Raw genomic sequence first — 1,153,433 nt, forward strand, 5'->3', positions numbered from 1 at the left:
CCCAAAGAAAGGAGGTGTTGACACATGTGAAAATTACCGAACTATCAGTTTAATAAGTCACAGCTGCAAAATATTAACACGAATTCTTTACAAACGAATGGAAAAACTTGTAGAAACCGACCTCGGGGAAGATCAGTTTGGATTCCGTAGAAATGTTGGAACACGTGAGGCAGTACTGACCCTACGACTTATCTTAGATTAAGTAAAGGCAAACCTACATTTCTAGCATTTGTAGACTTAGAGAAAGCTTTTGACAATGTTGACTGGAGTAATCTCTTTCAAATTCTCAAGGTGGTAGGGGTAAAATACAGGGAGCGAAAGGCTATTTACAATTTGTACAGAAACCAGATGGCAGTTATAAGAGTCAAGGGGCATGAAAGGGAAGCAGTGGTTGGGAAGGGAGTGAGACAGTGTTGTAGCCTATCCCCGATGTTATTCAATCTGTATATTGAGCAAGTAGTAAAGGAAACAAAAGAAAAATTCGGAGTAGGTAATCAATGGAGAAGAAATAAAAAGTTTAAGGTTCGCCGATGACATTGTAATTCTGTCAGAGACAGCAAAGGACTTGGAAGAGCAGTTGAACGGAGTGGACAGTGTCTTGAGACGAGGATATAAGATGATCAACAACAAAAGCAAAACGAGGATAATGGAATGTAGTCGAATTAAGTAGGGTGATGCTGAAGGAATTAGCTTAGGAAATGAGACACTTGAAGTAGTAAAGGAGTTTTGCTATTTGGGGAGCAAAATAACTGATGATAGTCGAAGTAGGGAGGATGCAAAACGTAGATTGGCAATGGCAAGGAAAGCGTTTCTGAAGAAGAGAAATTTGATAACATCGAGTATAGATTTAAGTGTCAGGGAGCCGTTTCTGAAAGTATTTGTATGGAGTGTAGCCATGTATGGAAGTGAAACATGGACGATAAATAGTTTGGACAAATGTGGTGCTACAGAAGAATGCTGAAGATTAGATGGGTAGATCACGTAACTAATAAGGAGGTACTGAATAGAATTGGGGAGGAGTTTGTGGCACAAGTTAACTAGAAGAAGGGATCGGTTGGCAAGACATGTTCTGAGGCATCAAGGGATTACCAATTTGGTACTGGAGGGCAGCGTGGAGTGTAGAAGTCGTAGAGGGAGACGAAGAGATGAATACACTAAGCAGTTTCAGAAGGATGTAGGTTGCAGTAGGTACTGGGAGATGAAGCTTGCACAGGATAGAGTAGCATGGAGAGCTGCATCAAACCAGTCCCAGGACTGAAGACCACAACAACAACAAAGTAAATGACTGTTTTGGATCGAAGGTGGAATCAAGTAAAGCATCGAATCTTTGCTTATCTTACTAGAAAAACCTTAGTCGGCCCCAGCGTGTTAAACTCTGTTATGCACAGTTATAACGAGTAATTGACACTGGTAGTGTCTACGAGTGAACTTTGGAGGTACTGTTAAGCGTCTGTAGTAAGGGAAAAATTGACTGTGGAGCTTTCCATTCGGACGCATATGAATCGTGTTAATTGTAGTTCACCCCTTATCGTGTTTTACGGTTCTATTTGTCGTGGCGAAATTGCTGATAGTGTTTTCATAATTTAGCTTGTTACGTCATTTTGTGGTTTGGTGTGGCCGTCCTAAGAGTTTCAAGTGCCAAATATTTTCTTACTGCCTTTGCTGAAGTTGCCTTGTCTCTTTACTGCCCCACCGTACTGCTGTTTGGTGTGGTGCGGTTTCGTCGAAGTGTATAATACCAGAATGCAATTTGTGTAAGTTGGTTGCGCCGTATTAACGTTTTGTACATCGTAGAAGATCTTTCCCGTGCCGCACGTGATCCTGCAGGAAAGCAAGGTGCACAACAGCGCATGAGCACGACGAAATCAAAAGAAATGTATTGTATATTTTTTTAACGGACTTGAAAGTAAAAGATTACATATATGTTTAATTATAACATATATGCTTAATATTATTTGTCATAATTCGTTGGGTGTAGTATGAATCACATATAGAGAAGTTAGTGGTGTAAAGTGTTTAAAAGGAAGGAAAGTATTTTGTGACACGGTGCGCATCGTAGAGGCTAAGGGGTTTGAGTGTACGTTGATAGTAATCAGATTTTATTGCGTGTAAGTTGTTTTAATTATAAATGTTGTGATCAATATTTTATTGTCTTTAGAGATCACAGGTGATAACTACAAAAATTTTGTAAATTGCAGTTTTTTCAAAGGAAATGCCTTTTTTGCATGCTGGACATGGAAATTTTGTTATTGCCATGTGGCGTTAGAATCTTTTATTGAACTTGCATTACGCAATTTGTATTTTTTTTTCTTTTGCCTAAAAAGGGAATTTGAGTTATAAGCGTTGTAAATCGATTCTGAGAGCTGTTCTTTGATCTGTTAAAATAATACTTCAGGAACTTTCGTTAACAAACCATACTGAGGATCTTGTTGTTCATGATTACAAATGAACACTTACTATTTTAAAATCAAGGTAATAAAGTCGTAAAATTTTAAAGGTAAGAAAGGATTCTAGTAGAGAAACGGTGCCTGCTCATATTCCCCACAAGTTTCACGTATTCAAAGCATTGGTCTTCTGGCGTTGTCTGATGTTTTCCGCGGTACCCATAGCAGCTAACGCCTGCAGAGCCAGGTCACAATCTACTAGACGAATACCACTCAGGTTTCCGTAAACCTAGCAGCACAACTTCTGCTTCAGTAAACGTAACAGACAACCTGAAGCTTATCGTGGATGTGTGTGTGTGTGTGTGTGTGTGTGTGTGTGTGTGTGTGTGTGTGTGTGTGTTAGGTACAAGAGTTCAGTCAAATTTTAACTTATATCTGGGTACGCTATAACATCCTATGAGCTGATCCTTCACTGTACATTACTATAGTGTTCCATTACAGTGATTGCACAATGTGGTGGCGATTGCATGTTGGTAGGTGGATTTGCAGGTAGAATTGTTGGACTCTGTCATTTCTTGGTGGCGATGATAGATACTAATTCCAGAATAGTTCCAGCTCTATCCATCCATCCATCCATCTAAGCGTCAGGAAAAGCCTCTCTCGGAACCAGCACAATACACAACTTTTACATGAGCAGTTGATAGTTTGATAGCTCGTCCCCGACTGACTCTTAATCCACCTCTTCTACCTATGCCAACCACAATTTGCGCGCCCTACTAAGTTCCGTTCCGGAGGTGAACCACACTACCTTTTACATACAAAATAACTAAGAACCCTAAGTGAAGGTCAGCAGTTTACATGACAGCAAACAATCATTTTAAACAAAACATATCATTTGCACATATTGGTAGTTCTACACAAATTTTTTTTAAATAAAATTATTCAGTTTTAAAGACAAGCAAAGAATTATGTGAGAAAGACAAAACATATCATTTGCTCATATTGTGCATATATTTGAGATTACAGTTCATTACAATATCGAATTAATGGTACACTAATTACAGAAGTTCAACGATGGGATGTTGAACAAAATGGAAAGCTAAATGAATCAACAAAGAGTAAGTAGTGTGTAAGCTATGGTGTTACAACTTCCGAAATCACGAGTGAAACCACCTCCTGGTCTGAGCGATTTCCGTCTTCTCTTGGTGTAGCTGTGGTTGTTTTGTCGCGTTTCCACTTCACAATCACATCACCAACACTCGATTTGGGCAGTTGTAAGAGGTTTGAAGTATCCCTGATGTATTTGCTACTCAGGTGACATCCGGTGATCAGTCCACGTTGAAGTCACTAATGTCTCCGGAACGACCCAGTCAACTGTTACCGCTGTTCCACTGACAACAAAATTCTCTCCGCCTGTTTTTATAATGGCGGGTCCGCCTTTGGTGACATGTAGAGATCAATTCCGCATTACGCAGCGGTGGCCGTATGATCTACCGAGCGAGGTAGCGCAGTGGCTAGCACTCTGGACTCCCAATCGGGTGGACGACGGTTCAATCCCGCGTCCGGCCACCCTGATTTAGCTTTTCCCTGATTTCCCTAGATCGATTCATGCGAAGGCCGGCATGGTTCCTTCGAAAGGGCACGGCCGACTTCCTTCCCCGTCATTCCCTAATCCGATGAGACCGATGACCTCGCTGTTTGGTCTCCTCCCAAAAACAACCCAGCCCGGATGATTTTGGCCAGACAGCAAAGGACTTGGAAGAGCAGTAGAGCAGAATGGACAATGTCTTGAAAGGGGGATAGAAGATCAACATCAACAAAAGGCAAACGAGGATAATGGAATCGAATGGTGAGGGAATTAGATTAGGAAACGAGACAAAGTGGTAGATTAGTTTTGATATTTAGGCAGCAAAGTAACTGATGATGGTCGAAGTATGTGGGATATAAAATGAAGATTGGAGATGGCAAGAAAAGCGTTTCTGAAGAAGACAAATGTGATATCATCGAGTATAGATTTCAGTTTCAGGAAGTCTTTTCTGAAAGTATTTGTATGAAGTGTAGCCATGTATGGAAGTGAAACATGGGCGATGAATAGGTTACACAAGAAAAGAATAGAAGATTAGAAATGCGGTGCTACAGAAGAATGCTGAAGACGGGCAGTTCACTTAACTGATGAGGAGGTACTGAATGGAATTCGGAAGAAAAATTTGTGGCACAACCTGACTTAGTTAAAAGGATAGATTCTAGGACATCAAGGGAGCACCAATTTAGTGTTAGTGGGAATCGTGGAGGGTAAAAATCGTAGAGGGAGACCAAGAGATGAATACACTAAGCAGATTCAGAAGGATGTAGGTTGCTGTAGTTACTCGGAAATGATCAGGCTTGCACAGGATAGAGTAGAATTGAGAGCTGCCTCAAACCAGTCTTTGGACTGAAGACCACGACAAGGAAGTGCACTCGTTCCAAAAAAATACGTTTTTCTTTCATTCTATTTGTAATCAACATACCTTGTAAGCCATTGCTGTGTTTAGCGACGTCTAATGTGACAGCGAAAGTTCGATTTTCGGTAACTTTCCTGTCTCGTGTGTGTGTGTGTGTGTGTGTGTGTGTGTGTGTGTGTGTGTGTGTCATTGAGTTGAGGAGGAAACCTCCATTCCTTATTCCGTCCTCCTGTCCGTCTCTCCCTCCCCTCCCCCTCCCCCCCCCCCTCTCTCTCTCTCTCTCTCTCTCTCTCTCTCTCTCTCTCTCTCACACACACACACACACACACTCTCTCTCTCTATGTTCTCTCTTCAAAATGTTTTCCCTCGTTACGCGCCTTAGATATATGCCTCGTTCCCTGAAATAAGGAGACAGTAATTCTGCACGTACGTGTTTCTCGCCGTTCTGCCTCCGTAGACGTGTTGTTCACTCGTTACCAACAGAACCGCAGACACGTACCTCTGGCGCGATATAGCTACAGGACGTTTCTTCCCTGCCACACTGCATAGCACACTATAAAAGCGTTACAGGGACGCATATAGAGTCTCCAGCATCCGTGTTAACGCCGAAGTCCAGGACGCAATTCTTTTTTATCGCTAGCCTATCTGCAGATGTCTCTGAATAAAATCATACTTATTGTGAAACACTCGCAGGCTTCGTGCTCGGCAAAATTTGTTGAGAAACATCCCTATGTTCGCTATGAGCTGCGTTGAAAATATTGTATTGCCAGACGAGTATTCGGGCGAGTCCACAGTCAGTGGCGGATGCACAGTGAACGCCTGTATCAAATAACGTGTGTGTCAAGTGTGAGGCGTGTGTAAATGGTTCACATGGCTCTCAGCACTATGGGACTTAACATCTACGGTCATCAGTCCCCTAGAACTTAGAACTAGTTAAACCTAACTAACCTAAGGACATCACAAACATCCATGCCCGAGGCAGGATTCGAACCTGCGACCGTAGCGGTCTTGCGGTTCCAGACTGCAGCGCCTTTAACCGCACGGCCACTTCGGCCGGCGAACTTAGAACTACTTAAACCTAACTAACCTAAGGACATCACACACATCCATGTCCGAGGCAGGATTCGAACCTGCGACCGTAGCAGTCGCGCGGCTCCGGACTGAGCGCCTAGAACCGCTAGACCACCGCGGCCGGCGCGTGTGTAAATGTTATGACTGTCACACCCTAAACGAGCTTATGTCTTGGTACTAATGAACATTGCTGCCACGGTGTGTGTGTGTGTGTGTGTGTGTGTGTGTGTGTGTGTGTGTGTGTGTGTGTGTGTGTGTGTGTGTGTGTTATCCATGAAAATTTAATTTAACAGCTCTTTCGAAAACCCCAGCATCTGTTAAATCTGCTAACGAAAGAGCATTAAAAGGAGAAAGTGTTGCATTGTAGAGATTTTCTCCTTAAGCAAGCCCTGTAGTGTATGTTTTATGTAATTTCATACACTATTTTTAAATGAATTTCATTTTCTGTGTGCTGCACCTTTTTGCTCAAAATAGAAAAAAATACTCCAGGAAAGTAAGGTTTGTCCGAATGAGAAAGCGTATTTCAAGGCTTAATACGGTCTTGCACCTACACTACTGACCATTAAAATTGCCACACCACGAAGGTGACGTGCTACAGACGCGAAAGTTAACCGACAGGAAGAAGATGCTGTGATATGCAAATGATTAGCTTTTCAGAGCATTCAGACAAGGTTGGCGCCGGTGGCGACACCTACAACGTGCTGACATGAGGAAAGTTTCCAACCGATTTCTCATACACAAACAGCGGTTAACCGGCGTTGCCTGATGAAACGTTGTTGTGATGCCTCGTGTAAGGAGGAGAAATGTGTACCATCACGTTTCCGACTTTGATAAAGGTCGGATTATAGCCTATCGCGGTTGCGGTTTATCGTATCGCGACATTGCTGCTCGCGTTGGTCGAGATCCAATGACTGTTGGCAGAATATGGAATCTGTGCGTTCAGGAGGGTAATACGGAACGCCGTGCTGGATCCCAACGGCCTCGTATCACTAGTAGTCGAGATGACAGGCTGTAAGTAGGCCGTTTATGTTTTCTTACTGGCAACGTTACGTAGCGCTCTGTATGAAAATCACTGGCTGTGCTGTGTGCAGTCTGTGGCTAGTTTGCATTGTTGTCTGCCATTGTAGTGTTGGGCAGCTGGATGTGAACAGCGCGTAGCGTTGCGCAGTTGGAGGTGAGCCGCCAGCAGTGGTGGATGTGGGGAGAGAAATGGCGGAGTTTTGAAATTTGTAAGACTGGATGTCGTGAACTGCTATGTATATTATGATTTTTCAACACTATTAAGGTAAATACATTGTTTGTTCACTATTAAAATCTTTCATTTGCTAACTATGCCTATCAGTAGTTTGTGCCTTCCGTAGTTTGAATCTTTTATTTAGCTGGTAAAGTGGCGCTCGCTGTCTTGCGGTAGTTCGAGTAACCAAGATTTTTGTGAGGTAAGTGATTTGTGAAACGTATAGGTTAATGTTAGTCAGGGCCATTCTTTTGTAGGGATTTTTGAAAGTCAGATTGCGTTGCGCTAACAATAATGTGTGTCATTTTAGTGTTGATCAGAATAGGTAAAGAGCGAAATGCGAAATGTCTGAGTACAGTCAGTTCTGCTCAGCTGTTTGAAAAGCAAATAATGTAAGAGGTTTATCAGCACCGTAATTCATAACTTTTTCTAAGGGGACGTTTCATATGTCGACCCTTAGCCGAGGATACCTCACTGGAATCTTCCGATTTTTTTCATTGTAGTTTCTGTAATTAGTGTAGCTTTTGTTTATTGCTAGCGCGTAATTGTAGAGAGAATTTCCTTTGTAATTGTAGTTTTTCATTGTTGTACAGTAAAACAGTTGTGGCATGCATGTAGATTTGCACCAAGTATTTCGCAGCTGCGCTTGCAATTAATAAGATATTATTTTCAGTGCTGTGTTAATGTGTTTTCTTATTTTGCTCTTCAAATTGTGCTTTTCTGTGTTATCGTGTGAAATATTGTGTCAATAATGGCGTGTGAAAAACGTAACACTAGGCTCCAAAGTAAACAGATATAATAGTGACGATGAGCGTAGCTTATCAGCACCACTGTGTAATGAATTAACAGACATTCAAAGTAGTAATTTGGTAATTCTGCATAGGGAAATGGAGCGGGCGGCAAATAATGGCGTAGACAGTGAAACAATTAGTGAACAGGGAAGCATTATCGATCGATCGGTCGGCAATAGCTCGCCTCAGGAATCCGAAATGACAGGACACAATCTCGCAAATACTGTAGATTCAGGTTTTGGGTCCACACCGTTTTCTCAAATAAGTCAAGACACATTTTCTGCTTGTTAAAATGTGAATGTTGCCGGTGCAAATTCACTGCCGAAAAGCACTGAGGAACATGTTCCAGACACCAGTGCACTGTTATTACAATTAATACAACAAATGGGACAAACACAGCAAAAGCTTCAAAAGTTAGACACAATGGAAGAAAATCTTCGAGAGTTAGACACCACACGTGAACAAACACGTGAAGGTTTAACTGCTGAATTACTTAAAATCGAATCGAAATGTCAAAAAGTCTGTAATGACGTAAAAACACAAATTTGTGAGCATTTCCAACCTATTTTTTCGCGGCATGAAAATACATTACAGAATCACGAAGCAGCCATAAAAGAACTGCAAACTATTGCTCATGAAAATCATAAGACCTTGCAAGCTAAAATTGACTCAGTTGCATCTACCGATTCGGTTACGCAACTTGCAAAAACTCAGGAAAACTTAAAGGACACAGTAGATACTCTGAATATTGGTTCAGAAAGACACATGGAGGAAATTAGTTCATTATCAGAGAAAGTAGTTGAACTTTCGGATCAGCTAAATAATTTATCTACGAAGGTAGATGATAATCTGAATGACACAAAACCGGTAGTTTTAATGACACAGAAGAGTGCGAACAAATTAGGAAATTCAAACAAAATCAGAATCAAATTAATACGCAACACCAAAGAGAAATCCGGGAAGTACAAGATCAGCTGACACAGGTAATACAAGAATTACGTATTTCAGAGGACACTCGCGCCACAATACGGGAAGAGAGACATAGAAATACGGAACAGCCACAAAAATAATAACACAGCGCATTTCGGAAATTATGAAAGAAATTGGGAAGGTGCACCGAATTTGGAAATGGAACCGCCGAAACGACGTAACAATGACCGATACGCGACTCGCCGACATGATGATTTTGACTATAAGCTGTTCATTACTACACGTAAATTTAAAACATTTAAAAATTCTGGCAACGACATTCATCCACAAGCGTGGCTCCATCAATTCTCTCATTGTTTTCCGCCCAACTGGTCATTAGAGCACAGATTAGAATTTATGTGTGGCTACTTAGAGAATGAACCAGCTGAAAGAATGCGATCGGTCATTCACGATTGTCACAGTGAAGGAGAATTTTATCATGCCTTCCTCTCAGCATATTGGTCTCAAGCTACACAAGACCGAGTAAAACATAGCATCATAATGATGAAACATTTCGAACAATCTGAATTTTCCAGTCTTGTGAAATATTTTGAAGACATGTTGCACAAGAATCAGTACCTGTCAAACCCATACAGCCCCTCAGAACTCATCCGCATTTGCTTAATCAAACTACCTGAATATTTACGACATATTATTTTGGCAGGACGTTGCAAAACGACACTGAAGTTTTTCAGGGACTCTTACAAGAATTAGAAATTGACACTGACAATAGCGGAACGCGAAAACAGGAACACAACAATTACAGGTCACATCCGTCACAATTCCGCGACGAAAGAAATAATAACTGGACACGACAAGGCTATTCTTACAACACAAATCGTGACCGAAACAGACACCACCCGCACATTTAGCGCTACAGGACACGCATTTGAGTGATTAATTTTGTACTTGAACCATTTATTTTTCAAGATTTTTGAATTACAAAGAAAGTTTTCCGTGATACATTTCATTCCATTGCTGTAATCTGTGACACCTGAGGGTATAATTGCATTAATCCTCAGGGGGGTACACGCCTACTTTGTGTATCATGTGTTTGGCAAGCACAAGGAGCACTAGCTAATACGGTATTTGCTTGTACAACTTTACACATCGGTACCATATTCCTCTAACACGGAATTACACAGCTATCTGATTATTTAACAGAGAAACAAACATTTTTTTTACTACGTCAGTGACAGATGTTTACGCAATTACACAGTTGGATAACTTCACACTTATGAAATTGTATTTCGTCTGTACTTTGTGAACTGTTCATATTTTTTCGGAACCATTGTGGTACTGTGAGAGCTTTGAATGATATATTTGGTATGGGATCATGATTTTTAAAGTACATTTGAGGTAGATGACACTATTGAAATGAGCAGAGAATTCTTTTTAGGTTTTGACATTATTGCAGAAAGCTACGACGTTTTTGAGATTTGACTGAGGTGTTATGATGTTATTTTTACGACGACGATGTGTATTATGCTGTTGAGGTATAAGCTGATGTTATATGAGGAATTTGATTATGCTACTTATTTATTAAGATGAAATATTGAAGAAGTGTCGACGAATATGTATATGTGTAATAAGGTAAGGAATAATGAGTAGTGGTTAGGGACTCTGACTTGTGAAAAAGGATGTTGGAAACCAAAAATCGTACTTTAAGAGTTATGAAATGTGTGTAAATGCGTGAATGTATCACAATGCAGGCGAAAATTTTTTGCACACTGTTATATTCATAGGATTTTGTTTCTACATATTTGCAACGCAAATTCTCGACCTGTGGAATTTTTTATATGAGACTGTCACTGTAAGGCAAACTGGTGTCGTAAATATTTCAGTAAGAAAGTTAAGTGACCACCTTCACGTAATGAGTCGTGGGCACCCAGCTGTGTGACAGTCGCCTGGAAAAAAGCCATTAGTGTGTGCCTTTCAGAGGCACAGGTGGAGAAAAAAAGGGGGCCATTATCCTCGCTATTGACATTCCTTTGTAGAAAGCATCGCAAATACGACACGCTCAAGCTTGAAAACATATGATTACACTGTGGACTTCTTAATTTATGATATTTACTAAAATGCCTAATGAAATGATGAGAAACATTTTACATCTATTGTCTTTCTAGTTGAGAGAATTTTTTTGCCTTTGGAGACGCCATTTGCCTAGTGAATGACGTTTCATATGTTGCTTTATATATATATATTTGCTCATTTTGTTTAATATCAAGTTTCTAGCTGCACTGCAGCATTGGTTATTATAAAATTTAATAGATATACTAATAACACTATTTTCTGTCTACAGACCCAGTAAAGAATACGTTTATAATATACTTTCTTAGAAAAGAGAGCACAAATAGACATTTCCCTTCACAGGAATTGCATAAATTTTTTTAATGACTTGGTAATTTTCTTGCAGAGTAAGTTTTTGTGATGCATCACTCTAGTCTTAAGATGTGACATAGGTATTAAACATCGCCATTTTTATTGTAATATTTTTTCTGCTTGAGCTATGTCATGTTTAAATATAAGTTATTGCATTTGCTGCTGTTGTTTGCCAGACATAGTGCTACTAAATTACTCTGTTAAGCCAGTTTTACTACTGATTTATTTTTCTTGTTTGCTGCTCATTGCCTTATATTAGTTGTAATATTGCTGCTTGCTTTGCGAATTTGCATTTTTTTGTCATTGCTGTTTGTGTTAATTGTTTTGTGCTGCTGCATTGCCTCGTCCCTTAGTTTAGCATCTGAGCTCAGTAGATTTAAGTTAGCTTAAGATGGGGTAGGCCATATAAGAGAACAAGTTGTGATGAATTGGAAGAAATGCATTGAGAAGCTATAAGAAAATGGTTTGGCCAAAAAAGTATTTTGAAAGATGATATGAACCAAAAGAGTAGGGTTTAGGGACAACAGGTTTAGGTAGGATTTTCTTGGAAATAAATGATGAGGTAAGATAATGGAAAATAAATAATGAGGTAAGGAATGTGTGAACATATAAATACAGAAAGCATGCTTGGATAGAATGTTTTTGGTGGAAACAAATGTTGAAATAAGAGGAAAGACATATGAAATGAAGTTTTGGGGTGGACTGCAGTACCAAATGTCACACTGAAAACAAACCCCGTCCTGTATTTTTGTGTTATCCCACTATGTGTTTGTGTTCCCTTATGTATTTGTGTTTTTCCTGTCTTCATGTGTTTAGCTGATGTTATGTTGTAGAATTTTTCTAATACTATGTTATTTACTTTGTAAAGATGTTTAAACATTATTTGTTCTGTTTAGTTTTAATGGTCATGTGTGAAGTTGATGTTTCGAAAGTTATTCTGATCTTTTATGTATGTACTCTTGTCATAATTCCTGTAACACTGATGTATGTTATTTCGATTCTTTTGTAAAGCCAGTACTACAAATGTTATCTGTATTGTTATGTTCTTTAATGATGTATTTTGTACCTTTGTAATTTTATTCTTATGTTATAAAATTGTAATTGACACCAGTTCATCATATTATTAACTTGTAAGTTCCATTTCACTGCACATGTTTCTGTTGGTCATAGTATATGGACAATATGTGAGAAGTAGGGACTGTTAGTGTTTGCACGTGTGTTAATAATCAGCAAGGGACTGGATAACAGCATTTCTGGTTCTAAGGACAATTCCAAAAACTTTGTGAGTGCACAAGTGGTGGTTATGGACTTGCTATATTGTCCGCAAGACTCTTCGATGGTGATTGTGCACCTGCACAGTCGCAGCAGATGGCTGCTGGCCATCTCTACAAGGATAACAGTGGGTCTACACCTTTGATGATCCATCAATACCATTATTTCTACAACACCATACTCTCTACCAAGACTATAGTGGGTCTGCTCTGTGATGACCTACCTACCAATATCCTTCAAAACGTCGAATGACTCTGCTGTGGGTTTGCTCTGTTGTGGCCCATTACCTGTCTGCATGTCGAGAGTCACCACTGTCTTTCCGTTGGAAGAACAACACTACTTCTTCAAGACTGCATGGAAATCCACTACTTTCATGTGCACTTTCTTTTACTGCTCAGCCTTTGAGAAAAACACTGCAATTTTACTGTGATGAATGATCAGGACTGTCTTTATGGACTGTGAGAAAATTTTAGCTTTTGACCAACATTGTATCAATAAGTGTGTGCATTTTATATCTTTGTTATTGTAATTATGAAAAATTTTATCAAATCATTATTGGCCACTGCCCAAAACAATCTGTAAATTTTTTTGTGGGGAGCATGGGGGCTATGTAAGTAGGCTGTTTATGTTTTCTTATTGGCAACGTTACGTAGCGCTCTGTATCAAAATCACTGGCTGTGCTGTGTGCAGTCTGTGGCTAGTTTGCATTGTTGTCTGCCATTGTAGTGTTGGGCAGCTGGATGTGATTATTCAACACTATTAAGGTAAATACATTGTTTGTTCTCTATTAAAATCTTTCATTTGCTAGCTATGCCTCTCAGTAGTTAGTGCCTTCCGCAGTTTGAATCTTTTATTTAGCTGGCAGTAGTGGCGCTCGCTGTCTTGCAGTAGTTCGAGTAACCAAGATTTTTGTGAGGTAAGTGATTTGTGAAACGTATAGGTTAATGCTAGTCAGGGCCATTCTTTTGTAGGGATTTTTGAAATTCAGGTTGTGTTGCCATAAAAATATTGTGTCATTTTAGTGTTGATCAGAATAGATAAAGAGCGAAATGCGAAATGTCTGAGTACAGTCAGTTCTGCTCAGCTGTTTGAAAAGCAAATAATGTAAGAGGTTTATCAGCACAGTAATTCATAAATTTTTCTAAGGGGACGTTTCAAGGCATCTTATCCACATGGCTGTAACGGATCGTGCAGCCACGTCTCGATCCCTAAGTCAACAGATGGGGACGTTTGCAAGACAACAACCATCTGCACGAACAGTTCGACGTCGTTTGCAGCAGCATGGACTATCAGCTCGGAGACCGTGGCTGCGGTTACCCTTGACGCTGCATCACAGATAGGTGCGCCTGCGATGGTGTACCAAATGACGAACCTGGGTGCACGAATGGCAAAATGTAATTTTTTCAGATGGATCCAGGTTCTGTTTACAGCATGATGATGGTCGCATCCGTATTTGGCGACATCGCGGTGAACGCACATTAGAAGCGCGAATTCGTCATCGCCCTACTGACGTATCACCCGGCGTGATGGTATGGGGTGCCATTGGTTACACGTCTCGGTCACCTCTTGTTCGCATTGACGGCACTTTGAACAGTGGAAGTTACATTTCAGATGTGTTACGACCCATGGCTCTATCGTCCATTCAGTCCCTGCGAAACCCTACATTTCAGCAGGATAATGCACGACCGCATGTTGCAGGTGCTGTATGGGCCTTTCTGGATTCAGAAAATGTTCGACTGCTGCCATGGCCAGCACATTCTCCAGATCTCTCACCAATTGAAAACGTCTGTTCAATGGTAGCCGAGCAACTGGCTCGTCACAATACGCCAGTCACTACTCTTGATGAACTGTGGTATCGTGTTGAAGCTGCATGGGCAGCTGTACCTGTACACGCCATCCAAGCTCTGTCTCAATGCCCAGGCTTATCCAGGCCGTTATTACGGCCAGAGGTGTTGTTCTGGCTACTGATTTCTCAGCATCTGTGAACCCAAATTGCGTGAAAATGTAATCACATGTCAGTTCTAGTATAATATATTTGTCCAATGAATACCCGTTTATCATCTGCATTTCTTCTTGGTGTAGCAATTTTAATGTCCAGTAGTGTATATTGAGCACTTAAATCTGTGAGGCTAAAAATGGTTGCAAATGCTGCGCAAAACACAACCTCGTGTCAGCCAGCAACTAATAGCGCAGAAGATGCCGGGAATTGTTTATCGCGGTATCTAGTGCGAAATCCTTCATGTGATTCTAAAATCTGTTACTAGATTGGAACACCGACCGAGAAAGATCATGTATTCTAAGTACACTATCCTCCATGTGTAACACTCTCCCCTACACTCCTCATTGACTGGAGTAGAAGTATCTTCAGTGATGAGTCCCGTTTCGAATTCAGCCACTATAACAACCGAAGTCTGAAACGCCGCGCACAGCCATGGGATGGCTGTCGCTCGCCATTCCAGACAACCAGCAGTGATGGTTTTGGATACCGCTTCTTTCCATTCCAGGACACCTTTGGTTGTCAATCGCGGTACTCTTGGAGCACAGCAGTACGTCGACGGTATTCTACGCCATGTTTTGATGCCCTTCAAGATAACCTATCCTGGGCTTACATTTCAGCAAGATAATGCCCGCCCGAACAAGGCGAGAGTTAATACTATTTGTCTTCGTGCTTGCCAGAAAGGTAGTCGATCTCTTCCCAGTTACCAACGTTTGAATCATGATGGGTAGAGCCCTCGAAATAGTTCGGAATTTTGTCAATCTAACGTGAAAACTGGACGGAATCTGGCAGTATATCCCCAAGGAGGACATCCTGCAACTCTACGTCAGTGCGAAGCCGAATATGCTTGCATAAGTGCCAGAGGTGGACCAACGCGTAACTGACTTGCTCAATTAGTGTAGCTCTTTCTCTTGAATAATGCATCCAAATTTTCTGAAATTGTAATCACTTTTTTATTACTTCGTACATCACATCTACGTATTTCCGCCCTATTGGGTAATTCCTTCGTGGTGTGTCTTTTTATCGTTGCGTGCGCACTACATAAATAACATATGACACATCGACTAATTTGTCGTAATTAAACTGACAGATAACGTCGCAAGTTGATCGAGTTCCGAGAGGCAGTTGTAGACATAATGAAGTCACGACGCTAGAAAATTTTAGGGAAATGCATGCAGGATGACCTGTAGGAAATCTACGTCAGGTTCACCGACTGGTAGCTGGCTGTAAATATGAATGAAACGTCCCCCCAAGTGAAGGCAGTGAAACGCAACGGTTATTATTTTTGAAATGGTTGTGCGGGCTTTTCCGTGGAACGGAACGACGCTGTTTGATAGCACCCCTGGGTGTTCGGGCTTCGACGCCAATCCTACCAGGACGCGTATTTCGCCACATGGCTTTCAAATTCCCGTCACGTTTCAGGCCCCACGTGACAATCGTAATATTTTACGCCACGACACACCCCTGGCTATGTTTGCACCCTGCGGGGGCACTTTACTCAACCTGCAGCCTGACGCTTAAAGCTTTGTTTTTATTTTTCGTTAGAACGAGATGTTTACAGATAGTTTGGTGACAGACGATAAAATTATGTCCAAGTATCCAACGTGTGTTGTACTGCATTGAAGTATACTACTTTAATTAAATGGTGCCACCCAAGGTTCCACTTTAGGTCCGTTATTTTTTACCTGTGTTAATGATATTTCATCAGTAAATTTAACAAATACTAAGTTTTAGAAAGAGCTGTTTTAATGGAGTTTCCATGGACATCAATGAAAGACTTCTTGCCAACTTACTGTAATTCGAAAAATCCTCACTGTATCTGTTTGTCCTCGTATTTCTGGGATATGTTGGGTACAAATGCCTTGCAGATTAAAAAATCTGCAAGGCATTTGCACCCAACATATCCCAGAAATACGAGGACAAACAGATGGAAGATTTTGAAAGTCCTAAATTAACGGTATTAAAACTTGAAAATAAATTCAGTTGGTGAGAACGTACTGCAGAACTGCTGAAGTGTCTGAACAAACCTTCGTTTGCAATGCGAGCGTTGTCATGCTTTTACTGGGTGAAAGCGTGATATATATATTGCTGATTTTTATTCCTTGAAATCATATGGTGTCACGTTCTGTGGTAAGTCAAGAAACCAAGATAAAATTTTACTGTACCACATAAGTATAATATGAATTTTACGTGGTGGGCCGTCTAGTAAAAGCCTGTTCAAAGAACTGGGTATACTTACTACTGCTACGACATATGTGTATACCTTAATCAAATGTTAAGCCTCTTTCAAACCCTGTAGCTCAATTCACAGGAACAATAACGCACCCATAATAATATCTTCATAAAGAAAAATGTCTCCCACTCTCGTTGTAGAAGGTGTCTACTGCTCAGGAAGACAAAATTTCAATAGCTTGCCAGCAACAATACAAAGATAAACTACTAATTAACTATTGTTGAAGAGAAGCCTGAAGGGATTATTGTTTGGTAACTCCTCCACTCATGAATTTTGTAGCAGAACCGATTCGTGTACATTATTGTTACCATGCCTGGCAGAGAGAACGACAGAAGCTGAAGTAATGAATTAAAATTTGTGCAGACGCCGGGACTTGAACCTGAGTCTCCCACTTATTAGCCAGATCATCTAACCACTACACCATCCTGGCACTGTGATTCATACTCCAACGCCCTCCATAACATATTTAGGAAAGGGAAAATGGGCTGATGGCGTGAGCTGGCAGTGAAGTTGTGGTTAGCAGGCCTGCCTGATAAGCAGGAGCCCCAGGTTCAAGTCACAGCTCTGGCACAAATTTTAATTCATTACTTCAGCTTCTACAGGGTGTTACAAAAAGGTACTGCCAAACTTTGAGGAAACATTCCTCACACACAAAGAAAGAAAATATGTTATGTGGACATGTGTCCGGAAACGCTTACTTTCCATGTTAGAGCTCATTTTGTTACTTATCTTCAAATCACATTAATCATGGAATGGAATCACACAGCAACAGAACGTACCAGCGTGACTTCAAACACTTTGTTACAGGAAATGTTCAAAATGTCCTCCGTTAGCGAGGATACATGCATCCACCCTCCGTTGCATGGAATCCCTGATGTGCTGATGCAGCCCTGGAGAATGCCGTCCACAATATGAGCACGAAGAGTCTCTACATTTGGTACCGGGGTTGTGTAGACAAGAGCTTACAAATGCCCCCATAAATGAAAGTCAAGAGGGTTGAGGTCAGGAGAGCGTGGAGGCCATGGAATTGGTCCGCCTCTATCAATCCATCATCACCGAATCTGTTGTTGAGAAGCGTACGAACACTTCGAGTGAAATGTGCAAGAGCTCCATCGTGCATGAACCACATGTTGTGTCGTACTTGTAAAGGCACATGTTCTAGCAGCACAGCTAGAGTATCCAGTATGAAATCACGATAACGTGCTCCATTGAGCGTAGGTGGAAGAACATGGGGCCCAATCGAGACATCACCAACAATGCCTGCCCAAACGTTCACAGAAAATCTGTGTTGATGACGTGATTGCACAATTGCGTGCGGATTCTCGTCAGCCCACACATGTTGATTGTGAAAATTTACAATTTGATCACGTTGGAATGAAGCCTCATCCGTAAAGAGAACATTTGCACTGAAATGAGGATTGACACATTGTTGGATGAACCATTCGCAGAAGTGTACCCGTGGAGGCCAATCAGCTGCTGATAGTGCCTGCACACGCTCTACACGGTACGGAAACAACTGGTTCTCCCGTAGCACTCTCAATACAGTGACGTGGTCAACGTTACCTTGTACAGCAGCAACTTCTCTGACGCTGACATTAGGGTTATCGTCAATTGCACGAAGGATTGCCTCGTCCATTGCAGGTGTCCTCGTCGTTCTAGGTCTTCCCCAGTCATAGGCTGGAATGTTCCGTGCTCCCTAAGACGCCGATCAATTGCTTCGGCCGTCTTCCTGTCGGGACACCTTCGTTCTAGAAATCTGTCTCGCTACAAACGTACCGCGTCACGGCTATTGCCTCGTGCTAATCCATACATCAAATGGGCATCTGCCAACTCCGCATTTGTAAACATTGCACTGACTGCAAAACCACGTTCGTGATGAACACTAACCTGTTGATGCTACGTACTGATATGCTTGATGCTAGTACTGTAGAGCATTGAGTCGCATGTCAACACAAGCACCGAAGTCAACATTACCTTCCTTCAATTGGGCCAACTGGCGGTGAATCGAGGAAGTACAGTACGTACCGACGAAACTAAAATGAGCTCTAACATGGAAATTAAGCGTTTCAGGACACATGTCCACATAACATCTTTTCTTTATTTGTGTGTGAGGAATGTTTCCTGAAAGTTTGGCCGTACCTTTTTGTAACACCCTGTATATAAAATGCTGATAATTTTATTGCGAATGCGATGGTATAGGGTTACTCTACGAAAAGAAGGCAAATTTTAAGGTTGCTGCAATTTTATCCTTACACGAGATCAAGCGAAACAAGCGCTGTGTCGTTTGAGAGATACAGAGGCGAGCGAGTGCGCCGGGACTTACCCCAGTTCACTGCCAGTAGCGCCACGTCACTTTGACGCGTCTGCGCGTAGCGCCTAAGTATTGTACCACAATTAAGTATAAAATTAAAAGTCAAAATTTCCGTTTAAAACTTTGTCAACATATATTTTATTGTAATAACGTTTTAAATATCAAGTCTTAATGTAATTGAACTAATAGTTTCCGTAAAAAATCAGTTTAAAAAAATAAGTGGCGCTAAATAATAAAGCTCGAAAGCCAGAACTTGGTCAGAGTGTACCTATGGAGGTCAGAAATAAATGAGGCAAGTTTCGAAGTAAAAGAATGAAAATTACAACCGGAATCCACGTTTTTAAGAAAAATGGAAGGCGCCAAAAATTGGACTTAGAAACGTCAAAATTTGTTTTATGCTTCAGCTCACCCTAAGAATAATAACTAAGAGACCACAGTAAGCTACCTCTTATAGTTTTTGAGGTAATTGAATGAAAACCATAGTTGTAACTAAAATATACCCATTAGTAGTCGATCAAGTACCTGCAATTTTAGTTATAGAAAATTTTGGTTACAGCACATGATAAATCCTACTAAGTAATAGAGCTATACCAAATTTTAGAACCATAATAGCAATAACAACAAAAGTAAGTTTTTGTAAAGGTATATTTCAGAGGTAACGATCTAACGTTAGTACCACTTTAAACATTCTAGAAGGCGAAGTTTTTATTCAAGCAACCTCAATGTTTTTGGTTCAAAAGGGTTCAAATGGCTCTGAGCACTATGGGACTCAACTGCTGAGGTCATTAGTCCCCTAGAACTTAGAACTAGTTAAACCTAACTAACCTAAGGACATCACAAACATCCATGCCCGAGGCAGGATTCGAACCTGCGACCGTAGCGGTCTTGCGGTTCCAGACTGCAGCGCCTTTAACCGCACGGCCACTTCGGCCGGCCCCTCAATGTTTTTCTGTGCTGTCAAACAATTTACCTAAATACATGTAAAAAATATGTCCCTGCGCTACTGCAGGGACATATCCCTTGCACGCTCCCCGTGAGAGCACAGGTTGCCCGAACTCTTACAGGAATCGTCCGTCACCTTAGTGTGCGCGAGTAATGAGTGGATGGGCAAATATCTATTAGGTACATTACGCATGTAGATTGTTGACAGTTGGGAATGTGTGTCTCACGGGGAGCGTGCAAGGTATAAGTCCCTGCAGTCGCGCTACTCATCTGTGTCCTCGGTGGCTCAGATGGATAGAGCGTCTGCCATGTAATCAGGAGATCCTGGGTTGGAGTCCCGGTCGGGGCACACATTTTCAGCTATCCCCATCGAGGTATAACAACACCACCTGTCGGCAGCTGAGGGTTTCAATTAATTATCATTTATTCTAGAGAAGCTGCACGGTCATCAATGGTATCTGTTCTTTCGAGAACAGTTACTATCTTCATATGTAAATATGTAAGACGAAAAAGATATGGAAGCACGTATAAAATATTGTTACTGAGAAAAGGCATTCGTCAAATATGGCTAAAATACCCAGTAATTGAACAACATAGAAGATGGTATAAAGCTACCAAGAATAAACCTAAATCGATCAAACATGAAGGATCTTTAAAAGTAGATTTCAAAAACATTAGCTTATGGGAGGGGCGGGCAGGCTGGTAAGATATCACTCGGCCTCTACGGAGCATATTAAATCTAGTGGCCACCTGTTACCTACGCTCTGGAACTTTATGAGTTCACACGGTGCTCCAAAAGGGAGCAGACTTAACCTTCTGGAAGAGATTGAAATCGTTAAGCACTTGTGTACTAGGAAGGATGTCTTAATGACCATATTGCTAATGAAAATCTTTTTGCGACTCTACGACTGGTCTTCGTAATTACATAATTCTCTATAGTATACTTGGAGTTTGTAATTTGTTTTGCTTGATCCTGAAAGTCCTTGTTAATAACAGCAGAGCCTTATGGCAATTCTTAGCTTATAAACTATTGTTAAAGTCCATCTATTTTTGACAATCATAATTGCTGCTTCTGCTTCAGTCACTTTACTTAATTTTGCTAATACGCTCTCTCCCTTGTGCGCCCACTAGCTTGTGCCCCGGTGCATAATACTTCATTACAAAGGTATCTTTTTAGTTTATAAGGCTCTTTCTAGGTTTCTTTTATGGTTTTACGCTAAAAAAATTCTCGTGATATAATTGCATTATATTTTATGAATATTTTGGGTTTGCAGTTTCGTCTCATTTTGCACCTAAGGTTCCTGCTCATGACAGCAGTTTTTATATGCCAGTTTTAGGTTATATGAGCTAATTGTGTTTTAGGCTATACGCTCTTGACAGTTATTAGCCCTCCTTTAGTTTTAGGCATCCTGCTTTTTTTTTTGTTGACAGGATTTCCTGCTCATGTACCGTCTAATTGGTATTCTGCATAGTTTTAATTAGGTATGTTTCTCCTTGGATGTAATACTGTGTAATTATTTTTACTCTATCTTCTTATTGTATGTCAGCTTCGCGACTCTATTGTATCACGTACCTCTGCCGCATTTGATTCTCTGGTTTCTAATTCTTTTCTATTTAATTGCTATGACTGAAGACTCACATCGCACAACGTAAATCGATGGTTACACTTTTTAGACATTCTTTTGTAGGTTTGTTCTCAGTGTTTTTATTCCATCTTCTACGGTGTTTTTCACTTTCGGTTACCGGGTATTTCAGGCGTATTTGAGGAATGCTTTTTGTCAGAAATTGCAATATTTTATACGTACTTTGCTATCCTTACTGTCTTATATATCTACAGTTTTGGTTTCGATTTTGACTGTAACACCACACCCAGTTATTTACTATGTTCATTTTCTACTGTACTTCCAAACGACCTGATAATGCCCTACCCAGATGAAACAATCGTTTTCCAACCAATAATGAACGATGTATCACCTAGCACTGTGTTTTAATATTAATCATGCTATAAGGTTGCTGTACCACCGCCCCATAATGAACTGGAATTTTTTTAGATAAAAGCTGTTTACAAGATAATGGCGCCTTATCAAAAAGTAAGCCTTCATGTTTTCTTGCTTATCACAAGCAACATAGTCGAAAAATAAAACCGAAAACGGTTGAACTTTATCGGGTGACATTACATCTTCCTTATTCGAAAATATAGAACGTCTAATATCATTCTACTTTCCAAACACTTGTCCTAGAAATTTATAAACACACTGCTGAAGCTATTTGGAATATGAATTCTTAAATCTGAGACCACTTTCATGAAGAAGGTTTATAATCACGTACGTTCCTCCACAGTTGGAAGGGCCAGATACAATCCATCTAATCGTATCTGGAAATAGATCGCACTATGTGCGATTTTGTGTGACTGCCATTTTCGACAGTAACAGGACTGAGGGGAAGTTGAAGTGCACGCTCCTTCCGTGTAGCAACTTGTAGATAAAAGCATAGCACGAATTCTAGTACATCAGTCGTGGGGTAGAATTCGAGCGATGAAGGACAAGAAGAAGCAGAAGCAAAACAGACCCCTCCTTAATTGTGTTATTAACGACTTGCTTATAGAACGTCATATAGCTATCTCGCTACCCATACTATGGGGGACGAACAAAGTCGATGGAACGACTAAATAGACGTGATATTAGATGCAGTTTGCAAAGATCATGATATCGCAATGTACCCAAACAGTTTGTTAGATGGACATCGAACTGACCAATTACGGCTGAAAAATCGTGGAATACAGAGTAAAGACGCTTAGTTCAGTGAAAAATTAGCGGCCTTAGCAGTGAGTGCTGCAATGAAATCTAAAGTTAAAGTGGATATGGGTATGAAAAAAGTGGTGGAGAAGAAGAAGAAGAAGAATGCATAGAATGGAATGAACAGAATAATCAAAACAATTCAGACCAGTCTACAGTTTATGAAGCCAGGCAGTAATTTCACAGCAGTCGCAAAAATCCCTCATAAAACTACTTCACAAGTTGCTCCAAAAGAAAAACCACTTGACGGAGGCCATATAATACCAGTCCGCAAAACAGGTGGAAAATTACGTATCACTCCGATATTTAATTCAGTAGCTGCACTTGGAAGATTAGCGGGAGGTACGGCAAGTGTGGTGGTTGTAAATGATGCGAAAGCTGCTCTCAAACAATTAACTGAGATTATGTAGAATAATTTTATACTGCTGCAGTTACTTTTTACTAATATTTTATTAGCACAATGCATTTCGGCAGCATGCTGCCATCATCAACATTCTCCATATTGCCAATACATGTTCACTAAAGTTATATATTACTGTGTTTCAAATTGTAAGTAGTTAAGCTTAGATTTTTTAACTCTCTGGAAAGATGTTACCAGTCTTTGAAATTGTAAGTAGTTTATCTTAGATTTTAAAACTCTTTGGAAAGATGTAGAGTTTTGTGAAAATGCTAAGTTGTGATTTACCTGTTACTGTGCTGTGTGTGCCAGAAAATGAAATCGCCAACAGAAATATAAGTAAACGTATTAATATATTACCTAATCATGCAATTCACATAATGTACACACTGTAACAGATTGATCCTTCCACACAGATTGATTTTTCGATTCTTAACCCCACTGGCACACACAGCTAATGTACATAACCTATCGGCTGATGTACAAGTAACTGTATAATGCACCTGATGATGACATCGTGCTGCCGAAATGCATTGTGCTAGTAAAATATTAGTAAAAAGTTACTGCAGCAGTATAAATTATTCCACATAATCTTATAATACAGTCGCAGGCAAAAAATTATTTCAAAGGTCCAGTGGAATATTTACAAGTTTTCTCCCGGAGTAATTCACGCCATGCCTACGTGACACATGTCGCTTGCAGTTCTGTCCAGTTAAAGCTGCTGACAGGAGACGCCATGAGCCCTCTGCTGAAACAGCTAGCGAATACACGCCATTGGTTTTAGCCAATAGCGTGCACGGGATACAGATCACGTGCGCGGACGCCGGAGTGTTCCGCGGGGCCCAACACAGTCGCCCTGCTCTCTTGTAATCCAGACTTCGAGCAGAGCAGACGTCCTTTTGGAAGGCAGAGCCTCTGGCTGTGCGTTTCACGACCGGCCACCAACGTAAGTTAACACGAACCGCTTCCCCTTTCGTTGTACATTTTAATTAACTGTTCGACCTCATAGACTGGCCTACACCTGCTAACTTCTTACTCTAGGCGCGCCCTTTGTGCTCCTTATATTGAAATATATCCTCTTTATTGTACTCAATTCCCTGTTTTGTCATTTAACGGCAGCCCTGGATGCCCACTACCAAATCCTGACCCTGCACACTGCCGCCACGAGGCATATTTAACAGCCTCCTTCCCCTTCCCTGCCATTTTATACATTAACACTGGTGTCATAAGTTTCTCTCCCCATCCCCAACCCACGTACTCTTTTACATTATGTGTCAGAAATGGGATGTAACAATTATATGTCCCCTTCCCGGCACATACTCTTTTAAAATCCCTTACTCAGTTTATATGAACATCAACAAAAGCAAAACGAGGATAATGGAATGTAGTCGAATTAAGTAGGGTGATGCTGAAGGAATTAGATTAGGAAATGAGACACTTAAAGTAGTAAAGGAGTTTTGCTGTTTTGAGAGCAAAATAACTGATGATGGTCGAAGTAGAGAGGATATAAAATGTAGACTGGCAATGGGAAGGAAAGCGTTTCCGAAGAAGAGAAATTTGTTAACATCGACCATAGATTTAAGTGTCAGGAAGTCGTTTCTGAAAGTATTTAGCCGTGTATGGGAGTGAAACATGGACGATAACTAGTTTGGATGAGAAGAGAAGCTTTCGAAATGTGGTGCTACAGAAGAATGCTGAAGATTAAATGGGTAGATCACATAATTAATGAGGAGGTATTCAATAGGATTGGGAAGGAGTTTGTGGCATAACTTGACAAGAAGAAGGGATCAGTTGGTAGGACATGTTCTGAGGCATCAAGGGATCACCAATTCAGTATTGGAGGGCAGCGTGGAGGGTAAAAATCGTAGAGGGAGACCAAGAGATGAATAAACCAAGCAGATTCAGAAGGATGTAGGTTGCAGTAAGTACTGGGAGATGAAGAAGCTTGCACAGGATAGAGTAGCATGGAGAGCTGCATCAAACCAGTTTCAGGACTGAAGACCACAACAACAACTCAATTTATTTACCTACAATATCATACTGAACATTACATCGTGAAACAATAACTTCTAGTTTTATAGTCAAATAGGCGATGTGGAAATTCTGGACAGAGTTACTTTAAAACATGGAACTTACGAACTCCATGACGTTATTTCCAACTTGTTGAAGGAGAGACAATCATACAACGACAAGGGAGAGCACGAAGATGACACAGAGATAAAGGAACAAAGTCAAACTTAAGATAAGTTACAATAAAACAGATAGTGCGGGATAAAGAGTAACGCGTATGTTGATTTAGAGGTGGATAATAGTACAGGCTCAGCCACAGGAGAGAGAGAGAGAGAGAGAGAGAGAGAGAGAGAGAGAGAGAGAGAGAGAGATCAACATTCAGGAAATATTCAGAACGGTAACATTCTATGCTTTGAGTAATTTTCTGGAGGTCCATTCCACAATGCTGCTCCTGCACATACGTGATATCAGTTCTGGCTTGCGGTACCACTTGGATATACCACTGTGGAAGCACCAAGGCCACCTTTTTACATGACAATCGTGGTAACATATGTTTCAGAATTAACTGTATCAATTAGAGATCAAGACGGAAATCTTGTGATTTTAGCAATGTAGAAATAACTGGTCGATTACACATAATGAAACCTAAAAGGCACCGTATTCAGACATATTAAATTTGAAGAGAAAAATATGAATACGAAGAAGAAGAAGAAGAAGAAGAAGAAGAAGAAGTGAAAAATGTGCTGACTCCTCACAATCGGCAAATACTATGATCACTAGGGTGCACATTGCTATAAATACTGACGATTCTCTGTGAACTCTCATTCGGCATGAAGGCGGATGGAGGAGGAGAAACACACACTGAATGTGAGACAATTGTCGTTGAGAACTGTATTGCTCGCTTCGAATATCCTAAGTATCAACCGTTTGGTCAACCAGTTTGCGTTCACAACGATTCCATATCAACTGTGGTACAAAATGAAAACACCTACTTCAACGCGAGAGTTGTCTGTATGTTGACGAGAGACTTCTCGGCGAAAAAGGTGTGCTGAAAGCTACTGACACTGATTTAAAAAAAATTGTGCAGTTCAGTTGTTTTCTGGAATTCAGTATCGTTTGAATCAACAAATTATTAATTTTACACCAATCCTATTGCAGAATGCTTGTTGGGAGACGAAAAATGAACTAAAAGGATGTTTTGGTTTCGACATCCCGCTCAGCACGGTAGAGGGTTCGCGGGAGATCACACGCGAGTCAATTTAAACGCTCGTCATGAACTTGTACTGATTTCATCATTGGTATTTAATTGCAAGTGTTACGCCAGAAACTGGTACATGAAGCGTGGAAAGTTGAAGTCAGTAGAGCTCTTGAAAGACTAAGATACATAATTTTAAATTTTCAGGCAAACAAGAAGTTGATTACAGGTGATTGCAGCCTATTCTATGCAATAGACGTAGCAGAGCTGAATGTATACTTGAATTCGTCTAGATATCCTTAAGCGAACTATACAGTTAACTTTAGCTCAAAAAGTACCGCCCAGGTTTGTGAAATGTATTGCAATTTCCAGTCGCTGTATTATGGAGCCGGCCGGAGTGGCAGAGCGGTTCTAGGCCCTACAGTCTGGAACCGCGCGACCGCTACGGTCGCAGGTTCGAGTACTGCCTCGGGCATGGATGTGTGTGTTGTCCTTAGGTTTAAGTAGTTCTAAGTTCTAGGGGACTGATGAACTCCGAAGTAAAGTCCCATAGTGCTCAGAGCCATTTGAACCATTTTGTATTATGGAAAGGGTTATACAAAGTTCCACGAACTTCCCATATACCTCATCGATTGTTCTCAGCAAGGAGAAGGAGCACTGTAATGTGTCACTGGAATGAGAACTGAAATGCAAACAAAACGTCGTTCTAAAAAATATGGTAGCATACAGCCTGGTTATTCACGACTTAGTTATAGAAATGACGCTTCAACTTATTGGGTAATAAAGGATAGCCATCTGTCAGAGATTTAAAGACGTATACATGAAAGGAATCTCACAATCAGAAGTGACGTGATGATTATGCATCCTGTCAGACATGTTACTGAAGGTAAGGATGGAAATGAGACTTCTCTCGTGCTTAGGATTATTATTTTGCTAGCATTAGATTGCTCATTACTATGTTTTTTTCTGCACAAAGGAATTACAGACGTTGGCTGCAAGCAGCATTGATTTAAATGAATGGGGAAAGTTGAAAATTTTTGCTGGACGTAGATTCGAATCCAGGTCTCCTGCTCATTAGGCAGATGCGCTGATCACTACACCTTCTGGACACAGTGGTTGGTTAGTTGGTTTAAAGGCGGGAGAAGAGACGAAGCTACAAGCTAAAAGTGGGAAGTCCAGCAAGAGGTGGAAGACTGTCATTTGGGAGCCACAGCGACACTCAGGTGGGTCCTCGCGACGGAGGAGGTAACCGTGCGTTAGCCACGTACGGCCAATGCGGAGCCGGCAGAGGACAACTGATTCCCTGCGAGAGGCTTGCACGGAAGACTTCCACACATTCATATAGTCTCCTTAATAACACGCAGTTTGTTGTGCATGCTGTTATGCCATTCCGCCTCCCAAAGCCGGAAAACCCTGCGGTGTAAGACAGAACGCAGGTCAACTTCGGAGAATGCCTGTCTCCAGAAGCGGTTTCTGCAGTTTCTGCGTCGTTGCCGGGGATTCCGACGTGTCCTGGGGTCCACACAAACACCACGGAGCGGCGGGACTGTTCCAGGGCATAGATGGACTCCTGAATGGACCCTACCAGAGGGCGGCGAGGGTAGCACTGGTCGATAGCTTGTAGGCTGCTCAAGCAGTCAGTACACAGGAGAAATGACTCGCCAGGGCAGGAGCGGATGCGCTCAAGAGCACGAGCTATGGCCGCCAGCTCTGCAGTGAAAACACTGCAGCCAACGGGCAAGTAGTGTTGCTCAACATGTCCTCCATGAACATAAGCGAAGCCTACGTGACCATCAGCCATTGAGCCGTCGGTGTAAACCACTTCAGAGCTCCGGAACACGTCAAGAATCGAGAGGAAGTGACAGCGGAGAGCACGGGGTTAACGGAGTCCTTAGGGTCATGCAAAAGGTCCAGACGAAGCTGCGGCCGAGACGTACACCATGGAGGTGTACGTGAACGGACCGCAAGTAGAGGTGGTAAAGGGAAGGACTCCAGTTTGGAGAGAAGGGACCGCACGCGAACCGTAATCGTTAGTCCCGATCTGGGCCGCCGATGCGGGAGATGAACTGACGCGGGAGGGAAAAGGAGACGTAATTCGGATGATCAGGGGAACTACGAATGTGACCTCAGAAGTTAAGTCCCAGCCTCCACCAGTTCGCTGGTCACCGGACTCGTCCTAAAAGCTCCTGTCGCTAATCGAACCCCACAGTGGGGCACAGGGTCGAGTAAATGCAATGCTGAAGGCGCTGCCAAACCATAAATCACACTCCCAGAGTCAATTGGGGATTGGGCAAGGGCTCTGTAGAGCTGCAGCAGCGTGGAGCGATCTGCACCCCAACTGGTGTTGCTCAGGCAACAGGGGGCATTGAGGTGCTGCCAGCACTTCTGCTTAAGCTAATGAAGATGAGGGAGCCAAGTCAATCGGGTGTCGAAAACCAGTCCTAGGAATCTATAGGTCTCCACTACACTGAGTGGATCGTCATTAAGGTAAAGTGTGGGTTCCGGATGAACGGTATGACGCCGACAGAAGTACATGAGACACGACTTTGCGGCTGGAAGCCGTGGGCTAGAGCCCACGACTGCGCCTTGTGGATGGCTCCCTGGAAGCGCTGCTCACAAGGGAACCTCCCCATCGCACCCCCCTCAGATTTAGTTATAAGTTGGCACAGGGATAGGCCTTGAAAAACTGAACACAGATCAGTCGAGAAAACAGGAAGAAGTTGTGTGGAACTATAAAAAAATATAAGCAAAATATACAAACTGAGTAGGCCATGCGCAAGGTAAGCAACATCTAGGAGAATGTCAGCTTGCGAGCGCCATGGTCCCGTTGTTAGCTTGAGCAACTGCAGAACGAGAGGTCTTTGGTTCAAATCTTCCCTCGAGTGAAAAGTTTAATTTTTTATTTTCAGACAAAAGTTCAGGCACTCACACATAATCAACTTCGCTCTCCAAAATTGCAGGACATGTTTAGATTTGCTTGGACATATGCAGGATTTGACGGTCTACACACGGACACATTTGAAAACGTAAAAAACATATGTTTTGACAGAGCACAGGGAAAACTGTGCGACTGTGGAACTGTTGCATTCATTTGTTGCAGTTTATGTGACAAACTCTTATGTTTTCATCACTTTTTTGGGAGTGATTATCACATCCACAAGAAAACCTAAATCGGGCAAGGTAGAAGAATCTTTTTACCCATTCGCCAAGTGTGCAAGCTAGGTGGGTCGACAACATATTCCTGTCATGTGACGCACATGCCGTCACCAGTGTCGTATAGAATATATCAGACGTGTTTTCCTGTGGAGGAATCGGTTGACCCATGACCTTGCGATCAAATGTTTTCGGTTCCTATTGGAGAGGCACGCCCTTTCGTCTACTAATCGCACGGTTTTGCAGTGCGGTCGCAAAACACAGACACTAAACTTATTACAGTGAACAGAGACGTCAATGAATGAACGGACAGATCGTAACTTTGAGAAAATAAAGAAATAAAATTTTCACCCGAGGGGGGGACTTGAACCAAGAACCTTTCGTTCCGCATTTGCTCACTCTAACCACGGGACCACGGCGCTCCGCATCTCACAGTGTCCTTGATGTTGCCTATCTTGCACATGGACTACTCAGTTTGTATATTTTGCTTATTTTTTCATAGTTTCACACAACTTCTTCCTGTTTTCTCATTTGATCTGTGTTCAGTTTTTCAAGGCCTATCCACTGCGTCAATTTATAACTAAATCTGAGGGGGGTGCGATGGGGAGGTTCCCTTGTCAGTAACAACAGTACCGGAGCAGCAGTACGAAATGCAGAAGTCGTCTGCATACTGATAAGGTGAGGCGGAGGGCCCGACAGCTGCTGCTAGGCCGTTAATGGCCACTCAAAATAGAGAGACACTCAATACAGAGCCCTGCGGGACTCCATTCTCCTGGATATGGACGGCACTATGGGAGTCACCAACTTGGACACAAAGTACGGAGCGACAGGAAGTTTTGGATAAAAATCGGGAGTGGTCCCCGGAGACCTCACTCATACAATGTGGCAAGGATGGACACAGTGGTGATCGCAGTTGCACGGGCTACCCTAGCACGCCTCCCGTCGAACCCAGATTCTCAACTTAGCCACGCACTACTAATGTAGTATTCCTTCCCCATTATTCGAGGCATTTCGCCGATTACCGTAAGAGTTGGAGCCTGGTGCGCATTTGCACTGAAGAGAACACTGCTCGTCTCACCATACACGCGGTGTCTGTCCTTCCGGATACATCGGGATGAAGAGACACCACGAAGACTCCACCCCACCCCAGAACCTTATACGACGTGCTCTTCGATTGCCAACGGCTCTGTACCAAAGACAATCGATTTTTCTGATGAAACTTGCATTTCCAATGTTGGGTGGTGCTCGAAGTAGCGTTGTTGCTTCTGGTGGTTTCATTCTACAGCGGACAATGACCTGCTTAGCCGGATATAACTTCTGCGAAATGGCTGATGAAAAATCACCACCTGCAAATATGGGCTGGGATGCTTTTTTGACTTTTGGAGACGGCGCTGAATGGTATACGCTGTTATTCTACCTGAGTCATGAGTCTTCGTGACGGGTTTGGAGAAAGAGAGGTGGATTAAAGAATGTTACCAAAATGTGACGTGCGTAATATTGAGGATAAGGGATACCCCTCACTTCCTGCGACGTAGTTGGAAAATGTGTGTTGACAAATACGAGCCAGTGACTGGAGAGTTAAATGTGAGATGGTTGAAACAGTGGTGGCGTGATTGTTACTTGCGAGATTTTCCAGATGACTAATGAGCGGAATGGGCTTTGTTGTTAAAAAAATGGCTCTGAGCACTATCGGACTTAACATCTGAGGTCATCAGTCCCCTAGAACTTAGAACTACTTAAACCTAACTAACCTAAGGACATCACACACATCCATGCCCGAGGCAGGATTCGAACCTGCGACCGTAGCGGTCGCGCGGTTCCAGACTGAAGCGCCTAGAACCGCTTGGCCACACCACACCGACCGGCGCTTTGTTGTTAAAAGATGGAAGAAATGCAATGAGTTTTTGTGTTACAATTTATAACTTGAAGTCAATGTATCTTCTCGTTGAGCAAACAAATGTAACCTTTTTAATAATAAAATGGGATGTATAGAGGTTTTATCTGTTTTCGTTTTTTCCCCTTCTGTAATGCAAATGTAAAGCAACATTTTATTATTGGTACATCATTCCTAAGGGTGTTGCTGACTTCAATGTGAACATCAAACCTGGAATAGCTGAAGAACTTCATCGCCCAGCACACAGTTCATCGAGGATAGTGGTTATCACTGGCACTGAGGTTGTAGTTCCGTTTAGAAAAATATACAGGAAAAGTAACAGCGTTCCCCAACATTTAAAAACAGATTTAGGTAAGGAATTTTACAGCACTCATTTCAAGAAGGTAATGGGGGTACATAAAATAAATCACTCTTGATCGTTTCCAACTTGAAAGCTTGAGTTGTGGACTCAGTGCCACTTTTGAAGGAAAGATGGTTCAACATTTCACTGTTCAGAGTTCTTGCAAATGAACTGATATAGTGCAAGAACAAGGCAATGAGTATAATCACACAAAATAGAGAAAAACTAATATGAAACCTGATGACATGGTAACAGCTGTCTGTCTATGTAAAAAGATCAATTTGAGAAAGCCGCAAGGGAATAATTCAAAGTCGGTAATTTTTTACAATTAGTAAACATAGCTCGATTTTTCGAGAGAGGCTTCATGCCAATCTGGACTACTGAGATATACAAAACTCGAGCAGTTCAGGAGATGAACCAAAGACTGTATTTGCAAGGAGATTATGTGTTGCAACTGTAACAGGAGGACTCCACAGCAGGTAACTACAAAAGGCCAAATACACCATTCCACCTTGTAGCGCTACGGTTCGGTTCAGTAGGCGTGCTAATCGGCTACCCAGAATTGGCACGAGGTGTTTGCGAAGCTGTGCGGCCCCATGGTTGAGAGCCCATCGTTGCTGAGCATGGCGCAGTAGCCACTGCAAACAAGCCAGATGCAAGGGCGCCAGCAAAGGGCCAGATGTGGGTAAATCCCGGTATGGGGAATTTCGATGCTTAAAATCACAGACAGTGCTCCAAGAAATGGTGGAACGTCACACAATCTTAAAGGTGGCTAAGTTACAGCTCTTTGAATTAAACTCCGCCCGAACAGGCTGAAAGACCCAACGGTACCGACCGGCCGCCGTGTCATCCTTAGTACACAGGCGTCACTGGATGCCGATGTGGAAGGGCATGTGGTCAGCACACCGCTCTCCCGGCCGTATGTCAGTTTACGAGACCGGAGCCGCTACATCTCAATCAATTAGCTCCTCAGTTTGCTGACTGCACCCCACTTGCCAACAGCTCTCGGCAGACCTGATCGTCACCCATCCAAGTGCTAGCCCAGCCCGACAGCGCTTAACTTCGGTGATCTGACGGCTTCCACAATAAATCACAGTTTTAAATTAAAGCAAATCTGAATACATCTGCCATATCAGAAAAATACGGTGCATACAATGCCACAACGATATTTCCAATGTCTCTAAAACCACAGTAGTTAATATTTCACAGAGAATAAATATTTTCACAATGAAACTTCGAATTAACAACTTTTAGACGCTTCATGCACTTTCAACATGCAGTATATCGATGATGGCATTGCACTGTAGCGATCACCTCTGAAAGATGCGTATCTGACTTATAGAATCTTTTACATTTTTTCATTATGGAATTGTTTGTCAGAATGTTGTATCCTCCGCAATTACACAGCAAATGAATACAAGACGAATACCTCATTCTGTCATATTTGTGTATTTATTTAATGAGCAGTTTATTATTTTGCCAGTGCATTTATTTAAATGTTAATTACAATTGATAATACAGAATGATGGTAATTTCAATAGTGGTTAATCACATGCGTTATCTTTGTAAAACAGTGCCAAGAAGATCTAAATATCTATTTAAACAATATTTAAAAGGCAATCTGTTGTCATTTATCGTGAAGAACACTATCTTATTCATTTACGGACAAAACTATATTCACATTTACTGTGAATGATCTGAGTGCGACTGAATGTTCATAAAATTTCTTAATTTAAATATTGTTGTAATATATTAATTTAGTACTGGAAGTGCTCATGTTGAGTCAAATGATGTGCGTGGAATGTAATACGATGTATTTTTGGTGAGGAAGACCTTCAGCCGATGGAACAGCACACAGTAGCAGAAAACTACAGGGAATCATTTGGAAACTGGGACTTTTCGAGTGAAGAGCTCAAGGGAGCGATTCTGTGCACTTTCACGTTTCTGCTTGAAGAAGACAGATCTGCCTGTGGTAACGAGTGGTATTTTATCGTGGAGGTGATTCACTCGTGAATGGATACCACCAAACTTTAACTTCTGTAGAGACTTTATATTTCGAGAGGTCTGAATGTGCTTCACAGTAGGGCTCTTTTCTGCTTCTATTATGGAACTGAGGATGGACAGAGTACGAGTTACCATGTTTTACATCACGTGTGTTAATTCGCATATCATTATCTTGAACTCAAAGCTGTTTTGAGCAGGTGAATATTTCGTGTATTATGAGCACAAAATGGACTTCGTTTTCAAGTATCTTTGATGACTATTTAGTTTGACGATTTTGCTACTATTCTCATAACGCTCTCAACGTAACTTTACTGTGTTTGATACAGGTACTGAATTTGATAAACGTCTATGTTTTAACTAAAAGTCGTAGAACCACTTCCCGTTTATTCAGGATGTCATTCCTTGAATAAACATTGAGCTGTGCTGCGGCTCGCGTTGGTGCTGTTTGTAGGTTTCCGTCCTCTGTTGGAGGCCAGACCGTAACGTTTATTTGAAATGGTTGCGGTTGTCTTCTTCTCCTGTTGACTGGCGCCACTTGGTTTCGCAAGCGTTGCCTGTCCGCTATTGGCAGCAGCGGCGGTTATCGATATGTAGTAACTGTGGCCCTATCTTTGGGACGACGTCGTCGTTCTTCCAGGTCGAGTTAATGCGCAGTTCGGTTGGAGAATCAGGAGGCGCCAGGTCTGCACAGTGGGAGAACACGCCGGGACTGCTGGCGGCACACATGGACTGCCGGATCAAAGGCCCTGTGGTCACTAGGGTGCACGACGTCGTCGTAAACCGGATCCTGCAAGCTTTGAGTGCATTTTGATTCAAGTAGAGAAACCTCCATCACTGTGAGATCTTGCGATTCTCCAGTGACTTGGGTTCGTGTTGCTGCTCGTAGTGTTGCCGAGAGGAAGAGCAGCGAGTGGAGTGTTTGGGGAAGGCGTATCTGATTAGATTTCCTGGACTTCTAATTACTATTTATTGCGTTCAGTTTGTTACAACCAGCGGTATTTTTCCTGCCTCGTGGCCGCTAACGCCCCATTTACCTGCCCTGTAGGTTAGTCTACAGGGTGATCAAAAAGTCAGTATAAATTTGAAAACTTAGTAAACCACGGAATAATGTAGATAGAGAAGTAAAAATTGACACACATGCTTGGAATGACATGGGGTTTTATTAGAACAAAAAAAAAAAAGGTTCACAAAATGTCCGACGGATGGCGCTGGACAGCAAAACTGCTACCGTGACGGGTGAGACGTACGCCGATATGTTACAGGATCGCATCATCCCCAGCCTGGCTGATAAACACCTGCTGGAACGTACGATGTTTATGCAGGATGGCGCTCCACGCCATGTTGATAGACGCGTGAACGATCTCTTGCGCGCGTCGTTTGGTGATGATCGTGTGCTCAGCTGCCACTTTCGTCATGCTTGCCCCTCCCAGGTCCCCAGACCTCAGTCCGTGCGATTATTGGCTTTGGGGTTACCTGAAGTCGCAAGTGTATCGTGATCGACCGACATCTCTAGGGATGCTGGAAGACAACATCCGACGCCAATGCCTCACCATAACTCCGGACATGCTTTACAGTGCTGTTCACAACATTATTCCTCGACTACAGCTATTGTTGAGGAATGATGGTGGACATATTGAGCATTTCCCGTAAAGAACATCATCTTTGCTTTGTCTTACTTTGTTATGCTAATTATTGCTATTCTGATCAGATGAAGCGCCATCTGTCGGACTTTTTTTTGAACTTTTGTATTTTTTTTTGGTTCTAATAAAACCCCTTGTCATCTCAAGCATGTGTGTCAATTTGTACCTCTCTATCTACATTATTCCGTGATTTATTCAGTTTTCAAATTTATACTGACTTTTTGATCACCTGGTATGTAACGGCAGTGTACGGTTGCTCGCCTTGCCGCTGCTGTCTGGTGAGGCGTTTAGTTTTGACAGCTTTCTTAATTCTAGTAGGTTGGTTGGCGATTACTCTGGTGGTAGTGATTCCTTTCTCGTTCCAGGCGCTCTAAGCACAGTATTCTGCGGATGTGGTCCAGACCGCTGGTTCTGGCTTTGGCGTATTTTTACATCTTTGAATTTGGTTTATTGCACGTCAGGTAGCCTCAGCAAGATTATCATTAGTCATTCATTAGAGTGACACTAGTCTGAGTTACCATCTTGAGAAGTGAATGCAACTCTTGCCTGGTTATCTCATCGCTCGCGAAAGTGCTTCTTTTGCCGTACCTACTTAGAGGTCGATCCCTGGAGCACCGTCTGTGTCTGGCCCCTGTGTTTTATTATTGCATTTGCCGTTTTATTGTATGTTTCTAAATTTTTTTATATAATCGCCATTCTTGGCGTTACAGCAGGTTTAAATGATTGTACTACAGTTTACCATCATTTTGTCTCAACTGTTTGGTGCTCAGTTGCTTGTCCTTTTAAATTAACCTTTGCTGTTGTATTTGCTGTTTTACTGTATGGTTTTCTAAATTTTATTTATATAATTGCCATTCTTGGCGTTACAGAAGGTTTAAATGATTGTGCTACGAAGTATACCATGATTTGTCTCACCCGTTTGGTGATCAGTTGCCTGTCTTTTTAAGTTAACCTTTGCTATTGCATTGCTGTTTTACAGTGTGTTTGTTAAACTTTTTTATAATTGCCGTTCTTGACGTTAAAGGCCTTCAGCCGTGACTGTGGTTACTTGCCTTAAAATTCTAATTGGGATCACATTGGCTTGTTTTTAAAACATTATTTGCTGTGTCTGTATTTTATGCTCATTTGGTAAATTGTAATGCACTGAAAGCACTATTAATTGCACAGTTGTTTATTCTTTCATTAATAACGTGTGATATCTTTATTTATTGCTGAGTCTGGAATACCGTTTTAAAATAAATGTGTGTAAGTGCAAAAGGGAACCAATAGTAACTAATTACGGCCCCATCCACAATCGTAACCGAATCCTGCCTTCCTTGACTACCAGGTTTCAAACATTATTCAACATAATTCTCTGTCGTCTACAGCAATTACAGACATTAGAACAGAAACCTTGTTATTATATTATTTTGTATTTTATTAACTCGCAATTGCGGCCAGTGCTAAAACTATCTTACTGCACCATCATAGCTTCAGGTCATTATGTGCAGCGAATTAGCTGTGGAGCATTAAAGCAGACATGCGCGGCTCGACCCTACGACTACATCGAGCTGGTGGTCTTTTTAAACTGAGCCGTGGACAGCTCAAGTACCTAAAATACGAGTATCCGCAGCTGAAGACAACTGGTTTCCTCGGATGCAACTACCCTAGCAGTAACAGTTAGGTACCGTCGCATCCTACCTAGTTGAGGTTCAAATGACTCTGAGCACTATGGGACTTAACTTCTGAGGTCATCAGTCCCCTAGAACTTAGAACTACTTGAACCTAACTAACCTAAGGACATCACACATATCCGTGCCCGAGGCAGGATTCGAACCTGCGACCGTAGCGGTCGCGCAGTTCCAGACTGTAGCGCCTAGAACCGCTCGGCCACCCCCGGCCAGCTCTAGTTGAGGAAGTCATACAAAGAAAACGGAACTAAACTGTCGTAAAATGTCTGGGTTCTGATAAAAGACGCAATTTGTAGATTACTTTGCAACAGAGGGTGTACAAGCGTGTTTAACATGTAACGTGTCTTTTAACGCTACTTGTGTGAAGCACCGCACGTCAGAGGTTTAGAGCACATTACAGAATACGTTGAAGTGCGCGTGGTACTGCAGCTCAGGCAAGAGAGCATTGTTGGTAGTAGTAGTCTGCGTGAGTCAGATATCCCCGGCACGTACGGGGACCGCGGCTGTGAGCCAAGCCTGCTATGCGTCCCTAGCGACATCCAGGAGGTAACGTTTCTCTCGCGTGCGCGGTGCGGCGTCGGATTTCAAAAGCGACGCGCTTGCCGAGTGTGTCTGTTTGTCTAAATCTGGCCATATTGCTCACATGACTACAAATGTCTTACTGTGCATAAGCAGGTAACTGTATCACCAGCGTGGCTCAGAGAGCGAGAGCACACACACACACACACACACACACACACACACACACACACACACACACAGAGAGAGAGAGAGAGAGAGAGAGAGAGAGAGAGAGAGAGAGAGAGAATGTGTGCGTGCGCGCTCGCGCGCTAAATACGACAGATTTACAGAATTAACATGATGAAGCTTACGTAATTTTATTTCATCCGAAAGAGCTGCTGTGGCAGAATTAAAACATAAAGGAAAGACAAAAAAAAGGACACTCCACTGGCTGCAAAAAATATTTAGCCGTCTGTACTACACTGGCGGAAAACGTCGCAGCACTAAAAAGTAATTAATGTAATGAAATTTCCGGAATGCATTTCTGTTGGTGATTAAACAGTGCAAGATCACAGGTTAATGTAGGAGCGAGATAAGCCATTGCGAATATGGAAGGCCAGTGCACTAATAACTGGGTATGCAACGTGTTGTAAAGGTACGGAATGTCAGTTCGTTGGATGCAGTTCCATCTACACTACTGGCCCTTCAAATTGCTACACCAAGAAGAAATGCAGATGATAAACGGGTATTCATTGGACAAATATACTAGAACTGATATGTGATTACATTTTCACGCAATTTAGGTGCATAGATCCTGAGAAATCAGTACCCAGACCAACCACCTCTGGCCGTAGTAACGGTACTGATACGCCTGAGCATGGAGTCAAACAGAGCTTGGATGGCGTGTACAGGTACAGCTGCCCATGCAGCTTCAACACGATACCACTGGCGTATTGTGACGAGCCAGTTTCTCGGCCACCACTGACCATATGTTTTCATTTGGTGAGAGATCTGGATAATGTGCTGGCCAGGGCAGCAATCGAACATTTCCTGTATCCAGAAACGCCCGTACAAGACCTGCAACATGCGGTCGTGCATTATCCTGCTGAAATGTAGGGTTTCGCAGGGATCGAATAAAGGGTAGAGCCACGGGTCGTAACACATCTGAAACGTAACGTCTGCTGTTCAGAGTGCCATCAATGCGAACAAGAGGTGACCGAGACGTGTAACCAATGGCACCCTATACCATCACGCCGGTTGATACACCAGTATGGCGATGACGAATACACGCTTCCAATGTGCGTTCAGCGCGATGTCGCCAAACACGGATGCGATCATCATGATGCTGTAAAAAGAACCTGGATTCATGCGAAAAAATGACGTTTTGCCATTCGTGCACCCAGGTTCGTCGTTGAGTACACCATCGCAGGCGCTCCTTTCTGTTATGCAGCGCCAAGGTAAACTGCAGCTATGGTCTCCGAGCTGATAGTCCATGCTGCTGCAAACGTCGTCGAACTGTTCGTACAGATGGTTATTGTCTTGCAAACGTCCCCATCTGTTCACTCGGGGATCGAGACATGGCTGCACGATCCGTTACAGCCATGCGGATAAGATGCCTGTCATCTCGACTGCTAGTGATACGAAGCCGTTGGGATCCATCACGTCGTTCCGTATTACCGTCCTGAACCCACCGATTCCATATTCAGCTAACAGTCATTGGATCGCGATACGATAAACCGCAATCGCGATAGGCTACAATCCAACCTTTATCAAAGTCGGAAACGTGATGGTACGCATTTCTCCTCCTTACACGAGGCATCACAGCAACGTTTCACCAGGCAACGCCGCTCAACTGCTGTTTGTGTATGAGAAATCGGTTGGAAACTTTCCTCATGTCAGCACGTTGTAGGTGTCGCCACCGGCGCCAATCTTGTGTGAATACTCTGGAAAGCTAATCATTTGCATATCACAGCATCTTCGTCCTGTCGGTTAAATTTCGCGTCTGTAGCACGTCATCTTCGTGGTGTAGCAATTTTAATGGCCAGTACTGTATGTTGCACTTGGTCGGTCAATAAATGGATGATTAATACTGTTTGTGGATGACGCTGGAGTTGTCGTCCGATGCTTTCGCATATCTGTTCTATTGGAGACTGATTTGGTGATCGAGCAGACCAAGGCAACATGTTGACACTGTGTAGAGCATGTTGGGTTACAACAGTGGCTTGTGGGCGATAGTTTTCCTGTTGAAAAACACCCCCTGGATTGTTGTTCATGAATTACAGCACAACAGATAGTATCACCGAGCTGGCGTGCAGATTTGCAGTCAGGGTGCGTGGGATAACCACGAGAGCTCCTGTTGTCATCGATATCGCACTCCAGACCATAACTCCAGGTGTAGGTTCAGTGTCTAGCATGCTGACAGGTTGGTGGCACGCCGTCAACTGGCCCCCTCCTAACCACCATACGGCCAGCGCTGGCACCGAGGCAGAACCAGCTTACATCAGAAAACACAACAAACCTCCACCCTGCCGTGCAATGAGCATTCGCTTGACACCACTGAAGTCGCAAATGGCGTTGTTTTGGGGTCAGTGTGTAACCTCCCCGTCACTTATCGACCTTAATGACAGTGAAAAATTAAACCGCGTGTACCTAATGGAAATTTGGGAAAAGCAATCGTCACCGAAGTTAATCTGTCGGTAAAGAGGGAGGAAAGGGTTACATCTAAATGAAAGGAAAAATGCAAATGAAACTGGTGGAAATTAATTTTGAAAAGGGGTAAAGTTAATAAAGAAAATAAATGTGCGGCCATTACGTTAACAATTAACTAGCGATAATTAGATATTTGAGATTTGGGGGAAATTACGGTCGCCAGTCCTAAGGACAGTTACTATAGTAACTGAAAAATAAAGGTAATTACACATATAATTAGCACTAGAAGCGTGGCAACTGAAGGTTGACACGTGTAGTGTGAAAACTGAAAGTTTGTCAGAAGTAATAAATTTCGCTGCACTCTGACTTAATTCAGCAAAAGACTTAATAAAACCCGAAAACTGAAAGTTAATTTAGTGACTGAAATTAATAGTGAGCTTTCTTTCTGAAGCACATCGAAATTCAGTAAAATACGGTTAGTCTTGGACTACCTCAACAATCATTTCAAAAGCTACTTGAATCTACGCAATTTAGAAATAAGAGATTTAACTTCGAACTTGAATTAAATGATTCTGAACAATTAACAATAGTAAAATTTAGTACGTACCAAGCTGAGCTGCAGTCACAGGTAAGCTAAAATACGGTAACAAAACTCGCACTCTTAATTTGTGCTTGCGTAATCTAAATATTGTAGCCAGCTATGAATACCTTAACTGAACTTTGAAATTAAAGCAGTGAAATCGAATGATGCTATTTTAATGCTGGCATTTGAATTTCAACGACACTCTGGTTCATTTCGGAAAAGGAAGGGACCCTGCTTGGCAATGCAATTGGGACAATGAGCAACAAAGGTTCATGCAAAGTTGCTGTAATTTTTGGATGCAACAATTTTAAAAGCTGAGGTCTGCCATACAGTTCTAAAACTTTACGTGCTTCCAGTCTTCCTTGTTGGTTGGTTGAAGGTTTGAAGTCGTCGATCGAGGAGCTGGCGACAGTCACTCATTGTCGGCCGTCGCTGTTGCAGAAGCTGGATGTTGGCGCGCCTTCTTCTCGACACGGTCACCAGGCGGAACGGGCTCTTGATGTGTGCCAGCTACTGCTTCCCGTCCGCGACACCGTGCTAGAAACTATTATAGCCAGTCGAGCGCAATTACATGCTGCCAAACCCCGAACGCGCGGCAACTCGCGGGAGCGTCACACAACACACCTGCTCCACTCACTACTCCAGCCAGACTCACTCTGCTCTGCCCGCGCTCCACGCGGCAGAGTTAACACTACCAAAGACCCTAAACACTTTGCTTCTCCACACGACCTATCGATGTAATCGTTCGATAGCATAGTTTTCCCTAGGCCAGACCCAGCGTATAAATACAAATAATATTCACAAAACAAACCAACATAAATGCATATATATATATATATATATATATATATATATATATATATATATACATACTCCTGGAAATGGAAAAAAGAACACATTGACACCGGTGTGTCAGACCCACCATACTTGCTCCGGACACTGCGAGAGGGCTGTACAAGCAATGATCACACGCACGGCACAGCGGACACACCAGGAACCGCGGTGTTGGCCGTCGAATGGCGCTAGCTGCGCAGCATTTGTGCACCGCCGTCGTCAGTGTCAGCCAGTTTGCCGTGGCATACGGAGCTCCATCGCAGTCTTTAACACTGGTAGCATGCCGCGACAGCGTGGACGTGAACCGTATGTGCAGTTGACGGACTTTGAGCGAGGGCGTATAGTGGGCATGCGGGAGGCCGGGTGGACGTACCGCCGAATTGCTCAACACGTGGGGCGTGAGGTCTCCACTGTACATCGATGTTGTCGCCAGTGGTCGGCGGAAGGTGCACGTGCCCGTCGACCTGGGACCGGACCGCAGCGACGCACGGATGCACGCCAAGACCGTAGGATCCTACGCAGTGCCGTAGGGGACCGCACCGCCACTTCCCAGCAAATTAGGGACACTGTTGCTCCTGGGGTATCGGCGAGGACCATTCGCAACCGCCTCCATGAAGCTGGGCTACGGTCCCGCACACCGTTAGGCCTTCTTCCGCTCACGCCCCAACATCGTGCAGCCCGCCTCCAGTGGTGTCGCGACAGGCGTGAATGGAGGGACGAATGGAGACGTGTCGTCTTCAGCGATGAGAGTCGCTTCTGCCTTGGTGCCAATGATGGTCGTATGCGTGTTTGGCGCCGTGCAGGTGAGCGCCACAATCAGGACTGCATACGACCGAGGCACACAGGGCCAACACCCGGCATCATGGTGTGGGGAGCGATCTCCTACACTGGCCGTACACCACTGGTGATCGTCGAGGGGACACTGAATAGTGCACGGTACATCCAAACCGTCATCGAACCCATCGTTCTACCATTCCTAGACCGGCAAGGGAACTTGCTGTTCCAACAGGACAATGCACGTCCGCATGTATCCCGTGCCACCCAACGTGCTCTAGAAGGTGTAAGTCAACTACCCTGGCCAGCAAGATCTCCGGATCTGTCCCCCATTGAGCATGTTTGGGACTGGATGAAACGTCGTCTCACGCGGTCTGCACGTCCAGCACGAACGCTGGTCCAACTGAGGCGCCAGGTGGAAATGGCATGGCAAGCCGTTCCACAGGACTACATCCAGCATCTCTACGATCGTCTCCATGGGAGAATAGCAGCCTGCATTGCTGCGAAAGGTGGATATACACTGTACTAGTGCCGACATTGTGCATGCTCTGTTGCCTGTGTCTATGTGCCTGTGGTTCTGTCAGTGTGATCATGTGATGTATCTGACCCCAGGAATGTGTCAATAAAGTTTCCCCTTCCTGGGACAATGAATTCACGGTGTTCTTATTTCAATTTCCAGGAGTGTATAAAAACAGTAAAACAATTACAGTATACAAAGACAACGAGACGTCATATATTCAGGTAACAAAATATGGAAAAAATATTATAGTACAATAGATGGAAATAGGAGGATATGCATTTCCGGCGTTACACGTGGAATGCACGCTACATTTGGTCTGGCTCGGAGCTGTCCTTGAAGCAACCGATTTGTAACCGTTGTATCGCTGTAGTGCAACTGCTGCTCAAATTGCAACTGCAGATGCAGTATGGTGCGCCAGAGCCTCACGCCGAACACGATGGTCTTCCCTTCTGGTAATGCCACGTGGCCATCTGGAGCACGGTCTTCTCGCGACCGTACGTTCTCTCGTGACCACCGCTGCTAGCAGTCATTTACAGTGGCTACATTCCTGCCAAGTCTTTCTGCAATATCACGGAAGGAACATCCAGCTTCCAATAGCCCTATTACTTGACCTTGCTCAAACTCGGTGAAGTGTAGATAATGGCGTCTTTGTAGCCTTAAAGGCATTTTTACATCAACTCACCAGGTCCAATCTCAAGGTCGTTACAACGTATATTTGAAGCAAACCCGGCGTTCTCCAGCGTTTTCTCCAGTCGAGTTCGGGATTGGGAAGGAAATTGAGGGATCCCAGGCGACACCCCCGGGATAACAAGGCCACCCAGCAGTGTTAGTGACGTCACACTAAGCGGCCCATAGCCGACGCAGCAGTCCACGGACGCCTCCGTACAGACGCGCCTGATGCCAACGATCTTCTGTTCGTCATACAGAAAGGAGCGAACTATAATTCGAACCAAAGACCAAATTATATATATTCTTGTAAACAGCATAAAGGTTCATAACGAAATACCGATTACATATACGGGCAGGAATAGGTTCTAGAACTCCTCTGAAAAGTGTTTATCTGCAGTACCAGAATGAACATCAAACTGTCAGGTTTTCTAAATAGAATAGCACATTGTTAGTAACAGACAGCAATAATGAGACTTGCAGTTGGCGATTTCTACGTGGAAAAGCTGTAGAGAGATTGAAAATGGTAAGTAAAGAGAGCCTCAGCCTTTTGCTCACATTCTTACATGTAATGCACTTGGTTCTTTTTCATTTCCTTACCTTTCATAACATTTTTAATATTGTTTCAAGAAGTGTATCTTCAATAGCAGCGTGAACTTCAGCTTGTCAGGCTTTTCTTAAAGGAAAGAGCAGTCCCTTAGTATCACAGTGCAAGACAGAATCTTGTGTTCAGTGATGTCTATGTTAAAAGGGGAATATTTGATATCTATCTTTTGTTTCCATTCTTTATTACTGCGGATACACTTGTAAAAATTCTTGAAAAGAGCTGTCACCATGAACATATGAGTAAATTCACAATAGTCATGTGTTTTATGAGATAAAGCGAACTCTTGTTACCTTATTGTAAACGAAAGTTGTGAGGGTTTTGCTATGTATGACAGTGTTTAAGATAATTTACTTTCAGTGTAATAGCTTGAAAATGTTGAGTCCTGCTGTCAGTTGGCATTTGTCACCACCTGTAGGCGAGTTTTAAAGCTAAATAGTGTTCTGACAATTATAAAATAGTGGCAAAGTTCCTGAATCGATTAAACTTATTCCTGCCCGTATATGTAATTGGTATTTCGTTATGAACCTTTATGCTGTTTACAAGAATATATATAATTTGGTCTTTGGTTCGAATTATAGTTCGCTCCTTTCTTTCTGTATGACGGACAGAAGATCGTTGGCATCAGACGCGTCTGTACGGAGGTGTCCGTGGACTGCTGCGTCGGCTATGGGCCGCTTAGTGTGACGTCACTAACACTGCTGGGCGGCCTTGTTATACCGGGGGTGTCGCCCTAGGATCGTCTCATTTAGGTTGAACAGTGAGGTATCAGAAGGATGTATATTATACAGTGAGGTAACAAAACTCTTGCGGCAGCGGTACCAACATATACAGATGGCAACAGTATCGCCTACATAAGGTATAAAAGGGCAGTCCATTGGCGGAGGAGTTGTTTGTACTAATGTGATTCATATGAGCAGTATTCTGTCGTAGTTGTGACCGCACGACAGGAATTAAGGGACTTTGAACGTGGAATGGTAGTTGGAGAGAGATGCATGCACCATTCCAGTTTGGAGATCATTAGGGAATTCGATATTCAGAGATTCTCATTGTCAAGAGTGTGCTGATAGGTTGGTTTGGGGTACAAAGGGACCAAACTACAGGGTCATCAGTACCTTCGAAAGGCTCAAGGTACAGAAACATCCAACTTCACACCTAATAAGAAAACGAATGGAACGAACAAAAAACGGGGAAAACACACCACAAGGAAAAGTGGAAGAAGGCACTAAAACCATAGAGCATATGGTCTGGGCTGGCTGATCACAGTAATAAAAGGGGATAAACCAGCAACCCTGCAACACATTAAAATGTCCGCCCCAAAAAAGACAAGGCGAGATACACAGATGTAGGGCAAAGACGACCGCCAACACAAACAAATGCAAAGAAAGTGAGGCGGAGTTAAAATGGAGGGAGGGTTGAGACCACAGAGAGAAGGCTAAATGCCCACCCTTAGATAGTACGATAAAACCCTCCCTCACGAATGAAAGGTACAACTAAATCTGCTGTTGAGGCATTGTCGCCCAACACCGAAGCTTGGGTGCTGGGAAGGTTAAAAGTCCGCCGCAGAGCGGCTAAAAGTGGGCAGGCCAGCAAGAGGTGGACGACCGTAATATGTGAGCCACAGCAACACCGAGTTGGGTCCTCGCGATGGAGGAGGTAGCCGTGAGTTAGCCACGTATGGCCAATGCGGAGCCGGCAGAGAAGCACAGAGTCCCTACGAGAGGCCCGCATGGTGGTCTTCCACACATTCGTAGTCTCCTTAAGGGCACGCAGTTTGTTGTGCGTACTGAATTAACGGGGGAATGGGAGTTCGAGCTAGACGCTTGGGACATTCCATTTCGGACATCGTCAGGGAATTCAATATTCTGATATCCACCGTATGAAGAGAATATCTATCACCACGGTCAACGCGATGCGTCGGCCTTCCGGTAACGACCGGCAGCAGCGGCCTTTACGTAGAGTTGTCAGTGCTAACAAACAGGTAACAACGAGCGAAATAACCACAGAAATCAATGTGGGACGTATGACGAACGTATCCGTTAGGGCTATGGCGGCAGGCGACCGACGCGAATGCCATTGCTAACAGCCAACATCGCCTGCAGCGCCTCTCCTGTGCTCGTCACCGTATCGGTTAGGGTCTAGACGACTGAAAAACTGTGCCTGGTCATATGAGTCCAGATCTCAGTTGGTAAGAGGTAGTGGTAGGATTCGATTGTGGTGCAAGCCCCATGAAGCCAGGCACCCAGGTTGTCAACAGGGCACTGTGCAAGCTGGTGGTGGCTCCAAAATGTTGTTGGTTGTGTTTGCCTGGAATGGACTGGATCCTCTGGTCCAACTGAACCGATTATTGATTGGAAATGGTTACAGTCGGATACTTTGAGACCATTTTCTGCCATTCATGGACTTTACATTCCCAAACAACGACGCAGTTTTTATGGATGAAAATACCCCATTCACAGGACCACAACTGCTCACGTTTCGTTTCAAGAACATTCTTGACAATTCGAGGGAATGATCTGGCCACCTAGACCACCCGATGTGAGTCCCATCGAGCACTTTATAGGACATACTACAGTTGAGGTCTTGCTCAAAATAATGCACCGGCAACACTTCCGCCATTGTAGAGGCAGCACGGCTCTATATTTCTGCTGGGGACTTCAAACGACCTGTTGAGTCCAAGCCACGTGTAGCTGCTGCACTACGCCGGGCAAAAGGAGGTCCGACATATTAGGAGGTACCCCACCACTTTAGTCACCTCAGTATATATGAAATGACAACGGACTTAAGAACGGCTGTAGAATACGTACGCCCTAAACATTGAAAGTAATGCTACTTAATATTACCTCATTCTATTTACAAGTTAAAAATGTGAATAAAGCATCTACCTGTTTTGTAAATACCTCAAAACCTCCAGATGGAGCCCTGTACATTGTGATTACGTTTGTGAAATTTCTATGAGATTTCTAGTTTTACAATAAAAACTTCGAAAAGCTAACCACAGCAAAATTTGGAGATGGCAATGTTTTTATATTTTTATTCGTTCTTGATAAAAGTGACAAATCCTTCTTCAACATCATTTTTCATACTAGTTTATACACCATGAATAACTGTATATTCTAACGCAAAGTCCTTACTCCAAACGGTCACACGCAACCGAAAATAAAAATTCTTCGTTTGCAGTTCGGGTCGTGCCGTAGTTTTTTTAATAAAATAGTCGGGATCAAACCGTAAGTGTTCAGTAATGCTGTTTAATTGTCAATATCTTAATACAATGTCTGCACAGAGTAGGACAATTGTTACGCAATAGAGAAATCAAGTTTGGACTGTCGTTACATCCTAGCTAGCCCAGCTACGTAGTCGCTTCGTGCCGATTTTTCATTTCCTTTTCAGTGTTGCTGTATTTCTTTCATTCTCTTGGTGTTGGACTTTTCAGTCTTCTCGGGTTCCCATAGATGGGAGATTTCCTCAGAGTTGTCTTTCCTATAATTCCGAACAGATTTACTAATTATATGAGACATCTTTCATTGTTCTATAGTTTTCAGTGTAATACCGATTGTCACTCACGTACGCTCTGTCGAATCATAAGAGCCCCATAGGCCGTCAATCATAGTGCAATATTGTTGATGTTCCTTCAAGATATGGGATGGCGGTTATCGGTGAAAATTCCGCTTTTCGGTTATGCCGGTTTTTTTTAATATCCATTTAACATAGCAGTTAAAACTGCTCGTAGTAACCGGCTTCTGAAGCAACCAATTTTCGGTTTTTTATTGCCATTATTCTGAGCAATAAACGTAGACATCGAAAAAAGATTGAAAAATTCTAAGATTCCATCAGACATTTTGCATTATAAGTTCAAATATACGTAAAATCAAAATATGAAATAAAATAAACAAACAAAAGAAAACTTAGTTCATACAACATTCGCTCCTTTTCTCGAAAAGTAATGAGGTGTTGAACACTTCATAATGTTCACCAGTATTGTCCTACTGATCCTAATTTTTTAAATCTCTGCTCAGAAATGTTGTAATCAAGAATCACACCACTATCTGAACATTACGAGCAATGAGGGCTGTAAAGTGAAAACTGAGGTTTAAGAACTGTATTTTTCCTGTTAACTTGTCCATTTCCAAGGGCTACACGGAGATACAAGCATATTAGGTTGACACCGACAGCAGACTAGCACTTTTTATTGTAAACTATGAATGAATTGTTAAGTTTTTACTTATTATTGTTGCCCTCTATTTTAACTCCATATTCGGATTCTGCACCAAAAAATACAAACAGGTTACTCAAATCAACGTTTCCCATATGTGGTAAATGGCGCTGTAATCGACAGATATCAAGTGTGCCCAATTTTGCAATTAAGAACAGATGTACTTAATTTTACATTTTATTTACGGTGTAAATGTAAACCTTTGTGTTCTAACGGTTTATGTTCACACGTTACTTGAGTGCTAGAAATGTGATTACATAGTACAAATAATATAGTTACACACTGACATATTTGGCAGGTAAGGTATTTGTATGGTAACGTAGTTTTCTGTTCCCTATGGGGTTGATTGTGGTGAGTCCCTAAACCACTGGAGCACTTGACCTCGATAGCCGCCCTCGAATGACGCCATCAGGGTGGCTGATTTCTGTGTGATTCCATTCAACAGCCGTAATCCTCGCCCTGGCCGCTACGTGGCTAGTGGCGGAATACAAACGCAAAATTTCCCTGATGAAACAGTGTGAAGCGCACCTGTCATGGATTCTCACCTAAATCAAACACCCCAGTGGTGAGAGGCAGGGGGATTCACCAGTCTCAAGCACCCCAATATAAACAAAACTATTACATCTACGTCGTCCTTCCTGGATCGTGTTAAATGTAGTTTCTAATCAGACATTAAAATGGCTACCCGTACTGCATTGTTCAATCAACTTTCGAGTAAATTTGAAATGTAAACATCAGTCGCCGCACACAACTTACATATACATCGCAAATGAAACGTTGAATCAAATGTGTCGGTTTTAAATTGCATAAACAGGAACACTTGATATGTATCGATTACAACGCCATCTACCATGAGTCTCAAAGAATGGTTTTTTAGCTCAGCATCCGGATATGCAATAAAATGAGAGGTTTCCATTTGGAAATATAACACTGACACCATGAAGGTGCCCAATTGTAGAACAGATGGATGTCTATTTACTAAATCAACTTTTCATCTAGACCTGCGACGATTTCGGGATATTTAGATGTTAAAACAAATAATCCCTATGCTTTTAATAACTTTCCATTAATTACAGTTTTTGAGATATCTTCCTTCGTCGCTGTGGGATACCGTTTCCTGTACTTTGCGAGTAAAGCCTTGTATCAATTATTGTAAGTTCCTGTCGTAATGATCTGCCTACAAGTCTCACAATGTCGGCATTGATTAGTAGACCTCAGTGCACGAAATGTGCCCAGAGATTGTAGCACGTGAGACACTGTAAAGCATACTGTCAATACTGCCTCAAAAAACCACAATATTTCCGGGCAGCACAGTATATTGCAATAGTTTTTGATGCTCTAAATATTATTGTCCAACCTCTCAATCTCTCCCCTTCGTAATAAATATTATTGTGCATCAGGAAATATTGCGAAATATTATTTACCATCTACGAGTCACTTTATATGGAAAAAAACCACGTACAGACGTGATCTATATATTGTCAGCTCAACCATTGTTGTTCATTATTAGTCATGTAGTTATTAGCTGCTTTATTTTGCATGTCTGAAGAAACATACTTCACACTATCCAGAGCTGTGTTAAATACAGGTTGTTTATAAAGTAGTTACACAAAAGAAACCTTTAACTGTGAAGAGACTAAACAGCACTGAAAGAGATGTATCCTTAAATTTTATTCCCACCTAACCCGAAGTTCCCGCTAGGTGGCATTGACGAATGAGTTACTACAACAATCATGAATTCATGTAATGCTGCAGATTGTGTGCACCGGTTTTTTATGGTTTCCTGAGTCCAAATCCGCTGCGACAGTTCAGAGACAGTTTACTGTGGGAACCAAAGGTGTCTGGCACTGAACACGAATTGATTAATAAAATAATCTTCAGTTTGGAGTTCCAAATATTTCTACACAAAATTCAACTCGTTTTTCTTTGTCACTTTCTTGTAGAGATTGCAACAATTCCAATTTGTAGGGTTTGAAGGACAGGCGTTTCAGTGGTACTTCCCGCACTGTAACACTAGGAATATTCAATTATCGGTGGACACATCTCGTTGACTTACCCCTGACTAAGAATGTAAAACTGCCAAACTTGTTCAATTGCTACGTCTGACTGCCAGCCTACTCTGACCCATCATCCTATGTCATAAACATCCAGTTTTGGTGAAACTATTGTACCAATTAATAACAGCGTCTTAGAGGTGGTGGCTTCTGTTACTTAGTCCTGAATTGTCTCTGAACTGTAGTAACAGATTTGGATTCACAAAACCATAAATATCGCTATGGAAACTATGAGACTATAGTGGTACAACTAAGAGTTGTGGCACAAAGAGCATTTTCGAGTGAAATTTCCAGATTGCAAATCATGAAACAAATTTTGCAGTTTTCCCAACCAAAAAGTCGTTTGCCTATATCGAGATAACCGAATTCTTATTTACTCGTTTAAGAATTTTCAGAACTGATGATTTTTATTCTTTATAAATAAGAACCATCAAACCAAAAATCTCAAATATACAGTCGTACTCAAAAGTATCTGAACGACCTGAATTGCATTTCGCCTGATTCGCATGCAACCGACATAACGCAGCTGTCTAGCAGGTCCTCTAATCGCTCCTGGGTACAGTCGTTTGACTATTGAAAATGGTCCCAACAAGTCACCACTAGAAAACACTGCTGTGTATCGAAATAACTCAAGATGTAAAGTCATACCACGATACTACAAATATCAGGGAACACCTTATCACAGATAAGACTGTCCTTAAGGCTTGTAAGCTCACATTTATTACAATAAATGACATACCTGAAATGTTACCACTCTCATTATTACGTCAGATAGGTAATGCACGTAGTAAGTTCGTCGTATTCATGATTTCCTCTTCGAAGTAACATACCGTACTTATTATTTAACACAAAATGAGATTAAAAATTTGTTATTCACGAGCAACTAGTTGAGGATATGTATGAACTTCAAATGACACGACGAACCGTCTCGCTCTGCATATGGATTCAAACCCAGGTTATGCAGACTAAGCAAAGATTTCGTGACTGACGGAAGCTAACAGTCATTCCTGATTAGGCATACAGAGAGTGATATACCTCGATTTTAGATAGTATCAGTTAGCAAATACCAACTTTAAATTACTTAACGCAAGCATTTTTAATGGACGCGAATTCCTACCCAGCACCTATTGCCCCTGTTAACGCACTACTAGAGATGTTAAATATTGCTTCTTAACAAGTAACTTACTTGAATTGCCGTGAGGTAAAGCTTTGTGTTGGACAGGGATTCAAACCAAGAACCTAATCGGATAGATATCGACGCACAATCAAGTGTGACATTTTGGATTTTTTCGGCAGTAGCTAGATGTCTTAACTGAAACGACGAGACGAAACTTTTTCCTTGCCAGGACTCCAACCTGGCACCTATCGCTGTTATATTCTAGAGATAACGAACGTTAAATATGGGTTTATTGCACCAGCAGCGACATGTGAGCATGTTCGAACTAGAAATAATATGACGATGAGTTCAGTGCTGACTAGGAATAGAGCTCCACACATATCGTTGTTGACTACACACACTGACGTCAGATGCCGAATTTTTCTGCAACTTGGAATAACATCTAGAACTTACAGTGATCTCGTAAATAGTTCTGTGTCTCACTGGGAGTCAAAAATCATTGACAGAAGTTGGAATCCAACCCAGACCACAGATATACATACATATCATCAGTCCAACAGAGCATCAAACCCTCTTCTCTGTGCCTCATTTTTCTATCGTAACGCCGTTGCGCCACACTGGTTGAGAATTCTGACACACAGGCTCCCTGTAGTAATTTGCAGCATGTTCAGTAAATTCATTTACTTGGTTCACCGAATCACCATGAACTAGCTGCCTCGGCTACCCAGTGCATACATTCGACTTTATTTTGTAATCACCGAAATAAAATCACATAACTGCCACCTACACAGAACGGACAACAGTGTAAGATGCAGAAATTGAAATAGGAAGTGTTTCTTTTCACTTGAGCTACTCTATTGCGCTACCTCTTTGTTGAAAACGTCGTGCAGTGCAAATGTGGTATTTCATAAATAGTGTTTTGTATTCTTAGAAACCCAAAATTTGCTTGTCAGCGGCGGGAAGAGGAGTTACCTGTTGTGCAGCATTGTAAGTTTTTCATCATTGCACTATGAGCCGAAAGCATTTTCTTGCGATTTACTTATCGATGTTTTATCTGACTGCTTGTAGCTCTTTCACAGAAGGGATAAAAACGGTACAGTCAGTGAGACTGGAACTGCGAACCATAACAGACGCTTTTTCACAGGTCAGCACGTTACCACACAGCTGGCGAAGAAGTACGTGTCTTAGCCTCCTCTTACAAGATCAACAGTGCCTAGAACTCGTAAACCGCTATTTAAAGGACAAGATTAGTTGCGATTCCACGTGCAACGACTTTACTGGGCTGAAAACCGTAAATTTACAATCTTTTTTGACATCTCAAGCGATAATAACTCAGATTATTCAATGGAAATGACAGGTAAAATCAAGTGAACTTTGAGGCTTAATTCCGTGCACACCAGGAAGTAACTCGTCGATCACAGAGTTGCCAAACATACCCTGCCTTGTTCCCAAATCTCAGTTACAGTACCAGCAGGAAGAAGACGAACCGATGTGACTGTGCAGCGGTCTGGGAAGTGACCACAGCTGGCGTCTCCAAGTCGCGGCTGCTACGGCCTGGAATACGTAATGCGTCTGAATCGCATTTCTGTAACTAGGTTTAGGGACTGACTGCAAACTAAGCATCATAAATCAGTAACTCTCATAGTTGTTTTTATATTTCTTTCGTAAGTGTACTCAAAACTAAGAAACTCATTCACAGACGTTTTCGTACCTCGCCGATAGTCGAGCACAACAAACAAACAAATAAAAAAAAGTGTGTGTGTGTGTGTGTGTGTGTGTGTGTGTGTGCGTGTGTGTGTGTGTGAGAGAGAGAGAGAGAGAGAGAGAGAGAGAGAGAGAGAGAGAGAGAGAGAGAGTAAAAAACTGTTGTAAAGAAATTGAATCATGGTATGTAAAGAAATTTTTCATTAAAATGACACGTTCCACATCATTACGAAATATCGTATTCATGATCTATGAAACAAGAATTGATCTCATGTAATCTAATCTAATCATATCATATTGATGACTAGCCATGAAGAGTCAGGAATTACCGAAACTTTTGCCAATACCAGTAACCAAATCTAAACTTGAAAATAAAAGACGACAATTTTTGTAATAAACTGGGACTCCTATCAAGACCCTTTCGTCCCTGTTAACTAACCACGAAAGATGTCTGATATACCTCCATTCTGAAGTAACAAAGTGTGCATGCATTTAAAGATGAAGTGCCTGATGTGAAGTTCTGTAACGGAGTACGAACCCAACACGTTATCGGATTGTTAACTAAGTAAAATCAAATGTTACGTATCGGTTTTTCTTACCAGCTGCTAGGTGTTTGAATCTAAAATAAGGATACAAACTTTTGTGCCTAGCGACAATGGAACTGCACACCTACCGTGCATCCACGAATATAGTTAAATATCAGTTGCTTACTCACCAGCGGTAAGATGTGCGCGTGTTTGACCAGAAATAACGACACCTATTGCGATTGTTGGCAACACATGAAGACACATTAAAAATGCACGTTAATTTTCACTAGCAGGACGGTGTGCACGTGATAGGGCTTGAAATGAAATTATGATTATTTTTGTATTGCATCAGGACTCGGACCCACATAATTACCTTTGGAGGAGACCTAGAGAAGGAACGAAATGATTGAACTATACTGTTCCGAGAGATTCAGATCCTCGAAAGAGGAGATACGAATTCGAATCACAGTCCAGCACCAAATTTTTCAACGTCTCTAGTTCAATCAAGTACAAGTAAAATAAGAGCCCTGTTCCTTTAAATTGCTATCGATTCATGAAATAAAATAAAATTTTCTAGTGTAAGTAAGTTTACTGGCGACTGTATTTCTGTTTACCATGACTTCCGCTATGTCATTTCCCAACGTAAACCGGCTCTGCCCAGTTGGTAATGAAGAAACGTGATGTTTCATGCGGATTCTGGATTATAACGTCTTTGTCTTGAGGTTACCAGAGGTAAAGTAAATCTGTTTGAGCCTCTTAAAAGTAAATGCCTGAACCCACGCATTGCACCTGTGACAGTTCGTTCCACCAGACCATTTTGGCCACATTTCCCAGCCCCAGGAGTGTGCTGTAACGGATGATGTGCTTAGCTTTCAAAATTAGTCACGGTGGAAAAATCGCGAGTCTATTAAATGGTTAAGTAGAAGCAAGCTTCTGACGCGGAGATTATGCTATTCTCATGTCAGCAGGATGTAAAGACTCTTCTAGGCATCATAGGCTCAATGTGAAGTCATTTTGAAATTTTCACAAATTCAGCAAATTTCTTAGTTCGAGAAAAATCCACTGGGAAGCGTGAAGTTGCCGGATAATTCGATTATTACCGTCATTATTACTATCATTTTCTTCATACCGCTGATGGAAGATCTGTTGATGCCTTTTGGTCACTATAGAAGTAGTTTCCCAAGAACAGGTTCTTTCCCTGTCTACGAAATTCTTTTCATGTTAATATCAAACATCAGCAGTTACTCATACATTACATTAAAACTAAAGTAATTGATGGAGACGTTACTTGATAACAGAAACGCGCTGCCTTTCTTCAGTTACTTGCGCCTAGAAATGGCTATCGAGTACTGCCAAACCAAAAGGCAAGAGTTCTTACTGCCTGCCGATATACATCGCTGTCAGTTCTTCCATATGATTTGGTCGACGTGACCTGTTTCAAGTTGTGTATGACAGAGAATGTTTTAGAAAATCAATTGTTTTCATTTGCAATAAACAGAAAGATTTTCATTCTAAGCTATCCAAGTACCAAATTTTCGATATTAGTTCAAATTTAATATTCGCTTCTACAATGGGGGGAAGTATTTCACAGTTGCAAAACTCGCATCCGACTCACTGACCTTACACTTAGTCGCTGACCATAAATTCCAGCTCAGAGTGACACCAGATTGAGTAACCTAATGTAGTGGTTCATAGTGTGGGTTCCTGGTATCATGTCCTAGTTCATGAACCACGGTCAACGTATGAGTGGCCAAGTAAGTGGTCCTGACAGTCGGTATACCAGTTACTTTGGAATAAGGCTGGACACCTCGGACATATTCCGAGTTGTGGCCACTTTTGTGCTCAGACGGCAAAGACTACCAAATCCACGGGTTAGTCCCTCAACCGTTAGGGGTAAAACTAAAGTGGACCCGGGGCAAGTAAGGCTAGCAACCTGCTTCCCTGGTACTGTAAGTATGATGCTGGCAACAATCAGAGCAAAATGCCTCGGACCTTTGGAGGTGACGGAGTCCCACTTCTAAATGACAAACCAGGGACTCCTAAGATACGACTCGGCAAACGAATGGTAACGAGATGGGGAGCTATTAATATCAATGGGGGCTACTGTGGGAAGAAGGTAGAGCTGGCAGAGGCTGCAAATAAGATGGGGCTGGACGTTTTAGCTGTTAGTGACATTCGGGTAAGGGGTGAGAAGAAGAGGAAGTGGGAGAATACAACGTCTACCTATCAGGAGTCAAAGCAGGAATAGCACAATGGGGTGTAGGGCTTTTCATCAGGAAAGAAATGGAACCCAGCGTAGTTGCAATAAGGTATGTAAACGAACGACTGATGTGGATAGATTTGACAGTGTCTAGCAAGAAAATTAGGATTGTGTCAGTATATTCTCATTGTGAAGGGACAGATCAAGATAAGATGGATAGTTTTTATGACGCACTCAGTGGTATAGTTGTTAGGGTAAAGGACAAGGACAGTGTTCTGCTCATGGGTGATTTTAATGCCAGGATTGGAAATCGAACAGAGGGGTATGAAAAGGTTATGGGTAAATTTGGAGAGGATATGGAGGCCAACAGTAACGGGAAACAACTCTTGGATTTCTGTGCCAGTATGGGCTTAGTAATCACAAACTCCTTTTTTAAACATAAGAACATTCACCGGTATACTTGGGAAGGCAGGGGAACCAGATCTATCATTGACTATATGATAACAGATCAGGAATTCAGGAAGGCTCTGAGGGACACACGTGTATTCAGGGGATTCTTTGATGACACTGATCACTATTTAATCTGCAGCGAAATTGGTATTGTGAGGCCGAAAGTGCAGGAGGTCAGGTCCATGTGTAGGAGGATAAGAGTGGAGAAACTTCAGGATAAGGAAATCAGACAAGTACATAACAGTGATCTCAGAAAGGTACCAGTTAGTTGAATGTAGTCAACTGCAGTCACTCGAAAAGGAATGGAGAAGGTGTAGGGACACAGTACTAGAAGTGGGCAAAGAATGTCTTGGAACAGTAGTGTGTAAAGGTAGGATGAAGCAAACAGCTTGGTGGAATGATACAGTCAAGGCATCCTGTAAAAGGAAAAAGAAGGCATATCAAAAATGGCTTCATACTAGAACTCAGGTAGACAGAGAAAGTTATGTTGAAGAAAGAAACAAAGCCAAACAGATAATTGCAGCATCCAAGAAGAAATCTTGGGAAGACTTTGGAAACAGGTTGGAGACTTTGGGTGAAGCTGCTGGAAAACCATTCTGGAGTGTAATTAGCAGTCTTCGAAAGGGAGGTAAGAAGGAAATGACAAGTATTTTGGACAGGTCAGAAAAACTGCTGGTGAATCCTGTTGATGCCTTGGGCAGATGGAATATTTTGAAGAGTTGCTCAATGTAGGTGAAAATACGAGCAGTAATGTTTCAGATTTCGATGTACAATGGGACAGGAATGATGATGGAAATAAGATCACATTTGAGGAAGTGAAGAAAATGGTCAATAGATTGCAGTGCAATAAAGCGGCTGAGGTGGATGAAATTAAGTCGGAACTCATCAAATACAGTGGAATGTCAGGTCTTAAATGGCTACACAGGATAATTGAAATGGCCTGGGAGTCGGGACAGGTTCCATCAGACTGGAAGAAAGCAGTATTCACACCAATCTTTAAACATGGAAACAGAAATGATTGTAACAACTACAGAGGTATCTCTTATCAGCGTTGTGGGTAAAATCTTCTCAGGTATTTTTGAAAGGAAAGTGCTAGTATTAGTTGAGGACAAATTGGATGAAAATCAGTGTGGGTTTAGGCCTCTTAGAGGTTGTCAGGACCAGATCTTTAGCTTACGGCAAATAATGGAGAAGTGTAACGAGTGGAAAAGGGAATTGTATCTATGCTTTATAGAACTAGTTAAGGTATATGACCGGGTTCCTAGGAGGAAGTTATTGTCTGTTCTACGTGATTATGGAATAGGAGGCAAACATTTACAAGCAATTAAAGGTCTTTACATAGATAGTCAGGCAGCAGTTAGAGTTCACGGTAAATTGAGTCCATGGTTCAGAGTAGTTTCAGGGGTAAGATAAGGCTGCAACCTGTCTCCACTGTTGTTCATATTATTTATGGATCATATGTTGAAAACAATAGACTGGCTGGATGAGATTAAGATAGGTGAACACAAAATAAGCAGTCTCACATATGCGGATGACTTAGTTGTGATGGCAGATTCTATTGAAAGTTTGCAAAATAATATTTCAGAGCTAGATCAGAAATGTAAGGACTATGGTATCAAGATTAGCATCCCCAAAACAAAAGTTTTGTCAGTGGGAAAGAGATATAAACGGATTGAGTGCCAAATAGGAGGAACAAAGTTAGAACAGGTGGACGGTTTCAAGTACTTAGGATGCATATTCTCACAGGATGGCAACATAGTGAAAGAACTGGAAACGAGGTGTAGCAAAGCTAATGCAGTGAGCGCTCAGCTACGATCTACTCTCTTCTGCAGGAAGGAAGTCAGTACCAAGACTAAGTTATCTGTGCACCGTTCAATCTTTCGACCAACTTTGTTGTATGGGAGCGAAAGCTGGGTGGATTCAGGTTACCTTATCAATAAGGTTTAGGTTACGGATATGAAAGTAGCTAGGATGATTGCAGGTACTAGTAGACGGGAACAATGGCAGGAGGGTCTGCACAATGAGGAAATCAAAGAAAAACTGCGAATGAACTCTATAGATGTAGCAGTCAGGGCGAACAGCCTTAGATGGTGGGGTCATGTTACACGCATGGGAGAAGCAAGGTTACCCAAGAGACTCATGGGTTCAGCAGTAGAGGGTAGGAGGAGTCGGGGTAGACCAAGGAGAAGGTACCTAGATTCGGTTAAGAATGATTTTGAAGTAATAGGCTTAACATCAGAAGAGGCACCATTGTTAGCACTGAATAGGGGATCATGGAGGAATTTTATAAGGGGGACCATGCCCCAGACTGAACGCTGAAAGGCATAATCAGTCTTAAATGATGATGATGATGATGATGTAGCGAAGACTGTTTGCCAGTGCTCTTTCTCACCGGAAAATACGCAGTTCATTTGGCTCCATGAGTACACTGTAACAGTAATTTCTGTGTGTATGCAATGCATACGCATTTTAGAATTTAGTGGTGCTCTGTCTTCCACTTCTGTATACAATATGGTTGACCTAAACGGGCCCTTTATCGTTACAGGCCCTGGGCAGCGCTAAATCATACTGACATCAGTAGGCGGCCTGGGTGGCCGCGGGGTTCTAGGCGCTAGAGTCTGGAACCCCGCGACCGCTGCGGTCGCAGGTTCGAATCCTGCCTCGGGCATGGACGTGGGTGATATCTTTAGGTTAGTTAGGTTTAAGTAGTTCTAAGTTTTAGGGGACTGATGACAACAGAATTTAAGTCCCATAGTGCTCAGAGCCTTTTTTTGACAACAGTAATGTTCTTATACTGACAACCTGATTGTTCGCTTTACCTGATTTTGTAATCATTTAAATAAAACAACATGATCTTCTAGTGGGAGACATTTCGTCCCCCTTTTCCGTCTGTGAAATTTGTCAGTAAGCTATTTGCCTTCCAACCAGCGACACGCGGCTGAGTACGACCGTAAACGATTCACGAACCACGATTTGGAGCCGTTAAGACGATTTATTTAAACATCACAAGACTGCACATAGATGCAATCGATTTCCAGGTGCAAAGTGTTTGTTATCTTACTTTTGCGACAGGTGGGCATAAGTGATTTCCAAAAACTTTTATCGTACTGAAATAATATTCTGTCAAAAAGTATCAAGGTAAGTGTTTTATTCGTATATATTTTGTAGGAAACTGTAATCGTGATGGAAGATTATACACCTCAATGTTTGACACAACTGGTAGGAGAAAACGCTGCGTATTAACCAAACCCCGCGCCTCCTCTCCATGTCGTCCTATGACACAAGCACGGGAATCTCCTCGCATACCGCTACAGAGCTGTTCCTAGCACACCTGAGAATTGACAACATCGTCACAAACATTAGACAACACTGTGACAGTGCAATCACTTCCGCCTATGGTACTTAACTGACTCGCTAAATTCACTTGATATTGTTTCCATTTGAATGACTCGTGCTATATAATCCTCATGTAAACTAAGACACTGCAGCAGAAAATTCATTTTTTTGGCTACAGAAATGCTATTCTTCACATAAGTGACAACTTTTATTATCTTTCACGATGCGTTATGAGGCTGAGCGACCAATACCATGATGAGTGGTGTACAGGTAGCAGTGTGTCTGTAACCCGGTGGTACCGCCCGTATCTCGTGTCAGAACGGCTCAATCAGTCTTCAGTTCTAACTGTGGTAGGGGCCATCGTGTGCGAGCTTTTTTTTTATGGTGCTGCGAATTTCCAGAAAAAATTCTGTTTCGAAATCGGTAGGAAACCTTTAGACATCAAATCCTCTTGGTAGCTCTACTCAGTAAGTAGCGTTAATGGTCATAGATCTTGGCTTTCTGACTGCCAAGCTGCTTCGCAACACCAGCGTCTCTGAAGAAATTCGAATCGACCATCAGCGATACGAATTTCAATATTGTTCTTCACTTAAGACTCACATGCCAGGGTGATAAGTATGAAGGAAATGAACCTCTTGATTACTATAGGGCCTCTATGCTAAATTTCCACAGCAGCAATTAGGAACTCCCTGCAGACATTTGATAACAGCGGCTCTATCAACTTACTTTTTATCTGGGTAGGTGGCTTCAAATTTGGGCAATTTTGTCGCCTTAAATCAAATTGAATATTTTAAATATCACTTGTGAACAGCGTTCACTTCTCCATTAATTAATGTATGGACCTCAAAACAAGCAATTTGCCTGAGTAGCTATAGAGCAGGTTCTGATAGGTATTGACACAATCTTTTGCATCCGTTTACCATAGAAAATCAAAGAAAGAAACCAAACACATTACATTGCATTTACTCTCTGTGCCTTGACTAACATATATGAATTCATGACAATAATAAATTATTTGAAGAATCTCCTGTGCAAGGAAAAAGAACAGAATGTGACGCTTTAATTATAGTGCACTGGATCAGAAACAATGAAATTAATTCTGTGCCACATTGATGTATTGCATTCTAGTATAATAAAATAATCATCAAATAAAAACGGTTTTGTGCCTCCTTTGCTATCAAGTGTGAAACACAAATCGTAGACAGATTTTATGGGTCACTACTTAACAACATTAAAGCATTTTATATGGTCGAGAGTGCGGAGTGGAGCGGATGATGTCGGCAGAAGGCGAGACAATGCAATGCTTCAGCCCCCGCCGGTAGGCAGCAAAAAAAAAAATGGTTCAAATGGCTCTGAGCACAATGGGACTCAACTGCTGAGGTCATTAGTCCCCTAGAACTTAGAACTAGTTAAACGTAACTAACCTAAGGACATCACACACATCCATGCCCGAGGCAGGATTCGAACCTGCGACCGTAGCGGTCTCGCGGCACCAGACTGCAGCGCCAGAACCGCGCGGGGTAGGCAGCAAACGGGTCCCAGAGAACTCAGACGCATGCGGTGTTCAGAGGCAGATGGTCGGCAAAGAAATCTTTCGCTAAAACATTGCTGAACCAAACTATTATTACCAGTGTGACAGAAAGCGAAATATATTGTAGATTCGCTTGAATTACACTCATAGCTTCAGCACCGAGAGGAATGTGGCGATAAAAATTTTGTCGATGTGTGCTTTCGGTCGCCAGAAGTCATATTAGCTAGTCTCGCGTTTTACCTCAAGACTACGGTCTTAGTCAAGAACAATGTACTAAGACTGCACTCAAGACTTCCTCTGGGAAGTGCCGCAGTCTACAATGTTGCCAGATCGAGCATATTGCCGGACATAGAATTCTGAGAGGAGCACGACCCTATTGTCCACCTTATGTGAACGACTCAGCGGTCAATTTTTTGCTCTAAGACTGTATCTACAACACTTATTGCACGCTGAAGACCCAGAAGAATTAAAAAAAAAAAGTAATTCATGAGAGCAACGTTAACTATAGCGTTCGAAGTATTCATAGTATTGTATACGTGTGTGTCAACGCCATTCAACGACCACTCAAGGAACACAAGGATACAAAGTTTAGCTTCAATATTATAAATTCGCGGATGTCTGCAGATGAACTCAGACTTAGGTTGATAATCGTTTTGAATATTTTGCAGTACTGTACCCATTGGTGTTAAACTCGTTTTCAAACAATGATTCCCACAGCTACAGGAAGACTACTTGTGATACCTCTTAGACAAAATACTTATTCAGTGCTATCAGACGAAAAGATCGACCTGAAACAAACTGTGGGAAGTTTGTTTTACAATCTTCGTACCTGGATAATGAGCTTTTTCGTATTTGAGATGTCTGTGAACGTTGCTGATTGAGACGATTTAAGACGAAACTAAATTCCTACAGCAACGACAATGTTTGAAGAAATCGTCTTAACGGCACTACATCGTGGTTTGTGAATCGTTTACCGGCTGTACTCAACCGTGTGACGCTGGTTGGAAGGCAAATAGCTTACTGACAAATTTCACAGAAGGGAAAGGGGGACGAAAGGTCTCCCACTGGAAGGTCATGTTTTATTTAAATGATTACAAAATCAGGTAAAACGAACAGTTCGGTTGTCAGTATAAGCACATTACTGTTGTCAGTACGATGTAGCACTGCCCAGGGCCTGTAACGATAAAGGGCACGTTTAGGTCAACCATATTGTATACAGAAGTGGAAGAGAGAGAGCACCACTAAATTCTAAAATGCGTATGCATTGCATGCACACAGAAATTACTGTTACAGTGTACTTATGGAGCCAAACGAGTGAAACGCGCATTTTCCGGTGAGAGAGCGCTGGCAAACAGTCTTCGCTTCATTAGGTTACTTAAACTGGCGTCACTTTGACCTAGAATTTATGGCCATACACAACTTGAAACAGGTCACGTCGACCAAATCATATGGAAGAACTGACAGCGATGTATATCGGCAGGCAGTAAGAACTCTTGCCTTTTGGTTTGGCAGTACTCGATAGCCATTTCTAGGCGCAAGTAACTGAAGAAAGGCAGCGCGTTTCTGTTATCAAGTAACGTCTCCATCAATTACTTTAGTTTTAATGTAATGTATGAGTAACTGCTGATGTTTGATATTAACATGAAAAGAATTTCGTAGACAGGGAAAGAACCTGTTCTTGGGAAACTACTTCTATAGTTACCAAAAGGCATCAACAGATCTTCCATCAGCGGTATGAAGAAAATGATAGTAATAATGACGGTAATAATCGAATTATCCGGCAACTTCACGCTTCCCAGTGGATTTTTCTCGAACTAAGAAATTTGCTGAATTTGTGAAAATTTCAAAATGACTTCACATTGAGCCTATGATGCCTAGAAGAGTCTTTACATCCTACTGACATGAGAATAGCATAATCTCCGCGTCAGAAGCTTGCTTCTACTTAACCATTTAATAGACTCGCGATTTTTCCACCGTGACTAATTTTGAAAGCTAAGCACATCATCCGTTACAGCACACTCCTGGGGCTGGGAAATGTGGCCAAAATGGTCTGGTGGAACGAACTGTCACAGGTGCAATGCGTGGGTTCAGGCATTTACTTTTAAGAGGCTCAAACAGATTTACTTTACCTCTGGTAACCTCAAGACAAAGACGTTATAATCCAGAATCCGCATGAAACATCACGTTTCTTCATTACCAACTGGGCAGAGCCGGTTTACGTTGGGAAATGACATAGCGGAAGTCATGGTAAACAGAAATACAGTCGCCAGTAAACTTACTTACACTAGAAAATTTTATTTTATTTCATGAATCGATAGCAATTTAAAGGAACAGGGCTCTTATTTTACTTGTACTTGATTGAACTAGAGACGTTGAAAAATTTGGTGCTGGACTGTGATTCGAATTCGTATCTCCTCTTTCGAGGATCTGAATCTCTCGGAACAGTATAGTTCAATCATTTCGTTCCTTCTCTAGGTCTCCTCCAAAGGTAATTATGTGGGTCCGAGTCCTGATGCAATACAAAAATAATCATAATTTCATTTCAAGCCCTATCACGTGCACACCGTCCTGCTAGTGAAAATTAACGTGCATTTTTAATGTGTCTTCATGTGTTGCCAACAATCGCAATAGGTGTCGTTATTTCTGGTCAAACACGCGCACATCTTACCGCTGGTGAGTAAGCAACTGATATTTAACTATATTCGTGGATGCACGGTAGGTGTGCAGTTCCATTGTCGCTAGGCACAAAAGTTTGTATCCTTATTTTAGATTCAAACACCTAGCAGCTGGTAAGAAAAACCGATACGTAACATTTGATTTTACTTAGTTAACAATCCGATAACGTGTTGGGTTCGTACTCCGTTACAGAACTTCACATCAGGCACTTCATCTTTAAATGCATGCACACTTTGTTACTTCAGAATGGAGGTATATCAGACATCTTTCGTGGTTAGTTAACAGGGACGAAAGGGTCTTGATAGGAGTCCCAGTTTATTACAAAAATTGTCGTCTTTTATTTTCAAGTTTAGATTTGGTTACTGGTATTGGCAAAAGTTTCGGTAATTCCTGACTCTTCATGGCTAGTCATCAATATGATATGATTAGATTAGATTACATGAGATCAATTCTTGTTTCATAGATCATGAATACGATATTTCGTAATGATGTGGAACGTGTCATTTTAATGAAAAATTTCTTTACATACCATGATTCAATTTCTTTACAACAGTTTTTTACTCTCTCTCTCTCTCTCTCTCTCTCTCTCTCTCTCACACACACACACGCACACACACACACACACACACACACACACACTTTTTTTTATTTGTTTGTTTGTTGTGCTCGACTATCGGCGAGGTACGAAAACGTCTGTGAATGAGTTTCTTAGTTTTGAGTACACTTACGAAAGAAATATAAAAACAACTATGAGAGTTACTGATTTATGATGCTTAGTTTGCAGTCAGTCCCTAAACCTAGTTACAGAAATGCGATTCAGACGCATTACGTATTCCAGGCCGTAGCAGCCGCGACTTGGAGACGCCAGCTGTGGTCACTTCCCAGACCGCTGCACAGTCACATCGGTTCGTCTTCTTCCTGCTGGTACTGTAACTGAGATTTGGGAACAAGGCAGGGTATGTTTGGCAACTCTGTGATCGACGAGTTACTTCCTGGTGTGCACGGAATTAAGCCTCAAAGTTCACTTGATTTTACCTGTCATTTCCATTGAATAATCTGAGTTATTATCGCTTGAGATGTCAAAAAAGATTGTAAATTTACGGTTTTCAGCCCAGTAAAGTCGTTGCACGTGGAATCGCAACTAATCTTGTCCTTTAAATAGCGGTTTACGAGTTCTAGGCACTGTTGATCTTGTAAGAGGAGGCTAAGTCACGTACTTCTTCGCCAGCTGTGTGGTAACGTGCTGACCTGTGAAAAAGCGTCTGTTATGGTTCGCAGTTCCAGTCTCACTGACTGTACCGTTTTTATCCCTTCTGTGAAAGAGCTACAAGCAGTCAGATAAAACATCGATAAGTAAATCGCAAGAAAATGCTTTCGGCTCATAGTGCAATGATGAAAAACTTACAATGCTGCACAACAGGTAACTCCTCTTCCCGCCGCTGACAAGCAAATTTTGGGTTTCTAAGAATACAAAACACTATTTATGAAATACCACATTTGCACTGCACGACGTTTTCAACAAAGAGGTAGCGCAATAGAGTAGCTCAAGTGAAAAGAAACACTTCCTATTTCAATTTCTGCATCTTACACTGTTGTCCGTTCTGTGTAGGTGGCAGTTATGTGATTTTATTTCGGTGATTACAAAATAAAGTCGAATGTATGCACTGGGTAGCCGAGGCAGCTAGTTCATGGTGATTCGGTGAACCAAGTAAATGAATTTACTGAACATGCTGCAAATTACTACAGGGAGCCTGTGTGTCAGAATTCTCAACCAGTGTGGCGCAACGGCGTTACGATAGAAAAATGAGGCACAGAGAAGAGGGTTTGGTGCTCTGTTGGACTGATGATATGTATGTATGTCTGTGGTCTGGGTTGGATTCCAACTTCTGTCAATGATTTTTGACTCCCAGTGAGACACAGAACTATTTACGAGATCACTGTAAGTTCTAGATGTTATTCCAAGTTGCAGAAAAATTCGGCATCTGACGTCAGTGTGTGTAGTCAACAACGATATGTGTGGAGCTCTATTCCTAGTCAGCACTGAACTCTTCGTCATATTATTTCTAGTTCGAACATGCTCACATGTCGCTGCTGGTGCAATAAACCCATATTTAACGTTCGTTATCTCTAGAATATAACAGCGATAGGTGCCGGGTTGGAGTGCTGGCAAGGAAAAACATTAATGTTTCGTCTCGTCGTTTCAGTTAAAACATCTAGCTACTGCCGAAAAAATCCAAAATGTCACACTTGATTGTGTGTCGATATCTATCCGATTAGGTTCTGGGTTCGAATCCCTGTTCAACAGAAAGCTTTACCTCACGGCAATTCAAGTAAGTTACTTGTTAAGAAGCAATATTTAACATCTCTAGTAGTGCGTTAACAGGGGCAATAGGTGCTGGGTAGGAATTCGCGTCCATTAAAAATGCTTGCGTTAAGTAATTTAAAGTTGGTATTTGCTAACTGATACTATCTAAAATCGAGGTATATCACTCTCTGTATGCCTAATCAGGAATGACTGTTAGCTTCCGTCAGTCACGAAATCTTTGCTTAGTCTGCATAACCTGGGTTTGAATCCATATGCAGAGCGAGACGGTTCGTCGTGTCATTTGAAGTTCATACATATCCTCAACTAGTTGCTCGTGAATAAATTAAATTTTTAATCTCTTTTTGTGTTAAATAATAAGTACGGTATGTTACTTCGAAGAGGAAATCATGAATACGACGAACTTACTACGTGCATTACCTATCTGACGTAATAATGAGAGTGGTAACATTTCAGGTATGTCATTTATTGTAATAAATGTGAGCTTACAAGCCTTAAGGACAGTCTTATCTGTGATAAGGTGTTCCCTGATATTTGTAGTATCGTGGTATGACTTTACATCTTGAGTTATTTCGATACACAGCAGTGTTTTATAGTGGTGACTTGTTGGGACCATTTTCAATAGTCAAATGACTGTACCCAGGAGCGATTAGAGGACCTGCTAGACAGCTGTGTTATGTCGTTTGCATGCGAATCAGGCGAAATGCAATTCAGGTCGTTCGGATACTTTTGAGCACGACTGTACATTATAACACTAAAAATTTTAAATAAGACATAAAAAATCATGTTTCACTATATATAAAGACAATAGAAGGAAAATGATAAAGAGTATTTAAAGACATAGAAAATTTTTGTAAAGGTAATTTTGGATTGAGTTATAAGGATTTAGAAAATTATTGTAAAGAAAATGGCTATTCATATTTAACTAGGGAATCTGATGGAATATATTATTTTAATAGGAAAAAAATGAATAAATAAGATGATAAGAGAGAACTAAAATATGAAACTTTGATCAATAACTGCACCAGAAAATTTTAAAAATTATTCAAGACTAAAGAAACTAAATTTAATTGATCTTATTGCAAATCCTGTAGGCAATATTAAAAACAATAACAATAACAAAGTGAATAAAAATCTTTAAAAGAAAATCATCAAATCTGTAAATCAAAAAAATAAAAAATTATTCTGAACTTAGAAACAGTCATATAATTGATCTTATCAAAAGAACTGAAGATAAAATTAATAATAACGATTTGAGTAAATGATCTTTAAGAGATCTTTGTAAAATCTGTAAAACAAATAATTTAAAAATTATACTAGTCTTAATTAATGATTAATCATGCTTAGCTATATATCTGAGAAATATTAACTATTATGATAATGAGTACTGTTTTCAAAAACTTCTAGTAGAAAATTTCAAGACATTAAAAATTATCAGAAAAATTTAACATATTTTAATTTTGGAGATGAAGATGTTTCAAATTTTATACAAGAAATTAATATTAAAATAATCAAGTTTTACTAAGAACAACAAATTCAGAAGATTATCAAAACTCAATGACTAAACTATTAAATGAAATGGAAGGAACGTGAAGGGAAAAAACCTGGTTCATCTTTATTTTATATAGATATTTTAAAATTATATGTTAATGAACACAATCCAATTTTTGGTTCTTATATCGATTTACCAAAAGTAATTTAACGTATTAAAGCTGTAGTTAATGTCTAAAACAAGATGAAAATGTTTTTTATTCAATAAAATCAGCATTACTTCCAGTAGAATGTGATGCAGAAAGTGTTCATAAATATAGCATTACTGTATTGGAAATGGATGAAGTTTTTAAAAAAGAAAAAATTAAGATTCCTGTCATGTAAGGGATATTCCGAACTATGGAATGAAATCAAATATTTCAGTTAATAATTATGAATATGAAAGTAATGAAGAAGAAAGTATTATTGTTTATCCATACAAACATTTAAAACATATTGAACTTTTAATTCAAAATTGTAATAATTCACATTATTGATGTGATAAAGTTTCTTTCTAGATTAATTAGTTCACAAACAAGCAAACAAAATGGAAAAATTTATCTATGTGATTAGACATTCATGAAAACGATTGTAAACAACAATGTGAAAATAGATACACCTTTTAAAGCTGAAAAATTGAAACTAAAAATTATAATAATTCATTGCGTGTTCCTTTTGTAATTTATGTAGATTTAGAATGTTTGTTAAAAGATATTCACACTTGCCTACCAAATCCGGAAAAAATATTTTATTAACAAATATACAAAACATTTACCAATTTCATTCAGTTCTCTGCAATGGAATTTATAAATATCCTGTTACACAGGTAAAACTGCAGGAAAAAAATTGTTAAAATATTAAAACGTGTGATTTTGCTAGAATTTATTAATGAAATTGTCCAATGAAAATGACTAAAGAAGATGTAATCAATTATAAAAATGCATAATCTTGTCATATTTATGAAAACGAATTTACTTTTGGTGAAAAGAAAATAAGAAATAACTGCCATTTATCAGGAAAATATCATGGAGTTATGTATAACAATTTCAATCTTAATTATTAAAATCCTATAGTCATTGTAGTTTATATTCACAAACTATGATGAACATTTGTTTATTAAAGAATTAGCAATTGATAATAAAGATATTGTAGCAATTCCAAATAATGAACAAAAATATATTTCTTTTAGTAACCATGTTGAAAATGGATTGAATTTAAGATTTTTAGATACAGTTAAATTGATGATTTCAAGTGTTGAAAAATTAACTTCTAATCTCACAAAAGAACAATTTCGATAAATAGTAAAATATTTTGAAGGCGATCGATTAGATTCAATAATTAAAAAAGGAGTTTAACCACATGAATATTTGGATTCTGAAGAAATATTTTAAGAAACTAAATTACCCAAAAAAGGATTTTTTATTCAAGATTGAATAAAGATGATATTTCGGATGATTGTTATGAAAGAGCAATAACAGTTTGTGAAAAATTCAATATTAAAAATTTAGATGAATATACAAAATTATATAATAAATAGGTCGTTTCAATTTTAGTATATTTTTTGAAACTTTTAGATATGTGGTATAAATATTATAACTTGATACTTCTTGGTGTTTTACAGTTCTAGGATTATCTTCGGATTCAATTTTAAAACGGTCGAAAATTGAATTATATTTATTACATGATTACGATATGATTTTATTCTGTGAGAAATGAATCTGAGGTGGAATTTCTGAAACTATTAAAACATATTCTAAATCAAATAAATATACAAAACATCATTTACACGTGAATTGCATACAGTTGAATATAATAAAATTGTTTTAAGCTCTGATGATAAATGTGTTGTATTACAAAATGGAATTAATATTTTACCATATGGTTATTATAAATCCAAATAAAATATATGATATTAAAAATGTTTTCTTAAATGAATTATATAGTTGCACAAAAGAATAAATAAAAAGTAAAATTATTAGTTTAATTTTTTTGACATTATAAGTTTTGATGTCTTTGTAAATGAAATTTACAAACCTTTCGCAAAACCATTATCTGTTTGATAATCTCTATCTTTTTTATATTTTAAAGCTAATTTCTTATGTTTTGACTTATCACAGTTATGAAAATATTGACTTCCTTTCCAAATTTTTCACAAATAAATGTTTTAACCTGCAAATTTTGAAGAAATAGTCTTTGTCTCTTTCTTTTACAATATTTACAGCCTGATTTTGAAGGCAAATTATCTCTTAATTTCCTTCTGAATTTCTTTTTTATTGTAGACTGGATAAATCATTTTATTTTCGCTTTCCATTTATAAGAAAAAAATTTAATGGAATTAAAAAATAAAAAATATATTAATTTTTTTCTATATAATTGAAATTGCTTTTAGATCTAAAAAATAATACTTATTTATAATAAAGAAAATGTTTCCATAATTGTGGGAAAATAATATTCCATGGTTTGAAGCAAAAGCTGATGCTAAACTATTATTATTATTATTATTATTATTATTATTATTATTATTACAATGTGTGATTATGCCCTGTTGCACCATGCAGAGGTTCTTGATCCTTTTCCCCCACACACATTTTTTCTGCATGGGCTCTTTTCTTTTCTTGTGCTTATCTTGTTCCTACTTTCTTCAAAGCTTCGTTCTCTGTCTAAACTTCATAGCTATCAACTTTCTTTTTAAATACCTTTCTGTCCAAAATATCTGAATAATTTATCTGAACCTTTTGTATGTCCTTTTTGACCTCTTGTATCCATTGTATAGTTTTAAGTCCTATGTATTTAAGAATTTTGTGCATAAGTCTTGTATTGGGAAACCGCAAGATGTGCCTTTTTCTGATGTCTGCTGTAAGGTTGAACAATTTCTGAACTATTCGGAGAGATTGTAGTGATATGGCTCTATTCTGTTTTCCTTGGCCCTAGTATCTTTCTGATTATTTTACATTACAGTTCATCCTTTAACAAGTTTTCTACATCACCTTCCACGTGAACTGTCAGGGTTTGACTGGTATACAGGACTTCAAGTTTTAATACTGTACTATAGTTCCTAATTTTAGTGTTTTTGGACAAACGTCAATAGGCACACACTAGTTTTTTAAGGGGGATGTTTTGTGCTATTTTCTCTTGCCCTGTAGATTCGAAGACTTCGCCTAAATATTTGAAATATGGAACTCTATCGATTTGGCCATATTTTGTGGTCTAGTTTTGGGTGTCAGTTTTTTTGGTTATGAGCTCACATTTTAGAAAAGATATTTGCAGATTAACTTTCTTTGCACATTCTTTAAGGATTTCAACATGTTCTGTTGCTGTTATCTCGTCATCCACTAGGACAGCTAAGTTGTCATCAAAAGCTAAACATGAAATTCTTGCCATCCTTGACTTGTCTGATCTTTATAGATTTCCAGCAGTTTTTATTGTTCAATTCCTTTCCCATTCATCGTGACCTTGTCTAGCACAAGACTGAATAGGAGACAGACCATCACATTGTCAGACACCAGTTTTCATCAGGAAGGACTTGCATACTTCACCATTGGAGGTATCTTTCAATGTATCTTTGATGAGTTTAAATGTTTTTGAATCTAACCCTTGTTCTTCAAGAATATCAAAATGATCTTGTTGGCCAACCGAGTCATATGCCTTTTGAAAGCAACAAATGTACAAATTATTGGGCCTTTTCTAACTGCTTTGTATTGCAACATTTTCTTTAGATTAAAAATTTGTTCTGTGCAGGATCTATAATGGCGAAAGCCACCTTGGTATTGACCAATTTTGCTGTTGTGCTCTTTGAAGAAGACAGGTTGATAAAACTTTGTACACAATCTGAAGAAGGGATATGCCTGGACACATCAGCCACCTAATGGCGGAGGGTACTTTCGGTACCACTATCAAATCACTCCAACCCTGTTCCACTCTGGAATAGTGCGTGGGTAATCCTCTGTATTGGCCTAATTTCTCGACTTTTCTCCTCGTGGTCAGTACCCAAGATGACTGGGGGGAGGGGAGTAACATGTTGCCTGACTCCACCTGAAAAGTGCTGTCCTGAAATTTCAATAGTACGTCTCTCTTTGATGTACAACGTCTCTCTTGTAACATTTGCCAGTGGAGTTTGTTTAGCATCTGAGTAACGCTCTCGCCAGCTAACGATCCCCTGACGAAATGCGCTGCTCTTCCTTAGATCTTCTCTATCTCCTCCACGAGTCCTACCTGATATGGATCCTAGATAGATGATCAATACTCAAGAATTGGGCCAACAAGCGCCTTATGAGCCGCCACTTTTGTGGATGAGTAAAATTTCCTTAACAATCTTCTGATGAATCTAGGTCTGGTGTCTGCTTTTCCCACTATCTGTTTTATGTCATACCACTTAAGGTCGTTCTTCATAGTTACGCCTAGATATTTTATGGCAGAAACAATCTCCAGCTGTTTGTCATTAATAGTGTAGCTGTACAGTAGTGGCTTTCTTTTCCTATGTATGTTACATTTACTTATGTCCTGGGTCAGCAGCCAGAATCTGCACCATTTATCAGATCTCTGCAGGTCATTCTGCAACTTCTTATTAACTTCTGGCTACTGTGGTATAAACAACTGTATTATCTGCAAATACCCTTAAAGAGCATTTGACACTTTGTACTAGATCATATATATATATATATATATATATATATATATATATATATATATATAAACAGCAATGGTCCTATCACTCTTCCCTGTGATACTGCAGATATTACCTTTACATCTATCTATTTAGTTCTGTTAAGAGTGATGTGTTGAGTTCTAGGAAGTCTTGCATTCAAAGATTCTCTCCCTTTTTGTGTATCTTCAATGATATGCGTTAATTCTAAATATGGTCCTAGAGTTTTCAGTAGCTAAGCAAATATCACATGTTCACCAAGTGTAATATTGTTTTTTAACTTTTGAACTTTTATAATACAAGAGAACAGATAAAGCATTCAGACATTTTGATTATGATGATACTAATACATTAGAAAAGTTACAGAACTCCAATTTGGAGGTTTCGAAAGGAAATGAAAAATCAACTACTTTTATCAATCAAGGAGGTCTTCATTATTTAACTTTAAAATCTAAAAAGAGAAGCAGCTAAACAGTTTAAACAATGGGTTACCATGATTTTTTACCATCAATTCGAAAACATGGAGAATATACGAGGGCGGTTCAGAAAGTAACCTCCGATTGGTCACAGAGCGGGTTGTGGGGGGAGTAGCGACGCCATCTGTGCGTTCACGCACTCAACAGGTCAGTCGGCATCAAGCTGTGGTCGAGTGAACGTCGTACCTGCGCTAGTTTATTTTTTGTGGCAGTTTGAAATGTGTGCTGCAATAGAAAACCTCGCCAAATGTGAAGTGCATGCTGTCATAAGGTTTTTAACAGCCAAAGGATATTCTGCAGCAGCTATTCATCGTGAGCTTTGTGCCGTGTACGGACCGAGAGTTATGAGTGAAGGAGTTGTCCGTGAATGGGTACGTTTATTTAAAAGTGGACGAGAAAAGGTTCATGATGAAGACAGGAGTGGTAGACCATCATTGGTGACTGACGAACTCGTTCAGACAGTTGATGCAAAAGTTCGTGAAAATCGACGTTTCTCAATGTCGGAGTTGTCTACTGGTTTTCCACAGATTTCTAAGACTCTTGTACGAGATAGTGACAGCAAGATTGGGTTACCGTAAGTTCTGTGCACGATGGGTGCCCAAAATTCTTACCGACCACCACAAAACTCAAAGAATGGCCTCTGCATTAGACTTTCTGTCACGTTATGAGGACGAAGGAGAACCATTGTTAAACAGAATCGTGACCGGTGACGAAACCTGGATTAAGTACGTGAACCCTGAGACAAAAGAACAATCAAAGATGTGGGCACATTCAAATTCGCCTACCAAACCGAGAAAAGCCTCGCATGATTTTTCTGCCAGAAAACTGATGGCAACGGTGTTTTGGGATGCCAAAGGGGTGTTGTTGGTTGAATTCATGGAACGTGGTACGACCATTAATTAAGACGTGTACTGTGAAACAATAAAAAAGTTACGACGGGCTATACAGAACAAACGCCGTGGTATGCTGACTTCCGGTATCGTTTTTTTGCACGATAACGCCCGTCCTCGCTCTGCTCGCAGAACAACGGCCCTTCTTGAGTCCTTCAAGTGGGACGTTATCAACCATACACCTTACAGCCCAGACCTGGCGCCAAGTGATTATCACCTCTTCATGCATTTGAAGAAATGGCTCGGGTCACAGCGGTTTGATGACGACGAAGAGCTCAAAGATGCGGTCACAGGCTGGCTCCAGGCACAAGCGGGTGATTTTTATGCAGAAGGAATTTCAAAGCTTTTGAAGAGATACGATAAGTGCCTCAATCGCTATGGAGACTATGTAGAAAAATAGTGCAAAGATGTAGTTGTAAGATGTATATATTAAAATATTTTTATTTGACTTGGTGTATTTTTTTAAATCAACCGGAGGTTATTTTCTGAACGGCCCTCGTATGATTAAGAAAGAAATACACAAAATTTGTAACGAACAAATAACTTACTTAAAAATTTAAATAAAATCAAAGATGAAATCTAGAAGAATTCAGGTAAGTAACTCATGATGCAATTGAAATAACAGATGAAAGAAATGAAGAAATAAATTCATCATTACATTTTGTTCCCCAATTAAGTGGTGAAAATTTACGAGCAACTTCTGTTATTTTAAGATTACATGATTTTAATTATAAATGTTTTCGACTGCAATTAAAAATGCAAAAAATGAAACATATTAAAAAACATCTAAATTGCAAAGAATTTATAGGAATTAATGATGTATGAATCTCAACACCATTAAATTTCATACCACATTGGTAAGTATATTTACACGCACTTAATAAGTAAAACTAACTAAATCCATCACTTGATTCTATCAACTCCAATTTAAAATCTTCAAATGGTTTTGACTTCTTTAATGAAACAGTAAACATAATGAATATTATATAGAATGTTAAACATGTTTAAAGTTTCAATAACTAACTCCATCTATACATAAAAGATTTTAGTAACTTTTTAAAAACTTACATTACTCTTATTTACCCAACTATTGTGTGAATTATCAGAACCTAACCATTTAACAGACTTTATTACATTTGTTTTTAAAACTTTATCATCAAGGTACACATTTCGAAAATTCGTTTTCAATAGTCCTTGTTCATAAAAACTTCCTTTTATTTGTTTGCCGTTTAAAGATTTCAATTTATATGTGATTCGATTAAAATGAATAAATCTTCAACTTCAAAAATTTTTGGTGGCCTATTTTCTGTATATCCTTTTTGAAAATGTCCTTTTTTAACCACTTATTCTAACTTTATCACCAATTTTATATTTAGATTCAGGATCTAGCAAATTTGTTGCATGAACAGTTTTCAATAAGATTTTTGCAGTTTCCTTATTTACATGTTTTGGAGCCATTTTTATCGTTGATCATTTTCTGTTATATTCATCAAATTGTTTTGAAACTAAGTAAACACATTTAAAATTTCCTTGAACAGCACATTTCTCCCACATTTTTCAATGTTCTATTAAATCATTCAACAACACTTGCTTTTAATTCACTGAAGTTGAATAGTGATTAATGTTAAATATTTCATTAATTCTTGAAATTCTTTTTTGTAAAGTACTTCGCTATTTTTTTGTTTTCTTGACTCAAATATTTTTTCAAGACAGTTAACTATTTTTTAAAAAATGTTTTATCTTTAACTGGAACTGCCCAAGCAAATTTTGAAAAAAAAAATCAACACCAGTTCATAAATATTTATATCCTTTATTTATTTTCGAAATTCCTTTGTATTATGTATATCATTAATAACTTCTTCATGTTATTCAGATGTTCGCCTACAAGCTTTTTTACCAAATTATGGTTCATAGTTTTACAATTTTGAACAAAGACCTTCAATTATTTCTTTTCCATTTTTAGTTGTTTGTCTATGAGGAAGTGTTTCAGGAAACTTTTTGCACATCAGACAGTAAATGTGGTTCTTCATTTACAAAGAAGAAAATATATTACATTCTTTATCGAAATAATTATCTTTGCATAAACTGGAACAGTTTTAAAAGAATCATTTAATCTTACAGTTAGAAAATTTGATTTGTGAAGTATTTTTATTCCTGGAACTTCAGGTTTTATTTCGACAATTTTGTCTTCAACACTCATCCAAGTATCAAAATCATATAATATTAAAACTCTGATTGTATTCTGACCAACAACAACAAATATTTAAGCATAAAATTATACGCATTGAAATTGTGCATTTTTTGTTCTCCTCTTGTCATAAAAGTAAATTCAATTGTTTATCTATCGTATTTTATAATTACGTTTTTGTAACTAATTTAAGTATGGAGTTAAGCCTATTCCTGAAGAAAACCCTTAGCTACCTTTTTGTAAAGTAACCACTTAATTGTTGTTGATTAATAAAATCTGACAAAACTTCCTCAATATCTTTCTTGTAATAATAATTTTTGAAACACTTACCACATTTCCACATTATTGTTAAGTTTCTAAAAGTCGTTTTTCAAAATATGTTTCACTGACTGCATTAAAATCATGAAGTGGATCAAAATATATTAAGTATTCTTCTACCTTTAAAATCAATATAATATACAGCTGCTTTAAAAAGGCTATTTAATTCTCTCCAAAACTGTTTAATTACATTAAATATTTTTTAGTCTATACCTGATTGAATATTTTTTATTTTTGTAATTAATTCATCATTTTTTAGATGTAATGATTGTAAAACTTTTATTTTTCCTAAATAATTATTGAGTTTATTTCCAAAAATATCCATTTATTAAATTTAAAATAACAGTCAAATTATAATTCATGCATAATAGTTTCAAAAAAATACAAATGCCAACAAATTACTGATTCAAAATTTTATATTCTTTCGATATTTTAGTATAAATTATTTTTTCCCAAACAGTTAACTGCTTGTTTAGTTATATTTCCTCCATATGAATCAAAAACAAATTTTATTTTTATAATAACCAATCCAATGAGTTACAACATGACCAGAAGCATCTATATTTACTATTCCACATTCTTAATTTTTTGGTTCAATAGGTAATTCATAAATCAAGAAAGAGGCCACAAAAATGATAAATTTTTAATTGTTTTACTAATTATTTTAAGCCAAAATTAAATAAAGGCTTATTACTTTTTAATTTTTTGAACGATTGTTTCTCCTTTTCTTTTCCATTTCCAAATCATGCTTATTTTGTTCTTCTAATTCTTTATCATCTATTTTATTTATAACTACATTTGCAATTACTGCAGTTCCATCAGCATGTGAACCATTTGTTGCTGAATAAGGAAATACAGTTAATAATAATGATAAAAATCCTACTTCATGTTTTGTTTCTTTTTGTTTGTTAAATATTGAACAGTATTTTGCATAATGGGAATAGTTAATGAAACAGCTAAATTTCCACCAGTTCTTTCCTTTCTTTTTTGAACATCTATTGAAACTGGTCCAAGGATATTTAATTGCTCAATACTGTCAGTTTAACTTAATTTCCTTTAGTTTTGCCACTTGGTAGCGAAGTATAAGCAATCGAAAAGTAATTCATTTAGAGAGATTAAAAATAATAATGAATTTTCATGAACCCCATCCCCTTTTATCAACTGCTAAACCCAGTCCTAATTTTCGTTCTTCATAAATAATTCGTCTAACTGTAGTTGCAGAAAATTTTTCTCCTAATGGAGCATCACTTGCATGCATTTTTAATTTTGCAACTAATTTAAGTTTATCAGTTTCATGTCTTTTTTCTAATTCTTTATTATCTCTATAAGATTATGTCACATTCTTTACGTGCTTCATGTAGTCCATTAATTCCTTGATCACCTCTGTTCCTAAATATCTGTAGTTATTTGTTTTCTGGTTACAAGTTTCATTAATCCATCTGTCACTTCATATTCTTTTTCGTCAGTCTTAAATTTATCACCCTTGAATTCTATTGGTAATTTACCAATATATTTAAAAATGCCAACACATCTCAATCCAAAAACGGTATCCTCACTAAGACTGATAAATTCTAACAGTATTTCTTTTATATTTATTTTTAACAAGTTTTTCTTTTAATATTCTTTCTTCTCCATGTATGTATGTATATAGGTATGTAGTATGTATATATGTATTTATTTATTGAATTGAGGACCTAGAAACGATGGAGAGGCTTTGTCCCCTCTATAGCTCCCAATGGTACAGAACCCCACAACAGGCTACAGCAGTCCACTCACCCTACCACCCCCCACAGTGAACCCAAGGTACGAGGGCTATTCCGAAAGTAAGGTCCGATAGGTCGCGAAATGGAAACCACGGTAAAAATCAAAAATGTTTTATTTGCAACAGTTAGATACACCTTGCAGCTACTTATCTCCATAGTCGCCGACCCGACTTAGACGTGTATCGTAGCGTTGTACCAACTTTCCCATACCCTCGCTATAGAAGGCAGCCGCCAGTGCTCTCCGCCAATTCTCTACGCTGGCCTACGGCTCGTTGTCTTGTGCCGAAATGTTGTCTTCATAACCAGCGGTTCATGTGACCAGAGCTGAAACTCAGAGGGAGACAATTACGGGCTGTATTGTGGGTACTCTCACATTTCCATTTGAAAACGATGCAGGAGCATCTTCATTGCCCCTGCAGAATGCGGCTGAGAATTGTCTTGAAGACGAAACAGCACGACAGTTATGTAATGTTAGCTGCATAGCTTCAGGGGAAATTTCTCACCAGGCCCCCGTACTTGGCGGCAGACACTATTTTCTAGACATCTTTACGCACTCACTGCGAGCTCAGAAATGAGAAGAGCGACGTGATGCTAACTGGGGTTATACTAGAGACACTACCCAACACATCTGTGCAAAGCTTTATCGGATTTTCATAGTCGTTTCCATTTCGTGACCGATCGGACCTTACTTTCGGAATAGCCCTCGTAATTGTGCAGTTTGGCTCCCAGTGGACCCCTACCAGTCGGATTCGTGCTGGGCACTGGCATGCCTTCCTGTTCAGAAAGCAGTGCAAAAGACTGTATGGCTAGCTGGGTGGGCTTTCTTCTATATACCTACTCAATAAAGCTTGTATTTCTATCTCATTTAAAGAGTAGTCACACTATGGACTTCGTATATCGTTAAATTCTTTTAAATAATGTTGATTATAAGGATTCATTTGTTTTTCAGCATCTTATTTTCTTCAACTGCTTTTAAAACTTTTTCTCCTAATCCTTCAATTCTTTGGTTAGCTTTTTCTGTTGTGTCAATAACTGGTTGGTCTTTCTTACATTTTTCATATGCTGTGACTGATTGCTTTTCCCTTTCTTAAACTCTTCTTGGCACTGCTCTTTTACTTTTTTATTTCGTTGGCATTTTCAACAATTCTGGATAGTACTTTGCAAATACTTATTAAGATTAAAAAATATGATAGTGTCTAAAAATATTTAAGAAATTAAAATTGTGTAACTTATTGTTTTGGTATTTTTTAATATGTTTGACTTAATTAAAAAATTTATTCCTTTATGTCTTCCTTCAGTAAAATATTTGCTAACTATTCTTTATTTTCAAGAATGAAAAGATCAAAATCTACAACTGAATTATCTTCACATTCTTCTAATGGAATAATTTCATCATCACGTTCGATAAAAGTAAAAATTTTGTAGAAATTTTTTATTCACTTTTTTCACATCTTTATACAGATTCTTGATATTTTGAGTGAACTAAACTTTTTTCCAATTTAACCATGTGTCGCTAAAATGAAATTATCAATTAATGTTGTTTTTCAACAATCACTCAGACCTAGAATAGAATTTGGTAGAGGTTTACCATGTCACGTTCTGAAAAACGATAAACTGTTCCAATAAGAAAAACTTATAAAAACGTTTCACTAGTTGGTTTTTATTGAGCTTTTTAACTTCAAGTATTTCATCAAAAAATAATAAACTTGACTGTGATGGAGAAAGAATAAAAATTCCTATTGGTGGATACAGTTTCAAAAAGTGAAAAAGTTTATTCATTAGAAAAATCCAAATATGCATATTACGGAAGATATAATTTTAAATAGATTCTTTATCACAAGTGATAAATTATACATAGATACAATATTGCAAGTTTTCTAGGATTTAACAATCAAATTATTGAACCTAATAAAACAGGTGTTGCTAAAGAAGTTCCTAAAATTATTCCATTTAAATCAATTAATGTAAATTTTAATTTGACAGACAATGTTTGTTAAACATAATGATGATTTTCATTGAAAAACAAATATTATTGCTTCATTTAAACCTAATTCTGAATTTGATGGACCAATAGTTTATGAACCAAATCATCCTATAAAAATTCCAATTTATGATCACTTTCAAAAATTTAGAAATAACAAACTGATGAAACTGATAATTTGAGTGACTTATGTAACAGCTGTTTTAGAAAAGAATTAATGAATTTTTCCTTAGTAAATCATGAACCAAATTGAACGTTATCAATTTTACTGATTTCCTGTCAATGAGTAAACAAAAAATAAGTTAAATCTCCCTAACAAGAAACTAAAATTAATATTGTTGATGGTTGGATTCATCCTAATTTTTCACAACTTTATATGACTTTTGATGTTATTCACACAGATGGAACTGACATTTCTGGAAATCTAATATTAATCTAATTGATAATTATCTTTTTAAATTATTTGATGTTATTACAATTAAAAAGGAAAAAAATATTGTATCTAGAACCCCATATCCTTTTCTCTCTTCTTCAACTCTTACTCATTTAACTTCTTCCCTTTCAAATAAATATGAAAGAACATTCTTAACAATGGAAAAATTAAAAGGAAACAAAATGAAATTGTTTATCCATTGGAATTATTTGGTAGATTTTTTAAAGATTGCAAACCAACTATGTTTAAAGAGGATTTAACTGTAATTTTTATTTGGTGTGTGAGAAAAGATGAAGATTCTATTCTTTGTTGGGCAACAGAAGCTGATAATTCTACACTTCCACAAGAAGATAAAATTGTTGTAAAAAGTATGGAAATTCCTGTTCCTGTTGTTAAATATGAACCAAAATATTCATTTGAATTAGAACAAGAAACACTTAGAAATTGAAAAATTTCGATTTCTTTCTTCGAACTTCAAACAATTGAATTTGCTGGTTTACAGGGAAAAAGATATTTTGAACTAGATGTTACTAATTATTATAATTCTACAGAATTTTGTATGATGGACTTTATTTTTATTGTTTTCCAAGCTAATACAAGAAATAATCAATTACTTGCTCCTTCTTTGTTCGATCACGTTAAATTACACAATCTCAATGTTAAAAATAGAAGAAATGGAGTTTTCTCCACGAGTACTATGCGATCTTGATGCAGCAAATAGTTTCTTAAAAGTTTGTGATTGTTTTAGAGGTTTCCAAGGAATAACTAAATTAAGTAATGATGTAAATGTAAAGTCTACTCAATTTTATTCAAAATTATACTATTTATGTAAGTAATATGTCTAGAAGAATGAATGTTTTAACTAGTCAAAAAACAACAAGGAAATTATAGGCATTCTTTAATGAAAATGTTCCAAAACATACAATTGCTTACGTTGTTATGTATAATAAGAAGAATTTAACTTTTGATTCACAACAGAAAATTCTTACTAAAAAATTTTAATTAAGTAGATGAATGAAAAATTATAAAAAGGTAAATATCTTTTGACTTAATGTCTTCATTTCCATTTGAAATATTTTCAGGAAACTAGAGAGGATAAAAACTGAAAACTTCAGTTTTTGTGAAAGATTAAAACATTCTCTGCACATTTATTAAAGTTTCCATGAATGGTAGCACTGAGAAGTTGTTAACTGAACTTACAACTACAGAGATGGTTGTTCAGAAGTGTTCACTGAATTATCAGAACTTAAAAAACAAATCATAGATCATAAAGTTTAAAAATTAAATTTGGAGAAAAGGTTTTATTGCTTTTAGATGAAAATATAAAAATTATTCTTCCAGATCGATATAATAAATTCTTTGCAAATGACAATGAACTAGATAAAAATGGTAGGATTACAATTTATTGTGGTACAAAAAATAAAAGATGCTCAACCTGGAATTTTTTGTTATTCTTTTAATTAAATTAAAATTTTCTTTACTGTAATTTTCTAAGTTTTTAAATAGTTACATTTTGTCATTTTTGTTTTCGTTCCATTTATGTAGAATTTAGGTTTTTTTGGTATGAAAAAATGAGAATTTTTGGTTGAGGGAACTACGAAATTAGATTCTTGGTTTGCAACCTGGAAATTTTACTCAGAAAATGCTCGTTGCGCCATAAAACAATTGTACTACTGGCTGTGTACCCATGATTCCATGACGACTGTTGGAATAAACTCACATGTGTCACCTATGGAGAACATCATGAACAGCATTAGGTGGGAATAAAACTGTAACATATACTGCACTGAGCGCTGTGTCAAACATTTCTGTAAGTTATTTGACGTTTCCACAATTGAAGGTTACTTTTGTGTAACTAATTTATAAACACCCTCTGGTAAGAAAATTATTTGCAGATCGCGATTTCACTTGAGTTCAATTGTACAGTATCTGGCAGACCATTCTGTGAGATGTGGTGGAGCTGTTGATGTGGAGGAGGTATCGATTGATAGCTGTATATGTGCCATAATCAGTGTCTTGGCTACGTGAGCATCATTCATTTATTGTGGAGGAGTATGTTCATAATGGTAATACTGTGATTACTATTCAGAGAGTGTTTCGCATTCGGTTCGAACTTGGCTGACATAATTCTGTTCCTGATGGAAAGACTATTCGAGTAGGAGTATAAATTTTGGTAAACATTTTTGGAATACAGTGATCAATAGATTATTATATTTTGACTAAAGTTCAGTCTTGATCACACCATTTATGTTTCAATGACGTAGGTAACCGGTTTCGGTTATTTTTACATAACCATCATCAGACCCATGGCTCCCTTAGGATGGTAGGCAGAGCTCTCCTCAGCTGCTACGAAGTCAACTGATCTTCGTAGCAGCTGAGGAGAGCTCCGCCTACCATCCTAAGGGAGCCATGGGTCTGATGATGGTTATGTAAAAATAACCGAAACCGGTTACCTACGTCTCTGAAACATAAATGGTGTGATCAAGACTGAACTTTAGTCAAAATATAGGAGTATACATTTTTTTTGGACATTGTTGCGTAACTGAGACGGTTAAATGAAATTTCTACTGTCATGTGATAGGCGCTTAGGTTGAACTACTTTGTTAGGGGGTGGGGGTGGGGGTGGGGGGGGGGGGGTGGGGGACATGAATAGGGAAAAGTCTGGTTGCAAACAATATGGAGCCGCACCTCACACTTCTCGGCTTTATGTAGAAGAAAGAACTGTGCTCTCAATGTCGTCTCTCTTTGCGAGGAGACATCGTCTTTATCTCTAAGGTCACCCGATTTATCACTTTGTGAATGTTTTCTTTGGGGACACTTAATGGCTCAAGCGTAAAAAGATCTTCACACAACCCTACAAGTATGTAGAGAGGCAATTACTCAAAGTGGCTGCCAGTCAACCGGAAACGACACAATTAACGACAACTTCCGCGAAAGGCTTCGTCAATGTGTCAACAAATTGAGAACGCCACTTACCGGACAACATAATTTGTAAACCCAACTAACGTAAAATGTCATAGTATTTGTTTGTAACTATCTGAAATATGGGAGGTCTTTTTCGTGACTCTGTACTAGGTATAGATATAATCCACTAGTGAGACACGAAAATTTAAGCCGGACCGAAATTCCATCGTTCTGGATTCATAGTACTTATTAGAGATTCTAATCTGACGGTATTTTGTCACACAAGGTAGTTCGACATACGATCACACAGACGTTTTCGCGTTAAGAAAAAGAAACTCTGCCGAGTCTCGCTTAAACTCTAAACAAATAAGTCGCAACCATATTGCCACGCGTCATCAGATTGCTTCGGAATTCAAAGCGATCAGCGATAGTTCGCCACGATCTGCGATTTTCTCCACACACGTGTCATCTGCTGAAAGGTCGTGCGACCTGGCGACGGACTACCAGTGGTTTAAACTCTGACTATGAGCGTTATCTATGTTCAAGTAGCTAAACTTGCAGATTAAACAACGTGCCCACGGCACGAACCGGTACAAACTACACACATGGCATCACCTGACACTACTGGTCCCGTAAGTGAAACCGAGATCGACGACTCCCTCAACCCCGAAGCGTAACAAAACAACGCTCCCCAAACGTGAGACATCACTGCTACGTCAGCGCTCAAAAGTCGATGTGCGGTATCGAAGTCTCAGACTGAGCCACCATTTTAACTCATAAACCTATCAAATACGGCACTAGCTTCTCGAAGCTGTAGTACAACATGTCGTCTGTCCAGTTTTATTTTAGCCAATTACGGGCACTGCACACGTACCAAGCTGCCGAAAAATGTTAGTGTGTAAGCATTTTCGTCGCCCGACCGACGACCACTTTTCTTGTCACGATGCCGTGCTGGTAGGACCACACCACAGCCCTCCCCCCCTCCCCAAGACCACATCACTCCGTCCAACAAACTGTCGCGTGTAGGGCTGTCTCCCCAACTCCGAACAGAAAAAAATGAGTGTGAAATCTTATAGGATTTAACTGCTAAGGTCATCAGTCCCTAAGCTTACACACTACTTAACCTAAATTATCCTAAGGACAAACACCCATGCCCGAGGGAGGACTCGAACCTCCGCCGGGACCAGCCACACAGTCCATGACTGCAGCGCCTTAGCCCGCTCGGCTGATCATGCGTGGCTCCGAACAGAAGTTCTTGTTCTGTAATTACATGCGATCTTAAATACTATTCTAATGTACATGACGGGATGCGAGGCGAACGAAACTTTTCTGGAGAAATTTAAAGACTGCAGACGTGTACGTGACTCGTCGCGCGATGAGTAGAGCAGTAGAGATCTACATATACATGGTTACTCTGCAATTCACACTTAAGTGCCTGGCAGAGGGCTCATCGAACCAGTTTCATACTACTTCTCTTCCATTCCACTCTCGAATGGCGCATGGGAAAAAGGAACACCTAAATCTTTCCGTTCGAGCTCTGATTTCTCGTATTTTATTATGATGATCATTCCTCCCTACGTAGGTGGGTGTCAACAACATATTTTCGCATTCACAAGAGAAAGTTGGTGATTGAAATTTCGTACATAGATCTCGCCGCAAAGAAAACCACCTTTGTTTCAGTGACTGCCACCCCAACTCGCGTATCATATCAGTGACACTCTCACCCCTATTGCGCGATAACACGAAACGAGCTGCCCTTCTTTGCACTCTCTCGATGTCCTCCGTCCATCCTACCTGGTGAGGATCCCACGCCACGCAGCAATATTCCAGCAGAGGACGGACAAGTGTAATGTAGGCTGTCTCTTTAGGGGCTTTGTCGCATCTTCTAAGTGTTCCGCCAATAAAGCGCAGTTTGTTTCGCCTTCTGCACATTATCATCCATGTGGTCTTTCCAATTTAAGAAAGATGCAACAAACGAACCACTTGTTTCATATTTTTAACGAATCCATAACGGTTTCGTGTTGCATATAGAATAAAAGTTCATCGGCCTTCTTATTTCTGTTTTAGAATGTATTTTCGATACTTTTCGGAAATGAAATCTAAAAACCGAAACAACATTCCATGGACGTTAATTCTTAAAAGTCGAATACTTTCTACCCTAACAAATAAAGAATGACAGAAATTTCATAACGCCAATTTATTTTTAATATAATACCGTGCACACTAGTACGAGTGCACTTGCAGGCACGCTCAGATAACTTCTGCAAACCATTCAAATAAACGGTCTTCGATTTCGAGTCCAACCAAGCGTTCACAGCTTCAACCACTGTATCACAATTGTCAAATCGTTGGTCTTTTTTTTAGGTTTTGGAAAAGAAAGAGGTCTTCTGGAGCCAAATTGGAGAATATGGCGGATGACATAACAATTGGAACCCGCGGTCACGTAGAGTTTCCAGTGTTGAGAGAGCTTTGTGCGCCGGTGCGTTGTCCTGATGCAAAAGAACTCTGCGCGCCAATTTTCTGCGCCTTTTTTTCTTTCTCTCTTCTCTCAAACGGCGCAAGAGGCTGCAATAGTATGATGCATTTATAGTTACGCCATTTTGCAAGTAATCCCTCATAATTACCCTTTCCGCATCCCAGAAGACCGATGCCATCACCTTACTGGTTGATTTTTGCACCAGGAATTTTTTTTGGGTCATGGGGGATGAAAGGCGTTTCCATTGTTGTGATTGTTTTGTCTCAGGATCAAAGTGGTGAACCCACGTTTCGGTCTTTGTCACATACCTTGCTAGAAATCCGTCTCCATCCACTTAAAATTGGCGGACGATTTCTTCACAACACTGCACAAGCGCCCGTCTCTGAAGTGCGTTCTTTCGGATTCGCCGACATGAAACTTTCCACATTCTCAAAATATCCACAATGTCATCAGCATGCCCATGGGAAATTCCAAATGTGGTTTTAATGTGCTGCAACGTTGTTCGACGATCCTGCAAAATCGTATCGTGAATTGCAGTCACTGTTTCGTCAGTGGGAACCGTGACAGGCCTTCCGCTTCTTGGCCCATCTTCCACGTTTGAAATCGGACACCGTTTTTCACTGTTGCATAAGACGGAGCACCGTCCTTAAGTGTATTCGTCACGTCCTCCGCAATTTCCTTGGGCGCCATTCCCTTCAAATGATATTCCATCACGGCACGGTTCTCCATTCTCTCAATGTTCGCCATTCTGCTTACACTGCGGTATACAACGCATCCTAGCGGCAAAACTAACGAAACTGGAGCTACGAAATTATATTTGCATATATTACGGTAACTATCTAGGAAATTTTCGACTACCCCTCGTAGTTTCTTCACCATTGTAAGTATTACACCTCAGCCCATATCCAAGCCCTCTGCCATGAAGAGCAAAATGAGAGAAATTTTTAACAGTTGTAACAGCTGCCAAATGCTTAATTTCTTCTGTAATTTTCTTCAATTTGAAATGACTTTCTTAAACTTACAGGTCATCTTTTATGCTACATCCAAAAATAAATTAATAACGTTTTCCCGAACGACTTTAATTTTCTTTATTTTGATTAGCCATGTTGTATTTCCTCAGTCAACTATAAATCACTTAGCGGATTTCAAGAACCATTTTAGTTAGGAATTGTGGGGATATAACAGCCTCTTAACTTCCACCAGGACTACAAATCGTCTCGCAGCTTACTTCCTCTCTCACGACTGTATATTTTTTTCGTTAAGAATGGTACGATGATGATCAGCAGCTTTGAAAAAGCATGATTCGCCCATGTTTAAATAATTAGGAAAATCCTCGGCTCCCAGCTGCGTAAGTAACAGAACGTGGGTGAATCTCTCTACTTGCATTGGCCACTTCTTTTCCCACAGCTCTCTCTCAGCCATTTTTGCCTCGTTAACTTGAACCCCCCCCCCCCTCCGATGATCCATGGACCTTGCCGTTGGTGGGGAGGCTTGAGTGCCTCAACGATTCAGATAGCCGTACCGTAGGTGCAACCACAACGGAGGGGTATCTGTTGAGAAGCCAGACAAACGTGTGGTTCCTGAAGAGGGGCAACAGCCTTTTCAGTAGCTGCAGGGGCAACAGTCTGGACGATTGACTGATCTGGCCTTGTAACACTAACCAAAATGGCCTTGCTGTTCTGGTACTTCGAGCGGCTTAAAGCAAGGGGAAACTACAGCCGTAATTTTTCCCGAGGGCATGCAGCTTTACTGTATGATTAAATGATGATGCCGTCCTCTTGGGTAAAATATTCCGGAGGTAAAATAGTCCCCTATTCGGATCTCCGGGAGGGGACTACTCAAGAGGACATCGTTATCGGGAGAAAGAATACTGGCGTTCTACGGATCGGAGCGTGGAATGTCAGATCCCTTAAACGGGCAGGTAGGTTAGAAAATTTAAAAAGGGAAATGGATAGGTTAAAGTTAGCTATAGCGGGCATTAGTGAAGTTCGGTGGCAGGAGGAACAAGACTTCTGGTCAGGTGACTACAGGGTTATAAACACAAAATCAAATAGGAGTAATGCAGGAGTAGGTTTAATAATGAATAAAAAAAATAAGAGTACGAGTAAGCTACTACAAATAGCATAGTGAATGCATTATTGTGGCCAAGATAGACACGATGCCCATGTCTACTACAGTAGTACAAGTTTCTGACAACTAACTCTGCAGATGACGAAGAAATTGATGAAATGTATGAGGAGATAAAAGAAATTATTCAGGTAGTGAAGGGAGACGAAAATTTAATAGTCATGGGTGACTGGATTTCGGTAGTAGGAAAAGGGAGAGAAGGAAACGTAGTAGGTGAAAATGGATTGGGGCTAAGAAATGAAACAGGAAGCCACCTGATAGAATTTTGCACAGAGCACAACTTAATCATAGCCAACACTTGATTCAAGAATCATAAAAGAAGGTTGTATACATGGAAGAAGCCTAGAGATACTGACAGGTATCAGATGGATTATATAATGGTAAGACAAAGGTTTAGGAACCAGGTTTTAAATTGTAAGACATTTCCAGGGGCAGATGTGGACTCTGACCACAATCCATTGGTTATAAACTGTAGATTAAAACTGAAGAAACTGCAAAAAGGTGGCAATTTAAGGAGATGGGACCTGGATAAACTGAAAGAACCAGAGGTTGTACAGAGTTTCAGGGAGAGCATAAGGGAACAATTGACAGCAATTGGGGAAAGAAACACAGTAGAAGAAGAATGGGTAGCTTTGAGGGATGAAATAGTGAAGGCAGCAGAGGATCAAATAGGTAAAAAGAGGAGGGCTAGTAGAAATCCTTGGGTAACAGAAGAAATATTGAATTGATGAAAGGAGAAAATATAAAAATGCAGTAAATGAAGCAGGCAAAAAGGAATACAAACGTCTCAAAAATGATATCGACAGGAAGTGCAAAATGGCTAAACAGGGATGGCTAGAGGACAAATTTAAGGATGTAGAGGCTTATCTCAGTAGGGGTAAGATAGATACTGCCTACAGGAAATTAAAGAGACCTTTGGAGAAAAGAGAACCACTTGCATGAACATCAAGAGTTCAGATGGAAACCCAGTTCTAAGCAAAGAAGGGAAAGCAGAAAGGTGGAAGGAGTATATAGAGGGTCTATACAAGGGCGATGTACTTGAGGACAATAATATGGAAATGGAAGAGGATGTAGATGAAGATGAAATGGAGATACGATACTGCGTGAAGAGTTTGACAGAGCACTGAAAGACCTGAGTCGAAACAAGGCCCCCGGAGTAGACAACATTCCATTAGAACTACTGACAGCCTTGAGAGAGCCAGTCCTGACAAAACTCTACCATCTGGTGAGCAAGATGTATGAGACAGGCGAAATTGCCTCAGACTTCAAGGAGAATATAATAGTTCCAATCCCGAAGAAAGCAGGTGTTGACAGATGTGAAAATTACCGAACTATCAGTTTAATAAGTCACAGCTGCAAAATACTAACACGAATTATTTACAGACGAATGGAAAAATTGGTAGAAGCCGACCTCGGGGAAGATCAGTTTGGATTCCGTAGAAATTTTGGCACACGTGAGGCAATACTGACCCTACGACTTATCTTAGAAGAAAGATTAAGGAAAGGCAAACCTACGTTTCTAGCATTTGTAGACTTAGAAAAAGCTTTTGACAATGTTGATTGGAATACTGTCTTTCAAATTCTGAAGGTGGCAGGGGAAAAACACAGGGAGCGAAAGGCTATTTACAATTTGTACAGAAAGCAGATGGCAGTCATAAGAGTCGAGGGGTATGAAAGGGAAGCAGTGGTTGGGAAGGGAGTAAGACAGGGTTGTAGCCTCTCCCCGATGTTATTCAATCTGTATATTGAGCAGGCAATAAAGGAAACAAAAGAAATGTTCGGAGTAGGTATTAAAATCCATGGAGAAGAAATAAAAACTTTGCGGTTCGCCGATGACATTGTAATTGTATCAGAGACAGCAAAGGATTTGGAAGAGCGTTTGAAGGGAATGGACAGTGTCTTGAAAGGAGGGTATAAGATGAACATCAACAAAAGCAAAACGAGGATAAAGGAATGTAGCCGAATTAAGTCGGGTAATGCTGTGGGAATTAGATTAGGAAATGGGACACTTAAAGTAGTAAAGGAGTTTTGCTATTTGGGGAGCAAAATAACTGACGATGGTCGAAGTAGACAGGATATAAAAAGTAGAATGGCAATGGCAAGGAAAGCGTGTCTGAAGAAGAAAAATTTGTTAACATCGAGTACAGGAAGTCGTTTCTGAAAGTATATGTATGGAGTGTAGCCATGTATGGAAGTGAAACGTGGACGATAAATAGTTTAGACAAGAAGAGAATAGAAGCTTTCGAAATGTGGTGCTACAGAAGAATGCTGAAGATTAGATGGGTAGATCACATAACTAATGAGGTATTGAATAGAATTGGGGAGGAGTTTGTGGCACAACTTGACTAGAAGAAGGGATCGGTTGCTAGGATATGTTCTGAGACATCGAGGGATCACCAATTTAGTATTGGAGGGCAGCGTGGAGGGTAAAAATCGTAGAGGGAGACCAAGAGATGAATACACTGAGCAGATTCAGAAGGATGTAGGCTGCGGCAGGTACTGGGAGATGAAGCTTGCACAGGACAGGGTAGCATGGAGAGCTGTATCAAACCAGTCTCAGGACTGAAGACCACAACAACAACAACAACAACAACAACAACAACAACAACAACAACAACCTTGAAAACAGCCAAGGCAAACCGCTGCATTTGTTTCTGTGCAATACCAAGCGGGTTTTCGTAGAACATAAACACAGTGAATCTGAGATACACAAATCACAAGAACAGGGAGTCTCAGAGTAGTCTGTCGATTAAGTGTGTAAGCTAACACGAAACTGGTCGGCCGACAAACGCGTGCGGAGGTAGGAGGACATGGGTCGTCACCCATTACAGATTATGAATTCAACTTGCCGCACGAATAGAGTGGTGGCTTGCTTTTTTTTTTTAAAAAAAAAAAAAAACATTCCTTGGTTTCTCCAACTCACTACTGAACGCTACCTTTTAGCGAAAGATATACGGGCTACGCTATATATCAGCCTCACCACGAACTTCCTTCCAGAATATAGCACAAATAATATTAAATTCGTAATAGTTACCGCCAGGAACGCTTGTTTTACGTCACTTGGTCTATGGTGCGACTGGCTTGATAGAAGCAAACTGAATATACGCTCTATTAAAGACATGTAACGCTGAAGTCTTATTTGACTGAAGAAAGGATTTTCACTTTGTTGTACTAACGATAAATTCTCAAGTATATATGAAATAACGTTCTCACATGGATCAGAGCATGCTGAATACTGAAGGCTCCACAATTAAGAATAATAGTTGGAGTCCATTCAAGGTCACGCTGCAGACATTTATTTAAAGAACTCGGGATATTCACAGTTTCGCAGTACGTATATTCATTTATGAAATGTTATTAATAACTCATCAAGATTCAAAAATAATAGCGAAGTGCATAGATACAACACTAGAAGAAACGATGATCTTCAGTATTTTGGGTTAAATTTGACTTAAACACCATTAAAAGGCTGACATAGCCGACTAGCATTTAAAAACAAATTAACAATTTCTGAACAACTCCTCCTGCCCAATAGATGAATTTTTTGATGTAAAGTAACAACTGCTAAAAAAATAAAACTTCTGCAATGAAAACTTATGACACGTTCCGCATAATTACGAAACGCCGTATTCATGAGCTATGGAGCAAGTATGAATGTAATGTATGCTTATAAGCTTACATGCTCCAGTAAGGTGTAACTAGAATTGCGACATATTTTAAAGCAGATACGAGCTGTATCTATAGCGTGATGACACAAATAGAACTGTGCACACAAAGTATATCCCAAGAACAAAATACGGAAGTAGTTAACATCTGGACTATATTATTACTGATACCTTTATTATCCACATTCGACGCATCCACTTATTAAAAAAAAAAAGCTTTCTCTGCAATAGGTGACTTCTGAAAATGGGCCGTAGCAATAAACAGAAAGCAGCTTTGGTGTAGACAGTTAAAAGTGCCTTTCTTCACTGTTTCAGAGCTGCAAGACGCGACTTACTGAAAACTTTTATATTTTATTTCATGGCTTTCCGAATTTCCACACCCACAAGAATCACCTGATTTTCTGGATCTATGGAACGAAAACTTAATCTAAACATGCTACGAAACTCCGCTATTTCGATGCAACGGTGCATTAAGGATCTCTCGGAGAAACGTCGATTTTAGGACATGGAGATAAAATCGTTATGAAAGTTCATAAGATACACGCCATTACAAGAAATGTCCGCCCCTGGTAGATGAGTGGTCAGCGCGACGGAATGTCATACCTAACGGCCCGGGTTCGATTCCCGGCTGGGTCGGAGATTTTCTCCGCTCAGGGACTGGCTGTTGTGTTGTCCTTATTTCATCCCCATCGACACGCAAGTCGCCGACGTGGCGTCAACTCGCAAGACTTGCACCAGGCGAACGGTCTACCCGACGGGAGGCCCTAGCCACACGGCATTTCCATTATAAAAATACCCTTATGCAGCACTTCTAATGTCATTTGGACGTATCAAGAACAATAACGAATACGATTTTATACTTCTGTGTCATCCATACCCACTTGACAGTGTGGTGGTGTGAGTGGGAAGGGGTGGTGTGTTGGAGGGAACGGGGGCAAACGGAGCTCAGGAGATGAGGCAGAGATTCGAACCCACGACATCCACTTTTCGATACACCTGCTCCCTTCACGATTAAAAAGGCTGAATATTGTGTTATTTCTAGTACTTCCATATAAAAAGCCAATAAGTTCCTCCTGCCTTGCAACGTTGCTCGTAATTAACCCTCACGCATTTCGTTACTATTTAAAAACGAACTTTAGCTACTGTTCTGAAATGTGAAATACGGCCCCTTCCCTGGTTACAAAATGTCTTTACATACAGGATCTAAAACAGTGTGTCATCATTTTTGTGTAAACTGGATAGGTAATTCCGAACTGTTCTTTTATTTGGACCCACTGTATTGCAGCTTGAAATAAAAAGAGGACTTCTTTTATCAAATGGAAAATTTAATTTCTAGATGTATTGTGATATATGACTATCTGTGGGTTACTTAACGATATATTTTAATTTGTATTTAAATGAGGCTGCAAACTGGCCGTTTACAGATGAGGTTACGAAACAGGAAACAATATATTTCGTTCAATAACACAAAGGTGAATACTTTTGCACTAAGTAAAACACAAGATCTAAACAAAAATCCTGTGGCATGGTAGGAACCCGCCTCAAAGGAATTCTACAGCTTACTATCGTAGTTTGGTAGCTATCAGCCGTTTAATAGCACTATGTAAAGGATCGTGTAATTTGGAAGTATCTTTACCGGAAGGATTCATCACTGAGACTGGCAGACAAGGTACCTACCTCTCATTAATGGTTTTGGGCGAGAACGTCATTAATTGCGGCTTCAATCCAACTACAATCCTGAAATTATCAGATCACAGGGAGAAAAATAGGGGGTTTCACTGAAAATACGGAATACTGAAGGTATTAAAAAAATAGTCATGACATTCGTTGGTTTCGCCAGTAGAAGTTAAATACTGAACCCCTTGCATTTTTCTCATCTTATGTATTATTTACGTCATATTCTTCAAAACACCCGTCGATGACATCCATTACGTAATATAAGTTTCTTGAATTAACTGGCCGTTTTAGTTTTTGTCTTGATAAGTGGGTTAAATGTGAATGAGTTAAATATGGTGCGAACTTCGGCAGTTATAGAGCAACCTGTGGCCACAGTCTTTATTTCGCATTCACGTTCACTGGTTTTGCCAACTCTCAGCGAATAGGTCACCGTTCGTCCTAACCTAGGCGTCGGGCTACGCTGCAGGTCTTATCTCAACCAAGACTTCAAGGGGGTCCACTATTACACTCCAACCGGCTTCGCCAATAAACTATCATCCGCTAACCTAACCTAGACCCGAGGCTACGTTGCACATCGCTCTGTCACAAGACAAAGTGACGTAGTTGGTCAATGCAAGACGTCAATGTTACGAACTTCACTATACCTTCCCTGAACACTTTCTGAGCTAAAGTCATTTTGTTGAAGAGTGAATTATTGGAATTACAAACATTATTCCTGCTGAAATCAAACGAATTATCTACGACAAATTTCACAACAGAAGGCAACTACAATGTTTTTAAAATTCCCAACGCAAAGAGTTGTCTACAGAACTGCAGTGGCTATACAAGACAATTTGTATATGCTTGACATCGTATCACGGCTGGGAAGATCTGAGTTGTTTTATATTCTGAAATATCAGGCACTCCGAGAGCGCTTATAAATCTACTGATTACCGTTTTCGACAGGCCTGTGCTGTCATCATCCGATCTTTTAACACATGAACAGAAGTTTGTGATCTTTACAATATTGCAACTCACTTACTCATGATGCGTCATTTTACGATAAAAGGTAGCACGGAACATAGCCACGTCAAACATAAAACGGCGCCATTTTGGTGTTACGCGAACGAGTGCGCTAGGGCATGAGCACAATATGATGTATGTTTCATAAATGCTGTATTTTGTTTGACATGCTGATGTTCCTTGCTACCTTTCATCGTAAAACGACGCAACATCACTATGTGACTTGCAAATTTGTAACGATCGTGAACTTGGGCTCATGTGTTACAAGACCCGATGATAACTTAATATCTGAGGTCATCAGTCCCCTAGACTTAGAACTACTTAAACCTAACTAAACTAAGGACATTACACACATCCATGCCCGAGGCAGGATTCGAACCTGCGACCGTAGCAGCAGTGCGTGTCGAAACCGGTAATCTCTAACAAGATTTATAAGCTATCTTCTACTGCCTGATATTTCACAAAAATAAAATACAGTTTGCTTCTCTTTGAGTAAACTGAACAAAATATCGATGTGAGAACATCCAAAAATATTCTCTTTTAAGAAAAGTTGTATTTCTTTTTGAATGTGATGTCAATCTTCATATCAATATATATAGAGAAATTTCGCTGTTTTCCACATTTTATTGTAGAAACAACTGCAATTTTGTGAGAAACAGTATTACATTCAAAGAACGGTATTATTTCCGTCGCGTCAGAAAAACGAGACTGCAACGACTAGTTTTTCATAATGGCTGCTAGGTTATACACAATGTAGACACAACGTACTAGCGGAGGATAACTGCAGACGGTACTCACCTACTGCCTCGCCGCCCCCATTACATTCTCAGCGTCAGACCTCGTCCTGCGCACACCTCAGCAACGACCACTTGCGCGGCTCCACACATACTGACGCTGCCGGCACACAAAGCATTTCCGCCGTTGCCAACTTTACACTGTTTGGTGACAACAAGACCATCGCAACATTCTCACTGAGAAGTGCGACAACGCAACAAGTTGTGGTACCACTGTTCGCTGTTTGTTTGTTTACGGCTAAGTGTTACCGGAAAATGTGCTCAGAACACAACATATGTAGGCGGCCATGAATTTGTTACCTAGGTATCTAAGCAAACTGTGTCACTCGGAAGAATTTCAGATAAAAATGAAATGCTGAACTCTAAATTTAAATGTTTGCTATTGGTTACGATGTATGTGGAAGAGAGTACGTTTCATTATGTCTTCAATTAAATTTTAAAAAAATGTTTCAAATGGCTTTAAGCAATATGGGACTTAATATCTGAGGTCGTCAGTCCCCTAGACTTAGAACTACTTAAACATAACCAACCTAAGGACATGACACACAGCCATGCCCGAGGTAGGATTCGAACCTGCGACCGTAGCAGCAGCGCGGTTGCAGACTGAGGCGCCTAGAACCGATCGGCCACAGAAACCGGCCCTCAATTAAAATACCTAACAGTTCTATGCCACGATACTATCATCATATCAACATCCTTACATATCCTTTGTGTATGTTTATTTGAGTTATTTATTTCCTTGCATTTTGATGAAAAATCCTACACCACTGTGAGAAATGCCATGCGAGGTAGCCGCGCGGTCTGAGCCACCTTGTCACGGGCCGTGCGGCTCCCCCCGTCGGAGGTTCGAATCCTCCCTCGGGCATGGGTATGTGTGTCGTCCTTAGCGTAAGTTAGTTTAAGTTAGATTAAATAGTATGTAAGCTAAGGGACCGATTATCTCATGCAGTTTGGCCCCATAAGACCTTACCACAAAGTTCCATTGTGAGAAAATCCCTGAAGGAATTAATGAATGAAGTTCAGTGCCAGCTACGTTTAGGTTCAGTCTTCCACTCTGAAACAAAGTGTGTGCGGTTTCGAAATTCTGTACGAGATTGAAACTGTACGCCGCACCGGGTCCTTTAAAAAAATAACAAAAAGAACCCTCTACGAGGGCACGAGCAACAGTAATAATTGCAGATTGGCTTCTAAGCTTCCAGGGGCAACATAAATGTGATTTTCAGTGTTTTACATAATTACTGACAGAATTTAAAAATTTACAATGCAGTCGTAATCTACTCAGTAAAAAAATATAATCTTACGTTAAAGATTTAAAGATTTAACACAGTAAGACAAGTGTTGCAGTTATTAGGCTGGTGCGTAAGTTCATAAAGTTTTTGTTTTGAATGTTGATATTCCGGATGCTGTGGGTTTATTTATCGACTGCGATTTTTTATTTGTAGTTCAGTATTACAATTTGAGTTTACATCTTGTCATTTGGAGATAGTCTGTGCTACTGTAAACGCTACAAAATATAGTGCCACCAAGTGGAGAAATAGGAAAATTCCGACATATTCTTCTGCTTGATTTCAGTACGTGGGTGTCAACAGCGGTGGCGGCTAGAAACATTTGCGCCGTGTACGGGGATGATGTCACGGGACAGAACACGGCAAGGAGATGGTTGTCTCGTTTCAGGGGACATCGTTTTGACATTGGTGACTCTCCACGTTCAGAAGACCTCCGGGGTTTGATGAAGATCGTTTAAACGGACTAATTCACGATGATCCATTTCGGTGTACCCGAGGACTGGCAAATGTGATGATCTGTGGTCACCATCGTGCGACATTTGCCTGCGTGACATTTGACGTTGAAGGATTAGTTCATCGTGAATTGGTGTCACAGGGACAAGCTATTAATCGATGGTGCTATGGGGAAGTGTTGCAACGCGTGCCAGGAAATGCGTGAAGGCAACGGCCTGATATGTGGCTAGAACATCACGGCTCCTGCATCAAGATAACGCACCCGCATATTCATCCCAATTGGTGGGTGACTATTGCACAAAAAGTAAACTCACTGTGCTGCCTCATCGTCCGTACTCTCGGGACCTGGTCCCTGCGGTCTTTTTTTTTTTATCTCTCGCTGAAAGGACGAAGATTTGCAACAGTAGACGTGATTAAAAAAAATTCGCTGAGGCGAAGACTGCTTTCGGAAGTGGAAACGTCGGTGGGAGCGGTGAACCAATTGCGGAGGACAGTATTCCGAAGGAGACCGTGTCCAAAAAATAAAAGGTAAGCGTAGAAAAATTTTGCGGACAAAGTTCCGGAATTATTTTGAACAGACCTCGTATGCCCGGCCTCCATCCTTATTATTTACAACGGATTCAGTATCTTTGAGAAGAAGATGAGAGTAGACCACTGAAATATTGTCGTTAGCTAACTGCATATTGCCCGTTTCCTAATGAAACCACTTTCACTCGTGACGCTATCAACAACGCTCGTAGTTCGACGGAAACCCGCGTGCCTTTGTAGAAACATATTTTCGAGATCGCTGTAATGTATACTACTGGCCATTAAAATTGCTACACCAAGAAGAAATGCAGATGATAAACGGGTATTCATTGGACAAATATATTATACTAGAACTGACATGTGATTACATTATCACTCAATTTGGGTGCATAGGTCCTGAGAAATCAGTACCCAGAACAACCACCTCTGGCCGTAGTAACGGCCTTGATACGTCTGGGCATAGAGTCAAACAGAGCTTGGATGGCGTGTAAACGTACAGCAGCCCATGCAGCTTCAACACGATACCACAGTTCATCAACAGTAGTGACTGGCGTATTGTGACGGGCCAGTTGCTCGGCCACCATTGACCAGACGTTTTCAATTGGTGAGAGATCTGGAGAATGTGCTGGCCAGGGGAGCAGTCGAACATTTTCTGTATCCAGAAAGGCCCGTGCAGGACCTGCAACATGCGGTCGTGCATTATCCTGCTGAAATGTAGTGTTTCGCAGGGATGGAATGAAGGGTAGAGCCACGGGTCGTAACACATCTGAAATGTAACGTCCACTGTTCAAAGTGCCATCAATGCGAACAAGAGGTGACCGAGATGTGTAACCAATGGCACCCCATACCATCACGCCGGGTGATACGCCAGTATGGCGGTGACGAATACACGCTTCCAATGTGCGTTCACTGTGATGTCGCCAAACACAGATGCGACCATCATGATGCTGTAAACAGAACCTGAATTCATCCGAAAAAATGACGTTTTGCCATTCGTGCACCCAGGTTCGTCGTTGAGTACACCATCGCAGGCGCTCCTGTCTGTGATCGTCAAGGGTAACCGCAACCATGGTCTCCGAGCTGACAGTCCATGCTGCTGCAAACGTCGTCGAATTGTTCGTTCATATGGTTGTTCTCTTGCAAACGTCCCCATCTGTTGACTCAGGGATCGAGACGTGGCTGCACGATCCGTTACAGCCATGCGGATAAGATGCCTGTCATCTCGACTGCTAGAGGCTGTTGTTATCCAGCACGTCGTTCCGTATTACCCTCCTGAACCCACCGATTCCATATTCTGCCAACAGTCATTGGATCTCTACCAAAGCGAGCAGCAATGTCGCGATACGATAAACCGCAATCGCGATAGGCTACAATCTGACCTTTATCAAAGTAGGAAACGTGATTGTACGCATTTCTCCTCCTTACACGAAGCATCACAACAACGTTTCACCAGGCAACGCCGGTCAACTGCTGTTTGTGTATGAGAAATCGGTTGGAAAGCCGACCGTGGTGGCCGTGCGGTTCTAGGCGCTACAGTCTGGAACCCCGCGACCACTACGGTGGCAGGTTCGAATCCTGCCTCGGGCATGGATGTGTGTGATGTCCTTAGGTTAGTTAGGTTTAAGTAGTTCTAAGTTCTAGGGGACTGATGACCTAAGATGTTAAGTCCCATAGTTCTCAGAGCCATTTGAACCATTTTTCGGTTGGAAATTTTCCTCTTCTCAGCACGTTGTAGGTGTCGCCACCGGCGTCAACCTTGTGTGAATGCCCAGAAAAACTAATCATTTGCATATCACAGCATCTTCTTCCCGTCGGTTAAATTTCACGTCTGTAGCACGTCATGTTCGTGGTGTAGCAATTTTAATGGCCAGTAGTGTCAATTTGATATGTGGTACGACAGGCAATCAGTTGACTGGGCCTGCTGGTTACTGCATCGCCTCATAGGACACCATTATCTAGACTTGATTGAAATCGAGCTCCCAGCATTTTTGGAAGAGGTTCCTTTGGCTGCGTGGACAGTTATGTTCTTCCATCATGACGGGATTCCTGTATATTCTAGTCATCATGTCACACATCATCTACACCAAACATTCCCGAGAGAATGGATCTGCAGAAATGGTCACGTTTCTTGGTCACTACTGTTCCCAGACCTCGCTACATTAGGTTTTGGCTGTGGGCATGATTGGAAAACGAGAGGGGCGAGCTGATCAGATTACGGGTAGCAGTGCCTTTATAAAAGAACGCCCAGAGGACTGAGAAGAGCTAGACGTAGTGTTGTCAAGCGAATTCTATACAGTGTTGAAGTCGGAGGTGTCATCTGGGAAAATCAACATTGAACTTAATCATTTACCTTTGCTTCAAACCTTGTGTCTGTATATGTTTTGGTTTCATTCTAACAGCCGTACCTCTATGGCAGTGGTAGCTGGTGATCATGTGCTACAGCGCACTGTAAATATCGCTCAAAAATTACGCCATTTCGCTTCGAAGGTGAGCTGGAAATCTCACTAAAATTACGCCATTTCTCTTCCTGTGCCTGGTGGTATACAAATAAAACGGACGAAAACGTGTATTTAGCGCTCTCTCCACAACTGTCTAAAGCTAAAATGATGGCCAGCGGCGCTACGATCAACTCGGAGAAAGGACGCAGACGTCTGGTTCCCAATGCACATGCTCTGATGAGATGTCATCCCTGTCGGCTCACAGAACCAGGTCAGTATTTTTTTTTTTGAAAGTGCGCGTAAAGTGTTGAACAAGCAACGTAGCGAATTCTGTAGATGGTCTTTTAAAGGGACTCTTCCCAGTAGGTCTCTGGAGGATAACGTGAGAGTTGAAGAGCTAGGCAGACCTACTTCAAATTTAAATCTAATAAAAGGAATGCGTGGGACAGTTCTCACCGATTTGGCTCAGAATGTGTGAGCAGAAGCAGGTAGATGCCCCTTTCAAGTTTCCCAAAATTTTTCTCCTGAGTGGGTAGCAGGAAAAGTAGAACTCTCTCTAAAGTTTAACGAGTGCTTTCAGTAACACTGGTCAAATTTGTGGTGTGGTGCAGTGGTCTATTGCTCCGTCTGGTAATTCGTCAGCTTGGGTTCGATTCTCGCCACTTCTGCGTGTTTTTCCTTCGTTCTGTTTTATTCCTCACACTGTTTAACTTTTAATTACAGAATTTAAATGTATTTAAACATTTGAATTTATATGTTGTTGTTGTGGTCTTCAGTCCAGAGACTAATCTGATGCAGCTCTCCATGCTACTCTATCCTGTGCTTCTTCATCTCCCAGTACCTAGTGAACCTACATCCTTCTGAATCTGCTTAGTGTATTCATCTCTTGGTCTCCCTCTACCATTTTTGCCCTCCACGATGCCCTCCAATACTAAATTGCTGATACCTTAATGCCTCAGAACATGTCCTATCAACCGATCCCTTCTTCTAGTCAAGTTGTGCCACAAACTCCTCCCCAATACTTTTCAGTACCTCCTCATCAGTTATGTGGTCTACCCATCTAATCTTCAGAATTCTTCTGTAGCAATACATTTCGAAAGCTTCTATTCTCTTCTTGTCTAAACTATTTATCGTCCGTGTTTCATTTCCATACATGGCTACACTCCACACAAATACTTTCAGAAACGACTTCCTGACATTTAAATCTATACTCGATGTTAACAAATTTCTCTTCTTCAGAAATGATTTCCTTGCCATTGCCAGTCTACATTTTATATCCTCTCTACTTCGACCATCAGCAGTTATTTTTCTCCCCAAATAGCAAAATTAATTTACTGACTCCCTGAGCATCACCCGATTTAACTCGACTACATTCCATTATCCTCGTTTTGCTTTTGTTGATGTTCATCTAATATCCCCCTTCCAAGTCACTGTCCACTGCTCTTCCAGGTCCTTTGCTGTCTCTGACAGAATTACAATGTAATCGGCAAACCACAAAGTTTTTACTTCTTCTCCATGGATTTTAATTCATACTCCGAATTTTTCTTTTGTTTCCTTTACTGCTTGCTCAATATACAGATTGAATAACATCGGGGATAGGCTACAACCCTGTCTCACTCCCTTCCCAACCACTGCTTCCCTTTGTTGCCCGTCCATTTTTATAACTGCCATCTGGTTTCTGTACAAATTGTAAATAGCATTTCGCTCCCTGTGTTTTACCCTTGCCACCTTCACAATTTATGTATGTAAAATTAATATGATCAGTTTAATTACGAATTCTACCCTTCTAACTCAAAAGGTTCTAGGTGATGGTAACAGAACGAGTATATGTAGAAATTTAACATGAATGTGTATGAATAAATGTTTGCTCTGCAGATGTGATGTTTGCAATGCACTTTTTTGCTTCCCAAGTTCGTTATTCGTAACTGTGATACACGAGTACAGGGGGAGTGAAAGGTCGAAAACATTTTACTGCATAAATAAAAAAAAAACATAGCGGGAATCATAAAGATATAAACAATATACTAGATCTTTCTGAATTAGTTAGGTAAAGCTATTATCGCAACAATGTTAACTCGCGCCAATCATGAATACGTAATGAAACTCATTGTGTTAATTTTTGTAATATTGTAGCACATTGATAAAATTTTGCAAGAGCCGCAACTATTCTGTAACCAATAAAATGGACACGTGCTATACGTAATGGCTTATTCGACTTAGTCTAAACTACCATCTCTTAAAATTTTAGTATCTCTCTAGAAACTACGTGTATTTTTTCTTCCTCCATATGCGAATAAACACCATATAAAGTAGGTAACACATCGGTACGAAACACTCTTCTCCGTGCACTGTGAAGTGAATTTCGAAGTACTTTGTACAGATATAGATTGTAATGAGGAAAACACGGTGCAGACTTGTCACATGCCACACACGTGAAATGTTTACCCGCTCTACGTACGGCAACAGAGAAGCGAATACCCAGATTTAATTTGCACCGGCCGATCTTTCGCAGGACACGGAAACATACTTCAGTAATCTAGAACTGAAACGGACCGAACCTACAGCTCCACACTTTCGAACGACGCGAAGGGGCTATTTCCGGAATTTTTCTGTTGTGGAACGCGCGAAAATTCGCTGATTTCCTTCGTAGCTTTTAGCGGGGTTCCCGTTCTCTTTTTTGCGTTTTAATCTGCCGGAGAGTTTCATTTCAAAGCGCAGCCCGAAGAAGGGTAGAACATTTAATTCTGTAAACACACTTTAGGCGGGCTGTTAAACCTTTCGCGGTGTAAGCTTCCTTAAATATAGCGAGCTAACGCGATGGAAAGAAGAGAAGACATATTGTGACTCAAGTTTCTCGACAGGCGATTGACGAGTCTGGCACATTCCTACCATACTAATTTTTAAGTATCGTTAGTCTAAACATAATTTTCAAATTTCGAAAACAAGTACGACGCGAAATTTGTGTATAATACCGAACCGTCTCAAGAAGGATGTAATGATTCAAATACCGATGAAAACGGGTGTTGATAAGGGTGAAATTTACCGAAGTATCAATTTAATGAGTCACGGCTGCAAAATACTAACACGAATTCTTTACAGACGAATGGAAAAACTGACGGAAGTCGACTCGGGGAAGATCAGTTCGGATTCGTAGAAATGTTGGAACACGTGAGGCAATACTGGCCCTACGCCGTATTTTAGAAGATAGAAAAAGGAAAGGCAAACTTTCGTTTCTAGCATTTGTAGCCTGAGAGAAAATTTTTGACAACGTTGACTGGAATACTCTCTTTCAAATTCTGTAGGTGGCAGGGGTAAAGTACAGGGAGCGAAAAGCCATTTACAATTTGCATAGAAACCAGATGGCAGTTATAAGAGTCGATGGACATGAAACTGGAAGCAGTGGTTAGGAAGGAGGTGAGACAGGGTTGTAGCGTGTCCCAGGTGTTATTCGATCTGTATATTGAGCAAGCAGTGAAAATCAGTAGAAAAGTTTGGAATAGGAATCAGAATCCATGAAGAAGAAATAAATACTTTGAGGTTTGCTGATAACACTGTAATTCTGTCAGAGACAGCAAAGGACCTGGAAGAGCAGTTGAACAGAATGGATAGTGCGCAGTGGCAGCGAAAAGAAGGAAATCAGCGGGAAGATGCTCCTTCGCTAAGAACAAAAAAGGTGAATACGCTCCTGTTTAAAAAAAGACTGACTGCAAAGTGGCATCCCGGCTGCCTCGTTCTGCCTTCTTCAGCACCTTTACAATTTTTCCCAACAAATTTGGCATGCGGACATATTCGCGCTTTTTTATGCTGAGAGAGAAGGGGGCATGACAGTTGACAGAGACGGAAAAGTAATAAATACAGGAAGATAGTGGACTAGTGGTTATGATGTAGAAGGAGAGGAGGCAACGGCAGTGGGAGAGAAAGAGAGGTAACGATGGCAGTGGCACATAGCTGACAGTGACAGAACAATGGTAGGAATAGAGTGTGGGTGGGAGAAGAATAAAGAGAAGAAGAAAATTGAAGTGGGTGAGAGCCATTCATAATGGCATACAGAGGCCGTACAACGACAACGAGTAAGATAGCGATAGTAAGAGTGAGAAGAGACAGCAGCAGTGGGGAGGAAAGAATGACATAGTAGCAGTAAAAGAGAGGAAGTGAGAGACAGTGACAGAGAGAGGAGACTGTAGTAGTGGGGCAGAACGAAGGAGGTTGTGGCTATGAGATATTGACAATAAGAGAGAGACAAAGAAGTGACAATGAGTTGCGCAGAATGAGTGATTGAGAATGGACAAGTGTGAGTGGACGGGTATGAGCGACTGAGAGGGATGGACTAGTGGGTGTATGCGAGTTACAGTTAGGGAAGCCTGTTGGAGTGACATATGAGTTACACGTTGAAAAAAGTGTTCACGTGCCAAAATTCTGTGGGAAAACTGATGATGAGATGTGGGTCTATGTTTATGCTGTTGAGACCAAGGCTGAATCTTCAAAATGTGTTAGGGAAGGTTCTTCAAGACTAGAAAAGCTGGTCAGGTCATGTCAAATGTCAAAGCCATGGTGGTAGATTTCTTTGACTTTGAAGGATTAGTTCATCATGAATTCGTGCCGCAGGGACAAACCGCTAATCGATGGTACTATCGGGACGTGTTGCGACGCCTGTGAGAAAATGTGAGAAGGAAACGGCGAGAAATGTGGCTCGACAATTCATGGCTCTTGCATCACGATAACGCAGCCGCACATTCGTCCCTGTGGGTTCGTGACTGTTGCACATAAGACGAAATCACTGTGCAGCCTCATCCTCCATACTCTCCAGACCTGGCCCCTGCGGACTTTTTTTTTATTTTCAAAGCCGAAAACCCAGTTGAAAGGCCGAAGATTTGCAAAGATAGACGAGATAAAAGAAAATTCGCCGAGGGCGCTTCGCGCGATGCAGCGAGTCCTACCAAGACTTCTCTCGGTAGTGAAGTCGGCCTTGGGAGCGATGTGGAGGAGAGTAGTTCGAAGGCAACCATGCACAATAAGTAAAAGGTAAGCGTAGAAAAATTCTGTGGACAATGTTCCGCAATTTTTTAAACAGACCTTGTAATAAAAAGGCGATGTAGCCTTACACACGAGAATGACGGTAAATTTTTGAACACCAGGTTCTCCTGATTCTTGGTGCAGGACAAGAATATAAAATATGAAACATTCAGTCATGCGAACAGCATTAGATTAAAACGGTCCAGCTCTTGACCTACGAGAGAGTGCGAGGATAGGAAACCTAGAGAACTTTGTTGATTGGCAAGAAAGGTAACGGAAGCCGGAGCAGAGAACTTCAGACAATTAGTCCGATATCATCTTAAATAGCGCCCGGTCTATAAGCGCAACATAACAACGATCGCTGCAGAATGACAACTTGGAGATGAATTTAACTACAGTAAAACCCCTTTTTAACGATTCTCATAGGACCAAAAAATTTGTTCCTTAAAAGAGGGTTTTCCTTAAATAAGGGTTTAGGTCAAAATGTACTAAATAAGTGTTCCAGAATCAAATTTGGAACCTAGGCTATTTTGGCCATATTAATACTCCATAATCAAAAACTCACCTTGTGCTGCATACAAAAATACAATGAACATGAAAATGTTTCTTGGCAAATTTAAAACTACTCGATATATTTATAATACTTTTTTTAAGTCCAAGCTCCTCAGAAATCTTATAAAAATATCTGTCGTCATCCAGGCATTTTTGTTCAACTCATATTTGTACGGAAGTGTCTTTATGTTCTTAAAACACCTAAGAGTTTTAAATTGACCAATAATTAAAGGTGGCAACTTTTCCTTTCCGTCATTGTTCAGGCACAATAATGCTGTCATTCTCTCTTTACTTTTTTGTCCCCCATGACATTTTTCACCCTTAATTGATAGTGTTTTAGATGGAAGGAGGTCATAAAATACACGTCTCATCGGCATTAAAAATATGTTTGTAATCATACCCTTGAATCAGACGTGGCAAAGTATAACTTTTCCATTGCTCCACACTTTCATTGTCCACAGACGCACTTTCTCCACTTAAATTTTCGGTTGAGAGATTGTGACGTTTTTTAAAATGATCTAGCCAGCCGTTAGATGCACTGAAGTTCTCATATCCCATCCTCAGCGCAATTTCTCGCACCTTCTCAGGCAACACATTCCCACCTATGAGAATATTTGCGGCTCTTATTCCCTGAAACCAGTCTAAAACAGCAGTTTCTACAGCTTTGAAAGACGACTCGCGAATATTCTTCCTTTTTGATGAACATGAACCGTCTGCTTCCAAATTTAATAAAGCCTACTTACTTTTCATTATTCCGCACAAAGATGATGGCGTCAAATCGTACTTCTTTGCAACGTCGCATAATTTCATACAGGTATTGCGATTCTCTTCAGAATCCCGAGTGATTGTTAGCTTCTGCTGTATGGTCAGGTTTCTTTGTTTGCTGGCCGTATTTCACGTACAAAAACACTTTTGTAAGTAGACTACAGCACTACAGTATACACTTAATGCTTGCACCTTATAGCGTCAGACATGACAGCTGGAGTGCGCTAGTGCGGAAGAATTGTGTTTTCAAGTGATCAGTTTAACATTCACCAAATTTTTACGGCGGAGACAGTGGCAGTTTTGGAAGCACTTAAGTTTGTCTCTAGCACTTCCTTCCCCAAGATATTGATAGTATCTGACTCGCAAAGCGTTCTTAAAAACATTCAGTACAGTCGATGGAACAAAACAACCAACAGTTATATCTTGGATGTGATATCTGAATATGTTCGCAGCACACGCACGGGCCGGACGATCCATTTGTTGTGGGTACCTTCCCACTCTGGTATCCTCTATAATGATGAAGTTGGTGCATTAGCCAAACAAGCGGCAACCTTAGGCACCGTCCTGGATATGCACCTTCCTTGCAGGAAATGTGGAACGTTTCTCAACAGACAAAAGGCGGTTATTACGCAGTGCTACAACCTCGCATTCCTTCACAGCCGTGGTCCATGAGGACACATCTAGACCGATCCACGATTTCTACCATCATAAGACTCCGCTTCAATCATGCCTCTTTCAAAAATGGTTCAAATGGCTCTGAGCACTATGGGACTCAACTGCCGTGGTCATGAGTCCCCTAGAACTTAGAACTACTTAAACCTAACTAACCTAAGGACAGCACACAACACCCAGCCATCACGAGGCAGAGAAAATCCCTCATGCCTCTTTCCCACTACATCTACATCGGATCAACGTTTACAGTTCACCAGCATATGAGTGTGATCCTGAGTCGGAAGCTGATGTCAACCACATCTTATTTATGCGCCCCAAATTTGACCGTGAACGGTTGGTCTTTCTGAAGACATTGTTGAGTATGGGCTACCATCTTCCTCAATCAGCTTCTTCTCTTTTGTGTACTAAAGACGTTCGTCTATATAAAGTGATAGTTAACTTCATCAAGAGTACTGGTCACAATCCGTAGGTTTTAATGGTGTACGTAAATTATAAATGTGTCTTGCTGATGAAGATATTTCAGAATTGGTGTGAACTCTAAGCCAAGACACTTTTCATTATTTTCCAATTCAATTCAATTCAATTTTTAAAACATTATGTACAAAACTGTAACAGTTAAGCTTTTTACTCTCGCAAATATGCATTTCTGTATTTGTTTATTCAATTATGTGTACATTGTCACCATGGGTTGCCGATGGCTAAATTGAGTACACACTCAAAGGCCAAATAAACAAAACAAGAGAAATAAAAACATTCACCAATCTCGATAACTTCACAACTCACGATACGAGACCAATATCCGAACGCTAACGCGGACATCGATTTTAAGAACGCAAATGATCAAAGCCTAACGTTACGATTTAATGTCCGAAAACAAGAAGTGCAGCTGCAGACCGTATTTTAATTTGCGAATTGTAAAACACTTATTCCTTAAAAGCGGGATTTAAAAGAAAGCGCTATTCGTTAAAACCGAATTTCAGGAACACTGTTTTTATTGCGTTATCGACGGGACCAACGAAAGAATTCCTTAAAAGCGGGATTTTATTAAAAGCAGGTCCGTCAACACGGGGTTTTACTGTATCGGCAACCTTGCGAGCAAACTATACACAGTGCACACTCACTGACGCTAAGATGGCGGCTGGTCGCAGACTGACGACCGCAGCTGCATACCCCCATTCAACTCGATCGGATAGCCGCAAGTGCCGCTGTTATGGCGTCTCTCGACACTTTTGTGGCCGAGCAGCCATCGACATGATACGCCTGTGCCGGCAGGAAGAGGGCCGTGTAGCGCTGCGCTTACTGTTAGCTCCCTTCTGCAGGGGTCAGAAGTCGCGGCCCAGGGGTTGGGAGTGCTGAAGAACGGCAACTTCGGCTAAAACTTAGGGCACTTTCGTGTCCCTCCGTGGCAAGTAGCCGTGGCCTGAATTTTGAACTGAAGACTGGCCAGCCTCTGCTAGTATACGCCATCTTGCGACATTGTAGAATCGATAAAATCAGGACCCATAAACAGTGGCGGCTGCTGTGTAGGAACGCTATAGCATGTGTAAACCCTAACTTATGATACCTTGCGGATTTATTGGTTATTTTTATTTGAATGCTGTTAAACGTAATGTAGATGCGGTAATCTGAAATTCACGGCATTAAATCTACCACACTGTGCTACATATTGCTCCTGTAGGCTCGGTGAAATTTGGCATCAGGGTCCCGAGCACACCTTCATTTGTGCCCATTTTAAGGAGCTTTTGCGCATGCGCAACTGGCATGACGTAATGGCCTTATGGGCCAAATGCATACGGATTTGATAATGTGGACGGTTCGCGGTGTGCACTGGTAGCCCTTCCACTCAGCTACGGCCGCGCGGGATTAGCCGAGCGGTCAAGGCGCTGCAGTCATAGACTGTGCGGCTGGTCCCGGCGGAGGTTCGAGTCCTCCCTCGGGCATGTGTGTGTGTGTGTTTGTCCTTAGGATAATTTAGGTTAAGTTGTGTGTAAGCTTAGGGACTGATGACCTTAGCAGAAGTCCCATAAGATTTCACACACATTTGAACATTTGAACTCAGCTACCAGTTTACGTCAGTGCCACCAGGTGGCAGCACACTGCAACAGACTTTTACCTACGTTTGCTCGGCATAAATCACGCTAGGTGGTAGCACACTCCACAGATACGCCAATTCACTCACTTTATAATAAACGTAGATGGAATATCAGTATGTGTTATACTGATAGAAAAACGTATTTGTGGGGTTTTGAGTGACTACAAGCGAACATTTATCAACGAAGTGTGTAATAAGCACTTGTTCTGTGGGTGCAACGTAAAAATGCCTGATTTTCAAAAATGCTTCAAATGGCTCTAAGTACTATGGGACTTAACATCTGAGGTGATTAGTCACTTAAACCTAACTGACCTAAGGACATCACAACCATACATGCCCGAGGCAGGATTCGAATCTGCGACCGTTGCAGCAGCGTAGTTCCGGACTGAAGCGCCTAGAAACGATCGGCCATAACCGCCGGCCCCTGATTTTCAGCCCGGAAGTTAAATCGTTAACTAATACATGAATTAGGGATCTTGAATATTTATGCATAAAAATGAAAGAGCATGAACAGCTTACACAAAAATGCGAAACGGAGAGTAGTAAAAGCTTAAACATTATCCCGTTCTTGGCATGAAATGTACGTAATTATGTACAAAACAACAAAATTCCACAAAAACAATTCTTCATTTTTTTTCAGACAAGTTCTTCACATTATTATTATTATTATTATTATTATTATTATTATTATTGCTGACCGGCTAAAGTTGTATAAATATGTTGATAATCATAACTGTTACATAACAGATGCTATTAATTTCGCACTCCATATTTATTTGAATTTAAAAATTTGTGAACACTTACAACGTATACCTACAAGCCGCCACTGCCCATGAAATTCGTCCACCCCAAGAGCCCGTAGTCTGCTGGTTAGACAAGCCGAGGGTGATCTCAAATCGTCGGCGAAAATTAGTCTGATAGCGAATAATTAAAGATTTATTATGACGACTTTCGAGGTAACAATTTCAAATGGTTCGAATGGCTCTGAGCACTATGGGACTAAACATCTGAGGTCATCAGTCCCCTAAAACTTAGAACTACTTAAACCTAACTAACCTAAGGACATCACACACATCCATGCCCGAGGCAGGATTCGAACCTGCGACCGAAGCGGTCGCGCTGTTCCAGACTGAAGCGCCTAGAACCGCTCGGTCACAGTGGCCGGCGGCAACAATTCAGTCAACTCGTGATGCATATGAAACGAAAGGTGATTTTCTTAATAACCCGCATCGTATATGGTAGGCATTGGTTTACTTTACTTCGCGCACTCCCCCTTTGTCACTGAGCAGCAGCAGCAGAGACTTGTGGCATGCATTGTGGCCTGTCCACGGAAAGTGTGCACTGTACATGAAGTTCATCTTATAACCTCTTTTCAAGACACTGTTGTTTCCATTCAAATGCCCTTTAAAATCCTTTGCCATCTACGTCAGATTTACATCGCCATCGACTGACCTCGTTTATTTATCCTGCCGTAACTTTAATTCTCTTTCCAAATTTTTGTTTGGTTACCTTCACTGCTTGCTGAAAGTACAGACTGAATAGGGCTGGAGAGATGCTACAGCCCTGTGTCACTCCTTTCTCCGCCACTGCTTCCCATTCACGTCCTTCAACTCTTATACCTGCAGTCTCGTTGCTGTACAACCTGTTTATAACCTTTCACCCCCCGTATTTTATCTATACTACCGTCAGAATTTCAAAGAGTGTATGCCAGTCAACATTGTCAATAACGAGCTTTTAGAAATAGGAAATACGTAAATCGACATCTAAAAAAAATGGAAATTTTAATTTATTTGTATGTTAATGTAGAAGCTATTTATAATTAACTATCAATCTCAGAAATCTGTTCATGCCCATAAAAGCGGTGACATTTTGGCAACTTTATGACGTCAACAGAGCCAAAGTGAATAGTTTTGCAAATTGCTACTGTGTTAACTACAAAAGTTCCATGCTGTTTGAAATTTGTTACCTTCATAAGTATATTCAAATACGCGTATGTGTGAGATATGTGCATTTTAAGTTAATATGGATGTTGGAAATACCTTTTACTCAATGTATTGCAGTCTAATAGTTGTAGAAATAAGAGAATTCGTGTCGCCATGTCTGTACGGTACGTTTAAGCTACGCTAATATAGATTTGTTTCAATGCTATTAACAACCTGTTATAAAGATGACATATGTGTATTAACTCCTGTAAATGCGGCAATTATAATTTAAATTAGTAATTTTACAATGTCTTTTCAAATGGTTCAAATGGCTCTGAGCACTATGGTACTTAACATCTGAGGTCATCAGTCCCCAAGAACTTAGAACTACGTAAACCTAACTAACCAAAGGACAGCACACACATCCATGCCCGAGGCAGGATTCGAACCTGCGACCGTAGCAGTCGCGCGGTCCCAAACTGAATCGCCTAGAACCGCTCGGCCACACTGGCCGGCCTATGTCTTTTCAAAATTATTTCAATAAGCAGGTATGTTTTTTTGGGCATGTATATGTGAAATCCCGAAAGAGTGGTGGGTATTATGCCACAGATTAGTGATTTAGCGTTTTTTCTTTTGTATTATATTAGGCTTCGTGAGGTAGCTTCAGCAAAGCGCATATCGACAGGGCTTTGACTCGCTCAACAAGAAATGATATGTATTGCTGTTTAAACTTAAAATGTACCAGACCATATGAAACTTAGCAGGCTTGGTGGATTATAAAATGTACTAAACAAACCCAGCTGACTATCTCAGGAAATGGTAGAACGCTAATTTTAATTTCAAAATCTATACGTGGACGTTTTAAACATGGCTGCTTGATTCAGTTACTTAAATGCAAAGGTTCCGCTTTCTCTATTTACTAGGGCGGGCAGAATACCAACGGCCAAGTCACGTTTGTGAAACGCCGCGAGCGCGACAAACGCCATTATTTCACCACCTCGTCGAAAAGGCGCTCAAGGACAGCCATGCAAACCCGCTCTCGTAGGTACACACTGTAATTATCCAAATCGTAATTATGTTGATGTGGCCTGAGAAGAACAGCGGTTGGTTAGCCACGAATGAAAATAATAAAATTTTCACCGAGAATAACTACCACTGCAGTGTTCTTCTCCTGCACGTCAGTGTAGAAGTTGGCTCAGAATCAGCTAAGTGAAAAATCCGTGCAAAACGCACGTTTATTTAAATATAAAATCCGATTTCGGACTTTTGCTTTGTGTGAGATGGCGAGTAGAGGTATTGTGTGTCGTTTTTAAGTTCTCGATTCGCTTATTTTACTGATCGTGTCGCTTCTGCATAATTTTCCATTGATTCTATAAATACCCGTTCGTATTGTTATTGTGAAATTTCGAATATTCACCAGCGTCGCTGTTATCGTCAACTACAGGCTTAAACATAATTGTGTTGTTTTAAAATTTTTGAAAAAATGGTTCAAATGGCTCTGAGCACTATGGGACTTAACTACTGAGGTCATCAGTCCCCTAGAACTTAGAACTACTTAAACCTAACTAACCTAAGGACATCATACACATCCATGCCCGAGGCAGCATTCGAACCTGCGACCGTAGCGGTCACACGGTTCCAAACTGACGCGCTTAGAACCGCACGGCCACACTGGCCGGCAAAATTTTTGAGAACAGTGGACCTATCCTCAGTCGTTCTCTAATTTTATTGTACAATTCCTTGAGAAAAAGGTTATTTTTTTTTGAATTTTCGGGCCCTTACAAAACTATATTTTCGTATGTTTCGGGTACGATTGTATTGATCGCGTTGTTTATTTCGAAGCAGATCACATGTGGTTCACAGTTCAGCCAAAGTTTATTGTATATCGACGCAAATAAATGTGTGTTTTTGCGAATTGCATCCATCGTAAATAACTATGCATTCGGGTTTGCAAACAACTATAATTAATCTCAAAACGTTTTGGGAAACTAGCAATTTTTACTAACAGTTTTTGTGTTGCCTGAATAGAAATCTCGTTTTATGTATTTGATTGAACTCTTACAGGGAATTGGCAAATTTTTAGCTCAACAGATTAAAAGATCCAGAATGGGATTTTCAATCTGCAGCGTAGTGTGCGCTCGGATCGAGACTCGAACTCGGTACCTTTGCCTTTCGCAGGCAAGTGCTCTACCAACTGAGCTACTCAAGCACGACTCACGCCCCCTCCTCACAGCTTTACGTCTGCCAGTACCCCGTCTCCTACCTTCCAAACTTTACAGAAGTTCTCCTGCGAACCTTGCAGAACTAGCACTCCTGAAATAAAGGATATTGCGGAGACATGGCTTAGCCACAGCCTGGGGGATGTTTCCAGAATGAGATTTTCACTCTGCAGCGGAGTGTGTGCTGATATGAAACTTCCTGGCAGATTAAAACTGTGTGACGGACCGCGACTCGAACTCTGGACCTTTACCTTTCGAGGGCAAGTGCTCTACCAACTGAGCTACCCAAGCACGACTCACGCCCCGTCCTCAAAGCCTTACTTCTGCCTGTATCTCGTCTCCTTGATCTCTTGGAGATCAATACACTAAGCAGATTCAGAAGGATGTAGGTTGCAGTAGGTACTGGGAGATGAAGAAGCTTGCACAGGATAGAGTAGCATGGAGAGCTGCATCAAACCAGTCTCAGGACTGAAGACCACAACAACAACAACAACAACTCGTCTCCTACCTACCAAACTTATAGAAGCTCTCCTGCGAACCATGCAGAACTAGCGCTCCTGAAAGAATGGGTATTGCAGAGACATGGCAGCCACAGCCGGGGGGATGTTTCCAGAATGAGATTTTCACTCTGCAGCGGAGTGTGCGCTGATATGAAACTTCCTGGTAGATTAAAACTGTGTGCAGGTCCGAGACTAGAACTCGTGACCTTTGCCTTTCGTGGGCAAGTGCTCTACCAACTCAGCTACCCAAGCACGACTCACGACCCCTCCTCACAGCTTTACTTCTGCCAGTATCTCGTCTCCTACCTTCCAAACTTTACAGAAGCTCTCCTGTGAACCTTGCAGGACAGTGTTAACCTGCCAGAAAGTTTCAGATTAAAAGATAAACAGCGGGCCTATTTAGAGTTTTTTTTCACTAGATTGTAATACATTGCACCAGCCAAAATGCAACACCATTATGAATGCTGTTCTCGGACATGGGATGAGTTGGTTGACGTTGATAAGGAGCTGGAAATCGCCCTGTCTTCTGTCAAACGCTTGTCAGGTGCTGCGAATCGCCGTCCGTGGTGGCCGAGCTATTCTAGGCGCTACAGTCTGGAACAGCGCGACCGATACGGTCGCAGGTTCGAATCCTGCGTCGTGCATGGATGTGTGTGATGTCCTTAGGTTAGTTAGGCTTGGCTCTGAGCACTATGGGACTTAACATCTGTGGTCATCAGTCCCCTAGAACTTAGAACTACTTAAACCTAACTAACCTAAGGACATCACAGGATTCGAACCTGCGACCGCAGCGGTCACGCGGTTCCAGACTGAAGCGCCTAGAACCGCACGGCCACACCAGGTTAGTTAGGTTTAAGTAGTTCTATGTTCTAGAGGACTGATGACCTCAGAAGTTAAGTCCCATAGAGCCATTTGAACGTTTTTTTTTTCTGTGAATTGGTGTGTTGGAAGAGCTTCCGAGAGTCATGTACCTGTGATACCTGTACTAGAGGTACCTCAAGTATATCCTTCCCTGTGGATCCTGACTCCTCCGCAGGAAGTACAGGATCTGTCATTACTTGACCACCTGACTGCGAGTGGGGTGTGAATGGTAGGTCTGAGGGTCCTCCACAGGGTGGATGGGGAACAGGAGCTACTCCACGTCTTGTACCAATCCATCTGACCAACATGTTTGAGGTTCTCTCTATCACCGAAACTAAAACTTAGCTAGTGGAACACACTTCACCTGTTTTGGGGAAACCTGCTTTGTCCAGTATCAAGAGGAGGCAAACGCAAAAAGGGTAGGTGTCTATTAATAGTCGGCAGTTCAAAAGTACAGGGCAGCAAGGGGCAGGAAAGAACACCAGGTGCCCTCAGTGTGTATGCCTGGGGGGCCTCATTCAACATGTTGGTTAGCAGATTGTGGCACATGTTGGAACAAATGATGCCTGCCATCTGGCTCCGAGGTCATACTTGGGCCATTCCAGCGACTGGCAGAGAAGGTTGAGAAGATCTGCCTTGCGCATGGAGTTTCAACGAAGCTCACGATTTGCAGCATTGTACCCAGAACTGATCGTGGCCCTTTGGTTTGAGTGAATCGGAAGGATTGAACTGAGGACTTCAAAGATTCTGTAAGAAGCTAGGCTCTGACTTCCAGGACTTGCGCCGTAGGGCTGAGAAATGCAGGGTCCCCCTAAATGGATCATGTCTCCACTACACATCAGAGGCTGGTACTCAGGTAGCTGTCTGTGTGTGCGGCATAGAGAAAGGTTTTTCTTTTTTTTTTAGATTAGGTGACTCTCCAGGTGATAGCCCAGATAATGATAGATATAGAAAACACAGACATATTAGTGTTTGCCTATCCTAATAGTAAACTACCGAAGCATTCACAACGAAGTGCGACAGTTTGAAGCGCTCATGAAAAGCAGAGACGCTCACATAGTACTAGATACGGAAAGCTGGTTGAAATCTGAAAGGACAGGCAAATGGCAAATAGAAATGGCGTATTTCACAGCAGACAAAAAACTCAAGTCCACGGAGACAGAAATTGAAGTTGCAGGTGAGATTTTTTGGGAAAGGCTCAGTACCAGGGGTGGGCATAAAATGATATCTGATTCCTTCTATCGCCCACGAGACTCATCTGATGTAACAGAAAACGTGAAAGAGAACCTCTGTTCATTTGTATGTAAGTTACGGAATTGTACTATAATCATCACTGGAGACTTAAATCATCCAACAATTAATTGGGAAACTTAGTTAATTCTGCGAAACTTTACTAAATACCTTGTCTAAAAACTACCTAGACTAGATAGCAGGGAAATTCACTCATGATGGAAACATATTAGATCTAATGGCAACCAATATACACTCCTGGAAATGGAAAAAAGAACACTTTGACACCGGTGTGTCAGACCCACCATACTTGCTCCGGACACTGCGAGAGGGCTGTACAAGCAATGATCACACGCACGGCACAGCGGACACACCAGGAACCGCGGTGTTGGCCGTCGAATGGCGCTAGCTGCGCAGCATTTGTGCACCGCCGCCGTCAGTGTCAGCCAGTTTGCCGTCGCATACGGAGCTCCATCGCAGTCTTTAACACTGGTAGCATGCCGCGACAGCGTGGACGTGAACCGTATGTGCAGTTGACGGACTGAGCGAGGGCGTATAGTGGGCATGCGGGAGGCCAGGTGGACGTACCGCCGAATTGCTCAACACGTGGGGCGTGAGGTCTCCACAGTACATCGATGTTGTCGCCAGTGGTCGGCGGAAGGTGCACGTGGCCGTCGACCTGGGACCGGACCGCAGCGACGCACGGATGCACGCCAAGACCGTAGGATCCTACGCAGTGCCGTAGGGGACCGCACCGCCACTTCCCAGCAAATTAGGGACACTGTTGCTCCTGGGGTATCGGCAAGGACCATTCGCAACCGTCTCCATGAAGCTGGGCTACGGTCCCGCACACCGTTAGGCCGTCTTCCGCTCACGCCCCAACATCGTGCAGCCCGCCTCCAGTGGTGTCGCGACAGGCGTGAATGGAGGGACGAATGGAGACGTGTCGTCTTCAGCGATGAGAGTAGCTTCTGCCTTGGTGCCAATGATGGTCGTATGCGTGTTTGGCGCCGTGCAGGTGAGCGCCACAATCAGGACTGCATACGACCGAGGCACACAGGGCCAACACCCGGCATCATGGTGTGGGGAGCGATCTCCTACACTGGCTGTACACCACTGGTGATCGTCGAGGGGACACTGAATAGTGCACGGTACATCCAAACCGTCATCGAACCCATCGTTCTACCATTCCTAGACCGGCAAGGGAACTTGCGGTTCCAACAGGACAATGCACGTCCGCATGTATCGCGTGCCACCCAACGTGCTCTAGAAGGTGTAAGTCAACTACCCTGGCCAGCAAGATCTCCGGATCTGTCCCCCATTGAGCATGTTTGGGACTGGATGAAGCGTCGTCTCACGCGGTCTGCACGTCCAGCACGAACGCTGGTCCAACTGAGGCGCCAGGTGGATATGGCATGGCAAGCCGTTCCACAGGACTACATCCAGCATCTCTACGATCGTCTCCATGGGAGAATAGCAGCCTGCATTGCTGCGAAAGGTGGATATACACTGTACTAGTGCCGACATTGTGCATGCTCTGTTGCCTGTGTCTATGTGCCTGTGGTTCTGTCAGTGTGATCATGTGATGTATCTGACCCCAGGAATGTGTCAATAAAGTTTCCCCTTCCTGGGACAATGAATTCACGGTGTTCTTATTTCAATTTCCAGGAGTGTACACTACTGGCCATTAAAATTGCTACACCACGAAGATGTGCTACAGACGCGAATTTTCACCGACAGGAAGAAGATGCTCTGATATGCAAATGATTAGCTTTTCAGAGCATTCACACAAGGTTGGCGCCGGTGGCGACGCCTACAACGTGCTGACATGAGGAAAGTTTCCAACCGATTTCTCATACACAAACAGCAGTTGACGGGCGTTGCCTGGTGAAACGTTGTTGTGATGCCTTGTCAAAGGAGAAGAAATGCGTACCATCACGTTTGCGACTTTGATAATGGTCGGATTGTAGACTACCGCGATTGCGGTTTATCGTATCGCGACACAGCTGCTCGTGTTGGTCGAGATCCAATGACTGTTAGCAGAATACGGAATCGGTGGGTTCAGGAGGGTAATACGGAACGACGTGCTGGATCCCAACGGCCTCGTATCACTAGCAGTCGAGATGACAGGCATCTTATCCGCATGGCTGTAACGGATCGTGCAGCCACGTCTCGATCCCTGAGTCAACAGATGGGGACGTTTGCAAGACATCAACCACCTGCACGAACAGTTCGATGACGTTTGCAGCAGCATGGACTATCAGCTCGGAGACCGTGGCTGCGGTTACTCTTGACGCTGCATCACAGACAGGAGCGCCTGCGATGGTGTACTCAACGACGAATGCGGGTGCACGAATGGCAAAACGTCTTTTTTCGTATGAATCCAGGTTCTGTTTACAGCATCATGATGGTCGCATCCGTGTTTGACGACATCGCGGTGAATGCACATTGGAAGCGTGTATTCGTCATCGCCATACTGGCGTATTACCCGGCGTGATGGTATGGGGTGCCATTGGTTACACGTCTCGGTCACCTCTTGTTCGCATTGACGGCAGTTTGAACAGTGGACGTTACATTTCAGATGTGTTACGACCCGAGGGTCCACCCTTCATTCGATCCCTGCGAAACCCTACATTTCAGCAGGATAATGCACGACCGCATGTTGCAGGTCCTGTACGGGCCTTTCTGGATACAGAAAATGTTCGACTGCTGCCCTGGCCAGCACATTCTCCAGATCTCTCACCAATTGAAAAGTCTGGTAAATGGTGGCCGAGCAACTGGCTCGTCACAATACGCCAGTCACTACTATTGATGAGAATTTTAAAGGTCTGTTTTAGACAAAGTGTAGATAACTTTTGACTCTCTCTCATATTTTATAGAATATTTTAATACACCTTTCGAGGCGTCACGAAAACAAAGCTTTTCAACTACCAACTGCACGTGGGGTTCTCAGAGAGAAAGCCAGGCTTGTCGTCCTACGCTAAGACCATTGTGCGACAAGTGGTTCATTACCAGAAGGGAGTAGGGGAAGTTGGGGTAAGACGGCCAGGGCGAGAAAAGCTTCCACTGCATATTGTTTGACCTGAACAGTGCCACAGCCTCCCGAGAAGTTGCCAAAAATACAGACCATTATTGTTGTCACTGAATTGGACAGAGGAAGTTTGTTTCGTTATTTTTTTGGTAAAACTTTTCTGATTTTCAGCTGTCTGATTCAGGGTAAGTCATTTATATTACCATTTTTAGCTCATTTAAACATATACTAATGCGAGAGGTATACAGGGGGGGGGGGGGGCGGATGCATATGCCCGCATGGCACAATTCTACAGGTCGACGTCGGAGACGACGTATTGCTGCATCAATAACCTCCCCATCATTCACTGAGGCTTTTTGCGGATGATGCTGTGGTATATCGAGAGGTTGTAACAATGGAAAATTGTACTGAAATGCAGGATGATCTGCAACGGCGCATAGTGCAGGGAATGGCAATTGAATCTCAGTGTAGACAAGTGTAATGTGCTGCGAATACATAGAAAGAAAGATCCTTTATCATTTAGCTACAATATAGCAGGTCAGCAACTGGAGCAGTTAATTCCATACATTATCTGGGAGTAGGCATTATGAGTGATTTAAAATGGAATGATCATATGAAGTTGATCGTCGGTAAAGCAGATGGCAGACAGAGATTCATTGGAAGATTCATAAGGAAATGCAATCCGAAAACAAAGGAAATAGGTTACAGTACACTTGTTCGCCCACTGCTTGAATACTGCTCAGCAGTGTGGGATCCATACCAGATAGGGTTGATAGAAGAGATAGAGAAGATCCAACGGAGAGCAGCGCGCTTCGTTACAGGATCATTTAGTAATCGCGAAAGTGTTACGCAGATGATAGATGAACTTCAGTGGAAGACTCTGCAGGAGAGACGCTCAGTAGCTCGGTATGGACTTTTGTTGAAGTTTCGAGAACATACCTTCGCCGAGGAGTCAAGCAGTATATTGCTCCCTCCTACGTATATCTCGCGAAGAGACCATGAGGATAAATCAGAGAGATTAGAGCCCACACAGAGGCATACCGACAATCTTTCTTTCCACGAACAATACGAGACTGGAATAGAAGGGAGAAGCGATACAGGTACTCAAGGTACCCTCTGCCACACACCGTCAGGTGGCTTGCGGAGTATGGATATAGATGTAGATGTAGATCCAAGTACTGCTTCTCCCGGGGTGCATCCTTCATTGGCCCAAACAGATGCACGTCCAGTGGTGCGGGATTTGGGCCGTAAGGTGGATGAGAAAGAGCAGTGCAATGAAGTTTTGTGAGCTGCTCTTGGATGCGCAGGCTTGTGTAAGCCTTTTTGTTGTCACAGAGAAGGAGAAGTTCGTTTGCATTTTTGTGGCGACGAACACGCTGAAGTAATTTCTTCAGTTTCCTGAGGGTAGCACAATATATGTCCCAACTGATTGTTGCACCACGAGAGAGAACATCAAACAGACCAACCCCTTCAGAGTCCCAGAAAACCGTCGCCTTGACCTTACCTGCTGAGTGTGCGACTTTGAATTTTTTTTTTGATTGACTTTTTATTTGAGATTCGAAGTGATGAACCCATGTTTCATCGCCTGTGACGATGATCTACTAAAAGTAGCCCAGTAACGAACAAGCAGTTACTCACAGTTGGTTCTTCGTTACACTCTACGGCATTCTGCTAGGCGCCGAGGAATCCAGGGGCGGGCACTCACCTTTGAGTATCCCAACTGGTGGACGAGTGTGTCAGCACTACGAACGGAGACGTCTAGTGAGCAGCGAGATGTTTGTCATCCGTCGATCACATCGATTGAGAGTGTCCGCACGCTGCGACATTGCAGGTATCTCAGCAGTTTGCGGTCGGCCGTCACACTGGAGATCCGACACGTTTGCGCGACCTTGTTGTGATGATGACAACAGACGCCACGCCCGACGACTCACCGTGCTTTTGTTCACTGACAGATCTTCGTAGACATCCTGCTAGCGCCTGTGAATATCTGCCATGCTCTGGATCTCCGCCAAAAGTAACTCAATGGGAGCTCGTTGCTTGAAACGCACCTCCGTTACGGACACCATTTTGAAAGCAACGTATAGCACCACGACCGATCGAAACTCCATGAAACTGTAGGGACTGAAACGGGAAATTTCCGCGACGTCCCACAATAAATTCTGCATTTTTTCAACTGAAACTGGCCGAGAAAAAAATGTGATGCATTACGTATTGAACGTCCCTCGTACTGTTTCTGCAACGTATCTGTTTTAACAGTATCTTTTAGTTTGTAATAATTGTAGTTCCTTGTTGTTTCTTTCATAGTATGATCTGTGAACCATTAATGCCGACATGGCATCCTATGGGGCAAAGTGATCACAGTACTTAACGGGGAATGTGGCCAAGGTGGCTGCTTATGCCAAAAGCTTATTTTTTAATCTGCTTACCCTAATAAGAATAAGTTACTTCCATATAGCACTCATAATACTGCATATTGGCTTCTGACTCCTTTAACATGCAAAGGTATCATCCATTAGTCTATCCCTTGGTGACGATTAGGAAGTAGTTAATCTGTATTATTTAAAACCATCTCTGTTCTTTTAATATAGTACAGGCCATTAAAATTGTTGCACCAAGAAGAAATGCAGATGATAAACGGGTATTCATTGGACAAATATATTATACTAGAACTGACATGTGATTACATTTTCACGCAATTTGGGTCCATAGATCCTGAGAAATCATTACCCAGAACAACCATCTATAACCGTAATAACGGCCTTGATACGCCTGGGCATTGCGTCAAACAGAGCTTGGATGGCGTGTACAGGTACAGCTACCCATGCAGCTTCAACAGGATACCACAGTTCATCAAGAGTAGTGACTGTCGTATTGTGACGAGCCAGTTGCTCGGCCACCATTGACCAGACGTTTTCAATTTGTGCGAGATCTGGAGAATGTGCTGGCCAGGGCAGCAGTCGAAAATTTTCTATATGCAGAAAGGCCCGTACAGGACCTACAACACGCGGTCGTGCATTATCCTGCTGAAATGTAGAGTTTCGCAGGGATCGAATGAAGGATAGAGCCACGGGTCGTAACACATCTGAAACGTAACGTCCACTGTTCAAACTGCCGTCAATGCGAACAAGAGGTGACCGAGACATGTTACAAATGGCACCCCATACCATCACGCCAGGTGATACGCCAGAATGGCGATGACGAGTACACGCTTCCAATGTACGTTCACCGCGATGCCGCCAAACACGGATGCGACCATCATGACGCTGTAAACAGAACCTGGATTCATCAGAAGAAATGACGTTTTTCCATTCGTGCACCCAGGTTCGTCGCTGAGTACACCATCGCAGGCGCTCCTGTCTGTGATGCAGCGTCAAGGGTAACCGCAGCCATGGTCTCCGAGCTGATAGTCCATGCTGCTGCAAACGTCGTCGAACTGTTCGTGCAGATGGTTTTTGTCTTTCAAACGTCCCCATCTGTTGACTCATGGATCGAGACGTGGCTGCACGATCCGTTATAGCCATGCGGATAAGACGCCTGTCATCTCGACTGGTAGTGATACGAGGCCGTTGGGATCCAGCACGTCGTTCCGTATTACCCTCCTGAACCTACCGATTCCGTATTCTGCTAACAGTCATTGGATGTCGACCAACACGTACAGCAATGTCGCGATACGATAAACCGCAATCACGATAGGCTACAATTCGACCTTTATCAAACGTGATGGTACGCATTTCTCCTCCTTTCACGAGGCATCACAACAACGTTTCACCAGGCAACGGCGGTCAACTGCTGTTTGTGTATGAGAAATCGGTTGGAAACTTTCCTCATGTCAGGACGCTGTAGGTGTCGCCACCGGCGCCAACCTTGTGTGAATGCTCCGAATAGTTAATCGGTTGCATATCACAGCATCTTCTTCCTGTCGGTTAAATTTCGCGTCTGTAGCACGTCATCTTCGTGGCGTAGCAATTTTAATGGCCAGTAGTGTACAAATATCCTCTCAGTATTGTTTCAGATGCTAGAGCTTCATTATACCCAGAAAATAGTCCGGAAATCAGAACAAACATGGGATCCTCTCACAATGGAAAATACGATTGAGGCGGTAATGAATGATAAGATGTCCTCTTCTACAACAGCAAGACAACTTTATTTCTGACGTAGTACGCTCACAAGAAGAGGTCTTCGAAGAAACAGAGATGCAGTAAATGCTAAAAAAGTAATCGTACGCTTATGGAGTGTGTAAAGGAAATACCCGGACTCAAAATCCTTGTTTAAATTTTTGAAATGCGAAAGTGTTTTTATGCGTTTACAGAGAACGATGTATAATAATCAATATTCATGCTGGCAGATCAGAACGAAATACCTCATTGTTTTACCAAAGCGTCGGAGATGTCAGACAAGGACAGCATCCAAGTCTTAGGAAGTCTACCTCAATAGCTAGAGGATAAGATTTGAGCAAGTTCAACGAAGATAAGACATCCATGAGACAGTGCAGGAAAAACAGTTTCATCCTGCTGATCATATCTATAATCTCTACGAAGCCGCTGACACTTCAGGCCCAGAATAGCAAAGAGAATGCGCTTAAAGGAAGGCGCCAAGCAGTAGGTTACTTCAGCCTAAGAGGGTTGCTGCCACTTTTAGAGTATGTACGAACGACGTTCAGCAAGTAATAAAGCGCTCTTTTTTTCCTCGGTCAATTTCGGTAGAAAAAAGTATGGAATTTGATGTGGGACATCATGGAATATTCCCATATTAGTCAGTATAGTTTCAAGAAGTTCCGATAGGTAGCGACGCTATATGTAGCCATCAAAATAGCGTCTGTAACGGAGGTGCGATCCATGCAGAGAACTGTCATCGAGGTTTTTTTTTTTTTTTCCGGGGAAACCAGAGCTTTGCAGAATTCATAGGCGCTTGCAGAGTGTTGGAACATGCGGACACTATCATTGGACGTGGTCGACGGTTTACAATCAAACAGTTCGCTACACAGCTGTACGTCTCTGCTCATACTGCCGGCACTTGTCCACCAGTTGGGGTATTCAAGTCTTTGTGAACACAGGGATTGCGGCTATCGCGAATCTCTCGCTCAGAGCAACGTCGCAAGCGACTGGAAGAAAACACAGGAAACTCCCATATATAAGAAGGGTAAAAGCACCGCCCCGCAATATTACAGACCAATATCCCTAACATCAGAATGAAATTTTCACTCTACAGTGGAGTGTACGCTGGTTTTGAAACTTCCTGGCAGATTAAAACTGTGTGCCGGACCGAGACTCGAACTCGGGACCTTTGCCTTTCGCGGGCAAGTGCTCTACCAACTGAGCAACCCAAGCACGACTCACGATCCCTCCTCACAATTTTGCTTCTGCCAGTACCTCGTCTCCTACCTTGCAAACTTCACAGAAGTGCTCCTGCGAAACTTGCAGGACTAGCACTACTGGAAGAAAGGATATTGCGGAGACATGGCTTAGCCACAGCCTTGGGGATGTTTCCATAATTCTGGACATATCCCATCCAATTACCCACTAAGGAACTGGTGTCCAGCACACGTTGAACAAACCTCCCCTCGATGAGGAAAACTGCAACAATGAGCTACAGATAATCAAACAAATAACTGTCGAAAATAGATACAAAACAAGCGTGATAGACCAGCTAAACCACAAAACTAAAACAAAATTGAAAAACACGGCCACAGGTAACAGCAAAGAGATCAGCACCAACACACAAGCATAGACAGACAGAACATAAACGTACAGAACAAAAACATCCACAACACATCTGGAAAAGGAACAACCACAGCTACAAAGAATGGCTGACACTAACCTACAAGAACAAAACAACTCACAGGGTAGGTAACATACTCAAGAAACAAGGAATGAAAATAACCACCGAACAGATAACTCCATCAGAAGAAATGGAGGACAACTCACATTAACACAGACGAGCACAACACATCTGCAATCCGTCAACTCACATATCTAGACTGTAACTCATTTTACATTAGACAGAAAGGTGGAAATTTCAGTACTAGATACAATGAACCCACAAGGACAATTAACAGCAGTCCTTCTATATTCGCTTACCACTTCATGGACGTCAAAACACTGAACGGCAGCCATAAACATTGACTTTAAAATTCTTAAACGCAGCAACAGCCCTCCAAAGAAAATACCATATACAAAAAACCATCGTGGAAGTAAAAGATGTAATGAATGAATACCTAGTGTGTCATGTGTGTCATTCTCAGCACCAAAATAAACACACACACACACACACACACACAAACAGGCACAGCCCCGAAAGCCTAATATCACTTCAAAATTCGAAATACTCACCCAGAAGACATAGAACATGATGGCAGAACAAGCCAATATCAGACAAACAGTCAAAGAGTCTGTTCCGCTCAACCTCCGTGTGGAAAAGTAAGTACAGTCAGTTTACACACATGACCCCTCCCCCCCCCCCCCCCCCCCCAAATTACAAATCTTATTCACTATCAAATGTCTCCAACACATTTTAGAAATATAGTACTTTACGCTAAGAAACGATAGTCAAAGCACAAAATCATTGAATCTTCGTTGAGAACGTTATATAAAGGTACTATTACAGTAATACAACATGAGGAAAAAGGAAAAAGCAATAATTCGATTTTAGGCCTAATATTTGGCAAATTGCCTAACATTGAATAAAACTGATTAATTGCAGATGACATACTGGAGCGTAATAATTATAGCTGTGCTGCTAACATCAGATAGCCACATGAAGATCAATCTGCAATACTAAGGTGTATAGTTTTCTTGTTAACTCTTTTGTTAGACACTTTTATTTATTTAAATACCATAACCTTAAAAACTTTTGTATTATCATGCAAAATTCTTTACTTGTTATTTGACACAGTATAAATGAACCCACTTTAGATGGAGAAACTTCTCTAGTACATGGTCTGGTGTTAAAAGAAGAAAAATTGTGTTTTCTCAAAGCAGAACGACGTTTCCATATTATTTAAAATAGTGTCCTATTGTCTTCTTGTTTGAACTTTCTGTAGTTTCTTTTTATGCTCAACTCGTTCCTTCTTGAAAGATTACAACTGTGTGTATGAACAGAGAAGCAGAACCTGCAACTTTACGATTCTCGTGTGCTTTAAGTAGACTTAATATTTGTAAAACTGCTTTTTGTATCCTTTCTTGTCATGGTTGTGTTGACTGGTTCATGTGTGTCATTCTGAGACAAATTAGGAGTGAGGAAATTACGAAGGGAAGGATTCCTGTGATGCAGCTAAAATGAAAGTCTTGGACAATTCATGGTACACAGCTTCTACATGTATTTTGCAATTCATTGCATTTCTTACATTGTTATTAAGCTACTTACTAGCAAAGCAGATTTAAGCAGCAATCAAGAGGATCAAAAAAGCAAGTGGAATGCAGAGTGTGACGTGACACATAGAGAAGAAATCTGGTCAGACACGAATTACAGAAAGTGATGAATTTTTTCTGGGATGTTTATTTAACAGACTTTTTTTTACACAGCTACAGCAAATACAATGACAGCTTCGTATTCAGAAGGAGCATTAATAGTAAGTTATGTATTTTACATTGAAGTGTGATGATTCTCTAAGGGAAACGGGTCCACCGTGGTTGGATCGGAGCGTATTTCACAGACGCTGTTGTTGAGCGTCTTGAAAGAGAAGTTCTGGTTTTAAAATACTATCCGCACATTGGTTTCTGGTGGGACGCAAAACAAACGGAGAGATTTCTACAGCAGTTACGTTGGATGTGGGTCAGAGAGTAGCTATGGTCGTTAGCGGTGGTATTCAGGGCCTTCAGTTCTCCACTGGACTCTCTGGAGCGCCCAGCTGGTTCTGAAACAGACGAGACAGATTGTTCAGTAGGGGCAGCCCATAGAAAAACAAAAGAAACAGACGATTCATACGTTTTTAGAAACAAAGTAGGATAGAAAGCATGAGGTTTACATTGAGATTACTAGTGATGTGTAAGACTCAAATTGACAAAAGTGGTATAGGTAATCCATTTTGGCCCACTCTACATCTACAGTGTGTAGTCTGCATCTAAATCTGTATTTGCATCCACAATCTGACATGTATTTCTGTATTTATATCTACAATTTGAAATCTACATCTGCAGTCTGTAACTCATAATATGAAACCTACATACGCAATATAAAACCTACATCTATATCTACTACGTTACACCCATTTCTATATCTGTATCAACAATCTGAAATCTACAACATGAATTTCACATACACAATATGAAATCTACACCTATATCTAAAATCTATTTAATAGCGTGTTACCGACGAATTTAGTGCAGTGTGTCAAAACTATATGAGCTGGCGCCTGCCGATAGGCCACCCCTTCGGCAGCAAACGTGACTTTGTACGATGACAGACCATAAGCGGAACGTCTCAGAATGCTGTTTGTTATTCAGTGATCGAGACTCATTGCCACAACCGCCAGCAGCTAGCTGCTGCATAGAAAGGCCTCGTCTCCTAATATTGCGATGCTCTGTTGTCTCACTGGATGACGGTTTTGGACATGGGTTTCCATCTACAGTACATTATCCTGAAATCATCTAAAATCTCCAATTCGGTTTGCAGGAGAAAAATAAACTGTGGATGGAACCTCATGGCCGCAACTGTCATCCGCTGGGGCAACAGAGCATCTCATTCACAGGGACAAGGGCTGTCTACGCAGCAACTAGCTCCATCTTCTCCACTGGAGATCATGGCAATCAGTCGCGATCACTGAATAACGAACAACATTGTGAAACGTTCCATCTGTAGTCCATCACCAAACAATGTTACGTTTGCTGCCGAAGGGGTAGCCAAGTGAAACCTGTCTGAAGCACAGTTGCAGGATGTTTCCAGACACGGGTTCCCATTCTCAGTGTGTTCCTCAAGACGCCTTCTACAGCCCCACAAAGTTTGTCGATATCTTATAAAATGAAATGACACAATTTCAGAGATCTTATACAGATATGATTTTGTGTATATAGACTGAAGCGCCTAATGCAAAATTGTACCAACTCAGGGAATCCAACCAGGGTCTGCCACTTAATATGCAGGGCCACTAAGCTAAGAGGAATTTGCAGCAGGCTTGGGCACCAATTGGAATTTGGAACGAGGGAAGAAGCGTGCCAGGGTAATCCGTCCAGTTGTGTGAACCACTGTGCCAAGGTGGTTTAATGGCTAAAGCGTCTGCCTAGTAAGCGGAGTACCTGGGTTCGATTCCTGGCCTTGTTACAAATTCTCATTCGCCGCTACATTATACGAGGGCCGTTCAGAAAGTAACCTCCGGTTGATTTAAAAAAATACACCAAGTTAAATAAAAATATTTTAATATATACATCTTACAACTACATCTTTGCACTATTTTTCTACATAGTCTCCATAGCGATTGAGGCACTTATCGTATCTCTTCACAAGCTTTGAAATTCCTTCTGCATAAAAATCACCCGCTTGTGCCTGGAGCCAGCCTGTGACCGCATCTTTGAGCTCTTCGTCGTCATCAAACCACTGTGACCCGAGCCATTTCTTCAAATGCATGAAGAGGTGATAATCACTTGGCGCCAGGTCTGGGCTGTAAGGTGGATGGTTGATAACGTCCCACTTGAAGGACTCAAGAAGGGCCGTTGTTCTGCGAGCAGAGTGAGGACGGGCGTTATCGTGCAAAAAAACGATACCGGAAGTCAGCATACCACGGCGTTTGTTCTGTATAGCCCGTCGTAACTTTTTTATTGTTTCACAGTACACGTCTTGATTAATGGTCGTACCACGTTCCATGAATTCAACCAACAACACCCCTTTGGCATCCCAAAACACCGTTGCCATCAGTTTTCTGGCAGAAAAATCTTGCGAGGCTTTTCTTGGTTTGGTAGGCGAATTTGAATGTGCCCACATCTTTGATTGTTCTTTTGTCTCAGGGGTCACGTACTTAATCCAGGTTTCGTCACCAGTCACGATTCTGTTTAACAATGGTTCTCCTTCGTCTTCATAACGTGACAGAAAGTCTAATGCAGAGGCCATTCTTTGAGTTTTGTGGTGGTCGGTAAGAATTTTGGGCACCCATCGTGCACAGAACTTACGGTAACCCAATCTTGCTGTCACTATCTCGTACAAGAGAGTCTTAGAAATCTGTGGAAAACCAGTAGACAACTCCGACATTGAGAAACGTCGATTTTCACGAACTTTTCCATCAACTGTCTGAACGAGTTCGTCAGTCACCAATGATGGTCTACCACTCCTCTCTTCATCATGAACGTTTTCTCGTCCACTTTTAAATAAACGTACCCATTCACGGACAACTCCTTCACTCATAACTCTTGGTCCGTACACGGCACAAAGCTCACGATGAATAGCTGCTGCAGAATATCCTTTGGCTGTAAAAAAACCTTATGACAACACGCACTTCACATTTGGCGGGGTTTTCTATTGCAGCACACATTTCAAACTGCCACAAAAACTAAACTAGCGCAGGTACGACGTTCACTCGACCACGGCTTGATACCGACTGACCTCTTGAGTGCGTGAACGCACAGATGGCGTCGCTACTCCCCCCACAACCCGCACTGTGACCAATCGGAGGTTACTTTCTGAACCGCCCTCGTATATTTGTCGGGTTCGTTTTGTAACACCCTGTATATCTGTATCTACACTCTGAAATCTACAATCTTAAAATCTACATTTTGAGTCTTAAACTGGAATGTGAAATCTACATCTGCAATATAAAATCAACAACTACTATATAAAATCTACAACTACTATATAAAATCTACAACTACTATATAAAATCTACATCTACTATATAAAATCTACATCTACAATATGAACTCTACACATGCAGTAGGAAATCTACATCTACATCCACCCCTTTACTCCTAATGTTACAGTATGGTATGAAGCAGACAGTATGCAGTGCACCTACATTATTTTTCTCTTACAGTTCTGTGGTGTAAGGGGACACCATGTTATAATACCTTTCCACATAAGCCACTCTTTGATGCTTTGCCAATGGCGTTATTACAAGAAATTTACTTTTCTCCTATTGGCTACAACAGTAACAATAAAGAATATAAAAAATACATGTAGCTACCAATAACGAGCCGACAAAACCACTGGGAGTGTAATGGGTGAATTACTTTTGACAATAGATATAAATGACCTAGTCGATGTCGGAAGCTCCTTAAAGCTGTTATCGGGAGCTGGTGTTGTACATAGGGAAATTAAGAGGCTAGAAAAATGTAGTGAAATGCAGCAAAACCTGTAGCGTATCGACGCTTGGTGCAGGGATCAACAACTAACCCTGAAGTAATGTGACGTAGTGCAAATCAGTCGGCGGAAAGATACTATATTGTACGATTACAGAGATGCAGGTAACAGTCAAATCGATTAAATATGTGAGAGCGAAACACCAAGATAAAAAGAATCGTAGGAAAGGCAGGCGTGAGATTACGAATCATTCGGAGAATCATCTGAAAGTGCAGTCCGCCTGCGATGGTCGTATCTTACGAGAAACTCGTTCGATCAATAAATGAATATTGCTCTTCTGTATTCGACCCGCACATATAGGACCTATAGAAGAAATAGAGAAGAGCCAAAGAAGAGCGACACGTTTTGTTACAGGTTGATTTAGTAAGCAAGAAAGCGTGACGCAGGGGCTCAGCCAATCGCAGTGGCAGCCGCTGCAAGAGCCGCGTTGTGAATCCTGCTAGGATTTACAGTTAAAATTGCTAGAGCATAATGTTCCTGAAAGACTCAGCAATATATTCCTTCTTCCTTCGTATATCTCGAGAAAAGACCATGGAGGTACAATTAGAGAGATTCGAGCCCATATGGAGACTTACCTACGATCATTCTCCCACGAACCATTCGCAACTGAAACACGTAAAGGGTGAAGTGATAATGGTACATAAACTACCCTCCACAACACTCTATTAGCTGGCTTGCGCAGTATACAACAAGATGCAGATAACGGCCATAATGCGCTGAAATTTGTTCTGTAATCCTATTATTTGCTTCTTTCCCTCTCCTACCAAACATATGTCAATTGCTCGGCGAGTAACCGTATATTCTGGCACATTTGCGCATAAAAATTCAATGTCTCTGGTGGTTAAATTTGGTTTTTTTATGTAGTTTATTATTCCTATTGTTCTCAGACCTACTATTATTCCGCGCATGTTGTATTTTACACTGAAGAGCCAAAGAAACTGCCTAATATCGTGCAGAGCCCTCGCGAGCACGCAGAAGTGCCGCAACACGACGTGACATGGACCTGCCTAATGTCTGAGTAGTGCTGGAGGGAATTGACACCATGTTCAATAATGATCATATATGGGGAGTTGGGTGGCCAGCGTAAGTGTTTAAACACTGAAGAGTGATAATGGAGCCACTCTGTAGCAATTCTGGAGGTATGGAGTGTCACATTGTTCTGCTGGAATTTCCCAAGTCCGTCGGAAAGCACAATGGACATGAATGGATGCATGTAATCGGACAGGATGCCTACCCACGTGTCGCCTGTCAAGAGTCGTTTCTAGACGTATCAGGCATCACATATCACTCCAACTGCACACGCCGCACACCATTACAGAGCCTCCACCAGCTTGAACAGTCACCTGCTGACATGCAGGGCTCATGGATTCATGAGGTTGTATCCATACCCGTACACGTCTATCCCCTCGATACAATTTGAAACGAGACTCGTCCGACCAGGCAACATGCTCCATTCATCAACAGTCCAATGTCGGTGATAAAAGGTCCAGGCGAGGCGTAAAGCTTTGTGTCGTGCAGTCAAGGGTACATGAGTGGGTCTTCGACTCCGAAAGCCCATATCGATGATGTTTCTTTGAATGGTTCGTCCGCTGATACTTGTTGATGGCCCAGCATTGAAATCTGCAGCGATTTTCGGAAGGGTTACATTTCTGTCACCTTGAACGATTCTCTTGAGTCGTCGTTGGTTCCACTCTTACAGGATCTTTTTCTGAGCGCAGCGATATCGGAGATTTGATGTTTTGCCGGATTCATGATATTCATTGTACATTCGTGAAATGGTCGTAAGGAAAAATTTCCGCTTCATCGCTACCTCGGAGATGCTGAGTCCTAACGCTCGTGCGCCGACTGTAACACCACGTACAAAGTCACTTAAATCTTTATAACCTGCCACTGTAGCAGCAGTAACCGATCTAACTACTGAGGCACTGCCGACCGCAGCGCCTGTTTACATATCTTTGTATCTGAATACGCATGCCTGTACCAGTTTCTTTGGCGCTTCAGTGTAGGGGTAGTGGATTTGCCAAAGTATAGCTTGTCTCCGAATTTCGTCACGTTGGTACACTGTTAGATGGACTGACCCGAGGTTCAGACGCTCTTGTGGACCTCTTGATGGTATGGCGAGAAAAATTCATAAAATTAGTTGTACCGCCGTTAATAATGTTCACGAAGTGTCGTCTATGGTCAGTTTATTCAGGGGAGTGTCAGAAGACAATTTTACTGTCGTAATTTTGATGGCGTAGAGCAAGGCAAAATTGGGGATGTGATTATTGAGACTGAGTGTGGGCCATCGGCTCTGCACTCTATTTTGTGAATAACTGAGGGTGAAATTTGTCTATTTCAGAGAATTCGTGAAGCTGTTGCATTTTAACTATACTTTTTTGTGGGATAAAGCTGAATCTTGTGCAAGTTTCTTTGTAATGTGGCCGCGAGCATATGTTCGCGCCAATTGACGAGTAGAAATTGCAGTCTTTGCGGTTGTTTAATAAAGTTAAATGTTTGCTAAAGTAAATGAAAGTGGGGACAGAGTATTTTTAATCAGTAATTTTATGAAGTTTTGGGCTTTTTGTTTGTGACTACAGTGGTCGCCTCGTGTGCGTGTGAAATATGTATTAACTCAACGAAAGGAATCGGAATCTGTTAAATTGTTTTAATGTTTTCTAAAAGTGATTCTGAGAATTTTGAGACACCTGTTGTGAGAATTTTATTCCTTTGAATGTGAGATCTTTCCATGTGTGTAGGAACAGTTCATGTGGCACCAAAATCGTGATTAATTCAGATGTTGCTCGACCTCTTGCTGTTTGTTGTAACGATTTTCATGGCCCTCAGCTCTGTTTTACGTAATAATTTGGTAATTCTTGGTGAGATGTCTTTGTGAGTGCTAATGGACTCCATGTGTTCCAGCCACTGAGAGTTACTTCCCCAAAGCTGTCAGCTAGTTTGTTTCAGTCCCTTGGTATGAAGTAATGGCTAGTAGTTCAGTAAAGTATTTCATATTTCAAAGCGCGTTAGATTTTATTTGTTGAGTCAATCCAGACCATCTTTCTTTGCGAGAACAATATCAGATACGGTGACCCATCCTGATAGTATAAAGCATACTCAGGAATCTCTGTTTCGCTCTGTTTTCCGACGGCGTAAGCTGGCACTGTTAGTGCAAATACCAAACCCCCCCCCCTCCTATAGTGTTTATGTGTTCGTGTCAATATTACATTGCGTGCTGCTACGCTGAACAGTTCTGAAGTTAATCCATGCCCATATCCCGTAGTGTGATCGTAGTTTTCTTTTGTACGTAGGGTTCAAATAAAGAAAAAATCTTAACTGTTTTCATTATTTGAAATGTGACTCCAACACCGAGAGTCAATACTATTCTAGCTGTTTTTACTGTCCAGCAATCTATGTTACACAACCGCATAGTGAAAGCTGTTTCTAGAATAATAAAAGCAAATAATTGCAAGGAATCACCTTTTAATATGTATGTAACGAAATTACCACTAGCTATCCTCATTCAATGCAAGTTCTGTTCACCCTCACTTAAAAGAGTAATTTGAAGGAGAACGTAAGAGACTGTAGGAGGAATAGTGTATTAAGGGAACAAAAGTCAGTTGTAGCTTACTTACGGTCATGGAAGACCACCGCCCTCTTTACTGAACGAGTTCGTTCGAGGTATAGTTAGCGTTATCCGTTCCTTTTTTAAACTGATTAGAGTTTGTGCTTCCATGTAGAACCAGTAAACACGTAATTAGAGTCGACTCGTCCTTATGAAATAAAATCGCTGTACCAAGAACCCCAACGTACAGTAAGAGTTGGAGATTTGCGTAGTAAATACCAGAGAGTAGTGGAAGGTGTAAGTACAAGTTGCAGAGACGTGAATACAGAGAAAATTACCTCAGAACAGGAGAGTAGCTGCATATCATATACCATAGTTTCATTAAACAAAATACCATACCCAGTTCTTGGAAAAAACCACAGGTCACACCCGTCTACAAGAAGATAGTAGAAGTAATCAACAAAACTCCCGTCCAGTATCCTTGACATCGACTTGATGTAGAATCTTAGAACATACTCTCAGCTCAAACATAATGAGGTGTCTTGGACAGCACAATCTCCTCATTACCAGCCACCACGGATCCCGAAAACTTCGATCATGTAAAACGTATCTCGCATTTTATTCACATGACATACTGAAAGATTTGGATCAAGGCAGTCAGATAGAAGCAGTATTTCTTGTTTGCAAAAAACACACCTACGTCTATTGCCTAAAATACGATCACGTGGGGTACGAAGCGAAATTTGTGACTGGATTGAAGACTTTTCCATAGGGAGGTCGCAGCATGTTGTCTTGGATGTAGAGTCATCACTAGATGTACATGTAACTTCGGATGTGTCCCAGAGAAGTATGTTGGAACCCTTGCTGTTCGTGCTGTATATTAACGACCTTGTAGGCAATATCTAATTCCGAAGACGGCAAGAGCTGACAAGTGCGAGAATTATCGCACAATCAGCTTAACAGCTCATGCATCGAAGCTGCTTACAAGGATAATATACAGAAGAATGGAAAAGAAAATTGAGAATGCGCTATGTAACGATCAGTTTGGCTTTAGGAAAAGTAAAGTGACGAGAGAGACAATTCTGACATTACGGCTAATAATGGAAGCAAGGCTAAAGAAAAATCAAGACACTTTCATAGGATTTGTCGACCTGGAGAAAGCGTTCGACAATATAAAATGGTGCAAGCTGTTCGAGATTCTGAAAAAAGTAGGGGTAAGCTATAGGGAGAGACGGGTCATATACAATATGTACAACAACCAAGAGGGAATAATAAGAGTGGACGATCAAGAACGAAGTGCTCGTATTAAGAAGGGTGTAAGACAAGGCTGTAGCCTTTCGCCCCTACTCTTCAATCTGTACATCGAGGAAGCAATGATGGAAATAAAAGAAAGGTTCAGGAGTGGAATTAAAATACAAGGTGAAAGGATATCAATAATACGATTCGCTGATGACATTGCTATCCTGAGTGAAAGTGAAGAAGAATTAAATGATCTACTGAACGGAATGAACAGTCTAATGAGTACACAGTAAATAGGAGAAAGACGAAGGTAATGAGAAGTAGTAGAAATGAGAACAGCGAGAAACTTAACATCAGGATTGATGGTCACGAAGTCAATGAAGTTAAGGAATTCTGCTGCCTAGGCAGTAAAATAACCAATGACGGACGGAGCAAGGAGGACAGCAAAAGCAGACTCGCTATGGCAAAAAAGGCATTTCTGGCCAAGAGAAGTCTACTAATATCAAATACCGGCCTTAATTTGAGGAAGAAATTTCTGAGGATGTACGTCTGGAGTACAGCATTGTATGGTAGTGAAACATGGACTGTGGGAAAACCGGAACAGAAGAGAATCGAAGCATTTGAGATGTGGTGCTATAGACGAATATTGAAAATTAGGTGGACTGATAAGGTAAGGAATGAGGAGGTTCTACGCAGAATCGGAGAGGAAAGGAATATGTGGAAAACACTGATAAGGAGAAGGGACAGGATGATAGGACATCTGCTAAGACATGAGGGAATGGCTTCCATGGTACTAGAGGGAGCTGTAGAGGGCAAAAACTGTAGAGGAAGGCAGAGATTGGAATACGTCAAGCAAATAATTGAGGACGTAGGTTGCAAGTGCTACTCTGAGATGAAGAGGTTAGCACAGGAAAGGAATTCGTGGCGGGCCGCATGAAACCAGTCAGTAGACTGATGACCAAAAAGAAAAAAAAGAAAAAAAAGTCAATATTAATAGCAACATCATGCTCTTTCCAGATGATTCATATATCTATAATGAAGCACTGTCTGAAAGAAGCTGCATAAATGTCAGATCTTGAACAGATTTCCAAGTGGTGCAAGGATTGGTAAGTTGTTCGAAATGTTCAGAAATGGAAAACTGTGCACTTCACAAGAAGGAAATACTTATTATCCTGTTACTATAATATCAATGAGTCACTGTTGGGATCAGGAAATTCATACAAGTATCTGAGTGTAGCAGTTTGTAGGGATATGAAATGGAATGAACACATACGCTCAGTCATGGGTAAAGCAGGTGGAAGATTTCGGTTTATTGATGGAATAGTGGGGGCTCAGTCTGCAAAGGAGATTCCTTACAAAACACCCATCCTAGAATATTACTCGTGTGTGTGACCCATAGAGGATGTTGAACGTATACAGAGGTCAGCTCGAATGGTCACACATTTGTTTAATCCGTCGGAGAGTGTCACGAAGATACTGAAGGAATTGAACTGGAAGACTCTATGCCGAGGAAGTATATTAACGAAGTTTCAAGGACCGGCTTTAAGTGATGACTCTAAGAATTGACTACAATCCTCTGTGTATTGCTCACATAGGGGTCGTACGTACTGTATGCAAGAGGCATTCAATCATTCTTCTCGCGCTCCGTACGTGAATGGAACGGGAAGAAACCTTAATAACTTGTAAAGTGGGACATACCCTCTGTCATGCACCTCACGGAGGTTTGCAGGATATAGATGTAGATGTAGACACCACTGTCGGTAACCTTGCATTACTTGATTAATTATTACTGGTACAGTAAAATTATTTGTGACTACTTCATATTTAGTTTAAGTCCCAGACCTTAACCCATTTGACCGCTGAAGCCAGATCCTCATTCATCTCGGTTAAGGCAGTATAGATACCGTCAGGCCCGTTTTTTAAGTCGGTCGTCGCCATAGATATATTCCTGGGAAGACAGAACCGACGGGATATTATATTTAAGGAGAACAATAGTGAGTCCAAGACTGACCCCTGTGGCACTTTCACATATTACTCTTCTGAAAAACTTTTCACTCGTACAGACAAGACGTTGATGTCTATTTCTCAAGTAAGTGTGAAATTTCGGTGTGATCTGCGTGACGGGTAGTTGTGTGGTGTGCTGCAAGCACAGAGAGCGAGAGTTTGCGTGTGTCTGGTGTGCAGCAGGTACTTACGGAGAGCAGAGGATCAGAGCGACGTCCGAAGCGTAGGCGGAGGGATGGAGAGCGCGCAGCCACGGCCAGCGAGTCCTGTCCAGACCCTGCGGCGGCGGAGGGTGCCTGCAACACCACGAGGGCACACACTGGAATTATATAGACCTAGGGTTAGGCGATGTATCTGTAAGAATTTTCGCTGCACCTCCGGTCTCAACACAACAGCACACTGTAGTGTCACAAAATTGCTGTCACTAACATTCATATGCCTACTGCTGGCGCAGTCGCATGTAATGTCCAATTCAACTGGTTTGAATCATACTTAAATATGGTGCAAAAAGTGCTGAATAACTGAAACAATGTCGGAAGGGTAGAAAATTTTATTGACTAGGAGAAATCACAAAGGTAGTCCCTCAGGGTTCAACTTCTGGTCCACTCCTATTCCTTATATATGTGAATAAATTCCACTTAACATTCATCCAGTAAAACTAGTACATAGTGCACTACCGTTATAATAAACTCCATTAGAGAGGAAGTAGCACAAGAAATAATAAATGAAATTTTCCAACGAATTATTAAATGGTTCTCATAAAATGATCTCACCAAAAAACCCAATGTATTCAGTTATGCACAACAGTCATACCAGCAATTGATGTAGCACACGAGCACGAGTCAGTAAACAGAGTAAAATACTTCAGATTTTTGTGTGTACATGTTGATAAAAAATTGAACTGGAAGAAGCATATTACTGAGCTTCTCAAACATTTAGTTCAGATACTTGTGTTCTTCGTGCAATTGCTAGTCTTGGAAACAAACGAATGAACCTCCTGACATATTTTGCATATTTACACTCCAAAATGTATTACGGTATAATTTTATGGGGTTGCTCACCACTTATAAAGAAAGTACTGATTGCACAAAAGCGGGCAGTAGGACTAATATGTGGTGTTCACCTCCACATGTCATGTGGGTACGTCTGCAAGGAGCTAGGCATTTTAACTGCTCCATCATGATACATATATTCGTTAATGACATTCGGCACAGTTTGAGTAGAAGAGAAGTGTCCATTATTGAAACACTAGAGGGGAAAGTCACCTTTATTACGATTACTAAAGCTGTCATCCTTGCTCCATCCGTCATGGGTTATTTTTCTGCCTAGGTAGCAGAAATACTTAAATTCGTCTACTTCGTAATCCCCGATTGTGAAGGTAAGTTTCTCGCTGTTCTAATTTCTGTTACTTCTCGTTTCTGTCGTCTTTCTTCGATTTGCTCTTAATACATATTCTGTACTCAGTAGACTGTTCATTCCATTCAACAAATCTTTTATGTCCTCATTACTTTCACTGAAAATAGCAATGTCATCAGGAAATCTTATAACTGATTTCGTTTAACTTTGAACTTAAATCCCTCCCTTGAACCTTTTTATTTATTTCCGTCATTGCGTCTTCGACGAACAGACCGAACAGTGGTGGCGAACGACTACATTCCTGTCTTACACCGCTTGTAATCCGCGCACTTCGTTCTTGGTCGTCCACTGTTATTGTTCCCCCTTGTCTCTTATACATATTGTATATTACCTGTCTTTCCATCGTTTCTCTCAGAATTTCGAACATCTTGCTTCATTTGACATTGTAGAACGGGTTTTCTGGATTGACAAATCCTATGAACGTGTCTTGATTTTTCTTCAGTCTTGTTTCCATTATTAACCGCAATGTCATAACTGCCTCTCTAATGGCTATATCTTTCCTTAAGCCAAACTAACCGTTATCTGCCACATCCTCAAGTTTCTTTTCCATTCTTTTGTATATTATTCTTATCAGAAACTTGGATGCATGAGCTGTGAAGCTGATAGTGCGATAATTCTCAGTCTTTCCGGATCTTGCATCTTGGGAATGGTATGGATCATGTTCCCCGAAAATGAGATGGAATATCGCCAGACTCGCACATTCTACGCACCAACTGCAGTAGTCGTTTTGTTGCCACATCTTCCACTGATCTTAGAATTTCCGATGGAATCTTATCTATTATTCCTTCTGGCTTATTTGATAGTAAGTCTTTCAACGCTCCCTTAAATTCTGATTCTAATACTGAATCACCTATCTCTTCCCTGTCGACTTCTATTTCTTCTTCTATCAAGTCGTCAGACAAGAAATACCCCTCACAAAGGCTTTCAGCGTATCTACATCTACATCCACACTCCGCAAGACACCTGACGGTGGCTTTCTCTTTTGCATTTAACAGTAGAATTCCCATTGCACTCTTAATGTTACTGTTCTTGCCTTTATTTTCAAGGAAGGTTGTTTTGACTATTCTATATGCTCAGTCACTCCTTGTGACAAACATTTCTTTTTCGATATCTGCACATTTTTCATGCAACCATTTCACCTTAACTTTCCTGCACTCCCTATTTATTCCATTCCTAAGCAACTCGCGTTTCTGTATTCCTGAATTTTTCTGAATCTATTTTGTGTACAATGGACGATCACTGCCATGTGTTATTAATTTATTCGCTATAAATATCTCAATCGCCTCCGATACTACTGTTTTCAATTTCAACCACATCTGCTCTACATAGATTGTTTGTTGGGAAGGAAGACAACTGTCTGTGTCTTAGGAGCACGAAACGAACTCGTGTTGATGTCTCGGCTACAAAAATTTCTTGACCTGAAGTCATTGGAAGCCACGTGAGACACTACACGGCCCCAGCTCCCCACCATAGACCACGGAAACAGCGTGAGCTGTCTGTCTGGTGATGTCTGGTGTTGTTCTCATCCAGGAACACACAAAGGACTTGTCAAATCTGTGGCATGTACAGAGGATGCTGTATTACCTTCCAAAATCAGATCCCCAGATATGGAGGTCGCCACAATATTTTGGACCACCCTGTTTACGAGAGGGGGTAACTACACTACTGGCCATTAAAATTGCTACGCCAAAAAGAAATGCAGATGATAAACGGATATTCATTGGACAAATATATTGTACTAGAACTGACATGTGATTACATTTTCACGCAATTTGGGTGCATAGATCCCGAGAGATCAGTTCTCAAAATAACCACCTCTGGCCGTAATAACAGCCTTAGTACGCCTGGGCATCGAGTCAAACAGAGTTTGGATGGGTGTACAGGTACAGCTGCCCATGCAGCTTCAACACGATACCACAGTTCATCAAGAGCAGTGACTGGCGTATTGTGATGAGCCAGTTGCTCGGCCACCATTGACCACAGGTTTTCAGTTGGTGAGAGATCTGGAGAATGTGCTGGCCAGGGCAGCAGTCGAACATTTTCTGTATCCAGAAAGGCCCGTACTGGACCTGCAACATGCGGTCGTGCATTATCCTGCTGAAATGTAGGGTTTCGCAGGGATGGAATGAAGGGTAGAGCCACGGGTCGTAACACATCTGAAATGTAACGTCCACTGTTCAAAGTGCCGTCAATGCGAACAAGAGGTGACCGAGATGTGTAACCAATGGCACCCCATACCATCACGCCGGGTGATACGCCAGTATGGCGATGACGAATACACGCTTCCAATGTGCGTTCACCACAATGTCGCCAAACACGGGTGCGACCATCATGATGCTATAAACAGAACCTGGATTCATCCGAAAAAAATGTCGTTTTGACATTCGTGCCCCCAGGTTCGTCTTTGAGTACACCATCGCAGGCGCTCCTGTCTGTGATGCAGCGTCAAGGGTAACCGCGGCCATAGTCTCCGAGCTGATAGTCCATGCTGCTGCAAACGTCGTCGAACTGTTCGTGCAGATGGTTGTTGTCTTGCAAACGTCCCCATCTGTTGACTCGGGGATCGAGACGTGACTACACGATCCGTTACAGCCATGCGGATAAGATGCCTGTCATCTCGACTGCTAGTGATACGAGGCCGTTGGGATCCAGCACGGCGTTCCGTATTACCCTCCTGAAGCCACCGATTACATATTCTGCTAACAGTCATTGGATCTCGACCAACGCGAACAGCAATGTCGCGATACGATAAACCGCAATCGCGATAGGCTACAATCCGTCCTTTATCAACGTTTCACCAGGCAACGCCGGTCAGCTGCTGTTTGTGTATGAGAAATCGGTTGGAAACTTTCCTCATGTCATCACGTTGTAGGTGTCGTCACCGGCACCAACCTTGTGTGAATGCTCTGAAAAGCTAATCACTTGCATATCACGGCATCTTCTTCCTGTCGGTTAAATTTCGCGTCTGTAGCACGTCATCTTCGTGGTGTAGCAATTTTAATGGCCAGTAGTGTAATTACGCCCTTAACAAGTAAGGCAAATTTCTCGAAAACCTTGGTCGGAACCCAGGTGATTAGCCCGTGCTCTTACTGTATCCGCTGCTTTCTGCTGCTCCATGCTGCGGGTAGGACCGCATTAAACTGTGGCCCATTTTCGCCCATGTTTTTCGCAGACTACGTGGAAGGTTTTACGGTGTGGAAGCGCCCGTCACCTGCTGGTGGGGAATGTATTCGTGGCACTTTTCTCCGAGTCTGCCCACTGCGATGAGTGATGGCCGGTCGTGCTGCCTCGCTAATTAGCTGTCCCTCTCCTTTGACGCACGCACAAACACTACTCCTACACATCGAAGTTGCGGAAGTTAATTTTGTCTTGCCACAAACGTTGCCGTTTGTCACTGCTATCTACAAAGAGAAAAGCACGTCCGACTGCCCCCGAGCTACGTTCTTCTCTTTATTGGCATCTGCTTATTGCCACACAGCCATCCATCATATTTACAGAGTACCATTATTAATGCCTATTCTACTATTGTCATCCAGATGCTTTATTCTTGAAGTTTCATTAAGGATGTGGTTTGAGGGATGCGGATTATTAGTCTACAGTCCCCGAGTGCTTTGGTGGTGACCCCACCTTCGGCCTAAGGACGTACCATCGTAGCTACAAGGTCACTTAAAAGTCTCTTACCTCCTTTTCCTTAGGCGTGTGACACTCTACGTCAGGCCTCTCCGCTATTTACGAGTAGAAAGAAACTGTACACGTGACAGTAGGATTAGCGCTCCGACGGATCATAACAAAGTTATGTATACACACTGAAGAGGCAAAGAAACTCTTAAACCTGCCTAATACCGTCTAGCGAACAAGCAGAAGTGCCACAACACGACGTGGCATGGACTCAGCTAATGTCTGAAGTAGTGCTGGAGGGAGTTGACACAATGAATCCTGCAGTGCTGTCCATAAATCCGTAAGAGTACGAGGGGGTCGAGATCTCTTCTGAACAGCACGTTGCAAGGCATCCCAGATACGCTCAATAATGTTCATGTCTGGGGTGTTTGGTGGCCAGCGGAAGTGTTGAACCTCAGAAGAGTGTTCCTGGTGCCACTCTGTAACAATTCTCGACGTTTGGGGAGTCGCATTGTCCTGCTGGAATTACCCAAGTCCTTCGGAATGCGCACTGGACATGAATGGATGCAAGTGATCTGGCAGGATGCTTACATATGTGTCAACTGTCAGAGTCGTATATAGACGTATCCGGGGTTCCATATCAGTCCAACTGCACACACCCCACACCATAACAGAGCCTCCACCCGCTTGAACAGTCCGCTGCTGACATGCAGAGTGCAAGGATTCATGAGGTTGTGTCTCTACCCCTACAAATCCGTCCGCTGGTTACAATTTGAAAAGAGAATCGTCCGACCAGACAACAAGTTTCCATATTTTAACTAAAGTTCAGTCTTGATCACAACACTTATGACTCAATAGCATAGGTGACCGGTTTCGGTTATATTTATATAACCATCTTCAGACCTGTGAATTAATTTTAGAAAATACTAGAGACCAATCTTAAAATAAAATGAAAAGTGTCTAATGAAGTTCATGCTCAGCACTCATAACCATCAGTTGACTTCGTAGCAACTGAGGAGAGCTCCGCCTACCATCCTCCAAGGAAGCCATGGGTATAATAAGTTTTATTTTATCTTGTTAAAATTTTGTCGTCATTAAACACTTCTCATGTTATTTTAAGATTGGTCTCTAGTATTTTCTAAAATTAATTCACAGGTCTGAAGATGGTTATATAAATACAACCGAAACCGGTCACCTATGTTATTGAGACATAAGTGTTGTGATCAAGACTGAACTTTAGTTAAAACATAATACTCTATTGATCACTGTTTCTAAAAATGATTACCAAAAAACAAGTTGCCAGTCATCAACAGTCCAATGTCGGTGTTGACGGACCCAGGGGAGGGGTAAATCTTTGTGTCGTGCAGTCATCAAGGGAACACGAGTGGGGTTTCGCTCCGAAAGCCCATATCGACGATGTTTCATTGAATGATTCACACGCTGACACTTGTTGATGTCCCATCAATGAAATCTGCTGCAATTTGCGGAAGTGTTGCACTTCTGTCACGCTGAACGATTCTCTTCAGTCGTTGTTGATCCCGTTGTTGCAGGATATTTTTCTGGCCGCAGCGAAGTCGGAGATTTCATGTTTAATGGATTCCTGATATTCAAGGTACAGTAGCGAAATGGTCGTACGGGACAATCACCACCTCATCGCTACATCGGAGATGCTGTGTCCCATCGCTCGTGCGCCGACTACAACACAACGTTCAAACTCACTTAAATATTGATAACCTGCCACTGTAGCGCCAGTAGCCGATCTAACAACTGCGCCAGACACTTGTTGTCTTATATAGGCGTTGCCGCCCACAGCGCCTTATTCTGCCTGTTTATATATCTCTATATTTTAATATGCATGTCTATACCTGTTTCTTTGGCACTTCAGCGTAGACAACAATAATTTCATGTGGCTGAGTGGCTTGGTGCAAGTCATTACTGGACGCCACTTCGGCGACTTTCGTGTCTCTAACCTACCCCAATTATCCAACTGGAGAAAGAGGACATACAGTTTAATGTCGAATCCAAACCAAGTGTCGTTTCTGGCGACTCCTCACAGCGCTTTGAGGTGAAAGGTGGGTTAAAACGCAGTGTGATATGTCCGTGGTCCGACCGAGGTTCGATCACAAGACCTCTCGGCTTGCAGCTTTACCGCTAGTCCACTGGACCCGACATGCTTATGCAGGGTGTTTGAAACTTCCCTTCAGTGACTTCTAGGACCTGTAGAGGGGAGTGAGTGCATAATATTTCGAACAGGAAGCCACGTCCCAGAACGTACTGTTTCCGTGCTACAGTTGTTTGAAGGCATGTCTGCTAGGTAGGTATGCGCCAGGGTGTCATTGTGTGTGTGTGTAGGGGGGGGGGGGGGGGGAGGGTACCTGATGTGTCGGCAGAAGTGCCAACACCGTGTTGTTTGAGGAAGCCGAAATGCACGCTATAAACTCACGCAGGCTGGCGTGAGGTATGCTTCATTAGATACATAGCAAAGGATAAATGGCGCCTTGCTAGTTCGTAGCAATTGACTAAGCTGAAGGCTATGCTAACTATCGTCTCGGCTAATAGCGTAATTCTCAGTGAACCTTTCCTAGCAACGTCGGCTGTACAACTGGGGCGAGTGCTAGTAAGTCTCTCTAGACCTGCCGTGTGGCGGCGCTCGGTCTGCAATTACTGACAGTGGCGACACGCGAGTCCGACGTATACTAATGGACCGCGGGCGATTTAAAAGCTACCACCTAGCAAGTGTGGTGTCTGGCGGTGACACCACAGTACCTACGTAGGATCCGCTGATGTCACGTGACGTCCTTTTTCTCTGACCCGGTTAGAGCCTCATTCACGCGTCTGTGAGTGTTAATAACATGGTTGAGTACACGTTTTCAGAGTACGCCGACACGATCCTTGTGCATGGCGAAACTCACAGTAATGAGAGATCTGCTCCTTGCCTTTATCAAGGTCGTTTTACACTCCATCGCATACAATTTTCGCCACAATTACGCAACTGCGTCAAGAAAGGGTGCCTTCACCCTGTGTAGGCGTGACTGTGGTGCTCATACCCGAAATGGAAGGCTTCGTACTGCATCACCTTGAAGAGAGCCCGTCAACGAGTACACGAGCGATTTTTTTGGCTCTGAATGACTGTAACTGTAAAACAAGTGAAGTACTGGGCCACGCCTAATCACTTACTTGTACACGTGGTCGTGTTACCAACATGTTTTCAAATGGTTGTAGCACGCAACGGTATGTTTCCGGACATGGCTTCCAATTCAAAATATTATCTGCTCACTCCCCTCTTCAAGTCCTAGAAGTCTGTAACGGGAAAATCCGAACATCATGTATGTAGTTCCTACATAGTGATTTTCCAAGTATAAAAGAAGTCAGGTATATGGCCTTGTCTTTCCAATATATTAACTTAGAAGCTTAAATTATTTACACCACCAAGGGACTGCAGACATTAGTGCAATGGTTCCCATCATGGATGTGAAACACAATATCAGAAAAGAGTATGGGATGACCCAGCATTCATACCCAGCAATTTCTCGCTAAATAGTGGATGTGTTGTTGTTGTGGTTTTCAGTCCTGAGACTGGTTGGATGCAGCTCTCCATGCTACTCTATCCTGTGCAAGCTGCTTCATCTCCCAGTACGTACTGAGCCTACATCCTTCTGAATCTGCTTAGTGTATTCATCTCTTGGTCTCCCTCTACGATTTTTACCCTCCACGCTGCCCTTCTGTACTAAATTAGTGATCCCTTGACGCCTCAGAACATGTCCTACCAAACGATCCCTTCTTATAGTCAAGTTGTGCCACAAACTCCTCTTCTCCGTAATTCTAATCAATACCTCCTCATTAGTTATGTGATCTACCCATCTAATCTTCAGCATTCTTCTGTAGCACCACATTTCGAAAGCTTCTATTCTTTTTTAGTCCAGACTATTTATCGTCCATGTTTCACTTCCATACATGGCTACACTCCTTACAAATACTTTCATAAACGACTTCCTAACACTTAAATCTATACTCGATGTTAACAAATTTCTCTTCTTCAGAAACGCTTTCCTTGCCATTGCCAGTCTACATTGTATATCCACTCTACTTCGACCATCATCAGTTATTTTGCTCCCCAAATAGTGGATATCTGTTAGTACATAGCATAAAACAGCAGAGAACACTACCGTGATATGCTCCTGTCATACCTCCAGAAGACAAGAACTAAAATAAGAACTTCCTAATAACAAAGTATCTGGCAGGTAAAATACTACCAAACTGCACTCACCATGTGTACCAGTATTTGCTGAGCTAACAGGTTCCCATATACCGAAAAAGTGAAGAAGAACTGCCCGTAGATGGTCATCTGCAGATTGTGGTTGGTTGTTTGATTTGGGGGAAGGGACCAGACATCGAGGTCATCGGCTGCACCGGATTAGGGAAGGATGGGGAGGAAGTTGGCCGTGCCCTTACGGAGGGACCATCCCGGTATTTGCATGAAGCGAGTTAGGGAAGTCACGGAAAACCTGAAGCAGGATGTCTGGACGCGGGTTTGATCCGTCGTCCTCCTGAAAGAGAGTCGTTGAAACAATACGCTGCAGGATTTGCGTTTAGTGTCACGACTTGACGATGGGTGCCGCTACTGGAACGGCGACATGATTATGTAAAATTAAGCAGCAGTAAGTGACTTAATGCAGAATCGGTTTTATTTTCAACATGTTGTATCCCTGTTGTGGCTACCCTGACTACAAAATTCACTGCATAATAGAGATTGTTGACTACCATACTGGAGATTCCTGCTTCTACAATCATGCTCATAAATTAAGGACAATGCTGATACATGGTGAAACAACGCTCTGGTGGGCGGTTTGGGGGGTTTAAATCACCTCGGGGTATGACCATGCGGTACATTTGACCTGAGGTCGTCGCACGGTGGCGCTGGCAGCAGTCCACATACGCAGAGGTGTGTTGGTGCGTGTCAGAGTACTGTGCAGCGAGTAAGTGTGCAGACGTTTTCAGACGTGCTAATGGTGAGAGTGTGCTGAAAATGGCTCAAAGAACACATATTGATGATGTTATGAAAGGTAGAATACTAGGGCGACTGGAGGCTGGTCGAACACAGCAGATCGTAGCACTGGCCCTCTGTAAGCCACAAAGTGTGATCTCAAGATTATGAGAACGATTCCCGCAGACAGGAAACATGTCCAGGCGCTACAGTATGGGACGTCCAAAGTGTACAACACCACACGACGACCGATATCTCACCATCAGTGCCCGCAGACGGCCATGGAGTACTGCATGTGGCCTTGCTTGGGACCTCACCGCAGCCACTGGAACAGTTGAGATTTTCACTCTGCAGCGGAGTGTGCGCTGATATGAAACTTTCTGGCAGATTAAAACTGTGTGCCGGACCGAGACTCGAACTCGGGACCTTTCTTTTTCGCGGGAAAGAGCACTTGCCCGCGAAAGGCAAAGGTCCCGAGTTCGAGTCTCGGTCCGGCACACAGTTTTAATCTGCCAGGAAGTTTCACAGGAACAGTTGTCTCCAGACGCACAGTCTAAAGACGACTGAACAGACATGGTTTATTCGCCCGGAGGCCTGCAAGGTGTATTCCACTGACCCCTGGTCACAGAAGAGCTCGTAAACCCTGGTGTCAAGAACACAGTACGTGTCATTGGAACTATGGTCCCAGGTTACGTTCATGGACGAGTCCAGGTATAATCTCAACACTGATTCTCACCGGGTTTTCATCTGGCGTGAACCAGGAAACAGATAACAATCCCTTAATATCCTTGAAAGGGATCTGTATGGAGGTCGTGGTTTGATGATGTGGGGTGGGATTATGATTGGTGCACATACACCCCTGCAAAAATGGTTCAAATGGCTCTGAGCACTATGGGACTCAACTGCTGAGGTCATTAGTCCCCTAGAACTTAGAACTAGTTAAACCTAACTAACCTAAGGACATCACAAACATCCATGCCCGAGGCAGTCTTCGAACCTGCGACCGTAGCGGTCTTGCGGTTCCAGACTGCAGCGCCTTTAACCGCACGGCCACTTCGGCCGGCACACCCCTGCATGTCTTTGACAGAGGAACTGTAACAGGTCGGGTGTACCGGGACGTCATTTTGCACCAGTATGTCCGCCTTTTCAGGATTGCAATGGGTCCCACCTTCCTCCTCCACCGAGCTGCCATCGCGGAGGAGTACCTTGACACAGAAGATATCAGGCGAATGAAGTGGCCTGCCTGTTCTCCAGACCTAAACCCCCTAAACCCCATCTCTGTCGACGTATCGCTGCACGTCTTCAAACCCCTAGGACACTAGCCGGCCGAAGTGGCCGTGCGGTTAAAGGGGCTGCAGTCTGGATCCGCGAGACCGCTACGGTCGCAGGTTCGAATCCTGCCTCGGGCATGGATGTTTGTGATGTCCTTAGGTTAGTTAGGTTTAACTAGTTCTAAGTTCTAGGGGACTAATGACCTCAGCAGTTGAGTCCCATAGTGCTCAGAGCCATTTGAATCCTAGGACACTTCAGGAACTCCGACAGGCACTGGTGCGAGAATGGGAGGCTATACCCCAGCAGCTGCTCGACCACCTGATCCAGAGTATGCCAAACCGTTATGCGGCCTGCGTATGTGTGAATGGTGATCATATCCCATATTGATGTCGGGGTACATGCGCGGGAATCAGTGGCGTTTTCTAGCACATGTGTACCGCGATGGTTTTCTCAACTTATCACCAGTACCGTGGACTTAAAGGTCTATGTCGTGTGTGTTCCCTATGTGCCCATGCTATTAGCACCGGTTATGTGTAGTGCCACGTTATGTGTCACCACATTCTGCAATTATCCTTAATTTATGAGCGTGAGTGTAGATATAGTGTCGATTAAAACGACTAGAGCGTGTGCCGGTACTCACCCCGAAGAGAGGGTCGGATCGGCGTCCGAAGCGCAGTCGCAGGGAGGGCGACCGGTTGGACTTGCGCACCAGCTGGTGGTCGTCGGCAGCGGCGGCGAGACGGGCGCCCTCCGCCTCGCGCTGCAGAAGAAGCTCGTACAGGTCGCGCACGTCTGCAACACATGTGGAAGCACGCATGCACATGTCAGTACTCATTTCACCTCCTCAGCTCTTATGTAGCACATACTCTACATGCAGCATCTGTACCATACAGTAAAGTACGCTGAGGTAACAAAAGAGCGCGGGACAGCGATATGCACATATACACATGGCGGCAGTATATACGCTACTGGCCAATAAAATTACTACACCACGAAGATAATGTGCTACAGACGCGAAAATTAACCAACAGGAAGAAGATGCTGTGATATGCAAATTATTAGCTTTTCAGAGCATTCACACAAGGTTGGCGCCGGTGGTGACACCTACAACGTCCTGACATGAGGAAAGTTTCCAACCGATTTCTCATACACAAACAGCAGTAGACAGGCGTTGCCTGGTGAAACGTTATTGTGATGCCTCGTGTAAGGAGGAGAAATGCGTACCATCACGTTTCCGACTTTGATAAAGGTCGGATTGTAGCCTATCGCGATTGCGGTTTATCGTATCGCCACATTGCTGCTCGCGTTGGTCAAGATCCAAATACTGTTGGCAGAATATGGAATCGGGGGATTCAGGAGGGTAACACGGAACGCCGTGCTGGATCCCAACGGCCTAGTATCACTAGCAGTCGAGATAACAGGCATCTTATCCGCATGGCTGTAACTGATCGTGCAGCCACGTCTCGATCTCTCAATCAACAGGTGGGGACGCTTGCAAGACAACCATCTGCACGAACAGTTCGACGACGTTTGCAGCAGCATGGACTATCAGCTCGGAGACCGTGGCTGCGGTTACCCTTGACGCTACATCACAGACAGGAGCGCCTGCGATAGCGTACTCGACGGCGAAGCAGGGTGCACGAATGGCAAAACGTCATTTTTTCGGATGAATCCAGGTTCTGTTTACAGCATCATGATGGTCGCATCCGTGTTTGGCGACATCGCGGTGAACGCACATTGGAAGCGTGTTTTCGTCATCGCCATACTGGCGTATCACCCGACGTGATGGTATGGGGTGCCATTGGTTACACGTCTGGGTCACCTCTTGTTCGCATTGACGGCTCTTTGAACAGTGGACGTTACATTTCAGATGTGTTACGACCCGTGGCTCTACCCATCATTCGATCCCTGCGAAACCCTATATTTCAGCCGGATAATGCACGACCGCATGTTGCAGGTGCTGTACCGGCCTTTTTGGATACAGAAAATGTTCGACTGCTGGCCTGGTAAGTACATTCTCCAGATCTCTCTCCAACTGAAAACGTCTGGTGAATGGTGGCCGAGCAACTGGTTCATCACAATACGCCAGTCACTACTCTTGATGAACTGTGGTATCGTGTTGAAGCCGCGTGGGCAGCTGTACCTGCACACGCCATCCAAGCTCTGTTTGACTGAATCCCCAGGCGTATCAAGGCCGTTATTACGACCAGAGGTGGTTGTTCTGGGTACTGATTTCTCAGGATCTATGTACCCAAATTACGTGAAAATGTAATGACATGTCAGTTCTAGCATAATATATTTGTCCAATGAATACCCGTTTATCATCTGCATTTCTTCTTGGTGTAGCAATTTTAATGGCCAGTAGTGTAGAATTGTCAGTGCTAAGAGACAAGCAACATTGCGTGATATAGCCGCAGAAATCGATGTGTTACGAACGACTAACGTATCCATTAGGGCAGTGCCGCGAAACCTGTTGTAAATGGGCTACGGCAGCAGATAGTAAACTACAGTGAGGTACCAAAGAGCCTGAGATAGCGGCATGCGCATATACAAATGGCGACAGTATCACGAACACAAGGTGTAAATGAGCACTGCATTGACGAAGCTGTCCTTTGTACTCAGGTGATTCATGTGGAAAGGTGGCCACAAGATGCGAGTTAAAAGACTGAACGCGGGATGATAGTCGGACCTGGAAGCGTGGGGCATTCCATTTCGGAAATAGTTTCGGAATTCAGCATTCCGAGAACCACAGTACAAGACTGTGCCGGGAATACCAAATCTGAGGCATTACCTCTCACCATGGACAACACAGCAGCCGACGGGTTTCGTTGACGACCGAAAGTAGCAGCGTTTGGTTGCAGTTGTCAGTGCTAACAGACAAGCAAAACTGCGTGATATAACCGCAGAAGTAGATGTGATGTGTACGACGAACCTATCCATTGGGGCAGTGCTGCGAAATTTGGTGTTAATCGACCACGGCAGCAGACAACCGACACGAGCGCCTCTGTTAACAGCACGACATCGCCTGCAGCGCCTCACCTGGGCTTGTGACTATATCGGGTGGACCCTAGACGACTGGAAACCAGTGGCCTTGTCAGATCAGCCAAATTTCAATTCGTAAGAGGTAGGGTTCGAGTGCGGCTCATACCCCACGTATGCGAGGACCCAAGTTGTCAAGAAGGCACTGTGCGAGTCGGTAGTGTGTCCATAGTGGTGTTGACTGTGTTTACACGGAATGGACTGGGTGGGTTCTCTGGTTCAACTCAACTGGAAGTGGTTATGTTTGGCTACTTGGAGACCATTTGCAGCCTTCCATGGACTTCATGTTCCCAAACATGTCATCAGGTCACAGTTGTTCGCGACTGAATTTAAGAACGTTCTGGACAATTCTTGCGAATAATTTGCCCATGCAGATCGCCCGACATGAATCTCACTGAACATTTATGGGACATAATCAAGACGTCGATTCGTGGACAAAATCCTGCACCGGCAACACTTTCGCAATTATGGACGGCTATAGAGGCAGCATGGCTTAATATTTCTGCGGGGGGGGGGGGGGGACTTGCAAAGATTTGCTGAGTCCATGCTACGTCGATTTGCTGCACTTCCTCTTATTCTTCTTCTTCTTTTTCTTCAGCGCTTGTTCCGCGTGTCTGCAGGGTGCGCTGCATGGGTTCGTTGTCTCCATTTCGCTCTATCAGGTGCAGCATGTGGGTGGATGTTCACGCATTTAAGGTCTTTATGAATCGTATCAGCCCAATGTTGCTTAGATCGTCGTTTGGGTCTCTACTGCCGATGACTTCAAGTGTGTAACCCGCCTTGGCAATAGAGTCATCACCGGCCCGTAAAACATGCCCAAACCATGGAAGACGACTCTCAAGCATCTTGTCTTGGATCGGTGCAACACCAAACTGTTTCGTAACTCTGTCATTAGAAAGGTGATCCAAATTATTCAGACCTGCTGTCTGCCTTAGAACCTTCGTTTCCATTACACTTAGGCGGCGTTCTGTCTCGACTGTAGTCGGCCAGCACTCACAATCATACAAGGCGACTGATCGGATGACAGTGCCATGTATTTTTGATTTTCAATTATGTTTCATCCTGTGGTCGCAAATAACTCCGGTTGTTGTTCGCCACTTCATTCAGGCTGCCTGAGTTCCGGTGTTGACCTCTTCGGTGAGTCGGTGATAGTGGAACAAAGGTACTTAAACTTCATTACACGAATCAGATCTTCACCATTAATCGTGACGGGTCTCATTTAATGTCTGTTTGATGTCATGTACTCGGTTTTCTTCAAATTAAGGCGCAAAACCATGTTGCGCCAACCAGTCACTCCATTCTTGAGTTAGGCTCTGTAGATCAAGCTTGTTTTCTGCTGCGAGCATTACATCGTCAGCATAAAGTAGAGTCCATGGTGATGGTCAGTGCAGGTCAGCTGTCATGGTGATGATGATGATGATGTTTGGTTTGTGGGGCGCTCAACTGCACAGTTATCAGCGCTCATACAGATTCCCAACCTTTGCTCAGTATAACATCGCTACTTTCATGAATGATGATGAAATGATGAGGACAACACGAAAACCTAGTCATCTCGAGGAAGGTGAAAATCCGTGACCCCGCTGGGAATCGAACCCGGGACCCCGTGCTTGGGAAGCGAGAACGCGACCGTGAGACCAGGAGCTGCGGATATCTGTCACGGAATCCATTACGAGGATGAACAGAAGTGGTGATAATGCAGAACCTTGAAGGGCGCAGACTGTGATGGGGAAGTCCTTGGATAGTCCTGCGGTTGTACGGACACAACTTCTTGGCTGTGCATAAAGTAACTGCACCCCATTAGTAGGCTACTGTGGCACATCATGACGTCGAAGTGCTAGCCAGATGAGACTGTGTGGCACCCGATCAAAGGCCTTTTCGAATTCCAGGAATGCTAGATGCAGCGGCTTGGCTTTCTCATGATGTTTCTCGATTAGTAGTCCTGCAGCATGAGTCGCATCAGTTGTGCCGCAGTTCTTCACAGATCCAGCTTGGTTTCTGGAAATCTGTGTGATCTCACGGATCCTTTGGTCCACAACACGGTCAAAGATTTTCATGTTGCGGCAGAGACGTCGCACTGGACGGTAGTTTGTGCACTCAGCAGGATTTCCCTACATCTTAAAGATAGGCACGGTGATGCTCTGCTGCCAATCAGCTGGCGTTTATCCCTCTTGTCGAAGAGTTCATTTAACCATTCGGCTGCCTTCCAATGATGGGAACACCATAACTCTGCTGGAAGGTCATATGGACTGGTGGCTTTCCCAGGCTTCATTTTCCTCAAAGCAGTCTTGACCTCTTCGACTGCAATTTCTCTTACGGACCCTTCAACAGCAAGGCCGACGGGTATTGGTGGATAGGGGAACTATTCTGTTGAGATTTTCTTGAAGTAGCTGCGCCATCGTTCTCTGGCCTTCTTCCAGTCATAGAGGACTCCGACACCATACTAAGAGGTATTCCATGATTTTTTCACCTCAGAGTATATTCTGTGTGCAATATTTATTTTTTTGTCTCTGGCGATTAACTAAAGTTGCTGTCCCTAATTGTAACGTAAAGTCTCAAATGATCTTTCACAAAGAAATTCTGTTAATGGCAAAAAAGTTAGCGTCCAGTCATTCGCGGACGAGACAACTGAAATTGAGGGTAGTAAAGCAAAAGCAGAAATGCTAAACTTCGTTTTTAAATGTTCCATTATAGCGGAATACCCAGGTGCAGTACCCAAATTTAAGTCTCGTACCAATGGAAAGATGAATGAAATAGATATTTAAGTCAGTAGCGTTGAAAAAGAGCTGTCGTTGTTAAAATTGAACAAAATCACAGTATCCGACGGAGTCCCTATTAGATTCTATACTGGCGAGAAGAGCACTGCCGTGTCGGAACCCAGTTTCTCAGCAACTTCGCCGAGTGGAAGAGGAGTCAAAATAAGCGAACACGTGACTCGGCTTATAGTAGTTGCTCGACAATTTCTGAGAAAACAGTGGTCAAAGTTTTCGAGGTATTTTTGAGGTACTGTATTTGCCTTTTAGCGCGCAATGTTTTCAAATCAAATGGTGACACAATGGTTAGCGTAGCGGCTTATTAATTCTGCGACCCGTGTTCGAGATCCGAATGCAGTTTTTATTTATTTTATTTTTATTATTTCTGTTTATCTAGCCATGTCTGTACAAGGTTACTACACGAATATTTCTAATCGAATTACGGAATACGATGGCTTTATATTAATCGTAAAATTACATCTGTATTTCACAATAAATTCCATACATTTATTGTATCATATATGTGTGTATGGCATGTTGAGGTTTTCCAGTTTTTTTAACTCTAATATTCTGTTATTTCATTCTCAAATTAATTGTTATATTAATTCTTATATTTTATTCACATGTTTATTCATCAGGAAGATTTTCTGCATTCCCTTGGATGATACCAAACATAGAAACATTCTAAACACAAATATTCCGAACACCACGTACGTCGTGCGAAGGCACGTTTGCCACAGTGACGTTTTTTCGGATGAATCACTCGGGATAGAAACGCCGGTAACATTGGTGAACATTTAGCGCGCTGGCAATAAATGCCTAATGCATCACTTTTCCGGAGACTGATGTCTGCAGTTCATTACGTATCAATATGCACTATAGGAATTTCACCGAAAACAGTTGAAAATCATTTCCTAATTCATCTGATATACAATTAGTAAACGAATAAGGATAACGTTATATCAACATACACTGCAAAACATTCGTGTAGAAATCTTCTCTGGACATGTTATATAAATGAAAATAAAAATAAAAGTAATAATCGGGTTTCGAACGCGGGGCTCAAAATTAAGAAGTTCCGACGCTTACCACTGTGCCATCATTTCGTCTGAGGACACCGCGCGATAAAAGGCACATAAAATACCTCGAAACTAGCTCGAAAATTGATAACGTCATTTTTTTTAGAAACGGTCGAGTATCTACGCATAAGCCGAAACACTTCTTCGCTCACTTTGACCTATCTTACACTGGGCGAAGTTCCTGGGAAATCGGGTTCCAACACGGCCGTATTTTCCTCGTGCAGGAGAGCTTCTGTAAAGTTTGGAAAGTAGGAGACGAGGTACTGGCAGAAGTAAAGCTGTGAGCACCGGGCGTGAATCGTGCTTCGGTAGCTCAGTTGGTAGAGCACTTGCCCGCGAAAGGCAAAGGTCCCGAGTTCGAGTCTCGGTCGGGCACACAGTTTTAATCTACCAGGGAGTTTCATATCAGATGGTAGACTTTTGTCATGACTGGCTCTCCCAAGGCCGTCAGTAGTTCTAATGGAATGTTGTCTACTCCTGGGGCTTTGTTTCGACTCAGGTCTTCCAGTGCTCTGTCGAACTCTTCACGCAGTATGATATCTCCCATTTCATCTTCATCTACATCCTCTTCCATTTCCATAATATTGTCCTCAAGTACCTCGCCCTTGTATAGACCCTCTATATACTAATTCCACCTTTCTGCTTTCCCTTCTTTGCTTAGAACTGGGTTTCCATCTGAGCTCTTGATATTCATACAAGTGGCTCACTTTTCTTCAAAGGTCTCTTCAATTTTCCTGTAGGCATGTAGGCAGTATCTATCTTACCCCTAGTGAGATAAGCCTCTACATCCTTACATTTGTCCTCTAGCCATCCCAGCTTAGCCATTTTGCACTTCCTGTCAACCTCATTTTTGAGACGTTTGTATTCCTTTTTGCCTGCTTCATTTACTGCATTTTTATATTTTCTCCTTTCATCAATTAAATTCAATATTTCTTCTGTTACCCAAGGATTTCTACTAGCCCTCGTCTTTTTACCTACTTGTTCCTCTGCTGTCTTCACTACTTCATCTCTCAAAGCTACCCATTCTTCTTCTACTGCTTTCCCCCATTCCTGTCAATTGTTCCCTTATGCTCTCCCTGAAACTCTGTACAACGTCTGGTGCTTTCAGTTTATCCAGGTCCCATCTCCTTAAATTGCCACCTTTTTGCAGTTTCTTCAGTTTTAATCTACAGTTTATAACCAATGGATTGTGGTCAGAGTCCACATCTGCCCCTGGAAATGTATTACAATTTAAAACCTGGTTCCTAAACCTTTGTCTTACCATTATATAATCCATCTGATACCTTTCAGTATCTCTAGGCTTCTTCCATGTATACAACCTTCTTTTATGATTCTTGAACCAAGTGTTGGCCATGATTAAGTTGTGCTCTGTGCAAAATTCTACCAGGTGGCTTCCTGTTTCATTTCTTAGCCCCAATCCATTTTCACCTACTACGTTTCCTTCTCTCCCTTTTCCTACTACCGAATTCCAGTCACCCATGACTATTAAATTTTCGTCTCCCTTCACTTTCTGAATAATTTCTTTTATTTTATCATACATTTCTTCAAGTTCTTCATCATCTGCAGAGCTAGTTGGCATATAAACTTGTACTACTGTAGTAGCCGTGGGCTTCGAGTCTATCTTTGCTACAATAAGGCGTTCACTATACTGTTTGTAGTGGTTTACCCCCACTCCTACTTTTTTATTCATTATTAAACCGACTCCTGCATCATCCCTATTTGATTTTGTATTTATAAGCCTGTATTCGCCTGACCAAAAGTCTTGTTCCTCCTGCCACCGAACTTCACTAATTGCTACTATATCTAACTTTAACCTATCCATTTCCCTTTTTAAGTTTTCTAACCTACCTGCTCGATTAAGGGATCTGACATTCCACGCTCCAATCCGTAGAACGCCAGTTTTCTTTCTCCTGATAACGACGTCCTCCTGAGTAGTCCCCGCCCGGAGATCCGAATGGGGGACTATTTTACCTCCGGAATATTTTACCCAAGAGGACGCCATCATCATTTAACCATACAGTAAAGCTGCATGCCCTCGGAAAAAATTACGGCTGTAGTTCCCCCTTGCTTTCAGCCTTTATTCGCCTTTATTCTGAACGCTCATCATACTCGCCATGGGCTCTAAAACACACACACACACACACACACACACACACACACATACATACACACACATACACACACACACACACATATATGTGTGTGTGTGTGTGTGTGTGTGTGTGTGTGTGTGTGTGTGTGTGTGTGTGTGTGTGTGTGTGGTAGAGCCCGTGGCGAGTGTGATGAGCGTTCAGAATAAAGGAGTTGCAGACAATTCAGTGCCTCATCAGTTACTCGATTTTAGCACCTATCTTCAGCATCCACCTGGGGCACCACGTTTCAAAAGCTTGTGTTCTCGCCTAAACTGCCTACGTTACACTTCTGTACAAGGCTACACTCCACACAAACACCTTGAGAAAATGCTTCCTAATACTTCAATTTATATTCGATCTTAACAGATCTCTCTTTTTCAGAAAATATTTTCTTATTATTGGTAGTGTGTATTTTACATGCTCTCTATTTCAGCCGTAAACAAGTACTTTGCTGCCCAACTAGCAAAATTCATCAACCACTTTTAGGGTCTCATTTCTCAATCTAATTTCCTCGGCATCACCTGATTGAATTCCCTTTCCAAATTTGTGGTTGGTGTACTTAACTTCTCGCTAAATCTGCGTAGACAGAAAGGCTAACAGCCTATGTTAGTTCCTTGTGAACCTATTGCTTATCTGTCATGTTCTCCCACTATTATAAGTGCACTACTGCTCTCTGATCAACTCTTCACAGAAAATCTGTAATAATCCTGTATTTAAACTTATTATTTGACGTTTCTCCGGATGTGCATGGGCTTTATGAGCTAGTGAATGAAGTGTTGTATGTGTGTGTGTGTGTGTGTGTGTATGGGAGGGTGTGTGTGTGCGTGTGTGTGTGTGTGTGTGTGTGTGTGTGCGTGCGTGCGTGCGTGCGTGTGTGTGTGTGTGTGTGTGTGTGTGTGTGTGTGTGTGAGCGAGAATATCAAACCAGCGTAGCGAGTAGACACAGCTTAATTAACCACCGGTCACCTCTATTGTGACCGTGCGCCGTCGCTGGATGTGCACACTCTGCCTGGCAACAACAGGGTTCACGGTTCGATCCTCTGCCCGGCCCCCATTCTGAAACGGATGAGCCGTCGCTGTCCCACTCAGTACGGCTATACGCAGTGGGAATATTGAACTTAACGATACTGCTCGTACGCTGTTGCTCATTATGCCATCAACATGACGAAAATAAACACTCACCGAAATCCAAAACGTATAAATTACGCGGTAGTAACTCTCATGACACGACATTCGTTGGTTTCACCAATTCATAACAGAACTGTCATCTACCAACGTAACCTGGACTTCCGGGTACGCTTGAGGTTAGCCTGTTACCACAACCAACATCTCAGGACGTTAGTTACGCCTTATTAGGGCAAGCCGAATTTTTATTGAATGCTGCACTACACTTCAATCGGACGCAGATACATGTAAAAACGAATTCATGCTGAACATTCATCCAAATGTTTATTTCAAAACTCTTAAAGCTTTTTAAATTAAATAAACTTTATCGAAATTCTACATCCTTGTTCTTCGTGTCTACACACACTACTGGCCATTAAAATTGCTACACCAAGAAGAAATGCAGATGATAAACGGGTATTCATTGGACAAATATATTATACTAGAACTGACATGTGATTACATTTTCACGCAATTTGGGTTCATAGATCCTGAGAAATCAGTACCCAGAACAACCACCTCTTGGCGCAATAACGGCCTTGATACGCCTGGGCATTGAGTGAAACAGAGCTTCGATGGCGTGTACAGGTACAGCTGCCCATGCAGCTTCAACACGATACCACAGTTCATCAAGAGTAGTGACTGGCGTATTAGGACGAGCCAGCTGCACGGCCACTATTGACCAGACGTTCTCAATTGGTGAGAGATCTGGAGAATGTGCTGGCCAGGGAAGCAGTCGAACATTTTCAGTATCCAGAAACGCCCGTACAGGACCTGCAACATGCGGTCGTGCATTATCCAGCTGAAATGTAGGGTTTCGCATGGATCGAATGAAGGGTAGAACTACGGATCGTAACACATGTGAAATGTAATGTCCACTGTTCAAAGTGCCGTCAGTGCGAACAAGAAGTGACCGAGACGTGTAACCAATGGCACCCCATTACATCACGCCGGGTGATACGCCAGTGTGGCTATGACGAATACACGCTTCCAGTGTGCGTTCACCGCGATGTCGCCAAATGTCGCCAAACACAGATGCGACCATCATGATGCTGTAAACAGAACCTGGATTCATCCGAAAAAATGACGTTTCACCGTTAGTGCACCCAGGTTCGTCTTTCAGTACACCATCGCAGGCGCTCCTGTCTGTGATGCAGCGTCAAGCGTCCCCACCAGTTGACTGAGAGATCGAGACGTGGCTGCACGATCAGTTGCAGCCATGCGGATAAGATACCTGTCATCTCGACTGCTAGTGATTCGAGGCCGTTGGGATCCAGCACGGCGTTCCGTATTACCCTCCTGAATCCCCCGATTCCATATTCTGCCAACAGTCATTGGATCTCGACCAACGCGGGCAGCAATGTCGCGATACGATAAACCGCAATCGCGATAGGCTACAATCCGACCTTTATCAAAGTCGGAAACGAGATGGTACGCATTTCTCCTCCTTACACGAGGCATCACAATAACGTTTCACCAGGCAACGCCGGTCAACTGCTGTTTGTATATGAGTAATCGGTTGGAAACTTTCTTCATGTCAGCACGTTGTAGGTGTCGCCACCGGCGCCAACCTTGTGTGAATGCTCTGAAAAGCTAATCATTTGCATATCACAGCATCTTCTTCCTGTCGGTTAAATTCCGCGTCTGTAGCACGTCATCTTCGTGGTGTAGCAGTTTTAATGGCCAGTATTGTGTTTGCAGCCCTCTGACGCTCCGGGTCTCCGAATTGTAGCGTCTAACACGGCAGTGCGTAAATTAACTATGTTGGTGTGTGAGAAGCAGCATGCTGTAATCGAGTTTCGAATTCGTAGAGTTTGTCCACACATGGAGTACCCTCTCCGTCAACGGGACAAAGCCAGGCCACACAGGAGCGCTGCGACATATGGAACAATCCGGCGCTTTGCGTTCACTGCCATCGATCAACTTCCATACTGTCTCGACGTGGTCCCATTCGAATTTCGTCTGTTACCAAAACTTAAAGAAGGTCTCCGAGGATTTCACTTCGATAGTGATGAGGCATTGCAAGTGGAGGTGAGGTTGTGGTCCCGTCTACAGTGTGAAACATTCTACAGTGACGGTTTCAGCAAACTGGTCTCCCCTTGGGAGAAACGTGTTCGTCACCAGGGAGAGTGTTGCGAAATAAATATTTACACATGAAGAATAAATATGTAGAATGTTGATAACGTCTGTTTTGTTTAAAAAGCTTTAAGAGTTGTCACATAAAATATTTCGAGTCACTACTATTCAGTGCGCCCTCGTGTTTGTCACCGTAGTCAACAAGTGTAAGTAAGCAGCTGTCGGGACATTCTACCGATCGTTCGATTCCTGCTCCTTGGAGCCATTCGAGAACCACTGTGTAAGCTTCCTCATCGTTGAAAAATCTCTGTTCCAACACATAGACCGAGCGAGGTGGCGCAGTGGTTAGCACACTGGACTCGCATTCGGGAGGACGACGGTTCAATCCCGTCTCCAGTCATCCTGATTTAGGTTTTCCGTGATTTCCCTAAATCGTTTCAGGCAAATGCCGGGATGGTTCCTTTGAAAGGGCACGGCCGATTTCCTTCCCCATCCTTCCCTAACCCGAGCTTGCGCTCCGTCTCTAATGACCTCGTTGTCGACGGGACGTTAAACAACACTAACCTAACCCTAACAACCAACACATATGTTCCTTCAGCTTGCCGATGGGATTGAAATGGCGCGGGGCAAGATCTGAACTTCCCGGTCAGCATCAGTCACGTCTGTGCAGCCTTGGTCGGATTGTTGACACCGTTTCGCTACGGCTGGACGCAACATTGCATTTGGTCTATATACGGCCAGAATTTCAGGGTGAATCTGTGTACAACTTACAGGTCTTCCCCACAAGAGTCTTATCGTCCCACGTACACTCTAACATAAAAAGAACTACGCACCACGAAGGAATTACTCGAATGGGACGCAAATCAGTGTGATGTACATGTAGAGACAAACAACTGATTACTATTTCAGACAAATTGGGTGGTTGATTGAAGACAAAGAGCTTCAGAAATGGAGCAACGCAATAACGTGGTGGTCCAGATCTCAACCTTATGCAAGCAGCTATTCGGTTTGGCATTGCTTGATAAGATCTGTTGGATTTTCCCCAGAGGCATTTCGTGCCATAGTCTGTCCAATTGGCGTGTTACATGGTGAAACGTCTCTGTGAAGTCGTTTCATAAGACGCTTGTCGAATTCGGTACAACCTATTCATTTTACTACCTGATTTTAGCTCAATTCATGAACTCTTCCAGAAAGACTGAGCACTCAAATAAGGCCTATTGATTGTTATATGTGTGTTTTAATGTGGGTTTCGGTTTTGTTTTGTGGGAAACACTGAGTTGGTCATCGTCTGCTGGGAGCAGATGATGTTGCTTCTCGTTCAAAGGAGAGCACAGGATGACCAACTTAGGTTTCCAATAACTGAACAGAGAGGTTTACCCATCTTAGTCGAGGGCTGTGTTGAAGACTGTTTTTGTGTGTGAGGTTGGTGACGGAGGGCTACCCCTCCGGTAGCTTTCGCTGCACGGGGAGCTAGGTAATCTCGTGAGAGAAAGGGGCACTCTTCGGTAAACGCTTGGTGTGTACGGATCGTAGCTCTTAAGGGGGGTTTCAGGTGATAGGAATCAAGTTGAGTTAGGACTTCGTTATGTTTAACCGGTGAAATACTTAAGAACTTGAGCTTACCTGAAGCGTGTGAAGCATGTTATTTTCTTATGATTTTAATCTTATATTTGTGGAAATTGCTTTTGTCTTTGTGTGTCGATTTTGTGCCACTTGTTTGGTAATCAATGCCCCTTCTGGTCCACCACGGCACCGCAATAGGCTTTATTTTAACAGTTTGCTTGTTTAATGAGCTACAATTTCTGCAAGAATATCTGTTCTTTCGTTGCTTTCTACAAAGCAGCACAACAGTTTGAGCCAGAATGCGCCACGTGCTCTAGTTCGGCCGTTTTTAAGCAGCAGACGTAGCTAATATGTTAAATAATTATCGCACAACCTCGTGTCTTGGTTAATCCTCTGTCCAGAACAGAGCATGCGTAGAATCGTAATGCAAATCTCACTTACATATTTTTATGGTATTGATGCAAAGGAGATGATAGTATAATTGTCTCCCAACCCCGTCTTCTGTATTTCTTCTTGCTGTAGTTAAATTGTGCTATGTTTCATTCTCACGTAATTCTTACTTAAATATTTCGAGTCAGGCATCAGATATGTGTAGTTAGGATGTGCAACCAAATATTTAGTTACAACAAATAATCTACGTGAAAGATAAATTTTTTGGTGTCGATCTTACCCCCTTACTCTGATTTCCATTCCTGAATTAATCAAGTTGCTTCATGCACGACGTGGAGTGCTATTTATCTGGCTGCTTATCGAAATTTGCGTACTTGTAATTAAATTATTAAAGTAATTAAACTAATAATTTTCCAGCTCGGTTTTTTCTAAATGGGTAGGAAGGGCTTGGGCTGGTGGCGACCCTGAATTTCTGAATTTTTATCATTATTTGTGTGAGAGAAGCAGCTAGAAATGCGAGATAACGTAAATGGCTCGATGAGAAACGTCGTAAACATAGTAATACGTTACAATGGTCAAAGTGCAGACATCCTCCGGAAGGATATGGTGCAAAATTCTCTCCAATTGGAGTGTCACTTCGTCAAAGTAGCGGACTGTTTGGAGGGCCCTGCCATAATGCTCCAAACGTTCTCAATAGGGGAGAGGTCCAGCGACGCTGGTGGCCAAGGTAGGGTTTGGTAAACACGAATACAAGCAGTGGGAACTCTCGCTGTGTGCGGGCAGGCATTTTTTTCCCGGAAATGAAAGCCAAGGGTGGTTTGCCATGAAGGGCAATAAAATGGGGCGCAGAATATCGTCGACGTACCGTAGGGGTGCCACCGATGACAACCAAAAGGGTACTGATATGGAAAGAAATGGCATCCGAGACCATCAGTCCTGGCTGTCGGGCATTGCTTGATAAGATCTGTTGGATATTCTCCAGAGGGATTTAATGCCAAAGTATCCAATTGGAGTGTTACATCGTCAAAGTGCAGATATCCTCCAGAAGCATATGGTGCAAAATTCTGTCCAATTGGCGTGTTACTTTCGGCCCTGCCATAATGCTCCAAACGTTTTCAATACGGGAGAGATCCAGCGACGCTGGTGGCCAAGGTAGGCGTTGGTCGGGTTGGTATCGCACCGCTGTCCAGGGCATTTCCAGACATGTCTTCGCTGCTCATTGGGCCTTAGTTTGAAGCGGAAGTCAAGACTAGTCATTGGGACGTGTTTGGTGATACCCAGGCAGCGGTAGGATATCGACCTGAGTCTGGTCCACTATACAACCAAGAGTGACTAACTGAGGCGCCATTTCCTTTCATAGCAGGACCCTTTCGGTTGTCATCCGCGGTACCGTTACGGCACAGCGGTACGTCGGCCATATTCTATGCCCCGTTTTGTTGCGCTAATGACAAGCCATCCTCAGGTTACATTTCAGCAAGATAATGCCAGACCATACACAGTGAGTTTCTACGGTTTGTCTTCGTACTTGCCAAACCCTACCTTGGCCAGCAACGTCGCTGGATCTCTCCCCACTTGAGAATAGTTGGAGCATTGTGGGTGGGGCCCTCCAACCAGCTCGAGATTTTGACGATCTACTGCGCCAACTGGACAGAATTTGGCACGATACTGCTTTGCTGGACATCCAACAACTCTTATCAATCAATGCCAAGCCGAATTACTGTTTGGATAAGGGTCAGAGGTGGACCAACACGCTGTTGTCTTGCTCAATTTGTCAAGCTCTTTCCCCGAAAGGATCATCCATTCTTTCTGGAACTGTAATCATTTGTTTGTCTCTGCAACTGCACATGCTCTCCGTGTCTTAGAGTGTACTTGACCTATTATGTTGGACCTTTAACGTAAGACTTTAGCTTTCAATGTTTAGATTAATGTGCACTCCGTCTTCAGGCCGCAAGTGGCCCATCAGGACCAATACGACCACCGTGCCATCCTAAGATGAGGATGCGGATAGGAGGGGCGTGGGGTCAGCACACCGCTCTCCCGGCCGTTATGACCGGAGCCGCGCTATTCGCTCGAGGAGCTCCTCAATTGTCATCACGAGGCTGAGTGCACCCTGAAAAATGGCTACAGCGCATGGCGGCCCGGATGGTGACCCATCCAAGTGCCAGCCACACCTGATAGGGTTTACCTTCGGTGATCTGACGGGAACCGGTGTATCCACTACGGCAAGGCCGTAGATTAAAGCAGGATTTAAATTTTTAAATCCTTCAATAATTATGAAATATTGAAAATAAAAATTCTGTTGCCCACTGAAGTCCTTATATAGGCAACGGGCAACTGGAAAGCTGCGACAATTTCAGACGGTTAGGTATGTGGGCGGGTAGGCAGCAACGTGGACAATCCAGTTACAGTACCAAACACTTCGCCATACAAACCAGCCACTGTTGACTGGCATCAATTCCTCAACCAAACAGTACTGGTTGTATTGCAGAACGTTACACTTGCAGAATGACAGCGCCACGTAGTTTGTGCGTAACGGGGCGGTTAATGAGCAGTGGATCTGACGTCGCTTCTATACAGCACAATGTTCAGATCCACTCGAATGTGGCCTGATGTAATGGTCAAAACGCGGTCGTTGATTTCTACATCTACATCCACGTGATTACACTGCAATTCACAACTAAGTGTGTGACAGAGGGTTCACGGAACCACGTTCAAGCTCCTTCTCTACTGTTCCACTCTCGAACAGCGCGCGGGAGAAACGAACACCTCTATCTTTCCGTACGAGTTCTGATTTCTCTTATTTTATTACGATGGTCAATTCTGCCTATGTGAGCAGGAGCCAACAACATATTTTCACACTAAGGAGAAAGCTGATGACTTACCACTAAGGAAAACGCCTTTGTCTTCATGATTTCCACACCAATTCGCTTATGATACAGGTGAAAATCTCTGGCATGTTTCGCGATAATACAAAACAAGTCTCTCTTCTTTCAACTTTTTCGATGTCCTCCGTCAATCCTAAACGGTGTATAGCCCACACAGCATAGCAAAATACTCTTGAAGAGGGCGGCCAAGCATAGTGTAAGCAGTCTCTTTGGCTGATCCGTTACATTTTCCAAGTGTTCTGCCAATTGCAGTCTTTGGCTTTCTTTCCCCTAAACACTATCCGTATGATCGTTCCAGTTTAAGTTATACGTAATTGTAATCTGTAAGTATTTAGTTGAATGTACAGTCCTCAGATTCCTGTGATTTATCGTGTAACTGAAATTTAGCGGATTGTTGAATGTGGCAGAATCGGAAAGGAATATGTGGAAAACACTGATAAGGAGAAGGGACAAAAAAAATGGCTCTGAGCACTATGGGACTCAACTGCTGAGGTTATTAGTCCCTTAGAACTTAGAACTAGTTAAACCTAACTAACCTAAGGACATCACAAACATCCATGCCCGAGGCAGGATTCGAACCTGCGACCGTAGCGGTCTTGCGGTTCCAGACTGCAGCGCCTTTAACCGCACGGCCACTTCGGCCGGCGGAGAAGGGACAGGATAATAGGACATCTGTTAAGACATGAGGGCATGACATCCATGGTACTAGAGGGAGGTGTAGAGGGCAAAAACTGTAGAAGAAGACAGGGATTGAAACACATCCAGCAAATAACTGAGGACGTAGGTTGCAAGTGCTATTTTGAAATGAAGAGGTTGACACAGGAGAGGAATTCGTGGTGCGCCGAGTCAAACCAGTCACAAGACTGAGGACCCCCCCCCCCCCCCCTCACCCCAAAAGTGGTAGAACGACGGGTACAGCGCACATTTTTTATTATTTAAATAACCAGTTTTTGAACCTTACAGATATATTGATGTATTGTATAATTCTTTTTGCAACTGATTTTGATCATCTGATGACTTTACAGGACGGTAAATTACAACGTCGTCTGCAAGAAATTTAAGACGCCTGCTCAGATTTTCTCCTTAATAGTTTATGTAGATCGGGAACTGCAGAGGGCCTTGGGAAACACTCCCTTGGGAAACGCCAGATATCACTTGTGTTTCACTCGATGACTTTGCATCAGTTACCACGAACTGAGATCTCTCTGACAGGATCTCACGAATTAAGTCAGACAATTGAGACGACACTCCATAGCCACGCAATTTGATTAGAAGTCACATGTGCGGAACGGTGTCAAAAACCTTCTGGAAATGTAAAAATATGGAAACAATTTGACATCCCCTGTCCATATCATTCATTACTTCGAGAGAATAAAGAGCTAATTGTGTTTCACAAGAACGACTTTTCTGAATTCGTGTTGGATACTTGTCAAAAAATCGTTAGAGGTAATTTATGACCTTCGAACACAGTACACGTTCCAAAATACTACTGGAGATCGACGTTCGTGGTGGCCTTGCTCATTGCACTCATTTCTCGCGGCAGACAATGTTACCGAGTCCCGTAAGAGTTCGGGCAATGCGTGTGCACCCAGCACAGAAGAAGAAGGTCAATGGCCTCTTAGCCTTAACTATATGAAAATGGTATCTATATACACTCCTGGAAATGGAAAAAAGAACACATTGACACCGGTGTGTCAGACCCACCATACTTGCTCCGGACACTGCGAGAGGGCTGTACAAGCAATGATCACACGCACGGCACAGCGGACACACCAGGAACCGCGGTGTTGGCCGTCGAATGGCGCTAGCTGCGCAGCATTTGTGCACCGCCGCCGTCACTGTCAGCCAGTTTGCCGTGGCATACGGAGCTCCATCGCAGTCTTTAACACTGGTAGCATGCCGCGACAGCGTGGACGTGAACCGTATGTGCAGTTGACGGACTTTGAGCGAGGGCGTATAGTGGGCATGCGGGAGGCCGGGTGGACGTACCGCCGAATTGCTCAACACGTGGGGCGTGAGGTCTCAACAGTACATCGATGTTGTCGCCAGTGGTCGGCGGAAGGTGCACGTGCCCGTTGACCTGGGACCGGACCGCAGCGACGCACGGATGCACGCCAAGACCGTAGGATCCTACGCAGTGCCGTAGGGGACCGCACCGCCACTTCCCAGCAAATTAGGGACACTGTTGCTCCTGGGGTATCGGCGAGGACCATTCTCAACCGTCTCCATGAAGCTGGGCTACGGTCCCGCATACCGTTAGGCCGTCTTCCGCTCACGCCCCAACATCGTGCAGCCCGCCTCCAGTGGTGTCGCGACAGGCGTGAATGGAGGGACGAATGGAGACGTGTCGTCTTCAGCGATGAGAGTCGCTTCTGCCTTGGTGCCAATGATGGTCGTATGCGTGTTTGGCGCCGTGCAGGTGAGCGCCACAATCAGAACTGCATACGACCGAGGCATACAGGGCCAACACCCGGCATCATGGTGTGGGGAGCGATCTCCTACACTGGCCGTACACCACTGGTGATCGTCGAGGGGACACTGAATAGTGCACGGTACATCCAAACCGTCATCGAACCCATCGTTCTACCATTCCTAGACCGGCAAGGGAACTTGCTGTTCCTACAGGACAATGCACGTCCGCATGTATCCCGTGCCACCCAACGTGCTCTAGAAGGTGTAAGTCAACTACCCTGGCCAGCAAGATCTCCGGATCTGTCCCCCATTGAGCATGTTTGGGACTGGATGAAGCGTCGTCTCACGCGGTCTGCACGTCCAGCACGATCGCTGGTCCAACTGAGGCGCCAGGTGGAAATGGCATGGCAAGCCGTTCCACAGGACTACATCCAGCATCTCTACGATCGTCTCCATGGGAGAATAGCAGCCTGCATTGCTGCGAAAGGTGGATATACACTGTACTAGTGCCGACATTGTGCATGCTCTGTTGCCTGTGTCTATGTGCCTGTGGTTCTGTCAGTGTGATCATGTGATGTATCTGACCCCAGGAATGTGTCAATAAAGTTTCCCCTTCCTGGGACAATGAATTCACGGTGTTCTTATTTCAATTTCCAGGAGTGTATGATGGTAGTATCTGTTCCCGAAAGAACAGTTACCGTGGATGACCATGCAGCTTTACTAGAAATGAAATGATAATTAAATGGACACCCTAGCTGCAAACAGGCGTTGATGTACTTCATTGGGGACATGTTGAAAATGTGTGCCCCGACCGGGACTCGATCCCGGGTTCGAGTCCCGGTCGGGGCACACATTTTCAACATGTCCCCAATGAAGTACATCAACGCCTGTTTGCAGCTAGGGTGTCCATTTAAAATGGTATCTGTTCTTTCGGACATACCATCTTCATATCGTAGTTTATAGTTTTCTGGGTGGTTTTTGGTAAGACGGACACAGACTTCTCACAATTAACGTCTAGAAACGCAAGTTTACGACGGAGGCTTACCGTTAATCCCTTTTAATAAGGAGACGAAGCACGCCACGAGCTAAGTCGTTGTAAACAAGGGTTAGTCTGCGATCGGACTGCACCGGGTGCGGTCGGAAGCAAAGCCTGACTGCGAGGCAACAGGCGACCGCTTACAAGTTCCGTCATTTGGCGGCGGCAGGCAGTTAAGGGAGGAGTGCCAGTCTGTCGCGGGCGCAAAGCCGTCAGTGTGATCCGATTTGAGGCGAGGGCTCCGAACAGTGCAACCAAACTCGAGAAGATGTTAACTCCGAGTCTACAAGGACGTCATTAGTGCCAGGTAAGCCGGTTAAATTCATTGTAAAATACGCAATAGCTGCCGAACAAATTCAGAGACAATAAATCTACATCTACATCTTCATACATAGTCCAGTAGCCACCGTACGGTGCATGGTGGAGGGTACTCTGTACTAATACTAGTCACCTGCTTTCCTATTCCACTCGCAAATAGAGCGAGGGAAAAACGTCTGCATGCCTCCATATGAGCCCTAATTTCTCGTATCTTTGTCGTCCTTAGGCGAAATATACGTTGGCGACAGCTGAATTGTTCAAATGCCGATCCCATAAATTTTCTCAATGGTGTTCCTCGAAAAGGACGTCGCCTTCCCTCCAGGGATTCCTTTTGGAGTTCCAGAAGCATCTCCGTAATACCTGCGTGTTGTACGAAGCTACTGGTACCAAACCTAGCAGCTCGCGTCTGAATTGCTTCGATATCTCCTTTAATTCGACCTCCTGAGGATCGCACACACTCTAGCAGTACTCGAGAAGGGTTCGTACCAGCGTCCTATAAGCAGTCTCCTTCACACTTTCCTAAAACTCCGTCCAGTAAACCAAAGTCGACCATTCGCCATCTCTACTACAATTCTCACAAGATCGTTCCATGTCATATCGCTTTGCAACGTTACGTCCGCATATTTAATCGACGTGACTGTGTGACTATGTCTAAGTAACAAACTATTAATACTGTAGTCGAACATTACCGGATTGTTTTTCCTACTCATTTCCATTTCTCTACAGTTAGAGCTGGCTGGCGTCAGATTTGATTTTATTCAATTCTTTTGTGTTGGTTTTGTTGCGCCTTCTTACCTCTTGGATAATTCGATTTTTCTCTCGAATTTTTTTTTATATAACCATTTATACAGAGAATTGAGTAACTACAGATCTGGTACTGGTATACAAATCACACATACACAATACACATTAGAAATTACATTAATTCGAAATGAACTTCATGGCACAGTCTGTGCATTCACGCAGTCAACACAGTCCATATACCACAAAAACTTACTCTGGATCTTTGAGTCTGACTTAAAACTGCATATCCGCTTCTTGCAGAAACTGGGCAACTGCGACGTAGTCCGTCATGGTCAGATGTGAAAACAGGTCCGTCATTGATGTAGCTTGAGGAATTCATGGCCTTAAGAAATTTGCGGCGTCGTCTGTCATATCTTGAGTATCCTACATTGAAGCGCCAAAAAACCTGGTATAGGGATGTGTGTTCAAATACAGAGATACGTAAACAGGCAGAACACGGCGCTACGGTCCGCAACGCCTATATAGACAACAAGTGTCTGGTGCAGCTGTGAAATCCGTTAGTGCTGCTACAATGGCAGGCTATCAAGATTTAAGTGAGTTTGAACGTGGTGTTATAGACGGCGCACGAGCGATTGGACACAGCATCTCCGAGGTAGCGACAAAGTGGGGAGTTTTCCGAACGACCATTTCACGACTATGCGTGAATATTAGGAATATGGCAAAACATGAGTCTCTGACATCGTTGCGGTCGGAAAAAGATCCTGCTAGGACAGGACCAACGACGACCGAAGAGAATCACTCAACGTGACAGAAGCGCAACCCTTCCGCAAATTGTTGCAGATTTCAATGCTGGGTCCGCAGCTCGTGGTCGTGCGGTAGCGTTCTCGCTTCCCACGCCCGGGTTCCCGGGTTCGATTCCCGGCGGGGTCAGGGATTTTCTCTGCCTCGTGATGACTGGGTGTTGTGTGATGTCCTTAGGTTAGGTTTAAGTAGTTCTAAGTTCTAGGGGACTGATGACCATAGATGTTAAGTCCCATAGTGCTCAGAGCCATTTGAACCATTTCAATGCTGGGCCATCAATAAGTGCCAGCGTTCGAAACATCATCGATATCGCCTTTCGGATCCGGGACCACTCGTGTACCCTTGAAGCACAACACAAAGCCTTATGCCTCGCCTGGGCCAGTCAACTGTTGATGACCGGAAACATGTTACGTGGTCGGACGGGCCTCGCCGGCCGTGGTGGCTGAGTTGTTCTTGGCGCTTCAGTTCGGAACCGGGCGACTGTCACGGTCGCAGGTTCGAATCCTGCCTCGGGCATGGATGTGTGTGATGTCGTTAGGTTAGTTAGGTTTCAGTAGTTCCAAGTTCTAGGGGACTGATGACCTCAGATGTCCCGTAGTGCTAAGAGCCATTTGAACCATTTGGACTAGCCTCATTTCAAATTCTATCGATGGATGGACGTGTACGGATATGGAGACATGAATCCATGGGCCATGCATGTCAGCTGGGGACTATTCAAGCTGGCGGAGGCTGTGTACGGGTGTGGGGCGTGTGCAGCTGGAGTGATATGGGAACCCTGATACGTATGGATACGACTCTGGCAGGTGACACGTACGTAAGCATCCTGTCAGATCGCATCCATTTATGTCCATTGTGGGCGGGTCCCCCCGTCGGAGGTTCGAGTCCTCCGTCGGGCATGGGTGTGTGTATTGTCCTTAGCGTAAGTTAGTTTAAGTTAGATTAAGTAGTGCATAAGCTTTGGGACCGATGACCTCAGCAGTTTGGCCCCATAAGACCTTATCACAAATTTCCAATTTTTCCATTGTGCATTTCTATGGTTCAAACGGTTCAAATGGCTCTAAGCACTATGGGACTTAACATCTGAGGTCACGAGTAACCTAGACTTAGAACTACTGAAACCTAACTAACCTAAGTACGTCACACATATCCATGCCCGAGGCAGGATTCGAACCTGCGACCGTAGCAGCAGCGCGGTTCCGGACTGAAGTGCCTATAACCACTCTGCCACAGCGGCGGGCCCATTTCGATGGACTTGGGCAATTCCATCAGGACAATGCGACACCCCAGACGTCCAGAATTGCTACAGACTAGTTCCAGGAACATTCTCAGTTTAAACGTTTCAGCTGGCCACCAAACTCACATGTACATTATTTACCATATATGGAATGCATTGCAACGCGCTGTTCAGAAAAGATCTCCACCCCCTCATTCCTTTCGGATTTATGGACAGTCGTGCAGGATTCATGGTGTCAGTTCCCTGCAGCACTACTTCAGACATTAGTCAAGACCATACCGGCATCGTTGGCCGGGAGGCCTCATCTGGGAAAGTTCGTCCGCTAAGTGCAAGTCTTATTTCAGTCGACGCTATGTCGGGCGACATGTGCGCCGATGACGACGATGAAATGATTACGAGAACAACACCACACCCAGTCCCCGAGCGGAGAAAATCTGCAACCCGGCCAGGAACCGAATCCGGGCCCGCTTGCATGGTAGGCAGACATTAGGCAGGTATACCAGTTTCTCTCGATTTTCAGTTTAGTATCCTGAAGAGCACATCAGGAGACTCATTTGCAACTCTGTGGGGCAGATTGTTCTGGAGTCCGCAGTGAACAGATGGCATTCAGCACACCATTGTGGGGAATCTTGTCAATTATTCCTGCTCTGGTATCCTGTCGCCGCGGTGTTAATTCTAGCTGATCCAGAGAGCTAAGCTACGTGCCGGTGGTTTCCTTCAACCGAATCCTCCAGAAAGCCCTGAGAAGTTTTGTATTACTTGTACTGTTCCATCTGAAAGCCGAGTTACGTTTATTCTCAGGTCAACATCTGAACAATGCTGTGAACTCAAGTTGGTCGCCTTGTGTTAACATTCACATCAATAGCTACTGCACGTAACAAATGAATAAGTGCCTCCCTTATGCTTTGGTTACGTTGCTTGCTTATGGTAACAAATCTGTGGAGTGTTTAACGTCCCCTCAACAACAAGGTCATTAGAGACGGAGCACATACTCGAATTAGGGAAGGATGGGAAAGCGGCCGTCCCCTTTCACAGGAATCATCCCAGCATTTGCCTGAAGCTATTTAGGAAGATCACGAAACCCTAAATAAGGATGGCCGAACGCGAGTCCAGTGTGCTAACCACTGCGCCACCTCGCTTGGTAAACAAAAGTATGTTTCAGGTATTGCTACCCAAATGTTCTTCTTTGATAACGCACTGTAATGGCCACCTCGATGACTGATATTGCCTTAAAAACCCAGAAACCAGCTATATGACAGTGGGGCTTGTACCTGTACGGTATTATTTGTAGGTAGGCTCTTAACTTCAGTCACGTGGGTTTCAATTTTTCGTGTTTTAAGCTAGTTAGGGTTTTAATTTGCCGTGCTGTAAGGTGGGTGGTTGATGATGATGCTTTCAAGAGGCAGGAAGGACCACTTGGATAACTGACCTAGAAGAGAATGTGAGAATGAAAATTGTTCAGTATACGCTCTGACGTAGACATTTTTGACAGTCAAATATAATGGGTCTGTACACTCTTCTGTGTTCTATTAACAGTTATAACCAGTATCCTACGACCCCGGTCCGTTTTAAGAACTGCTAATTTTTCACGCATCTCATTGTTTATGATGCCACATTCTCTGAATTGTGTGTCGTATAATGCTGTAATTCTGCAAGTACATTCAGTGGTATATGTGGGTACTGTCTGCAAAATGTGCTGCGAATACTTTTAAGAGTAAAGAAGTTGTAAATTAAGGCGTCATGTGTAACACTGCAGTTTTACTGCAAATAATAAAGTTTAGAAAAGGTTTGAAATTATGTGTGAAGTTCGCTGGAAGTCGCTAAGTGCTCTCAGTCTCACATACTGCATGAATATAGTCTGTGTAATTTGCGTCCCGTGGGTTGCGCTGCTGCGATACGTATACACAGTCCCCTAACATTAATACCCGTGTCAAATCAGTTGCTACTGATTATCCGTCTTGAGCTTACTACAATTTAACTAAAGAGAATTACACCAGTCATTCCACCAGGAAGGAGGTACCAGGCTCGTGTTGCCTGTAGTTCAACCATGCCTAGACAGTCAATACTGCGGATCGATCGCGTCCGCATTACTACTTCGTGCCGGGAAGGGCTCTCAACAAGGGAAGTGTCCAGGCGTCTCGTAGAGAACCAAAGCGATGTTGTCCGATATGGAGGAGATACAGAGAGACAGGAACTGTCGATGACTTGCCTCGCTCCGGCCGCCCAAGGGCTACTACTGCAGTGGATGACCGCTACCTACGGACCATGGCTAGGAAGAAGCCTGATAGCAACGCCATTGCGTTGCATAATGATTTTCGTGCGGCCACAGGACGCCATGTTACGACTCAAACTGCGCGCGATAGGCTGCATGATGCGCAACTTCACTCTTGACGTTGATGGTGAGGTCCATCTTTGCAACAAAGACAACATGCAGCACGGTACAGATGAGCCCAACAACATGCCGAATGGACCACTCAGGATTGGCATCACGTTCTCTTCACCGATGAGTGTCGCATATGCCTTCAGCCAGACAATCGTCGGAGACGTATTGGAGTCAACCCGGTTAGGCTGAACGCCTTCGACACACTAACCAGCGAGTACAGCAAGGTGGAGGTTCCCTGCTGTTTTGGGGTGGCATTATGTGGGGCCGAAGTACGCCGCTGGTGGTCATGGAAGGCACCGTAACGGCTGTACGATATGTAAATGCCATCCTCCGACCGATAGTACAACCATATGGGCAGCATATTAGCGAGGCATTCGTCTTCATGGACGACAATTCGCATCCCCATCGTTCACATATTGTGAATGACTTCCTTCAGGATAACGACGTCGCTCGACTAGAGTGGCCAGCGTATTCTTCAGACATGAACGCTGTCGAAGATGCTTGGGATAGATTGGAAAGGGCTGTTTATGGACGACCTGACCCACCAACCACTATGAGCGATCTTCGCCAAATCGCCTTTGAGAAGTGGGACAATCTGAACTAACCGTGCCTCGTTGAACTTGTGGATAGTATACAACGACGAATACAGGCATGCATCAATGCAAGAGGACGTGTTACTGGGTATTAGAGGTACCGGTGTGTATAGCCATCCACCTGGACCACCACCTCTGAAGTTCTCTCTGTATGGTGGTACAACATGCAATGTGTGGTTTTCATGAGCAATAGAAAAGGGCCTAAACATAGTTTATGTTGATCTCTATTCCAAGTTTCTGTACAGGTTCCGAAACTATCGGAAAAGAGATGATGCAAACCTTTTTTATATGTGTGTTTTACCAGTGCAGAATTTTGTGCATGAACTGACCTCTTGATTATGTCTCATAAATGTTGGCTGGATGACCAGATTTTTCGCTCAACTTGTCCAGAATGTTGTTCAAACCAGGCGCCAACAGTTGTGGCCTGGTGACATGGAGCTCCATCGTTGTTTGCTGCACATGGTCTCCAGTCAATATTTTGAAGATGGCTGCACTGCAGCACCGGTTAGAGAACAGCAGTTATAAAAGACAGCCAACCAGTTGCAATAAATGGTGGTTTTCAGTCGGCATGTAGCTGCTAACATGGTCTGTTATTTTAAGTGATTGGTTTTACTGTTATGACAAAGATCGTTGCCGATACATGTCATGTGGAGACAGGTTTTATGAGTGAATTGACAATGTGAAATTTGTCCTTCTGAAGAAGACAGGTTTAAATCCGTCGAAACCATGGTAAAGATTATTTGAAAACCACCATTTATTGCAACCGGTTGGCTGTCTTTTACACTTGCATTTCAACTCAGTTTCTACTCAGGTAATTACATTTTGAAGATAAGTTTTTTAGATATTAATACTATTCAGTGCGCTCAATTCGGCCGCTAAAGCAGAGTGAACCTGTCATTATTAGTATATATATAGGTGTGGTTAGGCGCTATCTCTGAAGAGAGGGTAGTGGAATTTAGTGGAATTTTATATTGCGAAGCGACCTGCGTAAGATAACATTCGGCCATAAGATTACGTAAGCTGCTATTCCATAGGTTCCCTGTAAATAGATTGCGACATGACCCAACATGAGATTAAACATCTTTAAGCACATAGGGCAGTTAGTGTTCAGATGGGTTCAAATGTTAACAAGCTTGGCAACTTTTCATACTATTCTATGTTACATTTTTAAAATTGACGAGCTACAGTTCGTAACGAAGATGTGTTTACTTTACTCATGTACAGTTCTTAATAAGCATGGTATGATTTCTTATATCTTACTTTTCCCTATGCATCTGTTACTATTGTTTCTTAATCTGGTCTAGTGCTGTCATTTTTAACAAAAGGTACTGTTCGTTTTCTCCATCAGCTCAGGATTGCACTCTGTAACTTTGTTGCTATAGCCCAAAGGGCTGACGATCAGGCGATAGTTGACCGACCGCCGTGTCATCCTCACCAACAGTGTATTGAAACCTGGATCATTAGTGTGCAGGGTATGTTTTCATTATTTCTATTCGTCTTTTTTCTGCAATGTCTTACAATTGTTTATTGCTCACTTTCACCTGGAGGTATTTTTCACTTATGTACATGGTGCCGAGAGCCATGGCATTCTAGCCTACGGTGTCCATAGATAGAGGGCTTATCACGAGTGCTATGTTAACACTTCTAACAAACACTACTTTGAAATAATGTATGTTCTTGAAGTCTGTTAAATTCATTAGCACCTAAGGAAATTTTCGGTTTGAGATTACTTGTACAAATACGTAGATTATTGTTTGGCAAACGAAACTAGTAATCAACTGTAAAGCAAGATTTTTTTGTGATCAAGACAACTAAAAGATTTTAATAAGATTTTTTATAAAAGTTTTACAGATGCAGACTAATGGTGAAATGGTGCTTGGGTGAATAACATATCTCAGAACCTATGCTATATGCTCAGACATTCGTTAGCAGTCTTTAGTGTGGTACAGTGCTGAACGCTTTCGGGAATACAGGCGTACAGGAAACCTGTTTGATGGCCTTCATCCATCCTTCGTAGGATATCGTGTATGGAAAAGGAGAGCTATTTTTGGCAAGAGTGATACTTCACAAATCCTTGCTGATTTATCTCTCTAGAAAATTCGGTAGTCGTTATTTGCCGTGACAGTTTCCTTGACCAAAAACGAGTTATCAGTGAAGCTGTCTCAGAGTTCTTGAGTTTGTAAAGAGGTGAATGGATCGGCTCCTTACAGTTTCTTTAAAGGAAGCGATGCTGACGTCTCTAAGGACAAGTGGTGTGCTTCAATAGAAATTCGATGGTCCGTGCCTAAGTATCAGCCCTTAGATAGCTCGACGCTTCCTCGAAAGGACACAGCAGCATTAACGGGGACTTTGGGTGCCCATAACGACGATGACATCGACGCAGCCCTGTTCAGGCCGGACCGTGAATGGGCCAGGGGTCTGTGTACCAGTAGGTGTTGGCAGCCCTGCGTCACTCTAATAATGTAAAAGCGTGTCACAGCACTGGTCGGGGGTTCCCCCAACTCTGCAAGATTAATTACCCGCTGGAGACAGTAGTGGAGTAAGAGGGGGGAGGCTGAGGGGGGAGAGGGAGGGAGGACATGCCTGCTGAATGTTATCACTGTCCCCTGCCTCCCCCCTCCATCCCCGCAGCTCGTCCTCCCTGACAACTCCTCCACGTGTATGCAAAGGACACTGCGGAAGTTGGCTGCCCTGCGTGCGACACGACGACGCGGTGGAAGCGCAAGTTGTTTGTTATCTGAGGTCGCAAGCTATGTCGGTAGATGCCGTATGCCTCGCTTCAAAAGCTATACTCTGTGGACTGAGCTAAAAAGAACACGGTACAGTTTCATGGAATAAAGAACAATGAACAACTGACACGCTGCAGGTCAATAAAATCTCATCTGCAGCACTGACAAACCTGAGCATCACTGGACATTGTTCTAGGACAGGGTTGGAATCGAAGTTCGTAGCGTTTTTCCAGATAATCAGCACAACAGAAACTTTAGTGAACAAAAATATGTTCTCCTTCACCATTTACAACAGTCTGATAATGCTGGGATAACTTTTCGATTCTGCGACTGTAGAAATCACGTAGTTTTGAGGCGAAGAACTCGTTGACCCATGTTCGGACCGCATTTTTCATCCGGAAAGGAAGTTCCTTGAAGGTTGTTAGAGAACGGAAACGGTGAAAATCTAAGGGGGTAATATCAGGTGAATAAGGTGACTTCCCAACCCAACTTCTTTTTAGTGTTTCTGGTCAGTCTGGCACAATGGTTCCCAGCCTGGAGGTAATTACCCACCGAGGGGTGCCTCGATTCTGTTTCAGTAACAAAAATAAATTATTTTCAAAAATCATTACTATTATCACAATATTTTGGAACTATAACACTGATTATATAATTTATCAATAATTGATTTTCCTGAATTAGTAGCATTAATACGGTGGAGCTTACATGTTTCTCATATAGTACACCCACTATACATATACGTCGTGCTTTGTCCCGTACTTCGCTGGTGATATAACTGAGGTGTATACCTAACAAATGCTAAATGTCTCAAGGAAATGTCTTCTTTGAGTTTTAGGTAGAACCTGCAGTACTCCAGAAACTGCTCCATTACTCACTTCGAAACAAATGAACGAATCAATTGACATCACGACGCAGCAGTAACTACATAAAGGCTATTATAGTGATGTACACAGCTATTATTATTGTAAATGTTACTATTAATGGGAGGGTCAGACGCAAAGCATTAACAGTCCTCAGCTCGTGGTCTTGCGGTCGCGTTCTCTCTTCCGGAGCACGGGGTCCCGGGTTCGATTCCAGGCGGGGTCAAAGATTTTCACCTGCCTCGAGATGACTGGGTGTTTGTGTTATCCTCATCATTTCATCATCATTCATGACAGCGGCGAGACTGGACTGAGCAAAGGTCTGGAATTTGTACGGGCGCTGATAACCGTGCAGCTGAGCGCCCCACAAATCAAAACATCATCATCAAAGCAGTAAAAGCCTGAAATTTTCCAATTTCTGCCAGTTCAGAAGTGAGGAGTGCAGCAGTCAAGTGATTTACGAACAGTAAGTATAGTGCACACATTTTAATTCGGATGATTTTAAATGAGGCTGCAGTGTGCAGGTCAAGCAAGTGCCGCAACGGAGAGGAGTAGTGCAGGGGAAGAATGCCTTGTAACAACTGTCTACCCTCACTGTGGATAGTTAGCTCTCTTTTCTGAGAAGGAGTTGTGGGTAGCACTTGCGACACACCACGAATTCCTTCGTAATTTATTCTAAGAACCCTCCACACACACACACACACACACACACACACACACACACACACACACACACACACACACACACACACACACAAACGGGCATGGATGTGTGCGATGTCCTTAGGTTAGTTAGGTTTAAGTAGTTCTAAGTTCTAGGGGACTTATGACCTCAGAAGTTAAGTCCCATAGTGCTCAGAGTCATTTGAACCATTTTTTGAACACACACACATACACACGCACACACACAAATATCATTCACGTTTTAAAGTTAAGAGTGTTACAAGAAAAGTCTTTCATTCTACAGTTTAGTTAGATGCTAAAGTTGATGATAATGTGGGAGAGGAAGGGCGGAGGGCAACAGACGGCATGGGGGAGGGAGGGTGGGGCTAATAGCTAATGTCTGATAGCTGATTGCACTCAGGGATAATGGTCTAAGAAAGTTTGGGAACCATTGGTCTAGCTGAATACGGGCAGGCATTATCGTGGAACAGGTTCACTCCAAAAAGTCTTCCTGGTCGACATCCTCGGACAGTGTCTGCAAGATGTCTCAGTTGTTGACAATAAATGTCAGCGCTGATGGATACACCTCGGGGAAGCAATTCGTAGTACGCCATGCAATCGCTCTTCTACCAGATGCATGAAGTAATGTTTTGCGGATGCGTGCGGATGTTTGCACTGTGGGTTGCTGTTCTGCTTGGGCACAACCATTCTTTTCTTAGCCTTATGTTAGCATAAAGACACCAGTAGCGATACAGGGTAAGAATGGTCGATATTGCTCATGAGCCAACTGATGACGAGCAAGCAGAGATGCACGTACGACGACCCGATGGTTTTTTATTTTATTTTGGTTTAGAGCATGCCGTATACAACAGATTTTTGAACCTTCCCCATCGCATGCAAATGTCGCACGATGATTGATTGATCACAGTTCATGACATTGTCAGTTCTCGAGTACACTGAAGAGAATCGTTGTGGGTTAACGCGTGTAAACGACCTTCATCAAATCCTGAAGGTCTTCCTGAAAGTGGAGAGTCACTAATGTCAAGGATATCCTCCTTAAAATCCATTTTGTTACCATTCTCTGCCCGGTGGCGTTATCCCCAAGCACGGCACAAATGTTTGTGGCTGCCTCTCTGCTGCCGCCACCCCCTATTGAACTCAAACAGAAGAATAAGTCGGAAATGTTCTTGTTTCTCCATTTGGCGTCCAGAGATCCATTCACTGCCTCGAAATGATAAAATGACAGTATGTAAATTCAAATAGCAACACTGCATTGTACATGTCCGAAAGAACTGATACCCTCTTCATATAGTTAAGGCTATCCGGCCATTGACCTTCTTGTTCTGTGTGCATGCACACGTATTGCCCGAAGTCTTACGGAACTCGGTAAGATTGTCTGCCGCAAGTTCAAATGGATCAAATGGCCCTGAGCACTTTGGGACTTAATTTCTGAGGTCATCAGTTCCCTAGAGCTTAGAACTACTTAAACCTAACTAATCTAAGGACATCACACACATCCATGCCAGATGCAGAATTCGAACCTGCGACCGTAGCGGTCGCGCGGTTCCAGACTGTAGCGCCTAGAACCGCTCGGCCACTCCGGCCGGCTTTGCTGCGAGTAATGAGTGTAATGGGCAGGGGCACTACGAATGTAGTGGTGTGGACATTATGCTGGGAATGTGGGTCTCACAGGGAGCGTGCAACGGATAAGCCCCTGCAGTCGCACTATCCTCTGTGCCCTCAGTGGCTCAGATGGAGAGTGTCTGCCATGTAAGCAGGAGATCCCGAGTTCAAGTACCGGTCGGGTCACACATTTTCATCTGTCCCCATTGGTGTATATCAACGCCTGCCGACAACGTAGGGTGTTGATTTAATTATCATTTCATTCTAGTGCGCTGCGTGGTCGCTGATGGTGACTGTACTCTCGGACATGTCTAGAAGCTTTGGAAATGTGGTGCTACAGAAGAATGCTGAAGATCACACAGGTAGATCACATAACTAATGAGGAGGTATTGAATACAATTAGGAAGAAGAGAAATTTGTGGCACAACTTGACTAGGAGAAGGGATCGGTTGGTAGGACATGTTCTGAGGCATCAAGGGATCACCAATTTAGTGTTGGAGGGCAGCGCGGAGGGTAAAAAGCGTAGAGGGAGACCAAGAGATGAATACACTAATCAGATTCAGAAGGATGTAGGTTGCAGTAGGTACTGGGAGATGAAGAAGCTTGCACAGCATAGAGTAGCATGGAGAGCTGCATCAAACCAGTCTTTGGACTGAAGACCACAACAACAACAACTTCAAATATCTTATTTATGAGACATTACTGAAAATTTAACGCAAAAATTCTCAAAACACCTAACTTGTCCCTCAGCCTTGTTTACAGCTGAAGTCTTCACATGAGGCGATACCATGTGTGATACACTACTGCCCGTTAAAATTGCTACACCACGAAGATGACGTGCTACAGACGCGAAATTTAACCGACAGGAAGAAGATGCTGTGGTATGCAAATGATTAGCTTCTCGGAGCATTCACTCAAGGTTGACGCCGGTGGCGACACCTACAACGTGATGACATGAGGAAAGTTTCCAACCGATTTCTCATACACAAACAGCAGTGGACAGGCGTTGCCTGGTGAAACGTTGTTGTGATGCCTCGTGTAAGGAGGAGGAATGCGTACCATCTCGTTTCCGACTTTGATAAAGGTCGGATTGTAGCCTATCGCGATGGTGGTTTATAGTATCGCAACATTGCTGCTCGCGTTGGTCGAGATCCAATGACTGTCAGCAGAATATGGAATCGGTGGGTTCAGGAGGGTAATACGGAACGCCGTGCTGGGTCCGAACGGCCTCGTATCACTAGCAGTCGAGATCATTTTATCCGCTCGGCTGTAACGGATCGTGCAGCCACGTCTCGGTCCCTGAGTCAACAGATGGGGACGTTTCCAAGACAACAACCATCTGTACAAACAGTTCGACGACGTTTGCAGCAGCATGGAATATCAGCTCGGAGACCATGGCTGCGGTTACCCTTGACGCTGCATCACAGACAGGAGCGGCTGCGATGGTGTACTCAACGACGAACCTGGGTGCACGAATGGCAAAACGTCATTTTTTCGGATGAATCCAGGTTCTGTTTACAGCATCATGATGGTCACATCCGTGTTTGGCGACATCGCGGTGAATGCACATTGGAAGCGTGTATTCGGCATCGCCATACTGGCGTATCACCCGACGTGATGGTACGGGGTGTCATTGGTTACACGTCTCGGTCACCTCTTGTTCGCATTGATGGCACTTTGAACAGTGGACGTTACATTTCAGATGTGTTACCACATTCCATCCCTGCGAAACCCTACATTTCAACAGAATAATGCACGACCGTATGTTGCAGGTCCTGTACGGGCGTTTCTGGATAGAGAAAATGTTCGACTGCTGCCTTGGCCAGCACAGTCTCCAGATCTCTCACCAACTGAAAACGTCTGGTCAATGGTGGCCGAGCAAGTGGCTCGTCACAATTCGCCAGTCACTACTCTTGATGAACTGTGGTATCGTGTTGAAGCTGCATGGGCAGCTGTACCTGTACACACCATCCAAGCTCTGTTTGACTCAATGCCCAGGCGTAACAAGGCCGCTATTACGGCCAGAGGTGGTTGTTCCTGGTACTGATTTCTCAGGGTCTATGCACCCAAATTGCGTGAAAATGTAATCACATGTCAGTTCTAGTATAATATATTTGTCCAATGAATACCCGTTTATCATCTGCATTTCTTCTTGGTGTAGCAATTTTAATGGCCAGTAGTGTAGTATGCTGGCTGATAATCGACTATCACGTAGCTGGACTAGACGTGGGGGACATATCTCTCACAAAACATTTCAGCTGAACTTAATAACTGTAACTCTGGACTCTGTGTGTGTGTGTGTGTGTGTGTGTGTGTGTGTGTGCGAGCGCTCGCACTACGGATGCGTGTCGTGCATTTGGAGGTCGCCGCTGACAGTCTAGGTCTGGAGGGCCTGCAGGTCCTCAGCTCTGCTGCGTGCGTGCCGAAGTGGGGTGGGGTGAGGCGCGGTAAGAAGGCGCCCTGACACGTCATCAGCGCCACAATGGCGGCCCATCGGCTGTCCCTCCTATAATTACTGGAGCGCGTCTGTCTGCAGCTGTCAGGGGGAGCAGACGAGCTGTCCGTGTATGTGTGTGTGTGTGTGTGTGTGTGTGTGTGTGAGGCTACCGCACACACGAGAGCAGGCTGCGCGGAACAGTAGCTGAGGAAAGGACATGCACGCTCAAAGGAATTCACTTTCTCACATGGTAACCAATTCCTGAAAACTCACTGCCAAGAGGAATGAAGTAGATTGCAGGGCTTGGGCGAAATACATGATTATAGTGTTGGAAATGCTTGTACACTGGTGTGAAAAACTTAAGGACGAAAGTAACTTTCGTATCATGTGTCACTGCCAAGTCGCTTGTAAGTAGGCTGTTTAGGTTTTTATGTTGCTAACGCCACGTAGCACTCTGTATGAAAATCACTGACTGTGCTGTGTGCAGTCAGTGGCTGGTTTGCATTGTTGGAATATTCGCTATTGTAGTGTTGGGCAGTTGTATGTGAACAGCGCGTAGCGTTGCGCAGTTGGAGGTGAGCCGCCAGCAGTGGTGGATGTGGGGAAAGAGATGGCAGAATTTTGAGAGCGGACGATCTGGACGTGTGTCCATCAGAAAGAGTTAATTTGTAACACTGTATATCATGAACTGACGACTTTGAATATTATTAAGGTAAATATATTGTTTGTTCTCTATCAAAATCTTTCATTTGCTAACTATGCCTATCAATAGTTAGTGCCTTCAGTAGTTAGAATCTTTTATTTAGCTGGCAGTATTGGCGCTCGCTGTATTGCAGTAGTTCGAGTAATGAAGATTTTTCTGAGGTAAGTGATTCATGAAAGGTATAGGTTATTGTTAGTCAGGGCCATTCTTTTGTAGGGATTGTTGGAAGTCAGATTGCGTTGCGCTAAAAATATTGTGTGTCAGTTTAGTGATAATCAAAATAAGTAAAGAGAGAAATATCTGAGTACGTTCACTTCTGCTCAGCTGTTTGAAAGTCAGCTGATAAACTGAAATGTGCTGATAAACCTCTTACGTTATTTGATTTTCAAACAGCTGAGCAGAACTGAACGTACTCAGATATTTCTCTCTTTACCCATTCTGATCAACACTAAACTGACACACAATATTTTTAGCGCAACGCAATCTGAGTTTCAATAATCCCTACAAAAGAATGGCCCTGACTAACAATAACCTACACCTTTCATGGATCACTCACCTCACAAATATCTTCGTTACTCGAACTACTGCAATATAGCGAGCGCCAAAACTGCCATCTAAATAAAAGATTCTAACTACTGAAGGCACTCACTACTGATAGGCATAGTTAGCAGATGAAAGATTTTGATAGAGAACTAACAATGTATTTACCTTAATAGTGTTCAAAAGTCATAATGTATATATCAGTTCATGACATCCAGTCTTACAAATTTCCGTTTTCTGACGGACACACGTCCAGATCAGAATGTGATTTTCACTCTGCAGCGGAGTGTGCGCTGATATGAAACTTCCTGGCAGATTAAAACAGTTTTAATCTGCCAGGAAGTTTCATATCAGCGCACACTCCGCTGCAGAGTGAAAATCTCATTCTGGAAACATCCCCCAGGCTGTGGCTAAGCCATGTCTCCGCAATATCCTTTCTTTCAGGAGTGCTAGTTCTGCATGGTTCGCAGGAGAGCTTCTGTAAAGTTTGGAAGGTAGGAGACGAGATACTGGCAGAAGTAGAGCTGTGAGGGCCGGGCGTGAGTCGTGCTTCGGTAGCTCAGTTGGTAGAGCACTTGTCCGCGAAAGGCAAAGGTCCCGAGTTCGAGTCTCGGTCGGCGCACACAGTTTTAATCTGCCAGGAAGTTTCACACGTCCAGATCGTCCGCTCTCAAAACTCTGCATCTCTCTCCCCACATCCACCACTGCTGGCGGCTCACCTCCAACTGCGCAACGCTACGCGCTGTTCACATCCAACTTCCCAACACTACAATAGCGAAAATTCCAACAATGCAAACCAGCCACAGACTGCAGACAGCAAAGTCAGTGATTTTCATACAGAGCGCTACGTGGCGTTACCAACATAAAAACCTGAACAGCCTACTTACACTCTGAAACAGACCATAGATTGAAAGAAGTACTACAGTGCAGTACAGTACAGTACAGTGCAGAAGGCAACTGGAAGAAATACGCAGTGAGACGAACAGAAATGACACTTTTATTAAAAGGCAATCTAATCCAATGTACCACTATGTGATGTAACTAGGCCCACTCTTTATGAAGAAGATCTTTTTAGAAATATCGAAACCAAGGTCAAGAGCTAGTAAACCTTTGTTTCGCAACTGGTTGGCTGGTTTTTCAACCTCTTCAGATTTATACAGTTGCTGATTCGCAACCATGTAAGTTTTTCACACTAATGCGTCCACTCTTCGCCATTATGACGGCTCCAACACTACTGGAGACACTTTCGATGAGGTATCTGAATGTGTGTTGAGAAATGGCAGCTTCCTCAAGAGCTGTGGCGGAGAAGGTAGCGCTGTTGGATGACGGGGTCTGAAACGATGTTTGCATTCTACTCCTCCCAGAGGTGTTCCACTGGGTTTAGGTTGAGACCGTGGGAGCATCAGTCCATTTGAGGAGTGCTCTTGTCAACGAACCATTGCCTCACAGATGCTGCTCTTATGACAGGGTGCATTGTCGTGCTGAAACAAGCGTTACCTCCAAACTGGTCCTCTCCTGTACGCAGTACACAAAATCTTCATATCGCTCCCCATTTAGCGTTTTCTTAAGTGCAATAAGGAAACCACACACTAATCAAGAAAAACACCGCCTTACCGTAACACCAAATCCTCTGCACTCACTGCTGGTTTTACATACGATGGCAGGGAATATTTTCCAGGCATTCCCACAAACCCAAACGCTTCCATCGGATTGCCACAAGATATCGCGTGATTTATCGCTCCGAATCACTCTCTTCCAGACATCCGGCGTCCAGTGATCCGTGGACAGTAATGTTGTGAGCGAATACCGACGGTGGGCAAGGAGGTCGCAGGTAGGCGGGTGATCAGGGAGCGCTGTCTGGAGTCAGGGAGGGGAGAGCCGGCGCTTTTGTGCTCCCAGATTGGCGCTGCCTGCGCCCAGCTCCGTGCAAACAATGGCACCGCCTGGGGCCGCGGCTGGCCGCTGCCTGCTCCGCTACAACTCCACCCTAACTGCCGCACTACACACTCCGACTGCGCGCTCCGCCGCCCCTGCACGATTTCCGCCTCTGCTCGCGTCAATCTCTTAACTTCACTTTTATCTGTGCTCTTTCGGCTAACATGCTAATACACTCGCTACTTCAGTGCCAGTATCGTGTTTGCTGGTTTACAAACCGCAAACAGTGGTTTGCAGACTCTCGAGCAAGGTATATAATAGTGACATCTTGGGTTGTCGGGTGTTCTGCCGGATATCAGCGTCGTACTTGCACGATATTTCGGTCACGCAGCTCGTAACCTTCATCAGGTGCGACCTGAGACTGCTCCTCGAGTGGACCTGGTCCAGTATTTATGCCTATGGCCTTCCCCCTCCACCAACGGCTGCAGGCGCTTCCTCTGTGGTCCGCGCCCATTCCCTGCGACCTGCTGGAGCGTTGCTGCTCCGTTTTCCGTCCGCTGCGGTTCTAGGTGATCCCTCTGCGGTCCGCGCCCACCAACCCCGCTCCTGGGGGTTTCATCTACGGTCTGGGATACCAAGCGTTCCCCCTGCGGTCCGCGCCCGCTCACCACGACCTGCTGGAGCGTTGCCGCTCCGTTTTTCGTCCACTGCGGCTCTGGATGTTCCCTCTGCGGTCCGGACGAAAAACGGAGCGGCAACGCTCCAACAGGTCGTGGTGAGCGGGCGCGGACCGCAGGGGGAACGCTTGGTATCCCAGACCGTAGATGAAACCTTCAGGAGCGGGGTTGGTGGGCGCGGACCGCAGAGGGATCACCTAGAACCGCAGCGGACGGAAAACGGAGCAGCAACGCTCCAGCAGGTCGCAGGGAATGGGCGCGGACCACAGAGGAAGCGCCTGCAGCCGTTGGTGGAGGGGGAAGGCCATAGGCATAAATACTGGACCAGGTCCACTCGAGGAGCAGTCTCAGGTCGCACCTGATGAAGGTTACGAGCTACGTGACCGAAATATCGTGCAAGTACGACGCTGATATCCGGCAGAACACCCGACAACCCAAGATGTCATTAGATCGCCGGGAAAGCCTGAAGAGTTACATATATAATAGTGGTTGGTTGATTTGGGGGAGGAGATCGAACAGCGAGGTCATAGGTCCCATACCTATTAGTGCCATCACTCTCCAAGAAAGACAGGCTGCTAATTGAAGCGAGTACTTCCAGTTCGTTTTGAGAGTATGCACTCTGAAACAATTTTTATCTACACTAACAGAAAAAAGAATTGAAGCATCAAGAGGGAGTTGTGTGATACGAATGAAAGTTGGTAGGGGTGTTTTTGTATCTGAAAGACTATGTCTATTCAAATTTCGCGCCAGTCGCATAAGAGTGGTGCTACTTCCATCTGTATGAGGTTGCAAATCTGGTTTGCTTTAAATACATTCTTTGACGTTCGTGAGCGTTAGCTACCTTTGAGATGTCCGCCTCCGTAGCGTAGCAGTAGCGTTACCACCTACCACACTGGGGGCCCGGGTTCGCTTCCTGGCAGGGGACTGGGTGTTGTGTGTCCTTCATCACCAATATCATCATCATTGACTCGTAAGTCGCCGATGTGGCGTCAACTAAAGAGGACTCGCGACACGGCGGCCGAACTCCCCTGCATGGGGCCTCCCGGCCAACAATGCCATACGATCATCTCAATTCTTTGAGATTGGACGTGGTGAGTTGATGTTAGTCAAGAATGTCTTTAAGGCAACAAAGATGCCAATATCAACAGCTCACTAAGTTTGAACAAAGTCGTGTAATGGGGCCACGAGAAGCTGGATGCTCCTAGATGCCGACATCAACAGCTCACTAAGTTTGAACAAAGTCGTGTAATGGGGCCACGAGAGGCTGGATGTTCCTAGATGCCGATATCAACAGCTCACTAAGTTTGAACAAAGTCGTGTAATGGGGCCACGAGAAGCTGGATGTTCCTACTGCGATACTGTAGAAGGACTTGGTTGGAATGTAGTCACTGTGCGTGATTGCTGGCAGCGGTAATCAAGAGAATGTACGGTCGCAAGAGGACTGGACACCGGACGGCCACGTGGTACTACCGACGGAGATAACAATGGTGTCTGGCGTACGACTCTTAATACGCTACGTAAGCTAATATGATTGTAATATCGCGGCTTCGAGTACCAGTGATGATGCGCTGCCGTAATTTGATACGACAACGCTCTTTGCTCTGACGACAACGCTCTTTGCTGAAAAAAAAAGAGGAGCATCTACGTTTTCTTGTAATCGTTGGAGATAAAAATTGCCGATTGGGCATTGTGCCTTTTTGAGGTCAGATAAGTTTGCATATAGAAGTAATGTGAAGTGCAAAGGTCAACATGTAATCGCAATTATCAAGCGTAAAAACTGAATTTGGAAAAAAAAAGAAGTAAATATCTTTACTAACATTTATTCGATGTTGGATCCTCGGGCCTTCATAAAAACTGTTACTGTGTTTAGCAACACAGTGTATTGTGATTTCTTCGCGAATTGACGATACTGGGCGAATCTGCTACTATCACGGTCCGAACGACGCGCAATATTTCGCCGTCAGCTTGTATGTTCAAGACTTTCCCTAAGCGACCAGTTTGTTAGTCAAAAGATATCATACGGCCACTGTTGTCCAACCTTATCATTCTGAAAGTGCTTCCAGAAAAGAAAATCTTACTGCGACTGCAATGGGAAATGGCGTCTTCATCGTGAGTTGTAGCAGTTTTCTCCGACTTTGCCTGGCGTTCTCTGAGAACCGGAGGAGCAGAAACCTTCGACCGCCAACTCATCCTGTACCTAACCCGTTCTCTCCTTACAGCAGCCACGAAGAAAAAACACATTCATTTACAGTCAAATTTTTTCACAGATTGTTTATATTAGATTGGTAAAAATTTTATAATGTATGCATCTAGGCAGAAAGCTCAAAAGAGAGTTTTTTGATGCAGTACCTGTCTCAACTGTGTCAAAGACAAAAGTCAAAGAGCAAGTGAATTAATTAATAATTTTTGGTTTTAAGTAGCAGTTTCATTTCACTCTGTCGCATCACATTGCATCTACAACGGCAATCTGAGCAGTAGTTGGCATTACAGAGACACAACGTACTGTTAAAATGACGAATGTATTTAACAGTATTGACAACAACATACGAATGTGTCAGCTTACATTACGTTGACATGGCTTAAAGCCATAATATCACTTGATAATGGCCTAAGGCAGAAATTGCAATAGTGTAATAAAAACTTATAACAGTCACTGGCGTGAAGATGATGTCTTTCAAAAAAAATTTATGTCTGTGAATCCCAGCTACAACAAGTTTATGTACTTATTTATTTTTGTATTAGCGTGTATTTGAACTTCCGAGCTTCCTGTGTAACCGTAGCAAGCACGAGTGTTCAATTGAAAAATGTGAAAGCTCGGACAGTGGAAAATTCCGCTCTTTGACCGGTGCTACCCTGTATCTTAAACGGTCTGCTTAGTTTCAAAAATACCTCCCACAATCCGCGCACGCGTTGAAAAGTCTGCACTGGCGCAACAGTGCTTGCTCGAAGTATTTCTAAAGTTCGTGAAACTGAAAGCTTCCGCGCCCCTAAGTAACTACCCTGCGCGATAAATCCGGACGCCCACTTCTCGGTTTGATATGGTGTTCCAGAAACAGCTGGAGGAGAGACTGTCAGGGAGAAGTTAAACAGATAGGTGTGTGTGTGTGTGGGGGGGGGGGGGGGGGGTGAGTGTGTGGGTGTGTGGGTGGGTAAGAGTGTCAGCGATAGGCAACACGCGATCTTGTGACGAACGGTGGAGTATCAGCGTGTCTACGGGGAGTCTCAGCAAGCAACTATTTCTGTCACAGCGTCGGGAATTTTTCTACCTCTATCTGTGCCCCACACCTAAACTATTCCGACATTACGACGGCAGCCTCACTGGTCAGATTCGCAGCAAGAATAAGAAAGGGTGGCGCATCGAGGGAGCAAGTACAGTGCCCGAAATAGAAAGTATTACGTCAAGAACGCTACCCAGTTGGTAACCTAGTATTTACATATCTGTGGGATATGTTGATTTAAGTTTCATCGAGATGCAAGCTTATTTTCTATACTCCACTACACAAAAGGAGCCATTCCTTGACCTGAACAACGGCGCGATTTCGTGCTGGCTATTGGAGATGTCTAAAGCAACCCGCACACGATCAAACAATCTGTCAAACTTCATTAGGTTTGTCATATATCTGGCTGCGCGCGGCGCTGGTCTACATGTTTGTCAAACATAGAGCGAATTCCACATGTTTGAGAGATATTTTAATCGACGACACAATTGACAAGACGGTGGATGTTGTTCGTGTCGATGTCTCGCTGCGCATGTCCAGTGAAAAAGTGTTTTATTAAAATTTATCTCACTGCATATTGAGTTTCCCCAACTATGTAAACTACGAAACTACGGTCAAGGACGAAAAAAAAAAAAATAGCATTGGCAGTTACCGAAATGGGAGAGGCGTTGCGTCTTTCCCAGACACATATTTCACAAGAAGAGGTTATGAAGACACGCACGACATACAGCTGAGAGCGCAATAAAATAAAATAAACAGTCAAGTGCGTAAAGGACTCACACTATGAAGGTTCCGTACAAACTTCGTTACGTATATAGATAGTAATAATAATAACAACCGGGGAAAAGCAGCCTACAGTTCAGCGCGCAAACCGAACCACTTGTCCCTTTTGAAGACTTCTCACATCGTTGAGAAGTGAAGGCTGGGTTAAGACGAAGACTGAAATATCCTAGGTCGACCCGAGATTCGATCCCGCGACCTCACACTTTTCAGCTTTGTCGCCAGGCGAGCAGGCCCGACGTGTTTGTACATAGCTCACCAATACGTTTAGATGAGTGAATCTGTGAGCGTCAAAGTATGTGACATATATCGTCCTATCTTTTGACTCTATTTACTTACAAACTTAAATATTTTCTAGCGCCAAGGAAACGCACCCTTACTACCTGACATAAATTTCAGCTTGGCTCCGAAACCTGTTCCTGAGCAAAGGGTTGTAAACAATCACATATATATATATAGATAGACAGACAGATAGATAGATAGATAGATAGATAGATAGATAGATAGATAGAGGCATGTACAGAGAGAAAGTGACCTTATAAACGCTAAAAGTCGAAGCTGCCTGTTGGACCACGGAGGATGTATCTCTTCCCACATTGTGGTATTTTAATGAACTGTCATTAGAGGACCAACTAGAGCAAAACTAATTATCGGATTCTTTTCAATGTGAGGAAAGTAACTCCTTTATTGAAAGTCTGACTGTCTATTCACAGAGAGTTATTGTAATCATCTGTTCATGAGTGTAATGTTTCCTTTAGCACATATTCACGAGTATATTTCTTTTTCAAACAGTTCCTGAATCAGCGTCCCATTTTATTTTACATTCTACATCTACATTTACATCTACATCATCATCTACACTCATGCTCATAAATTAAGGATAATGCTGATACCTGGTGAAACAACGCTCTGGTGGGCGGTTTGTGGGTTTAAATCACCTCGGGGTATGACTATGCGGTGCATTTGACCTGAGGTCGTCGCACTGTGGCGCTGGCAGCAGTTCATATACGCAGACGTGTGTTGGAGCATGTCAAAGTACGGTGCAGCGAGTAAGTATGCAGACGTTTTGAGACGTGCTAATGGTGACTGTGTGTTGAAAATGGCTCGAAGAACACATATTGATGACGTTATGAGGGGCAGAATACTAGGGCGACTGGAGGCTGGTCAAACACAGCATGTCGTAGCACGGGCGCTCTGTGTACCACAAAGCGTGATCTCAAGATTATGGCAACAGTTTTCTCCTGACACACAGTCTACAGACATGGTTTATTCGCCCGGAGACCTACAAGGTGCATTCCACTGACCCCTGGTCACAGGAGAGCCCGTAAAGCCTGGTGTCAAGAACACAGTACATGGTTACTGGAACAGTGGTCCCAGGTTATGTTCACGGACGAATCCAGGTATAGTCTCAACAGTGATTCTCGCCGGGTTTTCATCTGGCGTGAACTAGGAACCAGATACGAACCCATTATTGTCCTTGAAAGGGACCTTTATGGATGTCGTGGTTTGATGGTGTGTGGTAGGATTATGATTGGTGCACGTACACGCTTGCATGTCTTTGACAGAGTAACTGCAACAGGTCAGGTGTATCGGGACGTCATTTAGCACCAGTATGTCCGCCTTTTCAGGGATGCGGTGGGTCCCACCTTCCTCCTAATGGATGGTAACGCACGGCCCCACCTAGCTGCCATCGTGGAAGAGTACCTTGAAACAGAAGATATCAGGCGAATGGAGTGGCCTGCCTGTTCTCCAAAGCTAAACCCCATCGAGCACGTCTGGGATGCTCTCGATCGACGTATCGCTGCACGTCTTCAAACCCCTACGACACTTCAGGAGCTCCGACAGGCACTGGGGCAAGAATGGGAGGCTATACCCCAGCAGCTGCTTGACCACCTGATCCACAGTATGCCAACTTGTTGTGCGGCTTGTGTACGTGTGCACGGTGATCATATTCCATACTGATGTCGGGATACATGCGCAGGTAATAGTGGCGTTTTGTAGCACATGTGTTTCGCGACGGTTTTCTCAACTTATCACCAATACCGTGGACTTACAGTTCGGTGTCGCGTGGGTTCCCTATGTGCCTATGCTATTAGCGCCAGTTTTGTGTAGTGCCACGTTGTGTAGCACCACATTCTGAAATTATCCTTAATGTATGAGCATCTACATACATACTTGGTATACGACAGTACGGTATCATGTTCTAATACTAAGTATTTCTTTTTCTTTTCCGTTCGCAAATAAAGCGAGGGAAAAACGCCTGTCTGTAGACCTCCATGTGAGCCCTAATTTCTCGTATCTTATATTCGTGGACCTTATGCGCAACATACGTTGGTGGCAGTAGAATCGTTCGGTTGTCAGCTTCAAATGCTGGTTCCCTAAATTTTCTCAACAGCGTTTCTCGAAAAGAATGTCGCCTTCCCTCTAGGGGTTCCCATTTGAGTTCCCGAAGCATCTTCGTCATAGCTGCGTCTTGTTCAAACCTACAGATAACAAATCTTTCAGCATCCTCTTAATTACTTCGACGTCTCCCTTTAATCCGACTGGTACGTATCCCAGACACTCGAGCAGTACTCAAGACTGCGTCGAATTCCTTGAGCCATATTTCCCTAAAATTTTTCCAATCAAAAGAAATCGACTATTCGACTTCCGTACTACTGTTTTTAAGTGCTCGTTCCATTTCAGACCGCTATGCATCGTCACACTTGGATATTTAATCGAAGCGATATGTCAAGCAGCACACTTCTAATTCTGTATTCGAACATTACTGGTTTGTTTCGCTGACGCAAGTACATTCTTCCACATTTGGCGCAAGTTGTCGTTCATCACAGGAACTAGAAATTTTGTCTAAGTCACTTTTTACCCTCCTACAGCCACTCAACATCACCACCTTCCCGTGCGGAACAGCGCCATCAGCGGATAACTGCAGACTGCTGCCCACCCTGTCCGGCACATCGTTTGTATGTAGAGAAAGTAACACAGCGGTCTCTAACAATGTTTTTTAAAGTTTTTTCATAATGCGGGGCCACATTCATAACATATTTCTTTAAAGTCAGTACCGCCATTAGACTGTTGTTTATTTACAGTGTTACATTTACACTTTCGGCTTCAAAGTGCCATTACCAAGTGTTTTAAGTGCTATAAATTGCCTAAGATGGCATACTGTCGTATTAAACTACTCTATTAGACACGTTGTCTAAGAGTAGGTATTTCTGGCAGAGCCTACTGCTTTCAAGCAATTTAAAGACTCTGGTCTCTGTTCAACTCTCGTGGTCGAAGACACCAACTGGTTTCTATTACTAAAAATGCCTTCGAGCCACCCACATATCTGCACTTACGCAATCCGTTCGCTCGTACCCTACTTACGATTCCGCAGTGGGGCACCATGTCAAATACTTTACGGATGTCAAGAAATACGGAAGCTATCTGTTTGCCCTCCGTTCATGGTTTGTAGGATACCGTGTCAGAAAAGGGCGAGTTGACTTTTGTATGAGCGATTCTTTCCAAAACCATGTTGACCTGTGGACAGGAGCTTTTCCGTCTCAACGAAATTTATTGTATTCGAACTCAGAATATACTCGAGAATTCTGCAGCAAACGGTTGTTAAGGATGTTGGTCTTTAATTTTGTGAGTCCGTTCTTCTTATATACAGGAATCAACACAGCCTTAAGCCGGTCGCTTGGTACTGCGGCGGGCGAGACATTAGCGATAAATGCCAGTTAAGCAAGGGGCGAGTGCCGCAGGGTACACACTGGGCAACCGAATTGGGATTTCATCTGGCCTTGACGACTTATCTTCAATTGCCTCAACTGATTCTCAACGTCAGGGATTTCTATGTTCAAATGGTTCTGAGCACTATGGGACTTAACATCTGTGGTCATCAGTCCCGTAGAACTTAGAACTACTTAAACCTAACTAACCTAAGGACATCACAAACATCCATGCTCGAGGCAGGATTCGAACCTGTGACCGTAGCGGTCACGCGGTTCCAGACTTAAGCGCCTAGAGCCGCACGGCCACACCGGCCGGCAGGGATTCCTATGTCCATCATGTGTGAGTCTGTGCGATGGTCAAAGGATGGTGTGTTTCTACGATTCCACTGCGCGAACGATTTTTCAATATTGGAATTTGAAACTTCAGCTTTCCTTTTGCTGCGTTCCAGTGCCACACCAGACTGGTCAACGATTTACTGGATGGAAACCTTCGACCCAGTTAGAGATTTTACGTAGGACTAGAACTTTGTCAGATTCTCTGCAAAATCTTTTGCTGTGATACACCACATGTAGCCCAATGCAAGATAAAGTGGCACGTGAGCTGACAGCTTTTAAGTAAGGGGTACTCGTATGAATAGAGAACATCCCAAGGAACCTCCGTGAAAGTCCAACTACCTCCAAACATCTAAAGAGTCAACGATGGTAAAAAAGTTTAATTTACTTTCAGAAAGAAAAGGCGTTGGTATCGTCCCAGGCTGAAACAACCATATTACGAGTATCTTGGTACATCCATATTTAAATGATTGTGGGACATCAGCTGGTATAATTTGTATTAAAAATGAAACTCCTCCAGCTGTACTTAAGATTTCATAGTTATTTGGCTAGTAGTTTCAACGTTGTGTCAACGCCATCTTCAGGCCCATACACTTTGATGATATCAATTGTGTGTGGCTGAGTGCTAGAAGTCCGCGGTGAGACCAATACGTGCTCCACATGGATGGCGGGCAGTGTGTGTTACTGCCCGCCATCCACGTGGAGCACGTACTGGTCTCACCGCGGACTTCTAGCACTCAGCCACACGCAGCTGATATCATCAAAGTGTACGGACCTGAAGATGGCGTTGACACAACGTCGAAACTAGTAGACAAATAAATATGAAATGTTAAGTAAAGCCGGAGGAGTTTCATTTTTAACAAAAATAGTACGAGTAGTACGTGATGCACCTTCTACGTGGAGGGGGGAGGGGGGAGGGGGGGCAGACGCTGGCTCTGGCATCCATTCGATCGTACAGACGGCGAATACTATCCTGGCATACGTTATGCCACGCCTGCTAGACTTGCACGTTATTGGTTGACGAGTTTCGCGAGTCACTTCTTGTCCGATCATATCTCACACGTGCTCGACGGGAGACAAGGCCGGAGATCGTGCTGGTCAGGGAAGTTTCTATAGCGTCTTGCAGGGGGACGACAAGTTTCATGGGCAGTGTGTGAGTGTTATCCTGTTGGAACAACACATCACCTTTCTGTTGCACGAACGGAAAAAAAGCGGGTCTAACGACATTCTGCACGTACCGAGTGCTGGGTAGCGTCCCCTCCAGAAACGCCAAAGGTGAACCATAGTCGTAGCTTATCGCACCCCAGATCATTAGGTCTGGTGTGGGGCCAATGGGAATGCACTACGAGAGAGCGCTCAACAGGTCTACGTTACGTGCAGGTAGAATGTGCTTTCATCGCTGAAGACCACGGCGCGCCGTTCCATCTTCCAAGTGACCCTCTGACGGCACCAGTCGAGCCGTCCAAGTCGAAGCGGTGGCGTGAATGGAAGACGGGCTGGAGGCGTGCGTGCCCGTAGCCCCACTGCTAATAAGCGGTTCGTGTTGACAGACCTGGTCTCCTAAGCCCTCTTATCCATGCTGTGGTAGCTGTCCGATCTGTCACTCCTTTTACAATACGTCGACCCTGGCGGGCGTCTGTGCTTTTTGGACGTCCAGAACCTCTTCTGCGGGTGTGAGAGTGTTCACGTGACCAATGACACCAGCACCGTTGCGCAACCAAACCGACGCGTCCAACTTGTGTGGCAATTCTCCGAAAGGACCATCCCGCCACTTGGAAGGCCACAGTTTGACCCCTTTCAAACCCACTGAAGGGAGCACGAGTTCCTCTCTACGGCTTGACTGCCTGCTTGCTTCGCACGTGTGCACCACACTGTGCCTTCTGGCTGTGATCATTCCTTATTGAATGGTAGACACAGATACCGCTCTGACAGCTATGCCACTACGCTGTCTCTTTGAGGACGACGATGAAACCACTATCAGTACCTCCACTATCCCCAGGTGGCATATGGCTATCATGGGATCAAAATAGGCGTCGCTTTCCAGGTGCACTAATTGTCTTTCCGTCAGTGTATGGAGCATAAGCTCGGTTTGTCTATGGTGTAGGTAACGTAAAAAAGGGAGTCGATCCCCCGATCTTCTGATTCTCGTTGTATATTCTGTACGTTGCGCCAACCACCAACTACACGCATGCTCATAGGATAATGCTGATACATGGTGAAACAACGCTCTGGTGGGCGGTTTGTGGGTTTAAATCACCTCGGGGTATGACCTTGCGGTGCATTTGACCTGCGGTCGTCGAACGGTGGCGCTGGCAGCATTCCACATACGGTGTGTTGGTACATGTCAGAGTACGGTGCAGCGATTAAGTGTGCAGACGTTTTCTGACGTGCTAATGGTGACTGTATGTTGAAAATGGCTAAAAGAACTCATATTGATGACGTTATGAGGGGTAGATTACTAGGACGACTGGAGGCTGGTCAAACACAGCAGGTCATAGCACGGGCCCTCTGCGTGACACAAAGTGTGATCTCAAAATTACGGCAACTATTCCAGCAGACAGGAAACGTGTCTAGGCGCTACAGTACAGGACGTCCACAGAGTAAAACACCACAAGAAGACCGATATCTCACCATCAGTGCCCGGAGACGGCCACGGAGTACTGCAGGTAGCCTTACTCGGGACCTTACCACAGTCACTGGAACACAGTCTACAGACGACTCAACAGACATGGTTTATTCGCTGGAGACCTGCAAGGTCCATTCCAGTGACTCCTGGTCACAGGAGAGCCCGTAAAGCCCGGTGTCAAGAACACAATACATGGTCATTAGAACAGTGGTCCCAGGTTATGTTCACGGACGAGTCCAGGTATAGTCTGAACAGAGATTCTCGCCGGGGTTTCATCTGACATGAACCAGGAACCAGATAACAACCCCTTAATGTCCTTGAAAGGGACCTTTAAGGAGGTCGTGGTTTGATGGTGTGGGGTGGGATTATGATTGGTGCACGTACGCCCCTGCGTGTCTTTGACAGAGGAACTGTAACAGGTCAGGTGCATCGGGACGTCATTTTGCACCAGTATGTCCGCCTTTTCAGGGGTTCAGTGGGTCCCACCTTCCTCCTGATGGATGATAATGCACGGCCCCACCGAGCTGCCATCGTGGAGGAGTACCTTGAAACAGAAGGTATCAGGCGAATGGAGTGGCCTGCCTGTTCTCCAGACCTAAATCCAACACCGAGCAAGTCTGGGATGCCCTCGGTCGACGTATCGCTGCACGTCTTCACATCCTTAACACACTTCAAGAGCTCCGACAGGCACTGGTGCAAGAATGGGAGGCTATACCCCAGCAGCTGCTCGACCACCTGACCCGGAGTATGCCAACCCGTTGTGCGGCATGTGTACGCGTGCATGGTGATCGTATCCCATATTGATGTCAGAGTACATGCGCAAGAAACAGTGGTGTTTTATAGCACATGTGTTTCGGGACGGTTTTCTCAACTTATCACCAATACCGTGGACTTACAGATGTGTGTCGTGTGTGTTCCCTATGTGACTATGCTGTTAGCGCCAGTTTTGTGTAGTTCCACGTTGTGTAGCACCACATTCTGCAACTATCCTTAATTTATGAGCATGAGTTTAGATTCTGTACGTTGCGCCAACCGCAACTAGATACTGCGCTAACGTGAATGGCTCATGCCGCGTCCGATCTGCACTAATAATGTTATTTTGTTCCAAACGCTTGACCATCCGGAGTGCCCACTTGTATCACCAGCCCTGGATGTAAATTTGTACGAAGTCGGTGACGACGATTGGGCAACCTCGCTAGTAATGTGGACAGGTGACAGACACACGCATCCCGGCAGCTGGCCTCAAGCGCAGGCAGCGTCAACGAACGAGCGTTCTGCTCCCACTGAGCAATAAGCGGGAGACAAAGGCGGCAGCCGTGACGTCACGGGTCGCCATAAGAGACCAGCAGAGACCAGTTGCGGGGGCGAGTTAGCCGATATGGTCGCCGTCGGGACGTGCCGCGGCGCCAGATGAGGGAATCCGCAGCGGCGAGGTGGCGGGAATTAGCTGGCTGCTCCAGATACTGGAGCGGAGGTTGGGGCCACACCGAGAATTCGCCCCTCGGAATAGGTGGGCAGTCTTAACAGCAGGGCTGGCTCGCGCGCCTGCAAGTTGCTGAGCAGCTGTACAGTAACGCACGCGCGAGGCAGGATTCGAAACTCTACACATAACGCTACCGGCGAAAGCCGCCGCCGTCTAGGCCGAGCCGAACCAGAGGCGCTATTATTACGCACTCCGACCACCGGTTTGATACAGTTGTCCAAGTTCTTCCATCACGCGAATGTCCTTTCATCTCTACACAGCTACGGCAGGCAACAACCCTTTGAACCTGCTTAAAGCCTTAAATATACGATTTTTTATGAAATTAATTTTGGAGTCTTTACACTGAGGTGATGTCAAACGAAAATAGCATAATTCCAATGAACCACATTCTGGTAGCTTTAGCCGCCAATATAACTTCCAACACATCGTACAAAAAATTATGTGCCTCTGAGAGATCTTTAATGCATTGCTTCAATTAAACTACATGTTTTCATAGCATCTAAGTGTTGTGTACATAGTTCTGCGTAGTCAGCGCGTACACAACATTCCCACTAGAGCGCGCCCCGCTAAGCACAACAGCGCAGGCGCAGCGCTCGTCCGTCTCCGCACTACGAGATGGCGCTGCCTTAGAGACGGACCAAATTCTGCTTCCGCTGATCCGCGTATTAATATGTAACGCAGCCAATGAGATTGCTACTAACGTAGAACCTTTTCTCCTCGCGGATCACACTCGCGCAGTGATACCTGAATGTGTGAGGTATTATAACGAGTGTACAGACCTCCGATTAGTCAGTCTGCATTAGTCTGTAGTCAGGTTTCAGTCTGCACCTAATAAGATTATCATATTCCTCTACATAGCCATGAAGATAAATGAATAGACACTTTGTCAAGTATCAGAGATATATGTGAGAATAAGATTAACGAACCAATACCAAAGGAACTTCAGATTGTCAACTGTAAATAGCATCCAGAACCAAGTTAAGTAATTTTTATGCTTGTTCAAAATGGCTCTGAGCACTATGGGACTTAACATCTGTGGTCATCAGTCCCCTGGAACTTAGAACTACTTACACCTAACTAACCTAAGGACATCACACACATCCATGCCCGAGGCAGGATTCGAACCTGCGACCGCAGCAGTCCCGCGGTTCCGGACTGCGCGCCTTTTATGCTTGTTATTATTTTAATAAATGTGTGTGAAAATTAATCAAGTTCTGTTTCAAGTTGGTCACCGTCAATCTGCTACTCTAAGCGTGCAAGTGGCATTTCTATCATCTGACCTAACGGCACACGCCACGATAAGACCACGAGACATATTGCTGACACTCGGCTACTTCGTTAGAGCGACAAGTCAAATAATTTGATGGTGTGTGTACCGAAGGTCTTACAGTACACACACCACACTAAGATTGCACACCGTCCTGTCAAAAAGTTCCGAGACTGGTCTTGTTCCCGGCATAGAAGCGACGTCAGTGCAGTAATTACAGCGGCAGCAGGAGCTAAGAGACGTGCGTTCGACGAGTCACATGTGAGCGGGCACTGTTAAGTAGTGGACGTGCGACAGTAGTGTCTCAACGTTGAGCCGCAACGCACTGGAGCAATGAACTGAACGTCTGTAAATGAAGTGTTCGAGACATTCGCGAGGATGTTCAGAAGAAGAGAAAAGTATGTGCAAAATTTATCCTCCACGACTTGACTCCGGAACAAAAACGACGACTCATCGACGACTGCCGCGACTTGTATGAAATTAAAAAATGCGACAATTCTTTTGTGGAAAAAATCATTCCGGGTGACGAGTGTTATCAATACGAACCTACAATGAAACGACAAAGCATACAATGGGTCTCTGGTGATTCTCTAAGGCCGAAGAAGCTGCAAATGTGTGGCATGATTTGAACAACATCCCAAAAGAACGATTTTTGTGACAGTTGCATCTGGTTGTTTGAACGTTCTGTGCGTTGTACTGAAGTGTGGGAGACTAAGTACAAAATCTGGAGTGTTAAAACGACCGTCTTAAATTTTCTCTATTTTTTTATTAATCTAGTCTCGAAAGCTCTTGGACTCATGGCCCATGTGAGAACCAATAAAAACGGCACTTTGCATTGCACAAATACGTATGTAAATTACTATGATCACGTTAAACTATTACCTCTGTTCCGAGTTAAAAGAATTCGAATCTTTATTCATAATTGGCGGGAAAAGAATTTTTTGGTGATAAAATCAACAAGCTGATGAGTCACATGAGGGGATTTGAATGTGTACCAGAACTTCAGACATGTAGTCATTGAAGCAATAAAAGAAATGCAAAGTAACTTCACTGAATTTTTCGAGGTGATAAAAAATTATGACCACCTGGCATTCTTCCAAAGAAACATTTTTTATAGTAGACTGGCTATGAGCAATGGCTGTGCTCGTATATCAGTCGTTTTGTTATGATGAGTATTGTTAAGTACGATATTGTATGTGCAATAATGTTAGCTTCCCTCACATGTCTGCCTGCTTGGGAAAGCATACTCTGTGATGTGTGCCCTGCCTCTCCCCCCCCCCCCCCCTCAAAAGCGGTCCCAACGCATGATGCATCAGCAGGCACCAACTCGCTTCTCACAAGGGAACCTCCCCATCGCACCCCCCTCAGATTTAGTTATAAGTTAGCACAGGGATAGGCCATGAAAAACTGAACACAGGTCAATCGAGAAAACAGGAAGAAGTTGTGTGGAACTATGAAAAAAATAAGCAAAATATTCAAACTGAGTAGTCCATGCGCAAGGTAAGCAACATCAAGGAGGGTATCGGCTTACGAGCGCCGTGGTCCCGTGGTTAGCGTGAGCACGAGTGAAAAGTTTAATTAAAGTTCAGGCACTCACACATAATCAACTTCGCTCTCCAAAATTCTAGGACATGTTCAGATTTGCTTGGACACATGCAGGATTTGACCGTCTACACACGGAAACATTTTAAAACGTAAAAAACATATGTTTTGACAGAGCATAGGGAAAACGGTGCGACTGTGAAACTGTTGCATTCATTTGTTGCGGTTTATGTGATAAACTCTTATGTTTTCATCACTTTTTTGGGAGTGATTATCACATCCACAAGAAAACCTAAATCGGGCAAGGTAGAAGAATGTTTTTACCCATTCGCCAAGTGTGACGCACATGCCGTCACCAGTGTCGTATAGAATATTTCAGACGTGTTTTCCTGTGGAGGAATCGGTTGACCTATGAATTTGCGATCAAATATTTTCGGTTCCTATTGGAGAGGCACGTCCTTTCGTCTACTAATCGCACGGTTTTGCGGTACGGTCGCAAAACACAGACACTAAATTTATTACAGTGAACAGAGACGTCAATGAATGAACGGTCAGATCGTATCTTTGCGAAAATAAGGTAAGTAAACTTTTTACTCGAGGGAAGACTCGAACCAAGGCCCTCTCGTTCCACAGTTGCTCACTCTAACCACGGGACCACGGCGCTCCTCAGCTTACATTGTCCTCGATGTTGCATATCTTACACTAGGACTACTCAGTTTGTATATTTTGCTTATTTTTTCATAGTTCTACACAACTTCCTCCTGTTTTCTCGATTGATCTGTGTTCAGTTTTTCAAGGCCTATCCACTGTGTCAATTTATAACTAAATCTGAGGGGGGTGCGATGGGGAGGTTCCCTTGTCAGTAGTGCACCCAGAGGAGCAAGGGCAAGAATACGCACCTATGCTTTGTGCTACTGAAGTAGCTATACAGTATACACCGTGTACATTGTGCAACAAATAGTGTGGAAGTATGGAGTGAACACACTGAAAATTGTATAAGCTTTTTAGTCGTTACTTTGAATAGCACATATAAACCAATAACAACCTTTTGACATGTGTGACAAAGATCAAAAGTCAAAGAGTAAACAGATTTCTTCAAAAGTCCATATTTTTACGTAATTCATGTAATATCTTCAAATCAATAAGTATCTTGTAATACACACTTTCTAAAGTAGCGTATGTTCTTGCTCAGGGTTCATGCTATTTCCATAGCAAATCTTATCGAAATCGTTTCGGCTAGTTAGTCGTGAAAACTTAACAGACAGAGTTACTTTCGCATTTATAGTAGCAGTGTGGATAAAATTTTCAATTATGATGTCTTTCTTTCGGATTATCCGAGCTAGATGAAATGAAACCTACACGGTGCCTCAAAATATACTCAAGTTAACTGCGAAAACACCACGAAAATTTGTCTAGTAGTTTTGGTGAAGCGTGATGAAACACACAAATAGACGACAGATTTAATGTTGGTATTGAAGATATTTTTAATTCAAGCAGAAATGATCATTCCATTTGACTACTTTTAAATCTCAAGTGTTTTACTTATTTTGTAAATATTGGAACGTCGAAACTAGGACTTCATCCACATGTGTAGAATCTGAGTTGTGCTTCGCGTGATTGTGTTTTTGGTATCCACCTTGTGTATCTCCAGAATGTGTTTCCGTTGCAGACGAGTCATTGTGAAGATTTCTGCTGAGTTACGTAGTATCTGCAGTCGAGTGCAAAGGCTGAAGTGTTCCGTGGCGAGGTGTGAAAGGGGAGGTGGGGGAGGAAATGAGAGGCATGCACGTGCATACTGATGGCAGGCGCTGAGAGCGCTGACGAGTCGGCAACAACCGCGGACTGGCGTGACTCACGCCTCGTTACGCCAGAGAGTGGCTGAAGATGTGCTGTACGTGACGAAACGCTTGTTTACACGGGATCCGCGAGTTGGCGTAATTTAATGCCAGTGCGACCTGATACAATCCCAGAAAGCTTCTGAGAAGTAGTGTACGATGAATCCCAAGGTACTACAATAGCACTAATATTATTTAGATTTTATGCTCTTGCATTTGCCCTAGTTTCAGTTAAAATTGTTGGTTACAAGGTACGCCTGTTATGAAAAACACTGTTTTTTTTCATGTGACCTCTAGCCCACAAGCACCAAGTAAAGTAGAAACAGATTTTAAAATATTAATATCCAACTACATCCTGTATCATAAACTAGCAACAGAAGAAAACGTCCACAGACAGAAGGCAATAGTAGGAGGAAAACAGGTTATAAATGAATACAAACACTATACAAAACATAATATTTAAAACCTTAACCAGGAAACGCAATTGTGGGGATCGTTTTCGGTACCACTGAAATTGTAGCCCCTGCCATTTTCTCTGTTGGTCATTCTATTACTGCTGGTTCCACATATCATTTTGGCAGGTGGTAACCAACCTGTATAGAAACTAGAAGGTTTGTAGAGTCCTCTGCTTTCTCGACGCACAGTTGTAAAGTTTGGGTGGTGCCATTATACCCCACAAAATCGTAAGTATTTCTGTTTCTTGTATGGTCAAAATTTACTTATCAATTAAATATCATTTTATTTTTAAGGACAGTTAGTGTTTCTATTAATTTTCAGCGTTACTATGACTTCGAGCTCTCATTCACATATATCAGTGCGTGAAATAAATCTTCTGGACTTTGCCAGGAAAATGTTACAAGTAGATGAAGGTAGTAATGCAAACGACCTTGAAGATGAAAATGACCCTTCTTACAGTAACGAACATGACACTGTTCCCCATGTCAGTGAGAAAATGGTCAATCAGTATTGTATCTGTGCAGTCGTCCAGTTTGGCAAACATGTCATTGAGTAGTACATAAAGAGTGTGAGAGAACTTTGATAACTAATGAACATTTGTGAAAAATTGTGTATCAGTTGATAAGTCTAATTTTTCACGCCCTAAATGTTCTTCTCGCGGCAATATATTACTGTTTCACGTTACTTCTAATACGTAAAAGTAGTTCGAGTTTTTACGTTTCATTTCACGTCACTGTTATTCAGGGTTAGGTAAACTTACTTCTGTTTTGTAATTTATTTAGAATTATTTGTGATAAACTGATATTCTATATGCTAATAGAGTATATTCAAATACAAAATATAAGAATAAATATTGGAAATGAAAGCAAATTACTTTCATTTGATAATACGAAGCGGTATCCGTTTGGACTTCACAACACCATTTGTGATACAAAGCAGTCACAACTCCGTTCGAGGATTAGAGAAACTTAAAATAAGAGGCATCACAAACAGAAAAAGCGCGCGCGCGCACACGCACACACACACACACACACACACACACACACACACACACACACACACACACACACACACAAATAGAGAGAGAGAGAGAGAGAGATCGAAAGTAAATAAAAATCCAAATTAGGAACCAAATGCACTTGAGAACAAGTGAACGTCTACTGGGATGGTACACACTATAACAGCGTTTACACTGTGCTTTGGCGAAATGAAAAGCGTTTGTTAGGAAGAAAATTCTGTAAAATATGTGTAGTGTTTGTGTGTGATTCTATCAACAGAACGCAAAAGCAAAATGATCTGGCAGAAGAGAGAGGAGCGCTGATAATGGTGTGCACAGTGAAGTTGAACACCACGTCATGATATAGTTATAAAGATCATCAAACATTGTAAGAAATCGGTATAGATAAATGGCAAAAAATAACATAGCAAAAGATACATCATGTGAAAAACAAACTCTCAAACTTTTTTTATGTGATGCCGGGAAGCTTGATATATCGCCAACAGGGTTGTTGCTGAAAATGATATAACCTATCTCGACAAGCTGAACAGCGGCTCGTGCCTCAACTTGAAACTCGTATCAAGGATTCGATCTGCCAACAAGGCGACACTCCTCCACATTTGCATAATTGCGTATGAGGTTTTCGACACGCGACGCCGCCACGTCATCGGGATCACTGACCTGGCATTATTCACGTAACCACCACCGTCGCTGGAATTGTAGTCTTACTATTTTTTCTTTTAGGTTACATCAAGGAAGAGTTTTTGTTCCACTTGCGCCGCAGTACCTCGAAGACTTGCGTCATCGCTTCGCTGCAGCTGTCCTTACCACTGTCTCCATTACGGGCAGAATTGGACTACCAATTACATATGCGATGAGCAACGAAAGGTGGATGCATAGAACATTTATAAACATTGTATAAAAACCTTAGACGGTTTGCCATTTTTGAAATGTTTCGTGGATGTTGTGTAGGGGTTGGAGGAACATATGCAAACACCACAAGAAGTGCATGCTTGAATATAAAGATGCTAGCGAAGTGAGGCGTGGTAAAAAATTTGCTGTTTTGAAGAGCGTGCCGCAGCGCGTTGTATGAAGCAGTCGCCCTCCGTTTCTGGCGGCGGCGCCGCTGTGGCAATCGCAGCTTTGGTGTCTCCCTCTGGTGGGAAAGCGGAAAGGTTGCCCGTTCACGTGCATTTAAGGGGCTATATGGGCTCTGTAGAGGGGTGGGTGAGTCGAGGCGAGTCTAGTCAGTTGGTCAGCCGGCTCAGTGTGGGGCAGTCAGTGTCTGTCTGTCGTCGGAGTGCTAGTATGTCTGTCGTTTGGATCAAACTTTAAGGCCAGAAAATGAGAGTCTGGCCACTCCGCCAGTAACAGAACTGAGCTAGTGGCCGCCCGGTCGGGGCTGAGTTCCTGCATCTGAGTCTGCGCGTTAGGCCGCCAGTCTGCTGGAGTTGCTCGGGCAACGGTCATTGACGGTTGGATCGGTCGGTTGGTCGGTCGCGCACTGGGACACGAGATGACTTGTCCGCCTTGAGCGTCGGCGCATGTGAGGTCACCACGTGAATCCAATGGGCAGCGCCATATAGAAAGGGGTAGAGGCGTCGCGGTTTACAAGAGAGCAACAGGAGCCGAACCACGACATCGGGCTGGCCGGGGCGAGATGCGACGCCGTGAGACGGAAGATCGGCGCGCCTTCCTGCGTCCGTTGAAGCGGCTGGCAGCGGACGGTTCGGGAGAGCGTTTTAGGCGTGCTGCGCCAGGTCTTCGCCAGACATCGCAGCTTATCAAAAGTTAAGTGATTCGTGGTATGTTGTTTCATTTTCTTGTTAAATTCTACTTGTTTTCTTGGTGAGGTCACCAGCCGCTCTGTTTTGGGGTCCTCCCACCATTCTTCTCCGTTTGCCCACCCGCGGGAAGGTGGTTATTGTGAATTGGGTGGTCCGTTTCTTTTCCCTTGTGGAATTGGGGAGGTTTAGAGCAATCTGCGGTTCGGGTTGTTTAGTAAACCCCCCTCCGCCCCTGTCAATCTGCCATACGTTATTAGCTGCCTCTGTCATGTTTGTCGGATTCGGTGTTAACGAATTTATAGAATTAAGGTAAGGCCCGAATTCCTGAAATATGTTTTTATCTTGTCTATCATCTTACGAGGGGGTATATGTGTAATGTAGAGCATGTTGTACCCTTTATGTAAGTCTGAATTTCATGGGTTTTATTTAAATAGTCATTTTTATAAAGTTGCCACCCTTCCACCGTAAAGCCCTTTTAAAAACAAATTGCACTTTTGGTGGAAAATATGTTCTTAGTGTGAGTGTTTGTACCATTTCCATCCCTCTTACGGGGTGCATCGTTAATGTGTTTGTGTGAGTTGTTAAAAATTTTTAGTTTAAAGTAATCTGGTGAGTTGCAGATTTGCACCAGTGTAGTTTTTCAGAGGTCGTTATGAGCGGTCGTGACTACGGTCGTGTTTAAAGGGAGGGGAAGCTTCTCAGCCTGAAGGCTTATACTGTAACAGAAAAAAAAAAATTATTCTGCCTCTGAATAATTGTAACTTGATATTTAGAGGGTGCTTTTCTGCTTACAAATTTTAAATCTGTTTTTGAAAAGGCTTTTATGAATAAAATTCACATTTGTCAAATTGTAACTTGACATTTCGTGGGTGCTTTTCTGCTTATAAATTTTAAATCTGTTTTTGAAAAGGCTTTTATGAATAAAATTTCCATTGGTTGAAATTTAATTTGTTTGCACCAGTTACTCCTTGACAACTACTTCCACGCTCACATAGTGTGTTAATGTTCTTGATGAATCGCTAGTCAATAAATTAAATTCTTTAAGAAAAGATTTTGAAAGTAAATTTTCACGGATCACGAAGCAAGCAGGTTGCGCTCTTGTGTACCACCACAAGCGGCACCTGTGCAGCGACCTCAATACGGTGTAAGTGTCAGTAGTGGTCAGAACTGTGTTCTGTGTAGTACTGAGTGCGTTACGTTGGAGCTGAGTGATTCGTAATCAAGGTAGCCGAAGGGTAAGGTGTTTCAAGAGACACCGTATCGAAGATCTATACTGTGTACAGGTAAAGCGAGAAAACATCATCGGCTAAGTCACATCGCGTACGAAAGCGTGAGTTGGGTGGTCGTCACGTACGATCATTTAAGAGAATTGTGGCGAAAAAAATAAGATGACGAAATCTACAAATGTCAATGCTGAAACGGAAACCCTATCAGCACTAAAACAAAACGAAAGGAGCTCCGTAAACAGAGAAGTGATGGACGAGCTGAAATTCCAGAAACTATTCAATCGGCACTGACATGAATTGCGCAACTACGTTGAGCAGCGCAGATGGAAGAGCTCTTGCAGAGCACGCATTGCCATTTGTGGTGATCTCACACCCTATTAAGAGCCCGCATCTCGTGGTCGTGCGGTAGCGTTCTCGCTTCCCACGCCCGGGTTCCCGGGTTCGATTCCCGGCGGGGTCAGGGATTTTCTCTGCCTCGTGATGGCTGGGTGTTGTGTGATGTCCTTAGGTTAGTTAGGTTTAAGTAGTGCTCAGTTCTAGGGGACTGATGACCATAGATGTTAAGTCCCATAGTGCTCAGAGCCATTTGAACCCTATTAAGAAGCAAGTGTCGCCTTTGGTAATGTCCGTAATAAATTATGGTGGCTTCAGTGTAATTGTTGTCTGTGAATAAAAGTGTTATTTCTGTTCCACTCCTTTTTTTCAGTTTTCTTCTATGTCTGGTCTAAATTTAGTCAAGCTATGTTAACTGGCAGTGGTACATCATGTGAAAGCTACTTTCAAGCTTAAGTCTTTCGCACCAATGAATATCCCGCCATCGCTTCTCGATAGCGCAGCGCGTCGTTCTGAATTACCCTTATATAAAGTTTTATACGAAATTAGCACAGGACAACACCCCATACCTGTGTCTTCATCCTGACAGACACCTACATACACTACTGGCCATTAAAATTCCTACACCAAGAAGAAATGCAGATGGTAAACAGGTATTCATTGGACAAATATATTATACTAGAACTGACATTACATTTACAAGCAATTTGGGTGCATAGATGCTGAGAAATCAGTACCCAGAACAACGTCCGCAGCTCGTGGTCGTGCGGTAGCGTTCTCGCTTCCCACGCCCAGGTTCCCGGGTTCGATTCCCAGCGGGGTCAGGGACTTTCTCTGCCTCGTGATGACTGGGTGTTGTGTGATGTCCTTAGGTTAGTTAGGTTTAAGTAGTTCTAAGTTCTAGGGGACTGATGACCAGAGATGTTAAGTCTCACAGTGCTCAGAGCCATTTGAACCCAGAGCAACCACCTCTGGCAGTAATAACGGCGTTGATACGCCTCGTCATTGAGTTAAACACAGCTTGGATGGCGTGTACAGGTACAGCTGCCCATGCAGCTCCAACACGATACCACGGTTCATAAAGAGTAGTGACTGGCGTATTATGACCAGCCAGTTGCTCGGCCACCATTGAGCAGACGTTTTCAGTTGGTGCGAGATCTGGAGAATGTGCTGGCCAGTGCAGCAGTCGAACATTTTCTGTATCCAGAAACTCCCGTACAGGACCTGCAACATGCGGTCGTGCATTATCCTGATGAAATGTAGGGTTTCGCAGGGATCGAATGAAGGGTAGAGCCACGGGTCGTAACACATCTGAAATGTAACGTCCACTGTTCAAAGTGCCGTCAATGCGAACAAGAGGTAACCGAGACATGAAACCAATGGCACCCCATACCATCACGCTGGGTGATACGCCAGTATGGCGATGACGAATACACGCTTCCAATGTGCGTTCACCGCGATGTCGCCAAACACGGATGCGACCATCATGATGCTGTAAACAGAACGTGGATTCATCCGAAAAAAAGACGTTTCGCCGTTCGTGCACCCAGGTTCGTCGTCAAGTACACCATTGCAAGCACTCCTGTCTGTGATGAAGCGTCAAGGGTAACAGCAGCCACGGTCTCCGAGCTGATAGTCCATGGTGCTGCAAACGTCGTCGAACTGTTAGTGCAGATAGTCGTTGTCTTGCAAACGTCCCCATCTGTTGACTCAGGGATCGAAATGTGGCTGCACGATCCGTTACAGTCATGCGGATAAGATACCTGTCATCTCGACTGCTAGTGATACGAGGCCTTTGGGATCCAGCACGGTGTTCCGTATTACCCTCCTGAACCCACCGATTCCATATTCTGCTAACAGTCATTGGATCTCGACCAACGCGAGCAGCAACGTCGCGATACGAAAAACCGCAATCGCGATAGGCTACGATCCGACCTTTATCAAAGTCGGAAACGTGATGGAACGCATTTCTACTCCTTACAAGAGGCATCACAACAACGTTTCACCAGGCATCGCCGGTCAACTGCTGTTTGTGTATGAGAAATCGGTTGGAAACATTCCTGAAGTCAGCATGTTGTAGGTGTCGCCTCCGGTGCTAACCTTGTGTGAATGCTCTGAAAAGCTAATCATTTGCATATCACAGCATCTTCTTCCTGTCGGTTAAATTTCGCGTCTGTAGCACGTCATTTCGTGGTGTAGCAATTTTAATGGTCAGTAGTTTACTTCGTTCTCCTGTCCTTATTCTCTTATTTAGAAGAAAAAGATTAAAGTACTAACTGTTGTCATAGGTGAACTGTTACATAACAACAGGCGCTACTTTGAATTGGAACGCAACAGTACTGGTCGCGCGACCAAGTTAGTTCTCACTACAGCTGTGTAACTAGCTCGCCTCGCCGAGTAACACGCGGCATCCTCATGTCAGATCCAGCGCGAGTGAGCAAATGAAGGACTTCGCATGTGGAAATCGACCCTAGGTATTGTGTATCAGGCACAAGGACTGTTGTGACTATGAGAGACAGTACCGACGGAGTTGAGAGGCCGCCCGGCCGGAACAGGTGACCACGTGTGCTCTGCACGTGTTGCCCTTGAATTGGTGATGAAGGCGGCTGTTTGCGCGCGTGTAATGTGTTTGCACGTCTCCTCTACCAAGTGGCGCCGGCCCGCCCTTCCCGGACACGATCCCGCACTCTGCACTGTGTAGGGTGTAGGCTGCAGGGTCTGACTCACGCGGCCTCTATTGCCGCTGCAGGCCGCGTGGTGCGCCTGGCGAGTTACCGTGCAGGCAAATATTGCGACAGTGCAGTGAGGCGGGTTGCAGCTTGGCTCCGTGTCAGGGAACGGTCCACTTGCGACTGCTATCTACGCAGCTGAGTCAAAACATTGTGGGCACTGCGCGTCGCGAAATCGAATGACGCTTAGTAACTGCGCATGCGCGTGGTGCAGTAAGGAAAGTAGGAGAATGTGGGACAAACTGCCCTAGTCGAGAATAGTGACCACTGTAAATTTTTCGCCCTGAACGTGAAACGTCCCCTTAGAAAAATTTATGAATTACAGTGCTGATAAACCCCTTACGTTATTTGATTTTCAAACAACTGAGAAAAACTGAACGTGCTTAGACATCTCTCTCTTTACTTATTCTGATCACCAGTAAACTGAAACACAATATTTTTAGCTCAACACAATCTGACTTTCAATAATCCCTACAAAAGAAAAAAAATTTGTAAAATGTTTTGTGGGGAGCATGGAGGCTATGTAAGTAGGCTGTTTAGGTTTTTATGTTGGTAACGACATGTAGCGCTCTATATGAAAATCACTGACTTTGCTGTGTGCAGTCTGTGGCTGGTTTGCATTGTTGGAATTTGCTATTGTAGTGTTGGGCGGTTGGCTGTTAACAGTGCGTAGCATTGCGCAGTTGGAGGTGAGCCGCCAGCAGTGGTGGATGTGGGGAGAGAGATGGCGCAGTTTTGAGAGCGGATGATCTGGACGTGTGTCCATCAGAGACAGTAAATTTGTAAGACTGGATGTCATGAACTGATACATATATTATGACTTTTGAACACTATTAAGGTAAATACATTGTTTGTTCTCTATCAAAATATTTCAAAAATGGCTCTGAGCACAATGGGACTTGACATCTCAGGTCGTCAGTCCCCTAGAACTTTAAAAAAAAAATACTCTTTATTTGACAATACATTATGATACATTTCAACCCACTACCTTGTACAATTAGTGGGTCCTAGTTGATACAGTTGAGTGTTAGTACTACAGCTTACTCTTTATTGGTTTTCTATTGCTCTCACTATGGACACTACTATTTGTCTTCCTATGTTATTTTATTCTACTTATGCTAAGCTACTTCTACCTGCAGCGTTACAAATGTGCCAGCAGAATATAAACCTACGTTGTTGGCCCTGTTCACCAAGCTAATCCTGGTGAACGTGCCCCTGGCACCGGGCTGGCCGAAGTTGTAGATCGCTGCAGCACTATTACTAATGTTTTATCCTAACTTATCCTACATCCAGCCTATCTTAACCTAGTGTCAAAATCGGTGAGTGTCTCAGATCGGTAATTGGGCGCATCCCTCCCCCCTAATCCCAGGCGTGGCGGATTCCAGTCGTGAAGCGACTGGCCAAGTCCACGCCTCGGCGGAACAGGTTAGGTGCGCGGAGTCAATTTGGGTGTAGTGAGATCTTAATTATTGTTCCTCAGATATTCCCTTATCACTTTGAGTGAGATCTCATTGGCCAACTAGAACTTAGAACTACTTAAACCTAGCCAACTTAAGGACATCACACACATCCATGCCCGAGGCAGGATTCGAACCTGCGACCGTAGCGGTCTCGCGGTTACAGATTGAAGCGCCCAGACCCGCTCGTCCACCAGCGGCCGGCTCAAAATATTTCATTTACTAACTATGCCTATCAGTAGCTAGTGCCTTCGGTAGTTAGAATCTTTTATTTAGCTGGCAGTATTGGCGCTCGCTGTATTGCAGTAGTTCGAGTAACGAAGATTTTTGTGAGGTAAGTGATTCATGAAAGGTATAGGTTATTGTTAGTCAGGTCAATTCTTTTGTAGGGATTATTGAAAGTCAGACTGCGTTGCGCTAAAAATATTGTGTGTCAGTTTACTGGTGATCAGAATAAGTAAAGAGAGAGATGTCTGAGTACGTTCAGTTTTGCTCAGCTGTTTGAAAATCAAATAACGTAATGGTTTTATCAGCGCTGTAATTCATAATTTTTTCTAAGGCGACGTTTCAACCGGTTCTGCGGCGTGCCGAGAAATGATCAAATACACAGCATCACTGTCGCCAGTGAGGCTGACAGAAGAAATCTCTTCCGTTATTTTTTAGTGAAAGGTTTTCTGATTTTCAACCGTCTGATGTAAAATAAATCATCATTTATATTATTCTTACAAGGGAAACTCCCCCCCCCCCCCCGCAACCGCCCCCAGATTTAGTGGTATGATGACACAGTGGATAGTACGTCAAAAACTGAATACAGATCAGGCAGGAAAACTGGAAAAAGGTGCACTGAACTGTGAAAAAAGCAAGATGTGCAACATCGAGCGATTCTGAATAGCCACCGTATCGTGGTTATGTGATGGCTGTGTTTGCCTATGAAGGGGGAGATCCGTGTTCAAATCTCCATCGTGACTTTTTTCCCACAAAATTATGGAATTTCCGCCCGGTTACTGAAGTGATTGTTCGTTATATTCAAATCTCTGGCTGTGTCGTGGTGTAACGTCCGGTTTCAACAACGAGGAGCAAGGAAGGGACCTCCAGACGTCCATACCTCTTGTTCGTTCTACACAAGTACCACATGCCATGCGCACCGTATTGTAAGTTTTGACTCTTTAATTCGTTTGTTGTAACATAGTTCACACTGGTTTATTTGTTGATTTCATTTCTGTGAGAGGTCTATGGGCTTCGCGTCTGCTCTCACTATTCATCACATTTACTTATGACGGTAATATATTCTTACCAGATGACTCATTTCCTCTAACGGATGTACAGTATGACAATAGGCAAGACTGCAGAAGGAGAACAGACACGTCAGTGACCGGAACGGAAGTTCATAATTAAAAAAAAAAAAAAGACGGTACGAAGGAAGTTTGTATACATAGATCCTCCTTCAGAGTCTAACACCGTGAGTACACAACCACAATGCAGCTGTTCTTGCTATTCGCTCAATGTTGCCCATCTTGAGCTTGGACTGTTCACTGTTTCTATTTTGCTTCTTTTTTCACAGTTCAGTACACCTCCTTCCTGTTTTCATGCCTGATCTATGTCTAGTTTTTGACGCGGTATTCACTGGACCGTCTTACCACTACATCTGAGGTGGGTGCGATGGGGAGTTCTCTTCGTTAGTAGTTGGGGGAACTGGCATTGTCCGAACATGTATTTCTCCCTGTCTCCTATTAGTCCATCTCCTCTTTGTGCCTCTCTCTGTCTGTCACCTCTCCCTCCTTTCTGTGTTCATCTCCTCCTTTCCCGTCTCTATGTCTCTATCTTCTCCTTGCCCGCTCTTCCCTGTCATTCACCCCCACTCCAACAGGAGGCTGAAGATTCTTCACCCATAGTATTCCTTCCAGATTTTAAGAATATATATACCAAACTGGGAGAAGCTTTCTACCCGTGGCTTCACCCATCTATGGGTAAAACACACACACACACACACACACACACATATATATATATATATATATATATATATATATATATATATATATATACTCCTGGAAATTGAAATAAGAACACCGTGAATTCATTGTCCCAGGAAGGGGAAACTTTATTGACACATTCCTGGGGTCAGATACATCACATGATCACACTGACAGAACCACAGCCACATAGACACAGGCAACAGAGTATGCACAATGTCGGCACTAGTACAGTGTATATCCACCTTTCGCAGCAATGCAGGCTGCTATTCTCCCACGGAGACGATCGTAGAGATGCTGGATGTAGTCCTGTGGAACGGCTTGCCATGCCATTTCCACCTGGCGCCTCAGTTGGACCAGCGTTCGTGCTGGACGTGCAGACCGCGTGAGACGACGCTTCATCCAGTCCCAAACATGCTCAATGGGGGACAGATCCGGAGATCTTGCTGGCCAGGGTAGTTGACTTACACCTTCTAGAGTACGTTGGGCGGCACGGGATACATGCGGACGTGCATTGTCCTTTTGGAACAGCATGTTCCCTTGCCGGTCTAGGAATGGTAGAACGATGGGTACGGTGACGGTTTGGATGTACCGTGCACTATTCAGTGTCCCCTCGACGATCACCAGTGGTGTACGGCCAGTGTAGGAGATCGCTCCCCACACCATGATGCCGGGTGTTGGCCCTGTGTGCCTCGGTCGTATGCAGTCCTGATTGTGGCGCTCACCTGCACGGCGCCAAACACGCATACGACCATCATTGGCACCAAGGCAGAAGCGACTCTCATCGCTGAAGAGGACACGTCTCCATTCGTCCCTCCATTCACGCCTGTCGCGACACCACTGGAGGCGGGCTGCACGATGTTGGGGCGTGAGCGGAAGACGGCCTAACGATGTGCGGGACCGTAGCCCAGCTTCATGGAGACGGTTGCGAATGGTCCTCGCCGATACCCCAGGAGCAACAGTGTCCCTAATTTGCTGGGAAGTGGCGGTGCGGTCCCCTACGGCACTGCGTAGGATCCTACGGTCTTGGCGTGCATCCGTGCGTCGCTGCGGTCCGGTCCCAGGTCGACGGGCACGTGCACCTTCCGCCGACCACTGGCGACAACATCGATGTACTGTGGAGACCTCACGCCCCACGTGTTGAGCAATTCGGCGGTACGTCCACCCGGCCTCCCGCATGCCCACTATGCGCCCTCGCTCAAAGTCCGTCAACTGCACATACGGTTCACGTCCACGCTGTCGCGGCATGCTACCAGTGTTAAAGACTGCGATGGAGCTCCGTATGCCACGGCAAACTGGCTGACAGTGACGGCGGCGGTGCACAAATGCTGCGCAGCTAGCGCCATTCGACGGCCAACACCGCGGTTCCTGGTGTGTCCGCTGTGCCGTGCGTGTGATCATTGCTTGTACAGCCCTCTCGCAGTGTCCGGAGCAAGTATGGTGGGTCTGACACACCGGTGTCAATGTGTTCTTTTTTCCATTTCCAGGAGTATATATATATATATATATATATATATATATATATATATATATATATACTGCTGGCCACCGTAAATGCAACAGCCTGAAGGAAGCATCCGAATCAAGTGAAATTTACACCATGGGTTTGCAGCGATGAGATATGGAACTGATTAGAATTTCAGCGAAGACGCACATCACGCGCGCCTGTGGCGCCACCTCATAGCGCCATTTAAGGCTTGGCGATTTCGACGAGTGTACGTTCGGCACGTGTGTTTACCTTGTGGTTGTTTCACAAGACGATCAGTTATGCCTCGTAGACAACAGCGAACGTCTTTTGATCAAGTATCCGAGTTCGACAGAGGAAGGATAGTGGCTTACCGAGATTGTGGATTATCATACAGAGAAATCGCTAGTCGTGTTGGACGAAACCAAACAACTGTAATGCAGATATGTGACCGTTGGATGCAGGAGGGTACGACGGACCGACGTGGTCGATTGCATTCACCTCGGTGCACCACTGCACGTGCTGATAGGCAAATTGTGCGCATGGCAGTGACGGATCGCTCAGTGACAACCCGAACCAGAGCACAGCACATTGCGTCTGTAACGCATCATCCAGTGTCTGCGCGTACCATTCGACGCCGTTTACAGCAGAGTGGTCTGTCCGCAAGACATCCATTGCTTCGTCTACCATTGACGCAGAACCACAGACGTCTCCGTCGCCAAAGGTGTGATGAAAGACGGATGTGGACGGCAGAATGGAATGAGGTTGTCTTTACTGACGAGGCACGCTTCTGTCTGCAGCACCACGATGGTCGGATTCGAGTGTGGAGACACCGTGGAGAGAGGATGCTGGACAGCTGCATTATGCACCGCCACACTGGTCTTGTACCGGGTATTATGGTATGGGGCGGTATTGGATATTACTCTCGCACGCCTCTAGTACGCATTGCCGGTACTTTAAATAGCCGGAGCTACATATCCGAGGTGCTGGAGCCGGTTGTCCTTCCTTACCTTCAGGGCTCGGCCACAGCCATATTTCAACAGGATAATGCGCGACCACACGTGGCACGCATTGTCCAAAGGTTCTTCGTTAATAACCAGATTGAATTGCTTCCCTGGCCGGCTCGCTCTCCGGATCTTTCGCCGATAGAAAACATGTGGTCCATGGCTGCTCAACGAGTGACCCAGATTACATCCCCAGCTGCCACACCAGATGATCTTTGGCAACGTGTGGAAGCTGCTTGGGCTGCTGTACCCCAGGAACACATCCAACGTCTCTTTGACTCAATGCCGAGACGTGTGGCGGCGGTGATCTCCAACAATGGCGGCTACTCTGGCTACTGATTCTGGCAGAAACCACATGTCACAGACGTCTGTAAACGTAATCATTTGACACTTGGTCAACATGTTATCTACAAAATAAATTTTGTTGTGCTACCTCTTGTCTTTCTTGGTGTTGCATTTACGGTGGCCAGCAGTGTATATGGGCGAAGCCACAGGTAGAAAGCTTCTCCCAAACACTTTTATCGATTTCAACCCATTTTGTTACACATATTACTTATTATCTGGAAGGAACACTATGGGTGAAGAATATATACGAAGTCGGCATTCCAAAACATCCCAGATGTGTTCTATAGGATTCAGGTCAGGACTCTGTGCAGGCCAGTTCATTACCGGGATGTTATTGTCGTGTAACCACTCCGCTACAAGCCGAGCATTATGAACAGGTGCTCGATCGTGTTGAAAGATGCAATCGCCATCCTCAAATTGCTCTTCAACAATGGGAAGCAAGAAGATACTTAAAACAGTCTGTACTGTGATAGCGACACGCAGAACAACAAAGAGTGACAGCACCCTCCATGAAAAACACGACCACGCCATAAAACCACCGCCTCCGAATTTTACTGTTGGCACTACACACGCTGGCAGACGACGTTCACCGGGCATTCGCCAACCCCAGATCCTGAGATCGAATCGCCACATTGTGTACCGTGATTCGTCACTCCACAGAAAGTTTTTCCACTGTTCAATCGTCCAACGTTTACGCCCCTTACACCAAGCGAGGCGCCGTTTGATATTTGCCGTCATGATGTGTGGCTTATGAGCAGCCGCTCGACTATGAAATCCAGGTTTTCTCACCTGCCGCCTAACTGTCATAGTACCTGCAGTGGATTCTGAAGCAGTCTGGAATTACTGTGTGATGATCTGGATAGATGTCTGCCTATTAAACATTACGACCCTCTTCAACTGTCGTCGGTCTCTGTCAGTCAACAGACGATGTCGGCCTGTACGCTTTTGTGCTGTACATGTACCTCCAGGTTTCTACTTCACTATCACATCGGAAACAGTGGACCTAGGGATGTTTACGAGTGTGCAAATCTAGCGTACAGACGTATGACACAAGTGACACCCAATCACTTCACCACGTTCGAAGTCCGTGAGTTCCGCAGAGAGCCCCATTCTGCTCTCTCACGATGTCTGATGACTACTGAGGTCGATGATATGGAGTACCTGGCAGTAGGTAGCAGCACAATACATCTAATATGAAAAACGTATGTTTTTGGGGTATCCGTATACTTTTGATCACATAGTGTAAGTGCAATTCTTTCCACCAAAGATCTTCCCTATTTCCGGAAGCGATTAGTTAGTTCTGTCTGCCTAATTACCTCCCTCAGCACACACTATGTAAGAAAATAATACTTTGGCTAACCATTTATTATTATTATTAGCAGCAGCAATAGTAGTAGTAGTTCTGGAAAATTTTGAAATTAATTCTTTGTTTCCCCCTCTGATTCTGACGATGGTTTCATCCTATCATACTTGGATTGTCACTTGCCGTCCGGGCTCGTCTTTTGACAGATTTTTTACGGGTCATGCAGAGGTCAGATCAGATGTCCATGTTCCGTTTTAGCCAACGTTTTACCGAGGAGTAACATGTTTTTATGCGGAGTTGCACCTTGGAAGTCGTGGCACATGAAGTATTAGTTTTACACTTAAGATCCAAAGAAGTTGGTACATCTGTCTAAGCCGCCCGGAGTGGCCGAGCGGTTCTAGGCGCTACAGTCTGGAAGCGTGCGAACGCTACGGTCGCAGGTTCGAATCCTGCCTCGGGCATGGATGTGTGTGATGTCCTTAGGTTAGTTAGGTTAAAGTAGTTCTGTTCTAGGGGACTGATGACCTCAGATGTTAAGTCCCATAGTGCTCAGAGCCGTTGGAATTTGCGCACCTTCAGAGAGCACGTAGACGTGCCACTAAGCGACGTGCAATGGGCTCGACTGATGTCTGAAGTAATGCTGGAGGGAATTGACACCATGAATCCTGCAGGGGTGTCCATAAATCCGTAAGAGTACGAGGGGGTGGAGTTGTCTTTTGAACAGCAAGTTGTAAGCGCATCCCAGATATGCTCAATAATGTTCATGTCTGGAGAGTTTAGTGGGCAGCGGAAGTGTTTAAACTCAGAAGATTGTTCCTGGGGCCACTCTGTAGCAACTGTGGACGTGTGGGGTCTCGCATTATCCTGCTGGAATTGCCCGTCGGAATGCCCAATGGACATAAGTGGATACAAGTGCTCCGACAGGATGCTTTCGTACGTGTTACCTGTCAAAGTCATATCTAGACGTATCAGGGGTGCCATATCACTCCAACTGCACACGCTCCACGCCATTACAGAGACTCCATCAGCTGTAACAGTTCCCTGCTGACATGCGGGGTCAATAGATTCATGAAGTTGTCTACATACCGGTACTTGCCCATCCGCTAGAAACAATTTCATACCCGTACACGTCCGTTCGCTCGATACAATCGGAAACGAGACTCGTCCGACCAGGCAACATATTTCCAGTTATCAACAGTCAAATGTCGGTGTCGACGCGCCCAGGAGAAGCGTAAAGCTTTGTGTTGTGCAGCCATCAAGGGCACACAAGTGGGCTTTCGGCTCCGAAAGCCCATATCGGCGATGTTTCGTTGAATGGTTCGCACGCTGCCACTTGTTGATGGCCCAGCAATGAAATCTGCAGCAATTTGCGGAAGGGTTGCACTTCTGTCACGTTGGACCATTCTCTTCAGTCGTCGTTGATCCCGTTCTTACAGGATCTTTCTCCGGCCGCAGCTATGTCGGAGATCTGATGTACCGGGTTCCTGATATTCACTGTAGACTCGTGAAATGGTCGTACGGGAAAATGCCGACTTCATCGCTGCCTCGGAGACGATGTGTCCCATTGCACGTGCGCCGAGTATAACACGACGTTGAAACTCACTTAAATCTTGATAACCTGCCATCGTAGCAGCAGTAACTGATCTAATAACTGCGCCAGACACTTGTTGTCTTTTACAGGCGTTCCCGACCACAGTGCTGTATTCTGCCCGTCTACATAACTCTGTATTTGAATACGGATGCCTATACCAGTTTCTTTGGCGCTTCAGTGTGTATGACCTGAGGATATTTCTCCAGGGTATGTAACCGGTCGTCATGTAGTGTATGCACAATAAACTGCTGTCGCGGATTTGGACTGACACTCGCTTTAATATTTACTATTTTAGCATCTCTGACTTTAGATTGTTTGATTGTTCTACACATGTACTACCGGTAGTACCATTGCTACATTTGCTTTTCGTTCTTGCGCGGGACTGGCCGGGCGGTCTAAGGCGCTGCAGTCATGGACTGTGCGGCTGGTCCCGGCGGAGGTTCGAGTCCTCCCTCGGGCATGGGTGTGTGTGTTTGTCCTTAGGATAATTTAGGTTAAGTAGTGTGTAAGCTTAAGGACTGATGACCTTAGAAGTTAAGTCCCATAAGTTTTCACACACATTTGAACATTTGAACTTTTCGTTCTTAGTCAGTACTGTTATTTCATTCGGCCTTAAACATAATCAGATCTTATTTTAAATCATCTATCCATCTCTATTGCTCACTCGTTATTACTAATTATAACACTATTAATATTATCACTTTTTACGTAAACTATGATATAAAAACTCTTGTATAACTCTGCTCCCATGTGGGATCAAATAAATTGAGTAAGTACTAGGTTTTACGTCACAAACTTCAGTTTTGAATTGTCCTACACTTTTTTTGCGGTTGAAACCACGAAACACGAAGCACCATCAGATTTATCCCTGAAGACGTCTCTCGCGTATGGGGACGAAACAGCCACCACTTCTCAACCCGTAAGTTGTTTCTTGAAATAAACACTGGTCGCGGGAGAGTGCTTTGCGTTATTTTCCGTCGTTCATTTTTGCCACCTAACGATATCCGAAACTCTCGGTGACCTTGTAGAGGCGGAGATTCAAGAGGGGCGACGCGCAAGCAAAGATCCCTCTGCAGCGGCCACGTGTGCGTGTGCTCGTGTGCGTAAGTGCGTAACGCGCTGCGTGTGCGTGTGCCCGTCCGTGCGTGCTCTTCATGCGTGGTCTCGCTTCCACTCACGCACTCACGCACCGGCAGGCCGGAGTCTGGGGTCGGCGTTCCCCACTGATCCACAGAGTCCGTCCCCAGGCGGCGATCGAAGCCGCCAGACCGACGTCGTTTTCTGCTGCCGCGAGGCGCCAACAAAAGCTGCTCCGGCAGGCTTAAAGAGATTGGTTTCACTCATTTTTAATGAAAACGTTTCACAAATATCGGTAGGGAGAGGAAAAAATTGTTTTGCTTTCTGCTAATTTTGTAGACATTTTTGCCTACTTCAGTGTAATTTTTCTCAAAATCGGTGTTATTTTGTCAATTTCAGTGTTATTTTCCTGCCAAAATCAGAGTTACTTTTCCCTAATTTCGGTTAAATTTCTAGGCAATTTCAGTGTTACTTTTTGTCAGCTTTGTTGTTATTTTTTACCAGTTTTTAAAATAATTGAAAATCCACGATCGCTTCAATCGTTTATTAGATGACCGGTTTTAGCACTCTGAAGGTGCCACTATCAGATCTGTGAAGGTATAACATAACAGGTTTGAGGGAGGGCTTATAATTATTACAGAACCATATACCTGAAACGTGGATTAACATTTATGAAACCATATGGACATCATGGCATTTGAGGCAGACCATCTGATAAAATCAGCTTAATTGCATGTGCCTATGCAGGGTTTCGTAGTTGCTTCGTAAGTTGCTCATAACGAATGTATTGATGGTGAGAGACTTTATAGCAAGTGAATATGTTCTTTTTTAGCGCTTACAATACGTAAGACCATAGTGCCTAGACAGGTAAAGCCCAGCATACAGGTTTTTATGGCTCGTCACATAGTACCTAAGTCGTGTTATGAACAGCTTTCTGTGTGCATATTCCTGACGTTCTTCTATGAATAAAGGTAAATTATAATATGTAGTTTTATAAGCCGCTAATGGATAATATCTGTGCCTCAGATGCTTTTACTTTGTAATTGAAGTACTTTATAGTAATTGTAGTACGTACAGGAAATGTATGTGCAAATGTGGGCTTTGCATGGGTATGCGACAAGCAGTTATAGTAAAGTTGTGTTTTGGTAGTAATGAGTGGTTATACCGTGGGACTGTGTATGCGCTGCTTGGACAGCGCTATCTGGTGGCCGGTTGTGAACCGCTAGAATCACAGCAGGCAAGCCTGAGCGGAATATGGCAGTGATGATGCCGACCGGTGTTAGGCGAGCAGTGGTAGTTTCATCTGGTGGCTTCAGTTATATTTTATGGAAGGAACGACCATGAGAGCCGTTTATTATTATTTTTTATTGGTTGTGACAATGATTTTATCAGATGGTCTGCCTCAAATGCCATGATGTCCATATGGTTTTATAAATGTTAATCCACGTTTCAGGTATATGGTTCTGTAATAATTGTATATAGTTAACTCACCTAAGCCCACCCTCAAACCTGTTATGTTATACCTCCACAGATCTGATGATGGCACCTTGAGAGTGCTGAAACCGGTCATCTAACAAACGATTGAAGCGATCGTGGCTTTTCAATTATTTTAAAAGCAGAGTGGTCACCCCACGACACACCATATGTTCACAGCAAAATTTTACCAGTTTGTCTATTTTCTGCCAGTTTTCCAGGTGTCTTCTGCCAATTTTGGTATTATTTTATGCCAATATTGGTGTTACTATCGGTCAAATTTCGGTATAATATTTGTCATCTTTCGAAATTAAAACATTCTCGAAACCTTGGAATCCCCGGGACCGACATCTTGCCAGTATCAACATCGGTAACAGGCCGAAATCGTTCATATCCTCTGTTCCCGAAATAGATGGAATGTCTACCACAATTTGGTTGCAATAATTACACGTCTGTTGTTTGAAACTGATAAACGATATTTTATCGAAAATATTTTCCGTTGCTATTTACACTTTTCTCCCACCTCTCTGCCAGGCTATGAGTGCCCCCCACACACACACACACACACACACACACACACACACACACACACACACACACACACAAAAACAGGTCTTCTTTTGAAGCGAAGCAGTCAGCGAGCAATTTTCGTACGAAATGAGGCGTTATTCAGCGAGAGCGTGTCCCAGTGATGCAAATAGATGATAATCGGACGGAGCCAAGTACGAGGTGCATTCAAGTTCTAAGGCCTCCGATTTTTTTTCTCCGGACTGGAAAGAGATAGAAACATGCGCATTGTTTTAAAATGAGGCCGCGTTCATTGTCAATACGTCCCAGAGATGGTAGCACCGTACGGCAGATGGAATTTTACTGCCAGCGGCGAGAATGAGAACTGTTTTAAATACTTAACATGGCGACGTTTTCCTTACTTGAACAGCGTGCAATCATTCGTTTTCTGAATTTGCGTGGTGTGAAACCAATTGAAATTCATCGACAGTTGAGGGAGACATGTGGTGATGGAGTTATGGATGTGTGAAAGTGCGTTCGTGGGTGCGACAGTTTAATGAAGGCAGAACATCGTGTGACAACAAACCGAAACAACCTCGGGCTTGCACAAGCCGGTCTGACGACATGATCGAGAAAGTGGAGATAATTGTTTTGGGGGATCGCCGAATGACTGTTGAACAGATCGCCTCCAGAGTTGGCATTTCTGTGGGTTCTGTGCACACAATCCTGCATGACGACCTGAAAATGCGAAAAGTGTCATCCAGGTGGGTGCCACGAATGCTGACGGACGACCACATGGCGGTAACAGGTGCATCCTACGAAAATGTTTTGAAGAACAAATTCCTTCCTGCACTGCAACAAAAACGTCCAGGAAGGGCTGCGCGTGTGCTGTTTCACCAAGACAACGCACCCACACATCGAGTTAACGTTACACAACAGTTTCTTCGTGATAACAACTTTGAAGTGATTCCTCATGCTCCCCACTCACCTGACCTGGCTCCTAGTGACTTTTGGCTTTTTCCAACAATGAAATACACTCTCCGTGGCCGCACATTCACCAGCCATGCTGCTATTGCCTCAGCGATTTTCCAGTGGTCAAAACAGACTCCTAAAGAAGCCTTCGCCGCTGCCATGGAATCATGGCGTCAGCGTTGTGAAAAATGTGTACGTCTGCAGGGCGATTACGTCGAGAAGTAACGCCAGTTTCATCGATTTCGGGTGAGTAGTTAATTAGAAAAAAAATCGGAGGCCTTAGAACTTGAATGCACCTCGTATGGAGAATAAGCCACATGCGCTAGTATTTCCCAACCGAACGCCTCGATCGCTTCCCTGACTCTTTTGGCTCTGTGTGATGGGGAGTTATCAGGGAGCAATATGACTTTGCGTTGCCTTTTTACATATTCCGGTCGTTTTACACGTGACGCTCGGTTTAAATCGATCATTTGCTGTTGGCAGCGATCAGTGTTAACTGTTTCACCAGGTTTTAGCAGCTCATAATAGAGGACGCCCGTACCCGCCAGGGTAGCCGAAAGCGCTAACGCGCTGCTTCCTGGACTCGGGTAGGCGCGGCGGCACCGGATGGAATCCGCCCGGCGCATTAACGACGAGGACCGGCGTGCCGGCCAGCCTGGATGTGGTTCTTAGGCGGTTTTCCACATCCCACTAGGTGAATACTGTGCTGGTCCCCACGTTCCGCCTCTGTGTGATGGGGAGTTATCAGGGAGCAATATGACTTTGCGTTGCCTTTTTCCATATTCCGGTCGTTTTACACGTGACGCTCGGTTTAAATCGATCATTTGCTGTTGGCAGCGATCAGTGTTAACTGTTTCACCAGGTTTTAGCAGCTCATAATAGAGGACGCCCGTACCCGCCAGGGTAGCCGAAAGCGCTAACGCGCTGCTTCCTGGACTCGGGTAGGCGTGGCGGCACCGGATGGAACCCGCCCGGCGCATTAACGACGAGGACCGGCGTGCCGGCCAGCCTGGATGTGGTTCTTAGGCGGTTTTCCACATCCCACTAGGTGAATACTGTGCTGGTCCCCACGTTCCGCCTCTGTGTGATGGGGAGTTATCAGGGAGCAATATGACTTTGCGTTGCCTTTTTCCATATTCCGGTCGTTTTACACGTGACGCTCGGTTTAAATCGATCATTTGCTGTTGGCAGCGATCAGTGTTAACTGTTTCACCAGGTTTTAGCAGCTCATAATAGAGGACGCCCGTACCCGCCAGGGTAGCCGAAAGCGCTAACGCGCTGCTTCCTGGACTCGGGTAGGCGTGGCGGCCCCGGATCGAATCCTCCCGGCGCATTAACGACGAGGACCGGCGTGCCGGCCAGCCTGGATGTGGTTCTTAGGCGGTTTTCCACATCCCACTAGGTGAATACTGGGCTGGTCCCCACGTTCCGCCTCTGTGTGATGGGGAGTTATCAGGGAGCAATATGACTTTGCGTTGCCTTTTTCCATATTCCGGTCGTTTTACACGTGACGCTCGGTTTAAATCGATCATTTGCTGTTGGCAGCGATCAGTGTTAACTGTTTCACAAGGTTTTAGCAGCTCATAATAGAGGACGCCCGTACCCGCCAGGGTAGCCGAAAGCGCTAACGCGCTGCTTCCTGGACTCGGGTAGGCGCGGCGGCACCGGATGGAATCCGCCCGGCGCATTAACGACGAGGACCGGCGTGCCGGCCAGCCTGGATGTGGTTCTTAGGCGGTTTTCCACATCCCACTAGGTGAATACTGTGCTGGTCCCCACGTTCCGCCTCTGTGTGATGGGGAGTTATCAGGGAGCAATATGACTTTGCGTTGCCTTTTTCCATATTCCGGTCGTTTTACACGTGACGCTCGGTTTAAATCGATCATTTGCTGTTGGCAGCGATCAGTGTTAACTGTTTCACCAGGTTTTAGCAGCTCATAATAGAGGACGCCCGTACCCGCCAGGGTAGCCGAAAGCGCTAACGCGCTGCTTCCTGGACTCGGGTAGGCGCGGCGGCACCGGATGGAATCCGCCCGGCGCATTAACGACGAGGACCGGCGTGCCGGCCAGCCTGGATGTGGTTCTTAGGCGGTTTTCCACATCCCACTAGGTGAATACTGTGCTGGTCCCCACGTTCCGCCTCTGTGTGATGGGGAGTTATCAGGGAGCAATATGACTTTGCGTTGCCTTTTTCCATATTCCGGTCGTTTTACACGTGACGCTCGGTTTAAATCGATCATTTGCTGTTGGCAGCGATCAGTGTTAACTGTTTCACCAGGTTTTAGCAGCTCATAATAGAGGACGCCCTTACCCGCCGGGGTAGCCGAGAGCGCTAATGCGCTGCTTCCTGGACTCGGGTAGGCGCGGCGGTCCCGGATCGAATCCGCCCGGTGGATTAACGACGAGGGCCGGCGTGCCGGCCAGCCTGGATGTGGTTTTTAGGCGGTTTTCCACATCCCACTAGGCTGGTCCACATTTTCCGCTTCAGTTACACGCGTCGCAAACATCTGAAACACGGTCGCACTATTTCACGATTAACACTAGATGCAGACAGCTGGGGTACACTGAGTACATCCCTGGGGGCACGGAGTGGCGGCAGGAAGGGTATCCGGCCACCTCTAAAACTAACCTTGCCAAATCCGTTCTAACCACACTGACCCTGCGATCGCTGCAGGACAATGGCGTAAGCGAAAGAAACGAAACGAACGAATAGGTGACGCCCTTCTGATGCCACCAAACACAGAGCTTTGTCTTCGTTCCAAAGCGATTTGGTCTTGCTGTGGATGCCGTTGCTTTGCCTGGATTCATGCATGATTTACGTCGCATAGGATCCATTTTTCCTCACCTGCCGCTATTCGATGGAGAAACGAGTTCCTTTTGTATCTGGCGAGCAGCATTTCACAAGTGGTCTTTCGATTTGCTTGCTGTCGTTCATTCAGTTCATGCGGAAACCATTTTCTCACTTTCAGCACCTTTCCCATAGCTTTCAAACCGAAGCGAAACGGCTCTCTTCGTCACACTCAATTGTTCCGCGAGTCCCTGTTGAGTTTGAGTACCATCTTCATCCAACAAGGCCTGCAATTCGTTGTCTTCGAACTTTTTCGGTGGTTTCCCGAGCTCGTCGTTTCTCACGTCAAAATCACCACTTCCGAATTTTTTGAACCACTCGAAACACTGTGTTTTCCCAAGAGCATGTTCGCCGAAAGCTTCAATAAGCATTCGATGCGTTTCTGCAGCAGTTTTCTTCAAATGATAACAGAAAACCAACGCCGCCCGCAAATCGTAGTTCGTAGGCACAAAACTCGACATGTTCAGGGCTCTGAAACAGATTCCGATGCGCGGAACTTGGGTTACTGTGCGTTGGCACGCGTCTTTAGCCGTTACAGGAAGCAGATGGCGCTGCAGACGCGGTCTCACAGGCCCTACACTGACAGCTAGCACCATCTATAGGGAAATTCCGGTTTCATACTTCTACACCTAGTATATATAAAATTAAGTTTGCATTGAACCCTCAGTGTGCTACTTGCACCTGGGCCAACTTCTTTAATGACAAAGACAATATCGACTCTTCTTCTTCCTCTCAGGCTCTTCCCATCATTCGTCAGTGCATGTGGAGCACCTGTTGATCTCACCGCGGACTTCTAGACTGAGCCACACACAATTGATTTCATCAAAGTGTACGGGCCTGAAGATGGCGTTGACGCAACGCCGAAACTAGTAGGGAAGTAAATAAAAAATCTTAAGTACAGCTGGAGGAATTTCATTTTTAATAAAAATTCACCAGTCTGTCCACAGTGGCAGATAAATTCTTCGCAATATAGTAGGTGCAGTCGTGAAGTTTTAATTATATCGCGAATAAAATTAAATTTACGTAATTAATTTGGTTTATTTGGAGGTATGACTAACCCAGTTCACCCACGTCAGTTACATGTTGCCTATCCAGCACCTTCATACAATTAGTGCGGGAATTTAAATTTAAAAATTTAAAAAGTTGTCATAATTTATTAATTAAGGGGTATAATCTTTCGTTGAAGATTTAATCAAATAAGTGAAGAATGTAAGTTAGAAACAGAGTTTCTACCTCGGCTATTGCTTACGCGTACTTACAGTTCGCGTGTAACAACGAAAGCAAGTACTACATACAATGACTCACAATGTGACAATAGTTTCGTGAATGACTATTACTGCATCCAGTAAACATTCTGTTTCTAAATTTGACGCTTCGAGTTTATGTACTCGTTATGAGGTCTGTTATATCCGCTGTTAAATAATCGGATAATAGCCCGCATCTCGTGGTCGTGCGGTAGCGTTCTCGCTTCCCACGCCCGGGTTCCCGGGTTCGATTCCCGGCGGGGTCAGGGATTTTCTCTGCCTCGTGATGGCTGGGTGTTGTGTGCTGTCCTTAGGTTAGTTAGGTTTCAGTAGTTCTAAGTTCTAGGGGACTTATGACCACAGCAGTTGAGTCCCATAGTGCTCAGAGCCTAATCGGATAATATTACATGTTGGCACCAACAGCACTTGCAAACGGCGTGTTGAGTTCGGAATTCCGCGATAGTGTGAGTTTCAGTAAAATGAATAGCTGTAAGCAACAGCCGAACTGCAAAGTTTACATTGTTAAGCGGAAACTGAGGAAACGAACAGACCTTTGCATTGGGAGCAAAGAATGGAGGGCGCTTCGTGTTGGTATGGTTTGGTGGGCGTTTCGCTTAATTGGGCCACGGAGACAAGGCAAACAGGGTGCAATCAATTTTCGTTTCGTTTTCGCGGTGGGTGTTTTCCGCGGGTAGCGTCCAGGTGGAGATAGGCGGCATCGGAGGCGCGAGTAATTAGACGGCCGTTTACCGGGTTTCCGGCGGCGGTGGGTGGCGGAGGGTGGTGGGCGCCGGGAGTAATTACCTGCTCCCCATCCGTCTTCCTCGCCCGGCGTGGCCCTGACACAAATATGGCGCCCGATGCTACTACGCTCAGCTGTCCACAGCGGCTGTATCCGGCGCTTAGCGTACGCGTCTCTGAACACAGATCAATCGACAAAACAGGAAGAAGTTGTGTGGAACTATGAAAAAAATAAGCAAAATATACAAACTGAGTAGTCCATGCGCAAGATAGGCAACATCAAGGATAGTGTGAGCTCGGGAGGGCCGTGGTCCCGTGGTTAGCGTGAGCAGCTGCGGAACGAGAGGTCCTTGGTTCAAGTCTTCCCTAGAGTGAAAAGTTTAATTTTTTATTTTCAGACAATTATTATCTGTCCGTCCTTCCGTCCGATGCGAGGTAACTGCGCCGTAGTATGGGGACGCTACACCTAAACAAACATCGAAACACACGACGTCAGTCGACTACAGCGCACGGAAGAGAGTATTCCTGCTAACGAGGCTCCCTGGCTGGCAGTTGACTGTTCGCTACTTTGGACGAGAGTGCATTAAATACGTGAGATGTATTCCGTGGGCAATATGAATCCAGCAAATATAGCTCGCATGGTTTTGCGGTGCGGCCGCAAAACACAAACTTATTACACTGAACAGAGACGTCAATGAACGAACGGACAGATCATAACTTTGCGAAAATAAAGAAAGTAAGCTTTTCACTCGAGGTAAGACTTGAACCAAGGACCTCTCGTTCCGCAGCTGCTCACGCTAACCACGGGACCACGGCGCTCCTGAGCTCACACTATCCTTGATGATGCCTATCTTGCCTGTGGACTACTCAGTTTGTATATTTTGCTTATTTTTTTCATAGTTCCACACAACTTCTTCCTGTTTTCTCGATTGATCTGTGTTCAGTTTTTCAAGGCCTATCCACTGTGCCAACTTATAACTAAATCTGAGGGGGGTGCGAGGGGGAGGTTCCCTTGTAAGTAAAGCCCATATACAATAAAGTCACCCTGAAGAGCCAAAGAAACTGGTACACCTGCCTAATATCGTGAGAAGTGCCACAGAACGACGTGGCACAGATCCGGGTAATGTCTGAAGTAGTATTGGAGAAAACTGACACCATTAATCCTGCAGGGCTGTTCCTAAAACCGAAAGAAAAAAAAAGGTTCAAATGGCTTTAAGCACTATTAGACTTAACATCTGCGGTCATCAGTCCCCTAGAACTACTTAAACCTAACTAACCTAAGGACATCACACACATCCATGCCCGAGGCCACTGGAGCCATTCTATAACAATTCTGGGCCTGTGGGGTGTCGCATTGCCATCTGGAATCGCCGAAGTCCGTCGGATCACCTGTATCCATTGTCCAATGGATGCAGGTGATCAGACAGGATACTTACGTACATGTCACCTGTCAGATGATGATGATGAGTTGGGTTGAGGGGGCGCTCGACATCACGGTCATCAGAGCCCTGACGAAAAGTCAACATGGAATCTCATAGGTGGGGACGAAGGCAGTTTATGACGTACTAAAGTCTGCCGCCCTTCCCCACCAGTTTAGGCATGAGGCCTGATAGTTCACAAAATTTCACCACTCTGTTACCACCGGTATCGGTATCTGTGAGGACGGTGAGCAGAGACCGAGGGCTGCCCTAAAATAAGTATACAGGACACACGTAGCCACAATATGCTGAACTGAAAGCGGCACGCCACAAACTTCACTCAAAGGTGGATCCTTCCCCCGGAGGAAGAAGACATGTGTTAAAGGGCAATGCCCAATGCGCAATCTGGTAAGCAAAACAACCTTCCAGCGGCGAGGCTGACACGAAGACCACCACGCTTTTGTGGTCGGTTTGGGCGACCGCAGTTTGTTGTTCGACACCTGCAACCATTCAGTCTCCCACTGACGCATGATACATCTGTTAGAAAATGAGATAATGGCGTGCAGTGGGATGGGACACTGATGGACAACACCATCCCAACATGCAGCTTTATCAGCCATGTCGTTAGCCTGTATCCCAACGTGGCCAGGTACCCAGCAAAAGATCACCTCCTCGCCACGGCGTTGGAGCCGCTGTAAGCAGTCATGGATGAGCTGAATCAGCGGGTCTACCGGATACATTTGGTGAACCGCTTGCAGGGCGCTAAGAGAGTCGGAACAGACAAGAGCACTCGTACAGTGATGTCTGTGAACCCTCTCCAGTGCCATTAGGATGCCATATAACTCCGCATCATAATTTGTAAACTCATCTGGAAGACGCACTTTAAAAACCGAGAGCATTCCACTGCTGGGATCCATCTGTATAAATAACGATAAAACTACGGTACATACTTGAAACAGACGATAACAAAGTTGTAAGAAACATATCTGGAGAACAATTTTTCGGGTACAGCGTCAAGCTTAAAATCACTTTGGGCCTCCGCAGACACCAAGATGGCAGTGCGTTCCCTCCCTGGGTCTGTATTTTCATGCCCGAGAGGTTCAGATCCTTGAGGCAGTCCGTAGCACGTATACCAAATGGCTGGGTCGCTTGGGGCCGATTCCTGAACAGTCGTTCAAAGGCGGGTTGGATCAGTGAACTAAATGACTGGGGTGACGCTGAGATTTTTCAGCGCCTGTCGAGCCAAAAGGATACGTCGCCGAATCCAGAGTCGTGGTTCACCAGCCTCCGCACACAGACTCTGAACTGGGCTGGTCCGAAAGGCTCCAGTCGATATCCGAATACCCGCATGGAGGACACCTGTCAGAATCGTATATAGACGTATAAGGGGTCCCACATCATTCCAACTGCACATGCTCCACTCTGTTACAGTCTCCACTAGCTTGAACAGTCCCCTGTTGACCTGCAGGGTCGATGGATTTTTTAGGTTATCTCCATACCCGTACACGTCCATCCGCTCGATACAATTTGAAACGAGACTCGTCCGACCAGGCAACATATTTCCAGTCACCCACAATATCGCTGTTGACGGGCCTAGGGGAGGCGTAAAGTTTTGTGTCGTGCAGTCATCAAGAGTACACGAGTGGGCCTTCGGCACCGAATGTCCGTATCAAAATGGTTCAAATGGCTCTGAGCACTATGGGACTCAACTGCTGAGGTCATAAGTCCCCTAGAACTTAGAACTACTTAAACCTAACTAACCTAAGGACAACACACACATCCATGCCCGAGGCAGGATTCGAACCTGCGACCGTAGCGGTCGCGCGGTTCCAGACTGTAGCGCCAGAACCGCTCGGCCACCAGCGGTCGGCTGAATGTCCGTATCGATGATGTCTCGTTGAATGATTCGCACGCTGACACCCGTTGACGGCCCAGCGTTGACATCTGCAGCAATTTGCGGAAGGGTTGCACTTCTGTCACTGTGAACGATTCTCTTCAATCGTCGATCCTGTCGTTGCAGGATCTTTTTCCAGCGACAGCGATGTCGGAGATTCGATGTTTTACCGGATTCCTGATATTAAAGGTGCACCAGTTGAGCCGTGCGTGGCTCGTGTTCTCGCCATCATGTATTTTACACCATGTGTTTAATGTACTTCCACCTCACTACGTTAATTTAAATTACTACTGTCGCTGAGTTGCTGCTTTGCTTGACCGTGAGCGGCGCTAGCAGGGCATATCGATATATCCCCTCTCGTAGTATCTTTGCTAGACTGCTATTACTTCCCGGTCGTTGTCTGTCGTAAGGGAGTTGGGGTCGCGAGTTCGGGCTGTCAGTCAGTTGGAACGTGTCTGGAGCGCAGTCCGGACCTGCCAGTCGGGGAGTTGCAATCCAGCACTAGTGCAGTCGGGTTGGAGCTGTGAGGTCTTCGTCGATATGGCTCGCCCGACCATTGCCGCCAGGCATCTCTTGAGCCGGGCCACGGTCTTGGTGGATTGTTGGTCGGTCGTCCTACCGGACGACGCGTTTTGGCTCGCCGATCGTTCGTGAGTCGGCTGTATGTGTGTGCGTCGACTCCCGATATGTCTTCATGGTGCTTAGTTACTGTTGGATATCGTTCAGGTCTTTGTGCAGTGTTTGTCAGGTTGTGTGTGTTGTTGACGCTATTTCCACTGACGACTATTTTAGAAGTTGTCAGCATTCTGCGGCTAGTCGGTCGGTGGGTGCGGACCAGGGACGATATCTCTGTGCGGCGCAGTCGATGACCGCTACCTACGGATTATGGCTCGGAGAAACCCTGACAGCAATGCCACCATATTTCGTGCAGCCACAGGACGTGGTGTTACGACTCAAACTATGCGCAACAGGCTGCATCATGCGCAACTTCACACCCGACGTCCATGACGAGATCCATCTTTGCAACCACGACATCATGCATCGTGGTACAGATGGGCCCAACAACATGCCGAATGGACCGCTCCGGATTGGCATCGCGTTCTCTTCACCGCTGAGTTGTTGCATATGCCTTCAACCAGACAGTCGTCGGACACATGTCTGGAGGCAACCCGGTCAAGTTGAACGCCTTAGGCAGACTGGCCAACGAGCGCAGCCAGGTGGAGGCTCACTGCTGTTATGGTATGGAATTATGTGGGGCCGATGCACGCCGCTGGTGGTCATGCAAAGCGCCGTAACGGCTGTACGATACGTGAATGCCATCCTCCGACCGATAGTGCAACCGTGTCGACAGCATATTGGCGAGGTATTCGTCTTCATGGACGACAATTCGCGGCCCCGTAGTGCATACCTTGTGAGTGACTTCCTTCAGGACAGCGACATCGCTCGACTAGAGTGGCCAGACATGGACCCTATCGAATATGGCTGGGATAGATTTGAAAAGGGCTGTTCGTGGACGACGTGACCCACCAACGACACTGAGGGATCTACGCCGAATCGCCGTTGAGGAGCGGGACAATCTGGAGCAACAGTGCCTTGATGAACTTGTGGACCAATGCAGGCAAGCTTCAATGCAAGAAGACAGTGCTACTGGGTATTAGAGGTACAGCAATCTGGACCAACACCTCTGAACGTCTCGCTATATCGTGATACAACATGCAATGTGTGGTTTTTATGACCAATAAAAAGGGCGAAAATGGTTTATATTTTAACCTCTATTCCAATTTTCTATACACGTTCTGGAACTCTCGGAACCGATGTGATGCAAAACTTTTTCTGATGTGTGTACAAGGAGGACCCGCAGAATTAGATCTATATCCCTAACTTCTGTTTGCTGCAGAATCCTTTAATATATTCTCCGTTGGAACATAATGAAGTTTGTTGAGACTGAGGAGCTTATGTCTACGAATCAGCATGGCTTTAGAAAACATCATTCTTGCGAAACTCGGCGTACCCTTTTCTCACATGAAAGCTTTGAAACGGTGCCCTACTGGAGGCTGTTAACCAAGGTACGACCATCTGGAATAAGTTCACAGATATGTGAGTGGCTCAAAGACTTCTTAAGTAATAGAAGCCAGTATGTTACCCTCGATTGTGAGTGTTCATCAGAGACAATGGTATCGTCAGGAGTGCCCCAGGGAAGTGTGATAGGACGGCTGTTGTTCTCTACACATATAAATGATTTGGCGGACGGGGTGCGCAGCAATTTGTGGTTACTTGCTGGTGATGCTGCGGTCTACGGCAAGGTGTCGAAGTCGAGTGACTGTAGGAAGATGCAAGACGACTTCGACTAAATTTCCAATTGGTGTGATGAATGGCAGCTAGACCTAACTGTGGAAAAATGTAAGTTAGTGTGGATGAGTAGAAATATCGAACCTGCAATGTTTGGATACACTATTGCTAGTGTCCTGTTTGACACAGTGAAGTCGTTTAAATACCTGGGCGTACCGTTGCAAAGCGATATGAGGTGGAAGGAGCATGTGAGCACTGTGGTAGGGAAGGCGAGTAGTGGACTTAGATTTATTGGGAGAATTTTAAGAAACCACATACAGGACGCTGGTGTGTAAACTGTAATGCCACTTCCTCGGACGAGAAATAAAAATCACAAAATAGCTCCCAGTACCCCAAAGATTTCCCCCCAAGTCCCAAATTCCCAGAAATGTGAATAAGTGAACGAAGTTCCATTTATCACTATTATTAGGACAATAACAAGTAATTAAATCAGGAATCTAAGACTTGACAATTTCGCAATCTACGAAAGAAAGATTAAATTTCAGTAAAATTAAAATCAAAATAAATGGCAAAATTAGCATAAATTAACATTCGCAAAGTAGAACCAATGATCCCAAAGAATACTCCGTGTGAGTACTCTTTGGGAATCGTGAGTAATGACTAAGTATAATTCAATGCATTGTCACTACATTACGAGAGTTAGCCGAAGCAGGTCATCTATTTGAATGCTCGTACATGTAGGCGCGCTTAGATTGTTTTTGAGATTGAATAATTGCGATCTATTGTTGTTGTTGTTGCTGTGGTCTTCAGTCCTGAGACTGGTTTGATGCAGCTCTCCATGCTTTTCTATCCTGTGCAAGCTTCTTCATCTCCCAGTACCTACTGCAGCCTACATCCTTCTGAATCTGCTTTGTGTATTCATCTCTTGGTCTCCCTCTACGATTTTTACCCTCCACGCTGCCCTCCAATACTAAATTGGTGATCCCTTGATGCCTTAGAACATGTCCTACCAACCCATCCCTTCTTCTGGTGAAGTTGTGCCACAAACTCCTCTTCTCCCCAATCCTATTCAGTACCTCCTCATTAGTTATGTGATCTACCCATCTAATCTTCAGCATTCTTCTGTAGCACCACATTTCGAAAGCTTCTATTCTCTTCTTGTCCAAACTATTTACCGTCCATGTTTCACTTCCATACAGGGCTACACTCCATACATATACTTTCAGAAACGACTTCCTGACACTTAAATCTATACTCGACGTTAACAAATTTCTCTTGTTCAGAAACGTTTTCCTTGCCATTGCCAGTCTACATTTTATAACCTCTCTACTTCGACCATCGTCAGTTATTTTACTCCCTAAATAGCAAAACTCCTTCACTACTTTAAGTGTCTCATTTCCTAATTTAATTCCCTCAGCATCACCCGATTTAATTTGACTACATTCCATTATCCTCGTTTTGCTTTTGTTGATGTTCATCTTATACCCTCCTTTCAAGACACTGTCCATTCCGTTCTACTGCTCTTCCAAGTCCTTTGCTGCCTCTGACAGAATTACAATGTCATCAGCGAACCTCAAAGTTTTATTTCTTCTCCATGAATTTTAATACCTACTCCGAATTTTTCTTTTGATTCCTTTACTGCTTGCTCAATATACAGATTGAATAACATCGGGGAGAGGCTACAACCCTGTCTCACTCCCTTCCCAACCACTGCTTCCCTTTCATGCCCCTCGACTCTTATAACTGCCATCTGGTTTCTGTACAAATTGTAAATAGCCTTTCGCTCCCTGTATTTTACCCCTGCCACCTTCAGAATTTGAAAGAGAGTATTCCAATCAACATTGTCACAAGCTTTCTCTAAGTCTACAAATGCTAGAAACGTAGGTTTGCCTTTCCTCAATCTATTTTCTAAGATAAGTCGTAGGGTCAGTATTGCCTCACGTGTTCCAACATTTCTACGGAATCCAAACTGTTCTTCCCCGAGGTCGGCTTCTATCAGTTTTTCCATTCGTCTGTAAAGAATTCACGTAAGTATTTTGCAACTGTGACTTATTAAACTGATAGTTCGGTAATTTTCACATCTGTCAACACCTGCTTTTTTTGGGATTGGAAATATTATATTTTTCTTGAAGTCTGAGGGTATTTCACCTGTCTCATACGTGAGTAATGACTAAGTATAATTCAATGCATTGTCAATACGTTACGAGAGTTAGCCGAAGCAGGACATATATTTGCATGCTCGTACATGTTGGCGCGCTTAGATTGTATTTCAGATTGAATAACTGCGATCTATTATGACGCAGTAATACGATCTTCTGACTACAAATATCACGGCATTAGAATTCGAACGGAGGACTTTTACCTACTAGAATAAAGTGAACTTTTAACTAGATAATTGAACTAAACATTATTTAGACAGTGATTTAGGCAACGAACACTGATAGACAATTTTTATTCATAATAGCCAGTGGTTTATGGAACTTCAGTGATAGGTCCGAAGCATATAATTTAAATCCCCCCAACACCTGGGAAAGTTTTCTTCTCAAGGCTCGGTTAGGAAGTGACTGATATGGTGCAATAAAACACCCTCTCGTGCCAAGTCGTGCATTTGTGATTTAAAATTCTATCAAATTGTTGACATGAAACTCCCGGGTAATAATCACGCGCAGCGATAATATTTGACTGTAGCGCTCGGCGCTTGTGTAGAATCTTTGACTCAAATAACAAGCCCACTGTTACGATTTCTTAGATACTTGAAATTATGACCAGCTTGTAGGGAATTTGTTGTGGATGTGACTGTATTGGTTTTATCATTAATATTTCATCATTAATCAGTTAAACATCGCTTACGAACGATTAATTACGATTCTTGGTGAAGTAAATATCTCACGCACGTCGACATTTCGGTTTAGCACTGTTAATTTGGGTAACGTCGTCTTCTTAACTTGATAACGATCTCAACACTCTACCGACTGTCGCCGAGTTTTAGCCGAGGCCAAGTACAAATCAAACCAAATCATCAAGAAGGAGAGGCGTTATAAAACGACGGAACGTGTCGTTTTTTTTTAGTAACAATTATTTGTCAGCACAACCTACTATGCAACACAAGTTTTCAGACTGTTTCTGACTACCCTGAATGATGTCACGTCAAGTTGTAGCGTGTCAAGTATCAGCTAAGCCCAGATCTTGGAACTTCGCAAAAACTGTTGGAAAATCATGATACTAGGTGTGTGGCACGGAACCCCTGATCTCCTGGGCCGATCACAACCCCCTCCACCTGCGCCTACGGCGTCTCTGGCTGTGCACAGGTGGTGGGACGCATCTCCCTGCGCTATTCCATCAGTCGCAATCCACAGGGGACCCAGCGCGCCGAGGGAGAAGGGAATTGCGAGATGTGTATCCGACATCTCGCAATTATTTCCCCTGTGGTTTCGCGTGTCGCCTTACTGCGTCTGTACATGGGTGTGTGTGTGTGTGTGTGTGTGTGGCTTGCAGAATTTCATTAACGCAACGGCGCCGCCAATCATGCAAATATTAACACTCTGCGTTTTACTCCGGGAGCTTCCATTACGATGATTATGATGCTCTGCGCTCGCATATTCTGGGCGTTTACTGGACATAAGCTCGTTCACTCGCCCGTGACGAGTCGTGACCGCTCTGATATCTGAAAGTCAATTTGTCGGTGGACGCTCCAATTATCCGCAGCTAGTATTAACATGCGTACATACGTAAATATATCTTCACACTCCATAAGCCGGGATACGGAAGATTACGCGAGGTACTTCGCACCAAATTCTCTGTGAGCCCTGCGGTTCTGGTGGTTAGCATCGATGGCCGCCGGCATGTACGTCCGGCATTCGATTCCCGGTAACGGCCGCTAGTCGTTTCTGTGTTGCAAAGGTCAGTAGCGGAGTATAACCAGCACCGTGGGTCACCCCACTGCTGAATCTACACCCACACACATCACACGAGCCTCGCTGCGGGGTATGGTGAGGGTACTTCGTTCTGTTGGCAGAAATCTGTTATTCTACTAGAAAAACCCGTACAACCGATTTTTTAAAGAATCGAACTCCCATATGCACGTCATACCTCTCGAACTACGCGCGGTGTCTTTAGTGATACATACGGAAACTGTCTGCAAAATATGTTGAGCATAGAGATGGTAGTAAGGAAGTAAAAAAAGTAAAAAGTAAAACGTCATGCCTGACGGTGCAGTTTTACTGTACGAACAGTGAAAACGTTTTCGTTTCATCGTTTTGTGGAGGATATCAGTGAGAAACAGTTTCTTGAAGATATAAAATTATATATTAGGTTTGTCGGACGTCACTAGCGTTCTCATTCTCAAATACTACATGAATAAAGTTTGGGTATTCATGGGGGCATATTCCATCTACGCAACTAAACGAAAGGCGTTTCGCTTCTTTTATTTGTGAAGCATCTTCAGTGGCCTGTAATACATGTTTCTTTTCATACATGCAATGAATATGTTATGTAGTAGCTATAATATGTTACTATGTTACATTTTGTCACGTTTTTCTCTTGCTTTCAGATTAGAATCAGCTTTTATAGCACAAATTTCGTGAGATGAAATTATCGTTCGCTGTTACTTACGGCTTCTGTTAGCCTAACCCCAGAACCACAGATATGGGCAAACAGCACTGTGTAACGGAACATATTAAAGGCTTTACTTTACCGAAGTATGCGATACCCTCCAAATTCAACCAGTTTAACGAGTATTTATGATTATAGAAAAGTTATTGTGTATGTTAACAATGATTGCACAACATGTCTCCATAAACAGTCAACCCATTAAATTATACTGAATAACTGACCCACACAAAAGTTAATATCACTTGATCACTGATACAGCAAATGTCATCATGTGAAAACACTAAGTTCATCGTAAATAATTAATATGAAGTACGAAAAATAGTGGCCAACTTAGGTATTTTGGATCTCCTTAAATAAAAATCACCCAGTGAAATCTATTTGTTCACTAGGAGCGTTTTCACTCAGTATTCACGTAATCAATCCTATTTTAGACGAAAACCAATGTAATTCTTAATAATTCATGCTACTTACTTATTTATGCAAATTAGAGAAGTCAATTGACAAACTTCTAAAAAACGGCCTTTTTGTAACAAATAATTATTCTGTCAAATCAACAAATCTGTCTGTCATTTTAATAACATGTTAAATTATGTCACTCGATGCAAATTAATAACTTTTCTGCACAAATTATGATTACAGATGTACATGTGACTTATAAACTATATCTCTTTTTAGTAGTTCTTTGACAATGTTATAAATACAAGCAGCAAGAAGGGTTGGAGAGACAGTCGGAACGTCACTTTGGTAAAGTGTGTTTGTGTGTTATTGTTTGAGGTGGATAAACAATGCAAAGAACATGTAAAGGATGTACTACTTTGTGTTGTGTCATGGTCTTTGGTGGACAGTGGAATTAAGATGGCTACCAGAGTAATAAATATTTGATGTTTACATATTTGTTGGTTTCGCTCGTTCTTTATCATCAAAAGCACATAAAAAACACGGGACCTCATGTTTTTCCCCTAGACAACCAGATTGAGAGCCAGCATCAGCATCGAGACACAGCAGCGATCCAGCAAGCAGCAGCGATTACTACAATGCATTTTAATGGCGCCAACCTAACATCAAGTGCTAACAAGCTCCGTAAATTGGAGTGAAATAGTGCTATTATAGCAATTTGCAATATCTACGACTAGGCGACCATTACAACTGGAAATAGTAAGTGACAGCGAACGATAATTTACCCTCACGAAATTTTTGCTGCAAAAGTTAATTATAATCTGAAAGCAAGAGAAAAACATGACAAAATATAACATGGTAACGTATTGTTACAACAACATAAGACATTTATTATACAAGGGCCAAAGAAACTGGTACACTTGCCTGATATTGTGTAGGGTCCCCGCGATCATGCAGAAGTGTCGCAGCACGACGTGCCATGGACTCGAATAATGTCTGAAGTAGTACTGGAGGGAACTGACGCCATGAATTCTGCAGGGCTGTCCATAAATCCGTAAGAGTGCGAGGGGGTGGAGATCTCTCCTGAACAGCACGCTGCATGGCATCCCAGATAATCTCAATAATGTTCATGTTTGGGGAGTTTGGTGGCCAGCGGAAGTGTTCAAACTCAGAAGAGTGTTCCTGGAGCCACTCTGTACCAATTCTGAACGTGTGAGGTGTCGCACTGTCCTGCTGGAATTGCCGAAGTCCATCGGAATGCCCAATGGACATGAATTGATGCAGGTGATCAGACAGTATGTTTAAGTACGTGTTACCTATCAGAGTCTTATCTTGACCTATCAGGGGTCCCATATCACTCCAACTGCATACGCCCCACACCATTACAGAACCTAGACCAACTTGAACAGTCCCCTGCTGACATGCAGAGTCCATGGATTCATGAGGTTGTCTCCATACCCGTACACGTCCATCCTCTCGATAGAATTTCAAACGAGACTCGTCGACCAGGCAACATGTTTCCAGTCATGAACACTCCAATGTCGTTGTTGATGGGCCCAGGTGAGGCGTAAAACGTTGTGTCGTGCAGTCATGAAGGGTACACGAGTGGGCCTTCGGCTCCGAAAGCCCTTATCTACGATGCCTACATCTACATCTACGTGGTTAATCTGCTATTTAGTTTTTAAAATCTACTCTAGATTTCTTAATAACTAAACCTTAACATCTAATTTTTTAAATAATTTTTGTAGGCTGTTGAGTTATTTAGGGTATTTCTCCATTTTCATTCACAATCGTGTCGGGATCAGTTTCATCACCGGATTACATGTCGGAATTAGTACTGTTTTCCACCCTGTGGATTCCTTCCTGTCTTTGCACATAGGCTCGTTGTCTGGCTCGAACATTCTGTAGGTCGATTTGGATATATAGTCAGTGAATATGTTTAACATGGTCCATTGGTCTTCGTCTCTGACAACTTGTTGACAGCTATGGAGGTAGCATTGCTCAGTATCTCTGCAGGGGACTTCCAACAAGTTCTTGAGTCCATGAACGTGGAGCTGCTGCACTAATCGGGGCATAAGGAGGCCCGACAAGGTATCAGGCGGTATCCCATGACTTTTGGTACCTCAGTGTACGGTGCTAGGAAGAAGCAATACTTTAATTCTGATGCGCTGTGTACTTACAAAGCAAAGCAGTAGAAGAGGTTTTCTATTTGAACAGGAAAATAACATAGGATGGTCGAAATAGAGTGGTTGTAAAGTACAGACTACAAAAATGAAACCATTTCTGAAAAAGAGAAGTGTTAGGAAGTCCTTTTTGAAGATCTTTCTCTGGAGTATAGAATTGCGTGGAAGTCGATATTGGACAATAGACCGATCAGAGAAGAAGAGAATAGAAACCATTGGTAAGCGATGCTACAGGAGAATTTGGGAAGATTGAGTAAATAACGAGGAAATACTATATGGAATGAAGGAGGAAAAATTTAATTAACATTTTGACTAAAAGCCGGGTTAGTAATCATTTTGGTAATCAATGAATAGAAACTTTGGTAATAAACGGAAGCGTGGACGTAAAATATGGAGACGGAGACCGAGGCTAGAACACAGCAAGCAGATTCAAATGCATGCAGGTTGCAGTATCAATCTGGAGTCGAAGGACCGACAAGCGTGGAGAGGTGCATCAAGCCAGTCATTAGAATGAAGACCACACCATCTACACAGCGCATGTAAGCTTCGAGCTGTGTGCCACGCTGAATTGTCCTGCTGGTGGATGCCACAGTGTCGAGGAGGAACGAACTGGATGCAGGAGTGGACGTGGTCCCCAAGGATCGATGTGTACTTGTGTTGATCCAGTGTACCTTCCAGAAGGACGAGTTCATCGCCGGAGTCGCCACGAACACATTCCATTTTGATGTTTCTAGGTCATAATAATTTTGTAAAGGAAAGGGACATCGTTCTAAAGATTTGTAAAAGGAAATTCGTATTTATTGGTGAAACATAAGTGCGACTTATATAACTAACACAGTAGAATCATTCAAGTTGCCAGAACGCTCTTGATATGAAGTTTTACGACGCTCTTTTGTCTCACTATCACTTGTTCGAGATGATTCGTTCTCCTTGTCCTAACGAACGTTTGAACGGGCAAAACTCTTGATTTGTATTTTAAGTGGAGCTGAATGTTACACAAGTACAAAAGAAGAACGTGTCGCTTCAAGTATACGAATCTTGGTGTGATAATGAATTACTGCGAATAACAATCCGAAACAGTTTTCAAATCAAGAAGATTTAACAACGAAAATGTCCGATTCACCTGCACCACGACTACATCAGAACAGCTGCTGAAAATTGTGTGACGACGTAGGGCACACAGGGAAATCACAAGAGAACACAAGGTAAAAGGCTAAACTTCATTACATTTACCGATACTTGAACACGTAAGTGCGTTAAGAAGTGGTTACAGATCTTCTCAACTTTGGCGACTTACCAAAACATCTTCATAATATTTCGTAAAATATGAACATCATTATCATAAGTGATTAATACTGTGATCGTTACACAAAGTATTTTATTAATATATTATACCCGAAACCGTACCGCTTCCAACGATTCTTGCAGGGTGTCTGCTTTCAGACCAGTTGTTGTATTCTGGCTTACGTCGCAGATAAAGGGCAGTCAACATGGGTGCAAGACCAAGGCGGCCGCTGCGGAGGCCCATAAGCAGGAACGTTCGCTGGACGGTAATTGAGGAGACACTGCTGATAGCCCATTGGTTCATTTGAGCGGTTAGGGGACCCGTGGTCTAGGGGTAGCGTCTTTGATTCTTCGGTCCCGGGTTCGATCCCCGCCACTGCCTAAATTTTGATAAATAATCAGCATTGGCGGCCGAAGACTTCCGGCATAAGAAGTCAGCCTCATTCTGCCAACGGCCTTGTCAAAGAGGGCGGAGGAGCGGATAGAGGTTCAGGGCACTCTCTTGTCCTAGGGGTGGGAAATTGCCCCTAAAGACGGAAGAATCAGCAATGATCAACGACATGAGGATGCAGAAGGCAATGGAAACCACTGCATTAAACACACGTAATGTGTATCCACAGGACATGTGGCCTGTAATTGAAGAAGTGTCATGATGATCTCTCCATTGGCAACAGATTCCGGAATAGTCCCCCATTTGGATCTCCGGGACTGCTAAGGGGGAGGTTACCATGAGAAAAAGATTGAATAATCAACGAAAGGATAACGTTCTACGAGTCGGGGCGTGGAATGTCAGAAGCTTGAACGTGGTAGGGAAACTAGAAAATCTGAAAACGGAAATGCAAAGGCTCAATCTAGTTATAGTAGGGGTCAGTGAAGTGAAGTGGAAGGAAGACAAGGATTTCTGGTCAGATGAGTATCGGGTAATATCAACAGCAGCAGAAATTGGATAACAGGTGTAGGATTCGTTATGAATAGGAAGGTAGGGCAGAGGGTGTGTTACTGTGAACAGTTCAGTGACCGGGTTGTTCTAATCAGAATCGACAGCAGACCAACACCGACAACGATAGTTCAGATATACATGCCGACGTCGCAAGCTGAAGATGAACAGATAGAGAAAGTGTATGAGGATATTGAAAGGGTAATGCAGTACGTAAAGGGGGACGAAAATCTAATAGTCATGGGCGACTGGAATGCAGTTGTAAGGGAAGGAGTAGAAGAAAAGGTTACAGGAGAATATGGGCTTGCGACAAGGAATGAAAGAGGAGAAAGACTAATTGAGTTCTGTAACAAGTTTCAGCTAGTAATAGCGAATACCCTGTTCAAGAATCATAAGAGGAGGAGGTATACTTGGAAAAGGCCGGGAGATACGGGAAGATTTCAATTAGATTACATCATGGTCAGACAGAGATTCCGAAATCAGAAACATGTTCCGGGAAAATCAGGAATACAGAAATACAAGTCGCTGAGGAATGAAATAAATAGGAAGTGCAGGGAAGCTAAGACGAAATGGCTGCAGGAAAAATGTGAAGACATCGAAAAAGATATGATTGTCGGAAGGACAGACTCAGCATACAGGAAAGTTAAAACAACCTTTGGTGACATTAAAAGCAATGGTGGTAACATTAAGAGTGCAACGGGAATTCCACTGTTAAATGCAGAGGAGAGAGCAGATAGGTGGAAAGAATACATTGAAAGCCTCTATGAGGGTGAAGATTTGTTTGATGTGATAGAAGAAGAAACAGGAGTCGATTTATAAGAGATAGGGGATCCAGTATTAGAATCGTAATTTAAAAGAGCTTTGGAGGACTTACGGTCAAATAAGGCAGAAGGGATAGATAACATTCAATCAGAATTTCTAAAATCATTGGGGGAAGTGGCAACAAAACGACTATTCACGATGGTGTGTAGAATATATGAGTCTGGCGACATACCATCTGACTTTCGGAAAAGCATCATCCACACAATTCCGAAGACGGCAAGAGCTGACAAGTGCGAGAATTATCGCACAATCAGCTTAACAGTTCATGCATCGAAGCTGCTTACAAGAATAATATACAGAAGAATGGAAAAGAAAATTGAGAATGCGCTAGGTGACGATCAGTTTGGCTTTAGGAAAAGTAAAGGGACGAGAGAGGCAATTCTGACGTTACGGCTAATAATGGAAGCAAGGCTAAAGAAAAATCAAGACACTTTAATAGGATTTGTCGACCTGGAAAAACCGTTCGACAATATAAAATGGTGCAAGCTGTTCGAGATTCTGAAAAAAGTAGGGCTAAGCTATAGGGAGAGTCGGGTCATATACAATATGTACAACAACCAAGAGGGAATAATAAGAGTGGACGATCAAGAGCGAAGTGCTCGTATTAAGAAGGGTGTAAGACAAGGCTGTAGCCTTTCGCCCCTACTCTTCAATCTGTACATCGAGGAAGCATAGATGGAAATAAAAGAAAGGTTCAGGAGTGGAATTAAAATACAAGGTGAAAGGATATCAATGATACGATTCGCTGCTGACATTGCCATCATGAGTGAAAGTGAAGAAGAATTAAATGATCTGCTGAACGGAATGAACAGTCTAATGAGTACACAGTATGGTTTGAGAGTAAATCGGAGAAAGACGAAGGTAATGAGAAGTAGTAGAAATGAGAACAGCGAGAAACTTAACATCAGGATTGATGGTCACGAAGTCAATGAAGGAATTCTGCTACCTAGGCAGTAAAATAACCAATGACGGACGGAGCATGGAGGACATCAAAAGCAGACTCGCTATGGCAAAAAAGGCATTTCTGGCCAAGAGAAGTCTACTAATATCAAATACCGGCCTTAATTTGAGGAAGAAATTTCTGAGGATGTATGTCTGGAGTACATCATTGTATGGTAGTGAAACATGGACTGTGGGAAAACCGGAACAGAAGAGAATCGAAGCATTTGAGATGTGGTGCTATAGACGAATGTTGAAAATTAGGTGGACTGATAAGGTAAGGAATGAGGAGGTTCTACGCAGAATCGGAGAGGAAAGGAATACGTGGAAAACACTGATAAGGAGAAGGGACAGGATGATAGGACATCTGCTAAGACATGAGGGAATGACTTCCATGGTAGTAGAGGGAGCTGTAGAGTGTAGAGGGCAAAAACTGTAGAGGAAGACAGAGATTGGAATATGTCAAGCAAATAATCGAGGACGTAGGTTGCAAGTGCTACTCTGAGATGGTTAGCACAGGAAAGGAATTCGTGGCGGGCCCACGCATCAAACCAGTCAGTAGACTGATGACAAAAAAAAAAAAAAAAAAAAAAAAATACCGTTGGTCAACAGTCGCACGACTACTGGCCAGTACACATATCCGTAACTGTCGTTCCCCCCTGCCATCCATATGGACCGTTGTGCACCATAGACGCCTCGTCGCCATTTTGCCATGGCGGCACGCGATGAGTAAACAAACTCAGCCGCTTCGCAAATACAATACACTACTGGCCATTAAAATTGCTACACCACGAAGATGATGTGTTACAGACGCAAAATTTAAACGACAGGGATAAGATGCTGTGATACGCAAATGATTAGCTTTTCAGAGCATTCACACAAGGTTGGCGCCGGTGGCAACACCTGCAACGTGCTGACATGAGGAAAATTTCCAACCGATTTCTCATACACAAACAGCAGTTGACCGGCGTTGCCTGGTGAAACGTTGTTGTGATGCCTCGTGTAAGGAGGAGAAATGCGTTCCATCACGTTTCCGACTTTGATAAAGGTTGGATTGTACCCTGTCGCGATTGTGGTTTATCGTATCGCGTCATCGCTGCTCGCGTTGGTCGAGATCCAATGACTGTTAGCAGAATATGGAATCGGTGGGTTCAGGAGGGTAATACGGAACGCCGTGCTGGATCCCAACGGCCTCGTATCACTAGCAGTCGAGATGACAGGGATCTTATCCGCATGACTGTAACGGATCGTGCAGCCACGTCTCGATCCCTGAGTCCACAGATGGGGACGTTTGCAAGACAACAACCATCTGCACGAACAGTTCGACGACGTTTGCAGCAGCATGGACTATCAGCTCGGAGACCGTGGCTGCGGTTACCCTTGACGCTGCATCACAGACAGGAGCGCATGCGATGGTGTACTCGACGACAAACATGGGTGCACGAATGGCAAAACGTCATTTTTTCAGATGAATCCAGGTTCTGTTTACAGCATCATTATGGTCGCATCCGTGTTTGGCGACATCGCGGTGAACGCACATTGGAAGCGTGTATTGGTCATCGCCTTACTGGCGTATCACCCGGCGTGATGGTATGGGGTGCCATTGGTTACACGGCTCGATCATCTTTTGTTCGCATTGACGGCACTTTGAACAGTGGACGTTACATTTCAAATGTGTTACGACCCGTGCCTCTACCCTTCATCCGATCCCCGCGAAACCCTATATTTCTGCAGGATAATGCACGACCGCATGTTGCAGGTCCTGTACGGGCCTTTCTGGATACAGAAAATGTTCGACTGCTGCCCTCGCCAGCACATTCTCCAGATCTCTCACCAACTAAATACGTCTGGTCAATGATGGCCGTGCAACTGGCTCGTCACAATACGCCAGTCACTACTCTTGATGAACTGTGGTATCGTGTTGAAGCTGCAAGGGCAGCTGTAACTGTAGATGCCATCCAAGCTCTGTTTGACTCAATGCCCAGGCGTATCAAGGCCGTTATTACAGTCAGAGGTGGTTGTTCTGGGTACTGATTTCTCAGGATCTATGCACACAAATTGCTTGAAAATGTAATCACATGTCAGTTCTGGTATAATATACACTCCTGGAAATGGAAAAAAGAACACATTGACACCGGTGTGTCAGACCCACCATACTTGCTCCGGACACTGCGAGAGGGCTGTACAAGCAATGATCACACGCACGGCACAGCGGACACACCAGGAACCGCGGTGTTGGCCGTCGAATGGCGCTAGCTGCGCAGCATTTGTGCACCGCCGCCGTCAGTGTCAGCCAGTTTGCCGTGGCATACGGAGCTCCATCGCAGTCTTTAACACTGGTAGCATGCCGCGACAGCGTGGATGTGAACCGTATGTGCAGTTGACGGACTTTGAGCGAGGGCGTATAGTGGGCATGCGGGAGGCCGGGTGGACGTACCGCCGAATTGCTCAACACGTGGGGCGTGAGGTCTCCACAGTACATCGATGTTGTCGCCAGTGGTCGGCGGAAGGTGCACGTGCCCGTCGACCTGGGACCGGACCGCAGCGACGCACGGATGCACGCCAAGACCGTAGGATCCTACGCAGTGCCGTAGGGGACCGCACCGCCACTTCCCAGCAAATTATGGACACTGTTGCTCCTGGGGTATCGGCGAGGACCATTCGCAACCGTCTCCATGAAGCTGGGCTACGGTCCCGCACACCGTTAGGCCGTCTTCCGCTCACGCCCCAACATCGTGCAGCCCGCCTCCAGTGGTGTCGCGACAGGCGTGAATGTAGGGACGAATGATGGAGACGTGTCGTCTTCAGCGATGAGAGTCGCTTCTGCCTTGGTGCCAATGATGGTCGTATGCGTGTTTGGCGCCGTGCAGTTGAGCGCCACAATCAGGACTGCATACGACCGAGGCACACAGGGCCAACACCCGGCATCATGGTGTGGGGAGCGATCTCCTACACTGGCCGTACACCACTGGTGATCGTCGAGGGGACACTGAATAGTGAACGGTACATCCAAACCGTCATCGAACCCATCGTTCTACCATTCCTAGACCGGCAAGGGAACTTGCTGTTCCAACAGGACAATGCACGTCCGCATGTATCCCGTGCCACCCAACGTGCTCTAGAAGGTGTAAGTCAACTACCCTGGCCAGCAAGATCTCCGGATCTGTCCCCCATTGAGCATGTTTGGGACTGGATGAAGCGTCGTCTCACGGGGTCTGCACGTCCAGCACGAACGCTGGTCCAACTGAGGCGCCAGGTGGAAATGGCATGGCAAGCCGTTCCACAGGACTACATCCAGCATCTCTACGATCGTCTCCATGGGAGAATAGCAGCCTGCATTGCTGCGAAAGGTGGATATACACTGTACTAGTGCCGACATTGTGCATGCTCTGTTGCCTGTGTCTATGTGCCTGTGGTTCTGTCAGTGTGATCATGTGATGTATCTGACCCCAGGAATGTGTCAATAAAGTTTCCCCTTCCTGGGACAATGAATTCACGGTGTTCTTATTTCAATTTCCGGGAGTGTATTTGTCCAATGAATGCCCGTTTATCGTCTGCATTTCTTCTTGGTGTAACAATTTTAATGGCCAGCAGCGTACTTCTAAACTTGGCCCGAAAACCAAAGACCATGTACTTTTGGAGGGCAAATAAATAGCTCCGTTTTCGCTTTACGACAAAGGCAGCAGTGCTTTTTCGTGTGCCCTCGCACCTCGACACGATATGGATACCCTTCACTGCTGGTGCTGCTATCTGCCGTCTTTGAGTGGTTATCGCAAGTTAACGTCGAACATAAGAAATGGTCGCATTAAAGTGACTGGACCATGTATTATATTTCCCTAATGACCAGTCCTTTTTTCCAAATAATTTGTGAAACTTTGAAACTCACAGCGCTGGCCGTCTTGTAGTTGACCTATAGCTAAGCGACTGCCTGCGGCCACATCTTCCTGTTTTCATTAACGCCTTTCTCCCAGACGGCAGCGCGGCCAGCGGATATGACGCGATAGATGGACAGCGTTTGTCGCAGTCCCCAGAGAGCCATACATCACATCCGGGTATCGCACTAACCGACAGTCTAAACACGCCCGTGCGGTCCATCTGCGGCAAGTATTTAATGAATACTAATGGCTGCATTACAATTCAGAACGCGACCGTCGTGTTCAGCTATGATGCCTATCAGTTGTTCCCGGGTATGTCAGTATGACATACGGACTGTGCGTGGTGTTGTTTACTCGTGCGTTGCCCAATATCCCACCACGTAGTGGATCATAAGCCGAACGAATCGAAAATGAGCGAAAGGAGAGAAATGCGAGAAGCGTTAAATGAACGCCAAAGTACACTTCTGCCAAATAGTCCGACTAAAAATCTTAAGAAGATTTTATACAAAGTCAGTAGCGGACTGAAATAATTTATTGAGTCGCTCAGTGACCAGACTGGCATCAAAATGGAATATGACAGAGAGATGCCAAAATATTCAATTCCGTCTTCCGAAAAAGTTTCTGCGTGGAAGATCCTTTCAATCATAGCACGGAAGCCGAATTGGCAGGTGCTGGGACACCTAATCTCTGAATAGAGTCGTTTAAAAAGACACATCGTCTATGTTCTTCCGAGTGTTATTGGACTATTGTGTAAAAAGTTGAAGTAAATGGGTTATGAACTTTACAAGATTTTTAATAAAACGGTAACCATTTTTTAAATATATATATAATATAATTAGGGGGTGTACCGCAAATAGGGATGACTATTAAAGTGCTATACAACGTACAAAATTTGTTGAAAATGTATTTTTTTTACAAACAAATTATATAATTTCTCCCATTTATGTATGAAAAATTATACTCAAGGGCGAAAGAAACTAGTAAAACTGGTATAGATATGCGTATTCAAATATACAGATACATAAAGAGGCAGAACACGGCGCTGCGGTCGGCAACGCCTATATAAGTCAACAGGTGTTTGGCGCAATTGTTAGATCGGTTACTGCTGCTACAATGGCAGATTATCAAGATTTAAATGAGTTTGAACGTTGTGTTATAGTCGGCGCACGAGTGATGGGGCACAGCCGGCCGGGGTGGCCGAGCGGTTCTAGGCGCTACAGTCTGGAACCGCGCGACCGCTACGGCCGCAGGTTCGAATCCTGCCTCGGGCATGGATGTGTGTGATGTCCTTGTGTTAGTTATGTTTAAGTAGTTCTAAGTTCTAGGGGACTGATGACCTTAGAAGTTCAGTCCCATAGTGCTCAGAGCCATTTTTGATGGGACACAGCATCTCTGAGTTAACGATGACGTTCGGATTTTCACGAGTGTATAGTGAATATCAGGAACCTGGTAAAACATCAAATCTCCGACATCGTTGCGGCCGGAAAAAGATCCAGCAAGAACGGGACCAATGACGATTGGAGAGTACTGTTCAACGTGACAGAAGTGCCACACTTCCCAAAATTGCTGGAGATTTTAATACTGGGCCATCAGCAAGTGTAAGTGTGCGAACCAATCAACGAAACGTCATCGATATGGGCTTTCGGAGCCGAAGGCCCACTCGTGTACCCTTGACGACTGCGCGACACAAAGCTTTACGCCTCGCCTGGGCCCGTCAACACCGACAGTGACCCGTTGATGACTGGAAACATGGTGCCTGATCGGACGGGCGGATGGTCATGTACGAGTATGGAGACAACCTCATGAACGCATGGACCCTGCACGTGAGCAGGGAACTGTTCAAGTTGGTGGAGGCTGTGTAATGGTGTGGGGCGTGTGCAGTTGGAGTGATATGGGACCCCTGATACATGTAGATACGACTCTGACAGGTGACACGTACGTAAGCATCCTGTCGGATCACCTGCATCCATTGTGCATTCCGACGGACTTGGGTAATTCCAGCAGTACTTTGCGACACCCCACACGTCCAGAATTGCTACGGAGTGGCTCCGGGAACACTCTTCGGAGTTTAAAAACTTCCGAAGGCCATCGAACCTTCCAGACACGAACACTATTGAACATATCTGGGATGCCTTGCAACGTGCTTGTCAGAAGATATTCCCCCGCCGCTTCGTACTCTTCTCTTGCGGATTTACGAACAGCCCTGCAGGATTCATGGTGTCAATTCCGTACAGCACTAATTCAGATATTAATCGAGTCCATGGCAGGTCGCGCTGCGGCATTTCTGCGTGCTCGCGGGGGTTTTACACCATATAAGGCAGGTGCACCAGTTCCTTTGGTTCTTCAGTGTACACTTATGGCTAACTGGTTTATGATTAGAATACTACTACAAAATCTGAATCTACAATAATAGTAAACAAGACTCATGGTCACAGAGTGGGGGAAGAGTAGTGAACAGAGAGGAGTGAGGAAATGTACTCTGAAAGCGGAAAGGAGGAGATGGACGGAGAGAGAGGGAAGGAGAAAATGAAGAGAGGGAGGGGGGGAGCAGAAGATGGTAATGGAGAGGGGCAAGGAGGTTATGGACAGAGAGAGGGGGGAGTGTCAGGAAAAAATGTGGAGAGGAGGTACTGATTTTGTCAGTTCTCCCCCATCGATCTGTACTCACGTCTCAAAAAATTTGCTCCATTTGTTCCACCACTTGGTAAAGTTACCCGGTCTATGGGTCAAAACTCGGAGCAAACCCTCCCCAAGTATGTGTGTGGACACCAGAAAATGATGGTTGAAGAGAAAGGCAGCAGACTGCAGCAGAGGCAGTGGCAAAAGGAGAGAAGAAGACTGGGACAAAGTCAATCGCAGTGGGACAAAAAGACGGAGAATTTGGCAGAGAGGAGCATATAATGGTAAGTAAGAGCGAGAGAAAGGAATGAAACGGTATAAGAGGAGGAGTAAGACAGGAGGAAGTGCAAATGGGAGAAAAAGGCGATAGAGCAAGAGACATGTATACAGACAGTGGCAGTGAGAGGGAAATGTTGAGTATGAAGGTTTACCGACAAAGAGAGACTGGATAGAATAATTTGGAATTTTCTGTGTTAAAAGAGTGCGAATATGTTTGCACGCCAAAATTTTTGGTGAGGATTGCAGTCGGTGGTTCCTCACTTTTGTCAGAATCGTGCTCTCCGACAGTACTTCCTCGCTTGTTTATGTTTACTTCGTTACCAACTTGGTAAAGTAGAAAAAAATAATCAACCTCGAAGTAACGACGCAGTGGTTCTTTAGAACTCAGAGTAAACAAACAACTCCGCCAGTTTCTGAGCTCCAATCGTTTTAGAAATAATAAATGAAAATTTTTAAAATAATTGTCTCATCTCGATTGCGTCACCCAGTGGACCTACAAAAAGAGTTACATTCTACTCTCGCATCCTGCTCCACAAAGCACCGATAAGTTTTGCGAGTTTCGTCGAGTAACAACGTGTATACGATCTGCGGATGTCGTAAAACCACGACAATACGCAACCCCGTCCTACATAATTGTTTCGGCGTTGGCGCGATAAAACTAGGCTTGTCCGTGGAGCTTTTCCCTGCAACAGTCGGTGTTAAAATCCGTGAAACGAGCTTCATTTAACAGCTACTAAACATTCCTTCCACGACCGCCACGTTTTATCGGTTACCGAATGCACTGCTGAGCGTTGCAGCACGCTTTCAATGAAGATTTCCCCACCGCGTTATGTTAAAGATAAGTATTATCGAAAAAAACGGTAGCATGTGAATTACTAGTTCGTTACCTTTTTCCTCACAACATTTCACGATGTATTGTCCGGATGTGAAACGAGCGTATTTAGTGGCTGTTAAGAGAATCATTTTTTTAATACATGACTTTATTCCCTGTATGGTGTAAAGAGGGCCAATCAAGCAATTTCCGGTCCAGATTGTGTACCGCCTCCGATATATGTGCAGTCAACTGCGAGGTTTTCAGCGAACTGTATGCCAGATGCTAATCAAATGGCTCCATGTTTGGCAATCACATTCTACCACCCGCACGACGAAAGTGCCGTACCTGAAAACTCGAAAATTGCGCAGATCATAAGAAAAGGCAAAAAAAGAAAAAAATGGGCCGCGTTATAGACCCATATCATCCACATCCATTTACAGTAGGATTTTGGAACATATACTACGTTTGACCATTATGAAATATATGGAAGAACACGGCCTTTCGACACACAGCACGGATTCAGAAAATATCGCTCTTGTGAAACGCAACTGACCCCTTATTCACGCGAAGTAAAGGCGGCTATCAACAGGGCATGTCAAACTGATTCCATATTTCAAATTTCCAAATGGCTTTTGACAGTGTTCCTCACAATAGACTTCTAATTAAATTGTGACTGTGGAGCTGTGCGACTGGATTTGTGATTTCCTGTGAGAGAAGTCACAGATCGTAGAAACTGACGGAAAGTCACCGAGTGAAACAGAAATGATTTCTGGTGTTCCCCAAGGAGGTGTTACAGGCCCTTCGCTGTTCCTAATCTATATAAACGATTCATGGGACAATCATATCAGCCTTCTTAGATTGTTTGGGGACGATACCGTCTAGTAAAGTTATCAGAAGATAAAAACGAACTGCAAAAGGGGGACAAAATATCTGCTGGCACGGAAGCACTTGGTCGTGATCAATAAGAAGTGTGAACTCCTCCATATGGGTATTAAAAAATCCCTTAAATGTCGGTCACGTGATACATCACACGACTTGAAGGGTTATCGATTCAACTAAAAATTGTGAACAACGAGAATTGGAAACATTACAGAGAAAATGTTGTGCGGAAGCAAATGAAAGACTGTGGTTTACTGGCAGAGCAATTAGAAGATGCGGCAGATGTACTAGAGAGACTGCCTACACCATGTTTGTCCCTCCTCTACTCGAGTACTGCTGCGCGGAATGGAGTCCTTACCAGATAGGTCTAGCGGAGGATATCGATTGATGATGACGATGTTTGGTTTGTGGGGCCCTCAACTGCGCTGTTATCAGCGCCCGTACAAATTCCCAATCTGTACACAGTCCAGTCTTCGCCGCTTTCATGAATGATGATGAAATGATGAGGACAACACGAACACCCAGTCATTCCGAGGCAGGCGAAAATCCCTGACCTGCCAGGAATCGAACACGGGACCCCGGGCTCGGGAAGCGAGAGTGCAACCGCGAGAACACGAGCAGCGGACCGGAGGATATAGAAAACGTTCAAAGAAGTACCAGATAGGACTAGCGGAGGACATCGAAAAAGTTCAAAGAACGGCTGCCCATTTCGTATTATTGCGAAATAGAGGTGTGTCACGGATATTATAAGCGATTTGGAGAGGTATTCCTGGAAACAAAGGCGTTTTTTCCTTCGGCGAGTTTTCACCAGAAATATTTTGTTAACTTCCACCTACATCTGGAGAAATGCCACAGTAATAACAGAAGAGAAATCACAGCCCGCACGGAAACATTTAGATGTTCACTTCTCCCTCGCACTATTCGACAGTGGAAAGGTCCGGAAATAGTCTGAAAGTATTTCTATTAAACCTTCTGCCAAACACTGAACACCAGAGGAGGTATATACATGTAGAATACGGTATTTATTCCTCTTTTTTTGAGGATTGAATAACACTTAGGCGTTTTTTGTTCTACTGACTTTTATTTGTATGAACAAGTTTTTGGCTTATTACGCCATCTTCAGATAAGTACTGGCTATTGTTTACAAGGAGCTTTTGTTCTTACGAACCAAACATTCTGGACTAAGATACACCGCACTTACTTTAGTTGTGGTATTTCTTTGGAATTGTGAAACGGGTCTTTTCACTTTTTGTTCTCTAAAATTATTCTTTAACATAATAAATCACCTTTTATCGTTTGTCAGTACCATGTGTGACAACAATTAGAATTATTTAGAATACACATTATTACAAAATTACAATTTTTTGGTATTTGTTGTGAACAGTTGCATCGGATACTAATTGTTGGTTGTACTACAGCGATGTTTTCTTTGGGGGTTACATTTTGTTATTAGAAAAATTATGCATTAATAAATACCAAATATTACATTGTTAGAGTTGTGTTACAGTTAGGAATGTAAAGACATAAGGGATCTTACATTATATTCGGGTGTGAATTTGTTTACTATTGGGACACTTTGTCGTTAGTAGCAGGTTTGCTGTATTGTGTAAAGTTTAAGAATGGTGATGTGCTCAGTTGGAATTGGTCATTTAGGACCAGCTGGGGATTTAGGGCTAAATGTTTGTTAATTTCAAGTGCTTCTAGTTGGCTGAGTTTTCTGCCTTTGTTGGCTATATGTGGCACTTCCGTGTGTGTTAGATATTTGTGTCCTTCTTTGAGAATATGTTCAGCAAAGATGGAGTCTGATTTATTTAATCTCCAGCTGCGTTCATGTTCAGTCAGCCTTGTTGATATGGCCCAATGTACCAATGACCAATGTACAGTTTATTGCAGTCAGTGCAGGTTATTTCGTAGACCCCACTGTTGCTTAGTTTATCTGTTTTGTCCTTGCTGTTGAATAGTAGATTAGCTATAGTGCCTCTTACAGAAAATGATGTTTTGTACTTTTGGGATTTCAGTGTTTTGGCTAGTTTGTATGATAGCTTACCTAGATGTGGAATAGTACAACAGTTGGTTTTTTTCTGATGTTTGTATTACTTCACAGCGAATGTGAATTATAATTTATTATATCAAGTTGAGTTTCTTTTCTACTTCTTCCAATATTCCCCTGCCCTTCTCGTGCATATTTTGGTGATGAAGGGTCTTGAAACATACTGCCGGAAAAAAGACAATATCATTTTATTGGCAACTGAGGTGAGTGTTAGTTCGTCGTCGTAGGAGTATATGATAACAACTTCGGACTAACTGAAATAGACATGTAACAGTAAAGGCTGCCCGGACAGTCATATCAGTACATAGTCCACTGCCCCACCCCTCTCCCTCTGCAGGCAACGCAGACTATTAACCACGCAAAAGCGCTCATAAAGATGCAGAATGGCATCCTGCGATAGACTTTTCCAAGCGTCTTGCACCCTATGGCGCAATTCAAGAACGGTTCTCGCAGGTTCTGGGCAATGCGTGAGTTCCCACTCCGTCACGTCTGACGCGTGTTCAATTGGCGAGAGATCTGGTGACCGTACTGGCTGGGTAGTTGTTGTACAACACGAAGAACAACCGTATGTGGACGTGTTGTCCTACTGAAAAGGCGCACAAAATTCATATCGAAGAAACTGAAGTAGCACGAGTATAACAGCCTGTACAATATGATTGAATTTTCTCATTTTGAGAAGAGAGATGCAGCAATCTGTTTGCTCGCTTAAGGAACTCTAACGCCAATATCGAATGAACATTTATTCATTTAAAACAACCGGTTTCGACAGACATTGCTATCATCTTCAGCTCTTCAAAAATCTTTTTCATATGAAACGTGTTCATTTTAGGTTGGACCTCACTCCAAGTTGTCATCTCGTTAAAAAGCAGCCCATTATAAAAGGTTTGTCATAGCTGAAATATTTTAAAACATAAAATACCCTCTGCAAATGGCCATTTCCACATTCTAAGGCCAAGATTGCATAAATATTACTTTATTTAAAACAACTGGTTTACTTTGCTGTCATCTTCACGTATTAAAAATTTTTTGATACGAAACGTGTTCATTTTAAGGTGGGCATATTCGGAATATGTAAACAGATGTGCCACCGTGTAATTGTGTATTGTGTTTTTCTGACGTAACAATCATCTGTGAGCGGTATATATATATATATATATATATATATATATATATATATATACTGAAGCGCCGGCCGGCCGAAGTGGCCGTGCGGTTAAAGGCGCTGCAGTCTGGAACCGCAAGACCGCTACGGTCGCAGGTTCGAATCCTGCCTCGGGCATGGATGTTTGTGATGTCCTTAGGTTAGTTAGGTTTAACTAGTTCTAAGTTCTAGGGGACTAATGACCTCAGCAGTTGAGTCCCATAGTGCTCAGAGCCATTTGAACCATTTGAACTGAAGCGCCAAAAGAAACTGGTATGGCCATGCGAACTCAAATATACAGATACTTAAAGAGGCAGAACACGACGCTGCGATCGGCAACGCCTATATAAGGCAACAGGTGTCTGGCGCAGTTGTTAGATAGGTTACTGCTGCTAAAATGGCAGGTTATCAAGATTTAAGTGAGTTCGAACGTGGTGTTACAATCGGCGTACGAGCGATGGGAGATAGCATCTCCGAGGTAGCGATGAAGTGGACATTTTCCAATACTACCATTTCATGTGTGCACTATGAATATCAGGAATCCGGTAAAACATCGAATGTCCGTCATCGCTGCGGCGGTAAAAAGCTCCTGCAAGAACGGGATCAACGACAACCGAAGAAAACGTTCAACGTGACAGAAATGCAACAGTTCCGCAAATTGTTGCAGATTTCAATGCTGGGGCGTCAACAAGTGTCAGCGTGAGAACCATTCAGCGAAACATCATCGAAGCCGAATGCCCACTCGCATACCATTGATGACTGCACCACACAAAGCCTTACGTCTCGTTTGGACCCGTCAACACCGACATTTGGCTGTTGATGACTGAAGACATGTTGCCTGGTTGCACGAGTCTCGTTTCAAAGCGTATACAGCGGATAACTGTGTACAGGTTTGGAGACAACCTCTTGAATCCATGGACCCTGCACGTCAGCAGAGTACTGTGCAAAGTGGTGGAGGCTGTGTAATGGTGTGGGCTGTGTGGAGTCGTGGTCATGATACGTCTGCATACGACTCTGACGGGTGACACGTACGTAAGCATCCTGTCTGATCACCTTCATCCATTCATGTCCATTGAACATTCCGACCGACTTGGGCAATTCCAGCAGGACAATGCGGCACCCCACACGTCCATAATTGTTACAGAGTGGCACCAGGAACACTCTTCCGAGTTTAAACACTTCCGCTGGCCACCAAACTCCCCAGACATGAACGTTATAGCGCATACCTGGGATGCCTTGTAACGTGCTGTTCAGAAGAGATCTCGACCCGCTCGGATTGTTACGGATTTATGCAGGAGTCATGGTGTCAGTTCCCTCCAGTACCATTTCGACATTAGTTCATGCCACGTCGTGTTGCGGCACATCTGCGTGCTAGCGGAGGCCCTATACGATACTGGGCAGATATCCAGTTTCTTTGGCTCTTCAGTGTATACACCACTTGCAGATGATGTCAGAAAGTCACATTACGCAATAGCCCATCTGTTACGAATGTGTCCAACTGAAAATGAACGCATTTCATAACTTATTTATTAAGACCTGAGGATGATTGCAAAGTATGACGAAACTGTTTGTTTTAAATAGAAAAATATTCATGCAAACTTGGCTTTAGAATGTTTTAAGCAAGCCTGTACTATGTAGCGGGCACTGGTTGCTTTAACCTGCATAAAGACCAAACGCGATTGAGAGTTGTAACTCACACCATAAGACCTGGTTGGGACCTATGTGTTTTGGGCGAAAGCACTCTGGGGGAGATCACCTGGTCTACGCTATCCACGAGTACGTCCACCATTCGTGTACAGATAGAACCGAATCCCATCACTGAGTATAACAGAGTGCCATTCCATGGTAGACGTGGCTGGCGGCGGCGTGGTGTCAGTCGTAATCTGACCAGAGGCAGAAGTGATCTTTCACCAACTGCTAAATGGTCGCGTATACAAACAGTGATCCAATACTGTCAAATAATTTTTATTCCAGTCTTTGATCACAATATCAGTTCTTTAGACGATGACCGGTTTCAGTCCGTAATGACCATCCTCAGATATTTTTTACACGGCATCCTAAAGTGATAAGGCCACAATGGCACAATCAACATCGTCATCGTTTGTGACAATGCTGTGCTGATTATATTTATATGGTTAGACGATGGCACTATGGCCCTATCACTTTAGGACACGGTGTAAAAAAGATCTGAGTATGGTTATTACGGACTGAAACCGGTCATCGTCTAAAGAATTGATATTGTGATCAAAGACTGAAATAAAAAACATTTGACAAGTGATCTTAGTCCTGCTGCGAGGAGTCCGTTCCCAGTGGTCCCTGATGTGATGACCCAGCAGATCCAATACAAGCCCAGATTTCGTCTGTAGATGTTGTGCGGTCGACCGGTACTGCTTGCACAATGCGTCGATCTTGACGTGCCTCTGTACTACTTGCAAGTCCAGAACCTGGTCTATGGGCGTGGGGATGTTCCACAGACCACTCTTGAAAGCAGCGACACATTGTACTCAACTCTACGGCATTGGCCCCTTAGCTACCCTGCATTATCGTGAATCTCTCGCCCCCACCAGAGTTCCGAGCGACTGGGAGAAATCGCAGGTGACTCCACTATATAAGAAGGGTTACAGAATGAACCCGAAAATTACAGCAGTATCCCTTAGGTCTGCTGCCGAATCCTTGACCATATCCACAGTCCAAACGTAACAGACTTTCTTGACACTGAGAAGCTTACGTCCACGAATTAGCATGGTTTTAGAAAGCATCGCTCTTGCGGAACCCAGCCTGCCCTTCCCTCACGTGATGTACTGCGAACTATGGATGAAGGCAACAAGCACAGGCCATATTTCTAGATTTTCGGAAAACATTTGACACGGTGCACCTTTCATGGTTCAAATGGCTCTGAGCACTATGGGACAACTTCTGAGGTCATTAGTCCCCTAGAACTTAGAACTAATTAAACCTAACTAAAGGACATCACACACATCCATGCCCGAGGCAGGATTCGAACCTGTGACCATAGCGGTCTCGCGGTTCCAGACTGCAGCGCCTAGAACCGCACGGCCACTTCAGCCGGCCACGGTGCACCATCGGAAGCTGTTAACGAAGGTATGAACCTCGGGAATAAGTTCACGGATATGTGAATGGCTCGAAGACTTCATAATTAAAAGAACCAACTATGTTGTCCTCTACTGCGAGTGTTGATCAGAGACAAGGGTACCGTCAGGAAGTATGATACGACCGCTGCTGTTCTCTGTATATGATTTGTCGGACAAGGTGGGTAGCAGTCTGCGGTTGTCTGCTGGTGATGCTGTGGTGTGCGGTAAGGTGTCGAAGTTGATTAACTGTAGGGAGATACAAGACGACTTCCGCAACATTTCCAACTGGTGTGATGAATGGCAGTTAGCCTTAAATGTAGAAAAATGTAAGTTCGTGCGGATGACTTGGAAGAACAGACCTGTAATGTTCGGCTGCAGTGTTACTAATGTCCTGCTTGACACAGTCAAGTCATTTAAATATCTGTGCGTAACGTTGCAAAACGATATGAGGTGGAACGAGCGTGTGAGAACTCTGACTGGCAAACGAATGATCGACGTCGGTTTATTGGGAGAATTTTAGGAAAGACTGGTTCACCTGTAAAATAGACCGCATACAGGACGCTGGGGCGACCTATTGTTGAATACTGCACGAGTGTTTTGGATCCGTACCAGGTCTGATTGAAGGAAGGTATCGAAGAAATTCAAGGCGGCCTGCTACATTCGTTATTGGTAGGTTATAACAACACGTAATTGTTACGGATAGCCGGCCGCGGTGGTCTAGCGGTTCTGGCGCTGCAGTCCGGAACCGCGGGACTGCTACGGTCGCAGGTTCGAATCCTGCCTCGGGCATGGGTGTGTGTGATGTCCTTAGGTTAGTTAGGTTTAAGTAGTTCTAAGTTCTAGGGGACTTATGACCTAAGATGTTGAGTCCCACAGTGCTCAGAGCCATTTGAACCATTTTTTTTGTTACGGATATATTTCGGGAATCCCTGGCGGAAGGTAACGTTCTTTTCGAGAAACGCTATTCAGAAAATATAGAGAACCAGCATTTGAAGCTGACTGCGGAACGATTCTATTGCCGCTAACATAAAATGCCCGTAACGACCACGAAGATAAGATACGGGGAATTAGGACCTATACGAAGGCACACACCGCCGTTTTCCCTTCGCTCTGTTTGCGAGTGGAACAGGAACGTAAATGAAAAGTAGCGCTACAGGGTACCCTCCGCCACGCACCGACGGTGGCTTGTGATCTACCTAGATGTAGATGCAGAATATGTGCAGTAATCCCTCGATGCGTAAATGCAGTCTCTCGCAGGCCGACAATGCCACACCGTTCAGGTGGCTGACGTTGTTCCAACAGGGGCGGCCGGGGTGGCCGAACGGTTCTAGGCGATTCAGTCCGGAACCGCGCGACTGCTACGGTCGCAGGATCGAATTCTGCCTCGGGCATGGATGTGTGTGCTGTCCATAGGTTAGTTAGGTTTAAGTAGCTCTAAGTCTAGGGGACTGATGACCTCAGATGTTAAGTCCCATAGTGCTCAGAGCCATTTGAACTTTTTTTTTGTTCCAACAGGAGTACGTTGCCGTCGGTGGGGCTCGGTTGCACCCGAGACTGATAGTTGCATCTACTGTTCACTTCTAAACTCAGTACAGTTACAGCCTACAGATTCAACACAGAGGGGGTACGAATAGACCTCCTAAGCTCCATCTGATCGCCAGTGACAATGGCAAATGAATCACTAACACTACACCTAAGATGGAAAACTGGTCCTGAGGAAAGAAGAGAAAGGTCGAAGATGGAAGGAGTATACAGGGCTTATATACAAGGAAGATGAAGTTCAACACATGTAGAAGTGGAAGACGGCGTAGATGAAGACGAGATGGAAAATACCATACTGCGAGAAGAATTTGACAGAGCTCTGGAAGAGCTACGTCGAAACAAGGCTTCAGCAGCAGACGACTTTCCATCAGACTACTGATACCCTTGGAAGAGCCAGCCATGTCAAACTACTCCTCTTGCCAGTCAAGATTTATGAGACAGGTGAAACACCCTCACACATCAAGAAGAATGTAGTAACTCAAATTCGAAAGATAGGACCCGCTGACAGTTGTGAATGTTACCGACCTATAAGTTTAATAAGTCATGTCTGCAACATACTAACACAAATTCCTCACAGAAGAACGGCAAAACCTGTAGAAGTCGACCTCGGGGAAGATCACTTTGGATGCTGGAAAAACGTAGGAATACGCGAGGCAATACTGACCCTATGACTTAGCTTAGAAGGCTAAGGAAAGCGAAACCTAGGTTTGTAGCATTTGTAGACATTGAGAAAGTTCTGTCAATGTTGACTGGAACCCTCTCTTTGAAATTCTGAAGGTAGGAGGAGTAAAATACACGGAGCGAAAGCGTATTTACATTCTGTACGGAAACCAGTCGATAGTTGTAAGAGTCAAGGGGCATTAAAAGGAAGCAGTGGTTGAGAAGGGGGTGAGACAAGTGTTGTAGTCTATCCTCGATGTTATTCAGTCTGTATACTCAGCAAGCAGTAAAGGAAACCAATGACATATTTGGAGAGGCGATTAAGGTTCAGGGAGAAGGAATAAACACTTAGAGGTTTGGCCATGACACTCTAATTTTGTCGGAGACAGCAAAGAACTTGGAAGAGCAGTTGAATGGAAAGGAGGATATAAGATGAACATCAACAAAAGAAAAACGAGGATAATGAAATCTAGTCGAATTAAATCAGGTGATGCTAAGGGAATCAGATTAGGAAACGAGACGCTTAAAGTAGTAGAAGAGTTTTGGTTTTGTGGCAGCAAAATAACTGATGATGACCGAAGCAGATACAATGCAGACTGACAATGACAGGAAAAGCGTTTCTGAACAAAAGAAATTTGTTAACATCTAATATAGATTTAAGTATCAGGAATTTTACGCTGAAAATATTTGTATGGACTTTAGCCATATGTGCAAGTGAAACATGGACAAACAGGGTTTAGACAAGAGCAAAATAGAAACGTTTGAAATGCGGCGCTACAGAAGAATGCTGAATATTTGATGAGTGGATCACATAAATAATGAAGAGGCACTGAACAGAACTGTCGAGAAATGAAATTTCTGGCAAAACCCGACTAGAAGAAGGGATAGGTTGATGCGACACATTCTGAACATCAAGGGAGGGAATTCTGAGGAGTAAAAATCGTAGGAGACCAAGAGATGAGTACAGTAATCAGATTGAGAAGGATGCAGGTCGTTCTAGTTATTCAGAGATGAAGAGGCTAGCACAGGACAGAGTAGCACCGAGAACTGCACCAAACCAGTCTTCAACTGAAGACCTCAACGACATCCATACTACAAACTCTCCGCATGAACGTGTTATATCCTGGTACCACTAAACACTGAGCTTGACGTGTTGCATATTTTCCGGCAGTGTATATAGCTCCGGGACAAATACGGACGCACTTTCACGGTGGTGGACACACTGATGCATTTGGGCAGAAATTCAATGCGGTGCTGGCATTGGAAGCATTTCGATGTTTCGCGCAACACGGGCGCGCGTTATCGCATTACCGTGGCAGCCATCAGTTAGGATTGTTCATTCGTGGGCTCCCGGCTGGAAAACCGTGTTTTACAGTTAAAACATATTCCGCCCACTGCAGCATCGGAAAAAAAAAATTTCGAATGAATGAGGAATTCAATGTTTGCATATTTGTTTGCGAATTTTCACCTGCTATACGGATATTACGTCACCGGGTGACGCGCGCACAAAGGAATTTAGCGCTCATTTTGGTTTTTGTTGTTTGCCGGTGCAGAAGAATGCGGTTTGGTGGCGGCGGCGGACGAGTTGCATCTGTGTCGAGGTAGGAGCGGAGCGTGCTGGAGTCTGCTGCAATATGGCCGTCAGCGTCACTGCATGTGTGCGTGGTTAAGCGAACGCGTAACGGCTGTAGAGGAGAGGAAATCCCCAAGAGAAGAGGACCGAAGCGCATAAGATGTGCTGGCAAAGGTGGATGCTGGCAGCTAAGCGGGAACGACAGCGTCGGAGTTCGAATGTACATACATTGAAGAATTATTCCCCAAAATATTATGCGCGATCTCCAAACAGTAACGGTTCTGTGAGCGTTGTAAGTCGAGCGTGCACGGCGTGCCTCGGCTTTAGAGAACGGTTGCCAGAAGTTATTATCGACGCCATCACCCCAATTTACACCGATTTGAATGAAGCTGATTTGTTGGAGCGTTGTTTGGGCCGTTTTACTCAAAATGTGAACGAAAGTTTCGACAGTCTCAGTTGGAGACACGCTCCAAAAATGTCATCCAGACGAAACGAAATTGTCAACATTGCTTCCAATTTGGCCGTATGCCTATTCAGTGTAGGCCATAATGCATGAACGCAGGTGGCAAATGCCCTTCAAATCAATATCAGCTATGAAATGCGTCGATTCAGTGAAGATCCGCCAGCGACGAAATGGGATTTGAGGACGAAAACGAGGGCTTATCAGGTCAAAGTAGCAGAAAGCGGCCATCCACTAGCTTGGGCGACAGTTAGTATGAACCAGGCCTCGATGATATCCCGTATGTTTCAAGCTTTGTCCCTTTTTTTCATATAATAAATGCTTGTCAAACTTTAAACGCGTTTTTCTCAAAACCATTTTTTTCGGCACGGTTGTCGTCGCCCACGCCACAATTTTCATCCGATTTTAATTATTTTTGGTCTCTCTTGAAGCAAACTGAATTCCCTTCAGTTCATCGTAGGCGATTTTTTTATGTCGATATTTAGTATTTTTTCGGCCAAAAAGAGGAGTCCGGAAAATTACCTTCTGTTGAAATATTTATAATGCAGCCATTTTTTGCAAGTCCTTACGATGAACTACAATTACGTCTGTAAGGATCCCCGTCATATGTTAATTTCATGTTTCAGATAATCAGAACCGGAGTTACAACGACAACCGTCGGTCTACCTCCTTTCAGAGCTGCCTCGGGAAAATCCCAGTAACGCAGTGAAGATATTAATACTTTTCAATAAAATAATACCAATTAAATCTTCAGTGTATGCTTCATTCATTACTGAAAACCTCATTTAACTACTATATTACAGTACGGAGAAAAAAACCTCAATTTGAGCAATATTTTCGTCCGTCATCCTTTCGTTCCCTCGCAAGTGCACTGATTAGAGAATAACTGGTAAGAAACTACGGAAAATCGGCAAAGAAAGAAATATATGCAAAACAGAATTCAGAAATCGAATGATGGTTGGCGTTATTGACTGGGAGACCCCATCGGAAGCTGTTCCTTCTTCTCCTGGAAGTCTTTCTGTTTGATACCACTTTGACGACTTTGTCGATAATGATGAGATGAAATGCTTAGGACAATAAGACCCAGTTCCTGATCGAAGAAAATCTTCGGGCCGGCCGGGAATCAAACCCGAGACATAGGAATCTATAGGCAGCGATGCTAACAACTTTTTTTTTCCTTCTTCATTTTGATCGTTATTATTTTTCCGTCATCTGGTCTGGGCAGACGTTACACGATACCTGTTCAAGCTGATCGTTAAAGACTTAGCCTTTTTTATTACAGAGGTCAGCCAGCCCTCTGACTGAACACGTTGAACTACCATGCCAGCATAGAGATGCGGACAGTATTTAGAAGAAATAAGTGGAAGAAGTATTGTCTATAAGCAGCAGTCAGATGAAAACGGAACACTCACCACAACGGGAGCATGGAATGGTTGCATTCGCAAGTGATCACGAGATGCATTAAGCAATTCATCACATCTGTTAGATGTCCATCGTGAGGTCGTCTGGTACATCTCGTTGCAATGTGTTTGACGATGTGATGTACGCTGCCACAGACACATTGAGAAGGTGAACCCTTTCCCAATCGGTGGGCGCTTCCTGCACAGATGCCATGGCCTGTTTTCTAAGAACTTCGCTGTTACTTCATGCCAGCTGATCTTGTACCATATGCTCAGGGCAACATTATTCAACGTTTCTGAGCACTTTTTGCTTGTGATGAAATTCACTGCTTGCAGCGATTTTGCCAATGTATGACAGGTGGCCGAATGGATTCTAATCGGCTCATTCTAAATCCAGGCGTAAGAGATTGGACGAGGGGTTGAGGTATTTTAATTAATTCTTCAGACTCCTTGAGAAGGGCAGTCTGCCTTCGAAGGTCTGCTGTTGCAATGTGGTAACCAGTGACGAGGGGCAGATATGATGCAACCTGTTGTCGCCCTCATTGCTGCATATAGTGAACATGGATTTCTTACACATGTGAACCGCAGATGCGAACTATTTAGCCACATTGGAACACAGTATTCGGCAGTGGGGTGGGCAAGTCCTAAGGAAGAACATCATATTCATGTAAGTTTTCCACCGTATGAGGCACCACTCACCTTCTCAAGGACGTCATCGCGTGATATTACACTACTGGCCATTAAAATTGCTACACCACGGAGATGACGTGCTACAGACGCGAAATTTAACCGACAGGAAGAAGATGCTGTGATATGCAAATGATTAGCTTTTCAGAGCATTTACACAAGGTTGGCGCCGGTGGCGACACCTGCAACGTGCTGACATGAGGTAAGTTTCCAACCGATTGCTCATACACAAACAGCAGTTGACCGGCGTTGCCTGGTGAAATGTTGTGATGCCTCGTGTCAGGAGGAGAAATGCGTACCATCACGTTTCTGACTTCGATAAAGGTCGGATTGTAGTCTATGGCGATTGCTATTTATCGTATCGCGACATTGCTGTCGCGTTGGTCGAGATCCAATGACTGCTAGCAGAATATGGAATAGGTGGGTTCAGGAGGGTAATACGGAACGCCGTGCTGGATCCCAACGGCCTAGCAGTCGAGATGACAGGCATCTTATCCGCATGGCCGTAACGGATCGTGCAGCCATGTCTCGATCCCTGAGTCAAGACATGGGGACGTTTACAAGACAACAACCATCTGCACGAACAGTTCGACAACGTTTGCAGCAGCATGGTCTATCAGCTCGGAGACCATGGCTGCGGTTACCCCTGACGCTGCATCACAGACTGGAGCGCCTGCGATAGTGTACTCAACGACGAACTTTTGTGCACAGATGGCAAAACCTCATTTTTTCGGATGAATCCAGGTTCTGTTTGTAGCATCATGATGGTCGCATCCGTGTTTGGCGACATCGCGGTGAACTCACATTGGAAGCGTGTATTCGTCATCGCCATACTGGCGTATCACCCGGCGTGATGTTATGGGGTGCCACTGATTACACGTCTCGGTCACCTCTCGTTCGCATTGACGGCACTTTGAACAGTGGACGTTGCATTTTAGATGTGTTACGACCCGTGTCTCTACCCTTCATTCGATCCCTGCGAAACCCTAGATTTCAGCAGGATAATGCACGACCCCATGTTGCAGGTCCTGTACAGACCTTTGTGGATACAGGAAATGTTCGACCGTTGCCCTGGCCAGCACATTCTCCAGATCTCTCACCAATTGAAAACGTCTGGTCAATGGTGGCCGATTAACTGGCTCGTCACAATACGCCAGTCACTACTCTTGATGAACTGTGGTAACGTGTTGAAGCTGCATGGGCGGCTGTACCTGTACACGCCACCCAATCTCTGTTGTGGTTGTTCTGGGTACTGATTTCTCAGGATCTATGCACCCAAATTGCGTGAAAACGTAATTACATGTCAGTTCTAGTATAGTATCTTTGTCCAGTGAGTACCCTTTATCATCTACATTTCTTCTTGGTGTAGCAATTTTAATGGCCAGTAGTGTAGCTTTCTCGCGGTGTTTTCTATATTTCTCGGAGGACAAGATTCTGTACTGGTAGATACTAGGGGCATTCAGTAAGTAATTCACCACATGTTCTTTGTGAAAAAAGGTTTTTTATTCACGATTCCAATACACCATATTATTCCCTACTCTTTTGGCTACAAAAGCCTGGTTTTGTGACGTACTCTCCTTTCAATGCGACGCCTTACCCCACCTGACTGGAGGACCTGAATGCCCGCAGGGTACCACTCTGCTGGTCGAAGTCGCAGCGAACGTCTTGTTGCGTCAATAACCTCTCCACCATCCACGTACTGCTTCCTGCGGAGTGCATCCCTCACTGGGCCAAAGAGACGGAAATCGGAAGGTATGAGAACTCGGCTGTAGGGTGGATGAGGAAGAACAGCCCAATCAAATGTCGCAGGATCCTGTGGTGTGCGCAGAGTTGTGTGAAGCTTTGAGTTGTTGTTGAGAAGGGAAAGTTCGTTTGCATTTTTATGGTGACGAATACGCTGAACTGGTTCTTTCAGTTTCCCGAGGGCCGGCCGGCACGCAGCAGATCGGATAAGTTTGTGCGACCTTGTTGTGATGACGTCAGATGCCTCTCCAGACGATTCACCGAGCTTTTTTTCACTACCAGACCTCCGTAGGCATTCTGCAGTAACCTACGAATATCTGCGATTCTCTGGTTCAAATGGCTCTGAGCACTATGGGACTTAACATCTGAGGTAACCAGTCCCCTAGAACTTAGAACTACTTAAACCTAACTAACCTAAGGACATCACACATATCCATGCCCGAGGCAGGATTCGAACCTGCGACCGTAGCGGTCGCGCGGTTCCAGACTCAAGCGCCTAGAACCGCTCGGCCACACTGGCCGGCTGCGATTCTATGGTTTTCCGTCAAAAAACTCAGTCACAGTCCTCTGAGCAGAACGCACCTCCTCTACAGACGCTGTTCTGAAGGGTACGTATAGCGCCCCCACTTGTCGGAACTTCAAACTATAGACGCTGAAGTGGGAATAATCCACGATGCCCCAAAACAAGTTACGCATCTTTCAACTGACATTAGCCGAGAAAAAAAATTCCTTGCATTACTCGCCGGCCGTTGTGTCCGAGCGGTTCTAGGCGCTTCAGTACGGAACCGCGCTGTTGCTACGGTCGCAGGTTCGAATTCTGCCTTGGACACAGATGTGTGTGATGTCCTTAGGCTAGTTAGGTTTAAGTAGTTCTAAGTCTAGGAGACGTTCATGAAATTCACCAAAACTGTCCATTTACGATTTATTTTGTATTTGTTAGCACAACTCATGGACAATAAGTTCCCAAAGTCTCAATGTTGAAATCTCATCCGAAGTGCCTGAAAATTAATTAAAAGTGTGACGCGGCCTCCCTGCCACGCCCGCGTGTTGAAGCACCACTTCAATACCAGCTCACTGAACTACGATTCTGTGTATTACTTTCAGCCAAATGATTGCAGGATACATCTAGAAGGCCGTGATACATACTCTTTGGTTTTATACATCACCTTTGCCCGATCCTACACTTCTCAAAAAGTGTGTTCACGGCAAAACGCAAAATCCAAATGAGTCTCTAAATTCGCTCATATAGAAACGATGCCCTAAAAACACATTTGCACCTGCTACCGTTGTGAGAATTGCAACTTATGATCCAGTTATTATATTTAATGGTGGGAACGTCGGAAGGATGAAGGTATTAGAAAGAATGGGCTTCAAGATAGGAAACTTTACTCAAGATATGCTGAGAAAAATAGATTTCCAGCGCGTCTCTGCAGCTGAAAAGTCAGTTGAAGACCCGCTAAAGGAAAGAAGACAGACAGCAAGAAACCAGAAGAGAAGCCTTGAAGGGAAAGACGACCCAGAGTACAAGTGTGGTGCCTTCTGATGAAGTGATATAAAGAAAAAAATTAGGTTTAACTTTAAATTGCGTTTCCTGAAAAGTTTGTTTTTTAAAGTTTATGGACCTTTTCCTCAAATTCTATGAATGCTAGAATTATGAACTTTTTTACACATACTTCAGTAAAACTATTACACTTTGTCTAAAGAGCAATTTCGAAATCCTGACTGAAACCTGAGATATGGGGGCAAAGTGCTTGGAATTTTGCATTAATTTAAAATTGTACTTGTGGAATTACAATTAAAGAATTATGAAAATTCTCCTATTTGATCTATTCCAAAAACCTAATGAGAGAAGCTTACAATATATAAAGAGATGAAACAGAGAAATTTTTCCAGAAATCTCTTGAATGCTTCCAGAAAAAACGGAATGTACATTACTTTTTGAAAATAAAACATCAAATTTCATTAAAAAAGTTGAATGTATATAATCAAAGATTTTATATGTAAATGTGTTACTTTCAAGTAAAGCGTGGTACAAAATTTCACTGCCATATCTCCAAAACTGTGGATTTGTTGCATTTTTGAAATAGTGTGTTTTTTCATCAACGTCCTCCCTTAAGTCCCATATTCCTTAGAGCCATTTGAACCATTTTTGAACCTTGCACCATTCGCCGAAGCTCCAAAGATATATAAGCAGGCAGAATAAGGCGCTGCCCCCGGCCATGCCTGTGTAAGACTACAAGTGTCCGGCGCTGTTGTTCAACCGGTTACTGCAGCTACGATGGCAGGTTACCAAGATTTAAGTGTCTCACCGTGATGCTATAGTTGGCGCAAGAGCCATCTCCGAGGTAGCAATGAAGAGGGGTTTTTCCCGTCGACCATTTCGCGAGTGTACCGTGAATATCAGGAATCCGGTAAAACATCAAATCTCCGACATTGTTGCGGCCGGAGAAAGAACCTGCAGGAACGGGACCAACGACGAATGAGGTAAAAATCGTTCAACGTGTGAGAACTGCAACCCTTCCGCAAATTGCTGCAGATTTCAATGCTGGGCCATCAACAGGTGTCAGTGTGCAAACCATTCAATGAAACATCATCGATATGGGCTTTCGGAGCAGAAGGCCCACTTGTGTACCCTCGATGACTGCACCACACAAAGCTTTACGCCTCAGCTACGGCCGTCAACACCGAAGTGCACTGTTGATGACTGGAAACATGTTGCCTGCTCGGACGAGTATCGTTTCAAATTGTATCGAGCAGATGGACGTGAACGGGTATGAAGACAAGCTCATGAATCCATGGAACTTACATGTCAGAAGGGGACTTTTCAAGTTGGTCGAGTCTCTGTAATAACGTGAGGCGTGTGCAGTTGGAGTGTTATGGGAACCCCTGATACGTCTAGGATACGACTCTGACAGGTGACACGTACGTAGGCATCCTGTCTGAGCACTTGCATCCACTCATGTCCACTGCGCATTCCGACGGACTTGAGAAATTCCAGCAGGACAATGCGACGCACGACACGTCCATTAATTGTTACAGAGTGTCTTCAGGAACACTGTTCTGAGTTTAAACACTCCCGTTGGCCACCAAACTCCCCAGACATGAACATTATTGAGCGTATCTGGAATGGCTTGCTAAGTGCTGTTCAGAAGAGATCTGCACCCCCTCGTACTCTTAAGGATTTATGGATAGCCCTTCTGGATGCATGCTGTCAGTTCCTTCCAGCACTACTTCAGACATTAGTCGATTCCATGCCATATCTTATTGTGGCACTTCTACGTGCTCGCGGGGGCGCTACACGATATTATGTAGGTGTACCAATTTCTTTGGCTCTTCAGTGTGAATTGAACGCTCCTCGTATTTAGCCTTGGTAATCCAGGGTTTACCTTACCTTACGACTTATCTTAGAAGAAAGATTAAGAAAAGGCAAACCTACGTTTCTAGCATTTGTAGACTTAGAGAAAGCTTTTGACAACGTTAACTGGAATACTATCTTTCAAATTCTGAAGGTGGCAGGGGTAAAATACAAGGAGCGAAAGGCTATTTACAATTTGTACAGAAACCAGATGGCAGTTATAAGAATCGAGGGGCATGAAAGGGAAGCAGTGGTTGGGAAAGGAGTGAGACAGGGTTGTAGCCTCTCCCCGATGTTATTCAATCTGTATATTGAGCAAGCAGTAAAGGAAACAAAAGAAAAATTCGGAGTAGGTATTAGAATTCATGGAGAAGAAGTAAAAACTTTGAGGTTCGCGGATGACATTGTAATTCTGTCAGAGACAGCAAAGGACTTGGAAGAGCAGTTGAACGGAATGGATAGTGTCTTGAAAGGAGGATATAATATGAACATCAACATAAGCAAAACGAGGATAATGGAATGTAGTCAAATTAAATCGGGTGATGCTGAGGGGATTAGATTAGGAAATGTGACACTTAAAGTAGTAAAGAAGTTTTGCTATTTAGGGAGTAAAATAACTGATGATGGTCGAAGTAGAGGGGATATAAAATGTAGACTGGCAAGGAAATCGTTTCTGAAGAAGAGAAATTTGTTAACATCGAGTATAGATTTAAGTGTCAGGAAGTCGTTTCTGAAAGTATTTGTATGGAGTGTAGCCATGTATGGAAGTGAAACATGGACGATAACCAGTTTGGACAAGAAGAGAATAGAAGCTTTCGAAATGTGGTGCTACAGAAGAATGCTGAAGATAAGGTGGGTAGATCACGTAACTAATGAGGAGGTATTGAATACGATTGGGGAGAAGAGAAGTTTGTGGCACAACTTGACTAGAAGAAGGGATCGGTTGGTAGGACATGTTTTGAGGCATCAAGGGATCACAAATTTAGCATTGGAGGGCAGCGTGGAGGGTAAAAATCGTAGAGGGAGACCAAGAGATGAATACACTAAGCAGATTCAGAAGGATGTAGGTTGCAGTAGGTACTGGGAGATGAAGAAGCTTGCACAGGATAGAGTAGCATGGAGAGTTGCATCAAACCAGTCTCAGCACTGAAGACCACAACAACAACAACAACAATCCAGGGTTAGACCATTAACTGTGACAAGTACCTTTGTATTTGTCATTCTATTGTTAAGATTAAAGCGACTAACTTCGGTATTTGTTGCATCCGGTGTTGATGTCCACATTTTGACGTATTCATGTATTGTATTTTGATATGCACAGAGTGTCTGTCGCTTCACTAACTTCACGAGTTGTCTGTTGAGCGGCCGAAGCCAGATCGTACGCGTGAATGAACTTCCTCGACTCTGTTTCAGGGAGATCAGATGTATGTACGTAGTACAGACCAAGTGTCACGTCGGTGTTCTATGCACATAAATTAATGAAATCCTTCGAGCATCGATAGCTGCACACTACAGAGACGTGCGAGGTGATAGAAGGAGTGAAAAATTAGCCACACTTCTGTCAAGCTTCATGCACGTGTTGTGTGCGCCTGGCGACCAGTCTGCTGTGTACGACACAGAAGAGACAGCTTTCACATATGAAACTGTATGGTATCGAAGCGAAGGGACGTGTTTGCACGTGTGACGAAGAGGCTTCCAGTACACAAACTTCACAGTACTTAACAATCGGTCCACTGGATATCAATATTCCACATATCCAAACCGCTGCTTGATGAGAAATCTCACGGTCCGTTAAAACCGTCGTTTCCGATAGCCGACACGTCATCAGGAAAATTGCGAATCAGTTGCTGATTGACACTGGTAGCTCATGTGTGATATCGACCATTACTCGCCGTGCTGCTCCACCACTCTGACCGCCAAGAGTTTTAGAAAGACACAAGTCTGTCATTTCTGTGTTGTAATTCACACGCTATAGGGATACAATAGCAACATACGATGTTTTTCCATAATCCGCCGTGAACACTAACATTTAACAATTATTACGATAATATATTCTTAAGACTATTTTCGTGTTTACAGGTAATACCTCATAAAACAATTCGTTAGCTATTACGGAGGAATGCAAAGGTACATACAGGGTGCATCATAATTAATGGTGTAAACGAATACTGTGGAAAGTATACGATACTAGACGCAAAGAAGTCTGAGTAATCATGGGCTGAAACGCATACCTTAAGAGCTATCTCTGCTACATCATCTTCGAATCTGTGAAACATATATCGTCTACTGAACAAGTGCTCATACCTCTTAAGATACGCGCTTTAGAACCTATATTCACTAGACAATGTTTTCTTCTTTTAGTCCTTCATAAATAAGGAGAATAAATAGCTTGCAGTGGATTTGTTTAACAGTATCAGAGATAAAGAAGTGCTCATATCTCTGAAGGTATGTGTTACAGCCCATATTTATTGAGACTTTTTCCTCTTTTAGTATTGTGTATTTCCAGTTGTACGCCTTTATGCCATTAATTATTATTTGGGTGCAAACACCCCACTCTGTCCATCCCCTCCTATCGTCTCTGTCCATCTCCTGTTCTTTTTCTCTGCCCAATTCCTACTCGCTATATCTCTCTCCATTTCAAATTATTCTTCTCTCAGTTCATCTACTCTTCGCATCTTTGTCCATCTCTTCCTCTCCCCTTTCTTTGATAATTTCCCCCTATCCGTCTAAATGACCATCTGCTCCTCCCCTGTATCATTGTCCATCGCTTCCTCCCCCCATTCTCTCTTTACGCTACCACCCCAAATCAATAAGAGATTGCTGCTTCTTACCTCCCCACCCCCCACCCCCCTTCACCCCACAGTATATCTTTCCAGATAGCAAGTAATATGTGTACCACGTTTCGATCAAATCAATCCAGAGGTTCAGAAGGAGTTTCTATCCACGGTTTTATGTACAATATGTGATCAGAAATATCCGGACACCTGGCTGAAAATTACTTACAAGTTCGAGGCGCCCTCCATTGGTAATGCTGGAATTCAGTATGGTGTTGGCCCACTCTTAGCCTTGATGATAGTTTCCACTCTCGCAGGCATACATTCAGTCAGGAGCTGGAAGGTTTCTTGGGGAATGGCAGCCCATTCTTCACCGAGCTCTGCACTGAGGAGAGGTATCGATGTCGGTCGGTGAGGTCTGGCACGAAGTCGGCGTTCGAAAACATCCCTAAGGTGTTCTATAGGATTCAGGTCAGGACTCTGTGCAGGCTAGTCCATTACAAAGATGTTACTATCGCGTAACCACTCCGCCACAGGCCGCGCATTACGAAAAGGTGCTCGATAGTGTTGAAAGATGCAATCGCCATCCTCGAATTGCTCTTCAACAGTGGGAAGCAAGAAGGTGCTTAAAACATCAATGTAAGCCTGTGCTGTGATAGTGCCACGCCCCTTCCATGATAAGCACGACCACACCATAACACCACCGCCTCCGAATTTCACTGTTGGCACTACACACGCTGGCAGACGACGTTCACCGGGAATTCGCCATACCCATACCCTGCCATCGGATCACCACATTGTGTACTGTGATTCGTCACTCCACACAACGTTTTTCCACTGTTCAATCGTCAAATGTTTACACTCCTTACACCAAGCGAGGCGTCGTTTGGCATTTAACCGGCGTGATGTGTGCCTTATGAGCAGCCGCTCGACCGTAGAATCCAAGTTGTCTCACCTCCCGCCTAACTGTCATAGTACTTGCACTGGATCCCGATGCAGTTTGGAATTCCTGGGTGATGGTCTGGATAGATGTTGCCTATTAAACTTTACGACCCTCTTCAACTGTCGGCGATCTCTGTCAGTCAACAGACGAGGTCGGCCTGTACGGTTTTGTGCTGTACGTGTCTCTTCACGTTTCCACTTCACTATCACATCGGAAACAGTGTACCTAGGTATGTTTGGGAGCGTGAAAACCTTGCGTAGAGACGTATGACACAAGTGACACCCAATCATCTGACCAAATTCGAAGTCCGTGAGTTCTGCGAAGCGCCCCATTCTGTTCTCTCGCGATGTCTAATGACTACCGAGGTCGCTGATATGGAGTACTCGCAGTAGGTGGCAGCACAATGCACATAATATGAAAAACGTATGTTTTTGGGGTGTCCAGATACTTTTGATCCCCTAGTGTATATTTCAGATATATTTCACAGACATTTGTACATATATTTCACCAATATGTCTAATGGATTTCGCCCTGTAGTTTCGTTTTCATGGAGCTCAGCCATTATGACGTCATATTCCAGGAATTACATGTTGTACAATGATATAATTTTGTACACACATTCAGCGGTATATGTGGGCAATGTCTGCAAAATGTGTTGTTGGTAGTGTTAGCAGGAACGGAATGATAAATTTAAACGTCATGCGTGATGCGGCAGATTTACTGTCGCATGAACAGCGAAAATGTAATTGCGATACACTTTCCTGCTTTCATCGTTTTTTGGGGATTGTCAGCGAGAGAAAATGTTTTGTAAAGTTTTCAAGTTACACGTAAAGCTTGTTGCAAGGCGCTGACTGCTCTCATTCTGAAATACTGGGTGACTGAAGTCCAGGTGTTCTCATGTCACCCCTGTGATAGTTATGTCGTTTTCTCCCACAGCGATTCTTTCCATGCGGTAAGTAGTAGTAAGTGATACATGTGTCAAGTTTGGTTCAAATCTGCCCCGTGGTTTAGGAGGAGCTATGGAACATCAGACATACATAAACCGACGAAAAAAAATCGCAACACGAAAAAATAATTAATGTAGAGTGATGAAATTATGGGAATGAATTTGTCTAGGTAACACATACAAGTGATTCACATTGCAAGGTTAATGTGATCATGAGATGAGCCATTCTAAATGTAAAATTCATATCGTTTCCGTATTTCTGGATTTCCAGAAGGCTTTTGACACTGTACCACACAAGTTGCTCGTAGGGAAATTGCATGTTTATGGAATATCGTCTCAGTTATGTGACTGGTTTGTGATTTCCTGTCAGATGGGTCACAGTTCGTAGTAACTGAAGCAAAGTCATCGAGTAAAACAGAAGTGAATTCTGGCGTTCCCCAATGTAGTGTTATAGGCACTTTGCTGTTCCTCATCTATATAAACGATTTGGGAGACAATCTGAGCAGCCGTCTTCGGTTTTTTGCAGTTGACGCTGTCGTCTATCGACTAATAAAGTCATCAGAAGATCAAAACACACTGCAGAACGATTTAGAAAAAATGTCTGTATGGTGCGAAAATTGGAAATTGTCCCTCAATAACAAAAAATGTTAGGAGTTATACGATAAACCAATCAAATCTAAAGGCCGTAAATTCGACTAAATACTTAGGAATTACAATTACGAAAGGCTGAAAATGGAAAGAACACATAGAAAATGTTGTGGGGAAGGCGAACCAAAGACTGTGTTTTGTTGGCAGAACACTTAGAAAATGTAACAGACCTACTAAGGAAACTATCTGCACTACGCTTGTCCATCCTCTTTTAGAATACTGCTACGCTGTGTGGGATACTTACCAGATAGGACTGACGGAGTACATCGAAAAAGTTCAAAGAAGGGCAGCACGTTTCGTATCATCGCGAAATATGGGTGAGAGTGTCACAGAAATGATACAGGAATTGCGCTGGACATCATTAAAAGAAAGCCGTTTTTCGTTGCGACGGAATCTTCTCACGAAATTCCAGTCACCACCTTTCTCCTCCAAATGCGAAAATATTTTGTTGACACCGACCTACATAGGGAGGAACGATCACTACGATAAAATAAGGGAAATCAGAGCTCGTACGGAAAGATAAAGGTGTTCATTCTTTTTCGCGCGCTGTACGAGATTGGAATAATGGAGAGTTGTGAAGGTGGTTCGATGAACCCTCTGCCTGGCACTTAAATGTGATTTGCAGAGTATCGATGTAGATGTAGATGCTGGTTCATTAATAAACTGTGTGACCGTCAGACTGCAAGCATGTGAATGGGCAGGCATTGTGTAGTACAGGTGACCGATATCAATTTGTGGGATGCAGTTCCATGCCTGTTTCACTTGGTCGGTTAATACAAGGACGGTTAATGCTGGCTGTCGATGACGCAAGAGTTATATATACTAAGATGATATCTGTTCTTTCGGACATGTCCGAAAGAAAAGATACCATCGGTGACCATGCAGCTCGTTAAAATGAAATTACAATGAAATGAACGCCCTTAGCTACTTACAGGCGTTGACATACGTCAACGGGGACAGATGAAAATGTGTGCCCCGACCGGGACTCGAACCCGGGATCTCCTGCATACATGGAAAGAGTTGTGTCCGATTAAGACTGGAGACTTATCTGCTGATCGCGCAGGCCAAGGTAGCATATCGACGCTCTTTAGACCATGTTGGGTTACATTAGTGGTATTCAGGCGAGCGTTATTCTATTGGAAAACGCTCCCAGAAATGGCAGCATAACAAGTCTATACACCAGACTGACGTACAGTTCTGAAGTCAGGATGCGTGGGATAACCACGAGAGTACTGCTGGTCTCATACGAAGTCGCACCCCAGACTGCTGGTGTGTGTCCAAAGTGTCTAGAGTGCAGACAGGTTGGTTGCAGGGCCTCAACTGGCCTACTCCTATCCAACACATCGCCGTCATTCGTACCGAGGTAGAAGCAGTTTTCATCAGAAAACGCAACAGACCTCCATCCTCTCCTGCAATGATGTTTCGCTTACCAGCACTGAAGTCGCAAATGGCAGTGTTTTGGGGCCAATGGAATGCACGCTACACGACGTTTGGCTCGAAGCTGTCCTTCAAGCAACCGATTTGAAACAGTTAGCTGTGTCAGTGTGGAGTCAACTATTGCTCACTCTGCTGCTGCAGGTGCAGTACGATGACAATACGCTGTATGCTCTGCACAGTGGTCTTCCGTTTCGGTAGTGTCACGTGGCCGACCGGAGCCCGGACTTCTCTCGATTGTTCCATTCATTCCCGTGACCGTTGCTGCCAGAAATCATGTACAGTGGGTACATTCCTGCCAGTTCTTTCTGCAGTATCGCATAAGGCACATGTAGCTTCTTCTAGCGCTATTACACTACCTCGTGAAAGCTCAGTGAGGTGCTGAAAATGGCGTCTTGATCACCTTAAAGACATTCTTGACTGACATCACCGTGTCCAGTCTCAAACGTCTGCGACCGTTACAGCGTTTATTTAAAGCAATCCTCATTTGCATCCTCATTGTGGCGCTGAATATTGCATTGTAATTCGGAATAACACAGACATTGCAATATCGTATTTATCCGCCGACACGGGACAAGCGACTTTCAACTAAAATGTTTCCCCAGTAGTGGAATACATAAGGAGCACAACTTTGCTTCCGCCGTTTGACGATAGGTGGCGACAACGGTAAGTAGCAGTCGAAAGAAACAGATTGCAGACGTCAGGCAGTTAGCTTGGACCTCAGTCAACATAACCTCAATCAAACATTAGTTGATTTGTGTCTGCATCATAAAGTTCTTCTTGATTGAAAATGTCAGTTTACGAACCTAATTATTGTCATTTGCGGGAGGTGTTAATGTTTTATTTCAATATGAAGGAAACAGCGGCTGAGTCTCATCGAATGCTCTCAAGTACGTATGGGGTTACGCTATCAGTGAAATAACGTGTCGTGAGTGGTTTCAACTCTACAAGAACGGTGATTTTATAATCGTAGACCGGCATAGTGGGGGAAGAGAGAATGTTTTCGAAGATGCAGAATTGGAGACACTTCTGAATGAAGACTCGCGTCAAACTCAAGAAGAATTGACACGATTAGTGGGACTGACACAGCAAGCCATTTCAAAGCGTCTCTATGGGCATGATTCAGAAAAAAGGAACTTGGGTCCCGTGTGAGCTGAAACCAAGCGACATTGAACGGTGTTTGTGTGTTTGTGAATAGTTGCTTAAGAGGCAAAAACGGAATTGATTTCTGCATCGCATTGTGACCGGGGACGAAAAATTGGTGCATTACGATTATCCTAAACGCAAAAAATCATGGGGCTATCCCGGCCATGCTTCCACGTCGACGGCCAAAGCGAATATTCACGGCTCCAAGATCATGCTCTGCCATTTGGTGGGACCAGCTCGGCGTCGTGTACTATGAGCTGTTAAAACCAAGTGAAACAATCAAAGGTGCTCGTTATCGAATGCAATTAATGCGTTTGAGCAAAGCATTAAAAGACAAACGGCCGAAATACAGCGAGAGGCACGATGAAGTGATTTTGCAACACGACAACGCTCGACCCTACCTTGCGAAAGAGGTAAAATCGTACTTGGAAACGTTAAAATAGGAAGTCCTACCCCACCCTCCGTATTCTTCAGACATTGCTCCCTCTGACTATCACCTCTTTACATCAATGGCGCATGGCCTGGCTGACCAACACTTCCGATCACATGAGGAAGTCACAAATTGGATCGATTCGTGGAGCGCTTCAAAACATATTTTTTTCGACGCGGGATTCGAACACTGCCAGAAAGATGGGTGAAAGTAGTGGCCAGCGATCGAAAGTACTTTGATTGATACATGTCCATCAAATTTGTTTCATTAAAGCTTGAAATCTTGGGGAAAAAACGGTGGAAGCAAAGTTGTACACCTTGTACGTAATGGATGTAGAGTACAGGATGTTGACACCTCCTTGACGACAAATAGAAGTTGAGGTCTGGCCGTGAGTCGTGCTGGGGTAGCCAAATGGCAAAGCGACCGCTTGCGATAAGCGGGAAAATCCGGGTTCGAGTCTCGGTCTGGTACAAATTTTCATGGTCTTCATTCCAGTATTTATTCACAATTGCGAATATGGACAATCATTATCTGTATACTGGAATGATGATTGTCCATATTCGCAATTGTGAATAAATTTCATGTACGACAGTCAAAGGTCCGGTGATGTACTACAAGCATACATGCCAATGATCTCGCATTTGAACAGATCTTGTGAATATGTCTGATGTAATTAGCATGGTTAACTACCTTCGGTGTAAATCGTTCCTAGTATCGGAAATTGCCACCAGGGACCATAGGTACCATAACTAAATATGTTTGTTTTGATGTTCTCTAGCTCTGGTATTAATACGAAAGAATAGTTTCGGAACGCCCTGTGTATCTACAGCAACAACATATTGTTTTTAAAATAGTAAATTCCAGCCAGGACTGTATTATTAAAAATTCTTCAGTGGGTGCTCAATACTGTTTACCTGGAAACTGAGAGCACTTAACATGGCTTAGCATCGACTTACTTCTCTTTACATGCTGGGTGAACTAACGAAACGAGCGAGGTGGCGCAGTGGTTAGACTCTGGACTCGCATTCGGGAGGACGACGGTTCAATCCCGCGTCCGGCCATCCTGATTTAGGTTTTCCGTGATTTCCCTAAATCGCTCCAGGCAAATGCCGGGATGGTTCCTTTGAAAGGGCACGGCCGACTTCCTTCCCCGTCCTTCCCTAATCCGATGAGACCGATGACCTCGCTGTCTGGTCTCCTTCCCCGAAACAACCAACCAACTAACGAAACATTGCTACGAAACCCCGCTTTGTTTCAGTTTTTGATTCTTACATTTGCATTAACAATTTCTGCAATAATAAAGTACAACACTCTCATAAATTAATCGTTATTCAGAACAATATAAAATTAACTTTGGCAACTACTTCACTGCAGCGCGTAAACGATGTTAAGGATGTTTGTTAACATTTCTATCATCATCCTGCGCTGTAAACACATGTAAACCATGGTAAGGTACCCAACATAACACTGTTTACTTGATTAAATGAGTATTCAGATTCAATTATGTAGTAACAACTTTTGAAGCGAATTTGCATTCAGGAACATATGCTGGATTTTTATCTGAGTCGTAGTTACTCACATCACCCTCAGATTCGTACAAGCCGTCCCTGAAGAGCATTTTTCTGGTGTGATCCCAGCACGCATTACTACTACTGGCTGCCACGTTTGTAACACTTGTGATTGCAAGCGCGCTCCGGCCGCGGTGGCCTAGCGGTTCTAGACGGCCGGCCGCGGTGGTCTAGCGGTTCTAGGCGCTCAGTCAGGAACCGCGCGACTGCTACGGTCGCAGGTTCGAATCCTGCCTCGGGCATGGATGTGTGTGATGTCCTTAGGTTAGTTAGGTTTGAGTAGTTCTAAGTTCTAGGGGACTTATGACCACAGATGTTGAGTCCCATAGTGCTCAGAGCCATTTGAACCATTGGTTCTAGACGCTGCAGTCATGAACCGCGCGACTGCTACGGTCTCAGGTTCAAATCCTGCCTCGGGAATGGATGTGTGTGATGTCCTTAGGTTAGTTAGGTTTAAGTAGTTGTAAGTTCTAGGGGACTGATGAACTCAGATGTTAAGTCCCATAGTGCTCAGAGCCATTTGAACCATTTGCAAACAGGCTCACATCCTGAAAAAACTGCCGTTAGCGAGAATCTTTTTTGTTTGCAATAACTGTTTTTCATAGTCTTTCCCTTACCATTGTTCATAGCCGAGGTCATCATATTTACGAAAAATAAAAAAAAACGGCTGTTTACTGTTTTCCGTATGTACAGTGAAAGACATTGTATTTTGGTGAAGGCAGGTTTTTAAAAGCTGAAGAGATGATTATTGGGAATTACTATTAGGAACATCAGAATATAGCAATCGTTAGACTGAAATGGTCAAGTAGTTACAACTGCAATGAGTTTGTGATGTAAGTGGGTGTGGCTTGAAGGCAGACAAACTGTTCGTCAAAGGACTACAGAAGTTCCTTTCTGGATCCTCAGAGAAGAGAGAAAACGTAGACCTCGCGACCTATTCGAAGCTAGCCATTCGGAAATGTGTTACTTCCAAACTCCTTACTAATTTCGATGTACGCGATCCTAATTTTCGTCTCGATTTCGTTCTTTACTACTGAAAAGCGGTAGAGTACTAGGAATGCAATGACTTGTATTTGTGTTTTAGTATAATACTGAATATTTTGTGGGTACGTTTCGTGGTAATTAAGCTCCTACAGTTTCCGTACAATTGTGCTTTGTTCAGCTTTAAATATATGGATGTTTATTTCGTGTAGTTATAACTTTATACTATTCTTTGGTTTCTTAATGTTCCGCCCTTTGGTAAAGATACTTCATGTTGCCAGCTAAACAGTTTCCTTTGCTGTCCCAGTAAGCCGCCGTGAATAGGCAGCATTATTACAGATTCTTTTTCAACTGGTTCAAAGACTACGATAAATTTCGTCTCCTCCTTGGCTTTCAGCCAGCGTTCAAGAAATGCGGCGGACGTATCGCTCTAAGTTTTATAAAATTTTATTCAGTCTATAAGACGTTAAAGGACTCCGGCCCATTTTTGACTCTTCCATCATATCGCACGCCTTTATAATATGCGCGTATTCGTACTTTAAGGGCTTCCTCTCCTTTAGGAGCAGACTGGACGTTGTGTACTTATAATGTTAAATTTGTCAATATTAGGTACATTCATCTCGTGAACGGTTCATGATAATGTTATAAAATTTTAATCACTGGTGGAGGAAGAGTCTCTCTCCATTGACCTATTTTTGTAGATAAGTCGCTTGCATAATTTATTTTTCAGAGAATTTTTTGCAAATTATAGAATTTTTTCCACATATTTAAGCTTTATTAAGTCATAATTTCTACGATATTGAACTGAACTGAACTTCTTTTAAAAATTCATCATTGATGTTCATCCCAGTTTCCATAAGTTGTGCAAGTTTCACTGTTCTATGATGGTAAGTTCCTGAAAAAAATGTACCTAACCGTTAAAAAAATAAAATCTCAGGAATCCGGCTTTAAAGATGAACATAGTTTGTTACTGACCTTAGAACATCCCGGCACCATATCCTGGGTGATCTGCATTTTCTTCATTCTCTTTGGCTCTCTTAGTATTCTTTGAGTGCATTCTTGCCTTCCTAGCAATCATAGTCACTTCATAATCTGCTTTCTTCACACGGACAGCATCCAATTTGGAACATGCCATCGCCATATTTTCTCCAGGTTGTATACATAACTTATGAAGTAGCACATAACTCTCCCCACATTGCCATCATTAAATGAAAGAACTGCATCATAAACACCCAAATTCAATATGTCTTTACCTACAAATACTGTTTTAGGACTTCCAGACAATATGACACTGTTAAATGATTCATTGTGTTCTGGAAGGATAGGGAACAAGTGAATGTAGCGCACGAACAGGGCAGCCAACTGTGAACTCGAAATATTTTCACAAATCAGCAAATTAGGTTTCTGAAGTTCAAGAAGTTGGCAGAAGGCAAAATGGGGGCGTGACAACATATGTTGCCCTTAACGTAAATGAATATTTAAACCTTTAATAGCTAAAATTCCCTTAGAAAACATATTTCTCTAGTAAAATACACTCCAAGGAATGTTTATGAGCAACAGATTTTTTAAATATATTTTGCCCCCTACTAAGTAAGGTACAATTTCCACTGAAGTTGCTCGTGCAATACCATATTGTCAATTATTCCGTTGTCCTCTAAGCGGTTGTAGTTTTGCACTTCCTTCATGTGGATCATCCTTCAGCTTCTTTGAACTGCTGAAAATGAACTATCTAACGCGTTGCAAAACTTGGTCAAGTTGGGATTAACCACCAAAGAGAGAAATTTCTATTGGCACAGTGTTATAATACATCAACGAGACGTACGCAATACGAATACTTGAAAGCTCCAAAACCAAAGTACACCGCTCATCAAAGTGAGACTTCATTAACGCTATAGCACAAGACGCAGCGTGATATTATTGTCTTCAGTCCGAAGACTGGTTCAATGCAGCTCTCCACGCTGCACTATCCTGTGCAAGCCTCTTCATCTTTGCGTAATGGCTGTAACCTTAGCCATTTGAAACTGCTTACTGCATTCAGGCCTGGGTGCCTTCTACTATATATACACCCCACACTCTCTCTCTTGATGCCGCATGAGGTGTTCCGTCAGATACTATAAAATTATTTTCTTCCAAATTCAATTCAGTACTTCTTCATTAATTACCTGATATACTCACCAAATCTTCACCACCATTATGCAGCACTATATTTCGTACCATCCCATTCTCTTATTACTTGGACAACTTGGCCCCCACCTTCCGCTTCCATATAACGCTATACATTAGATAAGTATTTTTAGAAAAGACTTCGTAGCATTTAAATACACGGAGTTCGACAAAAATATGGAAACGCCACGTGAAATGCATGACTGAACACAAATGCAGATGCTAGCCTGCAGGTTGCGCTGTTGTATCTGACCACGAACACGACGTGTGCAATGTCGTCAGTCGTAGTCAAAACAGTGTTCCGCGTAAATATGACTGCTTTGTATCGGAGCGATGTGAATTAGAACGTACGCAGGTTGCTGCTTCTCGTGCGATAGGTGTCTCCATGACCAAGGTATCCGAAGCTTTTGGTGCTTCAAGAGGAATCGTATAGAGATTTGTACCGCATACAGGGAAAGTTGGAACACGTGAGGCAATACTGACCCTACGACTTATCTTAGAAGCTAGTTTAAGAAAAGACAAACCTACGTTTCTAGCATTTGTAGACTTAGAGAAAGCATTTGACAATGTTGACTGGAATTCTCTCTTTCAAATTCTGAAGGTGGCAGGGGTAAAACACAGGGAGCGAAAGGCTATTTACAATTTGTACAGAAACCTGAAGGCAGGTATAAGAGTCGAGGGGCATGAAAGGGAAGCAGTGGTTGGGAAGGGAGTGAGACAGGGTTGCTGCCTGTCCCCGATGATATTCAATCTATATATAGAGCAAGCAGTAAAGGAAACAAGAGAAAAATTCGGAGTAGGAATTAAAATACATGGGGAAGAAATAAAAACTTTGAGGTTCGCCGATGACATTGTAATTCTGTCAGAGACAGCAAAGGACCTGGAAAAGCAGCTGAACGGAATGGACAGTGTCTTGAAAGGAGGATGTAAGATGAACATCAACAAAAGCAAAACGAGGACAATGGAATGTAGTCAAATTAAATCGGGTGATGCTGCCGGAATTAGATTAGGATATGAGACGCTTAAAGTAGTAAATGAGTTTTGCTATTTGGGGAGCGAAATAACTGATGATGGTCGAAGTAGAGAGGATATAAAATGTAGACTGGCAATGGCAAGGAAAGCGTTTCTGAAGTAGGAAAAATTTGTTAACATCGAGTATTGATTTAAGTGTCAGGAAGTCGTTTCTGAGAGAATTTGTATGCAGTGTAGCCATGTATGGAAATGAAACGTGGACGATAAACAGTTTAGACAAGAAGAGAATATATGCTTTCGAAATGTGGTACTACAGAAGAATGCTGAAGGTTAGATGGGTAGATCACATAACTAATGAGGAGTTATTGAAAAGAATTGGAGAGAAGAGAAATTTGTGGCACAACTTGACTAGAAGAAGGGATCAGTTGGTAGGACACATTCTGAGGCATCAAAGGATCACAAATTTAGTATTGGAGGGCAGCGTGGAGGGTAAAAATCGTAGAGGGAGACCAAGAGATGAATACACTAAGCAGATTCAGAAGGGTGTAGGTTGCAGTAGGTACTGGGAGAAGCTTGCACAGGATAGAGTAGCATGGAGAGCTGCATCAAACCATGTTTCGTGTATTTCCATCTTCTCCTTCCTCTGTAAATATTCTACTCTTCCATCTCAAACTATCCACAGCTCTTCTCATAGCCCCTAAAATACAGTTCAATATAGCAGGCCAGTACTACTCCCGAAACACTCCTATCTTGCAGGGCAGGCTACACATTAGGGGCTGAAAATCATTTATTTGCTCCTGACAAACAGACTACCAACCAAAGCATGTGGATGAAGAAGGCCAATACTATATCAACGCAACGCACCTCACATGCAGGGTAGGCCACATGTTGTGCCAGGGAAAGTACTTTTGTTGCTCCTGAATGGTAGTGTGCCCTGCAGAGCAGGCTGATTTGGCATACCAGTACTGTTACCATACAACGTCCCTGTTGTGCAAGGTAGCCTATACGCCAGGGACTGGAAAAAATGTTTTTGCCTGTATCTCCACTTCTATTGAATCTAGGAGGCTATAAACCCTGCAGAGCTGAAACTCATGACACCTGCAGTTGTTGTGCCACATCTGGATTGCATCGATATAAGGCTTAGGCAGGAGGTTCAGAACTATACATGTACACTTATACACTCTGCTTGATATATGAAACAGATTTATCAAGGCTAGGGGTGATATTACATGGTAATAGGGAGATTCATCATGGGAGGGAATGACTGTTTGACTGGTGTGCTTTGTAATTTAGTACCTGTCGTCGTGAGTTCACCTGTGTCTAGGTGCTGAGCTGCCATCAGTGGGCGGGGCAGCAGCTGACAAGGTGGGTGTTCGGAGAGATCTGGGGGCTTCTTCTACTGACGCGGCTTGTGATGCTGGCAGCCAGGGCGGGCAAGTTTCTTTAATCAATGGCTGCGTGGCCTGGCCAGTGGCTCATCTGCCTGCGGCGTTGGTATTCCGTTGGCAGCCCCGCAGACTTTAATTACCTCCACAGGGCAGGAGCAGCCACCAAGGAGCGGCGGCGCCGTCTTTGAGGCTGAAATCTGCTGGCGGCGACCAGCTGCTTCTCTGTGAGTTACAGGGGGCCACTGCACTAGATAACACGCCCTGTAGTTCACAGCACGGCTAGTGGCCTCAAATTACACATCAGCTACCTGTTACCAGGGCAAAGTTGGAACCCACACTGGCGGACATGTGCTGGAAGTATGCCCCTGAATTTAAGTGAAAACTCTTGAAGCTTTTTAAATGAGACAGACTTCGTGTCCCCATATTTATTTCTCAGCATAGTCACACTGGCGATGACGACAATTATCCACCGATGGACAAATTTGGTGACGACGATGATGATTTTGTTCGTGTTGCGCACAACAAAAATGGCTCTGAGCACTATGCGACTCAACTGCTGAGGTCATCAGTCGCCTAGAACTTAGAACTAATTAAACCTAACTAACCTAAGGACATCACACACATCCATGCCCGAGGCAGGATTCGAACCTGCGACCGTAGCGGTCACGCGGTTCCAGACTGAAGCGCCTTTAACCGCACGGCCACACCGGCCGACTGTTGCGCACAACTGCGCGATTAATAGCGCCTGTACAAATTCCAAATCTTGTTCACTGCACAGTCTCACCGCTTCCCTAAATGATGATGAAATGGTGAGGACAACACAGACATCCAGTCCACAGGTGGAGAAAATCCTCGATCCAGCCGTGAATCGCATCTGGGACTCCGTGATCCAGAGGCAGCATTGCTAACTACTAGACCACCAGCTGCAGACCTGAGACCGATTTGTTGATGGTGTCACTGTAGGATGTTTGACCTTTTTGACAGAGCCACAAATTCACCTCTGCTTGCACCGGTTCATCTCTGTCAAAGGGAAGCCCTCTAAGGATTTATTTGAGTTTTTGAAACCGATGAAAATCGGGTGGGGCCAAGTCGGAACTGCGTAAAGGATGATCCAAAGTGTTGGACCGACGCAGGTGTTGCATCACTAGTGTGTGTGGTCTGGTGTTGTCATGCTGAAGGACAGGGTGCTACATCTGTGGACGGGCTGTTCGAGTTCGTGCTTTCAGTTCTCTGATGGTCAGTTACTCACTCACCGACGTAGTTACGTTACACACTGCCATGTTACACGCTACAATTCAGAACCCTCTACCGGCCGAGTGTTGAAAGTTGCGTCAGTGAAGCGCAAAAGTCGACCAAGTGACATGTAATACCTCAACAAATATTGAGAACAGAACAAAAAAAAAATCCGAGTCATTACTTCCCAGCACGCTCTAAAACGAGTTCAGACGCCCAGTTCTAGTTTCATGCTGCAGACCTGAGACCTTCCAGGAGCAACAAAAATTCTATTTGAGGTATTTCATATTAATATAGACTGAATATAGAAATTTAAAAAGGTATAGACTAATGTTAAAGTTTTAACACTGTGCGACAGGTATTACAGTTATCAACTTTTTATATACCTTGTGATAACGGCCTACTCACCCAGACTCTGTTCCTCTAGTTCTAGTACATGATAGTGAAAGCACTTTGCGACTACCAAAAAGGTGTACACGTAATTTAAAATCTCAACGGAAAGTTTTTTCGCTGACAACCCCCACCCCCGTATCATGATAAGAAGAAAATTTACCAATTGGTGTATTTTAGCCAACTCGTGCAGTAGAACTGCCATATTAGGCAGCCTGTTTTAATTTATTGCTTCTTTAGTAGTAACTCTATTCGCAACACGGAATATATACATACCTCTGAATACACTTCAAAATTAAATAATTGTATGAGATAGAGTTCAGGTGATTTGATGGTGTACATATCTGTATATATTTCGGAATCTGCAAAAAGTAAAAAACAAAAAAGACATAATTTCAAAGACTTCACTGGTCTCATACAGATATGACTAAGTACCTGCCTAGTAAGAGAGAGACCCGAGTCGGATTTCCGGTCCTGGTACAAATTTTCAATTACTGCTTCAGTCTATATACAAAATCGTATCTGTATGAGATCAGTTAAGTCTCTGAAATTATGTCATTTCATTTATATAAGTTCCTGCACCTAGGTTTCAGACTGGATTCACCATGTACGTTCGATGCTGAGGTGCTATTCCAGAACATGGAGAGTGTCGGCAAACCTGTTCTTGAGTAATGGGGACTTTAAAATAGACTGGGGCGGCAGTGAGAATGTCGATCGAGCAGGGAAGCATGCCAAGCTAGTCCGTGCAGTTGTGTGAACAACTGTGCGAAGGTGGCATGTGCATAGTAAGCGAAGACCCAGGTTCGATTCCGGGCTTGGTACAAATTTGCACCCGGCGGTTGTCTACATAGACATACAAAAAAATTTTACCTACTATGAACATATTGAGCATCGAATATTTGCACGTCAGTAACATATTTATCAGGTTACCTTCCACTAGGAAAATGGTTGCACTCAGGGACTGTTATGTAATTTATAAATGATAGACCACAGGAATCAGTCGTCCGTTTTTTTTTTTCTGGTTTTATTACGCAAATCCAGATTTTGGCTAGTGCCTAGCCATTATCAATGCACTATTTTCTTAAACTCGATGCATGTTAGTTCCCTGATTGCTGCGCTCTATCATTTGTAAAGTAAGATATTAGTCCGTAGCTGAGTGTGCAGCGTAGAAGTCTTTCAGATATCTGTAGCAACTACAATTCATTTTTACTTCTTTCAAATTATGTGTTTATAAAGAAACAGACATGTTAATTACCAAGTACAGAATCATAATACTAGAAACAATGCAGCTCATAGCCAAAAACAATGGATGCAATGGATGTAACACCCACATAATACAAACAATCAAGCACAAAACAGAAAAAAGTACAGAAAAATGTAAATAAAAGGAGGACACAAACGCCACACAGGAATACCTCTGATACGACCAGCGAATAGAAATTGTACTGTTTAACATGGAAACTCAAATCGACACACAGAACAGCAAATCCACTGAAGAAACGGGGGTCAAACGTACCTTACAGAAAAGTAAAGACACTCAGTTACATTTTACAGATACCAATAGAAAGACCAAACGAATACCAAGGATCTCGTATATACCAATTAGACTGTGAAGACTGCAGTTGTGTGTATTTCGGAATGAGAGGCATAAATTTAAAAACTAGATACAAAGAACGCATGTGAACCTGGAAATATGAAGAGAGCTACTCTACCTTTGCTGAACACCTAGTAGAGCATGGACATGAAGCATCTAACATGGAACAAGAATGAAAACTGTTAGGATGGACGATCACAATAGAAAACTCAATTCACATACAAAGAGCCTTTGCAACGAATAAGGAAGTAATAAATGACCAAAGCAACAAAATAAAGATTAATTGATTATGCTAGCTACTAAAACAACAACAGACAGATGCACGATGCACGTACGAGCACGCACACACTCTTTCCTTCGCGTCTGGCGCTGCAAAAAGCCGTTATTCAGGCTTCCGACAGGTGGTCACATTAATGTGACTAGACAGAGTATAAGAGTGTCGTAATTATACAGGGTGTTTCAAAAAGAATATACACATTACAGAGTATTATTTTGTCCAAACTATCGACCGCTGCGCCTCGGCTCGGCTATTGGAGAAACGAATACATAATCTAGTTTATATTAATGGCCGCTAGAAGTCATTTCTGTTTTGCTTGGTAACCTTCATATGTTTAAAATGGCTACTCTGCATCAGAAATCATTTTGTGTTCTCGAGTTTGCGAAGTGCAGTCGAGTGATTACAGTGCAAAGACGTTTGAGGTTGAGGTACCAAATTGGTCCTACGAATGGGTGGAACATTTGCAGATGGTATCGACAGTTTCTAGATACAGGATATGTATGTAAAGGAAAAAGTCCTGGCCGCCCTCGTGTTCCTGGAGAAAATGTTGCACGAATTCAAACTGCTTTCCAACGTAGTTCTTCCGGGAGTTACGTCCGCCTACAACAACAGTTTGGAGTGTTTTGAGATGTCGGTTGTTTATGAAGCCTTACAGGTTACAGCTTACAAGCCCTGCGACCTGATGACAAACGCAAACGTGTGGCATTTTGTAACGAGATTCTTGATGCTATTGAGAATGATAACACTTTCGCACAACGCATCGTGTTTAGTGACGAAGCGACTTTCCGTGTTAGTGGTCAGGTAAACAAGTACAATGTTCGAACTTGGAGCCTATAGAACCCACATGCAGCCATTGAACATGCACGAGATTCGCCCACAGTTATTGTGTTTTGAGCGATATCCCGATCATCTGTTTACGGCCCATTGTTCATTGATGGGAACGCGGTTAACGGTCACCAGTATCTCGCTATGTTACAAAACTAATTGTTTCCGAGGCTGCACGAAGGCAACTTCATTTTTCAACAAGACGGGGCACCCCCTCACTGGAGTCGCCAAGTGCGTAGCCCGCATCTCGTCGTCGTGCGGTAGCGTTCTCGCTTCCCACGCCCGGGTTCCCGGGTTCGATTCCCGGCGGGGTCAGGGATTTTCTCTGCCTCGTGATGGCTGGGTGTTGTGTGATGTCCTTAGGTTAGTTAGGTTTAAGTAGTTCTAAGTTCTAGGGGACTGATGACCATAGATGTTAAGTCCCATAGTGCTCAGAGCCATTTGAACCATTTGAACCATTTAGCCAAGTGCGTGAATATCTGAATGGACCTCTACCGAACCGTTGGATTGGTTGTCAAGGAGCTGGCTGGTCTCAGCTGGGCTCGACGGCCGCCGGATTTGACACCCTCTCGCTTCTTCCTGTGGGGTTTCGTTAAAGACAACGTTTATGTACCACCACTCCGACAGAACGTGGAAGAGTTGAAGAACCAGATCCGTACTGCCATAACATCAGTGACGAAGGACATGCTTGCCCGAGGATGGGAGGAATTTGAGTATCGATGCGATATTGTTTGGTCGCTGACGGAGGACATATTGAACATCTGTAATCTGAACTTGAGAGGTTCGTAAATGTGTGTGTAAAGTTTCATGTTTGTATGTCTTAAAGTATATTCTTTTTGAAACACCCTGTATTTTAGTACAGGCAGCAGGAGAGCGAGAAGTAATGAAGGGAATGGGGGACGAGGTGGGAGGGAGGGGGAGGGGAGAGAAAGAGAGACAGAGAGAGAGAGAGAGAGAGAGAGACAGAGAGAGAGAGAGAGAGAGAGAATGTAAACTGCTGGGTTTCAAGGGTGCTGTTTCTCTAGGATCCAATGTAGCTTGGCCGAGTAGCTGCGTGGTGTGTTAAAATAACTGACTGAAAAATTGCGGTGAGTGGAAATGTGATCTTCCGGCATGCGTCACCTGGCACGGACGGGCATGTCCTTGCATTTCTTTTTTAAATATTTTATTTCCACATTTCTCGGAGAGTTTCTGAGCAGGTATGCGTCTGTATATGCGGAAGAAAATTTCCTCGTGCTATCCGAGGAGCGTTCCAGCGCACTGGCGCGTAATGCGTCACCAGTTGCTCTTTTTCTTTTTTCGCTCGCTTCGCGGTGTCACCGGGAACTTTGGCTGGGCAGCTGGCGGCGTGTATGCATAAAAAGGTGGCCCTGTTTTGCGGATCAGTTGCACCTGCCACCGACCGCGGAATGTCTGTGAAAGCTTACCCGGCTAATCGCAAATATTGATTACGCTTAAATATTCCGGAGTAATGTAGGGACACACGAGGCCAGAAAAATATACGGGGCGGACATTATTAAAACCGGGAAACTGCAGGGACGGATTCCTGACTGGAAATGGAGGGAAAAAAGGTCCTACAAACATGTATCGGGAAATCCATCGTTCCCTCTACAGGAAGGATTTTGTCGAAGATTTCTACACCAGACCATCACAATTATGTGATTTCTGTCATCAGTTTTCTTTACCGACGAACCATTCTGCCGCTTTCAGTATGCTGCGTCAATCGCACAGAGTGAAACACAACAGTAAGGAGTGTGGACATTTGCCACGCCGGACATTTGCCACGATTTTACCTGCTCTGAGGGGTTGGGTCCCTTGTCTCCCCCTCCTCCTCCTCCTCCTCATCGCTTACTGAGCTTTTCCGCTGGTTTACTTAACACAGAGCCAGAATCTCTTTGGATTTTCCGCCACATTTCTAGGGAGAGTTTCGTTGTGGAAACTATTAAATGCATCTCGCATTGAAATCGTCACCAAATTTCGAGCCTCAGTAAAACGTCGCCAATATGGGAGATTTTGCGTTCGTCTAAATAATACTTGCCTTTTTCGGTGCTCCTGCAGCAACTTTCTGTCGTGTTTTGTGTACCATGGGAGATCAGTTCCGTCTCTTATTAATTTATTTGGTATGAATCTCTCGTGTGCTGTTGATACTATTTCTTTCAACTTAAGCCACCTATGGTCTTCACTTACATAGTCTGGGAGGATTGGAGACTGTCTCTTAGAAATACGTCAACCGAATTTTTGGTTGCTTTTATAAATAGATATATTTCGCGTTTAGTTTTGGTGAAGTTCTTTGTTACGGAAGTGAGCCTCGGTATGACTGTGCGTTCACTAATCCCTGTATCCGTCGTGATGCTCAGGATTATTTGCGGCTAAGAGGTCAAGTGTGTTTTCGTAACCATTTACAATTTGAATGGCCTCGTGAACTAATTGTTCAAAATAATCTTTAAAAAAAGCATTTAGAACAATTACGGTAGTTGTTTTCTATCTACAATAGGATCTGAAAATGCATTTTTCTCAACATTCGGAAGGTAGATTGAAGTCACTGCCAACTATAATTGTATGAGTAGGCTATATATTTGTGATGAGACTCAAGTTTTCTTTGAACTGTTCAGCAACTGTTTCATCTCAGACCGGAGGTCGGTAAAAGGAGCCAGTTATTAATTTATTCCGGCTGTCGAATATAACCTATGCCCATACTAAGTCACAGTAACTATCTGCTTCAATGTCGCTTGTGAGCTGAAACACACATTACATTATTTTTCCTTAAATTGTGCTTCTTGTTTCTGTTGTAGTGCAGATCATTACAATTACGGCTTTTCCCTCCAAAACCTGTGACCCTGTAAATACCAGAGCTAAAAAATGAAGAACAACAACGTACGTTACAAACATAGCGTTCTGTATTACTTCATTTCCTTATTTCTAACATTTTAAAAATGTACGTCGACTTTAGATGAAATATCAATCATAGATGTTCTTATATCTATTTAGTGAACGTATTTTCAGTCATGTTTTAAACATTGTCCCCCTACACATTACTAGCTAATGTTTTACCGCAAGGGATATCGCATTTTAGAGAGTAAATTAATATGGAGTATGTCGTTCTTCTTTTCAGACATTCACATACCCATTTTTTCTTTCCTTATTGTCTTTTGGGCATGCAGTTGTAGTAATTAAAGTAGGTACAAATGCAGTGATCAAAAAGAAATGATTAGCGTACATTCGCATTCTCGTTACATCATTCCTTTCTTGTTGCTCCCATGGCGATGGACTGTTTCTATCGCCATCAGTAAGCGTGAAAGGAAGGTACCGTACAGACAGAGGGATCTATATTTATATTTGGCAGAACTAATTACATACTGACATAATCGTCGGTATTGCTTTCGTTACCCAAAAGTTACAAATATTTCGATTTCGGAAAAGAAGCTCTGTATTTGTCCAAGATGTCGAAGAAGAAGTCCCTAACGTACTGGATGTATCGAGTAACATGTGGAGTCGGCGGTTTGAAAGCGGACAGAAGAAGTACGAGGAAGAGCGCCCCTTACCTGAGGGATCGCTACCTAGCGAAGGGACAAGTGTGGTAAACGTCCGGTGTGGCAAATGTCCGGCATTCCAACAGTAACACACGGCACGTGATTAGAGGAACTTAATTCGTCAGCGCCACCTACCGTGGCAACGTTGCGTTTCCAGGACCCGTGTTCATAAGACCTTTTTTTCCTCCGTTTCCACTCGGGAATGTGTCCATGGATTTGCCCGTTTTATTAATGTTCACCCCGTATATACAGGGTGATGGTATGATGATGTTATAAACTTCCTATTTGAGCACAGAGAAGCTGTTCGTCTTCGCTACTGTGAAAACGTCTCTCACTGAACAGTGCCCGTAGCTTTTAAGGGATGCTGGTTGGATCCCACATTTACTGGATATTTTTTATATCGAAATAATCGGCATCAAGCTGCCTAAAAGAAATTTTATTTCCTTAACCAATTTCAGGCAACGGACTTGCCGCAGTGGATATACCGGTTCCCGTGAGATCACCGAAGTTAAGCGCAGTCGGGTGTGGCCGGCACTTGGATGGGTGACCATCCAGCCGCCATGCGCTGTTGCCATTTTTCGGGGTGCACTCAGCCTCGGGATGCCAAATGAGGAGCTACTCGACCGAATAGTAGCGGCTCCGGTCAAAGAAAACCATCATAACGAACGGGAGAGCGGTGTGCTGACCACATGCCCCTCCTATCCACATCCTCAACAGAGGATGACACGGCGGTCGGATGGTCCCGATGGGCCACTTGTGGCCTGAAGACGGACTGCTTTTAAGCAATTTGAGCCACTTAGAAGGTATAGCAATCGCATTATTTGGTAGTGTCAACAATAAGATAAACAATGTGATAGTTATAACCTTCTGAAGAAGGACACAAAGTGCCTGTGAAAGCTATATACACAGGGTAAAATTTTGTAAGAAAATTTTATATTGAACCAGAGACGGTCAAATGTAGTATCGATTGCGCAGTAGCATCGCTTCTCGACAGCAATCGCTGATTCACGGTCTTGTGGCTAATGTGTTAGAGTAACTTTAGATAGAGATGTATGGAGGACTCTCAAGTGTAGAGACGTGTTGTATCTGATGTGTGCTGGATATATACTTACTCGCTACTGGCAGTAATGATTTTTATTTGCAAGATACCATACTGGAAATAATTAAGGTAAGGACAGTTGTTTTGTTACGAGCGCAATGCGCGTTTTCATAAGTTACGATTGAGACAATGTTTAGCACTCGCACCCAATGATTTTGTAAAGCTAATTGTTAATGTATAATAAGTTTATTGTGTGTTAATTTTGAGCGTTATTAATTTTCAATGAGTTAAAATACAAGCTTTAAACTTAGTGCTGTATTGTTACTTATTACAAGTCAATACGAGTTCCCAGCTCCATGTCATTTTTGATTAACTATTTTGCTCAAGAAGTTATTGTCTCAGCCGTAGCCGATTTAATTAAAATGTATGCTGAGCAACAGCCTTGCACAATAGCTGTATGCTAACTATACAACTTAAAGTACTAACAGCGAGCCATGTGAAGAGCGCTACCACTGCGCAGATAAAGGTAAAAAATTTTATTATTTCGGGGATAGCATTCATTTAGCACAGGGACTATTATTTTAAAACTAATCGAGTTTTGTTTTATTACCAGGTCCAATTTCAAATCAGTCCTGTTGCATCAGGTTCAGTTTTTGTGTTACGTAAATTCATGCAGTTTTGGTTTGGTTTAAAGTTATTGACAGTTTACATTCTCGCAGCCCAGAAAAGTTCAGTACAGGACAAAGCGCGTAAGCGACGAGATAAAAGTGGACGTTCGCGTGCCATTCCCATTCTAAAAGGCTACTGCCAGTTGCGTTACCACAGACATACATGCTTCACGTGAAACCGGTTAACGAAATAAAATTTCTTTTATTCAACGTGGTTGCTCATTATTTCGATGCTTACTACAGCTTCTGAAGATGGATAAAATAACTGGACATATTTTTCCTTGTTTTCGTCTATACTACCGCCTCTGAAAGGTGCCCGATTTTCGCTTTCAACTTTCGACTTGGTCGTTACACACTATCTCCTCTGTCATCTCTAAAGGTTTATAATATCATTGCGGATGTATATATGAAGATGGTATCTGTTCTTTCGGTGAGCCTTATATAAATATATATTCTTTCTGACATGTCGGAAAGAACTGATCTTCATTAAGGCTAACCGGCCATTGATCTTCTTCTTCTGTGCGGATGCAGAAAGAGGGCCCGAGCTGTTACGGAAATCGGCAAAAATCCGCGAGTAATCAGTATAATCGGCAGGGGCACTATGAATATAGTGCGGGACAGAAAGTTCAGAATGTGGGTCTCATGGGAGGCGTGCCAGAGATAAATCCCTGCAGTCGCACTATCCTCTGTGTCTTCGGTGGCTCAGATGGATAGAGCGTCTGCCACGTAAACAGGAGATCCCGGTTTCGAGTCCCAGTCGGGGCACACATTTTCGAATGTCCACGTTGACTTATATCAACGCCTGTATGCTGCTAGGGGTATTCATTTTATTATAATATCATTGCAGAGTCAACCTGGAAATCTACCAGGCGTCTCTCCTAGTAGACGTCGGCGCATTTTCTCTTGTATTTCGCACATGTTTGCAATTTCGTTTTTGCGTTGTGTAGCTAGTGTCAGCCCAAGGAAATTCTGCCCATCACATGTTTCAGGCGTCAGTTTGTTTCCCACTTCAAGGAAAACGATTTTCAAATCGGAAGGTTATGTGCCCGTTCAACTGAACGCTATCGCGTTGGTCTAGTGCGATGTTCGTTTTACCGATATACGAGGGCAGTTCAATAAGTAATGCAACACATTTTTTTTCTCGGCCAATTTTGGTTGAAAAAACCGGAAATTTCTTGTGGAATATTTTCAAACATTCCCGCTTCGTCTCGTATAGTTTCATTGACTTCCGACAGGTGGCAGCGCTGTACGGAGCTGTTAAAATGGCGTCTGTAACGGATGTGCGTTGCAAACAACGGGCAGTGATCGAGTTTCTTTTGGCGGAAAACCAGGGCATCTCAGATATTCATAGGCGCTTGCAGAATGTCTACGGTGATCTGGCAGTGGACAAAAGCACGGTGAGTCGTTGGGCAAAGCGTGTGTCATCATCGCCGCAAGGTCAAGCAAGACTGTCTGATCTCCCGCGTGCGGGCCGGCCGTGCACAGCTGTGACTCCTGCAATGGCGGAGCGTGCGAACACACTCGTTCGAGATGATCGACGGATCACCATCAAACAACTCAGTGCTCAACTTGACATCTCTGTTGGTAGTGCTGTCACAATTGTTCGCCAGTTGGGATATTCAAAGGTTTGTTCCCGCTGGGTCCCTCGTTGTCTAACCGAACACCATAAAGAGCAAAGGAGAACCATCTGTGCGGAATCTCTTGCTCGTCATGTGGCTGAGGGTGACAATTTCTTGTCAAAGATTGTTACAGGCGATGAAACATGGGTTCATCACTTCGAACCTGAAACAAAACGGCAATCAATGGAGTGGCGCCATACGCACTCCCCTACCAAGAAAAACTTTAAAGCCATACCCTCAGCCGGTAAAGTCATGGTTACAGTCTTCTGGGACGCTGAAGGGGTTATTCTGTTCGATGTCCTTCCCCATGGTCAAACGATCAACTCTGAAGTGTATTGTGGTACTCTTCAGAAATTGAAGAAACGACTTCAGCGTGTTCGTAGGCACAAAAATCTGAACGAACTTCTCCTTCTTCATGACAACGCAAGACCTCACACAAGTCTTCGCACCCGAGAGGAGCTCACAAAACTTCAGTGGACTGTTCATCCTCATGCACCCTACAGCCCCGATCTCGCACCGTCGGATTTCCATATGTTTGGCCCAATGAAGGACGCAATCCGTGGGAGGCACTACGCGGATGATGAAGAAGTTATTGATGCAGTACGACGTTGGCTCCGACATCGACCAGTGGAATGGTATCGTGCAGGCATACAGGCACTCATTTCAAGGTGGCGTAAGGCCGTAGCATTGAATGGAGATTATTTTGAAAAATAGTGTTGTGTAGCTAAAAGATTAGGGAATAACCTGGTGTATTTCAATGCTGAATAAAACAACCCCTGTTTCAGAAAAAAAATGTGTTGCATTACTTATTGAACTGCCCTCGTATGTTAACAGGAACAGCAGAACACGAGGAGCGGCCAGGTACTCCAGCAGCTACTGATCAGCGCGCTGCTACATGGCGGTAGCAGAGAACGCAGATCAGGGAGGGGCTATCGTTGCTGGAGTAGTCGCTGTTCTTCGTGTTTCACTGTCCTTGTTAATACATACTGGTAAAGCGAATATCGCACTAGACTGATTTGGGGCCATTCTATTGAATGGACACCGCAGATTTCACTTTAAAAACCACCGATGCTTTCCATCGACGTTGGGCGTCGCATGAAATCATGAGGAGCAGCATTAGTTTGGGCTGACTCCAGATGCACCTTGCAAAAACGAAATTCACGCACGCACACACACACACACACACACACACACACACATACACATAAACACGCACACGCACGCACATTTTATATACAGGGTGTTTCACTAAATGAGTTTGTCTCTGTAAGTCCCGAAGTAATAGGCGACGGAAAAATGTATTGCGGTAGGTCAGCATAAGAAATGTTACACTGTCTGCGGAGTTATTGACATAGTTTATTGTGTTATTAGCCAAAGTTACAGCAAAAAGCTACAATTTTTAAAATGGAACAGTAGTCGTTTCTATCATGCACTGGTGTCAGTAACAGCAGCTGTGTATACATCAATTTAAATTACATTCCTATCTCTTTTAGTTTGACAGCTACAACCCTTCAAAGTTTCAGGGGCAGAAACCGCACACGCTGCGCATAACGCAGTGCGCCTTCTGAATGTGGTGCGGCCGAGTTGGAACGTCGCCAATGTCACGGAGTGAGGAGCTTCCTCGAAGCGCTGTTATAGACTGCCGACTGTCGCCGCACACGGACGAATACCCGACAGTTCGAGCCACACAAACAAACGGGGCTCAATATATCACATTTACTGACATCGGATGAAGACGGCATACACGAACGACGAGTACGTTGACATGTTGCTGATGCTCGGCGAGTGCCGACACGGTGCCACTGAAGCAGCCATGGCGTACGCCCTGAGATATCCTAGGCGAAGAGCTCCGGCAGCCATTTCGTTCTTACGTGCCGAACACCGACTTCGGGAAACAAGCAGCTTGGTAATGCGCCGCAGTAACAGACGAAGAACTGCAAGAAGTGAGAAGACGGAAGTGTTTGTTTTAGCTGCAGTACACCACGATCGTCTTGTCACCTTACGAGCCGTTGCTGCAGTCGCCGGTGTCGTCTCACATGTGTGTGGCGTATAGTAGACTGACACAGGTTTCACCCGTACCGCCTGTCACCGACCCAGGAGCTGCATGGGAGCTGTTAGCAGCCGTGCACGCCTGTTGTTCAGAATTGCTGTGCCAATGGCTCCGACTTCTGCAGCTGTTACCGACCGCCAGGAGCGCGGCGGATCACAGAGGCTTACACGACCCTCTTGGAAGAACACACATCACGAGGGAATGTTGCTACGGTCCGTACTATCGTCCCCGTACAGGCCACGCATGTTCCTGTAAATTTCACTCGGTTTATGTCCTTTTGCCAGCAAATGTCGAACTACACTTCGCTGTTCTTCACGAGCTGACGACATACGCCCCAGTTTGCGTTGTAGTTCAGACAAAGCTTCAGATTATTTTAACTGAATCATTTTAAGTGAATCAACTGTGGGTTCTTGGTGAAAATTTGTAAATTAACTAAACAAACACTGTTTTTCTGCCTTCTTTCAACATTTTTGTTATAGTTACTGCAGAGTCTAGTTTACGGGTGGTAAGCATATTACTTATACCAAAGAAGATAAAGCAAAAATAAACATGTCAACTTCTTAATGTGTCGATCCTTGGGTTAACTAGAAGTTATTTCAAGGACCTTTTTTTTAAAAAAAATTGCACAATTCCGCAATTACACTAACACGACTAAACATAATAAGGAATAAAGTTACGCATGAGCGAGTTAGAAATTCTAGAAGTTAAAAAAAAAATTCAGATGTGTATATCCGCACACCTATTATTAAATGAGCAAACCCAATTAATTATTCACCTCTTTTACATGATATTGGAACTGCTAGATAGAAGTAAAACTTTGGACCTCAATCCATGAATAGATAAAAAGTTTTAGGCTGATGCATAACTTTATTTCTTGGTATGTTCAGTCATCTCAGTCTAACTGATGAATTGCATAATTCCATATGTACACTACTGGCCATTAAAATTGCTACGTCACGGAGATGACGTGCTACAGACGCGAAATTTAACCGACAGGAAGAAGATGCTGTGATATGCAAATGATTAGCTTTTCAGAGCATTCACACAAGGTTGGCGCCGGTGGCGACACCTACAACGTGCTGACATGAGGAAAGTTTCCAACCGATTTCTCATACACAAACAGCAGTTGAGAGGCGTTGCCTGGTGAAACGTTGTTGTGATGCCTCGTGTAAGGAGGAGAAATGCGTACCATCACGTTTCCGACTTTGATAAAGGTCGGATTGTATCCTATCGCGATTGCGGTTTATCGTATCGCGACATTGCTGGTCGCGTTGGTCGAGATACAATGACTGTTAGCAGAATATGGAATCGTTAGTTTCAGGAGGGTTATACGGAACGGCGTCCTGGATCCCAACAGCCTCGCAGTGAACGCACATTGGAAGTGTGTATTCGTCATCGCCATACTGGCGTATCACCCGGCGTGATGGTATGGGGTGCCATTGGTTACACGTCTCGGTCACCTCTTGTTCGCATTGACGGCACTTTGAACAGTGGACGTTACATTTCAGATGTGTTACGACCCGTGTCTCTACCCTTTATTCGATCTCTGCGAAACCCTACATTTCAGCACGATAATGCACGCCCGCATTTTGCAGGTCCTGTACGGGCCTTTCTGGATACAGAAAATGTTCGACTTCTGCCCTGGCCAGCACATTCTCCAGATCTCTCACCAATTGCAAACGTCTGGTCAATGGCGGCCGATTAACTGGCTCGTCACAATACGCCAGTCACTACTCTTCATGAACTGTGGTATCGCATTGAAGCTGTACGGGCAGCTGTACCTGTACACGCCATCCAAGCTCTCTTTGACTCAATGCCGAGGCGTATTAGGGCCGATATTACGGCCAGAGGTGGTTGTTCTGGGTGCTGATTTCTCAGGATCTATGCATCCAAATTGCGTGAAAATGTAATCACATGTCAGTTCTAGTATAATATATTTGTCCAATGAATACCCGTTTATCATCTGCATTTCTTCTTGGTGTAGCAATTTTAATGGCCAGTAGTGTAATTTGACAAAAACAGTTAATAAATAAAAAAAATGAAATGTCGTTGAAAAAATTGTACTTAAAGCCAAGGGTCGATATATTAAGGAATTTGTATTTGCACAATAATCATGTTTATCTTTGCTTTGTTAGATCTGGAATCAGTAATGTACTTGAAAAAGGTCACATTTCGCTAGAGCTATACATGAAAACAAAATACACTATTTAGCGAACATCAAACCGTATCGTCGTGAAATTTTAACATTCCAGCTGCAATACCATGGTATAGATAAATTATTTTGCCTTATTGTCCGATTCTCCCTCGTGTAATAAAAAACGAGCAGCCCGCGAAACAATTTTGTGATGGGATGAGTCATTATAGCACCGATATTCCATTCCTGTGGTCCCGGTATTCGCGCACAGCTGCCATTGCGGGGCGCCCGAATGCACGCAGGTAGGGCGGGGGAAGAGACTTCTCTGGTACTCACTGTCATAGTCTGGGTAGCTGGGAGCAGAGGCTGTCAAAGCGGCCACCAGGAGCAGCACCAGCGCCACCTTGCACACAGCGGACGTCGATGCCATCGCGATGAGTGTCTGCAACATAAACACGGCGGAGCGAGGTTAGCCAAAGTGCAATGTGAGCTGGAATCGCAACTTTTAAGGAGTTTTTATTTATTTTCTATTGTTTTACGGTTCCGTACCTCAATCGGTAACAACGGAACCACTATGGGATCACATTGTTGTCTGTCCGTCCGTCCGTCTGCCCGACTACTAAAGGAGGAACGGGTATACGTGTCAAGTTGAAATTTGTGTCACGTACTGAGATCTGTCAGAGACGGCAAAGGACTTGGAAGAGCAGTTGAACGGAATGGACAGTGTCTTGAAAGGAGGATATAAGATGAACATCAACAAAAGCAAAACGAGAGTAATGGAATGTAGTCGAATTAAGTCAGGTGATGCTGAGAGAATTAGATTAGGAAATGAGACACTTAAAGTAGTAAAGGAGTTTTGCTATTTGGGGAGCAAAATAACTGATGATGGTCGAAGTAGAGAGGATATAAAATATAGACTGGCAATGGCAAGGAAAGCGTTTCTGAAGAAGAGAAATTTGTTAACATCGAGTACAGATTTAAGTGCCAGGAAGTCGTTTCTGAAAGTATTCGTATGGAGTGTAGCCATGTATGGAAGTGAAACATGGACGATAAATAGTTTGGACAAGAAGAGAATAGAAGCTTTAGAAATGTGGTGCTACAGAAGAATGCTGAAGATTAGATGGGTAGATCACATAACTAATGAGGAAGTAATGGTTCAAATGGCTGTGAGCACTATGGGACTCAACTGCTGTGGTCATAAGTCCCCTAGAACTTAGAACTACTTAAACCTAACTAACCTAAGGACAGCACACAACACCCAGCCATCACGAGGCAGAGAAAATCCCTGACCCCGCCGGGAATCGAACCCGGGAACCCGGGCGTGGGAAGCGAGAACGCTACCGCACGACCACGAGATGCGGGCAATGAGGAAGTAATGAATAGGATTGTGGAGAAGAGAAGTTTTTGACTAGAAGACGGGCTCGGTTGGTAGGACATGTTCTGAGGCATCAAGGGATCACCAATTTATTATTGGAGGGCAGCGTGGAGGGTAAAAATCGTAGAGGGAGACCAAGAGATGAATACACTAAGCAGATTCAGAAGGATGTAGGTTGCAGTAGGTACTGGGAGATGAAGAAGCTTGCACAGGATAGAGTAGCACGGAGAGCTGCATCAAACCAGTCTCAGGACTGAAGACCACAACAACAATAACTGAGATCTATCCTTCCTTGGCGGTGTAAAACACTGAAGCTTCTAACTCAATGCTGTCAGAAGATAAAGCCATTCATGTCACACATTTTGATACAAACCACTGAGCTAAACCTACAGGGAATAGAACCATGAATGTCGCAAGAATGAAGGCTTCACAGTACGGCGAAAATCGGAATACTGTAAATTTTGTATCATATCACACGAAAAAAATATTTTGTATCTGACTGTGTGCCAGTCTGTCTGTTAAGACACTTTTTTCTCAGGAACGGTTGTATGTAGCAAGTTGAATTTATGTCACATACTAATGCCTAGATCACTTGGCGGTGTAATAAACATTAACTTCTAAGTCAGTGCAGTCAAAAGGTACGGCCGTCTAGGTCACGTATCTTGATACTCGCGAACTCACTCATCAAAACCTATAGGGCACTTCCCATTGATCTATAATGATGAAATTTTGCAAGAAGTAAGTGAAGGAAAGGAATCCGAAAATTGTTAATTTGTAATTATATCACATGAAAAAAAAATTTCTTTTGTCATTTGTTACCTGGCGTCAAAGTTGAAATTAAAACAAGCAGTAATTCTGCATTCAGGGTGACCGGGTCGTAATGGTAGAAAAAAAAAAAAAAAGTCAGACAAGGAGTGACTTTAGTGCTCATATGAGGCGTTCCGGAATTGATCCACACAGGAGCGATTCACATACAACTTGACACGCCATGTCTGCGTCCTGGATATCTTGTGATGGATAAATTGCGAAACGCGACACGTGTGCAATAAAGTGATTCCTTGCCTGATGTTTGACTTTTACTATTAGGACCAAGTCGATGTGACTGTGGAACTACTGATTATTGTCACAGTGGCATCTGCCTCCTGTGAGACTTTATGTCACATTTGTATTACTGAAATGAAAAAAAAAAGTATTCACGGAAATCTTGGAATCCCTGTATCCGATATCTTGCCAGCATCAATGTGGATAACAGGCAAAACTTCCCGGAGTGGACGAAACGGCTGTATATATATATATATATATATATATATATATATATATATATATATAATTAAGTTTGTACGGAACCCTCAGTCCTCAGTGTGCAAGTCCTAATCTTATCTGGCCAGTTTTTACTTTTATTTTTTATGATTCCATACAGCTCTCCACGGAAGCTGCCCAGTACAAGCCGCTCCAGCTTTGCATAATTACCGGCACAAATTGATAAGTCTTGAAAGTGGTGCAAAGACTGTCGACTTAATTTACATGTTCGGAAATGTAAAATTTTTCCCGTCACAAAACATACAAGCGTCATACCCTGTAATGACAATATTAACCGTTTAGCTGCATCCCGTTCAAATGTGTGTGAATTCCTAAGGGACCAAACTGCTGAGGTCATCGGTCCCTAGTCTTACACACTACTTAATCTAACTTATGCTAAGAACAACACACACACACACACACACACACGCCCGAGGGAGGACTCTAACCTCTGGCGGGAGGGGCTGCGCAGTTCGTGACATGGTTTCATTCCGTGCTGAGGGCAGCTTTTGTTACGGCTGTACAGCTCGCCAAATGCTGGTGCCTATGCTGACAGAAGGTGTTCCGGCCACTATGAAAAAATAATTATCATCCGATTGTTCGGAAAGTAATGGGTGAAAAAATTGATTTTTGCACATCTTGAAGTCTGTCATCTTCACTCATAAAAGTACCCGAATTTCTTTTTGCTACCTGTCATGCTAAACGTTAAGTTAAACATTGCACGTAATTTCAAAGAATTCGCTGATACTAAACGCATTGAGTAAACTTTTCATGCGGTTGATTTTAGCTCGTACGTTGCTGTGAATGAAATGAAAATAAGATATCCAATTTTATTTAAAACTGAGAGCAGAATGGAATCGCATTTTGTTCTCGAGTTACTGCGTTTTATATCCGACGGAAGATCGCGCGCGACGCCGAAATTCAACTCCTTGCTCATATGGTCATAACGATCGTCATATCTCTAAAACAGTTCAAGATACCGAAACGAGATTTTTTGCAAATGTTAGCACACAGAGAGGCTCATATGTTTTATGATAAATACTCGAAACTTTTTTATTCGGCGAGATCTGGAAGTAACTCGTCTGCAGTAGTTAGAGGTTGGCGGTTCAGGACGTATTCAGACGTCCATAGCACTGCAGGAAAACACGAGCGCCAGGCCTATACGCGTTCACAGCATCTGGCGAACAGTGTAGCAGGACTTGTGTACAGCAGCAAAAGGGTTAGTAATTCACAACTGGAATCAGTCAACACATACAAATACATGTACATAGCAATTTGTAAGGATCTGAAATGCAACAATCACATAGGCTCAGTCGTCCGTAAGCATGGGGACAGACTTTGGGTCATTAATAGCATACTGGGAAAATTCAGCCAATCTACAAAGGAGAGTGCCTGCCAAACTCTCATGTGTCACATCTTAGAAAATCCGTAAAATGGGTACGACTGTACCAAATGCGACTAGCGTGTGATATCGAATTTGTACAAAGAAGGCAGGAGAAATGTTTAGAGGTTTGTGTGACTCACCAGGGAGCTTCATGGAGATTCTGAAGAATATGAATGACGGAATTGATCGGAATAGACGCCTTTTTACATACTTTTAATAACCAGTAAGACACTATCTCATCAAAAGTATTCTGGGCTCTTATTACTGGATATTAGTCCGCCCGGCTAGCCGTGCGGTCAAACGCGCAGCTTCCCGAGCGGGAAGGCGTGCCGGTCCCGGGCACGAATCCGCCCGGTGGATTATTGTCAAGGTCCGGTATGTTGGCCAGTCTGTGGATGGTTCTTAAGGCTGTGTTCTATCTGCCTCGGCGAACGCGGGCTGGTTCCCCTTATTCCGCCTCAGTTACACTATGTCAGCAATTGCTACGCAAACACTGTGTCCACGTACGTGTACACCATAATTAGTCTACCACGCAAACGTGAAGGGTTACACTCGTCTGGTATGAGACGTTCCCGGAGGGCCGGAGGGGGGGGGGGGGGGGGTCCTGGGGGCCGAACCGCAGAATAACCCTGGGTTCGGTGTGGGGCAGCGGTGGGGTGGGTGGACTGCTGTGGCCTGTTGTGGAGCTGTGGACCACTGGAGGCTACGGCGGGACGAAGCTTCTCCGTCGTTTCTAGGTCTCCGGTTTAATACAGAATACACGCACTGGACATTAATACGGGGTGTGGGCAGCCTTTGCCTTTATGACTGCTTGAAGTCTACTGAAGACGCTTTCAATAGAGTGTCCTAATGTCTGTGGAGGAATGGTAGCCCGTTATTCCTCAAGAGCCAAAAAACCGAAGAACGTAGCGATGTTGGATTCTAGGACCCGGCGCGTAATTGACGTTCTAACTCATATCAAAGGTGTTCCATTGGGTTCAAATCCGGATTCTGCGCTGGCCTGCCCATTTCAGGAATGTCATTGTCCTCGACCCATTGCAGCACAGATTGCTGCTTGATGACAGGGTGTATTGTCGTGCTCATGCAAGTATCCGTCGTCTCTGTTCTGTTCCTCTATTATAATCAGTGCGGATAAAATTTGTCCGTATCCTTCCGTATTTAGCGTTTTCGTAAGTGCAATAAGGAGCCCACACCCTAACCACGACAAAACGCCTACATAGCTTGAAGTGTTTCAGGTTGGTTTGGGCTGCGTGGTAGTTTGTTATACTTCGCCTCATGCACCAAACGCTTAAACAAGTTGTCACCTGAATACTCCTTTTATACGTAATGCACACTGCTTACTGAGTACTGGGTCACCCGTTAAGTATTATTAACCAGGCTCCAGCCCGTCTACGCTCTGAACCCGTTTGCCTCCTTCCTCCGACTTGGCTCAGACTTCGCCTCCTTACACGCTGCAGATAAAGCTGCTGAAAATTAACTTCTCGTTTTCATTCACTCCACCTTCAAAATTACAAGTCAACATATGACAAATGACGTACATAACAGATCTGATATTCAACCTGATAATTAACAGTTGCAATAAATTCATTATCTTTCACATTTCGCGTTCTTCGATTTCATGGAGCTCTTTCTTCCTCACCGCCCGCTCCGTGGAACTCCTGTCTCCACTTCAGCAGGTAGGGTCGTCTGACTGCTACCCACTTCCTTACAGTCACTGGATCGTTAGCTTGGTGTCAGCAACTACGATTTAAAACACTTCCCAACACTGGGGTGCCCCCCCACCTATCGACTACTCTCAGTCACAAACACACTTCTTCTGAAATCAGATATTGGATTCTAAGGCGTATCCAGTGGCAGATATAGACATATGTAGACTGAGATCCCATTTTAGGAATGATGAAAAGCATGCTGAAGACGAGAAGAAGAAACAGTGTGGATGGAAGTGGGGTAATGAAAGTAAGATTTTAAAGCACTGACGAATGATTTGACGTTTTTGAAATTCGTTAAGGGTGTGGATACTGCAGTGAAGGTTATCAGACTAGGCAGTTCAGGTCAAGAGGAGTAGACATCTCTAAAAAGGGCAATTATAGTTTTTGAGCAGAAAATCATATTTACAGGGAAGTTAACAGCGGAGAGATCCTGGGCAACAGAAGTAGTATTATAACTGATTGATGAAAGACAGAAGTTAAAAAAGATTGCAGGTATACTGCAATGTAAATCACTTAGGAATGAAATAAATAGGAAGTGCGGAGCAACCAAGCCGAAATGACTCCATGAAAAACGTAAAGAAGTCAAAAAAGGGATGACTGTCGGAAGGAATGACCCAACATATAGAAAAAATCAAAACAGCGATTGATGAAATTAAAAGCAGAGCCGACCGCTGTGACCGAGCGGTTCTAGGTGCTTCAGACTGGGACCGCGCTTCTGCTACGGTCGCAGGTTCGAATCCTGCCTCGGGCATAGATGTGTCTGATGTCCTTAGTTAGGTTTAAGTAGTTCTAAGTCTAGGGGACTGATGACATCAGATGTTAAGTCCCATAGTGCTTAGACCCATTTGAAACATTTTTTTAAAAGCAGGTAACATTAAAAGTGGAATGGGAGTTCCACTATTGAAAGTATAGGAGAGAGCAGGCAGTGGAACGAATACATTCAAGACCTGTATGTGAGGGACGAGTTGTACAAACGACGTGATACATGAAAAAATTGGAGTCGATATGGAACAGAGGGGAGTTTCAGTATTGGAGTCGGAATTTAGACATGCTTTCAATGGCTAAAATCCAGATAAAACAGAAGGGCTAGGAAACACTCAATCGAAATTTCTAAAATCATTGGTGGAAGTGGGAACGAAACGACTATTCATGTTGGTGTGAAGAATTTTGGACTGACGACACACCACCAGACTTCCGGGAAAACGCCTTCCACACAGTATCGTAGATAGCAGGTGCGGACAATTGCGAAAATTATCGCACAATCAGGTTAATAGCACAAGCATCCAAGTTGCTGACAAGAATAATGTGGTGTCACCGCCAGACACCACACTTGCTATGTGGTAGCTTTAAATCGGCCGCGGTCCATTAGTACATGTCGGACCCGCTTGTCGCCACTGTCAGTGATCGCAGACCGAGCGCCACCACACGGCAGGTCTCGAGAGATGGACTAGCACTCGCCCCAGTTGTACGGACGACTTAGCTAGCGATGCACACTGACGAAGCCTCGCTCATTTGCAGAGCAGATAGTTAGAATAGCCTTCAGCTAAGTCAATGGCTACGACCTAGCAAGGCGCCATAGCAATTGATAGTTATCGTATGAAGCATGTCTCATCAAGAACGATGTATACAAATGATGGATTAAAGTTAAGTATTCCAGAAGCTACGTACTTTTCTTTATAGCATTCATTACGTATCCTGTTTCAGACCTCACGCCATCCTGCGTGAGCTTATAGCGTGCATATCGGTCTCCTCAAACCACACTGTGTCGACACATCAAATAATATACAGAAGAGCGAAAAAAATTGATCGTTTGTCAGGTGACAATCAACTTGGCTTTAGGAAAGGTAAAGGCACCACCAAGGCAGGCCTGACGTTGCGTTTGATAATCTAAGCAAGACTGAAAAAAAATTAAGACATCTTTACAGGATTTGTAAACCTACAAAAAGTACTCGACAAAGTAGAATGGCGCAAGGTGTTCGAAATTATGAGAAAAATAGGAGTAAGCTACAGGGACATACGGGCTACCTTAGAAGGAAGGTACGTCACGGTGGAAGACGAAAGGAGGGCATAAAAAGCAGAGAAGCACACGCAAAAAGAGAAACCCACTGGTCTCAAACAGAGGTCTTAATTTGAGGAAAAGAATTCTAATAATGTACGTTTGGAGGACAGTGTTGTATGGTAGTTAATCATGACATGAGAGAAAATGGTTCAAATGGCTCTAAGCACTATGGGACTTAACATCTGAGGTCATCAGTCCCCTAGACTTAGAACTACTTAAACCTAACTAACCTAAGGAGATCACACACATCCATAGCCGAGGCAGGATTCGAACCTGCGACCGTAGCAGCTGCGCGGTTCCGGACTGAAGCGCCTAGAACATCTCGGCCACAGAGGCCGACACCTGTAGGAAAGCCGGAACAGAAGAGAATCGAAGCGTTTGAGGTGTGATGCTACAGATGGATGTTGAAAATTACGTGGTCTGATGAGATAATGAATGAAGAGGTTCTCCGCAGAATCGACGAAGAAAGGGATGTATGGAAAACTCTGACAAAAAGAGGGGACAGTATGACAGGACACGTGTTAAGGCATCAGGAAATGGCTTTACGGTAATAGAGGGAGCTAGAGGTAGACAGAGACTGGAATACATCAAGCAAGTGATTAAGGGCGTAGGATGCAAGTGGTACTTTGAGACGAAGAGGTTAGCACAAGAGAGGAATTCGTGGGGGGCCGCTTCCAACCAGTCAGAAGACCCAGAGAACAAGTTGGGTAAAAAGTGGAATGTAAACTCGCGATTAGCTCGCTATTCCGCATCAGGGTAAAGAATGAAATGTGCTAAAGACGACAACATCACAACATCAACAACAACGAAAACAAAAGTTAATGGTACAATTCTGGAGGCACATTATGTAATACAGTGTCTGCAAGATGTGTTAGGAATAGTTTTAGCAGTAGAAAAGTAATTCAGTTTCACTCGTAAAGGCATGCTTATTAAAATACAGAGATATTTAAACAGGCTGTGTAAGACAACAAGTGCCTGACGCAGTTGTTAGATCGGTTACTACTGCTACAATGGCAGGATAGCAAGATTTGAATGAGTTTAACGTGGTGTTATAGTTAGCGCACGAGCGATAGGACACAGCATCTCGGAAGTAGCGATGAAGTGGGGATTTTCCCATACCGTGAATATCAGGAATCCGGTAAAACATCAAATCTCCGACATCGATGCGACCGGAAAAAGATCCTGCAAGAACGGAACCAACGCCGACCTAAGAGAATCGTTGATCGTGATAGAAGTGCAACCCTTCCACAAATTCCTGCAGATTTCAATGCTGGGCCATCAATAACGGTCAGTGTGCGAACCATTCAACGAAACTTCATCGATACGGGCTTTGGGAGCCGAAGGCCCACTCGTGTACTCTTGACGACTGCCTGATGACTGCCCTGATGACTCGCTTGTGCCCGTGAGCGCAGAGATTGGACTGTTGATGACTGGAAACATGTTGCCTGGTCGGACGATTCTCGGTTCAAATTGTATCGAGCGGATGGACGTATACGGGTATGTAGATAACTTCATGAACCCATGGACCCTGTATGTCAGCAGGGGACTGTTGAAGCTGGTGGAAGCTCTGTAATAGTGTGGGGTGTGTGCAGTTGGAGTGATACGTCTAGATACGACTCTGACAGGTGACATGTACGTAAGCATCTTGTCTGATCACCCGTACCCATTCATGTCCACTGTGCATTCCGAAGGACTTGTACAATTCCAGCAGGACAATGCGACACCCCACACGTCTATAATAGCTCACGAGTGGCCCCAGGCACACTCTTCTTAGTTTAAACACTTCCTCTGGCCACGAAACTCCCCAGACATGAACATTAATGAGGGTATCTGGGATGCCTTGCAACGTGCTGTTCAGAAGAGCTCTCCAATCCCTCGTACGGATTGCAGGACTCATGATGTCACTTCCCTTCAGCACTACTTCAGACATTAGTCGAGCCCATGCCACGTCGTGTTGCGGCACTTCTGCGTACTCGTTGGGGCCCTGCACGATATTAGGTAGGTGTACCAGTTGCTTTGGCTCTTCAGTGGGTAAACGAAAATGTAGTAAAGTTGTTTCCGTTGTGGCTGAGCGCCAGAGAGAAATAGTTCCATAAATGTTTGAAATTATTTGTAAAGTCTAGGTGCTCTCATCCTCAAATGCTGGACGAATATATTCTGGATAATTTGCGCGCTACGAGTTACGCTGCCTCTAGGGAAGGACACAGTTTCTAATTAAGATACCTGACGTATTGTACTTAAGATTGTACCTCTCAATGAGTGGGTTATGACAGCATATTCAATTTTTTAATTCGTTCAGAAAGTAAACCTGGATCACATATCGAAAATCGGAGTTTTGTTCCCCTTGGAAGCTGTTAGGTAGGCCGATTGCAGCTGAGATTGTGTTTCGGGTTATCCGTGTACTAATACAGACACTCGTTAGGTATGCTACCGAGAGAAGGCAGCGAAATGCAGGACAATCATCACGAAACGCTTCTATACTTTATAAAGTGCGTCTCCCGTTAACTAACGGAAATCGGAAACTTCTATGCAAATACATAGTCATCCGCTAGCGACCCACTACCTGTGATGTTACTGCTGCCTCATTTGCTGATCAGTCGACATGGAGGACTTTGCCAGGCGGCCAGAACGCCAGCGAATGCGATTACAAAACCAGAAAGTACAGTACAGTCGGTGGTGCTCCCAGTCGTAACATTACTGCGTGCGGTTAGCGTTTCCACGTTCAGTTGTCCGTGTGTAAGCCCCAGTGTCGACATACATTCATGATCGAACACAACAGCCATCTGGATAGGGGTGTAAGCAATCAATATGGACGCCGACGAATGCAAAGTGCGCATAAGCGTATTACCCTCTCGCGTCCTACATTTTCCTCGACTGAAGAGACATTGGCACGATGTCAGTTCACTAGTTGCATCTGTGAAGCAGTTTATAATGACAGGCAGTACCATATTTTGTGGTTTTATTTAAATACAGATGAATTCGATCTTCGTTTGTACCTTATTGCTACATATTTAATGTCACCACAACATTATGTAACCAGTAAGGGTAAAAATTCTCTGTAACTTAGTGATTAGCTTTTACTTTTATCGTATACCTACATATTACCACATTTTAGGTGTTAAATCATAGATCCTTCGGAAGAAGACGTTTTTAAAGACTTCGTAACCTAGGCCTAGGCTATTTCAATAACCCTTGTGCTACTACACCTGATTTGGCTGTTTTTCATCTTTTCCTCACTAAGAATGGCTTTATTTCTAAGTTATTCATTTATGTACGAAAGTGGCCTTCAACCAGTATTACTGCTTACATGTGTGTTGAGCTTGAACTCATGTCGTGGTTGGTCCTGTTATTAAATGCGTGTGTCCCATTTAAGTAGGTGCGGTTGGGTATGGAAATTGGTTAGGGACAGACAGCTGATAGTCCCTAGTTGGAGAGTCTTCGCCCTTGTTTTGATGTTAGCAGCGATTATCAGGCATTATGAATACCTGTGACGTTCGCGGTCGTGAATCGTTTTTATGACTGTTTCGACTGAGCGGTGAAATAAACATGAAAAATACACAATCAAAACCCTATTAGCATGCAATGCATTTCCAGCCACTAAAACGAATCTCGGTATTTCGAAAATAGGTCTAACTAAAACTGTGGTCCAGCAAAGCAAATGGAAGTCAATTTTCATGTTAAATGTTTGTAGTTGAAGTACCAATACTTTTTAGCTGACAACTTATTCTTTAGATAATGTCAAGATTGTGCTGGTATCAGGATAATCTTTACATAATTCCAAGATGGTGTAGGTATAAGAATAAAGAACTCAATATATTTGTAATTCATTAGATAAGATTACTGTCAAAGGTACATGTAACTTTTTTATTAGTAGGGGTTCCGAACATTTTCGTTCATTATCAAACCATTATCTACATTGAAAGCTACAATTTTATTAACAAAACATGAAATAGTTAAGTTTCATATTTTGTGCAAAGATTACGGTAGTGGCAAACATTTTTTATGATGACATACCAGTAATTAAAAAAAGCAATGCGACAGTGTCTGACGCATTTATCAGTACTTTATCTATGTATTTAGTTCCAGCATTATGATCTCCAGAGAGACAAGCGTATGAACACATAACGAATACTGATGGCGCTTGTCAATTTTTTCCGCTGAAACAACTAAAGACGACTATGGAATTTTGAATGTAGCAAGACAACTGTAACACTGTCAAATACCTATTGCTAATTAATATTATATAGAAACAAATGTATTATCTATAGTCAAACATTAAAAATGGAGGTATATCATAAAAGATTTATTGAGCTACTGCAATCCGTGGACACAAGTTGTTTGCAAATTTTCTATATCATGATTTGTTAATAAAACTGTACCTACTAATGCAGGTAGTGGTTTGAGAATGAACGAAAATGTTCGATGCTAATGATGAATAGAATATTATATGAAACTCTGACGAAAACCTTAATAAATTACTAACTTATTTTTTTACTGTAGCCGCAGAAGCAATAACATTTCTAGAGATAAGGGGATTATAAAAAACTGCCACGTTCCTGCAGGAAGTGGTACTGGTGAATACTAGACGAAAGGTTCCTGTAATGATGTTGAGATATGCGGCAATCCGTCCTCCCGTTCGCATCTTTCTGTTACGTAGACGTAGCCACTATCGACAATACTTCACTCCTGTATCATTCATCTTGACACGTTCTTCAGCATTTTTCGCAGTGAATTGGGGCCTCTTTCAAACAATAGTGGCTCAGTTTGGATTGCATAACATAAATTGCTCTCGCGCTTCTGTGACGCAATGCCTTTAAATTTCTCCACAACCATAAATCCAACGGATTCAGATCTGATGAATAGGGAGTCATTGACACTCGACCGATTCGGCCAATCCTTCGCTAGTTTAACATTGCGTTAAGCTACTGCCGCACTATCCATAGAAAATGGTATGGTACCCCGTCGCACATAAACCACAGTCGCTGTCATTGTACAAGAGTATCGTTCTCCAGGTGCACTGGTTATTCACCGATAAGAAATCGGCGATACACAGCACCTGTTAATTGGTTTTGTAAAGTGAATGGCCGTAGGAGCCTGTCGGTAACAATTCTGCCAATACAATGACGATGAAGCGATCCTGATGTCTCACATCCATGACTGCTGCAGAATTTGCATTTACCTACAAGGGCTTATTGTAATAATTTACTATGCCATATCTTGTGAGCCCTGCCAGATCTGTCAATAGTACACATCACTCCTGACTGTTAATAGGGACCATACTGAAGCCAGTAGCGGTTTCCGGACATATAATAATATGAACTTTTCTTCCACTTTCAACACGCTTAGAACTAACCAATTAGAAATTACAGTTCATTCTACGTGCCCATTGACACCACTTCCATACTCACGTAAAACTTAAATATAGATCATTAAAAAAACCCTACATCATCGACTTCATCCAACCAAATTTCTCAATCCTCGCAATGACACAGACACACACACACACACACACACACACACACACACACACACACACACACACACACACCACAACAACAACAACAACAACAACAACAACGACAAACAAACGAGAAAGTGAGGTCCATACAATAGCCACGCCGGCCGGTGTGGCCAAGCGGTTCTAGGCGCTTCTGTCTGGAATCGCACGACTGCTATGGTCGCAGGTTTGAATCCTGCCATCGGCCATGGATGTGTGTGAAGTCCTTAGGTTAGTTAGGTTTAAGTAGTTCTAAGTTCTAGGGGACTGATGACCTCAGATATTAAGTCCCATAGTGCTCAGAGCCATTTGAACCATTTGAACAACATCCACAATACACCTAAAGAGACGATAGGAAAGCGCGCCACGACAGTTGGCAATACTAAAGTTAGTAAACACACAGACTTCCTAGAAACACACTGTTAAAAACGTGGAGTACGTATGTGCACACAGATTTTAAGAACAGAATTCCGGAACCGTGCGACTACTACGGTCGCAGGTTCGAATCCTGCCTCGGGCATGGATGTGTGTGATGTCCTTAGCTTGGTTAGGTTTAAGTAGTTCTAAGTTCTAGGGGACTGATGACCACAACAGTTGAGTCCCATAGTGCTCAGAGCCATTTGAACTGTGGTGTCACCGCCAGACACCACACTTGCTAGGTGGTAGCTTAAATCGGCCGCGGTCCATTAGTACATGTCGGACCCGCGTGTCGCCACTGTCAGGATCGCAGACCGAGCGCCACCACAAGGCAGGTCTAGAGAGATGTACGAGCACTCGCCCCAGTTGTACGACGACATTGCTAGCGACTACACTGATCGAAGCCTTTCTCTCATTTGCCGAGAGACAGTTAGAATAGCCTTCAGCTAAGTTAATGGCTACGACCTAGCAAGGCGCCATTTGTACCATTGCATGTATCTCAAGATAGTCTCACTTGTATCATCAAGAATGCTGTATACCAAAGGACGATATAAAAGTTAAGTGTTCTAGTAGCTACGTTCTTTTCTTTATCACATTCATTACGAATCCTGTTCCAGACTTAACGCCAGACGGCGTGAGTTGACGCGTGCCCTTTCGGCTACTTCACTGTGGACTGGCTGCCTTAACAGTCCACTACATGAACCATTTTTAAGAACAGATTTTCGGATACCAGAAATGTTTTACGCTAGCATACACGTCTTTTAAAATTCTGCCAAGTACTGATGTCAAAGACATGGACCTATACTATGTGCGCCTGTTCGACGACCTTCCTTGGAAATGATCTACGCAATTTTTCAATCTCTATGAACTCTTCGCTTCTCCAACGACCCACGGAAGACTGCTAATGGAATAGGATCAAGTTCTTTCGCATACTCCAGCTGGAATCGTACAGGCATCCTACAAGCCCAGTCAGCTTTCCTTCGTTGACACGTTATACTTCATATATTCCTTGGCCATCAATACTTATTTCTATATGAATAATTTTTATTTACATGCAACTGCTGAAAACAGGAATCCTGTACGATCTTCCTCAGTAAAACGAGGTAGAAAAAAGGAAATAAGTATTTCGGCCTTTTCTTTGTTATCCTCCGTTCCCATTCTATTACGGCCACAGTGTGTGTGGACAGATGGTCTAACAATATGAAACAACTACAACCTATTCCATCGAAGCAAATTTGCGAAAAAGAGCAACGAATTCGTAAGAGGCACAAAAAAATTTAACACTTAGAGTAACTTGTACCCTCAGAGAATGCAACCTCGTTTGCATGTGAAATTCACGAATACACAAGAATATGTCTGGTAAAATGGAGGATATCATTAATAGGACTATCAATGTATACACTAAGGAAAGAAGGACTCACTGTGAAGAAATTAGCAGAATAGGACGGAAATCGGTAGATGTGATGTATATGTACAGACAAACAAATGACTACAGTTGGAAAAGTCGGATGATTTATTCAAGAGAAACAGCTACACAAATTGAGCAAGTCAACAACGTGTTGGTCCACCGCTGGCCCTTATGCAAACAGTTACTTGGCTTGGCCTTGATTGACAGAATTGTTGGGTGTTATCCAGAGGGATATCGTGCCAAATTCTGCCCAACTGGCGTGTTACGTCGTCGAAATACCGAGCTGGTTTGAGGGCGCTGTCTATAATGCTCCAGACTTTTTCAATTCGAGAGAGATCCGACGGCCTTAGTGGCCAAGGTAGTGTTTGGCAGGCACGGAGACAAGCAGGTGAAATTTTCGCCGTGTGAGGGGCGGGCATTATCTTGTTGAAATGCAGGTGCAGGATGGTTTGGCACGGAGGATACCAAAACAGTGCGTAGAATATCGTCGACTTAGCGCTGTCTTGTAATGGCGTCGCAGAGGACAAAAAAAAAAAAATGGCAGTCCAGATCATCACTCCTGGTTTTCGGGCTGTATGGCGTGTAACAGGTTTCTATCCTACCACCGTCCACTGTCCACTGTCCACGACATCTCTAGACACGTCTTCGGCCTAGAATCTCATGTGATGGAGTTGCGTTGTCTTTAGTGACGAGTCCCGCTTCGAATCGAGTCCAGACGACCAGTGAAGACGTGTCTGGAGACGTCCTGGACAGCAGTGGGATACCAAACTGAGTGTCAGCCACAATACGGCCTGACATCAAGGAGTGATGGTCCATGGTGCCATTTATTTTCATAGCAGGACTCCCTTGGTTGTTATTCGCAGCAACCTTACAGCACAATGGTGCGTCGCTGATATTCTACAGCCATTCTTGTTGCTTTATATGGCAAGTCAGCCAGGGTTTACATTTCAGCAAAATAACGCACTCTCGTACAAGGCTAGCTTTTCTGCTGGTTGTCTTCGTGCTTACCAAACCCTACCCAGGTCAGCAAGGTCGCGGGATCTCTCCCCAGTTCAGAACGTTTGGAGCATTGTGGACAAAATCCTCCAACCAGCTCTGTATTTTGACGATCTAACGCTGGAAATGGACATAATTTGGCACAATGTCACACGAGAGGACATCAGGCAACTCTGTAGATCAATGCCAAGCCGCGTAACTCGTTGCATAAGAGCCAGAGGTGGACCAACCCCTTGATGACTTGCTCAATTTGTAAAGTCCTTCTTCTTCAATAAACCATGCATTTTTTTCTGAAATTATAATCATTTGTTTATATGTACCTGTAAATCACATCTACCTACTCCCCTTCTATTCGGATAATTCCTGAGATGCTTCGTTTTTTTCTGTGTCAGAGCGTATTTTATACCAAGACAGAGGTCAACTCGCCCTCGTTACTGGCAACAGACGAGGACGCTCCGCAGGGGATATGGGCAGGTTGGGAGCAGTGAGGCTGACTTCCTGGAAGCGAGAGGTCCGGCTGCTCCAGCTCCAGGCGGTGATTGGTTTGCGCCGCGGAGCGGCGGAAGCTGCTGGAGGCGAGATTAGTGGCGCGGACGCCCCACAAAGAGCCCCTGTTTGCGGTCGCAGGGCCCGGGGCCGCAATAACGCGCCGACACAGCCACACCCTGCCCTTCAATCGCCTGTTAGGGGCGCATTCCACACACGACGACACCCCTCACCACGAGGGAAAACGTTGATCCGGGGGTGAGCCGCGGCGTACCCTTCAACAGATGCCGCCCCGCAATACGGCCCAACTCGGTGCAACACTCACACCTGTGTTCTGCCTGACTGAGATGCTGATCTGCGGCCTACGAAAGTATCCCCCACCCCCGTAGACAGTCTACGTCATCACTTGGTTATTTTGAGTAATTATTCTAATTGGCGCTAGCAAAAAAATGACTCCATCTCAGTAAACGAGACATCATTTCAGAAGTTGTAAAATGACTCTCTTTTAATAATAATATCAATATTTATACAGGCTGTTACAAAAAGGTACGGCCAAACTTTCAGGAAACATTCCTCACACACAAAGAAAGAAAATATGTTATGTGGACATGTGTCCGGAAACGCTTACTTTCCATGGTAGAGCTCATTTTATTACTTCTCTTCAAATCACATTAATCATGGAATGGAAACACACAGTAACAGAACGTACCAGCGTGACTTCAAACACTTTGTTACAGGAAATGTTCAAAATGTCCTCCGTTAGCGAGGGTACATGCATCCACCCTCCGCCGCATGGAATCCCTGATGCTCTGATGCCGCCCTGGAGAATAGCGAATTGTATCACAGCCGTCCACAATACGAGCACGAAGAGTCTCTACATCTGGTACCCGGGTTGCGTAGACAAGAGCTTTCAAATGCCCCCATAGATGAAAGTCAAGAGGGTTGAGGTCAGGAGAGCGTGGAGGCCATGGAACTGGTCCGCCTCTACTAATCCACCGGTCACCGAATCTGTTGTTGAGAAGTGTCCGAACACTTCGACTGAAATGTGCAGGAGCTCCATCGTGCATGAACAACATGTTGTGTCGTACTTGTAAAGGCACATGTTCTAACAGCACTGGTAGAGTATCTCGTATGAAACCATGATAACGTGCTCCATTGAGTGTAGGCGGAAGAACATGGGGCCCAAACAAGATGCTACGTACTGATGTGCTTGATGCTAATACTGTAGAGCAATCAGTAGCATGGCAACACAAGCACCGAAGTCAACATTACCTTTCTTCAATTGGGCCAACTGGCGGTGAATCGAGGAAGTACAGTACATACCGACGAAACTAAAATGAACATGGAAATTAAGCGTTTCCGGACACATGTCCACATAACATCTTTTCTTTCTTTGTGTGTGAGGAATGTTTCCTGAAAGTTTGGCCGTACCTTTTTGTAACACCCTGTGTATGTGTTTGGAGAGAGAGAGATTGATTTTTTGATTGAGATTTTTACTTTAAGTCGTAACTGGTACCTGAGTTTTGATTGCTGCCTCCTTGATTGATCTGCTTCTGCACCTGTTGTTGACGTATTGCAATTTGTAGGAAGTTATTGTTCTTTAATGTTTAAAATACGACTCTGTTAGTTACTGGGCCGTATTGCGGATAGCTTTCAGCCCAAGTTTTCGTAGCTTTTCACACCTAAGGGACCACTGTTGTACGTAAATAAGGTCAAACAGCTATCAGCTTGTCGTGAGAAAAGGAGATTGCTTGACACTCAAACTTCCTTCAAACTACACGTCCTACTACATCAAGATTGGTCAGTGGAGTTCAGCACCATACTATTGTACAAGAACATAATCCAATTACTGTAATTAAGAAATTATGAGAGGTCGTTACGTATTCAATGAAAGCTATAGAGAATGCATTTCTTTTCCTATATTTTAGTGAACTTCGTACACTTACAATTCTGTCGATTGATAGACGGCGACGACAATGAAGTTCACCTCCTTTTTTCGAAAATAAGATATTTCTATTCTTCACTTCCAGAAAATTTGAATACATAAATGTTTGGAAACTCTTACACACACTCCACTCGGTTTTATCACTAAAATATCAATTTTCATTAAATGTAACAATTTGTTCTGAGCGACGGCCTATCAACACGTCCTCTTTCCACAAGATACAGATTAACAGTCTTTTTTTGAATAAAATCAATTGTATTTTTTTTAGAGTCCATACTCAAAGATTCTCTAATACTATCATTGCGGCGATTGCACGCTAAAGAGTTTCTTGCTGTCCAGCTGCGCTTCACTTCACTTCCAAGTACTTTTTGAATAACATTTACATGTTCGGTATTTGCACACATTACTGAGCTTCTCAGAATAAAATCAGGCACAAATTAGTTAAAGAAAAGAAGCAGTGAGGCACACATAACATTACAAAGTTCCTCGCGTGTCAGTTTTAGGTCCATTTCTCCTAACATTGTACATCTCACACGGTACGTGTTACTCCTTGCAAGGTTTACGTACTAAAGGCTGGAACGTTTTTAATTTTGAATTTAAGACTTGAGCATGTTGACTATAGCCTTCTCGCATTGTAACTTTACGGTTTTTAAAATTTTTATTCTGATGAAAACATCCCTAGAGGTGTAGAAATTTAGGTCAGTGTATTAAACAATTATTTCCAACCGGCTGGCTGTATTATTTCTCCGTTGAAACTTATGTACGGTTGCTGAAAGACAGCCATGTTAAAAACTGTATAACTGATGTACTTGGTATTAGAGAAGACATAAGATTTACGGCAAAATTAAGGACCGAAGATTGCAGTTTATCGCTGACGCAATAATTTCTGAAGGACCATCACGCTTCGGGAAGGAATGTCCGAGGAATGATAACAGATCCGTAATACGACAAATTATTTGAAAAGTCAGGAGCTTGGCTTAGATATTCATTTAGCATTTACTAATTTCAAGAAAATCTTTTATAAGGTAAAGAGACCCCTTTTTCGGAAAATATTAGAAATGGAACGTTTTACTAAACACGCTATTAATAGTGAGTTTACACGTAAACACGAAGATATATGTAAATTTAGGTTCTAAAATGTCGGATGAAACTTTAATAAAGCTCTGTGCTAGACAAGACTGTAGTCTGCCATCCACTTTCTTTAATTTATATATTGATGTTCTAGCAGCGGATATGCAGTTCACAAGGTATGTAAGGGGCTGTAACATCATGAATAAAATGACGGATGAAACAATAATATTAGATTTAAAATGTCTTTTCACTTAATGGTAAGATAGAATAGCGTAGAATGAAGTGGAAGGATCACATTGATAGGGTGATTGAAAGTGGACTGCCAAAAAAAGAATAATGAATCATCTTTTTCTTAATACCTTCGTTTCTTATTCTATCTTCTAGTTACACCCTTTAACTGTACTACGGAATTTCATTTCTAACGTCATTATTCGATTTTTGTCGTCCTTGTTTGCTACCCAAGCCTCATATACATAAAGTAGTACCGGAACTGCTAATTTTTTGTAGAGTTTGTTGGTTTTGTTTAATTGTCTTCTTGTTCAGTTATTTTATATATCTTATAATTGTGCTGCTGTATTCTTTATATCTTTATCATATTCAAAGAAAATGTCGCAGCCCTTGCTCCACGATTTTGTTTCCAGTTACTATTTTTGAGTACACCAGTTGTTCCCTCGGAATGCTATTACTTTTGCATCTTCTGTAGATACTTTGAAACTATAATTTTTGCCTATTTTCATTTCGTTTAAGAATATTTCTTTATAATTCTTCTTCTGATGTGATTATTATAGTCTCGTCATCAACAGACATTATTGTTACGTATTTCTTTTTTTATTTCTTTGTCGTTTTTGTTTCCTCATTCTATTTTTTTTATCGCTTTATTACCTCCTTTTTTTAAAGCTTGAGTACACATCAACCATTGACCATATTTCTCATATTCTTGCTTACTCCCAGGTTAAATGTAGCAAATGTAAAAATTATCGTTTGAGGAGAATTCCTCCGAATTTGAATAGCTCCCTATTAATGCCATCTATACCAGCTGTCTTCCTGTTCTTCATTGTTTTTAAAGCTGCTTCATATTCTGCTAGTGTCAGCACATCCAGCTCTTTCCCATCTTCATGCATTTCTTCTTGCTCCATTAACTTTTAATCATACCACTACCTTTTACAATGTTCTTGCCATTGTCTTTCATGGATTACGTTAATGTTTGATGTATATTTTTCTTCTCTGTTTAAATGTTTGATTGCTTTATAGGCAAATGCTTGTGGTCCATGAATGCCATTTTCAAGATTACGTATATTCCAACTTGTTTTGTGTGTTATTTTACTATATTGTTTAGAAACCGCTCTTTTTTTATCATATTCTGCCCTTGATTCTCGTGTAAATATTCTAGATATGCTCACATTCTGCTCTCATTGAACCATTCATTCCATTTAACAAGGCCTGCAATCCTTCCTTTTTTATAACAATATCAGCACTGTGGATCAATATTCTTTCACCTCGAATTTTAATCAAGTCTTGAACCTTCTATTCATTTTCCTCACGGATTCTGCGATGTCTAGATTGAACAGTAGGAGTGAAAGACTCTATGGCAGTCTTATACCGCCTCCATTCCAAGAATTTCTTTCTCGCTCTTCCATAGTATTAGAGTGATATCTGTTGGGAGTGACGAACTTCTGTTCAGCGTCCTTCCTTTACGTGGAAAAACAGTCTTAACAAACTAATCCATACACATATGTATGTATGTGTTTTCCACATCTCTTCCTAAAACACTGGGCCAATTTCAACCAAACTTGTTACACATATTACTCAATAACTGGAAAGAAAGGCTGTGGGGTAAGAACGAGCAACTTCCTATTGGGATTGGGGGGGGGGGGTAACAACAAATGGCTCTGAGCACTATGGGACTCAACATCTTAGGTCATAAGTCCCCTAGAACTTAGAACTACTTAAACCTAACTAACCTAAGGACATCACACACACCCATGCCCGAGGCAGGATTCGAACCTGCGACCGTAGCAGTCCCGCGGTTCCGGACTGCAGCGCCAGAACCGCTAGACCACCGCGGCCGGCGGTAACAACACTGGAGAAAGGTTGGAGGTGGAAGATATGGACAGAGAGTGGGAAAGGGTGGTGATGAATAGAGAGAGGAAAGAGGAAAGAAGGACATGCAGTGAGAGAGAAGGGAGGACGTGATGAACTGAGAGAGATAGGAGATGCACAGAGAGATGTGGAGGATGAAATAGACAGAGAAAAGAAAGAGATAATCGAGAGGGGAGGAGGAGATCAAATGAGAAGGGCAGGAGGAAATGGTCACAGGGAGAGAAAGAGAGAGAGAGAGAGAGAGAGAGAGAGAGAGAGAGAGAGAGAGAGAGAGAGGCAGAGGGAAGAGAGGGAAAGAGAATGAGGGTGAAGAGATGGTTAGAGATGCAGGGGGAGGAGAAGAATAGAAGGGGAACAGGAGAAAGAAAGGGTCAGAAAGAGACTGAGGGGAAAGAAGGAGTTGGACATAGAGGGGGAAGGAAGAGATGAACTGAGGGGCAAGGTGTGTGGACAGAGACAGGGAGAAGTAATTGGTCAGAGAAAGGGAAGATGAGTTGGATAGAAAGAGGAAGGAGTAGGTGGTAGACAGAGATAGGAAAAACGAGATGGATAGAAAGAGGAGGGAGTAGGGAATTGACAGAGAAAGGAAAGACGAGATGGACAGAGAGAGGAGGGAATGGGTGATGGACAAAGAGGAGGAGATATAGATGGTGAGGGGCAGATGGACAAAGAGAGTGGGGACGGGCAAATATACAGAGAGAGGGAAGATGCAGGTAGACAGAGAGGGGGGTAGCAGGAGGAGACAGACAGATAGTAGGTCATGGAGGAGATGGATGTTAGGGGGGGGGGGGAACACAAAGTGAGGACCAGAGAGGGGGCGAAAAGCGGAGATGGACTGATAGAACTGGAATAAATACATTCCCAGGCACGATGGATAGCTAGTATAGCAAATATAATCGTCTCACAAAAGACAAAAGCTTATAGTTACGTCACGGATCGGAAATGAGAATGATACGTGTGAGCTACAATTCTGAAGCGAGCAGGGCACGGTTTCCGACGATTATGATGAGAAGTGGCGCTGCAAACGAGATTTAGGGAGGAGAAAAGATGCGAACCGAACCGTAAACAGCACATGGCCGTAAAGAGCTACAACGGAACGCCAGAAGCAAAGGACAATGCGCGGGTGAGTTGTCGTGCTGAAAATTCAGCCCGCGGGCGAGAGATGTGACGCCGCCACAGTTAATTTCAATTCCGGAGCCCGCGCGAAGTGCGTAGCTCAATTACCGGCCGGGATAAACGACCCTGTGTGTGTGAGTGTATGTTTAGCTGCGGTTAAAACGCACGGTGACTTGTTTCTGCAAAATACGTCGCCTATAAAATGGGAATAACTTCATTCCAGGCACACCGCCGGCGAAAGTGTAAAACCTCTACTATACAGCTGCCTCTGTTTTGTTACCGTCTGCAAGTCACTGCGGTCTGCAATGATATCGCTCGTCTACACGCTGCGCAGGTATGTTTTTTTTTTTCTATACAGTTCCATGTAACATGTGCCATTGATACAGCCTGAGCAATTCTGTCGAAGCCACCTGCCGCGCAATTCTCATTTGCAGAATTGCATACTTCAGCTATGATGTCATCCACGTTTTACAGCCTGCGCTGAAATGAAATGGTTTGCTCCCATAAACTGAACAGAGGCACATCCACGCCAATATGTGCGTGCGTGTGTGTGTGTGTGTGTGTGTGTGTGTGTGTGTGTGTATCTGTCGATGGGGCGCAACTGTAGCTTCAACGTTGAGGCTCGTAGGATAGGAAAGCAAAATGTGTTATTCGTGTCCGGCGAGCAAATGCGAAAATTGGGCCGCTAACAAGAGAACGTGTTTGCCTGGACGTGGCAGAGATGGAAAACTCGTCGCCCGCGTGGCTTCCACGCGTCGGGTCCTGACAAAACAGGACCATTCAGTTCTGACAATGAAAATATCGTGGTACACCATTTGCAGGTTTCGACTAAACTACATAAAATACTTCAATGGCAGAACACCATACAGTACACTGCAACGCCCTACATGTTTTTCGTAAGTCAGTATAACTGGGAAAGAATATACATATCTGTTTGAAGGACAGAAGAAATTGACCATGAGCGAGTAGAGCTCGCGCACTGAAGGGTTCCATGATAGCTTAATTAGGTAAAGTTAATCCATCCCGGGAATCGAGAATCTCAACGATTTTTGTCTGTTTTCTGTATAGATACTGGCAAGATATCGGGCCCAGGAATTCCAAGGCGCCGGCCGTAGTGGCCGAGCGGTTCTAGGCGCTTCAGGCTGGAACCGCGCGACCGCTACGGTCGCAGGTTCGAATCCAGCCTCGGGCATGGATGTGTGTGATGTCATTAGGTTAGTTAGGTTTAAGTAGTTCTAAGTTCTAGGGGACTGATGACCTCAGAAGTAAAGTCCCATAGTGCTCAGAGCCAATTCCAAGACCACGTCAAAACCTCTGCAGTAGTTCCTCAGACTGGGCCGGACATAACAAAAAGACGCGAGCAGGGGATTTAAATTTATATACGTAGATATAGAAGATTTAGTGAAATATTTCTTATTTAATTGTTAAGAAAACATGACTACAACTTAAATATTATGTTTGCATGCATTAATGTTCGTCTATTATGCTTCTGACACGATGAATGCAGTGTACTAACGGCAAAAAGATATTTTTATGTGATATAATTACACTCTAACAATTTGCAGACTTTTTTTGCTTTATTTGTACTGTGATTCCTTGCTTCTTGCTGAATTTCATAATTCTACGCCAACGGGAAGTGCGCTATGGATTTTGATGAGTGAGTTTTCGAGTATCAAAATACGTGATCTAAATAGCCGAATCTCTTGACTGCATCGACTTAGAAGCTTAAATTTTTTTACAAGGCCAGGTGGCCATAAATTTGTGACGTAAATTTTAATTTTATGCGCTAGCATGTTCAAGAGATAAAGGGTTCTTAACAGTCGGACAGACAGAAGGACAAAGATCAAAGCGATCGTGTAACGGTCCCTTTTTTTATAGATTAAGGTGGCTCGGAACTCTGAAAATAATGATTTTGAATCAAACGATAATCGACAAATTGAAGGTTCAGACGAAAGGGAATGAGCGTAGGGAATCAGATGAATGAACCCTGCTTTTCTAGTGGAGGTGGTTTGTTGTTGCCTTGCTCCAACTTGTTACGAACAGGACTGTTGACATTTTTAAAAATATCGGGAATCCGATATACCAATATTTAAAGATATCGTTATCGGCTCCCGATATATTGAAAAAAGGATCGATATGTCGGCAGAAAAATATAACTGCCTATAAAAATATCGGCTGCACTTTGTAAATATACTGCCGGTTTTAGATTTCTCTATTTAAGAACCGATTTATTATTAGATATTCTGTAAATGAGTTGGTCATCTGCAAATTGTAACGAGTATATTGTTCTATCATTTATTGGTATTCCCATAGCGTGACATTTTTTCTTCCAATTCTGTAAAGTTACTTCTGTATATATTTTATACAATGTAGGTGAGATGCTACATCCTTGACGTAATCCTTTTGTGACTTGGAATCCATGTGATAGATATTTACCAATTTTTATTTTTGAAATAGAATTTTTATATAAATTTTGAATTGCTTTAATTATTCTTGGATTTATTCCTATTGATATTAAAGCTTTCCATAAACTGGATAAAGGCACACTATCATAGGCTTTTTCTATATCTATGAATACTAAATGTATAGTTTGTGACCGAACCATTTTTTTTCAATAATTTGTTGTAGGCAAAAGATATGATCAATTGTTGATCTTCCAGCTCTAAAACCTGCTTGTTCTTCAGCCTCCTTTTCTTTGTATTCTTGTTCTAACAAATATTTAATAATTCTTCCATATAATCTACTGGAGGTATTGGTCACTGTTATTCCCCAATAATTTTTACACTCATCTTTCGCTCCTTTTTTATGTATCACTGAAATATATCCTACTTTCAAATCATTTGGGACATCTTCCCCATTTAAACATTTTTCGAAAAGGTTTCTTAACAATTCCATTAATTTCTTTGTTCCTAATTTTAATAATTCTGCAGGAATACCTCCAATGCCTGTAGCCCTTCCATTCTTTAAAGATTTTATTGCAGTTTTTACTGTCTCTATTTCGAAACGGATGTAATTCTCTGCTTGTAGATCTATCATTTCATTATATTCAGGGTTTCCCAAGTATTCTTCCCTGTTTTCTGTTAATAAACTTTTAACATATTTTTCCCAAGACTCATGAGTAATATATTTAATATGTGTTGTTTCTTTGGAATTCCTTCTTAAATTTTTTATAGTTTTCCATGCTTCTGTGTTTCTTTTACCACCAATATAGGATTCAATTTTTTGACATGACTGTTCCCAAACTTTGTTTTTTTGCTTCTGCAACCTTTTTCCGGATTTTCGCTTGTTGTGCATTAAGCTCTATTTTATCTTGAAGATTTCTGGTATTTAACCATTTTAAATATTTTTCTTTCTTTAATTTCACTTCCTTTTTAATTTCTTCATTCCAGTAGTATAATGGATGGTTTGTACGTGTTTCTTCTGTTTCTCCTAAAGCTTCCTTGGCAGCTTCATGTAGTTTATTTACAATATAATGATATTGATCTTCTGTAGTATCAAACTCTGTTTCTACCAGTTTTTCATCTAATCTCTTTTTATATAAAAATATTGTGCTTTCATTCTCAAAACTATTCAAATTATATTTAGGAATTTTGATTTCTGTTTGTATATTTTCTATAGGACAATTTCGATTTTCTTCAGTGCTTTTTCCTCTGAAGGGGAATAAAAATTTGGAATTTACCAAATAATGATCGCTAAGAGTTACCCCTCTATATACTCTTATGTCATGTATTTTTATCCTCGTTTGCTGTTTAATTATAATATAGTCTGTTATTGATTTTTGATTCAATGTATTTTTATGCCATGTGTATTTATGTATTTCTTTATGTTGATAAAAGCCATTTAATATTTTCAATGAATTTTGTTCACAGATATCAATAAGTCTATTACCATTATCATTTATAACATTTTCTCCAAATGCTCCTATAATTTTATTTCCAATTTTACTTCCAGTTCTACTGTTAAAATCCCCTGCAATAATAATCTCCCTGGTTTTCCCGATATCCTCTATGATTCCATTTAAATTATTATAGAAATCATCCTTTTTACAAATTGGTTCATCTTCGCTTATTCCATATACTCCTATAATAGTAATTTTGTATCCATGAATATCAATATTAATTTTAATCAGATTTTCATCAAGACTATGAGGACATAGAGTATATGACCAGAAAATTGATTCAAGAATATAAAAAATCAGGTCAAAATGTAAACATGAATAAAACAAAGTACATGGTAATTGGTGGAGTGAATGGAGACTTAATATTAGAAGAAGGGATGGGAACAATAACAGCTACTGAGGAATATAAATATTTAGGTGTGAAAATTACAAATGATGGGAAACAGGACAAAGAAATTAGATCAACAATAAATTCTGGAAAGACGACAATCTCTTTATTGAATGGAATTCTCTGGGACAAACACATAACAACTGATAACAAAATAAGGATTTTTAAAACAATAGTCAGGAGCATTATTACATATGGTTCAGAAGTGTGGACAACAAAATGGCAACTGAAATCAAAATTATTAGCCACAGAAATGGATTTCTGGAGACGTTCAGCAAGAATATCAAGACGAGAAAGAATAAGAAATAAAGTAATCAGAGACAAGATAAAAATTCAAAAAAAATTCAGTTATTGATTTCATCGAGCACAAACAACTTAAATGGTATGGACACATCAGACGAATGGAACAGGAAAGGCTACCAAAATTCATAAACGACTGGGTACCAATTGGAAGAAGAAAAAGGGGACGACCACCTGATACATGGATACAGGGAGTTCAGTCAGCAATGAGGAAGAACAACATTCCTGAAGATATATGGACGAATAGAGAAGAGTGGAGAACAATAATTAGTGACTTACTGTAATCTAGAATAGGCGCTGGAAAAATGTACTTACATTGTAAATCCAGAATAATAAAAAATTCTGTAAATGAACAAGCTAGTAGTCTGCCTATCCAACTCAGAGGAGGAATTGAGAGGAGATCGATGCACGTTCACTTTTTCGCGGTAGCCACTTTGGTAACAATGGTACCTGCATGTAAGTGACACAATCAATAGTGTCTGATGGGTCCATCGTTCTGTTTCGTCGCATATCGGTTTTTTCCTGAACACTTCATGTCGATTTTCCTGTTTTCTCATCGCTGCAAACGCCTGTGACTTGGCAGTTGTAGTGTCAAAATTGCGTGCTGAAGCTAAACGTTGCAGTCCCCGCTGGTAGCTTCGCTCGCCGATTACGTCAGCGTTTCCCCCTCACACGTCTCCGCCCAACGCAAAGACGTCATTTAGCTCTTTGTTCTCCACTTTCAGGAAGTTTTTGAAGCATGCCGATGTGGAGAAATAGCACACTAGTTACGTTAGAGATTGTTTTGTAACGCAGCTGATGTGCTGTTACTTCACAGCGGAAACCTTGTTATACATTCACACCGCCACCCCTCCACTCCGAACCCTCAGTGCAATTGGATTTTTTATTTTTTATTTTTTGCCACCTGCACTTGCTTCACACAGTCAAAGAAAAAGATTACACCTGATGTCCTATTACAATTTCAAATGAACAGCTTCAAATATTTTCCGAAAATTGTGAATAAAATATAATACAAGGTGTGACAATAAAGTAATGAGACTGATTTTCTTTGTAATATGTGGCAACCCTGCAGGTTTGTGTAGGCACGATATCTTTGACCTTGGTCTATAAGCTGCTTCTGGTCCAAGCAGTACATCGATGCAACTGCTCAGTCGTGAGTTGTGCTGTAATAAGTTAACACATGTTTGTAACTCTCGACACGGAAATGAAACTGCATAATATTGCGCAACGGTATGCCATTTCTTTTTGCATTACATTGAGTGCAAACGCGAAGACAACTTACGGTAAGGTTCAGAAGGGTTTTGGAGAGGAGGCTATGTCAAGTGCTCAAGTTTTTCGTTGGCATAAAATGTTAAGTGAAGGCAGAACGAATGTTGAAGATGAAGACCGCAGTGGACGACCATCAAGCTCACAGACGGATGTCAACTAGGCCAGGGTGCGTGAAATCGTACGATCTGATCGAAGATTACCCGTGAAAATGATTGCTGTAGAACTGAATATCAATCGAGAAACGGTTGGTGTCTATGCCAACATTGCTGATAATTGGATTCTGCATCATGATAATGCACCATCCCATTCTGCTCTGTCAGCACAGCAATTTTTAACCTCAAAACAAATTTCAGTACTACCACAGCCATCTTATTCACCAGATATCGCTCCGTGCGACTTTTTTATATTTCCAAGAGTCAAAACGGCGGTGAAGGGACGCCACTTTCAAACAACACAAGATGTCGAAAAAGCTGTGACGAGAGTCTTTGAGGATATCACAGAATATGAGTTCCAGAAATGTTACCATCAATGGCAGAAGCGCTGGAAAAAGTGTGTGCAATCAGAAGGGAACTACTTTGAAGGAGACGACACTAAACTTAATTAAAACGGTAAGCAACATTTTTTTCACATCAGTCTCATTACTTTATCGTCGCACCTCGTATAAAAACGTATCAGTACTCCATATTGCCGTTTTGATATCGATATATCGGGGGAAAACATATCGCCGACGTATATTGAAATTTTATGGAAAAATTTCGATATATCGATATTTCCTCAAGTCTCCTTGTTGCGAAGTGTCAATTGTGAACCTGTGTCATGTGGATGACTGTGATGAGTGCTTCTACAGCGCAGTATTGGGTTTGTGTTGTTGTGGATGAAGGGAAGGAAGGGAAGGGAGAGACTTGCAACTCGGCTGCTGGCACAGTGCATACTACTCAAGAGGGGCTGTTGGGCTTAACAAACCCACCCCGCAGACGAATCACATCATTGTTGCATGCCCGCTCTTCATGAGACTCTGTGGAGAGGCTAGGAAGTGAATCCAGGGCACAGGCGCAAAGACTGGCGATGGGAGATTTACGCCAGCACCTCTCCATTTCTTGCCGGCCAAATACTGGCAGTGGAAATATCGTCCGACACCTGCAGTCGAACCGGCCTACCGCCGAGTCGAGCACCACTACAAAGGGGGGCCTTAGCGACCTCGGAAACGGAGACAGGTAAACTGAAGACTGTCTACCTCTAAATACGAATGTTTCGATTGAAGAATATTGAAAAATTATCCAGTAAGTTTCAAACGGTAAGCAAGTGCACAAAATACTGATCAATGTGCTCTGATTTCGTTAATTTAATGGTAAGGAAAGAATTATGATCGATACCGTTCACAATATTTTCTACAGGGCAAATGAAGATTCCATCGACAATCTTTCAGAGGTGGTAGTGTGTACAAAACACAGAAAAAATGTCCAGTAAACATGGACTCTAAAGTGCATGCTTTAAGAGTTATGAGCACTTGGTCAGTAGAAGAGATGTATTTCATACTAGCAAGGACCAACAAGTGTTCATAGCTGTACATACACGTCGACACTCCGCAAGCCACCATACAGAGCGTGGCGGAGTGTACCCCGTACCACAAGCAGTCATTTCCCTTCCTGTTCGACTCACAGACAGACCGAGGGGAAAGCGACTGTCCATAAGCCTCTGTATGAGCCGCAATTTCTCGAACCTTATCTTCGTTGTCCTTACGCGCAATGTATGTTGGGGGCAATAGGACCGTTCGTCAGTCCGCTAAAAATGCAGGTTCTCCAAATTGCCTCGACAGTGTTTGTCGAATAGAACGTCGCCTACCATCCAGGGATTCGCATATGAGCTCCCGTAGCACCTCCGTAACACTTGTGTGTTGTTCGAACCTACCAATAACAAATTTAGCAGCGCGCCTCTGAATTGCTTCGATGTCTTCCTCGTCCGATTTTGTACGGATCCCAAACGCACGAGCAGTACTCAAGGAAAGTCGCAACAGCCTCCTATAGGCGGTCTCCTTTACAGATGAGCCACTCTTTTCTAAAATTCTTCCAATAAACAGAAAAAGACCATTTGCCTTCCCTACCACAGTTCGCACATGCTCGATCCATTTGCTATCGCTCTGCAGTGTTACGTGCAGATATTTCAACGACTTGGCTGTGTCAAACAAGACACTAATAATACTGTAAGCGAACACTGGAGACTTGTTCTTCCTACTCATCGGCATTAACTTACATTATTCCACATTACTTAGAGCTCAACTACAAGTTCTGTCTAAGTCATAGTGTATCTTCCTACAGTCGCTCAACGACAGTACCTTACCGTACACCACAGCGTCATCGGCAAACAACCGCAGACTGCTGTCCGCCAAATCATTTATGTATACGCAGAACTACAGAGGTGTCATCACATTTCCCTGGGGCACTCCTGACGATACCCCTGTCTCTGACGAACATTAGCCGTCGAGGACAACACACTGGGGTCTATTATTTAAGAAACTTCGAGCCACTCACATAACTGTGAACTTATTCCATATGCTCTTGGCTTCGCTAACTGCCTACAATGGCGCACCGTGTCATACTTTCCCGAAATCTGGAAGTATGGGTCTGCCTCTTGCCCTTCGTCCATAGTTCGCAGTGAGAAAAGGGCAGGCTGAGTTTCGCATGAGCGATGCTCGCTGAAACCATGCTGATTCGTGGACGTAAGCTTCTCAATCTCAAGAAAATTCATTACATTCCAAGTGAGAATACGTTCAAGCATTCTGCAGCAAATAGAAGTTATGGATATTGTATATGACGGTAGTATCTGTTCCCGAAAGAACAGTTATGTTCAAAATGTATGCCCCGACCGGGACTCAAACCCGGGATCTCCTGCTTACATGGCAGACGCTCTATCCATCTGAGCCACCGAGGACGCAGAGGATAGTGCGTCTGCAGGAGATCCCGGGTTCGAGTGCCGGTCGGGGCACACATTTTCAACATGTCCCCAATGAAGTACATCAACGCCTGTTTGCAGCTAGCGTGTCCATTTAATTATCATTTCATTTCTAGCAAAGCTGCATGGTCATCCACGGTAACTGTTCTTTCGGGAACAGATACTACCGTCATATATAGTTAAAAAATATGGCTTCCCGGCCATTGACCATCTTGTGCGAACGCACATGCTATGTCCGAACTCGTACGGGATTTGGTAGATTAATCTGCCACGAGTAATTAGTATGATGGGCAAACATCTATTAGACGCACTACGAATGTAGTGGTGTGGACATGTTGAGAATGTGGATCTCACGGGGAGCGTGCAAGGGATAAGTCCCTGCAGACGCACTATCCTCTGTGCCCGCGGTGGCTCAGATGGATAGAGCGTCTGCCATGTAAGCAGGAGATCCCGGGTTTGAGTCCCGGTCGGGGCACACATTTTCAACATGTCCCCAATGAAGTACATCAACGCCTGTTTGCAGCTAGCGTGTCCATTTAATTATCATTTCATTTCTAGCAAAGCTGCATGGTCATCCACGGTAACTGTTCTTTCGGGAACAGATACTACCGTCATATATAGTTAAAAAATATGGCTTCCCGGCCATTGACCATCTTGTGCGAACGCACATGCTATGCCCGAACTCGTACGGGACTTGGTAGATTAATCTGCCACGAGTAATGAGTATGATGGGCAAACATCTATTAGGCGCATTACGAATGTAGTGGTGTGGACATGTTGGGAATGTGGATCTCACGGGGAGCGTGCAAGGGATAAGTCCCTGCAGACGCACTATCCTCTGTGCCCGCGGTGGCTCAGATGGGTAGAGCGTCTGCCATGTAAGCAGGAGATCCCGGGTTCGAGTCCCGGTCGGGACACACATTTTCAACATGTTCCCAATGAAGTACATCAACGCCTGTTTGCAGCTAGGGTGTCCATTTAATTATCATTATGGATATTGGTCTGTGATTTTGTAGATCCGTTCTTTTACTCTTCTTATATACTGGAGTTACCTGCACTTTTTTCCAGTCACTTGAGACTTTGTGCTGGGCGACACATTCACGATCAATGCGGGCTAGGTAAGGGGACAGTGCCGTAGCGTAAAAGCTACGGTGGCCTGGTGGTTTATTCGTTTCCAAACCTTTCACTTGTTTCTCTATGCTAGGGATGCTTATTACTATGTCTTCCGTATGGGAGTCTGTCCGATAATCAAAGCTCTTATGGTATGATCTTAGCACCTCAAAATATGTAATACTTCTTTTAAAAATCTCTCGAATATTTTGTGACGTTTTTAGCTGCTTCAGCCGGTATAGCAGACCGACCAGACACAGGGCATAGCGTAGAGCCTTAATCTAAGAATTTTCTACGTCCATGTTACAATATGGACCACAAGTGATTGGAACGTGGAAGAGGGAAAAATGAATCCCCTCAGGAGCTGTGTCTGCCGACCAAACACCAACGTCCAAGCCTTCATCTGCCGAGACTGAAAAATTAAAAATAAAAAAAATGTTTGGTTAAATCAGTTCATTAAATTTCTGCTTTGATTTGACGCATGAATGCAAATGAAATATTCCCAGTAGCGTAATTACATCTTCGTCTGGATGCTGATCCAAAATTATATATTTCTGCAATTTTTTCCGCGTTAATAATTATTTCGTATGCAAATGATATCGACATGTATCTGCGAGAGCCATTAATCAGATGCCCGCTACAGAATAATTACACCTCCACTGCAGACAACTTCTGTTGGATGACGCAACATTTTTGATGCAAAATGTCCTCGCGTTCCGGAAGTTCACCGCACAAGAAATAGTGACTCCTAGAGAAATCGCTACGAGCGTCATTTTGTACCGTGTAATTCCGCCCGTCGAGTTGATAACCGCCTCTATTCGGTTAGCAAGCCGGCCTATGTGGCCGAGCGGTTCTAGGCGCTTCTGTCCGGAACCGCTCTGCTGCTACGGTCGCAGGTTCATATCCTGCCTCGGGCATGGATGTGTGTGATGTCCTTATGTTAGTTAGGTTTAAGTAGTTCTAAGTTCTAGGGGACTGATGACCTCAGATGTTAAGTCCCATAGTGCTTAGAGCCATTTGAACCATTTTTTATTTTATTTTTTTTTATTTTTTTATTTTTTTATTTTTTTTTTTTTGGTTAGCAAGTTAGCCCACGAGTCTGTGCAGGTACGTCGTATCCACGTCAACGCATTCGCTGAGTATCTGCTTGCACAAATCCACCAAATTTAGGGGATGCTGAAGTCGGCGTTTTACTCGCTGTTCCGACGTATACCCGAGATTTTCTATGGCGCTCAGGTCAGACGTAATAAGGGTGGAGGAGTGTTCAGAAAGCATTTCACATATTATTCCAGCACGATGAACTTTGGTGTCGTTTTTATGTGCCTGTGTGAGCAACGGCGACTTGCGAGGTTACCGATTCCAAATGTTCACTGCATGCAGTTCGCGTTGTAATGATCTCTCGCTGACAGGTTCGGATGGGCCTTCACTCACTGGCTGCGTCAATTTCTGGCCGGCTTGAAAGCGATTTCCTTTCACAAGCCTCGACCGCAATGCTGCCGTCGTGTTTCGTGGCCGGCCGTGTTACGCCACTGCTTGTACACACCTTGAATAGTCGGCCGGCGAACGCCAATAAATCCAGCAACATTACACACCGTATGGCGACGGACACGGTCAAATATGATTGCCTCTTTGCTGCCACCCTATAACATTTTTACTTGACGATCCTACAGCAGACAAATAATTTTCGAAATATATTGCTGAACTACGAATTATTTTAGCATCTGCCGTATTAAATATGACTTAACTATGACATGTTTTTTTTTTCACGAATTTTTTTTTATTCCATAAAACAGCAACAAAAATTGTAAGTAGGCTGTTTAGGTTTTTTATATTGGTAACGCCACGTAGCGCTCTGTATGAAAATCACTGGCTGTGCTGTGTGCAGTCTGTGGCTGGTTGGCATTGTTGTAATATTCGCCATTGTAGTGTTGTAGCCTCTCCCCGATGTTATTCAATCTGTATATTGAGCAAGCAGTAAAGGAAACGAAAGAAAAATTCGGAGTAGGTATTAAAATTCATGGAGAAGAAGTAAAAACTTTGAGGTTCGCCGATGACATTGTAATTCTGTCAGAGACAGCAAAGGACTTGGAAGAGCAGTTGAACGGAATGGACAGTGTCTTGAAAGGAGGATATAAGATGAACATCAACAAAAGCAAAACGAGGATAATGGAATGTAGTCAAATTAAATCGGGTGATGCTGAGGGGATTAGATTAGGAAATGAGACACTTAAAGTAGTAAAGGAGTTTTGCTATTTAGGGAGTAAAATAACTGATGATGGTCGAAGTAGAGAGGATATAAAATGTAGACTGGCAATGGCAAGGAAATCTTTTCTGAAGAAGAGAAATTTGTTAATATCGAGTATAGATTTAAGTGTCAGGAAGTCGTTTCTGAAAGTATTTGTATGGAGTGTAGCCATGTATGGAAGTGAAACATGGACGATAACCAGTTTGGACAAGAAGAGAATAGAAGCTTTCGAAATGTGGTGCTACAGAAGAATGCTGAAGATAAGGTGGGTAGATCACGTAACTAATGAGGAGGTATTGATTAGGATTGGGGAGAAGAGAAGTTTGTGGCACAACTTGACTAGAAGAAGGGATCGGTTGGTAGGACATGTTTTGAGGCATCAAGGGATCACAAATTTAGCATTGGAGGGCAGCGTGGAGGGTAAAAATCGTAGAGGGAGACCAAGAGATCAATACACTAAGCAGATTCAGAAGGATGTAAGTTGCAGTAGGTACTGGGAGATGAAGAAGCTTGCACAGGATAGAGTAGCGTGGAGAGCTGCATCAAACCAGTCTCAGGACTGAGGACCACAACAACAACAACAAGTGTTGGGCAGTTGGCTGTTAACAGCGCGTAGCGTTGCGCAGTTGGAGGTGAGCCGCCAGCAGTGGTGGATGTGGGGAGAGAGATGGCGGAGTTTTGAGAGTGGATGATCTGGACGTGTGTCCATCAGAGACAGTAAATTTGCAAGACTGGAGGTCATGAACTGATATATATATATATATATATATATATATATATATATATATATATATATATATATATATATAATTACTTTTGAACATTATTAAGGTAAATACAGTGTTTGTTCTCTATCAAAATCTTTCATTTGCTAACTATACCTATCAGTAGTTAGTGCCTTAAGTAGTTAGAATCTTTTATTCAGGTGGCAGTATTGGCGCACGCTGTATTGCAGTAGTTTGAGTAACGAGATTTTTGTGAGGTAAGTGAGTCATGCAAGGTATAGGTTATTGTTAGTCAGGGCCATTCTTTTGTAGGGATTTTTGAAAGTCAGATTGCGTTGCGCTAAAAACATTGTGTGACAGTTTAGTGTTGATCAAAATAGGTAAAGAGAGAAATGTCTGAGTACGTTCAGTTCTGCTCACCTGTTTGAAAATCAAATAATTAAGAGGTTTATCAGCACAGTCATTCACAAATTTTTCTAAGGGAACGTTTCAAAATGGCTAGCTTACAATGAACTGACATAAATAAGGTGACAGATAATTGCAGTCATAAATAACAGCATTCAAAGAATGAGGTATGATATTCAGTCTTTAGCATTAGCACACATTTAGGACCTTCACTGTCACCTGCAACTGGTGGCAGTTCAGCATGCACATTTTCTTCTTCTGCAGCCGGTTCCTCATCATCATTTCCCAGACCCAAATTAATCATTCAGTGTGTTCCTTTCAGGGTAAATTACGTGGACAGAAGAGCAGTCCCGAACAGCGACATCGCAAAGCCCTTCACTGCCTTGTTATTTCGGTCACTTCCAGCCTTCTAAACACATCTTTATTGCATTCAAGATCTTCCTTTATAACAGACACCAGATGTTTGCCGTCATATTCTTGTATCTGCTGTACTACTGATTTATTTTTCATGTGTGACTTGCAGGTGAGGTTAGGTTTGGGAACGTGACACAAGCCATCCCCTCTCCACGAGGAATCCAGTTCCTAACCTATACCCACTCTGTTGAAGACAATTCGGAACATGGTACCATATTTCTTATTGTGATCCTGATACTTAAGTGTTTTCTCGAATTCATTTTCCGTATACATCTTGTATTCAATGCGTTCATCGCTCCCAATATTGTTAAAAATATATTTGCCCACTAACCAAATCACTGCGTTATTTTTTGCCTGAGGGTAGTAACTTTCTTCTGGTCTGAAGACAGCGTGGAGGCAGCGTGTTCGGATAGCCTAAGTGGTAAGACGATAGCGTGCAGTAGGCGGGAAATCCGGGTTGGACTCCCAGTCCAGCACAATATTTCACATGTCACCTACGGATAGTATGACTACACCCAATACAGCTGATTCTAAAAAAATGGTTCAAATGGCTCTGAGCACTATGGGTCTCAACTGCTGAGGTCATTAGTCCCCTAGAACTTAGAACTAGTTAAACCTAACTAACCTAAGGACATCACAAACATCCATGCCCGAGGCAGGATTCGAACCTGCGACCGTAGCGGTCTTGCGGTTCCAGACTGCAGCGCCTTTAACCGCACGGCCACTTCGGCCGGCCCAGCTGATTCTAAAACAATTCGCAACTCAGCGAATGAATTTTTCAAAATGAATCCTTACTTTTACCGATGTTTACGTACAATGTCCACTTAATACATAAGTGTCTCACTTCCTTACACTCGCGGAGAGGCAGTGCGCGTGTGGTTCAACATGTGACTCTACCTATGCGCCTTCTGTAAAGGCTTAGCGATTCATCTGCGCGTGCGCACGGCGGTGGCCAGTTTCTCACCCAGTGAGAGTAGTACAAGATAGATGTTGGTGGGAAAGTGTTGTATAGTACTTTGATGTGCCGTACAAAGTGAGTAGCGTTAGAAAAAATGTAGTCGTTTGCCAAAATATATTTCGCTTTTAATATAGCGTTACTTCATACTATAGTCCTTTAGCGACTATTTTCTACGTGATACGTCCGCCCATTTCTTGCAAACGCCTACCACACGAGGCATTGTTGTGTTTGACTTCACTGCAACACACGAGCATTAAAAGTGTTTTTTATGCTATTACGAGAAACAATAGTTCCTATAATTAAGAAGCAGTGAAGATCGACTGCGATTTCCTAAGCCCTTATATCGTTGTCACGAAATCAAAGGAAGTAAAGCTCATTTGGGGGGGGGGGGGTACCGAGGAGGGCTGCTACTGTTTAGTCATTAAATGCAGCAGAGTACGCCTGTCCTGATTTGGTATAATCAAACAAATGGCAAACAGGTGGACATATCCTGATCATCCAAGAACATTATGACCATTGCCATCGCGACGTTGATGCCGCCTGGTTGCGTTGCGGGCACATGACGCGGTAGCAAATGTATGTAAGCATAGCAGTTGCGGACGAGGGCTCCCCCTAGCGAATATATGGGCTCCAAATGGGGAAACCCAATAAGATAAGCGACTTAAGCTCTGCATAATACACTACCGGCCATTAAAATTGCTACACCACGAAGATGGCGTGCTACAGATGCGAAATTTAACCGACAGGAAGAAGATGCTGTGATATGCAAATGGTTAGAATATCAGAGCATTCACAGAAGGTTGGCGCCGGTGGCGACACCTACAACGTGCTGAGATAAGGAAGGTTTCCAACCGATTTCTCATACACAAACAGCAGTTGACCGGCGTTACCTGGTGAAACGTTGTTGTGATGCCTCGTTTAAGGAGGAGAAATGCGTACCATCACGTTTCCGACTTTGATAAAGGTCGGATTGTAGCCTATCGCGATTGCAGTTTATTGTATCGCGACATGCTGCTCACGTTGGTCGAGATCCAATGACTGTTAGCACAATATGGAATCGGTGGGTTCAGGAGGGTAATACGGAACGCCGTGCTGGATCCCAACAGCCTCGTATCACTAGCAGTCGAGATGACAGGTATCTTATCCGCATGGCTGTAACGGATCGTGCAGCCACGTCTCGATCCCTGAGTCAACAGATGGGGACGTTTGCAAGACAACAACCATCTGTACGAACAGTTCGACGACGTTAGCAGCAGCATGTACTATCAGCTCGGAGGCCATGGCTGCGGTTACCCTTGACGCTGCACCACAGACAGCAGCGGCTGCGATGGTGTACTCAACGACGAACCTGGGAGCACTAATGGCAAAACGTTATGTTCTCGGATGAATCCAGGTTTTGTTTACAGTATCATGATGGTCGCATCCGTGTCTGGCGACATAGCGGTGAACGCACATTGGAAGCGTGCATTCGTCATCGCCATACTGGCGTATCACCCGGCGTGATGGTATGGGGTGCCATTGGTTACACGTGTCGGTCACCTCTTGTTCGCAATGACGGCACTTTGAACAGTGGACGTTACATTTCAGATGTGTTACGACCCGTGGCTCTGCCCTTCATTCGATCCCTGCGAAACCCTACATTTCAGCAGAATAATGCACGACAGCATGTTGGAGGTCCTGTACGGGCCTTTCTGGATACAGAAAATGTTCGACTTCTGCCCTGGCCAGTACATTCTCCAGATCTCTCACCAACTGGAAACGTCTGTTCAATGGTGGCCGAGCAACTGGCTCGTCACAATACGCCAGTCACTACTCTTGATGAACTGTGGTATCGTGTTGAAGCTGAATGGGCAACTATATCTGTACACGCCATCTAAGGTCTGTTTGACTCAATGCCCAGGCGTATCAAGGCCGTTATTACGGCCAGAGGTGGTTGTTCTGGGTACTGATTTCTTAGGATCTATGCACCCAAATTGCGTGTGACATGTAATCACATGTCAGTTCTAGTATAATATATTTGTCCAATGAATACCCGTTTATCATCTACAATTCTTCTTGGTGTAGCAATTTTAATGGCCAGTAATGTATATGCCTCCCGACAGAATGACACCTGGGTGACCAAGACGATCACGTTCGACAGCGCTCCTGGCTGCATATGTGGCTCCCACATCTCGCCATACGAGGGTGCGCCCAGCACTGTCCAACATCATCGTTCTGGTGGTGCATGTGTTATGGTGTTGGGAGGCGTAATGTTGCTCGGGCGTACTGATCTCCAAATCTTTGTTCACGGAACACTCACCAGATAACGTTATTGTGACGAGGTATTCCCTTCTCATGAGTGTCCCCTCAGTAGTGCATCCAACCTTGACATCACACACATACATGCCCGAGGCAGGATTCGAACCTGCGACCGTAGCAACGGCGCGGTTCCGGACTGAAGCGCCTAGAACCGCTTGGCCACAACGGCCAGCAACACATTCCGAGATTTTATTACGCATACAGTACAAATGCGTTCTCCCATATTCGATGTTCCTCAAGTTTTTTTCGACCGAGTAGAGAACGAAGGATGAACAGATATTAGGCGATTGCCGAGTGTGTCGTTGGGCAGGAGCCTAAGCGGACAGCGCAAATTGCTGAGAGTGAAACGAGGAAGAACAACATTCATTCTGGAAACATTCATATTCTTGCTCGTCGCGAAGTCGGTAACAATTCCTGCGGTTGTCGATATTGTGTGTGACGCCAAATTGATGTCACTTTTGGAGAAAGTCTCGTGAGATGAGAGTAACCCACCTAATCATGACACAAAGGAAAAATACGTGGTGTGCAGGGAATTGAACTCGGATCCTCAGACACAATGACGACTCAGCTACTGACATAAACAGGCGGAAAGACCATTTGACGTTCTGTTAGCCGATTGGTGCTCAATCACCAGGGCAGCCAGAACTGTTAAATGTGTAGTGTGCCTTTGCCGCGATCTAATGTGGACCGACCACACGGGAGTAAGTGCAGAAATTGCAGATACCCAGCTGCGCAGAATACCGGCAAACCCGCAACCGTAAATCAGCAACCTCGTGACTGGGCCATTCGTCAGAGCAGCGCTAATACCGTGGCGAATGGTGCCAGGCTGTATGGCCGATTATGCTGCACTCATCAATCAGTCCGATTCTCCGATACGCGAGGAGCCAGCTGCCCTGCTTTTAACATTCTGCGCTATTGGTACAAGTTGTCTGCCAGTCGCTCGAATACTGTCTACTGGCTAAATGTAATCTGAGGTGGCTAATTTCTAAACTGACGGCAGCCTGATACTAGTATATCTACATCCGTATTCCGCCTTGCAGTGTGTGGTGGAGGGTACCTGAGCGTCCACTATCATTTTCCATCTACTCTGCTGCATTCCGGAATTGTGCATGGGGTGAAAGACTGTCGATAAGATTCCGTATGAGCTACAGTTTGGATTCCGTAGAAATATTGGAATACGTGAGGCAATACTGACCCTACGACTTATCTTAGAAAATAGATTAAGGAAAGGCAAACCTACGTTTCTAGCATTTGTGGACTTAGAGAAAGCTTTTGACAATATTGACTGGAATACTCTCTTTCGAATTCTGAAGGTGGCACGGGTCAAATACAGGGAGCGGAAGGCTATTTACAATTAGTACAGAAACCAGATGGCAGTTATAAGAGTCGAGGGACATGAAAAGGAAGCAGTGGTTGGGAAGGGAGTGAGACGGGGTTGTAGCCTATCCCCGATGTTATTCAATTTGTATATTGAGCAAGCAGTAAACAAAGGAAAAATAGCAGGAATTAAAATCCATGGAGAAGGAATAAAAACTTTGAGGTTCGCCGATCACATTGTAATTCTGTCAGAGACAGCAAAGGACTTGGAAGAGCAGTTGAACGGAATGGACAGTGCCTTGAAAGCAGGATACAAGATAAACATCAACAAAAGCAAAACGAGGATAATGGAATGTAGTCGAATTCAGTCGGGTGATGCTGAGGGAATTAGATTAGGAAATGAGACACTTAACGAGTTCTGCTATTTGGGGAGCAAAATAACTGATGATGGTCGAAGTAGAGAGGATATAAAATGTAGACTGGCAATGGCAAGGAAAGCGTTTCTGAAGAAGAGAAATTTGTTAGTATCGAGTGTAGATTTAAGTGTCAGGAAGTCGTTTCTGAAACTATTTGTATGGAGTTTAGCCATGTATGGAAGTGAAACATGGACGATAAATAGTTTGGACAAGAAGAGAATAGAAGCTTTCGAAATGTGGTGCTACAGAAGAATGCTGAAGATTACATGGGTAGATCACGTAACTAATGAGGAGGTATTGAATTAATTTGGAGAGAAGAGAAATTTGTGGCACAACTTGACTAGAAGAAGGGATCGGTCGGTAGGGCATATTCTGAGGCATCAACGGATTACCAATTTAGTATTGGAGGGGAGCGTGGAGGGTATAAACCATAGAGGGAGACCAAGAGATGGATACACTAAACAGATTCAGAAGGATGTAGGTTGCAGTAAGTACTGGGAGACGAAGAAGCTTGCACAGGACAGAGTAGCATGGAGAGCTGCATCAAACCAGTCTGTGGACTGAAGACAACAACAACAACAATGAGCTACAGTTAATTCTTCGTATAGTGGTGTAGGAGGAAGTACACATTTGTGCAAAATTTGAGGACCAAAGTATATTTCACATGATCTGGAATATCTAGATGGACCGTACACCATACATAGAAAGAACTGATGAGGTGTAGTACAGAAGGCAGTTGAAAGAAATACGCAGCGAGACAGAAGTGGCATTTTTTTTTAAAGGCAATAATTTCAATACCATCATCGCGATTTATGATGGTCTCCTGAACATTACAAGAGATGAGACATTGTTCTTAAGAGGCTATGTGATGACCACGGGCAGCAGTGCGTGGTCTCGAACGTGCTCCCGTCCTGGCAGCAAGGTAGGTAAGGACTTGCTGTAAGGAGTCGTATTCCTCGCAAACATCTAATGTGCCTACAGTATACACAGTAAGATATAATCCTGTCCAACTTTTGTTTTATTCATATAGAGGCTGCCTGTAAAATGAATGACATCACTGGTAAACAAACAACCTACTTTACATATTGTTTGCTTTCTTGCTCCGACAAACTTACAACCTATATTCTAATCTGCTTTTGATGGTTCAATCGTGCACTTCTCAGTCGCTTACTCGGTCACGCAGAACTCTGGTGGGCGGCTCACAGAAAGGGGGGGGGGGGGGGGGGGTGAATTCACTACGCCCCTTGCGCCAACAACGGCTGACCTCCGCACATCGAGAAGCTCACATGCAGTGGTGTCGGGAATATTAGGTTTTCAATCTCACTGACTGGACTAGCATTATCTTCGGTGTGAGTCCCGCTTCGAATTGAGCCCCCTTGATCAACAAAGACCTTGCGCAGCAAGGCCGCTGGATCTCTCCCCTATTGAGAACTTTTGGAGCATTATGGGCTGGGTCCTCCAACCAGATCTGAATTCTGTCGATCTAACGGGCCAGCTGGATGGAATTTGGCACGTTATTTCTCAGGAGGAATCCAACAACTCCATCAGTCACTGCCAAAAATAAGCGCCCGAGGTGGACCAATGCGCTGCTGACTTCGATTCGCGAAGCTCTTTCTCTCGAATAAATCATAAAGTTTTTTCTGAAATAACAATAATTTGTTTGACTTTACACTACGTCACATATACCGAATTCTGTCCCATTCGGATAATTACTTCTTTTTTCTGTATTACAGTGTACATAACTAATTTTTGAACTGCAGTGATTGTAGCAACCTGTTCATCAGTAAGGCAGTCTCCTCAAGTTTGCACGACTCATGCACGATTTAATGATGATGATGTTTGGTTTGTGGGGCGCTCAGCTGCGTGGTTATCAGCGCCCGTACAAAGTCCCAATTTTTACACAGTCCAATCTAGCCACTTTCACGAATGATGATGAAATGATGAGGACAACACAAACACTCAATCTCTGGGCAGAGAAAATTCCCAACCCGGCCTAGAATTCATCTAAATACTTAGGGATTACAACTACAAATAACCTAAATTGGAACGGTCACATAGATAATATTGAGGGTAGACCAAACCAAAGACTGCGATTCATTGGCAGAACACTTAGAAGGTGCAACAGGTCTACCAAAGAGACTGCTTACACTACGCTTGTCTGCCATATTCTGGAGTATTGCTGTGCGGTGTGGGATCTGTTGTGTTGGCAGAAGAGCCAACTCCATGTTACTAGAGGAGGCCGAAATGCACGCGTTTTAGCTCACGCAGGCTGGCGTGAGGAGGGAACGACTATACTGACGTGAGGTCTGGATCATGAGAAGGAATTAGAATTTAGAAAGCGGACGTAATTAGTTTGATACTTTAATCCATTCATGATGAACGTCGCTCTTGACGGTACATGATTCACAATATTATCAGTTCAGAATACATTCTTGAAGAATATGGCGCCTTGCTAGGTCGTAGCAATTGACGTAGCTGAAGGCTATGCTGAACTGTCGTCTCTGTAAATGACAGCGTACGTAGTCAGTGAACCATCGCTAGCAAAGTCGGCTGTACAACTGGGGCGAGTGCTAGAGAGTCTCTCAAGACTAGACGTGCCGTGTGGCGGCGCTCGGTCGGCAAACACTGATAGTGGCGACACGCGGGTCCGACGTATACCAACGGACCGCGGCCGATTTAAAGGCTACCACGTAGCAGGTGTGGTGTCTGGCGGTGACACCACAGGATCCGCATCAGGTGGGACTGACGGATGACATGGAAAAAGTACAAAGAAGGGCAGCTTGTTTTGTATTATCGCGAAATAGGGGAGATAGCGTCACACACATGATACGTGAATTGGAGTTGCAATCATTAAAACAATGCGTTTTTCGTTACGACGGGATCTTCTCATGAAATTTCAGTCACCAGTTCTCTCCTCCGATTGCGAAAACATTCTGTTGGCAACCACCTACATAGGGAGAAATGATTATCGCAATGAAATAAGAGAAAAATTTAAGTGCTCGTTTTTCCCGCGTGCCGTTCGAGAGTGGAACGGTAGAGAGACAGCATGAAGGTGGTTCATTGAACCCTCTGCTAGGCACTTTATTGTGAATAGCAGAGTAATCACGTAGATGTAGAATCGAACCCAGGACCCCGTGATTCAGAGACAGCAACGCTGGTGACTAGACCACGAGCTCAGGACATGCGCGACTTAATGCCGCACCTTACCTGAATGTATCAGTTACAGAAACAACCAGTTCAACTGTCAGTAGAGTAATTATGTGATGCTGAAGTGCTGATAGCTGGACGGGTTATTACTGTAACCGACACATTCAAGTCTGAGAATGAGCCATGTCGAGTTGAAAGCGGTCATTTAAAATGACAATGCAGTAAATTTGAATAACAAATCTGCTTCCAAGTACATTTCTCAGCGGAAACTCACACGTAATACGACTTCGCGGAGTAAACCGGCGGTGTTGCGTGTGTCCTTAGGCGGGGAAGAATCCAGCCGAAGCAGGCAGGGCAGCCCCCTATCCCCTTCCCCCCATTCCATCCTCCCCCCTTCCAACCGCACCCCTACCATCCCACCATCCCCCTCCCCGTAACTGTTTACAGGACAATGGCAGCGCAACTCGTTTCCACGAGCGCGCCGCAACTTGGAAACGTCGTTTGCGAACGCAGAGGGGGAAGCAAACTATGCTCGCAGCTTTTCGCCCTCGCCTTTCAAATACGGATCTCGCTTTCAGCATATCGATAAGGCGCGTTATAAGAAAGGCCATTTCGCCGAGTTTCTTTTGTTTCGGCGCCCAGAATCGCAAAGTGCAAACCCCTAGCTCCACCCACCTCTCTCGTATTACCACAGACCGTTTCTTAGGGTTGGTGAGGGAAGACTAAGACCCACTAATGCTGCTGGCAACCGGCTACCACCTGCAAGCGGTATCGATCAAAGGCGGGTATTGGCTGAGTAACGGCGTGCGGTTTCCACTGGTCCAACAGCATTGATAATGGAGACAGCCGAAGAAGCTACCTTTTTTTTTTTATTTGATTCAGCATTGTTCATTCTTCCTACTGGTTTGATGCAGCAGGCCACGAATACTCCTTCTGTGCCAACCTCTTCATGTCGGAGTACCACTTGCAACTTACGCCCTTAATTACACTACTGGCCATTAAAATTGCTACACCACGAAGATGACGTGCTACAGACGCGAAATTTAGCCGACAGGAAGAAGATGCTGTGGTATGCAAATGATTAGCTTTTCAGAGCATTCACACAAGGTTGGCGCCGGTGACGACACCTACAACGTGCTGACACGAGGAAAGTTTCCAACCGATTTCTCATACACAAACACCAGTTGACCGGCGTTGCCTGGTGAAACGTTGTTGTGATGCCTCGTGTAAGGAGGAGAAATGCGTACCATCACGTATCCGACTTTATAAAGGTCAGATTGTAGCCTATCGCGATTGCGGTTTATCGTATCGCGACATTGCAGCTCGCGTTGGTCGAGATCCAATAACTGTTAGCAGAATATGGAATCGGTGGGTTCAGGACGGTAATATGGAACGCCGTGCTGGATCCCAATGGCCTCGTATCACTAGCAGTCGAGGTGAGAGGCATCTTATCCACAGCATCTTATCGTGCAGCCACGTCTCGATCCCTGACTCAACAGATGGGGACGTTTGCAAGACAACAACCATCTGCACGAACAGTTCGACGACGTTTGCAGCAGCCTGGACTCTCAGCTCGGAGACCGTGGCTGCGGTTACCCTTGACGCTGCATCACAGACAGGAGCGCCTGCGATGGTGTACTCAACGACGAACCTGGGTGCACGAATGGCAAAACGTCATTTTTTTCGGATGCATCCAGGTACTGTTTACAGCATCATGATGGTCGCATCCGTGTTTGGCGACATCGCGGTGAACGCACATTGGAAGCGTGTATTCGTCAGCCGGCCGGAGTGGCCGAGCGGTTCTAGGCGCTACAGTCTGGAACCGCGCGACCGCTACGGTCACAGGTTCGAATCCTGCTTCGGGCATGGATGTGTGTGATGTCCTTAGGTTAGTTAGGTTTAAGTAGTTCTAAGTTCTAGCGGACTGATGACCTTAGAAGTTAAGTCCCATAGTGCTCAGAGCTATTTGAACCATTTTTTGTATTCGTCATTGCCATACTGGCGTATCCACCATTACGCCCCAGAAAGACGGAGGGGTGCTGACATTAGCGTACACTCCAGTGCGCTCGCAAGTGGAGCGCTACCGCGCGCTACACCTCTGTAAGCCAATTTCCTGAATAACATGAGAACGAGCTGCTATTTGTTTTACGGTGCTACCATAACACACTATCACTGTGTCAGTGTTTCATTACAGCATAAAGTGTATGGGTTCTCGTTTGTTCTACGAAAATCACTGGCCGCCTTATGTCATGTGAAGCAAAACCCCATAAAAATAATTATGTCTGTGTGAATGAGAGCTGGCTCCGACTTTCAGTATTGTTACTACATTTACATGTACACGGTTACTCTGCAATTCACACTTAAGTGCCTGGCAGAGGGCTCATCGAACCATTCTCATCCTGTTACACTACCATTCCACTCTCGAATGGCGCGTGGGACAAAGGGTAAAACCGCCTTTGTTTCAGTGACTGCCACCCCAACTCGCGTATCATACCAGTGACTCTCACCTTTATTGCGCGATAACACTAAACGAGCTGCCCTTCTTTGCCATTTTTTGATGTCCTCCGTCAATCCTACCTGGTAAGGATCCCACACCGCGCATCAATATTCCAGCAGAGGACGAACAAGTGTAATGTAGGCTGTATCTTTAGTGGGTTTGTCGCATCTTCTAAGTGTACTGCCAACAAAGCGCAGTCTTTGTTTCGCCTTCCCCACAATATTATCTATGTGGTCTTTCCAATTTAAATTGCTCGTAATTGTAATTCCTAGGTATTTAGTCGAATTCACAGCCCTTAGATGTGTGCGATTTATCGTATGCCCAAAATTTATCGGATTTATTTCACTAACCATATGGATGACCTCGCACTTTTCTTTGTTTAGTGCCAATTGCCACTTTTCCCACCATACAGAAATTCTCTCTAGATCATTTTGTAATTGGAATTGACCGTCTGATGATTTTACTAGACGGTAAATTACAGCATCATCTGCAAACAATCTAAAGGGGCTGCTCAGATTATCACCTAGATCATATATGTAAATCAGGAACAGTAGAGGGCCTATGGCACTACCTCGCGGAACGCCAGATATCACTTCTGTTCTTCTCGATGATTTGCCGTCTATCACTACGAACTGTGACCTCTCTGAGAGGAAATCACGAATCCACACAACTGAGACGATACTCCATATGGACGCGTCTGGCATAATTTCCGCGAAGGAAACGAATGAGAATGACGTCACAAGCCATCAGAATAAATAGATCTCAGCTGAAGGTGTAGCGAGCAGACATATCGTCAGCTGTAGATGTGCAAATTGTAGAGACGGTGCTGTAATGTACATGTCGAATGCGAAGGTGCCAACTCTGACGCGGCGTGATAGTTGAGTGCATGTCACTTGTTTGTTCGTTTTTTACTCAGTACTAAAACCAAACATTATTCAAACTTTATGTTTGCTATCTATAAAGTTACGATTACATCAAAAAAGGAATATGTGATACTGACTACCACAAAGCAAATACGAGGTGGTTAAGATTAAAGTGCATCTCCCAGAGGTCCTGTATGGTGGGCTGCAGTTATCGTATGGCAGAGAAATATGACAGGTATTCTAATGCATTAATGTCTAACGGAGTTACATGGGCAAAAAAAAAAAATTAAATTTTAGCCACTAGGAGCAAATATGGCGCTTTGAATGCACGAAAGACGTACACAAATGTTTCTCTGTGTAATAAAATAGGACCTTGACGTGGGCAGAAAAGGTAAAAAAAAGGGATAACTTTATTACAATACGCCGCTTACACAGTCCGTTCAGTGTGAGCACCAGAGACTTCGACAGGATGCTGCATTCGTAAAACGTCGTGATCAACAGTTGCTCCCAGCAGTTCCTGTGGAATCCGAGCAACGTGTTCCAGTATACTGATCTTCGGATCAGGTAGAGAGCGAACGTGTCCCTGGTTAACGCGTGCTTTTGGATATCCGCAGAGCCGATGGATTCTATGTAGATAGATCAGGTGATATTGAAGGCCAAGCACTTGAAGATAGCACGTTCGTGGAAGGGTGCATCAAACACATCTTTCACTCGGCAAACGACACGAGTTGTTGCTCCATCTTGCATGAAAACAGTGATTTATACACAGTTGCGCTCGTCCAAAGCAGGAATCACGTGCTGTACAAGGTCGTCTCGATATCATACAGAGGTATTCTCCTCAAAGAAGAACGGACTGAGAACAAAGGTGCTTGTGAATCCACACCACGCAGTCACATACGGCGATTCTCAGTGGCTCTTCGTGCACAACTCGCGGTTTAACAGTACTCCAAATTTGCAGTTCTGTGTATTCATTGCACCCTGTGGTATAAAATGTGCTTCGTCACTCCATAGAATATTGCCCGGCCACATGTCATCAATTTCGATCCGAACCAGAAACTGAAGAGCAAATTCAGAATGTTGCTTCGGATCATAAGTTTCAGTTGCTTCACCTTCTGGATCTTGCACGGGTACCAGAGTAAAATAGACAGCAAAACTTTCCGTACTGTTGACCCTGGGGTGGACAATTCTCATGACACTGCGCGAGCACTAGAATTACCCGGGACACGTGATGCGTGGCCTGTTACAGCGACAGAAACTCCTTCAATAATTTCCACCGGGGGATAGGTGCCACACCATGCTCACACATGGTTTCAGATTCCATTATCATCATCTTTAAACCATTTAGTGACATCTGGCCTCTCCTCGGACCTGCCAGCCGGCAATACTCTCTCAGTGCTTCACTGTAACTGCTGCCGTTCACATAAAACAGTTCACTAACAGCGCACGGTCTCTCTGCTCGATAGCCATATTGTTCGCTCACATTACGGCTTACCAAGTGACAGCAAGGATCCAGAATGAAATTTTCACCCTGCAGCGGAGTATGTGCTAATGTGAAACTTTCTGGCAGATTAAAACTGTGTGCCGGACCGAGACTCGAACTCGGGACCTTTGGCTTTCGCGGGCAAGTGCCCTACCGACTGAGCTAACCAAACACGACTCACGACCCCTCCTCACAGCTTCAGGTGCTGGCAGTATTGAAGCTGTGAGGAGAGGTCGTGAGTCGTGCTTGGGTAGCTCAGTCGGTAGAGCACTTGCCCGCGAAAGCCAAAGGTCCCGAGTTCGAGTCTCGGTCCGGCACACAGTTTTAATCTGCCAGAAAGTTTTGTTACAGCATGTATGTCATACCGACACGCAAACAGCTCACAGTGCCAGATTTTCACCTGGTGGCTGATCCGTGGCGACCGGCGCTAGGGTGTTCGACTTGCATCGCTGATGTCGATATTCGTCTGTCCTGCTATCTTTGACTGCTCCCCCCGGCGGGTTTTCCGGGTGGACGTGTGTCGGGAGAGTCTCCGGTCGGCGTTAAACGAGCCAACCTGTGTTGAAAAGAAGCCCGCGTCCCTAACCGTGGTGCATGGACCTCGCCGTGCTCGCCGCCCTTGTCTTTTGGCGCGCACCGGATGTACGGTGCCGATCACTGGGCGCCTTGACGTGCAAAATTGTGGTGGGTTCGTCGTCTCACGCTGAACAGCTTCCCAGCTCGTAACGTACTAGCTCCAAGTTAAGTATGAGTTTTATTCTGTGTTCAAGATTGTTGAAACTTATTGTGACGTGGGTAGCTACTGAAGATGATTCTGAACTTGGTTCCACAGTGGCTATTTTAAGGAGGCTGATGTTCCTCACTCCGTTTTTGATCATCCGTGGAGTGTGTGTTTTAAGTGGTTTTCATGCAAATTTTGACTTGTTTTAGGACATATCGACCGCTTTGGAACTGGTTGCAGTTGTGTACGTGCCCGGCAGCCTTAGAGTTAATGGTTTAGTCATTTGTCACGGCAGCATTTGGCATGTTTATTTAATGTTGAAAGTGCCTTGACGCAACTGGAAGTAGAAATGGTTCAAATGACTCTGAGCACTATGGGACTTAACTTCTGAGGTCATCAGTCCCATAGAACTTAGAACTACTTAAACCCAACTAACCTAAGGACATCACACACTCCCATGCCCGAGGCAGGATTCGAATCTGCGACCGTAGCGGTCACGCGGTTCCAGACTGCAGCGCCTAGAACGGCTCGGCCACCCCGGCCGGCAACTGGAAGTGATCTCTACGTTTCCTGCTGATTTAGTGGGACACGGGTAATGTTAGAGTATTGCTCCTTAAGAATTTGGGGGCGTGCTTATTATACATTCCAGTGTGGCTGTGATTTGACCTTGTTTTCATTGCAATCTATTTGTGCTGCAGGCCATTTGTTAAGACTGCTCGTTCCCTAGCGTCGATGCGGTTATGGATTCTTGTCAGGATGGCTCTTTGTGGGGCCGGTCGGATTGTGAATAAATATATACCGCCTGCTAGTGAGCCTGTGCACAAGCCGTGGGGAGTGAACTCTCGTATTGCCTGCCGGCCGTAGCGTTATTGCTTCCAAACACTGCTGTGGGCCTTAACGCTGTTCTCTAAAGTTAAGTGCAATTTGGAAAGCATTCTGAGTCATTATGTCCGTTAATTGAGACCACCCTGTTAATATTGGCGTTTCAGTAAGTCATTTTATTGGTTGAGTTACTGCTAGCCCTTCTTATTTAACACTTACGTAAATCATTTGTGTATCTTTAATGAACGTGCAACTTCTTATTATTCTTGTGTGCAAGTTTTGCAACCTTAGTTGGCGCACTTTGTATTTTTAGTGTAAGCATGTTTCACTGTGGACCTTTACGTGGGTAGCTCAGTTTTATTAAGCTCTAAGATCTCTTTGTTCTTTAGGAAGTTGCGGTATTATGTGGCTGTGTAACTTTGGTTGGAAGAGTATAGTGTTATTAGTCTCTTGAGACATGGTTAAACAAGAACGATTGTTTGTGATTGATTATTCACCGTGCCTACTATCAATGATTTTGGTTGCTGGCGCAAAATAATATGATTTTTATTCGCGTTTATGTAATTCAATCAAAGTGAAGATTTGTATATTGCACCAGTAAGAGGGCAAATGTCCGAATTGAAGTTTATAATAAAGTCTGTTTTGAGTCAAATTAAGACTGTAAAACAATCACAAGCTTGTCCATCACCAGTGATCCCAGGCTTCCTAATTCCTTTAATAACTGTGGTGAGATTGAAATTTTGATTTTCTAAAGAATTCTGTAGTACCACGGTTCAGTGGCCACAAATGGAACTAATATATATTTTTTTTTACTGTGTAAATCGGTTTCGCATTAGTGCAGTAGCATATCTACCAAATTTCACTGTCATACGGTAATTGACCTAGCTGAGTAGCTGCACTTCAATCATAACCTCCTGATAGACCCACATGGTTTGTGGATTTCCTATTCTACATTAGCAGTTGTGGCTCGTATTAATGGCATCTGAAATGGAGACAACCTTCATAGACCTTAACAGGAAGGCGAACTTTAATGACGAAATGTCAACACTGGGGATGGGAAACAAGTAATGGCAAAGGCGATTGCCGGCGAAAGCAATGAATCTGTGTTCGAATCTTAGTCTGCAAAAAAGTTTTCACGATACGCCCAGGTTATTTATTTACTTTTAGTTGTTTACACATCTATTTCCGGAGGACTAATCTAAGGAGCCAGTCTCAGTGCATATGGAACGTGTCAGTACATGAAATTAACATCGGAAAAGTAAATAACACATAAATAAAGTTTACTGGACTCCTATGCAGGCAATCTGGTGGCCAAGCTGAGTATACATCAACGTAAACGACAATCGTATAACACAGAAATTTGCATAATTTTTTCCCCAGGCACTCCCCTACGGGATAGACGGAGTGAGCAATGTGGGAATTCTTCAATAACTGTTAACATTTTTTGATTCTTGTAGTAGCTTACTGTCAGCGGATGCAGAACAACGTTGTACGCCTTCCTGAAGATGAGTCAAAGAGGTACGGTGCAAACGCAGATCGAATTTCTTCCTAGTATTAACTGAGTGAAAGTTGCTAAAAACATACGATATTAAAGGAATTGTACATTCAAAGGATAACGTCAGAATTCCCATATCACTCGAACTGCTCGTTAATGAGCGAAAGACATTCTTTACAGGACGGAAAGAGTTGACCTAGAATATGCTGCCATATGTCAGAAGCGAATGACAATAAGCAAACTTGACCAGCTGTCGTGTTGGGCTATCAGTTACTGTAGATATTTTTCTAATGGTAAATGTAGCTACATTTAAGTTTTGAAGAAGGTCCTGAAAACGGACTTTCGAGGACAGCTTACCATCTATCTGAACACCCAGGAAATTTTCCTCTTCAGACACATTAATCACTACCTTAGCGACCGATGCTTCGCTCGCATAGACTATTTGGTCTGCACGGTTTCTTCTGTTTTTCTTCAATCAAATTTTTACGTTATTAACAAATTACAACACAAACTAAACTTTTCGAGCTAGTTAAGGGCACAGAAACACGATCATCTCCGAATGCACTTCTGACCAAAAGGCGACAGTAGCACCTGCAGTCGGAATTATTTGTCAATCCTGTCTTTTGACTTTTTGTGGTGAAATTTCTGTAGAAACTTTCATCCCATGACACATATTTCCTTAGACCTAACCGAGAGACAACGTAACGAAATATTTCTTATAAAATTTCATCGTTATTTCACCCCCTTCGGGATTAAATTTACGAAAACAGCGAAACACGTATTTCTTCTAACGTAGAAGAGAAATACCTTTTGTTTTTAGCTTTAAAAATGGTATAGCGGTTCTTTAATAAAAATTTCATTTAAGAAATAGCCTATTTTACTCTCTTAGTGGTTCAATTTGCAAAAATCCTGAAACATGGATTTCTTTCATTTCTGACGAAGAAACCAAATACCAATTTTTCATAGATTTAGCCATAAATGTTTTGATAACGAAATATTGTCAAAAAAATATTTCACTCTTTATTCACCCTCTTAGGGTTCGGATTTCCATAAACAGTGAAACACGTATTTTTTTCATTCCAACCGAGAAGCCAATTACACATTTACAGAGATTTAGCTTAAAAATGCTTTCATGATGAAATATTTCCATAAAAACTTTCATCCCCTATTCCATCCCCATAGTGACTGATTTTCCAAAAATGCTGAAACTCTCATTTCTTTGATTCCGCCTGACAAACCCGAAAGCACTTTTAGTTGTTCCAGCTTCAAAATTACCTTAATAGCGAAATATTAAAAAAAAATTTCATCCCTTATTTCGCCCCCTTAGTGGTGGAATTTTGTAAAATCCCTTCTTAAATGGCGCCTACAGCATAAGATCAACATCGTGGTCAAATTTAAAGTTTCTATCCTTAGCGATTTGGACTGGGAAATGATGAGTTGGTAAGTCAGGACATTGCCTTTTATACAATACACTCCTGGAAATTGAAATAAGAACACCGTGAATTCATTGTCCCAGGAAGGGGAAACTTTATTGACACATTCCTGGGGTCAGATACATCACATGATCACACTGGCAGAACCACAGGCACATAGACACAGGCAACAGAGCATGCACAATGTCGGCACTAGTACAGTGTATATCCACCTTTCGCAGCAATGCAGGCTGCTATTCTCCCATGGAGACGATCGTAGAGATGCTGGATGTAGTCCTGTGGAACGGCTTGCCATGCCATTTCCACCTGGCGCCTCAGTTGGACCAGCGTTCGTGCTGAACGTGCAGACCGCGTGAGACGACGCTTCATCCAGTCCCAAACATGCTCAATGGGGGACAGATCCGGAGGTCTTGCTGGCCAGGGTAGTTGACTTACACCTTCTAGAGCACGTTGGGTGGCACGGGATACATGCGGACGTGCATTGTCCTGTTGGAACAGCAAGTTCCCTTGCCGGTCTAGGAATGGTAGAACGATGGGTTCGATGACGGTTTGGATGTACCGTGCACTATTCAGTGTCCCCTCGACGATCACCAGTGGTGTACGGCCAGTGTAGGAGATCGCTCCCCACACCATGATGCCGGGTGTTGGCCCTGTGTGCCTCGGTCGTATGCAGTCCTGATTGTGGCGCTCACCTGCACGGCGCCAAACACGCATACGACCATCATTGGCACCAAGGCAGAAGCGACTCTCATCGCTGAAGACGACACGTCTCCATTCGTCCCTCCATTCACGCCTGTCGCGACACCACTGGAGGCGGGCTGCACGATGTTGGGGCGTGAGCGGAAGACGGCCTAACGGTGTGCGGGACCGTAGCCCAGCTTCATGGAGACGGTTGCGAATGGTCCTCGCCGATACCCCAGGAGCAACAGTGTCCCTAATTTGCTGGGAAGTGGCGGTGCGGTCCCCTACGGCACTGCGTAGGATCCTACGGTCTTGGCGTGCATCCGTGCGTCGCTGCGGTCCGGTCCCAGGTCGACGGGCACGTGCACCTTCCGCCGACCACTGGCGACAACATCGATGTACTGTGGAGACCTCACGCCCCACGTGTTGAGCAATTCGGCGGTACGTCCACCCGGCCTCCCGCATGCCCACTATACGCCCTCGCTCAAAGTCCGTCAACTGCACATACGGTTCACGTCCACGCTGTCGCGGCATGCTACCAGTGTTAAAGACTGCGATGGAGCTCCGTATGCCACGGCAAACTGGCTGACACTGACGGCGGCGGTGCACAAATGCTGCGCAGCTAGCGCCATTGCCCGCATCTCGTGGTCGTGCGGTAGCGTTCTCGGTTCCCACGCCCGGGTTCCCGGGTTCGATTCCCGGCGGGGTCAGGGATTTTCTCTGCCTCGTGATGGCTGGGTGTTGTGTGCTGTCCTTAGGTTGGTTAGGTTTAAGTAGTTCTAAGTTCTAGCGGACTTATGACCACAGCAGTTGAGTCCCATAGTGCTCAGAGCCAGCTAGCGCCATTCGACGGCCAACACCGCGGGTCCTGGTGTGTCCGCTGTGCCGTGCGTGTGATCATTGCTTGTACAGCCCTCTCGCAGTGTCCGGAGCAAGTATGGTGGGTCTGACACACCGGTGTCAATGTGTTCTTTTTTCCATTTCCAGGAGTGTAAAATGAAAATGTCAGTTTCAGCTGTATCGTGTGTTACGAACTGTAAACACGGGTCTTACTGTGTTTTAGTATGTTTATTTTCTACAACCCATGAACTCATGTCTTGAAGTGCAGTATTTGATACGTTGTCTATGTTGCAACATCCTTCACTACGTCATGAGCAGACATAAATGTCTTAGAATCTCCTGTCACATTAGAATGCGTAGCAATGTAGAAATGGCATGATTGTGAGGCATTATTGGTCGTGAGACGCCATCTGGGGTTATTCGACCGCCTACAGCAAATCATTTTGTTTGACACCACTTCGGCTACTTGCGCGTCGATTATGATGAAAAAATGATGAGGACAACACAACAGCCAGTCTCTGAGTGGATGAAATATCCGACCCGGCTGGTACTCATACCCATGACAACCTACACCCGCCACGCATCGGTCCTCGCTGGTTGCACCGCCCAGTAGGTTTCGCTGGTGCCTGGTACTCAGGAAACACCTGCTCACTTAGACGGCAGGGAAAACCTCTCCACGCTCCGTGCAGAAAGAGAATACAGCGGCGAGCAGTGCACATAACCCCCTCCCCCTCTTCCACTCTTCCTCCTCCACTGAAAGCTCCCCCACCCCCAGTAACCGTCGTATTTTTTCTTTTTCTTTTTTGTGTTGGCGGCTGCCCGCAACAGGCTCGGCCGTGCTGTTTTTTCAGAATAAACACCCGCCCTCCTCCACCGCCCTCCCGCGACGCCCACGCGCGAGCCGAAGCGGCCGCACCGCTGCTGCTGCTGACACTCATTAACGCCGGCGACCCGCTCCTGAAGATGGCCATCACGATGCGCCCGAAACGCCAGCACGCGACGCGGAAAGGCGTCGAGTTGTGCTGCCTCTTGTACGGGGAGAAAAGCGGCTTTCATTCCAGGGTGTACCTGTCGGTATTATGAGAGACAGAATCGCTGGCAGTCATCGCTAAGCACCAGCGTAGGCAGTAGAGAACGTGCACAGCTGTAGTGCGGATTTCCGCTGCCACGTGGGTTGCTTCGCAAGTGTGATTGTAGTAGCTCGGATTAACGACAGTCACTTTCCTACCTCCATAACTGGTGCCAGATTCTCAGTACCATTGATGAAGAGATCACGACTGCTGCCACAACCCAATTTCCCAGGAACTTCGCTCAGCGGAAGAGGGGTCAAAATAAGCGAACCTGTGTCTCGGCTCAAATGGTTCAAATGGCTCTGAGCACTATGGGACTCAACTGCTGAGGTCATTAGTCCCCTAGAACTTAGAACTAGTTAAACCTAAGGACATCACACACATCCATGCCCGAGGCAGGATTCGAACCTGCGACCGTAGCGGTCTCGCGGTTCCAGACTGCAGCGCCAGAACCGCGCGGCCACTTCGGCCGGCCGTGTCTCGGCTCATCCGTAGGTACTCGACCGTTTCTGAAAAAAAGACTGTAAAGTTTTCTGTGTAACTTAGATGCCCTTTAGCGCGCAATTAGCTAAGCCCAACTGGTAGCATAATGACTAGCGTCGCGAGCTTTCAGTTTTGCGTCGTATTTTCGAAACCCGGTTACTGCTTTTTAATATAATCTAATTTTTTACATTTATTTAACCATGTCCATAGAAGGTTACTACACTAATGTTCTTTATCGAGTTATGGGGAATGAGGACGTTATCTTAATAGTAAAACTACAAGTCGATTTCAGAATGTGTGTGTAAGTAGGCTGTTCAGGATTTTATGTCGGTAAGGCCATGTAGTGCTGTGTATGAAAATCGCTGACTGCGCTGTGTGCAGTCTGTGGCTGGTTGGACTCATTATTGGAATATTTGCTTGTGTAGTGTTGGGCAATTGGATGTGAACAGCACGTAGCGTTGGGCAGTTGGAGGTGAGCCGCCAAAAGCAGTGGATATGGGGGAAAGATGCCAGAGTTTTGAGAATGGGCGATCTGTCAGAAAAAGGAAAATTGTAAAACTGGATGTCATGAACTGATTATATATAATGACTTTTGAACACTATTGTTTGTTGTCTATCAAAATCTTTCATTTGCTAACTGTATGCCTATCAATAGTTAGTACCTTCAGGAGCTAGAATCTATTATTTAGCTGGCAGTATTGGCGCTCGCTGTTTCGCAGTAGTTCGAGTAACAAAGATTTTTGTGAGGTAAGTGATTTATGAAAGATATAGGTCATTGTTAGTCAGAGCCATTCGTTTGTAGGGGTTTTTGAAAGTCAGATTGCGTTGCGCTAAAAATATAGTGTGTCAGTTTAGTGATGATCAGAATAAGTAAAGAGAAAACAGTTTGAGTACGTTGAGTTTTGATCAGCTGTTTGAATATCAAATAACGTAGAAGTTTACGAGCATAGTCATTCATAATTTTTCAAAGGGGACGTATCAAGTATCATACATTTATCATACAGTATAAGTTTATTGATATTTTCAGTGGTTACAATCTTTTTAATTTTAATACCCTTATACTTTATTCTTCTATCAGTTATTGACTCTATACTACAAGAATTTCACCAAGAATGATTTAAAATAATTTTTCCACTCATTAATTGTTTCTTTTTCTTTTTTTAAATGTATTATCTAGACATATAAATTGCAAGCGAATAAGGACAACGTTATTTCAGTATACAATGGGAAACATTAGTATTGTTATCTACAGACACAAGTGAAAAAAATTAATTAATAATCTGGGCAAAAAAGTATGAAACCGTGGCGCTAGCCACCGTTTCAGGACTTTCGTTTCACTATTTGCTCCCTACAGTACCTAGAAAACGTTGACCGTCATTTTCTGAGAAACAATTGAGTAGCCGCGGATAAGCAGCGAGACGTGTTCGCTTATTTTGACCTCACTTCCACTGAGCGATGTTTCTGGGAACTTGGGTTATTGCACTTGCCCTGTTCTCCTCGTGAGCTGTTAATAAGGAGAATAGTTAAAAAAAAACGTTTTGTAGATGTCGTCATTGTTGTTATGGATGTGGTCTTCAGTCTGAAGCCTGGTTTTCGAAATGTGGAGCTACGGAAGAATGCTGCTGATTGGATGTGGAGGTACTGAACAAAACTGGGGAGAAAAGAAATCTGTGGCACAACTTGACCAAAAGAAGGGGTCGATTGATAAAATTCGTAGAGAGAGACCGAGATATGAATACAGTAAACAGATTCAAAAGGATCTAGGCTGCAGTAGTAATTCGTTGGTGAAAAGGTTTGTACAGGATAGAGTAGCATGGGGAGCTGGATTGAACCACGGGCAGAAGACGGCAACAGCAATAAACAACAACCCTTACACTTTTCCTCCCAACCAGGTCTTCCTCATCTCAGAATATTCTTAGTTGATGCAGTCACCTTAAATTTTCCTTTCCCAGGGCTCACTATACCAGGAAACGTGTTTCTGTACACTTACGAATTCTTTTCATGTTTGCCACTATCATTATTGTTGTTATTATTATTAACACTATTATCACTATTAGTGGTAGCAGCTGCAGTAGTAGAGTTACTACCAGTATTAACTTCATTAATTCACCGTTAATGTTTTTTACTCACATTGCCACTTCAGACATTCAGATTCTTTTAATATTATTAAGAGACCAGATAAGGATAAATAAATAAATAAATAAATAAATAAAGAGTAAACTAGAAGTCACATGTTGCTGCTTTTCTTGCCCAGTAAAACTCTACAGTTCCTCAGTTAAGGATCTGTTTCGTCCAGTCAGTGAGTGTCAGTTGCAGGTTGGCTATCTGACGGCTTCTACGGGCAACAAAAATTTGAATTTCAGTATTTCAAATACTTATTGACGAAATTTAAAATTTTAAAATGTACTCATTAAGAGGTATAATCTGAAGTTAAAGGCTTAAGACAGTAAATATAGTATTACAATTATAGTCTGTGTATATGTCTTGAGGAAGCATAACTCATGGCGTGAAAATTATCCAGACTATATTCCTCTAGTATTTTGGAAAAAGGGCATCTAGCGATTCAAAAAACTTCACACATAATTTCAAACCTTAAAGAAGTTTTTTATCAGTTACTACATTTTCGCCTATCATCATGTTCAACTTCGTCATCAGGCATGACTTTTATTACTTCTTTACTACTAACTCTATTAACACAATATCTTGCAAACAGTTTCACATATATTTCACAATGTACCATACAAAAGTATGTCATTGTACGGCATACAGTTGAGGAGATATGACGTCATAAACATTGAGCTGTGTAAAACAAATACCTTTCTTAAAACGGAGCGGAAATCACCCAGACTATACTCATCCAGGGTTTCAAACGAGAGCACTTGGCGACCTGTGATAAACTTTTAGGGTCCATTCTCCTGAATCAGTCTATAACATAAGCGAGTTTTACGATTTTCTACGGAAAAACTAACTAATGAAGCAGCCGACATAAACAGTTTTGCGCATCTTTTATTCATTCTTGGACAACGTTTTATTATTTTTTATGAAGTTCAGTCGTTATTAAGCCCCCATCAGAGTAGTTAAAGTGTGTCTATGACATAAGTCCCCCATATGAAAATTTTATCCTGAATCAAAAAATAAATAATTTCCTCAATCTATAGGATACTGCGTGTGTCCTAATTACAGTTCTTTGAAATACACTGTATCTCAAGCTGAGGAATGGACTCAAGGCACCCTTTCTGAAATTTGGCTGAATAACTATTTGGGTGTATTTGCAAGCAGTAATTCTTTATTTTAATTTATTCATTAGTTATTGCAAAAAACGTGACCAAAAGCACATGACAAAATTACTTTTTTGTTTCAGACACCTATCATTTTACTACTCTTTCAAATTTCAAAAAATTGTACTATATCTTCGTGTGCAATACCCTATGGATCAAGGAAATTGTTTGTTCTTTGATTTCAAACGAGACTGCAGGAATTTTCTCTGCCACAGACACCCCTTAATTTGGAGAGAGGCATTTTAACTGGTCAGATAGGGAGCCTAATGACAACTCAGTTTCTGAGAAAATAAGAAAATGTCGTCCAAAAATGAATAAAATAATGTGCAAAACAATTTACTTTGATTATTTCATTAGTTTTTCCAAAAAAAAAATTGTAAAATTTGCTTATTTTATAGGCTGAGAGAGGGAATCAACCCTTCAACATAATCTCAAATCTTTTCTAAACTATCGGTGAATAATCCGAAACTAATAAAGCCAACATAATTAGGGTTTTCCTATCCGATCAAAAACGCTTCACATGCTCAACGTCAAATATTGAACACACAAAATCATTTGTAAAGGGATCAGACCTCTGATACATGGGGGTCCGATTATTTTAACAATATTGGCAGTGGAAGTTAGCGACATTAGAGTAATACATTGGGAGAAACTGAGGGACCACAGCAATTTATTTTTGTCTGATGTACACAGTTTAGTGAAACTGAAAGTATAAAACTCATGCGTAGTGTAATGATTGCATGTATCACGATTGATAGTACATTTCCAAAGACAGATATAATACTGAGACGTAATATGAAATACTGGAAATTGCGCGGGATTAATCCCTGTAGCTGTGACGTGTTGGAGCGGTTCTCTCTTCTCCAGCTATCTGTCTTCCACCCTGCCAGCTGCAAAATTATCCGACAAGGCCAACGCGCGACGACGTCACGTCTCGTTTCGGCCACGGAGCCCGTCCTCAGAGCGGCGACAGCAGGTTTTCCCCGGCAGCAGTGTTGCCACCTGTCAGTGGCAGTGTGCGCGCCTATCAGCTTGCAGACAGCTGAGTGCCACAGTGGCAGCTGTGCCAATCGCGGTCGCTCCCGCTACTGCAGCTGCGCCATTTTAATTTAGAAGCAGAAGCAGAGGCAGAGGCAGGGCCGAGAGGTTTCGCTGACTCGCTGTCATCCGCAGGCAGGAACAACGCGCGTCATAACCGGGGCTTCTTTTAGACCACCTCAGGGTGTTCGCAATCGGGTGGAGGGTCGTTGTGTACTAAATAATAGCCACAGTCGATTTGTCAAACCCAGATGTTGTGGCGCATATTAAAACAGAAGCAAAACTGTCAGTCTTTTACAGAGTAAGACGCCTAATATCTTCACCTCAAATTACTCTGGCCTGTTTAAGACATTTTGTGACGAAGCAGGTTGACGTCCACCATCATGATGAGTATGCACTCCTATTTCATGTATTAAGGTCTACATAAAATTCTTGCTAATTTTATTTTCAAAATTCCAACGCTGATGTTCCTACATTAAGCACACAGTATGCACATTATTGCAAATGTCGTGTAGGGGTAGCGTTTTTGATTAGTAATCAAACCGGCCTAGATCGTGTGTTCTAACCCAAGTACCAATTATGTTTTGAATAAAAATCGACAGTGGCTGGGGACTTTCGTCACAAGTAGCTACCCTCATACTGCCAACGATCTAGTCAAAGAGGGAGGAGGAGAGGACAGAGGTTCACTGCCTTAATTTGAGGAAGAAATTCCTGAGAATGTACGTTTGGAGCACAGTATTGTGTGGTAGTGAAATATGTGGACTTTGGAAAAACTGGAGTGGAAGAGAATTGAAGCATTTGAGATGTGGTGCTACAGACGAATGACGAAAATTAAGTGGACTGATAAGGTAAGGAGTGAGGAGGTTATACACAGAATCAGAGAGGAAAGGGATATATAGAGAACACTGACAAGAAAACAGGAGGAAAGGACACCTGTTAAGAGATCAGGGAACAACTTCCATGGTACCGGAGGCAGCTGCTGAGGGTAAAAACTGTAGAGGAAGAAATAGATTGGAAGACATCCAACAAATAACTAAGGACGTAGGTTGAAAGTGCTACTTTGAGATGAAGCGGTTGGCACAGGAGAGGAATTCGTGACTAAAAAAAAAAGAAAAAAGAAAAGCATACTATCAAAATGGTAGAAAAAAATCGCCTCCTAAAACTTTATTATTCAGGTCATTCAGTTTGTTGTCCTGGTTGCAATGAGCTAATTAGTTTCGTCAGAAACGATGGCAATCAAAAATTGTCCTAATTATAAAATTTCGTACATCTAGCCATAGGGAAAACCGTAATGAGCTACTAAGTAAATTCGGAAGGAAAGACTACTTCAAAATTGAAGAGTTATTTCGTTTCATTTCAGTAAAGTATTTACATTACCTCAAACTTAATTAGTTTGAAAGCTATTGTTAGTTAAATATTTCACCTGGAACGTACTGACTGTGCCAATTTCCGGCAGTTCGACCGCCCGATTTTTTAAAATTTACTGATACCCTTCTTAATGAACAAGAGTTCCTAAATAAAGACTGCCAAGTTTTCAACAACTAAATTTTAACGTACAAGATGTACCCAATGGCTGTAAACCTGGGATTTCCAACTGAGAAAGCATAATTTAGTACTGCTTATTTTAGTAAATGTTTCTTATGAGAATATACAACGAAAACGTAATGACAGACTCAATCGCCAATAAAACGTGAGGTTTCTGCCCTACAGAATTTATAAACTATTACAGATGAAAGTAGCTGAAGAATATTCTGGAGCTAGTCTGTGTAAGTCCAACTCTCGCAACATATTCAGTCAGTCTGCGCTCTCTCTCTCATTGTGTTTAGTGCCAGTCTGTTCTCATTCTGTTCATTCTGCTCTTTGTCTTCGTGTGGCATAGCTTGAGGTTAGCTACTGTGCGTTTTAGACCAGCCTGGGGAACTGTTTGAGTTGTCTCTCCTTTCGTATAATTCAAGCAGAGAAAACATTTTTATAATTAAGAGCCACAGACATCATAAAGAGTGTTTTGGGTCACTTGAACAATATTTGTGATTAGTTACTGTTCTGTGACATTTCCTACTTGGTGGCGTGCGAAACAGCTTTTTATCACTCGATCTGTACTGGTGTTCTTTTATTCTCTGACGAGATAGGAACAATTAAACTCTACACATGTCCGTACTAACTACCTGTTTGTCAACATCAGAGACAGAGACGTGGTCATCACCGGCAAATCTTAAATGCATGATTGAAGATTGGTAAATTTCTAATTCTGAACTGAAAAGAAGAGTCTGGCTCTTCATTTTAAGGATAGATCCTACAATTTCACTTTCAGGTTGTGACCCAGCGAAACTAGGCACCTGCCAAGGCTTATTCCATAACAGCTAGGACTAGTTTAGGTGACAATTTGTAATCTGTTTTCGGTCAGAACACTGACCAGGGGATCTAGACACGAAACAGCAACGAATGCTCGGAACTACAAAAGGGAGACTGAAAGTCCTGTGCTCCCAACGTTAAATTATCAGATTTGCTGACCTATTATCTAAGATGCTAACTTCCAATTTTCCATAATTAATGAATGTATCTTTGTTGCTGTACTGAACTAGAATTATTGCAAAAAATATAATCTGTGGCCTGTTGTAATTTTTTTCTCAAAAACTTAATTTTCCTGGCATAATTTTGTGAATAAGTGGACGGAAAACTACGTGCAGAACATTTTTATTATTCTACTTCCACAGGTGTTGAATCTTATTCTTTTCATGCTATGAAAATTTCATGTTCTTACCTTGAGTATTTTTTGAGACAATGAGTGCGTTATAGCAAAAGAAAGTAGTTCTGAGGCATTTAGGTTCAAAGTTTTTTTTGTGATTACGAACTTCTATACAGACTTAGTTGTGACTCTTTGATGCACTAGAATTGTCTTGGCCCATACTGTGTGTCTTCTTTAGTGTCACAACCGCCAAATACTTGCTTCCTCCATTTCTTTCTTGCATCTATTGTCATTGGCCGAGCAGCATCCGGTTCTTGAAGTCCTCTATCTGCATTCTGCCCTAATTTCATATCTAACTTCACCGGGCGGGGTGGCGCAGTGGTTAGCACACTGGACTCACATTCGGGATGACGACGTTTCAAACACGCTTCCGGCCATCCTGATTTAGGTTTTCCGTGATTTCCCTAAACCACTTCAGGCAAATACCGGGATGTTTCCTTTGAAAGGGCACTGCTCACTTCCTTCGCCATCCTTGTCTACTCCGATGCGACTGATGACCATCCTGTTTGGTCCCCTACCCCAAATCAACTAATCATCCCCAACTTCTCCTAAATATTCATTCTCATAGTCCCAACTGTTAAAAGTTATTACAGCATTAGACACTGCTAACTTTAGAATCATGAGGCCAACAAAAACATTTTTAGGCGCACCACAGAACGTTACTGAAGGAAACAATTACATTCTGGGCCTTTTCATGCAAATATTTCTTTAGGAGCTCCGGATTTTCCAAACGTTTAGTGCAAGTTTGATTGAGAAAGATAATGTTTATGAGTAAATGCATTTACCGTAGTTTACCAGAAAATTCAACTTGTCTATTCTACCAACAAGCACTTGAGAAGCATTGTTCCGCTTATTTAAAATTACTTCGCTGTTTGCACACCTATCTTCTAGAATTTCAGACTCTAAATCTGGACTGATGCATCTGTTGGCCACAAATTTGCGTTTCCTTTATGCTTAATCAATGTCTAAAAAATGATATATGTACGTTACAGAAATCGCTGACTAGCACAATACTAAAAAAAAAAAAAAAAAAAACAAAAAAAAACAAAACAAAAACTAGTGACAGAAACAAATGACTGATTGGTTTATTCGTAATTGCAATTTCTGAGACGTCACAGTGACTTGTTTAGAGCTATTCACTGCCTTCTGGGCTGTAAGGTTCCCAAGATATGACTGTTAAACTCTAGCAGTGTATACAAGGATGTGAAAGTTGTGACGCAAGTCTAATTTGTAAACGTTATTTGAAGGTCTTCAGATTTTCATGTATGATATACCAAGATGTGCAGGAGGGTCTAAAGTACGTTATGAAACAGAAAACAGAAAATATAAAGTTTCGTGGTGTTTGACGTACAGCTCCCCACTAGAACCCAGTTACAGACATCAACAGTTTTTTAATTTATTTTTTAATGGATCTATGATATTTATTGCCTACAGAATAGCACATCTCGACGAGACAATTTCAGTGATTTGGTTGAAATGGCTCTGAGCACTATGGGACTTAACTTCTGGGATCATCAGTCCCCTAGAACTTAGAACTACTTAAACCTAACTAACCCAAGGACATCACACACATCCATGCCAGAGGCAGGATTCGAACTTGCGACCGTAGCGGTCGCGCGGTTCCAGACTGAAGCGCCTAGAACCGTTTGGCCACTCCGGCCGGCCAGTGATTTGGATATTCTGTAGATCTAGCAAGAAATCACAGAGTAAAAATACATTTAATATAGCGATTTTCGTGCTGTTGTTGCAGCTGTTGAATGACCCACCATCCAAAAGATGGCTCGCTGCCGACGCAGTAGGTACGTGAGGTGTATGCTACTCTTGGCGTAATCCCTGTCGTCGAGACGAGAAGTACGTCGTCACTTCTGCATTGCCCTTCCCAGGAGCTAATTCTCAAAATACACAAAACACGGAGACTGCAGTGAAACCGGATTGTTTCTATGCGATTGAAACACTCATATTAAACATAAAAAGAAGCAAGCCAATTTTATCCGTAATGAATGCTGTTGAACTCCATGACAGTTCCTTTATAGGTTGTAGAATGAGATCCGTCACCAGTTACAGCTGAAGGCGATTTATTTAAGACGTAACCGGTTTCGGGATTCCTCAGGTGGTTATAGATTCATTTTCACTTTTCCCCACTCCGTTTTGTAGTTCAGTATGCAAAGAAAGGGCGGATTTCGTGATGATGACTAAATAGACACAATTTAATGTGTGAAAATCGAAAATGTGTTTGTAAAATATGGGGCAGATGTACAGACACGATTTGGATACTGCGGCTGTGTGCAAGTACACTAGTACTTTCAACACACATCATTTAGCCACTTCCAGTTCTTTCCACTTATGTCTATTTAGTCAACGTCACATAATTTGCCTTTATTTAAACCATGAACTACAATAGTGAATGAGGAAACGTGAAAATTGAATGTATAATCACCGGAAGATGAGCACAAGCCCTAAACTAATCGTTTCTTACACCATGGGAGCAAAAGAACTTGCTGTCGCTCTTCCACAATAGCTCATCATCATCATCATCATCATCATTAGTCTACGCACTAGAAAGAGAGACACTGACGAAATACGGAAATAAATCAGTAAAGTTTTGGGACCAAATTACGCTGAAGAAGGAACGTACAAATGTGCAAATAAATAATAACTGAGCAATTAAAGAGACTGAAAAGTATTATTCAGATATGAAATCAAAGTTGGCTAAAATTATATAGGCATATTAAAAGGTTGAAAGCAACCAAATGAGATAAGCGGGTTGTGAAATTTCTACAAACGTTGCAGTAAAACTAAAACTGAAAGTAGAAGAGGACCTGAAGGGAGTAGGAATTGACATACCAGCGATGGAGAAAATAATGTTTAAGAAGAAAATTCACAAGGGAATAGCTGACCTGGCGGAAAAATTCAAGCTGACCGGAATAGTTTGCTCTAACGCGGGGAAAAGATCCCGTTCTGAGATGATAATAGTAATGTGACCACAAAGAAAAGCTAAACAAAAACTATGAAAATGCCCTGTGTTATAGACATCGTTGGTCCAGTAGGACTAAATCATGAATAATAGTAAAGGGCGATTCATCTAACCTGTTCACCCCAGAAACATCCGGAACTGGCTCAATCCTGGAGATGGTCTGTTAGATCTAAATCGGTCATCTAAACTACTGTAATATAAAGACAAGTCGTTGTTTAAAGTTGTTAGCAAAAATCTCGAAAAGCACTTAACAGATTTATTTCAAACTTTTACACGATACTTTAATGAACATTCGGAAGGACAAAGGTACACTACTGGCCATTAAAATTGCTACACCAAGAAGAAATGCAGATGATAAACGGGTATTCATTGGACAAATATATTATTCTAGAACTAACATGTGATTACATTTTCACGCAATTTAGGTGCATAGATCCTAAGAAATCAGTACCCAGAACAACCACCTCTGGCCGTAATAACGGCCTTGATACGCCTGGGCATTGAGTCAAACAGAGCATGGATGGCGTGTACAGGTACAGCCGCCCATGCAGCTTCAACACGATACCACAGTTCATCAAGAGTAGTGACTGGCGTAATGCGACGAGCCAGTTGCTCGGCCACCATTGACCAGACGTTTTCAACTGGTGAGAGATCTGGAGAATGTGCTGGCCAGGGCAGCAGTCGAACATTTACTGTATCCAGAAAGGCTCGCACAGGACCTGCAACATGCGGTCTTGCATTATCCTGCTGAAATGTAGGGTTTCACAGGGACCGAATGAAGGGTAGAGCCACGGGTCTAACACATATGAAATGTAGCGTCCACTCTTCAAAGTCCCCTCAATGCGAACAAGAGACGTGTAACCAGTGGCACCCCATAACATGACGCCGGGTGATACGCCAGTATGGCTATGACGAATACACGCGTCCAATGTGCGTTCACCGCGATGACGCCAAACACGGATGCGACCATCATGATGCTGTAAACAGAACCTGGATTCATCCGAAAAAATGATGTTTTACAATTCGTGCACCCAGGTTCGTCGTTGAGTACACCAGCGCAGGCGCTCATGTCTGTGATGCAGCGTCAAGGGCAACCGCAGCCATGGTCTCCGAGCTGATAGTCCATGCTGCTCCAAACGTCGTCGAACTGTTCGTGCAGATGGTTGTTGTCTAGCAAACGTCCCCATCTGCTGACTCAGGGATCGAGACGTGGCTGCTCGATCCGTTACAGCCATGCGGATAAGATGCCTGTCATCTCGACTGCTAGTGATACGAGACCGTTGGGATCCAGCATCGCGTTCCGTATTATCCTCCCGAACCCACCGATTTCATATTCTGCTAACAGTCATTGTATCTCGACAAACGCGAGCAGCAATGTCGCGATACGATAAACCGCAATCGCGATAGGCTACAATCCGACCTTTATCAAAGTCGGAAATGTGATGGTACACATTTCTCCTCCTTACACGAGGCATCACGACAACGTTTCACCAGGCAACGCCGATCAACTGCTGTTTGTGTATGAGAAATCGGTTGTAAACTTTCCTCATGTCAGCACGTTTCAGGTGTCGTCACCAACGCCAACCTTGTGTGAATGCTCTGAAAAGCTAATCATTTGCCTATCACAGCATCATCTTCCTGTCGGTTAAATTCGCGTCTGTAGCACGTTATCTTCGTGGTGTAGCAATTTTAATGGCCAGTAGTGTATATGTTTTTAAATATATACAAATACGTAAATATTTGTGTAATGTACGAGGAGCGTTCAATAAGTAATGCAACACGTCTCTTTATCGACCATTTTCGGTTGAAAATATGCGGAATTTATTGTTGGACATAGTGGAATATTCACGCTTCAGCCTCTGGAGTTTTATGAAGTACTGATATGTGTCGGCGCTATAGGTAGTCATCAAAATGGCGTCTGTAGCGGATGTGTGTTCCAAGCAGAGAGCTGTCATATTCATAGGCGCTTGCAGAATGTCTACAGAGGCGTGTCTGTGGACAAAAGCACGGTGAGTCGTTGGGTATCCAAGAGGAGCTCAAGAAACTTCATTGGACTGTTCTTCCTCATCCAGCCTACAGGTGGGATCTCGCATCTTCGTTTGGCCTATTGACGGATGCACTCCGCGGACAGCAGTGTATGGATGACTGGGAGGTTATTGACGCAGCGTGACCTTGACTCCGACATCGACCAGCACAGTCGTACCCGCAGGGATACTGGCCCTCCCAATAAGGTAGCTTAAGACTGTCGCATTGAACAAAAAATATGTTGAAAAATAGGGTTCTGTAGCCAAACGAATGGGGTATAATATGGTGTATTGGAAATCTGAACAATACAAACCTGTTTTCACAAAAAAATAACGCCTCTCGTATATAAAGGTATAAGGTTGTTACCAAATATCGCGAAAAGTTCGTCACCGATTTACTTCAAAATTTTACACGATTCTCTGCTGAAGATTCGGACGGGCGTAGACTATATACTTTTACAATGTATGTAGTGTTTAGAAAAGGGAAGTATAGTAAGCAAAAATGTTTAAAAATTGTTGACTGATTTACTTCAAGTTTTACACCATACTCTAACAAAGATTTAAACCTACATAGGGCGTATATGTTTGTAAACGACAATGTACAGGATTTCTGTTAAAACAGGCTACGAGAAAGAAAATGCTGTGCCGTGAAAATCTGCCGTTTTGATTTCTTTCTCAAAGGCTATGATAGAATGGCATGTAAATCATCAGAATACTACTATGGAATCTGAACCATATGAAACGTTATAAATCTGCCCATTGTCACAAGCTACCAGGAGGGGATGGGCAGAGAGAAAAAAAAGGAGGGAGGAGCAGAGTAAGATGTATAACCAATTCCCACAAATATTAAGCAATTACGAAGCATTGCCGAGAAATCTGAAATTTGGAGACGGTGTTCATCTTATACTGTAGGCGTCGTTTAAGAAGCTATTTTTCTCCGTTACACTCTTACGGGGGTGAAATACGGGATGAAAGCCTTTTTGAAAATATGTTGCTATTAAGACTATTTTGAAGATAGACCTACGAAACTGGTATTTAGTTTCTCGGTCAGAAATAAAGAAATACGTGTTTCTGAGTTTTGGAAATTCAACCACTAAGGGAGTAAAACAATGAGTTAATTTTTTTTTTTGAAAATAGATCATGGTTAAAGAACAATTACAGCAATTTTTAAACCTATATCTCTGGAAAATGGTGTTTGACTTCTAGGTTAGAAATTAAACAAATACGTGTTTCAGTGTTTTTTTTAAATTCTACCCCCTAAAGTGAAATATGGAATGAAAAGTTTTATGAAATTATTGGATTATAAATGCATTTTCAAAGGTAAATCTATAAGAATTTGTATTTGGCTTAACAGTTCGAAACAAAGAATTCATGTCCTGGGGTTTTTGAAATTAAAAAAAAATGAAAAATTGTAAGAAAGTATTTCGGTGTTATACAAAAAAATATTAAAGCTAAATTAGCACTTCATTTCTCCGTCAGATAAAAACAAATTTGTGTTAGAGAATGACAATTTCTATCGAAATATGACGCAGGAACGCATTATAACAAAAATCTTTGACTTCAGCTAGCAGAATCGCTTTTTGGTGAGAACTACATTCGGTAAAGACCATGCCTCAGTGACCATAATCGGCGAGAAATTTTGGAAGGTCTTGAAGTTTGTGAGCAACATAAAACTTCGATAAAAGAAGAATAAAGTCTGTGCAGTATGTATATTAACGGTATATTAACATATCTTAATAATCAAGTAAATGATCTGTTAGATAAAAAAGGACGTTCGTGGATATGCAAATAACATCAGCTAGTCCTTGGGGTTCTTTACCGCCAAGCGACGAACGACCCTGTCGCCTGTTCGTCAGAGCACCAAACAAGCAGTCGTGTGTTGCGGGGAAGTCTGCCCGTGTTCTGTAGGCGCTACTAATTGTGCGCCGCACGGCGCAACAGGGGGCGCCGCACGACACGGAAAACCTTTCCGAGGCGGCGTTTTTTGCGGCGGATGCCGCGCGTAAAAGGCCGACAGCGGAACGCTCTCGCGGCCGTGCGCGCGCAATACTAAGCTCCTGCTTCCTCTCGTACCTGCGGCTCCCCGGAATCCAGTAATTTTTTAATAACGGGGATGACACACGTGGTTACGAAGCCAAAGGAAATACTGCTCCTGGAAGGTAATAACAGAGTCCGAGAAAAGGTCGATTTCTGTTTATGCTGAAACCAAAACCAGGTAGAAGCGGAGCACATATTTTGTACAGATAATTGTGCTGATGGGACAATGCGTTTCCTCTGCATCCTAGGCTTGTTTGTGAAACTGGACACTCACATGCCTCTGTTTTCGTATTTGGTAACTGCAACGATCCTGAAGTCGACGATACGAAAAACTGTGACTTAGATTCCTGTCTTTATTGTGTTGTGTTGACGTACTTAATTTAGAAAGCATCCATCCACTGGGCTTCCAGTAGGGCAACGACGTTTCGGGGTCTGAATGAAGCCTATCTTCTTTAAATTCGTCTACATACATTATCACTACGTGACGCAGATAGTAAGGAAATCAAAGAGAGACAGAGCGGGGGTGTATAGATATGGATAGGGTATAAAGAAACAGGATTCGTGTGTATGAGAGATAGATAGATAGAGAGAGAGAGAGAGAGAGAGAGAGAGAGAGAGAGATAGAGAGAGAGAGGCTGGGGAGAGAGAGAGGGGGGGGGAGACAGAAGGAGAACGAGGGGGAGAGAAAGGGAGAGGTAGGAAGGGAGAGGTAGGTGGAAGTTTAGGAGGGAGAGGGAAGGAGACTAGCAGGAAAGAGAATTTTGGAATAACTGTTGAACATCTGAAAAGCACTTTTTGTTTATTTCCAAACATAATACTAGAGACATGAAGAATGTAGTTTTCACAAAACTGGAACTGTAGTGTGTATTTGGCTCTAATAAGAAATTTTTGAGCGCATTTGGTACGGGTAACATTATGCGGCACCATATTTCATTGCCATCGCTGGCTTTCCTCTATGATTTTCTTTGTAGTCTGCCTTCTTTCATTGCAACTCAATGCACACCTGCAGGCCTATCGAATTCGAAGTAAAACTCGTATTTCCTAATGGTTGCCTCGTTGCTTACATTGAGTAAGCAGCAAAAGAAGACAAGGAGAAATCTGAGAAAGGAATTTAAGCTCAGGGAGAAGATGATGCTGAAATTCTCTCGCAGACGGCAAAGGACTTGGAAGACCTTTCTGGGTGTACCATAAAATACTTTCGACAGACATTTCGGCTGCATCGCAGCGGTATTCCTGTGAGATATTATATGTTAACTAATTTCTCTTTTTCGGAAAATCTTTTCTTGCTATTGTAAGGGCTGCACTTTGACCCTCTCTACTTCGACTATCGTCAGTTATTTTGTTATCCAAATAGTGAAGCTTGTGTACAACTTTTTGATGTCTCATTTGCTAATGTAGTTAGCTCATCATCGCCTGATTTAATTCGACCAAATACCATCAGCGTTGTTTCATTTTTTTTATGTTCACGCTGTCGATTCTTTTCAACTCCTTTCCCATGTCATTCGCTGACACGTCAGAATTATAGTGACATCAGTAACTCTCAAAGGTTTTACTTCTTCTCGGTGAACTTGAATTACCTTTCCAAATTTCTTCTTCACAGATCGTTCAGTGAGTTTGCTTTATTCATTTGTTGTTCCTTTCTCAGTTCCCTGCCTCGGTTCGTGAAAAGCAGACGCTTATAGGATCACTTTGATGTCCGTTTGTCAGTCTGTTAAGACCCCTTTTCCTCAGGAATAGGTATAGGTATCAGGATGAAATTTATGTCACATACTAAGTTATGAACACTTGACAGTGTAACAAATGTAAGCTTCTATGTCAATGCAGTCGAAAGATGTGGCCACGTATGTCACATATTTTGATATTCACAAACTGATTGAGCGAAACCTATAAACGAACTATTTAAATCAGAGGCGGCCAAGTTTTCTGACCTCGGGCCAAGCCTGGGAACGAGTGCCAAAGAGCTCAGCCTCGCTTCGCGTTTCCCTCACCATCACATCATGCGGCCTGTACGTGAGTAGGCAGGAGGGGGGAAGACTGTTAACGGTCCACATTCAAATGGCAATGCAGTCGCACTGCATATGATTTGGATTCATATATCTCAATAATAGGTCACAAACAAAAGACACTTTCAGTATTATTTAATTGTTTTTGGCGGGCTGAAGACATACGCCGGCCGGGCTGGCCGAGCGGCTCTAGGCGCTTCAGTCCTGAACCGCGCGGCCGCTACGGTCGCAGGTTCGAATCCTGCCTCGGGCATGAATGTGTGTGATGTCCTTAGGTTAGTTAGGTTTAAGTAGTTCTAAGTTCTAGGGGACTGATTACCTCAGACGTTAAGTCCCATAGTGCTCAGAGCCATTTGAACCATTTCTTGAAGACGTAATATAATTCTTATCTGCTGCAAACTGCCGGCATAAAGACAATTGCAGGCGTTTTCATGGAGTTTCGCAATCAAGTTGCCACATTATCACGACTTTCTTAGTTTCATAATCGAAAAAAGGTCTTTCACACATATATGGTGACTGAAATATTGTAACACATTTGCAACCTCATTATGGAGACTTGGAAACACTAGCTGTGAAGGCAATGTAGATGTCCTGGCCAGATTTAAGATACAAGGATCTGTCATTAAAATAGGAATTACCTTGTAGGGTAATCAGCTACATCTGCATGTGCTTTCACTGAAACGGCAAATGGCCTCGAAAACAGTTAGTAAACGGGTGTAAGACTGACAGTGTCCTCAAAACGCTTAGGAAAATATTCTTGTAATTCTTTCAAGGCCACAATGAAGTAATGAAACTTTGCGTTTTCTTTAATGGCAGTGAGCATAGAGAACTGGGGTGTTTTTGTCAGAATGTGTCTCTTCTACAATGCGAATTTCTTTTTAAATGCATGCTCATCGAATCACAAAGAATTTATCTTCCAACTGTGGATAGTGTGCAGTCAAGTCCACTTAAAATGCGAAGTCTACTCTCCAGTCCAAATGTTCTGTTTTGCGTTCTTGCACTCCGTTTTCTTTCATAAATTCAACAGTGGCGAGTTTTAAATCGTAAAATCGTTCCAGTCCTGTCCCTTTACTGCATTTGCAGTAATTTATGAAGTCTCCATACTGTACATGGAGTAACATAAAATGAAGTAACTTGTGCGACTTCAGAAATTTTACTATCCATACCACGAATTTCTTCACGTGACCAGGCCTGCAAATGTAGTACAAAGTGCTTTCTGACGTACAGGACAATGAATCACGTCTGTCGATCCTTGTAATTTTTTGCTTTTTCATTGTTAGTTAAATCTTTAAATTCTTTCTGCATGGTATTGTAGCGTCGTTTCTTAGCAAACATGCAGTACCTGTCACTTACGCACACTGAGAAGTCTAATCCCTCTCTTCTCTCATTCCTCCCCATTTCAAAAGATTGCAGCGACAGATCGATAGACTGCCTATTTTTGTGCATATAGCCAATTGACCTGTGAACGTCCTTCATACCGCAGAAAAATAGTGAAGGTTAATCAGGGCTGACAGCGCGATTCTGCCGAAATAAAGAAAACTCTGTCGACCGAAGGATTGCCGCACCGCAATGCTAAATGAAATGTCGCTCTTTTCCGGATACTTCCGAGAAGGACCGAGCAAAACCGAGTGGCAGGACGTGCCTTGGCTCGGTTGTTGTGTCAATGTCAAGGGAAGTACATCAAGTTTTGTCCCACGTAGTTCGATAGTGCCTAATCGCACCGTACGGAGTGCTAGCGAAAGTTGCGTTAAAGATGGCTGCCTTCACTGGGCCTCAACGTGCCAGTTGTGTGTTTTGGTTTGAAGAACCGAAGTCAGCGACAACAGTTCAGCGTAATTTCCGTACCAAGTTGGTCTACGCTAAAGATTCTCCTAGTACGCCTACGGTTTATGAGTGGCATAAATGTTTTGTCGGAGATGAAGAAGCTTGCACAGGATAGAGTAGCATGGAGAGCTGCATCAAACCAGTCTCTGGACTGCAGACCACAACAATAACAAATGTTTTGTAGAAATAGGGTGCTCAGTAAGACATGCAAAATCGTCAGGTTGTCCAAGCATATCTGGCGACGTCGTTGAACGAGTGAGACAACGTTTTGTCAACAGCCCTACGAGATCGACCTGGCTTGCATCTCGCGAACTGCAAATCCCTCATACGACTATTTGGAGAAACCGTTTGCATTAGAAACCATACAGGTTGATGATCCTACAAGCAATAAAAGACACTGATAAAATTGCTCACAATAACTTCTGAGCGGATATGTTAAATCGATTACATGAGGATGGACATTTTTTGGACAAAATCATCTTTTCTGACGAGGCGACCTTTCACTTGAGTGGCCAGATTAACACACATAGCTGTAGGATTTGAGGCAGTGAAAATCCACATCAAATATCGCAACATGTTCGTGATAGCCCTAAACTGAACGTTTTTATTAAAAATGAAACTCCTCCAGATGTACTTAAGATTTTATATTTATTTGGCTACTAGTTTCGATGTTCCGTCAACGCCATCTTCAGGCCCGTACACTTTGATGAAATCAATTGTGTGTCGCTGAGTACTAGAAGTCCGCGGTGGGCCCAATACGTGCTCCACATGGATGGCGGGCAGTAACTAGTTGGCGTTGACGCAACATCGAAACTAGTAGCCAAAGAAATATCAAATCTTAAGTAAAGCTGGAGGAGTTTCATTTTTAATAAAAATCATACCAGCTGTGTGCCACCATTATCCAGTTTGGATATGGATGTACGAAGATTAAACTGAACTTTGTTTGTGCATTGAGCAAGAACAAAGTGTACGGTCCCTTTTTTTCCGTGAGAGAACCATCAGCGGGTTAGTGTACCTGGATATGGTACAATTTTTGATACGACAGATGGATGAGGATGTCTAAGAATGAAATGATTACTTCCTGCAAGATAGTGCACTACCCTGCTATCTGGCTGACTCAGGGATTTTCTAAGCGACCGCTTTCCAGGTTAATGGATTGGTCGTGATGCGCCAATTCCCCAGACCTGACACCATTTTTTATGGGGATTCATCAAAGATATCCTGTTTGTACTTCCCGTGGCAGCTTCTCTACCTGAACTTTGGGCAAGAATTTACGCCGCCACTGAGCAAGTTACACCTGCTATGCTACAGCGAATTTGGGATATGAAGAGGATAACCAACGGAAGCCACATATAACATTTTTAGTTTAAGCTAAAAATGTCTGATATGTTTCCCTACAAAATAACACTATGCCAAGCTCTATATCTTCTTTCAATAAATTCATATGAATTTTTAAAGTTGTAAAGTCTTTTTTGAAATACCGTTTACATGTCGGGCCTGGTGGTTAGCACACTGGACTCGCATTCGGGAGGACGACGGTTCAATCCCGTCTCCGGCCATCCTGATTTAGGTTTTCCGTGATTTCCCTAAATCGCTTCAGGCAAATGCCGGGATGGTTCCTTTGAAAGGGCACGGCCGATTTCCTTCCCCATCCTTCCCTCACCTGAGCTTGCGCTCCGTCTCTAATGACCTCGTTGTCGACGGGACGTTAAACACTAATCTCCTCCTCCTCCTGGTGGTCCAGCGGTAAACCGAGACGTTACTGTTTCGAATCTGGCTCAGACAACGGATTGTTCAGTCTTCGTTTTAACATAGCTTTCACTTCCATGAGAAGAATCGACAGAAAGAAGGCACAGTCCAGACTGTACATTGAACTATAGTTTCCTTTCCCAAGTTGGATAAGTAGGGTAGGTTAGGGAGACGTAAAACGCCGAAGTGGCGTCCAATAGAAAGACTTGTATCAGGCCACTGAGCCGCACCAAATTATTATCAGTTTGTTCGGAACCCTTATAGAGGGACTCTTGGGAGTGCGGCAATCGGCCTTCTGACTAGTTTGATGTGGCCTGCCACACATTCCTCTCTTGCACCAACCCCTTCATCTCAGAGAAGCACTTGGACCACACGTTCTCACTTATTGGCTGGGTATATTCCATTGACTGTCTTCCTCTGCTGTTTTTACCTTCTGCAGCTCGCTCTGGTACTCTACAAGCAATTCCCTCATGTCTTAACAAATATCATCCTTTCCCCTTTTTTTGGCAGTGTTTTACGTATGTCTCTTTTCCTCGACGATTCTGCAGAGAACTTCATCATTCGTTACCTTGTCAGTCCATGTAATTTTTCAACACTTATCATCTGTAGCATTACATTTCAAATGCTTCGATACTCTTCTGTTCCGATTTTCCCTCAGTCCATATTTCACTACTTACAATACTGTGGCTCAAACCAACATTCTCAGAAATTTCTTCCTCAAATTAAAGCCTAAGTTTAACAGTAATAGACTTCTCGTAGCCAGAAATGCCGTTTTCCCCTGTTTTAGTGTGCTTTCGTTGTTCTCCTTGCTCCGTCCGCTACTGATTATTTTGCTGCGTACATAACAGAATTTCTTAACTTCCTCTACTTCGTGGTATCCGATTTTGATGTTCATTTTCTCGCTATTCTCATCTGTGCTACTTCTAAACACTTTCACCTTTCTTCAGTCTAGCTTCAATCCATATTGTGTACTCTCATTAAACTCTTCGTTCCATTCAACCGATCCTGTAATTTTTCTTCACTTTCACTGTGGATAATGTCATCGACGAATCTTATCATTGATATTCTTTCATCCTGAATTTTAGTACCACTCCTGAACATAAATTTTGTTTACATCATTGCTTCTTATATATCAGATTCAACAGCAGATTAAAAAGAGTACAACCATTACAGCCCTTTATAGTCGGAGAACTTCGTTATTTATCGTTTCTTTTTATACCTCTGTACCTACATGACTACTCTGTAATTCAACCTAAAGTGCCTGGCAGAGGGTTCTTCGAACCACCTTCAGACCATTTTTCTATCGTTCCATCCATTAACAGCGCGTTGGAAAAATGAATATTTAAATCATTCTGTACGAGATCTCATTTATTTTGTTATTATGATCATTCTTCCTATGTAGGCTGGCACTCAGAGGAGAACATTCGTGACTGAAATTTCTTGAAAATCAAAATCGCCTGTGTTTTAATGATTACCATATCCGTGACACACTCTCTCTATTTCGCGATAACCTAAAACGAGCTGCCCTTCTTTGATAGTTTTCGATGTTATCTGTCGATCCTATTTGGTACGGATCCCATACCGCACAGTAGTATTCTAGCAGAGAACGAACAAGCGTGTTGTAAGCAGTCTCTTTAGCAGACCTGTTACATTTTCTGAGTTCCACAAATAAAGTGTAATGTTTGGTTTGCTTTCCCCACAAAATTATCTATGTGATCCTTCCAGTTTGAACTGTTCGTAATTACAATTCCTAGATATTTAGTCGATTTGACATCGTTTAAATTTGTGTGCCTTATCGTGTGACCGAAATTTAACGGATCCCTTTTCTTGCTCATGTGGATGATTTCACAGTTTTCATTATTTACCGTCAAATTGCCACTTTTGCACTGTACAGATATCATGTGTAATTCATTTTGTCATTGGTTTTGATCTTCTGATGACTTTAATGGACGGTAAATAACATTGTCATCTGTAAACAATCTAAGACGACTGCTCAGATTGTCTCCTGTATCGTTTATGTAGATTAGGAAGAGCAAAGGGTCTACAACACTTACTTGTGGAACGCCGGATATCACTTCTGTTTTGCTTGATGATTTTCCGTCGATTACTACGTACTGTGACCTACCCTAAAGGAAATCACAAATTTACTGTTCCTTCTTTGTTCACGTACACGTTATAAATTAACCACCTGGGCTATTAGCTTACAAGTTTATGATACCTTCGACCATCTTCCTCCATCTGACATTGTCGAACGCTTTACCGCTGTTACTCGTTGCTATGCGATAGCAGAAAGGCTGTTTTAGAAGTGCGGGGTGCGGAAATGGCTGTGCGGGTGTAGGAAATTGACATTTTCTGGTGCAATAAGAGACGGCGAACTATCAGCGGCGCCGAGTTCTGCGAACTTTCCGTGTTGGGAGGGCGGATCCTGGAATTATTACTGTACTTCCGCTAGCTGCTGCACGCAAATCTACTGAAACACACGCAGGTGGCGGGGCGTGCAGTCAAGGCAGCGACCCATGTACACATGTCACCTCTCAGCACGTACCAGTTTTGTGACTCACTACTCGTGTAGGTAAAGAGTACTACATTACCACGTTTCTTCAGTGAAAATTGGAATAGTGAAGCAGCTTAAATCGGTTAATAAAGGCAAGTATTCCGGTCCAGACTGTATGCCAATCAGATTCCATTCAGAGTGCGCTGATCCAAAAGGAGTCGTACTTGGCAATATGCAACCGCTCTCTACATGAAAGATGAGTACTTTAAGACTGGAAAGTTGCGCAGGCCACACCAGTACCTGAGAAAGGAGATGGGAGTAACCCACTATTATAAACCCATATCGCTAGCGCCACTTTGCAGTAGGATTTTGACACACATACTGCGTCGAACATTACGAATTACCTCGAGGAAAGCGATTTATTTACACACAATCAGCACGGATTCAGAAAATACCGTTATTGAGAAACACAATTAGTCCTTTATCCCCACGAAGTAATGAGAGATATCGATAGGGTAGTCAAATCGATTCCATATTTTTAGATCTCCGGGAAGCTTCTGACACTGTTCTTCACAAGCGATTCTAATCAAATTACCTGCCTATGGATTATCGTCATACTTGTGCGACTGGATTCGTGATTTCCTGTCAGAAAGGTCACAGTTCGTAGTAATCGATGGAAAGCCATCGAGTAAAACACAAGTGACATCTGGCGTTCGCCAAGGAAGTGTTAGAGGCCTTCTGGTGTTTCTAAGTTGCACAAATGACATTGGAGACAGTCTGAGCAGCCGTTTTAGTTTGCAGATGATGCTGTCATTTACCGTCTAGTAAAGTAATCAGATCAAAACCAATGTCTAAATTGGTACTAAAGGTAGCAATTGACTCTAAGCAAAGAAAAGTGTGAGGTCATCCACATGAACACTAAAAGAAATACTGTACGTTACGTTTCGGTCACACAATAAACCATATGAATTTAAAGGCCGTCGATTCAACCTAGGAATTACAATTACGAACAACTTAAATTCGAACGATCACCTAGATAAAGTTATGGAGAAGAGAAACCAATGACTGCGTTTTATTCGTAGAACATCTAGAAGATGCAACAGGTCTACTAAAGAGACTGCCGACTCTAGTTCGTCCTCTGCTAGAGTGTTGCTGTGCAGAATTGGAGAAATACCAAAGAAGGGCCACACCTATATTATCACGAAATAGGGAGAGACAGTGTCACAGTTATGATACGCAAGCTGGGGTGGCAATTAGCAAAACAAAAGCGTTTTTCGTTTCTGCGAGATCTTTCCACGAAATTTAAATCTCCTACGTTCTCTTCCAAATGTTAAAATATTTGGCTGAGGTCAACCAAAAGTGACAAATGACCGTCATAATAAAATAAGAGAAATCAGAGCTCGGACGGAAAGATTTAAGTGTTCGTTTTTCCCGCATGCTGTCCGAGATTGGTAAGGTAGAGAAATAAAAGACTGAATGCAGTTCGATGAACACTGTGCCTGAGACTTAAGTGGGAATTGCAGACCAGTCATGTAGATGTAGGAGTAGACGGGAAGCTGGACGTAAAAAAGCATATTCACGACGTACTATGAAAATACGTGACTCTTGATCTATAATACCTGTCACGTGGTGGTTTTATGTCAACACCACATATAATTCAGTAAAGCAGTTGAGGGTCATTCTTAAATAGCTACGTGGTTCCAGAAGACTACTGTAGGGAAAATTGGAAGACTTACAGAAGATAGATACGTATTTGTGGATAGAGCAGCTCTGTAAGTTTTTGACTGCCATTACAGGTGCTCATATGATCAACTTTTGTGATGCGAAAACGTCGACACGATAAGTAGGATAGGAACACAGCAATCAAACTCTCGCCATAGAAGCCCCAGCACGTCATGATCGATATCAGCAAACGCATTAACTATCGTCATTTTCGACAATGCTAGACGTATGTTCATATGGCGAGAGATGGGAACACGTAATGCAGACAGTTTTTTTACGTCATTAGTCTTCTGATTGATTTGATGCGGGTCGCCACGAATTCCGCTTCCGTGCCAACCTCTTCATCTCAAGGTAGCTCTCCCAACCTACGACCTTAACTATTTGCTGTATGTATTCCAATCTCTGACTTCCTCTACAGTTTTTATCCTCTACAGCACCCTTTATCACCGTGGATGTTATTACCTCATGTTTTAACACATGTCCTATCATCTTGTCCCTTCTTCCTGTCAGTGTTTTCCCTATATTCCTTACCTAACCGTTTCTTTGGAGAACTTTCTCATTTCTTACCTTATCAGTCCACCTAATTTTTAACATTCTTCTGTAGTACCACATCTCAAATGCTTCGATTCTAAAGAATGTTCACACGAGTGTGAATTTCTAAATGACCAAACTGCTGAGGTCATAGGTCCTTAGACTTACACAATACTTAAACTAACTATGCTAAGAACAACACACACACCCATGCCCGAGGGAGGAGTCGAACCTCCGGTGGGAGGGGCCGCGCAATCCGTGAGATGGTGCCTCAAACCAAGCGGGCACTCTGCGCGGCGCTTTGATTGTCTTCTGCTCCGATTTTCCCACAGTCCATGTCTAACTACCATACAATGCTGTGCTCCAAACATACAGTCTTAGAAAGTTCTTCCTCTGCCTAGGTAGCAGAATTCGTTAACTTCATCTGCTTCGTGACCACCAATACTGATGCTTGGTTTCTCGATCTTCCCATTTCTACTACTTCTCATTACTCTCGTCTTGCTTCGAGTTACTCTCAATCCATATTCTCTACACATTAGATTGTTCATTCCATTCAGCAGATCATGTAATTCTTCTTCATTTTCACTCAGGATAGCAATGTCATCAGCCAATAGTATCACTAATATCCTTTCATCTTGAAATTCAATTCCACTCTTGAAACTTTCTTTTATTTCCATCATTGCTTTTTCGATGTATAGGTTGAAGAGTAGAGGCGAAATACTACATCCCTGAATTACACCGTTTTTAGTCCAAGCATTTTGTTCATGGTCTTCCACTCTTATTTTTCCTCTTGTTTCTTTTGCGTGTTGTCTCTCCCTACAACTTATCCCTATTTTTCTCAGAATTTCGACCATCTTGCACCATTTGACATTTCCGAACGCTTTTTCCAGGTCGACAAATCCTATGAACGTGTGTTGCTTCCATTATCAGCCGCAACGTCGGAATTGCCTCTCTGGTGCCTTTACCTTTCGTAAAGCCAAACTCATCGTCGTCTAACACATCATCAGTTTTCTTTTCCGTTCTTCTGCGTATTATGTTATCAACAACTTGGGTGCATGAGTTATTAAGCTGATTGTGCGAAAATGCATTTATCGCCTATTACAATCTTCGGAACTGTATGGATGCTCTTTTTCCGAAAGTCTGATGGTATTTCGCCAGACTCGTACATTCTACACAGCAACGTGAGTAATCGTTTTGTTGCCATTTCCTCCAATGGGTTTAGAAATTCCAATGGAATGTTATCAATCCCTACTGCCTTATTCGATTTTAAGTCTTCCAAAGCTCTTTTAAATTCTGGTTCTTATAATGTATCCCCTATCACTTCTGTATTGACTACTGTTCCTTCTTCTACCACATCGTCAGACAAGTCTTCACCCCATAGAGGCCTTCAATGTACTCTTTCCTCCTATCCGCTCTCTCTACTTTGCATTTAACAGTGGAATTCCCATTGCACTTTTAATGTTAACAGTTTTGCATTTAAATTCACCGACGGTTGTATTACCACTTGTATATGCTGAGCCAGTCCTTCCGATAGTCATTTGTTTTTCGATTTCTTCACATTTTTTATTAAGCCGTTTCGCCTTAGCTTCACCGCACTTCATATTTACGGTATTTCATTGCTAAGTGGCTTGTATTTCTGAATTTCCCTGATAATTTTTGTACTTCCTTATTTCGTCAATCGACTGATTTATTTCTTCTGTTACTTATAGTCTCTTTGCAGTTACCTTTCTTGTATCTCTAGTTTTCTTGCCATTGTTTGTGAATGTCCTTTTTAGAGATGTCCACTCCTCGACAACTGATCTGTGCACTGAGTTGTTCCTTATCGCAGTATCTACAGTTTCGGAGAAATTCAAGCGGCTCTCTTCATTCTTTGGTATTTCTGTATCCCACTTCTTAGAGTACTGATTCTTCCTGACTAATGTCTTAAACTTCAGTCTACTCTTCATCACTACTACATGGTGATCTGAGCCTATACTTGCTCCTGGGTACGCCTTTAATTTCGGTATCTCTGTCTGACCATGACGAAATCTAATTGAAATTTCCCGTATCTCCCGGCCTTTTCCAAGCACACCTTCTCCTCTTGTGATTCTTGAACAGAGTGTCCGCTATTAGAAAACGAAATTTTTTTGTAGAACTGAATTAGTCTTTCTCCCGTAACCGTTTCTTCTACTCCTTTCCCTACAATCGCTTTTCAATCCCCCATGACTCTTAGAGTTTCATCTCTCTTCAAGTTCTGAATTACTAGTTCAATATCCTCATATACATTCTCTATCACTTCATCTTCGGCTGGCGACGTCGGTATGTATACCTGAATTATATTTGTCAGTGCTAGTTTGCTGTCGATTCTGATGAGAACACCCAGTAACGTTGTCAAACTTGATCTTTCCGGTGGTCTGTGTGTTATGGTGTGGGACGGAATCAAGTTGCAAAGGCACACTGATCTCCAGAGGTTTGAACACGGTACATTCACCGGACATCGTTACTGTGACGCCTTACTCCTTTTTGAGGGGTGCATTCGGTCCTGATTTCATTTTTGTGGATGACAATCCGCGACCACATCGAACAGCGTAAACGGAAGAGCTCTAGCTACGGAGGATACGCGACAAATGGACTAATCTGCCAATTACCCTGTCTTAAATACCGTCTAACACGTTTGAGATGCGGTGGGGAGGCATTGCAGGACCTCTATTTGAACCATCGACCATCCAGCTGTTGAAACTTCCTCGCAGATTAAAACTGTGTGCCGGGCCGAGACTCGAACTCGGGACCTTTGCCTTTCGCGGACAAGTGCTCTACCATCTGAGCCACCCAAGCACGACTCACGCCCCGTCCTCACAGTTTTACTTCCGCCAGTACCTCCTCTCCTACCTTCCAAACTTCACAGAAGCTCTCCTGCGAACATTGCAGAACTAACACTCCTGGAGAGCTTCTGTGAAGTTTGGAAGGTTGGAGACGAGGTACTGGCGGAAGTAAAGCTGTGAGGACGGGGCGTGAGTCGTGCTTGGGTAGCTCAGATGGTAGAGTACTTGCCCGCGAAAGGCAAAGGTCCCAAGTTCGAGTCTCGGTCCGGCACACAGTTTTAATCTGCCAGGAAGTTTCATATCAGCGCACACTCCGCTGCAGAGTGAAAATCTCATTCTGCATCCAGCTATTGTTAATCGCGCTGGTGGAAGATTAGAACGTCCCGCCAAAACAACTCCACACAACCTTTTGGCCAGCATGGAAGTACATTGCAGAGCATGCATCGTCATCCGTGGTGATCAGACACCCTATTAAGCACAATGTCCCGCATTTTGTAATGTTGAGGGGACCATTATAAATCACTGTGACTTCAGCGTAATTATTGCCTGAATAACAGTGTCATTTCTGCACGTCTCATTTCGCATTTCTTTCAATTACCTTCTATACTAAACTCCGGCAGTTCTTTCTACATATGGCCCATCTATCATCGGGCTATGTTGCTTGCGTGTGACACGTCATACGAAAGTTATTTTACTCCTTAAGTTTTGCATACCATTGTGTAACACATTAAAATACGTTTGTACATTAACAGTTATAGCCCGTAAGCCACATTGTGGTGTATGAAGGACGGTACTTTGTGCACCACTTTCCCCTTTTCCTGATCGACTCACGAATAATGACCCGCCGGCCGGAGTGGCCGTGCGGTTCTAGGCGCTACAGTCTGGAGCCGAGCGACCGCTACGGTCGCAGGTTCGAATCCTGCCTCGGGCATGGATGTGTGTGATGTCCTTAGGTTAGGTTTAATTAGTTCTAAGTTCTAGGCGACTGATGACCTCAGAAGTTAAGTCGCATAGTGCTCAGAGCCAATAATGACCCAGGAGGAGAAACTTCGTTGGTAAGTTTCCGTGTGATTTTAAATCTAGTTTTACCTTCAACGTTTGTATTCATGTCTTCCTCAGTTGCGTGTAATATTACGGTATACTGATAATTTTTATTTATGCACATAGGCATGACATGCAGGAATTTTAAACACGATACAAAGAACATATCAGGTGTTGGAAGTACGAAACAAACCATTCCACATTTTCAGAACATTTAAAACACCATAACCACCATCCTATAAACATCGAACAAGAAATGAAAATAATGAGCTTAAGCAACAATGACAAACATCTTATACAAAAGCAAGAAAACTTCCACATTCAGAAAGCCATCGCTGAAAACAACATGTGATAAATGAACAAACACATATCAGCACAGGCTCGCTACTGCACTTAATAAAAGAGATAAAAGATAAAAAAAAGAAAAAAAGAAAGAAACCAATCGTTCCTCTCATGCAAACAGAATAAAAACTCTTCCCCCTTCGCCTTCTGGACACACACACACACACACACACACACACACACACACACACACACAAATGCATACACGAACATATTACAGATACAATAATTACACTCGAAAGTTTGGCAATAACATTCGATCTTTGGCAATAGCATCTGACAGTCGGCAATAGGATCCAAAACATTGCATCGAAACAAGTGTTCAGTTCATATTGCCGTGAAATGTGGGAAAAAAACAGCAAATTGGCATTTATATGAAGAAGAACAACACCAAAAATGTAATAGGAGCGTAATATGTAGGAAATCGTCCACGCAACCTGTAAGTATAGTTCAAAACATTACTACTTAATAGGAAATACCAACCACCAGAACTGTTTATAACCTATAGGTACAGTGACCAAGATGTAAATTAAATATTAATCATACGTACATATTCCAGGCCAAAGATGATGCTTTGCAGAAAATAAGGCGAAACGTTGCAGAAAATAAAGGCGAAACGCGTATGGCACCAAAATTGTGTTTTATGCAGTTGCTGTCAGATGGTCCATAAGTAAAAATTATCAATATATCGTAAACTAGTTTTACCTTCACGGTCTTTTCGCAAAATTTACGTAGGAGGGTGTAAAAATTGTTCAAATGGCTGTAAGCACTATGGGACTTAACATCTGAGGTAATCAGTCCCCGAGACTTAGAACTACTTAAACCTAACTAACTGCCCGAGGCAGGATTCGAACCTGCGAGCGAAGCAGCATCGCGGTTTCCGACAAGCGCTTAGAACCGCTCGGCCACAGCGGCCGGCGGAGGGTGTAATGTATTGGTTGATTCTCTTAGGAAGATACTGAAGAAATTAACTCAATTGGGAAGGAATGAGAGGTCTGTAGCTGTTTTAGACGTGGGACTTCGATTCTTTAAAGAATAAGGGGTTGAGGGTTAATTGGAAGGAATCTAATACGAAACAGCTTATGATGTGAAGTGGTTTCTAAATAAACTCCATCGATCTCATTTTGAACTGTGATGGTTTGAAACTACTAATCCATAGGATAGAATAGAGCCTTCGATATAACCCATACACTCTAAACTCTAAAATAAAAATCACGAAAACGTTAAAAAATACAAAACAGAAGAACCAGAAAAACAAGATACAGTGTCTGATATGAAAGACGCAAATAGAATTGGCAGTAACTTGCTATAAGTGATATTAAAAGGATCATTTGCGCTACATACCTTAACTGTGAAGCCGAGTACCGATACAGAAAACCAACAACCGATACCAGGACAGATAGCCAAAAACTGCGGTGTTGAAAAGAGCACCTGATAACATTTAGTGAACGATATCTGATATACGGATTATACTTTTTGTGGTGTCACCGCCAGACACCACACTTGCTAGGTGGTAGCCTTTAAATCGGCCGCGGTCCGTTAGAATACGTCGGATCCGCGTGTCGCCACTGTCAGTGATCGCAGACCGAGCGCCGCCACACGGCAGGTCTAGAGAGACTTCCTAGCACTCGCCCCAGTTGTACAGCCGACTTTGCTAGCGATGGCTCACTGAAAAAATACGTTCTCATTTGCCGAGATGATAGCATAGCCTTCAGCTACGTCATTTGCTACGACCTAGCAAGGCGCCATTGTCAGTTGCTATTGATATTGTAAAGAACGTACAGACAAGAGCTACGTTCAACATTGATGGATTAAAGTTAAGTATTCCACCAAGTACCACCTTTTTTCTGAAGTCTGAATTCCTTGTCCTGTTCCAGACCTCACGCCAGCCTGCGTGAGCTTAAACGCGTGCCTTTCGGCTTCCTCCAAACTCCGTGGGTTGGCTCCTGCCAATCCACAACACTTTTCATGTTCCCAGCCACGGCACCGCAGAGATGACGTCCACTGAGAAAGTAGCCCAATTATTTTGCCGCGAGGATTAACTTCACGGTTCGCATGGCAACAGTTCCGCCGCATTCAGACAGATTGTTGGGGTCAGCCAGCCGAGAACAACCGACTGTCGCGTCCAGAGATAACGCACGGCGGTCTTCCGGCAGAGATATTACTAACAGTGCTGCGTTAGAATCCATCACGGCCGCCGCGGGCGGATTAGCATACTGCGACAGCGAAACCCTCTCTACAGAGAGGCCCGATTCCGGTTCCTAGCGTGCGACATCTGATACAGGCCACGTCTTTGTGAAGAGTGGATGCATGGAAAGAGCTTAGCGACGCAGAAAGTGACTTACTAAACAGTATGGGGAGTTCAAACTCAGAGTGTGTTTAAAGCGGTCCCTAGACTGTTAATAATTCCACGCAATATATCATATTCTGCAATATTATTGACTGTCTATGGATAAGATTGAAGTCTGTGCAATATATTGTACAATATGTTGACTGATCTTCTGAAATTAGATTTTATTATGTAAACTGCTTGGACTGTCTAGTCTCTGGGTATTATACAGTATACAAATGTATAAAGAAGAAACGTCGTCCTGGAAAGTTCTTCCCCAATTTACGTCAAACTTTTACAGGATACTCTAACAAACACTCGGAAGGACATAGTCTATATACCTGTATTTGCACCTGACAACAGACTCAGTTGGCGCGTTTTCAGTGAAATGGCTAGCGGCGGGAACTTGCGGTTCTCCGAGCACACGGAGATGGTGACGTCATAGTAGCAGCTGGTCAGGTTGAGCCTTTAACGTCGATACACGGAAATTGGTTTTTTATTCCTTTATTCGTGATTTAATAAATTCAATTGGTTCGTAAAATATTATTTCGCGCTATTCTTCACCTGTGTTGTGGTAACGATAACCGTAATAACTGGGACCAACATTTATCTTGGACTTAGTTATTAAATTACGACTTTAATAAAAGTGTAGTGTTACTGAAAATCTCAAGGCTTTTCTTTACTATTATTTTCAAAACAGCAGCGGCTCACAGGTTACTTGGAAACAATTCGTTTGTCTTCGTTCTCTAACGCGAAATATTGACATTAGCGCTGTCAATTTCGAAAAGACGATTGGACACTGAAAAAAGGAAAGTGATTGCAGTTACTACTGTAATTAATGTCGGAAAAATAATATTCCCGAACTTGGCCACTGAAATTAAGTCCTATGCCAAGCGAAAAGGTTCGGCATTGAATTGTACCACATTTTATAATATTATGAACTTTTCTCTTTTTATTAAAATGGAAAGATAATGTTAAAGAAAATAATCAGGATATAGTTAACTCTGTCACTTTAATTATTGCAAGTACTGACTTACACGATAATACACGACAGCTCACATGAATTAGCAATCTCGACGGCAAAGGAAAATCAGTTGAGAGACCATCTAATAGGGAGGCAATACTGCAATGGCCGATTTCGCTCGTGTCTCGTCTGCATGTAATTACACCACACAAGAGGCTCTTCTTCGTCTTTGTTTTCATAGTGACATAGTATAATGTTTATTATGCCCGCTGCTCTTGTACAGACGACAAACACTTCACACATTAATTACACTACTGGCCATTAAAATTGCTACACCACGAAGATGACTTGCTACAGACGCGAAATTTAAGCGACAGGAAGAAGATGCTGTGATATGCAAATGATTAGCTTTTCAGAGCATTCACACAAGGTTGGCGCCGGTGGCGACACCTACAACGTGCTGACATGAGGAAAGTTTCCAACCGATTTCTCATACACAGAGAGCAGTTGACCGGCGTTGCCTGATGAAACGTTGTTGTGATGCTTCGGTTAAGGAGGAGAAATGCGTACCATCACGTTTCCGACTTTGATAAAGGTCTGATTGTATACTATCGCGATTGCGGTTTATCGTATCGCGACATTGCTGCTCGCGTAGGTCGAGATCCAATGACTGTTAGCAGAATATCTGGGTTCAGGGTTCAGGAGGGTAATATGGAACGTCGTGCTGGATCTCAACGGCCTCGTATCACTAGCAGTTGAGATGACAGGGATCTTATCCGCATGGCTGTAACGGATCGTGCAGCCAAGTCTCGATCGCTGAGTCAACAGATGGGGACATTTGCAAGACGACAACCATATGCACGAACAGTTCGACGACGTTTGCAGCAGCGTGGACTATCAGCTCGGAGACCATGGCTGCGGTTACCCTTGACGCTGCATCACAGACAGGAGCGGCTGCGATGGTGTACTCAACGACGAACCTGGGTGCACGAATGGCAAAACGTCATTTTTTCGGATGAATCCAGGTTCTGTTTACAGCATCATGATGGTCGCATCCGTGTTTGGCGACATCGCGGTGAACGCACATTGGAAGTGTGTATTCGTCACCGCCACACTGGCGTATCACCCGGCGTGATAGTATGGGACACCATCCGTTACACGTCTCGTTCACCTCTTGTTCGCATTGACGGCACTTTGAACAGTGGACGTGACAGTTCATATGTGTTACGACCCGTGGCTCTACCCTTCATTCGATCCCTGCGAAACCCTACATTTCAACAGGATATTGCCGACCGCATGTTGCAGCTCCTGTACGGGCATTTCTGGATACAGAAAATGTTCGACTGCTGCCCTGGCCAGCACATTCTCCAGATCTCTCACCAATTGAGAACGTCTGGTCAATGGTGGCCGAGCAACTGGCTCGCCACAATACGCCAGTCATTACTCTTGATGAACTGTGGTATCGTGTTGAAGCTGCATGGGCAGCTGTACCTGTATACGCCATCCAAGCTCTGTTTGACTCAATGCGCAGGCGTATCAAGGCCGTTATTACGGCAGAAGTGATTGGTCTGGGTACTGATTTTTGAGGATCTATGCACCCAAATTGCTTGAAAATGTAATCACATGTCAGTTCTAGTATAATATATTTGTCCAATGAATACCCGTTTATCATCTGCATTTCTTCTTGGTGTAGCAATTTTAATGGCCAGTGGTGTACTAGCGTGATTGCTTGGCAGAGAGCCGCCTCACTGCGGGATAACCGCGAGGGAGCGCGTAGAATTACTGCTGGATGAGTGCCAAGCCCGCGGAAAGCATTCAAGCTGTAGAAACGGAGACGCGACCGCGTGCAGGCAAGAAGGGAACAGCTTCCAGCAGATGAGTCCGTCCGCCCCTGCTGGTCGCCGGACGGTGCTCAGATACTGGTTGAGAGGGGTGGGCTGCTGGTGAGGAGGAAGCTTTGTAGAGGGGCAGACGGGGATGAGGGACGCGTTGCGCCGCCGGGTAGTCTTCTGTGTCTGCTTCTCATATCATTCACATCGATCTGCTGTAGGCTTCTGCATCTTACGCTGTGTTCGAACGTTGTGAAGTACCACGGTAGAAAAGATTTATTTTGTGACAAGCACGGATTCAGAAAATATCGTTATCTTTTGTCAACACGAAGTAATCAGTTCTGCCGGCCACGTTGGCCGAGCGGTTCTAGGCGCTTCTGTCCGGAACAGCGCGACTGCTACGGTCGCAGTTTCGAATCCTGCATCGGGCATGGCTGTGTGTGATGGCCTTAGGTTAGTTAGGTTTAAGTAGTTCTAGTTCTAGGGGACTGATGACCTCAGATGTTACGTCCCATAGTCCTCAGAGCCATTTGAGCCATTTTTAATCATATTGTAACAAATAAGCCCTCGGTCACAAATATTAAGTCAAAATTGACCTGGTTTCGTCTTCAGAATTCTGAAGACGACGCTCATAGTAGCGTGGAAACCAGGTCAATTTTGACTTAATATTTGTGACCGAGGGCTTATTTGTTACAATATAATTCTGACACGGTCACTGAACCTTAGCAGCTATGTTCAAAGTCTTACATTTTTAATCAGTTCTCTTTACAGGAGACTAGCTGCAAAAGCGGGCTTTGCCCGGGATGTTTAGAATCTGCCACACAAAGTGAATAGCCCTGTTGCTTTGTGCATACTCATAGCGAATGCAAGCTACAATCGCTTTATATCGAAAGGGTTGTTGGAACCACTGGGTGTCATCGGAAACCGACGAATGGAGACGTCTGCCCGCGATCTACTGACTTTTGTTGACACTACACTGAAGAGCCCAAGAGACTGGTACACCTACCTAATATCGTGTAGAGCTGCCCCGAGCACACAGAATTGCCGCAACACGACGTGCCATGGGCTCTACTAATGTATGAATTAGTGCTGGAGGGAACTCACAACATGAATCGTACAGGGGTGTCCATAAATCCGGAAGAGTACAAAGGGGTGGAGAGCTCTTCTGAACAGCATGTTCTAAGAGGTCCCAGATATGCTGAATAATGTTCACATCTGGAGAGTTTGGAGGCCACCGGAACTGCTTAAACTCAGAAAAGTGTTCATGGAGTCACTTTGTAGCAATTCTGGACGTGTAGCGTGTCACGTCATGCTGCTGGAATTGCCCAAGTCCGTCGGAATGCACAATGGACGTAAAAGGATGCGTTCAACGGTTCTCTTCAGTACTCGTTGGTCCAATTATTGCCGGATCTTTTTCCGGCCGCAGCGATGTCGGAGATTTGTTGTTTTACCTGATTCCTGATGGTTCAAATGGCTCTAAGGACTATGGGACTTAACACCTGAAGTCATCAGTCCCCTAGAACTTAGAACTACTTAAACCTAACAAATCTAAGGACATCACACACATCCATGTCCGAGGCAGGATTCGAACCGGCGACCGTAGCGGTCACGCGTTTCCAGACTGTAGCGCCTAGAACCGGTCGGCCACTGCGGCCGGCCCTTGATTCCTGATATCCACGGTACACTCGTGAAATGGTCGTACGGAAAAATCCCCACTTCATCGCTACCTCGGGGATGCTGTGTCCCATCGCTCGTGCCCCAACTATAACACCACGTTCAAATTCACTTGAATCTTGATAAGCTGCCACTGTAGCAGCAGTAACGGATCTTACAATTGCGCCATACACTTAATTTATATAGGCGCCATCTCTGAGATCGTTCATGTTGTTGTTGTTGTTGTTGTTGTGGTCTTCAGTCCTGAGACTGGTTTGATGCAGCTCTCCATGCTACTCTATCCTGTGCAAGCTTCTTCATCTCCCAGTACCTACTGCAACCTACATCCTTCTGAATCTGCTTAGCGTATTGATCTCTTGGTCTCCCTCTACGCTTTTTACCCTCCACGCTGCCCTCCAATGCTAAATTTGTGATCCCTTGATGCCTCAAAACATGTACTACCAACCGATCCCTTCTTCTAGTCAAGTTGTGCCACAAACTTCTCTTCTCCCCAATCCTATTCAATACCTCCTCATTAGTTACGTGATCTACCCACCTTATCCTCAGCATTCTTCTGTAGCACCACATTTCGAAAGCTTCTATTCTCTTCTTGTCCAAACTGGTTATCGTCCATGTTTCACTTCCATACATGGCTACACTCCATACAAATACTTCAGAAACGACTTCCTGACACTTAAATCTATACTCGATGTTAACAAATTTCTCTTCTTCAGAAACGATTTCCTTGCCATGGCCAGTCTACATTTTATATGCTCTCTACTTCGACCATCATGAGTTATTTTACTCCCTAAATAGCAAAACTCCTTTACTACTTTAAGTGTCTCATTTCCTAATCTAAACCCCTCAGCATCACCCGATTTAATTTGACTACATTCCATTATCCTCGTTTTGCTTTTGTTGATGTTTATCTTATATCCTCCTTTCAAGACACTGTCCATTGCGTTCAACTGCTCTTCCAAGTCCTTTGCTGTCTCTGACAGAATTACAATGTCATCGGCGAACCTCAAAGTTTTTACTTCTTCTTCTTCGTTCATATAGATTAAAAATACCAGACGGCGTATAAAACTTCGCTTTCACTAGGTGACCTTCCGTCCCTTGCTACGAACTGTGCACGACTCAGACAATAGCCTGTTGACTCGCAATTTAATTGGAAGTCGCTTGTGAGGACCGATGCCAAAAGCCTTTGTAAAGATAGAAATATGAAATCAACTTGTGATCTCTCTCTCTCTCTCTCTCTCTCTCTCTCTCTCTCTCTCTCTATCTGCCGGCCGGTGTGGCCGAGCGGTTCTAGGCGCTACAGCCTGGAACCGTGCGACCGCTCCGGTCGCAGGTTCGAATCCTGCCTCGGGCATGGATGTGTGTGATGTCCTTAGGTTAGTTAGGTTTAAGTAGTTCTAAGTTCTAGGGGACTGATGACCTCAGAAGTTAAGTCCCATAGCGCTTAGAGCCATTTGAACCATTTGAACACACACACTCTCTCTCTCTCTATCTCGCTCTCCCTCTCTCTGTCTCTCCCTCTCGTTTCCGTTTGTTTGTATATTTTTATAATTCATACAAATCTACAGTTTTATTCCGATCTTGGCGAAATTTTGACCACTTCACCTTTAAGATCAGAGTAAGATCTGCGTACTATTTCGTAACCTTACTCTAAAGAAGCGCCAAAGAAACTGGTATAGGCATGCGTATTCAATTTCAGAGATATGTAAACAAGCAGAATATGGCGCTGCGGTTAGGGGTTTATCCAAGTTTACAATGAACTTCTACGGCTGTGCCTGCCCATATCATAAAGTTGTGTGTTCTCTAAATCACTTTTGGTACTCATGGTGGCTGGTATAGTATTTTCAAAATTGCTTTCATACGGGCAGCTGCGATGCAAGCAGTGGGGCGAGGCTCATTAGAAAGGCAGTGCACGACGTATCCAGCCGACTCCAAGAAACCTGCTGCGTTGCTTTAGTAGCTTCGGCCACCCACAGTTGACACGCCTCGACCTCCACCTGAACCTCCAATACACCTCTCTCCACTTGCACTATGCTTTTCTTTTATCTTGCGCAATTGTATTCTTCTCCTGTTTTTTATTTTTCCTTTGTAGTAATGGGGTGGTTAATGGGGTACGGTCCTCAGACATTCCACTGACGTATCTTACTTATGGTTCTTGTATGACCTCTTACCTCTTATCTTATGCTGACTAAGATTCTGTTTGCCATAGTACGTCATCCCCCGTACCATTCGCCCCAATGCTCCGCTGCTTACTATTGGTTCACGACACCCCTTTTCATGAGGTTTGATTATGTGACCATATAACCAATAGTAAGCGGCAGAGTACTTGGTCGAATAGTACAGGGATGACGCAATATGGGAAACAGTGCCTGAGTTAACGTAATAAATATCGGTGAAAGGCCGTACAGGAACCATAAATAAGATACTCAGTGGAGCATATGAGTACCGAAACCTATTAACCACTCCATTTCCACAAAGGTGAAGTATACAGTAGAAGAATACAGTTGAGCAAGATTAAAAATCACGAATCAAGACGTTACTCGATCTACTGCGCCTACATGTACATCTATGTACAAATTGAAAGTAGATGAAGGAATAACTGTATTAAAAACCTTACAAGATTATGAACTTTATTTAGGACGTTTACCAAAAGCTGTAACATCCGAGAACAAACATTAGATGATAGGTGACCACATTTACAAAGACGAACCTAGGAACCAGAGGAACAGATTAATAAACTGTGTAGTAAAACTTGGCCAACGGCCTTGTCGCAGTGGTAACACCAGTTCCCGTCAGATCACCGACGTTAAGCACTGTCGGGCTGGGCTAGCACTTGGATGGGTGACGATTCGGTCTGAAGAGGGCTGTTGGCAGGCGGGGTGCATTCAGTGCTTGTGAGGAAATCTGAGGAGCTACTTGATTGAGAAATAGTGGCTCCGATGTCGTAATCTGACATACGGCCTGGAGAGCGGTTTGCTGACCACATGACCTTCTATATTCGTGTCCAGTGATGCCTTCGGTCTTAGGATGACACGGCGGCAGGTCGATACCGTTGGGCCTTCTTGGCCTGTTCGGGCGGAGTTGTTGTTGTTGTTGTGGTCTTCAGTCCTGAGACTGGTTTGATGCAGCTCTCCATGCTACTCTATCCTGTGCAAGCTTCTTTATCTCCCAGTACCTACTGCAGCCTACATCCTTCTGAATCTGCTTAGTGTATTCATCTCTTGGTCTCCCTCTACGATTTTTACCCTTCACGCTGCCCTCCAATACTAAATTGGTGATCCCTTGATGCCTCAGAACATGTACTACCAACCGATCCCTTCTTCTAGTCAAGTTGTGCCACAAACTCCTCTTCTCGCCAATTCTATTCAGTACCTCCTCATTAGTTATGTGATCTACCCATCCAATCTTCAGCATTCATCTGTAGCACCACATTTCGAAAGCTTCTATTCTCTTCTTGTCCGAACTATTTATCGTCCACGTTTCACTTTCATACATGGCTACACTCCATACAAGTACTTTCAGAAACGACTTCCTGACACTTAAATCTATACTCGATGTTAACAAATTTCTCTTCTTCAGAAACGCGTTCCTTGCCATTGTCAGTCTACATTTTATATCCTCTCTACTTCGACCATCATCAGTTATTTTGCTCCCCAAATACCAAACTCCTTTACTACTTTAAGTGTCTCATTTCCTAATCTAATTCCCTCAGCATCACCCGACTTAATACGACTACATTGCATTGTCCTCGTTTTGCTTTTGTTGATGTTCATCTTATATCCTCCTTTCAAGACACTGTCCATTGCGTTCAACTGCTCTTCCAAGTCCTTTGCTGTCTCTGACAGAATTACAATGTCATCGGCGAAACTCAAAGTTATTATTTCTTCTCCATGGATTTTAATACTTACTCCGAACTTTTCTTTTGTTTCCTTTACTGCTTGCTCAATATACAGATTGAATAACATCGGGGAGAGGCTACAACCCTGTCTCACTCCCTTCCCAACCACTGCTTCCCTTTCATGTCCCTCGACTCTTATAACTGCCATCTGGTTTCTGTACAAATTGTAAATAGCTTTTCGCTCCCTGTATTTTACACCTGCCACCTTCTGAATTTGAAAGAGAGTATTCCAGTCAACATTGTCAAAAGCTTTCTCTAAGTCTACAAATGCTAGAAACGTAGGTTTGCCTTTTCTTAATCTAGATTCTAAAATAAGTCGTAGGGTCAGTATTGCCTCACGTGTTCCCATATTTCTACGGAATCCAAACTGATCTTCCCCGAGATCGGCTTCTACCAGTTTTTCCATTCGTCTGTAAAGAATTAGCTTTAGTATTTTGCAGCTGTGACTTATTACACTGATAGTTCGGTAATTTTCACATCTGTCAACGCCTGCTATCTTTGGGATTGGAATTATTATATTCTTCTTGAAGTCTGAGGGTATTTCGCCTGTCACATACATTTTGCTCACCAGATGGTAGAGTTTTGTCAGGACTGGCTCTCCTAAGGCTGTCAGTAGTTCTAATGGAATGTTGTCTACTCCCGGGGCCTTGTCTCGACTTAGGTCTTTCAGTGCTCTATCAAACTCTTCACGCAGTATCATATATCCCATTTCATCTTCATCTACATCCTCTTCCATTTCTATAACACTGTCCTCAAGTACATCGCCCTTGTATAGACCCTCTATATACTCCGTCCACCTTTCTGCTTTCCCTTCTTTGCTTAGAACTGGGTTTCCATCTGAGCTCTTGATATTCATACAAGTGGTTCTCTTTTCTCCAAAAGTCTCTTTAATTTTCCTGTAGGCAGTATCTATCTTACCCCTAGTGAGATATGCCTCTACATCCTTACATTTGTCCTCTAGCCATGCCTGCTTAGCCATTTTGCACTTCCTGTCGATCCCATTTTTGAGACGTTTGTATTCCTTTTTGCCTGATTCATTTAGTGCATTTTTATATTTTCTCCTTTCGTCAATTAAATTCAGTATTTCTTCTGTCACCCAAGGATTTCTACTAGCCCTCGTCTTTTTACCTATTTGATCCTCTGCTGCCTTCACTACTTCATCCCTCAAAGCTACCCATTCTTCCTCTACTGTATTTCCTTCCCCCATTCTTGTCAATTGTTCCCTTATACTCTCCCTGAAACTGTGTACAACCTCTGGCGGAGTATAGATTTTGGTATAACTTGAATGTGCAAATAGACCAATGCACGAATCTTACATACCCTGTAGTTGATTTTCGCTGGCACTGAAAACGGTCAGCTATAGACTGAACTGGCGGGGACTTCCATACGACCAGCGGCGCCATTGTACAATGGAGGACCACAAAACGCGATAGGCGCGGCGGTACTTTGAACTCCGAAGGCTGGTTATTGGTTTACACTTCTCAGACGCACGCTCCACTTATCTGATGTGTTTGGATAGTGCCTCATCCCCTGCACTATTGTTTTAAAATGAAGTTAGATTATGTGGCGACGAACACTGGAGGTGTCTCCGATTCCTTAGCCATTGGCACTACTGTGTGTCTTTTTCTTTTTTTTTTTCAAGATAAATTTCAGGTATCAGTTGCAAATGCATTTTATAACCTCTACCGGTTTGGGCAAATTAATATGTCATCTACAGAAGCCTACATAAAATATGAGGGATGGGCTAATTTTTTCAAATATATTATGTACAACTTCTTTATATGCGTTGTTTGTATTTTTTATATATGATTTTATGTGTTCCTTGCTGCTAGCAGAACAGATACACAGATTTGATTCAGTGATTGTCAAACAGTGTTTAAAATAATCACATGCAATACTTAAATTTCTGAACATGCCATGGCATTATCCTCCTATGAAGAAGATATTACTGTCTCCTAAACTAAGTAAGTTTCTGTAATATACTTTGTATACTTCACATAAATGTACAGTCAGGATCTAAAGATTTATAACATCCCTAATTTTGTAGACTTCTGAAGACGACAAATTAATTTGTAGCAACAAGTAAACATAATAAAATCTACTTGCAACTGCTGATTGAAATTTATCCTGAAAAGATAATACTACAGTTGTTGAAAACTACAGCTGCGAATAAAATAGTAAGTAGCATTGTTTAGGTTTCACTTTTATTGGCTGTCCTTAATCAATTTTTTGATATGTAGATTACAACGATGAATTCCTTCCTGTGTAGAACACCATGAATATGCTGCTTTCACGCAGTGAAACCGGTCGTTAACAAATCATCACTTAACAGCTGTTTGCGCGTTACTGAAGTTCAATTTACTATGATTTAGAGAAGTTGGCATATACTATTCTTTCTTTTGTGACATTTTTTCTCGTCAAAGTTTCTTCAGAAGTATCTCGTCTAACTATTCTCACTTGTAAATTCGGGCAGTACTTGGAAAATAATGAAGACGGAAAGCCGTTATATCAGTTGGCGGTGATGGCCGGAATACCGTGATACAGTCTCCGCTGATTCTTGCGATCAGTATGGACTTCAGACGCGCCTCTATCATCACAGGTGGTTACGTCCTCTTGCCTGAGGAAGCAGGCGATCCGATTACAGCGGATGCCAGGCACCACGACGCAGGAGACACCTGCTGCGGTGCGGGGAAGTCCCGTACCAGAGATTACTACCATCTGGGAATCACCATTTTCCATAGTCGGTGGCGCCTCGGCGGGGGCACGACGAGCAGCACAGGAAACACGTTATTTAGTTGGTTAGTTAGTCACGCGTTCCAGAGATTATATACACGTAATGTGTGTCTCACTCTGCCCCCTCGAAAGTTGATGCAGCGTACCTGCCAAGGAGTGCGTATAAAGGGACGTGTGCAAGAGTGCACATCTTCGCATCATGCTACTGAACTAGCTGTTCATTATACAACGTGTACATCATACAATAAATAGTGTGGAAGTACGGATTAAACACATTCTAGATTATAGAAGTGTTGTATTAAACTTTGAATCGTGTCACATAGCATATATCAACCAATAAAAGGATTTTCACAAATACGGTAAAGATCAAAAATATTTTTCCGTAATTTCCGTAAAATTCATCAATGTGTTGTGTAGTGTAGACTTTCTACAGTAGCGTATTTTTTTCTTCGGGGTTCAAGCTATCTCCATAGCAAATTTAATCGAAATCGGTTCAGCAAGTTAGTCGCAAAAACGTAACGAACAGAGTTACTTTCACACTTATAAGATTGGTACGGATAACTCTTTCAGTTCCGATATCTTATATTTCCACGATCCGATTTTGGTGGAATATTGCCTATATAGTGCCCCAACTTCACTCAAGTTATCTGCGAAAACCCTATTACAATTTGTCCAGTAGTTTTGGAGTAGCCTGTTCAAATAAAGAAACGGGCAAACACGAGAGGTTTACAAATTTGTTATCAGTATAAACAGATAAAAGTTATGATGGACAATGTGTCATCTGAACGAACACAGAGCGCACAAAAAATTTTTAAAAAATTATTTACGTGCATTCCTGCTGGTCATTTACAGGTATTTTCCTCTATTAATGACAAATTATTTTTGATCAAGAATTGCCCGTGTTATGAAGGAGTTGTTAACAAAAAACATCTTCCATCTACATTTGAAAACACTTCTGATATCTTTCGATAATTTTATTTCCGTTGGTAGATTGTCAAGGAGTTTCACAGTTGCTTATTTCGCCTCTTTCTATGTCAAAGTTAGTTTTACTAGAGGGCAATGCGGATAATTTTTACGTCTTGTGTTGGGCCATTGATTATCACTATCAAACTCGCATGGATTATCGAAGAAAAGAATTTCATAAGTGAATGCAGTGTACTGCGAGGCGGTGGTTATTATTCCCAGCTACTTAAAGAGGCATCTGCATGATTTACGTGTGTGAATCCTGCTGCATCGGGGCCTACGCCTACTCGTCCAGCAACCCACATTACAGCAGAGTTACGTGGGCAGCCTGCTTCAAGGGCTGCACGCTGGATGCGTACGAATTTGTTCAATTACGAGCTCACTTTGGAACCGCCGCAACAGCGATGCAAGGCTTCGTGTTAGTATTTCTTCGAGTGGAGTTGTAGGAATACTAGACATTGTCTTCATTTGTGATACACCAAAGCTGGCTATGTTTTCATCATACTGAAACCTTATACTTGGGAATTCATTCGGTACTTGATCGTTTTTAGCGTAGTATTTTGTGTGATTTCTAGTTAGTAACATTTTTCAATAATGTCTGATTTCATGCTAGAGGCCTTCTGCCTTCGGATTTATTTTAATTCCTTCTTACCATCGGCTGTGCTGAATTCTCAGACTTGGCATATTCCTATGTTTGTCTTTAACTCCAATTCGCGAGACTTAGAAAACTTTCCATCGTTAACTTTGACTCTAGCTAGTGCCTTCACGTCTTTATTTCTGCTCTGAGGGTGCCAAGAACTTCAATTCAGAACTCTTTGCTTTCTGCATTACCTGACCTTCATCCTGAAGTTCTGTTGTGTGGTCATACCAGATGAGTTTATTTTGTTCATGCCTGCTTTAAGACCTGTTTCCAAGAAAAAAGTTTGTGTTCTCTTAATTCAAATAATCGTGCTGTCAATTGTATACGTCAGCCTTTACTTGTAACCGCCTGCACGGGATGCTCCAAATCCCATACAAAATTCCAGTTTGTGCAGTGGATTCTTTTTGCTTAAGTGAACAGTTATCCCATTTATACTACCCTGCAAGACATCAGTGAATCAAAATATGAAGAATATATTTAATTTCTAATAACATCCCCAATGGCATTCTTAAGAAACTTCCTGGCAGTTTAAAACTGTGTACCGAACCGGCACACAGTTTTAATCTGCCAAGAAGTTTCACATCAGCGCACACTCCGCTGCAGAGTGAAAATTTCATTCTGGAATTATTCTTAAGGCTGAAGTAGTCGAACCTGTTTTGTGAGGTAAGCTGCGCGGTTTTTACAGTTTAAGTTTTCAATCGATATGCACACCTAAGAACTGATTTTTCCAACCTGATTATTGTTTGTTGTTTGTGTCCTAGGTTAATAAGAAGTTGGATTTCTTGACAATACGAAACTAGAAGAGATTTTCGAAGTGTAAAGGTAGATCATATCTGCAAAAGCAATGAGTAACTTTCATGAAAACAGATTCTCTGCTGGGTTTTACAGGAGTACCGGCATCACTTGCAAAAATAGCTAATTGTTGCTCCTCGTTCAAATAAAATGGTACATCGTTAACATGGACCAAGAACAGTGATGGGCCAATGATCTAATCCTGCGGAACTCCCACTGTAGTTTCTCCCCATGCAGACAATGTGGCGTCCCTCTTAGTAATACAACAGTGTAGGGTATCTTTCTGTTTCATAAATAAAAACGGAACAAGGTATGTACTCAACAACGCATTCCATAGAAACATAACTTCTATAATGGAATATTGTCACTAGCACAATCAAATGCCTCCAAGTTACAGAAAAACCCAAGTGATGATATTTTAGCACTTAAAGAGTTTATTATTTGCTCAGTAAATGTGTAAGTAGCTTGTTACTTGTGAACAACGTTCACTTGCAGCGCAACTTCCTGAATGCGAATGTCGAATTTCGGGAAGGTGTTTATGCAGCCGTGTTTACGTGTTAAGGCCTGAATCAACTGATCAACTGTTTTACACGAATAGTCTCTGGAAATCAACTGTTCAGATTTCCGATTTAGCCATCACGCTGGCTGTTTCTCTTCATTCGAATACAGATTGACAACTCCCTCCTCAGTCTATTGTTTCTTCTTCTCCTTCGCCATTCGGATTAGCCGAAAATAATGTGGAATATGACACCCGACGCAAATTCAAAAACGCCAGGGCGTTTACATGGGAACGAAAGCAGATTGTGAGCCGCGTTTGAAAAATCGATAGTGGAGTATTTAGGTGACAAACCAGGAGCGACACTAAGAAAGCGTTTCACAGAAGATGGATTTGGAAGACCGATGTTGACTTAAATAGGAGCAGCAGGAATGTTCACTGGGTTGTTAGAATCATAGGAGAATGTCACGGAGATGCTTAAGAAACCGATGAAACGTTTGAAGAACTCGTTTAAGTCTACTTACAAGGGAACGTCCCCATCGCACCCCCCTCAGATTTAGTTATAAGTTGGCACAGTGGATAGGCCTTGAAAAACTGAACACATATGAATCGAGAAAACAGGAAGAAGTTGTGTGAAACTATGAAAAAAAAGCAAAATATACAAACTGAGTAGTCCATGTGTAAGATAAGCAACATATAGGATACAGTGAGCAAAGGAGCGCCGTGGTCCCGTGGTTAGCGTGAGTAGCTGCGGATCGAGGGGTCCTTGGTTCAAGTTTTCCCTCGAGTGAAAATTTTACTTTCTTTATTTTCGCAAAGTTATGATCTGTCCGTTCGTTCATTGACGTATCTGTTCACTGTAATAAGTTTAGTGTCTGTGTTTTGCGACCGTACCGCAAAACCGTGCGATTAGTAGACGAAAGGACGTGCCTCTCCAATGGGAACCGAAAACATTTGATCGCAAGGTCATAGGTCAACCGATTCCTCACATGAAAACACGTCTGATATATTCTATACGCCACTGGTGACGGCATGTGCGTCACATGACAGGAATATGTTGTCGACCCACCTAATTTGTACACTTGGCGAATGGGTAAAAGGATTCTTCTACCTAGCCCGATTTAGGTTTTCTTGTGGATGTGATAATCACTCCCAAAAAAGTGATAAAAACATAAGAGTTTGTCACGTAAACTGAAAATAAAAAATTAAAATTTTCACTCGAGGAAAGGCTTGAATCCACGACCTCTCGTCCCGCAGCTGCTCACGCTAACCACGGGACCACGGCGCTCCTTTGCTTACGCTTTCCTAGATGTTGTCTATATTGTTCATGGACTACTTAGTTTGAATATTTTGCTTTTTTGTCATAGTTCCACACAACTTCTTCCTGTTTTCTCGATTGATCTGTGTTTAGTTTTTCAAGGCCTGTCCACTGTGCCAACTTATAACTAAATCTGAGGGGGGTGCGATGGGGATGTTCCCTTGTTAGTAAATTTCAAGAACCAGCTTTAAGTGATGAATCTTGGAACATACTGCAACCACCTGCCTATCGCTCCCCGAGCTCCATACGTGAATAGAACGAGGAGAAACAATGACATACAGTGCAATGGGAATATTCGTCTGCCACTGCACTGTAGTTTGCAGAGTGTAGATGTATGCGTAGACTAGCTCCGTGGCCGCCGTTTCGCTCGCGTAGACCGTATGGTGCGCACAGACCTTTTTTTGTTTTTCATTTTTTATGTATTTGTTAAATTTTAAATAACTGCCATTTTTCGCGTTAAAGACCTTCAGCCGTGATTGTGGTTAGGTGCCTTAAAAGTCTGATTGCGAACTCATTGGCTTGTTTTCAAAAAAATTTATTAGAATAAATGTGTGAAATTGCAAGAAAACCAATAGTAATTGATTCGGGCCCCGTCCACAATCGTAACCCAATGCTGCCTTCCTTAACTACCAGGTTTCAGTGCCAGCTTTGCATAATTAAAGTGTTCCATCGTGTTTAATTTCATATAGCGAGCTAAACAAAAAAAGAGACTAATCGGATAAGAGGTTCTGTGATTAAAAGCACCATTATTAGACCTAATACTGTACTCGCTCATCTCAAACGGAGTTTCCTGTACATAAAATGGCGTTGAAACGTAGTAACTATTTCGTCAACAGTAATTGATACTTTGGGTACTAATTACAATAACAATAATTTTATATACATATATCAGGACTACTGAATAATTGATGTGTTAAAGAATCGTCTCTCTTTCTACGCAGTTTTGACAGCGCCGATTTGTCGTGGTTATTATAAAATAGTTTTCTTTGATTTACTTCAGAATTTGTAACACCTAAGCTAGTGACGCTAATTAAGGCTCTAGAAGTATTATCTTCTCCGAATGGTCTTCTGACCAAAAGGTGATTCTGCTTTCACAATGAAATATTTTCATAAAACTTTTCATCCCCTATTTCACCCCCATAGGGGCTGCATTCCAAATGCACTGAACCATTTATTTTTTTATTTCTAATCGAGAAGACAATGTAGCCATGTATGGAAGTGAAACATGGACGATAACTAGTATGGACAAGAAGAGAATAGAAGGTGTCGAATTGTGGTGCTACAGAAGAATGCTGAAGATAAGGTGGGTAGATCACGTAACTAATGAGGAGGTATTGAATAGGATTGGGGAGAAGAGAAGTTTGTGGCACAACTTGACTAGAAGAAGGGATCGGTTGGTAGGACATGTTTTGAGGCATCAAGGGATCACAAATTTAGCATTGGAGGGCAGCGTGGAAGGTAAAAATCGTAGAGGGAGACCAAGAGATGAAAAGATTCAGAAGGATGTAGGTTGCAGTAGGTACTGGGAGATGAAGAAGCTTGCACAGGATAGAGTAGCATGGAGAGCTGCATCAAACCAGTCTCAGGACTGAAGACCACAACAACAACAACAGGGGCTGCATTCCAAATGCACTGAACCATTTATTTTTTTATTTCTAACCGAGAAGACAATACCAATTTTCATAAATGTAGCTTTAAAATGCTTTAGCAGTTCTTTGATAATGATTTATTTTCAGAAAAACGTTTCACTCAATATTTCACCCCATTAGAGACTGAATTTCCGGTAATGCTGAAAGATTTTTTTTTACATCCCATCAACTAAGCAATTACCAATTTTCGCAGATCTAGCTTCAAAATTGCCTTAGTAAAGATATATGTTCCAAAAAGCCTTTCATCCCCTATTTCACTCCTTTAGGGAGTAGTAATTTCGAAAAAAATCCTTCTTAAGCGATGCCTGCAGTGTAACATCAGCACCCTCTCCAAATTTCAAGTTTTTGTTCCTACCCGTTTGGGCTGCGCGATGATGTGTCGGTGAATCAGTGAAGACATTTCCTTTTATACACTTAGGTGACAAAAGTCTGGAATAACGATGTGCATATGTGTAAATAGCAGTAGTGTCACGCACACAAAGTACAGGGCTATTACAAATGATTGAAACGATTTCATAAATTCACTGTAGCTCCATTCATTGACATATGCTCACGACACACTACAGATACGTAGAAAAACTCAAAGTTTTGTTCGGCTGAAGCCGCACTTCAGGTTCCTGCCGCCAGAGCGCTCGAGAGCGCAGTGAGACAAAATGGCGACAGAAGCCGAGAAAGCGTATGTCGTGCTTGAAATGCACTCACATCAGTCAGCCATAACAGTGCAACGACACTTTAGGACGAAGTTCAACAAAGATCCACCAACTGCTAACTCCATTCGGCGATGGTATGCGCAGTTTAAAGCTTCTGGATGCCTCTGTAAGGGGAAATCAACGGGTCGGCCTTCAGTGAGCGGAGAAACTGTTGAACGCGTGCGGGCAAGTTTCACGCGTAGCCCGCGGAAGTCGACGAATAAAGCAAGCAGGGAGCTAAACGTACCACAGCCGACGGTTTGGAAAATCTTACGGAAAAGGCTAAAGCTGAAGCCTTACCGTTTACAATTGCTACAAGCCCTGACACCCGATGACAAAGTCAAACGCTTTGAATTTTCGGCGCGGTTGCAACAGTTCATGGAAGAGGATGCGTTCAGTGCGAAACTTGTTTTCAGTGATGAAGCAACATTTTTTCTTAATGGTGAAGTGAACACACACAATGTGCGAATCTGGGCGGTAGAGAATCGTCACGCATTCGTGCAGCAAATTCGCAATTCACCAAAAGTTAACGTGTTTTGTGCAATCTCACGGTTTAAAGTTTACGGCCTCTTTTTGTTCTGCGAAAAAAACGTTACAGGACACGTGTATCTGGACATGCTGGAAAATTGGTTCATGCCACAGCTGGAGACCGACAGGGCTGACGTCATCTTTCAACAGGATGGTGCTCCACCGCACTTCCATCATGATGTTCAGCATTTCTTAAACAGGAGATTGGAAAACCGATGGATCGGTCGTGGTGGAGATCACGATCAGCAATTCATGTCATGGCCTCCACGCTCTCCCGACTTAACCCCATGCGATTTCTTTCTGTGGGGTTATGTGAAAGATTCAGTGTTTAAACCTCCTCTACCAAGAAACGTGCCAGAACTGCGAGCTCGCATCAACGATGCTTTCGAACTCATTGATGGCGACATGCTGCGCTGAGTGTGGGAGGAAGTTGATTATCGGCTTGATGTCTGCCGAATCACTAAAGGGGCACATATCGAACATTTGTGAATGCCTAAAAAAACTTTTTGAGTTTTTGTATGTGTGTGCAAGGCATTGTGAAAATATCTCAAATAATAAAGTTATTGTAGAGCTGTGAAATCGCTTCAATCATTTGTAATAACCCTGTATATGAGGTCAGTCCTAGGCGAAGCTGCCATTTGTACTCATTCATGTGAAAGGATTTCGGAGGTGGTTATGGGGGCACGACGAGAATTAACAGACTTCGAACGCGGAATGGTAGTTGGAGCTAGCTGCATGGGACACTTCATTTCGTAAATCATTAAAGAATTCAATATTTCAAGGTCCACAGCTTCAAGAGTGTACCGAGAACACCAAGTTTCAAGCATTACCTGTCACCATAGAGAACGCAGTGGCCGAAGGCTTTCGCTTAACAACCGAGAGCAGCAGCACTTGCACACAGTTTTTAGTGCTAGCATTGCGTCATATAACAGCAGAAATCAATGTGGGACGCATGACGGAGGTATCCGTTAGGGCGGTGCGGCGATATGTGGTGTTAGTGGGTTATGGCAGCGGACAACTGACGCGAGTGCCTTTGCTAACAGCACGACATCGCGTTACTTGGGCTCGGGACCATATCAGTTGGACCCTAGATGATTGGAAAACCGGGGCCTGGTCAGATGAGTCCCGATTTCAGTCTGTAAGAGCCGACGGTAGGTTTCGAATGTGGCGGAGACTCCGCGAAGCCGTGGACCCAAGTTGTCAACAAGGGACTGTGAAAGCTGGTCGTGGCTCCATAATGGGATGGGCTGTGTTTACATGGAATGGACTGGGGCCTCTAGTCCGACTGAACCGATCGTTGACTGTAAATGGTTATGTTCGATTACTTTATAGCCATTCAAGAAATGGAATTTTTATGGATGACAATGTGCCATGACAAGGGACCACAATTGTTCGCTACTGGTTTGAAGAACATTCTGAATAATTCGAGCGAATGATTTGTCCACCCAGATTGCCTGACATGAATGCCATCAAACGTTTATGGGACATAGTCGAGAGGTCAGTTTCTGCACAGAATCCCGCTTTGGCAACACCTTTGCAATTGTGGACGGCTTTAGAGGCAGCATGGCTCAATATTTCTGCAGGGGCATTCCAACGTCTTGTTGAGTGCACGCCACGTCGAGTTGCTGCAATACATCGGACAAAAGGAGGTCCGACACGATACTAGGAGGTATCCCACGAAATATGTCATCTCAGTGTGTAGACGTAGAGATACAGATTTATATCAGCACAAATGCTGGTCTAGTATAGCGCAATAGAAATACGAATATGATTTTAACTACATTGTCCTCACCGCGCCATCAGTGCTGGTTAGGCTAGTGGATGGGTGTGAACAGGCAATCTCTAAGGTTTTTTGCAGGTCAGTCTTAACTAAAATGCGTCTCCACCTTCATGGATCCCCGGGGTACACTTAATCTCTGGCTACACGCCCATACGAGATTAGACGTACGCACAGTGGCGAGGAAGTTTTGGAGGGGAAATTTGCGATACCTGCGTTATCGTCAGTTGCGAATCCTGCGGTGTGACGAACTTTGGCTTCGCATGTTAGGCGCAGGAGACACAGATAGTAGCGTGCTGGCGGAACGTGCATAGCGCGACACTGCAGCGAAGCTGTTATCTCTCTATTTTCTCCGTTCTCACGCAGGGTTCAACAAAGCTCCTGCGCGATAAAAGGCTGTTTAATTCATACGGCACTCTAAAATTTTTTCGCACCGGTGGTATATACGTAGAGGTGTTGTATTATTTATAAGGGGCGATGAGAAATTTTCCATTCGAAGACCGTACAGTCCAAAATCGGCATACCAATCGGGCAAAATCTTCGTGGCGATCTTATGACTGACGCTCAAGATTGAAGTGCCTGTTTGGTAAAACACCGTGTCCTGCTGCGTGAAGAACTCCGCAACTGGCTGCTGCACATCCTCATCCGGTAGGAATCGTTGACACTCCGAACCTTTTTTAAGGGACTGAAGGCGTGATAATTGCATTGGGGGAGACCAGGACTATAGGGCGGGTGCTCGGGTGTCTCGCACTTGAGTTAGCGTAGCTTTTGCCTTACAACTTTTTCTATGTGGGGACGTGAGTTCTCACGAAGCAACAGGCGTTTCGTCTTAAAATTGCAGGCCGTAATTTCTCCAGCGTTGTGCAGTACCGCTCCCCGGTGATGGAGACATCAGGCACTTTGTAGTCAATACACACAGCAAACATCTACATCTACGTGGTTACTCTGCAATGCACACTTAAGTGCCTGGCAGAGGGTTCATCGAATCATTTTCATACTACTTCTCTACCATTCCACTCTCGAACGGCGCGTGGGAAAAAGCAACACCTAAATCTTTCCGTTCGAGCTCTGATTTCTCTTATTTTATTATAATGATCATTTCTCCCTACGTAGGTGGGTGTCAACAAAATATTTTCGCTTTCAGAAGAGAAAGTTGGTGACTGAAATGTCGTAAATAGATCTCGCCCCAAAGAAAACCGCCTTTGTTTCACTGACTGCCACCCCAACTCGCCTATCATATCAGTGACACCCTATTGCACGATAACACGAAACTGGCTGCCCTTCTTTGCAATATTTTGATGTCCTCCGTCAATCCTACCTGGTAAGGCTCCCACACCGCGCAGCAGTGTTCCAGCAAAGGACGGACAAGTGTAATGTAGGCTGTCTCTTTAGTCAGTTTGTTGCATCTTCTAAGTGTTCTGCCAACAAAGCGCAGTCTTTGTTTCCCCTTCCCCGCAATATTATCTATGTGGTCTGTCCAATTTAAGTTGCTCGTAATTGTAATTCCTAGGTATTTAATCGAGTTGGCAGCCCTTGTGCGATTTATCGTATACCCAAAATTTATATGGTTTCTTTTAGTACCCATGTGGATGACCTCCCACTTTTCTTTATTTAGTGCCATTTGCCACTTTTCGCACCATACAGATATTCTCTCTAGATCATTTTGTAATTGGAGTTGATCGTCTCATGATTTTACTAGACGTTAAATTACAGCGTCATCTGCAAACAATCGCCGTCCGCGGAGGCCGAGCGATTCTAGGCGCTTCAGTCCGGAACCGCGCGACTGCTACGGTCACAGGTTCGAATCCTGCCTCGGGCATGGATGTGTGTGATGTCCTTAGGTTAGTTAGGTTTAAGTAGTTCTAAGTTCTAGGGGACTGATGTCCTCAGATGTTAAGTCACATAGTGCTCAGAGGCATTTGAACCATTTTGCAAACAATCTAAGGGGGCTGCTCAGATTATCACCCAGACCATTCACACACTGGTAGTCAAAGAACAGGGTGGTCATAGCCTTTCCGTCACATGGTTGCTTCTTGGGACTACAGTACGATGACGACACCACTGCACCGTCGACGCTTTCAGCTTTGGTTCCCAGTGGTGGCACCAGCTTTCGTGACGAGTCCGGCCTCGCAGATGGACGGGCATCTCTTGTGTAGAGTCGCAACCAGCACGGAATCTGGAACACAACGGTGGTTCCCGGTAGACGTCCTATCTCACACACAGTTTTCACTTTCCGGAGTATGGGCTAGCGGTGTTCGTCCTTCGGCAGCCGTGAAAAGAACGACAGCACGTCGCTCTTGTGCGGACGTATTTGGCAATAACATCGCCATAATTCACGCTTCCCCAATTACCGCAGCCGCTGTAAGGTGGGCCTGTCATTTTGGTTTTTGTAAGTTGTCGATGTGCGCGTCAGGGAGAGAGCAAGTTACCTTACTGTTATACAATCTTTGGTCTTGTTGTGGCACAGCCTTTGCCTCTGCGCAGTCTGCAAGGTCCCCTCGCTTCTAAACTGATACTCTTATTACTCAGTTTAGCCGCGAGTCCGTGGAGGGTGGTATATGTGACGTACAGTATAACTGGTCAGCATTTCCACCCGGAATTTGCGAGTGTAAGTCGGACCTTCCTTGATCCGCCTTGTTGGGTCGTGTCGTCGGATTTCCTCCTACCTGTGCGCGGTGCAGCTCTCGTAAATCTCGTCCCGTGCAGATTCTTCATTGGCGCATTGGATGTCTCTGTCGGTGGAAGCTAATTATCTGAAATTGCTGTCGATCAACTTTGGGGTACCTATTTACTCGAAATTAACATTCAGAATGCCGTAATATCACCTTTATTCCTGTTATATCAATAATGAAACACTCATGTCACAAACTACTCGTAACCGAGAGCATGGCTACCATCGAACAAGACAGGAAGAGCTCTTAACGCCGACTGCCGACTTTGGCGATCAGTCCGTATCTCTTACTAGTTTCGTCACAGTTCGTGGATTTCCGATCACGTCCGTACTTACTAAAATATGCATTTGTTAATGAACGAGTGTGAATTTTAACGAGCCAAAATTATGATACAGGGCTATTACAAATGATTGAAGCGATTTCATAAATTCACTGCAGCTCCATTCATTGACATTTGGTCACGACACACTACAGATACGTAAAAAAGCTCATAAAATTTTGTTCGGCTGAAGCCGCACTTCAGGTTTCTGCCGCCAGAGCGCTCGAGAGCGCAGTAAGACAAAATGGCGACAGGAGCCGAGAAAGCGTATGTCGTGCTTGAAATGCACTTACATCAGTCAGTCATAACAGTGCAACGACACTTCAGGACGAAGTTCAACAAAGGTCCAACAACTGCTAACTCCATTCGGCGATGGTATGCGCGGTTTAAAGCTTCTGGATGCCTCTGCAAGGGGAAATCAACGGGTCGGCCTGCAGTGAGCGAAGAAACAGTTGAACGCGTGCGGGCAAGTTTCACGCGTAGCCCGCGGAAGTCGACGAATAAAGCAAGCAGGGAGCTAAACGTACCACAGCCGACGGTTTGGAAAATCTTACGGAAAAGGCTAAAGCTGAAGCCTTACCGTTTACAATTGCTACAAGCCCTGACACCTGATGACAAAGTCAAACGCTTTGAATTTTCGGCGCGGTTGCAACAGTTCATGGAAGAGGATGCGTTCAGTGTGAAACTTGTTTTCAGTGATGAAGCAACATTTTTTCTTAATGGTGAAGTGAACAGACACAATGTGCGAATCTGGGCTGTAGAGAATCCTCACGCATTCGTGCAGCAAATTCGCAATTCACCAAAAGTTTAAGTGTTTTGTGCAATCTCACGGTTTAAAGTTTACGGCCCCTTTTTCTTCTGCGAAAAAAAACGTTACAGGACACGTGTATCTGGACATGCTGGAAAATTGGCTCATGCCACAACTGGAGACCGACAGCGCCGACTTCATCTTTCAACAGGATGGTGCTCCACCGCAATTCCATCATGATGTTCGGCATTTATTAAACAGGAGATTGGAAAACCGATGGGTCGGTCGTGGTGGAGATCACGATCAGCAATTCATGTCATTGCCTCCACGCTCTCCCGACTTAACCCCATGCGATTTCTTTCTGTGGGGTTATGTGAAAGATTCAGTGGTTAAACTTCTTCTACCAAGAAACGTGCCAGAACTGCAGCTCGCATCAACGATGCTTTCGAACTCATTGATGGGGACATGCTGCGCCGAGTGTGGGAGGAACTTGATTATCGGCTTGATGTCTGCCGAATCACTAAAGAGGCACATATCGAACATTTGTGAATGCCTAAAAAAACTTTTTGAGTTTTTGTATGTGTGTGCAAAGCATTGTGAAAATATCTCAAATAATAAAGTTATTGTAGAGCTGTGAAATCGCTTCAATCATTTGTAATAACCCTGTAGTTTTAAACATCCAGAGGCTCCTCCTAGTATTCATATTATCATAAATGACTTTAATTGTTAAATATAAATAAACAAAATCGGTGACTTTGGCGCCAGGATGGCGGTACTTGTCATGTATATTTGCCAGGTTCACGCTTGTTGCTACGGTCCAGCGCCGAGCCCTACCCCACTACGCGCGACATATGGTCGCTTCGTCACCTAGCCAGCCAGCGTGGGAAATGCTCTCCGACTCATGGCCGGCTATCGACTACAGCACTTCCTAACTATAGTGAATACATCAATAAGAGACATTAATTTATTAAAACTGGTAAAAATGTCTTCCTCACGTAACAGGCACCTTACAAGTCTGATACATTTTTAGTTGAAGTGTGGTAGGTGATGGACGTATTCAGTAGCGCTGTGTCAACATGTGATCGTATCTGCTAGTTGAAGGATTTATTGTAAAGTAAGCAAGGATGAATATGATGTATATATTGAATGCCGAAAAAATATAAATTTTGAATAATATTTTTTTCTGAGGAAAAGTAGTTTGACGTAAGACTGCAGCACTGGGCACTTAGTTTGTCGGACCTATTGTCGTCAGCTGGTTCAAATTGCTCTGAGCACTATGGGACTTAACGTCTAAGGCCATCAGTCCTCAAGAACTTAGAACTACTTAAACCTAACTAACCTAAGGACATCACACACATCCATGCCCGAGGCAGGATTCGAACCTGCGACCGTAGCGGTCACGTGGCTCCAGACATGTAACGCCTAGAACCGCTTGGCCACCTCGGCCGGCCGTCAACTAGTTAACCATGTTCACTTGCTCAGAGCTGACGCAAAGATCATCGCACTTCCCTGCGTCACATATTAACTGATTAAGGTACCTGGTTTTTATAGAAATTCGCTGTCAACATTACACCCTCATTAAATCATGGTTCACTCTGTTAAGCATCGTGTTGTTCACACGAATGTTATGTCTGGAGATCACGCGAAGTTTTGTCTTTGTGAAAATGTACTTAATTCTGAAATCAACGTCTTGGAACATCGTTTCATAGGATCAGTTACTCTCCTCATCCCACTTTTTACAGAAGGTTTATTATTACTCACTACCACATTGCACCATATGGTACGCAACAGTTTGAACATTGATTAGAAATTCTCTATTAAAAATAGAAATCTAGCTTAGCCGCTGCCTCTTTGCTGTTGTGCTTTCCAGAAATCTGTAACATTCTCTCAAGATGCGAGGTAAGTGAAAATTTTGATTATGGCCAAATAATTGTTTTACTCCAGTTCCGCATTTAAAATAAAGACAAACTGTATTCAGACCAGTAACACTTCAGTTCAAATTAGGTTCTGTATAGTCAAAGGTTAGCATACGAATTGGATAACAGTTCGTGGGTACAATGTTTAGTAATACTGTACGTAGACTTTTGTAGAGTGGGAGGTAAGTTGGGCTAAATTTCATACATAAACACATAGCGGGGAACTTACAAGACGTCGGAAAGATACGAATGAGACACTAATCCCTTGCCTACACGTCGCTGCTCGCATTGCCGCTCCGGAGTCGCGCTACGCTGCAGCAATGGCCTCAGACGGGAACTTTCCGCTCACCCCTTATACACTGCAGCGCCAAAGACACTGGTGTAGGCATGCGCATGCAAGTACAGAGATATGGAAACAGGCAGAATACGGCGCTGCAATCGGCAACGCCTGTATAAGACAAGTGTATGGCGCAGTTGTTAGGTCGCTTACTGCTGCTACAATGGCAGGTTATCAGGATTTAAGTGAGTTTGAACGTGGTGTTACAGTCGGCGCACGAGCCATGGGACAAGGCATCTCCGAGTCAGCGATGACGTGGGGATTCTCCTGTAGGACCATTTCACGAGTGTACCGTGAATATCAGGAATCCGGTAAAACGTCACTACTGCTGGAGCCGGAAAGAGATGTTGCAAGAACGGGGCCAACTATGACTGAAGATAACCGTTCAATGTTGCAGAAGCGCAGTCCTTTCGCAAACTGCTGCAGATTTCAGTGCTGGGTCATCAAAATCATTCAACGAAACATCATCGATTTGGACTTCTGGAGCCGAAGACCCAATCGTGTGCCCATAATGATTGCACGACGGAAAGCTTTACGCCCTGCCTGGGCGCCTCAACACCGACATTGGACTCTTGATGACTGGAAACATGCTGCCTGGTCGGACGACTACAAGAGCCGACAATATCAACTCCCTCAACTCCTTTAGATATTAATTTTAGATGTGTTGATTTCGTTCCGTTTAGAGCGACGAGTTGAGTTCTATCTGCAAGTCTGTCTTAATACGGCAAGCTCTTGTTTTTATTTATTTAGCCACGTCTTTCTTTTTTTTTAGTCATGCGTCTTCTGACTGGTTTGGGGCGGCCCGCCATGAATTCCTGTCCTGTGCCAACCTCTTCATTTCAGAGTAGCACTTGCAACCTACGTCCTCATTTGCTGGATGTATTCTAATCTCTCTCTTCCTCTACAGTTTTTACCATCTACAGTCCCCCTTAGCACCATAGACGTTAGTCTGTTATATCTTAACAGATTATCCTGTTAGTCCTCCCTGTCAGTGTTTTCCATACATTCTTATCCTCGCTGATTCTGCGGATAACTTCCTCATTCCTTACCTTATCAGACCACCTAATTTTCAACATTCGCCTGTAGCACCACAAATGTTTCGATTTCTTCTGTTGCAGTTTTCCCACAGTCCGTCTTTCACTACCATACAATGCTGTGCGCCAAACGTAATTCTCAGAATTTTTTCCCCAAAGTAAGGCCTACGTTGAATACTAGTAGACTTCTCCTGGATAGGAATGCCCTTTTTGACAGTGCTAGTCGGTTTTTATGTCCTTCTGGCTCCATCCGTCCTGGATTATTATGGTGCATAAACAGAAGAATTTCTTAAGTTCATCTACCTCGTGATCTCCAATTCCGAAGCTAAGTTTCTCGCTATTCTCGTTTTTGCTATGCCTCATTACTTTCATCTTTCAACAGACTCTGTAATTCTTCTTCATTTACACCGAGGACAGCAATATCGTAAGCGAATCTCATCAATGATACCCTTTCGCCTGGAATTGTAATACCACTCCTGAACATTTATTTCCGTCATTGCTTCTTCAGTGTCTAGCTTGAACAGTAGGGGCGAAAGACTACATCCCTGTCTTACCCCCTTTTTAACCGGAGCACTTCTTTCTTTGTCTTCCACTCTTCTTACTCCCTCTTGGCTCTTTTACGTATTGTACATTACCCGCCTTTCCCTAGAGCTTACCCCTATTTGTCTCAGAATTTCGAACATCTTGCGCCATTTGACAATGTCGAACGCTTTATCCAGGTCGGCAAATCCTATAAATGTGTCTCGATTTTTCTTTAATCTTGCGTCCATTATCAGCCGCAACGTCTGGACTCTCTGGTTCCTAAAGCCGAACTGATCGTCATCTAACATGTCCTCAATTTTTATTTCCATTCTTCTGTATGTTATTCTTCTCAACTACTTGAATCCGTGAGCTGTTAAGCTGATTGTGCGGTAGTTCTCGCATTTGCCGGCTCTTGCAGTCTTCGGAATTGTGTGGATGATGTTTTTTTCCTATAGTCAGATGGCATATCGCCAGTCTCATACATTATACACACCAACGTGAAAAGTCGTTTTGTTTACAATTCATCCAATAATTTTAGAAATTGCGATGGGACGTTACGATCTCTTCTGCCTTATTTGATCTCAAGTTGTCCAAGGCTCTTTTAAATTCTGGTTCTAATACTGGATCACCTATCTCTTCTATACTGACTCCTGTTTCTTCTTCTATCACATCAGACAAATCTTACGCCTCATAGAGACATCAATGTACTTATTCCACCTACCCGCGCTCTCCTCTGCATTTATCACTGGAATTCACACTGCTCTCTTAATATTAATGGCCGCGCTTTTAACTCTATCAAATGTCGAAGAATTGGGCGCTTTTTTCTCTCGTGCTCTCAATTTCAGGGACAAATTGGGGGAGCTGTGTTTTGTCTCTGAATCAGTGTAGATATTTCTAGATTTTTGTTCTCTAAAAAGCCATAATACGTGAGCATAAAACATGTTCCATAATTATACAAGTGCTATTCTGAGACGAAAAAGTCTGCACAGGAGACGAAGTCGTCGCGGGATACTACATGAAGCCAGTCAGAGGACTGACAGACCTTTCCCTCCCCCCCCCCCCCCCCCCATCACCCGCTCTCTCCCACCACCACCCACCCGTCTCTCCACAACACCGAGGAAAAATGTCGTACTATCAATCCTGGAGGTACGTCCGTTTCACTGCGAAGCGCATCGTAACAGCAAAAGTTAGACCCGTTGCTGTCGCCACAGAACAGGTCACTTTTACTGTCGCGAGTTGGGAAGGGAAATAAATTTCTAGTCTGGCAGGTGTGGAATTACAGTGTTCAAACATTCATCAAGTGCAGCCTGTGGGAACTGTGGAACTCAGCGGGGACCTACGGTGGCAGTATCGTGAATAAGAAAGTAAGCGCAGGGGGAGATATAAGGGAGCTGAAAATGAAGTAAATTTAGAAACACTTCTGCGCTATTCTTGTGGTGAAAGATGGTTCTGACATCAGCCTCTAAGAGCTCGACGGAGGAGAATGTTATTCCCAAGCTTTTGTTTCTTTATCAGCTGCCAAGGCGACTTTAGAGATAGGGCTCTTCATACCTATAACACGTCAAGGTGAGCCACTGTACGTAGATTTTCTAAAGCAATTCTCAAAAAAAGGAAAAAAAAAGGAAATCGTCGCCTTTATACATCTCAAATTTCCGAGCTCAGTAAAATACGAAACATTTCCATAAATTAATTAGATTCGTTTGTAGATAGATGTGTAGAGCACAGTTCTTATAATCGCAAATTATCGGGCTCCATTCACGCTAGTAACCATTTTTATTTGTATTCTGTATTTATTTTCAAAAATTGAATTATAATTTTTCAATAAGAATAACATCTATTTTCTTTAATTCCAACTAGTGAACCCACCAACAGTCCGCAATTGCTAAACATGTATGAGAATTACAATAAAGTATAATCTGAGGTTCAACTAAGAATTCTGTCAGGGTGCAAATTTCGACTCCTCGTAGCGACTTCGGCCAGTTTGAAGGATGAAACTCGAAATAACACTAAATCATACAGAATACGAATAAAAAGCTCATTTTTGTTTCTGGTTTTCAGTGTTGTTAAGGTTTTTTTTTTAAAAAACTATCCGTCTGTAAAGGAGCATCATACAACTGACCACGACAAAAGTTTCCTGCGACTGCGAGCGAGAAAACAAACCAGTGCATTTTCACAGGACACTTTTATAATTTTCATATATCTATGCATATTACAAAAACTGATTATATATATATATATATATATATATATATATATATATATATATATATATATATATATATATACTGAAGAGCCAAAGAAAGTGGTTCACCTGCCTAATATCGTGTAGGGCCTCGCGAGCACGCAGAAGTGCCGCAACACGACGTTGCATGGACTCCACTAATGTCTCAAGATTGCTGGAGGGAACTGACACCATGAATCCTGCAGAGATTAGTTAATACGATTGCAGGAAATAACGAAACCGCACATTTCCACAGAACAGCACGTGATTATTCTTTCTTGTAGTCCACTTTAACAAAAACCTGTGCACTGTCGTTTGGAAAAAATAAAACAGCTTGTGTCCGTCGGCATGCTTATCATGTAAAAATTTTATGCAAATCGGTGAAGAACTTTACAAAACTTTTACGAACAACATTTCTCTTGTATACAGAGTGAATCAGGAGGACAGGTACATGCTTTGACAGGTGACAGTATCAGTGATTCAGAACAAAAAACTTCATTTGGACACATGCCCTATTCCGAATGGTTTCACATTTAACGTAAATTGTTAATTAACTTCTCTATTATTCCAACAGCGACATTCTTTAGAATGTACCACAGCAGTGTAGAGGAAGCCGAGAGGAACAATTTGATACAGAACACTTGTGGTCTGTCAAATAGGGGAAACTGCCCCAAATTGGCCTACAAAAACTACCTAAGCTACAGTGCATACGCGCAGCGAGAGATTTTAAATATTCTCTCACTCCCTTCCCTCAAGCTGTTAGTCCTAGCTAAAAAAAGCTATTTTCATAGAAAAATTAAATGTAGTTCAGTTTTGTATTGTGGCAAGTTTAGCTGGAAGGTGCGGTTTTCGAGTTATTCAAGAATAAACTATAAAAGTGCTATTAAATGTGTCGCATCTCGGAAACCATCCGGAACATTGCATTCGTCCATATGAAGTTTTTTCGTTCAGCATCACTAATACGGTCCCCCCTCAAACCATATACCTTTGCTCTGTATTACAGATTACTAGCCGGCCGCGGTGGCCGAGCGGTTCCAGGCGCTTCAGTCCGGATCCGCGCGACTGCTACGGTCGCAGGTTCGAAACCTGCGTCGGGCATGGATGTGTTTGATGTCCTTAGGTTAGTTAGGTTTAAGTAGTTCTAAGTTCTAGGGGACTGATGAGCTCAGATGTTAAATCCCATAGTGCTCAGAGCCATTTGAACCATTTTTTTTTAACAGATTACTAATCTCATGAAAGCGTATTCAGAATAAATTAAAGTTAGGTTCAAAAGTACGACACATCAAATAGAGGATAAAATAATTCTTTTTATTTCAACAGACTGTACAGTATTGTTGAAGTATACAGTTTCTCTTTCAATTTATATCATGCACCAGCCTGATTAGGCGTCAGAAACAGAAAATTTTGCGAGAACTTCAGGTACCGAAAGTTTCTCGTACGTTCCGGATGAATGGCTTTCCGCAAATTCTGTATAGTTGATGAACGCCATTTTTTCGAAACTACACATTTGGGGTATGTACAAGTAATTTATTATTCAGATGGTGTCCGGAACGAGATAGTTTTCTGACGCTAAGAGCAATGTGCATCATGCATTTACGCAGTAACTTACATAATCACAACGGTGGGTGTACGAGTGAGAGCTGGAACGTTTAATAGTAAGCAAGAGCGAGAAATTCGTCGGTGCATTAAGGCCACTCCAGAGCCGCCGCGCGGCTTTCGTGTCGCGTTTAGCGTAGACGGCGCGGTGTCGGCGTCTTTATGACGCGACTGTAAGGCGAGCGGTTGAGATTCACTCCGCTGTAGGGGGAGATGGGACAGACAGATGTGCTACACGAAACGGTGGCACGGTAATGTAAATGCCGTGTGGCTAGGGCCTCCCGTCGGGTAGACCGTTCGCCGGGTGCAAGTCTTTCGATTTGAGGCCACTTCGGCGACTTGCGCGTCGATGGGGATAAAATGATGATGATTAGGACAACACAACATCCAGTCCCTGAGCAGAGAAAATCTCCGACCCAGCCGGGAATCGAACCCGGACCCTTAGGATTGACATTTTGTCGCGCTGACCACTCAGCTACCATCTCGCTGCGAGAGAGAGAGAGAGAGAGAGAGACGCACACACACACACACACACACACACACACACACACACAAACACCTCGGTGGCTCTGTCTGTCTGTCAAGTCATGCTTACTTTTTTCGTAATTCAAAGATCGGGTCACATGGTGGGCGACAGTAAAGATACGTCTGCGGCCTGGTATCTCATCGATTGGAGTAGAATTGTCTTCAGTGATGAATCCCGCTTCGAACAGAGCCCCTATGACAGCAAAGATGTGGGAGACGCCTCGGTTAGCGGTGGGACCACGAACCTGATTGTCAGCCGCAATATGGCACAACAACCTGAAGAGAGTGCAGTTCATTTCATAGCAGGACCATATTGGCGATTTTTTTGTCATCCGCTCAGAGGTCGACTATATTCTAAGCCGCGTTTTGTTCCCCTTCATGGCAAGATATCTTGGGCTTACATTTCAGCAAGATAATGCCCGCCCCCACACAAGACGAGTGTTTCTACTGCATGTCTTCGTGCTTGCCAAGCTCTACCTTGGCCAGCAAATTCGCCGTACCTCTCCGCAATTGAGAACATTTGGAATATTATGAGCAAAGCCCTCCAACCAGCTTGGGATTTTGACGACCTAACTCGCCAGATGGACAGAATTTGTCACGATATCCCTCAGGAGAACATACAAGAACTCTGTTAATCAATTCCAACCAGAGTAACCAACGTGTTCACAATGAGATTTTCACTCTGCAGCGTACGCTGATATGGAAACTTCCTGCAGATTAGAACTGTGTGCCGGACCGAGACTCCAACTCGGGACCTTTGCCTTTCGCGGGCAAGTGCTCTACCAACTGAGATACCAAAGCACGACTCACGATCCGTCCTCACAGCTTAAATTCTGCTCAGTTGGTAGAGCACTTGCCAACGAAAGGCAAAGGTCCCGAGTTCGAGTCTGGGTCCGCCACACAGTTTTAATCTGGCAGGAAGTTTCAACCAATGGAGTTCCTCATATTGTGGAACTCTTTCTCTTGAGTAAATCATCCAATTCGTTCGTAATTAGTATTTTTGTTGTCTTAGAGTGTATTTAGACAGTTCACCCATCCCGGAAATCGAGGACCTCGACGATTTTTGCCTGTTATCGATATCGATAGTGGAAAGCTATTGGCTCTGAGAATTAAAAGATCGTACCAGTATCTAGAGTAGTTCATGAGACTATCCCGGACATACAATAAGAAGCGACCAGGGGCTTCCTTATGTGTATGAAGAGAGAAAAGATTTAATGAAATATTTTTGTTTACTTACTAAAACATGACTGCTACTTGTACATTGAAGAGCCAAAGAAACTGGTACACGCAGAAGTGTCGCAACACTACGTGACATGGACTCGACTAACATCTCAAGTCATGCTGGATGGAACAGACACCATGAATCCTGCAGGGCTGTCCATAAATCCGTAACAGTACGATGGGGCTGAGACCACTTCTGAACACCGCATTGCAAGGCATCCCAGATATGCTCAATGTTGTTTATGTCTCGGGAGTTTGGTGGCCAGCGGAAGTGTTTAAGCTCCGAAGAGTGTTCCTGGAGCCACTCTAGCAATTCTGGACCTGTGGGGTGTCCCTTTGTCCTTCTGGAAACGCCCAAGTCCGTCGGAATGCACAATGGACATGAATGGATGCAGGTGATCACACAGGATGCTTACGTACGTGTGACCTGTCAGGGTCGTATCTAGGCGTATCAGAGGTCTCATATCAGTCCTACTGCACGCGCTTCACACCATTACAGAGCCTCCACCAGGCTGAACCGCTCCCTGCAGACAAGTATGGTCCACGGATTCAAGAGGTTGTATCCATACCCGTACTGAGCCATCCGCTCGATACAATTTGAACGAGACTTGTCCGACCAGGCAACATGTTTCAAGTCGTCAGCGGTGCAATGTCGGTGTTGACGGACCCAGGCGAGGCGTAAAAATTTGTGTCGTGCAGTCATCAACGGTACACGAGAGGACCTTCGGTTCTGAAAGCACATATCGATGATGTTTCGTTGTAAGGTTCGCACGCTGACACTTGTCGATGGCGCAGCATTGAAAGGTGCAGCAGTTTACGGAAGGGTTGCACTTCTATCACGGTGAACGATGCTCTTCAGTCGTCGTTGGTCTCGTCCTTGCAGGATCTTTTACCGGAGGCAGAGATGTCGGAGACTCGATGTTTTACCGGATTCCTGATATTCACGGTACACCCGTGTAATGGTCGTATGGAAAAATTCCAACATCAACGCTAGCTTCCAGATGCTGTGTCCCATCGCTTGGGCGCCGACTAGAACACCACTTTCAAACGCACCTAAATCTTGGTAACCTGCTATTGAAACAGCTGTAATCGATGTGACAACTCCGCCAGACACTTGTTGTCTTATATAGCCGTTGCGACCGCAGCGCCGTGTTCTGCCTGTTCACATATCTCTGTATTTGAATACGCATGCCTATACCACTTTCTTTGGCGCTTCCGTGTGTCTACAAACGTACGTTAATTACAGTACTGGTCATTAAAATTGCTACACCGAGAAGAAATGCAGATGATAAACTGGTATTCATTGGACAAATATATTATACTAGAACTGACATGTGATTACATTTTCACGCAATTGTCCATGCTGTTGCAAACGTCGTCGACCTGTTCGTGCAGATCGTTGTTGTCTTGCAAACGTCCCCATCTGTTGACTCGGCGATCGAGACGTAGCTGCACGATCCGTTACAGCCGTGCGGATAAGATGCCTGTCATCTCGACTGCTAGTGATACGAGGCCGTTGGGATCTAGCACGGCGTTCCGTATTACCCTCCTGAACCCACCGATTCCATATTCTGCTAACAGTCATTGGATCTCGACTAACGCGAGCAGCAATGTCGCGATACGATAAACCGCAATCGCGATAGGCTACAATCCGACCTTTATGAAAGTCGGAAACGTGAGTACGCATTTCTGCTCCTTACCCGAGGCATCATAACAACGTTTCATCAGGCAACGCCGGTCAACTGCTGTTTGTGTATGAGACATCGGTTGGAAACTCTCCTCATGTCAGCATCTTGTAGGTGTCGCCATCAGCGCCAACCTTGTGTGAATGCTCTGAAAAGCTAATCATTTGCATATCACAGCATCGTCTTCCTGTCGGTTAAATTTCGCGTCTGTAGCGCGTCATCTTCGTGGTGTAGCAATTTTAATGGCCAGTAGTGTAGTTATGGAAAATTGGAAGCTGACATATAATAAACTTTCCTGGATAAGGAGACACAAAATTTGATAATTTAGCATTGTCAGCTTAAGACGAGCAATCACCCCTTCGGAAGAGCATTGCGAACGGTGCCTTTACGCACTAAATTACAACAACAACACGCAGAGGTTCAAAAATGGTTCAAATGGCTCTGAGCACTATGGGACTTAACATCTGAGGTCATCAGTCCCCTAGAACTTAGAACTACTTAAACCTAACTAACCTAAGCACATCAGACACATCCATGCCCGAGGCAGGATTTGAACCTGCGACCGTAGCAGTCACGCGGTTCCGGACTGAAGCGCCTAGAACCGCACGGCCACCGCGGCCGGCAACTCGCAGATGTGTGAGAATGAGAGCAGGAGTGTTGTGGTTGCGAGTAGGAAACAGAAAGCCGTCGGTGCATTAGCGGCGCTTCGCAGGTGCCGCGTGGCTTTTGAGGCGCGTTTAGCGTATAGTGCGAAGCGTCGGCCGCTTTATGGCAGTGATACAATAAGGGGAGCTTTTGAGATCCGCTCTGCGATGGGAGACTAAACGGCGGTGCAGTCTGCAATCGTCTGGAAGGGAGGGTGGGAGGGAGGGAGGGAGGGAGGGAGAGAGAGAGAGAGGGGGAGAGAGAGAGCGGTAATCCATTAGTAGAAGAGCAAGTGCTTGGCTGCCGCGTTGTGCCGCCGCGTTACGCGCCTTGCCGGGCAGCAGCGTCGGCCAGGAGCGGCTCGCCTGATTAATATTTCCGCTGCAACGGGCGAGCACAATGGGACGCCCCCGGACAGCCGCCTCCCGCTGCGGGGCGCTGACTGCTGACGCGGCGTCATACCGCCGAGTGGCGCTCCGTCAGCCGCCAGTCAGCGGCCGGGACAGATGCTGACTCGCTTACCGTTCTAGCGGGTTCTAGCGTCGTCTCTACAGACAAGTACCGCGGCGTGGAGGGGTGTTTAACGAGTGAGAAAGCTACAAAGGACCCCAAGTTCTCAGCTTGCCCTTTTCTCTCATGATATACTGAGAATTATGGGTGAAGGGTTGGGTTGTTTTTTAGGGAAGGAGACCAGTTAGCGAGGTCATCGGTCTTATCGGATTAGGGAAGGCATCCCGGCGTTTGCCTAGAGCGATTTAGGGAAATCACGGAAAACCTAAATCAGGATGGCCGGACGCGGGATTGAACCGTCGTCCTCCCGAATGCGAGTCCAGTGTGCTAGCCACTGCGCCACCTCGCTCGGTATATGGGTGAAGGGCAACAGGAAGATTCCATATTTTTAGATTCCCGGAAAGCATTTGACACGTTGCCCCATTCTAGGCTGTTAACGAAGGTACGAGCATGTGGAACAAGTTCACAGATATCTGAGTGGCTCGAAGACTTGATAAATAATAGAAGCCAGTGTGTTGTATTCGGTGGCGAGGCGAGTGTTCATGAGAGACAAGAGTATCGTCAGGAGTGCCCCGCGGAAGTGTGATAGGACCGCTGCTGTTCTCTATGTACATAAATGATTTTGCTGTCCGCCCCCGGTAGCTGTGTGGCCAGCGCGACAGACTGTCAATCCTAAGGGCCGGGCTCCGATTCCCGGCAGGGTCGGAGATTTTCTCCGCCCAGGGACTGGGTGTTGTTTTGTCCTAATCATCGTCATTTCATCCCGATCGACGCGCAAGTCGCCGAGGAAGCGTCAAATCGAAAGAATTGCACCAAGGCTATCGGTCTACCCGACTGGAGGCCCTCGTCACACGACATTTTTAATGATTTTTCTGACAGGGTGTGCAGCAATCTGCGGTTGTTTGCTGATGATGCCGTGGTGGACGGTAAGGTGTCGAAGTTGAGAGACTGTAGGAAGATACAAAACGTCTTAGACAGAATTTCCAGTTGGTGTGACGAATGGCAGCGCTACATGGGGAAAAATAAAAGTTAATGCGCATGAGTAGAAAGATCAAACCTGTGATGTTCGGATACTGTGTTACTAGTGTCCTGAAATGAAATGAGCGTACGGCATCATTGGCCGGGAGGTCCCTATGCGGGGAAGTTCGGCCGCCCAGTGCAAGTCTTATTTCATTCGACGCCACATTGGGCGACTTGCGCGCCGGTGAGGAGGATGAAATGGTGGTGAGGACAACACAACACCGAGTTCCCGAGCAGAGAAAATCTCCAACCTGGCCGGGAATCGAACCCGGGCCCGCTTGCATGGAAGGCGAGCTCGTTACTGCCCAGCTAAGCAGGCGCACTAGTAGTGTCCTGCTTGACACAGTCAAGTCGTTTAAATATCTGGGCATAACGTTGCAAAGTGATATGAGGTGAAATGAGCATGTGAGAACCGTGGTAGGGAAGGCGAATGGTCGATTTCGCTCTATTGGGAGAATTTTAGGAAAGAGTGGTTGACCTGTAAAGGAGACCGCATATAAGGCGCTGATGCGACCTGTTCTTGAGTACTGCTGGAATGGGGTCCGTAACGTGTTGGACTGAAGGAAGGGCCGGCCCGAGTGGCCGAGCGGTTCTAGGCGCTTCAGTCTGGAACCGCGCGACCGATACGGTCGCAGGTTCGAATCCTGCCTCGGGCATGGATGTGTGTGATGTACTTAGGTTTGTTAGGTTTAAGTAGTTCTAAGTTCTAGGGGACTCATGACCACAAATGTTAAGTCCCATAGTGCTCAGTGCCATTTGAACCATTTGAACTGAAGGAAGGCATCGAAGCAATTCAGAGGCGGGCTGCTAGATTTTTTACTGGTAGGTGCGAACAACATGTAAGTGTTATGGAGATGCTTCGGGAACTCAAATTGCAATTCCTGGAGGGAAGGCGACGTTCTTTCCGAGAAACACTACTGAGAAAATTTAAAGGACCGGCTTTCTACTACCGGCAACATACATTTGCGCGTAAGATACGAGAAATCAGGAGGCGGGGATAGAGACCGTCTTTTTCGCTCTCTCGTTTGCGCATTCGAACAGGATAGGAAATGACAACTAGTGGTACAAGGTACCCTCCTTGCGCACCGTACTGTGGCTTACTGACAAGTGAACCTCCCCATCGCACCCCCCTCAGATTTAGTTATATGTTGGCACAGTGGATAGGCCTTGAAAAACTGAATACAGATCAATCGAGAAAACAGGAAGAAGTTGTGTGGAACTATGAAAAAATAAGCAAAATATACAAACTGAGTAGTCCATGCGCAGGATAGGCAACATCAAGGACAGTGTATGCCCAGGAGCGCCGTGGTCCCGTGGTTAGCGTGAGTAGCTGCGGAACGAGAAGTCCAGGGTTCAAGTCTTCCCTCGAGTGAAAAGTTTAATTTTTTATTTTCAGTTTATGCTACAAACTCTTATGTTTTCATCACTTTTTTGGGAGTGATTATCACATCCAAAAGAGAACCTAAATCGGGCAAGGTAGAAGAATCTTTTTACCCATTCGCCAAGTGTACAAGTTAGGTGGGTCGACAACATATTCCTGTCATGTGACGCACATGCCGTCACCAGTGTCGTATAGAATATATCAGACGTGTTTTCCTGTGGAGGAATCGGTTGACCTATGACCTTGTGATCAAATGTTTTCGGTTCCCATTGGAGAGGCACGTCCTTTAATATACTAATCGCACGGTCTTGCGGTGCGGTCGCAAAACACAGTCACTAAACTTATTACAGTGAACAGAGACGTCAATGAACGAACGGACAGATCATAACTTTGCGAAAATAAAACAAGTAAACTTTTCACTCGAGGGAGACTTGAACCAAGGACCTCTCGTTCCGCAGCTGCTCACGCTAACCACGGGACCACGCCGCTCTAGAGTTCACAGCACCTTGATGTTGCCTATCTTGCACATGGACTACTCAGTTTGTATATTCTGCTTATTTTTTCATAGTTCCACACAACTTCTTCCTGTTTTCTCGATTGATCTGTGTTCAGTTTTTCAAGGCCTATCCATTGTACCAACTTTTAACTAAATCTGAGGGGGGTGCGATGGGGAGGTTCCCTTGTGAGTATGAATACAGATATAGATGCAGATGTAGGCCGGCTGCGGTGGTCTAGCGTTTCTAGGCGCTCAGTCCGGAACCGCGCGACTGCTACGGTCGCAGGTTCGAATCCTGCCTCGGGCATGGATGTGTGTGATGTCCTTAGGTTAGTTAGGTTTAAGTAGTTCTAAGTTCTAGGGGACTCATGACCACAGATGTTAAGTCCCATACTGCTCAGAGCCATTTTTGCAGATGTAGACAGAAGTTTACGATAGCGGAATGTTTGTCAATAAAAAATTAACTTTTACATGACTACCCTGGAATTCACACCTACGTGCTTGGAAGGAGGTTATAGCGTGTAACATGACAGCGTGTAATGCAGCTATGGTCGTGCGTGCGAAAGCAGCTCGGAAAACTAAAGTTCGTCCACACGGAGGGCACCATCTCCTTCAGCACGACAACGGCTGACCATGTCTGAAACAATCCGACGCCATGGGTCACTGTCATGGATCATCCTCCATGACAAGCGGTGTGGCCGCGCGGTTTGAGGTGCCATGTCACGGATTGCGCGGCCCCTCTCGTTGGAGGTTCGAGTCCTTCCGCCGGTACGTGTGTGTGTGTGTGTGTGTGTGTGTGTGTGTGTGTGTGTGTGTGTGTGTGTGTGTGTGTTGTTCTTCGGATAAGTTAGTTTAAGTAGTGTGTAAGTCTTAGTCCTTTAGAATTCACACATTTTAAATCATCCTCCATACAGTCCCGACTCGGAGGCATGTGTTTCTAAAATTTAAACTGGTACAAGCAGCGGCTGTGTATGGTTGTTAGGGACGAAACTAATTCATCGCTCTCTGTGAGTCCATCTTTATACAGATAGTTGTAGGACCTCAGCTGTTCAATATAAATGTGGAATCAAAACTCCGTCAACATAGTCCAATATTCTACAGTCTCTGTATCAAAAAACTGCTCTCTCGATGGCTGAAATTTGTTCGTCCGCCCAGTGACTATGTTGAGATATAAATATGGAGACATGCACAATAAAGACGTAGAATGTTAAGAACGTTTGTTTTATTTAAAAAGCTTTAAGACTTTTCACATAAAAAAATTCGGAGGAATTAGTTTTCAGCAAGACCTCGTACTTACAGCTTACACGTTTAGAATAACGTTCGAAGATTTAAGATAAAAATCTGTAAATTTAAATCTACCCGTAGAGGAGACTTCTCGATCGCTAAATGCGGATTCTCAGTACCCTAAACGGGTCAATTTTGCTTACTGACGAACCCATCCAAATGAAAGTAGGCTTCGTCGCCAAACCAAACCATATTCACATCAAAGTCCTGTTCGTCAATTCTGTGGACAACAATGTTGGTGAAATGCAACCACTGTTCCATGACCCTGTGGCTATCAATTTTGTATGGGAAGAGATGCAGGACTTCAGCAACAATTTGTCGCAGTGCCTTCTGCATGACTCCCTCCTGTAGGGCAGCTCGTCTGAACTTCCTGGGGCTGGTATGAAACACAGCGCATGTCTTCTCGATGTTTTTCAGGCGTTTTCAGCCTTTTTGGACGACCGACATTGCCAACACCGACATCACGTACGCTACCCGTTCTCTCCAAACTTGCGAAACAAATTCTCGATTGTTAGCACACTTGGACCGGTTGTCTTCAGCTTGAACTCGATCGAAAATTTTCTTTCAGCCGCAGTTGGGCTGTCATTGCTCTCATAGTAGTCTTCACAAGCGTTATACACTGTGGCACGCTGTGGCGTGGTATTTTCATGTGCAAATGGCTGACAACCAGAAGTGGTGTGCCCATAGGCATACTAATTCCCATCATGCCACTCGGCCAACCGTGCAGTTTGAACGTCTTAACGCAAACCGTTCAGAAGTTATTGCGATGTTATTTCATATACATTGAAGCGCCAAAGAAACTGGTAAAGCCATGCGTATTCAAATACAGAGATGTGTAAACAGCAGAATAAGGCGCTGCGGACCGCAACACCTATATAAGACGACAAGTATCTGGCGCAGTTGTTAGATCGGTTACTGCTGCTACAATGGCAGCTTATCGAGATTTAAGTGAGTTTGAACGTAGTGTTATAGTTGGCGCACGAGCGATGGGACACAGCACAGCGATGAAGTGGGGATTTTGCCATACGACTATTTCACGAGTGTACCGTGAATATGAGGAATCCGGTAAAACGTCAAATCTCTGACATCGCTGGGGCTGGAAAAAGAACCTGCAAGAACGTGACCAACGACGACTGAAGACAATCGTTCAACGTGCCAATTGTGCAACTCATCCACCAATTGAAGCAGATTTCAATGCTGGGCCATCAACAAGTGCCAGCATGGGAACCATTCAACGGAACATCATCGATATGGGCTTTCGGAGCCGAATTCCCACTCGTGACCGTTGATTACTGCACGACACATAGCATTACGCCTCACCTGGGCTCGTCAACACCGACATTGGACTGTTGATGAATGGAAACAAGTTGCCTGGTCGGACAAGTCTCGTTTCAAATAGTATCGAGCGGATGGGCGTGCACGGGTATAGAGACAACCTCACGAATCCATGGGCCCTGCAGGGGACTGTTCGAAGCTGGTTGAGGCTCTGTAATGGTGTGGGTGTGGGCAGTTGGAGTGACATGGGACCCCTGATACATCTAGATACGACTCTGACAGGTGAAAAATACGTATGCATCCCGTCTGACCACCTGTATCCTGTATCATGTCGATTGTGCATTGCACCGGACTTGGACGATTCCAGCAGACCAATGCGACGTCCATACGTCCATAATTGCTACAGAGTGGCTCCAGGAACTCTTTCTGACTTAAAACACTTCAGCTGACCACCATACTCCACAAACATGAACATTATTAAGCATATTTGGGATGCCTTGCAACTCCACCCCCTCATACTCTTATGGATATACGGACAGCCCTGAAGGATTCATGGTGTGAATTCCCGCCTGAACTACTTCACCCATTAGTCGAGTCCAAGTCACGTTGTTATGCGGCACTTCTGCGTGGTCGCGGGGGTCTTACACGATATTAAACAGTTTGTTCCGCTGTACAGTGTAGTTCAATAATTGTCGCTCTGTATACATGAACGTTCCAGATCTCCTATTAAACAACTGGGCCGGCCGGAGTGGCCAAGCGGTTCTAGGCGCTTCAGTCTGCGACCGCTACGGTCGCAGGTTTGAATCTGCCTCGGGTGTGGATGTGTGTGATGTCCTTAGGTTAGTTAGGTTTGAGTAGTTCTAAGTTCTAGGGGACTGATGACCTGAGATGTTAAGTCCCATAGTCCTCTGAGCCATTTGAACCATCTGAACCATTTGAAACCACTGGATGTAATTCAACCAAACATGGTACACGTATCCTTTACCATCTGGAAATCATCAACCTACCTATCAAGAATAGTGGGAGTGTGGGGATTAAAGATCAGTGTAGCTCATGACGCATACGAGAATGAGAGTACTTAGTGCCTTGGAAAAAACTTTACACATAATTCAAACCCTTACGAAACTTTTTGCCGGTGATAACCCCCACAAAATGAAGAAAGGAAAAAAGTTTATCGTTTACTGCATTTTCGCTGTTCATGCAATAAAACCGAAACATGAAACATGAAGTTTTAATTTATCGCCGGCCGGGGTGGCCGAGCGGTTCTAGACGCTACAGTGTGGAACTACACGACCGCTATGGTCGGAGGTTCGAATCCTGCCTCGGGCATGGATGGGTGTGGTGTCCTTAGGTTAGTTAGGTTTAAGTAGTTCCAAGTTCTAGGGGACTGATGACCTCAGCAGTTAAGTCCCATAGTGCTCAGAACCATTTAATTTATCATTTCTTTTCTACTAACTGTTTCACCACTCATTTTTCAGACAGTATTAGCGTGTAGCAGTGATTGTGCCAGTTAAACGATACACAGTTCAGGAGATATGACGCCGTAAACACGGGGATGCGCGAAAGACTGCCGCATCATAAATGGCGTTTAAATTTATTGCTTCGTTTCTAGTAACTCTATAAGCAAAAACTTTCGCAGACTGTATCCACATATACCACTGGACTACCTGCAAAGTCGTATCATTGTACAACACACAGTTCAGGAGATACAACGTCATAAAAATTAAGCTGCGTGAAAATGAAACTGCAAAGCTAAATTCGCTAGAGTTACAGCTGAAATATTGCGTAAAATTACGCGAAAATATACGTAAACGTGAAATATGCTTGACATGTGGATACGTGGGCGAATCAGCGGGTAAAAAACTTGTCCTGGAACGGTTTCAACCAAATTAATGCGCACTATCGAACACGGTAGGATGTCCGCAGCAGGGCTTCGAGTCGTTAACCGCCTCTTGAATCGATCGTAAAGCAGGGTCCGAGTCGCTCTGACAGCACAATTACTCAGGGCCTCTTGTCCTCGGTTGTCTCTCACTGTGTGTAAAGCAGGAACACGTGTACTAAAGTCAAGGGCTACGGCTGGCTCTCTAGTCAACTGGATCGGTCTGGAGCGAGCCGGTGGCTTCCTCACACCAACTGGAAAACTTCCGACTGTGTGTGTGTGTGTGTGTGCGTAAGGAATCGCGAGCGAGCAGCAATCAGCTGGATTGCGCCGCTACTGGGGACCGGAGCTCAGCTGCAAAGTGGACAGTGTTACTGGTGGTAGGGTGGGACGGTGACGGGGCTGGGAGGGGGGGGGGAGGCTAACGACTGTCACGTGACGCCTAGTGAGGAGGTGGAGGGGGTTCCCTCTCACGTGGCTGCTTGCGCTCCTTCTGAACACCACCTTCTCCTGACGTTTCAAACGCACTATACCGGGTAGCCACCAAAATTGTGTCCCTAATCAACCTATATTTATATTTCTTCCACTGCACAATTTTATTTCAACATGGCTACCTGGTTCAGTGGTTAAGTAGGGGAGCCTATTATACAGGGTGGTCCATTGATCGTGACTGGGCCAAAAATCTCACGAAATAAGAGTCAAACGAAAAAACTACAAAGAACGAAACTTGTCTAGCTTGAAGAGGGAAACCAGATGGCGCTATGGTTGGCCCGCTAGATGGCGCTTCCATAGGTAAAACGGATATCAACTGCGTTTTTTTAAAATAGGAACCCCCACTTTTTATTACATATTCGTGTACTACGGTATATTGATAATTTTCACTTATGGACCGTCTGACAGCAACTGAATAAAACACAATTTTAGTGCCATACGCGTTTCGCCTTTATTTTCTGCAAGGCATCATCAGTGGCCTGGAATATGTACATATGTTAGCTATTTTATTTACATTTTTGTCACTGTGCCTATAGGTTATAAACAGTTCTGGTGGTTGGTATTTCCTATTAAGTAGTAATGTTTTGAACTGTACTTACAGGTTGCGTAGACAGTTTCTTACATATTACGCTCCTGTTGCATTTTTGGTGTTGTTCTTCTTCCTATGAGCGCCAATTTGCTGTTTTTTCCGCATTCCACAGCACTATGCACTGAGCGCTTGTTTTAATGCAATGTTTTGGTTTCTGTTGCCGACTGTCAAATGTTTTTGCCAAAGATCGAATATTACTGCCAAACTTATGAGTGTAACTATTGAAGTATCTGTGGCCTGTTCGTGTATGCATTTGTGTTTTTTGGTGTCATATTAATTTAATGTAATTTAATTTTATTGTATTTATTTATTTATTTTTGTTTTTGTCCTGTGTATGTGTGTGTGTGTGTTTTGGTGTAATATATATTTTTTTGTGCTGTGTGTGTGTGTCTGTCTGTATTTTGGTGTTATGTAAATGTTTTTTTTTTTTTTTTGGAGGGGGCTCTGTGTGTGTGTGTGTCTGTATTTTGGTGTTATATATATATATATATATATATATATATATATATATATATATATATATATTTATATATATATTATGTTATCATTTCCTTTATTAAGTGTAGTAGGGAGCCTGTGTTGATGTGTGTTTGTTCATTTATCACATGTTTGTTTTCTGCTATGGCTTTCTGGATGTGGAAGTTTTCTTGCATTTGTATAAGATGTTTGTCATGGTTGCTTATTCTCATTATTTTCAATTCTTGTTCCATGTTTGTAGGATGATGGTTGTAGTGTTTTAAATGCTCTGCAAATGTGGAATGGTTTGTTTCATACTTCCAACATCTGATATGTTCTTTGTATCTTGTTTCAAAATTCCTGCATGTCATGCCTATGTATACTGCATCACAACTTTGACATTCAAGTTTATATATTCCTGATTGTTGGAATTTGTCCCTCTTGGTAGTTGGCTGGCTTAGGTGTGATTGAAGGGTTTGCCCAGGCTTATATGCTATTTTGAAGCCCTGTCTCTTCAGGATGTTTGCAACTCTGTGTGTTAGTTTATGTGTGTAGGTCATGGTGTACCATCTGGTTCTTTTCTGTGTGGTGTTGTCATTGTGTGTGTTTGTTGAGTGTGTTTGTAAGTTTTCAGCTTGTGAATTCTTTTGTATTGTGGAAATGTTGTGTTTGTTTTTTATTTGTGTTTTTATTTTTTGATTGAGCCTGTGTACCACATGTGTGTCATATCCGTTGTTCCTAGCTATTTGTATGATCGTGTTCATTTCTTGTTCATAGTTTCTCTTGCTGAGTGGGATTCTGTTTAATCTATGTAACATGTGTCTTAGTGCTGCAAGTTTCTGGCTTTGGGGGTGGTTGGATGTGGAATGTATTATTGTGTCCGTGGCTGTTGGTTTTCTAAAGATGTTAAATGTATGTTTTCCATTTTCTTTTTTAATTATAATGTCAAGAAAATTTATTTGATTTTCTTTTTCTTTTTCAATTGTGAATTTTATGTTCTTATGAGCTTTGTTTATTTCTGAATGGAGTTCATCTATTTTTTCACTTGGCGCAACTGAAGGGGACAGGACCACAAAAGTTGAAGATGTCAATACAGCTATGTCAAGCATTCCCTGTCAACGTGTACAACAGGTTCAAGAAAATACATCTGAGACTCCATAAGACGATACAGCATATAAAATTCAACAGAACATGCAAAAAGAACGATTTAATTCCAAGTTACATTAATGTAAAGGTTAAAAACAGTTCTACAGTGGCACAAAAGTCGAAATCATTTGCAGAACGATATTGGTTACTACATGAAATTAAGATGCTCTATTCGAAAAAACAGCACCTAAACATGATGCTCTATGAGACTCATCTAGAATTGGCAAAAAACGTAGGAAACGCCGCAGTTTTCATGGCACTAGTAGAAAAAAACTGAGCACAACACATACATAGCAATGAAACATTTACAAAACAAACATAAACACAAGATAATGAAACTAACAGAGAAAAAGACGCAAAAATACATTTACATATTAAATGTGAAACCACATGAGCACCAACACACATTCCATCCACGCTTAGTTAACCTAACAGAGACAGAACTACACGAAAACGAAAAAATGCTCTTGGAAAAAGGTTTGAAACACTGCACCAATAGCAAAGTGAATAATCAATACATAGAAAATTTCATAGTAGAAACCGAACACATCCTTACACGTGAAGAACAACAAAATAATTGTGAAATAAACATAGGACTGACAAGAGAACTAGTAAAAGAAGAAATAAAAGGCATAATAAAACAAACACAGCAGACACACAATAAGAACAACCAAACAGAAGCAGCTACTATGAAAAGGTTAAAACAAAAGTTAACAAACAACAACGTATTAATAACAAGAGCAGACAAGAGAAATGTAACAGTACTCATGGATAAAGAGCAATACATCACAAAAACCAAGGAATACATAAACACCAACGCAATACAAAAACTGAAGTCAGATCCAACTACACGATTCCAGGCAAATGTGAAACGAACACTGAAAAACATTGAACACACACTCACAGACAAACAGAAATACTACTTAACACAGAAAAACCCACAAGCACCAACACTCCGCAGTCAACCGAAAGTACATAAAGACGGAATGCCAATGAGACCTGTTATCAACTTCAAGATAGCCCCAACATACCGCATAGCCAAACACCTCCAAAAGTTAGTTACAAAACACTATAAAGTAGAAAACAACAGAACAGTGATAAACACAGGAAACCTAATAGAAAACATACAGAACATACAGGTACCACACACAGCATCACTGATTTCATTCGATATAGAAAATATGTATACCTCCATCCCTATCACAGAAACAATAGAAATCATAGAACAAAATCTCTCATCCCACAGCAACCTCACCACAGACGCAATAAAAGAAATAACAGATATGCTCAGACTGACAACTGAACAAAACTACTTTCAGTTTGAGGAAGAATATTATCTACAAACTGATGGACTGCCCATGGGATCCCCAATATCAGGAACACTAGCAAACATTTTCATCAGTCACCTTGAAAATCAGATATTTGATAAGATAACCGCAAATGAAAGTTTCAAAATCATATATTGGTACAGATACGTGGATGACATTATTTGTCTGGTAGACGAGCCAAGTGAAAAAATAGATGAACTCCATTCAGAAATAAACAAAGCTCATAAGAACATAAAATTCACACTTGAAAAAGAAAAAGAAAATCAAATAAATTTTCTTGACATTATAATTAAAAAGAAAATGGAAAACATACATTTAACATCTTTAGAAAACCAACAGCCACGGACACAATAATACATTCCACATCCAACCACACCCAAAGCCAGAAACTTGCAGCACTAAGACACATGTTACATAGATTAAACAGAATCCCACTCAGCAAGAGAAACTATGAACAAGAAATGAACACGATCATACAAATAGCTAGGAACAACGGGTATGACACACATGTGGTACAGGAGGCTCAATCAAAAAATAAAAACACAAATAAAAAACAAACACAACATTTCCACAATACAAAAGAATTCACAAGCTGAAAACTTACAAACACACTCAACAAACACACACAATGACAACACCACACAGAAAAGAACCAGATGGTACACCATGACCTACACACATAAACTAACACACAGAGTTGCAAACATCCTGAAGAGACAGGGCTTCAAAATAGCATATAAGCCTGGGCAAACCCTTCAATCACACCTAAGCCAGCCAACTACCAAGAGGGACAAATTCCAACAATCAGGAATATATAAACTTGAATGTCAAAGTTGTGATGCAGTATACATAGGCATGACATGCAGGAATTTTGAAACAAGATACAAAGAACATATCAGATGTTGGAAGTATGAAACAAACCATTCCACATTTGCAGAGCATTTAAAACACTACAACCATCATCCTACAAACATGGAACAAGAATTGAAAATAATGAGAATAAGCAACCATGACAAACATCTTATACAAATGCAAGAAAACTTCCACATCCAGAAAGCCATAGCAGAAAACAAACATGTGATAAATGAACAAACACACATCAACACAGGCTCCCTACTACACTTAATAAAGGAAATGATAACATAATATATATATATATATATATAACACCAAAATACAGACACACACACACACACACACACACACACACACACACACACACACACACACACACACACAGAGTCCCCTCCAAAAAAAAAAAAAAAAAAAAAAAAAACATTTACATAACACCAAAATACAGACAGACACACACACACAGCACAAAAAAATATATATTACACCAAAACACACACACACACATACACAGGACAAAAACAAAAATAAATAAATAAATACAATAAAATTAAATTACATTAAATTAATATGACACCAAAAAACACAAATGCATACACGAACAGGCCACAGATACTTCAATAGTTACACTCATAAGTTTGGCAGTAATATTCGATCTTTGGCAAAAACATTTGACAGTCGGCAACAGAAACCAAAACATTGCATTAAAACAAGCGCTCAGTGCATAGTGCTGTGGAATGCGGAAAAAACAGCAAATTGGCGCTCATAGGAAGAAGAACAACACCAAAAATGCAACAGGAGCGTAATATGTAAGAAACTGTCTACGCAACCTGTAAGTACAGTTCAAAACATTACTACTTAATAGGAAATACCAACCACCAGAACTGTTTATAACCTATAGGCACAGTGACAAAAATGTAAATAAAATAGCTAACATATGTACATATTCCAGGCCACTGATGATGCCTTGCAGAAAATAAAGGCGAAACGCGTATGGCACTAAAATTGTGTTTTATTCAGTTGCTGTCAGACGGTCCATAAGTGAAAATTATCAATATACCGTAGTATTACGCGCAACTGAGGAGGACAGGACCACAAAAGTTGAACATATTCGTGTAGTACGTAAAAAAATATGAACGTTTTAGTTGGACCACTTTTTTCGCTTTGTGATAGATGGCGCTGTAATAGTCACAAACATATGGCTCACAATTTTAGACGAACAGTTGGTAACAGGTAGGTTTTTTAAATTAAAATACAGAACGTAGGTACGTTTGAACATTCTATTTCGGTTGTTCCAATGTGATACAGTACCTTTGTGAACTAATCATTTCTGAGAACGCATGCTGTTACAGCGTGATTACCTGTAAATACCACATTAATGCAATAAATGCTCAAAATGCTGTCCGTCAACCTCAGTGCATTTGGCAATACGTGTAACGACATTCCTCCCAACAGCGAGTAGTTCGCCTTCCTTAATGTTCGCACATGCATTGACAATGCGCTGACACACGTTGTTAGGCGTTGTCGATGGATCACGATAGCAAATATCCTTCAACTTTCCCTATAGAAAGAAATCCGGGGACGTCAAATCCGGTCAACGTGCGGGCCATGGTATGGTCGAAGACCAATCCACCTGTCATGAAATATGCTATTCAATACCGCTTCAACCGCACGCGAGCTATGTGCCGGACATCCATCATGTTGAAAGTAAATCGCCATTCTGTCATGCAGTGAATCATCTTGTAGTAACATCGGTAGAACATTACGTAGGGAAGCAACATACATTGCACCATTTAGGTTGCCATCGATAAAATGGGGGCCAATTATTCTTCCTCCCATAATGCCGCACCATACATTAACCCGCCAAGGTCGCTGATGTTCCACTTGTCGCAGCCATCGTGGATTTTCCGTTGTCCAATAGTGCATATTATGCCGTTTTACGTTATCGCTGTTGGTGAATGGCGCTTCGTCGCTAAATAGAACGCGTGCATAAAATCTGTCATCTTCCCGTAATTTCTCTTGTGCCCAGTGGCACAACTGTACACGACGTTCATAGTCGTCGCCATGCAATTCCTGGTGCATAGAAATAAGGTACGGGTGCAATCGATGTTGATGTAGCATTCTCAACACCGACGTTTTTGAGATTCCCGATTCTCACGCGACTAGTCTGCTACTGATTTGCGGATTAGCTCCATGAAGACAGCGAACGTAAAAGAAGGCGGCAACAATGACGAAGAGAAGTGGGAAGGAGTGGGGAATGGGGGGGGGGGGATGTCGAAGAAGCACCGCCAGCGACTCCCAGGCAGGCAAAAGCGGCTCTCGACACAATCAGGACGCATGTGGAGAAGTGTGAGGAGGTAGAGGACACATTGCGTTCTCAGCTATCGTAATCACCGACAATGAAATGATCGAAACTTTAAACCAAGCCACAATTATGTATTACTTTTAAAGTCAACGATTCCTGGAAATTTTTATGTATGAACTGTGTATTCCCTTACTGAATTCAGTTTTTTTTCTGATGAAAGTATTTTATTTTAAACATATAAGCTATTGCACCAAAACATAGGCCTACACCGCACGAAAAAAATCACAGTATAGTAATAAAAATATCGTGGGTTGTATTTTTGTATTGTTTTCGCTGACCTCAATATATTGATTGAATTTTACATTCCCTAGAGATTCGATACGTCGAAGTTTGGCTATAACGAAGTTACTTTTGTTTTTAATATCACGTTTATGTTTTTGCTATGGAAATAAGCGGTAGAAAAATTTTAGATCACTCCCTTCCTTTTTCCTTGCTTTACAGACATTCGCCAACCAATTAATTAAGTTAATTTCTTATAACGCTTGCTTACATTCACCACTCAATCAGCTGTGTCACTGAAACATGTTCAATGTGCTTTTTTTGTTAAAAAATAAATGGAATGCATGAAACATATTACCCCCCTTTCACGTTACACTACCAACAGTAATTATTTGTATCCGCGTACGATTCTTAGCAGTGAGAGCGCCACTGATTGAATTTCACACAAGTATTTTTGTCAGATGCGTAATTTTCCAATAAGTTCGTACAAAGAGATTATTCAGATGTCAAGATAACCAACACTGGACTGAATGTCAAGGGACTAATCTATTTTTCGCCTTATCCAATATCTGCTGCGTAATTTTGTAAGGCATTCCACTTAAGAGGAATAGTGTGGTGTTTCACGTACATGCACACAATTTGAAAAACAACATGAATAAACAAACACTCCGAGGGAGTCTTACAGAGTAAAGGATGCCTAGACAGTCTCATCAATGCACGATATACCCGTCTCTTACGTCAACCCAGGCGTGTTTTTTTGCATACGAACGATCTACATCTACATCTACTTTTTTACTCCGAAAGCCACCCAACGGTGTGTGGCGGAGGGCACTTTACGTACCACTGTCATTACCTCCCTTTCCGGTTCCAGTCGCGTATGGTTCGCGGGAAGAACGACTGCCGGAAAGCCTCCGTGCGCGCTCGAATCTCTCTAATTTTACATTCGTAGAGGTGCTGAATGGCATCCTTGCGTTACTCTGTTTCAAGCATCTTCACGATTTATTTGCCATTCGGCAATGTTTCTTGCACGCCCTGGAGAGGCCGGCCGAAGTGGCCGTGCGGTTAAAGGCGCTGCAGTCTGGAACCGCAAGACCGCTACGGTCGCAGGTTCGAATCCTGCCTCGGGCATGGATGTTTGTGATGTCCTTAGGTTAGTTAGGTTTAACTAGTTCTAAGTTCTAGGGGACTAATGACCTCAGCAGTTGAGTCCCATAGTGCTCAGAGCCATTTGTACCATTTTGAACGCCCTGGAGAACGAGTACGTTGCTGCTTTACTGTGTTCTATATGCGTTCAGTTGGCGAGAGATCTGGTGTGTTGTACACCATAAAGGGCACGTTGCCGTATGTGGAATTGTACTATCGTGCTGAAACAGCACGGGAGCGTTCTGTCGAATAAATGGCAGTATTGTGGAGATAACAGGCCCTGTAATGCAGCAGGCACTGGTTACTTTACCCTGGAGAAACACCAAATGCTGACACGGGATGTACCTGATTGCCCCCTCACGTGATGAGGGCTGGGTGGGATCTGTGTGTCGAGGGCAACTGAACTCTGGAATAGGCAGCTCACTAGGTCCACGCACGTCCTTACATCTCGGTCCCGTTGCTCTCCCATTCGTGGAGACAACAAAATTTTTAGGTAATTAAATAGACACCCTAGCTGCAAGCAGGCGTTGATACACTTCATTGGGGACATGTTGAAAATGTGTGCCCCGACCGGGACTCGAACCCGGGATCTCCTACTTACATGGCAGACGCTCTATCCATCTGAGCCACCGCGGGCACAGAGGATAGTGCGTCTGCAGGGACTTATCCCTTGCACGCTCCCCGTGAGGTCCACATTCCCAACATGTCCACAACACTACATTCGTAGTGCGCCTAATAGATGTTTGCCCATCATACTCATTACTCGTGGCAGGTTAATCTACCAAGTCCCGTACGAGTTCGGGCATAGCGTGTGCGTTCGCACAAGAAGGTCAAAGGCCGGGAACCCATATTTTTAACTATATATGACGGTAGTATCTGTTCCCGAAAGAACAGTTACCGTCGATGACCATGCATGGTCATCGACGGTAACTGTTCTTTCGGGAACAGATACTACCGTCATATATAGTTAAAAATTTTTAGGTCTTACATTTGACAGAAACTTAGCTGGTCTCCACATGTGCCATATTTGCCTGCCCGTTGTACCCGTTCCCTAAATGTTCTCAGTGTTCTCAGGGGTACGTCGTGGGGAGCGGATCGAACCGTCCTACTTCGCCTATATCGGTCGATCGTCCGCTCAAAGCTGGATTATGGGAGCTTTGCATACTCCTCTGCACGGCCGTCCATCTTCCGCCGCCTCAACTCTATACAACATTGGGGATTACGTCTTGCGATCGGAGCGTTCTATACTAGTCCCGTCGAGAGTCTTCATGCTGAAGCCGGTGAATTGCCACTAACCTACCGGTGCGATATACTGCTTTGTCGGTATGCCTGTCGGCTATTGTCAATGCCCGACCACCCGTCTTATCGTTCCTTTTTGATGACTCTCTCGACTGTCAATACGGGTTGTATGTATCTGCCCTGCTACCCCTTGGGGTTCGCTTTCGTCGCCTCCTTCAGCGCCTTGATTTTTCACTCCCTGCAACCTTTAGAGTGGGCGAGAGCCAACCGCCACCTTGGCTCCAGGCTCAGCTTCGCGTTCACCTTGACCTCAGCTCGCTCCTAAAGGAGGTTACCCCATCTTCGGTAGACCACTCGCGGCTTGTCGAACTTCGTTCGAAGTTCATTACTACGATCTTCATTTATACAGATGGCTCTAAGACCAATGACGGTGTCGGGTGTTCTTTTATTGTCGGGGCGCACAGTTTCAAATACCGGCTCCATGGCCATTGTTCGAACTTCCAGCTGAGCTATTTGCCCTCTATCAGGCTGTTCTTTACATCCGCCGGCACCGAAATTCTGCTTATGTCATCTGCTCTGCTATTCTGAGCGCCATCCAGAGCCTCAGTGATCCGTATCCGGTTCACCCTTTCGTGCACCGGATCCAACGCTCTCTTCAGTAGCTGGCGGACAAAGGTTCTCCGGTATATATGTGGGTTCCTGGCCATGTCGGTATCCCTGGGGACGAAGCTGCAGATGCCGCGGCCAAGGCTGCGGTCCTCCAGTCTCGGACAGCTTCTTGTTCCTTCATCTGATTTTAGCAGGGTCTTTTGTCAGCGCATTTTCTCGCTGTGGCTTGCCGATTGGGCTACACTTACTGACAACAAGCTTCGGGCCTTGAAACCTCTCCCCACGGCTCGGACGACCTCTTCACGCCCTTCTCGGCGGGAGGAGGTCGTTTTGGCCCGGTTAAGAATTTGCCAGTTGAGCCATCGCCATCTGCTGACGGCTGCACCGGAGCCGTTGTGCCCATGTGGGCAATTGCTGACGGTCCGCCACATTTTAACGTCCTGTCCGAATTTTAATACACTGCGCATTGATCTTGGCCTGCCATGTACTCTGGATGCCATTTTAGCGGATGACCCAGGAGCAGCTGCTCGCGTTCTTCGTTTTATCCGCTTGGCAAACCTGTCTAAGGACATTTGATTATGCTGTCTTCTTTTAATCCCTTGACTGTTAATGTGCCTTTTATAGTGTTGTCCTTTTTAGTTGCTGTTTTAACCTTGTGCCTCGCAGTGCAGTCATAACTTAGTCTGGGCGCTAATGGCCACTGTAGTTGTGCGCCCAAAACCACAAAAAAAACCATATGCCCATCGCTCGAATAGGCAGAACCTACTGTCATCACTGAGGACAGCACAGGGCGATTTCACAGCAGAGTAGCCGTGCTTAGAGGTGTCGAGCTGAGCGTGGCCGCCTGGCCAGAGGCACGCGTGTTCTTTATCGTGCTGCAAGTAGACCCTTCCCAGTGGTCCCTGATGATTCAGCAGGTGCAACATCTGCCCAGGTTCTTGCCAGGATGATGTTCGGTGGGTACCGCTGCTCGCACAACACATCGTTCCCGACGCACGTCTGTACTACGCAGACTTCCAGAACACTGGCCGCACGTATTCGAATGTTCCAGAGATCACTGCTGGAAGCAGCCACACACCATCGTCGTATTGTGCCCAACCTGTGCTGCACTCTGTCGATACGTCCATTCGGTTTGCCGCAAGCCCTCTATGCGACCCCATTCAAATGACTGAGGTTGTTCGTCCGGAGTATGACTCATCCTCAAAATTACAGACCAATATCCTTAACAACAGTTTGTTGCAGGATTCTCGAACATATTCTCAGTTCGAATATAATGAATTTTCTTGAGACAGAGAAGTTGCTGTCCATGCATCAGCACGGCTTTAGAAAGCATCGCTCCTGCGAAACGCAACTCGCCCTTTTTCACATGAAATCTTGTGAACCATGGATGAAGGGTATGAGACGGATGCCATATTCCTTGACTTCCGGAAAGCGTTTGACTCGGTGCCCCACTGCAGACTCCTAACTAAAGTACACGGGATTGGTTCCCAAATATGTGAGTGGCTCGAAGACTTCTTAAGTAATAGAACCTAGTACGTTGTCCTCGATGGTGAGTGTTCATCGGAGGTGAGGGTATCATCTGGAGTGCCCCCGGGAAGTGTGGTAGGTCCGCTGTTGTTTTCTATCTACATAAATGATCTTTTGGATAGGGTGGATAGCAATGTGCGGCTGTTTGCTGATGATGCTGTGATGTACGGGAAGGTGTCGTCGTTGAGTGACTGTAGGAGGATACAAGATGACTCGGACAGGATTTGTGATTGGTGTAAAGAATGGCAGCTAACTCTAAATATACATAAATGTAAATTAATGCAGATGAATAGGAAAAAGAATCCCGTAATGTTTGAATACTCCATTAGTTGTGTAGCGGTTGACACAGTCACGTCGATTAAATATTTGGGCGTAACATTGCGGACCGATATGAAGTGGGACGAAATGCAAACTTTAAAGGCTGCCGATGACACCGTAATTCTGTCAGAGATAGCAAAGGACTTGGAAGAGCAGTTGAATGGAAAGGGTAGTGTCTTGAAAGCAGAATGTAAGATGAACATCAACAAAAGCAAAACGAGGATAATGATGGTGGTGGTAAGTTCCTATGGGACCAAACTGCTGATGTAATCGGTCCCTAAGCTTACACACTACTTAAGCTAAGTTTAACTTAAACTAACTTATGATAAGGACAACACACACACCCATGTCCGAGGAAGGACTCGAACCTCTGACGTAGGTAGCCGTGTGAACCGTGGCAAGGCGTCCGAGACCTCGCGGCTACCCCGCGCGGCGGAGGATAATAGATGTAGTCGAATTAAATCAGGTGATTCTGAGGGAATTGGATTGGGAAACGAGACGTTTAAACTAGTAGATGAGTTTTGCTATCTGGGCGGCAAATTAGCTGATGATGGTGGAAGAAAAGAGGATATAAAATACAGACTGGCAATGGTAAGAAAAGCGTTCCTCGAGAGGGGAAATTTGTTGATTTAGAATATAGACTTAAGTGTTAGGAAATCCTTCTGAAAGTGTCTGGAGCGTAGCCATATATGGAAGTGAAAAGTTGACGATAAAACGTTTAGACAAAAAGAGAATAGAAGCTTTCGAAGTTTAGTGCTGCAGACCGAATGATGGGATCGGTTGATAGGACACATTCTAAGATATCACGAAATCAGCAATCTAGTATTTTAGGGTTTTAGGGAAGTGCGTGTGTGGAAGAGGGGAGGGGGGGGGGTGAGGGGCATCAAACCAATCTTCGAACTCAAGAGCACTACGCCAACAACATGGAATGAGCCTCACACAGCTCTGTTTAGTACTCTTATGGCATAAGCAAAACTAGCAACATCAAGTAAACTACCATCAACATAAAGACACTCACCTTTCTGTGTTGTTTGATCTGTGGGCGTGATATACAGTCTTTTGAGAGGTACCCCATTCCTAACGTCTATGGCATGCATTTCCTTTAGCACTGTCCGATGAGACACTGGTGGAGACATAATTGTATTCAGTGACAACAGCAATTACTGTAGCAACGGAAATATCATCGTAGTCCCTATCGATTAGAATACTTTTACAAACAGTAGTGGTTGAGATGGCTACCTCGTACCACGATGGACTGCCTCACGTAGTCAAAATGCCAGTTCTACACCATCTACAACGAAGCATAATGACGATTGTCTTCTGCGAAGTGTCGTGGTTGAGTGACTTTAGGAAGATACAGGATGAATTAGATAAAATTTCTGTTTGGTGAGATTAGTGGCAGCTTGCTGTAACTGTGGAAAAATGTGCATAAGAGGGGAAAAACAGTTCTGTTCGAGTACAGTATTAATGATGTGTTGCTCCTCGAAGTCACGTCGATTAAAACCTCGGCGTAACATTGCTGGACGACGTGAAATGGAACGAGGACTTACGTTCGGTTATAGGGAAGGCGTACGGTCAGCTTCGGTTTATTTGGGAGAATTCTAGGGAAGTGTAGCTCATGTATAAAGGAGAGGGCGTACAGAACTCTAGTGCGACCCATTCTTGAGTACTCTTCTAGTATATGGGATCTCCACCAGGTCGGATTAAAGGAAGACATCGAAGCAGTTCAGAGGCGTGCTGCTAGACACGGTACCATAAGAATGATCGACACACTAATATTACGTAAATGCTCCGTAAGCTCAGATGGGAATCTATGAAGGGAAGAAAACTTACTTTCTGTGTAACACTATTAAGGAAGCTCAGAACACGGCATTTGCGATACACTACAGAACGGTTCTACTGTGACCAATATAGGTCTCGCATAAGGATCTGAAGGACAGGATAAGAGAAATCGGAGCTCGTAGGGAAGCACGGACACGGTGGTTATTGCCTCGCTCTGTTTGCGAGTGGAAGAGCAAAGGGAATGACTGCCAGTGGTGTGAGGTATCCTTCGCCAAGCACCGTATGGTTCAAATGGCTCTGAGCACTATGGGACTTAACATCTGATGTCATCAGTTCCCTAGAACTTAGAACTGCTTAAACCTAACTAACCTAAGAACATCACACACATCCATGCCCGAGGCGGGATTCGAACCTGTGACCATAGCAGTCGCGCGGTTCCGGACTGAAGCGCCTAGAACCGCTCGGCCACCGCAGCCGGCAAGCACCGTATGGCGGCTTTTGAGAACGAGTATGATAGATGCAGATGTAGATGTAAATTAACCATCAGAAATCGTCTTTACAGTAAAATGAAGAAGCGTCTGGAAAGTTCAGTGAATGGTCTCAGAAAATGGAATAAACAGGAGGTACAAACAGAATACCTTTACTGGCCATCAAAGTAGCTACAATATACTTCTGACCTCGATTGTGAAGCTGTCAGCAAATGCCTCTTCAAGAATTACCCGAGGCACCATGGTCTACACTGTGGGATATCTGGATCATAGCATGAGGTGACACCTGGTGCTACCAATACGATCCGGAGACCAAACGACAGTCGATGGAATGGTGTTCACCGTCTTCCCGGCCTCCATCGGGTAGAAATTCAGGATGGATCATGCACTTGGTATCAAAAAGGCGACCAGCATCGTCTCAGTCTCTGATTTTTGTCGGTCGACTTTTTTGGGAGTTGAAAAAGGCGATGAACACCATGTCATTGCCTGTCCCTTGGTCTCCCGATCGTCTTTGTAGCAGTAGGTCTCATCCTCTGTCCTGACGCGGGTATCCAATAATTTAGGCCGCGGTGCCTCGAGCAAATCCTCAAGAAGGGTTTGCTGGCAGTTTCCAACAACTTCACAGCCGATGTCAGAAGTGTGTTGTAGCTAATGGGATTAATTTGATGGCCAGTAAAGGTATTCTGTTTGTAACTCACGTTTCTCTTATTTCCTGAGATCATTCACTGAACTTTTGAAAGGCACCTGGTATCTGGGAGGGGGGAATCAGTAACACTAATGGTAAAACCACCAAACAGAATTAGTTGTAAGTAATATTTGAATAACGATACAAAACCAGCAGCTGTTTTCGAATCTAACGTCGTTTATTCTTTTTAACTCATACTACCAGTTTCGACATCACATGTGACATCTTCAGGTCCCGAACGTAACCTGCCATACACAACTATTTTCATGTGCATAGACGAGATGTTACGTTTGGGGCGTGAAGATGACACATGTGGTGTCGAAAATGATACCATCTATTAAGAAGAATAAACGACGTTAGATTCAAATACAGTCGCTTGTTTTGTTACCATTATTCAAGTACTGAGTGTTCGGCTGCTTTCCCAATTTCCTTGTTGGATTATCAGATAGTCGTAGGTAAGGTTAACGTCTGTCTCTCTCTCCCTCTCTCTCTTACACACACACACACACACACACACACACACACACACACACACATACAAAAAATACATGGTAATTAGCCTAACTAAATTTAATGGACCCACAAAAGGACCTAACTTTCAAACTACTCTTCCAGCCGCCTCTTTCTCCTCGAACTGTTACAATGTAGGATCAATGTAGTAGATACATAAGATTTAAAGAACAGCAGCACGTTTCGTCAGAGGATCGTTTACTAACGCCGAGTGAGTTACACAGTTGCTCAACACACTCCAGTGGCATACGTTACAAGAGAGGCTTTGTGCATCACGGAGAATTGCATTGGTAATGTTTGAAGGCTCCGACAAGAGTGAGGCAATAAATTATTCCCACATACGTCTCCAGAAACGAACATGGCGAGAAAAATCAGAGAAATTGGCGTTCATACTGAGTTTTACCGACAAGCATTGTTGTCGCGCACCATTTATAAGTTGAAAACAGGGTTCCACGCGCTGTAAGAGGTCTTGCCAAGTATGAATGTGGATCCTTACAAGCAAAGAAAATCACACGTGTACGGCTTCCTGAATGGTTTCTTCGATCGGTTGCAGAGGTAACGAGGGAGTACAGAATACGTAATAGTGGTAGTTCTTCAATCACGCCACATCTACAATGTACCGGGTGAACGGTCTAAAGCAACTTCAGAAACACCAAAACGGCGTTCCGCATTTTGCCGGAAAGTTCATCCTGAATGTCGCTGCATGCATAAAGCATGAAACTCGAAATCACTTCTGATTCAAAAGGAAGTGAAATTGTACTTCATTTCTCACTTCTCCCACAAATGGTCTCATTATCTTAAATCGTGTATGGCGCTGTTATCTGGTTCGGAATTCAGAGGTCCCGTTAAGAAGATCACAACTAGCCATGTTCACAGTAAATAGGCTGCTACTCTTTTAGCACCCACGAAACTGAAAGTCTTTCGTAAATATAAGATTTTTCGTATAAGACAGCAAATACGAGCGTTGCCTAGAAAGTAATGCACAGCATTTTTTTTCTTCAACAATTCTTTATTGAACATAATGAGAATTACACAGCCGGCGGGTGTGGCTGTGCGGTTCTAGGCGCTTCAGTTTGGGACCGCGTGACCGCTACGGTCGCAGGTTCGAATCCTGCCTCGGGCATGGATGTGTGTGATGTCGTTAGGTTAGTTAGGTTTATGTAGTTCTAAGTTCGGGGGGACTGAAGACCTCAGATGTTGAGTCCCATAGTGCTCAGAGCCATTTGAACCATTTTGAGAATTACACACACGAAATAATAGTGCGAAACAAGGGCGTGTATGCCCTCTCGTTACCTCGTCCTGGTGCCGGCCGCTGTGGCCGAGCGGCTCTAGGCGCTTCAGTCAGGAACCGCGCGACCGCTACGGTTGCAGGTTCGAATCCTGCCTCGGGCATGGATGTGTGTGGTGTCCTCAGTTATGTTTAAGTGGTTATAAGTGCTAGGGGACTGATTGCCTCAGGTATTAAGTCGCATAGTGCTCAGAGCCATTTTTGTCCTGGTGGCGGAGCCATTGCTTCACTGTGTGAATCACGTCCTTATCGTCCTCAAAGTGTCTTCCGCGAATGGAATCCTTTAATGGCCCAAACAAGTGGAAGTCGGAGGGGACTAGGTCAGGTGTGTCAGGTTTGACAGCCGTGGATGGTCTCCCCGACCTCTGCAAATCGACTTCTGATGACCTTACCGTCCATGCCCAGCTACTAACTGCAGTTCTGTCGGCAGCAGATGCTCCATAGACTTTGCACTAGCGTTTGTCAATATTTTCCAATGTTTCTTTCTCTGCAATGAGAAATTCAATGACGTCACATTGCTGGTAGTATGTAAAGAGGAGCTGTTTAATATAACTGACAAGGAAGCATATTATCTGATCAAAAGTATTCGGACACCTCTTTGTGGACATTAAGATGGGGTGTGTGCGTCCACTCTTCGTCTTCACGACGGCCTGAACTCTGCTGTGGACTCTTCCGACGAGATGTCTGAATGTCTGTGGAGTGGTGACTGCCCATCCTTCCTCAAGAGGCGAAAGCATACAAGATAGTTATGCTGAACGCTGGGGTCTGGAACGAAGGCGACGTTCTGACTTACCCCAAAGGTGTGTGATTGGGATCAGCTCGGCACTGTGGGTTGGCCAGTCCATTTCAGTAATGTTACTGTCTACAAACAACCGCCGTACGGATGCTGCGTTATGGCCAGGTGTATTGTCATACTCATACAATCGTTTGTTTTGAGAGAGGGACTCTAGTTGCATGGTAAGCATTGCACGAAGAGCTACCAATTTTTGCTGTTCTTGATGAACTGAAGAGCAATGAGTAATAGAACTAGTTGTAGTTGGTTCCCTAAATATGTTAAAGTGAAATTTACTGTCCTTTGACGAAATTTCCAGATCTAGAAATGGGAGTGTAAGGCCAGAGTGGTAGTCTACCGAACACTGAATCATGGGGTGCATTTTGTTTAAGTCGTGTTGAAAAAGTTGCAGCTGGGCGTATCTTTTGTAACGTACTACTCTTTGAAGGTGTTGTGGGTGGGTTGAGAAAAACTGATTTTCAATGAGATTGATGTAAATATTAGCTATGATACTGGCAATGGGGGATTCCATGGCTAACCTATCAGTTTGTCCACATATTTTGAAGGCAAAGTAATTATGGTCCAGAACAATTCGTATTCTAAATAAAAGAACCTTACAACTTGAGTCGTGCTCGCCCCGGCTTATGTGTTGGTTTTAACCTTGACTGTTACTCTGCAATTGGTTTCCCGCAGTTATTGCGGTTATGTCATGGTTCTTCCTCTGTCTACATGTGGCAGCAGCGTTGTGTATCGATATTCGCATTGTATTATCTTTGATCTGGTGCTTATAGTTTCCGGCTAGCAGGTGTGCGGCAGTCGGTCGGTTGGTGTGGATCAGCCAGGAAATCTCCGCGCGGCGCAGTGGGCCGGGCCCGCTGGCGGTCTCTACGCAGTGTCGGAGTGTGTGGGAGCTGTTCCGATTTCTACGGGGTTCGTGGCTCACCGACCCAGGACATCAGAGTCGAGTGGTGATTTAATTACCGAAGCCAGTCTGTTCACATTGTGCCACTGATTTTCATGGTTGGCTGTCAGGGGTATTCCCGTGAGCAACAGCGAGTGTTCGAGTTGGCGAAAGTTTGGCCACCATCCGGTGGAATTTAACTGTAAGTCCAAGTGCACCAGCGGAATTTTCTGCCTTGTGACCATTAGCGTTCCGGTTACCTGTCTTGGCCGGCCGTTGACGTAACATTGAAGCAGTGTCTTTTCCTCACCGTGTTGTCGCTGTCCTACACGTGTGTGTAGTTTTGACAGCTTATGCATACTTGGTAGTGGGCGGCTACGCCTTTTACGTTTTGGCTTTGGAGTTCCTTGCGTACTGGTCGGGTGGAAAGCAAGTTGTCTTGACTGTGGGTCCGTTGACTGTCTCTTGGTTGGGTTGCCGGCGGATCGGATATAGTTGCGCCGACTACCATTTTCCACTAAGCAAACGTTAATGCCTCAGGCATGGATGTGTGTGATGTCCTTAGGTTAGCTAGGTTTAAGTAGTTCTAAGTTCTGGGGGACTGATGACCTCAGATGTTAAGTCCCATAGTGCTCAGATACATTTGAACCTTTTTTTTTTTTTGAATTTGTATGCTTTTAGTTGGGTTTTAAATAATGGGCCTTCAGCCGTTTTAATACTGAAATTTCCTTACTTGTCAAGTCTTGCATTGTTTGGGCCTTCAGCCTCATTTAAAATATTTTCTTGGATAAAGCTTTGGGCCTTCTGCCTTTTGAAAATTTATTGTAATTGTGTTTTAAATCATGGGCCTTCAGCCGTTTTAAAAATTAAGTATGTTGTACCTTAAACCATAAGATAGTGTGACATATTCAGTCGATAGTTAAGCTCGGAAATTCGCTCTGAAATGTTTGGGCAACTAAAAAAAGTTATTTGTGTTAGAGTGTAACTGACAGCAGCTCATTTTTGGCTCCTTTCCACAATTCCAACTACGTGTTCTGTCCTGAGGATTTATCCAGGCGTTTCACAACTGTAGCGGCAGTTTCAGCCTCTGCTATAATGCTCAGTTCCGGCTGTTCTTCCGACAGGATTGTTTGCTCCCCCCCCCCCCCCCCCCCCAAAAAAAAAAAAGTATTTTTCAACGTGTAACAAGTGTAACTGAAGCTAAAATACGCCGTCTTACCTTACACCCAACAAGAATAAACGAAAAGAGAGTCAATCTTGAGTACCCAGCACCCAACACAAAATAACCACTTCGTCCATACTTCATTGTCGACGCTACACACGATGGCAGAGAGCGCTCTCCACGTGTTCGCCAAACCCACCCAAACCCTTCCATCGGATTGCCACAGGATGTAGAGAGATTCGTCACTCCAGGTCACTCGTTTCCAGTCATCCAGTGTCCAGTGCCGTTGCTCTTTACACCGCCGCGGGCGACGCTTAGCACTGACTACAGAAACCTGTAGCTCGTGAGCAGCTCCTCGATCACTGTGCCCCATTTTTTTTAGCTGCCTACGCACAGTCACTGTACCAACTGGAGTGCTAGCAGCACTTTGGGACTCACGACTTATGCCCTCCGCAGTGCTCGGCTGCCGCTGTCCGCCAGTGCATGGGGTCTGGCTGGCTGAAGTGTCTCTGATGGATTTGCTACTCATATGACATCCAGCACCTAGGAAAGGTTCAAAGTCACTGAGCTTTCTCGAACGCCGTATTCTGCTTGAGCTAGGAAAGCCCTCCACCTTCTTCAGTACTGGCGGGTCCGCCTACCCTGACAGACAGTGGTCGAGCCCGCATTACGTAGGGGCCCAGCGGCGGGATACTTCAGATGATGAACACTTAGACGTTCATGTGTGACAATCACCGTGTTTTTGATCAGTACTCAGCACCATGGTGGACGGACAGAACAACGACTGAGCTCACCGGTAAACACAGTATTTGGGCTTAAGGTATAGCCGAGGCTGTACGGATGGTCAAAAACACTGATAATCCAAAATACAAGTTTTTACCCGAAGCCGCTGTTTATTGTTGAGAGATCCACACAGGTGAGTGCTGAGAGAGAGAGAGAGAGAGAGAGAGAGAGAGAGAGAGAGAGAGAGAGAGAGAGCAGGAATAATTACAAGTGCATGGACATTTATACAGGTCCAAGAGTCTGTTACACAATCAAAGTAGTCTTAAACAACCACAGTCAGAGAAACTACACTACTGGCCATTAAAATTGCTACACCACGAAGATGACGTGCTACAGACTCGAAATTTAACCGACAGAAAGAAGATGCTGTGATATGCAAATGATTAGTTTTCCGGACCATTCGCATAAGGTTTGTAGCCGATGGCGACACCTACAACTTGCTGACATGAGTAAAGTTTCCAACCGATTTCTCATACACAAACAGCAGTTGACCGGCGTTGCCTGGTGAAACGTTGTTGTGATGCCTCGTGTAAGGAGGAGAAATGCGTACAATCACGTTTCCGACTTTGATAAAGGTCGGATTGTAGCCTATCGCGATTGCGGTTTATCGTATCGCGACAATGCTGCTCGCGTTGGACGAGATCCAATGACTGTTAGCAGAATATGGAGTCGGTGGGTTCAGGAGGGTAATACGGAACGCCATGGTGGATCCCAACGGCCTCGTATCACTAGCAGTCGAGATGACAGGCATCTTATCCGCATGGCTGTAACGGATCGTGCAGCCACGTCTCGATCCCTGAGTCAACAGATGCGGATGTTTACAAGACAACAACCACCTGCACGAACAGTTCGACGACGTTTGCAGCGGCATGGACTATCAGCACGGAGACCACGGCTGCGGTTACCCTTGACGCTGCATCACAGATAGGAGCGCCTGCGACGAACCTGGGTGGACGAATGGCAAAACGTCATTGTTTCGGATGAATCCAGGTTCTGTTTACAGCATCATGATGGTCGCATCCGTGTTTGGCGACATCGCGGTGAACGCACATTGGAAGCGTGTATTCGTCATCACCATACTGGCGCATCCCCCGGCGTGATTGTATGGGGTGTCACTGGTTACACGTCACGGTCACCTTTTGTTCGCATTGACGGCGCTTTGAACAGGGGACGTTAGGTTTAAGTTGTGTTACGATCCGTGGCTCTACCCTTCATTTGATCCCTGCGAAACCCTACATTTCAGTAGGATAATGCACGACCGCATGTTGCAGGTCCTGTACGGGCCTTTCTGGATACAAAAAATGTTCGACTGCTGCCCTGGCCAGCACATTCTCCAGATCTCTCACCAATTGAAAACGTCTGGTCAATGGTGGCCGAGCAACTGGCTCGTCACAATACGCCAGTCGCTACTCTTGATGAACTGTGGCATCGTGTTTAAGCTGCATGGGCAGCTGTACCAGTACACGCCATCCAAGCTCTGTTTGACTCAATGGCCAGCCGTATCAAGGCCATTATTACGGCCAGAGGTGGTTGTTCTGGGTACTGATTTCTCAGGATCTATGCACCCAAACTGCGTGAAATTGTAATCTCATGTCAGTTCTAGTATTATATATTTGTCCAATGAATACCCGTTTATCATCTGCATTTGTTCTTGGTGTAGCAATTTTAATGGCTAGTAGTGTACAAACCACACAGGGCGAGATCGCTGTTGCGTCTCCCTTAAGCCGACTCAGTGGCGGATCTACTCGCATGTATAGCACGAGTTGTGGGTTCAATCCAACCTTGGATTGGAGCGTACGTCGCAGGGTTTACTGCTAACTGTGGGATGCTCTCTGTCTGGTGTGGCGCCGATGATGTACAACACCACAGTTGTGTTTACGAAGAAATCTACATGTCACATTTAAAAGCCTGCTGCTGTTACCCCTCCGGAAGTGACAAATTATTTGTAGAGTTACGCTTAAAACGCACTCGTTTTCGTGTAACTCGCTTTCAGTTCGCTTCGGAAAAATATCCGTCCATATCTTCCTGTTCCCGTTTTCATCTACTTTTTTCCTGAGGACAGCTCGCACTGTCTAGGGAGTCAAGATATCGGCAGGCGAGATTTGTCCTGTGATCATAGTAAATACATGTCACTACGTTTCAGTGGCTCGGTGTGCTTGATAAAGCTTTCCTCGTTCGAATCGTCTTCGCTGGACACCAACACGCTTTGTTCTTTAAATTAACGACACTTGGTTACTCTAATTCCTGTTTATCAGTACCAGTATTAAGCCACTCGTGAATGTTTTCGTCATCTACTTTCTTCACAATCAAAAATTAGTGTTCGAAATTAAAACATACGTTCTAGTTTGTACCTAACGCTTCATCTTTTTATTTCATGGAGGAAGAACTATTCGCAGAAAATCCACAGCCTGAACAGTCTGCACCTGGATAGTCGGTAGTCTGCTGTACGTTTTCGCTGTAAAAGCGGTGGTCATGCCGGTATCTCCTTCGTGCTGCATGTCTGAACAATGGAGCACACTAAATCCTAAGTTAGACGAAAAACTATTTAAAACCCAGAGCAATTTTCGCGGAAAAAGTTGTTTTAACCTAAAAAATAGCATTCGAACAGTTTAGCAGAAACAAGTTCAGAAATACTGCATGAGACGCGTAACATAAATTATAACATAGTAAGGAACAAAATAACCAGTGAATATGTTTCAAAAATAAACTAGCGAAATCCAAGTGGCAGCGTAACAAACAACTAATTTAGACGCAGAGAGGGAATTTACGTCCTACCTGTAACCCGTCCCCCCCACCGACGACTATTTACAGAATCAAAGTAGCGTGTATAAAATGTATTGCGAATAGATATAGTAGTGAAAAAGTAATAAATTACAACGTCATGCGTGATGCTGAACTTTTACTGTATGAAAATTGAAAGTGTTCAAGCTATTAAATTTTTACCTTTCATTATGTTGGGGAAGATGTCAGGGGAAAAAAAAACTTTTCATGAGGTTTTAAATCATGTTTTAAATTGTGCAAGTCGCTAAGTTCTGTCGTTATCAACTATTAGTTGAATATAGTATGGATAATTTGTCCCTCATGAGCTGTGCTGTAAGATGTATACACAGTTTTTAACTCTTTTTCAGTCTTGATTTACTGTGCTAAATCTTTAACATGACAATATATCTCCTAATGGATGGATTACGACAGAATGTAAAATCTTTGAACTCTGTTAATAATGATTTGAAATACGAAAACTCAAGCTGCTGAATAGATAACCTGCAAATGGGACGATAAACAGAAAAAAAAATACAGGTAAAAATAATCGTCATCAAATTCAATAAGAGAAATAATAAACAATGCAAATAAAGAAAGAAGAATGAAGCTTTTAGTCATTTAGTAATACAGATGAAGATGATAATAATCAATTTCGTCATCACGTAACGACACAGGATATGTAAAATGACGGTAAAGATGTACAGTTTAAATTTTAGTGCGTCACAATAGCGGCTGATAACTTGTTTTCAACGTACTGGAAACTGCAACTCTTTCCCTAGCCCAGGAAAGTTCTCCTTTCGAATTGAACCGATGTACTACGGTGAGTGAATGAGCGAATGGTCGCAGTGAGACAGATTCACCAAACGGGAGGGCTGTCTCGGATGGAGCGTCGTATCGAGTGGGGATAGTCCCCACGGTCGGAAGGTTCCTTTGCACGATAGCGTCGTAATGGCGTGTTTTACAAGGCGCACAAAAGAGTGCCGAGGCGACGCCGCGCCGGACTGTGAGAACTGAATAGCGGAAGTTCGGAGGCGGAAGCCGATAACCGATAATGGGAGTAAGACTTCATTAAGCGGGTCATTCTTCGAGATCAGCAGCGGTGTGAAATTAAAGCCCGCCTCCACGGGACAGGTGGCGCCGGGACGGAGATTAATGCGGGGCCCCGCGAGGGAAATGAGCTCTCAGAGGTAGCGCCGCCGCTGGCGATGCGTTTGTACTGAGATCCGCGTCAATTTGGCGATCGCAGGGCGAGAAAAGCCGCTCTGCGTTAGCGGCGCGCCTGGACGCATGTAACCTGTCCGGCGGCTGAGTTCGCCGGGTAGCAGACATTGCTAGGGGATGACAAGCCGCTAATGTTCCACCGACTCCTCTGAGCGTCTAACTCTCACACACTATTACACTGTGGTGATACAAATCACGGGATACCTCCTAATATCGTGTCGGACCTCCATTTTCCCGGTGTAATGCAACAGCTCGACGTGGCGTGGACTCGGGACAAGTCGTTGGGAGTCCCCTGCAGAAGTAATGAGCCATGCCGCCTCTATAGCCGTCCGTAACTGCGAAAGTGTTTCCGGTGTAGGAATTTGTGCAAGACGGCACCTCTCGATTACGTCCCATAGATGATCTATGGGCGTCATGTCGGGCGATTGGCCGAACCGATCGCTGAAACTGTCACGAATATCTTCAAACGAGTCGCGAACAATTGTGTTTCGTTGTTATCGCTCATTGTCATCCATAAAAATTCCATCATTATTTGGAACATGAAGTCCATGAATTAATACTAATTACGATATCGCGTTTTAAGTAAAAATAGTTATCAGTATCGATGTATTTTGGCCACCTGCTGTGGTGGAAGAACCTCCATTGCCTCGAGAGGCTTTTCTAAAACACTGTAAAAAAATTACGCCACTGTGAATAAATGTTTGTAGTGTTAAGCATTAACCAAGAGCGAAAATAGAGCTGACGTAACAATTATACATAAACTGACTAGTATGAACAGAGACGTAGAACATCGAAACCAACACTTATTAAGAATAAATATACACTACTTGCCATTAAAATGGCTACACCAAGAAGAAATGCAGGTGATAAACAGGTATTCATTGGACAAATATATTATACTAGAACTGACATGTGATTACCTTTTCACGCAGTTTGCGTGCATAGATCCTGAGAAATCAGTACCCAGAACAACCACCTCTGCCCTTAATAACCGCCTTCATACACCTGGGCATTGAGTCAAACAGAGCTTGGATGGCGTGTACAAGTACAGCTGCCCATTCAGCTTCAATACGTTACCACAGTTCATCAAGAGTAGTGAGTGGCGTATTGTGACGAACCAGTTGCTCGGCCACCATTGACCAGACGTTTTCAGAATGTGCTGGCCAGGGCAGCAGTCGAACATTTTCTGTATCCAGAAAGGACCGTACAGGACCTGCAACATGCGGTTGTGCAATATCTTGCTGAAATGTAGGGTTTAGCAGGGATCGAATGAAGGGTAGAGCCACGGATCGTAACACGTGTGAAACCTAACGTCCACTGTTCAATGTGCCGTCAATGCGAACAAGAGGTGACAGAGACGTGTAACCAGTGGCACCCCATAACATCACGCCGTGTGATACGCCAGTATGGCTATGACGAATACACGCTTCCAATATGCGTTCACCGCGATGTCGCCAAACACGGATGCGACCATCATGATGCTGTAAACAGAACCTGGATTCATCCGAGAAAATGACATTTTGCCATTCGTGCACCCAGGTTCGTCGTTGAGTACACCATCGCAGGCTCTCCTGTCTGTGATGCAGCGTCAAGGGTAACCGCAACCATGGTCTCCGAGTTGTTAGACCATCCTGCTGCAAATGTCGTCGAACTGTTCGTGCAGATGGTTGTTGTATTGCAAACGTCCCCACCTGTTCACTCAGGGATCGAGACGTGGCTGCACGATGCGTTACAGCCATGCGGATAAGATGACTGTCATCTCGACTGCTAGTGATACGAGGCCGTTGGGATCCACCATGGCGTTCCGTATTACCCTCCTGAACTCACTGATTCCATATTCTGCTAACAGTCATTGGATCTCGACTAAAGCGAGCGGCAATGTTGCGATACGATAAACGGCAATCCCGATAGGCTACAATCCGACCTTTATCAAAGTTGGAAACGTGATGGTACGCATTTCTCCTCCTTACACGAGGCATCACAACAACGTTTCACCAGGCGACGCCGGTTAACTGCTGGTTGTGTATGAGAAATCGGTTTGAAACTTTCCTCCTGTCAGCACGTTGTAGGCGTCGCCACCGGCGCCAACCTTGAGTGAATGCTCTGAAAAGCTAATCATTTGCATATCACAGCATCTTCTTCCTGTCGGTTACATTTCGCGTCTGTAGGACGTCATCTTTGTGGTGTAGCAATTTTGATGGCCAGTAGTGTAGTTTATATTTTACAAAAGGAGTTTCGTCTGAACCAGTTGATTATTTGTAGGTCGAATGCTTGCAATCGATCTTTTATTTATGAAAAGAGGGGAGAACTGACAGAAGTATATCACACGCTTATCCTGAACGAGAAAAATGACGCACAAGGTTATTGGCGTAAATGAAATGATCGTATGACCATTGCTTCACGGACCTACACGCCGGTAAGTAGACGGTCGTAACGATTTGCCTTATCACTGTAGGTTCTCCTTCGTTTGCCATATACGAGGATTTCATAGAAAGAAATGCACCGCAATTTTTTTCTCAACCGAAAACAGTTTTACAAATGCGAAACGTTACGTGTGTATTATTTGAAGTCTCTATGAGTGAGCGCACCAAGTTTGCGTCACTTCCGACAGATAGCATAGCTGCAGGACAGTTTCAAAATTGGATCTGATGCACGCTACAAGGGCTGTGGTGTCACTGAATTTCTCGCTGCAGGGAAAGAAACTGTGGGGAATATTCACAAACTCTTGTGCAATGGCTATGGAGCATCTGCTGTCGAGAGAAGTACAGTCAGTCGCTGGGCACGGAGAGTGAGGTCATCAGAAGGTGGTTCGGCGGAGCTCCACGATTTGCAGCGGTCGGGGAGACCATTCCACGGCTGTCTCACCAGACCTGTTGCAGCGAGCTGATGTTGTCACTTGCCATTAAAGGATGCCATTCGTGGAAGACATTTCACACAGTGAAGCACAGGCTCCGCCACCAGGACAAGGACTGGTACCGACAGGGTACACACGCCCTTGTTTCGCACTGAAGGAAGGCCATAGAACGGGATGGAGATTATGTCAAAAAATAGGGTATCTAGATAAAACACCATTCTTTCGTGTGTCGTGTGTGTAATTCTCATTATGTTCAATAAAGACTTGTTGAAAAAAAAATGCGGTGCATTACTGTCTGGGCAGTCCTCGTAGTCACTTAATGCAGATTCTGGGAAGGTCATATACAGCTTATTTTCCTGAGACTTATTGAGTCCCAGCAGTATCTATGATAACGACGTAGGCTGAAGCAATTAAATGAAATTTGGGACAATGCAGAAATCGAACCCGGGTCTCTCGCTTAGTAGGCATGTGTGCCCACACAGGCACTCTGGCTGCCATAGTTGCACGGGCTATCCGTCCCCTATACAAAGTCCAATTCATGCCTGAGCCCATTGCTGTTGCCGTTTTTAAACTCGCGACAGTATTGCCGGTGTTGCCCGATAAATTCACCTTAGCAACGAACGATACTGGGTTAATTCTGCCGGTACCTCTACTGTGTATGATTTATATACATGACCTACGACTGACGTAAACGCAGAATTAGCCACATTTCTCTCATTGCTACGGTGCAATTCCATGTTTTTACAGCTTTCCGTACTGGCGCGATCCGGATCAGTCTGGTCACCGGGTGGGGCTTCGGTTGCCTGTTAGTTGAGTCTTTGGTTTTAGTTCCTTGGAGCGGCTTTTCACCACATGGGCAGAGAGAGAGAGAGAGAGAGAGAGAGAGAGAGAGAGAGAGAGAGATAACAGGCACATGTGACGCAGTGTGAGCTGTTATGGAGCATACGGGAGCACTATTGTCTAAGCGGCCAGTCGTCGCTAGAGTTGTGTTGACGGCAATACCTGGGCCTAATGTCGACACAACTGGTTTACCCTTGATTAAGGAGGCATGGTTGCTGATGTGGGTGTTTGAGTGCTGTTCATTTTCTGGTGCCGTCTGTTCTGCCCTTTTGGTGATGATGATGTTGGTTTATGGGGCCCTCAACATGGTGTCCATCAGCGTCCGTACAAGCTCCAGTCTTTCCATTTCCAGGCTCGCCACTAACCGAATCACGATGAGACGATGAGGACAACAGAAACACCCAGTTCTCGGTGGAGAAAATCCCCGACCCCGGCGGGAACCGAACCCAGGACCCCTTGAGAGGCAGCAACGCTAGCCACTAGACCCTTTTCGGGTAGCGTACTCGTTACTTGACTGATATGTGATGCCGTGCTGAAGTTGGTCCCGCTACGCTGGATTACCTGCGACTCTCCATCACTCTGCCTGAAGTGTCACATTTACCTTTCAGTGCCTCTGCTTGAAATTATCTGAGTGCCACAATTGTGTGTTTCAAAATTTGTTTTAAATGTCTGTTTGTCATTCGGGCTGGAAATTAATTGTGTCATATGCTCTATGCCACTATGTGTATTAGTGGTCACTGAAGTCGAGATTGAGTCTTATTCGTATTAGAAGTGTTGATTCCCTGACTGATGTAGCGACTATAAAATTGCGTATGACCGTGGTAAGCAAACGCTAGCACCCCAGTCAATCTTGGATCATTTGGGTAATTAGGTTCCATAACTCCGAGGAGATTTTGCGCCTTTCAAGAAAACTAATATTTATTGATTTAAATATAATTACTATTAAAGTTGTTTGAATGTTAGCCCTCAAGATTTGCCTGTTACTTTTTAAATCACTTACGTTAATGTGTCAAATACCCTGCAATTTCTTGGTTATTATATTAACTCGTTGTTAGATTTTATTCTAAGAATAACCGGTTAATTCTAGTAGCAATTATTATTGTGATATTCTTGTTGTAACACGTAAGGTTTGGTTGGGGCTTGGGGCCATGCTCACATTGAGTTTATTTTCTTGGTACGAGCATTTTCGTATGTTCTACGATTATTATGAATGAACTGTGTGTTTGCCTGGTTGCTCTCGGCTTTCCAAGCTGTTCTTAGCGTTTGGAGGCGCTGCCCCGGGCGTTAGCCGGCCGTAGTGGCCGAGCGGCTCCAGGCGTTTCAGTCCGGAACCGCGCTGCTGCTACGGTCGCAGGTTCGGATCCTGCCTCGGGCATGGATATGTGCGATGTCCTTAGGTTAGTTAGGTTTAAGTAGTTCTAAGTCTAGGGGACTGATGACCCCAGATGTTAAGTCCCATAGTGCTCAGAGCCATTTGAACCAGCGCTGGTTCATCTGGCGTGGCCTGTCCGAGTCGAGTGTTTACGTACCCGTGGACGACGCGCCGCTTCCCGTCACACAGTAGCCTCCGACAGGTTGCGACCTCCTGGTTTGCTACGGCATCGCCCACAATATGAGCTTCTATCTCGTAGCAATTAATTTAACCAGCAGTGCCCGTTATTCTAAACCATTTTATTGAGACCTGGCCTGCTGTAATTGCCCCTTTCATTTTTTCCCTGTTTGAAGTTTGGTTTTAACATAATACAGTAAAACTTGATCAAAACGGAACGTGTATAATTCGGAAATCTGCATAAACCGTACAAATATTGCAGTTCGTACGCATTCAATATACTTGTTTACGCTAATTTTTTTTCGGTTAAAGGGGAACATGCCTAACGCGGAAACGGAATGCAAATTTTGTGACTTAACTAATAATTCCTTATGTAATGCGGAAACGACCTTATACAACACTACTGTATTACAGTATACATTATTTATTCACGAGTCTAAATGGACGCTACTTTTAACACAAAGACTGTACAGCCGTGACAATGGTGCTGAGCAGTGCAAAATCAAGGAATGAGAGTTTCGGCGCAGGTTGGCGTTGTGGGGGTGAGGCGTCAAACCGCGCCGGTCTGTGTGACAACGAAAGAGTTGGGCGCGGTGTCGGTACACCAAAGAAAATGGTTCGCTCGTTTATCGGCTTTTCTCGTTTTCTATTATTACTGATGCACGCTGGAGCACACTGGGACGTTGTTGCGCATTTACGAACACTCTGCTGCAATATTCGCAGTGAAAGAGGTGGGTGTTGTTGGGTTAAACAATGGTTTCACCCAGCAAGGTCAAGCATTCCAAATAAATGCACTGTGTGCATCAGCTTCTGTCAATTTCAGGTTACTAGAAGCACTGTAAGTGATAGCGCTAACATGATGTCGAACGAAAAGTATGTGCTGTTATATTTAACGAAAAGATTAAGATAGTGGAGGTATGTTAGGAACAAACTCCTGCGTTTGAAATGAAGTAAAGAACAAATTTGTGATACCTTAAGAAACAGGGATACTGTGGATGAAAGAGAACAGGCAAATGGAAAGGAAGAAGTCGGGAAATGAAGAAATTAAGGAGATATTGTGGGAATGGTTCGTAAGCCAGCGAGCAAAAAAAAAAAAAAAAAAAAAAAAAAAAAAGAATCTTACCTTTGTCTGGACTCATGTTGCGGAGGGATGTTATGAAAGTCGGGAAGGAGCTTCGAAATAAGGAGTTTGATATCCACAGGGTGGCTTGACAATTTCATAGCTAATTACCGTGACGTGTGTGGGAAAGTTACGTACGTGCAAGGAAGACTAACAACAACCTAATAGCGAATTAATTAAAATGCGAAACATTCGATGTAGTGTAGATGACTACATTTGAAGCGATGGCTTCCTGTTAGCTCACTCTACGTTTACTTCAGCAACAGATTTAAGAGATATCCGCAACATAGAAGATGATCAGGAAGAAACAAAGGAACAAGAAGAGGAGCAAAATGATGTTCCTAGAAAAATTAACACGCCCGAAGAAGCTACTGCATGCATAAACGATGTTACGCAATTTGCAGCACCATAGAAATTCTTCCAAGCTGTTGATACCATTATATATGGCGAATGTAGAATAAACATATCTGAACTGAAAAAAAATGACAAAAAATAAACACGAGAATAACAATAAACGAATTTAAAGTTAGAGAAACAATACAGAAATGCCGTGTTATTTATGAGTTTCTGTAAAGTCTAATGTTCTGTTATACAATATACAGCAAATGAACATTTACTGTGCAGGAGTGAAGGTACATAAATACGTGCAAACCTGCCAAATTTGATGTAACCTAAGGGTTTTGTGTAATCCAGAAACTTGTTCAATTCGGAAAATTGTTTCAGTCCCATGCGTTTCTATTTTGAGCACGTTTTACTGTAGTTTTGCTATTGGTGTAATGCTCAATTTGTTAAATGGTATTTTATTCCAGAATGAGATTTTCACTCTGAAGCGGAGTGTGCGCTGATATGAAACTACCTGGCAGATTAAAACTGTTTGCCCGACCGAGACTCGAACTCGGGACCTTTGCCTTTCGCGGGCAAGTGCTCTACCATCTGAGCTACCGAAGCACGACTCACGCCCGGTACTCACAGCTTCATTTCTGCCAGTATCTCGTCTCCTACCTTCCAAACTTTACAGAAGCTCTCCTGCGAGCCTAGCAGAACTAGCACTCCTGAAAGAAAGGATATTGCGGAGACATGGCTTAGCCACAGCCTGGGGGATGTTTCCAGAATGAGATTTTCACTCTGCAGCGGAGTGTGCGCTGATATGAAACTACCTGGCAGATTAAAACTGTTTGCCCGACCGGGACTCGAACTCGGGACCTTTGCCTTTCGCGGGCAAGTGCTCTACCATCTGAGCTACTGAAGCACGACTCACGCCCGGTACTCACAGCTTCATTTCTGCCAGTATCTCGTCTCCTACCTTCCAAACTTTACAGAAGCTCTCCTGCGAGCCTAGCAGAATTAGCACTCCTGAAAGAAAGGATATAGCGGAGACATGGCTTAGCCACAGCCTGGGGGATGTTTCCAGAATGAGATTTTCACTCTGCAGCGGAGTGTGCGCTGATATGAAACTTCCTGGCAGATTAAAACTGTGTGCCCGACCGAGACTCGAACTCGGGACCTTTGCCTTTCGCGGGCAAGTGCTCAACCATCTGAGCTACCGAAGCACGACTCACGCCCGGTACTCACAGCTTCACTTCTGCCAGTATCTCGTCTCCTACCTTCCAAACTTTACAGAAGCTCTCCTGCTTTTCCACGTGAGTATTTTGATAATGGTCTGGAGGCTTGATCAGATATTGGATATTTGTGTTGAAAATTGTTCTGCACTTCTCGCATAAAATATTAGAACATAACCGGCCTCAGCTCGTCAGATACCAGACTGGTGTAATTTTATGTTAGTGCACTTCTTGTAAGCTATATTCATTAATGTCCAGCACCGCTTCCGGCCAGCCAAATGTTAGGATTGTGATCTTTAACATCACTGCTGTCATTTTTGGCCCAGCGCTAAGTGCGTGTTTAAGTTGTATTTGATTCTACTGCTTACTTGTCTGTCCTACCTAAACTGTTGTTTTTTTTCGTTTAAATCAACTAATTACTCATAACTGGTTCAGCTGAAGAAATTTTGCAGTAATTGCCTCAATTATTTATATTTTATTAGTGGTTTTGGGGTCTGTTCAATAAAAGATTGTCGGACATTTGTGAAGTAACAAATTATTTGTCACGAATCGACTGCACATTAGCTGTTTGCTTATCCTGGGGCATCCACTGATATTTGACTCGGCAATGCTGATGCGAGGTTAGAAAGGGGAACAGCAATGGGTTGACGTTCAAATGGTTCAAATGGCTCTGAGCAGTATGGGACTTAACTTCTGAGGTCATCAGTCCCCTAGAACTTAGAACTACTTAAACCTAACTAGCCTAAGGACATCACACACATCCATGCCCAAGGCAGGATTCGAACCTGCGACCGTAGCGGTCGTGCAGTTCCAGACTGAAGCGCCTAGAACCGCTTGGTCACACTGGCCGGCTGGGTTGAGAAACACTGGGGAGAAACACTGGGGTATCCATGCAGCTGTGGTAGTCAGACGTGCAAGTTACGACACATATGCCTAGGAAGTAGGAGGCCCTGGTTCGATTCCTGGACATCGTACAAATTTTAATTAATTGCTTTAGCCTTCGTCATTATCATAGATAAAGCTGCCGAAGATCATTTTTGAAAGGTAACAAATAATATCGTGCACTGTCCTTCCTCATCACAAATTAGTGCTTCGTCTTAATGAACTCCTCGTTGAGGTAACGTTAAACTTAATTTCCCCGTCCATGCATTCCACACTGGGACTGGATCGCTAACGATGGAAACGCAGGCGCGCTGGTAGCACTCAAGCCATCCCTCTGTGTCTCCTTCTCTCTGTCCGCGACTCCCACCCAGAGATGGCCTCACTGGAAGCTGCTGGAGCGATCTAGCCACCATCTTCTTCCCGCGCTTGCTACAAGGTCAATACGAGGTCTCAAATCGGGCCTTCACTGCGTTAGCCTCCAGAGCCGTAATGCCGAGTGTCGAGTGCTAGCTAGGCCGTAACACAGCCCGCTTTATGGGGCAGAACCCCATAACCGGCAGGGGGCAGCGGTTTACGGCGCTGCCCAGAAATCGAGGCGACGAGTCAGATCGCATTTCAGCGCGCAGCCCATGACGCTCGATAGCGGATAAAAGGCAGAAATGCCTCGCATTAAAAGAAACGCGCGGGAGGCAGAGCAGATGTCCATACTCCAGGCTGCATCTTCCCAATAGCCGAACGCAAGGCCAGAAGGCGCGGACCTGCTTAGTATTACTATACGCATTCTGTTACTGTAGTGTGGTGATGCCAAAGTATATGCTACAGAAAGTTGCTCGCAGAAATGCAATTTTTCTTGGGATCGTATCTCTGGTGCTATCGGTCAGAGAGATAAGGAATATTCTGTTTTTGGAGTGAAGCAGCGATAGGTATAAAACGCTAACAATAAAATAAAAACAGTCTCGATCGCGTTTATTTATTAGCAACCGGTTTCGGCCCTTTCCTCAGACCATCTTCAGGCTTGTGCAGTGACATCCGTCACCAGCTGTGGTAATGGCGGAGAAGCTTGAAGATGATATGGGGAAAGGGCCGAAATCATTTGTTAAGTCTGAAAACGCGACGCAGACTGTTTTTATTCAATTTTTAACAGAGATAAGGGATCAAGTGTTTTGGACAGCCTTTGGCCTAGCGACTATCTGTATACGTATCGCAAGAACGGGAATAATCTAGCTGCCATACAGTACAGCGTGAAAAATTAAACATCACACATTACCTCCTGGCCAAGAAAATTGAGCAAACTTCGTTTTTTTTTTTTTTTGCATTGGGTGCAAAAGCAAAACGAGGATAATGGAATGTACTAGAAATAAGTCGGGTGATGGTGAGGGAATTAGATTAGGAAATGAGACACTTAAAGTAGTAAAGGAGTTTTGCTATTTGGGGAGCAAAATAACTGATGATGTTCGAAGTAGAGAAGATATAAAATGTAGACCGGCAATGGCATGGAAAGCGTTTCTGAAGAAGAAAAATTTGTTAACACCGAGTATAGATTTAAGTGTCAGGAAGTCGTTTATGAAAGTATTTGTATGGAGTGTACCCTTGTATGGAAGTGAAATATGGACGATAAATAGTTTGGACAAGAAGAGAATAGAAGCTTTCGAAATGTGGTGCTACAGAAGAATGCTGAAGATTAGATGGGTAGATCACATAACTAATGATGAAGTATTGAATAGCATTGGGGAGGAGAGGAGTTTGTGCCACAGCTTGACAAAAAGAAGGGATCGGTTGGTAGGACATGTTCTGAGGCATCAAGGGATCACAAATTTAGCACTGGAGGGCAGTGTGGAGGGTAAAAATCGTAGAGGGAGACCAAGAGATGAATACACTAAGCAGATTCAGAAGGATGTAGGTTGCAGTATGTACTGGGAGATGAAGAAGCTTGCACAGGATAGGGTAGCATGGAGAGCTGCATCAAACCAGTCTCAGGACTGAAGACCACCTCAACAACAACAACAACAACAACAACGTGGCTAGGGTGCACCTCAGGCGAACTGCAAAAAAACAATATTTGTTTGTGTGTGGTCCCTGAGAAAATCCCGGAGAACCAAGATTTTTGGTTGAATTTTCTCATGTTGACAAAATATTGTAATTTTCAACAATCAGCTCTGAGCGCTACGTGTATGGACATGGCCCTGTGCACAAAGTTGCTTTTTGAAACTTCTTGGCAGATTAAAAGTATGTTCCGGACCAAAATTCAAACTTCTATGAAGTTCAAAAGGTGGGAGATGAGATATTGTCGCTAACAGAGCTGTGAGGACGGCTCGTGAGTCGTGTTTGGGTAGCTCACATTGCAGAGTACTTGACTGCGAGACACAGGTTAACCGAGTTCGAGTCTCGCTCCGGTACACGATTTTAATCTGCCAGGAAGTCCCATATCAGCGCGCACTCCCTTGCACAGTGAAAATTTCAGAAAAACGACTATCTATACGCCTCCGTAAGAACCCTTCACAGTCCGCCCTCGAAGTGTACATTGCCGGCAGCAGAATCGTTCGTCAGTCAGCTTGAAAGGCCGGTTTGCTAAATTTTCTCAATAGCGTTTCCCGAAAACCAATGTCGCCTTCCCCCCAGGAATTCCCATGTGTGTTCCCGAAGCATCTCCGTAACAGAAACGTATTGTTCGGACCTACTGGTAACAAATCTGGCAGCCCGCCACTGAATTACTTCGATGTCTTCCTTCAATCCGAACTGGTACGGATCCCAAACTCTCGAACAGTACTCAAGAATAGGTCGCACCTGCGTCCTATATGCAGTCTCCTTCATAAATGAACCGCTCTTTCCTAAGATTCTCCCATAAATCGACGTCGATAATTCGCCTTCCCTACCACCGTTATCACATGTTCGTTCCATCTCATTTCCCTTTTCAACGTTACGCCCAGATATTTAAACGACTGTGTGAAACAGGACACCAGCGATACTGTATACGAACGTTACAGGTTTGTTCTGCCTACTCATACGTATTAACTTACATTTGCCCGCATCTCGTGGTCGTGCGGTAGCGTTCTCGCTTCCCACGCCCGGGTTCCCGGGTTAGGTTCCCGGCGGGGTCAGGGATTTTCTCTGCCTCGTGATGGCTGGGTGTTGTGTGCTGTCCTTAGGTTAGGTTTAAGTAGTTCTAAGTTCTAGGGGACTTATGACCACAGCAGTTGAGTCCCATAGTGCTCAGAGCCATTTGAACCATTTTTTTTAACTTACATTTTACAACATTTAGGTCTAGCTGCCAGTCATCACACCAACTACAAATTTAGTCTAAGTCGTCTTGTATCTTCCTACTATTACTCATCTTCGACCCCTTACTGTACACAACAGCATCATTAGCAAACAACCGCAGACAGCTGCCCATCCTGTCCGCCAAATCATTTATGTATATAGAAAACAAGAGCGGCTCTATCACACTTCCCTAGAGCACTCCTAATGGTTCAAATGGCTCTGAGCACTATGGGACTTAACATCTGAGGTCATCAGTTCCTAGACTCAGAACTGCTTAAACCTAACTTACCACATAGAAGCCCGAGGCAGGATTCGAACCTGCGACAGTAGTGGTCACGCGGTTCCAGACTGAAGTTCGTGTTTAGTCTTCTTAGCAGGTCTCGTAGTTTGTGAAGGGGAGTGAATAGCGAGAGAGATTGAGTGCTCACTGTGATGGACAAGAAAACGCCCCGTACACGTGCGAGACAGCGTTATCAGCTCCTGACAGAGCTTGAACAGGCCTCCTTGGCTGGCTCTTCCAATCGTGCAGTATCCAAATTTGTGGAGCATTCAGATGTGACAGTGACCCCATGCTGGGCTTCATGGGAATGTGAGGGCGGGCATGCTCGACGTCAGGGTTCTGACCACCATACAGCAAGATCGTCGTATTGTATACCAACCACATCATAAACCAATCACACCTGCGCCTTCCATCTGTGAAGAAGTAATGATCTCCCTGCAAAAGCACGTTTTCTGACCTCCACAGGTCGTATTTAAGTTCAGGGGGCATTTCCGTAATACTCTCGTGTCGATCGAACTTACCGGAAACAAACCTAGCAGCGTGCTTCCGGTGTACTTCGATGTCTTCCAGTAATCCGACGTGATGGGGATCCCAAACACTCGACCAGTACTGTAGAATGGGTAGCACACGCGTTCTGCTCGCGGTCAGCTTTACAGAAGAGCTACACTTTCCTAAAATTCTCCCCATATATCGAAGCCGACCTTTTCGCCTTCTCTATACCTGTTGTCACGTTCTCGTTCAGGTTCATGTCACTTTGCAACGTTACGCCTGGATATTTAATCGAAGCACACTACTAGTACTGTATTTGAGAATTTTTTTTTAAATCATGAGTCGTCTTGCTGGTTTGATGCGGCCCTCCACGAATTGCTCTCCTGTGCCAAATTCTTCATCTCAGAGCAACACGTGCAACCTACGTCCTCATTTATTTCTTGCATATACAAATATTCCAGACTCTGTCTTCTCTCACTGTTTTTACCCTATGCATCTGCTTCTAGTACCACGGAAGTTATTCCCTGATTCCTTAACAATATGCTATCATTCTGTCCCTCCTTCTTGTTAGTGTTTTCCATATGTTCCTTTCTTCGTCAGTTCTGCGCAGAACCACTTCATTCCTTACTTTATCAGTCCACCTAATTTTTGAATTTCTTGTATGGCACTACATCTCACATGCTTCAATGATCTTCTGTTACGGTTTTCACTCACTCCGTGATTCAGTACCACAGGATTCTGTGCTCTAAACGTACATCCGAATATATTTATTCCTGAAACTAAGGCCTATGTTTCATACTAGTAGACTTCTCTTCGCCAGGCGTGCCCCCTTTGCTTTGCTAGCCTGCCTTTTATGTCCTCCTTGCTTCGTCCGCCTTGGAATATTTTCTTTCCAAGGTAGCAGAGTTGCTTAACTTCGTCGTGATCACCAGTTTTGATGTTAAGTTTCCCGTTACTGTCGTTTCTGCTACTTCTCATTACTTTCGTCTTCCTTCGATTTACTAGCATTCTATATATTCTGTACTCATTAGACTGCTCATTACATTCAACAAGTGCCGTACCACTTCTTTACTCTCAAAAAGGACCATTTTTCTTGCTGAAGGGTATTAATTTAAAATTTTTCCTGAGTGGAAATAGCTGCCATTCATTACACCATCTGAAATACAGTGCAAGTCATCCTGCATCGCCCTACAGTCATTCAATGATGACAATTTCATCAGAAAATGGTCCCAGATTGCTGCTCACCCCCTCCGTTAAATCCTTTATGTGTGCAGATGTTCAAATGTGTGTGAAATCTTATGGGACTTAACTGGTAAGGTCATCAGTTCCTAAGCTTACACACTACTTAAATTATCCTAAGGACAAACACACACACCCATGCCGGAAGGAGAACTCGACCCTCCGCCGCGACCAGCCGCACAGTCCATGACTGCAGCGCCTAGACCGCTCGGCTAATCCTGCGCGGCTTTATGTGTACAGAGAACAGGGTGCTTCTGTCACACTTCCCTGGGACATTCTCGACGCAATCTTTGTGTATTGCCGTCCAGAACAGTAATGTTACGATTGAATAGCTCCATCAAGTGGTAGTCTGTCTGAATATAAAAGATGTAGAAAATCTGACAGACGTAATTAATCAAATAAATCTTCTGGAAGAAACAGTAAATGGAACTGGTCTCAAAATTTGAGCTGTAAAAACGTAATTCGTGACAAATATAAAAAATTCACCAAAATTTATATAAACAGAAAAAGGTAAATTTAAGTATCTTGAAGAAACTATAGAGCAAAATGGACTAGAATAATTTGCAGTAGATGTAAGAGTTAATAAAATGTAGACAGCATATGGTTTACAAAGAATATTTACAACAAGAGATGCATAACTAGAAAAACAAAATGGAAAAACTATATCACAATGATATGACTGGACTGTTTATGTGGATGTGAATACCGAACGATGGACTATAAACCGGACAGAATGGAGGTGCATGAAAGACGGAGTGTTAAAAAAATACTGGCTGAGATACAAACTACGGATGGCTGGAAAATGAGAAGATCTACAAAAATACAGAGAAAATACGAAAAGTAATGGCTGAAAGAAAATTAATCCTTTTGGACAGCTCTACCGAATGAATGAGAACAGGCTCACGAAACAAATATTCTTGTATTTCTGGAAGAAGAAATCGACTACAGCATGGGTTACAGAAATGAGGAAAGAACTAGAAAGATACAACATGAAAGAATCGGAAATAACAGACAAAAATGTGTTTAAGAGTAAGAAACTTAACCTAGAATTGTTTCAATGAAAAAGGAATAAGAAGTCGGGAACAACATGGACAGGAGAAAGGAAAACACAGCATGGGGAGAAGACAAAGGAGTGTTGTAAGAACAGGAAACAAGAAGGAAAGAAGAGGCAGTTGTTATGTGATCCTAGTTGTTCAATATGAATAACAGGCGTAGTGTCAGTAGAGAGAACTGCAATAGACGCACAACGGTGTGTGTTGTTTGACAGCCCCTCCCAGGTGCGAACCCACCGCGTTGCGTGTCCCCCGGCATTACGCAGTGTGTGTCGTTCCGACATGCGAGCGCAGACATTACGAAATGAGGAGGCGTCGCGTGCTGACGATGCGCACGTAACGCCGAAACTCGAGGTCATCGGCGGGCACTGTGCTCCAGCCAGCTGGGAAAAGCCGCCTCTTATGACTGCTGTGGTTGCAGCACAGCTTCGGGGTCCGAATCTCCGTGACCAATACGAGTCAGTAAGAGCGTGGGCAGATAAATGATTGAAATGTCGTACAAGTAGCTGAACATCTCAAGCATCAAAGTTACTGACAATAATAATGTACTGGAGGACGGAAAATAAAACTGAAGTTCTGCTAGATTGGCTGATTGGTTGATTAGGGAGAGCGGACGAAACAGCAAGGTTATCGGTAGGGAAGGAAATCTGCCGTGCCCTTTCAAAGGAATCATGCCGCCATTTGCCTGAAGCGATTTTGGAAAATCACTGAAAACCTAAAACAGGATGGCCGGACGCATGTTTGAAACTTCGTCCTCCCGAATGTGAGTCCAGTGACCCAACTGCTGTGGTATTCCGCTCGGTGCTATAGCATAACCGTTAACAACTCTAACATTATTAACTTTAGACTCAATATTATATCAATAAAAGTGTTTGTTTTTAGACGATCTTCCGTCGTATAGCGATGCGATTTTCGGCCGTTAACTTTGGGAAAAAAACACCGACTGGGTGTCTAGCAAAAAGCCGAAACTAGTCTCTCTTTGTTTGCAATATAAAACGACCTTGCAATTGGTAACCCACATGTCGGACCATTTTATTTGTATGCCTTTTGGGGCACGGGATGACCGCGCGGTTAGAGGTGCCATGTCACTGCGCGGCCCCTACCGCCGGAGGTTCGAGTCCTCCTTCGGGCATGGGTACGTGTGTGTTGTTCTTAGCATGAGTTAGTATAAGTTAGTTTAAGTAGTGTGAAAGTCTACGGACCGATGACCTCAGTAGTTTGGTCCTTTAGAAATTCACACACATTTAAACATTTGTATGCCTTTTATTTGTATGCGTTCCACATCCCTCTGTAATGTCCACACTGATGAAAGCATAAAACATTCTGAAAAGAGCTTTATGCCTGAGCGCTGTAATATACCAAATTTAGAGCAAACAGCTTATTTTTATCTTTCCGTATTGCGCCATATGTCTCCTTCTAATCTGACTTAACAACAAATCAAAGGCACCTTTTTTTTAAAATATCGGGACCCTACAATCTTCAAAATTAGTTTTTCCTTCTTCATTTGATCCTTCTGATACAGATTCTGTTGCTGTCCGTACCTGGGCATTTTTCTTCTGTAATAGTTTTGCACGAAGTCTAGCTATCTACACGTTCTGAAACTTCACACGCTTTTGCAAGACACAACAACTGCACTTAATCTAACCATTTCATCGGCAAAACAGGTGTGTATAGACGATTCAAATGAATCTGACACACATCCATGGAGAGTTGAACTGACAGATTCGATACCATAGGACTGTTTTACGGCTTTAGACCGATTATCGAATCTTCATGGCAGTTTCCTCTTCATCGTCCGTTGAGGTAGCTAATTCTGGATGTCAAACAGGGTGGGTACTGCATTCCACGCGAGTTTATTTTCCTCTGCATTCATGAACTGGTTTGGTTCGAAGTGTAGCTAACAAAACTTAACATTCTTATCAAGGTAAACAGCGTATTTTTAATAAGATCTTCTTGTCTGCTATTCACTAACCATTTCCTGCTTCTAAAACGAAACATTAATCATTAATACACCTGTACTTTGCAAGCTGCTTTCTGCGATGGTGTACTCAATGACGAACCTGGGTGCACGAATGGAAAAACGTCATTTTTTCGGATGAATACAGGTTCTGTTTACAGCATCACGATGGTCGCATCCGTGTTTGGCGACATTGTGGTGAACGCACATTGGAAGCGTGTATTCGTCATCGCCATACAGGCGTATCACCTGGGGTGTTAGTATGGGGTGCCATCGGTTACACGTATCGGTCACCTCTTGTTCGCATTGACGGCACTTTGAACAGTGGACGTTACATTTCAGATGTGTTACGACCCGTGGCTCTACCCTTAATTCGATCCCTGCGAAACCCTACATTTCAGCAGTATAATGTACGACCGCATGTTGCAGGTCCTGTACAGGCCTTTCTGGATACAGAAAATGTGCGACTGCTGCCCTGGCCAGCACATTCTCCAGATCTCTCACCAATTGAAAACGTCTGGTGAATGGTGGCCGAGCAACTGGCTTGTCACAATACGGCAGTCACTACTCTTCATAAACTGTGGAATCGTGTTGAAGCTGCATGGGCAACTGTACCTGTACACGCCATCCAAGCTCTGTTTGGCTCAATGTCCTGTCGTATCAAGGCCGTTATTACGGCCAGAGGTGGTTGTTCTGGGTACTGATTTCTCAGTATCTATGCACCCAATTTGCGTGAAAGTGTAATCACATGTCAGTTCTGGTATAATATATTTGTCCAATGAATACCTGTTTATCATCTGCATTTCTTGTTGGTGTAGCAATTTTAATGGCCAGTAGTGTATATACCTCTCAGGGTTCTTAGGAAACGTAAGAAAAGTCAGATGTGATATCTTGTTCTTGTTGCTGCGATTTATTGCGCTACAGACGCCCCCGCTTGTAAAAGCCATTCACAAACCAACATAAACAACTGCTATTCGGTTTCGCTTTCGCGACCGTGCGATCTCAACCGTTTTACTTACTGGCCGCTTGGCGCGCTGCTGGCGCAGTAGGCAACGAAATCGAGGCGCAGTGTCGTGTTTGAAACACAAAACGCTACTGCAAAGAACGCCAGGCTGGACTGCGTGTTGCAAAACTCTGCTGAATGCGATCCGCTTCTTGAACGCACACACATGGATTCGACCTGTGTGTTAGCCTACCACAATACAGAGTGTCCCACTCAAACCTCCCTGATCTGACAGACCCCATAAAGAAAAAACCATAGTAGATACGACAAAATGAAAAATGCACCACATTGTAGAGCATTTCAAAGAATTTATTTATTTATCGTCAATAAACCTCTACATGTGAACCATCTGTAGCACGAAAAATATCGAGACTATATTCAATTTATTGCCAAGTTCTTTGTAACATTTCCTCTGTTATTGTTGCAATCGCATTAGTGATATGATGTCGCAACGTAGGAATATCGTCCAGTTTGGCCGCATACACGCGGTCCTTCACGAATCCCCACATGAAGAAATCAAGCGGCATAATGTCGGGTGAACGTGCTGGCCAGGCAATGGGTCATCCGCGTCTGATCCAACGACCGGGAAATTTCCTATCCAGGAACTTGCGAACAGCCGTGGACCACTGCGGCGGAGTTCCATCTTGTTGAAAAATGCTATTGGGTTGCACGTCTTGTATCTGAGGGTACACAAACTGCTCCAACATGTCCAGATACACTGACCCAGTCACAATTCGTTCCGGAAAGAAGAATGGTCCAACAATCCTGTCGTGCATTAGCCTTCACCAGACGTTTAGTTTAGGGCTATCACTAACATGTTCAATAAAAACGTGCGGATTTTGCGAACCCCAAATCCGAAGATCATGCCTGCTAACCCTTCCTGATAGATGAAAGGTTGCCTCAAGTGAGAATAAACATCTTTCCACGAAGCTGGCATCCATATCAATACGCTGCAGTATATCTGCAGCAAATTGTTGTCTGCTTGGTTTGTCATTCGGCGTCAGATGTTGCAGAATTTGCACTTTGTGAGCACACATATGAAGACGCTGGTGAACTACACGATGCAATGTTGATCGAGATACATCAAGTTGCCTAGATGCTTGACGAATTGACTTACGTGGGCTTCTGGGAAACGTTTGTCTGGTGTCCTCCACTGTCTCTTCGGAAACGCCGTAACGTGCGCCGCCAGAATGTTTCAGAACACTTCCTGTTGCCTGAAACTTCCTACAACATTCCTTAATTGTTTTCACATCAGGTGGATCACATTCATGCACACGACGATAATTTCTTTTCGCAGAAATCGGTGATTTTGTGTCTGCAAACCACACATTCCACGCGCTGCTGTGGAGTCGCCATTTTCACTTCATGCGACCATGCTGCACTCTGGCGACGCTACTTGGCACTTCTGAAGCGGGAATATAAATTCTTTGAGATGCATTACAATGTGGTGCATTTTTCATTGTCGTACCTGCTGTGGTTTCTCTCCTGCGTCCTTGAAATCAGGGAGGTTTGAGTGGGACACCCTGTATTATTCCATCTGTGAGAGAGGGAGCCCCAATCACCCTATCGTGAGTCAGCGCGTAATCGGATTTTGCGGAGGGAAAGGAGGACTGTATAACTACGGTTATGCGGCGAAAATTGCTCTAACCTCGGTGATTAGAGTTATGAAGTGGATGCTGTATCACACAAGAGGTAGACGTCAAGTGTATAATTTGCTGTATCTGTCCACAGGAATGCGTTCCAATTTCATCTGTAGTGTCAGTTCCTATATCACCGTTGTCGTCAAGTGCTGCGTAATCATCTTCAGTCTCCATACCAACATTGGCTATTATATCATCTTTTGCTTTCACCATTTAGCCATCTCTGCGCCAACATTCATTTTCAGTTCCTATTACAGGTTCGCAAGCTTTTCACCAGAAGTCGGATAACCTTAGAGATAGACTCTCTGGCTGCTTAACGTACTTAAATTTATGGAACAGTCCTTTTTTATTGCAGCTTTTTGTTTAATTGTATTTCTGGGTTAACGCTATAGTATTCAAAGAACAGTGGTATGGTGAAAGCCTCTGAACAGTACACACGCTCTAAAAGGGCATCTGCTTTAACAACGGGCTTTCTCTTATTGTAACGAACCATTTGTAAAACCTAATTTCTTGTTAAGCTGGGTTCAAAACTGATTTTGTTCTGAATGAGCCAGTTATGTCCTTTATTGCGAGTTGCAGTATGGGGCTGTATTAATGTCTGGAGCGTTCGATACGGTGCGTTACCAAGAGCAACAGTATTACAAGTTGGGATGGGAATCAGTTTCTCTTTTAACCATTTGGTATAAATATCCCTGTACGTATCATCGTGATAACCTTGGGGATGAAGATTTCTAATGACAAATTACCTCTGTCTCTTTTATGGAGCCCATTGCTCCTCCAGCGTGAACAACAATAGCCTTCGTTGCTATCAGTCATTACACCCGGCATTCTTTCATGCTGTCAGCAGTTTTTCGTGGCATAATGCGTAAACACTAGCGTTTCATCCGTGAATACCACTTCTGTATTTGGCACATTATATCTGATTGCGTAACATTGCGTTGGGATTGGTTCCCTTACTTTTACATTTTTTGAAACTAACTCCCATCTCTTTCAAACTGTTTCGAAATGTTTACCTTTCCCCCCGAAAATACATGTCAGTTTTTGAAGACATAAGGAGCTTCTTCTGCTCATAAAAGTTCATCCTAATGCTTTATCGAAGACCTTTAGAAAACGTTTTTATCTATTGCTTTATTTTCTACGAGTTTTAACCTCGTCCCGAGTTTTCCCCACTTCCTGAAGTTTTTCAAACTGTTTTTTACTGTTCTTTTTTACTCCTCTACCATTTTTCGCACCTGCAGGATTCCTTTCAGTAGAAGTATCATTACCTTTTTCTGCTTTGTTCTGCATGATAAAATTCTACATCTTTGAATATAAACTCTTTCTCACTTGAATCTGCCCGCTTTCGTGACATCTTCCTCTATTTGTTACTAACAAGAGTGTGCAAGATTAAGTATAACGCAGCACTACACGCTTAATCACGTTACACTTGTTTTGAACCGAGCGAGGTGGCGCAATAATTAGCACACCGGACTCGCATTCGGGAGGACGACGGTTCAACCCGCGTCCGGCCATTCTGAATCAAGTTTTACCATGATTTGCCTAAATTAGTGCAGGTAAATGCTGGGATGGTTCCTTTGAAAGAGCACTTCCACATCCTTTCCTAATATGATGGGACCCACGACCTCGATGTTTGGTCCCCTCCCCCGAATGAACCAAACAACCAGCACGATCGCGGTATCACGTGAAAGACCGAGGAGCTGCCAGAACCATAGGCGGCCCAAAAATTCTGAGGATGGCTTTAACATAAACCGAAACTGACCGTAATCAAGAAATATTATTGCGATCTCGACCGTTTTCTCTAACCAAAATATAGCACCGGGTCGCTGCGCTCCATAGACAGTGATGTCCAAATTTATGGACTTTCCAATTGATCAGAAAGAAATCCGTTTTCATTATTCGCCGCTGTACTTGTTTTCTATAACATCGCCGCGTGTTTGCGGTAGGTGAAAGCAGGTGTTGACAGATGTGAAAATTACCGAACCATCAGTTTAATAAGTCACAGCTGCAAAATACTAACACGAATTCTTTACAGACGAATGAAAAAACTAATATAAGCCAACCTCGGGGAAGATCAGTTTGGATTCCGTAGAAACACTGGAACACGTGAGGCAATACTGACCTTACGACTTATCTTAGAAGAAAGATTAAGGAAAGGCAAACCTACGTTTCTAGCATTTGTAGACTTAGAGAAAGCTTTTGACAATGTTGACTGGAATACTCTCTTTCAAATTCTAAAGGTGGCAGGGGTAAAATACAGGGAGCGAAAGGCTATTTACAATTTGTGCAGAAACCAGATGGCAGTTATAAGAGTCGAGGGACATGAAAGGGAAGCAGTGGTTGGGAAGGGAGTAAGACAGGGTTGTAGCCTCTCCCCGATGTTATTCAATCTGTATATTGAGCAATCAGTAAAGGAAACAAAAGAAAAATTCGGAGTAGGTATTAAAATTCATGGAGAAGAAGTAAAAACTTCGAGGTTCGCCGATGACATTGTAATTCTGTCAGAGACAGCAAAGGACTTGGAAGAGCAGTTAAGCGAAATGGACAGTGTCTTGAAAGGAGGATATAAGATGAACATCAACAAAAGCAAAACGAGGATAATGGAATGTAGTCGAATTAAGTCGGGTGATGCTGATGGAATTAGATTAGGAAATGAGACACTTAAAGTAGTAAAGGAGTTTTGTTATTTGGGGAGCAAAATAACTAACTGATGATGGTCGAAGTAGAGAGGATATAAAATGTAGACTGGCAATGGCAAGGAAAGCGTTTCTGAAGAAGAGAAATTTGTTAACATCGAGTATAGATTTAAGTGTCAGGAAGTCATTTCTGAAAGTATTCGTATGGAGTGTAGCCATGTATGGAAGTGAAACATGGACGATAAATACACTCCTGGAAATGGAAAAAAGAACACATTGACACCGGTGTGTCAGACCCACCATACTTGCTCCGGACACTGCGAGAGGGCTGTACAAGCAATGATCACACGCACGGCACAGCGGACACACCAGGAACCGCGGTGTTGGCCGTCGAATGGCGCTAGCTGCGCAGCATTTGTGCACCGCCGCCGTCAGTGTCAGCCAGTTTGCCGTGGCATACGGAGCTCCATTGCAGTCTTTAACACTGGTAGCATGCCGCGACAGCGTGGACGTGAACCGTATGTGCAGTTGACGGACTTTGAGCGAGGGCGTATAGTGGGCATGCGGGAGGCCGGGTGGACGTACCGCCGAATTGCTCAACACGTGGGGCGTGAGGTCTCCACAGTACATCGATGTTGTCGCCAGTGGTCGGCGGAAGGTGCACGTGCCCGTCGACCTGGGACCGGACCGCAGCGACGCACGGATGCACGCCAAGACCGTAGGATCCTACGCAGTGCCGTAGGGGACCGCACCGCCACTTCCCAGCAAATTAGGGACACTGTTGCTCCTGGGGTATCGGCGAGGACCATTCGCAACCGTCTCCATGAAGCTGGGCTACGGTCCCGCACACCGTTAGGCCGTCTTCCGCTCACGCCCCAACATCGTGCAGCCCGCCTCCAGTGGTGTCGCGACAGGCGTGAATGGAGGGACGAATGGAGACGTGTCGTCTTCAGCGATGAGAGTCGCTTCTGCCTTGGTGCCAATGATGGTCGTATGCGTGTTTGGCGCCGTGCAGGTGAGCGCCACAATCAGGACTGCATACGACCGAGGCACACAGGGCCAACACCCGGCATCATGGTGTGGGGAGCGATCTCCTACACTGGCCGTACACCACTGGTGATCGTCGAGGGGACACTGAATAGTGCACGGTACATCCAAACCGTCATCGAACCCATCGTTCTACCATTCCTAGACCGGCAAGGGAACTTGCTGTTCCCACAGGACAATGCACGTCCGCATGTATCCCGTGCCACCCAACGTGCTCTAGAAGGTGTAAGTCAACTACCCTGGCCAGCAAGATCTCCGGATCTGTGCCCCATTGAGCATGTTTGGGACTGGATGAAGCGTCGTCTCACGCGGTCTGCACGTCCAGCACGAACGCTGGTCCAACTGAGGCGCCAGGTGGAAATGGCATGGCAAGCCGTTCCACAGGACTACATCCAGCATCTCTACGATCGTCTCCATGGGAGAATAGCAGCCTGCATTGCTGCGAAAGGTGGATATACACTGTACTAGTGCCGACATTGTGCATGCTCTGTTGCCTGTGTCTATGTGCCTGTGATTCTGTCAGTGTGATCATGTGATGTATCTGACCCCAGGAATGTGTCAATAAAGTTTCCCCTTCCTGGGACAATGATTTCACGGTGTTCTTATTTCAATTTCCAGGAGTGTAGTTTGGACAAGAAGAGAATAGAAGCTTTCGAAATGTGGTGCTACAGAAGAATGCTGAAGATTAGATGGGTAGATCATATATCTAATGAGGAAGTACTGAATAGGATTGGGGAGAAGAGAAGTTTGTGGCACAACCTGACCAGAAGACGGGATCGGTTGGTAGGACATGTTCTGAGGCATCAAGGGATCACCAATTTAGTATTGGAGGGCAGCGTGGAGGGTAAAAATCGTAGAGGGAGACCAAGAGATGAATACACTAAGCAGATTCAGATGGATGTAGGTTGCAGTAGGTACTGGGAGATGAAGAAGCTTGCACGGGATAGAGTAGCATGGAGAGCTGCATCAAACCAGTCTCAGGACTGAAGACCACAACAACAACAACGTGTTTGCGGTAAGTGTCACAGGAGGCTAATCTACAGTAATATCGTGGCTGAGCAGTATCACTCCTCGCGTGAATAACCAGCGTCTTGAAACTGCAGCTGCCACAGTCTAATGCCTTGAGCTGCAGTAGAACAGTGTTGTCCCCCTCGACGCAAGTCACTTAGCGCTGTTGTAACTAAACCCCAAACGCCTTTCGTTGCTGTCTTGTAGCCATCTCGACTTGACCCATATTGTGCAGCTAATGAATGAACTAGCTGTGTCACGGACACCACCTACCGGCAAACACATTGTCTGGCAAGTTACAACTGGCCGCTTAGTTTAGACCAGTGAACTCCCGATTCTTGAAACAATCCAAGCCGGCCGCTGTGGCCGAGCTGTTCTAGGCGCTTCAGTCCGGAACCGCGCTGCTACTACGGTCGCAGGTTCGAATCCTGCCACGGGCTGAATGGGTGTGATGCCCGAGGTTGGTTAGGTTTAAGTACTTCTAAGTCTAGGGGACTGATGACCTCAGATGTTAAGTCCCATACTGCTTAGAGCCATTTGAACCATTTTGAAACAATCAAATTCCCATATATAAAAAGCTTCAAACATCCCATTACTTTACAAATGAGTCACATTTCTGTGTGTAAAACAGCTTCAAACATCCGATTACTTTACAAATGAGCTAATACGATGAACATTCCACGTTATGCACGTAAACGAAAAGTTTAGAAAATACTTCAAATCATGTTCCAAGTTTGGCCGGCCGCGGTGGCCTAGCGGTTCAGGCACTCAGTCCGGAACCGCGCGACTAATGCGGTTATAGAAAATGGGGGAAAGCGATTAGTGCTATTTTAATAACAATGCCGACAGAAACGAGCAACAATCATGTGGCATTCGAATTGGAACAGCACTGCTGAGACAGTAATGTCTCTGTTACCGTGTGTCGTGGCTTGAGGTACGTCTGTGTAAGTGCCAGACTCTCTCCCACCTGGTCTGTGCGACAGTTCCTCGCTGTCGTCGCCGCACATCCGTTGTGTTGCAGAATGGCGCCAAGCCTTGTCTCGAAGTGACTTAGCAATGAAGTACAGTGCTTGATTTGTTTTAAAATATTGAAGATTTGTGCGCCATTTGTATGAGGTAATACAAAGAGCCAGCCGGAGTGGCCGTGCGGTTCTAGGCGCTACAGTCTGGAACCGAGCGACCGCTACGGTCGTAGGTTCGAATCTTGCCTTGGGCACGGATGTGTATGATGTCCTTAGGTTAGTTAGGTTTAATTAGTTCTAAGTTCTAGGCGACTGATGACCTCAGAAGTTAAGTCCCATAGTGCTCACAGCCATTTGAACCAATAACATAAAAAGGAGATTGTGGTAATAATAATAAATCGAAAACGTAACAATAATTCTTTCAATTAGCAAAAATAGGAAGTAACTGATCTGCAGTCTATGTCTGCATAAAATACTTTTATCTGCTTGTAGTCCCTGAAAACGGACAAATTAACACGAAAAACAAGAGTTCTTCAATCTCATTTTTTATCCTTTAGTACTGAGAGACACTCAGTAGCTCGGTACGTGCTTTTGTTGAAGTTTCGAGAACATACCTTCACCGAGGAGTCAAGCAGTATATTGCTCCCTCCCACATATATCTCGCGAAGAGACCATGAGGATAAAATCAGAGACATTAGAGCCCACACAGAGGCATACCGACAATATTTCTTTTCACGAACAAAGACTGGAATAGAAGGGAGAACCGATAGAGGTACTCAAAGTACTCTCCACCACACACCGTCAGGTGGCTTGCTGAGTATGGATGTAGATGTAGATGATTATTCGTAATGCCGAAATAATAGGGTGATCCCCGATTACGGCATGATTTTTGAGCACTGTTTCAAAAAATTAGAATTAGTAGAACAATACTGGTGTTTTTTCGTAATATTCAACCACTCATCACTTTTCAAGAAAGGCAGCGAACAGTTGCTGGACTAAGTTTTATTTTGTTTGCCTATTTAATTTAATAACTTGGTTCCATGTGTCTTGAAACTGGAGGACTCAAAATTTTTTAGTCTTTGTTGGATTTCTACGTTTATTAAGCGAACTAATAGGAACAAAAGATCGAAATTAGGTTATTTCAGAAACTGGTTATTTTGAGTGGTTTTGATTTAAATGGTTTAAATGGCTCTGAGCACTATGCGACTTAACTTCTGAGGTCATGAGTCGCCTATAACTCAGAACTAATTAAACCTAACCTAACGACATCACACACATCCATGCCCGAGAAAGGATTCGAACCTGCGACCGTAGCGGTCGCTCGGTTCCAGACTGTAACGCCTAGAACCGCACGGCCACTCCGGCCGGCTTGAGTGGTTTTAACACTCAGGTTGAACTGGGACAAAAAAAAAAAAAAAAAAAAAAAAACCGACATAACAGACAACCGGTTATTTGAGCGATAACCGCCATCACTGCTGAACTACGTGTTGTACAGTGATATATTTCTATTGGTACTTTCAGTCTTATATGAGGATGCCGTCAGGAAACTGAGTTACGAATAGGGTTGTAGTCAGGTTCATACAGGCAGAAGGTAGTCTCGTGTGTTTGAAGTAGCCTGCATAGAGATTGGTGTGTGGAGAGGTAGCGATAACTTGCAGAAACTGAATTTAACAGCGTCTAGAAGCAATACGAAACGAGTTTATGGGGAATCACTTGAGCGATATCAGTTAATTAGTTAGGCGCCAGGCGGTGGAGTAGCACCGTACGCAGAATTTGCCTGTTCCAGCGTGGCTGTTTCCTGCATGTATATCACCTAAGTTCCTAAACTCACACAGCATCTACATTTTACTCAGCTCTTTTTCCCACAGTATAAATTTGAAGTTCTTTGCTTTTTGTGTTGTGCTATGCGACCGGAAGTATTTAAGTTCCAATCGTGCGAAATCTAAATCGTTATGGAAGTCAGGTTACGGTGGACGACAAGATAGGGAAATAGCCATGTACAGCCGTAGCGGTTGCGCGGTTCCAGACTGTAGCGCCTAGAACCGCCCGGTCACCCCGGCCGGTTCCACCAGATTCAGAGAGCACAAATAACATAAGCGAGAATTTTAAAACGTCGTTTAGAAAAATTCTGTTTAAATGCAACCATAGCACGAACTTCACTGACGAGATGTGAAAGTTACTGCACAGTGGCTTGAAGGGTAAATTAATGGTCGCTCTGGGTGACATGGAGATTTATAGCACCTTTAAAGAGCAACCGAAAAATATATTCAATAAACAAACAGACCTCAGAATTAACAAATTCTTAGATTTTTATGACGTGTACTCTAAGTACACACTTTAAGCTATAAAAAACCCCTATTATATAGATGGTCCACTCAAGATTATGCTATACAGGGCGATTCAGCTGCCACTATGTAAGAGTTTTATGCAACCCACAACATCGTCAAAAACCACACACGAAATTTTCATATCGTCTCGCTCGCTACTCACAGGTTATTAGTCCTATATTTATTTATTTTATTATTTATTTATTGTTCCGTGGCACCAAATTAAGGAGAAGTCTCCATGGTCATGGAACGAGTCAATACATGAAATTATAACACGATATTAGAAACAGATAAAATGAAATATAAAAAAACATATTCAGGTGACAAGTCGTAAGTTTAAATGAAGAAAATCAACAATGTAACACTGGAATTTGCTTAATTTTTTAGCTCTTCCAGGAGCTCCTCGACAGAATAGGAGTAGTGAGCCATGAGGAAACTCTTCTGTTTAGACTTAAAAGAGTTTGGGCTACTGCTAAGATTTTTGAGTTCTTGTGGTAGCTTATTTAAAATGGATGCAGCAGAATACTGCACTCCTTTCTGCACAAGAGTCGAGGAAGTGCATTCTACATGCAGATTTGATTTCTGCCTAGTATTAACTGAGTGTAAGCTGCTAACTCTTGGGAATAGGCTAATATTGCTAACAAGAAACGACATTAAAGAAAATATACACTGTGAGGGCAATGTCAGAATTCCCAGATTTTTGAATAAGGGTCGACAAGAGGTTGTCGAACTTACACCACATATAGCTCGAACAGCCCGTTTTTGAGCCAAAAATACCCTTTTTGAATCAGAAGAATTACCCACAAAAATAATACCATACGACATAAGCGTATGAAAATATGCGAAGTAGACTACTTTTCGTGTTGAAGTGTCACTTATTTCAGATACTGTTCTAATGGTAAATAAAGCAGCATTTAGCTTCTGAACAAGATCCTGGACATGGGCTTTCCACAACAGCTTACCATCTATCCGAACGCCTAGGAACTTGAACTGTTCCGTCTCGCTTATAATATGCCTATTCTGTCTGATCAAAATATCGGTTCTTGTTGAATTGTGAGTTAGAAACTGTAAAAACTGAGCCTTACTGTGATTTAGCATCAAATTATTTTCCACAAGCCACAAACTTATTTCATGAACTACATTATTCGTTACTGTTTCAATATTACACACAAGATCCTTCACTATCAAGCTGGTGTCATCAGCAAACAGAAATATTTTTGAATCACCTGTAATACTAGAAGGCGTATCATTTATATAAATAAGAAACAGCAGTGGCCCCAGCACCGACACTTGGGGAACGCCCCCCTTAACAGTGCCCCATTGGGACTGAACATCACTACCACTCTCAATATTTCGGAGAATTACCCTCTGCTTTCTGTTCTTAAAGTAAGAGGCGAACCAATTGTAAGTTCCCCCCTTACTCCATAATGGTCCAACTTCAGCAGTAATATTTTGTGGTCAACACAGTCAAAAGCCTTCGTTAAATCAAAGAAAACACCTAGCGTTCGCAACCTTTTATTTAATCCGTCCAAAACCTCACAGAGAAAAGAGAATATAGCATTTTCAGTTGTTAAACCATTTCTAAAACTAAACTGAACATTTGACAGCAAATTATGTGAATTTAAATGCTCCAGTAACCTTGTATATACAACCTTCTCGATAACTTTAGCAAACACCGATGGCATAGAAATAGGTCTAAAATTGTCAACATTATCAATGTCTCCCTTTTCATAAAGTGGCTTCACTACCGAGTACTTTAATCGGTCAGGAAACCGACCACTCCTAAAGGAAAAGTTACAGATATGGCTGAGAACTGGGCTAACATACATAGAACAATACTTCAGTATTCTGCTAGATACCCCGTCAATCCATGAGAGTTCTTGGTCTTTAGTGATTTAATTATTAACTCAATCTCCCTCTTGCCAGTATCATGAAGGAGCATTTGAGGTAACAGTCTCGGAACACTTTTTTCTACGAGCGCTATATGATTCCCTGTTGGGACTAGGTTTTTATTTAGTTCACCTGCTATATTCAGAAAGTGATTATTAAGTACTGTACATATATGCGACTTATCAGTAAAACGGACATTCCCACTACTCACTGATTCTATATACTCGACCTGACTCTGCAGACCAGCAACTTCCTTTACGACTGACCATATGGTTTTAATTTTATCCTGAGACTTAGCTATTCTATCTGCATACCACATACTTTTTGCCTTCCTAATAACATTTTTAAGCACCTTACAATACTGTTTGTAATGGGCTGCTGCATTTAGATTTTGACTGTTTCTAACGTTTTGATATAATTGCCACTTTGTTCTACAAGATATTCTTATCCCTCTAGTCAGCCACTCAGGCTGCCTGTTTGTGCTAGTACCCTGTTTTAAACGTTCTAACGGAAAGCAACTTTCAAAGAGCATGAGAAAAGTCTTGAGAAAAGCATTATATTTATCGTCCACTGTATCAGCGCTATAGACATCTTGCCACTCTTGTTCCTTTATAAGGTTTACAAAGGTCTCTACAGCAACTGGATCAGCTTTCCTGAACAGCTGATGACTATATTTAACACGTGTTGCAGCACAAAAATCTTTTAAAGTTAAAATTTGTGCATCATGATCTGAAAGGCCATTCACCTTTTTGCTAACAGGATGCCCTTCTAGTAATGAGGAATGAACAAAAATGTTGTCTATGGTTGTTCTACTGTTCCTTTGCACTCTCGTTGGAAAGAATACGGTTTGCATAAGATTATATGAATTAAAGAGGTCTACCAGCATCCTCTTCCTTGCACAATCACTTATACAATTAATATTGAAGTCACCACATATAACTAACTTTTTGTATTTCCTATAAAGTGAACCAAGAACCTCCTCTAGCTTTAGCAAAAATGTTGTGAAATCGGAATCTGGGGATCTATAAATAACAACAGTTAGAAGTTTAACTCCGTTAAATTTAACCACACCTGCACAACATTCAAACACCTTTTCAGTGCAGTACTTTGAAACATCAATTGACTCAAATGGGATGCCGTTTTCCACATACATGGCTACTCCCCCACACCGCAAAGAGCTCCTCGAAAAGCTGCCAGCCAACCTGTATCCTGGTAAAGGAAGCCTCTGAATTGTCTCCTTAATTAAGAAGTGTTCAGATATACCAATAATTTCAGAGTCAACATCTATAAGCAGTTCACTAACTTTATCTCTAATACCTTGTATATTTTGATGAAATATACTAATTCCCTCATTACTCGGATACCTAAGCTTTGTCAAAAGTGATTCCCTTGTTAGAGAGACTTCCCTTAAGCAGGAATACCTATCAGCTGACTTCAATCTAAAAAAGGTGCAGCTCTAACACCCACTACTGCAGGAATTTTCCCATAAGTGATCCCACCAACCCCACCTATGCTGTCACCTATACGCTTTGCCAACCTCCCCTTCCCATACCTGTTGAGGTGCAGGCCATGTCTAGTGAAACCCGTCCTGCTGATAGACTCCACCGATACCACTGAAATGTGACCCGTGATTTCTGTCATTAGCGCACCCCCAAGTCCCATGTTATTACGCCTGACGGCTGTATCAAGATGAGGCCGATCGTGACGCTGAAACAGTTCCACGAAATGCACATTCGTGTTGCCAGTCTGAGTGGCTATCTTTTCCAGGTCACCATCTATGTTATACTCCCCATCCCTATCAATACTATTACAAGCCCCACCCACAATCACTACCTGATCCTCTTTAGTAAAATCCCTACATAACCCCCCTATGTTAACAGTCACCTGAGCCAACCCTGCATTAGGCTTCACAATGCTGGTGACCTGGTACTCACTCCCCAGCACTTCCTGCAACTGCTGGCCTACACCTCTGCCATGAGAACTACCTAACAGCAGAACCTACTGAGGTCTGCTGCATGCTTCGTACATCTACAGCTACTAGAGGTTCCTCTCCACTAGACTCTGACAGTTGGTCATATCTATTGTAAACACCAATAGTAAAAATATCTGAAAATCTTCTTCTCCTAGCAGATCTCTTGCCAACAACCAGCTCCCATTCCCCAACCCCCTTCTCCCTCCTCATCCTATCTAACTCCTCCTGTGCGTTTTTCAACTGCACCTGAAGGGCTACAGATCTTACGCTCCTGCTCCTCTATCAACTTACTCTTGCTAAATAACCTGCAGTTCCAGGAGAGTATCTCACCAGAATGCCCACTGGCTTCCCCACTGCATTCCCCCGAGTGAAAATACTTCGAACAAGTCTCACACCGCAATCCACTGCTCACGAACCTACGGCAAAGCCCACACTTCTCACTCATGGTAAAATTTTACTTTTTCTAAGTTCCGCTACTACAATAAGAAGATGTTAAAAACCTGACTACAATAATCACAAACTTACTCTACAAGGGAAGTAACTACTATTATTAACAGTATTAATAAACAATAAATGTGAATATAACAAAAGACTAATACAGAAAGAGAATGAAACGTCTAATGACACAGTAACGAAGCTGAAAACAGTTCCCAAAAGGTTCTTCTGAAATTATTACACCAGAAAACACCAAGAACACCGGTTGAAGACTACTAAAGTTCCTAAATAAACCACTATACACAAACAATTAATTAGTACTTAGCTTTCGATGCGCCGCTACAGCTGCAACTGGTCAGCGCGGAAAGTAAACACAGGCAAGAGGTTAAGTTGCTCGATACGAAACACTCATAAATATCAGGTCACAACACAAGAAAGGCAGAGGTGAATGAAGAAACCACTAATACGTCACTTATATAGTAAATATTATCACAAAATCCGTTAAAATATGTATCTGAAACCTAAAAATATATGAAAAACTTAGAGAGCGATCTCACACGCAGTCACTCGCTTATGACGTCACACCAAAGATCTATACAAAAAATGAACAGAATATTTTTGTTGGAAATTTAATGGAGTTAAATATTGTACTGGGATACGTTTTCACTGGAGGCCACGGTTTTAAACAATTAAAGAAAAACGTTTTTTGTACATTTTTATTGAATAATTCGAAAACTATGGCCTGAAAACGTGTCCAAGTACAAAATTTAGCTAAATCAAAATTACTACTAAAAGGTCCTGATCATTTTTTCTGTAGCACTATTAATTTGTGCGTATCCAGTGATAGAATAAGAAAATCATGCGCGTGGTATTTGAAGGTGTTGCCAGTTGCATAAAAGACATAAGCAGTGTATAACAGAACGTCACCTTGAATCCTGAACTGGAATAGTAATACTCGATACAGTAAATAATTTTGAAGTAACCGATACTTCAATGTCTGATTTGAAGACGTCAGATTCCGTTTATTTATCTTTGCACACTTTAACCTTGCTTACATGGCAATGGTGTCTACAACTTATGACTATTGAGTCGCATATAATAGTTCCAAAAGGACATTGAGTATACCATTTAGCGTAACCTTGAAGCAAGCAGAAAACATTAGCTAGCCTTCTCTGTGCATTCCTCTGTATTTAAACTAATGGCCCGAATCAAATTGGTAATTTTGAGAACGTAAAATTATTTATTGCTGTAATTTCTTTACATGTAATATTTTGTGTAGATATTGTCTTTGGCTTCGAGTTCAACAACTCGAAGAGACTGTCATCTTTGGTCATGCGGGGAGGAGATGGATCTTTGGAACACGAGGTTCGGGCTCTTTTATCTCTAGCGTTGGTTGGGGGAGGTGGTGTTACAGATGTGGAGGAAGACGCTTGAGTGTAAATTTGGTGAAAGACAATGTTTCATTTTATATTGCTGTAGAAGTGTTAAATGTGAGAAGATTTATTAAATAGTGATGTGCATAAACTAAAATAACTCTTTTTCTCTAAAAAACAAAATACCACGTTACCATACAAACCGGTTAGTCCCATCCTAACATAAAGAAAACCGCCGAAACCTCTCTGTGGAATCACTCCCTAGACTTAACGAAGCCAAGATATACTATGAAGACAATAACGAAACCATCATCGTAAAAGCCGAGTACCAACACCGTTCGTACTTGTTAACGACCTCTAGCTACAAATTTGAACCTCCTCTAGATTCTAAAGTCACCATGTGGACAAAGGAGTAGGACAACTTATAGACTGTGGAAATTTAGGAAGGAAGAGGTCTGTTAAAAGTGGCAGCGAAATCAACCTGTATGAAATGGCATACCATGAGTCATATAAAGTACAGCTGACTAGTTTGTTCTACGGAAGTCCTACACTGTTATCCCTGTCCTAGTTTGTCTGAATTCAGCCTGCATGTAAATAAAAAAAAAATAAATAAAAATTTAAAAAAATCAGCTCACGTCAGTGAATCAACTATTGAGTATACTACCTTCAAGATTGACAAAGGTCTACAAGAACATTATTTTTAACCTATTTCTGTGCCATAATATAACAGCAACTCAAGGACGTGAGTGTTAACAAATTGCAAATTTGTTGCACATACTATTACTTTCATATAAGTTTTTTCCTAAGACGTCTTTACACTACATGCTCGAAAATGGCACAAAAGCTGGAAGTGCAGTAGCGCAACAAAAGTTAATAGCGAATATGACGTCATTTAAAAAATAATTGAGTATTGGCAGAAACACCTTTAATCTGTCTGTCGCAGGTAGACGATATCTGACGTCCGCAAGTCAAGCAGATAAAAGCTCATGGAACGCAGGAAACTACGTCCATAAAAGTGCTTGAGATTACAGTTTCATGCAAAACTGTGCCCTCGATATTACACAAATATTTCTCGTTCATTGTGTGGTACCACAAAGAAGGCAATATTCAAAAAATAATGAAGGACTGTTTATTCAGAATATTTGTTTCGTTTCGGATCAGAAAAAAATCAGCAAACCGTCTTAGGAAGTGTCTGAAAAGGAGTAATACCTAACGAGGTAATTAAAAACTTGTTTTACTGGAACATCGGGTCTGCATTTTTTTCTTGTCCCTCATTAGCGTTAAGTCTTTGTTTACATGGGGAAGGATGGAGGATACATCTCATTGTTTTGAGAACCTTATAATGTGACAGTTTCAGAATAAAATCTTGGCTAACACAATTAAGGAAAAACTTAGAACGAAACAATAAAAAATTGGAAACTGAAAACAAAAGTTTCGTAAACAACGTAATACTGAATTTACATTGCCGCCAAAGTGGGAAAAAATTAAGATATCTGGAACTTGAAAAACTAGAAAAAGAAAAAAAAAGAAAAAAGAAAGTTTTTTTTTAAAACCATTAAATGTCGCTTGCAACAATTAGAGTTGTTTACTTTCTTATTGCTGCATATGTACTGCCTTAGGCTACTTTCAAGTACATATATACTTTTGCGATGAGAAATATTTAAAAAATCATATGAAAATTACGTAACTTAGTAACGTCATGAAAATTATTGGAAAATTACCAGTCCAGGCGACATAGAATAATTTTAAATTCTTAGTAAGCATAAGTGTTACATAATGCTATTTCGCCAGCACGACAGGACAAAAGGAAAGACACTACATCTACAGCCTAATGATTACTAAATAATTATGCTTCACAGAGCGTCCGCCGAATAACTTTCTGACTATCTCTTACTGTTCCGCTCTCGTACAGAACGCGGTAAAAACTAAAAACTAACATTTCAGACTTTCCGTGCCATCTTTGTTTTCTCTAATTTTATTATGACGTAATTGGGAGTCAAAGGAACACGAGGGGCGTTCAATAAATAATACAACACATTTTTTCTGGAGGCAGGTACGCTTTATTCATGATTCCGGTACGTCATATCATTCCTCAAGCTTTTGGGTACGAAGCACTTTTTTCCACATAATAGAAGATCTGAATTGATTGGCGACTCCAAAGAATGCTGTGTGCACAACGTCCATATACGTGAAATTAGAGAGAAGGTCAGCGTTGGCCGTAATATTGATGGTTTATTGACAGAAAAATCGATTTTCAATCACATAGTGATCATCTTCAGTTCTGTGGTGTACAAATTAAACTCATAGGCACTGGTGTCAACTTATTATCAGTAACCAAAGCTTATGAAACGATCACAATAACGGAGTTATGCTTGATCCGGAAGTTTTACTGCATGAACAGGGAAAACGTAGTAAGTGATGTACTTTTTCCTCTCATAATTCTGTGGGGGTTGTCAGCGTGAAAAGATTTCGTAAAGTTTAAAGTGAACTCTTAAGTTGTTTGCAAATCATTAAGTGCCCTCATTCTCAAATACTGGATAACTAAAATACGGGTATTAGTACGTCGTCTTCTACAGAGCTTTTCCACACCCACTCCCTCCACTTTGACAAGTGTTCATTCTTCCACTCACAGTAATTTAGGAGATAGGCAACATACATGCACATGTATTTTTATGTACGAGGGCTATTCGGAAAGTAAGGTCCGAACGGTCGCGAAATGGAAACTGCAGTGAAAATCTAACATTTTTAACAATGAAAATCGCCAAACAGGCATGCAATTGAGAATTTATTTTACTTTATTTTCGCTACTAGTTTCGGCAACTCACTATGCCTTCTTCAGGTCTGACATGGACCTCTCAAAAATAATCGACACTGGCATAGTGGGGCGATATGTTTCTGGATGTCGTAAATTCTCAGGTGCTTCCTTCGAAGACTTGACTGCAACTGCAGTCCAGGAACGTTCTTGGAAGGCATCACTTGAGATTTCACGCCATCCACAAACATCTGGCCCCATTGTGCCAACATCGATTATTTTTGACAGGTGTATATGGGACGGTTCAAAAAATGGCTCTGAGCACTATGGGACTCAACTGCTGTGGTTATCAGTCCCCTAGAACTTAGAACTACTTAAACCTAACTAACCTAAGGACATCACACACATCCATGCCCGAGGCAGGATTCGAACCTGCGACCGTAGCAGTCGCACGGTTCCGGACTGCGCGCCTAGAACCGCGAGACCACCGCGGCCGGCATATGGGACGGGAAGAGTTCGTAATGAACTGCCGAAAATGGTAGCGAAAATAAAGTAAAATGACTTCTCTATTGCACAGCTGTTTGGCGAACCTCATTGTTAAATATTTAACCTGCCGCTGTTCCATGTCCACAATGGATCAACAGAGACTCAAAAAGTTTTGTTTGCAAAAGTAAGCTACACCTTCCAGCTACTTCTCCACACAGTCGTCACTCCGACTTACACATTTGTCGTAGTGTCGTAGCAACTCTCCAGTATCCTCGTCATGGAAGCAGCTGCCTCTGCTTTCCGACAATTTTTTACCCCGGTCTGCAGTTCGTTGTCTGTGGCAAAATGCTGTCTTCATACCATAGCCAGCAGTTCATGCGAAACTCAGGAGGAGCCAGTTACGGGCTTTATTGTCAGTGACCAGAGACTCCACATCGAAAACGCTGCTGGAACATCTTCGTTGCACCTGCACAGCACGGTCGAAAATTACACTACTGGCCATTACAATTGCTACACCACGAAGATGTGCTACAAACGCGAAATTTAACCGACAGGAAGTAGATGCTGTGATATGCAAATGATTAGCTTTTCAGAGCATTCACACAAGGTTGGTCCCGGTGGTGACACCTACAGCGTGCTGAGATGAGGAAAGTTTCCAACCGATTTCTCATACACAAACAGCTGTTGACCGGCGTTGCCTGGTGAAACGTTATTGTGATGCCTCGTGTAAGAAGGAGAAATGCGTACCGTTACGTTTCCGACTTTGATAAAGGTCGGATTACAGCCTATGGCGATTGCGGTTTATCGTATCGCGACATTGCTCCTCGTGTTGGTCGAGATCCAATGACTGTTAGCAGAATATGGTGTCGGTGGGTTCAGGAGGGTAATACGGAACGCCGTGCTGGATCCCAACGACCTCGTATCACTAGCAGTCGAGATGACAGGCATCTAATCCGCATGGCTCTAACGGATCGTGCAGCCACGTCTCGATCCCTGAGTCAACACATGGGGACGTTTGCAAGACAACAACCATCTGCACGAACAGTTCGACGACGTTTGCAGCAGCATGACCTAACAGCTCGGAGACCGAGGCTGCGGTTACCCTCGACGCTGAATCGCAGACAGGAGCGCCTGCGATGGTGTACTCAACAACGAACCTGGGTGCACGAATGGCAAAACGTCATTTTTTCGGATGAATCCACGTCCTGTTTACAGCATCATGATGGTCGCATCCCTGTTTGGCGACATCGCGGTGAACGTACATTGGAAGCGTGTATTCATCACCATACTGGCGTATCATCCGGCGTGATGGTGTGGGGTGCCATTGGTTACACGTCTCGGTCACCTCTTGTTCGCATTGACGGCACTTTGAACAGTGGATGTTACATTTCAGATTTGTTACGACCCGTGGCTCTACCTTTCATTCGATCCCTGCGAGAACCTACATTTCAACAGGATAATGCACGACCGCATGTTGCAGGTCCCGTACGGGCCTTTCTGGAAACAGAAAATGTTCGACTGCTGCCCTGGCAAGCACATTCTCCAGATTTATCACCAACTGAAAACGTCTGGACAATGGTGGCCGAGCAACTGGCTCGTCACAATACGCCAGTCACTATTCTCGATGAACTGTGGTATCGTGTTGAAGCTGCATGGGCAGCTGTACCTGTACACGCCATCCAAGCTCTGTTTGACTCAATGCCCAGTCGGATCAAGGCCGTTATTACGGCCATAGGTGGTTGTTATGGGTACTGATTTCTCAGGATCTATGCACCCAAATTGCTTGAAAATGTAATCACATATGTTCTAGTATAACATATTTGCCCAATGAATACCCGTTTATCATCTGCATTTCTTCTAGGTGTAGCAATATTAATGGCCAGTAGTGTATTTTTTAGACATCTTTACGTGCTCAGAACTGAAAACAGCGATGTGACGTGATCGACGGGCATACTACACACACTGTCCAATATGTTTGTGCAAGCATCATCGGATTTTTCACTGTCGTTTCCACTTCGCGACCTATGGGACCTTACGTGTCCTCATATGTATTGATTAAGTTCGTACGGAACCCCCGTAGCTTTCCAGATTTTTTTTTTCAAGCACTTGTGGTACTAGAATCCTCCTATGACACACGAGATGCAATGTGATGAGATACGCCAGTTTTCGTGGAAACAACAGGAACTGAGGATAAAACTGTAAAGCTTGACATAATTCCACGCAGAAAACTGTGGGAGTCGACCCGGACAGGTGGGAGTAAGGGAGAGCGACACAAGCCACAGCCCCACCGGTTCGCATATCCGCGTATTTCACGTGAGACGCGGCGCCGCAGGGCAGTGGTTAGCTCGGCGCACCGCTTTGACGGATGCCGATCGCCATTCGGAGTCCAGTTACCGTCCGCCGTCCGTGCTCGGCAGGGATCGACGGCGCGCCGGCCGCGGCAAAAGCCGGATAAATGCTCGTAACTGGCCCACTGGCCTGTCATCATCTGCGCCCGCTCTGTCCCCGCTGTTCAGATTACTCGCCTCCGCCGGGCGGTACGCGCGCGAATAAACTCGTCAAAGCTGGCGCCACGTGCTGCGCCGCGACACGCAGAGAGCTGGAAATTCCAGTGCGACTGTGTGGCGGAAGTTAGAGGAGACTCTACGGTATCGGTTTTACGGGCATTAGGCCAGCGGTGCTCGGCGTGTTTCAGTGCTCAGAGCGGAACGGCAGAATTTGGCGCACCTAAGCGCAAAAGAAACTGGTACATCTACATCTACATGACTACTCTGCAATTCACATTTAAGTGCTTGGCAGAGGGTTCATCCAACCACAATCATACTATCTCTCTACCATTCCACTCCCGAACAGTGCGCGGGAAAAAAAAAACAAATACCCAAACCTTTCTGTTCGAGCTCTGATTTCTCTTATTTTATTTTGATGATCATTCCTACCTATGTAGGTTGGGCTCAACAAAATATTTTCTCATTTGGAAGAGAAAGTTGGTGACTGAAATTTCGTGCCGGCCGCTGGTGGCCGAGCGGTTCTGGCGCTACAGTCTGGAACCGCGCGACCGCTACGGTCGCAGGTTCGAATCCTGCCTCGGGCATGGATGTGTGTGTTGTCCTTAGGTTAGTTAGGTTTAAGTAGTTCTAAGTTCTAGGGGACTTATGACCTCAGCAGTTGAGTCCCATAGTGCTCAGAGCCATTTTTTGAAATTTCGTAAATAGATCGCGCCGCGACGAAAAACGTCTTTGCTGTAATGACTTCCATCCCCATTCGCGTATCACATCTGCCACACTCTCTCCCCTATTACGTGATAATACAAAACGAGCTGCCTTTTTTGCACCCTTTCGATGTCCTCCGTCAATCCCACCTTGTAAGGATCCCACACCGCGCAGCAATATTCTAACAGAGGACGAACGAGTGTAGTGTAAGCTGTCTATTTAGTGGACTTGTTGCATCTTCTGAGTGTCCTGCCAATGAAACGCAACCTTTGGCTCTCCTTCCCCACAATATTATCTATGTGGTCTTTACAACTGAAGTTGTTCGTAATTTTAACACCCAGGTACTTAGTTGAATTGACAGCCTTGAGAATTGTACTATTTATCGAGTAATCGAATTCCAACGGATTTCTTTTGGAACTCATGTGGATCACCTCACACTTATCGTTATTTAGCGTCAACTGCCAACTGCCACACCATACAGCAATCTTTTCTAAATCGCTTTGCAACTGTTACTGGTCTTCGGATGACCTTACTAGACTGTAAATTACAGCATCATCTGCGAACAACCTAAGAGAACTGCTCAGATTGTCACCCAGGTAATTTATATAGATCAGGAACAGCAGAGGTCCCAGGACGCTTCCCTGGGGAACACCTGATATCACTTCAGTTTTCCTCGATGATTTGCCGTCTATTACTACGAACTGCGACCTTCCTGACAGGAAATCACGAATCCAGTCGCACAACTGAGACGATACCCCATAGGCCCGCAACTTGATTAGAAGTCGCTTCAGAGGAACGGTGTCAAAAGCTTTCCGGAAATCTAGAAACACGGAATCAACTTGAGATCCCCTGTCGATAGCGGCCATTACTTCGTGCGAATAAAGAGCTAGCTGCGTTGCACAAGAACGATGTTTTCAGAAACCATGCTGATTACGTATCTATAGATCGTTCCCTTCGAGGTGATTCATAATGTTTGAATACAGTATATGCTCCAAAACCCTACTGCAAACCGACGTCAATGATATAGGTCTGGAGTTCGATGGATTACTCCTACTACCCTTCTTAAACACTGGTGCGACCTGCGCAATTTTCCAATCTGTAGGTACAGATCTATCAGTGAGCGAGTGGTTGTATATGATTGCTAAGTAGGGAGCTATTGTATCAAAATGGTTCAAATGGCTCTGAGCACTATGGGACTCAACTGCTGAGGTCATTAGTCCCCTAGAACTTAGAACTAGTTAAACCTAACTAACCTAAGGACATCACAAACATCCATGCCCGAGGCAGGATTCGAACCTGCGACCGTAGCGGTCTTGCGGTTCCAGACTGCAGCGCCTTTAACCGCACGGCCACTTCGGCCGGCAGCTATTGTATCAGCGTAATCTGAAAGGAACCTAATCGGTATACAATCTAGACCTGAAGACTTGCCCGTATCAAGCGATTTGAGTTGCTTCGCAACCCCTAAGGTATCTACTTCTATGAAACTCATGCTAGCAGCTATTCGTGTTTCAAATTCGTCTTCCCTGGTGAAGGAATTTCGGAAAACTGCGATCAATAACTTCTGCCTAATATCGTGTAGGGCCAACACCGACTCAAAGGAAGGTCTCGGCACTTGTTGGTGACGTCACGTCAGCTAGGCACGGCGAACGCCAGGTCTGTTGCAGGCAGAAACGCCTGGGCCTGCTTATCACTATAAATCTCTTATTTTTGCACAAAATTTTTGGTATTGTTTTGGATTCTGCAGTTTTATTTAGATGAAAGATTTTCTTACCATCGTAAAGCTGCAAATGAAGATCATAGTTCTATATTACTGAATCCTGTTGAAATAAACGTAGATCAATATGAGAAGATGCTTTGCCCCATTGCAAGCTTCGGAAATTTTACATTCAAGTAACTGTATTTACTTGACCCATTTTGTTATCGAAACTCACCCCAACTCCCTTACAATTAACTCGTTTCTTTTATTTATTTATTTATTTTCGTTTGACATCGTCACTAGAAATGTGAACTAATTTACATGTGTAAATGTCCAACTGTTGCCAGTCATTAGATTACAGTCGCTTTCAACGAAAGGAATTCTAAACGGGAAACAAAATAGCTTCATACATCGAAAATACTGCTGAGCTTAAACTGTTTTAAACATGCACATTAGAAAAGATAAATATTCCCCTCTTGCAACTGAAAGGAGAAACTTTATAAGATAAAAAATTTTATTTGATATGAAACGGTACAGTAGTTTCCGCTCTATAAGCAGCAGGTTTCGCTGCTCGCTAGCACAGGGAAATAGAAACAGAGGCGGCTCCGCAGCCAATTTTATTACACGACGCGACCGGCCGCGGGTGCAACAGAACCCATGTGGACGGGTGGAAAGAAATGTGTCAGGCTTCAGAATACGTATTTATATGTGTCGTGTATTATGCATTTCTTGTACGTGAATGTGAATCTGCACATGAACTTCCCTAATCCTCCTCACACCTCTCCGTAAAGCGTGGCCAAATCTTTGTTGGGAAGTAGTTCTGTAGTATAGTAGTGCCAACCTTACTCCTGGCTAGGGGATCAGAGAGACAGCACAGGCAGGTAAAAGTCAAAGACTTTCCAGTGTCGCAAGATTTGGGGTGGAGAGGTTGGTGACGGCCAAGTGGTTCGACCACCCCCTCCACCGGGGCCCAGGAAGACCTCCGGGTGCCCGCCATATTCTAGGAGTGTTACAGAAGACTGGTAAGTGAGCAGACGTGCCCTCAGTGCGTCTGTCTCAATGTTCACGCATGGAAGAGAGGTATTTGAATATTTCCTTCGGATTGTGTAAGGAATTGAATGATCTCGTTAATTTAGGAAATTTGACCCCCTGTGTTAATGTATCTGGTCCGCAGTTTGCCTGTTATCCTCCTCACGTAGTGGATGTCCTATGTAAAATATTGGGAGGCTTCCGTGGTATACATTTGGCCAACGCAATTCCTTCTTGCCCGTAGAAAAGTGCGTGCAGATTCCTATATAATATACCCGAGCTATAAGTTGTAAAACTGTAATATCTGTAAAGTGAAACAATTGTTGCAATCGCTGTAAAATTGAGTGATAATATTTAAAATAAAAACGTAATCAATTGTCATCAATCTTTAACATACCCTAAAAATCACAAAGGAGTCAAGTTAAAGGAACTCATTTAAAATAAAAGCTATAGAATGCAGGGACCCACACATCAGCGTGTGAGCCCTCCAGCCCCTTGCCTAGTACAGTACAGAAAGGGCACGCTCTCTAGGTAGCGCTCTCAAGCTCCCCTCCCCAGTTATCCGTTGCGCAATTTTGATTCAGGGCTTGACGACATCAACTTTCATCTGGCGTCCCTAGGCAAGGAGATATGACGGTAAACTTTCAGATAAAACGAGTATCTCTCTTTTGCATCTTCTTCTGTCCCCCACCCACTCCACCAATGTGTACAATCGTAAGATATTTCATTAACATTCAGTGCTCCTCACCCCATAGTCAACCAAGATACCTAAAGAAGAGCACCAATATGTTCACAGTTTCTTGTAAAAGCAACCCAGTACAAACGTAACTTCCTCAGATTTACAAATAAGGTAAAGAAGCTTAATTGTTAAGGCTTTCGTGGCCACTTGTTGACAAACTGCCTATTGGCTTCTGTCTCGGGTTCTTCGGCCGACGTTCATCTAATGATTTTTCTGACGTTTCGCCAGCACGAGTGGCTGGCATTGTCAAAGCTTCACCCTCCATTGCCGGTGGTGAACTGGAGGCGAGCTCGCGGCCGCAGACTATATGTACCTGGCGCGCCGATGTCCGAGGGCTTCTGCGCGGTCATTTCCGGTGCGGTTCTCCTCTTGCTACCTGCGACGGTCGTTCGCTGCAGTACGGGAAGCCAGGATCCGTTTACCTTAAGGATTTCCTCTTTCTTGTTGAAACTGTTCGCGTGTTTTTGTATTTCTACAGCTTCTCTGAACAAGCGCGTGTGATAGTGCTTCTCTACAGCCAGAACTTCCGTGTCGGCGAATTTTATTACGTGGTCGGTCCCATTCAGTGCGTGCTCTGCCACGGCCGATTTCTCCACCTGCCCCAACCTGCAATGTCGCTTGTGCTCTTTGATCCTGGTGTTAATTGATCGTCCAGTCATTCCGACATAAACTTTTCCGCATGTGCATGGTATACGGTATATTCCCGACCTTGCAAGTGGGTCTCTTTTCTCCTTCGCCGATCTAAGACACTCTTTGATCTTCCTTGTCGGTTTGAAAATCGTCTTTACATTGCGCAAACATGGCGTAAAGACGATTTTCAAACCGACAAGGAAGATCAAAGAGTGTCTTAGATCGGCGAAGGAGAAAAGAGACCCACTTGCAATGTCGGGAATATACCGCATACCATGCACATGCGGAAAAGTGTATGTCGGAATGACTGGACGATCCATTAACACCAGGATCAAAGAGCACAAGCGACATTGCAGGTTGGGACAGGTTGAGAAATCGGCCGTTGCAGAGCACGCACTGAATGGGACCGACCACGTAATAAAATTCGCCGACACGGAAGTTCTGGCTGTAGAGAAGCACTATCACACGCGCTTGTTCAGAGAAGCTGTAGAAATACAAAAACACGCGAACAGTTTCAACAAGAAAGAGGAAAGCCTTAAGGTAAACGGATCCTGGCTTCCCGTACTGCAGCGAACGACCGTCGCAGGTAGCAAGAGGAGAACCGCACCGGAAATGACCGCGCAGAAGCCCTCGGACGTCGGCGCGCCAGGTACATATAGTCTGCGGCCGCGAGCTCACCTCCAGTTCACCACCGGCTATGGAGGGTGAAGCTTTGACAATGCCAGCCACTCGTGCTGGCGAAACGTCAGAAAAATCATTAGATGAACGTCGGCCGAAGAACCCGAGACAGAAGCCAATAGGCAGTTTGTCAAGGTAAAGAAGCACTAATTCTGTTGCTGCTGGACAATGAAGTTGTTTTTGTATGTCAATCCTTAAAACAGATGGAACTTTAAGTTCAGGAGTACACTATTTGTTAAGAAGTGTAATGAATTGCACAATTAATTGATTGCAGAAATGTCTCAGAACAATGAGTGTTGGTCAACTATCGCCAATAGTTTCACATTTTTCTGTGTCAGGGAGGAAGACACCACCACTATGAGTGTGTCTGCAACAGACCTGGCGTTCGCCGTGCGTAGCTGACGTGACGTCACCAACAAGCGCCGAGGCCTTCCCTTGAGTCGGTGTTGGTAGGTCTCCGCGAGCACGCAGAAACATCGTAGCACGACCTGGCATGGACTCGACTAATATCTGAAGTAGTGCTGGAGGGAACTGACACCACGAATCCTGCAGGGCCGTCCGTAACTCCGTAAGAGTACGAAGGGGTGAAGATCTCTTATGAACAGCACGTTGCAAGGCATCCCAGATAAGCTCGATAATGTTCATGTCTGGGGAGTTTGGTGGCCAGTGAAAGTGTTTAAACTCAGAAGGGTGTTCTTGAGCCACTCTGTAGCAATTCTGGACGTGTGCGGTGTCGCATTGTCCTGCTGGACTCGCCCAAGTCCGTCGCAATGAACAATGGACATGAATCGATGCAGGTGATCAGGCAGAATGCTTACGCACGTGTCACCTGTCAGTCGTATCTAGACCGAGCTGATACAGAACTTCGATTTTCGGCGAATTCATGAGAGAAATTGAATTTTATTTCGTTATCCACAACAGATGCACATTCCCATACAACCCGTATGGTCGCAAGGCTTTCACGAACAAATATCATAGTGCTGACGAGTCTTCCTGGCTGTAATGGCCGTGGTCGAAGAAAGTTTTCGGTTCCTGAAGTTTCGTTCAGACCTGCGCTGGACATCTTCGTTGGTCCTCCTGGAAACTATGAGTCTTGTCGACTGGCGAGTCAGATGTCGGAGAGCGATATATATATACTGTTTACAGTGGGCATGGTCGACGCTATACGTGATCAGAAGAGATAATCTTTGTCAGAGATGAAATTTAACTATCGATTGTCACCTGCCAAGAGTAAAGTTTACCTGTCGATTAGATTCTGCAGAGCCACTGTCCATATATCATTGAGTTTCACGACTTCTTCTTGTCTGTCAAAATTATCATAACGCTCGTATATTTCGATGACTTCCCCACATAGTCGTGGATAATAGTTCGGTCGGCAAAATTTTACAGAAACATGACGACAGAATGGTTATGTACCAACTAAGAAAATATGTCAGGCACTCAGATCTGTAGAGGACAAACGCCGTCCTCTGTCAGCAAGTGGAGTATGTAAGGATAGTGTACTTGTGTAAAGGTGTATATTGGAAGCACCAAGAGAAGCGTGAATACAAGACTGAAAGGACATTAAAAAGTCTTTGCCGACTAGAGAAATGAGAAATATCAACTGTAACCGAGTCTGAAAAGCATGGTACGAAGTTTCCTAAACCACAATTTTATTTACTATGACAAACGATTATCCACGACTACATACAGAAGCCATCGAAATATGTGAGCATACCGATAATTTTAACAGAGAAGAAGTTGCCCTGAAACTCAGTCATATATGGACAAAGGCTCTGTAGAATCGATAGGTAAGTTTTTAATCTTTATAGTTGCATTTTACCTCCGACAAAGATTATCTCTGCTGATCACATGGAAAGTCCAGCACGCCCACTTTCCACAGTAATTACGTCGCTCTCCGACTCCGACTCGTCAGGCTGTAAGATTCAGCGTCGCCGGGAACTACTCTGAAGATGTCCAGCGCAGCTCTGGACGAAACGTCACGAACCGAAAAGTTTCTTCGACCACGGCCATACACCCGGAAGACTCATAAATTGTTACTGACTAAATTTAAAATGCACTCATAATCTACTCGTTGAGGTCTGCAATCTTAGGTTAAACATTTAACTCAAGTATTACATTTAGGCACCGTTTATACACTCCTGGAAATGGAAAAAAGAACACATTGACACCGGTGTGTCAGACCCACCATACTTGCTCCGGACACTGCGAGAGGGCTGTACAAGCAATGATCACACGCACGGCACAGCGGACACACCAGGAACCGCGGTGTTAGCCGTCGAATGGCGCTAGCTGCGCAGCATTTGTGCACCGCCGCCGTCAGTGTCAGCCAGTTTGCCGTGGCATACGGAGCTCCATCGCAGTCTTTAAGACTGGTAGCATGCCGCGACAGCGTGGACGTGAACCGTATGTGCAGTTGACGGACTTTGAGCGAGGGCGTATAGTGGGCATGCGGGAGGCCGGGTGGACGTACCGCCGAATTGCTCAACACGTGGGGCGTGAGGTCTCCACAGTACATCGATGTTGTCGCCAGTGGTCGGCGGAAGGTGCACGTGCCCGTCGACCTGGGACCGGACCGCAGCGACGCACGGATGCACGCCAAGACCGTAGGGTCCTACGCAGTGCCGTAGGGGACCGCACCGCCACTTCCCAGCAAATTAGGGACAGTGTTGCTCCTGGGGTATCGGCGAGGACCATTCGCAACCGTCTCCATGAAGCTGGGCTACGGCCCCGCACACCGTTAGGCCGTCTTCCGCTCACGCCCCAACATCGTGCAGCCCGCCTCCAGTGGTGTCGCGACAGGCGTGAATAGAGGGACGAATGGAGACGTGTCGTCTTCAGCGATGAGAGTCGCTTCTGCCTTGGTGCCAATGATGGTCGTATGCGTGTTTGGCGCCGTGCAGGTGAGCGCCACAATCAGGACTGCATACGACCGAGGCACACAGGGCCAGCACCCGGCATCATGGTGTGGGGAGCGATCTCCTACACTGGCCGTACACCACTGGTGATCGTCGAGGGGACACTGAATAGTGCACGGTACATCCAAACCGTCATCGAACCCATCGTTCTACCATTCCTAGACCGGCAAGGGAACTTGCTGTTCCAACAGGACAATGCACGTCCGCATGTATCCCGTGCCACCCAACGTGCTCTAGAAGGTGTAAGTCAACTACCCTGGCCAGCAAGATCTCCGGATCTGTCCCCCATTGAGCATGTGTGGGACTGGATGAAGCGTCGTCTCACGCGGTCTGCACGTCCAGCACGAACGCTGGTCCAACTGAGGCGCCAGGTGGAAATGGTATGGCAAGCCGTTCCACAGGACTACATCCAGCATCTCTACGATCGTCTCCATGGGAGAATAGCAGCCTGCATTGCTGCGAAAGGTGGATATACACTGTACTAGTGCCGACATTGTGCATGCTCTGTTGCCTGTGTCTATGTGCCTGTGGTTCTGTCAGTGTGATCATGTGATGTATCTGACCCCAGGAATATGTCAATAAAGTTTCCCCTTCCTGGGACAATGAATTTACGGTGTTCTTATTTCAATTTCCAGGAGTGTATGTAGACGTCTAGCAGAGCGGATGCGCCAGCAGCAGTAGCAGTAGCATTTGTCTGATACACACTAATTTAGTTTCAGTTTTTTTTTTCATGCACGTCCAAAGGAACTTTGCATCGTAATTCAGAATAACACAGGCACTGCCATATCGTATATACTGTATATAAGACAACAAGTTTCTGGCGCAGTTGTTAGATCGGTTACTGCTGCTACTATGGTAGGTTATCAAGATTTAAGTGAGTTTGAATGTGGTGTTGTAGTCGGCACACGAGCACTGGGACACAGTGCAACCCTTCCGCAAATTGCTGTAGATTTCAATAATGAGCCATCAACAAGTGTCAGCGCGCGAACCATTCGACGAAACATCATCGATAGGGCTTTCGGAGCCGATGGCCCACTCTTGTACCTTTGATGACTGCACGACACAAAGCTTTACGCCTCGGCTGGGCCCGTCAACACCGACAATGGACTATTGATGACTGGAAAAATGTTGCCTGGTCGGACAATCTCTGACAGGTGACACGTATGTAAGTATCCAGTCTCATCGCCTGCTTCCATTCATGTCCATTGCGCATTCCGACGGACTTGGGCGATTCCAGAAGAACACTGCGATACCCCACACGTCCATAATTGCTACTGATTGGCTCCAAGAACACTCTTCTGAGTTTAAACCCTTCCGCTGGCCACAAAACTTCCCAGACACGAACATTATTGGGCATATCTGGGACGCCTTGCAACATGCTGTTCAGAAGAAATCTCCATCCCTACGTACTCTTACGGATTTATGGACAGCCTTGCATAGTGTCAGTTCCCTCTAGCTCTACTTCAGACATTAGTCGAGTCCATTCCACGTCGTGTTGCGGCACTTGTGAGTTCTCGCGAGACCCCTGTACGATATTAGGCAGGTGTACCAGTTTCTTTGCCCCTTCAATGTGTATAAATGATCAAGTAGAAAACGTCGGATGTTCCTCAAGTCTCTTCGCAGAATATGTGGTTGTCTGTAAATAAGCAACAACGCGAGAAGACAGTAACGATTAGCAGAATGACCTCTAGAGGATTGATGAAGAGCACGAGCTCTGGCAGTTGATTCTGAACATGAGTAAATGTAACATATTGTGCATAAATACGTTAATCCACTACTGTATAGCTACACTATTGTTGGCAAACAGCTGGAAACCGTATTTACCGTAAAATATCCAAAGTGACCTCAAATGGAATGACGACATAAAACCAAAAGGAGGAATAGCAGACGCCAGACTGAGGTTCATAAAACTGTCTTAAGGCTATGTAACTCAGCCACGAAGTAAGTGGATTATAAGGCGCGTGTTCGGCCGATTCTCGAGTATTGTTCATGTATCTGTGATACCTACCATTTAGGACCGATAGAACAGACAGAGAAGACCCGAGTATGGGCGGTGCTTTCCGTCTGACGAGGGAGCGTCACAACAGACGCCATTGGCAGACGTTACAAGAGAGCCGTCGTGCAATACGGAGGGATTTAGTATCGAAATACCGAGAGCGCACATTTCAGGAAGAGTCAGTCAACATATTACTTCTTCCCCACATACGTCTCGCCCGATGATCACGAGGAGAAAATTAGAGAAATTAGAGCCAACACAGAGGCTTATCGACAATCACTCTTCCCACACGCTATTGGCGAGTGGAACAGGGTTGACGGGATCAGTTAGGGGTACAAAAAGTACCCTCCGCCACTCACCACTAGGTGGCTTGCGGAGTACGAGGTGCGACAATAATGTAATGGACTGATGTGAAAAGAAAAGGTAGCATAGCGAATTAGTCAAGTTTAGTGTTGTCTCCTTCAAAGTAGTTCCCTTCTGATTGCACACACTTTTTCCAGCGCTCCAATTATCAGCAATGTTGGCACAGACACGAAGAACTCTTTCACGAAGTCTTTCTAAAATTTCTTTGTGGTAACACTGGCCTGTTTGTCCAGGAAGAACCCACTTTTTGTAAACAATTCCCTTGCAATCAAAGAAGCACACAAGCATGCATTTCTCTTTTAGCTTTTTTTGGTCTGGGTGATCCCTTTGAGCATCATTGCGAACTTTGGCGTTTTGTCTCTGGATCGCACTGAAAAAACCAACTTTCATCACCAGTGATAACACGGCTCAACAATTCTGGATTGATTTCCGTTTACTCTAACAGATCGGCTGCCAAATTTTTCCGTGTTTCTCGTTGTTGTGGTGTGAGATTTTTGGGGACCATTTTTGCACAAATCTTTCTCATACCAAGATCTTCAGTTATTATTAGACCGTTTCTCGATTGATGTTCAGTTCTTCTGCAATCATTTTCACAGATAATCTTCGATCAGATCGTACGAGTTCACGCACCCTGGCCAAGTTGACATCCGTCCGTGAGGTTGATGGTCGTCCACTGCGGTCTTCATCTTCAACATTCGTTCTGCCTTCACCAAACATTTTATGCCAACAAAAAGCTTGAGCTCTTGACACAAACTCCTCTCCAAAAGCCTTCTGAAGCTTACCGTAAGTTGTCGTCACGTTTGCACCCAATTTAACGCAAAAAGAAATGGCATACCGTTGCACAATATTATGCAGTTCCATTTCCGCGACGAGAGACACAAAGACAAGTTAACTTATTACAGCAGAACTCACGACTGAGAAATTGCATCGATGTGCCAATTGGATTAGAAGCAGCTTATAGACCAAGATCAAAGATGTTGTGCCTACGCAAGCCTGCAGGGTTGCCACATCTTGCAAAGAAAATCAGTCTCATTACTTTATTGTCGCACATCGTATAGTGTAGATATTGTGCCTACGCAAGCCTGCAGGGTTGCCACATCTTGCAAAGAAAATCAGTCTCATTATTGTCGCACCTCGTATAGTGTAGATGTAGATATGTCTTCAGGCAGCGTAATTCACCAAGCACATATTCCTTAAACGACATTCAGTGAGTATTCGAGAATCTAGTGGCAACATATTCCGCAGACAGTGGTCACATCTACCACTTAATGCACCTGCTCAAATATATAATTGTACGACACATAGTTCAAGAGATGTGACTTCATAAACACTGCGATGCGGAAAAAATTGCAACATCATGTATGATGTTTTAATTTATTACTTCTGACTATTCGTAACACATTTCGTGGACAGTGTCTACATATGCCATGGATGTACTTGTAACACGTTTTGTAACACACAGTTCAGGTGATATGTCGCCTTAAACACTGAGCTGTGTGAAAAAGAAACTGGCGATTCAGGTGAAATATGTGCAAAAATATAAATGAGATATATTAAATGTATGTTAAATGTGAGTCAAATATGTGTATGCGGACAAAGCCGCGGGTAAAAATCACCTTCTAAGCACTTCGATCAGTTTCAACCAAATTTGCCAGTCATCTTACTTACCGTCTAAAACAAATGCTATGAGCGTAACAGCTAGGAACCTCCTACTGGGGTGCGTGGTGATAACGTGGAGAGAGAAGGCTAGAGGAAGCGATTGACAGACAGAGAGGGGGGAACGAGGAGACAAACGCAGTACGGGAGGTGAGGGACAGAGGGGGGAGGGTGAAGTGGAGAAATGGAAGATAAGGAGGTGGAAAGAGGAAGAAATGGGCACACGTTAGGAGCATTTAGGAAAGCCATCGAAGACCAATACTTGCATACGGGAAGGATGTACAAGACCACGGAATTGAGGGAAGCAAGAGTCGATCCTTTCAGCACAACAATTGTCTGAGCTGTCCGGCTCTATTTGTGATATACTGTCAGAAAGGCCATAGTCCGTACTATTTAATGGGAAATAGTCTAGTGAACGAGAAGTGATATCTGAGGTTCCACAAAGGAAGTGTTAATGCTATCTGCTGTTCGTAATCTAGATAAATGATTTAGGGAACAATCTGAGCAGCCGTCTTAGACGGTTTGCAGATGATGCTGTACTAGTCGTCTAGCCACGAAGTAATCAACCTAAATTGCTAAATGATTTAGACAACATGACTGTAAGGTATCAAAAGTGGTAAATAACCTTAAAATACAAGAAGTGTGAGGTGCTGCCCATGAGTACTAAAAAATACAATAAGTTTGGTTACATGATGTAACACACAAATATTGAGAAATCGTCAGTAAAAAAAAAAAATTTCTGAAGGTTGGCGATTCAACTGAATATCTAGTGATTACAATTAAGAAAAGCTTAAATCGGAACGATCGCCTAGAAAATGTTACGAAAAAGGCCAACCAAAGTCTATGTTTTATTGGAAGAACAATTAGACGGTGCAACAAATCTACTAAAAAGATAGCCTACCATATGCTTGTCCGTCATAGTACTGACGGAGGGTATCGAAAAAGTTCAAAGAAGGGGAGTTTGTTGTGTGTTCTCGCGAAGTACGGGAGAGACTGTGATAGATATGACACGTGAGTTGAGGTAGCAATCATTAAAAGAAAGCCGTTTTTCGTTCAAAGTTTCCACGGAATTTCAATAGTAACCTTTCTTCTCTGAATGCGAAAATAATTTATTGACACCTCTCTACACAGAGATAAATGATTATCATAATAAAATAAGGGAAACCATATCTTGCACGGAGAAGTGTTCATTTTTCCCAGGTGCTATTCCAAAGTGGAACAGTCGAAAAATAGTCTAAGAGTGATTTTGCCAAGCATATTAGTGTGAACTGCACATCACTCATGTAGATGTAGATGAAGAGAAGGTGCAGTCAGAACCTGTCTGAGAGTGTTCTGTACTGGAAGCCGTGAGTCGCCTTTAGAAAGGGATCCCTTAAGTTTGAAGAAGAGGGTAGTACCTAGACGTCTAATCTGACAGTTGGGACTCAGGAGCCATCGAACCGAGCGTGGGTGCGACTGTTGGACGCTCCACCCCCACTCAACAGCTGAGCTGATGGCAAACCCCGCTCCTCTGTGACACTCGACACGGGGCAGGATCGGTTACCGTGTAGTAACCAATGACGCACCAGCGTGAGTGTTTGCGCCGGACGTGCGTACGTGTGTGTGTGTGTGTGTGTGTGTGTGTGAGAGAGAGAGAGAGAGAGAGAGAGAGAGAGAGAGAGAGAGAGAGGCAGAAATAGTCATCTATCTGCACGGTTCTAAAGTTGCTAAGCTTCTCAGACAGAAGTGTCAGCTGGCCACCACGAATTCTTCACCTGTGCCAACCTGTCGATTTCAGAGCAGCACTTCCAGCCAACTCTCTGAATTATTTCTGGAGTATATTCCAATCTCTATATTTCTGTAGAGTTCTACTCTCAATGGAACACATATTCCTTACCTTTTCAGCATCCCCAGTTTACAACATCTTTCGGTAGCAACACTTCTCAAACTCTTCAGTTCTCTCTCTCATTTTACATTGCCCATAACTCACCTCCTGAGCTGGCACCAGCACATCATGCAGTAAAGAGGATACGAGAAGAACGCTAGAGGCCAATGACAGACTCACAGGAAACACGCCGCCAGCGCCCCCTTGACCGCCAGTATTCAGATAGCCACAGTGGACCGGAGCATCAGTGTGTCACAGTCTGTCGCACCGAATGAGTTCCAGCGTCATCAGTCACAGCCCAGCGGGAATCGCAGTAGCACTTAGCTTCGCCACTAACTCAGAGACAGACAGCACGTGACAATTCTAATAGTGTACATAGCCGACTTTGTATTTCACCTGCAGTAAGGCTAACGTGGACAATACAGAAGAGCTTGTACCACAACGAATATCTTAAGTAAACTTTCCATTTATATGAATAAAGAATCCAGTTAATCTATGTGTGCAGTTTCTGTTGTAGAAAGAGGGTATCAGCCACCAAACACCACCCTCTCCTTGCTTCCCATGGCACAATTCTACAGAGAGAACGAGACGACTTGAAACTTCTGTACACTACTGTGCTTCAGACCGACTCTCTTATAAATTTCTCTCTCAAATTAACGCCAAATTTCGATGCTAGTAGATTTCTTTTCCCTAGGAATACCCTCTTTCCCTATGCTAGTCTGCTTTTGATGTCCTCCTCGTTTCGTGCAGTATGTGATATTTTTATTTGGCCTCCATCATAGTAGACTTCCTTCAGGATGTCTAATTCATGGTTCCGAATTTTGATGTAAAGTTCACTGTTAATTTAATTTCTTTTGATCCTCATGACTATGATCTTCCTTCAGTTTACTCTCAATCTTTACTCTGTGTCATTCAACACAGATCATTCAGGTCTTATTCACATTCAGGGGGACGGCTACGTCATCAGCGAAATCATCATTGATATACTTCCTCCCTGGATCTTAATCCCACTCCTGGACCGCACTGCATGTTTCGTGTATGTACTGAACAACAGGAGCGAAATACCACATTCCAAATTTATAACAGTTTTAATTCAAGAACATGTTTTTGGTCGTCCGTACTTATTGTTCTGTATTGGTTCATAAACATATTAGCCGTCTTTCCATACAGCTTATTTCCATTATTCCCAGAATTTTGAACATCTGGCACCATTTTACATTGTGTAACTTTTTTATGTCGACAGGTCCTGTGAATGAGCTGGATTTCTTCAAGTCTTGCTGCCATTATCAACTGCAACGCCGGAACTGGCTCTCTGGTCCCTTCATCTTTTCTCAAGCCAAAGTAGAAAAAAGGGAATGAGCGTTTGGTGTCATTGGCCGGGAGGCCAACTGCGGGGCAGTTCCGGCCATGTTCTTAAGAAGATTGTTCCAATAATTACATTGAGTCCATGGAAACCTGTTGCAACAAAGAAAGTTGATCCATGTACTGCGTCTGCGATAGTGAAAGGTGCTTCTCAATATTCATATGCTTGAAGTATTGTGAAATATAACCGCCACATTGGGCGACCTGCGTGCCGGATATGGATGAAATGATGATGAAGACAACACAACATCCAGTTCCTGAGCGGAGAAAGGCTGGCGACGACCAAGAAACGTCCAACACCGGGAATATATATGTTGACTTCGCATTTACAGCCGTAATTTGGATTAAAAAAGTAGGGGGAAAGACTTTCTCGTTTGCCCTGGTAACAGCAAGTGAGATAGCCTCATGTAAGTTTGACTCTAGGTACCAAAAGTACACTGTGTATTTAAAGTTATAGGGACATATTATAATTTTGTGACGGACACAGGCTTCAGGACATAGTACTCCTAAGAATTTCAACTAATATGATGCTGCACAGCATGGCTGTAATTATATCCATATTGACTATATATGTATGTTTTTGAGTGATGGCGCGTACTTGTTATTGCTGCGAGGAGCGCCAAATATTTTTACGCCTTGGGGCAGGTGGAGGTAGCACGTTAAGCAAATATCAAGACCTGAAATTGAATATCAGTCCTAAGCAAAGAAGGGACAGCTGAAAAGTGGAAGGAATACATAGAGGATCTATACAAGGGATATTAACTTGAAGGCAGTAGTACAGAAATGGGAGACGACGTAGATGAAGATGAAATCTGAGATGTGACACTGCAAAAAGAATTTGTCAACGCTCTGAAAGATCTGAGTCGAAACAGGGCGCCTTGAGTTGAAGATATACCGCCAGAACTACCGATAGCCTTGGGAGAGCAAGCTGTGACAAAACTCTTCCGTCTAGTGTGCAAGATGTGCAAGATGTGAGAGACAGGCGAAATGCTCTCAGACATGAACGTAATTCCAGTTCCAAAGAAGGGAGGTGCTGACAAATGTGAAAATTACTGAACTGTCAGTTTAATAAGTCACGATTGCAAAATACTGACACGAATTATTTAGAAAAGGATGGGAAAGCTGGTAGAAAGCCGATCTCGTGGAAGATCAGTTTGGTATCCGAACAAGTGCAGGAACACGCGAGGAAATATTGACTCTACGACTTATCTTAGAACGTATGTTAATGAAAGGCAAACCGACGTTTCTAGCATTTGTAGACGTAGGGAAAGCTTTTGACAATGTTGACTGGAATACTCTCTTTGAAATTCTGAAGGTGGCAGGGGTAAAAGATAGGGAGCGAAAATCTATTTACAATTTGTACAGAAACCAGATGGCAGTTATAAGAGTCGAGGGGCACGAAAGGGAAGCAGTGGTTGACAAACGCGTGAGACTGGTTTGTAGCCTACCCCCGATGTTATGCAATGTGTGCACTGAGCAAACACTAAAGAGAAGTAAAGAAAACTAAATAAAAATTTTGAGAAAGGCATCAAAGTTTAGGGAGAAGAAATAAAAAATTTGAACTTTGCCGATGACACTGTAATTCTGTCAGAGACAGCAAAGGAAATGGAAGAGCAGTTGAACGGAATGGACAGCATCTTCACAGGGGAATTGTAAGATGAACATCAAGGAAAGCAAATCAAGGATAATGGAACGTAGTTGAATTAAATAAGGTTATGCTGAGATAATTAGATTAGTGAACGAAATATTTAAATTAGTAGATGAGTTTTACAATTGGGACAGCACAATAATTGTGATCGCTCAAGTACAGAGGGTATAAAACGTGGACGTGCAACGGCAAGAAAAGCATTTCTGAAGAAGAGAAATTTCTTAACATCGAATATGGATTTAACTGTTAGGAAGTTTTTTCTGATGATATTTATCTGGAGCGCAGCCGTGTATGGAAGTGAAACATGGACGATAGATAGTTTAGACAAGAAGAGAATTGAACAGCTTTCGAAATGTGGTGTTACAGAAGAAGGCTGAAGTTTAGATGAGTAGATTCCATTGCTAATGAGAAGGTGCTGAATAGGATTGGGGCGATAAGAAAATTGTGGCACAAGTTGACTAAAAGAAGGGATCGGTTGATGGGACACATTCTGAGACATCAAGAGATCACCAGCATATTATTGGAAGGATTTGTGGGGGGGGAGATGAATGCAGGAAGCAGAAGCACGTAGTTCGCAGTAGTTATTTAGAGATAAAAAGGCTTGCACAGAATTCAGTAGCTTAGAGAGCTGCGTCAAGCCAATCTCTTGACTGAAGGCGACGACGACGGCAGCAACAACACCATGCAGGACATACAAATACATCCAGAGTGTTAATAAAAGTCGCTGTAGCGTCAGAGAGACAACATAACATAATATTCTAAAAAGTCAGGTCGACATTTGCAGATAGCATATTTCTTGTCATCTAATGAAAGAATTAATACGAAATGAAATACGATTATTAAAACGATGAATTACCTATGTAGTGTCCGAAAAGGGGCCTTATGACATCATCTGATGATATAAAAATTAGAAAATACAAAAATGTCCACGTAATTACAAAAAATAAAACTTATTACAGGTGGAAGGCCGAATGTGGCCATTCACATATCAGTGAAAATAGGGAGAGATTTGTCCTTGTACCCTCAATTGAGCTGCATTTCTCTGTGGTTTTCGATGGACATTCGTTCCTTGCCCCATAGATAACAAACTCTATTTCATTGCTCCTGCTCTGTGGACGTGTGAAGCACAACCACCGACTTCAACAACTGACAGTAGCGCGTAGAAACATCGCGTCGGACAACATGCAAAAACCGTAGACTACAAAATCTGCTCATGCTAAAGTTGCTCAGCAGTCCACGGTGGAAACTATACAAGTATGTCCTGCATGATGTTATTGTTGTCATTGTTGTTGTTGGCGGTGGTGGTGGTGGTGATGGTGGTGTCTTTAGTCCAAAGGCTGGTTTGATCCAGCTATCGACGATTATTCTGTGCAAGCCTTTTCATCTCCGAGTAACTACTGCAACATACATGCTTCTGAATCTGCTTGCTGTAGTCATCTTTTGGTCTCCCTCTGCAATTTTTACCCCCCTCACTTCCCTCCAGAACTAAAGCGGTGAGCCCTTTATGTCCCAGTATGCACCGTGGATCGCTGAGCAATTTCTGTATGAGTAAGTTTTGCAGTCTATTGTTTTTGTGGTTTCTGTATGTCATCCAGCGAGATGTTTCTGTGCGCGTGGCTATTTTCATTGCTATGTGAAGGTTAATCCGGCGTACCGCATGTAAGAAGTTTTATTATCTGTAATTAAGGGCACATTTTTATACTTTCTAATTTAGTTATCATCAGATGACGTCCTAACGCTCCTTTTCCGATACTCTGTAGATATTACATCATTCTAATAATTGTATTTCATTTCGTCATTTGACAGCAAGAAACATTATCTGCAACTGTCGACATGACTTTGTAGAATATTTTAATGTAGTATATGACAGTCGTCTATGACGCTACAGCGACTTTTATTAATACTCTGGATGTATTTGTAATTATTTTAATCCATACTGTAATTTTCAAACGTATGTCACCTGTTGGCAATCTTCACTGTATCCTGGTTATTTAATTTACGAATTACACCGTGTGCGCTGACATATTTTCACATGCTTCGTTACTGTTTTAATGCACTTGCAACCGATTAACTCGAAAAAGTGTTTTTAATTTATTTTATTTGTCATTGTGTAGCTTGTATTATTATCATTACAATATCTGATTACGCAATACTCATTTTGCTTCTCTGCGTGCACCGCCATTATCGGTCTCTGGCCCGTTTACCTGGTAACTGCAGGTGTCTTCGAGCACCAGTTCTCTCTGTAGTGTTCAAGATATTTTGTTTAAGGCGTGTGGAGCTGTCTGCATTGCCATTTTGGACTGTCTGTTATGGATATATCCCAGCATGTGCATCTGACTGTATTTTAATTTCACCAACTGCGACATAATCGCATATACAAACAGTCATCCAATACTGTAAAATATTTTTTTATTACAGTCTCTGATCACAATATGAATTCTTTAGACGATGACCGTTTCCGTCTGTACTGATCATCCTCAGATCTAAAATATATAAATATATACATCTAGTGAGCAGTGTGTCTTTTAACATAAAACAGCAATATGTATCACAATATACTGTCATACAAACAGGGAAATGTGCAGATAGAATATAGTATAACGTATCTTTTTTACACCATGTCCTAAAGTGTTACGGCCATCGTCAAGAGGGGGACGAGAATGAGGTTACGGCAGTTGCTAAAGGCATAGGAAAAAAAAAGCTTTTACTACAGAAATAGAAGACGCGGACCCAATTAACTATTTAGACCTTACCATCAAGAAGGTTGATAACAGACATAAATTTGTCGATTTTCAGAAAGCCAACATGTACAGATACTATTATTGGAGCCAATTCATGCCATCCGCCTCGATTTAAGAGGGCCTTTTTCACCTCTGTGGTCCACCGACTTTTTAGATTACTATTGTCCGACAGTGAAATACGCCAAGAACTTAGTATATTAAAGCAAATTGCAGTAGCTGACGGTTTTTCAGCTAAAGATGTTATGCGCCCATACAATAGGATAAAAAAACAGAAAGTAAATAATAGGCCGACCCACAATCATCTAGAAAAATGAAAGAATAAAGAAAACCTGAAAACTATTCCAATGAAATTTTACGGAAAAATGTTCCAACAAATAGAAAAGTGTTTGAATAAATCTAAGGTTAGATGTGGTTTTCAAGTTAACACCACTCTGAAACTCCGCTTAAAACACAGTTTGAGTAAAGACTTTGATAAATTTGACGGTTCTGGGGTTTACAAAATCACTTGTAGTAGTTGTGACAAATTTTACATCTGTCAAACTGGCCGCTCTTTTAAAATTAGATTCAGGGAGCATTTGTAAGCACATAACAAAACTGCATTAGGAATGCATTTCGCAGACGCCGGCCACACTGTAGACAATATCGAGAGTTGTATGCGTATTTTACACAAGGCAGAGAAGAGTCGCGCTCTCGACTTGTTGGAGGAGTTGGAAATTTACAAAGCCAAAAGGCATGAGCCCACTAGGGTGCTCAGTGGAAAAAGCGATTTTGTACCCAACGCCTACTTTGCTTTATTTAAGAACATACTACGATAACCAAATAATGACTCGCGGATTTATTCCTAGCCTTATTTGATGAGTTATGTTGAGAACAGAAGGCATTTGCCTTACGTCCGCACAGTAGTCGCTCTAATCCTGTAACTCATTATCTCCTACCTACTCATGGAATGTATAGCCAGCCTACATAATTTTATTTATTGAATGCTTATATGTTGTTTAAACGTTTTCTGTGGGAGACATCTCACGATGTATGTAAAGTCCTCTATTGGTTAAGTTCTTACGATCGGTGCACGCCTACATAAGATCCTAGCGGCCGACCCAACAGAGGGCGCTGATCATTGATCTCTCTTTCAGCTGTCATATAGACATTTTATCTTTCATAAGTAATTTATAGGTTGCCTGTGGCAACCTATAAATTGCTTATAGGTATATATTAATAATATAGCGTAATATGTATTACGCTATATTAATTGTTGACCGTAAATTCACCATAAAAAAGGGTCGGACCTATACTTTTCATATATTTCCTTTTAACAATTTTACACGGGTAACTGCATTCATCTTTTAATGTATCACAACTGCTTTCTATGATAGTCATCAATTTTAATAAGTCTGCTACATGCATTTAAATGTGCTTTTATGAGATTATGTTTTTGCGTAAATGATGACAACATACAACCAAGTCCATAGTAGCGACATCTAAGGAGGGTGTAAGCAAACAGGTTTCTGGATGCTACTGTACTTCAGTAGCTAGTTGTCAATAATTACTATGTGGACGATGTGGCCTATTCTACACCATATTTTAGATCCATGTGACGATGCTATGCTGATTATATTTATATGTTTTGACTATGCCATTATGGCCGTATCACTTTAGGACATGGTGTAAGAATATGTTATACCATATTCTATCTGTACATTTCCCTGTTTGTATGACAGTATATTGTGATACATATTGCCGTTTTATGTTAAAAGACACACTGCTCACTAGATGTATGTATTTATATATTTTAGATCTGAGGATGGTCAGTACAGACTGAAACCGGTCATCGTCTAAAGAATTCATATTGTGATCAGAGACTGAAATAAAAAAGTATTGTATTTTAATTGTTTACGAAGACGGAATGTAACCTTTCGTGTAACCTTTCACATAGCAGGAAATAATGCCTGTATTCAGGCCCGATTTGTATAATTATTGTAACATCTATAGCAACTTTGTTGTTATAGGGTGGTTTGATAATGGACAACATGTCTGAGATTAGCCACAACCAATAACTAAGGATTATTCTTAGTGCGACTTTCGACGGAATTCCAATCATTTGTTTGAAAACAGGTGAGCTTAAAACGAGATCGCGGAAGGCAACGGAAGAGATGACTAGAATGCTATCGGAACAGGTGAGGGTCGTAGCCCTAGTACACAGGAGGAAGTAGGCTGAATGGTTCAAATTATTCAGATGGGTCTGAGCACTATGGGACTTAACATCTGAGGTCATCAGTCCTCTAGAACTTAGAACTACTTATACCTAACTAACCTAAGGACATCATCCATGCCCGAGGCAGGATTCGAACCTGCGACCGTAGTGGTCGCGCGGTTCCAGACTGAAGCGCCAACACCGCTCGGCCACATCGGCCGGCGAAGTAGGCTGAACCACAGTCTGTGCAACAAAAATTGTCAGTTCTTGACAGAATGGTGTACGCTGCTGACACTCTCGTGCGTGTATATGTCTCTCTCTCTCTCTCTCTCTCTCTCTCTCTCTCTCTCTCTCTCTCTTGCTCTCTCGCTCTCTCTCTCTCTCTCTCTCTCTGTGTGTGTGTGTGTGTGTAAACTGTAGTCGGGCAAGCGTGAGATGGGGGAAGAGCTCGGAGCAGTGTAAACAAGCCTCGCGCTGCTATCTGAAATAGGAAAAGTTGTCGCGACGCGCTAAACGTGAATACAGGCCCGGCCGAGTTTCGGCCTGTCGTCATCTTCAGGACCGCTATTCTCCGCAAGCGGCAATCATTTGTAGTAGCTTCCTGGGAGCATGCGACACACTTCCACCTAATGTCTGAAACACAACCCAACGGTCGAAGAAGTTTCGAAGCTGGATTAATAAAAACGAGAAACCGAGAAGCGGGAGCAGGAGTCGCGCTCAGAGGTCTCCGTACAAACTTAATTATGTATATAAATGACAACAACTACAAACTAATAATTTCGTGTGGCTCAATAGGCTGGTGCGAGTCTTTCTATTGGATGCCACTTGGGCGACTTGAGTGTCCCTAGCGTAACCCAGTTACCCAGCTGGGCAGAAGGGACCTGCAATTCAACATGGAATCTCAAGGCCAGCTCAAATGGTTCAAATGGCTCTAAGCACTATGGGACTTAACATCGAACGTCATTATTCCCCTAGAACTACTTAAACCGAACTAACATAAGGACATCACACACATCCATGTCCGAGGCAGGATTCGAACATGCGACCGTAGCGGTCGCGCTGTTCCAGACTGAAGCGCATAGAACGGCTCGGCCACTACGGCCGGCCTCAAGGCTAGGTTTGAACGAAGACTGAAAAAATACCTGATGTGTCCAATATTGCATCTCTGGACCTTTCAGTTTCCAGGAAGCGCTTAAACGCAAGACCACCAGGGCATATGTGTATGTAGATGGTTCATCTATAGGTTTTTGATGAATGGTTTAGCAAGGATATAAGAGATGTGGCGGAGATGGCAATATCTTTTGACTACACTGCCTTAGAAGCTTAAATCTTTTACACGCCAGAGGACTGGATACCTTCGTATTTGACACAAGTTCCAACGTGGTATTTCTATCCGTATAACTACTGAAACGTGGGCAAAAATCTTCAAAAACTCTTGACTGATTTGCATCAAATTCTTACATGATACTCTAAAGAGATTCACACAAAAGTAGACTACGTATTTTCTTTTATACTGGCCATTAAAATTGCTACACAACGAGGATGACGTGTTACAAACGGGAAATTTAACCGACAGGAAGAATATGCTGTGATATGCAAATGATTTGCTTTTCATAGCATTCACACGTTGGCGCCGGTGGCGACACCTACAACGTGCTGACATGAGGAAAGTTTCCAACCGATTTCTCATACACAAACAGCAGTTGACCGGCGTTGCCTGGTGAAACGTTGTTGCGATGCCTCGTGTGAGGAGGAGAAATGCGTACCATCGCGTTTCCGACTTTGATAAAGGTCGGATTGTTACCTATCGCGATTGCGGTTTATCGTATCGCGACACTGCTGCTCGCGTTGGTCGAGATCCAATAACTGTTAGCAGAAAATGGAATCGGTGGGTTCAGGAGGGTTATACGGAACGCCGTGCTGGACCCAACGGCCTCGTATCACTAGCAGTCGAGATGACAGGCATCTTATCAGCATGGCTGTAACGGATTGTGCACCCACGTCTCGATCCCTGAGTCAACAGATGGGGACGTTTGCAAGACAACAACCATCTGCACGAAAAGTTCGACGACGTTGGCAGCAGCATGGACTATCAGCTCGGAGACCGTTGCTGCGGTTACCCTTGACGCTACATCACAGACAGGAGCGCCTGTGAAGGTGTACTCAACGACGAACCTGGGTGCACGAATGGCAAAATGTCATTTTTTCGGATGATTCCAGGCTCTGTTTACAACATCATGATGGTCGCATCCGTGTTTGGCGACATCGCGGTGAACGCACATTGGAAGCGTGTATTCGTCATCGCCATATTGGCGTATCACCCGGCGTGTTACACGTGTCGGTCACCTTTTTTCGCATTGACGGCACTTCGAACAGTGGACGTTACATTTCAGATGTGTTACGACCCGTGGCTCTACCCTTCATTCGATCCCTGCGAAACCCTACATTTCAGGAGGATAATGCACGACCACTTGTTGCAGTTCCTGTATGGGCCTCTTTGGACACAGAAAATGTTCGACTGCTGCCCTGGCCAGCACATTCTCCAGATCTCACACCAACTGAAAACGTCTGGTCAATGGTGGCCGAGCAACTGGCTTGTCACAATACGCCAGTCACTACTCTTGACGAACTGTGGTATTGTGTTGAAGCTGCATGGACAGCTGTACCTGTACACTCCATCCAAGCTCTGTTTCACCCAATGCCCAGGCGTATCAAGGCCGTTATTACGGCCAGAGGTGGTTGTTCTGGGTACTGATATCTCAGGACCTATGCACCCAAATTGCGTGAAAATGTAATCACATGTCAGTTCTAGTATAATATATTTGTCCAATGAATACCCGTTTATCATCTGCATTTCTTCTTGGTGAAGCAATTTTAATGGCCAGTAGTGTGTGTGTGCGCGTATAATAAATGTAAAGGGAAAAGTTAGTAAGAATTCTGAAAAGATCTTGAATGATTTACTTCTTATTCCTATAGGTGTCAGTAAGAGAAAGTGGGGAAAAGGAGATCGACCGAGAGGAGGGGAAGCAGGAAATGCATGTGGAGAGGGTGAAGGAGGAGATGGGCAGAGGGAGGGGGAGACGGAGATTGGAGGTACCTCCTGTTCCATTACATATTTAGCAATTTAGAAGCATCGCCCGGTTCGCTAGGACAAGATAGCAACAAAATGAATTTAAAACGTAGACAATACTGGAAATTAATTTCTTTCAAGAAATTTATCGTGACTATGGACTTTGTTGCACCCAAATGATTACTAGTGATTCAATGGTGAAAGTGCGGTTGGAATGCCTGCTGCTGGGAATCCCCGACAGCAGGGTGACCGCAGCGGGGAGCCCCCGAGGCCAGGGGAATGAATCGCGTTAGCGCGACAGCTCATTAGGCTAATGTGACGCCATAAAGCGCCGCTTGATGCGACTGACTAGCTACCGCTGCTTTCTTCCACAGCTCGCCGCGGTTCACCTAGCTGAGGCTGCCACAAGTGGAACGGACGCAAGCGGACCCCACCTGCAGTCCAAACACTTTGCCAAGTAACGTTACTGTCGTCTCCTGCACGACGTAATACTTACAGCGCATAACGCAGTACAAGTCTCCCATGGTGTTTCTGTTTCTCGAGCATTTTTCCCAAAACAGTCTCCCGTAACTAATATAAAATCAGAGTTAAAAAATCCAATCACATTCGAACAATTAATCCCCACTTACTAATAAGATGTATATCAGTACCTGCAATTTCCAATAGCTGATCAATGCAGTTTCCATTCTTATACTGTCTTATACGAGTCAGTCTAAATAACATGCCACTTTGGAAACATACACTACAGGTCATTAAAACTGCTACACCAAGAAGAAATACAGATGATAAACGGGTATTCATTGGACAAATATATTATACTAGAACTGCACAAAGTTTGGGTGCATAGATCCTGAGAAGTGAGTACCCAGAACAAACACCTCTGGCCGTAATAACGGCCTGGATACGCCTGGGCATTGAGTCAAACAGGTACAGCTTCAACACGATACCACAGTTCATCTAGAGTAGTGACTGGCGTATTGTGACGAGCCAGTTGCTCGGCCAACATTGACCAGACGTTTTCAATTAGTGAGAGATCTGGAGAATGTGCTGGCCAGGGCAGCAGTCGAACATTTCCTGTATCCAGAAAGGCCCGTACAGGACCTGCAACATGCGCTCGTGCATTTACCTGCTGAAATGTAGAGTTTCGCAGGGATCGAATGAAGGATAGAGCCACGGGTCGTAACACATCTGAACTGTAGCGTCCACTGTTCAAAGTGCCGTCAATGCGAACAAGAGGTGACCGAGACTGGTAACCAGTGCCACCCCATACCATCATGCCGGGTGATACGCCAGTATGGCGATGGCGAATATACGCTTCCAATGTGCGTTCACCGCGATGTCGCCAAACACGGATGCGACCATCATGATGCTGTAGAAAGAACCTGGATTCATCGAAAAAAACGACGTTTTTCCATTCGTGCACCCAGGTTCGTCGTTGAGTACACCTTCACAGGCGTTCCTGTCTGTGATGCAGAGTCAAGGGTAACCACAGCCACGGTCTCCGAGCTGATAGTCCATGCTGCTGCAAACGTCAGTCGAACTGTTCGTGCTGATGGTTGTTGTCTTGCAAACGTCTCCATCTGTTGACTCAGGGATCGAGACGCGGCTGCACGATCCGTTACAGCCATGCGGATAAGATGCCTGTCATCTCGACTGCTAGTGATACGAGGCCGTTGGGATCCAGCACGGCGTTCCGTATTACCCTCCTGAACCCACCGATTCCGACCAACGGGAGCAGCAATGTCGCGATACGATAAACCGCAATCGCGATACGCTACAATCCGACCTTTATCAAAGTAGGAAACGTGATGGTACTCATTTCTCCTCCTTACACGAGGCGTCACAACAACGTTTCACCAGGCAACGCCGGTCAAGTACTGCATGTGTATGAGAAATTGGTTGGAAACTTTGCTCATGTCAGCACGTTGTAGGTGTCGCCACCGGCGCCAACCTTGTGTGAATGCTCTGAAAAGCTAATCATTTGCATATCACAGCATCTTCTTCCTGTCAGTTAAATTTCGTGTCTGTAGCACGTCATCTACGTGGTGTAGCAATTTTAATGGCCAGAAGTGTATTATGTTGAGCTGTAAGCGAGCAGGCGCAGCTAGGTCACGGAGGCAGACAGGAGTTGAAGTCAGCGGTTGTGTTTCACACGTCCACAGAGTATGAGCAACGAGATGTAATTCCTTGTTTATGGAGTGAGGGACGACTGCCCATCGAAACCCACGGGTAAATGCAGATCTATGACAAGTATCTCGCTTTGAAAAATGTGAAAGGCTGGAAGACATGCATGACAACGAGCGGTCGGAGTGGCCGTGGTCGTATCTAGCTGACGGCAATATTTTCCGAGCAGGTTCAATGGTGAAAGATTGGCGTGTGCATCTCTACGATATTTCCCGGAAGCTCCGCATTTCACGTGGAAATGTTTACGTCATTGTTCATGGTTCCTTAGTGGTCCGGAAGGTGTCATGTCGGTGGATGCCTGAGCAGTTGGACGGCGTGCCGAATGGCAAACGAGTGATTGCTTCATTGTATGATCCGGAACGGTGTGCTCGAGAGATTACTGTTCGCTGGACTGCGTTGTTATTGGTGACCAAACGCGAAAACTGAATTTCGCGCAGGTATCGAAGCAGCAGAGCATGTTGTACAGGCATACGAGTTCGGCTGCGGTAAAGAAAAAAAAATGTCATTGAGTGCCATCTGCTGAGAAAGTTATGTTAATTGTGTTGTCGGATCACTGTGGTATTCTCCTGGCAGGACAGCGCTTCACGTGCAACGATGAAGGCAAGGCAGCAGTTTCACAATCAGCCAGACGAATTCTACCAGAGGGACATCTCCTATTTACTGTTGTGGTGGAAGAAATGTCTGAACAGGTATTGCAACTATGCGGAAAAATAATGTAAGATACGTAGAATACTACATACATTAGTAATTACCTTTATCTATCATATCTCGGCTAATAAGAAACAGGGCAAAGGCAGTCAGATTCTCCCTCGTATATGTACAAAATTTCTTCGAAGACTCCTGTAAGCGTACACAGATGCTTCAGCTATGGCTTCTGTGAAACTCAACTTCAAAAACCACACACGAGATTTTAGCTTTCTCTCGCTAGCAACGTGCAAACTATTGGACATACAGAAAAAGTGTACAGGACCTCATTTGTAGTAAATTTAATGCAGATAAATTTTGTATTGGGGTACGTTTTCGCAAGAGGTCGTAGGTTGCAAATTATTCATGAAGAATGTGCGGAAGTGACCTTGAGACGCTTGTTCCCCGAATAACTCGAAAACAGTGGCCACCAGCGAATACACATCCTGGTACAAAATTTATCTACATTAGAAACACCTATTATTGTATCAGTACACGATTTGGAACAATAAGTGTTAGCAGTAACATCCATCTAACATCTGAGATCCAAAGAAAGCAGGTGTATTTTGTGAGCGAGAAACTTAACATCAGGATTCATGGTCAAGAAGTAGATAAAGTTAAGGATTTCTGCTAACTAGACACTAAATTAACCAATGACAGACGGAACAAGGCGGACATCGAAAGGAGACTAGCAATGGCAAAAAGGGGATTCCTGGCCCAGAGAAGTCTACTAGCATCAAACATAGGCCTTAATTTGAGGAAGAAATTTCTGAGACCGTACGTCTAGAGTAAAGCGTTGTATGGTACTGATACATCAACTGTGGGAAACCCGGAACAGAATCGAAGCATTTGAGACGTGGTGCTAAATAAAGACGAATGTTAAAAATTAGGTGGACTGATAAGATAGGAATGAGTAGGTTCTGCGCAGAATCAGAGGAAAGGAATATGTGGAAAACACTGATAAGGAGAAGGGACAGGGTGATAGGACATTTGTAAAGACATGAGGGAACGACTCCCACGGTACTAGAGGGAGCTGTAGAAGGCAAAAACTATAGAGGAAGACAGAGACTGGAATACAACCAGGAAATAATTCAGGACGTAGGTTGAAAGTGCTACTCTGAGTTGAACATGTTGGCACAGGAGAGGAATTCGTCAGTCAGAAAACTTAATGAAAAAAAAGTAAGCTTGAAAGACGCTTGGAGACGCACAGCCAATTCAAGTGGCAGACGCTACAAGAGAGGCGTTTTGCATCAGGGTTTGATTTACTGTTAAAATTCCGAGAGCGTACTTTCTTCGAATAAGTGACCAATACATTGCTTTCTCCTACGTATATCTCGCGAAAAGACCATGGAGGTAAGATTAGAGAGATCTGAGTTCATATGGAGGTTCACCAACAACAATTCTTTCCGCAGATCTTTCGAGCCTCGACTAGGGGCAGAAGTGTCAATAGTACACGACGTACCCACCGCCACTCACCAGAGGGAGGTTTGAAAGCATATCGATGTAGATGTAGATATAGAGAACACAAAACTTCGTGGCTACAGCTTGCGCTCTTACGAGAGGCGATAATTAAAACCTTCGAGTGACCTTCTTATGTCAAACATACGTACAAATTCTACAAATCCCTCCCTCCCTCCTCTTGAGTTCCACAGGCCTTTCTTCTGCTACAGACTTGCGCCCTCATAACTCGCCATATTGCCCGCACTGTCCTCCATTGCCGTCTACCTGATTACACGGCCAGTATCGGACACGCACACACGCACACGCACACGCACACATACACGTGTGCACCCCAAACTGCATTTGCACAGGTCACAGGTCCTGACTGACAGCTCGCGGCCGCGGCGCAAAGGCCAATTACAGACCCTCCCTCGCGCAGGTTGGCAGCCCTGGCCGGGGCTCCCCGTCCAGCGAGCTGCTACTAAGTTAGTTCCCCTGTGTGCCTCCGCTCCGCTGTGGATTATTGGGTTCGAATCCTGATCGAGTGAGTCCTCTAGCGCAGGACGCAATATGAATGAACGCCTAGCCGTGTGCTGCGCTACAAAGCGTGCAACTATCTGAAGCTGCCAGTTTCTAATCCACCGTGATCTATTCCCTTGGGCTTCCAAGCAGATTCATCGTAGGGGACGGATATCAATACCCGACTCCAACAGCACAGAAACAGACAGAACGGTTCTGGATTTCAGTCGGCCGGAAATACTAGAATCGGTGTTGGTAGTCGGCCAGTTTCTGTACTCTTTAATACCCGTCATAAAGGATTACAATATGTCGTTTTATTTCTTGTCATTTTAAGTGTTTTCCATATCTCTGACCATTGGACGTGTTAGATTCCAGAGGCGTTTCAGTGCGTTTCATCGCTCGAGTCATTTTCGTTCTACTCGCTGGCTATTACAAAACAGGAAAGGTAAAGTCGCCTTTCTGTTAACCTCACTTCTGCCATAGATTTTGCCTAAGCCTTACTTGAGTAGCAGAGCTTATTGAACTGATTCGATAATACATATCTTGAGAATTATTTCGAGAGAAAAGCTTAATTTATATTTGCAATGTAGCTGACGTAAGGTTTACTGTGAATAAAACCATATAGTCTTGTGCATGATTTACTAATCCTCATCACAGGAAAGAGATAATCTGGAAATGTTGAATAAAAGTAAATTTCGTGCACAGTTTCGCGATCTTATGCGTTAGACAGAATTTCATAGTCGCTATTCAAAGTAAATTTTATTTTCATGATACACGAACCTGCTAGGCTTGTCAAATATTAAAAGCTTACAATAACTAGCATCTTTTCCATTGCCAGTTGCTCCCAGATAAAACGAATATTATTGTCGTACTGAATACTATCACTCAGAAACGAAACACAGGTTTCGCTACGTCCGAGGGTAAAAGAAACTTTATAATCGGGCCTGGCAAGCACTGTTATAAGAGGATGCTGGTCCAATCTGAGAAGTATGCGTAAGCCGTAGGTTGATACCACGCTATCCATCTAAACTAGAATGAGAGTTGAGTTCAATATAGAAACATTCAAACAATAAAAAAAGCACTCCGTCTTCAGGCCACAAGTGGCCCATCGGGACCATCCGACCGCCGTAGCATCCTCGCTGAGGATGAGGATAGGAGGGGCGTGTGGTCAGCACACCGCTCTCCCGGTCGTTATGATGGTTTTCTGTGACCGAAGCCGCCACTATTCGGTCGAGTAGCTCCTCAATTGGCATCACGAGGCTGAGTGCACCCCATTCAAACAATAACATATACAATAAAAGAAATGCCGAAACGCAACGACTGACTGAAACTGGGTTGAGGAACACCATACAAGGCGAATAGATAGTCCTGACAGATGAAACAGTGTAAGCATTGGAGGATTCAACAGGCAGAAAGAGAAGGTGCAGTAGAAATCCTTGCATTACGCCCTAGATACTGAATGCAGTTACCGAGCTGAGAATATATAAAAATGAAGCAACTGAAGTAGGCAAAAGAGATATTAACAACCAGTATGAAATGACAAAGCAGAAATGGCTAGTTGAAGCAAGCAAACATAACTAGAAGACTGATATGTGTCGTCTACAGGAAAACTAAAGAGAAAAAAGACCCAGCTGTGTGAATATCAAGTCAGAACTACCGTAAGTAATGAAGGGAAAATTGAAGGTGAGAAGACTATATGTACGACGAAGGGAACTTGAATGCAATATTACAGAAAAGGAATGAGATTACACGGACTACATTCATTACAAATGATTTGAAGTTAAACATTGAACTTTAAAATAGAAAAAAATGGTTCAAATGGCTCTAAGCACTGTGGGACTTAACATCTGAGGTCATCAGTCCCTTAGACTTAGAACTTCTTAAACCTAACTAACGTAAGGACATCACACACATCCTTGCCCGAGGCAGGATTCGAACCTGCGACCATAGCAGCAGCTCGGTTCCGGAGTGCAGCGCCTAGAACCGCTCGGCCACACGGGCCGGCATAATATCCCAATCGGCACCTCATTTGCTGTATATCAGTGGCGTCCAACCTTCGAACTTATATGCGACACTTTGGATGAAGAAGAGTATTTTTGGGCCTCAGGTAATACACTAAACACTAGCAATAACCGCCAAAAAAAAAAAAAAAAAAAAAAAGCAACGGCATGAATCAATGAAAGTATAGCACCGTAATGCAGGAGTTTTAGATTGAAAATATTCAATTCATCGCAACTTTACATAAACGGAATGTCATGTAACTTTCTTTTCAGTTGTCATGTGATGGATGCTCAATTTTTTGGGCCTCGCGTGGCCCGCGAGCCACCGGTTGGACACCCTGTTGTACATGATTCCGAGCACTTTTCACAGGCGCGTCAAATGTTTCTCTGAACTCTTATTTCTTCCTCTTACAAAAATTATTTCACAAAATCTTCGAATATTTGAAAAAATTATTGCATTTTTTTGTTTACAGTTAAATATCACACGAGTGTGCAAAATTGCTAGGTCTTCAAGAGATGAATTTTTTGACACCTCTTTAGTAGTAAATGTTAGTGAAATATTTGAATTATCCGTTAAATCACTAATTATGTTTTTCGTAAGTACCCTTATTACTTTAAAGCTATTAAATATTTGTTTCGCGAAACTAGATCTCAAGCTGGTCAGTTTGAGACCCCATTTATCTGTTTTACACACTGTTTTGGCTATGAAAACTCTGAGAAAAGTGCATTGCGTAATTTCTTGGGAGTCTTTTTTTCGCTCCGCTCAAACATTTGACCAAAAAGGAAAAACATTATGAGTACTCGCAGATTCCCCTTCACAGATCACCTGATACAAGATAGTCACACGGTGCACAGTATCGGAAACAACCTCGTAACTCTTTATACAGTGAAAGAAGTATACTTGATGGACATATACACTGAAGCGCCAAAGAAACAGCTTTGGCATGCGTATTCAAATACAGAGACACATAAATAGGCTACGGCGCAGCGGTCGTCAACGTCTACGTAAGACAAAAATGTCTGGCGTAGTTGTTAGATCGGTTACCGCTGCTACAATGGGAGGTTAGCCAGATTTAAGTGAGTTTGAACGTGATGTTATAGTCGGCGCACGAGCGATTGAACACTGCATCTCCGAGGTAGCGACGATGAGGGGATTTTCCCGTTCAAAAATGGTTCAAATGGCTCTTAGCACTATGGGACTTAACTTCTGAGGTCATCAGTCCCCTAGAACTTAGAACTGCTTAAACCAAACTAACCTAAGGACATCACACACATCCATACCCGAGGCAGGATTCGAACCTGCGACCGCAGCGGCCGCGCGGTTCCGGACTGTAGCGCCTAGAACCGCTCGGCCACTCCTGCTGGCGATTTTCCCGCACGACCATTTCATGAGTGTACCGTGAATACCAGGAATCTGGTAAAACATAAAATCTTCGACATCGCTGCGGTCGGAAAAAGATACTGCAAGAACGGGACCAACGACTGCTGAAGAGGATAGTGCAACCCTTTAGAAAATTGCTGCAGATTTCAATACTGAGCCGTCAACAAGTGTCAGTGTGCGAACCATTCAACGAAACATCATCGGTATGGCCTTTCAGAGCCGAAGGCCCACTCGTGCACCCTTGATGTCTGCACGACACAAAGCTTTACGCCTCACCTGGGCCAGTCAGCACCGACATTGGGCTGTTGATGACTGGAAACATGTTACCTGGTCGGACGATTCTCGTTTCCAGTTGTATCGAGCGGGTGGACGTGTACGGGTATGGAGATAACCTCATGAATCCATGGACCCTGCATGTCAGCAGGGGACTGTTGAAGCTGGTGGAGGCTCTGTAGTGGTATGAGGCGTGTGCAGTTGGAGTGATATGGGACCCCTGATACGTCTAGATACGTGTCTGACAGGTGACACGTACGTAAACACCCTTTCAGATCACCTGTATCCATTCATATCCATTGTACATTCCGAAGGGCAATTCCAGTAGGATAATGTGACACCTCAAACGTCCAGAATTGCTCTAGGAAGACTCTTCTGAGTATAAAAACTTCGGATGGCCACGAAACTCCCCAGACATGAAAATTGTTGGGCGTACGTGGGATGCCTTCCAACGTTCTCTTCCGAAGAGATCTCCATCCCCTCGTACTCTTAAGGATTTATGGTGTCAATTTCCTCCAGCTGTACTTCAAACATTAGTCGGGTACATGGCACTTCTGTTTCTTTGGCTCTTCAATGTATGACGAAACAGATATTTATGCGAATCCTCAAAAATCCAGGGAATACTCAACGAGCAATGCAAATTACGAAACACCAGTTTCCTGGATGTGTTGTCACTCCGTTATTGGTAGCTTCCTGTAAGGCCACTCGGCGGTTTCCTAACTGTGTTTTGGTGTCAGTAAACACGTCCTTACTTTAGAATTTCGAACGTATCAGAATATAATTCTTTTTCTACTTCTAATGTACGAAATGGTTCAAATGGCTCTGAGCACTATGGGACTTAACATCTGAGGTCATCAGTCCCCTAGAACTTAGAACTACTTAAAGCTAAGTAACCTAAGGACATCACACACACCCATTCCCGAGGCAGGATTCGAGCCTGCGACCATAGCGGTCGCGCGGTTCCAGCCTGAAGCGCCTAGAACCGCTCGGCCACACGGGCCGGCAATGTACCAAAAAGTCCAGTTTTTATAAAGAAGATACGCTCATTTCTCCTACTGTACTATTGGGTGTATCTCTTTGAAATCCATCGGACTTTTATTTTATTAATTCTTTGAATTTGCTTCACCTCAGTACAACGTAAGCCACATGTTAAAAAATAAATAAATAAATAAAAAAGCAACTGGATTTCGAGAACCAGTATTTCGCGAGAAATCCACATGTTCTTTAAAATGTGTGAGAGTGTATGTATGTATTTTTCACTCCTCCAAATATATACATATTTGTTTGTTTGTTTGTGTGTGTGTGTGTGTGTACGAATGTATGTTCTACATGTACTCCTAAACGACTGGACCGATTTCAGCCACACGTGGTACATATATCACTTACTGTCTGGAAAGAATCGCTGTGGCGTAACAACCAACTACCTGCCAAAGGGAAGCGTGGGTGTGAAAAAGAAGTGTATCCTACGATACGCGAATACCGAAGCTATCTCCATCCTTTATCTGATAATGAGAGCACTTCGTGGAATGCAACAAACTTTACACATAATCTGAAACCTTTGCGAAACTTTTTCTCGCTGACAACCCCAACAAAAGGAAGAAAGGAAAAAAAAAATTATGGCTCACGACATCTTCGCCGTTCATGCAATAGAACATCTGTATCTAGTACGAAGTTTTAATTTATTACTTCTACTCGCAACACATTTTGAAGACAGGGTCCGCATACACCACTGGATGTACTTGCAATACCATCTCATTGTACAACACTCAGTTCAGGGTAATGACGTCATTAACGCCGACATGCGAGAAAACTCATCATGCATGACATCTAAATTTATTAATTGATTGCAGCCAACTCTATTCACAAGAACTTTCACGGACAGTGTCAACACATGGCGCTGAATGTACCTACAAAATTGTAGCACTGTACGACATATAGTTCAGGTGTTGTGACGTCATAAACATTGAGCCGCGTGAAAAATAAGGTGCAGGTGAACTATGTGTATTAATATATGTGAAATATGTTAAATTTTATGGAGTGAAACATTGACGATAAACAGTTCAGACACGAAGAGAATAGAAGCTTCTGAAATGTTGTGCTACGTAAGGATGCTGAAGGTTAGATGGATCGATCACATAACTAATGATGAGGTACTGACTATAATTGGCTAGGCAAAAATTTGTGGCACAACTTGACTGAAAGAAGGGATCCGTTTGAGATGCCATGTCACGGATTGCGTTGTCCCTCCCGCCGGAGATTCGAGTACTCCCTCGGGCATGGGTATGTGTGTTGTTCTTAGCATAAGTTAGTTTAAGTTGGTTTAAGTAGTGTGTAAGCCTAGGGGCCGATGACCTAAGCAGCTTGGTCCCTTAGGAATTCACACACATTTAGACATTTTTTTAGGGATCCGTTGATAAGGCTTATTCTGACATCAAGGGATCACCAATTTAGTATTAGGGAAACGTGGGAGGTTAAAAATTGCAGAAGAACACCAAGAGATGAATACGGTAAAGTGATTCAGAAGGATGTAGGCTACAGTAGTTATTCGTATATGAAGAGGGATGGAAAGCTGCATCATACCAGTCTTTGAACTGCAACAACAACAACAGCAACGTTGACGAGAACAAAAACATGTTAAATATGTGTGAAACATTTGAGATATGTGCATACGTAGGCTAAGCCACGTGTAAAAAGCTCAACATAAGCCCATAGATCGATTTCAAGCAAGTCTGGTACACGTACTACTTAGTATCTGGAAAGAAATACTGTGGGGGTGGGGGATAAGAACCAGCAACCTCATATTGCGTTGGGAGTGATAACGTTGAGAGAGAAGGGAGGTGGAGGAGGAGATGGTAGACGGAGAGAGAGGTGAGGAGCAGCTGGAGAGGAGAGAGGAGCAGATGGACAGAGAGGGAAGAGCAGAGAATGGAAAGAGACAGGGGAAGGAAGAGACGAATAAACAGAGAGGAAGAAGCAGATGAACAAAGAGAGGGGGCAGGACGAAGAGAGGGTGAGGGATGAGATAGGACGAGATGGAAAGAGAACGCGGAAGATATATAATAGAACGTGTACATTACGCAACATATAGTGTAAAAGTGTGGATTAAACACAACGAAGATTCTATAAGCATTGTATTCAATACTTTGAATCATATCCTGTAGCACACATCAACCAATAAAAGCATTTTCACAAATATTATAAAGATCGAAAGTCAAAGTGTAAACAGCTTTTTGAAAGAGTAAGTATTTTTCCCTAATTCGAATAATATTCTTCAGATCAATAAGTATCTTGTACAGCAAACTTTCTAAAGTCAATTTTCATCTTAATCAGTTCTGCGGTTCGTCGTTAAAACGTAACAGAGTTTCGCAGCCGCGCGGGGTAGCCGCACGGTCTTAGGTGTCTTGTCACGGTCCACGCGACTCCCCCCGTCGGAGGTTCGAGTCCTCCCTCGGGCGTGGGTGTGTGTGTTGTGCATAGCGTCAGTTGGTTTAACTAAGATTAAGTGGTGTGTAAGTTTAGGGACCGGTGACCAAAGCAGTGTGGTCCCATAAGATCTTACCACAATGATAATAATAGAAAGAGTTTCGCATTTATAATATTAGTTTGAATATAAATGTCAATTACGATAGATTTTCCCCCGTGATCCAACTTTGGTGAAATAAACCTATACGGTGCCCCAAGCTGCGGAAACTCCATGAAAATTCGTCTCTTTGCTTTGGAGATTAGTGTGTTCAGACAGACAGACATGAAGGTTTTAGTAACGAATTATTTCTTGATATCTTTTTTCCGCGATTCGATTTTGATTGAAGTAGCTCCCATACGGTGACCAAAGCTGTGCTCAAGTTAACTGCGAAAATACCATGAAAATTCATCGGGTAGTTTTGGAGAAGAGTGTTCAATAGACAATATGGATGTAATATTAATATGGAATTTTGGTGCAAGCCAGTAAGGGCTCTCTTTCTCAAGTACTGGACGAACAGATTCTTGGGTACGTGTGAGCAGCCTCAAGTCAAATACACAGTTTCTAATTGAAATACTTTTATTGTTATCTTAAACTTTTGACATAGGATTATATCTCTAAGTGAGTAGATTGCAACAGAGTTCTAAATACTTAAATCTGTTCAATAATTATGTGATATATTGAAAATCAAATTGTGGTTGCTCCTGCTAGCCATTAGACAGGCAACCTGCAAAGGAAATTGGCGTCCAGTAATGTAGATTTGTTTCCTGGAAGAATTTTGCTAAGACAGAGACGCAGTATGTGAATGAGCAAAAATGTTCAGATTTTTACAGGAGATGGACAACGTTAATGAATAAACTGTGCGTAAACTAGTACATTAATAGAAGCTCTGGTATGTTTTCTTTGAGTAAAGCTGCTACAGTGGAACAGACACTGACGATGTGGGGAGAAAAGTACACATTTTGTATCTTATTTTGGAAACAAGACGTTAAGAAAAAGAGTAAAACGGCGTTGGCTCATTACTTTCCAAGTATTGCTCTTCCCTATGCTCATCTGGAGCTGATGGAAGTTTAGTTTCAATGCCTTAAAATGTTTCTCTCCATTACGTGCTGTATGTAGAATTCAACACACAAACATTTCGTGAGAATATGCTACGAAACCTTTTTGGCGTTTAACAAATACAAGTTCTGTCACCCCTGTCACTGAGACTATATGCTGGCGTCTTGTATAAGGGATGGTCCCAGCTAAAGTCCACCGTTCAGCTCTGTGCAGTACAACCTGTTGTTGCCACTACTCCAACTATTTACGTGATACGGAGACCAGATGTTGACTTCCCCTATGAGGGACAGTAAATAATTGCAGTTTAGCGTCATTCTATGACTGCCAGCTTAGTTTTGAGGGGGGAGGGACACTCTTCGTCTTTTGATTGGTTTGATGCAGCTCTGCAGCCCGCCATAAATTCCTTCCCTCTCCCCTGCCCCACAGCAGAGTAATTCTTGCACCCAACATGAATTACTTATTGTATATATTCTGTCTTCCCCTACAATTTTCCCCTCTACAGCTGCCTCAGGAAGCACGGAAGTTATTCCTTGATGTCATATCTCCTGTTAGCCTGTACCTCCCTCTTCTCAGTGTTCACCATACGTTCCTCTATTTAACAATTCTGCGAAGAATCTCCTCATTTATTATCACTCCTCTTAAGTTTCGACGTCCTCCTATAACACTATAACACGTTTAGATTGCCTTCATTTCCGATTTTCTCACCGTCCACGATTCTTTCCGTACACTCCTGTGTTCAAAACGCACACTGTCAGAAATTTCTTCTGCAGGTTAAAACCAATGTTTGATACCAGTAGATTTCATTTGGCCATGAATACCCTGTTTGCCTGTGCTACTATGATTTGTACGTCCTTCTTGCCTCCGCAGTTAATATTAAGACTAAATATCGTATGTGTATATGGCAAATGGTCCCTCAAAGCCTCTCATAACCAATCAATATTGTGCAGTCTGACTCCTCGAGACGACTTCCACTGCTCTTTCCCCGACAATGAGGTTAAATCTCCATTTATTGTATGACGAACGGTTCTTCATAAACTCCGATTCACCGTTCAGTAATGGGCAATGACGCTTCATATTAAGGCTATGCTCCGTCAAGAGCAAAGCAGCTGCAGTTTGCCTTCACGCGATCCGACGTTGCGTTCACGTCTAGCGAGAATCGATCTTAATTCAGCCTCGAGACTCGGTCATTCAAATAGGGCGAGGGAGCCACATGCGAGATCCCTGGTCCCCTGGGACACCGGAAGTGACGTGAAACGTGTGACGTGCGCAGCCAAAGGCGCCACCTGGTACAGGCAGTGCGGTAGTGCGGTGGCTGTGTGCTGGAGGGAGGGGGACATAATGGGAGCGGTGCATTGTGGGTCGGTGCCCCAGGGAGGCGGCTAAGCCTAATGGCGGGCATTCAGTGCAGGTAAAGACCTCCCACGCTCCCCGAACCTCCGCCTTCCCTTCCACGTCACCCACCAGCAATTACTTTACCACACCAGTAGCAAGACTATAGCGAAAATGATCAGTGTCTAAGACAAGTTTTGGTTGCAGTGTACCTCATCAAGAAACGCATGTTCCAAATTATTCGCATATAGGGTGTTACAAAAAGGTACGGCCAAACTTTCAGGAAACATTCCTCACACACAAATAAAGAAAAGATGTTATGTGGACATGTGTCCGGAAACGCTTAATTTCCATGTTAGAGCTTATTTTAGTTTCGTCAGTATGTACTGCACTTCTTCGATTCACCGTCAGTTGGCCCAGTTGAAGGAAGGTAATGTTGACTTCGGTGCTTGTGTTGACATGCGTCTCATTGCTCTACAGTACTAACATCAAGCACATCAGTACGTAGCATCAACAGGTTAGTGTTCATCACGAACGTGGTTTTGCAGTCAGTGCAATGTTTACAAATGCGGAGTTGGCAGAAGCCCATTTGATGTATGGATTAGCACGGAGCAATAGCCGTGGCGCGGTACGTTTGTATCGAGACAGATTTCCAGAACGAAGGTGTCCCGACAGGAAGTCGTTCGAACCAATTGATCGGCGTCTTAGGGAGCACGGAACATTCCAGCCTCTGACTCGCGACTGGGGAAGACCTAGAACGACGAGGACACCTGCAATGGACGAGGCAATTCTTCGTGCAGTTGACGATAACCCTAATGTCAGCGTCAGAGAAGTTGCTGCTGTACAAGGTAACGTTGACCACGTCACTGTATGGAGAGTGCTACGGGAGAACCAGTTGTTTCCGTACCATGTACAGCGTGTGCTGGCACTATCAGCAGCTGATTGGCCTCCACGGGTACACTTCTGCGAATGGTTCATCCAACAATGTGTCAATCCTCATTTCAGTGCAAATGTTCTCTTTACGGATGAGGCTTCATTCCAACGTGATCAAATTGTAAATTTTCACAATCAACATGTGTGGGCTGAAGAGAATCCGCACGCAGTTGTGCAATCGCGTCATCAACACAGGTTTTCTGTGAACGTTTGGGCAGGCATTGTTGGTGATGTCTTGATTGGGCCCCATGTTCTTCCACCTACGCTGTGCTGCTAGAACATGTGCCTTTACAAGTACGACACAACATGTGGTTCATGCACGATGGAGCTGCTGCACATTTCAGTCGAAGTATTCGTACGCTTCTCAACAACAGATTCGGTGACCGATGGATTGGTAGAGGCGGACCAATTCCATGGCCTCCACGCTCTCCTGACCTCAACCCTCTTGAGTTTCATTTATGGGGGCATTTGAAAGCTCTTGTCTACGCAACGCCGGTACCAAATGAAGAGACTCTTCGTGCTCGTATTGAGGGCGGCTGTGATACAATACGCCATTCTCCAGGGCTGCATCAGCGCATCAGGGATTCCATGCGACGGAGGGTGGATGCATGTATCCTCGCTAACGGAGGGCATTTTGAACATTTCCTGTAACAAAGTGTTTGAAGTCACGCTGGTACGTTCTGTTGCTGTATGTTTCCATTCCATGATTAATGTGATTTGAAGAGAAGTAATACACCGAGCTCTAACATGGAAAGTAAGCGTTTCCGGACACATGTCCACATAACATCTTTTCTTTATTTGTGTGTGAGGAATGTTTCCTGAAAGTTTGGCCGTACCTTTTTGTAACACACTGTATATATACTGGGTGGTCAGAAAATGTGTGAAATGCTTTTAGGGATGTTACAGGGCAGGTTGTACTGAGACATATATGTTAAGAAATAAATTCGATACGTTTCTCCGTTTCCGAGTTATTTAGCATTGGTTGGCCAATCAGATCGTCGCGCGCGTAAATTCAAGTTTCAGCTAACGAGACAAAGCACTCGGTTGGGCAACACCGCCCCTGGCAGGCCGCTTGAATGTGAGCGCGCGACGCCCCGATTGGCTCAATTGGCTAAATAACTCGGAGCAACGTATCGAATTTCTTTCTTAACATTTATGTCTCAGTACAACCTGCCCTGTAACATCCCTACACGAATTTCACACATTTTCTGACCACCCTGTGTATACAACTGCCATCTTTGCTTTACACTTGGCAGTCTGTATGTGTACATTGTGTACTTTCTTATATTGGCTACCACAAGCACCACAACAGAAACACTCGTCCTCCTCTACGTCCAGAGGGGCCTGTGTAAAACGTCTACTGGTGCTCCTCAGGGTTCAGTTCTGAGACCAGTACACAGGGTGTGCCATTTATCCTGAACATCTACAATAACTTTTTTCCAGATGCAAAACAAAAAAAGAATGAGTCAAGGAAACGTTGTTTACCTACCAGGGTCACAGAAACGAGCCTGATTGCCTTTCTAGTAACTTTGCTCGTTACAAAGATACGAACAACACAAATTCATTTTTGAACAGCATGCCTATATTTATATATCTTTTTGAGATGATTTTCTTCTCCTCAAGGCACAATGGTACTATTCACTTAAAAATGCTCCAGAATTCAATACTGGGCCAAGTGTCAGCGTGCAAACCATTCAAAGAAACATAATCTATATGGGCTTTCGGACCCGAAGACCCACACACGTACCCTTGATGATTACATGACACAAAGCTTTACACCTCGCCTGGGCCTGTCAACACAGATACTGGACTGTTGGTGAGTGGAAGCGAGTTGCCTCGTCGGACGAGGCCTCGTCGGACGAGGCACGTTTCAGACTGCATCGAGCGGATGGACGCGTACGGATATGGAGACAACCTCATAAATCCATGGACCCTGCATGTCAGTAGGGGACTGTTCAAGCTGGTGAGGCTCTATAATGGTGTGGGGCGTGCGCAGTTGGAGTGATATGGGACCCATGATGTATAGAAACGACTCTGCCATGTGACACGTACGTAAGTATCCTCTCTGATCAACTGCATTCATTCATGTCCATTGTGCATTCCGACGGACTTGGGCAATTCCAGCAGGACAATGCGTCACCCCGCACGTCCTGAATTGCTACAGAGTGGCTCCAAGAACACTCCTCTGAAATGGACATTATTGAGCATACCTGGGATGGTTTGCAACGTACTGTTTTGAAGAGATTTCCATCCCTTCGTACTCTTACGGATTTATGGAAAGCCCTGCAGGATTCATAGTGTCAATTTTCTTCAGTACTACTTGAGGCATTAGTCGAGTCCATGCCACGTCGTGTTGCGGCACTTCTGCGTGCTCGCGGTGACCCTACACGATATTAGGCAGGTGTACCAGTTTCTTTCGCTCTTCAGTGTACTAAGATCTTAGCGAGTTATTTATATTCCTTACTGGAGGAATTTACATCTCCCTTTGAGTAGTTATCTTTTACAGATTACATTTTAACGAAACTTATTTCCTAGGGTGTATGGCCTTATCGAAAAAGTTCTATGAGTGCAATCATGCTTAAAGAATAACTTTCATTTGTAGTGAAATTTAGTGAGAAATTTCTGTTCGGCGTTTTTTAGCAGCACCCACTAAGTTGCCGGGACAGAGTTCCATGTCGGCAGCTTCTTGCCGTGTGGGTCTGCCCTGCTTGCAGCCATGTGGACGGCTCTCTAGCATGGCTTGCTATTTTGTTTGCAGTCAAGCATCCTGACTGTGAGTGCTCAAGCGAGTATATTATGTTATCTTACACAGTAAATTAAATTTTGCTGTCGGCCAAGAGGCCTTTGACTAACTGGCCCTGCACGGGAAATTTTCTCTTTGTTGTTATTGTTTTGTCCGATTAATATTTTAGCCTTGTTCTTATATTGTAAATTATTTGGTATAAACCTTTTGGGTATGCTGTAAAGGTGAATTGTTAGGTCTTGTTAACTACTTAATGCCTAATGGATTTGAGCTCGCTTGAAGAAGTTTATGTACAACTCAGTTTAAATTATTTTTATTGGCTGGTTTATTTGAACCTTTTTAAAAATTTTTTTTAAAGGCCAATGTTGTTGAAGGACAATAGTCCTGCATCTTGTTGGAGGCCATTGTTACTGATATTGAGTGTGTCATTCGCCATTTTTAGCTCCTTCAGGTCTGTAAATAGAAAACGGCAAGTTAACTTGGTATTTTCATACCTGTTTTTCTTAAAAGGGACCAGCTGCTACTTTAAAAATAAAAAAAAAAGTCTATCAAAAGGGTAAATGATGCTACTTAAGGGGGTCTAGTCCTTCCATGTCATTTCCCTGAGCCTGGTAATTCCCGATTTCAACTCCTTCGCAATTTATAAAACCAATGCGAGAAGTCCCAACCAAAAGGTGATTCCAACTAGTGTGTAGAGTATGTGAAAATGGAGGAAGGGGAGGGAAAGGGAGGGGAGGGGAGAGGGAGAGGGGGGGAGAGAGAGAGAGAGAGAGAGAGAGAGAGAGAGAGAGAGAGAGAGAGAGTTATAAAATTACAGTTGATTACAAACACTTATGAAGACACCTTCATACGAACTATCTACTTAGGAACAAACTTCTTCATTGGTAATTCTGTCTACCTGCGACATTATTAGCGTTCTCAGATATCACTATAGCTCAAATGCTGCAATTATTTCTTTTTTGCTGTTGCTGTTGCCCTACGATAGGCCAGGCTCCAGAAATTTTCCAGCAAACATTTAATAGGGTACTACAGAGTTACTGGCACCAGTTTCGATCACCTCAGGTAACTGTATATTTTTAGAAGAATTTTAGAATTCTAAATCTTCAGTATGACCAACCCCCTGTAATATTTACCACTGCTACCTGCAATTCAGCTTGATTATTATATTTCCTACGTGGACTAGCTATAGTAGGAGTGTATCATACAAAAAAAAGCAGAGACGTTAATTTTATTTTAACGGGAAGAATCCAAGTTTAAGTCGTCGAAAGTTTCATCTACTGGTGCAATTCCTTTCTGTTTTCATGAATGTTGCGCTTATTTCGTTACATAACTCTGAAATATTACGAAACTCAAAATGAGACTTAGGTACTGTATAGCACAAGGAGGGTATGGGTTTCGTTCAAACAGGTGTGTGTGTGTGTGTGTGTGTGTGTGTGTGTGTGTGTGTGTGTGTGTGTGTAGGCACGCCCCTATTCAGCTAATTACATCACATCGTGCGGGTAATCACGTTATACTGCTCGCAGCATTTTTAATCAGCTTTTTAAAGTGACTCTGCTCCAGGGCAGAAGATAAATATTCCGGTAACTGTGTTTGTGCCCTTAATTGCCGTTACAGTAGCGTCAGTCTGTTTGCGGCGCGCGTTTCTCATAACTTACGGTGAACCTGAAATGCACGAACAACAACAGACGGCTACATCCCGGGCCCAGCCTGTTAGATACTGCAGTAGAGCACTGACCACCCGTGTACCAGGAACATCGGTTAACCGAAACCGTTCCAAATTCGCGCTGCGCCACACGTCAAAATTACGCTAGCGATTTCTCCTGTTGTGGAAACCGTCATTGTTGGTGCTCTACGTGCATGTCTCAGCTAGGCTGTAAATTAAAAATAAGTACGAATAATTACGAATAACTGAATGCAGCTTTATTCTAAAAGAGGACGGATAAGCGTAGTGTAGGCCATCTCCTTAGAAAATCTGTTACATTTTCTCAGTGACCTGCCTACAAAACGTAGTCTTTTTCCCCACATTTTCTGTGTGTCCCTTCCAATTTAAGTTGTTCGCAATTGTAATTCCTAGGTATTTAGTTGATTTTACGGCCTTCAGATTTGACTGATTTATCGTGTAACCGTTAACGAATTCATTTTAGCACTCATGTAGATGACCTCACACTTTTCGTTATTTAAGGTCAACTGCCAAATTTCGCACCATTCAGATATCTTTTCTAAATCGTTTTGCAAATTTTTCATCTTCTGATGACTTTATCAGTCGATAAACGACAGCGTCATCGACAGAAAACCGAAGACGGCTGCTCAGATTGTAACCCAGATGGTTTGTATAGATAAGGAACAGCAAAGGGCTTATAACACTACCTTCGGGGATGCCAGAAATCACTTCTGTTTTTCTCGATGACTTCCGTCATTTACTACGAATTGTGACCTCTCTGACAGGAAATCACAGATCTAGTCACATAACTGAAATGGTATTTCCTAAGCATGCAATTTCGCTATAAATTACTTGTGTGGTACACTGTCAAAAGCCTTCCGGAGATCCAGAAATACGGAATCGATCTGAAATCCCTTGTCAATAGCACTCAACGCTTCGTGCGAACGAAGAGCTAGTTGTGTTTCACAAGAACGATGTTTTCTAAAACCATGCTGACTGTGTGACAACAGACAGTTTCCTTCGAGGTAATTCATAATGTTCAAACACAATATATGTTGTGATTCTTGAGTTTCTCCCGGCGTATTTGATAATCAAAATATCCACGGGTGTGCTGCCGGTCTATAGTGTCCAACGGGCACAATATTTCGGCGATCATACATGTCGCCATCCTCAGGTGAACTGACGGACTGAGCTCCTGTGAACATGCCGGCACGGAGATCCGTACACTATGGCTGCTCAGGGGGAACTGGGTTCGGTCGCGGCGGCGGCCGATTTACATACCCTCCGCCCATAAGAAGGCAACGGGACGTCAAACAGCTAAGTTCTCACGTCTCCTTGACAAACCATCTCTGCAGGTTCCGGGCAAGACTGTCATCAATTTGAGTGGCATGGTGTTAAGTGATGATGCGGTCTCGATTTTGCAGAAAGGTCTCAACTTCGCTCCCACCCCCAAGTTCACTCCGGTCGCAGAAATTGTTAGTGCTGTTGAACAGGTTGCAGCTCGACTTCCGCCAGAATCAGCAGAGGAAATACGTCGTGAAACTTGTAGTGCGTTGACGAAATCCAAGCCGATGAAGTCAAATATCAGCAGTAAAGAGAGGGCGGCCATTCGCGATCTGAGGGAGCGCTCTGAAATTGTTGTCTTACCGGCTGACAAAGGCAATGCTACAGTTGTTGTCTCCCATAAGGACTACACTGATAAGATGCACAGCCTGCTAAATGACGATTCCTACCGGAAGATCAGCGTTGACCCTACAAAGAAGGTGGACAACAAGACGAGGTCGCTTCTCAAGGACGCAGATTTACCGGAGGGTGACACTAAGAAATTGTTACCCCAAGGTCCGGTACCGCCTAGACTGTATGGACTCCCGAAGGTTCACAAAGAGGGGGTACCATTACGCCCCATTGTCAGCAACATCAGGGCACCTACATATTTGTTGGCCAAATACCTGACGGGAATATTAAGTCCTTATGTGGGTAAATGCCCTCATCACATCCGAAATTCCGTGGATTTTGTTAAACGCCTTGATAGCTTCACGTTGGGTGAGTCAGATATCATGGTGAGTTTTGACGTCGTTTCCTTGTTTACGAGGGTACCCCTGCGAGAGTCACTAGAATTGATTAGTCAGAAGTTTGACGAGAAGACCACTGAACTTTTTAGGCATGTCTTGACTTCCACGTATTTACTTTTTAATGGAGAATACTACGAACAAACGGAGGGAGTCGCCATGGGTAGCCCACTCTCACCGGTGGTAGCGAATTTGTACATGGAGAACTTCGAGGAGGAAGCCCTGTCGTCATCCGAATGGAAACCTACTTGCTTTTTCCGTTACGTGGACGACACGTTCGTCATCTGGCCACATGGTATGGATAAACTCCTTGACTTCCTTACACATCTAAACTCCATACACCCCAACATCAAATTCACTATGGAGACTGAAACGGAGGGTAAATTACCTTTCCTTGACGTCTTGGTCAAGAGAAGGCCTGACGGACCCTAGGTCATGGGGTGTATCGGAAGACAACGCACACTGATCTGTATTTGCACGCAGACAGCTGCCACCACCCTTCACAGAGGAATGGGGTACTTAAAACTCTAGTACATAGGGCGCGCACTATCTCTGACGCAGAGAGTCTACCCCAGCAATTGGAGCGTCTGAGAACTGTATTTCGAAAAAATGGGTACTCAGAGTGGCAGATTCAACGTGCTCTCCGCCCACCCACTACAGCACAACCTGTGGAGATGGATCAAGTCACGAGGGAGGAGGTAGGCACTGCGTTTATTCCACACACAGGCGCACTCTCGGGGAAAATCGCCCGCATTCTGAAGAAACACCGGGTCGGAACTGTGTTTTATCCTCAATAAAGCTCGTGCACTGGTGGGGAGCGCCAAAGATGACCTGGGTTTTAGGAAGGCCGGCGTGTACCAGATTCCGTGTCAATGTGGCAAGTCGTATATTGGTCAGACGATGCGTACCGTCGAGGATCGATGCCATGAACACCAGAGGCACACTCGACTGATGTATCCGTGCAAGTCGGCGGTCGCTGAACATTGTTTGTCGGAAAATCACGCCATGGAGTATGACCGCACGAGGATTCTGGTACAGACGTCGAGATACTGGGACAGCGTTGTCAGAGAGGCCATCGAAATTCGCACCAATGACGACCTCATAAACCGTGACTGTGGCTATAATCTTAGCTAGGCTTGGGAACCAGCGATCGGGTTAATCAAGAGTAAATCGAGCAAACGTATGGTTGTGACGACCACGGCGGACAGAGCCATCACACCGACGTCTACTCAGACGCCGTCACAATCTGTTCCACCACGCGACCGTGGCACGGGGCGCGGACGGCGGAGTGAGCGCGCCGCGGGCGGAGGGTATTTAAATCGGCCGCCGCCGCGACCGAACCCAGTTCCCTCTGAGCAGCCATAGCGTACGGATCTCCGTGCCGGCACGTTCACAGGAGCTCAGTCCGTCAGTTCACCTGATGATGGCGACATGTATGATCGCCGAAATATTGTGCCCGTTGGACACTATAGACTGGCAGCACACCCGTGGATATTTTGATTACAATATATGTTCCAAAATCCTGCTGCATATCGACGTTAACGATATGGATCTGTAATTTAGTGGGTTACTCCTACTACCTTTCTTGAATATTGGTGTTACCTGGGTACAGATCTTTCATCGAGCGAACGGTTGTATATGATTATTAAGTATGGAGCTAATGCATCAGCATACTCCTAATTGGTATACAGTCTGGACCAGAAGACTTGCTTTCATTGATTTAAGTTGCTTCACTTCTGTGAGGATATTTACTTCTACGTTACTCATGTTGGCAGCTGTTCTTTATTCGAATTCTGGAATATCTACTTATTCTTCTTTTTTGATGGCATTTCGGAAGGCTGTGTTTAGTAACTTGCTTTGGCAGCACTGTCTTCGATAGTATCTCCTTTGCTATCGCGCAGCGAAGGCATTGATCGTTTCTCGACGCTAACATACTTCACAGACGACCAGAATCTCTCTGGATTTTCCGCCAGGTTTCGAGAGAAAGTTTCGTTGTTTAAACTGTTATAGGCATCACGCATTGAAGTCCGCGCTAAATATCGAGCTTCTCTAAAAGATGGCCAATCTTGGGGATTTTGTGTCGGTTTTAATTTGGCATGCTTGTTTCGTTGTTTCTGCAACAGTGTTCTGACCTGTTTTGTGTATCAAGGGGGATCAGCTCCGTCGTTTGTTAATTTATTTGGAATAAATCTCTCAATTGCTGCCGATACTGTTTCTTTGAATTTAAGCCGCATCTGGTCTACACTTACATTACTAATTGGGAAGGAGTCATGATTGTCTCTCAGGAAGGCGACAAGTGAATTTTTATCTGCTGCATAAATTCTTTCAGTTACACAGAACGTTGAATTCCACGTAGAGACATATTCTAAAACAGATTCGTTTGCATGACAAGTAGTCTGGTTATCGAAAGTCTTCATTTTTTCTCGAACATCGATGTCACGATGTGTCAAAGGCTTCAGTATCGATAGCAAAACATCGATTTTTTTAACTTAGAGCATAGGCATTTTCTAAATATTGATGACTAACGACCCGCCTGGACTTGCACTGAATACCTAAGGCTGGACGAGGAGCGTGGTAATTCATGACACTCCTGATCAGAATTACATCATACCTCGCCTTCAGAAGGAGCCTCCAAAGAGCGAGTTAAGGCCTGATGTTCAAAAACGTTCAAATGCGTGTGAAATTTTATGGGACTCAACTGCTAAGGTCATCAGTCCCTAAGCTTACACACTACTTAACCTAAATTATCCTAAGGACAAACACACACACACACACGCATGCCCGAGGGAGGACTCGAACCTCCTCCGGGAGCAGCCGCACAGTCTATGACTGCCGCGCCTAAGACCGCTCGGCTAATCCCGCGCGGCGAAGCCTGATGTTCTCGAGGCACACCAAGTCTCGTCTCGTGACGTTCATTAGATTCTAGAGACCTCCTCAGCATTTCAGCAATGTTATTAGTACTGAGAAAACTGGGCTGTGTTGTAGGCATTTTTATCCGTAAACAAAATGAAATCAGAAGGTAATAAGCAGGCACACAAATCACAAAGCAAATTAAATAAATTCGTTTTTCGTAGCCAGTAAGTCAAGTAATACCGTCATAAATTCCCTAACAATAAACTAGAATCCCTTTGACAGCATCCATTGATGTGTAAAAGGACCAACAAGATGTTACAGATTCGCTGAAATACATAGATCAAAAAATCGTAATCAGCAATTTGACTAGCGACAGTAAGCACTGCCGATGAGATTTGTTCTCATCGACTCCTGTTCGGCCGTAACAATATGATGACCAATGACTTAGCATAGTGAGTCGGAATGCGTGGGTGTCTTCCTCCATTCATAATGAATAGCGCCCGGAAAGGAGACGGGAAGGTCCTGCAAAGACGAGGAAGAGACCGATCAATCACAGAGAGGGGGGGGGGGAGGATGGGGAACATTTTCTGTGTCTCAGCAGTAGATTGGAAGGGGGCGGGGGCTTGCAGAGTCCAAACCCACTGACGCCTTTCACGATAGCGTCAGTACTTGGGAACCGTCGCCTGGGAACTTCTTGTGTGCACTGCAACAGAAAGAATTGTCGCCCCTTTGTCTCTCAAAGACGGAGGTCCTCCTTGGACCACTTTATACGTTTTCAGGCTTCTCGCTAGACACGCAGCCAAGTTCTCTGCCTGCACAATCTCACATAATCCCGGGATCGTGATTTCTGCGTTAATCAAGTCGTCTCAGATACACGTGGTGGCACGCTCGAGCACTTGAGACGTTGTATCACAGTTTAAAAATAACAACTGGTGAATACTGTCGGCTTGATAAATATGTGTCGTGATAAGTAGGCTAAAGTTCCACTCACACTGAATACATTTATGAAAGGGAGGTTCTGGTCGAGAGGTATAAAACATTTTTTTTTCCTTAATTTGCATTTGTGAATTGTTAGATTATCCTGCAAAAGGACTTTTTGACTGTCAAAGTGTTTTAAAAATTATAGCGTGTTAAATGGAATCGTGCGTCGAACGAAATACAGGCAGCTGTAGGCACTCCAATTAGTTGAAGAAAAGATTCGACCAATATACGGATTTCTGTTCAATGATTTTTGCTTAAAACTGCACCGGTGCCGATATGCAGAATACAAAGAGAGCTTCAAAGTGTGCATTTTGAAACTGGTGAACATCTTCATTGTGGTGCAAAAACTGTTGGAGTAGAGGTATATATAGCTGCAGTTATATTCAATGAAGGTTATTCATTTACAAACGTGCTAGGAACCGTCATTGGGACGAGAAGAAAAAACTTGGCGGAGTTGTCTGACAGCAAACACATTGACGTCGTTGAACATGGAATGTCTCAGTTTGTTAAAAGAACCCGAAAAAAAAAATACAGCACCAAATTCAGAACGAGAGCGTGTTTAAGGAAGACGGTTGCCTTTATGGTCCTGGGATCGCAAATTCACGGTATATTTTGAAACAACATTAATTTGTTACTCCAAACTTTAGACGCGTTTTTCTCGAAAAAACATTTTACAGAGTGCGAAGCGCGCTAGAGCCTCGACAGATTTACCTATTCATTTGACTTTTCTGTAAATAAATGATAATTAATTTTAGGGGCCATAGCGAGATACTTTTTGTATTCGAACTTTAAGTATTTTTTAAACATTCGAACTTTGAAACACATTATAAGAAATTGGCATGATTTTCAAATAACTTCCAGTTTTTAAGTATTTTTCAGAGCTCCATCCTGATGCCCCCCCCCCCCCCCAAATTCATTGAAAGTTAAGCATTTTCTGTTTTTATGGGTTTGACAAAGCCACGAGTCTGTGCAACACTTTGCGCAAATCTGTACGCGCTTCGAGGAGCACACTTTGAGACAAAGGCTGCAGCCACCATTTTTAATTTGTTATGAGATGAAAAAATTTTCATACACGAATGTATGTATAAGCCGGCCGCGGTGGTCTAGCGGTTCTAGGCGCGCAGTCCGGAACCGCGCGACTGCTACGGTCGCAGGTTCGAATCCTGCCTCGGGCATGGATGTGTGTGATGTCCTTAGGTTAGTTAGGTTTAAGTAGTTCTACGGTCTAGGGGACTGATGACCACAGATGTTAAGTCCCATAGTGCTCAGAGCCATTGAACCATTTTTTGTATGTATAATAAAACGGTAAATAATGCTAATGAAAAGTTGGCAATTTGTGCAAAGAGCAATTTGTGCCGAACAGCATAAAGTAACCAGAAGACTTATGGAAGAAAAAGAAGAAGAAGAAGAAAAACCACCACATCTCACACGCTTCGATTCTCACCTTTTCTGCTTTTCCAACAGTTCGTGTTTCACAACGCTGTGCCCCAAGCGTACAAGTACATTCTCAGAACTTTATTCGCTAAATTAAGACCCATGTTTGATACCAGTAGACTCCTTTTGGCCAAGAATGCCCTCCTCCCCTGTGCTAGCCTACTTTTTGCGCCCTCCGTACCTCACACATCATGCATTATTTTGCTTCCAAGATATCGAAATTCGTTCACTACGTTTTCTTCGACGCCCTCAATTCTGATGCTGGAGTTTATCGCTAATCTCACTTACGCTGCTCCTCATTGCCTTCGTCTTTCTTTGGTTTACTCTCAGTTCGAAATTCTGAGCTCATTAGCCTGTTCATTCCATTCAATAGATCCTGTAATTCTTCCTCACCGTGACTCTCGATAACGGTATATACATTGACATCCTTTCACCTCAAATATCAATCCCATTCGTGAGCCTCTCTTATTTCCATCATTGCTTTTTGCACGTACGGGTTGAACAGCAGCGCAGAAAGACTGCATCCCTGACTTAAATGCTTTTTAATTTTTCCACTTACTCACTTGGTATTTCATTCTCCTTGTTCCCACTTTGCTCTTGTCTTCCTTTATACACACATCAAAAAAAGTATTGCATCACCCGAGTTTCTGGAACTATTGAAGATAGACGTTGACTGTGGGTATTCTATCACAGACACAGACCGTGCGTTCAGAGATGTTACTGACCACGCCCAAAGATGAAACAATCATTCATGGGCAGCGCCTATTAGGCGGAGGGGGTCCGCCAGCCGATCAATTCCAGTCATTCCATCAGGAAGGAGGTACACAGCTCGTGTTGTCTGTAGTTCAGAAGCCGGCCGAAGTGGCTGAGCGGTTCTAGGCGCTACAGTCTGGTGCCGCGCGACCGCTACGGTCGCAGGTTCGAATCCTGCCTCGGGCATGGATGTGTGTGACGCCCTTAGGTTGGTTAGGTTTCAGTAGTTCTAAGCTCTAGGGGACTGACCTCAGAAGTTTAGTCCCATAGTGCTCAGAGCCATTTGAACCATTCTGTAGTTCAAAAATGTCTAGTCCGTCGATCGCGTCCGCATTGGTACTTCGTGCCAGGAAAGGCTCTCAACAAGGGAAGTGTCCAGGTGTCTCTGAGTGAACCAAAGCGATGTTGTTCGACGTGGAGGAGATACAGGGGGCAGGAACTGTCGATGACATGCGTCGCTCAGGCCGCCCAAGGGCTACTACTGCATTGGATGACCGCTACCTGCGGATTATGGCTCGGAGGAACCTGACAGCAACGCCACGATGTTGAATAATGATTTTCGTGCAGCCGCAGGACGTAATGTTAAGATTAAAAGTGTGCTCAATATGCTGCATGATGCGCAACTTCACTCCAGGCGTCAATGGCGAGGTCCATCTTTGCATCCACGACACAATGCAGCACGGTACAGATGGGCCCAAAAATATGCCGAATGGACCGTTCAGGATTGGCATCACGTTCTGTTCACCGATGAGTGTTCAACGGCCGTTCAGAGAACGTTTCTGCGTAAGGGGCTCCGCAGCAGGCGCCTGGCTCACGCACCCGTGCTGACTGCTCTTCACCGCCGACGACGGCTGGAATTTGCACCCCAATTGGAGGTCCGCTGGGTGGCGACAGGTAGCCTTTTCGGATGAATCATGTTTCGTGCTCCATTGGGCCGGAGGTGATCGTTGGTGTGTACTGCGTGAAACTCAAAACAAACTAAGTGCAACCAGAAGGAAGCGTTATGGTCTGGGGAATATTTCCGTAGCATTTCCTGAGTGATCTCGTCGTTTTGGAAGGCATAATGGATCAACACAAGTGTGCATCCGTCCTTGGGGATCATGTCCACCCCTACGTGCTGTTTGCTTTTCCTCGGCACCATGGCATCTACCAGATGGCCAATGCATCGAGTCAAACAGCTCGCAGTGAACGTGCGTGTTTCCGAGAGCACGATATGAGTTTAATGTACTCTCTCGGACACAAAAACCAATCGAGAATCTGCACATCCCTGTCGGTACCTTCCAGAACCGCACTGATCCTCCCTGCACTTCTCGCAGCTGTCCGCGCTACAAAAGGTGAATAAAATGTATGCCATCACTCAAAAACGAAATAAGTGAACATAATAAACCTATATTTTACAAATGGCTAGAGCAGAGTGTACTAAGGCACAATATTCTCTTCTACCAGTGGGATCAAATGGTTCTGAGCACTATGGGACTTCACATCGCAGGTCATCAGTCCCCTAGAACATAGAATTACTTAAACCTAACTAACCTAAGGACATCGCACACATCCATGCCCCAGGAAGGATTCGAACCTGTGACCGTAGCAGTCGCGCGGTTCCGGACTGAAGCGCCTAGAACCGCTCGGCCACCACGGCCGGCCTACCAGTGGGAGTGCTGCAGTTGTGTAATCACAGGCTATCTGCTGTAATCGCGGTGCTGAGCGACGTAAAGCCTGGAAATTGGAAAGAATCTCGATACGACTGTTTTCGGAAATCCTACACGGGATATTTTTTTTATTTGCATTATTCAGGTGGGTGTGCGAGAAAGCTTGTGCATGCCGGGTGCCTTCCCTGGCGTGCCCTTGTTTGCCTGCCGGTGAAAACAAAATACCCACTGCGGTACAACCGTGGGATCGCCGCCCCCCCGCACTCTCATTCTTCCCCCCCCCCCCCCCCCCGCTCCTCCCGGTTGATAGCACGTGGGTGCGTTCGAAGTAATCCCCTGTGTGTGTGTGTGTGTGTGTGCGTCAGGATGGCAGGTGGGGGAGGGACAGATTTATCCCACCCCTCCGCCACCCTTCAGCACCGAGCCGCGACTGACGTGCTCAAATCGGCCGCGATCGTCCGGACAACGGGAGGAAACTCTTCAGACGCGACGTTATATGAAATAGTTGCGAGATTTGCGCTTTTGCCTGCGCGGGTCGCAACAGGGACCCAGAAAGAACGGGCGGCCGGGCGGCCGGCCAGGACAAAGGATTACCATTCCACTGGAGTACGGGTGCGCGATAAAAAAAAAAAAAAAAAGCCTCTAGTGCCGGCGCTCACAGCGGCTGACATATCAACCCATCGAAGCGGAGCACGTATGTATTTCGAAATTACACTGTCTCGACTACGGATTAGCACAGCACCCCGTTCCATAGTTTAGTGAACTGTATGATATCCGCACACAACAAGATCCCACTTACCCAGGTGTATATTTTCCAGTTTGTGGAGTATCCGTGCACAGTTGAGCGATTCTCCAAGAAATAAGAAACGAAACCTGAGGTGTAATTTAAACGAATATTTTCGTCTGGAATGCAAACCAGTAACTGCTACACCCACACTCAATCCTTAACGGGGATCGTCTAGAAAACACACAGGTGACCGAACTGTGTAAGCTAATGTAACTTTTACTATTTGAGAGAAAAATTATAGATATGTTGTAATTATGTTATTAGCTTCAATATATATTATTTTTTCAATTTTTTGACGAATAATTCAATCAGGATGTTGCTTGATTACACAGCCCATTGAAAATGTTTTTTAAAAAACTTTTTTTACTTTGATACTTTATAGGTTTTTATGAACTGAATCCAAATCTAGCCTTAGTTTTCTTGTATCACCCATAGTTTCCGAGCAATACGCTTTTTATTATATAGTGTAAAAATCCTATGCTATACGGTAAACGGGGAAATTAATGGAACGCTTTGCTACAACACAAGCATGGTTTGTATTTACAGCAAGCTACTTATAATAATCAAATGTGTTAATAGAGGTTTCACTTGTCTGCTGGAATTGGTTTGTATTTTCTTTCTCCTTTTTCTCTGAAGCTTCTTGGGTAGCTTTCTCTACGATGAGTTCGAATTATGACCAGTAATATCAACACTGAAAAAGTAGCATTCATCGGAATGATTTCTTGGCTCCCTTCATATCACAGGAACAGCAAATCTAAAGGCTTTTTTCTCCTTTTTGGACCATTTTCTCACATCTTCAACACACACGTCATACCCTATGCGGCGCCCAAGATTTATCTTGATCACCAAGTTTAGATCCAGGGTATGATAGATAAACCTTTTTCACGAAGTCTGTAATGTTTCTTTGGTGTTTTTTAATGAAATATTCACCACAAATATAGCAAAAACTGTCAGTAGAGGTTTTACAACCATGATTAGACATTGTACTGATCACATGTACAGGAAACTGGAAAGTGAAGTTAGGTTGACAGTTAACAAAACACCATCTGTTAACACAAAAATAGAATCGACCGTTTTTGGCAGCAAATGTTTTTCGTCTGCTGCCTGCTGCCGAGAGAAGACCTCGCCTCCGAGACCACATGCGGTCAGTCGTAGCTGCTGCAAGCTGCAACTGCTGTTTGGTCACTGCTGTGACTGAAGGAGTGCTGAAGTGCCGTACCCAGTGACTGCAGAGTACTGCATGTAACACGTTGGGAGAGTTGTCTGAGTGGGTAGAAACCCTACTGAAACTCTGTAATTCACGAGGAAATGTTACTGTCGACTAGTAGTTAGTAGATTTCGAGGTCACTGCCCATTCAAACAGTATATCCCGAGTAATCCAGCAAAATATTGGCTCAAAATATGGGCCTTGTGCGACAGCAAATATTCATACGAGGTGCATTCAAGTTCTAAGGCCTCCGATTTTTTTCTCCGGACTGGAAAGAGATAGAAACGTGCGCATTGTTTTAAAATGAGGCCGCGTTCATTGTCAATACGTCCCAGAGATGGCAGCACCGTACGGCAGATGGAATTTTACCGCCAGCGGCGAGAATGAGAACTGTTTTAAATACTTAAAATGGCGACGTTTTCCTTACTTGAACAGTGTGCAATCATTCGTTTTCTGAATTTGCGTGGTGTGAAACCAATTGAAATTCATCGACAGTTGAAGGAGACATGTGGTGATGGAGTTATGGATGTGTCGAAAGTGCGTTCGTGGGTGCGACAGTTTAATGAAGGCAGAACATCGTGTGACAACAAACCGAAACAACCTCGGGCTCGCACAAGCCGGTCTGACGACATGATCGAGAAAGTGGAGAGAATTGTTTTGGGGGATCGCCGAATGACTGTTGAACAGATCGCCTCCAGAGTTGGCATTTCTGTAAGTTCTGTGCACACAATCCTGCATGACGACCTGAAAATGCGAAAAGTGTCATCCAGGTGGGTGCCACGAATGCTGACGGATGACCACATGGCTGCCCGTGTGGCATGTTGCCGAGCAATGTTGACGCGCAACGACAGCATGAATGGGACTTTCTTTTCGTCGGTTGTGACAATGGATGAGATGTGGATGCCATTTCTCAATCCAGAAACAAAGCGCCAGTCAGCTCAATGGAAGCACACAGATTCACAGCCACCAAAAAAATTTCGGGTAACCGCCAGTGCTGAAAAAATGATGGTGTCCATGTTCTGGGACAGCGGGGGCGTAATCCTTACCCATTGCGTTCCAAAGGCCACTACGGTAACAGGTGCATCCTACGAAAATGTTTTGAAGAACAAATTCCTTCCTGCACTGCAACAAAAACGTCCGGGAAGGGCTGCGCATGTGCTGTTTCACCAAGACAACGCACCTGCACATCGAGCTAACGTTACGCAACAGTTTCCTCGTGATAACAACTTTGAAGTGATTCCTCATGCTCCCTACTCACCTGACCTGGCTCCTAGTGACTTTTGGTTTTTTTCAACAATGAAAGACACTCTCCATGGCCGCATATTCACCAGCCGTGCTGCTATTGCCTCAGCGATTTTCCAGTGGTCAAAACAGACTCCTAAAGAAGCCTCCGCCGCTGCCATGGAATCATGGCGTCAGCGTTGTGAAAAATGTGTACGTCTGCAGGACGATTACGTCGAGAAGTAACGCCAGTTTCATCGATTTCGGGTGAGTAGTTAATTAGAAAAAAAATCAGAGGCCTTAGAACTTGAATGCACCTCGTACATACTGAAACCCCCAGGAAGGGAGAGCAGAATCAAAAACAAATGAATGTGGGTAGTTGCCGATCTCACTTCCGAGTTGCGAGGTCAAAAATCATATGTAACAACTTTTTTACGTCATACAATTCGCGACAGCTCTTCCTGAAGAGGAAATTAACACTGTTGCGAACTCTACTGGAAAATACGCCAGAAATTCCAAAGAATATAACCAACGAGTAAGATCATCACTCTTCGTTTTACTTTACAAATAACACTAATGTGGTCAGTTATATTCCTAAGAGAAACAAGGCTCTTGCACTAATGAACGCGCTCTATCGTGATGATCAAATCAGTGACAGGGCTGACAAGAAGCCAAAACTTATTTTGCCTTATAACACAACTAAAGGGGGAGTAGACACACTTCACCACCCAACAGGTACATACGCATCCAAACAAAAAACATCTACGACAATTTTCCACAATATTATTCATGTTTGTGCTTACAATACACATATCTTCTGGACTTTTATTGATCATAGCTGGAACGAATTAAGACTGAGTTGAGGAAGAATATTCTTGGAGGAAGTTTGAAAATCACTGGTAACGGAACAGATTGCATTGAGGACCCATTTCCCAAGAACAGAAGAATCTCTGAGAATGGTCAGAAGCAAATGTGTCACAAGCAGTAACAACAAGAAAAGCTGCTGAATGTGCATGCATCTCAGCAAGCAAATATAAGAAACGAAACATATACTGTGGAAAATATAATAAACATGTTTGCAAAACACGTGTTACATACTTCCGTCCAAGCTACAATGAGTAAGAACGAAAGTTAGAGAATAAATGTTAATGTTTCCAAAAATAAATGACTATGTTTCGTATTTGTGATTCAAACAGTGGAAAATCCGGGATGGAATGCAACAGTTATGAAAAGGATAGTTGCTACTCACCATTACAGCGGAGATACTGAGTCGCACATAGTTACAACAAAAATACTGTCAGAAAGTGAGCTTTCAGCCAACAAGGCTTTCGTCGGAAATGTACAACACACACACACACACGATCACAGTCTGTGGCTCCTATGTCAGGCATCAGCAGCCAGAGACTGCAGTCGTCTGTGTGTGTGTTTGTTGTACATTTCCGACGAAAGCCTTGTTGGCCGAAAGCTCACTTGCTGACAGTCTTTTTTTTTGTGACTACTCAGCATCTCCGCTGCCCGTGGCAGGATTCGAACCTGCTACCGTATCAGTCGCGCGGTTCCGGACTGAAGTGCCTAGAACCGCTCGGCCACCACGGCCGGCTGTTATATTTAGGACTCATCTATATTTATGTAAGTACTTGAGCCAAATTGTAATCACCAAAGAACAAAAAAAGAATTTTCTAAGAAGAAACTGTCTGTTGTTGCAGAGTTACCCTAAGTCAATGTTAAAATATATATTTTTAAAAACTTCGAATGATTACTATGATTATTATTATTTTTATAATTAACAGCAACATATTTGAATACAGCAAGGTCTACAAATGTACGAAAAAGTTTATATATAGTAAAAGTGAACAGAAGAGCAGGGCTAAAAATATCAAACAAGTCCGAGTACAACTCGCGTTCTGAAGTTTCCGTACAAACTTAATTATGTATACAGGTAATAATTTTGTGTGATTCAATGACTTGGTGAAAATATTTCAGTTGGATAACGCTTCGGCGATTCACATGTCCCTAAACTACTTCAGTTATCCAATCTGGGAAAAAGGACCTACAGTTGAACATGGAATCCGAACGACGTGTTATTTCTGACGACTCCTCATATCGCCGACAGGCGAAGACTGAAGTATGTGTGGTCCGACGGACATTCGATCGTGCGACGTTTCCAGGCATGCGCTCTGTCGTTAGACCATCAGACCTGACATATATTTAAATAGTTCATCTACAGGTTCTGATTAGTGAGTTGTCTATTACCAAAGTACAATGTATACTATCTAATCAAAAGTATCCGGACACCCCCAAAAACATACGTTTTTCATGTTTGGTGCATTGTGATGCCATCTTCTGCCTCACTAGTCTCTAGACATGGTGAGAAAGCAGAATGAGGCGCTCCGCGGAACTCACGGACTTCGAACGTTGTAAGGTGATTACGTGTCACTTGTGTCGCACGTCTGCACGAGGGATTTACACACTCCTAAACATCCCTAGTTCCACTGTTTCCGATGTAACAGTGAAGTGGAAACGTGAAGGGACACGTACAGCACAAAAGCATACAGGCCGACCTCGTATGTTGGCTGACAGAGACCGCCGACAGTTGAAGAGGGTCGTAATGTGTAATAGGCAGACATCTATCCAGACCATCACACAGGAATTCCAAACTGCATCAGGATCGACTGCAAGTACTATGACAGGCGGGAGGTGAGAAAACTTGGATTTTATGGTCGAGTGGCTGCTCACAAGCCACATGTCACAACGGTAAATGCCAAACGACGCCTCCCTTGGTGTAAGAAGGGTAAACATTGGACGATTGAACAGTGGAAAAATGTTGTGTGGAGTGACGAATCACGGTACACAATGTGGCGACTCGATGGCAGGGTGTGGATATGGCCAGTGCGTGGTAAACGTCATCTGCCAGCGTGTGAAGTGCCAACAGTAAAATTCGGAGGCGGTGGTGTGTTTTCCATGGAGGGGGCTTGCACCCGTTGTTGGTTTGCATGGCACTACCACAATACAGGCATACATTGATGTTTTAAGCACCTTCTTGCTTTCCACTGTTGAAGAACAATCCGGGGACGGCCATTGCATCTTTCAACACGATCGAGAACATGTTCTTAATGTACGGCCTGTGGCGGAGTGCTTACACGACAATAACACCCTGTAATGGACTGGTTGCACAGAGTCCTGACCTGAATCCTATAGAACATCTTTCGGATGTTTTGGAACGCCGACTTCGTGCCAGGCCTCACCGACCGACATCGATACCTCTCCTCAGTGCAGCACTCCGTGAAGAATGGGGTGCCTTTCCCCAAGAAATCTTCCAGCACTTGATAGAACGTATACGTGCGAGAGTGGAAGCTGTCGTCAAGACTAAGGGTGGGCCAACACCATACTGAATTCCAGCGTTACCTATGGAGGGCTCCACGAACTTTTAAGTCATTTTCAGCCAGGTGTCCGGATACTTTTGATCACACAGTGCATGTAACGCATAGCGCCGTATTTTTTGACTGGATCGTCTTAGCTTAAATCATTTACACTGCCGAGAGACCATAGACCTTAGCATGCGACACCAATTTCAGCCTGATACCTTTACCCGCTCCTGAGAAAAAGGGGTCATAACAATCGGTCGGACAGACAGACAGACTGACAAATGGACAACGAAGTAATAAGGATTCCATTTTCATTGACTGAGGTACGGGACTATAAAAGGAAGGTCTGATTTAACAATTTACCGACTCGAAGAGCAAGGGAGTAGTTTTTTAAGATAAGTAGTAAGGCAGTTTTTCGATTTTGTGAGACGTCGGAGAACACTAATATAAAGTACACCCATAAATGTATGCATCTTGCAACGACGACTTGATTTTGGGATCTTTGGAACGAATAAATTGTTAACTTTACTGTGCTTCGTATATGAAATTAGCTGGTTCTGTTTCACTCGCAACAATTCAAGCTAAGCTAATAGGTCCCAACATAACCACCACACCACCTCAGGAATAGCGATGTATTACAGAAAAAGAGCGAAACGTTAGTAATATCTGTTATTGCGAACATCTTTGCTAGTCTTATAAATTTCATAGCAGCAATTTATTCTAAACTATAAGGTCCCACCTAACCACAATCTAGGAAATCGCGACATGTTACGGAAAAAAACACCAATAAATTTGTAATAAGGGTGTTAGTGAACATCTTTGCTGTTCGTTTCACCCGCACTCTCAGGTCCCACGCTAACCACCACCACGACTGAAGAGAATCGTTCAACGTGACAGAAGTGCAACCCTTCCGTAAATTTCTGCAGATTTCAATGCTGGGACATCTACAACTGCTAGCGCAATAACCATTCGACGAAACATAAGCCATATGGGCTTTCGGAACCGAAGAACCACTCGTGTATCCTTGATGACAGCACGACACAAAGCTTTACACCTCGCCTGGGGCCGTCAGCACCGACATTGGACTGTTGATGACCGGAAACATGTTACCTGGTCGGACGAGCCTCGTTTAAAATTGTATCGAGCGGCTGGACGTTTACTGGTTTGGAGACAACCTCATGAATGTATGGACCCCGCATGTCAGCAGGGAACTGTTCAAGCTGGTGGACGCTCTGTAATGGTGTGCGGCGTGTGCATTTGGAGTGATATGGGATCCCTGATACGTCTAGATACGACTCTCACCGGTGACACGTACGTAAGCATCCTGTCTTATCACCTGAATCCACTCATGCCCAGCGTACATTCGATGGACTTAGGACAACTCCAGCAGGACAATGCGACACCCCACACGTCCAGAATTGCCACACAGTGGCTCCAGGAACCCTCTTCTGAGTTTAAACACTTCCGATGTCCCCTAAAACTCCACACATATGATTATAACTTAGCATATTTGGGATGCCTTGCAAGGTGCTGTTCGTACTATTACGGATTCATGGTGTCAATTTCCTCCAGCAATACTTCAGAGATTAATTGAGTCGTTGCCACATCTTGTTGCGGCACTTCTCCGTGATCGTGGGGCCCCTCACGATATTAGGCAGGTGTACCAATTTCTTTGGCTCTTCAGTGTATATCCTGCCGCGGCATCGAGAATTGGCGTCCTAGTACTTCAAAGTGGAAGCGGAATTGTCCGAATGGGACGGGACTCAGTAGCTGTGATGTGTTATGTACATGTATAGACAAGGAATTGTTTACAATTTCAGAAAAATCGGCTGATTGATTCAGCTCAGAAAGCCTCCCAAATTGACAAGTCAATACCCCGTTGCTCCGCGTCGGCCCTTAGGCAAAAAGTTACTCATCTTGGCGTTGACTGACAACATTCTTGGATGTGTCCCTGAGGGATAACATGCCAAATGATGTCCAACATCGTCAAAATCCCGAGCTGGAAAGAGGGCCCTGCCCGTCATGTTCCAAATGTTCTCAGTTGGGGAGAGATCTGGCAACCTTGCTGGCCAATGGAGGATTTGTCAAGCACGAGGATAAGCAGTAGGAACTCTCGCTGTGTGTGGGTGGGCATTATCTTGCTGAAAGGTAATCCAAAGATGGCTTGCTACGAATGGCAAGGAAACGGGCCGTGGAGTATCGTCGATATGGCACTGTGCTGCTAGGGTACCACGGACAACAACCAAAAGGGTCCTGCTATGAAATGGCGATTGACAGTCAGGTCGGTATTCCACAGTTGTGCGTGGCGGCTCGACACGTCTTCGCTGCTCGTAAGTGCTCAGCTAAAAGCAGGACTCAGCATTGAAGACAATTCTATTCCACTCAATGATATTCCAGGCCGAAGACGTGTTAGTAATTATTACAGACCAATTTTTGCGAGATCAACCTAAAACGTGCTTAAACTATAAGAACAGTCAGTGAACAGTTTTACAATTTTGGAATTATAATAGCAGGTACATGCTCAGTCTTCCCAACTAATTGTTCACTCTTTTTCCTAAGACAATCTTGTGTCGAAATAAACTAAAAGTTCTTCATCGAACAAAATAACGAATTATCTGTTCTTCTGGGACGGAAAACGGAAATATGTTCAATAACTCTGGTCCTTTCAGTTAGACTTACAAAGGAATAATAATGATGTGTAGCTGAATATTAAGATTTGTGATTTATTCCATTTTATCAAGGAAGTTATATTTTTTCATGTCAGTTCGTGTAAACGTCGACAGGATGAGCTTAAATTACCTAGAAACTACATCATCTTACTGATTGGGTCGGTTTGCAATTTATTGCGTTCCTTTGTACGCTCGGCGTTTATAAAAGAGAACACCCTTTCGACGTCATTATGGACTCGAATTGCAAAGCCATATTCTGCCAATTTCAAAAATTCGAAATAAAATTCTATGATGTGACTTGATAAGTTGATAAGTTGTTTAGTTTCCGTGAGGAAGGACAGCTTTTTTTCCACATATTTCATGAAATTTTGCCACTGAACAGAGAATTTGCTGTCGCCTAACTTAACGTTTTTTCTAGAACAGCACTGGATGGTGTATCTGTATATCCTATTGGTATTTTCCATATTTCTCTTAATTCTTATTTATCGCCCTTAGGTCGGTATTACACTATCAAATTTCTTTGTCAAAGATTTGATCAAACATGTGATCAAATATTCCGTCAAATATATTTGACAAAGATCTCTGACTTAGCGCTAGAAGGGGTATTACACTGTCATAATATATCCTTCGTCAAAGTTCGAGATGGCTCACAACAACAACTTGTTATTAACCGCAACAGTTGCATGTACCACAATTGCACTGTATGCACATGTTGAAGAGAAGTGGGGGAAAAAAAGGAAACGTACCTGGGTGAATCCGTGGGTTTTACGACGACACGATATAAGCATTCAACAAAACTTGTTACGTGAGCTTATAGTGGAGGGCGTCAAGTCGTACATCAATTACTGAAGAATGGATGAGCATACATTCCAGTATTTGCTCAGTGAAGTGTATCCTCATATCACAAAGCACAATATTCACTTAAGAACTGCTACATCTGTAGAAGACAGGCTCACTGTAACACTCCGATTCCTTGCTACAGGAGAGGGTTAGATTAGGTTAGGTTAGGTTAGGTTACGTCAGGTCAGGTCTCCAATCTACTTAATCTATTTTTGTGTTCAGGGTGCCTCATGTTGTAAAAGGCCTCATCAGCTTCATACATCTCTATTAATTTTGTAGTTGTTGGCACACACCAATTGTATTTACCGGCAATGTTTATAAAAACACTACAGATGACAGAACGCTGCAGCGATGCTAGCGCTCCACGTGGTAACATGTCACATTGCAGTAAACAGAAGACAAGCGACTTATTTGATCAAATCTACAGGGAGGCCCTAGATTTGATCAAATATTGGACGACATTTGACAAATTTCCCTATTACACCATCAAATATCTTTGACAAAGATTTTTGACAAAGAAACTTGATAGTGTAATACCGGCCTTACGTAAGTAGCTAGGAACGGGCAGTTACGCGATCTCGGCCTGGTCGATGAGAAGTCAAATGGGACTTGTATACAAGACAGTAAAAGGCCGGATAACCTTGCAACCCTGACTACTGAAAGCGGACGCCTCTGGCGACAATACGTGACACCACGGGATGGCTGGCAGCTGACGGCCAGGGCTGAAGCAACAGGTGGCCCCGCCGCTACAAGCACCCTCCCTCCCTGCACCCCGCCTTCCACTTGACACGGCTGACCGCTCCTAGGGGAGCCGGCTCACTCTACCACTCCTCTATACTCCACTGCGTCCTCCGAAACAAGACGCTGGGACCTGTATCGGACGATTCGCGCTTGACGGCAACGTAACGTCACAGAATGCAATGGAACGTCGCTGTGCTACATCGAGACGGCACCAATGGCCCAAGCTGTCACTTTCCGTAACCAGTTCTACATCTACATACATACTCCGCAATCCACCATACGGTGCGTGGCGGAGGGTACCTCGTACCACAATTAGCATCTTCTCTCCCTGTTCCACTCCCAAACAGAACGAGGGAAAAATGACTGCCCATATGCCTCTGTACGAGCCCTAATCTCTCTTATCTTTGTGGTGTTTCCGCGAAATGTAAGTTGGCGGCAGCAACATTGTACTGCAGTCAGCCGCAAATGCTGGTTCTCTACATTTCCTCAATAGCGATTCACGAAAAGAACGCCTCCTCTCCCCTAGAGACTCCCACCCGAGTTCCTGAAGCGAATGCGAGTCCAGTGTGCTAACCACTGCGCCACCTCACTCGGTCTCTCTGCTCTACTGAGAAGACAGCAAGAGCTGACAAGTGCGAGAATTATCGCACAATCAGCTTAACAACTCATGCATCCAAGTTACTGACAAGAATAACATACACAAGAATGGAAAAGAAAATTGAGGATGTGCTAGATGACCACCTTTTTGGCTTTAGGGAAGGTAAAGGCACCAGAAAGGCCTTCCTGACGTTGCGGCTGATAATGGAAGCAAGACTAAAGAATAAATCAAGACGCGTTCATAGAATTTGTCGACCTGAAAAAGGCATTCGACAATGTAAAATGGTGCAAGATGTTCGAAATTCTGAGGAAAAGAGGGGTAAGCTATAGGGAGAGAAGAGTACAAGTAATGTAGAAAGTATAAAACAGCCAAGAGGGAGTAATAGGAGTGCTCGACCAAGAACGAAGTGCTCACATTAAAAATGGTGTAAGACAGGGATGTAATCTTTCGCCCCTAGTGTTCAATCTGTACATAGAAGACGAAATGATGGAAATAAAAGAAAAATTCGGGAGTGGAATTAAAATTCAAGGTGAAAGGATATCATTGATACGATTCGCTGATGACATGGAGAAGAATTACATGATCTGCTGAATGGTTCAAATGGTTCAAATGGCTCTGAGCACTATGGGACTTAACATCTATGGTCATCAGTCCCCTAGAACTTAGAACTACTTAAACCTAACTAACCTAAGGACAGCACACAACACCCAGTCATCACGAGGCAGAGAAAATCCCTGACCCCGCCGGGAATCGAACCCGGGAACCCGGGCGTGGGAAGCGAGAACGCTACCACACGACCACGAGATGCGGACAATCTGCTGAATGGAATGAACAATCAATTTACAGAACATGGGTTGAGAGTATATCGAAGAAAGTCGAAAGTAATGAGTAGTAATGAGAACAGAGAGAAAGTTAACATCAGGATTGATAGTTACGAAGTAGAACAAGTTAAGGAATTCTACTACCTAGGCAGCAAAATAACCAGTGGCGGACGGAACACGGAGGATGTCAAAAGCAGACTAGCACTGGCAGAAAGGGCATTCATGGCCAAGATAAGTCTACTGGTGTCAGATAGGCTTTAATTTGAGGAAGAAATATCTGAGAATGTACGTTTGCAGCACAGCATTGACTGTAGTGAAACATGGTCAGTTGGAAAATCGGAAAAGGAAAAAATCAAAGCATTTGAGATGTGCTGCTACAGGTGAATGTTGAAAATTTGGTGGACTGATAAGGAAAGGAATGTGGAGGGTCTGCGAAGAATCGGAGACAGAAGGAATATGCGAAAAACACTGACAAGAAGAAAGGAAAGGATGATAGGACATCTGTTAAGATATCACTAGGGAACGACTTCTATGGTACTAGATTGAGCTGTGTAGGGCAAAAACTGTACAGGAAGACAGAGGCTGGAATACATATAGCAAATAATTGAGGACATAGGTTGCAAGTTCTACTCTGAGATGAAAAGGTTCGCACAGGAGAGGAATTCGTGGCGGCCCGCATCAAACCAGTCAGAAGACTGATGACAAAGAAAGGAACAAAGAGACCTGGATATCGAGGCTTACGTCTGAGCTCTGGACTGGCCCGCTGTGGGCTATATGAAGCGCTGCCGGATGGTAGAGTCTCCTCCTCTGCGTCCATCTTCTCCCCTTTTTTATGCAGTTGGACCTCCCCCGTCTTTATTTCCATCTCCCTCAACTTCATACTTGTGTACATGTGCTCCTTCCCCCTTTCTATTTATCCATGTCTTCCTCTCCCCTTCTCTCTTCACATTATCACCTCCATCTCAGTAGGAAGTTGGTGTTTCTTATCCCCACAGTAATTCTTTCCAGATAGTAAATTATATGTCTACCGAGTTTCGTTGAAATTGGTTTAGGAGTTTAGGAGCAGTTTTCTACCCGTGGCTTTGCTCACAAACGCACGTACCACATACACTTAATGTATCTGACACATACGAGGTGCGGCTAGAAAAAAACCGGACTGATGCTGGAAAAAACATTTATTTACAATTATTTACAATTTCATGTTATCTCCTTCAATGTACTCTCCTCCTCGGTCTCTACACCGCTCCATACGAATTTTCCACTGTTCATAGCAATGCTGCAGATCATTTTCGGTAAGTTACATTACTTCCGTCGCTTTTTCTTTTACTGCTTCAACAGTCTCAAATCTAGTTCCTTTCAAAGCTGACTTGACTTTAGGGAAAAGAAAAAAGTCACAGGGGGCCAAATCAGGTGAGTAGGGTGGATGATCTAAGATGGGAATGTTGTGTTTTGCCAAAAACGTCTTCACTGACAACGCACTGTGAGCTGGGGAATTGTCTTGGTGAAGGGTGACTTTTTTCTCCACAAATCGTTCCGTTTTCTCCGTACTCGCTCACGTAGGGTAGCCAGGACGCTAATGTAGTAATGCTGATTCACTGTTTGTCCCTCTGGTACCCAATCAATGTGCACAATCCCTTTGATGTCAAAAAAAAAAAAAAAACAATCATCATTGCCTTGAATTTCGATTTTGACATTCGTGCTTTTTTTTGTCGTGGAGAACCAGGAGTTTTCCAATGCATCGATTGGCGTTTAGTTTCGGGATCGTAAGTAAAAAACCACGATTCATCGCAAGTAATAACATTTTGTAAGAAGGTGGGATCACTTTCAATGTTTTCCAGGATGTCAGAACAAATCATTCTTCGGCGTTCCTTCTGTTCAATTGTGAGACACTTTGGAACCATTTTTGAACACACTTTGTTCATGTTGAAACTTTCATGAAGAATCTGCCTAACACTTTCCTTGTCAACTCCTGTTAACTCAGACACTGCTCTGATTGTTAAACGGCGATCTTGTCGAACAAGTTGACCGATTTTTTCAATGTTTGCATCAGTTTTTGCTGACAATGGTCTGCCAGTGCGAGTGTCATCACTGGTGTCTTCGCGGCCATCTTTAAATCGTTTAAACCACTCAAACACTTGTGTTCGCGATAAACAATCATCGCCGTACACTTGTTGTAACATTACAAACGTTTCACTTGCAGATTTTCCTAGTTTGAAACAAAATTTGATGTTAACACGCTGTTCTTTCTGTACACTCAACATTTTCCGACGCACAGACAAAACGTCAACTACTTAAAACAGACGCCACGGGCAGACTGAGTGCAGGAGGCAGATGAAACTCGAGCAGTAGGCGGAGCGAGAGTCACGTGACAGGCCACGCGACTTTCAGCCTTATTGCATTCGTTTTATTGTTTCACCAGTACTAGTCCGGTTTTTTTCTAGCCACACCTCGTATTTATACACGCTTATACACTGAGGTGCCAAAACATTACGACCACCTGCTTAAAGCTTGTTTAACCGTCTTTGGAACGAAATGCATCATTGATTCTGCGTATCAGGGATCCGACAACTTGTTGGTAGGTTTATGGAGGTATGTGGCATTAGATGTCTACGCACTGGTCATGCAATTCGCGTAAATGAAGGGCCGCTGATTTGGGTACGCGAAGTTCACTATAATGTTCGTCAGACCATTGTAGCACGGTTCTGGCTCCGAGACACGGACAATTATACTGCTGAAAGTAGACATCGCCCTCGGGGAAGACATCAAGCATGAACGGATGCAGGTGGTTTGCAGCTGTCAATGGTTCTTCGCTTACTAACGCAGGTCCCATGCAACCGCAGGAGAAGGTCTTCCATAGCATAATGCTGCTCCCACCAACATGCGTCCGTGGCACGCTGTACATTTCGAGCCGCCGTTCACCTCTATGGCTGTGTTTGTTGAGACGACCATCGGTTTAGTGTAACAAAAATGACATTCACCCGAAGAACCGACACGTTACCATTGATCGATGGTCGAATGCCAGTTGTCGCGTGCGCACTGCTGCAGTCTTAATTGAAGGTGTCGTTGGGTCAACATGTGAACACGTAGGAGCAGTCTGCTGCGGAGCTGCATGTTCAACAAGCGAAAAAGAGAATAGAAGCTTTCAAAATGTGGTACTACAGAAGAATGCTGAAGGTTAGACGAGTAGATAACGTAACCATTGAGAAGGTACTGAGTAGACCTGGGGAGAAAAGAAATTTGTAGCACAACGTGACTAAAAAAGGGGGTTGGTTGATTGTACACATTCCGAGAAATCAAAGGATCACCAATTTAGGACTGGATGGAAGCGTGGCGGGTAAAATAGTAGTGGGAGACCAAAAGATGAATACAGTAAGCAGATTTAGAAGAATGTGGGTTGCAGTAGTTACTTGGAGATAAAGAGGCCTGCACTGGATAGAGTAGCACAGAGAGCTGCATCAAACCAGTCTTCGGATAGAAGGCCACAACATCATAATTATCATCGTAATCATCATTGACAACAACAACAACAACAACAACAACAACAACAACAACAACAGCAACATCCATACAGATTCAAAATGTGCTCCAAATGAAGCTTCAAAGTAGTCTACAATGCCGTGACTTTGCCATTCATTTTTTGGCACCCTAGGATAGGGATGACGTGTGGCTGGGGAATATTTGTTGGACGGAGAAAGCACATTTTACTCCACACGGTGTCGCGAATGCACAGAACTGTCACATATGGGGTTCTGCTCCACCACATGTTGTGCAGGAACATCCACAGCACTCAGCTTATGTGACTGTGTGGCGCGGTTTCAGAAGTTCCTTCAGTATCGGTCCGTTTTTATTCGAGAAGGCGACATCTCACGACGCTGTCGGGTGTACGGCGACATCTTCACATTATAAGGATCTCCTTGTGCAACACGTGATTCCACCTTTGCAAGTGAGCAACTGTATCGACACTATTATTTATAGACAAGATGGGGTGACGCCACATGCTGATTATCATGTGTAAGATCTGCTCCGAGATACCTCCGGCAACGACTGCTTCATCTCGACATTTTCAACATGTTTGGCCTTCCAGATCCTCTGACCTAAATCCATGCGAATCCTGGCTGCGTGGATATCTGAAAGATCGAGTTTATCAAGCATGTCTCTGGACTCTTCCTGATGTGAAGGACAGCATACGACGAGACATCGCTCCGATTACGCTGGATGTGCTGTGAGTAATTGTCGGCCATGCCATGTTATGGATGTAGCATGTTTCTGAATCTGGAGACCATAATGAATGCCGGCCGCTGTGGCGGTTCTAGGCACTTCAGTCCGGAAACGCGCTGCTGCTACGGTCGCAGGTTCGAATCCTGCATCGGGCATGGACGTGTGTGATGTCCTTAGGTTAGTTAGGTTTAAGTAGTTTTAAGTCTATGGGACTGATGACCTCAGATGTTAAGTCCCATAGTGCTTAGAGCCATGTGAACCATTTGAACCATAATGAACACGTAACCATATCCTAATTAACGTGCCATTATCATGTGTTTGGTAATTCTTCCTGCACCCACACCACATTCTGAGTGCTTCATGCGCCATATTTTCACCTGGTGGCAGAAAGTGGAACTATTCTTATGTTCAGCATGCGCTACGAGCGCACTTGTTAATGAACATATCCTGCGCCCTACGATGTATACAACCGACACTACAATTTATTTATAACCACCCCGAACAATGCTGGTGGCAGCACAAGCGCTTTGGAGCACACCGTCCAGGGCACATTTTTGAACGTGAGGTTCCACAGGAGAGCATTATACCGGATCGCATGCTGACACAACGACATCGTCAACTATGAGTGCAGTGGGCACGGTGTAGTGGTTCTTTATTTACGTGACCATTACGGCACTCCATCCCCCAGTTCTCGATACCAGTAATATCGAACTACTTTTCTGCGAAGTAAGACTTTTTTTGTGACAATATTCACATTTGGTGTTATTAATGTATAGTTACTCCGATGTATCTATATATTACAGTGATATTGTTCTTGTGTGTATGCATTTCTGTGAGACTGTCATAATCTTTGTCTTGCTTGTAACCGTTTTTGCGTGAATGCGCACAGTGCAGTCTTTGTTTCACTTTGCAGAAGTTATGTTGTTATTTCGCTTTGTAAAATAACAGTCGCCCGCACCTCGTGGTCGTGCGGTAGCGTTCTCGCTTCCCACGCCCGGGTTCCCGGGTTCGATTCCCGGCGGGGCCAGGGATTTTCTCTGCCTCGTGATGGCTGGGTGTTGTGTGATGTCCTTAGGTTAGGTAGGTTTAAGTAGTTCTAAGTTCTAGGGGACTGATGACCATAGCTGTTAAGTCCCATAGTGCTCAGAGCCGTTAAAATAACAGTCAAGTCTTGTGTTTAGTTAAAGTGGAAATTAGCTGTGTGAAGATTGATACAAAACTGTTTTCTTGATGATGTGAGAATTAAGAGCCGGCCAGTGTGGCCGAGCGGTTCTAGGCGCTTCATTCTGGAACGGCGCTACCGTTACGGTCGCAGGTTCGAATCCTGCCTTCGGCATGGATGTGTGTGATGTCCTTAGGTTAGCTAGGCTTAAGTAGTTCTACGTTCTAGGGGACTGATGACCTCCGATGTTAAGTCCCATAGTGCTCAGAGCCATCTGAAACATTTTTTGACGATTAAGAAGAAGTATATGTGAATTTACAAGAAGTTTATTAAAAATGTGGATCGTGAAGTCAAAAATTATTTCTATCATGCCATTGTTCCGATCTGGAATTGTTTGAACATTAAGAATTTCCTGAAAAACGCATTTGTTAGGTCTTCAAATATTTCCACTCTGCAGCGGAGTGTACGCTGATATGAAACTTCCTGGCAGATTAAAACTGTGTGCCGGACCGACACTCGAACTCGCGACCTTTGCCTTTCGCGGGCAAGTGCTCTACCAACTGAGCTACCCAAGCACGACTCACGTCCCGTCCTTACAGCTTTACTTCAAATATTGCTAAAAATACAGATCCGGACCTTCTAGCAGCCAAAGTGGAATCACCCTGGAATCAACAAGATGAGCCATAACGACTTCGACGAAATCTACGTGGGAATCCATTCAAGATAAGTGCCAAATTAATCACTTTTTTGCAGTGCCTTAATAATTTCCATTCTGAAGATACCATCTACAGTCAATAACTTTGTTGTTGCCCGATAAAGCGAACATATGCTGCGTGAGAAACATTATTAATCTGATTTCTAATCTACTTTGCAAGTGGTGGTATTGTTAGTGCAAACCATAGAGTTTGCACTTTGGGTCAATGAAAACGTGTCGCCTGATCTAATGAGCCACATCTCTTTTACATCAGGTTGATGGTTGTGTACATATACGCCATCATCCAGGTGAATTGCTCCTTGGAACATGCACCGTACGAAGGATACAGAGCACTGGAGGCAGTATTGCGCTATGAGGAACATTCCTCTCCGTTTCAATGGAGCTTGCAGCGATCGAAATCACAAGCTTTGGCCAATGCCAACATTATGCGGTGCACCTGCGTACCTTCACACTTACGGCCTCCCTGACAACGACGGCATCTTCCAGCAGGGTAACAGTCTGTCTCAGCTGCAGAATCGTGCTACAGTGCTTTGAGCAGCATGACGGTCAACTGCTATTGATGTCCTGGCCACTGACGGAACACTATGAGACGCTGTCTGTCACTAGCTCTGGTCCCAAAAACCACCAGCATGCAATTTACAGGACTTGTGTACCCGTGCGTAGACATCTGAATCCGCATACCTCCGAAAACCTAACAAGGGCTTGTCGAATCCTTTCCAATCAGAGTCGCCGCTGTATTGTAATTCAGACAACCTATTATTAAGTAGGTGGTCTTAATATTTGTTGAGACATGGCGAATGAGACCAAATGTTTCTAAAACCGAAGTAAGCCTGTTCCACCTCTCTAATAGCCTTTCATCAGCAAAGATCAGTCCACAGTTCGGCCCTCTTGGCACAGTCAGATACAACGAAAGCCCAAAATATCTGGGAGTCACTCTGGACAGAACTTCAACATACAAAAAACACCTTTCCAACTTGGCCAAGAGGATACAAACATGAGTGAACCTTGTGAGAAAGCTGGCAGGCAGTACATGGGCAGCAACCACTTCAGTCCTTCGAGGAGCATCCCTTGCACTGGTATACTCTGCAGCAGAATACTGTGCACCAGTTTGGCTCCGAAGGGCCCATGTAGTGAAAGTAGACGTCCAACTGAACTCAGAGTATTTAGTGGTACAGCCAGGTCTATACCTACTTGCTGGCTACGAGTGCTTTCAAACATCTGTCCACCAGACCTCCGTCGAAAGGCTGCTCTTTACAACCTTTGTCATCAAGTTTCTGAAAACAACTCGATCCCTCTTCATGACGATTTGCTATCACTGCCCAGGAAACCGCCTCAAGTCTAGAAGACCAGCATATGAAATGGGAGTCCAAATGCTATTCACAGGATTAGACCAGGACGCAGTGTGGAAACGTGAGTGGCAAGCTACTAGAACCCGAAACCACGAACTTGTTGTTCCAGGCTTCCACCAACCAAGGGAGGTGTGGGTGTAGTTAAACAGATATCGGACTGAAGAGGACAGGTGCACGACTGGGGCTTTTCAAGTGACAGTGTGTGTGAGTGTGGTAACACCAGAACAATGAGCCACATTGTGAATGAATGTTCAATCAGACGCTTCCCTGGTGGTATTGAGAAGCTCCATGAAGCATAGCACGAGGCACTCCGTTGGATCGAGTCCATCAACATCCGAGTGTAGTCTGAGCCGTTTTAAAACTTGTGTACTGTATATAATTTCACATGTTGATTTTTATATACATTTGTTTTGCTAAATGTGTATTACTGTAATTGATGCATACGATAATAAGAATAATATTTGTTTCCTCAGTTTCGGTTCTAATTTTCTAGAAACCTTTGTAGTTTAGAAACTCTCACTTTTCTTGCTTATTATTGGCTCATGGGTGTGCGGACATTTGCCACACCGGACATTTGCCACGCCGGACATTTGCCACGATTTTACCTGCTCCGAAGGGTTGGGTCCCTTCTCTCCCCCTCCTCCTCCACATCGCTGTCGCGCAGTAAAGGTACCTACTGAGCCTTTCCGCTGGTTTACTTAACGTAGGACCAGAATCTCTTTGGATTTTCCGTCACATTTCTAGAGAGACTTTCGTCGTGGAAACTATTAAATGCATCTCGCATTGAAATGCCCACCAAATTTCGAGCCTCAGTAAAACTTCGCCAATCTTGGAGATTTTGCGTTCGTCTAAATTATACGTGCCTTTTTCGGTGCTCCTGCAGCAGCTTTCACTCGTGTTTTGTGTACCATGGGGGATCAGTTCCGTCTCTTATTAATTTATTTGGTATGAATCTCTCGAGTGTTGTTGATACTATTTCTTTGAACTTAAGCCACATATGGTCTTCACTTACAAAGTTTGGAAGGATTGGAGACTGTCTCTCAGAAAGATGTCAACCGAATTTTTAACTGCTTTTTTAAATAGATATATTTCGCGCTTAGTTTTGGTGAAGTTCTTTGTTAGGGAATTGAGCCTCGCTATGACTGTGCGTTCATTAATCCCTCTATCCGTCGTGATGCTCAGGATTATTTGCGGCTAAGAGGTCAAGTGTGTTTTCGTAACCATTTACAATTTGAATGGCCTCGTGAACTAACTGTTCAAAATAATTTTAAAAAAGCATTTAGAACAATTACAGAATTTTTTTTTCTATCTACAATAGGGTCTGAAAATGTATTTTGTCAACATATGGAAGGTAGATCGAAGTCACTGCCAACTATAATTGTATGAGTAGGGTACCTATTTGTGATGAGACTCAAGTTTTCCTTGAACTGTTCAGCAACTCTTTCATCTGAGACCGGGGGTCGGTAAAAGGAGCCAGTTATTAATTTATTCCGGTTGTCGAATATAACCTCTGCCCATACTAAGTCACAGGAACTATCTGCTTCAATGTCGCTTGTGAGCTGAAACACACATTACTTTATTTTTCCTTAAATTGTGCTTCTTGTTTCTGTTGCAGTGCAGATCATTGCAATTACGGCTTTTCCCTCCAAAACCTAGGATGCTTTCTCTGTGACCCGGTAAATACCAGAGCTAAACAATGTAGAACAACAATGTACGTTACAAACATAGCATTCTGTATTACTTCATTTCCTTATTTCTAACATTTTAAAATTGTGCGTCGACTTTAGATGACATGTCAATCATAGATGTTCTTATCTCTATTTAGTGGACGTATTTTCAGTCATGATTTGAACATTGTCCCGCTACACTTTATTAACTAATGTTTCGCCGTAAGGGATATCGGATTTTAGAGAGTAAATTAATATGGAGTATGTCGTTCTTCTTTTCAAACATTCAAATTCCCATTTCTTCTTTCCTTATTGTCTTTTGGGCATGCAGTTGTAGTAATTAAAGTAGACACAAATGCAGTGATCAAAAATAAATGATTAGTGTACATTCGCATTCTCTTTACATCATTCCCTTATTAATTACAATCTGAAATAATCGCCGGTATTGCTTTCGTTTCCCAAAAGTTACAAATATTTCGATTTCGGAAAAAGAAGTTTTGTATTTCGCCGAGATCTTGAAGGTCCCTTACGTACTGGTTGTATCGAGTAAGATGTGGAGACGGCGGTTTGAAAGCGGACAGAAGAAGTACGAGGAAGGGCGTCCCTTACCTGAGGGATCGCTACTCAAACTACCTGACGAAGGGGCAAGTGTCCGCCGTGGCAAATGTCCGGCATTCGGCTAAACAAACTTATACATAAGTTTAAGCAATTATACTGAAATGCTTTTTTTTTTTTTTTTTTTTTTTTTACTGGTTGGGGGTCTCACGCCCATAATCTTCTCCTTTTACCGTACCTGGATGAAGGTGCTGCCTGCAGAAGCGTACGGTCAGCTGCTTGTGGTCTGGAACACCCTCTGGCGCCTCTGCCGCTTTACGACGTGAAGTGGAGGCGGAACGCCTCGTTAGCTGCTTGTTACTGCTAACTGCCGGCCGAATATCGGCTGCGACTGACCTCTAACGCTGCCGCGCACAATAAAACCTCCCTGGAGACAGCCGTATAGGTAGGGCACTATTTCTGGAACTGGACCGTCGCTCCGCCTCTTCGCCTGAATCTCCAGCTACGTCTGCAAATGCAGCACACCGTACGGTGTGTGGCAGACGGTACATGAATCACCAGCGGCATTTTTCCACCCCCCTCCCCCACGTCTCCCCCTCACTTATCCCCTTCCTACAAATAAATTGACATGTCGAAGAACCCTCTTCAGCGCTGGACCCATACTTAGCTACCATTTCTCGCCAGTATCCTGACCAGCAGATTGTTCGAAGTAAAATTGTAAATTTGTGGTAAGATCTTATGGGACCAAACTGCTTAGGTCATCAATCCCTAAGCTTACACACTACTTAATCTAACTTAAATTAACTTTGGACAACACACACACACACCCATGTCCGACGGAGGACTCGAACCTCCGACGAGGGGAGCCCCGCAGACCGTGACAAGACGCCCCAGACCGCGCGGCTTGTTTTAAGTGACTGGAAAGAAGCGTAGATGGTTCTCAGGTGAAGAAGGGTAAAATAATGGATTGAAAACCTGCAGACCAATACCCTTATCGTCGGTTAGGCTGGTATTACACTATCAAATTTCTTTGTCCAATATCTTTGTCAAAGATATTTGATAGTGTAATAGGGACTTTGTCAAATGTCGTCCAATATTTGATCAAATCTAGGGCCTCGCTGTATATTTGATCAAAGAAACCGCTTGTCTTCTGTTGACTGCAATGTGACTTGTTACCACATGGAGCGCTAGCATCGCTGCAGCGTTCTGTCGTCTGTAGTGTTTTTATAACCATTGCCGGTAAATACAATTGGTGTGTGCCGACAACTACAAAATTAATAGAGCTGTCTGAAGCTGATGAGGCGCTTTACAACGTGAGGCACCCTGAATACAAAAATAGATTAAGAAGATTGGAGACCAGACCTGACCTGACCTGACCTAACCTAACCTAACCTAGCATAACATAACCCTCTCCTGTAGCAAGGAATCGGAGAGTTACAGTGTTACAGTGAAGATGTAGCGGTTCTTAAGTGAATATTGTGCTTTGTGATATGAGGATACACTTCATTGAGCACATACAGAAATGTATGCTCATCCATTCTTAAGTAATTGATGTACGACTTGACGTCTTCCACTCTAAGCTCACGTAACAAGTTTTGTTGAATGCTTTTATCGTGTCGTCGTAAAACCCACGGCTTCACCCATATTAGATTAGTTTTTCGTTCCGTAGATCCGTGCTGAGGAGATCCTCGTGGATGCGGAACACGTCGATTTTTTTTTAAGCTGAAATAACGATACTAATAGTATGAATAAATACAATACACCATTTGTTTCTATTAAAAATTTCGCCAATGGAGTAGAAGGAGTTGGCCAGTAGTAAGCTTTTCAGGCTCCTTTTAAACTGATCTTTATTTCTAACTAAATTTTTTATGTTTCCTGGCAAATTATTGAAGTTGAGTGTTCCTGAGTAGTGGACCCCTTTTTGAACTATAGTAAGTGCTTTTAAGTCCTTGTGCAGATCATTTTTGTTCCTGGTATTGTATGTATGAACTGAGTTGTTTGTTGAAAAAAGAGATATATTATTTACGACAAATTTCATTAAGAAGTAAATATACTGAGAGGCAGTAGTTAGTATATCCGGTTCTTTGAAGAGGTTTCTGTAGGACGTCCGTGAATTTACTCCACAAATAATACGTATTACACGCTTTTGGGCTCTGAAAACTTTTGTTTGACTTCAATATTTACCCCAAAATATTATCCCATATGACATTATGGAATGAAAGTAGGCAAAGTATGCAAGTTTTTTCATTTTTATGTTGCCTATGTCTGCTAACACTCGAACTGCAAATACAGATTTGTTAAGGCCTTTCTGCAGTTCTGTGGTGTGCTCCTCCCAACCGAATTTATTATCAAGTTGTAATCCCAGGACTTTTAAGACTGTCAACCTCGTATGTATGGTTCCATTTTTCCCCCACTTCTTTTCCGCATGTGTACACAATGCATTTGGGGTACGTAGAACTGCTGCGGTTAATAACAAGTTGTCAGCCATCTTGAACTTTGACGAAAAATTTGATGACAGTGTAATGCCCCTTCTAGCGCTACGTCAAAGATCTTTGTCAAATATATTGGACGGAATATTGGATCACATCTTTGATCAAATCTTTGACAAAGAAATTTGATAGTGTAATACCGGCCTTAGCTGGAGGATTCTTAATTATACCCTGCCCTACCGATCAAAAGTTTTCTATCACCTATCACAACTATAAACTAGTTGTTAAAAAGTCATTTCGTTTAGGATATTCTATCATAACCATTTCCTGATAAGACCAGTTTAAACATATAAATAAGGGTCTCTGTTGTGTATTTGACCTGTTTTCGCACAAAGGGCGCCGATGAGTATCCACAACAGTACTGTTGTGGTGTGACCTAAGACGGTTCCATTGGAACTGGCCTCTTCTCTTAGCTGTCCGTGTAGCAAGCAGTTCGCATTAATTCACAGTGCACTGTGTACATCTAGCAGTGTGTTTGTGTGCCTTATCAACTTCATACGATATTACACTGAAGCGCCAAAGGAGCTGCTATAGGCATGAATATTCAAATACATATGCAACCAGGCAGAAGACGGCTCTGCGGCCTGCAACGCCTATATCAGACAACAAGTGTCTGGCGCAGTTGTTAGATCGGTTACTGCTGCTACAATGGCAGGTTATCAAGATTTAAGTGAATTTGGAAGTGGTGTTATAGTCGGCGCACAAGTGATGTGACGCAGTACCTCCGAGGTAGCGATCAAGTGGGGATTTTTCCGTGCGACCATACCATGAGTGTACCGTGAATATCAGGACTCCGGTAAAACATCATATCTCCGACACCGCTGCGACCGGAAAAAGATTATGCAGCAAGAACGGCACCAACGACGACTGCAGAGAATCGTTCAGTGTGACAGAAGTGCAAACCTTCTGCACATTGCTGCATGTTCCAATGCTCGGTTATCAACTGTCAGCATGCGAACCATTCAACAAAACATCGTCGATGTGGGCTTTCGGAGGCGAAGGCTCACTCCTGTACCCTTGATGACTGCACGACACAAAGGTTTGCGCCTCGCCTGCTCCCGTCAACACCGACATTGGACTGTTGATGACTGGATACATGTTGCCTGGTCGGATGAGTCTCGTTTCAAATTGTATCGAGCTGATTGACGTGTACGGGTGTGGAGACAACATCATGAATCCATGTACCCTTTATCTCAGCAGGGGGACTGTTCAAACTGATGGAGGCTCTGTAATTGTGTGGGGTGTGTGCAGTTGGATTGACATTGGACTCCTGATAGGTCTAGATACGACTCTGAGAGGTGACACATATGCAAGCATCCTGTTTGATCACCTGCATCCAGTCATGTCCATTGTGTATTCCAACGGACTTGAGGAATTCCAGCAGTACAATGCAACACCCCACTCGCCCAGAATTGCTCCAGGAACACTCTTCTGAGTTTAGACACTTCCGCTGGCCACCAAATTCACAAGACATGAACATTACTGAGCATATCTTCGATACCTTGCAACGTGCTGTTCAGAAGAGATCTCGACCGTCCCGTACTCTTACAGATTTATGGACAGCCCTGCAGGATTCATGGTATCAGTTCCCTGCAGCACTATTTCAGACATTAGTCGAGTCCATGCCGTGTTGCCGCACTTTTGCTTGCTCGCGGGAGCCTTACACGATATTACGTATTGAAGTGTACTAGTTTTTTTGGCTCTTCAGTGTATTCCCTAAATGGACCAAAGCAGGAGGTGACAAATGAAAAACGTGTAAGTGCTCTGCATCAGAATGTCTATTCCAGTAAATCAACAGCACGAAAATTTGGCGCAGCGGTGTATACGCTCCAGCATTTCTAGTAAATTGGTGCCAATACTAATATTCCTTGATGAGGAAGACCACGAATAACATCAGACATGAAGAGCAGTTCGTATCTGTGCAGACTAAACGTCGGATGAGTCTTACTGTATCTGAAATTCGCTAGGAAGTAAATAGCATGCGAGTAGCTGCAATCTTTGTCTCAAGAGCGCAACGCCGCCTTCATGGACAGTTAAAGGGGTGCACTGCGGCCGAAAAGTCTTTACTCGCATACAGAATACGGTGAAAAGATTGCAATGGGCACAGTAGCATAAAAAGTAGAGCGTGCAGCAGTGATCCAATGTGTCATTCACGGACGAATCTGAAATATTTGCAAGTCTTCGTCGAACGTTTGTACATCGAGTTTGTGGAGAACGTAAGAAGAGTCAGTGCGTGACGCCAATAGTGAAGTACGGTGGCAGGACGGTGATGGTATGGGGATGTTTTGCGGCTGATGAAGTCGGTGCTCTAGTGAGAATCAGTGGAACGTTAAACAAGGTATGTCATCACAGAACACTGATCAACTGTGCGGTTCCGTCTGATATGACACGTAGATTTGTTCTGCAGTAGCACAACGATACTAAACATGCTTCTAATTTCTGCAAAGGGTGTGTCAGTACTGGTACGTCAGTACAAATGAGAAATGTGGGGAATTCACGAATGTGATCTGGACATGTGAGTCACCTGACTTAAGCCCCGTTGCACTCTCATGGGATGAACTTGACATGGAGGTCCAAAAATTGAGCTTGTCTACTGTTCAAGATGTTTGGGATACTTTACAGACGTGTTGGAGTGTAGTATCTGCAAAAAACATTACAAAATATTTCTCCAGAATGCCAAGAGTTTGTGCATCTATAATCAGGGCAAAGAGCAGATACACTGAAGCTAAAATCTAGACCATACTGTACTTTACCTAGTCATAGAGAGAGAAAACTTCTATTTTGTTGATCTGTTTAGTTTGTACGATGTGTGAGTAGACTGAAATAAAGTATATACATTATTGCTACACCAAGAAGAAATGCAGATGATAAACGGGTATTCACTGGACAAATATATTATGCTAGAACTGACATGTGGTTACATTTTCACGCAATTTCGGTGCATAGATCCTGAGAAATCGGTACCCAGAACAACCACCTCTGGCCGTAACAACGGCCTTAGTACACCTGGGCATTGAGTCAAACAGAGCGTGGATGGCGTGTACAGGTACAGCTGCCCATGCAGCTTCAACACGTACCACATTTCATCACGAGTAGTGACTGGCGTATTGTGACGAGCCAGTTGCTCGGCCACCATTGACCAGACGTTTCAATTGGTGAGAGATCTGGAGAATGTGCTGGCCAGGGCAGCAGTCGAACATTTTCTGTGTCCAAAAAGACCCGTACAGGACCTGCAACATGCGGTCGTGCATTATCCTGCTGAAATGTAGGGTTTCGCAGGGATCGAATGAAGGGTAGAGCCACGGGTCGTAACGCATTTGACATGTAACGTCCACTGTTCATAGTGCCGTCAATTCGAACAAGAGGCGACCGAGTCGTGTAACCAATGGCACCCCATACCATCACGCCGGGTGATACGCCACTATGGCGATGACGAATACACGCTTCCAATGGGCATACACCGCGATGTCGCCAAACATGAATGCTACCATCATGATGCTGTAAACAGAACCTGGATTCATCCGAAAAAATGACGTTATGCCATTTGTGCACCCAGGTTCGTCGACGAGCACATCATCGCAGGCGCTCCTGTCTGTGATGCAGCGTCAAGGGTAACCGCAGCCACGGTCTCCGAGCTGGTAGTCCATGCTGCTGCAGACGTCGTCGAACTATTCGTGCAGATGGTTGTTGTATTGGAAACGTCCCCATCTGTTGACTCAGAGTTCGAGACGTGGCTGCACGATCCGTTACAGCCATGCGAATAAGATGCCTGTCATCTCGACTGCTAGTGATACGAGGCCGTTGGGATCCAGCACGGCGTTCCGTATTACCCTCCTGAACCTACCGATTCCATATTCTGCTAACAGTCATTGGATCTCGACCAATGCGAGCAGCTATGTCGCGATACGATAAACCGCAATCGCGATAGTCTACAATCCGACCTTTATCAAAGTCGGAAACGTGATGGTACGCATTTCTCCTCCTTACACGAGGCATCACAACAACCTTTCAGCTTGCAACGCCGGTCAACTGCTGTTTGTGTATGAGAAATCAATTGGAAACTTTCCTCATGTCAGCACGTTGTAGGTGTCGCCACCGGCGCCGACCTTGTGTGAACGCTCTGAAAAGCTAATCATTTGCATATCACAGCATCTTCTTCCTGTCGGTAAAATTTCGCGTCTGTAGCACGTCATCGTCGTGGTATAGCACTTTTAATGGTCAGTAGTGTAGTTTTTTTCGTGGGTGATCGAAAACTTTTGGCCGGAAGTGCTTGTAAAATCTGTGGCAAGCCCGTAAGTGGGGTATTGATTTAGGTAGACTACAGTGTTGTCTCGACGTGGTACTAGGAGTGGACGAGTGGCAATCCGTGAGATCCGGTCACCTTTTAACCCCAGAGAAAAAACCCGATACTCATTTTACAGTGAGCTGTGTGGACCTGGGGCCATGCAGGAGGGACTGTTTATACATGGATATAAACCAGTGACGTCCATTGACGATTATCGTGCCACACTTGATGCAAGACACTACCAAACGCTAAAATTAAAGACTTCCACGTCTAAAGTGTTCCACAGAGTTAGTGGCGTGTTGCTTGACAAAGTCACGCCGATTAGATATCTGGGTCCGACGTTGCACAGCGATGTGAAGTGGAGTGAGCGGGTAAGGCTGGTGTTAGGGAGGGTGAGTAGCCGACATCGTTATGATGGGAGAGTCTTAGGAGAGAGTATTTCGTCTGTAAGAGAGACTACATATAAAACAATAGTGCAACGCATTCTTGAGTACTGCTTGAGTGTTCGGGCTTAAATGAAGACACAGAAACAATTCAGAGGCATGCTGCCAGATATGTTACTGGTAGGTTTGATCAATAGGCAAGTAATACAGACATAGTACGTGAACTCAGACTGGAATCTCTTTGTGAAACACTATCGAGAAAGTTACGAGCACCGGCAATTATAACAATGCAGAATGATCCTACAACGACCAACGTAATAACTATCATGAAGACCAGAGTTAAAAAATGTGGCAGTCGTATTTCCTTTGCTCCGTTTTCGAGTGTAATGGGAAAGAAAGAGACTGAAGGATGGCTCGAGGACTATGTATGTAGATGTAGAAGTAACAGTTGCTTCTTCTGTACCGTGTTGTACTACACTGTCGCTCTTCACTCATTGGAATCAGATACTAGGATCAGTCACAACAAACAGAATACCACTCAAGACACATTAGCTGCCAGTGAGCATTCATCAACTCATTCTGAAAAGTTGAAAATTTGTGCCAGACTGGGATTCAAACCCAGGTCTCCTGCTTACCAGGCAGATGCGCTTGTCACTGCGCCATCCCGGCACAGTGGTCATGCACGGACTACCCTAGTACGCATCCTGTCAGACCCAAATTCTCAACTTATACCACACACTGCTAATGTGGTGCCCCTTCCACGTTATGCTCATTACTCGTGGCATTTCGCCGATTCCCGTAAAAGTTCGAGCGTGGAGTGCCTACGCACTAAAATGATCAATTCATCCTTCTCGCCTTAATTATATACGCCTGGAAGAACAGTTGCCACGTATAGAATATCATTTATGAACATTTCTGTCAGTTTATTCATTACTTCAGAGAAGAAAGTCTGTGTCCCTGCCACACGGACTTTTTAATCCTGTCCTCCCATTCTTTTCTTATGATTATAAAAAATTAACATCTTCTTATTATGGAAAATTGTGCCAAGAGCCCGTGGCGCAGTGAGCGTGCGGTAAACAAATTCTCCGGTAGCAATCTTCCGTCACTCGCCGTAATGGGAATATTCTGTGTGAACCACGCGCAGCAGAATTAACGGCGATTCTAGGCAGGGCTGGCTGTGACGAATCAGCGAACGCCCGGGGACAGGCGCCTCACTGTTGTGACGTCACGGCGACAGATGAGCGACGCCGCGCGCTCCACCGAGCGTTTTTCCTGAAGACGCAATTCTCGGCTGCGGCCGAAACGACGTCTGATTTAGTGGCAGCACGGTGGGTGCCGTGAAAAGTGCGCCGCCGGCAGAGGATCATAAATACAGGCTGCAGGGCCGGAAATGAAGCCCTCAACGGCCCGCACAGGGTGTTGCGAAAGCAGAGGCTGACGTAAGGTAGCGTAAAACTGCAAATCTGCAATGCTACTATCACTATTATTTATTTATTTACATTGTTTGGACCCCTAGAGGATCACATAAAGCAATTTAAGAACTGTGGCTGTTATATTTCTCGTTCATCCAGAACTGTTTCATCATCTCGCTATGCTTAGCTCGACATTCATCTGCCAACTTTCTTCTAGATACCTTGGGTTTGTCTTCTGATGAAATTCTCCAGCTGTAGACCTCATTTCTGAAGACGTTTCGATCTTCGATGCCTATCTGTGAGATTTGGGCATTTTTTAGATCAATCTGGACCTGTTTTATCCATACTGTTGTCTTTTTCAGTTTCTGTAAGTACGTCAAAATTTTCTGTGGTAGTCGGTTGTCATTTAAGTCTCATAATGTGTCCATAGAATTTAAATTGTCGTTTGCCGAGATCGGTTTCGATGTTGGAATATTTTTCCGTGACTGTGTGTAATTGTAGACGGTATCCTTTGTCTGTGAGTTTTGGGCCAAGTATTTTTCATATGATTTTTCTTTCAACCTTTTTGATATTTTCGAGATCTCCTTTGTAATTAAGGTTTAGAGTTTTGCTGGCGTAGAGTGTTTCAGGTCTGATAATAGTCGTGAAGTGTCGAGCTTTCGTGTTGATCTTTATGCTTTTCTTATTCTAGATGCTCACAACTTTCCCACATGCTTTCCCGTGTTTTTTGAGCTAATCTTTCCGTACCTGTAGGTTCAATAATTTCTCCCAAGTACTTGAACTGGTTAACCATGTTCACTGTGCCACATTTTGTGATTAAAGTTTGTGTTTTGATGTGTTTTGTAGCCACGAATTCGGTTTTAGAAAAAGACATTTGGAATCCAACTTTCTCGGCACATTCTTTGAGGACTTCAATCTGATGGATTGCTGTTTATTCACCACATGAAAGGATCGCGAGGTCATCAGCGAAGGCTAAGCATGTGACGTCGGTGCTATCCTATTATTATTATTATTATTAGGGGCTGCCAGAAAATTTGGGCTAAACATAAACGAAGCCAAGACAGAGTACCTCGTTATGACGCGTGGTCATTGTCAGACTGCTGATCATCTACAATCACTGCAGGTTGGGGACCAGTCCCACAAGAGAGTGCAAGAATTCATATACCTAGGGCCACTTTTCACTGAGAACTCGTCATGTGAAGCAGAGATCAATACCAGAATACAAGCAGTAAACCGATCATACCACAGTCTAGCACAACTGCTTCGGTCCAGATATCTCTCCAGACAGTTTGAGATTCAAATGTACAGAACCCTGATCCAGCCTGTTGTTCTATACGGCTGTGAGACATGGAGTATCTGGAAACAGGACATCCATAAGCTCCTTGTTTTTGAGAGAAAAAGTGCTATGGAAGATCTTCGGTCCGGTTCTGGATGTAGATACAGGGGAATGGAGGATCAGATACAACCAAGAGCTTGAGGAACTATACCAGCAGCCCAACATAGCAGGAACTGTCAAAGCCAAACGAATGCAGTGGGCCGGCCATGTGGCCCGGATGGAGGATCACAGATGGCCTCGGAAGCTCCTGGATTTCACACCTACAGGAAAGAGACCGCCAGGGAGACCCAAGAAGCGTTGGAGGGATGGACTCCATGAAGATTTAAACCGAGTGTCAGTAGATGTGGACGGATGGCGGATAGCAGCAATGGACAGAATACAGTGGAGGAGGAAACTTGTAGATGCGTGCTGTCCACTGGGCCTGATCACGTAGTAGTAGTAGTAGTAGTAGTAGTAGTAGTATCATTATTAGGGGACGTGGGTAAAGTGGACTCTCTAAGGAAACCGAATTTTCAGCAAAATATGGTTACTGACAAAAGCTTGCCTCTTGTACACTTCAAGCTACTTAAAAAAGAGCTTAACAAAGCGAGCAAGTCAGTAACCCAGTTATTGGATGTCCTGCTGAGGGATATCGTGCCAGATTGCTGCATTAGATCGTCGATGTCCCTAGTTGGTTGGAGGGCCCTACCCACAGCGCTCCAAATGTTCTCAATTCAGGCGAGATCGAGAGATCTTTCTGGCAAGCATGAAGACAAGCAGTAGAAACTCGCCGTGTGCGGGCGGGCAATATCTTGCTGAAATGTGAGCGCAAGGTGGATTGCCAAGAAGGGCGTAGAATATCGTCGACATACCTCTGGGCTGTAGGAAATCCACACGTGACAATACCAAAAATGTTCTTCTATGAAACGAAATGTCTCCCCAGACCATCACTCCTGATTATTGAACCACATGGTAGGCGGCAGTCAGGTTAGTATCCCACCGTTGCATGGGGTGTCTCCAGACACATCTTCGACCTGGAATCTCATTTACTGGGGTAGAATTGTCTTCATTTGTGAATTCCACTTTGAATTGTGTCCCGATAACCAGCAAAGATGTACGTGGAGATCCCACAGACAGCGGCAGGATACCAACCGGCCTGTCGCCTGCCATACTGTCTGACAACCAGGAGTCCGGTGCTATTTATTTGCTCAGGAGGACCTGTTTGGTTGCCACTCGCGGCACCCTTACAACACAACGGCACATCGACGACAGTCTATGCCCCATTTTGTTGCCCCACATGACAAACCGTCCTGTACTTACATTGAAAGGTGGCTTTCATTTGTGACGTTCATTTCGCAGATTATTCTGCATGTTCGAAGTAAATAAACCCATATAATGGTTAATTAGTCTTATTAGGTGGATTAGAAAGAGAGATACGTGATGATTAAACACAAGTCTGAAATAATACGGGCTTTGGTAATGATAATATTCAGTTGCATGCTGTAGGTGTAAGCAAAGTAAATTTGCTAGTGGAGGCGAGGAGTTGACAGGCTCAGCCGGGGAGGCGAAGGCCGGCGAGCGCCGGAAGAGCATTGTGCAGGGGCCGGGGGTCCCAGGGGATGCGGCCACTGACCGGCAAGCATCAAAAGAAACACCGCTGGGTGCCAGATGAAAGAGAGAGGGGAAATGTCGAGCAGACAGAGAGCATCCAACGTACGCCCTGGCGCCGCCCGGTCGCCCACTGTTTTAGCGGCAAGTGGGCTGAGCTCTGATTGGTAGTTGATAAGAGTGCGGGAAACGCTGAGGGTCAACGCCCGCTGTATGAACAGAGAAATTTTTGGATAGGTGGAGAAATTGTATCACTCCGCGAGGGAGATGTGGGAGGCCTTTGCACCGTCGGGATTGGCTCATTATAGTTTGGCGGCAAGATTGTCACGAGAGGATCGGGCAGAGCGAGGCAGGACAGAGCGTCTTGTCCTGTGAAAGCGGACAGTCGCAAAGATCGGTAGCTCTGAGATAGGGACTTAGATTCTGAATACTGTGCTGTGTGTATGATCTAGAGTCTGCAGCTACAGTAGGACGTCAGCGTCCACGATAGGCATTGCATTGACTACTAGTATTATTGCAGTTGATTCCGCCTTATAGCCTGGCAGTCACCATTGAACGTAGTCAACCAGGGCACAGAGCTATCATACTGGTACTGCACGTTAGTACAAGACACACCGGGCTGCACCTTAAAGGATGTTGAGCCAGTCTTGAAAGCGTTGTATACCATTTAGAGGAAATATAGGGCTTGTGGTATTAGCAGTTTCTGGGTAGTTTATTCTGCTCAAGATATTTGAGAGACTTATCTTAATTTAGCTGCAGTCGTCGCCCCAGCAGTATCGATGGAGCCAGCAACTGGTGGAGGGTATTGTAAAACTTGTAGCAGCGGCAGTAAAGTTAAGAAATAGTTGTTGGATCATGTTCTTGCCATCCACTGAGCATCCGTGCAGTTTTGCTTTCGATTCGTTATTGCTTATTTGTCTTTTTGCATGTTGTTTGGTTTGTTTCTTGGTGGTGGTATCCGAAGTACGTATTATTTCAGACACAAAAGAGATTATAGGAACGCAGTCAGATCGCATTTACCATTTGCTTATCCAGGGGCATAATTAAATCTAACTTCGCATCAACTTAACATTAAGAGCTGAGAGCCAATCTTACCAGTGTAGTATATCTAAGAACAGTGTACAATTTGTTTAATTTGTTTTCATTCATGATTTGTTCAATATGATCTAATTTCTATCGTGAGATAATTTACAATAAATACAAAGTTATTTACAATATCGCTTTTGATTTAGCAGTAGTGGTAGTTAGCCATCACTGTCACATTAATATGTTTTATTCATGTTTAATATCGGCCACTACCCCAATTGGAAGCCGTCCAACATTTCTGCAAGATAACTCCCATCCACACACGGCGAGAATTTCTACTGCATGTCTCCATGCTTGCCAAACCCTACCTTGGCCGGCAAGGTCTCCGGATCTCTCCCCAATTGAGAACGTTTGGAGCATTATGGGCAGCGCCCTCGAGCCATCTCGAGATTCTAACTATCTAACGCGCCAGCTGGACAGCATTTGGCACGATATCCCTCGCAGAAACATCCAAGAGTATCAATCAATGCCAAGCTCAATAACTGTTTGCATAAGCGGCATGGGTAGACTAATGCGTTACTGAAGTTTGTGAAGCTCTTTGTCTTGAATAAAGCATCCAATTTATGTGAAATTCTCATCATGTGTTGGTAGGACATGTACATCACATCTGACCATTTTCATCCCATTCGGTAACTTATTGGTGCTGCACCTGCCCCCCCTCCTCCCCCCCCCCCCCCAAGTCCCACCCTATTGTTGTCGTCTTAATGTGTATTATAAGGTCCTGCACAAAGTGTTTTTAAGTGGAAAAAAAGTAATAGTTCTGTAGACAAGGCTGTTTGTGAAATTATGCAATGTGATATCGGTCGTGTGTTATCCAATGGAAGTGAAAGCTGTGTTCGCGCAAAAAAATCAGGATAAGTGTGGGTAGCTCTCGGGCGCCGAGTGCTCCATACAAAGTTAATTATGTATACAGACGAGACTGGAAATCGAGGCACTCAAAGATTTTTGCCTGTTGTCGATACCGATGTTGCCACGATACTGGTCCTGGGAATTCAGTGACTTTCTAGAATGTTTTAATTTTGAACTTCAAATTTTTTGTGTAATTTAACATTCGTTATTACAATTTCTCGTTTATTTTATTAATTTGGAGTTATATTGACATGCTATGCGAACTGGCAATTGCAGGTGTGTTGACTATTGACTTCGTCTACTGTCATCCCTGATGCAGTTATTGGTAAGGTTTGACAGAAGTCTGCAGTGAAGAAACGGTACAGCCAACCATAGTGCTACCGTTGTTACGTAAATGTCTAATTGTTCTGTGGAGTGCTTCAATGGATATTTTATAGCATACAGGAACCTCATCCCAAAAAATGAAAGTGCCATCCTGTATCAGTAATTACTTTGCTTTGAAACATTACATGTGCTACACATGTCGTAGGCACAGTCTGTCAGCATGGTCGGAGGACGGCCTCTGGCTTACCTCAGCTAGATGGCAGAGGCATCATTTCATAGTGGCAGAGGATTTCGCTTCAACATACCTCAACCGGTTAGTATAATATATTTTTGACTTATGTACTCAAACCTTCATTATGGATCACTCTATTAACTTTACGACTTTCAAAATTCATATAAATTAATTTACAGTATTTACAGAGGTGATTGTAGAGTCAATTTGTAGGGAAATGTATCAAGTTTTCAAACAACTTACAGGAATTCAGCCAGGTAATATTAACAGCGACCGCCGATGTTTCGGCGGGAGCACATCGCGACATTTTCAGGCAAACTGGAAATTGTATACACCAGGAGAAACTCAGGTCTCATATATCAAGTTTTGTGTCGCGTAGCTAGCTAGTGCCGAATCGCACCGTAACGAGCGCTAGCGGCAGTTGTGTTAAAGATGGTGGCTGCCTTCACTCGACCCGAGCGTCCTAGCTGTGTGTTTTGGTTTGAAGAATCGAAGTCGGCGACAACAGTTCAGTGTAATTTCTGTACCAAGTACGCTAAAGATCCTCCTAGTGGGCCTACAATTTATGAGTGGCATAAATGTTTTGTAGAAACAGGGTGCTCGGTAAGACATGGGAAATCATCAGGTCGTCCAAGCACATCTGACGACGTCGTTGAGCGAGTGAGACAACGGTTTGTCAACAGCCCTACGAAATCGACTCACCGTGCATCTCGCGAACTGCAAATCGCGCATACGACTGTTTGGCGTATGTCGAGAAACCGTTTGCATTTGAAACGGTACAGATTGGCGATCGTACAAGCAATATAAGACACCGATAAAATTGCTCGCAAAAGTTTCTGTACAAGTATGTTATATGAGAATGAACATTTCTTGGACAAAACCATCTTTTCTGACGAGTCGACTTTTGACTTAAATGGCAAGGTTAACACACACAACTGTAGGATTTGGGGTAGTGAAAATCTACATCAAACAGTTCGTGATAGCCCTAAACGGAACGTTTTTTGTGCATTGAGCAAGAACAATGTGTATGGCCACTTTTTTTTCCGTGAGAGAACCTTCAATGCGATAGTGTATGGATATTTTATAACAATTTTTGATAACACAGATCGATGAGGATGACCATGAGGGAAATGTTTACTTCATGCAATATGATGCACAGCCCCACTACCTGGCTGAACTATGGGATTTTCGGAGTGACCGCTTTTCAGGTCAAAGGTCAATGGATTGGCAGTGATACGCCAATTGCATGCCGCCCCCCCCCCCCCCCGTTCCCCAGGCCTGACACCATTAGATATTTTTTATGGGGATTCATCAAGGATGTCATGTTTGTGTCTGCTGTGTCGGCTTGTCTACCTGAACTTAGAGCAAGAATTTACGCTGCCACTGAGTAAGTTACACCAGCAAAGCTACAGCGAATTTGGGAAGAAATTGGCTTCCGATGGGATGTGTGCAGGATAACCAGCGGAAGCCACGTACGACATCTTTGGTTTAATGTATGAGAACTTTGCGTGTTTCCCTACAAAATAACACTAAACCCACCTCTATATCTTCTTTCAATAAATTTATGAGTTTTTAAAGTCCTTTTTGAAACACCCTTTAGATCCTGACATTTTTGACAGTTTTTTATACCATGTAAGTTTGTAATGGCAAAAAATAAAACATGTGATACAATTACAAAATAACAATTTTCGTTTTCTTTCACTTTACTCTTACTGTGAAACTTTGCTTCTTGCCAAATTTCGGGAGTCTATGTCAGTAGGAAATGCACTATGCATTTTGATGAATGAGATTGCCAGTGTAAAAAATGGTCGTGCCTTTCGACTGCATTGATTTCCAGGCTTAAATTATTTGCACTGCCGAGAGACTGTAGATCTTAGTATGTGGCGTAAATTTAATCTTGGCACCTGTATCCGTTCCTAAGGAAAAAAGAGTCTTAACAGACCAACAGACAGAAAGGCGGACAACAAAGTGATTCTATAAGAATTCCCGTTTTACTGGTTGAGTTGCGGAACCCGAGATAAACTCACTCCCCCTCCCTCACACACTGAAAGTGGATTACGTCACGTACACTGTGATACGTATGGCTCGTGCCATGAAATTTATCCCCTCGAACCCATCAGCACGCAGTGCCCTCTTGCATCTATCCTTCATTTCTCTTTCAGTTTTCCTTCATTGATAGTTTTGCGAACAGTTCTCCCTTACAGTGTGTGCAGACCAGACCTTTCCTTTTTCTGAGATACTTCAGGACATCTTGTTTCTTATAGTGTTTGCAACAAATCATCATTCTTATTATATTCATACATTAAATTTTTCTTCTTTTCATCGATCCACATTTGAAAGGTTTGTGAATTATTTTTCCTCTTTCTTTCTCAATGTCTAACGTTCTAAGCGATATGTAACAGCTCAATAAATGACTGATTTCAGAAATCTCTTTCTTAGGTCAGTTCCTACTGTTGTTGTTATCTATTATTCTTTATTTTCGTAAACACTTCTTTTCCAGATGGTATCCTTTTTCTTATTGCTCGGAAAAATGACTGCAGGAGCATAGAAACGTCAAAGTGCTGTCTGCTGTTTGTTCTCTAACCTATTACTCAATGTGTATTTACAATAAATAGCTGGTCACCAGGTAATAAAGGTAAATAATTGACATTGGAGAATCTGTTAGTTCAATTATTTCAGCATTATATGAAGCTCGTTGTTGGCTGCGAATGGCGAAATGAAATAAACATACTGCTGTATACGCAAACAAATAAACGAGTTTAATGGCTGTTTACGCATTGCCGGGTCACGCATTACCGTAAATCAGATTAGTGGACCTGTACTGCAGGTTTCGGAATTTGTGAAATAGGGATCCAATGACGCTGTGTCGTTTCTCTGCCACAGTGGATGTTGTTCCATCGCCGAAGACCACAGCATTAAGGTGAACATGAGCAGCTAAGAGACAGCATAGAACACGACAGAACAGGGGAACGATATAATCTGACCTTTAACGACGCGGAATTGACAGATATGCAGAAAGCCGATCACGGAATGAAAAAGCAAGTCCAATAGCTTACAAGGGGTGGCCACGACGTTTGGATCACGGATTTATTGCAAACTTCGCACACTCGTAGTACTCCATGAGGACACCAAAATGTGTAAGCAGTAGCGCGTACTTCTCAAGCGTTACTGAGAAAATCGCAAGATAATTTAGGTCGTCAAATGTATAACCGTGCGTGGCCATTTTTACCATGAAGCGGTGGCAGCCGAGTGGTTAGCGTTCAAGCTGCGTAATCGCTGTATCGAGTCCCGTTCGTCAGTTTCTTTTACAGTCCTGGAAATGGAAAAAAGAACACATTGACACCGGTGTGTCAGACCCACCATACTTGCTCCGGACACTGCGAGAGGGCTGTACAAGCAATGATCACACGCACGGCACAGCGGACACACCAGGAACCGCGGTGTTGGCCGTCGAATGGCGCTAGCTGCGCAGCATTTGTGCACCGCCGCCGTCAGTGTCAGCCAGTTTGCCGTGGCATACGGAGCTCCATCGCAGTCTTTAACACTGGTAGCATGCCGCGACAGCGTGGACGTGAACCGTATGTGCAGTTGACGGACTTTGAGCGAGGGCGTATAGTGGGCATGCGGGTGGCCGGGTGGACGTACTGCCGAATTGCTCAACACGTGGGGCGTGAGGTCTCCACAGTACATCGATGTTGTCGCCAGTGGTCGGCGGAAGGTGCACGTGCCCGTCGACCTGGGACCGGACCGCAGCGACGCACGGATGCACGCCAAGACCGTAGGATCCTACGCAGTGCCGTAGGGGACCGCACCGCCACTTCCCAGCAAATTAGGGACACTGTTGCTCCTGGGGTATCGGCGAGGACCATTCGCAACCGTCTCCATGAAGCTGGGCTACGGTCCCGCACACCGTTAGGCCGTCTTCCACTCACGCCCCAACATCGTGCAGCCCGCCTCCAGTGGTGTCGCGACAGGCGTGAATGAAGGGACGAATGGAGACGTGTCGTCTTCAGCGATGAGAGTCGCTTCTTCCTTGGTGCCAATGATGGTCGTATGCGTGTTTGGCGCCGTGCAGGTGAGCGCCACAATCAGGACTGCATACGACCGAGGCACACAGGGCCAACACCCGGCATCATGGTGTGGGGAGCGATCTCCTACACTGGCCGTACACCACTGGTGATCGTCGAGGGGACACTGAATAGTGCACGGTACATCCAAACCGTCATCGAACCCATCGTTCTACCATTCCTAGACCGGCAAGGGAACTTGCTGTTCCAACAGGACAATGCACGTCCGCATGTATCCCGTGCCACCCAACGTGCTCTAGAAGGTGTAAGTCAACTAGCCTGGCCAGCAAGATCTCCGGATCTGTCCCCCATTGAGCATGTTTGGGACTGGATGAAGCGTCGTCTCACGCGGTCTGCACGTCCAGCACTAACGCTGGTCCAACTGAGGCGCCAGGTGGAAATGGCATGGCAAGCCGTTCCACAGGACTACATCCAGCATCTCTACGGTCGTCTCCATGGGATAATAGCAGCCTGCATTGCTGCGAAAGGTGGATATACACTGTACTAGTGCCGACATTGTGCATGCTCTGTTGCCTGTGTCTATGTGCCTGTGGTTCTGTCAGTGTGATCATGTGATGTATTTGACCCCAGGAATGTGTCAATAAAGTTTCCCCTTCCTGGGACAATGAATTCACGGTGTTCTTATTTCAATTTCCAGGAGTGTATTTTCTAACACAGTCATTTTCTTTACTATTTATATTACAATTCATATAACGGGAAAAATACGTGCATTAGGAAGGACTTTTATTAAATTTGCAATGTTATTTCGCAGTCTACAAATTTTTATTATCACAAATAATATAATATTCATAACTATCGACTAGTAAACGGCCAAATGCATAAAGTGATACTTAGAATGTATACTTGTCCGTGATTTGATAAATCCTTTATACCTGGAAGGAGCCCTAAACTACTTGTTACCTCCAAGTTTTGACCGGCACAGACGGCTTTCGAAAGATCTACAATTAGTCGTCGCTTTCGACATTACGATTACAAGTTTCAGGATGGAGAGCAGCGCGCTTCGTTACAGGATCACTTAGTAATCGCGAAAGCGTTACGGAGATGATAGATAGACTCCAGTGGAAGACTCTGCAGGTGAGACGCTTGGTAAGGGCTTTTGTTGAAGTTTCGAGAACATACCTACACCGAGGAGTCAAGCAGTATATTGCTCCCTCCTACGTATATCTCGCGAAGAGACCATGAGGACTCGCATTCGGGAGGACGACGGTTCAATCCCGCGTCCGGCCATCCTGATTTAGGTTTTCCGTGATTTCCCTAAATCCCTCCAGGCAAATGCCGGGATGGTTCCTCTGAAAGGGCACGGCCGACTTCCTTCCCTAATCCGATGAGACCGATGACCACGCTGTCTGGTCTCCTTCCCCAAAACCAACCAACCAGACCATGAGGATAAAATCAGATTAGAGCCCACAGAAAAGCATACCGACAATCCTTCTTTCCACGAACAATACGAGACTGGAATAGAAGGGAGAACCGATAGAGGTACTCAAGGTACCCTCTGCAACACTCCATCAGGTGGCTTGCGGAGTATGGATGTAGATGTAGATGTAGATGCTATTTTTCGTGAAAACATGGAAAACATAAAATTAAACGGCACCAGCTGCATTGGATAAATGCTATGTTTCCGGATACGCAAGGTCTTTTTAGGTTTCCCGTGGTAAAACAAACCTTGTTAACAATTTCAAAAACCTCTCTTTCAGCCGATAATTTGCAAGCAAACCATGAATAACGCAGCATTTCCTTAAATATCGGCGCTGATAAGTGGTCATGCAGTATCGAGTGTATTTTAATAGAGTCTTCACGAGAAGCAATTTGTCGTTCTCTTTCGATTAAATACGAACAATTTTGAAAACACGGACAAGCATACAAAATGTTCAAATGTGTGTGAAATCGTATGGGACTTAACTGCTAAGGTCATCAGTCCCTAAGCTTACACACTACTTAACCTAGCCGGCCGCGGTGGTCTCGCGGTTCTAGGCGCGCAGTCCGGAACCGTGCGACTGCTGCGGTCGCAGGTTCGAATCCTGCCTCGGGCATGGATGTGTGTGATGTCCTTATGTTAGTTAGGTTTAAGTAGTTCTAAGTTCTAGGGGACTGATGACCACAGCAGTTGAGTCCCATAGTGCTCAGAGCCATTTGAACCATTTTGAACTTAACCTAAATTACCCTAAGGACAAACACACACACCCATGCCCGAGGGAGGACTCGAACCTCCGCCGGGACCAGCCGTACAGTACATGACTGACAAGTATACGTTTTCAGTATCATTTTATGAGTTTGGTAGTTTACTAGTCGATAGTTAGGAATATTATATATTTGTGATAATAAAAATTTGTAGATTGCCAAATAACACTGTAAATTTAATAAAAGTCCGTCCGAATACACGTATTTTTCGCATTATATCAATTTTAATATGAATAGTACAGAAAATGACGAACGGGACTCGATCCAGTGACCCAGCAGCTTGAACGCTAACCACTCGTCTGCCACCGCTTCATGGTAAAAATGGCTACGCATAGTTATACATTAGATGACCGAAATTACCTTGCGATTTTCTCAATAACGCTTGAGAAGTACGCGCTACTGGTTACACATTTTGTTGTCCTCATGTAGTACTACGAGTGTATGAAGTTCGAAGTAAATCCGCGTTCCAAACGTCGTGGCCTCCCCTTGTTAGTGGTGGAAAGGCATCGGCTGCAGACGAGATACTTGTAAGGTTCCACAAAGATAACGCAAAAGAACTCGGTCCCTTTCGAGCGTCAGTTTATTGTAGATCGCTGATAAAACGAAGGGTACCTAACGACTGGAAGAACGCGCAGGTTATTCCCGTTTTTTAGAAGTCCCCTAGCACAGATGCACACAATTGAAGACCTATATTGCTAACGTCAAGCTGTTGTAGTGCTATGGAACATGTTTTACGCTCAACGTTTTTGGAGAACGAAAATCTCCTCTACAAATATCAACATGGGATCCGCGAATAGATACCTTGCGAAACTCAGCTCAAACCGTTCCTCCTGAGATACATAGCGCTGTAAACAAGAGCGCTGAGGTTGATGCCTTGTTCGTTGACTTCATGAAGGCATTTCACACCATCCCGCGCTGACATTCATCATCATCACCATCATCATCATCATCATCATCATCATCATTTAAGACTGATTATGCCTTTCAGCGTTCAGTCTGGAGCATAGCCCCCTTATAAAATTCCTCCATGATCCCCTATTCAGTGCTAACATTGGTGCCTCTTCTGATGTTAAACCTGTTACTTCAAAATCATTCTTAACCGAATCCAGATACCTTCTCCTTGGTCTGCCCCGACTCCTCCTACCCTCTACTGCTGAACCCATGAGTCTCTTGGGTAACCTTGCTTCTCCCATGCGTGTAACATGACCCCACCATCTAAGCCTGTTCGCCCTGACTGCTACATCTATAGAGTTCATTCCAAGTTTTGCTTTGATTTCCTCATTGTGGACACCCTCCTGCCATTGTTCCTATCTACTAGTACCTGCAATCATCCTAGCTACTTTCATATCCCTAACCTCAACCTTGTTGATAAGGTTACCTGAATCCATCCAGCTTTCGCTCCCATACAACAAAGTTGGTCGAAAGATTGAACGGTGCACAGATAGCTTAGTCTTGGTATTGACTTCCTTCTTGCAGAAGAGAGTGTATCGTAGCTCAGCGCTCACTGCATTAGCTTTGCTACACCTCGATTCCAGTTCTTTCACTATGTTGCCATCCTGTGAGAATATGCATCCTAAGTACTTGAAACCGTCCACCTGTTCTAACTTTGTTCCTCCTATTTGGCACTCAATCCGTTTATATTTCTTTCCCACTGACATTACGTTCGTTTTGGAGATGCTAATTTTCATACCATAGTCCTTACATTTCTGATCTAGCTCTGAAATATTACTTTGCAAACTTTGAATCGAATCTGCCATCACAACAAAGTCATCCGCATATGCAAGACTGCTTATTTTGTGTTCACATATCTTAATCTTACCCAGCCAGTCTATTGTTTACAACATATGATCCATAAATAATATGAACAACAGTGGAGACAGGTTGCAGCCTTGTCTTACCCCTGAAAGTACTCTGAACCATGAACTCAATTTACCGTCAACTCTAACTGCTGCCTGACTATCCATGTAAAGACCTTTAATTGCTTGCAAAAGATTGCCTCCTATTCCATAATCTCGTAGAACAGACAATAACTTCCTCCTAGGAACCCGGTCATATGCCTTTTCTAGATCTATAATGCATTGATACAATTCCCTGTTCCACTCATAACACTTCTCCATTATTTGCCGCAAGCTAAAGATCTGGTCCTGACAACCTCTAACAGGCCTAAACCCACACTGATTTTCATCCAATTGATCCTCAACTAATACTCGCACTTTCCTTTCAACAATACCTGAGAGGAAAGTGCGAGTATTAGTTGAGGATCAATTGGATGAAAATCAGTGTGGGTTTAGGCCTCTTAGAGGTTGTCAGGACCAGATCTTTAGCTTGCGGCAAATAATAGAGAAGTGCTGACATTTAGTCGAAAAAAAAAAGCTTATAGAGTGTCGCAACATATTTGTGCCCGGATTCAAGACTTCCTTGGAAATCGACGTATGTAAAGGTAATTTCTGGAGTACCCTAATGAAGTGTGGTAGGACCTTCACTGAATGAGATTTTTCACTCTGCAGCGGAGTGTGCACTGATATGAAACTTCCTGGCAGATTAAAACTGTGTGCCGGACCGAGACTCGAACTCGGGACCTTTGCCTTTCGCGGCCTAGTGCTCTGCCACTGAGCTACCCAAGCACGACTCACGCCCCGTCCTCACAGCTTTACTTCCGCCAGTATCTCGTCTCCTACCTTCCAAACTTTACAGACGCTCTCCTGCAGAGTGAAAATCTCATTCTGGAAACATCCCCTAGGTTGTGGCTAAGCCATGTCTCCGCAATAGCCTTACTTTCAGGAGTGCTAGTCCTGCATGATTCGCAGGAGAGCTTCTGTAAAGTTTGGAAGGTAGGAGACGAGGTACTGGCAGAAGTAAAGCTGTGAGACCGGGCGTGAGTCGTGCTTCGGTAGCTCAGATGGTAAAGGACTTGCCCGCGAAAGGCAAAGGTCCGAGTTCGAGTCTCGTTCCGGCACACAGTTTTAATCTGCCAGGAAGTTTCAGGACCTTTAAAGTTTACAATGTGTGTAAATGATTTAGTAGAAATAGGGAGGTCTTTAAGACTGTTCCCGGCTGATGCACTTCTGTGTATGAAAGTAGCAACGCCAGAAGACAGTGTGGATGCGCAGAACGACTTGCAGAGGATTTATGAATGGCGTAGCTTCTGGCAGTTGACTGGAAACTTAAAAAAATGAAACATAATATGCATGCATAGGTCATTACTGCACAACTACACTATTGATGAGGATCTGCTGGCAACAGCATCACAATATAATATCTAGGTATAAGTATCCAGAGTGAACTGAAGTGGAATGACCACATAAAACAAATAGTAGGAAAAGCAGATACCAGACAGATTCATAGGAAGAATCTTAACGAAATGTAAATCATACACGAAGGGAGCTGCCTGTTACACCGATTCTTGAATAGTGTCCATCAATCTCGGATGCTTACAAGGTAGGAATGACAGAAGATATAGAGAAGGTCCAAAGAAAAGCGACGCGTTTCGTCGCGGGATCGTTTAGTCGGCGCGAGACGTTACAAGAGAGGCGTTGTGCATGACGGAGAGGTTTACTATTGAAATTTCGAGAGAACACTTTGCGAGAAGAGTCGGACAATATATTACTTCCTTCCACAGATAGTGGTATCAAAAGTACCCTCCGCCACACACCATTACGTGGATTGAGAAATATGATGTAGACGTAGGTGTCTAGAAGACAACAGAAGAGCACGTGGATATCTTATGCTCTCACCGGGATCCACATAGGTAAATGAATTTGGTGAATCTAGCATCAGGCAAACTGTTATCTGGAAGAAAACAAAGATATTCAAGTGGTACGAAATATATACCAACGACAGAACCTACTATGTTTGAAAGCAACCGTAATGGCTCTGAGTACCATGGGATGTAACTGCTGTGGTCATCAGTCCCCTAGAACTTAGAACTACTTAAACCTCACTAACCTAAGGACATCACACACATCCATGCCCGAGGCAGGATTCGAACCTGCGATCGCATCGGTCGCTCGGTTCCAGACTGTAGTGCCTAGAACCGCTCGGCCACCCTGGCCGGCGCAACCGTAAAGTTACCGAAGACAGCATCACTAAACGCGATTAAACGCGAGTCACTAAATACATTCTCAAGAATCGGAACGAGCAGCAAGCTTGAGTAATTTCGATGTAGATATCTTTAGTGCACAGAGGCAGCTTAAGTCATTTAATAAAGGCAAGTCTTCGGGTCCAGAGTCTATACGTCGGTAAATCCCAGTTCTTTAAAGAATCCAACACTTTTGTATAAAACAGTTTCAATGTGTCAAATATTTATTGTTAAGCATGTAAGCAAGAAAACATTTAGGAAAGGTTTCATATTATGTTTCAGGTTTGCTGGAAGCTCGTAAATGCTATCAGTATCAAATAATGGGTGCGTATGATCCGCGTAATTTCCTCTCGCTTTAAGTAAAAACTTGTTTTTCACGCATCTCAACGTTTATGACGCCATATTTCATATTTCTTGAATTTTGTGTCGTACAATGATATAATTTTGCAGTACTTTCAGTCGTGTGTGTGTGTGTGTGTGTGTGTGTGTGTGTGTGTGTGTGTGTTTGGATAATACTTCGCGAATTGAGTAAGAAACAAACAATAAATTAGAACGTAACGTTTGATGCTGAAGTGTTACTGTATGAACAGCGATAAGCTTTCGTTCTCTTATAATTTGGTGGTGGGCGTCAGTAAGGATGTGTAAACTTTGTTGAAGTGGCTAAGTGCTGTTATTGTTAAATGATGGATGAAGATACGAGGGCAGTTCAATAAGTAATGCAACACATTTTTTTTCTGAAACAGTGGTTGTTTTATTCAGCATTGAAATACACCAGGTTATTCCCCAATCTTTTAGCTACACAACACTATTTTTCAACGTAATCTCCATTCAATGCTACGGCCTTACGCCACCTTGAAATGAGGGCCTGTATGCCTGCACGGTACCATTCCACTGGTCGATGTCGGAGCCAACGTCGTATTGCATCAATAACTACTTCATCATCCGCGTAGTGCGTCCCACGGATTGCGTCCTTCATTGGGCCAAACATATGGAAATCCGACGGTGCGAGATCGGGGCTGTAGGGTGCATGAGGAAGAACAGTCCACTGAAGTTTTGTGAGCTCATCTCGGGTGCGAAGACTTGTGTGAGGTCTTGCGTTGTCATGAAGAAGGAGAAGTTCCTTCTGATTTTTGTGCCTACAAACACGTTGAAGTCGTTTCTTCAATTTCTGAAGAGTAGCACAATACACTTCAGAGTTGATCGTTTGACCATGGGGAAGGACATCGAACAGAATAACCCCTTCAGCGTCCCAGAAGACTGTAACCATGACTTTACCGGCTGAGGGTATGGCTTTAAACTTTTTCTTGGTAGGGGAGTGGGTGTGGCGCCACTCCATTGATTGCCGTTTTGTTTCAGGTTCGAAGTGATGAACCCATGTTTCATCGCCTGTAACAATCTTTGACAAGAAATTGTCACCCTCAGCCACATGACGAGCAAGCAATTCCGCACAGATGGTTCTCCTTTGCTCTTTATGGTGTTCGGTTAGACAACGAGGGACCCAGCGGGAACAAACCTTTGAATATCCCAACTGGTGAACAATTGTGACAGCATTACCAACAGAGATGTCAAGTTGAGCACTGAGTTGTTTGATGGTGATCTGTCGATCATCTCGAACGAGTGTGTTCGCACGCTCCGCCATTGCAGGAGTCACAGCTGTGCACGGCCGGCCCGCACGCGGGAGATCAGTCTTGCTTGACCTTGCGGCGATGATGACACACGCTTTGCCCAACGACTCACCGTGCTTTTGTCCACTGCCAGATCACCGTAGACATTCTGCAAGCACCTATGAATATCTGAGATGCCCTGGTTTTCCGCCAAAAGAAACTCGATCACTGCCCGTTGTTTGCAACGCACATCCGTTACAGACGCCATTTTAACAGCTCCGTACAGCGCTGCCACCTGTCGGAAGTCAATGAAACTATACGAGACGAAGCGGGAATGTTTGAAAATATTCCACAAGAAATTTCCGGTTTTTTCAACCAAAATTGGCCGAGAAAAAAAATGTGTTGCATTACTTATTGAACTGCCCTCGTAATATGGGTGATTTGCGTTCGGTGAGTTACATTGGATCTTTAGCATAAGATTTTGTGTGTTAATGTGTATATACGCCAGAATTTTAAATTTTTGTATTCGGTCAATATTTATATAACACACTGAAAATCATATTTTTGTTACCCCTAGGTGGCGTACTATTCCTCCACCTGACCGAAAGTGTCCCCAGCAAAGTTCGTCATAAACGTGCAGCCAATATTAAATTCGACTAATATGTGTCCGGAGACTTTCGGTTAGCTGGTGTACGAACGTCAACGAACTATAGTCCTAGTTGCTTCTGACCGGCCTACATCTTGCAGGAATCCACGGAGGAATATTATCGTCGTATTTGGAAGACATCGAAGCAGTTCGGAGAGGGACTGTTTGATTTGTTACCGGTAGGTTCGAACAACACATAACAGGTACAGAGACACTTCGGGAACTCAAACGGGAATCTCTGGAGTGAAGGCGACGTTCTTTTCGAGAAAAAGTGTTGAGAAAATTTGGGGAACCGGCATTTGAAGCTGACTGCCGAGCGACTCTACTGCCACAAACATACACTATGTGATCAAAAGTATCAAGACAAGCCCAAAACCATACGCTTTTCATATTACGTGCGTTGCGCTGCCACCTACTGCCAGGTACTCCATATGAGCGACCTCTGTAGTCATTAGACATCGTGAGAGAGCAGAATGGGGTGCTCCGCGGAGCTCACGGGCTCAGAACGTGGTCAGGTGATTGGGTGTCACTTGTGTCATACGTCTGTACGCGAGATTTCCACACTCCTAAACATCCCTAGGTTCACTGTTTCCGATGTGACAGTGAATTGGAAACGTGAAGGGACACGTGCAGTACAAAATCGTACAGTCCGACCTCGTCTGTAGACTGACAGAGACCGCCGACAGTTGAAGAGGGTCGTAATGTGTAATAGGCAGACATCTGTCCAGATCATCACACAGTAATTCCAAACTGTATCAGGATCCACTGCAAGTACTATGACAGGCGGGAGGTGAGAAAACTTGGATTTCATTGTCGAGCGGCTGCTCATAAGCCACACATCACGCCGGTAAATGCCAAACGCTTGGTGTAAGGAGCGTAAACATTGGACGATTGAACTGTGGAGAAACGTTGTGTGGAGTGGCGATCCGATGGCAGGGTGTGGGTATGACGAATGCTCGGTGAACGTCATCTGCCAGCGTGCGCTGTGCCACCAGTAAAATTCGGAGGCGGTGGTGTTATGGTGTGGTCGTGGTTTTCATGGAGGGGGCTTGCACTCCTTGTTGTTTTGCTTGGTACTATTACAGCACAGGCGAGCACAGTTTTAAGTACCTTCTTGCTTCCCACCGTCGAAGAGCGATTCGGGGATGGTGATTGCATCTTTCAACACGATCGAGCACCTGTTCATAAAGCACGGCCTGTGGCGGAGTGTTTACACGACAATAACATCCCTTTAATTAACTGGCCCGCACAGCTGACCTGAATCCTATAGAACACCTTTGGGGTGTTTTGGAACGCCGACCTCGTGTCAGGCCTCACCGACCGTCATCGATACCTCTACTCAGTGCTGCCATTCCCCAAGAAACCTTCCAGCACCTGACTGAATGTATGCCTGCGAGAGTGTTAGCTGTCATGAAGGTTAAGGGTGGGCCAACACCATATTGAATTCAAGAATTACCGTTGGAGGATGCCACGAACTTTTAAGTCATTTTCAGTCAGGTGTCCAGATACTTTTGTTCTTATAGTGTACAGTGCGCGTAAGGACCACGAAGATAAGATTCAAGAAATCAGGGCTCATTAAGAGGTATATAAACAGTCGTTTTTTCCTCGCTCTATTTGCGAGTGCAACTGGAAAGGAAATGACTATTAGTGGTACAGGGTACCCTCCACCAAGCACCCTACGGTGGCTTGCGGAGTATCTATGTACATGTAGAAATGGATCGTCCACACGTCAAGAGAATGCAAAGAGTGCACTGCGTCGAAAACGAACCTGTTACAGTTTTGCCGCCGCCACCACCTTGTGGCTGACGTCATTGGACATCATCACCCGTAGCGTAGAGCTCAGAAACTTTACAACTTCACATCGCCATAAAGTTCTCCTTCTGCAAGGACAATTTGTTTGGCCTATTCTGCGAATGTATTCTCATGGGATTAAGGTAACTTGTTTTGTTTTAGGAGTTTTGTTTACTAACTGCGGACATGACTTTCACAGTAACTTTGATGTCGAAACGCGTTCTTCCAGCCCTCAGTTGATTAAATGTTACTTCATTGCGATTCTGATCTAAATATTTAGGTACATTCAAGGTTAAAATTCGATTGTTTACTTAACATACGGTTTTGTTACGCACAGCTCGCAAATAATATCAAAATATTCATATGTGTGTGAAATCTTATGGGACTTAACTGCTGACGTCATCAGTCCCGAAGCTTACACACTACGTAACCTAAATTACCCTAAGGACGAACACACACACCCATGCCCGAGGGAGGACTCGAACCTCCGCCGGGATCAGCCGCACAGTCCATGACTGCAGCGCCTTAGAGCGCTCGGCTAATCCCGCGCGGCTCGCAAATAATATGCATGAAGTTTAATTTCGTTTATACCCAGGTTCATTACAGGTAGCTTCTTGCACCTGGTGTTGCTGACTAATCGAGAGCTCCGTCAATGACTTTTCTATTGCAATGAAAAGATGGATATAATCAGACAACTTCTTGTGCCAAGGGTTCACAGTAATGCAATATTTTAAAAAGATCGTCATAGTCGCCTTCGTAAAACAGTGTACTCATAAAATCATGTACTGTAATTTCGGCTGTGTGCCGTAATCTTTGCAGCAGTCCGCTTCATAATGGCCACGCAGCCGAGATAACAATAGTGGCTTTATGAATAAATATGTGAAAGGATATCAATGATACGATTCGCTGATGACATTGCTATCCTCAGTGAAAGTGAAGAAGAATTAAATGATCTGCTGAACGGAATGAACAGTCTAACGAGTACACAGTATGGTTTGAGAGTAAATCGGAGAAAGACGAAGTTAATGAGCAGTAGTAGAAATGAGAACAGCGAGAAACTTAACATCAGGATTGATGGTCACGAAGTCAATGAAGTTAAGGAATTCTGCTACCTAGGCAGTAAAATAACCAATGACGGACGGAGCAAGGAGGACATCAAAAGCAGACTCGCTATGGCAAAAAAGGCATTTCTGGCCAAGAGAAGTCTACTAATATCAGATACCGGCCTTAATTTGAGGAAGAAATTTCTGAGGATGTACGTGTGGAGTACAGCATTGTATGGTAGTGAAACATGGACTGTGGGAAAACCAGAAGAGAATCGAAGCATTTGAGATGTGGTGCTATAGTCGAATGTTGAAAATTAGGTGGACTGATAAGGTAAGGAATGAGGAGGTTCTATGCAGAATCGGAGAGGAAAGGAATATGTGGAAAACACTGATAAGGAGAAGGGACAGGATGATAGGACATCTGCTAAGACATGAGGGAATGACTTCCATGGTACTAGAGAGAGCTGTAGAGGGTAGAAACTGTAGAGGGAGACAGAGATTGGAATACGTCAAGCAAATAATTGAGGACGTAGGTTGGAAGTGCTACTCTGAGATGAAGAGGTTAGCACAGGAAAGGAATTCGTGGCGGGCCGCATCGAACCAATCAGTAGACTGATGACCAAAAAAAAAAAAAAGTTCTTCAGTCAATATCGACCAAAATGAACATTGAACAAATTATAATCCCTTGTAGGAACTATTCTCAAATTTGCGAGCTGGCGAACAGCGATAGTTAACATGTTAAAACTGTACAGCACCCGTAGAAAATGTAAGATGCGACTTTTGGCTGGTCTACATTCTAAAAGTACTCTCTAGTGAAGCACAAGAATGTTTGTTATTATTTCATCAAAACGCAAATACTGAGAATAAGAACAAAAAGAGTGAAATATGCAAGGAAGAGAGAGAACCTTGAAACTGACTTCCCGTATTTCCCTGATTTAGGAAACTTACGAAAGATCCTACAAGATGCAATGAAACAGATAAATATTCTCCAACAGGTATCAGAAAAAACTGAATCACAGATTTCGTTTGAAAAACCATCTACATGACTTGCGTTAAAGACGCACTAAAATACAGTGCATCAAAATATGGAAAAAATAGAGAAGTCTCAGAATTTAAATATTTGGGAAAAATAATCCAGCCAAATGCCCTGGACGAAGCAGCTAACAAATAGAGCCAGAGAAAAGGAAATAGCATTCCACATAACCAAGAACACGTACAATAATAATCCTTATGTATTAGTAGGAACGTTACCTTCTATCTGTGGGATAGTGTACATAGGAACATGTGATGCTTCCTGGTCTGTGTTTGTATAGTGACTGGTTTTAGAAGCACATGAAGAATGTGCACTGTAGACTTCCATGAGCAGTTTCCGCCATTTTGTAGCATTTTTGTTGTAAGGAGAAACGGGGTCGTGTTCTGAGCAGCACTTGGCTTCTACACTCGTTACGTGAGATATAATATCTACTGGAATATACACTTGAGTCTTCAGGTACGGAATTTTATGGCGAGTAAAATTCTATATATTTTTAAACTGGTTATGTAACGTGGAAACGGTCAAGTCATAATTCGTCAGTAGTGTACCATCCATCAATTTACAGAGAGGTAGTCTTTTACTGTGAATACTGGTAAATGAAATTCTTGAACGTCATAACAATTTGACCTGTCTTGAAAATATTTTAATTTCCAATAGATTTTATTTCAATACATATTGAACCAGTGTTTGGCTTTTTGTAATACTTGTGCTTAATTTTTTTCCCTTACTGATTAATGTTGTGTCGTAAAGTAATAATGTAACATTGGACTATAAAATCCATAGTTGACAAGATTTTCTCGTTTACAACACTTTGAAATGACAATAGAATGTTGTACCTCGGAACATTTTTTTGCAGTTCGAAAAACATTAATTTTCCTGAGAACTTTTCTTTTTTAATTTGAGAAAAAGACTGCAACGCCGAAAACGTGAATGGTAAAATTTCAAAGTGGGATAAGGAACTATATTAATCCTCTATTACAGGGCTCGCTATAGGCGAAATTCTGAGAAGTGTTCCCCAACAGAACTGATGCATTAGAATGTCGTGGTAGGGTGTTTTTATGTCCTACGATGTGTCGCCACAAACGCAGCCAAACAGTTAAACTATCTGCAGAAGATAGACGAGCAATTAAAAAAATTGTGGGTCCATAGTATCAAATTAAGATTTTTATATTGACAAATTTCAAGCAGCCATCTGAATGCATACATAATTCAACTTCTTTGACAAAAATCCAAAACCGAAATTTCACGGTTTATAGAAGTTAAGAAAGGTCTACAGGAATTGGGAGTAAGAGACAAAGACAGAAAACAGAAATGAATTAAGGCAAAACATACGAAAAGTCAAGAAATAAAATAAAAGATGAGAGACATATACAGATGATGGAAGAGGACAACAAGTTGCAAGAACTTAGAAGTACTGGGAAGCCAAGAAAAGAGAAAACAATATGATGTCATAAATCACCTGTTTCAGGTGGTGTTACATTGATCGAATTTGAATAATAATTTTAAAAAAATATGAGTAATATTGTTAAGCTCTGCTGCTAGACAAGAATATGAAAGGTAGCACGAAAACGCTTTATTCTTCGAAAGTAATATGAAACCTTGAACTGCTGTTTCTTATTAATGTCTATTTTATTGCCTTGCTTTTCTTCCTGTTTACGTAACAATATTAGCATCTGGGATTACAGTTTCCTTTCGGAGCTATTCACAAAAAATTGTGGGGACAGATGTAAAAGGGCTGTACGAGAAGTCGAAAAGGGATTCTTAATTATGTGCGAGCATAAACGGGATTGAATAGCTTGCTGCAGGCGGAAGCATTCGGACTTTATTGAAAAGGCAGTGTTATCACGTTTTGAGACGTGCCGAAGTTGGATCTCTGTTACGCGGTGCCGGTGACAAAACGGGATCAGGCGAAATGAGATTTTCTCGCTTTCGTGTCCACGTCTCTTTTAGGTACGTCCTTTTTGTTAGTTACGTTACAAATGGATATTTCACCCAGGAAAGGCGAGAAAAGGCCCACAAACGCCCTATCCGAAGGTTGATGTGTATTACTTACAACCTGAGCTTTAGAAATTACAGTGGGAAACGGAACCACCGAATTTCAAAGACGGAATTTAAAAACCGTATTTATTTCTATAACTTAATGTGTAGACTGGATAATTTGCACGCTGATAAAAAAAAATTCCAATTCTGCACAGTATCAGCTGCTGTTTAATATTTAATCTCACAAGCTTCAACATAGTCGCGAATACAAACAGTGATTCAGTTACTGTCAAATGTTTTTTTATTCCAGTCTTTGATCACAGTATAAAGTCCTTCAACGATGACCGGTTTCAGTCAGTAATGACCATCTTCAGATCTACAAAATAAAATAAAAAATACAACTAGTTGGCAGTCTGTCTGTCAAAACAATACAGTATTTCATATCACAATATACTCTCATACAAACTGGGAATGTACAGATAAAATAAAGCAAAGCCTACCTGTTCTACACCATGTACAATGTGATAAAGCCTTAATGGCGTCGTCAAAACGTATAAATACACTCAGCAAAGCATCTTCACGTAGAACTAAAGGCGTGTCACGATGTACGAAAATCCCTCTAGCGGTTAAGTTCTTAGGACGTTGCGCGCCTACGCAACATCCTGACGGCCGAGCCAACAGAGGGAGCTTTTTCTGTTTCGAAACTGGCTACTAAGATAAATATTGTACTGTTACCGATAACACAAATCACTTTCAATTCTAGTTCACTGGAATCATAGATTTCAATGACGCATCATAGGGTAAACAGTGTTCTGGGTTTTTGGTGGTGGGGCGGGAGGGAGACCGTGTTAGGAAGCTTGTGAATCCGCGCAACTCACGTTCGCCCTGTCAGTGCAATACTGTTGACATTTGAATCCAATGTTGCCAAACAGAGATAGGTTTCCCGTGGCATCAAATATATGTCAGTTTTTAAGACTGGCCGGAATATTATATCAAACATTGGACACTTCCATATTGATTTCGAGTATAAAACGCATCTGAATTTTGGAGGCAATTTTTCGAAGAAGAAAGTGCGTCTTATAGTCCGTAAAATACGGTACAAATTTTTTAGATTCACGTGTTCTTGGCTGCAGTTACCTACAAACCCCATCAAAAGAGGGCAGGGTGTGCCAGATGGACAATGCTACACGTAGCAATACATGCAATACATTGCCCATCTGCAAGGCAGTTTCCAGTGTTAAACTTCAATGACTACGATGAAAACAGAGTTTCACGTCTGCAAAACGGCGCTATGAAGGTCTAAACGTTCATAAATGCACAATTGCGCGCTACACGACTCCAAAAACCTTAGTATAGCGTAATTACAGTGTCTATGACTTACATTTGCAATCGGTTAACTCATATAAATTCCTGGGTGCATCTATTGCAAGGTATATGAAACTCATCGATTGTATGGCGTCAGACGTGTATAAAGCGGATGGAGAACCTTGGTTTGTTGGTACCGATACTGGGAAAATACAATTACTTTACAGCGGATTTCGATTACAAAACACTCGTGCGACCCATTCTAGAAAAATGCTTATTATGGACCTGTGTCAAATACGCTAACAAGGAATGATAACTAAACTAAACTCCGTTCGAACAGGTCTCTGAAGAGCTATGACCGACCGCCATGTTATCCTCAACTCATCGACGTGTCTAGATGCGGAAATCGAGTGCCACGTGGTCAGCACGCCGCTCTTCCGGCCTGTGTCAGTTTTCGTGACCAGACGCTAACAAGGAATGTTGAACATATACAAAGAATGCTCACAGGTATGTTACGAAGATGCTGGAGGAACTGGGCTGGTATATCCTTGAAGATAGACGTAAAATTTCCGGTGAAAGTCTGTTAATTGTAGTGGCTGGTGGGGGATGACGTTCTAGTCTCTCTGCAACCAAGAGCCAGATGTTACCAGAGCTGATCTGGGCGACAGTCTAACACCTTTGTTTTGAGGCAGGCCAGGGCAGCAAGGGAAACATATTGTTTTGCATTATGTAGCTGGAACATGATGTCATGGAGATCTCGAAGAAAGAACTCAGTCACTGGCCTTGAAACATCAGAAATGTAACAGCTGGTGCCCAAACTACTATGTATGAGAACCAGATGTGATCGTGTTGTGTATGCAATGGCATCACCTGCCATCCCACGAGAATATGGGTCCACACGAAGACTACCAATGTAATCTGGCAACGTTCATTCCCTTTGGAAACTGCACACACGTACATTGTGATGTCGTACTAAGAACTGAGACTCGTCTGAAAAGACGACATGTTGCATTCCTGTGTGCATTGTTATTGTTGGGAGGTCCAGTGTCGACATGCTTCTCTCTGCTGTCACATCAAGAAAGGTGCGACAATGATCACCATGCTGACAGCCTGTGATGCTCCACCCGCGGCCGCACTTTCCATATGGATAATTGTCTTGCTGCGAACAATCAATATCCTTACTCAAGATACATGACTTGACCGTAGGATCCTTAATGACCGAGTGAACATTGTGTCTACTTCTCAGGCGCTAATCGCGAGCAGTAATATCACAGAACGGTAAGCTGCATCATCCGCAGGCTAGAAACCAGGCGTGTTGAATTCCGACAGCTGTTGGTGCAAGTTTCTCCTTGTTATAAGGGGTTACCTCGATCTTCTTACAAACGACCAACTTTCAAGTGGTATATCTGAATGAGCAACTCGCTTCTTTCCTCATATACAAAATGTAGATGGTGCTACTGTCAAAAACCGGCCTACATGATGATTCTGGGAATATACTACAAACTTTTACGCATTGCTCCCGTATCGATCGCAACGGTAAAATAGGCTAGTTAACAGGTAACACAGAGGCGTTTAAAGGGGCAATCATTTCTGAAAATTTTAAAAAAATCGATTATCTTTGGAGGCTTAAAACATTCTCTGGGATATCTGCTTTATTGTGGTGTTCATCCCAAGATCTCCAGACACTCCGTTATCAAGTTCGAAAGCGATTTTGTAAAAAGTGTCGCCGAAAATCGTTCATAGCGGAACGAAATAGGCAATATGTAATATCAACCATGGCCTGACAGGCGTTATGGGAGTTTTGAACGTGCTAGAACTGGAAGCTGGACCAGCCTGTTACAACTTCTGCACAAAAGCGGACGAAAAGTGCATCGACCGAACAGCCAAAGGAACCCGCAGGACCACCATGGCTAAGAGCAAGATGAAGAAGGACCTCTTTTGGATCTGGATGGATTGCTGTATCGTACGGGGCCCGCTGACTAGTATTTAACTTAACTACACACATCAGAAAAAGTTTTGCATCACCCCAGTTCCAGACGTTGACTGTGGATCCTGTATCACAGACACAGTCCATCTGATTGTTCAGAGATGTCACTAAACCCGCCCAAAGATGTAAACAACCATGCACGAGCAGCGCCTATTAGACGGAGGGGGTCCGACAGCCGACCACTTCCAGTCATTCCACCAAGAAGGAGGTACACGGGTCGTGTTGTCTGTAGTTCGACCGTGTCTAGACGGTCAACACCGCGGTTCGATGGCGTCCGCATTGTTACTTTGTCCCAGAAAGGGCTCTCAACGAGAAAAGTGTCCAGGCGTCTAGGAGTGAACCAAAGTGATAATGGAGGAGATACAGAGAGACAGGAACTGTCGATGACATGTCTCGCTCAGGCCGCTCAAGGGCTACTACTGCAGTGGATGACCGCTATCTACATTTTATGGCTCGGAGGAAACCTGACAGGTACGCCACCATGTTGAATAATGCTTTTCGTGCAGGCACAGGATGTCGTCTCACGACTCAAACTGTGCGCAATAGGCTGCACGATGCGCTATCACTCCCGACGTCCATGGCGAGGTCCATCTTTGCAACCATGACACCACTCACCGCGGTACAAGTGGGCTCAACAACACGCCGAATGGACCGCTCAGGATTGGTATGACGTTCTCAAAAAATGGTTCAAATGGCTCTGAGCACTATGGGACTTAACATCTGAGGACATCAGTCCCCTAGAACTCAGAACTACTTAAACATAACTAACCTAAGGACATCACACACGTCCATGCCCGAGGCAGGATTCGAACCTGCGACCGTAGCAGTCGCACGGTTCCAGACTGAAGCGCCTAAAACAGCTTGGCCATACCGGCCGGTGGCATCACGTTCTATTCACCGATGGGTGTCGCATATGCCTTCAACCAGACAATCGTCGGAGACGTGTTTGGATGCAACCCGGTCAGGCTGAACGCTTTAGACACACTGTCCAGCGAGTGCAGCAAGGTCGAGGTTCCCTGCTGTTTTGGGGTGCCATTACGTGGGACCGACGTACGCCACTGGTGGTCATGGAACGCGCCGTAATGGCTGTACGATACGTGGATGCTATCCTCCGACCGATAATGCAATCACATCGGCAGCATATTGGCAAATTCGTCTCCATGGACGACACTTCGCGCCGCCATTGTGTACATCTTGTGAATGACTTCCTTCAGGATAACGACATCGCTCCACTAGAGTGTCCAGCATGTTCTCCAGACACGAACACTATAGGAAATCCCTAAGATAGATTGAAAAGGGCTGTTTATGGACGACGTGACCCATCAACCACTCTGAAGGATCTACGCCGAACTGCCGTTAAGGAGTGTGACAGTCTGGACCAACAGTGCCTTGGTGAACTTGTGGATAGTATACCATGACGAATACAGGCATGCATCAATGCAAGAGGACGTGCTACTGGGTATTAGAGGTACCGGTGAATACAGAAAACTACACCACCACCTCTGAAGGTCTTCCTGTACGGTGGTACAACATGCAATGTGTAGTTTTTATGAGAAATGAAAAGTGCGGAAATAGTGTTTACGTTGATCTCTATTCCAATTTTTTGTACAGGTTCCGGAACTCTCAGAACCGACGTGATGCAAAAGAGTCTAATCCGAAACTTTAAACTTGTTTTACTCGAAAACCGTGTTTTTGAAATTGTCGCAAACATAACTTGCGGACGGTAGATATGATTTTGATCGGAATTTGCTGCAGGCGTTCGGATATATCAGCGTACTGAGCCGATTTGGGATACTTCAAAGGTCTACTGTCTATGCAGTCTTTTTTCTCGATTTTGTGGGCGAAGAAAATGACAGAAAATGCTGATGGAAAATATATATAAAATGACTTACACAAAATTATTTTGTGGCAGGTCCAGTATGAGGACTTCGGGATTCCACCCGATGACGTTGCATAGGTCCTTCCGCCTGGTGCAGAGGTTACAGGGAGAGCCCGATGGGGACTCGAAGAAGATTTCTTAAAGATATAAGTGTAAGGAATAAAATTGCATCATCAGATTTAGCATTACTCATTATTTTACTTGAAGAAATGGAAGCGGAAAGATGCTCTGGTAAGTGCTACAGTGGGTAGTATCTGTTGTCACGCACTTCATGGTATTGTGAAATCTTCGCGAGCAACCAGCGGCGTCATGGTTTCTTGTTGTCGCAACGTTTATAAGAGTTTTTTATTCCTCATCTTCAGGCGAGGATGACGAGTAGGAAACACGTCGAACCTTATGAAGTGTGCATGTAACCTTTGCTGTTACCGAACGGTAAATTCTAACTTTGCGTGGTCTTTGATTGTATTCTTACACCGTCTCTGCCTGAGAGAGCGTTATTATTAGTCGAGGCGTGTTCAGAAGCAGACGTGGATCTGAATCGTCAAAAAATTTTCATCTGGAACTGACCTGCCAAATTCTGAATGCACATTTGCTGGAGCTGATTGAATAAGATGATGGGAGGGTATTTATGGTTTCTGATTATTGTGATTCAAGGTAAATCCGCAGCTTTGCACACTTGCGCGAAGTTAGCACTTTGTTGTAAAATTAATTGTCGTACTAATATTTGGTGGGAGAATTTCTCATGGATTACTCACAGCTAAAGAAGTTTGTTCTCCTACTCCATATACTCATTTTCTAAAAAAGAAAAAGAGATTATTTTGCGTAGGTTAATCTTTTGTGTATTGAGCAAGCAGTAAAGGAAACAAAAGAAAAATTTGGAGTAGGTATTAAAGTCCATGGAGAAGAAATAAAAACTTTGAGGTTCACCGATGACATTCTAATTCTGACAGAGACAGCAAAGGACTTGGAAGAGCAGTTGAACGGAATGGACAGTGTCTTGAAAGGAGGATATAAGATGACCATCAACAAAAGCAAAAGCAAAAATCGTAGAGGGAGACCAAGAGATGAATACACTAAGCAGATTCAGAAGGATGTAGGTTGCAGTAGGTACTGGGACATGATGAAGCTTGCACAGGATAGAGCAGCATGGAGAGCTGCATCAAACGAGTCTCAGGACTGAAGGCCACAACAACAACAATCGTTTGTGCAAAGTAAATTTTCAAATAAACAATCAGTTAGAACTGTTTCTAAAACCAGTCACTTTTGTATAAAGTGAACAGTGTTCACGATCTTGAAAGTGGAGTTACAAAGTAACTCTTTCCTATAAAATTGTTGCAGAACATTGTTACCCAAAATTATTTACATGCAACAAATATTATGTTGCTTGCGTCTGCATTCCACGTGGCAGTAACCACGCTTTTGAATGTAATTTTTAGTTTACCATTTTAATTTCGTTTTGCTGCGGCTCTGCTTGCCGTGCTCCACTTTCGAGAGAAAATTTTTACTCTACCGAAGTGACTCCAAGAATAGTTCAGGGACCTAGTCATACAGAACAACGTCAATACACAGTTAATCAGAAAGTAAGTTAAATAGCTTACAAGCAATTTGGAACTTATTTTATTATCATACAAAGCACAATTCAAGGAATAGTGTGATGTATTCGTGCGTGAAACATTTTGGTATTCTGACTTTTGTTTCGGAAGTACGTAAATGTTAAAGTAATTTGGGTAAATTAGACAAAATTTAGTAGTTAATTGATGTGTCCATTTTTATTGGTTTCATTGTGGCGTTTTTGTAACATTTTGGAAACTGTACACTGTAATGTCGGGAAACACACCACTGTTCACTCAACTGCACAATATAGGACTTCAGAGATCACATTTTTCCGGTATAGTTTTGTTCATTTACAGTCTACACTTCAGACACAGAGATATGTAAGGAAGTAAAGTTACAGCCTTCTTGATAACACGACGCCTCGACTCGTCTAATAGTCCAAGAACCTTTCATCAATGACATTCGCCGAGGAAACCCGCATTCCCGTGCAACGCTTGCGACAGCAAAGAGAGCTTCACTGCAAGTTTAAACGCAGCCAAAACCTCTCAGACAAACTGAAGCTAAACGATGTCAAAGTTAGCGTAAGGAGGGCTATGCGTGAAGCGTTCAGTGAATACGGAAGTAAAATTCTATGTACCGACTTGACAGAAAATCCTAGAATGTTCTGGTCTTACGTTAAATCAGTAAGTGGATCGAAACAGCATATCCAGACACTCTGGGATGATGATGGCATTGAAACAGAGCATGACACTCGTAAAGCTGAAATACTAAACACCTTTTTCCAAAGCTGTGTCACAGAGGACGACCGCACTGCAGTACCTTCTCTAAATCCTCGCACGAACGAAAAAATGGCTGACATCGAAATAAGTGTCCAAGGAATAGAAAAGCAACTGAAATCACTCAACAGAGGAAAGTCCACTGGAACTGACGGGATACCAATTCGATTCTACACAGAGTACGCGAAAGAACTTGCCACCCTTCTAACAGCCGTGTACCGCAAGTCTCTAGAGGAACGAAAGGTTCCAAATTTTTGGAAAAGAGCACAGGTAGTCCCAGTCTTCAAGAAGGGTCGTGGAGCAGATGCGCAAAACTATAGGCCTATATCTCTGACATCGATCTGTTGTAGAATTTTAGAACATGTTTCTCGCTCGCGTATCATGTCGTTTCTGGAAACCCAGAATCTACTCTGTAGGAATCAACATGGATTCCGGAAACAGCGATCGTGTGAGACCCAACTCGCTTTATTTGTTCATGAGACCAAGAAAATATTAGATACAGGCTCCCAGGTAGATGCGATTTTCCATGACTTCCGGAAGGCGTTCGATACAGTTCCGCACTGTCACCTGAGAAACAAAGTAATAGCCTACGGAATATCAGCCCAGCTGTTTGGCTGGATTGAAGGGTTCTTAGCAAACAGAACACAGCATGTTGTTCACAATGGAGAAACGTCTACAGATATTAAAGTAACCTCTGGCGTGCCACAGGGGAGTGTTATGGGACCATTGCTTTACACAATATATATAAATGACCGTGTAGATAGTGTAGGAAGTTCCATGCGGCTTTTCGCGGATGATGCTGTAGTATACAGAGAAGTTGCAGCATTAGAAAATTGCAGCGAAATACAGGAAGATCTGCAGCGGATAGGCACTTGGTTCAGGGAGTGGCAACTGCCCCTTAACATAGACAAATGTAATGTATTGCGAATACAGAGAAAGGAGGATCCTTTATTGTATGATTATATGATAGCGGAACAAACACTGGTAGCAGTTACTTCTGTAAAATATCTGGGAGTATGCGTACGGAACGATTTGAAGTGGAATGATCATATAAAAGTAATTGTTGGTTAGGCGGGTGCCAGGATGAGATTCATTGGGAGAGTCCTTAGAAAATTTAGTCCATAAACAAAAGAGGTGGCTTACAAAACACTCGTTCGACCAATACTTGAGTATCGCTCATCAGTGTGGGATCCGTACCAGGTCGGGTTGACAGAGGATATAAAGAAGATCCAAAGAAGAGCGGCCCGTTTCGTCACAGGGTTATTTGGTAAGCGTGATAGCGTTACGGAGGTGTTTAGCAAACTCAAGTGGCAGACTCTGCAAGAGAGGCGCTCTGCATCGCGGCGTAGGATGCTGTCCAGGTTTCGAGAGGGTGCGTTTCTGGATGAGGTATCGAATATATTGCTTCCCCCTACTTATACCTCCCGAGGAGATCACGAATGTAAAATTAGAGAGATTAGAGCGCGCACGGAGGCTTTCCGGCAGTCGTTCTTCCCGCGAACTATACGCGACTGGAACAGGAAAGGGGGGTGATGACAGTGGCACGTTAAGTGCCCTCCGCTACACGCCGTTGGGTGGCTTGCGGAGTATAAATGTAGATGTAGATACTGGCTTGCAGCGTACAGTTGTAGATGTAGGTATATCAGTGTGGCGCAGAATCCCCCGCGTGGTGGGAGGGAGCTTGTCTAGGACGGAGCGGCGCGTGTCTAGGAGCGTCCCACGTGGCTGGTACGTCACGTGCGAACAGCCGTGTAGCCATTACTCGAGCGTGTGTTATAGCTCGGCTGCCGCCCCTGTCCCGTATAATGAGTACAGGGCCGTGCGGACCCAGGCCTGCCAGCGCGACAGATTGCTAGCGCCGAGGGTCACACGCAGTGGGAAGGGGCTCCCTGTTCCCAATAAATCACTCGACCTCAAGGGGAAGAATCAGAAACACATGTACTCGACTCCTTTTAGAATGCCAAGTGAGGTGTATGAAGCTCTTCGGGGGATAACCAAAGAAAAGGTGATAGTGGTATTTCAATATGAGTGGTAACAGCGGCAAGAAAAATAAAGCTAATACACTGTTTGTTGTTGTGGTCTTCAGTCCTGAGACTGGTTTGATGCAGCTCTCCATGCTATTCTATCCTGTGCAAGCTTCTTCATCTCTCAGTACCTACTGCAACCTGCATCCCTCTGAATCTGCTTAGTGTATTCATCTCTTGGTCTCCCTCTACGATTTTTACCCTCCACGCTGCCCTCCAATACTAAACTGGTGATCCCTTGATGCCTCAGAACATGTCCTACCAACCGATCCCGTCTTCTGGTCAAGTTGTGCCACAAACTTCTCTTCTCCCCAATCCTTTTCAATACTTCCTCATTAGTTATATGATCTACCCATCTAATCTTCAGCATTCTTCTGTAGCACCACATTTCGAAAGCTTCTATTCTCTTCTTGTCCAAACTATTTATCGTCCATGTTTCACTTCCATACATGGCTACACTCCATACAAATACTTTCAGAAATGACTTCCTGACACTTAAATCTATACTCGATGTTAACAAAGTTCTCTTCTTCAGAAACGCTTTCCTTGCCATTGCCAGTCTACATTTTATATCCTCTCTACTTCGACCATCATCAGTTATTTTGCTCCCCAAATAGCAAAACTCCTTTACTACTTTCAGTGTCTCATTTCCTAATCTAATTCCCTCAGCATCACCCGACTTAATTCGACTACATTCCATTATCCTCGTTTTGCTGTTGTTGATGTTCATCTTATATCCTCCTTTCAAGACACTGTCGATTTCATTCAACTGCTATTCCAAGACCTTTGCTGTCTCTGATAGAATTACAATGTCATCGGCGAACCTCAAAGTTTTTATTTCTTCTCCATGGATTTTAACACCTGCTCCGAATTTTTCTTTTGTTTCCTTTACTGCTTGCACAATATACAGATTGAATAACATCGGGGAGAGTCTACAACCCTGTCTCACTCCCTTCCCAACCACTGCTTCCCTTTCATGCCCCTTGACTCTTATAACTGCCATCTGGTTTCTGTACAAATTGTAAATAGCCTTTCGCTCCCTGTATTTTACCCCTGACACCTTTAGAATTTGAAAGAGAGTATTCCAGTCAACATTGTCAAAAGCTTTCGCTAAGTCTACAAATGCTAGAAACGTAGGTTTGCCTTTCCTTAATCTTTCTTCTAAGATAAGTCGTAAGGTCAGTATTGCCTCACGTGTTCCAGTGTTTCTACGGAATCCAAACTGATCTTCCCCGAGGTTGGCTTCTACTAGTTTTTCCATTCGCCTGTAAAGAATTCGTGTTAGTATTTTGCAGCTGTGACTTATTAAACTGATAGTTCGGTAATTTTCACACCTGCTTTCTTTGGAATTGGGATTATTATATTCTTCTTGAAGTCTGAGGGTATTTCGCCTGTTTCATACATCTTGCTCACCAGATGGTAGAGTTTTGTCAGGACTGGCTCTCCCAAGGCCGTCAGTAGTTCCAATGGAATGTTGTCTACTCCGGGGGCCTTGTTTCGACTCAGGTCTTTCAGTGCTCTGTCAAACTCTTCACGCAGTATCGTATCTCCCATTTCATCTTCATCTACATCCTCTTCCATTTCCATAATATTGTACTCAAGTACATCGCCCTTGTATAGACCCTCTATATACTCCTTCCACCTTTCTGCTTTCCCTTCTTTGCTTAGAACTGGGTTTCCATCTGAGCTCTTGATATTCATACAAGTGGTTCTCTTATCTCCAAAGGTCTCTTTAATTTTCCTGTAGGCAGTATCTATCTTACCCCTAGTGAGAGAGACCTCTACATCCTTACATTTGTCCTCTAGCCATCCCTGCTTAGCCATTTTGCATTTCCTGTCGATCTCATTTTTGAGACGTTTGTATTCCTTTTTGCCTGCTTCATTTACTGCATTTTTATATTTTCTCCTTTCATCAATTCAATATTTCTTCTGTTACCCAAGGATTTCTACTAGCCCTCGTCTTTTTACCTACTTGATCCTCTGCTGCCTTCGCTACTTCATCCCTCAAAGCTACCCATTCTTCTTCTACTGTAGTTCTTTCCCCCATTCCTGTCAATTGTTCCTTTATGCTTTCCCTGAAACTCTGTACAACCCCTGGTTCTTTCAGTTTATCCAGGTCCCATCTCCTTAAATTCCCACCTTTTTGCAGTTTCTTCAGTTTTAATCTACAGGTCATAACCAATAGATTGTGGTCAGAGTCCACATCTGCCCCTGGAAATGTCTTACAATTTAAAACCTGGTTCCTAAATCTCTGTCTTACCATTATATAATCAATCTGATACCTTTTAGTATCTCCAGGGTTCTTCCATGTATACAACCTTCTTTCATGATTCTTAAACCAAGTGTTAGCTATGATTATGTTGTGCTCTGTGCAAAATTCTACCAGGCGGCTTCCTCTTTCATTTCTTAGCCCCAATCCATATTCACCTACTATGTTTCCTTTTCTCCCTTTTCCTACACTCGAATTCCAGTCACCCATGACTATTAAATTTTCGTCTCCCTTCACAATCTGAATAATTTCTTTTATTTCATCATACATCTCTTCAATTTCTTCGTCATCTGCAGAGCTAGTTGGCATATAAATTTGTAATACTGTAGTAGGCGTGGGCTTCGTATCTATCTTGGCCACAATAATGCGTTCACTATGCTGTTTGTAGTAGCTTGCCCGCATTCCTATTTTCCTATTCATTATTAAACCTACTCCTGCATTACCCCTATTTGATTTTGTGTTTATAACCCTGTATTCACCTGACCAGAAGTCTTGTTCCTCCTGCCACCGAACTTCACTAATTCCCACTATATCTAACTTCAACCTATCCATTTCCCTTTTTAAATTTTCTAACCTACCTGCCCGATTAAGGGATCTGACATTCCACGCTCCGATCCGTAGAACGCCAGTTTTCTTTCTCCTGATAATGACATCCTCTTGACTAGTCCCCGCCCGGAGATCCGAATGGGGGACTATTTTACCTCCGGAATATTTTGCCCAAGAGGACGTCGTCATCATTTAATCATACAGTAAAGCTGCATGCCCTCGGGAAAAATTACGGCTGTAGTTTCCCCTTGCTTTCAGCCGTTCGCAGTACCAGCACAGCAAGGCCGTTTTGGTTATTGTTACAAGGCCAGATTAGTCAATCATCCAGACTGTTGCCCCTGCAACTAGTGAAAAGGCTGCTGCCCCTCTTCAGGAACCACACGTTTGTCTGGCCTCTCAACAGATACCCCTCCGTTGTGGTTGCACCTACGGTACGGCTATCTGTATCGCTGAGGCACGCAAGCCTCCCCACCAACGGCAAGGTCCATGGTTCATGGGGGGGGGGGGGGGGTATTCTCGATAAAACATTCGTAATCATGTATTTCTTGGGTCACTGTCAATCGTAAATTGATGGTAACTTACGCCAACCAGTTTTCCCTTTTTCAATCTTACAGAATGGCACACAGCACTGAGGCGTAAGGAATAATAGGTGTATTTCAGAGTATTATATATTGCAGTATCAACGTACTTTTAGCACAAATATCCAAATTATCGGCAACACGTATAACCGTGGTACGAATGTGAATGCTAACAGAATATTTTCAACTTCATATTATGCTTTCTTGTGTGAATACCAGGCTTGGTTGAAATCCATCCAGTGGGTTCACAAGGTGCTTTCTACCCATGACTTTCTCTGCGTACCAACATGTCACGTTTCACGCATATTTAACATGTTCGAGACATATTTATACACATATTTCACCTGTATCTCTGGCGACTTCCTTTCTGCATCTCAGTGTTGTTGACGTCTTATCACGTGAACTTTGTGCCTTCGTACGTTCCTACCTCCACCCCTACTCCCAGCCCTTATCTCTCTTCTTCCAGTCGCGATGGGAGTGTGCGAAGAATGTTGGTAATCGTGCGTATGATCACGATCGCATTCACTCTACATTCATGGTCTTCTCTGGAGGTATACATGAAGCAGTACGTCGTCTTCTGACAAGGCATGCTCTCAAGGTTTTAAGAGGCTAAACCGTGGTCCACAGCGCCTCACTTGCAGTGGCTGCCACTGGAGGTTGGTGAACTTGAAGTAACGTTTTCCTATTTACTCAGTGCGGTGCCTTCTTTCGATCTTCTCCATTTCCTGTATGAATGCTATCTCTGTTAGTCCATTAAATTTTGGGCATGCAGCGGCGCAAATAAAATTTCGTCCACTGATATTTCGGCCGCGTATCGTCCGGCCATCCTCAGGGTGAGTCACAAGACTGACGACAATGTGCCAAGCGCGGCCATATATGCCTCCACCGCGGCGGTACTGCGCATGCGGGTCACAGATGCTGGTCTGCGACAAAGAAATACGCTTACACATGCGCCGCCTGTGGCGAAGGCGTACAGACATTCGATTCGCTTATCGATGTATGATCGGCGGCGGTGACACCATGACGACTTCTCTGCAGTTTAATTACCCCAAGAGCCAGATCCCATGCTTTGTCCAAATTAAAACCATTATCTCTATTTATTAAATTATTAGCTAATCTACTTTCTATAGCTTTCTTGAAGACAGATTCCCAAAAGGAAGAGGTGGATGTTAAAATCTTCACATCACTATAGTTCACGGAATGCCCTGTATCAATACAATTTTCGGCCACAGCTGACTTGTCTGGCTGTAATAAGCGTTTGTATCTTCGATGCTCGACACATCTCTCATGAATGGGTTGGGTTGGGTTGTTTGGGGAAGGAGACCAGACAGCGAGGTCATCGGTCTCATCGGATTAGGGAAGGACGGGGAAGGAAGTCGGCCGTGCCAAGGAACCATCCCGGCATTTGCCTGGAGCGATTTAGGGAAATCACGAAAACCTAAATCAGGATGGCCGGACGCGGGATTGAAACGTCGTCCTCCCGAATGCGAGTTCGGTGTGCTAGCCAGTGCGCCACCTCGCTCGGTCTCATGAACAGTGCGTGTTGTTTGACCTATGTACGACTTCTCACGATTTCCACAAGGAATCTGATACACACCCGCTTTACGAAGCTGTAAATCGTCCTTCACAGAGCCGAGTAAAGCTGCAATATTCGTGGGGGGCCGGAAGATCACCTTAACACAGTGTTTCTCAAGAATACGGCCTACCTTCGTGGAAAGAGCACCCACAAAGGGCAAAAACGCACTAGATCTGAAGGAATTACTATCTCCTTCTACATCACATACCTGCATTCTAGGTTTTACATTGAATGCTCTACGAATTTGTTGCGGAGAAAATCCATTCGATTTAAAAATGCTCTTGAGGTATGTGAGCCCTTCTTGCAAATTGTCTTTATCAGATATACAGTGCGCCCTATGTACTAAGGTCTCCAAGACCCTTATGGTCTGTGAAGGGTGATGGCAGCTACTGGCATGAAGATATGGATTTGTGTGTGTCGGTTTCCGATATACGGCATGTCCTAATATGCCATCAACTTTACGGCGAACGACAACATCCAAAAAGGGGAGGCAGTCGTCTTTTTCTATTTCCATAGTAAATTTGATGCTAGCATGGATGGAATTCAAATGCTCAAGAAATCGATGTAATTCATCCATGCCACGCGGCCATACCACAAATATATCGTCCACGTACCTCCAGAAAACCGTTGAGTCCAGTGCCTTGTCCTCGAAGTCTTCCATGAATAAATTAGCTACCAGAGGGGAGAGGGGGCTTCCCGCAGCAACACCATCAATCTGCTCATAAAATTCACTATTAAACTGAAAATAAGATGATGAAAAGCACATGTACAAATAATTCCGTAATGTTATTATCAAAATGTTGGCTGATAAGAGATGAAGAGTCCTTTAGAGGTACCTTGGTGTATAATGATACCACGTCAAAACTAACAAGCACATCCGTACTATTTAGTCTGATATTGCTAAATATCTCAATAAAATTCATAGAATTACGAATGTGGTGTCTACATTTTCTTACCAATGCTTTTAATAAGGAAGCTAAATATTTGGAAGAAAAACACGTTGGTGAACCAACAGTGCTCGTTATAGGTCTCATAGACAAGTCCTCTAAGACGCTCATCTTTACCCATCTTGTGAATAAGGATGGCCGGACGAGACGCGGCCAAAATACCAGTGGAGGAAATTTTTTTTGCGCGGCTGCATGCTCGAAATTTAATGGACTATGCCGGCCGGGGTGGCCGAGCGATTCTAGAAGCTACAGTCTGGAACCGCGCGACCGCTACGGTGGCAGGTTCGAATCCTGCCTCGGGCATGGATGTATGTGATGTCCTTAGGTTAGTTAGGTTTAAGTAGTTCTAGGAGACTGATGACCTCAGCAGTTAAGTCCCACAGAGCTCAGAGCCATTTCATGGACTATTCATTACGCCGCGAGAAGTTGAAAAGGCACAGCTGTTATCTAATCAAAAGTAGTCTGACATCTGGGTGTAATGCGGAATTGACCGCTAGATAGTAAGAGAAGCGGACCTGCCTGTATAAAAGGAGGCTGGTTGTGGTGTGCTGTCGCTAGATAAGCAGTGACAGCAGAATGGTGCGGTCAGGAGAGGTCACTGACTTCGACCTGGGCAAGCCATCAGATGTAAACCGAGGCATTAAGAGACGTTTTAAGCCTTCTAAGGTTGCACAACTGTTGGCGACGAAATAATTAAATCAATACCCTAAGCTGCCGACAGGCGCAAGATATACATCAACGGGGACAGTTGAAAACGTGTGCCTCGACCGGGACTCGAACCCGGGACCTCCTGCTCCATCTGAGCCACTGAGAGCACAGAGCATAGTGCGACTGCAGGTATTTATCACTTGCACGCTCCCCTTGAGACCCACATCCCCAACTTAATGTCCACACACTACATTCGTAGTGCCCCTGCCATTACACTCATTACTCGAGGCAGACAATCTTACCGAGTCCCGTAAGAGTTCGGGCAATGCGTGTGCATCCGCACAGGAGAACAAGGTCAATGGCCGGTTAGCCTTAACTATATGAAGAGGGTATCTGTTCTTGGGGACATGTCAGAAACGACAGATACCATCTTCATATACACTACTGGCCATTAAAATTGCTACACCACGAAGATAACGTACTACAGATGCGAAATATAACCGACAAGAAGAAGAAGCAGTGATATGCAAATGATTAGCTTTTCAGAGCATTTACACAAGATTGGCGCCGGAGCGACACCTACAACGGGCTGACATGACGATAGTTTCTAACTGATTTCTCATACACAAACAGCAGCTGACCGGCGTTGCCTGGTGAAACGTTGTTGTGATGCCTCGTGTAAGGAGGAGAAATGCGTACCATCACGTTTCCGACTTTGATAAAGGTCGGATTCTAGCCTATCGCGATTGTGGTTTATCATATCGCGACACTGCTGCTCGCGTTGGTCGAGATCCAATGACTGTTAGCAGAATATGGAATCGGTGGGTTCATGAGCTCGGAGACCATGGCTGCGGTTACCCTTGACGCTGCATCACAGACAGCAGCGCCTGCGATGGTGTTCTCGATGACGAACCTGGGTGCACGAATGGAAAAACGTCATTTTTTCGGATGAATCCAGGTTCTCTTTACAGCATCATGATGGTCGCATCCGTGTTTGGCGACATCGCGGTGAAAGCACATTGGAAGCATGTATCCGTCGTCCCATACAGGCGTATCACCCGGCGTGATGGTATGGGGTGCCTTTGGTTACACGTCTCCGTCACCTCTTGTTCGCATTGACGGTACTTTGAACAGTGGACGTTACATTTCAGTTGTGTTACGACCTGTGGCTCTACCCTTCATTCGATCCCTGCGAAACCGTACATTTCAGCAGGATAATGCACATCGCATGTTGCAGGTCCTGTACGGGCCTTTCTGGATACAGAAAATGTTCGACTGCTGCCCTGACCAGCACATTCTCCAGATCTGTCACCAATTGAAAACGTCAGGTCAATGGTGGCCGAGCAACTGGCTCGTCGCAATACGCCAGTAACTACTGTTGATGAACTGTGTAAACGTGTTGAAGCTGCATGGGCAGCTGGACCTGTACACGTCATCCTAGCTCTGTTTTATTCAATGCCCAGGCGTATGAAGGCCGTTATTATGGCCAGAGGTGGTTGTTCTGGGTACTGATTTCTCAGGACCTATGCACTCAGATTGGGTGAAAATGTAATCTCATGTCAGTTCTAGTATAATATATTTGCATTTCTTCTTGGTGTAGCAATTTTAATGGCCAGTAGTGTATGTTGGTGACGAGGTTGTGAAGTGGAAACGTGAAAGCTAAATCAAAGCCAGACAGACCTCATATACTGTTGGACAGGGACCGTCGAACATTGTGATGGGTGTTTGTAAAAAAGCGAATCGAATGAGTGGAAGAAATGACTTGCGGTTACCAAAGTGTTTCCAGCAGTCTCACTTAGCCCAGGGAGTCGAAACGAATGGGGTACAACGGTCGGGCAGGCCTCGTATGCCACACGCTATTGTAGTCGGTGCTAAGCGACGCCTCTGGGCACTGGATGGCTTGAAACGTGCGGCTTGGAGTGACGAATCAAACTGCACCCTGCGGCAGTCCGATGGAATCGGCCATAAGGCCGATGTGTGGACACACCTTACTGATGTCTACTATTGTGTGTCCGGATACTTTCTGTCAGTGTAGTAAAGATTCCAGACTGAGAAGCAGTACCACGCTTGTGACTCGTGGCTCGCGTTTAGGAAAGGGAGCCTGCAGCTCTGTGTCCATTCCGCTGATGTCCAATCGCGCCTCGTAATATACTGATTATTCCTTGCTACTGTAGAGTTATCTTGAAGCTGCGAGTAAGGAGGACAGGCGATCCAAGGTGCGGAAGCACAGACGATGCTGAGGGCAGATGAAACTACGAGAGATATTGTTACATGAAGTAAACCGTAAGGAGACAGCCTTGCGAAAACGGAGATGCCTCCAGACGCGGTCCCAGGGCGTTAACTACTCTTCAAGGAATTAACATGTAACTTCATACGTCGCCTAGACGCTGTGGTAGGTTGCCACCGTAGAATTTTGTAACCAAGAAGCGTATAAAGCCAGCTTGATACCAGCCCTGAGAACAGCAACATCAGTAGGCTCACAGGAGTTAGAAAGAGAGCGAATACACCAAAAACTGTTGACCTAGCAGTTCCTACTCCGGGGAGCCTGAGGGGCGGGGCTAAATGACGTATAACAATAATGTTGCAAGCCTTATTTGGCAGAGCAGTTACGTTATGTTTCAGCTGAACAATGTTGATACCAAATGCGGACTTAGTTAGTGCAACTGCATTAACATCTGCGCCTTAGGAGCAGAAGAGGGGACCGAACTAAACCGTGATTGGCAGGCGCCTGCAAGAGCCCTGCGGCATTGGCTAGGTGGCTTTAAGTGGGAGAAACAGTGCACTTTGATGGAGTTTCCAGTCAGATGATCTGTTTGCCGAATCCGCGTCCATCGACTCCAGCCTCGGTCCAGCTCCGCGTAAGTCTGATCTATCACTTGTAGTGCCTCAGTGGACAGTGGCACATTCATTATGTTTTGTTTTGCAGCTACGTTGTTGCTTTAAGATGCTACTAGTGTTTGCTACTGTGGTTAGCATCCACTCCTGAGACTTCTGCACTGGCTTCTGTTATAACAGTGTTATTCATGCTTTTTCTAACCCTAGAACTATCCTCCAGTGTATTTGTTAGTACTGTCTGGAATAAACAACTATTTCAAAACGCTGTTTGTCCAAGAGTCTCCACAACGAGTTCCCTACCAAACCTCACCACCTGCATTTCTAGTAAATGCCTGTACCAGCGTTGGCTCAGATAGAAGAAAACAATCAAATGCCTTCACTGTGGATTGTCCTCCTGCCTTCTGCTCTGTACCGCTCGGGAGCGCAGACTGACCAGCAACCCCTTTTCTACCTCTCCCACCTATGTCAGGACACGACAACCTCAGCTTCCGACATCGCTGCCACAGCAGCTTTGTGGGCGGACAGGTGTTGCTTACGGTCAGCGAGCAGTCCGGAGAGGTCCGCGGGTGTGGGGTCGCATCTGAGGCATGCATAAAGATGTCCATGTGACGTGACGTCACCTGGGATGAAGTGGAAGGGATGCTGGAAGGGCTGGAGGCAGCAGCACAGGCGAACGCACGGCGTCAGATCTGCAAGGGAAATGCGAAGGCTGCGGTCGAATGCGGCGCCGCACCAGAGCACACGCTGCATAGCGCCAGGGTGCAGCCGTTTCCAAGCGGCCAGCCTCACTAATTCCCTCAATTCAGGCGACTCCCTACAGAGCCTGCTGTGACGCTAATCGCTTCGCTAGCGGACCGAACAACTTCGTGAAACGTAACAGTCTGTGGACAACAAGCGTCTGCTCAGTTTGCTTTGTACACTACTGGCCACTAAAATTGCTACACCAAGAAGAAATGCAGATGATAAACGGATATTAATTGGACAAATATATTATACTAGAACTGACATGTGATTACATTTTCACGCAATTTGGGTGCATAGACCGTCAGAAATCAGTACCCAGAACAACCACCTCTGGTCGCAATAACGGCCTCGATACGCCTGGGCATTGAGTCAAACAGAGCTTGGATGGCGTGTACAAGTACAGCTGCCCATGCAGCTTCAACACGATACCACAGTTCATCAAGAGTAATGACTGGAGTATTGTGGCGAGCCACTCGCTCGGCCACCATTGACCAGACGTTTCCAATTGGTGAGAGATCTGGAGAATATGCTCGCCAGGGCAGCAGTCGGACATTTTCTGTACCCAGAAAGGCCCGTACAGGACCTGCAACATGCGGTCGTGCATTATCCTGCTGAAGTGTAGAGCTTCGCAGAGATCAAATGAAGGGAAGAGCCACAGGTCGTAACACATCTGAAATGCAACGTCCACTGTTCAAAGTGCCGTCAATGCGGACAAGAGGTGACCGGGACGTGTAACCAGTGGCACCCCATACCATCACGCTGGGTGATACACCAGTATGGCGATGTCGAATACACGCTTCCAATGTGCGTTCACCGCGATGTCGCCAAACACGGATGCGCCCATCGTGATGCTGTAAACAAAACCTGGATTCATCCGAAAAAATGACGTTTGGCCATTCGTGCACCCAGGTTCGTCGTTGAGTATACCATCGCAGGCGCTCCTGTCTGTGATGCAGCGTCAAGGACAACCGCAGCCTTGGTCTCCGAGCTGCAAACGTCGTCGAACTGTTCGTGCAGATGGTTGTTGTCTTGCAAACGTCCCCATCTGTTGACTCGGGGATCGAGACGTCGCTGCACGATCCGTTCCAGCCATGCGGATAAGATGCCTGTCATCTCGACTGCTAGTGATACGAGGCCGTTGGGATCGAGCACGGCGTTCCGTATTACCCTCCTGAACCCACTGATTCCATATTCTGCTAACAGTGATTGGATCTCGACCAACGCGAGCAGAAATGTCACGACGCGATAAACCGCAATCGCGATAGGCTACAATCTTTATCGAAGTCGGAAACGTGATGGTATGCATTTCTGCTCCTTACACGATGCACCATAACAACGCATCACGAGGCAACGCCGGTCAACTGCTGTTTGTGTACGAGAAATCGGTTGGAAACTTTCCTCATGTCATCACGTTGTAGGTGTCGTCACCGGCGCCAACCTTGTGTGAATGCTCTGAAAAGCTAATCATTTGCATATCACAGCATCTTCTTCCTGTCGGTTAAATTTCGCGTCTGTAGCACGTCACCTTCGTGGTGTAAAATTTTTGATGGCGAGTAGTGTAGACCCTACAGGGGGAGGGAAAAATATGGAAACACCGAAGCCTTACAAGCTGTAGCATAACCGTTGGCATTCCAGTCGTGTCATAATAGATAAATACGGGTCCTGTGTGGTTTTCAAGGGGAACCTTACACCATTCTGCCCGCAGATAATGGGAAGTTCAGCTAACTGAGGAGATAGGTAGTGATCCCTCATCGTTCTCCCCAAAGTGGACCACAAAGCCTCGAGGATACTGAGATCTGGTGGAGATGTGAAAATTCATCCTCGTGCTCGAAAAGTCACTCTTGGACGATGCGAGCTGTGTGAACAGGGGTCCTGTCATCTTGAAATACAGCACCACCTTTGGCGAACAAGTATTGTACCATATCAAGCACCTGGTCACTCAAAATATTCAAGTAATCATAGAATGAAGACTTTCACGACCGGATGTTTCAGCTACCGAGAATTCTTCCGAGTTGTTGGCAAGACTCAGCACAACCAGGAGCACCTGCGAAGATGTACAACGTAGCTTTGGACGAAACGTCAGGAATAGAGGAGTTCCATGAACTACGGCCATATAACCCCGAAGAATTCTCGGCAGCTCTTTCAAGTAATCCTCGGCAGTAAAGCGGCCTTGCAAGGTAGCCATGGGACCCATGCAATGCGGTAATATGCTGCCCAGATTATCATCGTACCCTCGACGTCTTTCACTCTTGAGACATAATCGCAGCCAGAAGTTAGTATGAAATGAGACTCATCCTGCAACCTTCCACAATCTAGGTGTTATGACTTCGGCAGCACATTTCCAGTGGTTTTGGAATTCCAGCTCGCGCTGCAATTCGCTGCTTAGTGATACGGAGCTCACTTCATGTAGTTTGTAAGTAATGACCGTCCGTCGCGATGACTCACACTTTCGTCCGCGTTGTGACTTAGCGGTTGGTGTTTCTTTGCTTTCCCCTTATGCGGTATAAATCTTCGATACGGTGCCTCTTCAGACACAAACCACTACAGCAACCTTGTTTACGGGAGGTCTCACAAAGAGAGCACTGCTCATCTTCGAATTCACTTAGCTCCGACGAAATGCAGTCACACTGACACAGAACACTGTTGTGGTCACGACTGATACTTGCAACGTATTGAGAACACTGCAGAGATGCCGTTGGCGGTGAAATACAACAGCGCAAACTCCACGCTTGGCTAGCTTCTACATTTAACTATCTGTTTATCCCGGTGTTACTACACTCCTGGAAATTGAAATAAGAACACCGTGAATTCATTGTCCCAGGAAGGGGAAACTTTATTGACACATTCCTGGGGTCAGATACATCACATGATCACACTGACAGAACCACAGGCACATAGACACAGGCAACAGAGCATGCACAATGTCGGCACTAGTACAGTGTCTATCCACCTTTCGCAGCAATGCAGGCTGCTATTCTCCCATGGAGACGATCGTAGAGATGCTGGATGTAGTCCTGTGGAACGGCTTGCCATGCCATTTCCACCTGGCGCCTCAGTTGGACCAGCGTTAGTGCAGGACGTGCAGACCGCGTGAGACGACGCTTCATCCAGTCCCAAACATGCTCAATGGGGGACAGATCCGGAGATCTTGCTGGCCAAGGTAGTTGACTTACACCTTCTAGAGCACGTTGGGTGGCACGGGATACATGCGGACGTGCATTGTCCTGTTTGAACAGCAAGTTCCCTTGCCGGTCTAGGAAGGGTAGAACGATGGGTTCGATGACGGTTTGGATGTACCGTGCACTATTCAGTGTCCCCTCGACGATCACCAGTGGTGTACGGCCAGTGTAGGAGATCGCTCCCCACACCATGATGCCGGGTGTTGGCCCTGTGTGCCTCGGTCGTATGCAGTCCCGATTGTGGCGCTCACCTGCACGGCGCCAAACACGCATACGATCATCATTGGCACCAAGGCAGAAGCGACTCTCATCGCTGAAGACGACACGTCTCCATTCGTCCCTCCATTCACGCCTGTCGCGACACCACTGGAGGCGGGCTGCACGATGTTGGGGCGTGAGCGGAAGACGGCCTAACGGTGTGCGGGACCGTAGCCCAGCTTCAGGGAGACGGTTGCGAATGGTCCTCGCCGATACCCCAGGAGCAAGAGTGTCCCTAATTTGCTGGGAAGTGGCGGTGCGGTCCCCTACGGCACTGCGTAGGATCCTACGGTCTTGGCGTGCATCCGTGCGTCGCTGCGGTCCGGTCCCAGGTCGACGGGCACGTGCACCTTCCGCCGACCACTGGCGACAACATCGATGTACTGTGGAGACCTCACGCCCCACGTGTTGAGCAATTCGGCGGTACGTCCACCCGGCCTCCCGCATGCCCACTATACGCCCTCGCTCAAAGTCCGTCAACTGTACATACGGTTCACGTCCACGCTGTCGCGGCATGCTACCAGTGTTAAAGACTGCGATGGAGCTCCGTATGCCACGGCAAACTGGCTGACACTGACGGCGGCGGTGCACAAATGCTGCGCAGCTAGCGCCATTCGACGGCCAAGACCGCGGTTCCTGGTGTGTCCGCTGTGCCGTGCGTGTGATCATTGCTTGTACAGCCCTCTCGCAGTGTCCGGAGCAAGTATGGTGGGTCTGACACACCGGTGTCAATGTGTTCTTTTTTCCATTTCCAGGAGTGTATATTTTTATTCAACGCCTATATCTCACTACAGAAATGTAGCGACTGTGCAGCTTGGGTTCTAGACTTTAAGACTCCGATGTCCCATCACACATTCAGAAAAACCTCATACACGCAATCCCGAAGATAGCAAGGACAGGTAATTCCGACAACTTCATGTCGCACGCTTACAAGTTGCTGACAAGATCAGTACATGGAAGAATGCAAAAGAAACTTAAAAATTGTTACTAGTGGATCAGTTTTGATTTCGGAAAGCAAAAGGCACCCATAAGAAAGAGAGTTCTAATGTTCCAATTGATAGTGGAAGAAATCCTTAAGAAAAAAGAAGACACGTTCATTGAAGATGTCGACCTACGGAAAGCGTTCGACAGCGCAAAAATGTAGAAGTCCTTCGAAATTCAGAGAAAAATAGGAGTAAGATGTAGGGAACAATGGGTAATATACAGTTGGTTCAAGCATCAAGAAGCGGAACTAAAAATGGAAAACGGAAAGTGCCCCGACTGAAAAGAGTGTACGACAGGGAAGCACACTTTGTTCCCTACTGCTCAATCTATATGTAGAATAACCGACGGTGGAGATAAACGAAAGGATCAGGAATGGGATTCAAACTCAGGGTGAACGGATACCAGCAATAGAATTCGCAGATGACATTGCTATCCTTAGTTTAAGTGAAGAAGAACTGTCAGACCCGTTGAAAGTGCTAAGCAGTCTAATTAGCACCGAGAGCATACTGAAGAAACATGAAACTTACGACGAGTGAAAGAAATGAGATTAGTGATAATCTTTAATATTAAAATTAGTGATATTGAAACAGATTAAGTAAAGGAATCCTGCTACCTTGAAGGCAAACCAACAAATGATATGAAGGAAGGAGGATATAAGAAGTCGGTTATGACATGCAAGGAGAGAATTCTTGGATAAAAAGAGGACTAGTTGTGGCAAAGATACACGTTAATTTGAGGAAGAAATATCTGTGAATGTACATTTAGAGCATTACAGGTAGATCCATTGGATTAACTGAAGAGTTCGATACCGCCGAGCGACACGACTACGCAACTATCACCTTCGAACTGAACCTGGCTATCGAGCCACGTTACATATCAGTCTGCTTCAACTTACATTCCAAACACTGATACAGACACAAAAGGAAATAGTGTCAGTTTTCTGTTCTCTTTACGGTTGTACAAAATTTTCATTACTTGCCGCTCCATAATCACGTCGGCAAAAGACACACTTTCGGTATCGGTAGGTTCAGTTTAACGGGTTCGTTCGAAAGAGAAAGAGGTGTAGCGATCAGAGACTTGTTTCCCGAACGTTCCATTACGCCGCATATCCACAGGTGTTTGACGCACGCGTGAGACGCTATCTCTTCGCCAGCTTATTGGTCGTTGCGAGCCCGGAAGCTGGTGCGCGAAGAGGCAGGCTAGGTGGTGTTGCGGCTCCTGTGGTTGCGGCTGTTTCTCATCTCCGGCGCAGAAGCAATGACGAACGGGGGCGTCGCTTTGTTCACGTCTGATTGGAAGCTACAGCGCGGTGCGCAGGACACGTAGTGTGTGTGCGTGGCTGCGTGCCTGTGTGTGTGTGTGTGTGTGTGTGTGTGTGTGTGTGTGTGTGTCTCACGTGGATAGGGGAAGAGCGTGGGAGGGGTGGAACAGGTGGGATGGGGGTTCCAGGTGAGAGAGAAATGAGCAGACGCTTCTGCCTGCCAATATTCCTCCCACAACCTGCAACGTTAGCATCGATTCGCAACATTTCTAACATCAAAGGCGAAAACTATTGCACGTGACACCACTGCACCTGAACCAGTCACTGGACGCAGAGGATCAAGCTGACGTAACTTTCTCTATCCTAGATTGCTTTGATGCCATCCTCCATACGGTGGGTTCGGGGGTAAAATGTACAAAGTGCATTAACGTTCACCAGAACCTACCATAGCACTGCGAAAATCAGTTTTGCAGAGTGTTATTGAGCCAAGTCCGCGGCTAAAATTTTATCCACCTGATGGCATCAGTACTCTTAGAAATACAGTCAACTGTTTTCAGAGTTAAAATGGTCCACGTCCACAGCAGTCTTCTTTAACGACACTAGAGATTCATGGTATTTGTAAATGGACAGTAAAAAAACTAGTGTCTGAGTTTTAGTACTCTGACGAGGCATGCGCGAAACTTCAGCAACGTAATTTCCCTCTATAGGCTCGTGTGCTGGAGAAACCTTAAACGTCAGAATAGCTATAAGTGTATCAGACATCAGCAAAACTCCTGGCAATAATGCTAAAAATCTGGGAACAGGTAACACACACAAGGAAACACTACAAACCGTCGGGAACAGCTTACTGCAAGCTGCGTTGAGATCTCAGGTTGTCATTCGCCGTTTACACCTGACACCATACCACATCCATCTTGCACTGCGTGCAGCTTATACACTACCGGCCATCAAAATTGCTACACCAAGAAGAAATGCAGATGATAAACGGGTATTCATTGGACGTATACATTATACTAGAACTGACATGTGATTACATTTTCACGCTATTTTGGTGCATAGATCCTGGGAAATCAGTACCCAGAACAATCACCTCTGGCCGTAATAACGGCCCTGATACGCCTAGGCATTGACTCAAACAGAGCTTGGATGGCGTGTACAGGTACAGCTGCCCATGCAGCTTCAACACGATACCACGGTTCATGAAGAGTAGTGGTGGCGTATTGCGACGAGCCGTTTGCTCGGCCACCATTGACCAGACGTTTTCAATTGGTGAGAGATCTGGAGAATGTGCTGACCAGGGCAGCAGTCGAACATTTTCTGTATCCAGAAAGGCCCTACGGGACCTGCAACATGCGGTCGTGCATTATCCTTCTGAAATATAGGGTTTCGCAGAGATCGAATGAGGGGTAGAGCCACGGGTCGTAACACATCTAAAATGTAACGTCCACTGTTCAAAGTGCCGTCAATGTGAAGAAGAGGTGACCGAGACGTGTAACCAATGGCACCCCATACCATGAGCCCGTAAACAGAACCTGGATTCATCCGAAAAACTGACGTTTTGCCATTCGTGCACCCAGGTTCGTCGTTGAGTACACCATCGCAGGCGCTCCTGTCCGTCGTCAGGGGAAACCGCAGACACGGTCTCCGAGCTGATGGTCCATGCTGCTGTAAAGTCGTCGAACTGTTCGTGCAGATGGTTGTTGTCTTGCAAACGTCTCCATCTGTTGACTCAGGGATGGAGACGTGGCTGCACTATCCGTTACAGCTATGCGGATAAGATGCCTGTCATCTCGACTGCTAGTGATACGAGGCCGTTGGGATCCAGCACGGCGTTCCGTGTTACCTTCCTGAACCGACTGAATCCATATTCTGCTAACAGTCATTGGATCTCGACCAACGCGAGCAGCAATGTCGCGATACGATAAACCGCAATCGCGATAGGCTACAATCCAACTTTTGTCAAAGCCGGAAACGCGATGGTACGCATTTCTCCTCCTTACACGAGGCATCGCAACAACGTTTCACCTGGCAACGCCGGTCAACTGCTGTTTGTGTATGAGAAATCTGTTTGAAACTTTCCTCATGTCATCACGTTGTAGGTGTCGCCACCGGCGCCAACCTTGTGTGAATGCTCTGAAAAGCTAATCATTTGCATATCACAGCATCTTCTTCCTGTCGGTTAAATTTCGCGTTTTTAGCACGTCATCTTCGTGGTGTAGCAATTTTAATGACCAGCAGTGTATGTAGTGGGTTATTGAGTGACATTCTGTGGTTTTCGGAGATGAGTCTTGCATCTGTTTGAGGCGGTCGCACTGATTCCAGCCAGCGTTTCCCTAGACGGTCTGATGAAATGTCAGAGGAAGCAACTTACCTCGACATACGTGTATCTCCAGCTCCTGGAATGACGATGTGGGGAGATATCGGATATGACTACAGGGTTGGTTTGCTAGAGGTTGTAGAGAACACGAATGCTCGCCAGTATGTGGCAAGAATGGCAAATCCTGTTGTCATGCATTCCATAATCATGGTAGCAAATGACATGTTCCTCACGCTGAATACACACCTCGAACGCCTTTCGAAGTATGCGGATCCTTAACTGTCCCGCCTTGTGCCCTCATCTGCCTGTGTTGGGGCGCAATTGAGAGACGTATCGATTCGTACCAGCCCTCTGACAGCAACCTCTTGAACAGAAACACCACATACACTATGTCTTCAAAAATATCAGGACCCCCCCGAAAATCATGCGTTTTCCGTATAAGGTGCATTGTGCTGCCACCTACTGCCAGGTACTCCATATAAGCGACCACAGTAGTCATTATCCATCGTGAGAGAGCAGAATGGGGCGTTCCGCGGAACACAGAGACTTCGAATGTGGTCAGATGAGTGGGTGTCACTTGTGTCATACGTCTGTACGCGAGATTTGCACACTCCTATAAATCCCTAGGTCCACTATTTCCTGTGTGATAGTGAAGTGGAAACAAGAGACACGTACATCACAAAAGCGTACAGGCCGATCTCGTCTGTTGACTCATAGAGACCGCCGGCAGTTGAAGAGGGTCGTAATGAGTAATAGGCAGACATCTATCCAGACCATCACACAGGAATTCCCACCTCATCAGGGTCCACGGCAAGTACTATGAAAGGCAGCTGGTGAGAAAACTTGGATTTCATGGTCGAGTGGCTGCTCATAAGCCACACATCATGCCCGTAAATGCCACACGACTCCTCGCTTGATGTAAGGAGCGTGAACATTGGACGACTGAGCAGTGGAAATACGTTGTGTGGAGTGACGAATCACGGTACACAATGTGTCGATCCGATGGCAGTGTGTGGGTATTGTGAATGCCCGGTGAATGTCATCTGCCAGCGTGTGTAGTGCCAACAGTAAAATTCGGAGGCGGTGGTGTTATGGAGGGGGAGGCCGCTGCGGCCGAGCGTTTCTAGGCGCTTCAGTCTGGAACCGCGATGCTGCTACGATCGCAGGTTTGAAATCCTGCCTCAGGCCCATGCCATGTGTGTGATGTCCTTAGGTTAGTTAGGTTTAAGTAGTTCTAAGTCTAGGGGACTGATGACCTCAGATGTTAAGTTGGTTGGTTGGTTGTGTTGGGGAAGGAGACCAGACAGCGAGGTCATCGGTCTCATCGGATTAGTGAAGGACAGGGAAGGAAGTCGGCCGTGCCCTTTGAAAGGAACCATCCCGGCATTTGCCTGGAGCGATTTAGGGAAATCACGGAAAACCTAAATCAGGATGGCCGGACGCGGGATTGAACCGTCGTCCTCCCGAATGCGAGTCCAGCGTCTAACCACTGCGCCACCTCGCTCGGTAGATGTTAAGTCCCATAGTGGTTAGAGCCATTTGAACCATTTGGTGTTACGGTGTGGTCGTGCTTTTCTTGGAGGGGGCTTGCACCCCTTGTTGTTTTGTATGACACTATCACAGCACAGGCCTACATTGATGTTTTAAGCACCTTCTTGCTTCCAACTGTTTAAAAGTACCTGTTCATAACGCACGGCCTCTGGTGGATTGGTTACACGACAGCAACATCTCTGTAATGGACTGGCCTGCACACAGTCCTGTCCTAAATCCTATAGAACACCTTTGCGATGTTTTGGAACGCCGTGCCAGGCCTCACCGACGGGCTTGGATACCTCTCCTCAGTGAAGCACTCTGTGAACAATGGGCTGCTATTCCCCAAGAAACCTTGCAGCACCTGACTGAACGTACGCCTAAGAGAGAGGAAGCTGTCATCAAGGCTAAGGGTAGGCCAACACCATATTGAATTCCAACATTACCGTTGGAGGGCGTCACGAACATGTAAGTCATTTTCAGCTATGTGACCGGATAATTTTGATCACATAGTGTATTTCAGCCATAGCAAGATCGCCAGTGTTCAGGATCTTGGTCAAAGACTTAATGCTGCCATTATTAGTATTGAACAGCATCTAAAGTAAGTGATAGTTTGACACGAAAAGTAGTCTACATTGCTTATTTTCATTCGTTCATGACGTTTGGTATTATATTTGCGGTAACTCTTCCCATTCTCAAAGTGTACTTTTGGGTCAGAAACGGGCAGCTCGGGCAATAAGTGGTGTTAGTTCGCGAACCTCTTGTCGATCGCTGTTCATTAGTTTGAGTATTCTGACATTGGCCATTCTTTATTGTTATTTCTTGTTAACAATATCAGCTTATTCCCAAGATTTATCATCTTTCACCTGATTAACACTAGGTAAAAATCCAATCTGCACTGGATCGCACTTCCCTGACTCTTGTGCTGAAAGGAGGGGCAGTATTCTGCTGCATCCGTTTTGAATAAACTACCACAAGAATTCAAAAACCTTACCAGTAATCCACGCACCTTCAAATCTAAACTGAAGAGTTTCCTCATGGGTCAATTGTGTTCTGTCAAGGAGTTGAAAAATTAAGTTGATTCCTGTGTTATACTGTTGATTGCGTTTATATTAACTTACAGCTTGACATCTTTGTAGCGTTCACAAATATTTTATTTTATCTCTTATTACTCTTCTGTTGTAATTTCATGTACTGACAAGTTCCATGACCATGGAGATTTGTTTCTGAATTTGGTCCTACAAAATAGACGTTTAAAATAAAATAAATAGATAAATAAAATTCCACTAAGAAGACAAGACTGTATTCCCTCTCACGACGATCCCAGCTCATAGTGTTTTTGACAGTGAAGATCACTTCCGAATGAAGTATGGTCGATTCATGATCATTATCTTCTTCCCAGTATCAGGTGCTGTAGTTACCTGTTCCGGTCTTTATCACTCATCTACCCATCTCGTACGAGTTCTACCTAGTTCTCTCTTTCCAGTCGGCCGATAATTAACTATTTTTTTGTCATTATATCAAGAATACCTTTCCATACCACTCTGTTCTCTTTTGACCTGTCATTGAGTGAAAAGATTTTTAAATTTATAAATTTCATTCCACAATTTATCCATTCTATTTCACCCCCTTACATACCTCACATACTTCATTTCTGCCGCCTGCATACGCGACTTTTTTATTTCTTTGCTACTGTCCACGATTCGAAACCATATGCAAGTGTAGCTACAGTCATAACTTTATAGAATTTCAATTATGTTTATCTTTTTTGTTTTTGTTACACAAATAACCTCGCCAAAGACAGTCCAAATGCCGGTTGAGAAAGGAGGTTGTTGAGGATTAACACCTATTTAAAAACCCTTTTTTCACCTTGCCCAGGTGGTAGTATCTTGCGAGTGTACCTTGCCAAGATTACAGCGAAGATTGCAACTGTCAATAAGGTAACGTGGGGTCAGTCGCTACCTGCAATGACTTTTACAGCGGTAGAAGCAACCATCTCTGCTGGGGTTTAACACAGAGGAAAAGAGTAGGTAGATTTCTTAAGCCTTAATCGGTATTATACGTAGGAGAAGGTGTCCTGATTTAACACTCTGTCTCTCATTATGGTGGTTGTCCGATGGGCTGGTTACCCATCCGTATATATATATATATATATATATATATATATATAAAAAAAACCGCAAGTCTCTAAGGAATAAGCCAGATACCTCTCCAAGTCGACAACAAGTGTAATCGATTAATATCCAATATACACAGACTTTGATAAGTACCGGACTGGTGCTTCATGGTGCAGCACTTTGTGTGTGTGTGTGTGTGTCTTGCGGTATTCTCCAGAATCAAGGCGAGGAGACAGAGTGAGCGTAGTGTTAATCAGGTGAGCAAGTTTCTTTGCTCCCCGCGCCAGGTAAACAGTCATTACTCTTGTGGGCCTCACGGCGGCTGCGAGTTCTCTCGAGTTCACACACGGGGCTGCCAACTTCGCGACGCGACAAATCACGCAAGAAAGTTGGCGTCCTCCCCGTGGAAGTGCGCCGTCGGGCGAAACCGTGTCGCATCTCACATCTACGGGTGAGGGCGATGGTGGTGGTGGTGGTGGTGGTGGTGGTGGTGGTGGTGTAGGTGAGGGGGAGGGGGAAGAACAACAGCAGCTGGAGAAAGGGAGGAGCGACTCCACACAGCCCCTTGTGAGCGAGTGACACAACTTGCAGGAACAACAGCGCCTTCCTCGCAGCACGCCGAAATCGGATGTGTCCACAGTTTTTGCAACACGTATTACCGCAAAATGGGCGAACGCAGAACATTGCTGCTGTTTATGGAGTAGGACTGTCGATACTTTATCGGGAATCCGATATACCGATGTTTAAAAAGATCTTATTATCGGCCTTCTTTACATCGAAGAAGGTATCGATATGTCGAAGGAGAAAGTATCGACCTACTTGCCTATGAAAATATCTGCTGCACATTGTAAAGATACTGCTGGTTTTAGAGCTGTGTATTTAAGTATTGATTTAGTATTAGGTATTCTGTACATCAACAAACCAGCAGTCTGCTTATCCCCCTTACAAGGAGACGGCACGACCGTGGGGTCCGGGATTTGCCCGAAATTTTTTGTGGTGAAAGAGGACCCCGAACACCTCACGTGGTTAAAATATTAGGACGCACTACTCGGAAAATCCCGAGAAAAATCGATACAAAGTTTCTTAGGTGTCTTATGAGTATAAAATGTTAGTCCATTGCCGAGCCGCCGTCTAGCCTACATGGTTAGCGGTCGGGCCCTTACGCCAGAGGTCTCGGGTTCGATTCCTCCTCTGGCACTTTGTTTTTCTTGTGTTGCTTGCAAAATTGAAAGCGTATTGTTACAGGAGAATCGTGAAATTAATTCCCGTGAAGACTGTATAAAAATTCATTCTATAATTCACCATCAGTTATCGTCACCAATATTCCGAGACATGATTCAATATTATCAGAAACTCAAAACATTTTCGTAAATGTTAATGGGGCATATTTTTGTACAGATTTATTGCAAACTCCCTGTGATTGTAAAAAATCCGCTTTTATATGTTGCGCAAGATGTCGCAAAAATTATTGCTTGCTTTGTTTTTACGATAATTACCACTGCGCTTCTTGTTTATAATTATTATATGCATAAAAATTGAATGTTTCCCAATCGAATTTGTTATTCTGATTAAAAACCCAATGATTCTCCTTATATACTTTTCAATGAAAAATGGAAAACCCACCGCCATGAATTGTGTTGTTGGACAAAAAGAAAATAAATTTTATTCAATAATGTAACTAATTTGTTAAAGGTAATGTAGGTTTGGCAAACTTTCTGAATAATAGGTGGAATAACAAAAGAAAATTAAACAGAAGAAAAAAAAGTGCCAGAGGAGGAATAGAACCCGAGACCTCTGGCGTAAGAGTCCGAGCCCTAAAAATCTAGGCCAGACGGCGGCTCATAAAGCACCTAAGAAACTTTGGATCGATTTTTCCCGCGAATTTCCGGGTAGTGCGTCCTAATATTTTAACCATGTGAGGTGTTTGGGGTCTTCTTTCACCACACAAAATTTCGGACAAATCCCCGACGCCACGCTCGTGCTGTTTTCATGCTTGGCTTCAACCACTTTGCTAATGATGGTAACTGCACGTAAGATTGTATTTGCACGGAACACGTCATGTCAACTTCCCAGTTTCTTTCATTTCTGCCAACGCCAGCGAACTAGCAGTAACAGTGTCCAAATAGCGCCGTGAAGTTAAACGTTGCAGTTTATGTTGGTAGCGCCGAGAGCCGATTACGTCACCATTTCTCCTCACAAGTCTCCGCCTACGGCAACGTCCGATGTTATCTTTTAGATTTTATCGTTTTTAGCAACTTTTTTGAAAAATGCCGATGTGAAAAAACAGCGCACTGCTTGTGCTAAAAATGGTTTTTTAACGCAACTGGTGTGCTATTTCTTCGCATTGGAAATCTTGTTATTCCATTGACACCGCCATCCCGCACTACGATCGTACTTTTTTGCCACCTATATTTGTTTCAAACAGTCAAAGAGAAAAACTGGACGTGATAATACAAAAAGTAATAAGACTGCTTCACACAGTGAAAGTAAAATTGTGTTCGACTACAATTACGAAACAACAATTTCAACCATATACAGAAAACTGCGAAAAAATCTAAATATAAACATCGACACTCGATTTTGCCATTTCGATATGGATACACCGGGAGAGGTAGCTGTAGTTAGTGTGTGATCCCCTTATTGCCCTTTAAGAAAAAGACAAATTAGAAAGGATATGCAGACAATTTACAGTATTGTGTACTGCGTGCAGTACACAATGATTGTTTCTATCAACTTCACAATGCGCCCTGGGATAAAGCAGCATTATGACGGAATCGTCTGTAGAATAGCCTGCCCAGAGATCCGGCCTGACACGAATGGAACACCTTTGCAATGAGAACGGCTATATCGTCCGCCTCTCCTCCCCCCCTTCCCATCCTTCTCTCTCTCTCTCTCTCTCTCTCTCTCTCTTTCTGTCTCTCTCCTATATAAAAGGTGTTGGTTTGTTACGCTTGGAATCATGGATGAAAATATTTATAAGTCGTGACGTCGCATATACTTCGCGCACTCGTAATTGCGGCTAAAATTTATTGCTGCGTAGGTAAATGATTCTGAGTAAAGGTATTAGGATGGATTGTAATAAGTTACTTATGTTAGCTCAAAAATACGCCTGGTGCGTTTAAAATTGTAGTACTTAGTGCCCGATAGATAAATATTGTTGCAGAGGGAGACACGATATGGTCACCTACATAGCTGCACTGCTGTTCTCAATGCCACGTAAATTATTTGTTAAATACTGACCTTTTATACTGTTAATTATGATCTGACTGATATTTACGGCAGAGAGAAGAGGATGAACTAGCGATAATTGTTTCTACTTAATTATATTCACATGGAGAGAGATTACAAGGACAAATACTTTTTACAAATATATTCTGAACAAACTTATGTACAGTTAAATTCGTGCGTTCAGAAGCAACCTCGTACAAAAGCGTCTAGTAGGATCGAGAGCTGACACCAGGGTGATAATTTTATTGAGCCAAGCCTTTATCACAATTCCATGACGTGATGTACTCATAGTATTTGTTATTCCTAATATTTATTATACAGAAATACACTATTTTAATATTTTTGTGTTCAAAACACGAAAAGGTGGAGACTTTTTCCCGCTCAAAAATAATACGAGTATTTCGTTATCGATAGCATATTAACATACATAAACAAGTATAGCTTTCTCCATTATTGACACAGTTCACTTGTGGTTGTCGTAACATTTTACTACGGTGTTTAGAAGGCTATCCAGGAGGCGGTACACAACTACCTTCTCTTCTTTCAACTCTTGAAGACGAATGGGCTGCCATTCCTCCCCAGGCATTCGAACGTCTCACTATAACTACCATGTCGTCATAATGGCAACGGATGGACGCAAAGACGTATCAATGTCTGCTAATAGGTATTCGGATACTGTTGAGCAGACAGTGTACATGTAGACTAGACACACATGTGGATGAACAATGAAAAGCGAAACACAAATACTTCTCCTCGCAAGTATTCACCTAGCTGAATGGATTCAGGTACTTACACTCCAGTTGTACTATTTGTTCAGCGAAACAGTTCAGCGTGTACTGCGGTAAGGCGTTTAAACAGCGTGGTTCTGTTTCGCCATGTCCGCCGTATGCCGCCAGCAGGAAAGCACGTCCACACCACAAGCAAACCAGGATTTCCTTCTTATCGAGGGAAGTCGTCGTATCTATTAAGCTATATGACTACACACCCATCCCTGACTACTCAAACTTTCATTGTCACTGATATTTCTTCATATATTTCCTTTTAATAATTTTATATGGGTTACTGTATTCGTCTTTTAATGTATCACAATTCACTTCTATGATAGTTATCAACTTTAAAAGTCTGCTACATGTATTTTAGCTAATGTGTTTTTATCAGATTATGTTTTTTGCGTAAATGATACCTAGATATAAGCCCACAGTAGCGACATCTAGGGAGGATGTAGGTGTAGTGTTAGCAGTTAGCCAACACTACGCACACTACTTGCTTGAGGAGGCCGAATGCACGCGTTAACTCACGCAGGATGGCGTGAGGTCTGAAACAGGATACGTAATGAATGCTATAAAGAAAAGTACGTAGCTCCTGGAATACTTAACTTTAATCCATCCTTGTGGTACATCGCTCTTGACGATAAAAGTGAGACTCTTTAGATACAAGCTATGTAATGCTAATGGCGCCTTGCTAGGTCGTAGCCATTGACTTAGCTGAAGGCTATTCTAACTATCGGCTCTGCAAATGAGCGAGGCTTCGTCAGTGTGCATCGCTAGCTACGTCGTCCGTACAACTGGGGCGAGTGCTAGTAAGTCTCTCGAGACCTGCCGTGTGGTGGCGCTCGGTCTGCGATCACTGTCAGTGGCGACACGCGGGTCCGACATGTACTAATGGACCGCGGCCGATTTAAAGCTACCACCTAGCAAGTGTGGTGTCTGGCGGTGACACCACAGTAGGCAAACAGATTTCTGGTAGCTACTGTACTTCAGTAGCCAGTTGCAATAATCACTGTGCGGACGATGTGGCCTATTCTACACCTTATTTTAGATCTATGTGACGATGCTGTGCTGATTATAATTACATGTTTTGACGATGCCATTCTGGTCTTATCACTTCAGGACATGGTGTAAAAAAGGCATGTTTTACCGTATTTTATCTGTACATTTCCCTGGTTGTATGATAGTATATTATGATACGTATTGTTGTATTATGTTGAAAGATAACACTGCTCACTAGTTGTATATACACTCCTGGAAATGGAAAAAAGAACACATTGACACCGGTGTGTCAGACCCACCATACTTGCTCCGGACACTGCGAGAGGGCTGTACAAGCAATGATCACACGCACGGCACAGCGGACACACCAGGAACCGCGGTGTTGGCCGTCGAATGGCGCTAGCTGCGCAGCATTTGTGCACCGCCGCCGTCAGTGTCAGCCAGTTTGCCGTGGCATACGGAGCTCCATCGCAGTCTTTAACACTGGTAGCATGCCGCGACAGCGTGGACGTGAACCGTATGTGCAGTTGACGGACTTTGAGCGAGGGCGTATAGTGGGCATGCGGGAGGCCGGGTGGACGTACCGCCGAATTGCTCAACACGTGGGGCGTGAGGTCTCCACAGTACATCGATGTTGTCGCCAGTGGTCGGCGGAGGTGCACGTGCCCGTCGACCTGGGACCGGACCGCAGCGACGCACGGATGCACGCCAAGACCGTAGGATCCTACGCAGTGCCGTAGGGGACCGCACCGCCACTTCCCAGCAAATTAGGGACACTGTTGCTCCTGGGGTATCGGCGAGGACATTCGCAACCGTCTCCATGAAGCTGGGCTACGGTCCCGCACACCGTTAGGCCGTCTTCCGCTCACGCCCCAACATCGTGCAGCCCGCCTCCAGTGGTGTCGCGACAGGCGTGAATGGAGGGACGAATGGAGACGTGTCGTCTTCAGCGATGAGAGTCGCTTCTGCCTTGGTGCCAATGATGGTCGTATGCGTGTTTGGCGCCGTGCAGGTGAGCGCTACAATCAGGACTGCATACGACCGAGGCACACAGGGCCAACACCCGGCATCATGGTGTGGGGAGCGATCTCCTACACTGGCCGTACACCACTGGTGATCGTCGAGGGGACACTGAATAGTGCACGGTACATCCAAACCGTCATCGAACCCATCGTTCTACCATTCCTAGACCGGCAAGGGAACTTGCTGTTCCAACAGGACAATGCACGTCCGCATGTATCCCGTGCCACCCAACGTGCTCTAGAAGGTGTAAGTCAACTACCCTGGCCAGCAAGATCTCCGGATCTGTCCCCCATTGAGCATGTTTGGGACTGGATGAAGCGTCGTCTCACGCGGTCTGCACGTCCTGCACTAACGCTGGTCCAACTGAGGCGCCAGGTGGAAATGGCATGGCAAGCCGTTCCACAGGACTACATCCAGCATCTCTACGATCGTCTCCATGGGAGAATAGCAGCCTGCATTGCTGCGAAAGGTGGATATACACTGTACTAGTGCCGACATTGTGCATGCTCTGTTGCCTGTGTCTATGTGCCTGTGGTTCTGTCAGTGTGATCATGTGATGTATCTGACCCCAGGAATGAGTCAATAAAGTTTCCCCTTCCTGGGACAATGAATTCACGGTGTTCTTATTTCAATTTCCAGGAGTGTATTTGTATATTGTAGATCTGAGGATGGTCATTACGGTCTGAAACCGGTCATCGTCCAAAGAGTTGATATTGTGATCAAAGACGGGGATAAAAAACATTTGAGTGATATTTCCCCTTATCGTTTCGTACTACGACTTGCAGATGTTCTTCTGCGGGATGCGTGGTAATGGCATCATTGGGAAAACGGTGTTGGCGGGAGGACCATGACTTACGTCTCCAATGTTTTAGAAATTCACTGGAATTGGTACGAAGCACCCTCCGGCATACATTTTACAGCAGGTTCTTCAGTACATACACTGATGAGCCACAACATTATGAGCACCTGTTTAATAGTATACTGATGTATTTTGCATCTGCGGTCACCGCAAACGTCGCAAAATTTCCATAAATTTTGGCCGGTGTTTTGTGAGCGTGGAGCTGGCGCCCAGTAGGGTCCCATCTGTGTTCACTGAGGTTCAGATCAGGCAAATTTGGCCACCAGGAAATCAAAACGAGCTCAGTATGCTCCTCAAACCACTGTAGCTCGATGAGACACGGAGAGTTATCTCGCTGTAAGATAGCATTGCCATCTGGGGTGAATTCAACCACGTAGCGATGCTGCTGGTTCACAAGTACTGTTCGTCTAGTACACAGCTGCCATGGAGCTTTCAAAAAAATGGTTCAAATGGCTCTGAGCACTATGGGACTTAACATCTGAGGTCATCAGTCCCCTAGAACTTAGAACTACTTAAACCTAACTAACCTAAGGACATCACACACATCCATGCCCGAGGCAGGATTCGAACCTGCGACCGTAGCGGTCGCGCGGTTCCAGACTGAAGCGCCTGGAACCGCTCGGCCACTCCAGCCGGCATGGAGCTTTCGGTTAGTACCACAGGTCCCACGGAAGCTCAGCTGAATGTCCCTCATAGCACAATACTTCCCTCAAATTCTAGTCGTCACACCACGCACCAAATAAATGTAACATTCACCGTAAGATGGATCAGCAGAAATCGACACGTTTCTTGGACACCGACGTCCTCAAAAGCTAATTCTGTAAGTATGACTACCCTACAAAGAAGTATAAACCAAAGAGACGAACTGATCGTTCAGATTATGATAGGAGCGCCAAGACGACCTCGGAGGAGCGTAGAAGGTGTTATCAAGAGAAATCGAAAGTGTGATGTTGCTAGAGAAGGTACTTATGAACATGAGTTTCAATCACTTGCCTGTCCTTAATATCTATTGTATGTTTTCTGGTTACATTCTAACAGCTGCATGTGTGTAACTTGTCATTTTACGTTCTTCCTTAAAGTAAGGAAAATACTGGGTGATCAAATAGTCAGTATAAATTTGAAAACTTAATAAACCACGGAATAATGTAGATAGAGAGGTAAAAATTGACACACATGCTTGGAATGACATAGAGTTTTATTAGAACAAAAAAACAAAGTTCACAAAATGTGCGACAGATGGCGCTGGACAGCAAAACGTCAGTAACCGCGCATGACAATCGCGTATAAAAAGATCTGTAATGAGAGAGAGAATCAGATGCGCCAGCAGTCGCAGCATGTTGACGTTACCTGAAAAGGCGCTTTTAGTGAAGCTGTATTATAAGAATGGGGAATGTGCTAGTTCAGCGTTACGACCCTATCGCCATAGGAAGTGGATTCGAACGGGTAAAGGTCCGTTGACAAATGCAGCTGTGGCGAGAACGATTTCGAAGTTCGAAGCCACGGGTTGTTTAGACGATAGACCCCGTAGTGGCCGACCGAGCACAAGGCGTAATGCGGCTGAGACAGTTCAGGAAGAAATGGAGACTGTAGCGGGTTCGTCTATGCACGGGGAAGTCAGCGTTCGTGCAGTCGCACGTCGCGCCGGCATTCCATACACTACTGTTTGGTTGGCACTTAGGCGCACCCTCCGATGCTATCCGTACAAAATCCATCGGCGTCATGAACTGTTACTGGCGATTCAGTGAAGCGGAGGGCATTTGCGGTGTGGGCATTTCAAAAGATGGCGAAAGATGACAATTGGTTCAGTAACGTGTTGTGGACCGACGAAGCTTTATTTCACGCTCCGAGCGTCTGTCAACGCCCACAACTGCAGAAATTGGGCTACCGAAAATCCTAGAACTGTCGTGTAAACTCCATTGCACGACGAGAAAGTCACGGTATGAGTTGCATTTACGACATCTACCGTTATCGGGTCTTTTTTTGCGTGATTCTGGTTTTGAACTGTTACCGCGACGGGTGAGAGGTACGCCGATATGTTACAGAATCGCATCATCCCCAGCCTGACTCATAAACACCTGCTGGAACGTACGATGTTTATACAGGATGGCGCTCCACCCCATATTGCTAGACGCGTGAAAGATTCTTGCGCGCGTCGTTTGGTGATGATCGTGTGCTGGGCCGCCACTTTCGTAATGCTTGGCCTCCCAGGTCCCCAGACCTCAGTCCGTGTGATTATTGGCTTTGGGGTTACCTGAAGTCGTAAGTGTGTCGTGTTCGACCGACATCTCTAGGGATGCTGAAAGACAACATCCGACGCCAATGCCTCACCATAACTCCGGACATGCTTTACAGTGCTGTTCACAACATTATTCCTCGACTACAGCTATTGCTGAGGAATGATGGTGGACTTATTGAGCATTTCCTGTAAAGAACATCATCTTTGCTTTGTCTTACTTTGTTATGCTAATTATGCTATTCTGATCAGATGAAGCGCCATCTGTCGGAAATTTTTTGAACTTTTGTATTTTTTTTTTGTTCTAATAAAACCCCATGTCATTCCAAGAATGTGTGTCAATTTGTACCTCTCTATCTACATTATTCCGTGGTTTATTAAGTTTTCAAATTTATACTGACTTTTTGATCACCCGGTATTTGACTTGTTTTTGAAGTATAGAATTCTGCTACAGATCGCAATTCTTCCGTCTGAGGCAATAGTTTTACTCGCATTTCCTTCAGTTTCTTTTCCTTTTAATTTTCTCCAAAGTTCTCCCGTTTGTTACCGACTCTATATTTCTAAACCGTGCAGATTAAAATTTTAATAAGTGCTTGGCACGGAGCTAGCTAATTTCAGCACCTCTTGATCTACAGTACTTGTATCTGGGGTATATTGCTGGTCTGTAGAGGGCAGATAGCTCACAGCTTGCCGAGTTTCGCCGCCGCCCGCAGATCCAGTGAGATTTGCGTCCACTCCGGCGCAGCGCCCGCTTACCATGACAATGTGACGTCCACAATGCGCCGCCACACAGATAATGCCGCCTAATTTACAATGGCCTCAAGTTTCTGCACGACTTGTCCGCTCTGCCCGCAAACTTCGCTCCCTCACTCACCGCACGCCACTTATCACCCCACTCAACTTCTTCCACTCTCATTATACTTCATTTTGCTTCCACAAACTTTCATAATCATTACGAAGGAAGACAGTCCGCCTGATTAGCTGGGGGAAAATTAGGTGTCGCTGACATATGCAGGATCTGAGTTCCACCTCCGCCCTTACTAACTGGTCTTAGTTGGTGAGAGAATTATATCAGAAGTTACTGCTTAACAAATTGTAACTGGAAAACTTTTAATAAGCAGTATCACCGACAGATCTACATCTGTACTCAGAGAGCCACCTTAGGTCTGTGGCGGAGGGTATTTTGTGTGCCACTGTCCTGTCCCTCCTTTTCTGTTTCAGTAGCGAAAGTGGAAGGAACGATTGTTGCTGTGCCTCTGCGTGAGCTCTAATCTAATTATACTTTCACAGTCCTTTCGCGAGACGTAAGTAGGAGGAAGCAATACATCGGTTGTCTGTTCTGTAGAGGTGCGCACACGGAATTATAAATTAAGACCATGTAGCGATGCAGGACGCCTCTCTTGCTCTGCCTGTCACTGGACTTACCTGAGCATCTCCGTGAGTCTTTCCCGCTTACTGAATGTGCCTGTTGCGAAACGTGTTGCTATTCTTTGGATGTTCTCTATTACTTTTTCATTGTGAATAAACCCGCTCCAGTTGTACTTGCCAAATCCTTTATGTCGATAACATCGTACACACAACCTGTCTTCAGGCGTCATTGCGTACGAGAAAGTCGTAATACTCATCTAAAAGATCCAGCAAATTTATCGAAGCGAATTTTATTCTTGATTTGTTTTACGCCACTGGTACGACGTCCTGGTATACATTTAAGCGCCTGAAGATGGGACTTACATTCTGAAACTCGCGTTCTGGGTTCGAGTTAATCATAATAGACGTTTTGTCAAATACAACTGGTGCGGATTTATTCATCATGAAAAATGTTAGCGACAGTTGTGAATGTTCCGCAAAGAATATATTATGCTTCTCTATCACGTGTGTCGATCCTATCTGGTACGGATCGTATCCCAGTCTGACGAACACATTCAATCACCGATCAGACGAATGTTTTATAAGGTACCTCCTTACTGGGCTGACTGTAGTTCCTGAGTATTCTTCCAATCAATCTCAGTCTGGCATTTGCCTTTCCCACGAATTTATTTGTTTATTAATTTATCCTTTCTTTACGGTCGTTGCACTTTAAATCGCTCCGTGTGCATATTCCTCAGTATTTTTGGTTGTACCTGTTCAAGAAATGGTTCAAATGGCTCTGAGCACTGTGCGACTTAACTGCTGAGGTCATCAGTCCCCTAGAACTTAGAACTAATTAAACCTAACTAACCTAAGGACATCACACACATCAATGCCCGAGGCAGGATTCGAACCTGCGACCGTAGCGGTCGCTCGGTTCCAGACTGTAGCGCCTAGATCCGCTCGGTCACTCCGGCCGCCTGTACCTGTTCCCAGCGAATTTTTTTCATTCGTGTAATCAAATAATGATAGGTCTTTATCGCCTTCTTGGTCATCATTCTGACTTGTTTGATACGGTCTGTTTGACACCGTGTGTCACGACCTCACCTGTGCGAACCTCTTCATTATATGTTGCACATATTCCAACCTCATTTGGAAGGGGCAGGGGTAATATACAGGGAGTGAAAGGCTATTTACAATTTGTGCAGAAACCAGATGGCAGTTGTAAAAATCGAGGGGCATGAAAGGGAAGCAGTGGTTGGGAAGGGAGTGAGACAGGGTTGTAGCCTATCCCAGATGTTATTCAATCTGTATATTGAGCAAGGAGTAAAGGAAACAAAAGAAAAATTCGGAGTAGGTATTAAAATCCATGGAGAAGAAATAAAAACTTTGAGTTTCGCCGATGACATTGTAATTCTGTCAGAGACAGCAAAGGACCTGGAAGAGCAGCTGAACGGAATGGACAGTGTGTAAAAAGAGAATATAAGATGAACATCAACAAAAGCAAAACGAGGATAAAGGAAGGTAGTCGAATTAAATCGGGTGATGCTGCGGGAATTAGATTAGGAAATGAGACACTTGAAGTAGTGAAGGAGTTTTGCTATTTGGGGAGCAAAATAACTGATGATGGTCAAAGTAGAGAGTATATAAAATGTAGACTGGCGATGGCAAGAAAAGCGTTTCTGAAGAAGAGAAATTTGTTAACATCGAGTATAGATTTAAGTGTCAGGAAGCCGTTTCTGAAAGTATTTGTATGGAGTGTAGTGATGTATGGAATTGAAACGTGGACGATAAATAGTTTAGACAAGAAGAGAATAGAAGCTTTAGAAATGTGGTGCTATGAAAGAATGCTGAAGATTAGATTGGTAGATCGCATAACTAATGAGGAGGTATTGAATAGAATTGGGGAGAAGACAAAATTTGTGGCAGAGCTTGACTAGAAGGAGGGATCAGTTGGTAGGGCATATTCTGAGGCAGCAAGGGATCACCAATTTAGTATTGGAGGGCGGCGTGGAGGATAAAAATCGTAGAGGGAGATCAAGAGATGAAGGATGTAGGCTGCAGTAGGTACTGGGAGATGAAGAAGCTTGCACAGGACAGAGTAGCATGGAGAGTTGCATCAAACCAGTCTGGACTGAAGACCACCACAACAACAACAACATTCGAACCTGACTCTTCTCCAGCTCCCTCTAGTACGAGAGGCGTTCAGTACGTAAGTCAATTTTTTTTTCTGAAAGCAGTTTGAGTGTATTCAAGATTCCATCATACCATACTATTCCCCACTTATTAGGCTACAAAAGCCTCTTCTTCAACATACTCTCCATTATGTGCGACGGCATAACGCCATCTTACTGTGAGGGCCTGTATGCCCGCAAGATAACACTCTACTGGTTGACGTCAGAGCTAATGTCTTGCTGCATCAATAATCTCCCCATCATGTAGCTACTGCTTCCCACGGAGTGCGACCATCATTGGGCCAAATATGGAAGTCGGAAGGAGACGAATGCCCTGAAATTGCTTCTTCAATTTCGTGGGGGTAGCACGATACACTTCACAGCTGATAATCGGTGCACCATAAGGGACGACATAAAAAAGAATAACCCCTTCAGATTCCCAGAAGATAGTCGCTATGACTCTGGCTGAGGGTTTGCCATTCCATGCACTGCCATTTTTTTTACAGTTCGAAGTGATGAATTCATGTTTCATCGCCTGTAACCATATTCGACAAAAATTGTCACGATCACCTCGTAATGAGCAAGCAATTGCTACGAAGCAATTGTGGTCTTCTGGTGAGCGGCGAGGGACCGAGCGAGCACACACCTTTGAGCATCGCAACTGGTGGACGTTAGTGTCAGCGCTACGAGCAGACAGGTCCAGCTGACAGGCTGGTGTTTTGTTGTGATCGGTCGATCATCTCGAATGAGAGTGACCGCACTTTCCATCACTGCAGGAGTGACAGCTGTGTGCAACCGTCCGAGCCGCGCGGGATTAGCCGAGCGGTCTGGGGCGCTGCAGTCATAGACTGTGCGGCTGGTCCCGGCGAAGGTTCGAGTCCTCCTTCGGGCATGGGTGTGTGTGTCTGTTTGTCCTTAGGATAATTTAGGTTAAGTAGTGTGTAAGCTTAGGGACTAATGACCTTAGCAGTTGAGTCCCATTTCACACACATTTGAACATTTTGCAGCCATCCGGGGCGCGGGAAATCGGACAGGTTTCCACGACCTCGCTGCGATGATGAGTGACGCCTCGTCCAACGAGTCACCGTGCTTTTGTTCACAGGCAGGTCTCTGTAGACATTCTGCAAGCGCCTATGAATATCTGCGTTGCTCTGGTTGTCCGTCAAAATAAACTCACTGACAGACATCTGCTTGGAACGCACCTCGTTTACAGACGCCATTATGAGGGGGGAAATTCATGAAAGCACATGGGCTGAGGTGGGAATATTCCAAAACAGATTCCAAATTTTATCAAACGAAGTCGCCTGAGCAAAGGAAAAATAAGTGTCGCATTACTGACCGAATGCCCCTCGTACCATGGAAGTTATCCCCTGACGTCTTAACAGTTCCCTAGTCGTCCTGTCCTTTCTTCTTGTCAGTGGTTTCCACATGTTCCTCTCCTCGCCAATTCTTCAGATCGGTTCCTCGTTTACTACCTTATCAGTGCACTTAATTTTCAACATTCTTTGTCACAGGCCCTTCGTTTCCTATCTTTTACAGTCCTTCCACAACGTATGATTTACTTTCGTATAATTATACGTCCCTAACATTTCAAGAAAAAAGCATTTTAAAGTAAGGCCGATATTTGATACTAGTAAACTACTTTTCAGCACAAATTCCTTCGTCTAAGCTAATCCCCTTTTCGTGTCCTCCTGGCTTCGTCATTTGCTATTTTGCTTCCAAGGCAGCAGAATTCCTTCATTTCGACTACTTCGTGGTCACGAATTTTCGTGCCAAGTTTGTCCCAAATCTCATTTATGCTACTCATTAGTTTTGTCTTTCCTCAGTTTACGCTCGGTGCATATTCTGTACTCACTACAAAGCTGAGTCCATTCAGCAGATCCTGTAATTTTTCTTCATTGTCACCGAGGATAGCTATGTCATCAGCGAATCTTATCATTGACAAATCTTTCAAGCCTAATTTTAATGGCGCTCTTGAACCTTCCATATATTATCTTCATTCATCGAGGTATAGACTAAATAGTAGGGGCGAAAGACTACCTGACACTGTTTTTAATCCGGGCAGTTGGTGCTTGGTCTTCCATTCATATTGTTACCTCTTGGTTCTTGAACATGCCGTTTTTTATCTGTATTACTCTATAGCTTAACCCTATTTTTGTGACAATTTCGAATCTTTATTGATCAATTTACAGTATCGAATACATGTTTTAAGCAGGCATGGATTCTGTGACAGTCACAGATTGTTATTCGCTCCCTCTCCCCACTTCCCACAGTGTCTACGATCCAACTGTGGAGGTTTGGATGAGGCTGGGAAGCGTGCACAGGTAGCTCAGATGGTTTAGGTTGGTTGGCTGATTGATTTATTTTGGGGAGAGGACCAGACAGCGAGATCATCGGTCCCAACGGATTCGGGAAGGATGGGGAACGAAATCAGCAGTGCACTTTCAAAGGAACCATCCCGGCATATGTCTGAAGCGATTTAGGGAAATCTAAGGATGGCCAGACACGAGTTTCAACCATGCCCCCTCCCCCCGACCCACGCATGCGAGAGCAGTGTGGATGGTTATGGCGACGGCGCGCGATAAGCGGGAAATCCGGGTTCGAGTCCCGAACCGGCACAAATTTTCATGTATCAACAGTAACGATTTCCATGCCTAATACAGCTGATATAAAAAATACACTACTGGCCATTAAAATTGCTACACCAAGAAGAAATGCAGATGGTAAACGGGTATTCATTGGAAAAATATATTATACTAGACATGTGATTACATTTTCATGCATTTTGGGTGCATAGATCCTGAGAAATCAGAACCCAGAACTACCACCTCTGGCCGTAATAACGGCCTTGATACGCCTGGGCATTGAGTCAAACAGACCTCGGATGGCGTCTAGAGATACAGATGCAGCTTCAACACGGTACCACATTTCATCAAGAGTAGTGACTGGCGTACTGTGAAGAGCGAGTTGCTAGGCCACCATTGACAAAAAGGTTTCAGTTGGTGAGGGATCTGGAGAATGTGCTGGCCAGGGCAGCAGTCGGACATCTGTATCCAGAAAGGCCCGCACAGGACCTGCAGCATGCAGTCGTGCATTATCCTGCTGAAATGTAGGGTTTCGCAGGGATCGAATGAAGGGTAGAGCCCCGAGTCGTAACACATCTGAAATGTAATGTCCACTGCTCAAAGTGCCGTCAATGCGAACAAGAGGTGATCGAGAAGTGTAACCAATGGCATCCGATCCATCACGACGGGTGATACGCCAGTATGGCGATGACGAATACACGCTTCCAATATGCGTTCACCGCGATTTCGCCAAACACGGACACTACTATCATGATGCTGTAAAAAGAAACTGGATTCATCCGAAAAAAATGACGTTTTGCCTTTCGTGCACCCAGGTTCGTCGTTGAGTACACCGTCGCAGGCGCTCCTGTCTGTGATGCAGCGTCAAGCCTCCGAGCTGATAGTCCGTGCTGCTGCAAACGTCGTCGAACTGTTCGAGGAGATGGTTGTTGTCTTGCAAACGTCCCCATCTGTTGACTCAGGGATCGAGACGTGGCTGCACGTTCCGTTAGAGCCATACGGATAAGATGCCTGTCATCTCGACTGCCAGTGATACGAGGCCGTTGGGATCCATCGCGGCGTTCCGTATTACCCACCTGAACCCACTGATTCCATATTCTGCTAACAGTCATTGGATCTCGACCAACGCGAGCAGCAATGTCGTGATACGATAAACCGCAATCGCGATAGGCTACAATCCGACCTTCATCAGAGTCGGGAACGGTACGAATTTCTCCTCTTTACACGAGGTATCACAGCAACGCCGGTCAACTGCTGTTTGTGTATGAGAAATCGGTTGGAAACTTTCCTCATGTCAGCACGTTGTAAGTGTCGCCACCGGCGCCAACGTTGTGTGAATGCTCTGAAAAGCTAATCATTTGCATTTCAGAGCATCTTCTTCCTGTCGGTTAAATTTCGCGTCTGTAGCACGTCATCGTGGTGGTGTAGCAATTTTAATGGCCAGTAGTGTACATGTTGTTGTTGTGGTCTTCAGTCCTGAGACTGGTTTGATGCAGCTCTCCATGCTACTATATCCTGTGCAAGCTTCTTCATCTCCCAGTACCTACTGCAACCTACATCCGTCTGAATCTGCTTAGTATATTGATCTCTTGGTCTCCCTCTACGATTTTTACCCTCCACGCTGCCCTCCAATGCTAAATTTGTGATCCCTTGATGCCTCAAAACATGTCCTACCAACCGATCCCTTCTTCTAGTGAAGTCGTGCCACAAACTTCTCTTCTCCCCAATCCTATTCAATACCTCCTCATTAGTTACGTGATCTACCCATCTAATCTTCAGCATTCTTCTGTAGCACCACATTTCGAAAGCTTCTATTCTCTTCTTGTCCAAACTGGTTATCGTCCATGTTTCACTTCCATACATGGCTACACTCCATACAAATACTTTCAGAAACGACTTCCTGACACTTAAATCTATACTCGATGTTAACAAATTTCTCTTCTTCAGAAACGATTTCCTTGCCATTGCCAGTCTACATTTTATATCCTCTCTACTTCGACCATCATCAGTTATTTTACTCCCTAAATAGCAAAACTCCTTTTCTACTTTAAGTGTCTCATTTCCTAATCTAATCCCCTCAGCATCACCCGATTTAATTTGACTACATTCCATTATCCTCGTTTTGCTTTTGTTGATGTTCATCTTACATCCTCCTTTCAAGACACTGTCCATTCCGTTCAACTGCTCTTCCAAGTCCTTTGCTGTCTCTGACAGAATTACAATGTCATCGGCGAACCTCAAAGTTTTTACTTCTTTTCCATGAATTTTAATACCTACTCCGAATTTTTCTTTTGTTTCCTTTACTGCTTGCTCAATACACAGATTGAATAACATCGGGGTTAGGCTACAAACCAGTCTCACGCGTTTGTCAACCACTGCTTCCCTTTCATGCCCTTCGACTCTTATAACTGCCATCTGGTTTCTGTACAAATTGTAAATAGCCTTTCGCTCCCTTTATTTTACCCCTGCCACCTTCAGAATTTGAAAGAGAGTATTCCAGTTAACGTTGTCAAAAGCTTTCTCTAAGTCTACAAATGCTAGAAACGTAGGTTTGCCTTTTCTTAATCTTTCTTCTAAGATAAGTCGTAAGGTTAGTATTACCTCACGTGTTCCAACATTTCTACGGAATCCAAACTGATCTTCCCCGAGGTCCGCTTCTACCAGTTTTTCCATTCGTCTGTAAAGAATTCGCGTTAGTATTTTGCAGATAGTCATTTACCCCCTAGTTGGATTTGCGAGTGGAATGGAAATGATTAATAGTGGTACAGGGTACCCTCCGCCACGCACCGTACGGTGGCTTGCGGAGTATCGACGTAGATGTGGAAGTGTCGGTGTCGCGGAGGTCTCCCTAAAGCTATCCGCTGTTCTTTCTTCTAGTTTTGTGAGGACGCGGCGACGGCATTTAGCAGTGAGTGAGTCCACAGCGAGAGGGCTTAACCGGATTGCGGGACCGCCTTCTGCCTCGAGAGAGACAGAGCTGCGGATGGTAATGGCAGCGCCTTATTGAAAGCGTTGCCGGCCCTTTGGGCGTTATGAGGACCCGCGGGTAAATACAGAGTCCGCTTCCGCCCGCGCGGCTCTTATTGCACGACATGGCGCGGGGGTGGCGGGGGTGGCGGCGGGGGCGGAGCTGGAATTGAAGCGCGTCGCGCGGCATTCATCTCTGCCGCCTCCGCCAGAATAAAAGACGTTGTGGGTCTCGACTTCTGCCGCTGCCCTCGCGTTCTGACCCGCCGGCTCCACTCGTGCCGCCCCCGCTCCTCCGCCCCCGCAGGCAGGTCCCACGAGTCCACCGTAAGGCTGCGTTTCAAACATCCAGTCGGAGGCGGAATGTAATCCGGTTCCAGGCCTGCCGGAGATGTCCAGCTAAAATGCCAGCCGTGCCTCTGGAGTAATCAAAATGATGGACACTGACGCGACACAAGTCGTGGGATAGAGTATGTGCGCACATGCAGATGCACACATGCCGGTAGTATCAAAATAGTTCAGATGGCTCTGAGCACTATGGGACTCAACTTCTGAGGTCATCAGTCCCCTAGAACTTAGAACTACTTAAACCTTAACTAACCTAAGAACATCACACACGTCCATGCCCGAGGGAGGATTCGAACCTGCGACCATGGCGGTCGCGCGGTTCCAGAATGAAGCGCCTAGAACCGCTCTGCCACTGCGGCCGGCCCGGTAGTATCGCGTACACAAAGTATAAAATGGCGGTGCTCTAAAGTAACTCATGTCAGAGGGTTCCCGGTGTGATTATGACCGCACGACAGCAATTAATAGACTTTGGATGCGGATTGGTAGTTGGATTTAGGCACATCGCACATTCCATTTCGGAAATCGTTAGGGAATTCAATATTCCGAGATTCACGGTGTCAAGAGTGTGTCGAGAATACCACATTTTAGGCTTTACATCTCACCTAGGACAACGCAACGGCCGAAAGCCTTCACTTAACAACCGAGAGCAACGGCGTTTGCCTGGAGTTGTTAGTGCTAACAGACAAGCAAAACTGCGTGAAATAACCACTGAAATCAATGTAGGTCCTACGACGAACGTATCTGTTACGACAGTATGGCGAAATTTGGCCTTAAAGGGCTATGGCAGCAGACGATAGACGAGAGTGCCTTTGGTAACATCTACTACATCTACATCCATACTCCGCAAATCACTTGACGGTTTGTGGCGGAGGATACCTTGAGTACCTCTATCAGTTCTCCCTTTTATTCTAGTCTCGTATTGATGTGTAAAGAAAGATTGTCGGTAAGCCTATATGTTGGTTCAAATCTCTCTGATTTTATCCTTATGGTCTCTTAGCGAGATATACGTGGGAGGGAGCAATATACTGCTTGACTCCTCGGTGAAGGTATGTTCTCGAAACTTCTACAAAAGCCCGTACCGAGCTACTGAGCGTCTCTCATTCAGAGTCTTCCACCGGAGTCTATCCGTAACGCTTTCGCGATTACCAAATGATCCTGTAACTAAAAGCGCTGCTCTCCGTTGGATCTTCTCTATCTCTTCTATCAACCCTATCTGGTACGGATCCCACACTGCTGAGCAATATTCAAGCAGTGGGCGAACAAGTGTTCTGTAACCTACTTCCATTGTTTTCTTAGGATTCTTCCAGTGAATCTCAGTCTGGCATCTGCTTTACAGCCATTAATTTTTATGGTAATCCCATTTTAGATCACTCCTAATGCCTACTCCCAGATAATTTATGGAATTAACTGCTTCCAGTTGCTGACCTGGTATATCGTAGCTAAATGATAAAGGATCTTTCTTTCTATGTATTCGCAGTGCATTGCACTTGTCTACATTGAGATTCAATTGCCATTCCTTCCACCATGCGTCAATTCGTTGCAGTTCCTCCTGCATTTCAGTACAATTTTCCATTGTTAGAACCTCTCGATATACTACAGCATCATCCGCAAAAAGCCTCAGTGAACTTCTGATGTTATCCACTAGGTCATTCATGTATATTGTGAATAGCAACGGTCATGCGACACTCCCCTGCGGCACACCTGAAATCTCTCTTCCTTCGGAAGACTTCTCTCCATTGAGAATGACATGTTGCGTTCTGTTATCTACGAACTCTTCAATCCAATCACACAACTGGTATGATAGTCCATATGCTCTTCATTAAACGACTGTGAGGAACTGTATCGAACGCCTTGCGGAAGTCAAGAAACACGGCATCTACCTGGGAACCCGTGTCTATGGCCCATAGAGTCTCGTGAACGAATAGCGCGAGCTGGGTTTCACACGATCGTCTTTTTCGAAACCCATGCCGATTCCTACAGAGTAGATTTATAGTCTCCAGAAAAGTCATTATACTCGAACATAGCAGCACAACATCGCCTGCAGCACCACTCGTGGACTCTTGACCCTAGACGACTGGTAAACCGTGACCTGTTCAGATGAGCTCCGATTTAATAAGTGCTGACGTTAGACTTCGACTATGGCGCAGACCCCATGAAGCCATGGATCCACGTTGTCAACAAGACACTGTGCAAGCTAGTGGTGGCTCCATAATGGTGTGGACCTTGTTTACTTGGAAACTGAAGCTATTATTGACTGTAAATGGTTATTTTCTGATTCTTAGAGACCATTCTGAGCCCTTCGCGGGCAACATGTTCTCAAACAACTATGGAATTTTTATGGACGACAAAGCGCCAAGTCACCAGACCACAACTGTTCGCGACTGGTTTGATGAACATTCGTCACAGTTCGGGCGAACGATTTGGCCACCCAGATCGGCCGACATGAATCCGATCGAACATGTATGGGACATAACTGAGTGGTGAGTTCGTGCACAAAATCCAGCACCAATAGCACTTTCGCAGTTACGGACACCTGAAGAGCCATCATGGCCCAGTGTTTGTCCAGGGACTTCCAACGACTTGTTGAGTCCATGCCACGTCGAGTTCCTTTGCTGCGCAGGCCAAACGGGGGTCCGACACGGTATTAGAAGGTATCCCATGAATTTTGTCACCTCTGTGGAAGACATCGCGTACACTATCTGTCCAGAACGTTCGGGGACTTTTATTTTATTTATTTAGTGCATGGAATTCCATGCAAATAGCAGTACGTTGCAACAAACTTAGTACATAATTTGAACTCTTTACGAAACCTCTCTCGCTGACACCACTCACAAAAGGAAACACAGCCTATCGCCTACTACTTTTTCACAGTTCGTGCTTTAGCTCATCAGTGGACAATGTCACATCTCACTAAAAGAATGCTGAAATTTGTATTTACCCATTCAACTAACATAGTCAACTAATAAGATGAACGTCGGCCGGAGTGGCCGTGCGGTTCTAGGCGCTACAGTCTCGAACCGCGTGACCGCTACGGTCGCAGGTTCGAATTCTGCCTCGGGCATGGATGTGTGTGATGTTTTTAGGTTAGTTAGGTTTAAGTAGTTCTAAGTTATAGGGGACTGATGACCACAGCAGTTAAGTCCCATAGTGCTCAGAGCCATATGAACCATTTTGAATAAGATGAACATCAACAAAAGCAAAACGAGGATAATGGAATGTAGTCGAATTAAATCGGGTGCTGATGCAGGAATTAGATTAGGAAATGAGACGCTTAAAGTAGTAACTGAGGTTTGCTATTTGGGGAGCAAAATAACTGATGATGGTCGAAGTAGAGAGGATATTAACTGTTGACTGGCAATGGCGAGGAAAGCGTTTCTGAAGAAGAGAAATTTGTTAACATCGAGTGTAGATTTATGTGTCAGGAAGTCGTTTCCGAAAGTATTTGTATGGAGTGTAGCCATGTATGCAAGTGAAACGTGCACGATAAATAGTTTAGACAAGAAGAGAGTAGAAGCTTTCGAAATGTGGTGCAACAGAAGAATGCTGAAGATTAGATGGGTAGATCACGTAACTAATGAGGAGGTATTGAATAGAATTGGAGAGAAGAGAAATTTGTGGCACAACTTGACTAGAAGAAGGGATCGGTTGGTAGGGCATATTCTGAGGCATCAAGGTAACACCAATTTGGTATTGGATGGCAGCGTGGAGGGTAAAAATCGTAGAGGGAGGCCAAGAGATGAATACACTAAACAGATTCAGAAGGATGTAGGTTGCAGTAGGTACTGCGAGATGAAGAAGCTTGCACAGGATAGAGTAGCATGGAGAGCAGCATCAAGCCAGTCTCTGGACTGAAGACCACAACAACAATCTGGGTACATCATTCTGAATGGGGTGAAGTGAGGTATGGTGTTTCCCTAGGCTCAATCTTAGGACCAGTATTGTCGTGTGCGACGTTTCAGTGTAGCGCCTTCTGAAAACACGATTAACGGCAGATGCTGATGAGTGTGTACGTTTTTCTCAGCTGTATGAGCTTTTCTAACCCTATTTTGTCTGATGATTACTCGAAACGCGTCTTATATGAAGTATTTAGCGACCATGACTTTTCGAGGGAATTACTACGCTCCAAGTCCGAATATTCGCATACCCTAAAAATGGATGACTTTATCAGAAGTTAATTCTTTACTATAAATTCTACTTGCAATACATTTCGCACACAGTACCCTACATATATGTAGCTGCAAAATTATATCATTGTACTACACATAGCTCAGGATCTATGTCGCCACAAACATTAATCGCAGGGCGAAATTTTCTGAAGATACAGGCTGAATATACCGACAAATATGAAAGAAATGAATACATGTGAAACATATGTGACAAATGCGTATGTGGGCAAAGTGTGGTTAAGTAGCTCCTCCGAAACAGCTGGACCGATTTCATGCAATTTCGTATACATACTACTTACTATCTGTAAAGGAATACTGTGGAAATAAGAACCAGCAAATTCCTATTGGGATAGGGGTGATAATGTGGAGATAGTAGGGGGAGGAGAAGATAGAGGGGAGTGGAAGAAATAAAGTGTGGGAGGGGGAGGAGGAGGAGGAGGAGGATTAGACTGACAGAGAGAGGAGGCAGGAGCAGATTAACAGCGAGAGGAAGGAGATAGACAGATGAACGGGTGGGGGAAGTGGACGGAGAAGGGGAAGAGACAGACAGGGGGGTGGGGGGGGGTGGAAGATGTGATGGGCAGAGAAACGAAAGGGGGAGGTAGAAGAGGTGATGGGCAGAGAAACGAGAGGAGGAGGTGGACAGAGATACGGGTGACTAGGAGATAATTGGAAAAAGGAGGGAGGTGGAAATGGAAAGAGAATGGGAGGAGATGGATAGAGAAAGGGGGCTGAGGAAATAAACAGTGGGAGAAGGTGGAGGAAATGGACAGAGAAGGTGGATGAGGGGTAAAGAGATGGGCTCTATAACAGAGGTGCATTCCAAGCAGAGAGATGTCGTTCAGTTTCTTTCGTGGAAAACCAGAGTATCACATACATTCATAGTCGCTTGCAGAACGTCTATGGAGGCTTGTTAGTGAACAAAAGCCCGTTGAGTCGTTGGGCGAGGCGTCTGTCACCATCGCAACAAGGTCACGCAAACATGTCCGATCTCCCACGTGCCGACTGGCCGCACACAGGTATGACTCCTCCAATGTTGGAACGTGAGGACAGTCTCATTCAAGGCGATCAACGGATCACAATCAAACACTTCGCTGTACAACTGGACGTCTTTGCTGGTAGTGCTCATACACCAGTTGGGGAGTTCACAAAGCTTCATTGGACCGTTCTTCCTCATCCACCCTACAGCCCGGGATCGCGCACCTTCCGACATCCATCTATTTGACCCAATGAAGGATGTACTCCGCAGGAAGCAGTACGTGGATGAATGAAATATTGTTTGAGCAATACGTTGGCTCCGACGTCGACCAGTAGAATGGTACCTTGCGGGCGTACACGTTCTTCCAGTAAGATGCCGTAAAGCCGTCGCACTGAACGGAGATCAAGTTGAAAATAAGGTTGTGTAGACAACAGAGTGAGGAATAATTTGGTGTATTGGAATCCTAAATAGAACCAACCTGCTGACATACTACTAAAACCATGTAAATAAATAAACAAAAAAATAAAAATCCTGCTTTCAGAAAAAATGTCTCACCTATTGAACACCCCTCGTATTAAAGTGCCGTTTCTTTTCCTATGTAATTCTAGCAAGTGTGATGTGTCTCGGTGACGATTGCTACGGTCTCAGGTTCGAATCCTGCCTCTGGCATGGATGTGTGTGATGTCCTTAGGTTAGTTAGGTTTAAGTAGTTCTAAGTTCTAGGGGACTGATGACCACAGCAGTTGAGGCCCATAGTGCTCAGAGCCATTTGTCTCGGTGACTGTTAAATAGCTTTCTTTGATTTAGTTGAGAAACCCGTTCTAAGCTTTTCAGGCCAGCCGGCCGCTGTGGCCGAGCGGTTCTAGGCGCTTCAGTCTGGAACCGCGCGACCACTACGGTTGCAGGTTCGAATCATGTCTCGGGCATGGATGTGTGTGATGTCCTTAGGTTAGTTAGGTTTAAGTAGTTCTACGTTCTAGGGGACTGATGACCTCAGATGTTAAGTCGCATAGTGCTCAGAGCCATTTTTTTCACGCTAATTAAGGCTATAGAAGCATGATCTTTTCCGAGTGTAAATCTGACTGAAATGCGATTCTGGGAGCTGGAGGTTTTGAGTTCTTATGGTGATATTTTCATAGAAACTTTCATGATTTAAAGCACATTTCTTAGATTATAACCATGAAGTCAAATACCAATTCTCTTAGAACGAGTTCTAAAAATGTTTTAATAAAACGAAATAGTTGCATAAGAACTTTCATGCCCTATTTCACCCTCTTACAGGTGAATTTTCAAAAAGACGTGGAACAGATTTTTTTAAATTTCCAACAGAGAAGTCAAATATAAATTTTGAGAGATTTAGCTTCTAAAATGCTTTCGTAATGAAACATTTTCATAAAACCTTCCATACCCTATTTCGCGCGCCTGGGGTGCAATTTCGAAAAATTCCTGCTTAAACTATGTCTTTAGTGTAAGATTAATATCCTGCCGAAACTTCAAGTTACTTTTCTTAGCGGTTTTGTCTTGGCGTGGATGAGTCAGTGAATCAGTCATGACAACTCGTTTTGCTCGTATATACAAGGTGATCAGCAACAGTCTGAAAATGTTTTAAGGGTGTTGTTAAGGAATAGATTCGATACGTTGATTTGTTTTAGACCACATTAGCATTGAAGTCAGCCAATCACGTCTTTGCAAGCGGAAATTCAAGTGGCCCGCCAGAGACGGTATCACCAAACATGTTCTTCGTTTCGTTTTCTGAAACAGAACAAGAGAGCGATACAGCGACAAGAGATGGGACGGCAGTAAGGATTGAGTCTGAGCTAAAGGCTGAGCAGTCTCGTGCGCCATCGCCTACTCTGTAAGAACAATTGTCACTAATGTTATATCTGATGGACAGCTTGAATTTGCACGGCTAACTACCTGATTGGCGAAGTTCAATTCTAATTTTCTCTGAAAGCGAGCTACGTATTGGATTTTTTTAACAACTTTTTCTCATCACAAGCTAGCGTGCAACACGCTGACATTGTTTCTGACCACCCTGTATATCAGTGACCTATTGGATTACAGCAGAAGACCCATGATATTGTGCGACTTCACAACTGGCGCGACTGAAAATCGTACGGACCGTAACCTAGCTATCAGTAACCAACTGGCTCCACCTGAAGTGGAATGACCACTAAAAACAAACAGTAGGTGAAGCAGATGCCAGACTGAAATTTACTGGAAGAATATGGAAAAAAATGTTATTTGTCCTCGAAAGGAGCGGCTTACAGAACATTGGTTCTGTGAATTCTTGAACACTGTTCATCAGTGTGGGTCCGCTACACTGAGACGGAGAAGACCGAACAGAGAGCGGAGCGTTTCGTCACAGGACCGTTAAGTCGATGCGTGAACGTTACTGGGATGCTCAACTAACGCCAGTGGCAGATGTTACTATTGAAATTGTGAGAGCGTACATTGCGTGAAGAATCAATTACAATGTTACTGCCCCTCACGTACGTCTCTTGAGATATTCTGCTACTGATGGCTCCTTACGGTTTGGTCAGCCTGATCAGGTTTCTCTCTAGTCGTTACCGATATTCTGTCGAATCTCAGTTGCAATAGAGGCGTTAAACCTCGAAATTAGTTGGCTAACTGCGAATTTGTTGTCATCAGCAATATTCACAGTCAACAAAGTAATATTTCCAATTATTTGGTACAGCTGTGGATCGCCAGCAGTGTCTGTTCTTTCAGACATGCATGTAAAAGGCGTTTAAGAAACAGTGTAAGGAGGTCGTAGTATTAGGTCACTTGTTTCGTGGATGTTTTTCGTACTGCGACCAGGACCAAATCTGTGAACATGAACCAGTATGTTTATTTCAACATTCTGAGCGACCACGTGCTGCCTTTATTTTGCACCTTCATGATGATCAGTGGATAATCCCCTCTTCCAATACGGTTACAGCTGTGTTTACAGGGACACACACACGTTCCTGGCTTGATGAACACTCACGTATCGTATCGCACTTTGACTGAATGGCCCACTAAACCACACAACCCTAATCACAAATAAAATATATGTATTGAAACAGCTGGCAAAAGGTAAGAACCATAATCCATATAATTTCCTAGCTCTATGGAATTTAATTCTCTTCCTGAAGCTATAATTAACACTAGAGTTCGTACTACATGTTACTGGCATTTTGTCTCCTGGTACTAAATTTTTATTCCGTGTAATTATCTTTTTGCTACAATAACTGTAGTCACCAGTGCGACAGAAACTTGGCAGCAATGTTTGAGGAATGGCACAGAGCTAAATGACACACTGTGTAGTATTGTGAGCTTACCCCTTCTTTGCTAGCAACCCACATTACATTTACGTTACGCAGGCTGCAGGCTTCTCAACACGCGCGCTACTTTCGGGCACCAGACGGCGACTGAAGCGTCAGCGTAGATCGCTGGCACCACGGAAATCTTTCCTGTGCTGGCCACGTGATAGGAATCAAGGCCAAATTTATCCTGGCGCCGAGGGCTGTGCGCGGGCCCTGAGAGCCAGTTCACTCCGAGTGGGCTTCCTGTAGACGCCGAATACTTACGCATTTCTTGAACCAGAAACTCACTTTAGAGACGCTGCAGCTACGACACAAGGGTTCTTGTTATGGTTTCTGCTAGTGGACTTCTATAAATTCTGGACTTTCTTTCCATTTGCGATACAGCGGACTTGATTTTTGGTTTTCGTCGTACTGGAACCTTAATATTCGATTCAACTTCAAGGACTTGAGCTGAGTGTGAGTTTTCAACATTTTCATTTCAGACTGTTTCGTCGTGACTTGAACTTTTTTGTAGCCTAGCGCTTTGTGTCAATAACAGTGTTTTCAACAGTGTTTGCTTTCGTTCTAGAGCCCTTCTGCCTTCAGGTAATATTCATGTTAATTCTTTCGATCCACCAGTAGCACCGAATTTAGTATTCAGCAAAGAGTTTGCTAGTTCCCTCAGGACTCTAATTCGGACACTATGTATGTGAGGACATCAGTTCTGAAACTTTGTTTATTTGCAATTAATAGTCACTCTTCATCGATGACTCTTTGTGTTTCAACTAAGAGAGCATTTCGCGCCTGACTGTTTTACAGTTTGTTTTCGCACTGTGAATCACGTTTTCCATCGTTTCCCTCAACTCCTTAGCGTGAATGCCAGACTGGTTCCTTCGTAAGCGCAAAACTTAATTCCTTCCCTATCCTTCTCCCAATTCGAGCTTGAGTTCCATCTTTAAAAACCACCTTGTTAACGGGGCGATAGATCCTAATGGTATTCCTTTGAAGAAAGGTCAAAATCATGGTTAGATTACGCACTGAGGGACAATACATGACTGCAAGTTTCATAGCCTGCTGGTCGATCTCTGAGACGTAATACAACAGCTACTTTGCGTGGCATGGAGTGGAAAAGTTCTTGGTAGGTTTCCGGAGGAATGTGGCACCAGATGATTACCACCGGTCAAAAAATTCCTGTCAGTTGTGGGCCATCGGTTTGTGGATGTGGAGCTGGCCCCCAAGGCGTTTGAAATGTGATTCATATGGTTCAGATCAGGAGAGTTGGGTCGCCAAGTTCATTACAAACGCCTCAACACTACGATTATGACCTTGAGAATGGACAGTTGTTCTACTGGAAAATGACGTCTCCGTCAGGAAAGGCATGAAGTGTGAGGAAATTCAGGTGGTCCGAAATAATATTCACGAATTCCCCAAATGGAATGGTGTCCTTGAGTACTTCTACATATCCTACGGAAACACAGATGAATGTCATCAATAGCACAATTATGAACCCATGTGCAGTACATGTTTCCAGCAACTGCATGGATTTGCGGCGTATCCAGACACAGTCATCCACCTGAGGTAGCAAGAAACATGATTCATCCACCAAGGCGACACGTTCCCAGGATGAATGGTCCAATTTCAATGATCCAACATCGGCTGCAAGCGTAATTGATGTCGTCGTTGTGTCAACATTGGAACATGCAGGCGTCGTCTGCTGCGTAACCCGATGTCCAATAATGTGTGCTTCATGATGTGCTTCAAAACATTGGCATCTGCAACAACAACGTACTCTGTCGTCAGAGCTGCCACAGATCGGCTCCTGCTCCGCTTTACAGAGCAGACAAACCTCCACTCTCCACGATGTGTGACGAGGCGTCCACGACCAACGCCTTGTCGCCTACTCGTGGTCTCATCAGCCTTCAAACACACTCTGTACATGAGCAACCGACCAGCTTCGCTGTTTCTGACTCGTTTCCATGGTGAGCAAACGACCAGATTCGCTGTTTCTGACTCGAATGAATTTCCTTGAGAGAGAGAAGTTGCTGTCCGTGCATCAGCACGGCTTTAGAAAGCATCGCTCCTGCGAAACGCAACTCGCCCTTTTTTCACATGATGAAGGGTATCAGACGGGTGCCATATTCCTTGACTTCCGGAAACCGTTTGACTCGGTGCCCCACTGCAGACTCCTAACTAAGGTAGGAGCATATGGGATTGGTCCCCAAGTATGTGAGTGGCTCGAAGACTTCTTAAGTGATAGAACCCAGTACGTTGTCCTCGATCTTGAGTGTTCATCGGAGGTGAGGGTATCATCTGGAGTGCCCCAGGGAAGTGTGGTGGGTCCGCTGTTGTTTTCTATCTACATAAATGATCTTTTGGATAGGGTGGATAGCAATGTGCGGCTGTTTGCTGATGATGATGTGGTGTACGGGTGGGTGTCGTCATTGAGTGACTGTAGGAGGATACAAGATGACATGGACAGGATTTGTGATTGGTGTAAAGAATGGCAGCTAACTCTAAATATAGATAAATGTAAATTAATGCAGATGAATAGGAAAAAGAATCCTGTAATGTTTGAATACTCCATTAGTAGTGTAGCGCTTGACACACTCACGTTGATTAAATATTTGGGCGTAACATTGCAGAGCGATATAAAGTGGGACAAGCATGTATTGGTAGTTGTGGGGAAGGCGGATAGTCGTCTTCGGTTCATTGGTAGAATTTTGGGAAGATGTGGTTCATCTGTAAAGGAGATCACTTGTAAAATACAAATACGACCTATTCTTGAGTACTGCTCGACCGTTTGGGATCCCTATCAGGTCGGATTGAGGGAGGACATAGAAGCATTCAGAGGCGGGCTGCTAGATTTGTTACTGGTAGGTTTGACATCACACGAGTGTTACGGAAATGCTTGAGGAACTCTGGTGGGAGTCTCTAGAGGAAGGAGGCGTTCTTTTCGTGAATCGCTACTGAGGAAATTTAGAGAACCAGCATTTGAGGCTGACTGCAGTACAATTTTACAGCCGTCAACTTACATTTCGCAGAAAGACCACAAAGATAAGAGAGTTTAGGGCTCGTACAGCGGCATATAGGCAGTCATTTTTCCCTCGTACTGTTTGGGAGTGGAACAGAGAGAGAAGATGCTAGTTGTGGTACGAGGTACCCTCCGCCACGCACCGTATGGTGGATTGCGGAGTATGTATGTAGATGTAGATGTAATACAAAGCAACAAATTGGAAATCCTCGCTCCCAGGTGCTTTGCCACAACAAGTCATCCAAAGGCACTCGGTGAATTTACCCTTTTGCAGCCCATATCGTCACTAGAATGATTCTCCATTCGTTTCTGCTTCGTTTACAGTCATTCCTTACTGCGCCTTGTGATCACATTGTTACCAGGCAGCATTCTATCTTCTGATGGTCCGTGGTCATGTTGTTTTGCCTCGTGAGTGTATCTATCCAGCTCATGGTCAACTGCTGCTCTAAACATGAATTTCAGTTTCCTCTGCACGTTTCAGCGGATGACTGCTTCTATTGACTTCATGAAATGCGAATGCCTCTTTATCTAGCTAGCTAAAATGTAATCTTTCTCCTTGCAGTAGGTCTGATGTACAAGGACAGATCAAAAAGTTGCCATTTGAAGGAATTGCTGAAGCGCATATGCAAGGAAGCGCGACTCCGATGCGGGTTTATAAGTACCAACACGTCGGGCAGGGGTTAATATGACATACGTGTCTTTCCGTCTCGCATGTGGTAAATATGAAAATGTTTACTATGGCGATTTTATTACTAAATGCGGCCAAACAGAAAAAAACGTGCTGTTATTTTTTCGTTGCCTGCCAAAGGATAAATACCGTTCGACATCCGTCGAAGAATGAAGAATATGTATGGGTCAGCATGTCTCTTGAAAACTATAGTTGAGGAATGGTGTGCTAAATTCTATGCTGGTCGCAATTCGACGCAAGACACCGATCGACGTCAGAGACACCTGCGTCATCTCAAGTGCGAGACATTCTAGCACCCGTCTCATAGCCCTGATCACTCCCCAGCTGAAGATAACGCCTTCAATCCCTTAAAAAAAAGACGAAGAATGGTTAACGATTCCTGTCGGACGAGGATCTGCAGCATCCAACAGGCCACGGTGTTTTACCAAACAGGTATCTTCAGTCCGGTGCATTAGTGGGGTGATTCGCTCAGTGCTCACTACGATTCTGCCTGATAAGCATATCGATTCAATGGAATCTTTGTGATGACCCATCTATCAGGCATAAAAGTAATGAGCCTAAATGGAACGTAAGAGTACACCAAGAGAGAGAGAGAGAGAGAGAGAGCACGGTCATTTTAACACTGGATGCCAACTGAAGAGGAGCAGCGTTCCAAGTCATCTCTATCAGTCATATTTCTCTCAATCGCGTAAGGTGAATGTTGGCAGTATAACTTTAGAAAGGGCATGGGTTGTTCCTGTTCATATACTTGCTCCAACTGAGCTATAGTTGGAGTCACAGACGAAGTCAGTCGAATTCAGACTCACTCTGCATACCAACGTCGCGCATTCAGAAATGTTCTGAGCGCTATGCTGTGAATGTCGTAGGCAATGCGAGTCTTAACCATGATCATAGTGACTTCATTTGTGAATTTTTTTTCATATGTTTAGTGTTTTCATTTCTGATGGTGATGGTAAGCGAGGAAATGTGTATAAGGAAGCAATAGAAATAATTTGCAAGATACACTCTTTCGTCAAGTGCAAAAGGAGGTGTATGTACCTGCTGCAACTGTCAGTTAGAACTGGCAACAGTAAGATCCCTGTCCATGCATCTACCTGTGTGAACTGTTATTATTAGTGAATCGGACTGTAGTCCTCTTGCAACAGCAGCATTGTCAAACTGGCGCTACACCCTAATATCACATTTTACCAGCTTTAAAACGGACCTAACTGGGGGAGGTCTGAGCATTTCACATTCACGTCATTTGATTCATGTTAAAGAGGGATTTTTCAATATTGCTACGTAGTAACGCTATAGGAGTCTCACATGAGAGCACGAGAACATTCTGAAAAGTAATTTCTCCCAATTTTCCATTCTGTTCTCATAACTGGTTGCGGTATTGCGTGTCATGCATATTACTGTGTCGACTTTTCCACTTTGCTGACACAAGTTACATCCACCTGCTGGTACAGGACTCTGAACTGTGGTGTGTAACATGGCGGTGTGTGTAAGAAACATCGTGCTGTAATCGAGTTTCTAAGAGCAGAAATCGTGCCTCAAACTGAAATCCATAAAAGAATGAAGCTGTGCACAGTGATCATCGTATCCACTTCAATAATGTGTGACATTGCATTGTTTGTGCTCATAATAAAGGAAATGGTGGTTGCTAACATCAGTGTAAATGATCGCATTTGGAGTGTTTCCAAAACTTAATGAACAAAAAATGGTTCAAATGGCTCTAAGCACTATGGGACTTAACATCTGAGGTCATCAGTCCCCTATACGTAGAGCTACTTAAACCTAACTAACCTAAGGACATTACAGACTTCCATGCCCGGGGCAGGATTCGAACCTGCGACCGTAGCAGCAGCGCGGTTCTGGATTGAAATGCCTACAACCGCTCAGCCACAATGACCGGCCTTAAAAAACACCATCGAGGAGTACTTTAACAGCGATGAGGTGGTGCAAGCAAGATGAGGTTGTGGCTCTGTCAGCAAAATAAAACATTCTATAGCGATGGTATGAGCAAACTGGTCACTTAGTGGGTGAAATGATCCATCACCAGGATAACCATGTTGACAAATAAATATGAAAATATGAAGAATAAAGATGTAGAATGCTAACAAAGTCTGTTTTATTTAATTTCAAAACCTTTCACATAAAAAATTCGGAGATATCGCTTTTTAGGACGCCCTTGTACATTATAATGAGTCCCTTTAACATGTAACTAACAATACCACAATTGTAATGCAGTGCTAGCTGAATGGTGTACAGTACACTCTGTTACAGAAGTCATTGTGTAGAGCTGGACGTCTGATGTGCCGCTGTTTGCCTCCCTGAGTCCAAGGTCAGCCGTCACACGTCTGACGTCCGCATCACGGCTGCTGCTCTCCCGCTGGCGAAGCAGGAGGTGCGGCGGAGTGCCGCCAGGGGCGCTGCAGTCGCGCGCCTAGAGGGCGCCGCTGGCGAGGGCAATCTCTGCCGCTGATTGGCCGGGCCCCGCGGGGCTCGCAACCTCATTACAGTACATTAGGGCGAGGTCGGTCGAGCTGCGCGCACACACACTTGTTGCGGCAGTGCCGCACCAGTGCGCTCCCTGAGTTTACAGGACGCCACGGCTGGGAGGAGCCACTCTGTAGCGTAGGGACAGGCTCGGTAATGCTATGCAAAAATCTCCAAGGAAACAGAATGAGGCAGTGATTTATGAGAGAGAACAGACTCAGAAACACACACAGAATTCTCCAGTGCACAAGAACCAAAAGGGAAAAACAAGAGTGGAAGATGAAGCCCGAAGTCCACGTATAGGTATGAGTATAATACGGGGATGTAGTCATTCACCCCTACTGTTCAAACTACATGTTACAGAGTGTTCTAGCAGCCTGGGCAGGTAAAGTGGCCATTTTATTATCCTGGAAACTGCTGCAGTCCAGTGGCATTCATTTGAAACTAATCAAAGAGACTTCTTTGGTTTTTTCAGCGAGTTTCATGGTGACAGTTGTACATGCTCCTCTGCAGTGAATACTTTGGGTTTTGTCTACATCTGGGGTAAGAAAAGTGAATATTATGAACCGACCAAAATCTAAATACCTTATTGTTTGACCCTACAGGTGGAAGACCCTATTTTATTTGGTCACTCAGAAGACTATGTTTTCATTTTACTGGGATCCGGTATTATTTCACACGTTCTATAGCAAGAGAGTGGAAAACTGGAGCACTAGACATATTGTACATTATCAGTAAGTATCAACTGAAAGTATCACATGATGCAGAGTTGTGGAAACTAATGCAGAGGAAGAAAGATCGCCTGCTGGCTGTTGAGATGGATTTCTGGAGATGGAGTTGTGGATACTCCAGGCTTGATCATATTAGAAACGATAGGATCAGAGAAATTATGAGTGTCGAAAGCACAATCCTAGACTATATAGAAAGGTATGGTCACTTATAGCGTATGCCAGACACAAGATGGCCAAAATGTGTATGGCAATGGACTCCACATAAAAGAAGAAAGTGTGGTAGATCTGTGACATGCTGGAAAGACGACGTCAACGAAGCAATGGCGGCGAGAGGTCTTAATGAAGGAGACTGGAAAGACTGTGAACGATGGAGATTGGGATGCGGGATGCGGCGGCAGCTGTAGAAACCTCGCTCATATATAATATCAATTGGATTAAATGGATTCATCATGTGAATGACAGTGAGGATTCATCATATGAGTGACACACTTGTGTTTGTGAGTGTGTGTGTGTGTGTGTGTATGTGTGTGTGAAAGTTAATTGCTACAATTCTAGGAAAATGTTATATTACACCCTTTGAAATGACATGTTTATGAATTGTCTAGGTCAGGTAATTTAATATTCAGACAACATTTAGTGTAAGACTGTGCAGCCAGGCATAACGTGAGTGGCCTGACGGGACAAAGTGTCCAAGTGTTCACTTTGCTCAAACATGTATTTTCTATTTATATTTGATGCTCAACTACAATTTAAAATGCAGATATGTATTCCTGAAGTTCAACGTAACTGTAATGGGAGTACATGTACCACATTAAGCGACATATGAAAATTTATTAAGTGGAATTTCAGGAACAAATTACAGTGTAATTTGAAAAGTGTTTACCTTGTTTTAAGACAACTGTACTGATAATAAGACTAGATAACTTCAAAAAATAAGTGTAATAAAATAGTATACTAACAACTTGGTAGGAAGCTTTGTCCTCTTACTATATGTGTATGTTAAGATTCCATCAAATTACTTAAAAAAAATTACTAGAATAAACCTGGGATTCCGAAGCTATGCAACAGGCATTGGAACCAGCAACGAAAGAGAAAATGCCATCTGCTGCAGCAGACGAACTATTCAATCCTCAAACAAACACACTTAAAAGAAGAATTTTTAAGGAACTGTGATTCTCCAGAAGACAAGACGATTCTTGGCCACTTCAGATGTGTATTCGCCCAAGAGCAAGAACTCATAAAACATATTTTTGACATACAATGAAGATTACCGATTTACGCTACTTGGTTTTTCAGTTTGTTGATCTACCACACCCATTCATCAAGGAAAAAAAGTTGGCAGGCAAGAATTGGTTAACGCATTTTAGGAAGAGACATCCTAACATAAGCTTACAAAACCAGTTTCAACTTCATCTGTGTCTTGTTTTCCCTCTTCTCTGTTTCTGCCCACTTTGCCCTACCTACTGGCCAAAAAAGCCATTTTTGGGATTTCACTTAGTTTCATATTTGTAGTACAAAAGGAAGATCTAGATAATAATACAAGTACAATTGTTGCAGAGTTACAAAAAGTATTCGGTTTATACAGATTTATTTGGCCATCTAGTGGTCGGCCAAGACGTGTAACTATTCCTGAAATCATTGCAAAAGTGCACAAAATGGTAATGAAGGATCGCTGATTGAAAGTGAGTGAAATTGCTCACGCTTGCCTGAAGTCATCTGAAAGGGTATATCACATTTTAACTGAAGAATTATAAATGAAAAAGTTATCTGCAAGATGGGTCCGCGACTCTTGACGTTGGATCGAACATGCATGAGAATGGACAAATCGGAACAATGTTTGGCCCGTTTTAGAAGAAACGAACAACATTTTTGCGCCAGTTTTTGACCACAGATGAAACATGGGTCCACTACTATATCCCAGAGACAAAACAACAGTCAAAGCAGTGTAAACTTGCTGATTCTCCGCCATCAAAGAAAGCAAAGACAATTCCTTTGGCGGGAAAGGCAATGGCATCAGTGACCTGGGATGCGAATGGGATTCTGTTTGTAGATTTGCTCTCCACCAGGCAAACAATTATTAGATAATACTATGCTAATCTCCTGGACAAATTGCAACGAAAGATAAGCTACAAAAGGCCAGGTTTTGCAAGGAAGAAAATCATCTTCCATCAAGACAATGCGCGCCTCCACGCAACTGCCGTCGCCATGGCAGAATTACACGAACTAAGGTATAGATTGAAACTTCCTGACAGATTAAAACTGTGTGCCGGACCGAGAATCGAATGCAGGACCTTTGCCTTTCACGGGCAAGTGCTGTAGCATCTGAGCTACCCAAGCACGACTCACGCCCCGTCCTCACAGCTTTACTTCTGTCAGTGCCTCGTCTCCTACCTCCAAAACTTTACAGAAGCCCTCTTGCGAACCTACTTCTGTAAAGTTTGGAAACCTTTGCCACGCCTCATAATGCTGCTCATGATTTCGAGCGTTATTCAAATGTTTCTCTAATCTACTTTTCTTTCTCACTTTTAGGCAAAGTCCACTTTCCAGTATTGAAATTTTCCATTGTTTCCTGCTGCTCCCTGCATAGTCTCATACTTCCTGTAGATTTGTCTTTTTGTAACAGCCACCTCACACTTCTTTGCATTAAGTTTCAGACCATATACTTCCAAGGCTTTCTCCTACAATAAAGCAAATGTATGGCTTTAGCCGAAACTGCTGACGACACAAACATTTGATTAATTTTTTCGATAGCCTCCTCCGTTGGGAAAGACAGCGTCAAGCTGGAACACGTTCTGGCTTTTCAGTCTGCGTCCAGAGACGCTAGAGTGTGGTTGCGTTTACCGTGTCTGTCGCGCATCACGGATTTTGAACAAAGCTTGAAAATTTAGGCCTGTTTCAAGTGCCAAAGAAAGTCATGAAATGCTGAAATTGGTGTATGGTGATAGTGCTGTAACTCTGAAGACAGTTTACAACTGCTATGAACGATTTAAATGTGGAAATGAGCCGGTAGAAGACGGGCAACGATCGGGAAGTCCGTTAACCTCAAAAACGTGCCGAAAGTGGCAAAAAATGTTGCTTCAAACAGGCGAATAACTATTCAAGAGATTACTGAAGAACTTAACATCTGGTGCGGGCCCGTTCAAAACGTTTTAACCGCTAATTGGCAACTAAAACGTGTCAGTGCAATACGTACTCCCAGACGTTTGAGTAATCAACAAAAGGAAAATCGTGTGTCACTTTGCGCGGAGTTGAAGGATCATCTTCGGCCAGATCCGGACTTCATGGCCAAAATTGTAACTGGAAATGAAACTTGGGCCTGTGTGTATGATTGTGAGACGATAAAACAGAGCTCCGAATGAAAAACCAGTGAACCCCTTCACCAGAAGTTCCTTTTCATTTGAGAGTTTTTGGCCGGAAAAAGTGTTTCTGTCTGCACACGTCCACATTACTGACCAGATTTAGCACCATGAGAGTTCTGGCTCTTCCTCAGAACTAAAATAGGGCCTAAAGGAAAATATTTTGACACCGTTCCTGACATTAAGAGGGCCATTAAAGAACACCTGAACGCCGTTCCAAAAGAAGCCTTCCATAAATGATTCCAATCATGGATTGAACGTTGGGATAAATGAATTGGTCGCTAAGATCAGTACTTTAAAGGAGATTAAATCAAGTTCCATTTAAGATTATTACTATGTTTCCGATGAAATTATTCACTGTATTTTTTGATCACGCCTCGTTCATCAACTGAATTTCTGAATAATGTCAGAGGCCAATTTGTTTTTCCTTCTGCAGGGGTAAGCTTGTACTGTATGATCTAATCAGTCCACCACTTTACGTCTCATTATAGTACTTCATTACGTCAGGCTTAGAAACATCTTCAGTTATTGCATTTAATGTATGACGCATTGTAGAAAGCATCACCACTGAGAGAGGCAGCTCACGTATTAATGCATGAATATTTTTACAAACTAGTTGAATTATTGAAAAACAATATAAAAACGTAAGGCTTATTTACAGGAGCAAAATAAGTTGTTAGGAGAATAGCTAAATTGTGAAATTTTGCTACTAATATTTAAGGCTATCGTGATGAGTCTCGGAGACTCACACTCACATTAGGGTTGAAAAAAAAAAAAAAAGACGAGGTGACAGTGTTGGCCCTACACTGCGATGAAAATAAATTCTGACGACAGGTATATTAGGCACAGTGGAGGGACAGAGGAAAATAAGAAGAAGAAATGAAATGCAGGATGTGAAAAGACGGAAATTACTACAAATCAGTTGGCCAGGATCAGATGGAGACAGGAACAATGTCAGAAACTTGTGAGTTTCAACAACACTATATTATAATGATCATGATGACGTACCGGTTACCCAAATTCCCAGAGACTGCGTAAAAACGTTCCTGATGTATAGATAAACGTTCTCGTACGTTACTGTCTCAAATTAAAGAGGCTATGCCGAAGGTAAGGCGTTTTTCGGTCGGTGTCTAGGCTCCACATGTTGGTATGAGAACATCATCTCATCCCCCCGTGTCAGATCACAAGCCTGCCGCTAATGAGGTTCTTCTGTGACGTATACCGCCCGCTGCACTGGGTAGTAATGCGGGTTGCGGTCCGGCTGGTGGAAGGGGTCCACAGTCGCTCCCGGCAGCGACACGGTAGAAGCGGCGGTTATCAACTCACCCGTTCTCCTTCCCACGGAGAGTGCCTGTTGTGAACGAACTTTTAATTGGAGCAGTACAGTTCGACATCGTCAAAGCGCCATCTCACAGGTAACGGCGCCGGATTTAACACAGAGCTCTTGAACCATGTGAATATGAAGGTTTTGCAGAAAACGCTAATATCATAAATCCATACATGTTATAAAACGTTTATGTGTATGATGTTTCGCAGCTCCTCCTAAACCAACCGAACGATTTGAACCAAATTTGGATGTTTATTTTGTTATAAATTAATGTGAGGCACTAAGCCAAAGCTACCATATCATCATGCATGAGTGTCTATTTAAAATCTTTGATGTATTTTTGTTATTAAGCTTAAAAAATAATTGAGACACTTATAGACTCCTGAACATCGTCTTTCTTCTTCTGTTTGCTCTCACGTAGGAACGAATGTTCTTGTTACTCATGCTATTACAAATAATAATAATAATAATAATAATAATAACAATAGTGTTTCCTTTAATTTACGTATATGGTCACAATCTTTTTGTTTAAGAGATTACCGGTTTCGGTCTTTAATGACCATCATCAGATCTGCAGCAAAAATGAAAAAAAATATAAATACATTCGCAAACTGTGTACAGCTTAAGAACAATACATAGACCATACTGAAAAGTAGTACTAAAAAGTCCGCAGCTCGTGGTCGTGCGGTAGCGTTCTCGCTTCCCTCGCCCGGGTTCCCGGGTTCGATTCCCGGCGGGGTCAGGGATTTTCTCTGCCTCGTGATGACTGGGTGTTGTGTGATGTCCTTAGGTTAGTTAGGTTTAAGTAGTTCCAAGTTCTAGTGGACTGATGACCATAGATGTTAAGTCCCATAGTGCTCAGAGCCAGTACTGAAAAAATTTACATTTGTGCACTTTAAATATGAAGAGGCATACCTCTTTCATAAAGGCAAAGTCCTAATGTACTGCAGCCATAGTGGCATCGTCAAATGTTAAATGCGGAATCAGCACCAGCATCGTCAAATACATATAAATAACATCACATGCACGAGTCATGTTGTCAGTAATACTACTGTTTAAAACAAGCTGCCGTATAGTAGCCACAAGATAGAATACAAACTGTTCCTTTGAATTTTAACGGCAAAATGTCCCTGTAAATAGAAAAATGTTTTAAAAAGTCTGATGTCAGATGTGGCTTTCAGGTTAATAACACCGTAAAACTACGAATAAAACATAAATTGAAAGGGAACTGTGACAAATTTGATGGTTCTGGAGTTTAGAAGATTGACTGTGGAAACTGTGACAAATATCATATAGGTCAAACAGGCCGCTCTTTTCAATTAAGGCTTAAAGACCACTCACAGCCACGCAACAAAACGGCTTTAGGCCGGCATTTGTCTGATACTGGTCATTCCATAGGGAGCATATTAGTTGTATGCGTATTCTTCACAGGGTGGAAAGCGAAAAAAAGAGAGAGCCTATTAAACTGCTTAACTGGCAAAATGACTCTATGCCCAATGCCTACTTTGCTTTATTTGACAATGTTTTCCTCCAATCACTGCACGCCTCCGTTATATATAGTGTGTTCGTAAGTTCGTCTAGTATTAGGTGCATCACATATTTAGTTCGTTTTCATACATTTTACGCATGACTCTAGTATGTTCTTGTTCCTTCTTTATTCATTTCATAGACTGCATTAATCAGATAATGTGGATAATCCATTATTACGGAATTTTATCATTCTTTTCTTGCAACGGAGTGCCGCAGGGTAGGAGGGGCCCTCTGCCGGTCAAGTTCCTCCAACCACTTCCTGCCTGTGCGGAATTCTCGCGTTAGCGCTAACAGAGGGCGCTGATTATGTGCAGCACTATGTCTTCTTTCATTTGTGGCTCATTTAGCGATTTGTTTTAGCTTGTTTAATATTACCCGGTGTACTATCAACGGTGTTTATGTCATTATCTGGAATATTGGCAATAGAGCACTACTGTTTTTTAACTCTTCCTCGTTTTAACAATATTTCTTTTGTCGTGTTCTTCTTTTTATTGCTTTTTATTACTGTAATGCCTTTTATACTTTATAAGTTTATTACAGACTTCGACTATTGTATCCCCCTTTATTTTCGCTGTTTCAATTAATTGTTCAAAACTAGTGTATGGCGACATTAGCGACATCTGGTGGCTACTGTACGGCAGCTTGTTTTAAACGGTAGTATTACTGACAACATGACTCGTGCATGTGATGTTATCTAAATGTATTTGACGATGCTGGTGCTGATTCCGCATTTAACATTTGACGATGCCACTTTGGCTGCAGTACATTATGACTGCCTTTATGACACAGGTATGCCTCTTCATATTTAAAGCGCACAAATGTAAAAATTTTTTCGTATTGTTCTTAAGCTGTACACAGTTTGCGAGTGTATTTATATTTTTCCCATTTTTGCTGCTGATCTGATGATTGTCATTAAAGACCGAAACTGGTAATCTGTTAAAGAAAAAGATTGTGACCATAGACGTGAATTAAAGGAAACATATTACATATACGGGTCACTGTGTTTTTTCGCGACGATGTCGCAGCTTGTGAAAATAACAAAAGTATTCGAATGCATTTCAGTATTTATGTTATAGTAGAACAATAGAGATCCCGTTACTAATATCCTGAATCGATCTCTGTTTCATTTTTAATTACACTGGGAAGTTTCGATTTGGCGACTTCTGCGCGCCATTCTATAAGGATTTGCATTCTTTACAAGTTGAACCTTGCAACCTAAATTTGTTGACAGAAAGTTCGATCAATGAGTTTTACAATGCAAAAAATTTTTTTGCGTTATCGTAGGAGGTGATAAAGGTCTGTGATAGCTACATGGACATATGCAAATGGTTGTAGCATCCCGTACACAAGGTTTAAAAGCATTGGCGGATCTGTCAGTTGTCCTCAGGTGTTTCGCGTGAAAAGATTTCTGACACGGTTATGGCTGCACGACGGGAATTAACAGAATTTGAACGCGGAATGGTAGCTGGAGCTGGACGCATGGGTTATGTCCAGACTGTGCCGAGAATACCAAATGTCAGGCCCCACCTCTCACCACGGACAACATAGTGGCCGACGGCCTTCACTTAACGACCGTGAGCAGCTCCGTTTGCGTAGAATTGTCAGTGCTAACAGACAAGCAACACTGCATGAAATAACAGGAATCAATGTAGGACGTACGACGAACTTATCCGTTACGACAGTGTGGCGAAATCTGGCAGTAATGTGCTATGGCAGCAGACGACCGACGCGAGCACCTTTCCCAATTGCACATCGCCTGCAGCTCCTCTGTTGGCCTTGTGACCATATGGATTGGACCCTAGACGACTGAAAAACAAAGGCCTGATCGGATGAGTTCCGATTTCAGTTGATAAGAGCTGATGATAGGGTTCGACTCGGGAGCAGACCCACGAAGCCATGGACCCGAGTTGTCAACAAGGGATTGTCCAAGTTGAGTGTGGGCTGTGTTTACGTGGAATGTACTGCGTCCTCTAGCACAACTAAAGCGGTCATTGATTGGAATTCGTTATATTCGGCTACTTGGACACCATTTGTAGTCATTCATGGACATCGTGTTCCCAAATAATGGGCGAATTTTTATGAATGACAACACGATGTCACTGGGGCACAATTGTTCGCGACTAGTTTGAGGAACATTCTGGAGAGTTTGAGCGAATGATTTGACTATCCAGATCGTCCGACATGAATCCCGTCGAACATATACTGTACATAATCGAAAAATCAGTTCGTGCACAGAATCCTGCACCAGCGACAGTTTCACAGTTGTGGACGGCTATAGAGGCACAACGCCTCAATATTTCTGCAGGGGACTTGCGACGACTTGTTGAGTCCATGTCACGTTGCTGTACAACGCTGGCCAAACTAGGTCCGAGACGATATCAGAAGGTACGCCATGATTTCTGCCACCTTAGTCTACTTCATCACTGTCACGTTCCACCATCACCAAACTTGTCTGCTTCCCAGAAACGACTCTGAGCCTGAACGCTACGAAACCAGGTAATGGAGAAGTTTTACTTTGGCTGAAAGTAAGTGTGAATTTAACCAAACATGAATTCTAATGATATATCTACTGTCATGCCCCTGCTGTGGTCACTGATATATCCCGACTCTGAACAATTCATTTCTTTCAATTACATTCTTTCCTTTATTTTGAATGGGATACATTACAATAACACTTGCTTTCTTGCAAGAATCGTTGTGGGGGTAAAAACCACATACCTGTCAAAGGGATGGGGCTGAAAAAAGAGTCTACTTCACGACACACAAATATCCAGACTTCATAAATCCGGTATTTGGGAACGAGAGCACTTAAGGACTTGCAACAAAGTCTATAATTTCAAACGGTTATAAAACTTTTTCTCGTTCACAACACCGACAAAATCACAAGAGGAAACACGTTTTCGCTTACTACGTTTTCGATGTTCACGCAGTAAAACTGACACGTCACACATGACATTTTAGTTTATTACTTTTTTGCAACTATGTATATTTAGCACACATTTCGCGGACAATGTTAACATATGACGCTGAATGTACTTACAAAATTGCATCATTGTACGAAACATAGTTCAGGAGAGGTGACGCCACAAACATTAAGCTGTGTGAAAACAAAACTGCAGGGTGAATTTCGCTAGGAATAAAGGTGAGCTCCGTATACAAATATGTGTGAAATACGTAACATATATGACATGTACGTACGCGACCAAGGAAACGGGTAAATATCTCCTCCTAAATGTCTGGATCAATTTCAGTCGAATTTGATTACACTTGCTGCTTAATATCGGGAAATACGTGTTCTGGGGTAAGACCCAGTAGCCTCCTATTGGGGTGGGGGAGATAACGTGGAGAGGGAACGGGAGAGGAGGAGATGGATAGTCAGAGATGGAAAAGGAGCAGATGGACTAAAGGAGACTGTAATACATACATACCTCGGAAACGTAGAGCAATAAACAACACTACTGGCCATTAAAATTGCTGCACCACAAGATGACGTGCTACAGACGCGAAATTTAACCGACAGGAAGAAGATGCTGTGATATGCAAGTGATTAGCTTTTCAGGGCATTCACACAAGGTTGGCGCCGGTGGCGACACATACAACGTGCTGACATGAGGACAGTTTCCAACCGATTTCTCATACACAAACAGCAGTTGACCGGCGTTGCCTGGTCAAACGTTGTTGTGATGCCTCGTGTAAGGATGAGAAACGCGTACCATCACGTTTCTGACTTTGATAAAGGTCGATTGTAGCCTATAGCGATTGCGGTTTATAGTATCGCGACATTGCTGCTCGCATTGGTCGAGATCCAATGACTGTTAGCAGAATATGGAATCGGTGGGTTCAGGAGGGTAATACGGAACGCCGTGCTGGATCCCAACGGCCTCGTATCACTAGCAGTCGAGATGACAGGCATCTTATCCGCATGGCTGTAACGGATAGTACAGCCACGTCTCGTTCCCTGAGTCAACAGATGGGAACGTTTGCAAGACAACAACCATCTGCACCAACAGTTCGACGACGTTTGCAGCAGCACGGACTATCAGCTCGGAGACCATGGCTGCGGTTACCCTTGAGGCTGCATCACAGACTGGAGCACCTGCGATAGTGTACTCATCGACGAACCTGGGTGCACGAATGGCAAAACATTTTTTTTCGGATGAATCCAGGTTCTGTTTACAGCATCATGATGGTCGCATCCGTGTATGGCGACATCGCGATGAACGCACATTGGAAGCGTGTACTCGTCATCGCCATACTGGCGTATCACCCGGCGTCATGGTATGGGGTGCCATTGGTTACCCGTCTCGGTCACGTCTTGTTCGCATTGACGGCACTTTGAACAGGGGAAGTTGCATTTCATATGTGTTACGACCCGTGGCCCTACCCTTCATTCGATCCGTGCAAAACCCTACATTTCAGCAGGATAATGCAAGACCGCATGTTGCAGGTCCTGTACGGGCGTATCTGGATACAGAAAATGTTCGACTGCTGCCCCGGCCAGCACATTCTCCAGATCTCTCACCAACTGAAAACGTCTGGTCAATGGTGGCCGAGCAACTGGCTCGTCACAATACGCCATTGATGAACTGTGGTATCGTGATGAAGCTGCATGGGCAGCTGTACCTCTACACGCCATCCAAGCTCTGTTTGACTCAATGCCCAGGCGTATCAAGGCCGTTATTACGGCCAGAGGTGGTTGTTCTGGGTACTGATTTCTCAGCATCTGTGCACCCAAATTGCGTGAAAATGTAATCACATGTCAGTTCTAGTACAATATATTTGTCCAATGAATACCCGTTTATCATCTGCATTTCTTCTAGGTGTAGCAATTTTAATGGCCAGTAGTGTAGTAAATAACAAAGCGACAGTACAAAAGTGAGAAACTGCAACACTGTCAAGGAACCAGAGAGTCTTTAGGAGGCCGAAAATCAATGAAGGTATGCAAAAGTAAAATTAACAGCAATCAGGAAAATTTGATGATCATCATTAGCCTCTCCCCGATGTTATTCAATCTGTATATTGAGCAAGCAGTGAAGGAAACAAAAGAAAAATTCGGCGTGGGTATTAAAATCCATGGAGAAGAAATAAAAACTTTGAGGTTCGATGACATTGTAATTCTGTCAGAGACAGCAAAGGACTTGGAAGAGCAGTTGAATGGAATGGATGGTGTCTTGAAGGGAGGATATAAGATGAACATCAACAAAAGCAAAACGAGGATAATGGAATGTAGTCTAGTTAACTAGGGTGATGTTGAGGGAATTAGATTAGGAAATGACACACTTAAAGTAGTAAAGGAGTTTTGAAATTTGGGGAACAAAATAACTGATGATGGCCGAAGTAGAGAGGATATAAAATGTAGACTGGCAATGGGAAGGAAAGCGTTTCTGAAGAAGAAAAATTTGTTAACATCGAGTATTGATTTAAGTGTTAGGAAGTCGTTTCTGAAAGTATTTGTATGGAGTGTAGCCATGTATGGAAGCGAAACATAGACAATAAATAGTTTAGACAAGAAGAGAGTAGAAGCTTTCGAAATGTGGTGCTACAGAAGAGTGCTGAAGATTAGATGGGTATATCACATATCTAATGAGGTGTTGAATAGGATTGGGGAGAAGAGAAGTTTGTGGCACAACTTGACTAGAAGAAGGGATCGGCTGGTAGGACATGTTCTGAGGCATCAAGGGATCACCAATTTAGTATTGGAGGGCAGCGTGGAGTGTAAAAATCGTAGAGGGAGACCAAGAGATGAATACACCAAGCAGATTCAGAAGGATGTATGTTGCAACAGGTATTGGGAGATGAAGAAGCTTGCACAGGATAGAGTAGCATTGAGAGCTGCATCAAACCAGTCTCAGGACTGAAGACCACAACAACAATAACATTATACTCAACAAGGTAACTTCGCTCCTTCATTATTAGCAAATTTAATGTTAAGTTTGTAGTTATCGTTTCTGCTACTATTCGTCCGTTTTTTCTCCTTTTACGCCTTACTGCACCGTCTTAAAGGAATATAGTTTCAAAAGGCAGAATTAAAGAAACTATACTGTAGTAATAAAAGAAACAAAGAAAGGAAAAATATTGTAAGAGGTTTTCAGGGGGTAGGAAATCGTACTAGGCCGCATCAAATGTGTCACAAGACTGATTAACCCCCAAAAAGCGTTATTCTCAAAAATTTTGGTGAACAGGGTAGAGACAACACATGGTCTCCAATTTGGTGAATATCATTGTCGGCTAAGAACAGAAATTAAAATCTATGATACTTTGCAGATTACTAAACTTTAACGACATAGTTGTTACTTATATTTGTCTCAAGAATGCTTTTCACTCTGTTGACTGGTGAAGTACCGATAAAGTAATGCGGGAAGTCGGAGTTAAATTAAATCTGCGAACCTAATATTGAACTCACAGGTGCAACCTCGAAAGTAAAATTTTTGGGTAAAACATCAGAGCCCTTCAAAATACTCAAGTGAGGCATAAGAAGTCACCCTCATTCTGCTAGCTGTCTAGTCAAAGAGGGAGGACGCTCGGACAGAGGTTGGCACACTCTTGCCCTTGGGGTGGGAAACTGCCTCTAGAGGCGGAAGAATCAGCAATGATCAAGGGCATGAGAATGCAGAAGGCAATGGAAACCACTGCCATAAATACACAAAATATGTATCAACAGGATATATGGCCAGTAACTGAAAATGTGTCATGATGATCTCTCCACTGGCAAAAGATTCCGGTATAGTCCCCCATTGCTGGCCGGAGTGGCGGAGAGGTTCTAGGCGCTACAGGCTCGGATCGTGCGACCGCTACGGTCGCAGTTTCGAATCCTGCCTAGGGCATGGATGTGTGTGATGTCCTTAGGTTAGTTAGGTTTAAGTAGTTCTAGGGGACTGATGACCTCAGAAGTTAAGTCCCATAGTGCTCAGAGCCATTTGAACCATTTTAGTCCCCCATTCCGATCTCCGGGAGGGGACTGCCACGGGGGAGGTTAAAATGAGAAAAAAATGAGTGAATAAACAACGAAAGGATAACGTTCTACGAGTCGGGGCGTGGAATGTCAGAGGCTTTAAAACGGTACAGGAGCTAGAAAATCTGAAGACGGAAATGCAAATGGTCAGTCTAGAAATAGAGGGGCATGTGAAGCGAAATGGAAAAAAGACTGGAATTTCTGGTCAGATGAGTACAGGGTAATATCAACAGCAGCAGAAAATGGTATAACGGGAGTAGGATTCGTTATGAATAGGAAGGTAGGTCAGAGAGTGTGTTACTGTGAACAGTTCAGAAATAGGGTTGTTCTTATCAGAATCGAAGCTAACCAACACCGACAACCATTGTTCAGGTATACATGCCAACGTCGAAAGCTGAAGATGAAGAGATAGAGAAAGTATATGAGGATACTGAAAAGGTAATACAGTACGTAAAAGGAGATGATAGTCTAATAGTCATGGGGTACAGGAATGCAGTTGTAGGGGAAGGAGTAGAAGAAAAAGTTACGGGAGAATGTAGGCATGGGACAAAGAATGAGAGACTAGAAACACTGAGTTCTGTAATAGATTTCAGCTAGTAATAGCGAATACCCTCTTCAAGAATCACAAGAGTAGGAGGTATAATTGGAAATGGCCCGGAGATACGGGAATATTTCAGTTAGATTACACCATGGTCAGACAGAGATTCCGAAACCAGATACTGGATTGTAACGGATACCCAGGAGCATATATAGGCTCAGATTACAATGTAGTTGTGATGAAGAGTAGGCTGAAGTTTAAGAAATTAGTCAGAAAGAATCAATTCGCAAAGAACTGGGATAGGAAAGTACTAAGGAATGACGAGATACGCTTGAAGTTCCCTAAGACTGTAGCCACAGCAATGGAGAATAGTCCAGTAGGCAGTACAGTTGAAGAGGATTGGACATCTCTAAAACGGGTATTCACAGAATCTGGAAAGAAAAACATAGGTACGAAGAAGGTAACTGCAAAGAAACCATGGGCAATAGCAGATATACTTCAGCTGCTCGATGAAAGAAGAAAATACAAAAATGTTCAGGGAAATTGACGCATACAGAAATACAATTCGCTGAGGAATTAAATGAGTAGGAACTCCATGGAAGCTAAGACGAGATGGCTGTAACAAGAATGTGAAGATATCGAAAAAGAAATGATAGCCGAAAGGACTATAAGCATATAAGAGTGACAGAACAACCGTCGGTGAAATTAAAAGCAAGGGTGGTAACATTAATAAGAGTTCAACAGGAATACCACTACTACATACAGAGGAGAGAGCGGATAGGTGGAAAGAGAACAGTGAAGGGCTGCGAGAGGGGGGAAGATTTGTGTGATGTCATAGAACAAGAAACAGGAGTCGATTTAGAAGAGATAGGTAATCCAGAATTAGAATCAGAATTTAAGAGAGCTTTGGAGGGCTTAAGATCAAATAAGGCAGAAGGGATCGATAATATTCCATCAGAATTTCTAAAATCATTATGGGAAGTGGCAACAAAAAGACTATTCACGTTGGTGTGTAGAATGTATGAGGCTGGCAATATACCGTCTGACTTTCGGAAAAATATCATCCACACAGTTCCGAAGACTGCAAGAGCTGTCAAGTGCGAGAATTATCGCACAATCAGCTTAACAGCTCATGCATCCAAATTGCTGACAAGAATAATATACAGAAGAATGGAAAAGAAGATTTGCCGGCCGGAGTGGCCGTGCGGTTCTAGGCGCTACAGTCTGGAGCCGAGCGACCGCTACGGTCGCAGGTTCGAATCCTGCCTCGGGCATGGATGTGTGTGATGTCCTTAGGTTAGTTAGGTTTAATTAGTTCTAAGTTCTAGGGGACTGATGACCTCAGAAGTTAAGTCCCATAGTGCTCAGAGCCATTTGAACCATTTGAAAAGAAGATTGAGGACAGATGACGATCAGTTTGGCTTTAGGAAAGGTAAAGGCAACATAGAGACAATTCTGACGTTGCGGATGATAATCGAAGCAAGACTAAAGAAAAATTAAGACACGTTCATAGTGTTTGTCGACCTAGAAAAAGGGTTCAATAATGTAAAATGGTGCAAGATGTTCGAAATTCTGAGAAAAATATGGGTTAGCTGTAGGGAGTGACGGGTAATATACAATATGTAGAAGAACAAAGAGGGAATAATAAGAGTGGACGACCAAGAACGAAATGGTCGGATTAAAAAGGATGCAAGACATGGATGTAGTCTTTCGACTGTACTGCTGAGTCTGTACACTGAAGAAGCAATGACGGAATAAAGGGATGATTCAGGTGTGGAATTAAAATTCAAGGTGAAAGGATATCAATGATATGATTCGCTGATGCTATCCTGAGTGACAGTGAAGAAGAATTGCATGATCTGCTGAATGGAATGTGTAGTCTAATGAGTACAAAATATGGACTGAGAGTAAATGGAACGAGGACGAAAGTAATAAGTAGCAGAAATGAGAACATCGAGAAACTTAACATCTTGATGGCCACGAAGTAGATGAAGTTAAGGAATTCTACGACCTAGGCAGTTACGCAACTAATGACGGACGGAGCGAGGAGGACGTCAAAAGCAGACTAGCACTGGCAAAAAGGGCATTTCTGGCCAAGAAAAGTCTACTAGTAACAAACATAGGCCTTATATAAGGAAGCACAGCATTGTATGGTAGTGAAATATGGAGTGTGGGAAAATCTGAACAGAAAAGAATCGAAGCATTTGAGATGTGGTGCTACAGACTAAGGTTGAAAATTAGGTGGGCTGATAACATAAGAAATAAGGCTTTGTATAATCGGAAAGGAATATATGGAAAACACTGACAAATAGAAGGGATAGCATGATAGAACTGCTGTTAAGAAATGAGGGAATGACTTTCATGGTATTAGATGGAGCTGTAGGGGGCAAAAACTGCAGAGGAAGAAAGGGATTGGAATATATCCAGCAGATAATTCAGGACTTAGATTGCAAGTGCTACGCTGAAATAAAGAGGTTGGCACAGGAGAGAAATTCGTGTCGGGCAGCATCAAACCAATCAGAAGACTCTTGGAAAAAAAACAACTGGTTGTCCGCAAACGTATATTTTTCTAGAAATCGAGAGAAGAAACTGATACGGTTGCCGCTGATGTAATCATAAGAGAAACGCTGCAACCAACGTTTGCCGCAGCTGATGGCGTACATAAAATGACTTATTCGTACACTGGGGAGCGTTCCATAAGAGCGTCTGTAAAGTTGTTATCCACAGTTTTCCCGTGCTTATAAGAAACTAATGCTTTATTTGGTCCTCTGGGTATAGCAGAGGCCATTCGTTTAAACGACTCGTTAAAAGTGTTTATCACGCGCTATAAATTCGGGAAATCAACATATGAAATTTACAAACCGTACCTTGAGAACGTTTTAAAACCAAACGTTGCTGATTACAAATTTTTGTATGGAACTGATTTCCTGCGGTGGACAGACTAATACCGTTATGTATGATATCATGTTTATAAACCACGAGGATGAACCGACTAGCATACGGTCGAATGACTAGCGCCATACTGTACGTCTCTACGACATGCATATGATGGTTATTTTTATAGCCAAATTAAAAACTTTACTTCGACGCTTCAAAACTGCACAAACGAGCGGATGCAATAACGACCCACAGCATAATTGACGGTCAACTTGCAGCACCTATGTTTCAGGCAAGGTTATCGTATGCGTGTCACGCATCAAAGTTACTTCACGAAAGAGCCATTTTTAAACGTAAACTAAGTATGTTTTCCGCCGTATCTACGGAAGTAATTATGTAGCTACGCGAAGACTGCTTTCATTAGATGTTCTTAGTGCCGCAAGTATATTTGCTCCGAACGTTTATATGACAAATACCAACCTTCAACATGTTCGAAAGAAACGGAGCACATGTAAGAGAATGAGTGAAAGAACCACCATAAAGCGACCAGGATTACAGTGTTAATCCTTTACTAATCCACATCGTTTGATAGATTTATTTGCCTTCCTTCTTATTAATACTTACTGATTTACTTACCTTATTAGCTCTCCTAATTCAAGTTCGAAACAAAAAAAGCACAAATGAAAAGAAATGCATTTGGGAACCGGTCATTGGTTCTCTGCTCCCCAGCCAAATGCCTTGTTCACTGTATCAGCGGTACTTTCGTTGCATGGCGTTTACCTTATGGGTACATAAGCGGCAGACAAAAATGTTTGTTTCCTGGACTTCTAGGAAAATATGTTTTTCCAGACGCCATATAGGATGAGGTAAAATGCTCCGTTTTTAATTACGTATCGATTTCTCCAGTTGCGGGTACACTGAGTGTCATGAACGTTACTGGGGCGGGTGGTTCCCAAAAGGGTGGGGGTGGGGGGGGGGTTGTTGAGCCAAAATATCATACAGCCCAAATAACTTACGTGAATGTAGCCGGGAGATGTCGTCGAAAACCGCCGATTTCCGTCAGGAGCACACCCCACCATTGTCTACGCAAAACTGTTTATGGAAAACTTCGAGGAACCTGCCTTGGAATCGGCGGCTTTGATAGCTTGTTTTTTTTTCAGATATATAGAAGATGGTTTTGTTGTTTGGTCTCAGGGCAGGGACAATTTGAACGACTTTTTAGAATGCTGGAATTCAATCCACCCGACTATTTATTTCACGATGGAGGTGGAAAAGGATGTGAGTGTCCTCTTCCTTGAAGTGTTGGTCAGGAGGAAGATGGATGGTACGTTGGGACATGCCGCAGCAAGCATGCTGACACTGCCCTGCATCTGCAGGCTGACAGTTGTCACCATGCGGCTCAACAGCAGGGCTACTTCGTACCTTTGCTCAAATGGCCCGCATCATCTTGGACCCTGGGAGTCTGTTAGCAGAACTATCCCACCTGGAAGTCACCTTTCGTCAGAATTGTTATAGTAACAGAAAGATTAGACTTGCGTTGCACTATCGACCAATATGCACCGAGCGAGTGCTGATACACCGAGGTGACACCAATACCTTTCTGCGTTTCTCAAGGAGTATTTTCAATAACATTAGTCGTATTTTGCAGAAATATGCTGTGAAGTGTGTTTTTAGATCACCATCTAAGATTAAGATCCTTTCGGATTCCGTAAAGGATAATTTCGGCTTCCGTAAGGCGGGTATCTTCCGTATAGCTTGCAGTTGTGGCAGTTCATATACTGATGAGAATATCAGGAATATGGGGATCGGTGTACTGACAAGGGAACCTCCCCATCGCACCTCCCTCAGATTTAGCTATAAGTTGGCACAGAGGATAGGCCTTGAAAAACTGAACACAGATCAATCGAGAAAACAGGGAGAAGTTGTGTGGAACTATGAAAAAAATAAGCAAAATATACAAACTGAGTAGTCCATGCGCATGATAGGCAACATCAAGGAAAATCTGAACTCAGGATCGCCGTGGTCCCGTGGTTAGCGTAAGTAGCTGCGGAACGAAAGGTCCTACGTTCAAGTCTTCCCTCGAGTGAAAATTTTATTTTCGCTAAGTTATGATCTGTCCGTTCGTTTATTGACGTCTCTGTTCACTGTAAGAAGTTTAGTGTCTGTGTTTTGCGACCGCACCGCAAAACCGTGCGATTAGTAGACGAAAGGACGTGCCTCTCCAATGGGAACCGAAAACATTTGATCGCAAGGTCATAGGTCAACCGATTCCTCCATAGGAAAACACGTCTGATATATTCTATACGACAGTGGTGACGGCATGTGCGTCACATGACAGGAATATGTTGTCGACCCACCTAACTTTTACACTTAGCGAATGGGTAAGAAGATTCTTCTACCTTGCCCGATTTACGTTTTCTTGTGGATGTGATAATCACTCCCAAAAAAGTGATGAAAACATAAGAGTTTGTCACATAAACTTAAAATATAAAATTAAACTTTTAACTCGTGGGAAGACTTGAACCTAGGACCTCTCGTTCCGCAACTGCTCTCGCTAACCACGGGACTACAGCGCTCCTTAACTCATATTGTCCTTGATGTTGCCTGTCTTCGCATGGACTATTCAGTATATTTTACTTATTATTTTCAGTATATTTTACTTATTTTTTTCATAGTTCCACACAACTTCTTCCTGTTTTCTCGATTGATCTGTGTTCAGTTTTTCAAGGCCTATGCACTGTGCCAACTTATAACTAAATCTGAGGGGGGTGCGATGGGGAGGTTCCCTTGTGAGCATAAGCGGCACACACGCTTATAAAAGCCAAGCAAATCCGCCCTTACAGAACACTGTCTTGGCATCGGTCATTCTATGGAATATAACAACACGGAGATTCTGGAATGAAGTTTCAGCTATTATTAAGCGAGCTGCTGAAATTAAATTGGCAAGTAACATAACAATGGAGTCGGCGGTTTTCGTTTCAACTGTGGATGCAATTGTTGTCAAAAAACAGGGTGACAGAGTTGTGCTATGTCACCAGTTGATTAATAAATTCACTGTTGGTAACTGCTGACGTTGGTTATCATTGGTTTGTGATGGCGCTAGTGTTTACAGTGTATGTGAGTGCTATCTTCCAGGAGTTTCTCTGAAAACCAAGGTTTAGAAGTCCTTCGCACAGCGCTTACTTGCTGCAGCTTTGCCTTAAAAGTGGCAGGGTGTGCTCCTGTTGAAATACCGGCGGTTGTCGAAGACGCCACCGTCTGCATTGCCGTAGGTTATGTGAACATTGTATGCGCCGGGAGGAACTCGGGTATAGTGTCTCAGAGCTTTACGGCTGTACACAAGTGAACTGACCATTGCAGGAGCCGAATCGGCTGGCCGTGTGTGTAGCCTCCCCCTCGTGTGCTAGCTGTTAGTCCGTCTGCCTGCATTAATCTGCTGTCTGGTGGTAAAGCCTTTCCACATGTCTCGTTGTAAGACGTCCATTAGGCAGTATTCATATTTATAACTGGCTCTGATTCCCGCTTCCACTTTGTGCTATTGGACGCTACCGATGCTATTGGACGCTACCGACAGTTACCACTCTTTATTGTCTTTTCATCACTGAGACTTCTCTCTTTACCTCGGGCTGGAGTAATAGAAAAACGGTTCATATAATGTTCTTGTTTATAACTTCCAAATACAACTGACACAGAAAAATTTACTGATCAAAGATGTGCGACACTAAACTCGCCACAAAGAACAGTCTACTATATGGCACGATTGTGGTCCGCACTGTAGTTAATTTAATTCGTGGAAAAAAACGCATTTAATTTAATTCTACCAGGGACCGTTAAAGTTTTATATATCTGTGTGTATAATATGAGCCTCAGAAGACCGGCAACTATCACTATTGACAAATACTCTACTTAATAAGTCCATACTCTTCGAATGCCAGCCAGTGATGATCTTCGCACACAGACAGAAAAGCCTAGGAAGTTATGGTCTTCCGTTAAATCAGTAAGTGGATCGAAACAGCATATCCAGACACTCCGGGATGATGATGGCATTGAAACAGAGGATGACACGCGTAATGCTGAAATACTAAATACCTTTTTCCAAAGCTGTTTCAGAGAGGAAGACCGCACTGCAGTTCCTTCTCTAAATCCTCGCACGAACGAAAAAATGGCTGACATCGAATAAGTGTCCAAGGAATAGAAAAGCAACTGAAGTCACTCAACAAAGTCCACTGGACCTGACGGGATACCAATTCGATTCTACACAGAGTACGCGAAACAACTTGCCCCCCTTCTAACAGCCGTGTACCGAAAGTCTCTAGAGGAACGGAAGGTTCCAAATGATTGGAAAAGAGCACAGGTGGTTCCAGTTTTCAAGAAGGGTCGTCGAGCAGATGCGCAAAAACTATAGATCTATATCTCTGACATCGATCTGTTGTAGAACTTTAGAACATGTTTTTTGCTCGCTTATCATGTCATTTCTGGAAACCCAGAATCTACTCTGTAGGAATCAACATGGATTCCGGAAATAGCGATCGTGTGAGACCCAACTCGCTTTATTTGTTCATGAGACCCAGAAAACATTAGATACGGGCTCCCAGGTAGATGCCATTTTCCTTGACTTCCGGAAGGCGTTCGATACAGATCCGCACTGTCGCCTGATAAAGTAAGAGCCTACGGAATATCAGACCAGCTGTGTGGCTGGATTGAAGAATTTTAGCAAACAGAACACAGCCTGTTGTTCTCAATTGAGAGACGTCTACAGACGTTAAAGTAACCTCTGGCATGCCACAGGGGAGGGGAGTGTTACGGGACCATTGCTTTTCACAATATATATAAATGACCTAGTAGATGGTGTCGGAAGTTCCATGCGTCTTTTCGCGGATGGTGCTGTAGCATACAGAGAAGTTGCAGCTTTAGAAAATTGCAGCGAAATGCAGCAAGATCTGCAGCGGATAGGCACTTGGTGCAGGGAGTGGCAACTGACCCTTAACGTAGACAAATGTAATGTATTGCGAATACATAGAAATAAGGATCCTTTATTGTAAGATTATATGATATCGGAACAAACACTGGTAGCAGTTACTTCTGTAAAATATCTGGGAGTATGCGTACGGAACGATTTGAAGTGGAATGATCATATAAAATTAACTGTTGGTAAGGCGGGTGCCAGGTTGAGATTCATTGAGAGAGTCAACAAAGGAGGTGGCTTACAAAACACTCGTTCGACCTATACTTGAGTATTGCTCATCAGTGTGGGATTCGTACCAGATCGGGTTGACGGAGGAGATGGAGAAGATCCAAAGAAGAGCGGCGCGTTTCGTCACAGGGTTATTTGGTAACCGTGATAGCGTTACGGAGACGTTTAATACACTCAAGTGGCAGACTCTGCAAGAGAGGCGCTCTGCATCGCGGTGCAGCTTACTGTCCAGGTTTCGAGAGGGTGCGTTTCTGGATGAGGTATCGAATATATTGCTTTCCCCTACTTATACCTCCCGACATCACGAATGTAAAATTAGATTCGGGCGCGCACGGAGGCTTTCCGGCAGTCGTTCTTCCCGCGAACCATACGCGACTGGAACAGGAAAGGGAGGTAATGACAGTGGCACGTTAAGTGCCCTCCGCCACACACCGTTGGGTGGCTTGCGGAATATAAATGTACATGTAGATGTAGACTAGCTGCGTGGATCTTAAAGAGTGTAACAACTTATCTAATGTGCATGGTGACACCAGAGAGGCTTACTACTTCTGCCACTGTCGTGGAGGCCAATACGGGCTAGAAATGAGAGAAAAAAAAGAGAAAAACGAATATATATACCGGGTGTCTCTCCTATGGGTCGGCGGGATGTTTTGCTCTGGTATTTCGGCATATATTTGCATTTTAATTTCGCAACATTTCGCTGGAGTCACACCAAACAAATACTGCCTTTCACATCGTGTCGCCTCTCCGTGTGTCATCCATAGATTGTCGAAATCCTACAGGTAGACAGGTCAGTACACAAGGCGAGTGGGACAAGGTCGGCAACGCACCACCACCGACATCTGGTCATCTGTGCGTTGCGGCGTCGTGCAGCTGTCGCCAGACCACTGCAAGACGAAATCCCAGGAGCGCCACTGGAGCCGCTGTGTCCGATCAGACTACTTGGAGCAGGTTACAGAAATTACCTCAAGATCCAGATGTCCTGCTGCAGTAGCTCGCTTAACGCGGCAACATCTCGTTCAGTGCTCATCTACATCTACACTGCTGGCCTTTAAAATTGCTACACCAAGAAGAAATGCAGATGATAAACGTGTATTCATTGGTCAAATATATTATACTAGAACTGCTATGTGATTACATTTGCACTCAATTTGGGTGCAGAGATCCTGAAAAATCAGTACCCAGAACAACAACCTCTGGCCGTAATAACGGTCCTAATACGCCTGGGCATTGAGTCAGAGCTTCGATTGCGTGTACATGTACAGCTGCCCATACAGCTTCAACACGATACCACAGCTCATCAAGAGTATTGTGACGAGCCAGCTGCTCGGCCACCATTTTGACCAGACGTTTTCAATTGGCGAGACATCTGGAGAATATGCTGGCTAGGGCAGCAGTCGAACATTTTCTGTATCCAGAAAGGTCCGTGCAGGACCTGCAACATGCGGTCGTGCATTATCCTGCTGAAATGTAGGGTGTCGCCGGGATCGGATGAAGAGTAGAGCCACGGGTCGTAACACATCTGAAATGTAACGTCCACTGTTCAAAGTGCCGTCAATGCGAACAAGAGGTGACCGAGACGTGTGACCAATGGCACCCCATACCATCACGCCGGGTGATACGCCAGTACGGCGATGACGAATGCACGCTTCCAATCTGCGTTCACCGCGATGTCGCCAAACTCGGATGCAACCATCATGGTGCTGTAAACAGAACCTGGATTCATGCGAAAAAATGACGTTTTGCCATTCCTGCACCCAGGTTCGTCGTTGAGTACACCGTCACAGGCGCTCCTGTCTGTGATGCAGTGTCAAGGGTAACCGCAGCCATGGTCTCCGAGCTCATAGTCCATGCTGCTGCAAACGTCGTCGAACTGTTCGTGCAGATGGTTGTTGTCTTGCAAACGTTCCCATCTGTTGACTCAGGGATCGAGACGTGGCTGCACGATCCGTTACAGCCATGCGGATAAGATGCCTGTCATCTCGACTGCTAGTGACACGAGGCCGTTGGGATCCAGCACGGCGTTCCGTATTACCCTCCTGAACCCCCGATTCCATATTCTGATAACAGTCATCGGATCTCGACCAACGCGAGCAGGAATGTCGCGATACGATAAACCGCAATCGCGATAGGCTACAATCCGACCTTTATCAAAGTCGTAAACGTGATGGTACGCATTTCTCCACCTTACACGAGGCATCACAACAACGTTTGACCAGGCAACGCCGGTCAACTGCTGTTTGTGTATGAGAAATCGGTTGGAAACTTTCCTCATGTCAGCACGTTGTAGGTGTCGCTACTGGCGCCAACCTTGTGTGAATGCTCTGAAAAGCTGATCATTTGCATATCACAGCATCTTCTTCCTGTCGGTTAAATTTCGCGTCTGTAGCACGTCATCTTCGTGGTGTAGCAATTTTAATGGCCAGTATTTTAGATATGTGAGCGTGGTCTGTCATGTTATCGAAAATCTTAATTCTAATAAAGCGACAGACAGATGTTTGAGGAAATGATTATTTTATCGAAAATACTAGTAATATTTTGGAGCCTATGCACAATAGAAAGGGTGTCGCAACTACTGCTGCACATCCGCTTTTCCAGCAGCCGCCAGTTCGCGATATGTGATCTTTCCGTGCGGCAGCTGTGTGTTGGGTTGGCGCAGCGACCCGCTAATCCCTCCGCACCGCTCTGGAACACGTTCCGGCGCGCATGTTATTGCATTCGGTTGTTATCGGGATTTTTATTTCGCACTGCTAGCTATGAAAAAGGGAAAAATCTATCATCCAGTCACCTTGAATTCTCGGACACGCCTACATACTGGTAACATAGGTAAGTCATACTACCTTCTCTGTCGTCGGCTAACTACACGTATTAGGATTGATTAGACGTACTATCATTCCCGTCTGCAGTTATGTCTTCAAATTTTATGCTACGTTCCCAGAATTTGAAGAACACCTACATACAAGCAACTAGAAGTGACGAGTTTTAGCGGACCTGTCCCGAGAATAACGTAGGACAGGGCCAAAGAGGTATCATACTCATTGGTTTTCAATTACCATTTCTTTGGTACACAGAAAACCAGGAAAGAAAGTTTTGAATCAAGTTGTTCTATGAATCCCTCTTCATTCTACACCTTCGTTGTCCCCTGCACTAGCATTCACGAAGGTAGTCCCACAGGACTCAATGTAGGGTCCCCTTATTCCTTAAATATAGGGTGTAAAATAATTACGATATTAAATTTGAGGGAGTCCGTAGCAGATAAAAGCTTTGACGCTAGAAGTCTAATGTTCAGAGATGTTGTTCAAATTGTCGTGTGACTAATATCATTTCACAGATGTTGCCTGACTACTATGGATTAATTTTTGTTGGGGGAGATGAAGCGTTTCATGTACGAGACACCTTAAGACGTTCCAGAAGAGCTGCTTACCCATAATTCGCCAAACACCTGGTCTGCTGGTTCGAGGCTTGCTGCTTCGGAGCGGTAGGTCGGCATCTGTGTAATATTGAGGAAAATATTTTCTCCGCCTCAGTTGCACGAATATACAATTTATTGCCACAGAGGTTACCGGTTTCGGGCTGACTCGCCCATTCTCAAAACCTAAAATCACAATGTACATATCGTACAGAAAATTAACTCCTGGAAATTGAAATAAGAACACCGTGAATTCATTGTCCCAGGAAGGGGAAACTTTATTGACACATTCCTGGGGTCAGATACATCACATGATCACACTGACAGAACCACAGGCACAAAGACACAGGCAACAGAGCATGCACAATGTCGGCACTAGTACAGTGTATATCCACCTTTCGCAGCAATGCAGGCTGCTATTCTCCCATGGAGACGATCGTAGAGATGCTGGATGTAGTCCTGTGGAACGGCTTGCCATGCCATTTCCACCTGGCGCCTCAGCTGAACCAGCGTTCGTGCTGGACGTGCAGACCGCGTGAGACGACGCTTCATCCAGTCCCAAACATGCTCAATGGGGGACAGATCCGGAGATCTTGCTGGCCAGGGTAGTTGACTTACACCTTCTAGAGCACGTTGGGTGGCACGGGATACATGCGGACGTGCATTGTCCTGTTGGAACAGCAAGTTCCCTTGCCTGTCTAGGAATGGTAGAACGATGGGTTCGATGACGGTTTGGATGTACCGTGCACTATTCAGTGTCCCCTCGACGATCACCAGTGGTGTACGGCCAGTGTAGGAGATCGCTCCCCACACCATGATGCCGGGTGTTGGCCCTGTGTGCCTCGGTCGTATGCAGTCCTGATTGTGGCGCTCACCTGCACGGCGCCAAACACGCATACGACCATCATTGGCACCAAGGCAGAAGCGACTCTCATCGCTGAAGACGACACGTCTCCATTCGTCCCTCCATTCACGCCTGTCGCGACACCACTGGAGGCGGGCTGCACGATGTTGGGGCGTGAGCGGAAGACGGCCTAACGGTGTGCGGGACCGTAGCCCAGCTTCATGGAGACGGTTGCGAATGGTCCTCGCCGATACCCCAGGAGCAACAGTGTCCCTAATTTGCTGGGAAGTAGCGGTGCGGTCCCCTACGGCATTGCGTAGGATCCTACGGTCTTGAAGTGCATCCGTGCGTCGCTGCGGTCCGGTCCCATGTCGACGGGCACGTGCACCTTCCACCGACCACTGGCGACAACATCGATGTACTGTGGAGACCTCACGCCCCACGTGTTGAGCAATTCAGCGGTACGTCCACCCGGCCTCCCGCATGCCCACTATACGCCCTCGCTCAAAGTCCGTCAACTGCACATACGGTTCCCGTCCACGCTGTCGCGGCATGCTACCAGTGTTAAAGACTGCGATGGAGCTCCGTATGCCACGGCAAACTGGCTGACACTGACGGCGGCGGTGCACAAATGCTGCGCAGCTAGCGCCATTCGACGGCCAACACCGCGGTTCCTGGTGTGTCCGCTGTGCCGTGCGTGTGATCATTGCTTGTACAGCCCTCTCGCAGTGTCCGGAGCAAGTATGGTGGGTCTGACACACCGGTGTCAATGTGTTCTTTTTTCCATTTCCAGGAGTGTATTTACAAACAATATGCATGTCCATATTACAAGTAATTACGTGGTGATGGACATACGTTATTATTAACCTTAAACAGTTAGGCAACATGATTCCAAGAGACACGAACTGATTCACACAAACTGAGAGCAACAAATACGATCATGGATGTGACAGACTGTTTGTCTACTGTGTCACCTGAACGACTCAGTCAAACTGACGAAAATAATGTTTAGTGTTGCTTCCAAGCCACTGCGATTTTCTGTTGTAAATGGCTACTGTATAATGACAGCTGTCAGCATGACCTAACATGTGTGTCACAGTTTCTATTATATGGGTATTTTGTATGTCTGGATTAGATATGGTAAATTTAGGCAGTTTTTGATGTGTGATTATGTCAAGTAATATCACAATATAGGAGTTATTTACTATGGAAAATGTGTTCACAGTGGCTTGTAAGCAAAAGGTAATTTGTACTGTTTCTGATACATAGTCATTAGCAACGGAAGGTGCTTAAGGGTTTGGTGCACATCCCGAGATGGGTGTGTTATGACACAGGATCGCTATACGGTAGGGATATATTATACTGTGAGTGGCAAGTCTAACGGATTTCAATGTGATGTAATACATGATGTTATATTACTAGTATCACGCCTATAGATTCTATAAAACGTTCGTATTTTTGTAAGCAATATGAGATTTTTGTTGCTTTTGAGTGATGAACATTTAGCGCATGATATGCAAAGTGTAAGGGGTTACATTCCATAGCCCAGGCATTGCATGAGACAGTACGCACCGGTCACAAAATGTGCTGTGCTGATTGTGTTGGTGGTAGTTATGGTTGTTCCCTTTCAAAGTGAAAGGCATATGTTCTTATATCACTAGCACGCCTATGTAGCGTGCATACTTCCTCGTTTGCTGCATTAATTCAAATGAAGCTAGATTAAGGAAAGGCAAACCTACGTTTCTAGCATTTGTAGAGAAAGCTTTTGACAATGTTGACTGGAATACTCTCTTTCAAATTCTGAAGGTGACAGGGGTAAAATACAAGGAGCGAAAGGCTACTTACAATTTATACAGAAACCAGATGGTAGGAATAAGAGTCGAGGGACATGAAAGGGAAGCAGTGGTTGGGAAGGGAGTGAGACAGGGTTGTACCCTTTCCACGATGTTATTCAATCTGTATATTGAGCAAGCAGTGAAGGGAACAAAAGAAAAATTCTGAGTAGGAATTAAAATCCATGGAGAAGAAGTAAAAACTTTGAGGTTCGCCGATGACATTGCAATTCTGTCAGAGACAGCAAAGGACTTGGAAGAGCAGTTGAACGGAATGGACAGTGTCTTGAAAGGAGGATATAAGATGAACATCAAGAAAAGCAAAACGAGGATAATGGAATGTAGTCGAATTAAGTCGGGTGATGCTGACGGAATTATTAGGAAATGATATGCTTAAAGTAGTAAAGGAGTTTTGCTATTTGGGGAGCAAAATAACTGATGATGGTCGAAGTAGAGAGGATATAAAATGTAGACTGGCAATGGCAAGGAAAGCGTTTCTCAAGAAAAGAAATTTGTTAACATCGAGTATAGATTTAAGCGTCAGGAAGTCATTTCTGAAAGTATTTGTATGGAGTGTATCCATGTATGGAACTGAATCGTGGACGATAAATAGTTTGGACAAGAAGAGAATAGAAGGTTTCGAAGTGTGGTGCTACATAAGAATTCTGAATATTAGATGGGTAGATCACATAACTAATGAAGAGGTATTGAATAGGATTGGGGAGAAGAGAGGTTTGTGGCACAACTTGACTGGAAGAAGGGATCTGTTGGTAGGACATGTTCTGAGACATCAAGGGATCACCAATTTAGTATTGGAGGGCAGCGTGGAGGGTAAAAATCGTAGAGGGAGACCAAGAGATGAATACACTAAGCAGATTCAGAAGGATGTAGGTTACAGTAGGTACTGGGAGATGAAAAAGCTTGCACAGGATAGAGTAGCATGGAGAGCTGCATCAAACCAGTTTCAGGACTGAAGCCCACAACAACAACATCAGTATTTGATCTGTATGCGTCATAGTGACACATGTTATCTGTAACAGGTTGTTTTGTAATACAAGCCCTATGACACGATGCATTAATATCAAGTTTGTTAAATACTTTTACCCAGGATTTTCCGCATGTAAAATTAATGTACAAATAAGGCTTTGGCTTTGAATGCGTTCTTCCCATCTACTGTTTATTCCTTTCGTATCTGGAGGTTCGTTACCAAAGGTTACATAAATAACGTAAATGAGTAAATGAATAAGATGCAACTTTTTATGTCTTTTACATTACTTTATTTTGTTTCTTCGGCCAGTATGAAAATAACATATAATAAAAAAAGAAGATTTTACGTTTTAGCATTTATTTCCCGTATCGAATTCAACAATTTTGGTACTGTATTATTACAAGAGAGAGGTCGAAAACATTTTACCTAGCAATAACTATACAGGAGGGTGTGCTAGCCGTCGCCTGCTGTTTAATTTAGATGCTATGTTATATGCTTTTTTAAATTCTTAACATTTCTTGTAATATAAAACTGTTACTTCCTATGATATAAAACATGATATAAATAAACGACAGCACCATAGCAAACTAATAGGCAGCTATATGAACATGCACGTATGTATGAGGGCTACACCTATCAAGGTGTCCTGTTTACCACTGAATATGTTTGTCAGTCTGAGTGTGTCGCTCAGGTGAAGCGGTAGACACATAGGACATCATCTCACCGGGCGTATTTCTTGCTCACCGTTTGACTTTATGGTATGAAGCAATTCGTGCCTTTTTGAACCATCTGGCGTAGTAAGTTGCGGCTAATATTAAGTTATATCTATAATCATACAAGCACTTGTAATATGGGCATGTGTATTGAACATAAATATTTTTTGTACTTTGTAGTTTTAGTGTGTGGTTTAATAATGGGTGAGTCAGCCCGAAACAGGTAATCACTGCTCCAATATATTGTATACTCATGCAAGTGAGACGGACAAAATAAAAATTCATTAAATTGTCCTAAAAACAACTGATTGTTTTGAGCGCGTTAGACAATGATTGGCACACAGATGCCAGATGCACAGTAACGTAAACGGTCTTTTCCAGCAGCATCTCTAAAACATAAGCCAGAATGGGTCACTTGAGAAGTTTTGGTTAGGTGACAACTGACAGCCGTTACGTAATTGAAAAAATGCATTTTAACTATCTGTTGTTTATTTTCAAAACCTTATGTCTATCGGTTTCGATTACTGATCACTGTGAAGCTTGTTCGTACTACTATAAATGCTGTATTCTGCTACTGATTGCTCATTCTCATTATTGGATATAGATTCCGCCGTATATGCAAAATACAGCTTTATTTTGTTAACCAAACATGTTTCGGCACCTCTGTCCCGTCATCAGTGGGTTTTGTTTATTGAACAGCTTGATTTTACATTATATGGTTTTTCAGGACCATCTGTATGGTGTCCTGCACTGATAGCTTATCATGTTTTGTTGTAACTGGTCCTCCTTCCTTTGCGTTCTGAGGGCACTGCACTCACATATTAAGCGCACTACATATAATTTCGGTTTTGAAAACGCTTTTTCACTCCACAAAACGTGGTGTACACTGATGATGGTGCAGTGGTGCCGAAACGTGTTTGGGTAACAAGATAAAACAGTGTTTTACATAAAAGGTGGAACCTAACTCCAATAATTTTAACTGCAAACACGGAAAAAAGGCGAGAGCTGCAAATTCAAAAGATGAATATTATGCATTCTCACTATGGCAGCTTGAGGTTGTATTATTTTATCACCTAAAACTTGTAACCGACCGGATAGCCGTCTGTGTTACAGGCCACTTCCGGGACTGCGAGGTGCGGTGGACCCATATCGAATCCGACCGGTAGTTTTAAAGACGAGAGTCTGTGAGCAGGCCTGCCTGAATGTGTTTTTTGGCGGTTTCCCACACGTGAATAGATGAATACGAGGCTGGTACCCAAGTCGCACCTCAGGTACGCGATTCGCAAACAGAAAAAGCTTCCGCACACTTTCACATTTGGGGTACACTTGTTCCGTCGGGATGGAGAGAGAGGTGAAGGGAGAGGGGAGGGGGGGAGGGAGGGGCAGGGTGGAAGGGAAGGAGGAACGGATTGATAGCAGGAAGGGTATGCGGTCAGTTTTAAACTAACCACGCCAAAATACGTTAATAAACGACGCTGACCATTCGCAGATGCGTGACAAAGGCACGAGAGAAAGAACAAGAATTCTGTAAAACATTTATAGTTAAATACGAAATATCCTAATTTTGTTGATTTTATTAGTTTCGGATTATTCGCCAACAGATTAAGAAATATATTCAGGAAAGGTTTGAAATGACGTTTAAGGTTTGTTGGGAGTCGCTGTGCTCTCATTATCAAACACTCGGTGAGTATATTGTGGGTGATTTTCGCTCCATTTTAAGCAAAACCTAGTTTTTCACATATCTCAATGTTTATGACGTCATATCTCCTAAAGTAAACCATTTGTGATACAATCACATATAAATTTGCTGGTAGAATCAGTGACCCTGTAAGGTACACTGTTTTCAAAATGTGTTCCGACGAGTATTAATAGTAAGGCAGTAATGAATTAAAACGTAGTGCCTGAAGCTGAAGTTCTACAGAGCGTACAGCGTATATGTATTAAGCGACAAACTTTTTCCCTTTTGTTATTTTGTGTGTCTAGGAGGCGGTAGGTGTCAATCAGAAAAAAAATTGGGAAACCTTTGTAAATGCGTGTAAAGTATGTCGGGAATTGCTAAAGTACTCTCACTCTCAAATAGTGGACGAGTATAGTCTCGGGAAATTGAGCGCCGTCAGTTACGCTGGGTCAGGACACATACACAGTTTACAACTTTGATAACTGACCTACTGTGCTACATCTTTAGCGTAAGATTATACCGTTTAGTGAGTATTTTGTGACATATTCATATGTGCCAATGAAGGAGTAAAAACAAAATTTGTGTTGCCCCTGAAAGGTAAAGGGCAACTGGAACTTCGCTCCCTTTTGAGTATGTAGTAATATAGGTAAGGTCGGGCCAGCAATTCAGCTGTTTCCTTATTTTACATCTACATATACATCTACTTACATATTCCGCAGTCCACCACACAGTGCTTTGTAGTGAGCATCTTGTACCAGTACAGTCATTGCTTTTCCTGTTCCAGTCGCAAATGGAGCGAGGCAGAAGCGATTTTATGCTTCCATACGAGCCATGATTTTTTATTTCTTGTCTTCGCACTCTTTACACGTTGGTGACGATAGAGTCATTCTGCAGCTTCGTACAGATGATGTTTCTCTAAACTTTGTCAACAGCATTCTGCAAAAAGAACGCTTTTTCCCTCCTGGATTCCTGCTCGAGTTCATGAAAAATTTCCATGACACTCACATGTTGACCAAACGTACTGGTATAATCACTCTAGCAACATTCCAACAATCCGTTGAGCTGCTTCAATGTCTTCCTTTAATCTGGCCTAGTGGGCATTCCGAACTCTCCAGCAGTACTCAAGAATGGGTGCCACAATTCTTCGGTGCGTACTCTCTTCATGGCTGAGCTGGACTTCCTTAGAATCCTTCCGATAAAACGGTCATTCAACTTCCCTACAACCAATCATGGGGCTGTCACACACTCAGTATGTATTGCCTATTACTGAATGTTGCACTGTAATATTGACGGTCTGAAACTTTCTTTAACAGTTAGTGTAATAAGTTGAATTAGGCAGAACAGCTTTGAAAATATCGGCGCTCACAAAAACTAAGGTGCATTATATCATACTGTATAGTGGTGATATTACATAACAGACGCCAGTTCATGCCGAGACAACACGATTTGAGGACGTATAAGCAACTGACACTGCGACGCTATATAAATATGAATACATTAGGAAAACCAGATGAAAGCAATCGTGTGTTGAAGTGCGTTATGGTCAGCAGTGTCATTATACACATATCAAAATAAATTTTGCATCACCTCGGTTCCGCGAGTTCCGGAACTTGTACAGAAAACTGGAATAGAGATCAACATAAACGTCATTTCCGCCCTTTCTATAGCCGATGCAAACCACATATTTTATGTTATACCATCATACATCTCGACCTTCAGAGTCCGTGGTCCAGATTGCTTTAAACACCGGTACCTCTGATACCCAGTAACACGTCCTCTTGCATTGATGCATGCCTGTATTCGTCGTTGCATACTATCCACAAGTTAATCAAGGCACTGTTCGTCGGTATTGTCTCACTCCTTACCGGCGATTCGCAGTAGATCCCTCAGAGTGCTTGGTGGGTCACGTCGTCTATAAACAGCCCTTTTCAATCTATCCCAGGCATGTTCGATAGGATTCATGCCTGAAGAACATGTTGGGCACTCTAGTCGATCGATGTCGTTATCCGGAAGAAAGTCATTCACAAGATGTACTTCCATGAAGGCGAATGCCTTGCCAATATGCTGCCGATATGGTTGCACTATCGGTCGGAGAATGGCATTCACGTATCGTACAGCCGTTATGGACGGGTATAGTGACTTCTCTGAACAAAGGAACTGTGTGATAAAATATCCACAGTCAACGTCTATCTTCAGGAGTTCTGGAAACCGGGGTGATGGAAAACTTTTTTGATGTGTGCATGCCTTATCCGTAATTATCTGTAGAATCGTTCGACGCAGGTCAGCAAAATAACACTGCAACAGTCTATTTCTTCCTTTCAGAGGCTTGAATTACTTACTACATACGACTACCTAACGACCCTCTTCAATAACATGACTGATTCGTTTCAGGTTTATAGAAGCTCCCAGGATACTGGAAAGTGACATCCGGCGACTATATGAACAGTATCTTATGTGTGTGTGCAAGTTGTAACGAAGTTCACCAATTCGTTGAAAGATTCCTCGTTCGTCCTTAAAAAATTTCGATAGTCATCCGGCTCCGCTGAAAGTTATGCTAGCATGTTAGTATGGCGATGGGCAGAACTTCTTCCAAGCGACTTTACCGCCAATTTCCGCTGCCTCTGCTTTCTCTTTTTTCAGCTCATAGCGATCTTACTCGCAATGAATTCCTCATCGTCGGCCCCAAACGTGTTCGTTACAAAGACAGAGTTCTAGGGGATACGTCTCGGGCATAAATACTGCGCAATAATGTTGTGATATTGGTCTCGTACTTTTGCGCAATGTATTGACGCAATACTGTTCTGTCAGTAACTGTGGCCAAGTGAGGGCCCTTCTACTCCTAGATATGTAAGAGATTTGGCTATGCAAAGACCACGCGACTAATACTGTAATCGAACATTAATAGCTATTTTTTTCCTACTCTAGTGCATTAACTTACATTTTTCTACATCTAAGGCAAGTTGCCATTTATAAGTGAAGACAAAAATTCTATCCACGTCATCATGTACCCTCTTGCAGTGTCTCAAAGACGAAACTTTCACATATACTACAGCGTCATCAAAAAATAATCACGATTTCTGCTATCCTTATCTATGAGAGGGTTAATGTATCTGTATATGTGTGTAGAGAAGCCATGCTGACTGGATAGAGATTTGAACATTGGAGTTCCTAAATATCAGTCTCCAATATTGAGAAGATAGATGGAATTAGTAGTTTATCTGCTAAGGGACCTGTTAGTAGTTAAAACCATTGAAATGTGTTATTACAAGGTAAGTTACTCGACCCGTGGTCTAGGGGTAGCGTCTTTGATTCATAATCAAAACGTCTTCGGTCTCGGGTTCGATCCCCGCCACTGCCCAAATTTTGATAAATAATGAGCATTGGCGGCCGAAGACTTCCGGCATAAGAAGTCAGCCTCATTCTGCCAATGGCCTTGTCAAAGAGGGCGGAGGAGCGGATAGAGGTTCAGGGCACTCTCTTGTCCTAGGGGTGGGAAATTGCCCCTAAAGCCGGAAGAATCAGCAATGATCAACGACATGAGGATGCAGAAGGCAATGGAAACCACTGCATTAAAGACACGTAACGTGTATCCACAGGACATGTAGCCTGCAATTGAAGAAGTGTCATGATGATCTCTCCATTGGCAAAAGATTCCGGAATAGTCCCCGATTCGGATCTCCGGGAGGGGACTGCCAAGGGGGAGGTTACCATGGAAAAAGATTGAATAATCAACGAAAGGATAACGTTCTACGAGTCGGGGCGTGGAATGTCAGAAACTTGAACGTGGTAGGGAAACTAGAAAATCTGAAAATGGAAATGCAAAGGCTCAATCTAGATATAGTAGGGGTCAGTGAAGTGAAGTGGAAGGAAGACAAGGATTTCTGGTCAGATGAGTATCGGGTAATATCAACAGCAGCAGAAAATGGTATAACAGGTGTAGGATTCGTTATGAATAGGTAGGTAGGACAGAGGGTGTGTTATTGTGAACAGTGCAGTGACCGGGTTGTTCTAATCAGAATCGACAGCAGACCAACACCGACAACGATAGTTCAGGTATACATGCCGACGTCGGAGGTGAAGATGAACAGATAGAGAAAGTGTATGAGGATATTGAAAGGGTAATGCAGTATGTAAAGGGGGACGAAAATCTAATAGTCATGGGCGACTGGAATGCAGTTGTAGGGGAAGGAGTAGAAGAAAAGGTTACAGGAGAATATGGGCTTGGGACAAGGAATGAAAGAGGAGAAAGACTAATTGAGTTCTGTAACAAGTTTCAGCTAGTAATAGCGAATACCCTGTTCAAGAATCACAAGAGGAGGAGGTATACTTGGAAAAGGCCGGGAGATACGGGAAGATTTCAATTAGATTACATCATGGTCAGACAGAGATTCCGAAATCAGATACTGGATTGTAAGGCGTACCCAGGAGCAGATATAGACTCAGATCACAATATAGTAGTGATGAAGAGTAGGCTGAAGTTCAAGACATTAGTCAGGAAGAATCAATACGCAAAGAAGTGGGATACGGAAGTATTAAGGAATGACGAGATACGTTTGAAGTTCTCTGACGCTATAGATACAGCAATAAGGAATAGCGCAGTAGGCAGTACAGTTGAAGAGGAATGGACATCTCTAAAAAGGGCCATCACAGAAGTTGGGAAGGAAAACATAGGTACAAAGAAGGTAGCTGCGAAGAAACCATGGGTAAGAGAAGAAATACTTCAGTTGATTGATGAGAGGAGGAAGTACAAACATGTTCCGGGAAAATCAGGAATACAGAAATACAAGTCGCTGAGGAATGAAATAAATAGGAAGTGCAGGGAAGCTAAGACGAAATGGCTGCAGGAAAAATGTGAAGACATCGAAAAAAATATGATTGTCGGAAGGACAGACTCAGCATACAGGAAAGTCAAAACAACCTTTGGTGACATTAAAAGCAACGGTGGTAACATTAAGAGTGCAACGGGAATTCCACTGTTAAATGCAGAGGAGGGAGCAGATAGGTGGAAAGAATACATTGAAAGCCTCTATGAGGGTGAAGATTTGTCTGATGTGAGAGAAGAAGAAATAGGAGTCGTTTTAGTAGGGGATCCAGTATTAGAATCGGAATTTAATAAGCTTTGGAGGACTTACGGTCAAATAAGGCAGAAGGGATAGATAACATTCCATCAGAATTTCTAAAATCATTGGGGAAGTGGTAACAAAACGACTATTCACGTTGGTGTGTAGAATATATGAGTCTGGCGACATACCATCTGACTTTCTGAAAAGCATCATCCACACAATTCCGAAGACGGCAAGAGCTGACAAGTGCGAGAATTATCGCACAATCAGCTTAACAGCTCATGCATCGAAGCTGCTTACAAGAATAATATACAGAAGAATGGAAAAGAAAATTGAGAATACGATAGGTGACGATCAGTTTGGCTTTAGGAAAAGTAAAGGGACGAGAGAGGCAATTCTGACGTTACGGCTAATAATGGAAGCAAGGCTAAAGAAAAATCAAGACACTTTCATAGGATTTGTCGACCTGGAAAAAGCGTTCGACAATATAAAATGGTGCAAGCTGTTCGAGATTCTGAAAAAAGTAGGGGTAAGCTATAGGGAGAGACGGGTCATATACAATATGTACAACAACCAAGAGGGAATAATAAGAGTGGACGATCAAGAACGAAGTGCTCGTATTAAGAACGGTGTAAGACAAGGCTGTAGCCTTACTCCCCTACTCTTCAATCTGTACATCGAGGAAGCAATGATGGAAATAAAAGAAAGGTTCAGGAGTGGAATTAAAATACAAGGTGAAAGGATATCAATGATACGATTCGCTGATGACATTGCTATTCTGAGTGAAAGTGAAGAAGAATTAAATGATCTGCTGAACCGAATGAACAGTCTAATGAGTACACAGTATGGTTTGAGAGTAAATCGGAGAAAGACGAAGGTAATGAGAAGTAGTAGAAATGAGAACAGCGAGGAACTTAACATCAGGATTGATGGTCACGAAGTCAATGAAGTTAAGGAATTCTGCTACCTAGACAGTAAAATAACCAATGACCGACGGAGCAAGGAGGACATCAAAAGCAGACTCGCTATGGCAAAAAAGGCATTTCTGGCCAAGAGAAGTCTACTAATATCAAATACCGGCCTTAATTTGAGGAAGAAATTTCTGAGGATGTACGTCTGGAGTACAGCATTGTATGGTAGTGAAACATGGACTGTGGGAAAACCGGAACAGAAGAGAATCGAAGCATTTGAGATGTGGTGCTATAGACGAATGTTGAAAATTAGGTGGACTGATAAGGTAAGGAATGAGGAAAGGAAAGGAATATGTGGAAAACACTGATAAGGAGAAGGGACAGGATGATAGGACATCTGCTAAGACATGAGGGAATGACTTCCATGGAACTAGAGGGAGCTGTAGAGGGCAAAAACTGTAGAGGAAGACAGAGACTGGAATACGTGAAGCAAATAATTGAGGACGTAGGTTGCAAGTGCTACTCTGAGATGAAGAGGTTAGCACAGGAAAGAAATTCGTGGCGGGCCGCATCAAACCAGTCAGTAGACCAGAAAAAAAAATTACGAGGTAAAAATTGTCATCAATCGTAGGGGCGCACTAATAGCAGAATAAGTAGAATATTTGCTTGGTGTATGTTGTTAGTGTTTTTGTCTTGCATGTTGATATTCCAGTTGCTACGGTTTTATATATATGTTGCCATTTTTTGTTTGTAGTTCACTCTTGCTATTTGAATTTACATATTATCATTTTGTCATTTGGAGATGTTGAGTGGAGCTGTGGACGCCAGAAATGGAGTGCCACGTGGAGAAATCCCAACGTTTCCGGCATATTCTTCTGTTTCAATACAGTAGATTTATGAGGATTATGCCACTGGACAGAGTACAGCAAGCAAAGGATTTTATCGTTTTCAGGAGGATACTCCTCATCTTTGTGGCCCTCCACATTCAGTAAAACCTCCAGGGTTTGATGAAGATCGTTGTAACTCACTAAGTCACAATGATCCATGTCATTGTACTTGAGAACTGGAAAATGTAATGGACTGTGATCACTCCACCCTCGTGCGACATTTCATGCAATGGGGAAGGTTCAAACATGAATACTTCATGCTCCAAGCCAAAATCGCGAAACTCAGCAGGTGGCCATATGTGCATCTCTGTTGGCTCATCATCAACTAGCTCCTGAACAATAACGATCATTCTCGGGCTGTATCGTTACTGGTGACGAGAAATGGTATCTTTATGCTAACACAAGGAAAAGAAAGGAATCGTTGAGTCCAAAGAAGGAGCTCCCCACACAAAGACGTGCATGCATCCTGTGATTGTACAAACCCCCGTTACTAGTTGAATATTTCTAGTATGCAAGGATTGCTTTGTGAAGAGCGAGCGAGCTACATGGTGCGCGATTCGCGGAAGCGCGTGGCGGGGCCACGGTCGGTCTCCGTGGCCGGGCGACCACGTGGCCTGCAGCTTGGGGCGTTGTTTGGTTTTTCGCTCATTACGCGAAAACTATGTAACTTACGGTGAAGAGCAAAGCGGCAGTGGATTGTGGTCAGCAATATGCACTTCCTGATTGATCGATCTTTATTTCAAGTCACGAGACGCTATGGTGTCACCGCCAGACACCACACTTGCTAGGTGGTAGCCTTTAAATCGACCGCGGTCCGTTAGTATACGTCGGACCCGCGTGTCGCCACTATCAGCGATTGCAGACCGAGCGCCGCCACACGGCAGGTCTAGTCTAGAGAGACTCCCTAGCACTCGCCCCAGTTGTACAGCCGACTTTGCTAGCTATGGTTCACTGACTACATACGCTCTCATTTGCAGAGACGACAGTTTAGCATAGCCTTCAGCTACGTCATTTGCTATTACCCAGCAAGGCGCCATATTCAGTTACTATAATTACTTCAAGAATGTATTCTGAACAGATAATATTGTGAATCATGTACCGTCAAGAGCGACGTTCATCATTAATGGATTAAAGTTAAGTATCAAACTAATTACGTCCGCTTTCTGAATTCTCATTCCTTGTCATGTTCCAGACCTCCCGTCAGCATAGTTCTTCCCTCCTCACGCCAGCCAGCGTCAGCTAAAACGTGTGCATTTTGGCCTCCACTCGTAACACGGCGTTAGCTCTTCTGCTAACACAAAAGTAACCTCAAAATCGGTTAATATCATGAAGACTGAAAGATTTATAAAAATAGTAAATACCAACATTCAGAGATGAGCGAGCACTTATTAAAAACGTTTCGTCATAGCGGATCGATTGCCGTAGTCGTATGTTAAGATTCATAAATAATTAAGCCCGTAAAGAGAAAGAAACAAAGTTTGAGGGAAAATTGTTTATAAAATTCAATAGAAAATTCATGACGTAAAGAACGGCACTATATAATATTCTGGGTGGAATCACATGTATTTTAAACTAGTTGAGTTATACTATACACTTAACTTGCAATAGTTTTCACAGTATGCTAATTATTATTAACATTTATCGCCCATAATTAATTAATTATTATAGATATGAAGATTTTGAGCAGCGCAATGTGTAGATCACTATAGATTACGTGTGAAAACGGTGCTATATGCAGTTCTATGTTAAAACTTTGCAGCACAGATGTCAACAAACAAATTTGCGAAATTTTGCAAAAAATAAAACTTGATTTATGGGCGATGGAATAATCCTGGATAATAATGTTACATAGTAAATGAGATGTACTTTTTAGTGCGGTTCCGATGGTGTACTTATTCCTGTCGGGGGATGTATGTATCAAAATTTTGTAACCTTAACTGGTGAGACTGGTACTTGCATAAACAGGGGGTTGACGTCCGAGCCTATTTAGGGGAGCGGCCATCTTGGCCAGGGGGTCAGTCGTTGGTCAATCGTTTTGGAGGGTGGGTGGCGAGCAAGCCCATGTGGTCGTTTGAGAATTCTTTTTCGCGCCGATTTATTTCGACAAAGAGTATTGTCTAATAGTGCAAGTGTGCAAGCGTATATTTGGTGAGCTGGAAGTGCTACGATTATTTGTGTGAGTGCTATTTACGAGGTATACATCGTCGTAAGTGAACATGTGGCGAACTGTGATTTCGCGCCAAAACTGTTAGAACGAAGAGGACAGTGGGACTTATGGTTCTGTTCGAATTGATTGTATAACTTTCGATTATGGCAGCTATTGGGGGCTCGGAGTCAAATTATTATTAAAGTAAACTGTAAACCGTCTCACCAGTGCTAATTTCATTGTATGAAAGAAAAGGACAACGCCAATAAATAGTGATTGAACTGTGTAGTGAAAAACTGATTTTAATATAATAATCGCCTAATTCTTGTTCCCTAGCATAAACTGTACTTATGTCAGAGTGAATAATTAATTCAAAACTATAACAAATGCGCGGGTGTGGAAGTGTACTAATGCACCAAGTGTGGAAATCATACCCTGAGACTCACGTGAGAGCCAAAATTTGCAATAACATTTTAACCAACATTTGTATATGCACATTTGTGTGAAAACGCTGCAACCACACTTCTTCTTCTTTATTTTCACCGCCCTGTCGCAATGCACAAAAGATAATGTTATGCATCTGGTGTAACAGCGATGGTGTTGTGTACTACGGTTTGCTTCCTCGAGGTGTAACAATCACTGCTGACATTTATTTTCAACAAATGAGACGTCTTGCAGACGCAATCGAAGAGCAATCACCGGGTAAGTCTGTGTGAAGTGATGCTACACCACAATGACGCCCGCCTGCATGCTGCTACAATCACAAAAAAAACACTATACAGGAGCTCAATTGGGAAGTCATTCTGGACCCACCTTACTTACCTGATCTTACGCCCTCAGATTTTCACCTTTTCCATTCTCTATCGATCATCCTTCAAGGCATCTCCTTTCCGGTTGGAAACGGAAATCACACCAGCATTGGCAGACTGTTGCAAATTGTGAAGGAGAAATATTATTGATGACCAAAGTCTCTTATTTGTATCTGTTGTGTTTGTTAATCTTATGGGAAAATGTGATGAACTTATGCAGTAACCTAATAGATAATATGGGATGGCATGGGTATTAATACATTAAATTATTAGCCCAAGACAGGAAGAAGTAGACAGTAAAAACCACTCTGCAAGAACGATGAAGAGAAGGAAAGAAAGATTTTATTAGAAAGCGTGTCCTTCAGGTGCTGGTGTGGAGGAACAAAATCGAGGACACCGTAAACGTGTGTAGACGAGCATCGAAACGTGGCAGACAAAAGTGGAGGGCTGGGGGGGGGGATCCCCTGGCTTTGAGGTGGGGCAGCGGCTCGCCTGACTGGTTCCCAGACGGTCACTTCTGCCACCTCATTGGCCAACACACTGGGCTTCCCAAAACAGCAGCGGCTCGCGAGGCGTTCAGGGTCGTGCAGCTAACGTGGCGGAGAATTCACACAGCAGCTGTGTGTGTGTGTGTGTGTGTGTGTGCACAGCACCGCAGTTCGCTGCTCCCAGCAGCTGGTACAGGTTCACGGCGACAGCAGGTCCATAGAAATTGGTGGCAGCTTGAGAAGCAACCAGCCCTCTAATGAGAGTATGCATCACAGAAATAGGGGCTGGTCAGGTAGTATCAGACAGAAGGCTGTATTCGACAAGTGCTGGTCTTAGTACTGGCACCTGTTGCTCCAATGTAGTGTGAACTATAGAGCAACAAGACCTCTTGCACGATTCTGAATCAAAAGTATGGTGTCTCTTAGAGTGGCAACAAGTTATCTGCTCGTTGGGAGTTTTTTCAGTGAACGAACTTCGGCGTGTTTTATTTTTGTTTTTATGTAAGTATATCATTTTCATCGCATACTCAGACACAGCTGATGATATTCTCTGTATTGCAGTCTGCAACAATGTGTAGCCCAATTAATAACAATAAAAATGTCATGTAGGGCCTCCTGACGGGTGGACCATTCGCCGGGAGCAAGTCTTCCGATTTGACGCCACTTCGGCGACTTGCGCGTCGATGGGGATGAAATGATGATGATTAGGACAACACAACACCCAGTCCCTGATAGGAGAAAGTCTTCCACCCAGCCGGGAATCGAACCTGGGCCCTTAGGATTAACAGTCTGTCGCGCTGACCACTCAGCTACCGGGGGCGGACAGTTAATAACAATGGGAAAAAATGACCACAGTTGTATGTTTGATTTGTATCAGAAAAAGCAATTTCATGTTCTAACAGACAAAAGAAACAGGCTAAAAATATATTGTGAGGAAGTTATGAGATGTAAAGTATAACACTATAACGCTTGAAGCAATTTCAGCCATACTTTGAACCCAAGTTGTTTCTTATTTATGCTGATAATACATCTCATTTGTTGTGATTGTACGCAGTCAATCATGCAATTCCCCATTGTGCCAACTTTTTCATCTCACAGTAGCAGTTGGCTATGGCTTTAGTTATTTGTTGGATATATTCAAATCTCTGCATTCCTCCATGGTGTTTACCCTCTACAGCTCCCTCCAGTAAAGCGGAAGCTGTTCCCTGATGTCTTATCACACTTCCTAGCATCAGGTCCATTGCTACGGTCTTCTCCACAGACTGCTTTCGTCGTCTACGCTCTTGATTAACTGATCAGTGCACTTAATCTTTAGCATTCTTCCATAGCACCACTCATATTTGCACTCAACTCTCTTCTTTTTGGGTTGCCTCTCAGGTGAAGATTCACTATCATACAATACCGTACAGACTTACATTCTTAGAAATCTCCTCCTAAAATTAAGCCATATGTTTGATACTAGCAGACGTCTTCTGTCCAAGAACGTCCTGTGTGCCTGTGTGCCTGTGTTAGTCTGTTTTTTAAGTACACCTTGATTGGTCCGTTACTTGTTATGCTTCCAAGGTAGCAGAATTCATCCTCATCATCCACTTCGTAGTCTCCAGTTTTGATGTCAAGTTTATTACTAATCTCACTTCTGCTACTCCTTCCTACATTCTTCAGTTAACTCTCAACCCATATTTTGTACCCATTAGACGTATTATTCCACTGCCAGCTTTGGTGACACGAGATCACAGGGCCCTGTGATCGATTCCCGGCCGGGTCACGGCTATCCTCCACTCGGGACTGGGTGTGTGTGTTATCGTCATCATCACTTCATCACCATCGGTGTGCAAGTCAATGAGGTGCCCTCAAATAAAACGGCTTGCAGCAGGTGCTTGAACTTCCCAGAAGCGGACTACCTGCCAATACTTCCAAACTCAGAATTAATTTCATATTACTCCATTCAGCAGCTCCTATAGATAATCTCCATTTTCACTCTCAACAGCAATGTCATCAGCAATCTTTTTTTATTGATATTCTTTCACCCTCAATATTAACCCAGATGCTGAAAGTTTATTGGTTGGCTGATGTACACACTGATGGAAAAAATTAATGTAGAGAATGAAATTTTGGGAATACTTTTGTCTAGGCTGCAAGATCATGGGTTAATGTCTGCACAATATAAGCCATTGCAAATGTGAAATGCTGGTACTTTAATAACCAGTATAACCGCCACAATGTTTTATGCAAGCATGCAAACGTGCATGGATTGCACTGTACAGGTTCTGAATGTTAGTTTGTGGAATGGAGTTCCATGCCTATTGCACTTGGTCGGTCAGTAAGGAATGGTTAACGCTGGATGATGTTGCAGATCCATGATGTCTCATGTGGCTGGCTCTGAGCACTATGGGACTCAACTGCTGAGGTCATTAGTCCCCTAGAACTTAGAACTAGTTAAACCTAACTAACCTAAGGACATCACAAACATCCATGCCCGAGGCAGGATTCGAACCTGCGCCCGTAGCGGTCTTGCGGTTCCAGACTGCAGTGCCTTTAACCGCACGGCCACTTCGGCCGGCGATGTCTCATGTGCTCAACTGGAGACAGATCTGATGATCAGGCAGGCCAAGGTAAAATGGACACACTGTAGAGGCTCAAATGGCTCTGAGCTCTATAGGACTTAACATCTGTGGTCACCAGTGCCCTAGACTTAGAACTACTGAAACCTAACTAACCTAAAGACATCACACACATCCATGCCCGAGGCAGGATTCGAGCCTGCGACCGTAGCAGCAGTGCGGTTTCGGACTGAAGCACCTAGAACACTGTAGAGAATATTGGGTTACAACACCGGTATGTGGGCCAGGGTTGTCTTGTTGGAAAATGCCCCCTTGAATGCTATTTATAAATGGCAGCACAACAGGTCGAACCACCAGTCTGACGTACAAATTTGCAGCCAGGGTGCGTGGGATAACCACGAATGTTCCTGCTGTCATATGAATTCCAGATGTAGTACCAGTGTGTGCAGCATGCAGACAGGTTTGCTTGCAGGTGCTCAGCTGGCCTCCTCCTAACTAACACACGGCCATCATTGGCACCGACGCAGAAGAGCTTTTCTAAATCAAAACCGGTCTCTAACATGTCGTCAATTTTCTCCTCCATTTCACTCTATACTATTTCTGTCAGATACTTGGATGCAGGAGCTGCTTGTGTGAGAGTTCGCGCAAGTATCTGGCATTGCTATTTCCGAGACTGTGTGGACGGTATTATTCCGAAATGCCGATGATATGTCTGGAGTCTTATTGACTATATGCACTAACTAGGATAATTGTTTGATTGCCACTTTCCTGTCATCATCGTCATCATCATCGCTATCATTATCATCATTGTCATCATCATACTATTCATTTCCAGGAGTAGGCTATTGACCGTTCCGAACTCACTAACAAAATTATTCCCTTCTTTTCCGAGGTCTTTTCCAGTTCGGTACATACTTAATGATCCTTTGGGAATTCTGCGACCTGATATTCTCGTGAGATGCTGTCTCCGAATTTCTGAAACATTCCCGAATCATTTCGCCCATCCCTTCTCCCTTGTTTCTTTACAAGTCTTCCAAATATGTGTGAAACTGTCACTAATTCTGAATACCCTATTTCTTCCAAGACATATCAAGACATTTGTATCCGTTAGTGGGGGACAAGTAAGTCAATACCCATGTGAAATGCTTGGAGTAACTTAACTTCAGCTGTCAAAATATTACGATGTATTTTCTGGAGATAATACTTTATAATAAAGTTTGTTGTATTTATTCTTATAAAAACATACCAGTATAGTTAGGTACATGCTCCATTTGAACGATTCTGTTGTCGAAAAGATGTGGAAGAAGTCACTTTACGGGATTACTGGGAACATATTACAACTACATCTATACGTCTGCGTATTACGATATCTGGCAGAGGGTTCTTTGTGTGCCTTTGTCGGTTTCCCCTTTTTCCTGTTCCAGTCGTGTATGGTTCGCGGGAAGAAAGACTGCTGGGAAGCATTCGCGTTGGCTCGAATCTCTCTAATTAAGCCTTTATGATCTTTTCGCGAAATGTACTTAGGAGGAAGCAGCATATTGGTTGACTGTTCTAGGAAGATACCTTCTCGGAACTTTAACAGTAGACTGAAGGGACGAATGAAAATTTGTGCCGAGGCCGGGATTCGGCCACGGGATTCCTGAACTACTCTAGCATGCTTGCTTCCTAAATCTAAATTCCCTTTCACACCTCAGCGCACTTAGTATTCCCCCAAATTTTCATTCGCCTCCTTATAAACATCATAGATGTTAAAATCTCTGGAACCATGTAGTTCCACTTTGTTAAAGCACCTAAGCCTGAGCAGGATGACCTGTTTCGATCGATGCTGCGGTGCTATTTCGGTATAGCTGGAGAGCCTCTGCAATGCTATTCGAGTTTAGGGGGAATACCAAGTGGGCTGAGGCCACAATGGGAATTTGGATTGAGGAGGGAGGCATGCTAGGGTAGTCTGCGTAGTTGTGCAAAGCCACTGTGCCAGGGTGCCGTAGTGGTTGACGCATCTTCCTAGTGAACGGTAGACTCAGGTTAGAATTTTCGTTCCTCCCTTCAGTCTGCATATAATCATCCTAGATATTCTGGTTCTTAACCAGACGGACTGCGTCGCGATGGGAAGCCCGTCAGCACCTGTTATAACCAACCTCTGCATGGAGTCCTTGAGAGTATCGCCCTCGACACGGCTCCTACAAAGCCTAATTCCTTTTATTGTTACGTCGACGAAACATTCGTTGTCTGGCCTCAAGAACGTGAAGAGGAGGAAGAATTTTTCAACCGCAAACAGTATTCGTGATAACATCGGATTCACGATGGAAGTTGAGACAGATGGTTGCTTGTCTTAGACGTCCTCGTCCGCCGGAAAGAAAATGGGTGTCTCAGCCACAGTGTTTATCGCAAACACACCCACACAGCATGCTACCACCTAGCACCATTTCGCCGTAAAGTTATCTTCTGAGGACGTTGGTGCATCGAGCGGAAGTCGTTTCAGACGCTGAAAGCCTTCCGAAGGAACTGAGCCACTTACGTAAAGTCTTCAAAGAAAACGGCTTTAACAACCGCCAGATTTCGCAAGCCATCTTGCCGGAGTAACATAAGCAGAAGACCCCCGACGAGGGCACGAAGAAGATGGCGTTCCTCAATAACAGGAAAGATTAGCCGGCTTCTAAAGAAGCACAAAATCAATACTGTTTTTAGGGCACCGGCCAAAATTCGTTAGCTAATGAGACCTGTGAAAGACGATGTTGGACCCAGAACGCCAGGAGTATATAAAATGCCGTGTGGTTATGGATATTTCTATGTGGGTGTGAGCAATTCTATATCGGACGGACAGTGCGTACTATTGAACAGCGCGGTGTGGAACACGAGAGATGTTTTCGACTACGGTATCTTGAGAAATCAGTGGTGGCGGAACATGCTTTAGAAAAGGGATACCGTATTGCATTTGCCGAGACACCTGTTACTTCGCGTACTACTATTTTCTGGGACAGTGTCATAAAAGAAGCGATAGAGTTAAAAATTTCTGGGAACAACCTCAATGAAGACGGCGGCCTGCTGCTAACCACAGCTTGGAACCCGGCTATCAGAAATCTGAAGCGGGCACGGAAAGCGCGCAACGAAAACATTATCGTATACGGCGCTGGAGCAAGCACCAGTGACGTCACTGAAGACAGTGCGGCTATATAAAGATGGCAGCAATCATTCGACAGTCACCACTTGACAATGGCCAAGGAGAACGCGGTCGAGAACTCGTGGATTTTAAACCACTGGACGCTGCTGGAAGCCCCAGAAAAATCAAGAGTGTACGTATTTGCAATACGTTATATTTCTTCATGCTGAGGGTCAACTGCAGTAGTCGAACCAAGTGTCAAACCTCTCCAGCTCTTGCTGCATTTCGATACAATTTTCTAGCGTCGTGACTTCTCTGTATACAACAGCATCGTCCAAGAACAACCTCATGGAACTTCCATCGTTACCTACTATGTTAATTATACAGAGCGTGCAAAATTGTAACAGGACGCAGAGAATGCTCCGCTGAACAATTTGAGGTAGGGAACCTGTTGTCGGAGATATGGAAGTAAACTTGTCTACCGCTTTGTCCAGCTTTACTGTTTTCCAGCTTATTTAAACTAACATGTGTACAAGTTTACACGTGCTGTTTATTTACACGTACATTCTTTATTTCTTGCAAGGAAACAAGGAGGACGATCCTGATTACCAGGATGTCATGATGCAGGTTCTGTTTACCTTACTTGTCCATGACGTGGTTCTGTTGTGTCGTATTTACATTGTCCCATGACAGAACGAGCTATAAATCGACAGACCCATTCATTACTTAGTGGTTTTCAGAGACGTACAGTAGAATACGATGGTGCAGTGCCGGTACAGTATGGCAGAACTCACTGACAAGCACCTCATGTATGGGGAAGTACGTTGCAGTGCTCTCGCTGCCGAAAGGCTGTACAGGGAACGATTTCCTAACAGGCATCATCCTTCGCGACGAGTGTTTATTTCGCTCGGTCGACGAATGCGGGGGAATGGTTCATTGCAAACAAGAAACGAGAGACCTGGGAAACGGCTGTGAACTCTATGGGACTTAACTTCGGAGGTCATCAGTCCCCTAGAACTTAGAACTACTTAAACCTAATTAACCTAAGGGTATCACAAACATCCATGCCCGAGGCAGGATTCGAACCTCCGGCCGTAGCGGTCGCGCGGCTCTAGATTGAAGTGCCCAGAACCGCTCGGCCACACTGGCCGGCAGACCTGGCAACATCAGGACCACTGGCACACCCGATTTTGATGAGGAGGTGCTGGAACGTTTTGCAGCTGACCCCACTACAAGTACCCGTCGTATTGCATGAGAAATGGTCGCTGCACATACCAGCGTGTGGCGAGTACTTCACGAACAACAATTACACCCATATCACACACAACGAGTCCATCCAACGCTTGTGACTGACTTTGCACCAAGGGTCGCATTGTGTCAGTGGTTACTCCATATCGTGCTGTTTACTGACGAGGCCTCATTTGATCGCGACGATATTTCGAACAGCAAGAATAGCCATGTGTGGGATGGGGAAAACCGTTAAGCTGTATAGAGTCATACCATTCCTACTATCTCCTTAACCTGGCGTCTCCGACCCCAGGTCCCCTACTTCAAATTGTCCTTGGAGCGTCCTCTGTGTCCTGTTACATTTTTGTACGCTCTTACGGGGACACCCTGTATATTGTGAAAAGTAATGGACCGCCCCTGGGGCTCGTGCGAAGACACCTCTCCATTGAGAACGACATGCTGTGTCATGTTTGCTAGAATCCCTCCAATCCAATCACACAGTTGGTTTGATATTCCTCACGCTCGTATTTTTATTCATTACGCTCCAGTACAGAACTGTACAGACATAGTCAAGGAACACGGCAAGTACCTAGGCTCCTGTATCTACTGTTTTCTGGGTATCGTGGATGCACAGTGGGTTTCGCATGATCCTTGTTTTCGGGACCCACGCTGATTCGTACAGAGGAGGTTTCCGGCCGCCAGAATTGTCCCAATACGCGAGCATAGCTACAGACTTCGGAGATCACAGATATAGACCCATAATTTTGTGCGTCTGTTCGATGACTCCTCTTGGAAAAGGCAACGACCTGTGCTTTTTTCCAATCAGTAGGAATGCTTCACACTTCTAGGGACCTACGGTAGACTGCCGCTGGAAGAGGGAAAGCTCTTCTGCATACTCTATGTAGACCAGAACTGGCATTTCGCTAAGTCCAGAGGCCTTTCCTTTGTTGAATTTTAGTCGCTTTTCTAGGTCATTTTGTCGTTCATACGATGGTTTAGAGGAGGGACTATGATTTTTAACTGACAACATACATACACAAACAAACGCAAATCACACACACATGACCACAGTCTGTGGTATCAGCAGCCAGAGACTGTGATCATGCGTGTGCGAGTTGCATTAGTGTGTGTGTGTGTGTGTGTGTGTGTGTGTGTGTGTGTGTGTGTGTGTGTTGTCTGTTTCCGACGAACGCCTTGTTCGCCGAAAGCTTACCTGCTGACAGTCTTTTTATTGTACCTATCTGAGACCGAGCATCACCGCTATATCCTGAGTAGCAACTATCCTTTTCATAACGTTGTGACATTCCATTCTGGATTTTCCATTGTCTGAATTATAATGTTTATATGAAGGAACAAGCAGTCTTGGTTGCAGTGTGAAATTGTTTTGTTATTAACACTGCAATCAAGACTGCTTGTTTCTTTATATCATCCATACTGGTTGCTGTACCAACTTCGGCATGAACTGGAAAAGATTTTATGATTTCTTAGTCTCAGTCATGCACATCTTTTGCCAAACTCAAGATTTCATTCTTTTTCCTGTATGACAGAAACTAAAGTGAGTCAGTTTCGGGAATGCTTTGATTACACAGCGCATCTACAGGATACCACAGTACAGATGATCGCATCAAACAGCAAAACAGAGAAAAATCACAGCTTGCACCTGTCTCTGCGAAGAATAAGATCGAACCTAAGAAGGAGACATTCTCTACCTGATGTCGTGACAATGACATATGACTTGCTTTATCTGTTTCTTTCTTTGCGGATTCCCCTAATGGCGACGTCAGGCAGAAGAAGGGGTGAGTTTCCGGAAGGCCTCACAGTTGCTTCAAACACGGCCGGCGCGACCAGCCGCCCCTTTAGAAGGGCGCTGCTAATATACTGCTGCCCTTTAAAACAGCGACACCTCCAGGGCGGCGTACAACCAACGTCAAGGCAGCATGGTTGCATACGCAAATGATTCCCATTTCAGCATAACTACACTAAGTGGGTGACAGTAAGGCCATCTACGTTCTCTATTCGCGGAATGTTTACACAGCAGGTTTCTCATTCAGTCCCCAAGATGTTATCTTTCAGCAAGATAATGTAAGACCTCATTCTGATTGTTCTGGCCTATGGTGTTGGACGGCTGCCCTGCTGAGAGCGTCTCCAGCTCTGTCACCCACTGTGACCATTTGAATATTGTTTGTGAGCAAATCAAGCTGTTCCACGCATCACAAGGAGTAAATTGTTGTGATACTTGTCGGAACTCGACAGAATAATGATTGTGGTGTTCCGAGAGTGTGGTTTGTCACTCCAAGATACTGCTGCACGCGTCGGTTGGGATCCCAGCTGTGATGTGCATATGGAATCAATGGAGAGTACTGAGTGAAATGCAGGATATCAATGCCCCACGCGACTAGAGCTTGAGAGGACAGGCGTATAGTTCTCTTGGCTATGGAGGATCGTAAGTCACTTATTTTGATCCAAAAAATGTAAGACAAGTATCGACACGAATAGTGGGGCGGCGTCTAGGGCACCACTGACTGCCAGAATGGGGACAGTTGCTGCAGTTTCGCTTGATGCTCTCTTGCAGTGGTGGCGCCCAAAGACATCACCGAAAGCAGGAATGATTCTGTGTACGCCGCCACGATGGGCGTATCTGTGTGTCGTGGCTCCAAAGCGAAGGAACACTACCACATAGCATTCTTCATCGTCGTAAAGGCCCATAACTTGGTGCGATTGTACCAGATTCCACTGGGTACTCAGCTCTATCCCGTCTCGTTCGCATACCCTGTAATATGGAGAGTGGCTGTTACCTTTAAGACTGCTAGCTGTGACCTGTCTTGGCGATTCTGTCATGTTGTCTTTCAACAGGATAACACAAAACCGCCAGTTGCCCGAGCTGCTACGACCAGCCACCAAACAGAGGGCTTTGAATAGCGAAACTCTGTCTCGAAATCTGGTAGAAAACCCAAAGAAATTCTCACAAGCTGCGACGTTGTCTCAAATAAAACAGTGACCCCAATATAGAATAAATTTCCTTTACTTTACGTCTATGGTCACAAACTTTTTGTCAACAGTTTGTTTTGAACAGTAGTGCTGCTCACAAGATGACTCTTGCATATGCTATTATTTATATATATTTGACGATGCTGGTGCTGATTTTGCGTTTAACATTTGACTATGCCACTATGGCTGCAGTACATTAGGACATTCTTTTTATAAAACAGATCTGAAGATGGTCATTGTAGACCGAAACCGATAATCTGTTGACGAAAAGTTTGTGACCATAGACTTGAAGGAAATTTACAATGATATTCTGACCATATTTAAAGTACACCATTGCAAGACACGATCAACACCTTCAACTGCGTTATAACAACGGTAATGTTACTGATGTTGTCACATTACCATTGAGCCTTTCAACGGTGTAGTTTAAATATGGTCAGAATGTCTTTGTAAATTTCCTATACTTTACGTCTATGGTCACAAACGTTTTGTCAACATACAAATTTCCTTTACTTTACGACTATGGTCACAAACTTTTTGGCAACAGATTATCGGTTTCGGTCTAAAATGACCGTCTTCAGATCTGTTTTATAAAAACAATGTCCTAATGTACTGCAGCCATAGTGGCATCGTCAAATGCGCAAACATGGTTTTGCGGCATTATTCCTTCTACAAATAAGACGAAGTAAATATTCCAGAATCCGAATCAAGAACAACTGCCGACATGAGTAACTAAGAAGCAGGCATCTTCAGTGTAGCGAAGCAGCTTAAAACAACAAAAGAAATGCTTCCATTCCAGATTGTATACCAGTCATGTTCTGTTCATGGTGTGCTGATACAGTAGCTCCATTCTTAAGAACCATATACAACCGCTCCCTCGTCGAAACATCCGTACCTAAGGACTGAAAACTTGCGCAGGTCACACCAGTACCCAGAAAAAGGAAATTTGAGTAATCCTCTGAGTTGCAGACTCTCACCGATTTGCCGTAGGGCTTTTGCAACATATGCTATGTTCGAGCGTTACGAATTGCTTTAAAGAAAACTAAACAAGTTGCACGGATCCAGAAGATATTACTCTTTCGAAACACAGTCAGCTCTTTATTCTCATGAAGTATTGGGTACTGTCGACTGGGGATCTCATATTGATTCCATATTTCTAGATATCCATAACGCCTTTGACACCATTCCTCACAAGAGACTTCTAATCAAATTGGGTGTCTACAGTTTATAGTCTCAGTTGGGCGACTGGGTTCGTCAAAGATCACAGTTCGTAGTAATAGCCGAAAAGTCGTCGAGTCAGACAGAACTGATATCTGACGTTCCCAAAGGTACTGCTACAGGCCATTTGCTGTTGTTGATCTACATAAAGGATTTAGGAGACGATCTGAACAGTCCTCTTTGATTGTTTGCGCATAATTCTGTTATATATCGTCTTGTAGTCATCAAATGATCAAAACCAACTGCAAAATGATTTGGATAAGATGTATGTATGGTGCGAGAAGTGGAAATTGGGTAGATAGTGGACAGTGTGAAGTCATCCACGTGAGTACTAAAAGGAATCCGTTAAATGTCGGTTACACCATGAATCACACAAATCAGAAAGCTGTAAACTGGACTAAATACTTAGGGATTATAATTTCGATTAACCAATTGGCACGATCATACAGATAGCGTTGTGGGTAACGCAAACCAGACCGTGATTGACAGGCGCAACACTTAGAGCATGCAGTCCACCCTCTCCAAGAGGATCCGCATCAGAGATAGGACTGATGGAAGCGATGGAAAAAGTTCAAAGAAGGTCAGCTCGTTTTGCATTATAGCGAAGTAGGGGAGAGAGTGCCACGGCTATGATACGCTAATTGGGGTGGCACTCATTAAAACAAAGGCATTTTTCTCTGCGACAGGATCCCCCCATGAAATTTAAAACATCAAACTTCTCGTACCAACGCGAAAATTCAGGGCTATTCAAAACGAAGGAACAGATTTCGATCATTTATTGCTTCCAAAGTACGAAAGACGAAAACCCAATTCCAACGTTTCTGGAAAGAGAAAAGTTCAAATTTTCATGCATTCAGTGAGACCACCATGTGTTACACGGCAACTATCAGAACGGTGATTCATTCCCCGCCCAGACGACAATGAGATGTCGCAGACCGTCAAGAATGTCAGGCATAGAGGGGATAGAAACGCGGTCTTCCATGTAACTCCACACATAAAACTCACAAGGTGTGAGGTCTGGAGACCTGAGAGGCCACAGGCGATGAAGTTCATCTTTTGCTTCTCCTTTTCTAATCCAGCGTCCTGGAATAGTGTCTTTCAGGTAACTTCGGACGTTCTTACAGAAATTCTCTAAGCACGTCCGGCGTTACCTTAAATCGCAAACTACCATTGAGCACGTTTTCCGAAAACTCTCTTGAGCAGTTATTTCTGGAGGTTACATCTTAGATCTTGTAGCTACAAACAGGCCGGACCTTATCGACAGCGTTAGTATAAAGACGGGGTTTAGAGGTCATGATGATATAGCGACTATGATTACGGAAGTTAATAAAACAGTCAAGAACGCTAGTATAACGTTTTTGATACTAAGAGGAGATAAGACGTCGTTAGCGTCTCACTTACAGACTCAACTGCCATAGTTCGAGTAAGATGGACGCAGAGGAATTTTGGGCAAAGTTCAAGCACACTGTAAATCATGGTCTGGAGAATTACGTGCCTAGTAAGTGGATTAAGGACAGAAAAGACCTACCATTGTTTAACAACGAAATTCGGTAAATGCTGAGGAAGCAGACACTTCTGATTCTCGGTTCAAAAGAGGACGTGTAAATGACAACAATCAAAGGTTAGTAGAGACTCGTCGGTCTGTGAAAATATGTATGAGCGAAGCATACAACAGCTACCATCGTCGTTCCTCAGCAAAAGAGTTTACCGAAAATCCTGGAAAATTCTGATCCTAAGTAAAATCGCTAAGGTGTCTAAGGCTTTCATCCGGTCACTCGTTGACCAGTCAGGAGTGGCAACTGAAGACATCAAAACGAAAGTTGAAGTTTTAAATTTCGCGTTTAAGAAATCCTTCACAAAGTAGAATTGTAAAAACGTACCGCTGTTTGACCGTCGCTCAGGATTCCGTATGGACGAGACAGTAATAAGCGTCGATGACATAGAGAAACAACTGAAAGAATAGAAAACATAAGTTGACACGTCCTGATGGGATTCCAACCTAGTTCGGTTTTACAAATCGCCATCGGCATTGGCCTCTTACCTACCCTGCATTTATCGTGAATCTCTTTGTTGTTGTTGTGGTCTTCAGTCCTGAGACTGGTTTGATGCAGCTCTCCATGCTACTCTATCCTGCGCAAGCTTCTTCATCTCCCAGTACCTACTGCAGCCTACATCCTTCTGAATCTGTTTAGTATATTCATCTCTTGGTTTCCCTCTACGATTTTTACCCTCTACGCTGCCCTCCAATACTAAATTGATGATCCCTCGATGTCTCAGAACATGTCCTACCAACCGATCCCTTCTTCTAGTCAAGTTGTGCCACAAGCTCCTCTTCTCCCCAATTCTATTCAATACCTCCTCATTAGTTATGTGATCTATCCATCTAATCTTCAGCATTCTTCTGTAGCACCACATTTCGAAAGCTTGTATTGTCTTCTTGTCTAAACTATTTATCGTCCACGTTTCACTTCCATACATGGCTACACTCCATATAAATACTTTCAGAAACGACTTCCTGACATTTAAATCTATACTCGATGTTAACAAATTTTTCTTCTTCAGAAACGCTTTCCTTGCCATTGCCAGTCTACATTTTATATCCTCTCTACTTCGACCATCATCAGTTATTTTGCTCCCCAAATAGCAAAACTCCTTTAGTACCTTAAGTGTCTCATTTCGTAATCTAATTTCCTCAGCATCACCCGACTTAATTCGTCTACATTCCATTACCCTCGTTTTGCTTTTGTTGATGTTCATCTTATACCATCGTTTCAAGACACTGTACTGCTCTTCCAAGTCCTGTTCTGTCTCTGACAGAATCACAATGTCATAGGCGAACATCAAAGTTTTCATTTCTTCTCCATGGATTTTAATACCTACTCCGAACTTTTCTTTTGTTTCCTTTATTGCTTGCTCAATATACAGATTGAATAAGATCGGGGATAGGCTACAACCCTGTCTCACTCCCTTCCCAACCACTGCTGCCCTTTCATGCCCCTCGACTCTTGTAACTGCCATCACGTTTCTGTACAAATTGTAAATAGCCTTTCGCTCCCTGTATTTTACCCCTGCCACCAGTCCAAAGTCCCAAGTCCCAGGCGACTGGAAAAAAGCGCAGGTTACTCCTGTGTATAAGAAGGGTAAAATTAGAGACCAATATTTCTAACTTCGGTTTTCTCCAGACGCCCTGAACATATTCTCAGTTGGAATATAATAAACTTTCTTTAGACTACGAATCAGCAAGGTTTTAGAAAGCGTTGATGGTGCGAAACGCAGCTTTCCATTTTCTCACATGATATATGCGATCCACGGATAAGGGGAAATTCCATATTTCCATTATTTCCAGAACTCGGGAAATTATTTGACACTGTTAACGAAGGTACGAGCATATGGAATAGGATCAGAGATATGCGAGTGACTCGAAGAATTCTTAAGTAACAGGAACCAGTACGTTTTCCTGGACGGCGGGCGTTCATCACAGACAAGGGTGTTGTCAGACGTGCCCAGGACTGTGTCGTATGAATGCTGTTATCTCCTATATACGTACATGATGTGGTGGAAAGGGCGGGCAGCAATCTGCCGTTGTTTGCGGACGATGCTGCGGTGTACGGTAAGGTGACGAAGTTGAGGGACTCTAGGAGGATACAAGATTATTCACAGAACATTTCTAGTTGCTCTAATGAATGGAAGCTAGCTCTACGTGTGGAACAATGTATCTTAATGTGGAAGAGTAGGAAAAACAAACACGTAATGTTCGGATACGGCGTTAGTAGTTTCCGCTTAACACAGTCACGTCATTTAAATATGTGGGTGTAAGGCTACAAAAGCAAACGAGCATGTGAGAATTGTAGTAGGGAAGGTGAATTGTGACCTTCGGTTTATTGGGAGAATTTTAGGAAAGTGTGATTCACCTATAAATTGGACAGCATATAGGACGCTGGTGCGACCTATTCTTGAGTAATGCCGAAGCGTTTGCGATCGGTACCAGGTAGGAGTGCAGGAAGGCATCGAAGCAGTTCAGGGACGGGCTGCTCGATTTGTTACCAGAGGTTTGGAACAACACGCAAGTCTTACGGAGATGCTTCGGGAACGAGCGAGTGGAGGGAAAGCTATGTTATGATAGAGGAGGTGTACTGAGAAAAATTACAGAACCGGAATTTGAACCATTCTCCTGCCGCCAACGTACATTTCTCATAGGGATGACGAAGAGAAGATAAGAGAAATTAGGGCTCATTCGGAGGCATACAGATAGCTTTTCTTTCCTTCCCTCTATTTGCGAGTGCAACAGGGAAGGAAACACTGCGGTACAGGGTGCCTTCTGCCACACACCCACCGTATGGTGGCTTGCGGAGTAAGTATGTAGATGCAGATGTAGACGTGACTGTAGAGAAGAAGATAAAGTGAAATCTGGCAACAGAGGAAAGGCAGTATCAGAAAGTAGTGTTGCCGGAACAGTCAACAGCCTGAAGACCTATTTATTACGCCTCTTCGTATTAGTCCATCCTGTGTGAGCCTTTTCATATCCGCATAGCTTCTGTAAACTTCATCCATATGTCCCAGTTTCCCCAGTTTCCTGTAGATGCGTAAGTGGTTCTATACAAAAGAATTTGGAGACAAATAGTGCACCTATCTTAGATTGTTCGCAGATGATCCTGTCGTTCACCGCCTAGTGAAGTCATCAGAAGATGAAAAGGAATTAGAAAATGATTTAAACACTTCTGAATGAAGCGAAAACTGGTAGTTGACCGTAAACAATACAAAATGTGGGATCCTTCGCGAAAAAAATGCCATTAAATTTCAGTTAGACGATAAATAACAAATTTAAAGGTTGCCTATTCAACTAAATACCTAGGAATTACAATTAATAGGGCGTGGTGAAAAGTAATGCCTCCAAATTGTTTATGTTAAATCTCTTAAAGGTTTTTAAATGGAATAGACGTTATCAACATTTTACAAGATTAGTCTTCGTTTCTACATGTCTTCAGCCCTCTGCTGCTTGATTGCTTCGAAATGTAGTGTGTGATATGGCTGTGTGTAATGTGATTGGCCGTGCGGTTCTAGGCGCTACAGTCTGGAACCGCGTGACCGCTACGGTCGCAGGTTCGAATCCTGCTTCGGGCATGGATGTATGTGATGTATGTGATGTCGTTAGGATAGTTAGGTTTAAGTAGTTCTAAGTTCTAGGGGACTGATGACCATAGTGCTCAGAGCCATTTGAACCATGTTTTGTAATGTGATCATGTCGTTGCGTGAAAACAGCATGCTGTAATCGAGGTTCCTCAAGTGGAGTATCCTCTGTTTCAGCACAATGCCAGAACACACAAGAGCCCTGAGCCTTCTGCCTTGGATTCACTGTCACTGATAATCTTCAGTATAGTCTCGACGGCCATATCCGGTTATCAACTGTTTCCAAAACTTACAGAACGCCCTCGACGACTTCATTATGACAGCGATGAAGCAGTGCAAGCAGAAGTGAGGTTTTGGCCTCGACCACAAAGTAAAATATTCTACAGTGACGGATCAACAAACTGGAAATGTGTTGGTCGTCAGTGTAGTTAGTAGCGTTTTGTTTCAAAAGCTTTAAGAGTTTTCACATAAAAAATAGTAGGCACTACTTATCGGCATGCCCTTGTACGGTCGACTTAAACTGAAACAATCACGTTGAAAATATTGTGGGTAAGGTTAACGGAACGCTACGTTTTTTTGGCGCCACACTTCGCAGAAGATGCAAGAGGTCTACTGAAGAGATTGCCTGAGCTACGCTGAGCTACGTACGTCCATCCTCTTCTGGAATAATGCGGTGTGAGATCCTTATCGGATTTACAGAGTATATCGAAAAAGTTCAAAGAATGGAAGCTCTTTTTGTATTATCCCGAAACAGGGCTGACAGTGTAACGTATAAGATACGCGTGTCGGGGTGATGAACACTGGCGTTTTTCGTCGCGGCGAAATCTTTTGGCGACATTCCCATCATCAACATTCTCCTCCGATTGCCGAAATGCTTCGTTGACTTCTCAAGGAGAGAAATGGCAATTATATGAATATAGCGTAGATCAGAACTCGCACACGAAGATCAGAAATACTCTGAAAGTAATTCTACAGTTCCTCTGTCAAACACTTATCGCAGAGTAATCATGAAAATGTAGACTAGACGTAGTCTACTTTACGTAACTCGTACTTCTCCAGAGCCAAGACACACCTCTCACCAGGTGGATTTTTATCTGTGTTCTCAATGCGGCTATTCACAATGCTTCTGAGGGCTGCGCAGCTGGATATAACCAGATACGCAGACTATCAAACTCAGTACGCAATTAATCGTAAAATGAGAAAATGTTACGCGGCATCCTGAAGGAACTTTTACGTAACGCTGCGCAATCGATGTCGTGACGCAAACACTTTTAAAAAGTTATCCGACTGCCGTCCGACGCAGATCTGGCTGAGATAAGCGACAAAATAGTAATGAATAAATACTTTTGTGTGTTAATATCTCTTTCGTGTACAAGATGTTTCAAGCAGAATATTATATATAGAACATGAAAAACTATCTCTACAAAAGCGTAGTGTGTTTAGAGGAGGAAAAAAGAAAAGACTTTTTCTATGTCACAGATATGCCGTTTCCGCACAAGGGATCTGTTAAGATTTTGACGCTAGCGATATTCAGAAAGAGTGCTCGAACTGTTGCGCATTTTGCCGGCCGCGGTGGTCTAGCGGTTCTGGCGCTGCACTTCGGAACCGCGGGACTGCTACGGTCGCAGGTTCGAATCCTGCCTCGGGCATGGGTGTGTGTGGTGTCCTTAGGTTAGTTAGGTTTAAGTAGTTCTAAGTTCTAGGGGACTTATGACCTAAGATGTTGAGTCCCATAGTACTCAGAGCCATTTGAACCATTTTTTTGTTGCGCATTTTAGAAATGTTGCTGCAAATGTCATCCGCTTGCATGAATGGACAACTGCCATCTGCGTGCTAACGATTGTCTTTCCGATTCAAAACAACTAGCTGTTTTGCACATAATGGCTGCAGCTTCAACCAAATGGACAACTGCTTCTTCTGGAGTTTCTGTCGCTGGCTTGTGTACCAAAAGCATTTCCCCTCCACAAAAAGAAATCCATATCATCTTAACATCTATGAAACAAAATTCATGACACGGTAGTTTGTGTACCGTCTCTGAATATCACTACATTTGTATCTCCATCTTCAGGTACGTGACTGCTCAGTAAATCGCACTCCAGTGCCTGGCAGAGTGTTCGTCAAATCACTTTCACACCATTCCTCTGCCGTTCCTCTGTCTAACAGCGGGCGGAAAAAACTAACACTTAAATCTTTGCGTGCGCGCTCAGTTTCCTCTTACTTCATTACTATGATTATTTCTGTCTATCTAAATGGGCATCAACACAGCATTTCCATATTCGGAGTTGAAAGTTGGTGATCTAAATTTCCTGAAAAGGCGAAGAATGTCTGAACGATCTTCACCCCATGTCACGTATGATACTCCCTGCCCTAACGCCCGATACCACGAGAGGGGTCGCCATTCTCTGAACTTTTTCGATATCTTTCGTCAATCCCATACGCCAAGAATGTCACGCAGCACAGCAGTGCCCTAACAGAGAACGGAAAGCGTGACCTATTCCGTTTCCTACGTGTTCTTCCAATTTTCGCCTTACCCCCAACATTATCTATGTTCCAATCCAAGTTGTTCGTAATCATGATTCCTAGGCTTTAGATTTGTAAGATTTGTCGTGTAGCCGAAATCTGACGACTTCCTTCTGGCATTCATATGGATGAGCTCAAACCTTACATTATTTTGGGTGAAATGCCACTTTTCGCACCATACTTCGTCTAACAAGGGGAGGCCGCCAATTGTGAAATTGATTCGATTCATACTGCGCATAATAAAAGCTCATGGCCAGAGGTGTAATGTGGCAAAGCACCAAGATGCACTTCTCAGCCGTTGTCGAGAAAATCGACAGTTAAAATAAACCGTTGCGGTGAAATACTCTCTACGATTAATAATTTTCAACAGCGTCGTGGCGCAGCGGTAAGCGCTCGGGTTCGTAATCCGAAGGTCGCCGGATCGAATCTCGCGCCATACATCTTTTTTATTGTTAGTTTTTTGTAATTCAAATATATATATATATATATATATATATATATATATATATATATATATAAACTATTAATGAATTGCTTATGCATATTGGTGAAGGCGGATCGCTCTCCAATTGTACTGCCTCCATTTTTCCGTTTTTTTAACAGGGTGTACCAAAGCTCTCCCGTCCGCACTGATTTTCGACGATGTTATAAGTTGCGCTAGGGACCGCATCTACCTTCTTTCGAAGTTAGCACGCAACTACGCTGTTATGCGGCGGCTCGTTTCGGCCCATTCAACATCTGTCCTTCAAGTGTAACGAGCGAGTAACGGAGTTTATATTTCATACCTGCCGCAGCAAATTTGTGTTCGTGGGGTCTCTAATCTAATTCGAACGTTTGACTTACGCTATACGTATTCGTTTTGGAATACCGTTTCTACGTCTTAACTATACGTAGTTAACATTATGAAGACAATTAATAAGATTTGTGAAATACAACTTTGTTTGCGGAAAACATAATGATGTTAGACGTCGCCAGTTTTTCCACGACAAACGACTTTCAACAACTTATTATATGCATAATTGTTGCAACTGATTGCTGGGAATTATATATTATATATATTTTTGAATTACAAAAAACAAATACTAAAAAAAAGGTTGCATGGCGCGAGATTCGATCCGGCGACCTTCGGACTATGAACCCGAGCGCTTACCGCTGCGCCACGACGCTGTGAAAAATTATTAATCGTAGAGAGTATTTCACCGCAACGGTTTATTTTAACTGTCGATTTTCTCGACAACGGCTGAGAAGTGCATCTTGGTGCTTTGCCACATTACACCTCTGGCCATGAGCTTTTATTGTGGGTAGTATGAATCGAATCTGAATTTCACAATTGGCGGCCTCCCCTTGTAAGTCGTTTTGTGGTTCGTTTTGATCTTCTGATGATTTTACTGGATGGCGAATGACAGCATCATCATCCATCTAAGAAGGCTACTCAGATTTCCTCCTAAGTCGCTTATATACATACGAAATCAGTAACAGCAGCGCCCTGTTGTGTACTGAGGTGACAAAAGTCACGCAGTATGCACATGTACAGATGACGTCAGCATCGCGTACGCAATGTATAAAAATGGTTCAAATGGATCTGAGAACTATGGGACTTAACATCTGTGGTCATCAGTCCCCTAGAACTACTTAAACCTAACTAACCGAAGGACATGACACACATCCATGCCCCAAGCAGGATTCGAACCTGCGACCGTAACAGTAGCGCGGTTCCGGACAAGCGCCTAGAACCGCTCGGCCACCGCGGCCGGCCGCAAGGTATAAAAGTTGCCATTTGTACTTAGGTAATTCACGTGAACAAGTTTCCGACGTCATTATGGCCGCATGACGGGAATTAAGATTTTGAACGCGAAATGGTAGTCGCAGCTAGACGCATGGAGCATTCCATTTCAGAAGTCGTTAGGGAATACAATATTTCGAGATCCACAGTGTCAAGAGTGTGCCGAGAATAGCAAATCTGAGACATTAACTACCACCACGGATAACGCAGAGGCCGACGGTCTTTACTTAACGGCGTTTGCCTAAAGTTGTCAGTGCTAACAGACAAGCAACACTGTGTGAAATAACCACGTACGTAGAATGTATCCGTTAGGGCAGTGCGGCGAACTGTGGCGTTAATGGGTCTTTGCTAACAGCACGACATCACCTCCGGCGCCTCTCCTTGGCTCCTGACCATAGACGACGGGAACTTCATGGACCCCTACTGGGAAACAGGTGCATGTGTGACATTTTTCTTTTTATCTCCTGTAAACGCTCTAAACTGAATACATGCATTTTTTTACACACAATAAATGGGTAGATGCATCTCTCACGGACAATTATCGGTAAACAAGTTCGTTTAAGTTGACGTCTAAGTTTTGATATCTACTGGGGGAAAGCTACAGGAATCTTACCGTCTGTTCAGCATTATGTCTTGAATTCTGTAATCATACAAATGAACTTTTCATGCTACCGTACCGATCTACAAGGGGTACGTCGGTAATTCTTTTGTAATTTTTAGCGTTCGTCTTTCTGCCTGTCGGTCCGTTTATTGAGACCCCGTTTCCTCAGAAACAGGTAGAACTATCAAATGCAAATTTATGTCACATATTAATGTGTACGGTCCCCTGACCATATAGAAAGTTTAAGCTTCTAAATCAAAGCAATCAAAAGATACGGCCATTTTCGATACTCACAAATTCGTCATCAAAACCCACAGGCTATTTCCCGTGGAACTAGACTCATGACTTTTGGCAATATGCAAACCTTCACGGCACAAGCTAAACGTCTGAAAATAGTTATTTTGTAATTACATCATATAAATTGTTTTGCCGCTATAATCTTACGTTTCTAATCGTACTGGTTTCTATAAATTGCCTATTGTATTGAAAGTCTTATTGAAAGTCTCTTAGAGTTTGCTGGTGGATCCTAAAATCAGCTCTATTCGATATTTCGGTGATCAAGTTCTCAGCGGAACTCATCAGCAGAAGCAGCGTTCTCCTGAAGATGTATAACAGCTGGATCGCCGAATCATTGAATCGAGTTAATTTTAGGATCCGGCAGCAAACCCGAAGAGACTGTGAAGACTTATTACGCCGGGAAAGCCTGCGATTGCCTACTGTATACTAAATCTGTATTACAGTTTGGGCTGTCTGCTGTGGCTATCCCAAACGTGCATAATTGAATTTCACTTACTTACGAAAACGGATGGGGAGAGAATGGACACAATGTCCATACTAGGATATATATTAACGCAGCTTACGACAGAAAACCAACCGTTTATTTCAAACATTTTAGTTTGTAAAATGTCAGAAACCTTAGGTTCAAATGGCTCTGAGCACTATGGGACTTAACAGCTATGGTCATCAGTCCCCTAGAACTTAGAACTATTTAAACCTAACTAACCTATGGACATCACACAACACCCAGTCATCACGAGGCAGAGAAAATCCCTGACCCCGCCGGGAATCGAACCCGGGAACCCGGGCGTGGGAAGCGAGAACGCTACCGCACGACCACGAGCTACGGACCAGAAACCTTAGGAACTGATGTGGTTTTCAGAAATAGGTAGCGTGATTCACGAGGAAGATTTACGTGTATATTTTACAATACGTTTCGTGCTTAATGGCTGAGCTGGGCTGAAGTCCCCTGCCGCTGTGAAAACGATGCCTTCTACTGGTGACTGCCCGATAGCCACACAGACGGTCTACCACCAGGACACGCAAAGCACCTGTGATATTCCAAACAAAAGTAATACTGGTAACTGATGCGGGATTGCGCTTCCATTATTTTGGATGTCCATCGAAGCATTCCACAAAACAATTCGACATTGGCGTAACAACAGTAGCCCTTTGGCCTGCTGTACCGTTTTCTTCTCTGGAAACTTCCCTCATGTATTACTAGCAATCACAACAGAGATGGGAGCAGACGAAGTCAAAATATGTGCAGCTACCATTTAGCATAGCATGTTAATGTAACTCAACATTACTAAAATACACTGGAACGCCAAAGAAACCGGTGTAGGCATGTGTATTCAAATACAGAGACATGTAAACAGGAAGAAGAGGGTGTTTCGGTCGGCAACGCCTATGTAAGACAAAAACTGTCTGGCGCAGTTGTTAGATCGGTTACTGCTGCTGCAATGGCAGGTTATCAAGATTTACGTGAGTTTGAACGTGGTGCACCAGCGATGAGACACAGCATCTCTGAGGTAGCTATGAAGTGGGGACTTTCTCGTACGACCATTTCACGAGAGTACGGTGAATATCAGGAATCCGGTAAAACATCCAATCTCCGACATCGCTGGGGCCGGAAAAGATCCTGGAAGAAGGGGACCAACGACGACTGAAGAGACTCGATCAATGTAACGGAAGTGCAACTCTTCCGCATGTTGCTGCAGATTTCGATGCTGGGCCATCAACAAGTACCACCGTACGAACCAGTCAACGAAACATCATGGATATGGGCTTTCGGAGCCGAAGGCCCACTCGTGTACCCTTTACGAGTGCACGACATAAAGCTGGGCCCGTCAACACCGAGTTGGACTGTTGATGTCACCGGGCCACAACTGGTTTGAAGAACTTTCTGGACAATTTCTGATAATTATACATATCAGCAGACATGAATCCATCGATCATTTATGGGAAGTCAGTTGGTGCACAAAATACTGCACCGGCAATAGTTTCTTAATTACGGACGGCTATAGGGACAGCATGGCTCAGTACTTCTGCAGAGAACTTCCAACGACTAGTTGAGCTCACGTCATATCTAGTTGCTGCACTACACCAGACAGAAGGAGGTCCGACACGGTATTAGGAGGTATCCCATGACTTGTCACCTCGTTGTAGTATTATCTTTGGAAGAACCTTCCCAAGTACAAGGACTAAACGAACTGAAACATCCCGGAAAATGCTAAATATATGCCTACAATTCGAACCCAATTCGTCAGCCTATCGCAGCCCATTTAGTTATCTTCTGAGTTAAACGAGTAGACTCACAACTCGTCCTGATCGCTTTAATTTCGGCAGCTCCTCGTTTTCCACCTTCTAAACTTCACAGAATCCCTACGGCATATATAGCTAGCACTCCTGCAAGAAAGGATATTGCGGAGACGTGGCTTACGTACAGCCTGTGGCATTATTTCCAGAAGGAATTTTCACTCTGCAGCGGAATGTGTGGTGAATTGGAACTTCCTGACGTATTAAAACATTGCGTTGCAACGGGACTCGAACTCTACTTCGCTTTTCCGAAAACGAATTACTGAATATAAGCAAAACGTGTACGAACAAAAATCATGACTGACAACCGATGTTGAATCTATTATGTTGCTATAGGATGAATGGTAAATACAGGCAGTAACATAGATGTTAGCCTAACACACAGCGGAAGAAAATACATTACATGATCGTGAAACCTAAAACATTGTTTCCATATTGTAACTCGTTTTACACCTCTCTTCACAATCACGTTAGTCTCGGCTAACGCACAGAAACAAAATGTAGCAGCATTAGTGAAAAAGGTTTCTTACACGATAAAGCTTTCTTACACGAAATGTTCGAAATGTCGTCCTGGTTAGTTTGGTTATAATGTACAGTTAAGTTGTATTTCTAAGGTTCACTGGCAGTGTTCGTTGTTCCAACGAGACGGTGGTAATGCTGAAATGTGACTCACTTCATTGCTTGTGCCGACGTACAACTAACTTCATTGCTTGTGTGTGACATACATATGTTTCTGAATACCACATACCGTGACAAGATGAATCGGTAGAAGTGGACCAATTCCTTGGCCTCCTTGCTGTGCAGACCTAAAGCCACTAGTTTTTTTGCGGTGGTATTGAAAGCTCTCATGTCCAGAACGCTGGTACAAGATGTACAGAGCCGTCGTTCCCGTATTGTGGAAGGCTATGAACAATGCTCAATTCGCCATGGATACATTATGCATCAGAGATTAAGTGCGACGGCGTGTCGATGCACGTTCCTGGCAGACAAGCTTTTGATTCGCATGTTCGAACTCCAGTTGCTGTGAGTTTATTTATCTGATTTCATTTTTTTAAGTTGTTAAGTCGTGCTTCAGTTTATATAATTCAGTTTTTCAATAGTTATTGTAATAGTGATTTGTTGGTCAATTCTTCACTATCTTTTAAGCATTGCACATGCATGTACGAAAGCCGAATGTGACTACACAATATTTGTGTACGGGGTTTGTAGTGGAAACGCTGCATTTAGAGAAAACTCTGGATGACTTCCTAACCGCACAACACTAGATTCAAGAGCGTTTATCGTGGTTTAACTAAACTGCGTAGGACTGGCGCATCCTCTTCACATATTCCGTTAACCAGACTTCCTTGAAAACTGGCTTCCGGCATTAATGGGGGGAGGTTCCTTTGGCTACGTGGATGGGTATGTTCTCCCAATTTGACGAAGCTTTTGATCATTCTACTGGTCAGGTGACAAGCTACCGAGTTCGAGTCTCGGTCTGACACACAATATTAATCTGCCAGGAAGTTTGACATCAGCACACACTCCGTTGCAGACTAAAAGCTTCATTCTGAAATCATCCCGCAGTCTGTGGCTAAGTTCTGTCTGCCCAATGTTCTTTCTTCCAGGAGTGCTAGTCCTGAAAGTTTCGTCGGAGAACTTGTGTGAAGTCTGGAAGGTAGGTACTGGTGGAAGTAAGGCTGTGAGGAGGGGTCGTGAGTCGTGCTCAGGTAGTATAGCACCTGCCTGCGATGGGCAAATGTGCCGAGTTCGAGTCTCGGTTCAACATACAATTTTAATCTGCCAGGAAGTTTCATATCAGCGCCCAATCCGCTCCAGAGTGAACATTTAATTCAGAGGACACATCATCTACTCCTAAAATTCCAACAAAGATCGATCGATAGAAATTTTGACGTTTGCCTTTACGGGTGTCTGAATGGCGAAGTCCACAAAAGGAAAACTAAAACACAGAAGACGAATTGCTCTTCTGGGTTATGGATAGCGCTGCTGTCACAAAAGAACGGCCTCGCACGAGCTACACGTGATGGGATTGTCAAAGAAATTCCAAAGTGCATTGAAGTCGAAGTTAGTGTTTATGAGCATCAGCTTTGAGCTTAATCAATTGCCTCTGCTTAACAACATGATCTGAATATTTGTTTGGATTATATTGAAACAACTGTATCTCTGTTAGCATTAAGGAACTGAACCCCTGTTGCATGCAATGTTTCATTCCAATTAATGTATACCATCAGATCCTAAAATATTTACTATTCGTACTGAAATAGCCTGCGTTTCCTAAATGCCTGTTACCTACTAATAATTGTCCTGTGTAAATGATGAGTAAACTGCCCCTGAAAATGGTGTGTTATGCAAGCCGCATTACTTTTGTAGTAGGTACCCAGACAGGCGATATGCATGTAATCAATGCAAGTTGCCTCTCACAGCTTTGGTCGATTGTTAGCAAACGTAAGTATGGTGTACAAAATACAAGTAAGGAATATACATGAGTTACACGGTATTTTTGGACCGAGATATACCTCACTTCTGCCATGCTTGTTCAAGTGTCTCCCATCTTTCTTTGTGGCATTAGCGGTTTAGCCATACAGGTTTTGGATGTCTCTTTAAGTTTATTCCGTTAATAGTACTTACTATCGTAAATTGTTCAGCGATTATATAGTGGAAAGTTGTTACTTCCACACTTCCTATTCTGATATCGCCTATTAATTGCGTTATTTTCAACAGTGAACCAAATTTTTTAAGGCAAAGTTTCTGAACCGTTAACGAAAGATTAAGTACTATAAAGGGAATAAACTTACTGAGACATCCAAAACCAATGTGACTATACTGTTAGACAAAGAAAGACTGGAGACTCTTGGGTAAGCCGGCCGCGGTGGTCTCGCGGTTCTAGGCGCGCAGTCCGCAACCGTGCGACTGCTACGGTCGCAGGTTCGAATCCTGCCTCGGGCATGGATGTGTGTGATGTCCTTAGGTTAGTTAGGTTTAAGTAGTTCTAAGTTCTAGGGGACTGATAACCACAGCAGTTGAGTCCCATAGTGCTCAGAGCCATTTGAACTCTTGGGTAAGTACGCCAGTAGTAAGGTATATCTTGGTCCAAAAGTATCGTGTAATTGATGGCCAATCCTCAGTTGTATTTTTTGTAGTATGATTTCGTTCGCTAACAGTTCCCCAAAGCTCTGAGGGGACACTTCCACTGATTACGTGGCTGTCGCCTGTCTGGATACCATTCCCGACACAGATGTAGTCTAGGTTGCATAAAACGACATTTCCTACACCTTCCAGCTATTTCTCTACATCGTCGCCTCTCCGACTGAGACATCTGTCGTAGCGTTGTACCAATTTCGAGCGCCCTCGTCATAGAAGGCAACCGCTTGGGCTATCCGCCACACCTCTGCGCTGGTCTGGTTCGCTGCTTGTGCCAAAACGTTGTCTTCATAGCCATCAGTTCTTGTGAGCAGAGATGAACATTAGAGGGTGCGAAGTTCTGCTTGTATGGTGGCTGAGAACGCTTCAGGAACGTCCTCATTGCCCCTGCAGTGTGCGGCCGAGAATTGTCATGAAGAAGGAGATGCATGACAGGTATGTTATGTGAGGTTGCGTGAAATCAGGCGAAACCTCGCAGGGGACACCCGTACTTGGCGTGACACACTATTGTTCTAGGCATCTTTACGTGCTCACCGTATGCACGTATGCACAGAACTGGAAAGAGCGAAATGACGTGATCGCCTGGTTGCGTGAAATCAGGGGAACCTCGCAGGGGACACCCGTACTTGGAGTGAGACACTATTGTTCTAGGCATCTTTACGTGCTCACCATACGCGCAGAACTGGAAAGAGTGAAATGACGCGATCGCCTGGCATACTAGAGACGCTACCTGACAAAACTTCATTGGATTTTTCTGTGGCAGTTGCATTTCGCGACCTATCGCATTAATAACTGTCCTAATAACGCCTTGCATTTACGTCAGCTCTCAACTTTTCTTTGGTTACTCACCATTTAGGTAAAAAATTAATGAAATTAGTCGACATTTCGACTGGTAACCTGTCCATCGTCCTCATAACAATTGCAGTACTTGAGAATAAATATAAAATTCAAGTCACGCTTATACAATTTACAATTTTTTAGGAGACTGTAGGTACCCATGTAGATTGCTAGTGGTGTTTGCACATAATGCAAAACACAATAATCTGTCAGTGCCATGTGTATTTATTTGTTCCTCAAGAAATGTTAAAGATTACCGACTGCACATGAACATCTATGAATCTACAGTATCCTTGAAACTTCCTGGCAGATTAAAACTGTGTGCCCGACCGAGACTCGAACTCGGGACCTTTGCCTTTCGCGGGCAAGTGCTCTACCAACTGAGCTACCGAAGCACGACTCACGCCCGGTACTCACAGCTTCACTTCTGCCAGTACCTCGTCTCCTACCTTCCAAACTTTACAGAAGCTCTCCTGAGCACTTACCCGCGAAAGGCAAAGGTCCCGAGTTCGAGTCTCGGTCGGGCACACAGTTTTAATCTGCCAGGAAGTTTCATATCAGCGCACACTCCGCTGCAGAGTGAAAATCTCATTCTGGCTACAGTATCCTTGTAAGGCACTGGATTGGTTGTAACCAGATTTGGTACACATATCGCTTACCGTATGGAAAGGAGCGCTGTGGGGGAGTAAACATGCTCCTCACTGAGTGGTGGTGAGGGTAAAAGGAACCATTATTCAGGGATGTCCGGAGTAATGCCAACGAAATTTTGTGTACAAGTGACTCATTATTTCTCTTATTTGTATAAAAATACTTAAGGGGTAATATTTCCCCACCACCCCTAGAGGTGGAGGTGGGAAGATGTGACATGAAAAAGATATTCGATAAAGACCGATATCAGAGTCGAATGCATATTTTTCTTGGTCGCTACACTTACTGGTTACGGTCCAAAAGACGTTTCACTGCTAGCAATAGTGGAGGGAGTCGGGGGACAAGGACAGTGACCTAACAGCATCTCTCTGTAACGCGTGACGCAGTTTCAATGCAACTTCCACACTTATCACTTGTCGTCTGGAAAGAAATTACTTTGACAGTAAGACAGCCCTATGGCTGAACGTGGGGGTAAAAGAGGTGACATGAGAGCAAAACTCAGGACCGGCTGGAGCAATTTCAACCAAATTTTGTTTATGCATGCATTTGTACAAAATATGTGGGAGTAAGATGCACTCACTATCCCTAGGGCTGGGGGCGAGAATGAGAAAGGATGACATTTAAAAATGTTCAGAAATGGCATATTGATAATTATTTCTTGTATTTAGTTGAAATGGAACCTTTTAAATGTATGAGGTTGATGTTTCTTATCTGCGTTGTTCAGCGTATCAACCACATCACGAGAATGGGCACTGTAGCAATTCAATAATTTTGTCAGCGTGTTTCGCGAAAATCGCACACTGCTGAATACCACAGATACAATTAACGTCTTTACTGGAGCCAGATGTTTCAAGGCAGCGGAGAATCTTACAATTGCTCGCAAGATTCCTTGTTCTCGAAACTGTAGTAAGTTTGAGTTCACAGTACGAGTGAAAAGAGACAATAGTCAAAAGGTCATGTTCAATGGAGAGAAAATATGTGTAAAATATGTTACACATATTGTATTTGAAGTACGTATATGTGGGTAAAGCCACGGGCAAAATGTCAGTCCTACATAAAAGGTGATTCAGCTGCCCCTACTGATGTCATTTTATGCAACCCGTAGTATGTCTGTACCGGGAATGGTATCCTGGCAGGTGACAACCATGTAATCAATATAAGTTTCCTCTCGGAACTTTGGCTGACTGTTAGCAAACGGAATAATACCGTAAAAAATACAAGTGAGGATTGGCGATGAGGTACACAGTATTTTCGGACCAAGATATATTTTACTTCAGCCATGCTTATCCAGGTGTCTCCAGTCTTTCTTTGTATAATTAGCGGTGTAGTCATACAACTTTTGGATGCATCTGAAAGTTTATTCTGCTTACAACACTTAATTTTTATAAGGAATTATAGCTATGAAAATCGTTTTACATTTGTCTTTTCTTGAACTCCTATGATTTCACCCTCATCTTCAACTATTTATTAGTAAATTACACATTACAGGATGAGTGTCAATTTCATAAACACAGTTCTTTCATCCTCCTTCTTGGATTTGCTTTAAAGTCAGTAGTAAGGTTAGCACATGTTATTGCAAATGTAAAAGGGATGATGCAACCACGAGAAACCGATGACAATCGCAATGGGTAGACCTTCTCCTGACCAGTACTTTGTTGAACAATTGCTCATCTTCTGAAGATGGGAACAATTGTCTAGCAAAATCAGGAAAGCAAAGTCAAACTAATTGGGTAGACAGATAAATTCTGAAAGAAAGCACCAGGACAAATACAGTAAGAATAGTTGGAATTTTTTCCTCCCTTTTTTCACATAAATTACCGGTAGTTTATCTTGCTAAAGATTTTATAAATACCATCAAAAGTTTCAGGCAGTATAAATTCAGTATTCTTCTCCAGTTTTGGTTTCTGCATGCTGCTTTACCTGTACAATTCTCAGCGTAGGCCTTTGACCCACAGCGCTATTGGATTTATTTTAATTTCTTCCAGCAATAAGTCCTATCCTAGACGAATGAGGGAGAATTAATATATAAGTACATATAAAAACAGAAACGTAACACCACATTAAATATCAGTGTTCATACCACGAAAGCTGCTTGAATGATGTTTAATTACAGCTAATATGTTTGGAAGGAATATGGCAATGATTCAGCTTTCTCCATCGAGGAAATGAAATCTCTTGCCTATTCCAGTAACTTACGATAATGTGAGAGTTTGGTGTTTGAGCAAGTCTTTAATTAACGAATGAGCACGACTCATTCCACAGGAAACCTTCACCTCCGGTGCCTCATTTCTCGTGGAATATGGATGGTCATAATGAAGTGTACAGCTTTACAATGTTAGAATTTGAAGAAAGTTTTTTATATTTTATTATTAGTTCCAATCATTTCTTATATCCTCAGATCAATATGTCTTAAAATGTCGTGAAAATCTTATGTTTTCCACGCTATCTTATTAATATTCACCGGTCGGACGATTTCATAATTGTTGGAAACAAGTAATGAAACAGAATATTTTTTAGAAACTGTCTTGAAAGATTGACAAAAATTCTGTAACTGACTCATCGTTACCATTTCCAGACGATTTTCGTCATTTGTTCGCAAATAACCAATCTCTTTTCGAACTTCTGCTCCGCAACTGTAAAGCTTCTTTTTACTATTTTTTTGTATCTTTGTACATTGACTTTGGGAGGGTGCACCGTTTTTCAGCTGTGTTTTGCATGGTATGACTTATGATGCTGTCGGCATGGGGATGGGAACAAGCTGTCAGACCACAGTATGTGAATCTGGACAATGAACAGCCACTTATGATGCCAATTGTGTTTAAAAAATTTCTCTCAACTTTAAATATATTCTTGAAATTACTTTAGAAATTTGCAGTATCGATTGTCGTGAAACGTATCGGTATATCACAAGCGATTTAACCAATTGAGTATGTAGCTTATATTAATTTTTAAAGGTAGATACAACGTGTAGGGCAGAAAGAAAGTCACAAAAACAGTACAAATAAATGATGTCAGTACTTGCAAAAACTGTGATGCACATTGTCGTAATTACTATACACAACATGTGGGCGATTTTACTTATGCAACAGATATAAAGCTTTAAGTTGCTAAAACTGATACACATAACTCATGAAATTTCATACAGTGATGGTAAGTGTGTTATTGTATGAGGTACACGAAACGCATTCTGAGACTTTAATTTTCACAACAGCTATAAAAAGTAAATTCCACTCAGGCACGATAAGATAAAAATAAAGACTGGAAACAAATTGGAGGTGACTGATGTAATTATATGTTCTGATGTAATATATATTGTCATTGTAACAGCAAAAACGTTTATCGATGTAAGTCTTGTAACTTTTCCAGTAAGTTTAGATATTCCATCAAAGCTCACGGGTTATTTTTTTAATTAGTTTCACTCATCAGATACTAAAGCGTCTTTCGATATTTCTCGTAATTACAAAACATGTCTATTCTCAGTAAAGATAGATAAAGAAGTGCTGAATTCAGGTTTTACTTGTTCCTTTTGCCAGAGAAAGCCGGCGTTAACAGTTTGCCTGCCTAAAAATTATGCAAATGGAAAGCTGAATAAATTTTCTCTCAACGATAATTAAATAAATACTACAGGAAATATACTGAGGGGCGAGGTGTATGAGACGTTACAGATAGCAAAAGCAGATTATCGGTGGAATATCATTGTTGGGCCTGTCTTATATTTTACTCTTCTCTTCCACCACTTTATTTCTGACTTAATCATGACGATTTTTTTTACATAAGTAGTAATCAGATATTTCCATTATTCTTTCTGATTCGAATGCTCTGCTCTGTTCTACACACTGTCAATGCAAACTCTTGTACAAAATGTGCTGACTTAGGATGGTGGAGCACTAGAATAAAACGACCTGATTAAGTTAATTGAGAAATTTTGCAATATATGTTAATGACTGCGACACACAATATGGTTCGCTGTGCATCATCGTCAGCACAAATGGGTGCATATGTGCTGATTTGATGTCGACTGATGGTGGAATATGACAAAAATGCTTGACAAAACTGGTGAAGTTAAATGAGAAATCTGTGCTGTAAATTACATAGTCACGACTGTGAAACAAAATACGGTTCATTCTGCAACGTCGCCAACATGAAGTAGTGTAAAATTTGTTCTGACTCTGTGTGGACAAGTGTGTTGAACGTGACTCGAGAAAATTCATTGAAGTCTAGTGTGAAACTTATGGATTATGTTGACGTGACTGGGACACAAAAGATTGTACGCTCTACGTGTTTCTCAAGAAGTAGTTGTGTACAATATATGCTCACTTAGGGTGGACACATGTTGGAATACTAGAATAAAGGTCAACGAAATTGATGAATTTAGGTTTTAAATTTATGCAATATGTAGTCGTGAGTGAGAAACAAAATATGATTCGCTCTGCACTTTTGCCAACAAAAATTTGTGTACTATATGTGCTGATTTGTTGTACACAAGTGCTGGAATGCTAGACTAAAACTCAACAGATGAAGATAACTAAGAAACTTTTGCAGTAGATTGCATGACTAGGTAACGCAATGGCCAACAGAAGGTAGTGAACAACGTGTAGTCACTAGAGGTAGACAGTTAGTGGAACACTATAATAAAATTCGACAAATTTAATGAAGTTAAGTGTCAAATTTACGCAGTAGGTTATCTTGACTGGGAACCAAAATTAAGAGATTTAAATTATACATCTCGTACATAAGACAATGGTCTGGAACGTGACTAGACAGACGGTGGAAGGAAAGCTGGAAAATGTCTGGGGAAAATTGACGAAATTAGTTGCGAAATTAGTTGACGGTCATATAAATGCATCGCGCGTTTTAAAACTGTTCAACAACTGCGACAGTAAGAGACATACGGGGGTTGGGGACGGGGGGCGGTAATTTATTGCCGGGGGCGGAGCGCCGCGGACAGCGCGGCGGAGCGTCGGCGTCCTACCTTGCGGAGAGCGGACAGGCGTCGGCGTCGGAGCGAAGTGAGCTCGTGCGGCGTCGGGGCGGCAGTGAACGCCCGAGGCCGCCGCCGTCTTATATAGGCGACGCGCGGTGGCGAGTGTGCGCAGAGGGTCGCCTGCCAGGAGAAGGGAGGGGGCGGCGCCCGCGGCCGGTCGGTGGTAGTGGGGGTGGGGGTGGGGGTGGGTACCCGCTACCCTCTACCCTCTACCCTCTACCCGCCTGCACCGCCCGCCGCGACCTGGAACCGAGGACAGCCTCGTCTCAGAACGCCGGCAATAGAGCGAAAAATATCCGTAAAATTTCATCACACACACACAATGTACTAAACATCCCTTTGGAGACATCTACATAATATCGTTGCAGTTCACAGTTACGTGTTTAGCAGAGGGCTTGTAGAAGCACTTTCGTATTATTTCTCTATGGCTTTCCTCTCTAATAGCATGTCGGAAAAGCGAACACCTAAATGTTTTCGTGGTGGTGGTGGTTAGTGTTTAACGTCCCGTCGACAACGAGGTCATTAGAGACGGAGCGCAAGCTCGGGTTAGGGAAGGATTGGGAAGGAAATCGGCCGTGCCCTTTCAAAGGAACCATCCCGGCATTTGCCTGAAACGATTTAGGGAAATCACGGAAAACCTAAATCAGGATGGCCGGAGACGGGATTGAACCGTCGTCCTCCCGAATGCGAGTCCAGTGTGCTAACCACTGCGCCACCTCGCTCGGTAAAATGTTTTCGTGGAAGCTCCTCTTACGTTATTACGACAGTCATTTATCCCTATTTGACAGGGAGTGAAAAACATAGCGTACAATTAGAAGAAAAAGTGGACCGTTGAAATTTAGTGAAAACGTCTCAATGCAATGCAAAACACGGTTTTTTAAATTAATTGCCGCTCCATCTCGCGAATCATCTACGCGACACTCCCATCCTATTCCGCGATAATACTGGAAAACTAGGTGTCCATCTTTCATCTTTTTCGATGTTGTCCGTCAATCCTATCTGCTGGAGTACTGCTGGGTGATATAGGATCCTTAACAGAGGGCGGACAAGCGTAGCGAGGGCGGTCTCTTTCTTGTTGCAAAAAATGGTTCCAATGGCTCTGAGCATTATGTGACTTGACATCTGAGGTCATCAGTCCCCTGGACTTAGAACTACTTAAACCTATCTAACCTAAGGACATCACACACATCGATGCCCGAATCAGGATTCGAACCTGCGACCGCAGCAGCAGCGCGGTTCCGGACTGAAGCGCCTAGAACCGTTCGGCCACAACGGCCGACCAATAATATAACAGATAGACGACTGAATAAATTATTGAAAGAACTTTATCGATTGCATCGCTTTTAAATCTCAATTGAATATTTGTTCCTAGTTACATGACCGTGATGTAGCTTGGAACAAGGTTTCACATTTGGTACAACGTAATTTTTTTAAATTTCAGTAAAATACTGAAGTACATAAAAAAGTGAGTGCCTTCATTTAAAAATGAAATAAGAAAATACACTGAAGCAAAAAGTCGCAACGCCAAGCGGGAGTTGCGTGACATAAACAAAATTGATAGGCGTGTTTCTGCATCTGAAAGATGACTATTCAAATTTCGTTCCATTCGCATACGATTGGTGCCAGTAGTGGCACTATGAGGATTAAAATCAGGTTTGTTTTAAATACACGCTGTAACGGTCGTGAGCGATAGCTACTTTCGAGATTGGACGTGGTGAGTTGATGTTAGTCAAGAATGCCTTAAAAGCGAAAAAGACGCCATTATAAACGCTTCACTGAATTTGAACGAGATCGAGCAATGGGGTCACCAGAATCTGGATGTTCCTTCTGCGTTACTGCAGAAAGACTTGGCAGGAATGAAGCCACTGTACGTGATTCCTAGCAGCAGTGGCCACAAAATGTATGGTCGCAAGAAGACTGGTCTCCGGACGGCCACGTAGCACTTCATTTACATCTACATCTACATCCATACTCCGCAAGCCACCTGACGGTGTGTGGCGGAGGGTACCTTGAGTACCTCTATCGGTTCTCCCTTCTATTCCAGTCTCGTATTGTTCGTGGAAAGAAGGATTGTCGGTATGCCTCTGTGTGGGCTCTAATCTCTCTGATTTTATCCTCATGGTCTCTTCGCGAGATATACGTAGGATGGAGCAATATACTGCTTGACTCCTCGGTGAAGGTATGTTCTCGAAACTTCAACAAAAGCCCGTACCGAGCTACTGAGCGTCTGTCCTGCAGAGTCTTCCACTGGAGTTTATCTATCATCTCCGAAACGCTTTCGCGATTACTAAATGATCCTGTGACGAAGCGCGCTGCTCTCCGTTGGATCTTCTCTATCTCTTCTGTCAACCCTATCTGGTGCAGATCCCAAACCGGTGAGCAGTATTCAAGCAGTTGGCGAAAAAGTGTACTGTAACCTACTGCCTTTTTTTCGGACTCCATTTCCTTGGGATTCTTCCAATGAATCTCAGTCTGGCATCTCCTGTACCGACGATTAATTTTATATGATCATTCCATTTTAAATCACTCCTAATGCACACTCTCAAATAATTTATGGAATTAACTGCTTCCAGTTGCAGACCTGCTATATTGTAGCTAAATGATAAAGGATCTTTCTTTCTATGTATTCGCAGAACATTGCAGTTGTCTACACTGAGATTCAATTGCCATTCCCTGCACCATACGTCAATTCGTTGCAGATCCTCCTGCATTTCAGTACAATTTTCCATTGTTACAACCTCTCGATATACTACAGCATCATCCGCAAAAAGCCTCAGTGAACTTCCGATGTTATCCATAATGTCATTTATATATATTGTGAATAGCAACGGTCCTATGACAATTTTCCATTGTTACAACCTCTCGATACACCACAGCATCATCTGCAAAAAGCCTCAGTGAACTTCCGATGTTATCCACAAGGTCATTTATGTATATTTTGAATAGCAACGGTCCCATGACACTCCCCTGCGGCACACCTGAAATCGCTCTTACTTCGGAAGACTTCTCTCCATTGAGAATGGCATGCTGCGTTCTGTTATCTAGAAACTCTTCAATCCAATCACACAATTGGTCTGGTAGTCCATATACTCTTACTTTGTTCATTAAACGACTGCGAGGAACGGTATCGAACGCCTTGCGGAAGTCAAGAAACACGTCATCTACCTGGGAACCCGTGTCTATGGCCCTCTGAGTCTTGTGGACGAATAGCGCGAGCCGGGTTTCACACGATCGTCTTTTTCGAAACCCATGCTGATTCCTACAGAGTAGATTTATAGTCTCCAGAAAAGTCATTATACTCGAACATACGTGTTCCAAAATTCTACAACTGATGGAAGTTAGAGATATAGATCTATAGTTCTGCACATCTGTTCGATGTCCCTTATTGTAACCGGGGATGACCTGTGCCCTTTTCCAATCTTTTGGGACGTTAGGCTCTTCTAGAGACCTACGGTACACCGCTGCAAGAAAGGGGGGCAAGTTTCTTTCGCGTACTCTGTGTAAAATCGAACTGGTATCCCATCAGGTCCAGCGGCATTTCCTCTTTTGAGCGATTTTAATTGTTTCTCTATCCCTCTGTCGTCTATTTCGGTATCTACCATTTTGTCATCTGTGCGACAATCTATAGAAGGAACTACAGTGCAGTCTTCCTCTGTGAAACAGCTTTGGAAAAAGACATTTAGTATTTCGACCTTTAGTCTGTCATCCTCTGTTTCAGTACCATTTTGGTCACATAGTGCATGGACATTTTGTTTTGATCCACTACCGAGAGGGGAGACCATTGCGTTCGCAGTATGACTGACACATCCTACTGCATCTGCAGCAGAATTCTGAGCAGCAGTTGGCATCACAGACACACAAAACGCTGTTGGAAGTTGGTTACTTTAAGGACAGCTCCAAACTACGAGCCAAACGCCCTGTAGCGTGTATTCCACCGACCCCAAACCACAGCAATTTGCAACTTCAGTGGTGTCAAGTGAGAGCTCAGTGGAGGGCTGGGTCAAGTTCTGCTGTATTTTCCGATTAAATCTGGTTCTGCCTTGGTCCTAGTGATGGCGTGTGTTGTTTAGAGGGAGGCCAGTTGAGGGCCCGAAACCAACGTGGACTGATAGCGGGAGCTACGGTCTGGGGTGCGATTTTGTGTAACTCTCGTAGTTATTCAAGGCATACTAACTGTAAATTTGTACATCAATCTCGTGATTCAAACTGTTGTTCCACCATTCGTGAACAGCATTCCAGGGAGTGTTTTCCAACAGGATAACGCTTGCCCACACATCGCTGTTGTAAACCAACATCCTCTACAGATTTTCGACATATTGTCTTGGCCTGATCGATCAGCAAATCTGTCACCACGCGAGCATGTTTTGGACATCATGGGCGACAACTCCACCGTGTCACCCACAACCAATATTTACCGTAAATATCTTCAACATTTCGCGGCCCTGTCAGCAACTGTATATTTAATAATTAACAGCCTGAGTTGCACTGTTCGCCTAGAATTTGCCTAGGTTTCAGTCGGGACAACCCAACATTCTTATTCTGAAGAAGGCTGTGTTATCCCGACTGAAACCTAGGTAAATTCTAGGCGAACAGTGCAACTCAGGCTGTTAATTATTAAAATTAATACTTACCGCCCTGTATTGTCCGACCAAGTATAACAGGCATGGAATCCACCTTAGAAAATGACATCTGGCACCTTTACAACGCAATTCACGCACGTTTGTGTGCTTGTATTCAACATTCTGGCGGTTACTACGGTTATTAATGGACTAGTATGTCATATTTTGCCCGCCCGGTTAGACGAGCGGTCTAACGCACGGCTTTCCGGATTGGGAAGGAGCGCCTGGTCCCCGGCACGAATCCGCCCGGCGGATTTGTGTCGAGGTCCGGTGAAACGGCCAGTCTGTGGGTGGTTTTTAGGCGGTTTTCCATCTGCCTCGGAAAATTCGGGCTGGTTCCCCTTATTCCGCCTCAGTTATACTATGTCGGCGATTGCTGCTCAAACAAGTTCTCCACGTACGCGTACACCACCATTACTCTACCACGCAAACATAGGAGTTACACTCGCCTGGTGTGAGACGTTCCCTGGGGGGTCCTCCGGGCGCCGAACCACACAATAAGCCTGGGTTCGGTGTGGGGCGGCGGAGGGGTGAAGTGGACGGCGGGAGTCGTCGTGGGGTTGTGGACCACTGCGGCTGCGGCAGGGTTAACATACAATAAATACAATACAATGTCATATTTGCAATGACTTATCTTGCACTTTCCAACGGCAAGTTAAGCGCTGTCGGGCGGGGCTAGCACTTGGAAGGGTGACCATCCGGTCTGCCGAGCGCCGTTGGCAGGCGGGGTGCACTCAGCCCTTGTGAGGCAAACTGAGGAGCTACTTGATTGAGAAGCAGCTGCTCCGGTCTAGGAAACTGACATATGGCCTGGATAGCGGTGTGCTGACCACATGCCGCTCCATATACGCATGCAATGACGCCTGTGGTCTGAGGATGACACGGCGGCCGGTCGGCATCTTTGGGCCTTCATGTCCTGTTCGGGAGGAGTTCAGTTTAGTTTTCTCTATATTGCACTTACATTCACTTGTGAGCTCCCAATGTTAATCACTTAAAGTGCTGCGATTTTTTTTCCATTCGTGTAATTCATGGCCACGTGAAATTGATCATAATGATTGAAACCGGTAATTGAATAAACAAAAATCTACGATCAGAGACTGTTGTGATATTTACAATATTTCGTAACGTTGGGTCGCTGTCATCTTCATCTTCATAGCGTAGTCATGCCTCATGAAGAGAAAACAAGTGAGCGAAATGTTTTTCTTTCTTTTTTTTTTTTTGTGACATGATTTAAGGACATGACTGAACAAATATAACATTGCTAGGAAGACACATGATAATATTAAACTGGTAACTGAAACAAGTGAAATTACAAAAAGGAAAATTATAGAGCTAATGAATCAGCAGCAACTGAAACAAAGTAAAACCAGACTGAAAAGTACTCCTATCACAGTACAAAAGGGCAAATACGTCGTGAGCAGAATTAGGAGTGTAAAAGAAGGGATTTAGCTTTTAAACTTATCTGGCAGCTTCAGAGACATTTAAATCAAAAGATCCTCACATATCACGCTTTTTTAGTTTTCAGTATGGGTGTTAATGCCATGTAATAAAACGCACTATGTCAAGTCAGGTAACATCACAAATGGAGTCATTTCATATAACATGACACATGCCACCATGTCATCCAACATGGCATTTGTCATATCGTGCAATAGGACACAACGTGTCATTAAAGTTTAGGATGGATGCATCCCCACTGTGAAATACTTCCTATTACAGGTGCACCCCAACTCTCGGATACTTCTTATTTCAGATGCATGTCACTCTCTAGAAGCACATAAATTTGTGTCTATTTGTTCTTACACCCCTGAACCATACATGTAACAGGGGCTGTTTTCTAAGAGACTCGCTGCACTGGTGAAGTTCGGTGAACTCGTAATAGAGCGCTAATATGTCAAGCTGTTTTGATTTAAATGTCTTTGAAGCCGCCGGACAAATCGGAGAGCTAGTTCCCTCCTTTTACATCCCTAACGCCACCCAAGACACATACGCCTTTTTTGTGCTAACGTACGAGCGTTTTTCACTCTGGTTCCCAACTTTAATATAATTTTAACATTAGATCGTCATAGCTTGGCAACCGATGTAGATTTTTGTTGATTCAGGCGACGATTGATCTGGTACAGGACTCTTTATTGCCTTTCGAAAAATATTGCTTGTGTCGTGGCAACGGATAAAGCTTTCGCAAAGCTACCGGACGACCAATAATTACATGAATTTGTCTACCTTCTTACAAAATTTTAACGAATTACCACAAGTTCGGAACATAGAAGTGATGCACGTAAAAAACCTCACAAAACGTGTTCTTTACGCAGAAAATCCTAATGAAGCTACATTTTTGAAAGCGAAGAGTCAGTTAAATTGAACTGTAAGAATACATTTATGCGTATTCAAGTCATTTAAGAACAAATTTTACGTGCTACGTTTACCTTGTCTTTAAACCATCGTATTTCGACAACGGATGAAGATTTATGGATTAAAAAAATCGTTTTGACGTTATCCGTTTATCTGTCTTCCGTACAAAGTTTGAACAGATTCGTACAAGTATAGAAATAGCACACTTCAGAAAATTTCCAAGAAACGTGTTTTTTGCACATAAAAGCCACGCTGAGTGACCGCGTGGTTTGAGGAGCCATGTCATGGATTGTGCGGAACCTACCGTCCGTGGTTCGAGTCCTCCCTCAGGCACGGGTATATCGGCTGTTCTTAGCAGAAGTTAGCTTAAGTAGTGTGTAGGTCTAGAGACCTATGACCTCAGCTGTTTGTTCCCTTAAAATTCACCCACATTTGAATATTTTTTGTACATAAAATCGAAACGAAGCGAGATTTTTACAAATCGTTGAAGCTTATGTTAGACGAAGGACCAAATCTGAACCATCGATCTCACTCTACTCCGGAGTTACACTACTGGCCATTAAAATTGCTACACCTAGAAAAAATGCAGATGATAAACGGGTATTCATTGGACAAATATATTATACTACAACTGATATGTGATTATATTATCACGCAATTTGGGTGCATAGATCCTGAGAAAACAGTACCCAGAACAACCACCTCAGGCCGTAATAACAGCCTTGATACGCCTGGGCATTGAGTCAAACAGAGCTTGGATGGCGTGTACAAGTACAGCTACCCATACAGCTTCAACACGATAACACAGTTCATCAAGAGTAGTGACTGGCGTATTGTGACGAGCCAGTTGCTCGGCCACCGTTGACTAGACGTTTTCAATAGGTGAGAGATCTCGAGAATGTGCTGGCAAGGGCAGCAGACGAACATTTTCTGTATCCAGAAAGGCCCGTACAGGACCTGCAACATGCGGTCGTGCATTATCCTGCTGAAATGTAGGATTTCGCAGGGATCGAATGAAGGGTAGGTCCACGGGTCGTAACACATCTTAAATGTAACATCCACTGTTCAAGGTTCCGTCAATGCGAACAAGAGGTGACCGAGACGTGTAATCAATGGCACCCCATACCATCACGCCCGGTTTATACGCCAGTATGACGATGACGAATACACGCTTCCAATGTGCGTTCACTGCGATGTCGCCAAACACGGATGCGACCATCATGATGCTGTAAACAGAACATGGATTCATCCGAAAAAATGACTTTTGCCATTTGTGCACCCAGGTTCGTCGTTGAGTACACCATCGCAGGCGCTCCTGTCTGTGATGCAGCGCCGGCTGGTGTGGCCGTACGGTTCTAGGCGCTTCAGTCTGGAACCTCGTGACCGCTACGGTCGCAGGTTCGGGCATGGATGTGTGTGATGTCCTTAGGTTAGTTACGTTTAAGTAGTTCTAAGTTCTATGGGACTGATGACCACAGATGTTCCATAGTGCACAGTGCCATTTTTTGTGATGCAGCGTCACGGGTAACCGCAGCCACGGTCTCCGAGCTGATGGTCCATGCTGCTGCAAACGTCATCGAACTGTTCGTCCAGATGGGTGTTGTCTTGCAAACGTCCCCCTCTGTTGATTCAGGGATCCAAACGTGGCTGCAGGATCCGTTACAGCTAAGCGGATAAAATGCCTGTCATTTCGACTGCTAGTGATACGAGGCCGTTGGGATCCAGCACGGCGTTCCGTATTACCCACCTGAACACACCGATTCCATATTCTGCTAACAGTCGTTGGATCTCGACCAACGCGAGCAGCAATGTCGCGATGTGATAAACCGCAATCGCGATAGGCTACAATCCGACCTTTATCAAAGTCGGAAACGTGATGGTACGTATTTATCCCCCTCACACGATGCATCACACCAACGTTTCACCAGGCAACGCCAGTCAACTGCCGTTTGTGTATGAGAAATCGGTTGGAAACTTTCCTCATGTCAGCACGTTGTAGGTGTCGCCACCGGCGCTAACCTTGTGGGAATGCTCTGAAAAGCTAATCATTTGCCTATCACAGCATCTTCTTCCTGTCGGTTAAATTTCGCGTCTGTAGCACGTCATCTTTGTGGTGTAGCAAGTTTAATGGCCAGTAGTGCATTTAACTGTGGCTGTTTCTGCACGGAAAATACGAGCTGTGCACTTACTAATGGTGCAATTAGTTAAGCATTAGTTTCAGCGCAATCAAAATCTTCAAAAAAGGCTAAACCAAAACCTTTTTACCCCGTCTTCTGAGCACCATGAGCCTTCCTCCCCCCCCCCCCCCCCCCACCACCCCTTCCCCCGCCCCAAAGGCGATTCTGTGAGTAGTCTTTTCAAATATATTTGTTACAGCGCTTCCGTAAGTAAGGCAACTGTGTTTGATCCCCCAATACCAAGTTTCGACAAGCAGCGAAAGACATTTATACGCGCTTGGTATCTGAAGAGATGCGTTTCTTACCATCCCTTACATAGATATACCATGTCATATGCTGCACACGTGATAATTTATTTCTCTCATCAGGACACTAAATTTCATTTTTTTAGGGAGATAATCTGCACCTCTGGATTATATATATGGTTTGTGACGTATGATGCAGTTGCGTACAACGAAGTCACAGCGCTGGAAAACTGTAGAGAAATGCAGGAGGACCTGCAGACAATCGACGCCTGGTGCACGGAGTGTCAGCTGATCCTAAACGTAAACGTATGTGGCGTATTGTGAATACGTGCGCAGAAAGTCCCCTTATTGTGTGATTACACGACTGCAGGATAATTTCTGGAAGTATTTTTTCTTCTTTCAAAAGTCTAAGCCCCGTATATGCAGCCAAAGCATCCTCTCTTTAGCAGTCCTCTTCGTCTCCATGTATGGAGAACGTCCCAGCCCACTAATCATACTTTTTGAATAGTGTGTTATCGATCGTCCTCCAGCTTTCTCCTCTACGATTTCGCCTTGGAAAAAGTTTTGTATAGTTAAGTTCCTAATGAGTTTTGCTTTGCATTGACCTGTAACTTTTAGTAGCTCTTCCTTCTCTCGTAATTCTGTCAGAACCATCTATCCTTTTTTCTGCCAGGCCAGCTGGTTCTTGTAAGCTCCTCCACAATCACGTTCCCGCAGCTTCTGGGTACGTTTTCTCCTCATTTTCTAACGTCCAGGATTCACATACCGTATGTCAGGACACTCCACACAAAGGTCTTCACAAATTGTTACCTAGTGTGGAAGCTCATACGGTCGTTCAATAGAAGGTTCTTCTCTTGATTTCCATTACAGATTTATTGTTTTCCTCCACGACGCTAACGAGAGACTGAAATTTGGTTACTTCCTCGACTTGTTCACCACCTATTCTTATGTTAGTTTTACCTCCACCTCCTTTCTTATCCATAACCATGACTTTTATCTTATTGGTATTGATGTTGCCTTTCGTTATCTCCCAGTTTAAGACTTTAGCATTTTATTTAGTTCTTTGTTTGAATCTGGCACTATTGCAAAGTTATCAGCAAATCCAGTTCTGTGAGTATGAACATTACTTTTGATACCAATCAATTTTTAACTGTGTTTATTGCCTCCTAGATGAACATATTAAATAAGTAAGATTATAAATGATACCTCTGTGTTACTCCTCCTCTGAGTTTTGCTTCTCTCTTGCTACTATTAACATCCTTTCAGTACTCTGACTTCTGTATGTACTCAAAATTAATCCACCTGTTCTTAGAGCCAAGTCCTACTTTCCGCATTACTTTAAACAACTTCCACACAACCGTATCAAACAGCTTCCAGGCTCTCGTATCAGATGCCTTTTCTAGTTCAATAACAGTTACAAACGTTTTCCTGTTTACTTCTAGTCTTCTTCCCAAAATTTGACGTAATGTCATTATTGCTTCCCTCGCTCCTTACCCTGAAGTGAAGCTAAACACATCGTCGGCTCAGCTCCAGTCTCTTTCCTTGTAAGTCCTCTCTTCAACTATTGACAGCAACACTTTTCATGCGTGCGGAACACTACATTCTTGTTACACCTCTTTTAATCCGAGCACTTCGTTCTTGGTCTTCCACTCTTATTGTTCCCTCTTGGTGCTTGTACATGTCGTATATCAGCGGTCTTTCCCGTTAGCGTATCCCTATTTTTCTCAGAATGTCGAACATGTTGCACCATTTGATATTCTCAAACGCTTTTTTCAGGTCGAAAAATCCTAAGAACGTGTCTTGATTTTTCTTCAGCGTTGCTTCCATTATTGACTGCAACGTTAGAACTGCCTCTCTGGCGCCTTCACCTTTCCAAAAACCAAACTGATCGTCATTTAACAGATCCTCAATTTTCTTATTCATTCTTCTGTATTTGATTGTATTCAGAAACTTGGATGTATAGGCTGTTAAGCCGACTGTGCACAATTTTCCCACATGTCATCTCGGTCATCTATTACCCGTTGCTTTATTCCATTATAAACTGTTTAGCGCAAGAAACGACTCTTCTTTTGTTATCAGTGATCCGTTATTGTTTTCAACAATTAATTTTTCATTCGAAATATACTCATATAGGTTTCCAATTACAGCACTTCTGTACAGGACTTCAATATACGCTCTCCACCTGGCACTTGCATCTTTTATATCAAACAGTGGCTTCCCATTTTACTCTCTGATTGTGTTAATCTTGGAGTAAGCTTCATACTGTTTCCCATATTTAAAATCATCATCTATTTCATTTCTAATTTCTTCAAGTCCCCTTCGTTGTTATCTTGCTCTTGGTTACTTTATAGTGATCAGAACGTTTTACTTTTATACTACTCCTTTCCTAAATGTGTTCTACTGTTTATGGGGTCATCAAAGATTTCCTATGGTTTTACTTCATTACTCCTAATTCGCCTGTCGCTGTGGTTCGGTGACATGACGCATTGTTATCCATAAAAATTGCACAGTTGTTTGAAAACATGAAATCCATGAATGGTTGCAAATAGTTTGGTTGGTTGGTTGTTTGGGGAAGAAGACCAGACAGCGTGGTCATCGGTCTCATCGGATTAGGGAAGGAAGTCGGCCGTGCCCTTTCAGAGGAACCATCCCGGCATTTGCCTGGAATGATTTAGGGAAATCACGGAAAACCTAAATCAGGATGGCCGGAAGTGGGATTGAACCATCGTCTTCCCGAATGCGAGTCCAGTGTCTAACCACTGCGCCACCTCGCTCAGTTGCAAATAGTTTACACAGAGCCAAACATAACCATTAACTGTGAATGATCCGTAGAGTTTGACCAGAGGACTCTATCAATTCCACGTAAACACGGCCCACACCATTAAAGGACCACCACCTGTTTGCACAGAGCATTGTTGATAACTTGGTTCCATGTCTTCGTAGCGTCTGCGTCACACTAGAATCGTACCATCAGCTCTTACCAACTGAAATCGGGACTCATCTGACCTGGCAACGGTTTCCCAGTTGTCAGCCGTACCGGGCTCCTGGAGAGGAGCGGCTGGCGGTGAGAAAGAAAGGAAAATTCCAGCTGGCAACGGGGGACTTAGTCATTTGGAGCAGACAGCCTGACTAGCAACCGGCAGAGCAGAGTGTGGCCGAGGGCATGGCGGCAGTGTGGTGTGTACGCCAACATGTGGACAGGGGATGAAGTGGTGACCTCAACATTGGGCGAAAGAATCATCGGTAGCTGGGGCTGGTGTACATCACTTGGAACAGTCCTAGTCAACTAAAAACCTGCCTTTTAAAGGAGAAGGAGAAAGAAAGTTCGTTGAAGGTTGCTCGATAGCGAGCGGAAAAGGCGAAATTCAGAGGGCGCAATAACAGGCGAAAAAGGCGGGCGGGAGGTATCGTGGAGTAGCATCACTTCGTGCAGTCTTACTGGTCGTTTTTTGCTTCTGCAAGGCGCCTCAGTCGTTCACAATAAACGTCAGCAGTGATGGTTAATCCTCGGTGAAACAATTCGTAGTATACCAGACCCTCGCCGTTCACCAGATGCATAACACTATCTTTCATTGTGTAGGGAATTGCATCTTTGTTTGGGCGCGACTATACCTTTCTTTTCATTATATTATCGCAAACGTATCAACTGTCGTCAACAGCTACGATGCAGAATAGGAATGGTCGATGTTCTTCACGGGATTTTTGAACCTTTTGCCACTGCAGGCAGATCTTGCACGCAGGTGGAATCACCACAGTTCAACACATTTGCCAGTTCTCGAGTACACTGAGTATAACCCGAACGTGTTCCTCAACGTGAAGAGTCACTAATGTCAAAACAATTTTCTTACCGCGCTCTGTTCAATGACATTATTCCCAAAATGTTCAAATGTGTGTGAATTCCTATGGGACCAAACTGCTGAGGTCATCTGTCACTAGACTTACACACTACTTAAACTAACTTATGCTAAGAACAACACAAACATCCATGCCCGAGGGAGGACTCGAACCATCGGCGGGAGAGGCCGCGCAACCAGTTTAATGGCGCCTCTAACCGCGCGGCCATTATTCCCATACACGGCACAAATGTTTCTGACTGCCTCCGTTGCTGTAACCCCTGTACTGAACACAAACAGAAGTATATGTCTGAAACGTTCGGGTTTTTCCATTTGGCTCTCCATTTTCTAGAGTTCACAGCTCCACTCACTATCTCCAAGAGACAAAAAGACAATATATAAACGCAAATAACAACATGTGAACTATAAATAAAAAATGAAAGTCGATAAATAAAGGCATAGCAACAGGAACACCAACATGCAAAACAAAAACGCTACGAACTTATGCACCAACCTAACAGTAAAAGGCCGTCCGCTGTTGCCGAGCGGTTCTAGGCGCTTCAGTCCGGAACCGTTCTGCTGCTACGGTCACAGGTCCGAATGCTGCCTCGGGCATGGATGTGTGTGATGTCCTTAGGTTAGTTAGGTCGAAGTAGTTCTAAGTCTATGGGACTGATGACCACAGATATTAAGTTCCACAGTGCTTAGAGCCATTTGAACCATTTTAATGGTGAAACTATCGCCTCGGGCATGATGTTTTACTTTCTTTCTTTACTGGTGATTATTTCCAACATATTTTGCAGACAGTAATGAGGTATATCGTCGTGCGTACTTGCCGAAATGTATCTTTCTACGACACATAATTGAGCTGCGTGGAACGAAACTGTAGCGCCGAAATTTGCTAGAGGTACATGCGTACGTGGACAAAGCCACAGAGAAAAAAGCTACTCCTAAACCGTTGCACCGATTTCAACGGAACTTGGTAAACGTATTACTTGCTATCTGAAAAGACACACTGTGCGGGTGAGAACCACCAACTTCCTATTAGGTCACGGAGGTGGCTGGTAATGTGATAGCAGAAGGGGGTGGAGGAAATGGAGAGATATAGAAGGGGATGATGATGATGAGGAGGAGGAGGAGGAGGAGGAAACTGACATAGGGGGAGGTGGCGATGGAAAGAGCGGAAGGGACAATTGGTAGAAAGAAGGGGGAGAGAGAGAGTCCCCAGCGAACGACAATGAGCGCTATGAGAAGCAGAGAAATCGAGGAACAACGAAATGAACGGACTGAAGAATACGGAATTGCGAGACAATCTGATATATAATAAAACACTGCGAACTCACCCTTCGAGAGCGCGGACGAGGCCAAGTAAAGAGCACAACCTAACAAATGAAGCATTCCACTACGACCAGACGAAAGACTATAACAAACAGAAACACACCGTAATCGGGAAAAATCGATAACGTCTGCCAATTTTGCAACGCGAGAAAGTTCGGTAGAGAAACACGAGGATTCTGTGGCATGAACGTAAAAATTCGATTACCACCACTGGAATCATCTCAACAGGAATTTTTACAGTACATGACCTGGGGAAACTCCAGAATCAAAACACTTTCTTCAAAATATAAAAATGTACAAAGCCTGCTTCCACATGACTTTTTTCAGTGTTGTTTCTATCAACGCCAATAAAAATGAAATCGATTATGTTTTTTCCATTCAGGGAGACATCTATCCCAGCATGGGATCATTATTACTGCTACTAACATCACCCAACGAAGACATAAATTGAAATTGATCGACGACGCAAAAATATAAGTGGATTGAGACGAGAAGTAGTCTAAGACGTACAGAAGATCCTACAGAAACAGAATCAGTTGATTCATATATTCAAAACAGACTAGACAGAATGATTTCTGATGACCATAAACCTATAATTCGAGCCGACAAAAGACCACCTGGAGAACACGAAAGTCTATTTAATGCACCTCATATTGGCCTAGTCGCCATCATAATTGTGGACAATGAAAACTATCCGTAACATAACTGTACAACAAAGAAAAGAAGGACTACTACGCACTGCAGAGGGACACCGTTCATATGATGCCCTCCAATATCCATTAACATTTCTGCACGGAGAAGACGCATATCATTTTAATGTGAAACAAATCGAACCTGAAACAGGCTTAGAGACAAACAAAAAAGTCACTTCCAAGGAGTTCTACGCTTACCGCTTAAGGATCAGATACAATGAAACATACAATAAAATTCTCAACACTCGCCGTTTATTCTAACAGTTCTCAGTAGATATGTATGCGAAAACAGAAGAGTAACGGATGCTAAACATAAGATAAAATCAGATGGAACTACGTATGGAAGAATACATACCCCCGCGGAACGCAGTCCTAAATGGCAGAAACATTGACGACACTGGAACAATGGTAATCTTACGCACGATTACACTCAAGATGCCATGACATACGTGAGAAAATATGGACGATCTGACGGTTTCGTAACATCCACATGCAACTCGTCGTGGCCAGAAATCAAAGAACAACTAAGATACGGCAAAGGCCCCATGCATCGAAACGACATAATAGCCCAACTTTTCCGACACAATCAAATGAGATTCGTTGAAGTCATCACAAAATACCACATTTTTGGAACCGTTAGATTCTACCTGTACACAATCGAATTGAAAGAATGAGGATTTCCTCACTCACGCAATGTCATATGACTACGCGACAGAATTCGTCCCACGAATATCGACAAAATCGTGCAGTCTGTATCTGCCAATTCACAAAAATATCAGGAACTATACGACATCGTACTGAAAAACATGATTTACAGACCACGTGGGCCATTAAACGCCAATTCGCCATGTATGAGTGATCGAAAATGTACAAAAGGTTCCCAAAACCATACTTGGACGACACACAAACTGGAGATCTCCAAAAAACGTTGGCTTCGCAGCAAAAATACAGATACGAGGCAGCGACGAGCTGGAAATAGATAATCAATAGGTAGTATCATATAACACACTATTTTCCAAAATGTTCCAACCACACATAAACGTAGAATACTGCAATTCAGTGAAATCCATCAAATTTGTCTGTATGTGAACAAAGGCAGTGACATGGCGGTATTTCAAATAGCCAAAGACAGCAAACAACCGAACAGAAACGACCAGATGCTCGTGTACCAAACGGGAAGATACAGTACATCAGCAGTAACGAAGTATCGTGGCTGATTTTCGGTTTTCCCATGCACGAGCACGAATCAACTGTGAAACATTTAGCAGTACATTTCGAGAATGGACGGAGAGTTTACTTCACAAAAAGGCACCGCCAGAAAAGTTGCAAGCGAACTCCGTCAGAACACAACGTTAACAGCTTTTTATCAATTACGCCAGACGGATCCATTTGCGAAACATTACTACACCCATGCTCATTAATTAAGAATAATTGCAGAATGTGGTGCTACACAACGTGGCGCTACACGAAACTGGCGTTAATAGCATAGGCACATAGGAAACACATACCACACATATCTGTATGCCCACGGTATTGCTGAGAAATTGAGAAAACCGTCCCGAAACACATGTGCTACAAAACGCCACTGTTTCCTGAGCATGTACCCCGACATCAACATGGGAAATGATCACCATGCACACGTACACAGGCCGCGCAACGGGTTGGCATACTCTTGATCAGGTGGTCGAGCAGCCGCTGGGGTATAGCCTCCCATTCTTGCACCAGTGCCCGTCGGAGCTCCTGATGTGTCGTACGGGTTTGAAGACGTACAGCGATACGTCGACCGAGAGCACCCCAGACGTGCTCGGTGGGGTTTAGGTCTGGAGGACTGGCAGGCCACTCCATTCGCCTGATATTTTGTGTTTCAAGATACAGGGGTGTACGTGCACCAATCATAGTCCCACCCCACACCATCAAACCACGACCCCCATACAGGTCCCTTTCAAGGACATTAGGGGGCTTGTATCTGGTTCCTGGTTCAGGCCAGATGGAAACCCGTCGAGAATCACTGTTCAGACTATACCTGGACTCGTCCGTGAACATAACCCGGGACCACTGTTCCAGTGACCATGTACAGTGTTCTTGACACCACGCTGTACAGGCTCTCCTGTGACCAGGGGTCAGTGGAATGCACCTTTCAGGTCTCCGGGCGAATAAATCACGTCTGTTCAGTCGTCTGTAGACTGTGTGTCTGGAGACAACTGTTCCAGTGGCTGCTGTAAGGTCCCGAGCAAGGCTACCTGCAGTACTCCGTGGCCATCTGCGGGCACTGATGGTGAGATGTCGGTCTTCTTGTGGTGTTGTACACTGTGGACGTCCCGTACTGTAGCGCCTGGACACGTTTCCTGTCTGCTGGAATCGTTGCCATAATCGTGAGATCAATCTTTGTGGCACATGGAGCGCCCGTGCTACGACCTGCTGTGTTTGTCCAGCCTCCAGTCGCCCTAGTATTCTACCCCTCATAACGTCAGCAATATGTGTTCTTTGAGCCATTTTCAAGACACAGTCACCATTAGCACGTCTGAAAACGTCTGCACACTTATTATCTGCACCGTACTCTGACATGCACCAAGACACCTTTGCGTATGTGGACTGCTGCCAGCGCCACAGTACGAAGATCGCAGGTCAAATGCATCCCATGGTCATACTCCGAGGTGATTTAAACCCGCAAACCGCCCACCAGAGAGTTGTTTCAACATGTATTAGCATTATCCTTAATTTATGAGCATGAGTGTGTATGTTGACGTTTCTACCTGTTACACGTGGAACGCATCAAGAAAAATCTTTCAACGACGAAAGCAAGGAATTCCAATATATGATCATCGAGGAACCATGAAAACTGGGCCACTAGGCGGAGTTTACAATGTACATCCGACAACGTCCAATGTTCATATCTTAGGATGTTACTACATGAAATACAGAGACCAACAATTTTCGTAGACGCGGTTCTCTATGCCAGGCGTTTATAGAAGCATGCCAACGCTTAGGAATACTAGAATACGATCACCAAAGGGAATTAACACTATAAGAAACCTCACTCACAGCCTCAGCTGAACAAATTAATTATTCGCCATAATTCTACCAACATGTAACCCATAAAATCCAAAACACCTATGGGACCTCTTCAAAGAGACTGAGTGATGACAAACTGCACCAAATCTGGCAAGGTCATCCTGACCGTCGAATTCAACGACGAATGTTCAATGAAACAATCATTCGCCTAGAAGCTGAATGTTTAGCAATAAACAACCAGGCCTTAGTACAACTTGGGATGCAAGCACCACGAAAAGATACTATACGCGTGCTAAACTTCAAAATTACAAAGCAGAAAAGCTACATGATCAACAAACGATTTCAATACATTGCTGACAGCAAGCAACTCTTCAATTACAACCAACAGGAAATTTAAACGTTACCATCGATCGGAACAGCAATTGCGGAATTATTTAGTTCGACACACCAGGCGGCGCAGGTAAAACGTTTCTAATAAATCTATTGTTGGTGGAACACGTGCTAAACAACACATCGCAAGTGTACTGCCATAATCCGGCACTGCAGCCACAGCTGTGGATGGAGGATGAACGACCCATTCCTCCCTAAAACTATCGTTGAATACAGCCGAAGTACAATTCCATGTACATAAAATGACAAGAGCATCTGAACGGGGTGAACTTTTAAAAATTGGAAATTTGTGCTAAGTTCTATGGGACCAAACTGCTGAGGACGTCGGTTCCCAGACTTACACACTACTTAATTTTACTTAAACTAACTTACACTAAGGACAGCACACACACACACATGCCCAGGGGAGGACTCGAAACCTCCGACGGGGAGGGGGGGGGGGAGGGGGTGAGAGCCGTCCGAACCGTGACAAGGCTCCCTTAGACCGCACGGCTACCCCACGCGGCTGAACTTCTAAGGAAAGCTACAATTATCTTCTGGGACGAATGCACAACGGCTCATAAATGATCACCGACGCCATGGACGGAACATTACAAGACTTGCGAGGAAACTATGAAGTGATGGCAGGAGCCCTACTCATACTCTCAGGAGATTTTAGACAAAAATTTGCAGTTATCCCCAAGTCAACACAAATAGACGAGATCAAAGCATGCAAAAAAAAAAAAAAAAAAAAGGTTCGCATCTCTGGTCACACGTATAAATACTGTGACTACTGTGACTAACAAAAAATATGGGAGTTGAAATATCGAAAAATGAAACAACAGCACATTTTGGTCAACTCTTACAAACAGGCGAATGCACATATTCCACTGAGCACACGATGGACCACGCTAAACTCAACAGTGATTTCTGCAATATAGACAGCCACTGCTGAAAACGAACTCACCGGACAAATTTATCGAAATGTTTTCACAACTGTACCAATCCGGACTGGGTATTTGAAAGGACAATTTTGTCAACTAAAAATAATGTTGACGACGATATCAACTTCTGTATTCAAAAGAAAATTCCCGGTGAAGAGAGGATATCAAAATCGATCGACACGATGGTAAACGTTCTCTACAGAATTTCTACACTCTTTGCAAGTACCTGGAGTGCCACCACACTGTCTTCGACTTAAAATTGGGTTTCCGATCACACTACTCACATATCTCAACTCACCAAAACTATGTAATGGAACAAGGATGATCGTGAAAAGCTATCGAATAACGCCACCGAAGGCTAACTTATGATTCGAAAGTACAAACTATCCACAGAATATCACTGATCTCTGCTGAACTGCCTTTCCAATATAAAAGACTGTAGCTTCCAGTCAAATTAGTTTACAATTAACAAAGCGCAAGGACGAACTTTAAAATATCGCAGCATCAATCTGAAAGACACCTGCTTCTCTCGTGGTCAACTATACGTAGCTTACTTTCGAGTAGGAATTCGAAAAATTTGTACATATATACCCCGGATAACAAACTGAAAGATGTTGCTTGTAAACAAGTATTATAGCTATTTAGAATTTGTTTTCAATAAAAATGTTTTAAATCTTATACTACCATACAATCTGATATCAACAAAGTGCTTCATATAGCTCTATGCACTATGGGATTTAACATCTGAGGTCATCAGTCCCCTAGACATGGAAGTACTTAAGCGTAACTAACCTACGGACATCACACACATCCATGCCGGAGGCATGAACCTGCGGCCGTAGCCCAGCGTGATTCCAAACTGAAGCGCCTAGAACCGCTCGGCCACCCCTAAGCGAAGGCGGGTACCCCAGACAGTAGTTAACAATATCGACAAAGTTGAGACACCGTATATTACTCTTTACCATGTGGGTTACACCTGATAATGAGACTGTAGGTCGCGAAACCGATTGTGTTTCAATAAAACAACAGAGTTAAAGCTGTCAGCGGAATTCTTCCTAACCCCACACACAGATTAACTTCCACAGAAGCACTACCAGCCCAGTATCGAGGAGTCCCGGGAAGGGCAGCGTCGGAACAGGCGAAGGCTCCGACGGAGATGGCCGGCCGTTCGGTGTCGGTGCTGCCAAGTGTTATCTAGGAATGGGAAGATACGACCTGTGAAAACAGATGCTGGTATTTTAGGTTTGAAGAACTGGTATTTTTAGATATTTTTGGTCTCTATTATAGAAGGCTTTCTGAAATTTTTACTAATTACTAGGTAAAAATCCCGTCAGTGAATGTGCACCAGTAACAGTGATAATTTTTCGTTTTTTTAAAAAAAAACTGTTTTTCAAGCCGAGTGCTGTGTATTCGTAAAATTTTCATTGCGTTGAAATATTGGGCTATTATTATAAAAATTGGGAGTAGCTATCAGCACTATTTTAAGAATTTAAGAACAACGCCTGCAGTTAGCAACTAGAAACAATCGTATGACATAAGAATCAGTACAGCTTTGCAGAAACAATACTGTGCCTGCTCCAGTGTGGCGTCGTCTGTTGGACGGCCTGCAGTGTGCCAGAGTTGTCCCCTCCTGGGCTATGAGAGGCAGTTTCTCCCTGTCGTCTTCAGGCGTCAGGTGTGTTGGCAGTACAGTGCTCTGTCTGCTGTAAAAGATTAAAAACGGGAGGAGGCACAACAAACTTGGGACGTCATATGGGGATAAGAGAATATTTCCACAGTGTTCTTTGGAAGAGAAGGTAAATTTGATTGATTTATCCCTGGCTGTCACCGCGCCCGTCGTCTTCAGCTCCGCACTTTTTTCTGGAGACAATAAGACCCATTTCCGCCGCAGCCTCAACCTCGTATTGATCGTGATCTGATACTCCTTCACCTTCATTAGCATTTCTCAATCTTCTTTAGAAGTTTGCATTTATTACTGCAAGTAATCCATATATGTTAAAAAAGTGTATGTACTTGTGTGTGGGCGGTCGCGGTGGCCGAGCGGCTCTAGGCGCTTCAATCCGGAATCGCGCGACTGCTACGGTCGCAGGTTCGAATCCTGCCTCGGGCATGGATATGTGTGTTGTCCTTAGGTTAGTTAGGTTTAAGTAGTTCTAAGTTCTAGTAGACTGATGACCTCAGATGTTAAGTCCCATAGTGCTCAGAGCCATTTGACCCATTTGAACCTGTGTGTGTGTGTGTTTTTCCACATGTACTCCTAGACCACTGGATCGATTTAAACCAGGCCTGGTATACAAATCACTTAGAGCCCCAAAAGAACGACCGTGGGGGTAACAGCCACCTATTTGTCAAAAGTTTAGGAATGGTGATGAAAGAGAATCGTAACTGACAAGGTTCAAATACCCAGATTATATTCATAAGGGGTTTGAATATAAGACCACTCAGTGACTTACAACCAACTTGGCACATAGTTTCAAACCCTTACGAGACTTTTTCTCTCTCGCACAGCTCCCAAAATGACGAAAGAAAGGAAGTTTATCGCTTACTGCATTTTCGCTGTAAAAACGCCACACTAAGTATTTAATTTATTGCTTCTTTACTAATGACTTTATTTACAGCACATATTGGAGACCCTATTCACAAGTCACGAACGTACCTCCAAAAATACCCCACGATACAGGACATATGACGTCGTAAACACTGCGTGAAAAACTGCCACATGATAACGATGTTTTAGTTTATTAATTCCTAGGTATGAAATATATTCGCAACAAATTTCGTAGACAATGTCCACATATACCGCTCGATGAACATGCAAAATTATATCATTATACGACATATACGAGGGCTATTCCGAAAGTAAGGTCCGATAGGTCGCGAAATGGAAACCACGGTAAATGTCAAAAATGTTTTATTTGCAACAGTTAGATACACCTTGCAGCTACTTATCTCCATAGTCGCCGACCCGACTTAGACGTGTATCGTAGCGTTGTACCAACTTTCCCATACCCTCGCTATAGAAGGCAGCCGCCAGTGCTCTCCGCCAATTCTCTACGCTGGCCTACGGCTCGTTGTCTTGTGCCGAAATGTTGTCTTCATAACCAGCGGTTCATGTGACCTGAGCTGAAACTCAGAGGGAGACAATTACGGGCTGTATTGTGGGTAATCTCACATTTCCATTTGAAAACGATGCAGGAGCATCTTCATTGCCCCTGCAGAATGCGGCTGAGAATTGTCTTGAAGACGAAACAGCACGACAGTTATGTAATGTTAGCTGCATAGCTTCAGGGGAAATTTCTCACCAGGCCCCCGTACTTGGCGGCAGACACTATTTTCTAGACATCTTTACGCACTCACTGCGAGCTCAGAAATGAGAAGAGCGACGTGATGCTAACTGGGGTTATACTAGAGACACTACCCAACACATCTGTGCAAAGCTTTATCGGATTTTCATAGTCGTTTCCATTTCGTGACCGATCGGACCTTACTTTCGGAATAGCCCTCGTAGTTAGGAGATACGACTTCAACAACAATGCGATACGTGAACACGAAACTGCAGTGTGAAATTCACGATTATGTGTGGATCAAGTTGATTTTATATTAAATGTATCTGATATGTACGTGTGCTAGCAAATCTGTAGATGCCAACTGCTTCTAAACACCTGGATCGATTTCAACGAAACTTTGTACACAAATTACTAACCATCTGGAAATATAGCCAGCCGTCGGAGTAAGATCCAGCAACTAAGATCCAGCAACCTATAGGTAGAAGGTAGGAGGAATAGATGAACAGACAGAGAGGGGAAAGGAAGAAGTGATCGTATATATGAAGAAGGAGGAGACAGAAAGAGAAAGATGGAGGGGGAAAGTAGCACGGATGAGCAGAAGTTGGACAGGGAGAGTGGGAGATGGGCAGAGAGGGAGGGGGGAGGCAAGATGAGGTGGACAGAGAGATGGTAGAGGACGTGGTGGACAGAGGGGACAGGAGCAGATGTATAGGGGGGGGAGAGAGAGCGAGCGAGCGAGAGAGAGAGAGAGAGAGAGAGAGAGAGAGAGAGAGAGAGAGGAGGAGGAGGAGGAACAGATAGAGATGGGGCAGCAGGAGACGGGCAGAGAGAGAAGAAATGAACTAATAGGATTGTAATGCACACGTGCCCTAGTACCCTGTATACTCAGCTAGCGACAATAATAAACCGAAATCGATTATTTCAGAAGCAGATTTTTTGTGTGGTTTTAACAGTCTATGTGTTCAGCGATAATCTCCATCCACAGCGTCATCGCTTGAGGCTAGACTTCGATTGACTGGCAGCTGGGGGGCAGATATAATGCCCACAGCCGCAGGCGGTAGGATACAGCACGTCGTTAGCGAAGATGCCAATTGCGGATGCAACACTGTCCCTGCGTTTGTAGCTCCACTGTCGCTGTTAAGCACACTGTTTCTGATCGAGGCTGGCGCCTCTAGTGCCATTTGCTACATGTTAGCGTGTGAAGAGTGGTGTTACTGTCCGTGAGGAGTAATGTCTGCAAAATACGCGATGCTATGCTCGATGCATCATTCTCGCCGGAGCAGCGCCTGCAACACTGAAGTAGGCTACCCGTCGATCGAGAGTGCTGTGCTGGAAGCAGTCGTGGCAGGCGAAGGGCCGGATCGGAAGAAGTAAACGTATTTCTAAATTTACATACAGGGTGGTTCCGTGCTGATGTTACAAATTGTCGGTTGTGATTGAGAAGGTTAAATGTATCCCTTCGTGGCATGGGAGCTGTTCTGGAGCGACCGAGTCGTAAGACGTAACGGGAAATCGTTCTGATACCTCTAACAGGGGAATAGATGCACCAGCACTCTTGTTACTAAGATTGTAGGATGGATAACTTTGAGAGGTGGTAGTGTGGACCAAATAAAGAAAAAACTGTGGTGATCGTGGTCTCTAAAGTGCATACTTTGAGAGCTACGAACAGGTGCTTTTCTTAGATTCTGTGAAAGACATCTACTGAACGAGTGTCCACGGCTTATAAGAAACGCTTCTTACTGCTCATATTTACTGGATATTTTTCCCTGTTTTGGAGCAATCACCTTCGAAAATATGGAAGCCAGGAAGCGTGCGTTAGAAGAGATGTGTTTCACAGTATCTAAGATGAAAAAATGCTCATAGCTCTTAAGGTATGCATTTCAGAACCCATTTTTACCCCATTTTGTTGTTGTTTCGATCCATAGTACTACCTCTGGAAATTGCCATCCTACTCTGTTGGCAACAACCGTACCGGTACAAGTGTTTCCCACTCCTCCGAGTATCAGGACGATTTTCGCTTGTAAATCTCGACTTGGTCGTTTCAGGGGCACGATCCCTCACCTCAGTTTGATACGTTTACCCATCGCTGGAATCTTCTCAACATCATCACGAAATCACCCTGTATATTCTCCGCAAGTCACGTTATGATGTGTGGTGGAGTTTTCTTCCTGTACTTCTGACACTTCCTCATTTCCTGTTCCAGCGGAAATTGCTATGTGGGAATAACTTTTGTCAGTAACTATGTGTGAGCTCCAGGGTTCCTAAGTCTAGATTCATGCTCTTGTTGCGAGATAAACGCAGAAGGAACCAATATATTGGATGACTCTTCTAGGAAAGTGCGCTCTCGGGACTTTAACAGCAAACCACACCGTGATGCAGAACGCCTCTCCTGCAGCGTCTGCCACCTGAGTTGGTTACATAATGTTGAGCCTCTCCCTGACACTTTTGCGCTTACTGGATAAACCTGTAACAAAAATGCACTACTCTTCTTTGGATCTTCTTCATTTCCTCTATTCTATCTGCTATGGATCCCAAACACACCATCACGTTTCAAGCACTGGTGGAACAAGGGTTTTGTAAGCTGTCTCCTTCGTGGGCGAACTTTAATTCCCGAGAATTCGTCCAGTGAATTTCAGTACAGCATCTCCCTTACCTGCACTAACTTTAATGTGGCCGTTTCACTTATAATCGCCCCGTGCGCGTATTCCCGGCTGTTTAAGTAATACGTTTCCAGTAACCGATCGGAAGTCGTGTAATCAAATGACGAAGTGTTTTCCTTGCTACTTGTGTTCAAAGCCTTATCTTCGTTTATTTTGAGGGTTAACTGTCAGTCTCTGCACCAAGCGTCTATCCTCTGCAGGTCTTTCTGCATTTCGCTACGATTCTCTACTGTTGCTATTTCTCTGTATACAACAGCAACACCTACAGCGAATACAGTTAAGGAAGATCCGATGCAGTCCGCTAGATCAGTTATACATTTTGGTTAAAACAACAGTCGAAATCCCAATAACTTTTGTTTATTATGACCGGTTTCGGCGTATGTTAAGGCCATCCTCAGATGCCTGCAAGGCTTGGAACAGCAAAGTTACGAACAGTACTACTACATGTGGCGTTAAAAGAAAATACAGAAATCTTTTAGCATTTAACCATATGGATGGTATCAGCGGCTCCTCGGTTTTTTCACGATTGTTCACTGTGACTGACGGCTGTGGAGCCACGGGTTAAACAGTATGCAGTTCCCCCTCCGACTACGGATTACGTCACCAACAGCCAATGGCAAACGCTTCAGAAGAACTGAAACGTCTTTGCTGTACGAAATGTGCAAAGTTAGTTCTCGTAGACCAAGTACGAGTATGCAAGGACTTAATACGTTATAAACCATCAGGCAAGTAGTCATTTATGTTAAAATAAAATTTACAGAACGAGAGAAGCAGCAGTGTCATCTAGTGACACTGGTGTGAATGACAAACATATAGTTCTTATTAATGTTTTGTCAATAAACTAGTAAGTAGAAATTATATGCACATACAGATATTACTCTCTCTCTCTCTCTTTCTCCCCCTCCTGAGCAGGCCATGAAGCCCCAGCGGTACCGACCGGCCGCCATGTCATCCTCACCCCACAGGCGTCACTGGATGAGGATATGGAGGGGCATGTAGTCAGCACACCGCTCTCCTGGCCGTATGTCAGTTTCCGAGACCGGAGCCGCTACTTCTCAATCAAGTAGCTCCTCAGTTTGCCTCACAAGGCACCCCGCTTGCCAATAGCGCTCGGTAGACCGGATGGTCACCCATCCAAGTGCTAGCCCAGCGCGACAGCACTTCGGTGATATCAGGGGAACCGGTCTTACCACTGCGGCAAGGCCGTTGGCTATACAGATATTAGATAAAGACATAATAGCAGGTAAAATTACATTAAAAGATACAACCATTAAAATAAATGCACATCATTGTACACTCCTGGAAATGGAAAAAAGAACACATTGACACCGGTGTGCCAGACCCACCATACTTGCTCCGGACACTGCGAGAGGGCTGTACAAGCAATGATCACACGCACGGCACAGCGGACACACCAGGAACCGCGGTGTTGGCCGTCGAATGGCGCTAGCTGCGCAGCATTTGTGCACCGCCGCCGTCAGTGTCAGCCAGTTTGCCGTGGCATACGGAGCTCCATCGCAGTCTTTAACACTGGTAGCATGCCGCGACAGCGTGGACGTGAACCGTATGTGCAGTTGACGGACTTTGAGCGAGGGCGTATAGTGGGCATGCGGGAGGCCGGGTGGACGTACCGCCGAATTGCTCAACACGTGGGGCGTGAGGTCTCCACAGTACATCGATGTTGTCGCCAGTGGTCGGCGGAAGGTGCACGTGCCCGTCGACCTGGGACCGGACCGCAGCGACGCACGGATGCACGCCAAGACCGTAGGATCCTACGCAGTGCCGTAGGGGACCGCACCGCCACTTCCCAGCAAATTAGGGACACTGTTGCTCCTGGGGTATCGGCGAGGACCATTCGCAACCGTCTCCATGAAGCTGGGCTACGGTCCCGCACACCGTTAGGCCGTCTTCCGCTCACGCCCCAACATCGTGCAGCCCGCCTCCAGTGGTGTCGCGACAGGCGTGACTGGAGGGACGAATGGAGACGTGTCGTCTTCAGCGATGAGAGTCGCTTCTGCCTTGGTGCCAATGATGGTCGTATGCGTGTTTGGCGCCGTGCAGGTGAGCGCCACAATCAGGACTGCATACAACCGAGGCACACAGGGCCAACACCCGGCATCATGGTGTGGGGAGCGATTTCCTACACTGGCCGTACACCACTGGTGATCGTCGAGGGGACACTGAATAGTGCACGGTACATCCAAACCGTCATCGAACCCATCGTTCTACCATTCCTAGACCGGCAAGGGAACTTGCTGTTCCAACAAGACAATGCACGTCCGCATGTATCCCGTGCCACCCAACGTGCTCTAGAAGGTGTAAGTCAACTACCCTGGCCAGCAAGATCTCCGGATCTGTCCCCCATTGAGCATGTTTGGGACTGGATGAAGCGTCGTCTCACGCGGTCTGCACGTCCAGCACGAACGCTGGTCCAACTGAGGCGCCAGGTGGAAATGGCATGGCAAGCCGTTCCACAGGACTACATCCAGCATCTGTACGATCGTCTCCATGGGAGAATAGCAGCCTGCATTGCTGCGAAAGGTGGATATACACTGTACTAGTGCCGACATTGTGCATGCTCTGTTGCCTGTGTCTATGTGCCTGTGGTTCTGTCAGTGTGATCATGTGATGTATCTGACCCCAGGAATGTGTCTATAAAGTTTCCCCTTCCTGGGACAATGAATTCACGGTGTTCTTATTTCAATTTCCAGGAGTGTATATTTACTAGGCAGTGCCCTCTGGTAAGAATTCAAAATGACGCGGTTGTCTTGGCAACGTAAAAGTCAAGATGACCGCCATGATATGATAGAAAACTTTGGTGAAAGGGATGCCATTGTCATGGTAACTTAACGGCCGAAGTGGCAGCTAATCAGTCAAAGAAGTACACTTGGGGATGCCGACTGCAATCAAGGTATCGATCCAGGTCGATAACTTCGAAGACGTTTGTGCAGACGACTCATAAATTGCTGATAAAACTGAAAAACATCTCTACCTTATTACATATATGTTGTGAAAATTAGTGGTGAAGTAACACTCCCGTGGGGTGCGTCCGAGGCTGCTTTTAAATCTGAAGATTTATCTCCGTCATGCCGTGTTCTGTTCACGGGGAACTCTTCAGTTCAATCGGAAAGCTGGTCCAGTACTCTGTTTGCTCGTATTGTGTTCATTAAGTGGCAGTGATGTGTATCGAACACCTTCTGGAACACGGCATCTGCCTGGACGCCAGTACCTACTGCTTCCCAGGTCTCGTGGATGGAAAGACGGGCTGCAGATCACAGAATTGCTGTTTTCGAAACCAATGTTGATTCCTACCGAGGAATTTTCGGTCTCCAGGAATGTCATGACACGTGAAGGTAAAATATGCTCCAAAATTCTACAACATAATAACGTCGCCAATACAGACATCATGCTGAAGTGCATGGCAGAGGTTGCGCCCCGCTGTATCAGTTATCGGGGTGTTTTTCCGTTCCATTCAGGGATATAACGCATGAAGAACGATTTTTTAACTGCCTCTTCCATGCGTGCGTAACTAACATAACCTTGTCCTCGCGGTCCCTGCGGGGACGATATGTAGCGAGCTGTAGTATACTTCTACAGTAATCACTTAAAGCCGGTCCTTGAAACTTTCTTAGTAGACCTTATCGGGATACTTTGCGCTAATCATCTAGTGTCTAACAGTTCAATTTCCTTAGCATCACTGACTTCCCCACGGTCCAAACAAATATGTGCTCCCTTTCTGTTTGTACGTTCGATATCCTTTGTTAGTCTTATTTTGTACAGGTCCGACGGACTTGAGCAATATTCTAGGGTGGTTCGCATGAGTCACATGTAAGCAGTCTCCTTTGCTGATTGCATGTCCCCAATGTTCTATCAATAAATCGAAGTTTGCAGTCTGCATTACCCACGATGCAGCCTATGTTATCGTTCCGTTTCATATCCTTAAAAATTGTTAAACACAAATATTAGTATGAGTCAACTGACTCAAACTATGACTCGTTGTTAGTGTTGTCACAGGGTAGTACGCTTTTTCGTTCTCCGCAGAGCACACTTTTACATTACTGAAAATTTAAAGCCAAGGTTTGCTCCATTTTGAAATCTTATCATCCGAATGAATACCTGTGCAGCTTTTTTCAGATAGTACTTCATTAGAGATAGCTGCATCATCTGCTAGTAGCGTACGGTTACTATTAATATTGCCTACGAGGTCATTAACATAGAATATGAACAGCAACTGGCCTAACATATTTCCCGGGAGAAACCAAAGGTTACTGCTAGAACTGTCAATTGCTCTCTGTCCACTTACTGTGTTCTGCCCACCTAGATGGTCACCTCTTATTTATTCTTGTACGATTATTGAATGTGTTATTCCCTGATTGCCTTAGATGGAGATGTGCTGACCCTTTGATTAGGTGACAAATAGGCTGATTGAGATTACATCAAAGTTCTATTGATCAATGAGCAGGTATTCTACTTTCAAGCTTAGTGTATTAGCGCGAATTGATTAATTACACTATGTGAATACCCTAAGTTCATTGACCACATTGTAGTAATATTTTTATATTTTCACTTAGAAAATTGTGTTTGTGTTTCGTTTGCGTAAGTTTATGGTGACAAATGACAGTAGCAGTAAGTCACTCTTGACAAACAGAATGAGAGTTGTTCGTCCTTCAAAGTTCTAATGATTATATGAATATATGCTCTGTTTTAATTTGATATGCTCTTCTGAAGGATAATGATCCGGATTATGCCGTAAGATAGTCCCTTAACGGATCATTCATGTTGTTATCGTTACACATCACTGTGATTATGATAATTTCTGATAACCTCAGCTGAAGGTGTTTGAGATATTGGATTTAATAGCTACTGTGTTACTAGACGGTAATTTTTTCCTAAAAGATCTGTAAATTGAGATAATATGTTCTAGCTATGTATGTTCGCAAGGAGTGGATATTTGCAGTATGATATTTACTCCATTCTGATAACTTCGTTATATTTTATTGCATCTTTAGTCTTTATGACAACAAAGAATATTGTTACCATAGTGTAACTAAGTGCAAGAAAACATTACACAATGTAATTTTTAATGTTTATTACTTCGTATTCTTGAAAATGTTTGGTTGGAATACAGTTTAGTCATCAGATGTATGGGTAGTGTTATCTTCATTCTGGCTACAAATTATTTGTTATGAGTTCTAGATTTTAAATGCCAGATTATAACTCTTGGTGGTTCTCTTCAGTTAGCTGCTCTTCACAATTATATCATACTTCCAATATTAGAAATTAACGAAACCTTTAATTTAGATATGTAATATTGGCTGCAGATTAATTTTTCGGCGTAAGTATTGTTTCTGTTATTACATTCGAAATCGTCTTGTGTCCTTGTAGGTCTTTTCCTTCCTGGATTATGATATGATTTTTGATTTGTATTTCGTACAGGAGCGTGAACATGGTTTATGAAAGAAATCAGTCGGAATAAAATATAAATAATGCCAGCATTTGTGTGTTATGCCGTTTATAAAGTATTTACCAGCCGATAACTGCCTTAACGAGACGTATAAGGTGTCAGGCAAATCCAACACCTTCCATGAAAACCCTGACATGATAGCAAATCAGACAGTATGTCACATAGCTCCAAATAAATCGTGACATTAAATTAACCAAAGTAATAGGAGTAACGAGTGAGCAAATGGAATACCACAGACTAACACAAGAATGCCTAAATGCATGTCATACCTTCCCACCGCGAAACAGACGCAGTTCCGAGGGGAGAAACGAGAACAGAAGCCGAGAGCAGAATCGTGTAGGCTAGGAGGCCCTACGATAAGGGACGGACACCCACGTCGTCACACCGAGCGAGGTGGCGCAGTGGTTAGACACTGGACTCGCATTCGGGAGGACGATGGTTCAATCCCGCGTCCGGCCATCCTGATTTAGGTTTTCCGTGATTTCCCTAAATCGCTCCAGGCAAATGCCGGGATGGTTCCTCTGAAAGGGCACGGCCGACTTCCTTCCCCATCCTTCCCTACTCCGATGAGACCGATGACCACGCTGTCTGGTCTCCTTCCCCAAACAACCAACCAGCCACGTCGTCAGCCGACCGCCAAAACCATCCCACAGCCCATGTTAAAAGATAGAGCCCTCCAGAAGAACAGTATAGATCTTACGATAACACTAAAAGGGCCACACCAGCTGCAAGTTTTAGCGTGAGACTTTTTCGCGTCTCTTTTACATTGCAAACGTTAAAAACATTGCCCCACCACGAAAAGTATAACGTTTCTCATTGGATAGACAGAATTTTGTAGGCGGAGCTTAAAGTTAACGTTGAGACCCTGACTGGTCAGTTGAAAACACAGCCAGATAGCTTTTCTTAAACCAACTTCGGTAAATTGTAGTAAGGAGAAGTTAGGAGAGAGTTGCTTCCGAGACGGCGAGCTGTGTGGAGCTGTGCTGCCCGCCGCCCCCTGACGCTGCCTAAACACCGACAAGGTAATGAACGCATGCGATGCCGCATTTTTGAGCGCATAAGGCTTCACTCAGAACTGCAGAAGTCTCATCTGTTACGCCCCCTTTTTGCGTAATACTAGTGTCGATCGTCAATTAAAGCTCATGGTATTTACATTTGCTACGTAAGTTAAAATCTGAAACGCGATGATTTTTCTGTTATATAATTATTGAGAAGCCACATCAGCCACTGTAATTTACGACAAGTTAGATAAGTAATTAAAGATAATTGAGGATCACTGTAGACCATTTTGATAGTTTTCTCTTTTGTGAAACTTAAATCTAGATTATAGATGTGATATGGCATAGGTCATCCTTCGGTCCATTGTAGAACTTGGAAACCCATTCAGGGAATATTCGTTCACATTTTTGTTGAACGCAGTTGGTTTTTACCATCCTGTATTAAAACATTTCCTTTTATCAATAGTGCAATTTATAAACAATGTTTTGTGAGTAGAATAAAATTTCCAATGGTAAACTTAACTGCTTTTTCAACGTTATTTTACCAGCTAACTAAAAATAGGAAAGCCTTGAACCCCTTCCACTAAATTTAGTTAGTATTAAGATTCTTTTACAGGGAGTGCAGTGGAGCTGACGCTGAAATCATTAAGTATTTGGTTATATCATCGCTAGTCTCACTGACCTCTTCTGAATTCTACATGTCATGTGTGGTCTGGCGTCTCCTTACCAGCAACAGGTCCCAGGTTCAAACTAGTCAATTCCCTAAAAAACACGCTCAGAGCGTCGTTGCGCGAAAGTGGTAGGGAGACACGACTTAGAACAGACAGACACCACGCAGAATGTTAGAGACGTTTCTACCAATAAATCCTCCTCAGTCCAGTAGCAGATTTGGCAAAATGCGCTTTCCTGCTTTCGATAATGTGGTACTGGTTTAAATGTCATATCCACCATAGAGCGTGACAACAGCATAGTCAGCCTGGTCTCCGCGAAGCACCCTAACGGTGTGAAACGCTGCAGCCGGTCGGCGTGTACAGTTCCCTCAGCGGGACGAGCGCCGTCGACGGCCGCGTCATTAGCGCCTGCCACTGGACACCGCTGGCAGTGGCCTGTGCCGGTCAATTCTCGAACACACACAGCCGGCGCTTTTCACGCCCCCTACCCCGCACGTCCACTGCCCCTCCCCTCCCCCCCGCCCCTATCGAAGCCTCATTAGTCGCTATTACGTCCAGCACCCGCCAATTAGGCCTTATGACGTCACCAGATAAGCCTCGAGTGGTCACTGCCGGTGCGTATGGTGACGCCAGCGCGTATACGCTATCCGCCATCTATATATACGCCCTGCGTGGTCCAGTTCGTTCTGAACACAGTTACATTACTGACGAGAACTTTTAGTTTACTGAAGCGCTTCTTAAATCTTTCAGCCACAATTGAGAATGGAGTGGCACACGGTTCCAGCCTGTCGACGATCTGCACCTACAATTACGTGGATACCCTTCGAATCACTTTTAAGTGCATGGCAGAGGGTTCATCGAACCACCTTCATAATAATTCTCTGTTATTCCAACCACGAACAGCGCGAGATAAAAATGAACACCTACTGTATATCCGTGGAAGCTCTGACTTCCTTTATTTAATGATGATGATAGTTTCTCCCTATGTAGGTTGGCGTCAACAAAATATTTTCGCATTCGGAGGAGAAAGATAGTGAATGAAATTTCGTAAGAAGATTCCGCCGCAACGAAAACCGCCTATTTTAATGATGTCCACTCCAAATCCTGTATCATGTTAGTGATACTCTATTTCGCGATAATACAAACCGTGCTGCTCTTGTTTGAGCTTTGCACTGCACAGCAGTACTCCAAAAAAGGACGGACAAGCGTAGTGTAGGTAGTCTCTTTAGTAGATATTTTCCATTTTCTAAGTGTTCTACCAATAAAACGAATTCTTTGGTTTGTCTTCATCGCAACATTTTCTGTCTGTTCTTTCCAACGTAAGTTGTTCGTGAATGTAATTCCTAGATATTTAGCTAAATTTACGACCTTTAGATTTGACTGATTCTTCCTGTAACCGAAATTTAACTGATTTCTTTTAACACTCATGTGGATGACCTCACATTTTTCATTATTTAGTGTTAATTGCCAATTTTCGAACCACACAGATATCTTTTCTAAATCGTTTCGAAATTTGTTTTGATCTTCTGATGGCTTTACTAACCAGACGCGACAGCATTATCTACAAACAACCTAAGACTGCTGCTCATATTGTCTCCTAGATCATTTATATAGATAAGGAACAGCAAATGGCCTATAACACTACCTTGGTGAACGCCAGAAATCACTTCTGGTTTGCTCGACGACTATCCGTCAGTTTCTACGAACTGACAGGAAAATGAGACGATATTCCATAAGCATGCAATATCAATTCAAGCCTCTTGTACAGTGTCGAAAGCCTTCTGGAAATCTAGAAATACAAAATCAATTTGAAACCCCTTGTCAGTAACACTCAGCACTTCATGTGTGTAAGGAGCTAGTTGTGTTTCAGAAGAACAATGTTTTCTAAATTCATGTCGACTGTGTGTCAACAGACCGTTCTCCTCGAGGTAATTCATAATGTTCGAACACTATATATGATCGAAAATCCTGCTGCATATAGAGGTCTATGATACAGGACTGTAATTTAGTGGATTACTCCTACTACCTTTCTTGTGTATTCCTGTGACCTGTGCGACTTTCCAGTCTTTAGTCGAGTGAACGTTTGTATATGACTGGTAAGTATGGAGCAATTACATCAGCACACTCTGAAAGGAACCTTAGTGATATACAGTCTGAAACGGAAGACTTGCTTTTATTAAATAATATAAGTTGCTTCAATGCTTCGAGTATATCTATCTCTAAGTTACGCATGATGATGATCAATTCGGGTAACTGAGCAAGTAGTAAAGGTAAGCGAGGAGCAATGTGGTAAAGGAATTGTTTCACTACCATACAATGCTGTACTCCAGACGCACATTCTCGGAAATTTGTTCCTCAAATTAAGGCCATATTTGATATTAGTAGACTTCTCTTGCTCAGGAATGCCCTTTTTGCCATTGATAGTCTGCTTTTGATGTCCTCCTTGCTCCGTCCGCCATCGGTTATTTTACTGCCTAGGTAGCAGAATTCCTTAACTTCATCTACTTCGCGACCATCAACCTGATGTTAAATTTCTCGCTGTTTTCATTTCTACTCCTTCTCATTACCTCCTTCTTCGATTTACTCTGTACTCATTAGACTTTTCATTCCGTTCAGCAGATCATGTAATTCTTCTTCACTTTCACTGAGGGTAGCAATGTCATTAGCGAATCATATCATTGATATCCTTTCACATTGAATTTTAATTCCACTACTCAACATTTCTTTTATTTCCATCATTGCTTCCTCGATGTACAGACTGTACAGTAGGGGCGAAAGGCTACATCATTGTCTCACATCCTTTTTAATACGAGTACTTCGTTCTTGATCGTCGACTCTTATCACTCCCTCTTTTGGCTGTTGTACATATTCTATATGACCTGTCTCTCCCTATAGCTTACCCCTAATTATTAACAGAATTTCGAACATCTTGCACCATTTTGCATTGTCGAACGCTTTTTCCAGGTTGACAAATCCTATGAACGTGTCTTGATTTTTCTTTAGTCTTGCTTCCATTACTAACCTCAACGTCAGAATTGCCGCTCTCGTGCCTTTGCCTTTCCTAAAGCCAAACTGATCGTCATCTAGCGCATCTTCAAGTTTCTTTTCCATTCTTCTGCATATTATTCTTGTCAGCAACGTAGATGCACGAGTTGTTAAACTGATTGTGTGGTAATTCCCCCACGTCTCACCTCTTGCCGCCTTTGGAACTGTATAGATGATGCTATTCCGAAAGTCAGATGCTATGTCACCAGACTCTTACATTCTACACAGCAACGTGAATAGTCGTTTTGTTGCCACTTCCCCCAATGATTTTAGAAATTCTGATGGAATGTTATCTATCCCTTGTGCCTTATTTGATCGTAAGTCCTCCAAAACTCTTTTAAATTCTAATACTGGATCCCCCATCGACTCGTGTTTCTTCTTCTATCGCACCATACAAATCTTCCCCCTCATAGAGGCTTCCAGTGTGCTCTTTGCACCTACCCACTCTCTCATTTGCATTTTTGCAACATGTGGACGTGCGCTACCGTGAAGCAGCAGTTCCCAGCTCAAGACTTGGCGCACCATTCCACAATGGTGATTTTCGACAGACACGCAGGTTCATTCACATTCTTCATACTCCGATGGGTGTCTACCGGTGTTTGCCCTTCGGCAGCCAAGAAAAGAATAACAACATGACTTTCGTGTCTGGGCGCGAAAAAGCTGATGTTGCCAGAATGTGGCGAGGATGTGAACGCTCACTGACAATAACAAGACATGCAATTCTGAAGAGGAGGGATTTTTTAATATCGAATACAAATTTGAGTTTTATGAAGTCTTTTCTGTAAGTACCAGTAAACACCAGATTGCTGAAAGACTCGAACTGCCCTGTATGAAATACCTTAAGACGTCTGATTAGTTTCCAAATGAGTCACTGTGTTAAATATTTGTCTTTAGGCATGTAAGAGAGAAGTTAGGGTCAGGTTCGAAATAATACTTAAAGTTTGTTGGGAACTGCTAAGTCCTCTCATAACCAAACAGTGGATGAATATAAATTGGGTAATTTGTGCTCGATTTCAAGAAAACAAACTACTTTTTCACCATAACGCATCTTCATGACGCCTTATCTTTTGGAGGATGTGTCGCATAGTAATATAATTTCGCAGGTTCAATAAGTGATATACGTATACAAACTGTGTTGCGGATACACTTGGTGGTAAAGAAGCAATAAATTAAATGTAGTGTCTGAGACCAATTTCTAACAACATGAAGAGTGAAAATATAATAAGCGATAGACGGTCTTTTGTTTTCAGCATTTTGTGACGGGTGCCAGCGATAAAACGTTTCGTGTAATTCTGAGATTTTCTGTAAGATCTGTTGGAAGTCGCTTAGTGATCTCATTCTCAAACACCGGATGTAAAAACTCCGTGTATTTGAGCGCCATCAGTTACGCTGCCTTGAGACAAAGACACGGTTTCTACCTCTAATACTTGCTATGTTACGCTTCTTAATGGGTAGATTATGGCAGCATTTTAAATTTTTAATTTCGGTCTATAATAGCGCGAAATACTGAAATTCGAATTTTTTCTGCCCGACCTCTGCGCTCGGATTCCGGCATAACGTTTTAGTAATGTAGACTTATCTGTGATGTAGCGTTGAACGAAAGTTCCCGAATTTCTGGTTTGTGGCATATCACTGTGTATTACGATGAATAAAGAAAGATATCATCTAGAAAAATAACGAATAGCACCGATCGCAAAATTCCAGATGAAGAAACAAAATTCATATCAGGTTTAAATATACACCAAAATAAATAGAAACAAACGTAGGTAAAAAAGATCGAGTTAGTAAATATGAATATTTTGAAGATTATTATGCAGCGGAATGGGACTACAAAAATTTGTAATTACTGTAAGAGTTACTAAAATCAAAACAGTATAGTCTCAAAAGACATCTACAAGAAGAACCCATGTATAGAAAAGCAAAAATAAAACTTTATACCATAATGGCACGACCAGTATGTTTATATCGATGTAAATGCTCAATGATGAACTATTGTACGTATTACGGATTGTAATAATGAGTATAATACAAACTATACGGAGCTGAAAAATAACAAGTAACATGGAGATCTACTAAAATATAGATACAGTATTAGAAATGTTGTTGTTGTTGTTGTTGTTGTTGTTGTGGTCTTCAGTCCTGAGACTGGTTCGATACAGCTCCCTATGCTACACTATCCTGTGCAAGCTTCTTCATCTCCCAGTACCTACTGCAACCCACATCCTTCTAAATCTGCTTAGTGTATTCATCTCTTGGTCTCCCTCTACGATTTTTACCCTCCACGCTGCCCTCCAATGCTAAATTTGTGATCCGTTGATGCCTCAAAACATGTCCTACCAACCGATCCCTTCTTCTTGTCAAGTTGTGCCACAAACTTCTCTTCTCCCCAATCCTATTCAATACCTCCTCATTAGTTATGTGATCTACCCACCTTATCTTCAGCATTCTTCTGTAGCACCACATTTCGAAAGCTTCTATTCTCTTCTTGTCCAAACTATTTATCGTCCATGTTTCACTTCCATACATGGCTACACTCCATACAAATACTTTCACAAACGACTTCCTGACACTGAAATCTATACTCGATGTTAACAAATTTCTCTTCCTCAGAAACGATTTCCTTGCCATTGCCAGTCTACATTTTATATCCTCTCTACTTCGACCATCATCAGTTATTTTACTCCCTAAATAGCAAAACTCCTTTACTACTTTAAGTGTCTCATTTCCTAATCTAATCCCCTCAGCATCACCCGATTTAATTTGACTACAGTCCATTATCCTCGTTTTGCTTTTGTTGATGTTCATCTTATATCCTCCTTTCAAGACACTGTCCATTCCGTTCAACTCCTCTTCCAAGTCCTTTGCTGTCTCTGACAGAATTACAATGTCATCGGCGAACCTCAAAGTTTTTACTTCTTCTCCATGAATTTTAATACCTTTTCCTAACTTTTCTTTTGTTTCCTTTACTGCTTGCTCAATATACAGATTGAATAACATCGGGGAGAGGCTACAACCCTGTCTCACTCCCCTCCCAACCACTGCTTCCCTTTCATGCCCCTCGACTCTTATAACTGCCATCTGGTTTCTGTACAAATTGTAAATAGCGTTTCGCTCCTTGTATTTTACCCCTGCCACCTTCAGAATTTGAAAGAGAGTATTCAAGTTAACGTTGTCAAAAGCTTTCTCTAAGTCTACAAATGCTAGAAACGTAGGTTTGCCTTTTCTTAATCTTTCTTCTAAGATAAGTCGTAAGGTTAGTATTGCCTCACGTGTTCCAACATTTCTACGGAATCCAAACTGATCTTCCCCGAGGTCCGCTTCTACCAGTTTTTCCATTCGTCTGTAAAGAATTCGCGTTAGTATTTTGCAGCTGTGACTTATTAAATTGATAGTTCGGTAATTTTCACATCTGTCAACAACTGCTTTCTTTGGGATTGGAATTATTACATTCTTCTTGAAGTCTGAGGGTATTTCGCCTGTCTCATACATCTTGCTCACCAGATGGTAGAGTTTTGTCATGACTGGTTCTCCCAAGGCCATCAGTGGTTCTAATGGAATAATGGAAAAGTATAAATAATCGTCTTTGAACACCTCTATCGGAATGAAACATATACTCCAGTATTTCTGGAAAAATGGATCGACAATGGCATGAGCTACAGAAATACATCATCAAAGAATCGGAAATAATAGAAATAAAACTTATTGAGAATAAAATACTTAATGTATGAGGGTATCGAGGGTCAATACGAAGATAAAAAAAAAATTAAAAATTCGAAAAACGAAGGGTCCAGTAAAACTTTCGAATGTGTGTGAAATCCTATGGGACTTAACTCTAAGGTTAGCAGTCCCTAAGCTTATAACACTAGTTAACCTAAATTATCCTAAGGACAAACACACACACCCATGCCCGAGGGAGGACTCGAACCTCCGCCGGGACCAGCCGCACAGTCCACGACTGCAGCGCCTTTGACCGCTCGGCTAATCCCTGGCGGCGAAGGGTGCAGTATTTTATTGTTATAGAAAGGAATATTTTCGTTTATAATGCACTTCTATGTTCTACTGCCAGAATACGACGATACCATTCCACTCTCAGCTAAATGTCGGGAGTCTGACATGTCGTTGTGTTTGCCCAATCATTTCCCTATGAGCTGAAGGTCGATGATCTCTAACCAGCTCTTTCGAACGCGTATTGCATGACTAATGTGGTGGTCTTTCAAATGTGACGTGCTGAGTGACTTTTGAACACAGTAGGCAGCAGATTGCGGTAAACGGATGCTTTATTTGTAATTTTATTAGTGACGATCCGTATTTATCTCATTTTATTATGTTATTGTCTATATGAGTGGTATAGGCTTTTTCCAATATGAGATATGATAAAAAGAGAAGGGAAAAACAACGTAGCAATAGTAGTCGCAATCTGGCTGAAGGTCACAGTACACAATAAGGATAATTTCTGCGACGGCCGCAACACCGAGTGGTTTATGCACGTAGGTACATGAACGGGCGTCGTATCCTCCTCCGAATACCGCCCATCTTAATGGGTTGAAGAATATCGCGCGATAGAGACATAATAGCAGTAGCGGACCTTAATAATATCATATTGGCATGTTCGAAGTACACGACTGCACAGTCAGGCTTCTATAAGAAATTAGTTGCGAGGAGTTACCCCCTCTCTACCAGTGTTCCTGTTTTACTCCACCATTTTGATAAGTGTAACTTGATCACAGACTATTCGGAAGCCACCGGCATCCAGATTTCATTTATGACTTTCAGAGGTCTTCATTTGCACATGGCATAAGCCCGATTGGTAATCGGGTGCGTAATTATGTGTTTTAATTTCCGTGCAGACACCTCTTAGTACATTAAATTTTCAATATTGATCCCTTGTGCATTATATGTCACTGTTCTACTGGCACTATTCTACAAACTGTTGGTTGTATTATGTTCGTCATTTTGGGCTTTTATTTTATTTTAAGTACGTTTCTCTGTATGCGTCACTTCTCACATTGTTATATGATGTTACACTACTGGCCATTAAAATTGCTGCACCACGAAGATGACGTGCTACAGACGCCAAATTTAAGCGACAGGGAGAAGATGCTGTGATATGCAAATGATTAGCTTTTCAGAGCATTCACAAAAGGTTGGCGCTGGTGGCGACACCTACAACGTGCTGACATGAGGAAAGTTTCCAACCGATTTCTCATACACAAACAGCAGTTAACCGGCGTTGCCTGGTCAAACGTTGTTGTGATGCGTACCATCACGTTTCCGAATTTGATAAAGGTCGGATTGTAGCCTATCGCGATTGCGGTTTATCGTATCGCGACATTGATGGATCCTTGCAGCACTAGCATTCCTGAAAGAAAGGAGTTTCATATCATCGCACACTCCGCTGCAGAGTGAAAATATCATTCTGCAAACATCCCCCAGGCTGTCGCTAAGCCATGTCTCCGCAATATCATTTCTTTCAGGAGTTCTAGTTCTCCAAGGTTCGCAGGAGAGCTTCTGTAAAGTTTGGGAGGGAGGAGACGAGATACTGGTAGAAGTAAAGTTGTCAGGACGGGGCGTGAGTCGTGCTTGGGTAGCTCGGATGGTAGAGCACTTGCCCGCGAAAGACAAACGTCCCGAGTTCGAGTCTCGGTCCGGCACACAGTTTTAATCTGCCAGGAAAGTTCCACACCTAGTAGCAGTTGAAGTCATTGAGCAAAACAGAATTGATTTCTGGCGTTCCCCAAGGTAGTGTTACAGGTCCTCTACTGCACTTTGTTTATATACACACATCAAAAAAAAAAAAAAAAAAGTTTTGCATCACCTCGGTTACGAGAGTTCCGGAACCTCTACAGAAAACAGGAACAGAGATCAACATCATTTCCGCCATTTTTATTGCTGATGAAAACCACATATTGCATGTTGTACCACCATACAGCGAGACTTTCAGATGTGGTGGTCCGGATTGCTGTACACACCTTTACCTCGAATACCCAGTAGCACGTCCTCTTCAGATGCATGCCTGTGAAAATATCATTCGTCGTGGCTGCTATCCACAAGTTCATCAAGGCACTGTTGATCCAGATTGTCCCATTCCTCATCAGCGATTCGGCATAGATCCCTCAGAGTGGTTGGTGGGTCACGTCGTCCATAAACAGCCCTTTTCAATCTATACCACGCTTGTTCGGTAGGATTCATGTCTGGAGAACATGCACAGCCTGACCTGGTTTCCTCCAAACACGTTTCCGACGATTGTCTGGTTGAAGGCATATGCGGCAGTCATCGGTGAAGAGAAAGTAATGCCAATCCTGACCGGTCCATTAGGCTTGTTGTTGGACCCATCTGTACCGCGCTGCATGGTGTCGTGGTTGCAAAGATGGACCTCGCCATGGACGTAGGGAATGAAGTTGCGTATGATGCAGCCTATTGCGCACAGTTTGAACCGTAACACGACGTCCTGTAGCTGCACGAAAAGCATTTTCAAGATGGTGACGTTGCTGTCAGGGTTCCTCCGAGAAATAATCCGTAGATAGCGGTCATCCACTCCCGTAGTAACCCTTGGGCGGCCTAAGCGAGTCATGTCCTCGACAGTTCCTGTTTCTATGTATCTCTTCCCTGTCCGAACAACATCGCTTTGATTCGCTCCGAGACGCCGGGACACTTCCCTTACTGAGAGCCCTTTCTGGCACGAAGTAACAATGCGTACATGATCGAACCGCGGTATTGACCGTCTAGGCATGGCTGAACTACAGACAACAAGAGTTCAAAAATGGTTCAAATGGCTCTGAGCACTATGGGACTTAACGTCTGAGGTCATCAGTCCCCTAGACTTAGAACTACGTAAACCTAACTAAGCTAAGGACACCACACACACATCCATGCCCGAGGCAGGATTCGAACCTGAAACCGTAGCAGCAACGCGGTTCCGGACTGAAGCGCCTAGAACAGCTCGGCCACTGAGGCCGGCTCAACACTAGTTGTTTACAGTTTTGGGCGGGTTTAGTGACATCTCTGAACAGTCAAAGGGAATGTGTCTGCGATACACTGTCCACAGTCAACGTATGTCTTCAGGAATTCAGGGAACCGGGGTGATGCACAACTGTTTTTGATAGTCGGTTGTTCCGTATGTACATAATTGCTCTCGATGGAAAAAGTTCATTTGTGGGCGAGCGACGGTGAGATGAGAACCATCGCTACCGCCACCATACCAGAGGAATGTGCGTCTGCCAAGGCTGCAGTCAGACGATTTTGGTGTCGCGTCCACATCTTGATCATCGTGCTGACATAGATCGCCACTGTTCGTTAGCGGACGTGGACTAGCCCAAGACCTCTACGCCTACTATGGAGGGTGAGGGTTGCATATCTGACTTTAAATATCAGCCCTGTGTTCACAAAAGATCCTAATGCAGCCAAGATCACCGATGTTGTACCTTCGGCCACATGGGGGATGCGAGAAGCTAGATAAACGTTAGCAAAGGTGGCCCATTTGTTCGTCTCTAGTGCCGTTAACCTATGACTGAATACTCATACGAAACGTTTGTAGAAGACGTCTGCAGCTGATTGCTGCCGTGCATCGAACGTCGGTCGTGGATATAGTAATTACCTACCGTTTCACCTTGTCTCTCGTCTGTAATGGTGCCACACTTCCCGTTCGGAGTCCTCCTCAAGTATTAATGGATCCTAACTTTGCCATGTTCATGTGACTACCGATAGCCGTACCATACAAATTAATGCAAAGCCACCCTTGTGTTGCGCCACGAGCGTGGCAGTAACACCAGGTCATCAGCGTACGAGGTCTGTTCAAAAAATTTCGGAACTTTGTCCACAAAATTTTTCTACGCTTACCTTTCACTTAGTGTACTTTTTACTTCGAAATACTCTCCTCCACAACTGATACACCGCTCCCAACGCAGCTCACACCTCCGGAAGCAGTCTCTGTACGTCTCTTGCTGGATCGCGCAAAGCCCCGTCTGCGAACTTTCTTTTCTCTCATCTGTCGTTGCAAATATTTGTCCTTTCAGCGGGTTTTTCAGCTTTGGAAATAAAACAAAGTCGTCAGGGGCCAGGGGTGGAGACTACGGAAGATGAGGAGCACAGTGATTTAGATTTTTGTGCAATAGTCACCCATCAACGGGAATTACTCATAGGCCATGGGACGAACATTGTGGCAGCTCGATGCATTCCAAGATGCTGTGTCAGGATTTCGTGTCATGATCCGACTGAAATGTTACATTCTTTTGCAATCTCTCGGACAGTCAGCCTTCGATTGGCACGCACAATTTCGTTGACGTTCGTTGCTCCAACCGAGCGAGGTGGCGCAGTGGTAAGACACTGGACTCGCATTCGGGAGGACGACGGTTCAATCCCGCGTCCGGCCATCCTGATTTAGGTTTTCCGTGCTTTCCCTAAATCACTCCAGGCAAATGCCGGGATGGTTCCTCTGAAAGGGCACGGCCGACTTCCTTCCCCATCCTTCCCTACTCCGATGAGACCGATGACCACGTTGTCTGGTCTCCTTCCCCAAACCAACCAACCAACCATCGTTGCTCAAAAAAAAAAAAAAAAAAAAAAATGGTTCAAATGGCTCTGAGCACTATGGGACTCAACTGCTGTGGTCATAAGTCCCCAAGAACTTAGAACTACTTAAACCTAACTAACCTAAGGAAATCACACACATCCATGCCCGAGGCAGGATTCGAACCTGCGACCGTAGCGGTCGTGCGGTTCCAGACTGTAGCGCCTTTAACCGCTCGGCCACTCCGGCCGGCCGTTCGTTGCTCCATATTTAGTGATTATATACATATATTATATACACGTAAAGACTGGGAAAATGCTCAAGTCACACCAATACCCAAAAAGGGAAGTAGAAGTAATCCTCTGAATTACAGGCCTATATCACTAACGTCGATTTGCAGTAGGGTTTTAGAACATATACTGTATTCGAACATTATGAAGTACCTCGAAGGAAACGATTTATTGACATATAGTCAGCACGGATTCAGAAAATATCGTTCTTGTGAAACACAACTAGCTCTTTATACTCATGAAGTAATAAGTTCTATCGACAGGGGATGTCAAATTGATTCCACATTTTTAGATTTCCAGAAGAGTTTCGACACCGTTCCTCACAAGCGTCTTCTAATCAAACTGCGTGACTACGGAGTATCGCCTCAGTTGTGCGACTGGATTTGTGATTTCCTGTCAGAAAGGTCACAGTTCGTAGTTAGAGACGGAAAGTCATCGAGTAAAACATAAGTAACATCTGGCGTTTACCAAAGAAGTGTTATATGCCGTCTATTGTTTTTGATCTATGTTAACGACATAGGAGACAATCTGAGTAGCCATCTTAGATTGTTTGCAGGTGATGCTGTCATTCACCGCCTTGTAAAGCCATCAGATGATCAAAACGACTTGAAAAATGATTTAGATAAGATACCTGTATGGTGCGAAAAGTGGAAATTGACCCTGAATAAAGAAAAGTGTGAAGATATTTACATGAATACTAAGAGAAAGCTAAATTTCGATTACGCGATAAGTCATACAAATCTGAAGGCTGTAAATTCAACTAAATACTTAGGGATTACAGTTACAAATAATCTAAATTGGAACCATCACCTAGATAATATTGTGGGTAGACTGCGATTCATTGGCGGAACACTTAGAAGGTGCAACAGGTCTACCAAAGAGACTGCTTACACTACGCTTGTCCGCCCTATTCTGGAGTACTGCTGTGCGGTGTGGGATCCGCATCAGGTGGGACTGACGGATGACATCGAAAAAGTGCAAAGAAGGGCAGCTCGTTTTGTATTATCGTGAAATAGGGGAGACAGTGTCACAGACATGATACGTGAATTGGAGCGGCAATCATTAAAAGAAAGGCGTTTTTCGTTGCGACGGGATTTTCTCATGAAATTTCAATCACCAATTTTCTCCTCCGATTGCGAAAATATTCTGTTTCCACCCACCTACATAGGGAGAAATGGTCTTCACGATAAAATAAGAGAAATCAGGGCTCGCACGGAAAAATTTAAGTGCTCGTTTTTCCCGCGTGCCGTTCGAGAGTGGTACGGTAGAGAGACAGCATGAAGGTGGTTCATTGAACCCTCTGTGAGGCACTTTATTGTGAATAGCATAGTAATCACGTAGATGTAGCGTCGTCGGTAGATGTCGAAGGGCGTCCTAACCGAAGGTTGTGTTGAACTTCCATCCGGCCATTTTTAAACCGTGTGAACCATTCGTAACACCGAGTACGGCTTAAGCACTCAGCACCGTAGGGCTCTTGCATCATTTGGCGCGTCTCTGTAAATCTTTTCTTGAATTTCACGCAAAATTTAACGCAGACGCGTTGCCCCTCTAACTGTGCGATCTCGAAATCCGCAAACTGCTTGACACAACGTTCTACTCAATACAGCAGTGAACAATAACTAACAGACACACAACAATGAAACTTCAGCAGGCGTGTGCAGGGACGCCAATCGCACTTCGTTCCAACACACCACTGGTGCGACATTACTAATGTTCCGGAATTTTTTTAACAGACCTCGTACTTTTTACCTACAAACTTGGTTCCAGAGTCCGCTGAGCAGCGATTCGAGAGCGATGGTGCACGTATCGTCGACAGCGGACCATTCGCGAGGTGACAATGGACCCCACCGTGCGTCCTTTGACGAGGACTTTGGAGCAGGCGCCGGGGATTAGCCACGCCACGGCGGTGACAAAATTCCGTGGAAACTTCATGTTCGCCACCGCTTCTCGGTTCACATAACATACATATGCACGGTCTCCCTACGTCCTCAACAGGTCTGATGGAGTCCCGGTGCTTTTAAATTGAATACAACACTCCTCGGAGAACCTGAGTGCTGACACTTGGAATTTGTGTGAGCGACACCTCCCGACATATCCGTGGACGTTACAGTAATGGCTGGAATGCGTTGACGTGCATCACGCCGAGCCTCGATTGCGTACGGAAGAGAGCAGGCGGCGTGGAGGCGCCAGAAGATGCAATTTAGTTCACGATGTTCCGTGAACTTTCTGTACAAGTCTCCTCACAAGAGCGGAGTGCTGCCAAAAAACCAGCGGAGAACCACGCAATTTCCATAACACGACGCCATCTGCAGGGCGTCGCAGTCCGCGCAGGGGCCTTTCAACACATGTGGCTCATTGTTTAAAAGGCGCAATTAAAATCTACTGACAGTATACCCCGGAGGCAACGTGTTGTTGCCAATGCGATCACACCGCGGTAGTCACAGACTGTCAGTTGTGTGTTGCTATGTCCTCCCAAGTACGTTTGATCGAGTGCAGGTATCCTGGTGTAGATCTCGCAGTCGCAGTTAACGAAAAGGTGAGCCACATCTGTTGAAAGGCCCTTTCGTGGGCTGCGACACCCTGCAGATAGCGTCGAGTTATGGAAGTTGCGTGGACCTAAGCTCGTTTTGTGGCAACACTCCGATTTTGTAAGGACGCTTGTATAGAAAATTGACGAAACGTGGAGAACTAAAATTCCATCTTGTGGTGCCTCCACACCGCCTGCTCTCTTCCGCAAGCAATGAAGACTCGGCGTGATGCAGGTTTAACGCATTCCAGCCACCACTGTAACGTCGACAGATATGTCGGGAGGAGTCGCTCACTTATGTGCCGCAGGATAGTTTCGGGATGGGCATGATTATTTTTCCCACAAAGATCGGTGGAAGTAGCACATTCAGGGATAACAATTCGCGCAGTTCACCACAGAGTCCTGAGATCTTTAAATGTCCGGTAAAACTCTAACGGAAACCCACCGGCCCCTCTGACTTGTTTGATGGTCCCTTACCGAGTTACGTTGTTCTCCACGTTAGCACTAGTTCGGCCGTCACTGGTTCGGCCGTCGCGTCGAGACACGCGGACAGCATCCGTGGATCAGGACACCATGGAAAGCTACCTACATTTACGTCTACGTAGATACTCCGCAAGCCACCTTACGGCGCGTGGCGGATAGTACCCTGTAGCACTAATAGTCATTTTCATTCCAGTTCCACTCGCAAATATGGAAAAACGACTGTCTCAATGCCTCCGTATGAACCCTAATTTCTCGAATATTATCTTCGTGGTCCTTACGAGCAACGTATGTTGGCGGCAGTAGAACAGTTCGGCAGTGAGTTTCGATTACCGGTTCACTAAATTTTCTCAATAGTGTTTCTCGAAAAGCATGTCGGCTTCTCTCCAGGGATTCCCATTTGAGTTCCCGAAACATCTCCGTAACACACGTTTTGTTCGAACCTACCGGTAAAAAATCTAGCAGCCCGCCTCTGAATTGCTTCGATGCCTTCTTTCAGTCAGACTTGGTACGGATCCCATACACTCCAGCAGTACTCAAGAATAGGTCGCACTAGCGTCCGATATGCGGCCTCCTTCACAGATGACCCGCTCTTCACTAAAAGTTTCCCATTAAACCGAAGTCGACCATTCCCCTTCTCTACCATAGTTCTCACATGCTCATTTCACCTCATATCGCTTTGCAACGTTACGCCCGGATATTTAAACGACTTCACTATGCCAAGTAGGATACTGCTTGTACCGCATCTGAACACTACAGTTTTAATCCTCTTACCCATCTATATCAACTAACATTTTTCCACATGTAGAGATAGCTTCCATTTATCACACCAACTGAAAATTTTATCTAAGCCATCTTGTACATTCCTAATCTGTTTCTGTTCCTCATAGAGGTGATTGTATTGCTCCACATAGGCGTCGGCAATATCATCTTGAGTTGTCATACGGCCACCATCCGGCAGTACGACAGCCGGTATTAAGGCTCTGCGACTACGTCGTTTTCCTCGCATCGAAGGCGATTTTCCAGGGACTCGTTCAAAGGCTCTTGCGCGGACTGCGACCCGCTGCAGAAGGCGTCACGTTATGGAAATTGCTGGGTCGTTTTGTGGCAGCACTCCGATCTTGTGAACGCACTTGTAAGAAAGTTTAAGGAGCGTCGTGAAACAAAATTCCATCGTGTGTAGTCTCCACAGCGTCTGTTCTCAAAGCTCGGAATAATGCAAGGGTACCGCATTCCAAGCACCATTGTAACGTCGACGGATATGCCACATGTACCAAGTTTTGACAGTCAGGTTCTCTGAAGTGTGCAGTATCCCGTTTCCAAGGTCCACGACTGCTCTACACCTGTTGACAGTAGGGAGACCGTGCGTATGTATGCAATGTGATCCGAGAAGGTGACTGGCTATAATTCCGCATCGAGGATTGTGTGCAACGTAAATTCGATTGAGGTTATTTACTTAATGAGATGTAACAAACGTATAACCGAATCTATCGCCACGCATCGTACACCACGTATCGGCTAGATTCACGTCCTGTATCAGTTTCCACGCTAATGGCATGAATTATAACTTGGTTATTGATCCTTTGGTGCAAGTACACAGTAGACGTTGTCTCCAAATAAGACACAGTCACAGTTGTCGAAGGAAAGTAGTGAAGTCGGTACCGACAGCGCCTTCTGCTGGAATCCGGCAGGGCCTACATATTGATGATCCGTAGTCCTAGCACTGTTAGTGCCAATCCTTGCCCCACTACTCCACCATGGCCCATTTAAATTAAACTACACTACTGGCCATTAAAATTGCTACACCAAGAAGAAATGCAGATGATAAAAGGGTATTCATTGGACAAATATATTACACTAGAACTGACATTTTCACGCAATTTGGGTGCATAGATCCTGAGAAATCTGTACCCAGAACAACCACCTCTGGCCGTAATAAAGGCGTTGATACGCCTGGGCATTGAGTCAAACAGAGCTTGGATGGCGTGTACAGGTACAGCTGACCATGCACCTTCAACACGATACCACAGTTCATCAAGAGTAGTGACTGGTGTATTGTGACGAGCCAGTTGCTCGGCCAACTTTGAACAGACGTTTTCAATTGGTGAGAGATATGGAGAATGAGCTGACCAGGGCAGCAGTCGAACATTTTCTGTATCCAGAAAGACCCGTACAGGACCTGCAACATGCGGTCGTGCATTATCCTGCTGAAATATAGGGTTTCGCAGGGATCGAATGAAGGGTAGAGCCACTGGTCGTAACACATCGGAAATGTAACGTCCACTGTTCAAAGCGTCGTCAATGCGAACAAGAGGTGACCGAGAAGTGTAACCAATAGCACCCCATACCATCACGCCGCGTGATATGCCAGTATGACGATGACGAATACACGCTTCCAATGTGCGTACACCGCGATGTCGCCGAACATGCATGCGACCATCATGATGCTGTAAACAGAAGGATTCATCCGAAAAAATGACGTTTTGCCATTCGTGCGCCCAGGTTCGTCGTTGAGTACACCATTGCAGGCGCTTCTGTCTGTGATGCAGCGTCAAGGGTAACCGCAGCCATGGTCTCCGAGCTGATAGTCCATGCCGCTGCAAACGTCGTCGAACTGTTCGTGCAGATGGTTGTTGTCTTGCAAACGTCCCCATCTCTTGACTCAGGGATCGAGTCGCGGCTGCACGATCCGTTACAGTCATGCGGATAAGATGCCTGTCATCTCGACTGCTAGTGATACGAGGCCGTTGGGATCCATCACGGCGTTCCGTATTATCCTCCTGAATCCACCGATTCCATATTCTGCTAACAGTCATTGGATCTCGACCAACGCGATCAGCAATGTCGCGATACGATAAACCGCAATCGCGATAGGCTACAATCCGACCTTTATCAAAGTCGGAAACGTGATGGTACGTATTTCCCCTCCTTACACGAGGCATCACAACAACGTTTGACCAGGCAACGCCGCTCAGCTGCTGTTTGTGTATGAGAAGTCGGTTCGGAATATTCCTCATGTCAGCACGTTGTAGGTGTCGCCACCGGCGCCAGCCTTGTGCGAACGCTCTGAAAAGCTAATAATTTGCATATCACAGCATCTTCTTCCTGTCGGTTAAATTTCGCGTCTGTAGCACGTCATCTCCGTGGTGTAGCAATTTTAATGGCCATTAGTGTACAACATATAAAAGTAGTATATGAACTACTTACAGAAAATATTTTTCCATTACTAATTAAATAAAATGAAGAGATATTATTAAATGAAGCAATAACAATGATTACACGGGTGTACACTATTCATCTGTGATTTTTTTCTCAGTGAATGACATAAAATCATTAAAGAACTCCCCGACTATAATTGCACTACCTAATGAAATACTCTCTTGACTGATGTTTTACTTTATAAATTTTAATATTTTACGCGTTTCGGCTTTCAACCATCTTCACAATCCGTCAGGTAAGAAGACATATATGAGAAGTATTCGTCTTGTGGAGCACAAGGTGTAGCGCACATATTCGTAAAACGGAATCATGGTATTAAGAGGACATCGGTACACAGCACCTCATCAACAATTCCGCTGTACAATAGCCTGTGTTAAGTGACATAGCCGTTTTAACTGAAATTAGATGTGGCCGTCCGATGGCATTATTCGGACGCGCTTCTGAATGTAACAGCTAAAAGTTGTAGTATTAGGCATATAGTCTTTTTTCTGTAAATAAATAAAATCTGTAAATGTCATAAATGTGCTACTACTGTAGAATATCCTGATAGTGGACATAATTGAACATATCGCACAATATTACAACAACTACAGAAGTTCTGATACGCCCCCTAAACCCGCTGGGCACAACAGGGGATTAGGATTGTGCTGAAAGCCTCAACGCAAGGGTGGATAGACAAACATAAACAAGATGCAATACAAACGGCAGAAGGTCCAGAATAAAATTTTCAAGATTTTAAAATAAATTACCGTAACCTTTCAAAGGCAGAAGGCCGCACTGTTTAAGCTTGAAAGGTAATTGTAAGAACAAAGTTCCAAGGCTGAAGGCGCACAATTAATTTTTCGAAATTTTAAAAAATATAACCATAAGCCTTAAATTTTAAGTAGCTGAAACCGGACTAAGAAAAGACAAGACAATGGCAATAACCTTTCAGCAAATATCCACTTGCCGGAATTAAAACTTACTTACATAAAACACAGTAAAACCAAGATTTTTTAAAGACATTGGCTCTGATAGATTATAGACAGACAATTAAACACCGGTGAGAAAGACAGTAAAGACAGCAGCACTCAGAAGCCTCCAGGGGTCGGTCTGCCCTCGTTCACTTAGGTGAGACAGGTGATGAGCCCAACTACACTTGATACGTCGGAACCCAACCAAGAGACAGCCACAGACCGACTGACAAACGACTTGCTTGCCACCAATCGTACATGAGAATTCAAACACAAAATGTTACGGGCGTAACTATCGGCAATCAAATATGTATATGTATTAACCTGTCAGAACTACACACCATGTTGGACAGCGACAACAAGTGAGGAAAGGACACTGCCTGAAATTACGTTAGTGACCAGGGCAGGTAACCGGAACACTAACGGCCACAAGGCAGAAAATTCCGTTGGTGCACTAAAATCGTAGTAGACCTAGATAGTTAATTGCACCGCATGGCGGCAAAATCTCAGCAGTACAACCACTCGGTGCTGCTCACCGGAAAACCTCCCCAACAGCAAACCACCGAAGCGAACCACCACAACATGAATAGACGTGGCTTGGGCAGTCGAAACCACTACTCAACCTTGACGCCCTGGGCAGGTGAACCACGAAGTTCGTAGCTATCGGAGAGCTCCGCACACGCTCAGACACTGTGCAGCGACCGCCAGCGGACCCAGCCGACTGCACTGCGCAGAGATATCTTCCCTGGTCCGCAGCAACTGACCGACTCACTGCAGACCCCTAGTCGGAAACTATACGAGGTGTGGCTAGAAAAAAACCGGACTAGTACTGGTGAAACAATAAAACGAATGCAATAAGGCTGAATGTCGCGTGGCCTGTCACGTGACTCTCGCTCCGCCTACTGCTCGAGTTTCATCTGCCTCCTGCACTCAGTCTGCCCGTGGCGTCTGTTTTAAGTAGTTGACGTTTTGTCTGTGCGTCGGAAAATGTTGAGTGTACAGAAAGAACAGCGTGTTAACATCAAAATTTGTTTCAAACTAGGAAAATCTGCAAGTGAAACGTTTGTAATGTTACAACAAGTGTACGGCGATGATTGTTTATCGCGAACACAAGTGTTTGAGTGGTTTAAACGATTTAAAGATGGCCGCGAAGACACCAGTGATGACACTCGCACTGGCAGACCATTGTCAGCAAAAACTGATGCAAACATTGAAAAAATCGGTAAACTTGTTCGACAAGATCGCCGTTTAACAATCAGAGCAATGTCTGAGTTAACAGGAGTTGACAAGGAAAGTGTCGAACAAGTTTACTGATTTTTTTCAATGTTTGCATCAGTTTTTGCTGACAATGGTCTGCCAGTGCGAGTGTCATCACTGGTGTCTTCGCGGCCATCTTTAAATCGTTTAAACCACTCAAACACTTGTGTTCGCGATAAACAATCATCGCCGTACACTTGTTGTAACATTACAAACGTTTCACTTGCAGATTTTCCTAGTTTGAAACAAAATTTGATGTTAACACGCTGTTCTTTCTGTACACTCAACATTTTCCGACGCACAGACAAAACGTCAACTACTTAAAACAGACGCCACGGGCAGACTGAGTGCAGGAGGCAGATGAAACTCGAGCAGTAGGCGGAGCGAGAGTCACGTGACAGGCCACGCGACTTTCAGCCTTATTGCATTCGTTTTATTGTTTCACCAGTACTAGTCCGGTTTTTTTCTAGCCACACCTCGTATGCACAGAACCAAAGATTATACACGGTGCAAATATCGATACACATCGCTGCTGCCACACGTTGCAGGAACAAGAACCACATCGTAACCGCAACAAGGGCGGGAAACCAAACACAGATAGACAGCCAAGTTCACGAAAACGCATAGTGGGGAGTCAGCACAGCTCAGGCTCTTTTTAAAAGTTTGAAAAAGCTGATTTTATGTAAACAGGGATGATGTAAAATAATTACGACTGTATCATTACAATACGTAGCAAAGGCGTTAAATACTAGAATTAAAATGAAATGCTGGAAATCGGTGTCGTTTCCTTCTCGCAGTTGTCGTGTTTATTTGTGGTGCTCATACTGGAAACTGTGATAGTGCTGCAGGACACTGTGTTACCCCATAATTAGCCTCCCATAAGGGGGGGGGGGCGGGGGAAAGCCAAACATCACATATAGTCCTCATATAAGTCTCAAGATAGGTCAAAATACACGGTCCAGTCACATTACAATGACCACCACCTATCCTCAATGTCAACGTGCAACAGCCACTAACATCAGGTGGCAGCACTAGCAGGGGAGGGTGTATAAAGTATGATGGGCGGCAGTGGTGGGGGGTAGGCGTGCGGGAAACAGTGCAGTCGTTGTTGTAGTGCGGCAACAGAACGATTTATTTGGCGTCCCATACGGCATGATCATTGGCTTTCGAGCCAGGGGTGGAAGCATTTCCGAAATGTCTAAGTTTGTAAACGGGACACGTCCTATCGTGGTTACAGTATACCGTGCGTGGCAAAATGGCACCTTCCGAGACAGGCGCGAAAGCACTGGCCATATATGACAGAAGTCAACCACGGCTGCGGAGATGCGTACTGGCGATTAGACGTGAAACTGTTGAGCAACTGACTGACACTGGTAAACCAAGGGGCTGTCAACACTGTCTCCTCCAGAACCGTTCAGCGAACGTTCCTACGTATGGGCCTCCGTTCAGGCACCCATGTCGACTGCTGTTCATTGGCAACGAAGGCTGGATTTCGGACGCCAATACCTCAACTGGACATCCACTGAGAGGCGATAGGGGTGCCTCTTCATATGAATCACGTTTCATGCTCCATCACGCAAATGGCACTTGTGGTGTCGATAGATACGATGCCACGGCGTAGGTGCAAGTTCTCAAGTTGGCACTACGACAGACACCGACGACAGCGCCCTCTACCCGGCACTGTGCAGCTCTACGAACGTCGCTCCGCATTCAGCCCATTTTGATGGAGACGACCTAGCAACATTGTTTCTACTTCATAGGGGGCCATTACCTAAAAACAACTTAGGACTACTTAAACCTAACTAACCTAAGGACATCACACACATCCATGCCCAAGGCAGGATTCGAACCTGCGACCGTAGCGGTCGCGCGGTTCCAGACTGTAGCGCCTGGAAGCGCTCGTCCACTCCGGCCGGCGGGGCCATTTCTGACTTTGTTACTTGAATGATAGTTTGTCCTACTACTAGTGGCTATTAACGTTGATGCCTATCCAGTCGCACCTACGGGCTCTTCAGTGTAAATTTACGTATGTCATTGACTAATAATTAAATGTACTTTCACGTAAAAAGCTGTACCGACAGTCTTACCTCACCTGCTCCTGCTCACTTCCTACATTCTGCCTACCCATTTAGTTTACAGGAGCAGACCTACGCGCCGCCTTCCAGGCGGAATACAAAAGCACTTTGCGTGCATAGCCATACAACAGCCGTCGAAAGGTAAAGAAAACGAACCACCACAGCCGTATCATCAAAGAAATTTTTTTCAAACGACTAGTTTCGGTGCAAGTTTTACGCCTACTTAAGGGGACATTGTACATGAAATTCGTTGAAATTTGACATTTGCTGTTTTCTACTCCATAATGTACTTTGGACTTTTCTGAACATTTTGGTATATAATACATTAAAACCAGACAATTGTGTGACCTTCAAATAATATTTTGAATGTTGAGATGTGACTGTCAAATTTCGCGGCTACGCATATATTGCCACAGTTGAGCACTCATATCTTGGGAACTACACACTATAGAAGGCTGTAAATTGCTTTTTTTTGTGTAGAACACGTCAAGGATGGGAACACGTCTGCGAAACCTAAAAACCAAGCTGGGTAACAAAAAACTGTCCGATGGCAAGACAATAAAATGTGCTGGAAGACTAACGGACAAAGTAATTGATCAATTACAGGAATATTATGGGAAGGCCATTACAGATAACTGCGACAATTTAGAGAAGATGAAAAGAGCTGTCTGGAGCACTTTCTTTCATCGAATATCAACTGATGAAAAGCCATCTCATGCTTTGTGTGCACCTCCACCAAACACTTCGAGTATATATAGGCAAGCTGAATTTTCTGGCACCCTCCATGAATTTACACATAAACATAATTTTACTCTGGCAGTCATGGAGGCAATCAAACCTATTTACAGAGATTTGGCAAATCCTGAGCTACTAAAGAAGTGTTTACATGGGAAGACCCAGAATATGAATGAGGCCTTCAATAATGTTGTGGCGTGCAGTGTGCCTAAAAATGTATTTGTTGGCCTCATCACTCTAACGTTAGCAGTGTCTGATGCTGTAATAACTTTTAACGGTGGAAACTATGATAGACGTAAGGTTCTGGAGAAGTTAGGGGTAAGATTTGGACAGAACACAGCTAAAGGACTGCGAGAACTGGATGAGCTTCGTGTACGTGAATCAGCGTTAGCTGCTCAGCAAATGACAAAAGAAGCAACAAAGAAAAGGAGGAGACAAGCACTGAGACTGAAGAAGACACAGACTATGGGCCAGGGCAATTCTAGTGTACAAAAGACGCAGAAATGTATGCATAAGAATTTGTAATAAAAAACTTTTCAACCTCAGTATCTCTAAACTACATTTTTTGCAATAAATGACCCGTTTTCTAAAAAAGGTACTGATGGTAGACATGAAATTTTCACAGCATGCCAAGTGCAAGACAGAACACATTTGGAACTAGACTAATTAAAATATCCTGAGTTGTTTTCTATTTATGTCGATTTATTTACAAAATTCTGTCAAAAAATTGAGTGTTTGAAAAAAAAAGATAAAATGCTCCACTATACAATTTCCGTAACAATTCTAGTTCAGTGTGTCTTGAAAGGTGCATTCAATAATTATGGAAAATTGTAAGTTGGTGTCTTAAAAACTTTCCAAGATAATGGGTCACAAAATTCGATAATTTAACATTGGCGGCATAGGACATACAATGTCCCCTTAAGGTCCACTATGAAGCCAAAGCGTACTTTCATACCGTGGCCAATGTATCGTAGAATCCATGTAATGCTAGCTCTCGTGAACTGCATACATCAGGAGTGTTTATTGTAGAACGTGTTGTCACGATTGTGACCACATGGACACGGACATTACGTTCATGTGGTTACAGTGGTGACAACACGTTCTACAATAAACACTCCTGCTGTATGAAGTTCACGAGAGCTAGCATTACATGGATTCTACGATACATTAGCCACGGAATGAAAGTACGCTTTGGCTTCATAGTGGACCTTAAGTTGGCGTAAGTCTTAATGAATAAATTCTTTGATGATACGACTGCGGTGGTTCGTTTTCTTTACTTTCATCATCAGCCGCAGTCCCACATTCACGAGAGCAATGCACTTCCACAACTGTCAGAAGGGTCGAGATCGGAGGAGTGTTTCCGTGGCATTCCCTGGGTGATCCCGTCATTCTGGAAGGCACAATGGGGACCGCGACCACCCCTACACGCAGTGTGCCTTCCCCTGACACGGTGGCACATCCCAGGGGCACAGTGGCATTTGCCTCACAGCTCGCAGTCTACGTGCACCAGGATCAGCTTACCATACTCCCGTGGCCACGAAACTCCCCGGATTTACACCCAACTGAGGATCTGTGCGACCACCTCGATCGAGCTGTTTGCGCCAGGGATCCTCAACCGTGAAACCTATCGCTGCTGGCCACGACGCAGGAGTCGGCGTGGTTCCACATCGCTGTCGGTACCTTGCAGAACATCACTGGCTCTCTCCATGCACGCCCGCGCTGCGAAAGGTGGTTGCGTAGGTTTTTGACAGGTGGTCACGTTAATGTTACTGGACCTTGTGCAAACTTAATATCAAAACCTTGACTTCCTTTCGCCGAGAAATGCTATGCAGTTGCAAAATCCGAGATGTACAATCACTGCTGCCACCTCGTGGCCGTCGGCTGAACGACGAGCAATTGCGTTCCGGTGCATGTTACGTCTATTACATGTGATACCCCATACTGTTACGGTGTAAAGTCTAGCGCCGGCGCGCCAGTCGGGAGCGACAGGGAAGTCTGTGGAAAGAAGTCAGCCAGTCGCACGCTGACCGATCTCCCTTCCAGGACGACAACGTGGCAGTAGCGGCCGCTAGGTGAAGAGGACCTAAGCGCCGCGCCCGACTGGTGGAGCCACTTCAATAGCAGATTCAAGACTAGCGACTCGAGAGCAGCATCAACGACTGCCACTTGCATAGCGGCATCAACACTGATGTTGCTGATGTTTTGTCTGAAGGACACTCAACTGCGCCGTCAGCAGCGCCCGTACAATGTCCCCATTTTCAATTTTTTCACAATCCAATGTAGCTACTGTCACGAATGATGATGATGATGATGATGATGAAGAAGAAACTATGAGAACAGCACAAACACCCAGTCCACAGGCAGAGAAAATCCCAAACCCGGCCGAAGCAGCGTCAACATTAGGCACTTCGATAGCAGTTCAGGACAGATATTCGTCAGTTAGAGATCAGCAGTCACTGCAAAGACTGATTATTTCGTATGTCGCCCTTTGCTTTCGATACATCTGTATGATTGCCAAAGTTAAAGAAACTCATTAATACGAGTTGTTTGCTGTTTGTCTAGCAAACCGAGGGTTCATAGAAATAACACATACCATAAAAGAGGTTAGGCTGCGTACGCAGTAGAAAAAAAACGTAAAGGTATCATACTGTATGTGATACTTTAGGACTGAAAATGGTACACACAACACAGCCTCATTCACGTACAAAGAATTTTACGACAATACTCGTACGAGATGAGTTATCCTTTTTATGTACTGCTACATTTGCTTTATAGACTTGGCTTTCGGTCGTGTTGTATCTGTTATTGTTATATTACTGTTTTCCCCATTTTGCCTTAACACATCCAATGGTGGCTCAAATCCGAAACCGTGATTACTGTGAATTATACAATGAAATGTGATAAAGATAGATAATGATTAACAATGACAATGTGGCTTCTGCAATGGTAAGACGGAAACAGCGAAGTGATTTATGATACGTGGATGGCTGGTGCCGGCCGAATCCAGTCATTTCTTATAAAATGAGTGTCTCTATATCACGTTATCAAAAAAAAAAAAAACAAAAAAAAATGACATCAACTGCTGTACATGCCGAGCCGACTGAAACGTCATTCTTTCCGAATTATTAATGAAATGCCAAATTTGACAGGTCACTTGTACACAGACTTTACGAAATGGTTCAAATGGCTCTGAGCACTATGGGACTTAACATCTGAGGTCATCAGTCCCCAAGAACGTAGAGCTACTTAAACCTAACTAACCTAAGGACATCACACACATCCATGCCCGAGGCAGGATTCGAACCTGCGACCGTAGCGGTCGCGCGGTTCCAGACTGTAGCGCCTAGAACCGCTCGGGCACTTCGGCCGGCCCCCGAGGCAGAATTCGAACCTGCGTCCGTAGCGGTCGCGCTGTTCCAGACCCTCGCGCCTACAACCGCTCGGCCACACCGGCTGGCACAGACATTACGCGTTGAATTGATGATTTAATTTGCATTTTGGAGTACCTGCGTTTTTTGTTACCTATGGAGGTTGCGTCCACATTAACCCAATAACTGGCATGCTGCTGTTGGTAAATTTATTTATTTACAGGTGATGACTAAGATTTTATGAATGCTTCATATGTATTGCTACTAATAGGTGGCTATCCACTACTAGCAAAGGGATAAAAACCGGTGGAAGAAAACAGAGGAACAACTATTATAGGATGTAGTCGATACGATTTAAGCTCAAGCAAAGACTCATGGAATGAAAATAAACACAAAAAAATAATGTTGCTAGGAGTAAATAAAAGGAGAAAAGTAACGTTTAATGGAGAAATATAACTACATGTGAAGTATTTTACATATAAAGGAAGCAGCAAAGAAAGCGACTGGGCAAGCAGCACAGAAATTAAAACCAGGATAGCGATGGGTAAAAAGGCGTTTTGTAATAAAAGGAGAAATTTCTGGGCCAAATGGACAAAGATTTTAGGAAATAATTAATAACATGTTTTGTATGCAATGTCCTCCTGTACGGTGCTGAAATAAGGACATTGAAGGAGAAAGGCAGAGTGAGGCTGGAGGCTGTTGAGATGTGGACATGGTGGAGGATGTAATGAATAAGATGGATGGATAGTGTGGAAAATGAAGAGATATTGACAATAGTACGGTCCAAACTGACATGTCCTAACCTGATCTGAAACTTTCTATACAGGAAGAATACACCGAAAGAAACACTCTGTCAAAATTTTAGCTGCCAAGACATGCTGGAAGTATTTTTTTAAAAAAATGTTGACATCTGTCAAATTCGTAGCTCGCCAGGCGTCTCGAAAAATGCGTACCCCTGTAGTTGTAGTCGACAGTGCGTGCACACATCCTCGTTTGACGGCACGTTAGTAAACAGATAACACGGCACAAAGCGATCGTAATTTTTGAAGCGAATTTCATTTTCCGTTGATAGTTTCTCTGGCAGTTATTCATACACTACTGGCCATTAAAATTGTTACACCACGAAGATGACGTGTTAAGACGCGAAATTAACCGACAGGAAGAAGAAGGTGTGATATGCAAATGATTAGCTTTTCAGGGCATTCACACAAGATTGGCGCCGGTGGAGACACCTACAACGTGCTGACATGTGGAAAGTTTCCAACCGATTTCTCATACACAAACAGCAGTTGACCAGCGTTTCCTGGTGAAACGTTGTTGTGACGCCTCGTGTAAGGAGGAGAAATGCGTACCATCACGTTTCCGTCTTTGATAAAGGTCGGATTGTAGCCTATCGCGATTGCGGTTTATCGTATGACTGTTAGCAGAATATGGAATCGATGGGTTCAGGAGGGTAATACGGAACGCCGTACTGGATCCCAACGGCCTCGTATAAAGTCATTTTTTCGGATGAATCCAGGTTCTGTTTACAGCATCATGATGGTCGCATCCGTGTTTGGCGACATCGCGGTAAACGCACATTGGAAGCATGTATTCGTCATCGCCATACTGGCGTATCATCCTGCGTGATGGTATGGCGTGCTATTGGTTACACGTCTCGGTCACCTCTTGTTCGCATTGACGGCACTTTGAACAGTGGACGTTAAATTTCAGATGTGTTACGACCCGTGGCTCTACCCTTCATTCGATCCCTGCGAAACCCTACATTTCAGCAGGATAATGCACGACCGCATGTTGCAGGTCCTGTACGGGCCTTTCTGGATACAGAAAATGTTCGACTGCTGCCCTGGCCAGCACATTCTCCATATCTGTCACCAATTGAAAACGTCTGGTCAATGACGGCTCGACACAATACACCAGTCAATACTCTTGATGAGTGATATCGTGTTGAAGCTGCATGGGCAGCTGTAGTACACGCCATCCAATCTCTGTTTGACTCAATGCCCAGGCGTATCAAGGCCGTTATTACGCCCAGAGGTGGTTGTTCTGGGTACTGACTTCTCAGAATCTATGAACCCAAATTGCGTGAAAATGTAATCACATGTCAGTCGTAGTATATTATATCTGTCCAATGAATACCCGTTCATCATCTGCATTTCTTCTTGGTGTAGCAATTTTAATGGCCAGTAGTGTGGTTACTATTCGCTTGAATTTTTCAACTCATTTAATATCAGCAATAATTAGCAGTGTTCGCCAATGATATCTGTCTGTGTGCAGGTTCCAGAGTTTCACAGTGATGTGGAGTCGAGTTAATGGTTTCAACCTTGCAAAGAAGAAATACGAAGAATGTGGTATGCACTCGAAATCATCTACTTCTTCTGAAGACGTACATAAGTGCTAGTTATCAGTTAATTTCTTCGACGTTCATTCGTTAGAAATTGTGGTAATACGGGCACAAGAAGAAACAGGAAATAAGTTGGTCGATTCCGTGAATTGTAGTTCGAAGAATGATTGTTGTACTAATTAAAGCCCAGAACAAAAGTAGATTAGCTTCCAAGCCCAAAGGAAACCTGTGCAGTAATAGCTTTCACTGACAAAAGAAAGGCAGTAAATGTTTTGGTTAAGGCGAGCGGGGAGAAACCACTTAAAATTAAGCAGTGTGAAAAGCCAGTTTCATTTCATAACATCTGAACGCGAATTGTATAAATGGAAGAAAGATTTACACAATCTGAGAAATATGTGGCAAAAAAAAACAAGCAAAAGAGAGACAGAAAAGCTATTCTATTGATTTAGAGTTGTTCCTGAGAGTCAGTGCACCATTACCAAGGGAGAGCTACGAGATTGGGCGCTGTTAATTACAAGTGAGACGGATATTACTGATTTCCAGGCTTTTCCGATCTGGTTAAACAAATTCAGGAGATTTTGCGAAAAGGAAGTCGCGAACTTACGAAGTATACCGCAAGTAAACGTGTAGATGAGATGCCATTAACAGGTAAATCTATGAAGAGATTCATAGGTGACGTGAAAACAAAGCTTCTTTATTTCCCCTCAATATGTATAAAGCCAGTCGGTCACGTTTCGTGCAAGAAATGTGTGCAAACCGCACTCTATACCACGTCGAAAAAAAAAAAAAAAAGAATGAAACCACAGAAATAGTCGCTTGTGCAGTCGATGAATGCTGTGACACATTCGCATTCAACAGTGCCAGTTATAAGTATCTTCAGAAACATCAAGGCAGATTAGGGCAAACTTAAAGAAAAAAGTACCAACTGTTTACTTGCAAAAAATCTTGCAATCTACTTGGCAATAGCTGGAAAAATGGGAAGCCATAATTTTCAGTGTCACACCCGAAGCATCCTATTATCATTTGCAGAAAATAATTCACTGCTTTTGTTGGTCTCTGGTCTGGACATAGTGACACCTCTGCCTTTAGGAGAACGATGAAAAGACTGTTCACATAATTCAGATTCCACCCACACCCAGTAGTATGATTCAGCCTCTCGATTAAAAGTTTATGAAAAGTGTAAAGCATTTTTCAGGAAATTTTGGACGATTTGCTGACAATTCTTTGTCATTTAAGATTTGTCAGCGGACTAGTGTTGTTAAACTTCAGATATTTCAGCATTGTTAATTTGCATGACCACATCTTACGAATTTGATAAACTACGACTGCTATGCAGCACAATATGCAGAATAACGACCACGGACATTTCTTAACCCGTCCCAAGCCTGCCTAAATAAAACTAGTAATTGCTGTGAAGTGCCTGAATGCATTATTTTTTTTTATCAGGTGTGCCTGGTGTAAGGAAAATGTCTTCAACAACCAATAGACACTTATCATTTTTCTGATGACTACAGTGAGCAATAGTTTCACTGTTAGTGAAATATACATTACTCAAAAATTATTATGTGAGCCGTGTTCCAGGAATTGTTATAAAATGTTTAATGTCAACAAATTAAAGTCCCCGTTCATGGAAGTCGTCTGTAATGTAACATCATACACTGCCGTGATTTTTTTTCTTATGCTAGTCGCTTGTATTACAAATACATCTGCAACAGTTTAGCCGTCGATATTTACTGCAAATTAGCCAGAAAATAAACGATTTGAGACATGTTATACACTGAAGGGCCAAAGAAATTGGTACACCTGTATAATATCGTGTAGGGCCCCCGCAAGCACGCAAAAGTGCCACAACCCGACGTGTCATGGACTCGACTAATGGCTGAAGTAGTGCTGGAGGGAATTGACGCCGGGAATCCTGCAGGGCTCTCCATAAATCCGTAAGAGTACGAGGGGGTGGAGATATCTTTTGAACAGCACGTTGCAAGGCATCCCAGATATGCTCAATAATGTTCATGTCTGGGGAGTTTGGTGGCCAGCGAAAGTGTTTAACCTCAGAAGAGTGTTCCTGGAGCCACTCTGTAGCAATTCCGGATGTTTGGGGTGTCGCATTGTCCTGCTAGAATTGCCCGAGTTCGTCGGAATCCTGAATGAACACGAATGGATGCAGGTGATCAGACAGGATGCTTACGTGCGTGTCACCTGTCAGAGTCGTATCTAGACGTATCAGGGGTCCCATATCACTCCAACTGCACACACCCCACACCATTATATAGCCTCCACCAGCTTGAACAGTCCCCTGCTGCATGCAGGGTCCAAGGATTCATGAGGTTGTGTTCATACCGTACACGCCCATCCGCTCGATACAATTTGAAACCGGACTCGTCCGACAAGGTAACATCTTTTTAGTCATGCCGGTCGGTGTGGCCGAGCGGTTCTAGGCACTTCAGTCCGGAACCGCGCGACCGCTACGGTCGCAGGTTCGAATCCTGCCTCGGGCATGGATGTGTGTGATGTCCTTAGGTTAGTTAGGTTTAAGTAGTTCTAAGTTCTAGGAGACTGATGACCTCAGCAATTAAGTCCCATAGTGCTCAGAGTCATTTTTTTTTCTAGTCATCAACAGACCAATGTCGGTGTTGACGGGCCAAGGTGGGGCGTAAAGCTTTGTGTCGTGCAATCAAGGTTACACGTGTAGGCCTTCGGCTCCGAAAGCCCATATCGATGATTTTTCGTTGAATGGTTCGTACGCTGACACTTGTTGATGCCCCAGGGTTAAAATCTGCAGCAATATGCAAAGGGTTGGACTTGGTCATGTTGAACGATTCTCTTCAGTCGTCGTTGATCCCGTTCTTTCAGGCTCTTCTTCGGGCCGCAGCGATGTCGGAGATTTGATGTTTTACCCGATTCCTGATATTCACGGTACAATTGTGTAATGGTCGTACGGGAAAATCCGCACTTCATCGCTACCTCGGAGAAGCTGTGTCGCATCGCTCGTGCGCCGACTATAACCCCACGTTCGGACTCCTTAAATGTTGATAACCTGCCATTGTAGCAGCAGTAACTTGTCTTATATAGGCTTTGCGGATCACAGCGTTGTATTCTTCCTGCCTAAATGCACGCATGCCTGTACCAGTTTCTTTGACGCTTCTGTGAAGTTTACGTGCTTAGTATTCGTGTGTGTGCACTTTGGACTTCGTGGTACATGGCGCTTAGTTCTCATGTCGCGGCTGCGTCTGCTTACTCACTTATCACGCGCTAGGCAGGAAGGGCTCTACAAACTACCTTTACAAGCGGCTCTTCGTGCGGCAGAAATGAGTAACTCTAAGACAAAAGAAATACTCGCAGTTCGCTTTAGCAGCTAAAATGTTGACAGTGCATTTCTTTCACTGTATTTTTCCCATGTGAAATATTTCAAAGTAGATTTCGTCCGGTTACATTTGGACCATTCCTTCGTGAGAAAAGTGCGAAAGGGAACAGAATAACTGAATATAAAATGAAGGATAAGGAACTGCATTAGTCATCTATATCGCTAAACGTATTACCTGGTTCATGGCGCATGGTGAGAAGATCTAGTTACTGATTGCCTGGCAACAAACATTTGATTTTCAATGCTTCGTAGAGCTGCTGACCGAAATGTTGTCATTAGCTATCTTCAAGAGGTCTGAACTTGGGTTAAAGATTTAACACAGTAAAACAAATAGTACTGTTATAAAACGTCTATGTGTCTTGAGAGAGCGTAACTCACGATGCACAAACTACACAGATTACATTCATCCGGTATTTTAGGATGAGAGCACTTTGCGACTTCCCACAAATTTTACACTTCAATTGAAACCTTTTCTAAACTTTTCGCGCTAATAGCTCCACAAAATAGTGGAGAGATAAAGCTTTACAGCTTACTACATTTTCAGTGATCATACACTACGTAGTAGTAGTATGGTATTTTGCCTTACGGCAGGTCTTGTCATGGGTTATGCTTCTTCCACTTTTGTCTGTCCATTGCCAGTCTTTTCATTTCTGAATATTTGCCTTCTTTGATGTTGTCCAGCATTTGATTTCTTATTTTTCCTCTTTCTCCACCATTCCTTCTATTCTCTCCTTCAATAAACAGTCTCTCCTGAAACAATGTCCAATCCAGTTTCGTTTTCTCTTTTTGATGACTTTGAGCGTGTTTCTTTCTTCTCCAACTCTTCTTAATACTTCTTCATTCCTTACTCGGTCTTCCCATTTCACTTTTTCCACTCTTCTCCACAACCACATTTCTAGTGCCTCCATCTTCTTTCATCTTCCTTCCTCAATGTACAGGTCTCCGCACTATATAGTTCAACGCGTCCAGATGTAACATTTGGAAAGTCTTTTCCTCAGATCTTTGTTTATTGGTCCACAAAATAATTTCTGTTTCCTCTTGAATCCTTCTTTTTCCATTGCAATTCTTTTCCTAATTTCTGTTGAGCAATACATATCATCCATTATTACACTTCCCAAGTAACTGAAGTTATTCACTTGCTCTATTTCCTCTCCCCCTATTTTCGTACGGTATTTTCTCCAGTTTCCTCCAATTACCATGCTTTTCGTTTTCTTCTTGTTAATCTTCATTCCATATTCTTCTAATTTTCTGTTTAGATCATTTAAAATTTGTTCCATCTGTCTTTCACTCTCTGCCATCACAACCATACCGTTTGCAAATCATACACTCCACTCTCCGACCCCCTATACAAACTCCTCTCCTTCCATCAAAACTTCCACTAATAATTTCCTCCAGATATATATTGAATGGTGTTGGTGATAAACAACAACCTTGTCTTAAATCTCTTCCTAGTACAATTTCTTCATTCATCACACCACCTATTTTTACTCTTGCTCTCTGGTTCAAATATAAATTTCTTATCAGGATAAGGCAGAACATTTTACTTTATTACTTCTATACCAGTAAATCTATTCGCAACATATTTTTCAGGCAGTATCCACGTACATCACTGAAGGTACCTGCAAAATTATTTATTGTTTGGCCCTTGGTTAAGGAGCTATGACGTCACTCACACTGTGTCTCAAAAGGTACAGTACAACTTTAGTATGTTGTAGCATTCAGACTGATTAAGATATGTTTTTACGCCATTCAATCAGTCTCAGTATGGGAAAATTTTGGTGGCTTGCACTACATCTAGTCTATATTCAAGCTCCGTCCACACTCGGCGCAAACATACGAGCATCAACTGTGACGATGCCAGCAGCGATTAGGTTCTTGAAGTAACTGATGTGGTTTACAGCGTTTGGCAATCTCTGCCCTTGACATACCCCCTGTAGGAATGAGTCAATGTTTGCAATCTCAGGCGACCTAGGAGACGAGGCAGTTAGACCAGCCCTGCCACTCCAGCGATCTGGAAATGCACACTCCCAGCCCATTGCGGCGGTGCAGCATCTTGTGGGAAAACGACTATGTCTTGGCGGTCAGCCAGTTGTGGTAATGCAAACAGCTCCAGCACATCATGGTAACTGTTAGAATTAACTGCTTTTCTTCTGAGAAAAAACGGTCCCACAATGCGATCAGGCACCAAACACCACCTCACATTCACTTTCGGGTTGTTATGTACCTTTCCCGTCACAGTATGCCAATTGATTGTGTCCAGGTATGAACATTGTGCTCCTTTACCTTACCGCACACGTAGAATGCTGCTTCCTCAGAAGGTGATAGATTGTTTAAAAAAATCCCCATCCTCCTCTAAACGGTGAAAAACGTCCACAGTGCAATGCATGCGTTGTGGTCTGTCGCCTGGTTTCGACGTGTTCAACAGATGTAGTCGATTTGGATACATCTGTCAACATTTCCGAGCGACTAGATGCACGGTCGTCCTATGGATTTGCTGCTCCTGCAACGGTCTCCAAACAGACGTGCTCCGTGACCGCTGACAAGCCAACCGCAACCGTTGTGTGTCGGCTCCACTGGTTCCATATCGCCCAGCATTGTGCTTCACATCAGCGCTTCCCGTCTGCAAAAGAATCCTGCCCCATCTGAGTATCGACGTCCGCGAGGGTGGTTGTTTCTTATACGGTGTTTGCAACTTCCTTTGAATCAGCGATTTGGATGTGGTCTGAACAAATCATTCCACACACTGAGCCTTTTCTCGAGACGTTCTCAGCACGCTTCACTCACGACAGCGTGGAATACTTACAAACAAATCTAAGTGAGTTGCCCTGACACATAAGCCAAACACACTGTGAATATCTTAACTAGTCTGCATGTTATAGCCCATTCCAGTTGTCGTGTACCTGTTGAGACACACTGTACATTTACTATATCTGTGAAACATATAATACATTCATGCTCATAGATTAAGGATAATTGCAGAATGTGGTGGCACGCAACATGGCACTACACAGAACTTGCGCCAATAGCATAGGCACATACGGAACACACTCGACACAGATCTGTAAGTCCACGGTATTGGTGATAAGTTGAGAAAACCGTCCCGAAACACATGTGCTACAAAACGCCGCTGTTTCCTGAGCATGTACCCCGACATCAATATGGGATATAATCACCATGCACACGCTCACAGGCCGCACAACGGGTTGGCGTATTCTGGATCAGGTGGTCTAGCAGCTGCTAGGGTATAGCCTCCCACTCTTGCACCAGAGCCTGTTGGAGCTCCTGAAGTGTCCTAGGGGTGCATCGATACGTCGACCGAGAGCATCCCAGACGTGCTCGATGGGGTTTAGGTCTGGAGAACAGGCAGGCCACTCCATTCGCCTGATATCTTCTGTTTCAAGGTACTCCTCCACGATGACAGCTCGGTGGGGCCGTGCGTTATCATCTATCAGGAGAAAGGTGGGACCCACTGCACTCCTGAAAAGGCGAACATACTGATGCAAAATGACGTCTCGATACACCTGATCTGTTAAGTTCCTCTGTCAAAGACATGCAGGAGTGTACGTGCACCAATCATAATCCCACTCCAAACCATCAAACCACGACCTCCATACAGGTCCCTTTCAAGGACATTAAGGGGTTGGTACCTGGCTCCTGGTTCACGCCAGATGAAAACCCGGCGAGAATCACTGATCAGACTATACCTGGACTCGTCCGTGAACATATCCTGGGACCACTGTACCAATTACCATGTACTGTGTTCTTGACACCAGGCTTTACGGGCTGTCCTGTGACCAGGGGTCAGTGGAATGCACCTTGCAGGTCTCTCGGCGAATAAACCATGACTGTTCAGTCGTCTGTAGATTGTGTGTCTGGAGACAACTGTTCCAGTGGCTGGGGTAAGGCCCCGAGCAAGGCTACCTGCAGTACTCCGTGGCCATCTGCGGCCACTGATGGTCAGATATCGGTCTTCTTGTGGTGTTTTACACTGTGGACGTCCCGTACTGTAGTGCCTGGAAACGTTTCCTGTCTGCCGTAATCGTTGCCATAATCTTGAGATCACAGTTTGTGGCACATGGAGGGCCCGTACTACGACCGGCTGTGTTTGTCCAGCCTCCATTCGCCCTAGTATTCTACCCCTCATGTCATCAATATGTGTTCTTTGAGTCATTTTCAAGACACAGTCACCATTAGCACGTCTCAAAACGTCTGCACACTTACTCGCTGCGCCGTACTCTGACATGCACCAACACACCTCTGCGTATGTGGACTGCTGCCAGCGCTACCGTGTGACGACCGCAGGTCAAATGCACCGCATGGTCATATCCCGAGGTGATTTAAACCCGCTAACCGCCCACCAGAGAGTTGTTTCACCATGTATCTGCATTATCAGAAATGGTTCCTCTGAGCACTATGGGACTTAACATCTGAGGTCATCAGTCCCCTAGAACTTAGAACTACTTAAATCTAACTAACCTAAGGACATCACACACATCCATGCCCGGCGCAGGATTAGAAACCTGCGACCGTAGCGGTCGCGCGGCTCCAGACTGAAGCGCCTAGAACCGCTCGGCCACTCCGGCCGGCTCAGCATTATCCTTAATTTATGAGCATGAGTGCAGTAATGGACCTACCCAGACTCCGTCACGCTGCCCTTAAGAGTACATGTTCATTGTAAATTACGCAACGGAATCACTATCTTGAAATCGGCTAACACAGAATCATAAGGTGGGAAATAGCAATAATCCTACTACATAACCATCCATTCAGTCAATAAAACAGATCAGTGAATTGAAGGGAACAATGTGCTTCTAAAAATAAAAAGGCAAAAGAAACATAAACCGACAATTTATCATATTCAACAATTAGAAAGTATTGGCATGAACTTTCTAAGAAAACCAAAGTTAATTGCTGACGATAGGTAACAAGACAGGTAAGCGTAGGGATGGTTATCGTATCCTAGCTGCACATTAAATCATTAATCCAATACAACCCAACAATTAATTTAGAAACTCCAGTGGTCGACTGAATACGACATCAAACGATACTAAGGCATGAATCGGGTTAGCGGAGCTGTGGAAAGGGTACGTTTTCTACATAACATTAAACCCCATCCAATGAGCCATGCTGCTGTAAACTCTCACCAGTCTGCTGTGGCGGTAAGTCGGAGGACCGTGGTCGTTGTGGAGACTCAGAATGTCGCTCGTCAGGACTCGGACACCTCCAAGCGTCACGACCTCTCGAACCGACGACCCCTCTCCATCCACCTCCAAACCAAGGGTCTCTCTCTCTCTCTCTCTCTCTCTCTTCAAATGGTTCAAATGGCTCTGAGCACTATGGGACTTAACTGCTGAGGTCATCAGTCCCCTAGAACTTAGAACTACTTAAACCTAACTAACCTAAGCACATCACACACACCCATGCCCGAGGCAGGATTCGAACCTGCGACCGTAGCGGTCGCGCGGTTCCAAACTGTAGCGCTTAGAACCGCTCGGCCACTTCGGCCGGCTCTCTCTCTCTCTCTTCCACCAGATCCCGAATCGGCAATTTGCACCAATCTGGCCGCGCAGGCCAGTAAGGAAAAATATTACTCTTTTCCGCCAATAGAGTTTCAGTGCCACGTTTAACAAATCCCTGCCCCGGAATATCGTCAGTCAGGGGCCAAAAAGAGCACATATTCCTCTCTAGCATGTCAGCCGGCGACGGGCCAAGTCTTGTACTTTTCCGCCATTAACTGCGGTGTCCCACCAAGCACTTGGAACTATTGTCCTAGGACATCTCAAGAGCCAAGGTCGGGTCACAGACCGTTAACCCCGACTTCATGAAAGGGGCCGGTAGGCTCCGCTAACTTCCGTCGGTGGCCACCTGACACGTGCAAGCCAGGACAAAGCTCTGAGTCCCGCGTTCAGAGCAGTGCTCCAGCTGTGCATTTCTCACGTATTCACAGACTGGAAATATTGGCTACTTTACCGGCGACCACTGAAATTTTATAAAATACATTTCCCTCTAACGAATCAACGTAATTAGACTTTATGTAGATGCGACCAAGTACCCCACCTATCGCCAGTCGTGGCAAGGGTGACGTAAGTTTAATATAAGTGGGGGGAGGCAAACTAGACGGCTAGTAACCATTGACACTGAGATGCGTGGAAATATAGCTTTCTTTTTTTGTTTTTACTACGAAAATTATCGAACTATCAGTTTAATAAGTCACTGCTACAAACTACTAATAAGAATTCTTTACAGACGAATGGTAAAACTGGTAGAAACCGACCTCGCCGAGGACCAGTTTGGATTCCGTAGAAATGTTGGAACACGCGAGGCAATATTTACCCTACGACCTGTCTTAGAAGCTAGGTTAAGGAAAGGCAAATCTACGTTTCCATCATTTCTAGAGTTAGAGAAAGCTTTTGACAATGTTGACTGGAATAGTGTCTTTCAAATTCTGAAGGTGGCAGGGGTCAAATACAGGGAGCGAAAGGCTATTTAGAATTTGTACAGTAACAAGATGGCAGCTATAAGAGTCGAGGGGTATGAAAGGGAAGCAGTGGTTGGGAAGGGACAGAGACAGGGTTATAACCTCTCCCCGATGTTATTCAATCTGTATATTGAGCAAGCAGTGAAGGAAACAAAAGAAAATTTCGGAGTAGGAATTAAAATACATGAATGGACTTCGAAGAGCAGTTGAATGGAATGTACAGTGTCTTGAAAGGAGGATATAACATGAACATCAACAAAAGCAAAACGAGTATAATGGAATGCCGTCGAATTAAATCAGGTGATGCTGAGGGAATTAGATTAGGAAATGAGACGCTTAAAGTAGTAGATTAGTTTTGCTATTTGGCAGAAAAATAACTGATGATGGTCGAAGTAGAGAGGATATAAAATGTGGACTGGCAATGGAAAAAAAGCGTTTCTGAAAAAGAGAAATTTCTTAACATCGAGTATAAATTCAAGTGTCAGGAAATTCTTACTGAAAGTATTTGTATGGTGTGTAGCCATGTATGCAACTGAAACATGGATGATAAATTGTTTAGACAAGAAGAAGCTTTCGAAATGTGGTGCTACAGAAGAATGCTGAAGATTAGATGGGTAGATCACGTAACTAATGAGGAGGGTCTGAATAGAATTGGGGAGAAGTTTGTGGCACAAGGGACCGGTTGGTAGGACATGTTCTGAGGCATCAAGGGATCACCATATTAGTATTGGAGGGCAGCGTGGAAGGTAAAAATCGTAGAGGGAGACCAAGAGATGAATACGCTAAGCAGATTCAGAAGGATGTAGGTGGCAGTAGGTACTGGGAGATGAAGAAGCTTGCACAGGATAGAGTAGCATGGACAGCTGCATCAAACCAGTCTCTGGACTGAAGACCACCACCACCACAACAACAACAATAATACGAAGTGCGAATTACCCAACCTATACTCATCAAGTGAATAACCGCAAACTAATGAAACCAAAAAATGAGGGTTGTGCGTCTTCAGCCACAAATGCTTTACATGTTTAACGTGAAGTATTTAACAAATTAACTCATTTGTAATCAAACATTTGAAGCTTTTTTTATACATGGGAATCCGATTCTTCAAAAGCATCGACAGCGGGAGCCGGGTGTGTCTCCAGTGTATGGCTACTGGGTGGCTGGATATCCCATCGCCGGTGTGTCTGCCAGCCCGCTGTGAGCTGCCCTGAGCGGAGATCAGCTGTGTCGGACCGGGCGGCACGTGCCGCGCTCTTGACGCCTTATTGGCGCCGCCAGAGCCCTGGGCAAACACCGCGCCTGCCACCTGCCACCTGCCGGCGCTGCTCACCAGGGCTCCGCGCCGGGACCTGCGCTACTGCCTCGCTGCTTCCACAGCGCCTCAAGACGGCCAAGTCAACTGTCAATTTTTTATTTGTTCCTCTATGCGTTCCGCACGATCATCTTCGGTTTTTCTGCTAAGCCGTTGTCGTTCTGAAACTGCCGTAAATACACTCCTGGAAATTGAAATAAGAACACCGTGAATTCATTGTCCCAGGAAGGGGAAACTTTATTGACACATTCCTGGGGTCAGATACATCACATGATCACACTGACAGGACCACAGGCACATAGACACAGGCAACAGAGCATGCACAATGTCGGCACTAGTACAGTGTATATCCACCTTTCGCAGCAATTCAGGCTGCTATTCTCCCATGGAGACGATCGTAGAGATGCTGGATGTAGTCCTGTGGAACGGCTTGCCATGCCATTTCCACCTGACGCCTCAGTTGGACCAGCGTTCGTGCTGGACGTGCAGACCGCGTGAGACGACGCTTCATCCAGTCCCAAACATGCTCAATGGGGGACAGATCCGGAGATCTTGCTGGTCAGGGTAGTTGACTTACACCTTCTAGAGCACGTTGGATGGCACGGGATACATGCGGACGTGCATTGTCCTGTTGGAACAGCAAGTTCCCTTGCCGGTCTAGGAATGGTAGAACGATGGGTTCGATGACGGTTTGGATGTACCGTGCACTATTCAGTGTCTCCTCGACGATCACCAGTGGTGTACGGCCAGTGTAGGAGATCGCTCCCCACACCATGATGCCGGGTGTTGGCCCTGATTGTGGCGCTCACCTGCACGGCGCCAAACACGCATACGACCATAATTGGCACCAAGGCAGAAGCGACTCTCATCGCTGAAGACGACACGTCTCCATTCGTCCCTCCATTCACGCCTGTCGCGACACCACTGGAGGCGGGCTGCACGATGTTGGGGCGTGAGCGGAAGACGGCCTAACGGTGTGCGGGACCGTAGCCCAGCTTCATGGAGACGGTTGCGAATGGTCCTCGCCGATACCCCAGGAGCAACAGTGTCCCTAATTTGCTGGGAAGTGGCGGTGCGGTCCCCTACGGCACTGCGTAGGATCCTACGGTCTTGGCGTGCATCCGTTCGTCGCTGCGGTCCGGTCCCAGGTCGACGGGCACGTGCACCTTCCGCCGACCACTGGCGACAACATCGATGTACTGTAGAGACCTCACGCCCCACGTGTTGAGCAATTCGGCGGTACGTCCACCCGGCCTCCCGCATGCCCACTATACGCCCTCGCTCAAAGTCCGTCAACTGCACATACGGTTCACGTCCACGCTGTCGCGGCATGCTACCAGTGTTAAAGACTGCGATGGAGCTCCGTATGCCACGGCAAACTGGCTGACACTGACGGCGGCGGTGCACAAATGCTGCGCAGCTAGCGCAATTCGACGGCCAACACCGCGGTTCCTGGTGTGTCCGCTGTGCCGTGCGTGTGATCATTGCTTGTACAGCCCTCTCGCAGTGTCCGGAGCAAGTATGGTGGGTCTGACACACCGGTGTCAATGTGTTCTTTTTTCCATTTCCAGGAGTGTATGATACGAACGTTTTTGCACGGTGTCCCATGAGGAATTTCCAATACTCAGGAATATGACAAAATGATCATTTGAAGCAAAAAAGTCTAGTAAACATGGGCTCTAAAGTGCATACCTTAATACACTACTGGCCATTAAAATTGCTAGACCACGAAGATGACGTGCTACAGACGCGAAATTTAACCGACATGAAGAAGATGCTGTGATATGCAAATGATTAGCTTTTCAGAGCGTTCACAAAAAGTTGGCGCCGGTGGCGACACCTACAACGTGCTGACATGAGGAAAGTTTCCAACCGATTTCTCATACACAAACTGCTGTTGACTGGCGTTGCCTGGTGAAACGTTGTTGTGATGCCTCGTGTAAGGAGGAGAAATGCGTACCATCACGTTTCCGACTTAGATAAAGGTCGTATTGTAGCCTATCGTGATTGCGGTTTATCCTATCGCGACATTGCTGCTCGCAGTGGTCGAGATCCAATGACTGTTAGCAGAATATGGAATCGGTGGGTTCAGGAAGGTAACACGAAAAGCCGCGCTGGATCCCAACGGCCTCGTATCACTAGCAGTCGAGATGACAGGCATCTTATCCGCATGGCTGTAACGGATCGTTCAGCCACGTCTCGATCCCTGAGTCAACAGATGACGTTTGCAAGAAAACAACCATCTGCACGAATAGTTCGACGACGTTTGCCGCAGCATGGACTATCAGCTAGGAGACCATGGTTGCGGTTACCCTTGACGCTGCATCACAGACAGGAGCGCCTGTGATGGTGTACTCAACGACGAACCTGGGTGCACGAATGGCAAAACGTCATTTTTTCGGATGAATCCAGGTTCTGTTTACTTCATCATGTAGGTCGCATCCGTGTTTGGCGACATCGCGGTGAACGCACATTAGGAAGCGTGTATTCGTCATATGACCCGGCGTGATGGTATGGGGTGCCACTGGTTACACGTCTCGGTCACCTCTTGTTCGCATTGACGGGACTTTGAACAGTGGACGCTACATTTCAGATGTGTTACCACCCGTGGCTCTACCCTTCATTCGATTCCTGCGAAAGCCTACATTTCAGCAGCACAATGCACGACCGCATGTTGCAGGTGCTGTACGGGCCTTTCTGGATACAGAAAATATTCGATTGCTGCGCTGGCCAACACATTCTCCAGATCTCTCACCAACTGAAAACGTCTGGTCAATGGTGGCCGAGCGAGTGGCTCGTCACAATACGCCAGTCACTACTCTTGATGAACTGTGGTGTCGTGTTGAAGCTGCATGGGCAGCTGTACCTGTACATGCCATCCAAGCTCTGATTGAATCAATGCCCAGGCGTATCAAGGCCGTTATTACGGCCAGAGGTGGTTGTTCTGGGTACTGATTTCTCAGGATGTATGCACCCAAATCGCGTGAAAATGTAATCACATGTCAGTTCTAGTATAATATATTTGTCCAATGAATACCCGTTTATCATCTGCATTTCTTCTTGGTGCAGCAATTTTAATGGCGAGTAGTGTAGCTACGAGCACCTGTTCAGTAGAAGAGATGTGTTTCACAGTAGCTAAAGTGAACAAAGGTCTTAAGGTATGCATTTTAGGGCTCATGTTTTAAGAAAAGAATACCGTATGTTCCACAAAGGACGTGCTCGTCTCTATTAGAGTTTTGTGGAACAAGTAGTGTTATTCCTATTATAACGTTTTGGATTTTCTGTCAGCCAGTGTCCGCAGCTCGTGGTCTAGTGGCTAGCGGTGCTGCCTCTGGATCATGGGACCCTGGTTCGATTCCCAGTCAGGTTGGGGATTTTATCCGCTCGGGGAATGGGTGTTTGTGTTGTCCTCATCATCATTCACGAAAATGTGAGATGGAAGACTGGGAATTTGTACGGCTGCTGATAACCGCGCAGTATAGCGTTTCACAATCCAAACATCATCATCATCATCATTATCATCATCATTACCATTAGCCAGAAAGGAAACGGTTTCTGTACTCATCTAATCTGTTTTTGCCTTATGTGTTGTGATGAAAGTTCACGACCGAAATCTGTAGATAGTAAGGTCCAAGCAGAAACTGGTGATGGATAAATTGCAATTTTGCAATTGCTTGGCGGTTGTTGAAGGTCAGCTAGCCAAAACATTAAAATTTTACTCGTATGGTCCATACTGTGTCTTCCAAAAATATGGGTAGCAAAGAGGTTGCAGTAGAGGAGCTCACAGCTTTTAAGATAGGCAGTTTAGAGCTCATGTTTGTTGGACTTTTTTTTTGCATCAGATCATCATCCCTGTCAGATCCCTCAATACTGACGATTCCTCCTAGGACGCTCTGTACAGATGTATATTTCTATCACATTTGTAGCTGATCCAAAACCACTTGTAATGGACTAGTTAAAGTTCTACAGAGCAGTGGAGCGGCCTTTCTATTAGTTAAAGCCTTTTGTTCTGTTTCACAAAATAATGGTTATTCTCTTACAATTTTTTCTTCTCCCAGACGAATAACTTTACAGTAAAAATCAATATTTTTCACTCTTTTTCCACTCAAAGCCCACCAACTTCTAGAAATGGCTACCATCTTTGTACGAGTCTCAGCGAAGAATTCTTATCTTTATCTCTAAATCAGGTTTGTACATTTTTCTTTGCTTCCTCTTTGCGATTGAATGTGATTACATACACATCTCCTACATCTAAAAGATTTCTTTGTAGTTCTAACATAAATACTTTGCTGAGGGTCCATAGAATAAACTGCAGGCTGCAGACCGTCCCACTCTCGAGTAGCTCATGGGAGAAGTCAACACCTGAATATTTCCATGCTAGTTCTGATTCCTCCTATTTTATTACGATAATAATTTCCTCCAAGCATATGAACGTCAACAGACATTTTGGCATTCGGAGCAGAAAGTTGCTGAGTGAAATTTCACGAAAAGATCTCGCCTGAACGAGAAACATCTCTCCTTTACTGATTGCCGCTCTTACTTGCCTATGATATCAGTGACACCCTCTCCCCTGTTTTGCGATAATACGAAGCGAGATAGTCTGAACGTTTGTGATGTCCTCCATCAGTTCTGTCCAGTAAGGATCCCATACTGCACAGCATTAGGCCTCTACAAGTGTAGTGTAGGCAATACCTTCAGCAGATTTTTGCATCCTCTAAGCTTTCTGATAGTAAATCGCAGTCTGTGGCCCGCCTTCTGCACAGTCCTTCTACACCTACATCTGTTTCCATACTCCACAAGCTACCGTACGGTGCGTGGCAGAGGATACCTTGTATCACTACTAATCAGTTCCGTCCTTGATCCAATCGCAAATAAAGCGAGGGAGAAACGACTGTCTATATGCCTCCGTATGAGCCCTGATTTCTAGTATCTTCGTGGTCCTTACGCGAAATGTTTCTTGGCGGCATTAGAATCGTTCTGCAGTCAGATTTCTCGAAAAGAATGTCGTCTTCTCTCCAGGGATTCCAGTTTGAGTTCTCGAAGCATCTCCGTAATACTTGCTTGTTGTTCTTATTGATTCTGCATTACGCTCATTGGCTACTAGTTTGGAAAATTTCCCTGCTCATGATACAATCGCATATTCCTGCCTCCTTTCTATATGATGATTCCATTTTAAATTGCTTGTAATTGTAAACCCTCAGTATTCAGCTGAATCGAACCCTTAAAATTTTTGTGACTTGACGAGTAACCAAAATTTAATGGATTCGTTTTAAGACTTTTGTGAAGGTTCTCCCTAATGTTATGGCTGAGGGCCAAGTGCCATTTTTGCACTCTACAGGTACCTTCTCTAAATAATTTTGCAATAATCGTTTCGATCTTCTGATGACTCAGTAGACAACAAATAACAGCACTGCCTGTAAGCAATGGGGGCTGCTCAGTTTGTGTCATAAATCGTTTACCAAGATTACGAACAGCAGGCGGCTTATTTCACTTCCTCGGGAGACATCAAACATTTTCGTTTCACTACGACTTCCCATCAGTTACTACGAACTGTGACCTCTAAGAGAGGAAATCACGAATCCAGTCACACAACTGAGACTGTACTCGATAAGTACACTCTTTGGTTACAAGCCAATTGTGGGAGTCTTTTACAAATCTAGAAACGCGAAATTAACTTGAGATCCCCTTATGATAGCACTCATTATTTCCTGTGAATAAAGAGCCAGTTATGTTTCATAAGAAAGACATTTTATGACCCGTGTTGGTTGTAATAGATCGACGTAACAGATAGAAATGTGAAGGGCAGGCTCAGAGCTGTAGGTACGATGAGGTAAGGGTTCTCTTATATTTATTAAGAAAGAATAAATATAAACTTAAATGAGCGTTTCCTGTCAAGGAATAAAACCATGCAGTAAATTTGCCAAAGGAGACTAAAGAAACTGCTAAAACAAGTTTATTTAAAAATGCAGTTAGAATGTTCTGTTAAACAACGGTTCGCCTCCATAGTTGTTAGCGTGGCAGAACGCCATCCGTCAGCCCCGGGTTCGATTCCCGGAGGGGTTGAAGATTTTTTTTCCCCTATGGGACTGAGGTTGTGTTACCCTTATCCTCATTTCATCATCATAATCATCATCATCATAATCATCATCATCATCATCATCGACAACAAATTCGCCCAAGTGGCGTCAAATAAAAAAGAACTGCACCGGACAAGCGGTCTGCCCGAAACGGGACCCCCGGCCAAAATACGGCATATGCTCATTTTTTTACGACATTGAAGGATTACCATAGTAACACAGAGTAGGGGGGCTTGGTAAAAATTTTAACACAAAAAATAATTAAATAATAATAATAACAACGGTACCGAGCCAGGTGGTGCAGTGGTTAGCACACTGGACTCGCATTCGGAAGGACGACGGTTCCATCCCGCGGTCGGCCATCCTGATTTAGGTTTTCCGTGATTTCCCTAAATCGCTCCAGGCAAATGCCGGGATGGTTCCTCTGAAAGGGCACGGCCGACTTCCGTCCCTGTCCTTCCCTAATCCGATGAGACCGATGACCACGCTCTTTGGTCTCTTCCCCCAAACAACCCAACAACGGTAGCGAAACATATATCATTCTATAAAACTGGTTCACGCTAAATTTTTTTCTTCATTTTGTTCTTTTCTGGAATAGGTTACTCATAAATCTACTCAGTGATAATACTAGCACGTTATCCTTTTCCTTGACTCAGCTTCTCACTTGTTATAGAGAGATCTTGACTAAGTTTTTCAAGTTATCAAACGGGAACTTGTGGAGCACTCAGCTGTTAGTGTATATAGTATGTACAGAGTGTGCAGTATGTGCAGTGACTGTCTGTGAGAAATGGATGCAGAGCGTCAAATTAGCCTAATTGCATTATTAAATAATTTTTTTGGAAAACGGTATCGTACACTAGGGATAAAATAGTACTGCTTTAACCACATTAATTGAAAGTGCTCACTGCGTGTTTTGAGCCATAATCTATGGCCGCGGCCTGTTTCTACGCGAAGAAATCGCCCATTTTACATCCTACACTAGCAGCAGGAGCAGTTAGTACATTTCAAAAGTTCTAGGCTATGCAGTCCAACGCAGCAAAGAACTTAAAAAAAACATGATAGACATACTGTTTGGGATTAATAAACGAAATAAGAAATTTGTCGGCGGGTAGACTCGATCCTACGTCAATATGAATCAAAGACTAACATATTATTTACTGAAGACGTGAAACCCGCAACACGCATCTGCTCCAAACGGATGTGACTCGATGCGGCAGACGCTGTATTTATTTTGGCATATATAGCGATTTTGCATTATAACTTGCACTACGCCGTTTCAAGGGAACGAAACATTGAAGATTTATCACAAACACGTCACCCTTGTCAGTAGACGCAAAAAGGGTATAAGCCTTAGTTTAAATTTATTAATAGCTTTTCGACACCACCCATACAGCCAGACAGACAGACAGCCACCTCAGAACATGAAAAAATAACAATTATCTGTTACATATATTTAAACTTGAGTAAACGATGTAAGTGAATTAACATATTTATTACAATGTAAAACAGTTCTCTCTTGCTATATTCTTATTTGATTATCTGTTATAAAGGCTTTTAGGAGCTTGTAACTTTTGTCCTTTCTGTAGCGAGCAAGGTTTTAATGTTTGTGGGTGAGTCATGAGCCGGCCGCGGTGGCCGAGCGGTACTAGGCACTTCAGTCCGGAACCGCGCGACTGCTACGGTCGCAGGTTCGAATCCTGCCTCGGGCATGGATGTGTGTGATGTCCTTAGGTTAGTTAGGTTTAAGTAGTTCTAAGTTCTAGGGGACTGATGACCTTAGATGTTAAGTCCCATAGTGCTCAGAGCCGTTTGAACCATTTTTTGGTAAGGCATGTCCAGAGGCTGTAATAGTTTCATAATTTTCTGCCACTGTGTGTGGCAGCAGAAGAAATTGTGATTAACACCTCCTCACTGCCGCATTCACGTGAAGAAGGTGTGACCACGTTGAGGCGGCAGAGATGCTGCCAGGATCTCCTGTTCAAAAATGGCTCTGAGCACTATGGGACTCAACTGCTGAGGTCATGAGTCCCCTAGAACTTAGAACTACTTAAACCTAACTAACCTAAGGACATCACGTACATCCATGCCCGAGGCAGGATTCGAACCTGCGACCGTAGCGGTCGCGCGGTTCCAGACTGTAGTGCCTAGAACCGCTCGGCCACGCCGGCCAGCAGGAAACATTAAAAGATCACCATGTGAATGCGGATTTGACCCAGAAAGATCGGCACGAATACCATTTGAAACAAAGATGATTGTTGTTCCATTGGATGATTTCAGTCCTAATAATGTTTTAAATTCATTATGTAAGGTTAGATTTAGTTTCTTTCAGATAGTATTAATTCGTGGTGGTGTAAGTCAAAATAATTACAGTTGACTCTCAACATTCCACCTAGGCGGTCGAGCAGAGGGCCAGTGTTATTTTCACAGATCAGTCCCGATTCCGTCTGGAGAGTGATTCGCGACGGATTTTCACTTGGAGGGAACGTGAAACACAATTTCGGGACCAAAGTATTGTGGAAAGAAACCAGTATCGAGGATGATCGCTAATGGTGTGGGCAGGGATTACGTTCACCACTCAAATAGTTCTTCTTTAAATTGTGCGGGTGAATCGGCAAGGTTTAACTGCTGTTCCGATATCGCGACGAGATCTTGGGACATCATGCGCGTTTGTTGCTAAGTGGTGTGGGTCCAAACTTCGTATAGATGGACGATAATGCTCGACTTCATACAGCAGAGGTGGTTGATGTTTTCTTCGAAGAAATTGCACGGATGGCGTGGCCTGCACGGGCTTCCAACTTGAATGAATCCCATAGAGTACGCCTGGACGACGGGTTGCAGCCACTGAAACCTTGATGTCAAAGAAGGCAGGGTTCGGTTACGATTGTGGATGGGGCCGTAATCAGTTACTATTGGTTCCCTTTTGCAATTACACACATTTATTTTAAAACGTTAATTGCAGACTAAGCAATAAATAAAGATATCACACGTTATTAATGAAGGAATCAACAACTGTGTAATTAATAGTGCTTTCAGTGCGTTACAATTTACCAAATGAGCATAAAATACAGATACAGCAAATAATGTTTTAAAAACAAGCGAAAGTGATCCCAATTAGAATTTTAAGGCAAGTTGCCACAATCACGGCTGAAAGCCTTTAACGCCAAGAATGGCAATTATTAAAAATATAAGAAACATACAGTAAAACAGCAATGGAATAGCAAAGGTTAATTTAAAAGGACAGACAACTGATCACCAAACGAGTGACACAAAACGATGGTAAACTTGGTAGCACAACCATTTAAACCTGCTGTAACACCACGAATGGAAATTATATAAAATTTTTAGAAACATACAATAAAATAGTAAATACAATAATAAAACCCAAGGTCCAGTCACAGACGGTGCACCAGGAATCAGCCTCTGAGTAGGTCTGTGAACAAACACTTTCGCGAGCGATGAGATAGGCAGCCAAGAAACAAAATGGTTCAAATTGCTCTGAGCACTATGCGACTTAACTTTTGAGGTCATCAGTCGCCTAGAACTTAAAACTAATTAAACCTAACTAACCTAAGGACATCACACACATCCATGCCCGAGGCAGGATTCGAACCTGCGACCGTAGCGGTCGCGCGGTTCCAAACTGAAGCGCCTAGAACCGCTCGGCCACCCCGGCCGGCAGTAGGCAGCCAAGAGTTGCATTCACTTCACAAGATGGTAACTCAGACTAGTGGCAGTCTAACAAATGACTAATGATAATCTTGCTGAAGCTACCTGACGACCGATAACCAAAATGCAAAGATGTAAAAATACGCCAAAGCCAGAACCGGCGGTCTGGACTCCATACAGAGAATACTGTGCTTAGAGCGCCCATAACGAGAAAGGAACCACTACCACCAGAACAGAAGAATCGCCAACCAACCTACAATCAAGAAAACTGTCAAAAATACTCGCCTCACCGGACAGCAGCGGTAAGGTGAGGAAACGTACACTGCCGTTGCATACACTAACCCCCAGGGCAGGTAACTGGGGCGTTAGCGGCCACGAGGCAGGAAAAATACCGCTGGTTGAACAAATAGTAACAAACTGATCGCAATAAATAGTAATTAGAGTCCAGGAAAGCTAATGAGATCCGCCTTCCCCAAGCACCTCACTCGTTGCTCTTCATCTTGGCGACACTACGAGCACCAAGTCACTGGAGAACCACAAGATATCACAATGGTGGAGGTTTCTCTACTTGAATCCAAATGAACTCAAAGCTTGCAGGATCCGGTTTATGACGAGGTCGTGCACCCTCGTGACCACAGGCCTTCGATCCGGCAGTCCGTGCGCGCTACCAGTGGTCCCGGCACTGCGCGGACCTGGCTCCTCCTGAGTCCCCATCCGAACTGCACACTGACACGACCCGGAAGAACAACAACGTCGCCCGGAAGATGGGGCCACAGTCATAACATATCGATAACCGCCGCTGCTGCCACTAGCGGACAGGAAATGCTAGCGAAACCGAGTGGCGCCAGTCAACACGAGAAGAAGACAAAGAACTGCAACCAGGTCAACTAAACGATACAGTCTGGACTCCAACTGAGGACGGAAACCTACAAACAGCGCCAACGCGAGCCGCAGCACGGGTGAGCCTCCCCCCCCCACCCCGGGGGGGGGGGGGTGTTATTAGGAGACCCAGTTAGCGGCCTAACCAAACTTAATTTGATTAAGGTGGGCCCGTAATTGCTTACTGGTGTAGTTGTCCTTAACCAGACGATTAACGGGTCTAAACTCCGCATAATCGTACACGGACCCAGAAAACGGGGAGTAAACTTACCAAGGTTGCCAACACGCACCTCCATGCCGGGAAAATTACGGACATACACAGAGCGTGCTTTCGATCCACGGACCTCTGGGTTATGGGCCCCTTTCGAACTTACGGGGGATTCAAGACCTAGGTCATCAAGGAAAACTGGAATCGTGAGAGGCGCAATATTCTCAGGGCCCACAACAAACAAGCTGGTCATTATAACCATAATCGGGGAGCCTTCAGGGATAAGCTGGGAGATCAGATGTATGTCTGTAATTTTCGTCGCAAGGACGATTCCCCACTACTCACTGCCACAGTAGAGGGCGTGGAAATGATAAGGGAAATATTATTTAAAGGGTTAATTGATTCTTTAAGATTTTTCTGAAATATATTATCAGATTTAGGAGGGGTAGCTAACAACCAGTGTAGGTAATGAAGAAAAAATTCAGCAATTAGATTTTGTTATGTATACATGCATATAACTTCTTACATCCCTTCTTGAAACACTCAGTCCCCTGGCAGAGATAATCGCCGACCTGTGCGGGAATCGAACCAGGGACCCTGTAATCCCTAAAAATTACTGCCACACGCTTTTACACCAGGTGGTTGTAATTAAAGTGCAGCTAAAAGAATTTGAAGTCATTTTGACTATTTTTCGACCGTGACTGTCTCGATTTGCGAAGTCCGAAACAGTCAATGTGTTCTTTAAAGTGCGTTTTAAAATTTCTTCCCATTTAGCCAAGGTAATATTTGTTCCAATGACTGCATGTAATTTTATAAATTCCTGATGTGTTAAGTTTCTCTGTGGGATGTGAGATGTCATGTATCAATTTCGTTTTTGTTGTTGGTTGCAAAGGTGATCCTTATGTCTGTTATTCTTAAACACCTTGGCTATTTTGTCTGACATGACGCCTAATTATGGTAACGTTATGTACTTGGGTTTTTGGACATTGTGTGAGGAAGCTGTGAAGCGAATAAATCAGCTATAGGGAAACATATAAATGAAACAGGACACAGTGTTACAATAGACAACGATCCCAAAATACCACATAATTTAGAAAAGAACTGGAAAATAGACATCTGGGAAGAAATGGAAATATTCATCCATGGCGAAATGGGGAATAACTAGATCCTGAATGAAATTACAGACTTCTAAACTTCACATTACTTTTCCAAATTCGCTACAGTACTCTTAAAATAAAAGATACATAACATGACAGTCGTTTGACTCTAGCCCCAGCAACAGCTTAGATATATGTAAAACAAATAGTTTATATCATGATGTGTACAATAATATTGTAACAGGTACTCAATTTGTAATGTATTTCGTCAACCTACATCTGCAATACGATAACAAGACGTGCAGAAGACATGTAAACATCTGACACCACATAGATCGACAAATCGATAGTCAAATCGAAACCAGGTGTATTCCGACCGCCATCTTGTCCACTGCGGTACAGATTTGTTTTTGTGATCGCGTTTCCAAGTTATTGTCACTTTAGTGAAAATTTGCGGAAGCCAAGAGAGCCACGGAAATGGAAACACCTCAACGTATCACAACGAGACTGCCACGCCAGAAGAACAACGTGAGTGAGAGTTACAAAAGATTTTCATGCCAACATCAGTCCACCTTCCAAAGTGACATCGCGTCTTACTAATTTTTTTTTCCATAGGATAACCACAGCATATATGAAAAGACTATGTAACATCAGTATGACCTTATTGTAAAGTTCTTTCTGTAATGCCATTTAGCCTGAAGATGAGGTATTCGCTCGAAACATATCGCTAAATAAATAAGTAATAGCCGGCCGCGGTGGTCTCGCGGTTCTAGGCGCGCAGTCCGGAACCGTGCGACTGCTACGGTCGCAGGTTCGAATCCTGCCTCGGGCATGGATGTTTGTGATGTCCTTAGGTTAGTTAGGTTTAAGTAGTTCTAAGTTCTAGGGGACTAATGACCACAGCAGTTGAGTCCCATAGTACTCAGAGCCATTTGAACCAAATAAGTAATACAATAGTTAACTAAGTTTGTGACTGGTAGCGGTAGTTTGAAAAACCTTTACACAAAGTGCAGCTAGTCACAGAGGTCCAGAGTGGGAACTAATTATTGTATGCCAGAGGAATTTTGTGGATATTCTAATGTCTTACTGAAGAATTGAATTACTCTAGACAAAATTTAGCTCCAATTATGGTCATCAGGTGCAAATCTGGTGCTATGAATCAAAGACAAACATATAGAAACCGTTCCAAATGTAATGGATTAGTAATGGGATATGGGCAAATAAAATCAAACAAGTGAGAAAGACATAATTTTGAATTTATTATTAACCGCTGCTTACACAGTTTGTACAGTAAGAGCACTGGAGACTTTGACAAGATGTTGTACATCGCCATATTTTCACCTGATGGTCAAAATTGGAACTAATTTTATTCCAGCAAAATCGGTTCCGCTTTAATACATTAATATTTCTACCAAATGCGTTGCAGTATTCGTGCATGTAGGGTTATAAGATAATACTGCTTTAAAGTAATTTCCCATTTTCACACTAGAGGTCATGTAGACTGGTTTACTCCCTGAGAAGGTGTGACAGCCAGGTACAAACACCCATTTTGTTCCCATCACATTTTCCGCAGAAACACTAACGGGCCAGGATTAAAAAGTTAGTGGCGCGACATCTGAAGATGAAAGCGGAGACAAAAATATTTATGAGCAGCAGTTCCGCGACTTTGAGCGACCCGGCGTTTCCGTTTTTAGGAATTCCCTCTCTGTACACTCCGGTCATGCGCAGAGCTCATTAGAGACCGTGTGTGTGGTGTGCCGGTGGCTACGAGAGCGATTAGCGCGCGATGTTTCGGCGCATTACCGCGTCGCCGTCCTCAGTTATTCACGGCGCGGCTGCCTCATTACGAGTAATGGCCGATTCCTCACGGGCGCCCAATTCCGCAAAGTGCAGGACGCGTCCCCGCAGAAGCCGTAGCCGTTTGTTTCTGACCCAGTGTACTGCCGTCACTCGCCCATGGAGCAAAGTGAAGTTTGCGGAAGCCTGTGATTCATAGCAGTCGTCATCTTTCAGTAGGTTACACACGATAGCAGGGCACGAGTCAGTAACAGCAGTGGCTATCGATCAGCAGCTCTGTTCGTATAGTGTTCCAGAACTCCGATGCAAGATATACCAGGAGGGGCATCTCAGCTATGCCTATACATAACACTATATATTTTCTCTATCTCCCTCCAGACATATAATAAACTACTCTATTTAACATGGTAATGCAGGTTTTCCCGGAGAATTTCGATTATGAAGTGTCCTTGGGTAAAGACGTCGTTCTGCGGCAACGTTTCGGCAAGTTTCCTATCCGTAGTCTTCAGGAGAAGTGTCGGATTCATGTCCAATTCGCATCTGGCACTGGACTGTAGGAATGGGTCCCTGCAGTGCCACAGCACAGCCTCAGTGAAGGTAATATGCTTGATTCTGAGCATAAATTTTTAGACAACATGGTTGTATAGAGATAAACAGTTATTAATTTACTTATAATCAGTTATTCAAAATGACAGTCACAATCGCATTATTTATTTTGCTACCAACCGGTTTCAACCCGAGATGGTGTCATCTTCAGGGCAATTTACACCATTTGGTGGCTCGCTGCAATCGTCACCCTGCCAGTGCACTATGCATAGTTACCAACCGTGCACAGGCGGGGTGACGACTCCAGCGAGCGACCAAATGGTGTAAATTGCCCTGAAGATGACCCCATCGCGGGTTGAACCGGTTGGCGGCAAAATAAATAATGCGATTGTGAATGTCATTTTGAATAATTGATTCTGAGCAGGCAGAGGTGCTGTGCCTCATGGGACTCCATCACCAAAGAGGCAGTGGAGACTCGGGTCCATGATGACCATGTGGGATATCGGTGTCCAGCTGAGCGCTGCATGGAATGTAGCGGTAGCAAGAGCAGTCTGATATGAAAGCAGCGAGTGGAAGAGACTGGCAGTACCAGGACGTGACATCAGGGCCCTCAAACAGGCCTGGAGTCCTCTCATACCCCCACCCCCTTCCCACCCCCCTCAAATCATCCGCGACACCCCTTTCAGAGGCTTGTGACTGGCCAAGCCGTTACAGACGAGGCGGGGGAACCTGCAGTCCAGCATCTACAAAGATGCGGACTTGACATGAACCCGACACTTTGCCTGAAGGCGACGAGTAGGAAAGTTATCGTAACGTTGCCACAGAACGCCGTCTTTACTCGGCTGATAACCCTGGAAGATTTCATTACTCCATATCATCCTTATTATTCGAAACTACTCTCCATTCAGAAGGAGATTAAAGATCGGACTGCCATCTGAAATACCACGGTTCAGTTCTCTGTGCTGCTAGGGAATTTTTCTTGGTTGACTTCAATGAGCCTCGTGATACCAACTGACATAGGTGGCGGATGCAGGGCATGAAAGATGACAATTGACAGAGCAGTGTGCTGGCTTCACGCCCTTCTATACAGCCTGCAATAGCGCCAATGGCGGAGGGTGACATGGCGATCGGTGGGTATCAAAGGTCCGACTAGGTCCTGTGGACGGATTACGAGTACTTCGTGAGGCATTATTAAAATTACCAGAAAGAGTTCTACATGGAGCCTCAAGGCAATTGAATATATTCCCAGAGCGGCTCGAAGACTTTTTGTGTAATAGAACCCAGTACGTTGTCCTGGAAGGCGAGTACTGATCGGAGGTAACACCTAGAGAAATGTGATACGACAGTTCTGGTAGTTTTTACATAAGAACGAACTGATTAGCAGGAATCTGCAACCTTTTGCTGATGACGCTGTAGTGTATAGGGAACTGTCGTTGAGTAACTGTAGGAAGATAAAAGATGGCAGCTTCCTCTAAACGTAGAGAAACTTAATGCCCATGAGTAGAAAAACAATCGACTCCTCTGTTTGGATAAGAGTATTAATGGTGTGTCACTTAATACAGTCATGTCGATTAAGTATCTATGCTTGACTTTGCAAAGCGATATGAAATGGAACGAGCCTGTAAGGACGGTAGTAGTGAAGATGAATGGCCGACTTTGATTTATATTTATCGAAAGAGATCCAATCTTGAGATCATGGGATACCAGCCATGTCGGAGGGAAGAAAGATATCGAAGCAGTTTACAGGCATGCTACTAGCTTTGCTACCAGAATACTTCATCAACGTGCGAGTCCTTGGTAGTTGCTGCGTGTACTCAGATGGGAATCCCTGGAGGAAAGAAGACTTCGCGAAACACTACTGATAAATTTAGATAGCTCTGAGCACTATGGGACTTAACATCTGAGGTCATCAGTCCCCTAGAACTTAGAACTACTTCAGCCTAACTAACCTAAGGACATCACACACATCCATGTCCGAAACAGGATTCGAACCTGCGACAGTAGCAGCAGCGCGGCTCCGGACTGAGCGCCTAGAACCACAGCTGCCGGCGAGAAAATTTAGAGAACCAGCTTTTGCAACCGACTGCAGAACGATTCTGCTGCTGTCAGCGTATATTCCGTGTGAAAAGAATGAAAATACTGGAAATCAGTGCTGGTACGGGAGGCTATAGGTAGCCGTTTTCTGCTCGCTCTTTTTCGTTTCTGGAACGGGAAAGGGAATGACCAGCTGTGGTAGAAGGCACCCTCCGTCATGTACCGTATTGTGGCTTGAGGAGTATGTATGTAGATGAAGTGCAGGGTAGATGGTACTTATCATTGTACGACATGTTAGAGTTTCTTTCCCTGTTGTTGTTGTTGTCTTCAGTCCCGAGACTGGTTTGATGCAGCTCTCCATGCTACTCTATCCTGTGCAGGCTTCCTCATCTCCCAGTACTTACTGCAACCTACATCCTTCTGAATCTGGTCAGTGTATTCATCTCTTGGTCTCCCTCTACGATTTTTACCCTCCACGCTGCCCTCCAATGCTAAATCTGTGATCTCTTGATGCCTCAGAACATGTCCTACCAACCGGTCCCTTCTTCTAGTCAAGCTGTGCCACAAAATCCTCTTCTCCCCAATTCTATTCAATACCTCCTCATTAGTTATGTGATCTACCCACCTTATCTTCAGCATTCTTCTGTAGCACCACATTTCGAAAGCTTCTATTCTCTTCTTGTCCAAACTATTTATCGTCCATGTTTCACTTCCATACATGGCTACACTCCATACAAATACTTTCAGAAACGACTTCCTGACACTTAAATCTATACTCGATGTTAAGAAATTTCTCTTCTTCAGAAACGTTTTCCTTGCCATTGCCAGTCTACATTTTATATCCTCTCTACTTCGACCGTCATCAGTTATTTTGCTCCCCAAATAGCAAGACTCCTTTACTACTTTAAGTGTCTCATTTCCTAATCTAATTCCCTCAGCACCACCCGACTTAATTCGACTACATTCCATTATCCTCGGTTTGCTTTTGTTGATGTTCATCTTATATCCTCCTTTCAAGACACTGTCCATTCCGTTCAACTGCTCTTCTAAGTCCTTTACTGTCTCTGACAGAATTACAATATCGGCGAACCTCAAAGTTTTTATTTCTTCTCCATGGATTTTAATATCTACTCCGAACTTTTATTTGGTTTCCTTTACTGCTTGCTCAATATACAGATTGAATAACATCGGGGAGAGGCTACAACCCTGTCTCACTCCCTTCCCAACCGCTGCTTCCCTTTCATGCCCCTCGACTCTTATAACTGCCATCTGGTTTCTGTACAAATTGTAAATAGCCTTTTACTCCTTGTATTTTACCCCTGCCACCTTTAGAATTTGGAAGAGAGTATTCCTGTCAACATTGTCAAAAGCTTTCTCTAAGTCTACAAATGCTAGAAATATAGGTTTGCCTTTTCTTAATCTTTCTTCTAAGATAAGTCGTAGGCTCAGTATTGCCTCACGTGTTCCAACATTTCTGCGGGATCCAAACTGATCTTCCCCGAGGTCTGCTTCTGCCAGTTTTTCCATTCGTCTGTAAAGAATTTGCGTTAGTATTTTGCAGCTGTGACTTATTAAACTGATAGTTCGGTAATTTTCACATCTGTCAACACCTGCCTTCTTTGGGATTGGAATTATTATATTCTTCTTGAAGTCTGAGGGTATTTGGCCTGTCTCATACATCTTGCTCACCAGATGGTAGAGTTTTGTCAGGACTGGCTCTCCCAAGGCCGTCAGTAGTTCCAATGGAATGTTGTCTACTCCCGGGGCCTTGTTTCAACTCAGGTCTTTCAGTGCTCTGTCAAACTCTTCACGCAGTATCGTATCTCCCATTTCATCTTCATCTACATCCTCTTCCATTTCCATAATATTGTCGTCAAGTACATCGCCCTTGTGTAGACCCTCTATATACTCCTTCCACCTTTCTGTTTTCCCTTCTTTCCTTAGAACTGGGTTTCCATCTGAGCTCTTGATATTCATACAAGTGGTTCTCTTTTCTCCAAAGGTCTCTTTAATTTTCCTGTAGGCAGTATCTATCTTACCCCTGGTGAGATAAGTCTCTACATCCTTACATTTGTCCTCTAGCCATCCCTGCTTAGCCATTTTGCACTTCCTGTCGATCTCATTTTTGAGGCGTTTGTATTCCCTTTTGCCTGCTTCATTTACTGCGTTTTTATATTTTCTCCTTTCATCAATTAAATTCAATATTTCTTCTGTTACCCAAGGATTTCTACTAGCCCTCGTCTTTTTACCTACTTGATCCTCTGCTGCCTTCACTACTTCATCCCTCAGCCTCAGAGCTACCCATTCTTCTTCTACTGCATTTCTTTCAACCATTCCTGTCAATTGTTCCCTTATGCTCTCCCTGAAACTCTCTACAACCTCTGGTTTAGTCAGTTTATCCAGGTCCCATCTCCTTAAATTCCCACCTTTTTGCAGTTTCTTCAGTTTTAATCTACACTACGAATCGCATATTGAGTGCAAGCAGAATTGCTTGCCTTTTCTGTCGCTACGTGAGCTATATTTAAGCGGCTGAATAACATCTATATACTGCTCCACACAAATTTGTCCTAGAAGCTTTGTAAATAGGCCTTTGTTGGATAATTGGCGTCTATCAGGTTTTTCAACTTTTCCGTAATGCTGTCCTGTTGATCAAAGAAGCCTGTGACAAGACGTACTGCTCTTCACTGTATTCGTATATTATCCCGTTAGTCCTTCTTGGTACAGATCGCACACACTGCAACAGTATTCTAACATGGTATGCAGAAGTGGTTTGTAAGTGATCTCCTACGTAGACCGATTGTATTTGCCTATTATCATACCAATGAATGGAAGACTACCACCTGCTTTACCTATGGCATTCAATGCCATCATTTGTTTTCACTTCCACAGATATAATTACATCTCGGTATTCGTGTGAGTTGATTGATTCTAAATGTTGTACTGTTGTCATGCTATACAATTTTACTGCATTTTGCGAAGACTAGAATTAAACATTTCGGAACATTCGTAACAAGTTGCCAGTCTTTGCACTACTTTGAAATCCTGTAAATATCTCACTGGGTGAAACTTTCTGGCAGGTTAAAACTGTGTGCCGGACCGAGACTCGAACTCGGGACCTTTGCCTTTCGTGGGCAAGTGCTTCACCATCTGAGCTACCCAAGCATTACTCACGCCCCGTCCTCACAGCTTCAATTCTGCCAGTACCTCGTCTCGTACCTTCCAAACTTTACAGAAGCTCTCCTGCGAACCTAGCAGAATTAGCACTCCTGAAAGAAAGCTGGAGAGCTTCTGTAAAGTTTTGAAGGTAAGAGACGAGGTACTGGCAGAACTGAAGCTGTGAGGACGGGGCTTGGGTAGCTCACATGGTGGAGCACTTGCCCGCGAAAAGCAAAGCCCGCGAAAAGCAAAGATAACGGTATCAGCGAAAAAATCAGAGATCACCATTAATATTTTCAGCCATATAAGTGATATTCAGCATCCCCAGTTGTAACCGATGAGGAATGTGAATGATCGATAGTTGGTGGTAGGAGCTACAGTCTTGTGTGTCAGGACGGGCAGGCCCCATACCTGAGGCGTCTTGGGTGCTTCTGATGAGCCACTGAGCTAGCACACACGACAGCTACTGGTCCCGCAGAGGCGGCGGCATGAATGCTGGCTGCCGGAATCTGGGCAGCCAGGCAGCGGCCGCTCAGAGCCCGGCAGCAGCAGCAGCAGAGGCGGCGTAAACTCAAAGGCTGTGTCAGCAGAGCTCGTAGCAGCAACTGACACACGGCAGGCAGCGCCGTGCGTGGCCCTGCTCGACTGACCCTGATTGGTGACTGACATTCGTCTATAGTCATGTGGTAGTGTGTCAAACGCCAGAAACTTCCTGGCGTCCTAGGTTGCTGACACGTGAAAGTCTGACGACATGGAAGCGGCTGCTTTTCCTGAGTTTCTGAACTGGCTGGGACGTCGACCTGTGGTGGCCAATGGTTGGGGTCCGAGTGCTCTGTCCGTGGGTCTGGCGATGTCTGTTCCATTAAACAGTGCACATTGGAGATTACAGCTGATAACGCTTTCTTCGAAGTATTTCTTTATCTGTTATTATGCCTCTTCTGCCCATGTTTTTATTTCTTACGTTTGTTGAAATTCTTTCTCTGCCAACTCAGACTAGTCTAATAGTAATTTGAAGCGCCGGTTCTCTCATACTGACCTGTTTAGTGTACCCTCGCGACCGCCATCTACCATTTCGGTACTAGCAGATCCCACCGTCAGGCAGGCGTCATCTATCCTCTCCCCCCCCCCCCCCCACTCCACCCCCACCCCCCACCCCAAATTCATGCCTAGCTTACCTAGTTGACAGAGGGTGCTTTCTGATTATTATTTTAAATCTGTTTCTTTAAAAAATGCTTTTAGCCACTATTAAAGTGAATAAAATTCCCATTTGTTAAAATGACTTTGGTTATGTTTTCATCAGTTACTCCCTGGCAACTACTTCCGTGTTTACATAGTGTGATTAAATGTGTTAATGTTCTTGGTGAATCGCTAGTAAATAAAATAAATTCTTAAGAATATTCTTTGAAAATAGATCACGGTTAAAGCACATACAAATCTCGTGGAGAATTGTTAGGTAGAATCACAAGGTGAAGAATGCACCCTTCGCCACAGACCGCAAGGTGGCTAGCGGCGTGGCCGGCGGTGCGAGGGCCAGCTTTTGTGAATACGCAGCTTCGCTTTTCCTCGCCGGTCCAGAGCGGGACATTTTACATGAGACTCCCCCCTTCGCCCACACCCCCTCCACTGGTAAGGGGGCTCCCCGTCGCTGGGTTTCTGGCCACTGCTCTCCATCGCGAACGCTCGCTGCCCATTAGCCTGCAGACCGCACACAGTTTGTTCTGGGCGCCGTGGCCTGGAACGGACCGCAGCTAGTCTGCCCCCCTCCCCCCCCCCCCCCAACCACTCCCTAAGAACCACCTGTTGGCACTCGGCCCAGCTGCAAGCCCACCGCCCCCACCTTTATCGGCTTGATGTTCTCGCAGCCACAGCGCCCCCGGTAAGCCCCTTAATTATAGCCTTCCCTGCGGCACGCGCAACAGACTTAGTTTCCGTATTCCCTGTTGACCGAGATGCGACGGCCTACACCGCCTTCTGCTGTCTAATCTGTCTGTAGTCTGAAGAGCGAGCAGCGGCTGTAGTTGGGGAAGGCAGCATTTCCCGGAACACCGCTACAGCTGCAGTAAAGGAGCAACAAGAATTCGCTTCGCAAACAGCACTGCAGTCGCGATATTGTTCTACTGAACTCGCCACTCTCCTCATAAATCCGTGATGGACTGCGATAAATTTTATTCGTCATAATCTACACTACTGGCCATTAAAATTGCTACACAAGAAGAAATGCAGATGACAAATGGGTATTCATTTGACAAATATACTAGAACTGACATGAGATTACATTTTCAAGCAATTTGGGTGCATAGATCCTGAGAAATCAGTACCCAGAACATCCACCTCTGGCCGTAATAACGGCCTCGATACGCCTGGGCATTGAGTCAAACAGAGCTTGGAAGGCGTTTACATGTACAGCTGTCCATGCAGCTTCAACACGATACCACAGTTCATCAAGAGTAGTGACTGGCGTATTGTGACGAGCCAGTTGCTCGGCCACCATTGACCAGACGTTTTCAGTTGGTGAGAGTTCTGGAGAATGTGCTTGCCAGGGCAACAGTCGAACACTTTCTGTATCCATAAAGGCCCGTACAGGACCTGCAACATGCGGTCGTGCATTATCCTGCTGAAATGTAGGGTTTCGCAAGGATCGAATGAAGGATAGAACCATGGGTCGTAACACATCTTAAATGTAACATCCACTGTTCAAAGTGCCGTCAATGCGAACAAAAGATGACCGAGCCGTGTAACCAATGGCACCCCATAGCATCACGCCGGGTGATACGCCAGTATGGCGATGACGAATACACGCTTCCAATGTGCGTTCACCGCCATGTCGCCAAACACGGATGCAACCATCATGATGCTGTAAACAGAACCTGGACTCATCCGAAAAAATGACTTTTTGCCATTCGTGCACCCAGGTTCGTCGTTGAGTACACCATCGCAGGCGCTCCTGTCTGTGATGCAGCGTCAAAGGTAACCGCTGCCATGGCCTCCGAGCTGATAGTCCATGCTGCTGCAAACGTCGTTCGTGCAGATGGTAGTTGTCTTGCAAACGTCCTCATCTGTTGACTCAGGGATCGAGACGTGGCTGCACGATCCGTTACAGCCATGCGGATAAGATGCCTGTCATCTACGCTGCTAGTGATACGAGGCCGTTGGGATCCAGCAAGGCGTTACGTATTACCCTCCTGAACCCACCGATTCCATATTCTGCTAGCAGTCACTGGATCTCGACCAACGCGAGCAGCAATGTCGCGATACGATAAACCGCAATCGCGATAGACTACAATCCGATCTTTATCAATATCGGAAACGTGATGGTACCCATTTCTCCTCCTTACACGAGGCATCACAACAAAATTTCACCAGGCAACGCCTGTCAACTGCTGTTTGTGTATGAGAAATCGGTTGGAAATTTTCTTCATGTCAGCACGTTGTAGGTGTCCCACATGCACCAACCTTGTGTGAATGCTTTGAAAAGCTAATCATTTGCATATCACAGCATCTTCTTCCTGTCGGTTAAATTTCGCGTCTGTAGCACATCTTCGTGGTGTAGCAATTTTAATGGCCTGTAGTGTAAATTCTACACAATAAAATATTGGTTCTTGTACAAGAGAAAGTTCTTACGGCCGCTGCATAAATATTCTTGAATTCATTCGTCCCTTTCCATACCTACAGGGATATGCGAAATAATGTGAACATCTGTACTTATTTGGGAATGGTTTATTAATAAGTGGTTGTACCCCCATTTACCCGTAATACGGCTGAAATTTTTCTTGGAATACTGGCATATAATGATTGTACGTTCTCCAGTGAAATGTTATTCCACTCTTCGAGCAGAACCTCTTTCTAACTCCTGTAGTGACGAGGGAGGTGATAATGTGCTCCGGAGACTGCGCCCCAATACCGCCAACAAGGGTTCGATAATGTTGAAGTCTGGGGACTGTGCTGGCCAGGGAAGGCGCTGCAGTTCAGTTGCATGCTCCTCACACCACGATTGTACTGCCCTGGCTGTGCGAATGGGTGCATTATCGTCATGAAATATGGCATCATTGTTTGGGAACAACATCTGAATCATGGGGTGCACCTTATGACCTAAAATGTTCACATAATCGTTGGCTGTAACACGACCTTTGAGAGTAATGATGGGACCAGCAGAATACCATGATACAGCTGTCCACACCATCGCACTTCCACCTCCATGCTTAACCACTGGAATCAGACAATGAGAAATGAAGGCTTCTCTTGTCTTTTTCCAGATATAAACACGTCCAGTTGTCGGAAATAACAAAAACGTTGACTCGTCGGACCATATGACGTGTTTCCACTGATCAGCCGTCCAGGATTTATGCTCCTGACACTATATTTTACGCTTCTGTGCGTTAGTTGTCGTCACTAATGGTTTCGGTATAGCAGCTCGTCCACGAATATTCGCTTTGCGGAGTTCTCGGGGGACAGTGTCGATAGATACGGGGTCTCGATGGCCATTGAGCTCTGCAGTCACGTTAGCCGCCGTAGTTGTGTATTGTTTTTACCCAGTTCGTGTGAGCGTACGGCGATCTATGTCATTTCGTTTTGATTTGCGCCCACTATTACGTTTACACGATGATGTCTTTCCCTGTTTTGTGTTGGCTGTCACGACTGTTGAAACAGTTGTTCTTGAAAAATTCAATAAGTTGGCTGTCTTGGCTACTGATGCTCCAGCTAAGCGGGTCCCCAAAACCTGCCCTCTTTGGAACTCTGTTAGATCATTCATTGTACGGCGTTCTCGTCCCCTGAATGCAAATACGAAGTGTGCACTATTCGTAAACAACCTGCACTGATGCCTAGTCTGTATTGAACACGCACAGTCCAGCGCGACACCTGCCTTACCTGCGTTTCTGACCGCCAAACATAACCATCGCATTGCTGTTCACATTATTCTGCCTATCCACTGTAGTTTATGGGCTGTCTTCGCGTGGTTCTTTTCATATTTGGTCTGTCGTTTAGAAATTATTCCCTGCTTGACTATATGAATTTGAAGTCAGCTGCTACCATAACAAAATATGTTTTGTGGGAAACAGTTCCCACGAATGCTGCAAAGTCTGACATGTGAGAACAGTTCATCTTAATGGCGACATTTTTATTTAGAAGGTGAAAACAATGGCCATATAGAGAGATATGAAGAGGCGTTGCCATTGTCAGAACTTACAAAATCGCGTTGAAGACACGCGAACCGAGCGAGGTGGTGCAGTGGCTAGAACACTGGACTCGCATTCGGGAGGACGACGGTTCAATCCTGTGTCCGTCCATCGCGATTTAGGTTTTCCCTGATTTCCCTAAATCACTCCAGGCAAATGCCGGGATGGTTCCTTCTGTAATCCGATGTGACCGATGACCTCGCAGTCTGGTTCCCTCTCGCGAAAACCCAACACGCGAACTGGCTGCGCCTAGCGTACAGAAACCCGGCACATCATACTTATACATTTGCATATTATAGCTATTTCCTTGTACGTCTGTTTCATACATTCAAAGGTGTTTTCGCGGGTACATGGCAAAGAAATTTTTACGATACAACACTACGAACATAGTTCATTTTCTAATTGTTTTCTCATAGAAAATTGCAAAATCAAAACCCGGGAAATGGCGGATTTCTTTGGTAGTTTTACGTAAAAACGATGTTTTAATTACTATTAATTAATTAAAATATCGATAATGATACATCGATAAATCTCGTAATATTTTCTCTAGACAAAATCCAGTTTCCGTTTCGCAATTCTCAGATCAAATAGAGTAATCTGATACACGTTACTACAAAATTCTGTTGGTTTCTGTTTTGGCATTTCTCTAGCGATTTTTGTTTTTGTACGTTGTGTTGTTTTTAATATGTACGTTGTTCTGTTCTGTCAAGTGGTGTGTACATGTGCAGCTCATTAAACCGTATGATTTGTAGGCACATATACGGGACGTATAGTTACACATCAAATGGCACCACAACCACCAAAGTGTCAACACAACTTGCCAACGGAAAATTACAGTCTTTTTTTATGGAAATATTATTTGGAAGTTTAATTACCCGCAATATGAAACACGTAAAAAGGGGAGTGATGTACCGTACTAACTCGATGTTAACAAAATATCTCATGTTCTTTTTGCATTGCAGTTTCATTGAAATTAGGACTGCTTTAACGTCATGAGTTCGCGTAGAGAAATATCGTTGTGTAGCATATTTATCACTGATCATTTGGGAGTAAGTAAATATCTGTGAATTTACGAAGCTAAGACAAAAGATAGCCGTTATGCGGCAACCACATGAATTTAATACCGCCGGTCTGTGCTGATTAATATTGGCAATATTCAAATAAAACGTTGCGGCCGTGCAAATGGCCGACAACAGTCAATTATAAGCTCGCGCTGTATTCCGTGTTCTGATACTCTGAAAAAATAAATCAATAGTTTCCTAACATGTAGGATGCTAAAAATACATAAATAATGTATTTAACCAAAATGCAACATAAATACACTTACAATATGTCTCACGTCTATTGTCATTCAGGATCAAGAACAGAGTAAGTAATTACATAAAATCATTCGATTATTTCAGTTATTAATACATTTATCATAAAACAAAAAATAATATACCTAATAAATCGATATTGTTTTTAAATAAAATAACGTTGAATGATAAATGCTTTTCTGTACATTTTTACGTATTTCTGTCAACAATAAATAATTCATTGCACTGTTCGTAATTCCATATAAATAAATATTGTCCTCCCCAGGGCAGTTAGCACAACATTTAGCCCTCCCACCCCCGCAACTCGATTGAATAAGTAATAGTAAAACGATTCACATTGATTACAATCGCCTATTTCTAAGGAAGTGCCAGCATCATTTGGATGCGCTGATTGTCCATATAATTAGCCATCAGCATAACGTAAAATTACACTGAATTTAATTTAACATCTTAACTCTGTCGTAGCCCAAATTCGACGGGAAGAAGAATGACGTCACAAGCCACTAGAATGAAATCAACAGCCCAATCATTATGAACGGTGACGCTTGGGAAGTAGGAGCAACAATGGGCACACTTTTGTTAAGTAATCGACAAAGTTAGCAAGTAGACGCTTGACAACAAAAGATGTGGGTATGTTTTTCACGATGGCGATATATTGTTTCTGGCGATCGTGAAGGTGTCAACACTGATGCAGCAAGAGAGTTCAGATCAAATCACTAGGGTCGTTGTCTCTCTGTTGGAAGGAAAATAAATATTACGTAAAGATTTGTTCATTATTTATAAAGATTTTGTTGTTGTTCTTGTTGTGGTCTTCATTCCAGAGACCGGTTTGATGCAGCTCTCCATGCTACTCTATCCAGTGAAAGCTGCTTCATCTCTCAGTACCACCTGCAACCTATATCCTTCTGAATCTGCTAGGCGAATTCATCTCTTTGTCTCCCTCTGCGATTTTTGCCCTCGACGCTGCCCTCCAATACGAAACTGGTGATCCCTTGATGCCTCAGAGCATGTCCTACCGACCGGTCCCTTCTTCTAGTCAGTGCCACAAATTTCTCTTCTCCCCAGTTCTAGTCAGTACTTCCTCATTAGTTATGTGATCTACCCATCTAATATTCAGCGTTCTTCTGTAGCACCACATTTCGAAAAGCTTCTATTCTCTTCTTGTCTATTTATCGTCCATGTTTCACTTCCATACATGGCTACACTCCATACAAATACTTTCAGAAACGACTTCCTGACAAATCTACACTCGATGCTAACAACTTTCTCTTCTTCAGAAACGCTTTTCTTGTCATTGCCAGTCTACATTTTATATCCTGTCTACTTCGACCATCATCAGTTATTTTGCTCCCCAAATAGCAAAACTCATTTACTACCTTAAGTGTCACATTTCCTATAATTCCCACAGCATCACCCGGCTTAATTCGACTACGTTCCTTTATCCTCGGTTTGCTTTCGTTGATGTTAAATCTTTTATCCTCCTTTCAAGACCATTCCGTTCAACTGCTCTTCCAAGTCCTTTGCTGTCTCTGACGGAATTACAATGTCATCGGCGAACCTCAACGTTTTTGTTTCTTCTCCATGGACTTTAATACCTACTCCGAATTTTTCTTTTGTTCCCTTACTGCTTGCTCAATATACAGATTGAATAACATCGGGGAGAGGCTACAACCCTGTCTCACTCCCTTCCCAGCCGCTGCCTCCCTTTCATGCCCCTCGACTCTTATAACCCATCTGGTTTCTGTACAAATTGTAAATAGCCTTTCGCTCCCTGTATTTTACCCCTGCCACCTTCAGAATTTGAAAGAGAGTATTCCAGTCAATATTGTCCACAGCTTTCTCTAAGTCTACAAATGCTAGAAATATAGGTTTGCCTTTCCTTAATGTATTTTCTAAGATAAGTCGTAGGGTCAGTATTGCCCCACGTGTTCCAACATTTCTACGGAATCCAAACATCTTCCCGGAGGTCTGCTTCTACCAGTTTTTCCATTCGCCTGTAAAGAATTTGCGTTAGTATTTTGCAGCTTTGACTTATTAAACTGATAGTTCGGTAATTTTCACATCTGTCAACACCTGCTTTCTTTGGGATTGGAATTATTATATTCTTCTTGAAGTCTGAGGGTATTTCGCCTGTCTCATACATCTTGCTCACCAGATGGTAGAGTTTTGTCAGGGCTGGCTCTCCCAAGGCTATCAGTAGTGCTGATGGAATGTTGTTTACTCTCAAGGCATTGTTTCGACCTTGTCAAACTCTTCACTTAGTATCGTAGCTTCCATTTCATCTTCATCTACATCCCCTTCCATTTCCATAATATTGTCCTCAAGTACATCGCCCTTGTGTAGACCCTCTATATGCTCCATCCATCTTTGTGCTTTCCCGGTCTTGACACTTCGAAATGTACACCTGAACACCAAAGAAACAGCTATAGGTATGTTATTCAAATACAGATATATGTAATCTGGCACAATACGGCGCTGCGGTCGGTAACCCCTGTACAAGACAACAACTGTCTCGCGCAGATCTTAGATCGGTTACTGCTGCTACAATGGCGGATTATCAAGATTGAAGTGAGTTTGAACGTGGTGTTACAGTCGGCGCACACGAGCGATGAAGTGGGGATTTTCCCTGCTCTCATTTCACGAGTGTACCGTGAAAATCAGGAACCCGGTAAAACACGAAATCTCCCTCATCGCTGCGGCCGGACAAGGATCCTGCAAGAACGGGACCAACGACGACTGAAGAGAATCATTCAATGAGACAGGAGTGCAACCCTTCCCCAAACTGCTACAGATTTCAATTCTGCGCCATTAACAAGTGCCAACGTGGGAAATATTCAATTAATCATCTCGATATGGGCTTACGGAGCTGAAGACTCTCTCGTGTACCCTTGATGACCGCACGACACATCCCTTTACGCTTCTCATGGACCCGTCAACACCGACAATGGACTGTTGGTTACTGGAAACTTGTTGCCTGGTCGGACGAGTCTCGTTCCAAATTGTATCGAGCGGATGGATGTGTACGGCTATAGAGACGACCTCATACATCCATGGACCCTGCATGTCAGTAAGGGATTGTTCAAGCTAGTGGACACGCTGTGATGGTGTGGGGCGTTTGCAGTTGGATTGATGAGGTACCCCTGATATGCCTAGATACGAATCTGACAGGTTACACGTACGTAAGCATCCTGTCCGATCACCTGCATCCATTCATGTCCATTGCGCACTCCGTCGGACTTCGTAAATTCCAAATTCCAGCAGGACAATGAGACACCCCATACGTTCAGTATTGCTACAGAGTGGCTCCAGGAACACTCTTTTGAGTTTAAACACTTCCATTGCGCACCGAATTCCCCAGGCATGAACTTTATTGAACTTATCTGGGATGCCTTGCAACGTGCTGTTAATAAGAGATCTCCATCCCCTCACGGATTTATGGACAGCCCTGCAGGATTCACGATGTCAGTTCTCTCCAGCATTACTTCAGACATTAGTCGAGTCCACGCCACGTCGTGTTACGGAACTCCTGCGTGCTCGCCGGAGCCCAACACGATAATAGGCAGGTGTACCAGTTTCCTTGGCTCTTCAGTGTAGAATTCCCTAACGATTTCCGAAATGGAATGTCCCACGCGCCTATCTCCAAGTTCCATTCCGCGTTCAAAGGCTGCATTCTTGTCGCGCGGCCATAATCAAGTCGCACACGGTTTCACACGAGTCACCCGAGTTCAAATGACAACTCCGCCAATGCACTACCTTTTTATAGGTTGTATACGCGACACTACCACCATCTCTATGTGTGCATAATACTATGCCAGACTTTTCTCACCACAGTGTAGGATGGAACGAACACACAAAACTAACTGTCGTTAAGGCAAATCGTCGTGATAATTTCGCGAGGCATGTTTGAGAGGATTTCAGAAGTTTCCCGACTCTTTTCCGCATGTACGCAAAATGGTAGGAGCGGGAGGGGAGTGGGAAGGTACCAAGGCGAAAAAATAGCTCATAATGTTAGTCATATCAAAACTTCAAACACTTGAACACAGTCGGCCAGTTCAGAAACCTTTAAACAGAGTCTTCAAGTATGATTTTTTCTCCTTAAAACAAATAATTAAAATTCGAACAAAACACAAACGACTGACTCAAGACAATCAGTTAAACAACAGATACAATCCTTGCACATCCATTGAAAATCAAGAGGGGTAAACAACAGTGAAGTTGTGGGCGGCGAGTTAATTCACGAAGATTGATCTCCAGCAAGCCACTCCAAGCACCTTGGAGGTTGCAAAGTACTGGACACACACACACACACACACACACACACACACACACACACACATATATATATATATATATATATATATATATATATATATATATATATATATATGTGTGTGTGTGTGTGTGTGTGTGTGGCTACTGTAAATTCGTATGTTTCTGATTCCAGAATAAATAATTCTCAGATGGCTAAATTAAAACGTTAAAATTAAATGAGTTTGTGGAGTTTAATGCCAAGGGATAACTCTAACACTTTTAATTGCTTTTCATATCAATTAAGCGCTATAACTTCTTGTCTATGCCTGGTGCTAACAGATTTAAGTTACTGGTGCCATAAGTTAGTATAACCAGAAGGGCCAAGACGTGGATTATTGTAAAGAGACAGGCCAGCAAGTTCACTGAAGGAAGTACCATTTGTAAAACTAACACCAAATAAGCATCAAACGAAAAAACTACAAAGAACGAAACTCGTCTAGCTTGAAGGGGGAAACCAGATGGCGCTACGGTTGTCCCGTTAGAATGCGCTGCCATAGGTCAAACAGATATCAACTGCGTTTTTTTTTTTTTTAAATAGGAACCCCTATTTTTATTACATATTCGTGTAGTGCGTAAAGAAATATGAATGTTTCAGTTGGACCACGTTTTTCGCTTTGTGTTAGATGGCGCTTTAATAGTCACAAACTTATAAGTACGTGTTATCACGTAACATTCCGCCAGTGCGGGCGGTATTTGCTTCGTGATACATTACCGGTGTTAAAATGGATCGTTTACCAATTGCGGAAAAGGTCGATATCGTGTTGATGTGTGGCTCTTGTGATCAAAAAGCCCAACGGGCGTGTGCTATGCATGCTGCTCGGTATTCTGGACGACATCATCCAAGTGTCCGGACCGTTCGCCGGATAGTTACGTTATTTAAGGAAACAGGAAGTGTTCAGCCACATGCGAAACGTCAACCACGAACTGCAACAAATGGTGTTCCCCAAGTACATGTACATCTACATCTAAATCTACATCTACATCCTTACTCCGCAAGCCACCTGACGGTGTGTGGCGGAGGGTACCCTGAGTACCTCTATCGGCTCTCCCTTCTATTCCAGTCTTGTATTGTTCGTGGAAAGAAGGATTGTCGGTATGCTTCTGTGTGGGCTCTAATCTCTCTGATTTTATCCTCATGGTCTCTTCGCGAGATATACGTAGGAGGGAGCAATATACTGCTTGACTCTTCGGTGAAGGTATGTTCTCGAAACTTTAACAAAAGCCCGTACCGAGTCGCTGAGCGTCTCTCCTGCAGAGTCTTCCACTGGAGTTTATCTATCATCTCCGTAACGCTTTCGCGATTACTAAATGATCCTGTAACGAAGCGCGCTGCTCTCCGTTGGATCTTCTCTCTCTCTTCTATCAACCCTATCTGGTACGGATCCCACACTGCTGAGCAGTATTCAAGCAGTGGGCGAACAAGCGTACTGTAACCTACTTCCTTTGTTTTCGGATTGCATTTCGTAGGATTCTTCCAATGAATCTCAGTCTGGCATCTGCTTTACCGACGATCAACTTTATATGATCATTCCATTTTAAATCACTCCTAATGCGTACTCCCAGATAATTTATGGAATTAACTGCTTCCAGTTGCTGACCTGCTATTTTGTAGCTAAATGATAAAGGATTCTTTCTATGTATTCGCAGCACATTACACTTGTCTACATTGAGATTCAATTGCCATTCCCTGCACCATGCGTCAATTCGCTGCAGATCCTCCTGCATTTCAGTACAATTTTCCATTGTTTCAACCTCTCGATACACCACAGTATCATCCGCAAAAACCCTCAGTGAACTTCCGATGTCATCCACAAGGTCATTTATGTATATTGTGAATAGCAACGGTCCTATGACACTCCCCTGCGGCACACCTGAAATCACTCTTACTTCGGAAGACTTCTCTCCATTGAGAATGACATGCTGCGTTCTGTTATCTAGGAACTCTTCAATCCAATCACACAATTGGTCTGATAGTCCCTATGCTCTTACTTTGTTCATTAAACGACTGTGGGGAACTGTATCGAACGCCTTGCGGAAGTCAAGAAACACGGCATCTACCTGGGAACCCGTGTCTATGGCCCTCTGAGTCTCGTGGACGAATAGCGCCAGCTGGGTTTCACACGACCGTCTTTTTCGAAACCCATGCTGATTCCTACAGAGTAGATTTCTAGTCTCCAGAAAAGTCATTATACTCGAACATAATATGTGTTCCAAAATTCTAACACTGATCGACTTTAAAGATATAGGTCTATAGTTCTGCACATCGGATCGACGTCCCTTCTTGAAAACGGGGATGACCTGTGCCATTTTCCAATCCTTTGGATCGCTACGATCTTCTAGAGAACTACGGTACACCGCTGCAACAAGGGGGGGGGGGGAGGGGGGTAAGTTCCTTCGCGTACTCTGTGTAAAATCGAACTGGTACCCTATCAGGTCCATCGGCCTTTTAATTGTTTCTATATCCCTCTGTCGTCTATTTCGATATCTACCATTTTGTCATCTGTGCGACAATCTAGAGAAGGAACTACAGTGCAGTCTTTCTCTGTGAAACAGCTTTGGAAAAAGACATTTAGTATTTCGGCCTTTAGTCTGTCATTCTCTGTTTCAGTACCATTTTGGTCACAGAGTGTCTGGACATTTTGTTTTGATCCACCTACCGCTTTGACATAAGACCAAAATTTCTTAGGATTTTCTGCCAAGTCAGTACATAGAACTTTACTTTCGAATTCATTGAACGCCTCTCGCATAGCCCTCCTCACACTGAATTTCGCTTCGCGTAATTTTTGTTTGTCTGCAAGGCTTTCGCTATGTTTATGTTTGCTGTGAAGTTCCCTTTGCTTCCGCAGCAGTTTCCTAACTCGGTTGTTGTACCACGGTGGCTCTTTTCCATCTCTTACGATCTTGCTTGGCACATACTCATCTAACGCATATTGTACGATGGTTTTGAACTTTGTCCACTGATCCTCAACACTATCTGTACTTGAGACAAAACTTTTGTGTTGAGCCGTCAGGTTCTCTGTAATCTGCTTTTTGTCACTTTTGCTAAACAGAAAAGTCTTCCCACCTTTTTTAATATTTCTATTTACGGCTGGAATCATCGATGCAGTAACCGCTTCATGATCGCTGATTCCCTGTTCTGCGTTAACTGTTTCAAATATTTCGGGTCTGTTTGTCACCAGAAGGTCTAATATGTTATCGCCACGAGTCGGTTCTCTGTTTAACTGATCAAGGTAGTTTTCAGATAAAACACTTAAAAGAATTTCACTGGATTCTTTGTCCCTGCCACCCGTTATGAACGTTTGAGTCTCCCAGTCTATATCCGGCAAATTAAAATCTCCACACAGAACGAGGTGTTTTAGATGCTGTCGCGACGAATCCGCACATCAGTAGCAGCATCGGGAATGTCAAACACGTCGATGTTGAGAATGGTACATCGACATCGACTGCACCCGTACCATATTTCTATGCACCAGGAATTGCATGGCGACGACTTTGAACGTCGTGTACAGTTCTGCCACTGGGCACAAGAGAAATTACGGGACGATGACAGTGCACGCGTTCTACACTCCTGGAAATGGAAAAAAGAACACATTGACACCGGTGTGTCAGACCCACCATACTTGCTCCGGACACTGCGAGAGGGCTGTACAAGCAATGATCACACGCACGACACAGCGGACACACCAGGAACCGCGGTGTTGGCCGTCGAATGGCGCTAGCTGCGCAGCATTTGTGCACCGCCGCCGTCAGTGTCAGCCAGTTTGCCGTGGCATACGGAGCTCCATCGCAGTCTTTAACACTGGTAGCATGCCGCGACAGCGTGGACGTGAACCGTATGTGCAGTTGACGGACTTTGAGCGAGGGCGTATAGTGGGCATGCGGGAGGCCGGGTGGACGTACCGCCGAATTGCTCAACACGTGGGGCGTGAGGTCTCCACAGTACATCGATGTTGTCGCCAGTGGTCGGCGGAAGGTGCACGTGCCCGTCGACCTGGGACCGGACCGCAGCGACGCACGGATGCACGCCAAGACCGTAGGATCCTACGCAGTGCCGTAGGGGACCGCACCGCCACTTCCCAGCAAATTAGGGACACTGTTGCTCCTGGGGTATCGGCGAGGACCATTCGCAACCGTCTCCATGAAGCTGGGCTACGGTCCCGCACACCGTTAGGCCGTCTTCCGCTCACGCCCCAACATCGTGCAGCCCGCCTCCAGTGGTGTCGCGACAGGCGTGAATGGAGGGACGAATGGAGACGTGTCGTCTTCAGCGATGAGAGTCGCTTCTGCCTTGGTGCCAATGATGGTCGTATGCGTGTTTGGCGCCGTGCAGGTGAGCGCCACAATCAGGACTGCATACGACTGAGGCACACAGGGCCAACACCCGGCATCATGCTGTGGGGAGCGATCTCCTACACTGGCCGTACACCACTGGTGATCGTCGAGGGGACACTGAATAGTGCACGGTACATCCAAACCGTCATCGAACCCATCGTTCTACCATTCCTAGACCGGCAAGGGAACTTGCTGTTCCAACAGGACAATGCACGTCCGCATGTATCCCGTGCCACCCAACGTGCTCTAGAAGGTGTAAGTCAACTACCCTGGCCAGCAAGATCTCCGGATCTGTCCCCCATTGAGCATGTTTGGGACTGGATGAAGCGTCGTCTCACGCGGTCTGCACGTCCGGCACGAACGCTGGTCCAACTGAGGCGCCAGGTGGAAATGGCATGGCAAGCCGTTCCACAGGACTACATCCAGCATCTCTACGATCGTCTCCATGGGAGAATAGCAGCCTGCATTACTGCGAAAGGTGGATATACACTGTACTAGTGCCGACATTGTGCATGCTCTGTTGCCTGTGTCTATGTGCCTGTGGTTCTGTCAGTGTGATCATGTGATGTATCTGACCCCAGGAATGTGTCAATAAAGTTTCCCCTTCCTGGGACAATGAATTCACGGTGTTCTTATTTCAATTTCCATGAGTGTATTTAGCGACGAAGCGTCATTCACCAACAGCGGTAACGTAAACCGGCATAATATGCCCTATTGGGCAACGGAAAATCCACGATGGCTGTGACAAGTGGAACACCAGCGACGTTGGCGTGTTAATGTATGGTGCGGCATTATGGGAGGAAGGATAATCGGCTCCCATTTTATCGATGGCAATGTAAATGGTGCAATGTATGCTGATTTCCTACGTCGTGTTCTACCGATATGAACTCAAGATGTTTCACTGCATGACAGAATGGCGATGTACTTCCCCGTAATGTGTATACATAAACATACAGTTATAAATGTCCCCGTTCGTAGTCGCTAATTATAACAATATGTTTACTTTTGTGCTGTAACATATAGCTATAATCAGCGGTGGAAATATATTTGCGAAAGCCGACCGTGTGCGGCTGTTTCTTGTTGGATCGTCTGATCAGTCGGAAGTTGCATTGCAGAGGAGAGTAAATGCTTATTCAAAATATAATTATTTTTGGATAGCTCAACATGAATTTCCTAAGGGACCGTAGTTTATCACGCATTTACCAGTAGAATATTGCGCGGAGAAAATATTTCGCCGCATACAACTTCCGTCCGATTTCGACGAAAGAATTCGTGACTGTGAACTCTCTATTTAGCAGAATAATAAAGACAATTAAATAACTTCATGAAGGAGTGAGACATAGATTCTATATTAAATAAATAGTCCATACACCAGTTCCATTTAACTCTGAATTTATGGCAATTAATAGATGAACTTACACTGCAATGAAGGAGTTAACATGGATGCCGTTTCGACTGGCACTTCTCTTCTCGTAATGAAAATAATTCCTTTGACGTTTTCACATACACGTCGCACAATAAATTTACTGCTATGCAGTACTGCACTTTTAGTGTTGCACTTTTACTTTACACTAAAATAATATTATTTTTAACGATAATAATACGGCGACAAGACATGCGTGTCCGACACAAGTTACAAGAGACAAGAGAAGAATGAGTAACTGTGCATCGAGAATATCTCGTACATCAAAAAAATGTATAAAAGTGTTCTTCTTCTGTCCGTTTTTCGCGCCGCGGTTTTCAAAGTCAATAACTCACTGCATCTCTGACGGCGCTTCGACAATAAACAAGTTACGTCACAGGTCGTTCACCTTTTACATTCTCGCAACATTATTTGCTAACTGTAGCTGTTGCCGAGCGACTACTCGATTAGTGAATGATTTAAAATGATAAGGCAATCACATAATGTTACAACTTCGAACATGATGGATGTCCGGTACATAGTTCGCGTGCGGTTGAAGCGGTATTGAATAGCATATTTCATGACAGGTGGATTGGTCGTCGAAGCATCATACCATGGCCCGCACGTTCACCGTATCTGACGTCCCCGGATTTCTTTCTGTGGGGAAATTTGAAGGATATTTGCTATCGTGATCCACCGACAACGCCTGACAACATGCGTCAGCGCATTGTCAATGCATGTGCGAACATAACGGAAGGCGAACTAGTCGACGTTGAGAGGAACGTCGTTACACGTACTACCAAATGCATTGAGGTTGACGGACATCATTTTAAACATTTATTGCATTAATTTGGTATTTACAGGTAATCACGCTGTAACAGCATGCGTTCTCAGCAATGATAAGTTCACAAAGGTACATGTATCATATTGCAACAGCCGAAATAATATGTTCAAACGTACCTACGTTCTGTATTTTAATTTAAAAAACCTACCTATTACCACCTGTTCGTCTAAAGTTGTGAGCCATGTGTTTGTGACTATTACAGCGCCATCTATCACAAAGCGAAAAAAGTGGTTCACATAAAATATTCATATTTCTTTACGTACTACACAAATACACTCCTGGAAATTGAAATAAGAACACCGTGAATTCATTGTCCCAGGAAGGGGAAACTTTATTGACACATTCCTGGGGTCAGATACATCACATGATCACACTGACAGAACCACAGGCACATAGACACAGGCAACAGAGCGTGCACAATGTCGGCACTAGTACAGTGTATATCCACCTTTCGCAGCAATGCAGGCTGCTATTCTCCCATGGAGACGATCGTAGAGATGCTGGATGTAGTCCTGTGGAACGGCTTGCCATGCTATTTCCACCTGGCGCCTCAGTTGGACCAGCGTTCGTGCTGGACGTGCAGACCGCGTGAGACGACGCTTCATCCAGTCTCAAACATGCTCAATAGGGGACAGATCCGGAGATCTTGCTGGCCAGGGTAGTTGACTTACACCTTCTAGAGCACGTTGGGTGGCACGGGATACATGCGGACGTGCATTGTCCTGTTGGAACAGCAAGTTCCCTTGCCGGTCTAGGAATGGTAGAACGATGGGTTCGATGACGGTTTGGATGTACCGTGCACTATTCAGTGTCCCCTGACGATCACCAGTGGTGTACGGCCAGTGTAGGAGATCGCTCCCCACACCATGATGCCGGGTATTGGCCCTGTGTGCCTCGGTCGGATGCAGTCCTGATTGTGGCGCTCACCTGCACGGCGCCAAACACGCTTACGACCATCATTGGCACCAAGGCAGAAGCGACTCTCATCGCTGAAGACGACACGTCTCCATTCGTCCCTCCATTCACGCCTGTAGCGACACCACTGGAGGCGGGCTGCACGATGTTGGGGCGTGAGCGGAAGACGGCCTAACGGTGTGCGGGACCGTAGCCCAGCTTCATGGAGACGGTTGCGAATGGTCCTCGCCGATACCCCAGGAGCAACAGTGTCCCTAATTTGCTGGGAAGTGGCGGTGCGGTCCCCTACGGCACTGCGTAGGATCCTACGGTCTTGGCGTGCATCCGTGCGTCGCTGCGGTCCGGTCCCAGGTCGACGGGCACGTGCACCTTCCGCCGACCACTGGCGACAACATCGAAGTACAGTGGAGACCTCACGCCCCACGTGTTGAGCAATTCGGCGGTACGTCCACCCGGCCTCCCGCATGCTCACTATACGCCCTCGCTCAAAGTCCGTCAACTGCACATACGGTTCATGTCCACGCTGTCGCGGCATGCTACCAGTGTTAAAGACTGCGATGGAGCTCCGTATGCCACGGCAAACTGGCTGACACTGACGGCGGCGGTGCACAAATGCTGCGCAGCTTGCGCCATTCGACGGCCAACACCGCGGTTCCTGGTGTGTCCGCTGTGCCGTGCGTGTGATCATTGCTTGTACAGCCCTCTCGCAGTGTCCGGAGCAAGTATGGTGGGTCTGACACACCGGTGTCAATGTGTTCTTTTTTCCATTTCCAGGAGTGCATATAATAAAAATGGCGGTGCCTATTTTAAAAAACGCAGTTGATATCCGGTTGACTTATGGCAGCGCCATCTAGCGGGCCAACCATAGCGCCATCTGGTTTCCCCTTCAAGCTAGACAAGTTTCATTCTTTGTAGTTTCTCGTTTGGCGCTTATTTCGTGAGATATTTGACTCGCTCACGATCAATGGATCACCCTGTATAATGGCGTAACTGTACTCGTGCTCCTACTGTAACCAGGCTGTGGGGCACATTAACGCTTCGAACAGCCTTTTAGTCACCGAACGGTCACCGCTGTGAACACCAGTGCAAACTGGATCCTCAGAAGCGAGTGCAGTGCTCTCAGCGACCACGCCGTTTCCGCCCATCGCAGCGCTCAACACGCCCCTTGCTACACACCGCCCGCTCGCTCCCTCTCTTTCACTCTGCCAACAACCGCGTGATCCTCCCCCTGGCGGTTTATCCTCGCACCACCGCGGAACCTAATTTTAGGTTATCGAGAACAACCGACACGCCGCCACACTTAAATAGTCTTTCAGTCACTGACCCTCAGACCAAACCACGGACGACCATCCATAACCAGAGAGGCATTACTCTGGCCGTGAAGCCAGCTCTCAGGGCTCAGTGAGCTCCTTAAATTTCATTAGTAAACCTCTCTTTCAGCGCCTGCCACAGCAGTTTGAGAGCCTCCTGGACCATGACAGCCAGTAGAGCGAAATTACAATACTGGCCATTATAATAGCTACACCATGAAGATGACGTGCTACAGACGCGAAATTTAACCGACAGGAAGAAGATGCTGTGATATGCTAATGATTACCTTTTCAGTACATTCACACAGGGTTGGCGCCGGTGGCGACACATACAACGTGCTGACATGAGGAAAGTTTCCAACCGATTTCTCATATACAAACAGCAGTTGACCGACGCTGTTGTGATGCCTAGTGAAAGGAGGAGAAATGCGTACCATCACGTTTCCGACTTTGATAAAGGTCGGATTGTAGCCTATCGCCATTGCGGTTTATCGTACGCGACACTGCTGCTCGCGTTGGTCGAGATCCAATGACTGTTAGCAGAATATGGAATCGGTGGGTTCAGGAGGGTAACACGGAACGCCGTGCCGGATCCCAACGGCCTGCTATTACTAACAATCGACATGACAGGCATCATGTCCGCATTGCTGTAACGGATCGTGCAGACACATCTCGATTCCTGACTAAACAGATGGGGACGTTTGCAAGATAACTACCATCTGCACTAACAGTTTGACGACGTTTGCAGCAGCATGGACTATCAGCTCGGAGACCATGGCTCCGGTTACTCATTACGCTGCATCACAGACAGGAGCGCTTGCGATGGTGTACTCAACGACGAACCTGGGTGCACGAATGGCAAAACGTCATTTTTTCGGACGAATGCAGGTTCTCTTTACAGCATCACGATGGTCGCATCCGTGTTTGGCGGCATCGCGGTGAACGTACATTGGAAGCGTGTATTCGTCAACGCAACACTGCCGTATCACCCGGCGTGATGGTATGGGGTGCCATTGGTTACACGTCTCGGTCACCTCTTGTTCGCATTGACGGCACTCTGAACAGTGGACGTTACATTTCAGATGTGTTACGATCCGTGGCTCTACACTTCATTCGATCCCTGCGAAACGCTACATTTCACCAGGATAATTGCACGACCGCATGTTGCAGGTCCTGTACGGGCCTTTCTGGATACAGAAAATGTTCGACTGCTGCCCTGGCCAGCACGTTCTCCAGATCTCTCACCAACTGAAAACATCTGGTCAATGGTGGCCGAGCAACTGGCTCGTCACAATACGCCAGTCACTAATCTTGATGAACTGTGGTATCGTGTTGAAGCTGCATGGGCAGCTGTACCTGTACATGCCATCCAAGCTCTGTTTGACTCAATGCCCAGGCGTATCAAGGCCGTTATTACGGCCATAGGTGGTTGTTCTGGGTACTGATTTCTCAGGATCTATGCACCCAAATTGCGTGAAAATGTAATCACATGTCAGTTCTAGTATAATGTGGTGTCACCGCCAGACACCACACTTGCTAGGTGGTGCCTTTAAATCGGCCGCGGTCCGTTAGTATACGTCGGACCCGCGTGTCGCCACTATCAGTGATTGCAAACCGAGCGCCGCCACACGGCAGGTCTAGAGAGACGTCCTAGCACTCACCCCAGTTGTACAGCCGACTTTGCTAGCGATGGTTCACTGACAAAATACGCTCTCATTTGCCGAGACGATAGTTAGCATAGCCTTCAGCTACGTCATTTGCTACGACCTAGCAAGGCGCCATTACCAGTTAATATTGAGATTGTAAAACATGTACCGTCAAGAGCGATGTTCACCAATTATGGATTAAAGTTAAGTATTCCAGAAGCTTCGTACCTTTTTTGCTAGTCTCAAGACCTTGTCCTGTTCCAGACCTCACGCCATCCTGCGTGAGCTTTAAAGCGTGCCTTTCGGCTTCACGTCATAGTGGATTGGCTGTCTTGCCAGTCCACAACATATAATATATTTGTCCAACGAATACCCGTTTATCATCTGCATTTCTTCTTGGTGTAGCAATTTTAATGGCCAGTAGTGTAGATAACTGCTAAAATACGAGCTGTTGACTGATCGTCCAGCCATTCCAACATAAACTTTTTCGAATGTGCGTGGTATGCGGCATTTTTCCGGCATTGCACGTGCGTCCCTTTTATCCTTTGCCAATCTGAGACACTCTTTGATCTTCTTTGTCGGTTTGCCGTATTTGCGCAATATACGGCCGAATTTGTCCGTCACTCCGGGAACGTATGGCAGAGAGGCCGTATCCGATGTTTCTTTTTTTGATGAGGAGGAGATTAGTGTGTAACGTCACGTCGACAACGAGGCGATTAGAGAGCAAGCTCGGGTTAGGGTAGGATGCGAAGGACATCGGTCGCGCCCTTTCAGAGGAAACATCCCGGCATTTGCTTGAAGCGATTTAGTGAAATCACGGAAAACCTAAATGTGGACGACTGGACCCGGTTTGAACCGTCATCCTCCCGAATGCGAGTCCAGTGTGCTAACCACTGCTCCACCTCGCTCGTTTCTACCTAATGTCACTAATATCACTTCTGGAGTACTCATTGCTCCGCACAACACCCTCCATATGTTGCATTTCGTGTCTGAGGTGCTGCGGCTCACATATTCGCCTTATTCGTGTTACGAGCGTATTAATCATTGATTCGCGCGCTAAACCCGCTGGGCAGAGAAAGTAATAGGATTGTCGAAAGGGCCAAAGACTGAGGTCAGTTACTCCATCTAATTGTCGTTTATTGTAATTTAATAACCTTTACAACCAAAGCGGCACATAGCCGGACCTTTACCGAATGCAACACTTTCACGGCTGATGGCCTCAAAACAAGAAATCTCAACAAATCAACAAGATAAAAATCCAATTAAGATAGCAATAAAATAAAAAAAAACCACCAAACATATGCAAAGTGCAATACAAATGGCTGAAGGCCACAATTAAATTTCAAACTTTTAGAATATATTACCATTGATTTTTAAAGGCAGAAGGCCAGAATGTTTAACAATAAGAAATCTTAAAAATCAACAAAATTAAAATGCAAATAAAGAGGCAAATCAAATGAATAAAAAAAACGTATCACGGGTGCGTGGAAAGCCTTAAGGCTAAGCAGATAGAACATACATATGCGAGGTGCAATACCAATGGCTGAAAGCTACAATTAAGTTTCAAAATTTTAAAATCATTACCATAATCTTTAAAGGCAGCAGGCCGCAATGTTTAAGCTTGAAAGATAAAATTAAAGTTTAATTTTGCATAATTTTTTGCAGAAAAAAATATCTTGAAATTCGCTGACAACAGACAATTAAACACCGGTGGCACTTAGAAGCCTCCAGGGAAGTCGGTTCTAGGCGCTTCAGTCTGGAACCGCAGGTTCGAATTCTGCCTCGGGCATGGATGTGTGTGATGTCCTTAGATTAGTTAGGTTTAAGTAGTTCTAAGTTCTAGGGGGCTGGTGGCTTCAGATGTTAAGTCCCATAGTGCTCAGAGCCATTTGAACCATTTGGAGGTCTGTCTGCCCTCGTTCACTTAGACGAGTCAGGTGGAGAGCCCAACTATACTTGATCCGTCGAAACCCAAACAGGGGACAGCCACGGACCGACCGACACAACGACTTACTTCCCGTCAATCAGTACATGAGAACTCAAACCGGGAAGGTTAAAAAGGTGATGATCGACAATGGAGTACGTATTAGCTGTCAAAATTACACACTATGTTGGTCAGCGACAACAGGTGAGGAAAGGACGCTGCCTGAAATTACGTCAGTGCCCAGGGCAGGTAACCAGAACACTAATGGCCACAAGACAGAAAATTCCACTAGTGCACCCAAATCGTAGACTACCAAAATAGATAATTGCACCGCATGCAGTAGAAACACTCGGTGTTGCTCACAGGAAAACCTCCCCAACAGCAAACCAGTGTAAGGAACCACCACAACATGAACGGACGTGGTTTAGGTAGTTGCAACCACTACTCAACTTTGACGTCCTGGGTCGGTTAACCACGGAGCTCGTAGAGATGGGACAGCTGCACACACGCTCCGACACTGCGCAGGGTCTGCCAGCGGCCCCAGCCGACAGCGCCGCGCGGAGATAACTCCCTCGTCCGCAACAACCGACCGACTGCCTCCAGACCCCCTAGCCGGAAACTACGAGGTGCATTCTAGTTCGAAGGCCTCCGATTTTTTTTCACCGGACTAGAAAGAGTTAGAATCATGCGCATTGTTTTAAAAGGAGGCCGCGTTCATTGTCAATACGTCCCAGAGATGGCAGCACCATACGGCAGATGGAATTTTACCGCCAGCGGCGAGAATGAGAACTGTTTTAAATACTTAAAATGGCGACGTTTTCCTTACTTGAACAGCGTGCAATCATTCGTTTTCTGAATTTGCGTGGTGTGAAACCAATTGAAATTCATCGACAGTTGAAGGAGACATGTGGTGATGGAGTTGTGGATGTGTCGAAAGTGCGTTCGTGGCTGCGACAGTTTAATGAAGGCAAAACATCGTGTGACAAGAAACCGAAACAACCTCGGGCTCGCACAAGCCGGTCTGACGACATGATCGAGAAAGTGGAGAGAATTGTTTTGGGGTATCGCCGAATGACTGTTGAACAGATCGCCTCCAGAGTTGGCATTTCTGTGGGTTCTGTGCACACAATCCTGTATGACGACCTGAAAATGCTAAAAGTGTCATCCAGGTGGGTGCCACGAATGCTGACGGACGACCACACGGCTGACCGTGTGGCATGTTGCCAAGAAATGTTGACGCGCAACGACAGCATGAATGGGACTTTCTTTTCGTCGGTTGTGACAATGGATGAGACGTGGATGCCATTTTTCAATCCAGAAACAAAGCGCCAGTCATCTCAATGGAAGCACACAGATTCACCGCCACCAAAAAAAATTCGGGTAACCGCCAGTGCTGAAAAAATGATGGTGTCCATGTTCTGGGACAGCGAGGGGGTAACCCTTACCCATTGCGTTCCATAGGGCACTACGGTAACAGGTGCATCCTACGAAAATGTTTTGAAGAACAAATTCCTTCCTGCACTGCAACAAAAACGTCCGGGAAGGGCTGCACGTGTGCTGTTTCACCGAGACAACGCACCCGCACATCGAGCTAACGTTACGCAACAGTTTCTTCGTGATAACAACTTTGAAGTGATTCCTCATGCTCCCTACTCACCTGACCCGGCTCCTAGTGACTTTTGGCTTTTTACAACAATGAAAGACACTCTCCGTGGCCGCACATTCACCAGCCGTGCTGCTATTGCCTCAGCGATTTTCCAGTGGTCAAAACAGACTCCTAAAGAAGCCTTTGCCGCTCCCATGGAACCATGGCGTCAGCGTTGTGAAAAATGTGTACGTCTGCAGGGCGATTACGTCGAGAAGTAACGCCAGTTTCATAGATTTCGGGTGAGTAGTTAATTAGAAAAAAAAATCGGAGGCCTTAGAACTTGAATGCACCTCGTATATGCACAAAACCAAAAATGCAACACGGCGCAAATATGGATACACATCACTGCTGCCACACGTAATAGGAAGAAGAACCACGAAGTAACCGCAACAAGGGCGGGAAACCAAACACAGATAGACAGCGAAGTTCACGAAAACGCATAGTTGGGTGTGAGCACGGCTCCATCATGCTTATTTTCTGGTTCGGGGGTGATTTGATAGTTTATGCAGATATCGGTCCTTGTGTGTCGGTTTTCGATACACGCTGTGTCCCAGGTTTTGACAATCCCCTGTGACCGCACATCTAGAAATGGTAGTTTTTTGTCCTTCTCTACTTCCATGGTAAATTTTATATTGGCGTGGATGCTGTTCATGTGTCTTAGGAAGTCGCCCAGATGTTCCTTCGCCATGGCTCCGCAAAACAAAGGTATCATCGACGTATCTTCTCCACGCCTTAGGTTTACAAGGGGCCAAGTCAATTGCCTGTGCTTCTAAATGTTCCATGAAGAAGTTGGACTGAGTGGACCACCCATGGCGACGCCTTCAACCTGTTCGTAGAAGCTTCCATTCCACGTGAAACAGCTCGTGGTGAGACATGCATGAAAGAGATTTGTGATGCCTTGCGGGAAAATGCAACCGATGTGCTGCAGAGAACCACTGAGTGGAACTTTCGTAAACAAGGAAACAACAGAATGTCGTTTGTTGCAAGTTTTAGTTTCTTCAGCTCCTCATTGAATGTCCTGTATGTCAGTCTTCCCCACGTGCGGCTGGAGCAGAGAGGCCAAGTGTTTTTCCAGCTTATACGTCGATGACCAGGAGCGCTAACAATCGTCTTAGTGGAATGTTATTCTTGTGGATCTTTGGTACACCATACAGCCGAGGTTGTAGGTCTTCTGTTTTGCACAGATTTCTCTGTATGTCCGCCGGCAGAGAAGACGTCTTGATTAACCGATTGTATTCCGTATGATACGCTGCGTCGGATCTGCACTTAGTTTTCGGTACGTCGTCGGATCTCTTAGGTCCCGAATCTTCTGTTTATAATCTTCGGTCTTCGTTATTACGACGGTCGCATTTCCCTTATCGGCAGGCAGTACCAATATACTCTTGTCGGCGTTAAGATTCTTAATAGTTTGTACCTCTTCTTCCTTCAGGTTGCAAGTAGGTGGTTTTTCTCAGCGTAGTATCCAGGCTGCTTCAGTGCGTATTTCCTCTGCTCTTTCACAAGGAAGGGTCTGAATGGCCGCTTCGGCATTAGCAATAATTCCAGAATGAGATTTTCACTCTGCAGTGGAGTGTGCGCTGATATGAAACTTCCTGGCAGATTAAAACTGTGTGCCCGACCGAGACTCGAACTCGGGACCTTTGCCTTTCGCGGGCAAGTGCTCTACCATCTGAGCTACCGAAGCACGACTCATGCCCGGTACTCACAGATTTACTTCTGCCAGTATCTCGTCTCCTACCTTCCAACCTTTACAGAAGCTCTCCTGCGAACCTGGAAAGCCTCTGTAAAGTTTGGAAGGTAGGAGACACTGGCAGAAGTAAAGCTGTGAGTACCGGGCGTGAGTCGTGCTTCGGTAGCTCAGATGGTAGAGCACTTGCCCGCGAAAGGCAAAGGTCCCGAGTTCGAGTCTCGGTCGGGCACACAGTTTTAATCTGCCAGGAAGTTTCATTAGCAATGATGTCCTCCATAGGTATAGTTCTCGGGATGGTGGCGAAATTCCCTCTTTTTCGAAGGACAGACTCTTCCTGTTCGGTCACTTGTTTTTCAATGAGTTTGACCACTCTGCGTGACATGTCGGGACTTGCCTTGTCACTTTACTTCCGGCATCTTGCAAACTTTTTCTTCTGTCGCTCAGTGTAGCACTCGAGTTCGTTCTGCATGCTCCTGTGAGTGATGCTGTCGATCTTGTCCCAGTCGTCTCGATGCTACTTAGTTGCAGCCGCGAGCTCGGCCCCAGTCCACCAGCAGTAATGGATGGTGAAATTTTGATAATGCCTGCCACTCGTGCTCGCGAAACGTCAGAAATATCATCAGACGAACGTCGGCCGAAGAACCCGAAGCAGAAGCCAACAGGCAGTCTGCCAAAAAGTGACCACGAAAGCCTTAACCATTTGGTTAAATAACTTCTCTCACAAAACTCCTGACGACTGGACACACACATACTAAAGACTATCAAACATCTGTAGTATCATTTGTTTGACAATATTTCTCGTACACAGTGTCTCAATATCACAAAGGCACAGCACATTCAGTTCTGCACGTCTAGAGGCGTAGCACCAACGGTAACTGCAACACACGCTGATGAAGTAATTGCTAGTGAGGATATATCGAAAATTTTAGATCCCATATTGATGAGCACATTTTGGCACTCCTGAAATAACTTAGTTCATACGCATTTTCTTTTCAATTTACTGCACGTCTTGGACAGAGACAAATCGGCAAGTTGATATATTTTACGTATTTTCATTCAATAATGTGATATGAAATGATATTCTAGGGTTACGCTACAAAAATCGTGCTGTGAAAATAATGTGTGTTGTTCACCCACGATCACTTCGTAAACATCTGTTTAAGGAGTTAAGCATTTTTATTATTGCCTCACAGTTTAGTTCTCCCATAATCACAATATATGAAGAAAAAAAATAGCATTCATTATTCGACATTAAGGTTGTCCTTGGCACAAAAGGGGTGCACAATACTCCCACCAAAATTTTTGATCACTTATCCAACGATGTAAAATGTCTGACAGACAGCAAATATAAATTTGAAAACAAAGTTGCTCCTTGACAATTCTTCTTTTCCGTGGAAGAATGTCTTAACTTCGTAATGTGTAAAAGGAGATGACCAGGTATTATTAACTCACAATAGAACTAAAATAATTGCCATTTTTACAAATGAATGTGGATATAAAAGTGGCTCGTTTTACATCTTTACGAATTATCGTACAAATAGTTCATGGAACATGAAAGTGACATAAAGTAACCTAACCTTCATTTTTTCGTAAAAATTTAATGTGCTTGCCTTTTTTTAGAAACCAAATCGTCTCGTTCACACATGACATATCCACATCTCCATCTACATGACTACTCTGCAATTCACATTTAAGTGCTTGGCAGAGGGTTCGTCGAACCACAATCATACTATCTCTCTACCATTCCACTCCCGAACAGCGCGCGGGAAAACGAACACCTAAACCTTTCTGTTCGAGCTCTGATTTCTCTTATTTTATTTTGATTATCATTCCTACCTATGTAGGTTGGGCTCAACAAAATATTTTCGCATTCGGTAGAGAAAGTTGGTGACTGAAATTTCGTAAATAGATCTCGCCGCGACGAAAAGCGTCTTTGCTGTAATGACTTCCATCCTAATTCGCGTATCATATCTGCCACACTCTCTCCCCTACTACGTGATAATACAAAACGAGCTGCCCTTTTTTGCACCCTTTCGATGTCCTCCGTCACTCCCACCTGGTAAGGTGGTCTTTCCAACTGAAGTTGTCCCTAATTTTAACACCCAGGTACTTAGTTGAATTGACAGCCTTGAGAATTGTAATATTTATCGAGTAATTGAATTCCAACGGATTTCTTTTGGAACTCATGTGGATCACCTCACACTTTTCGTTATTTAGCGTCAATTGCCACCTGCCACACCATACAGCAATCTTTTCTAAATCGCTTTGCAACTGATACTGGTCTTCGGATGACCTTACTAGACGGTAAATTACAGCATCATCTGCGAACAACCTAAGAGAACTGCTCAGATTGTCACCCAGGTCATTTATATAGATCAGGAACAGCAAAGGTCCCAGGACGCTTCCCTGGGGAACACCTGATATCACTTCAGTTTTACTCGATGATTTGCCGTCTATTACTACGAACTACGACCTTCCTGACAGGAAATCACGAATCCAGTCGCAGAACTGAGACGATACCCCCCAGGCCCGCAGCTTGATTAGAAGTCGCTTGTGAGGAACGGTGTCAAAAGCTTTCCGGAAATCTAGAAATACGGAATCAACTTGAGATCCCCTGTCGATAGCGGCCATTACTTCGTGCGAATAAAGAGCTAGCTGCGTTGCACAAGAACGATGTTTTCTGAAACCATGCTGATTACGTATCAATAGATCGTTCCCTTCGGGGTGATTCATAATGTTTGAATACAGTATATGCTCCAAAACCCTACTGCAAACCGACGTCAATGATATAGGTCTGTAGTAAGATGGACGGCCTGGGAGCTAGCAGAACACTTAGACTTGTTACAATCTAATTAGAAATCAACCTCATTCAGATTAATAATATATATTCATTCTACGATATGAAGGTAATTCTGCTTGATGGCACGGCTTCGATCACATTTATAAATTTGAGAATGTATTTTGCATCCGGCGTTTCTCGTTAATGAAATAATGGTAGTGCAAGTAGAATTATAATAAGCGCATATCACTCCAAGATTTTAAAAAATGGTTCAAATGGCTCTGAGCACTATGGGACTTAACAGCTATGGTCATCAGTCCCCTAGAACTTAGAACTACTTAAACCTAACTAACCTAAGGACAGCACACAACACCCAGCCATCACGAGGCAGAGAAAATCCCTGACCCCGCCGGGAATCGAACCCGGGAACCCGGGCGTGGGAAGCGAGAACGCTACCGCACGACCACGAGATGCGGGCCAAGATTATAAGGTTAATAAATGTGGCATGTATAGAACGAAGCATTAAGCATGAAGTGTCATTTTTCGGGGATCCATAGGTTTTTGGCTTTTGCGTCAGTCTCCACGTAGTAGGATTACAGTCACTGAAAACCTGAGAAATTGTCAGTTTGTTAAAAACTCTTAGTGAAATTTTGCAAAATTATCTTACTAAAAATCTTAACACGTTTGGCCTTGTACAAAGTCAGTAAGTAGATCCAAAACCTCCATTTTGTTTGTCAGTCACTACACAGGCAAAGAAATAGGAGATGACAGAGAGGGTAGGAATACTGAATTGGCTGTTCTGAAACTGTCCGCATTGCACATATTGAGGTAAGTGGTTGCATAATAATAATAACTGACAACGCTGAGTACCGGAAAGGCGTGTGGATTGGATGAGATACGTGGAAGATACTACAGAGATTACAAAAAGAACTTTCTCACATTTATAACACCCTTCCTTATTATTGTTCATACAGAATGGAGCAAAAATTACTACATTGTACTTACTATTTTATAGCATGAATAACATTTAAATAATTTAATAAGTGGAGAAATAATATATCTGCAGATAATTAGTACTTAGTACTTAGTCGGCCGCAATGTCCAGATTGGCAGCTTTGTTCGTATACAGCCTATTACAAGATATTGTGCAGGGTTGTTGAAATGACAAGTCGCTGGAACATTATGCTGCTTTCAGCTATTTTCTTCATTTATATGTATTTTACTGCCATACATTGTACAGCAGCAACAGCAACACTTTTCACCTTATACAGGGTGTTACAAAAAGGTACGGCCAAACTTTCAGGAAACATTCCTCACACACAAAGAAAGAAAATATGTTATGTGGACATGTGTCCGGAAACGCTTACTTTCCATGTTAGAGCTCATTTTATTACTTCTCTTCAAATCACATTAATCATGGAATGGAAACACAGCAACAGAAAGTACCAGCGTGACTTCAAACACTTTGTTACAGGAAATGTTCAAAATGTCCTCCGTTAGCGAGGATACATGCATCCACCCTCCGTCGCATGGAATCCCTGATGCGCTGATGCAGCCCTGGAGAACGGCGCATTGTATCACAGCCGTCCACAACACGAGCACTCTACATTTGGTACCGGGGTTGCGTAGACAAGAGCTTTCAAATGCCCCCATAAATGAAAGTCAAGAGGGTTGAGGTCAGGAGAGCGTGGAGGCCATGGAATTGGTCCGCCTCTACCAATCCATCGGTCACCGAATCTGTTGTTGAGAAGCGTACGAACACTTCGACTGAAATGTGCAGTAGCTCCATAGTGCATGAACCACATGTTGTGTCGTACTTGTAAAGGCACAAGTTCTAGCAGCACAGGTAGAGTATCCCGTATGAAATCATGATAACGTGCTCCATTGAGCGTAGGTGGAAGGACATGGGGCCCAACCGAGACATCACCAACAATGCCTGCCCAAACGTTCACAGAAAATCTGTGTTGATGACGTGATTGCACAATTGCGTGCGGATTCTCGTCAGCCCACACATGTTGATTGCGAAAATCTACAATTTGATCACGTTGGAATGAAGCCTCATCCGTAAAGAGAACATTTGCACTGAAATGAGGATTGAAACATTGTTGGATGAACCATTCGCAGAAGTGTACCCGTGGAGGCCAATCAGCTGCTGATAGTGCCTGCACACGCTGTACATGGTACGGAAACAACTGGTTCTCCCGTAGCACTCTCCATACAGTGACGTGGTCAACGTTACCTTGTACAGCAGCAACTTCTCTGACGCTGACATTAGGGTTATCGTCAACTGCACGAAGAATTGCCTCGTCCATTGCAGGTGTCCTCGTTGTTCTAGGTTTTCCCCAGTCGCGAGTCATAGGCTGGAATGTTCCGTGCTCCCTAAGACGCCGATCAATTGCTTCGAACGTCCTCCTGTCGGGACACCTTGGTTCTGGAAATCTGTCTCGATACAAACGTACCGCGCCACGGCTATTGCCCCGTGCTAACCCATACATCAAATGGGCATCTGCCAACTCCGCATTTGTAAACATTCCACTGACTGCAAAACCACGTTCGTGATGAACACTAACCTGATGATGCTACGTACTGATGTGCTTGATGCTAGTATTGTAGAGCAATGAGTCGCATGTCAACACAAGCACCGAAGTCAACATTACCTTCCTTCAACTGTGCCAACTGGCGGTGAATCGAGGAAGTACAATACATACTGACGAAACTAAAATGAGCTCTAACATGGAAATTAAGCGTTTCCGGACACATGTCCAAATAACATCTTTTCTTTATTTGTGTGTGAGGAATGTTTCCTGAAAGTTTGGCCGTACCTTTTTGCAACACCCTGTATATATTGTGCTACTTTCTTGAGCTAGACAAAGAAGACAGTCGTACAGAGAACATTATGCATCAAAATGAATAGCTATGAAGAAAAATCGCTGTATGCATTATGCACCCGTCTTCCAGTAACTTCTAGAACAGGGCTGTTTATAGGATTTAATTTATGTAATGAGTTCTAGAAATAATTACACTACTGGCATTAAAATTGTTACACCACGAAGATGACGTGCTACAGACGCGAAATTTAACCGACAGGAAGAAGATGCTGTTATATGCAAATGATTAGCTTTTCAGAGCATTCACACGAGGTTGGCGCCGGTGGCAACATCTATAACGTGCTGACATGAGGAAAGTTTCCAACCGATTTCTCATACACAAACAGCAGTTGACCGGCGTTGCCTGGTGAAACGTTGTTGTGATGCCTCGTGTAAGGAAGAGAAATGCGTACCATTACGTTTTCGACTTTGATAAAGGTCGGATTCTAGCCTGTAGCGATTGCAGTTTAAAGTATCGCGACATTACTGCACGCGTTAGTCGAGATCCAATGACTGTTAGCAGAATATGGAATCGTTGGGTTCAGGAGGGTAATACGGAACGCCGTGCTGGATCCCAACGGCCTCGTGTCACTAACAGTCGAGATGACAGGCATCTTATCCGCATGGCTGTAACGTATCGTGCAGCCACGTCTCGATCCCTGAGTCAACAGACGGGGTCGTTTGCAAGACAACAACCATCTGCACGAATAGTTCGACGACGTTTGCAGCAGGACGGACTATCAGCTCGGACACCATGGCTGCGGTTACCCTTGACGATGCATCACAGACAGGATCGCCTGCGATGGTGTACTCAACGACGAACCTGGGAGCACGATTGGCAAAACGTCATTTTTTCGGATAAATCCAGGTTCTGTTTACAGCATCATGATGGTCGCATCTGTGTTTGGCGACATCGCGGTGAACGCACATTGGAAGCGTGTATTCGTCATCGCCATACCGGCGTATCAGCCGGCGTGATGGTATGGGGTGCCATTGGTAACACGTCTCAGTCACCTCTTGTTCGCATTGACGGCACTTTGAACAGTGGACGTTAGATTTCAGATGTGTTACGACCCGTGGCTCTGCCCTTCATTCGACCCTTGCGAAACCCTACATTTCAGCAGGATAATGCACGACCGCATGTTGCAGGTACTGTACGGGCCTTTCTGGATACAGAAAATGTTTGACTGCTGCCCTGGCCAGCAGATTCTCCAGATCTCTCACCAATTGGAAACGTCTGGTCAATGGTGGCCGCGCAACTGGCTCGTCACAGTGCGTCAGTCACTACTCTTGTTGAATTGTGATATTGTGTTGAAGCTGCATGGGCAGTGTACACGCCATCCAAACTCTGTCTCAATGCCCAGGCGTATCAGGGCCGTTATTACGGCCAGAGGTGGTTGTTGTGGGTACTGATTTCTCAGGATCTGTGCATCCAAATTGCGTGAAAATGTAATCACATGTCAGTTCTAGTATAATATATTTGTCCAATGAATACCAGTTTATCATCTGTATTTCTTCTCGGGTGTAGCAATTTTAATGGCCAATAGTGTATTTACCTATTCAAAAACAAAAGTTGCAAATTTTACAATGGGAAAAATAGTAGTTTTACGTTTTTTGTAAGCTAGATTTGACTATAGATCATACTCTAATGGGAAAAAAATCGCTACACGAAAGTTGTTATGTTTGTTTCTTCATCTGAAAGATGATGTCTATTCAGATTTTGCACTAGTCGCATAAGAGTGGCGGCAGTGGCGCCTGCATGAGGATGAAAATCAGGTTTCCTTTAAATACGGGCTGTAACGGTAGTGGGCGTTAGTTAATTTTGAGATTGAGCGTGGTGAGTTGATGTTAGGTAAGACTGCCATTAGGCGCCATCATGAACACGTCACTGAGTTTGAACGAGATCTTGTGATAAGGCTACAATAAGCTGGACGTTCCTTCTGCGATACTGCTAAAAACTTGGCACGAATGTAGCCACTGTCCATGATTGCTGGCAGCGGAGGTCACGAGAATGTACGGTCTCAAGAACACCGGGCTACGGACGGCCACGTGACCCTACCGAGTAGGAACACCTTCGTATTCGGAGTATGAGTCTGGCTCACCGTACTGCATCTGTGGCAGCAGTTGACTCAACGAACTGTTACAAATTGGCTACTTCAAGGACAGCTCCGAGCGAGACACCCTGGAGCGTGCTTCCACTGACCCCAAACCACCGCCAGTTGCGACATCAGTGGTATCAAGCGAGAGCCCATTGGTGGGCACAGTTCGTGTTTTATGATGAAAGCTGGCTCTGCCTCGGTGACAGTGATGCTTGTAAGACGAGGGCTTGCAACCAACCAGCCTGCGTGCTAGGCACATTGGACCTGCCTGGAGCTATGGTATGGGGTACGATTTCGTATGACGGCAGGAGCACTCTCGTGGTTATCCCACGCACCCTGACTGCAAATTTGTACGTCAGTCTGGTAATTCGACCTGTTGTACTGCCATTCATGAAGAGAATTCCAGGGAGTGTTTTCCAGTAGGATAACGCTCGCCCACAACACGCTGTGCTTGATAAAAATCGTACAGGGAAAGACCATGGGATCAGCACAGTAATGGGTTCAAATGGGTATATCTTTCAGCAGTTTTACAAGGGCGAAGAAAATTAAACTGGATTGACCAGAGATGGGAGCTGTATCATACTAGTCTTCGGAATGAAGGTCGACAACGTATTCTCATTCATTTTTTAGTATGTATACGCATACACCTTCGTTAGGAGAGGTTGCATTGAAGTGCAAATTATTCATGGTTAGGTGATAGAGCATAGCATCTCATCCTCAGTGTTGACATAAGAACATTTTTTAATTTCATAGCTATGTATTCATAACGAAATCTTGTTGTCGAATTTTTTCTTCATTAGCTACGATTGCTGTTCGGATAGCCAAAACCGCTCCTTTACCAGAATAATCTTAAAAAAAAAAAACAATTTAACCCTTTGAATAATACTTCCCTTACAATTTCCAAAACCTTTTCTCATAATTTTACATGTTGAAGGTTGAATGAGTTGCAAATGAAGGAACCTCCGTCACGTCAGTGCTACACTGCATTCCTTCCCTCCTTCCCGCTGTAGTTCACAAGCATAGAGAGTCCGAGAACGATGGCACAGCGGGAGGTAGGTACCTACTCAGTGTGCGGGAGTGTAAGGCTAGTCGTGGCTAAGCACTGAAGTTACGTGTAAGATCTTGTTGTTGTAAAGAAGCACAAATAAGACGAAAGTGACTTATTTCGGAATCTGATGACCGCCACTGCATTTTATACAACTACAAATTTGCTCCGTGAGGGGAACAGTGATTACTGGAAAAATTTCAGTGCTATGACCCACACATACTAAATTCGTCCAGTGCAAACAAAATGGTTGTATTCTTGTTTGTTATCCCTCCACCGTGAGGAAACATACGTGATCCATCAAGCGAAAACTGGACAATGGACCAATATCACTGTTATGTTCCTGTGACCAAAAAGCGCGCTATTTGTGTAGTGTTTTCGTCATGGCAATTTGTATTTATGAGATAACAGCGACTTACGAAATTTCTGTAACTTTTTCGAAGACTTCTGTGAATTTACTTTAATAATTAATCACTGATTGAATGATGGATGGAATGAATAATCTAACGAGTACAGAATATGGACTGAGAGCAAATAGAACAAAAAGGAAAATGCAGTAGTAGAAATGAGAATAGGGAGAGACTTATAAGGATTTACGGTCACTAAGTAGAGGAAGTTAATGATTTCTACTACCTACGCAAGAAAAAAAACCAATGACGGACGGATCAACGAGGACATCAAAAACATACTAGTATTGGCAAAAAGAACATTCATGGGCCAAGAGTAGTCTACTAGTATTAAACATACGCCTTAATTCGAGGAAGAAATTTCTGAGATTGTACGTCTGGAGCACAGCATTGTATGGTAGTGAAACATGGACTGTGGGAAAATCGGAAGAGAAGAGAATCGAAGCATTAGGTGGACAGATAAGGTTAGGAATCAGGAGGTTCTGCGTAGAATTGGAAAGGAATACGTGGAACACACTAAGAAGGACAGAATGATAGGTCATCTGTTAAGACATCAGGACTTCCACCGTACTAGAGGGAGCTGTAGAGGGCAAAAACCGTAGAGGAAGACAGAGATGGGAGTACGTACAGAAAATACTTGAGGACTTAGGTTGCAAGTGCTACTCTGAGATGAAGAGGTTGGCACAGGAGAGGAATTTGTGGCGGGCCGCATCAAACCAGGCAGAAGACTGATGTCTCAAGAAAGAAGTGTCGTCGTGCACAGTGGTAACGCCGGATGAAAGGTCTCTGTTGGGTTCCTTTCATGTTAGTTTCTTAAATCTGTTGTCATTTACGGCATACATTCCACTTCTAAATTTACTGTGGTGTTTCTGACTCTATCTGGGAGGAGACTGAGCAGTGGAACGTGTTACTTTTACAAATAAACAAGAACGGTCTGTCACACTACTTTAAAACACAGTTTATATGTAATTCATGTCACAGTCTCATATGGAACCTACATCCTCTTTCTTTTATATAGTGCATATGATAAGGTACTGTCGTCCCCCTTCCCTTCTGTGTGAAAGAATGAATGAGCAAATGTATTTCTAGTTGCATTCTTGATGGTAGCAGACAAGCCTGACTGCTAGAGGACAGTAGGACCAACGTCGGAACAGGTAGCTACGCTTTCTAAAAGCAAAGAGGTTTCTATTCTTGGTATGGTCCTGTCCGCCCCGTGTCATGTTGGTATTGAAAGCTGCCTCTCTGGTCACTTCCGATTGTATCTGTGAGGCACCCTCGGTAGGGGCCCACGCCAGTCTGTCCGTGGCGAGCGTCTGAAGTGGTAAGATCTCTGGCTAAGTGCATCTCTGCTAAGACCGTAGGACAATGGATTTCTTAAGTTCAGCCTAACTGAAAATTTAATCACCTTTGTTTCAGGTTTAGATCTAAAATATCTAATGTTATCTTAAATTGCAACGAAGTGTATTTCGAGTGTGAAGTTCAGAATATCTTCCAGTAGTTGCTTTGTCACTACTTTGTGAGTAAAGTGGAACCACGTGTTGATCAGTACCTCTAACTAAGATCATCAATCTTAAACGCGAATGTGCGTGAGATTATAACATCTCGTCTAGACAATATTTTTCAATATAGCAACTTTTCTTTATGTTCAACCCACGTGGGGTGTACTTTGTGAGACCATTACCACGTGCTTATACAATTGTTTGATCCATCAGGTTAATACTAAGACGATAGTAACCAGTTCAAGGTTTTTCTTTTGTAAATTTTTAATTATCAACATTATTGTGGAGTTTCACTCTTTGTGTAAAACCAAGTTGACCACCTGAAGCATGTGGTGTAATCATCAAAGTAGCTCGCAGCTATTCTTTTCGAGTAAAAAAAAGTTTAAATGTGTGTGAATCTTATGGCACTTAACTGCTAAGGTCATCAGTCCCTAAGCTTACACACTACTTAACCTAAATTATCCTAAGGACAAACACACACACCCATGCCCGATGGAGGACTCTAACCTCCGCCGAGACCAGCCGCACAGTCCATGACTGCAGCGCCCCAGACCACTCGGCTAATCCCACGCGGCTTTTTCGAGAAGATTTCACAGTCAATTAGTGTGCATTTGGCATACCAGTTGGTGGTAATTTCATGATGGACAGGATTGGGCTACGACCATTCTTTGGGTGAAAATTGAATCGGTTGGTTGTGGTTAATTTCCTCTTGCATATGTTTCAACGTTCTTTGTGTGTTACTTTATGAATGCAGTGTTGTATGCAGTCTCCCAATCTTGGCTCCATATTTGATGTGTTCCGTAAGATTAAACACTCACATTTTCACAATCCTAAATAAGGCACCAGTTTAGTTATGAATCATGTTTAATATGCTGAAATTTTAACGGAACCTTATCAATGTTAAAATAAATGTCCAAATATAAACGGATTTAATTCTTTTTATTTAAATTCTCTTTTTATATATCAGCGGTTGTCGTAAGATGACTACTAAAAGATTATAATTAATTTTAGTCTGGTTGGCAGTTGGGTAAACTAGACTGGATACCTGGTGGAACAGTTGCTCAGTAATGCAAGGATAACATCCCCAGATAGAGCTACACAGCAAGTTTAAACGCAGCCTAAACCTCTCAAACAGAAGATAAACGATGTCAAAGTTAGCGTAAGGAGGGCTATGCGTGAAGCGTTCAGTGAATTCGAAAGTAAAATTCTGTGTACCCACTTGACAGAAAATCCTAGGAAGTTCTGGTCTTACGTTCAGTAAGTGGCTCGAAACAGCATATCCAGACACTCTGGGATGATGGTGGCATTGAAACAGAGGATGGCACTCGTAAAGCTGAAATACTAAACACCTTTTCCCAAAGCTGTTTCACAGAGGAAAACCGCACTGCAGTTCCTTCTCTAAATCCTCGCACAAACTAAAAAATGGCTGACATCGAAATAAGTGTCCAAGGAATAGAAAAGCAACTGAAATCACTCAACAGAGGAAAGTCCACTGGACCTGACGGGATACCAATTAGATTCCACACAGAGTACGCGAAAGAACTTGCCCCCCTTGTAACAGCCGTGTACCGCAAGTCTCTAGAGGAACGGAAGGTTCCAAATGAATGGAAAAGAGCACAGGTAGTCCCAGTCTCCAAGAAGAGTCGTCGAGCCGATGCGAAAAACTATAGACCTATATCTCTGACGTCGATCTGTTGTAGAATCTTAGAACACGTTTTTTGCTCGCGTATCATGTCGTTCCTGGAAACCCATAATCTACTCTGTAGGAATCAACAGGGATTCCGGAAATAACGATCGTGTGAGACCCAACTCGTTTTATTTGTTCATGAGACCAAGAAAATATTAGATACAGGCTCCCAGGTAGATGCCATTTTCCTTGACTTCCGGAAGGCGTTTGATACAGTTCCGCACTGTCGCCTGATAAACAAAGTAAGAGCCTACGGAATATCAGACCAGCTGTGTGGCTGGATTGAAGAGTTTTTAACAAACAGAACACAGCATGTTGTTCTCAATGGCGAAATGCAGGAAGATCTGCAGCGGATAGACACTTGGTGCAGGGAGTGGCAACTGACCCTTAATATAGACAAATGTAATGTATTGTGAATACATAGAAAGAAGGATCGTTTATTGTATGATTATATCATAGCGGAACAAACACTGGTAGCAGTTACTTCTGTAAAATATATGCGAGTGTGCGTACGTAACGATTTGAAGTGGAATGATCATATAAAATTAATTGTTGGTAAGGCGGGTACCAGGTTGAGACTCATTGGGAGAGTCCTTAGAAAATGTAGTCCATCAACAAAGAAGGTGGCTTACAAAACACTCGTTCGACCTATACTTGAGTATTCCTCATCAGTGTGGGATCCGTACCAGGTCGGGTTGACAGAGGAGATAGAGAAGATCCAAAGAAGAGCGGCGCGTTTCGTCACAGGGTTATTTGGTAAGCGTGAAAGCGTTACGGAGATGTTTAGCAAACTCAAGTGACAGACTCTGCAAGAGAGGCGCTCTGCATCGCGGTGTAGCTTGCTGTCCAGGTTTCGAGATGGTGAGTTTCTGGATTAGGTATCGAATATATTGCTTCCCCCTAATTATGCCTCCCGAGGAGATGACGAATGTAAAATTGGAAAGATTCGAGCGCCCACTGAGGCTTTTCGGCAGTCGTTCTTCCCGCGAACCATACGCGGCTGGAACAGGAAAGGGAGGTAATGACAGTGGCACGTGAAGTGCCCTCCGCCGCACACCGTTGGGTGGCTTGCGGAGTATAAATGTAGATGTAGATAGCTCATAGCTTTTAACCCGCTTTTATTATGATGAATATCAGCACCGTTCTCAGAACAACTTAATGCGTCAACTTTACACGGAAGTTGTCGACTATGTTTGGAAATTCGTGTACCCGCTCTGCTTTCTGGTCCGGTACCGTCCACATGTACTCGACAACAGACCCGAGTGACGAGTTTTCAGTCAAATGGTCAGCGGCGGAGAGCGCCGAGTCGTGCCTCCGTACGGAGATTACCGAGTTCGGAGATGACGTTATAGGAGCCGCTGTCGAGTGTACAGGGCTCAGGGTACAGCAGGCAGTAGCAGCGGACTCTGCAGAGATTCGCAGCGCGCGTCTGTAGAGCCGGCCGGATCCCCCCCCCCCCCCCCCCTACGCCATTGGGTGGCGCCTGCCCTCGCGGCCCTACGCCGGCCCTCCGTTGGCCCTTTGGCCTGCCCGCTTTCCCGCACTGACAGCTGTCCCTTCACGGAGGCGCCCTTTGTGCCGCCATCAGCGCTGCTGCCCTCTGTTTGCCCGCCACAATTCGCACCTCGCTCACTCTTTCCCTCTTTCTCACCCCTCCCCTCCCCCGCCCTTTGAAGCCACCTTGCCCATATCGCTGTCCGTTCTCAGGAGAGCTCTCACACGAGACATAGCTCGCCTCTACCTGTATGTACACAGCTGTGGCGAACCGTTCCACGGCGGAGCAATCGCTGGAAAAAACGGCAAACTTAGTTGTGCGGCACAGGCGTAACTTATGTATTGAAACAATAACTGCAGCGGTAGAACAAATATTAAATGCTCTTGTCAAACTACGCACTTGAGTTTATTTTCTTTCGAATATATTTATTGGAATTTGGTGCATATGGAGTGAGAAATGATTTTTTGCCCATCCCACATGTCTGTTAAAATGAGGCAGTAAGCGCCCCACTCGCGATTCTGTAAACAAACAGGAACGATCACCCATGCATTACAAAGGAGTTATGTGTTAAGTACTTGACGTGAAGTATGTGAGACTTCTATGGTTCAAAACGCAAAACGATAGTTATGTTGGCTTCATCAACTTCAAATTGTTCATTCACAGACTAACTAAACGTCAAAACCAATGGTTGTGATGTCATATCTCCTGAACTAAGTGTTTCGCAATGATATGTATGATGAGATAAAAGAAATTATTCAGATAGTGAAGGGAGACGAAAATTTAATAGTCATTGTGACTGGAACTCGACAGTAGGAAAAGGAAGAGAAGGAAACGTAGTAGGTGAATATGTAATTGGAGTAAGGAATGAAAGAGGAAGCCGCCTGGTAGAATTTTGCACAGAGCATAACTTAATCATAGCTAACACTTGGTTCAAGAATCATGAAAGAAGGTTGTGCACATGGAAGAAGCCTGGAGGTACTGGAAGGTATCAGATAGATTATATAATGGTAAGACAGAGATTCAGGAACCAGGTTTTAAATTGTAAGACATTTCCAGGGGCAGATGTGGACCCTGACCACAATCTGTTTGTTATGAACTGTTGATTAAAACTGAAGAAACTGCAGAAAGGTGGGAAATTGAGGAGATGGGACCTGGATAAACTGAAAGATCCAGAGGTTGTACAGAGTTTCAGGGAGATCATTACGGAAAGATTGACAAGAATGGCGGAAAGAAATACAGTAGAAGAAGAATGGGTAGCTTTAAGAGACGAAATAGTGAAGGTAGCAGAGGATCAAGTAGGTAAAAAGGCGAGGGCTAGTAGAAATCCTTGGGTAACAGAAGAGATATTGAATTTCATTGATGAAAGGAGAAATTACAAAAATGCAGTAAATGAAGCAGGCAAAAAGGAATACAAACGTCTCAAAAATGAGATCGACAGGAAGTGCAAAATGGGCAAGCAGGGATGGCTAGACGACAAATGTAAGGATGTAGAGACGCATATCACTAGGGGTGAGATGGATACTGCCTACAGGAAAATTAAAGACACCTTTAGAGAAAAGAGAACGACTTGCATCAAGAGCTCAGATGGAAACCCAGTACTAAGCAAAGAAGGAAAGCAGAAAGGTGGAAGGAGTATATTGAGGGTCTATACAAGGGCGATGTTCTTGAGGACAATATTATAGAAATGAAAGAGAATGTAGATGAAGCGGAAATGGGAGATACGATACTGCGTGAAGAGTTTGAAAGAGCACTGAAAGACCCAAGTCGAAACAAGGCCCCGGGAGTAGACAACATCCCATTAGAACTAATGATAGCCTTTGGAGAGCCAGGCCTAACAAAACTCTACCATCTGGTGAGCAAGATGTGTGAGACAGGCGAAATACCCTTAGACTTCAAGAAGGATATAATAATTCCAATCCCAAATAAAGCAGGTGTTGACAGATGTGAAAATTACATCAGTTTAATAAGTCACAGCTGCAAAATACTAACACGAATTCTTTACAGACGAATCGAAAAACTGGTAGAAGCCGACCTCGGGGAAGATCAGTTTGGATTCCGTAGAAATATTGGAACACGTGAGGCAATACACGTATCTTAGAAAATAGATTAAGGAAAGACATACCTACGTTTCTAGCATTTGTAGACTTAGAGAAAGCTTTTGACAATGTTGACTGGAATACACTCTTTCAAATTCTGAGAGTGGCAGGGGTAAAATACAGGGAGTGAAAGGCTATTTACAATTTATACAGAATCCAGTTGGCAGCTATAAGAGTCGAGGGACATGAAAGGGAAGCAGTGGTTGGGAAGGGAGTGAGACAGGGTTGTAGCCTATCCCCGATGTTATTCGATTGTATATTGAGCAAGCAGTAAAGGTAACAAAAGAAAAATTCGGAGTAGAAATTGAAATCCATGGAGAAGAAATAAAACTTTGAGGTTCGCCGACGACATTGTTATTCTGTAAGAGACAGCAAAGGACCTGGAAGAGCAGTTTATCGGAATGGACAGTGTTTTGAAAGGAAGATATACGATGAACATCAACAAAAGCAAAACGAGGGTATGGAATGTAGACGAATTAAGTCGGGTGATGCTGAGGGAATTAGATTACGAAATGAGACACTTAAAGTAGTAAAGGAGTTTTGCTATTTGGGGATCAAAATAACTGATGTTGGTCGAAGTAGAGAGGATATAAAATGCAGACTGGCAATCGCAAGGAAAGCGTGGTGAAGAAGAGAAATTTGTTAACATCGAGTATAGATTTGCCAGGAAGTCGTTTCTGAAAGTATTCGTATGGAGTGTAGCCATGTATGGGAGTGAAACATGGACGATAAATAGTTTGGACAGGAAAAGAATAGAAGCTTTCGAAATGTGGTGCTACAGAAGAATGCTGAAGATTAGATGGGTAGATCACATAACTAATGAGGAGGTATTGAATGGAATTGGGGAGAAGAGGAGTTTGTGGCACAACTTGACGAGAAGAAGGGGCCGGTTGGTAGGACATGTTCTGAGGCATCAAGGGATCACATTGGAGGGCAGCGTGGAGGGTAAAAATCGTAGAAGGAGACCAAGAGATCAGTAAGCAGATTCAGAAGGATGTAGGTTGCAGTAGGTACTGGGAGATGAAGAGTCTTGTAGAGGATAGGGTAACATGGAGAGCTGCATCAAACCAGTCTCAGGACTGAAGACCACAACAACAACAGCAATGAAATTTCCATGTTCACTCCTTGTGTGTTTTAATAATAGTAACGGACTCACCTTGTATGTTTTAATAATAATAACAGACCCACAAGGTAACCAACCGATGTGTTCTCCACACAGCCTGCCTTCCGCAAATATTAGTATTCAATGAATTGTGGATGAGGCCCAACCAACAGGCATTACATGCATTGATCAAAAATTATAGTGGTATGTAATATACAAACCATATGAGTTACGCCATTAATTGCAACTTTTTTATGACATCATCTAACTATGTACCTGTTGTATTCTTAGCACTGAGGATGGCTAGTTTCTAGCTGAAATCTAGATCTGCCAATAAAATTTCAAAAGGACGACTCATAGCTGGAATCTATTATTTACAAATCAATATAACAGTCGCTGCGTGCTACAGCCTTCTGAATGGAGGGTAACCTGATGAGTGTATTTTCTCATCGTGTTGTCGCTGTCCAGCACGGTGTGTAGTTAGACAGCTCAATGTATAATCGGTTGTGGGCGCCAATACCTTCTACGTTGTCCCATTCAACTCCCTGTTGTGTGCTGGTCGGGTGAAGCGGGGGTTATCTTGTCGGTGGGTCCGTTGACTGTCTGTCGGTTTGATTTTCGTCGGATCGACAATGGTTGCGCCGGGTGCCTGTCTCACCTAAGCGAGCGTTAGTGTTTGAATTCCAGGCCGACCCTCGGAACTTCTGAGCGCCCTTGGGTGTACTGCCTATTCTTGTTTATTCTTGTTGTTTGTACTTGTATGGCTTCTATTCGATTTTTAGATTAAGGTCGTTTTGCCCTAAAGGCGTCAGATGGTTTGGGCCTTTAGCCTAATATTAAAAACTGTTTTACTTAAAGCCTTAGGGATTTTTAAAATTAATGTTATTGAGTCTTAAGTGTTGGGCCTTCAGCCGATTTTTAATTTACGTTGTTTGCTCTTAAAGTGTCAGATTCTTTGGGCCTTCAGTTGGCTTTCAGACGTTTTTAAATTAAAGTGGTCTTGCATGGTGTGGCATGAGATTGTATTGCGCATAAACAAACTTTCTTTCAGCACTGCCGTGAACTCAGTAGGTCCGGGAAAAGTTCCACCTGCCCGATAGTAGTTGCGAGGTGCCGGGGTAGAGAACAGTAACCTCTCTAATTCTGACTAATTTTGCATGAGAACGACACATGCACTCGACTCCCGCCATCTTACCACCTAATTAATAATGCACACAACGGTAACGAAGGGAATCGATGGTGGACACTGCTAGTTGGTTAATGGGCTATGACAGCAGACGACCGACACGAATGCCTTTGCTAGCAGCACATCGCCTACAGCACCTTTCCTGAGCTGATGACCATGTCGGTTGCACCCCAGACGACTGGAAAACCGTGGCATCGTCAGATGAGTCCAGTTTTGAGTTGATAAGAGCTGACGGTAGGATTCGAATGTGGTGCAGACCTCAGGAAGCTATGGACCCATGTTGCCAATAAGGCACTACGCTAGCTAATGGTGTGGGTTGTGTTTACATGGGATGTACTGGGTTCTCTGGTCCCAGTCAACCGACCATTGACTGGATATGGTTATGTTCTGGTACTTAGTGACCATTTGCAGCCATTCTTGGACTTCACATTCCCAAAATAATGTGGAATTTTTTTCAGATGAGAATGCGCCGAGTCACCTGGCCACAACTGTTCGCAAATGGTTTGAAGAACATTGTGGACAGCTCGAGCGAATGATCTGGCCTCCCATGGAAAATGTATGGGCCATAATCGAGAGACCAGTTCATGCACAAATCCTGCACCGGTAACACTTTCGCAATTATGGAAGACTAAGCGGCAACATTTCTGCAAGGCACTTCCAACTACTTCTTGAGTCCATACCAGGTGGAGTTGCTGAATTATTCCGGGCAAGAGGAGGTCCAGCACGATGTTAGGTAGTGTCCCATGACTTCTGTCACCTGATTGTGGTATTGTCCGCCCCGACAGCTGAGTGGTCAGCGTGACGGATTGCCGTCCTGCGGGCCCGGGTTCAATTCCCGGCTGGGTCGGGGATTTTCTCCGCTCAGGGACTGGGTGTTGTGCTGTCTTCATCATCATTTCATCCCCATCCGGCGCGCAGGTCGCCCAATTTGGCGTGGAATGTAATAAGACCTGCACCAAGGCGGCCGGACCTGCCCCGCAAGAGGCCTCCCGGCCAATGACGCCAAACGCTCATTTCCAGTGTAGTATTGTTTACCTCAGTGTAGTATTGTGTAGTGTAGATTTAAAAATTACAAAATTTGTGATCCAGCAGTTTAGTACAGCATAGCAGTTGCATGTGCCTGCTTCTTGAGTCCATACCAGGTGGAGTTGCTGAATTATTCCGGGCAAGAGGAGGTCCAGCACGATGTTAGGTAGTGTCCCATGACTTCTGTCACCTGATTGTGGTATTGTCCGCCCCGACAGCTGAGTGGTCAGCGTGACGGATTGCCGTCCTGCGGGCCCGGGTTCAATTCCCGGCTGGGTCGGGGATTTTCTCCGCTCAGGGACTGGGTGTTGTGCTGTCTTCATCATCATTTCATCCCCATCCGGCGCGCAGGTCGCCCAATTTGGCGTGGAATGTAATAAGACCTGCACCAAGGCGGCCGGACCTGCCCCGCAAGAGGCCTCCCGGCCAATGACGCCAAACGCTCATTTCCAGTGTAGTATTGTTTACCTCAGTGTAGTATTGTGTAGTGTAGATTTAAAAATTACAAAATTTGTGATCCAGCAGTTTAGTACAGCATAGCAGTTGCATGTGCCTGCTGGTTTCCTGATGAACATACAGAGTAGTTAGCGGCGTAAGGGAAGATACTTTTGTTAATGACTGAGGACAGTGTGCTGAACAAAGTCACATCAGTATTTACTTCATTTGCAGACTAATAACTGTAGCTTTTACGACTAGTATGTTCTTAGGTTGGTCCGTACGTCCAAGTACGCGTGGCACAAGTTCCCCATTAAGTACCGTGGGCAACAGGGCAGGTACTGAATTGTGGACGCAAAACAGGCAGTCTGTATTGACAGGGGTAGTTCACTTTTCGGTGCAGTGAAGACCATGCAGAAATCATCACTAGTCTACTGTGTGAAGTTTGCGGGAAGACAGAGAAAAAAAAAAAAAAAAACCAAGTAACACTGTGAAGGGGATACATGTTAAGCTGCCAATACTCACAGTATGTATAGGTATACCGTTTACACCTGTGCACCGGATGGCGAGCAGTTACTATCTAGATTTTTCAAATTATTTGTAATACATATTTATAATTAGAAGGAGAGACAGCATTGGTCGTATTTTTTTGATTTATTAACGGCAAAATCGATTTTCGGTTAATAAAACAAAAAAATACGACCAATGCTGTCTCTCCTTCTAATTATATCCATTATCTGGTCGTGGTGCACAGGACACTCCATGGAGTCGCCAATCAATATATTTATAATATAAGGCCAGGGAACAAGTGAAATCACTACAAGAAATAGCAGAGAAAGTAGGCCTTAGAATATCATTTGAAAAAACGGAGATTATGCTGACTGATCCACCACTTGCAAACAAAATTACAATAGGAGAACAGGAAATCAAAATTGTTGATAAATTTAAATATTTAGGCGAAATAAAAAAATACAACCATGGCAGAATAGAATGAAAAACTGTACTACGCAAATTACATTACCAAACTACATACAACAAAAAAAGCTTATCTATAGATTCAAAATTAAAACACAATAAAACAGTTACACAACCAGAAATAACGTATGCAGCTGAAACTATCTTCAAAACAACTAATACAGCAGAAATTGACAGAATACTAAAAATAGAAAGAAGAATAATTAGGACATGTATAAATAAACAGTATAAAATAAATGGACATTGGAGAATAGCATCAAATGAAACAGTATATAAGAAAATAGAACCAGTCATGAGCACGATCAGGAAGAAGTGCATCTCAATCTTTGGGCATCTGATGAGAACTCCAGAAAACAGAATTAGTAAAAAAATAATACAAAAATTTTTGAATAGCAAGAGTGACATTAAATGGATCACAGAAATTAACGAAGATATAAAAGAATTCCGAATTACAGTAGAGGACCTAAAAAACATGACAGAGAAAACCAGAATACTGCAAGATCCGCAAACCAGACTACAAATGAAAATAAATAAAAGGAGTACAGGAAGAGTGGTCTCAGATGAAGAAAGAAAGAAAATGTCTGAAAGAATGAAGAAATATTGGGCAGACACCTTTCATATAAGAATAGACTCTAATAATTATATTACCTAAATATCATATTAAGTTATTGTTGAGCCAAATTGTATCCCTGTGTAACAACTTGTTTACAAATTTGTATTTTTGACTAGAGTGGTCCAATGAAGGCCATAAAATAAATAATAATAATTTTTTTAAAGTAGTTATTTTACGTTTCTTTCTTAGTTAAGTTATTAGTTAAGTTAATATATTGCATGTTATATTCATATGTAGTGTTTCGTGTGAAATACTTAGTCTGTTCTCATATCTAGTTCACAAAGTTCAAGTTTAATCCCGCATTATTTTCCTAACCACAGTCCCAGACAGAATTAGTGTCAGCAACTTCATCAAATGCTAAACTAAAATAGCAAATAAATAATGAATAAATCTCTCTCTCTCTCTCCCCCTCAATGTTTATATGCTCTCCCCCCCCCCCCCCCCACTCATCTCTCTCTTTCTCCCACACGCACACGAACACGCACTCCCGCGTCTGCTTACTTCCCCATTTTCGTTTTTATGGCTTTTTTTCGTGGCGACCCCTGGCAGATGGCTGAAAGCCAAAGTTTTTCGTGTGCAAGGCAGCGCCGGAGTCCGCAGATTGCTTCGGAATTAAAAATCCATCAGATCAAAAGTTGGCGCTTAATGGCCGGATTGTTTATGAGGCAATCTTTTCCCCAGGCGCTACATTCCGTTATCTCTTACTGTGGTTCCAGCGGCATAACGAGTTACAGCGCCCCAGGCCGCCAGAGGGTGAATTACCGAGTGGCTCCATGCACTGTACAGAGGCGCTTCCACGGTATGGGTGTGGTTCACCTCCACAGGCTGTACACGAGCCTTGGGACACAAGAGGAGCATTCGAAAAGGGCCGTTCACGAATAGCAGTACGCACATATTTCCTGAATAGCTACTACTTGAATCACACGATGAGAGCTCTTAATGGTAAATACAGGAATATCCATAAACACCTCTGTAGATTGGGAAGACAACTGCGCGAAAACTTCAAGATTTACAGCAAGCACACACATCTCCCTGGGTAAAGCATCTCTCCATGTTTTTAACTCACACGACAGGTGCTGGATATGGGCATAGTCAGTGATGCGGCGAACTTAAATGGTCGCGCTCAGCGTACTGAAGTCACCGACAACACCTCGTCAGGAAGGCGGGACAGCAGCCCGCTTTGGAAATCTCTTTATTGGGTTGCCTACCTGCAGGCGCTAACTAATTCAGCTGGCTAGTTTAGGCAACTGCCTAGTAAACGGGAGATTTAGGGTTCGAGTCCGAGTCAGGCACACGTTTTCACTCGTCGCCGCTTATTCCACATATAGTCACGATGAAGCCGGTATCTTTAATTCTTCCTATTTCCTTTCTTTTTGTGCACTCCATCTACAATTTGCGTAACATCTATCAAAGTTGCGCATCCAGTGTGGTGACTGTTCCTTCGGATATGCCTGAAAGGACTCTAGACACAGGGTGAGTCACTAACTATAACCACCTAAAATAACACCGAAAGTATAACAGTAGCTGAAAGGTTTGTGGGACAAATGTTGCATGGGATAACGGGGGGCCACATTATGACGTTGGTTTTTTGTTGCTAGGTGGGGTCGCGCCAGAGATATGGTCAGTTTTCTTTTCTCAAATGGGATGCCTTAGTTTGGTATTTATTTTCTGATAGCGGCTACCGAGACGAATCTAATGACGTGTAAGAGTAAAGTCTTCGAAGATCAAGGAAGGTCAAAAATGTGGCATGAACGTCCATTTACAGAAGGTGTTCGAAGTGATGACCATTGGTATCAATACAGTGCTGCAATCTTCATATAATGGATTGAATGGTATTCCTTACCACTTCGGCACTTATTGAAGCACATGCTCTGACAATCCTCTCTCGTACATCGTGCAAATAGTAAATATTCGCCGAATACGGCGTATCCATCTAACGTTCCATTGACATGTAAACACCATTCGACGGTCTCGCAATACAACAGTAATAGGAATGGTAAGACCAGTATCGTCGAATTAAGCGAATGTGACTGCTGTATTTCTTTCAAGAACAAGTCGATATGCTGCTCATTTACAGAGAATACCAACGAAATTCAGTGAGAGCTAGAGACTTATACGCTGAAAGATATGCTCTACGTACTCACCCTACACGTCGTACATTTAAATATGTGCATGATAATTTCAGAACAACTGGATCTTTAACTCATCGGAAACGTATCCGGCAAAGGAAAGTTAGTAACGAGGGCCGGCCGTGGTGGCCGAGCGGTTCTAGGCGCTTCAGTCTGCAACCGCGACCGCTACGGTCGCAGGTTCGAATTCTGCCTCGGGCTTGGATGTGTGCGATGTCCTTAGGTTCCCTTCTCCCCCATCCCACTTGGTTACCATAGAGATAACAAACGGGAACGTCACATGCGTTATTGTATCCATGTACGCCCAATACAGCCATCTAATACGGCCGTACGTAGACTACATCAGAGACCTAGTAATGTATGCCAGAGGCAAAAAATTAGTGATAAATGCTGACATTAATTCCAGATCGACCCTCTGGAACTCTGACAGAACAGATGACAGAGGACGCATAATCATAGATCTAATACAAGAAACACAATTACATGTAATGAATACGGAAGGACCTACACCAACATATGCAGGGTTCGATGGTACGAGCAGTAATATCGACTTTACGCTAGCAAATAATGCAGCAATGGCATACGTAACAAACTGGACTTTACACGACAACATAACCAGTAGTGATCATAATGTCATAACTTACACACTAACTCACACTCAGAACACAATGACCAAATCACACACCAGACACTTGCTGTTGCACAAAGCAGACTGGAACAAATTAACGGAAACTAGCCAACGACACGATATAGAAAACATCAATGGAAGTATCGATTATAGAGCACAAGTTAACACAAGTAATACAACATGCACAAAACACTTCAATACCGACAACAAAGAACACAAAATGCTCACCAGTACCATGGTCCAACGAACTCAAGAGACTCAAGCAAGACGCAAGACGCAAACGAAAATTATATCAAAGGGCGATAGCAGATAGGGACAGACGAATAAGACTTCAAGCATATAGGCATGCACAAGACTTATATAGACAGACCCTATACAACACGCGTAGACAACAATGGGAGCTATTTGTAACAACACAAACAGAGCAAAATATATGGGGGAACCATACAAAATACTGACAGAGAAGATAAAAACCCCACTAGTTTTGGGAACGCTAAGGCAGGATGACGGCACGATGACGATGGGATGGAGGAATACAGCGGGGTTTCTGCTGTATAAACTGCTCCCTGACGACGTTATCGATACAGACACACAATATCATGCAACACTAAGAGAAAACCTACACACACCATGTTGTTGTTGTTGTGGTCTTCAGTCCTGAGACTGGTTTGATGCAGCTCTCCATGCTACTCTATCCTGTGCAAGCTTCTTCATCTCCCAGTACCTACTGCAATCTACATCCTTCTGAATCTGCTTAGTGTATGCATCTCTTGGTCTCCCTCTACGATTTTTACCCTCCACGCTGCCCTCCAATACTAAATTGGTGATCCCTTGATGCCTCAGAACATGTCCTACCAACCGATCCCTTCTTCTGAACCATACAACACTGCAACTGTCACCTGTCGTTTTGCGCAAGAAGAGGTAGCGCTAGCAATCTCAGAGCTGAAACACAAGAAAGCACCTGGACCAGATGGAATCCAGTCGGAAACACTGATCACCGCAGATCACCCCGCTCCTAACAACGTTACTGAACGATGCCTTACGGTTGGCCAGGGTACCTACAGTATGGAAAACCTCCAAAGCAGTCATTATTAAGAAATCAGCGGACAGGGATCCTTTAGATCCAAAGACTTACAGGCCAATATGCCTAATAAACACCCCAGCAAAGATTCAGGAGAAGCTACGTGTAAGCGCCTGTAAACAGAGCTCTCAGGGGTATGAGCCAACACCAGTTCGGCTTCTGAACTGGCAGATCAATAGATGATGCCATCAACCAGGCCCTGCACATAGTTAACACCACAAAAGAGAAATACGCTATGGCAATAACGATTGACATTGCCTGAACATTTGATAATCTCTGGTGGCCCGTACTGTTTCAGAGGCTAAGACATCTGGAGGTACGGCAATCACTGTACAACAATTTTCTAGACTACTGTAAAGACCGAGTAGTCGAATGGTAGATGGACAGTCGGAAAGTAATTAAAATAATTACCAAAGGCTGTCCTCAAGGGTCGATCTGCGGCCCCAATCTTCTGGGACATAACAATCGAAACCCTCCTAGAACTTCTGGATGGGGATGACAGGTCAGACGGAATTGTCGCCTACGCAAATGACCTATTAGTTGTAGTCACTGCAAACAACAGAGCCCAGTTAGAAGAGAAAGCCAGTGGAATACTACAAAAAATACTCAGTAGTGTCACAACAACAAACTCAGGATAGCCAAAAACAAAACAACATACACTTTACTGGAAGGATCACTCCAAAGGAATCCTTCGGTTAAAATTGGGGACACAAACATCAAACGAGCACACGTTACGCGCTATCTTGGGGTACACATAAATGAAAAATTGAATTTCCACGAACACATAAGGCTAACAACAGACAAAGCAGAAAAAATACTACACAAACAGGTGAGGCTAAATTCAAAACAGTGCAGACTACCTGTACCAGTCATACATACATACCACTGTGCGCTCTTCGAATCAGTAGTCAGCTTCGCAACTTCTCCAGAGGGTGGACAGCGATACCCATAGTTACAGCGAAAATAGTGACAATGAGGAGGAACAGGAGGAGGAAGCTAAGATGTGACAGTAAATAAGCATAAGGTGCTGGCGATCTAGCCAAGAAATCACCAAATGCTGTACATGGATGGGTACCTAAAGTAGTTAATACATAGGATTAGTAATAAATAGGATAAGCAACAGTATTTCTAAACGTTGTAGATAAAACAAAAGAAAAAAACTGTAAAAAGATGAAAAACGAAAATTGTGAGATGTACGACCTGTTTTAAACATCAGGTAACAGGCCTATAATTTGGCAATAAATAAAAATAAATAAATAAATAAACCCACTTCAATTTACACAGTATGTACCACACCTGCGGATCCCGCATAATGTCTGTTCTTTCAGACATGTCCGAAATTACAGACATCACGCATTCATATAAATAAAATAGCTTGGTTGGTTGGTTGGTTGGTTTTGGGGAAGGAGACCAGACAGCGAGGTCATCGGTCTCATCGGATTAGGGAAGGAAGTCGGCCGTGCCCTTTGAAGGGAACCATCCCGGCATTTGCCTGGAGCTAAAATAGCTTGGTGCGGCAGTACGGAGCAGTTCATTTGTCTACGTGTTCTGATACTCCTGGCTTGTACAGGAATTTCCACTTCTAATACTTCCAAAATAAAAGTTCGTTCCGGTCTGAATATTTTTCATCAGTGCCCTCAGAAATTCAATCTGAAGACGCAGCAGCCTCAATCTCATCATCACACGTAATAAAATCAATTGAGCATCATTTTCATCTTGGGATTGGTACAAGTCTGCTTCACTGATAGCAAATTTTAGCGTCAGTACGTAGACCGATTATCCGTTTTCGAAAGGCCATGTTAGAGTAAAAAATTATTTATTGCTGCAGGCTAAGAAAACTAAGAACCGATGGAAAATTTTACTAGGAAGATTTTGTGAATTGCACGTAACTTTAGCTAAAAGCAACAGTAGGAAAGATTAGGTATACTCTTATGTACAGGTAAGGTTGAAACGGAAAAGATCTGGCGATATTTCGCCTCACCACAGCAATAGTGCAAACGCGTCCTCAAGCGTTGTATTAATACAAAATCAGAATTACAGTCTATATTTATTGGCTGCGTATTCCCAGTGTATTGTGTATTTAAACCGGGCACCTAGAAACGACGGAGAGGTTTCGTTCTGCGGTAACCTTTAGTGGATCACAACACCTCAGCAGGCGACAGCAGTCCCCCCACCGCCGCCCCACACCGAACCCAGGCCCAGGGTTATAGCGCGGTTCGGCCCCCAGTGGAACGTCTCATACCAGACGGGTGTAACCCCAAATGTTTGCATGGTAGAGTAATTATTGCGTACACGTACTTGAAGACAATGTTTGCGCAGCAATCGCCGACATAGTGTAACTGAGGCGGAATAAGGGGAACCAGCCCGCATTCGCCGAGGCAGATGGACAACCGCCTTCAAAACAATCCACAGGCTGGCCGGCACATCGGACCTCGACACTAATTCGTGGGGCGGATTCGTGCCGTGGGCCGGCACGCCTTCCCGCTCGGGAAGCAACGCGTTAGGACCCCGCGGATAGTACTCCGCCAATAAACTGAATTCTGCCAGCCGTTTTATCTACGACTGTGCATTATCTGATCATTCCATCAGATAGCCTCACTGTGGTATCGATAGCAACGATGCCACGGCGTAAATGCAAATTCATAAGTTGGCACTACGACACACCGACGACAGCGCCATCTAGCCGGCGCTGTTCCAGCTCTACGAGCGTCGCTCCGGATTCAGCCCATTTGATGAAGAGCAGACGGCCGGGACACTTCGCTTCAGCACGAGACTATATACTACTTACGACGGGACTAAGGCTCATGGGTGCAAAGTTATGTAACCATTTATTAACTTGTTTTTGCCTATACTAAACATCTATAATTTAACACGCGGTATTGACGTGTTTTACCTTTTCCTGCTCCTACTCACTTCCTACATTCAGCCTACCCTTGAGTTACAGGAGTAGACCCACGTGCCGCATTCCAGGCGGGATACAAAACTCACAAATTCTTCCAGTAAGTTATGTATTAGTTACCGAATACAGTTCTTGAGCTTTCATATTGTGGCCTATAACAGCCGGCCGCTGTGGCCGTGCGGTTCTAGGCGCTACAGTCTGGTACCACGTGACCGCTACGGTCGCCGGTTCGAATCCAGCCCCGGGCATGGATGTGTGTGATGTCCTTAGCTTTGTTAGGTTTAAGTAGTTCTAAGTTCTAGGGGACTGATGACCACAGATGTGAAGTCCCATAGTGCTCAGAGCCATTTGAACCGATTTGAACCATATTGTGCTCATATGATGTTGCTTTTTTTCGTTTCCTCAAGTGCAAAATTTTACATTTTGAATATTTAGACCTAGTCGACAGTCATTGCACAACTTAAAAACGTTATCAAGATCTGACTCAATATTTGTGCAGCTTCTTTTAGGCTGTACTTCAATATGGACAAGTGCATCATATGCCCAAAGTTTAATGTTAGTATTAATATTTTTTGTGCATGATAATTACAAGTAGTACACAACATGAATACCAAGCGTCCCAACACGACTCCCTAGGGCACACCGGAAGTTATTTCTACATCTATCGATGATTCTCCAACCAAGGTAAGTTACAGTGTCCCTCACTCCAGTTACAAATTTCGCCTAACATCCCACACGATCGGACATTTGATAATAGGCGCAGCTGTGATACTCAGTCGAATGGGATCTTCCGCTTAGGGACAGAAATATTACAAAATACAAAATTCATGTGGTATTCGTCAGGCTGCACCTGAACGAATGAGGTTGATTAGTTAGTTAATTAATTAGATTCATTTTCCAAAGATCATTTGTACTATTAATCGTAATAATATTAAAAGAGTCATTTTACATTCGCTTACACATTTATATGTGAAGGCGGCTGTGACCTGACCATTTACAAGTGTTTTTATTTTACACATTATAAAACCAGGATTTTTTTACGGAATAGGAGTCGAGGAGGAGAAACTTTTACAATTTGTTATCAAATTTAACTCCGCCTTCTCTCAGACATTTTATATCACTGAAGAATAAAAATTTTAATTGCAGCTATCTTCACCCCTTTTTCTGCTAAAGACAACATTAACATCGAACAACGAATCTCATTTCTCCTTCTAGTATTGTACATCATTGTTCCTTTCGAACTACAGTGCATTATTTGCAGAAAACTTCATGGGGAAATAAATGTGCTGTGAAGCAGTAGTCATAACGGCCAATTCCTTAAAGAAATGTCTAAAAGATGATCTTGGGTGAGCACCTCATATTATTTTTACAGCACGTTATTGCGCAATGAAAGCTTTTTTTATTAAATAAGACGGTGTCGGCTGCAGAATCTGTTTTATTTATTTACATGAAATGACGCGTTTCGCCCTTCAGGGTCATCATCAGATGGAAATTAATGTGGAAAACCAACACTCATCCATTAGTGCCCACATGTGGCATTAAGATAAAATTTTATAAAGAACCATCGTCCTATCGTCATGGGATCAAATTTACCTTAACGCCGTACGTTGGCATTTATCGACGAATGTTGGTTTTCCGCATTAATTTAGACGGAAGTTCGCAGTTATGGTTAATTGCAGAGACGACTGCACAGCCTGGAACATTGCCTCTTTTGTCTTTTTATATTAGCTCCATTTCCCCATTTTACGCTGCATATGCCTCACTATTGTCATTTTTCTCCCCTAGGTCAATCAGATGATGGCCCAAAAGGGCGAAACGCATCATTTCATGTAAATAAATAAAAAAGGTTCTGCAACCGAAACAGTTTTATTTCAAGAAATTCATAACCGGTCGCTGTTTTGCTCTACCGGGCGTCCAGTATGGAATGGAACCAATTTTACTAATTCTGCTTGTTTCCGCCGAACGATGCCGGCACTGCAGTGGTTGGTTTGTTGCTGGCGAGGCACGTAAAGCGGAACTTATTTTTTGCCGAGCAGATCCATTAAGCTGACTGTAAACGACACAATTCCAGCGGCCAGCTAATGGAAGCTGGACTGTACCGCTGCCAGTCGATGAACATAAACACGGCCTGGAGCGGCCCCACTGCCAGCTTTGCGGGCACACTTACCGCGTAAGTATCACAGGCACGAGGATTAATAAAAAGGAAACCATTAGGCGGGGTTCATGGTTTTAGTCCAGCTAATATCTTTCCCCACTGTTAAACGCAGAGGAAAGAGTTGTTAGATGGAAAGAGTACACTGAAGGTCTCTACAAGGGGGAGGAACTGTCTAATGATGTGAGTGGGGAAGAAATGAGAGTCTACATGGAAGTTAAAAAGGATCCAGAATTAGAGACTGACAGAGGTCTGAAAGACTTGCGATCAAATAGGGCGGTAGGCGTAGACAATAATCGCTCGAAATTTTTGACATAACTGGGGAAACTGGCAACCAAACGACTATATAGGAATGCATGATTTCGTTTGTGGCGATATCCTGGGTATCTCTCCTAAGAGCCCTCTCTGGAGTTTCGACAGGTGCAAGAATTCAAATACCTTGGGGAATTTTTCACTGAGAACTCGTCATGTGAAGCAGAGATCAATGCCAGAACACAAGCAGGAAACCGATCTTACCGTAGCCTAACACAACTACTTCGGTCCAGATATCTCTCCAGACAGTTCAAGAATCTACTGTACAAAACCCTGATCGAGCCTGTTGTTCTATATGGCTGTGAGACATGGAGTATCCGGAAACAGGACTTCCATAAGTTCCTCGTTTTTTGAGAGGAAAGTGCTTCGGAAGATCTTCGATCCCGTTCTGGATGCAGATACAGGGCAATGGAGGATCAGATACAATCAAGAGCTTGAGGAACTATACCAGCAGCCTAGCATAGCAGGAACTGTCAAAGCCAAACGAATGCAGTGGGCCGGCCATGTGGCCCGGATGGAGGATTACAGATGGCCTCGGAAGCTCCTGGATTTCACACCTACAGGGAAGAGACCGCCAGGGAGACCCAAGAAGCGTTGGAGGGATGGACTCCATGAAGATTTAAACCAAGTGTCAACAGATGTGGACGAATGGCGGATACCAATAATGGACAGAATACAGTGGAGGAGGAAACTTGTAGATGCGTGCGGTCCACTGGGCCTGATCACGTAGTAGTAGTAGTAGTAGTAGTAGTAGTAGTAGTAATAGTATCGACAGGTATCTAAAGTTCCGTTTTTGCAATGTGTAGCTGAAGTCAGCTCAGACAAATGCTGCTCATCACGTCTTCCATGCTACGACAAGTGTCGACGGAAAACGTAGGATGGCTTCCTGTGAGTAAACAAAATTATTTTTAAATCGAAATTCTATGTGTCCGTTCGATAAAGCAGTCGCGAAACAGTCTAGCGGTATATTTTCTTTATCGAAAGGTATTAAGAGAAATGGTGGAACAGGAAAAACAAGCAGTACTCCACAACTCCACTGCCCTGGTCCGCGCTGGCTTTTACCGACATGCAGCAGGGCTGCTCGGCCTCTGCTGGAGTACTGTTCTTCGTGTTTTACTGTCCCTATTCATATATATCGGTAAAACGAATATCACACTAGATTAGTATGGGACTGCTCTAATCAGTGGGAACTTGAAATTCTAGTTTAAATATAGTTTTGTTTGTAACATGTGTGACAACTCTTCAGACTTATTATATTAGACAAATATGCCCTCGGTCACAAATATTAAGTCAAAATTGACCAGGTTTCGACACTTCTATGAGCGTCGTCTTCAGAATTAAACTAACTGTTCTAAAACATATTAGCTATATAATACATTAATAAAATTTAAGTTTGTACTGACTGGAAGGAGATGCAGTACTTACAAGTCACATATAAAAAAAATCTAAGCCGGAAAGGCGACGTCATGAATAGTTGTAAATAAGATGGCGAGCCGCTAAGGGCTCCTCGTACTTGAGTGAACAAGGGTTGCAACAAGACTTATAAAATTATCACCGGCTTCCAGCTGCGACAAGTGCTTCAGTGTGAGATGCTTTTAATAATTTCCACAACGAAACCCTGTCTCGCAATCTGTCAGAAAACCCAAAGAGAATCTGGTCATACATAAAGCACACCAGTGACAAGATGCAATCAATACCTTCACTGCGCGATGACAACGGTGAAGTCACTGATGACAGTGTCACTAAAGCGGAGTTCTTAAACACGGTTTTTTAAAACTTCTTCAACAAAGAAGACGAGATAAATATTTTTGAATTCCAATCAAGAACAACTGCCAAGATGAGAAACATAGAAGTAGATATCCTCGATGTAGCAAAGCAGCTTAAATCGCTTAATAAAGGCAAGGTCTCCGTTCCAGATTGTACACCAGTCAGGTTCTTTTCAGAGTATGCTGAAACAATAGCTCCATATTTAGCAATTATATACAAGCGCTCGCTCACAGAAAGATCCTACCTAAACACTGGAAAATTGCTCAGGTCACACCAATACACAAAAAGGGAAGTAGGGGTAATCCGCTGAATTACAGGCCCATATCACCAACGTCGATTTGCAATAGGGTTTTGGAACATATACTGTATTCGAACATTATAAACAACCTCGAAGAAAACGATTTATTGACACACAATCAGCACAGATTTAGAAAATATCGTTCTTGTGAAACACAACTAGCTCTTTACACTCATAAAGTAATGAGTGCTATCGACAGGGGATATCAAATTGATTCCATATTTTTAGATTTCCAGAAGGCTTTCGACACCATACCTCACAAGCATCTTCTCACCAAAGTGCGTGCCTATGAAATATCGCCTCAGTTGTGCTACTGGATTCGTCATTTTCTGTCAGAAAGGTCACATTTCGTAGTAATAAACGGAAAGTCATCGAGTAAAACAGAAGTAATATCCGGCGTTCCCCAAGGAAGTGTTATAGGCCCTCTATTGTTCCTGATCTATTTTAACGACATAGGAGACAATCTGAGTAGCCGTCTTAGATTCTTTGCAGATGATGCTGTTATTCACCGTCTTCTAAAGTCATCAGATGATCAAAACGACTTGCAAAATGATTTAGATAAGATATCTGTAGGGTTCGGAAAGTGGCAATTGATCCTGAATAAAGAAAAGTGTGAAGTTATTCACATGAGTACTAAGTGAAATCAGCTAAATTTCGATCACGCGATAAGTCACACAAATCTGAGGGCTGTAAATTCAACTAAATACTTAGGGACTGCAATTACAAATAACCTAAACTGGAACGATCACATATATAATTTTGCGGGTAGAGCAAACCAAAGACTGCGATTCATTGGCAGAACACTTACAAGGTGCAACAGGTCTACTAAAGAGACTACTTACACCACGCTTGTCCGCCCTGTTCTGGAGTATTGCTGTGCGGAGTGGGATCCCCATCAGGTGGGACTGACTGATGACATCAAGAAAGTTCAAAGAAGGGCAGCTCGTTTTGTACTATCGCGAAATAGGAGAGAGAGTGCCACAGACATGAAGTTGAATTGGAGCGGAAATCATTAAAACAAAGGCATTTTTCGTTGCGACGGGATCTTCTCATGAAATTTCAATCACCAGATTTCTTCTCTGATTCCGAAAACATTCTGTTGGCACCCACCTACATGGGGAGAAATGATCATCACGATAAAATAACAGAAATCAGGGCTCGTACAGAAAAATTTAAGTGCTTGTTTTTTCCGCGTGCCGTTCGAGAGTGGAACAGAAGAGAGACAGCTTGAAGGTGGTTCATTGAAACCTCTGCCAGGCACTTTATTGTGAATGGTAGAGTAATCACGTAGATGCAAAACTCACGAGCTTTCGCCTGAGTACACCTTGGCCTTTGTTACGTGGTGACTGACGGTACTTCACCAGTCTCACAGATTATCCTCACCGACTTAAATAGTCTCAAATTTTGTTGGGTTTGCAGCCACGTTAAGTGGTTTAAATTTCTACCGAATACTCCTTGGCCGTTGTCAAGTGGTGACTGACGTGTTCACACTGGCATTTTCGCACAATCATCTTAACAGCAGACGCATCTCAGACGCTGACAAAATAACATACAGAGGAATGGGAAAGTAAATTGAGGTCCTGTTAGATGACGATCAGTTAGTTTTCGCAAAGGTAAGGAGACTGGAGAGGCAATGCTGACATTGCAATTTATAATGGACCCGGGCTTAAGAAAAAATCAGGACACGTTCATAGGACTTCACCCCCCCCCCCCGCCACAAAAAAAAAGTATTGGGCAATGTAAAATAGGTATTCGATACATACAAGAACCAAGAGGTAAGAACAAGAATGGAAGAAGAGGAAGAAGATGAAAGTGGTTGGATTGAAAAGAGTGTAAGAGAGGGATGCGGTCTTTCGTCCCGTCTGTTCACACTACAGGGTGAACGAGAACTCCACTGGAAAACGTGTTCAGAAGTTGTTCAGCGGCATCTTCTGAGTATTTCAGAATAATGGACACACAGTCTCTGATGGCTGATAACAAAATTATTGTATTTTATTTAGTTTCTTTCCCCTTTGGCTTTTTACCTTTACTGCACTGAAAACATTGCACAACAGTGCATATGTCCGTGGTGTGCGCTGTGTGTCTTCCTGAGAAACGAGCTTGGAGCAGGTGAAAATCTTAGTTTATCAGACTCCTGTCGTTAGTTGCATGGACCCGGTTGCTAGAATTATCCCAATCGCGGAAGCAGTACGCCAAAGCCCTGGAGCTCTTGAGCATGTAAGACAGTCTGCGTCTCTGTATCGTCTACCGTCATAGTGGTTCTCAATACGTCTGCTCTAGGGAGGCTTTGCGCTTACTTAGCCTGCAACCGGCGCTACAGCCGAGTTAAGCGGTCACGTAACTGATAGGGGCCAGCCTTCCTGCAGACAGACCAACTTTGCACGATTCGCCCGGTCACCAGATAGCATCTCAGGTGCTTGCAGAGGTCGCTGGTCCCACGCACGTCTTGTCCTGCGCGGGCTATGTGACAAAGCAGTGCTTACGGTATCCTGGCGCCCGATCTATAACGAGCAGTGCATTCCAAATGGGCTTCCTGGGGCCGGCGCCGAATTTAGTCGCTCTCTTCAGTCGGGGACTCATTTTGGAGCCGCCGCTACGACAATGCCGCGTTTTGTATCGGTGATCAGTTAGTGGACTTTTAAGATATTCTTGTCTTCATTTCATCCCCGGACTTCACTATGTTTGATCATACTGGAACTTTGAAACTGGACTGAGCTTCTCGGTCTTTAACTATTAGTGACTCTGACTACGAAGTATCTCATCGGGACTTGAACTTCTGCTGGCATAGTGTACTGTTTATTTAATAGTTAGTGGTACTTTGTAGTATTAACTATTTTCCTAAAGGCATTTAGCCTTCAGTATTGGTGTTCATTCCTTATTTAAGAACTAATTGCCTTGTCAAGTGATTAATTCTTAAATCCCACTAAAACACACTTTGGAGAAGACGTATTTTTATTTGTTAATTTAACATGTTATACCAAACCGAAATGAACATTTCTTGTCCTCCAAACTAGGTGCACACAACAATTTTGAACACGACTGTTAAGAGAAAACTCCTGCGTTTGTTAGGTACTGTACGTGTTTGTTGCATTTACTCAGTTTTTTGTGTTGCGTGTTGTACGTTTTCGTTACTGCATATTACCGGCTTATTCACTGTTGCGGCTATTTTCATAAAAAACAAGAATGACTGAGGTAATGAACTCAATAAATCTTAATTACATTATTAGTCTTTAACGAGGCAACGGAGGATCGCGGGTGTCTGTTAGCAAAACATCTGTATACACTGAAGAAGCAATGACGGAAATAAGAGAAAAGTAGAAGAATCCACTGTGAATCATCATCAATGACACATTTCGCTGATGTCATTCCAGTCTTGAAAAAAAAAAGCAAGGAATAATTACAGGTGTTACTGTATGGAATCGTCTAATGAACACAGATTATGATTAAGAGTATATCAAAGAAATACAAAAGTAATGATGAGGAGCAGAAATGAGATTAGTGATAAACTTAACGTCATTGAGGATCAGGAAGCAGACGAAATTTGGGAGGAGGGGGGGGGGGTGTCTGTAATCTTGGAAGGAAAACAACGACAACGTGTGACGGACGAAGGGAGGTCGACATAAAAAGCAGACCAGCACAGGCAAGAGAAGGCATCAGGCGTACAACGTCATTTGAGCCACAAATTTCGGAGAATGCCCATTTAGAGCCCAGCATTGTATAACAGTGAAACGTGGATTGTGGGGAAACCGGAAAAGAAGAGAATCGAAGTGTCTGAGATGTGCTTCTACAGAACAATGTTGGAAATTAGATGCTGATAAGATAAGGAATGAAGAGATTCTCCGCAAGGAAAGGAAAGGACGTCACGCTCGTTATAGGTCTATATCCATAACCTGTGTACCGTCTAAAATTTTTAAACAATTATTTGTGATCAAGTTAGTATTTACTTGGATAAATCAAATGTATTTAGTGATAAAAAATTTGAATTTAGAGAAGGTTAATCTACAAATGCACAAATCCACAATGGATTCCATAGTAAAACTTGTGCTAGATGTATTCGAGGCTAGGGGCTATGCCCAGGCTACATTCTAAAACCTAAGCAGAGCTGCTGCTTTGTTGAATAAGCTATTCCGTTAAGGTTTTGTTGGCAACAACATAAATATGTTAAAATCTTTCCTGGAGAACCGCCAACAAGTGTGTGCGTTGGCAGCAAGAAGCCAAATTTGGTTTATGTTAGGTCTGGAGTGCCACAAGGATCGCTGCTCGGACCTTTATGGTTCCTATTAATGATCTGCCTCTACTAGTAAATTGCCACGCAATATTGTATGTCAACAACACATGTTTTCTAAATGGAAATTCAGATCTAAGCACATTGAAAACATTAAACAAAAACACCTTGACTCATTGATCATTATGGTTTAGAGCAAATGGTTTCCTACTGAATGAAGGTTAAACACGGGTACTTAACTTTAGCCTCAAAGAGATTCCTAACCATCATGCATTAGAAACCGTTGAATTTTCAATTGTTCTTATTGATAGTAAATTGATCTTGGAACAACACATTAAAATACGAGGGTTGGAAGTTAAATAGTGGCAACTATTTATTCACTACCATACAAAAGAGTTACATGTTTCCATCTGTTACTATCCTTCAAAGTAGTCACCACTTGTGTAGAACCCGCTGCCGGTGATGTGGAAGGCGTAGTACACCGTTAGCAGATGGTGCGAATGGAACGTTCTAAAATTATGGTGATTCGACAGCGATGGTGTTATCATAACGCATTACATTTCTCCACTGCAGACCGTCAATGCACAGTGTTACTGTTCGTTTTTAGAGCATCACCTGCGACCAGCTTTGCGAAAGAAGCGACGACACTTTCTGCGCAACCCACCCCTCATTTTACACGACATTGCGCGGCCGCATACAGCGCAAGCTGTGGCTGCTCTGTTCGGTCGATGGGACTGGGAAGTACTGTACCTTCCACCATACTCCCCGGACCGAAGTCCTTGTGACTTTTTTCGATTTCGAAAATGAAGGAACCACTTCGTGGCATTAGCTTCAGAGCTGTTCCAGAGATTCGACAGGCAGTAGACCGCTCCATTCGCACCATCAACAGAACAGGCTCTGCTAACGGTATACTACGCCTTCCACATCGCTGGCAACGGGTTCTACACAACGCTGGTGATTACTTTCAAGGACAGTAACAGGTGCAAACTTGTAACTCTTTTGTTCAAAATGGTTCAAATGGCTCTCAGCACAATGGGACTTAACTACTGAGGTCATCAGTCCCCTAGAACTTAGAACTGCTTAAACCTAACTAACCTAAGGACATCACACACACCCATGCCCGAGGCAGGATTCGAACCTGCGACCGTAGCGATCGCGCGGTTCCAGACTGTAGCGCCTAGAACCGCTCGGCTCCCCCGGCCGGCAACTCTTTTGTACCTGGTGCGAATAAATAGTGGCCACATTTAAGTTCCAACCCTCGTATATATGCTAGACTTTCAAGAGTTATTTATTTAATTAGAAATTTAAAAAGATATGTTTCAGATAAATTCAGGTAACTATGTAAGATCAGAATATTTTGTTTTCTTATGGAACATTATTGTGGATAGTGGTTGTCATGTAAATGACATTTTACTCTTACAGAAGAAAGTAATAAGAATAATAACTGATTCTGATAAAACATAACATTGTAAACCTCCGTTCATTAAACAAGAATGTCTGTAGTAGTAAATTTATTCATCTATAAAGTTTCATTGTATGTCAGTGTTTCTAATTTTGTATTGAGAAGTGATGTGTATAGATATAACACTAGAACTTGAACATTTGTAGACATGCCTCATCACAGATTATGTGAGTCACGTAACTCCTACCTAGTCCTTGGACTAAGGATGTTTAATAGGATAAGACTACAGTTTAAAGAATTGCGTGTGAATATTTTTAAAGCTAAATTGTATAAGCTGCTGGTAAAGAATTCTTTTTACACAGTTGACGAATTTTTTGAAGATGAAAATATTACTTTCTAACATGCAGTTTCTAGTTTTCCCTATTCCATGTAAACTAAATTACATGACAATTTTATTATTATAAATATATGGAAAACACTGACAAGAGGAAGGGAGAGGATGATAGGACATCTGTTGAGACATTAGGGAATAACTTCCACAGTAGAGGAAGCTGTAGAGGATAAAAAGTGTAGAGGAAGATAGAGATTGGGATACTTCCAGCAAATAATTGAGGACGTAAGTTGCAAGTGCTACTTTAAGCCAACAATGTTGGCGCAAGAGAGGAATTCGTGGCGGTGCGTTTGAAACCAGTCAGAAGATTACTGATTAAAAAAAAAAAGTAGCTTTTATTGAATATTTCAACTGACATATAAGGGGCACAGATATATAACACCATTTTTCAACATAGTCTAAAAAGTTTGTAAACAACGGCCCGAATGTTCTGCCAGTCGCTCAGTTCTTTGACGTAGAAACTACCTGCTTATTCCATTGTATTCCGTGGCGTGCATCCGGGACATTATTATTTCTTTTTCCTATATTTTGGCTGTTCACACTTTACAGACATCTTCAAGACATGTCGCTGGCACACAATACTTCTGCGTAAACGCGCGATTAAGCAGGTGTCTCCAGAACTGTATGCCAGACACTCCAGAACGCCGGTGCGTGGTGGTGCTCCCAGCGGAGCGGACCGGATAACTTCCAGCCGACCGGCTGTGGTTTGCTTGCGGAGCGCGGGCGCAGCTAAAATCTTAGCAGTCCGCCCCCGGTCCAAAACTTGGCGAGCATCCGCTGAGAGCGGTGACTGTGTACCCAGCATTCCTGCCGTTCGAGCACGTCCGGGGCGTCAGAAGTTGAGCCGGCCCGCACGTGAGAGAGAGCCTCAGCTCACAGAAGTGCTAACGTCGGCTGCGGTAGGCAAGCGAGCGCGGACTTCGGAACTGCCTCCCAAGATATACATGGGCTCCAGCTACGGAGACGCTACGGAGCCTGCATTTGGATTTTACATTTTTTTATCACCGATAAATGACGGAAAGTAGTAACTGCTGTCGAGCAATTAAGTGCCGACCGACCACGGTGTCATCCTCCACCAATGGCGTCATTTAGGTGTGGTATTGGGGGCGTGGGGGACGTCCCGTAGCAGTACGGGTATCAGAATTTAGTCCTATGTATGGCAGTGAGCACGCTGACCGTCGAGCTGGTAATACGGACGATGAAAGGTAATCGAGAAGACCACTTTCTTCTTCATCCACAATGGTCCTCCACAAGCCGCCCTACGATAACTGGCTGAGGGTACATTCGTCCAGATGTCAGGCACTCAGATCGGTATCAAAAGCTGTTTGTCGATAGAGTATGAACCAAAACAGATTTAGTTCGTGCTATATGCTGTCGTCCACTAGAACATGGGTAAGCGGTAATTAAAAATATCACCAGAGCTATGGAGGGCAGGAAAAGGGTATCTGTGTGTGATTGTACTGTAGAGCTCACGTGGGTGAGACGGTAGAGCATTCGTTTGTCATAACAAATGCCCAGCATTCAAACCCCACTAATGACTTTTTTTTAATGTTTACACGTGAAACTGTTATATGGGAGAACATTTTCGTGACATGTGAAAGGACTTTTCGGAGTTCGTAGCAATGTTATTTCGGCAGTCTGCGTTCACTTCGTTAAAAGAACGTTATTTGCTTATTATTGACAATATTTTGTTCATTACTACTACTACTACTACTTATATTACTTCAGAACATCTGATGAAATTGTTTCTTTATTCTTCTGTTCTGATTTTTTATTCTGTGAAACTGTAAATTTACTCTATAGGTTCACTACTGTCAAAGAAAAGAGAAGAAAGCGAAAGCAGACTGGCAAGAGAACAAGCTTGGGAACTAGAAACATCACTTTTACATGTCATAAACACGTTGTCCCATACAACATTTCCACTCATAATGCATTTGTTGTTGTTGCTGTGGTCTTCAGTCCTGAGACTGATGCAGCTCTCCACGCTACTCTTTTCTGTTGTAACATCCACGAGATAAATTTTTGGCTACAGTGCGACGAGAGGAAATTATGCCTCTAACAGTTATAAACATTATGTATTCGACGTATGAAAACACAGTGAAAACTTATAAATATTAATTATTTATATAATATTCTATGATGTAATTAGACATATCGACGTGTATCATACAAAGACAATGATAATTGTAAATTCCTTTTATGATCTGCGTTTGTCTTCCTTGGCTTTTACCTTTTGTTGGTTGGCTTTTGTAAGTTGCGGACGCATATCAAACTGAGGTCTGTTAAGAAATTGTAATTATTTGTTAATTATTACTTGAAAATAGAGTTCATTATTATTATAAATATGAGTGAATAATTATTTGTAACTTTAATTCCTCTCTCAGTAAGCATTATCTTTGTTAATTATTTCTTTCATCTGCAACGAGCGCAGCCATTGATGATAGCGATTTGTATCGCGTTTTTGTCTATGTTTTCCTTAGAAACAAATCAAATGTTTGCTTGATGAACTCTAAATACTGCACAATATGAAAGTATAGTTTATAGCGTTTAATAAACATTTTAAATATTTACTTATTTGCTCTAACAGTAGAAAGTCTCTATCAATTGTCTGCCGCCATCTTAACAATTATCACAGCGGCAAATTCAAATTACGCAACTCTGCAGACATAAATGCTGAACGTAATACAAATGTGTAAAAATAAATGTGCACCGGTGGCCCCGAACTCATTTGAATGAAAATAATTCGAATCAGATTGGTTCTTTAAAAACAGTGCTCATAGCACGATCGTTATAACAAACTTTTCTAGCTGATGTATGGAGCCGAAATTAATTACGCACGAGTTGCGAAGAATTTTGTTTCAGGTAACATACGTCAGTGGTTTTAATGATCATTTTGCTGAAGATAACTGCTTCCATCTTAATCAATAGTTGTAAGGAATCTGTTGTATGAACTGTGATTTAGTGACACTTACACAACTTACAGACAACACTTTAACACGACGTTAACTTGGAGTTCTTTAGCAATTTGATCAAATCTTTAGCCGGGAGAAAAATTATTTAGTAATTACTCAATGTAATAAAATAAGATTATCATTTCCATTTACAAATTAGTTAAATACCAAACCACTGAATAAACCAGCGAACACCACACTGTGCAAGCTTCTTCATCTCCCACTACCTACTGCAACATACATCCTTCTGAATCTGTTTAGTGTATTCATCTCTTGGTCTCCCTCTACAATTTTTACCTTCCGCAATGCCCTCCAATACTAAACTGGTGATCCCTTGATGCCTCAGAACATGTCCTACCAACCGATCCCTTCTTCTAGTCAACGAGTGCCACAAATTTCTCTTCTCCCCAATTCTGTTCAATATCTCCTCATTAGCTATGTGATCTACCCATCTAATTTTCAGCATTCTTCTGTAGCACCACATTTCGAAAGCTTCTATTCTCTTCTTCTCTAAACTATTTATTGTCCACGTTTCACTTCCATACATAGCTACACTCCATACAAATACTTTCAGAAACGACTTCCTGACACTTAAATATATACTGGATGTTAACAAATTTCCTCTCTACTTCGACCATCATCAATTATTTTGCTCCCAAATAGCAAAACTGATTTACTACTTTAAGCGTCTCATTTCCTAATCTAATTCCCGCAGCATCACCTGATTTAATTCGACTACATTCCATTATCCTCGTTTCGCTTTTGTTGATTTGCATCCTATATCCTCCTTTCAAGACACTGTCCATTCCATTCAACTGCTCTTCAAAGTCTTTTGCTGTCTCTTGACAGAATTACAATGTTATCGGCAAACCTCAAAGTTTTTATTTCTTGTCCATGGATTTTAATTCCTACTCCGAATTTTTCTTTTGTTTCCTTTACTGCCTGCTCAATATACAGATTGAATAACATCGGGGATAGGCTACAACCCTGTCTCACTCCCTTCCCAACCACTGCTTCCCTTTCATACCCCTCGACTCTTATACCTACCATCTGATTTCCGTACAAGTTGTAACTAGCCCTTCGCTCCCTGTATTTTACACCTGCCATCTTTAGAATTTGAAAGGGAGTATTCCAGTCAACGTTGTCAAAAGCTTTCTCTAAGCTAGAAACGTACGTTTTTCTTTCCTTAATCTTTCTTCTAAGATACGTCGTAAGGTCAGTATTGCCTCACGTGTTTCAACGTTTCTACGGTATCCAGACTGATCTTCCCCGGGGTCGGCCTCTACCAGTTTTTCCCTTCGTCTGTAAAGAATTGGCATTAGTATTTTGCAGCCGTGGCTTATTAAACTGACAGTTCGGTAATTTTCATATCTGTCAACTCCTGCTTTCTTTGGGATTGGAATTATTACATTCTTCTTGAAGTCTGAGGGAATTTCGATTGTCTCATACATCTTGCGCACCAGATGGTAGAGTTTTGTCAGGACTGGCTCTCCCAAGGCCATCAGTAGTTCTAATGGAATGTTGTCTACTCCTGGAGGTTTGTTTCGACTCAGGTCTTTCAGTGCTCTGTCGAACTCTTCACGCAGTATCATATCTCCCATTTCATCTTCATCTACAACCTCTTCCATTTCCATAATATTGTCTTCAAGTACATCGCCCTTTTATAGACCCTCTATATACTCCTTCCACCTTTCTGCTTTCTGTTCTTTGCTTAGAACTGGGTTTCCATCTGCGCTCTTGATATTCATACAAGTGGTTCTCTTTTCTCCAAAGGTCTCTTTAATTTTCCTGTAGGCAGTATCTATCTTACCCCTAGTGAGATAAGCCTCTACATCCTTACATTTGCCCTCTAGCCATCCCTGCTTAGCCATTTTGCACTTCCTGTCGATCTCATTTTTGAGACGTTTGTATTCCTTTTTGCCTGCTTCATTTACTGCATTTTTATATTTTCCCCTTTCATCAATTAAATTCAATATTTCTTCTGTTACCCAAGGATTTCTACTAGTCCTCGTCATTTTACCTACTTGATCCTTTGCTGCCTTCACCACTTCATCCCTCAAAGCTACCCATTCTTCTTCTACTGTATTTCTTTCCCCCATTCCTGTCAGTTGTTCCCTTATGCTCTCCCTGAAACACTGTACAACCTCTGGTTTAGTCAGTTTATCCAGGTCCCATCTCCTTAAATTCCCACCTTTCTGCAGTTTCTTCAGTTTTAATCTACAGTTCATAACCAACAGATTGTGGTCAGAGTCCACATCTGTTCCTGGAAATGTCTTACACTTTAAAACCTGGTTCCTAAATCTCTGTCTTACCATTATATAATCTATCTGTAACCTGTCAGTATCTCCAGGCTTCTTCCATGTATACAATCTTCTTTTATGATTCTTGAACCAAGTGTTAGCTATGATTAAGTTATGCTCTGTGCAAAATTCTACCAGGCGGCTTCCTCTTTCGTTTCTTACCCCCAATCCATATTCACCTACTACTTTTCCTTTCTCCCTTTTCCTACTGACGAATTCCAGTCACCCATGACTATTAAATTTTCGTCTACCTTCCCTACCTGAATAATTTCTTTTATTTCATCATACATTTTTTTCAATTTCTTCGTCATCTGCTGAGCTAGTAGGCATATAAACTTGTACTATTGTGGTAGGCGTGGGCTTCGTATCTATCTTGGCCACAATAATGCGTTCACTATGCTGTTTGTAGTAGCTTACCCGCATTCCTATTTTCCTATTCATTATTAAACCTACTCCTGCATTACCCCTATTTGATTTTGTGTTTATAACCCTGTAGTCACCTGACCAGAAGTCTTGTTCCTCCCACCACCGAACTTCACTAATTCCCACTACATCTAACTTTAACCTATCCATTTCCCTTTTAAAATTTTGTAACCTACCTGCCCGATTAAGGGATCTGACATTCCACGCTCCGATCCGTAGAACGCCAGTTTTTTTTCTCCTGATAACGACATCCTCTTGAGTAGTCCCTGCCCGGCGATCCGAATGGGGGACTGTTTTACCCAAGACTCCATCATCATTTAACCATACAGTAAAGCTGCATGCCCTCGGGAAAAATTACGGCCGTAGTTTCCCCTTGCTTTCAGCCGTTCGCAGTAACACAACAGCAAGGCCGTTTTGGTTAGTGTTACAAGGCCAGATCAGTCAATCATCCAGACTGTTGACCCTGCAACTACTGAAAAGGCTGCTGCCCCTCTTCAAGAACCACACGTTTGTCTGGCCTCTCAACAGATACCCTTCCGTTGTGGTTGGACCTACGGTACGGCTATCTGTATCGCGGAGGCACGCAAGCCTCCCCACCAGCGGCAAGGTCCATGGTTCATGGGGGGGGGGGGGGGACAAAGTTAATGTGTTAAATATTTGACGTTAAGCAAGTAAGAGAGAAAAAAAAATTACCTAGGATTTCAACTCTGTTGGAAGTCACCAAGTCCTCTCATTATCAAATAAAGGATGACACTGTGGGCAATTTACGCTCCATTTCAAGCAAACTCCAGTTTTTGACGAAACGTATTGTTTATGACGTCCTAGCTCCTGAAGTATACGATGAGTTGCGAAACTATTAATTTGCAAGAATTATCAATTTGAAAGAATTATTAATTTGGAAGAATTATTAATTTGAAAGATTGTTAATTTGAAAGAATTATTAATCTGAAAGAATTATTAATTTCAAAGAATTAATACAGCTCGTACAGAATAACAAAACAAATACATAAGGTGTATTAAAAAGAATTATCCGATTTAAAAAAAATAACTCTTACGTTACTTGAGATATGTGCGCGAACAACGAACTGTTGGAAAGAGCAAACTCGCGAGTTTTACATGGTCCCCGCCGCAATGACATCTGGAAGACCAGGAATTTTTAAATCTAAGGATTACTGAATGATTTATCGGTCGCACCGTGCCAAATAATTCAGCCTTACTTTACTGGCCTCGAAGGTCTTTGTACCTGACTGTATGTGATGGGCTTATAAAGGACTTTGCTTACGTGCCTCCGTTACAAACAACAATGAATGAACTGAGACATCACGTAACAGAAGCTGTGGAAGCTGTAACTCAAGACATGCTCGCTGCGGTGTGGGAACAATCTGAGTGTCGCACTGGCATATGCCGTGCAACTCAAGGGGGCCATACTGACCACCTATGAAAATGTACGAAAAAAAAAAACTCCTTGAGTTTCCCGTTCATCAAAAAACAGTCGGCAGATCACAACCGAGGTAGAATCTCCTTACACTTAAGTCAGGGGCCTGAATATGGCATAGTAAAACGCATAAACAGGTTGCCAAATAAAATGAATTTGGAAATTAGATGGCTGAAAGGTGTTTAATTGACATCCTGGTTTACAAAGAGGACAATGTAGTAGGCTAAATACAGCGTTGGCATTCACAGGAACGGCTCGACTGCGCAACCATTGGCCGGTATCATGCAGTACATCGTCGGACCATTGATTATTGTGTCCGTTCGAAGAGCCCAGGAATTTCTCTATTGGTACCTGCAGCGACGGCAGTTGTGGTGACGAGGTCTTCTTCTGTTTCAACAACGGTTTTGTACACCAGCTGCTTAATATGCCCCACATGAAGAAATGCACCTGGGTGGCCAGGCCACAGGGCCACGTACGCCGATGCATGGATTCTCGAAGGTGGCTCTCAGATGATTAGTCACAGCAATACTGAAACGGGCTGGCGTCCCACCGTGCTGGAAGTACATCCTCTGTCTAACATTCAGAGGTACGTCCTCCACCAGGTCTGGCAACGCATGTTGGGCGCACAGGCCATTGTCAAGTGTCAGTACTCACTCCTAACGAGAGACGCTGACAAACAGCTTACGTCAGCGCCGCTAACAAAATGTTACCTAACATTACAAACTGACTTCGGAGACCTCATGTTTCTTGTCTAAATATTCTACTGGCCATTAAAATTTCTACACCAAGAAGAAATGCAGATGATAAACGGCTACTCATTGGACAAATATATTATACTAGAACTGAGATGTGATGACATTTTCACGCAGTTTGGGTGCATAGATGCTGAGAAATCAATACAAAGAACAACCACCGCTGGCCGTAATAACGGCCTTGATACGCCTGGCCATCGAGTCAAACAGAGCTTGGATGGCGTGTACAGGTACAGGTGCCATGCAGCTTCAACACGATACCACAGTTCATCAAGAGTAGTGACTGGCGTATTTTAAAGAGCCAATTCCTCGGCCACCATTGATCAAACGTTTTCAATTAGTGAGAAATATGGAGAATGTGCTCGCCAGAGCAGCAGTCGAACATTTTCTGTATCCAGAAAGGCCCGTACGGGTCCTGAAACATGCGGTCGTGCATTATCCTGATCAAATGTAGGGTTTCGCGAGGATCGAATGAAGGTAGAGCCACGGGTCGTAAAACATCTGAAATGTAACGTCCACTGTTCAAAGTGCCGTCAATGCGAACAAGAGGTGACCGAGACGTGTAACCAATGGCACCCCATACCATCACGACGTGTGATACGCCAGCATGGCGATGACGAATACACGCTTGCAATGTGCGTTCACCGCGATGTCGCCAAACACGGATGCGACCATCATGATGCTGTAAACAGAACCTGGATTCATCCGAAAAAAATGTATTGCCATTCGTGCACGCAGATTCGTCGTTGAGTACACCATCGCAGGCGCTCCTGTGATGCAGCGTAAAGAGTAACCGCAGCCATGGTCTCCGAGCTGATAGTCCATGCTGCTGCAAACTTCGTCGAACTGTTCGTGCACATGGTTGTTGTCTTGCAAACGTCCCCATCTGTTGACTCAGGGATCGAGACGCGGCTGCACGATCCGTTAGAGCCATACGGATAAGCTGCCTGTCATCTCGACTGCTAGTGGTACGAGGCCGTTGGGATCCAGCACGGCGTTCCATATTACCCTCCTGAACCCACCGATTACATATTCTGCTAATAGTCATTGGATCTCGACCAAAGCGAGCAGCAATGTCGCGATAGGATGAACCTCAACCGCGATAGGCTACAATCCGACCTTTATCAAAGTCGGAAACGTGATGGTACGCATTTCTCCTCCTTACGCGAGGCATCACAACAACGTTTCACCGGGCAACGCCGGTGTGAATGCTCTGAAAAGCTAATCATTTGCATATCACAGCATCTTCTTCCTGTCGGTTAAATTTCGCGTCTGTACCACGTCATCTTCGTCGTGTAGCAATTTTAATGGCCAGTAGTGTGTTGTTTTGATGTTCTCTACCTACTCTATTAATCTCAATGTACACGAGAGGTGTTCGGAAAGTAGGGTCCGATCGGTCGCGATATGAGAAAGACAGTGAAAATCAGACATTTCTTATTCGCAGCAGTTACACGTTCCAGCTACCTCTCTAAATAGTCGCCGCTCCGAAATCGACATTTGTCGTGGCGTTGTACAAACTCTGCAGTACCCTCGTCACAGAAAGGGGCCGCCTGTGCTTTCCGTCAATTCTTTACACTGGTCTTCCTTTCGTTGTTTCTGCCAAAATGATGTCTTCGAAGAGAGCGGTTCACGTGAGGAGAGATGAACAACGTTGTGAGTCTATTAAAGGCTGTATTGTGGGTGATCAAAAACTTCCCGTCGAAAACGCTGCAGGAGCGTCTTCATTGCCCCTGCGGAATGCGGTTGAAAAATGTCTTGAAGGAAAAAAACGCTTTCGGCGAAACCTCTCAGCAGGTCCAGATACTTGGCTGGAGACACTTAGAAATTTCTACACGATCACTTTGCGCTCTGAACTGAAAAGAGCGACGTGAAGCGATTGACACGCTCACTAACGACACTGCCCGACACATCTGTGCGAAATCCCATCGGATTTTCACAGTGGTTTCCATTCCGCGTCTTATCGGACCTTACTTTCCGAATATGACTCTTTCGAAATACAATTTTACAGCTACATTCAGCGATATACGTGAAACCGTGTGTGACGTTTCTTGAAAATGTAGTTTGTAGTAAATACGTAATAATTTAAGCGTCATGCATGTTACTGTAGTCTTACAGCTGAGGGATCCGTGCCAAGTGGGGTTGATAGAGGAGGTAGATAGGATCCAACGGAGAGCAGCGCGCTTCGTTACAGGATCATTTAGTAATCGCGAAAGCGTTATGGAGATGATAGATAAACTCCAGTGGAAGACTCTGCAGGAGAGACGCTCAGTAGCTCGGTACGGGCCTTTGTTGAACTTTCGAGAACATACCTTCACCGAGGAGTCAAGCAGTATATTGCTCCCTCCTACATATATCTCGCGAAGAGACCATGAGGATAAAATCAGAGAGATTAGAGCCCACACAGAAGCATACCGACAATCCTTCTTTCCACGAACAATACGAGACTGGAACAGAAGGGAGAACCGATAGAGGTACTCAAGGTACCCTCCGCCACACACCGTCAGGTGGCTTGCGGAGTATGGATGTAGATGTAGAATGACGAAAAGCGATAAACTTTTTTCTTTCATCTTTTTGTGGGAGGTGGGTGAGGGGGTATCAGTGAAAAGTAGTTTCATAAAGCTTTGAAATTGTGTGTATAGTCTGTTGCACGTCTCTGAGTCCTCTCAGTCTCAAATACTGGATCGATACAGTCTGAGTTCAAATGGCTGTGAGCACTATGGGACTCAACATCTGCGGTCATCAGTCCCATAGAACTTAGAACTACTTAAACCTAACTAGCCTAAGGACATCACACACATCCATACTCGAGGCAGGATTCGAACCTGCGACCGAAGTGGTCGCGCGCTTCCAGACTGAAGTGCCTAGAACCGCTCGGCCACACCGGCCGGCACAGTGTGAGTAATCTGCGTGCCATGAGGAACGCTGCTTTAAGATAAGCGTGCAGTTTTCAACTGGGATACTTGACTTATTGCGTTAAACTTCTAACATGAGGTTATACCTGTCAACGAGTAGAGTGTGACAGCATTTTAAAAATAAATTCGGTCGTCTGTGTGTGTGTGTGTGTTCTCCATATCACTTTCTAAACCACTGGACTGATTTCAATCAAACGTCGTACACGTATCCCATTACTGTGAAGCAACAATTGCTGTTCGCTGTGGGGGTAAGAACCACGATGATGTTGAAATTTATTACTTCTTTGCAACTAATTCTTTTCGCAACGTATTTCGCAGAAAGTATACACATATGCCCCTTAATGTGCCTACACAAATCCATCACTGCACAGCTGTAGTGACCTTCCCTCTCTCAGCGTGTATCTATTTCAGTTTATTTTATGTCTAATGTTTAGAAATAGGTGTTCATATTGATCTTACTTGGTCGGTTGTTACGCGACCGGAATTGCCTGTAATACTTTATACACACGCGCGCAGCAGCTGCTCGGCGTGTGAAAACAACGAAAAGAAAACAGCGACGAAGCACAGAAAATTGCCTTGCGTTTCTCACTGTTAATGATTTGACATTACATGAGTAAAAGGTTTCGAAATTATGTTAAAATTAATCTTGCGAATAAGTGTGTCTTATAAAACTTGTCCTATATGACGTCTATAGTATGAAATTGTTTAGGTTTGCCCGACGTACAACGTACACTATCTAGAGGGTTTGTCAATACAAACACTGACATAACGAAAAACTGTTGTAGTGAAGTAATTCTTATTAACCACGCATCCAGAAAGAAAAAATTCTACGTCGGTTATCCATTCAGTATTTGTATTCAACTTAATTCTTTAATAGAAAGATTCAGTGTTATCAGATTTCGTGGGGGCGAAATCAATCAAGTGAGAACAAGATTCATTGTTATCAGATTTCGTGGAGTGAAATTAATGAAGTCATACCGTTTTACTACGTAAACAAAAAACCTGAGTACTCATATTTTATGGTATCATTAATTATTTTTGTAATATTACTCAAGAAGTCAGAAAGAAGCCCGCAAATTATTACATGAATACAAAGCTATTAGCTGTTTACGGCCACGATCCAACAATGATTTGTAATGGCTTGCTAGGAAACTCTTACGTATTTACTTAATAATTCAAGAAAAGGAGCTTTTCAGGAAGGAACAAATTAGGTTAATGATTTAACTATTGAATTGTATTCTAAAATTAATCACAAAGTAATACATTTACAATACAAGTAGTAACCGTCACAGGTGATAGTACACAACAACTTCCTTCTTGTACAGCGAGACAAAACAGAGCTGGTCAATTTTCTCTCTGGCGGCGCTTTATATGTTGATTACCCCAGAGAGACTGATAAGTTTATCCAAAGCAAACATTGTTATCTGCTATTCTTTAAACCTTTTTATATATTGTGGACACGCTGTACTGATTTCATTTTACCCTTGACCATATTTTCACAACACGACACTTTTTCCTATTTTGTCGTCGTAGCAGACATAAAACAGGGATTCCAAACGACGCGTAGTTCAAGAGATATGACGTAATAAACACTGAAATATGTGTAAAACTGTCGGGTCATGCATGAAGTTTTAGTGTATGTATTCTTTACAGCTAACGCATTCCTACTGTAGAATCACCTTAAGGAAATCCCTGACACTTGGCAACGCTTTTGACAGTTTTCAACTGCTAAGCGCAAACGGCCGTAGGCGGACACAATGGCAGCTATAGAGCTATGAAGAGGCGTTGGCATAGAGACGTTTACCAAATCGGCATTGTAGAAAGGCGAAACAAGCTGCATTTGTACATTAAGCATATTTCTTTGTAGGACTGTTTCGTAATTTCAAAGGCGTTTCCACGAATACATGGAAATGATTTTTTTTTTCGATATTACACAACTGAGTTCATTTCTTTCCGTTTCTAATAGAAAACTGACAACGCTGATAGACAAATTTTCGTTGCCCCTGGAAGCTGTTAGATAGACTACCTGCAACTGTTTTTTGCACTATTAACCGGGTAGATCAGTAAACCCAACAAAAGCATCTGTAGAGACCGCTGTGACCATAATGACATAGAAACGCGAGATAACACCAGTCTACAAAACTGCTTCACCGAGGAAGATCGTACTGTTTTCCTCTTCACAAGCGCTGCACGAACATCAAATTGAAATACATCCAATAAAATGATCACAGAATGTAAAATAAACTAAAATCGCTTAGCAATACAGAGGGCCAGAATTAACTAGCTCTTCATCTGAGCCGGCCGGTGTGGCCGTGCGGTTCTAGGCACCACATTCTGAAACCGCGTGACAGCTATGGTCGCAGGTTCGAATCCTGCCTCGGGCATGTATGTGTGTGATGTCCTTAGGTCAGTTAGGTATAAGTAAAGTTCTAGGGGACTGATGACCTCAGCAGTTAAGTCTCATAGTGCTCAGAGCCATTTGAACCATTTTTTTTTCTTCATCTGGCAGTCGTGTTATTTCCTTCGGAAGAGACTGCTGAGGTCCTATGACTACCAACGGGAGAAAGCTTCATCCGTTTCATACTCAAGTAATCCACCACGGTGCCACCTGCTCCTAAGGTGGGCTCTCTCCGTGGGCACCACCCAGCCTCAGTAACGGCAACCTGGCCAGTAATCCACTGCGCGGAGTTCCCGTATCCCAGTCACGACGTGCAATACTCCTTGGCGTAAACGGGGAGGCATGAGCTCAGGTACCAACAGTTTGATGCCTGCATGGTCAGGGTTCTATCAGTGTGCAGGTACTTCATGACAGCCTCCCACCTCCCCTCTTCCCACGCCACCGCCACAAAGGGCTGGCTAACGCGTTGGGTTTTGGGCGCACTATTTTATTGGCAAAGGTTGGATACCAAGGTGGAAAGACATAAAGGTGGGCTATCTTATCTGCCTGAACCAAACTCCTGAAAATTTTGGGTGATAGCAGGTCAAACCCAACACTGACAACCATGTATTTATTAATGAAAACGTGTAGTCCACACCGGAAATGAAATGGAAAACTAGGATCCTAAATCGTGTACCAGGTCCAAGCGGGGTCTATACCAGAAAGACCACCCAATGAAAAGGCAGAGGGGGAAAGGGATAGGGGAAGTATAGGCTTGCTCCACAGAAAGGGAAGTATTGCTACAAAGCGTGGGACCCCGAGGTAGCCAAGTACAAAATGGTTGAGTCCCCTGGGTGGATGCCTTCTTAGCAAGACATGGGAACCAGCTTTGGCGTACTAAGGCATCGTCGGTCGCAGACGAACAAATCCGAGTCGACACAGACGGGGAATCGGAGTCCGCACACTTAAACTGGGCGGCAACACTCCGCCCGGGGGCGCGCGCTGAGCAGCGGTTGCAACCGCGCTTTCGCCGCGCCGCACATGCCAAGACCGTGGCGCTTTCCTACAGCAGGGGGCACTGGATGCCGCCGTGCCCTACGATGACGTTATAGCCGCTCTCCCTGGCGTGTCCAATTACAGTAGCGAGCCATGGCAGCAACGCATCCGTCAGCACCTGAAGACGACGAGCAGCCATCTACACTCCTGGAAATGGAAAAAAGAACTTGCTCCGGACACTGCGAGAGGGCTGTACAAGCAATGATCACACGCACGGCACAGAGGACACACCAGGAACCGCGGTGTTGGCCGTCGAATGGCGCTAGCTGCGCAGCATTTGTGCACCGCCGCCGTCAGTGTCAGCCAGTTTGCCGTGGCATACGGAGCTCCATCGCAGTATTTAACACTGGTAGCATGCCGCGACAGCGTGGACGTGAACCGTATGTGCCGTTGACGGACTTTGAGCGAGGGCGTATAGTGGGCATGCGGGAGGCCGGGTGGACGTACCGCCGAATTGCTCAACACGTGGGGCGTGAGGTCTCCACAGTACATCGATGTTGTCGCCAGTGGTCGGCGGAAGGTGCACGTGCCCGTCGACCTGGGACCGGACCGCAGCGACGCACGGATGCACGCCAAGACCGTAGGATCCTACGCAGTGCCGTAGGGGACCGCACCGCCACTTCCCAGCAAATTAGGGACACTGTTGCTCCTGGGGTATCGGCGAGGACCATTCGCAACCGTCTCCATGAAGCTGGGCTACGGTCCCGCACACCGTTAGGCCGTCTTCCGCTCACGCCCCAACATCGTGCAGCCCGCCTCCAGTGGTGTCGCGACAGGCGTGAATGGAGGGACGAATGGAGACGTGTCGTCTTCAGCGATGAGAGTCGCTTCTGCTTTGGTGCCAATGATGGTCGTATGCGTGTTTGGCGCCGTGCAGGTGAGCGCCACAATCAGGACTGCATACGACCGAGGCACACAGGGCCAACACCCGGCATCATGGTGTGGGGAGCGATCTCCTACACTGGCCGTACACCACTGGTGATCGTCGAGGGGACACTGAATAGTGCACGGTACATCCAAACCGTCATCGAACCCATCGTTCTACCATTCCTAGACCGGCAAGGGAACTTGCTGTTCCAACAGGACAATGCACGTCCGCATGTATCCCGTGCCACCCAACGTGCTCTAGAAGGTGTAAGTCAACTACCCTGGCCAGCAAGATCTCCGGATCTGTCCCCCATTGAGCATGTTTGGGACTGGATGAAGCGTCGTCTCACGCGGTCTGCACGTCCAGCACGAACGCTGGTCCAACTGAGGCGCCAGGTGGAAATGGCATGGCAAGCCGTTCCACAGGACTACATCCAGCATCTCTACGATCGTCTCCATGGGAGAATAGCAGCCTGCATTGCTGCGAAAGGTGGATATACACTGTACTAATGCCGACATTGTGCATGCTCTGTTGCCTGTGTCTATGTGCCTGTGGTTCTGTCAGTGTGATCATGTGATGTATCTGACCCCAGGAATGTGTCAATAAAGTTTCCCCTTCCTGGGACAATGAATTCACGGTGTTCTTATTTCAATTTCCAGGAGTGTAGTTTAACTACTGGGCAGCTTTCACAAGATTACCCGATGAGACGCCCATGAACCAATGAAGTAAACTGTACCATAAATGTTCAAATACTTTAAAACCGCGATTTACTGCGTGTTGGTCTGGCTTATCTGGGCGCTCGAATGCAACCGATGTAATACTATAATAGTTACCGACGGAACAGCAGGCCTGTTAATTTCGAATAGTATCACACATGGCACTAGTGTTAACTAGAACAGTATTCTCAACAAAATTTCTCTTTGTTCCAAGATTCGTTTATTGTAAACAGTCTGAAAGTACGTCCTTGATACGCGTCGAAAATGGTTCAAATGGCTCTGAGCACTATGGGACGTATCATCTGACGTCATCAGTCCCCTAGAACGTAGAATTGCTTAAACCTAACTAACCTAAGGACATCACACACATCCATGCCCGAGGCAGGATTCGAACCTGCGACCGTAGCGGTCGCGCGATTCCAGACTGTAGCGCCAAGAACTGCTCGGCCACATCGGCCGGCGATTTGCGTCCGCTTAACTTGTTATTTCGCTTGTTTCTTATACGAAATAAAACGTGAGTGTTTCAAGATGACAAGCAAGGTACGTATACGGATGAAAAAACGTTCGAAAAATCATCCCAGTCGTGCAAAAAACGCTTCGACTGGTAAGCGGAGCCGGCCGAAGTGGCCGCGCGGTTCTGGCGCTGCAGTCTGGAACCGCGAGACCGCTACGGTCGCAGGTTCGAATCCTGCCTCGGGCATGGATGTGTGTGATGTCCTTAGGTTAGTTAGGTTTAACTAGTTCTAAGTTCTAGGGGACTAATGACCTCAGCAGTTGAGTCCCATAGTGCTCAGAGCCATTTGAACCATTTGGTAAGCGGAAGACAGTTAATCGATATGAATTCGTCAAACTGAGAGTATTTCAACATCGGCGTAGAAAAAGCCACCTCTATGGTGCTGGCATTACCGATTAGAGATTTGTTCAGTTTCAATAGTAAAAGAGCACAAGTTGAAACTTTAAACGGGTCTTTTTTTTCGAAACACCGTTTTTCAAGTTCAAACTTCGAACATCCAAAACTGAAATGGAGGACAGTGGGACGGTATAAATTTATATTAAAAATGAATAAATTCCTCCAGCTGTATTTAAGGTGTCGAATTTATTTTAGCAACTAGTTTCAACGTTGTAACAACGTCATCTTCAGGCCCATACACTTGTTGACATCAACTGCGTACGGCTGATACTGGAAGTCAGTGGTGAGATACGTATCTGGTTGTCGGAATAAAATCGACACCGTAAATACAAATGGAGGAATTTCTTCATTTTTAATATAAATTTTTCAAGTTGGTGGAAACTTTACCTATGAAACATACATGCAGTTACGTTATATCTTTTTGTAACTTGTGAGCCTGTGTTCTTTCTACTGCAGTACGTAGGACTTTTAATTTATTTTAATTTCGATTTTTGGTGCACGTATTCATGACGACTTTCTGTCGTCAAATTGACTGATTTCAAAATGCCGCCATTTTGCTGAAAACCATTTTTCTAATAGCCGTATGTAGAACGTTAGACAATATCATCAGTTTGAGAGCACTATTTAAAGTTTTGTCCTAAGTTAAAAACTGTGGCGTTCAGATCTCCCCCGAACCGCCCTCGCACTCCGCGAATGAGTTTCGTCTACATCGTGTAGTGTCCTGTGGGTGCTAACTTTTTACGTAAAAAAATGGATAACACAATCTTAAGACTGTATATTGAAGGTCTACGGCCAGTTATGGAAGCTATTTGTTATTTTATTGAAATACAACATGATTATCGCTTCCTAAATGGAGTGAAACTCTGCTGTATCCCCATAAAATGCTGTAAATCTATTCTTTGTGATGTTGAGTCACAAACTATTCTTTCGTGGGCTGGAATCTTCGACTGTGGAGTGGAAAATATAACCATGACATCAAAACGATATCGATGGTAGTCAGCATTAACATTAAAACTGTGCTTGTGTGCAATAGTGGGTGTAGCTGAGGATCGAACTCCTGTATCCACTAGTCGCTTCGGTGTAAATTCTGGCTTACAGCGGAGTCCGGCGTAACGCCAACGAGGCCAAGATCGCTCGCCACCACATTTCCGGCTAACAGTAGTAGAGAAGGAAAACAGACTGTGGCGACGGGGCGGTGCGGAACGTGGCCTGCTGTTACGAAAAACAAAAGCTCTAACGCGACCTTTTTAATGAAACGATATTAACTAAAGTAGTAGAAAAGATACAACAGTTCTTGGTCACGATCAACAGTCATCGTAGGACTGTTAAGAAACAAATTTTATGCAATTTTTTACGCTAGTTAAAAAGTGCGGTTTGAAGTAAAGTAAAAAGAATTTGAGAGTCTGGTGGCAAGCTGTAATATTATGTCAAAGAATTAAGTCAGTAAGACAAGTAGTACAGTTAAAACCTTTTGTGCACGTCTTGAGCGAGACCAACGAGAAAGACAGGCTGCGGCGCGTGCGTGAGAGAGGTAGGCCTGAACTCGTTCGCCGCCTCAACTCAGTAGACAAAATGGGTTTCCAAACCTGTTAGCTCGTACCTACTAACGAGAATTGCATCTTCTACTGTAGTCTCCTGTTATGAAATCTGACAGATTACTAGTCGTACAACAGAATTTCAGATTAACTGTCGACATACACTACTGGCCATTAAAAGTGCTATACAAAGAAGAAATGCAGGTGACATGTGATTACATTTTCACGCAGTTTGGGTGCGTAGATCCTCAGATATCATTACCCACAAGAACCACCTCTGGCCGTAATAACGGCCTTGATACGCCTGGGCATTGAGTCAAACAGAGCTTGGATGGCGTGTACAGGTACAGCTGCCCGTGCAGCTTAAACACGATACCACAGTTCATCGAGAGTAGTGACTGGCATATTGTGACGAGCCAGTTGCTCAGCTACCATTGACCAGACGTTTTCAATTGGTGAGAGATCTGGAGAATGTGCTGGCCAGCGCAGCAGTCGAACATTTTCTGTATCCAGAAAGGCCCGTACAGGACCTGCAACATGTGGTCGTGCATTATCCTGCTGAAATGTAGGGTTTCGCAGGGATCGAATGAAGGGTAGAGCCACTGGTCATAACACATCTGAAATGTAACGTCCACTGTTCAAAGTGGCGTCAACACGAACAGGAGGTGACCGAGACGTGTAACCAATGGCACCCCATACCATCACGCCGGGTGATATGCCAGTATGGCGATGACGAATACACTCTTCCAATGTGCGTTCACCGCGATGTCGCCAAACACGGATGCGACCATCACGATGCTGTAAACAGAACGTGGATTCATCCGAAAAACTGACGTTTTGCCATTCGTGAACCCAGGTTCGTCGTTGAGTACACCATCGCAGGCGCTCCTGTCTGTGATGCAGCGTCAAGGGTAACCGCAGCCATGGTCTCCGAGCTGATAGTCCGTGCTGCTGCAAACGTCGTCGAACTGTTGGTGCAGATGGTTGTTGTCTTGCAAACGTCCCCATCTGTTGGCTCAGGGATCGAGACGTAGCTGCACGATCCGTTACAGCCATGCGGATAAGATACCTGTCATCTCGACTGCTAGTGATACGAGGCCGTTGGGATCCAGCACGGGATTCCGTATTACCCTCCTGAACCCACCGATTCCATATTCTGCCAACAGTCATTGGATCTCGACCAACGCGAGCAGCAATGTCGCGATACGATACACCGCAATCGCGATAGGCTACAATCCGACCTTTATCAAAGTCGGGAACGTGATGGTACGTATTCCTCCTCCTTACACGAGGCATCACAACAACGTTTCGGCAGGCAACGCCGGTCAACTGCTGTTTGTGTATGAGAAATCGGTTGGAAATTTTCCTCATGTCAGCACGTTGTAGGTGTCGCCACCGGCGCCAACCTTGTGTGAATGCTCCGAAAAGCTAATCATTTGCATATCACAGCATCTTCTTCCTGTCGGTTAAGTTTCACGTCTGTAGCACGTCATCTTCGTGGTGTAGCAATTTTAATAGCGAGTAGTGTAGTAGAAAAGATACAACAGCTCTTGGTCACGACCAACAGTCATCGTAGGACTGTTAAGAAACAAATTTTATGCAATTTTTGACACTAGTTATAATTGCGGGTTGAAGTAAAGTAAAAAGATTTTGAGGGTCTGGTGACAAGCTGTAATATTATGTCAAAGAATTAAGTCAGTAAGACAAGTAGTACAGGTAAAACCTTTAATGTACGTCATGAGCGAGGCCTACGCGAAAGACAAGCAGCGGCGCGTGCGTGACGGAGGTAGGCCTGAACTCGGTCGCCCCCTCAACTCAGCAGACAAAATGTGTTTGCAAACCTGTTAGCTCGTACCTACTAACGAGAATTGCATCTTCTACTGGAATCTCCTCTGAGATATTACTAGTCGTACAACAGAATTTAAGATTAACTGTCGACATAAACGTTATAATAGCTTTTCTTATAGCTTTTAGACTTTTCTGCCCAACAGTCTTCGTTTCGTACAAGGTGTGATGCCTTATGCGACTGATAATCATTTTGGAATGACTTTATCGTACCCAGTACAGCGGTAACAAATTATTAGTAGGCCTGTAGACTTCCTGTCGTTGTGGGACTACCAAACAATAAAACTCCATAATAGTAGATTCTAGCAGAAGATGCAATTCTCGTTTGTAGATACAGTCCCAATTACGAGTCAAAGGGTGTAAAAACGAAGTTGCTAAGCGAGTGAGGAAGCGAGCTCGGCCTACGCTCGTGACATACGCGCCCCGTCTCTCTCTCTCGTAGGCCTCGGTCTTGAACCAGCAAACTGCGCGGACTTTATCCACCTAGTATTTGAGAAAAAGAGCGTCTAGCGACTCCCAACAAACTTTCCACATACTTTCAAATCTTTTCTAAACGCCTTATCGATTACATGCTTAACATGAAATACGGAACACGTTAACTCTTTTGCATATTAATCAGACGTTTCAAGCTGTTTTATCCACGAGAGTTTGCATCTTTAAAGAATGGGGCGGTAGGCAGCGGTCGTGCTGTTGGCACGACCGGAAGTATAAGCGTGGTGAGCGTGGGTGGATGGGAGGGCAGAGGGAGAGAGACAGACAGACACAGAGAGAGAGAGAGAGAGAGAGAGAGAGACGGACAGAGGGTGGAGGGAGGAAGGGAGGTAAAGAGGGAGGGAGGGAGTGAGTTGTGTTTTCGCCGCCTGTATAGGAAGCCCGCCCCAGCCAAGGGAAGCCAGACTGCGCTTATTTCGCTCCTCCGGCAAATTGTGACGTCACCCGCTCTCTGCCAATAAGGCTGCGTTAACAGCCCGCTCGAAGGCCTCATGGGAGGTGTTGTTTATAGGCGCACTAGTCTAGGATATACGGAGCTGTAACTTAACCAGTTCCAACCCTGAACTAGAATGTAATTACCGCACTGTCCGCCTTTAAAGAATTTAAATAAAACTGAAAAAAAGGAACAATTTATTTGGTACAAATGCTTTTTTCTGCCAATCTGTAATGCTTTAACCTGGCTAGCGGGAAACAGTAAAACATACACAGTCGAAGGACAAAAAGAAGAAAAGACATACGATACACCACGAAGAAATTATCCGAATGGGATGGAAATATCACAACTTCAGAAAAATTGGACCATTTACTCAAAAGGAAGAGTTTCACAAACTGAGCAAGTCAATGACGCATTAGTTATCCCTGGCCCTTATGCAAGCTGTTATTCGACAATGGATTAATAGAGGGTTTGGATGTCCTCCTGAGGGATATGGTGGGTTGAATGACCCTGTCTACAATGGCTTCAATTGGGGTGCGATCCGGCGAACTTTGTCTTGGTGCCAGCTCGAAGGCACGCAGTAGCAACTCTGCGCCGTATGACGGAGGGCATTATCTTTCTGAAAAGTGAGCCCTGGATGGCACGCCATTAAGGGCAACAAAACGGGATGGAGAATATCGTTGACTTTTCAACGTGTTGTAAGGGTGCTGCGAATGACAACCAAAGAAATTTTGCGATGAAGAAAAAATACACCCCTGACCATCACTACCGGCTGTTCTGACTGTTGGGCTGTACGGCAGTCGGCAGTCAGGCTGGTATTCCACTGCTGTCGAGGGAGTCTTCAGACGCGTCGCTGGTCATCAGGGCTCAGTTGGAAGTGGGTCTCATCACTGTAGACAGTTGTATACCAGTCAGAGACTCAGAGCCGAAGAATGGGGGACCCCAGACCGCGGTGGAATACCAGTCTTACTGCAGCACGCCATACGGCAGAACAACCAGGAGTTATGGTCTGAAGCGGCATTTCTTTTCATAGCAAGACTTCTTAGGCTATCATTCGCGGCACCCTTAGAGCATAGCCGTACGTCGGCGATATTCTACACCCCGTTTTGTCGCCCTTGATGGAGAGCCATGCAGGGCTCACTTTTCAGCAGGATAACACCCGCCATCACGTGGCGAGATTTGCTACTACTTTATTCGTGCTTGCCAGACCCTACTTTGGTCACCAGGTTCGCCGGATCTCTTTCCAGTTGATGCATTATGAGCATGGTCCTGCAGCCAGCTAGGGATTTTGACTATCTTCAGCGTCAGTTGGGCAGAGGGAGACAAGTGCAATTTTGAGACAAGACTTGGAGGCCCCGGCCGGTGTGGCCGAGCGTTTCTAGGCGCTTCAGTCTGGGACCGCGCAACCGCTACGGTCGCAGGTTCGAATCCTGCCTCGGGCATGGATGTGTGTGATGTCGTTAGGTTAGTTAGGTTTAAGTAGTTCTAAGTTCTAGGGGACTGATGACCTCAGATGTTAAGTCCCATAGTGCTCAGAGCCATTTGAACCATTTTTTGGAGGATGTGGAGGGTCGGTGGACTGGGTAGGTGGAGGTGCGGCAGCACACTAGGACTGGAAAGGAGAGGGGACACAAAGGACTGCTGGAGTCGAGTTTGCTGATGGTGTAGGCTATCCGGAGGTGCTTAATTTGGGTGTGGAGAGGTGGGAATTTGATGAGTGTGCAGATAAATTCTTCTCTCTGTCAGAGAGGCCACAATCATCGTTGACAGGGAGTATGGCTAACGTACGATTACAGTTTTAGTGTTGCTACCCTAGGCGATAGTGCCGAAAATGGCGCAACGTAGACATCTGATGTAACATTCCTTCGCAGACCTACAAATGACTTATTGAATCCATGAAACGCAAAATCCCTACTGTATGACAAACGAGAAGTGGGAGTAAATATCCACATAGAAAAACACGATGCAGCGCGAAGGAGTTATCAAAATAAGTCACTATCTGATATTCAACAACTCATTAGCCTTGGGACAGCCAGCCCTGACAAAACTCTACCATCTGATGAGCAAGATATATGAGACAGGCGAAATACCCTCAGACTTCAAGAAGAATATAATAATTCCAATCCCAAAGAAAGCAGGTGTTGACAGATGTGAAAATTACCGAACTATTAGTTTAATAAGCCACGGCTGCAAAATACTAACACGAATTCTTTACAGATGAATGGAAAAACTGGTAGAAGCCGACCTTGGGGAAGATCAGTTCGGATTCCGTAGAACTGCTGGAACACGTGAGGCAATACTGTTCCTTATCTTAGAAGATAGATTAAGGATAGGCAAACCTACGTTTCTAACATTTGTAGACTTAGAGAAAGCTTTTGACAGTGTTGACTGGAATACTTTCTTTCAAATTCTGAAGGTGGCAGGGGTAAAATACAGGCAGCGAAAGGCTATTTATAATTTGTACAGAAAGCAGAAGGCAGTTATAAGAGTCGAGGGGCATGAAAGGGAAGGAGTAGTTGGGAAGGGAGTGAGACAGGGTTGTAGCCTCTCCCCGATGTTATTCAATCCATATATTGAGCAAGCAGTAAAGGAAACAATAGAAAAATTCAGAGTAGGAATTAAATCCATTGAGAAGAAATAAAAACTTTGAAGTTCGCCGATGACATTGTAATTCCGTCAGAGACAGCAAAGGACCTGGAAGAGCCTCTGAACGGAATGGACAGTGCCTTGAAAGGAGGGTATAAGATGAACATCAACAAAAGCAAAACGAGGATAATGGAACGTAGTCGAATCAAATCGGGTGACGCTGAGGGAATTAGATTAGGAAGTGAGACACTTAAAGTAGTAAAGGTGTTTTGCTCTATCGGGAGCAAAATAACCGATGAGAGTCGAAGTAGAGAGGATATAAAATGTAGACTGGCAATGGCTAGGAAAGCGTTTCTGAAGACGTTTGTTAACATCGAGTATAGATTTAAGTGTCAGGAAGTCGTTTCTGAAAGTATTTGTATGTAATGTAGCCATGTATGGAAGTGAAACGTGGCCGATAAATAGTTTGGACAAGAAGAGAATAGAAGCTTTCGAAATGTGGTGCTACAGAAGAATGCCGAAGATTAGATGGGTAGATTACATAACTAATGAGGAGGTACTGAATAGAATTGGGGAGAAGAGAAGTTTGTGGTACAACTTGATTAGAAGAAGGGATCGGTTGGTAGGGCATATTCTGAGGCATCAAGGGGTCACCAATTTAGCATTGGAGGGCAGCGTGGAGGGTAAAAATCGTAGTAAGTACTGGGAGATGAAGAAGCTTGCACAGGATAGAGTAGCATGGAGAGCTGCATCAAACCAGTCTCAGGACTGAAGACCGCAACAACAACACCTGATATTCATACGGGTAGGGACGAAAAATGCAAGATTGTAAACTTTGACGGCCGATGAGTGAATCTTTAATACTTCAGCGCAATTTCACCGTGCAGCTGACAAGGATAGTAAACAACGAATATGCCGATACCGTGGAGTACAGCGAGGTGACAAAAGCCATCGGATACCTCCTAATCTGGTGTCGGACCACCTCTTGCCCGGCGCCACACTCGAACCTTACCACCAGCTTTTCGGAACTCATCTGACCAGGCCACGGTTGTTCAGTCGTTTAGGATCCAACCGCTATGGCACTGGAGGTGATGTCGTGCTGTTAGCAAAGGCACTCGCGTCGATCATCTGCTTCTATAGTTCATTAACGCCAAATTTCACCGCAATGTCCTAACGGATACGTTCGTGGTACGTCCCACATTTATTTCTGTGGTTATTTCACGTAGTGTTGCTTGTCTGTTTGCACTGACAATTCTAGGCAAATGCCGTTGCCTGGGCCCTGGAGTGAAGGCCGTCTGCCACTGCGTTGTCCGTGGTGAGAGGTAATGCCTGAAATTTGGTAAGCCTGTGGATCTCAGAATACTGAGTTCCCTAACGACTTCCTAAATGCAGCGTCGCATGCGTCTAGCTGCAAAACTACCCTTCCGTGTTCAGCGTCTGCTAATTCCCGTTGTGCGGAGATAAACACCTTGCTAACCCTTTCACATGAATCTCCCGAGTGCAAATGACAACTCCGCAATGCACTGACCATTTTCACGTAAAATTGCTACACCACGAAGATGTGCTACAGACGCGAAATTTAACCGACAGGAAGAAGATGCTGTGATACGCAAATGATTAGCTTTTCAGAGCATTCACATAAGGTTGGTGCCGATGGCGACACCTACAACGTGCTGACACGAGGAAAGTTTCCAACCGATTTCTCATACACAAACAGCAGTTGATCGGCGTTGCCTGGTGAAACGTTGTGATGCCTCGTTTAAGGAGGAGAAATGCGTACCATCACATTTCCGACTTTGATAAAGGTTGGATTGTAACCTGTCGCGATTGCGGTTTATCGTATCGCGACATTGCTGCTTGCGTTGGTCGAGATCCAATGACTGTTAGCAGAATATGGAATCGGTGGGTTCAGGAGGGTAATACGGAACGCCGTGCTGCATCTCAACGGCCTCGTATCACTAGCAGTCGAGATGACAGGCATCTTATCCGCATGGCTGTAACGTATCGTGCAGCCACGTCTCGATCCCTGAGTCAACAGATGGGGACGTTAAGACAACAACCATCTGCACGAACAGTTCGACGACGTTTGCAGCAGCATGGTCTATCAGTTCGGAGACCATGGCTGCGGTTACCGTTGACGCTGCATCACAGACAGGATTGCCTGCGATGGTGTACTCAACGACGAACCTGGGTGCACGAATGGCAAAACGTCATTTTTTCGGATGAATCCACGTTCTGTTTACAGCATCATGATGGTCGCATCCGTGTTTGGCGACATTGCGGTGAACGCACGTTGGATGCGTGTATTCGTCATCGCCATAGTGGCATATCACCTGGCGTGATGGTATGGGGTGCCATTGGTTACACGTCTCGGTCACCTCTTGTTCGCAGTGACGGCACTTTGAACAGTGGACGCTACATTTCAGATGTGTTACGACCCGTGGCTCTACTCTTCATTCGATCCCTGCGAAACCCTACATTTCAGCAGGATAATGCACGACCGCATGTTGCAGGTCCTGTACGTGCCTTTCTGGATACAGATGTTCGACTGCTGCCCTGGACAGCACATTCTCCAGACCTCTCACCAATTGAAAACGTCTGGTCAATGGAGGCCGAGCAACTGGCTCGTCACAATACGCCAGTCACTACTCTTGATGAACTGTGGTATCGTGTTGAAGCTGCATGGGCAGCTGTACCTCTACACGCCATCCAAGCTCTGTTTCACTCAATGCCCAGGCATATCAAGGCTGTTATTGCGTCGAGAGGTGGTTGTTCTCGGTACTGATTTCTCAGGCTCTATGCAACCAAATTGAGTGAAAATGTAATCACATGTCAGTTCTAATATAACATATTTGTCCAATGAATACCCGTTTATCATCTGCATTTCTTCTTGGTGTAGCAATTTTAATGGCCAGTAGTGTATATCTTGCGTACGCAGTGCTAGTGCCACATGTGTATATGCATATTGCTGTACTATGACGTTTGTCACCTCAGTATATATGATATATTGGAGAACAAATTTTGTTGCCTTTAAAAGCCATTACACAGACAACTTCATTGAACTCTTCAACCATGAACAATGGTAGCCCTGCTGACACCAAGATAAAAGACGGCTCGTTGTGAAATCTTCCATTCTTAATATGTCATTAGGCTTTTATTGTATTGATTAACGACTTTATGCCTGACACATATGTTATTACCACAGTCTAACACATACATGGGCGAGAGTCATGCTCATTTTGTTCTGCACCTTAGTCGGTAAAAACAGAATCCTTATAGGATAACTTTGTTGATCGTCAGTTTTTCTCTTTGTCTGCCTGTACATCCGACTGCTTAAATCCGACTCTTAAAAAGCTCTCTTCCCTAGAATGTGTAGACGTATTACGCTGAAACTTTCGCGAGATACTCCTATTTCTAAGTCAATGCAGTCAAGAGATACGGCCAATTATGACACATATTTCAGTATACGCAAACCCATCCATCAAAACACACAGGGCACTTCCAGGTGACATAGAATCATTGAATTTGGCAAGAGAAACGTTTCCCCTGTACAAGTACAGGGAAACGTTAGAAAATTGTTAATTTGTAATTCTGTAACAGCCGGCCGCTGTGGCCGAGAGGTTCTAGGCGCTTCAGTCCGGAACAGCGCTGCTGCTACGGTCGCAGGTTCGAATCCTGCCTAGGGCATGGATGTGTGTGATGTCCTTAGGTTAGTTAGGTCTAGGGGATTGATGACCTCAGATGTTAAATCCCATAGTGCTTAGAGCCATTTGAACCATCTTTTTGTTGTTCAATACACTGGTAAACAAACAAGCATATGAAGGCATCAAATAGAAAACTAGTGTGAAATGCTGTGTTTAGAGATCATTTCTCCAAACAAGAACATATTATTGGGCGCCTCGCCCCCCCCCCCCCCCCCAATTTCCTACACAAGCTACCCCCCTCATCACTCCCTCCCTCCCTTCCTTACTACGCTGAAGCGCCAAAGAAACTGGTATACCCTTGCGTATTCAAAGACACAGATATGTAAGCAGGCAGAGTACGGCGCTGCCGTCGGCAACATCTATATAAGACAAGTGTCTGGCGCAGCTGCTACAATGGCAGGTTATCAAGATGTAAGCGAGTTTCAACGTGGCGTTATAGTTGGTGCACGGGCGATGGGACACGGAATCTTCGAGGTAGTGATGAAGTGGGAATTTTCACGTACGACCATTGCAGGAGTGTACCTTGAATATTAGGAATCAGGTATAACATCAAATCTCCGACATCTATGCGGCCGGAAAAAAAGATCCTGCAAGAAAGGGAGAAACGACGACTGAAGACAATTGTTCAACGTGACAGAAGAGTCTGTGTGAGAACCATTCAACGAAGTATCAGCAATATGGGCTTCCGGAGCCGAAGGCCCACTCGTGTACCCTTGATGACTGCAAGATGCGAAGCTTTACGGCTCTCCTGGGCCCATCAACACTGACATCGGACTGTTGATGACTGGAAAAATGTTGCCTGGTCGGACGAGACTCATTTCATTTGTATCGAGCGGAAGGACGTGTATTCGTATAGAGACAACCTCATGAGTCCATGGACTCTGCATGTCAGCAGGGGAGTATTCAAGCTGGTGGAGGTTCTGTAATGGTGTGGGGCGTATGCAGTTGGAGTGATATGGGACCCTTGACTCGTCTAGATACGACTTTGACAGGTAACACGTTTTAAGCATCCTGTCTGACCACCTGCATCCATTCATGTTCATTGTGCATTCCGACGGACTTAGGCAATTCCAGCAGGACAATGCGACACCCCACCCGTTCAAAATTGCTACAGAGTGGCTCCAGGAACACTCTTCTGAGTTTAAAGACTTTCGCTGGCCATCAGATTCCCCAGACATGAACGTTGCTGAGCATACCTGGGACGCCTTGGAACGCGCTGTTCAGAAAAGATCTCCACACCTTCATACTGTTACGGATTTATGGACAGCCCTGCAAGATTCATGGTGTCAATTCCTTCCAGCACTACTTCAGATATTAGTCGAGTACTTGCCGCCTTGTGTTGCGGGGGCCCTACACGATATTAGGCAGGTGTACCAGTTTCTTTGGCTCTTCAGTGTAGATCTAAATCTACACTCCTGGAAATGGAAAAAAGAACACATTGACACCGGTGTGTCAGACCCACCATACTTGCTCCGGACACTGCGAGAGGGCTTTACAAGCAATGATCACACGCACGGCACAGCGGACACACCAGGAACCGCGGTGTTGGCCGTCGAATGGCGCTAGCTGCGCAGCATTTGTGCACCGCCGCCGTCAGTGTCAGCCAGTTTGCCGTGGCATACGGAGCTCCATCGCAGTCTTTAACACTGGTAGCATGCCGCGACAGCGTGGACGTGAACCGTATGTGCAGTTGACGGACTTTGAGCGAGGGCGTATAGTGGGCATGCGGGAGGCCGGGTGGACGTACCGCCGAATTGCTCAACACGTGGGGCGTGAGGTCTCCACAGTACATCGATGTTGTCGCCAGTGGTCGGCGGAAGGTGCACGTGCCCGTCGACCTGGGACCGGACCGCAGCGACGCACGGATGCACGCCAAGACCGTAGGATCCTACGCAGTGCCGTAGGGGACCGCACCGCCACTTCCCAGCAAATTAGGGACACTGTTGCTCCTGGGGTATCGGCGAGGACCATTCGCAACCGTCTCCATGAAGCTGGGCTACGGTCCCGCACACCGTTAGGCCGTCTTCCGCTCACGCCCCAACATCGTGCAGCCCGCCTCCAGTGGTGTCGCGACAGGCGTGAATGGAGGGACGAATGGAGACGTGTCGTCTTCAGCGATGAGAGTCGCTTCTGCCTTGGTGCCAATGATGGTCGTATGCGTGTTTGGCGCCGTGCAGGTGAGCGCCACAATCAGGACTGCATACGACCGAGGCACACAGGGCCAACACCCGGCATCATGGTGTGGGGAGCGATCTCCTACCATGGCCGTACACCACTGGTGATCGTCGAGGGGACACTGAATAGTGCACGGGACATCCAAACCGTCATCGAACCCATCGTTCTACCATTCCTAGACCGGCAAAGGAACTTGCTGTTCCAACAGGACAATGCACGTCCGCATGTATCCCGTGCCACCCAACGTGCTCTAGAAGGTGTAAGTCAACTACCCTGGCCAGCAAGATCTCCGGATCTGTCCTCCATTGAGCATGTTTGGGACTGGATGAAGCGTCGTCTCACGCGGTCTGCACGTCCAGCACGAACGCTGGTCCAACTGAGGCGCCAGGTGGAAATGGCATGGCAAGCCGTTCCACAGGACTACATCCAGCATCTCTACGATCGTCTCCATGGGAGAATAGCAGCCTGCATTGCTGCGAAAGGTGGATATACACTGTACTAGTGCCGACATTGTGCATGCTCTGTTGCCTGTGTCTATGTGCTTGTGGTTCTGTCAGTGTGATCATGTGATGTATCTGACCCCAGGAATGTGTCAATAAAGTTTCCCCTTCCTGGGACAATGAATTCACGGTGTTCTTATTTCAATTTCCAGGAGTGTATTTAGTGTGGAAATGTATTGTTTTCGCAGCTAACCACGATACACTTGATGTACAAATTTCACATTAGGGATGCCTGTGGCGCACCTCTTAGCTTGGCCGCTTGTGGTACTTGGTCCTTAAAGCGGCGTTATAAAAACAGGACAAAGTAACATTGTTCGACTCAGACGAAACCAGTTTCGTAATTGTTGGCACATGAGAGTCACAAACTTCAGGATTTTTCTACACAGACGTCTTCTAAAGAAGCGAACATTCGTGAGTTGCAAAGGCGAGTGAAGTGCGACAGCGAACAAATCGTTAGACCTAATAAAAACTGTTGCATGTCCAAAGGAACAGAGCGACAGAAATGTATGCGTTTCATGGATAAACCACAACGGAGAAGGCAGACAAATGTGTGGTTTCTGAAGAGGGGCAGCAGCCTTTGCAGTACCTGCAGGTGTCTGAATGATTGGCTGATCGGGCCTTATTACGACAACCAAATCGGCCTTGCTGTGCTGGTACTGTGAACGGCTGAAACCAATGGGAAACTATAGCAGCAATTTTTCCCGAGGGCATCCAACTCCACTGTGTGGTTAAATGAGAATGGCGTCCTCTTGCATAAAATATTACGGAGGTAAAATAGATCCTCATTCGGATCTCCACGCTTGGATTACTCTGGAGGATGCAGTCATCAGGAGAAAGAAAATAGCACTGCAAGTGAACGCATTATTGTGGCCAAGATAGATACGAGGCCCACGCCTACCACAGTAGTACAAGTTTGTATGCCAACTAGCCCCTCAGATGAAGAAGAGATCGAGGAAATGTATGCTGAGACAAAAGAAATTATTTAGATAGTTAAGGAAGTCGAAAATTTAATAGTCATGTGGCACTGGAATTCGATAGTAGGAAAAAGACGCGAAGGAAAAGTAAGTGAAAATGGATTAATGAAAAGGAATGAAAGAAGAAGCCGCCTGGTAGAATTTTGCACAGAGTGTAATTTCATGGTTAGGTTTATGAATCATGAAGCATGGTTGTATAGATGGAAGAAATCTAGAGACACCGTAAGATTGCAAATTGATTATTTAATGGTAAGAGGGAGCTTTAGGAGCCAGATTTTAAATTCTATGACATTCCCAGGGGCGGAGGCGGACTCTGACCACAATTTATTGGTTATTAACTGTAGATTAAAACTGAAGAAACTGGAAAAAGGAAGAAGATTAGGGGGATGGGACTTGGATAAGTTGTAAGAACCAGAAGTTGTTGAGAGTTACATAGGCAGCATTAGCCACCGATTGACTGAAACAGGGGAAAGGAATACAGTAGAAGACGAATGGGTAGCTTTAAGAAATGATATTGAGAAACCAGGTGAGGATCAAATAGGTAAAAAGACAAGGAATATTACAAATCCCTGGATAACACAGTATATACTGAATTTAATCGACGATAGGAGTAAACATAGAAGTACTCAAAATTAAATAGGCAAAAGGAAATACAAACGTCTAAAAAATGAGACTGACAGGTAATGCAAAACGTCTAAGCAGGAATGGCTAAAGGACAAATGTAAGGATTTAGAAGCATGTTTCACAAAGGGAAATATAGATACCGCCTACAGAAAATTAAATAGGCCTTTGGAGAAGAGAGAAGCAGGTGTGTGAATTTCAGAAGCTCAAATCAGAACCCAAAGGGAAAGCTGGAAGAAGGAAGGAATATGTAGAGGGGCTATACAAGGGCGATGAACTTGTATTATAGAAAGGGATGTGACGCAGATGGGATGGGAGATACGACACTGCTAGAAGACTTTGACAGAGCACTGAAAGACACGAGTCGAAACTAGGCCCTGGGAGTAGACGATATTCCCTAGAAGTACTGACAGCTTTGGGAGAGCCAGCCACACAAAACGCTTCCGTTCGGTGTGCAAAATGTATGAGGGAGGAGAAGCACCCTTAGACTTTAGGAGGAAATCTATATAAATCAACTGCTGACAGGGGCGAATATTATCGGACGAGGTTGCAAAATGCTAACACGAATTCGTTACAGAAGAGTGGACAAACGGATAGAAGCTGACCTCTTCCAAGAGGTCTGGATTTCGAAGAAAATTGGTATCAAGCGAGGCAACACTGAGAATTATCTCAGAAGACAGGTTAGGGAGAGGTAAACCGACATTTATGGCTCTTGTAGACTTGGAGACAGGGCTGTAGCCTATCCGCGATGTTATTCAATCTGTACATTGAGCAGCCACTAAAAGAAATAAAATTTTAAGTAGGAATTGAAGTTTAGGGAGAACAAATAAAAGCTCTGAAGTGTGTGGATGACATTGTAATTCTGTCAGAGACAGCAAAGGACTTGGAAGAGCAGTTGAAAAGAATTGACAAGAGTCTCGAAAGGAGGATATAAGATGAACATAAACAAACGCAAAACAAGGATAATGAAATTCAGTCGAATTAAATATGGTGATGCTGAGGAAATAAGAATAGACACTTAAAGTAGAAGATGAGTTTTGCTGTTTGGGGAGCAAAATAACTGTAAAAAAATGCAGACTGACAATGGCAAGGAAAGATATTCTGAAGAGAAATTTGTTGGCGTCAGATATAGACTTGAGTGTTAGAAAGTATTTCCTGAATATAATTGTCGGCAGTGTAGCAATGTACATGGAAGATAAACAGTTCAGACAAGAAGAGAATAGCAGCTTTTGAAATGCGGTGGTACAGAAGAATGCTGAAGTTTAGATAAGCAGATCACGTAATTAATGAGGAGATAATGAATAGAACTAGAGAGAAAAGAAATTTTTGGCACAACTTGACTAAAGGAAGGGCTCGGTCGATAGGACACATTCAGAGAGGTCAGAGGAATACCAGTTTAGTATTGGAGGGACGCTTGGGAAAGGAAAGATTGTGTAAGGAGACCAAGTGATGAATAAAGCAAGCAGATTCAGAAGTATCTAAGTTGCAGTAGTGATTCAGAGATGAAGAGGCTTGCACAGGATTGAGTAGCATGGAGAGCTGTATCATACCAGTCTTCGGACTGAGGACCACAACAACAACAACAACAACAAACATTAATAAGATGCTGCGTTTGTATTCCCCTGTTTTCAGGGCGATACGTTGCAGTTAAAATCATTTGGAGAGTATTTTTTCATGAAGATATTCATTCACGAGTGTGGGCTCTGTTTATATTTATTTAACGGTTGTTCAGGTTTATTGTTACTTTACTAAAGCTTGGGACGAAAAATACAATAATTATCTCGTAAATAAAGTAGAAAAAGAATTAGAAATAAACGGCATATATGACGTTAAGTGATGAATGGCAGTCTCGCTGATAGGGTGTTCTAGTGTGTCTTCGACAGACGCTAACAGCTTTCGTAGGATCGTTGCTGGACTGTATACTGTATGTTACACTGCGTTATTACATTAATAAAACTTTCAGATAGGTGTCTCCAATAATTAGGTTTGTCGCCGTGCTAGCGACGTATTCGAAGATAGCGGTAGCGCTGCCATCTACCGTCGTTCTGTGGCATTACAACAGGCCTCGCTCTTATACTTCGTAAAACAGACTAAGAGTCAGTGCATGCTCCTTTTGTCATTACCTAATCTTTTTTAATCTTCTTATTGCCCAGCTAGAATCACGTAACAGCTTCTCCTTCTTTCCTTATTGTTGTTTCTTCCTATTTTTCCAGCACTCTCATCTTCTCCCCATGACGTATTTTCCTTTCTTCTACCCTTGTTGTTCACTATTTCTTAGTTTTTCCGCCTTAAAAGCCTTCTAAATTAAGGGTTTTATTCTTAAAATTATTTCTTCTTCTTATTCCTCGCTCTTTTCTTGTTTCTGTAATTCACCTCGATTCCTTTTTCCAGAAATCCATACACATTAAAAATGTATATGCATTGGTATGTTTGTATATATGTGTGAGTGTAAGTATGTTCCACATGGCCTCCTCAATCACTGGACCAGTTTCAAACGAACTTCACACACGTATCACCTACTGTCACAAAAGAATCGCTGCGTACTAAGAACCACCCATCTATCAAAGGCTTTGGGATAGAAGTGAAATGTAATGTAGTCCACGATGCAGTATTACCCATATTTTATTCATCTAGACTTTGACAATGGGAGCACCTTGGGACTTGCAACAAACTTTACACATAACTTCAAGCTTTTTATTAAACCCTTCCCCGCGGAGAACACCACAAAGTTATGAAAAGAGTTTATTGCCAACTACATTTTCACTTTTCATTCAGCAAATGTGCCGCACAATACATGAAGTTTTAATTTATTACATCTTTACTGCTAAATCTGTTCACAACACATTTCGCAGACAGTAGCTAGGATTACCACTGTACCTTCATAATTATGTCACTGTTCAGTGTACAGTCCAGGAGATACGACGCCATGTACACACAACAAAAAAAGTTTTGCATCACACCAGTTGCCAGAACTCCTGAAGATAGCCCTTGACTGTGGATATTGCATCACAGACACAGTCCCTTTGACCAGAGATGTCACTAAACCCGCCCAAAGATGTAAACAACCGTGCATGAGCAGCGCTTATTAGACGGAGGGTGTCCGACAGCCGATCGTTCCAGTCATTCCATCAGGAAAGAGGTACACGGCTCATGTTGTCTGTAGTTCAACCATGCCTAGACGGCCAACACCGCGATTCGATCGCGTCCGCATTGTCGTTTTGTGCCAGGAAAGGCTCTCAACAAGGTAAGTGTCCAGGCGTCTCGGAGTGAACGAAAGCGCCTCGTTCAGGCCGCCCAAGAGCTACTAATGCAATGGATGACCGCTACCTACGGATTACGGCTCGGAAGAACCCTGACAGCAACGCCACCATGTTCAATAACGCTTTTTGTGCAGCCACAGGACGTCGTGTTAGGATTCAACTTGTGCGCAATAGGCTGCATGATGCACAACTTCACTCCCGACGTCCATGGCGAGGACCATCTTTGCAACCACGACACCATGCAGCGCGGTACAGAGAGGCCCAACAACATGCCGAATGGATCGCTCACGACTGGCATCACGTTCTCTTCACCAATGAGTGTCGCACTTGCCTTCATCCAGACAATCGTCAGAGACGTGTTTGGAGCCAACCCGTTCCGGCTGAACGCCTTAGACACACTGTCCAGCAAGTGCAGCAAGGTGGAGATTCCCTGCTGTTATGGGTTGGCATTATATGCGGCCGACGCACGTTACGTTACGTGAATGCCATCCATCGACTGCCAGTGCAACCATAACGGCAGCATATTAGCGAGGCATTCGTCTTCATGGACGACAATTTGCGCCCCACCTCGTGCACATCTCGTGAATGACGTCGTTCAGGATAACGACATCGATCGACTGTAGTGTCCAGTATGTTCTCCAGACATGAACCCTATCGAACATACCTGGTAAAGATTGAAAAGGGCTGTTCGTGGACGACGTGACCCACCAGGATGTACACCGAATCGCCGTTGAGGAGTGGGACAATCTGAATAAACAGTGCCTTAATGAACTTGTGGATAATATGCCAAAGGGAATACAGGCATGCATCAATACAAGAGGACGTGCTACTGTGTATTAGACGTACCGGTGTGTACAGCATTCTGGACCACCAGCTGTGCAGGTATCGCTGTATGGTGGTACAATACGCAATGTGTGGTTTTCATGAGCAATAAAAAGGGCGAAAATGATGTTTATGTTGATCTCTATTCCAATTTTCTGTATTGGTTCCGGAACTCTCGGAACAGACGTGATGCAAAACCATTTTGATGGTACATTAAGCTGCGTGACAGTGAAACTGCAGGGCGAAGTTCGGTAAAAAGAGAAGTAAGTGGACAAATATGTATGAAGTATTTTAAATATATGTGACATGAGCGTGCTTGGGCAAAGCTTCTGACACAAAGCTCATACTGAACAATTTTTTTTATTTGAATGCGCAGTGTCTGTTCGGAAGGACAGACACCACGCAGATCCAGCACCTGCGAAACACTTTATGCAAACTGAAGGAGAATCACTGCTATCAGCTGCAGTGGGACATTAAGCGGAACAGCGGCGACAAGCAAAAATGTGTATGTGTGTGATGGAGGTATAGCGGATAGGTGGCGCTCTGTGGGAGTGTGGAGTGGCCCTGAGGCATACCGAGATAGTCGGTGCAGTTGCAGTAACGCCATGTCCCGGATGGTGCAGTGGTTACCGCACCTGCCTGGAAGCAGGAGATCCCAAGTTCGAATCCCGGTCAGGTAAACATTTTCGCTCGTCGCCGCTGATTCCGCTTAATGTCCCGCTGCAGCTAGTAGCAGTGATCCCCCTTGAATTTGTATATACTCATACTAAACACTTGTAACGATTTTTAACCCAGTTTAGAATCATTTTAGTTACAATTTGGTGGGGAGAAGAAGATAGGCAGACAGAGAGAGGAAGGGCGATATGAACACAAAATTGTGGGAGGAGGAGGAGATGGATAGAGGGGAGGGGAAGATAGGCAGAGAGAGGGAAGAGGAGGAGGAGGAGCTGGACAGAGGAACAATAGAGGAGGAGATGGACAGGGAAGGAAAGAGGAGGAAATAGAATGGGGGGGGGGGGGAGAGAGGGGCGAGTGGGAGATGAACAGAAGGGGAGGAGCAGATTGACGGGAAGAACAAGAGCGACAGAGTTGGATGTGGGTGAACAGAGAGGGGAAGTGGAGGAGAGAGAGAAGGGGGAAGAAGGAGATTAACTAATAGAATACTGGAATAAATACAAACCCAGGCAAGGTTGGGTACTCACCTAGTCAAATGTAAGCGTGGCTGTCCATGCGTTCCGCTACAGCTAACAACCCACACTGCCATCCTATGGGGTTTACATGGTATGGCAGCTCTCCATAACTCATCCATGTAGAAGATTTCAGTTTGGAACTGCAGGGGTCCGGTTCTAATACTTCCAGAATGTTATAGAATCTTACAGAAAGTTCTAGAATTCTCCAAAATGATCGAGAACGTTCTAGAATTCCCAGGATTTTCGAGAATTTTGCAAATGTAATATTATTCTGTTAAGGTGGGAGTACATTCGAGTTCGGATGTATATAGATAATGTCGAGACTTCACACCATTGTTCTTTAGGAAATCATTGAGGGCCCATCAAGAGAGAGAGCGATCAGAGTATTGTTGAACACGTAAGTGCATTTAATGGTACTTAATTTCTTTTAATGTTTCAGAACATTTTTGAGAGTGAATTACGAGCATTTTTAGGATTTATTGAATACTCGTTTTACGATGTTCTCGAGTGATATGGAAAGTTCTCGGGATAAGAAAAATGAAAACCAGGTGAAGCAGGTCTTTTTCAGCAAATGCAGGGGTATTATTTTGTTCTATTAGTCCCTTCGCATTCATTCAGTAGCGGTTCAAGGAAGATTCACTTTGCCACCACTTCTGATATTTGTTGTTTATTTTTATAGGACCTATTTTCCATCCATTTGTAGTTTTCTACCTAACCTTCTGGTAATGCTAAATTTATAGATATCCTACCTGTACTGACATTTTCATACGGTATAGGTATTATGTATTTGCACTAGTCAATAAAATGTTCAGAATGTATCATAATCAATAATGGAAGGTGACATGATTAAAAGTATACAGTGATTGGTAGATATTTGTGAATGTGCTTACACACATACAAATTAATCTGAAATGTAAGCTTTTAAGTTAAGTAACCTAGTAACTTAGAACAAATTTCACAAATTGCCTGTTTTAACAAGAAATGCAAATCTTCTTCAGAGCATTACATCTTACTATCAACTAAACATTACTAGGGGGATGTACGACACTTAGCTCTCGCATTTGGATGCAATATGGCACTCATCTCTGCAGAAAGTTATGAATTGTTCCAGACACACCCAAATCTTGCAAACTATACAAGCCATAGTCATTGTTTTTCAGCTGTACCAAGTGAGTGCTGTTCACGTCTCTTTTGAATGACCTCACACAGATAAATCCAGAGGACTGAGATGGATTAATTTTGAAAGCAATGGTACATGACCTGCTCGATCTGTCTACCTTATACCATACTGGTATGTTAGAAGTCATCTTACATCAGCGACAAAGTTGCTGCTGTCTCATCAAGAAAATGTGAGGCCAATTAGATGGAGACTTGATTGAGAAGGTTACCTTTCAAATATGTTTCTCCTAAGTATGACAAATTTCACAATGAAGTCGATGTTGTTGTTGTGGTCTTCAGTCCTGAGACTGGTTTGATGCAGCTCTCCATGCTACTCTATCCTGTGCAAGCTTCTTCATCTCCCAGTACCTACTGCAACCTACATCCTTCTGAATCTGCTTAGTGTATTGATCTCTTGGTCTCCCTCTACGATTTTTACCCTCCACGCTGCCCTCCAATGCTAAATTTGTGATCCCTTGATGCCTCAAAACAAGTCCTACCAACCGATCCCTTCTTCTAGTCAAGTTGTGCCACAAACTTCTCTTCTCCCCAATCCTATTCAATACCTCCTCATTAGTTACGTGATCTACCCACCTTATCCTCAGCATTCTTCTGTGGCACCACATTTCGAAAGCTTCTATTCTCTTCTTGTCCAAACTGGTTATCGTCCATGTTTCACTTCCATACATGGCTACACTCCATACAAATACTTTCAGAAACGACTTCCTGACACTTAAATCTATACTCGATTTTAACAAATTTCTCTTCTTCAGAAACGCTTTCCTTGCCATTGCCAGTCTACATTTTATATCCTCTCTACTTCGACCATCATCAGTTATTTTACTCCCTAAATAGCAAAACTCCTTTACTACTTTAAGTGTCTCATTTCCTAATCTAATCCCCTCAGCATCACCCGATTTAAATTGACTATATTCCATTATCCTCGTTTTGTTTTTGTTGATGTTCATCTTATATCCTCCTTTCAAGACACTGTCCATTCCGTTCAACTGCTCTTCCAAGTCCTTTGCTGTCTCTGACAGAATTACAATGTCATCGGCGAACCTCAAAGTATTTACTTCTTCTCCATGAATTTTAATACCTACTCCGAATTTTTCTTTTGTTTCCTTTACTGCTTGCTCAATATACAGATTGAATAACATCGGGGAGAGGCTACAACCCTGTCTAACTCCTTTCCCAACCACTGCTTCCCTTTCATGCCCCTCGACTCTTATAACTGCCATCTGGTTTCTGTACAAATTGTAAATAGCCTTTCGCTCCCTGTATTTTACCCCTGCCACCTTCAGAATTTGAAAGAGAGTATTCCAGTTAACGTTGTCAAAAGCTTTCTCTAAGTCTACAAATGCTAGAAACGTAGGTTTGCCTTTTCTTAATCTTTCTTCTAAGATAAGTCGTAAGGTTAGTATTGCCTCACGTGTTCCAACATTTCTACGGAATCCAAACTGATCTTCCCCGAGGTCCGCTTCTACCAGTTTTTCCATTCGTCTGTAAAGAATTCGCGTTAGTATTTTGCATCTGTGACTTATTAAACTGATAGTTCGGTAATTTTCACATCTGTCAACACCTGCTTTCTTTGGTATTGGAATTATTATATTCTTCTTGAAGTCTGTGGGTATTTCGCTTGTCTCATACATCTTGCGCACCAGATGGTAGAGTTTTGTCATGACTGGCTCTCCCAAGGCCATCAGTAGTTCTAATGGAATGTTGTCTACTCCCGGGGCCTTGTTTCGACTCAGGTCTTTCAGTGCTCTGTCAAACCACGCAGTATCTTATCTCCCATTTCATCTTCATCTACATCCTCTTCCATTTCCATAATACTGTCCTCAAGTACATCGCCCTTGTATAAACCTTCTATATACTCCTTCCACCTTTCTGCCTTCCCTTCTTTGCTTAGAACTGGGTTGCCATCTGAGCTCTTGATATTCATACAAATGGTTCTCTTCTCTCCAAAGGTCTCTTTAATTTTCCTGTAGGCAGTATCTATCTTACCCCTAGTGAGACAAGCCTCTACATCCTTACATTTGTCCTCTAGCCATCCCTGCTTAGCCATTTTGCACTTTCTGCCGATCTCATTTTTGAGACGTTTGTATTCGCTTTTGGCTGCTTCATTTACTGCATTTTTATATTTTCTCCTTTCATCAATTAAATTCAATATTTCTTCTGTTACCCAAGGATTTCTATCAGCCCTCGTCTTTTTACCTACTTGATCGTCTGCTGCCTTCACTACTTCATCCCTCAGAGCTACCCATTCTTCTTCTACTGTATTTCTTTCCCCCATTCCTGTCAATTGTCCCCTTATGCTCTCCTTGAAACTCTCTACAACCTCTGGTTCTTTCAGTTTATCCAGGTCCCATCTCCTTAAATTCCCACCTTTTTGCAGTTTCTTCAGTTTCAATCTGCAGTTCATAACCAATAGATTGTGGTCAGAATCCACATCTGCCCCTGGAAATGTCTTACAATTTAAAACCTGGTTCCTAAATCTCTGTCTTACCATTATATAATCTATCTGATACCTATTAGTATCTCCAGGATTCTTCCAGGTATACAACCTTCTTTTATGATTCTTGAACCAAGTGTTAGCTATGATTAAGTTATGCTCTGTGCAAAATTCTACAAGTCGGCTTCCTCTTTCATTTCTTCCCCCCAATCCATATTCACCTACTATGTTTCCTTCTCTCCCTTTTCCTACTGACGAATTCCAGTCACCCATGACTATTAAATTTTCGTCTCCCTTCACTACCTGAATAATCTTTTATCTCGTCATACATTTCATCAATTTCTTCATCATCTGCAGAGCTAGTTGGCATATAAACTTGTACTACTGTAGTAGGCATGGGCTTTGTGTCTATCTTGGCCACAATATTTTATTCATTATTAAACCTACTCCTGCATTACCCCTATTTGATTTTGTATTTATAACCCTGTAATTACCTGACCAAAAGTCTTGTTCCTCCTGCCACCGAACTTCACTAATTCGCACTATATCTAACCTATCCATTTCCCTTTTTAAATTTTCTAACCTACCTGCCCGATTAAGGGATCTGACATTCCACGCTCCGATCCGTAGAATGCCAGTTTTCTTTCTCCTGATGAAGTCGATGGCAGCTTATAATTATCTCGCAAACTACTCGTTGGATGACACATGCTTACTGAAAAATTTTCGCTTCCATTATTGTATACTTTCTCCTTTCTCTCGTGTGAGTTTTTGGTAGTAATTATGATGCATCCTATATACAGGGTCTTTAAAATCTTCGCGATAAACGTCTAGTGGTGATGGGTCACCTCAGGGTGTCGTTTAAGACAGGTATGCCCCTGAAAGGCAGTAGGGGTTAAGCACTGTTTCTCTCTCTCTCTCTCTCTCTCTCTCTCTCTCTCTCTCTCTCTCTCTCTCTGTGTGTGTGTGTGTGTGTGTGTGTGTGTGTGTGTGTGTGTGTGTGTGTGTGCCCTATCATCCAGTCGTCTGCTCCATATGTAAGGGGTAGGTTAAGCTAATTTAATTTTTGATTCATTTTTAACATATTTTTCTCCAGTTAGATACACTCATACTTATGGCTTCCTTGTTGAAAATCATTCTACAGTTTGTAGGGCAGGTAGTATGCTGCACATGTAGTTAGTAGACTCTCTGCCTATCCCCCCTCCCTGTCTCTGCCTATCCATCCCCTCCTGCCATCACCTCTTCCTATTTCTACCCCTTCTTTCTGTCCCCTGCTCTCCGCATATCCAGTCCTCCTACCATCCTCTCCATCCTTTCCCTCCTGCCCCCTCCTTATCAATCCCCTCATTAATACATCTTAACCTTCCCCATATCTGTGCCCATCTGCACTTGCAGTCCATGCTAAGTAAGCCGATACTAAAGCGAAAATTCCTGGCAGATTAAAACTGTGTGCTGGACTGAGACTCGAACTCAAGACATTTGCCTTTCACGGGCAAGTGCTCTACCAACTGAGCTACCCAAGCACGACTCACGCCTCGTCCTCACAGCTTTACTTCTGCCAGTACCTCGTCTCCTACCTTCCAAACTTTACAGAAGCTCTCCTGCGAACCTTGCAGAACTAGCACTCCTGAAAGAAAGGATATTGCGGAGACAAGGCTTAGCCACAACCTGGGGGGTGTTTCTAGAATGAAATTTTCACTCTACAGCGGAGTGTGCGCTGATATGAAACTTCCTGGCAGCCATGTCTCCGGAATATCCTTTCTTCCAGCAGTGCTACTTCTGCAAGGTTAGCAGGAGAGCTTCTGTGAAGTTTGGAAAGTAGGAGACGAGGTACTGGCGGAATTAAAGCTGTGAGGACGGGGCGTGAGTCGTGCTTGGGTAGCTCAGTTGGTAGAGCACTTGCCCGCGAAAGGCAAAAGTCCCAAGTTCGAGTCTCGGTCCGGCACACAGTTTTAATCTGCCAGGAAGTTTCTTATCAGCGCACACTCCGCTGTAGAGTGAAAATTTCATTCTAAGCCGATACTAGACCCACAACATGCCTGTCATGCAGCGAAGGCTGTGAGTCAATGGCTTCAAAATATTTTGTTGCCACTGACATGTAGGCTTCCCTGCAAAGCAGTTCGATAAGGCGGGTCTTCAATGAAATGAAAGGTAAAATATTAAACAGGTGAATGTAGTTCCTCAAGGAGATCTTATGAGTTCAACATTGCGTAACATCCATGCAGCGGATGCTCCAAGTATAACAGAGTGAGACACAAAAGCAGAAATGATTCTGTAGACTGACAACATGGTGATAGGATCAGTAGTAAGAGAGAATGTACAGAAGGCATTACAAAGACTATATACTTGGGCAAAGGAAAATTACAAAAAAAAAAAACAGAAGAAAGTTCAACTAACATTAGGAAAGGGGGAAAAATATTGGACAATGAATGATATATCTTTCGAAAACCGCCATTGTGGAATGCTGCTGCTTCATGGTAACTCACGTCCACATATTGCAAATGTCGTAATGCAGAAGTTACGCCGAAGTGTGAGACATTCTAGCACCTGCCCTGTAGTCTTGATCTCTCCGCCATGCGATTATCACTCCTTCTGTCCCTTAAAAAAGGCGTTGAAGGGTAGACGATTCCTGTCGAACGTGGATCAACAGCAGCAGTTACAGACTTCTTCACACAGCAGCACACTTTGTTTTCCCAAACTGGTATCTTCAACCCGGTGCGTCGATGGGGTGATTGACACAATACTAGGCGATTCTGCCTGACCGGCATGCCGATTCAGTAACGTACAGGCTTTGAATGAGAACTCTTTGATCGTCCCTTATGTTAGCTAGTACATTAATACTCAAAGTGAACACACGTTTCTCATTAATAATATACCGGGTGATCAAAAAGTCAGTGTAAATTTGAAAACTTAATAAATCACGGAATAATGTAGATAGAGAGGTAAAAATTGACACACATGCTTGGAATGACATGGGGTTTTATTAGAACCAAAAAAATACACAAGTTCAAAAAATGTCCGACAGATGGAGCTTCGTCTGATCAGAATAGCAATAATTAGCATAACAAAGTAAGACAAAGCAAAGACGATGTTCTTTACAGGACATGCTCAATATGTCCACCATCATTCCTCAACAATTGCTGTAATCGAGGAATAATGTTGTGAACAGCACTGTCAAGCATGTCCTGAGTTATGGTGAGGCATTGGCGTCGGATGTTGTCTTTCAGCATCCCTAGAGATGTCGGTCGATCACGATACACTTGCGACTTCAGGTAACCCCAAAGCCAATAATCGCACAGACTGAGGTCTGGGGACCTGGGAGGCCAAGCATGACGAAAGTGGCGGCTGAGCACACGGTCATCACCAAACGACTGACGCAAGAGGTCTTTCACGCGTCTAGCAATATGGGGTGGAGCGCCATCCTGCATGAACATCGTAAGTTCCAGCAGGTGTTTATCAGCCAGGCTGGGGATGACGCGATTCTGTAACTTATCGGCGTACCTCTCACTCGTCACCGCAGCAGTTACAAAACCAGAATCACGCATTTCCTCGAAGAAAAAAGGTAAATCCAACCCATACCGTGACTTTCTCGTTGTCCAATGGAGTTTTCATGACAGTTCTAGGATTTTCGGTAGCCCAAATTCGCAGTTGTGGGCGTTGACAGACCCTCGGAGCGTGAAATTAGCTTCGTCGGTCCACAACACGTTACTCATCCAATCGTCATCTTCCGCCATCTTTAGAAACGCCCACACCGCAAATGCCCTCCACTTCACTAAACTGCCAGGTAACAGTTCATGATGCCGATGAATCTTGTACGGATAGCATCGGAGGGTACGTCCAAGTGCCAACCAAACAGTAGTGTATGGAATGCCGCTGCGACGTGCGACTGCACGAGCGCTGACTTCCCCGTGCATAGACGAACCCGCTACAGTCTCCATTTCTTCCTGAACTGCCAAGGCAGCATTACGCCTTGTGCTCGGTCGGCCACTACGGGGTCTATCGTCTAAACAACCCGTGGCTTCGAACTTCCAAATCATTCTCGCCACAATTGCATTTGTCAACGGACCTTTACCCGTTCGAATCCCCTTCCTATGGCGATCGGATCGTAACGCTGAACTAGCACGGTCCCCATTCTGATAATACAGCTTCACTAAAAGCGCCTTTTCCTGTAACGTCAACATGCTGCGACTGCTGATTCTCATTACAGCTACTTTTATACACGATTGTCATGCGCAGTCACAGACGTTTTGCTGTCCAGCGCCATCTGTCGGACATTTTGTGAACTTTGTTTTTTTTTTTGTTCTAATGAAACCCCATGTCATTCCAAGCATGTGTGTCAATTTTTACCTCTCTATCTACATTATTCCGTGGTTTATTGAGTTTTCAAATTTATACTGGCTTTTTGATCACCCGTTATGGTTGTTGAGAGGATATGTGTTATTGGGTCATCAGCAAAAGACTGAAGTGGCTATCAATGTTGTCTACTAAGCAATTAATACACCACAAACAGCAAAGGCTTGAAACACACTTCACTGAGGCATTTCTGTAGTTGCGTCTGCCTATTGTCGACGAGCACGATGCCGTTTCACGTCCTCACTACCAAGAAACCTACATTCCAGTCAGATATTTCGTCCGACACCTCGCATTTTGGTCCGTCCAATAGCAGTCGTTGCTGCTGCACCGAGAGTAATATTTTCTGGAAGTCAATAAATGCCGTGTGCATCCGGCTGATTGCCTCGTGGGTGTCTGTTGGTGGAAGACGGTCGCGCCCTGTTTGACGTCAGAGAGGCTTCCCATTCTTCAGGCGGCGCGGCAATCACATCGAATTGGGGCACTTCTACACCGTCCGACGGAGGGGACGTTGTGGCGGAGGAGGGGGGGGGGGGCGGAGAGAGGTGGAAGAAGACAAACAAGGAGTTTGACGCAATTCCAACTTCCGATTCTCCATCCTACGTGAATACTCGGTGCCAAGGCAAGGATTTCTGTGTGCTCTGAAATGATACCCAGGCAAAGTGTGGCAGCATTAGTGGAGCAGCGAAAATTGCTACAACATCCAACAACACTGCGGTATGGCACTGCAATATTGCCTCTGGAACAACGTGTTGCAACCAATTAACAAGGAATGGCTGATGTGTTGTCGATGTTGTCCACCGAGAGCAGTGAATACTCCGTATGGCTGGGCCATACGTATCTCTAGATCTACATCTACATCGATAATCTGCAAATCACATTTAAGTGCCTGGCAGAGGGTTCATCGAACCACCTTCACAATTCTCTATTTTTCCAATCTCGTATAGCGCACGGGAAGAATGAACACCTACGAGGGCAGTTCAATAAGTAATGCAACACATTTTTTTTCTCGGCCAATTTTGGTTGAAAAAACCGGAAATTTCTTGTGGAATATTTTCAAACATTCCCGCTTCGTCTCGTATAGTTTCATTGACTTCCGACAGGTGGCAGCGCTGTACGGAGCTGTTAAAATGGCGTCTGTAACGGATGTGCGTTGCAAACAACGGGCAGTGATCGAGTTTCTTTTGGCGGAAAACCAGGGCATCTCAGATATTCATAGGCGCTTGCAGAATGTCTACGGTGATCTGGCAGTGGACAAAAGCACGGTGAGTCGTTGGGCAAAGCGTGTGTCATCATCGCCGCAAGGTCAAGCAAGACTGTCTGATCTCCCGCGTGCGGGCCGGCCGTGCACAGCTGTGACTCCTGCAATGGCGGAGCGTGCGAACACACTCGTTCGAGATGATCGACGGATCACCATCAAACAACTCAGTGCTCAACTTGACATCTCTGTTGGTAGTGCTGTCACAATTGTTCGCCAGTTGGGATATTCAAAGGTTTGTTCCCGCTGGGTCCCTCGTTGTCTAACCGAACACCATAAAGAGCAAAGGAGAACCATCTGTGCGGAATTTCTTGCTCGTCATGTGGCTGAGGGTGACAATTTCTTGTCAAAGATTGTTACAGGCGATGAAACATGGGTTCATCACTTCGAACCTGAAACAAAACGGCAATCAATGGAGTGGCGCCATACGCACTCCCCTACCAAGAAAATCTTTAAAGCCATACCCTCAGCCGGTAAAGTCATGGTTACAGTCTTCTGGGACGCTGAAGGGGTTATTCTGTTCGATGTCCTTCCCCATGGTCAAACGATCAACTCTGAAGTGTATTGTGCTACTCTTCAGAAATTGAAGAAACGACTTCAGCGTGTTCGTAGGCACAAAAATCTGAACGAACTTCTCCTTCTTCATGACAACGCAAGACCTCACACAAGTCTTCGCACCCGAGAGGAGCTCACAAAACTTCAGTGGACTGTTCTTCCTCATGCACCCTACAGCCCCGATCTCGCACCGTCGGATTTCCATATGTTTGGCCCAATGAAGGACGCAATCCGTGGGAGGCACTACGCGGATGATGAAGAAGTTATTGATGCAGTACGACGTTGGCTCCGACATCGACCAGTGGAATGGTACCGTGCAGGCATACAGGCCCTCATTTGAAGGTGGCGTAAGGCCGTAGCATTGAATGGAGATTACGTTGAAAAATAGTGTTGTGTAGCTAAAAGATTGGGGAATAACCTGGTGTATTTCAATGCTGAATAAAACAACCCCTGTTCCAGAAAAAAATGTGTTGCATTACTTATTGAACTGCCCTCGTATGTTAACAGGAACAGCAGAACACGAGGAGCGGCCAGGTACTCCAGCAGCTACTGATCAGCGAACATAATCCTTCACTTGGCAGCGTAGCGCTATCAGCATGAGTAAAAGGTGAATGTGCGGTGTGAATGGGAATTTGGTATGAGGAGGGAGGAATACTAGGGTAGCCCATGCAGTTGTGCAAGGCCACTGTGGCAGAGCGGCGCAGTGGTTAGTGCACCATCCTAGTGAGGAGAAGACTAGGTTCGACTGCCAAGCTTAGAATAAATTTTCATTCGTTACTTCACATATACATGATATATATATCATAGATGTGTGAGACTTCAAAATGCCCTGGGACCATATGGTTTCATTAGAGAGGCAAGTGTTTGCAGACCTACTAGGGGGCCGCCTACCCTACACTTGTTCGTTGTGCGATCTGACACTCCTTGATATCTTTGCCAGAATAAATGGAAATTCTCCTAATTTTTCCTTAAATAATTAATTAATGTCACAACATATAAAAATTCTGTGACTTCGTTGAACTGTCAAAAATTTTTTTACGATACAACTTTTTCTACAACAGGGACTGGTGAATTTTGCTGTGTCTATCCTTATCTTCTAGGTTGAATCTGCTACAGCTTAATGTTTTTTTCTTTATATACTTTTCAAGTAACTGGGAAAAGAACTTATAATTTGATCTGCGGCGGACCGTCGACATTGGGTACACGGGTAGGCTGTTGTGGCTACATGGCGGTAGCAGAGAACGCAGATCAGGGAGGGGCTATCGTTGCTGGAGTAGTCGCTGTTCTTCGTGTTTCACTGTCCTTGTTAATACATACTGGTAAGCGAATATCGCACTAGACTGATTTGGGGCCATTCTGTTGAATGGACACTACAAATTTCACTTTAAAAACCACCGATATATTGTTCGCCTCAGTTCGAAAGTTAGCGCACGTTTGTAAAGGCATTCGATTTGTAGTCTACACGAACTTAGAACTGGGCAAATAAATTTAACACGTATATCTGTGGCCAAAGCTACTGCGCTGAACCGCCGATCCTGTCGCACCAACTCATCAACGATGTCTGCAGCAGGGGAAAGAAAGGCAATCTGCAAACCAACACAACAGCCTACTCGTTGTTACTGATGTAGTAGAAGATCTACAACATTGAGCCATAATTCTATTTTACACCCAAGTATTCTAAACTTTTATCTTCATCAAATGTGTTCCCACGTTCATCGGCAGCAACTTGACAAATGACGTTTTTCGAATACTACTTTCACATACATTACTTTCCGCATCACACAACTTGGGCCGTAGGTGTTGTATGTGAGGCCTTCACCAGCGACCACAGCCACCTGCACTGCAGGCAGGGTCTGAGGTTGCCCGAGCTCCAACTCTGCAAGGGACACTCCCGTGGCAGACCCACATGGCAACAGAACAGCAGACTTGGCTTTTCAACCGTAACAAGCTGGGTTGCCTCTAAAACACGATGGTCTGTTTCGAAGTGGAACTACAGGCGGCTCGACGGAAACATTTGGCGACAGCTTCGCCATCAAGGGTCCCAGTCTCGAGACCAGTAGGACACACACGCCGGACAACAGTGCCACAGTCAAAAGCAGTACTTGGCCTCTACGAATCACATGGCATCCAAACATCGAGCAGACGTCACCCCACGGGGCGTGTATTTATGATCGACCCTGGCTGCTCTCCGGAGGTTCCCTATGCTGAGCCCCAGCAAGCAGAGTAGTCATCAGGATCCAGACTGCAAGTTTCCAGCCGCAGACCAACCCAGAGGATGCCACTCTGTAGCTACTACGAGGAGGCAACCGTCGCCCAGGGAACTCTCGTTTGAATTGTCCTCGTGTGGAGTCAGTGAGGGCGGAGAGATCAGGACTCCAGGGCGGGTGCTAGAGTGTCTCACACTTGAGCATCTAACTTCTGCATTACGACATTTGCAATATGTGGACGTGAGTTACCACGAAGCAGCAGCATTCCTCAATGGCTGTTTTCAAAAGACATATTATTCATTCTCCGATATTTTCCCCCCTTTCCTAATGTTGGTTGAACAGTCTTCTGTTTGTTTATTTTTTTCTCATTTTCCTTTGTCCAAGTATATAGTCTCTGTAGTGCCTTCTGTATATTCTCTCTTACTACAGATCCTTCCTCTCTCTCTCTCTCTCTCTCTCTATCTATCATATAGTGTCCACTCCTTGTTTCCTTGTTTATGATTCATATACGTCAAGAGTGATCAGTCGCTTCTGTCAGTCAATGAAAGTCCGAACAGACTGACCTTATTACACTTTGACTTTGTTACTCTTCCCGAATAATGGCGAAGACTTATTACACCTGTCATAAACTCCCATCATCAGAATTACTTCCGCAGAACTTATAATCTTTCAAGAACTTCCATTGACAGGCACTAAATAATGTTTATTGTTTATCAGTCGTTGATTTGTGATTACATCCAGTTGCCACATTAAGTCAAAACTGAACAAGTTTGTATTTTTGCATTTCTTTGTGGAATGAAAATAAACCATAATTAACCCATCGACTTACTAATATTTTTCCCCGTAGTCAACCCTATATTTACTGCTTAAATTTACGAAAATAAGAATACTTCGTGTTACACACTTTGATAGCTTTTTTGATAGTAATTCTTTACTATTTATTGAAGTGATGGGGAGTGGCGATAATTCTGTTTTAGAAGTTTTTTATTGTTGTCATATACCTGAAGAAATACACGCATGTACAATGCCACTAGACATTTCTCACACTCATATCGTGTATCACTTTTCTTCCTTCGTTCGCGCACTGCACAATTTCTGGAATGTGCTTTCTTCATGGCACTGGCCGAGACGGGAGGGGAGGGGGATAAACCTAACCCTAGCACAATCTGGAAACTATTGCTTATAATTCGCAAAACACCGAGTGTGTTATATACTACTAAATAGATTGATTTCTCAACTTCCCAATGGTACACATATCATGCCGTCTATTAACAAAGGAGAAGAAGCACTAAGATGACCGTCTCACAGTCAGCAATATAATAACGGACTCGAAACTTGCGACCGGCTGTGAGCCGGCAGTGCAAGCCGATGGCTTACCTACCACCTGGCATAATTAGTTATTTTATACGAGCTACCACATATGAGACATTAGTAGGACATACTTCTCTTACTGTACTGGTACACACATTCTCTCTCTCTCTCTCTCTCTGTCTACCCGCTTCATGTTTTCTTGTTTATGATTCATATACACCTACAGTTGTATTCCGATCTTCATCAGATTTTGTACTCTACCTTCAAGACAAAAGGAAGAACACTGTCAGACGCCCTGCTAAATCCGCAGGACAGGACAGGTAGTTTAAGTTGTGGGAAGGGTCCAAAATAAGCGGCTGTCAGTTACATTCGAACATACAACCTTTCATTTGATCAAACATTACAGAGACAAACAATTTGTTCTTAAAAAAAAAAACACAGCTTTAGTTTTGGAACTTAATCAGCGGCTGAAAGCGCTGACAATCTCTTGCCCTAAGGGCAAGACCACTTCAATTTAAAAACGGCTGAAGGTCAATAACTTAAAGCCCAACCAAAATCGGAAATTTAAAAGGCAAAGCCTTCTCTTAAAACAGTTCCTTAATTAGGCTGAAGGCCCAAAGAAACTGACACTTTAAGAGCAAAACAACTTAAATTCAAAATCAGCTGAAGGTCCAACACTTAAGACTCAATAACATTAATTTTAAACATGCCAAAGGCTTTACGAAAAACAGTTCTTAAATTAGGCTGAAGGCCCAAACCATCTGTTGCCTTAAGGGCAAAACAACCTTAATCTAAAAATCGGCTAGAAGCCATAGAAGTACAAACAACAAGAACAAACAAGAACAGGCAGTGCGCACAACGGCGCTCAGAAGTTCCGAGGATCGGCCTGGAGTTCAAACACTAACGCTCTCTAAAGTGAGACAAGCAGTCGGACCAACCATTGTCGATCCGACGACAACCCAACCGACAGACTGTCAACGGACCCACCGTCAAGATAACTTCTGCTTCACCCGACCAGCACACAACAAGGAGGTCAATGGAACAACGTAGAAGGTATTTCCGCCCACAACCAGTTATACACTGAGCTGTGAGAACTACACACCATGCTGGACAGTGACAACACGATGAGGAAAATACACTGCCTGAATTTACGTCAATGGCAACGTTAACGACCACAAGGCAGAAGATTCCGCAGGCACCCCTCAATTCAAATAATCACGTACAGTTAAAATCAACTGGAGGGTCGCTAAAATTTGCCAACTTGAAAACACACGTTGTTGCTTGCAGGAATATCCCAACAGCCGACAACGAACTCCAAACGAAACAATGAACAGTCGTGACTTGCAACAGTCATGACTTGCAACAGTCGTGACTTGCTGGTATATTAAGTCAAAACTCAACTTTCATGTCCAGAATTGGTGAGCCACGAACCTCGTAGCAATGGGAACAGAACCACACACTGACACCGCATAGAGGCTGCCAGCATGCCCGGCCAAACTATGCACCGAGGAGATTTCCCCGCTGCTCCACGCCAATCGACCAACTACCCGCACACAGCCCAGCCAGAAACTATAAGCGCCAGGGCAAAGATAGTCCAAGGTGCGAATATCGATACAGACTGCCGCTGACACTCGCAGACAGAGAGGATAACAGCATAATCGCGATAACTGTGGGTGATTAAACACATATGAGCACCCAAAGTTTAATCCAACGCATAGCATGACCAGCCACGGCTCACACTATTTACATAAGATTTTGTAATTTGACTTGAACCATGTCTGCGTATCATGTATAATGGGGAAAGGTTGTTACCAAAGATCTCTGAAAATGCTGGACCGATTTACTTCAAAGTTTTTGGCCGGTTTGATTCAAATTTTTACACCCACGTGAAAAAATGAAGAAAAGTAATGAAAAATTAAGTGCTCAACAAACAAAATATATCGTGGTACACTGACTGTTCACGAGAATCAATTATAACGGTAATAGCCATTCCAGAGGTAGTACTACCAGACGTCACTAGATGGTGGGACAAGCGAAAGCTCGCCAATTTGACATAAATATGATTTCAAATTCTTATTTATTGATTAGTTACCGTCTTTTATGTATGGCATCTACTCTAGAAAATGTTTTACTCCGTGTTTCACAGTTATTTTTACTATTACAATTCACAGAGACATACAAACGCTAAGGCATGCCGTGGATGTAACACCAAGAAAAGTCATGAGATGCTTAATGCAAAATGTAACAACAGATGGCGCAACTAATCATCTTCTAATAAGGTGAAGACGCATTCCTTCATCGTATCGCGCTGACAGCCAGTGATTTCAATAAGCCCCTTGTTTTTAAAGCGATTGCAGTTCCCCGCGCGGCTTATATTCGATATAGTATCTACAAGGTGCAAGGTAAATCACTTTGTGTGGAAGATATTAAACATCCCAGGCAAGTGCAGCTGGTAAAATATAAACATAAACATTTGATTCTTACTTCAAAATAACTTATTCAATTCCTGGAATCCTTGTATCAAAGCATTCCGAAACCTGCTACCAGGAGGAACATCGGTGAGATAAGCACTTTCAAGAGCTATGTTGAACGTGGGTATGCATCACCAGCCGCCAAAAACTGTAGAGAGACCGCCAATCTAGTTGTGAACTGCCGTACAGTCTTTCTGTATCTCTCCCCAAAGTGAACTGACATTTAAATATAAACCTATGGCGTCAACTGAAAATTTCTCTCGTAGAAGCAGAAGCGTGCTGCTACACTGTCCTGTACCAAGTTTTTGGCACGCAACTGACGGAAACAGTTCGTGTTATTTCCACTTAAGGTAGTTTAGCGTGACGTTAACACGGTCACTCTTTGCTGCAAATAGGAGCCGTTTTTGGTGAAAGCTTCACATTAAAGTGAGCTAGGGGAGGGTGGGGAAGGTTTTCTGTCAAAAGCCCCAGCTATCACTCGTTGCTGCTTCCTAGTGGCAATTAGGAAATTTGTGGCAAGGTCTTATGGGACCAAACTGCTGAGGTCATCTCTCCCTAAGCTTATACACTACTTAATAAGTTAAACTAACTTATCCTAAGGACAAACACACACACCCATGCCCGAGGGAGGACTCGAACCTCCGACGGGAGCCGCGCTGACCATGACAAGACGCCGCAGACCGCGAGGCTAGCCCGCGCGGCTTCCTTTTGGTCTTAAACTCTTACGACACAGGACGACCACAAATTTGTGAATGGAGTCTACTCAGTTTATAGTTTCCGGCGACAGTCTTCTGGATTTTGCTAGTGTTTTTCCTGCTGCCAGTATTCATTTTTTGAGGTGCACTAATGGCCATTAAAATTGCTGCAACAAGAAGAAATGCGGATGATAAGCGGGTATTCATTGGACAAATATATTATATTACAAGTGACATGTGATTACATTTTCACGCAAATTGGGTGCATAGATCCTGAGAAATAAGTACCCAGAACAACCACCTACGGCCGTAGTAGCGGCCTTGATATGCCTGGGCATTGAGTCAAACACACCTGGGATGGCGTGCACAGGTACAGCCGCCCATGCAGCTTCAACACGATACCACAGTTCATCAAGAGTAGTGACTGGCGTATTGTGACGAGCCAGTTGCTCGGCCACCATTGACCAGACGTTTTCAACTGGTGAGAGATCTGGAGAATGTGCTGGCCAGGGAAGCAGTCGAACATTTTCTGTATCCAGAAAGGCCCGTACGGGACGTGCAACATGCGGTCGTGCATTATCCTGCTGAAATGTAGAGTTTCGCAGGGATCGAATGAAGGGTAGAGCCAGGGGGTCGTAACACATCTGAAATGTAACGTCCACTGTTCAAAGTGCCGTCAGTGCGAGCAAGAGGTGACCGAGACGTGGCACCCCATACCATCACGCCGGGTGATACGCTAGTATGGCGATGTCGAATACACGCTTCCAATGTGCGTTCACCGCAATGTCGCCAAACACGGATGCGACCATCAGGATGCTGTAAAGAGAACCTGGATTCATCCGAAAAAATGACGTTTTGCCATTCGTGCACCCAGGTTTGTCGTTGAGTACACCATCGCAGGCGCTCCTGTCTGTGATGCAGCGTCAAGGGTAACAGCTGCCATGGTCTCCGAGCTGATAGTCCATGCTGCTGCATACATCATCGACCTGTTCGTGCAGATTGTTGTTGTCTTGCAAACGGCCACATCGGTAGACTCAGGGATCGAGACGTGGCTGCACGATCCGTTACAGCCATACGGATAAGATGCCTGTCATCTCGACTGCTAGTGATACAAGGCCATTGGGATCCAGCACGGCGTACCGTATTACCCTCCTGAACCCACCATGTTCCACTAACAGTCATTGGATCTCGACCAACGCGAGCAGCACTGTCGCGATACGATAAACCGCAATCGCGATAGGCTACAATCCGACCTATATCAAAGTCGGAAACACGTACCAAGTCGGAAACGTGATGGTACGCGTTTCTCCTCCTTACAAGAGGCATAACAACAACGTTTCGCCAGGCAACGCCGGTCAACTGCTGTTTGAGAAATCGGTTGGAAACTTTCCTCATGTCAGCACGTTGTACACTCCTGGAAATTGAAATAAGAACACCGTGAATTCATTGTCCCAGGAAGGGGAAACTTTATTGACACATTCCTGGGGTCAGATACATCACATGATCACACTGACAGAACCACAGGCACATAGACACAGGCAACAGAGCATGCACAATGTCGGCACTAGTACAGTGTATATCCACCTTTCGCAGCAATGCAGGCTGCTATTCTCCCATGGAGACGATCGTAGAGATGCTGGATGTAGTCCTGTGGAACGGCTTGCCATGCCATTTCCACCTGGCGCCTCAGTTGGACCAGCGTTCGTGCTGGACGTGCAGGCCGCGTGAGACGACGCTTCATCCAGTCCCAAACATGATCAATGGGGGACAGATCCGGAGATCTTGCTGGCCAGGGTAGTTGACTTACACCTTCCAGAGCACGTTGGGTGGCACGGGATACATGCGGACGTGCATTGTCCTGTTGGAACAGCAAGTTCCCTTGCCGGTCTAGGAATGGTAGAACGATGGGTTCGATGACGGTTTGGATGTACCGTGCACTATTCAGTGTCCCCTCGACGATCACCAGTGTTGTACGGCCAGTGTAGGAGATCGCTCCCCACACCATGATGTCGGGTGTTGGCCCTGTGTGCCTCGGTCGTATGCAGTCCTGATTGTGGCGCTCACCTGCACGGCGCCAAACACGCATACGACCATCATTGGCACCAAGGCAGAAGCGACTCTCATCGCTGAAGACGACACGTCTCCATTCGTCCCTCCATTCACGCCTGTCGCGACACCACTGGATGCGGGCTGCACGATGTTGGGGCGTGAGCGGAAGACGGCCTAACGGTGTGCGGGACCGTAGCCCAGCTTCATGGAGACGGTTGCGAATGGTCCACGCCGATACCCCAGGAGCAACAGTGTCCCTAATTTGTTGGGAAGTGGCGGTGCGGTCCCCTACGGCACTGCGTAGGATCCTACGGTCTTGGCGTGCATCCGTGCGTCGCTGCGGTCCGGTCCCAGGTCGACGGGCACGTGCACCTTCCGCCGACCACTGGCGACAACATCGATGTACTGTGGAGACCTCACGCCCCACGTGTTGAGCAATTCGGCGGTACGTCCACCCGGCCTCCCGCACGCCCACTATACGCCCTCGCTCAAAGTCCGTCAACTGCACATACGGTTCACGTCCACGCTGTCGCGGCATGCTACCAGTGTTAAAGACTGCGATGGAGCTCCGTATGCCACGGCAAACTGGCTGACACTGACGGCGGCGGTGCACAAATGCTGCGCAGCTAGCGCCATTCGACGGCCAACACCGCGGTTCCTGGTATGTCCGCTGTGCCGTGCGTGTGATCATTGCTTGTACAGCCCTCTCGCAGTGTCCGGAGCAAGTATGGTGGGTCTGACACACCGGTGTCAATGTGTTCTTTTTTCCATTTCCAGGAGTGTATTTGTCGCCACCGGCGCGAACCTTGTGTGAATGAGCTGAAAAGCTAATCATTTGCATATCACAGCATCTTCTTCGTGTCGGTTAAATTTCGCGTCTGTAGCACGTCATCTTCGTGGTGTAGCAATTTTAGTGGCCAGTAGTGTAGAAGGAATAAGATGACAATTTCAGCTGCCGAAAGTAAATGCGAAAAACTTTATTTTCCTCCTCTCCAACTGCTTCTTCAATTGCAATACTAGCTACATATAACGAAAACGGGTAAATTAGTAATGAGAACTACTGTATTGGAAAAAATAAATCTGAGATCCTGAAGACGAGTGGCGCCATTTCTACACAGACTGCCCTTAGATGGAAAAAGAAGGAAATGTTTCTACAAAACTCTAGCAATACACAACCAAATTTTTAAGCTGCAGGTGAAGTCTTCAGAACTTCCACACGATGGCTAAACGGCTTTGTGCATACGTTGGACAAAGGAACTACATTTTGTGTTTCCAGAGCAGCAGTTGTTGTCGATTGGCCAGAGCGCCAACCCACAATAGAGGAAGCCGAAAGGCACGCGTTTAAGCTCACGCAGGATGGCGTGAGGTCTGGAACAGGACAAGTAATGAAGACTAGCAAATAAAGTACGTAGCTTCTGGAATACTCAACTTTAATCCATAATTGGTGAACATCGGTCTGACGGTACATGCATCACAAGATAAATAGCAAAGGATAATGGCGCCTTGCTAGGTTGTAGCAAATGACGTAGCTGAAGGCTATGCTAACTATTGTCTCGGCAAATGAGAGCGTAATTTGTCAGTGAACCATCGCTAGCTAAGTCGGCTGTACAACTGGGGCGAGTGCTAGGAAGTCTCTCTAGACCTGCCGTGTGGCGGCGCTCGGTCTGCAATCACTGACAGTGGCGACACGCGGGTCCGACGTATACTAACGGACCGCGGCCGATTTAAAGGCTACCACCTAGCAAGTGTGGTGTCTGGCGGTGACACCACAGCAGTACTGGCAGTTAACATAAAAGATCGAAAAATTATTCAGTTTAAAGAAGCCCCACAATTTTGAAAGTATAGTACAGAAGAACAAAACAATTTCAACCCAGTGGATACCATCCCACTGTGGCTTAGATGGTAATGAGAAAGCGGATATTATAGCCAGAAAGGACACAAAAATTAAACTTTAAAAACTAACATTTCATATTTTGGAGTAAAACGATTTATTAAGAACACGTTTCAAGAGGAATTAAAACGATCCAAAAAAATTTCATTTGATGTAAAGATCTGGAAAAACCTTATGGGTGACTCTCTAGTGCCTGATGGACCAAGGACAGAAGCAACAGCCATATTTCGCTTGACCACTGGACATTACTGTCTAACCGCACACTGGTATCAGACCTCCATTATGCTGTCTCCAGAGTGTGTTCTGTGTCGAAAGATTAGTTCGATGATGAACAAACTACATTTACAACACTGTACAAAATTAACTGATTGTAATTGAGACTTAACATTTTATTGGGAAGCAAGAAGGTGAATGACAATAAGTCTCAGAACATTAAGATAATAATAATAATTATTATTATTCATTCTCTGTTCAATGAAACCCTAAGGTTTTTTAACTGTTGGACAACATTATTCTGTAATAAGATTACGGTTAGTTCTGTTTTTGTCGGAAATGTCTGTTCTGGGTTGTTTATCACAAAGATCCCGCAGAAGTTGTTTTTAGTATTTGTTTTCGCTTGTTTGAGGTAAATAGAAATTATAAACAAGACAAACCTAGGAAAAGGTGCTTCCGAGATCATTCGTGCAGCAGTGAGGGTGGTAAAAAGTGAGGGATTATCAGTTCGAAAAGCTGTAGCTGATTATCAAGTGACTCATCGAAATAATACGAGAATATCCCCCAAGAGAAACTGGTGATGAGCAAATAGCTCGGTCTGTCACGACCGTTGCTTATTTCCCAAATAGTAAACTTTTTTCCTGGAGACGACTAGAAGGAATTAAAGAAATATCGTCTTCAATTTGGCGACATATAATGCAATTCAACGCCTAAGGAAATTATAGCTTTGGCAGAGGCAAACTCTATTAAATCCGAAGGCCCAGCAATGTGCGCAAGTCACATCGCATAATAAGACCTTTAGCAGAGGTTGGTAACAGGAAAAATACAAATATCTCCCTGTAAAGAAACACAGCAATTTCCACACGTTAATCATTTAAAGCTTGATGAATTAGTTGAAAATGTGAGGAAAAAATCAACGTAATGTCATAAAAGCAACTGAAAAATAACGAGTATGGAAAAAATTAAGAAAGGAAGTAATAAGAAAGAATAAAAAATCTCAATTAGCGAAGAAGAGAATGATTTCTGTTTTTGCTTGGGCTGCCTTGAACCATTCACTAACAGTAAAGCTAAGAGAAAATGGATCCAGTGTATATGATGTAATAAATGGGCTCATGAATCACGTACAGCTGGGCCAAATGATTCTTATACATGTCAAAATTGTGATAGTGCCCTCGAAACTGACTCAGGTAACATAGAATTTATCTTAAATATTTACTTAAATAATTATTTTAGTGTCTAAACTCGTATAGATGTTTTTCTCTTCTAACTGCAATTAATAATCATAAATTCTGACAAACTTGCCCCTGTCAGGTCTACTTACAGTTGCTTAGAATGCTGTTCCGCTACACACTGAAGCGCACATTTCATCATGCAACATCAAATAACGTTGCTCAGGGTGGTTCGGCGTGGCCCTGATTGTGAGAAGAGAAAGATCTAACCTTACCAAGGGTCCCCTAAGGGTGCACTAGCTGGGGCACTTTCAGAGACGCGACTAGCTGCCGCTATAGGAAGACCCGCTGTAATCAGTAATCACATTCAGACCGCCCCTCTCACGTCCGGACGCCAGCGAACGGAATCCGTGCCGTGGCGCGAAATGCGTTTTTGACAAATTGTCCCTGCGAGAGCGGTTCATTTTTCAACGGAAAGATCTGTTCGTGCTGACAGCGGAAGAATGGTGGCGAGGGAGCTATGGCATGTACACCTACGTCTGCATCTACATAGTTCGCGAAACGTGCTGTGCGCACGGTGGAGGGTTCTTTTCAGAATTTCTCTATGTTTCGAAAATTTGAAAGTTCACTGCATCACTGCTTACTGGCGGATATACTACCATACGGGATACGTCATACCTCTGTTTTACAAAGGAATCTGTATCCGAAAATGTCATTCAACGACGCTACAGAGCGTCAATGTTACAGGCGTGGACACCTGTAAACAGAGTGATTCTGTGGTGATTTTGCAAAATTTCTAGGATGATGTAGACGGATAAATGTATCAATTTGAGGTAAGGGTCCCTGTACCGGAACGAAAACCGTCATATACCTGTGACAGTGGAACGTATGCACTGGTGTTGTATAGGGCATATGACAATGAAAACGAGGACGAGAGAGAGAGAGAGAGAGAGAGAGAGAGAGAGAGAAGGAGAGAGAAGCAGTAGGAATAGATATATTAGCAGTAAGAGAGAAAGAGGGAGACAAGGACAGCAAGAGGGGCCTATAGTGGTAAGACAGAACGAAGGGGACTCTGGCTGTGACAGAGAAGACAATGACAGAGGGACACGAAGAAGTAATGAAAATGAGTCGGGCCGAATGAGCGATTGAGAAAGGGCACCCGGTGGTAGATAAGCATGAGCGACTAACGGCGATTCATTAGTGGCTGCAAGCGAATTATAGATAGGGGAGCTGGTAGGACTTTGAGGTGAGTTGCGTGTTAAAAACTGCGCAACTGTGTTCGCATACCAAAATTTTTGGGAAAATTTTTTAAGCTTCTGAGGAAGGTAGAATGAGGCTTTCAGTCAGAGTGTTTAAATAAATAGGAACACGCTAGACTTTTTGTGCTCCAATAGGAGCTTTTTTCGAACAAAGAACACTGATACAACCAAGGCCATTTCGACAACATTTTTACAAACAACAGACGTCTCATCTACCCCCTCACACCTACTCATGTTACACATGTTGGTCTACTAGCGTGTTAAATTTTCTATTTCCATACCGTAGCTGAATAGTAGTATTGATGCTTTTTGTATGGTGTACCTGGGTTCGATTACTGGTGGCAGCGTCAGCTTGAACTGTACGTGGATGTCACCGAAATGACATAAGGTGGAAATATTTGCAGCAAGCTGCGGTCCACACAAAATTTATTATTTATGTGTCCACAAACATTGTAACACAAAAATAGATACTATATTTACCGTGGGAATAGCGAAAACTGACATGGGAGAAACTATACAATAACAGAAGCAAAAACATTGTAATAAATACAGATCATAGCTTGTGTTTTATTACGAGCCATCACTGAATTTAGTATGCAATATTGTCTACGTTAGTGCAAATGTATATGAAATGTAAAGTTCTTCATGAATTCCCCAATTAACTGGGCTCACATATCACCCATAGTGTGTGTGTGATATCTTATGGGACTTAACTGCTAAGGTAATCAGTCCCTAAGCTTACACACTACTTAACCTAAATTATCCTAAGGACTACTGCAGTAGTGGACACCATAAGATCCTGTGGAAGATCCCAGCAGAGGGGTCGAAACGTCGATCATTCTAGTAGAAGTATGACGCGGCCTAATAACACAGAAGATTTTAACTTCAAGGTAAACTTATCTTAAGTAAAAAAAACCGAGTACGTGCAATCTAGTATGGACAAAAGTGTTAGCGTTCTATTGGATTTAGGATTCAGTATTATTTATACATATAATAATAATAATAATAATAATAATAATAATAATAATAAACCCCGTGGAGGTCCGGGAAAAGAATAGGCCTCCGGTATGTTCTGCCGGTCGTAAAAGGCGACGCAAAGAACAAACCACTAATAGGGCTAACCCCCCTTTTAGTGTGATTAGTTGGTTCAGGACAGAACTAATGAAGCCTCGGACAAGCGCTGTCATGGTCGGGGACGACGCTTGAACCCTCTGCCCGTCCACAATGGTAACGACACTGCAAGCCACATGGAAAATGATTTAAATCCAAATAGAGGTGTTTTTGCAGGATATGCTTCCTGCAACCACCCTAGAAAGAAAACAAAGACAGAGGATGAGATGGTCAGATGAAGTTAACCGACACCTCATTTTCTTTTATTACCAAGCAACAAACTTAGGAACCAACACAACTGGATACAGATCATAAGTATACACAACATTTATTACCAGATACCCAGAATTAAAATTTTTAACAGAACAACGACTGGCTGATCAGATCCGTGTAATAATAAAAAATAACAGGATACCCCAGTCAGAATTAGAAAACATCAAACAACAAGTACAACAAATACTGCAGCAAAATAATGTGAAATCAGAAGAAGAAGGAGAAGAAGAAGAAGAAGAACATATAGTAATGGACTCAAACATGCCAGAGCAAACAAACAAAGAATAACAGGCATCAAGTAAACAATCAGAGGAAAACAAAATCATAAGACGGCCACTAGAACAAGCACAAATAGAACACGAATTGACACACATGTTAGATATAGAAGAAAAATTTCAGCTGACATATATAGAATACAAAGACACAAATACAGACATTAGACCATTCTTGCATAGACCACCAAATAACCCACAAGTCGAAACAACGATAACAACTATCAACACAATTATACAAAACAAAATAAATGAAAATACAACTATGGAAGAGGTACAACTACTGATTTACAGCAAACCCAGCAAAATATCGCCCCATAACATGCCTACCAACAATATACAAAATATTAACTTCAGTCATTACACAGAAATTAATGACACATACAACACAGAACAAAATTATAAATGAAGAACAAAAAGGCTGTTGCAAAGGAGCATGAGGATGTAAAGAGCAACTGATAATAGATGCAGAGGTGACATATCAAGCTAACACTAAACAAAGGTCGCTACACTACGCATACATTGATTACCAAAAAGCTTTTGCTTGTGTACCCCACTCATGGTTACTACAGATATTGGAAATATACAAAGTAGATCCTAAATTGATACAGTTCCTAAACATACTAATGAAAAATTGGAAAACCACACTTAATATCCAAACAAATTCAAATAATATCACATCACAGCCAATACAGATTAAGCGTGGCATATACCAAGGAGACTCATTAAGTCCTTTCTGGTTCTGCCTTGCTCTGAACCCACTATCAAACATGCTAAATAACACAAATTATGGATACAATATTACTGGAACGTACCAACACAAAATCACACATTTGCTATACTTGGATGATCTAAAACTACTGGCAGCAACAAATCAACAACTCAACCAATTACTAAAGATAACAGAATTATTCAGCAATGATATAAATATGGCTTTTGGAACAGAAAAATGTAAGAAAAATAGCATAGTCAAGGGAAAACACACTAAACAAGAAGATTACATATTGGATAACCACAGCGACTGCATAGAAGCGATCGAAAAAACAGATGCCTGTAAATATCTAGGATACAGACAAAAAAATAGGAATAGATAATACAAATATTAAAGTAGAACTAAAAGAAAAATACAGACAAAGACTGACAAAAATACTGAAAACAGAATTGACAGCAAGAAACAAGACAAAAGCTATAAATACCTATGCTATACCATTATTATTTGGTGTAGTGAAATGGAGTAACACAGACCTAGAAGCACTCATTACACTTACACGATCACAATGCCACAAACATAGAATACATCACATACATTCAGCAACAGAAAGATTCACATTAAGCAGAAAGGAAGGAAGAAGAGGATTTATCGACATAATAAACCTACATTATGGACAGGTAGACAATCTAAGAAAATTCTTTATAGAACGAGCAGAAACTAGCAAAATACACAAAGCAATCACTCATATAAATACATTGGCTACACCACTGCAATTTCATAACCACTTCTACAACACTTTAGATCACATAACATCAACAGATACGAAGAAAGTAAATTAGAAAAAGAAAACACTACATGGTAAGCACCCGTATCATCTAACACAGGCACACATTGATCAAGACGCATCCATCACATGGCTAAGAAAAGGCAATATGTACAGTGAGACGGAAGAATTCATGATTGCAATACAGGTTCAAACAATAAACACCAGATATTACAGCAAGCATATTCTTAAGATCCCAATACCACAACAGATAAATGCAGACTTTGCAAACAACAAATAGAAACAGTAGACCACATCACAAGCGGATGTACAATACTGGCAAATACAGAATACCCCAGAAGACATGACAATGTAGCAAAAATAACACATCAACAACTTTCCATACAACATAAACTAATAAAACAACACGTTCCCACATACAAGTATGCACCACAAAATGTACTGGAGAATGATGAATACAAATTATACTGAAACAGAACTATTATAACAGATAAAACACCACCACATAACAAACCTGACATCATACTCACCAATAAAAAGGAGAAATTAACACAACTAATCGAAATATCCATACCCAATACAAGAAATATACAGAAGAAAACAGGAGAAAAAAATTGAAAAATACATCCAACTGGCTGAGGAAGTCAAGGACATGTGGCATCAGGATAAAGTTGACATTATACCAATTATACTATCAACTACAGGAGTCATACCACAAAATATCTACCAGTACATCAACGCAATACAGCCACATCCAAACTTATATATACAACTACAGAAATCTGTAATTATTGATACATGTTCAATTACCCGAAAGTTCCTAAATGCAATGTAACATATACCGTACAGTTAATAGGAAGTGACGCTTGATCAAGGTCCGCGTCACTTTCCATTTTTGACCAGACATAACGTCTGAGAAATGAAATATTATGAAAGTCATTAGATCTGGTCTAGTAATGCCTATTTCTCATCATAATTAGGACAAAGAAGAGCTGCAGCGGATTGGTGATACGGAGGTCTTTGGTACAAACGCTTCTGGAGGAAACAAAATGGCGTCTCTTTAAGCTGCACGTGCACCGACAGCTATATAGAAAAGATTTCCAAAGTCAGGCACCGTTCTGCAGCCGTCTCTAAATACGGTAGCGGTAAATCCGGATTTCATCAGGCAGATGAATGCTACTTCGGCAACGACACCACTGTCAACAGGTGCAATATACGTATATTACTGGGCTCGTGCAAATCCTCACTGGTTGTGACATGCAAGCACACTGGGGTATGGTGCGGCGTTCTAGGTGACCATATCATTGGGTCAGTTTAACTGGCTCACAGACTAATTGGGCGGCTGTATTTGCAGTTCCTACAGAGTGAGCTGAATCTTGGACACCTACTATAAGATACCGCAGTTCAGTTATGTGTGAGGCACTGGTTTCAGCACGATGGTGCACCACTCCATTGTTGTAGAGGGGTTGGCCAATATCTTAACATGTGTATTCCGAACGCTGGATAGGCCGTAGTGGTTGCATTCTATGGCTGATTCAAAGTACTTTGATTTTTTACTATGGGGTTATATCAAAGTCAGGTTTTACGAAACGAAACCGGAAAATCCAGATGTGATAAAAGAACGAATACGTCATGCTTGCACTACAGAATCTGCAGAAATATTAAGAGGTGTCCACGTTAACACCTAGAGGCGCTTGCATTAATGCGTGAAACAGGGAGGGCATTTATATCATGAATAATGCAATTATAAAGATCTGTCAATCTATAATATAGGTTTAAAGCAACATCACTTACGATACCCATTAAATTCACTGTTCTTTACTTCAGCCAAAGATATGACAGCATTTATGTACACTACTGGCCATTAAAATTGCTACACCACGAAGGTGACGTGTTACAGACGCGAAATTTAACCGACAGAAAGAAGATGCTATGATATGTAAATGATTAGATTTTCAGAGCATCCACACAAGGTTGGCGCCGGTGGCGACGCCTATGAAGTGCTGACATGAGGACAGTTTCCAACCTATTTCTCATACACAAACAGCAGCTGAACGCCGTTGCCTAGTGAAACGTTGTTGTGATGCCTCGTGTAAGGAGAAGAAATACGTCCCATCACGTTTCCGACTTTGATAAAGGTCGGATTGTAGCCTATCGCGACTGCGGTTTATCGTATCGCGACATTGCTGCTCGCGTTGGTCGAGATCCAATGACTGTTAGCAGAATATGGAATCGGTGGGTTCAGGAGGGTAATACGGAACGCCGTGCTGGATTCCAACGGCCTCGTATCACTAGCAGACGAGATGACAGGCATCTTATCCGCATGGCTGTAACGGATCTTGCAGCCACATCTCGATCCCTGAGTCAATAGATGTGGACATTTGCAAGACAACAACCATCTGCACAAACAATTCGATGACGTTTGCAGCAGCATGGACTATCAGCTTGGAGACCGTGGCTGCGGTTACCTTTGACGTTGCATCACAGACATGAGCGCCTGCGATGGTGTACGCAACGACGAACCTAGGTGCACGAATGGCAAAACGTAATTTTTTCGGATGAATCCAGATTCTGTTTATAGCATCATGACTGTCGCATCCGTGTTTGGCGACATCGCTGTAAACGCACATTGGAAACGTAAATTCGGCATCGCCACACTGGCGTATCACCTGGCGTGATGGTATGAGGTGTTATTTTTTTTTCACGTCTCGGTCACCTCTTGTTCGCATTGACGGCACTTTGACCAGTGGACGTTACATTTAAGATGTGTTACGACGCGTGGCTCTACCCTTCATTCGATCCCTGCGAAACCCTACATTTCAGCAGGATCATGCACGACCGCATATTGCAGGTCCTGTACGGGCCTTTCTGGATACAGAAAATGTTCGACTGCTGTCCTGGCCAGCACATTCTCCAGATCTCTCACCAATTGAAAACGTGTGGTCAATGGTGGCCGAGCAACTGGGTCGTCACAATACGCCAGTCACTACTCTTGTAGAACTGTGGTATCGTGTTGAAGCTGCATGGGCAGATGTACCTGTGCACGCCATCCCAGGTCTGTTTGACTCAATGCCCAGGCAAATCAAGGCCGTTACTACGGCCATAGGTGGTTGTTCTGAGTACTGATTTCTCAGGATCTATGCACCCAAATTGCGTGAAAATGTAATCACATGTCACTTGTAATACAATATATTTGTCCAAAGAATACTCGCTTATCATCCGCATTTCTTCTTGTTGCAGCAATTTTAATGGCCAGTAGTGCACCTCAAAAAATGAATACTGGCAGCAGGAAAAACACTAGCAAAATCCAGAAGACTGTCGCAGGAAACTATAAACTGAGTACACTCCATTCACAAATTTGTGGTCGTCCTGCCCAGGCGTATCAAGACCGTTATTACGGCCAGAGGTGGTTGTCATGGGTACTTATTTCTCAGGATCTATGCACCCAAATTGCGTGAAAATGTAATCACATGTCAGCTGTAGTATAATATATTCGTCCAATGAATACCCGTTCATCATCTGCATTTCTTCTTGGTGTAGCAATTTTAATGGCAACTAGTGTAATATTGCCACTTGTGAAGTGTGAATTGATGCCTTGTGTGTTGTTAATAAAATAGCTGTCATGTCTTGATATGGCTTGAAACGGATATTTAATATCCTTTGGTCCTTGTGAGTACTGTTTTGGTCAGGGATAATCACGCTTTTACACAGACACCTTTCTCGAGCCCAGGAATCGAACCCGGCACCCCTACTACAGCAACGAAGTTTCCGAGCGACGATCTGTAGGAACAATTATAGCTGTAAAGTGTTTGTTTTGAGGCACTGTTCTTACTTTTAGCAGGGTCTCCTCTCCATTGTTCAGCTTAGGCAAATCTTTCAGCGCATGTGGTATCCGGGATTAACTAACGTCAACGGAACGGAGGGCTGTGTGCTTGGGCCACCTGTCGTGAGCAACGCTCATACCTCGTCACGTAATTTCGGTTGTCACAAATATTGGCTGCCTTTTTTTTTTTTCAGAGTTGCTGTTGGGCTGCGATGTAAGAGCATAGCTTTAACTGCTGCAAGTGAAGCAATGACGGTTCTATTCTGGGTTGCGAGAAATACGTAACTCTGTTGCTATTAAATAGGCCTCTGCTTCTTATTTATGGATTTTCGTTTCACTAGATGTGCACAGTTGTAATGAATACACCAGCAAATGTGTTTCCATGTCTCAATCAGTCCGATAGTATTGTTCACTTTTTCGTACCAAGACGATGGTCTTTGACTGAAATTGGTAGTAATAACAAATGAATGCAGTGCAGATGTATGTGTCATACATTAAAAAAAATACATGGTGTCCCAAAACAATTTATATACTCTTTGAACATGAATATCTCTAATTAAAGGAAACAGACATACAATTTTTGGGGATAATAATTCAAAAGGTAGTGAAAAACATAACACTTAATTTTGTTTCAGGGATGTAAACAAACATGGCGTTATCATTTGATCAACAGAAAGCAGAGAACTTTAGTGAGGAAAGTCTACATTGGATGGGTTGAATTTGGAACACCACCAATAACAAGGATAACAATTGAAAGAATGTGAGAGTCGATGGGACGGTGCAGAATATAAGGAAGAGACACTGCAGAAGAATAAGACGTTCAACACACAATGGAGGTATTAATGCAGTGATCCACGCTTACTCACATTCCCTGAAGATATCTCTGAGGCAGTGCTCTCGTGAGACTGGACTATGCAAAAGCAGTGTTCATAGAATTTTACGGGCTCAGAAATTTAGGCCCTACATCCAAAGACTTTACCATTAGAAACGTGACAGTTGCCATGTAGCTCTGTTGTTAAGTCGTTGTCAACGGTGTATTTTGGCGAAAGGAGGCCACCTTGAACATTTACCACCTTTAGTTGTACCGTAGGGTACACCACAAACGTTGTACTGTATTTCTATCTCCTTTATTTACAGAGATAGTTTAAAAGAGTGTATACATTATTTTGGGACAGCGTGGATATTTGACTAAATTTTTCTGAATATGTTGCGATTTCCGTATCGCGATATCAGAGGCTTGGACGTAATATCACAACCTAAACTGTTGTGAGTTAAGCAGTGGCTACCGACCGACGTACCTAGAAGGAATTATCCTACGCGCGACAGAAATCGGTAGATGTGATGCACATATGCAGATAAACAAATGATAAACATTTCAGAAAAACTGGATTCGATAGTGCTCGTCGAATCTGCAGTGTAATTTTTCTTGCATTAGCGTTTAATATTTTCACGGTCTGGCGTCACCAATTCTTGCACTTCCCTACGACGACATCTGAGCCTGACTTTTAGCAGGATTAGAAAATTGAGGTAAACGAATCTTTAGTGTACGTTTCAGGATTTCAGCATTAACATGTTGGAAAACATTTTACGTACTCATGACCTCGTGTTACCGCCCAATTTATTCACAAATTTCGTAAGTACGGTCGGCAATAACATCATGATTAGTAAAACTCTCCAGGCCAGCAACACTACCAACATTACTTGACTGTCACATACTGCAACAGTTAACCAGCTGTTATCATGTTGAAGGGTATCGTTATTTTGCAGGCTGAAATTAAGAATTGTCCTACAAATACTGCAGGTCCGCCCAGTAATGCTTTGAAAGCAACAGTTTTCAGCTGAGAGGCTTTGTTTACTATACTACAGCGCATTTGAAGACCCTCATCAAAAGCAACAGTCCAAACTACAAAATTAAATACATATATGTTTGAAGCATGAATTACGTCACCCCTTTGTCAAGAATTAGACATATTTCATCCTGAAAAGCATCAGATGAAATACTGATAAATTCATTAGCCAGAACTGCCATTGTCCAACTGCTACCATGATGCAGTAAGTATAATTCTTGAGAAAAGGGTGAAGTAATTCACACGCCTCTGTTACCACCGATCTGATGTGTCCCACCTCTTGGGCAATTAACATTTAGAATTTCACTATATTATTTTATTCATTCATTCCTTGTTTAATGGGATACATTAGAGTCCGGAATTCCAGGAGTGCGGATATGGGTGTTTCCGGCTGTTTCTCGCCAAATATGTCGCGATTTCCGAGCGTGTGCTAAGAGTGGAACAGAAAAGCACAGCTAGAATTGTCACAAAAAATCTAGTTATTGTGACAGCGTAATTCATAGCGTAGCCCCAGGGCTACTTAAGGTAGGAAGCTAACAACATTGTCGTTGTGAGTAAGAAATTTGCTTGTAGGGACAGACAGATGAGCAGCGTAGCCCGACGTCTAACTTAGGCTGTAATGTAACAGATTGGTTCTGTGTTTGCGAAGCTATCGAATGCGAAAGCGCTAATCTTGCTTGTGGTTAAAGACTGATCTGTTGCGTAGCCCAAACCCTAGGTTAGTGTGGAAGGCTACAGTTTGGTTGTGAGTGAGGGAAATCAACGAATGTTAAAGCAAAAATCGCTGATATTGTGACATGCTCACCTTTAGCTTCATCAACCTTGGCAACAATTCGTTCGCAATTCGTTTATTTGGAATCCCCATGTTTTCACAATTCGACTTGTTTGCTTTTCTGTTTCATTTAACCCCAAGTTACTGAACCGTTGTGAGGTTTATAATTTCCGACATGATCCACATCCACGAGAATCTAATCTAATCTGCAGATTATACCAATTCTCGGTACTTGCCCATTTGGCATTGTCAGTTTCTTTCTGTCTTTTGCTTACGCCATAGTCCTTCAGCGATCGCAGGGTCGGCGTGGTTACAATGGATTTGGCAATGTTAGTGTTAGGGATGGCCGAATGCCCTTCCTGCCGCCACTCTGTACCCCCCAGGACGGAATCAGCGTACCCCAACTGTCTGCATCTAGTGTAAATCGGGAAATAGTGCGGACGTGTGTCAAGTGTCTGCGTGTAACTGACTCGGAACGTGGGGACCAGCCCGGTATTCACCAAGCGGGATGTGGAAAACCGCCTAAAAACCACATCCAGGCTGGCAGGCACACCTGCCGTCGTCGTTAATCCGCATGGTGGATTCGATCCGGGGCCGACGCGCCTACCCGAGTCCAGGAAGCAGCGCGTTGGCGCACTCGGCTACCCTGGTGGGTTTATCTGGCATTGTCTGTTCAGGGTGTTAAACAGTGCATTACGTACTTATTTTGTATGTGATACGCCATTGGAGACCTTATAATTGTAATTAACTAGTGCATAAACTAAAATGAAATAGAGATTTGTAGAACTTACGATGGTATAGTACATTGTTCCATTTCCCCCGCTTTACTGTTGTAGGGTTAAAAGAGTTTAAGAGCAAGAATTGTACTGAACGATCAGACACAGTAAATGTGTAGAGTAGAAATAGGGAGTTTCGTGAGATTTAATTTTCGAGTATTTACTTTTGGGCCTCATTTGACTGTTTTTCTAATAATCTGTTTAGTAATTTCGTATTTTAAACTCCTAGATTCATACAATCTGTGAACTGTAATGAACATAAAAACAGTTTGATTTAACTCCTGCATTACTCTATTCAAAACATGTGAAAATCCATTGCGTTTCTCTATTATATATGGATTTTATAAACAGAGATGGATAGACGACCCTATATAAACAATATCACAAAAGGAATGGTCAAACTTCAGGTACTACCATTCGAAGCAAAAATGTCTAATAAATATTGCCTCTAAAAAGCATACCTTATGAACTGCTACCATTTTTTCACCTTCGCTACTGTGAAACATCTTCCCTACACAGTATATGTTGATAGCTCGTAAGGTATGCACTTTGCTATCCATGTTTAGTGGAAATTGTTTTCCTTGTTTTGGTCCAAGCTGCCAGCTATCAAAATATGGAAAGCAAAGAACTTGCCATAGAAGAGATGTGTTTCACAGCCCATGTTTATTAGACTCCTTGCATTGAATGGTAATTCTTGTCATATCCCTAAATACTGGCCAATCCACCTACTCTTCAACTCTATCCACCTCCTACTCTTCCCCCTTATCTACCACCTCCTGTTCCCCAATGTCCACCACCACCTCTTCCATTCTGTCTACCACCATCTCTTCCACCCATATACCACCTCCTCCTCCTCTGTCCACCTCTTCCTCACTGTCTGCCTCCTCCTCTATCCCACTGTCACCCACCATCTCTTCCCCTCTGTCCACCTCCTCCTCTCCCACTCTGTCCACTTGCCCCACTGAACCTAAACCTCTTTCCCTCTGTACACCACCACCTCTTCGCCCTGTCGACCCCTACTTTTCCCAACCCCCTGCCAACCGCCGGCCGGTGTGGCCGTGCGGTTAAAGGCGCTTCAGTCTGGAACCGCGTGACCGCTACGGTCGCAGGTTCGAATCCTGCCTCGGGCATGGATGTGTGTGATGTCCTTAGGTTAGTTAGGTTTAATTAGTTCTAAGTTCTAGGCGACTGATGACCACAGAAGTTAAGTCGCATAGTGCTCAGAGCCATTTGAACCATTTGAACCTGCCAACCAATTCCCCCTCTTAACTCTGAAAATCTCCCATCTCTCCACCATCTCTTCCACCTACCTCCTCCTCTTCCCTCTGTCATCCTCCTCCTCTTCCACTCTGTCCACTTCCCCCTCTTCCCCACTGTCTACCTAAACCCCCTCTGTCTACCTCCACCTCTTCCCCTGTCAACCCCTACTCCCCCCCTCTTGACTCTGAAAATCACCCTGTCTTCCCTCTGTCCACCTCCATCTCTTCTGTATGCCCACCTCCTCTTCTTTGCCATTCTCCTCCTATTCGCACTCTCCACTTCCTACTATATCCCTCTGTCCACCTCTCCTCCTCTACCCCTCTGCCATACTCTTCCCCCAGCCTATCATTTCCTCCCTTTTTTTCCCCACATCCCAATCTTCCACTCTGTCCACCACCTCCTCCCCCCTGTCCATGACCCCTTCTTCCCATCTGTCCATCTCCTTTCCTTCCACGCCATATCTTTGTCTATCCCTCTGTCCACCTCTCCCTCTTTGTCTACCTCCTCCTCTTCCCCTCTGTCCACCTCCTCCTTCCCTCTGTCTACCTCATCCTCTTCTTCTCTACCTCCTCCCTCTCTGTCCACCTCCCCATCTTCCTCTGTGTCCACCTCTTTTCTTTCCCTCTGTCCATCTCCTCAATTTCCCCTCTGTCCAGTTCCACTCTGTCCACCTCCTGCTCTTCCCCTCTGTCCACCTCCTTCTTTTCCATCTGTCCATCTTCTGCTCTTCCCCATATCTCCTATTCTTCCCCTCCAACCACTTCTCTTCCCCTCTGTCCACCTCCTCCTTTTTCTTTATGGTGACCTTTCCATCTTTGTGTCTGTCCACCTTCTCATTTCCCTCTCTGTCCACCACCTCCTCTTCCTGTCTGTCCATCTCCTGTTTCTCACTCTTGGGTTATCTCCTTCCTTCTCTGTCCACCTCCCCTCACTCTCTGTCCATATCCTCCTTACACACCATTCTCTACCTATCTCCTGCAACTCAGTAGGAGGTTAGTGGGTCTTATCTCCAAGGTACTTGTCTTCAGAAACTAAGCAACAAGTGTATCAAGTTTGATTGATATCGATCCAAGGATTTAGAAGAAGCAGTTTACCTGCGCCTTCACCTGTGTATGCTCTCGTGACATATACTTCACATGTATTTATCACATTTCACCTATTTTTGTGCATATACTTCCCCCTTATCTCTAGCGAATTTCGCCCTGCAGTTTCGTTCTCACCCAGTTCAATGCTTGTCCGTTTCATCTCCTGAACTGTGTATCGTTTAATGCCATAACTTGTCAGGTACATTAAGTGGTATATGTGGATACCATCTGCGAAATGTATTTTGAATGGGATTCGTAGTAGAGAAGTAACAGATGAGAACGTCAAGCGTAATGCGGCAGTTTAATTGAACGAACAGCGAAAATAGGCGATATTGTTTTTCCTTTCATCACTGGTAGGGATGACAGCGAGAAAAAGTTTGGCAAATATTTAAAATTATGTGTAAAGTGTGTTGCAAACCACCAAGTTTCTCTCATACTCAAATACTGGTTGAATTAAATCTGAGTAGTTGCCCACACCGACCCCCACCCGTTTGATAGGCTGTGGTCCTTTATCTACAGCGCTTCTTTTAGGACAGTAAGGGATGTGTGTACAAAGTTGGACTCAAGTTTAGGAGGAGATGTGGCACACACGCACTTACATCGATTTTTATAGTATGTTGCCTGAATGTATGGGTAGTTTGTTTTCAAATCGAAATACATATAGAAATAAGTAGAGATATAGCTATATATATATAATTTCGGTTCTGCTTTTTTTTCTATCAGAGATGTGGTTAGGCCGGGATATAAGACATCTTAAACTGATGAAAATGGAGCAATGAGATTGCTACTCTTGTTTGAGAAAAAATTTATCGCTCTTTTATTCCGAATATGTCGGGGTTTCCATATCACGATTTCCGAGGGTATAGTACGGCTTGGACGTAACAACAGAACTTAATTCTAGAACATTAAAGGAGTGTCATTGTGACGTCGTTACTAAACCATCGTAAATTCAATACTAAATATATTATTCAAAGGAAGTCATTATTTATAGTTCATGCACTAGTAAATTACAATTATTAGGTTTCCAGTGGTATTTCACACACAAAGTAAGTAAAAAAATGTCCTGTTTTACACCCTGTACTAACAATTGTACTGTTCAAAATGTTATCGGGAACCACATAATAGTAGTAGTGGCAATTGTTCAGATTTTAGTGATCTAGGTTTAAGTTGCTCTTTTATGTCGTTTGTTGTCACAAATACTCGGCTGTTATTCTACGAACAGGTGGCGATGACCAGAAACGTGTTGAGAGACAGATCTGTAGCGCAGCCAGAGGTCAAGGTTAGGTTGGAATTCAACAATTTGGTTGCCAATTGGCGAAGCGAAATTTGGTAAAAGAAAACAACAAAATCGTAGGAAATTGGGTATTGGAAATTTGGAAATTTGTGGTAAGGTCTTATGGGAGCAAACTGCTGAGGTCATCCGTCCTTAAGCTTAATCTAATTTTAAACTAACTTACGGTAAGGACAACACACGCACCCATGGCCGAGGGAGGACTCGAACCTCCGACGGGGGTAGCCGCGCGGACCGTGACAAGGCGCGGACCGTGACAAGGCGCCCTGACCGCTCGGCTACCCCGCGCGGCAAATCGGGTATTCGATGCAGTTCAGCGAAGGTCGTAAAACGCTTCCTTGTGGCCGTTGAATTTCGGAGCAAGGAGGTGTTGCTCAGAATAATAAAATAAAAGATCCTCCGTGGGACGTAGATCGTTCGTGACTGCTTGATTTCATACAATACTCAAGGTACGGAACGCTTTCTGTACCTTGAAGTAAATCATAGTCTGAATTTCGTAGATACGAAAGATCGTTCCGGACACACCAGAATGTCGACAAAATGCGGCGAGACGTTATAAGTGACACCCCGCGATGTGGCAGAAAGACCAAATATTTCGCGGGTTATCTAGCTTCCGTTTAGTACATCGCCAGAAAGAAATATTACATCATCATCTTGGTGAAGCGGGTGAACTTTATCCGTTCTGCGAAGCTGTAATGCAATAGTTGTTTCGAAAAATGTTGCGAGCACGGTTAGCTACTACTATTACGTGACTTTCAGGGAAACAGGCAATTTCCTGAACATTACTGGTATGTTATAGCATCAATTTGCTTGGTACGTTTTGTACTTTGCATTGTAATATCTACTATATTCGGTTCATTCTTAAAATGTTTTCGTCATTTGTGTGTACGCGCACTGAAAATGTGATGAGACGACTGTTGATTACATAACGTGTTATGTGCTGTCATTCTTTGTTCTGAATGGCTAAGGAGATGACGTGTCCTGGGTCCAGGACGTGTAAAAAATGCACACTGTATAGCGCAATCGCCGGCCGCTGTGGCCGAGCGGTGCTAGGCGCTTCTGTCCGGAACCACGTGGCTGCTACGGTCGGAGGTTCGAATCCTGCCTCGGGCATGGATGTGTGTGATGTCCTTAGCTTGATTAGGTTTAAGCAGTTCTAAGTCTAGGGGACTGATGACCTCAGATGTTAAGTCCTATATTGCTTAGAGCCATTTTATAGCGCAATATCGGTTTCTCACTTTCCGAAGCTATCGTGCTGTATTTGGTGGACTTCGTATTTGTACTTGCGTATTCGACAAAAACGTAGTTTCAATGCTACATTGCATTTAACATCCATCCAGGACACTTTCTTAAAAATGGCTCTGAGCACTATGGAACTTAACATCTGAGGTCATCAGTCCCCTAGAACTTAGAACTACTTACACCTAACTAACCTAAGGACATCACACACATACATGCCGGAGGCAGGATTCGAACCTGCGACCGTAGCAGCCGCGCGGTTCCATACTGAAGCGCCCAGAACCGCTCGGCTACTGTGGTCGGCGACACGTTCTTATTTCGTCGGTTTGTTGTGCTAGAGTGCCTGAAAGTGTGATACCGATACGTAAAAATTCCATCCTAGTCACACCACATATTTCACCCAAAAAAAGGAGGTGTCATCTTGGACAATCCATTTGGGTAGTCACTCCAGTAGTTCACGCCTACGTGCTGAATGCGTGCTTACCTTCAGCTGCACTCGAAGCAAACGTCTGCTGACGAAACTGGCAAGCCGGACTGCGTCTGTCCGCGGTCGTAGCTCGCGCGGCAGAACTACCTGTTGGCGCTCCGGCGCTGTACAAGCGGACGCAGCGCGCGTTATACAGCGAGCCACTTGGCACTAGTCGCGGGCTTTACTGCTGGCGCGGGCGCAGCTGCGACTGAGCACCACACAAAACCGGCAGACTACTCACTTGCAAGCAGCGCCCCCTCTCTAGCCAGGCACAGCTAAGCGGGCCGCGTCCAACTGGCCCCACACCACACATACATACGGACCGCGGACGCCCCTATCTCTGCCGTGTTAATGTTTCAAACCAGAATCTAGCAAGAGGACGACGCATAATAACCAAAAAATGGTTCAAATGGCTCTGAGCACTATGGGACTCAACTGCTGAGGTCATTAGTCCCCTAGAACTTAGAACTAGTTAAACCTAACTAACCTAAGGACATCACAAACATCCATGCCCGAGGCAGGATTCGAACCTGCGACCGTAGCGGTCTTGCGGTTCCAGACTGCAGCGCCTTTAACCGCACGGCCACTTCGGCCGGCCATAATCACCATCACCAATTTCCTACGAAGTTATAGTATACACTATGAAACGTCCCCTTATGAAAAATTATACAAGACTGTGCTTAAACTGAGACACAATATTTTTAGCGCAACGCAATCTGATTTTCAATAATCCCTACAAAAGAATCGCCCTGACTAACATTAACCTATACCTTTCACAGATCACTTACCTCACAAAAATCTTCGTTACTCGAACTATCGCAATACAGCGAGCGCCACTACTGCCAGCTAAATAAAAGGTTCAACTACGGAAGGCACTAACTACTGATAGGCATAGTTAGCAAATGAAAGATTTTAATAGAGAACAAACAATGTATTTACCTTAATAGTGTTGAAAAATCATAACATACATAGCAGTTCATGACATCCAGTCTTACAAATTTCAAAACTCCGCCATCTCTCTCCCCACATCCACCACTGCTGGCGGCTCACCTCCAACTGCGCAACGCTACGCGCTGTTAACATCCAGCTGCCCAACGCTACAATGACGAGTATTACAACAATGCAAAGCAGCCACAGACTGCACACAGCACAGCTAGTGATTTTCATACAGAGCGCTACGTGGCGTTACCAATAAGAAAACCTAAACAGCCTACTTACATAGCCCCCATGCTCCCCACAAAAAATTTTACAAATTGTTTTGGGCAGTGGCCAATAATGATTTGATAAAACTTTTCATAATTACAATAACAAAGAAATCAAAGGCACACACTTATTGATACAATGTTGGTCAAAAGCTAAAATTTTCTCACAGTTTATAAAGACAGTCCTGATCGCTCAGCACAGTAAAATAGCAGTTTTTTCTCAAAGTCTGAGCAGTAAAAGAGAATGCAGTCTTGAAGAAGTAGTGTTGTCCTTCCAACGGAAAGACAGTGCTGACTCTTGACATGCTGACAGGTAATGGGCCACAACAGAGCAAACCCACAGCAGAGTCATTCGACGTTTTGAAGGATATTGGTAGGTAGGTCATCACAGAGCAGACCCACTGTAGTCCTGGTAGAGAGTATGGTATTGGTGGGCCACCAGAGGTGCAGACCCACTGCAGTCCTTGTAGAAATAATGGTATTGGAGGGTCATGAAAGGTGCAGACCCATTGCAGTCCTTGTAGAAATAATGGTACTGGTGGGTCATCAAAGGTGCAGACCCACTGTAGTCGTAGAGACGGCCAGCAGCCATCTGTTGTGACTGTGCAGGTGCACAATCACCATCGAAGAGTCTTGCGGAGAATATAGCAAGGCCATCAACCACCACTTGTGCACTCACAAAGTTTTTGGAATTGTCCTCAGAACCAGCAATGCTGTTATCCAGTCCCTTGCTGAATTATTAACACACGTGCAAACACTAACAGTCCCTACTTCTCACATATTGTCCATATACTATGACCAACAGAAACGTGTGCAGTGAAATGGAACTTACAAGTTACTTAATTTGATGAACTGGTGTCAATTACAATTTTATAACATAAGAATACAATTACAAAGGTACAAAATACATCATTAAAGAACATAACAATACAGATAACATTTGTAGTAATACAGGCTTTACAAAAGAATCGAAATAACATATATATCAGTGTTACAGGAATTATGACATAAGTACATACATAAAAGATCAGAATAACTTTTGAAACATCAGCTTCACACATGAGCATTAAAAAAACAGAATAAATAATGTCTAAACATCTTTACAAGGTAAATAACATATTACCAGAAAAATTCTACAACATAAATCTTATTAGCTAGACACATACAGACAGGAAAAACACAAATTCACATTTTAAACATAGCTGCGCTACAGCAACGGTTCCACGTCAAAAGATTAAAAAACAGCCGACCAGTTGCAAAGGATAAAGTAATCTTTACCTAGGTTTCAATAGATATAAATCTATCTTCTTCAGAAGACGGCCTGGGGACAATGTACAGTCAGTAGAGATTGCCAGGGATTGGTTTTCTAATTCAGGTATTTACAAACTAACCTGTAATAACTGCCCCTCATATTACATTGGTCAAACAGGCAGAGCTGTGAAAACACGATATAAAGAGCATCTATTAGGTAAAAAAGGAATTAATTATCGCAACTCTACTTTTGCTGAACACCTCTTGATAGCCGGCCATACGCCTAAACAGTTAGAAGACACGGTTATCTTACACAGACAAGTTAAAGGACGGAGACTAGATCTGTGGGAAGAGTTATTTATTTTCAAACATCTTGAGCTCAAAGACGGCAATATACTTAATGATCAGCTGAACCTTGCCTGTAGACAATTTTTCGAAGGCTTTAAACCCGTACTGTTTAATATATAACATAAATGCTAGTAACCTCAGTACTCCATTTCCTCAGGAAGCTATAATGCACTTTCTTATCTTTTAGCTCACTGCCTGTTATGTAATATATTTTTCTCACGATGTATGGCTGCCAATATATGGGCCTTCATGTAATAATTTTTTCATTCTAACATGTGTATTAACTGGATTATGGCCCAGGCTTCGTAATTATGACTTAAGAGCCATTACGATTTTCTAAAATTTGTTACTTATATACATCCCTTGTGTTTCACTATTATGGTAATATAACTTTTATATTCTGGCTATATATGCCACTACATATTACTCACGGCGAAAGCGCCACCTGCCCTGTTTTTGATGAATGTTCTACGTGATTGCTCCTATAACTCCCAGTATGTCACAACGGGAGTGGTTAATGATTTTATTTATTTTTGTAACTCTATCTAAGGATGCATTTAATATTGATACTTCACATGTTACTTCAGTACGCCAATCGGCAAATAGTTTGCGACCTGAGCGCCACCTGCCCTGGCCGCAGTGCTACTACGCTGGCCGATTTTACTCAGTCGCCCATGCGCTCTTCAACTACTATGTTCTTAATTTTTATATGTCTGACAACCCTGTTCTCAGGGATATGTTTTATTTGGATCAACTGAGTTATGTAAATGTTTGCAAAAATGACTAGGATACTTCACTCCATGTTACTGTAATATTGTAAGTATCAGCAATCCTTCTCACATGTTGTAATACAAAATTCTCCTAATATATGTTATACTTTATTCTTGACTCATGTATCTTACTTTGAATATAAATTATGATGTTCATTGTCCCCAGGCCGTCTTCTGAAGAAGATAGATTTATATCTATTGAAACCTAGGTAAAGATTACTTTATCCTTTGCAACTGGTCGGCTGTTTTTTAATCTTTTGACAAATTCACATAGTGTAATAACACAAAAATACAGGACAGGGTTTGTTTTCAGTGCAACATTCGGTACTGCAGTGCAACCCAAAACTACATTCCATAGATCTTTCGCCTTATTTCAACATTTGTTTCCACCAAAAAAATCCTATCCAAGCATGCTTTCTGTATTTATATGTTCACATATTTCTTACCTCATTATTTATTTTCCATTATCTTACCCCATCATTTATTTCCAAGAAAATCCTACCTATACCTGTTGTCCCTAAACCCTACTTTTTTGCTCATATCCTCTTTCAAAATACTTTTTTGGCCAAACCATTTTCTTAAAAACAAATTGGAAAAAAATTTTAGAACCCAAGAAGAACAACGTGGATTCACGGCTGGGAGATCATGTGTAGACCATATTTTCACATTACGACAGATTTTGGAGAAACATAGGGAAAAATCAAAAAATATAGGATTAATTTTCATAGATCTAGAAAAAGCATATGATACTGTTCCAAGAAAATTACTTTGGAGAGCACTACATATGGCAAACATAAACCCTCCCTTGATTAAAATAATACAACAGATGTATAAAGATAACAGTTGCCAAGTGAAAGTTGGTAATAAACTTTCACAGAAATTTAGAACAAGCAAAGGCCGTTTACAAGGCTGTCCCATGTCACCATCATTATTTAAAATCTATATAGATATTAGCCTTAGAACATGGTCTCGTAAATGTAATAGTATGGGATTAGAAATAAGAGATGGAGTTTACCTGCATCATTTATTATTTGCTGATGATCAAGTAGTCGTAGCACAAGATGGGGAGGATGCTAACTATATGTGCAATCAACTAGCAGTAGCATACAAAACTTGGGGTTTGAAGATTAATTACCAAAAAACAGAATACTTGACTAATGATTCAGATGAGCTATACATTGAAGGAAAGAAAATCAAAAAGGTAAACACTTTCTGTTATTTAGGATCCATTTTAGAAATCGAGGGAAAATTAGTCAGAAATCAATAAAAGAATTAGTAGCGGACGGAGGGTCATTGGGATGCTTAACTCAGTCTTATGGAGCAGGAATGTAATGAGCAGAACTAAAAAACTAATATACAAATCCATATTAGAGAGTGTGGTTCTGTATGGAACGGAGACCTGGACAATTAACATGAAGCACATTAAAAAATTACAAGCTCTAGAGATGGACTTTTGGAGAAGATCGGCAAGAATCTCCAGGAAAGAAAAGATAAGGAACACCGAAGTAATAAGGAGAATGGAAATAAAAGAAAGAATATATGACGTAATGGATAGGAAGAAATTACAGTGGTACGGTCATGTACAACGAATGGAGAAAACCAGAATACCAAAATTGATACTGGAGTGGGAACCGGAGGGGAGAAGAAGAAGAGGACGACCTATGACAACCTGGCTCCAAAATGTACAGCACATAATGAGGAGAATGGGCGCAGAGGAAGAGGACACACAGGATCGAAACACCTGGAGAAATATTTTGGGGATTATAGTTTAAGAACGTTTATTGTTTGTATTGTAATTTCCAAGTAAATTATTATGTTGGAGATAAGCCTCTGTAATGAGAAAAAGCTCAAAAAATAAATAATATAAATTTTCTTATAGCTTCTCAATGCATTTCTTCCAATTCATCACAACTGATTCTCTCATATACCCTACCCCATCTTAAGCTAACTTAAACCTACTGAGCTCAGATGCTAAACTAAGAAACGAGGCAATGCAGTAGCACAAAACAATTAACACAAAGAGCAATGATAAAAAATACAAACGGCAAAGCAAGCAGCATAAATTAGCAAAGCAAATGCAATATTACAACTAATATAAGGCAATGTGCAGCAAACAAGAAAAATAAATTCGTAGTAAAACTGGCTTAACAGAGTAATGTAAAGTGAAATTTAGTAGCACTATGCCTGGCAAACAGCAGCAGCAAATGCAATAACTTATATCTAAACATGACATAGCTCAAGCAGAAAAAAATATTACACTAAAGACAACAATGCAGACAAGCGAAATGTATATTTACATCGTAATGTCTATGTAATTAAAGTGGTGCACCACAAAAACTAATTCTACAAAAAATTACCAAGTACTTGAAAAGAAAATTATATATGCAGTTACTGTTATTAGTCCCTTCTTATTGTTCTTTCCATTCCAAGAGCTCCTTTTTCGAAGAATGTGGATCATAAAATAATTATTTAATAGATCTGTTGACAGAAAGTGTTCACATTAGCAAATGCATTTATTTTTATTTTATGAAACCAATGCTGCAAGACAGCTGGAAACCAGATATCAAATGAAATAAGCAATTATGCAAACCAAAGCATAAAAACATCATTCAACAGCTATGTGGCATTTCATAAGTCAGTAGAAATTCTCTCAATTCTCGTAATTACTAGCTACGGCAGCTGCGTCGTTAGTTTCATACGTACGTTTTGTGGCTGCCACCGGTATGAGTCATTGCCTATTGTCTCTTTGTTGGCGCGCGCCGGTATTGGGGTTTGGAGACCTAACTTCTACAAATTCACCTTGTCGAGAGAGCCCTGCTCTGTTTGAATCCCGCCAGTTCTGATGCAATTCAGGTCCGTCGTTACGATCATATCGTCTGTCGTCATGTCGGTAGATTCCATAGTTACTTTCTTGTAGGTCACGTGGTGGAGAACTTCTCCCTGAATCGTAACTGCGCGCTGGTCCGTTGCGTCTAAAGTTATTCTGTCTCCCTTGATAATATTTATTTTGGTTCCCATATTGTCTGTTTCTCTGATTGTCTCTGTGATAGTCATTACCGCAGAGAGGTGATCTTTCCCTGTAATTATTACTACTCTGCCAACGGTTGTCATACGGGTGGTGTCTGTTTTGGTCACGATTTGTGTTGTGAGAATAGCCTTGTCGTGTCCAGTTATTATTTCTTTCATTGCCGAATTGCGACGGATGTGACCTGTAATTGTTGTGTTCCTGTTTTCGCGTTTCGCGATTGTCAGTGTCAATTTCCAATTCTTGTAACAGTCCCTGAAAAGCTTCAATGTTATCTTTGCAACGTCCTGCCAAAATAATATGTCGTAAATGTTCAGGTAATTTGATTAAGCAAATGCGGATGAGTTCTGAGGGGCTGTATGGGTTTGACAGGTACTGATTCTTGTGCAACATGTCTTCAAAATATTTCACAAGACTGGAGAATTCAGATTGGTCGAAATGTTTCATCATTATGATGCCATGTTTTACTCGGTCTTGTGTAGCTTGAGACCAATATGCTGAGAGGCAGGCATGATAAAATTCTCCTTCACTGTGACAATCGTGAATGACCGATCGCATTCTTACAGCTGGTTCATTCTCTAAGTAGCCACACATAAATTCTAATCTGTGTTCTAACGACCAGTTGGGAGGAAAACAATGAGAGAATTGATGGAGCCATGCTTGTGGATGAATGTCGTTGTCAGAATTCTTAAACGTTTTGAATTTACGTGTAGTAATGAACAGCTTATAGTCAAAATCATAGTGTCGGCGTCGCACATCGCTCATTGTTATGTCGTGTCGGCCGTTCCATCTCAAAATTCAATGCGCCTTGCCAATTTCTTTCATAATTTCCGAAGTTTCCTGTGTTATTATTTTGTGGTTGCTCCGTATTTCTATGTCCCTCTTCCCGTACTGGAGCGCGAGTGTCCTCTGAAATATGTAATTCTTGTATTACTTGTGCCAACTGATCTTGTACTTCCCGGATTTCTCTTTTGTACTGTGTATTGATTTGATTTTGATTTTGTTTGAATTTTCTAATTTGTTCATACTCTTCAGTGTCAGTGAAGGCTACAGGACTTGTGTCATTCAGATCATCATCTACCTTTGTAGATAAGTTAGTGAACTGATCTGAAAGTTCGGCTACTTTATCCGATAGTGAAATTATTTCCTCTGTGTGTTTTTCTGAACCAAGTTTCAGAGTGTCCATTTGTGTTGAAATCGTATCTACTGCGTCTTTTAAGTTTTCCTGAGTTTTGCAAGTTGCGTAACCGAATCGGTATATGCAACTGAGTCAATTTTAGCTTGCAAGGTGTCACGATTTTCATGAACAATAGTTTGCAGTTCTTTTATGGCTGCTTCATGATTCTGTAATGCATTTTCATGACGCGAAAAAATAGGTTGGAAATGCTCACAAATTTGTGTTTTTACGTCGTTACAGACTTTTTGACATTTCGATTCGATTTTATGTAACTCAGTAGTTAAATCTTCACGTGTTTGTTCAAGAGTTTGTTCCAATGAGTCTAACTTTTGAAGCTGTTGCTGCGTTTGTCTCTGGTGTTGTTCCATTGTGTCTAACTTTTGAAGATTTTGTTCCATTGTGTCTAACTGTTGCTGTGTTTGTCTCTGATTTTGTTTCATTTGCTGCGTTAATTGCAATAATAATGTATTAGTGTCTGGAATGTGTTTCTCTATGCTTTTTGGCAGTGCATTTTCACCGGCAACATTCACGTTTTGACAAGCAGAAAATGAGTCTTGACTCATTTGAGAAAACGGTGAGGACCCAAAACCTGAGTCTATAGTATTTGCAATATTGTGTTCTGTCATTTCGGATTCCTGAGGCGAGCTGTTGCCGACCGATCGATCGATAATGCTTCCCTGTTCACTAATTGTTTCACTGCCTACACCATTATTTGCAGCCCGCTCCATTTCCCTATGCACAATTACCAAGTTACTACTTTGAACATTAGTTAATTCATTACTCTGCGGCGCTAACACACTGCTTTCGTCTTCACTGTCATTTCTCAGTTTACTTTGAAGCCTAGTATTACGTTTTTCACACGCCATTATTGTCACAATATTTCACACGACAACACAGAAAAGCACAATTTGAAGAGCAAAATAACAAAACACATTAACATAGCATTGAAAATAATATCTAGTTAATTGCAAGCGCAGCTGCGAAATACTTGGTGCAACTCTACATGCATGCCACAACTGTGTACAACAACGAAAAACTACAACTACAAAGGAAATTCTCTCTATAATTACGCGCTAGCCATAAACAAAAGCTACACTAATTACAACAGCTACAAGAAAAATCAGAAGATTCCAGTGAGGTATCCTCGGCTAAGGGTCGACATTTGAAACATCCCCTTATGAAAAATTATACAAGACTGTACTTAAACTGACACACAATATTTTTAGCGCAACGCAATCTGACTTTCAATAATCCCTACAAAAGCATCGCCCTGACTAACATTAACCTATACCTTTCACAAATCACTTACCTCACAAAAATCTTCGTTACTCGAACTACTGCAATACAGCGAGCGCCACTACTGCCAGCTAAATAAAAGATTCAACTACGGAAGGCACTAACTACTGATAGGCATAGTTAGCAAATGAAAGATTTTAATGGAGAACAATCAATGTATTTACCTTAATAGTGTTGAAAAATCATAATATACATAGCAGATCATGACATCCAGTCTTACAAATTTCAAAACTCCGCCATCTCTCTCCCCACATCCACCACTGCTGGCGGCTCACCTCCAACTGCGCAACGCTACGCGCTGTTAACATCCAGCTGCCCAACGCTACAATGGCGAGTATTACAACAATGCAAAGCAGCCACAGACTGCACACAGCACAGCTAGTGATTTTCATACAGAGCGCTACGTGGCGTTACCAAAAAGAAAACCTAAACAGCCTCCTTACAACATGGCTTAGTCAGGAATGAATGTTACGAAAATGGGAGCTAGCGTTCCGGGGAAAAAAAGGAGTCGAACAAACGCGAGTAGGACTTGTGCTCTGAGCTTTCCGTAGAAACTTAATTATGTATGTAGGTAGTAATTACACTACTGGGCATTAAAATTGTTACACCACAAAGATGACGTGCTAAAGACGCGATATTTAACCCTAGGATGCATGGTGCCGAAAACACACATGAATGCATATGCAGGGCCTTCAAGGCCCTGCCCTAATTAAAAATTTTCCGCTTTTCATATAATATTCTTTGGAGTTAAATTTATTTCTGACAAATTTATTGTCATATTGAAAGATTCCTAAGATACAGTAACAGGATCTGGTGGGCCTGATTAACATTTTATTATTTTTTTAAAATAACTCTAAGAGTGAAATTTTATTAGTTACATCCATTTACATACAACATATACAAATAATTTTATTAATTCACTTATAAGTTGCAGTTTACATTTTATAACATTTATTACAACCAATTTCTTCAATTAAAACATACTCATTATTCACAATATTATGTATATAGGCAATATTTTGACAAAAGTTATTATTCATTGTTCATATAAAATTGCATTTTTCTTTGTTTTTAACATGTGACAAACAAGAAGGACAAAGAACGCCACGATGTTCCTTAAAAACGATGGTTTTACACTTAATGCATGTCATAGCACTTTTCCTGTGTTTATTATATGGTCAATAATTGCATCTTCTTCTTTTTCCTGAAACAGGTAGTTGGTTCGGCAATATGACATCTTTCTGAATACCACATCTTTGCATGGCATCAACGATTTTCTTTGTAAGATTAGGGATCTGAATACGAAGTTCCATTAGTGGTCTTACCATTTCCTCTGCTAAATCTCTTAGGAACAAACGCCTTTTATCACTTCTTCCACTATGGTATGTCAGATGTTGGGCGGAAAATAAAATTTCACTGTTCATTGCTGCGACGTCCATCATTTTCATCCATAATGCAAACGGCCATCTTCTTGTTTGTCTCTTGCAAGTGTAATAACGAATTTTCTGGTACATTTGATCCACTCCACCCTTCGTAGAGTTATAGAACTTTATTATATCTGGTTTCTTTTTTGCATGAGTTTCATCAATGTTTCTGTCGTGATGCATTGTGCTAATGCGAACTACTGACTTTTCCTTTTTGGGAACATCACTGACCATTGTAATGTCACCTCTAAATGCAAACAAAGAGGAATGAATCGCTCTTGAGGCAGATGGTTTCATCTCATTAGGAATTTCTGGTTTATTTTGTTTGATGGTTCCCACCACTGTAATTTGCTTCTGAAGCATCTCTTCTGCCAGCTGCACACTAGTAAAGAAGTTGTCAACAGCAATATTTTTTTATGATCCTTCAATGATTTTAGCAAGATATTTCACCACATTCAATCCAAGATTTTTCTGAATAGGTTCATGGGGCTTCCTTCCCGTGTAAACAATTCCGTCTAAAGCATATGTAGATGTAGCGTCACATAACCAAAATATTTTTATGCCATACTTGGCTGGTTTAGAGGGCATATACTGGGTGAAGCTGCATCTTCCATGGAATGGGACTAGCTGTTCTTCAATTGTGAGCGAATCGTTGGGAATCATTCTATTTCCACACTTGTCAAGAAATAGTTCCCATACATAGCGAACAGCTGCAAGTTTGTCATCTGCAGATCGAGCTTCACGGGTATGCCTGTCATCAAATCTAATCTCTCTCCTTATATCCTCGAATCTATTTACTGGCATGGCGGCCTTATATGTAGGATTTGCCTTTTCATCCAAGAATAATTCTCTAATAGGGACATCCCAACTCTTCTCAACACCAGAAAGCAGTAAAAGACCAAGTAAACCCTCCATTTCAGAAAGCGAAACGTTTTTCCACGTTTTACTACGTAAAGCAGCCACTCTTCTGCCTTCAATATTTGTGCAGTGGATGATTTCCTCTAGTATTTCTTTGGAGATGAAATAGTCCCAGGCATCCTTAGGTTTACAGGTTTTCAAACCATGGGCTGGACCAGGTGCCTTCTTCACGATATTATGGACAGGCGTACGGAAAGTTGCAGGCGGATCTAATTTCCTAATCGTTCCATTCCGACTAACGTATGTGTGGTCTTCTATACCTTTTTGTGGTGGTTCTTCATTTTCAGACTCTGATGAAGTAATATTATCGGAAGGACTGTCATCTGCCTCAGTATTCACATCTGGAGGTTCATTGACTGATTCTTCACTACTTGCATCTTCAAAAATATTTCCTTCCGCGCAAGAATCATCTTCTTAAAACCACTGAGCCACAACAATTTCAAAAATAGCTGCATTTGCACGTAATGATTCTCTTGCTTTGCGTGTCGAAGCCATAGCAAAAGGCGTGTCTCTCGAACAGCAGCTTGTGCAGCACTAAACGAGTCATACTTGTAACAATATGGGCCTTGCAGCAACAAACAAACTACAGTAACAATGAGACTGACAAGAGCAGCACAGGATAACAATACTATGCAATAATAAAACATTTGATAGCAAAAAGATCAATAATACACCGACATCGCCAATGTGTGAAAGTAGTGTGTATTACTTTTTAGTTGTACTATTACCACTACAGCTACTGCTGCTGTTGGCACTCCTGTTGCTGGAAATACCACTACACTTATTGTTGAATTAATAACTGCTCCAAAACAAATGTTGAAAACAATATAGGCTAAAGAACATTTATAAATGTGTCAGGGCTTCTGAAGCCCTGCTTATGCATTCACAGTGTATGGTTAAACGTATTGAATTATACAAAAAACTTAAAGAGGTATCTCGTTCAGACTTGATAGGCGGAATGTCACAGTGTTAGTGAAAGAGTACTGGAAAGCAATTTGAAATCAAACAAAAAATTACAGAATTTTTATAAAAATGAAGACATACAAGGGCCTCGGAGGCCCTGTATATGCATCCTCACCTACAATGTGCTGATATGAGGAAAGTTTGCAACCGATTTCTCATACACAAATAGCAGTTGACCAGCGTTGCCTGGTGAAACGTTGTTGTGATGCCTCGTGTAAGGAGAAGAAATTCGTATCATCACGTTTCCGACTTTGATGAAGGTCGGATTGTAGCCTATCGCGATTGCGGTTTATCGTATCGCGACACTGCTGCTCGCGTTGGTCGAGATCCAGTGACTGTTAGCAGAATATGGAATCGGTGGGTTCAGGACGGTAATACGGAACGCCGTGCTGGATCCCAAAGGCCTCGTATCACTAGCAGTCGAGATGACAGGCATCTCATCCGCATGGCTGTAACGGATCGTGCAGCCACGTCTCGGTCCCTGAGTCAACAGATGGGGTGTTTGCAAGACAATAACCATCTGCACGAACAGTTCGACGACGTTTGCAGCAGCATGGACTATCAGCTAGGAGACTGTGACCGCGGTTACCCTTTGACGCTGAATCACAGAGACCGGGGCGCCTGCGATGGTGTACTCAACGACGAACCTGGGTGCACGAATGGCAAAACGTCATTTTTTCGGATGAATCCAGGTTCTGTTTACAGCATCATGATGGTCGCATCCGTGTTTGGCGACATCGCGGTGAACGCACATTGGAAGCATGTATTGGTCATCGCCATACTGGCGTATCATCGGGCGTGATGGTATGGGGTGCCATTGGTTACACATCTCGGTCACCTCTTGTTCGCATTGACGGCACTTTGAACAGTGGACGTTGCATTTCAGATGTGTTACTACCCGTGGCTCTACCCTTCATTCTATCCCTGCGAAACCCTACATTTCAGCAGGATAATGCACGACCGCATGTCGCAGGTCCTGTAAGGGCCTTTCTGGATACAGAAAATGTTCGACTGCTGTCCTGGCCAGCGCATTCTCCAGATCTCTCACCAATTGAAAACGTCTGGTGAATGGTGGCCGAGCAACTGGCTAGTCACAATACGCCAGTCACTACTCTTGATGAACTGTAGTATCGTGTTGAAGCTGCATGGGCAGCTGTACCTGTACACGCCATCCAAGCTCTGTTTGACTCAATGCCCAGGCGTATCAACGCTGTTATTACAGCCAGTTGTGGTTGTTATGGGTACTGATTTCGCAGGATCTATGAAGCCAAATTGCGTGAAAATGTAATAACATGTCAGTTCTAGTATAATATATTTGTCCAATGAATACCCGTTTATCATCTGCATTTCTTCTTGATGTAGCAATTTTAATGGCCAGTAGTGTGTTATTATTTCGTGTAGTTCAGTAGCCTGGTACGGGTCTATCAATTACACGTCATTTTGACGACTTACGTGTCCCTAACCAACCCAACTTATCCAACCGGGGAAAGGGGACCTATAGTTCAGCGTGAAAACCAGACCACATGATGTTTCTGGCCAATACTCACATCGCTAACAGGTGAAGCGCATATTAAAACGAAAATTGCTTCCGGGCTTGCGCTTTATCGTTTTTTCCTTCATTTTGTTCGTCATTGTTCTCATCAGTTGGTATGAGAGAACGTCACATGACACACCTTCAACTACGTCGTTGACTACTTGACGCAGTTTTATTATTTATTTATTTACATTGTTTAGACACATAGAGGCTCATATAAAGCAAATTATGACTTGTGGCTGTAATTTTTCTCGTTCTTCCAGAATTGTTTCGTCAGCTCGCTATGCTTAGCTCGACGTTCATCTGACGACTTTCTTCTAGGTACTTTGGGTTTGTCTTCTGATGAAATTTCCCAGCTCTAGACCTTATGTCTGAAGACGTGTCGGTCTTCGATGTCTGTCGGTGAGATTTTGGCATTTTTAGATCAATTTGGACCTGCTTTCTTCAGACTATTGTCCTTTTCGGCTTCTGTAAGTACGTCATTCTTTGTTAGCCTGTTGTCATGTAGCCTCAGAATTTCAGTCGTCGTTTGCGGAAATCGGTTTTGATGTTGGAATATTATTCTGTGACTGTATATGATTGTAGACGATATCCTTCGTCTCTGAATTTTTGGTCCAAAGACTTTTCGGATGTAAGTCTGCAGGCTTCCGTGGCCGTCGTCACTGAAGTTAAAATCTTCTTGGTGTGGTAGCGGCATAAACAACGCGCTGCAAGTCACCTCGGCGGACAATAATATTTTGGGTAAACATTCCTCCTCTCTTGCTCTGTCCGTTTCGAGTCTAGCCACTGATGACGACCAACCAATAGCGGTAGCAGGCATTTCAACCAATAACCTTCTCCAGCATAGTGTGGAATAGTGCCTTTCTATCCAATGGCGATGACCGCCAATGGTATCCACAGCAGATAAGCTACCAACGCCCCTTCTTCTGTATTAGCCTATGACTATGGCCCACCAATGGTAGCCATATGAATTTTAACCAATACTATCACTTCTCCAGTACGAACGCCAGAAAATTCCCCATTTATAAGTGGACGCGACACTCGTCTGTGACAGTGTTCTAGCAGTAGTGGACACCAAAAGATCCTGAGAAAGATCCCAGCAGAGGGGTCGAAACGTCGAACATTTTAGAAGAAACATGACGCTGCTAGAAGATTTTAACGTCATTTTTCGGATGATTTTTTTCTTTCAGCCTTTTTGATATTTTAGAGGTCTATTTTGTAATTAAGATTTAGAGTTTCGCTGGCCTAGAGTGTTTCAAGTTTGATAACAGTCGTATAGTGTCGAGCTTTTGTGTTGATGTTCATGCATTGTTATTGCAGATGCTTGCAACTTTCTCATATGCTTTCCGCATTCTGAGTTCCCTTTTTTTTGTGCTAATCTTTCTATACCTGTAGGCCCAGTAATTTTTCCTGAGTACTTGTAGTGGTTAACCTTGTTTACTGTGGATGAGTACGCATTTCCAGTCGTCTGGGAGTTCTTCACTTGCTATGTGTCCTGAATGAACTGTGTGGCTTCCTGTAATGACCGTGTTCCGAGATTTTTCAGTAATCTCCGGTGATTCCATCTTCTTGTGATGTCTTTCCATTCTTCAGTTTGGTTATGAGGTGTCGGATTTTGTCTTGCGCTAGTCGATCGGCGTGGGTTTTGTGTGACGTGGAGATGTGTGTGGGAATCGTTCGGACGGTTCAGGCCAATTAAGGAGGTCAGAAAAGTGGTGTTCCAATTATTTGCAGTTTTCTTGGTTGGTGAGCGTAAGTTTCCTGTCTTTTTTCTTGAAGGTCAAATTTTGTGGTGAGTAACCTTTAACTCTGTTAGCGAAAGCTGAATAGAAATTTCTTCTGTTGTAACTTCCGAAGTTGTCCTCAAATGATTTGAGCTGTTCGGTGATGTAGTTGCGTTTGGTTTTCCTGATGGTACTGTTTGTCTCTTTGCGGATATCGAGGAAGTATTGTAGTGTTTCCGGCGCTTTGTTGCTGTTGTATTTTTGAAAGGCGATTCGGCGATTGATGATGGCTTGGTCGCTGTTGGAATCCCACCATGGGTGTTTTGCCCATTTCTTAAGTGGGATTAATTCTTTGATTTTTCTGATTATTTTGTTGCAGAGGTCAGTCCAGTTGTTCATCGGTGTTTTTTTTTTTTTTTTTTTTTCATTCTTCTGTGATCTCTGTTTCTTGAATTCTAGATGTTTCGAACTTTTGGATATGCTGTTTCTTATGTTGTACTCCCTTCGGAGAGAATTTTACTTTAACTCAGGTGAGGTAGTGGTCCTTGCCGATGTTCGCACCTATTGGGACTTAAATGTCGTGGATGATTCTGTAGCGGGCGTGGAAGATGCCATCGTCGTCGATCTGATATTCACCAAGATATTAGATTGAGGATCGCCATGTTTTCTGTTTTTGGGGGGAGGTTTTCTGAAGTGCGTGGACATTGAGGTTGAATAGTTGGCAAACGTCAATCAGTTTTTTCAATAAGTTTTTCTTTCCCGAGATGATCGTATGTATTTTATTGGCATTCTGAATGCGCATGGTCATGAGTCGATTGTTGATGGTTGTGATTTCTTTAACAGAGTTGATGATAGGTTTGTGTACAAGAAAGGCCTTCCGAAGATTGGTGCTCCTTTCGCGACCTTCTGTTGTGTTTTGCCCTTGAAGATGTGGTAGTTTCCGTAGTACATGGTTTCACTGTTAGTCAGTCGTGTTTCTTGAAGAGCAAGTATGACAATTTTTTGTCGGTCGATTTCTTGAGTGAGATTATGTAATTTTCCTGTCTAGATCAGTGTAATTATGTTTAGTGTTCTAAAGAAAGTTATCTGCTTATAGGGGAGTTTACCAGATTTTATCTGCTTTGTTTGCCTGCACTCCCCAGATTCCAAAAGTCCAGTTGTCGTCTGTCGACGGGTGGATTATGTACCACCTGGGTTAAAGTTGAATTTGCTTGCGCAGTTAATGATTCCTTGAGTTTTACTGGGTTGGCCAGGTCACTATCGCTACCAGATAGGACCAAAGCTTGTTGAAGCCTTTGGAACGTAATATTTTCAGCCGAGATCACTGAGCTAACAGACGCTGATCAGAGTACCAGTGATTTTCACTCAGACGGGTCTGGGTTTTGAATTGCGTTGCTATTTGGTCTACCCCGAGTATTTGATTTCCTCGGTACCAGCCATATCTTGAGGCTTTCCCCTATCCGCCACCCGCTGAGGTGCCCGATGGAGGATCCAACAAGGTCACACTGGTTTATTATTATTATTATTATTATTATTATTATGATTGTTGTTAGAGAGGACATCCAACCCTCTTACCGAACACGCTGTGCTACCATATCGGCTTAAAAGGCATCTGACGAGGATTCAAATGAATTCGCATTAGTGAAAAGGACTACCATCAGCTGTAGAATGTAACTTTGCATCGTAATGATAATAACACAGGCACTGTAATATCACATTTATCTGCCGATACCAGGCAAGCGACTTTTAAGTACAGCGTCTGACCTGTACGGGAATAAACATAGTGGATGTGCGAGTTCTGGTCGTAGACCCATGGTTGACGACATATGAAAGTTTGGGTCTGGCCGTGGGTCATGCAGGGATGACCAAATGGTAAGGCGACCGATCGCGATAAGCGGAAAATCCGGGTTCGAGTCCCGGACCGGCACAAATTTTCATAGTCGTCATTCCATTCTGCTGTTGATGATACTCCTTATTCACAATTGTGAATTCATTTGATGTGTTTTGTAAGGGCTGTGGTCCCCGCCGTGCCTGTTCCTTTGGACATGCATGCATTTAAAATTCAAGGTCAATTGGATTGGATTGGACTGAGTGAGTTTGCGAGTGTCAATACATGCAACATAAATGGACGTATCTTACGACTGCGTTAACTTAGGTCATAAAGTTTTCCATCTCCAAGGGACCTTAGTATTTCGTAAAAATTTCGACTTGGTATTTCTAACAGTTCCCGAGTAAAAGAGTTTTGACATATGGACAGACAGACAGGCAACGAAGTTTTCCTACAAGTGTTCCGCCAACTGAAGCACAAAATCCTAAAAAACAGTATTTTTGATGCGGATCGGGCTAGGCATAAGACAAATGTCTTATTGTAGCTTACATGCAAGCGTTGGTGGAGTGGAAGCAGTGCAGGATGGTTATCTGACAGTCGTGAGATCTGCTCCTTATATAGGAAGATTTTTTTTCCAATTTTAACGGTACTTACACAGCGAATAAAACGAAAAAAATGCACTGTACAGGTTTCCCCAGAAATGTTACGACAAACGTCGAGGAGTTGTAGAGTGCATCGTGAGAAAAAATCGAAGATATGAACCCGTATCTGGGAACATCATGCACCAGGGCAACAGAGCATCGCATCCATAGAAGCATAGAAGAGAAGGCCCGTCTACGTAGCAGCCGGCTCCATCTCCTCCACTGGCGATCGTGGCAATCAGTCACAATCACTGAATAACAAACAGCATTGTGAGATGTTCCGCCTATCGCCCGTCAGCGTACAAAGCCACATTTGCTGCTGAAGGGGTCGCCTTGTGGCAGGCGCCGGCACCTGTAACTTTGACTCTCTGTGGCGCCGTCGGATGACGTTTCTGGACGCAGGTTCCCATCCTCGATTTGTTCCTCAAGACACTCTCTACTAACCTTCGAAGATGGTCGCAACATTTCTGGGACAGCCTCCTATTTATCAATATTTTCATATGATGCATCAAAAGTGAAGGCAAACAAAAATATTAGATACTTTAGCTTTTCAGTCAATGATTTACACATAGTGAGCTGATGTTACTCGTAAAAAAAGGGGCAGCAACAATTTTCTCGGTATCTCACTTAAGAGTCGCATTCATACGATCCCGTGATTGTTTCAAAATTTCTATAGAGAAACAAACTTGATTTACATTCATATAAGATTCTTTCTCGTAGCACAGTTTGGGAGCAAAATGGGTAATGCATGATTTTGTCAAATAATGATGACGGCTGCTGGTGATGTACAGTGGGATGCATTTTGATGCAACCTTCTCGGGATACTATTTCTTTTTCTCTCTCTCTCTCGATGAGACAAGGGCAGTACTGAAGCTTTTTTATTAAATTCTTCACATGACAATAAAAATAAGCGTTGCACTAGCGAAGTACATATGGTGGACTGGGGAATCATTTTAATACTGCACGAAGCAGCGCTTATTCAGCTTTCTTCAAATTACTGTGACCAATCTCCTTTTGTTTTGTTCTTTAGTTTTTTATCATTCCATTTCCGCTTTCGAACCGCCTAGCGATTGATCTTCAGATGGCACATATTTATTGACTCTCTTCAGCTGTGTGGGAGTCGTGTAGCAGTGGCAAGATGTACAAACGAAACACGTAAACAGTGAGTGTGGCGAGAATTATTCACATTATGGCATAGATTTTGTTGCGTTACTTACAGTTATTAGTATCCATTGGTTCGATGTAGATGCACACAGCCCGCATCTCGTGGTCGTGCGGTAGCGTTCTCGCTTCCCACGCCCGGGTTCCCGGGTTCGATTCCCGGCGGGGTCAGGGATTTTCTCTGCCTCGTGATGGCTGGGTGTTGTGTGCTGTCCTTAGGTTAGTTAGGTTTAAGTAGTTCTAAGTTCTAGGGGACTGATGACCATAGATGTTAAGTCCCATAGTGCTCAGAGCCATTTGAACCATTAGATGCACACAGTATTCTGGAAAACATAACAAGTGTTTTCCAGAATACTGTCTGCACCAACATACAGCCAACGGATGCTAATAACCATAAGTAACGCAACATCGTTTATACATCTTGCCACAGCTTCACTGAAGAGCCAAAGAAGCTGACGCACCTGCCGAATATCGTGTAGCGCTCCCGCAAGCACGCGGAAGTGCCGGAACACGATGTGGCAAGGAGTCGACTAATGTTTGAAGTACTGCTGGAGAGAACTGACACCACGAATCCTGCAGGGCTGTCACAAATCCATAAGCGTACGAGGAAGTGCAGGTCTCTTATGAACAGCACGTTGCCAGGCATCCCAGATATGTCAGTAATGTTCATGTCTGGGGAATTTGGTGGCCAGAGAAGGTGTTTAAACTCGGAAGAGTGGTCCTGAAGCTACTCTGTAGCAATTCTGGACGTCTGAGGTGTCGCATTGTCCTGCTGGAATTGACCAAGTTTGTCGGAATGCTCAATAGACGTGAATGGACGCAGGTGATCAGACGGGATACTTACGTACGTGTCACCTGTCAGAGTCGCATCTAGCCGTATCAGGGGTCCGATGTAGCTCCAAATGCACACGCCCCACACCATTACAGAAATTCCACCAGCTTGAACAGTCCTCTGCTGACATGCAGGGAACATGGATTCATGAGGTTGCCTTCATACCCGTACACGGCCAACCGCTCGAAACAGTTTGAAAGGAAACTCGTCCGAGCCCGCATCTCGTGGTCGTGCGGTAGCGTTCTCGCTTCCCACGCCCGGGTTCCCGGGTTCGATTCCCGGCGGGGTCAGAGATTTTCTCTGCCTCGTGATGGCTGGGTGTTGTGTGCTGTCCTTAGGTTAGTTAGGTTTAAGTAGTTCTAGGGGACTGATGACCATAGATGTTAAGTCCCATAGTGCTCAGAGCCATTTTTTGAAACTCGTCCGACCAGGCAACATGCTTCCAGTCATCAACAGTCCAATGTCGGTGTTGACAGGCCCAGGCGAGGCGTAAAGCTTCGTGTCGTGCAGTCATCAAGGGTACACGAGTGGGCTTTCGGATCCGCAAGTCCATATCGATGATGTTTCGTTGAATGGTTCGCGCGCTGACGCTTGTTGATGACCCAGCACTGAAATCTGGAGCAAATTGTGGAAGCGCTGCACTTCTGTCACGTTGAACTATTTTCTCAGTCGTCGTCGGTCCCGTTCTTGAAGGATCTTTTTCGGTCACAGAGATGTCGGACATTTCGTGTTTTACCTAATTCCTGATATTCACGGTACACTCGTGAAATGTCATACAGGAAAATCTCCACTTTATCGCTATGTCAGAGACGTTCATCTGCCATTGTAGCAGCAGTAACCGATCTAACAACCGCATGACACTTGTTGTCTTATATAAGCGTTGCCGACCGCAGCACCGCTGCCTGTTTACATATCCCTGTTTGTGAATACGCATGCCTATAAGAGTTTCTTTGGTGTTTCGGTGTACATGACTCCCACACTGCTAGAAACAATCAATAAATATGTGCCATCTGTTGATGAATCGCTGGGTAATCGGTAATGGTATGATAAAAAGTTGAAGAACAAAACAAAAGTCTACTGGTTGCAGTAATTTCAAGAAAACATTATTCATCACAGTCGAAGTGTCATCATCCATAACGGATAAAAGTTTTTATCCTTATTCATCTTAAAACATCTCTTCGTGTAATTGTTTGTTTGTTCACCCTACGGCTCACTTAACACAAGGAATTTGTTCTCCTTCATATAGGGCTCCGTCACATCAGCAAAAAAGTTTTTGTGCAAGGTTTTCCAAATTTTTATTATTTGCAACGTAACTAATGTAATGATTGAAAATGAAAATGTTTCCATCGATGGCCTCGACCCCTCGACCTTTGGATTACCGATCTCTTCTCCTTCCGCTGCGACATCTACGGCCTGGAGGCTCCTCTAACATAATTCGCTCATGACTCGCCAGTTTCCACTTTCTGGAGCAACCTGAATCTCTTAGAAATTACGAAACAAATTTTTCGGTATGCTATTTCTGATGCTCCTGAGATGCTAGTCATTACAATAAGGTAAGTTGGTGCAACTTTCTGAGTGACGTCAAAAATGTCGTTATGGAAAGTTTATTTTAAGTAAGAGCACCTAACATCGTACTTTATTCAGTGTGGTACATACAGTGTGTTTCCGTAAGAGCGTGCAAAAATGTGACAGGAGATAGAGGATGTCCCACTGAACAATTTGAGGTAGTGAGCCTGGGGTTGGAGGAGCCTGCTTAAGGAGATATGAAAGTAAACTCGTCTACCGCTTTGTCTAGCATTACTGTACAAGTTTACACGTACTGTGCTGTTTATTTACAGGTGCATTCATTATTTCCTGCAAGGAAACAAGGAGGACGAGCCTGATTACTAGGAACCCATGATGCCGTCTGAATGGTCCCCTGTACTTGAGGTTCGTGCAAGGAGTTGTGCCTGAGTTATTGGACAGCGTACCCTTGGCTTTTTGTGAAAGGATGTCTGCAACCATCTCAATGCTGTATTTCCTGGTCGCTGGAATGGAAGGGGTGGTCGTATCCCATGGCCAGCGAGGTCGCCTGACCGGAATTCCCTTGATTTTTTCCAGTGGGTATATCTGAAGTCACTTATGTATGAGGCCCCAGTAGATACGATGATGGAATTAGCTTGTAGCTGCTTGTGATGTGACACGAAAGACACCAGGGATATTTGTCAGGGTGCGTCAGAATATTGTTCGCCTTTGTCATGCTTGCGTTGAGGTTCGTGGCCGTCAGTTTCAGTAAATTTTGTAAGATACAGTACAAATGGTAGGTTCATTGTGTCAATGGTGGTATTTACAGTCAACTGTAAATAAAAAAGTACACGATAATGTGATTTTATTCCTATTATTTCCTTAAGCTGGCTTCTCCGATACCACGTTCTCTGCCTCAAATCGTTCAGTGGAGCATCCTCTGCGTCCTGTTACATTTTTGTACCCTCTTACGTAAACACACTGTATACAAATAACAGTTACTAAATTAAGATAGTATTTCCACAACTGCTGGATTTCAAAAGGTAGTATATGAATCAGCTTGAGGATTAATAAGAGGCAACGTTACTAGATTTGAAGTGAAACCGGTTACCATTGATGGTGTAGCAGTGGGTGACGATCTCCTCTTAGGGGGTATACATTGTTTTTGGAGAAATGAAAGTAGCCCACGACGATATGGAAAATCGCGGCGTGCCCTAGGCTCCGTCCAACAGCTCATCCAGAAGTAACAGAAATTTAGATGTCAGTTCTCTTCTATGCGTGTCAAAAAGTTTCTTGAAATCAGGGAACATAGACTGGAGAAACATCCAGCCAGCATCATTGGATGGCAGCTCCCCTCATCTTTTAATTACACTAACCTTTTCATTTCCAGCTTCGACTTCTAAGGAGAGCATATGAAAAGAAAAATACGTGACAGATCCACCCCCTGCGTAGTAGGCCATTGCAGGTGCCAATATCCACCCTCTTCGTTGATCCATTATGAATCTTGGGACGACGGCTGGCATGAACTTAATGCAATAATTCATCAACAGCCGTATGTATTGTAGAAATTTATTTTATTTTATGAACTTCTATATCCTACCAGTTTCGGCATTACATTGATGCCATCTTCAGGCCCCACTCGTCATAGTCGTAAAACCGCTATACACGGAAGGAGCCATATAACTGGATCCGTGAATCAATCGTCCTGCAACAGCTATTGGTGGCGCCTGAGCAGGGGCGGAGAGGTGTCGGGGACATGTTGGAAGAGACAAATGCAAGAAACAGACAAGGCGAGCAAGAAAAATAAGTACAAAACAAAGAAAATTTCTGCAACGCCCACCTGAAAACACTGATTAGAAACAACACTATAAGAGACTGTTAAAGCAAGTAATGGCCCTCTAAAGTAAAGAGAAGAGAAAATTAAGGCACCAGCAAAACAAAAGAAAATTCCACGGCCGCAAGGTGCGGGGTTTGTTTATAAATCCTCGTCGTCAATGTGGGATCCTGCTACGGAAGCTGTTTCCGCGGATAGCTAGACAGCACACAAGCAAATCATATTGATGGAGTTTATTACAGTAATTGAATAGACAATTCTTGAGTTTCTGCTGTGAAATGACTCAAAGAATTGGAGACATGCAAATAATCAATATCCTTCGCTATATACAATTTTCATGCAGACAATATAAGGCACAAATCTCAGCTAAACACGATGCTGGGTCGTGAGTCCAAGTCTTCGTGCTTGCGAAACGCTACGTTGGCCTTCAAGGTCGCCGGATCGCTTTCCAGTTATGGAAAGGCCCTCCAACCACCTTGGGATTTCAAGACCTAACGTAACAGTTGGACAGAATTTGCCATTATATCCCTTACACGGGACGTCCAGCAGCTCTATCAATAGTACCAAACCGAATAAGTCCTTGCATAAGGGGCAGAGGTGGGTCAATGTGTTAGTGACTTGCTCAATTTGTGAAGCTCTTTCCCTCGAATAAATCATCCAATTTTTCTGGAACAAAACACTGCACATGATTTCGCCGCTGTAATAAAGAAACCTTTAGCCGGCCGTGGTGGCCGTGCGGTTCTAGGCGCTGCAGTCCGGAACCGCAGGACTCCTACGGTCGCAGGTTAGAATCCTGCCTCGGGCATGGATGTGTGTGGTGTCCTTAGGTTAGTTAGGTTTAAGTAGTTCTAAGTTCTAGGGGACTGATGACCTAAGATGTTAAGTCCCATGGTGCTCAGAGCCATTTGAACCATTTTTGATTTGCATAAAGAAACCTTTGCTGAAAATTCTACACTTAAATGCAAAAATAAATTGGACAGTATCATAGAAGCATCCCATGAATGCGTGACGCCAGTTGTCATGTCCAGTCTGTATCATATACGATCTGTACAGTTGTCAACTCTGCAGCTGGTCACGCCATCTAAAACAATGGGAGCGCACATCCAACGCGTAACCGACTTTGTTCGCCTTGGTCACGATCGCATTACAACAGTACTTTGCGAGCCACCTCACTGTCTGTGCTGGACGGTGCTAGTAGTATTACAACCGCCCCCCTTCTCCCCCCCCCCTCTACCATTCCCCATTTACCTGTTCCATTCATGAATGCCGCGTACGATCAATGATGGTCGGTAAATGTCCATATTACCTCTAATTGCTCATATTTTGTCTTTGTTATCATATCACAACGTGTACACTGATGAACCGAAACATAACCATCTGGTGCACAGTGTGGTGGTCCATCTTTCGAAAGCAATATAGCAGCCATTGTTCGCGTCATAAATTCTGCAGTTATTTGCTAGGTTCCCAGAGGTACGTGGTACCAGACACGGCCGAGCAGGTGGCGCAATTCTCGTAAATTACGGGCTGATGGTTTGTAGCCAGGTTGTTGGCACGCAATAGCCTCCCAGACACGTCTAACCGGGTTGCGATCAACAAATCTAGTGTCCCAGATATGAACGTACGTCGCCTATTGTGATATTCAGACTAGAGTTGCACGATTTTGGTCTTGTGACACGCTAACTAGAAATTTTGTCAAGGTCGTCTTGTATCCTCTCATAGTCACTAAACTTCTATGCCTTCCCGTACATTACACCATCACCAGCAAACAACTGTAGAAAACTTCCCACACTGTCCGCCATATCATTTATGTATAATGTAATGGCGATCCTGTCACACAACCGCGGGGAACTCCCAGACGATACCCTTGTCTCTGATGAACAATCGTCGCCGAGGACAGCATACGGGATTTTATTAATTAGAAAACCTCCGAACGACTCACATCTAGCAGCTTATTCCATACGCTCATACTTTCGTTAACAGTGTGCAGTAAGGCACCTTGTCAAATGCTTTCCGAAAATCCAAAAATATAATATCTCCATGCTTTTTTTCTTCATCCATAGTTCGCAACAGATCACGTGGGAAAAGGCAAGTTGAGTTACGCATAAGCGATGCTTTCTACACTGAAGCGCCGGCCGAAGTGGCCGCGCGGTTCTGGCGCTGCAGTCTGGAACCGCGAGACCGCTACGGTCGCAGGTTCGAATCCTGCCTCGGGCATGGATGTGTGTGATGTCCTTAGGTTAGTTAGGTTTAACTAGTTCTAAGTTCTAGGGGACTAATGACCTCAGCAGTTGAGTCCCATAGTGCTCAGAGCCATTTGAACCATACACTGAAGCACCAAAGAAACTGTTAGAGGCAAGCGTATTCAAATACAGAGATATGTAAACAGGTAGAATACGGCTCTGCGGCCAGTAACGCCTATATAACGCAACAAATGTCAGGCGTAGTTGTTAGATCAGTTACTGCTGCTACAATGGCAGGTTATCAAGATTTAAGTGAGTACGAACGTGGTGTTATAGTCGGCACACGAGCGATGGCACAGAGCATCTCCCAGGTAGATGTACGACCATTTCACGAGTGTACCGTGAATATAAGCTGTCCGGTGAAATATTATATCTCCGACATCACTGCGGCCGCAAAAACATCCTGCAAGAACGGGACCACGGACGACTGAAGAGAATCGTTCAACGTGACAGAAGGACAACCCTTCCGCAAATTACTGCAGATTTCAGTGCAGGGCCATCAATACGTGTCAGCGTACGAAACATTCAACGAAACAACGTCGATATGGGCTTTCGGAGCATTCCGACGGACTTGGGCAATTCCAGCAGGACAATGCGACACCACACACGTGCAGAATTACTACAAAAGTGGCTCCAGGAAAACTCTTCTGAGTTCAAACACTTCCGCTGGCCGCCAAATTCCCCAGAAAAGAAGATTATTGAGCATATCTTGGATGCCTTTCAAACAGCTGTTCACAAGAGATCTCCACCCCCTCGTACTCTTACGGGTTTATGGACAGCCCTGCAGGATTCATGGTGTCAGTTTCCTCCAGCAGTATTTCAGACATTAATCGAGTCCATGCCGCGTCGTGTTGCGGCACTTCTGCGTCCTCGCGTGGATCCTACATGATATTAAGCAGGTGTACCAATTTCTTTGGCTCTTCAGTGTAAAACCCTACTGATTCGCGGACATAAGCTTTTACATCTCTAGGAAATTTGTTGTATTAGAACTCAGAATATATTCTAGAATCCCGCAGCAAACTGATGTTAAGAATATAGGTCTGTAATAATGCGGGTCCGTTCTTTTAACCTCCTCATGTATAGGAGTCACCTGCGCTTTTTTATAGTCGCTTTGGACTTTCCTTTGCCCGACAGTAAGTAAAGGCACAATGCCGTACTGTTCGTAAAACCGGATGTGGCGACTTATTTGTTTCCAACTCTTTCAGTTGTTTCTCTTTGCCACGAATGCTTATTACTATGTCGTCCATACGGGAGCCTGTCCGATGGTCAAGCGACGATATGTTTGTGCGATTCGCCTGAGTGAGACTTTTTGACCGCCAAAACAGCGGCTTTTGTTTTTTTACTTTCAGCTGCACACCAAACTGGTCAACTAGTGACTGGATGGAAGCCTTAGACGCGCTTGGCGATTCTACATACAAGCAGATTTTTCTCGGGTTTTCTGCCAGATCTTTTGCTAATGTTTGGCCTGGTAGTAGTTGTATGCTTCACGCATAGATCTTTCCACAGACGCACGAGTCTCTAGCAGCCTTTGCTTGTCGTTGTTCGCCCGTTTTGTTTTCAACCGAGAGTGCAACAGCCTTTGCTCCCTCAGAATTTTCCGAATTTCATTGTTACTACTCCACAGCATGATTTACAGTATGTTTGTATTTTGTCCGTAATTCTTTTCCTAAGTCCTACCTGACCATCGGACTGGAACTAAGTGACGTCAATTCATTGTCAAAGTGGGACGCTAACAACTGCTTATCTGCCATTTCTAGCAGAAATACTCTCCGAGCCGTCTTGATTGATTTACTAACTTTAGTAGCCATAGTCACAATGATGACATTACGATTATTAATCTCCATCTCTATACTGAAGCCATCGACAAGGTCCGGCCAGTTTGAAGCCACAAGGTGTATGACTTTTTTGCAGTTGGGCTGCCGAACTAGCTGCTCAAGACAGGTGCCAGAAAACTTGTAGTTTGCAAAACTGTCTTTCTGCACTCTCTACAATGAATCCATAAACATCCCACCCCACTCTAAAGAGCCAAAAAACTTGTACACCTGCGTGATATCATGTAGGGCCCCCTTGAGCACGCCGAAGTGCCGCAACACCACGTGGCACGGACGTGAATGATGTCTGAAGCAGTACTGGAGGGAACTGACACCATGAATCCTGGAGAGCTGACCATAAATCCGTAAGAGTACGAGGATGTGGAGATCTCTTGAGAACAGCACGTTGCAAGGCACCCCAGATACGATCAATAATGTTCACGTTTGGCGAGGTTAGTGGCCAGCGGAAGTGTTTAAACTCAGCAGAGTGCCCTTGGAGCAACTCTGTAGAAATTCTGGACGTGTGGAGTGTCGCATTGTCTTGCTGGAATTGTCCCAGTGCGTCGGAATGCACAGTGGACATGAATGGACGCAGGTGATCAGAGAGGATACTTACGTCATATCTATACGAATCAGGGGTCCCATATCACTCCAGCTGCACACGTCCCACACCATTACAGAACCTCCACCAGCTTGAATAGTCCCCTGCTGACATGCAGGATCCACTGATTCATGAGGTTGCCCCCATACCCGTACACGTCCATCCGCTAGATACAATCTGAAACGAGATTCGTCCGACCAGGCAACATGTTTCCAGTCATCAACAGTCCAATGTCGGCGTTGACGGGCCCAGGCGAGGAGTAAAGCTTTGTGTCGTGAAGTCACCCAAGGGAACACGAGTTGGCCTTCGGCTGCGAAAGCCCATATCGATGATGCTTCGTTGAATGGTTCGCACGTTGACACTTGTTGATACCCCAGCACTGAAATCTCCAGTAATTTGTGGAAGAGTTGCACTTTTGTCATGTTGAACGATTCTTTTACCGGATTCCTGATATACAAGTACACTCGTGAAATGGTCGTACGGGAAAATCTGCACTTCATCGCTACCTCGGAGATTCTGTGTCCCATCGCTCGTGCGCCGACTATAATACTATGTTCAAACTCACTTAAATCTTGATAAACTGCCACTAGCAGCAGTAAGCCAGACATTTTATGTCTTATACAGGCGTGGCCGACCGCAGCGCCGTATCCTGTATTACATACCTCTGTATCTGAATACGCTCCGCTATACCAGTTTCTTTGGCGCTTCAGTGTATACCATGTATTGATAAAAGCATGAAAAAGCCGTCTAATGATGAATTGTAAACATTCGACACTCGTAACGGTACTTTTTGAATAAAGTAACCTGAAACCATTTTGTGGCTGGTTGATGTACACCGTCAACAATTTATTAAATATTCAATTGTCTTAAACAATCAATTTGGTTCTAAACGTGGGAAAAAACTCGATAGAAGCATTGAAAACTTACATTGAGAAAATAAGTGCATCATTAGACAACAGCAATAAGGTGGCAGGAATCTACTGTGACCCCACGAAGGTGTTTGTAAATCATGCATTGCTTATTTACAAACTTGAGAAGTACGGTGTTAGGAACAGTGCCGTACAATAGCTTAAATACTGTCTACCGAACACCAAGAAAAAAGTTAGCGTATCTGTACATGGGGTAAATTGTTGTTCCGATTGGAGAGCGATATTTCAGATGGTTCCACAAAACTCACAAATATACCCACCGTCGTTTCTTTCCTATATTAATGGCCTCCATTTAAGTATCAGCTGCCTGCTAGCTCCGTTCGCAGATGGTACTTCTGTGTTAGAAAATCAGGATTAAGGAATAATATCAAATATTTGATTACTACCCTCAGTGCCGTAGAAACTTGGTTTCAGCTGAATCGGTTGAATGTGTACTTATCTAAGATTCACATGATGCAGTTCAAAACCAAACAGTCAAAAAGTGAGCAGATTAACCCTATTCACAACACCCAAGATATAAAAGAAGTTAACGCAACTTATGATCAAATATGGATAAAAATTTGAGCTGGCAGGCACACAGTGAGCAGCTTTGCATTTTCAGCACAAATATTAACTGAAGTTGACATGGAAACATGAAATGTAGCACATACAGGATACTTTGAATCCGTTACTAGCTATGGTATTACTTTTGGGGCAGCTCGACAACATAGTTTATGCACTAAAAATACAGAAAATAATTGTTCGAACTATGTGTGCTGTAAGTCGTAAGGAACCATTTCGTCCATTATTTAGCAAACTTAAAATATTAACTGTGCCATCCGAATACATTATATATTACAGTACTGTCTTTTCATGTAACAGACATGAATTATTTGAAGGAAACCATTTTGTTCACTCACCTGAAACAAGGAATACAAAAAAAATTACACGATTCCCACACATCGCCTGAAAAACTGCACCCATGTACCTCAAACCAAGGGAGTCAAAATTTATAATAAATTACGTGGGAACAAGTGAATGAAGATCAGGTTCATTTAAAAGAAAGCTATATGAAGTACTGACGCCGAATTGTTATTACTCAGTTGATACGAGGGTCACTGTTTTTTTTAATCCATCTTTTATTCTACATGTTTGAAAGTTTTACAGTGTGTATATACATCCTTTAGGAACAATATCTTCATTCTCCACATAATTTTCATCCCTCCAACTGCCGTACTCCATCTTGGAACCAGCGCCTGTATACCCGCACGGTAAAATTTTGGGCCAACCTGTTGGAGCCACTGTTTGGCAGCGTGCACAATGGAGTCATCATCTTCAAACCTTGTTCCACGAAGAGAGTCTTTCAGTTTCCCAAAGAGATGATAGTCACATAGGGCCAGGTCAGGACTGTAAGGCGAGTGTTTCAGTGTTGTCCATCCAAGTTTTGTGATCGCTTCCACGGTTTTTTGACTGACATGTGGCCGTGCATTGTCGTGCAACAGCAAAACATCCCGCTTTTGCCGATGTGGTCGAACACGACACAGTCGAGCTTGAAGTTTCTTCGGTGTCGTCACATACGCATCACAATATATGGTGGTTCCACTTGGCATGATGTCCACAAGCAAGAGTCCTTCGGAATCGAAAAACACTGTAGCCGTAAGTTTTCCAGCAGAAGGTGTGGTTTTGAATTTTTTTTCTTGGGTGAATTTGCATGATGCCACTCCATTTATTGCCTCTTCGTCTCTGGTGAAAAATGATGGAGCAACCTTTCATCACCTGTCACAATTCTTCCAAGAAATTCATCTCCACTATTCTCGTACTGTTCCAAAAGTTCGCTGCATACCTTGTTTCTTTGTGAGCCACTGTCAACATCCTGGGAACCCACCTGGCACAGACCTTTTTTAACAGCATCACTTTCAGTATTCTGCAGACACTTCCTTCCCCTATCCCAGCGTAGCGTGACAATTCGTTCACTGTGATACGTCTGTCACCGATCACCTATTCGTTGACTCTCTGCACATTGTCTGGAGTGTGTGCAGTACGAGACCTGCCGCTGCGAGGACAATCCTCAATGTTGCCGTGCCAGTTTTCATCACGTAACCTGCTTGCCCACCGACTAACTGTACTGCGATCGACAGCAGCATCTCCATACATCTTTTCCAACCTCTTGTGGATGTTTCCCATTGTCTCGTTTTCACAGCACAGGAATTCTATGTCAGCACGTTGCTTTTGACGAACGTCAAGTGTAGCAGCCATCTTGAAGACATGCTGTGACGGCGCTACTCACGGGAACAGGTTGAACTAAATTTGGCCGGCCAGTGTGGCTGAGCGGTTCTGGGCTCTTCAGTCTGGAACCGCGCGACCGCTACGGTCGCAGGTTCGAATCCTGCCTCGGGCATGGATATTTGTGATGTCCTTAGGTTAGTTAGGTTTAAGTAGTTCTAAGTTCTAGGGGACTGATGATCTCAGCAGTTAAGTCCCATAGTGCTCAGAGCCATTTGAACCATTTTGAACTAAATTTGAAGACAAGCGGGAAGGATGTATCTACACACTGTGAAACTTTCACACATGCAGAATGAAAACTGTATTTTACAAAAATAGTGTGCATTTCTTTTGGAGTGACCCTCGTATTTCCTTACAGGACGACCTGGAAGTGTGAACTTGATTCATTGTGTTACATATCTCAATATATATCACTTCAGTATTATATTAGTATTTATCAGTGTAAAAATCATTGAAACTGTACAGAAAATTTTTTGGTGTGTCTCCTGTACCTATATCAAATGGTTTGCAAGTATATGTCATGTATGGCTAGTAGTTTACAAGCAAACCTCTGAAACCTAGGAATAAACCTGCATGTTAATTAGTCTTAAACCAGAGGCTGCGACTCATCTTCAAGATGACTTCGTGGTTACGAGCCGAAATACCGGATTATTATTGTCGCAGATGCTCACTTACAGGATGATGGCACGATAAAAATTACACATCTGGCAACCCTAAATTTTCTCCCGCATCTTTCACGCTACGAGAAATGTTGTCACGCTGTTGTTCATACCAAGGTTTCACTCAGTCGCCGACTGGAAACGTTCCTGCGTTTCCCCAGTTTGCGTGGCGGAGTCCTGACGACAGTTCCGATGGACAGAGGGACTTGCCTGTCTCTAGATGGCGCTCTGTCCTGAGGCAGCGGGAGGGGGTAGGAGTTATATAAAACACCGGGGTAGGCTACAGCCGTGGCGAGACGGAGCACCAACTCAACGCAGCATTCCGCAGGAGAGAACGTCTGCGCGAGGCACGTCGCAATATCGCCACGTGACGATGACGTCAGCACTGGGAACTCGACCCACAGCAGTCCCCTCGCAGCAGACAAAGCGCATTTTCTTGTCACTGCTACTGTTTCTCTCCGTTAGGAGCATATAAGCAGTTAGCGGCGACAAAATTTCGAAGTTCCATCCGAGAGAAATTACGTATTTCAAAAATTGGCAATAATAATTATTAAGAGACATAATAAATTAATCACAAGTATGAATATCAAATACGAGGAGCGCGTGGGCGTACAGTAATAGTTTGTCCAAGAGGAAGCAAAACTCTGAAAACGCCTGCTGATTAAGTTCAGTCTGAAGACGTGTCGTGCGCCAAGATCTTAATTTCACAGGAGATACAGAAAACTAGTTGTATACGAAACTTTTTTAATTACTTTTGTACCAAAATGGTAGGCACATTTGATTACGGTATGCAACGTGCATTGTTTTAATCTGTTACGAAGATAGGCCGGCCTTGGTAGCCGAACGGTTCTAGGCGCTACAGTCTGGAACCGCGCTAACGCTACGGTCGCAGGTTCGAATCCTGCTTCGGGCATGGATGTGTGTGATGTCCTTAGGTTAGTTAGGTTTAAGTAGTTCCAAGTTCTAGGGGACTGATGACCTCAGCAGTTACGTCCCATAGTGCTCAGAGCCATTTTATTACGAAGATAAGAAATGTCATTTTTTCAGTTAATGGTTTTGAATTATGTCTGTATCTGATTAAATCCAACATACCTCCAACGAGTTACTGAATCAAACTAGACAATTTTCCCAACACATTTTTACTGTAAAACAATAAACTGGTAGCCAAGATCGCAGAATTGCTCCCACATGAGCACAATGTGCTCCCTACAGAATAAAAAAGTAAAAGGAATTCCTCCGATCTTGGCTACCAGCTATATGAGTGGAATCCAAGCCCACTTTTATAGTGTTTTCTGTCCTCCCTAGATCCGACGATGGCGGCTTTAGTTTCGCCGAAACCGGTAATCATGGAATAAAAAGAACTACTGCGATCTTGGCTCCCAGTTTATTGTTTTACAAGCATCTAGATCGCTCCTACATGAGCACAATGTGCTCCCTACAAAACATTTTTACTGCGTAAAACAGTGTTATAGAGAGATTTCAGTCGTGGTTGCTATTAAGAGGGAATTATTAGTTCTTCATTTTCGACGCGTTACGCCTGTATTGAAAAATATCTTCAGACAGTCCAGAAAAATTACAAAACCCAGTACAAATATAATGGTCACACAGAAAATTTCTAAAACAGCAAAACCACGTAAATTTTTTTAACCTGACAACATAAAAGTTACAGGTCCCAAACTGCGTTTGGAGTTAGGGGCATGGGGGGGGGGGGGGGGGTGGGGGGTGGGGGGGCTAAAAAGTGTACTAGCTATCATAGTATGAAATATAAAATTTAACGCTTACCGAACTACGGTAAAATAATCATCTCATGAAATGAGGACTCAAACACATAAAATTACAGCCGGCCGTGGTGGCCGAGCGGTTCTAGGCGCTTCAGTCCGGAACCGCGTGACTGCTACGGTCGCAGGTTCGAATCCTGCCTCGGGCATGGATGTGTGTGATGTCCTTAGGTTAGTTAGGTTTAAGTAGTTCTAGGTTCTAGGGGACTGATGACCTAAGATGTTAAGTACCATAGTGCTCAGAGCCATTTGAACCATAAAATTACACTCAGGAAAGAACGGGACAAGTGCATGTATAACGCTAAAATACTGAACAGTACCGATGGGCGTAACTTGTACCTAAAAGAAGAACTACATTATGTCGCCCACCATACTATCAGCAATGAGCCATGTGAAGATTTACAGTAATGAGGTAACACCACCATGCAATAAAAAACAAGTCTCATATGGTGAGACCAAATGTGACTTTATAAAAACACAGCTTCTTTCAATAGCACAAAAAATCATCTGGAGAAGGAAAACAACTCTGTAAAATCATATCAACCACGATTTTATATAACAGAGGGATGCGAACTGTCTGCTTGTCCAAAGAGCTAAGAGGCAATTTGACTTACCACACGCAGACGCCGCCCGTTAAACACAAAACAGGGCCTCTTTACATGACACATACGCACAACCTTACGTGTTAGCAATGGTCTGACTATACGAAAACTAAGGCATACGGCATCATAGTACTGGGAAGCTCGCCAGATGGCGACGCTACGGTTTCTAACTACAGAAGGCTGTGTGCAAAGAACAGGGAGGAACTTCCAGTGTCTAAACTAACGATTTGAAGCGAATATATTTCGAAATTTCGAATTTCTCAGCAAATTTAATCTTCGCGCTTTATTTTCTACGTTGCCATGAAACGGCACAGTGCAAATTGTAATACAAGCGTGTTTCATGCTTAATTTGTAAATTATTGACGATAGAAACTCACTCCTGATAGAGCATTCTTATATGATGACATTAACTGTCGATAAATCATCATGTATCATTTACTTAGAGCAATTAAATCATTGCAAGAATGACGTTTTTGTGTAAATTTCCGATGTGAGTACATAAAGTCTTGCGAGAGGCCCGTATCGAACGCTAACGAAAGTAAATGATGTGGTCTTCGGTATTGCGCGAAACATCAAAATGACGTCACATTTGCAAGAAATAGTGTGAAATGAGCGTAAAGCCCCCATGTTCTCTGTTATTTGCTGGATGTACTCCAATCTATGACTTCCCCTACAGATTTTAACCTCCCAACCTAGTATCATGGAAGTTATTTCCTGACATCTTAACACGTTTACTATCATCCTGTCCCTTCTTCTTGCCAGTGTTTTCCATGTACTCCTTTCTTCGCTGATTCTACGGAGAACCTTCTCATTCCTTATCAGTCCACCTACTTTACAATACCCTTGAACAGCACCACATTGCAAACGTTTCGATTCTTTTGCATTCCGGTTTTCCCACTGTCCATGTTTCACTTACATACAGTGGTGCGCTTCAGTCTTTCACAAATTCATGCTTCATTTCAGCAAACTTCTTTTTGCCAGGGCAATAGATGCAAGAAGGAAGGAGACATTATGTGGAGAAAGAGGAAATTAATCTGTTTCTGATGCAGACCTCTCCGCGGATACCAGTAAAAATTGCATTAGTATGTAGTGATGCGTACTTTCGTAAGTTTTTGTATACTTGTTTGGATGCCATGTGGGTAATTAAGTTAGGCGTTGTATTTTAATAATGACTGTGTCACTTAAAAGTGGGTCACTTAAAAAACTGTTGTTGTTTTGATAGCCGAGCGGTTCTAGGCGCTTCAGTCCGGAACCGCGCTGCTGCTACGGTCGCAGGTTCGAATCCTGCCTCGAGCATGGATGTGTGTCACGTCCTTTGGTTAGATAGGTTTAAGTAGTTTCTAAGTACAGGGGACTGATGTGATGACCTCGGATGTTAAGTTTCATAGTACTTAGAGCCATTTGAACCACTTTTGTTGTTGTTGCTTTGATAGTTCATGTATACATCCATTATTGGGTAAAATATAGTCTGCCAGGGATGTGCCTACAAGCAGTTATTTGAGTTTTTAATTTTTAAAACTGGAGTATGCATTAATTTCGATGGCGCATTAGATTCGTGTAAATATGGTAATCATCAAATTCGTTTGCGTCCGTGTAGAGAGTACTACAACTGCTGTTGTAAAATGATGCCACGCCCACGTTCTGAGAAGACGTAGTGCGTTCTGTGGTATCAGAGACAAAAAATTCCAATTACTGTGCAACGAAATTTTCTAAGACAAAACGGGGGAAGTGGCAACAAAACGACTTTTCACGTTGGAGTGTAGAATATATGAGTCTGGCGATATACCATCTCACTTTCGGAAAAGCATCATCCACACAATTACGAAGACGGCAAGAGCTGACAAGTGCGAGAATTATCGAACAATCAGCTTAACAGCTCATGCATCGAAGCTGCTTACAAGAATAATATACAGAAGAATGGAAAAGAAAATGGAGAATGCGCTAGGTGACGATCAGTTTGGCTTTAGGAAAAGTAAAGGGACGAGAGAGGCTAAAGAAAAATCAAGATACTTTCCTAGGATTTGTCGACCTGGAAAAAGCGTTCGACAATATAAAATGGTGCAAGCTGTTCGAGATTCTGAAAAAGTAGGGGTAAGCTATAGGGAGAGACGAGTCATATACAATATGTACAACAACCAAGAGGGAATAATAAGAGTGGACGATCAAGAACGAAGTGCTCGTATTAAGAAGGGTGTAAGACAAGGCTGTAGCCTTTCGCCCCTACTCTTCAATCTGTACATCGAGGAAGCAATGATGGAAATAAAAGAAAAGTTCAGGAGTGTTATTAAAATACAAGGTGAAAGCATATCAATGATACGATTCGCTGATGACAATACTATCCTGAGTGAAAGTGAAGAAGAATTAAATGATCTGCTGAACGGAATGAACAGTCTAATGAGTACACAGTATGGTTTGAGAGTAAATCGGAGAAAGACGAAGCTAATGAGAAGTAGTAGAAATGAGAACTGCGGGAAACTTAACATCACGATTGATGGTCACGAAGTCAATGAAGTTAAGGAATTCTGCTACCTACGCAGTAAAATAACCAATGGCGGACGGAGCAAGGGGGACATCAAAAGCAGGCTCGCTATGGCAAAAAAGGCATTTCTGGCCAAGAGAAGTCTACTAATATCAAATACCGGCCTTAATTTGAGGAAGAAATTTCTGAGGATATACGTCTGGAGTATAGCATTGTATGGTAGTGAAACATGGACTGTGGGAAAACCGGAACAGAAGAGAATCGAAGCATTTGAGATGTGGTGCTATAGACGAATGTTGAAAATTAGGTGGACTGATAAGGTAAGGAATGAGGAGGTTCTACGCAGAATCGGAGAGGAAAGGAATATGTGGAAAACACTGATAAGGAGAAGGGACAGGATGATAGGACATCTGCTAAGACATAAGGGAATGACTTCCATGGTACTAGAGGGAGCTGTAGAGGGCAAAAACTGTAGAGGAAGACAGAGATTGGAATACGTCAAGCAAATAATTGAGGACGTAGGTTGCAAGTGCTACTCTGAGATGAAGAGGTTAGCACAGGAAAGGAATTCGTGGCGGGCCGCATCAAACCAGTCAGTAGACTGAAAAAAAAAAAAAAAACCGGGAAGGAAGCACCTGATGCAAGAAGTACTGTTTGCGTGGTACATGAAGTTTAAGCCTTTCCGAATCTGCTCGATTCTCATCTCGTGAATTAGTTATTCCGAGAACAACAGCAAGAGGATTTCTACACAATAAATTGCAACGACATGCACAGAAGGTCCATATATACACGCGTTACAACCAGATTGCCGAGCAGCTTTCGCGACTGAGGTACTGGCACCAGCACACATCATCAATGAGTATCTTCAACGAATTTGGTTTTCTTAGATGAGGCTACTTTCCACATATCGCCTCTCCGGGAAAACAATGACGCAACTGCAAAATTCGACAAATCGACTTTAATGCTTCAGTGTTCTCAGTAACCGTGAGCGCAAACAGTGAAACTCTAGTATCCTTGTCGCCACTGTAGAGTCTTGTACTGCAAGGAAGCAGGGGAGAGGGTGTTGTTATGGGTGGCACAACACAAATGCACACGTGGATTAATACGGTTTCTTATTTACGAGGACACCCATGTTTCATCACCAGTAACAGTTTGGCTTAAGAAATCATCACCGTCGTTGAGGTACCGCTAAAGGAAAGTCAATACACTATCTAAACGTTTAGTTTTGTGCACATCCGTCAACATTTTCGGTACCCAACGTGCGCCCATTTTCGATAATTCAAGTGCTCGGTCACAAAACACAAAACACTACGAGAAACATTAGGAAAGTCATCCCGCAAGGAGGAAATCGTAAAGCGTCTGTTTTCTCTCGTCTTACTGTCCACTTCCTGTACGAAACTTTCATTAACGACCGAAGGACGCCCACTCCGTTGTTCATCATGCACATTTGTGCGGCCATCTTTAAATGCTCTCACCAAGTTTCTTACCATTCCATCACTCATAATGTTTTCTCCGTAAAGTGCACACATCTCACGATGAATATCGATCGCTTTTAGGCCTTTAGCACTACGAAATCTTATAACAGCCCGTACTTCACAGTCGGCGGGACTCACGATTATCGGAGGCATCTTAAACACACATTACACAACGAAAACAATGAATAATCAGACTGTAATGGCGTCAGTCCGTAGATTAAGGTACACGCTTGCATGTAAAAATAAAATTATTGAGATATTTTTAATTTCAAAACGGTACTTACTTAAAAAATACGTCTCGTACATGAACAGGACACTTAGGTTGAATAGAGTCCATGTGTTGTCGTACAAGCTCATCAGCAAGAGTCCTCTTGCAGACAATATCGGTAATCCTGCTATTACAAAGTTTAGTCTCACTGCTAGCCCCGCTATGATCACTAATCTGGTCGCTATGTACTGTCATAGCCTGTGGTGAACCATACCCACTCAGCAATATCCTAATGGATGCCAAACTGGAGTTAGTGAGTGAGTCCCTTCAGTCAGTGACGGCGGCCTAAATACATGCTGTCGAGAGGGCGTTGGTGGCACGTTGCTTGTCGGTGTGTCTCTGGCCTCTCTTGTGATAGGTGCGTTTGATCCAGCGCCTACTAATCGATCTTCGCTTCACCTTTGCCGCCCTGTGTGCTCGCGACAGCTTACGCCAGCACAGAAACATCGTCTGAACTGCTGTCAAATATACTACCACCGGATACTAGTTGTTTCTTTGTGCGAATATCGACAGTTCTGACTTAGATTCGGAAGAACGTCGTCACATTATGTCAGTTGCGTTTTTCAGGTTGGTAAATGAAGCGAAACAACGACACAAGTGTTGAATAGTGCGGACTGAGAATCCTTTCCACTGAAATCCTAAGTGCGATCACTGTTTTCCCGAGGTTTGAATTACCTTTTGCATCATAATAGTTCTTAGCGTTATTGTTTTCTCAACGTTTAACTTTTGTGTCATAACTGTTCTTAGCGTTGTATATGATGTGAGTAAAATGGCTCAATTTCATTTTTGTTTTTTAGGGGCAAAAATGAGTGACCGAGCAAAGAAGATTATGCGCCTTGCTCTCGAAGGGCTAACTGAGGATAACAAAAGGACAAGGGGGGTAAACTGTTTCATGGTGAGTGAAACACAAACACAGGTCAGCAGTGCAGAGGAACATCGACACCACGCCGTCAAATGAGAAAAATACATGTGAGCCAGGAGGAGTCACAGGCGCCACAGTCAACACAAAGTTCAACGTGACGCAGATGACGGAAGCTTCAGATGTGTGTGTGGTTGAAAGGCCAAGAGTGACAAAATTAGTTTTGGAAAGAGTGTCAGCAATATCCCCTTTGCCGAGCAGAAGTTCCGAAAGCAGTTCAGATTTATCCTCTGGTTCAAGTGACAATTATCAAGCAGCGATGAAACAGTAAGTTCAAGTGGAATATCACTCATCCATGAAGAAAAATCTCTTTTTAAAAAACCTAAAAAAGTAAGGCAGAATGTTAGCCGTTGGGGTAGAGAAAAAGCTAAAATGTTGGGAAACAATTGGAAAAGTTATATGTCAAGAACGGGTGAAATTATCAAGGCTCGTGAAGTGGGTGCTGTGCAAAAATGTACACTCTATTCTAATAAGAAACTATTAGAATACTACATAGGTCAGCTGTTTGCGAATTACTGGGGACTGAGTTCGTGCACTGAAACGCTCGTACTCAAATATCGTCGCTGCCAAAGAACCTAGAAAACCGAACAGCGCTTTCTCCTTGATGAAAGATGAGAAGAAGACTCGTGTGCGCAAAACGTTTTGGGGAATCCGTAGCGTTATCGAAGCTAAAATGACTGAAAAACCATCTGTCTACAAAAGAGGGCAACATGGGAAACACAGTACGACAGATCCAGAAATCCTGGAGTCAGTTAGGAGAAACATCTCGTATTGAGAATCACGTCCGCCCCGACAGCTGAGTGGTCAGCGTGACTGATTGCCGTCCTACGGGCCCGGGTTCGATTCCTGGCTGGGTCGGGGATTTTCTCCGCTCAGGGACTGGGTGTTGTGCTGTCTTTATCATCATTTTTATCTCCATCCGGCGCGCGGGTCGCCCATGTGGCGTCGAATGTAATAAGACCTGCACCAAGGCGGTCCGACCTGCCCCGAAAGGACCTCCCGGCCAATGACGACAAAGGCTCATTTCCTTTCATTGAGAGTCACTATGTAAGAAGTAAACCAACAAGATAATTCATCGATGGAGGCTTATCCATCACAAAAATTCACACATATTCCTCTTATGAGTCATCTTCCGCTAACCTGCCAGCTGCCAATTACGAACCCTAAGGGCAGGTATTCAATGCCGAAGTTAACATCAAGTTTTTTGTGCCAGAAAAGGATCAGTACATATCAGTAACCCGAAACGCAAAAAAAGGAGGAAAATCTTCTACATCTTAGAGAAATGGGTTTTTCAGATTTCAAGGACATTAAAGCTTTGCCTAACGAGATTCCTCCTTAGATGGCGAAGGACGTAGACGGGTATGTATTCAAAGTGTCTGAAATTAAATTATTTCTGTGTGTAAGGAAAAGTGGTGTGTTTCAATGTAGTAATAGCTTCAAGCAGTCCGAGAGGGGGGAAAGTTCAGTTTAAACGTAGAAAGAGGCCTTTAACAGGGAATGTTGATGAATGTAATTTCAGTTTGAAACCTGCTTATCCTGCGAAAATTCGAGATTTAAATAACTTGGCTAACAGCAACGTCACTCCTAAATACTACAAGAGTTTCTACGATTCTCTTTCCACATAAATATAATTTGTTGCATTTTATGTCATTCCTATGGAAGTTCTCTTTTTTGCTCAGCGTATTATTTTCTTTCACTCACAAGACTCAAATAATAAAAATGATAATAGAACAATGAAACTCCGTAAAATGACCAAAAAAATTAAGAGACACGTTTAAGTTTTTCCAACACACATTTTTTGGCCGTGTTTGTTATTTTGGTTAATAATGTCAGAAGAACAATGACATATTTGTCAAGGGAGTTGCGAGGGGTTGATGGGGGTGCAATTTTGCAGAAATAATTTTTGTATTTTTTAGAGGACACTTATGTCACAATTAGGCCGACATTCAGTTCCATAGATAATTTTACCGATGTTGAATTAAATTTGTAAACAATGTCATTTGTTTTTCTGCATCTCCTGTAAACTTTTCATTTTGACAGTTACGTCAGTCCTTTCGGGACGGTGATATCGGGTAATGTTAACGTTTGACTCACGTGGTATGGACTCTCAGACAGCGAAAAAATTTTCGAACTACCTGTCCAATACCAGTTTCGGTGAATGCTTCTATTCTCCCCCCTACCCTCCCTTAATTGTCAACCCCACAAGATTTTTCTCTCGGTCTCATCATCGCCTTCTTGGTTTCTTGTTGACGCGTATTATTGACATGTGTTACGGTCCCCTAGACCGCGCCTCGTGAACTATGTGCGTGTTTTCTTCAGTAAAAAAGTATTCACAGGATGTGTCGATATAGCTTTCCCAAGTTTGATGAAATGTTAGTCGGTAGATTTAGCAAGATGTCAGTGATAGAAATGTATAAATAGACGAAAAGGATGACGATTTTACAACAGCCAGTGATGCTATCGAACGCAGGCATCATTCAGAGGACGAACTTCACGATAGTTGTGATGGGAATTTGTTTGTATATCCAATCAAATACTTAAAGTATTAGGTGATGTGTTCCGAGTGGTGATAAGGAAAGTGCAGGTTACAGTACTGAATGTCAATTTTGCAGATTCGTTTTGTGCCTATCGAGTGGAATTTTCATGCGCAAATTTAAACCCTGGAATTTAGTTTTATGAGGAAATTTAATTGCTACAAATACAGCGTAATATTTCTGAAAGTAAAATTCATTTCTCTAGTAATCCACTTTTGTGTACTATCTAAAAATTCGCCAACACACAACAACACGTGATTTTGTGTTATAAATAGTAAAATGCTGCAGGCTCTGTTAAGTGCAATAAAATAAATAAGGAGTGTTTAAACAAGACTTAAATAATTATAAAAATAAATTTTATGTAACATAAAAATTTCAAATGATCTGTGTCTTAAATCTCGGTTTAACCATAGGGGTACCATCTCGTACTAAATGTCACAGAAAAGTCACCTCGTGAATTCGGCTTTAACAAGCACAATGTGCGGATATGGGCCTCCGAAAGTCCACACGTTGCGTTACATCACGTTAGGAATTTCTGTAAAAGTGAATGTGCGGTGCGGTTTCATGCATGCCAGAGTCAATGACTCTCTATTTTTTTATCGAATAATCAGTTAACAGCTAACATCTAGATTGGTAGAACAGTTTGCGGAGCTGCTGCTTGCAGCCTGATGCGGTTTTTCAACAAAACGGTGCACCTTCCCGTTGGGGATTACACGCCACAGATCTTCTTAATGACACGATCCCTGACAGTAGGACTGGGCGTGATGGAACCACTGCCTGGCTTTTCAAGACCACCACACATAACACCTTTAGATTTTTTTTTGCGCGGGATTTCCTTTACACATGAACTGCTCTTCTTCAAGGACTTGAAACCCGTCTGTAACAAAACGTCTTTCACAGTACTTGTCCTTATGGGAATTGTAAGTCGCTGGCGGGCTCCAGAAACAGTCTGTGGACGGTTTTCGTCTGCTTGGGATGTCACATTCTTTGGTTTCATAGCGAAAGGATTTCTTTACACGGTGTCTTGGAGGCCGTACCATCCTGACCAATCTGGTGACAGAACAGTTGAGATTTGAGTTAGCTTGCCTTCTGTTTCCACCAACCGCTGGGGCTAGGCACATTGCGCCAAAGCTGCCATCAAAGTTTGTGATCCTATTTGTTAAAATTCTCCTTTGTCGAATGTTGTACTTAGATGGCTATTTCCGCTCTGCAACATACAGGACTTTGTGGTGAAAACGTTGCTTACTAGTGCACTTTGTCGTAGTATTCCACTTGCATGATTTTCAGCTTTGTGTAGGTGCTTTCTTTGTGGCCAAAGTTTTGTGCTTTTTTCTGGAACATGTCATGCATACTGTTCGGGCCGGCAGGTGTGGCCAAGCGGCTCTTGGCGCTTCAGTCTGGAACCGCGCGACCGCTACGGTCGCAGGTTCGAATCCTGCTTCGGGCATGGATGTGTGTGATGTCCTTAGGTTAGGTTTAAGTAGTTCTAAATTCTAGGGGACTAATGACCTCAGATGTTAAGTCCCATAGTGCTCAGAGCCATTCGAATCATGCTGCTCGGTCGACTTTCCCATTTAACTGATGCAAGTTACAGCCCTCTGCCGCTAGAGTGTTCCGAATTATAGTTTGTAACATGGCAGTGTCTAACGTAACTATATTGGTACACAGAGAGACCCTCAGAAAACAGAGAACACGAAAACGAAGCGTTCGTCCACACATGAAGCACCCTCTCCTTCAGCATGTCTATCCTAGACCACACACGAACCCTGTGACATCTGCAACAATCCATCGCCTTGGCTTCACAATCATCGATCATCCTCCATACAGTCTCGACTTGGCCCCATCCGATATTCATCTGTTTCCAGAACTTAAACAACACCTCAGAGGACTTCACTTTGATAGTGATGAAGAGGTGAGGTTGTGGCCCCATCAGCAAAGTCCCACATTCTGGACTGGCATACACTGAAGCGCCAAAGAAGCTCGTACGGGCATGCCTATTCAAATACAGAGATGTGTTGAGAGAGGACAAGTTACTCTCTCACCTATTTTCCATATACAGAAAACTATTAAAGATTTTGTTACAACCTGACATACCTTGAGCGAGACTCTACAAAGCTAACAGCATGAGCAGATATTGCTGGTAGGGTGCTAAATGCATGAGGTAATTTTACAGTTCTTAGTCCATAGAAACAGCATGTTGGGAGCTGGAAGCAATTGACACAGAGCCCACCCAAATCTTGCCGGATAGGCCCACAGCTGTACAGGGCAGACAGAGCAGCCCCTTGTTGAGACAAGTCTCCAGCAGAACAATGCCATGATACCTGCATTGGCGCCAGCTGAAGGCTGGGCTCAGAGTGACGGACTAAAGGGATGTGTCTGCACAGTGGAGTCATAAACCAGGCACTGTGTGCAGAGCCATGCGTAATAAAAATTCACAATCTTTCGTGTCCACTGATACTGCAAATAGGCCTGTGACCCACTTTCATCGGTTGCCTCGGTTGTATCAGAAACTTTGGCATCTGAGAAACGTCTAGACATGGAATCTTTATTACAACTCATATCTAGGACTAACAGGCTCCAAGGCACAGGAGATTTAGATAAAGATCTATAAGATTGTATTTGCTCGCTTGTTGCCATGGGAAGCGACGTGACTTCGGAGAAAAACATCTCCACCCTCTGTGAAAACCAGTCTTGACGTTGAGATTTTTCCATTTCTTTAGTGGCCACGATCGGTTCGCAGGTGCCGCCTCACGTCTCGCCTCCACCGCACCCATCTCGCCAGCTGCTAGTTACATCGCCGCACAAATCAAACAGGGTAACGTACTGCTGCTCCGGCCTTGTCAGATCGCACAGATCTCAATCGCCACTTGCTCTCAGCTACACCTATATAGAGAAAATTCTGTAGATTTGAACAATCAAAGTCTGCTCAGCGTCAGATCAATTTATTTATTTATTTAACCTGGCAAGATTAGGGCCATCAGGCCCTCTCTTACATCTAACCAGGCATTCTACTTATTTTACATTCATATGTTTTAGTAGGCATGTTAAACTACATCTAGTATAAAAAGTGAAATAAACAATTAGAAAGGTACACCTGGAAAAATACATACATATAGAGTTTATATTCTTAGATCACAATTACTGTTATAATTAGACATTATTGAAGAGACAGATTTTAGATAGGAGTGCTGGCAGCAGGGAGTATGAGGGAGACTCATGGTGAAGGGAGTAGAAGAAGAGAGAGACATGATGAAACATAATTAAGGAAATATAAAGGAAAAGAAGATTGCGTGGCTAATAGAGATAGTTGAAGAGGAAGGCATCTCAGGAGCAAGATAGCTTTGCTATTTGACAATGAGGGGATTGCCCTTGTACATTAATTTTGTGGAGAACTTTATGAGGATGATAGTAGGAAATGCTTCAACTTCTTCTTAAAAGCAGCAGGAGATTGAATTTTGCGGAAGGTAAGGGGCAGTTTGTTCCAGAGGCGGACAGCGGCAACTGAGAAGGAGTTTGCAAAAGTTTTTGTTTTGTGAGTGGGCACAGTTAGGATACCAAATAAGAGTGACCTCGTGTTTCGATTATGATGACATGACAGGTTTTTAATCTCTGAAGCAAGGTACTGGGGTGCTTGCGCGACGAGGAGTCGGTGGAGTAGACATAGAGTGTGGTAGTCACGCAATTTGTCCGGCCGCAGCCACCCTAGCTCGGAGTATGAAGCACTAACATGATCATATCGGCGAATGTTGCAGGTGTAACGCACACAGGCGTTCATGGTTAGCTCTAGCCGTCTTTTGTTTTCACTACTCATGCCTTGTTGAATCACATCACAATAGTGGAGGTTCGGTAGAACGAGTGCTTGCACGAGCTGGCGTTTCAAGTCCTGTGGAAATATGTTCCGAAACTTTTTGAGAGCATAGACTGTGTTATCAACATTTTTAGGACCAGAGTACTTCACTCACATCTGCCACCCAGGATCCTCGTCCATTGTGGTCTTAAACCACCTGTTAGTTGTTTAAGGTATTCAATCATAACTTGTTTAGCATAATTTATGTCTGTCTTTGTTTTGGGAAAATAAATGTTGTTCTGTAAACTAAATTTTGCATATATTCTCAATTATTTTATATACTCACCCCCGCGGTTTAACTTTCAGTGTAAACATGCAGAATATGGCGCTGTGGTCTGCAATGCTTTATGTAAGAGAACAATTGTCTGAGCCAGTTGTTAGATCTGTTACAGCTGCTACAATGGCAGGTTATGAAGATTTAAGTGCGTTTGAACGTGGTGTTATAGTCGGCGCATGAGTTATGGGACACAGCATCTCCGACGCAGCGTTGAGGTGGAGGTTTCCCCTTATGACTATTTCACGAGTATACCATGAATATTAGGAATCTGGTAAAACATCAAATCTCTGACATAGCTGCAGCCGGAAAAAGATCCTTCAACGTGCAGATATCGGTGCTGGACCATCAGCAAATGTCAGTGTGCGAACCATTCACTGAAAATTCACTGATATGGGCTTTCGGAGCCGAAGGCCCACTCGTGTACCCTTGATAACTGCACGCCTCTCCTGCGCCCGTCAACACCGACGTTGCACTGTCGATGACTGATAACATGTTGCTTGGTCGGATGAGCCTCGTTTCAAATTGTATCGATGGACGTGCACGGGTATGGAGACAACCTCATGAACCCACGTATCCTTTATGTCAGCAGGGGACTGTTCAAGCTGGTGGGGGCTCTGTAATGGTGTGGGGCGAAAGCGGTTGGAGTGATATGGGATTCCTGAAACGTCTAGATACAACTCTGACAGGTGACACACACGTAAGCATCCTGTCTGATCACCTGCATCCATTCTTGTCCATTGTGTATTCCGACGGACTTGGGCAATTCCAGCAGGACAATGCTACACCCCTCATGTCCCGATTGCCACAGAGTGGCTGCAGGGATACTCTTCGGAGTGTAAACACTTCCGCTGGTCACCAAACTCTTCAGACACGAACATTATTGAGCATATCTGGGATGCCTCGCAACGTGTTGTTCAGAAGAAATCCCTCTACACCCTCGTACTCTTACGGATTTATGGACAGCCCTGAAAGATTCATGGTGTCAGTTCCCTCCAGCACTACTTCAGACATTAGTCGAGTCCATTCCACGTCGTGTTGCGGGATCCTACAGGCTATTAGGCAGGTGTACTAGTTGCTTTGGCTCTTCAGTGTATCAACAAACTGGTCTTTCGTTGTGCGAACTGTGTTCGTCTCCAGGATGACTATGTTGAGATATAAATATGTAGACGTGAAGAATAAAGTTGCAGAATGTTAATAAAATTTGTTTTATTAAAAAAGGTTTAAGAGTTTTCACATAAAAAATAAGGAGGCACTACTTTTCAGAATGTTTTCGTGTTTCTCATTCCGAAGACACTTTTAACTTATCACGTCGCCATGGTCAGTAGTGAGGCCTTATTTTTCAATTTTGAATAATTTTACTTCCACCCCCCTCCCCCCGCCCCGCCTATTTTGATCCAGTTAATAAAACGAAACGACATGTGCAAAATTTCTTGCTCAATCTGACAACTTCAAGATGACGCTCATCGGCCGTTATGTTTTGAATTTTTGGCGTGTGAATTTTGCTGAGCAGTTTATTATTATAAAATGAAGTGTCGTCATTAGAAATAGTTACTTTTAATACCCCTTCACAAATTTATGCTAATGTTGTAATATACAGGGTAAATCACCTAAAACTATCATCGCAAATATTGCGGAAATGGGAAGTGCTATTGATGTGCAGTTTTCACAGAATGGATTGGTAGCGAGAGGCACACAGGTTGTAATAATACTTAGAAAGCGTTTTTTGTGTGAACATACACTTTTTTAAATGGAACAATATTCACATCAACAGACTAAAAGTAGGGTAAATTAAGATATCAGTGGTGTTTGTAGCAGGGTTCTAGTGCCGGTTGTTTACGAGATGTCGTATTTCGATAAGTTCCTACACCGACACGTTACAATACCTGTTATAGCACACACTAAGGAACAACCCAAGAGATACGCCAGTTACACGGATTATGACCAGTAACGAGATAACTGACCGTCACAGGTTGTTTTCAAAATGAGCAGTGGAAGCATAAACACACTCTTCCAGGCTGATATGGAACGACTGCTGCACATTGCTAGCATTTCAGCGAGGATGTTGTGGTGTCACAGCCAGACACCACACGTGCTAGGTGGTAGCTTAAATCGGCCGCGGTCCTGTAGTACATGTCGGACCCGCGTGTCGCCACTGTGTGATCGCAAACCTAGCGCCACCACAAGGCAGGTCTCGAGAGACTGACTCGAACTCAGCCCAGTTGTACGGACGACAGAGCTAGCGACTAGACGTACGAAGCCTTTCTCTCTCATTAGCCGAGAGACAGAATAGCCTTCAGCTAAGTTAATGGCTACGAACTAACAAGGCGCCATTAGCCTTACAGTGATTGTAATTAAAGTCTGCTTTGTGCGATGTACCACAATGATTGATTAAAGATAAGTATTATTCCAGCTACGTACTTTTCTTCATAGCATTAATTACGTATCCTGTTCCAGTACTTCACGCCCGTCTGCGTTAGTCTAGCGTGCCTTTTAAGCCACCTCTATCTACAAGGTGTTGGCCCAGCTGCCGACACATCAGATGTCCGAGCAGGCCGCAGTTGCATATCATCGGGTGTAGTTGGTATGTCTTCGTAGCCAGCATCTTTCAGCATTCACCACAGAAAAAAATTATAGACGTCAAATCCGGGGAACGGGCCAGCTAAGATAGAAGTCCTCTACGTCCAATCCAAATATTTGGACACTATTCATGAACACATGCTGTAGTAATTGGTGCACTATGGACTGGACAGCAATAATTATCGTACTACGTGTTCTTCCCAGTCTGCAGAGGAACGTCTTCTAGCATTCTTGGAAGGTGTTATGTTAGGGGGCTGCGATACTCGCGAGCGTTCAGTGTTCCGTCTGTGAGACGCAGAACTATGAGCTGATGTTTCACTGTTCCACACCACACGTTTACACTCCATGAACGCTGCCGTTACACCAGACGAACCCGACGGGGATTATCACTAGACCAATAGAGCACGTTTCTGCGGTTTACTTTGCCATGATTCGCAAATGTGCCTTCATCACTAAACAAGATACAAGATAATCTGCAGTATCCTGTCTTAATGCCCTTGTATAGAAGTTAACACGATTCTCATTATGGTTTCCATGCAGCTCATGACGGGGAGAGATGTGACAGGGATGGAAACCATGTCGGCAAAGAATGCGTAAGACACTTGCCCAACTCAAGTCACTTCCTAATGCGACTTCGCAGGAGCTAACACGTCGATCAACTGTATCAGCAGCAAGCATATTCATTTCCCCTCTCGCGTCGGCATTTGTCTCCTTCTGTTACGTTCCTAGGTGTTACACTACCACTTTCACATAACTGGTTGAAGAGGTTGGTAAATAACTACCAGAATGGGTGACGTCTATTGGGATATCTTGACTGTACAAGAACGAAGTGCATTCTTCCTGCACTCCCCATACACCACGAGCATGTCGACTGTTTCTGAGTTGGTAAATCCCATCGTCCACTCACAACCTACTGCTTGGACTGTCACTCAAGAAACACACAAGCAAACAGCAGCTATGCAGTTTGAGTGGCACAATCAAGTGTCGGTGTGAAAACTTTTCACAATACAGTACCTTGTAAACGACTCGCACTAGAATCCTACGACATTCTAATTTACCCAACTTTTAGTATGTTACTGCCAATAGGCATTGTGCCATTTAAAAAGTGTATGTCTATCCAAAAAATACACTTTATTAGTATTATTACAGTCTGTTTATTGGCTAGTATTACGAGTCCCTGACTACCAATCCATGACGCGAAAATCGCACATCAATAGTGTAGTGTTGGCAGAAGAGCCAACACCGTGTTGCTAGAGGAGGCCGAAATGCACGCGTTTAATTACACGCAGACTGGCGTGAGGTCTGGAACAGGACAATGTCTTGAGAATTGCCAATAAGGTACGTAGATGATGTAATACTTAACTTTAATCCATAATTGGTGTACATTGCTCTTGACGGTACAGGTTTTATAATAAGCTCAATATAACTGGTAATGGCGACTTGCTAGGTCGTAGCAAATGACGAAGCTGAAGGCTATGCTAACTATCGTCTCGGCAAATGAGAGCGTATTTGTCAGTGAACCCTTGCTATGAACGTCGGCTGTACAACTGGGGCGAGTGCTAGTAAGTCTCTCTAGACCTGCCGTGTGGCGGCGCTCGGTCTGCGATCACTGAAAGTGGCGACACGCGGGTCCGACGTATACTAATGGACCGCGGCCGATTTAAAGGCTACCACCTAGCAAGTGTGGTGTCTGGCGGTGACACCACAAATAGCACTTCCCATTTCCGCAATATTTGCGGCACAAGATATAGATGATCCACCCAGTGTAATAAATATCAATTTTATTAATAATGAAACATTAATAATGTAAACAGAGTCAGCTGTAGTACACAGGCGGGGGTAAGAGTGGATTCTTCCTTTTAATGATTTGTAGAGTGTTGCAGTCCAGTTGTCTTCCTTTCCTTGTATTTAATTCTTCAGGTTATTGCTTAAATGAAATTGTCTAATGTAAGAAAGAGGTCGAGGTTAGTTGATGAACTGCTACAACGTTCATACGCGTGCATGAAGGGGGATTGACGTAAATCGAAGTAAACAATGAACTTTTAACAGGAATCGTCAGGATAACACGACAAGTTCAGAGGCTGTCATCGAAGTTGGATTAGAGATACAGTTTCGCTGTGTGTCCCCTAGAGTGAGTATAATGTTGCTGTGTCAAGCCTACACAGCTCCTTCCTTATCTGGAAAGTCCAGCGGCAGGCTGTCGACACACAGACGGCTGAGAGCAGTCAATTCGCCCCAAGTCAGAAGCACAAACGCTCCAGTGCAAGTCGCGGCTCTAGGCTGAAGGGGAACGCAAGAATATCCAGGCACAGCTAAATCAAGAGTGTGGCGTTGCTTGCAAAAAAAAAAATAGTCCTGATCAAGACGAGATGGTGCAAATATGCGCTAAACTTACGAAGGAACGCGTGTTAGATCTCGAGGAACGCGAGTAGTACAATACGAACAAAGGTAAAGGAAAACGAGAGACATATGTGGGAGAAATTGCCAGAGAAGATAGGGGATAGGGGGAATATTTCTTGTGTTTTTATCTGCAATCTGCATCATAGAATACTGCAAAGTCTTAGAAAGGAGGCGGTGGAGAGGGGGGGGGGGGGGGGGAGAGAAAGTCGCGCTTTACTTAACCCACTGAAGAGCACAGTGACAACGCTTGAGTACCTCATATAAAACCAAAATCTATTGGCGCTACTGACAGGTTAGTCAAGTGCAAAGAGATTGGCGAACACATGGCATGCAGTAGCGTATGTTTTCAGTGTGCCAGAACTGTTTATGGCAAGCTAGTGCTCGTATCAAACCACTGCTGCTGCCTCTAAGATCACACACGACACGCATTATAAACTGCAAAGCGCTGAATCTGTGTGCAAAAGAAGATGTACGGTAGCCAATGTGGTTTGTCAACGCATGTAACGCTTCTTAACAGAAGTGGCTCATGAGTCACACTTGGACTGTCTGCTAACTTACACTACCGAGCTGAGTACAGAAGATTTTTAATCAAATGGGAATGTCCGAGTTTTCGCGAGACTCGATACTTCCTGTAACATCTATACAGCGTTAGAGTGTACGCAATGAGTTCACTAAGTTTACAAAACCGAGCCTATATAATCACACCAAATCCACAAAAGTTATAAAAACCGAGCGAGGTGGTGCAGTGGTTAAACACTGGACTCGCATTCGGGAGGACGACGGTTCAATCCCGCGTCCGGCCATCCCGATTTAGGTTTTCCGTGATTTCCCTAAATCACTCCAGGCAAATGCCGGGATGGTTCCTTTGAAAGGGCACGGCCGACTTCCTTCCCCGTCCTTCCCTAATCCGATGAGACCGATGACCTCGCTGTCTGGTCTCCTTCCCAAAACAACCCAACCCAAGTTATAAAAATGGTTGTATGTATGTACTCATATGTATGTTCCACACTCTAGTATTTGAGAATCAGAGCACTTAGACACTTGCAATAAACTTTACAAGTAATTGCAAGTCTTTTGCTGAGAACCCCCACAATATGTCGCTTACTACATATTCGCTGTTCATGCTAAAATGGTTCAAATGGCTCTGAGCACTATGGAACTTAACATCGAGAACTTAGAACTACTTAAACCTAACTAACCTAAGGACATCACACACTTCCATGCCCGAGGCAGGATTCGAACCTGCGACCGTAGCGGTAGCGCGGTTCCAGACTGAAGCGCCTAGAACCACTCGGCCACACCGGCATTTATGCTATAAAATGCCAATGAGCCATGAAGTTTTAATTTATTACTTTTTACCTACCAATTGTATTCGTGGCACATCTTGCAGACTTTATAGACCATTGAATGTACGACACTTAGTTCAGGAGATAGGACTTCATAAACGTTAAGTTGCATGAAAACGAAACTGTGGAGCGAAATTTGTTAGACATACAATTGAAATATGCGTACAAATACGCGTGAGATATGTTAAATATGTCGGATATGTTGGTATGTCAGCAAAGCCATGGATAAAAAGCTCATGCTGAAACCTACTGAACGATTACAGTCAAAATTTGGTCAACACATTAGTTACAATCTGGAAAGAAATACTGTAGGGTAAGAATCACCAGCCTTCTTTTGGGCTGAGTTTGATAATGTGGAGGGAAAAGGGAGGTTGAGGAGATGGACAGACAGCTAATGGGACGAAGGAGTTAGGTGCGCTTGATCCAGCACTATTGATCTTGAAACTATTTGGAAACCATCGATCTTCTTGCTACATATTTGCCAACCAGTGTACTGGTGTAAGCTGTCGCCAGCACAACAATCGGCAAATATGTAGCAAGAAGTTCAATAGTAGGCGCTGAATCAAGTGCGCCTATCAGGAGAGAGGCCAAAGTCAGACTCGCAATCAATGCGCCGCCAACGCCCTCTCGTCCGCAAGTATTTAGATCGCTGCTGCTGACCGGAGGGCTCGGTCTCAGTCTCCGTCACTAGCGCAGTTGCTCAATCACTAGCTCAGTCACTGACACATCCACTCGCACTCCAGTTTGGCACCTGTCATTCATTGCATAGTGGGAGTTGTGCTTCACCACAAGTGAGGCTAATGTGGGCTATTACGGAGAGCTTTTACCATAACACATGGACCTGTTAATACATGTGTGCAGTTGTGGTGTAGAAAGAGGATACTGGCCACCAAACAAAATTCTTTCCCTTGCTCCCTTGGTACAAGACTCTACAGCCACAGATAGGTGGAGGAGGAGGAGGAGGAGGATGTGGACAGAGGAAAGAAAGAACAGAGAGAGGGAAGAGATAGGAAAGAGAAGGAGATGGACAGAGACAGGGGCAGAAAGAGATGGGCAAGGAGGAGATGAACTAACACAAGAAGAGGAGGGACTGGACAGAGAAACGGAAGAGGACAAGATGGACTGGGAGAGGGGAAGAGGAGACTGACAAAGTGAGTGGGAAGAGGAGATGGGCAGTGGGGGATGGAGCAGATGGACTGAGGGAGTGGGCCAGATGGACTGAGGGGTAGGAGCAGATTGACCGAGAGAAGTTCTTATGGGACCAATCTGCTTAGGTCATTGGTCCCTAGACTTACAAATTATTTAATCTAAGTTAAACTAACGTTAAGAACAACACACACACATCCATTTGCGAGGGAGGACTCAAACCTCCGTTGGGCGGCTAGACTAACAGAAGGTTCGGAATAAATAAACATCTGGGCAACGCCGAGTTTCTCAGTTAGTATGTAACAGTGACATGAGTCATCTGAGGAGACAAACCTATCTAGTGTCACAGTTTCTGTAAAAGGTCATTTTCACTATCATGAAACGACCTCAAAAACAAGGTAAGCACTTTCACCAAGTAAACGCAAATCAGCCGGCTATAGTGCCGGCCGCGGTGGTCTAGCGGTTCTGGCGCTGCAGTCCGGAACCGCGGGACTGCTACGGTCGCAGGTTCGAATCCTGCCTCGAGCATGGGTGTGTGTTATGTCCTTAGGTTAGTTAGGTTTAAGTAGTTCTAAGTTCTAGGGGACTTATGACCTAAGATGTTGAGTCCCATAGTGCTCAGAGCCATTTGAACCAACCATCAGCCGGCTATAGTTTTCATATTAACTGAAAGAATAAGCCACTTAGCTCTACGTTTTGGATGATGTCTTCCGATTTTGTCTGCGGCTAGATTGTGGTGATGACAGCATACCACTACCACAAAGATTCAGCCATCGCGTTGCTGACGATGAGAGCACAGTCAGTGTAACGCTCTTATGGCTGCTTGCATAGGAAGTATGCTGGCCGAATGCAACCACAGTCGTCGTCCATCTACGTTCAAACTTGTAAAATGCAACGTTCCCAGGACATTATACTGTCACCTAGGTCACTCTAACACCTTCTGTGCAGGCACAACCACATTAACCTTCTGAATGTTATACAAAAGTCACTGTTTATCGCTTCCCGTGTGTCGCACAAGCGACCTAAGTTTAGAGACAACAATCATATATCTGGTCACGGTGCTAGCGGAAGATCGCCGTAGTCTGGCAGTTTTGTTGTCTCTACCATCAACAGGTTCCAGCTGCCAGAGGTGAGGGAGTGGAAGTTGAAGATGCTGCCGTAACAGGAGACGTGAAACACACTGTGCCTCTGAGTAGGAAGGGCAGGAAAAGCACAAATCGTAAAAGGAGAGGGTATTGCATCCTCAGAGTCTTCGTGGTGGGATGCGTCTGTAAAGTCTTCTCGGTTTACAAACCGCTTCACTTCGAATAAAACACTCGAGCCTCCAAAAGCTGCCTCCACAATCGTCACGTGGTGGCACGGTATTCCGCTTATATTGATGTAATGGTAGCATCTGGAACGTTCCACAGAGCGTCGATGAGGCGCACGTGCGGAAGCCAAGTAGGGCAGCCCTTAGCGGCCCGCTCCCACCGGGAACAATCCACGACGTCTCACAACAAATTCCTCATTCTGTTTTCAACCGAAACTGGCCGAGGAACAATGTCACATTACTTACTGAACGCCCACCATATAAGCTGTTGTTGTGGTCTTCAGTCCGAAGACTGGTTTGATGCAGCTCTCCATGCTATCCTGTACAAGCCTCTCCAAGTAACTACTGCACCCTAAATCCTTCTGAATCTGCTTAGTATATTCATATCTTTGTCTCCCTCTACGATTTTTAGCCCAACCGCTTCAATCCAGTTCTGAATTGGTGACCCTTTGATGTCACAGCCTTTGTCCTACCGACTGATCCCTTTTTATAATCAGGTTATGCCACAAATGTCTTTCCACTCCTACCTCTTCATTAGTTACATCATCTACACATCTAATCTTCAGCAATCTTCTGTAGCACCACATTTCAAAATCTTCTATTCTCTTCTTGTCTCATCCATATTTCGCTTCCAGACATAGCTGCACCCCAGACAATTACTTTCAGAAAAGACTTTCTAACACTTAAATATATGTACTGGATGTTAACAAATTTCTCATCTTCATAAATAGTTTTCTTGCCATTGATAATCTACATCTTATTTCCTATCTACTTCGACGGTTATCAGTTATTTTACTGTCCAAATAGCAAAACTCATTTAATACTTTAAGTGTCTCATTTCCTAATCTAGTTCCCTCAGCCTCACCTGATTTACACTACATTAAAATTGCTAGACCACGAAGATGACGTGTTACAGAATGGAAATTTAACAGGCAGGAGGACGATGCTGTGATATGCAAACGATTAGCTTTCCAGAGCATTCACACAAGGTTGGCGCCGGTGGCGACACTTACAACTGCTGACATGAGGAAAGTTTCCAACCGATTTCTCATACACAAACAGCAGTTGACCGGCGCTGCCTGGTGAAACGTTTTTGTGATGCCTCGTGTAAGGAGGAGAAATGCGTACCATCACGTTTCCGACTTTCATAAAGGTCGGATTGTAGCCTATCGTGATTGCGGTTTATTGTATCGTGACATTGCTGCTCGCGTTGGTCGAGATCCAGTGACTGTTAGCAGAATATGGAATCGGTGGGTTCAGGAGGGTAATACGGAACGCCGTGCTGGATCCCAAGGGCCTCGTGTCACTAGCAGTCGAGATGACAGGCATCTTAATCGCATGGCTGTAACGGATCGTGCAGTCACGTCTCGATCCCTGACTCAACAGATGGGGACGTTTGCAAGACAACAACCATTTCCACGAACATTTCGACAACGTTTGCAGCAGCATGGACTATCAGCTCGGAGACCATGGCTGCGGTTACCCTTGACGCTGCATCACAGACAGGAGCGCCTGCGATGGTGTACTCAACGACGAACCTGGGTGCACGAGTGGCAAAACGTCATTTTTTCGAATGAATCCAGGTTCTGTTTACAGCATCATGATGGTCGCATCCGTGTTTGACGACATCGCAGTGAACGCACATTGGAAGCGTGTATTCGTCATCGCCATACTTGCATATCACCCAGCGTGATGGTATGGGGTGCCATTGGTTACACGTTCGGTCACGTCTTGTTCGCATTGACGGCACTTTGAACAGTGGACGTTACATTTCAGATGTGTTACGTCCCGTGGCTCTACCCTTCATTCGATCCCTGCAAAACCCTACATTTCAGGAGGATAATGCACGACCGCATGTTGCAGGTACTGTACGGGCATTTCTGGATACAGAAAATGTTCGACTGCTGCCCTGGCCAGCACATTCTCCAGATCTCTGAAAAGTCTGGTCAATGGTGGCCGAGCAACTGGCTTGCCACAATACGCCAGTCACTACTCTTGATGAACTGTGGTATCGTGTTTAAGCTGCATGGGCATCTGTGCCTGTACACGCCATCCCAGCTCTGTATGACTAAATGCTCAGGCGTATCAAGGTCGTTATTACGGCCAGAGGTGGTTGTTATGGGTACTGATTTCGCAGGATCTATGGACCCAAATTGCGTGAAAATGTAATCACACGTCAGTTCTAGTATAATATATTTGTCCAATGAATACGAGTTTATCATTTGCATTTGTTCTTGGTGTAGCAGTTTTAATGGCCAGTAGTGTAATTGGATTATATTCCATTATCGACGTTTTGCTTTTGTTCATGTTTATCTTATATCCTACTTTTAACTGCTTATATCCTTCTTCAACTGCTTTTCAAAGTCCTTTGCGGTATCTGACAATATTACAGTGTCATCAGCGAACCTCAAGGTATTTACTTCTTCTCAATGAACTTTAATTCCTACTCCAAACCGTTCTTTTGTTTCCTGTACTGCTTATTCAATATACAGATTGAATAACATTGGAGATAGGCTATAAGTCTGCCTCACTCTCTTCTCAGTCACTGCTTCCCTTACATGCCCCTCGACTCTTATAACTGCCATCTGCTTTCTGTACAAATTGCAAATAGCATTTCGTTCCCTGTATTTTATCCCTGCCACCTTTAGAATTTGAAAGGGAGTATTGCAATCTACAATGTCAAAAGCTTTTTCCCAGTCTACAAATGCTTTAAACGTAGCTTTGCTTTTTCTTAGGCTATCTTGTATGAGAAGTCGCAGGGTCAGGATTGCCTCGCCTGTTTCTACATTTCTCCGGAATTCAAATTGATCTTCCCCGAGATCGGCTTCTACCAGTTTTTCCATTCACCTGCATAGTATTTTCCAACTGCGACTTATTACACTGATAATTTGGTAACTTTCTCACCGCCATCACCTGTTTGCTTTGGAATAGGAATTATAATACCCTTCTCGAAGTCTGATGGTATTTCGCCTGTCTCATACATCTTGCTCACCAGACCGTAGAGTGTTGTCAGGGCTGGCTCTCCCAAGGCCATCAGTAGTTCTAACGGAATGTTGTCTAGTCACGGGGTCTTGTTTCGACTTAGGTCTTTCATGCTCTGTCAAATTCTTTCCGCACTATCATACCTCCCATCTCATCTTCATCAACATCCTCTCCCGTTTCCATAAGATTGCCGTTATTTACATCTTCATTGTATAGATGTTCTATACACTCCTTCCACCTTTCTGCCTTCTTTGCTTGGGACTAGTTTTCCATCTGAGCTCTTGATATTCGTACGGGTGGTTATCTTTTCTCCAAAGGTCTCTTTAATTTTCCTGTAGGCGTTATCTATCTTTCCCCTAGTGATATATGCTTCCAAATCCTTACATTTATCCTCTAGCCATTCTTGCTTAGCCATTTTCCTGTCAATCTCATTTTTTAAAAAGGTTATAGTCCTTTCGCCAGCATCATTTGCTGCATTATTATGTTTTCTTCTTTCATTAATTAAGTTCAATATCTCTTGTGTTATCCAAGGATTTATTCTAGGCCTTGTCTTGTTACATATTTTATCCTCTGATACCTTCACTATTTCATCTCTTAAAGCTACCCATTCGTCTTCTACTGTTGTAGTCAACATTTACCGAACGCTTCCTCTGAAACTCTCAACAACCTCTCGTTCTTTCAACTTATCCAGGTCATCTTTTCAATTTCCTACATTTTCTCAATTTCTTCAGTTTTATTCTAGAGTTCATAGCCAACAGATTGTGATGAGAGTCTACATCTGCACCTAGAAATGTTTTACAATTTAAAACTAGTTTCCTAATAATCAATCTGAAACCTCCCGGTGTTCTAGGCGCTACAGTCTGGATCCGCGCGACCGCAGCGGTCGCAAGTTTGAATCCTGCCTCGGGCATGGACGTGTGTGATTTCCTTAGGTTAGTTAGGTTTAAGTAGTTCTAAGTTATAGGGGACTGATGACCTCAGCAGTTAAGGCCCATAGTGCTCAGAGCCATTTGAACCTTCCAGTGTCTCCAGGTCTCTTGCACATATGCATCCTTCTTTTATGGTTCTTAAACCAAGTGTTAATGACGATTAAATTATTCTCTGTGCAGAATTCTACCTGGCGACTTCCCCTTTCATTCCCTTCCCCCGTCCATATTCATACACCATTTTTCCTTCTCTTCCTTTTCCTACTATCGAATTCCAGTCCATCATCAGTATGAAATTTTCGTCTTTCTTAACTTTCTGAATAAGTTCTTTTGTCTCTCCTCCCAAACTGCATAAGGCGGACCAGTGCTGAGGGAGGGTGGAGGGGGGAGGGGTTAAACAACAATCGTGACGCACTGTTTGCCCTTTGAAAATTCTCCAACATCCACGCAGGGTAAGCGGACCATGAGGGTAGTTTTCAGACACATACTCACATGTGGAATGAAAAGGATGTTGCTAAAATGGCATACAAAGGACATGTCTATTGAGAAGGCTGTCGGGGCTTTATAAAAAGTACATTATTGATGATACGGGATTTACAGCCACGTTTCAATAGTCTGTTAGTTTTTCGCACGCATTCTGAACACTTAATGTACAACGCATACTGCGGTGTTGCTGTACTCATGCCAGAAGGAATGAATGACTAAACAAATCTGAAGTACTGCCACAGATAAATGAACTCTTCTCGATAGTCGAAAAAATGACTAAACAAATCTGAAGTACTGCCACAGATTAATGAATTCTTCCCGATAGTCGAAAAAATGGCTGATGTCAGCCTAAATTTGAACAAAGAAGCAAATCTACCTCCAATATCGTGACAACAAGTTCGAGGGTAGTAAGTATAGTTGCCTGGGAAAGCTTCATCGCCGAAGTCAAAATCAAAATATTCTCGACGAGCCTGCCGTTCCTTCACTCTGACCGTGAATGTGAACCCTGCATCTGAAATTACAACGGTGAGAATCTTAGGTCGGTTGAGGTTCCGCCAAGTGTGAACCAACCGTAACACTCCTTATCGTTTTATCGTGTACGATTAGCAATGGTAGCAATATCGCGCGCAATCGGTCGACAGGCTTTATCATCGCAACGAAACACTTTGGCCCGGAAATACTAGCGCTTGTAACCTTTTCTGAAATGTAAACAGCGCGTTCACACACATGGTGTTGTTGGTGCACTGCTTCCTAATGAATAAAATTCCTGTGTATTCTATCGTCAGTTATTAACAAAACTCGTCACATTTCAGAATAAATCTTCAGAAGCATTATGAGCCGTGCTGGCCCCAGCTTATGCGTTGTTTTAAACCTTGACTGTTTCCCTGCGTTTGGTTTCCCATGGTTATTGCGGATATGCCGTGGTTCTTCCTCTTTCTACGTGTGGCAGCAGCGGTGTGTATCGATATTCGCACCTTGTACTATCTTTGATCTGGTGCTTATAGTTTCCGGCTAGCCTGTGTGCGGCAGTCGGTCGGTTGGTGTGGATCAGCCAGGAAATCTCCGCGCGGCGCAGTGGGCCGGGCCCGCTGGTGGTCTCTATGCAGTGTGGGAGATGTTCCGATTGCTAAGAGATTCGTGGCTCACCGACCCAGGACATCAAAGCTGAGTGGTGATTTAATTACCGAAGCCAGTCTGTTCACATTGTGCCGTTGGTTTTCGTGGTTGGTTGTTGGGGGTATTCCCGCGAGCAATAGCGGGTGTCCGAGTTGGCGAAAGTTTGGCCACCATCCAGTGGATTTTAACTGTATTTTGGTCATTTGAAGTCCAGATGCACCAGCGGAATTTTCCGCCTTGTGGTCGTTAGCGTTCCGGTTACCTGCTTTGGCCGCTGACGTAAAATTCAGGCAGTGTCCTTTCCTCAGCGTCTTGTCGCTGCCCAACACGTGTATGTAGTTTTGACAGCTTATGCATACGTGGTTGTGGGTGGCTAAGCCTTTCACGTTTTTTCTTTGGAGTTCCTTGTCTAGTGGTCGGGTGGAAAGCAAGTCGTCTTGTCAGTGGGTCCGTTACTGTCTCTCTGTTGGGTTGCCGGCGGATCGGATGTAGTTGGGCCGACTACCTGTCTCCCCTAAGCGAACGTTAATATTTCAAGTGCAGACCTACCCCCAGAAACTTCTGAGCGCCGCTGGCTGTACTGCCTTTTCTTATTGGTGTTTACACAATCAAACTGGTTTGAATTTGTATGCTTTTATTTGGGTTTTAAATAATAAGCCTTCAGCCGTTTTAAAATGCAATGTTCCTTACTTGTCAAGTCTTGCATTGTTTGGGGCTTCAGCCTCATTTAAAATATTTTTGGATAAAGCTTTGGGCCTTCTGCCTTCTGAAATACTATTGCAGTTGTGTTTTTCAATCTTGGGCCTTCAGCCGCCTTACAATTAAAATTCCTTACTCGCTAAGATTGTTTGGGCCTTCAGCCTCCTTTTTAAAATTATTTAAGGATGAAGCTCTGGGCCTTCTGCGTTTGAAAATAAATTGTAGTTGGGTTTTTAAATCATGGGCCTTCAGCCGTCTTAAAATTAAAATTCCTTACTTTCTAAGTCTTAGATTGTTTGGGCCTTCAGCCTCATTTGAAATATTATTCAAGGATAAAGCCTTGCGCTTTCTGCCTTTGAAAACTTATTGTAGTTGTGTTTTAAATCATGGGGCTGCAGCCATTTTAAAAATTTAAGAGATTGTTCCCTTAAGCGATAAGATTGTGTGACATATTCAGTCGATAGATAAGCTGTAATGTTTGGGCAACTAAATAAAGTTATATGTATTCGAGTGTAACTGACAGCCGCTCATTTTTGGCCCCTTTCCACAATTCCAACTACCTGTTCTGTTCCAACTACCAGGCGTTTCACATTAATTGAATCACACAGAGCAAACATAGAGGCTACATTAATCAATTTCTGCCCCTAAAATAGCGGCTTCTCTGCTCTTCAGCAGTGAAATTCGATAATCTGCACTGCATTTTGGACATAAATCCTACTGCCATAGCTCGTTGCGCTATTGTTTAAACGAAATTTTCTTATCCCTGACAGTATATAAACGGAAGAGGCTAACTGATGAACAGCAATAAAGCTTACTCGCCTGTAGGAAGGAAACATGTCTTAAGACTAAATCAGTCACCGGACTTTCACATTTCAACCGAAAACGTCAGCATGACAAACCGTATTATCACATGACAGGTTAAAACTTCGTTACTGAAGTCACATGAGAGCGAGAGTATCGCTTTCTGTTCCCTGACTTGAGGGTATCGTTGCTGTGTCACGCCTACACAGCTATTCCTTTATCAGGCGGTCCAGTTTATAAACACTGCGGCAGGCGATCCACGCGCAGCTGTCCGGGCGAGGTCACTTCGCCTCCATTCGGCAGCACCGGTGCGATCATAGTCTGGAGGCGCACGAAAGAATATCCAGGCACAATAAAGTAAGTCGGCTGCATTGCTTGCAAAAATTGGTGCGCCTAAGCTGTGTGGATTCAGTGTACGTAAAGATGATTTTGAGTATATCTAGATGGTGGAAATGAGCGATAAACGTACCAAAGAATGTTTGTTAGATCCCGAGGAACCAGAGTTATAAAATACGAAACAAAGTTGAAGGAAAACGAGAGATATATGAGTGCCAAGTTGCCAGGAAAGATGGGGGACACATTTATTCTGTTTTTCCCTTCAGGGATTGTGAAATGAACCCTGTCGTCCAGGACCGGCTGCCACAAAGAACACAGATTCACCACAAGATGGGGAAACTCATAGGCGTTTATTGTCTATTGAGGCCTAAATACTGTAGTGTGCCAGTGAGACAGATGAGAACGTACATCATAGGGAAACCCAGTAGAATGTTGCTAGGGAGACGTAGCAGTGTTAAATATGGCGGACCTAAGATCGGCAATAAAGGGAAACATTTATGAAAACTATTTGAGGGGGGTAGGACGTCAAACGGGCCGACTTGGAGAAGGAGAGGCATCACAGGACATTTTAATTTCCAGTGTCTATACTTTTACAAATAAATTCATAATACTTTGTCAGCATCACCAGGAAGGATTCAGGATTCACTCACTGCAGTGGAAGTTCGAAAACATAACGAAATAAATTATTTTCACGTGTGAAATTTCATCATTTTTTTACTTACTAATGGCTGCATTTGTTGATATAGGTACACTTCTCTTTATAAGTTAGAGAGATTCTTCGATGAATTTTGCACATCATACATACCATACTCACAGGTGTATGAAACTCTAGAATTTATTTAATTTATGAAAAAACGAATGAACTGTTATATTTTAAACTTCATGTTTAGGAAAAACACAAATTTTATAGTTAGTTACCTCAATGTTTACCACAGTTTTTAATAGATTTCGAAAATTCTAGAGTTTCATACACCTTTAAGTATGGTTTGTATGCTGTGCACAATTCATCGAAGAATCTCTCTTACTTATGAAGAAAAGTGTACCTATAGCAACAAATACTGCCATTAGTAAGTGAAAAAACGATGAAATTTCACCTGTAAAAAAAATTAGTTCGTTAAGGTTTTTGAAGTTCCACTCCTATGAGTGTGAATTCTGAATCCTTCCTGGTCATGCTGACAAAATTTTTTGAATTTCTTTGTAAAAGTATAGACAGTGGAAATTAAAATGTCCTGTGATGGAGCTATTTCATGTGTGTCTTGATTTACTGTTACCGGTATACTGGTGGAATAGCTACTCATTCATGCTCTCCATACAATAATTTAAATATGATTTCATTGTTAACAATTTGACCTTGCAGTATGAGATGTCGACTACATTACTGCATTCCTGCTCCTGTATGGTAGTTTATTATCTTATAAAATTCATGGCACTTCCATAATTTTAACGCGTTTGAATTAATTTTCAAACTTTACCCAGTAAACTTAAAAAATCTCGTTTAACGCTACCAGTTGTGCAAACCAATCTAAATTTACTAAACGTTGATTGTTTAGCTTAAACAACTGTGTTGAGGTGATTGAACGGTAGCTGAGACAAGTTACAGTAAATGCACACACTTTTACACTCTCGTCACGGATTGTTACGCTGTAAAAGGTTGTCAACATAAATTAAAGAACATGAAAAAGGAGCGCGTGAACTACCAATCTCTGCGGACACCAGGCACGTAACAGTTTACTAAGCAACAGATAATTACTGAAGTGGATTGAAATTAGTGTACTATGATGAAAATTCCATGTTACGTGTGCTATAAAGTAATGAACGTAGGAAATGGTATTGAAGCCCAGAAAAAAAACTATTATAAATTTCTCTATTTCCGCCTATGATCGCAAACTTGTTAAACCTTTGACTACCGGTTTCGGTCAGAAATGACCATCTTCAGAGCTCGGTACTGATTTGCTGCTTCAGCTTACAAAGCCTTTTGACTCTGTCGTATACCATACACGTCGCAGCTTGTGAAACTAGTGGCATGTCTGACTTACGACAGAATCGAAAGCCTCTGAGAGTGAAGTAGTAAATCGGTACCGAGATCTGAAGATGATGATTGCTGACCGAAACAGTAAGTCTAAGGACCCAACAAATTCGTGATCACAGATGGAAATAACGAAATTTATTCTACTCTTTCTGGAGCACAGTTCTGGTCGAGACCACGATGTGATGCAATGTACAGTTGAACATCAGTGAGAGTTTGTCTGAACGTAAATGTGTGAGTCTGATGGTTCGGGAATACTAAACACACACACACACACACACACACACACACACAAGTCTGCGTCTGAATATTACTCAAAAATGGCGCAGAAAGTGTTCTCAGTGTGGCTGAAGTCTATTGCTACTGCGCAGTATCATGTGAACACAAACATGGAACAACGGAAACGATACCGTACTACTCTGGAACACTCCCAACTTATCTTAGCGCCACGTGTGGCTGCGAACATTGATAAGCGTTACTTCACGCCACTCCTCTTTTCAAGAGAGAACGAATGCCATTAAAGTAATATACACGGTTTCAGTAAAGGAAGACCGTAGTTGCTTGCTTATTTCAGTAGATAAAAAGTTACGAGAGTTAACCGTAAGTCAAAACATTCGACCCTTTGCGTGCTGTCATCAGCAGAAAACTTTTTTTTTTCACCATCTTCAATCTTTGTTCACGAACAGCTCGTCTCCAAATTTCGATTCGTAAAACGAACCGTGGCTTAGTTGTAGAGCGCATCGCTGGTGGCAGACGTGTTTTGTGTCCTTAAATTTCCTAAATGTGAGCCAATTGTGACGGTTCAGTTACGATTTCCTACACAATGGGTTTCGAAAAAGACCATCGTGTGAAACCCAGCTCGTCCACGTGACTCAGAGGGCCATAGACACGGGTTCCCAGGTAGACGCCGTGTTTCTTGACTTCCGCAAGGCGTTCGATACAGTTCCCCACAGTCGTTTAATGAACAAAGTAAGAGCATATGAACTATCAGACCAATTGTGTGATTGGATTGAAGAGTTCCCAGATAACAGAAAGCAGCATGTCATTCTCAGTGGAGAGAAGTCTTCCGAAGTAAGAGTGATTTCAGGTGTGCCGCAGGGGAGTGTCATAGGACCGTTGCTATTCACAATATACATAAATGACCTTGTGGATAACATCGGAAGTTCACTGAGGCTTTTTGCGGATGATGCTGTGGTATATCGAGAGGTTGTAACGATGGAAAATTGTACTGAAATGCAGGAGGATCTGCAATGAATTGACGCATGGAGCAGGGAATGGCAATTGAATCTCAATGTAGACAAGTGTAATGTGCTGCGAATACATAGAAATAAAGATCCTTTATCATTTATCTACAATATAGCAGGTCAGCAACTGGAAGCAGTTAATTCCATAAATTATCTGGGAGTAGGCATTAGGAGAGATTTAAAATGGAGTGATCATATAAAGTTGATCGTCGTTAAAGCACATGCCAGACTGAGATTCATTGGAAGAATCCTAAGGAAATGCAATCCGAAAACAAAGGAAGTAGGTTACAGTACACTTGTTCGCCCATTGCTTGAATATTGCTCACCAGTGTGGGATCCGTACCAGAAAGGGTTGATAGAAGAGACAGAGAAGATCCAACGGAGAGTACGCGCTTCGTTATAGGATCATTTAGTAATCGCGAAAGCGTTACGGATATGATAGATAAACTCCAGTGGAAGACTCTGCGAGAGAGACGCTCAGTAGCTCGGTACGGGCTTTTGTCGAAGTTTCGAGAACATACCTTCACCGAGGAGTCAAGCAGTATATTGCTCTCTCCTAAGTGTATCTCGCGAAGAGACCATGAGGATAAAATCAGAGAGATTAGAGCCCTCACAGAGGCATATCGACAATCTTTCTTTCCACGAACAATACGAGACTGGAATAGAAGGGAGAACCGATAGAGGTACTCAAAATACTCTCCGCCACACACCGTCAGGTGGCTTGCGGAGTGTGTATGTAGATGCAGAATGTCAGATATAAGCTTCAACAGACAAAACAATCTTTGGTTAGTACGAGGGTTGCAAAGAAAGTAATGCACCGCATTTTTTTCTGAGCCGAAAACAATGCTACGAATGCGAAACGTTGCGTATGTATTATCTGAAGTCTCCTGAGTGAGAACGCCAAGTTTCTGTCACTTCCGACAGATAGCGATGGGCAAATGTCTATAAGGTACAACGCAAATGTCTATAAGGTACAATACATATGTAGAATTGTGGACAGTTGGAAATGTGAGTCTCACGGGAAGCGTGCAAGGGATAAGTCCCTGCAGTCGCGCTATTCATCTGTGTCCTCGGTGGCTCAGATGGATAGAGCGTCTGCCATGTAAGCAGGAGATCCCGGGTTCGAGTCCCGGTCGGGGCACACATTTTCAGCTGTCCACATCGAGGTATAACAACAACACCTATCAGCAGCTGAGGTTGACAGTTAGTCATCATTTAGATAGCGTAGCTGCAGGACAGTTTCAAAGTGGCGTCTGTAGGTGATGTACGTTACAAGCAACATGGCGTCATTGAGTTTCTCACTGCAAAGAAAGAAACCGTGGGGGATATCCACAAACGCTTGTGCATAGTCTATGGAACATCTGCTGTCGACACAAGTACAGTTACAGAAGTCGCTGGGCAAGGAGGGTGAGGTCATCAGAAGGCGGTTCGGCGGATCTCCACGATTTGCAGCGGCCGGGGCGACCATCGGGGCTGTCACACCTGACATGCTGCAACGAGTTGATGTTGTCACTCACGTGGACAGACACATTACAACTCGTCAGATTGCGCTGCATCTGTCAGTCAGCAAAGGAAGTGTGAATGCAATTATGCGCACTTTTGGATATTCAAAATTTCGTGCAAGATGGGTCCCGCAATGTCTAACGATGGATCACAAATCTCACAGAAAAACATTTGTCTTGATTTATTACAATATTTTGAAGCTGAGATGGAGGCATTCTTGTCCCGAATTGTGACAGGTGATGAAACCTGGGTTCTCCATTTTGAGCCCAGTCGATGAAATGTCTCCATTCCCACTTCCCACAGAAGAAAACATTGAAAGCAACTGCTTCCGCCTGTAAGGCCATGAACACCGTGTTCTGGGACTGTCAAGGTGTGATTCTCATTGATGTGACGCCAAGAGGCGGCACCATTAATTCAGAAGAATATGTCAACACATTAACAAAACACAAGACGCGCTCTTGGCGACTTCGGAGAACAGCAGCCCTGGAAATGTTTTGCTGCAACACGATAACGCTAGGCCCCACAAAAGTCCGAAGGTTAACTCCATTACCCCATCCACCATACAGCTCTAAGCTAACCCCCTCGGACCTCCACTTGTTTGTGCCATTAAAGGATGCCATTCGTGGAAGAAACTTTGAGTACGACGAGGAGGTGATTCACACCAGGACAAAGATTGGTACCGACGGGACATACACGCCCTTGTTTCGCACTGAAGGAAGGCCATAGAGCGGGATGGAGATTATGTGGAAAAGTAGAGTGTGTAGATTAAACACCATTTCTTCGTGTGAGTAATTTTCGTTATGTTCAATAAAGAATTGTTGAAGAAAACATGTGCTGCATTACTTTCTGGGCAACCCTCGTACAATGCGATTCGTGAGACCAGGTGCTATGTGGTGCGAAGAAAACAGTCTGTTCGGACCGAGAACAGATTAAGTGGGGCGTATGTGGGAATCTTTCGTCAGGAAAACGAATAAATGGACGACACGTGCGCCAGAGGTCTGTAAATACCACAGTCAACTGTCTGTCTACGCTAACGTCTGCGTGTAAATCAAACTGGCTGTAGTTCTCTACACGCACTGACTACTCGGGACCATGAACTTCGTTCTGACATTTACAATAGCTTTTGCGGCTACATGACGACGGCTGTTTACCACAGAAGTTGGTTTTCAGTGACAAAGCCACGTTTCATGCGTGGAAACGTGAAGAGTAATAACGTGCGTGTTCTCCCATACCAACCACACAACTATCACCCACGTTTGGGGCACAGAACATCTACACGACATTGTAGAAAACATTCATGATTCACGTAAACTTAACGTTATCTGTGCCACATCCTCTTCAAAACTTTATGAACAGGTTTTCTTTGTGGAGAAACTTGTGAGTAGTTTGGTTTACCATTTCAGGCACCACCAGTAAGTTACGCAACAGTTCCAGCGAGAACATTGGAGGCTTCATTTCTCAACAGGACGGCGCTCCACCACACTTACTTTCATACGTTTTCCTGAAAGTCGAGCTGCCTCACCACTGAACTGGTAATGCTTCAAGTCACGACCTTCCTTCATTAGCGCCTTGGTCACCTGACTCGGCTCTGTGTGATTTCTTCCAATGGGGTCACATCAAAGACAGTGTCACCTAATTTGGGGGATTTGCCTAGAAAGGATTGCTAATGTGGTCCCTGATATCAACCGTGATGCGTTGGGAAATGTAGGGCAAGAGTTTCAATAACATACTCTCGTTCGGCTCCTCAAACGTAGCCCATATTGAGCAACTAATGTAAACTATGAACGTGGAAATGCCCCACCCACTTATATGAGTCTATTATTTTCTGTATATCTTGTAGCTTTCACGCAGTCATGCTAGTAAAGGTTATTTACACTAGGATCTAAGTAGCCAAAATCTCTGCAAATCTTCTGTATAATGATCAGGCTATTGAACTCTATTTAGTGACTGTACTCCTCGGTTTCATAATATAAGTACCTTATAGGCATTTGATGTGATACACTAGAAGAATGTCTGTTAAGGCAGGACGATAAGCGTACTGTCACGTACAGAATTTACTCATATGTCACTAACATTGATGATAACTGGTGCTGGCGTTAACGTGATTAGTCAACATTAACAGTTTTTCGGCTGAAGGTAAGCCTCGTTTATGTTATTCATAAATCGACAACATAGCGCTACATAATTCTCAAAACGACTCTGCCGGTCTGAATTTGCAGACACAAAAAATGGAAGAGCATCGTGAAAGATCCTGCAGTGTTTATGCGGGTGGAACATAGTTAAGGAAAAGAAAGATCTGAACTAAGTACAACAAATAGCACTATTAAACTGTGTTACCTTAACATATAAACATATAGTGATACGTAACGCTCAAGACCGCTAGAAACCTGTAGTACACGCAAAAATGTTTTGCGTCATGGAATAAAAGAAACCATTCAGAAAAAGTTTTTCAGAGCCTGCACATCTGCTAATGTGAGTGACCTTTGATTCATGGGAAGGAGGAAATGAAAGAGTAGGCCTTATGAAATTAAAATAATAACTTCGCTGTGAAACAAGGAAAACTGGTAATCTGAAGTAATACAGTCTGCTGGAAGATGCACCTTTGGCACAGCCGTGGTATTGAAATATGCTTTTGGTCCACGTACTGTAGTGTGATTGGAGCCTGTTCAACACCCTATCCACAGGCAAGATCGTTACAACACAAAGTACTGAGCGTTATAAGCGGTAGTGACCTGATCTGACTAGCGTTGTGCCCAGGTTTTCAACCAGAGTGACTCCGTGCACCACAAGAACCTGCCACGGTCAACCGGGTCGCACTGGGCACTACCTACAGAAGTATTTAACCGCACCGGACACAGAATTAGCCACCACAATCACCTCTAGGCTAGATATTGGGAATCCTTCAGAGCTGTCCATAATCCCGTAAGAGGACGAGTGGAGATTTCTGAACAGCACGTTGCAAGACATTCCAGATATGCTCAATAATTTACATCTCTTGGGAGTTTGGTTGCCAGCGGAAGTCATCAAATTCGGAAGAGTGTTCATGGAGCCACTCTGTAGCAATACTGGACGTGTGGGGTGTCGCATTATCCTGCATGGAATTGCCCGTCAGAATGCACAATGGACGTGAATGGATGTAGTTGATCACACAGAATGCTTACGTACGTGTCACCTGTCAGATTCGTATCTAGACGTATCAGGGGTCTCGTGTCACTCCAGCTGTATATGCCCCACACCTTTACAGAGCCTCGACCACCTTCAACACTCCCCTGCTGACATACATCTACATCTACATTTATACTCCGCAAGCCACACAACGGTGTGTGGCGGAGGGCACTTTACGTGCCAATGGCATTACCTCCCTTTCCTGTTCCAGTCGCGTATGGTTCACGGGAAGAACGACTGTCTGAAAGCCTCCGTGCGGCTCTAATCTCTCTAATTTTACATTCGTGATCTCCTCGGGAGGTATAAGTAGGGGGAAGCAATATATTCGATACCTCATCCAGAAACGCACCCTCTCGAAACCTGGACAGCAAGCTACACCGCGATGCAGAGCGCCTCTCTTGCAGAGTCTGCCACTTGAGTTTGTTATACATCTCCGTAACGCTATCACGGTTACCAAATAACCCTGTGACGAAACGCGCCGCTCTTCTTTGGATCTTCTCTATCTCCTCCGTCAACCCGATCTGGTACGAATCCCACACTGATGAGCAATACTCAAGCACAGATCGAACGAGTATTTTGTAAGCCACCTCCTTTGTTGATGGACTACATTTTCTAAGGACTCTCCCAATGAATCTCAACCTGGTACCCGCCTTACCAACAATTAATTTTATATGATCATTCCACGTCAAATCGTTCCGCACGCATATTCCCAGATATTTTACAGAAGTAACTGCTACCAGTGTTTGTTCCGCTATTATATAATCATACAATAAAGGATCCTTCTTTCTATGTATTCGCAATACATTACATTTGTCTATGTTAAGGGTCAGTTGCCACTCCCTGCACCAAGTGCCTATCCGCTGCAGATCTTCCTGCATTTCGCTACAATTTTCTAATGCTGCAACTTCTCTGTATACTACAGCATCATCCGCGAAAAGCCGCATGGAACTTCCGACACTATCTACTAGGTCATTTATATATATTGTGAAAAACAATGGTCCCATAACACTCCCCTGTGGCACGCCAGAGGTTACTTTAACGTCTGTAGACGTCTCTCCATTGATAACAACATGCTGTGTTCTGTTTGCTAAAAACTCTTCAATCCAGCCACACAGCTGGTCTGATATTCCGTAGGCTCTTACTTTGTTTATCAGGCGACAGTGCGGAACTGTATCGAACGCCTTCCGGAAGTCAAGGAAAATGGCATCTACCTGGGAGCCTGTATCTAATATTTTCTGGGTCTCATGAACAAATAAAGCGAGTTGGGTCTCACACGATCACTGTTTCCGGAATCCATGTTGATTCCTACAGAGTAGATTCTGGGTTTTCAAAAACGACATCATACTCGAGCAAAAAACATGTTCTAAAATTCTACAACAGATCGACGTCAGAGATATAGGTCTATAGTTTTGCGCATCTGCTCGACGACCCTTGTTGAAGACTGGAACTACCTGTGCTCTTTTCCAATCATTTGGAACCTTCCGTTCCTCTAGAGACTTGCGGTACACGGCTGTTAGAAGGGGGGCAAGTTCTTTCGCGTACTCTGTGTAGAATCGAATTGGTATCCCGTCAGGTCCAGTGCTCCAGTTCCTTTTCTATTCCTTGGACACTTATTTCGATGTCAGCCATTTTTTTGTTTGTGCGAGGATTTAGAGAAGGAACTGCAGTGCGGTTTTCCTCTGTGAAACAGCTTTGGAAAAGGGTGTTCAGTATTTCAGCTTTACGCGTGTCACCCTCTGTTTCAATGCCATCATCATCCCGGAGTGTCTGGATATGCTGTTTCGAGCCACTTACTGATTTAACGTAAGACCAGAACTTCCTAGGATTTTCTGTCAACTCGGTACATAGAATTTTACTTTCGAATTCACTGAACGCTTCACGCATAGCCCTCCTTACGCTAACTTTGACATCGTTTAGCTTGTGTTTGTCTGAGAGGTTTTGGCTGCGTTTAAACTTGGAGTGAAGCTCTCTTTGCTTTCGCAGTAGTTTCCTAACTTTGTTGTTGTACCACGGTGGGTTTTTCCCGTCCCTCACAGTTTTACTCTGCACGTACCTGTCTAAAACGCATTTTACGATTGCCTTGAACTTTTTCCATAAACACTCAACATTGTCAGTGTCGGAACAGAAATTTTCGTTTTGATCTTTAGGTAGTCTGAAATCTGCCTTCTATTACTCTTGCTAAACTGATAAACCTTCCTCCCTTTTTTTATATTCCTATTAACTTCCATATTCAGGGAAGTCCATGGATTCACGAGGTTGCCTCCATATCCGTTCACTTCCATCCGTTCTATACGTGCCTCGTCCGACCAGTCGCCATGTTTCCAGTCATTAACGGTGCAATGTCGGTGCTGACGGGCCCAGCCGAGGCGTGAAGCTTTGTGTCGTGCAGTCATCGTGGGTACACGAGTGGGCCTTCGCCTCTGAAAGCCCATATCGATGCCGTGGTTCGCACGCTGACACTTGTTGAGGGCCCAGCACTGAAATTTGCAGCAATCTGCGGAAAGGTTGCACTTCTGCCATGTTGAACGATTCTCTTCAGTCGTTGTTGGTGCCTTTCTTGGAGGATCTTTTTCCGGAAATGTCGAAGATTTGATGTTTTACCAGATTCCTGATATTCACGGTACATTCGTGAAATGGTCGTACGGGAAAATCCCCACTTCATCGCTAACTGGGAGATGTTGTGTCCCATGGCTCGTGCTCCGACTATCACACCACGTTCAGACTCACTAAAATCTTGATAACCTGCGACTGTAACAGCAGTAACAGATCTAACAACAGCGCCAGACACTGGTCGACTCAGCGCCTATTCTGCCTGTTTACATATCTCTGTATTTAAATACACATGCCTATGTCGGTTTCTTTGGCGTTTCAGTGTAATTAGTAAATGTTACCTACGTAATGGAGGATTTTTTCATATTAACTATCAAGAAAATTGTCGATGTGTCTATCAGTTACCCAGTTCATTGTTAGTATCATATACGAGTATATTGTTTCTCAAGTTAACATCTCTTTTTCACCAAACATACTAATCGTACAGGGGTGAATGGTGTATCGTTATAAAGGTCTTTTCTCAAGCGGGTTCTGACGCTGCATGCCGGTTTCGCTTTAAAACGTACTACTTGTGGAGAATTTTATCATAAAAATGTTTCTGAACTATCAATATGCAAAAGGGCGTCATGAATGCCCAACTTCACACCTATATTTTACGAAGCTGACTTATTGATCACTTATTGTTTTAAAGTACTTATTAACTACATAACTTGTATTCAGAATTGTCATAGACAACATCCGTGACTACTACAATAGTCCATTATTTCTGCCCCTATCCCTTAAAGAAAACGGAAAGCAAAAAGTCCGAAAAGTTTACATTCTTACGCGAAATATCGTTTACACTGAGGTATTGTAACGCTTTGTAAACAATTTTGTTAAAAATTATGTGCATGAAAGTAGATGGAAATAAGTGTGTATCACAAATTCGCGATTATTATTTCACGTCGTTCGGTTCATTTTTATAGATGCTTTCTCTTCATCCGCACACTGCCCCTATCCCAAGGTTTAGACTAATGCCAAATACTGTTTACAATCATTGCTCATCTGACTGACACCGGGAAAACTGTGTGAATACCAGGGATAAACTTATCATCTGATCCAAACGTGCCTTTTCGATTGACAAGAAGACACTTGAATATTAAAATCTCATTTTCTATCACTATGAACAAGTCGCAGAGACAAACGCTTCAAAGAGCAGGATTGTATTTACCAAATCTCGTCTTTACTTGATTACAATTGTTATGTAGCCGTCTCAAGGGTAATTAGATCAACTGCTATTTTTCTATCCGTTAAAGAAAATGAAAAACAAAAAGTACGCGAAGATTACCTTCTAAGAATTGTAATGTTCATGGAAATGTATATACAAATATGTGTCATAAATTGCTGATCATTATTTCACGCCGTTCGTTTCATTTTTAAATACGATTTCTCTTTATACTGACGCCTACTCTTCTCCAACGACTTCATCTGTGCCAGAAACTGTTACTTAAAACTAATAGTGCGAAAGTTTCGCAAGAGTCCCTAGTTCAGGAAGAAATTATTACGGGATGATTGTCGTACAACAGAAAGCGTAAACGCAGAAAGACTCAAGCGGTACTCTGTATTAGATTTTAATCATGAACGAATCTTTCGTATTCACACATGTGTGCAAGGTGACAACTGTAACTGATGAATTTTTATACAACGTTTAAACTCTTTTATGACGGGTAATTGACGTACATATAAATCCACAACCGGCTTTTAAGTTTCAGCAGAAGACAGCAGATCTTATCGTCGCATCCACTTGTGATGAACAGTTTTGTTATCTGTGGCCTCACTTGAGTGCGCTGCTGCTGCTGTGTCACGCACTTAAGATGGCTCCTTTATCTGGCAAGGCCAGTTCACACGGCTGGCGACAGAGGCGGGACGCGCAAGCTCAGTCCGGCTTCACCCAGCAGTCGCAACGTACCAGAGCGGATCGCGCCCCTAGGCTGCAGGAGCACTGCTTGAGAAACCTGGTGTGGTGAAACGGGCTTCGTCGTACCAGCAGTGTGTGTATTCAGTGTACCTAGTGTTGTTGTCGAGCGAGTCAACAGTGTGGAAATGAGCTGTTAGGATAGCTTACGTGTTAAACCTGGAGAAACGCCAGCTCTAAAATATGAAGTAAAGGTAAAGAAAAACGATAGAGCTGTTATGGTAAAGTTACAGAAAGGTTGGAAGTAATATTTCTTGTGACTGTGTCTATAACCTTGAGAGGCACCCAAGTGCCTTGCTCATATTGTGGCATCAAGCAGTCAGGCCTGCAAGATGAGTGGTCTGCCAAGCGAGTGGATTTATTCGTACTTATCGAGTAACATCAATGACTGATTAGTACCCACAATTAAGCTACAAATTATTCTCCTGTTTGAATATTACGCAACGGAAACGGATAACGCACATCTGACTTGGGAATTTACACAACTCTGATTGTTCACTACACTCTGGCAATACCACATTTTCTTTCTTACCCAACGGCTTTGACCAACACGTGGCCATCGCACTGAATATGAATGGCGCACACATTATAAATTCTGGGTATCATGACTACACACTATTTGAAGAACAAGGCCCACTATCTTTTTCTTTTCACTATCTTTTTTATTCCGATAAATGCTATTATGATTCAAAGATAACCTAAACACACCATTACATTTTATACAACAATTACACATGAGAAACTCCGCCCAGTGGGCATGACTTTACATCGGTGGTTCTCTATCTTATGGTCTCGTAATTGTCTAACACTACAGTGCACTTTCTGGATGGGATGGTGGATCTTTTGCTATACCTCACACTACGACTCCCACACCCATCATCACGAAAATTTCCTCCAGACCGAGCGGTACAAAAAGGAACATGCATAACCCACTGCCTCTGAACCTGTCTTGCTACTCTCCCATGCAAACCACACATACTTAAATTACATGAAATACATCACACTGGCAACATACATCACAAAGAATAGTCACAACGTTATAATCACTTCACTTCCAGCTTTCCCACTTCAATTAGTATTCATCCCAGTTTCACACGACACTGCCCCACTTCGTAACTTTTCTTTCCTACTACGAACTCTGGAGGATATATGCACGTCTTCCTGTGCAATGCAAGCCAAGTGGCGTTGCTGGATAGACGGCTGACTCACCTTGCTTCTCTCTCAGAGTATTAGAGTTTGAATCTAGCGTCACACGGAAACATATCTCGCAAAGTAATATTAAGAACATATTCATCACACACGCGAGTCCTCAACTGATACCACGGACGAGTACTTCGTTTTATCCTTTGTCTCATACACAGATTGAGACTCACACAGTACTCAGCACGTGGAAGTCCTCGGCTCTAATTTCAAGTCCTGCACACGCCATTTCTTAAATATACCCAACTTACAGTACGCACGCTAGTAATTCAGCTTAACTTTAGCACTTAGTACTATCACTCGCAAGTATTTCAACTTATTGCTACACGTGGTTTCATTGTGACCGTTGCTCACTTCCGAAGATTACTACGATCCCCTTAATATTACCTGCCTGTCGTTTAACTCTCCCCCCCAAAAGTTCTTGAAATAGAGAAATAATTATTCCAAACTTTTCTTAAGTATTCCACATGCATACCATTCTATCCACTCTTTTGTCTTTACGGAGCACACCTAAGACAGGTCTTACCAACATAAGATCCAGCGCCAGAGTGCTGAAACATGGCCGTTCTTCAGGTCAGCTCGCACCTCCCTCGAGGTATGGGCGCACCATGTTACCGTATTGGCGAGCAACATTTCAGGCGAATTTCATCTCTTTGGTTCCACCAAAGGTGACCAAAGGACCGTCTCAAAGATAATCATATATTGCACATTCACTATATGCGGTTAGCAGACGACCATACATTCATTCATTTCGCAGATCTCACCAAATTGGATATATGGATTTACTTTGTGGAAGTGCACATGTGATCAATTAAATAAATAAATTGTCATTCTTTCCTACACTGATATCCGGCTTCAGTGTATTAAGTGAAAGTGAGTTATTATTACAAAAAATATGTTGTGCTGACAAGAATAACGAAGAAAGTTGTACCTATTTTCAATGTCGGGCGGACTGTACCCTTTCATCCTAAAATACAGCGGAAAAATGTGGTTTATTATGACATGTGAAGCGAGATATAGTCGTCCACGTTCATAGCCAAAAGTGTCCACACCTGTGATACACTTCGAGCCGGTAGCAGAAAACATTATCTTAGCAGGTATTATGGTTATCCAAAATGTCGATAATCCAAACAAGAGCGGCGCGTGCATCATGGCGTCGGCGTGACAGCAGTACAGAAATTCTCCAGTGGCAGGCGCTACAAGAGAGGCAATGCGTCACAGAGAAGTTTTCTATTAAAATTTCGAGGGACAGTTCTTTACGGAAAATGTCGGACAACATATTAATTCCCTCCGCATTTTGTTGTCGTGGTCTTCAATCCGAATACTGGTTTGATGCAGCTATCCATGTTACATTATCCTGTGCAAGCCTCTTCATCTCCGATCTCCGAGTAACTACTGCAACTTACATCGACTAGATTCTCGCAATTTGGCCCAATATATACTAATACACCCGTGGTCTAGGGGTTCCTATGTTCCTGTTTGGTGACGGATTAGTAATCAAAACTCCTCGGTCCTGAGTTCGAAACCTGCCAACGCTTAAATTTTGATTAATAATCAGCATTGGCGGCCGAAGACTCCCGGCATAAGGAGCCACCCTCATTCTGCCAACGATCCTGTCAAAGAGCGGGGACGGTGGGGGGGGGGGGGGGGGGGGGAGGGGGGAGTGCCAAGTGCCCCTAAAGGCAGAAAAATCAGCAATGATCAAAGGCATGAAGATGCAGAAGGCAATGGAAACCACTGCATTAAAGACACGTAGCGTGTATCCACAGGACATGTAGCCTGTGATTGAAATAGTGTCATGACGACCCTTCCATTGGTGAAAGATTCTGGAATAGTCCCCCATTCGGATCTATGGGAAGGGAAAGCCAAGGGGGAGGTGACCAATGAAAAAGGCTGAGTAACCAACGAGAGAGTAACGTTCTAAGAGTCGCGGCGTGGACTGTCAGAAATTTGAATGCGGTGGGAAGCCAGAAAATCTGAAAAGGCTCAACTCGATATAGTAGGGGTCAATGAAGTGGAATAGAAAGACGACAAGAATTTCTGGTCAGTTGAGTATAGGGCAGTATCAAGAGCAGCAGAAAATGGTATAACGGGAGTAGAAATCGTTATGAATAGGAAGGTAGGGCAGAAAGTGTGTTACTGAGAACAGTTCAGTGATAAGGTTGTTCTTATCATAAACGACAGCAAACCAACACCGACATCGATAGTTCAGAAGAGATAGAGAAAGTATATGTGGATGTTGAAAGGGTAATACAGTACGTAAAGGAAGATGAAAATCTAATAGTCATGGGGGACTGGAATGTAGTTGTAGTGGAAGGAGCAGAGGAAACGTTTACAGTGCAGTATGGGCTTCGGACAAGGAATGAGAGAGAAGAAAGACTAATTGAGTTCTGTAATAACTTTCAGCTACAGCGAATACTTTGTTCAAGACCAACAAGAGGATGAGGTGTACCTGGAGAAGGCCGGGTTTTACGGGAAGATTTCATTTGGATTACTTCATGATCAGACAGAGATACCGAAATTAGATACTGAATTGTAAGAGGTACTCAGGGGAGTTATAGACTTAGATCACAATATGGTAATGATGAAGAGCAGGCTGAAGTTTAAGCGGCTAGTCAGGATGAATCAGTGCGCATAGAAATAGGATACGGGAGTACTAAGAAATGGTTTAAATTCTCTGAGGCTATAGATACAGCCTTAAACAACAGGTCTATAGGCAGTTAAACTGAAGAGGAATGGACATCTACTGGAAGAGCAATCACAGAAGCTGGGAAGAAAAACATAGGTGCAAAGAAGGTAACAGCGAAGAAACCATGGATAACAGAAGAAATACTTCAGTTGATCGACGAAAGAAGGAAAAACAATAATGCTCAGGGAAATTCAGGAACACAGGAATACAGGAATACAAGCCGCTGAGTAACGAAATAAATAGGAAGTGCAGGGAACCTAAGACGAAATGGCGGCGGGAAAAATGTGAATAAATCGAAAAAGAAATGAATGTCGGAAGGACTGACTCAGCATACAGGAAAGTAAAAAGAAACCTTCTGTGAAATTAAAAGAAAGGGTAGTTACATTAAGGGTGCAACGAGAATTCCACTGTTAAATGCAGAGGAGAGGGCGGACAGGTGGAAACAGTACATTGAAGAATGAGGGGGAAGATTTTTCTGACGTGATAGAAGAAGAAACAGGAGTCGATTTAGAATTTAAGCGAGCTTTCGAGGACTTTAGATCAAATAAGGTGGGAGGAATAGATAACATTCCATCAGAATTTCTAAAATCATTGGGGAAGTGGCAACAAAACGACTACTCATGTTGGTGTGTAGAACGTATGAGTCTGGCGATATGCCACCGGAATTTCGGAAAAATATCATCCACACAATTCCGAATACTGCAAGAACTCACCAGTGCGAGAATTATCACACAATCTGCTTAACAGCTCTTGCATCCAAGTTCCTGACAAGAACAAAATACAGAAGAATGGAAAAGAAAATTGAGGATATGTTGGATGACGATCAGTTTGGCTTTAGGAAAGATAAAGGCACCAGAGAGGCAATTCTGACGAGGTTGATAATGGAGGCAACACTAAAGAAATATCCACACACGTTCATAGGATTTGTCGAATTAGCGTTCGACGTTGTACAATGGTGCAAGATGTTCGAAACTCTGAGAAAAATAGGTGTAAGCTATAGGGAGGGACAGGTAATATACAATATGTACGAGGCCTGTTCAGAAAGTAAGCTCCGATTGATTGCCAAATTGAAACCACAGTGAACATCAGAAATGTTTTACTTGTAACAATTAGCTACACCTTTCAGCTACTTCTCTACGTAGTCGCCGTTCTGACTTAGACTTTTGTCGTAGCGTTGTACCAACTTTTCAAAAGCCTCATCATAGAAGGCAGCCGCCAGTGCTTTCCGCCAATTCTCCACGCTGGCCTACACCTCGTTGTCTGTGTCAAAATGTTGCCTTCAAAGACAGCGGTTCATGTGACCAGAGATGAAACTCAGGGGGAGACAATTGCGGACTGTATTGTGGGTAATCTCACATTTCCATTTGAAAACGATGCAGGAGCATCTTCATTGCCCCTGCAGAATGCGGCTGAGAATTGTCTTGAAGAAGAAACAGCACGACAGTTATGTAATGTTAGCTGCATAGCTTCAGGCGAAATTTCTCACCAGGCCCTCGTACTTGGCGGCAGACACTATTTTCTAGACATCTTTACGCACTCACTGCGAGCTCAGAAATGAGAAGAGCGACGTGATGCTAACTGGGGTTATACTAGAGACACTACCCAACACATCTGTGCAAAGCTTTATCGGATTTTCATAGTCGTTTCCATTTCGCGACCGATCGGAGCTTACTTTCTGAACGCCCCTCGTTTAAGAGCCAAGAGGGAATAATAGGAGTGGACGACGAAGAACGAAGTACTCAGATTAAAAAGGGTGTAAGACAGGGATTTAGTCTTTCACCCATAACGTTCAGTCTGTACACCGAAGAAGCAATGATGGAAATAAAAGAAAGGTTCAGGAGTCGACTTAAAATTCAAGTTGAAAATCAATGATAAGATAACGCTGATGATATTTCTATCCTTACTGGAAGTGCAGAAAAATGACAGGATCTGGTGAATGGAATAAACATTTTAAAGAGTACAAAATATGGATTGAGAGTAAATCGAAGAAATACAAATGTAATGAGAAGTAGCAGAAATGAGAACAACGTGAATTGTAACATCAGGGTTGGTGAGCAGAAGGGAAATAAAGTTAAGGAATTCAGCTGCCTAGGAATCAAAATAACTCATGACGGACGGACGGAGCAAGGAGGACATAAAAAGCAGACTAGCATTAGCAAGAAAGGCATTTCTGAGTAAGAGAATATTAGTATCAAATATAGGTCTTAAACTGAGGAAAAAATTTCTAATAATGTAAGTCGGTAGCACATAAATGTATGGTAGTGAAACGTGGACTGTCGGGAAATGAGAAAAGAAGAGAATTGAGGCACTTGAGATGTGGTGCTACAGACGAATGTTGAAAATTAAGTGGACTGATAAGGTTAGGAATGAGGAGGTTTTGCGCAGAACGGGAGAGGAAAGGAATACGTGGTAAACACTGACAAGGAGAAGGGACATGATGATAGGACATTTGTTAAGACATCGTGGAATGACTTCGCTGGTACTAGAGGGAGCTGTAGAGGGCCAAAATTGTAAAGGAAGACAGAGATTGGAATACATCCAGCAAATAATTGAGGACGTAGGTTGCAAGTGCTACTCTGAGATGAAGAGGTTGGCTCAGGAGACAAATTTGTGGTGGGCTACATCATACCAGTCAGAAGACTGATGACTCAAAAAAAAAAACTAATGTCAGAGCTTCGTGCATTTGATTAATTGTGCATTTGGTGTTGAACGTACGTTCAGCAATTATGAGTTTTTGAAATCATTTAACTGAAATATGTTAAAGAGTTCTTCAAAAGATGAGTAGAGTTTTGCACGAAGTTTCATTGTATTATGCAGGATGAATTATCAGTGTATGGTATGTGCCTTATTATTAGCATCATGACAGTCACCTGCTTATTGCGACTGTGGTAGTAGGTGCGGTTGTGCCGATAATAGTAATAGCAGTAGTAGTAATTGTTTTAGTCATTGGTGGATCACGTTTATTGGAAGAAGAGTGTCAAAAATGGTTCAAATGGCTCTGAGCACTATGGGACTTAACTTCTGAGGTCATCAGTCCTCTAGAACTTAGAACTACTTAAACCTAACTAACCTAAGGACATCACACACATCCATGCCCGAGGCAGGATTCGAACCTGCGACCGTAGCGGTCGCGCGGCTCCAGACTGTAGCGCCTAGAACCGCTCGGACGAGAGTGTCGTGGTATTACAGTCTAATAACATAAAACATCATATTCACAACACTTATAAACATTGAGGTGACGAAAGTCATGGGGTACCTCTCAGTATAGTGTCGGACGTCCTTTTGCAGAGCATGGTGCAGCATTTCGACGTGACATGAAAACGAGTCGGTGGAAGTCCCGTGTAAAAATACTGAGCCATTGTACCTCAATAGCCGTACACAATTGGGAAAGTGTTGACGGTGCAGGATTTTGTCCACGAACTGACCTCTCGATTTTATCTCACAAATAATTGATGCGATTTATAACGGGCCATCTGGGAGGCCAAATAATTCGCTTAAACTGTCCAGAACGATCTTCAAATCAGTCACCTACAATAATTGTGGACCAGTGTCGGTTCCATCGTTGTTTGTGAACATGAAATCAATGAATGGCTTCAAATGGTTTCCAATCGACCACAAATAACCTTTAAATTCAATAATCTGTTCAGTTGGACCAGTGACCCAGTCCATTCCATGCAAACACAGCCCACACACCATCACGGAACCACCACCAGCTTGCTCAGTGTCTTGTTGACAACTTGGGTTAATGGCTTCGTGGGGTCTGCACCACACTCAAACCCTGCCGTCAGCTACCAACTGAAATCGTGATTCATGTGACCAGGCTATGGTTTTCCAGTAGTACAGACTCCCACTGATATGGTCACGAGCCCAGGAGGGTGCTGCAGGCGATGTCGTGCTGTTAGCAGAGGCACTTACATTGGTCGTCTGCTGCCATACCTGATAAACACCGTACTTTGTCGCACTGTCCTAACGCATACATTCGTTGTACATCCCACATTGATATCTGCGGGCATTTCTCGCAGTATTTCTTGTCTGTTAGCTCTGACAACTCTACGCAAACGCCGCTGCTCTTTGTCGATAAGTGAAGGCCGTCGCCCACTGCGTTGTCCCTGGTGAGAGGTAACGCTCGAAATTTGGCGTTCTCGGCACACTCTTGACACTGTGGATCTCGAAATATTGTATTCCTAACGATTTACGAAACAGACAGTCCCAGCTCCAATAAACATTCTGCGTCCAAAATCTGTTAATTTCCGTCTTGCGGCCGTAATCATTTCGCAAACCTTTGCACATGATTCATCTCAGTACAAACGACAACTCCGCTAATGCACTGTCGTACATGAGATACTTCCGCCATCTTTATGTGTCCATATCGCTGTCTCATGACTTTTTTCGCTTCGGTGTACTTACAAGCGTAGTTTGGCAAGGATGGAAGAGGCAATCGGTAGTGAGCCTGTATTAGTAATCATTCCGAGATTTTCCTGAAATGGTTTGGGAAGACCACGTAAGGTACAAATCAGAATGGCCAGCCTCCATCCCCCCCAATGCAAGCCCAGTCTGAAAAACAGTGCAGGCTAATTCGGCTAATCCGAAGTATGCAAGCTACTGCTTTTTTTAACATTCTTCAAAAGAAAATTTCATAGTTTTAAAAGCTAGAACCGACACTGTCCGTTCATGTCTCAACACCAATAACTGCACAAAAACACACACTGTACCCGGACACCTGCTGATAACAGGACCGTGGTGATTGTGTTTGGTTCCCATTTTGTGTACTGCAGTTTCTCGCTTGCTAACCTGAGATATTGATCGTGAAAGATATAAGTCTACTCCACTGGCTGTCTGAAATTTCTAATTTCTTTTTATTTTACGTACTACACCGTTTCGGCTTTCTAACCATTCTGAAGCAACTGCAGGCAAATCAGGGAAAAACAGAATGGGAATACAAACTATGAATTGCTTACAGATAGCAGAATAAAATGAGCGAAAAAAAGAGCATTTACGACATTTAATCAGTTAACTACACACGTTTTGGATTACCCACACTTAACTTTGCGGGCAGTCAGTGGCTGACATGATGTACAAGAAAGTAAAATAAAACTAAGTGTGCTTCATGTGCATTCACCATCTCATTGCTCAAACTAGTGTATGCCCAATAAGTGTGGAGCAGTCAGTGTACTCCTGTGATAAGGGTCTCAAGTATTCTTTTTTTGTGATCACCAGTCTTCTGACTGGTTCGATGCGGCCCGCTACGAATTCCTCTCCCGTGCCAACCTCTTCATCTCAGAGTAGCACTTGCAACCTCCTCAGTTACTTGCTGGATGTATTCCAATCTCTGTCCCCCTCTACAGTTTTTACCCTCTACAGCGCCCTCTAGTACCATGGAAGTCATTCCCTCACGTCTTAACAGATGTCCTATCATCCTGTCCATTCTCCCTCTCACTGTTTTCCACATTTTCTTTTCCTCTTCCGTTTCTGCGCAGAACCTCCTCATTTCTTACTTTATCTGTCCACCTAATTTTCAACATTCGTGTGTTGCACCACTTCTCAAATGCTTCGATTCTCCTCTGTTCCGGTTTTCCCACAGTCCATGTTTCACTACCATACAATTCTGTACTTCAGACGTAAATTTTCAGAAATTTCTTCCTCAAATTAAGGCCATATTTGATATTAGTAGACTTCTCTTGGTCAGGAATACCCTTTTTGCCATTGCTAGTCCTCATTTGATGTCCTCCTTGCTCCGTCTGTCTCTGGTTACTTTACTACCTATGGAGCAAAATTCCTCAACTCCATCTACTTTGTGACCATCAATCCTGATGTTGTTCCTCCCTGTTCTCGTTTCTGTTACTTCTCATTTCTTTCGTCTTTCTTCGATTTACTCACAATCCATATTCTGTACTTATTAGATTGTTCATTCCATTCAGCAGATCGTATAATTCTTCTTCACTTTCACTCAGGATAGCAATGTCATCTGTGAATCGTACCATTGATATCCTTTCAAACTGAATTTTAATTCCACTCCTGAACCTTGCTTTTATTTCCATCATCGCTTCTTCGATGACCAGATTGAACGGTTGTGGTGAAAGACTTAATCACAGTCTTACATCATTTTTAGTCCGAGCACTTCGTTCTTGGTCGTCCACTCATATTATTCCGTCTTGGCTCTTGTACATATTGTATATTACACTTTTCTCCATATATCTTACCCCTATTTTGCTCAGAATTTCGAATATCTTGCACCATTTTACACTGTCCGACGTTCTGGCGCTACAGTCTGGAACCGCGCGACCGCTACGGTCGCAGGTTCGAATCCTGCCTCGGGCATGGATGTGTGTGTTGTCCTTAGGTTAGTTAGGTTTAAGTAGTTCTAAGTTCTAGGGGACTTATGACCTCAGCAGTTGAGTCCCATAGTGCTCAGAGCCATTTGAACCATTTGAACACTGTCCAACGCTTGTTCCAGGTCGACAAATCCTATGGACTTGTTTTGATTTTTCTAGTATTCTAAGACCTCGAAATGTACTGTTTAGTATGGAGACTTGTACTTAGTCATAAGCGGCTGAGATATCGAAGCAACCGTCTGGGAGGAAGTTGCGCTAAATGAACGCGGGCAGGCTGTCAGCTGCTACTACCACCTGATGGTCAAACACTGGCTACACAAGCCTCGTTGTCTCTTGTCCTCAGGGAGGACATTCCCGGCGAAAACGTTTGCTATTGGCTGGAGGCTCTGACGTCACAGTGGGGAGGCGTAGAGCCGCACGGCACTGTCGTAAATGTGCCGCACCACACGCGCTGTGGCTCCGTTACTCGCTCATCTTTCTCTCGGTTAGATCTAATACACATTTGGACAACTCAAATCAGACTGACAGATTTATTATACTTAGGGCTAACTAAATGGTACTTAAGATTAAATACACTCCTGGAAATGGAAAAAAGAACACATTGACACCGGTGTGTCAGACCCATCATACTTGCTCCGGACACTGCGAGAGGGCTGTACAAGCAATGATCACACGCACGGCACAGCGGACACACCAGGAACCGCCGTGTTGGCCGTCGAATGGCGCTAGCTGCGCAGCATTTGTGCACCGCCGCCGTCAGTGTCAGCCAGTTTGCCGTGGCATACGGAGCTCCATCGCAGTCTTTAACACTGGTAGCATGCCGCGACAGCGTGGACGTGAACCGTATGTGCAGTTGACGGACTTTGAGCGAGGGCGTATAGTGGGCATGCGGGAGGCCGGGTGGACGTACCGCCGAATTGCTCAACACGTGGGGCGTGAGGTCTCCACAGTACATCGATGTTGTCGCCAGTGGTCGGCGGAAGGTGCACGTGCCCGTCGACCTGGGACCGGACCGCAGCGACGCACGGATGCACGCCAAGACCGTAGGATCCTACGCAGTGCCGTAGGGGACCGCACCGCCACTTCCCAGCAAATTAGGGACACTGTTGCTCCTGGGGTATCGGCGAGGACCATTCGCAACCGTCTCCATGAAGCTGGGCTACGGTCCCGCACACCGTTAGGCCGTCTTCCGCTCACGCCCCAACATCGTGCAGCCCGCCTCCAGTGGTGTCGCGACAGGCGTGAATGGAGGGACGAATGGAGACGTGTCGTCTTCAGCGATGAGAGTCGCTTCTGCCTTGGTGCCAATGATGGTCGTATGCGTGTTTGGCGCCGTGCAGGTGAGCGCCACAATCAGGACTGCATACGACCGAGGCACACAGGGCCAACACCCGCCATCATGGTGTGGGGAGCGATCTCCTACACTGGCCGTACACCACTGGTGATCGTCGAGGGGATACTGAATAGTGCACGGTACATACAAACCGTCATCGAACCCATCGTTCTACCATTCCTAGACCGGCAAGGGAACTTGCTGTTCCAACAGGACAATGCACGTCCGCATGTATCCCGTGCCACCCAACGTGCTCTAGAAGGTGTAAGTCAACTACCCTGGCCAGCAAGATCTCCGGATCTGTCCCCCATTGAGCATGTTTGGGACTGGATGAAGCGTCGTCTCACGCGGTCTGCACGTCCAGCACGAACGCTGGTCCAACTGAGGCGCCAGGTGGAAATGGCATGGCAAGCCGTTCCACAGGACTACATCCAGCATCTCTACGATCGTCTCCACGGGAGAATAGCAGCCTGCATTACTGCGAAAGGTGGATATACACTGTACTAGTGCCGACATTGTGCATGCTCTGTTGCCTGTGTCTATGTGCCTGTGGTTCTGTCAGTGTGATCATGTGATGTATCTGACCCCAGGAATGTGTCAATAAAGTTTCCCCTTCCTGGGACAATGAATTCACGGTGTTCTTATTTCAATTTCCAGGAGTGTATAACTCACTTGGTTGATAAAGAAGCAGATGTTAATATTGCCTACTGCACGTTTCTATTACCATTTACCAGATGATTTGGCAATCAGTAGCTGCTTCCTCCTTGTGCTTCATGACTTCCTGCTTAGCTGTATAATTCAGATACCTAATAAAACTCTTATAAAAGTTCTTGTTCTTACATAAAGAGCCATAACTATATCGTGAACCTCAGGGAACTTCTGTTTCAAAAAAAGAGGACACAGATTGTTTCACCTTCTCTTTTTTGCACAGTCTGTTTCCAAGAAAAGCAGCAAATTCTGTTTCAAAATTTGGCACTTTGTTGGGGCATTAGGCTCTCTGTTTTTGACATCTGAAGGAATATCTGAGATCATGGTGTCAAAACATATAATTACTACATGTATTAATACCACTAAATCAGAGTGCTGTTGTAGTATAGAGGTTAGGGTATATTTTTGACATGCTGAATGTTGTGAATTCGAATCACAGTTTTTATTTTTTATTTTTAAATTATTATCGAAACGGGTATCATCATTATTTTTATTCAATTAATTGGTCATAATGTAGTTCTTTATTTTTTTATTTTTTACTATGTCGTTTTAATTGTTTCATTAACCTTTTTACTTGTTCTCATTTTTCCTTCCTGTCGTTCTTGATTCATTTGAAGAACTGAGACTCTTAAAGATTGTTCCTCCACCTCAGGGGGGCTCGTCTCATCTTGTTACAAAAAGTATGGGTACAGGAGTTCAGTCGCACGTTGTACTACATTCTCACAAAGAAACAGTGGCGCCGGCCGCAGTGGCCGAGCGGTTCTAGGCGCTTCAGTTCGAAACCACGCGGCTGCTACGGTCGCAGGTTCGAATCCTGCTTCGGGCATGGATGTGTGTGATGTCCTTAGGTTGGTTAGGTTTAAGTAGTTCTAAGTTCTATGGGGCTGATGACATCAGATGTTAAGCCCCATAATGGCCAGAGTCATTTGAACCATCTGAAACAATGGCGATTCATGTAAAATTTCACAAATGTGATAAATATTACAAAAACAAATTTAAAAAAATTTATCAAAATATTTCGAAGCAAATCTTTCGCCTGGAAAGCAACATGTGGTGTCGTTCCATCTTGCACAAAAATTCTGTTGACACAGTTGCGTTCTTGCAAACCTGGAATCACGTATTGCACAAGGAGATCCTTAAAACTTGGTCACTGTACACCTAACTCCAAGAAAAACGCACCGAGAATGGAGGACATTGTGAAACCACAGAACAGAGTCACATAACCCGAGTGCAGTGGTTGTACCTGAACAACGTGTTCCAAATAATATTCCCCAGCCACATGTCACCCATTTTCATGCGTGCCGAAACACGAGGGGCAAAGTCATGGCGTTGTAGCCAATCTGGGAGCTTCATTTGGTGCACCACATTCTGAGTCTTGTACGGTTACCATTGTAAAATTCGCCACGAAATCTTCTGAACTGTTGACCAGGGGAGAGGACATTCCCATGACACAGCTCGAGCACTAGCAGCAGACTTTGAGGCATGTACTGCACGGTCGGCTACAGCTACAGCAACATAATCAACAAGTGACATGGGAATGGGCCACTTTCCTCTCTTCCTGCTGGAACACCTGATTCACCTGTTTCTTTAAATTTCTTGGTCACACTCTTCGGCCCATTTGTTGACATTGGGCCCTCTCACAGCCGTTTCTTCGACAACATTCCCGCATTACAACGCTGCTATGCCCGCCGTTCTGATAAAACACGTTACCAGCAGTTATTCTCAATAGCCATTGCGTTTTGTACGCCAAACTTCAACATTCTTAATCATATACACCAACAGTCACTTCATAAGAGAAGTCAATACGGGTCGCTAAGTGATAAACAGCGTACCGATGTCAAAACACGAAACATTTCACAGTAGGACTGCATACAGTGCCATAGTTTCAGAAAATGAAACTATTATTTTATTCAGGATGCTATGCGAGGCCACTAATTAATGAACACGGCTACCATGTTTCAGCGTCCTGCGATGTAGACAGCCCGCATTGCAGCAGGCGTTAAATCTCTCCGTATCTCTTCACGGATTTATGCTATATCTCATGGCTTTTTTTTTTTTTGTTATCATGGCGATGGAGTGAATGAGGAGAGCATAATTGAAAATGTAGAAGGACGAATTTCCTGATAAGTCTGTCAATGTCCGGATTACAGTGAAGTTTCGAAATAATGTAGCAGAACTGTCACACTATTTTTGCACTGATTTGGAAGCAGTTCATTTGGTCGTTCTCCACAATTCTGTGACATCCAATGTAACATTTTCGTGTGGACACAGGATCTGGAAGTACTTTCTTCCCCTTTCCAGTGACACTTCATGGTCGCTGTACTGTAATTAAGGAATAACCCAAATACGACTACCTTCGACAAGTTCGCACGTACAGTTGCAGCTCCGCGTTCAGTTTACGTAGAAATCACTGCGCTGTTTTCTGGTTGTCGTATTTGATCGTCCTACAATGTACGGGTGCCATTTGTTCCACAGAACAGAGACCCTGGTTATTCCGCAGAAATAACACATATCAAGAAAAGTGGTAGCAGGATGCCAACGGCCTTCCCGCCGTGGTAACGGACCACCGAGTTTAATCACAGTCGGGCGCTTGGATGGGTGACGTCACTGTTAGCAAGAAGGTTGCACTCAGCCCCTGTGAGGACACCTGAGGAGCCACTTGGTTGAGAAGCAGCGGATCCGGTCACGAAAACTGCCAAGGGCTGGGAGACCGGTATGCTGACCACATATCTTCACCATATCCGCATCCAGTGACGCCTTTAACAGCAGAGGACGACGCGGGGGTCGGTTGATGGCTCTGGGCCTTCTGAGGCCTGTTCGGACGGGTTAGTAGTGGTATAGATAATGAACTACACTCATTTAACAAAGGACAGCTAATAGGGCCGAATGAAACACATGTACGATTCAACATCATCATACGAAACAACATGCTCACATTTTGGCGACAGTTAATCCCAGATCACAGGAAGAATCCGAAAAAAGCGCAGGTCATTCCCTTTTTGGAGAAGTCACACAGTGTTAACAATTACAGGCCTGTATTCCTATCGTTAACATGTTGGAGATCTATAGAACACGTTCATGTATTGTCACCTTTTTGGAGACTTATACAGACAGCGGCAGGAGTCAGTAGGGATTTCACAGACAGAGATCCCGTAAACTTAACTTTGGCTGTCTGCCCACGAAATCCAGAGGGCACTAAATAAAGGGACCAACGTTGATACTGTGTTCCTTGATTTCCAGGATGCATTCAGATGGCTGGCACATATGTATAACCTTCACCAAAAGCGAATGCTAAAACCGATGTTGCATCTACATTCTGGGGCCTTTTAAAAAACCGTTGTACATGCACCTATCTGAAAGCACATGCAAATACAAATATTTCGCGAACGTTTGGACCGTCTGAAAAAAAGAGCAAAGTTTGTTTTCTAGTGACATCAACCCAGGGCTCGGATACACAACTTACCTCTCATGAAAATTTTCGGTGTATGTTGGTATCAAAACAGGCGACCTTATATACCATAACGTATTTTTACGATATAATAGTAATAATAATAATAATAACGGTCTGTCGGACCAGCTGTGGAAAAATTTACAAGAAGGGGAGCCTCGATCAGAACAGAAAACGAAACCATCTTCAGCAGGACAATGCACTACACTGCTAATTTACTATGGCGTGACAGATTCGATGCACAAATTGTTAGCACCTGTAGGGCGAAACAGAACTACTTTCCCATTTGTATCCTTCCCACTTCCACCCCATTTCCTTCATGCTCTTTCTTCCGTCTCATTCCATCCTTTAACCGTAAACCCTCTGAAGAGATTTCTTTTATAATTATTTAATTAATTTTGCAACGAATTGCAGACACATGCTCCAATAGTACCAGTGGTAACTTTGCATACACCAGGGCACTGTCCTTGTTATTATATTATCTTTCGTTTTGTGGGAGAGTTGCCACTTATATACTTTATCCAAAGTTGATGATAGTTTTGCCAGGCTCAATGTCCATTTTCAGTTTTATGTAAATAACTTCTCTAATACTATTTCACCAAAGCTTTTATAACATTATGTTCAGCTTTCGGATTTATGCAGATAACTTTTATATTATGTACAGATTTTAATTTTGCATTTTCTGATGTGACCTAATTATTGATATTAATTTAAATTGTTAATTTATTAATTTTCAATTTTTAAAGATTTTAATAATTGTCAGTTGTTTATTCTTGGGAAAAGATGGGGTGGAGGGGAGAGATGGGTTTTGGGAGGGAAGTTTTAACGGGAGGTGAATACACGTGGCTCGTTGTGATGGAACATTTTGGAAGTAGAAATCGTAGATAAACGACGATGATCCAAAGAAAAATTCTGCAGATTATTGTTCTGTCATACACATATTGGAAGACAAGCTGCAGTAATACCTGGGATTTCCTGTCCTAGCGGAGCAATCTACATCCAAAGGAATTTAAGTTCAGTATTGCCTTGACCAGTAACATATTCAGCAACAGAGAACTGACTTTATAAATAGTCCTTTCAGCTTTTCCAGATATTTATCTGGTGGTGGAGGAGACAAATATGTATGTGCCTAATTCTGTAAATGCAGACATTACTGTTCGATGTAATCTTTAACGTGTGAAGAACCCTCTCATCACATCCATAGTAACTGGAAAGCTTCGCAAAGTAGCGGGAACATTTCAAGGGGAGAGCGTTGATCCTGGAGGACAGTGTACGTAGGAAGACATTCTACAGACATTATCCACGTATACAATGAGGTGAAAAAGTCGTATACAGATGGCGGTAGTATCGCGTACACAAAACAACAGTGCATTGGTGGACCTTTATTTGTAGTTAGGTGATTCACTGAAATAATTTCCGACGTGATTACGGCCGCACGACGAGAATAAACAGACTTTGAGCACGGAATGGTAGTTGGAGCTAAAAACATGGGACATACACGCCCTTGTTTCGCACTGAAGGAAGGCCATAGAGCGGGATGGAGATTATGTGGAAAAGTAGTGTGTGTAGATTAAACACCATTTCTTCGTGTGAGTAATTTTCGTTATGTTCAATAAAGAATTGTTGAAGAAAACATGTGCTGCATTACTTTCTGGGCAACCCTCGTACAATGCGATTCGTGAGACCAGGTGCTATGTGGTGCGAAGAAAACAGTATGTTCGGACCGAGAACAGATTAAGTGGGGCGTATGTGGGAATCTTTCGTCAGGAAAACGTATAAATGGACGACACGTGCGCCAGAGGTCTGTAAATACCACAGTCAACTGTCTGTCTACGCTAACGTCTGCGTGTAAATCAAACTGGCTGTAGTTCTCTACACGCACTGACTACTCTGGACCATGAACTTCGTTCTGACATTTACAATAGCTTTTGCGGCTACATGACGACGGCTGTTTACCACAGAAGTTGGTTTTCAGTGACAAAGCCACGTTTCATGCGTGGAAACGTGAAGAGTAATAACGTGCGTGTTCTCCCATACCAACCACACAACCATCACCCACATTTGGGGCACAGAACATCTACACGACATTGTAGAAAACATTCATGATTCACGTAAACTTAACGTTATCTGCGCCACATCCTCTTCAAAACTTTATGAACAGGTTTTCTTTGTGGAGAAACATTCTACGCAGAATCGGAGAGGAAAGGAATATGTGGAAAACACTGATAAGGAGAAGGGACAGGATGATAGGACATCTGCTAAGACATGAGGGAATGACTTCCATGGTACTAGAGATAGCTGTAGAGGGCAAAATCTGTAGAGGAAGACAGAGATTGGAATACGTCAAGCAAATAATTGAGGACGTAGGTTGCAAGTGCTACTCTGAGATGAAGAAGATAGCACAGGAAAGGAATTCGTGGCGGGCCGCATCAAACCAGTCAGTAGACTGATGACAAAAAAAAAAAAAAAAAAGAGCGGACGGTAGGGTTAGAGTGTGGCAGAGACCCTATGAAGCCATGCACCCAAGTTACGAACAAGACACTGTGCAAACTGGAGGTGGCTCCATAATGGTGTGGGCCGCGTGTACATTGAATGGGACGGGTCCTCTGGTCCAGATGGACTATACATGGACTATACATGGCAACATTTGCCTACTTGGAGAATATTTGCAGCCATTCGTGGACTTCCGAAACAACGATAGAATTGTTATGGATGGCAATGTGTCATGTCACCGCGCCATAATTCTCGCGATTGTTTTGAGGAAGAATCTGGACAATTCAAGCAAATGATTTGACCACACTGATCGCCCGAAGTGAATCCCATCGAACATTTATGGGACATAAACGAGAGGTCAGTTCGCCGACAAATTCCTGCACCGGCCAAACTTTCGTAAGCATGGACTGCTACAGAGGCAGCATGGCTCAGTGTTTTTGCTGGGGACTTCCAACGACTCGTTTAAGTCCATGCCACGTCGAGTTGCTGCACAACGCCGGGTAAAAGAAGGTCCGACACTATATTATTAGGTATGCGATGACTTTTGTTTAAAAAAAATGGTTCAAATGGCTCTAAGCACTATGGGACTTAACATCTGAGGTCATCAGACCCATAGACCCAGAACTATTTAAACCTAACTAACCTTAAGGATATCACACACATCCATGCCCGAGGCAGGATTCGAACCTGTGACCGAAGCAGCAGCGCGGTTCCGGACTGAAGCGCCTAGAACCGCTCGGCCACAGCGGCCGTCGACTTTTGTCTTCTCAACACATATTGTAATTGTTTTGAAGATATCGTTAATTCTTTAGTAACGGAGATTTGTGGTGAGTAAAATTTTAGAACTAATATCGTATCTTAGAGGCGGTTAAGCCACACTTCGTCCGTGGTGCACCGTCTTGTACCTTGAATCAGAAGGTCTCTGTACCATGAAACACGTGGTATCTGCAAATGAACTAAGTTTCTTTAATGACTTAACAATTTTCCCTGGCTTCAAAATGGAAATAAGTGTTGTTTGCCCAAATCTTCTGTTTCAAGATGTTTGATTTGTAACTGGTACAAATGGCTCTGAGCACTATGGGACTTAACTTCTGAGGTCATCAGTCCCCTAGAACTTAGAACTACTTAAACCTAACTAACCTAAGGACATCACACACATCCATGCCCGAGGCAGGATTCGAACCTGCGACCGTAGCGGAGGAGGAGATTAGTGTTTAACGTCCTGTCGACAACGAGGTCTTAGGATCGGAGCGCAAGCTCGGGTGAGGGAAGGATGGGGAAGGAAATCGGCCGTGCCCTTTCAAAGGAACCATCCCGGCATTTGCCTGAAGCGATTTAGGGAAATCGCGGAAAACCTAAATCAGGATGGCCGGAGACGGGATTTAACCGTCGTCCTCCCGAATGCGAGTGTGCTAACCACTGCGCCACCTCGCTCGGTGCGACCGTAGCGGTCGAGCGGTTCCAGACTGAAGCGCCTAGAACCGCTCGGCCACACCGGCCGGCAATTTGTAACTGGTTTTTTATAATATTTCTTCCCGATGATTGGTATGCGGTAGAGTAACAATGTAACCCATAGCCATTAAATACAACACTGAATCAATCTCACACAGACTTTGTCACATGTAAGGGGTATGCAGTATGTTCCCGATATTGCAAGTGGGTTTCTTTTGTCCTTTGTCGATTTGAGACATTCTTTGGTCTTCTTTGTCTGTTTGTGAAAAGTCTTTATGCCGTGTTTGCACAATATGCGACAGATTCTGTCCGTCATACTGGGGATGTGTGACAGAAAGCCCGTATCTCCGGCGTGACACTTCGCTGACATTTCTCACGCAACACTTTGCAGGCGATGCATCTCGCGTCCAGCTGCGAGCTCGATTCCAATTTGCCACCAGGATTGGAGGGTGAAGCGTGGACAATGCTAGCCACTTTTACTGGCTAAACGCCGGATGAAACGTCAAATAAACCTTGGACGAAGAACCTGCGACAGAAGTCAACAGGCAATATGTCAACAAGCGACCAAAAAAGCCTCGACAGTTTCATCCATCTCCTGTACATTGAGATGGATCTGAGTTGTTTCGCCATCTTCCTGGATTGGAACAGTGAGTATATGAGGACTTTCTTCTTTTTGTAAAAATATTTCCGATTAGTGGCGAAATGCAAACAGCAGTGAAAATCAAAATTTTATTTGCAGTATTTAATTGCACCTTCCAACTTCTTCTCTACATAGTCGTCGCTCCGGCTTAGACTTTTGTCGTAGTGTGGTGCCATCCTTCCAGTGTCCTCGACGTAGAAGGCATCCGCCTGCGCTTTCCACCAATTCCGCACGCTGGTCCGCAGCTCGCTCTCTGTGCCAAAATGCTGTCCTAGTAGCCAGCGTTTCATGTGTGCGAAGAGATCAAAATCAGGGATATACCAGTCAGTTCTGTATGGTGGGTGATCGAACGCTTCCCATCGGAAACGCTACAGGATCGTCTTCATATCCTTTGCAGTATACAGCCGAGAACTGCCATGATAAATGAAACGCGCGGCAGTTACGTGATGTGGGCAGGCGAAACACCACAGCAGTACCTCATACTTGGTGAGAGACACTATTTTCTAGGCATCTTCACCTGCTGGGTGTGCTCAAACTGAAAAGTGCGACGTGCCGCGATAGACGGGCGTACTGGAGACACTGCACAAGTTGCCCACAAAGCGTCGTTGAGGGTCGAAGAAAAAAAGTTGAATCGTGCAACTGGCAGGATGAGATAAATCGCTGGACAAGGAGAGAAAATGAGCGGTATGTCGAGTTGGTCGGTCCTAGAACTAGCCAGCTTTTGGTGTGAACTCGCAGATGGTGGCCGTGTGGTCGCTGTGCGCCTTGCTGTGTCTGGCGGCGCCGACTCAGCTGGAGGCGGCCCAGGTGCTGGGGCTGTTCCAGGCGGGAGGGCGCAGCCAGTGGGGGCTGGCCGAGACCTTCCTGAGGGCGCTGGAGTGGCGGGGCCACCACGTCACTGCCGTCACCACCTTCCCCTCCAGTCGGGTGGACGGCAGCTGGACAGAGATACTCATACCACACCCGATCACAGGTAAGCTTCACTTCTACTGCCGCTGCTGGTGGAACGCTGGCGCCTCTCAAACACTCTAGACCAGGGCGTTTGCGTAAAGTTGTTAGTGCTAACGGACCAGCAATACTGCATGACATAATCGCAGGAATGAAAGGTGGCAGGGAGCGAAAGGGTATTTACAATTGGTACAGGAACCAGATGGCAGTTATGAGTCGAGGGGCACGAAACGGAAGCTGTGATTGGGAAGGGAGTGAGACAGGGTGGTACCCTATCCCCGATGTTATTCAATCTGTATATTGAGCAAGCAGTAAAGAAAACAAAAGACAAATTTGGAGTAGGAATTAAAATCCATGGAGAAGAAATAAAAACTTGAGGTTAACATTCTGTCAGAAACAGCAAAGGACTGGGAAGAGCAGTTGAACGGAATGGACAGTGTCTTGAGAGGAGGATATAAGATGAACATCAACAAAATCAAAAGGAGGATAATGGAATGTAGTAGAGTTAACTCGGATGATGCTGAGGGAATTAGATTACGAAATGAGACACTTAAAGTAGTAAAGGAGTTTTGCTATTTGGGGAGCAAAATAACTGATGATGGTCGAAGTAGAGAGGATATACAACGTAGACTGGCAATGGCAAGGAAAGCGTTTCTGAAGAAGAGAAATTTGTTAACATCGAGTATAGATTTAAGTGTCAGGAAGTCGTTTCTGAAAGTATTTGTATGGAGTGTAGCCATGTATGGAAGTGAAACGTGGACGATAAATAGTCTGGACAAGAAGAGAATAGAAGCTTTCGAAATGTGGTGTTACAAAAGTTGCGGGTTGTTAAACCATGAGCGTTGTTAAACCATGTATCAGCATTATCCTTAATTTATGTGCATGAGTGTAGATACAGAGACGTACCTTCCAGGGATTATACACTGAAGAGCCAAAGACACTGATACACTTGCCACGACATGGCATGGCCTCTAGTAATATCTGAAGTAGTGCTGGAGGGAACTGATACCATGAATCCCGTCGATAAATCCACAAGAGTACGAGGCCGTGGAGGTCTCGTTGGTGACTGCAGCGCCATATTCTGCCTGTTTACATATCTCTGGTATTTGAATACGTGTGCCTATACCAGTTACTTTGGCGCTTCAGTGTAGATTTAATACAGTGCTATCTTCTGAGATACCATTTGCTGAAATCGCATGAAGCGATTAAAAGTGAATCGTTTCCTCGTGGAATGACTCGTGGTTTCTGTTTTTTGCAGGTGACTTCAACACCTTCGAAATGTTGGTGTCTGATTTTGTCGGAACGCTGAAGTTATTTTCTGACGTTGCCGTCATAATGTGCCACTCGTTTCTGGGGGACGAAAACGTACAGAATCTGTACAGATCCGGAAAGAAGTTCGACGTCGTCGTACTGGAGCCCTTCCCTGCCGAGTGCCTGCTGGCGTTTGCGCACAGGTTCGGAGCGCCCGTGGTGGCGCTGTCCACCTTCGTAGGGACCGACTGGATAGCCGACATGGTGGGCAACCCCACCCCGTACTCTTACGTTCCCAACGTCTTCCTTCAACTTACAACACGCATGAATTTCCTCGAACGGGTACAGAACACCTTGGCTGGCATAATTCCAAGTATAGTTCGGCAACTGTATTACCTGCCAAAGCTTGATGAGATTGTACGAATGTACCTGAATGACACGGAATTGCCGAAGTTGTCGGAGATCGAAAAACAAATATCTCTGTTACTAATTAATTACCACTTCACGCATGGATGTCCAAGACCACTTGTGCCAAACATGGTGGAAGTTGGAGGTCTCCACATTAAAACGCCGAAGGCTCTTCCTGAGGTAAGTTATCATGCACGACACATTACTTAGCTGCAACAGAATATATGAAGATAGTAACTGCTCTCGAAAGAACAGATACCATTGAAGACGGTGCAGCTTCTCTAGAATAAATGATAATTAATTGAAACCCTCAGCTGCCGACAGGTGTTGTTGATATACCTCGATGGGGACAGCTGAAAATGTGCCCCGACCGGGACACGAACCCGGGATCTCGTGCTTACATGGCAGACGGTCTCTCCATCTGAGCCACCGAGGACACAGATGAATAGAGCGACTGCAGGGACTTATCCCTTGCACGCTTCCCGTGAGGCCTACATTCGTAACTGTCCACATTCTACATATATAATGTACCTAACAGATCGAGGTATATCGGCAGCTGAGGGTTTCAGTTAATTATCCTTTATTCTAGAGAAGCTGCGCAGTCATCAATGGTATCTGTTCTTTCGAGAGCAGTTACTATCTTCATATATATTTAAAAGGCTACCTGGCCATTGACCTTTGTCAGTGCTAATGCACACAGGTTGCCCAAACTCTTACGGGAATCGTCACCTTAGTGTGCGAGAGTAATGAGTGGATGGGCAAATATCTATTAGGTAGATTACGTATGTAGATTGTGGACAGTTGTGGGTCTCACGGGAAGTGTGCAAGGGATAAGTCCCTGCAGTCGCTCTATTCATCTGTCTCCTCAGTGGCTCAGATGGATAGAACGTCTGCCATGTAAGCAGGAGATCCCGGGTTCGAGTTGTAACACCTCCGTTTATTATTCCGACCTAATCTGATCGAATAGCAGCCCAATATTTATTATTAACATGACTGTGAACCTAATGGGGCTGGTAATCGGAATTGACTGCTACGGAAGTTGTTACTTTCCAGTTCGTTCTGCTCAATACTATAATACTGAACGTCTGGTAATGAGGAACACCAACACAGTTTTACTAATTACGAACTTATATTCTTCTCAAAACACGAAAAGGAGACTGCCACTGCCTTCGTCATAAATATCTAACTACGGCTAATATCAGCACAGGCTTTCTTCATTTTCCGTTATCGTCACACGCTAATCCATCACTGCATCCAACACTGCAATCCAAGGTTAGGCCGGCGCGGTAGACGCGAAACCAAATATCGGCACTAGTAACGTCACTGATCACTTTCGTAATGACACTTCTTCACTTTCCCGGTATTAATCTATTACATAGGGGTCTAACCACGGCGATGGCGACACCCTTCTCCGTTAAAGCCCTGTATTACAACAATGGCCTTCACACACACACATATATACCCGCCAACCACGCTGGCGCATCTCGACACTCGCTCTCTCAACACGTCGCAATCGATTGTTCGTCCAATCGACCTGTGCCGAGTGCAAAGTTATAGTAAGGGCCTACGGACCCCTTACATCCCCGCCCTAGAAGACTTCTTTGGAGCCTCTGGCGTAAAAGAATCGGCAAAGAAACTAGATATTATTGCATCTGAACAAAACACACAGTGTAAATAATTAATGAAATTACAATTTACCAAATAATCCCTCAACTCTGGCAGTGGGCTGCCTCCATAACAATATTCTACAAAAGGTTATTACATCTCACAAACATGGCATTGCCCAAATCACAATTTTCCATCAAGCAGCAATAATAAAAAAAAATGGCTCTGAGCACTATGGGACTTAACTTCTGAGGTCATCAGTCCCCTAGAACTTAGAACTACTTAAACCGAACTAACCTACGGACATCACACACATCCATGCCCGAGGCAGGATTTGAACCTGCGACCGTAGCAGTCGCGCGGTTCCGGACTGAGCGCCTGAACCGCGAGACCACCACGGCCAGCAGCTCTACAGTCCATACTGAATGTAACACACAACATACAATCAAAAATTATTATGTGAACACATGACATACGAGTTATTATATTACAATTGATTTGTTACAGGTTTTACAGTTATTCTCAAGTAATTGTCGACATGAAATATGAAGTTCTAGTAATAATACATCAGAAAATACAATCAAATAACCATTCCCCTTTTTCAAATGTCCAATTAACAACTAAATGTTCGAAACATGTCTTACTCAACTACATCATGGAGCTTGAACACCCCATTTCAGACATTCGCCCCAATCGAATTCTACTTCCTCATCTGGGTTATCCCTGTTCTCGTGTGAGTAGTACATTTTTATGTTTTCCACATGCTCCTTACCATGCACTCTCTTTGTCCATGCATATTCCAACTCCACCGTGTTAGGATGACCAATTTTTATAATCATGTATGGTCCCTTATAAACATGGTTGAATTTGAGTATTTCAGAGTTTATTTTCTTTGATTTTGCATGAACCTTTACTAGTACTAAGCCTCCCACTCGGTAAGTTATCGGTTTCACTAGCTTATCGTGTCTTTCCTGTCTTTTTCTAGCCTTCTCCTTCATACTTAATTCCACTAGTTCCAATTTCCTTTCCCAGATCAATGAACTTCCTGGTGGGTAGGCTAGCAACTCGCGAAAAATACTGTCAGGTTCTTGATCTAGCAATACTTCACATGGTGCAAACCCTGTAGAATCATGCGGGAGGTGATTCCTGACCCGCTCAATTTCTTCCAAATATTCTTTCCATCAACCGTGCTTCCTATGACAGTATGTTCGGCATAAATGGTTCAATTCCTTCATTGTTCGGTCTGCAGGGTTAGAAGCTGGCCTATATCTAGAAATGGCAATTTGCTCTATTTTATGTTCATTTAGCATCTCTGTCCACTCCTTTGACCTTAATTGTGACCCATTAGCACACAAAATTCGTTTAGGAATACACATCTTTTGAAAATAGTCTTTCTCAAACTGGTTAATGATGGCTCTACTAGTGGCCTTCTTTAATGGGTAAAATTTTATGTACTTGGAAACCAGTTCTTCCAATACTAAGATTTGTGTGTAATTCCCTCGTGAGGCAGGAAGTGGCCCAAAAAGCTCCACTGCTACTATGTCCTTAATCGCTGTTGGTACAATTTGGTGCATATATCCTTTGTGCTGTACTGTAGTCGTTTTAGATTTTTGACGTCACATGTACTCAGTATCTTACGTATATGCCTTCCCATGTTGTTGAATGCACAATCTGACTTCAACTTTTCCAGACACTTCTTCGATCCATAATGCGCATTACTACAGTGCGTATACCAAATTAATTTCTCTACCACATGCTCAGGCACACACAGTTTCCAGTTCTCCTCACTCTCCTTGTTTCTTTTATAAAGTATCCCATTGTGAATATAATAAAATGTGCGAATTCTTTCCTCTCCTGCACACCTGTATTTGTTTTTAACTGTCTTTAATTTCTCATCCTCGTTCTGTTCCCTGTGCACATTCTTTAGGAACTTCTTTATGAATTCTTCATACTGTACTCCTTTCATCAGGTTAATTCTAACTCCTTCTCCTTCCAGCCTGTCCACCAACATTCTTCTCGAGTCAGCTGGTAATCTTGACAAGGCATCAGGTATTATATGGGTTGCTCCTGGCTCATAAATTATCTCGAAGTCATAGTCCTATAATGCCAGGGCCCATCACGTTAGTCTGCTATGCCTCAATTTGCTTGTGGTCAGAAATGTCAGGGCTTTATGGTCAGTCACCACTTTCACATGCCTCCCCGCCAAATAACGGAATCGCTTAGACCCCCATACGATTGCCAATGCCTCCCTTTCAGTAATCGAATATTTCCTCTCCCAAGCATTTAAACTCCTGCTACCGAACGCTATTGTTCTTACTCTCTCACCATTTCTGCTCCTCTCCATTTGGTACAAATGTGTCCCCAGTCCATAGTCAGAGCTGTCCATTCCCAAATAAAAGTCCTTGGAAAAATCCGGGTGGTACAATATGTCTGCACTACATAGTGCTTCCTTGATATTCTCAAACTCTGTTTGGCACTCTGCACTCCAATGTCACGTCATTCTTGCCTTGGTCAATTTCCTCATACTCGGGGCATTAAGTACGGATCCCTTGACAAATTTTCTATAAAACTCACAAACCCCAAAGAACGCTCGCAACTGCTTCTTACTATGGGGGGGGGGGGGGTCAGAAAATTTCTAATAGCCTCCATTTTACTAGGATCAGGATAGATACCCTCCTCTGATATTATATGGCCCAAGAATTTTATCTTTGATTTGCCAAATTCCGACTTGTCCAGGTTTACAGTTACCCCTGCAGTTTCAAAAGCTTCCAAGACTGCATCCAATCTATCCAAATGTTCTTCCCATGATTCACTTGCTATCAAGAGGTCATCCACATAAACGGTGACTTTTTTAAGTAACTCCTCGCCCAGTATCTTATCCATTGCTCTTATGAATTCAGACCCTGACACACTAAGCCCAAACGGCAACACTCTAAATTGATAGCACCTCCCTCCATAAGTAAATGCTGTATACTGGCGGGACTCTGTCGCCAATGGTATTTGCCAGTAACCGGCAGTTAAGTCGATACTACTAAGTACCTTCGCTCCTCAGAATTTTTGAATCAGTTCTTCTATAGTCTAAGGCTTGTCCCGCTCCGGCTCGATGATCTTGTTCAATGTCCGTGAATCTAAAACTATCCTCACCTTTCCATCCCTCTTATCAACAACAAATAGGGGGTTATTATATTGACTGTTGGCCGTTTCTATAACACCAAGGTCCATCATCCTCTGTATCTCCTCATCTACCGCTCTTCTTTTCGCCTGGTGAATGGAATACTGTTTTATATTGAATGGTTTATGGTTCTTTATCTTTAGCTTACACTCCACCCCTTTTATGATACCTGGCCGTTGAGAAAAGACCTCACAACGCCTGTATAACACTGTGGCTAATTTCCTCTTAATCTCCTTATCTAGGTGTGTCATTTCCTCCAACTTTTTACTGATCTTATCCTCTTCATGTCGATCCTCTCGTGCTAATCCCTCAAAGTACATCAACACTTCTTCTTCTAGTTCCTCTTCCCCGTATCCTACTGTGGGTTCCTCTTCATAACACAAACTTCTCCTTTTTAACTCTCCCTCTTCTTTGATTGCACTACCCTCAGCAAACTTTAACCTCTTCTCTTCTCCCTTTCTTCCTTTGACCTTGATGGTACCTTCATCAAAACTCACTACTGCATCAACTGCATTCAACCAATCTATTCCTAAAATAATTGATGTGTTCAGTCCAGCCACCACCAAAAATGTTGCTTCGTATTCTTCTCCCTCTATCTCGAAGGTAATCAACACTTGTTCTTTAATAGGCTTACTCCTTGCACCCAATGCATTCACAATTCTCACTCCACTCACCGGGAAACTAGGCAAGCTAATGTTTGCTTTCAGTACCTGTTCATATAACCTCTTGGATATTGCACATGCTTCACATCCTGTGTCAACTAATGCCTCAATATTCAGTCCACATAGCTTGATCCCTATCATGGGTAGTTTAGGTTCTTTGGGAATCTTACTTCTTTCCTCCAGTAGATCTCCTCTTAGATCTCCACCATTGTCATGTCATAGTAGGTTTATTCTGGTCCTTGTAGCTCTCACTCCTGACCGGAGCTCATCTGGAGTGTAATTCAGTTTTCCAGTCTCTCCGCCTCTTCTATATGCACTGTGTCATTCATCCGCCTATCCCTTCCTCTCTCATGATCTCTCGGTTCTTCAGTCCTTCTCCAATCATTCCTCCATTGCTGTTCACCACCATGGTTCCTATACCTATGGCCACCACCTCTTCCTCTATAATTAGACGAATTATTAAAATGATTCCTTTGTCACCACTCCCCCCCCCCCCCCGGTTTTGATCATTAGCTTGGTTGTGTTCCTGTGATCGAACAGATTCCAACTGTTCCAGTATCTCCATCAAGGCCTTTCTATCTTTAATCAGGCTCCCAGATACAGTTTCTAGCATTCTCCAGCTCAATCTACCTTTTATCGCTGATATCATTATATCATCACTCAGGGGTTGTTCCAAGGTCTCATTTAATTCCCACAAATGTTCAGCAAACTCTCTCAATGTTCCTCTCCATGTATTAAGTGACTTGCGGTGTAGTAGGTCCTCAAGTGCTGCACACTGATGACTTTTGGACCAGTATTTCTTCAAGAATTCCCCTTCAAACTGATCATAACTAGTAATCCCTTCCTTCCTCCTGACTCCCCAAGTGAAGGCCTCACCTTCCATCCTATCTATTGCAAACTGAATCTTGTCTGCGTCTTTGAAATGTGCTGGGAAAACTCCTTTTAACCATTTCATAAATATCATTGGGTGCAATCCTCCTTTTGGTTTATACTTCTGCCCTGTATTGTTTTGGACATACCGACTATCACCGCTCATCAAGGTAACGACTCTAGCTTCCCCAACGGTTAAAGTTGCATTGCTAATTCGTTTATCAATTTCTTCTGTCTTGCTCTCCAATTGTTGCACTCCATGTTGTAATTGCCTGACCTCCATTGCAACCTTATTGTTATCCTCTTCTCGTTGCACAGCTATAGCATTTTTCAGATTGACAGCCAGTTGGTTTTGCCTATCTCCTATCCCCTTAACTGCATCATTGCATTGTTTCTGCATCTGTGTCACCTCAGCAATTCGATGATTGCAATTTCTTTCCACTTTGGTGATCCTTTCTTCCAATTAGGCTTTAGTTTCTTTAATATCGTCTTCTATCTTTTTTGTTAACCTTCCTCCCATCTTCTCCGCACCTCCCTGGACTTGGTCTATGCTCTTCTTCAGCTTACTCTCTCTCTTGTTGATGTCCATCTTCAGTCGTTCTTGTAACTCCTGCATTTCCTTCTTCAGATTATATTCTATCTTCCTTTCCGATGTTTTGATCTCTTGTGCCACAGTTTCCTTAAATGATTTTTCTAAGCTTTCTTTGGTTTCTTGTAAATCTTTCTTTAATGATTTGAGGAACATTTCTTCCCTTTCTCTAGTTTCTTGTAAACCTTCCTCTAATAATTTGCGGAATATTTCTTCCCTTTCTCTAGTTTCTTGTAAACCTTCCTCTAATATGAATTTGAACTTCCTCTAATAATTTGCGGAATATTTCTTCCCTTTCTCTAATTTCTTGTAAACCTCCCTTTAATGATTTGCGGAATATTTCTTCCCTTTCTCTAGTTTCTTCTAATCTCTCTTTTGTTGCCTTGGTTTCGTTTAGCAAGTCTGCTAACATCGACCGTATATCCTCATCCTCTGAAACTGGCTTATCTCTCATCGTTTGTCCCGGTGTGCTAATGGGCTTTCTAATGACAATCCATAATCACTGATTCCTGAATCATCTCTGTCTTCCTGTCCTATCCCTTTCCTTTCAGCTACTGCCTCACAAACCTGCTTATCTTCAGTAGACATGTTTGGTTTATTTTTAATGCACAGGCAAGTAATATAAAATAACCTCTTATAACCCAAAACACTCCTAATTACCGCTAAACTAATCAAACAGTAACTGCAGTATCTTCAGTTAATCCCAAAATTGATACAATACATATAAATACTGAACATAACGACTCTCAAAACCTAATAAATTCAAATATCAGCTTTCACATACACAGTTTATGTAAAATGTTTTAAATAAGACAAATCACACCACTCATTAAATTTATAAATGTAAAATCTCCAAAAACAATGAGCATATCTGTATAATCACCGTTTAGACAGCGCAGTATGCATAAATAAGCATACTATATTTCAGAGTATGTTTCGTAAAATTCTCTGAAATTACTGTAATTGGGCACTTGTCCTAAGGCAAAACAAAGTTTGAAACTGTTTATTTATTGTGAAGATAGTATATTGCAATTTAATGTTATGTGCTAACCAGTTGTCTTCACTCACCAACTGACGTTACCACGAGTCGCGATGTTTTGACGTTTGAAGTGGGCGTGGCGCTTTTGTGACGCGCCGCTGTACTGCCGCCGGAGTCGCGTGAAGTCGCACTGAAGATCTGTGGTGAGTCGTCGTAGGTTTGAAACTGTTTATTTATTGTGAAGATAGTATATTGCAATTTAATGTTATGTGCTAACCAGTTGTCTTCACTCACCAACTGACGTTACCACGAGTCGCGATGTTTTGACGTTTGAAGTGGGCGTGGCGCTTTTGTGACGCGCCGCTGTACTGCCGCCGGAGTCGCGTGAAGTCGCACTGAAGATCTGTGGTGAGTCGTCGTAGGTTTGAAACTGTTTATTTATTGTGAAGATAGTATATTGCAATTTAATGTTATGTGCTAACCAGTTGTCTTCACTCACCAACTGACGTTACCACGAGTCGCGATGTTTTGACGTTTGAAGTGGGCGTGGCGCTTTTGTGACGCGCCGCTGTACTGCCGCCGGAGTCGCGTGAAGTCGCACTGAAGATCTGTGGTGAGTCGTCGTAGGTTCTCAGTCGGCCAATCCGTGGTGCTGCAGGCTGGCGTAGTTTGTAGTTCGGCTGCTAGATGCCGGGTTGGCGCTCGGTGTCTCGGAGTCACGCTGGTCGCTGTTCAGTGTAGCGTGTCTCTGTCTGACCCACTCTTTGCACAGGTAGTTGGGATGATGTGTGAAATCACCTCGCGCATCGAAGCTCTTTGGCGCGTCTGTGTGAGGTCATTCAAGAATTGCGTCGCCACATAAATTGTCGCCTGCATAACAGTTTATGGGTCCACATGAAGTTCCTCGATTTTCATCATTCAAAAAGCAATTTCGGTCTTAACATTACTATTAAACACTTCTTTAAAAAATCTCGTGACCAATTCTTGGCTCGTTTTGTTGTGGTAATGTTCACACGTGTCTTTCTTTGGTGTTCACTTTTCACAGTTTTTCGCGCGGATTTACGCGTTTGCTCATTATAACACAGTTCATCGACACTACTAATCTTATCTAATATGGCGAAAAAACAGTTTATTCACAATCGTAAGATGCTATTACTTCATATTGTTCAAGATGCACTGTTTCTTGTCGCGATTTTAAAGTTAATACTCGGTCTTCATCCGAAATTGAAAAACATTTTCTCACGTTAAGCAAGATAAAATTACCTTTCTTCTTTACTATTCGTCCAAAGATTTCACTTGTCCTTTCACGGTAAGCCATGGTGTAACACCTCCGTTTATTATCCCGACCTGATCTGATCGAATAGCAGCCCAATATTTATTGTTAACATGACTGTGAACCTAATGGGGCTGGTAATCGGAATTGACTGCTACGGAAGTTGTTACTTTCCAGTTCGTTCTGCTCAATACTATAATACTGAATGTCTGGTAATGAGGAACACCAACACAGTTTTACTAATTACGAACTTATATTCTTCTCAAAACACGAAAAGGAGACTGCCACTGCCTTCGTCATAAATATCTAACTACGGCTAATATCAGCACAGGCTTTCTTCATTTTCCATTATCGTCACACGCTAATCCATCACTGCATTCAACACTGCAATCCAAGGTTAGGCCGGCGCGGTAGGTGCGAAACCAAATATCGGCACTGATCACTTTCGTAATGACACTTCTTCACTTTCCCGGTATTAATCTATTACATAGGGGTCTAACCACGGCGATGGCGACACCCTTCACCGTTAAAGCCCTGTATTACAACAACGGCCTTCACACACACATATATACCCGCCAACCACGCTGGCGCATCTCGACACTCGCTCTCTCAACACGTCGCAATCGATTGTTCGTCCTATCGACCTGTGCCGAGTGCAAGGGCGTACGGACCCCTTACAGAGTCCCGGTCGGGGCACACATTTTGAGCTATCCCCATCGAGGCATATCAACAACATCTGTCGGCAGTTAAGGGTTTCAATTAATTATCATGCAACAGAATATATTTGTCTAAATGATCTTCGTATCGTTAACAATCTAATAACGTACAAAATTTTGTGACAGTTTAATTTAGTAGTTATTTCTGTCGACGTAGTTCACCTGTTACATTTAATGCTGTTTCCTCAACCTCTTCTGCTCTTTCCAAAGCTCCTTTATCCCTTATCTTGCACATTTTCGTCAGATTCTACGATAATATTGCTTTAGGTCTGATTATAACTCAGTCATCAGCAGCGGGCCGAGCCACAAGCAGCCGCAGGGAAGTAATCGATTTTGTTACATTTTACGAGTTCCTAACCAGGAGCGAATTGTGTAGTTCCACCTGTGTGCTTTCCTGGTTGAGTTTCTTGAGTTTGTGCGTATTTATTTAACATTTAATAGAGACCTCGCGTTTTCGTTTGCATCAGACAGTAAACCGATTTTGTGACATATTCAAGCTCTTAATCAGCGAATTATTTACACTCATGCACAAAAATTAAGGATAATGCTGATACATGGTGAAACAAGGCTCTGGTGGGCGGTTTTCGAGTTTAAATCACCTCGGGGTATGATCATGCGGTGCATTTGACCTGCGGTCGTCGCACGGTGGCGCTGGCAGCAGTCCACATCTGCAGAAATGTGTTGGTGCATGTCAGAGTATGGTGCAGCGAGTAAGTGTGCAGACGTTTTCAGACGTGCTAATTGTGTGTTGAAAATGGCTCAAAGAACACATATTGATGACGTTATGAGGGGTAGAATACTAGGGCAACTGGAGGCTGGTCAAACACAGCAGGTCGTAGCACGGGCCCTCCGTGTGCCACAAAGTGTGATCTCAAGATTATGCCAACGATTCCAGCACACAGGAAACGAGTCCAGGCGCTACAGTGCGGGACGTCCACAGTGTAAAACACAAGAAGACCGATATCTCACCATCAGTGCCCGCAGACGGCCACGGATTACTGCAGGAAGCCTTGCTTGGGACCTTACCGCAGCCACTGGAACAGTTGACACACAGTCTACAGACGACTGAAGAGACATGGTTTATTCGCCTGGGGATCTGCAAGGTGCATTCCACTGACCCCTGGTCACAGGAGAGTCTGTAAAGCCTGATGTCAAGAACACAATACATGGGCATTGGAACAGTGGTCCAAGGTTATGTTCATAGACGAGTCCAGGTATAGTCTGAACAGTGATTCTCGCCGCGTTTTCGTCTGGCGTGAACCAGCAAGCAGATACCAACCCCTTAATGTCCTTGAAAGGGACCTGTATGGAGGTTGTGGTTTGATGGTGTGGGGCAGGATTATGATTGGCGCATGTACACCCTTGCATGTGTTTGACAGAGGAACTGTAACAGTTCAGGTGTATCGGAACGTCATTTTGCACCAGTATGTTCGCCTTTTCAGGGGTGCAGTGGGTCCCACCTTCCTCCTGATGGATGATCACGCACGGGTCGACCGACCTGCCATTGTGGAGGAGTACCATGAAACAGAAGATATCAGGCAAATGGAGTGGGCTACCTGTTCATCAGGCACCAGGACGGTGTGGCCGAGCGATTCTAGGACCTTCAGTCTGGAACCGCGCGATCGCTATGGTCGAAGGTTCGAATCCTGCCTCTGGGATGGATGTGTGTGATGTCCTTAGGTTATTTAGGTTTAAGTAGTTCTAAGTTGAAGGGGACTGATGGCCCTACATGTTAAGTCCCACAGTGCTCAGAGCCATCTGAACGACTTGAACCTAAACCCCATCGAGCACGTCTGGGATGCTATCGGTCGTATCGCTGCACGTCTTCAAACCCGTACGACACTTTAGGAGCTCCGACAAGCACTGGTGCAAGAATGGGAGGCAATACCCCAGCAGCTGCTCGACCACCTGATCCAGAGTATGCCAACCCGTTGTGCAGCCTGCGTACATGTGCATGGTGATCATATCCCATATTGATGTCGGGGTACATGGGCAAGAAACAGTGGCGTTTTGTAGCGTGTTTCGGGACGATTTTCTCAACTTATCACCAATACCATGGACTTAAAGATCTGTGTCGCGTGTGTTCCCTATGTGCCTAGGCGATTAGCGCCATGTTGTGTGGCACCCCATTCTGCAGTTATCCTTAATTTATGAGCATGAGTGAAGTTTCACCTGTGCGCTTTGGTAGTTCAGTTTTTGAATCTCTGCATGTTAATCTCATTTATTAGACATAGTTCTTGCATTTCCCTTCGTGTCTACAGTAGAGTACTGTATAGCACATCAATTGTCCTTGTTTGTCTGTGTAGTGTAGTTTCCCACGGTCTTTAGTATGAATAGGGACTGTGATGGGTGTGTGCAGATGCGAGCCGAGTTAGTGACACTTGGCTCTCAGCTCCAGGCTGTGATGGCTTAGATTACACAACTTGAACGTGCAGTGGATGGGCGTCACTGTTGTGGAATGGCAGTGCGGATCCAACGGACGTCCAGCATGTCTGAATCTGCCGATCGGTCCGCGCTGGTGACCAGCCCAGTTACTGCTCGCACTGAGGCAGCGTGGCAGGTGGCGAAACACTTCCCAGGAGGCAGCATGTAAAGCCTCCCTGACAAGTCTGACAAACAGGTTCCAGATGCTATCTGTGGCTGACACTGTCCGTCACCCAATGCAGTCGCTTGTCCTGCTTCAGAGGGAACTTCTCACATTCAAGAACCAGGCAATCACAGAGGGTGAGGTTATTGGTAGTTGGGAGTCCAAAATTTAGGAGCGTTAGGGGGACACTTAAGGACATGGCTGCCAGCGACCGGAAGAAGGACAATGAGCACTCCGTGTGCATACCGGGTGGAGTCATTCCACAGTGGAAAGGATCATTTGGGATGCCATGAAGAGCACAGGGTACAGCGAACTGCAGGTGGTGGCTAACACCGGTACCAATGTTGTGTGTCGCTTTGGATCGTAAGAGATTCTCTCTGGTTTCAAGCGGCTAACAGAAGTGTAAAGACTGCCAGTCTTGCTTGCGAAATGAAAGCAGAGCTCACCATTTGCAGCTTAGTCGAAAGGACTGATTGCGGACCTCTGGTACAGCCGAGTGGACGGTCTGAATCAGAGGCTCAGAGGGTTCTCCGACCGTGTAGGCTGCAGATTCCTAGACTTGCGCCATAGGGTTGTGGGGTTTCAGGTTCCTCTGACTAGGAGGTGGCTACACGGGTAGCAGGGGTTGTGTTTTGTGGATGGGCGGTTTTTTTTTTTTTAGGTTAGAGAGTCTTGGGGAAAAACAAACAGGGCTTCAATCTCGAAGGCTACAGGTCGGACATAGGAAGAACGTAAAAACAGGAACCATCAATATAACGGTTGTAAATTGTCGTAGCTGTGTTGGGCATGTACCAGAGCTCGAAGCACTAATAGAAACCACTGATGCTCAAATCGTTATAGGCACTGAAAGCTGGCTGAAGTCGGTGATAAGTTCAGCAGAAATTTTTGTGTGGAACCTAACGGTGTTCCGAAAGGATACGCCAAACACATATGGCAGTGGCACGTTTGTTGCTGTTAGAAGCAGTTTAACTTGTAGAGAAACTGAAGCAGATAGTTCATGTAAGTTAGTATGGGCAGAGGTAATTCTTGGCAACCGGAATAAAATAATCAGCAGGTCCTTTTACCGACTTCGCAACTCAGATGATGCTGTTGTCGAAAGGTTCAAAGAAAATTTGATATTAATTTCACACACGTACCCGACTCACACAATTTACCAATATTTTGGCGAAAATACATTTTTCAATCCGGAGTTACGCATAAAACATCATCCGAAATTGTGCTAAACCCATTCTCTGAAAATTATTTCGAGCAGTTACTTCATGAATCTATGCGAATAGTAAACGGCTGTGAAAACACTCTTGACTTCTTAGCAACAAATAATCCTGAGCTAATAACGAGCATCAAAACGGGTACAGGGATTAGTGAACACAGGGTTTTCGTAGCGAGACTGAATATTGTAACCCCCAAATTCTCCAAAAATAAACGAAAAATATACGTACTGGAAAAAGCAGATAAAGTTCACTTGACGCCTTCCTGCGAGACAATCTCGGATCCTCCCCAAATAATAATGAAAGTGTAGAACAGATGTGGCTTGGATTTAAAGAAATAGTGTCAGCAGGAATTGAGAGATTTATACCAAATAAAATAACAATCGACGGAGTTGATCCCCCTTAGTACACAAAACGGGTCATAAGACTGTGGCAGAAACAAGGGGAAAAGCACGCCAAATTTAAGCCCACGCAAATTCTCCAAGATTGGCGATCTTTTACAGAATCTCGTAATTAAAACGGACATCAATGTGAGATACTTGCAGTAGTTTCCTCAACGAAACTTTGTCTCAAAAACTGGCAGAAAATGAATGAGAGTCTGGTCGTATGTGAAGTGTGCTATCGGCAAGACACAGACAACACCTTCTCTGCTCGATAGCAGAGTTAGTAAACACGGAATTCCGAAATTCCTTCACCAAAGAAGGCGAAGTAAATATTCCAAAATTCGAGTAAAGAGCAACTGCCAACATGAATAACTTACAAGTAGATATCCTCGGAGTTGTGAAGCAACTTAAATCACTTAATAAAAGAAAGTCCTCTGGTGTAGACTGTATACCGATTACGTTCCGCTCAGGGACTGGGCGTTGTGTTGTCCTCATCATTTCATCTCCATCTCCGACGCGCAAGTCACCCAATGTTGCGTCGGATGCAATAAGTACTTGCCCTCGACGGCCGAACTTCCCCGAATGGGGGACTCCCGGCCCACAATGCCTCACGATCATTTACATTGCTGAGTATGTTGATACAATAGCTGTGTACTAAACAATTATATATAATCACTCGCTCGACGAATGATCCGTATTCAAAGACTGTAAAGTGGCACAGGTCACACCAATATTCAAGAAAGGTAGTAGGAGTAACCCACTAAAGTCGATATGCAGCAGGATTTTGGAACATGTATTGTGTTTGAACATTGTGAATTACCTCGAAGAGAACGGTCTGTTGACACACAGTCAACACGGATTTAGAAAACATCGTCCTTGTGAAACACAACTAGCTCTTTACACACACGAAGTGTTAAGTGATGTTAACAAGGGGACTCAAATTGAGTCCGTATCTCTAGATTTCGAAAAAACTTTTGACACTGTACCACACAAGCGACTTGTACTGAAATTGCGTGCTTATGGAATATCGTCTCAGTTATGTGACCGGATTTGTGATTGCCTGTCAGATAGGTCACACTTTTTTAGTAACTGACAAAGTCATGGAGTAAAAAAGAAGTGATTTCTGGCGTTATAGGCCTTCTGCTGTTCCTTATCTATATAAACGATTTAGGAGACAATTTGAGCAGCCGTATTAGATTGTTTGCAGATGATGGTGTCGTTTATTCTCTAGTAAAATCATCACAAGATCAAGACAAGTTGAAAAATGTTCCTGGCAGATTAAAACTGTGTGCCCGACCGAGACTCGAACTCGGGACCTTTGCCTTTCGCGTGCAAGTGCTCTACCATCTGAGCTACCGAAGCACGACTCACGCCCGGTACTCCCAGGCTGTGAGGACCGGGCGTGAGTCGTGCTTCGGTAGCTCAGATGGTAGAACACTTGCCCACGAAAGGCAAAGGTCCCGAGTTCGAGTCTCGGTCGGGCACACAGTTTTAATCTGCCAGGAAGTTTCATATCAGCGCACACACCTCTGCAGAGTGAAAATCTCATTCAAGTTGAAAAATGGTTTAGAAAAGGTATCTGAATGGTGCAAAAATTGGTAGTTCGCCCTACATCACGAAAAGTGTGAGGTCATCCACATAAGTGCAAAAAGAAATCCGTTAAACTTCGTTTGCACGATAAATCAGGCTAATCTAAAGGCCGTAAATTCGGCTAAATGCCTTGGAATTACAATTACGAACAATTTATATTTGGAAGAACAGGTAGAAAATGTTGTGGGGAAGGCAAAGCAGAAACTGCGTTTTATTGTCAGAACACTTAGAAAATGTAACAGATCTACTAAAGAGACTGTTTACACTATGCTTGTCCGTCCTCTTATCACATAGGATGAGCGGAGTATGTCGAGATAGTTCAGCGAAGAACAGCACGTTTTGTATTATCGCGGAAAAGGGGAGAGAGTGTCAATGACATGATGCTGGATTTGGGGTGGACACCTTTAAAACAAAGTCGCTTTTAGTTGCGGCGGAATCTTCTCACGAAATTTCATTCACCAACTTTCTCCTCCAAATGCGAGAATATTTTGTTGACGCCGACCTACATAGGGAGGAAACGATCATCATAAGAAAAAAAAAGGAGATCAGAGCTCGCAAGGAAATATGTAGGTGTTTGTTTTCCCCCGCGCTGTTCGAGAGTGGAACAGTAGAGTATTATTGTGAAGGTGGTTCGATAAACACTCTGCCAGGAACATAAGTGTGATTTGCAGAGTATCCATGTAGATATAGAGGTAGATTTGTGATATGAGTTCATTTTCGACGATCCGTTGTTATGTTTCTCACACTACTTGGAGAAAACTTGCTAGCCGCCAAGGAAGCTGCGCTGTACGTGGGCTCCAGTTATCACTAGGTGGTGTCTTGGTGCAGACGGATTATATCAGCACCAGAGAAACAGTTCTGAATGAGTGAACGAAGACAAGTGAATGAGTAAAAAAGGATACCAGTGTAAGAAATTGTGGAGAAGGTACTAGTGCCACAGAAAGTTTTAAAACAGCCATCGCAGGTCGAGCTTAAGGAAAAAGCTGACAGTAAATATCTACATCCAAAGCGAACTCTGTGGACCAGTTGTCAACCATCTTAACCAGCTCCGAACCTTGCAGAGGATTTTGGTTCCAGTCCAAGTGGAGCACTCAGTAGCGCATTTTTTTCTTCGAACACAAGTTTTATATGAGACTGTCAGCATTGGTTTATCGCTTAAGAACCAGAAAATCTTGCGAAAAGTATTTAAACAATAGCATGTTGTGCACACCTTGGCGAGTTTGTCCTCACATCAGCACAATAATGCTGTCACCCACAAAGCGAGCACAGCCGCAGATTTATTTAAAACCAGTCAGAACGATTTTCTTGACGGGCTGCCCATGGCAGGGACATCGCCGGCTGCGCGGAACATTCGCTAGTGATCAAACCAATCACCTCTTGTTTACCATACTGCTGGAAGAAAGAAAGATATTTCGATCTCTTTGAATCAACACTGGCCGACGAATTTGCCCAGAGAGCAGAAAGAAAACACTACCGAAGAAAAAATTCTGGAATCCTTCCAAAGGCGGTGTGAGATTCTTTTGGTTAATTATTACACCTACCCCTTGCCAGCAAATAGCCAAGTTCTAATCATTTGGTCTCATAACTTTGTTTTTGTTTCATTCAGTCCTTCACTTTTGTTTATGTCACAGCGTAACATGGCCACTTAGAAAATAAGTGCGTGAACTGGGTTAATTTGTTAACCTGATTGCAATGAGGTGACAAAAGTCATGGGGTACCTCCTAATATCATGCTGCAGCCCCTTTTTCCCAATGTACTGCAGCAGCTCGATGTAAGATGGACCCAAAAAGGCGTTGGGAGCCCCCTGCAGAAACGGTGAACCACGCTGCCTCTATAGCCATCCATTATTTCCAAGGTGTTGCTGGTGCAAGATTTTGTGTACGAATTGACCTTCATGTCCCATAAATGTTCCATTGGATTCGTATCAGGCAATCTGAGTGGCCAAATTATTCACTCAAATTGTTTAGAACGTTTTTCAAACCAGTCGCGCAGCTGACAAGGTGCATTGTCACCCATAAAAATTCCATTATAAGATGAAGTCCATGAACGACTGTAAATGGTCTCCCAAGTAGCCGAAACAACCAATACCGAGACCATTTCATGTAGACACAGCTCATGCCATTATGGAGCAGGCACACTGCCTTGTTGACAACTTGGGTCCATGACTTCGTAGGGTCTGCGCCACATTCGAACCCTACCATCACATCTTACCAACTGCAATCCCAACTCATCGAACCAGCCCCCCCCCCCCCTGCGGGTCCGGGGTAAGAATAGGACCGAGGTATTCCTGCCTGTCGTAAGAGGCGACTAAAAGGTGTTTCAACCGTTTCGGCCTTCCATGTGATGGTCCCCCTTGGGGTTTGACCTTTTTTTTTCAAAATTCTACAGAAGTACGAGCCTTTTGGGGAAGGACGCCTTACGTGGTGTATCAATGGTCCTCAGTGCACTAAGACCTTGGCACTCAGCATTTTAACGGCGTTGTAACCACACCCACTATTCCTCAAATTGGGCCTAAACGCCTGATGGGTTGCACAAGTTACGCCCATAGTGCATCCCCATTTGCACCTACGATCATGATGGACTTTCTATGGCACCCGAAATCTAGCACGGTAGCCAGCCCGTTGTGGTGGGGTCGTCATGTACCCTCTAGGTTGTAGCCCCCTGACTACACAGGGATCGTACTGCCGATACCTGAGCTGCACCCTCCCCACGTCGGCCAACGAGTAGATGCCCGTCTCCTTGGGGCATCAGGACTCCGGGCAATGGTCATCCTGCCAGGTGGCCCTTGCTGAGGCTGGGTGGCGCCCATGGGGAGAGCCCCTGGTCGGAGTGGGTGGTATCGGGGCGGACGTTTCGCAGATGAAACGTCAACATGTATCAGGTCGATATGCGGCCGACTCTTTTAAAAAGAAAGGTACTGTCTCTGGTTCTGGTTCTCCTGCCCTTTCCCCCTTGGCCACTCCCTGGGAGGAAGGACAGGCCCGCCGGCTTGGGGCGAAGTACTTCCCCCGCTATTTAGTCTGTTCTCGGACCGATGGGGGGACGTTCGCCACCTCCAAGCCCATGTTCTTTGTCCAGCACATTGAGGACATCTTCGGCGAAATTGAGGCTCTCAGTAAAATGCGTTCGGGATCCGTTCTTATAAAGACCACCTCCGCCACACAGTCGGCGGCGCTCCAGGCGTGCGACCAACTAGGGGACATCCCAGTGTCCATTGTCCCGCATCTGGCACTGAATAGGACGCAGGGGGTTATTTTTCATCAGGACCTCCTGCTGCAATCTGATGAGGAGCTCAGGGCCAACCTGGAGCGCCGAGGCGTGCATTTCGTCTGGCGAGTCCAGCGCGGTCCCAAAGACCGTCGCATCGACACCGGGGCCTTTATCCTCACCTTCGAGGGGGACGTTCTCCCGGAGAAGGTAAAGGTGATGTGCTACCGGTGCGACGTACGACCTTACGTCCTGCCTCCTATGCGCTGCTTTCGGTGTTTGCGCTTTGGGCACATGTCGTCACGGTGTGAGGCTGAGCCCCTTTGTGGCGATTGTGGACGTCCTCTTCGTGAGGAACATACATGCACCCCACCACCTCGGTGCGTCAATTGTCCTGGCATCCACTTGCCTCGATCTTTAGACTGCCCCGCATATCAGATGGAGAAGAAGATTCAAGAATTAAAAACTTTGGATCGTCTCTCTTATTCTGAGGCCAGGAAGAAGTACGACCGCCTCCATCCCGTGACGTTGACCGTTTGCCTCAGTTGTGTCCACTCCTTCCACAGTATCCCCACCTCTATCCTGTCCCGCCTCCACCTCCTCAACCCATCCGGGGTCTATGCCTCCGCCTCCCAAATCCCTCCCTTCCAAATCCTCCTCCCTCGCGGCCCCTGCCCCCTCTGCCCCAGGGGCCACCCTTCCTCCTCCTCCCCCGCCGCCTGAGAAGCGATCCTCTTCTCAGGCGTCCATCGGGGAAATGTTCCGGACCCCGGCTTCCGAGGTCCGGCGTTCCAAAACGGACCCTGCGCGTGAGGACCTTCTTCGGGTCCAGCCCACCATCCCCGTGCCTCTTCGGACTTCCAAGAAGGCCTCCAAGAAGAAGTCTTTCTCCCCCTCTCCACCCCGGCGTGTTTCGTCTGACGCTCCATCCATGAGTCGCTTCTCCCGGCCGTCCTCAGTTTCGCCGGGGCGCTCTGCTGCCAGGCGCTCAGCTGGCCTCTCGTCGGCGAATGCTGCTGCCCTACACAACCCGGGAAAGCGGCCGCAGCTGGCGACGACTCGATGGATCTGCCTCCCGCCAGTTGTAGCGTTGTTCCCTCGAAACCTGGCCCTCCGCGGCCGTTGAGGTGACCAGCTCTTCACCCGTTTCGTTCCCCTCTTTTCTGACTAGCGATGGCTTTGTTACATTGGAACATAAGAGGTATTCGATCTAATCGGGAGGAATTACAACTGCTCCTCCGCCTGCACTCTCCGCTCGTCCTTGGTCTCCAGGAAACCAAGTTGCGCCCGACTGACCATATTGCTTTTACCCACTATACCTCGGAGTGGTCTGACCTCACCCCTGTGGACGGTATTCCAGCTCATGGTGGGGTCATGTTGCTCGTTCGGGACGATGTCTATTACCATCCCCTCCCATTGACCACCCCACTCCAAGCAATAGCTGTCCGTATTACTCTTTCTGCCTTTACTTTTTCTGTTTGTACCGTCTACACTCCATCGTCATCCGCAGTTAGTCAGGCTGACATGATGCACCTGATTGTTCAGCTTCCTCCGCCATTTTTATTGTTTGGCGACTTCAATGCCCATCATCCCCTATGGGGCTCTCCTGCATCCTGTCAGAGAGGCTCCCTCTTGGCGGATGTCTTCAACCATCTCAATCTTGTCTGCCTCAATACTGGCGCCCCGACTTTCCTCTCGGGCTCTACTCATACCTACTCCCACTTGGACCTCTCGATCTGTTCTACCACTCTTGCCCGTCGGTTCGAGTGGTATGTCCTTTCTGACACCTATTCGAGCGACCACTTCCCCTGTGTCGTTCGTCTCCTGCACCACACCCCATCCCCACATCCTTCGAGCTGGAACATACCGAAAGCTGACTAGGGACTCAACTCCTCCCTGGTGACCTTTCCGGACCACGATTTTCTCAGTTGTGACAGTCAGGTCGAATACCTCACGGCTGTTATCATCAATGCTGCCGAACGTTCCATTCCTCGTACTACCTCTTCTTCACGTCGCGTTTCCGTCCCCTGGTGGAATGAGGCTTGTAGAGACGCTATCCGTGCTCGACGACGTGCTTTACGCACCTTTCGCCGCCATCCTACGTCGGCGAATTGTATTGGATACAAACGACTCCGAGCGCAATGCCGTAGAGTCATCAAAGACAGCAAATAAGCTTGTTGGGCCTCTTTCACCAGCTCCTTTAACAGTTTTACTCCCTCTTCTGTCGTCTGGGGTGGCCTGCGCCGGCTGTCGGGCATTAAGGCCCACTCCTCGGTACCTGGCCTGACTTCAGGTAATGAGGTCCTTGTTGATCCTGTGGATGTCTCCAACGCCTTCGGCCGCTTTTTCGCGGAGGTTTCAAGCTCCGCCCATTACCGCCCTGCCTTACTTCCCAGGAAAGAGGCAGAAGAGGCTCGGCGACCCTCCTTCCAATCGCTGAATCTGGAAAATTATAATGCCCCCTTTACTATGCGGGAACTCGAACGTGCACTTGCACTGTCCCGGTCCTCTGCTCCGGGGCCAGATGCCATTCACGTTCAGATGCTGGCACACCTTTCTCCACCAGGCAAAAGCTTCCTTCTTCGTACCTACAATCGAGTCTGGACCGAAGGTCAGGTCCCCATGCGTTGGCGTGACGCCGTCGTTGTTCCTATACCCAAACCCGGGAAGGATAGACACCTTCCTTCTAGTTACTGCCCAATTTCTCTTACAAGCTGTGTCTGTAAGGTGATGGAGTGCATGGTTAACGCTCGGTTACTTTGAATTCTTGAACCTCGACGGCTACTTACCAATGTTCAATGCGGCTTCCGTCGCCGCCGCTCCGCTGTTGACCACCTTGTGACCTCGTCGACATTCATCATGGACAACTTTTTGCGAAAGCGCCAAACGGTAGCCGTGTTCTTCGATTTGGAGAAGGCTTATGATACCTGTTGGAGAGGAGGTATCCTCCGCACTACGCACAGGTGGGGCCTACGCGGTCGCCTGCCCCTTTTTATTGATTCCTTTTTAACGGATCGAAAGTTTAGGGTACGTGTGGGTTCTGTATTGTCCGACGTCTTCCTCCAGGAGAACGGAGGGCCTCAGGGCTCCGTCTTGAGCGTAGCCATTTTTGCCATAGCGATCAATCCAATTACGGATTGCATTCCACCTAATGTCTCCGGCTCTCTTTTTGTCGATGACTTCGCGATCTACTGCAGTGCCCAGAGAACATGCCTCCTGGAGCGCTGCCTTCAGCGTTGTCTAGACAGCCTATATTCATGGAGTGTGGCACATGGCTTCCGGTTCTCTGAAGAGAAGACGGTTTGCATCAACTTTTGGCGATATAAAGCGTTCCTTCCGCCATCCTTACATCTCGGTCCCGTTGTTCTCCCATTCGTGGAAACAACTAAGTTTCTAGGGCTCACACTGGACAGGAAACTTTGTTGGTCGCCGCACGTCTCTTATTTGGCTGCCTGTTGTACACGTTCCCTTAATATCCTCAGAGTTCTTAGCAGTTCATCTTGGGGAGCGGATCGCACTGTCTTGCTTCGCCTGTATCGGTCTATAGTCCGATCGAAGCTGGATTATGGGAGCTTCGTCTACTCGTCTGCTCGGCCATCCCTCTTACGCCGTCTCAACTCCATCCACCATCGGGGGATACGTCTTGCGACCGGAGCCTTTTACACTAGTCCTGTCGAGAGTCTTTATGCTGAAGCTGCCGAATTACCATTGACCTACCGGCGCGACGTACTGCTGTGTCGGTATGCCTGCCGACTGTTGTCTATGCCCGACCACCCCTCTTACTTCTTCGCCGATTCTCTCGACCGTCAGTACCGGTTGTATGTGTCTGCCCTGCTGCCCCCCGGAGTCCGCTTCCGTCGCCTGCTTCGACAATTGGATTTTGCCCTCCCTACCACCTTCAGAGAGGGTGAGAGACCGACACCACCTTGGCTCCAGGCTCCGGTTCATATTTATCTCGACCTCAGCTCACTCCCGAAGGAGGGTACTCCGGCTGCAGTGTATTGCTCACGGTTTGTCGAACTTCGTGCGCGACTTGCCAGTCACACCTTTATTTACACTGATGGCTCCAAAACTGACGATGGTGTCGGCTGTGCCTTTGTCGTCGGGGCCGTCACCTTTAAATACCGGCTCCTCGATCAGTGCTCCAGCTTTACGGCCGAGCTTTTTGCTCTCCATCAGGCCGTTCAGTATGCCTGCCGCCACCGCCATTCATCATATGTACTCTGCTCTGATTCACTCAGTGCTTTTCAGAGCCTTGGAGCTCCATATCCGGTCCATCCCTTGGTGCAACGGATCCAGCAGTCCCTCCATTCGTTTGCTGATGATGGCTCTCCTGTCAGCTTTGTGTGGGTTCCCGGCCATGTAGGAGTGCCTAGGAATGAGGCTGCTGATGCTGCCAGCCTCCCATTGTGTCCCGTCATCTGACGTTAGTGGGGTTGCTTGTAAGAGGCTTGTGTCATTGTGGTGGGATACTTGGTCATCACTTCAAAGAAACAAGCTCCGGGCAGTAAAACCGTTCCCAACTGCTTGGACAACCTCCTCCCGACCATCTCGGCGAGAAGAGGTCCTTCTGACCAGGTTGCGGATTGGGCATTGCCGGTTTAGCCACTGCTACCTGCTCTCCGGTAACCCAGCCCCGCAGTGCCCTTGTGGTCATGCATTAACAGTGCGCCATGTTTTATTGTCGTGTCCCCGTTTTAGTCAATCTCGTGTTGTCCTGTCTCTGCCATCTACTTTACAGGATATTTTAGCTGATGACGCTCGAGCAGCTGCTCGTGTTCTTCGTTTCATTACTTTGACTGGCTTGTCCAAAGACATCTAACTCTTTCACTTATTTTATCTGCATCTTTGTACGAACTTTCTGGTGTCCTCCCCCCCTTGAGTTTTACTAGATTCTATGTGGTCTAACAATTGTGACTGGGCGCTAATGACCTCAGTAGTTGAGCGCCCTTAAACCCCAAACAAACAAAAAATCATCGAACCAGGCCACGGTTTCCCAGAAGCTTAGGGTCCAACCGATATGTTCTTTTAGCATAGGCATTCGCTTCGGTTGTCTACTGCAGTAGCGCATTAACGCCAAATCTCGGAGCACTGTCCTAAAGGATAAATTCCTCGTCCATCCCACATTGATTTCTGTGGTTATTTCACGCAGTGTTGCTTGTTTGTTTGATTGATTGATTGATTTAGGGGGAGGAGACCAAACAGTGAGGTCATCGGTCTCATCGGATTAGGAAAGGATGGGCCCTTTCAGAGGAACCATCCCGGCATCTGCCTGAGGCGATTTAGGAAAATAACGGAAAACCTAAATCAGGATGACCGGATGTGGGATTGAACCATCGTCCTCCCGAATGCGAGTCCAGCCTGCTAACGACTGCGCCACCTCCATCGATCAGTGTTGCTTGTCTGTCAGCACTGACGACACTACGCAAACAGCGCTGCTCTCGGTCGTTAAGTGAAAGCCACTGTGTCATCCGTGTTGAGAGGTAATGCCTGAAATTAGGTATTCTCGGGACACTCTTGACACTGTGGATCCCAGAATACTGAATTCGCTAACGATTTCCGAAATCGCATGTCCCATGCATCTAGCTCCATCTACCATTCCGCGTTCAAAGTCTATTAATTCCCGTAGTGCGACCATAATCACGTCAGAAACCTTTTCACATGAATCTCCTGAGTTTAAATGACAGCTCCACCGAGGCACTGCCCTTTTACACCCTATGTACGCTATACAAGCGCTATCTGTGTATTTGCATATCGCTGTTCCGTCACCTCAATCTATGTCGTCAGATCAGGATGAAACCTACTGTTAAAAGTACTTAGCAACTTAATACGCAGTGCGGATCCTGGGGAACTGGCAGCAGTGAATGTGACTCTCTGTCAATAGGGCAGGACATACCCACTGTGAACGGAGTGAAGAGCAAAAAGCGTTTCACTGGTTCAGCTGACGAAGCAAAAAATCATGTTAAAAAGTCTTTCACTGAAATTGTTAAAATTATAAGAATTCTAAAAAAAACAGAAGCTTTATATGGAATTTCAAAAGAATCCTGAAAATTTACTCTAACTTAATAAGTAATGTGACATATGTAACGCATCATTGGCAAGGAAAGTTTATCCAGTCGGACTAAAATTGTTAAACTGCTTCACAAGAAAAGTGAGAAGAAAGATTTAGATAATTGTAGTCCAGTTTCGCCACTGACATCTTTTTCCAAAATATTCGAAAATGTAATAGCTTCAAGAGTAGTCTTACATTTAGGTAGAAACAATTTACTTAGCATTTCACAGTTTGGATTCCAAAAGGGTTGCTAGGCCGAAATGCAATTTATAAATTCCCCCACCAAATATTACATGCCTTAAATGACAAAATATCACCAGTTGCTATTTTTTTGATCTTTCCTAGGGGTTTGATCGTGAAGATCATGTTACACTCTTGCACAAACTTAAGTTTTATGGAACTGATGGCTTCACACAACTGTTTACAATCATACATCACAAACAAAAAGCAAAAAGTTGTGCTGATTCAAACAATGTTGGAAAGGAAGAAAGTGTATTGATTGGCCAAAATCATAAAGGGATTCCCACAGGGTTGAATTTTGGATCCACTCCTATTCCTTATGCATTTGAATGACCTTCCACTTAACATACAACAAGTATAACCGATGCTTTTTTGCAAATGATATAGGAGTTACAATAAATCCCTTTAAAAAGAAAGCAAAAGAAGTGATAGTTAATGATGTTTTCCAAAGAACTGTTAAGTGGTTCTCTGAAAACGAACTCTTCCTAAGTTTCGAGAAGACATGCTATATTGATTGTGAAATGACAAATGGAGTCATACCAACGACTGATTTAGCGCATGCGTAGGTGTCATTAAATAGTGTAGAATATTCCAATTTTTTGGGCATTCACATTGAAAACTTGAACTAGAAGTTGAATATTTCACAACGTCTCAATCAATTAAATTCAGCTATTGTTGTTCTTCATACAATTACTAGTCATGGTAACGAACGAACCAACCTCCTGGCGTACGTATTTTGCATATTTCGATTCATTAAAGTTTTATAGAATAATTTCCTCGCGCAACTCACCATTTAGAAAGACAGGATTCTACATCTACATCTACGTGATTAGTCTGCTATTCACAATAACGTGCCTGACAGAGGGTTCAATGAATCACCTTCAAGCTGCCCCTCTACTGTTCCACTCTCGAACAGAGCGCAGGAAAAACAAGCACTTAAATTTTTCTGAGCGAGTCCTGATTTCTCTTCTTTTATCGTGATGCTCATTTCTCCCTATGCAGGTGGGTGCCAACAAAATGTTTTCGCAATCGGAGGAGAAAACTGGTAATTGAAATTTCATGAGAAGATCCCGTCGCAACGAAGAACGCCATTGTTTTAATGACCGCCACCCCTCGTATCATGTCTGTGGCACTATCTCCACTATTTCGTGATGATACAAAACAACAAAACATGTTGCTCTTCTTTGAACTTTTCCGATGTCATCCGTCAGTCCCACCTGATGCGGATCCCACACCGCACAGCAGTACTACGGAATACGGCGGACAAGCGTGGTGTAAGCAGTCTCCTTAGTAGACCTGTTGCACCTTTCGAGTGTTCCGCCAATGGATCGCAGTCTTTCGTTTGCTCTACCCAGAACACTATCTATGCGATCGTTCCAATTTATGTTATTTGTAATTGTAATCTCTAAGTATTTAGTTGAATTTACAGCCTTCAGATTTGTGTGACTTATCGCGTAATCGAAATTTAGCAGATTTCTTTTAGAATTCATGTTATTAACTTCATGCAGAGTCAACTGCCACTATTCGCTCCATATACATATCGTATCTAGATCATTTTGCAATTCGTTTTGGTCATCTGATGAATTTACAAGACTGTAAATGACAGCATCATCTGCACAGTCTACTCAGATTGTCTCCGATGTCGTTAATATAGATCAGGAACAATAGAGGGCCTGTGGAATGCCGGATATTATTTCTGTTTTACTAGATGACTTTCCGTCAATTACTACTAACTGTGACCTTTCTGACAGAAAACCACGAATCCAGTCTCATAACTGAGGCGATATTCCATAGGCATGCAGTTTTGTTAGAAGACGCTTGTGAGGAACGGTGTCAAAAATCTTCTGTAAATCTAAAAATATGGAATCAATTTGACATCCCGTGTCGATAGCACACATTTTATTTGAGTAAAGCGCTAGAAGTGTTTCGCAAGAACGCTATTTTCTGAATCCCTGCACACTGTGTGTCAATAAATCTTTTTCTTCGAGGTAATTCATAACGCTCGAAGACAGCATATGTTACAAAACCCTACTGCAAATCGACGTTAGTGATATGGGCATGTAATTCAGCAGATTAATCCTATTTCCCCCTTTTGGGTTATTGCTGTGACTTGAGCAATTTTTCCAGTCTTTAGATACGGAACTTTCTGTAATCGAGCGGTTGCACATAATTGCTAAATATGGAGCTATTGTATCAGCATACTCTGAGAGGAACCTCACTGGTATACAATCTGGACCGGAGGCCTTGCCTTTATTAAGTGATTTAAGTTGCTTTGCTACACCGAGGATATCTACTTCCATGTTTCTCATCTTGGCAGTTCTTCTTGATTGGAATTCAGGAATATTTACTTCGTCTCCTTTGATGAAGGAGATAAGGAAAACCATGTTTAATAACTCTGCTTTAGTGACACTGTGATCAGTGACTTCACCTTCGTTATCGCGCAGTGAAGGTATTGATTGACTCTTGCTACTGGTGTGCTTCATGTATGACCAGAATCTCTTTGGGTTTTCTGCCAGATTTCGAGACAGAATTTCGTTGTAGAAATTATTAAAAGCATCTCCCATTGAAGTACGCGCTATATTTCGAACTTGTGCAAAACTTTGCCAATCTTGGGGATTTTGTGTTCTTTTAAATTTGGCATGTTTTTTCGGTGCTTCTGCAACAACTATCTGACCCGTTTTGTGTACCATGGGGGATCAGTACCATCACATATTAATTTCTGTGGTATATATGTGGTATATATCTCTCGGTGACAAGAGGAACAAGACTTCTGTTCAGGTGAATACAGGGTTATAAACACAAAATCAAATGGGGTTAATGCAGGAGAAGGTTTAATAATGAATAGGAAAATAGGAATGCCGGTAAGCTACTACAAACAACATAGTGAACGCATTATTGTGGCCAAGATAGATACAAAGCCCACGCCTACCACAGTAATACAAGTTTATATGCCAACTAGCTCTGCAGATGAAAAAATTGAAGAAATGTATGATGAAATAAAAGAAACTATTCAGATAGGGCAGGGAGATGAAAATTTAATAGTTATGGGTGACTGGAATTCGGCAGTAGGAAAAGGTAGAGAAGGAAACGTAGTAGGTGAATATGGATTGGGGGTAAGAAATGAAAGCCGCCTGGTAGAATTTTGCACAGAGCACTTGGTTCAAGAATCATAAAAGAAGGTTGTATGCATGGAAGAAGCCTGGAGATACTGACAGGTTTCAGATAGATTATATAATGGTAAGACAGAGTTTTAGGAACCAGGTTTTAAATTGTAAGACATTTCCAGGGGCATATGTGGACTCTGACCACAATCTATTGGTTATGAACTGTAGATTAAAACTGAAGAAACTACAAAAAGGTGGGAATTTAAGGAGACCTTGATAAACTGACTAAACCAGAGGTTGTACAGAGTTTCATGGAGAGCATAAGGGAAGAATTGACAGGAATGGGGAAAAGAAATACAATAGAAGAAGAATGGGTAGCTTTGAGGGATGAAGTAGTGAAGGCAGCTGAGGATCAAGTAGGTAAAAAGACGAGGTCTAATAGAAATCCTTGGATAACAGAAGAAATAATGAATTTAATTGATGAAAGGAGAAAATATAAAAATGCAGTAAATGAAGCAGGCAAAAAGGAATACATACGTCTCAAAACTGACATCGACAGGAACTGTAAAATGGCTAAGCAGGGATGGATAGAGGACAAATGTAAGGATGTAAAGGCTTAACTCACTAGGGGTAAGATAGATACTGCCTACAGGAAAATTAAAGAGACCTTTGGAGAAAAGAGAACCACTTGTATGAATATCAAGAGCTAAGATGGAAACCCAGTTCGAAGCAAAGAAGGAAAGCAGAAAGGTGGAAGGAGCATATAGAGGGTTTATACAAGGGCGATGTACTTGAGGACAGTATTATGGAAATGGAAGAAGCTGTAGATGAATATGAAATAGGAGGTACGACACTGCGTGAAGAGTTTGACAGAGCACTGAAAGACCTGAGTTGAAACAAGGCCCCGGGAGTAAACAACATTCCATTAGAACTACTGACAGCCTTGGCAGCGCCAGGTCTAATAAAACTCTACCATCTGGTGAGCAAGATGTATGAGACAGGCGAAATACCCTCAGACTTCAAGAAGAATATAATAATTCCAATCCCAAAGAAAGCAGGTGTTGACACATGTGAAAATTACCGAACTATCAGTTTAATAAGTCACAGCTGCAAAATACTAACGCGAATTCTTTAAAGACGAATGGAAAAACTAGTAGAAGCCGACCTAGGGGAACATCAGTTTGGATTCCGGAGAAATATCGGAACACGTGAGGCAACAATGACACTACGACTTATCTTAGAAGCTAGATTAAGGAAAGGCAAATCAACGTTTCTAGCATTTGTAGACTTAGAGAAAGCTTTTGACAATGTTAAATGGAATACTCTCTTTCAAATTCTGAAGGTGGCAGGGGTAAAACACAGGGAGCGAAAGGCTATTTACAATTTGTACAGAAACCAGATGGCAGTTATAAGAGTCGAGGGACATGAAAGGGAAGCAGCGGTTGGGAAGGGAGTGAGACAGGGTTGTAGCCTTTCCCCGATGTCATTCAGTCTGTATATTGAGCAAGCAGTGAAGGAAACAAAAGAAAAATTCGGAGTAGGAATTAAAATCCATGGAGAAGAGACATTGTAATTCTGTCAGAGACAGCAAAGGACTTGGAAGAGCAGTTGAACGGAATGGATAGTGTCTTGAATGGAGGATATAATATGAACATAAGCAAAAGCAAAACGAGGGTAATGGAATGTAGTCGATTTCAGTTTTGAGACGTTTGTTGTAGTCGAATTAAGTCGGGTGATGTTGAGGGAAATAGATTAGGAAATGAGACATTTAAAGTAGTAAAAGAGTTTTGCTATTTGGGGAGCAAAGTAACTGATGATGGTCGAAGTAGAGAGGATATAAAATGTAGACTGCCAATGGCAAGGCAAGCGTTTCTGAAGAAGAGAAATTTGTTAACATCGAGTATAGGTTTAAGTGTCAGGAAGTCGTTTCTGAAAGTATTTGTATGGAGTGTAGCCATGTATGGAATTGAAACATGGACGATAAATAGTTTGGATAAGAAGAGTATAGAAGCTTTCGAAATGTGGTCCTACAGAAGAATGCTGAAAATTAGATGGGTAGATCACGTAACTAATGAGGAAGTGTTGAATATGATTGGGGAAAAGAGAAGTTTGTGGCACAATTTGACTAGAAGAAGGGATCGGTTGGTAGCACATGTTCTGAGGCATCAAGGGATCACCAATTTATTATTGGAGGGCAGCGTGGAGGGTAAAAATCGTAGAGGGAGATCAAGAGATGCACTAAGCAGATTCAGAAGGATGTAGGTTGCAATAGGTACTGGGAGGTGAATAAGCTTGCACAGGATAGAGTAGCATGGAGAGCTGAATCAAACCAGTCTCAGGACTGAAGACCACAACAACAACAACAGCATACCCCTCAATTGCTGTTGATACTATCTCTTTGAAAACATTCCACAACTTTTCTACTCTTACATGATCAGATCGGAAGGAGTGAGGACTGTCTCTTAAAAAGGCGTTAAGAGCATTTTTATCAGATTTTTAAATAGATATGCTTCGCGTTTCTTTTTGATGGTTGTAGGTGTTACAGTGTCCAGCCTAGCAGCAACTGCCTTGTGGTCGCTAATCCCTGTATTCGTCACAATACTCACTATTTGTCCAAGATTATTTGTTGCTAAAAGGTCAAGAATGCTTTCGCAACTATTTACGCTTAGAGTGGGCTCATGAGCTAATTATTCAAAATAATTTACTGAGAAAGCATTCAGTACAATTTCGGACGATGTTTTACGCCTGCCGCCGGCTTTAAACGTCTAATTTTTCCAGCATATCGAGGGTAAATTGAAGTCACCACTGACTGTAATTGTATGAGCAGGGTACTTATTTGAAATGAGACTCAAGTTTTCTTTGATCTGTTCAGCATCTATAGCTTCTGAGTCGGGGATCGTTAAAACGATCCAGTTAATAGTGTAGTCCGATTGTAGAGTATAGCCTCTACCCATACTATTCTGCAGGAACTATCTACTTCAATTTCATTACAAGGTAAACTACCTCTGTCAGCAATAAATACTCCTCCACCAAATGTATTTAATCTATTCTTTCTGAACACTGTTAGGTCGTTCGGAAAAATTTCGGATGAACTTATTTCCGGCTTTAGCCAGCTTTCCGTGCCTATGAATATTTGAGCTTCAGTGCTTTCTATTAGGGCTTGGAGCTCTGGTTCTTTCCCATTACAGGTACGACAATTTACAGTTGCAATACCGACCGTTTCTACAACTACCTTACTGTGTTTTACCTGCCCCCTTTTAGACGGAGACCCTTTCTGTGGTTTCGTGAGAACCTCTAAGCTGTTAAGTGGGGCGTTCCCCAAGGGTCGGTGCTGGGGCCACTGCTCTTTCTTATTTATATAAATGATATGCCTTCTTGTATTACAGGTGATTCAAAAATATTTCTGTTTGCTGATGACACCAGCTTGATAGTTAAGGATCTTGTGTGTAATATTGCAACAGTATCAAATAATGTAGTTCATGAAATAAGTTCGTGGCTTGTGGAAAATAATTTGATGCTAAATCACAGTAAGACTCAGTTTTTACAGTTTCTAACTCACAATTCAACAAGAAACGATATTTTGATCAGACAGAATAAGCATATTATAAGCGAGACGGAACGGTTCAATTTCCTAGGCGTTCGGATGGATAGTAAGCTGTTGTGGACAGCCCATGTCCAGGATTTAGTTCAGAAACTAAATGCTGCTTTATTTACCATTAGAACAGTATCTGAAATAAGTGACACCTCAACACGAAAAGTAGTCTACTTCGCATATTTTCATACCCATATGTCACATGGTATTATTTTTTGGGGTAATTATTCTGATTCAAAAAGGGTATTTTGGGCTCAAAAACGGGCTGTTCGAGCTATATGTGGTGTAAGTTCGAGAACCTCTTGTCGATCCCTATTCAATAGTCTGGGAATTCTGACATTGCCCGCACAGTATATATTTTCTTTAATGTCGTTTGTTGTTAGCAATATTAGCCTATTCCCAAGAGTTAGCAGCTTTCACTCAGTTAATACTAGGCAGAAATCCAATCTGCATGTGGAATGCACTTCCTTGACTCTTGTGCAGAAAGGAGTGCAGTATTTTGCTGCATCCATTTTCAATAAGCTACCACAAGAACTCAAAAATCTTAGCAGTAGCCCAAACTCTTTTAAGTCTAAACTGAAGAGTTTCTTCATGGCTCACTCCTTCTATTCTGTCGAGGAGCTGCTGGAAGAGCTAAAAAATTAAGCAAATTCCAGTGTTACATTGTTGATTTTCTTTATTTAAACTTATGACTTGTCACCTGGATATGTTTTTTTTTTTTATATTTCATTTTATCTGTTTCTAATATCGTGTTATAATTTCATGTATTGACTCGTTCCATGACCATGGAGACTTCTTAATTTGGTCCCACGGAACAATAAATAAAACCACCCAGTCCCTTCCACACAGTCCCCGATACCCGTGTAGCCGATTACTGCACGAAAGGGTTCTGTGAGAATATTATGTAGTGTTCATCTGTAAAGATCCTGTAGGTGCCTCTTAAGGACTTTTAACTTTTTAATTGCACCATCGCAGTATGTACATTCCCTAATGAAACTCGTCATAAGTAATCCGTCGCAATTTGAGAAGAGCAATGATGTCCACACCTACCACACTAGAGGTAAAAATGACCTTCTTTACTGTCATTAAAGCTGTCAGTGCCTCAGACAGGGCTTCTATATACAGCAACGGAATTATTTTTATGATTTGCCCAATAACATAAAATGTATGACAGGGAGCAAAGCAGTTTTCAAATGTAAATTGAAATCGCGTTTCCTGGTCGACTTCTTCTCATCCGCGGAAGAATTTTTATTTAAAAATTGGTAACCTGTGAAAAATAATCTAGTTTTTAATCGTAACTGCATGAGCAGGACTAAAAATATGTTCATTAACATTAACACCGAACATATATATATATATATATATATATATATATATATCCTGTAAACCGAATCATTCCATGTTGTTGGTGTGGTCTTCAGTCCTGAGACTGGTTTGATGCAGTTCTTCATGCTACTCTATCCTGTGCAAGCTTCTTCATCTCCCAGTACCTACTGCAACCTACATCCTTCTGAATCTGCTTAGTGTATTCATCTCTTGGTCTCCCTCTACGATTTTTACCCTCCACGCTGCCCTCCAATACTAAATTGGTGATCCCTTGATGCCTCAGAACATGTCCTACCAACCGATCCCTTCTTCTGGTCAAGTTGTGCCACAAACTCCTCTTCTCCCCAATCCTATTCAATACTTCCTCATTAGTTATGTGATCTACCCATCTAATCTTCAGCATTCTATTCTCTTCTTGTCCAGACTATTTATCGTCCACGTTTCACTTCCATACATGGCTACACTCCATACAAATACTTTCAGAAATGACTTCCTGACACTTAAATCTATACCCGATGTTAACAAATTTCTCTTCTTCAGAAACGCTTTCCTTGCCATTGCCAGTTTACGTTTTATATCCTCTCTACCTCGACCATCATCAGTTATTTTGCTCCCCAAATAGCAAAACTCCTTTACTACTTTAAGTGTCTCATTTCCTAATCTAATTCCCTCAGCATCACCCGACTTAATTCGACTACATTCCATTATCCTCGTTCTGCTTTTGTTGATGTTCATCTTATACTCTCCTTTCAAGACACTGTCTATTCCGTTCAACTGCTCTTCCAAGTCCTTTGCTGTCTCTGACAGAATTACAATGTCATCGGCAAACCTCAAGTTTTTATTTCTTCTCGATGGATTTTAATTCCGAATGTTTCTTTTGTTTCCTTTACTGCTTGCTCAATACACAGATTGAATAACATCGGGGACAGACTGCAACCCTGTCTGACTCCCTTCCCAACCGCTGCTTCCCTTTCATGTCCCTCGACTCTTATAACTGCCATCTGGTTTCTGTACAAATTGTAAATAGCCTTTCGCTTCCTGTATTTTACCCCTGCCACCTTTAGAATTTGAAAGAGAGTATTCCAGTCAACATTGTCAAACGCTTTCTCTACGTCTACATATGCTAGAAACGTAGGTTTGCCTTTCCTTAATCTAGCTTCTAAAATAAGTCGTAGTGTCAGTATTGCCTCACGTGTTCTAACATTTTTATGGAATCCAAACTGATCTTCCCCGAGGTCGGCTTCTACCAGTTTTTCCATTAGTCTGTAAAGAATTCGCGTTAGTATTTTGCAGCTGTGACTTATTAAACTGATACTCATTCCATATCATTTACATAAGAGTCGTTCGAGTAAGTCACTAGAATGATATTTTCACTCTGCAGCGCAGTGTGCACTGATGATGAAACTTACTGGCAGATTAAAACTGTGTGCCGGACCGAGACTCGAACTCGGGAACGTGGCCGAGCGGTTCTAGGCGCTTCACTCTGTAACCGCGTGACCGTTACGGTCGCAGGTTCGAATCCTGCCTCGGGCATGTCTGTGTGTGATGTCCTTAGGTTAGTTTGGTTTAAGTAACTTCTAAGTTCTAGGGGGACTGATTAATTCAGCTGCTAAGCCTCATAGTGCTCAGAGCCATTTGAACCATTTTTGAACTCGGGAACTTTGGCTTTCGCCGGCAAATGCTCTACCGACTCACTACCCGTCCTCACAGCTTCAGTTCTTCCAGTACATTGTCTCCTACCTTATCTACTGAACGTTTCACTCGTTTCAAAGCATTTCTCGAAGGAAAAAAAACCATCAGGCTCCGTTTCCGCGTACTTAAGACATTTCTTTATGTATCAAGTCAAGAATTTAGGTTGTTTTCATTACACATTTATTTAGTAGTACCGTATCTACTCGGGGAATTAAACGCGTAAAGTACGGATCGCGCATATACGATCTTAGGCCTAATTTTTCGGGTAGACAAGTTTTGATTTTTAACGTTAATTTAACTGCATTACGTTACTATATTAATAGTATACACATATATTAGTGTTCACCATAAATTTAGTGGATTTTGTGATCTGTAGTTAATAGTTATTGCCAAGATAAATTTTGTAAAAAATATTGTAAACAACCATGAGCGAGAAGTGTTTGAGCTGCGGTAGGAAAGTCAGTTCTGGGGTTCTGTGCAGCTGTTGTGGTAGATGGTTACATTGGGGTGAATGTAGTGGCATGGGAATCGGGGAAGTAAATGGGTGTCTTCTATGGTATTTCAGATTATGTTCAAGGGATAGGAAAATAGCGGAACAATAAGGGAATATGAGAGCCCATCAGGCTGAACTGGATAGTGCTAGAGAGGAACTGATGAGATTAAGGGGAGAGGACGGTGAAGACAGGTGGTAGCAAGGAACAGGATCCACAGAAAGAGAACAGTATCTGACAGTTTCTTGATTGGCACACATAATAGATTTGCCTTGCTATCCCAATCAGCTAAGGAAAAGGCTCAAGTAGATGTAAGTGTAGTCAGCACGCAACGGACTTTCACTAGGAAACCAACTGTTGCAAAAAAAAAAAAGTAGATAGTAAGAGGAAAGTTCTGATGTTGGGTAGTAGCAATGCAAGTGGTGTGGGCCAGGTTTTGCAGGAAAAATTAGGTGACAGGTATCAGGTCACAAGTATTGTCAAGCCCAGTGCATGTCTTAGCCAAGTGATAGAGGATGTAGGATCATTGTGCAAAGGTTTTACAAAGCAGGATCATGTTGTGGTAGTGGGTGGAGTGGGAAACAGTGTTGATAGGGATCAGTGCTACAATATTGAGTGTGACCTGGTAAAAATAACATCTGCAACGAACTATACAAATATTGGCTTGGTTCCTGCTGTCTTGCAGTATGACCAGCCCCAATTGAACAGCTCTTTCAGGAGGGTCAATATGGAGCTAGATCAGCTGCTTCGGGCAGCTACTTTGTCAAGCATAGGTTTGGTTCCTGTTGATCGTATTGGTAGGTGGGGCTTCACAAGACATGGCCTGCGTCTCAATAGGAAAGGGAAGGGTAAACTGGCCGGGATGAGAGCAAAATCTTTAAGGGGGGAGGGGGGGCACTGAAACTCATGGGAGTACTTTTTTGGGCTAAGATCAGTATCCAATCATCCTACATTGATTGAAATTAAGCTTAATAAAAAGTTCAGACAGGCAGGTACTAGTGATGTGAAAATATCACAAGATTCTCGTAACTTTACAGTGAAAAATAATATTAGTATGTCAGAAGATTCGCCGGCCGCGGTGGTCTCGCGGTTCTAGGCGCGCAGTCCGGAACCGTGCGACCGCTACGGTCGCAGGTTCGAATCCTGCCTCGGGCATGGATGTGTGTGATGTCCTTCGGTTAGTTAGGTTTAAGTAGTTCTAAGTTCTAGGGGACTTATGACCACAGCAGTTGAGTCCCATAGTGCTCAGAGCCATTTGAACCATTTTTTTTTTTTGTCAGAAGATTCACATAAAAGTACAGTAAAAAATAATGTTAATACATTGCATCAGAAAATCAGGGGATTAAAAATGAAAGTAGATGAGCTTCTTGTTTACATTGAAGATTTACAGACTGAGTGTGGAATAGATGTACTGTGCCTGTCTGAACATCATATAGTCAGATAAGGAAATGGTAAATGTAGGTGGATATAACCTTTCACCACATGTAAGTAGAGACACTATGAAGAGAGGAGGAGTTGCCATACATGTTAAAATCAATCTTAGTATGAAAAATTGGGAAACTAAAAAATAATGCATAGAACAACAGAAGCATGAGCTTAAACTAAATAAAGCCACTTTTATAATTGTAGCTGTGTATAGGTCCCCATTGGGAAATTTTCAACTATTTTTGAAGAACTTCGATACTTTGTTGTGCTACCTGTCAGACAAAGGAAAGCAATTTATTGTTTGTGGGGATTTCAACGTAGATTTTCTGAAAGAGTCACGTAGAAAGCTTGACCTTGAAGTATTAGTTGGTTCTTTCAATTTGACATCAGTTATTGATTTTCCTACTCGGGTGGTACAGGAGTGCAACACACTGGTAGATAACGTTTTCACAGACCAAGATAAATTCAATCAAATAACAACTTTTCCTGTTAAGAATGGCCTGTTTGCTGACAATGCACCGCTAGTTACAGTTTATGATATAGATCCATACAGTAATGCAAAACAGTCCTCCAAAATAGTGCGTTCCATTAACGATTTAACACCTCAAAATTTTAGGAAAAGATTGCAACAGTTAGACTGGGGTAAGGTGTTCAGGGAATATGATGCTAATTTAAAATTTAACCTACACTCCTGGAAATGGAAAAAAGAACACATTGACACCGGTGTGTCAGACCCACCATACTTGCTCCGGACACTGCGAGAGGGCTGTACAAGCAATGATCACACGCACGGCACAGCGGACACACCAGGACCCGCGGTGTTGGCCGTCGAATGGCGCTAGCTGCGCAGCATTTGTGCACCGCCGCCGTCAGTGTCAGCCAGTTTGCCGTGGCATACGGAGCTCCATCGCAGCCTTTAACACTGGTAGCATGCCGCGACAGCGTGGACGTGAACCGTATGTGCAGTTGACGGACTTTGAGCGAGGGCGTATAGTGGGCATGCGGGAGGCCGGGTGGACGTACCGCCGAATTGCTCAACACGTGGGGCGTGAGGTCTCCACAGTACATCGATGTTGTCGCCAGTGGTCGGCGGAAGGTGCACGTTCCCGTCGACCTGGGACCGGACCGCAGCGACGCACGGATGCACGCCAAGACCGTAGGATCCTACGCAGTGCCGTAGGGGACCGCACCGCCACTTCCCAGCAAATTAGGGACACTGTTGCTCCTGGGGTATCGGCGAGGACCATTCGCAACCGTCTCCATGAAGCTGGGCTACGGTCCCGCACACCGTTAGGCCGTCTTCCGCTCACGCCCCAACATCGTGCAGCCCGCCTCCAGTGGTGTCGCGACAGGCGTGAATGGAGGGACGAATGGAGACGTGTCGTCTTCAGCGATGAGAGTCGCTTCTGCCTTGGTGCCAATGATGGTCGTATGCGTGTTTGGCGCCGTGCAGGTGAGCGCCACAATCAGGACTGCATACGACCGAGGCACACAGGGCCAACACCCGGCATCATGGTGTGGGGAGCGATCTCCTACACTGGCCGTACACCACTGGTGATCGTCGAGGGGACACTGAATAGTGCACGGTACATCCAAACCGTCATCGAACCCATCGTTCTACCATTCCTAGACCGGCAAGGGAACTTGCTGTTCCAACAGGACAATGCACGTCCGCATGTATCCCGTGCCACCCAACGTGCTCTAGAAGGTGTAAGTCAACTACCCTGGCCAGCAAGATCTCCGGATCTGTCCCCCATTGAGCATGTTTGGGACTAGATGAAGCGTCGTCTCACGCGGTCTGCACGTCCAGCACGAACGCTGGTCCAACTGAGGCGCCAGGTGGAAATGGCATGGCAAGCCGTTCCACAGGACTACATCCAGCATCTCTACGATCGTCTCCATGGGAGAATAGCAGCCTGCATTGCTACGAAAGGTGGATATACACTGTACTAGTGCCGACATTGTGCATGCTCTGTTGCCTGTGTCTATGTGCCTGTGGTTCTGTCAGTGTGATCATGTGATGTATCTGACCCCAGGAATGTGTCAATAAAGTTTCCCCTTCCTGGGACAATGAATTCACGGTGTTCTTATTTCAATTTCCAGGAGTATATATATATATATATATATATATATATATATATATATATATATATATATAATATAACTTGTTTATATTGCCAGTATTTCCTTCTGAAGAAGAGGTTTTTAAAGTCGTTGAAACTATGGTAAAGGGGTTTTAATAAACCTTCTATTTTATATCTGATTCGTTGTTTAGTATTTCTACCAGAAAATTTCGTCGTACAGTTGCTGCTTCAGTTATGCACAAAATTTTAAAAGTATCTCTCAGTTGAAATTGCGCCACTTTGATTAATGCTGTCTTCTAATGGATGAAGTACTACTCCTCCACCGCAAGCTACCGCTGCTAAAATTACAGCCTTGTTCGTTGATACTCCTACACTATCACTATTACACTCTGATACTCCTACTGCTCTGATCTGGTGCTGGCTACCGCTGTCCCTTTACATGCTTATTAACTTTTTCACTCATAACTCGTTGCACACGATTTTCATCATTATCTTTCTGATCTATTGAAATATTCCATCTGCACGTGACCATCTTAATCTCCGTCGAACTGTCAAGATTATGGCTGCAATCTTTCTGTCTCGAAGGTGCCTCGAACCGTCGTCTGCTTGGTGTTTTAACAAGTGGTACCCACGTGCTGGCATTGTGGAAGACACCTTCAGGTGTTAACTTGGTGCCTCCTGCGTCCACAGGCAGTATCTTTTATAAGTATGCTGTTCACACTTCTGTCGCTGGGGAGAACACAACTGCTTGCGTGCTAACAAGTTCTTCCGTCATCTGCTCCACTTTGAATTATAGCTAAAATATTCTTCGTTCATGGCATCTCCCCGAACAAGTATATTAATGTGCGTTACACAAAGTGCTGTTAATACAATTAAAATTTTACATAGCTTACTTATAATATCCGATAAGTATACATTATGGTCAGCCTTTTTTTTTTTTTCTCCACCATCCGTTTCTCTAAAAAGTCTTTCATATATCACTCTCCCATCGTCTCCATGTCCTGCTTACAAAGGCAAGTCTAGTGTTACCAGTCATCTCACTAGTCTTTTCCGAAATGGAACGACAATAGTTACTTCCTCCAGTTTCATGACATAATTTTTTAGACAAATATTTGCAACATTTGCATTTGGAACAAAACAAAAATCCAATATCAATTATAATTAAGCTTATATAAGTCACAGTCGGATATGATTGGACTCTTTCTTCTCGTTCCATTTCGAGTTACTCCATAACTGTAAACTTGTCAGTTTCTTCCCCTCTCTTACCATCTATTCTTAGGCCACCTAAGCCTGATGTGACTTGTTTGAAGGGCAATTATAATCGTACTTCTGGCGCATTAACTTTTGTTTGCAGGTCCTCAAAACAATCTGTATTCAGCTCTACATTGGATATTACATCTCTTGTAGGGTAATGTGTCTGGATTACTTTGACTGAGTACATATATGAGATCTACAGCCTTTAAAATTCTTCTGCAGTTCAATTATTCATATTTCATTTAACATAGCGAGATGAGTATGGGTTACACAGTATAATCATGTCTTCCCCCTTTGGAAATAGAACCATTCAGTGGCACTAAAGCGTGTCCATAAAGTCCTATCCAATAAATTATTTTCTTAATACAGTATTGCTAACATTTTGTCTTATAATAACCTACTTTTTTGGCAATACATCGAAATTAACACAAACATTTGCTTTCTAGATGATCTGTTAATAACTTTGCATATAAATTCTTAGTGCTATGTACATGTGAACAATCTTTCTTTGGCTCTACATATACGTCCTGTTCCTTGCCCATCGTCACTTTGCCTGGTCAAGGCAACATTATATATATATATATATGTATACTCCTGGAAATTGAAATAAGAACACCGTGAATTCATTGTCCCAGGAAGGGGAAACTTTATTGACACATTCCTGGGGTCAGATACATCACATGATCACACTGACAGAACCACAGGCACATAGACACAGGCAACAGAGCATGCACAATGTCGGCACTAGTACATTGTGTATCCACCTTTCGCTGCAATGCAGGCTGCTATTCTCCCATAGAGACGATCGTAGAGATGCTGGATGTAGTCCTGTGGAACGGCTTGCCATGCCATTTCCACCTGGCGCCTCAGTTGGACCAGCGTTCGTGCCGGACGTGCAGACCGCGTGAGACGACGCTTCATCCAGTCCCAAACATGCTCAATGGGGGACAGATCCGGAGATCTTGCTGGCCAGGGTAGTTGACTTACACCTTCTAGAGCACGTTGGGTGGCACGGGATACATGCGGACGTGCATTGTCCTGTTGGAACAGCAAGTTCCCTTGCCGGTCTAGGAATGGTAGAACGATGGGTTCGATGACGGTTTGGATGTACCGTGCACTATTCAGTGTCCCCTCGACGATCACCAGTGGTGTACGGCCAGTGTAGGAGATCGCTCCCCACACCATGATGCCGGGTGTTGGCCCTGTGTGCCTCGGTCGTATGCAGTCCTGATTGTGGCGCTCACCTGCACGGCGCCAAACACGCATACGACCATCATTGGCACCAAGGCAGAAGCGACTCTCATCGCTGAAGACGACACGTCTCCATTCGTCCCTCCATTCACGCCTGTCGCGACACCACTGGAGGCGGGCTGCACGATGTTGGGGCGTGAGCGGAAGACGGCCTAAAGGTGTGCGGGACCGTAGCCCAGCTTCATGGAAACGGTTGCGAATGGTCCTCGCCGATACCCCAGGAGCAACAGTGTCCCTAATTTGCTGGGAAGTGGCGGTGCTGTCCCCTACGGCACTGCGTAGGATCCTACGGTCTTGGCGTGCATCCGTGCGTCGCTGCGGTCCGGCCCCAGGTCGACGGGCACGTGCACCTTCCGCCGACCACTGGCGACAACATCGATGTACTGTGGAGACCTCACGCCCCACGTGTTGAGCAATTCGGCGGTACGTCCACCCGGCCTCCCGCATGCCCACTATACGCCCTCGCTCAAAGTCCGTCAACTGCACATACGGTTCACGTCCACGCTGTCGCGGCATGCTACCAGTGTTAAAGACTGCGATGGAGCTCCGTATGGCACGGCAAACTGGCTGACACTGACGGCGGCGGTGCACAAATGCTGCGCAGCTAGCGCCATTCGACGGCCAACACCGCGGTTCCTGGTGTGTCCGCTGTGCCGTGCGTGTGATCATTGCTTGTACAGCCCTCTCGCAGTGTCCGGAGCAAGTATGGTGGGTCTGACACACCGGTGTCAATGTGTTCTTTTTTCCATTTCCAGGATATATATATATATATATATATATATGTGTGTGTGTGTGTGTGTGTGTGTGTGTGTGTGTAGCTCCTTATTCTCAACTAACGCCAACGGCCTTGCCGCAGTGGTAACACCACCGGTTCCCGTCAGATTACCGGAGTTAAGCGCTGTCGGGCTGGGCTAGCACTTGGATGGGTGACCATCCGGTCTGCCGAGCGCTATTGGCAAGCGGGGTGCACTCAGCCCTTGTGAGGCAAACTGAGGAGCTACTTGATTGAGAAGTAGCGGCTCCGGTCTCTGAAACTGACATACGGCCGGGAGAGCGGTGTGCTGACCACTCGTATGCGCCTCCATATCCCCATAAAGTGACGCCTGTGGTCTGAGGATGACACGGCAGCCGGTCGGTACCGTTGGGCCTTCCAAGGCTTGTTTGGAAGGAGTTTAGTATTCTCAAGTAATGGAATATTAATTACGTAGGTTAACACATAATTCGTTACAAATGCTTCAAGTTCCAGTACTTTCAGTGGCATGTATGCATGTTTTTCCATAAGAGATATTGGAAATGTTACGGCTCTTAATTCAGTTTTGATTCGCCTTAGGTATTCAGCAACCTGTACTGTACTTACTATGTGTGGTGCAGTCACTCCTTTGTGAGAGTGAACTATTGCGTTCACTAATTGTTCGTATTCTACACTTAATTTGCTAAATAAGATTTGATCGTCACGAAAGCTTCAGACCCCGATCTATAGTTCTCAAAGAGTTTATGACAAATTTTTCCAATTTAGACATTTCGTTCATAAGCAATCGCTAATTTGTGGAGATCGAATCTACCGTTTGCATAACACAGAGGTGAGCTACTGAGGACAATCGCTACACGTTGCAGGACATCCAAAGCTTTCTGGACGGGGCAGAATCCGGCGCAGTGTACTTCAGTATGGGCACCAACGTGAAGAGCAGCGACTGGCCGGACGAGAAGCTGGCGGCCTTCCTGAAGGTGTTCTCCAGGCTGGAACAGCGCGTGCTCTGGAAGTGGGAGACCGACTCGCTGCCAGGCCAGCCCCCAAACGTCAAGATAGGCAAGTGGCTGCCACAGGCGGACATTCTCGGTGAGTGGCGCGTACACACTGCGACGGGAGTATCAGGTAGACTGGAATGAATTTCCACTGTGTAGCGAAGACTGTTGAAGCGTGAATTTACTTTCAAAATCTTTTCTTAAAGAATTTACTTTATTTACTAGCGCTTCGTCAAGAACATTAACACATTTAATCACACTAGGTGAGCATGGAAGCAGTTGCCAGGGAGTAACTGATGAAAATGAAATTACCTTTAACAAATGGGAATTTTATTCATAAAAGCCTTTTCAAAACAGATTTAAAATTAATAAGCAGAAAAGCACCCTCGAAATATCAAGTCACAATTTTATTTCGAGGCAGAAAGAACAATATTGACAGTAGGAGCCTTCGGGCTGAGAAGCTTGCCGCTCCCTTTCAACACGGCCGTAGTCACGACCGCTCACAACAACCTCTGAAAGACTACACTGGTGCAAATCTGCAACACACCAGATTACTTTAAACTAAAAATTTTAACAACTCACACAAACACATTAACTATGCACCCCGTAAGAGGGATGGCAATGGTACAAACACTCTCACTAGGAAATTATTTGCCACCGAAAGTGCAATTTGTTTTTAAAAAGGACTCTAACGGTGGAAGGGTGGCAACTTTACAAAAATATTTCAGGAATTCGGCCTTTACACCCTGGTTCCATAAATTCGTTAACCGAATCCGACAAACATGACAGAGGAAGCTGTTAACGTACGACAGACCGACAGACAGACAGACAGGCAAACACTACCTGCCTAACAAATGAGCACGAGAGACAAATGAGCAGGTTGGGGAAGAGAGACTGACCAAAAAAACAAGTAGAATTTAGCAAGTAACTGAAACAACATATCACGAATCACTTAACTACCGAGCGAGATGGCGCAGTGGTTAGCACACTGGACTCGCATTCGGGAGGACGACGGTTCAATCCCGTCTACAGCCATCCTGATTTAGGTTTTCCGTGATTTCCCTAAATCGTTTCACGCAAATGCCGGGATGGTTCCTTTGAAACGGCACGGCCGATTTCCTTCCCCATCCTTCTCTAATCCGAGCTTGTGCTCCGTCTCTAATGACCTCGTTGTCGACGGGACGTTAAAAAAAAACACTAACTAACTTAACTTCTAATAACTGCGATTTCTGGCGAAGACCTAGCGCAGCACGCCCAAAACGCTCTCCCGAATCGTCCGTTGCTAGCCGCTTCAACGGACGCAAGAAGGCGCGCCGATCTCCCGTCTCACGGCGTCGCAGCTCGCGCTGGCCAGACCGATGCCGTGGGTTGACTCGTGTTGGCCGCGAAGCCACTACCCCTCGCTATACGGCGCGGTCGACTGGACTGACGCGGCGACCTCACATGCGCCGACGCTCAAGGTGGACAAGTCATCTTGTGTCTCAGTGCGCGACCGACCAACCGATCGATCCAACCGCCAATGACCATTGCCCGAGCAACTCGAGCAGACTGGTGACCTAACATACGAGGGCAGTTCAATAAGTAATGCAACACATTTTTTTTCTCGGCCAATTTTGGTTGAAAAAACCGGAAATTTCTTGTGGAATATTTTCAAACATTCCCGCTTCGTCTCGTATAGTTTCATTGACTTCCGACAGGCGCGGTCGACTGGACTGACGCGGCGACCTCACATGCGCCGACGCTCAAGGTGGACAAGTCATCTTGTGTCTCAGTGCGCGACCGACCAACCGATCGATCCAACCGCCAATGACCATTGCCCGAGCAACTCGAGCAGACTGGTGACCTAACATACGAGGGCAGTTCAATAAGTAATGCAACACATTTTTTTTCTCGGCCAATTTTGGTTGAAAAAACCGGAAATTTCTTGTGGAATATTTTCAAACATTCCCGCTTCGTCTCGTATAGTTTCATTGACTTCCGACAGGTGGCAGCGCTGTACGGAGCTGTTAAAATGGCGTCTGTAACGGATGTGCGTTGCAAACAACGGGCAGTGATCGAGTTTCTTTTGGCGGAAAACCAGGGCATCTCAGATATTCATAGGCGCTTGCAGAATGTCTACGGTGATCTGGCAGTGGACAAAAGCACGGTGAGTCGTTGGGCAAAGCGTGTGTCATTATCGCCGCAAGGTCAAGCAAGACTGTCTGATCTCCCGCGTGCAGGCCGGCCGTGCACAGCTGTGACTCCTGCAATGGCGGAGCGTGCGAACACACTCGTTCGAGATGATCGACGGATCACCATCAAACAACTCAGTGCTCAACTTGACATCTCTGTTGGTAGTGCTGTCACAATTGTTCACCAGTTGGGATATTCAAAGGTTTGTTCCCGCTGGGTCCCTCGTTGTCTAACCGAACACCACAAAGAGCAAAGGAGAACCATCTGTGCGGAATTGCTTGCTCGTCATATGGCTGAGAGTGACAATTTCTTGTCAAAGATTGTTACAGGCGATGAAACATGGGTTCATCAGCCTGAAACAAAACGGCAATCAATGGAGTGGCGCCACACCCACTCCCCTACCAAGAAAAAGTTTAAAGCCATACCCTCAGCCGGTAAAGTCATGGTTACAGTCTTCTGGGACGCTGAAGGGGTTATTCTGTTCGATGTCCTTCCCCATGGTCAAACGATCAACTCTGAAGTGTATTGTGCTACTCTTCAGAAATTGAAGAAACGACTTCAGCGTGTTAGTAGGCACAAAAATCTGAACGAACTTCTCCTTCTTCATGACAACGCAAGACCTCACACAAGTCTTCGCACCCGAGAGGAGCTCACAAAACTTCAGTGGACTGTTCTTCCTCATGCACCCTACAGCCCCGATCTCGCACCGTCGGATTTCCATATGTTTGGCGCAATGAAGGACGCAATCCGTGGGAGGCACTACGCGGATGATGAAGAAGTTATTGATGCAGTACGACGTTGGCTCCGACATCGACCAGTGGAATGGTACCGTGCAGGCATACAGGCCCTCATTTCAAGGTGGCGTAAGGCCGTAGCATTGAATGGAGATTACGTTGAAAAATAGTGTTGTGTAGCTAAAAGATTGGGGAATAACCTGGTGTATTTCAATGCTGAATAAAACAAGCCCTGTTTCAGAAAAAAAATGTGTTGCATTACTTATTGAACTGCCCTCGTATACTAGCACTCCCGACGACAGACACTGACTGCCCCACACTGACCCGGCTGACCAACTGACTAGACTCCTCCAGACTGCACCGACTCAGACCGACCGACTGGCGAGCTCATAGCGCCCCTTAAATGCACGTGAACAGGCAACATTCCCCCTTTCCCACCAGAGGGAGACACCAAAGCTGCGATTGCCACAGTGGCGCCACCGCCAGAAGGGCGACTGCTTCAGACTACGCGCTGAGGCGCGCCCTTCAAAACAGCAATTTTACCACGGCTCACCTGTGATGATTTGAAACTCCGTGGCGGGATGGGACTCGAGCGTGGAACGGGACCTGCGTTTTGATGGTGACCTCTCTACAGGTTGATCCGGCGAGGCGCGACCCGCGACCCGCCCTCACAGCTTTGTTTTCAACAGCACCTCCCTCCTACTGTCTGAACTCACACACCGTTTCAGTTTGCCAGGAAGTTTCAGCCTAGGGCGCTCTCCACTACAGAGAACTAATTCATTCTAAAAACAATGCCCTGAGTTCTACACTGAAGCTCCAAAGAAACTGGTACAGGCATGGGTTTTCTAGTCAGATGTAAACAGGCAAAATACTGCGGCTCCGCCGGCAACGCCTGTACGAGACAACAAGTGTCCGGCGCAGTTGTTAAATTCGGTCACTTCTGCCACAATGCATGTTATCGAGATTCAAGTGGGTTTGAACGTGGTGTTATGGTCGGCGCACGAAAGATGGGACACAGCATCTCAGAGGTAGCGATCAAGTGGGGATTTTCCCGAACGACCATTTCACGAGTGTACCGTGAATATCAGGAATCCGGTAAAACATCCAGTCTCTGACATCGCTGCGGCCGGAAAAAGATCCTGCAAGAATGGGACCAACGACGACTGAAGAGAGTCGTTCAACGTGACAGAAGGGCAAGGTTTCGCAAGGTGCTGCAGATATCAATGCTGGGCCATCAACAAGTGTCAGCGTGCGAACCATTCAATGAAACATCATTGATATGGGCTTTCGGAGCCGAAGGCCCACTCGTGTACCCCTGATGACTGAAGACAGCATCATGAATCCATGCGTCATGCATGGTGGAGGCTCTGTAATGTTGTGGGGCGTGTGCAGTTGGACTGATATGGGAATCCTGATAGGCCTAGATACTACTCTGACAGGTTACATATACGTGAACATTCTGTCTGAGCATCTGCATCCATTCATGTCCAATGTGCATTCCGACGGTCTAGGGCAATTCCAGCAGGACAATGCAACGCCCCACATGTCAAGAATTGCTACAGAATGGCTCCAGGAACACTGTTCTGAGTTTAAACACTTCCATTGGCCGCCAACCTCCCCAGACATGAACATTATTGAGCATACCTAGGTTCTTTGCAATGAGCTGTTCAAAGGAGATCTCCACACCCTCGTACTCTAGCGGATTTATGGACAGCCCTGCAGGATTCATGGTGTCAGTTCCCTCCAGCACTACTTCAGACATTAGTCGAGTCCATGTCACGTCGTGTTGCGGCACTTCTGCATGCTCTTGGGGGCCCGCACGATATTAAGCAGATGTACCAGTTTCTTTGCCTGTTCAGTATAGAAATAAACCATACAACTAAAGCGGGACTTTCAATCTCTACTATAATGCGCAGTTGCGGATGTTTCTCCAGAAGGATTGTTAACGTCTCTAATTGATGCAGATGACAGAATTATTCTGAATAATATTTTTTCATAGAAGTATCTCAACTGAACGTATAGTGGTCCTACGATATCCAGTCAAATGCAGAGAGGTGAGAGAATGGTAGCAGAATCCCCAAGCTAAATAGTCTTCAAAGATACGCGAAATTAAAACCATTTCGTGATCACGGCACACGAAATATGCACCATCTAAAAATAGCTCAGAGTTCCCCATGATTATTAACAAATTAACATACCTGAGATAACGAACAGAAAGTCATGCTCTGCCTATTCCCAATAATTATGTAATCAGAAAAGTTACAATTACCTATACGACCAAGTCACGCACATTACCACACCCAGGTCTACCTTCTACCAGAACGAACATCAAAGCATCCTTCAAAAGTCCAGGATCGTAGCGGCCAGTGACCGCTCTGAATCTATCACTCATTCAAAAATGCGTAGTCCTATAATGGCTGTTCTCTTCCCGGAACTACCGAATACCACGAATGCCACACACAGATCTGCCTTCTTCCGCAATTAGACAAAAAATGTATGCAATCATTTTGTTCAGCATACCATGAGAAACAATGTTCTGTCCCTTTTTATTCCAGGAGAGTTCCTCCACTCCCTGTTTCTCCATTGGCCTAAGACCATCCCCATCAAAAATACATAGTGCTTAAGTTCTACAAACATGATCTGACTCAGCTTGACCACTTCCCACACTAACCTAATATATTACAACAATTTTTAAATATAGGAATATTATAAACATTCAGTCACATTCACACCACTTACAATAACAATGAATAAAGGTTTATTCACAAATAACTAAGCCAGTAATCTTGTGAAAGTGCGCTCATCTTAAACTTCAACAAATTGTCGTTAAATATTGTTTAAACAATTATTTACGTCTGCTTGATAGAGGTGTCTTTTGGTTCTCTTTCCAGTGCTGGTGTTGACTAAAACATGTGATTGCCCACTTCTTAAATCACTGTGATTTTGTATTAGGCATCGTAATCAATAGTGAAATATCTAGCAAAAATAGTAAGATAACATTAAATAAATACACAAGTATGACAATATATGAAGAACTTATGCTGCATTCATTTTCTGTGTTATTGTAGAGGATTTGATGTTCTGAATAATATTTGAATCATGAAAAAGATGCCTTGAATAAATAAATAATTTAGTCACAGATACATAGCTTTCTGGAATGGTAGCTATAGTGCAAAGCTATCATCTGAGATATCCCAGAATGAAATTTTCACTCTGCAGCGGAGTGTGCACTGATATGAAACTTTCTGGATGATTAAAACTGTGTGCCGGACCAAGACTCGAACTCGGGACCACTGCCTTTCGCGGGAAAGAGCTATACCAAGATGGTAGAGCAGTTTCCCGCGAAAGGGAAAGGTCCGAGTTCGAGTATCGGTCCGAAACACAGTTTTATCTGCCAGAAAGTTTCATATCTGAGATATCGTTTGGTGAAATTGCATGAGGCATTTAAAAGGTGTTAATTTAGAGGTTCATTGTGTAAATATTTACTCACTCTCAAATATTAACCTTCGTAGTTTTAAAGATATTGAAAATATTGTTGTCATTGGATGCGCCTCATTTTTTTGAGGTAGGAGATGTGTTCAGATTTGCTCTATTGTTTGACTGTGATTTACTGTCGAATTTCTAAGAGTTGTAACTTCACCACCTTTCAGGTTGTCTCACAGTCCGCCATTGCTGGTGCATTCTGCATCCTGCTAAGTGAGCGACCACTGTCCAGCTAACCCCTTATGGGATTTTCCCCATTCCATTTATGGCAACAATTTTCGTCTTCACACCGCCAATACCAGTTGTTCGGGCGTCAGTCACAGTTCTTTGAATACTGTAGTATTCAATAGTATTCAAAGAACTGTGACTGACGCCCGAACAGCAGGGACTTACAGGCACTGACAATAGAAAATAGTGCATTGAGAATGGCTAACTACTAGCCGAAATCTGGATTTGCTTAATAAAATCTACAAAGAAGGGCTTATTGCTGCACTTTATAATTTTTAAAGTCACTTAACAGTCGATGAGTGCACCAACTTTCCGAATCGAAGGTAACCAGATGGTAATTTAATGTCGTTCTTTAAATTAATCGAGGGTGTAAAGCTTACACAGAAGTAGTCAACAAACACAACGACATGTTATTCATTTCAAACTTGTAGCTATGGGAATAGGGAGAGCACAACTATAATTCTAACTCATTGTGTCACTAAATGCTGATGTCAGACTTGCCTTTAGGCATTGACCTAAAATGGCTGTGTGCCGAAAAAAGACCAGTAACGTGATAAAACACTTTTCAGCTCACTTCGTCTATGACTACTCCTCTCCTTGTCGATTACGTATTTTTTCATCATTACTATAATTTGGTAATCTGTCCATGGAGTTCATTAGGCACGATGGATAGAGGTGTTACTATTACTGAATTATAGCAACGAAACTGTCTCACGAGATTTGAATAAACCTACGTTCGTGAACGTTTTATCCTTGGACGACATTCCCTACTTGCGAGTTAATATTCAGTATTCGTCCGACACGCGAGCGATCACACCTGTAGACTCCAATGTTACTACTGTGACTGTGACGCACTCAAAAACAAAAAGCCGTAAAACCGATTGTACAACAAATAGATAGCTTAACCGCGTGTTATTTCATATCACTGAGGTTGAATTTCTTCTCGTATCCATCCATATTCAGTAACAATGACTCCACACACTAAACCAGTAATTAGGACTTCTTTCCGATTCTTGTTTGGGGTTTGGGTTGTTTGGGGGAAGAGACCAAACTACGAGGTCATCGGTCTCATCGAATTAGGGAAGGACGGGGAATGAAGTCGGCCGTGCCCTTTCAAAGGAACCATCCCGGCATTTGCCTGGAGCGATTTAGGGAAATCACGGAAAACCTAAATCAGGATGGCCGGACGCGGGACCGATTCTTGTCCAATACGAGAAAATTACCTCGTCTAACGGGAAGTTGAACCCTAATCTTCCTTCATTCTCTACACTCTGCCCTTTGAGGCCAGTTGAGGAGGTACTTGACTAAGAAGTAGCGGCTCCGTTCACGAAAACTGACAACGGCCGGGAGAGTGGTGTGCTGATCACGCGCGTCTCCAAATCCCGGAGGCTGAGGAAGTCACGGCGGTCAATAGGTTCCGTTAGACCTTCGAAGGCCTGTTCGGAGGAAGTTTTATGGGACCATCACGAATTGCGGTGACTAAGGTGCGATTATCGTCTTAGAATAAATGTGTCATTCCTGTTCGTCTCATTGCATATTTCTTTTAGTTAGCTTCTGTAACGTAGTGTCGTAGATCTTTCAACGAATAGTACACGTTTCATCGAGATACGTGACTTGGCAGTGACATCTTGCGAAAATTACTTGCGCCCTTAAGTTTTTTAGACCAGAGTTCTTGCTTTGAAGTTGTCCCTCTCACAGAACACCAACTGCGATGGGAAATTTGCAGATCTCCTTTTCCAGTAATTAGCACGCAAATTCATTTAAAAGATTTACTGAATGTTGCAGTTTTTGTCTCTGGTCATAATACAGTCAGCAATGATTACTTAAAATTATACTTCTAACTGGAACCAAAGTGACGAACCAAAACTCGTTAATGTTAATGCAGATCACAGTTTAACAACACTGTATCGTCAATAAATATCCCGCTAAATTAACACACTTCAAATGAGACTGCGAAACCACTGACTTGGATGTCACGACACCTCTAGTCGACGGAAGTCCCTCGTCAGCCGCAGGGGAGTCTGTGTCTTTTTCTTTTGACAAATCAGAAGCAAGGAATTGCTGCGCTATCACGTAAGGTTATGCTACAATCACCCACTGAGACGTGGAGGCGCCGTCTCCGTGTGAATAGTCGTTTCTCAGCTTGCGACGCGATAAGCTACACAACAGCAGTGCTTGGGAGATATTCCGCAACATAACGACTCGCCGCGGGCCAATTAGGCGTAACTTTTACAACTGATTAGAGTGGTTTATGTTCATTACAGTGCTCCGAAGGCGACATATAGCGGATAGGCAAAATAATGTGAACACCTGCACTTACTTGGGAATCGTTCACTAACAAGGGGTTTGACCCCCATTTGCCCGTAATATAGCTGCTATTCTTCTTGGAATACTGGCATATAATAACTGCATGGTGGTTCAGTGAAATGTTATGTCACTATTGGACCAGAACCTCTTCTAGCTCCTGTAGTGACGAGGGAGGCGGATATCTGCTCCGGAGTCTGCGCTGCAAAACCGCCCACAAGGGTCTGATAACGTTCAAGTCTTAGGACTGTGTTGGCCAGGGAAGACGCTGCAGTTCAGCTGCACGCTCCTTATACCACGATTTTATCGTCCTGGCAGTGTGAATGGGTGCATTCTCGGCCTGTTTTATGGCTTCATTGTTGGGGAACAACATTTGAATCATGGGGTGGACCTGATCACCTAAAATGTTCACATAATCGTTGGCTTTACCATGGAGTTTGACAATGATGATGGGACCAGCGGAATACCATCATATCCTTGCCCACACCGTCACACTTCCACCTCCGTGCTTAACCGTTGGAATCAAGCAATCCTGATTGTAGGCTTCTTTTGGCGTTCTCCAGGTAGAACCAGAAAGGAACAGGAGCAAATAGCACTAAGGGTAGATGACACATTAGTAACTGATGGGCATAGTGTGGCAAATCTATTTAACAAGTACTTTATATCCGTTACTGATAGAATGGGACTTTCAGGATCAGTAAATAATGCCCTTGAATATCTGAAACTAGCCTTCATAAATAGCTTCAAGTACATGAATATATCACTCACTTCACCAAAAGAAATAACTTCCATAATAAAATCTTTAAAAACAAAGCATTCTAGTGGGTACGATGAAATATCAACAAAGTTAATTAAGGCATGTTCTTGTGAGATTAGTACAATTCTAAGTTACTTGTGTAACCAGTCAATTATAACTGGGACATTTCCTGACTGGCTAAAATATGCAGATGTTAAGCCTCTATTCAGGAAAGGGGATAAAGAGATACCATCAAACTACAGACCGATTTCACTTTTGCCAGCATTCTCAAAAATTTTAGAAAAAGTAATGTACAGGCAGCTGCTCAACCATCTGACAACAAGTAACATATTATCAAGAACACTGTTTGGATTTCTGAAGGGTTCTATTATCGAGAAGGCTATTTACACCTATAGTGAAAATGTACTTAATTCATTAAATAACAGATTACAAGCAGCAGGTATTTTCTGTGATTTGTCAAAGGCATTTGATTGTGTGAACCACAACATCCTTTTAAGTAAATTAGAATTCTATGGTGTCTCGGGCAGTGCTGCAAAATGGTTCAAGTCATACCTCACTAACAGGAAACAAAGGGTGTCAGTGCAAGGGACTAGTAAATTATCAGTCATCATCACAATGGGAAGAAATTACATGTGGTGTCCCACAAGGATCCATCTTAGGTCCATTGCTTTTTCTTGTGTACATTAATGATCTCTCATCAGTTACACTGCCAGAAGCAGAGTTCGTTTTGTTTGCAGATGACACAAGTATTGCAATAAATAGTATGTAAAGTGTAGTTCTAGAAAGATCTGCTAATGACATTTTCATGGATATTAATAAATGGTTTAAAGCCAACTCACTGACATAAACTTCGATAAGACTCACTATATGCAATTCAGAACCTGTAAGAGGTTTCCACCCAGCATATGCATAAAATACGAAGAAGAGCAGATAGAAGAGGTTGACAGTCTTAAATTCCTGGGATTACAACTTGATAATAAATTCAGTTGGGAAGAGCACACCACAGAACTGCAGAAACGCCTTAACAAATCTGTATTTGCAATTCGAATGTTAGCAGACATAGACGACATAAAAATGAAAAAGCTTGCGTACTTTGCCTACTTCCATTCCATAATGTCATATGGTATAATATTTTGGGGTAACTCTTCAAGTCAAACAAAAGTTTTCAGAGTCCAACAGCGTGTAATACATATTATTTGTGGAGTAAATTCACGGACTCATGTAGAAACCTCTTCAAAGAACTGGGTGTACTAACCACTGCCTCTCAGTATATTTACTCCTTAATGAAATTTGTCCTAAATAATATATCTCTTTTTCCAACAAACAGCTCAGTTCATGCATACAATACCAGGAACAAAAATGATCTGCACAAGGACTTAAAAGCACTTACTTTAGTTCAAAATGGGGTCCACTACTCAGGAACACTCATCTTCAATAATTTGCCAGTAAACATAAAAAATGTAGTTACAAATAAAGATCAGTTTAAAAGGAGCCTGAAAGACTTACTAGTGGCCAACTCCTTCTACTCCATTGACGAATTTTTAGTAGAAACAAATGATGTATTGTATATATTCATACTATTAGTATTGTTATTTCAGCTTTAAAAAAAAAATTGACATGTTCCACATCCACGAGGATCTCCTCAGCACGGATCTATGGAACGAAAACTAATCTAATCTAATCAAATCTAAAGACGGTGAGGGGTGTGCCGCTGGTGGGCATCCCCGTCTTCCTGGATCAGTGTAGGAAATAACGAAATCGTTGACTCCTCGGATCGTATGACGTGTTTCCACTTATCATCCGCCCAGAATTTATGCTCCTGACACCATGTTTTACGATTCTTTGGGGTGGTTGTCGTCAGTAACGGTTTCGGTATAGCAGCTCGTCCACGAATATTCGCTTTATGAAGTTCTCTGTGGACAGTGTCGATAGGTACGGGATCTCGAAGGTGACTATTGGGCTCTGCAATCAGTTTAGCCGCCGTACTTTTGTGTTGCTCTGACACAATTCGTGTTAGCATATGATGGTCTCTGTCATTCAGTACTGATTTGCGCCCACTATTACGTTTACACGATGATATAATAATGACGTGTGACGAGGGCCTCCCGTCGGGTAGACCGCTTGCCTGGTGCAAGTCTTTCGATTTGACGCCACTTCGGCGACTTGCGCGTCGATGGGGATGAAATGATGATGATTAGGACAACACAACACCCAGTCCCTGAGCGGAGAAAATCTCCGACCCAGCCGGGAATCGAACCCGGGCCCTTAGGATTGACAGTCTGTCGCGCTGACCACTTTTTTTTTTTTTTTTTACAGTTAAGGTCATCAGATTTAAACCAGAAAAATTCATCGGTTTTGAGGTTTCACAGAACAGAAAGGAATTACTAAAGCCGGTGCCATAAATTGTCTACAGTTAAATGCTGTTGCAAAAATTTAGAAGAGAGGAACTATATTAATCAACATGTTCACTTCATAAACAACCTCCTGGCATGTTAGACCTATATGACGAACAAAGCTCAAACTCGTATCGTTGACAGTCGGTTTGAATCTTTTCAGAAACTATTTTACAGTGAAACACCTTGGCATTTGCAAAGCAGACATCCATGATATTAACATAATTCGAAATTGTACGAAGATGTATGTGTAAAGGCATTCTTCAGATTTCGTATAAGGAATTTTTACTAGCAGTTTGAAACTCCATTAATTAAAATGGAAAATAAAAGGTTGTGTTTAGCGGCTTTCACCGATGTTGGAACTGCCACCTCATATAGCACTAGCCCCACAATACGTAAGGGAACTACTTTTTTTTTTTTTTTTTTTTTTTTTTTTTTAAAGTGTAGTAGTTCACTGACTGTAGGAAGATACAAGACGAACTAGACAAAATTTCCAATTGGTGTGATGAATGGCAGCTAGCCCTGAAAAATGAAATGTCGTGTGGCTAGGGCCTCCCGTCGGGTAGACCGTTCGCCTGGTGCAGGTCTTTCGAGATGACGCCACTTCGGCGACCTGCGTGTCGATGGGGATGAAATGATGATGATTAGGACAACACAACACCCAGTCCCTGAGCGGAGAAAATCTCTCACCCAGCCGGGAATCGATCGAACCCGGGCCCTTAGGCTTGACATTCCGTCACGCTGACCACTTTTTTTTTTTTTTTTAAACACTAAATGAAATGCATCCTCTGCCAAAAAGAAAGAAAACAAAAGATTTTAAAACAAATCACAAATTGAAAGGAACAGGGATGTTTTTATTTATTTATTTATTTATTTATTTTCAATAAGGATCACTCTGTTAAAAGGAACATATAGACCATTTCATCGTATAGTATGTGCATTACATAGTGAGTGGTGAGAGAAGCGTGAGGTTCAGCATCAGCCGTCAAATGTGCACACCGACTGCACCCGGCACATTCCAACTGCGTGGGGGGTCAAGGAATACTGCCTGAAGATAGTTGGCAAAGGTTTTCCGATAGTGTGACCATCTATGAACCTCACTGTGGGCTTACTGCAAGAAATACCAAAAGTCGAGTCGCGACGTGGCAGTATCCCCATAGAGGTACGCGATCGTCCAACCTTTGATCCAGATGATCGACTGTGATTTAGTCGCCGGAAAGTAGTCACTCTCCGGATGTAAGAAGGAAGCAGGTGTAATATGTTGCGGGGTCACACGGAGGTAGCAAGCCACCATCTGTCTTCCTAGGAGCCAGACGTCCTCCACCGCGATACAAGTTAAGCGGTGATGGTCGTCATCCACTTGGTGACATTTCGGGCATAGTGGAGTGTCCACTAGTCCAATTGCATGGAGCCGTTGGTGGGTGTTGAACTTGCCACAGGCGACAGAGAACCACAGTGCCCGAACGAAGGTAGGAAAGAATTTTTGGTGCACATGTCTCCAAATCTTCGGCCAATGCAACCTGGGGTGTTTCAGTTCAATTACATTACAACTTATCCGTCGTAGCAGCCAAACATAAAAATCCTTCGCGCATGGCGGTCTCGTGCGCGGAAGCTCGTCTCTGATATAACTAAGTTCCACGATAAATGTTGAGACATGCGCAAAATGTGGCGTAATGTTGCCCACCGCCACCGGAGGTGTGAGGGACGCTGGAACCAGGAGATCCAGTAGGCGGGATGTAAGGGAATCACGCCCGCTACGCCATTGCTTATACATTGTGGCTAGAAGGAGCGCCGTCGCACGGCAGTGAACATTCGTAAGTCCGAGTCCCCCCTTGTCCGTAGGGAGAGTGAGCGTTTCGTATCGCACCTTGAGGGGCGATCCAATCATCACGAAATAGCCTAGTGCTGATTGAAGTCGACGTCCGAGCGTGAGTGGTAGGGGCAGGATCTGCGAAATATGCACCATTCGAGAAACCACATAAGTGTTCAGGTACTCGACTCGCTGCAAAGGATCAAGGCGCCGTAGGAGATGTTGTCGGACCATGGTACGTGTTGTCTGTAAAATACGTCGGTAGTTAACTGCTGCAGTATGTTTCACAGATGAGGTAAAGTCGATGCCGAGATAGCGGAATCGTTGCACATAAAGAAACGGACTGATTTCTTCCGGCGTAAGGCCCCTTCCCACCGGCATTGCCACCGATTTGTTCATGTTCACTGCACTACCCGCCGTCACACGGTGGTCCAACAACAGTTCAAGGACCGTCTTCACCTCTTCCTCAGAACGAACGAGCAGCAGGAGGTCGTCCGCATAGGCACGACATTTGAAGGTGTAGCCCCGTAGTTCCATCCCAGAAAGAGAATTGGTGAGCCTCCCAATTAATGGTTCCAACGCTATCGCGAACAGCAGCATCGAAAGAGGGCAGTCCTGGCGAATGGATCGTCGAATTTGAATGGGCCCTGCTATACGCCCATTAACCTGTACCAAGGATTGTGCGCCCCCGTAAATCCTTCTAATGAGACCAGTAAAACGGTCTGGAAAACCCATTTGTTCCAGTACAGCATACAGATAGTTATGGCGCACCTTATCAAAAGCACTGTCAAAATCAACCGCCACCATCGCCGCTTTAAGCCGGCACTCCTCCGCCAGCGCTATCACATCACGGCATTCGCCAGTAGCTGTTTGCACATTCACCGATCCACCCGGTGTCGTCTGTTCCGGAGAGAGAACGCTACGAATTAACATACGACATCGGGACGCTAGCAACCGTGCAAAGATCTTATAGTCGGCATTAAGCAGGGTGATGGGGCGATAATGTGTGACCGTAATTCCTGGCTTCGGTTTATGTACTGGCACCAGGAGGCCTTCCATAAAAGCCGGTGGAATAGGCGCATCGGAATTTAACATCTCGTTGTACATTTCCGTCCATCGCGGTGCCATTTCGTTGCGAAATTCGCGATAGAATTCAGCAGGAAGCCCATCAATGCCTGGGGACCGATTCAACGCACCTTGTGCGATCGCATCATGTACTTCCTCACAGCTAATGGTTTCCAGTAAGGTTCCCGCGGCTTCCACCGTCAGTGTACGGGAGACGGACGTGGCTATACGGTCGAGGTCATCGAAAGAGGCTGCTTCTTCCCGATAGATGTGTTGGTAATGGTCGACGAATGCAGAGACAATGTCCGCTTGACGCGTCACTCTTCGGTCTTCGCGGGTGATTAACTCCCGTACCAAAACGCGTCGTCGGTGCTTTCGTTCATTCACGACGTGGTGCATGGAAGGAATCTCGTGCCTTATCGTATCGTGACATCTGGCGCGCACCATGGTTCCCTGAAGATGTTTCCGAGCTAAAGCCACTAGTTTAGCTTTTATCCTTTTGCGTTCGATCCAGATGTCCTGTCCCGGCGGGCCATCATCCAGGTCGCGCAGTGCTGCAAAATAAAAGTCGGTGGTACGGCGGCGCCATCCTGCCATTTCCCTGCTATATGAGATGAACGTACGGCGAAGCGCCGGTTTAGCACAAGTCAGCCACCAATCAAGCTTCGTCGCATACCTTCCAACCCTTCGCTCGCACAACGTCCATGTCTCAAGGATCCGTTGACGGCATTCAGGATCATGGAGATGTTGAATGTTTAGTTTCCACGGGGCCTTACTGTTCCACACCTCTCTACGGGGAAGAAGCACCGTACAGATGTAAGCGCTGTGATCGGAAAATGCCAATGGCCAGCGTTCCGCGTCCTGGACATCATTTGCATGAGCCCGTGAGATATAAATGCGATCTAATCTGCTCGCCGAATGACTTGTCACATAGGTGTATCCCGGTGCAGCTCCATGTCGTAATTCCCACGTGTCACTAAGTACAAGGTCGTTGACAACGATTCGCAACTCCTGGCTGATGTTTGCTTGCGGCCATTGGTCTTTCTGGCTGAGAACACAGTTGAAATCCCCGCCAATTATTACACATTCAGAACGTCCATGGAATAGTGGAGCAATGTCTTCTGCATAAAATCGCGCCCTTTCCCGCCGCCGATTGTTTCCCGACGGTGCATAAAGATTGATGATGCGTGTCCCAAACGTCGTGAAAGCCATTCCCCTGGCCGACGGAAGATAACACACGTTTTCCACTGGGAAGCCATCTCGCACGTAAACTGCCACCCCACTCCCATTGTGATCTCCATGTGACGAATAGCATTGGTAGCCTGCGATGTATGGGAGTGCAGCTATGTGGACTTCCTGCAACAAAGCAATATCCACATCAGATGCCCAAACCGTTTCCTTCAGTAGGTGTATTTTGGCCGGTGAACGCACGTCATTGATATTTAATGTCGCAATACGGTTCGCATGGCGTTGCATCCCACTCTGTCGAGGCGCAACAACATCTCCCTGCACCGGCGCCGGGGGCTGAGTTAGAAGACGTTCTCTCGCCCCTCTCCCTTCACCTTCAGCAATTATTAGTCCGTCTTCGTGAGTGCCGGCTGCCTCTGTATGACGTCCGGCGCCTCCTCAATATCCTCATACCACATCTTTTCAGGCTGTGATATATTCGTGTCCATAGCCACAGCATCTGCGTCTGGAGAGCCAACTGGCTGTGATTTCTCTTCAGCATCACCACTTCCCGGTACCGTCAATGTGACAGACCGCTGTGGGTCGGATCGAACAGTTCCCAGTGCCTCATCCTGTTTCGTAGAGGCTGTTGTGTCGTCTTGGTCCACAGGCACATCGTCGTCGGGGCAAGGGGAGTCATCCCGAGGAGATGTCGTGCGACGCCGCCGTTTCCTCCTTTTCGGGGAACGCTGTTTGCGTGATCTTCCGTCCGTGTCCTCAGATTGCAGGGAATCACGGCTGCCCGACAGAAAAGCATCCGTAGGAACTGGAAGTGTTTCGAGTCCCATCGTTGAACTTGGCGGGAGTTCGGTCGAAACTAATGATGTCGTCTCAGAGTGCGTTTCAGACGGAACAGCATCCGTAGTGGCTGGAACTGCTTCTTGTACTATCGGTGTGCTTGGTGGGAGTTCGGTCTCATCTGATGTTGTCGCCGTAGATTGTATGCTCGACGGAGCAGCATGCTCTGTCATCCCGACGTCTGCGACAAGGTTTCGGAGAGTGCCATCTTGATCTTCCACCGGGGCTGTGTCCTTTCGGTCATCGGCGGACGCAGTGAGGGCTTTGGCATAGGTGATCGGTAGTACTGTCATCGCCGGCGACGGCTCCCGCACATCTGAAGGCAGTTGCGTAATCCGCCGTTGCATACAGTTCGACCTGAGGTGTCCCTCCTGGCCACATCCAGAACATGTACGTGGTTGACCATCGTAAATCACCACCGCCCGACAACCACCAATTGTCAGATAGGACGGTACATGCTTCTGAAGATCAATAGTGATCTGCCGCACTCCGTTAAGAACGGGGTATGTGGCGAATTGTGTCCAGCGTTCTGCTGTGTGACCATGTACTGTGCCGTATGGCTTAAAAGCCTCGATAACTTCGTCAGCCGGGAGCTCAAATGGCAGCTCAAAAACACGTATTGTCCGTATACCCAGACCAGCATGTTCTACAGTTACCGTGCCGACATTCCCGTCACTATGGCAAAATCGGAGACCTGCTTTTGTCGCCTGTAGAATTCTCTCACACGCCGCGTCATTTACCATCTTAACATACACCGTGGGACTAACGATGGATAGGTGAATTCCGATAATATCGTTTGGCGGTATCTTGACGTCCTCTCGAATGAATCGTTCCACTGCTAAAGCCTTTGGTCGTTCGTAGTCTTTGCAGAAATTGAATCGTAATGTAGTTTTCCTGTACTTGTTCGCCATGATCGTTGTTACTAGCCCGCGTGCAGACTAAGTCCACAAGTAAACAAACACTCGCACACGCCGCACAGGCGGAAGTATCGGACCTCCGCTTCGCACGGCCGCTAGCGCCGAACTGTACCACTCAGCTACCGGGGGCGGACACGATGATGTCTTTGCGTGTTTTGTGTAGGCTATCACGACTTGGAGGTTCAACCCATGGTCTAGGGGTAGCGTCTTTGATTCATAATCAAAACGTCTTCGGTCCCGGGTTCGATCCCCGACACTGCCTAAATTTTGATAAATAATCCGGCATAAGAAGTCAGCCTCATTCTGCCAACGGCCTTCTCAAAGGGGGCGGAGGAGCGGATAGAGGTTCAGGGCACTCTCTTGTCCTAGGGGTGGGAAATTGCCCCTAAAGGCGGAAGAATCAGCAATGATCAACGACATGAGGATGCAGAAGGCAATGGAAACCACTGCATTAAAGACACGTAACTTGTATCCACAGGACATGTGGCCTGTAATTGAAGAAGTATCATGATGATCTCTCCATTGGCAAAAGATTCCGGAATAGTCCCCCATTCGGATCTCCGGGAGGGGACTGTTAAGGGGGAGGTTACCATGAGAAAAAGATTGAATAATCAACGAAAGGATAACGTTCTACGAGTCGGGGCGTGGAATGTCAGAAGCTTGAACGTGGTAGGGAAACTAGAAAATCTGAAAATGGAAATGCAAAGGCTCAATCTAGATATAGTAGGGGTCAGTGAAATGAAGTGGAAGGAAGACAATTATTTCTGGTCAGATGAGTATCAGGTAATATCAACAGCAGCAGAAAATGGTATAACAGGTGTAGGATTCGTTATGAATAAGAAGGTAGGGCAGAGGGTGTGTTACTGTGAACAGTTCAGTGACCGGGTTGTTCTAATCAGAATCGACAGCAGACCAACACCGACAACGATAGTTCAGGTATACATGCCGACGTCGCAAGCTGAAGATGAACAGATAGAGAAAGTGTATGAGGATATTGAAAGGGTAACGCAGTATGTAAAGGGCAACAAAAATCTAATAGCCATGGGCGACTGGAATGCAGTTGTAGGGGAAGGAGTAGAAGAAAAGGTTACAGGAGAATATGGGCTTGGGACAAGGAATGAAAGAGGAGAAAGACTAATTGAGTTCTGTAACAAGTTTCAGCTAGTAATAGCGAATACCCTGTTCAAGAATCACAAGAGGAGGAGGTATACTTGGAAAAGGCCAGGAGACGCGGGAAGATTTCAATTAGATTACATCATGGTCAGACAGAGATTCCGAAATCAGATACTGGATTGTAAGGCGTACCCAGGAGCAGATATAGACTCAGATCACAATATAGTAGTGATGAAGAGTAGGCTGAAGTTCAAGACATTAGTCAGGAAGAATCAATACGCAAAGAAGTGGGATACGGAAGTACTAAGGAATGATGAGATACGTTTGAACTCTAACGCTATAGATACAGCAATAAGGAATAGCGCAGTAGGCAGTACAGTTGAAGAGGAATGGACATCTCTAAAAAGGGCCATCACAGAAGTTGGGAAGGAAAACATAGGTACAAAGAAGGTAGCTGCGAAGAAACCATGGGTAACTGAAGAAATATTTCAGTTGATTGATGAAAGGAGGAAGTACAAACATGTTCCGGGAAAATCAGGAATACAGAAATACAAGTCGCTGAGGAATGAAATAAATAGGAAGTGCAGGGAAGCTAAGACGAAATGGCTGCAGGAAAAATGTGAAGACATCGAAAAAAATATGATTGTCGGAAGGACAGAATCAGCATACAGGAAAGTCAAAACAACCTTTGGTGACATTAAAAGCAACGGTGGTAACATTAAGAGTGCAACGGGAATTCCACTGTTATGCAGAGGAGAGAGCAGATAGGTGGAAAGAATACATTGAAAGCCTCTATGAGGGCGAAAATTTGTCAGATGTGATAGAAGAAGAAACAGGAGTCGATTTAGAAGAGATAGGGGATCCAGTATTAGAATCGGAATTTAAAAGAGCTTTGGAGGACTTACAGTCAAATAAGAAAGGATAGATAACATTCCATCAGAATTTCTAAAATCATTGGGGGAAGTGGCAACAAAACGACCATTCACGTTGGTGTGTAAAATATATGAGTCTGGCGATATACCATCTGACTTTCGGAAAAGCATCATCCACACAATTCCGAAGACGGCAAGAGCTGACAAGTGCGAGAATTATCGCACAATCAGCTTAACAGCTCACGCATCGAAGCTGCTTACAAGAATAATACACAGTAGAATGGAAAAGAAAATTGAGAATGCGCTAGGTGACGATTAGTTTGGCTTTAGGAAGAGTAAAGGGACGAGAGAGGCAATTCTGACGTTACGGCTAATAATGGAAGCAAGGCTAAAGAAAAATCAAGACACTTTCATAGGATTTGTCGACCTGGAAAAAGCATTCGACAATATAAAATGGTGCAAGCTGTTCGAGATTCTGAAAAAGTAGGGGTAAGCTATAGGGAGAGACGGGTCATATACAATATGTACAACAACCAAGAGGGAATAATAAGAATGGACGATCAAGAACGAAGTGCTCGTATTAAGAATGGTGTAAGACAAGGTTGTAGCCTTGCGCCCCTACTCTTCAATCTGTACATCGAGGAAGCAATGATGGAAATAAAAGAAAGGTTCAGGAGTGGAATAAAAATACAAGGTGAAATGATATCAATGATACGATTCGCTGATGACATTGCTATCCTGAGTGAAAGTGAAGAAGAATTAAATGATCTGCTGAACGGAATGAACAGTCTAATGAGTACACAGTATGGTTTGAGAGTAAATCGGAGAAAGACGAAGTTAATGAGAAGTAGTAGAAATGAGAACAGCGAGAAACTTAACATCAGGATTGATGGTCACGAAGTCAATGAAGTTAAGGAATTCTGCTACCTAGGCAGTAAAATAACCAATGACGGACGGAGCAAGGAGGACATCAAAAGCAGACTCGCTATGGCAAAAAAGGCATTTCTGGCCAAGAGAAGTCTACTAATATCAAATACCGGCCTTAATTTGAGGAAGAAATTTCTGAGGATGTACGTCTGGAGTACAGCATTGTATGGTAGTGAAACATGGACTGTGGGAAAACCGGAACAGAAGAGAATCGAGGCATTTGAGATGTGGTGCTATAGACGAATTTTGAAAATTAGGTGGACTGATAAGGAATGAGGAGGTTCTACGCAGAATCGGAGAGGAAAGGAATATGTGGAAAACACTGATAAGGAGAAGGGACAGGATGATAGGACATCTGCTAAGACATGAGGGAATGACTTCCATGGTACTAGAGGGAGCTGTAGAGGGCAAAAACTGTAGAGGAAGACAGAGATTGGAATACGTCAAGCAAATAATTGAGGACGTAGGTTGCAAGTGCTACTCTGAGATGAAAAGGTTAGCACAGGAAAGGAATTCGTGGCGGGCCGCATCAAACCAGTCAGTAGACTGATGACCAAAAAAAAATCACGACTGTTGAAACAGTTGCTCTCGATACATTCAGTAAGTTGGCTGTCTCGGTTACAGATGCTCCACGTAATAGGGCCCCCCACAATCTGCTCTCTTCGGAACTCTGTCAGGTCTTTCCTTGCACGTCGACCTCGGCCTCTGAATGCGCTACTCGTAAACAACCTGCACTGATATCTAGTCCGTCTTGAACTACGCGCAGTCCAGCGCGAGATGTGCCTTACCTGCGTTGTTGATCGTCAGTCACAGCCGTCCACTTACTATCACTGGTCGTATTATTTTGCCTGTCCCCTGTATGTTAGAGGCACCTCTTTATATGACCGCGGCACGGCGTGTTGCAGCCCACAAGAACGTGCGCGCGTTCATCACGCACGGCGGCCTGCTGAGCACGCAGGAGGCGACGGCGCGGGGCGTGCCGCTGGTGGGCATCCCCGTCTTCCTGGACCAGAAGCTCAACGTGGCGCTCGCCTCCAGGCAGGGCTACGCCGTCAGGCTGGACGTCCACAACATCACAGAGGCCTCCGTAGAGTGGGCGCTCGCCGAGGTGCTCGCCGTCCCTAGGTGAGCTGTAAACGCTGTACAACCGACCACTGTGCGTATCACATTGCATGTAGGTAGATACAGAGATCTACATCTACATCTACATGACTACTCTGCAATTCACAAATGTGAATGGCAGAGGGTTCATCGAACCACAATCATACTATCTCTCTACCATTCCACTCCCGAACAGCGCGCGGAGGAAAAACGAACACCTAAACCTTTCTGTTCGAGCTCTGATTTCTCTTATTTTATTTTGATGATCATTCCCACCTATATAGGTTGGGCTCAACAAAATATTTTCGCATTCGGAAGAGAAAGTTGGTGACTGAAATTTCGTAAATAGATCTCGCCGCGACGAAAAACGTCTTTGCTTTAATGACTTCCATCCCAACTCGCGTATCATATCTCCCCTGTTACGCGATAATACAAAACGGGCTGCCCTTTTTTGCACCCTTTCGATGTCCTCCGTCAATCCCACCTGGTAAGGATCACACTCCGCGCAGCAATATTCTAACAGAGGACGAACGAGTGTAGTGTAAGCTGTCTCTTTAGTGGACTTGTTGCATCTTGTAAGTGTCCTGCCAATGAAACGCAACCTTTGGCTCGCCTTCCCCACAATATTATCTGTGTGGTCTTTCCAACTGAAGTTGTTCGTAATTTTAACACCCAGGTACTTAGTTGAATTGACACCCTTGAGAATTGTACTATTTATCGAGTAATCGAATTCCAACGGATTTCTTTTGGAACTCATGTGGATCACCTCACACTTTTCGTTACTTAGCGTCAACTGCCACCTGCCACACCATACAGCAATCTTTTCTAAATCGCTTTGCAACTGATACTGGTCTTCGGATGACCTTACTAGACGGTAAATTACAGCATCATCTGCGAACAACCTAAGAGAACTGCTGAGATTGTCACCCAGGTCATTTATATAGATCAGGAACAGCAGAGGTCCCAGGACGCTTCCCTGGGGAACACCTGATATCACTTCAGTTTTACTCGATGATTTGCCGTCTATTACTACGAACTGCGACCTTCCTGACAGGAAATCACGAATCCAGTCGCACAACTGAGACGATACCCCATAGGCCCGCAGCTTGATTAGAAGTCGCTTGTGAGGAACGGTGTCAAAAGCTTTCGGGAAATCTAGAAAAACGGAATCAACTTGAGATCCGCTGTCGATAGCGGCCATTACTTCGTGCGAATAAAGAGCTGGCTGCGTTGCACAAGAACGATGTTTTCTGAAACCATGCTGATGTGAGACGGACTGAGGGACGGGGGAGGGGGGGGGGAGGGGGGGGTGGAGGAGTAACCTGGAGGACAAGCGGTCCGCTTGCGCAAGATGATCGGTAGGGAGCAGACACCTCCTAGTCGCCAAAAGTTGTGAAGTCACAGCTCAAGGAAAGCAATTACACCTGAAAAAAAAGGTGTGATCATAAAATTAACAGCAATACCAGCCCTCGGCGGCAAAAAAGGAGTCTTTTGACCCAGGTTTCGGCACTGCTATGAGTGCCTTCATCAGAAATAAAACTCTCAAACTGCCATGTCACACATTAAACTAAAAATCAAGCGATAAAGCTTCAGTCACAAAGTTTGTAAAACGGGATACATAAAAGGCAAGCAAGAATACATAAAACGCTTGCCTTTTATGTATTCTGTATTACAGATTTTGTGACTACAGCTTCATCGCTTGATTCTTACTTTAATATGTGCTACTGTAGCTCGACGCATGTCAGCAGCCCATAGCGGCTTGCCTTTTATGGATTCTGTTTCACAAATTTTGTGACTAAAGATTTATCGCTCGATTTTCAGTTTAATATGTGACATACAAATTTGACAGTTTTATTTCTGATGAAGGCACCCATAGCAGTGCCGCAACCTGGGTCCAAAGACTCCTTTTTGTCACCGAGAGCTGGTATTACTGTTTATTCTACTTTGTAAACGGTCGCTGACGACGCAGCCATGTACAAAATTTTACGTGTGACCGTCTGTTTGGAGTTTATGGTGGTTGTATGGACATAATCGTTCAAAATTATACCCCCCCTCTAATGTGGCGTGCACTATACAGGATGGTCCAATGATCGTGGCCGGGCCTAACATTACGGAAGGCGAACTACTCACAGTTGAGAAGAATGTCGTTACACGTATTGCCAAATGCATTGAGGTTGACGGACATCATTTTGAGCATTTATTGCATTAACGTGGTATTTACAGGTAATCACGATGTAACAGTATGCGTTCTCAGAAATGATAAGTTCACAAGAGTACATGTGTCACATTGGAACAACCGAAATAAAATGTTGAAACGTACCTACGTTCTGTATTTTAATTTAAAAAACCTACCTGTTACCAACTGTTCGTCTAAAATTGTGAGCCATATGTTTGTGACTATTACAGCGCCATCTATCACAAAGCGAAAAAAGTGGTCCAACTAAAACATTCATATTTCTTTATGTACTACACGAATATGTAATAAAAATGGGGGTTCCTATTTAAAAAACGCAGTTGATATCCGTTTGACCTATGGCAGCGCCATCTAGTGGGCCAACCATAGCGCCATCTGGTGTCCCCCTACAAGCTAGACAAGTTTCGTCCTTTGTAGTTTTTTCGTTTGACGCTTATTTCGTGAGATATTTGGTCCGGTCACGATCAATGGACCACCCATATATATATATATATATATATATATATATATATATATATATGTGTGTGTGTGTGTGTGTGTGTGTGTGTGTGTGTGTGTGTGTGTGTGTGTGTGTGTGTATGTGGTGGCAAAAAAGGAGTCTTTGGACCCAGGTTGCCGCACTGCTATGGGTGCCTTCATCAGAAATAAAACTGTCAAATTTGTATGTCATATATATATATATATATATATATATATATATATATATATATATATATATATATGAACATTCAGACAAATAAAACTGTATTATTTCCGAGTATGGATGATTTTGCACGCTTTGCAAGCACTGTGGACCTCCCCGGAATCGGTGAGGAAAGGAATATATGGGAAACACTGATGTGAAGAAGGGGTAGTATGATAATAAAACATCTATTAAGACGTCGGGGAAAAATTTCTATGGTATTAGAGGGACTGTAGAGGCTAAAAACTGTAGGGGAAGTCAGTGATTGGAATACATACAGCAGATAATTGAGGACGTAAGTTGCAAGTACTGATCTGAGATGGAAAGTCTGGCACAGGAGAGAAGTTCGTGCTGTTCCACATCAAACCCGTCTGGAGACTGATGACTCAAGAAAAAAAGTCATAACAGAAGGCGATTCAACACATGTCCGGTTTCGGGCTTGTGTCCATCTTCAGGTGGTTTATGTTCATTTGCATGTTTTCACACCAGGTGTCGGTGACCACAGTTTAAATCAAAAGCAAATATAACGATGATGACGAAATAGACACAAATGATACATTTCGAAGTGGCTAAGCGACATGTGTTGCAAAATGTTATACGGGGGTCGTTCAATAAGTAACGCCCCACATTTTTTTTAAAGCCATTAATATACATAGAGAAACGTCCTTGTTGGTTTTGTTCTGTGCGCCGGTGAAATTTCGAACCGTTCTGGCAGATGGCAGAGCCGTAGTACAGAGTCAAAATGGCGTCTACATACGACTCACGTTATAAGCAGGGTGCTGTTATTGTATTCTTGTGTGCCGAAAAAGAAACCGTGGTGAACACCCTTAAACGTTTGTGTTCAGCGTATGGCGATGCTGCAGTTGATAGGAGTACAGCTGGGCGATGTGTAAACAAAGTTGCAGCCTCAGGAAATGCAGAAATGGAGCTCGATGATTAGCCACGCTCGGGACGTCCTGTCACAGTCACTGCTCCAGACGTGCTGAATAGTGCGGATGCCATTATTCGTGCCGACCGGCGCATTACAACTCGACAATTGGATCTACAGTTGTCGGTCAGCTTTGGAAGTGCGTCTGCAACGGTCGAGATTCTCGGATATTCAAAGAGATGCTCACGACGGGTTCCACGAATGCTCACAGCGGACCACAAGATTCAAAGAAAGGCCATTTCACCTGAATTGTTGGAGCAACGTTTTGAGACCGTCAGAGAGGCCTTTCGGTCACGGATCGTTACGGGGGACGAAAGTTGGGTGCACCACTTTGCGCCGGAAACAAAACGGCAGTCCATGGAGTGGCATCATCCTCATTCACCACAAAAGAAGAAATTCAAGACAACCCCCTCTGCCGGTAATGTCATGGTGACAGTCTTCAGGGTTTGTAATGGCGTCATTCTCGTGGATGTGATGGCAAGAGGGTCAACCATCAATTCAGAGGCATACGTGAAGACTCTGAATAACTCAAGAACCGTTTCCGACTTGTTCGATCGGACAAGAATCCAGCAGACATCTTGTTCCAACACGATAATGTACACCCACACACAAGTCTGAGAACCCGGGAACACATCGCCAAATTGGTTTGGACGTCATTGCTTCATCCACTCTGCAGTCCAGACTGGCACCATCGGACTTCCATCTCTTTGGGCCGCTTAAAGACGACGAGAGTGTCAGTCATGCAGGACAAGACCTTTTACCAGCAGGGAATAAATACATGCTCTTCCACGTTGGCGTACGGCCATAGAAAGTGATGGAGACAACGTAGAAAAATAGAACATGGACTAGACATGTATATGTATATTGTCACCAAATTCAGACTGTTAAAAGTAAATATGGTTTAAAAATAAGTGCGGCATTACTTATTGAACGACCCTCGTACTTCTTACAATGTAAATTGGGAGAGGGCGTAAATAACGATTGTATTTAAAACAATACTGCACCATAATGGTGAGGCACTTTGCTGTTGGCGCAAGGCCTATCAACTGCCATGACTGAGACCTACATATGTCACTACATCTTTATGATGGTACTGAGGAGCTGCTGTGCAGTTTCCGTGCTGAAGCATATTGTACTAAGGCTGCGCTTCGTCCACGTACTGGCTGCTGTGGAATTTTTTCTATGGACGTTGCCTTTCATGCTTCGCAGGTACCGTGAGAGAGCCCAACACCTGTCGCGCATCTTCAACGACCGGCCGATCCACCCGCTGGACGAGGCGGTCTACTGGACAGAGTACGTGATCAGGCACCGGGGGGCGCCCCACCTCAGGTCCGCCGCGCTCCACCTCTCGTGGTACCAGTACCTGCTACTAGATGTCGTCGCTGCGCTGCTGCTCGTGTTCCTGGTGGTCAGTTTTGTCATACGAGCTGTCATCCGGCGTCTGTTCACAGTTACACCTCATCCAACTGGATTCGGATCGCGTGAAAAATTTACCAAGAAGGACTAATGGTGTCGTGCTTGTCGCAGGAAATTTTTTTTCGCAGTGTCCGTGTGTTAGTCTTGTTTGGTCTCACCATTCCTTTCTGTATCTTATGATAATATAAAGACACCATTTCACCCCACCAGTAACGCAAAGGATAGGAATGGTCGGTGCTGATCACGAGCCAATTGACGACGAGCAAGCAGAGAGGAGATACACTGATTTTTGTTATCTTTGGCTTAGGGCATGCGGTACCCATGCACACGCTTGCTCAACCTCCATGCACGCAAATGTCGTGCGATGGTGACATGATCACAGTCCATGGAAATTGTTATTTCTCGAGTACAGTGAAGTAGATCATTGTGGATTAATGTGCTTAAACGATCTTCATCAATGCCCGAAAGTCTTCCTGAACATGGGAAGTCACTAATGTGAAAATGAGAAAACTATTTTCTTGCGTGCTCTGTCAGTGGCATTATAACCATACACGGTACAAATGTTTCTAGCTGCTGTCACCCACATATTGAACTCAAACATAAGAATGTGTCGGAAATGTTCCGATTTCTCCGCTTGACCATTTTCTAGCGTCCACAGCTCCACTTGCTACATCCAAACACGAAAATGACGATATGTAAATTCAAATAGCAACAGTGAATAACAAGTAAAAAACGACTATCCATAAATAAATCAATAGCAGCCGTCATACCAATATGCGAAACTAAAACGCTACAAACTTATGCACCAACATAATAGTAAACATTGGTGTGTGTTATGCCAAAGCAATCTTCAAATGTTGTGTTGAAAACTAGTGTGCGATATTTCATGTTTTTCAGTGCCAGGAGAATAAATGTTTCGTTAGTGATTTGTTATACTTTTTTCTGTAATTCCAGTCCTGATAAAATCGTTCAAAAATCAAGAAAATTGACTCTGAAAATGCTAGGTTCACAGAAAACATTGAAAAAGTAACGTTTGTGGCACACAAATGTCGTAATACACAGATTTTCAAAATTGGACGGTTTAAAATTTCTTTTCGTAGTGAATGTGTATTATTTATCACAAAGGATGACATGTTTTGACCCTTTTATTTCTCAAATACATACGAAATCAATTTTATAATCATTAGAGAGTTGAAATAAAAACGTTTCACTTTTTGGCGAGGTCTTTTCACGAAATCTTAGTCGCCAAATTTCTTCTCCAGATGCGGGAATAATATGTTGTCTCTCACCTACTTACAAAAAAAAAAAGATCGTTGTAATAAAATATGAGAAACCGGAGTTCGTACGGAAATAATTAGCACGTGCTGTTCGACAGTGGAACGGGTGAGAAATAGATTAGATTAAATCCAGTTTTCATTCCATAGATCCAAAAATGAGATGAGTCTCGTGGTTGTGGAGCAAGTCAGAAAGTATAACACATAAGACATTTTAATATAACACTCACTATCGTGATCATTTGTCAGGAGATTGTCAAAATATGTGAATACAGTACAGTAAACTGGAACTGCTAATATTTACAGAGCTAATACACTGTCAGAATGAAACATAGTTACCCACTGGTCTAACAGTCCCTGTTAAGATATTAAAGGAGTTGCCTTTCAAAAAGTCTTTTATACTCTGTTTAATGTGTGCTTTATCTGAAATGAAGTTTTTAATGATTGTTGACAATTTGTTGAATATTGGACTCCTTTTTGGACCAAGCTAAGTGATTTTAGGTCTTTATGTAGATTGTTCTTATTCCTAGTATTCATACTATGTATTGAGCTATTGATTGGAAATTACTTGCAACAAATTTCATTAAGGAATAACTATACTGAGAAACAGTGGTCAAAATACGAAGTTCTTTGAACAGATTTCTACATGATGTTCTTGAATTTACACCACAAATGTGTCTTCTTACACGCTTTTGCACGCTAAAAACATTTGCTCGGTTTAACGAGTTACCATAGAATATAATCACGTAGGCCATAGTAGAATGAAAATATGTAAGTTTTTTTATTTATATCCCCTACATCTGACATAATTCCCACAGCAAATACAAGCTGGTTTCGGCGCTTCAGCAATTCTGTGGTACACTTTTCCCAGCTGAATTTACTATCAAGCTGTAATCCTAGAAATTTAACACTGTTAACCTCTTCCATCTGCGTGTCTTCATATGTTATATACATGCTGAAAGAAAATCCCTTACAGGTTCTGAACTGCATATAGTGGGTCTTTCAAGGTTTAATGACAGTGAATTAGTTTCAAACCATTTACCAATGTCAGGGAAAATTTGATTAGCAACCATTTAAAATCTGTACTTGAATTGCTACTTGTTTCAATGTTTGCATCTGCAAACAAAAAGACTACTATGCACGTGGCAGTGTAACAAACGAGAGGTCATTAAAGCACACAAGAAAAAGCAACGGACCAAAGATGGAACCTTGAGGAACACCACATGTAATTGATTCCCAATGAGATGAAGCCTCTTCCAAGGACTTAAGAGTGAATTGCAGAGCAGCCACGTAATTCCGTGCCCACTACAATCGTAATTAGTTACGTCGATTGGTTGTAGGGGCCCTGTGCTGCGGAGCTTAGTGTTTAACGACGTCCGCTGGAGGTGTGCTCCGACACACTTGCGCCTGCACCAACATTGTACTCTGTCGTCACATCTGCCGCATATCACCGCCTATTCTGCATTACAGGGCGGGCAACATTCTGCGGCGAGGCTTGCAAGTCCGACATTTTGTGGCCCACTAGTGGTTCCGCCGTGCTCCAACCACGCTCCACACACGCTCACGGCAGCAGCACGACAACGTTCTCCGTTTCCAAGACTCTCGTTCCCAGTCGCCAGGCCATAGCACTCCGTCCTTCGTCTAAGTCATTTATGTCTGTGGGTTCCCCTGTCCTCCATTGGTGTGTTTGTTCAGCGTGTATTTACTATAAATCCAAGTTCATCTGCACCTACCGTATTTTACGGACTATAATACGTACTTTTCTCTTCTAAAAATTCCCTCCAAAATTCAGGTACGTCTTGCACTCGAAACTAATATAAAAATGTCCAGTGTCTGATTTAAAATTTCCGCTAGTCTTAAAAATGGCCATATATTCGATGGCTGTACATGATTCAACTGGGAGCAGCAATGCACCGATACGACGAACGTGAGTTGCGGGGATCCACAAGCTTGCTGTCTGTCTCCTGCCCCGCCATGACAAACCCAGAACCCTGTCTATCCTATGATGAGTCATTGGAGTCTACGGTACCAGTGAACCTGAAAGTGATTTGTGTTATCGGTAACAGTAAAATATTTATGTTAGTAGCTAGTTTCGAAATAGAAAGAAAACAAAAGGTATTCATATGATGCGGGCTGTAAATTGAAGGTAATAGCACATGGAGAAGAACACATGGAAAAACAGCAGCTGAGCTGCATATCGGCCCTCCACCAAAGAAAAATTCATTCGCTATTGGAATCCTAGTAAAGAATAAGTGAAAAAAAATGAGGAAGACTACATATACAAATATGCAAATAGCCAAAACTAGACGATGACGTATTGAAATAAATTCAAGGACACCGTCAAGCCGGACGGTGTGGGCGAGCGGTTCTAGGCGCTTCAGTCTGGAGCCGCGCGAACGCTACGGTCGCAGGTTCGAATCCTGCCTCGGACATGGATGTGTGTGATATTCTTAGGTTAGTTAGGTTTAAGTAGTTCTAAGTTCTAGGGGACTGATGACCTCAGCAGTTAAGTCCCATAGTGCTCAGAGCCATTTGAACCATTTGAACACCGTCAAAATGGCACTGACATTAATACAAAAATGATTCCAATACACGCTCTTAAGCTAGCGCTACAGTGGAACTTAACAGACTTTAAGGGTGGAGCTGGCTGGTGCTACAGGTTTATGAAGCATCATGGACTTAGCATGCGAACCAAAACCAGAACGTCTCTGAAAATGCCACAAGAGTATGACAAGAAAATATTATCCTTCCATAACTTTATTATTCAATATCGAAGGAAAACCAGTGTGGAACTAAGTCAAATAGCGAATATGGACGAAACTCTTCTGATATTTAATGTGCCGAGTAACAGAACTGTTGCCATAAAAGGTGCTAAAACTGTAACTATGAAAAGAAGTGGACATGAAAAAATGCACTACGCTGTTGTCCTTTCATGCCGTGCTGTCGGTACTAAACTTAATCCAATGATCATTTTCAAGCACAAAATAATGCCAAAAGCTTCTGAAATACCGCCAGGGGTTCAAATGGCTCTGAGCACTATCGGACTCAACTGCTGAGGTCATTAGTCCCCTAGAACTTAGAACTAGTTAAACCTAACGACATCGCACACATCCATGCCCGAGGCAGGATTCGAACCTGCGACCGTAGCGGTCTTGCGGTTCCAGACTGCAGCGCCTTTAACCGCACGGCCACTTCGGCCGGCCCGCCAGGTGTTGTTGTCTATATACATAAAAAGGGTTAGACGGACGAGGCTGGTGTGAAACTGTGGATTACCAGACTGTGCGAGAGAAAGAAATAAAAAAAAGAAAGAAGGATTTCTCTTCTTGTGCCAGATCAGTTTATTAATCATTTGAAAAATTCTGTGAAAGAGAAAATGCGGCAGGGAAGTACAGAGATCGCTGTTATTACGTTATGAGTTACTTCACAGTTGCAAACTCTTGATGTCTAGATAAATAAATCATTTAAAGTGTATGTGAGACAGGAATTGAACAACAGGTGATGGCTGAAACACAACTTGAATTCACGCCGAAGCAAGTGTGTCAGTGCATAAAACAGTACTGGTCCAGAGTGAGAGAAAACACTATTGTCAAATCTTTCAAGAAGTGCGGCATAAGTAATGCTATCGATGGCAGTCAAGACTATCTTAAAGGAAGAGGAAGAGGAAGAAGAAGAAGAAGAAGAAAGTTCAGATGGTGATTTTCAGGGATTTTAAAGATAGGCCTAAGTTTGGTTTTATAAACTGACAATATTTAGTCTGTCTTTCCAGTCCAATAATGAAAATAATAATATATCATTTTTTTTAAAAATTGCTTATAAATTAAGGTGCATCTTATAGTCCGTAGTGTGTTATAGACCGTAAGACACAGGGCAGCTACATCCACATATACATCAGGTGCCTGACAGACCGTTAATGTTCACGTTCAAGAAATTATTCACGCAGGAGAATCGTACACACGTATTGTCGTTTCACCATCAAGCAGACTCCCATATGGTAATAAACATGCCTGACATAGAAAAACAATTGAAGGACCTGAAAACAAATAAGTCACCAGGTCCGGATAAAATCCCAATTCGGTTTTTCCTAGAATGCTCTACGGCACTGATCCCTCACTTACTTTCCATTTATCACGAATCTCTCGTCCAGAGCGAAGTCCCAAGTGACTGGGCAAAGCGTAGGTGTCGCCTGTGTATAAGCAGAGCAGAAGAATGGACCCGCAAAATTACAGACCAATATCCCTAACATCTGTTTCCTGCAGAACTCTTTAAGATATTCTCAGTTCAAATGTAATAAACTTTCTTGAGATTGAGAAGCCTATGTCGACGAATCAGCACGGTTTTAGAAAGCATCGCTCATGCGAAACTCAGCTTGCCCTTTTATCACGTGATAAACCACGAATTATCGACGAAGGGCAACAAGCAGATTCTATATTTCTAGATTTCCGGAAAGCGTTTGACACGGCGCCCCATTGCAAGTCGATAACGAACGTACGAGCATATGGAATAAGTTCACATAAATGTGAATGGCTCAATGACTTCTTAAGCAACAGAACCCAGTACGGTGTCCTCGATGGTGAGTGTTCATC

General features: G+C 43.8%; 2 protein-coding genes and 3 non-coding genes across 5 annotated transcripts; 2 read left to right on the forward strand and 3 right to left on the reverse strand.

The window, feature by feature from the left end:
• Nucleotides 1–126,288: 126,288 nt before the first annotated feature.
• On the reverse strand, nt 126,289–747,053 carry LOC126215168 (short neuropeptide F). Its single transcript, XM_049941835.1, has 5 exons — nt 747,000–747,053; nt 303,233–303,338; nt 148,812–148,963; nt 137,073–137,177; nt 126,289–126,666 (listed from the first exon to the last, which is right to left on the reverse strand). Exons 2-5 carry the CDS (start codon nt 303,324–303,326, stop codon nt 126,628–126,630), a joined length of 390 nt encoding a protein of 129 aa, XP_049797792.1. The 5' UTR covers nt 303,327–303,338; nt 747,000–747,053; the 3' UTR covers nt 126,289–126,627.
• Nucleotides 184,874–184,947, forward strand: Trnas-cga (transfer RNA serine (anticodon CGA)). Its single transcript has one exon. It is a non-coding gene; the product is annotated as a tRNA-Ser (tRNA).
• On the reverse strand, nt 529,925–530,008 carry Trnar-ccg (transfer RNA arginine (anticodon CCG)). The gene is given in 2 exon segments: nt 529,925–529,960; nt 529,971–530,008. It is a non-coding gene; the product is annotated as a tRNA-Arg (tRNA).
• Nucleotides 582,255–582,325, reverse strand: Trnat-ggu (transfer RNA threonine (anticodon GGU)). Its single transcript has one exon. It is a non-coding gene; the product is annotated as a tRNA-Thr (tRNA).
• A 294,868-nt stretch (nt 747,054–1,041,921) lies between the features above and the next one.
• LOC126214893 (UDP-glucosyltransferase 2-like) lies at nt 1,041,922–1,147,667 on the forward strand. Its single transcript, XM_049941537.1, has 6 exons — nt 1,041,922–1,042,037; nt 1,075,492–1,075,726; nt 1,076,960–1,077,540; nt 1,120,327–1,120,549; nt 1,142,161–1,142,380; nt 1,147,370–1,147,667. Exons 2-6 carry the CDS (start codon nt 1,075,492–1,075,494, stop codon nt 1,147,665–1,147,667), a joined length of 1,557 nt encoding a protein of 518 aa, XP_049797494.1. The 5' UTR covers nt 1,041,922–1,042,037.
• The last annotated feature ends 5,766 nt before the right edge of the window (nt 1,147,668–1,153,433 follow it).

Source organism: Schistocerca nitens, chromosome 12 (genome assembly GCF_023898315.1).
Source record: "Schistocerca nitens isolate TAMUIC-IGC-003100 chromosome 12, iqSchNite1.1, whole genome shotgun sequence".
Lineage (NCBI taxonomy): Eukaryota > Metazoa > Arthropoda > Insecta > Orthoptera > Acrididae > Schistocerca > Schistocerca nitens.

Excerpts from the sequence above, each read along its gene's own strand:
- LOC126215168 (XM_049941835.1), bottom strand. The coding sequence starts at position 303,326 with ATGGCATCGACGTCCGCTGTGTGCAAGGTGGCGCTGGTGCTGCTCCTG. Across the intron at positions 148,964-303,232 it reads CAGCTACCCAGACTATGACA|ACGTGCGCGACCTGTACGAG; the intron begins GTGAGTACCAGA and ends CATGTGTTGCAG. Across the intron at positions 126,667-137,072 it reads GCTCTGATCCTCTGCTCTCC|AACCAGCTGGGCGCTCCAGA; the intron begins GTAAGTACCTGC and ends CGTCTGTTTCAG.
- LOC126214893 (XM_049941537.1), top strand. The coding sequence starts at position 1,075,492 with ATGGTGGCCGTGTGGTCGCTGTGCGCCTTGCTGTGTCTGGCGGCGCCG. Across the intron at positions 1,075,727-1,076,959 it reads CATACCACACCCGATCACAG|GTGACTTCAACACCTTCGAA; the intron begins GTAAGCTTCACT and ends TGTTTTTTGCAG. Across the intron at positions 1,120,550-1,142,160 it reads GCCACAGGCGGACATTCTCG|CCCACAAGAACGTGCGCGCG; the intron begins GTGAGTGGCGCG and ends GGCGTGTTGCAG.